The following is a 1,153,433-nucleotide window of genomic DNA, read 5'->3' as shown; positions in this document are numbered from 1 at the left end:
ATATGAATGAATGCTGGGATCTCAACCATTATAAGAGGATTTGTTAAAGAATAATTCTCAAGTCCTTTAAACTGCCTGAGACAGCAGTCAGCTTCGAGACTCAAATCACTCCAAGGAGGCAGCTTATTAGAGGCCACGCTGGATGCTCTGCTGACCCCAGAGGTTTGATACAGAGAGGAGGCTGTGCCAGGACTGTCTGACTTTGATGAAAGATGTGTCACTGTCTTCTTGTTATTTTATTTTTTGTAGTCTACCTAGGACTTGTGCCAAATGGAAGAACTTCTGCTGAGTCTGTTTTGGCAGGTGTTTGAATTGTGCTCTGTACCCAAAGTTCAAGGCCAGTGTTCTAGGTCAGCTTCCTGCACACACTCGTTGAAAACTGTACCCCTTTCTATTGTGATGCAAAAATCTAAAGCTTGTGCCCTCCTACAGACTGCTTCATTCCAGACTATTTGATGATTCTTTAATTTTTTCATGTCCATACATCTCGGTTCCCAAGAGCTCAAGGTGTGAACTCTTCCACTGCCTGCAACAGAGCCACCTGGGGTCCTGGTTAGAAAGTAAGATTCTGAGCCCCATTCGAAAGGATTTGGAATGGCTGAGGCTGAGTCAAGAGACGTGAATCTTTTAACTAGCATTCCAGAAGGTTCTAATGCATGCTCAAGAACCACTATTTTCTATTACTTCTGTAGGTCCTCTAACACCTATGCCACAGAGAAAGGGAAGGGACCTAAATGTTGTTCATTTCTCACCACAGCGTAGACTGGTAGCTGCTTAACAAAACCCACTCTCTCTCGGAAAACAGCTAAACTACATTTCCCAGCCTCCACTGTAGTTATGGGTGGGCCTGCTGGATTGAGTTTTGTCCACCAGAGTGTGGCCCTAAGACTGCAAGATAAAATACAGGATGCTCACTTAAAATTGAACTTTAGATAAATGGTACAACATTTTAGAATAAATATGTCCCTAATACTGCATGGCACATATGACTTACACTAAAAAAAGTGTGTTATTTATCCTGAATCCAAATTTAACTGGATAAAATACAGGATGCCTGCCCCATAATTTTATTTGCTAAATCTGGTATTTCTAAACAGGACTGAAATGACAGGCCTCACCTCACTCCCAGGCATGGCCCCATAGACACTTCCTATATGTGTCCTCGGTGTCCTCCCCATCTGAGCTGGATGGATAGAGACAATCTCTGGGGAGATTCTGGAAGCCACCTGTTGAGGATGGCAGGACCACTGTCAGTCTGGGTTCCTGAGTGACTGCATGAAGGAGAGCAACCGCTACCTCAGTCATCCCGCCTGTCCTGTTATATGAGAAGAAAGGAACATCTGCCGTATCTGAGCTGTGATAAATGTTGGGTTCTATTTCCCTCAGCAGTAGCCTGCCTAGCTGATGCGCTTAATATATGACAGGGACATATGAAGAAGCAATTAGTCTCCCTGCAATTCCCTTAAGCTGGGATTGTCTCCATTTTACTCATGTTGTGAATGAATCTCAGAACTGTTAAGCAACTCACCAAATACTTTATCACTGATTTACTCTAAGTATAATAATATTTTTACTGTGGGAAAATATACATAACATAAAATTTACCATTTTAACCATTTTTAAGTATATAGTTTAGTAGCATTAAGTACAGTCACATTGTTGTGCAACGATCACCACCACCCATCTCCAAAATTTTTTCATCTTCCCAAACTGAAACTTTGCACTCACTAAACAACAGCTCCCCATTTGAAGCTAGTTACTTTCAGCGACTGTTTGTGGTCATTTGTAAATCTGAATAATAAATAAAGCTCCTTTTAATCATAAAGTGTTTGTATTTTAGTGAACTCCTCTTTGTTAGTTTTAAATTGATTCATTGATTTGATGGGGAGGGTGCATCCAAAAGAGTCCAAAGGGAGCACCCTGAAAATTCAGTCTTTTACCCCTCTTCCCCAGCTAACCAATTCCCTACCTTGGAAGCAACACCATTTCTGTTTGTCTCTGTGTGTATGTGTGTATACTTTTAGTTATATTCTATGCATATACAAACACACACAAACACTTACTTCTATTTTAACCCAAATGATAGCATACTATTGTGGAAATGAATGAAGACCACCCATCTAGGAAACAAAGAAACTGTTTAATCAGACCTTGCTCTGGTGAGAGAGTCAGCCACCATCATTACTTCTGACAGAGACTCAAAGCCTGGCAAGAGAGTAGGAAAGCCTGATAGTGAAGAAAAGAGAAGGCTTCAGATGTGCCTTGACTGAAGGCTGCTGGCCTGGGGAAGCTGGAGGCGGGCTAATCAGAAGCAAGGCTTCCTAGGTAACTGGTCTGGCCTGCTCTGGTTTGTCCTGAGTTAGAAGTGGGGACAGAAGTCAGGGAGGCTTGCAGTCATTGACCAAAATCTGACAGAAGTTGTGGTTTGGTTTTCGGGCTGGTTGCTGCAGGGGTTAGAGGTCAGAGTTTTACTATCATGTATGATCTGACCAGTGTCTGTATATTCAGTCTTTCACTGTGTGTACACTTGCTGCTTATTGATTTTTTCTATTTCTACTAACATTGTCTTTTTTGATATAAAATTCTATGAATTTTTACGTGTGTATCCATGTAACTATTATCTCAGTCAGGATACAGAACAGTTCTATCACCCCCAGACCACTCCCTCTTGCTCATATAAATAAGCCATCCCTGACTTTTCTACAGCAACTACTTACTGAATCTGTTACACCGTATGATGCTAGTATCCATTTATTTCAATTCAACAAACATTGAACATATTTTTCTGCTTGTCCACTACATAGCTGTAACAAATAGAAGAAGGATGTTACTGAATAGTACTACATAGAGAGATAAATAGTAAGAGTTATGATTCCAGAAACTGTGGGGCGGGGATAGCTCTCGTGGTCACCGTGGAGGTCTGAGAAGGGATGAATAGGTGTAATTTGAATAGGATGTATTTCATTGCATGAGCATAAATAGATCTGTGATTCTGTTCATTTTGCAATTACATCAAATATTCCGTGTCAAGCTTCGTGCTTAGTGATGGAGTATGAAAATTAAAGTCACATATTTACCCTCTAGGATTTAAATTAGTGAGGAAACCTGCTAACCAAACAGAATAAAATATAGTCTGCTCAGTGCTATGACAGACACGTGAAAACAGTGCAGCTATCCCAGAATGCTGGGCAGAAGGTTTCCAGGGAAGGATTCTCATCTAAACTGAATCTTGAAGTATGAGTAGAATTCAGTCAAAGAGGAGAGTGGTATGCATAGAAAAACATGCATAGGCCAGCAGATATGAAAGTGTGAAATGCTCAATGCCAAGTGTGGAGTGAACGAGGGCTATCAGGCAATACCCTGTGTGCCGTGCTAACATTCGGGATGCTTTTTTCCCTGAAGGCCATGGTGATTTCAAACAGAGGATTGGCATGACCATCACGAAGCTCTGGCTGACTCACCAAGGCAGAGTTACGGATGCCTCTTCCTGTGTCCTCAATGAATGTTCCACAAATCTCTTCAACAATTATCTTACTGAATTGCCAATGTTTGCAATTGAAAGGCAGGACACAAAGGAACTGAATCAGACAGAAAAGCGTTCAAATGTCAATTCCAGTATTTATCCTTCTTTCCAGCATTTATTTCCGTTGTTCCCTTAGGCAAGTCACTTAGCTTCTCTGAATGCCAAGTTCTCATCTGTAGGATGGGCTCATTCTCACAACATAAAGTCAGAGTTAAGATTTAATGTCGTAATCAGTGCAAAGTGCTTGTCATTTAGTAGGTCTTTAGCAAACAGCAGCTATAATGGTTTGCAATCTCATCTCCCCAGCTGATTAAATTCTAGAGGGCAGCACCTTCACATTCTTTGCATGTTTGCGGCTCACATCTATCAAGTGTCTGTCACAAAGGATGTGCTCAGTAAACATTTGTGGAATGACTGCATAAATCAGATTCAGAGTTTAGAAAGATCAATTTGGGCTTTGGAGAATAGATTGGTGGGATATAAACTTGTAGGTTAGTTTACTCAGCAAGAAACACCCTCCATTTTAAGCAAACAGGCTAGTCTGTGACTGAAGGGAGCAGTTGTAGTTATTATAAAAAGCAATCAGCAGGAAATATTAAAATAAGGGTTTCTTTTGGCATTTTAACTTAAAATAGTGATGGATTAAAAATAGCATTGAAAATTATTACTAATGGCATAATAATAATAATAAAAGGAAACATTATTTGGGAATTTGCTACGTGTCAGGCACTGTACTTAGTTTTTAATTTGGATTGCCTCATTATTTTTCACCACAATCTAAGAGGCAGGTAGTCTCACATGAATTTTACAGCTGAGGAAACTGAAGTTTAGAGACACAGTGTAACCTGCCCAACTTAACCCAATTCATGTATATAAACCAATGGGATCCAAAAAACATCCCTGGTGTTAGTAAAGGGATAGCGTAATGGTTAATTTTATATGCCAACTGGACTAGGCTATGTGGCCCAGATATTTGGTCAAACACCCATCTAGATGTTGCTGTGAAGGTGTTTTTCACATGTGATTAATGTTTAACTGAGTAGATTTTAAATAAATTAGATTGCCCTCCATAATGTGGGTGAACCTCATCTTATCAGTTGAAGGCCTTAAGGGAAAAAGACTGAGCTATCCAAGGATGAAGGAATTCTGCTTTCAGATGGCCTTCAGACTCAAAATGAAATATCAACTCTTCCCTGAGTCTCCAGCCTGCTTGCCTGCCCTGCAAATTTCAGACTTGCCAGCCCCCAATCACATGAGCCAATTCATTTAAAGAAATTTCTCCCTTTCTCTCAATAGAATATATATTTATTTATATATATGATAATATATAATACATAGTAGACAATATTTGATGCATGTATATACATATATGTGTACAAATATCCTATATAAATAATAAACACACATCATATATATTATGTAATATATAATAGGCTATGTATATATGAAATGTGTATATTCTATATATATTATACACATGTATCATATATGCACACACAAACCATATGTACATATCCTACTGGTTCTTTTTCTCTGGAGATCTCTGACTAATATAGGTATTATTATTCCATTTCACAGATGAAGAAACTGAAGCTTCAAAGTCCCACAGCTAATAAAACTTATACTTCAAAATTTTGTCTTTCTGATTTTACATCTGGGACATACCATTGATACTTATATGATGTTCCCTTCCCTCTCCTACTTACTTTTGGAAGAGAAGGAAAGAAGAGAGAAATTAGTAAATAAACATTAGTAGAAAAGCGGAAAGAATCATGAGGCAAGAGAAAGAGGGCAGGCAGTACAGACAGTCATAAAGTGAGCAGCCTTAGTTTCATAAAGATATCATAGTCACCTGCCTGGCTTTCTAGGGTGGCTATAATTCGGCATGTCATTCCCACAGAGCCACATTACATGGTGATGACAAGTCATCTTTAACTCTATCAGGAATATCTCCTTCCTGCCCCAAACTTTCTCATTGTTCCCTATCATGTCATGTTGCTTACTTTGTTTGTGGCACTTAGAATGATCTCTCATTATTAATTAGTTGGTTTACTTGCTTATCGTCTGCCTTTCCAACTAGAATGTACATCCCATGAAGCCAGGAGTATTTCCTTTTTTCACTCACTGCTTATCTTTAACATGGAGCACACTGTAGAAGCTGAATGAATGAATGAATAAATGCCATGTTCATCCTCACTCTCCTGTCTTCACTCCTGTTTCCTTCATTGCCTTCCTAATGGTACCCATCACTTCAAACCCAATCCAAGCTCCCACATAACCCAAAGCCCTCCCTGGTTATGATAAGCCCTAGCCACACCTACCTTCTTGCAGTGCCTAAAGCTTGCCATACTCTTGCATGGTTCTGAAGGCTCTTCCCTTTGCCTAGAATGCTCTCCAGCCTCTCTCCTCCCCTTGTTCAGCCAAATCAGGAGTTAAGCATCCCTTCTTCTCTAGGAAGCCTTCCCTGACTTTCAACATCACTGAAATCAAAATCATTAACTGATCCTGTTCCACAATGTTGTAGTCACTTTACCACCTTCCTTCTACATCTTCATGATCCTTTTCCTTTGTAATAGTCAATACAGTTAAAATAACTTTGTTACTCATCAGTTTTGAAAGAACTTGTTCAGTGTATACCTTGGCTACCGTACTTTAAATAATGTTAGGGCAGTCCTGTTTCTTTCCTTTTGCTGCTATAGCTACTGTAACAAGTTCTTTGTGCCTGAAGTAGATACGGTGTTTGAGAAATATCTATTGGTTGAGTGATAGGATAGTCCTCAATGTCCTGCCCATTTGCAGAACTCTAAAAACCACTATGTGCTCAGTGATGAAATATGAAAACAGTTATCAATTTTTATGTGGCATGCTTCTACATGTTTTCCATGCCTAACTCTCATTTAATTCTGGCAAAACTCTAAGAAGAAGTAGGTAAAAATGTTATCATCCCTATTTCACAGAAGAGGAAACTGAGGGACAGAGAGGTCATGAAGCTTGTCTAAGGTCATGTAGCTGGTGGGGATTCCTCCAGGCAATCTGAACCAGAGCTTAAACTTAACCCAATGCTCTAGTGCTATGGTCTTGTTGGGCAGCAGGAAAGAGTTTAAGGAGATGACTGGCAGCCTGAATTTGTATTATTTTAGTTCTTTTATTTTTATTAGTTATTTATGTGTTCAGTAAATATTTGTTGAATGCCAGGTTCTGTGTTTAGACACTGGAGATAGAGTGGTAAACCAAGTCAATATGGTCCCTCCCTCACTGGTACACTTAAGTACCATGTGGTGGTTCTCAAACCTGGCTCACATTACAACTATGTAGGGTATTCTAATGGACTTCACTGAATTAGCTGGCCTAGGGGCCTGAGTCTCTATACTTTTTAAACTCTGCAACTGATTCTAACATGCAGCCATGGTTGAGAACCACCTCTTTAGTGCTTCCTGCCAAGCCAATTCAATATCACAATCACTTGGCAAATTTATTTAAATCTAGAGCCTGCCTCTGCCCTTATCTCCTCCTACCTCCCTGACCTAATGAGCCAGAGCCCCAGAGAGTAGAACCCAGGCACCTGAGTTTTGAAAAGCTCCCTTTACGATTCTGGTACAGTTGGCCAGCAGACTCACTTTTTAGGATTATCAGAGCAGCTGCCAACAGTAGACTTAACAGATGTCAAGAAGAGTTTGCAGAGGGCTGCAGCAGTCTGAACTGCATTTATGAACTATATTGCTTGGGCTGGTCTTGAAGGGAGGATAGGATTTACGTATGAGGAAAGGAACAGAGGCTTTCACTCGTCGTATGTATCATGCATATACTTTATTATAAAGTGTCTCAGTTTAAACATGTTTATTCTATAACCTTCCTACTCAAAATCTGGTCTGGGAGTGTGTTAGAGATGCAGCATCTTGGGTTCTACTCCAGAATCTGCATTTTTAACAAGACCTCCAGGTGGTTTGTTATGTATATTCAAGTTTGAGAATCATGATTCTCTATGTCAACCTTGGCCTCTCCCACTTAACTGTACTGTAAGGTCCTTGAGGGAATCAGGCATGACTTACTAAAAGACACATAGAAATAGTCTAGGCACACGTTATTTTACTTAAACCATTCAACAACCCTGTGAAATACATGATTGTTATATCCATTTTTCAGAAATATAAATTGAGGCTTAGGGAATCAAATATTACTTGTTATTTCAAGTCTAATGTTCTTTCTACTCTAAGGCCAGGATTTCTTTTATTCTTCACCCTCCTCCCCAACATCCAGCACCATGATAAACATAAGGTTTCGGGTTCAGAAAATTCCTAGAAGTCAGAGATTCTTCTAGTAAGTTGGAAGTAAACTTAGAAGTAATATTGCCAAATTCTGTCACTTAAAGTTGAAGACACTCTGGACGCTGCTCAAGATCACAGGGACAGTTTGTGAAGGACATACTGAAATAAGCATTCAGATCTGCTCTGCATCTGGGGTGCTTTCCTCTACACCTTGGTGCTTACCTGTTTGTTGCTCTTATTCCTGCTAATGCCTTATTTTGTCTGCTACAAAGACAGCTTCTTAGAATACCCTGATGTTTAAGGCCATTCTAAGATAGAGCCAAATACGCACTCTGGGTGGAAAGCAGCTTTGAAATGAACCTGGGTGGAAAATTACCTACAATGAACTGTACTTAAGAGTGTCTGTATGGTTTCCAGTTACTCCACAGATGTAAGAAGACAGGGGCCTCCCTTATGTAAGTATGTCTGATTCTGAGCCCCCTAATGAGAGCTCAGACACCTGGGTCCTTGCCGGCCTTTTCATTTCCCATCAGAACATCTTCCAGTCCTGAACAAGTGGTGAGTCTCTGGCTTCTTACTAGCATGTAGAAAACTGTGATAATAACTTTTTTCAGGGACAACAGTGCTGTCATTTTTGTTCACCTTTGATTCTGACCTGTCATTAACATCACGTGTGAGCCAAAGTGAGAGTAATTGCATGGTATGACGAAGGTTGCTCTAGTTGGCTGCACAAAACCAAGTGTTAGACCAAGTCTCCAAAATCTTTCAAGGAGTTGCACTCTAAATCAGAGCCTGATTCTCAGCTCATAATAACACCTTCATTTCAAATTTTGTTTTCTCTATCTTCTTTGGTTTTCTTAAAGTATTCTTTGAGCATGCAATCATCTTGAAAGGGCCAAGTGCTCAAATTCAAGAGAGGAATGAGAGCTCTTGCTTTCTCATTTGCTCTGTACTTGTGAAATTCTCTACACTAGCCTCTGCGTTGCTTTTGTGTCCTTCCACAGTAAGCAAAACTTTTCCCAGGTTTATAATGGGCAGTCTTACTCCCACTGCTTCTTTTTAACCCGAGGCGGAAGTAATTAATACAATTCTAATTGGATAGGGAAAAAAGGACAATCTGTGTGATTGATCAGGAAACATTATTATCATCTATACCCAGGCTTGATTCATCTGCTAGAAGTGCCACATGCTTCAAACAACTGCTTTATGTCTTTGGCATCACTCTCTTTAGAGTAAAACCCCATTTATCCAAGGAAAACTCCTCCAGTTCTGAGTGCTGCATGAGACTGGGGGAGAGGGAGACTCTTACACACATTACTGAGTGCCTAAAAACAGTGAAAACCAACAAGGGAACTGAAACTCCAAAGATAAGGTCTACCATTTTGGTGAGTTTGCTACTCAGTAGGGAAAGGAAAATTCCTGCTAGCAGGCAAGTCCACAGAAGGCCAGTCCTGACAAACAGAAGGTATGAAGGAGGAGACAAAAGAGCAAAGCAAAGAAGCAAAGCAGTGTGCAGACGGGGGATGAAGGTGGCTAGTCTTAGGCATGCAGTAGGTCCTGGAGGTCACTGGCTTGAGTTTAAAGAACCCTCTGGGGCTCATTTGGAACATGTCAATCTGACTTCACACACAACCCAATCAGTTTGATTATCTAGTTTCTCAGTCTATAGGAGATTCAAAGCAACAAATTAGTAAGCATGAAAAAGGATGTTAGGGACAGCACACTGACAGTAGCCAGAAAAGACACTGCCAGCTCTCAAGGCAAAGACTGGTAATCTGTGACATGCAGACTGAGGAATCTAAAAAGCACAGAAGTCAAAAGCCAGTCAGGGTTAGAAAAGAGTTCAGCTGACTAAGGTTCCTAACAAAGACTTAGAGTCTTTAAAAAATATTGATTTATTTGTGTACTTTAAGAAGACAGAGAAAAATGTAATACTTTAAGAAATATTTCAAAGATAAAGTATTTTGATGCTTAATGGAACATTTTTATTTATCTGGACGAGTCATTGCCATATTTCTTCCTCCTGGCATTTTGTTCCCATCTTTAACAAATATTTTTTGAGCTCATGGCCCATGCCAACTACTATGGTATGAGCTGAGGATACACTGATAAACAGAATAGATATGGTCCCTGCCCTCACGCTCCTAACAGTTTAATTTCAAGGCCACATAATGAATGTTTAATAAAATAATTAAATTTTAATGAATAAGGATTATACCATCAGGATACAGATGCAGGTAAACTTGTGCCATGAAAGAGAGAGACTCTATGCTATGTGAGAACAAGCATCGGGGGGTGATGAGGTCAGGGGTCAAACAAGTCTTCCCCAAGCAACTGGTGCTTGTTTGAAGGAAGAGAAGTAACTGGTGAAGAGAAGGGGGAGGCAAGAGCTTTACAAGCAGAGGAAATGGACTCCTGTGTCGGAAGCCGGTACGAGCAGTCAGTGAAGGTCTCAAAGGAGAGCGGAGGGGGCTCAGAGAGGAGAGGAAGGGGAGCATGGGGTAGTACATCTTGGGATGAGACTGGGAGGCAGGAAGCAGGTCACAGCCACGACAGTAAGCCTTACTAATGAGTCCTGTCTTTGATTTGAAATCAGAAGAATGCCTTTGGAGGTCAACCTGATGAGATTTTCATCTTCCAGGGATCTTTGGCTGCCATACAGATGATGAGCTGGTAGGGAGAGGGTGATGGGAATGAGGGACAAGTGGATGTGGAGAGAGCCACTGTAATTAAAGTGAGTAATGGCAGTGGTCTGTCTGAGATCACGGGTTAGACTGAGAGAAGTAGACAGATTATAGGGTTATTTTAGGAAGTAATCATAAAGATTAGTGATTGATTTCATAAGGGGAGTGAGAGAGGGGGGATCCTAAGGGCATCTCCTAGGTTTCTGGCCAGCACAGGTAGATGGTGGTACCCATTTAGAGAGACAGGAGCTCGCAGAAGAGGATGCAGCTTGTGGATTTGGGCTTGTCAAATTTGAGAGGTCCTTGAGACACCTTTCTTAGCCCTTGGGTCTTGTCATATCAGTTACCACCACTTCTTGAATCCTTTCTCTACGTGCTCAGCATTTCCATCTTGGGTCTGATGCTGCAGGCTCCCCTGGAGACCCCTGTGTAGCTCTGCTATCTATGTTTTCCAACGGGAAGGCAAATTCTCTGGGGAGGGTATGATAGACTTTCCCTTCTTTGTGTGCAGCCTGTTTGCTGCACATAGTGGAGGCTTAATAAGTATGTCTTGAATGCATGAGGAATGAGTAACTCCTGGTGGGCTCTCCTAGGGGTGCTGGCATTTTAGAGGTAAGGCTGTGAGCCTCAAAGAAGCTGATAATCACTCTCAGAGCACACAGCTGGTGTGTTAAGATTTGAGCTCAGGGCTGTCAAATCAACGTGAACAGTCTTTACCCAAGTTCACAGGGGAGCTGTGTCAGTTAGAGCCTAAACAGAGGAGCACATTTAAGTTAGGGTTTAAGTAGGGACTACTTACAAGATGTAGGGGGAGTGCAGGAAAACACAAAAGATGGGGTGATAACCTGGTGAGTGGCAGTAGAGCTGGTCCCTCCCTTGCATCTGAAAGGTGAGGGACAGTCTAATAGATGTGGCCACCTTGAGAGGAATCTTAACCTTTGGTGGTGGGGACAACTGGTTTGAGGTGACCTCACAGGGATGGAGTCAGGGAGTCCCAACCTCACTTGTCCATCTCCCTCTGCTTCCTTACTGGGACTCCCCACTTAGCTGAGTCCAACAGGAAGCCCAGAGAGACCCCTTGGTGCAGTCTATACAAGCTGGCCTGCAGGGTGACGCGCAGGATAGAGGAGTGTGGAGAAGGAGGGAGGGGCTCTGGAGGCTAATGGAGGAGTCCAGTCCACCACAGAAGGTGACCTTTAAGCCCTTTAAGCTTGACTTTGAGGGCTGAATATAATGTTTGCCCAATGAGTCTAGACAAGAAATAGAGTTTAATAAACTCATTTACAATGCTAGGGAGTTTTGATGGAGGATTCCTAAATGAGAAACAGCAAATTGTCAAGGATAGAGCAGTGGAATCAAAAAAACACTTTTTGGTCTCTTGCTTGCTGTCGACCTCAGACACCTCTTGTGGCAAATGGAAATACCATTTGCCTACTTCGTAGGGGAAGGGAGGGGACAAAAGTGGAAACTGTATATAAAAATCCCTTCTAAGGTATAAAGCTGTGTACAATTCACTGTGGAAAAACAGAAAAGACACTAGAGATGCTTGTTACTAGCTAGTAACTAGGTGCAAGTTAATCTGTGTCTCAGTCTCCTTATCAGCAAAATAGGGGTGATAATAGATACATCATAAAATGTTTCATGAGGATTAAATGAGCTCATATGGATAACATAGACTTCAGCATATAATACCACCCAATAAAGGATTATTGTCATTTTATACCCATTTCTCATTCCCACTCCTGGAGGTAACTGTACTTTATACATTTCTGTATCTCCCCTAGAGCCCACTATCAGACTCCCTCCACCCCATCACAGGTTTTCAGAGGGAAAAATAACCCTTACTTTGCACTTAGAAAATGTTACCCCCCTAGAGGATATTTAGATTGTACTTACAAGCACCCTAGACATTGTGGAAATAATTTGTAGGGAACCTCTAGAAAAGCTAGTAACTCCAGCTGTCCAAGCCAACTTAGGCAGGAACATTAAGGTTTGGGGCATTCCTCTAAATATGGTTACGTTTGTAATAATATATAGCATTTTATAATAATAAATTGTAATAATGTTCATAATAATATTATTGTAATAATATTTGTTTGTAATAATATCTAATAAGTGTGGCCAAATTACACAGCTAGGGGCATGCTGGTAAGAATTGCTGATGCTTAGAGAACAAGGCAGGAGAGGGTATGGGGGATGGAGGAGAGAGCATGCGGATTTTTTCACTGAGATTGAAAACGGCAAGTAATTAGTTATTAAGAAATGGTACTTAGGAGAATCAGAGCATGGAGTAAGGTGAGGGGAGTGAGGAATTAACCTCTGACACAAAATTTAAGGCAGCTGCAAAAAACTCAACAGTCAATATAAATAATATTTTCATGCAATATTTTAAAAGAATCAAATCAACAAACTACAGCCTACTGGCTGGTCCCTGATTTTATAATAAAATTGTCTTGGAAATGAGGTCAAGATTAGAATGAGGCAAGTAAAAGACACTTGTAAAGTGGAGGGTCAGAATTCAACTTTACTTACAATTTAGATAATTTGTCCATTATAGATTTTTTTTTTTGCAATAGCTTTTAAAATAGTGCTTTAAAATAGTATTTATCTTTGTTACCGTTTTTTGTCCTCCCTTAAACTTTGTGCACATGAAGAGCACCTCACTTGTTTTGCCCTGGTCCTGGCTCTGAGCAGAATTATTGTTTTGGGAACCTATTTTATATGCCAGGAATGTAACACATACCATCTTACTTAGTCCTCTTTACGTCCCCCTGAGAAAGCTGCTGTTATCTTCATTCTTTACATGGGAAAACCAGCTAAGAGAGAAGAGTCACTTGCTCAAATGGCATGTCTGACTTCAAAGCTCATTCCTTCTCACTCTTAGGGCATGACTGGTTCTAACTGCTTCTCTTCCACCTAAGTTACCCATAGCAGAGCTGGTCCCTGCATAGGTGGTATCTGTAACTGTTAACTGTCAGTCTCCTCCCCACGTGCGCCTGCCAAACAACACTGCACGGGCCAGGGAAGAATTATATGCCTTGCACTGCTTCTTATTTTGTAGCAGCTAGAAGGGAAACAGCAGATCTTTTAGATGCACATCCTGGTTGCCAAAGGAGGAAAAGGGAGGCAGCTGTTCCTGTGAGCACACGCTGTGCCTATTATCCAGATGGGCATCAGCGGCCTCCCAACTGAAGCTCAACAGAAATGTTGGTTTTATGGTTTGAAACTAGATTTCTCTCTGAGGAGGCTGTTCTTACAGTTGATCTGTTTAACTGTTTTGGAGTTCACTGGTGCATGGGTGTCCTCTTTAGTGCCCTGACAGTTAGAATATGGTCGGGGGCTCTGCCTTTGCCCAGGGACACGCCAGACTCCTGAAGTGGGGATACTCAGAAAAGCATGGATGGCTTCCAGTTTGAAACTTTATTTAACTCTTCCCTTGAAAAATAAAAGGCACTGGAAAAGCAAAGTCTGTAAGACACCCTATGGTAAGAATCTAGGAGCAGTTCTAATTTCTACTACTACTTTTTTTTTTTTAATTTCTACTCTTTTAAGACTGATAAAGGTGGACTGATAACAATGATTGGTTCAGAACCATGTGCCACCTCATGAAATAGAATAGTTAACACTAGCCTGGAATTTAATTCTGGATCAGAGACCCAAGTCTTTATCAACCAGAAAGTGATGTCTCCATCTGTTATGGATGGCATGTTTGTGTTCCTCACCCTCCAAATTCATCTACTGAAATTCTAACTCCTAACATGATGGTATTAGGAAATGAGGCTTTGGGTTATAACTAGGTCCTGAGAGTGGAGCCCTCATGAATGGGATTAGCACCCTATAAGAACATTTAAGACTTCAGAGCTGGTCCTCTGCTACGTGAGGACACAGTAAGAATATAACCATCTGCAAACCAAGAAGGAGGGCCTTCGCCAGACATGGGATCTGTCAGCACTTTGATCTTGGACTTCCCAGCCTCCACTACTATAAGAAATAAATGTTTGTTGTTTAAGCCCCCACAGTCTATGGTATACTTGCTGTAGCAGCCTGAACTGTTTGTCACTGCCACGCTTCTAAATGGGTACTATTTTGAAGTAGTGAAATATTTCCCCTTCTGCTCACACCTTTTGACCAATCTTTTTAGACTAGCAAGACTCATAAAACTGCTTTCCAGAAAATAAGGAGAGACAGATGCTGGGAGCAAGCTTTGCACATGTAAGATAACCAGTAAATATTTGCTGAATAAATGAACAAATAATTCCAGGAGATGTTGGCCCCATGGTAAAGTGCCATCGATGGGGGTCGAGGCTAGCAGACACTCATGGTAACACAGGTTGAGACTACAGGTTTGGTTTTATACATATTCTGAGTTATGAGTATAGAAGAGGATAGATGTAATACCACCCTGGTCCAGCAGAACAGTAGAATGAAGCAGGCCAGAATAAGAAATTGTGATTGGATCTGTTTTCCTGATGACGATATGATGAGCGGATTCAACCAGTATGTGAGGGGATGTGAATGAAGCCAAGCACCACCATCCAGCCAGCCCACAGGCGAACAGGGGCCTACTATTCAGGAAAAACAAGCAGCAACAACCCAGACAAGCAACAAATAAGCAAAATCCTCCATATTTATAAAAATGGGGAAAGAGGCAATTGACAAAGACTCAGAGGAAGAGTGGGCCTCTGTAAATGACTTACCATGGAAATGCCTCCAAATGTTTGGAAAATTCTTGAAAAGACCTGTGAGATACAGTTAGACAGGACCTCTATGGAACAGTAACAGAAAGCCAGAAGGGAGAATCTGTTAAGATGCCCCACAAGATGAGGATGATCTATAAGACTAGGAAGAGAGCTGAAGAAGATACAAGACAAGTAAAATTAGGTAGCAAATTTAAAATGCACCCTGGAGGAGTGTGTAGTTCTTAAAGAAAGAAATATGAAAGAAATAACATAGATATAAGCAAAAATTAAGGAATTGCATAACAGAATAGACTCGAGTCCAAGAGCTATTTCTTTGAAAAAAAGAATAGTCAAACTTTGGAAAGTATATTTTGGGAAAAAAAGCAACCCAAATGGGCAAAAGTTGAAATGAAAAGGGCTTATAGTAACAAACACCAACACATCTAAATTTTGAAAAACACACTATATAAAACTCCATGACAATAACCTGGAATTTTGGTGAAATGAATGAATTTTGCCTGAGGAAAATGTTTTATCAAATTGACTTGAAAACAAGTAGAAAACTTGAATAGATCCACAACCAAGGACTAAATGGATGAGTTACCAGAGAATTACCTCCTAAAACATTTGGACAGTTTAAAACTTTGAGGAAACAAATGATTCATTTATAAAATGTCTTTATTACATAAACTGTATAAACACTTAGAAAATTATGACACGATATCCAAATCATTTTATAAAGATAGCATATGCTTATTCGCAACTCTGATGAACGTAGCACATGCAAACAATTTTTTTAAACTGACTTAAATACAAACTAGCAGATTGAACATGAAAGCATGTTTAGCAAATCATCTACTGTCAGTAGCATTTATCTGAAGAATGCAAGATGATTTTTATAGCAGGGCATTTATAAGTAAATTCTTCATATTAATAGTTGATATAATGGAATATATGATAATCTCAATCAATGAAGAGATGGCTTGATAAAAATTAATATCCAAAACTTTAATAAAACAGAGGATGTCAGGAAGCTCCTTATCAGCAATAAAAATACCTACCTTAAACCTCTTTTGACTGGATGTTTAAGAAAATTTATTGAGAGTCTAATATGAACCAGGTACTTCAATGCCACTGATAATACATTAGTGGAAAAAAACAAAATAAAACAGACAAAACCCCTGTCCTAGAATTTAAATCAGAATGAAATGATGTTTAATACAAAAGGCAAATAAGTAATTTATACAGTATGCTGATATTTGTAAGTGCTAAGAGGGAAAGCAAAGCATGAAAGAGGAATAAGGAACATCTGAAATGGAAGGCACAGCACGTTTAGGTTGGTGGCCAAGGAAGACCCTACTGAAAACTGACATTACAGTAAGAACCTGAAGGAGGTGAGGGAGTGGGCCATGTGGGCATCTGGGAAAACCTCATTTGAGACACAGGGGATGTGATATGTAATGGATGAAGCTGAGCAACCTGGGGTGAGGGCAGTATGATCTGAGGTCAGAGTCGTAACGGGGGTGGCAGGGAGTTGGTGGTAGGGGGTCAGATGGACATGAGGGCCATTGGAATGATTTTAACTCCTACTTTGAGATAAATGAGCCATTGGAGGAGGCTGAGATAGGATCACTCCCAACTGCTTGAGATTAGGCTTAAAGGGGATGTGGACAAAAATGAGGAAATCAGAAGGAGTCTGGCAACAATCCAAAGGACCAGGCTGACAGCAATGGTTATGCTGAGAAGCCATTAGATTCTGGATACATGTTGAAGATAAGACCAGCAAGAGTTTCTGAGGGGTGGGGTGTGGGATAGGAAAAGAGGAATTCAAGGAAGATTCTAAAGCTCAGAACAACTAGAAGGGTGGAATTGCTATTTTCCGAGATGGGGAAGGCTGTGGGTGGAGCTTATTTAGGGAAAATACCTGCAAGTCCATTTTGGAACAATTAGGTTTGCTATGATTGTTGGACTTTATGTGGAGATGTTGTGTGGTCAGCTGGTTATACAAGTCTGGAGTTCAGAGGAGAGGTCTGGGCTGGATATAGAGATTTGTGAATTGTCAGCCTACTGGTGTTACAAAGAAATGATACAGCCAAGGCAGGATGAACTCTAGAGAAATTCCCACTGAAATCAGAGACAAAATGCATGACTTCTCAACATTATTAGTTAATAAGATTGTGGAAGACGTCTTGAAAGATACTAAAGCTATAATTACTGGTTAGCAATAAAAAATTTTTAAACAATATTATTTGTTTCTGTGATGATCTGTACTTCTGGATTTTCTTTTACCTCTGTGCATCTTTCATATTTCCTTTAAAGATCATCCCATTGGTGAACTGAATGTATATGATGGATAACCTTCCAATTTTCTTTGTTTATAGGATAAATGTACAGAAGGGTGGCATCGAGGCAGTGGAATAGTCACTACTGTTTTGAAACAAGGTAACATGAGCTTTAACATCAGCTATTTCCAGGTCCAACGTCTAGCATTGCAATTTATGAGTTTTGACCTTAATTAGTCTCTCAGCCCATTTTCCTGATCTGAACTACAATGAACTATAATATATCTATAGTAACAGTAATGCTACCAACCTCTCAGGGGTGTTTGGAATATTAAATGAGACAGTATATGCACAATACATAGGTAGGCACCTGGTAAAGATCTATAAATGTTTATTAAGTAAGTATAAAAATGAACAAACTGTCCTAGGACTTAAAGGATACAATCCTATTGATATATACTGATGTGTTCTCAGGATGACGGCAGATTATATTACTTAAAATGAGATACAATGAGGAAAATCTCCAGGCTGCACCCTCAGTCTGAAATAGAGTCTCTTGTTCTTTCCCCCAAAGCTGTCTTTGAAATTTAGAGCTTGCATCCTTAGTGAGGGCTTCCCAGACATCCTGCTCTGCTGGGATAGACAGTCTAAGTTCTGAAAACAAAAGAAGGAACGTCTGTGGAGAAAAGGCACCGTGGAGCCTGCTGCCTGAGGAAAATCTCCTTTTCTTGCATTTTATGGTTAACAATGCCTGTGAGTCTCATTTCAGATTGTGAGTCTCCTGGGTAGACATAATGTTTCCCTGAGTCTTTCAAGACTGGAATTAGGCTGTTTGCACTGCATGGCTTATACATGACTGTGTGGTTTATAACACAAAGACTTATTTGGAAACAGAAGAATCTGAGTCTTCCTGGAGGGCTATTTGCCCAGGATCCTGCAGTGTCCAAGATGAAGGGAGGCAGCAAAATCTGACTTTTAATGGAGGCTGTACATTCATTTATTCATTTGACAAATGCTTACTAAGCATCCTCTGGCCAAGGGCAGGTTACCAAATTAATGCTATAAACACAGCCTACTTCTTCAAGAGTTTTAGAAGACAAAACTTCCTTTGACATATCCAACCCAGTCTCATAAGGAGGGATAACAGAGGTGTTTGATGCTCTCCAACACTGCTGCCCAACATTGTCCTGCCCGACAGCTGACAATGACACAGTCAGGCCCTGCTCACGACCTGCCCCTCGCCCTCTTGCAACTCTAAGTGGAGACTTCAGCACGTTTAACAGTAGTAGTGTATCAGTTATCCAGCCCAAATAAAAAACTACATGGTGGTGTCTCGATGTTCTAATACTCAGTATATGTGCTAATACTAGTAACTTGAGTTTGAAGCAGTGATGAATTTGCTAAAGAAAAATGGGAATTTGACTCCATACGTATGTGTGTGTTGTGTGAACCTTGCATGATTACATAACTTTGCTTGTTTCTTTTAAAATTTTTATGTATGAATGTCTCTGAAATCCCAACTAGATTGATGTTCTTTATGAAACTGGGTCACACTATAACCTCAAAATTTTTGGTACCTCCAACAGTTACCTACTGTGTTTAGGGTACATTCAGCTACATGATTCATACACGGTAGGTACAGAAATATCCATTTAACAAATAGACGAAAGACTGATTAAATTTTTAAAAAGAAACAAGAAAGAGAGTAGAGCATAAGATGGATATAGTGGATGTGTGGATAAGAGAACAAAAAGTGATGGCAGGAGTTCTCAATTACAGGGTGATGGTCAGGGAAGGGAAAAGATGTTCCTCGAGTTTCAGAGTCATATCTCAGATTTGCTGAGGTAATGAAACTCAGATTTGTGAAAGAAAAGTATATTCTAAAGGAACTGGGATTCTCACTTACCAATCATTTCCATGCAAAGTCTGTGATTCCTAGATCTTAAGAGGCCATGTTACATAATTTTAATATGTAACTTTCAATAGGACATTGTGTGTCACTATTAATGAACCAAGTGCAGAGTTCTAAGCAGCAGGAGGGAATTTGCAGGTCTGCAGCTCCTGGCACATGATTGAACGTCAGTCAATTCTTTTCTAATGGGTGGATCAAGGATTCTGAAGGGGTAGAGGCAGATATGAAAGTGCTCTGAAAGCAGCTTTCAGTGTTACCTTGAATTGGTTGACTTGGGCAATTACCAGTATTTAATGATAGTCTACCACTATTTACTAAGCACCACCACTATGTGCCAAACATTACTGATCACATAATTTCCCCATTTAAATGCTACAACAACTTGACAAACTAGACAGTTTTTAGATGAGGAAAATGAGGCTTTGTAAGTTAAGTGGATAAGGTCACGCACTTGGTAAATTGTAGAGCATCCATGAAATTGTGGCAAGCTCACTTAATAGCTTGCAAGCAGAGTCCAAATCTCAGACCCTTCATAGCTATATCAAATAGAACCTAGATTCAAAGTCAAGTCAGTCGGACTCTAAAACCCATAGTGTATACCACTGCGCCTTTGTGCTAGAAGATGTGTGTTTAGAAGTAAAGTGATGTAGGTGAATAAAATCATCCTTCCTCCTTCCTCATTGGGATATCTTTTCATTCAAAGTATTTTGGGGGGGGTGGCAGTTTTGATTTTTAAAGCAAAATCAAAACCACCTTTTTCTGTTTTCCTATCCTTATGCCATTTTTAGAAGGTGTTTTGGACTCTGACAGGGAACCCCCGACAGTAACTAGGTGTGGGCTGTGGAGGAAGGAGTCTGTAGGTCTGCTGACCCTGTGAGGATAAGATGGGGACTTTATCTGGGACCAGGGTAGGACTAATAACAAGCAACCTGACACTTTGTTGTTAATCTTCCTTGTCCTCTCAATACACAGAAGGAAGGCGGGGTCTAAATTACAGTCATTGGTTTCTTATGCCAAGTAGTTTACAAGCTATTGGCCTGTCTGAACTTGTCTTGTTAGCTGAATTTACCAATGATACCCTCATATGTATAACTGTTCACAGTTTATAAATTACAAAAAGACAAGCATTAGTTGTCTCTTTGATCACAGTAATCATTCTGAAAGTTACAAAAGTAAGGCTCAGAGAGGTTAGGTGACTTGCCTAGAGTCACACAGTTCCAGACTTAGAACTTGAATCTGGATCACTGATTTCCTGCTCTGTGTCTTTGCAAAAATCTCTCTCACTGATTTTTTTCAGTAAGAACTCGCCCTCATGCTCTTTGTAAGGATGCCCATGATTTAACAAGCTAACCTCAAATGAGCAACAAATAAGATAATTTCAGTCTAGAGGGGAGCTACTGAGATCTTGCCTCTCCAATATCTCAAACTAAAGGAGAGCATGAAGGTGCAACTTGGAGGTCAGGGAGCACATGGTACACATTCGACATCAATCGATAGAACCATAAATTAACAGAATTTCTCTCTTTAGAATAATACATACCATCTCTATTTCCCTCTTTTTTATTATTAGATAGGCACATATTTCATTAGAAATTTTATTTCTACCACATAGAAATATTGTCAGATAATTTTCAGAGCAAAATTATCTCCAGATTTGCCAATATCTGGAGGAGTTTTCTCTTCCTTTTTTTTTCCTTTCTAATTTTCCTCAAAACTTCCACATGAAAGTACTATTCTAGTGGTTGAAGAAACTATAATGATGATTAACAAGTAACCTCCTTCCTTGAGTATTCTGCATTCCTAAAGTGATTTCAGATATATACACAACCAGGTTTCAACTAAAAAATAAAAGAATGAAATAGTGCTGCTGTAGAAAGGGTCAAATCACTATGTCTGAAAAGAGGCATATTGAACAATGTCCAGTTAGTGCTACTAGTATTAAGCAGATGTATTTGAACTCACTGAGTCTTTCTGGATGAGTGGGATTTTGGTAGTTAGAGAGAGGGGACCATACCTGGCAGAAGGAACAGCATGAACATAGGGATGGAAAAATGAAAGCAAATGTTATATTTGAGGAAAAGGCAGAATTACAGGGTTCGTGGAAAAATATAATGGACAGTGAGGACAGGAAAGTAGAATAGGGCTAGAGTGAAGAGCTCTGGATGTCATTTAAGGACACATTGAATGTTAATTTGTGGACTTTGACAGGTCACTGTAGTTCTCTGTGTAGTAGTGTAGCATGATTCATACCCTTTACTTAATATCTCTCGACACTAGGACAATATTAATTGTATATTGGCATCATTTTACAGAAGGAGAAATGGAAACTTAGAAAACGTAAGTAACTTTCCCCACGTCACAATACTGGTGATCAAGCAAAGCTTCCAGTCCAAGTCTTTCCTCTCTTACACCGCAGCCACCCAGCATGGAAAATGACCAATTTAGTAATCCTTTCCATCACTGTTAAGGAATAAAAACAGAGTGCTGAAGGTAAATGGCCTGGTATAATTGCAGCAGGGATAATTAGCAGTATCTTCCCATTTTCTAATTCAAGGATTCTCAAATTTTAGGGTGCACACAAATGACCTATGATTCCAATTCAGTTGGATTGGGAAATCACTTGAGATTCTGAATATCTAATAAGCTTCCTGGTGATCCTGATTTCTTTGATCCTTGAACCAAATTCTGCACAGCAAGGCTCCCTAACATGCCTCTTGCCTCCTAGCTCTATATTAAAGACATACACACACTTCAGATTTCACTTACTTCCCCAAATGAGCTCAGTAACATTTCCCCTGTGTGTAACTCCACCTGGTTGTGACTCTGGCCTGTGAAAGAGAACTGAATAAGCAAGAGCTACTAGTAGTGCCTGACCCATTCTAGGTACACAAAAAGCTTGGCTACTCCTGTTCTTATCAATGGTCAGTTTTCTCCTCCACAACCTCAACAACTCACTCTTCTCTCAACTGACTCCTTCCAAATGAACATAAGAATTAAGTATTTTAGGAAGAAAACCAGGGAAAAAATAGGATTTTCTTTTTCCTAAAAGAAAGTTAACATTTAAAGAACCTCATGAATTACCATTTCTAAGTTAAGCTCAGTTGGTGATTTGGAAGTTCAGAAATTAAGCTATGCTGCTTTAGGCAGCTTCTGCCTTGGAAGATCTGAGCCCCACTCAAAGCAGCCCTAGCCCCTAAAGGTTTCTCTCCTCCCTGTATCATCTGTATGAATTCTGATGAGCAGAGTTCTTGGCTGGCAGCATCAACAGCATCACAGCTCTCAGCCTTATTTACTCTCTTCCATTAGCTTCCATTTCTTTTCCACCCCCTGTCTTTTCCCCTCCTTCTTCTCTTCGTACTTTGAAGCTGGTATTTCTTTGATCTCGTTTTCCTAACTTCTTTCTATTGCCTTTTTGTTGGTTGTCACAGGGATAGTATTAGCTGGGAGGGCTGAATTGTGAGGCTATAGGCAGACCCATGGAATACTTGTTCCACCTGGAGAAAACTGAGTGATCCCCCGATCAATCCCTCTTGCGAAAGAATAAAAACCCCTGAGATGCAGAGGGAGACAGTGACTTTTCCAGAGAATCAATCTCCTGACTTGATTAGACAGACACATGAACCTTTCCCTACACATCCCTTTTTCTTCACTAAAATGGAGAAGATAAAGAACTGACAACCATAGAGTCCTTACTGTGTTCCAAGCATTGTACTAGGTAATTTACATTTAGAACACATTTTAGCCTCAAAAAAGCTACATAAAGTGGCAATTGTCTCTATGCTATAGATGAAGAAACTAAGTTTCAGAGACGGTAAGTAGACTTCTTAAACCTGCTCAAACTAATCAGTGGCAGAACTAAAATTAAAACCAAAGGCTGTCTAACAGCAAATCCATGGAAATGATAAAGATTAGAGTGGAGATTAACGAAGAAGAAAGTGAACAAATGGTGGAAAATATCAACAGAAGAGAAAGTTGGTCCATTAAAAAAATCAGTAAAATTGATAAACTTCAAGCCAGATGAATCATGAAAAATATGAAAGAAAACACAAATTACCAGCATCAGAAATGAAGGTACAGGCATCACTAGAAATACTACATAGACAATGAATGAATGCACAGTAAGAGACTAGCATAAATAGAATGAACAATTGTATGCCCAGAAACTGGATAAAGTAGATGAAATTGATAAATCCCTTGAGAGACACAAATTACCCAGGTGACACAAAAATAAAATTGTGTCAACTGGGTAATAAAATAAATTTGCCCATTATTCTTTAAATAAATTGATTTCATAGTTAACAAACTTTCTACCAAGAAAAATCTAGGATCAAATGGGTGAATTCTATCAAACATATAAGGAAAAAATAATACCAATCTTCTACAAACTCTTTTAGGAACTATAAGAGGCCTACACTAACCTGCTACCAAAACTGACAAAGATTAAAATAACAGAAAAGTACAGATCAATATACTTCACGAACAATGATGCAAAAATCCTCAAAAATACATTACTAAATAAAATCCAGCAATATAGCAAATGGATAATATATCAGGAACAAATGCAATTTATTCTGGGAATTCATGTTGGGTTGGCATTCATAAGTACATCACTGTCATTCAATATATTAAGAATAAAAGAAAATACTTATGATCATCTAAGTAGATAAAAAAATTATTAAAAATATTCAATACCTAGTTATGGCAAAAATTCAACAAACCAGGAATGAAGGAAGCTTCCTTAACCAGAGAAAACTCAGACATGTAAAACCTACAGCTAACATGATAGTCAATGGTGAAATGTGTAAGATTGTTAAAATGTAAGGATGTTCACTCTTATTACAACTCTTCATTTTACTGAATGTACTAGTCAGTAAAATAATTCACAGAAAATAAGCTGACATAAAGAGTAGAAAGGAAAATAAAAATTCAGACAACATGCTGTTTATTTTGAAATTCTAAGGAATTAAAAAATAAGTTCTAGAACTAACAGGTGAATTTATCAAAGACAATATACAAACTCAAAAAAATCAATCTTCTTCTACAAAGTAGCAACAACTGGAATGACATTAAATTAAAACAATACAACCTTCTATAGCACCAAAAATATGAAATATTTAATGGAAGATATGTAGGTTACAATTAAAACTATTAAATGCTGCTGGAAAAAAAAAGTGCCTTTCTAAGTGGAGAAATGGACCTTGTACTAGAACAGGAAGACTCAGTATTGTTAAAATGACAATTCTTCCTGAACTAATCTACAGATCCACTGCAATCACAAAAAACGTCCATGTTTTCTGGATAGAAATTGCCAACCTGATTCCAAAATTTATATAAAAATGCAAATAATTCAAAATAAAGGAAACTACTTTGAAAAAGAAGAACAAACTTGGACTTAAATTCACTGATTTAAAGACTTACTATAAAATTTATAGTAATCGGAATTCAAAAATATAAGACTCAATCTTATATGTTTGATTGATTTTTGACAAGGTTGCCAAGGTAATTTAATCAGGGCATAGGGAGTCTTTTTGAAAAATGGTACTGGAACAACTGGTTGTTTACATGGAAAAAATGACCCTCGGCTTTTACTTTGTACAAAACAATAACTTGTTCACAATGGATTACAGATCTTCAATGTAAACGGTGAAACTACTCAAAGAAAACAGAAGAACATCACTATTACCTCAGAATAGGCAAGAATTTCCTGTCTAGTACTCAAAAAATATGAAAAGTAAGAAGTTTTTGTTCTACTCTTAGATATCATTAGTTAAATGAAAAGACAAATTCATGGATAGGTAGAATATATTCACCATTCATATTACTAAAAAAAAAGGACTTATCTTCAAAATTTACAAATAATTCCTGTAATGCTGATAAACAATTACTTTTAAAGTAAAATAATTGCATGAAAGACTCAAGCAGATACTTAATATACAAATATTTTAAAATGGCCAATAAACACATAATAAGGTGCTTAACATCAACTGTCATTGGAGAAATGCAAAGTAAAGCTACAATGAGAAACTAGTGGACCCCTACTGAAACAACTAAAATTAAAAGTACTGATAACACGAGATGTTAATAGGGACACTGAGCAACCACCTTCATGCACTGCTGGTTGCACTGTAAAATAATTCAGCTACTTTGGAAAACAGTTTGGAAGTTTTGTAGGTAAACCTAGACATACTCCTCACTCCACAACTCCCCTTCCAGGTATTTATCCAACAGAAATAAAAACATGTGATACGTCAAAAAACGAAAAAGCCTCGTGCACACACAAAAATACCTGTATACACATGTTAGAAATAGCTTTTTTCATAACAGCTGAAACCTAGAAAGAGCCAAGATGTCCATTAATAGGTGACTGGATAAACAAATTGTGGTATAATCATACGATGAAATACTACTCAGTAATAAATGGAACAATTTCTGATAAATCTAACAACATGGATAAGTCTCAAAAATATTCTGATAAAGAAGAGACAGACAAAAAAAGAGTACATATAATTCCACACATGTAAAATTCTTGAGTAGGCAAAACTGAGTTATGCTGATAGAAACTGGAGCAGTGGTTGCTTCTGAAGAGATACAGTGATTTACTTGGAAGTGACAAAAGGGATCATTCTGAGGTAATGAAAATGTTCTGTCTCAATAGGTGTGTAAGTTGTACAAGCGTATATTGCTATCAAAACCTTTCCAACATGTACACTTAAGATCCACGTATTTCATTGCATGTAATTTACACCAGAGTAAAAAACTGAATCTAGCTATTGTCAGCTAAAACATCTCACTGGTTAGGCAGACAACATCAAACCTGTTAAAGAAAGCTTCTTCCTTGCCAAAGGGATGAAACATGACATACACTCACGGGTAAGCAGATCTATTGAGAGAACGACTTCTGAAGTTCTGAGAAATGTGGATGGAAAGGAAGAATCAAGGGAATGAGGAAAAATCAGACAAGGAAAGAGAGAGGCAAGCAGATGGTACATGTCACTGAGTACAGGCAAATATAACTCTAGAGAAATTCAGTCTTCTTGGATGTGTGTTTATTTCCCCCTCCTCAGGGCTCAATGCCCTTTCTATGAAGAGAGAGTACTGGACCAGGTGAATCTCTTCTCTCTGCCATCTATTTGACGGTGAGGAAGGAAAGAGGCGACTCATGAATGTCTTTTGCTCTATAGGCTTGGGGGATCCATTCCCTAGATTTTGTTCATTGGTCAAAACATATAGGTGAACACGTACTCATTTAGTAGAAACCCATTGTGCAGCTGTTACATGCACAGTGCTCAAGGTGCCAGGGTACAACAAAAACAAATTAGGCAAAGTCTGACCCTTATGGAGTTTACTTTCTAGGGAAAATGTAAAGATTGTAAAGATAGCAATCAGCAAACAAACTAATATACACATACTATGTGCAAAATAACGAGGGGAGGTTCAAGCTCCAGGCATCCTAGACTTCAGTGGTCCAGGCTGTGGGGTGGAGAAGGAAGACTGAATGGGTTAGGGGCCAGGTGCAGGAGGAACTGACTCTCCTGGAGTGGTACTTGGGGGGGATCTAGCAGTCCCTGGGTGCTGCCCAAAAGGGCAGGGAGAGCCCAGGGCATTAATAGGGCATTTACCATTCAAAGAGCCCAATCAAAGAGTAGGGTGGGAAGGAGTAGTGTTTGGGGATAGTGATCCTGAAGTGAGGCAAGTACAAATCTGTCTGTTTGGAGCCGACTGTGGTGATAGCAGCGGCAGATTTCTGTCACCAACAGATTTAAGGAGAACCTCATCATGCTCCAGGCAGTGGGTAAAGCTCTTTTCTGCATTATCTTAGTCTTCCCTTAGTCTCCACGAGTCAGGCACTGTTATTATCTCTGTTTTACAGATGAGGAAACTGAGGCACAGCAAGGTTGAGTGACTTGCACATGGTAACACAGCTATTAAGTGGCACTATTGGGTTTGGGTCCAGTGGGATCTGGCTCCACTATCCATGCACTTGCCCACTTACATCTACTGCCCTCTGGGTGAGGGGTTAAAAGCACATGTCTGGAGTTCCTGTGAGATCTGCATTACCAAGTAACCACAGGCAAGTTGGTTGAGATATAAATGTTACTAATTACTATCTTTGCAGGGAAGGAGAGAGAATGGTAACTAACCTGAAGTCTTATGCTCTGCTGTTCATTCATCTGTTTATCTCTGTATTCATTTACTTGTTAAGCTATTTACTTATTAAAACCTATTGAGCACTTACTATACGCCAGGCACTGCACCACACACTGTACATATCATCTCATTAGTAATCACAATTTTGAGAGGTTGCAACTATGGCTCACCCAAATTTGAAGCTAAGAAAAATGCAGAGGTTGTATTTTTATCTGTGTCCAATTCCAAAGTCATTGTGCTTTTATGTGATACTCTGATATTCAAATACGAGGCCTTGATTTATGCATTCATTTTCATTGCTGTTGCTATTTTAAGGGGTTGTGTTGGAGGGAGGGCAGAAGCTGGCAGGGCCCTCTAACAGGTAAGGGCTCTATTAGCAGTGACAAGATAGAAAAACATCCAGGGGGGCTGTCCAGAATATGAAAGGTGAGTATAATAGATGACAAGCTCCTGAGACTTTGCCAAACACCGCTGAGAGGTTGCTGCAGGAGTCAGGGCCAAGGTGAGTTCCCCGAGCCATCCATGTCTCTGCTAAATCAGTATCTGTCAGGGCTGGGCAAGAGGGAGAGAGATGCTGCAAGGAGGTAGGACTTCTCAAGGTTCTCAGCAGTCTGCAGGCGGAGCTCTCAATGGCAGGGATGCGTTTTACAAGGACTCATAGATGCTGGGGGACGGGCTGCAGGCAGAATTATGACTTCCTTTCTGCTTCCACAGTGGGATGTAAGTGGAGAAACATGGGTGAATTGCCCAGGGCAATCACCTCTCCCAGCCACAAGTGTCTAGCCTGGGAAGGATGCTGGGCAAGGACCAGGAGATTTATGTGTGTCATGATGATGTTTCCCAGAGTCAAGGGGATTCTCAGACAAGGGGAGAGGCTTTATCCTGGCACAGGGGAACAGGCCAGGTGAAGCTCTCTCTGAGGATCCACAGGAAAACAACTCCTCCACTACCTTCCTGCCCTCCTTTCACTTTCTTCTCTCGTGGTTCTTCTCCCAGCCAAGGCCTTCTCAACACACCGTTTTTCCAACTGTGCTCTGTGTAGCCCTGAGCATTCCCCATAGTTGTCTCCATGGCTGCAGAAGTGACAAGTGAAGGGAGGAGAGAGAGGAGCTGAGAAGGCCCCCTCACCATCACCTATCACTTAACAGGGAAGTTCCTTTTTGGCTTTTTTTTTAAACATCTTTATTGTGGTATGGTTCCTGTACAGTAAACTATACATATTTCAGATGTACAATTTGATAAATTCTGATAGATGTATACACCCATGAAACCACCACCACAATCAAGATAGATAAATTTCCATCCCAAGACATGCAATTTCAAATTCCCCATTTATCCCTTCCTACTCCCTTTACCCTCTGGTAACCATAAGTTTGTTCTCTCTGTCTGTGAGTCTGCTTCTGTTTTGTAAACAAGTTCATTTGTGTCCTTTTTTTTTTTTTTAGCTTCCACATATAAGTGAGATCACATGGCATTTTTCTTTCTCTTTCTGGCTTACTTCACTTAGAATAACAATATCCAGGGCCATCCATGTTGCAAAAAAAAAAAAAAAAGCAAATAGCATTAATTTTTCTTTTTTATGACTGAGTACTATTCCACTGTGTATATATGTATGTGTGTGTGTGTGTATATATATATATATATATATATACCACATTTCTTTATCCAGTCATCTGTCCATGGACATTTGGATTGTTTCCATGTCTTGGCTATTGTAAATAGTGCTTCTGTGAACACTGGGGTGCATTTGTCTTTTAGAATTATATTTTTCTCCAGATAGATGCCCAGGAGTGGGATTGCTGGATCATACAGTAAGTCTACTTTAGTTTTTTAAGGAACCTCCATACTGTCCTCCATAGTGGCTGCACTAATTTACATTCCCACCAACAGTGTAGGCAATATACAGATTCAATGCAATCCCTATCAAGTTACCAAGGATATTTTTCACAGAGTTGAAACAAAAAATGTTAGAATTTGTATGGAAACACAAAAGACCCTGAACAGCTAAAATAATCTCAAAAAAGAAGAACAGAGCTGGGGAATCAAGCTCCCTGACTTTAGACTATACTGCAAAACTACAGTAATCAAAGCAGTATGGTACTGTCACAAAACCAGATACATAGTTGGAACAGGATAGAAGGTCCAGAAATAAATCCACGCACTTATGGTCAATTCATCTATGACAAAGGAGGCAAGAATATACAATGGAGAAAAGACAGTCTTTTCAATAAGTGGTGCTGGGAAAACTGGACAACTACCTGTAAAAGGCTGAAATTAGAACATTCTTTAATACTGTGAACAAAAATAAACTCAAAATGGATTAAAGGGAAGTTCCTTTTTGTTTGTTTTGTTTTACATATTATGGGTCGTGGTCTAAGGTTTAGTTTGATAAAAAGCCTTTTATTCTCCAACACACCTCTCCCAGAAAATCCATATCAATCATGTGGGGTATTCTTGCCTTTCTTAGGGCACAGTGCCTAGCAGGTCCTGGGTAAACAGCAGCCATTATTCATAAGGATACCTGATGGCATCTGCCCTCAAGCTTGCTGGTGTTACGGACACAAATGTGTTCCTCTTGCTATTTCATGAGAAGCTGTGTTAGGCTGTGCTCATACCACACACTCCTCACTCTCCTTCTAGAAGCTGTTGTATATCCCTGCTTGCACTCAGGAGCCTCGATTCCAAATGGAGTCTCTCCTATCCAAGGAACAAACAGCCTATGATAAAGATGGGACCATGACGTCAAAGTGCTTTCTCAAGTGTAAAAGGCTGTAAAAATATGCAGTGCTGTTAACATTACTGTACTTTCAGGAGGAAATAGGATCACTAGTGGGCATTTAGAAGCATTCCCCAGAGTAGACCTACTCTCATTCTCAAAAGCAGCATATGTTCCCCCAGCACTTGGCTCTGTGTCAGTGATGGAGATGTCAAGAAGCCTGCGGGACAGGGTCTTTGCCTAAAGAGCCCCTGCTATAAAGCCTCAATTAACCAGACTCTACCCAACTGGGGTTTCAATGAAAGAGAATGACATCATTTTTCCCCATGACATTTTTATAAGAAAGGGTAAATGGCAAAAAGACAAGATTATCTTAAAAATTTATTTGTTATTTTTATTTTTGCAAACATTTATTTTGCAAGGGTAGATTTAGGCTATGCCCTACAGTAGTTCACTCAATATACACTTATGAGACTGTACTATGACCACTGCTCAGACCACAAGGCAGGGACTGGAGGGAGAAAGAAGGGTAAGGAGTGAATTCAGACTAAGGTGCTGTCTTGGAGTAACACAGAGATGTGAGAAGATGACTCAAGTGTAGAATGATGACAAGTGACATACAGGAGGTACAGAACAGCCAGGGAACTTAAAAACCAGTTTATTCCTGGCTGGGAATGTCAGAGCATGGAAGTATTTCGAAGTCTCTTGGACTGAAAACTGGTTTTCCTTTGGTGCTATATGCAGCCTTGGGCAAAACTGGGAAATGAGGAAAGTCCTCTGCCCCTGCCCTGCCCCAGCTTTATTGAGATATAACTGACATAACATTGATAACATTGTGTAAGTTTAAGATATATAACATGTTGATCTGATACACTTATACACTGCAAAATGATTACCACCATCGTGTTCACTAACACCTCCATGACATCACATAATTACTTTTTTTTTTGTGGTGAGAACATTTACTCTCTTAATAACTTCGAAATATATAACTCATTATTGTTTGTTATAATTACAGTGCTGTGCATCAGAGTCTCAGAACCTATCCATCTTCTAACTGAAAGTTTGTACCCTTTGATCAACATGTCCCCATTTCCTCCACCCTTCAGGCTTCGGTAACCACCATCTCTGTAAGTTCAGCTTTTTTAAGAATCTACACGTAAGTGATAATATGCAGTATTTGTCTTTCTCTATTTGGCTTATTTCACTTAGTATAATATCCTCAAGGTTCATCCATGTTGTCACAAATGGCAGAATTTTCTCCTTTCTTATGGCTGAATAATATCTATACCTACACCTATACCTGTATCTATATAGCTAGCTAGCTAGATAGACTAACAACCTGAAGTGCCATCTGTGGATGGATGGATAAAAACAACATGATATGTCTATTTAGACAGATTAGATTATGAGACACATATATGTCACAAATCTACATAGATAGATATCTATATATCTATCTAGATAGATGTGATCTATCTATAGATAGATGCTATAGAGCTAGACAGATATAGATATCACATCATCTTCATCCATCCATCCATCCATTGATTGCTTCCATATCCTGACTACTGTGAATAATGCTGGGATAAAGATGGGAGTGCACATAATGAGAAAAGTTTTTTATGTTTTTGGAAATCCTTTTTCCCTTTTCTCTTTTTCATTGCCCATGTACACCAGTGCCCTGATGCTTTCTCTCCACTCCCTTCTAACTCAAAGAGACTCTTAGGTCCTTTGGCCACTTGCCATCCTGTAAGGACAGAGGACAGAGATTGTCTATTTTATTTACTGCTTATCATTAGGAACCATTGGTAAGAGGAATTTAAAAGATCTTATGGAATTTTGGGGTGAACCTGCCTGTCTGAGTGGTTGTAAAGATGGAATGCAATTAACACAAGTAAGGTTTCTAGCATACAAGTTTCCATCCTGTTTGCCCTTCTTTGGAGGCTAAGACCCACGAAGCTAGGCTTCTTTCCCTCGTAAGAACAGCCTTTGAGCATTTTCTCAACCTCAACTATTGCTCTTATTCCTTAGATTACGACTATGCTGAGGCACAGTAAGTTTTTCTAAAACAATCAGGGCTGGTTCAAACCCTGTACACAGCCAGGAAACTGGACTCTCTTTTTTGGAAAAAATTTTTTTCAGCCAGAGCCTTAAAAAAAGTAGGGGAGATTACTGCCTATTTACTGATTCATCAAACAATCAAATTAATATCCATTTCCAGGACATTTCATTTAGCCAAAGTTATATTTCATTTTGGAAGGGAGGGAGGAAGAGCACCATGGGAGTTTGGGGAAGTTATTTTCTCAGTCTGTATATCTCCCTGGATGAGATCTTTCCATTCCACCAGCTTGCTGGGGCAGTGGGAAGAAAGGCTCAGTGGAGTGAATCTGACACTTGCAGTAACCCAAGAGAACCACACTTCTAGCATGAGATTTACCATTTCAAAGCAGAGCTTCTGATCATTCTAATATTGTAAAAACTGTTGGCTAGCTTTCTTCTGAGCTACAGGTAACTGCACATTGATTTTAAACATTAGTAGGAATACGAATTCTGGCAAAAAGGCTGTTGTTCCCACAGGATGTTCAAGGCTTCAAAGGAACAGATGAACATTTGCATAACCTTCTATGTGCAGACAGCAGCCGGCACTAATTTTTAATTTATTTTCCCCCAGAGTAAATATCTCATGGTAACTCTTGGTCAGCCAGGCAATGAGGGTCCAGTAAAATCATTTAGAAGTCTGGAGAAGAAAAAAATCTAAAGGTTCTGACAGTGAAGGGAAAATAAACATCCATGAATAGACCCCCCCTCCCAAAACTTATATGAATAAATGGTCTAGAAATAGAAGCTTTGCATTGTAGACTTGATTAAATGACACTGCATGTTCAAATTTGCTGAGTTTCCTCTCTTATTTTGGTATAAGACTATTTGTTATGGACTGACTTTAATGTTCCCTCAAAATTCATATGTTGAAATTTAATACCCAAAGTGATGGTATTTGGAGGTAAGGCCTTTGGAAGGTCAGGAAGGCGGAGCCCTCATGAATGGGACTAATGCCCTCATTGAGCCCAGAGACTAGCTTACTTTTTTCTGTGTGTGAATGAGAAGTCTGCAGTCCACAACCTGGAAAAGGGCTCTGACTGGAACCTGATCATGCTGGCACCCTGATCTCGGACTTCAAGCCTCCAGAACTCCAAACTTACAGTTACCAGGGAGGAAATGGAGTGGGAACAGATAAATTGAGAGTTTGAGATTTGTGAATACTCACTACTCTATATAAAATAGATAAACAACAAGTTTATACTGTATTGCACAGGGAACTAAGTTCAATATCTTATAGTAACCTATAATGAAAAAGTATATGAAAAGGAATATATGTATGTATATGTATGACTGAAACATTATGCTGTACCCTAGGAATTGACACAGCCCTGTAAATTGACTACACTTCAATAAAAAAAAAAATTGGAAAAAATAAAAACCAAAAAAGAAACACAAAAAACAATGTACCTTCAATTACCACTGGACAAGAAACTAGAAGAGGACACATAGTAAGTTTGTTACCAAATTATGTCGTATAGACACCAACTTGGGCCCTAGCCCAGTTGGAGCCCCTTGCCTTAACTGGGAATGTTCTTTTTCTGTTCCCGTTCTAGCAGCCAAAAAACAAAACGGAAGCTCAGACTGAGGCAGTGCAAGCATTATTCAGTTGCCAGAGAATGGAGAAGCGGGAACTTGGTTCACAAATCAACTTCTCGACAGGGAGACAATTAAGGCGAGATTTTAAAAACAAGGCTAATGAGGGGGAGGCAAATGCAATGGCTTTCTGGGAATGGGTGGGGTTATTCCTGGAACTACTGTGCCACCTCTTTTCTGCCCTTGCCTGGTCCTTTAGTTTCTGCATGGGAAGGTGGTAGAATCATCATGGCACAGATGATCAGAGATCTTACTATTGCAATGAGATGGTAAGGAGCTGCAGGGAGACCTCTGTCCCACCTTTGAAGCTGAACCAGCATGCACTAGTTCCTCTACACTTAGATTCTCTTGTTCCTGCGCTGTGAACACAGCTAGAGAGTATGGTTAGTTGTAGTTTTCTGCAAGTTTACCAGGGGGAGGGGCCGGGGCATGGTTCTGGGGCAACAGCCTTGGTAACAGGTTCTCAATAAATGCCAATCCTGAATCAGTATCTTTAGCTTCTCTTCTCAGTTAGACTCCAAGTATCTTTGTATATCCCAGGGGCCCAATTTAGTGCTTAAACCTACTAGCTGTTCCCAAGGCTATATCAGGTTGAACCAAACTGAATTTGTATTGACACCTGTTTCAGGAGACAGAGGTATACTACAAAGCTTGATCTAGATATCAATAAATTGAGTTAAAACACAGATCTTTTAAAACCAAAATTTTAGGGATGCTCCTTCAAAATCAAAATATTTTGAGGAAACATTTTTAGTACTTTATTTCCACTCCATGAATGTCATAGAAGAACTCAGCCAGCAAAACACTGCATTGTGTATGCTGCAGTTCTTTGTTTATGTTTCACGCGTTTCTTTGGATGAATTTGTTTCAGTGCTGCTTGCTCAACATAATGTTGAATTGTCTGTCTTATATTAATTCTCCTTGGCAAATCTGAGTCCACGACAGTGCTAAAATATTTACTTCTAAGCTTTCCTGATTTGAGATGTTAAATCAAGATGCCTTCTTCATTTATTCTTAGCAGATAGATGCTGTTTTTCAATCACAGCTCAGTACCCAAGAATGCTACTACATGATGAATGTTCTGCAGAGTAAGCCATGTAGTATATATCTAGTATTCAGGATGCAAGTCCAGGGCCAAGGTGGATCCTACCTTCAGACTTTCACCAGAGGCTCTGTGATACAGTATCAGACAACCCAAGGACATGGGCTTTGCTGTCTCAAGAGCCAGCAATGGAGAAAAAAAAATAGGCTATGTGTTACCGTACTTGAAGGTCACCACAGTAGACACAGGGAAAGATCCTGGACTAGCTAGCCTCTGTTTCTCTGACTGAACTCCAGGCTTGGTACACCTCTTAATTCTTCTTTCCAATAGATGCAAAACATAAACTGAGAAATAAAATTCCCTTTTTAAAGTCAATTTCAAAATGTTTGGACAAACCTGCACAACTTTTTTTTTTCCTGTTTTCTTGTGGAACTGTATTTGAAAGATATTTCAAATGGCTTGAAAACAGTTCTCTTGTCTTGATTGCTTTTCACATCAAGTAAGGTTTAGGGCAACTGATGCTGCAGAAGCTCATATTTGGGAGAGAAATCAGTAAGACTCTTAGAAGCTAAATTCTGCAATTAAAAAAAAAAAGATAACCGAAGTCTTTTTCCACCAGCATTTGAAAATTTTACCAAAATGCGTGTGTTCTTCTGCACAGGTGAGCTTTTCGTTTCTCGGTCAAGCCAGCCTGAACAAACTGTCTGCATGAAATGGGAGACCAAGCTGTCCTAACACCCTTGACAGACCTTCTAACAGACATACTCTCATGTGACTGTCCCATCTTCTGCTCCGAGGGCACCTTTTGGCCAGAGGAAATAAAGTCTGACATTATATCATTAGAATACTGGTTGTGAGGCTCTTTGATCTAGCAAAGCCCACTCTGAGTCTCATAAAACAACTCAGGCTGATTTGAAATTACAGGAACCTGATCTTTCTCAGGGAATCTGTAACTCTCACCCACCCTAAACAGCGAGGCTTCAGAAGTACTTTCACTCTGAGTTTCTGGAACCAATCCTGATTTTAAGATAAGGTATCATAATTGTAGGGAGCTGACAAAGAATGAGTGTGCCTGTAATGTCTTGGATCTTTCCTCAGAGACTTGGTTGGCAATTTTAGGAGAGTAAACTAAAAACTTGAGAACTAGGCTATATTTGATGCACTCACCAAGTAAAAATATTTATTTATGGGTTTGGAAAGTTATGCAAATGTCTGACACTTATACTTTCCCTATATCAGAACAGACATCAAACGTTAAGTTATGGCGCTTCTCAAAACAGTGCATCGATCAGATACTACCAGTGTGGTGAAGATGGCACACAAAAGAAACCTCTGCCCGTCACGAGTCCGCTGGCTGTGGCAGGCAGAGCTTGTGTGCTCAGAGGGAAGGCTGACCTGCTTTTACTGCTCAGAGGAAAAGTACTGTTACCTTTTGCAGATGCATGTTTTAAAGGGATCTTAAGGGAGTGTCAGACCTAGGCACCAAAGCAGAGGCTAACTTCCACGACCCCCAAAAAGGAAAAGGCCTATGTACCCTCATTTATTTTCTGACTTCAGTTCTTTCAGAGATTGGATGTCCTCAAGATTGTAAATTACATTGATATTTCTGAACAAACACAAGAATGATTGGTGTGTGAGACTTGCCCATATCTTCTTATGATCTAAAGGAGCTGAATACTCTGAGATGTTAAGTACAAACTACTGAAAAATAAAGATGACATATCCAAACAATGTATGTCTAATGAAGATTATCCACTGCATTTCAGATCAAAATTAATGTTTGTACAACCAATTTGCAGGCTGTAGTATTTTAGAATCCCTTTAAATGTTAAGCACCTTTTCACTCTCTAGCATTTCTTCTCATTTACCAAATTCTCAATAAGAAGTATGCCATTCTACATGTTTCAAATAATCACTAATGGTTACTAAAAAAAAAAAGAGAGAGAGAGAGAGGGAGAGAGTTTACTCTGTAACTCAAGGAAAGGCAAGGAACAATGTCTTTCTTTCTCTAAAGAGGTTTTTCATTCCAATATTCAAAGATTACTCAAAAATTCCACGGGCAATCCAAGGACTAGGAGCAAATGTGCATATGCTCAATATTCCTATTCAATGTGACACTTAAATTAAGCTAATTTATTCAGTGCAAACATGACCTTGAATTATAGAGTAATATTTTAATATTGTGCTTAGGAACTTTACTCACTGGGAAGAATTTTAATTAGGGTATGATAAGAAAAGGCATTTAATTTGGTTCATTGACTTTTTGCTGTTCAGGAAATAATTGGCACTGCTTGTAAGTTGTGTGGAGGGTTTCACATTAAAGACTCATTTGGACAAAAGGATAACCAGGTACATTTTGGAGTGGGAGTAAGTGAAGTCTGAAGTTCTTAGTTCTCTTGCTCATCCATGAGTGAAATTAAACAATGCTGAGGTGTAAAAAAAACCTCTACATGAAAGCATATCTTTGGTAGAGGTCCAAGATCCGGCTGCTGTTTTTTTGATGTTGTTGTTCCATCCTTTCCAAGACATTCACATGCAATAAACTATTGAAAAGAAGTCCAAATGTCTCACTGGTATTTTCAGCCTATCCATTTTTAGGGTCTACTAGGTGCTATTAGTAGTGTTTTAGTGTTTGGAGGATGGTAGTTAACAAGATAAACCCTGGTCTTTTAGAAGCCTTCAGCCTATTGGGAGAGACTGATATAAACAGGTATTAAAATGAAGTGTCATATCTGTGATGACAGGTAAGCCTGGATGCTGTGTTCATCTCAATGCATCCCAAATGAGATAATGTGTATACCCAGGGTTATTTCAAGTGGCCCATTTGTTGTGGGGTCTTAAACAGTTATTAAAAACTATGTTTATTATAGAATATAAAGCTGGAAAAATACTGTAACTGCATCATAAATGTAGGTAACTCATATAAATTCAACCATTCCTTTTTAACGTCCTTTTAAGTTCTCACAAATATTTTCTTTGACTTCCAAGCTATCGGGAGAAAAAGATCTCTTCAAAGGGCTTCATTCACAATGCTATGAAACTTCTCTTTCAGTGTTTTTGTTATTCAGATAGTTTTTCATTAGACTATGAGATTATCTGATTACTGTCTACCCCTTATGTTATGCTATAAATTCCATCAGGGCAGGGACCTAGTCTTTTTTAAACTTACTTTTGTATCCACAGTGCCTTGCAAAGTGCTTGTCCCACAGCAGGTAATTAGTAAGTTCTGTTAGATGGGTGGATAGATGGATGAACAAATAAATGAAATAGGAATACTAGGTAGAACTCTGATGCAGAAATGATGGCAACCTGGACTAAGGAAGTGACGGGGGAACTGCAGAAACATGGATGGATTTAGGAGACAGGAAAGTAACACAGAACTTGGTGACTGATTAAATGTATGGAGGGAGGGAGAAAAAGGCAACAACAACCATTCAGATATCCAGTCTGAGTAATTGGTAGGATGGTAGTACCGTTCCTTGAGCCAGACAGACAGATTATATTCCACTGCACTAAAAGGACTTGCAGATGCAATCAAAGGACAACTGTCAGTAACTGGCGAGAAATGAAAGAAAATAAGAGTAGTAATGAAACATGGGGGGTCAGATATCTTCTGAAGAGTCTCCAGGAGAATTACTAAGAAACCCTGTATCTTGATTTAGTAAGACATTTAATAAATCCACTTGTATTAATTTCCTAGGGCTGTCATAATCAATTACTCCAAACTTAGTAGCTTAAAAACACAGAAATTTATTCTGCCACAGTTCTAGAGGTGGCAGTAGGACTGTTCTCACTCTGAAGGCTCTAGGGAAGAAACCTTCCTTGCCTCTTCCTGCTCTGGTGGCTTGTGGCACCATGACTCCAATCTCTGCCTTTATCTTCAGATGCATCTCCTTTCTCTGTATGAGTGACTTCTTACAAAGACACCAGTCATTGGATTTAGGGCACACTCTAATCCAGAATGACCTCATTTGGACATAATTACATATGCAAATACCCTATTTCCAAATAAGGTCACATTCTGAGGTTCTGGATGGACATGCATTTTGCAGGGATACTACAGAAACTACTGCATCATTCAACAAATTCCTGTGAACAAGATGGAAAAATATAAACTGAATGAAAAGCTTTTCAAAAATTATTTACTGATGTCAATTATTTTTAGTGATATTTTGAAGAGCCATTGAACCCTAAGTGTGTATTATTTTCACCTATGACTTAGGTGTGGAAAAAGAATGTGAATGTGGCAAAATGTAAAGAAATCTCTTTAAAATCTCCAGCTCAGGCACTTATTGGCTATGTGGCTTGGACAAGACACACATCTAAATCTCAGACTAGGTAGCTATAAATCTCTTGTGTTCAAATACCTAGAGATCCTGAATTAACTATAACAAACAGCCTTTTAACTATAGAGCTGAATTTATAAACAGGAGAAATTGGGGATGAGGTGAAGCAGGTATCAGGCTTGGTCATCAAAGTTAGAAACAGAAGATAAAACTTTCAGGTATGCAAGGCAGGGTGTAAAACTGAGACCATTCCCCCACATACATCCCAGGCCATACACCCTTACTATTCCTGAAGTGAAAAGGTAGATTTAACAAAAATCTCAGAAAAAGGCCCCATTCTAGTATATGAAAAAAAGCGTCCCTGAGAATCGACAATAATGACTCTGACTCTTCTGTGAGTTGAAGTGGTCTGAGAAATTGATATAGAATTGGCCCACGATGACCTTCAGGTGCCCAGAACAGGCAACGTAAGAACTATTCTGGAGAGACACTATTTCAATGCGGGCTATAAAAAAAGACCCCAAAATGATTTCTTATTGAAGATTAATTTATAATAAAAAATGTGAAACTCCCAAGGAAACAACCTACCATGAGTAAGAATTAAAGACACTCATACAAACAAACAAAAAAGACAGACTCCCAAGCCCTTTGATAATGACATAATGCAACAGAAGCTATAAAACTTATATTGTAAATAAAATTTTAAATTAAGAAGAGTTTTGAATTATAGAAAAATTTTAAAGATAGAATAGAGGGTACAAAGAGTTCCCATAGACTCTATGCTATTTCCCCTATACATAACATCTTACATTTTTATCAGTATTCATGTTTACCTTGATCATCTGGATGAGGTGGCGTCTGTCAGGTTTCTCCACTATAAAGTTACTCTTTTTCCTCTGTTTCATGCTGTCCTCTTTGGAGGGCTGTCACCATGTACAGACCATATTAAGGAGTGAACAGTTATGTTCTACTCCTTTAAGAGCAGAGCATCTATAAAAATTATTTAAATTCTTCTGCATGGAAAATTTGTCTATTCTCTCTCATTTACTTATCATTTATTTATATCAGTCTTGACTCATGGATATTTATTATTTACATTATAATAAAAAACTGTTTTATTTCTTTTGTTTGTTCAAATTGTTTCAGCTTTGGCAACTGCAATCTCTTTCAGCTGACTTCTGTGTCCAGATCACATACCCCCATCATTGTGAATCCCCTTTTATTATTTTTTTAGCATGCCCTTAGTTTTTGGCAATACAAATACTCCAGATTTTCTTGTATATTTCCTGACCCTAGAATCAGCTATTTCTACAAGTAGACTGCAAATGACGTTAGAAATCAAGATCTTGATTCTAGGTGTGTTCATCACTATGGGGCTGTCTTTGCTTCCAGGTATTTCAGCTGATGGAGCAAAGAAATACATTTTATAGACACACACACACACACACACACACACACACACACTTACCTATGTGTAGACAGTACCTACAAATATTTGCATGTGTAATCTCTGTAACTACATTAAGCTAAACATGAATTAATACTGATGTCTCCAACTCTAATCCATTACCACATAGATCATTCTGGCTTCCTTTTCTTGTTTATCTGTAACCTTCTACTTCAACAGTGAGAAAACTGGCTCCCATTAACTATCATCATTTACATAATTGTTCAAATCTGGTGTGTGTGTATAAATATGGTGATATCAGAATTGTTAACCTGTGTCCCCATGGGAAACAATTTTATCAAGTAAGGTTCAAGGTTTATGTCGTTTCCTTAGCTTAAATATATTTTTAAGTGACTATGTAAGTAAATATATTAACATATAATAAAAGAACAGGGCATCATAAAAATAATATGCAGTTTTGAAAAAGATACCAAATACAAATACTAGAAATAAAGAATAGAGTCAATGAAATTAAAATGCATTGCATGCATTAGACAGCATGTTACACTCTGATGAAGAAAGAATTAGAAATGGAAAATAAGAGTTAAATGACATCAAAGATGGAATAAAAAAATTCAATATGTACTTAATAGGGGTTTCAGAAAGAGAGCATAGTGAGAATAGGAAAGATAAATAATTTAAACTATGGTAAAGATTTTGTCTAGAATTTATGAAATACATGCATTCCCAGAAAATATGAGCACGCATTCCAAGCAAAATTCATAAAACGAAATCTTCACCTTGATAAACCCTTGTAAAACTGAGAAATACTTAGAAAATAATCCTAAATGCAATCAGAGAAAAATACAATTTAGCTAAGACAGAAAAAAAATTGTCCATCAGCCATGTTTTCAACAGCAAAATACATAAACCAAAATATAATGGGAAAGATTTTCAAAGTGCTGAGACAAATAATTGTCTATGAAAAACTCTACACTTCAATGTGAGGTCAAAATAAATACGTTTCAAATCAACAAAAACTGAAGTGGTTTTCCATGAATAGATAGTTCTTGGAAGTGATTCTACAGAATTTACTTCTTTTAAGTGAATTTACAAAATGCACTTGAGGAAGGACACTGAACCCAGAATTAGGAATTGTAAAGCAAAGACAGTGACAAATATGGGAGTTTAGAACACAAGCATTAACCATTTTAAACAACATTAATAATGATGATTAAAGTTGAGACTTAGTAACTAACACAGCACTAAACTACTGATAACAATAGGCTACAATGGAAGGTGATAAGGGGTAAAGCGTTCTAAGAATATTAAACTGGAGAGAGGCCAATCAGGTTTTTTTTAAGTTGAGTATGCATGTTAAACAGAGAAGTAGACTGTCTTTCAAAAAGGGAGGAAAAAGAGGAATAAAGTAAATGTGATCAATGCAATAGGAGATAAAGAAGAAATAATAAGTAAATAAGGCACAAAATAAGGCAGTAGAATTAAATACAAGTATACAGTGGTAACACTACATTTAAACAGACATATTATCAGTTAAAAAATATATATTATCAGAGTGAAATTAAAGAAATGTGCTACATGCACCTAAATCAAAAGGATACAGAAAACATACAGTTCAACATATGCAAATCAATCAATGTAATACATCACATCAACAAGAGAAAGGACAAAAACCACATGATCATCTCAATCGATGCAGAAAAAGCATTTGATAAAATTCAACACCCATTTATGATAAAAACTCTCGCCAAAGTGGGTATAGAGGGAACATATCTCAACATAATAAAAGCTATATATGACAAACCTATAGCCAGAATAGTTCTCAATGGTGAAAAACTCAAAAGCTTCCCACTAAAATCTGGGACAAGACAAGGATGCCCACTATCACCACTCCTAGTCAATATAGTCCTGGAAGTCCTAGCCACAGCAATCAGGCAAGAGAAAGAAATAAAAGGGATCCAAATTGGAAAAGAAGAGGTAAAAGTGTCATTATATGCTGATGACATGTTACTATATATAGAAAACCCTAAAAGGTCCACAAAAAAGCTACTAGAGCTGATCGAAGAATTCAGCAAGGTAGCAGGTTACAAAATTAATGTTCAAAAATCAGTTGCCTTTCTTTACACTAACGATAAATCAACAGAAAAAGAAAGTAAAGAAGCAATCCCCTTTAAAATAGCACCCAAAGTAATAAAATATCTGGGAATAAATCTAACCAAGGAGGCGAAAGAATTATACACAGAAAACTATAAACCATTGATGAAGGAAATTAAAGAAGACTATAAAAAATGGAAAGATATTCCATGCTCTTGGATTGGAAGAATCAATATTGTTAAAATGGTCACACTGCCCAAGGCAATCTACAGATTTAATGCAATCCCTATCCAATTACCCAGGACATATTTCACAGAACTAGAACAAATCATAATAAAATTTATATGGAACCATCAAAGACCTAGAATTGCTAAAGCATTACTGAAGAGAAAGAAAGAGGCTGGAGGAATAACTCTCCCAGACTTCAGACAATACTATAGAGCTACAGTCATCAAGACAGCATGGTATTGGTACCAAAACAGACATATGGACCAATGGAACAGAATAGAGAGCCCAGAAATGAACCCACAAACCTTTGGTCAACTCATCTTCGACAAAGGAGGCAAGAATATACAATGGAATAAAGACAGTCTCTTCAGCAAATGGTGTTGGGAAAACTGGACAGCAGCATGTAAAACAATGAAGCTAGAACACACCCTTACACCATATACAAAAATCAACTCAAAATGGATTAAAGACTTAAACATAAGACAAGATACAATAAACCTCCTAGAGGAAAACATAGGCAAAACATTATCTGACATACATTTCAAAAATTTTCTCCTAGAAGAAATAAAAGCAAGAATAAATAAATGGGACCTAATGAAACTTACAAGCTTCTGCAGAGCAAAGGAAACCAGAAATAAAACAAGAAGAAAACCTACGGAATGGGAGAAAATTTTTGCAAGTGAAACCAACAAAGGCTTGATCTCCAAAATATATAAGCAGCTCATACGACTCAATAAGAACAAAATAAACAACCCAATCCAAAAATGGGCAGAAGACCTAAACAAGCAATTCTCCAAGGAAGACATACAAATGATCAAAAAGCACATGAAAAAATGTTCAATATCACTAATTATCAGAGAAATGCAAATCAAAACTACAATGAGGTATCACCTCACACCAGTCAGAATGGCTGTCATTCAAAAATCCAAAAATGACAAATGCTGGAGAGGCTGTGGAGAAAGGGGAACCCTTCTACACTGCTGGTGGGAATGCAGTTTGGTGCAGCCACTATGGAAAACAGTGTGGAGATTCCTCAAAAGACTAGGAATAGACTTACCGTATGACCCAGGAATCCCACTCCTGGGCTTGTATCCAGAAGGAAATCTACTTCAGGATGACACCTGCACCCCAATGTTCATAGCAGCACTATTTACAATAGCCAAAACATGGAAACAGCCTAAATGTCCATCAATAGGTGACTGGATAAAGAAGATGTGGTATATTTATACAATGGAATACTACTCAGCCATAAAAACTGACAACATAACGCCATTTGCAGCAACATGGATGCTCCTAGAGAATGTCATTCTAAGTGAAGTAAGCCAGAAAGAGAAAGAAAAATACCATATGAGATTGCTCATATGTGGAATCTAAAGACTCATGGAAAGAGAATACAGACTTGTGGTTACCAGGGGGGTAGAGGGTGGGAAGGGATAGACTGGGATTTCAAAACTGTAGAATAGATAAACAAGATTACACTGTATAGCACAGGGAAATATACACAAAATGTTATGATAAATCACAGAGAAAAAATGTGACAATGAGTGTGTATATGTCCATGAATGACTGAAAAATTGTGCTGAACCCTGGAATTTGACACAACATTGTAAAATGATTATAAATCAATAAAAAATGTTAAAAAAAAAAGAAAACTTATACCATACAAATACTGTCAGCCTTTTGTATCCGAGGGCTCCATGAGAATGGATATGGAGGGCCAGCTGTACCAGACCATTTTATATAAGGGGCTTGAGCATCCACAGATTTTGTTATCTGTGGTGGGTCCTCACACCAATCCCCTGTGGATACCGAGGGATGATTGTACTACCCAAAAGAAAGTTGATGCAATTCTATAAATGCTAGACAAAATGTGTTACAGCAAAAAGGGATGAAGGGTAAGAAGATGATAAAAGGATAAAACATTTCTTAACCTGCGTATCTAATTTAAAAGTATTATATGTAAAACATATACATATATTTGATACATTTATACATATTTTACATAGACTATGTGTATATATATATATGAGAGAGATGTAGAATTTGACAAATCTATTATCATACTAAGTAGATTGCTCTCATAACTGGTAGTTACAGGTAACATTAAGCTTTTACTATGTCAGGTACTGTTCTAGTTGCTTAGTATGTGTCAATATATTTAATAGTCATAACTTTATGGATAAATTTTATTTTATAATAACTTTGTATTAACTGCTTTAAAATAAACAACAACTTCACATGGTAGATATTCACTTCACTTAGTAGATAAAGAAACTTGAGACATATGGGGGCTAAATAAATTGCCTGAGGTCTCAACTTATAACTGATAGACCCAGGTTTGGAACTCAACCAATATATAGTATTAACTATTACAAAATAATAGTTATCAGCAAATTAAAGTATACAAAAATATTATGGTTATAGAAATTTAGACAACAAAATCAACAGCTTTATCTAATGAAGGTACACTAACTTTGTATTCTAAAGTAAAAAATACATTCCTCCCAATAATACATGGTTCATTTATGAATACTGACTATGTTTTAGGGTACAAAGTAAAACTCAATGAAAAACAAAAATCAGAATTTTATAGACCATGTTTTATAAAATTATAATTAAAAGTCAATCATTAAAAACTTAATTGTCAATACAATTGGTTTTTCAAAATATATATTGCTAAGTAATGTGTTGATCCAAGAATGAATCACAGAATTTAGAAAATATTTAGATGGAAATGAAAATACTATCTATCAAAATGTATATGGCTACATATACTAAATACAAAAATGATTATATTTATGGATACTATGCATCAAAAACTAATTGTAGCAAAACATTCTAAGAGAATCATTGAAAACCTTCATATAAAAGAAGAAAATGAAAAATTAAAGCTAGAAAATACCCAACAAACTAAACCAAAGAATTAATGATCTAAAATAAACCACAGACTTAACAACAAATTCAAAAGTTAGTGCTTTTAAAGACTAATAAAATGGTTAAAACTTTGTCAAAATTGATCAAGAAAAAAAGGAAAGACATTTCTAAAAATCATTAAAAATGGTATTAAGAATTTAGGACAATGATTTGGAAATTTGGATATAATGGGCAATGTCATAATAATATTAATACCAAATGTATTTAATGAGAAAGAGAAAATCCAAATAGATTTCTGATGATTAAACAAAATAAGTAAGTGTTAAAATTCTCCATCTTCCTTTCAAAATGCACCACATCTAGATGCATTTTCAGGTGAGTTTTCCTAAAGATTCAATCTCAAACTCATACAATTTTTTTCCAGAGGCCAGAAAAAGTAACATTCCTAACTTATTTAAGAAGCAATACAGTCACTAATATTTTGGTTCTCTTCTTTTTGGGAATGTGGAAAGTCTAAGAAAAAATAATATAACTAAAAAGAGTTTAATAAGAACGATGAACACACAATTACATAAAAGTAACTGGATTTTAAGCACACAACAAATAATTCAAAAATATAATCTACAAAACAACCAAAACTATAAAAAGATCTAGGATTTGATCCAAATAACATATACAAAGACTTTATAAATAAAGCATGACATTGCTGAAATAGATAAAAATAAGCTACATTAAATTTAGAGAGAGATCATATTCATGGATGGAAAGATAATATTATAAATTAAGCAATTATCCCTAAAATTAAATTGGAACATTAAGTTAATTTCAGTAAAAACACACAGAAGAATTGATTTCTTTGAAACCAAGTAAACATTGGGATGAACAAATGTAAAAATCAGTCTGAGCAAATGTGATGAGTCTTCCTAACAAAATTTAGTCAGTAAGACAGTGTCATGGATGTATATATATATATGCATATATATCATATGTAAGAAAAGATAAATAGATGGCTTTATAAGAATTAAGAGCATAGAAATAGATCCATCATGTATGTAATCTTGGATTATAACACAGGTCACATATGTGAGGGGAAAACAGATAATTCAGTAAATGGCCCTGGAAAAACTAGAAAAGAAGTACACAAACTGGAAAGAAAGAAAACTAGATCTCTACTTCCTGCCCTGTGTACAAATGACTTCCAAGTGGACTAAAGACATAACTGTGCAAAGTCAAACCTGAGTACATAACACACAAGACACTGTAAGTACACGGAATAATTTCTTGATGAACTCGAACAGAAACATTACAAACACTGATAAATTTGACTGCATTCAAATTTAAACCTTCTATGTGGCCAAGACCTATAAACAAGTGGAAGATAAACCACAGACTTGGAGAAGATATTTATAATGCATATAACCAAGAATTAGTATTTAAAATGTATATGGAATGACTGTAAGTAAAAATTTTAAAGCCAAACAACCAAAAGAAAATTAGAAAAAGAGATAGAACATTTCTGGAAGAGGAAAAACCAATGGCTGAGAAATGTACAAAAAAACAGTTCAACTTCATTAATAATCAGGGATGACAAATGAAACCATGAACGTGTAACTGACAGACTGGCAATGCTAAAAGGCTGAAAATATCACTATTGGCAAGGATATGGATAAATGGGAGCTCTTATACTCTGCTGGCAGGATTATAAAAACGTCTAACTTTGGATTTGGCAATAACTAGGATTTAACACTAGTGCCTACCCTTCAGCAGAGTAATTCCTCTAGGAATATATTTTAGATTACAATCATTTACATATGTGTATGGGGGTACTGTATAAGAATATTCACTGCAGCATCACTTGTAAAAACAAAATATTGGAAGCAATTTAAGTATCTATTAACAGAAAAAATTGGAAAAACAAATTAAGGTATCATATAAAATATCATATGAAAAATTAAAATGAATATACCAAAGCTACATAAACCAACTTAGAAAAATTTATTTCAAAGACTCAATTTAGTAAAAAAACAAAACAAAACAAAACAAAAAGAAAGTTGTAAAATGGCATGATTTATGTATAGTTTGAATATGTGCAAAATTCATTCTGTATTGTCTATTATGCATGCTTATACAGTTAAGTTTATATATTCATGCCTGGCAATAATAAAAACCAAATTTGGGATACTTTCTGGATTTAGAGGGGCTTTAACCAAATCTGATGCTTTATTCCTTAGTAAAAATATATCAACACATTGTGCTTTCACAAAGCTATTAATCATGTATAATATAACACATACATTTATTAAATGAATATAAGAACAAATAATACAGATTTGGAGTGTGAATGGAATTTTAACAGGTTGAGAGGAAGAAAAAATTCCAGTGAGAACTGGGACAATGTAAAGGACCCAGAGGCAGTGATGAGCAGGGTGAGAGATCACGGAGAACCTCATGCTCTGAGAGACAGCGTGGAGCAGTGGTGAGGAGCAAGGCTTCGAGAGTCAGAGAGAAGGCTTGGTTCTGGGTCTACCTTGTGTGCCCACACACGGGGTTTTTCGAAAATTTAACCAGGACTGGAAAAGTCTGAGCATAGCATTTGTCCCCTAGTATTCTCTCCATTAGTGGCCATGGGAAGGTTGGGGGAATATGGAAGAGGGAAGGGAGGCCAAGGGAGCTTGGCACCAGATTCTCACAGACCTTGAAAATCTTCAGACTCTATCCTGAAGATAGTGAAAAGCCACTGGTGGTATTTTAGTAAGAAAATAATTTGAGGAGGCCACTGTGGAACCACAGGTGTGAGGAAGAGGAAATAAGGGGAGATGTGAGACCTTCATGAAGGGGGCCAGCCGGCCAGGGTTTGATGACATAAAGGAGAGGAACAGGGGCTGGCAGATGACACTGGTATTTTAAGTCTGCATGAATTAAGAGGAAAGATTCTATTAGCATAAATAGAAAAGGGAGCATGAAAAGTTATTTTGGGGGTAAAACTTGCTTTACAAGAAGTAAAATAATATCATTAATCCAAACCCTACCCCCAGCCCAGCCATCAGTAAAGTTTCATGAGTTTTCTTTCCATCTTTTCACGTTAGGAATGGTAAACCGTGTCAGTGATATATATGATTTCTGTACAAAATACCTGGGTTTAAGTACTGGCTGTGCTAACATACTACCATTCTCAATTTGCTCATGTGCCGCATGGGAATGAAGTGTGGTTTGTTCCAGGCCCCTGATTCTGCTTAGAAATGTGTACCGGGTCTTAAATCTGAGAGAAGAATTGTTGCCAAGAACTCTAAAGTGAATGGGCTCCCAGTTGATTGCAGGTTTACAGAAAAATGATGAAAATTTTTGGCTTAGACAGTAATAAAGAGGTTCAAAACAGCAATTCTTCTTTCACACAGAGTAGTAATTTAGCTTTCGTAAGTTAAAGCACCAGTGAATAATTGATTGCAAAATATGCATGATGATGTGCATAATTTAGTCAAATAAAAGCTCATGGAAAAGTCAGCTTCAAAAAGAGACATATTAACTCAGGCTAAAGGCATAGCGTTTCTGTCTAAGAAATCCTTTGAAATTTTAAAACATCAGACGTGGATTTAGGGAAATTGCCAATTACTCATCTCAGGATAAACAGTCAGTTTTGTGTGCATGTGAAAGTATGCAACCTATATAATTAAAAAGTATTATATATTCTATTAGCATAGACAGCATATGTCCAAAATATTACATATGATAGTTACCTTATAGTCAGTACAAATCCTATTTTTGGTAAATACTATATGAGATACAGAAATACATCCGTAAGGTAGGCACCATATACATTATGTAACCAGAGGGAGTACATATGTTAGACAGTACACTTATACACAGCCTACAGAACATGTAAGCTATGCATCTTTATCGCTATAGGTACTATATATCTAAAATGTCTGTTCAGTATATAGAAACCAGTGAGAAAGTATATGTAAAAGAGTTCTGCACACCTGAAGACACTCCATCTGACACAACGTTGTAAACTGACTATACTTCAATAAAAAAACATATACACAATAAAAAAAGAAAAAAAGACAACAGATGCTCCATCCATCTTTTACATGCATATTATATGCACTCATGACAATCTGAGAAAAGATCAAAAATATATAGAAGAATTATATAGTAGGGCTTTTAAAAAATGTCTAATATAAAAGTGATCTATTCTCTCTTCACAACTATTAATTTGTCAGAGTTCAAAATCTCCAGTGAACCCCATCTATGGATCACAAGTATTCTGACGAAAACCAAATAAAAATTTGTTAAAAATGTGAACCAGTTCATACTGAGACCAAGTCTTCATATTCCCTGCTTTACTGTAATTGCCTTAATGTCACAATATCAATACTGCCTGTTTCAAACTTTTTTCTCTCTTCTCTGGGCACCTCACTGCCTGGATTTTCAGCACTCAAGAACATAAACAATTACATGTTTGGGTATGTGACTAACAATTAGGAGAGCACTTGCTTTGCAGTAAACATGGTGGTAGATACTGGGAATACAAAGATTTATACAATATAGAGGCTGCCTGGAAAAAAATAAAACTCATAATGTAGAAAGGGAATTAGTGCAAAGCTAACTATGATATAAACATGAGATGCATAATGCTAATGTTGTAAGCAAAAAAGACATGGGAGCACCAAGGAGAGCAATCATGTCCATCCGGAAGAACTTCTTGGGGCCCCTAAAGGATGGGTTGGCAAGCTTACAGGGCTGGACTGCAGCCAGCAAGAAGAGGCAAAAGATGAGCTGAACAGGATGCAGGAGACAGAAAGAGTTTAGTGTGAATTTTTCCTACGTACAGTGAGGAGACTAGATGGCTTTTTTGTGTGTGAGGGAGGGTGACAGAAATGGAATTCCAGGTTCCCTGGTGCTGTTCCATGATGGACAGCAAGCTGCCCTCGTCCCAGACAGGCTGCAAATATGCATGGCAGGCCTGCACAACAGCACCATTTGGATTAGTCACTCCAAATAAGTGAAGCTATAGAAAGGTGTTGCCTGCAACCCTGACATCTTCCACAAAGCTGTGGACTCCCGAGCGGCCTTGGAAAGTAATCACTTTGATGTTAACTGATGGCAATTAGAGAGCATTTACAGTGATTTGGAAGATCAAAGAAAACATTTAAAAAGTTATTTTCAAGATCAGTCCACATAACGGTCTGGTCATAAGGGAGGAAGAAATCAGTGCCCGGGATTCGGCACCAATCACTCTTACTGGGGGGAGGGCCCTGGTCACCGAGGGCATCTCCACTCAGGGCCACTCAATCAGCAGATGAACACAGCTCACATATTGCTGAGAGTACAGAGAACCTCTGCTTCCAAAGCCTGTCATAGGGAGTCAGAGAATCAAAGGAAGCTGGCGAAGAAAAGTATTCAGAACCCCTCCCGTTTCCCTGTTTCTGACAAACAGGACCACAGCCACAGGCTGCAAAGCCAAGAAGTCTTAATCTTGTTGCCAGGAGCCAGTGATGACAGCTGTAGACTGTAAGGGATGGAAAATCACAGACAAAGACTCTACACTCTGTTACCGTATTTTCCAAATAAAAAAGCTAGGGCATATACCCTACAAAGAAGGTATTCGAATTTGATTAATTTTCATGGAAAAACAGAGGGAGAAAATATCTGCAGTGTCCTGAAAAACCCACATGGTCTTAGGAATACACTATAGGAGGACAGGGACCCGGCTGCTGTAGTTTGAGAGGAAGCTGTTTCAAGTTGAAGTCTCATATTTGAAGGATAGGAGTCCCAGCCACAGCAGCAGGACAAAAGAGAGAGAATGCATTCAGTACATATACATTACTGAATAGATGAATAAATTAATAGCAACAGACTGTGCAAGGAAATAGGCAATAGGAGGGGCAGATAAACAATCATGTTCCCAGGCTGCAGAAAGAATTGCAGTCATGCTCCCAGGCCTTCCTACTCAAAATATGGGTCCCAAACAACAGCAATGGCCTCATCTGGGAACTTGTTAGAAATTAAGAAATCTCTAGCCCCACACAGAACTACTAAATTATCATCTACATTTTAACCAGCTCCCCAGGTGATCATACCCGTCACAGTCATTAGAAAGGACAGACAAATGGGACACAGAGTATCTGAAGCTAACCCATCACTGTCTGCAGGCTGTCAGAACAGCCATCAAAAATCACAGGTTTCATGAGGAACAAACACACGGAACAGGGACAAACAGAAACAATCACAGGTTGAAAGAGATGGTCGTAGATTACGTGAGACACAGACCAGGTACAGGAACAGAATAAATGAGAACTGGCTAATGTAAAGGTATACACAAATCTTAAAAAAAAAGAAAATAAAAGAATACTTTAAAATTTCCCCTGGTGCCAAAATGCAAAGAGAACTTCCTCTCCCTTTTCTTTTAGCAGTCTTTTCGAAAACTTGACATTGGAAATGCTTTCTCTGTCTGTTTTAGATGTACATAAGTCTTTTTAAAAGCTAAATAAACGTCTGACCAGTTCTGTCTCCCCAGAATGTCTTCCATGGGAGCTTACTGGAATCTCTGAAATGTGAGCATAGGGAGGATGGTGCCCTGGTCTCCCTGTCTCTGTGGGAGTTTAGCTTAAGTGCCTGGCTCCAAGTGGTAACTAGCTGTTTCTCAGAAAGTTAAAGTTCTATTTTTCCTTTGGATACAAACAATTAACATATATGTAATAGACTGTATCTGCTTGGCTACATAAAATGATGAGGCTTCTTTCTGTCTTTGCAATCTCTTTAGAGGATTGCCTGTGATCATCACTGCAGTCTGGTTGAATGCTCATCTCCAATAAAGCTGTTTCATTCTCTTCTGCATTTTGTAGAGGATTCTTTTGGCAGAGGTTTTATTTTTTAATTATTTCCCATTACCAATCTCAGGGGACATGAGGACTAGGGGCGTCTCTGTCACCAACTGTAATGGGCAAAATGACTCCCATCATGACTGCAAGGAAAGGCAGCAGAGTCAATGGTGGATTGTCATTCGATTTGTATTTGACAGCTTATAATGCATAGTAGTAGGTGTTGATTACATATTTTAAAATGGAATTAAGACAATGTGACAATGGAGATGTAGGGACCATTTCTTAGACCAAAGTATAAAATTCTGAGAGCGTAGATCTCAGAACCCCTTCCCTTAAACTAGGACAGAAAAGTGGTCTGTCTAGATCTAAAAGTCACCAATGATGAAAATCTGGGAGGAAAACCTGAGCAGTCTGCCCTTCCTAGCAGAGAGATCGTGCCCCTGAAATCCTGGACTGGGAGGCTCTGGTGTCACTGATTTTGCACAGGGGATTGGAGCCCAGAGCAACGCAGCTGGTTACACAGTTGGTTTATCTCCTTTAGAAGTACTCACAAGGGTTGGTTGATCCATTTATTAATTCATTCATTCACATCCCCAAACATTTATTAAACATCCTAGGGTACCAGTTTCAGCACCAGGTGCTGGATGTATCATCTGATTAAAACTCAGGTCTTACTCTTAAGGAGCTCACAGTTTACTGAAGAAGAAACACACATAAAGGATTATAGCAGGGTGATAAGGGCCACGGCAGAGCACAAGAAGTGGAAATTCAGAGGACAACTGACAGCCTGGGGCAGGTCAGAGAAGTCTTCAGGAAGACGGGACAGCTGAGCCCTATGTTGAAGCTGGGAGTCCAACTTCTATGGCTGTGGCTCTCACATTTCTTCCTTTTGGTCTGGCTGATTCCTAAAATCTAGATCCTCCAGTTCTCCACTTATGCAGCCTCCATCAGGAAGCCTTTAGTGCCCTGCAAGGCCAGGACAGGTGATGTTGCTTTGTGCCCCATCACAATATTAGTCTTTATTGTCAGTGTTCATTTACCCACCACACACTGAGAGCTCCTGTAGGGCAGGGGCTTTGTCATACTCACCTCTGCATCCAGCACCTACCATGGTACCTGGTACACAGGTACTACTTAATAAATGCCTGTGAAACAACTGAATATTAGGTGAAAAGCAGTTATTGAGGTATGTGAGAGAAGGAGTGGCAAGGAGGAGAGGCGTTACTGACAGTCTCAGCAGAAAGAACAGCATAAGCACATAAAGGCAAAAAACAGTTAAGTACTGTGATAAGGAATGACAAATATTTTAAAGCTGCTGGGCCATACATTTCAAGGGAGAGAATGGCAGGAGAAATAAATGGGAAACTATGCAGAGACCCTGCTTCAGTCTTACGGTAAAATGGAGTCAAATGCTCTTCTCCACTGATCTGCTTCTCTTTGGCAGGGTCTCAAGGATCAACCACTGAAGTCGACATTTGTCTAATGTGAACGTAGTACAGACAATTCTCTCTACCATGTGACCCAGAGAGATGCACTATCTATAGAAGTAGAATTCCAAAACAAATGTGTTCCTAACTACAGCCTGTTGTGAACCTCTGGAGAACCCTTCTCCAGAAAAAGTCATCCACTGCAGAAAGGATTCTCATGCAAACTGGATCCAGGGATTGGGCACAATAAGCCATCACAAATATCTAATTAGCACCTGACATGCCGAATGTCTGAGAAGACCCTGTTTGGCTACTAGCTTTCAACACAAGCTTGTTGATAGGTTACATCCATGGTGGTGGAGGATCAGAGGCCAGCTGCGGCTTAGTATCCACGTATCCCAATCTGACCCAGTTTTGAGGCTCAGCACAGTATAATCCTTACTGGGACAAGTACTGACCTCAGACATGGTCTTAAGAGGAACCACAGAAATCAGCCAGCTTGGTGGGTTGGGATGGGGTCTGGATGAAATGAAAGGTCAGAGGACCTGAGTTCTGTCCATTGTTTTATCTCATATGATTTCTGTGTTCACTAAGGAGGTCATGTAACTCTGTTTTTGATAATGCAATGAGATCTTGGATGCAGAACTCTAGAATAGTAAACAATTACAGCATTTTATTACTTAATAAAAATCAGTGCTGAAACTGATCTAGCAGTCACTATGAGCCCAGTTAAATACAAAGGTAGTAGGGAATACAGAGAAGCAAAACTTTCTGTTCCCACCTCCAGGTTATTTTCACTTTGATGGTAAAGACAAAACTGACACATACATGATAAAGAACAATCAAGCACTGAGTTCAGGCATGAGGAGTCATTGAGAGATGGAATTATTGAGGAAGGCTGTAAACTGAATGGCTCAGAATGAATTAACCCTTTGGTTTTCTTTTTTCTCTCCTTTCTTATCTTTTCCTATTCCCACATTTTAAAAAATAACAACTTTCTATACTTATTCATTATAAAAACTCTCAGTAAGCTAAGACTAAAAGGGAACTATCTTAATTAGACAAAAATTATTTACAAAAAACTGACAGCCAATATCATATTTATTGGTTAAATTCAAGGTTATCTGCTCTCACATTTTAATTCAACACTCTACTGGAAGTTTTCACAAGGCAATGAGGCATGGAAAGCTAATAAAAATCATTATGCTTGGGAAAAAAAAGGGCAAGTGTCTCATTGCAGGAAACATGATTGTCTCTCTAGAAAATGCTAACGGAACTACAAAGCAACTAACAGAACTAATATGTGAATTTATCAAGGTTGCAGGATACAAGGTCAAGATACAAAAATTAATTGTAGTACACATTAGCAGCAAACTTTTGGAAAATGAAAGAAGAAAATTTCATAATAACTTCAAAAGAGGAATATAAAATACTTTAATATAAATTAAACAAAATCTGTTCAATATATGTTCAATACTTACATACTGAAAAGTACTAAAATTTGCTAAGAGAAACTAAGACTTAAATAAAAGCAAGACACACCATATTCAAGAATCGGAGAACTCAAAAGACAATTATCTTCAAATTACTTAAAGTTCTAGAATAGACAGAACTAATCTACAGTTGAAAAACTTCAGAACATTCTGGAAGGGTAAGACAGAGAAAAGGCACAAGGAAATTTTCTAAAGCTATGGAAATACTCCATGTATTAATAACAGTGTGAATCACACAGACGTATGCATTTGTCAAAATTCAAGAAATTTTATACCCAAGATTTTCATGTTCACTGAGTGTAAATTTTATATAAGTAAACATGCAAATCATAGGGAATTCTAGTTAGTAGGTTTGCTTTTCACTGTGGTAGGGTTTAGCAATTCTGAGACTACTCTGTGTATTACAAGCTTGAGCAAATGAGTATATGTATTGAGAAAATGGGAGGCAGGTTTCTCACTATTACGGGTATTCTCATTATGCATCTGCATGTGTTTAAATATATATATATATTTATACACACACACACACACACACACACATATTTTAAAATATGTATGTATATATTCCCTAAATATGTCCATTGAGGTGGTCTAAAAGTCATAACACATCAGTAGCAATGAGCACACCTTGAGTCTAGATCTTGATTTCTAAACATCATTTTCTGTGAATAGGAACCCAGACACCTTAGAGAAGTGGGTAACTCCAGGACTGAGGCAGGGAAATTATGAATTGATCCTGGAACATTTTATTTTGCCATAAAGTAAGAAATTATTCAAAGAATAATGAGGGCATTACAAAGGGACGCCAGAGACAGGTAGAAGCAGCTCCCACTGGACAGATCTGGGACAATTGAGGCATCAAAATAAATAATAATAATGCATTTTTAACTCATTGAATAAAATAAAAATCCATGAGTTTATATCAACATAAAACATGAATAAATAAATAAATGGGAGAAAGTGGAAAATTTTCAGTAGAGTTGCAATATATATAGTTATAATTCTAAAAGTAGAAGGTCAGTGTTTGATGGGTAATAAGATAGTTTCAAACTGTTTCCCCACAACATATGTATTAGTTACAAAGGGAAAATGGCACATTTGTATTGGATAAACCTGGTAGACATTACCTAAATCAAGTGATAATGTTAATATCACCAAAATTAGGACAAACTGCCATTATGTGCCTCCCAAGAGGGACTTAATGTCACTTTTCTGGTATCCTGACAAAAATGCATGATTAAATCTAACTATGAGAAAACAGGATAAACCCAATTATGAGACATTCTACTAAACCACTGTCCTGCTCTCTTGAGAACTCTTAAGGTCCAGAAAGATAAAAAAGGATGGAGAAATGATTCTAGATTAAAGACTACTAAAGAGATGTAACAAATAAATGAAATCTGTGATCTTGGATTAGATCCCGAACTGGCAAAAAAAGCACATAGGATATTATTGGAGAAGTTGATAAAATTTAAAAATGGGTTGTGGATTATAAAACAGATTATGGAATATTAAATTTCTCAATTTTGGATAACTATATGTGATTATGTAAGTGTCTTCATTCTTAAGAAATACACACTGATCTTGTTCTTAGAAAACAAGCACATTTAGCAGTAAATGAGAAGAATGTCTCCAACTTATTCTCAAATAGCCTGTAAAGGAAAAAATACACATACATAAATGACTTAGCAAACGAGCAGTGTAAACAAATGGTAAATCTAGGTAAATTATACACAGGATTTCCTTGTATTATTCTTGTAATTTTTCTGTAAGTTTGAAATTATATAAAAATTAAAATTACCAAAAATGTGGCAGGATACCTAAAATAAGTGAAGACAATGGTTACAGTTGAGGGAAAAGGAAGACAGGGAGACACTACTGGGAAAGAGTACGTAGAGGCATATGGAGACTTGTCACGTGCTTAGAACTTTCTGTTTCTTAGTCTGAGTATTAGGTGTACAGTTGTTTATCTTATTATTATTAAAACTCTCAATATGTTTTATACCTGTTTTTGTAGAAATGATTCATTTAATAATAGAAAATGAGACTCTGAGAGGATAAACAAATAACCATCCAAAATGCTACTACTTATTTATGATGAAGTCAGGCTGAAACCCAAGTCTTGGATTCCCATCAAGTCCATTTCTCTGCCAGGTGACAGAGTCATGATGAAGTTAATCTGTGCTTGGTCTGAGGACTCTCAAATCCTGATCTTACCAATCATCCCTCTCTACATGGTACTAAAGGGAAATGTATGCACAGAAAAATGTCCTGTTGACTCAAAGAGCAAAACGTTAGTGCTAATTAGGTCCCTAATCTCTAAGCCCAATGCAAAATCTGGTGAGTAGGCTGGACCAGGTAGAGGACTTCTTTATTCCAGGCTCGAGGTGGCCAGACCACCACAGCAAGCTGAATGGCCTTCTTTATTCATTCTCCCTAACTACATCCAAGTCTTAAGATGGTATCTGATCCTAATGGTGACAAAAGTTTTCACCAGGGCAGCCCACCCAGTGAGCAGAGTAAAAAGTCTGTGTAAATGTTTATCCATATCCTGCTCAGGTCCCATTTCTTAGTGAAAGCTGCCCGATCAGGATCCTTGCCCCCAACCAAGAAAAATGATACTACTTACCCTCCAGAATGGAGGAGAAAGTGAGCTGTGAGTTTGTTCTGACCAACAGACATAACTGTCTGTTTTTATTTTAGGCTACCCTCAGGGCCAAAGAGACCACGGGGGCAGGTAAGTGAGACCCACCAGTATTGTGAATACAGACAAGTAGAGGAATTCATGCTTGTGGTATCTTGTGAGCAAGCCCAATCATAACGTTTCTTGTCTGCTTTCTTTTTATGTGACTATAAAAAAGATATCAACAGTACATGTAAATTTTCCTGTAGAGAGGAAATATGCAGATGATAATGAAGGTAAGAATATGCTTACAACCATATGTTTGTTCTCATAAAAAAAGGTGCCAATATAAGAAATGTTCCATTTTGAAGTTTTCAACAGCATGTGGTGGTGGTGGGTTGAAAACTTCCAGGTGGATTCTTCTGGTTTTTCTCCCCCTCATATTATATCCTTACATTGTTCAATCTAAAGGTTTCTATACTACCACCTCCTCCCTGCCTCCTTCTTCCCGATCACCACCCTCTCCCTTGTATTAAGGTGCCGCCTGAAAAAACATTCCAAACAATGTCATATTCCATATACTTAGAGACAAAGGAAATGGTTGCTTAGCAACAAGGCCCTGGTAAAAACTTTGGCAACGCTCAGGAAGCTGTTTGCAAAGAGATCCAAGACGAACTGAACTCTGTCTAAAACAGAGGGGAAGTAGAGAAGGAGGAGGAGGAAGAGGAAGGAAGAAGAGGCGGAGAGGGAGAGGAAAACATTAACGTCCTTTTGTTACAACCTAAGCGTCATTCCCACTGGCAATGGGAATGGAAAGACTTAGCCCAGGTGATACGGAGCACTTCCATTTTCCATTTCCCTTCTGATTCCCCTGATGGTTCCAAAACTTAATTCCAATCATTTCGCTGAGACTGAAAGACACTCTAGGAAGTCGACCAGCGCTCTGCCAGCCATACAAAGCTCTCGTCTTGAGGGCTCTAGCTCAGCCTGGGAGTGGCAGCAGTTAAAAGTTTATTTTGCCTGCTACCAGGCCTCCTTAAAACATCTGTCTGGCCTCTACAGGACGACTATTGCTGTATTGTAATTGATTTTCTATTAGGGACATTTTCTCACATTGTTAAATATTTCATGAAATTACAGTTGTTCAGAAATTTATGCTATAGGGATCGTATAACTGACTTATGCACCCCCTATTGTTCATTTAGTTTATTCTCAACAATCTGCTTCCATTAATGTTGTGTCTATGAATTTATTCTTATATAACTTTATATCTCAGAAAATTTCTGCAGGATGGATGGCTAATAGCAGAATTGATAGATATGGAAGTATCTTAAATTTTTTAAAGATTTTGTATTTTTAAAATATTCTTAATATTTATAAAGTAATTGCTTCTAGAAAAATCATACCAATATACCAGTAAATGTTTTCTGATTTTATGGGAAATAACATGTTGATAGTTTGTTTAGTTATTATTTGGTTACTAGTTAGTTGAAATATCTATTTTTTTATAGTCTATTTCTAAGTCTTTCTTCCTGAAGTTTCTGATCACGTTATTTTCTGTTTACTTCCTATTTGAGTGTTGTCTTTTTTATTGATTTATGAAAGCTCTTCAGATGTACACCCACACCCCCGCCACACACATACACATGCAAAGGTATTCTTAATATAACTACTACTGAAATAAGAAGGATGGGGCAAAGAAGAGTGATTAATATACAGGATATATACTGATGGCCATATTTGTTAAAAAAAATATATCCCTCAATTTGTTATTTGCCTTTTACTTAATGGGACTCTAACTTTATGACTTTCCATAGTGGTTTTTTTTTTCAACTTTCTGGAGTTTTATTTTATTTTTACAGTTTCATGTATGTTTGTAGCAGTCCAAAGAGCACTGTGATGAAGGACAGAAGCTCTGGTATCTGATTTCCTGGGTTTGATTCTTGGTTCTGCCATCTCTGTGCTACGTGATCTTGGTCAAATTATTTTAACACCTCTCTGCCTTACTTTTCTCCTCTCTAAAATGGCCATCTTAATTACACCTCACTCATGATGGGTGGTGAATTTCCATCAAATTTATTTATTTTTATATATATATATCACACATACAATGATTGCTGGAACATATTAAGTACTCAAGAAGTTAAAGTAACAAATATATTAATCTATTCCTTTGTGATTTCTCCCATGGCTTTTATGCTCACAAAGTCTGTATCATAGAAAAACTACAATGTATTCATTTATACCTTGTTTTATTTTCCTCCTGATTTATTTAATTATTTACTTATTCATTTTTCACGTTTAACTCTTTAACTCACTAGAATTTATTTTTGTATAGGGTAAGAGGTAAGCAAACTCGATTTCTCCCCCGCCCCACATAGTCAATACGCTCTCTTCTCAATCCACCTTTTCTCATTGGTTTGCTTAATTCGTTTATCATCTACCAAGTTTTTATATACACTTGGATCTGTTTTTAGATTAACTGTTCTATTCTGTTGTCTGTCCTTTGATTTCTATCCTAGGGCCACACTGAAAAAATCAGTATAGTTATAATATTTACTAGGTCAATTCAGATCTCATTATTTTCAAAATTCTCTTAGCTATTTTCAGCTGTGAAGCAGTCCAGATGACTACATAAGCCATTTTAATATGTTAAAAATATCTTTGGGATTTTGAATAGGATTACACCAATATATAAATTGGTTTAGGGGGAACAGACACTTTTGAACTACTTTGTTCCTTCAATCACAAAATCTTTCATATCTTTTGACAGCTTTTTTTTTTTTTAGTTTTTCCACAAAGCTTTACACCTATTTCTTAATATCCTTAGCAGTTAACAGTTTTTTACTAACTATGAAAAGAAATTTCTCCCCTAGTATAGCTAGATGTAGGAGGAAACAAGTTATGGCCATAGTTTCCAACTCAACCTGAATTTTTTCACTTACAGGGTCTCTGTGTATACTTTTAAAAAGATGTTTGAATGAGGAACTATTTGTCAAATATCATTTAAACTTGAAATCAGAATACTGTTCCTAAAAGTTATTGTTCTTAATTAAACACATTTTTATTGTGTCCCAACTATATGTATGATTTACTTGCAGACAGAGGAATGGTCCTGGTTATAGAGCTGACATTAGAAAACTGACTTAATGACAGCAGTGATACGTATTAGGGAGAATGACAGGGGCACAGGATGAGGATCTAATTTGGGGCCTGAATTTAGGTGATCTCCAGGAAGTGATATTTAGGCTGAGCTTTGAGAGATGAACAGGAGTTAACTAGACAACCTGTGGGTGCTTCTGACAGAGAAGTGGGTCAGAAAGCAGGAGGTTTAAGGAATTAAAATAGGTCTCCTGTGGCTGTAACACAGAAACGGGGAATGAGGTGAGAAGTAACATCAGATGAGACAAGTCATTGGGGGTTAGGGTTACAGCGAGGATTTTAGCCTTAAGAGGAAAACAAAAGTCACTTAAAAAAAAGTTAAAGACAGAAAAACTATCAAGATACCCAATGCCACATATATTTTAAAATAATTTTTATATAAGCATACTATTTATATTTATATTATATGTGTATATATATTCACTAGGAAACCAGGACTGTTCCCATGGTTATGTTGCCATGGTCCTTGAGGAAACAACCCCATGACAATTAAGGTTCTCTAGGCTGGAGGGAGGAAAGTCTGATTCTCTTCCAAGAGTTCCAAGGTTTCCTGACAGAGTTAGTTGCCCTAATCAAAGATCAACCAGGCCAATGTCTGCCAGGAGATGAAAGGTATTGAAGGCCTTACTGATTTACAGCCCTGTTTGCAGTTCTCTTGTTAGTACTGCTGTGAGAGAACCTCAGTCTGTTTCGTAAAAGTCGTTTTCTGTGGAACAATCATACAGTCCCTTCTGTGAAACTGCAGACTGATAAATGCCCAACAGGCTTATGGAATGTTAAATCACTAGCGGAATCTGAAAGACAGCACATCCTCTAAATGTGGCAAGAGGATGAGGGTGTTGTTTCTCAATTCTGGCACTACTGACATTTTGCGCCAAGTAATTCTTTGTCATGGGGGCTGTCCTGCGCCTTGTAGGGTGCTGAGTAGCAGCACCCTGGCCCCAGCCTACTAGGTGCCAGCAGTTTTCTCCTCCAGTTTTGACAACCAAACAGCCTCTGAGGGGCACAACTGAGGAGGAGGGTAAGAATCACTGAGTTACAGAGGTTATAAAAGTCTCATTCTTCCCAGTTAAAACCATTATACTCATTTTTGCCTTGCCATGAATTTACTCGGACGCTGTAATATTTAACAAATGAGATTCAGGATTACTACTAACTGCTAACTCTCCGGTAGTGTACAAAGCATTGTCATATGTGGGGAGGGTATAGCCAGGCGGTAGGGTGCATGCTTAGCATGCATGAGGTCCTGGGTTCATTCCCCAGTACCTCCATTAAAATAAAGCATTGTCATATATATCTTTTACTCATTTATTTCAGCAAACATTTATTAAAAACCTGCTTTGTGTAGGCACTATGCTGGTGGCTAGAGACCAGGCCAATGAGACAAACTTACAATGAGCCTAGTCTACAGAGAAGACAAAAAATAAGTGAGTATATCACAGGCACCTGATAGAAATGTGGCAGAAGCCTGCTGAGATATGAGAAGAACGAAGAGAAATTCAGGTGAGGGGAGGAGCTATTGGGAAATAAGAATTAGAAGTGAAACCTGAAACAGAAATAAGAATTAGAAGTGAAACCTGAAACATTTTCAGGCTGATGGATTTGGGGAGTGGGGGACTGCTGTAAGACCTATAACAATATTCTAAGACATGTATTATGATCCTCTCTGTTTAAGCAATGAGAAAAGTGAAAGGTTAAACATTAAGCTTAGGGTCACTTAACTGGATAGCAACAAAATTAACCTATGAATTTAACTATCCCTTCCCTGGATTAACAGTGTTTACCTTTTCCAGCTGAATACAATGGAATAAGAGGGACTCAAGGAATATTCTTAACAAATAGTCCTCTTAAAACAAAACAAAAACAAAACTGCAATGATAAAAATAATACTCCCTTATATTAATATAGTTCACAAGGCACATTCACAGACATTATCTCTTGTGTTCCTTCAACCCATCCTCTTAGTTCGGCAGTTGGTATGTATATCACCTCTGCTTTATAAAGAGAAAGGAGACACTCGGAGTTTAAGTATAGAGCTCACAAAGCATGCTACCCTTCTCAGCGTGGACACACAGTTCCCACAGGGCAATGTAATGGCTCACTGTATTTTAGCTTGTCATTGTATTTTAGCACCAGGATACTGCCATCATTTCACTATCCTTGAAAGCAGTTCAATTTCTGCACTTAGAGCTGAAATTACAGTGTCTCAAAGCTAAATTTAAAAGAGCAATTTACTGCTGTCCCCATGAAGAAATAGAGCCAATCAATGTAATAAAAAAAATTTAAGATTATTCTGTACTTTGTATAGTTGCTATTGCAGTTGTGTGACTCACAGGGAGCAGCAAACTGCCTGTCATTATGGAATATTTAGAAAGCAGAACAGTACTTGGCCTGAGGTAGGTACTCAAGAAATGTGTGTTAGAAGGACAGATGCCTGGAAAAGTGAATGGATGGATGAGATGGCACATGGAAGGATGGCTGCTTCCAGGAACGAGAGATGGTGACATGTTTTCAACACCATGGCCTGTATCACCTACTTTCATTTTTTGTTAAGAATAAGCTCCTTGCCCCTGCCTTCTACAGGGTTACTAATCCTAGTTCTTATCTAAAAGAAGAAAAGAACAGATGAAAAATATTGGAATTGTAGGGGAGCCAACACTGTCACCCTCAAATATCTCTTTGGCACGCAGATTACTTCTAGCTGAAAACAATTAAGACCCAAAAGACTCAAGAAAAAACTTTGATCTTCCCCCTAACTGGCTAAAGAATGTAGATGGAGGACCTGTTCTAGGAAGCGAGCTACCTACCACCAAGGATGATTACAGTATGAACCAGGTGGGCAGACAGGAAGGAACCTAGCAGGTTTGCTTGTCAAAATTCCTGTGTCCCATTGTCTCCGCATATCTCAGCAAATATTTGCTTACCAAACATTTGCTTTTCTAACTCCATGGCAATTGCTTTCCACTCTTTTGAAGTCCCAAACCTCCACCCTCAACATCTTCTTTTGTCTTTACCTGATGACGGTATTTAAGGTGACAGTATCAACTATTTTGGTGAGTTACTCAGTTTTTCTGAGTCTCTCCCAAGTATACATGTTACTAAACTTTTGTCTGATATTCTCCTGTTAATCTGTCTCGTGTCAATTTAATTCGTAGGCCAGCCAGGAGAATCAAGAAGTGTAGAGGAAAATTTCTTCCTCCCAGACAAAATCAAGGGTAGCCTTTTAGTTTGGAAATCTTCCTAAAGGAGAGGTGCTCAAGACCCACTGTGTCTGCCACGAATATGCTAATGACTAGACTCAAACTTGACCTCCCCACCTTCCTTTCTACCATATCCCGTTAGTCACCAAGTCCTGTCCTCCCTCTTAGGGAGCATTTCAAAAACGTCCCTTAGTTTCCATCTCTATTCTTGTCACTTTAGCTCAGACCCTTTTTACCTCATTTGCGGGATGCTACCCTAATTTATCAACTAAGTCTATCTTCTTCACATTTTTCCATTCACTCTTGAGCATCTTGTTCAAATTAAAATTTAAATACTTCTTTTGTTGTTTCTTTTGTCTTCCAAAACTTTCAGTGGCTGTACGTGATAAAGTTCAATTTTCTTATCCTAGCTTACTAGCACTCCCATAACGGGTCCCTTCCCATTTTATCTCTGTGTGAACCTACTCAAACTGGAGTGGTCTCTTCATTGTGTTCAGAGCATGTTTGACATACTCATCACCTCCCACCATTCACTCTTTTGTCCAGTATTTACCAGAACCTTTCATTTTAGATTATGAGTATTCACAAAAGGATAAAATTTGAAAAGAAAAACTCCTGCCCTTAAAGAGTACAGTTTCCTGGGGTATACAGATAAGCTATTTTATTAGAGAGTGAACACACTGGATTAGGATGAGAACCAGATCCTGGAGGTGTTTAGGGGAGGGGCATCCCAGAGTAAATCTCATACTTCCTTCTTGGGGTCACATCTCTATCTGTAGTTCAATACTTCCTGTATTATAATTTACATCTACCTTAATTTATAATTATTCACCCCTGAATTCAGAAATAGACCCTGACTTACCTCTGGCTTCTAAAAACCCAGTTCAGTGCCAAACCACCACACATCAGCACATTCAGCAGTAAACAGTCCCTGGTTATTTATTCTATAAATAATAAGAGAGGTGATTTGCTGAATGCTTTGTTCACATTTTCCTAATTGACTTCTACAATGCAGTAGGTATGATTAATGTACTATAATATCTCTGTGATATTATAACATCAGATAACTTGCCCACCGACTATTAAGTGGAGAAGCCAGGATTAGAACCCTGTCAGTGTGATGCCAAAGCCCATGCTCTCAGTTGCTTCCAAATATTAATGTATGATTTTTTGATGAGTGAGCGAATGTTTCTCTTTCTCTGTAAATGGTTCCTCTTCCTCTACGACGTCCCAAAGCCTGGGAAGAGGTCAGATACATTCGAACACTATTTTTCTTTTCCTTTAAAATGAGAGTTGCTGAAGTTGAATTGATAAAAACAAAATTAGTCATCCCAGAAAAGCCGCAAGCTCCAGGCATATGCAAGGTGTTGGGACAGATAAGAAGTGTGATGAGTACTGAATGTTGACGCTGAAAGTGCTGGGAATGGAGCCCACACAGTTAACTAGAGGGGATCGCATTATGTGTCCTGCTTTATGTGACCAATAAAATAATGGGACTGAGATGACAATTCCAGGGGAGGGAGATGGCTATTTTCTGGAGGGCTCCACTAGGGCTCCTTTGCTGGCCAACCTAGCTGCCTTACTTTGTCCTCTTTGCTGACGGATGACTTCTCATCTTTCTCCAGCTGCAAGCCATTTAAGAGATGGAATTAGAGGGGTGGAAGCTTGCCTGTGCCGAGGAAAAATAAGCTTCACTGGGTTTGGTGGGATCTGGTAGCTGTTCCACGTTGGCCACTGTAACAAGGTAAGGGAATGGGGATTGTGCTAAGGAATGGTATTGGTCAGTTTGCTCATCCTCCCACTCCTACTCTGTACATGTCCTTAGGCTCTGAAGAGGTTTTACAGCCTTAGGGCTTTTTAAATTCTCTGATGATGCTGGCTTAGCCAAAGCAAACCTTGAGGATACACTCTAGGTCAGAGCTGTTCAGAGGAAGGAGCTATGATAAAGTGGAAAGAACATGGAACTTGATTTCAGGTGCTGACTGTGGCTTGGCTTCTTACCAGCTATGTGTACCTTTCTGAGTTTCAGTTTATTATCTGTAAATGGAGATAAAATACCTGCAAAAGGTTATTTTGATGATTGCATACAATTTTCCTTGTGGAAGAATCTAAAACGTAAGAGACACTCCATAGGTTTTCTTGTCTTTAAATACCAGTGGAATACTCCTCCCACCCTGATATTCACCCCAGTGGATTTTGATGGAGACCGAACTTTGCTGATCTACAGAAGCAACTGATTAGAGGTATGATGCAAAAGCAAACAACTGTGTAATGGGGCCCCAAACTTTAAATGGACAATTATTTATAGCATCTTTCCTTGGCCATTAAGGAATATTCTGGCATTTTCTGCTCTTCTGGGATATGGTTGGTGAAATTCCCCTTTACACATCTAAAAACTTCCTGGAATTGACCAAATAATTAACAATTTTCCTTTTTCTTGTAACTCTTTAACTGTTATCTATTGTATATAAGTTACACTAAGAACTGAAATCTCATCCTAAATTAATTAATGATATAAAGTATAGTAAGATATGAGGATATGCATGATTTCAAAATACTGTGAGAACTGTCTAAGACTGTGCAGAGATGTCTGCACATCTGTTTTCTTCTAGTATTAAGTAACTGAGTTGAGAACTGCTCAGAATTGTAAGGAAAAACACTGATTAAAGTATTAATAAAAATTTATTGAGTATCTACAATGTGTTAATCATTGAGATAGGTGCTTTCAAAAATACTGTTTCATCTGATTCTATAGTTGAGCTGAAGGAAGTAATTAGTATCCCTGTTTTATAGCTGTAGAAATTACGGTTCAGGGGTGAAGTAAGATCACACAGGAAACAAATATCAGAGACTAATTTTAAGTTGAATTCTTTTTTATACCATTAAGCTGCCTTAAAACTTCCTGTCTGTGTGATGTCGTCAAATTTCCTTCATCCCAAGGCTTCTTTCACATGAGTGTGGGTTGGTAGTTAGATTAGGGATAAATGTGACACTAGGCTGTAGAGTAAACTGAACAACAAGGCTAACAATAAACTGTAAAACATGGCTTAAATTTGGAGAATTTCTTTTTCTCTTTTCTTGATTAATTATACCTTCACTTGTCAGTAAAGTGAGCTGGTCAGAGAAAATAAACAATGATCCATTTGTCCTACCAGCATCCATTTGGCAATGTGCGTAATAAGAAATCGATTCATTCATTACTTTAATCATTCACTCAACACAAATGTTTATTGATATCTTACTTTGTTTTAGACTTGGCTGGGTATCATTCAAGGTTATGAGGATAAATTGGTCTGAAATAATGGATTTTGCTTAAGTAGGGAATATAATCATGTAAACAAATAATTATGATACTTATCCTTCAAAACTCTGCCAAAGTATTTTCATCTCTAGAAGCCCTCCTGAGTTATATTAAGTACTTATCTTTTGTGTTATCTTGGCAAACCATATATAAAGTGCTTTGTTAGCACTGTCATATAATACTGAAATTTTCTGGTTATATTTTTATCTCCCAAATGGAATGTATGCTACTCACTGGAAGGGACTTTCTCTTATCTTTACACATTCCATACTTTATCCATTACCTGCCATGTATTTGTGAATATAGATATTTAGGTAATTAAGTCATATAACACTAAAACAGAATCTTGTACCAGCCTCAGTGGGAACATGATGAATTAAGATCTGTTTAAAGAGTTGGGGAAACTTCTCAGAGGAAGTTACCCTTAAGAAGGAAGAAAGGATAATTAAGAAGTACCATAAGGGAAAGTTGAAAGGAACTATGAAGGAGGAAAAAAAGATCAAGGAGGTGTAATCAGAGCATATAGCATACACAAAGAGAGCCATGGGGGCATCAAGTGCCTACTGCACTAAGAGAACACTGAATGACCTCAGAGGCAGGAGTGAGGGGTAATTAAACACGGAGAGGCAAGAGATGACAATGGGTAGGTACACTGAGGGCAGATTTCTGAAACTGGCTGTATATAGTCATTAGGGTTTGAACCAGGCTGTGTGTGATGATTCATAAAAGGTTCACTAGGCAGGGGGCTGACACATAAAATAAGGTAGTTTTCAAAGACAACTCAGGGTTCAGTTCACCATTTTTACATGCATTTTTCTGTCCTTGGGTTTTCTTGGAAAAAATGCAGGGATGACACTAGGGAAGTTGAGTTGCAAGGAAGCAGTCATGGTAAGGATACTGGAAGGATCATCATCTAAACTAGTGCTATTATCCTTTCACTTTATGGGAAATGATAAAAGAAATTGGCTATGAGGGTATATCTTGAGGGTGGGATTTAGAACTCAACTCATCTCAATAATGGCTGCCAAATAAGAAATCTGTGGGTTTTTATTACATTTCCCAGAATATTAATTGGTCATTTTCTTTAAAACTTGGCTGCAAAGTCTGAGTTTTCAAAACACAGCTCTGTTCCCATGACTACCTGAATAATCTCTGGAAAAATAATAACCAAAATACACAAAATTTCTTCATTTTACTCTCAGTCTCCTAGGTTAGTAGGCAATATTCCCTTCTCCTCTTCCCCCTGTTTCTGGACCTGGCTCTAACTCAGCATAATTATCAAGATCATTTTCCTATGGGTTTGTTTGCTTGTGTCTCCTGTTATCAAACCACTATATAATTATTGGGCCATATCAAGTTTTTGACAGCATTATGCAATGAAAATAGCATAACATGGCTCACCTGCACAATATGTAGTTTTATGAAATGGTGCACACTTAAGCGGAGCTGGTGATTGCTACCATGAGGGCTTGTCCTTAGGTCCAGCAGGGTAAGGTGGTGCAACAACTCTTAACTAAAGTCTGGACACATATGTCTGAATCCCAGCTGTAACAGCTCATTCACAAAATGGAAATTATACTAAAATTGAAATTATGCTTCTTTTTCTATCTCAAAGTACTTCTGTGCGAAACACATGAACAGATGAAAAAGCCCTTTTAATTTACAAAGTAAGGTAGCACATGAAGTATATACGTAGTAATTAAGTACATGGATTTTGGATTCAGAAAATGGGTTCAAATCCTGGTGCTGCCACTGACTAGGTAAGTAATTCCAGGCATTCCTTAATGACTCTGTGCATTACTTTGCATATCTATAAAAATTCTTTAGTCTATATTACAGGATTCCTGTAAAGATTAAATAACAATGTGTGGTGGTTGTAAAACATATCTGCAAAATCTCTGACAAACTCCCTATTGAGATGTGAGGCCTGTGCCCCTTACCTTGAATCTGGGTGGGCTTATGACCAACAGTGGAAGTGAGCTATATGACTTCTGAAGTTCGGTCATAAAAGGCCTCGTAGCTTCTTCTTTGTTCCTGGAATACTGAGCAGCCATGTAAGCTAGTAAGGCGGCATGCTGGAGAGATTACTTGTAGGAGCACAATCAATAAGGTGACAGATTTGTGAATGAGAAAACCATCCTAGAATTGAATCTTCCAGCCTCAGCTTTCACAGCCCCCTGATATTCAATTCACCACCAGCCATTCAAGTCTCCCTAGCTGAGGTTCCAGCAATGGTGAAACAGGGACAAGGCTGTGCCCGATCGAAATTCCTGCCCCACAGAAATCATAAGCATAATAATGTGGTTGTTTTATTCCACTAAGCTGTAGGTGGATTATTACACAGCAATTGATAACCAGAACATTAGGCACATAAGGTACAACTGCCCCTTGAGTAACATGGGTGTGAACTCTGTAGGTCCACTTACACGGATTCTTTTCAACAGTAAATATTACAGTACTACTCGATCCAGAGTTGGCTGAATCTGTAGATGCTGTCCCATGGATATGGAGGAACTGCAGATACAAAGGAACTGGGGATACGGAGGGCTGCCTCTAAGTTACAGGTATATTTTTCCACTGCGTGGAGGGTTGGTACCCCTAACCCTGTGTTGCTCAAGGGTCAGCTGTATTTAGCACAGTGTCCTACAAATAACACTAAATGAAAGGTGACTGTCTACTTCATTTTGCTGGTGTTACAGACATTTGTTGGTTATGTCTTCAGAATCCTCCCCATCCACTGCCATACTTAACTTCTCCTCAAAGTATTCGGATATTTCTTTGGGCTACTTACCACTCCACTCTCTCATCGCTAACAGCTGCCATAGACTGAATGTTTGTGTGCCCCAATACTTCTATGTTGAAGCCCCATATCAAATGTGATAGTATTTGGAGGTGGGGTATAATGTTGGGAAATAATTAGGTTTAGGTGAGGTCATGAGGGTGAAACTTCATGATGGGATTAAAAGGGGAAAAAACCAGAACTCTCTCTCCCTCTACCATGACAAGATACAGCAAGAACGCAGTTTGTAAACAAGGAAGAGGGCTCTCACCAGATACTGAATCTGCTGGTACACTGATCTTGAACTTCTCAGCCTCCAAAAATGTAAGAAATAAGTTCTTGTTTTTTAAGCCACCCAGTCTATGTTATCTTGTTATCACAGCCTGCTTTAGTCCTTTTGGGTTGTTATAAGAGTATCATAGACTGGATGACTTATAAACAAACTTTTATCTCATAGTTCTAGAGGCTAGAGAATCCCACAGTCCAGATGCTATCAGATTCAGTTCTTGGTAGGGCTCACTTCTTGGTTCATAGGTGGCTGTCTTTTTACTGTGACCTCACATGGCAGAAGGGACAAAGGAGACCCCTGGGGTCTCTTTTATAGGGGTACTAACCCCATTCATTAGGGATGAATCCTCATGACTTAATCATCTCCCAAAGGCTCCACCTCCAAATACCATCACATTCGGGGTTAAGATTCCAACGTGCAATTTTGGAGGGCACAAAAACATTCAGGGTATAGCACAGCCTAAGCTGACTAAGATGACAGCCACACATATTTAGTGAGTAAGATCCTGCCCCCACTTCTGAAGGGAAGGGGATTTGAACAGTTTAAGCCAATCACTGTTAACCCAGGCAAAAGGGATTGTTTCTGAGATAGGTCTGAGACCTAATTAAGTTCTACCAGAAAGAACAAGTTCCATGAGAACCAACTCAAGCCAATGAGATGCAATAAGTTCCAGGCCATGTGAACAATGACTGAAGATGTTTTTATTATTTTTCTAAAAGAAAGAAGTGAGGTTATTTCATAGCAGTAAAGAAGAAAGGTTAAAGCTGCTGGCCTGGGTTAGGGATGTCCAGGGTAATGGTGGGTAGTATTGGAATGAAGCTGACAGCACAGAAGGCAGAGCAGAGATGGGAGAATTTGGGTTTTTGTAGACATTTAGACAACCGCATCAAGCCTTAGTTGGAACCTATTTTCTCAATTGTTCAGTTATGTGATCACTCCACTGCAGTCCAAGTAGATAATGCAGGAGAGCATGTCCCTTTCAAATGGCCATGAAATAACTGGATTCAGTATTTTTCCAGTTTTGAAGTGCTTTTCACATCACATAAACAGACATTAAAATTTCAAATTATTGTTAGTATAGAGTTAAACCAAGGAAACTGTTTTAGTGATTTCTTTTTAATCTAAAACATCCCTGAGAAATAAAAGCAATTTTTTAGCTATGGTTGTATGTATAGATGTCTGTGTATGTGTGTGTACACACATATATTTGTATGCACACAGATATAGCCATTCACACAGATACATGGAAAGATACACAAAAAACACTCTTCTTTCTGTGTATCATTTTATAATTTTGGAAGCACTTACATATCTGTTATCTCTTTTTGCCCTTATAATAGCTCTAGATTGGTGTTTAGTCTTAGTTTTGGTAGTAATATTAAACTGGTACTGGTGTCTATGCTCACATAAATAAGAAAAATGATTTCAGAGAGTGAATGTGACTACCCATGACCCAGAAATAGTAAGAAGTAGACTTTCTGCATCCAGAAAGATTGAGTAGATGTCCTTTCCCCTATTTCTGCTGCTAAGTAAGCTAGAAACCCTGGACATTACATATAAAACAAACAAAAGAAGGCTTCAAAAGATAGAGAGAAGGCAAATAGGCTAGGGTTTTGAGGACCCAAGGAACAATATGGTGGAGAGTTCCTTGCATTTTCTTTTTGCCTCATATATCCTAGACTGGATGTTAGGGAAATCATCAACTCAGAAACACCAATGGGTGTAGATCTTAAAAATGCTCCGAGAAAACCCCACTCTCTTTCATCAGAGGACTAGGAGAAGAGCAGCCTAGCAAGTTTTAGATAGCTTATCTAAGACTTTTTCATAGTAACCATGTTACTCTGGCCAAACATCATGGAAAAAAACTGAGGTCCCATCTCCAACCCCAGTCAGAAAAGACCAAATGGAAAGCCTAGATTTCCACAATTATCAGGCTGTAATGATGTGGCCCAACCCCACTGGCAAGGTGTTGTCAGCAAGACCTACCAGGGAGTGGGTACTTTAACCCCGTTTGGGTGATAATGAGCCTCTCTGCTCTACCTTGCTGTCAGTGGAGACTATGCAGGGGGCTGGACAACCGCCTGACAGTAACGAGGCACTCCTCCACCTCCCTGTTGGGACGGTATCAGAGGTGGCCTGGTGAAGAGTCAAGACCTTAACATTTCCCAGCAGTAATGAGACCATCTCCCTGCCAAGTCAGTGGAGGCCAGGTGGACAGCAATCACAGAACTACTACTCCTCTCAGCCATAATCATACCAGCAGAGTTCTAGTAGAGAGCCTGAACCCATAAACCCCCATCCATATCTAATGGTAATGAAGTGCCTCTTTCTTCTGGGAGTGTCAACAGAAACCAAGTAGGGAACCTGGACTTCCCCCTCAATCTGGCAGGAACAAGGTTGTGCACCCTTCCCCTGCTTGTGCAATGTCAAATGAGGTTTACGAAAACAAGATTTAAATAAGATTCAGAGTTGCAAAATACAGTACCTAAAATGTCTAGGTTTCAATAGAAAATCAGTTATCATACAGAGAATCAGGGAAACCTCAACTTGAATGACAAAAGACATTAATAGACATTAAGGCTCAGGCAACACAGATGTTAGAATTATCTGACAAAGATTTTAAAGCAGCCATTATAATAATTCTTTAATAATTACATACATACATACATATATATATGAATGAAACAAATGAACAAAATAGAAAGCTTCAGAAAAGAAATAGAAGATATAAAAATAGCCAAATGGAAATTTTAAAACTGAAAAATATAATAACTAATAGAATACAAAACTCAGCAGATAGGCTCAACAGCAGAACGGGGAGGGCAGTGCAAAATGGCACAACAATTTTCCAGATGACAGCAAAGAACTGTCAAATTAAAATTTTATATCCAGCAGAAATATCCTTCAGAAGTGAAGGAAAAATCAAGACAGTTTCGGATGAAGGGAAACTAGGAAAATTTGTCATCAGCAATCCTACCATAAAACAATGGCTAGAGAAAGTTCTCAATACAGACAAAAAATAATAATAATCATAAAAGCAGGAATCCTGGAACATCAGGAAGAAAGGAAAAAAAAACAATATAAAGAATAAAAATACACGGGTAAATACAATAGGCTTTTCTTCTCTTGAGTTTCTAAATTATGCTTGACAGTTGATGCAAAAATTGTAATAGTGATGCAGTTATTTATTGTAGAAAAATATTTAAGATGAACTATTAGTGAGAGACAGTAAAGGGACATAAATGGAGATAAAGTTTCTGTACTTCACTGAACTGATAAAATGTCAGTATCAGCAGACTGTGGTATGTTTTCTAAGTACAATACCTGGAGCAACTATTAAAAAAGTTATATGAAGGGATATACTCTGAAACACTATAGATACATCAAAATAGGATTCTAGATGTTCAAATAACCCATACTAAGGCAGAAAAAAAACCCCGAAAAGTAAACAGAAAACAAAACAAAAATAAAATGGATTCTATTTATGTGATATTCTTAAATGACAACATTTTAGAGCATTTTAGAGCTGGAGAACAAATTATGGTTGTCAGGTTTAGGGATGGTGGGAAGAAGTGACTATAAAGGGATAGCATGAGGGAAGACCAAAGTAAAGAGAGGACATTGTCTCCCAATGCTGCCTAAAACACACTCATGAGTCAACTCATGTTAAAACCCAATAGCCTATTTGTTAAAACTAATTTGACAAAAAATAGTAATAATAAAGGAGGACATAGTGGCATTACCTGTTATTCCTTTGTAGTATCTCCTGTTTGGTCCCCAGACAAGATACTCCCATGGTCTATGTGTTTCTCTTTTAGAAGCATGTGATTAGCTGCTCCACTAGAATATGGCTTGGTTATTTCTAAAAAAATAGAAAAAATATACAGAATAAAAAGAATAAAGGTAAGAATAATAAGGTATGTTTTTATTAAATGAAGAATACATGAGTAATGGAATTGAAAGCACTTTGTAAAATGCAGTGCAAGAATGTTATTTCCAAAACTTCTAGAGAATATGTATTATTGAATATAATACAGGAATAATTAAGATAGTGGTCATCATACCAGATTTGAAAAATCCTCCAGTCAGCTTTGGGCAGTATGGATTTTTCCAATTTGCTTGTCTCATCATCACTTTATCAATGCTGGGACTTCAGCTATCATTCAACTATACGGAACTAGCTTTGCAATTTCTTAAGTATAACACAATGTTGTAATCAGACATATTCAAATTTGGTATTTCAAAACTCATTGTCTTCTCATAGAATAAATGGAATCTGATACTGTCTTGAATATCTTGACAGATGGGCTCATCATTTCAGAGCAGATGGCAAGATGATTAGGCTAAACTCTAAAATCTTAAACACTAGACAAATGAACAGCTATACAAGAGCTAAAGACACTGAAAATACCCCTTTAGACAGTCTGCATATGAGAAGGATATTTGTTTAAAACTCAAATATTCTTTTGCTCTGGGGGAACTTACATTTTTCTTGCAACAAATATATTCTGTTTTCAAAAGAGCAGACTTCGTATCAGGCTAACCTGGGTTTGAATCTAGAACTGTTTACTAATGTGAGATAAAATGCTTCAACTTAGTTAACTCTAGGGTCATCTAGATTCTAAAAAACAGTTAAAATTCCCACAAATACTTTTTTTTCAATTTTCAAGGTAAATTAAACACCCGAATATATATGAATCTTTTCCCATACTCCTGTTCCCCCTTATTCTGTTCCATTCAGCCTTGGGTTGATTATTTGATCAACTCTGGTTTATTTCTGCAGCTGCTGAATGCATTTCTTACACTGGAACTGGCACCTCCAAAGATCTAATATTCCCATCCTAAAGCACTTCTATACAAACCTCCAAAGGGCCAACAGGACACATTAATATGACACCAGAGAAGCCTACATATGCCAAATTTAAGAAATTGCATCATTCCCAGAATCCTAGGTATATTACAATCTAGGCACATATTAATATTACCAATTTAGACCATAATTAAGATTTTGTGTTAGTGCAGGAAAACAATCGATAAAGATCACAGAAGTAGAAAAAGAAAAAATCTCCCATGTTTGGGTTTTCCAGTATGCCAGTCCATTTCTATTTATTGAGCTCATGACCCAGGTACCTAAGTCTCAACTGAGAGAAATATCTCAGAAAGGTTACACTGCTAAGTGTGCCTCTCCCAGCTTGCTGGAGGCCAAGGTGGTGCTAAAAGACAATGTTGTTGCTGTTGTCAATTCCCTATCTGGTGTCATCAGGGGACTACTTTACAAGACTGCTGAGTCTTGCCTCTCTGGTCTGTCCTTACCAAGAACAACCTAAAGTCTAAATGTCATCAGGGAGCTCTTCTTTCGTTAAAAGAGCTTTGCTGGCTTCCCTCTATCATCATGATGAAATGGGAGGAGTATTCTGCCTTTGTATCCCTCTCCAACCTCGTTTTGCATCTCTTCTTGCTCTTGCGCTATGTTCAAGCAACACTGGTGTGTGGTTCCCTGCACACAGATCGTATCTCAGTCCTGCTTAAAACTTTGCAATAGCTGCCCATGGCACGAAAATTAAAACCTGAATTTACTCTTGTGTACCAGACCCTATACGATCTGGCCGTTGCCAACCTCTCCAGCCTCATCATTCACTGCTTTCTGCCTGCCCATTATTTTAATTACGTTCCTTTTGTGGCCAAGCTCATTCTCTCTGCAAGGTTTTTATCCATGCTGTTCTGTCTACCTGGAATGGTCTTTTTGGTCTCCCTTTACAGGGCTGATGCCTCTTGTCCTTTGTATCTCAGCATAAATATCACCATCTCATAGAGGCCTTCCATGGCTACTCTATTTAATGTAATAATTCTTTATACAAGAATCAATTTATTTTCCTCATTATAGCCTACTAGAGTGTCAATTTTTTTGAATAAATCAAATAAAATTTCTTCCCAAGATTCCTGTAGCTTGTCTCTGAAGTCTCTGCTAACCACCCAGATAGAACTGATTTTTCCAATTAAAACCTAATGGTATAGTGTATGTATGCAAGTGTGCTGTATTTAATTGTTTATATGACTGTCTGTGCCAGCCAGTCTTTGAGATTCCTGAAGCCTTTATCTCACACATTTTTCTACTTTCAGGACTTGAAAAACACTAAACTCTCAGTCAATGCCAGCTCACCATAGTGGATGAATGAATCCCACAAGCAAAGTTTGACTTTATGATTGAATAACTTAGGATCTCAGGGCACCAAATATGTGTTAGTAAACAGGTTCATGGTCAAAGTATAGGCAGTGTTATAGCATTTACTTTAGCAGACAAATCTGTCTTATGTTTACCTCTCTTCTTTTCCTACCCCAGCTCTTGCAAAAATATCTCCAGTCAGGAAAATTCTTTCTTAGCCCGTGGGCACTAAGGGAAAATGTCCATTTGGAGCAACACAAAGCAGATTCACTGTGCCCTGCATACCAAGACAGACCCATTATCCTGTACCAGTACCCCGATCTCCCACTCCTTTACCTGCATAATGCCAGTATTTGGGTTATCTCAGCCCTCACCTCCCGCTCTGATATCGTCTGCCAGTTTTTGCTAAAGGACTCAACTTAAACAGCTGAATGTATATTAGCTGACCTCTGCCTTTGGCCAAAGATGACTGGACTAATGTGGAGATTGGCCCAAGTTCAGCCAAACAGATTCATTCACCCCGAGGCAGAAGGTAACAGTTTGAACACAGTTATACCACTTTTCAACCTAGACAATTGGACTTCATATCCTTATTTCCACTTTCCTACCTTCCTTCATCTCATTCATAAGAGAAATTGAAATGAGTGAAAGATAGAACACAATTATAATGAGAAAAACTGGTAGTAATGGTGTTGTCTGCAGGAAAAAAGGAGAGTGGCTTCTGAGTTCTGAGTGCCTTCCTTCAGAAGGAAACTTTCTTTATTGCAGAGGGTATCTGCAGCTGAGCAGAAAAGCAGTAGAAACAAGAGAGGATGAAACTGTATCCATGAAACAGCTCTAACACTTGGTAAGGAGGGCCTGGGGTTCAGAGCCTGAACCCTTCTTAGATTGGTGGTCCTTCCCTGCTCACAGTCAGTCAGCACCTGCTAGTACAACTAACCGACTCCAGGGCTTGGAGAGACTAACCTGAGTCCATGTATTTTATAACCTTGGGCAAAATCACTTGACTTCTTGAGTTCTCAGTTTCATTTCAAGGCAAGACATGATATCTGTCTCCCTTTTCTTGCCAAGTCTTTTGTGAATATCAATAGAAATAATGAAAAGTAATAAAACCTCTTATTCGTAGAGTAATATAAAAATCTGGATTATTATCCTTAAGAAACAAAATAATCAAGGAGATAATATGTGAGGCTGAATTCTGTGCCTAAGAAAGCAGACAAATCTGATAGGAAGGTGAAAGATTTTAAATGCACCCTCATACCCTGCAGCACCACAGAGGCCGGTACAACCCCCAAGTAACGAGGTTAAATGACCAGAGGCCATTCTTCCTCCTTTGCTTCACAGAACTAGTTCATCTTGTTATTCTTCAATCAGAAAGACAGACATGGGCAACAAAAGAATAATACGATTTCACCTGAAGTATCTACAGTAAATTAAAGTCTTTGGTATTATATGTCTAAAATGCTGGTTCTTTTTGATAACTGTTGTTTTGCAAATAGAAAAAGAGAATGGGAGGCAAAGAGAGTGAAGAGAGGGAGACAGCCTTATTCAAAACCTAAATCTTCCTTTTCCCTCCAGCACCAGGTTCAAAGTGAAGTACTACTCTTTTAAGTTTAATGTCCTAAATTCTTTCCCCTTGAGCTCAAGTACTTCTTCACCGAGTCACTTTCTAAAGCAGAGGAATATTAAACTTCTGGATCTGATTTTTAAAAACTCTAGATTGCATTTTGGATTTCCGCAAGTTTCACATTAAGGGTAAGAATCTTTGCCAACTTCACACAATTATGTCCTTTCGTATTTCACAGTAAAAGAGCAAAGTAGTTTGAAAAGGTTTGCATGACTCATTTTTTTGAAACTCTGAAGTTTGGAAAAACTTTCTCTTCTAATAAACCCCTTGCGTTAATACTCCCATCTCAGTATCCTGACGACCTTCATTTTCATCTCCGGGTCAGGTCGTAAATGCATGCCATCCTACCATGGGGCAGATACTTAATAAATATGACCCCGTGTAAGCCAAAGAGAAAATTTATGACTTAGATACTTTTTCTTTCTTTTAAAGATGAGGAAGCTAAGGACCCTAAGGAGTTAAGAGTTATACTGAAAATCCCACTTAGGAAATGGCAAATTTTGGACTTGAGCTGAGGTTACTTCTTCTCTTCAAAGCTCTTTATACTGCAGTAGTCTGCCTTCACTTGGGACTAAAAATAAAAGAGAATTATTTATATTCTAACTGGAGACAGAGCTGGAGAGAGAGAGCTAGGAGTGCAATGATAAACCCTTCATAGTTCATTTACTCAAGACATACATAGTCTAGTAGTGCAGATAGATGCAAACATAAACTGGAAATTGCAAAATTCTGTGATAAAAAATGGTAATATGCCATATAACATGTATCGAGTGTGTTCAATTTGTAAAGTACTGTTTTAAGTGCTTGTGTTGACTCATACATACAAAGATAAAGAAATGGGTAAGGGGTATGGTACCAAAGAAAGGGAGGAGGCAGCTCTGTTGAGAGGATTCATTTCATCATCGTAAGAGGAGGATGGATACATTAGAGCAGGCACTGAAGGATGGTTAAGACTCCCCATAGGTATGTTTGGGTGGGAACATCGTAGGCAAAGTGAATATACGTGCAAAGGCAAAGAGATGCACAAAATTTGACCTTTAAGTTTTGCCCAAGTATAGAGAGTATGTGAGAGAGTGTGGCGGATCATTCGGAACAGGTACGTAGGGCTCAGATCTGTAAAGGCCATGGATGGCATGTTGTAGTTTGGATTTTTTCCCATTAGTGAAGGCCAGAAGGCCATTAAAGGGTTTAAGTTGGTAAATGACATGGGACATCAGCCACTTGATAAGCCAACCAAAGGTGGGTATCTTTTCCAATTATAAATGCAGAGGTCATAGGCAGGGCTGAAGGTCATAGGCAGGGCTGAAGGTCAATGTTGTCTCCATGTCTAAATAACCACAAGGCTTGGACCCCAGCCCTTGACTGTGGCAGTGCAGGGGCCAGTACTTCGCCAGCCATGTATCTCAAAAGTCTCAATGCCCAAGGACTCTGGTCTGTCCCCTAGAGTCCAATGACAGGCCAGCCAGATCCCTGTGTGCTGCCCCAGAATGTGACAGGCAACAGACAATCTACACATTTACTACTTCTCCTGTCTTCAGAATTTACCCCCAATAAGTGAGGGGAAAGCTTGGCGTACAGGCTGCTTGGAATTCACTCTGGCTTGTGTATCAGGTAAATACTACTATAAACCGCTTCCTACAATGCTGTGTACAGTTCCTTTGCTGCAAGTTATGCATAACCTTACTTCTGCCCTTGTTGGCTTGGGTGTCATTCCTCCTGAAGGCAGGCGGATAGAACAAAAAGGCTTTTAATAATCCCCTTTGGCTCTGTTTCTGCAGTAGGCCTCTCTCCATTCTGAGGTATACTCATCACTTAATTCAGAGAAAAATGGTTTATCTGGCTTCAGATTACTCTTGCCATTTTCCCAACTTCAATCAGTGGTCTCTTCAGAGCTTACAACCTCAGGCAGATGTAGGATACCGGTGTCGTTTACAGAAGTAGCTTGATTACAATCACGTTCCTTTAATGATCTCATTCTAACTAGGCAGCAGCTTGATGCCCCTTCTTCCCTTCAAAGATCCTCCTTCGGAGCTCTGCTGCAACTCCATGCCTGGATGTCTGTCCTATCTCTGCTTCCTTGCTATTCAGTAGGGCTATGATTTCCTAGTTATTAGGCAACCACTATTTATGAGGCCCTCGGTCTTTCCAGGGAACCAGTGAGCCCTTCTTTCCTTCCCTCTGCGGGCAACTGGTAAGTCTGTTCTTGCCCCCACCTCAGTTCATTACTGAGCTCACTAAGGCACAGCATCTCCTACAAAGACTCTGCCAGCTGCTTTCTTTTCTCTTTACACCCATGACACTGAAAATCTGCCTCTTTCATTCCTTCTGAAGCCCATTTCATGTCATTATCCTTCTAACCTCATTTTCCAAGCCAATTATGATCTCATTATCTCTGCTAACTTGCTACATTATGCACACATAGATTACTGAAGATGAAGAGATTACAATCTTAATATTTAATTGCTTTTTGTATTGTGGTATTTGGAAATGAAACTCTGATGTGGTGGCATTTCTCTATTATATACTATTCAATGGCAGTCAATTAACTGCAAAAGAAAACAAAACAGAATCTTATTTGTGATTTTCAGGAAGAAAGGGTATTTCTGTGTAAGCCCAGATTACTGACATTCAGCTATTTAATATAAAAAGTGGAACATGGGGACCTTAAAGAGACATATTACCTCAGAACTGTAGAAAATATTGCTTCTCTAATGAAAACAGGGTGTATATGATGAAGGAAAACTCATTCCCCAGTAATGCAGACACTCCAGATGTAGCTCACAATCATAGATCTAGGCCATTTGTTCACTGACATTCATTCCATTCAAATAAAAATTACTGACTCATGTAGTCATCCACTCAAGTACTTATTGAGCACTAACTGTGCTAGGCACTGGAAGTTAAGGTTAAGACAACCAATCTCTGCCTTCAAGGATCTCATATTGTAATAGAGCTGGCAGAGAAGTGCAAAAGGGCCACATTAGGAGAGGCCTGTGATCAGAGGCAGTGATGATCAAGTTGAATATGGAAGACGTAGTTGGAATGAGTGAGACAAAGTAGGAGAGGACAGAGATCTTGCTGACACATGAAACAGCATGTATAGAAACGTCAAGATTATAATCTGGCAGCCTGCAGCTGAAACAGTGCTTCAGAACAGTTTAGCATAGTGTTTTAAACTTGACTTTCAATGCTTTTATGCACACATGCCTTGGTTTTCACTGCTCCCTATTACCTTAAACCCAGGCTGTTTTATTACACTTATGTTACTCACTTGGTCTCTAAACATATTTGAGTTTTCAAACTCTGGCACAGAGAAAGCAAAGGAACTTCAAGTAGCTTGGTATCGGCCAATGAAAGGGTGAAATGAATGCAGTGAAGGAGAAGAAAGGAATCCGCAGAAGTGGGTAGGAATCTGAATATGAAGGGCCATGTATGCACTGATAAAGAGTCTGAATTTCATCCAGAAAATTAAAGGAAGCAATTAAAGTAGCTCAAGCAGGAAGTGTCAGGGCCAGATTCATCTTATAGAAAGATCATGAGGCAGCAGTGTGCAGGATGGATTGGAGGAGATAAAAAATGGAGACAAGGATAAAAATTTTAAAGTTATTGATTAAATCAGGCTGGATATCAAAGGCCCACACAGTAAGAGTCAGAATAAAGGAGTGGGACATATCTTTTGAGATATTAAAGAAGTTGAAAGAAAAAAACTTGGCAGATGATTGTTGTGGGAAATGATTAAAAGGGAATGTCTTGGATGAAGTCTATTTTTCTGTCTTAGACAGCTAGATTGATCCTGCTTCCATTTGCCAAAACAAGGAGAGAAGATTAAAAGGTGAGAATTGAAAACACTTCTTTTTTTGTCCTCACTCATCATCCCCTTGCTGCCTAGAGACAAGTGCTCTCCTTATACCTATGATTCTATACTTCAAACAAGGTGCCAAGGAGAGAGATCATGGTTTCATGAAGAGAGTATTAGATCTGTAATAGGGGGCCATCTCTTTACAATCCTGGACATATTATTTTCACTGTGCCTCAAGTATCTCATCTGTAAAATGGAGACACTAAAACTTTCTGCTTAGCTCAAGGCTTGCCTGAAGATAAAATGTGCCGAAAGAAGTAAACTTACTTTGGGAAGTGCAAAGTGTAAGGAGGTATCTAAGAGGTTAATTGGGTCTCATGAGCACATTTGTGTGAGAAAAGTAAGTACTGACACAGAGGATATCATATAGGCAGATTAAAATACACAGCAAGGGCTATAACAAGCTTGCTCTTGTCAAAACCAGAAGCAAATGATAAAATTAGCGAAGTGTAAACTGGTGAGATGGAATGAAAACTTGAATGTCGAGCCAGACTGACGGGAAATAAATCTCTCTTGAGAGGCAGAGAAAATAACACTGAGGAAGGATTCTGGATTTGTTCCCCAGGTCTTCTCTGGAGAAACACAAGCTGGAGGGTCACTTGAAGGTCCGCCTGCTGGCTCTATAAATCCTCCATACCTGGAATGTAACATTTATGAGGAAGCTTGTGAGCCACACGGGGCAGCTGGAGGTACAGTCTACTCTTATATCTTTCAGAAATGCTGCCTCATTTGAGGCTGGAGGTTCATTTATGGGTGCTGAAGGTCCAATACGACAGTGACCTCTACCTCAGATCTTTGTGGGATCCTCTTCTCAAGTAGCTGTTAGTGGGTCCCCAAAGCATGGTCTTAAGGAGGCTGTCTACACTTAGGGTAGTTCTCTTAATTAGGATACAGATTTGGTGGCTATAATAAGATTCACCAAATGCAGTAGCATAAATAAGAGAGAGGTTTATTTCTTTCTCCTTTAGAAGTCTTGGTAGGTGGTTCAGGGCTATGCTGGTGGTTGGAGTATAAGAACCCAAGCTCTTTTTATCCTAATTCTCCATAAGTCTTATCCACATGTCTGAAACTGGACATGTCTGCTAGGAGTATAGTTTGGCCAGCAGAGAAGAGAACAATGGAGGAGAAAGCACACGCCTTCCCTTTTAAGGTAATAACCAAAAGCTGCACACACTCTCAGTTAGGCAGAACTTAAGTCCACATCTAGTGTCAAGAAATGCTGAGGAGTGTGGTTTTAGCTAGTGGTTCATGTGCCCTGCTAAACTTGGGAATTACAGAAGTAGAAAGGATGACTGGATACTGCATATGTGTAGTAATGACCAGTCTCCATTGTAGCAGTAAAAGCCCTTGGGTCTGGAACCTTAGCAATAAAAATTGTCTCAGAATTAGTCCCGACAGAGAGCCTTAAAACTTCAATCTTCAATCTGAAGAAATGAAGTGAAATACTTGTCTGATGAAAAATCTAATTATGGCTCTTGCTGAGTTTTCTTTTTATCAAGGTATAATTTATACACAGTGCAATGTACAGACCTTAACTTTACAGTCAATGAGTTTCGATGAATATAGATACCTAACCCACACCCCTGTTAAGACTGGGCATTTTCATCACTATAGAACATTTCTTCATGTCCCTTTTAAGTCAGTCCCCAACACTAGGCAATCAGTGTTCTGAATACCATCACCATAGAATAGTTCTACCTATTCTAACGTTTCATGGGAATGAAATAAAAGAGCACATACTAATTTATTTCCTTCACTCAGAAAAATGAGTTTTAAGATTCGCGTGCGTTGTTGTCAGCAAGATTCCAGTATAAAAGCTTAACCAAAGCTTGTTTGTCCATTCTTCTATTGATGAACGTTTGGGCTATTTACAAATTCAGACTGCTATGATTAAAGTGACTATGAATATTCATGTATAAATATTTTTCTGGACATTTGTTTTCATTTCTCTTGGATAAGTACCCAAGAGTGGAATTAATCGGTCACAGGGTTGACGTGTGTTATGTTCATAAGAAATTGCTAGTTTTCCAACCAGCAATTTATGAGTTCCAGTTGCTCTCAATGCACACCAACATATGCCTATGGCAGAATTTTCAGTGGAAGTTCTCCTAATGGCCCTGCTGCATTTTGAAAGAGAAAAAATAAAATTTGATTTCTGATTCACATATTATATTTTTCAAAAAATCCCTTTCCATAGGTCAGCAAATAGGCACTGAGAAAAAGTGCATAAAATACTTTGAAATATACAAAATTTTATATAGAAAAATGAGCCTGTAACAAAAATGTTTAATAAATGAGCTCTTTATAAGACTTTATGGCATAATGGAATGCCTGCAGTCAGAATACCTGGGTCTCCTCTCTGAGCTCTAGTTTTTTTCATCTATAAAATGAATAATATAAACATAGCCTTTTGAAGGTTTTTGTGAGATCTAAATATGCCTAGCACTAATGTGGTGCCTAACACAGAGGAAAGGATCAGTGTGTTTTAATAGAATCTTAGATGAGGTAGTGTTATGCAAATGATCACAATCATGACCGTCATCACTATCCTTAACATCATCATCATCATCACTGTCATTAACTATAGCTGAAATTTTACCATACTCCAGGAGCTAAGTTAAGCACTTATATATTCTAATTAACTTCTCAAAACAATCCTTAACTTCAGCACTAATAGTTTAATTTTTTATGCAACTGCCAGCAGGCCCTTCTATCCATGGGTTCTGGTTTGCACCAAGTAATGCCTGCTACTCTGTGCCCTTTGATAGAGGAGCTACCAGGAGCTTGTGCAAACACAGAGGTATCACAGACTAGAACTCATCGCCAGAAGTGTCAGCTGTGGCACAGGTCTTCCATTTCCTTGTCACTTTTCAGAGAGGGGATCCTTTCCTGAACCACAGCTCCATGGTACGTCCAGCAGTGGCTCATACCCAGCATGTCCTCTGTGCTGTCCTAAGGGAATTGGGAACTTGTGCATCTATCTGCTCTTTCTTCAGACAACAGGCTCCAGCCTGTACCAAGTAACACTATAAATCTTTGTTTAAACACATTGCATGAACCATAAAATAGGTGATTATCCTGGACTCAGAAGAGGTATGTGATTTGCTCATGCTTGCAAAGTTAGCAAGTTGAAAAGACAAAATTCAAACCGAGGCTGTGTGACTCAAAGCCTCTATTCTAAATTGCTGTAAGAAACAGAGTCCTTAATTGAAGTTTTAGTTATTTATTTGTTTTAAATCAAACCAGGATCTTTTTTTTTTTTTACTTCTTCATGTAATGTGCCTGAGGAGGCCAAATAGGAAATCATGCACATGTAATAGATTTGCACATGCAGTAATATGAAAATGGAAAACGAGAGCATTCATCTAATGCTAACCATTTGGGTATCTAGGTCACTTCAAAGCAAATCTTTAGGACATAATTTTGTTTCAAAGATCAGAGGGAACAAACTTTGCTAAGAGTCACAGTTCTCCTACTAACTGGCTGTGTAATCTTACACATGTTACCAGACCTCTTTAAGACTCAGTTTCTTTGACTCTTGAATATATATATTGAGATTTCCTCATAGGTTGGTGTGAGGATTAAATATAACTTGTGTTGTCATGTCTTGTGGATTCTAAGAATTCACTGATTATAAAAGGCATGCATTATTTCACTTATAATTAACAAAAAATCAATTAATTTTAGTTGTCATTGATTATAAAATTATCATCGGAATTTCAGAGACATTAAAGTTGAAAAAATGTGCATCTTAAACATCAATAAAATACTAAATGCCTAGTACACAGGCTCCTACTAAATGATGTCTACTGACAGGATTGCTACTGGCATCATTATTATCATCACCATGTTAAGCCCACAAAACACAGAGAAGAGTTCCAGAAATAAGATGCCTTACAACACGGAACGCTAATGATTTTCTTAATGCTTTCAGGCGCTTACAACTGTGTCCATTGATACCTCAATCACTACGACAGCAGGACCTCACACATCTGTCAACTATAATACCTGTTTTGTTTTATTTTATCTTTAAATATATTAGCATTAAACTATTATTGGTGAGAGTGTTTTCCACAGGGAATCCTGAAAAGGGCAGAAGAGGATTTCTCTTCACCTCATGATATAAATGAGCCAAGTTCTATTAGTCCCTCTCAGTTATATATCTTGAGCAATACAGGTGTCACTTTTATGGTTAAAAGTTACATTTGTCCATTATCATCCCTAGATATCTTGGACAATAGAAAAAGTAATTCTTTCTTTTTAAAGGTAAAATATTGATGATGGATAGAAAGATCTGCTACATGTTTTCTAAGGAACAGAACTTATTAGGAGAAAAAGTTGATTTGGGTCCAAATCTGGAGATTTAGTATTTACTACTATGTGACCATAAGCCAGTTACTCATGCACACTGGGCCTTGGTGTTCTTAGCTCTACAAGGGCACGACTATATTTGCCTTTCAGAGATGTTTAAATGGCCTTCCCACGTGCAATTTCTTCTGTTTCTCTCCTTCCTGCTTTTCTTCCTGATGTCCACTTGTACTTCACATCTTAGTTCAAGTATCTCTTCCAGAGGGAGTTGTAGAGAAACTCTAAGTAATAATCCTTTTCAAACCTTGTAATTTGAAGAATTGCTTTTATAAATATCTAACATTTGTCCTCTTCATTAGATTTTGGGCTCTGTGATATTATGAACCATGTATATTATTGTTTTATTTCAAATCTCAACTGTAGCACCAGGCACACCAGAGGTGCTTTATCATTTTCCTGAATGAAGGGATGGATGGATGGATGGATGGATGGATGAACAAATGAGGTAAAATGTCTAGCTCAACTCCGGGCATATAACAAGCCCTCAAACGGTAGCTATGGCAATTTCTCCAATAGCTCAATATGATTTCTATGAAAACTTTTGGAAATTCCATTTTATCTTTTTTTCAGCATTACAGTCATTTCAGCTGCATTAAGCCTGCCTGTCTGAGACCTGATTCTGTTTTCAGGGATCATCTGGACCCACATGGCTGAAGGAAGGTTTCTTTGTATGTTTGTCTTTGCATGGTGAACTGTCAAGATCTATATCCATTTGATTAAATTTACATGAAGATTTGTTTCTTTAGAAATTAAAGCATTTTCCCCTGTTGTGAGTGAGAGCAAGACAACAGCTGCTGTAGGAAGTGCCAGCACTCACAAATACCTTCCAATTATCTTTGAAGCTTGGATGACAAGAAAGAGCAAGAGTCTGCTCGAGGAGTTGCCTGTGGGAAAAGCACAGCCATTTTCAAGTGCAATGAACAAGTGGATTTGACAGAATAAACGAGTGCCTGAATGGAACCACAGTCAGGCAGAGTGGCTTTCATCATGGTAATCTCTGCCAGGTCCAGTCCATTATTCTCATGGTGCAAAGAGGTCTATTTCCACATGGCAAAGGATATATTGCATGGGCTGGAAACAGTCTCAGAGATTTCTGAAAAAGTAATGCAGCCTGTTTCCACGTGTATGGATTGAGCACGCAGAGACCTCCAACTGAAACTGTGGCACCATGCTGGTTTTGACCTGAAAATGGAGCTTTTTATATTTAGCCTGGATTCTGAAGTCAAACCAACTAGATTTGAAACACAGTTCCATCACTTACTGGATGTGTTCTCTTAAGAAGATTCCTTAATCCCTTGGTACCACAATTTATTTCTCATTAATAGGGGCAATAATAGAGTTGCTCCAAGAATTAAACCAGTTATTATACTTAACGTGGTGAGCACAATTACTCTTAGCGGTTATTCATACCTCAGCCTTCCTTCTCTGACACTGTGGTTGACACCTGTATTCGGTGCCCTTTTTATCATGGTCATGGTCATCATCACTGTCACATGTAGGTAGGGTGCTTTATGTTGTTTAAAAAGCTTGCTTACTCCCTAACTTTGTTATAACGATCCTCTGAGACAAAGACACTGCACCTCAGGGAGTTCACCCACTCGAACATGTAACCTAAAAACATTTGTCAGGTACATGGATTATGTATCGGGAGAAATGCCAAGAAGCTTAAAGGAGCTTTCAAGACTAGTAATAAAAGAGATTTAGAAAATAACATTTTTGACTAACTACAATGTGGCAGAACTTTTGCTGGGTGCATTACCAGTGTTTTTTGAGTTGTTCTTATCATCACTATATATAGCACAAGAATACTTTAAACAGAGGTTTCACAGGTAGTGATGGTCAGAATAGAACTTGAACCCAGTTGTACTTGACTGGAAAGCCTGTGGTCTTTCCCTTATGCAATAATATTCATTCAAATAATAATACGAACTGAAGTGTGCTTAATTGCCACCCATTACAAGCAAAAAGGCAGAAGGAATTCATGACAGAGTCTGCACTGTCACTGTTATGTCCAGTGTTTGGACTGTGAGGGTAAGTAACTGGGAGCCGTAGGGACTGGGATCAGAGACCAGGTCCTAATCAATCACCTTTATTTCCCCAGTGCCATTACAGGGCATGGCAGGTAATGGGGACTGAGTATGCATGGGTGAAATGATGGTGACAGAAGAGGAAATGAGAAGTCGGGAAGAGGAGAAGGCTGGGTGGGAAAATGACCCACTGGTCTTCAGTATCTTCAACATCCCTGAAGGCTTCTACTGTTCCTTTGACATGTTTGCTAAGTCACTAAGTATTTTGTTTGTCTCTTCTATGAGCATTCTGTTTTGTTAGCACTCCAGATGCAAACACACTTCCCAGGTGTTATATACTGATTGACACATGACTGATGCTGCCTATAACAAGATTATTGTTTCTGATAGGTCATTAGACTTCTCTCTTTTTTTTCTAAAACATTCTTTTATTGAGTAATAGTCATTCTACAATGTTGTGTCAAATTCCAGTGTAGAGCACAATTTTTCAGTTATACATGAATATACATATATTCATTGTCACATTTTTTTTTCGCTGTGAGCTACAACAAGATCTTGTATATATTTCCCTGTGCTATACAGTATAATCTTGTTTATCTATTCTACATTTTAAAATCCCAGTCTGTCCCTTCCCACTCCCTGCCCCCTTGGCAACCACAAGTTTGTATTCTCTATCTATAAGTCTGTTTCTGTTTTGAATTTGTTTTGTGTGTGTGTGTGTGTGTGTGTGTGTGTGTTTTTTGATTCCACATATGAGTGATCTCATATGGTATTTTTCCTTCTCTTTCTGGTTTACTTCACTTAGAATAACATTCTCTAGGAACATCCATGTTGCTGCAAATGGTGTTATGTTGTCAGTTTTTGTGGCTGAATAGTATTCCATTGTAAAAATATACCACCTCATCTTTATCCAGTCATCTGTTGATAGGCATTTAGGCTGTTTCCACATCTTGGCTATTGTAAATAGTGCTGCTATGAACATTGGGGTACAGGTGTCATTTTGAAGTAGGGTTCCTTCTGGATATATGCCCAGGAGTGGGATTCCTGGGTCATATGGTAAGTCTATTCCTAGTCTTTTGAGGAATCTCCATACTGTTTTCCACAGTGGCTTTCCTTGCTTCCCTCTCCCACTCTTAACGATTTACATGTCTTCTTTTACAATTTTGTGTTTATTCTATTTGTAACTCATGGTAGTTGTCACCTTTCCAGTTATGAGTTTCTCATTTTTGTAGCATCCTGCTTCTTTTCTATTTAGAGTAGACATTCCAATATTTCTTTTAGCATGGGTTTAGTGTTGCTAAACTCTTTTAGTTTTTGCTTGTCTGTGAAGTTCTTTATCTCTCCTTCTATTCTAAAGGATAGCCTTGCTGGATAGAGTATCCTGGGCTGCATCTTTTTTTTTCATTCGGGACTTTAAATATATCTTGCCACTCCCTTCTGGCCTGTAGTGTTTGTGTAGAGAAATCAGCTGAAAGCCTTATGGGGGTTCCCTTGTAACTCACTCTTTGTTTTTGTCTTGCTGCCTTTAGGATCATTTCTTTATCCTTGACTCTGGCCATCTTGATTAGGCTATGTCTTGGTGTGTGTCTGTTTGGGTTCATCCTGTTTGGGACCCTCTGAGCCTCCTGTACTTGGATATCTGATTCCTTCTTTAGGTTTGGGAAGTTTTCAGTCATGATTTCTTCAAATACCTTTTCAGTCCCCTTTGTTCTTTCTTCCCCTTCTGGAACCCCTATTATGCATAGATTGACACGCTTTATATTATCCCATAGGTCCCTTATGTTGTTTTCATTGTTTTTTATTTGTTTTTCTCTCAGCTGTTCTGATTGGGTGCTTTCTGTTGTCCTGTCTTCTAGGTCACTTATTTGTTCCTCTGCATTATCTAGCCTGCTTTGTACAGCCTTTAGGTCAGCTCTCATCTCAGCAAATGAGTTACTAATTCTGCTTGGTTCTTTATAGCTTCTATTTCACTTTTGATATATTTTATAAACACTATTTCTTTTAGTTCCTTCAGTTCTTTGATCACTCCTTTTGTGAAATCTTGATCTAGTAGGCCATCAGTGTCTATTTCTTTGATCAGGCTTTCAGAGGATTTCTCTTGATCTTTTAATTGGGAGTGGTTCCTCTGCTTCTTCATACTGCTCATATCTCTCTGGCACTGGTGGATGGGCAGGTCGCTCTCCCTCCTGATGCCGTAGTCAGATGCTGCGCTCAGGCGAGGCAGGTAGGTGGATTGCACCCCCTCCCAGCACCGAGGTCAGGTGCTGCGTTCCTGCCAAGAAGGCGGGTGGCTGCCTGCCCTCTCCTGGCGCCGGTCGCTCTGCTGCTCTGTGTAGCTGCCCACTCCGCCTTAGGTGGGCGCTCCATAAGTGGGCTCGGGGAAGACCACAGAACAGCCCCGCCCCTGCTCCATGCCGAAACTCAGATCGTTTGTCTTGGTGATGCGAGTTCTCTGCGGTGCCAGGGCAGAAAGATCCTATCTGCTTTGGGCTGTAAACAAGTCTCAGTCCTGCCTAGGAGGTTGTGAAGCCCCCAGGTGTGGATTCAGGGCTTGGCCCTGCCCCTGCTCGGGTGCTGCACATAAGAGGATATGGCTGCACCCCACCTCTCTTCTCGCCAGAAGCTCCAGTAATGTCACTGCAGGTCTGAGGCGGCAAAGGCTAAGGTGCCCCTCCCCCCAGGGCACATCAGCCGTGTTGCTTCGCTTTTTTTGCAATTTATGGGGGACCAAGGTTGTTCTGCTCCATATCCCCTCCCAGCAATGGCATGCAGCACCCTGCAGTCCCCCAGGGCTGCCTCAGTGCAGCTGCCCCAGTCCTCCGCCTGGCTCAGGCGGCCTGTCCTGGCCCCCGCTGCTGGCTCGCGTCTCGGGCTGGGTGTTGCAGGGACCCTTTGTGCCCGTTTAACTGATCTGAGCGTTGGAGGCTCCCCCTCCGTCCCACTGGCCTGTCCGTTGGATGGGGGAGACCCAGTGAACGAGTGCTAGTCCTCCTTTGCCGCTCCCTCCCCACGGAACTGGTCCTGCACTGTTTTGCTTTTTCTTCTTTCTTTTTTCCTTTTCTCCTACCAGATTTTTGGCGTCTTTGTCTTTGGAAGAGGGTGATGTTCTGTTGGAGTTCGGCAGGTGCTCTGGTTGGGCGAGCGGGTCCATAGATGTGAGTTTTGGTCTATTTGTGGGAGAGGGTGAGCTACGAGAGTCCTTCTACTCCGCCATCTTGCTTCTCTCCCTCGTTAGACTTCTCTTAATGCAACCTAAGTGAATGATTTCTCCAGGTCTATTCTAAGCTTACCATTAACTGAAATATGCAAACTTTTTGACTGAAACCCCAATGTCTGGCACATGCATTATTGCTGCTTTTAAAGTAGAAACTCAGGACTTGGTGATTATTTCTGTTGGGCTATTCATGAAGAGATAGTTTTTGTAAAGATGTAGGTTTAGGGGTTGTTTAAATGATGGAAGTGGGTAGGCTGAATGTAAATGCAGGTACAAAGGGCTTGTAAGGCTGAGAGTATGTCCAGGGATCGCTGAAGAGACTGATAAGTAGCCTTAGGGCCAGAGGATTGGCCTGGTGGAATAAGGGAGACTGCTTGAGAGAAGACCCTGCAGGAGCAGATGAGGGGCTGCAATGAGAAGTGGCTGTAGGGGCTGGTGCTGGCTGGGAGGAAGCGAGCTCTGGGACAACATGGGTCTCTCATCTTTCCCCTCTCCTCAAACCCCTTTTGGTAAGATTTCCTGTGCTGTACTCAGAAGCACCAAAAGAGGCTAAAGCAATAGATTTTCCGTATCCAGTAAATTGGAGTGTCTATCTCCATTAGTTAAATCTAGGATAAAAATACCTTGAACAAGGCCAGCTTGATTCAAGGGCAGCATTTCTTCTATAAGTCCCATATACTGGGGATGATTCATAATTACAAGGGATGCTAGAAATAGGAATCCCATTGTGGCCCTGCAGAGTGTTCCCACATTCAATTACTGCCTTTTGCATACTATGCCTAATGAGTGTCAGCAGTTAATAGCTAATATAGGAAGCACAAAGCCAGTTGTCACATTTAAAAAAAATATTCTATTTCTTTCTGGCTGCTTTTGTAGCTTTCTATTCTGAAAGCCAAGATTTACCCTCACTCCCCCCCTTTCATGCCTCTTTTCACTCATTCTAAAGAACTAATTTTTTAGTGCCCTGGCATCATTTCTGACTGATTTTTTTTTTAATGGAAGGAGTTTAACAGATTGTTTCATAGCCTTTAGATTTTGGGAGAGACAGTGTAATAAGTGGATTAAAGGCAGGAGCCCAACTTAAAATGTATTTTAAAGATGGTTATTAAGTCCATCTGGCTTTACTAATCATAAGCAGAAGCTATTCCTGCTTTCAGTGGTTTAGGATATTATACTGACAAATTATAACAAAGACAGAGTATTCAGTGATTTCAGAAAGATGAAAGAAAATGGGGTTCTTAGCATGCCGCCATTAACGAGTCTTCTGAGAAATAATACCTTTATTAAAGCTACTTTGGACAACAAAAAAGGATGAAAGCACTTGGGTCTCCTCAGCCACTGGCCTCTGGAGCAGTAGTGGGGAGAATTCTGGTATACTCACAACCTGAGACCCCTTCAGGAGCTGCAGGGGGCTTGGCGCTGGCTGACTGTGGGGTTGCCCTTGGGAGTTACAGAACTGCTCCCCATCTATTGCAAAGAGCCTAAGATGCTCATCTCAAAGATAAACTATCCAAGAATAGTATCTTGGAAGCCATATTCTCAATAAAGACAGCAATTTCTTTGAGTATTATTCTCTCTTCTTTCCCTGGCTTCTCCATCTCCCAGGACTCCTGTCTGACCTCGGCAACCCATCCCAGGTTGTCTGTCATTCAGATGGGTTTCCAACTTTGCTATCGCATAAATAGATCCCCTGGCCTCTATGGAATTAAGATCTTAGGAAGCTGAAAATCAGCACAGCCAACCCCACTGGGTAAGTCTGTATCTGTGGTGGAGAAAGCAGGTTTGCACCTCAGTACTGCCTCATCCAGGAGTGTAAGAGGACAGACATATAACATCAATGGTGTGCTATGAGACCAAATCCTAGGATGTCTATAATAGTCTACTAGAGTCCTGTAGGCAGAACTCAACAAAGGCTGGAAAGAGTTTAGGATTCAGGAGGAAAGCACGTCCTGAGTTGTCATGGGCACCTGGTAGCTGTAAAGGGCCTACTTTGTTATATAATGTGGGAAGCCATCCTGAGAGCAGAGGGGCCCTGGGAATGCTGACATGGTTTGAAGAGGGGCAGGTAATGTTTTACTTACACACCAGCATTACAGTTAGTTATGCCTCTACCAAAAAATATTTTGAACTATAATGTGTGCATCAGAGCAAACTATTTTCATTAGTAGAGCCGTAGCTGTAGAAAGACGAGCTAAAGAGTAAATTCCAAAAATCTCAAACAGTATTACATATGAACAGAGGAAAGATTTTCTCCAGGATATCTGAGATTAGGTAAAAAAAGGAATAAATTTATATCTGCACAAAGAAGTTCAGGACAAACTTGAGAGAACCACTGTCTTCTCTGGAATGATTACATTATACTAGAAAATTTCAGAGGTTGTGGAATCTTTGGTGAAATGTCCAGTCATTTCCATTTATACTCCTGATTTTCTTTTTCCCTGAATTTTCTTTGGAGGCTGTTTGAACTAGATAAGTGATTATTATATTTTGTTTGGTTTTTGAGACTGAGAGACTAAAATTTGGTCAAGAAGTAAGGACTCTGGTTAGTTTATTTTTAAATTTTACATGGGATTAGACAAAAAGTCATTTTTATTTCAATTCTTACTAAAATCTTTGCATGTTCTTATGAACCTACTGTCTCTGTCTTAGTAAGTCAAGTTCAGTGAATATTAGTACAAATGTTATTGATTCCAGATTCTACAGTGACTTACTACGGTTTTCATTTTAGTCAATTGAGGATTCACAAATGGTCTAGGTGACCTGCTAATGGCTAGTCATAAATGAGATCGGTGGCAAGATATCATAAAGGTAAAGATTCAGACCCTGCCTTCAGAGTGTTTATAATTTTTTTTCAATTTAGTGAAAATTTTGGGGGAAGAGACAATGTCCAAATGAAGAAAGAGTGATCTAATGTTCGAGATGAAGAAATCGGGAAAGACACTGGCTTTTTGTGCGTTTGTGATATAACAATAAGTTTTAGGGTCTAGTCCTAGAAATGAAATTTTACTAACTGCCAACTAACCCACGGACAAGTAGTAGCTTTCTCAATAAGCCCTTCATCATCTTGTTTTTCTGTTTCAAAATGAGAATCCAATGTTAAGGAAGAATTATGGGAAACTGCCTGGTTTTCTTGGGTACACACTTCTACAGAGAAACTGGCTGAGTGTGTCTGATTTTAATTGGGACATGTATCATTAAAATTCTCAACTTATAATCTGAATACCAAAGATGAGACAATTAAGCATATTATATATTCCTCAATTTTTACATTTTTAAGCTCTTCCATACCTTGCCCTGTTTTCCTGTGTGAGAACATCAGTGTTAGGATAATTGCTGATATAAATTTAAGAGTCATGAATCAGAATGACTGCTTAGAAAATTCTTCTCCTGTTAAAGCAAATTTTCATCTGGTTACATGCATATCCAATACCTCTTTTCTGTTTATTTCCTAAGGTTATATCAGAAATGTTGTGTCAGTCTGACCTGATTCATTAAAGTAACTCACAGGAGCAGTTTCATGAGTTATTGGCTTCATGCCTGATTCTTGAAGGGCTCATGGAATCACTGTGCTACCAAAGTGATCATAAAGCCATGTTCAAGATTGAGTCTAGAAAAAGATTTTCATTCTTTATTTCTAGGAGGATTTCATTCCTTCCTCTCCCCTTTCCTCCTCCTCTCTTTACCTTCTTCCTTTTCTCTTACTTAGAGAAAGACAGGTAAGTGGACACTGGCCAAAGGAAGTTTGACTAAGGAAATCTAGAAAGAGTACAGTGGTGTTTCTGCTATAGCCTAGGTAATGGCTGGAATGGAAGGAGGCAGAAGAAAAGTTCAGCACAGATCCGGTCATGTCAGAAATTAACTCTCTTCCTCCTCCTCCTTTAGTCCAAACACACCTATCTTCTCAACTCTGCCTGTGTCTGATATCTGTTCTGAACCCAAGTGGAGAAAATGTAGGGAGATGCTGTTCTCAAAACTCTGACTCCATTTCAGACTTCAGGTTATGGGCTGAAATCTGGAAAGCATACACACTTAAGATAAGGAGCTGAAGAGCCAATGAAAAGGACTGAGGAAGAATCTTCAGAGCTGTGGATGGAGAAGGAGAACAGAAACTTGCAAAGGAACGGCAGACAACAGCATTAGTGGTCAAGCAGGATAGGGACTGACGTGTTACTTGGATTTGACATGTGATGACCAATCACTTAACTCATCTTCTATCATATTTAAAGCACTCTGTTAGGACAGGATAATGCTTTGTGCACAGTCCACTAAGGAATATATACAATCAGAATATTTCTGGGCAGCATGATAAGAGCTTTGACAAAGATGCATATGCAGTGTTGGGAAAAACTGATGAATCAAGGGTGTGGAGAGCCAATCCAGTCTTCCTGGAGCTACTCTTAGATGAAAAGGACCTTGGGAGGGGAAAAGGCTTACACCAGTAGAAAAGCAGAAAAGCATTTGGGGAAGAATGAGAGATATGAAAGGGCCTATTTCAAAATCAATGACTCATTATTTATCTAATGGCCCCAAATTTCTTGGGAAAGAAAGGCACTGAGTATTCAAAACACATCCTTAAAGCTTCAGAAAGCTAGACACAACTCTCCACAGCTCCCCTTCACTTTCCTCTGCAGGGTAACCTCCTCTTCCATTTTCTCTAAAATCAAATCATACAAGTCACATCGCACTCAAGAGAGAGTCCAAAGAGTAGAGGATTTTTCAGAGTTTATTGGCTGAAGCGGATGCTTGCTTTAGGGCCTAGTAAATAAAATTTTATCTGTAACAAATGTAGCCTTTAGTTTTCTACAGCCCAGGGACCAGAATTTTGAGCTTAGAGAATAATGCTCTTTCCCAAATTACATTTTCAATGCTATTTGCCCACCTTCTTTTAAAAATACAGCATTTTCTTTCTGATTTTATGGTCATACCTTCTGTTTTTCAAAATGAAAAAATGCTTTTATATAGGAAAGAACATAAAAGCCACTTGTAGTCCAGAGATACCCAGAAATGACTGATTTTAACAATTTGAAGAATTACTTCCACTATTTATTCTATGTGTGCTCCTTCATACTGAAATTATATTTAGTCTTGTGTCTTGCTTTTTTTTTAATTACTATCTTTACAGAAGCATTCTAGCATGTTATTTTCTGACTTCTGAATAACTTAATTTTTCCATTAAGCAATGTCTCTCGGTAGCAAATACTCTTTTTCACTATTACCTTAACTATTAACTATTTCACTTGTTACTTTTTTTAGGTACTTTTCCTGGATATCTTCCCCTTCCTGTAGGGTTGGAGGTTGCTACCTTGTGCCTTGTCTTATATTCTTCACTGGCTATTCCCACTGGTGAAACTTCAGACCACCTACTAGTTTGTTGGTGATATGCTCCTGGGCAAGAGCCATGTCTCGTGAGTTTTGTTTCCTCATAAGTTAGCTTAAGATATAACAGGTTTCTATTATACATCTGCTGACTTAATCAATAATGGCTCTAATGATCTCAAAATAAGCAGCCTTCATTTTTGAAAGCCTAGGTGGCAGGCACTGCCCCAAGGATTTTACCCATTTTATTGCTGGTCTGCAGCACAGTCCTCAGCTTCACAGGTGGGCATTACTATCTCATTTTTCAGACACAGATCCCAAGATTTAATTTCATTGACTTTTAAGTCATGACTTCATAGTCTTTATTAAGGAAAGTAACCTGAGCCAAGTATGAGGAGGACTCAGACCCATTTCCCTCACTTTAGCATAAAGTCAACGCCAGTCCCTTCAGAGATACAAAATTGAACGAAGTATGGAGGTTGACCTCTGATAGAAGAAATTTTCACGTATTGAGGTATGGGTAAGTCATTCTGCCTTATACATGAGTTAACTTGAATTTTATACTAACTAAAGCAGCCTAATTGTTGCCTACCAAATGTACATTGTACATTTGCTTTAATTATTAAAGAAAAGGACACACTGACCAGATGTAAAGTTTCCATGTTAAAAATAAACATTAAATGTCTCCCTTCCCAGGACATCAACGCTGGTACTCCTTTGATGATAAGACTCCCTTCCCAGGTGCCAAGGCCATACTGACTCACTGTGTATATGCTGATCTGTTGTTTTTTTTTTAATACTTTGAAGGACTGTATCCCTGACTTGTTTGATGTTCTTTGTTCTGACAAGATACAAAACTGTGCTGAAAACCATGCTTCTCTAGAGCAGTTCTCTAGTTATCTAAGAGGCTGTCTTCCAGACTACAGTTCTCAGTTTGGCTCAGATTAAACTCTTTTCTATTCCTATTACAGGTTGTTTATTAATTATTTTCACTGACACCTCTAAAAGCTAACAATAGGACAGGAAAGACAAGATACACCTATAAGGTGATGAAGCAAGGCGAGGAGAAAAGGAGCTTTATTCTGAGTGGGGAGACATATTTTATCACTGACATTATTAGAATGCCAATATATAGTGATAATAAAAAGAAGATGGCCTTTGGTTGGTTTTATTATTATTTTTAAATTTTCTACAGGCAATATATACACTTATATTCTGTACCTGCACAGATTCCTCCTGCCCATCACACATCTTAGTATGCTCTGCACGTATAAAAATATCATTGACTATAATAGGATTGTTTTTGGCAAGTATCAGATGAATAGAGTGAGAATAAACAATAACATCTCATATTTTAATCAAACATCACAATTTACTCCCTCTGTTCCATTATTTGAATACTGTACTTTTGGGTCAAAGATAATGAAAAGAGGAGGACAGCACTACAATGAGGACACAGCAGTAGGCAATTTTAAGATTAATTTAGGATGGTGACTTTTGCAATCAGTTATCTGAAAACACACATCCTAAGGCTGCTTCTTGATTGTCTCTCAGCTGTGTCCTCTGAGAGGCATACAGGGTCCTCCAGTAACATGTCATTATATGTTTGCTTTCTTGTCTCCAACTACCCTACACACATTCATTCCTTGGTAAAAATAACAGATACAATTTGTTTAGTACTCAGTTTGAGTTAGACACTAATTTGTATAGATTACCTCATTTTATCCTGAGAGCAACACTCTGAGGAATGCAAAATAATGTCCACACAACAGCTACTAAAGTAGGGGACCTTGGATTTGAACTCTAGGCCCTTTGATGCCAAAATCATTGTTTTTCCCAGTATGCCAAGCCTCTTCTTGATTTCCTGAGACCTTTCTGGGGGTAGGTGTCCTACCTTTTGAACATCTATTCCCATTTCTTCTACTAAAAGCATTTGATTTTTCCACTGGGGAACTATCTTTCCCATTAGAAATATTCATAGTGAGCTTGTCAATCAAAATGCCCCACCTTCCAGCTGTCCTGACATGGGAGTGACCCATGTTAGGCCAATCGAATGCTATGTCCCTAGATTTTTAATTTTGAACAGCGTGGAATAACATGGTCATTGATGGAATTTACTCATCCCTGTGGTGAACGAAGCCTTAAAGGGACTCTTCATTAGTTTCTGCTGTCCAAATTTCAGCGTTGCTCTAGTTCTCGCATTTTTGAACCTTATTATTCAGATTTTTTCTTAATTTTGTGAGCTATCTCTTAGCTTTCTAATAAATTACTTTTCTGGCATAAATTAACAAGTGTTGATAAGAGGGTATCTATTGTCTGCAACCAAAAAACTCCAACAAACAATGCCATATACTGTGCTTTGTCTATTACAAACAAAACAAAGTAAGATAAAAACAAAAAAATGACAACCAATGTCTATGGGGGACATTTGCTTTTGTTCAATGCTGTTCTCTTATTCTGATCTCTTTTTTTTAGAACATGCCACTGGTGAGGGTTGGGGCTTCAATACATTAATGTAGAGATGTATAGAAAGAAGAGGGTGCTGGAGGCTCTAGGATATTCAATAGGCAGACTTACAGAAGCCTACCGAATAGACATGGAAACTGAGAAATAGATGAGTAAAAGATCTGATCAATCTGTCAGAGGGAGTTAATGGACAACCAAGAGCCAGGCATCAGCCATCCACTGTAAGGATGCACTTTTATAGAGTGCTTTCTCCATACTGTTACATCACTTTTAAACATCTCTTTAATAATATATATTATTCCAAACTTTAACCAAAGTTGGCTTTATTTCTCCCAGAAATTGTTTTACAACAAAATCTTAGTTTAAAGTAATTCATAAAACTAGTATACTTGATTTATTGTTTTTGAGGAAGTGGAAGAATCTCTTGATTTGTGAAATTATAGAATATAAAGAGACTGGCTAATAGAGGCTCCATCTTTTCAAAGATACCTTGAGCATTAAATGACCCAGATGCCTGGTTCTAAAGAGTATCTTATAATTGTAATCCATGTGCTGAAAGTAATTTGGTCTTTGGCCAAAGCCTCAGCGTTTGTTAAGAAATTAGTTTATCTTGGGAGTATTTTATTCATCACTTTACATAAGATTTCTTTTCCAATAAATTGAAAATAAAATATAGCTAAGAATAATTCATTTGTTCACTCATTCATATATGTGTACAATTACTTATTCAGTTAGGATATAATTATTGAGTGTTTTGCAGGAGGGATCAAAGATGGCAAAGGTAAATAGTTTTATCACCTCAAGGAGCTATAACAAAGAGAAAACACATTAAACAATTTCCCAAGGTGGTATATGCAGTCTGTATTTGAATTTACTAAAAATGCCCCAATCCAATCAAAAATGGCTCTATGTATCTTGATTTATTATTGTTAATGCACTCCTTACTATTAGGAAGTATATATTCATGTATTCAGTTACTGCCTTTATTATATGACCTACACCAAAATGTAAGATGAATGAGGGCAAGAACCTTGTCTTGTTCATTTCTGTACTCCCAGCAGTGTGGACAGTAGCTGGTACCAAGAAGACACCTAATAGATATTGACTAAATGAATGAACGAGCAATGAACCTTACCTAGAAATTCTTGAAATTTACAAGACAAAAAAGATGGTTAAATTGTATCCTAACACCTGAATTTAAGTTTAAGAGTAAAGTCAGTAAAGGTAGAAGGGTATTTTAGAATGAATTTCAGAGAATAATATTCAAAAGCATGGGAAGAAGGGGATATAAGGGAAAAGAGGGACAGACTGATCTATTGAAGGAACAGTGTGTAATAGGTTAGCAGAAAGACTTGAGAAGTTTCTTGTAACTGATTCATGAACTTCGAACTTTAACCTCTTAAATGAGATTGTCCTTTAAAGGTTTTATGAAAGGGGAGTGACAGGATGCTGCCTATTGAGGAATCATTCCTGGAGTACTGCATAAGTTGACTGGAAAAGCACTTGATTTGGAGCAAGGAGAGCAGTTAAGAGGCTACTGCAATAGTCCAAGCAAGAGACCATAAAAGTTTAAATCATGACTCCTTTGAAAGTGCAGAAGAGTAAGTGAAAATTAATGATTCTCCATTCACTGGAGCTTGGTATACATGGGCCATCTCATTTATAACATTTTATCCACTGAAGGCATTCAATGCTACCAGACACACCTGCTTTCTTAACTTGAGCATCACTCAAGAATAGAACTCAAGCCAAATAAAATGCAATTGTCTCAGTATGGGACTTCAGCTAAAAGCAAGTGAGCATAGCAGTTCCTAATTGCTAGACTGGTGACTTTTTATCAAGGTGGGGAGATTAATTTGAAATAACAACAACAAAACAGGATGTATTCTGTGGCAAAATCTCTCCAAAGGCACTCTGGCCAAGGGGAGGTCTGCAAAATCCAAACCTCCTGCAAAAAGATTAAAAAAAAAAAGCTTCTAAGTTCTTGGGAATGGAACAGGAATTCACAGTGTAATTGACTTTACACTTTCAATGTTTTTAACATTCCCTGATTTGGAGACAAGTTAGGGTGGTAATTGCTGGCTTTTATCATGGTCCTAAAATACATAACTGATCACATGATGCCATTACTAGCAACCCCTTCCCAGTCATACTTCCCAGAGCCACAGTACAACCATGATGTTAGGGTATGACAGTTTAGGGGGAGGGGGAAGGTAAGGTCTGTCACAAATCATTGTTATTAAAGAGTTAAAATATGGAAGCTTGAAAATACTTACTTATTTTTTATTATAGCTGATTCAAGACTGTAACTAATATAAGACCACACTCACCCAGGGGCATTATACTACACTTTCCTGAATGTAAAGGAAGGGGATCGGAATACCAGGTCATTGGGGATTTCTATCACTCTGGCTATGCCCATGGGAAGAAGGTGCAAACATGCAGTCAGAAAAAAAAAAAGGTTCATAATCACTGACCATAGAAGGAACATTTTAGACTCCTCTAATGGTATTCAAAACCTTTAAAATCTGACCTCAATCTTCTCTTCTTCCTCCACAATCTCTATGCCAATGACATAATGTTCGACGTTCTTGAAACATGCTGCATTCTTTGCACGCTTCTTTTGTCTAATATGTTCTTCCTCCACTCTCCAGCCTTTCTGAAGTGCTTTCTGACTCCTACTGCAAGCCATGCCCCACAGCATCCTCACACACCTCAAATTGCAGGCACCTACATTGCTTTACAAGATTTATGTGTTAGGGGGCTATCTCCCCTAAAAGACTGCAAGACCTTTAAGAGGTGGCTCTTAGTCACTTTGCAATATGCTTGACTTATACTAGTGCTCGATCAATGTTTAGGTAATGTTTAGTAAATACGGAAGCAATAATTTCAGGCAGTGTTAGATTTGTGATGATTTTCTGTCACAAGCCTAACAAAAAACATTTTTTAAAACAGATTTTGACATGTGTCTTTTCTTCTGCTGGAAACAGAATTACTCCACACCTTGGTCATATTAATTCTGCAAATATTTCTTAAACATTTCTAAGGCTAAACCTTGTGGGGATGTCATCGTCAAAGATTAATGATACCGTGTCCTTACCCTCAAGTTGCTCACAATGAAGAGAAACCTATTTATCCCCAGCCTCTGCATCAAATAGATATGTGCACATACACACACATCACAGGGAGTTGCAGAAAAATTACAGTTCATTAAGCTATGCTAAAATGAGGTTATGAGGTCAACCCTATGCTCAACGAGCAGAGATGAGGAAAGTAGAAATTAACTTTAATGATAATTATGATTAGAGATTAGGGTTTGGGGGCTTCCCAATTTAGGTAATAATAGCTAAAACTTACTTCGCCTTAGATTTAAGTCATACTTTGTTACAGGCTTGGAAAGATCCCTAAGTTCTCTGAGAAACAGAAAAAGGAAGTCCTGGATCCTGTATGCAATCTTCCCTTCTCTCCCCAGTTAAACTGAAACACTTGACAGCCCAGACTTAAGGAGACTGCTTGAAGGGCAGGTTCCTCTTGTCCTGAATCTGAACCTCAACATTTGGAGTTTAGTCAGCAGTAGGAGATGGATTCAAGAAAGTGAGTGAAGTTATCTAACGAAATTCATAATGGGAAGGAGAAGAAACAAATGGCACTGGTAAGAACATCATTTAGAGTCTCAAAGCCCTGGTCTGAGATGCTTGTCCTAAGGGAAGCCAGTTTCCAAGTGTTCTGACCTGGGTAGCTGGAGAGAGATGCTTGTCTGGTGATGCTACAGTAGAGTTGTGCTTTTCAAATGCTGGTGTGAAAGACAGGCAGAAACTGCATTAATCAGGGTATTTCACATACCCAGGGTAAGCCCTTATTTGGAGGATTCTGCAGGTTGTCTTTGAGCTTAGTCAACTCTAGAAGACTTATCATGGATTCATTATGAGAGGCACTGTGGAGCAATAGAAAACACACAGGCTTTCCAGTCTGGCAGACCTGGGCTGGTTTCTAATTCTACCACAAGTCACTTAACTTCTCTGAAGCTAAATTTCCTTATCCTTATAAAGTGGGTATACTAGTTATTCACCAGGCTTTTGCCTAAGTGCTACTTACTATAAGTTCAGTGAATGATGGCAGCTATTATTAATATCATATAGGTAAGTTAAGACCTAGCTCTGGACCAGATACATCAAGGCCCAAATCCTGGTCTCTAATAATTTAAAAGATTTGTGATGTTGGAGAAATTATTTTACCCCTTTCAGTTTCTTAACCTGTAAATGAATGTAACAATAATTACAAGAATATCAGCCTCATAGATTTATGGTGAGGATCAAATGAGATGACACACTTAACCCTCTCAGAAAAATACCTATCAGGTAGTAAATGTTCAATAAACAATAGCTATCATCATCTTTGTCGTCATTACCACCATCAACCCCGGCATAACCTTCAGATACCTGTATCTTTCCCTGGATCTGACATGATCCAGGCAGAGTGTAGATTTTTTATATTTAACTTTCCATCCAGTTACAATCACTTTAAAACAGTTAACAGTCATCCCTAGGTATCCATCGGGGATTGGTTCCAGGAGCCCCCAAGGATACCAAAATCTGAGGATGCTCCAGCCCCTTACATAAAGTGGTGTAGTACGATGAACACTGCTGGCCCTCCATATCTGCAGGTTTTGCATCAGTGGATTCAACCAACAGCGGATTTCAATGTGAAATCCACAGATACCAGGGCTGACTGTATTGAATTACCTCCATACTATCAGTTTTGTAGCAGATTATCCTTTCTTATCTCCCAAGCCTGACACAAATGCTATTTTCCCTGACTGGCATCTCATACAGGTAAATAAAGTTCTTTCACAGAAATTATGGTATTTCATTGAGCCTACAACTTGCGAAATCTGGATTACCCGATATAAAAATGCAGTTAAATTGGGCAGAGAGAGGGGTTGTGCATCAGCAGACTCATTCTAATGATAATCACCATTTACTGGCCAGTGTCTATGTGCCAGGCAACTGTGCACTTTATGTGCATAACCTGATGCTCTTAATCTGTACTCTTGCAGAGCATGGCAGGAAGGAAATGAGCAGGGAAACGGCACCAAGTCTTGGGACCTGGGAAGAAGGCTTTGATCTTGGAATATACCTTGAATTTTCTCAGCTCCATGCTTCTGCTCAAATGGTTTCCTCTCTCAGGAATTCCTCCTCCACCTGGAACTATCCCACCAGTGCTTTAACGTCCTACCTCCACGGCACCTTATCCACACGATGGCCCCCTGCCCATCCTCAGTGAGTTAGTTGCCCCTCTGTGTTCCCCGCACTTGTCCACAGTGTTTTTGTAATTAGCAGCTGTGCTGTAATTGTCTGGTAAGTAGTCTACCTCCCCCATCGGCCATAAATTCATGAAAGGAAAGAATGTCTTACTCATGTTTGTATCCTCAATATCCAGTACAGGGCTTGGCACATAATATGTGCAAAGAACATACTGGTTTTTGAATTACAGAAGTTTGCCTTTGAGACACTTTCACCTGCTATGTTAGTTTCCTTCCCTTCCTCATACAGATACCTTAGCATCAACATGGACCTCTGTATTCAGTTCCACTTACAAAGAACCAACTATTAACAAGTGGCAACAATCCTCTTTTAGTATGTAAACAAATGGTAAGAGCTACTGAAGTTATAGAATAATAAGTATTTTGTTGGGTTATTTAAATAATAACTGGCTGTGTAATTGATGGGTTTGATCTGTGAATGGGAATAAAGTCTGGGTGCCGTGGGATCTCCATTATCCATAATTATTTCCTATATGAAGTTAAATTCATCTCAGTGCCCATCAGACTCCAGTGCCCAGCCAGGGAAGACTACATCAGAGCTCCCTGGGGGATGCCTCTTGGCCTCATGACTGGAGAAAAGCTCATTTCTCTTTTATGAAACCAGCCGCTTCTTCCCTCTTTTTTCTTCCAGTATCTGCCACTACTCCCCATTTGACTAGCTCTGATGTTTGCATCCTCATGGAAAAGAAACTGTGAAGTGGAGCAAAGACCTAGGGTCAGAGGCAATTCAATTCAAGATGCCTGCTGTGCTGTGACCTTGCTTCCTCCATGTTGTCAAAATAAATACAACAGAATTACCTCAAAATGAAGGGCATCGCTACAAGCAAGGGTTAACTTCATCTCCTGAGTGTTGTGATGTTTGTTGAGCAGATAAAGGCAAGAAGTGAATTCCATGAAATAAATGGTGCTCTTTTGGGCTATCACCTTAAGAAAGGCTTCTGAATGCTGCAGCAAGCACAACAAAACCTGCTGAATAATCCCAGGTATTTAGAAGTCAGCCTCTGAAACCACAGTGCCAGGAGGTTGTGGTCTACTGAATAATTACTATATGACAGTGCTTACCATATATTTAGCCTGTTAATCATCACGACAGTCCAGTAAGATAAGCACTGTGATTATGACTATTCCACAGATGTGGATAAAATTCACCCTTTCTCTTGGATTTGATCTACTCTTGAGTTCCCCAGACTCTTTTGAATTTCACAGAAGAGTAAAACTTCCCAATAAAATTTGAGGTTGTTAATTTAACTGAAAGCAGATAATTTTGTTTTCAAGAAAGTAAAGTGAGGATTTATTAAGTACACACTCAAGGGGAGAGCAGGCAGACTCAGGTGAGTAACTGCCAATAGGACATAATTTTTTAAAAAGCAACAAGTGCCATCTATAATTAGTATCATTTAATTAAAAAGGGCATTTACTATCATAAAAGAGCACAGGCTAAGAATAAGAGAGTCCTTTAAACTGAATGCATTAATCTGTATGGAAAACGTGCATACTCTACTATCCAGCAAGTCTACCTCTAGGTTTTTATCTGAGAATGACTCTTGTCCATATACACCAGGAAACATGTACAGAAGTGTTTAAGGAGCCCTGTTCATTCTAGAAGTAACTGGGAAACAATCCAGATGGCCATCTACTGGAGAATGGATAAATAAATATGCGGTATGTTCATGTAATTACATTATACACAGTAGTTAGGATAAGTGAACAACAGCTGCATGCAAAAAGTATGGATCTTAATAAAAGACTGGGCGGTAAAAACTCTGAAAAGATTACAAACCCAAAGATACATTATTTATGAAGTAAAATTTATTATAGGATTTTAGGACTATATACAAAAGTTTATGTGTATATATGTGTACCTGTGTATATAATTATTTAAAGACTGAGAATAAGATATCTCAGATGAGGGAAGGCATGAGAATGAGATAAAGGGGAATTATGTATATAGATTTAAGTTATGGTCAGTGCTCTATTTCCATGTTGGATACGAGGTATGCCTGTATTTATTGGATTCTGTTGTTAAGACAAACAAGCAAACAAACAGGGGTTATACATGGACCAATGATGGGAATGTGTCACACACCAGTAGTTATAGTAATAATTACGATTTTTACATAATCATAGTAATTATCAATAATTCATTTTTGTCACCTGAGATCCAAAGGCAAACAAAACACAACAAAACAAGATCACAAATTCCTCAGTCTTTCTCCATTTTCCTAAGGATCAGTTTTAAATTAAATTATGGAACAGCATCAGACAGCGTATGAATCCACCTTTAAAACAGTGATCTAGACCAACCAATGCAATTTTCCAAGAAGTTAAGCGCTGTAAAGCTAGCCCTAGGACTGGGAAGTTACTAAAATCTCTACTAGGGGCTGTGGATGAAAGACAGAGAAGAAAGAGACTGGTTAAATGCACAAAGGAGAGGTGACAGATGACTGGGTTGAGAAACATATAGATAGAGTACAGATGAGACAGCTGGGGAGATGGGGTAAGAAATACATGCAGGAAAGGTTGGAAAGAACATAATCATCTGTGAAAAGTATTGGCAGTATAATTGCTTATTATCGCCTATTTGGACCTCCTTTCTGTCTGAAATAGGAAATATACTCTGATGTAGAGGGAAGACAATGGGGAGCTATAATTCCCATGGACTTCCCTTTAGCTCTATAGCAGGGAAAGTTTCCACTTATTCTACTTACTAGCAGGACTTGTATGGTGAGACCTGCAGAAGTTAAAACCTAGTTTAAAAAATGCTATAATGATTAGTCTGTCAAACTGTTCAGTGATTGATCTCAACACATCACTACCCTACTGAAAACCCCTCTGTCACCCTCCATAGATTTTAGGATAAAGTCTAAGCTTTTACAGGACGTACTATCACTTGGCCTTTTCTGCTTGCCCAGCCTCATTAACCACATCTCCCTTATGGGAACCTTACACCAGTCTTCCCAAGTTGGTTGCTTCTTCTTGACTATATCATGCATTCTCTGCCTTTGCATACGCTGCTTTGTCTGCAAGGATATTTCCCCCTTTAATATCTAAGTAATCCCACCAATCTTCCAGTGCTCAGCTCACTCAGGCATCCCATCTCCAGGAAGCCTTCCTTGACCATGCAGGTAGATAGGCTGTCTCTCTAAGCACTTCTATCATAATACTTATAGTAATTACTGCTTTACATTTTGGTATTTGTTCCATAGTGAGAGATTTCTGAAGGAGACATTTATGTGATATTTGGTTACATAAGCCTCAAATACCTTTTGGATAAAGCAAGGTATACATAAACATGCAGTCATCTTCATATCCCCACTAACATGAGCCTAACGTACACTGTGTTTGAAATATATTTGTTGAATGAATTGAATGTCAAAGATAATTCTATAGGCAAAAGTAATGTTCAGTAAGTAGAGGAAGGTTTACTTTAACCTTGACAGCAGCAGATTCAGTATTTAATTCAGCTGGTGGGAGGGGGAGTTCAGAGAGAGCCTAGCTGTCTGTCTGTCAGGGAGCCTGTGGGAGGGATTCAAGAATCACATTTTAAATGGTGATTGTATTTTGCCAATGTGCTCTAGCTATCCTTCTGACACAAGAGTTTCCAGGACCTTCTGTCAGTGGGTTCTGTCATTCAGCTCTGACCCATACTGGCATGAAGTACAAGATAGGCTTCTAGACCCTGATGCACAGGCATGCCCACTGCAGCTCAGTCTCAGAAGAGCAGTTTGGCTGTATGTATCAGGTGTGCATCTCTGACCCAGCCTGCAAGAATCCTGTTCCATATGGACACTTTCAGATGCAAAGGGACTTGTCACTAGATAAGTAATACATTTTCAGTACACAGCAATTTGAAGTATCCTTTTCGAGTTTCTTCTGGGGAACAATTGCAACAGTGCCTTTAAAATGCCAGTGAATCATCTCTAACCACAGCCTAAAATTATATGATGAAGCCATCTGTATTGCACTGGGAAAATATCATGTGGCATAATTAATTCATTGGATGTGATGCATACTTAGAATCACAGAAGCACACTGTTGGAAGGACTCTCATGAGGCCTTGTTGAAAATTCCCAGATTCCTCTACAGACCTGTATTTAAACTTACCAAAAGCATAATTACTCCATCCTTTAGATTATCTAGTCACAATTTAAATATTTGCCACTAATGAGCTTGTGAAATTAGACAAGGAACTTAATCTCTCCAGGCCTCAGTATCTTGTTTTTAAAAGTGGAGGCAAGAATGAATCATTTTTCACAAACTCTGACACTGTGATGCTAAGGGTCTATATAAGACCCTTCACCCTTCACAAGTACTGGGAAACAGGGCTGCCTTAAGTCAACAGCATTCCTCTCCCATATTGTTGGTTAAAATAGAGAAATCTGCTATTTTCTTTCATGTTTCTCTGCCTCTGACTATACTAGAATAAAAGATAAAACATTAAAGTCATAATCACGAGAACTGACAATGTCCTATCTAAGTCCTAGCTTTAATAGCCATTGAATTTACCAACTTCACTGAGAAGTTATCTGGTGTAGAGACTACAAGGGTTAAATGTAACAATTTGGAGTCAAAAGATAGGGTGATGGCTAAGATGATGGCTCAGACCATCACCATCTATGAGACTCTAGGTAAGCCACAAATTTATGACCTGGACTACAGGTCTAATCATAGCTTTCTCACAGAGCGTCTTAGACTGGGCTCCCCAAGAAACAGAGCCTAGATAGGTTTACGTCGGAGCACTTTACTGAGGAGTGTGATTCCAGCAGCAGAGTTGAGAGACAGGAGAGCAAAGCAGGAAAGGAGTAACAATCAGGACAGACATGTATTACTGGTTCATTGCTTGATTGAAGATGATCTGAGAAGCAGTACAAAATACGTCTCAGAACTGTCTGTCGGGCACAAAGGAAAAGCATTTGTCCATTGGCTTCTATTTCCTAATAGTAAAATGGTCCCCTTGTAGGTTGTTAAGTGTTCTGTATTTCTGGTCTGTGCGTGTACAGGCATCAGGTGGCTCTCACAGGTTACCTGCCTCGTGAATGTGGGATGAAGCGAGGTAAGCAGCATAAGCCTGAGGAGTCAGTTTGTAATTGCAGGAAGCTGGCTGGAACTTGTGCTGAACTAGTTGAAGCAGCCATGGCTGGAATGAGAAGTGTAGCTGGGATGATGTCCAACAGCACATGATAGGCCTTTGCTGTATTTCACCCCTTGCACCACTCAGACCTACTTGTGTCCTTGTTCAAGTCCTGCCTATTGCAGAAGCCCCTTTTAGATGGTGGGTGGCCACAATCTCTGCAGAGACAACGTGAGCGGACTTGGAGATAAAACAAGCCATAGTCCCCATGGCTGCAGCAGTTTACATGGATACACCTCGTGCTCACCATCTCCTCCTCTGCCACCTGTTCTAGATACTGCTCTCCTCTGGTCAGTACTTTAGCAGGCCTGGGTAATTTATCTGGTGAGGTGATCCAGGCCTACATTCTCAAGTGATCGTAGCCCTTAATTGCTTTGCTTTTGTCAGGGCTTATTTGCAACAACTGTCCATCCATCACTGGGACAGAAGATAAGCAGACATCTCAGTAAACCTCCTGGACTCAGGTATACTCATTCCTCTCCTGTTCCATTTTGCAGCAGCAGCTCATCATGGTAATCAGTCAGCTATCCCTCATGTAAGTAACTGTTTGCCTTTTGGTACATGGATAATAAGAGCTCAAAGTGACCAAGCTGTTGTCACAAGTTCAGAGGAGCCCTTACTGCATTCTTGGTGGAAGCATTTACCCACCGGGAACCTGGTCTTTAATCTGGCAGAACAAATACTTCGGAGATAGAAAATAAAATTCTGCGAGTGGATCACCTGGAATGATGATGATCAGAGCTAATATCCCTTCCAGCCCTTGGTGCCTGGAACTATGTTTTCTAACCATTAGAGATATAGTACCATGGACACAGATTATTGCATGTGCTATTTCCTGGAGTGCAATCTCCAAGCCTGAGCTGGCACTTTGAGCATTAATGCCCTTATACTGTTCTGTTATGCTGCCTGTTTATGGGTTTCACCTCCTCTGCTGACCATAACAACAGATGAAACATCTCTTAATCCCTCAGATAATGGTTCTGGCAACGTTACTGTGGGCAAGACAGACACATACATATCTAGAGAGTGTTTCCATGCTGGTAAGGTTAAATTACTCACCAGCTTTCAATTCAGGTGGGGTTAAGTTGGAATGGAAAAGGTCTGATGTACTCAAGTGTTCACTTGGCTGTTTGGACTCCTCAAGAAATTGTTCAGTAATGAGGGCTTAGCATGGTCTCTGCCCTGGCAGGCTTGTTATTTCACAGTGGCAGTGGCTGAATCAGTTTCCTCCCCAGTGAAGGATATTCAAGAACACATTTCCCAGGTGAACAGCTGCATATCAAGCACCAGAGGCTGCGCTGATCTGCGCCAGTACACAGACCACGCCCAGCTCCGCTGCTGAGATGGGCCGTGAAGTTCACAGCAGTCCTCCATGATCGAGCATAATTCACCTGGGTTTTCAGAGGCTGTACAAGTTTATTATATGGCAACTATCCACTAGAGAAATGGAAATCAAATCCACAGAGAGATACCACCTCATGCCTGTTACAATGGCCATCATCAAAAAGACGAGAAATGACAAATGCTGGCAAGGACGTGGAGAAAAGAGAACCTTTGTGCACTGCTGGTGGAATTGTAAATTGCTGCAGCTATTATGGAAAATACTATGGAGGATCTCCAAAAACAAAACAAAACTAGGACTACCATATGATCCAACAATTCCACTTCTGGGAATATATACAAAGGAAATGAAAACACTAACTTGAAATATTTGCAGCCCCATGTTCATAGCAGCATTATTTACAATAGTTAAGATGTGGAAACAACCTAAGTGACACTGATGGATGGATGGATAAAGAAATTGTGGTATATATATACAATAGAATATTACTCAGCCTTAAAAAATGAGAAAATCCTGCCATTTGCAACAAAATGGATGAACCTTGAGGGAATTATGCTAAGCAAAATAAATCAGACTGAGAAAGACAAATACTGTATGATCTCACTTAGATATGGAATCTAAAAAAACAAAACAAAACACAAAACTTATCAAAAAAAAAGATCAGATTTGTGGTTACCAGAGGCTGGGGAATGGGAAGGACTGGGAATTGAAGAAAAGTGGTCAAAAGGTACAAACTTCCACTTACAAGATAAACAACTACCAGGAATGATGTAATATGACACTGCTGTATGATATATACAAAAGATGTTAAGAAAGTAAATGCCATGAGTTCTTATCATAAGGGAAAAAGATTTTGTCTTCTTCCTTTTTTTGCTTTCTCTTTCTATTATATCTAAATGAGATGATGGATGCTAACCACACTTACTGCAGTAATCATTTCACAATAAATGTAAGTCAAGTCATTATGCTGTATTAACTTACAGTGATGTACTTCAATTCAATTATATCTCAGTAAAGCCTGAGAAAAAAATGGTAGCTATTATTCTTTAACTCTGAAAATGTCACTAATCTCTGCCATTCCTCCTAGGCTAAGGTATTGTTTCCAACTTCCTATCTTGGTTGGTGTGGTAGTGAGTGGGGGTGATGGTGAGCAGTTTCAGAGGCTTTCACATGACTTTTCCTACAATAGTGGGTTTTATTCCACAGTTAACTGGATCAAAGAGAGGCTGCTCTCAGCTACTGTAAAACTAAAATTGAGAAAGCAGGTAAGTAATCAGCCACAGGACAGATCTTGGCCCAACTGGATCTACCAAGAGTTAGAATTGTGCCAGAATTCTGGCTAATACAGACCATTGCTGTAACAAAACTTCCTGGATTCCCAGAATTTCTGATTTCTGGCATGTTCCTGTTTCTAAATACCTGCATCTCACAACTCACAAAATTGGAGGTCTACTTTCTGAACCAGAGCCTAAAGTTAAACCTCTCAATGATTCCAGCTAAATGTTCCCTGTATCTCCCCTCTTCATCTTAAAATGTCTTTGAGAGGTACTGGTAATGAACACATTCTGCCCTTATTTGCTTGCCTTCCAAGAGTAATGTGATTTAGTCATTTTTACACTAGCAAAGGATATACTTGTGCCTCATTTCTGTAACTAAATTAATACAATAAACTTTTACTTTAATGCTAGTTTTTTTCCTTTTGATACCTGTCCTATGTCCTAAAGATAACATTGGGGGAGGGACACCTGATGATCTTGGGCTTATTTGACAAATGCAATAGTTCATGATGAGATGACACACACACAAAGGTTCTAACTACATGAAAAATCACAGTCACAAGCAACTAGAGTTGTTGAGTGCACATCTTAAGCAACTGAGTGGATTTCTTATAGTGGGTAAATCATCCCAATCTAAGTGTTCACCTTTCCTCTAAGATCACAATAATAATTGGCACTAACATAGTAAATTATAATTAACAAAAACTTTCAAAGTCATTTTCACATTTAATCTCTCCAGCAAAAATGTTATAAACATTGCCTGTACTTTACTTATGAGAATTCATATTCAAAACTATTAGTATTTCTTTCTTGTTCACAAAACCATCAAGTGGCTATCCAGATCTAAACCTTCTTACTCCATCTTCAATTATTTTTATGTTTTCCCTTGCTATCTCTATTAACCTCTTATGGTAGAGGTACAATGGTATAATGAATAAAAATAACACTGAGAGAAAGGAAAGTCATTTAAACACGTGAAATTTTTGTGAGAAAAAACTGGGAAAATGTATAGGCTTTTAACTCATGACAGGGGCAGAAGGAAATGTCACTGAAAAGGTCAAGAGAAGGTGGCTGTGAAGGTGCAAATGGATTGTCTGATTTTAGTTAAATGATATTTTTAGTTTGTGATTCTAAGTATCTGGCACTTTGAAATATGCAAGACAACAGAGATGTTACATTATACCTACTCTAGAATTTAGAAATATTTATTAAATGGTTATATAAGTGATTTAATTTTTCTATAATGTCAGTAATTTTCAACTTGAGATTATATCTAGCTGACATTAAGAAATGCAAATCATTCATGAAATTCCACAAATAGTTATTGAGTATTGTCAATGTACCTGATATAGGTAATAGAGGTGATAGAGAAAACAACTTCAGTAAAAAAAAAAAAATTAATAAACAGAAACCTCAATTAAATAGTCTGGAGACCAGAAGGGGGCTGCCCCTATTCACTTATTAGGCCGATACTTCACAGAGAAGTATCATGCCGGAACTTCTTTCTCCCAAAAGGGGAAATAATTCTAGAATTTGATAGTAGTTATCAAAGTAACCAACCAGGTGAATTAAATGACCCTTTGAGATTTTTATGTGTTTTATCTCTGACGGTACTAGAGCTGACTCTGGAAACGTTGATCATTTGTGTCTATTCAATCAGTTACTACCCTCCTTATGGGCAAAATCTCCAATTGATACTGGCAAAAGTCATAGTGGACCTCCTATCAAGATTCAAATAGATCTCTCAAAACCTCTGCCTAGAATTAATTGATATCCTCAAGGTGAAGAAGCTCTTTAAGACATTAAGCTCATAATAGAAGATTACAAGCCTCAAGGCCTCAATATTCCTTGTATATGTCCTTGTAATACTCTCATTTTACAGGTGAAAATTTAAGGGTCAAGACTGGAGATTTGTCCAGGACCTCTAAGCAATAAAAAACATTGTTGGCCCTCTACATCCTGTTGTTCCCAACCTTCATATGTCAATAACATTCATTCTCACTAAAAGCAAATTTTTTAAATTGTATTTGACTAATGCAGTGTATTTTTCAGTTTTACAGCTGATGAAGCCAGCCAATACCTTTCCTTGGGAAGAGAAACAATTCATCTGCATGGTAATGCCTCAGGGTTTTACTCAGAGCCTTTATTTCTCAAAAATCCCAAAGGCTGGGCTGGATGATATAAATTCCCTAGAGGTTCTACTTTGCTGCAATATGTAAATAATTTACTTCTTTGGTCTCCTCAAGCCTCCTCACAGGAAGACAGCATCCACTGGTTAAAACTTTCAGCCTTACAGGGACATAAGATCACCAAAGAAAAATTTTAGTTTGCCCAAACCCAGGTTTGATATTTAGGGCACCTGACATCAGAACAAGGACAACTACATCCAGATAGACTTCATAGTGTCCCAAGTTTCCCCAAATTCAAAACTAAGGGCCAGCTGCTGCGAGGTATTCTCAAGTTTGTTGGTTATTGCCAAAATTGAAGTCCAAATTTCTCTTACAGCCAAATCTTTGCATATTTTACTAAACAATTTTATAGGAAGAACCAGATGACACAGCTTTTAAGATCTTAAAGGAGAGTATGATGCACCCACCTGCCCTTGGGAATCCCAATTATCAGATGCTTTTTTTGCTGTTTGTATATGAAAAGGAAGAGAATGCCCTTAGAGTACTCAGCCAACCACAAGGGAACCACCATCAAACCATAGGGTATTATAGTCAGAAAACAGACCCTGTGTCATGGGGATATCCGTTGCTTTAGAGCCATTAAGGTCCCTGCCTTTTTAGCTAAGGCCCAAAAAAACTGTTGAAGGATCCCCTGTGAGCATTTTTGTATCTCACACACTACAAGCTGTCCTGCACTCTCATCGCACTCAATGTTTCTCAGTCACCCACATCAATTCCTATGAAGTCCTTTTGTTTACTGTTCCTCATAGAACTCTTTTAAATTTTAAAAACATTAACCCAGCTACTCTTTTCCTCTTCATCACCAATGAAGTCGCTCAGGACTGCTTAATGCCAGTGGACCAACTTCTGACTCCTTGGGATGATCTACAAGCAACACCTTTAGGTAATGTGGACTTCCTATGGGTCGCTGATGGTGCTTATTTAAAAGGTGATGATGACAGGTACTGTGCTGAGTAGGCTGCTGCCGTCCTTTTGATGCTGAGGCAGCATCTTCACCGATGGCTACCTTGGTCCATCAGGTTGAATTACATACTTTTACATAGGCTTGTATTTTTGTCAAGGACAAAACTGCCAAGCATTTGTACTGATAGTAGACATGCTTTCAGAGTAGCTCATGATTTGGGGCTCTTGTGAGGGCAATGTGGCTTCTCTACTTTTAGTGGAAATAAAATTTTAAATGTCCCCTATGTTTAGAAATTACTGGATGCAATACTTTTACCTGCCACACTAGCTACTATGAAGGTTCTGGGGCATTCTAAACTTGACTCCCTGGAAACTAAGGGAAATCACCTTGGCAACATTTCCTTGAAGAACACTGCCCTTAAAGGGTCCATCAGCAACCAGATCTCTGTCATGGTACAAAGGAATATTTCCTCAAATGAAATCTTGGAAAAACTGTCTATAGAAGCACAACAATTGGCCTCAGAAAAGGAAAAACAAGACTTAAAATTTAATAATTGTTGATTCAACAAAAAAAGAACACTTGGCTCAAACTAAACACCAGAGACTCTAAAATTACTACTTCTCACCACTGTACATGCATTAAACTGTTGGTATACTGACAAAATGATAGTATTCATGATTCAAGAATTGTGACTAGTGATGAGGAATAGGAATTGCTGGAGACTAACTGGTAGTCTATTTGTTTTATGTCAACACTTCCAATTACTGTCTTCATGAATCTACCAATTCCGTTTAGATGTAAATAGACATTAATTATATCATCATAAGGTAAATATAAATTTTCAATTGCATAAAAGTTCTGAAGGGGCCAAGATGGTGGAGGAGGAAGACCCTGAGCTCATCTCTTCCCACTGGCATACCAAAATTACTATTTACAGAGCAACTATCAATGAGAACAAACTGAAGACTAACAGAAAAGATCTACAGATAAAGATATAAAGAAGGAACCACAATGAGACAGGTAGGAGGGGTGGAGATGCAGTATAGTCAAGACCCATACCCTCAGGTAGGTAAACCACAAATGGGAAGATAATCACAACTGCAGAGGTTCTCCTCAAGGAGAGAGGGGTCTGAGCCCTACATCAGGCTCCCCAACCTGGGGGTCCTGCATTGGGAAGATGAGCACATTTTCAACCACAATGCTAAGAGACTAGAAATCAATTATAAAAAATAACTGCAAGAAATATAAACACGTGGATGCTAAACAATATGCTACTGAAAAACTAATGGGTCAGTGCAGAAACAGAAAATTAAAAAAAACTTGGAGACAAATGAAAACAAAACCACAATAATCAAAAATGTATGGGATGCAGCAAAAGCAGTTCTAAGGGAAGGTTATAGCAGTACAAGCCTACCTCAGGAAATGAGAATAATCTCATGTAAACAAACATAACTTTACACCTAAAGGAACTGGAAGAAGAACAAGCAAAACAAAAAGTTAGCAGAAGGAAAGAAATCATAAAAATTAGAGCAAAAATAAATGTAGTAGAGATTTAAAAAATAATAGAAAGGATAGATGAAACCAAGAGCTGGTTCTTCAAAAAGATAATAAAATTGATAAACCTTTAGCCAGACTCAACAACAAAAAGAAATACGACCCAAGTAAATAAAATTTGAAATAAAAAAGGAGTTATAATTGACACCAAAGAAATGCAAAGGATCAGGGGAAATCAACAAAAAATTATATGCCAATAAAACAGACAACTGAGGAGAAATGGGCAATTCCTAGAAATATACAATCCCCCAAGTCTGAATCAGGAAGAAACAGAAAATATGAACAGACTGATTACTGATTACCAAATTGAATCAGTAATACAAAACAAAACAAAACAAAACAATACAAAACAAGACAAAACAAGACAAACTCCCAAGAAACAAAAGTCCAGGACCAGATGGCTTCACAGGTAAACGTTAGCAAACATATGAAGAAGATATAACACCTATCTTTCTCGAGCTTTTCTCAAAAAATGCAGAGGAAGGAATGCTTCCAAACTCATTCTATTAGGTCAGCATCACTCTGATTCCACAATCAGACACGAATAACATCATACTTGTGAAACGTTACGGTGAACATAATGGCCACCTTGGCTGATAATCCTTAGCAGAAAATAACTTTTTCTTTACAAAATTTATACACGATGAAAATAAGATTTGTATAGATGGAGGAATAACCTTTTTCAAAAATACTAAAATACATCAATTCTTTTGAAATTAATTTGTAATTCTGATGCCCAGCAATACACATTTGAAGAATTTGGGGGGACACTGTCAAAGTGGTTCTAAAATTAATCTGAAAAAATAAATGAATATTACTAAAAACTTTCAAAAATAAGAGTGTGTTCATGGGGGGGATGCTATTGCTTTACCAGTGTAAACATTTCCTATGAAGTCACAATTATTAAAATAAAACAATCAACAAGAGTCAATAGGCAAGTCAGTGGAAGTAGTTACAGAGCAGATTCTGAATATACAATATTCAGCATTATCAACAAGAAGTTGTTTGAAATAATTTAAGCAATAGTTATGAAAATAATGGTTGTTCACTTGGCAAAGAGCAATTTTTGCTAATCATTCTACAAAATAAAGTCAATTACAAATGGAATAAAGAGTTGAATGCAAAACAAAACAGGAAACGATACAAAATGGAATAAGGGTGAATATTATCTAATTATGAATGGGAAACAACTTTAAATCTTAAGTAGTAAAAGATCTCTTAATGGAAAAAGGGAAACAAAGTTCTCTAGTAAACAATAAAAGCCATCTATACACCAACAAATTCTAAACAAAAATTAAAGATAGGAGGCCAGCATATTTACTGGAAATATAACAGATTAAAGCTTATTACTACAAACACATAAAATCAATTAAGAAAAAAAGAACAATAGGCTCTACCATCCCTCCAAAAAAGGAAAATATATTAACAAACAGTAGCACAATAAATATAAAAAACCAAGATGAACATAAACAGTAATTAATAAAACGCTAATTAAAATTAAATTTTAGATTTCCTTGTACAATTGGCCCCAAATCAAGTTTTGTAATGTTAATATATTGATATTGGCCAGGAGGTGATAAAGGAATAAACTGGCACAATCTTCTGGCAGACAATTTGGCAACACAACAACAAAAAGCTTAAAATAAAGTGTATACCTTTTTGACCAGATATTCTTTTTCTTGAATACTGAGTGAAGACATACACGCCAAATTCTATGCCACTCCTCCAGTTCCAAGGACCCAATATCTCCTTATAATAAAATCCTTCTTCTTGACCTTTGTGACCTCTAACTTATTATCTATTCCACAGTTCCAGTGATGTTTTTATAGCGCAAATGTGATCATGCCGTTCCCCATCATAAGACCCTTTCAAGTCTGTTCCACTTATCTATTGCTGTGTAATCCATTACCCTAAAACAGTGGTATAAAAGAAAAATCATTTTTATTACCTCTCACAATTTTTTAGGTTAGGAATTTGACAGAGCTTTCCTGGGTGTTTCTGTTAAGTCATGTGGCATCAATCCCATTAATGGAGGTCACTCACTGGTACTTTCTGGATGATGGACTAGGCTGGAGGATCCACACATTTCCATCCACATATCTGGTATCTGGGCTGGAAGGCCAGGCTCCGCTGTCAAGTGGAACACCAATATGTAGCTTCTCCAGCATGGCCATAAGATCTACAGTCATCTCAAAATCAAACAAAGACAGGCTTTTCTTTTATATGGGAGGTTGGCAGGGCTAGAAGGAACTTTTCAGGTGAATGGGGCAAACGAGCAGGGGTGCCAGATGGCATGACTGGAGGCAGTTAAACAACAACCAAAACAGGTTTCCTCTGTGGTCAGCTGATTATCAGAATAAGCCATTAAGGGAGGATGTTCTGTACCTACTGCTTGCATAAGTCCAGGGTAAGCCAAAGTTCAGGGGTTTGTGGGGGAGGAAAGAAGCTTTACCAAAGTCTGGTTAAATCAAGCCAATGGGTAAGTAATAGGGGAAAAAAGCACTTTAGCCACCTCACACTGCACATAAAAATTGACAAAAAAAAAAAAAGATTTTTAGACCCCAAATTAAAATCTAAATCTATGAAGCTCCAGAAGAAAATATAATAGAAATTTTCTGTGGCCTTGGAGTAGGCAAGCTTTTTCAGGCCAAAAGAGCATGAATCAGAAGAGAGAAAAAAAAGTGGACTCTGTCAAAACTAAAACCTTTTGCTCTGTGAAAGATATTATAAGGGAAGCCTCAGAGAGAAAATATTTTACCTGACAAAGGGTTTGTATTTTGAAAACCTAAACAACACAAGTCTATATTAAGAAGACAAACAACCTAATTTAAAAAAATGAAGAGGCCTCTCTCCCTGCTGAGTAAGATGGACCTCACTCTGTCTACAGAGTGCGGAACTACTCTGAACACCGATTCCCATGCCTCGTGGCCTCTCGCTCCCTTGCCTTCAGAGGCAGCCTGCACTCTAAGGAGTATGTATTTCTCTGCATAAATCTACTTTTACTCAAAAAAAAAAAAAAGAAAGAAAAAAAGAAAAGAAGAAAATATTTAATTAAATACTTCATCAAGGAAGATATGCAAATATAAAATAAGCACATGAAAAGATGCTCAACATCATTAGTTATCACAGAGATACAAACTTAAATCACAATGGGATATCACTACACATCCATTTAAATTGCTAAAATTAAAATGACTAAAATAATAAGAGTGCTGGAAAGGAAGTGGAGAAACAGACTTTCATACAAAGCTGCTGGGAATGTAAAAGAATATAACCTCTCTGAAAAACTGTCAGTTTTTTTTTTATAAAGTTAAACATACACTGAAAATATAACTTAGCAATTCCAGGTCTATGTGTTTACCCAAGAAAATGGAAACTTATGTTCATACAAAAACCTGTATATGTTTAGTAGCTGTATTAGTTTCCTATGGCTGCCTTGACAAATTGTCACAACCTGGGTGGCTTTAAACAACAGAAATTCATTCTAACATGTTAGAATTTTGAAATCAAGATGTTGTCAGGGCTGAAGGCTCTAGGTAAGAATCCTTCCTTGCCTCTTTCCTCTTTCGGTGGTTGCCAGCAATGCCTGGCATTCCTTGACTTTCAGCTGCATCAGCCCAATTTTAGCCTCTGTCTTTACATGGCCATCTTCCCTTTGTGTGTATATCTGTATTTCTGTGTCTCTCTCCTTATAAGGACACCAGTCATACTAGATTTAGATTCCATTTTAACTAACTACATATGCAAAGACTCTATTTCCAAATATAGTCACTTTCTGAGGTTCTGGGTAGACATGAAATTTTGGAGGACACCATTCAATCCAGTACAATTGACCCTCTGACTACCCCCCAAGTTCATATGCATCCAATGTGCAAAATACATTCATCCCATCTCAGTATCTCCAAAAATATTAACCCATTCCAGCATTAATGATAAACTCCAAATCTCATTTCAGTATTAACTTAAAGCTTCCAATTTTATTGCCTAAATCAGGTGTGGGTAGAATTCTGGATGTGATACATCTTGGAGCAAAATTCTTCTTTGCACAAATATATGAAACTAGAAAACAGTACTTGCTTCCAAAATGGTGAGACAGGCATAGGATGGACATTGCCATCCTGAAAGGGAAAAAAAACAGAAGGAATAAAGGGGTCATTTGTCCCAAGCAAGTAAAAACTCAGCAAAGAGAACTTCCTGAGGGTTCAAGATCTGAGAACAACCCTCTGCAGCTTGATGCTCTGTCCTCTGGACCCTCTGGGGGGTCTGCCCTCTGAGAGCTCTCCTCTGTCTTTGATCTGACAGCTGCCTTATACATTGTGACTGAGTGAATGTTATCATTTCCACATACGTACATGCCAAACATGAATTTTTCACTATAATGCAACTCAGGTGACCAAACTATGACTTCCTTTATTGTTCTGTAACTGAGACAACTAGTGCTTAACTCTCCCTTCTGATACATAGCAAACTTCTTGATCTATTTACTTCCAGGTAAATGTAGTCATTTCCAGATATCTTGATCTTTAGGAAAATGTTCAGTCTAGTTCAGGGGTTTCCTTCCTATTTTTATGTCTTTACTTTTCCATCTCTTTCCAATGGGTGATCTAAATGCTGGCGTAGGGAGATGGAGTGGGTGTATGCAGTATCCTAGCATTGTTTTGAGACATCTGGTCCATTTCTGTCTTCTGTCCCCTGTGAGTGTTTAATATCTTTTATGCTTTCAGCACTGATCTTTGATCGTTTGCTTGTACACACTGGCCCTGCTGAGGTCATCCTGGTTTCACCATGGCCACTGGTCAACAGGTCCACATCCTTTCGTTTGCATAGGTGCAGCCTTTGCACTGCTCTCCTGAGTCACAGAAAACCTTTAAACAACGCTGTGAGGATTTAAACTCTGCTGATGCTCTTAGGCTCATTTGCCAAGGTAGCCCACTCGGACTATTCTGCTCTTCCCTACTTAGCTGCACCAAGCAAACAGCTTCTCTGCAGGGCTTTCTGCCTGGGAAGGGAGTCAAGAATGCCTCTCTCAAGGTGACTTCCAGAGCTTATCTGAGGATGCCATCATTTCCCTTAGAGAGTTAGGGGTTAAAGACCGTGAACTTTCTATCCATGATTTGTAAATCATCTACTGTTTTGCTTTGTTTTGTGTATATGTGAAAAAGAAGTGCTTCCTCAATGGAAAAAAACATTTTATCTCCTCATCTTGTATAATGAAAATTTTCTTACAATCTTCATGATTTTTCTCAAATTTATTATTTTCATTTTCAAACTTTCCGCTTTGAGTTTAAATGCATAAAGTCTTTTATCTCTCAAAGATCTCAGCCTTCAATGAAAACTGTTTTCAAGGTTGTTCTTGCCTTGATGAGTTTTAAGAGCCTATTTTGAAATTCACTGTCAACATTTCAACTCTGTATTCTAAGAGGTATATGCCCTCCCTCAGAGGGCAGTAAATGAAGTAACTCTCATTTTCTAAGTACTTTCTAAATAAATGGTGGCAAAGAATCATTGGTGTATCCAGAGTGTGAAAAAGCTTGCTTACTAACATTCATAATTCTTCCTTTTTCCTCCATTTCTCTCTTCCTTCCATCTGCGTCCTCCCTTCCATCCATTAATCATCTGTTTATATATACACATATACATACATGTATACATACATAATCACAGCTACATATAAAAGTCACATCAAATGGTATATTTTATTTCTTTATTCTCCTCATCATTTTCACTTTAGAAGATATTATGTATTTCATTTTGGCCTGGTAGCTAAATTTAGGGATTTTAATAACTATCATTTATTAATTTGACAAATTTTTATTGAACTCTCTCTAGGTGCAGCAGATACCTGAGAAGAAAGATATAATCCCTGCATTTAAAAGTGTCATATTTTAGTGGGAGTGATGGGCAAGTGTATTAGTCAGGCTTCTCTAGAGAAACAAAACCAATAGGACGTGTGTGTATTTATTTTAAGAAACTGGCTCACATGATAGTGGGGGTTGGCTATTCTGAAATCTGCAGGGCAGGTCAACAGGCTGGAGACCCAGGGAAGAGTCGATGTTGCAGTTCAAGTCTAAAAGGCAGTCTGGAGGTATAATTCCTTCTTCCTTGGGGATCTAAGTTTTTTTTTTTTTGTAAGGCCTTCAACTGATTGGATGAGCTCTACCTCCATTATAGAGTAATTTGCTTTATTCAAAGTCTACTGACTTAAATATTAAAAACACCTTCATAGCAATCTAGACTAGTGTGTGACCAAGTACTGGGCACCAGGGCCTAGCCAAATCAGTACATAAAATTAACCATCAAAACAAGTAAAAGAACAGTTAAAGAATGATAACTGATAAATTTTCATATACTTATGAACATCTTCTTTGACAAAAGTAATTTTTCTTTATAAAATACAAACTGCATGACATGCTCTTATATCAATGCAAGAAATCTGGAAAAATACCCAGATCATTTATTTTCTATATTATTTGTATCAAAGTTTTTTGCATATTTTTCTTTTAAAAAATACAAAAAAAATAATACCAGCAGATACAACTGAAAAAAATTATGAAAGTGGCAGAGATACAGCAAAATATTTCAATCAAGACAATAAACATCTTATTGTTTATTAGTCAATGTTGCACCAAACTTCTTGGATCAAAGATTCAAAGAGAAAAATAAAAGAATAAAGAATGTGCTACTAAATCTTAGTACATTGTCTTCAATTCCATAATGTTGCAAGACAGTCAGGCATTCCACTTCACTGATGGCTGACTAGATATTTGAGACAAATAAAAGACATTTACGTCAAAGTCCAAAGAGCTAACAAAATGCACTGTTATTTCCACACTAAGATCCAGGAAAGGACGAGAGACTGGGGAAATATGTCTCTACAGCTGGGACTCTTCCAAACACACTATTCATTTGACAGCTGATCTCCATTAGGCTCTGCCAATAGGTTATGTGAAAGGGAGACAGAAAGGCTGGAGGAAGAAAAAAGACATCTGTCTTTTCCTGTTTTCTTCCTGTTCCTATGAGTGTAACCATAGCGGTGGTTCTTGACCCTGGAGGCAGTTTGGTCCACACTGCAGTTTTCCTATACCAGCAGATCTAATCCCATTTCGTCCTCTCAGAGATAGCAGCACCAGCAAACTACGGCCCCTTTTCATAGGTCTGCATTACCTCCTTCAAGCTTTTAAAATTTAGTAATTTCATTCTCTTCTCCTTGTTCCCCCAGCACTAGGGGTGGTAAATACTTGCATCCTCATAGCCCTTTGGTTCTCTATAGCTGGATCAATTCTTTATAATAAATTCTTTCTGTTAGAAGAACTTTATGGTAGTTTATGTCTTGACTGGACCCTGACTGATAGAGCTATTTTTGCCCTTGGAGTATTTATAGATCCAGTGAGGCAGCTGGGTAGATGTGCTGTGCTTTTTACAGGCCTGCAGAACTAAACCCCTAAACTTATCAGAGTTTGGAACTCTGATAAACCAACGCATTTTAATCTGGAACTTAAGTGTGTCCTGTAAGTAAATCAACCCTTGCACTGAGTCATTTGTGTAGTATAGAAAACTTCAAACCTTAAACTTTGTTCAAGAGTGTCCTAGGTTTCTAGTGTCTGAAGCACTTGGCAGAATAAAATGCAAATTCTTTGTGGAAGGAGACAACCACATCCTAGGTGCCAAATTATTTCTACAAATTATGGGTTTTATTCCAAATAAATATCCAGCAGCACACAGTAAAAAATAAAAGGACAGAAAACGAGGCAAAACTCTATAAGCAAATTCCAGAAGAAACACTAGACAACAGAAACAGATCTACAAGAACTTCTGGTATTAGAACTGTCATTCACAGGGTATATGTATATGTTCAAGAAGATAAAAGCCAAGCACAAAAATCTTAGTAGGGAATTGCAAACTATAAAAAGTGACATAGCTTAACTGAACACACACACACAAACACACAATGAAATTGTGGAATTGAAAAAACCATAATAGTCTAAATTAGAAACTCAGTGGCTAAGTTTCTGACAGATTGAACCAGCTGAAGAGAGAACTACTGAAGAAAATACGTCAGGAGAACTATCCAGCATAAATTAAGAGAATACTTTGAAAATTTTGAAGTAACATTGACAAAGTCCAACATACTTTTAACTAAAGCCTCAGAAGGACAGGAGAGAGGCAATGGAACATATTGGCTGAGAATAATCTAATTTTGATCGAAAACATCTATCTAGAGATCTTAGAGCCCAAAGAATCCAAAGCAGGATAAATGAAAGAAATTCATAGCTGAAAACATCGTAACAAAATTTTAGAAATCCAAAAATAATGAGAAAAATCTTAAGATCAGCCAAATTACTTTTGAAGGAGCAACTAAACTAACAGCTAACTTCTCAAATGTGATGCTGGAAGCACAAAGCAGTGGAATTATATCTTTATCACACTAAAAGGAAGTAACTGACAATCTAAAAACCTATTCCCAGTGCACATATTCCTCATGGATGAAGGTAAAATAAACACATTGTAAGATAACAAAAATATGAGACAGTTTATCTTCAGTAGATCCACTATAATAGAATCTTTAAACATGCAGCAGAAGCAGTAGGGATATTATACCAGGAGAGAACCCAGAAACATAGGAGAGAAAAAGAGCAAATGAAGTAGTAAGGATGGTGAGTAAATCTAAATGAAAATTGAGTATAAAATATCAAATTTGTAGAATTGATCTATATAGACATGATAAATACATAAAACATGACGATTTAATATATTCACTTATACATGTATAATTAAAATACATGACAGTAATATCATATCCATCAGAAGGAATGATAGAGTTAAAATGTTGTAAGCTCTTTGCATAATTTTAGGGAGAAAGATACCAATTAATACTAGACTTTAATAAATTAAAGATGCATGCTAAAGAGTAATCATGAGAATAATAGATATGAGGTCTATAACCTCTAAACTGGTAGAGGGAGGGAACTGGAATTGCCAAAAGTAATTAATCAGACAAGGGTCAAGATAAAGAGGAAAAAAAACTAGAGTTGGAATGATAAACAGAAAGCAGACAATAAGGTTTATGTGGGTTTAAAACCACGTATGTGAGTGAATTTCATTTAATGTAACTGGGAGTTAAAGATATAACTTAAAGAAAAACAATTCTAAATTGGATAAAACTCAGTTATACAAATTCACAAGAACCACATCTAAAACATAAGGATTCAGATATTTTGAAAGTAAGAAGATGTAAAAGATTTACCAAGAAATCCGAACAAAGGATGGCACAACTACTGTTTTGCTCAAACTATAAAAGAATCTTCACACTTAATCCTGCAAGTGAAAAAAAAAAAAAAAAAAAAGGAACTTCAAGGGTTATAGACACTAAGCATTCTTGCTCTTGGGCCAGGGCTGCAGGGTTCTGCTAAGCTGTGTCTCTAGCAACACTGGGCAAGTCATGACCTCAGATTCCTGCTTATTATGACTCTGCACAGCTTGATGAAGAACTGGTGTGAACTAGGACTTACTGATAACAAATCAAGACATACAGTCACATGGGAAAAGACAGAAAATCTTGCCTCAATCTGGGCAATCTTTCCATTTTCAGAAGCCCAATGACAGTACTTTTGTTTTTAAGAGAATTTTCAGAGGAATAGAAGTTACCTATTGTGCAAGTTCTGGGGAAAAAAAAAAGTTTTGAGAAGGTAAATGACCTATTTCCAAAGCTAGTTTTTATTCCTGTCCTTTTGTTCTCCACTTCTTGTCATCTGCTTAACGATTTAGACACTAAGTCCTGAAAATAGTTACTTTTATTATAATGTTGTTTCCTTTTTCTCAAGCTTTTCCTATTCTTTATGAACCAGAAAAGATGTATTTCTCAATTTCCACATGTTGTATCTCTCCTTTATTTAAAAGCAATAAAGATAATTCAATATTGATTGAAATTGCCTGAATAAGATACTATTTTAAATTGTATGCCTTTCAATTCTCCCCAAATTCTGTCACTTCTCAGACATGTAAAAAGAAGAAAAAAATATTTTTCCATCGATATATCAAAACTTCTGAAAAATTTAGATTGCCTATTATTATATAGATACAGAGGAAATTTATGCTGCGAATAGAACTCAATTTTATTTTAAGCTAGGCAATAATCATAAAGCTGGAGGAACTCTAGTCCTAGCCGTGCCTTTGTTATAAATAATTCTGTCACCCAATGGTTATATTCTTTCCGCTGTGGCAAGGGCAAAGTTCTGAGCACAGATGGAGATAGTAAGTAGTATCTATTCATAAATCTTTCTTTCTGAAGTGCAAATAGCATCATACACCCAGCTGCTTAAATTTTTCAATGATACAATGTTGAATACAGAAAAAAGGACCAAACTCAGTAATTGGCCTCTTCTTACCTCTTCATGCATATTTTCAGCCTCTATTCCCAAGAACTTCATGATCTATACGTTCTTGAGTGCTAGGCTCTCTTTTGGGAATGCTCACTCCATTTACCACTTTCTTTGCTATGGAACCTTTTAGGGGCTGTTGGTCTCATCTCCTCTTTGAAATTTTCTTTTTCTTATTCTCTGGCTCTACATACAGTTATTCCATCATTTTTGGTTGTCTTAATCAAGACTTTGTTTTTACCACATTTTATTGCTTTTTAAACTTCTGAGAAAAGGAAAAGGCACCATGGATTGTACTGTTTAATCTGTTTTTAAACTTTTAGCAACACCTACTCTAAATAAATATTACTCCTATTTTATACATTAAGTCCTATTTTATACCTAAGATTCATAAAATGTAAGAAATTTACTGGAGGCCTTTCATGTGTGAGTGTTTATGGACATCTGGGACACATTTAAATGTATACAATTTCAAATAGTGCCTTATTCAGGTAGTAATTGCAAATGAGTCATCTGAGTTTCCTTTATTTATTTCTGATACAAAATATATACATTTTGTACCCTCCTAGAAATTCAGATCAGCTTGGCTCCAATGCTCTGCATAGATCAAACTATGAACCTGACGGTTGTCAGAGAACTTCAAATTGGTTAGGATGATATTCACTATGAAGCAGAGAACAATTCAGTATTTAGGAACTAGACCTCAACTTGACCACCAGTGAAGTTGGGCAAAAAACATCCTTTTCTCATTTATAAAATGAAGAGGGTCACTCAAACTTAAAAAAAAAATCCTTTTTCTGCTAAATATACAAAGTTTCCTGTTATCCATGGGGAGGTTCTGATTTGCCATTAGGTGGACCTCACCCCTGTATCACGAATGCTTAAATCACCCCAAAGCTCCATGGAATACTTCCTGTGTGTTGGTCTGATTACTTTGTTTCATTTAATCTGCTCTACAAATATATGAAAATTCAGGCTATGAAGAAAAGTAGACACAACTTCAGTTCCTAAGACTGAAGAAGACATTTATTGCATGCTTTTGTTGGGGAACTGCTGTATGTACACCTATTACTGATATTCAATCAGAATAAGAACATGAAGAGTCTTTTGGGGTTTCTCCGTAAATGGAGCTGTGTGTGACGTTTTTCTGACCCAAAAGCATGGTCCCGACTGTGCAGGCATAGGATGTATTCTAGATTCTCATCATCTTCCATTCATCTGATCAGCAGAATAGGCTTCTTGGCTTTTGAAAGAACTGCTGAAAGAACGAATCTAATGTCAGTAATTTCTGGTTGCTTGGAAACAATTTTGCTACTGTGAAAGATTTAGGTCAGCAGTGAATTAATCCTTTACAAATTAGAGGAATATAGCCAGTCACAGATTCTAAATTCGCCTGTTGAATACAGGGACTGAAACACTGATTCTCTTTTTTTTCCCCATGGATAAGAAACGAATTTAAAAGCTACATTCTAAAGAAATACTCTAAAAATGAGCAATGTCAGTTTGAGCAAAAATGTTCTCTTTTATAAAAAAAAAGATCCAGTGCTTCTCACCACCCATAGCCAAAACCATAGTTCTTCCACCTCACATTAGTAACATAATAGAAGATGGAGGAAATAAAATTGTTTCTGGATGGGACTCTAATTCTAAGAGAATGCAGATGCTATTTCCTTTCCTCAGTCCAATAAGAACAGCAGAAATGAGCACTTGAGAAACCTCAGAGGAATTTATTTCAAATGATAAATTCTGGTGGGATATGAGGAGGAAGATTCCCAAGCTCTTTGCAAAATCCATCCAGGCATTAAGGCAGCACAGTATGCTGACAGAGGACTGTGACAGTCCTCAGGTGAAGACAGTTTGTCATGTTCAAGGTTAAGACTCCTCTTCCTTTCTTTCCAGGAGGCAGGTAATCAAGAATGGGGAAGTAGGGGAGCAAATCAGATCCAGAGCTCCTAGTTCATCTGCCCAGGAAATGAATACATTTTGGGTGCATGAGCACCAGCATGAGCTTGTGCCCCAGGAAGAAGTCTCCTAAGGTTTGGGATAGAGGTCTATAGTTTCAAAGACCTCTCTCCACTTCCAGAATCAGAGAATCTTGTGTTGTAAAATAAGAGCTAACATTTGCACTCAGGCTCATGGTTCTTGAAGAACACTGCCCTCTCAAGAACACTGGATTTTAAGAGTTATCCCCTTTTCTGACTCTCCTAAACTGTTCATTAAGTGAACCAGTTTGTCGAAAACCAGACAAACCCTCACTGGAATCTCTTAAAACCCTACCAGTGTGGGCACTCCATCTTGGGGATCCATTTTAAGCTAACTCCTGAATACATGTTCTGTTCTCTTCACTCTCAGCTTTCCTGGTTCTTCTAGTTTCCCGGTTTTGGCTGTAATCCTAGATTCTTCTCCTTAACTCCTCTGATGGAAGATCAAGTTTGCATTTCTTCCACCTTGGCTCCCCTTCAGGACATGTCTGCTGGTATCTGCATTTAGCTCTATAGCACTGCAAATGCCAGCAACAGTCACCCAGCCCTTTGCCCCACTAGGGCGCTGTGAGATCCATGTCATGGATCCTCTGTGGTCTGGTGGTCTCTAACATTAAGGAAAGAGACAAGAGGGTACTTTCTAGAATCCCCTGGGAGAACATGCTGCCTGGTGTGGCTCTTAAATCACTGAACGTACCCAGTCTCTTACAGCTCTCTTCCCAACCTTGGTTGATAATGATTAACAAAACCAGCTGCAATTTAGTGAGCACTTATGAATACAAGGTTACATATTTTACATGCATTAGTTCATTCAATCTTAAATCCATTGTGCACATGAAGAAACTGACTTAGAGAATCTAAGGAACTTGTTCAAGGTCACACAGCTTATCAGTGACAGAGGAGACAAGATCTAAAAACAGTATACCTGCATGATTCTATTCAGTGAGTTTTTACTATCTCAGGAGACTTATCAAAAAGGGAATTCCCTCTCCTCTTTGTTCTTATGCCTCTTGTTCTGGTTTGGCAAACCTCACTTCTTTCCCACAGACTCAGACCTGGATACCTTCTTACTCTATCGGATTGACACCCTGGTTCTGACTATTTGCCAAGATTTCAGTCCAGGTTTCCAACTTGGGGACTTTCTTTCAGACACTTTGCAGCTCAGAGTCCAGTCTTTTGGCTTCCAGCTCTGAACTCACAGTCCAAGTCTTGCTATTTCCCTATAGCAAATCTAGGCCCCCAAGATCTCAGGCCAAAGGTGTTCCTGGATACCTCCACTTCCCCATAAAAGAGTTAGGGCAATGAGGCTGAGCTAGTTTATGAGAGAATCAGGCATGACCAGAATGGGAGAATCCGGGCCTTTTCGAGAGGCCCACTGTAGACAGCAGCCTGTGCAAGTGTGACACATCACATGACCTCATGACTCCCATTCCCTCCCTCTTTTCCAAAGGCGGAATGATGAAGCAGAGAGAGAACGAGCATTAAGTCAGAGAAACCTGGATCTGTTATGGACCTATTACTAAAACGCTGTATGACTCTAGGCAATTTACCTGAGGAATTTGGGGTTCAAGTTTCTCATCTGTAAAAGCCACAAGAAGTTGTTTGCACTAAATAAGATAATCTGTATGATGCAGCACATGGTTTTTGAAAGATGGGGGCTGGGAAATGTTATTTTGGCTTCTTCCCAATATCTGACCCATCTAATCTTGGCTCTATATCCTGGGCAGTGATTGGGTACTAGAATTAGCTTCTGTGTTGTCTTTCCCCATTGCATGCATTAGTTTTTCTCATAAACAGCAGCAACACCTAGAACATTAAAGGTAAATACATTAATATATTTCCTTATTTCAGCTCCTATACACTCCTCAAATCACTCTCTGATTCTTTCCACACTCCTATAGCCTTCCAGGGCTTTTGAGTTGCATCTTGCTACAGAGAAGCAAAGGTTGAATAATGTTTAACCTTCAGAAGGTTATAACATTGGTCTTGATATTTATTACTAAAATATACAGCTCTCCCTCTATCTTTCATGTCTGGTCCAGCCTTATCACTCCTTCTTCTTTCACTGCTAGCAGCTTTCCTGGGACCTATAACTGTTAAACTATAGTAGATTTTTCAAGTTTTTTTTTTTTTTAGTGTTTTTCTTTCTCAAACTAAAGACTAAAGCCTCAGAGAAATCTACACGTCCCCCTGACAGGATTTAAATTTTTCTTTAAGTGTGGTTTATGATGATGTTTAATGTTATGTATCAACTCGGCTAGACTATGGTGCCCAGTTGTTTGGTCAAACACCCAGACAGATGTTGCTGTGAAGGTGTTTTTAAGATGTGATTAATATTTAACTGAATGGATTTAGAACAAGTTAGACTGCCCTCCATAATGTGAATGGGTCTCATCTAATCAGTTAAAGGCCTTAAGAACAAAGATAGGTTTCCCAAAGAAGTAGGAATTCTCCTAAAAACTACAACATAGAAACCCTCCCTGAATTTCCAAACTGTGGCTTGCAGAATTCAGACTCAAGACTGCAACATCAATTCTTGCTTGAACTTCCAGTCTGCCAGTGTGTCCTACAGATTTCAGACATGCTGGTTCCAGCAACTGTATGAGACAATTCTTTAAAAATAAATCAATCTCTCCACCTCCCTCTGTTTTTGTTTTGTTTTGTTTTGTTTTCTATTGGTACTGTTTGTTTGGAAAACTCTAAAACATAAGTTATATTCTAAACACCTTGTGAGCTTGTGGAGCTTGTGCAAAATTTTGGTGAACCTATCTTATCTATGGGATGAGATAGAAGAATCTATATTTTTAAACAAGCACCACTCCCAGGTGATTCTGAGACATGGCAAAGTTTAGAAACTACTGTGCTAGAACAATAACAGCATGGATGTGGAGCTCCTTCCATATATGAGTCAAGCATCAGGTTTATTCTCACTTATAACATAAAGTCCTTACAAGAACTTTATGGGATGGGTAACCATATACCCATAAATCAGATGAAGATACTGAGGGTCAGCTGGGCAGACAGATTAACACCTTCAACCTAACAGAGATTTTCCATCTGCTCAAATCAAGGGTTGCTACATAATTACTGGATGGCAGTAGTTCCAGGCACTGCTACAAAGTCTACTAAATTGATAGTTTTTGCGAAAATCTATCTTTTGCGAAAATCTGTCTTCTGTGAAAAGACCTTGCTTAAAATTTTTACCTAGTTAGAGCAGGGTCTACTCCAGAAAGACTCCCAATGGAATTAAACATTCTACTCCTCCATACAAATGAAAGCTTTTAATGTATTCATTGAACTATTCTCACTTACAGCTAGGGGAAAAAAAAAACAACCCTAAGAAATCAATTTAAATAACCCTTTAGTCTTATAGATTAAGGAAAGAGATGTAGGAAGGTTAAATTGTCTTAAAAAATTTAGGGAGGCTGAACCATTTAGATCATTCAAGCATTCTCATTTGTTAAAAAATATTGATAAAAATGATTTTAACTTAATTTCCTCTCTTTTGACTTATCTAAAATACATAGATTCATTTTCAGTTTTGAGAATGATGTTAAATTAATCTTACTAAGGCTAAAATACATTCTATTGAGGTTTATTCCTGCACTGAAGCAGGCTTAATGTGAAAGTTTGCCATGTGTCATTTTCTACTTATAAAACTTAACAATGTGAAACTTCAATAGAAAAAAAACCTTACAAAGTTGATTCAAATAACTACCAGTCAGAAAAAATTAATCAAATATTAATTTTTTTATGGAGACAGAACTTGGCCTGCTTTTAGGGGCAACTCAGATGCTGTCTGCTTCAATTCCGGAGAAATTCCAGCCGTGTCTTCTAATGGCTGTGATAATCACAGCATTACATCTCATTCCACACAATGAGGAAATCATTATAAAATAATTGATAATTTCAAATGCAGTAAAAACAAAATGATGAACTATTAATCAAGAATCATAGTGATAAGATGGGCTCAGAGAACAAAGTGATCGCAGCATCCATTTGAAGCTGTGAGAATTGATTCTAGAAAAATCACAGTGTCTCAGGATTAGTTCCAAAAGCATCCTTTGGGCAGAGTTGGCCTTGGGTAAAACTAGGAAAGCAACATTTTTTCTCTTACACCAATGTCTCTCAAACTCGTGTACATCAGAATCACTGGCGGGCTTGTTAAAACACAAATATTTTGGCTCCATCTCTAGAGTTTCTTATTCAGTATACCTGGGAGAAGGCTTAATAATTTGCTTTTCTAACTAGTTCCTAGCTGGTGGTAATCCTGGCAGCCTGGGAGCCACAGTTTGTAAACTACCGCCCTAGTAATCTGAGAATTAAGCTGCCCTAAATGAAAAAAAAGTTACTCATCCTTGAGTATCAAAAATTAGTATGCTATATTTTTAAATAAATGAATGAGAACAATGATAGTAATTCACACGTACTGAGCATTTAACTAGGCACTAACTAGACCCTGTGCAATAGAGGTCATTTAGTTCTCTCAAGAATCCTCCTAGGTAAGTACTTTCATTACCTCCATTTACAGAGGGAAAACTAAAGATAAGAGAGTTAAGTAAGTAGTGTGGAGTCACACAGACAGTAAAGGATGTAGCTGACATTTCAACCTAGGGAGTCTGACTCTAAAGCAGAGTGTTGACCTTCGGCCACGTATACACTTCTCAAAGAGAACTTGTCACCCAGTAATAAGAGAACAAGCTTTAAGGTCAGACAGAATCACAGTGAAGCCTAAACTTCACATATTTGTTAACTAAATGACAGACAAATTAATCTTTAAAGTGTTTTTATAGGTAAAATGGGAACAATACCTATCTTTGTAGGAATGTTAAAAAATAAAAATCAAATAATTTATGTGAAACAGTTGATAAAGATTTAGCATGTGTGGTGGTCAACAAATGGCACACATCATCTGTTCACATCAACTGTAACTCAATATACATCAATAATTAATTCCCCAATTATATCATCCTTCCATCCATGCATTCAGTTGTCATATATTAAACAATTATTATGAAACAAACATTGAGATGTCTTCCAAGAGCTACAGATCTATAAATCATTAGCATTCTATAAACACTTAATGAACTGGTTCAGATGGAGACCAGACAATTGTGATGGATAGAGGCAGTGCTTACTGATTCAAGTTTGAGGTTTTCTACTATAACTATTCTCAGAGTAGCCCCTTTTTCCAATCCATTCCAAGTGCCAGCTCAATACCTGTGTATTCAGTCTTTCAGGACAAATGCCTTTTTGAATGATGGTATTGCCAAGAAACAGGCAACGTAGCCTATTTCACAGCTGCTTCAACCTTGGAAGTACTGAATCCATCTGTGGAAAGAATTTTTCCTTGCCTCCTTTGGCTGCAGTAAATTTGCCACATGGTACCCTGCAGCACTGCAGATGTAGTGCTACCCAGTATGTGATTCGTATCTGCAGAGAGTATGGGGAGATTTCCATAGCAATAGGCCACCCAAAATTGAGGCAATTAAAAGTCAATGTTATGTAACACAGTTTTTGTTTGTTTTATTTTTATGCTGTGAGAGCAACTAGTTTGTATTTTTATAGACTTAAATGAGGTAATACACTGAATTTAACAATTACATTAATAATCACTTTCTCCTGTAGGTCATGCCACGAAAAAGGAACACAAAAATCCAAAAATACCTGACTTTCTATCATCAGCTAACCAAATTTTACGCTGGAATTTCTCTACCTTATCCTAATTATAAGTCCACAAATTTGCTTCATAAGTAATCAATAAAGGACAGTAAAATGTGATTTGATGTAGAATTTACTAATATTCATTTAATCAATATGTACTGAGTCCCTGTTATTAGCCAGGCACTGAGATGAACAATAGTTTTTGTCTTTGAGAACCTATAAGTCTGGTGGGGAAGAAAGAAATTCAAGCAAATACATTCAATACATTTTAATTGATACATATTGTGCTATAAGCAGCAGCAAGGCTATTCTTACTGGTAACATAGAAGGTCACTTTCCTGGGTCACCCGTTCATATTGAAACATCCTAAAAATCCTGGATAAGATAGTAAAAATAATTTTGAAGCATTAATAAGCTATCAGGAAAATAAGATATTCTCAGGTTAGGCACTGACAAAGAAGAGCAATTCAAAGAACTAATAAGAGCTCTACAGATGGAATTGACAACTGCTCAACTCCAGGAACCTGACTCATGGGCTCACGGAATGGAAAAGACAGGGAACAAAGTGTAGAGCCTGCCAAAATCAGGGAGCTGAGTAAACTTCTCTGCTAAAGCTAGGACCCTGAGAGTATAAAAATCTTCAGAATAAGGATAATTTAGAACCAAAAACAAAACATTTAAATTAGAGTGGTCCGTATGTTGGCAGAACTTGGCAAAAGCAAAGGCTGTAGTACTAATCTTTAACCCAGGCCTCAAGTAATTCCCATAAATAAAGTCCAAGGAAAGTAAGCACATTCACAGAGACAAAGATGGGTGTTACGTAATGACAAAGAGATCAATCCAACAAGAGGATGTAACTTTCACAAATATTTATGTAAATATCCCAACATAGGAATACCTAAATATACAAAGCAAATATTAACAGACTAAAGGGAGAAACAGAGAGCAATAATAATAGTGGATTTTAATATTCCACTTACATCAATGGATATATAGTAATCAAAACAGTATGGTACTGGCATAAAAACGGACACATAGATCAATGGAACAGAATAGACAGCCCAGAAATAAACTCACGCATATATGATCAATTAATTTACGACCAAGGAGCCGAGAATATACAACAGGCAAAGGACAGTCTCCTCAATAAATGGTGTTGGGAAACTGCACACTCGCATGCATAGGAAACTCAAACAATATCTTACACCATACACAAAAATTAACTCAAAATGAATTGAAGACTGGAACATAAGACCTGAAACCACAAAACTCCTAGAAGAAAACATAGATGGTAAGCTCCTTGACATAGGTTTTGGTGACAAATTTTTTAATCTGATACCAAAAGTAAAAGCAACAAATGCAAAAATAAGTGGGACTACATCATACTAAAAAACTTCTGTGCAGCAAAGGAGACCATCTACAAAATGAAAAGGCAATTTACTGAATGAGAGAAAACAATTGCAAACCATGTATCTAATAAGGGACTAATATCCAAAATATATTAAAAAAAAAAACACCTCATACAAGTAAATAGCAAAAAAAAAAAAAAAATCATCCAATTAAAAATTGGGCAGAAGAGCTGTAGAGACGTTTTTCCAAAGGAGACAGAGAGATGGCCAATAGACACATGAGAAGATGGTCAATGTCATTAATCATGAGTGAAATGCAAATCCAAACCACAATGGGAGATCATCTCTCACCTACAAAATGACTACTATCAAAAAGACAAGAAACAGCAATATTAGCAAGGAGAAAAGGGAATCCTTGAGCACTGCTGGCAGGAACACAAATTGGTGCAGGCATTATGGAAAACATAATGGAGGTTCCTCAAAAAATTAAAAATAGAACATCCATACAATCTAGCAATTTTGCTTCTGGACATTTACCTGAAGAAAACAGAAACACTAATTCAAAAAGATATATGCACCCCTATTTTCACTACAGCATTATGTACAATAGTCCAAGTAGGAAAGTAACCTAAGTGCCCATGAGTCGATGAATGGATAAAGAAGTTGTGGTATATACACAGTGGAATATTAGTCAACCACGAAAAAGAATGAAATCTTGCCATTTGCAACAACATGGATAGACTTTGAGGGTATTACACTAAGTGAAATAAGAGAGAGAAAGAGACAGAAGTATTATATGATCTCTCTTATATGTGGAATCTTAAAGCAAACAAAACAAAAGAACCAAGCTCACAGATATAGAGAACAGATTGATGGCTGCCAGAGGTAGGGACATGAGAGATGGGAGAAATAGGTGAACATTTTTTTTTTTAGTACAAATAAATTGTTTAGATAAAACAAACAGGCAAACACACACATACACACACACACATACACCCCAAGAGTGGAACAAAGACATTTCAGATAAACAAAGTTGAAAGATCAATAGTCTTATACAAAAAGAATTCTTAAGGATTTATTTCAGGCAAAAGGAAATTTGTCACAGATACAATTTTAAGAAGCAATTCAAAGCAAAGAAAGTAGTGAATCTGTGGCTAAATCAAAACAAACACTAGCTATAAAGCATTAAAAATTGGGATTTAAAAAATAAAGGTGATAAATATGATAGCCCATCCTAATGACCTCATTTTAACTTAATTACCTCTTTCAGGTACCTATCTCCAAATATAGTCAAATGCAGAGGTACTAGGGGTTAGGGCTTCAATGTGGATTTTAGTGGGACATAATTCAGTCCACAACAGAGGCCTAGAAAGGAAACAGTCATGTGTGAGGCTAGAGGACAATGGGTCAGGGAAGGATGTCTTAAAGAAAAAAAAAAAAAAGGAGAGAGCCTATTGAGACTATTGGATGTATCTGCTATTGATAGGTAATTGACTCATGGAAGAATTCGGGAAGGAGCAATAATAGGTACATAATCTTTACACAAACAAATTATGAAGTAATTACTAATTCCAGGGAACCAAAATGTACAAAATAAACAGAATAAACTACATAGTTCGGCTATGAATTATATTTACATAGTCATAGTTACAATGCTATAGAGTGATTTCATGAAAAATCCTGTGATATAATTATACTGGGGAGGATGGAGAGAAATACTGGGGGACTGGATAGTGGTACAAGAGAGAAGCTTTTATCTTCAATAGTAGAAAGTCAATAGATGTTTAAAATGGTAAATTTGAGGACTAACATACGTGAGTTATTTAGAAATATGAAGGTATATAATGGGAGAAACAATGAAAAGATTTGAAAATGATATTCTTTGGGGATCAGCATTTAGTAGGTAGGGGGAGGCAGAAAGAGGATTATATGCATGTATTACTCTGATAAAATAAATTTAGCATGGTTAGAACATTATGACACAGTTTTCATTATTTTAGGTTATAAAGTTAATGCACATTCATTGAAGAAAATCTGAAAAATACAGAGTTGCCAAAAGAAAATACCTTACTGTTAACATCATTATCTCCCACATACACGCTGCACCTGCTATTTCACAATCTAATTACTTAAAAGCCTATGATAATTTTCCTGTGACATTAACTTATATATATTTTTTAAGCAAAAAAATGCAAGAAAACCCAAAGAAGAAAATCAGTAAGGAAACAAGAGAAAGACCACAAAAGAAGTGACATTTGAACTGGGTCTTAAAATAAATTTAAAATAATTCAGCTCTTATGGGTCAGACAGTTAACTAACTGCTTTACACTAATCGTACCATTGAATACTCATAATAATCCTGAAAGTTAGCTACTATTATAAACCTCAAATTTACATATTTGGAGATTAAGGCTTAGCGAAGTTTTTGCTCAAGGTCATTTGGCTAAGATATGGCAGTGCTAAATTTTTAAATATCATGACCATACGGTAAATGTTAGTCTTGAACAGATCCAGCTGTCTAGTCTTCCTGACTCCAAGGCCTATGTCATTAACCTCTTCACCACACACAGGAGTCGGTTAAGCGAAGAAAGAGGGGAGGGTATCAAAGATAAAAGGAATCTTATATTTAATGGCCCAAAAGTATGAAGATTTAAGGCCTGGACTTGGGACAGACACTTCTTCTGCATGGAAATCATGGTATTTATAGGAAGGTTTAGTTGCAGAGGTTAACTGGTGCCACAATAGGGGACACTTCGACTAGCATGAACTTTCATTAATAGGCTCTGCTTGTCAAACAGGGACATCTGTATCCCTGACCATCATTGTGAAAGGTTTATGAAGGCGCAGGATAAACAGGACTCAGTTTTGATTTGTTAGTAAATAATGTAAAACATTAATTTTATATTAAAACAAATACAAATACTTATGGAGTAGAACGCAAAACTTTTATGAATTTTTAAGTTAAACCTGAAGACTTTGAAGCTTTTTTTTTTTTGCTTTTGGCAGGATCTTATGACAACCTCTCAAGTCTCAAGGGTCCGGGTCTGATTGTCTCATTAGGAGTAGTTAGCGGAAATGTTTTAAGGAATATTCTGTGGGAAATACGAACCTAATAGAGAATAACACAACTGATCAGATTTATTTAAAATGTGATTTAGGGTGGGGAGAGTATTGCTTAGTGGTAGAGTGCGTGCTCAACACGCATAAAGTCCTGGGTTCAATCTCCAGTACCCCTATTAAAACACATAAGTAAAACTAATTACCTCCCCCCAAAAATAAATAAATAAAATTTTTAAATAAAATATTATTTACTCCCAAGGAAATATCATAACACATACCCATAATAATAATACAAAAATTTAGGGTTTTTTTTCCTTTCACTGACCCTCGACTGAAAACTATTAACCTGCCTCAATGTTAGTGTTGATTTAGGAAGAATGTTACTGAGTGAGAAGCCACAGTCTAATCAGAAAATCAAAATCTCTAAATCTGTTTTACTCCTATATACTGGCCTGTCTCAGACAGTTTCTTGCCATTCTTAGTCATTCTTTCTACTACCAAAGCAGTCAGTGCACTTGGAGAAAGAGTTATTTGGAAAACTTCAGACAAAACCCATCAATCAGCAGACTGAACGCATCTCTTCTCAAACAGAAATTCTGGCAACATGTAGAAACTGCTGTAAACTGCATCTTATAAAATGGAGAAATAGGTTGTCTGCTGTAGTTAGCTTTCTAAATACAAAAGATGAGATTAAAACCCAGCAGCTTCTAAAAGCAATGCAGTATCCTGGGTTGGGTCTTGGGACAGAAAAAGAACACTAGTGAGAAAACTGGTGAAATTCAAACACCACCCTGGAGTTCAGGAAACAATAACTTAGCAATGTTGGTTTCTTGGTTTTGACAAGTGTGTCATGGTAATACAAGATTAATATTAGGAGAAAATGAGTGAGGAACATATGGGAACTCCTTGTGCTATCTTTGCAACATTTCTGCAAATCAAAATTATTCCAAAATAAAACATTAATTAAAAATTATTTTTATAACACTGACTTCAACATTATGAAAACATAAATATTTGCTCAAAACCACAATGAGATATCACCTCACACCTGTCAAAATGGCAGCCATCAAAAAGACAATAATAAATATTGGTGAGGATGTGGAGGAAAGGGGATCCTAGTGCATTGTTGATGGGAATGTAAATTGGTGCAGCCACTACAGAAAACAGTATGAAGTTTCCTCAAAAAATTAAAAATAGAACTGCCATGTAGTCCAGCAACTCCACTCCTGAGAATACATCCAAAGAAGACAAAAACACTAATTTGAAAAGATATATGCACCCCAATGTTCATAGCAGTATTATCTGCAACAGCCAAGATAAGGAAGCAACCTAGTGCCTATCAGCAGATAAACAGATAAAGAAGATGTGGTAGATGTATATGACGGAATATTACTCAGCCATAAAAAGAACGAAATTATGCCATTTGCAACAACATGGATGGACCTGGAGGTCCACACATGCTTAGTGAAGTCAAACAGAGAAAGAAAACACTGTGTTTTTGTTTATACGTGGAATCTAAAAAAAAATAAAATAAACAAATGAATCTAAAAAAGCAGAAACAGAATCACAGACAAAGGGAACAAACTAGTGGTTTGTTTGGAGAGGGCAAAAACAGGGTAAGGGAATCAACAGGTACAAACTACCAGTATAAAATAACTAAGATACAAGGATGTACTGTACAGGGAATACAGCCAATATTTTATAAGTTTAAATGGAGTGTAGTCTATAAAAATACTGAATTGCTATGTTGTACATCTGAAATTAATATAGATTTGTAAGTTAACTATACTTCAATTAAAAAAAGAAAACAGAAATATTCATTGATTTGATGTCAAGTCTCCAAAGAATTCTTTGTTGTAAGGCATACTCAGTTACCAAATTCTTCATCACGTTGGTTAGACTAGATATTCAGAATGCCTTGTTCATTTATCATTAATAACATTGTTATATTTATTAGATATTTGACCTACTTCTGTCTTGATATTTTAAGTCAGATATCAATCTTTAAGTCCCCACTCAGCTATACTTGGTAGTTAAAAATGATTAAGATCTATGACTATCTCTCATGTGTGCCACAGACAGCAGGTTTGGATCCCTCTCTGCTGGACTAAAACATGTAATTATGTCAGTGAAGTAAAGATGGGGAGAGGTGTTCTCTGTCTTACTATTCTTTGTTTAAATTCACTAGTTTCTACTTCTAAATCACTCAAGGTCTGGACCAAAGAATACTCTCAGAGAATTCAGCCTGGTTAGTATCTTATAAAAGCAATGGAGTATCTCTGAGGTCTGGGTGATGCTAAGTGGGACACCCTGAGTCATCCCTCTGAAGACCTCTACACCTAGAAGGGTCATTGCCCTAGTTTGTCTCCCTTCCTTATTTCTCTAGTTCCGAATAAGTCTTGCTCCTAGATATCCCCAGATTCCTAGCTTGGACACAATTCCCTTTTGGATAAATGACCTCTTAATCATTATTTCTTTATCATGTCTTTCTATGCTCCTTGAATTCAAGTCTTTTAAGTTCCTTGAATTCTCCATAGTGACTGGACTTTCAGATCACCTATCATAAAGCATTTGCCAAGGAACTGCAATTTCATCAAACATAGGTACCTTCCCCAACACACAATTACTATACATGGGAAAAGGTGGGGACATTCAAAGTGTTCCCTCAAATTCCAAGAGAGAAAGTCATTTATGGGTAAAAGGGTTCTAGGACCAATAACGAGCAGGGAAGATAATTACCCAAAGCATGTAGAAAATCAACATCTTTGCCAGAGAGAAGACAATGACCCTTTTTAATAAGAAGCCTTTGAAAACAGCATTACATTATCTTATTAAAAAGACAGATTACTCATCAATAAAATGGGATAAATATTATCTATGTCACAAGGCTACTTTGAAGATAAAAACTAGCATTCAGTGGTAAGTTACAGGTACATAATAACTACCATTTACTGAGCACTTATATTCCAAGTTTTTAAATTTATCATGTCAGAAAAATATTTTAAAATATTAAATAATTTATTTTTAATCAGGCTTGTGACATTGTAACTTATTAATTACTTGCTCATTTGGACCATGTCATCCAGTGCATCAGGGAAGGGAGGTTCTAATAAATTTAAGAAAATAACCTTGACTTTCAAAAGCCTAAGTCCCATAGAAATGCAGAACACAAAAAACAGAAGTCTCAGGGCTCTGCATCCCACTGTGGAGACTAGCCAGCCTCCTGATGTAGGAAGGGAAGGGAAATTTTAAGGAAAAGCTAGAGTAAAAGTGGGGCCTTTGATAAGGAAGAATTTTTATGCTTCATTCTGGACATAGTCCAAATCAGGGAGACTACAGAAATCCCGGAGAGGTGTGGACCAATTTTCCAATGAGTGGTCCACAAAAATATTCTTTAAGCTCAGAACTGAAAGAAGGAAAAGAGACAGCCAAGACAGGTTGTAGAGAGTGGGCAGGATAGCGGAGGAAGCATCCCAGGCAGAGAATTACAGATAGACAGACTCTGAGTGAGAAAATATGGGTATATCTGAGGAACTACAAGTGGGTCACTGCGACTGCAGCCGTGAGAAAGGGGTAGAGTGGGGCAAAAAGCGCTCAGAGAAGAAAAAGGACACCAGGTCCCACAAGCCCTGTGGTGAGAATAAACTACTTAAATGTCAGAACAATGAAAGCTATAAAGTGATGTGACTTGAATAACAAATTTTAGAGGATCGCTCTAGCTGCTTTATGGAAAGGGATTGGAAAAGAGCAAGAACCAAAACAGGGAAACTAATTTGAAGTCCATGGTAACTGTCCAAATGAAAGACTGATTTGGCCATATTTAAGACATATTTTGGAGGCTGTGGTAAGCTGGAGAGTTCACTACCCTCCCAAAGATTTCCATGGTCTAATCTCTAGAGTTTGTGAATATGATATGTTACATGGAAAAGGGGACATTATAGATATACGGTTATGCATCTTAAAATGGGAAGATGATCTTGGATTATCCAAGTGGGTCCAGCTTAATCACTTGAGCCCTTAATAGGAGAGAACTGTCTCCATCTGGGAACAGAAGACTTCAGAGACATGCTGGTGAGAGAAGTCAGATATTCCAAGTGTGAGAATGACTGGACAAGCTGTTGCTTCCCCCTGAGTGCAGCACAGTCTGTGCCTAAGTTGAGAGGTCTAACACAGTTCAGTGTTCCCAGGTGCCCCAATAGAGGCAGGTGTAATAGAATGTCTCCTATGTGCCCAATAGCATCTAGGAAATGGCAAAGAGTGAGAGAGAGCTCCAGTGAGATGTTTTGTCTTTGTTTTTTTTTTTTTTCTTCAATTCCCAGATGGCTCAGGAGTGTCAGGAGGATCCTCTGATCTACAGAGAAGAATAGAAGTTTGGTTGAAAGAATGATGAATCCCAAAGGCCATACTACACCCCACTGCCTTGTCACTATGTGACAACACAGACATAGCCCTGGGGAAAGTTTGTGGAGATTTCAAATTGCCTTGGAAGAAGTGGAACTTAAAATATAAATTCAGTTGCAGATGTAGAAGAATAAAATAAAGGTACATTTCTTGCAGATGTAAATTTCTAGACTGCCATTCATACTACACATTAAATTAAATCACTGTCATCATCACCACAGTCATCATTATCATCATCATAGGAGACTGAGACGCAAATCAGGAATCTAGGGAGTAAAATACGGCAAGAAGAGGTGAGGACAAGGGCAAGTGCAAGACTGACACTGCAGAGGCTCATCCTGTACATACAGGCGTGGCCTCCATGCTCTACTTCCTAATCTACCCTTCTGTTATCTATTCTCCAGTAATTGCTTATTCATTCACTTATTCTGTAAATTATTTTTTTTCAATTTGTTCATCAGCTTTTCTGATTACCAAACAACATGCTTTAAATTTGGCAAGCTAACTGACTTAGTGATGAATGATTATAAATGCACATATTTATTTTCTTTCTTAACAAGCATTTTTAAAAGCTAATTCAGCTACAACTTCCTCTCTGAACAATGCAATCATTTAAATGGATTTAACAAAGGGCATACATTTGAGAGTTAATACCTTTATGAGAATCAATCTCTGATTCACCTTGCAAGTACTCTGATATATCACTGCTCTTTTGCCTCTATGCCTACAAAGTTATGCAGTTCTCAGATTAATCTGGGATAAAATATTGTGTGCTTTAATAAATTTTTGGAACACTCAAAGGAGCTGTATTAGACTAATTCTCAAAATGAAGAAATAGAGGATGGGAAAGTCAATTAACTACACACATAGAAAAACACATACAAAACTTAAGGAAAACGAGATAAGAAACTTTCCACGGTAGGTACTTCTGAGCAGTGGGAATAGTGAAAAATGAGGATAGAGGTGATATTACCTCCCTTCCCTACTGCTGGAATTCCATTTTTACTAACAGCACACATTAATTTAATAATTTAAAATTTTCAAAAAATAAAATTACCTAATGATTATAATTTCCCTATTCCTTACTTAGTTTGATTTATATACAATGAAATAATTTGTGGCTGTCATTACCTCCTAAAGTATTTCCTGGTTTCTATCAACTGAATGCTCAGCTCAGTCAATACTCCTTTGAACCCTTTTTCTGGTTTTTCTCTGCTAGATTAGCCATATAATATAGCTTACTTTTCAATAATTAGTCAGTCAAAGGTATTTATCCAACACCTATTATGTGCTCAGCATTATACTAAACGTTGTAGAAGGTATAGAATGGTGGTAAAGGTAGTAATACAAAATAACAATGGATAATGCTCACTGAGCACTTACATGCCAGAGAGTATTTTAAGAGCTTTACATGAATTGCCTCCTTTTACTTCCCACAACCACCACCCAATGAAGTATACCATTATTCTCTCCATTTTACAGATGAAGGAATTAAGTTTTAGAGAAATTAAGGAAGCTGCCCAAGGTCAAACTGCTAGAACAAGGTAGCCAGGATCTCAATGCAGCCTCTTGGAGTCCAGAGCTTGACTGCTCACCCTCTTAGGTGGCTCTGTGAGGGATTTACAATATGGTTGGAGAGACAAGACTTACACACACACATCAACAAACTAAAAACCACTGAAATACTGGGCAAATGTCATAGTTTATGCCTAGCACAGTGTCTGTCACATCAAAGACATAAAGTATAGAACTAAATAAATAAATGCAAAAGAGCATGATCAGAGTTTAGTACTGTAGAAATTCAGAGGAGATGAAGGATGGATAGTACAGCTGAGACTTTGTGGAGTAGGAGGTGGGCTTTCAAGCTGGGGCCTGGGCAATACTTAGAAAGGGAAGCCACAAAGGGCATAAGCAAAGGCCAAGTTTAACAGTGAGTCATGGATGTTTCTCCAACAGAAAAGAGACGGTTTGGCCTGCACAATGAGTGCATACTGAGAAATACAGAGAAGAAAGACAAGCAGACAGGGGATGTGGCCATGAGACTGGCACCAAAGAAGCGTGGCTCAGTCTAGATCTGATATCGAATGAAAGCAGAAGCGATGGTAACAACAGTAACAATATATGGGCTTTGCAGATGGCCCTGCTCTTTCAAAGACACTACCTCACTTAATGTGTTTGTGGAATATTAATTTGGTAGGAAATAGTTTGGAAGAAAGAGTACTTGGTGTCAGTGAGGCCCATTGGGACATTACTCTCAGCCAGCAGCGCAGCAAAGAGTCTGAGCTGGGGTCAGGATAACTGAGGGGCAATGGAGGCTGTAACAACTACTGAATGTCTACTACGTGTCAGAGACTTTCTATATGCTCTCTCAATGTTCGAAACAGTTATGTTATGTGTGGTATTCTGGTAGTAGCTCAAGGCCTGGTTCAAACCCTTACTAATCGTATGACATTAGGCAAGTTATTGCATTGCCTCATTTTTCCAACAAAATAGTTTTCTGAGCACTTATTCTCTTCCAGGAATTGTGCCAGGTCTCAGTGACAGAGTAGTGAACTAAGACATAGTCCCTGTACTTACAGAACTCACACTATGAGGGAGACTGACATTACTACGTAAGTGTGTTAGTTTCCTATTGCTGAAAAAACAAATTAAGACAAATTTAAGGCTTAATACTAAACAAGAAATAAAAACACTCCAACCCCCCTCCTCCAAAAGAAAAACCCCCACCCAGCTTATTTCTCACCGTTCTGTAGTTCAGAAGTCCAGGCTGGCTCAGCTGCTTTATCGGCTCCTAGAATCTCAAGGTCAAGATTATAGCAATCAAAATCAAAATCAGTAAGAGCCAGTGGGGCTTTTGTTGAAAGGCTTCGAGAAGAATCTACTTCCAAGCTCATTCACATTGTTGGCAGAAATAGTTGCTTGTGACCGTAGGACTGAGGCCCATTGCTTTGCTGGCTGTCAACTGGGATCTCCCTTAACTCCTCTAGGTCTCTCTCCAGTCCTAGCACACAGGCTCCTATGTCTCATAGCCAGCAGTGGCATGCCACGTCCTTCTCCCACTTGGAATCTCTGACTTATCCTTATACCGTATCTCTCTGAAGTCTTCTGCTTCCCGCTGGAGATAGTTATCTGCTTTTAAGGGCCCATGTGATTAAACTGGATCCACCTAGATAATTCAAATAATCTCCCTATTTTAAGGTCAGTAACCATAACTACATCCGCAAAGTCTCTTTTCCCATGTAACGTAACATATTTTAAAGTTCCAGAGATTAGCTCATTGACATCTTTGAGGGGCCATTATTTAACCTACTATAACCTTCAGAATATATTTTAAATATATTCAGATATATTATTATGTACTAGGCATATTTCTAAAAATTTAAATATAGTAACTCGTTTAATTTTCCCAAGAATCCCACGAAGTAGGTACTATTATTAGTTCCATTTTATAGGTGAAGAAAATGAGGCACAGAGAGGTTAAGTAACTTGTTCAAGGTGACAGCCAATAGGTGGGAGGACCCAATGGGTCCAGCTCCATAGTCTACACTTCTAACCAATATGTAACATTGCCATTATCTGTGTGTAATTAGGTATTTATATGTTTGCTTATTACTGTAGTAGGCAGAATAATGGCCTCCCAAAGAAGTCCACAACCTGATCCAAAAACCTATGCATATGCTACATTACATGACAAAATGGGATTCTGTAGATGGAACTACAGTTATTAATCAGATGACTTTAATACAGGAAGAGTATCTTGGATTATCCGTAAGACTTTCAAAGCCGAGAACTGTGTCCAGTGGAGGGATTCAGCAGAAGGCCGTCAGAGAGTTAAAGCATGAGGGGGAACTGGAGCCACTGCTGCTGGAAGGCACGGGAAGGGGTAACTGTCGATCTCTAGGATCAACGACTAGCCCTCCCACTGACAACCGCCAAGGAAACTGGGTGGTTGGCCACAAAGAACTGAACTCAGCCAACAATCTTAATGAACTTAGGCAAAGATTCACCCTCAGAACCCTCCAGAAGGAAATTCATCCCTGCCAATATCTTGATTTTAGCCTTGTGAGACTCTAGGCTGAGAACCAGTTGAGACATGTGGCAGCTGGACTTCTGACCTCATAACTGGCAGAAAAGATGTTGTTTTAGGCTGCTAAATCTGCATAATTTGTTAGAGTAGCAATAGAAACCTAATACAGAGGCTATACAATCAGGATTTTCTCATGATTGGAAGTGGGGGAGGTGAAGAAATGAGGCATATCAATAATAACAAAGGTTTTAGAGTTGAGAAACTTGGTTGTAATCATTTATTGACTTGGAAGAGGATTTAGAGCTTGAGAGTTCATTTTTTAATATATTAGATTTGCAATATGTCATACAGGCAGTCAGGTATTTAGGTTCAGAGCTCAGAGGCTAGGTAGATTTTGGGTTCGGAACAACCACTTGGGAGTCACTGACATATAGTATAGCATCATTATCTTCATCTATAAAACTGATTAATAATACCAGTCATAAGAGGTTGTTATGAGAAGCAAATGACCTAATGTATAGAAAATATCAGAACGACACCTGGAATTTGATGAGTGCCCAACAGATGGTTAGTATTTACTACATATTATGACTTCAGATTTTCTTATGAGGAAACTGATGCTTAGTTTCAGTAACTTTCCCATGTGTCTGGCAAACAGCAGACTCAAGGCTTAAACCCTGATCTGCCTGCCCTACAAACGGTTCTCTTTATATTGTACCATAAGCAGTAGTAAGTCTTAATTCAACATACAGAAGAATCTTGAGATGCTTTCTTTAGCTTTCAGGGTTTTTGGTTAGAAACATGAGAAATCATATCTGAGTAACTGAATCAGAAAAAGTAAAGCATTGGTGACTGGTAGCATCCTACAAAAGACGGAGAACTAGGCTAAGAAAATGGGCAGAAACCAAGGGAGGCCAAGCAGCAGGGAACAGCCAGAAGAACTACCAGGTGAACCGCCTCTGCCACCAACTGGAACTAGGCCATGTGGTGACACTGTCACCACCACCGAGCACTGAATGATGGGCATGCTGTCACCACTGGTCTAGAAGCTGGATCTTGTGAGTACTATCTCCGAAATCTCTGGAATGAACTCCTACTGTCTCTACTCTACTTTCTTTGAATCAATCCTTTTATATCAGGTTCTTCCTTAGGACATTTTACCAAAGACGCTGTGATACATTGAATTGTATCTTCCCTGCCCTAAACTTCATATGTTGAGACTCTAACCCACAGTACTTCGAGGGAAGGTCTTCAGTGGTAAGAAATAAAGTTAAAATAAGGTCATTAGGTTTGGCCCTAACTCAGCATGACTGGTGTCCTTACAAAAAAGGAAATTTGGTCACAGCCATGTGCAGAGGGAAGACAACGTGAGACCCAGGGAGAAGACCTCTGCCAGCCAAGTGGAGAGGCCCGGAACAGACCCTTCCCTCACAGCCTTCAGAAGGAACCAACCCTGTCAACACCTTGATCTCAGACGTCCCACCTCCAGAACTAAGAAAATAAGTTACTACTGTTTAAGCTATCCAGTCTGTGGCACTGTGCTATGGCAGCCCTAGCAAACCAACACAGATACTAAAGGGGTTCACACAGTAATCCACTGCTTAGTCAGATTTTCCCCATTGACATCAGGACATTTATTCTCTGCATAGAATAAGGTCATAGATAACAAATAAAGCTTTTAACCTGCACTTTTCCTTCAACCAGGCTCGAAATTCCCACAATATATAGCCATGATAACATAGGGAAAGCCTCTATAATAATGCAATTTCCCCTATAAAACAAATAATCAATGAGCAAATACTTCACACTGGTTTTTCTGAAAGACTTTAAACTTGCAGATAAATTCACTTCTGAAAACCCCATTTAAAACTAACTTTGGGAGTTGCACAGACAATTGTGCAATTAGATAACTATACTAAAAATATTTCTCTGTAATCTGTCCTTCCTCTGGTATTCTCTTTTCTGACAAATGAAAATTCTGTCCACCTAGTTTCTTAGCCCAGGAACCTGTGAGATATTTTTGACTACTTTCTCACTCAACTTCTTCATTCAGTTAATCACCATCTGCTGTTGACTTGACTACCTAAAATAGCTGTCTTCCCATCTAGTTCTCTCATCCTTTCTGCTGCTACCCTAGTCCAGCACATCATCATCTCTCCCCAAAACTGCTCCAATAAAGTCCCACTGTTCTCCTTGACTCCAGGCTCCATTCCTCCAATTCTTTCTCTCTATTCTAGCCAGAGTGTTTCTTCTATAATGCAAGTTGCTTTTTAAATGTTTAAATCCGTCACTAGATTTCCATGGCACTCAAGATAAAGTATGGGAACTTCTTTGCCTAGATTACTCAGTTCTTGAGTATCTGGTCTTTGCCTCCTGCTGTGGTTTTACCACCTCTCTTTCCCCCAATGCCACTCTTAGCTCCCACCACACCATCGACCTTTAGTTTCTCTTTGTGCTGTCTCCAGGGCTTTGTACTTGCAATTCCCTCTGCCTGAAAGCCTTTGCTCTCTTCCCAGAATTTCCGTTCTAATTAAAGTTTCTATTTAGATATCGGGTCCTAATGCCTCATTTACTAGTTGTGTCATTATAAAAACTACTTTATCTCCATACCTCAGCTCTTTCATCAATAAAATAAAAGATATTGCATAGAATAACAAAGTTAGGTTTTACAACAAAATGTTCATAATAGCTGAGGTGACCATTGCAAGCACTCAATAGATGACATCCATTACTATTCTTATTAACATTCTCTTTTAGTAAAATTTCCTTGATCACCCCACTTCTGAACTCCAAACTGAGTTTGGAATGCCTCTTATATACTTCCACAGTACCCTACATTTCCCCCATATTAGCATATACACCTTGTTTAAAGCATTGCATGCTTGCTTGTGAGCTTCATGAGGACACATTACAAGTGTATACTTAATGTCAAGCATAATGTGGATACGTAACACATTTTTTCTTAAGTGAATGAGATTTTTCTATCATCTATTCTTCCAGCAGAGGCATCAAACTCAATCTAGGAACAGCTTTGACAGGCACGCCCTAAAGCTCTGGAATGTCCTTCTGAGTTTCTGTGTCTGCATCAGTCATAAGCATTAAGCAAAAGATTAGAGGAATATAGCAGTGGTACAATATAAGTGCTATGAAAGATGGTGTAACTGAAAAGGGGGCCAAATTAAACTAGCGTTTACTCAACCTGATGCCAGTCAATGGTTATGACTCAATCTTCACAACAACTAAATGAGTTAGGCATTGTTCTCCCATTTTATAGACGAGATAACTGAGGACCAAGTAAACTAAGATTTCTGCTCCAGATCACACAGATAGTGTTGGTATTTACTTTGAAATCAATTTTTGACCAAAGCTTTTGTATATTCCATCTTAGCAGGTTGGACACTCCCTACAGGGGAAAAAGCAGTGATGAAAATATGAAATATCAAGCATATATACAAAGATACTTGAAGATATTCTTGACATCTAAGATTACAAATTAATATTTTTCCCTTTTTTATATTTTTTTAACATTTTTTATTGATTTATAATCATTTTACAATGTTGTGTCAAATTCCAGTGTTCAGCACAATTTTTCAGTCATTCATGGACATATACACTCATTGTCACATTTTTTTCTCTGTGATTTATCATAACATTTTGTGTATATTTCCCTGTGCTATACAGTGTAATCTTGTTTATCTATTCTACAATTTTGAAATCCCAGTCCATCCCTATTTTTCCCTTAGTTTGAATTGATCTTTCTGCAAATTACTTACTCTTAAGCAATCAGAGTTTGGAACTAGCAAGTTCTCAATAAATATTTGCTGAATATTCTATATGGATGTTGCTTAATATATTGTGATATGTGTTCCAGCACTTCCCAGTGAACCACAAATAGAAAGAAATGCTTGAATTCATTTTATGCAATAGCCAGACTCAGGAATCAGTAGCTACTTATTAACAGAAAGTATCCCTCACTTATGCATTTGAATCTGTGGTATCATCATTCTCCAACTGATAATGATATGGCTCTGTGAGATCTGACTTCTTTTGAAGGAAGGAAAATAACTAATAGGAATTGAGTTATCCCAAAGATGCTTGGTATTCCCACTGCCTTCATCAAGGAGAAGCATCCTGGCTAGCACAAACCTATCCTGGGAAACAGAAAATACCAATGATGTGGGTGCTCCTGAACCTCATGGTGGGCATTTCATTTTTCTGTTTTAATTCAAATCCTACACTATGGAAAAAACATACAACATCTTGAAATAGTTCTGCCAGCTTATCCTCTGCTAACTTTAAAAACAGCTAACATTTACTGAGTGCTTACTACATACTGACACTGTGTTAAACTCATTACTGTCATCATCCTCCCTAATTCTCGTTACAATGCTGGCAAATTTTAATATTTTCTTCATTTCATAGGTAACTTGTTCAAACTCCATCAACCAATAAGAGGCATAGCCAAAAGCCCATGTTCCTAATCATTATGCTATGTTACTTTAGTAAAGAGTCCTACTACCCATGGGACACTAGCAAGGTATTAGAGTGGAATAATTTCATTTTAGTAAACAGTCTAGTGAAAGATCCCCTATTTAATGGGTTTCCTAAATTTTGAAGTGAATTCCTGGTGCTTCTGTCTCAAACTCTTGCTTTTAAGTGTGTTTAATATATTTCTGTCTTTTGATCAAGGACCATGTCTTATCTTTTGTAATTATCTCCAACTGTGTAATACAATGCTTTGTAGTTGAAGACATGAAATAAATACCTTGTTAATTACATTAAATGACCAGAAATGCTGCAGAAAACTCATGATTCAGGCATATATGGTGGTCCACATGTCTGGGCTTTGACCTGAAGTTATCAAACACAGGAATCCTAGACCATAGGTTATACTTGGCTGCTTTCTAATTATAGACTGTCTGGCTTTTCTGTTATTGTTTTTCTGTGAAATAGGATTACCAAACTAGCCAAGCTATGATTCCTTAATTACATCTTACCAAGACCATCTTGAGTAGAATGAATAAAATTATATCATTTAGTTATTTTATACACACAAAGTTAAAACTATCTATTAAAGCTTCTAAGTGACAAGTCTTTTCAGCAGAATTTTTATGTACTTGAGATATATCTGATCAATCCTTCTTAACACAATGTACTGCAAAAGTAGTAAAACAGAAGACAGAGGATGCATCTGCCTTAGATACAAGTTTCTCTAGCATCACCCATTGATAACAACTTATTGATAACTAAGTTGATGTCAGAAACTGCACCAAACTCAGAGTATATCAAGAATAAGTCTTCATCCGGCCTGTGAAGAGAAATCTTTGTATCAGCCCTGTACCTCAAATAGCTTGTCAGGTTGATTGTGATGATGTATAACACAGTGGATTGAAAAGCACAGAGAATGGAAAAAAAAAAAAAGAACAAGAAAATACTTCATCATGTAGCCCAGTGAGCCTACATAATGTCATTGGTGAGACTGGGGTCCAGGCAACAGGAAAATAACTTGCAAAGTTCAAAGAAGCCTCTACTGGAGACTAGAAGTGGTTCTTAGCTTTGTAGAAAGAGCAAGAGAGAAAGAAAAGATGAAAAGAGAAGAGAGGGTAGAGAAATGATAACAAATAATAAGGAAGTTATGGAGATGCTGACACTACAAATTAAAATGAATGGTGACTGCTGGAAAGATTACCAAATTTTGTCAGCATTTGAACTAGAGAAAATGAGTTCCCTTCTTCCTTGGTGAAATTGAGAAATGTAAGAAGTCAGCACAAGCCTTGAGTTTCAGAGTTAAAAAAGAGAGAGCACAGAGCTAAGGTGCCCAAATGTTGACTAACTGGCAACTGGTGTCCCAAAGATCAGGGAGTTAGGCATTACTGAGTGCAGGACGATGTCCTTCCTACAAAGTCTAATGGAAGGACTGGCCACCTGTTCATCCAATATAACCTAAGTGCCACACACATAGAATCAGTAAATCCAGCATCCTGGAAGGAAAGCATATTTGCAAAATTTTTTACTGATCCTAAATTAACGTAGTGTTATAGTTTAACTCAGTGACACTGTCTATTTTAAGAATTCCTGTCTCATATTAATGTATTTTGCAAAAGTTTCAAAAGAAAGAAATGTGCTAAAATGACATTACGATTAGAAGTAACATAAAATGTCCTGATGTACATGAATTTCTTCATGTGTAAGGCATATAGAAGACTGACTTACAGCTTTATAGGCACATCTCTGTATAGGCTGGTTCAAACAAAAGTATTTCATTAGTGTGTATTTTTTCATTTTATTTCAATTAATTATTTTCTTTTCCTTGACCATATTAATAATATATTTTGCTTGCTTGCCAGAGAACAGTTGTAGAGAATAGTGACTGAGCTTGTGCTTAATATCTATATCAATAACAACTTGGAAACCTGACTCTCTGGGTCAAATCCAGATTCTATTATTCTTGGCCCCTCAGTTACTCTAAGCTTCAGGTTCATCATCTGTTAAATGTTAATGATAACAGTATGTTATCATTTTAGGGTTCTCATATGAATTAAATGAATTAATAAGAAGTTTGTATAGTAGTGCCTGGTACACAGTAAGAATTTTTTATAGTATCAGCTATCATTACTGTTCTGGTCAAGTCATTATCCTTTACATTTAATCATTGTAACTCCTCTAAGGTCTGTATTTTTGTCTCCATTCCATTTGCCTAATTTTATAGATAAGGAAACTGAGGTTACATCACAGCCAGTAAATAACAGAAGTGGGTTCTCAATCCAGATGTGCCTGATCTCAAAGTCCTTCCCCTTTCCACTGTAGTACATTACCTTTATTCACATCCAAATCCCACTCTTTTCACCCACCCATCCTCAAACACACACTAGTCCTTTTAAATAGAAATGCCTTAATCTCTTCTTTGAGCTTGGTTTTGTTACTGGTAATTCCTCTGGACACCAGGATGAGATCCCTTCTAGAAGATGGGTGAGTGTTCTTTATCCAGAACACATTTCCTCGATGAATGTTTCTGAGCTTGGATGTTTGTCAGAAGACCAGGCCTCCCAAAGACCAGAAACAATCCTGAATTTCAGATACTCTATGCCTACTTCTCAGAGTATGTAATCTGATGTGGATGTAAGATTACCAAACCTGTAACTTACTTCTGCTTTCTGTCAGGGGACATTTGAAGAATGAGTTATATGAATAGCTCCCTATTCTCTGAGATTCACCTGGCTGTGTATTATCTTTTCCTTCCTTCCTCCCTTTCTTCCTTCCTTAGTTTCCTCCTTTCTTTTTGTTGTTCTTTGAAACATTTTGTCACAAGAAGAGAAGCAGATAAGGCCCAGAGGCTGAAGGAGGCAATTATCTTTGTATAATCTGCCTTTTTTTTGCTGTCTTATTGAAGTGAGACTTGGGAAGTGTGGATGAATAAAGAAGAACATGTCAGGGAGGCTTAAAGAAATAAAAAGGAATTTCAGTTTACTAGACCACAGTAAATGCTATGAAGGGAGAAGACGACATGGAACCCGTAGCCCTAGTGAAAGTCAAGAATTTCCCCACAGAAAAGACAATGGAGCATAATTAAGCGATAATCATGTGAGGAAACAAAAGATAAAGAAGAACAATTAAGATTTTTAATTGTTTGTGCTAGATTTGGGGGAAAGTTAACATGAGACAAGTCAAAATGCTGGAGTCCACGTAAAGTTGTGCTAAGAGGTTCTTAGGCCCCCTCATTTGATGACAGCCAAAGCCCAAAGGAACCTCTTGTGCATTGGAGGGAAGGGCTGGTCCATTCTTACTGAAAAATTCAGAAAGCAATTCTTAATTGGTATCTGGAAAATTAATTTATGCCATAAATAACTTTAAAGTATGCTTATCCAAAAATTATAATAAACGGAGAGCTACATGAATGAATATGCTTTCTAATAGTCCTGTAATGGAAATTATCTTTGCTCTTAACTTTCTACTTTGCATTTGTATATTTTTGTATATTATCTCTGCTTCAACCTGACTCTCTTGAAATGACCCTACTTCATAACACACAAGTCTTCCACAATGGCCAAAATAATTTTCCCTCATCAGCAGCCACACTCCCCTGCCCCTCCACCTCCACACAATCTCCTACCATTTGAGAGGCATTTTTCATAAAAGATATGAGATTTGTCTCAATGGGAAGTTTTTATTTGGCCAGGCTAGGCTCTGCAGCCATGGAAACAAGCTGTAGGAAAGATTGTTGGCTGAAATAGGCAGAGTGGGGCTCTTGCTAGGGGCTATATGATCTCAGCTTCCTCCCATAAGATCCAGACATATTTTATTATTTTCTGATATCCCAGGCTCTTTCTTTAGACAGCTCATTTGGCCCCACTGAGCTGCACTGAGAAGTGGGCAGCAGAAGACTCACTGATGCCCACATGTTTTTGTTGTTGCTATTGTTTTTGTAGACAGCTGCATCCACTTATATCTACCTCTCCAAATCCCATGCTGGTCAGATATAAGGGGAGCATCTTTCAATAGAAGCCTAGTCCACATATGTCCCAAATAGTGATAACCTACAACTTCTGCCCTTATATAAAGATTCTGTGGTTTGTCTCCAGGTAGAATCACCTGATTCTTTTTGTTTGTTTGCTTTTTAGTTTTCCTTCTTTGGAGGTTGTAATGGGTAGTGAAGGTACTAAGAGATTCTACGTATCAATCCAGATAAGAAGGAACTATGTGTCAGTGTTGCTGCATAGTTACATAGTTAGCTATCAGCTACTCAGAAGCTGGACATTCACTTAGTCTCTCCTACCAAGGCCAAGCTATTGGACCTGTAAATGTGTCTGGAAGTTTCACTGACTGGCATATGCATTGAAAGCTCCTGATGAAGAAGAAGGAACACTACCCTTGGAGTCAAAAGACCCTTGCTGGAATCTCAGCTCCATGGCTTATTTTTTTTTTCCTGTAGTAATGTATTGTAATGAGGAAATATTTGTTTTAAATACAGCAAATAGGGAAGCATTAATACTGCTTATTATTTTGGTGCCAACTGTAGTAAAAAAATACTAAAAAGTGGTGATTAAGAAGATAATTTTTCCATGCTGAGATTTGATATGATGGTTATTTAAGACTTTATATCCAAAAATACTTTTAAATAAATGTCATTTCTTTGTGATGGCATGCTTTTGAGTATCTTTTTAATTCTAAAGCTTGCTTTTATTTTCTCTTTTTGTGTATGTGTGTATATATATATATGTATATATATTTTGGAGTATAGTCAGTTTACAATGTTGTGTTAATTTCTGGTGTGCAGCATAATGCTTCAGCCATACATGAACATACATATATTCATTTTCATATTCTTTTTCACCATAGGTTACTACAAGATATTGAATATAGTTCCCTGTGCTACACAATATGAACCTATTGTTTATCTATTTTACATGTATTAGTATCTGTAAATCTCAAACTCTCAATTTATCCGTTCCTACTCACTTCTCCCCTAGTAACCATGTTTGTTTTGTCTGCGAGTCTGTTTCTATTTTGTAAATAAGTTCATGTGTCTTTTTTTTTAAGATTCCACATATGAGTGACATCATATGGTATTTTTCTTTCTCTTTCTGGCTTACTTCACTTCAAATGACAATCTCCAGGTCCATCCATGTTGCTGCAAGTGGAATTATTTTATTATTTTTTATGACTGAGTAGTATTCCATTGTATAAATATACTACAGCTTCTTTACCTAGTCATCTGTCAATGGATATTTAGGCTGTCTCCATGTCTTGCCTATTACAAACAGTGTTGCTATGAACATTGGGGTGCATGTATCTTTTTGAATTAAGGTTCCTTCTGGATATATGCCCAGGAGTAGGACTGCTAAGTCTATTTTTACTTTTTTGAGAAATCTCCATACTGTTTTTCATAATGCCTACACCAAACTACATTCCCTCTAACAGTGTAGGATGGTTCCCTTTTCTCCACAGCCTCTCCAGCAGTTATCATTTGTGGACTTTTGAATGATGGCCATTCTGACTGGTATGAAGTGATAACACATTATAGTTCTGATTTGCATTTCTCTGATCATCAGTGATACTGAGCATTTTTTCATGTGCCTATTGGCCATTTGTATGTCTTCACTAGAGAATTGCTTGTTTAGGTCTTCTGCCCATTTTTGGATTGGGTTGTTTGTTCTTTTCTTATTAATTGTATGAGTTATTTAGATTCTGGAAATTAAGCCCTTGTCAGTCTCATCTTTTGCAAATATTTTCTCCCATTTCATAGGTTGCCTTTTGTTTTGCTTATGGTTTCCTTTGCTGTGTAAAAGCTTATAAGCTTAATCAGATCCCATTTGTTTATTTTTGCTTTTATTTCTACTGTGTGGGTAGACTGCCCTAGGAAAACATTGCTAAGAAAATGGCCCTACTACACAAAGCAATTTACAGATTTAATGTAATCCCTATCAAATTACGCAGGGCATTTTTCACAGAATGAGAACAAATAATCCTAAAATTTATATGGAATCACAAAAAACCCAGAGTTGCCAAAGCAATACTGAAGAAAAACAACAAAGCTTGAGGAACAACCCTCCCAGACTTCAGACAATACTACAGAGCTACAGTAATCAAAACAGCATGGTATAGGTATAAAACTAGACATATGGATCAATGGAATAGAAAGCCCAGAAATAAACCCGCAAACTTCAGGTCAATTAATCTTTGACAAAGGAGACAAGAACATACAATGGAGTAAAGACAGTCTCTTCAGCAAATGGTGTTGGGATAACTGGACAGCTGCATGTACATCAATAAAATTGGAACACTCCCTCACATCACACACACAAATAAACTCAAAATGGCTTAAAGACTTAAACATAAGACAAGACACTGTAAACCTCTTAGAAGAAAACATAAGCAAAACATTATCTGCCCTTATTTTGAGGTAATTTTCTGCATTTTACTTAAATTCTTAAACCTAAATTTGCTCATCTGTACTACCTGACAAGGCTGTTGTAAAGTATTCAAATGAAAAAAATTAATGAAGAATTAGCTTAGAACCACCCGCAAAATGATATGAAAATAAAGTATGATTCCTTTAGACTACTAAAAAGAAAAGTTATAGGCTCTGGGTAATGTAACTTTTCTGTTCTTTCTCTCCTGAAAGGTTCATTTTGTTACAAAAACCTCCTTCATTGCACTCATTATTACCTTTTAATTTTAAAGGCACAAAGTCCTATAGACATCATATTATTAATTGATCTGAACTTTTAACATTTTTTCTGTTCTCTTAGTTTAGTTTTAATCTATTCAGGATGTTTTAACCAATTGTGTTTTGTATTTTCTGCTTATGATCCTTCACACAATGTTGAATCAAATTCGAAGTTACCAATATTCTTTTGCATTTTATATGGTTCTCTATAATTATCAAAACATTTTCCCCACAGATTATTGCATTTGATCCTCACAAGGAGTACTCTTTCAAACTGATTTATACAGCAACTAAACATATATAGTTACTCATTTTGATTTTAAAATTGTTTCTAACTCATAACACTACCATCATTTAAACTTGTTTCAGGTGTGCCTTATTTTCTTACCATATATTGAAATCTCAATATATGTCAGGGCCAATGCTAAGCAGTTTGCACAATTATACGGAATTCTCATGAGAATCTTGTGAGAGAGGAATCATTCTTGCCATTGTAGCTGAGTAAACTGAGGCTCAGATAGGCTGTGTAATTTTCCTAAGATTACAGAGCTAGATGGTAGGAGATTTGGGATTCAATTCCAGTTTGGTCTGATTCCAAGGCCTATGCTCCTAACGTCCATGCTATATTCCCACTCAGATATATCTCATGCTCCTTACTCTTTTCAAAATACACCTTATTAATTTGTTTTTGGCTACTTAGACATTTTCGTCACTGAGCCCTCTACAACTCAGCATCCATACTGACTAATTCAAAAATAAATCTAAAGCTAAAGTTCACTTTCAAGCTAATTAGTTTCCCTTGTGCATATGGGGAAACTTATCAAGTTAATTTACAACCCTTAGCTTAAACCCTGAACATACACACATGGGACATGCCCAAAACAACATAGCATAGACCTTAATAACAAAACTGAGATGTGAACCACTAATACAGGATTAGTCCCTGAAATGCACACATGTGGGCAAATTCAAGTCAGCATAACAAAGAGTTTGAAAACTAAACTGAGATTTGAATTACCTACACGAATCTCATCAAAATTTTCAAATCAAGCATATCTATAGTAGTCATAAACAAGCACAGTAATGATGTAAAGAACGGAATTGAAATTTGAACCCTCGCCCACAGAGGACAAGACAGAACTTAGGGTTCAAATCTCACTTGTTCACTGTCTGTTAATGCAAAAATATCAATATTCTACAGAAGATGATAACAGACTGCAGAGTCTAAGATACAATCCAAAATTACTTGACATACAAAGAACTAGGAAAATATAACTCATATCAAAAAAAAAAAGCAAAGAATGCAACACCAAAATGACAAAGATGCTGGAATTTTCAAAGGCTTTAAAGCAACACTATGCTCCAATAAAGTCAAAAACAAAAAACATCACATACATGAAATAAATTAGAATATATGAAATCTCAACAGGAAATAAAAAAGAACCAAATGGAAATTTTAGAACTGGAAATTTAATGTCTGAAATAAAAAATCACTGGATGGACTAAAAGCAAAATGGAAATGACATGGAAATAACAAAGAAAGAACTAAAAAAGTTGGACAGAGCCTCAGGAACCTATGGTACATCAAAAATCTAATATATGTATATTTGAAGTTCTAGAAAAAATGAAGAGAAAGATATTGGAGTAGAAAAAAATATTTTGTGATATAATGGCTGAACACTTCCCAACTTTCATAAGAGACATATTTTCATGAAAGACAACTTTCTTAAGAGACAAGATTCAAAAATGTTTGCTGTACTCAAAAAAATAAATAAACTCAAAGAAAACAACACTAGACAGATTACAGACCAACTGCTAAAATTCAAATGTAAAGTCTTGGAAGCATTTAGGGAAAAATGACATGCTACTTACAGGAGGATAACGATTTGAATAATTATTAATTTCTCATCAGAAGCCATCAAAGCCAGAAGATAACACCTTTAAAGTGTTAAAAGAAAGAAAAAACCTTATCAAAGCATAATTCTGCATCTAATGAAAATATCCTTCAGAAATGAAGGTGAGTTAAAGACACAGTGAGATGAAACAAAACTAAAAGCATCTGTCATTAACAGATGACATATGTTTTCTATAGATAATGCTAAAAGAAATTTTACGTAGACTGTGAAAGGTTAGGTACGTATATTGTAATCCCCAAAGGAAACAATAAAAATAAAGCAAACAATCAAATAAAACACACACAGACACAGATGTATATCCAAAAAGCCAAGTAATAAATTAAAATGAAATACTAAAATATTCCCAAAAAGTCAAGAGAGAGATAACATAGAAACAAACAGACAAAACAGAAAGGATAAACAAATAAGAAAATGGTAAAATTAAATCCATCCTTATCAATAATTACATAAACCATATTGATTTTACTGCTCCAATTAACAGCGATTGAAAAATGGGTAAAGGCAAGACTGAACTATATGTTGCTATAAAAGCCACACTTAAAATACAAAGACACAGACAGATTTAAAGTAAGTGGATGAAGAAAATATGAAATAGTAATAGAAAGCATAAGAAGGCTGAAGTAGCTTCACTCATATCAGATAAAACAGACTTTAATAAAAACAGTATTACCACAGATAACAATGATAAAGGAGATTAATCAGGAAGAAATAATTATCCATGTCTATGGACTTCATTACAAAGCCTCAATATACATTAAGTCAAAAATTGAGGGAATAAAGGGAGATAATTTTTTGATCATTGTAGATGATTTTAGCAACTCTCTCTGATCAACTGATAGAACAACTAGACAAAAACTCAGGAAGGACACAGATTATCTCAGCAGCACTATGAACTACTTTAATCTAATTATATTTGTATTTATAAAGTACTTCTATCAACAATAATACATTTTCTTCTCAAGTACACATGGTAGATTCACTGAGACACAGTATATTTTGGAGTATAAAACAAGGCTGTTAACTTAAAAAACTGAGTTATACAAAATGTATTCTCTCACATCAGTGGAATTAAATTAGAAGTAACAATAAATATTAAGTTAAATCCAACTGATCTGGAGATTAAACAACACTTTTAAAATAGTTTGTGGGTCAGAATTATTTAAAGGACCAAATTAGAAGATTTACAAAATATTTTGAACTGATCTGACAATTAGAATATATATAAATTTGTACGATGCAGCTAAAGCACTGGTAAGTGGAAAAGTTATAATATTAAATGCACTTATTAGGAAAGAACTAAGATCTAAAATCAGTAAGATTTCATACTAAGAAACAAAAAGCAAGAACTAAGTAACAAAAAAAGTAATAAAGAATAGAAATCAATAATATTAAAAAGAGAACAAAAAAAAAGAGAACGATAATAGAGAAAACTAAGTAAAAATCTAGTTCTTTGAAAAAAAAAATTTTCAATGATAAACCTCCAGCTCTACTTCTCATGAGAAAAAGAGAGAACATAAACCAACAATATCAGTAATGAATGTTTAATGTGTAGGATTTGGCACCACAGACTGTACACATTAAAAACTAAGAGACTACTATAAACAACTTCTGGTTAACAAGTGTGACAATTTACATGAAATGGACAGACAATTTATAAAAACTGACACAAAAAGAAACAGAACAGCTGAATAACTGTCTTATGTCAAGTAAAGAAGTTGAGTCTGTTACCCTAAAACTGAACTGCCAGGCCTGGGGTCTCACCACGGGACTGGTATCATCCTCTGTGAAGATGCTTCTCTCCGGGGCATCACTACATGTTTCCTGTTAGGAGGTGAGTAGGGGTGGGATGGTGGAAGAATGAAGCAAGTACACAGAGGACAAGGCTAATGTATAGGATCCTAGGATCTCTGGTTAAAAAAATTTCCTCTATCTTGTTAAAATTACCAATTTAACCCGAGCAGCTAGAAATCAAGAGGGAGAAATGGAGTCGCAAGGAGGGAAGGACAAGTCCTTTCACCGAGGACCAATAACATCGGTGTCCTTAGGCAAACACATCTACACTACTTCCCCTAAAGAAGAGAATGAAAGGCACAATAAAAAAGCTAAGAGAAAACGAAGCCTTGAGATCCTCACCTGAGGCCAACAGTTTCCAATTAATTAAATCTCCTAACATCAAGGTATAGAATCAAATCTAGTTGAGCTTTAGTCTATCCTAACGATTCTCTAATTTTGCTACATTTTCCCACTTAAAAAAAAAGGAACCAATTAATTCTCAATGTCTTACACATACTTGCACTTTTAATTTAACTTTGATACATCACTTTTCTACCCCATCACCAATTTGCAGCTTTCAGGAAATATTTTTACCATCAGGGGAATAAATCACCATCTATTTAGCAAGTTCAGAGAAACAGGAACAGAGGTTACCAAGGACAGCTAGTATCTCATTTCCTCTCCCAGAGGCCTCTTGCTACTCAATTAAGTGTATCCTTAATGCTGGTCTGCAGCCTTTGACCCTCTCCCCCAATTCCCAATTCTGATGATTTATAATGAAAGAACAGACACATTCTTCCTCCTCCTAAAATGTTGGAAGTGTTGACAAATCAAAATTATAATGGAGTAATCCTAGTTCAGGCATACAAAAAATGGATCCAGGTGGCCACTGAGGATCTAGTCTCAGACACATTCCTGCATCAATTAGAACTTGAAATTTCTGAGCTGTATCAAACAAGGATACCACTAGCTATCTTCAAAACAGTATCTGCTAGCAGTTGCTAGCCACACCTTTGTAGTTTTAAAGTCCCTGCCCCACTTTGTAACTATATAATCATTTGGAACCCCAACCAACCCTTACCTAACAAGCACCCTTACCTCTTGCTAGCTCCAATCCTAATTCTTGACAAACAATTTATGTAACCTCGTGTTTTTCTTGCCTTTTAAAGCTTCCCCCATTCTGAAGTCCTGGCGGAAGATATTTCAAGTGCTTTCTTGGATTTGTGCTTCCTGGAATGCAGTCCTAACAAATTCCAAATAAAACCATTTTGTGTCTCCTCAACCAGGTCTCCATTCTTGGAATTCTTGGTTAACAGAAGTTAGTATTCTTTTTGATTCTGGGCAAGAAAGGAATAACAATTAAACTTAGTTAAGTAAGCCCAGTTAACTGAGTGTCTCAAAATCATGCCTTTTATATATTATTACATTTTATTTATAATTTATCATTCTGTTTATCTCCCATTCAGAATAGCAAAATATGTTCACATAACTGTATTTTCCATAGCAAGGTTCAGTCAACAAAAGACATAAAAAAAAACCCCACCAAATTTAGAAATGTCTTCATTCCACATTCTAATGAATGCTCAATACAGAACATCTTGTGTTCATACAGCTTTCAAGGTTCTTTTCTTTCTGGGCTGCCAGGAAAACAGCAAAGCTTAACAAAGGCATAGACCCATCAGGTCCACACCTGAAACTGAAAAAGCTTTGGATTATTCAGAAGCAAATTACTAGAAAATCAGTACATACCTTAGGAAGAGAAGTAGTTATTAATTTATTGCATGATAACATGCACTTATATCATTGATTTAACCCTTTATTCACACAGTTAAGCATTAATTCCAACACTGATGTAGCCATATTTGTAACAAGTCCTCTTTTATGCTAATAAAAATGGTCCTGTTTCCCTAGTCTGGTTATGTAGTAGGGAAGAACAACTCTGATCCACATCAGATCTGTTCCTTTAGCTTTAACCCTGTGCTTAGTCATACTGGTTCTGTACCTTTTGTAAAAGAATGTTGCCTATAGCCTGAAATATACAGGATAGCCCATTCTCAAGGCTCTGACCTTCAAGGGTATAACTCTTCCATTCATATAGAGATAAAAAGTTGTAGAACAGAGGATAACATTTTTCTTACTGGAGGTTTACAAAAACATAGTGACCTGATGTATCTAGACTGCTGCAAGAACAAAGGATTCTGACACCAAGAAGTCTACAACAACTAACCACATTCCCTCCCCTTTTAGTATAAAAGGAGCCTGAATTCTGACTTGAGTAAGTTGGTTCTCCAGGACATTAGTCTGCCATCTTCTCAGTCTGCTGGCTTTCCAAATAAAGTCATTATTCCTTGCCCCCAACACCTTGTCTCCTGATTTACTGGCCTGTCGTGCAGTGAGCAGAATGAATTTGGACTTGGTTACAGTTATACAACCATATTTTTCACTCTGGTCTCAGGAATAAGTTCCAGTTTCTCACAAGGGCCTACTCAAGCCTGAATAGTACTTTGCATTCCTCACAGCAAATCAAAGGGCTCTGACACTCCTGAATTTTGCCATCACAGAGCATTGACCTGAAATCACAAAGTCCATACATGGAACAAAGTTCTGTGCACCACAGAAAAGTGCTATAGCAACAGGTGAGACAGGCTGGGACCTGAGACCCTTTACTGCAGTGCTTGTACTCTGAACAACAGAATACAAAGAAACTAAGAGACAAAAAATAACTGCATGCATGTACAGTTGGGGCAAATTACAAACAAGATAAAGAAAGGCCAAAACCCAACTGCTACTTCTGAGGCGCCATGAGCAAAGGCAAGGTACCGCGCATGATCCCTGCACACAGCACCACCAACGGCGTAGGCAGACCAACAGTGTCACTCCTCTGGCCCAACCCACCAACACACCCCTATCCTCACCCCATTTAAGGGATCAGCTTTTGTTCCTCCCAACTCCCACCCCTCCTGCTTGGGAAGTGAGCAAGGGAACCTGTTACTTGGTTTCCTTCCCTTGTGCTACAGCACAAATCCCAATAAAGCCTTAACTGAATTTCTTGTCTGTCTTGTTATCAATTTCTATTGAGTAAAGAGTCCAAGAACCTGGGTTGATAACACAAGGACACACTGCCCAACAAAACCGACTCAAAGTTCTTGAGATTTTCCTTCCAGTTTTCTCAGGACATCACTGATTGATGCTTCTTTTCCTGGTTTGATTATTAATAACCACTTCCCCTCATGTTACCACTTTCCAAAGTCTCTTGGTTTGGGCTCTGAATTGTACGGTTGTTTTACAGTGTCAGTGTGGTTCTTCAGAAAGGGTTTTAACATCAGTCACACACTCTTCATCTCCCTACAACATCATATGTTTTGGTTTGATTCCAAATCGCTTATCTCTTCCTTATTGTAAATTGTCATTTAGAAGGCTTTTGTTGTCTTCTGCCAGTTGGCCACAGGGCTTGATAACTTTAGTCTTCAAAGAGGAATAATCTCTGTCCCGCTGTAACCGAGCAGGACCCTATGGGGCCTTCCCAGGGCAGACCCTTCCCCCATATCCTCTGCTTTAGCTCCTCTCTGAACCACCTAGATAATAGTATCTGATACACATTTCCTGAGTTGGTTTACAGATGTGAAAACTCCCACCAAATGAAAGATGTTAACTACCTGATGACCATGAACATGTAGCCCCTAGGCCTACTGGAGCTTAAGGATTGCTAATGTTAACCCCTGTGACACCGTCCTGTTACCTCACTTTCAACCAGAGAACTATGCACGAGTGGATCACGTGTTCTGTAACCCCCTCCCTTACCTGGTCTTTACAAATGCTCTGCTGAAACCCTCTGGGGAGTTTGAGGTCTTAGAGCATGAGCCACCTGTCCTCCTTCTGTTACCTCCTTTACAATAAGTGCTGCATTTTCCTTCCCCACAACCCAGTGTCAGGAGATTGGCTTTACGCACGTAGGCAAACAGACCCAAGTTTGGTTCGGTAACACTACCATCTTTCCACCCAGAAACCTTCCCAATAAAATATGATAGGTCAAATAAATGAGTAATATAGAAGTATCCTGGAACTTCACCTTCGAACCGAATTTAAACCCTAGAATCTCTCAGAGCCAAAAAAGGATCTTATTCATCCTCCCCGACAATGTGTAGGTATTGTTTTGCCTTCTACAACCAAAGGGTCCTTTTGATGGTTTTCTCAAACCAGAAACATCCTGGTCAAAGGTGGCTTGATCACACCACCATCAGCAACGGAATTAGCAAGCAACTTGGAAATGGCTGTTCTCTTGACCAAAAGTAAAAACGTCTGACTCACTGGGTACTTCCTTGTAAGTACTCACATTCATTCACACACACACACACACACACACACACACACACACACATTTTTCTACATAAAAATCTTTCAAAATTAGCACAAGAACTCACTCAACCAAACAATTTAATTCTTTGTCTGCAAGGATACCATGTCTTCATAAAATAAGTCATAACTAAAGTACCAAAGCATTGATTCAGCAAAATATTATCAGTTCTGCTGCAGCCTCTTTCCCTACGGACATCATCTTATAATAGTGGATTTTTCCTAGAAATGAAAAAGAGTCTCTCCCCTCTCTTCTCCCTTTAACACACAAACATGTCTGCTTTATAAACTTAAAGGTTACAATTCCCTCATCCCATCCCCATAATTCTGACAGCATTGCTCTTTACTATACTTCCTGCATCCACAAATAATTTTCCTTCTAATGCAGTGTGTGTGTGTGTGTGTGTGTGTGTGTGTTTGAGGACAGTTACTGGGGATTGTACCAAGCCCCCTTGGGAAGTGTTCCTTTGTGATGGCTCATAGTCCTCATTTAGTTTTGCAGTCTTTAGACCACTAGTCAAAATATCTTAGGCACAGCATCTGCATCTTCTTAATCTCTTTTCCCCCTCCCAAAATACAGCTCCAAAGACTAGTTGAAGAATTAGCTATTGAGGATCTAACACAGAACCAACACACACATACACATACACACACACACATCCCACACACCCCAGGAGACACACAAACAGTGCCTGCATCCCACCATCAAAGCATTAGAAGGACTTTTTGATATTTAATCGCAGGAATTTTAGCTTAATGCTTCAATTCATTTCCAAAACAGATCTCACTTGCATCCTGGAGCATCAGAGGGCTTGTCCTTTTCAGTGAGCTCTGTGGTAATTCACCAGTATTGGTAAAATTGAAACACACCCATTAAAACCAATCTACCTTTGAGGGTCTGCTTTTCATGGCTGTTCCAAAAGCTTCGGGTTGAAGGTGGCCCTCCTTCCTCTCAAGGAGATGGAAGTACTGGCACTTAATGCTGTCTGCATCCCTGGCCTTTCCCCTGGAAAAGATAGTCTCTTACTGGGAATTTCCTACACTTTCTTCAAATGAGAATAATCATAAGACACCTTTTACTGAGACTGACTTCAGCACCTGCTATGCTGAGGGGCATTTATTTGCTTACCGCTCCTCACCTCCCTGCCTCCCACAACTAAATTGCAAACCCCTTCAGAGCAGAGGCTACATTTCCTGACTTCTGTATCTTCAGCATTTAGCATGCCACATACTGCCAGGCACATTTGGAGTTAATAAAAATGGACTGCATTGATATCCACATCATAGAAGCCATATCACTTAAAATGAAAGTGAATTACAAATTATTTTTCCACAATTCAGAGTCTTTATTTAGACTGCCTAAAGTAGTGTTTGGAATGACACTTCATGCCTAAATGAGTAAATGTTTAAAGATAAACTGTTTTTAGCTGTCTCTTTGTTTAGTTTGAATTATCTGGGAAACTTGCTTACCTCGCCTTTTCTCAGTTATTACCTGTATACGAACACAAGTTGAGCTAAATGTCATTAAAAAATAGGTAAGAAAAGCTGATGCTACATAGCTGGTGTCAGGGAGGAAAATTTTTCCTTCTACACTTCTAGGTTCTTTGGCTGATCTAATAATCAAATTAAAAAGAAACAGATTAACAGAAGAAAAACAAATTTTAATTTTTTATGTATGGGAACCCCAAAGATATGAGGCTCTACAACAGTCAGGCATTTGAGGTTTACATGTCATCATGAGCTACAGAGAAGGGGCAGGGGTCTGGGACCTCAAAGGGAAGGAAGACAATTTACAGGAAGAAGGGAAAAGCAAATTTTTGGTAAAGAAATGTTTCCCATACCATGCTGAGACAAATGATAAATGCTGGAGAGGGTGTGAAGAAAAGGGCACCCTCCTACACTGCTCGTGGGAATGTAGTTTGGTGCAGCCACTGTGGAAAACAGTGTGGAGATTTCTCAGAAAAGTAAAAATAGACTTACCATATGATCCAGCAATCCCACTCCTGGGCATCTACCTGGAGGAAACTCTAATTTGAAAAGATACATGCACCCCAATGTTCATAGCAGCACTATATACAATAGCCAAGACACGGAAATAACTTAAATGTCCATCAACAGATGACTGGATAAAGAAGTTGTGCTATATGTATACAATGGAATATTACTCAGCTGTAAAAAATAATAAAATAATGCCATTTGCAGCAACATGGATGGACCTAGAGATCATCATTGTAAGTAAAATAAGCCAGAAAGAGAAAGAGAAATACCATATGGTATCACTCATATGTGGAATCTAAAAAAAAAAAAACAAACAGAAAAATTCACTTACAAAACAGAAACAGTCTCACAGACACGGTAAACGATCTTATGCTTACTGCGAGGAAGGGGGTGAGAAGGGATAAATTTGAGAGTTGAGATTTGCAAATGTTGGCAACTATATATAAAAACAGATTTTAAAAAAGTTTCTTCTGTATAGCACAGGGAACTATATTCAGTATCTTGTAATAAACTTTAATGAAAATGAATACATGCATGTGTATGCATGATTGGAACACTGTGCTGTACACCAGACACTGATACATTGTAACTGACTACACTTCAATAAAAAAAGAAAAAAAAGGACATAAAGCAGAATGTGTAAAAACAGGCTTTCCTAAGTTTTTCCTAATCTACCACAGCTAGCTCACGTTCTTTGTAGTTCTCTCCTTGTGATAGCTCTCTTCCTGGAACAGGACCTCCATCTAAATTCTTTTTAGGAAGTTAAGAGGGAGGCAGGAAGGAAAACATCCCAAGTCTTCTGTTTCTTAAAAAGAATCAGCCTAAAATAATTCTTATGCCAAAGAGACACATTTGGGGGTAGGAAATTTTGCTCCCCGGCACTAGGAAGGGAGGGTAGTTTCTACACAAAATTCTAAAAACTTACATATGGGGAGGGGAGAGAGGCAAAATAGGGGTCAGGGAGTGGGAGGTACAAACGACTGAGTGTAAGATAGGCTCAAGGATGTACTGCATAACAGGAGGAATATAGCCATTATTTTGTAATAACTATAAATGGAAAATAACCTTTAAAAATTATATAAAAATAAATGAATAATAAATTAATTTAAAAAATAAAAACTTATGTGTCGTTGAAGTTGCCATATGTCTTATAACCCAAGATTTTATGCAAATTCTGCCTTTTATAGCTCTGCACAGAGCCTGAATCATTCTAAGAACTCACTCTCAACACAGAGCCTGGGTCCTTCTAGGGAATCCTACCACTTGGAAATGGGTGGTTGAACTCTGAAATTCACAGACATGCCCTCCTAATCATCTTACTCCCCCCCACCCCTTGCTCGCCACTTCACAGCTCCTGGAAACAATATCAAAGGTAAGTTTTCAGCTAGGAAGAAATTTTGTTTGAAAAGATTCTGAGAAAAATATTCTTAAGAAAACAGCCTTTGTTCCTGACCATAATATATCTTTCTTAATATTGATCTTAAAAAGACCCTGAACTGAGATATCAGTGGTATGCCATGGTTCAACTCTAGGCAACAGGTTCCAACTGTAGTAACAAGTTTCAACATAAAAATAAGATGTTCTTTCCTCATCTCTGATGAAATCTTTCATACCTTTCTCATAGGGCTAAAATCAAACAATACTGGAAATAGATAGGATGGTTTACATATCCAGATAGTAACAACTGAAGGTTAGGAGTAGTGGTATATAATACCATGGCACAATCTTGTTTTGCTTCTCTAGCCTTCTGTTGGTCTGCAAACTGGCCCCCACACACGGAAGGGAAGGAAAGACTGAAGAAAGAGGCAGATCACTCCAGATCGGTAGGGGACAGGTTTAATGAGCAAGAGAACTTACACAGAGCCTTGCCTTGGGTGGCTGCAAGACAAGTAGATCTCTGCACCTGCTCCCAGAGTCTTCAAAGTTTATAAAGAGTCTTTAATGGGGCTCAGCCTCACACACCGCCCAGATGGTCTTGACAACACAATGCTATCTCAAGGCTGCATCCCTGAAATGACACTGGCTTTGGGAACAGTGGGCAGACGTACGTTCCAAGGACTGGGGAGGGGTTAGAGAAATTACTGTTGCCCACATCCAGTTCAGCTCATAGGTCAACAGCAAGTCACCTCATCTCAGTGATCTCCCCCAACACCTTCCCTTGCTCTCTTTTTTATTGCCTTCTTTCCAAATCCTGCTGACTCTCTCAGGGATGCTTTTCCCATTATGCAAATAAATCTCTTCCTCTTTCTAAAGCCTTGACACTACCCAAAAATCCAGAAACTGGTGGCTACACATATACCTGAAGTTGACTTATCAAGGCATATTTCACAACATAATGGAATGCCTTCTAACTAACAGGAATAACTGTAAAAACTGTGAGGTAAATTTTAAAGTCTGCATCTTACTATAAATTAATGTGCCATAATTGTGATATCACAGATACAGCAGAACATCCATTTAGGTTAAGAGAGGGACTGGTCAGCTACATCTGGAAAGGTTTGTGAAGACTTTACAAAGAACATGATATTTCATTCAAGTCAGAAATGATAACAAGGGCCACAAGATGGAAGGACAGAATAAATGCTATGGTGTAGGAGATGAATGTTTGATTGGAGCAGACATTTGTGATCTGGGAGCAGTAGAAGATGGAGCTGCAAAATAGCTGAATTTTCAAACCAGGGAAGTCTTGAATGTGACTGAACTGCAGGTATATTAGTCCTCAATTGCTGTTGTAACAAGTCACCATAGACTTAGTGGCTTAAAACAGCACAACTTTATCATCTTACTATTTATTCTGTATCCCAGAAGTCTGACAGGGTCTCACTAGCCATGGTGTCAAGGCAGCATTCCCTTTCTGGAGGCTTCAGGTGCAGCTTCAACTCTGATCATTCAGATCGTCGGCAGAACTGATGACACCATTCCACCTCTTTCCTTCTTAGTTTCTTCCTGGCTGTCAGTTGAGGGCCTCTTCAGTTTCCAGAGGCTTCCCAGGCTCATGTCCTCTTATTCCATCTTCAAAGTCAGCAATATCTTCTCACATTGCCTCTCTCCCCACAGCCACGAAAGGTTCTCTGTTTTTAACTGCTCACATGTCAGACTAGGGCCATGGGGATGATCCATGATTCTCTCTCCATCTCAAGCCCTGAACCTTAACTACATCTGCAAAGTCTCTTTTGCCATGTAAGGGAACATATCCACAAGTTCCAGGGATTAGCTTATAGGCATCTTTGGGGGACCATTATCCTGCCAATCACAGTTGGTAAATGAAGTATTTCAATTAATGTGACAGCAGATAAGTCAGTTGAAATTCTATGCAGCTTAACTGAAAATATGGTATCTCATTCATATTTGAGCTAATTTGTCTTTTGTGCTCAAAGAGTACTCACTGCGAGACTCTATAGGAAAGTGGAAGAATTTTCTCTCACTTGTCTCAAGTTCTTCTCCTATACTTGCCTTTCTATGGAACAAAAATAACATATGATAATGAAAAGTGAAATGATCCACTATTAGCACATAAAGATGCAACTGAAATGTGGATTTTTTGAGAGAACTGAGTATTCATCCAATAGGAAGCTATTTATGTTTCCTTAGTCTTTTGACTTAGACTATGGCAGCAACCCAACTACAAGTAAAGCTGTGGTAAGTGAAATATTTTCTTTGTAAAAAAAAAATTATAATTGGACTTCTGTTCACAAAAATAAATTTTATGCCATGAAAATACCAAAATTGATCCAAAAAATAAGTAAATTAAAAATAAAACCCTTTTTTTTTGTTCAAATATTTCTCAATTATGTAAACACCAAACAGTAAATACAGAAAACTTTGGGGTAACTTTTTTTCTGTGGGCATTTTATGCATTTATTGGACTGCCCGAGAATTCTTAAAATATAAGCCTATTGAACTTTGGACTAAACAGTCCCTCTATTTTTCCTCAGAAAATTGTCCTGTTAGAAAACAGGAAATTTGTATTGTTCCATTGCTCTGAAGACTCAGATTTCATCAAAATTAGAATCACTGGTTCTTGAATTCCATAGTTTACTCAATACATGTGAATGTTTCCATGAAGTCCTGGATGGAATACCCAGGGAGGAGACTAGTTCCCTTGGTGGTCGTCTTCTCACCAATAATCTCCTGCTCTTCAATTCCAGCCATATCCCTATAGACTTCTACTGGCCTACTGAAGTTACAGATCAACTCAGAACAGTGGCCTTGCCAACTTCATGTACAATTATCAGAGAGTAACAAATAAATGTTTTGTCATTATGCTGGAGGTATTATTTATTATAATCAAGCATGGTTTCAAGTTGCTCCATTCTCACATTAAATTCAGTGTGGAGAATAAAGAAGGTAGAGTGAAGTGGAAGTTTTAAAATACTACTTTACAAATAATGGTTTACAACTATTTTCAAAGATGACCAGAGAAGAGAAATTATGTAAAAGTGTTTTATAGAATAAATACCTAACTCATGGACTAAAAATAGGAATAAAGACGTTAGAATTTAGTTTTTCCTACACAGAAAATATTCTATACATTCCAGTTACAATAGATTATTAGATTTCTATTTTACGTTCATCTTTTAAACAAAACTGAATAATTCTGGTGGTTCTACCAGTGAATTAGGATAGCCTCAGCATACTGTTTGGAAGCTCTATCTTTGTATTTTTCTGTCTGACTTCCTGTATGTTTCTTACAAGGAATTATGCAATCTGGTAGTAAAATACAAAAATTTCCAACATTTAACTAAGCATTCTTCAAAACTTTTTAAAAAACTGATATCTAAAAGTTGCCATAATTTTGTGAAACACCATGATGCCCTTAAATACAAAGTTAAAACAATTAAAGACATATGTTGTAATACATAAGAGACAGTGCTATAAATTTATCAGATTTATTTCATTTTCTTCTTGGACATACAAGAAGATTAAATCCCTTAACCCTTAGAAGTAAATTTGGAGTCATAAACTGCATTCTGGCCATTAGAACTTGAGTGGAAGTGATGTGGTCCAGTTCTATGACTGACACATAAAACCATCTGGATGATTTTCCACATACACTTCTGTCCTTTTGGAATTTTCTATTAAAGATGGAGGGGACATGAGATGGAAAGATTCTGGGTCTCTGTATGACTGCATGAGTCACAATCCTCACTAACTCACATTGGACTATAATATGAGTAAAAGAGAAACCTTTATTATTTTATACCACTAAGATCTGGAGGTTGTTTATTGCAGCAACTAGGCCTACTCATCCTCATACAACATCTTATATAGATTTTAGTATGTGAAAATAATAACAAACACCAACAGTTTTAGATACATTTATCATTGAAAAGTCTTTTTATCAAAACTTGAAATAATTCAAATTTAACATTAGAATGCTTTGTTCCCACTGCTTCTGAACAAAAACAAAAGGATTGAATTATGTCACAAAATCTAGATCGGCAAGGTTTATCTATACTTGACTGAGGCTGGTTTTAAGCTATATTTCAGTCCAGTAGATAAATATTTCATGTGACAAGGAAAGTATATAATCTACTTTCAGGTAAAGAATATGGAAAAAAAACAAGGGCCAAGGATCATCAAACAGTTATGAGGAATAAGAGAAGGGAATAACACTTTCTGTGTAAGATATCAGGATTTCTATGAAGCTATATTAATTGAGAAAATGCAGTATTGGTGCAGGAATAAATTTATTAACCATATATAATAGAGGGTTCAGACACAGACACATGTGCATGAACTCTGGCATATGGTTAATGTTGCATATTGGACTAGTGAGGAAAAGAAGAAATGATGAATAACTAGAAATGGAATTGTAATAGGGAAGAACAAATCTGACTCCATATTAGATCTGTTCCTCTAGCTCTAACCCTGTGCTGTTTCCTGTGCTTGGTTCTGTATCTTTCATAAAAGAATGCTGCCTATAGCCTGAAAATATATAGGATAGCCCATTCTCAAGGTTTTCACCTTTAAGAGTATAACACGTTTCCATTCATATGAAGAAAAAAAGTTGCAGAACAGAGAATATCATTTGTCTTGTTGGAGGTTTACAGGAACATCATGACCTGACCTATGTGGACAGCTGCAAGAACAAAGGATTCTGACACCAAGAAGTTGGCAGCAACCAACCACATTGCCTCTCCTTTTTAATTAGAAAAGTTGTGGAGCTACAGAAGACATTGCTGGTGAGAACACAGATTGGTGCACCCACGTTGTAAAAATATGTTATTATTTCCTAGCGTTGAATATTTGTACAATCAACTTCATTCCTGGCTATATATCCAAGAGCAAACTTTACACAAGTCAGTACTGCCCTTGGATCCAGGCAAGAGGGGGCCCTTATCCTGGACCCTAACTCTAACCTTCTTGCCTTAGAGTAACTTTCTCAAATGTTTCTAAATTCCCCTCTAATGCTTGGGATTAGCCTTGATCTACAGAGCCATCTAGGTAGGCACCCTAATCTCTTACCAGAACCTATGGGCCCCAGTCATTATTTCTCTCCTTGGAGCACTCTATGACCCTCTACTCTGTGGCAGGATTGACCACATGCTCTGAGGAACTCTAGACTCATGCCTATAGTATCCTCCAGGCTCAGTGAAAGGTCCTGGCTCCAGGAGGGGAACCTGACAAGCATATTGCTCCTACAGGCCAGAAAGGTATTTCATTCACAGGATCACATTCATTTAGGCAGCTGCAAAGGTTCTAACATGCTTATTTGGGGTAATTCCAATTATTTATAGACTGAAGTCCCACAGAAAATACTTCTCCAAAGCCTGAAGAAATATCCAAAGGTCATCTCTAGTCTCACTGTATTAAAGTTAACAAATCAAAATAAAATGTTTAATTCTATAAATACATATAGAATTTATAAAGTATATAATAGTATTTACAAAGAAAGCAAGGGAATGATGGGTTAGCAGAAAATGGGATAGAAAGAGGGGAACCAAATAGTTAGATGTAGGTCATTGTCAAGGTCCTAGATTTTGCTCTCAGTGATGGATTTGCAGGTATTTATTAAATTGTCAACTCGATCAAATAAATGAAACCAAGTAATTCATAAACTGATGGTGACAGTATATCATAAAATAAAAAATATGATTAATAAAATTCTGTACACCTGAGTCCAAAAATTAAAAATAAAATGGATCAGTGAAGCAGAATGAATTTAAGAAACAGACTTAGATGTAAGAATGATAAAAATGGCATTTTGAATCACTGGGAAGGAATAAACTATTCAACAAATCATATTTAGCACAACTGGCTATTTATTATATATTACCTCACAATAGGCAACCAAATGAATTCTAAACATTTTCAAAAGCAATAGTAAAATTTTAAAATTAAGGATAAAATAAAATAAAAATTTAAGGAGGCTAAAATGGTTTCAGGAAGGCCCTCTAAATAAGACAAAAAGAAACCAACTATAGAGAAAATAATTTATGTCACTGGTAAAATGTTAAAACATCTATATGAGAATACCATAAATAATGCTTCAAGAAAATGAGTCATTTGGAAGAAAGTATATGTAATTTATGTAATAAAGGATTAATTTAAAGGTTATATGAATACATCTAAAATTCACGTTAAATGACCTAATAGAAAAATAGAAAAAAAGTATGTAGAAGAAAAATTATAAATGGCAAAAACATATATGAAAAGATGATCAACCTACCTAGTATCAGATAATAAAATTTTAAAAGAATTTTTTTTATCAAAAGATAAAATTATTTATGATATTCTTGATGGCTAGGAGTTGGCTGTATTTTAAATTCATAGAGACTACGGAAAGGGCAATGTGTCAATAGCTATGATAACTTTAATTGTACATACTGTAAGTAGCCTGACAATTATACTTATGGTATCTATCATCCTCAGTAAGGTATCTTTCGGTTGTGCTCAACAGAAAAGCTAACTTAAAATGGCTTAGTCAGAAAAAGGAAATTTATTGGCTCACATAGCTGTAAAGTCCAGGGCTTGCTCTTGCTGGAATAAGAAACATCTCAAAAGGGCTGGCATTTGGTCAATAGGTCTTCCTTCTCTCCCTGCTTCTTGGCTTTGCTTCCTTTATTTTGGCTCCATTCCCAGACAGGTTCACTCAAGGTAGTGGCAGAAAGGTTGCAGCAGTTTCAACATCGTATTGTATTAGACTGATATTCAGTAGAAAATAATGTTTCTCTTCCTTCCAAATAAAATCAAAGCCATGATGCTCACCAGCTCAAATGGGTCATGCGCCCATCATGGTGATATGGGATATTCTGATTGGCACAGATCTGGGCCATGGCTGGTGGATTAGGATAGTGTTCCCGCTGAATCACACGGAAAAGTGGAGAAGATTCCAACAATGGTCATTTGGATTTCATTATTAAAAAAATAGATAATGGATGCTGGATGAGTCAATGACTAAACGTGCTCAATACATTATACTAAAGAAAGATGTAAAGGTATTCACCACAGCATTATAGTAGGGATAACATAGAAATATACTAAGTATTCATAAATAAAGCAGTAGTTAAACGAATGATATAACTTTAGTTCTACTGAATAAATTTAGTAGTATGGACTTAGAAATACTGGTAAGACATATTAAGTGGAAAGGGCATCTTACAAAACAACATAGTGTAGCCTTTTTATGTAAAAAATAAATTATAACTTGAAGTTGCAAGAGCATGTAATGTACATAAAGATTACAGAAGAATAACTGTTAACAGTGATTATTTTAGAGAAGCGAGTGGGGAATTTGGGGAAGTGAGATAAAGTGAAATATTTCCTTTTCATTATACATATGTCTGTATTGTATATAATTTTATAAAGACAACATATAAATAAATATTTTCATAAAATATTAAAATAACAACTTTTTAAAATAGAAAGAATATGGAGTTATCTGCCAAGTGACTGATTTAATTGATTGTTAGGCTAAGCTGATTAAAAATTAATGCTAGGGAAATAACAGAAATGAAACCAAAACTCCAACTTACTTGATAGAAAAAATAAATAATATTTGGACCCTAAATTTTCTGTAAGAGTTAAATGTGTAAGACAGTTTTTGTTGTTGTTTTTATCTTAAAAGCCAGAAATGTTTACATTACCAGCTAGAACTTTTTGAAGAAAGAAGCTGTATGTTTTAATTTAAAGTAAGAATCTCACTTGGAATATATCATATATGTTTTATAGGTATGAAGTTGTTATCTTGATCAATGAATAAACTGTTATCCAGGAGGTGAATATTTTAACATAATGCTCACTTTAAAATAATAATTCATGTATTATGCATTCCTTCCGCACTAATCACTGAGCTTCTCCAGGACACTGGCTGGGTGTTATTGCATGTACATCTTCAGTGTCTTGAACATGGCCAGGTGTTGAAAAGATGTTTAATGTTAGCGGATGGATGGATAAAAGTGAGGAAAGAATGAATAGTTGGAGGAGTGGTAAGCATGGTCTTTGAAAGTTATAGAGGTCTGGGTTCAAATGCCAGTTCTGCAAGAGGAGAAGCTGTGTGACCTTAAGAAAGTTATTTAATTTCTCTGATTTTTATTTCCTCATGTGTAATATAGAACAATAATCTTGCCTTTAGAAAGGGGAGAGAAGGAATAAAGAAAATAACATACCTAAAGTATCACGTAGAGTATCCCAAAACATCCAGTATGTTACATGCTCAGTAAGTGTTATATGCCCAAATATGTTGGTTTCCTTTCTTCTCTCTGTATTCTTTTTGTAAGACAACCACTGAGCAATGTGTCTCACTCTTCTCCAGCAAGCATGAAGTGGAAGTGAGCTAAAGGGCGAGATTACAGCAACAGGTGTTCTATGTACAACCTAAATTTCCAGAGGGAAAAGTTTCCCAACTTTCTGGCATAGAAATGGGACAGAATTTGTAGAAATACATGAAAACCATAAACTAAACTGTGAAACATGAGATGATTCTATTTGTTGCATGACAGTGTAAAGACCACAGTCCTCTAAATAAAAATCTGCAAAGTGAAAGCTAGATTTTGTGTCACCGCAAAGATCACAACTCACTGCTTGATAGAATCACCCTACTATGGCTGTGTTTTTAATTCTTTGGAAGAAGATGGCGGTAGGCACTAAGGCATATGACTCCCACATTGTTTAGTGACCAATGCAATTACTCACTGAAAATCTGTGCTTTCAAAATTGTTTCCTCCTTCTCCTACTCAGCTCTCTGATCATTTAGCTCGTGCATTTTCCCAAAGTCTTACGCGTACATTTTTATTTTAACCCAATGAAAGCAAAGTGGTAAAAAGAACTCATTTTGCAATCACAGGTCCTTGACTGAAATTCTAGTTCCATAATTGTCTCTTGGTGTGACCTTGGGCAACTTTCCCTCCCTGAGCCTCAACCTTGGGTTTTATAATGGGAATATTTAACAAGTTTGTCAAAAAATTAAATAAGTGACACATGTGAACATACTTGGAATGTACCTAACATATAGCTGGACCTTAAAAACTGTGAAATAAACTTAGAAAAATTAAAATATTAATCAACATGTTATTCTCAATTTTTTGTACTGGCTTGAAAATGATTATTAAATATAAGTTTGTATTTACACATATGAGTTTTTAAGATCTTTTATGCCATGTATTATGCCTGCTTTTGCTGCATTTTGATTCTTTTCCTGGAGTACCCTGAAGTAGCTAATCAGTATTAATTAATTATAGTAAACGTTACAAAAATTATTATTTCGTTTTCTCCTAGTGTCAGTACAAGACTAAAATCCTCATCTGTATTTGTATAGTTCAAGGTCCTTTTTAATTAGGTTCCACCTTCCTTATCTACCTTGTTTTCCACTATTCCCTACCTCAGAATTTACAAGTGTTCATGGGAACACCAATGCAATAGGATATTATTAAATGTTCCTCAAAAGAAAGAGAAACCATGGTCAAATTAATCTGGGAAATTTTAAGCAGATTTCTCTATTGATAAGCTTGGCAAAGCCATGAATGTGATGAAATACAATGAGAATCTCCAAGATAGTAGTATTCATATTCTGTATTATTATAATATATTCAGTATTTCCCAAACTACTTTGACAAAGGAATCTCTTGCTCACGAGTTCCTCATGGGTAGTTATATGGAAATTTTGGTAACTACACTTTGCCTAGAAAAGGATGCAGTTCCTTCCTTCCTACTTGTGTAGGTCACCTCATCGTTTCACTCTCAGGTCTGGTGATGACCACACTGCTATTCTACTAGATCAATATAATTCTCCTTCCACTGGACCTACTCAGATATTCCCTATGTGGACAATCTGTTGTAATACCTCTTATAGGAGATCCTGCCCAATAAGTTGATTTTCTGGATTATATAAAACATTTAGGGTTTAAAAGTACAGCTGAGTCAACTTATTACATTATAGTATTTACATTATTAGAGCACTTACTCTGGGAATCAAAATTATGTGAAGTTAAAGAGATTCTTCATCAGAGAATAGACATAATTTTATAGTGTCTACCTCATAAGGCTGTGAAAATGAACTGCTTGCTTATAAAGCATTTAGCACAGTGCTTGGCATATAGAGTTCACCATCACATGTAAGTAACTACTACTATGACTAGCAGGAGTAACAGGAGTGGCAGTATTTACTTCATGTTTCTCATACATCATTTCATTTAACCTTGCAACAACCTTGTCAGAGAGCCTCACAACATTCTTTCTTTACATTTTCTTAGAACATCACTGTTTTCAGGCATTATATGAATTACCTTATTTAATTCTGACAGCACATTTATGAGGTAAGATTTTTTAACCTTTTCTTTTATCATATAAAGAAGCAGAGTCTCAAGGAAGCTAAGTGATTTGCTCAAAGTCATATAGCTAGTGAATGTCAGGCTAGGGTCAAATTATCAGTTATTTGGAATCCTAATCTAAGCTTTTCCCCCCACACTACCTGGCTAAGAGAATAATGGGAACACTTACAAATACTGAAAGAAACAAAGATAAAGTGTGAAAAATTTACTAGTCAAAGAAAAGTTAGATGGTGGCGAGAGAAAATAAGGTTTAAGTGACATCATAGTGTGGATGACCATCACCTACATAAACTCCCAGAGATAACTCAGCAGCAGATCATTCATTCCATTTATGTATTTGGAGAATTAGCTTTTCTACCTCATAATCCAACTGAATAAATATGATTATTCTCCTGTCATCTGCACTTTGCAATTTGTTTGACAAAATGAGAGTCACTTATTTTGACCATGTGTGATAAGAGGAGGCAGAGATGTGCTCCTATAGGAGGGTCACTAGACAGGAAAACAAGGGCAGGGACAGGTGGAAAGAAAAGTAGAAGAAGGGAAGAAAGGGGATGTGAAAGACTGAATAAAGAACCCCCCAAAATGTCCATGTCTTCATGCCCAGAACATGTAAATGTGTTACCTTACATAGTAAAAGGGATTTTGAAGATGAGATTAAGGTAAGGATCTTGAGATGTGGCAATCACACAGAATTATCCAGGTGGGCCCAATGTAATCACATAGGTCCTTATAAGAAGAAAGCAGAATCAGAGACTGAGAGAGACGATAACAAAGCAAAGGTCAGAAGCAGAGACGATGCTATGCCGCTGGCTTTAAAGATGGAGGATGGGACCACAAACTAAGGAATGCAGACAGCTTCTAAAATCTGAAGAAGGCAAGGAAATGGATTCTCCCCTAGAACTTCCCAAAGGAACACGGGTCTGCTGACATCTTGATTTTATACTACTGAAACTGATTTTGGACTTCTGAACTCAAAATTTTAAGATAATAAATTTTTGTTGTCTTAACTCATTAAATTTGTGATAATTTGTTAGAGCAGCAATAGGAAACATAGACAAAGTCCAGAAAGGAGGAAATGAGGGTAAGGAAAGGAAGAGGAAAGAAGAGAAGAGAAGGAAGAAAAAAAGCCAAGACTAAGAAACTGTGAGAGTCAGCAGACTTGGAAAGCCATCAGTGTAAAACAGTGTGTATTTACTAGAATTTCTCCCAGAAGAGTATTACACATAGTTGAAAGAACTGAGGAGTGGGAGGCATCAGGTTAGATCTCAGGGGGCATGTTGGAGCAATAACTGATAGCTCCTAATCTTTCTTCTTAGTCTTGGAAAAAAGGAAACAGGAAAACCTACATTTATTACCTAAAATGCGTTAGTTGCCAGCCTTTGCAATGGAAAATATTATTCTCAATTTTATAGAAGAGAAATCTGAGGCACAGAAAGCATGAACAAAAAATGGAGCCAGAATTCAAAATCAGGTTGGTCTCCTTCCAGGATGAGAAATTAAACTACCTGAAAAGGAGAAAATTGGGGAAAAAAGAACAAGAATAACCAAAGCAGGAAGAGAATCAGAACAGAGGGGGAGAGGCTGAGAGCTACGGAGCACTGCCAGAATATTGAGAAAGAATTAAGTGAGAAACAAGTATCAAGATTTCTTGGTCCCTGAGTGTACATTAGCTCTAATTTGTGGCAAGCCCTCTGGCAAGACTACTCCTCCTCCGTGGGCAATCCTTCCAATTGAGTCACTTCCAATGCCATTGCTTTCTATAGATGTCTCAACTTGTTTCTCTTTATAAACATGTTTATCAGGTAAAAATAAGTCACCTCTATTTAGGTTCTATTTTACCTTTCTATCATAACTGAAATGAGCTAGATTCTATTGTTTATTTAAGCTGCCTTCTAAAGCATCTTGACACTTCCTTTATGATATATACTCATTGAGAAAATTCTCTTCTACCAAACCTCTTATTAAATTTTTCCTCTCTCTTCATTCTATTTCAACAAACACGTGTTGAGCTCCTACCATGTGCCAGATAATGGGCAAGGTGTGTTGGAATAAGACACGGTTCCCTACACGAATAGAAGTAACAGGCACTTATGCACCTTCTGAAAATAAAAGGAAGGCAGTCAATGACTGAACCGCCCAGAATGGAACAGGGATACAGAGAGCATTCAACTGAACTTGGGGAGTTAGGGGAGTTTCTATAGTGGGCTGGGTTGTGCTGAGGGGACTTGGTTAAGCTGGAAACTATGTTTTCCTGAATCTCTTTCCCTGTACAGTTCTAGCTTAGAGATGGTCCAAAAGAAACCTGCACAAGATCTGGAAGGCAGGAGTGAATCAGGGGCCATTACCGTTGGAAGGGACTTGAAGTCAATTATGGAGATGGGTAGACGCAGATAAGACTGGATGGAACCAATCTATCTTCTTCTCTGGTTAGCATCCAGCTTATTTTCCTGAATGCTGGTTGGGAATATGAACAGAAGCTCCAGGTCATATTCAGCAGCAGGCCAGCAGAAATGGTTGCTACACAGAGGCAACAGTTTTCTTTGAACCTTCTCACAAGTTCCTACTCTAGGCTCCCACTTAGCTGCGTGGCCAAACTTGTCTTCTCAAATTTCCCTGCAGGCTCTGACTTGCCCACCTGTGACATCTTCTTTGATACTCTGAGTCCCTCTGCCAGATCTTCACTGCCCCAGTTTTTTCCCCAATTACGTAAGGCCTCATTTCTATCATAATTTTTTATATACAATTATTATATAAGTTACAGATGTATATAGTACAGTGATTCATGATTTTAAAGGTTATATCCCATTTATAGGTTTTTTAAAATATTGACTATACTTCCTGTGTTGTACAATATATCCTTATAGTTTATTTTACAGATACTAATTTGTATCTCTTATCCCCTACCCCTGTATTGTTTATCCCATAATACTCATAGTGGTGCTGCTTTCCTGGCTGATTCTGACTGGTATACATAACAGTAGAAGAAGACCAGTGGACGACATCTTTAATAAAATTAGGTACATTTTATTCTCCAATACCCGAAATACAGGATAAAATCCCTGCATCAATAAGCCTGTGTGGGGTCACCAAACTGTGTAGGCAGCAGGAAAAGTGACTCCTGGTGGTTGTAAGAACCAGGAAATCTAGCAATCAACTCAGAGAGCCCTAAAAGGGAAGGCTCTCACTTTGGAAGGAACTCAGCAGCCAGATATGAGAAATATACAAAAACCTTTAGAAAATATTTTGAAAGCTCTAATTTGGGTAAGGATGACTGGAGAGTGGTGTGGTGGCCTATCGCTCTCAGCAATATCTTACAAACAAACTCATTCAGAAGACAGACCCCTCCCCTTGGGAAAAATTTCTGACAGTAGATTCCTAACTGAGCATGGAAGGAATGTTGGAGATAAGTTTCAGGTTCTACTGGGGATAGGATGAGAAAAGGAATATCATGAAATATCCGTGAACATTACTACACAGAGGAAAATTATTACATTTTGGGAAATTTCAAACCTATATAAAAAGTGAAAGATTAATACACTGAACATCCAAGTATCTTCAACAAATGTTGACAAGCTGTTAATATTTTGCCACATCTGTTCCTTTCTCACACACCTATATGCACACACACACTTTTTTTTTGCTCAAACTATTTGAAAATAAGTTTAACACATCATAACTCAACACTAAGTATTTATTTCAACAGTATTGCCTGTAAATAATTACATTCTCCTAAGTAAGCATAGTATCTTTATAAACCTGAAGAACTTTATCATGGATATATTTTCTAACACATGACCCATATTTAAATTTCCCCACTGCTCCAATAATGTCTATTTATCCCTTGCTCCCTAAAGTGAAGTCTGCAGACTGGGCAGCAACAGTATTATCTGGGATATTAGAAATTCAGAATCCCAGACCCTACTCATTTAACAAGATCCCAGTGGTTCTAAACACATTAAATCTTGAGAACCACTGCTTTATTGTATTTTTTTCCCCTTCAAATTTAGGATCCAATTGAGAGAATCACACATAGAATTTAGGTGTCTTACCTTTTTGGTATCCTTCAATCCAAAGTTCCTGACATCTTAATTCTAGTAACACTGACATTTTTAAAGAATCTAGCCCAAATGTCCTATAGAATGCCCACATATGTATTTGTCTAATAGTTTTCTTATTATTAAATTCATGCATCCTCTATCCATCCAAATATACCCCAAGCTTTTAATTAATACTTACTCACAAACCATGCTTCCCTCTATCTTCCCATGACCATGTGTAATTACAGTGACTGACATTTATAAGTACTTTTAGACATTATCTTATTTGCTCTCTGTAATTCTTTAAATGCCCGGTATTATTAGCCCTACTTTAACAGAAGAGGAAAGAGCAGCATGGTGATGTCTGACAAACACCCTGAGTCGCCATCACTAAGTGGCCCAGTGGTCAAGCAACCGCTATAGTACAGGGCTTCCCCCAGTGTGTTATGTGAAAACTCCTAAAAGTTCAAACTGTAAATGGAGGTGGATCAGGGATCTTGTGACCACCAAAATGGCAATATATTTCAGTTAGGAAGTGACATTTAACCTAACTTTACCCTCTAAAATGACACTTCAAAAATAACGAATTGCTTAAATAACATAAATTAACCAACATCTGCTTTTCTCTGAATGTAAACTTTGGTGAAGAATTCGACACAGCAGATGCTTTAGAACCTGGCCTAGGCTGATCTTTTCTATGTGTGTGTGCATGTGTGTGTTTCTCTGGGGCTTCGCCTATGTAGAACCTTGATGCAAGAGCCCCCAGGGCAGCATTGCTGGGGTAGCTGAGGTGGTCAACTAGTGAGCATGAAAGAGTTAAACACAAAATCTGCTTTGTGACCTTCCATGTGAACTAAATCTGTCTCTCTACTTTAGTTTCTTTTTTTTTTTTTAAATTGAAGTACAGTTGGTTTACTATGTTAGTTTCAGGTGTACAACATAGACATTCAATACTTCTATAGATTATACTCCATTTAAAGTTACTACAAAAGATTGGTTATAGTCCCTATATTTTATTTTATACCTAGTACTTTGTACCTCTTAATCCTCTTCCCTATCTTGCCCTGTTCAGGCAAGGTAGAAAAGAGGATTAATTGGGTTGGGGGTTTTTTGATATTGAATTATATGAGCTCTTTATATATTTTGGATCCTAACCCCTTATCAGACATATCATTTGCAAATATCTTCTCCCATTCAGTAGGTCGTCTCCTAATTGATGATGATTTCTTTGCTATGCAAAGGTTTTAAGTTTAATTAGGTCCCATTTGTTTATTTTTGCTTTTGTTTCTCTTGCCTGAGGCCACAGATTAAAAAAAAAAATTGGTAAGATTTATGTCAAAGAGTATTCCACCTATTTTTCCTTTTAGGAGTTTTGTGGTTCCTGGTCTTTCTCAATGCTTTAATTTATAGATAAATGGGGATAATATCTCTCAGGATAATTTTTAGGATTAAGTGAGCACCACAGTGGCCAAACAGTGGTACATACTGTTATTTCTAAAGACTAACATTTTGTATTTATGAGGCAATTTTACTTTCTCTTTGGAGCTTGGGAGACAGTAGGTATGACACAGAAAAAAAAAATGCCATAAAAAGAAAGGGCTTCATGGTAACGGGAAGAGTCCTCCAGGCAACATTTGGTCTAAAAATCATTCACAAATTTGCTAAAACCCACACTTCATTATTACAGTCACAGAGGATATTCATAAGGCTTTTCTGTGAAGTGTTTGTAGGCAGAAGACATTGGAGGAGCTTGCTCACATTCAGGAAGGATGAGACCTTATGGAGACCCAAAATTGCACAAATGTGGTCAATAGCGATTAAGAGAGATGGTAATAACCAAAGAAGTAAAAACAGAATATTGAGTCTGAGGTTGATGACGGCATCCTCTGCACTTTATGACCACGAATACTTCACAACTAGCATAACTAGCTTACCTTGTATCACTGTTCTAAACGTTTCATGCACAAAAGCTCACTGAATTAGCAAGAATCTTAAGAGACAGGTGACATTATTAGTTCCATTTTACAGATGAAGAGACTGAGACCAAGAGCTCAATTCACTTAGTAAGTAAACGGTGGAGGGAAATTTCAAACCCAAGTTACACTACTCTGCCCTGGACCTTACCCAGCACACACTGCAGTGTTTCACACTTTAGGGCCAGACTACTTGACAGTTATGGGCGGAGATGCTGAAGCCCTCTACAGTGGGTGTATCAAGACTGTCATATGGAAATGACCAGTATGACATGGAATATTTTGAAATGTAGGACTTTATGGAACAAAGAATAGGACAACAGAAATTAAAAACTGATTCAGATTAGGGAGAAGGAGAGAGAGAGAGATATACACACAGAGAAAGAGAGAGAGAGAGAAAGGGAGAGAGACAGAAAGAGAGAGAAGAAAGAGAAAAGGCACACTCTTAGGCCATATACTCCCAGCAGTGAAGTCCTCTGCTACTGCATAGACCCTACTGAGGAAGGATGGTAGTCACAGGGACACTACTGTGGTGCTCTGCTCATATCACCTTTTCTGGCTGGTACACCACCCCTGCTGCTTTAAGTACTGCCTCTTCAGGAGAAGAGCACCTTATTAGGCAAGAAAGCTCCCCATCCCAGTCCCACCTTCTTCAGATCCATATGTTGTGGCCAATGACTGACTACACGGTGGGAGGAGGACAGCAAAGGCTGCCTGCACTGGCCCAAGGTGAGACCAAGACTGTCACACTGTTCATGCTTCAGAGCTTCCTACTGGGAACAGACTGAAGTGAGTGTGCAGCTGACACCTCATTCCTGATTTACTTTTTCCACTGCCCTATTCTGTTCTTGCTCTATCAGAATCCAGGGAACTAAAACCACAGAACCAACCACTACTACAACTTACATTTTTGTGGCAAATTATCCTTTTTTTTTCATTGAAGTACAATCAATTTTAATGTGTCAATTTCTGGTGTACAGCACAATGTCCCAGTCTTGCATATACATACATATTCACTTTCGTATTTTTTCCCATTAAAGGTTCTTACAAGGTATTGAGCATAGTTCCCGGTGCTATACAAAAGAAAAATTTTTAATCTATTTTTACATATAGTGGCTAACATTTGCAAACATCAAACTTCCAAATTTTTCCCCTCCCACCCCCTTTCCCCAGTAACCATAAGATTGTTTACTAAGTCTGAGAGTCTGGCAAACTGTCCTTTGACATCTGCTGCATGATCATTTGCTTTCATCAACCAAATCATAAGGTCAATTACTACTTTTTTAGATTATTTACTTTGTTCTAGGCACAGGGATGAGCACTTAACACATGTTTTCTCATTTAATCTTCCTTACAATCATGTGGTGAATATTACTATCTTAAATATTAGAAAACTGGCATTCTGAGAAATTAAACGACCACTCACAGGCACTTGGCAAGTACAGCTTCGGAGCCTGAATGTGAATCCTAAGCAGTGCCCCGCTCACTCCACTACACAGCTTCTGTAAACAGGTCTGTATTAACATAATTATCAGTTCTCCTTGGAGAATACAATAATTTTATAGCTATCAGATGTATTATAGGAGCAATGTTAGAGTGCTGTCATTGCAAAGTATGTATCAGGTATTTATTCCTTGCTGTTGTCATTGATTTTTGTTAAGCTTAAGTGTTTGTGAGGAATTTACTGAAAAAAACATTGGGGTATATTCAAGGTTATCTCTAATAACATCATAATTGTCCATTTATATTCTGTTATGCTTTCTTGAGTAAGAGACATCCCATAATCTACAACCTTCCTATCTATGCAACACATGCCAATGACTGGCTGTGTTTCTGCGCATCTATCTCTTCAATGTATTTCAGGGAGGGGGATGTGCAGAATACTTCTATTACTAAATTCACAAAAGCATGAACCTGTTACTAAATCAAAGGCAACTAGGTGAAGCTAATTCTAGGGAAAAAATTAATACCACAAAATATATGATGAAAGTCAGAAAATTCTACCCATTATAATTTTAACAATAAAATTAATCATGCTTGTGCTTATCCTGGAAATGATACTAAATTATTCATCTTAATAATACCTGTGGAATAGAAGTCTGGAAAAAATCAGACCTTCCTAAAAGTAATAACTTTAGATTAACCATGATACTCCTTGGCCTTTTAAGGTAAACACTCACTTGGGGTTAATTTTATTATTCACATGCTCTCAATTAATATTTTGTATGAGTGCTTCATCAAAAAGAAAATATTTCTGTGGGGTTATTTACAGTAAGTTCTTGCAAAAGCTCTACAGTTCTGTGAAAAAAAATCCGTATATGCCCAGAATGTCAGACCTACAAAGATCACTCACCCTGAGTTCCCGTGAAAATGGCTCAGAAATACCACCGTACAGGGGTGTATAAAGCATATTTGTACCAAAGCTGAAACAGGTCTTGTGTTTATGAGACAGCTAGCTGTGCTTACTTTTATTCTTAACTCAATTTTTTAAAAAACATCTTTTATCAAATCAAAATAAAAATCACTGCAGGGACACACACCTGTTGTCACCAGGGTTCCATCACTTTTCTTTACTATGGCCATTTGCTCTTCTGCCTTTTTTTGTCATACATTTTTCTTTATTTCTGTTTCTCTTTTAGTGATTCTGAGCTAAGACAGCACCCTATTTGTATTTTCTAGTAACATTCAACATTAAGAGATGCCCACATAAATTACAGAAGGAAAATGATAAGCAACGGTATAACACAATTGCTCTTGTACTCTGCCCATTCATAGCATTATGTGGTGTTTTACTACATTATTCAAAGCTGTTAAAACAATTTCATAACTATATTTTACATACAAACAATCCTATTTGTTCCAGACTCAAATTCTGAAGCCGGGGTTTGGAAAGGAAAGTAGGGGGTTGAAAGTGACAGCCTCGTAAACACGTGGGATTTTTCCCAGTCTGCTGCTTGTTGTGTAGGGAATAATTATCAGTGCCTCTATGTGCTTTTTGTTCAGACCAAATAAAAACTACGGTTTTTCATTCACAATGCAATCATTCAATTTTGTATCTTATGCAATTTAATTTTTTTTCCATTCATAGCATTATGTTGTGTTTCACTACATTATTCAAAAATGTTAAAACGATTTCATAACTATATTTTACGTGCAAACAATTCCATTTGTTCCAAACTTTAATATGGATCCAAACACTGACTTGAATCTGTAACATGTAAAAATTGAACCAAACAATTTTGAGAAAATCACTTTTATGTTTAGTTGATTTCACCTGAGGGTCCAAACATGATTCAAGTTTGTTGTTAGTCCCTTTGTCAAAGCACGCCATTGTGTATTCTAATTGCCTTCAGGACAAGCTGTGAGATGTGTAGATTCCAGAGACGCAGACTGTGATCTATTCTCAACAACCCCTCCCCACCTTCTGCTACCAGCTCAGTGTAAGTACTCTGTCAGGCTTCCTGCAGAAAAAGACCACATCTACAAAACAAATCCTCAAATATGTGATATGTACTAGGATTGTGAACCTGATCTAGAAGTTTGTGATACACAAACACACACGTACACATTTTAAATCTCTTCTAGTGACTTCCAATGAAAATCATAAATTATCCATAAAAATCTTGCACATTTTAAAATATGCTTTCATAGAAATATACATACAGAAAAATGGGCAAAGCTCAATCCATCTTCTTCCAGTCTCTCCCCACCTCCCTTCCTGAATGGTCTCTGCTTGGCTAGCAGCGTGGATGTCCTAAAGCAGTTTCATTCTCACCGCTGATATCCTCGGTGAGGATACCACTGCATTTTACTATCTGGGTCACTAAAGAGCCATCTAATGACACTCTCCTCCTGCAACCTCATCCTAGACTGCCAGATTCCCTCCTTGTCCTACCCTCTTCTTGAGTGCATGACTAATCTCTGTTGTGATAGCTCCCTATCATGGGGTCTACTCCATTTCAGATACTTGGCATACATTACCTAACCTTATAACATGACGCAAATAAGTGTTACAGTCCCATTTTGCATATAAGGAAACTGAGCCCTGAGCCTGGGAGAATTTAAATAAATTCCCCATAATCCCATAGCTGGCATGAGGTAGAGCTGGCTGGGATCAGGACTCAGTTTGTCTGACTTTAAAACCTGGGCTTTACTCATTATACTCTTTTCAAATTGTTCTTGCATCCCTAATGCTTTACACATGCTCAAACAAGTATTTAATTTGAGTTAAATGATCTCAGTGTCTTACTTGTGAACACCCTGGTTATGCAGCTCAGAATCAGCAGAGGGCAGCGCAACAGCTTCACAGCGTTTCATAAAGTAGACAATAAAACGTTATAAACCTGCAAAATGAAGAAGTGTTTCATGGCTTCTGGAAGAATTTATCCCAAGGCAATGTTGAGTATGTCAAAGAATGTTTTCATCAAGGATACTTTCAGTTTTAGAAAAGCAATTCCCATTGCTGACAGTGAGACTGTGCTAAAAATTACATTTCCCACTCCCCAGTTTCAGCTCCTCTTTATTTCATGTAATACCACATGTGGGTAAGCAACTCACAGCAGTTAAATCCAGCTGTGAGCCACTTACATCTGCAAAAACAGTGGGTTTACCAGGTGAGCTCCTTGCTCAATCCACCTCTTTACTCTACCCTGTGGAGAGAAAAATGTGACTTTGGCTCAAGGATGAAACTGTTCCCCTGCCTCATTATACCATTCTCATTAAATCTGTTATTTCCACATTATTGCAATGGAAAGTTTCCAAGTCGAGTATCCCATTCTACCTGGCTTCTTTACTTTGCAGAACAATTATTGAATCTTTTTTTGCCTTGGTGGGAAATTTTTATTGCCTAGGAATTTAAGTTCTGGCAGAGAAATTGGGGCGGGTGTGGGGGAGGCAGCTCATATTAAAAAACTAGGCAGAACTCTGGTTATTTTAGTTTTGCTTTTTGACTATGGAAAGATAATGATTTTCATATTAAGAATATCATAAATATAAATTGTGTTGTTTACTGATTCCTTCATCAATCACTAAAACACTAAATTACTCAAGCTGAGCATAAAATTTCTCATTTACTTCAAATGGAACTGTATGCACTCACAAATATTTTCTTATTTGTTTATATGGATATATAACCACCTTGCCAGGGCATAGCACATCCCAGTATAAGAGTCAAATTTCAAAGGAAGCACCTACTTCATTTTGCTTCTCTCTCTTGGTAGGTAGGTAGGTAAAATAGATTAGATTAGATTAGATTAGATTAGATTAGATAAGATAAAATAGATGACAGAAAAGGAGAGGGAGAGTAAAGAGACATTTTGTAGTGACTAAGAAGATTTTTTAAGCTGGGACAACAAAAAACAAAAATATTGGGAGTATGGGAGCTGCGTGGGTTTTATTTTCAGCATTTTGTGCAGCAAACTAAGGGGATGTAGGGTAGGTTCTGCTGTCACCTCTGATCCTTCCTCACTAAGGAGCTGGTGAGAAGCTGTGAGGTCATGGAATAGTCTCAATGCTCAATCTCATGTGCGTTTTCCTCTGGGAGTTTTGTAGTATTTTCATTCTACATGAAATAATCTGGGGTTAAACCATCCCATTCTTGTTTGAGAAACTTTCATTATCAAGGCTAATCATTGCTTACTCAGTTACTTAAAGTGTATTAATTACTGTGTGACCTTGAGTAAGTTGCTGATTTTTTCTAAGTCTCCGTTCACTCATCCATGAAACAACAACACAGTAGTGTCTACTTCTTACCATTGTGAAAAAATAAATGCAGTATCTTTTAAAGTGCCTGATACATGGCAAATGCTCAAAATGTTAATAATTATTTAAAAATATTATTATGACTTTCCCACAACATGCTGTACTTTATCAAGACACTCATCTTACTTCATTGTAACAGCTCATGTATCTTTCCTGCTAGATTATAAGCTGTAAAACAGCGCAAAGAGTGGTACATAGTAATAACTTCATATATATCTAGTGAATGAATTAAGTAACATCTTATCTTTATTAAAGATTTGCATAGACTATTTTGTTTCCGATCTGTATTTTCTGTACCTGTTGACTATGGCTACAATACCATGGCTCTTATTTTTAAAGTCAGTGTTGAAAATGTAACATGAGTCAATGCCATGTATTCACCAAACCATAACCTCCTCCTTGGCACACAAGAAGACTACATTTTCCAGTCCTCTTACAATGCAGTAAGACCATGCTAATGGAATACAGAAGGAAGCAATGTACATCACTTCCAGTCTGGGCTAACATATCACAGGTGTCTTTCCCACGCTCTCTACCCCATTGTAAAGCTTTGAAAAGAAGGAACTGAAGATGGCGAAGCCACAAGGTGGAAAAAGCTGAGATCCCCAAGTAACAGATCAGAGGAGAACCACTCAAGGGGCTGTAACATGAAAAAGAAACTATATTTTATTGCGCTAAGTAACTGAAATTATGGAGTTTATTTTTACCACACTTAACCTGGACTAAACTGACTAATACACTGTTTTAGGTTGAGAAATTTTATATTCCATTTTGGTGAAAAGAGGAATTTCCTATTTGATATGAGAACAGAAAGTAGACATCTTATGTGATGAGCAACTCTATTCTTTATATGTTTGATGCTTGATAAACTACCCCTCAAGATAGTAGTTCAACTTATTTACAAAACAGAAACATACAGACATAGAAAACAAACTTACGGTTACTAGGGGGAAATTGGGTAGGAAGGGATAAATTAGGAGTTTGAGATTTGCAGATACTACCTACTATATATAAAATAAATAACAAGTTTCTATTTTATAGCACAGGGAACTTTATTCAATATCTTGTAGTAACCTATAATGAAAAAGAATATGAAAAAGAATATATATATATATGAAACATTATGCTGTACATCAGAAACTGACAACACTGTAAACTGACTATACTTAAACAAAAAAAAAACAAGATAGTAGCTCAAAAGAAACTCAGAATTTCCTGTTTAATCACCATATTCCCAAGATTATTCACTCACTTATCCATCTATTCAACTAGTAGTTGATGAGCAGGGTCTACAATAGAACAGGGAATAGAACCGTGAACAGGAAAGAGGTCCTTTCCCTCACAGAGCTCACTTTTAGGTGGGACACAAACTATAGACAACCTAAAGTAAAAAATGTATAATAAAATATCAACTAGTGTTGAGTGCTCTGGTGAAAAATAAGGTGGGGACTCCGTCTTCTTTTAATGGTGTCCCCAATACACAAGAACACCTGGCACACAGAAGATGCTGAAGGAAATGAAATAATGTAGGCTATTTGAGGAAAATGCTTTCCCTTGTGTTCCGAGCTCAGGACATTTGTTGAGCCACATTTTATGGGTGGAGTGTTGACTTAAAAGACACATTTCAGACTAGGCACTAAGGTATTGGATGCTTGTCCAGTTGTTAATAAAGTAGTTCTGGTACTTAATTGCCTTATCTTTCTCCTCCTCCTTCTATTTTTTATCTGCTTCACATTTTTATTTTTATCTGCATTTTCTGGGCATAATAAATGCATGCTGAATTTAGAGACTACGGCATGTCATGACTACTACATTACATAGTCTACTACGTAATAGTATTGCTTGTTATTCTTTCCTTTATACTCACTTGTTATCCTCATTGTTTCATTATACAAGCATGCCTCCTTTTACCATGCTTCACTTTATTGCACTTTGCAGATACTTCGCTCTATTGCACTTTTACAAATTGAAGGTTTGTGGCAACCTTGCAGGGAGCAAGTGTATCCACTCCATTTTTCCAACAGCATTTGCTCACTTTATGCCTCTGTGTTACATTTTGGTAATTCTTGCAATAGTTCAGACTTTTTTTGTTGTGGTATCTGTGATCAGTGATTTTCGATGTTACTAGTTGTTTTGGGGCACCATAAACTGCACCCATTTAACATGCTGAACTTAACTGATCAATTTTGTGTGTGTTCTGAATGCTCTATTGACTGGCTGATTCCCTGTCTCTCTCCCTTTCCTTGGGCCTCGTTCCCTATTCCCTGAAACACAACAGTATTGAAATTAGACCAGTGAATAACCCTACAATGGCCTCTAAGTGTTCAAGTGAAGGGAAGAGTTGCATATCTTTTTAAATCAAATGCTAGAAATGATTAAGCTTTGTGAGAAAGGCATGATGAAAACCAACCAAGACAGGCCAAAGGCTAGGCCATTCATGCCAAACAGCCAAGTTGTGACAGCAAAGGAAAAGTCCTTGAAGGAAATTAAAAGTGCTATTCCAGTGAACACACCAATGATAAGAACATGAAACAGCTTTATTGCTGATATGGATAAACTTCTAGTGTTCTAGATAGAAGATCAAACCAGCCACAACATTCCCTTAAGCCAAAACCCAATCCAGAGCATGGCCCCAATTCTCTCAAACTCTGTAAGGGCAGAGAGAGGTGAGGAAGCTGCAGAAGAAACGTTTGAAGCTAGAAGAGGCTAGATCATAAGACTGAAGGAAAGAAGCCATTTCTGAAACATCAAAGTGCAAGATGAAGCAAAAAGTGCTGATGTAGAAGCTGCAGCCAAGTTACCCAGAAGATCTAGCTAAGGCAATTAATGAAGGTGGTTATACTGAACAACAGATTTTCAATGTAGATGTAATAGCCCAATATTGAAAGAAGATGCCATTTTGGACTTTCATAGCTAGGGAGGAGAAGTCAATGCCTGGCTTCAAAGCTTCAGAGAACAGGCTGATTTTCCTGTTAGGGGTTAATGCACTTGTGACTTTAAGTTAAAGCCAATGTTCACTCACCATTCTGAAAGTCCTTGGGCCCTTAAGAAATATGTTAAATCTACTCTGCCTGTGCTGTATAAATGAAACACCAAAGCCTGGATGACAGCACATCTGTTTACAACATGATTTACTTGACTGTTGTAAGCCCACTGTGGAGATCTACTGCTCAGAAAAAAGCATTTCTTTCAAAATATTACTGCTCACTGACAATGCACCTGGTCACCCAAGAGCTCTCACAGAGATGTACAATGAGACCAGTGTTGTTTTCATGCCTGTTAGTATGGCATCCATTCTGCAGCCCACAGATCAAGAAGTAAATATGACTTTCAAGTCTTATTATTTAATAACTACATTTTGTAAGGCTATAGCTACCATAGATAGTGATTTTTTCCTCTGATGGATCTGGACAAGTCAACTGAAAACCTTCTGGAAAGGATTCATCATTCTAGATGCCATTAAGAACAGTCATGATTCATGAGACGAGGTCAAAATACCAACATTAACAGGAGTTTGGAAGAAGTTTATCCAACCCTCACAGATGACTTTGCGGGGTTCAAGACTTCAGTGGAGGGGAAGACAAGGCCAAGATGGCGGAGTTGTAAGACACTCGTAGCTCACCCTCTCCCACAGATACACCAAGACTCACATCCACGGACCCACTCAGCCAACCAGAGCACCTGCGGAACTCTGACAGAACACTGTCCTCCTCAAAAGACAAAGATGCCAAAAATCTGGTAGGAGAAAGGAAAAAAAGAAAAATGAAAAGGCAAAACAGTGCGGGACCGGTCCAGTGTGGAGGGAACGGCAAAGGAGGACTGGCGCTCATTCTCTGGGTCCACTCCCCTCCAACGGAGAGGCCAGTGGGACGGAGGGGGAGCCTCCGAGGCTTGGATCTGTACGGAGCAGCCCTTGACTGACAGAACTAAGTTAAATGGGCACAGAGGGTCTCTGCGACACCCAGCCCGAGACCCGAGCCGGGAGCTGGGGGCTGGGACAGGCTGCCAGACCTGGGCAGAGGACCGGGACAGCTGCACTGAGGCAGCCCTGGGGGACTGCAGGGTGCTGCGCAATGTGGATGAGTGGGTGCACAGGGCAGAACAACCTGGGCCCTCCGTAAAACAGCATGGATGACGTGCCCTGGGGGGAAGGATGCACACCCCCATCTATGAAAACCCACGGAAGGTTTTCAGCGAGGAGAGGTGGGGCTCAGGCGCAGCCGCCGAATCCTCCAGCGCTTGGCACCCAGGTGGAGGCGGGGGCGAAACCTGAATCCGCACCTGGGGGCTTGGCAGCCTCAAAGGCCAGAGAGTGACTTGTTTGCAGCCCGAGTCAGATAGGATCCTTCTGCCCTGGTACCTCACAATGTTCGCACCACCAGGACAAACAAGGAGCTGGGTTTGGACACGGAGCAGGGGCAGGGCTGTTCTGCAGTCTTCCAGGGACCCGCCTGCGGAGTGCCAACCCAGGGCAGAGCGCGCGGTGGCTTGGAGCTGCGGAGCAACCAGCGCCGGGAGATGGCGGGTGGACCCCCGCCTTTCCCGCAGGAACGCTGTGCTGGGAGGAGGCCCGGTCTGCTTGCCGACAGGCACTGCGAGCAGCACAGACGAGGGCACCAACAGAGGGCCTCTGGAAACAGCAAACTGAGCTCACAAAACAGGGTGAAGACAGAAAGACCTCATTAAGAGCACACAGTCTCCAGGAGAACACCCCCCCCCTTTGTTTTTAAATCTGTTTTTACCTGTTGTATTTTCTATTACCTTTTTAATTTTCACTTTTTAAACAATTATATATCCTCTCAGTTTTAATTCCTTTAAAATATTTCTTTTAAAATAATATTATTATTTTAAAAAATCCACGTCATGTCATTTTTATCTCTCTTGGTTTTGATCTCCTGTTATTGATTAGACACAGGTTTCAAATATATTTTTTCCTCTTTTCTCCTTTTTTAAAGGTTTTTAAGAGACGTCACAACTCGACTGCTATTCTGCTTCAACTTGCTCTTCAATTATTCATTATACACTGTTTTCAAACCTTTTCTCCTCCCCTTTTTCAAAATTCTATCATTTTTTATCTTACATTTTTTATTACCTTTTAAATTTCTATTTTCTAAACAATTGTATATGCTTCTAGTCTTAATTCATTTTTAAATTTTTCTTTCTAAACAATTGTATATGCTTCTAGTTTTAATTCCTTTTAAATTTTTCTTTTAAAGCAGTTACATTATTTTTTTAAAAATCAATTGATTTCATTTTCATTTCTTTTGTGTTTGATCTCCTGTTATTGATTATAAATAAGTTTTAAATATCATTTTTTGATTCTTTTTTCCTTTCTTTTTTTTAAGGGTTTTTAAAAAGGTGTCTCAACTCGAATGCTAGTCTGATTCAAATTGCTCTTCTATAATTTATTATATACTATTTTTCAAACCTTTTTTTCCTCCCTTCTCTTAAAATTCTTTTTTATCTTTTTTTAATCTGCTCTATTTTCTATTACCTTTTTAATTTCTACTTTCTAAACAATTGTATATGCTTCTAGTTTTAATTCCTTTTTAAATTTTTCTTTTAAAGTAGTTCTATTCTTATTATTTTTTTAAAAAATCCAATTGATTTCACTTTCATTTCTTTTGGGTTTGATCTTGTTATTGTTTATAAATAGGTTTCAAATATCGTTTTTCGATCTTTTTTCCTTTTTTTTTTTAAGGATTTTTAAAAAAGACGTCTCAACTCAAATGCTAGTCTGATTCAAATTGCACTTCTATAATTGATTATACACTGTTTTCAAACCTTTTTTCTCCCTTCTTTTAGAATTCTCTTTCTCTCTCTCTCCTTTTTTTATTTTTTAAGTTTTATTCCTACATAGGCATTAGATAGATAAATAAATAAACTCCTTTAAGGACCACAATAGGTAACTGATACTCTATAAGCCACAGTGCCAGAGAGATAGAGCAAGATGAAGAAGCAGAGAAACCATTCCCAATTAAAAGAACAAGAGAAATCCCCTGGAAGAACGATCAATGAAATAGACATCGATAGCCTACTAGATCAAGATTTCAAAAAAGCAGTGATCAAAGTACTGAAGGAACTAAAAGAAATTGTGTTTAGAGATATAAAATATGTCAAAAATGAAATAGAAGCTATAAAGAAGAGCCAAGTATAACTGGTAAACTCATTGGTTGAGATGGGAACAGATCTAAAGGCTGTGCAGAGCAGACTAGATAATGCAGAGGAACGAATTAGTGACCTAGAAGATAGGACAACAGAAAGCACCCAATCAGAACAACTGTAAGATAAACAAATAAAAACAAGTGAAAGCAACATAAGGGACCTATGGGATAATATAAAGCATGCCAATCTGCGTAATAGGGGTCCCAGAAGGGGAAGAAAGATCAAAGGGGGTTGAAAAGGTTTTTGAAGAAATCATGACTGAAAACTTCCCAAACCTAAAGAAGGAATCAGATATCCAAGTACAGGAGGCTCAGAGGGTCCCAAACAGGAAGAACCCAAACAGACACACACCAAGACATACCATAACCAAGATGGCCAGAGTCAAGGATAAAGAAATGATCCTAAGGGCAGCAAGAGAAAAACAAAGAGTGAGTTACAAGGGAACCCCCATAAGGCTTTCAGCTGATTTCTCTACACAAACACTACAGGCCAGAAGGGAGTGGCAAGATATATTCAAAGTCCTGAATGAAAAAAAGATGCAGCCTAGGATACTTTATCCAGCAAGGCTATCCTTTAGGATAGAAGGAGACAAAGAACTTCACAGACAAGAAAAAACTAAAAGAGTTTAGCAACACTAAACCCATGCTAAAAGAAATACTGAAAAGTCTACTCTAAATAGAAAAGAAGCAAGATGCTACAGAAATGAGAAACTTATAACTGGAAAGGTAATAACTCATGAATTACAAATAGAATAAACACTAAATTGTAAAAGAAGATATCTAAATCATTCAGAGTGGGAGAGGGGAGCAAGAAAATATAGAGTTTTTTTTTCTTTTTTAAATTTTTTGTTTTCAGTAGGATGGGTTTGAGATATAGTGATGGGCTAATAGACTTACAGAAAAGGGTAACCACAAGCCAAAAACTTACAAGGGAGTCACAAAAACTAAATAAAATCCATGACAATACAAAGGAAAATTACCAAACCACAAAAGGAAGAAGAAAGGAACAAAGAGGAAATACCAAATCAACTGCAAAGAAAAGTTCAAAATGGCAATAAACACACATCTATCATTAATTACTGTAAATGTTAATGGACTAAATGCTCCAGTCAAAAGACACAGAGTGGCAGACTGGATAATAAAGCAAGAACCTTCAATATGCTGCATACAAGAGACCCACTTTAGGGAGAAGGACACATATAGATTGAGAGTGAAAAGGATATTCCATGCAAATGGAAAAGCCAAAAGAGCAGGTGTTGCAGTACTGATTTCAGACAAAATAGACTTTAAAACAAAGGCCATAAAGAAAAATAAAGAAGGACATTTTATAATGATTAAAGGAGTGATAAAAGATGAGGATATTACACTCATTAACATATATGCACCCAATATAGGAGCACCTAAGTACATAGAACAATTACTAACAGAGATAAAGGGGGATATTGATGGGAATACAATCATAGTTGGAGATTTTAACACCGCATTAACATCACTAGACAGATCTTCCAGACAGAAAATAAATAAGGCAACAGAGAAACTAAATAATACAACAGAAAAATTAGATTTGGTGGATATTTTCAGAGCATTACACCCCCAAAAAACAGGATATACATTCTTTTCAAGTGCACATGGAACATTTTCTAGGATTGATCATGTACTTGGGCACAAAAGAAACCTCAACAATTTTAAGAAGATAGAAATTATCTCAAATATCTTTACTGACCACAATGCCATGAAGCAAGAAATCAACAACAGAGAAGCAAAAGAGAAAAAAAAGAAAGCATGGAGATTAAACAATAAAAAGCAACGGGTCAATGAGGAAATCAAAGCTGAAATTAAAAAATACCTTGAGACAAATGAAAATGAAAGCACAACCACACAGAATTTATGGGACACAGCAAAGGTAGTGCTAAGAGGGAAGTGTATAGCGATACAGGCCTTCTCAAAAAAGAATAATCCCAAATAAACAACTTAACCCACCAACTAAAAGAACTAGAAAAAGAAGAACAAAAAACCCCAAAAGGCAGCAGAAGGAAGGAAATTGTAAAGATCAGGGAGGAAATAAATAAAATAGAGATTTTAAAAACCCACAGAAAAAAATCAATCAAACCAAAAGCTGGTTTTTTGAAAAAGTAAATAAAATCGACAAACCTCTGGCAAAACTCACAAAGAAGAAAAAAGAGAGAGCACAAATTAGCAAAACAAGAAAGGAAAATGGAGAAATTACAACAAATAAAATAGAAATCAGAATATCATATGAGAATATTATGAAAAACTATATGGAACCAAACTGGATAACCTAGAGGAGATGGACAAGTTTCTGGAAACATACAGTCCACCAAGACTGAATCAAGAAGAATCTGAACACTTGAACAAACAGATCACTAGAAATGAAATTGAAATAGCAATAAAAAACCTCCCAACAAATTAAAGTCGAGGACCGGACGGCTTCACTGGGGAATTCTACCAAACATACAAAGAAGAACTTATACCAGTCCTTCTCAAACTCTTCCAGAAGATCGAAAAGGAGGGAATATTCCCAAACTCATTCTATGAAGCCACCATCACCCTGATACCAAAACCAGGCAAAGACATTACAAAAAAAGAGAATTACAGGTCAATATCACTGATGAACATAGATGCCAAAATCCTCACCAAAATATTAGCAAATAGAATCCAACAACACATGAAAAAGATTATACATCATGACAAGTGGGGTTCATCCCAGGGACACAAGGGTGGTTCAACATATGCAAATCAATCAATGTAATACATCACATCAACAAGAGAAAGGAGAAAAACCACATGATGATCTCAATAGATGCAGAAAAAGCATTTGATAAAATTCAACACCCATTTATGATTAAAAACTGTCACCAGTGTGGATATAGAGGGAACATATCTCAACATAATAAAAGCTATATATGACAAACCTACAGCCACCATAGTACTCAGCAGTGAAAAATTCAAAAGCTTCCCACTAAAATCTGGAACAAGGCAAGGATGCCCACTATCACCATTCCTATTCAACATAGTCTTGGAAGTCCTAGCCACAGCAATCAGGCAAGAGAGAAATAAAAGGGATCCAAATTGGAAAAGAGGAGGTAAAAGTGTCACTATATGTCGACGACATGTTACTATATATAGAAAACCCTAAAAGGTCCACACAAAAACTACTAGAGCTGATCGAAGAATTCAGCAAGGTAGCAGGTTACAAGATTAACATTCAAAAATCAGTTGCATTTCTTTACACTAATGATGAATCAACAGAAAAAGAAAGTAAAGAAACAATCCCCTTTAAAATAGCACCCAAAGTAATAAAATACCTAGGAATAAATCTAACCAAGGAGGTGAAAGAATTATACACAGAAAACTATAAACCACTGATGAAGGAAATTAAAGAAGACTTTAAAAAATGGGAAGATGTCCCATGCTCTTGGATTGGAAGAATCAATATTGTTAAAATGGTCACACTGCCCAAGGCAATCTACAGATTTAATGCAATCCCTATCAAATTATCCAGGACATATTTCACAGAACTAGAACAAATCATAATAAAATTTATATGGAACCATCAAAGACCTAGAATTGCCAAAGCATTACTGAAGAGAAAGAAAGAGGCTGGAGGAATAACTCTCCCAGACTTCAGACAATACTATAGAGCTACAGTCATCAAGATAGCATGGTATCGGTACCAAAACAGACATATGGACCAATGGAACAGAATAGAGAGCCCAGAAATGAACCCACAAACCTTTGGTCAACTCATCTTCGACAAAGGAGGCAAGAATATACAATGGAATAAAGACAGTCTCTTCAGCAAATGGTGTTGGGAAAACTGGACAGCAGCATGTAAAGCAATGAAGCTAGAACACTCCCTTACACCATACACAAAAATAAACTCAAAATGGATCAAAGACTTAAACATAAGACAAGATACAAACCTCCTAGAAGAAAATATAGGCAAAACATTATCTGACATACATCTCAAAAATGTTATCCTAGGGCAGTCTACCCAAGCAATAGAAATAAAAGCAAGAATAAACAAATGGGACCTAATGAAACTTACAAGCTTCTGCACAGCAAAGGAAACCATGAGTAAAACAGACAACCTACGGAATAGGAGAAAATTTTTGCAAATGAAACCGACAAAGGCTTGATCTCCAGAATATATAAGCAGCTCATAAGACTTAATAAGAAACAAGCAAACAACCCAATCCAAAAATGGGTAAAAGACCTAAACAAGCCATTCTCTAAGGAAGACATACAAATGATCATTAGGCACATGAAAAAATGCTCAATATCACTAATTATCAGAGAAATGCAAATCAAAACTACAATGAGGTATCACCTCCACCAGTCAGAATGGCCGTCATTCAAAAATCCAAAAATGACAAATGCTGGAGAGGCTGTGGAGAAAGGGGAACCCTCCTTCACTGCTGGTGGGAATGTAGTTTGGTGCAGCCACTGTGGAAAACAGTATGGAGATTCCTCAAAAGACTAGGAATAGACTTACCGTATGACCCAGGAATCCCGCTCCTGGACATATATCCAGAAGGAACCCTACTTCAAAATGACACCTGCACCCCAATGTTCATAGCAGCACTATTTACAATAGCCAAGACATGGAAACAGCCTAAATGTCCATCAACGGATGACTGGATAAAGAAGATGTGGTATATTTATACTATGAAATACTACTCAGCCATAAAAACCAACAACATAACGCCATTTGCAGCAACATGGATGTTCCTGGAGAATGTCATTCTAAGTGAAGTAAGCCAGAAAGAGAAAGAAAAATACCATATGAGATCACTCATATGCGGAATCTTAAAAAAACAAAACAAACAAAAAATGCATAAATACAAAACAGAAATAGACTCACAGACATAGGATACAAACTTGTGGCTGCCAAGGGGGCGGAGGAGGGTGGGAAGGGATAGACAGGATTTCAAAACTGTAGAATAAATAAACAAGATTATACTGTATAGCACAGGGAAATATATACAAGATCTTATGGTAGCTCACAGAGAAAAAAATGTGACAATGAATATATATATGTTCATGTATAACTGAAAAATTGTGCTCTACACTGGAATTTGACACATTGTAAAATGATTATAAATCAATAAGAAATGTTAAAAAAAAAAGACTTCAGTGGAGGAAGTAACTGCAGATGTAGTGGAAATAGCAAGAGAACTAGAAATAGAAATGAAGCCTAAAAATGTGACTAAATTGCTGCAATCTCATTAAAACTTTAAAGGATGAGGAATTGCTTCTTACAATATTGAGGCAAGACCCTCCACCCCAAAAGATTTTGACTCTCTGAAGTGTCAGATGCTGGCAGTTTTTTTTTAGCAATAAAGTATTTTTAAATTTAGGTATGTACTTTTTTTTAAGACATAATGCTATTGCACACCTAATAAAGTAAAATATAGTGTAAACATAACTTTTATATGCACTGGGAAACTAAAAACTTGTGTGACTCGCTTTACTGTGATACTCATTTTATTGCAGTGGTCTGGAACCAAACCCACAATATCTACAAGGTGTGCCTGTAACTGATGTTTCCTTGGCAATACTATGAGTAAGACTAGGACAATAATGACAACAACACAATCGTTCTCTGGTTCCGGGTATTTAATTACTGGAAGGTTGTCTCTTAGAGCTCTGTAAATTAGCTCTCTTGACCATCAAGTGTTTTTTTTCTCTAATTCCCCCATTTTCTGCTCTAGCTTTGTGGCCACATTCCTACCGCTTCAATACCAAAATCCAGAACCATGTTCTTGCTCCTGCTAAAAGGCTAACAGCCAAATCCTGCAAATGGAACACAGGCTTCTGCTGCTCAGCCTCAGTGCTCGTGGCAGGAACACTGCCGCCCAGCATGTAGGGGCTGGCAGACGTCTGGGCAGGCAGCACCACCTTCAGTAGTAACCGGTACTGACCTTCCTTTCCTGCCACAAGTTTCCACTGTCCTTGAATAAAATCAATACCCCTCCAGTCTTCCCTTTTAACACCCATTAGTATCAGAAGTTCCTTCTGTTCCTCATCAGCCCCCCAAGGCTATCCAAACAGACTTGAGTCTTAAAGATGTCCTTAGTTTTCTAACACAATTTTAAGGTTCCTGGAGATAGGGCTCATCATTCTGATGTCCCTCACTGCCCCTGGCCCAGTGTGGGGCACATAACAGACCCGCAATGAGTGACAGAAGTGCTTCCCGTGCTTTTTTTTATAGAGATGTTAACTCAAGCTTGGCTTTAGGCAAATGTGAGTCTAGCATGTTGCCTATAAATGTGTAAACAAGGGTAGGTGTGGTTTTAAAACATCGGTGGATTTCAGAATTCCCTACATGGCTTTATAAAAATGCAAGTATCTGGGCCCCTTCACAGGTCTCCTACTTGAGAATCTCTAAGATCAACAGAGGGAATCTGTATTTTTCAAACTTCTGCAAGTGATTTTAGGGCTACCAATCTGAGGCATGCACTTGGGAAGCACTCTACCACGGTAACGTAATATTCAGTTGCATTCTACCAGCATTTATGAAGCACTTACTTCCTGTTAGCCACTATACTAAATGATGGGGATGCAAACTAAATAGGTTAGTTCCTATCCTCAAAATATAATAGGAGGTGAGGTCTGAAATGTAAAGGAACAATTAAGATGGGATGATAATGAAACAAGAAGTCTCTATAACTACACTCAGTTTGGTTTCTCTGTCACTGTCACTTTTTCCTGTCAGCTATAGAATTTTAGCATTAGGTAACATTGCCATGGAAACTGAGTTAACCTATTTTCTTAAAGAGTATTTGGGTTTTGTTTTTTTTGTTTTTTTTCAGAAAATGGCATGGCTTTTGTGAGCTTTCCCTCTCTCCCCATGATGACAATAAACCTGGCTGAAATTAAAGAGGAATTAACTCTATTTTCCCTATTTTTACTGTTCTGTAAAACAGCTTTGAGTAACAACACAGCTATTTGGAGAAGACTCATTTAATTTTCACTGGTTTATTTTTTACATTAAAAAAATTCCATGTTTACCATGGTGGGCAAAGCTTTGTGAAATCAGCCTACCTAAGTCTAGAAACACTCAGGGTGATTTTTTCTCTGGTTACTGCAGGGGTCACCACTGACGGAACATGCCACCTAAAGCAACTTTTATTTTCAGATCTCTTGATCACTCCATACAACTCTGAAAATAAATCCCCCTCAACCACCACCACAGCAACCCAACTGTTGCCATGGAAATTCTCTGCTAAACCAGAGAATCAGCTTACTAAATCCCTGACAGGGGAGACAACACAAGGACATGGATAAGAAACAGTCTTGGGAATTAGATGACTTGAGTTCAAACTTCAGTTTAACATTTGCTGGGTAGGTTACTTTCGGCAAGTTCAACTTTTTAAGCCACATTTTCCTCATCTGCAAAATACGGATAAGAATCTCTAATGATGTTGTGAGAGGATGCACAGAGAGTAAAATAATTGGGCCATTTGTGGTAGGCAGAAAAATGGCCTCCCAAAGATGTCCACACCCAAGTCCCTGGAACTTGCAAATATGTTATCTTACATAAGAAATCAGTGGTTGGGCCTGTGTGCCCAACACAGAGCAAGAGAAACAGTTGTCAGAGGTGGGCTGGAGCTGCCTGGAAGGATTTATATCATGGAAATCATTACATGCTGCAGTCAGAGATTCCCTCCCCACCCCCCCACCCCCCGAGAGCCTGTTGTTAAGTATTTCCAGCACACTATCACTCGGTTTGCAACTAGTAGAGCAGCCTGATTTCTATCCAAGGGTATCAAGATCAGGGGAAATAGATACTACACTAACCCCTTCTTAGTGCAAAGCAATTTTATTTTAATCATCTCTTCAATTCTTATAGCAGCTCAGAAATAAAAGAGATGGTATTTTCTTCACTTCATATAAACAAGGTGAGGTTCAGAAAGATGAGCTGACTGTCCAAGATGACACCACGTGATGGAGCCAGTGTTCTTGCAGACATCCTGATGCCAAGGCTCTGGCTTTTTCTCTTTACACTCATGTCCGGCACATTGTGTGAACAAATATGTTGAATAAATAAAAGATTATGTGTGCCACTCAGCTTTGGAGCAGAGGAAATAGAAAACAGTTTTCCTTAGCCAGTTTAACTTTCTTGAAGAAAACACCTAGTTGTAAAATTAGACTGAGATACTCAGCCCAAAAGTAACTCCATGAAATGGGAAAAGAGCAGTGTCCTCCCTGAGAGTGCCGCTGTGTGCTCAGTGTGACAAAATCGCACCCATTATCTCCTGTAAGGCAAACAAAGCCCCAGCAGGTTTACAATCCCATCTCATAAAAATGAGACTCTGACAAGCTAAACAACTTCCCAAGTTCTTGCAGTCACTGAGTGACTTATTTGAGATTCAAACGCAAGTATGTTTGACTCCAAAAGTCCACTGGATCCTCTGATCTAAACCAAGAAAAAGCCACAAGTCTTTAATCACTCACTGTTGCCTTGGGCACACTTACCTTCATTCTTCACGGAGCAAAACAGGAATTTCTTATTTAATTTGCCAGAAACTGACTTGTCATGTGCCCTGCAGAGTACTGTACCTCTGGTGTCATGTGCAAAAAATGTTTGAGAATAGAATGTGATGTTTAACAGCAAGATTGCATGGTCTAAAAACCTGGGTTAAAACCCTGCTCTTTCTAGTAGTAGGAACTGAGCAAGTTATATAATCTCTTTAGGCCGCATTTCCTCTTCTGTAAAATCAGAAAACTAACAACTATTTGGCAAGACTGTTGTTGGGATTACAGGATACAATACATGCTAGAACACATCCTTGACTATTCTGTGTAACTTTGGTCGAAGAATCTTACAGCTGCTACTCTTCCACACATACAGCACTCTCCCTTGCGCCATTAAGAGCAACAGTGATGTAGCATTTCTGAAAAGTGCTCTTATTTTCTCTTTCAGATTTTCTCCAAGGCCCAGACTCTCACTGTGCAAATTTTAACGGTGATGACTTCTTGATTTGACCATATATCAAAGGCAAGTTTTTGAAAACAACTAGGACTTACATTCCTTCTGCAAATGTTCCTTACTGGTTTGTTGGTGAAAACATCAAGTGACCACAGTTATCAAATCACGCCTACAAGAGTAATACCCAAGTTTGTGCACACAAAGACAATGACAGTTACAATTCTTTCTTGCTAATAGCAATTGTAACACTATGTATTCCCTTTTCAGATAAGCTCATAATGTGGTGGGAAAAAAAGGTATCTTGGAATTGATGAAATTCAGAAAGTTGCGAACATCCTGGAAAAGAGAAGAGCACTATGATGACGAAAAGAATACCAGCTTTGGAATTAGACAGACTTGGTTTTAATCTCAATTCCATCACTATCTGTGCGACCGTGGACATATTACTTAATCTCTCTGAGCCTCAGTTCCCTCACTGTAGAGTCAGGATAATAATTTATACCTTGAAGGAAAGTAAGGAGAAATGAATCAGACTGTAAATATAAAGCAGCATTTATACACTATACTTCACCCTTCCTTCTCCCTCAACTACCTTGCTGGTAAACCTTGGAAGAGCCTTTCCTACCTGTTCCTTTCTCACTCCTGATATCAATGCAAGATACCAGGCTTAGCACTGCTGTGGGGGAAGGAAGAGAAGTGAGGCTTGGATTAGTTCAGGATTGTTTATCCTTGATGTGACATGTTAGAACCAACTTCTTGTACACTTAGTCTAACGCACTGGGTACCTGGAGGGCAGAATAAGTACTGAACTATCAGACAGAAATGAAAAACAAAAGAAGGGAGGCATGGGCTACTTCCAAGGAGAAACCACTGGCAGTTAGTGCTGTCTGCAAGTAGAGGGTTGCAGTGTTCAAATAAAGCAGAAAACGCCACTTCAAGGAAAAGATTCCTCCCTAATCAGCTCTCATGTAACTCTGAAGGGAAAACACACAGAACACTTGCTAATAGCTTTGTTTTCCTCTTATCAGCAATAGTTTTCAAAGTTTGGAAACATAGGGGTCAAAAGGATATGTACCTTACGTTTTCCTCTAAATGAGGGAACTCTTGGCTAGTAGGTCAGGAAACCTCTGATGTGCCCTCTGCCCAGTAAGTACAGAAGGGAGGAAGAAGGCAAAGGCAGAAGAGTGCCTTAGCTTGCTCCCTCCTCCCCTTGCCTGCCCTCTGATGAACTCCAGCAGGTAGCTTTTACTTGGCTGCAGCCAAACAGAACTGCTTGCAATGAAAACATATGTCGTCCCAAAGCACACATGCTCTTCCCTTTGCCCAGGATGAATTATCTGCTTTCTCCTGCCTAATTTATTTCTTTTCATCTCTCAAGAATCAGCTCAAGATTAACTCACTGAACGCCTATTCCTAACTTGTTCAAGCTAGATGACTTTATTCCACCTGTGTGTACAGTATTAATAATGATAGTCATAATTTTTGAGCACCTACAACGTGTGAGGTTGCTTGCATTTACTACATAATATAACCCTCATAACAATTCTGAAACAAAAGTATCATTTCCAATTTTATAAAAGAAGCACACAGAAACCAAGAAATCTTTCAGGCCAAGAGAATAGTTACTTAGCAGGGTACACATTTGAATCCAGGTTTCTCTGACTCCAGAGCTTTCTCTTTCTCCTACATCATACTTTCCCTCATATGTGACACTTACTGCTCCATATTATGTGTGTGTTATGCATACTTGTTTTCTTGTTATTTTTGCTGCTAGAATGTGTTATTTTTGCCACTAAATATCTTAAAGGCAAATATTCCTTTCATCTATATTCCCAGTATCTAATGGAGAGAACTTCATAATATTAGAGGCATGAGTGGTTTGTTGGTTCTATTAACTGTATAAAACTTATACAAATTACAAATGATAAATATCATTTTTATTCATTTAACAAATATCTGTTAAAGACATTCTGTGCACAGAACACTACTCCACGTATTATACTTGCAGAGATGAAGAAGTAAAAGTACCCAGCCTTCTGGGAGCTCGCAATCTAGTGGAATTATGGAGAGTTACCTCCATACTTTTTTTTTTACTTAACTACATAATTGGAAGAACTATAAAATCGTGGAATCTTAGGGCTAGAAAAGACTTCAGAGATCGTGTACATGTACAACTGACCCTTGAACAACATGGGTTTGAACTCCCATCCACTGACACACAGATATTTTCCACTGACACACAGATATTTTCCAGTAAGTATGTACTATCCACTGACACACAGATATTTTCCAGTAAGTATGTACTATAAGAATGCATGAACTGCAGTTGGTTGAATCCACAGCTGTGGATACAGAGGGCCAACTGTAAAGGTATATGTAGATTTCTGACTGTTAAAGTTGGGAGCTCTTATATTCACTTCTGTAACCAAAGTATTTTAAACTCTGTCTAGGTCAATTCTAAAAGTTGATCATAATCTGGATGTATTTTAGCTGGTAGTGTCATCAAGACCTGCTTATTAGCTGTGGAATATGATGAAAGAGAGAAGTCAAGGATGTCTGAGTTTGTGCTAGAGTCACTGGAAGGATGGAGCTGCCATCAACTGAGATGGAAGAGACTGTGAATGGAGCAGATTTGGAGAGAATACATGCTGCTTATATATGATTATGTTTAAGACAACTATTAAACTTCTGGAGAACATGTCTAGTAGGAATGGGTGTAGTTGAGTCTGTTTCAGGGACTGATTATATACTTGGGAATTTGTCAAATAAGCTACCACAATGGAATAAATTCAATGTTTGAGAAAAAAGATACATAATAAAAACTTAAAAATTTGAACCTCAAAAAAAGTTGAATCATAGTATATAATTATGTAAACATGGTTCATTGCAGAGAAAGTCAGTAATTTTTTAAAAACTAATTTTATTTTTATATGCTAATAATAGCTGAAAAGTTAAAATTTAATAAATATATTTTTTCAATATAGCATTAAAAAATTACCCAGGAAGGAAATATATGTGAGACCTGTGTTGAAAAATGAAAAACACAACTGAGAGGTGAATGGTAGTAGAATATGCCACCCGAAAATAGCTTCTTTGGCATCAGGATTTTTTGAGCTGACTATTTTGACAAACAGCAGACACAGGAGCAGCTCTGACAACAGGGTAGGCATTGCTCTTTTGTGAGGGAAATTTGCATTTATAAAGGAAATTTTTATGTTTAAGAGAGCCTTCCTCTCTGTACGAGGAGGAGAAAGATGACTAAATCACAAAAAAACTCTATGAAGACTTGCACCAACTTAAAATCTCTATAAAAAAGATTACCCTTGTTTACTGTGCGTTTGATTGTAATTTTCTCACAACTTGCTTCCTACCCTCCACCACCAAGACACACATCTTTCTTCTTTTGTCTTTAGCTAAAGGTAGTATTTAAGCTAGAGTTCTAGGCCACCTCAGAGAGTTAATCATTTTCCCTGCGTATCTTCTATGTATACACGAGATACACATGGTAATAAATTTGTTTGTTTTTCCTCTGTTAATCTGTCTTTTATTACAGGGAGTCTCAGCCAAGAACTAAGAAAGGTAGAAGAAAAATTGTTTTTCCTTTCCAACATCCCTCTACTGCTTAAGTATCACATGAAACCTACCTAGCCCTCAGTCCATCTGCCACCAGCCAGGGAGACTTTCTGAAATTCATATCTGATTCTTACCTGTTTAATGGACTTTCATGAATTACTTAAGTCACAGAATAAAACCTGGTCTCTTCAGAATGGCACACAAAGCTTTCAAAATTCTCACCATCTTTTTCCAGTTTCATCTCTAACAGACTCCAAACAGACTGGGCTCCAGTCATGATCAAAACTTTGTCAATTCCTGAATTATAACAGCCTTTTTGTCCTCTACGCTTATGCACAACTCTTTTTTTTTTTTTTGTGCTGACCCTCTTGTCCATTTCTACTCGGAAAACTCCAACTTAATTTTCAGGAAAAAGTTGTATTCATTCATGAATTCACTCACTTATTGAGTAGTCACTGTGTGCCAGGTGCTATACCACCAGTAGTATATCCATTCTAGGACTAATTTAATGCCTAACATGTCAGGGTTGCAGTTAAATGTTATTTACAGCACTGTTAATATTTCTCCTGGACTACTGTTCTAGTTGTCCAACTGGTTTTCATTACCCCTAACTCCCTTAAATCTATCCTCCACAATAATTCTAGTAATCGATTTAAACTGAAAACCTAACTTTTCATTCCCCTGCCTTTTAAGGGTTATTGATTATTAGCAGAATGTAGGCAGAAAATGATCAGATTCCACTTGACCTAACCCTTCCCTACCTAAAATTCTACTACTCTCACTTCCCATTGAAACCTCTGGCAATTCTAAACATTCCTGGTGCTGATTCTTTACTTAATGAATTATTAAATGGCATCTTGTACCCCCATTTCTTTGTTTAGCTCAGTTTTATCCATCCTTTAAGACCCAGCTCAGGTATCATTTATTACAAGAAGGTCCTGGTCATTCTCTTCACTGAGTTAGCCCAATATTTCTCATTTTGTTCAGTATTATATAACTCTAAAATAACTGATCCAGATTATTGAAATTATCTGTGTGTTCAATCACCCTGGCAGATTATAAGCTTATGGAAGTTAGAGAGCATGGTGTAAGATTTGTAATCTTACATCACAAGACAATGGGCATAAAACACTTAGGATGCTGCTCTGTAGATGCTCCACATATAACATGCTGTTTCTGTGATGTTGATGGTGGTATCAGTGGCAGAGGCCTAGCTCCTGCTTGGCGAGGGGACATCCCAGCATGAAAGAGCTTTTCCTCCTTTGCCGCTCCTGCCCCACGGGACAGGTCCTGCATCGATTTCCTTTTCTGTTTCTTTTTTTTCTCCTACCAGTTTTTGTGAGAAATCTTTCTGTATTTTGAAGTAAGAAACGCTCTGCAAAAGTTCTGTAGGTGTTTTGTGCAACTGGATGGGTCTGTAGATATAATTCTCAGTGTATTCATTGGAGGGGGTGAGCTGTGTGCCCTTCTACTCTGCCATCTTGGCGGTCCCCCTATCAATGTATTAGTATCAATTAATCACAATTTCTGTAAAAGAAATATGCTGTTTTTCCAGCACCCTCTGGCTTCACTTTGTAGGGCTTATGGAGTTTAACAAAAATGGTTACTTGGAGAACAGAATGAGTTTGTTTAAAGAGAAGAATAAAAGCACCAGGTGTGAACTGGGGGTGAACTGCCCTAGTGGGGACTTTGGGGAAAGAAAGCAGATTTTTGACTTATGAGAGTGGTTGCTAAGTTGAAGGCATGAAACATCCTTGTCCATGTCAGATGAGAGTCAAACACAGCACAGATGGTGGAAGGGGAACGAACACTTTAAAACAGCTCTTTTCTTGATGTCAAATACAGCACACAGACTATTGAAGGAGCAGAGGCTGCAGGGAACAGCAGGGAACACAGGCACGTGGTCCCTGCAGGGGGATTCAGGGAAGACAGTTTGGTTCCTCAGGCCTGTGCTTTGAGGAGCAAGAGAAGAGGGGATGGAAGGAATCCATGAAACTTGTTTCATTTCTAGTATGTGACGGGCAACTTAATAAGCTTTTTTCATTTATTTCTCCCAGACTCTCAGAAAGCAAACTATTACTGGCCCCATTTCATGAACGAACAACTAAGACACACAGCTGGACAACGTGAAGGACCTCTCTGACTCCAAAGCCCATAGCCCTCCCACTACCTCCACCCAGCCTCAGGACGGGAGCACGCACACCGCCCCGGCTCTGGCACGTGGTTGTATTTCCAGCCCATTCAGTAAGCACAATTTGAAGGCCTACTTTGTGCTAGACACTGGGCCACAGAGAAATGAAACACAGAACATGCGGACAACCTAGTTGAGAAAATAAGACTCATATTTTTTTTTCAGACTCACACTTACTATTCTAAACGTAAAGCAGACTGTACTGAGTGCGATAAATGAGGGTACAAACCAAGTCTTCAAAAGGAACATTTCCTGTACACACTATTCCATCATACATATTTGTGCCTTTTCATATGTTATTTTTCCCCCATCCATTTAGAGGGCTAAATGATTTAGGTCTGCTTATTATTTTGAGAGTCAGTTAATAATTCAGATGCCTTTTTAAAACTATTATTTATTTAGATAAAACCAAGTAATCAAGGCTGTTATTGAGGAAGACACAGCAAGTGTAAGAATGAATCCTACTCATTAGGAATTGGTAAAAGGGAATTAGAGATTAAAGTCAGACAGACCTGAATTAAAATCCTACTTCAGCCACTCATCACCAGCCACATAACCGTTGCTGAGTCACCTGTTCCCTGACCTTCCATTTCCACTGATATTTAGAAGGAGACTTTGTAAAGGGGCCATTAAATCCTTCTTTAGACCTTTTCAAAGAATCTCTCAAACTCTGGACCACAAGATGTCTATACCAAACATGAGGAGGCCAAAATCTGGTTTGAAATCAAGAGACAGTGTTTGCTGGAATCTGGGTCAACACATCTAGGAGGAAGCATACTATTTCAAATAGAATATAGACACATCACATCCACATACTGCTCTCTGCTGAGGGTTATGACAGAGAAGAGTCAGAGCCTCCAACTCTTCATTAATCTCAAAACACAGCTGCTGAAAAATGCCCAAAGCAAAAGTTTCCTATAGCTGTTGAAACAGGGAACAGAAAAAGCAGAGAGAATTAGTTGCCCTTCTAACTAGCGTTTCTAGGCAGCGGAAAAGAGAGAGGGCAGATCTAAGTCAGATACACATGGATTCAAACCCCAGATGTGCATGTTGTGCAAGTGACTTATCCTATTGACCCTCAATCCCCTCCTTTGCAATCCAGGCTGGTATACTGTGTGTTAAATTCCTTTGAGAATCTTAAAGAGCCTAACGTGTACAAGGTATGCAGCAAAGAGCCTAGCATATATTAGGCACTCAAAAGAGCTAGCATATTCTTTTGCTCTATATTCTGTTTGCTTTTATCTACTCCAGTTGCTTCAGGCACAAGAGTGATTCATTAATAGTTTACTTGTTTGTGAAAAGACTCCATATGTATCTTTTACTTGAAGCCAATCTTAGTGATCTTCCTTTTGCCTTTTAAGTCCAGACATCTGAGAAACACTACAGCTTAGAAGTGGATATTTTTATCATCAATTGGGAAGTTTGATATTTTTAAAGCACATAGAATGAACATATGTAAATATGTATTTAAAATAATTCTTCAAACTTGCCGAAAGACTAATGTGAACCATAAATTAAAATCTTCAGCCTTCTTGGTAACCTCTCCCAAATGTCTAAAATCATGGAGCAGCCAAAGTGCCTACAGATCTGAGCCTGAAGCTCTACCTGCTGATACTTTTATTAATATTCCATTGGGGAAGACTGCAAATATTTTATTATTGTAGGTTTTTGCAAACACTGGTTTTTGATGCCTCTAGCTATCTCCACCTTCTAAATATTTCATCTTCTTGGGTAGCATGCAATATCTGAAAAGTTCTACTGCCATATTTCCTAGATCTTAAAAACCTAAAGGTCTTGAAGTTAAAATTGAATAGTGTTAAGATAGGTATTTTTTCATTTCCTCTGTAGTTCTGGTGGTGTTATTCTCTTTTAATGAAACTGAAAAGGAGCAGAAATGTTGACAAATGAAAGGATTTACCCCAAAATTTCTAAACCAAATATACACACTTCCCTAAATTTTGTACAGATTTGTAAAGCACCAGTTAGTCCATTCGGAATTGCTTTTAAGAGCTGAGAAAGAAGGAATAACTCTAGGATTTATTTAAAGGCAAAACTACCTTGCCTAGATAAATGCCATGAATGGTGGCTTCTTCCATTTTTAATGCACAGAAGGATATCTAAAAGCCTTCTCAGCACCAGCGGAAAATAGCCTTCTTTCTTTCCAAGATAAAGGCAGTAAAGTAGAGTGACCAGAACACTAGAATCAAGTTAGAGACTGACCACAAGAGAAGAAGATGGGACTTGAAATAGACACGACTCAGAATCCCTGTCATGTTATGACTACAGGCACCCATCATGAATCTAGCACTAGAAATAATATCTATTTGTTATCTAAGGATTGAATGATCTTTAATTATTTTTTATCTATATTATGTTCCCCAGAGGGGAAAAAAAGAGAAATACTCCAACTATTCAACTGGATAGATGAACAACCACCAAGAGCCACCAACTCAGTAGAGATAATAAATATTATGACTAGTTGAAATGAATATCTGATCTTCAACACGGAAAGGCCTCATCAGGCCCTATGATTCTACTCAGTTTCTGTTCTTCAAATGCACTACTCTTTCATTTTCCAATGTACCATGCCCCCATCAACCATGGGGGCCTTTGCACATGTTGTTACTGTTATGAGGAAAGCCATTTCCTCACTTCCTGTCTTCCTCTCTTTTTCCCTAATAACATTGCTGGGCATCCTCAGCTCTCAGACCAGTCAACTCCACAGAGCCATTTTCACTGAAATTTCCTCAACACACAAAATCACTTTCTGAGAGTGTAAATCTCAGGTGCAATTTCACATTTGCTTCTGATTTTGAAAAATGAACATCTGCCTCCCTTCTAGACTTTGGACCCTACAACAGCAGAGGCTTGTCTGATTTTGCTCATCACTGTATCTTAAGCACAACGCTAAACACTTGGTATATATTAGATGCATAATAAATATCTGTTGAAGGACTTCATCAATGAATAAAACGTCACACATATTTTTCAACATGCATTATTTACAGGGTTCTGACATGGCATATTTTTATAGTCTTGTTATTTTTTTTAATTTAGTGGGATGGGGAATATCAGTTTTTCACTAGTTTCCGACTATGCTTCTGAGGTTTTTAAGAGGTCCTTACCTGAATAATTATGATAATAATTTCTGTTACTATTTTTCACCCCAGTGAGAGTACAGCTCAGACAGCGTGGCAGGAAAAGGTGCCAAGGATGTGGTCACAAGACAAACTAAAAGTTCTTCATGTAGTAAGGACCAAGAGGTTCCATATAGGACAGCATGACCCAGATATAGCCCCACTGATGGCTGCTATTGCATGTTTAGATTGATTGCTTGCTGTTAAGGTATTTTGTCTGAAGACTTCTTTTTTTTTAATGCAAATACTCTCAGGAATGATGCTACTGTCACTAACAGGCAGGAATCAAGCTGTAAGTGCACATTTGCTGATACTAAATATTTCTATGGAGGCGGATAATAACTAGAGCCCTTCAACAGCGGAACAGGCTGCCAAAGGAAAGAATAAAGTGCCCACTGCTGTGGATATTTCAACAAAGCCGGCTGTCTGCTTGTGAAGAATGCAGTGGAGGAGATCACTGCACTGGGTGCAAAGATGGAGGGGTGGCCCTAAGATTTCTTCTGACTCTAAGATGCTATGAGCTTCTGGCACTCTGTTTCTGATGAACTGGAAAGGAATGCCTTTCAAGTGCAGATGAAAAGTGCATGGGAAAGGCACTGTCTGGTACAAGCCTGGAAAATGGCATGTGCTAGCTAAATGACTGGCAAAAACTTAACTTCTCTAGCTCACTTCCATGTCTTAATCATGACTATCTGAAGGATTCTGAAATAATCACAGAAAAGAGAAGCTATAAAATTCTATATAAACTATACAGTACTATGCTCATGTTTTGTTTTGTTTTTTTGCTATTATTATATCAAGAAAAACTCCTATACCTTCATCACTATATAATTTCCATGGACTGAAAGGAAAATTCAGGACAAGTAGCATCAGGAAAGAAACATCATTATTCCTCTCTATCCCAACATCCTAAAAAGCAGAAGTAGGATTAAATCATCCAGGGATGGTGTGTCTGAAGACAAGAACACTGAGATGAGTTATGAAATATGGACTAAACTGGAGCAGGATGAATGAACAAAAACCTTCTAGTGTAAGAAAACCACATATGCCAAAGTCCCAAAGCTGATGGACCCTCACTCTCCACTAACACTCTAATGTCATGGAAACTGACAGAGGTGAGCTGAAACACCACAGGCTTTCCAAGACCCTCCCTCGCTGCACAATCTGGATAGGAAAGAAACGTGCAAGAATATTTATTGTCTCTGTTAGGCCATGATGCATGAAACCCATAAGCTTGCTCAGAAAACAACAACAAATAACATTTAAGCACGTGTCTAAGGATGGTATTGTTCCCTTCTTGAATTATCTTAACTTCAATGGTTTAGAAAATTGCTCCAAAGGTTACCTTTTGTCAGACTCATCAGGTAAAATTCACTATTCCCAACATTCCTCTAATTGTAATCTCTCCTATGTTCTCTGATCCTCTGTAACGAAGAAAAAGAAAGAGGAGGAAGAGAATGAGGGGGAGGAGGAGGGAGGAGGAAAAACTGGGAGCAGAGGGAGTAAAGAGCCTCTCATGTTTCCCCCTTGCTCATCCCTTCATCTCCTTCTCTCATGCATGTTTTACTATCACTTCCTTCATTAATTCCAATCCAAATCCTTTCTGTTATGCTCTCTAGAACTCTCATTTTATTTTTTACTTCCTCCAAATCCTCAAAATTTATTCAGAATTTTTCTCTACATCCAACATCAACTAAATAGCTTTCTAGTTTTGCTTCCTCTGTCCTATTTGTGCTTTCACCCTCAGTAAATCATGTCTGCACATTAGAGTTAACAGAGGTGCTTTAAAAATTGCAGATGCTTGAGCCTTACTTTCAGAGATGAGGATTTAATTGACCTGGGGTATGTTCCCTTCATAAATATTTATTAAAAGCTTCCCAAGTGATTTATGTGCACTAAGAGTTAAAAGTCACCACAGACTGGGTAATTCCAACATTAAGGTTTTTATCTTATGTATCTGTGTTTTTCTGATCCCTGCACATAATATGGTCCCAATAAATGTCCACTGAATTAAACAAAAGTCAGACTACTTTGATACCTGATTCCACAAAATTTCATAGAGCTCTCACTTCCTTTTTCAGAATTGTTTTGGAGAATGTGGAGCACAACATCCCATCAGGAAAGTGTAAATTCTTTTCCCTAATGAATTTCATCCTTCCACTAGCCTCATTCAAGTTTTATCAACAATAGTTCTGTAAACATCAGCCTGAAAGCATATTTTCCAAGACTGCTAAACCATTCCTTCTCCTCTGCCCCAAGAGAACAACTGATAGGCTGACCTGAAATAAGGTTAATAAACAGGGCACATAAGGTTAGGAGTTCTAAGAGAGGAACAAATACCGTGCATTCAACTAGAACAGTTAATTATCCCAGAACAATGTAATCACCTGAACTGTACTTATTCAAGGAATCTAAAAATTGTCATTCTGTTACAGAAAGAACTCTGGGACACCAATAATCATAATCAGGCAGGAAAATCCTTCAACTCATGATCCAATCAAAGCCATCTTAATGTATCTGACATGGCTTATGCAGCTTCTGGAAACATTTGCTACACTGAATATGCTACTATGTTTTGTTGATTTTTCCGTTTTTACCTCAAGGCATGTGAGAAATTTCACGCAAAAGGAGGAGAGCACTCAAAAAAGGCATTAACGCAGGAAAGTGCAAAGAACTAAGTTATCAAATGTATTGGCATTAAGTTGTTCATGAATTTTGTTATATTCCTTTTAATGTCTGTAGCATATATGTTTAATGATGTACTTTTGTCTATTCCTTATATTAGTAATGCAGTTTCTCTTTTCTTTCTTGATTTAACTTTAAGGGTTAATTATTTCATTAATATTTTCAGTGCAGTGATATTTTAAAAATATTATCATTATTATAAAAATGGGATATACATTAAAAACAATCCAAGCAGTATAAAAAGTTATACAAAAAGAAGTGCCTGAAATGGAAAAGAATTTGAAGGAGGAAGAAGATAGTGTTAAATGAAGCAGACATATCAACTTGGATAAGAAATGAAAAATGCCCAACTTAATTTGTAGTGAGGGAGTCTTTGGACTCAGCAAGAGTGCTTTACAGGATTGAGAAGGATGAAACTAAGTTGAATGTTGGTGGAGGATGGTGGCTGGACATGAATCTCAAAAAAAGTTATGAAGGGAAGAAGACTGCATGGCATGGTAGTGGGAGAGAGACAATGTTGACACAACGGCCATTGTTTTTTAACATGAGAAAAAGTTCAAGAATGATTTTATATTGAGGGAGAAAAAGCAAGTCAAGAGGGAGAAATTATATATGGAAGAGAGTTAAATGACGGTGCCAAACAGCAAAAGAGATGAAAAGCTGAAGAATATTCATGTACAGGAGTAGAAATTCTTTGTTAATGGAACAGAAGATTTTTTTAAAATTAGTCCCCATTCTTAAAGGACACTTTTTAAATGTACTTTGTATACCAATCTCCTCATTTGTAATTTCCCTATGACATACAATTTTTAAGGTAAAAATGAAATGTGTCTATATAATATTCTGTAAACTACATAGTGCTGTACAAATGTAAAATACTGTTTTTGAAGTAAAACAATGTATATTCTTTCTTTAAAAAAAAAAAAAAAAGGAAACACCTGCCTGCCACCCCAGAGCTCCAATCTTACTTTTGAAGGATAGCGTTATTAGTAGTTTCACATACATGTATTCTACCAAAATTTTGCCATGGCAATACAGATATGAGTGTCTGTAGTTTCTTCATATTTTTGCAAATGGGAGTTTTTTATACACATTTTTCTCTGCTTTTATTCATTCAATGATAATATCTTGAGTTCTACTCATTCTGACACATACAAATATACCTCATGCTTTAACTGCGCCATCATATTCCTCCGTACAGGTATAACATAATTTCTGTAAACATTCCTTATTGACAGGATCAAGGTTATTTTCAGACTTTTAATTTATTTAATAAAGCCCTAATAATCATTTTTGTACATGTATCTTTGTGTATGTATGAATATGACTAGGTAAATTTCTAAAACTAAGATTGCTACTTTTATCTTTTAGTCAACTTGTTTTCTTCCCAAGAGTTTAATTTACACTCCCACAAACAGTGCCTATTTCTCCACACTCTTCCCAATACTAGGTCTTATCAAACTTACAAATCTTTTTCATCTGATCTGTGAAACACAGAATCTTAATATTTTAATTTGCATTTCTTTTAGTATGATTAAAATAGAACATTTTCATTTATGAGTTACTTGTATCTCTTTCTGTCTAAACTGCCTATTCTCATTGTTCCCTTTCATATTTCTTTTAAATTGGTTTATCTTTTTCTTATTGATCAGAATCTATTTATTGAGTAGAATCAAGGGGTTAGTTGACACATATGCAAATATTAACTTTTTCATACAGAAGTTTAATATATTTTTGTATATTTTGTTGTTTTACTTGGCTTTCTTTTGGACAGTTCCTTCCTTCCAGAGGTTTAAAATTTTTACATAGACAATATTTCCATTATGATTTTTTTTCATTTATTCCATTATGATTTTCAGGGTTTTTTTTAACTTTTTTCCCTATTCCAAGATTACTTAAAAATTGTCTTACGAGCATTTTTTTTGACGTATCTACTTTTCAAATTTGCAACAGTTAATTTTTATTTGCAGGAAATAGATTCTTTTATAAGGACTAAGGCAATGACTTTTTAAAATAGTTAATCAGTTGTCCCAATGTCATTCATTGAATAATTCCATCAATTTAGTGACTGATTAAAAAGCTAATTCAATATGTTTCTATTTCCAATTTTGAATGCTGTGTTTCTGTTCTACTATAATTCTAGAAGCCTTTATGAATCTAACATAGTGGGTTTGCTAACACTTGTTTTCTGGTGCAAATTCTAATACATATATGCACATATAAATATATAGAATAAAAATGCTGTTTTAGAAAATGATGTCTGATTTACTGATTCTAACAGTCTATTTTAATTGTCCACAATATTTACAACAATAGTTTTCATGTTATTCCTCTCTCCTTTTAAGACTAAAATGTATTTTGTAACTATAAGTTTGAGTCACGAAACTTAACATGAATTCTCTCAGGAAGAGTTTCTCCGTGGCCATATAGCAGCTCAGAGGGATGCCTTGCTCATGAGAAGGAATGAGATCTGTGTACTCAACTGCAAGTGTGATTGGATTTACAGATTAACAAAATGAGAAAGATCAAAGCCCTGTTATCAAGCAGACCTACAAGTCTAGAGCTTGCTCTTGTAAGAAAAATTGCTCTGTGCCCCTAATCTTTCTAATCTTGACCTCACAGTGGGGTTTTGTACTTAAGACAATGTCATCAGGATGCAAAATTCTATCTCAGGCCACATTCCACTTTCTCTTAACATGGGTGAACACGCCTTTGGTGACTAAATTGGCAACTCTATGGAAATTGCAGGCTTCAAACAGAATTTCTAATTCCAATAAATTGGTGCTCAGCAGAGCACACTGAGTTTTGTGGTTACTAAAGAGAAAACCAGATCCACTTACTCTTAATTAATCACAGGCTCTTTTTTCCCAAATTGTATGGACTTCGATATTCTCATTTTTATGACTTCAGTGCCTAGCACAATGCCTGTCACTCAACAATTTGCAGGATGAACAATTTTCTAGATTGAAAGGAAACTTTGCAATATTTAAAAAATTTTATTAAGTTATACTCAGTTTATAATGTTGTGCCAATTTCCAGTGTAGAGAACAATTTTTTAGTCATACAAGAACATACATATATTTATTGTCGCATACTTTTTCACCATGAGCTACCACCAAGATCTTGTATATATTTCCCTGTGCTATACAGTATAAACTTGTTTATCTATTCTATATATACCTGTCAGTATCTACAGATCTCGAACTCCCAGTCTGTCCCTTCCCACCCTCCTCCCCTCTGGCAACCACAAGTTCGTATTCTACGCAATTTGTTTTTTAAATCATAAACTATAAACCTATATTGATTCATAGCTGAAAAGATTATTTGGGAAGTCTGAAATTGACAACACATTGGCGGATAATGAGGATCTCACCTTATCAACTCATTATTTAGGAACAACACTGCCTCAGTTAACGTGGTGAGCTCTTATCCTGAATGTTAAGAAGACTGGAGCATTTTGAAATGGTCATTTTATTAGCTCAGTTACCATGTATGGATTGCCATCTTGGAAAAAATTGGAATACATCAAAATGTTTCCAATTAAAACTAATGAAAACTATTTAACCTTACTGAAGCAGGGGCTGCTTCAGTGTACTGTTGTGTATAACCAATCAAATCACATTACTTTTTTGAGGTAACATTGGCTTTTGAGGTAACATTATATACACTTCATGTGTACATTGTAATTTGACTTCTCTATACACTATCATAGAGCGCTCACCACCAAGTCTAGTTTTCATCTGTCACTGCAAGTGTTGACCCCCTTTACCCTTTTTGCCCTCACTCCATCCCTATTCTCCACCAGTAACCACCAATCTGTTCAATGTATGTTTGTTTTTGTTTTGTTTTATATGTTCTTTTTGTTGTCTTTTAAATTCCACATATGAGTAAAACATACAGAATTTGTCCTTCTCCATTTGACTCATTTCACTTAACAACCTAAAGCTCCATCCATGTTATCATGAATGGCAAGATTTTCTCTTTTTATGGCTGAATATTATTCCATTTTGTGTGTGTGTGTGTGTGTGTGTGTGTGTGTGTGTGTGTGTGTGTGTGTTTACCACATCTATATCCATTCATCCATTAATGGACAGCTTGATTCTTCTCATATCTTGGCTACCGTAATGCTGCCACAAACACAAGGGTGCACATATCTTTACAAGTTAGTGTCCTCATCCTCTTTGGATAAATACCCAGAAATGGAATAGCAGAATTATACGGTAGTTCTATTTTTACTTATTTTGAAGAATTTCCATACTGTTCTCTATGGTGGAAGCACCAGTTTTTTACATTCCCACCAACAGTGTGTGAGGGTTCCTAAGATTACACTTGTAATCTTAACTTTCTGATAACAGCAGTTCTAATTGGTGTGAGGTGATACCTCATTGTGGTTTTGATTTGTATTTCTTTTTTTTTTTTGAGGGGAAGGGTGATTTGTATTTCCTAATAATTAGTGATGTTGAACATCTTTTCATATGTTTGTTGGTCATATTTATGTTTTCTATGGAAAAATATCTATTCAGATCCTATAACCATTACTATCATGTTTTTCTTGTTGTTGAATTGTGTAAATTTTTAAATATTTTGGATATTAACACCTTATTGGATATATGATTTGTAAATATCTTTCCCATTCAGTAGCCTGTCTTTTCATTTTGGTGATGGTTTCCTTTATTGTGCAGAGGCTTTTAGTTGGATGTAGTCCCATTGGTTTATTTTTCCTTCTGTTTCCCTTGCCTGGAGTGACATATCCAGAAAGATACTGCTAACACCAATGTCAAAGAGCATACTGCCTATGTTTTCTTCTAGGAATTTTGTTGTTTTAGGCTCACATTAAAGTCTTTAATCCATTTTGAGTTAATTTTTATTTCTGTGTAAGACAGTGGTCCAATTTCATTCTTTCATATGTAACTTTCCAGTTTTCCTAACACCATTTATTAAAAAGATTGTCCTCTATCCATTGTATGTTCTTTGCTCCTTTGTCACAAATTAATTGTCCATATATATGTGGGTTTATTTCTGGGCTATTTCATTCTGTTCCATTGATCTGCTTGTCTGTTTTTTCTAAAAGTATCATGGTGTTTTTATTGCTGCATCTTCATATTTTAATTTGAAATTAGGGAGTGTGATGCCCCCAGTTTTGTTTTTGTGTCTCAGGATTGCTTCGGATATTCATAATCTTTTATGGTTCCAGACAAATTTTATATTTTTTTGCTCTATTTCTGTGAAAAATGTCAATGTGATTTTGATAGGGATTGCATTAAATCTGTAGACTGCTTTAGATAATACGGACATTTTTGCAATGTTAACTCTTCCAATACAGAACACAGAATATCTTTCCATTTCTTTGTGTCTTCCTCAATTTCTTTCAGCGATATCGTATAGTTTTGAGTGTACAGATCCTTCATACCCTTGGTTAAATTTATTTCTAGGTATTTTCTGTTGTTGTTGCAAGAGTAAATAGGATCATTTTCTAAATTTCTCTGATAGCTCATTGTTAGTTCATAGAAATGGAACAGATTTTTGTATACTGATTTTGTACACTGCAATTTTATTCATTATTCCTAATACTTTTTGGAGGAATTTTTAGGGTGTTCTGTTTACAAAATCATGTCATCTGCAAACAGTGAGTTTCACTTTTTCTTTTCCAATTTGGATGTCTTTTATTTCTTTTGCTTAACTATTCTAGCTAGGACTTTCAATACTAAGCTGAATAAGAGTGGTGAGAGTGGACATCCTTCTCTTACTCCTGATCCTAGAGGAAAAGCTTTCAGTTTTTCACCACTGAGTATGATGTTAGCTATGGGATTGTTATATATGTCCTTTGTGTTAAGGTACATTCCTTCTACACCCTTTTTACGCAGTTTTTATTATAAATGTGCTATCATACGTGAACCATGTTAAATGTTTTTCCTGCATCTATTGAGATGATTATATGATTTTTTATTCTTCATTTTGTTAATGTGATGTATTACATTGATTAATTTACAGACACTGAACCAACCACCTTTGCATCCTTGGAATAAATCTCATTTGATCATGAAGTATGATTCTTTTAATGAGTTGTTACATTTGGTTTGCTGACATTTTGTTGAGGATTTTTGCATCTGTGTTCATATAAATTCTGGTCTAATTTTGTTGTTGTTGTATTGTCTTTGGTTTTGGTATCAAGGTGATACTGGCCTCACAGAATGAGTTAAGAAGCATTCCCTCCTCTTCATTTTTTTTAGAAGTTTGAGAAAGACAGGTATTAGATCTTCTTCAGACATCTGGTAGAATTCACCTGTGACGCCATCTGGTCCTGAACTTCGTTTTTTGGTGAGGTTTTGATTTCTATTTCAAATTCCTTAGTAGTGATCAGTCTATTCACATTTTTCTATTTCTCCATGATCAGTCTTGGAAGGTTATATGATTCTAAGAATTTCTCCATTTCTTCTACGTTGCCCAATTTGTTGGTGTATAGGTAGTCATAGTAGTCTCTTATTATCCTTTGTATTCCTATGGTATACACTGTAGTTCCTCCTTTTTCATTTCTGATTTATTTATCTGAGCCTTCTCTTTTTCTTAGTGAGTCTAGTGAAAGATTTGCCAATTCTATCTTTTCAAAGAAACAGCTCTTTCATTGATTTTTTTCTATCATCTTTTTGATCTTTTTTTTAACATTTTTTATTGAGTAATAGTCATTTCACAATTTGTTTCCACTCTGATTTTTGTTATTTTCTCTCTTCTAGTGACTTTTGGCTTTGCTTCTTCTTTTTCTATTCCTTTAGGTGTAAGGTTAGATTGTTTGAGATTTTTCTTGTTTTTGAGGTAAGCTTTTATTGCTGTAAACTTCCCTTTTAGTACTGCTTTTGCTTTCCATACTTTAACAATTTTATTATATTTTCTTAAAGCTTCTGGAGGTTTTTTTTCCTTCTGTCAAGAAATTTAGTGTGATCCTTATCTTTATTTCATTGGATATGTCATGTCTTTTATTCAATGTCTACTCCTCAGATTTTCTCCGTTATCATTCATTTTAAGCAACCTGATTATCATGCTCTCTGGTGGTTTCTTCATGTTTCTTTTGTGCTTGAGGTTTGTTTAGCTTCTTGGCTATGTGGGTAATAATCTTTATAAATTTGGAAAATTTACAGTCATTGTTTCTTCAAATATTTCCTTCCCTCCAGGGACACGAACTTTATTCAACCGTCCTCCAGTTACCGGACGTGCCATTCTATTTTCTTTTTTTTTTTTCCAGCTTTTTCCTCTGTGTGTTTTAATCTAGATAGTTTTAATTGCTATGTAATCAAGTTTACTAATGATCATTTCTTATGCAGTTATCAATTGACCATTAACCACATTAGTGTGTTTACATCCCAAACATTGAGGCATTGCAGATTTCATCAGTAGAGGTTTGGTTTCCATACTTGAAATGTTCAATCCTTCTTTTAGCTACCTGAAAATGTGGAATTAAATTGTATTAATAATTTTAATGTTCTTGTCTATGATTCTATCTGCACCACTTCTGTGTCAGTTTCAGTTGATTTTTCTCCTTATTATAAGTTTTATTTTCCTGCTCTTTTTGCATGCTGGTAATTTTTTATTGGACATTGTATACTTTACCTTGTCAGTAGCTAGGTATTTTTCTATTTATAAACATAATCTTAAGTCTTTTTTTTGGGGGGGTCACAGTTAAAGTTACTTCAAGTAGTTGTATCCTTTCAGATTTTGTTTTCAGGGTTCGTTAGATGGAGTCCAAGTAGTGTACAATCTTGGGATAATTTTTTACTGTTATCAAACTAAGCCATTCATTGTATTTTAACTGAAATCCTTTGAATTATAAGGCTTTTCTGCTTTGAGTGATGTCTGCCTTCATAGTCCTGTGTGAGGTCTAGGCACTATTTTCTATTATATTTTTAGGTATTATTTTAGTGCCCTGGCCCGGGTAGTTTCTCATCTGTGAGCACTGATTAGTAGTCAGCTGAATACAACAGGTGGCTCCTTCTGCAGATCTCTGCAGCTCAGTTCTCCTTGGTATTCTGCTCTGCAAAGTCTTACCAGCCTTGCTTTCCCAGACCCCCAGCTCCACCCTCTCACCCCGAGGAAAACTCTTGCCTAGGTTTCCCCTCCCCTGCATCATTACCTGATCATTCTCTCAAGATAAAAACCTGGGGCAATGACAGTGCTAATCTCATTTGTTCCCTGTCTTTTCTTAATCACTTTCCTTCATTGCCAGAAATCTCCTTCTTCAGAACCATTGTTTCCTATATTTTGTCTTTTTTAATCCCTTAATCCTTTTTAACATCATATTTCCAGTACTAGTAATTGATAAAAGTTTCCAGTGAGGATGGTATTTATTCGCTATGCCCAAAATACTCCCTCGCTTCTCACCTTAAAAATCATCTTGCTCCTGAAGCCAAAGCAAGGTTAAGTATGCTTCTCAGATTTTGCTTTAACACAGTGTTACAACACTCTCTCTCTCTCTCTCTCTCTCCCTCCCTCTCTCTCTATACATATATATTTATATATACGCATATATTTTATGTATATATATATAAAACACTGTATAATAGAGTAGTGGTATAATATATATACACTCTCTCTGTATTATAAATGCCTTTTACCTTTTTCCTGCACCCTCAAGCCCTAGTACATGCCTACACATAGTAAGCCCTCAGTAAATATTTGTAACAATGACTGAATAATATTGGTAGGCAGATGCTTCTTTTTATCAGATAGCCCAGAACTTACTACGTCACTATAAATTCCATTTTTGAAGCAGCACCTTCAGTAAAAACTACTGAAGAGATAACCTAGTCTCTGAGACACATGAGCACAGGGCTGAACCTGAGCTAAGTCAGATTCTGCCAGCCAGGAGAAAGGAGCAAGACAACCAAGGGTATCTGCAACTTCAGACATGTGTTCTCAAAAGCACCTGTATCCTTTGTTCTGAAGAGAATGTCTTAAACATTTTAAACAATGTTTTAGACTAGTTTCATGACAGTATCTAACTTACATGACTGTAAATATTTCTAGAACACAAGAAACTCCACTTCCGTGCCAAGATGCTTCATGCAGTGTGCCACTTTAGATGGTAATTATATTGCATTAGGGAGACAGATTGTGCAGCCTCAGAAGTGGAAAGAATATACTGGGAAATCTGTCATCCACCCCCACAGCACACACCCTCTAAAGATGAGCATTCTATTATTTCTGGGATCATCTTCATTTTACATTTATTATTCTTATTTAAAAAGCCACCTATTTTAAATATTGAGTTACAGGATAACTCCTAGGGGGCAAGTACTTGTTTTAACCATAGATAACTCTTGTTTTTCCCACATCTCCACTTTTTCATGGAGAATTTTTAAATATATAATTTCTCTACTTATATATTTTCACCCTTTTGATAAAAAGTAAGTCTTAATTGCCCTGTCATATTCTCATCAGACAAATCATTCAAGTTTCCTGAATCTGTTTCTTCATCAGAAAAAAGACAACTGTGTCTCCCTTACAGAGATTTTTTTTTTCACTCTTAGAATGAAGGAGCTAAAATTCTTTATACACTGCAAAGCTCTGGGGAAAATTTCAATAGATGGTTCATGGTATATGAAAATTTGGTAGTTATTCATCTTTTTATCCCAACAACTTTACATAGTAGGTGAATCATGGTCACACTTAGCACATAGTTTAAAGGAATAGAGAAAAGAAAGAAAGAAGGTTGATGGATGGGATGAGAGGAGAAAAGGAAGGGAGGGAAAAGAGAGGTAACAGGACACAGAAATAGAAGGGAGGGAGGGAGAGAGGGAAACTAAGGTAGGTTGGAGAGAGAGAAATGAAAGGAGGAAGGAGGGATAAAAGGAAGGGATGGAGAAAGAAGGGAAGGGAGAAAAGTCATAACTACTATGTGACCGGATTGACTAATTTTGACTTTAACCTGTACATGATAACAACTTATCACTGCTACAGCTATTCCCCCCATCATAAATAAAAAAGTAACAATCATACATGAACTCTGGACACAGTGGCTTTAAGCTGGGGTGATGAAATTAGTAATATTTGCCATTTTATGAATATTAGTATTAATATTACTGTCTTTGAGGATGAAACAGAAGGAGAGGATGCCATACCCAAATACTGTAGCTAACTTGAAACCCTAGAGAAAGAGATTCATTCATCAAGGGGGTTGTCCTTTTTTCCATTTTCCAGGGTATTTATTTAGGAAACAGCAGGGTACTTTTAAAATCTTCTTAGATTCTGATACTTAAGTTAGAAATAATTTCTTCATTTATTTTGCCCTTAAGCATAAACTTAACTCACTAGTGGGGGGATATAAACACACAAGGAGAATATAAGGTATTTGGATTTTGCTCCAATAAACAAAAATCATTTCTGTGTGTGTGTGTGTGTTTGTGTGGTGGTGGTGGTGGTGGAGGCGGCTTTTTGACAGCCTAAAGCAGGTAAGCTTTTTTAAAGATGGCAATAATATTTCTAATGCAAATTAATAATTCTGGTGTTGTAACAAGAAAGAGGTGACTTGGTGCCACAGATGCATTTAATGATGGCATCAGTAATCACTGCTACCATTAATTAAGCGCCTGCTTTGAGAAAATCACTGTACAGATGCCGTCTCATTTAATTCTCCTGGTGACACTGTGAAGTTAGCATTTGTATCAGTCTTAGAGTTGAGGAATCATAGCCTCAGAGAAAATAGTAAACTTTTGCAAAGACTCTAGGTGGTGCCTCTTCTCATTATGTCCACCTCCCCAAGTCAGAGAGTGACTGAAAATCAGAGAGACAAAAAAGGAAAAAAAAAAGAAATATCTCAAGGCCTTCTTTCATCCCAGCAGACAAGACAAAAAAGAGCTAAGGGTAAATACATACACACATTCATTCTAAATGAGATGCCAGGATTGCTGTAAATTCCTTGCTAATGTATTTTAATTATTCCTCTGACATGACACACATGTGAGAAGGATACTACTTTACTTATTTGACTAACGAGAAAAGGAAAGTTTGAGAGTTTAAACGGCCCAGTTTCCTGGCAAGTGATAGAATATGGGTTTGAATTCAAAATACACGTGCCTGTGCCCTTTTTCCATGGCACACTGACCTTCACCACTCCAAAAACACTTGCAGAGCACCTGCAGAGTGAAAACACTTTGCCAAGTGCGGGGGACTTAAAGCGATACATAGATTAACAAGACACCGCCTTGATCTCAAAGAGCAAACTTCAATCACTCAGAAAATGTCTCAGCTGGAGTAACATTTATGAGGAACTGTGAGGTGCTTTGCAAAACAGTCTTCCCAAGTCATAAAGTGGAACATTTAACTGGTGGTGCTTTTCCTGTTGGGCAAATCTCTCACAGAAAGTGGGCCTTGATAGCACAGTGCTGGGAGAGGAGATTATTATCACCACGTACCCACAGCCAAGGGAACATTCCCTCTACTCCACCAGGCAACAGATGTTTGAAAGGTGAAGGCAAGCCTTCCTCTATCTTGCAGGGAAAAAGACATTCTACCTCTACGTTCTCAGATAATCCTTATTACAGCTGTATGGGTGGGAACTTTTATTATCCTTTACAACTGAGGCAACAAAGGTTTATAAAGGTCAAGGGATCACTGTGGGTCAAACAGGTAGTAAGTGGTTAAGGCAGGGTTCAAACCAATGTCTACCTTACTCCAAAGAATTGATTTTTCCACTTCACCACACTGGCCTCCTTATGTATACAAATGTATACATATGTGCCAGTATGTGTATTTAAGTAGATACATATGTACACCTGCATGTATAACAAATGAACACTTCCTGTTGACCCTGAAGACTGACTTACAATTTTTTCAAACTTTACTGAGGTATAATTGGCAAAATTATGTTATTCAAAATGTATAACGTGATAATTTGATATACATGTACATCCTGAAAGGATCTTCCCATTGAGTTAATTAACACACCCATTACCTTACATATTTGCCTTTTGTGTGTGTGTGTGTGTGTGTGTGAGAAAATTTACGTCCTACTCTCAGCAAATTTCAATTATTCAAAACAGTGCTATCAATCTAGTAAGGTTTTATATTTGCCTTTCTTGTTTCCTGGTGGTATCCCCTGGATCTGATTTTTAACCTGTGGTTTTAAGAATTGAAAAGGGGACAGGAGGCAAATGTTTTATGGCTTACAGGATCAGTACTATGGGGCTACTTCAGAACTCAACTTTTGGGGTTTCTTTCTTTTTCCCCCCAAAAGCGGGAGGACTCAAGGGCCTTTGCCGGCACTACGTGGCCAGAACTGAAGAACAAAGGCAGACGCTTCCCCCTCTTCCCACCTCCCACCTGTCCCGCGCAACACCCCTGCCGCCCCTCCACGGCGGCCCAGTCTCCCCAGTCTCCCCCACCAACGCCCAAAGCCCCCTCTCAAGCCCCTGCGCCTGGCCCAGCCACCTGCGCTCCCTGAGGCACCCCTTCCTCCCCTTTCCCTTAGCCTGCGCCCCTGCCCCGCTCCACTTGCCTTCACATCCACAAGGCCGCCGTGGAAGTCCACGCAGGTTCACAGAGCGGTGCTCCACCACCAGTCCAGGAACTCTTTGACGAACTTGTCGCTGTTCCTGAGGCTGTCCCCACAGCCGCCCCACTGCCAGGTCTCACGGCTCTCCTTCTCCAGGTCGGGGCCTCGTCGCAGGCCAGCCCTCGGTGAGGCCCACCTGCCTCGGCCAGCACGAGCGTCAGGCAGGCCAAGGAGATGGAGCAGAGAAAGGCGGTCTCCTTGAAGCCTCTCTGGAGGCGGCTGGCTCAGTAGCGGCCTTCCAAGTTGCAGTTCCAGCACTGGAACCGGAACCGGGACCAATACAAGCACTTGAGTGCGCTCCAGTGAACTGAGCACCAGCGTCTCCGCCACAGTACGTCGGCAGCGCATGCGCCGCTGCTTGCGCTCCAGCTTCAGCCAATCGCAGGCTTTGCAGTGCGCCTGGCAGTCTGGGCGCCTGCGCGGCCCCTCCCGCTCTAGGGTCAGCAAGGGGTTGATGGGGATTCGCTGCCCTACAGCCCGAGGCGACGCAGAGGAGCTACGCAGCAACTGTTGGTGTCAGCGCGAAGGCTGCACCAGCCAGGGCACAGCAAGGACCCATCCCGTATCTTGCTGCAGGTGAGCTGCCCACCATGCCCCTGGCCCGAGTCACAGCTCAGGGGAAGGAAGGTGCTGCTTTTTGTTTGCTCCCAAACATTTGCACACTGGGTGGTGGATAGAAATGGATAGAGGGAAGGTGGGTTTGCTAAGGAGGTAGGAATGGTGAAGTCCTAAACAGAGGAAAGCCGAGAGGGCCTGCTGTTGGTGACAGCTCATCTCTCCCACTGGAACACTGGAAAACCAGAAGGAGGGGTTGTAACTCCTGCCCTGACAATTCACAATACCTGACTTCGCTATATCCATGGTCTGAGTGCACTAAAAATAATATTGAGTTAATATTGGTACCTCTTAACTGGTGAAAGCCATAAGTACTTTTCTTTCAAAAGCTTGCTTCAAAAGCCAGCTCATTCAGAAAGCTGCTCTAATTATCCTCCCCTTGCTGTTAACACTAGGAACTTATTTTTCTTACAGATATTTCTTAAGCAGCTACCATGCACTAGACATTAGGCATATTTGTTCATTCCTCCATCTGTGTTTCCATTTATGATGCTAGCCACTGATCATGTTGCACTATAATTATTTTTCTGAATATCTGTGTCGTGAACTGACAAGGACAGCCTCTTATCTACTGAGTATTCTTAGCTTTTAGCACAACCTAGGAATAGAGTAAGAGTACAATTAATATTTGTTTAACAAAGGCTTTCAGAGAAGGGACCAGGTGGGTATGATCTTGGCTAGTTACAGGGCAATGGGAACCAATGGCAGAGTTTGATCAGTCTATGAGTCCAAAGGGGTAGTCTTACATTCCATGGAGGGAACCAGTGGGTACATGTTATGGAAGCAGATGACTGTATTAAGAAAGATCATAGTTCTTCCTATTAAGATATCCAGTGGGATGGGCTGTCTCTACAAGTAATCCATTTCCTATAACTAGTGTTCAAGCAAAGTTTAACGCATTCATCTGTCCAGAGTGATCAGGAAGAATTTTCCACATTTATTTGATGTGAAATTAGCTCTTTTAATATTGACATTTGGCATCCTATGATCAAGAAACCTTTATGGACAGAATAGTAATTGTGTTAGGCCTTACCTGAAGCAGCAGAGAATTCATGTCAGGATGCCCCCACACCTCTACCTATCCAGACCCTTAATGCAGCACTGAGAGGGAGCCACTCTAAAATATAGTGGGAAGGTGCTGGTCTTGAAGCTCAGAGGTCATTTGATCAGTGTCAGCTCAGCTCACAACCAGCTATGTGATTTGGGGATATTCAGCTTATCTTTCTGGGCCTCATATGTAAAACGAGAAGACTCACCTAAACAATCTCTGAAGAATTTTCCAACCTTAATTCTAAGTAAATCAAATCATATTATTTCTCTTACATTCTCAGTCCCAAAGAATAGCAGGTTTACCCACTGACATAATATAAGGAAGCCCGAATGCACAAGAGATCAGTCTAAATGAGGGTTAGGGGAAGCAAACTGAGCTTGCAGGTGACAGTCTAAGGCTGTTGCCACTGAGGAGTGGGGCTTTATTATGTGGAGATGAGCAAAGGGTGGACTTCCTCACAGGGCCTGACTGGCTAGTCTGTAACAAAGCACTCATCCATCAATGCCAGGGCTGATTGCCATGCTGAGCTATGGCTTTGTCTAACACTCAGGCTTCATTTACACTGCCTCATCTGTTTCCACGGGGAGCTCTGACTGGCCTAGTTTGATCCTGGTATCAGCAGCTGTTCTGTCCAGCTGTTATTCTACATATTTTCTATCTATCCCAAGAGGCTTATAAAGAACAATTAACTACAGGTGGTTATTGCTCAGAAAGGGGTCTCCTACTAAAAACACAACTTGGATATGAGTATATAATATACTCATGACTATATTGTATTCTCAACTGTCCATCCCTAGACTGAGCCACTTGCAGGTGGGCATTACATAGTGTATATTTCTGCATGCCAGCACCCAGAAGACAGCACTGACAGAGCTGGTCTTCTAATACAGGCTCGAGAGACGAAAGTTGAGAATCATTTTTGTTTTGAGGCCTTTGGGTTATAAATAATTTTTCTTTTCAAAAGTACCCATAAAATTGTATTTTGGTTTTTATCTAGAAGTAGATTGCCTGCAGTGTGATCTATCTTCTTGCACTAAAGTTCTCTAAATGAAACCTCTTCCTTTGCCTAAATAGCTAATGTATTTGCTCATCTCTTAATATAGCATGCGTGATAACAACACAGCATCCAGTCTGAGAAGCCTTCCTAGTTTTCCTGGGATGGTCAGCCTCTCCCTTAGTTTCTAGTAGTTCCTGGTTCATAAACCTATGAACAATCTCATTTATCCTTTCTCTGCTCTCTTTCTGCTACTCCCTTGTTGTGTTGTGTATCCTTGGGCACGTTACTTAACTTTCCTGGTTTCTGATCTGCAATATGGTATTAATAAGAGGAACTGTTAGGGGAGAGTATGGTTCAGTGGTAGAATGTGTGTTTAGCATGTAGGAGGTCCTGGGTTCAATCCCCCATACATCCATTAAATAAACAAAAATAAATAAATAAACCCCATTACTCTAAAACTTTTTTTAAAAGAACTATCATAGTTTTATAATGGGATTTAAATGAGTTAATACATTTAATGTACTTAAAACTGTACCTGGCAAATGATGTTTTCGGTAAGTTTTAACTAGCAGTAGTAGCACTTTTTTTTTCACTTTTTAATGTCATACTTTTGGTAAAGCCATTTTGATAAAAACCAGTTTATCTAAACAGTCAATTCCACAGGGGATAAACAGAATATCTCTGTACCTTCCCTTCAATTTTGCTGTGAACTTCAAACTGCTCTAAAAATTGTCTTAATTTTTAGAAATTATTTAAGCCAATGCCTTTGAAGACTAGTTTAAGTGAAATGAAAACCATTGTATAGGGTCACTTCATCTGACCAAATAAGTTATAAATTTGAAAGTTCTTCTGAATCCAGTCTCCCCAGTGATACACAGTTCTCATGACCTGGTGACATTAACTTCTGCTTTATTATGCATGATTTTTATAACTGTTTTTTTTTTTTGGAGGTCAATCCCACTTTATTTTTTTTTTACATTTTTTATTGATTCATAATCATTTTATAGTGTTGTGTCAAATTCCAGTGTTCAGCACAATTTTTCAGTCATTCATGGACATATACACACTCATTGTCACATTTTTTTCTCTGTGAGTTATCATAACATTTTGTGTATATTTCCCTGTGCTATACAGTGTAATCTTGTTTATCTATTCTACAATTTTGAAATCCCAGTCTATCCCTTCCCACCCTCTACCCCCCCCCCCGGTAACCACAAGTCTGTATTCTCTGTCCATGAGTCTATTTCTGTCCTGTATTTATGCTTTGTTTTTGTTTGTTTGTTTGTTTTTGTTTTTTAGATTCCACATATGAGCGATCTCATATGGTATTTTTCTTTCTCTTTGTGGCTTACTTCACTTAGAATGACATTCTCTAGGAGCATCCAGGTTGCTGCAAATGGCGTTATGTTGTCGGTTTTTATGGCTGAGTAGTATTCTATTGTATAAATATACCACATCTTCTTTATCCAGTCACCTGTTGATGGACATTTAGGCTGTTTCCATGTTTTGGCTATTGTAAATAGTGCTGCTAAGGTATTTTAAAATGTATTTAAATCTAAAGTAAATTGAAATAATTTAAAATAAAAACTTAAAGTAAATTTCATCAAGACAAACTGTCTAAAAAGTTTTTAAATGAGCAAAAAAGTAGATCAAAGAATCAGGACTCATGAGGATACGAAACAATTCTCCGGTTCATTAAAACACTATCAATGTGATAGTTACTAGAAACTTAAAAGTGGGAAGGAGGCATTTTGCATGAATTTCCTTTAAAAAAAAGCTTAAATTTTCAAAGAATAGGACCACAAAGAGTTGCAGAAACATTCAGTTTCTTAGTATGAAAATAAACACAAAAAATGGAATAGGAAAAAGTCGCTCATTTCTTTACTATTTTTTGAATGCTGTAAGATAAACTGTAAAAGCTCCCCATCCCTTCCTATCCAATTCCCCCTCCAATTCCACACTGTTAACAGTGCAACAGGCTTCCTTCGAGACTTTTTTCTACACTAGCACAAATACTTGGTAGTAAGTTAGTTAAAGACGTAATGCCATACACCCTATGTTGTAACCTGCTCTTTTCTTTTAACAATGTAGCCTGGGCATATTTTCATACACATAAGTATATCTCATTCTTATTAAAGGCCTTACACTTTATGTAGTGTGGATACACCATAATACTTTAAGCCAACCTTAAATGGGAGTTGAATTTTAGGTAATCTCATCTGTCCTTAAATGTCTTCCTGTTACTCCTTTACTGTGCTTTGTAGCCTTGGGCAAATTACTTAACTTTTTCAAATAATCATTCAAATAATTGTTTTAAATAATCATTCAGGAAATTATTTTAGGTATAGTTTTACTTAATTTTTATTCTTAAAACATCAAATGGATAATAAGCCAAACAAAATCTTTGAAGATAAGAATAATACTCTAAGCATCCTTGAACCCCATACTCCCAGAGAGAATTTAATGTATTTCTCTAAGGAAGAAAGGGAAGGAAGAAGGAAAAATAAAAAGTGGCTTGGGCTTTCCCTCTCTGTTGTATCTGCTGTCCTTCTTATAAATATGAGGAGAAAGAGCACCACATAAGATGAGAGGGTGTAGACAGCTCCATGTAGGCTGGTGCTGTGTGCTGGGGTGGGAGGCATGTCTGCCCATCCCTGGGAGGGGATCCAGAGCAGTGTGGCATTTAGCAGGAGTTAGGATTGAGAAATCACTTGTTATTTCAAAGGCCACTGGCCACCAGGTGCCATATGGCTGCCTCCCTGTTGTGAATACCCTGAACTCTGGGCACACCAGTATTCAAATGTCAGAACAGAACAATTTTCAAAGCCAAACAGGAATTATATTTGGATTACCCATTGTATCAGTCTCTTCTGTTAGCTTTGATGATTCAGAGGGAATGCATGTGTTATATTAACAAGTATATTAAGAACACTTGACATCTGTAACCTTTTCATTAGCTGGTACATACAGTACCTCTATAATTCATGCTGTATTGCATTTTAAAACTTGAGCAAGAGCAAAATTAAAGTGTTCTCTGATTCAAGAAGCAGCACCTCCATTTGCTGTAAGCAATAGGGGCAGGGAAGTAAAGAAGAAAAGGAGGGGCATGTAGACAATGTGCAGAAGTGGTGGGAGAAGGAGTGGTGGGGGACATTGTCAGCCTCGTGCCTCATTATGTAACTGGACCATCAAGAAAATCTGCACAAGGAGCCCTATGTCTACAGGACCTTTTAGCTCTGCTCCTCAAGGCCAAATTGTTCACTTTCCCCATGTCCCAATTCTAGGTTCCTAAGTTTGGTTCTAATGTCTGCCCTGGGCCTATTAGCTATGGCCATGAACAGGGAATATTTGCTAAGAAAGAGGGTCATACTGCATGATTGCCAAGCATCTTAGGAAGAGGTTCGTGCACAGTTTCTACCCTGCTGAGTAGGGTGGCCCAGCCCAGTCAGTTGCTCTACCAGCACATCCAAGTTTGTCTGTAGGCCCCTCCTACATTCTCACCAAACCTACCCTCAGCTTCCTTTAGTTTCTCTAATGGGCTTTGAAGCCCAGAAAAATAAGACACATCTCTCTTGGATCCTGGTATTATCAGCCTATAGTAGGTATTATCAGCCTAAGGTCCAGCAGACCGATTTCTCCAGCTCCTGTCTCCCTACGTGTTAAATAAGCATTTAGTTCCTATCTTCAGGCATCCTCCTTTCCTCTTCCTTCTGCATAAGCAGTGCTATAGCGAGTTGTCCAGCGTATAGGCAAAAACTGCCAGACTCACCCACTTGTACCTTTAGGAGAACTGAAGCTCAGGCTTCAAACTACAGTGGTTGCTCAGATCCAAACTGGACACTTCTCATTCTGGAATCAGCAGCAAGGGGACCTAAGGACAGGTCATCTTATTGCATTTTTGTTTTCTTAATTTGGAGTCAAGTTATCCCAGTTGCAATTATGAGAACACAGACTCTACAGTCAGCTAAACTGTATTTCCTCAAGAGCCTCATCAATGCCCTTAAAAAGGCAACAGTGCAGCCTGCTACACACCACTCAAAAAAAAAAAAAACGTTTCTTCTGTATAGCACAGGGAATTATATTCAATATCTTATAATGACCTTTAATGAAAAAGAATATGAAAATGAATATATGTATGTATGTGCATGACTGGGACATTGTGCTGTACATCAGAAATTGACACATTGTAACTGACTGTATTTTAAAAAGAAGTATAATGTAAAATGTTGGAGAGAATGTAAATCAAAAGATTTCTTAATTGTTACTGGAGTGTAAGTTGGTGTGATCACTTTTGTAAGCAATTTATTATCTAATAAAATGAATATTCACATATTTACAATTAAAAAATACTACATGTGGAGGTTCATTGTGGAGCAAAGATGAATTCTCCATGACTACAACAAGAAAAAAGCTGACTCAAGATCCAGATTAGCCAGGCAATTACTGGGCATTTTCAAAGAAGAGAGGCAGAAGCAGAGATGTGACAAAATTAGTACTCAGAAGAGTACTAGAAATGAGACATAGGGCTTCATTGCCCCAAATCCATTCCTCCTTTTTGTGGCACTAGTACCCTCATTTTTCTTTGGGAAAGCCACTTCTTTCCCATTTCTATGTCATTTTTCAGGTAAAGCTGATTTCATGCACAGGACGAAAGGGTCGAACATGTGGTCCAAACTAGCTTTGTAACCTTATCCCATCCTTCTTAGCACTGTATGGTCTTGAATGGACTCATGTCCCAAGGCAGGTCCCCCAGTGCTAGGAAGACACACTTGAAGACTTCTGTTTGAGCTCTCAGATAAGCAGACTCTCCCCACTGCCAGAAAGGGATGAGATGGCATAAATGTGAGGCATCCTTGGTATTCTGTGCAGAACTGAGGACCAAAGCAGTTCTGAGGAAGCAGAGTCAAGAGATGGATCCAGATAACTTTGTTTAAGTGCGGAGTCAAGCTGTGCTTAGAGAAGGACTAACCCTGGATTTTTCACTTCACGTAAAGCAGCAGGTTTCCCTTTAACATAAAGTAATACACCAGTGGCAGGAGAGGAAGTCCTATCAAGCTTCGCATTTTTCATTCAGTTCAGGACGTGTTACCTGAAAGATCTTCCTTACCCAAGCTTCTCGGCTTCTCATTTAAATTCATTCTTAAGTAGCCAGTCACCTTCCAACAACTCCGTGAATTAATCTGTGACTCTCCTCGGCCACTTCAGTATATTCAATGTGTGTGTGTGGAGGTCTCTCAGGTTAAACTGAAATCTGAACGTGTATCTCAGTTACATCTAGCATGCCTGTGTACCTGGAACAAGCACTGCAGTAACTGAGGAGGAAATCCATGAAATGCTGTGTCAAATTATTATCTGTATAAGCAACTTTTAAGAAAAACTTGAAGCCTCAACTTTAGTCTTCCCAACCCTCTTCCCATTTGCTATGACCATTGTAAACTTGTTAATGAAATCATTTTTTCCATGCTATCATGACAGACTGGATTAGAAGACAAATAAAGTGAGTTACTTGCTAACCTCATATGTAGCCTGGTGGGAATCTACCCGATATGGTTACTTTATAAATAGTGGCCAAAAGCTGACCCGATTAAATCCATTCTTTGGAAATTAATTTCAAAGTAGCATAAAGATTACTAATTTGAAGTGGTTCTCCCAAACAGTACTAAACCACTTTCCAAATTCTGCCTGTTGTCCATCTGAGTCTCATAGGAAGTGAGGCATTTAGTCTGTACATCTTCCAAATCTACCACTTGTTGCTATGTATTCCTATAAAAAAATCTTCCATCTATGAATATAATTTATATGACTATAGTATCAGAGTCTGGTCAGGAAACTAAGAAATCATACAAGGTATTTCAACTGACAGAAATTGATACGAGTTTGGTTAAAAACATATTACAGAACAGAAAAGGTGAAAAGGGAATGTTCAGGTGACACAGATATTTTTTGTAGGAAACAGCTACCATCTGTTAGGACGGAGCAACAGTGGGAAGAGATTGAAGTTAACAAGATTGGAGTTAACAGACCTTAAGACACGTGATGAAGAAACCATGTGGAGTTGAGACTGGACCTCTGAGGAGGGCTACAAGTACCTAGCTAGTTCTGTTATCTTTGAGAAGACATGATGAAGTTGGGTCAGAGATTGCTGGGGAAAAAAAGCAAAACAAAAAAAAACACTGGAGACTGAAAACAGTTTCCTACTGCCAAAGTGAAGAACCCTTGCTAGGGTGATGCTGGCAAGAAGAGCGAGCACCTGGGAAAGGACAAATTCACTCTCCCTTCCTCCTGTTTTCCAGTCTCCTTCTAAGGTCCCTTATTTATAGCTGGTAAAGGATGAATGTGGTGCACCGAATTGCAGCTTCTGCTTCACACAGAAGAGCATAGAACAGTGAGCTCAGAGCTGAGAGACCATAGCTTATTACTTTACACATGATCATCTTGTAACTCTAAAGGATCTGACCATTGCTAATACGCATATCAAATGAAGAATATAAGTATATAACCCAAGTGTGTGTCACTAGGGAATCCACTGGCCCCTTAGTTTTCTGGGGACACTTTTTTCTTTAACAATTTTTATAAAATGGTAGGTTTGGAAGTTGGAGCTTTAATAACTATCTTACATATTATATGATTGACATCCAGGGACTTCAGCTTTTCTGCACAATTAAGGGGCCTTATTTTCCTAATCACCTCTAATTCTAGTTTCTATTTTTTACTGAACCCTTCTTCTCACTAAAGCCTCACATTAGGAAGTTTTGTTCTCTGCCTTGCATCATCCCAAAGAAAGAATGGGAACATTTTTCCTTTAAACCTCCAAAGAAACACTAACAAAAACCAGTTATTATCAAAAGTTTGGAAAAAAATAGAAGCATGATAAACAACTAAAAATTATACATTATATGTCATTTTTTGTAATAATTTTTTCAGTCATCTCATCCGCATGGAATTCCTCTCTGGCCTTATATCTTTTGGGGGGCTCTCCCAATAAGCTTCTGGTCCTCTGCCTCTCCATCGTTTCTTCATTCTTTTGTCTTTTTACTGCTTTTCTTCTGGGATTCCCTTGAAAATTCAAAATTCTTTATCATTTATTATTTTGGCTTATTTTCAGTAAGTCAGTCTTCACCCTCACTGCCATTTCTCCTTCCAGATCACGTCCTTGGGAAGCCTTCACTTTTTACATTCAACCTCTATGGAGGTTTGTTGTTCTGCCCTGAGATTAATATTGTTATTTCCTCATCTTTATTTCTTCTAATTATTAATCTTTTGTTTTGAAATAATTATAGATGCACATGCATTTGTAAGAACAAATGCAGAGAGATCCCAGTACCCTTTACCTAGTTCCCCCCAATGGTAACCCCTTATAAAACTACAGTACAATAGCATAACCAGGATATTGACATGATACAGAATATTTTCATCCCCACAAGCATCCCTAATGTTGCCCTTTCATAGCCACACCCACTTCTCTCCCACCCTGACTTACTGTGTACTCCTGACAACCACTAGCCTGTTCGTTTCTGTGATTTTGTCATTGGGAGACTGTCATATACAAGTGGAATCAAACAGTATGTAGCTATTCAAGATTGACCTTTTTCATTCAGAGTGGTTTTAATTTGCATTTCTTCTATGACTAGTAATGCTGAACGTCTTGTCATATGCTTGTTTGCCATCTATGTATCTTATTTGGTAAAATATCTCCATGTCTTTTGCTCATGTTCTAATTGGATTTTTTGCTTTTTGTTTTATTGGCTGTTGAATTTTGAGAGTTCTTTATATAATCCTTTATAGTCCTTTGCTGAATATATGAGTTGCAAATATATTCTTTTCTGTAGTTTGTCTTTTTGTCTTCTTAACAGGGTCTTTTGCAAAGTAAAATTTTTGAATTTTGATGAGACCCAATTTATCAATTTTTCCTTTTATAGATCATGTTTTTGGTGTCAAGTCTAAGAACTGTTTGCCTAGCTCTAGACCCTAGAGATTTTCTTCTGTGTTTTCATTCTAAAAGTTTTATATTTTACATTTGTAGCTATGATCCATTTTGAGTAAATTTTTACAGATGGTGTCTTAGGCCAAGACTTATTTATTTGTTTGCCTATATATGTCCAATTGCTGTCTTCACCTTCGTGTCAGATATAGATGAAGTTAATAAAAAAAAAAAAAACTCAGAAACTCCACACTGTGTAGCTTCTCAGGTCCTTTGGTCTGTTTTCTTGCTACCTTTTAGAGTATTCTTGAGTTTGTTTTAGGTGTAATTATAGGATTTTTAGTTGTACTTAGTGAGATGAAAAGGAAAAAGTATGTCTATTGTATCTTTGCAGAGGTAAAAATTCTTTGTTTTTTTTTTTAAATTGCATTTTACTTTATAAGTTAATTTTTAGTACCTGTTAAATACCAAATACTATCCCCTGTAGAGAATCTAACATTGTGGTTTGTGATTGAGTGTGTTTATGGTCACCCAATTTCCAGCCAAACTCAACTTAAAATGAATATCTTTGAATTAGCTGTGATGGTGAACACCCTGTCCCGTGTTTATCATTTGTGGACTTTTTGATGATGGTTGTTCTAATTGGTGTGAGATGATACCTCTTTGTACTTTGGATTTTCATTTCTCTAATAGTGACATTGAACGTCTTTTCATGTTAGGCCATTTTCTTTTCTCTCTGGTCGGGAGGTATAAAATTAGATTCTTTAAAAAACAAGTAGGCACATCCCCATGTGAGAAGAGATGAAATGAGAGGGTACTGTTTTATTGAAACCATGCCCCTACTCAATTCTCTTCCCCACTATATCATAAGGCAAGAATCTGTGTCCTTCATTTTCAAATCCCAAGCACTGAGCATTCAGTAAGTGTTCAGCAAATGTGGAATGGTTGCATGAAGAAAGGAAGTAATGGACACTTCTAAATATTGCCTGTGAGTCAATGCTATTCAGAAAACAGTAAGAGAACAACAAAAAAGACTTCAAATGTTCTCTCTTTTTTAATCACTGAGGATTATTGAATCCAACTGAAGAACACAATTAATTACTGTTTGCGTGATGTTATAGCCCAACTTTTACCCTGCTCTTCTTCCCTCTTGTTTCACTGTGGAAATAAAGCTCAAGGTCACATCCTGAGAGAGACACAGTTCTCCTTACCTGTCAGCAGGAAGAAGCCCTGCTCTCAGAGACATCCCCAAAGGGAATGCTTTTTCACCTCTGTCTCTCTCTTGCTCCTTGTCTGGGTGTCTGATGGCTGCTGGCAGCTGCGACTCCCTTCCTTGTGGCAGTAGCTTCCTCACCAAGAAAATGGTGCACATCCTGATTTTATTAAGTTACTGATGCAATGATATTTCTCCTTGTAAATGATCTCTTCATTTCCTAGTAGTTTTGCTTACCATGAGCTGTGCCTGATGTAGGAGCTTGGGAAAAGTCATATAATCGACTGGTTCTCAAACTTTAAGGAGAATTACCCATGGATCTTATTCAATTCCAAGTGTTTTGCAGTAGAGATGCTGGGGTGGGGCCAGAAATACATTTCTAACAAGTTCCCAGCTGATGTGGCTGGTTTACCCACACAACTATAAGTAGGAAAGAGATACATTTTGAGCCTCAATATTCTTAATTTGTAAACCTGGGATAATTAACCTCCACTCTGATGATTTCCCAGGGTTGTAAGAATTGAGACATAATGTAAATAAAGTTTTTAAGAATGTAAAACTCACTATATAAACCTAAAGTTTTGCCCTTGTGATCACCTTAGCTCAGCCATTCTCAACATCAAGAGTTCAACCCCATGTAGAAATATTAATGTAAAGACTTGAGGGGCAATGAAAGATCCACTGGCTCAAAATAAACTTCCCTGTTGGCATTGGTGCCTAAAATTCTCAACTGTATTATAATTTGTAATAGAATATTTAGACTGGAAGGAGCACAAGGGAGTGTCTGCAGGAGTGGATTTCAAAACTAGCTGAAAGTCAAAATAAATCATCTGAGGATTGCTGGAAGTAAAAGACCCCACCCTGGAACCACCCACAAATCTGAATTAGAGAGATGTCCACACGCCTGTGTCAAGTATATCCTTCAGATAATTTTGACCCTGTCATTCGCATACTCAGATTTTATACGCATTGAGTTCTAACTCTGTCATTTTGCAAATTGAAAGACCAAGACCCACTGAGCAGGCTCGGTGTTTGTCTATAGTGGGCCTAGTTCCATAGTGAGGCTGCGGGAAACCAAAAAACTGGAATGGAGAATTCTCATCTAGGCAAAAGGGAGTCTCCCGATCTGTGAAATGAACAAAGCCAAATCTATTCACAGCAGCCAAATCAGATGAAGGAAGATCTGACTTACCAAGCAGGGTCAGGATCAGAGATAATGGACATCTGTCCGCATCCAGTATCCTTCCCATTTTGAGAGTGTCTCTGACTCAAGCTGTGGAACCTGAACAGCCAGCTATTACCTTTCCCCTGGGAGTTAAGGTGCAGGCAATGGTCTATGTTAAGCAAATCAGATGCTCCTGCCCAAGATATTAAGTATCAAGTAAGTGAGGCAAAGACAAATGGATGATTAGAATGATTCTTATTGCAGTGGTACGAGCTGAAGTGACAAAAGCAGCACCGTGGCTTTGCACTCCATCAAGATGATCTTCCTGTTTCTGGATTCTGTATAGCTGCTTTGATTCTTATTTGGTTGTCTAGTCTGGTCCTTCAGCCTCTTAGCAGGTCTATAAGCCCCCAGTATGCTTTGAATAAATTACTTGGTACTTTAAAAGTCAGAGTCAGTCTCTGTGGTTTATAACTGAATGCATTCTAATGGATTGAGCAGGTATTAAAACTCTGGTATTAAAACAGGAATCTACCACCATGGAGATTAAATTAAGTTCAACACGGTAGAAACAAAAGGAGGATGTGGGTGAGACAAAGCTTCTAACTAATAACCAATGAGAATGGCTAGCATTACAGCTAGACTCATAGGTTGAGCATATGTGGCTGGGTTATTTGCCTTTGAAAAAACAAGATTTGCACTTGAAACATCTTCCTGCCCATTCTTGGTGCTTAGGTTTTCCTCTTTTGATATCATCTCACGTTACCACCACCTTACCCGTTCATTCAGCAAACATACATTGAGGTCCTTGCTGTGCCAAGCTCTGAGAAACAAAAGGTAGAAGGCAAAGCCTAGTCTTTTTACAAGCTCTCAGTCTAGTGAAATACTCATGTAAGCAATCACAGCTATAGAAACAAGTGCTGAGTTAGATGTTTGTACAGTGTAAGCGGAATCACCATGCCCAGGGGGTTTGGGAGAGATCTGAGAGAGGATAAGTCATTTAATTTAGGTTCTGAAGAATAAGTAAATATTTCTTAAGTGGAGAGAAGGGAGGGTGAGACAGGCATTTCAGATAGAGGCCACCGAATGTGCCCTACATTAAAGGCATAAGCATTTTGAGGAACAGTAAGTTTAAGAACAAGAAGGATGTTCCACAGGGTTGTGTAAAGGGTATGACTCAATCTACAAACACAAGTAGGCAAAAATGTTACATTTTTCTGTGTGTGAATTCATTATCTGTTTTGACTTGCCATTCAGCCAAGTGGTAGAGATGACATCTCACTCAACTCAGTCTTCCCCTTATACACTTGGCTTGTATATAAGTTCTCTGAGATTTACACAATACTGACCCATGGTGAGGAGAGGCACCTGGTCTGTTCCTATGTACTCTTCCATTTTTGGTCCTTGCAGCTCACTGCTGGGTCCTCTTCCTCCCTGAAGGCTTCTTCAGGCCCTCTCTTCTCTCTGCTGCTTTGTTCTCATCTTCAGTACACAGAAAATGTGTGGTCCCCCTAGGCCACTCTGGGGCCTGAGGAATCACAGGGGAAGGGTATAAAGGCCTCTATCTGGATTATTTACACAACCCTTTCTACACTACTCTTCCCATGAAATAGAAGGTGATGGAAATGCTGGGTCTTCCTGGGTCCCCAGACTCTGTTTTGTGGGTGAGAGGTACCAGTGTTCTCATGCTTAGATGTTTCAAGACTGTTTGAGCCTCTTTTTGTCTCCCATGCCTGAGGACTGCTACCTTGGTGAGTGGTTTTTTTGTTTGTGTTTTCTTTGTGTGTGTGTGTGTGTGTGTTTGTTTTTGAAGGAAAGGGCATTGGAGCAGAACAGAGGGGTAAAAAATAGATCGGACAAAAATCACTCACTTCTTCTGAATCACTTTTTTCATATCCCTGGATTATATGCAACACTTTTTTTCTCTCTCCTTCTGCATTCTGCTATATTGGACCTTTCCTTTTGGCGCAATGCATGCCTCTGATCCATCTAGCCAATACAGGAGGATCACAGGGTATCTGGAAGACACAAGGGTAAACTTTGAGAATCATATCTGCCACAGTTACAAACTACTAACAATTCTGTAAAACCTGAAACACATTATGAATTACTATGTTTCTATATGTGGTCTTAAAATGTACATATTAAAAATGACTTCATAACATTTCTTTGATTTAAAAAAGAAGGATGCAAAGCTGTAATGTACAGCATGGTTCCATTTTTAAGTATAAAATTATTGGGAAAAACAGGAATAATTTATACCACTTTGCTGATTTTCTCTGGAGAATAGAATAAAAAATGATTCTTAATTTCTGATTTTTATATAATATGTGATTCTCATCTGTATTGTCAGCTTTGTTACAATTATTATTCCTTTATTTTGGATTACTTTCAAAGTCATAAACATTAAAATACTAGTTCTAATGAAGTATATTTTGAAAGGTGGGCAAATGCCAACTGTGCAGAACTTTGAATGGCACTCTGACAAATATGGAATTCAGCTTGTAAATGGAGGAGGAAAAAAAATTAAGGTTTTAGCAGGTCAGTAAAATTTAAAAATTGGAGCTTCCAAATATTCACTTTGATAACAGGGTGGTGGATGGATGAGAGGGGTAGGAAACAGAGAGAGGGAGGAAGGTAATGAATTGAGTGCAGAAGCGGAGTTGAGAAAAGGTGAGATCCAGGACTGAGGAAGTTGGCAGTAGGCTTATAAATAAGCCAAGGGAAGGTAGGGGAGAGAGGCAAGGACCACCTCTGTTAAATCCCATGCAGATAATTTCATCCACAGCCCAGCAAGAGTAGTAGCTACTGGAACTAGAAGCGTCTTAGAAATCAGCCAGCTCAAGCTGCTTATATTTTAGATATAACAAAGGAGACAGAAAGAAACAGTCATTCGCCTAAGGTTGTAACAGCATTGACGAAACTAAACCAAGTTTTCTGCATCTAAATGCAGAGGCTACTCTGCTACACTTGGCATCCTCCCTAACATAAAGAATGCCACAGAATAAAGATATGATGTGACGAGCACTATTCCAGACTCTTTCTATTTATTGTTTCTAATTCTCACAGCTACCCTGCATTGTAGGTAGGATAATTTCCACTTCACAGTTGGGGAAGCTGAGTCACAGAGACATTAAATAACGTGTCCAAGTTCACATGAGTAGTACATGGTAAGGCCTAAGTTTAACACTGGTTGGTCTGATTTCATAAGCATTCACAGCTGAAGAGTAGGGGAATGCAAGCAAACTGACTAAATATTATAGAGGATTGAATCTCTCCCTCTAAGACGTCAGCAGGGCCCCACCAGTTGAAGGCTGGGTCAGGGGGAGAATGTTTACATGGTCAGTTATTCAGCCCTGTCCTCTCCAAGCCATGTGGGCCAGCCTTGGGTCTTCCTTGATGTATAAAACCACTTGGAGTTCAGTCCTTGATTTTAAAAACCACAACTCTTCCCACAGAACCTCCAAACCCTATGCTGATGTAGGCATTAGAGACAGCTCTTTTTTAGGGGAGGTTAGCACCTAATGGTATTGGCAAAATCAACTTACTAATAGCTGCTCCACACCCCCCGTGCGCACACACACACACACACATACGTGTGCACTCGTGTCTGCACATGTATACACATACATGCACACCTACATACACGCAGTAACATACGCACATGCACCCACACTGAACTTCAGCCTAAGCCCTGAGCTGTAGAGGAGGTGGCAGAGTCCTCAAATGCTGCTGAGGAAATCTTTCGCGCTCTCTCTTCCATGTGCAATACTAATTTAGCACTTCTTCTGTAGCATTAGGGGGCATCCCTTCCACAAGGTATTGCCCCTGACTTCTCTGAGGCAGGCAAAGCCATCCAGCTCTCTCCTATTTGGCTTCTTTATTCTCTGGAAAATATGTTCAGTCACCTGGGCATCTGGATTCTAAGAAATCTTGCCTACAGCCCTGCCTGAGGGCTGTCCTTCTGGAGATGGGACTTCCTGGGTTCATCACTCCATATGCCAGGGTTCAGACCAGTGCTGGTCCCTAATGTAACTCTCACCAGTCCCTGCCAACGTGAGAAGAACAGAGTAGATACAAGTAGTTAATTTTTCATAATTTAAAATATATTCAATTTAAAGGGCTAATTTTTTTTTCCTCCTGGGATTATATCCTTTCTAGTTTTTGTTGTGAAAAGGTCTTTTTCTTTGTGAAATGATGAGTAGTAGATGGCATTTGTTTTCCAAAATATCCTAACACTACAAAGGAAATAGCTAACCCTCTCTCAGCTCCCCATTAAAATAATAGTCCATAAAATACAAAAATCTGAGAACCAAGGTCTCCCCTAACCGTGAGGAGGAGGTGGAGGAGAAGGAGACCTGGACCTTCGAGACCTTGTGTAAGTTTAGCAGGACTACGTCTGTTAAAATGCTAGGGAGAAGGATAAAGCAGGAAGGGCAAGACACTGAGGGAGAAGACACTATGTTCTCAGTGCTGTGCACCAAATACTTACTGTCTCAGCTCATTGGTACAGAAACTTCTAAGGAAGGTCGTATTATCTCTGTTTTACAGGGAAGTAAACCAACATTCAAAAGTTGAAATAAGTCGACTAAGGTGATACAGTTGACAGTGACCAGGCCATAACTTGTTCCCAAGTCCAGGGTCTTGTTTTTTTCTCCCCTAAAGATTGTGATACTGTCGAGTGCAATCCATTAAGTTTCAACAGCTCTGGCTGAACAGCATGCCACAGTATTCATGCATTGCCACAATATATGACAAGAACACCAGGGAAAAAAACCCTTTGAGATGCTTTCATTTATTTATATTGGAATCACTCTAGGTTGAGGATGTTGAACAGCTTTGAAAATCCCATCAACTACAATTTACCTTCCTTTTTTGACACCAATGTTATTAGTTGCTTTCTTTTTTTAAACTCCAAGGAATGGAGCCTTAATTGGAACTGTCTTCACCACTGCCAGAGTCAATTAAAGGGAATATCTCACAGAAAAAAGTCACCAATTAGAATGCACAGGGACATGGAATTTTTCTAGGTATTAAATGCCACAAATAAATTTCATTCTAATTGTTCATAATCACAGTTTAGAGACCTCCCAAGGATGAGAGCTCTGAGCATTTACAATCCCTAAATCTGGGTTAGGAGATATGTGTCTTTGACATCAACTCTCATTTAATGAAATGACTGCATTTGCATAGTGCTGTTTTGCTGACAAGAGAGTTGTGGCATTATGAAGTAAGATTCACTCTGCATAATGAGAAACGGAAAAGGGTAAGTCTCCTAAGAGATAGAGGGTAGCTCTACTGACACCAAATGCAAGAGAATTTATACAACCAAATATTCACTCATTCACTCTTTTGAGTTATTTGTTCACCAAACTTAGGGTAAATCAAATTGAGAGATTATGCTATTGTGTTATTTGGGAGGCCAAATAAGGGACAACTGATCTAATTTAGAGTTGGGGGATTGTCAGGGGAGGTTGTCTTGGGGAAGGTAGCAGCTAATCTGAACAGCAAACAATAAGAAGGAGTCAGTTATAATAGGGGAGGCATTCCCAGCAAAGGCGGCAGGGTAGATAAATGTAGAGAGGTGAGGACAGCGTATCCTGGGAACTCCAGCCAATTGGATTTGACACCAAGTCAGAGCTGGACTAGGTCTGGTGAGCACCCAGGGCAGGTGGTGATGTGGTGTCCCTTTAAGAACATGCTTCTCACCTATTTAGTGTGATAGGGAGAAAAAGATTGTCAGTTAATAAGCCATTCGTGTCTTTGTTTATGTTAAAAGCACAATTATTTATACATAAGGATGCAATAAATATTTTTTTTATATGGACTCCACGGTAAGAACATTCTTGTCTCCATTCAAGGTTATTATTTAATTTGATAAAAGCAATACCAATAGTTATTTGTCCAGTTACGTAAGGAGTGCTGGGAACCTGGATTACCGGGCACCATATATTCTCATTTATTCTGGTTATGTTTATTAACCCTTTATATAATAGGAATATGCCAGGTGTTTTTCTCCTCTTAACTGTAGTACACACTTTTCCCTTGGAAAGCTGACTTTGCTGCCCTTAATCAGAACAATTATAGATTCTCTCTTTAGGACTCATCTTCAAGCATTGAGCTACAACTAAAAGATAATAGACTTTGGAGTCTTGCTCTGACATTTACCTGTGGGGGCCTTCAACCAGTTCCTCAACTTTCTGAGCCTTAGCTTTTGTGTCTGTAAAATAGAAAGAATGATGTCTTCCTTATAAGGTTCTCAGAGGTTAACTGGATGGACTTCTGTAAAAGCATCTAATATCATGGAAAGTGAATTTTAGCTGTCTTCCTTCTTTATACACTAAATAAAATATCCAGTCTTCCTAATTTTCCTTTTTCATGTCAGAATTAACAAGGCTCAATTGTATTCAGCAAATATGATTTTGAGTGATTTTTTTGCATGTTCCAAAAAATCAAGTACACACACAAAAGAAGATAGTGACTTTTGGCTATGAGGCAGATCCCGGAGGACAGTTCCCAAATTGCTCAATGTCATAACATCATCTTTGAAATCAATATGCAGCCTGTCAGGGGGTCCACAGTGAAGTCCATTTCCCATTTGGTTGATTGATTCCGGCACATTTGTGGGAAAATCAGTAAAGGTACCTTCATGCAGGCTGTTGTATCTCTTCACTCCCCACTGAAGTTGTAATTTCATAGAAGTAAGAGGAAGTATATGGGGAAAGCAGGTAGAAGAATAACTGGCCCATTTGGTAACTGAATTCCATGTTTCCATGTCTTAATTCCATGTTTCAAATGTGATTATTCATTTCTTATCCCTTCCCTATCTGGCCCCTGACCTTTCCTGCAGCATACAACGGGCCTCTTTAATACCTCTTAAACTCTTGAACTATCCATTCTGGGAATTTATGTACCCATTTAGAGTTGGCATCAGTGACCTCAAATGCAGCCAGCAGGAAATTCTAACAATTTCTTAGAAGCTAAAGGTAGCACTGTTTAAAGTGCAGAAGCCTTCTTAGAGTCATTTTTAGGAACCAGCCAGGGCTTTGTTTCTGATTTTCTGCTGGTCTCTCTGATATCTCAGTGTCTCCACATTCTCCTCTGTTCCTCCCTGTTCATCTTTCTGCCTTCTTCAGAACATTGTATTTTTCCACCCATCCTACACAGGACCCTGGGGACAGAGTGTGTTGGTCCAAGAGGAAGACACACAAACGAGACAGATAGGTCACGCATGCACATCAGAAATCACAGGTGAGTGGCGCAGTCATTGTGTCCTGGGGAGTGTGGAGGCCGGATTCACTAGTATTAGAGAGTTCAGGGAATGGAAGGGATTGCATCTGAGCCGGACCGCCAGAATTTTTTTATCCTCTATAATGTCTGTCTAGTTACTATAAAAGCGCATGCTCGTTCATTTAGAAAATGCAGATGAATATTAAAATAGGAAGAAAAAACTGTCATAAACTCATTGGTCTGAGATCACCATTGTATTTCTGTGTCCTCATTCTACATAGGAAGTATTTTCTCACATGCTAAGTTTTTTCAGAAATATGATTTTAATACCAACAAAGTTTTTTATTATATAGCTGTATCATTCTCAATTTGAAAATACTCCCTAATGATTAGTTTATTCATTCACTCGAACATTTACTGTATGACCACTACGTGTCAGGACAAAGTTACAGTGCTTGTGGAATTTACATCCTCTGGGGAGGAGAGTAGTAAACAAGCAGCGATGTGGGGGGGGGGGGTGTGGGTGTGTGTGCGCTTAAAGTAGTGATAAATGTATGAAGAAAAATAAAGCAGAGTATAGATTAGAGAGTGATGGGAGATAGAATCTTTACAATTTTTAAATATTTCAGCAATTCAAAAATGCTGCAGACCCCATTTTTATATATGCAATTTTATGTACCTCTATTGTTTATTGCCAAAAATAAATGTCTGGATGTAGACTATCTACTCCTACCAACAGTAAATGAAAATGACCTTATTATGCCTTCCTGAACAACACTGCGTGTTCCTTTTTTAATCTTCTCCAATTTTTTAGTCCTCAAATAAAATTTCTTTGTGTTAGTACTTTATCTATCTTATTATTTATGAAATTGAACACTTTTCTTAGCTACTTGTATTTCTTACTTTTAATTCATTTGCTTGATAACACATCTTTGTGTTGACTTTCCCCTTTCCTATTTCTCTCTCCCTGGGATCTTTATTCTCCTTCCCTGGAATCACTTCCTAAATTAAGTCTCTGCATGCAGATCTCTGTCTTAGGCACAGGCTTTTGTGAATATCCAAGCTAAAAAGGCCTCCAAACTTCTTTGATCTCTGAGCCCCTCTTTCCAATACTGCAGACTTTCCTTGGCAGTCAGAGAAAGTGACCCCCAAATGAGAGCCTGCATGGCCAGGCTGTCAGCAATACAGTGACACACCTAGAATACGGTATTCTCCTATCCCTAGCCTCCAAAGTGTCTTGTGAAGGAAGGAGGTAGAGAGCGATCGAGTGACTTTAACTTTGTTAACTTGAAGAATGCAGAGAATATTTTTTTCCCAAGAGATGGAAAACTGCTGGCAGAAAAACAGATACCAAAAAGGATTTTTGATGTCAAGACAGATGGAACTAGCTGCCATAAAGAGCATTATTCTTCAAAAGGGTATGCATTTGCTCTTTGTAAAGACAAGGCTGCATTTCTGCTCTGCCAGAGTAAATGGCATGTGCAAATCCTGTTCAATACCCCTTTTGGAGGAAGGCTGCTTATTTGCTTTTATGTTTGTTTCTGTACATTGATTAGCGAAGTACTTGCCTTTTCACACCCCAAGTAAGACAATAGAGAATTGTAATTATATTTCACTGCTGGCCCACAGTTTCTGCCCTGAAGAACATAATAAAAGGATGGAAATATCCCCCCTCCTCTTTTGGAACTGAGAGCTGTGCTGTAGGCTGTTGGCAAGATCTCAGTTATGCACGCCCCACCAACCATCAAATGGGCCCTAGGATTAAGATTCCTATCTCCAGGCTGAGGGCCAAAAGCTGCATGGTAATTGCAGCATGTTGCTTGGAGTTGTATTTGATAAGGAATTAATGACATGTGAAACATTCTAAATAATTTTTAACATCTCCTGTCTCACTGTGATTAAAGGAATCAAAATGCATCCAGACCTGAGACTGGAGGTAGCCTAAATCGGGCAACCCTCCATCATCCTTAAAAGAACACGGTGAGATAAGACGTTACTATATCTATTTTAGAAAATGAGGAAAGTGAATCTCAAGAAATAAGCTTCCCAAGGTCACATACTATACAGGTAATAGGACTTGTATTCATGCTTGTACCTGCCTGGCTCTTCAGCACCGTGCTAGCTACTGCATCTCACATTAGTATATGTGGAGTGCTTGCTGTGTGCTGGATGTTCTACTATATGTTCCCATGAGTACCTGTTTTATTAGGTCAGAATACCCACAGCTCTTGAATTTGTACAGGGCATCTGGCCACCCAGCTCATAGATTCATTTCTAAGCTTCCCACTAGGTGTGGCCCCGCGTCCAGGTTCTCACTAAGGGTCTATGAGCAGTAGTAGAATGTGCAACTTTTGCATCACTTTTTTAAAAAAAAATGCCGTCCTCTCTCTACTCTCTCTCTCCCTTTTCCCTCAGGCAAGAAGCCTGACACAGTATCATGGAGCCCAAGTCAGCCATACAGACAAAACAACATCCCAGGAGAAAGCAGAGGATCAAAACGGATATCTCCTGAGTCATTAGGTGACTTCATGGGATGGCACCACCAACTCACTCCGGACCAGCCTCTGCCTCTGGGCTGTGACGCAGACAGAAGTAAGTGAACCTCTTGTGCAAGCCACTGTATTTGGAGGTTTCTTCATTGGTGTAGCTTAGCCTGAAACCCAGATAATAAAACTCCAAGGAACTTGGAACACCTCTAAAAGAAAAACTGGAGTCAAGGAGATTAAATAATTTGTCAAAGTTCACATAGCTAGTAAGTGGCAGAGCTAGGACTTCAACCGAAATCTTTTCTCCATCTCCAGGGCTTTTCCATCAAACTGTGTAATTGACTTGGAGAAGTACTTCTTAAAGTTTAACAGGCATTGGAAACTCTTTGAACACTTACTACAATGCAGAGTCCTTCCCCAGACACTTGGATCAGGAGGTCTTGGCCCAGCCTAAGAATGTGTAATTCTGACAAGCTCCCGCAATGCTGAGATTGCCTGTTTAGGGACCACAGTGTAAGTAACACTGACAGCCCACTCCTTAAACAGGGGTGATAGACAAAAGAATTAGAGAAATTGAATTTTAATTAGGATGTTAAGGTATTTGAGTTCAAAAGGCAGAAGACTTCGGCAACATGACTGAAAGCAAAGGGAGAAAGAGATGGATAATGATGGTGGTAAAAGCCAGCATTTATTGTGTGCCAGGCACCGTTTTAAGTGTTACACGCACGTCAGATTCAGTCCTCACATATACACTGTGAGGTTAATTTAAAAATCGCCTCTCGTATATGAGGAAACTGAGGATTAAAGATTAGTTTGCAGTCACACAGTTCCTGTGTGTTCAAATTGGTGATATGAACATTCATATATCTGTCTGACTTCTCAGCTGGGCTTCCACGTAATCTCTGAATTTTACCACTTCTGTATTTTTTTTTATGGTGGATAATTTCAGAATCACAGCTCTTTAATGCTTGTTATAAAGTAAACATTACTCTGAAAGGGTACTTTTTTTAGAAGAATTTGATGTGAGCAGCACAAAATAGCCTGAGAACATATCAGTGTGATAATAACTGTACACAGTGTTAATCCTCTGAATTTCCTACCCATGCACACACATGCATACACACATACATATGTGCATACAAACATAGTTGGACACACACCTGAAACAGAAATAAATGTGCCTGCAGATCTGTCAGTTTGGATACTTCCTTGATCTCTGAGAGGCCTGAGCAACAGCTCTAACCTGAAATCTTGACACACTAGTGATTCATGATCGGTTGTGGGATAGGGCACAAGTAATTTGACACTCAAAATATATGTGAGCATTCCTATTGCCTGTAACATAACATATGCAGTACTGAGAAACCTCACCTTCTGCAAAAGTGTGTACTAAAATAATAAAACCATAGAAAACGTAGGAGTGGAGTAGACCACTCAAAATCTGTGTAGCATTTTAACTAGAGCACTAATGGAAATCAGGATGAAAATTTTTAAAAAAAATATGAGCAAAAGCAGCATGTTAAGTCCCTAATGCATAAAGAAATGTTAGTGTTAAATGTAAGACTTTACCGAAGGTAAGTTGAGAAGTAAAGGTAGAGGCTGCTGGTTTGGAGATAAGGGCCAAACACACACAAAAATCAGAGGTAACCATATAAGAAGCACTTCTGAGATAGAGCATGGGCTAAAACAGCTCAGGTTTATATAGCAGTTCTCTGTTGCTATAAAACAACCCCCAAATGTAGTAGGCACAACAATTTATTATTTCTGGTGAGTGTACAGGTCAGCGGAGTGGGTTTACTGACCTGGGTCAAGCTTGGCTGATTTCAGCTGGACTCACTCGTGCGTCTTGAGCAGTTAGCAGATCAGCAATAACCTGGCTGACTTAAGAAGACCTCAGATGAGCTAAGTCTTCTCTGCCTCAAGTGATCTTTCATTCTTCAGTAGGTTAGTCTAGGCGTGATCACACAGTGTTCACAGTGCTCTAAGAGAGCAAATGGAATTGTACGAGTCCTCTTGAGGCCTAGTCTTGGAACTGGCCATTGTTACTTCTGCCACCGTCGACTGATTAAAGCACATCATAAAGCCGTTCCAGATTCAAGAGGTGTGGAAATAGATTTCTGTTCATGCTGATAGGAGCTGCAAAATACAAAATGGCATTGCAAAGGTATGGATACAGGATGGGAGGTGATGGAGAACTGGGTTCATTTTTTTGCAACCAATAAATCAACAAGCAAACAGGCTTGGGTACAATGTTGTATTTATCTGGATTCTGCTGTGGCCTCTTGGTGGCATAAAACACTCATGAGCTAGAAAAAATATATCACATATGAAAAAAATGTTACTTCCACATTTTGTTGGCACCATTCCTTTATTTGAATAATCACATATGGACTAATTCAGTTCACCAAAACGTATGTTCTAGTCAGAAAAGACCACCAAAATGTGTAAATGGTTTATTTATTCCCCAAAATACATTTTGGGGAAACTTCAAGGTTATCCACACACTGAGAGCCACCTCTCTCTTGCATTCCAGTATATTTCCTTGACTTGGAGACAAACACGTGGAGGTGTATCCAGAGCGGTTTCCCAACCTCAGCACTGTTGATACTTTGGGCCAGAGAACGTGATCATGTGGGATTGTTCTGTGTGCTGTAGGATGTTTAGCGGCCTCCCTGGCCTCTGCCCACTAGCCTCCTTCCCAGGTTATGAAAACCCAAAGTGTCTCCAGACAGTGCCACATAAATGTCCCCCGGGTGGGCAGGGGGAGGGACCACAATCACCCCCCACTGAGAACCACTGGACTGATAGCATCAGGAAGTGTACATAACCCATGGCCTCTTGTAACTATGTCACAACTATTCATCAGTTTTTGGAAGTGTGTCCTCAGGTCAGTATCATCCATTAATACGTCACAAGAATGAAAACTTGAGAATCACTGTGCATGAGAAAGGGATGGCTGTGCTTAGAGGAGAATGATAGTTCTCCACTCTGGATCCTGCCTCACGTAAAGACGAAGCACTACTGACACCCCGGCCTTTCTCCGTACTCTTATTCCTAAATGATTACTGAGTTTGGAAGAGAAATTCATCGTGTGTTCCCAGTTCCTGTGCATCTTCTTTACCCTTGAGAGCAAACTGCTCACATTTTCTGCCCTAACCCTCCAGGGGTTTACAGTGGCAGGCTCTTCCTGCTGGAGGGTAGGACAGAGAAGTAAAAGTTAATACAAGAAATGTTGTCATCTAGTGCATTGGTCAGGATGATCGGTAAACAGATAGTGAAATTTGGTGTGGGGCAAAATATATGTAAAGTGACCGGACATTTCCACAGGGTCAAGGCACATGCCTTCAGTGGCCGACAGGAGACAACACAGCTGGTCTTTATAGTTGTTTTGTTAATTTTCACCTGTTTTAACCAGGGCAGATGGCATTAGGCCTTAGGCAGTTGCAAGTTGGATTTTGTCATTATGGAATATTACAGCTTAAGGCAGCCTTGTCCTCAGGCAAGTGGCTATTTTTTTTTCCCGCAGAGGCAACTGAATGTGCTGTGTCTGAAGGAAATCAGCATTGGCCTGCTTATTTTAGGCCAAAGCAAGTGCTTAGCAAAGATTCAAGTTGTGGGCCTCAGCAAACAGATCATATCTTTTAGGAAATGTAGACTTCGGGCCCAGGAAAGGGACAGGCTAAGATCCTCAAGAAAGGTTTTGGGGCCTCAGATTCAGCAAAGACACAGGGTAGCGCTGAGTCTTCCACAAAGGCACTGGTCACGGCACCACGATTAGCAAAGACACAGCCTGCAGGGACCTGTATGGGTCAGAGTTGGTCAATTTCTTGTGAAAGCAAACGCTTCTCCTCTCTAGAAGGAAGACTTTGGACCTACGTCATTTCATACCATGAGGCCACGGTGGGTCAGGTCTGAAAATACTTGCACACATGGTATTGTCTTGATGCCTTATCACTAGGTACAACCCGTACTCATTTCAGCACTGCAGAGACAGAAACGCAGGGCTCAGAGGGACACGGCAATGAAGAGTTTCCCAGTGCACCAGATAGAAAGCAGTGGCACCTCCTAAGTGACAGGGGCTGCCACGAATGTGTTTTTCTTAATTTGCAAAAGAGTAGCAATGCCTGAGATGTCACATGTAAGAGAGGAGGTGGTGTGACTCAGTGCTGTTTGCCCCTGTCATATAGTAAATTAAAAATAGCAATATTAACCTCCTAGTTTATAAGACACAGGTCACGGATTTTGAACAAGACCTCAGAGGCTGGTGTTATTTCTAGACTGAAACAAAAACTGCTTTTCTCCATCTTTCCTCCTCCACGGGGATCCTACCAAGTCCATGGTACCGCCCTTGGCAACGTTACGTTTATAATTTTGTCTTGGCCAGCTCATCTAGAGCCTGGAATTTGAATCATTTTCAAAGTTTCTTGGGTGCAGACCAGTGCTGTGATGATCATATATGTCCAATTATCTCTGAATATCTGAAAAGGGATGCTCTTAAGAGATTCGGTATTGAACAAATTCAGCTGAGGGACCCACAGCCATTCAAGTGGAAGACTGGGCTTCAGCTACTGATGGACTCTTAACTACAGCCAGGCATGGGTCATCCCTCTGGCTGAGATTAAGTTGAATATGAACTGAAAGAGGAAATGATGAAGGCCCGAGAATTTGATTTCCAAATTTAATACCTTTGAACTTTAAAGTCATCAAACTTTAACCTGCAAAGAGATTTATGCTTCAAAATGTATTTTCTACTCTGTATTGAGAAACAGTTGCATCAGAATCTGTGGTACTTCTTTCTTGGCATTTTATTGTTAGAGTGTTGTAATATGGCTATTTGATCTCTTTGAAGAACCTATGATTGGCTATGCCGGACAGTTAGCTGGACAGATTCGAGTGGGAAATGATGGCCTTGAAATGAAATTAATGTGTTGTTTGGACCAATTTCAGAACTGCCTGGGGTCAAAAGCTGCACTCTCCACTAGTGGTTTCAGAATTATATCCAAAGAATTAGTGGTTGATAATTTGAAAATATCCTCCTGATAGCGAAAATAAGACTATCCTGAGAGACGGCGGCTCTGCACGCATTAGTTATACCGCAGTGTGTCATTGGTTTAACTATTAAGTTCAACGTGTGTGCCAGAAAATTGTATTTATCCAAAGTAGACCAGAATTTGAGTGTAGAGCAGATTTTACTTTCTAACACACATTTTACTTTCCATGTTTAGTTTTCTGTCTCTTTACTTCATGTCATGAGTTAGTATAGTCCCGCACAAAGGTGACTGCTTTCCAAATTGGAGGTTTTATTTTTCTTTCTGTAGTGATACTGCATACAATGGAGTCTGGAGACTCCCAGCTCATATGCAGCCATGTCCAGAAAGCAGAAAGAAGATCCACTCTGTGGATCTGAGGAGGGCTGGGATCGAATAAAGAAGTAATAATCCACATTGAAACCTTCAGAAGCAAAGTCTGAATGAGCAAGTAGTTCAGTGGTCAGCAGGTAGAGTGAACGTTGCCAGGCCAATGAGGGCAGGATCAAAAGATTTAAAGGAGTGATTTCCACAAAATGGCCAGATTAGGTGGCCATCACTGTATCCCCTTCCTCAACAACAATAATTCAGCGTCCATCCATGAACAGCTGTACCCCTGTGAGAGCTCTGGGATCCAGTGCCAAGTGCCAAGGACCTGAAAGGAGTCTTACCCTCCCACGTGACAGGTAAGACCTTGGTCCTGGCTGTGGACCCTGAATGGGCTCCATCCTTTCTCACCTGTGGTCCAGGAGCCCCTGGTGGACACTGACTTAGACAATTACCACAGATGAGAAAGCATTTGTGGGGTCCAAGAGTCCAGGGGGAAACTCCAGTGCGCCATTGTAATGAAAAAAAAAAATCTGGTATTTAACACACTGGAAAAAGTAAGAGGAACAGTAACTTTACCTACATCACCCCTCCCCCGAGGCAGCACAGCTCAGTGTCAAGAGAGCCCTTCTCTGCCTGGAATTTCCTAGTGCAGGGGGTGGGGGAGGTGGTGGCAGGTAGTGAGAGCAATAGTGAGTACCTGGCCTCCCCAGCTGTGCAAGATGCTGCCAAAGAGGCCCATTTCTCTCTCCCCATTTCTCTCTCACCCCGTCCAGAGTGCTGAGTCATGAGCTGCATGACTTGGGGGCAGTAAGTGACTGGGAGACTAACAGCCAGGGCTCCAAACATATGAAAAGGGTGCAGATCCCACTAATTGCATCACAGACTCCATGGAGAAGCCTGCCAACAAGCCACTGGGAGGCCTTGCCCATGGATCCCCAGTTAGGGATGCCTGACTGGCTTATAGGCACCCCCAGCATTCTGTGAGCTTCACCCATATGCTGGCTCCCTAAGTGCGCTCCAGTGGTGGAGAGAGCAAGCTTTGGGAAATGGATAGTGAGCATGTGCAGAAAGCCTGCCAGACTCTGCCTGGGGGAGACCACAATAAGCATTCAGCAGTATCCTTGGGAGAGCAAGATGGAGGCTGTCAGCACCCATCCTGTTGTGTTGCAGGATCAGGAGAAGGCATACAACAGATCCATGAAAAGATGCTCAACATCACTAATCATTAGGGAAATGCAAACCAAAACCACACGAGATATCACCTCACACATTTTAGAATAGTTATTATCAAAAAGACGAGATAACGAGTGTTGGTGAGGATATGGAGAAAAGGGAACCCTTGTGCCCTGTTGGTGGAATGTAAATTGGTACAGTCACTATAGAAAACAGTATGGCAGTTCCTCAAAAAATTAAAAATAGAACTACAATATGATAAAGTAGTCCCACTTCTGGGTATACATACAAAGGAAATAAAATCAGAATTTCAAAGAGGTGTCTGTACTCTGAGGTTCACTGCAGCATTATTCACAATAGCCAAGAAGTGGAAACAATCTAAGTGTCTATGAATGAAAGGATGAGGAAGATGTGGTGTGTATATACAGCGGAGTATTCAGTCATAAAAAAGAAGGAAATCCATGTTCTCTGACAACATGAATGAAACTACGTTGCTGTGTGAAATAGGTTGCATGATGCTATGAGAAATAAACCAGGCAGAGAAAGACAAATACTATATGATATGCTTTGTATGTAGAATTTTTAAAAGTCAAACTCATAGAAACAGAGTAGAATGGTGGTTGCCAGAGGCTGGGAGTGAGAAAAATAGGGAGATGTTGGTCAGAGGGTGCCAACTTTCACCTAAGAGATGGATAAGTTCTGGGGAGCTAGTGTACAGCACGGTGACTGTAGTTACCAGTATGGTATTATAATTAAAAGTTGCTAAGAGAGTGGATCTTAAATGTTCTTAACACACACACACAAGGGTAACTTTGCATGTGATAGAGGTAGGTGTTAACCCCATTTTGGTATTCATTTTGCAACAGATAAGTGTATCAAATTATCACAATGTACACCTTAAACTTACACAATGTTTTATGTCAATTATATCTCAATAAAGCTGGAAGAGAGAAGAGATGGGAAGTGAGAAGACTGATGGGAAGTGGCAGGGAGAAGAGACCCAGAGAACAGCTGAACCGAGCTGGGCTAGAATAAATGAGCGTGGCACTCAACTTGGGAGCAAAACTTAAAGGGACACCAAAAATCTCAGTAATCTAGGTAAATAATATTTTGACGCAATACTTAAAAAGTCAAAGTGCAAAAAAAGAAAAAAAACCACGATGAACAAAGTATCAAAATTTCAGGTAAAAACAGGGTCCAGCCCTACAGCCCTGCCTCACTGACCTCATCCTAATCCTGGCCGTGTTGCAGTCTGTCTTTATTTAAAATTCTAATTTTTGTGTTCATCATAGAGCTTTCTGCATTGATTTTGATTCTTAATTAATGTTGTAATGCAATATTTTTATCCTAAAAAAATTTAATTATCTGGATCACTGAATTTATCAGTGCCCTGGTACATTTCACACCTGAGTCAAGTGCCTCATTCAGGTCCCAGCCCTGGCCTGGAGGGGTCCAACTTCCTGCCATAGAGCAGAAACTTGCTGTTACTTTAAAAGATTCACTTCTTGTTATTTAAATTCTGTAAAGTAGAAGACTTACACTTGATTTCCAGCATCCCCTCCAGCTGTGCCGTTCTCCAGGCGGTCTGGGAAGGGCACCAGGAGCAGGAGCCTTAGGCGGCTGGGGCACTACACACCGTACATGTACGTGTAATCAGGCTGAGGCTTGCAGAGGAAGCAGAGCTGATGGGTAGAGAGGTAGAGAGTGGAAAGCTGACAGCGATTCCAGATGCCACCACCGAGTTCCTTACGTCTGGGGCTTTGAGTTTTTCCTTTGCTTTTTAGATGCTGCGACAAACATTTAAACAAATGCCGGCATGAGACAGCAAGGGACAGAATGAGTCCCTGAGCAGCAGCTAAATGTCACTCTCGAGCCCTGGTATTTGAAACACACACAAAGCACCCAAGTGTAGGAAGTCACAACTGCTCTCTAGTGGGTGCTAAAAAGGCTCGTTTTACATCAAGGGCCATGTTCCAATGGGGCAGGCCTCAGCACCGCACAAAGTTCTTCAGTCATTTCTCACTCCAGTGATGATTCCTGCCTGGTTATTGGTTTGGTTTCTCAGTTGACTAGATTTCAAGCTATTGAAAAGCAATAAGGGAGCAAGGACTAGGTCTCAGAGCTGAGCTACAGTGAGTTTAATTGGCTGTAAGATGCTCCAGCTGAGAAGGGAGACGGGCAGGGCCGTTCCTGAGTGCTGATGTGTTGATGTGGCTGTAATGAGGCAGGAAGAACATTGCTTCAAGGGTGTTTCCAAATGGGTTTATTTTGTTGAAATAAAGTCAGGAAGAGGCAGGAAAGAGCCCTGAAAATTGTGTTTTCAGGCTTGGAAGTGATAGTGGCTACCGCTAATACATGTCTGCACATCAGAGGGACCCTGGACTAGTGTGCAACTCAGAACGTGTGGGAAAGTGACCTCCATTCCTATCACACCTGCTCAGTTTTTCTCTCCTGCTGCTTCCACTCTTCCCTGTATGAGGAGGTAACATGAACATAATGCGTTTGTTTGAGTAAAAGGTAGTTGGAAGCCAACGGCTGCTTCTTGCTTCAGTTCTACAGAAATAGAATGAAAGGCAAGAGACGCTGGAGTGAGATAGAGGCAGAACCAGTTCTAACATGTGGAGGAGTGAGTGGGAATTGCACCTGTGTTGTTGGAGGGGTGAGCTTAAATAAAATTTTCAAAGGGCTGCTCTTTAATTTTTCCCTCTTTTTGCCTCACAGTCTTACATTTTGCTCTACTAAGAACCATGTTATTCTGGTTGAACATGGTAGCTTGAACGTAAACATTCCCCATCTTAAAATCCCACTAAAATATCTGTAAAAGGTTTTTTAAAAGATATCTTAAAAGGAGGCAACAGCCCACCTCATTTGACCGTACAGTTTTGGAACATGGAAAGGAAATGCGTGAATTGTTACTAACCAAGCAGAGCACAGAAGACTAAAACTTTCCTACAGAGGAAGTGCAGTGAGAAAGGTACTCAATCCCAGCACTAGAGAGTGAGCTGGAAATTGGGGGACCCAGCTGACTCTGATGCCTGGGAAATAGTACAGAGCTGGAAGGAGAAGATTTGGTCGAAAATATTTATGACACCCCTCACCCCGGGCCACCTCCCTTAGCCCACACAGCCAGGTGACTACACTTCTTCTGTGTTTGCTTCAGTTAGAGAGGAGTTCATGTCTCTTTTCACATTAATAAATATAAGTAAATCCTACTACTGATGTCCGGGGGTCCATCAGTAAAACAGCCAGTTCCTCCAATCAGTCCCTTTCTGGTAAGTTACATCATTCAACAACTTCCACCCTTGTTGCAGAGTTTCCAAACAGCTTTTTGAATGATTCTAACCTATACATTTGAGGTAGCCTCTAAAATGAGTCAGAGTTCAGAGTAAATATGAAAAAAAAAAGAGAGAGAGAGAGAGAGAGAAATACCAGGGAAGGAAAGAAAATTTAGGGAACTAAATAAACAAGCAAGCAAACAATCATTGATGCCCTAGAAAAATGATGAAGAATATTTCATCCATTAAAGAATAGGATGCTATAATCATTACCAGAGAAAAAGAACTTTAGTTCTCCAACATTTTGCCATGAAAGAGTAACTATAAAATTTACTCTCTTGCTGGAAACAACTATGAAACCAGAAGAACACGCCAAGCAGCTGTTTTCAGGAAGTGGTCCACTGGCAGCTCAGTACTGTGATCTTTGAAACAAGAGAAACACAGGAGCCCATGTTTGCCCAGCCTTGGAGTCTAGAGGCACACTCCTGTTTACGGTGCTGGAAGGTGGAGCCCAGGGAGGGCACGGCAGTCTTGCTAAGCCGGACCATCAGAGATTGGAGAAGAGAGCTTCTGAAGTGGTTGGAATTTGAGGGTGGGTTACCAGAGGGGAGGAAACTGGAGAGCAGAGGGTAGGTATCCAGACAGCTGTGTAGTTCTTCCTTCACAGACCTTTTCAAAGACTGGCTGCACGTGGGGAAACTGAGACCTCATGAGTCCCAGAAAAGAGGAGCTGTTGCAGGACTGAGATCTCGATGAAACTACCTGAGGTCATGCACCGCTGGAGTATGCTGGAGCACCAGCTCAGGCTAAAGTGAAGGAGCCTTGGTGAGCACCTTGCTCATTCAAGAGACCTCAGAGATGTTCTACCTCAGGAGTAAGGAATGCACCCTATTTTAAGGGTAGGTCCTAGAACTAATTCAATTAAAATAGACCCTTCCCAAATGAGGAGTAAACCCAAGTCTGATGTGATCAACAAATCCATCATTATGTAGCTGGGCTACAAGGGGAGAAAAAAACCTTTAAAAGCAGATACCATAGTTTAGTATCCCTGCAATGTATTATCAACAGTGTCAAACAGAACATAAACATTTGCTAGATATTCAAAGAAGCAGGAAAATGAATCCATAATCAAGCAAAAAAAGAAAAAGAAAAGTCAAAAGAAACATATCAAGATCCAATTATTAGAGTGAGCAGAAAAAGGCTTTAAAACAAGCTGCTCTAAATATGTTCATGGAATTAAAGATGATTATAATGAGACACCATATGGAGAAGCTCAGCAGAAAAAATGGAAGCAAACCCCCTCCCCAAAAAAGAATCAAATAGAAGCTTTAGAGCTGAAAAAGCATAAATCTAGAAGGAGAAATTGATTGAGCTTAACAGCAGGTTTGATGTTGCAAAATTAAGGGTCAGGAAATTAAAAACAATTTAGTAGAAATTTTCCAATCTTAAGAACAGAGGGGAAAAAAGACAAAAAAAATAAACAAAACCTTACTAGAGAAAGTAAAGTTCCCTTTCAAGGGTTAACTCCTTATTTTGGTTCAGTGTTTCACTTGTATGTCCACTGTCTCATTTAACCCTCACAGTAACCCTGAAAGTACCATTCTTCTTATTTTATACATGGGAAAAGCAAAACCAAAAAATGGGACTTGCCCAAGTTCCAAGGCAGGATTAAAGTCCAGGTGTTCAGAACCTCATCCTTTCCACTTTCCTCATCATGGTCTCCTCTTAGGTGCCAAGCCCCCATTCTTTAGTATCTCTTCCATTCCCCCTCTTCATACCTAGCATTCCCAAACATCCAGACCCACTCTTCCTATCAGGAGGGAGCCCAGAATCAACTATTAGCCCTTTCTACTGAGATAGGAAGAGGGCAGGGCACAGCCATTCAAGGAATGCTACGGCAGTTAACATCAAAATGATGGAAGATTCAACCCCCTTAGGTCTTGAGGCTCAAGATGGTGGGAGATTTGACTTCTAGCAGATCTTGAACTTCATTATACGCCCATTGTAATATATTAGCATGGTAAATAACATGCCCACAGGCACCATGGCAGTCCCAAGGCTAGCCACTAAAGGTCAAAGAGTGGGAAATGGCCAACTTCCTGGGAATCCCAGCCCCTTCCCCAGACTACTTAGATTGGTCCTTCCACTTATTAGCATATGAAGCCACCAAACCCATAAAAACTGGCAACACAGCGCCTTGTGACCCCAGCCCCCTCTCTCTCTGTCTTCAGCACACGCTTGTCTATGGAGTGCATACCTACTTTCAACCCCACACTTCGTGGCCTTTCTCTTCCCTTTCAGTGTGTATCTCTGAATAAATCTACCTTTACTCAGCTGTGGCTCTCTCTTGAATCCTTTCCTGCCTGGGACACAGCCCTCCTCATGCCCCACATCCGTTTTTCCTGCATCACTACCTCTGCCTTCCCTGAAATTTATCTCCCTGGAACTTATTTATTAAGAATAAGGTTGTCAGAGCCACTTAAGAAGACATCTTGGTAATCTGACAGGCTATTCCAGAGTGATTTCTATTGTGAGAAGGTATGCAGTGCTCTTGCAATTCTGTTTCACCTTCATATAATTCAACTGAGGTAAGGCAGACGTAGCTCTCACTTAATAAGACACTTTATTAAAAGCTTATGTTGCATACATTATTAATTTTTCATTTAAGCATTAATTGTATGGCAGGCACATTGCCAGATGCAAGGAACAGCACATTGCACAAGACAAGGCTCTTGCTTTTTTTAAAATGTATGTTCTCTTTCAGTCCAATTTAATCTTCGGAAGGCCCATCTCTATCAAGGGGGCATTATTAGTCCCATTTTACAGATTTCAGAAACTGAGCCTTGCAGAGGCTTCACCTGCTTAAAATAATATAGATATTAAATTAATGGATGTGGCCCAAATGCAAACCCAGCTGTATCTGATTCAAAATCAGGTATTCTTAAGAACTCTCCTTGTTAATTAACTCAAAAAGATGACTCAAATGGCAGGATTGCCAGAAAATTTAAAAGTATGAATCAGGGGTGGGAGGGGATAAAGTGGGAATTAAGAGATTTGCAGATACTAACTGATATATATAAAACAGATAAACAACAAGTTCATACTATATAGCGCAGGGAACTATATTCGATAGCTTGTAGTAACTTACGGTGGAAAACAATATGAAACGAATACATATATGTTCATGTATGACTGAAGCATTGTGCCGTACACCAGAAACTGACACAACTTTGTACACTGACTATACTTCAATAAAATATATATACGCAAAAAAATAACATTAAAAAAAACGTTTAATTCAGGATGACAATTAGTCTTACTAATAATTATCACCTTGGCCAGTGCCTACTGAGTACTTTTCTAGGTCTCATTGAAATATATTATAAATATACTTATAATATGTATTTAGAAATAAAATTTTTGAGAAATATTTATTTAGAAATAAATAATGAAATGCATTATGTCAAATAGCCCTTCAAAATAACTTCATGGTGTAGACATTACCATGACTCAGAGGGGCTCAGCAATTTTTCCTCAAAGTCAGATAGTAGGTAACTGGCACAGCTGGGACTCAAGCATAGGCCTGTCCAACTCTAAATTTTGCTCTTTACTAAGACACACTGTCTCCTGAGTAAGAGGTTTTGATTTGAACCCTTTGGCCCGTTCATGCTTAGACAAGTGCTGTGGGGCCTAGACAAGTGCCATGGGGCCCACTTCCTTCCTCCACACCGTCAGCACACTCTCCATCCTTAAGGTGTTCACAGTGAGAAACTCACCTGAGAGAGAAGAGACAGCATTCGCTTTGGAATCAGAGGTTCCGACCCTAATCTTAATCCTGCCGCTTGTAGGTTGAGGGGCTGCCCCTTCCTGGGCGTCATCAGCTTTCCAGTCTAGATGTCTGGTCACCGAGAAGTAAGGAGCAGGTGGGGAGAAACCTCCAGACTGTGACCTTCTGATTTATGGAGTTGAGGTGATCAGCCGGGAGTATCTCACTCCTTAACTGGGGCAGAAACAGAGTCACCATGTTGTCAGGTCTTCACAAGGACACCTACCAGCATCTGTGTCAGGAGATAGGACCAGCAGCAAGAGAAGCCACCACATCTGCAGGGAAGAGACTGGGCAGAACTGTTGGTAACTGACAGGGAGGGCAATGGGGGGAGCCAGGCATGATAAGGGGACTTTGGGTCTTAGTGGGTTTACCGTCAGGTTTCTGTTAAAGATACTTTGTGGCCTTGACAGCTAGTGTATCTGGCAGCATATTTTTCAGTCTTCTGGATGGGAAACTTGAGGGGTGAAGAATTAATAGGTCCCCCAAAGTAATCTGTGTCCTTTGTTACATGGACCCCGGCCCTAAGGCGGGAATTATACACACAGCAAATCCCAGCCATCTAGGTAGGAAGCAGTAAGGTTCTGAAAGCTCCTTTGTATTGAAGAAAGTGAGTTACTTCTTCATTTGTTTTGATTTATTTTACTTTTACTTTTTATTTTTAATTTTTTTCAAATTTAGTGTAGCTGCTCCCCTCTGTTTTCCACCCTTCCTCTGTGCCCAGTGAGCGTTGGAAGAGCCAGCTAACTCTGATCAAAGTAGTGTCCCTCTACTGGGCTACTGGAAGCATCTGCTTTTTAAAACTCAGAGGGGAACCTCTTTTGCAATATGTACAATTTATAAGTAATTTCGAAGGACCAAATACACAGAGAGGTGAATATTGTCTTACGAGGAAAGTCCCTTCTGAACTCCCAAAGCACACCCATCACAAGGTTCTCAGGGCATCAGTTTCCTTACTTGGAGAGTGAGGTGCCCCAGACAAATCTCATACCTCAGGTTTTTTCCGGTTCTGACATCCGGTGAGTCTATTCATACGTTGGGGTTCGTTGATCTCAGAATGCCTATAGGTAATAAACTTTCACTGAGTACCAAAAATAATCCAGAAGGACATCTTCAAAGAGTTACCGAATCTCAGATGCCTTTGAGAATGCCAATTAGGAACAGGGATAGAAAACTGGAACAAAGAAACATCAGCCTTGATATTAATTGTCTTTGCTTATCGGTCTAAAGCAGGGCTGAGGAGAGCATACTTTATTTGCTTTAGTTCATCCATTTCTTTTGTTTAGAGCGAGTACATGTTCAATAGAATAAAAATGGATGTTGTTTTATTTTCTACTAATAGCATCTGAGGATGTGGCTCCATGGTTACTTTTTTGTTTCTGTTTTGTTAGAATGACTGAAACAAAAGGGAAGGAGATGCATGAGAATGACTAACAGCATGAAAAGCGATGCTGAGATTTTGTCCTACCTGACTCAGAACCTAAGGGTTCAGAGGTTTATGCTTGCCTACAGAAATGCTGCAGTGAAACACTAAGAAAGGAGCGCAGAACAGTTAGGAGGGCGAGCTGTGAAATCAGTCAGAGAGGAACTCATCCGAGGTGCTGGGGCTGAGCTGATAAAGGGAGTGATGTGTGGCCAAGCCCTCTTCTCCTAGTCTCCCAAGCTGATGGCTCTCTCATGAGGGCCTCGTCTGCTGGCCCGGGCCTGCCAACACCTCTGGGCTGGAATGGAATTGCTTTTTTTCCAGGCCATGCAACAAAGACTTGATAGAAAGCAGACATACTGAGATTAAAATCAGTGACATGGGTAGAGTGCGTAGCACGGCACCCTTTCCACGTGCTGCCTGGCCGCGCCCCGTAAATAATACCAGGAGGGCAGCGGCAGCGGCTGTGGAAAGCAGCTGTGTTAGAAGTGGTGGTTGCAGCAGTAGTTGCTATGGTTACCGTATTATTAAGCAGGAGGGAGAAGGTAAGCGCACATCTGGGGGTAATCGCTCCCCGACCACTCCCTGCTCTTTAGTGTCATGGTCAAGGATACCAGTAGTAGAAGAAACGGTGGGGGTTGGAATATGGACGCCAGGGCTTACAGAAGCTGGTGTCTTATTTCTGTACTGATGTGGTAGGTGGTTTCTACTCTGTGTTACAGATGAGGAAACTGAGGGTCAGAAAGTTGAAAAAAAATTTAAAACTTCACATAGTTGCTAAGTGGTGTAAGTTAGGATGAAAAACCAGACATGTCTGGCCCCACCGTCTGCCTCACAGTGTCCCCTAATCTATATCCTAAAATTACAAGAGTGGGAGTGACCTGTCTGATACTCACTTTGCCACACAGCATTGCTGTTGGGTGGGTATTATTATCCACAGGTAAGAGACCCTAAGTGGAAGTTCTGACTTCAGAGTTGTCCTGCATTATCCTCGCAGCATCAGTGCTCTGGGTGGTAGCCAGCCCTGTGGGAGGCAGTGGCCATCCCGCATCTCCCCCCACCATCCGGATACCCACCCTGCCGACAAAGCTGGCTTGATACCTGACACATAGATGGTTCCGGGAGGTGTGTCCCTCAGTCCTTTCACTCCCTGCTGGGCTTCATTACATGCATAGCAACTGGAGTGACGGTGGGAGGGGGCAGTTTGGAGCCTCTGACGCTCAGCGCCAGAGCCAGGCGCATTGACCAGGGTAACAAGGCACTGCCGTCAGGGCCAGCAGAATTTCTGTGAGAAAGAAGACAGACAGATACGGCAACCTCTAGAAATTGTAAAAAGCCAACATCCAGGGATTTCTGAAAGTAAAGATGCCAGTTGAAGCAAACGAGTAATTAATAATATATCAACCTTAAATCAAAGGGCCAAGTTGCACCCAGTTGTCTATATATATATTTTTTGTTGTTTTTGAAAATTTTGTCATTTATAAATTCTCCCCACAATGTTAACTCTTGGTAAGAATTTTAATTGCTACTGTTTTTCTTAAGAAACACAGGGCTGGCTAGATCATGGGCTATTCCTCAGCCATCTGAATAGGTATTCAGAGTGGGAAAGAGGAAGTTTCAGCCATTAGCTTCTTCTGCCACCTCAGGTGTGCCCTATGGGTGAAGACTCAGTTCCCCAGATCCTCAGGGCACCATCTCTTTATGTTAGTCCTTTGGGCAATGTAGTATTGTATCAGGCTGCTTGCTTTCAATCCCAGCTCAACCAGCTGCTCACTGTGACCTTGGGCAAGTCAGTTAAACCCCCAGTCAATACAATATGGTATTCTGTGCAGATAAAATGAGATAATCATGCTGGTAAAGCACTTAGCACATAATGAGTGATCAATAGGTGTTAGCTGTTATTTTGATCATTGCCTTGCAGGGGTTCAGGATATGAAAATGTGTTCATCATGTTTTTGTGGTGGTTTGGCTGTTTAGCAGATCTATTAAGGGGGAAGAGTCTCCAGAAGGCGGGGAGAGTAGGTTATGAAAGCATCCATCAAATCAAAGCTAATATCGCTTCTTCCAATAAAGACATTCAGTCCTTGTAAAAGGTCCCTTGTGGGCTGTTGCTTGTCCCCAAGCTATTGGTTTGGTTAAAAGAATGTCTTGAGTCTTAAAAAAGAAAAATGTTTCTGGCTGGACTTTAGGGCCTTTGTTCCCCTTGTCTCCCACCTCTGTTCCAGGTGCTAGAATCACTGCTGGCCACTTGTCTGTCTTGACCTACTATTCTGACCCCTGGGAGTCCTTGCGTAGGAAAAGGAGCTTGGATTTCTGTACCTGAGCTGCCAGCTTCTTCTGCCTCTGCGGTAGCTCATATAATTCTGGTAACAAGGAAAGCTAACTTGCTTTGTAGCTACCCACACTTTTAACTTTCTGAATCTCAGCTTTCTCATCTGTCATATTGGAATGAGAAAACCTGCTTCAGCAGGGTGGTGAGGACTTAGGTTAGAGAATACATATGAGAGTATCTGCCTTAAGAACCTACTCAGATGCCCGTGGACTGTAGTGAAAATAGTTAAGGTCATTGATAGGAAGATAGTGTTTGCTCATAGAGAAAGGAAACACCTTCTCATTAACTCCCTCCTCGGAAGCACAGGTGGAGGTATACAAATCTTCCTCCCATTTAAAGATCCCTCCTGCTTCCTAACAGGGCTTTGTGAGCCCATGGTCATTTTCACCATCACCTCCCAGAGATGCCACAAGGGGGAGCACTAGTCCTTCTGGATGGGCCCTCCGCTCCATCGCTGCTCTGCCATTTCCTGGTATAAAATGCTTTCCTCCTGAAGAGTGGATGGACACAGGAAGAACAAAGAGAGACTTAACTCAGGCAAGAAAAACACCAGTCTTGCCTTACACGGGCACTGTCTTGCTTGAGTGAGTCACCCACACTCTTTTAGATCTCATTTTTCCTTATTTATTCATACAAAACTTGCAAAGCACTAATCTAGGTAATGATGATTTAGAAGTGAAAAGATTTAGTCCTTGCCTTCAAGGAATCTGCCGCTTCAAAGGTTAAACAGACTTGCAAACCGACAGTTATAAAGTGATAAATGCTATGGTGGAATACACTTGGAGGAAAAAGCCCCCTAGGGTTTGTTAAGAATGAAAAACAAATTTTTTAAACAAAAAAGAAAAAACCCCAAACAAAAAAACTTCACAGACGAGACAAAGCTTACCTTCGAATTTGAAAGAGAAGCAGCGGTTTGGTAGGCAAGAAAAAGATGGGCACCGCAGGCAGAGAGGATACAACACACAAGGGCAGTGGTGAGGGAAGGTCAGTTAGCTCAGGACGCATTGGGGTTGGATCAGTTTTCTTTCCCTTTGGTCCCTGATTACTTCTTTGTCTGTGATACTGTACATAGGTGCTTCTTTCCGTTTTTCTGTGGGGAAAATCCATTCCAGGATTTCATCATCTTCCTGGATTGGTAATAAAGGAGAACATATATGAACACATGTAAATAATGTGTATATAAACACATACATATTATATATAAAACAAGGAAGTTGATAAACGCTCAGGTTATAGAACTAGCTCTGTCATTCTATGGCATTTTATTTACAATAAAGAAATTGTGCACATAAAACTACACCTGTGTCTCAAGGGGCATGTATATCCAATTTTTTCTTATCGTGCAACGATTCTGAATCTATTGATTAACTATTGCACACCCTGGTCTTACATTGTCTCCTTTCCAACCTCCCTTGAAATCTGCATTTGTTCTGGGACCCCTGCTTTCCACAGTCTTGGGCAGTCTTAAGTCTCTCTCTACGTGTTACCAGGACCTTTATCTTTCTTTCATTTTTTTTCTATATTAAAATTAAATTGGCCAATGAGTTTTTTAAATATGGCTGAACAGTGGAGAGGAAGGTGACAGCAATTCCACATGATTGCCTTTCTTCTCAGATCTTCACATCTGTGATCACTCCTTCCTCTCAGCCAGTAACCCTGCCACTTATTTCAGGGAGAAAACGCAAGCACAGAGAACTTTGCTGTCCTCCCCTTGTATCCCAGGAGCCCATCCGCCTCTGTGTATGTTTACTCTGCTGGCCCTTCTTGTGACTTTCTGAGGTCAGCCCCTCTGCTTTAGCACTGAATCCCCTCCGTCTCATACAAAGATATTTCTCTAGCAGCGTCCATTCTCTTTCCTGTATCATCATTTTTGCTCTCTCTGCTGGATTTCTTCCCCTGCCATTCCAACAGTGAAGTATCTCTGATCTTAAAAGAAAATCCTCCTTTTAAGTTCATATCCCTCTTCTACAATCACCCCATTTCTGTTTTCCTTGATAGCAAAACTCCTGAAAAGAGCTGTCTGCATAAATTGTTTCCCTGTCCTCACCTCTGTTTCCCATATGAACCTGCTCCAGACAGATCTGTCCCTAGCAGAAAGCAGATACACTCGCAAATTCTCAGCCTTCGTATTTTTTCGCTCAACAGTAACATTGTCATACTCAATTATTCTCATTTCTTGAAGCACTTTCTTTATTTTAAGAGGACAAGACATTTCCCCAGTTTCCTTCCTGTCTCGCTGGCCACTCTTTTTCCGTTTCCTTGGCTGGATTATTTTTATCTCCTCCATCTCCAAAAACTGGAGTGCTCTACAATGCATGCCTTGTTCCTCCTCTCTCTTCTTTGACCACATTATACTCATGCCCTGGATAGTTTCCATAAATCATTCGGAACACTTTCTATTCAGTAATGTTTCCAAATTTATATGAGTAGCTTAGACTTTTGCCTTGAATTTCAGAATCATGTGTCCAACAGCTTCTTGACACCTTTATTTGGATGACTAACAGTTATTTTTAATTTCCCACCTACACCACCACCCACAAGCCTGCTCCATGCCCAGTTTTCCCCATCTTTATAGATGGTACCACTATTCCCCAAGTTGCACAGACCAAATACCTTAGAGTTGTTCACGACTTCTCTTTTTCCTTTCATGGAAGTACACATCCAGTCTGTCAGCACATCCCCTGAGCTTTCCCTTTGAAATATACCCGGAATCCAACCCCTTTTCTCCATCTCTACCACCACCACCCTGCTCTAAGGCATGATGTTTCTCACCTGGTCCCCTGCAACAGATGTCTGACTGTTCTGTTTCCATTCTTTTCTTCCAAATCTAGAGCAACAAGTGTAATGTGTTTAAAATGTAAATTATATGCTATGTCATTACCTGCTAATAACACTCAGAAGGCTTCCAACTAAAGTTCAAATAATGATACAGAGAAAAATCTAGCCCCTGCCTTCTTCTCTACACTCATATTCTCCCACATCCTCATCTCCCAACCCCCCCGTTCCTTGAATACCCCCAAATGTGCTCCTGCTTCAGTTTCTGTATGTTACAGCCTTCTCTATGAACAGTGTTTTCACCAAATATTTCTGACCCTCTCCTTCACTTCATTCAGTCTCTGCCCAAATGTAACTCTGAGCGTCTTCTGTGACCTATTAAAATAACACCCCAATTTTCTGTTTTTTTCCTTCCTAGAATTACCCATACCTGATATTAACATAAATGTATTTGAATGTTTGTAATCTGTCTCCTCCACACACATAGCTCTTTGCGAGCAGGAACCTCTCTCTGCCTCACCACTATGTACTCATTCTCAGAACATGCCCAGTGCTGGTTATCATTTAGTATGTTTATAAGCAATAAATAAGAGAGAGCAGAGATAAAGGAGTCTGCACATAGGTCTTGTTCAAAAAGGGACTCTAACCAAACCTACTGACGAGGACTCACTAATTTGTCTTTGGCCATTTGTATCCAGAGTATGTGAAATTTTCACAGGGTAAGTAAAATTTGCATAGATGAAATAATGTGTTGGGCAGAAAATTAGTCTTTAAACTTGGAGAGAGCAATAATTTTCAATAAAAGCAGACATCTTGGTATGAGCCTCTAATAATACTATTAGCAATTGTAATACTAATTTCTACAGAGTACTTACCATACATCACATTTTTAAGTGATTTATATGGTAAGACCCTAGGTAATCCTCACAGCATTACCACAAGTGAGGTACTCCCTTTGACAGGTGAAGAATTAAAGAGCAAAAGGTCTCACAGAACTGATAAGTGACAAAAACAGGTTTTGAGCTAGAGATCTCTCTCTTACTTTGTGATTCTTTTTCTTCTATATAATGTTGACAAAAACAAAAAATCTCAGGATAAGACTCCTTATTCTAAGCTGTTTTATCATTCATTATGAATCCATCATCACTTGTCTAATTCTATTTTTTAAATGAGTAGAAGTTTTCCATTTACAAAGGCTTCAAGTATTTATATTTGCAACTTCATTCATATAAAAGATAGATAGATCTTTATAGATAAATAGAACGAGAGAGAGAGAGAATTTTGCTTTGTGAATGACCCTGTAAGAGAATGAAAAGCTAAGGTACAGACTGGGAGAAAATATTTGCAAACCCCACATATAACAAAGGACTTATATCTAGAGTACACGTTAAGAACTCTCAAAACTCAACAGTAAAAAGAAAAATCGTCCAAGCAGAAAGTGGGCAAAAGACATGAACAGAGACATTCCATCAAAGAAGATATGCAGATAGCAAATTAGCACATGAAAAAATGTACAAAATCATTGGCCATTAGTGAAATGCAGATTAAAACCACAATAAGATATCACTACATATCTATCATAATGGCTAAATTTTGTTTTAAAAAGTAGCACCAAATAACAGGGAGAGTAAGGTCAATACGCAAAAATCAATTGTGTTTGTATATACAGGCATTGAACAACTGGAAAATGAATGCCCAAAACAGTAGTCTTGTAAAATGTCTTGCAATGTACATTAGCCTGATTTGTTGCCTCAGTGTTTAATTCAAGTTAATATTTTTGACAAGCATATGAATATCCCATTTCGCTGTTAACTTTCACCCAATGGTTTTAGTACCCGTTGGTGACTTCTCTGAATCAGTTACTGCAGTGGTGTTTGCACAATTGTGTTTTACAAACTTCCACATTTATCAGCTGGCATTCTGTAAAGGACAGTTTTCTATCCTTTTTCTTTTTATTAGAGTCTCACTACTGATTCATTTTTAGTAGAAGTACTAGTGATATCAATGGATTTTAGTCCATTACTACTTTCATTCTTTGCTTATACATTTTTTTCCTGTTTTAATTATAACACTTTCTATTTAAGTATTTCATTCATACACCAAAGTACACAAATCATAAATACATAGATCAATGAGTTTTTACAAATTATCCACAGCCAAGTAAACCTATCCATTGCACTCTTAATTTCAAAATTTTAATTCTTAATTTTATAATTTTTATTTGATTCTTTTTCATTGAATTGAGTAATCTGATGTTGGTTTTCATATTTTCACTATTTTCCTGAATATATGCATCATAATTGTTTACAGTTTTTCTGTTAGTTCTGATATCTGATCACTTCTGGCTTTGTTTCTGTAATCTGCGTTTTCTCCTTGGCTTTCTCCAGAGAAAATTTAATTTCAATATGATAGGTAGTTAGAGTAGGGTCATATAACCTTGATTAAATCAGAGATTGAAATATTTTTAAATTATGTTTCAGGTTTTGTTTGGGCTAGTCTATTTCTGGTTTGCACGTAGCATCTAAAGCATGGGGTTTAACAGGTTCACATGAAAGTTGGGTATCTTTCAGGGCCCCACCTCCTTGAACTCCAACTTTTATCTTCCAAACTGTGAGACTATAGAAATTTCTACTTAGCTTTTGAACACCTTAGACCTGCTTTTTGCTTGATTTCTTGGCTTTTTTCCCTCTGTATCTATACACAGCCTAGGATTCAGAAAATTCCTTTAAATAAAATTAGACACTGTCTTGCACTCACTTATATTTTTCTTTTCTCTAGAAATACCTCAATCATGGTTCTTCATACCTCAGTCATGATTGACAAGGAGTCCTGAACTCCATTTTTTGTGGGGGGAGCGGTCCCTAGTAAGACTTCTGCAGGTTTTCTTCCTGCTTTATCCTTTATGAAGCAAATTGACAAATTTCAGAAGAGGAAATTAGGATGGTGATATAGGATTACCTCAATATATTTCTTTCTTTTCTGGGATCATGGCTCCTCAAATCCTGTTTGCCTTGATTTCTCCATGATGATCTCACACCACTATTTTTCAACATCTAGGTTTTATAGTTACACTTAGTTGAAACTTTAGATACAAAACTACTCCTTCATAGCTAGAAGCAAAAATCTTCATTGTTTATTTTCAATAATCAAATCATCCCAAATTTGATCAGTAGTCAAGTCCAGTTGAGCTGGATTCTGGGCCATTTGATATGCACCTGCAATTTGTGACACGTCTTTACTCTCTACCACAGCAAGGTATTTCCAGTTCATTGTGGATTTACTCTGTTAAAGGTATGAATTCAGTTATGACACCAAGGATCCCAGGTTCTTTTTTGTGACGAATGCTGTTTAGAAGCCAGGATCTGGGAGGAAATGTGGCACTGCTTCTGACCCTTTCTGTGGCTTAATTACATATAATTAATCATTCATGCTAACAGAAATTCAAATGCAACACCGCAGTACTCTTCCTTATCTTTTCCCATTCCAGACTTACCCATCTATTTTGTCTCACACCACGTAGTTTCAAACTGTCTAAACAGTATTACTACCAACACAACTTAGTAAAATTCAAGATAGCTTTGTATTTCTTTTTTCCTTAGTGTATGTTTTATTAAGGATGTACATTCAAAATAATATGATCCAATTACCTGAATTAATTTTGTTCTATGTGGATATGTTACCAATTGATATACAGATAATCTCACTTATTTCTCTTTCGTGTTGAATTTTGAAACTATAGCAGTGGAGACACATGTATGACTATTTGCCTCCAAACTTTCAATGTAATAATTTGTATTAATAGATTTCCTAATACTGGGTCATTCTGTGATCCCCAGGATAAATATCATTTGGCCATGATGATGTATTTTCTTTATGTATTGTTGGAGATTTCTATTTGCAAATACTTTATTTAGGATTCATGAACCAATATTCACAAAGAAAACAGCTTTTCTAGTTTTCTTTATTGTGTCATCTTTATCAGATTTAGTTATAAACATATTTGTTTAGACAAATATATAGAAGTTTTTCTTTTTTTTTCACTTTTATACTCTGAAACAATTTAAGTACAAATAGTCTTTAAAGCATTGGTAAAATTCCCTTTGTAACTGTCTAGTTTGGATGATGTATAAGATAATCATTTTTTTAAGCCTTCTGCTACAACTAGGGTTAATTATGATTAATTGCATTTTTGCTTAGGATTTCAAATATACTGCCATAGATGTATGTGGAATAGCCTCATGATTTTAATTTTATCTTTTTATAATAGTTATTTCCCTCCATCATTTTTTAATATTGTTTATATTTGGAGTGCTTTTACTCTTTATTTTTTGACTAGTTGGATAATGGTTTGTCTATTTGGTGATTTGTTCCAAAGAACCATAAATTTATTACTTTGACTTTTTAATACTACCTTATTGATTTATAATTCATATACAATAAATAGAATATACTCACTCTAAGCATACAGTTTGAGCAGTCTTGAAAATGCACTTTTGTAACCATATAACAATCCAGCTATAAAACATTATCATACAAAACCCGGTGCACATTTGCAATAAATCACCACCGCAGCTCCTGACTCCAGGAAACCACCGATCACTATTGGTTAATTTTTCTTATTCTAGAATGTCATATAAATAAAATCACAAAGTGTGGATTCTTTTGTGTCTGCCTTCTTTTACTTAGCATAATGCTTCTGAGATTCACCAAAGTTGCTGCATGTATCAGTAATTCATTTCTTGTTATTGCTCAGTATTCCACTATATGAATATAACAATTTATACATAATTTTACCAGATACCTTATATGTGAAGTGTCTGTCTTAGTCTTTTGCCCTTGTATATTGTGTTGTTTGACTTTTTTTTTAAAGAATTGTAAGAATACTCATTCACAAAGTTGCTAAAAAAAATCACTAAAACACATAAAATATATGGTGAAATTATGTACAAGTTGTGTTACATCCATAAAATGGAATACTGTGTGTGTAGAGAGAGAATATATGATATTTTCTGCCAACCTATGACTTGCCCTTTTATTTTAATAATGCTATTTTTTTTTAAGAGCCTTGCCTGAAACTCTGCCTCTTTGTCCCACTATCTCTGGCCTTTTCAGTTATGTAACCCAAGAAATTTCATTCTATGTAAAGCCAGTATAACCTGGGTTTCAGAAAGAATTCTCTGTAATGCCTAGTAAGCTCAAGGCAATCCATTAACAGCTTTCCTTGTGTGAGGATCTCACATCAACAAAAATATTTATTGCCATTTGGGAACTCAACTCAGTAGTGATGTAGTTGGTTCCAGCTCATACAGCAATTGCAACATTGGCTTTTATTCTTCTCTGGAAAGCAGATGGTGTGTTTTCCCCCATAATGTTCATTTCCCATAAATTTGGTATCTTTTCTAAGCCATTTCAATTTTCTTTATTAATTTAGATATGCATCTCAACTCCCAACAAGATTGTGAATTCATTATTAGCACAATACGCTTCACCACTCTTGAAAGTACTAAAAAAGATTCTGAGCACCCTAAACTTTTTCTTTTTCTGGTGTTTTGTCAGAAAAAGTCACCAACTTTTATTCAGTTTCCCCTGCAATTTGGGACTCATTTCCTTCCCCTTACACATTTTAGTCAATTAAACACCAAGCCCTGCCAATTGTTTGTGTCTCAAATCTGTTATTCTCCATTTCTACTCTTGTTTATTTAGCCCAGACACATCATTTTTTGCTTAAATGATTTATCATTTTCACTTTGTTTTCCAGATTTTAGTGGGTGAAACATTAAAGTCAAATCCAAGAAATGTTGTACATTGCAATCAGCAATACTTTCCACAGATCTGCTTCATTCATTTATTTATTTGCTATATGCAGGCACTGTGCTATGTTTTGTGGTTATTAAGATGAAAAAGGAAGAGCCCCTGGCTTTACTTTTACAAGTAAGATAGACAAACTTAAATAAAGAATGAAAAAAAAACAACCGTGAATCAATTTATTTGGGAACACATAATGAATTTTTTTAGCTGAACCTTAAAGGAAGAGAAGGAATTTGTTTATTTTTCTGTGTGTTCCTTTGTTTTTCAGTCGGAACCATGTGCTCTAGGGGTGCCCCCTATATGCACTGTGTGGGCCGTTTTGTGGCAGGCTGACTGTGGTGGGTTCGTTGATAGGCAGGCCTGCCTCCCCCAGTCCCTGCCTGGTAGGTGGTCAGGTGCTACCTAGGGCAGGGACCACTGGACTACTGCGGGGCATGGCTGTGTCCAGGTATGGCTGGCTGCTTGGCCGGTGGGGTCCAAGAGCTGGTGCCAGCCTGCTGGTGGGTGCATAATAAGTTAGAGGAGGGACTCCAGAGTGGTGCTTGCCAGCACCTGTGTCCTCATGTACAGCAAGCACCCTGAATTGGCTGTCATCAGCATCTGTGTCTCCAGCGGAGTCCCAGTTGCCTCATGCCTCTTGTGGAGGTTCTCCAAGATCAGGAAGTGGGTCTGACCCGATCTCCTTTCAGATTACTATCTCTGTGCCGGGACCCAGTGGGTGTGAGAGTTTGTGTGTGCCCTTTAAGAGCTGAGTCTCTGTTTCCTACTATCCTCTATCTCTCCTGTACACCAGCCCTGCTAGCTTTCGAAGCTAGATGTTCTGGGGGCTCATCTTCCTAGTGCAGGAGCCCCGCGCTGGGCAGCCTCATGTGGGACACAGAACTCTCACTCCTTGGGGACAAGCTCTGCGATTGTGATTATTCTCCTGTTTCGGGGTCGCCTACCCAGGGATGTGGGTCTTAACTATAGTGCATCTCTGCCCCTCCGATCCATTTTGTTGTGATTTTTTTCTTTGTATCTTTAGCTGTGAAAATCTTTTTTGCTAGTTGTCAGGTTATTCTCATAGACAGGGACTTTGTGAATAGCTCTCATTTTGGTGTGTTCGTGGAAGAAGGTGTGGTCAGGGTCTTAGTATCCCACCATTTTGGCAACACACCCTATCCATTATTTTTACATTTAAAAGGTAGTGTTAGGGACAGTTTAAGACATATCGGAACTAGAACACTTGGATCATTTCACTTTTTCATTTGTATGACTATAGAGATTATTTTTGGTTTATGCAAGAAAACTCACCATTTAAAAAATTTCAGCTTCTTTTCATGGTGAAACAGCAGAGCATCATAAATCAGATCTATTTATTTGGCACAGACTGACTTAAAAGGTCCCTTAGGCAAATATTAGTCAAATAGGTACCTAATACCCTAAATAGGCGGAACTGTGGTGTGGGGAGAATGCGGATTATTGTGCACAGGGAGATAGGAACCTCCAAAGAGAAACAAATTGAGATCCCAACCTGTTTCTATTAGAAGTTTAAAACTATCTCCTTTTCACTCCTGAACTGATTAGGTCCCACAAATGACCCACTGACAGAGGAAAGGACCTGATGGGGAGGGTACCAAGAGGGATGGAGGAGACGGCTGGCCACCTTGACTCAACAGTAGGGCCTAAATGGAGGTAAAAATGGGCATATGAGGGTGGAGGGTATAGCTCAGTGGTAGAGCACGTGCTTAGCATGCATGAGGTCCTGGGTTCAATCCCCAGTACCTCCATTAAAATAAATTAATAAATGAATAAATAAACATAATTATCCCCCCACCCCCCAAAAAAATGAATAGGCATGTGGCTGACACTGGACACCCTCCTCTGCCTTATCCCAGAGGAAAACGTTAGGCACCATGTTAAGGACTTCAAAATAAACTAAAGAACTCTGACCTTCAGAGTCCCATCTTGAGCACCTTTGAATGGAGAGAATGCTCCAGGGTGTATGATCCAGACCAGCAAAGAGGTCTTTGCTGCAGGTGAACAGGAAACATTCAGTAGTGTGGTAGCAGCCCTCAGTTGCACCATTTGGCAGCAAAAGAAAGCAGTCAAAAAGCTAGCATCTGCCTGTGGTCATGTCTGATTTCTGAGTTCTCTTTTAGCCGAGAAGCAGGACTGACCTCTCTGGGCTGGACAACTCCTCAGGGGGACAATTCTTAGACAATTATTGGGTATTGAGACAGCCCTAAAAGAGACGCTCTGAAATCCTTGTTATGTTTGTTTGTTGAATTATCATAATGAAGGATCACAGACGATGGTAGTAAACAACCAGAAGATATTTTCTCACAGTTCTGGAGGCTGTAAGTCCAAGGCCAGGCTGTCAGCAGAGCAGGTTTTCTCTGAGGCCTGTCTCCTTGGCGTGTAGATGCCCATCTTCACCCCTTGTCTTCATACGGTCTTCCCTCTGTGCGTGTCTGTGTCCTTGTCTCTTCTTCTTATAAGGACACCAGTAACATTAGATTAGAAACCACCCATATGACCTCATTTTAACTTTACCACCTCTTTAAAGGCTCTATCTCTGAATATAGTCATATTCTGAGGTAGTTGGGGTTAGGACTTCGATATGGAAATTTTGTGGGTGGACAGTTCAGTCTGTAACACTTGCCAAGTTGAACAAATGGAGACTTGAGAGGATCTGAATGTTACAAAGCTCTAACTCTTAGTAGTTTTAAAAGTTATTTTTAACAAAGCAATGCCTGTCACCAGTTTTATCTTATCTAATGCTATGCAAACTTGCTTCAGAACTTTTTGTTAAAAGCATAAACGTAGAAGACACAACTGGGGCTCCCTGCAAGTCCCTCTCCGTTCTCATTCACATCTGTCCCTCCACAGACGGTATCAGTATAATCTCCCAAACGTTTCTATGGATGGTTTTATTCTTACGTTGGGACCTAAATTGTGCTCTAAGCTTGTAAAGTAGAACATATCATTACATCTACTTAATATTCTGATATAAATGTCCACTTCAGACTAAATTCCGTACTCCCTAGCATGGCAAAGTCCTTAAAGACTGGTCCTTACTGCCTCTCCAGTCTCACTCCCTGCCCCTCCCCTACATGGTGGTGAGCTGAGCGAGTCATTTGCACTCATATATTTCCTTCCCTTGCATGACTCTTCTCTTTGCCCAAGTTGTTCTTACCTCCCACCATCTGGTTTCATGTCCTTCATTTATACTCTTGTACCATTGAGTAATGCCTCTGTCACCGTACACATTATAACAGATTAAAATTATAAGTTTCTTTGCATGTTTTACCCAAAGGATTCAGAGTGCCTTGAACATAAGGAGTGAACCTTTCACGATTGAATGTTTAGGGCCTGGCACATGGACTATCATTAGCTTATCTAAGATTTGTTAAATGAGAGATGAATTTGCATGAATGAATTAGTTGTTGATGATTTTGATTGTCATACAGCTTGGTGACCCATGCCTGTCCCATGAAATTCAGAAAAATTTTGGCTTTTGAATAAATCTGAAAATGATGTGTTTCTGAGTCCCCGTCCCAACAACCTAGATAACGAAAAAAAGATAAATGTGTTTTCCAAAACTTGTTTCTCCTCTGGAGGCTTTCATGATGCCGCTGCTCTCCTTCTGTGGCTGTGGTGTGTCCTGATGACAGGCTCCGGGCTCCCGGAGCGCAGCCGTCGCCTGACACCTGACAGCTCAGCCCCTCCCCGATCCTGCTGGGAGCTGTTACAAGCCAGCAGGTGGCAGGAGCCTTTATTCCTGTCTTATTAAGATGGAGAACCCAATCCTGGAAACTAAATCCACCAAAAACCATAACTCGGGGAAGGGAGTAGGAGCTGAGGGAGACATATAATAGACCCTTCAAACAAATTGAAAAGCTAGCCCAGGTTCTAAAATTTTAACAGCCTTTTCATCACATCCATGTTCAATATTTGTCTCTTCTCAAGAAAAAAAAAGTATTTCTTTCAAATCCTAGGTCATAGGATTCCCAGGAGAAGGCAAAAGTCAGCTTTGTCCCAGATAACAAATTCTTCAGGCTGTGGCTCTCTCTGCGTGGGAGACAGCCCCGACCCTCTCCTTGCTAAATTGAGCAGCCACCTTCTGCACACAGCCTTGCTCCTCCACCAGTGTTAATTGCTTCTTTGGGATGTGTTGAGAAGCTGGGGCAGAAGAAGCCTGGCAGTAGCCTGAAGAATTTCCTGAGGGCTCTCTCCTGTATTCATTACCCAGATTTCCTCCGAGCATCCCACGGTCCTGCCAGAGGGTGGCACCTTGGGGCACCCTCCCTCCTGAATGATAGAACTGGAGGGAGGCTAATTCCCAGGCGCAGTGCAGGGGGAGGCCAGGGGGTGTCCACGGGAGACTGGTAATTCCCAGGGAGGTGTCTGTCAGCTCCCTCACCCTAACTACTGGGAGCAGACAGAAGCTGTCTAGGTTTGCTGACCTGAGGCAATCCTGGCTGCCGGCATTACTAGATAGCAAGTCGGAGGAGAGAGCCGAGACCTCAGGGGGCAGTTTTGCCTGGAAGGAAGCAAGCGCTCAGTGAGCTCGGACACTCAGGGGGCCTTTTGTGGCCCTCAGAATGCCTGGCCGAGGGCTCAGGACTTACTACGTGATGAGTAATCATCACGAGACTCAGCTCAGAGGCTGTGGATAGAAACGTTTCTACAGAAGGTAATATAAGAAAATTCAACTTAATAAAGCAATAGCTAAGTTTAGGGTAGCAACAAGCAGTTAAAACACAAGTAACATGCATTTTTAAATAAAAGTTTTCTGACCTCCCCTCCCCCCGACACACACAATCACATAATGAGCAGAAAGAAATTTTTATTTTTATTTGGAAAAGAGGAAGCCTGTGCAAAAGTAAAAAAAAATCTGAGAGACACTGGTTGACTCTTAAGAGATCAGAAATACTCTGGAAGGACCATCTCTCTGAGGTATTTCTACATCTGAACGTATATTGTTCCAGGATTGTTTCAGCTCTTTCACGTGATCATGCCTCTTTCCTCAAATAGACAGTGATGTGTCTTTCCGGATCAGTGTTTATGTCATCCACTTTCGATGGTCTAGGTGTCTGGTAAAGTGACAGGCATAAAGAAGGTGCTAAATCAGTGTTTCCGAAAAGGAAGGAAACAGGGTGAGAAAGCAGCACTGGCAGGATGGAGGCAGGAAAGGAGATTAGGGCAAAAGTACATGAGGGATGTCTCAGGGTTTTCCAGAACTACAGAAAAACCCACTCTCTGGGCCAAAACATAGGTTAAAAAACTTTTTTTTTCATTGCAATGGATGCAAAATGTCCAGAGGCCATGAAGTTAAAAAGTGCCCAATAGTTTTTGTACCCAGCTCTTATTCTCCGATCAAATTCAGTGATCAAACAATATTGGATACGTTCTGCACTGCTTTTTACATTCTTTCATCTGAAGCTGCCCAGATTCAATAAATAAAACTCCTGTGCCCAAGAGCAAAATCAGCAGAAATCCTAAACAGAAGACTTCAAACAGGGCATTTGAATATATTATCCATTTTTTTCAAGGTAGATGGGCAAATAGCTGAAGACTGGCAGCGCTGAGCTTGATCTACCCGCTTAAAACCAGTGGTCCACCTTTTATGTGTCCTTCTTTTCTTATAAATAGGACAAATTGCATCATGGTCAGTGCTAGCAAATACTGTACCCATGAGAGAGGTTTATCCCCTGACAATTCCCCCGAAACAGGAAGGAGAGAGGAAGCTGAGACAGGGACTCAGCAGTTCTCAGTTCTAATATGTTCTCTTTCATTAATTTTGAGGGAAACATGAGGAACCTTTACCTAAATCTGTTAACATCCTTATCTAAGTCTCCCACGCTCCCATCCCTCTCTCTCTCTTCCTGTCTCTCTGGGATATAAATGTATATATAGCCTGCTCACATGCACACACACGTGTGTGTGTACTCTCCCCTGGAGGATAAAGGAAAGGAAAGGAGCACATTGAATAATTCCTAGGAAGTCTGCAAAGTTAATTTTATTTTCCAGTACTCAAAGATCTACCAGGAAAAATAATGTGACAGAATTGTTTTTTGAAACTTTTACTAATTTTTTTCCCCCTAGGATTTGCTTCCTTTGCCCATCTCTTGCCTCTCAGCCTCACTCATTATAGCAATTTAAGGGTAGTCTTCTCTGGTTCTGGTTCTGGTTCTGGTTAAGATGGAGTAAGCACCCTCCACCTTATCTCTCCCACTACATGCAGCTATGACAGTTGGACAAAATGCAGAGCAGATGCTCTAAGACCCTGAAAAATAAATGATAGCAGACAGGCTGAGCAGGAAGATCAGAATTCAAAGTGCCACCAAACTGTGATGTTTACCATTTTTTCCCCACCAGTCTGCCTGCTACTGGGTGCCAGATGGAGGCACGGTGGTGGAAACACACAACAGAACAGGCCTGGAATTAAGGTGAGATGAGTGAGGCAGGGTTCTGAAGTGCAGGGCCAGATACTGTCTTTATTTAAAACTGTAATATTCTGTTCATTATGAGTTTTTACCTTAGTTTTTATTTTTAATGATACATTAACTTTTTATTTATCTTTATTATGGATTTTTGGCACTCCCTTAAATTTTGCACCTGTGGCATGTGCGTAATTTGTTTTACCCTAGTTCTAGCCCTGTAGTAAAGTGGGGTGACCAAGACCCCAGCTTTGGAGCTGGAGGACCAAAAAAGTAAGCCCCAGGAAACTGGAAACTGCCAAGGAGATGAATAGGGAGAAGCTCTGGAAAGTGGCCCCATGAAAATTGTATATAAAGTCCTGGACTAAATCCCAAGCTATGCAGGCACGGCTCCGATGCTAACCAGCAAACCAAAGTCCTTTGAGTACTGAACCAACAGACATCAAGGCCCAGGACACAGCCTGGCCACTAGGTGGAGCACACTCAGGACAGAGAGCAGCAAAGGCTTTGAAAACTCAATTGACATTAGAACTGCAGTGGACAATCCCACAGAAGGCAGAATTGACTTGGAGCCTGAACCTGTACCCAAAACAAAATATCGACATTCCTCATAGTGTTTAAGTGGGGGTACAACCCTGTTTAAAAATTAGGCAGCGTATGAAGAACAAGGAAAATCTTAACTTACGTTGGAAAAGACAGTCAATAGATGCTCAGGCCAGAATGACAGAAATGTTGGAATTATCTGACCACCTGTCAAGCAGCTATTATAAAATGTTCGCATAAACAATCACGGATACCCTTGAAACGGATGAAAATACAGAAAGTCTCAGCAAAGAACTGAAAGATGTAAGGAGGAACTAAATGAGCATCTTATAGCTAAAAAATAAAATGACAGAAATAAAGAATTCACTATACCTTAAATTTACACAACATTATGGGTCAATTATATTTCAGTAAAGCTGGAAGAAAGAAATGAAGGCTCCGCTAATTGGACTGAACAGTGTAGTGGAAATGAATAGAGGAGAACAGAGAAAAGTCAGAAAACTTAAAAGATAGAGAAATAGAAATAACCAGGTGTGAACAATGAAGACTGAAAAGAAGAAAGAAAACAAACTAGTCTCAGGGAACTGTAGGAAATTTTTTAAAAATTCTAATATTTGTGTCATCAGAGTCCCAGAAAGTGATGAGAAAGAGTTTGGAGCTAAAAAAAAAAAAAGTTGAAGAAATCATGTCTGAAAACTTGCAAATTTTGTGCTGTACAGTTTTATGAATTTAAATGCTTGTGCTGAATCATATAACCACTACCACAAACTGGATTTCAAACCTACGTCTTCTTTACTCAAAAGTTTATTCAGATCCTGTTCATATGCTTCCCTGGGTGTGCATTTGAACTTTCCAAACAGATACTCTCTTTTTTAAAATGTCAAGAAGGGTATTATTGGCCCTCGTAATTTCCTCCTTTCTCAAAAGTTCCTGACACCGATCTATCAATGCTGCATTAACAACACTGCTCCAGGCAGTTTTCCTGAAAGCCAGTTTTCTTATATAGATGAAAATACCCAGTGGCCTAAGAGAATTGAGGTCGCCCCTCTGCAGATCAGCATGGCATGCTTTCAGTGTGTGGGGTCTCTCAACTTGCTGGGCCTTTAGCTGACAAAAAAGAAAAAAGAAAAAGAAAAAAAAGGAGGGGGAAGTTAATGTGAATTTTATATGCCTCCCACCACTACCTCTGAGAAAACTATCAAACAAACATGAAAGTCACCAGTCAGCAGTGTCCAGTGAGAAAAGTGCATTTATAAAAACCAGCAGGAGCTTCAGGCACAATGGTGAAGAAAAGAAAAGTTTAAACCAAATGAGATCAGGAGGTTGGGGCCATGAGACCAAACCAGAGAATTTAAATGAGTTTTATCAAAAGCTTTAATTAATTAGAGGCTTGCCACGGACAAATAGCAAATTTAGTTTTTAACCAGGTGCACTGTTAGAGGACAGGGCTTAAGCATTTTCTCTCCACAGCAAAGCCACTGGTCAGGGAAAAAAAAAAATCTGAATGAATGACTGAGATGAGAAGCCATTCTTATGTCATTGCTGCTCACAGAGCAAGGATACTAGACCATGTGCTATAGTATAAAGTATGCCCACTTTGTGAATCTCACATCTCCCATTGTATGTGAACTTGGGCAGGTCATTATACCTCTGTCTTGACCTCACTTTCATCAACTGGAGAAGGAAGATATCATATAGCCTCACCTGACTGTTGGAAGAATTGATGCATGGAAAGCGTCTCTAACATACCAGGCTGTGCCTCTGAGAGCTCGAGTATCTGGGAGGAAGCACTTTGCTTGCAGATGGAGTAGCAACACTGTTCATTTGAGACGTCTTCCATCTTCATTGTGTTCTGTAAGGCTGGAAGAACCAGGCTAGGATAAAACCAGGTCTCTTTGATTTGATTCTTTTGCTGGGTAGTTTTCTGCATTCCAACAGCCTCCAAGCTTTATATATTAAATGGAGAAATAAAACACATAAAGCTTCAATTTCCTGGCTTTGAAACACCTCAGTGAAGCAAAGTAGGTCACCTGGAATATCAGTATGAATTTTAGAAAAAAGCAAAAGGGTAATAGATATCATCTGGGAGTGCCTCAAACACAGTTTGAAGGCTAAGAACCCAGCTGATAGTTCAGCTCAAATAGGGTTCACTGAGCACCTACTGGATGTGACATGCTCTGCCCTTCAGCTGCCTAAAGTATACATGGGGGACAGAAATCTCACTAGACATCCCAGTGTGATGAATCTGGAAATGGAAAGAAGTACAAGGAACGGAAGGAGCACAAAGGAGGCCATTGACTTTGTTCAGGAGGACAGATGTGCTTCACAGAGAAATGTGTGTGATGTCTGAACACAAAGATACATAGTTTTTCAGGGTAGAGCTGGGAACAGACTTTCCAGGCAGGAGGAACAGCTTGTGCAAAGTCACAGAACCACGTGATTTTGGGGAGTTATCAGGGGATCTCCTTTAAAGTTTATCATCCTCCCAGAACAAAACAGTTGGGATGAGAATCTTCCTCCCTGAGTCAGGATTGTCTGACTAAATTTCACCCCAGTGGTATAATGCAGGGAATAATATGTAGACAAAAGACCTAGGCTGGCCATTTGATCTTGGACAAACCGCTCTGAGCACTGGTTTCTTCATCTATGAAGTGAGTTAAAGATCATTGCTACGTCATATGACCGTGAGGATTTCCTGATATGAAAGCATTCTTTAAAGTATAAATCTCTATAGATGTTTATTACCATGAGTATTACTTTAGATGTGATCATTTATAAATCACCCATATTGGATTAATTTTAAATAGTTATGTCTATAAAGCTACAGATACACAGTGCCCTGAATAATGTTAGTACGTAGGACATGATTACCACTAAAATGTCCTGGGAATTGAGATAGGTATGAAAAGATGTTTTTGAATCACTTTCTGAATGGTTAGTGACTACGAAACAGCAACCACTTGTATGAAGACTTCCTGTCTGCAAAGTGTGGGAGAAAGCTTTAGCATGAGAAGATGATTATGGTAGAAAAAGTAAAATAATGCCAAAAAGGGTAAGAGGGTCCTAAACACGTGGTTTATTTTAAAAATGTAATGATTAGGATGACAACATAAAGCAGTGTGTGAAGTGGGAAGACTTCATTATGAGGAGTAAGAGGTAAAAACCACGCAGCTTCCTGGGGAGAATAAAGGACAGTGGAAGTTTACAAAGCAGAGAACCTTCTGAGTGAGAAATCTGACATTCAGACTGCAGCAGCTTAGAAGAGAAGGCTCCAGAAATCTTGAAAGAAGGAACCGCTGCAGTGAGCTGATAAAGAGAGGGCTTGGATGATCTAATCACGAGTATCTGCTTGTTCCTGCTTTGTTTTGCTTTGCTATGTTTGGAAGGCCCTCCTACTGCTTCTTCCGTGCCATCTCAGAATTTTTGTCATTTTTTCTTCTTTGTGTATGTGTATGGAGGGGACGGCAGCTTACGTGTAAAGATTCGCTTTAAGAATGTTGCACAGAATTTTTTTTTTTTTTTAGCTTTCCTCTGGATTGGGACTCCCTGAAAAAGCTTGTAGGTCATCTGATGAGATACTCAAGGACAGGCAAAATATTTAATTATTTGATTAATGAATTCCCTCCTTCTTTCAACCAATCAACACTCTTTTATGCCAGGCACTTGGCTGGTGCTAGAAATAACAACAGTGACCATGAACCTGCCACCTGGTATTCCTGGGTGGAATTTGCCTTCCCACTTCCCAGAACAAATATAAAGTGCACGTTCTCACTTTGAAGCCTCATTAGACTGAAAAGCCCTAATGCCTGAGGGAAAAGACAAGTTTGAAGATGGGCCTAGGATGACATCTTGGCCTCAAGGCTTCGCACCTGTGTGGCCGTAAACACTTACGCCTGACTTCTTGTGCCTCCACTTTCATAATCGCTCTAAAGATGGGGGAGGGCATAGCAGACCTTGGAATTGTGATGGGGATTCAATGAACTAAAGAGCACAGCATGCAGTATCCAATAAACATTGTTTCCTTGCGCTTCAAGATCCTGTCTAATTGACACCTCCTTTCTTAATTTCCCTTGGCAGAGTATGGAGCTCTCCTCTGTGTTTCTGTCGTAACTTGGATGCAGTTGTATAAAAATTAAATGTGCATGTTTCCCCACTAAGCTATGAACTCCTTGAGGGTAGGGGACATGTCTTCTGTGTCTGCATAACCCCTGCCCTAGCTCAGCGCTTGGAATGTTTTAATTGCTTTTCATCTCCACCCTCTGCAAGACGATCACCATGACTCTTCCCATTAACAGGAGATGGAAACTACAGGAGGTCAGGGAGTTCCCTGGGGCATTGTCTTAAATGGAAAATATTGTTTGGCAAATCTCTGCCTCAGCCAGAGGTCCTTACCTGCAGTACAAGTTCCTATAAATTTCGGGGTGAGCAGCCATACATTTTTGGCAGCCAAAACAAAGAAGAAAATATTAATATATATATGATTCAATGTGCAAAAGAGAAAGGCAAAAACCAGAGGCATTAGAGGAAGCACAATTATCTCTGGTATTAAAACCAGAGAATCATTTCTCTGGGGCCTCACATAGGGAACACTGTGTAATTTAATTAGCAATCCTCACAAGAACATCCTTGCTGTAAATACAGCACACAACAAAAAGGCCGTAACCATGAAATCGAGGGACATTCCTGCTGGCCATTTGCAATCTAAAGATAGATTTTCCAGTACCTAGGGGAACAAATGGACAGTGTAAGCTTCAGATAGTCCTGCATAAGCACTGTTTTCTCAGAGCCAGTTTGATATGCCCGGAGCATCTGTGACTTTGAGAAGCTGCTTGCTGAGTAATAGCAGCACTGATTGCATGGTGGTTAAGAACCCAGGTTCTGGACTCATACTGACCCAACTGCTTACTATTAATTCTGCAACCTTGGGCAAATCACTTACCCTCCCCAAGCCTCGATTTCCTCATCTGTAGGATGGGGATAACAATAGGATCCCCTGTATCATACATGATAGGGTTGTTGTGAGCATAGAATAAAATGCATGAACAGTGTTTAGCTCTGGATGGGGAACGTGGTAAGCATTTCACACATGTTAGTTATCAACACATGCTATGAAGGGAAAAATCATTAACTCTCCTAACTAGCTATTCCTTCAGTTGAGTTTGGTTATATTTCACTCTGGCTTATAATTTCTGTTCATTTCTAATAGAGGTTTCCTCCAGTACCTCTGCCAAGGTGAGAAAAGGAATCCACTTCATTTTGCAATTACCTCTTTTGTGTGAAAACTTGAGCCTCACTTCCTGAAAGAAGCATTATCTTTCAGGAATGTTCCTAAAGTGATCCTGAGTCATGCAGCTCAAAGGCTTCCTCACAGGCCACAAACCCCTTGGAGGAGGAGGCAGCTTTGGTCTCTGCCCAGAGATTTCCCTGCAGGAATCAGAGTCAAATGTAAACTAGCCTCACTCAGTTCTGTTTCAGGGTTTCTGTGGGGCTGTTCAGTAGTCATTTATGAAGCACCTCCTACGTGCCGGGTACCGTGTTTGGTCCTGAGTCTACTGCAGTGAACAGATGCGTTCTTGCTTGCTGGGCCCCCAGAGAGGCCCTCCAACTCCTATTTCCCACATGCTTCAACATTTATAAAAAATGTATTTTCAAAGAGCTTTTTGATCTTCCCTAAAGATGGAACTCCTTCTTCCTGTTTGAAACTTCAAATGGATGGTCAGTGTTGGGTCTGGTGATTCTCTCTGAACGTCTCAACTCCCTGGGTTGGTCTCATTCCACTGCAAACCCTCAGCAGGGCTCTTCTGCATGGAAAGTGTGTTCCCCCAGCAAAGCCACCCCAGAGCTGGTCCAGGTGCCACAGGTGTCAATGCATGCCTGAGATCACGTCATTTTGCCAGTGAGTCTGGACACATCTGGACAGACTGGACACACAGTCGATACATTTTTAAGAGCCTGACCTGGCTTACTGCCAGCCGGCATTGACGAAGGGCTGGAGGGCTGCAGTGGGTGCACACATGCCGCCCACCCCCTGGGCTGTGCCCTGGTTCTCTGCATGTTCACAGTCTCCTCGGAGGCTCTGGCCTCACTATAATAATCTTTGTAAAAGTAAGTCTTTGTGATTCTATGAAATCAATTAAGCAAACACTGAATTGTGTGGATACTCACTGAACTAGGAAACCAACAGAGTCGACATCTCTGTTAGTGCTTTGGCATGACTCAGCTTCTTTTAAAGTGGGCTGTCTTTGAGAGGCAAAGGCAAAACTTGTTCAGCGTGGGCACAAAAGGGAGAAGGCACAGCATTCGTTTTCCTTCTCTTTCTGTAAACACACTTTTGATCAGGACCAACCCACTCTGAGTCTCCAAAGAATAGCTAAATCCCTGAGTCTTACTAAGATCCAAAGATCTCTGGGTCTTATTAAGATAAGAATTTCTGCTTTCACCTATCTCTCTGGATCTAGGTTCTTGTATTGTGTTGGACAGAACTTTGGGAGTGCAGAGAAGTCAAGCTACTTGTCCAAGATCACAAAGCAAGAGAACCGCTGAGTTGGGACTGGAACCTAGCTCTGTCTCCAAAGCCATATTTTCTGTTTTATCAGGGTTTCTCGACCTTGGCCCTATTAACATTCGGTGCCAGATAATTCTTTGTCGTTTGTAGGTCCTAGCATTTTAGGCTATTTAACAGCATCCTGGACCTGTACCAACCAGCTGCCAGTAGCAGTCTCCATTTGTAACAGCCAGAATTTTCTCTGGACGTTGCCAAATGTCCCTGCATTAAAAACCACTGCCTTACAACAGACAGAGGGAAACCATTCATCCAACCTAAGTGGTCCTTCCCCCTGAAAAATTGTTGAAATGTCCAGTGACATAAGGCACTGTGTTAGGGACTATAGGGCTGCAAAGGTGCATGAAGCATTTACCAGAAGAAGCTTAATAAAAAGGCTCTAGCGTCAAGAGAAAGAAGTTGGGATTGCTTGTGGGGACAATAATTTACTTTAACAGGGGAGGGAGCTGTTAAAGAATTGCTGTTTGCTTACCCTATAATGATGGGTGGTCACATAGACAGTAATCACCACATCTATAACAACGAATTTGTGATGTTGATTTTGCAAATGAGGAAACTGAGGCTGAGAGAAATCAAGTAGCCTCCCTCAGATCAAGCAGCTGTGGGGAGGAAAGGCCGGGACAGCCATTCGTTTCTGTCTGGTTCCGACCAGTGTTCAAGGGATCGCTAACAGTGGACAGTCACAGATGCTGCGAAAGACCCACGTGCAAGCATTGGCAGAAGCTTCGGAAGTAAAGTGAAAATGGCAAATTAGGCAGGAGTTGCAGTGCTGAGCACAGTGAGAATATTAATCATGCATATTTGGAAAAGACATTCCAGATGTCTAGAGACATTAGCCTGTTTGTGTATCAGAAATGAAGACATTGCTTTGTTTAATAATCATTTAAGAATTAAATTGCAATATGTGTTTGCCTCAAAAAGAAGAGTGCTTCTAACTGGTAATACATTAAACTAGAGCAAATTAGGAACGTTGGGACAATGGAAAGATCCTTTGGTTTTTACATAACGCTAATTGCCCACGGGGGGAGGGGTGGGGCCTCAAACGCAATATTTTATCCTACCTTGTTCATAGACTGAGCCCACTCTGGAGATTTCTCTGCCCTTTGTGTTTATGAGACATTTCTGCAGGCTCTGGAGGACTGCTCTGAATGGTTCAGCACAGGTGTGAGGCCTGATTTCCTCTCATGTGATGACTAGCAGCGCATGAGAAAGACCTGCCAAGCCACTCCACTGGGAGCCCATCTGGCACCACGCAGGGGTGTCACAGTGAGAGTAAGCCATCAGGCTCACGTTTCTGCCATCGTCATATGGCTGCAAGTCTTCATTTTAGTGAATGCAGGATGACTTGATTTAGTCCACTCTGAAACAGGGTCTTTTTTTTTTCTTTTGGAAATTATTTTTGTAGTTTTGGTGAGGAGATCTTTTTTATCATTTAAACAGACGCCGTAAAAAGTGTTCAGTGTACTGGGGAAAAATGACTTGAATTTATATAACAAATTTGAGAAATATTTCTAATACGTATGACAGAAAAGGACCTAAGATTTTTAATATATAAAGAGCTTTCATAAATCAAGAAGACAAAGATGATTAACTCAATAGAAACAAGACCAAGTATACAAGAAGGCATTTCACATAAAGAAGTGCAATTGGCCAATAAATATAAGACAAACATGTCCACCATTATAAATTTTAAAAATTAAAATGAGATAGTTTCTTTTCATCTTAGTAAAAAATATATATATAATATGTATATGTATATGAGACAAAACAGGATCTTTGTTTAAGTGCCCTCTTCAGTTTCACTGTTCTAGAAATTTTTTTCATCTCAAATTCCCACCTTCTTGGAATTGCCAGATAAATATATCCTCATATATTTCCATTACTAAATATAATTTAAAGAGGGGAAAATTTCAATAAATAGAGAAAAGTATAGTAAAAATATTTAAAGAAATAGATTTGGCAATTAAATATAACTTTACAGAGCTTGGTTGTATCTGTTTTGTAATTACTTCTGTTTTGGAAATCTCATGTCTCCCAGAGCACATCAGCCTCCTTATGGAAAGTAGGTGGCTGTTGTTTTCCCTAAAAAGTAGCTGTTTATATAATTCCTCTTAATTACCCTGAGCAAGACAAATGTGCAACGTGGAAGGACTGGACTAACAATCCAGAGACCTTGGCTTCTATTGCCAGGTTTCCCACTGGTCAGCTTGGTGATCTTCAGCAAGTCCCTGCTCCTCTGGACTGTACGTGCCTCATCTGTTGAATGAGTGTTAGACGGATTAAAGTTAAAATTCAACAACTCCAGGTGTAATCTATTTCCCCTAAGTCTACAGTAATGGAAGGACTGTGAAGTCACAGAGGCTGGTCAAATTCTAGTTATTAGAAACTTATTTAACTTTAATTCTCTCACCAGTTATATGGTGAGAATAATAGTACCAAACTCATAGGGTTGCCACGTGACTTAAAGATTGTCACATACAACATGCTCAGTAAATGTCAGCTAGTGGCAGCAGTAATAATGATAGTACTGTTAAAAAGCTTTTAATGTAAGTGGCAACCTTGACCTCTACCACTTTTTAACATTTCTCTGCCTTCCTAAATACGAGATCATATGAGGAAGGATGATTCAGTGCAAAAGCCAGAAGGAGTACCATGTACATTATTCCTGACAAATATATGGAAAAGTGCCAATACTGGCACTCCAGCAGCATCTCTGCACCAGATAAGATTCTTATGAAGAGGACTCCAAATACTTTTTTTGCTTTCAGGTATTTGGGTTCAGCAAAAAATTAAGAATACATTATGAAACACCTACTATATATTTAGCACTGTTCTAGGCACTAAGACATGGTGATGAAAAAAAGAGAGATGTGGTTTCTGACCTCATGTTGCAAATACTGAAGAGATAGAGGACAAAAATAATTATAATTATTTTGCCATGAAGAGGAAAAAAAAGTGTCTGAAATGTAGAGTCTCAAGGAGGATCCACTGAAATGATAGTTCCATTGGTGATAATCCAGTATGTTCACAATACTATGCATTTTAAATATGTAGAGCAGATGTCTATGGGCTTTGAATAGGTGTTGCCTGAAAAAGAAAATTTTGTATTTGAGTAAGTTGGAGAAACTGTGATTAAGCATTAAACAGATGCTTTTACTACAGTACTTATCAGAGCTTTTATTTACTGGGTGTGTGATGTTAGTTTTCACTGGAAGACTACAGGGAGCACTGCCTTCCAATCTCACTTGACTACAGAATCATATTTTCACAAATCATCTTCAGCAGGGCAAGTGACTTGTGAACATGTTCTTGGAATTACAGCTTTAGAAAGATCATAAACATTTGAAGAAAACCAAAAAAAAAAAGTTAAATGATATTCTAAAAATGTTTTTGAAAAATTCTGGGAACTTTTCTGCTGTAATATAGGTACACTTATGGTTAAGAATATTTCAATCTAATATTTTTATCTGCTTAGCCTTGAATATCACATACTTTATGCCCCTAAAGAATCTGAACACATTTATTTCCTTAGTCTTATTAGATAGCTTGCATTATTTTCATACCCGAAGTTCTGCATTCCAAGCAGAAGTAAACTGTCAGTGGAGTTTCTTGGGTAGGAAATTTAAGATGAATGATGGATCAGTGATTGGAGAATATCTCAGTTGTTTCCTCTGGAGAGGGAGTTGAGGGGAATGGAGGGTGATGCTAAGATTACATCATCATTTCAATCATTTGTTGAAAATTCTTCTTCTGAGAAAGAGTGCTTTGGAGTGTAATCTACATCTGTTATCTTTCTTTAGTATCAATAATTTTAATACTAATTTTTGGAATAAGCCTATTTTGGTTATCCTGGGCAGGTTCCACCATTATAAATGGCTATACTGGGAGCCAGATAACTGTAAAGACCCATACGGGGGACCCAGAGAGGGAACTCATCAGTGAATGTTCTAAATTTTGATATGCCTTCAAGGTAGTAACCAGGTGGGACTTTGGGTTATTGCCGTATGGACCAGGTGAGTATATTCTCTGTGTGACAGAAAAAAATATGTAAATACTTGGCTCTCAAAAGGATGGGATGTAGCAGGGAGTGACTCAATGCCTACAAGTTCCACTTCTCCCTACTGGACAGACAGGAAGAGTGCATTCTCAGCCTCTCCTCTTGCTACACTGGATCCACATGGCTGGCTTCTAGCTAACAATGTGTGGGAGGAAGTGATGAATGCCACTTCTAGCACTGATGCTGCTATGATCAATAAGAACTTACACATGTGCTCTTTCTCTCTCTCTCTCACACTCATGTTACTGGAAGTGATGAATAACATGCTGAGATGGAAGGAGCCTGGATCCCCGAGTTGCCACGTGGAAGAGAGCAGCATAGAAGAACCTTTTGCTCACATCAAGGTATGACGTACATGAGAAATAGACCTTATTCTATTAAGCCATTGAGATTTAAGGATTGTTTGTCGAAGCAGCTACCATTAAGTATCTTAGATTCACTTTTGGATAGAAGCATGCATCTTCAAGCAGCTTTCCCAGTAATAATACAAGAATGCTATATAATTTGAGTTACTGTGTTCTTGCAATTGTCTTTGAACTAGACATTTTGAAAAATTAATTGGTCGTATTTCTTTGTGGTTTTTTCTCAACTTTGTTTAACATTCAACAAGCATTTTTTGAATTCCTGCTATTTGCCAAACACTGTCTTTGGTGCTGGGAATTTCTCAAATAACAAACAGGGTGTTTCTGCTCATACAATCCAGTGGAGAAGTCTTCTGGTTCTTGTAAATAATAATTTTCATAGATGTGTTGACGTCTCTGGGAAATGGGTTCTTGCCTTATGCTATAGTATCTGTTCCTGGGCCCCCCTGATTCTTGCCTTATTGTTTCACTGTCTCCTTAGTAATCTTTAAAGGGGCCAAGCCTTGTCAAGGCCAGAATTTAACAGGTTTGCAGCATTTCCCCCTCAGATGCAGAGAGGAAGGGTAAGTTCTGTGTTTATCTCCCAGACCCATTTGTGGTGCTCAGGTACAGGCTTGTTTTACAAATATTGATTCTCCTGTAATAAATGCCTACAAGAGCAGGTTCTACAATTTCAGTAGAAACTAAGATTTTATTTACAATTATTTGGTCAATCTAGTATAAGACAGAGCACATGTGCTGGCATCTAATATTGCTAATATTCTTCCTGCCTTAGACCCAGATTTTAATGCACTGGCTTCAGTCTGCAATGCCCTGAGATTCTGGGCTTTGAAGGGATGTTTAGGGATGAAAGAATATCAAAAGGGATGGGGAAACTGCCTAGCTCTAGTTGACCTGGATCAATGCATCCTCAAAGACAGGTAGGGATGTTAGATCAACATGTTTTTCTAGTTTTAGTGGGGAAGGGATAGAATACTTGGCAGTGGGAGAAAGTGGGTAGCTAAAAAGGCCTGAATCTTGGCTCTCTCACTCAAAATTGTGTTGTCTGTCCTTGAGAAAATCAAGAAACCCAGCCAACACGTTTCATTAATCTGTGAATGGATATATTAATAGTGAAATCCTTGTAAGATTGCTGTGAGGATTAAATGAATATATGAAGTGCTTTGCTTTAACGTTGGGTTTCAGAGGGTGAACCACAAAGATCATAGCACAATAATACATTTCTCAGTCTATGTCCATCATGACACAAAGGGAAAATGTCCCTTTGATTTGATCAGTTGTACTTTTCAAAATTTACATTTCAGTTTCAGTTTTCTGTATCTTTTTATGGGCATTTTAATGGGATGTATCGAACAAGGCCATTGTAAATTTAGAAGCTGCTGCCTCATTTAAGGAAGAAATAACCCTGAAGTGACCCAAGCCCTGCTCGGGCACTGCAGATTGCTTTGTTTTGTAATCACTGAAGCAGTCAGAGACTTTTGCTGACATTTCTGATTTGGAAATTTAAACGTATACTTTCTAACAGACAATGAGATAGCAGGTTTACCTGATTGCTAAAGCCCTGTCTCAGAGATACTCCTGACTCCTTGCTGGTTCACTGCACAGCAGACATCGGCCGCAGTTTCCATACCAGAGGACTTACTGAGCTACCACTTGAATGTGCTGCCTGAGGTTACTGCCGCTGAAACAGTACTCTCAAAAGATGCCAGAATGCTTGGAAATGCATGCCAAAGAGGGAGAGAAACTGATTCCAATGGATGCCTCCTGGGTCTCACCGTCCTACCAAAACATCTTGGAATAGTTATGTTTTCTTTCTGGAGTTTCGTGCAACTCATATCCTTGGTAAGAAGGCAGGATATTTTTAAGCATGTTGCTCTGTCTCAGTCTGTGCGACATAGTTACTAAGGATAAAATAATGCAGTCTGAATTGCAAAACATGCGAGGCTGCACCGGTCTCACTGGAGGAAGTGGAGCCTGTTGGTTAAGTGTATGGGCTATGCACTTAAACATACCTGGATTTGACTTCGGTGCAGCCACCAGTGAATATAAACTTGAATAAATTACTTGAACATTCAGGTCCTCTGTTTTCTCATCTGAAAAGTAGATATAAAAATTTCTATTCCACAGGATGTTTTTAAGATTAATTTTCCCTCTCACTTTTTGATTGCAGTATAACTTGTGTTCTGTGAAATAGTCATATTTTATATGTACTGCTGATGAGTTTTTCAAGTGCATATCAACTTCTATCAAGATATAGCACACTTTTATTACTTCAGAAAGTTCCTTTGTGTTCTTTCTCAGTTAATTCCTGCCTGGCTCACCCCAGAGGCAACCATCGTACTGATTTCTTTTATTATAAGTTAATTTTCCCTTTAGGAAGACTAACTTGAAATAAAATAATGTATATAGAGTGCTTACAATATTTTGGTATCTGATAAGTATTCAAAAAGTTGTACCAATTAGTATTATTAATATTTCTACACAAAGTTAAACAGTTGGGAAGACTGATGCATGGAAGACACTAGAGGAGAAATGTCCAAACTGACAAGGGATGAGTTGTATATAAAGACTAAGAAAAAGGATGGAGAAAATTTAGAATAGCTATGTAAAAGCAAGATATTCTTTAACATTCATTGAATGCCTTCTAGATACCAGCACTATGCCAAGAGTTTATGTCATTTAATCTTCACAGTACTCCAAGATAGACAGTATTCCTCCTTGACTTCTATTAACAAATGGGAAAATAGAGGCTCAGGGAAGTTAAGTGGCTTCCTAACACCACAAAGCACTACCAAGTGACAGGGCTGAAATTCAGATCTCTGTCCAGCTCTAGAGCTATGCTTGTTCTCATAGACCATCATGGTCCCTACAGTAAAGGAAAAGGAAAATAATGTTCGGTCTTAAAATGGCAACATATTAAGCTTGGTGCTTTTCACACATAATCTCACCTATTCCTCAGAGAGGTTATTTTCACTCCCCTCCCCACTTGACTTTTAAGAAATCAGAGTTAAAATGTTAGTTTAACTTCAAATGATACTATCTTCCCACTGTTTATCAGAGAACGAATACTTGGGTTAAATCAGGTCCCACATCTCCCAAAACATTCAACAAAAGGGCCAACTGAAATTGCAGTACTCAGATTTGAGGTTAGAGAATGTGATCCAAGACTGAAGTTGGAAAATGTGGTATGATGTCAGATCTAGGCAGAGACCCCCTTACTCATAGTATACACATCTGAAGTCACGGGTGGGTGTGCATAAAATATTTTGGTGTTGCTGAGTCATATTGACTTCGGATAACATACCATCTGCAGTCTGAGTGTTTTACAGCTATTTAAAAATTCTATTATTTCTTTTATATATGAAGGTATTGTTTGATTTTGTGATCTAGAAATAAAGCAATCAGTAACTGAAAAACTTATATAACCTTAAGGAACCTTGTATTAAAATAGTCAATTTCAAGGCTAGGATGCACACTAGTGATTGAAACAGAGAATTGGGGATTTCCAGACCCTATGAGAGGTCATTCTAGTTAAGTTTTAAATTTCTTCCTTTTCATTCAATTAATATTTGATCAAAACCAAATATAGTGACACTTCATATTAAAAGTCAAAAATTTTTGTAAAGCTATTATAGAAATACATTGGCCCAGCTCAGCACTTTATATTGTTTTAAGTTTATACTTCCCCTAAAATGGCAGATCAACCTGTTTCATCAAACTGTGCTAAGCAAAGCATTGCTATGTATATTAAGACTATAAAATCAAGAAGTTTGGGGGACCAGTTCAAGTCAAAAGATCTTTAACTCTGGCACCAATTCATTCTAATTTGATGAAAATAAATATATTGAGGGTAATTTCCTCAGTTCACATAGGGCTGTCTTGACTAGGACACTAGGAGGCAAAGTGGTCCTGATCCATTTAAAAAACTTCCCCAGAAATTAAAATTTGAATGTCTTCTGTATAAAAAGCAGCGTTTTCCTAAGTTTTAGTGTCACTGGAGAAAAAGAGACAGAGAGAGGGAGGGAACTTAAAAACAAAAACAAAATGAACAAACAAGCAAACAAAAAACCACTGAAGACTGGGATCAAGAAAGACATACTAGCATACTAGTCATCTCTCCTTACCAGACATCAGGATATCAAGACGAGTACAATGAACAAAATTCCACTTTCACTCCAGATAGAGAAAGCCGGAAAAGAATGTTCCTCCCACCCAAACAACAAGAAAAAAAACAAGCAATATACAGAATTATAACTTCTCTTGAGCGCATCCAATAGCTGAGATTTCAAGACAGTAAGACAGATTGAATTTCAGAGTGACAAGCTCCTTCAAGGAGAGAGAGGACACATGAACTATGTCACTGTTTATAGAACACGGCAGGAAGAAGTGGCTGCCATAAATTTGGTAAGAAAACTTCAACTAAAATTTAAATGAATTTTTAAAGGCCAAATCTGGGCTAGCATGGAAGTAACTGGGAGCCCAAAAGACTCAGGAGGAGTTCACAAGCAAACACTTACAAGCTCTTTCTCATGGGCCTTGACTGGATGTTCAGAGAAAGATGGAGATACAGCAAGAGAGTGGAAACAGGCCTGCTGGGTGGTGCAGGTGTACAAGTCATGACCGCTGCCACTGAAGGGTGAGCTTGAAACCTTCCCTGCCTTCCAGGACGTGTCCCTCATAGAAGGCAAAAGCTTTAATTCATTGAGAGAGGGGTGGAAAACTTCATACATGCACACTCCCCCACCTGGGCTCAGGCATCTTCACTATTCCAAACAAAATCCATCTGCCTGTGGTGAAGGGATGGAAAACCCTCTCGTGCACAGAGTCTAGCAAGACTTGCTGTATCTGGGGCAGTGGCAGAAGAAGAAACCATGTAACCTTGGGAAGGGAGCAGGGGATTCTCTAGGATCCTGCGCCAATACAAGGCACAGTTCTGCTACCACTGCAGGGGCAGCAGGAAACCCTTTGCACCTAAGACAAACCACAAATTAAAGGTGGAGTTTGACGGCCATATTGAGAGGGCAGGAACATTGAAAAAACCTTACCCCCACCTTGAGGTTCATAAGGATTTCTTAAAACTGAGGTCAGAGAAGATTTGAGCCTCCTCCCCACCCCCCACAACATCAGTCTTGCCATAAGGAACTAGCAATAGCAGTACACCACTGAGAGGGATCAGAGCATGGAGAAATAACCCCTCTGTGATGTGCAAATGCAAGGACTCCTGCAAGCTGAGGACAGATCAGGAACACTGACAAAATACACTTCTGTTACTTCAGCCCTGCACTAAACACACAACTGGATGGATCTGAAAGCTTTGGTACACTGAGGCTAATGGTAGAAACTACAGAACCCAAACCAGTTTAGTTCCTAATTAGAATGCCTCAACCTCTGACTTGCAACCTGAGAGAAGAGACTAAGTCCATTACAGGGCATAAATATAATTACATATAACCTTACCTTTCATATAAACACAATGTCCAATATGCAATAAAATATTATAAAACTTTGTACAAACTTTGTACAAAAATTGGCTATCTAAAGTAAATAAAAGCAATAATGCATTATGGAAGGTATAACATATGTAAAAGTAGAATGTATGCCCACAGTGGCAAAAAGAATAGGGGTAATTATAGTGGAGTATTCTGTTGTACGTTTCTGAAACCATATAGGATGTGGTAAAATATAATTTAAAAGCAGACTGTTAAGTTAAAGATGTATGTTGTAAATGTTAGAGTAAGCACTAAAAGTTTAAAGCAAAGAGACATAACTACTAAGCTAATATTAGAGATAAAATGAAATCGTAAAAACATTCCATTATTGAAGGGAAAAATCAAAGAGTAAGAAAAAAATGAGAGATAAATAGAAATAATTAGCAACATGTTATACTTAAATGCAAATGTATCAATAATTTTATTATACATACATATTCTAAATAACCAATTAAAAGATAAGTATTATCAGATACCATAAAAAGAAAGACTCAGCTATATGTGCTAGTGTCTAGAATTGCAAAAAATAAAATGAAATAAAGATTCCTTGCTAGTAAAAGGAAAATATTAAAAACAATTTTAAAATACAGATCCTACCCCAGTGACACACAGTATCGTACCCATTATTAAGAGGACACACAGTTTAAGGCTAGAACTATAACAAATGTTCAGAGACATCCAGCATCTTAATAAATTTAAGAAGGTTGAAATCACAACCTTTTCTAACCGTAATGGTATAAAACTGGAAATCACCTACAGGGAGAAAACTAGAAAATTCACAAATACGTAGAGATTAAAAATCAGTTGCTCCTGAACAACCAGTGGTCAAAGGAGAAATCGAAGGAAAAACAATCTGGAGACAAATGAAAATGGAAACAAAACATACCAGAACTTGCGGGATGCAGCCGTGCAGTCTTACGAGGGAAGTTTACAGCAATAAACACCTACTTTAAGAAAAAGAAAGACCTCAGAAGCAACAACCAAACTTGATACCTCAAGGAAGTAGGAAAAGGAGAACAAATTAGGGCCGAAGTTAGGAGAAAGGAAGAAAGTGAGTGACTCGAATAAATTACTTTATTTTTAAAAAGAGGAAACATTACCACTGATGGCGCACAAAGATAAAGGATCAAAACAGACTTCTATGAAAATTATTTGCCAACAAATTGGACAACCTGGAAAAATAGATAAATTCCTAGCACATACAACTTACAAAGAATGAATCATGAAGAAGTAGAAAATCTGAACAGAGCAATTATTAGTGTACTATTTACTAGTAGGAAGTTCAGCCACAGAATTGGTCATTTGACTGCTTGATCCAGCAACTCTGTGACCTGGAGTCTTACCCAGGCTTATATCGTAGCCCTGATACCCAGCTCTTTGAAAGGCCCAAGGCCCACTGATTGGGCTGAAATCTGCCAGGTCTCACCAAGACACACAACAGAACTAAGAAATCCTAATATCTTAAACCTTAACATCTAAGCTCTTAAGGTAGAGGACCATTTACTTGGTGCAGGGACCAAAAAGAAAGTGACCGCATCAACCCCTATTTCACATGTCCTCCTTGGACAATGGTTACTTTCCTTCCTCACTGAGAGTTTGGCTTGTGATGAATGATGTAGCGTTAGTGGCTCTTCCTGGATCACTGACACAGAAACTGCGGGGCTTCATTGGGAAACGGTGAGGAGCTATCCAAGGAAGTAAGTCTTAACAAGAAGAAGATACACCTGCATAGCCCACGTCTCTAACGCCGGCTTTATACATAATAGTATTTTTGCTTCTCTCTCAACTTGCCATATGAGTTGTTTACTTCTGTTTGGTTAACTCACTCATAAAGTTGCCATATTAAGGCAGGAATTATTTCTTTTTGTTCCATCTGCTCATCCTTGGTATAATACATAAAATAACACAATAAAGTAATTATTTAAGTAACACAATTGAAATTTAGTAAGATTTTGCAGTTTGTTAACTGAGAAATTCAAATTTTATTGCCACACAAACTATTCCTCTCCACATCTGATCTGTTGCCAGGCACTTTCCCTGTGCTTTCTTCTGCAATAGTCATTCATTCATTTCACATTTTTATTCAGTATTCGTTGGATAAGTACTAATTGAACACTTAATATTATCCAGACACAATTCTAGGAGCTAGATTATGTATCAAATAAGAGAGACAAAATACTACCCTTAAAATTTATATTCTAGTGAGGGTAAATAGATAATAAACTTTGCCATATTTAATTGAATATTTAATTGACTCTAAGAGGTCGGTAACTTTCAAATATTTAAAAACATTAAGGTTCCACCACAGAAAATGCTACCGGTTAAAATAAGACACTAGCAATTGCGAGGCATTTTGATTTCAGAGATGTTATAAAGTAAGATGAAAATGTAAATTTTTGCATCTTAGAATCAGTGAAATTCAATAATGTATAATGCATGTCATATCTCAGATAACAAGAAGTGCTAAGGAGAAAAATTAAGCAGAGAAAAAGAATAAGGAGAGTTAGGGATGAAGAATGTAATTTTATTTTATTTCATCTTATTTTTTTTATTGAAATATAGTCAGTTTACAATGTGTCAATTTCCGGTGTACAACATAATGTTTCAGTCACACATAAATATACATATATTTGCATATATTTGTTTTCATATTCTTTTTCATTATAAGTTACTACAAGATAGTGAATATAGTTCCCTGCGCTATATAGTAGAAACTTTTTGTTTTATCTATTTTATATATATAGTCGTTAGTACCTGCAAATCTCTTAACTCCCAATTTATCCCCTCCCACCCCCTGAGGATGTAATTTTAAATAGGTTCAGAAAGGTCTCATTGCAGAGATATTTTAGAGGGAGCCAGCCTTGCTGATATCTAGGAAAAGAACAGATCAATATAGAGAACAGTAAATACAAAAGCCCTGAGGTAGGAGTATATCTGTTCAGGCTCAAAGCACAAGGAAGTGCCAAGGATGGCTGGAGGGGATTAACCTAGCACAGTAGTAGGGGGTGAGGTCAGGAAAAACAGAAGGTCACATCATGTAGGATCCTTTAGGCTATTGTAGGACTTTCATTTTTCTTAGTGAGACAAGAAACCACTGGAGGATTTTGTGCAGAGACAGGGCATGGACAGGAGGCTGGCAATTCATGCTCTGAGTCTGTGGAGGGCATAGAAAAACTGGCAAGTAATTTGGAGGAGACTTTAGGGGCTTCGAGCCCAGCTTTCTCCTTGAGACTTGTTCTGTATACCAGCTACTGGGAGCAGGAGCTAAAACCCACGTGGGAAGCCTCAAGAGCTGAGCAGGGGATTCGGTAGTCTCAAAAACGAAGATGAGATTTCTGTACTCACAGGGAAGAGGAGTAAGGGGTTTATCAGACTCCCAGTTGAAAACCCTAGTGGGGCAGGGAGAACCAGGGATAAATTAACCCTTAACAGGGCTGCACCTCAGCATGTCCTCAAAACTGCTCATGACTGGATTAAGCCCCGCACTCCAAAGGCCGAGAAAGGAAAGGGTGAAACATAACATCATCTGGATTCCTTTGTTTTTTAATAGGCAATCAGAATTCTTTAAAAGTGAATCAAACCAACAAAGTACAGACCGTATAACTAAAAACAACAGAAAATTAAAGCAGGGAGCAGAAACTGACCCACAAGTCATTCAGCTGCTGGAGTGAGGTAATGGGGACTTTAGATTAACTATGATTAACAGGACTAAGGAAGAGAAAAGGGGCGACGAAAAGGTGAAAAATTTAGTGAAAAACTGACTCTATAAAAGACAATCAAATGAAAATTCTAGAGTTGACATCTGCAATACCTGAAATTAAATTGATTGGCTTAAATTGGAATTTTAAAAACAAAACGGATAAGACACCTTCCATTTCGTTTGTATGCAGTGAAATTGTGGTTCGGGTTGTACAGTGAATGATGACGCACTAACCTTTTCCCCTTTTAGTGTCCTTTCTGTCAGCCTCTGTCTCTCAGGCTCTGATATTAATTCAAAAATGAAGGCCCCACTCTGTGCCGTATACAAAAGGCCCAAGCTAGGGGACTGCAGGGAGAAAGAGGAGCTGTGAGGTCAAGAGAAGAGACTGATAGACACGGTCAGTACACTCAGAGGAGGCCACTGCGTAATGAAACGCCTCAGAACATACGTTAGGAATTTAGGAGAGTGACTTCTGGTCCCGGCTTCTGGTTAACTGACTGTGAGACCTTGGGAAAAGCCTTTTATCTCAAACCCCGATCTCATTCTGTGTAAGACAAGAGAGTGAGCCAGATATCTATGCCTAAGATTGCTTCCAATTCTGACGTTTAAAGCAAACTGAGCCAATAGGACAAAGTTCAGAAATCTCCAGTTTAATTGTGGGAGAATCTACTCTTGGTTTTCCTGAAGATGTTTTAAAATCAGATTTGTTGATGTGTAATTTACACAGAACACATCCCATCCATTTTAAGGGTATAGTTTTATACTTCTTGACAAATACACTTATAGTTATGTAGCTGCTACCACAATCAAGACATAGAACATTTCCAACAGCCCCTACAGTCCCAATGCCTCTTTGCAGTCCATCTCAGCCTCCAGTCACCACTGATCTGACTCATGGCAATATGGTTTTGTGTTTTCTAAAATGTCACTTAATAGAATCACTACAGTATGTAGTCTGTTTTTTTTAAGCATTTAAAAACGTTTTTTTAACTTTTTATACAGTTTTGAAACGTTACCTTCCATGTACAGTTATTACAACATATTGGCTATATTCCTCCTGTTGTACGGCACATCTTTGAGTCTATCTTACACCTAATGGTTCGTGCCTTCGCTCCCTCACCCCTGTATTGCCCCCTGCCTCCCCACTGGTAACTATTAGTTTGTTCTCTACCTCTGTGAGTCTGCTTCTTTTTGTTATATTCACTAGTTTGTTGTATTTTTTAGATTTAGACTACAAGTATGTAGTCTTTTGTGTCTGGCTTTCTTCATTTAATATGATGATTTTCAAATCCATCTATGTTGATTCATTTATTCGTTTTGTATATTGCTGAGTAGTATTTCGTCCTGTAGATATACTGCACTTTATCAGTTGGGTTCCCAGTTCCCAGTGGGGCTATCATGCATAAAGCAGCTATGAACATTTACATTCAATTTTTTGCCTAGACATGATTTTTTTCAACTGGGGTAAATATCTAGAAAGATCTGGTTCATATGACAGCTGAACATTTAACTTTATGAAGAATCTATGTAGCTATTTCCCAAAGTTACTGTACCATTTTGCCTCACAGCCAGCAATGTATGAGAGTTCCTGTTGCTCCATATCCTCTCCAACACATTCACATGGTTTTAATTAGCATTTTCTTAATAACTACTGATGTTAACTATCTTTTCATGTACTTATATGCCATATGTAATAGCTTTCGTGAAGTTAATGTTTGTTAAAATCCTTGGTTCAATTCTCTCATTTTTCAATTGAAATTTTTACTGAGATAATTACAGATTCACATATATTATAATAAATAATGTATATAGTGATCCCGTGTAAAATTTGCTCAGTTTCTGACAATGGTAGCAGCTTGGAAAGCTACAGTTAATATCACAACCAGCATATTGACAATAACATAGTCCACTAATCTTTTTCCAATTTCCCCTGTTTTATTTGTGTGTATGTGTTAAATTCTGTACATTTTCATCACTGGTGTAGGTTTGTACGTCCACCACTTCAGTTCAGTTACTGAACAATTCCAATACCACAGGGATCATTCACGTTGCCTTTTTATAATCACTCCTACCTCCCCCCCGCCACCTTTCCCATGCTTGTTCCTAACCCCTGGCAACCACTGATCTGTCCTCCATTTCTAAAATTTCTAAGATAACTTTATAAAAGTTATGTAGTTGGAATCATACAGTATGTAACCTTTTGCAATTGACTTTTTCCACTCGGCATGTTCCCTGAAGATTCATCCAAGCTGTTGTGTGTTTCAATAGCTTGTTCCTTTTCATTGCTGAATAGTATTCCATGGTGTGACTATACCATAGGTTGGTTAAACATTCACCTGAAGGACATACGGGTTGATTCCAGATTTTAGCTATTACAAATAAGCCTCTACGAACATTCATGTACATAGGGGCACCGGTAGAGGGATTCTACCACACTCTTCCCCACCAAGAGACACCAGTGACCTGGCCTGATGAAACCCCTTCCACCTCCTCAGGCAGCATCAGCAGGGTTTCTGTCATCCATGTGCAACATTACATCTTACAAAGTGCTTTCTTTTAATTGTCTATTGTAACAAAGACTTTTTTGTCACAAATTTGCTTTGCTTCCTCTCCACTCTTGCCTCACATCCTTTGCAAAAATTATCTTGAAATAGATCACAGGTCTAAAAATAAAAACTAAAACTCTAAGTGAACATAGAAAAAAAATTTTATGAACTTGGGTTATGCAAACATTTTTTAGGATACAAAACACATGAAACATAAAAGAAAAAATAATAAATTAGTCTTCAACTAAATTTAAAATTTTCACTCTTCCAAAAACACTAAAAAATAATGTGAAAAGGTAAGCCACATATTAGGAAAAAATACTTGCAGCCCATAAAAGTGATAAAAGAACTTATGTGCAGAGTATTTCAAGTATTCCTAAAATTCCAAAATCAGAATACAAGCAATTAAAAACTGGGCCAAATTGGGGCAGGCAAGAGGAACAGGAAAAAGAAATAGTTACAGCAAGGACCCAACCCAGGAGGTCTCTTTTACTTTGTGGGCCCAAGACTGTCCTCCTACTTAGAGAAAACGTCTCCATCTCACCGGGGTAGGAGATCATTGGAGCTTGAATTTGCTCCATTAGCTCCACTACTGTGTCCAAATGGTGGGTGGTCATTTTGATGTTCATTTTCTCCCATATTCGTCTATCTCCTGGGCTAGTGCTCTCTGCACCCTCCGAACCCGGAGGGAGGAGGGAAATATGGAGAGGGTTACTTCCAAACTGTTCTGTTTTATATTCCACTACCCCCTTTTTCCTATTCTTCCAACATTTCCCTGCAGCAGCATCCCCTTAAGCCACAAGAGGGCAGTGGCCTCTGAGGGCGGGGAGGCTGGCTATGCAGTGAGTCTCAGCTCTTGGGGCTTGGTCTCTCAGAAAACGTGTTCCGGCAATCTTTTCAACAATTGTTACTCGGACACCTGGATATCCACATGCGAAAGAATGAAGTTGGTTGCCTTCCTCACATCATACTCAAAAATTAACTAAAAATGTATGATGGTGACCTAGATATAAGAACTGAAAGCGTAAAAGCTCTTAGTAAAAATAAAAAAGGGAATAAATCTTTAGGACCCTGGGTTAGGCAAGGCCTTCTTTGATAAAACAGCAACCACATAAGAGACAAAAGGAACAATAAATGAATCAGATGTCATCAAAATAAAAAACTTGTATGCTTCAAAGATGCTATCAAGAAGGTGAGAAGATAACCCAGAAAATGGGAGAAAAGGTTTACAAATCATATATCTGATATATGGTTTTTTATATAAAATTGTATAAAGATTTTTATATAAAATTGTATAAAGAACTCTTACAATTCAATAATAAAAGGACAATGGACCCAATTTAAAATGGGCGAATGATTTGAATAGATACTTCTTTAAGGAAGATATACAAATGGTCAATAAACCCATGAAAAGATACTGAACATCCTTGGAAATCAGTTAAATGCAAACTAAAACCACAATAAATTACCACTTCACATCCAGTAGGGTAGCTATAATCAGAAAGAGACAATAAGAATTGTTGGTGAGGATGCTGAGAAATTAGAAGCCTCATACATTGCTGGTGGGAATGTAAAATGGTTCAGCCATGTTGAAATGAATTTGGCAGCATTTCAAAAAGCTAAACATAAAGTTACTGTACAAGCCAGAAATTCCACTCCTAGGGTATGTATCCAAGAGAATTCAAAACATATGTCCACATACACAAAAAAAAACTTCTATATGTGAATGCTAAATGAAGCAGCCAGTCACAAATACCACATATTCTATGAGTCAATTTATAAAAAATGTCCAGAATAGACAAATCCATAGAGATAGAAAGTAGATACTGATTACTAGGGGATGGGGAGGGGTAGCAATTGGGAGTGACTGCTAATGGTTATGGGGTTTCTCTCAGGGGTAATGACAGTGTTCTAAAACTGATGGTAGTTCAATCTGTCTTCCATACTACAGCCAGAAGCTTTCTAAAATCTAGATTTGATGATTACTCCTTTGTTTAAAACCAGTGGTACCTCCAACTGCTTACAATGTAAGATGTTCTTACCATGGTTTCAACTCGTGCTTCAGACCCTGCTTGACAGCTTCTGTACAACTTGCACGGTGGGTGCCCTGCCAATCAGCTCTCCTGACATTTCACTTCATTTGCATACACTCTCTGTCTCTGCCAGATGTCTCACCCTCTTTATTTGTCTTGAAGGATATACTTATCCTTCTAAGGGCTCCTTGCTACCTTACCTGAGAAGGTTTCTCCAACTCCAACTCTTTCCACTCCTATATTATTGCTTCCATTGCTAGTTGATCACACAAGACACAGTTTTAACAATCTGTTTTCTGTCTCTTCCACTAGCCAGAGGCCCTGGTAGCAGAATCTGTATTTCAGACATGTCGGCATCTCCACTCCCTGACACATTGGAGGACTCAATGAACAGTGAGTGAGTGAATGAATGAATGAAGTCAGGCTGAGTGCTCTTTCCAGTATACTTCCATTTCCTCCCATTCCTGGAGAGACACAGAACTTTCAGAACTACTCTCTTCCTTTTTACTTAAAAGATTTTGTCATGTGGCTCACCACCACTTTTTAATTCCACCTGTGTTATAATCATTTTGTGATTTCAGTATGCACATGGATAAAATTTCTAATACTATGGACCTCATCTTCTTTAATGATCTTATTCCTCTACCTATCTCAGCCACTTACCTCTGAGGTCTGCCCTGGCTGTACCATTACCAGTAACGAGTCTCACTTTCCATAAAAAAAAATCCTTCAACCCCATCTGTACCTACAGTAGGTTGATCTTACCACCTCCTTACTGTCCCTCCACTCTTCATGTCTTCACTTTCCCCCTTAGCAACTTAAATCCCATGGTCCATTATTGTATCAGCTCTCTTACACACACTCTCATTCCCATTGCCCCTCTTGTCTTTGGTCACACTTCCTCATTAAGTTACCAGCTCAGGTTGAAGCTACACCTCTTCCTACGTGAACCTGAACCTGCAGAGCAGCGTGCGTCTGGGAACAAGAAGCACAGCCCACACGTACTGACCTCGTGTTAAATCATAACCACCAACTTCAAAGGAGTTCTCTGTGCTGGCAGGCATTTACATATTTTTTTCATCAAGTCATCTGCCTTCCTTCTTAGATTATTTCCTATCTTTTATTTCTCCTCAAACCTTCATCCACTGCCAGCCTGACTGACCAGCATCATCACCCCCTTGCATTATCGCAGGAATCTCCCGCCCGGTCTCTCTGCTGTTCCCGCTGACCTGTAACCTCTTCTCCACTCAGCACGCAGAGGGGCCGTCTGGAAATGTAATTAGCTCATGCCACTCTTCTCAGTATCTTCTAATCATTCCTTAATCTAGTCCAGTTAAAAGTCAAAATAAGGAGGAGGAGGGGAAGAGTTATTACGGGATTATATGAAATCATGTGTATCAAATTTTTGAAAATTGTAAAGCACTATAGAATTTAAAGAATCATTCAGTAAAAAAATAAAAAGAAACATTGAGATGGTAAAAACATTAAGCAGTAGAAAAGGAAATAGAAAAACAATTGTATCTCACTGGAAGTGTTTGACTTTAGAATGAGACTATGTCATGCTGAATGCAGTGTTCTCAATCATGTTTAACATACAGCATGATGACTATTCAACTCCCATGCATAATTAAACAATTAAAGCTTTATTTGCAAACTGCAAAAAAAAAAAAAAAGTCAAGGTAAAAAGTACTACATCATCTTCTCCCTCCCCAGGACCTCTCTTACCTCGGTCACTGCTCTCCTCCCTTTGCTCAGTGTCTTCAAGTCACACGGGTCTCTTTGAGGTTTTTCGGATAATCTAAGGGCATTCGCTTCTCAGTGCCTTTGCATTTCCTATTCTCTCTGTCTGAAATTCTCCTCTCAGACGTTTTCCTGGGTTAGTTTCTCATTTTCTTTAGGTCTCAATTGTTGCCCCATCATAGAAGACTTCTTTGACTAATGTATACAAACGGTACCCCAACAAACATTCTCTCTCCCTCTTACGTGTTCTTATTTTTCTCCGTGAAACCCATTAACACCTACCATGTCATATATTTATTTGTTTATTTTTCACTATTAATCATTAGACTGCAACCTCCATGAGAGCAGGGACTTTGCTTTACTCACTGCCTTATCCACAGCAACTCAATATCTGAATAAACAAATTGCATATGAAGAAAGAATTCTATTACAACAAAAATAATAAAGTAAAGAAAGGAGGTAACTGAGGAGGGAAGGAGGGAGGAAGGGAGCTCTGTATTTAAAAAAATGTTCTGTACGTAGAAGAATTATCCTATCATTTAAGGTGATACCATGTTTTTAAAAAAATTTTAAAGAAAAGAAGAAATATATATATAGAGAGAAAATAGTCTAGAAATATATATATATCAAAATATCAACAGAGTGTGTCTTTCAGTAGTATGACTAGGTGTGGGTGTTTGGGGGGAGGGGCCTGTTCTTTTTGTCTGTTATTTTTTATTTTTTAAATAAAAAACAGAATTTTACCTGTGAAAAATTTTAAAAAGAAGAAATTCTTTAAAAGAATAAGATACAAGAGAGAGAAAAAAAAGATCTGGATCCCCATATTTCAAAACTTCGTTTTCTACACAGAAACCTCAGATACTGGACTGTCCAAATTAAAACAGACATGGCTTTACAAATGAAGACGGCTTTCCTTTCCACTCCCATGCCCATGGCTTTCCAGGCTATACCTCAAAAGCCCCATGGCTGTCGCTCTGCAGGGACCAGACTGTTTGGGGTTCAATTCCAGATGCACAGCCTGAGCAAACTCAGTCAGACAATTAGCATACTTTCAGCACCTACCTGACTGTGAGCGAAGAACAGAAGAAGCACAGCACTCCATCTGTGCCCCAAAGAGCTTGTAAATTGTTGGGAAAAAAAACACTGAGTCTGTATTTGGAATGTAAGACAGTCAGTCTTTGATTGTGAGTAACATATGTGCCGTGTTCTGCAGGAACACGGAGAAAAGAATAGCCAAGGATGAAAACTAGAACCCTCCATAGGGCACAGCCAGGATGCTTCGGGGCTGCTTTGACCCCTCACAGTCCTGAGGGCCATATGGTGGTCTCAGCTCTGTCACTCACAAAGGTATAGTGGGGGTGTGAGGAACACACCAGGACCAAATCCATTAAATGCCACACAAAGGATATGAGTTCCTTCATCCTTTCATTCCCGCTGTTGGTTGTACATTTTCATAGCCAACTTGTACCACATCCAAATTTAAAGAAATTCCTACACTAGTGGAAGGACTGAATAATTAGAAAAGAACCGATGGAGCTTCTGGAGGAGGAGGATGAATTCTGATTATGTTTCCGAGTTAGTGATACCTTGTTACATTTAAATCTCAGAGCCTCAGTTTTCTTATAAGTGAAATAAGTGGTTGTCATGTGATCCAGCAATTTCACTTCCCAGAATGTATCATAAGGAAATGAAAACACTAACTTGAAGAAATTATGTACATCCATTTCATCACAGCATAATTCACAATAGTCAAGACACAGAAACAACCTTAGTGTCCATCTATAGAAGAATGGATAAAGAAGCTGTGGTATACAGACACAGTGGAATATCATTCAGCTATTAAAAGGTGAGGAAATCCTACCATTTACAACGACATGAATGTACCTTGAAGGCATACATCAAAGAAAGACAAATACTGTATGATCTCACTGTATGTGGAATAAAAAAAAACCCAAAAAACAAAAACAAAAGATCCCCACCAGACTCATAGAAAAATAAATGAGATTTGTGGTTATCAGAGATGGGGTGGGAGAAGGGAAACTGGAGGAAGGTGGGCAAAAGCACAGGTTTCCAGTTATGAGGTAAATAAATACTAGGGGTGTCATGTACAGCTGTACAGTTTAGCTGACTGTAGTTAGCACTGCTCTGTGACAGACAGGACAGTCGTTAAGAGAATATATCCCAATAGTTCTCATCACAAGGAAAAACTTTTTTCTTTTCATTGTATCTGTACGAGATGATGAATGTTAACTAAAACTGTTGTGAAAATCATTTAAGTCAAACCATCCTGCTGTACACCTTAAACTTATACAGTGAATGTATGTCAATTACTTCTCAATAAAACTGGAAACAAGAAACAAGCAAAGATACTTCAAATACGTTAGAGCATATTAAACCTTCTAACTGATGACACTTAGGATTGTTCACATTAAGTTGTCAAGGTGTAGATATTTGGAATGCTGTTATGCTGAAATTTGATTCTGTTGTTCTTATAGATGAATAAATGAGTTATTTATGTAAAAAATAATTGGCTGTGAGGATTGAGATAGTAAAGATATAAACACATTTAACAAAATAGTATCGCTTTGTGGATATGCCACTGCTCAGACCTCTCTTTTGTGAAGTCAGCCACTCAACTTTCCTTTGTTTTTGATTTATCAAGGAGAATGGTTAAGCACCTTTGGAATTTGCCTGGAGCCCCTTCTGACTATCTGCATCTTCATCGGCTATGTTATATGCACAGACCAGCTATGTTAGAGATGCAGATAGAGATATTATATATAACATATGTTGCTATATGACATGTATGTATAATATGTTATATATGTATATTGTATATAGGTATCATATGTACATTCATATTTGATAGTGCCTGCCTGACTTCTTAACAGAAATTTAGTGCACAATGAAAGATATTTCAGGACTAAAGAGAGCAGGATGGAATAGAGAGGCTGTTATGGAGATAGGACAGGGTACAAGAAAGACGCCCCACTGAGGGTCAGAACTGGATTTGAACCCATTTTAACTTTTGTGTGAACTTGTACAAGTTACTAAACCTCTCTAAGCCTCTGTTCCTATGTTTGTAAAATGTGAATTTAAATCTGCATTGCATTAAATTAGCTAATATAAGTAGAATGGCTGGTACCCAATAGACGCTCAGTGGCAGGATATATTATTAGTGGAATAGTGGAGATTTGGCTTTTAGCCATTATTCTAAATCCTAGCTAGTTACATGACCTCATGTATACAACCTTAAACTTCAGTTTCATCTGTAAAATGCGTGGCTTGAATGAAAACCTAAAGATATTGCCACTCTATGTTTTTGAAGCAACATAGCTTTTGGGGAGGATGTATAAAGAAGGTTGGATTTTCTATTTTCACTAATGCCTTACAAAAGCACCTCTGGGACTCAACAAGAGAATCAAACCCAAGGCTCCCCTTCCAGGGAGCTTATTGAATCGGAACATATGTTAAGACATGCCAGATGAGCCTCCTCCAACACCTGTGGTGCTTGACATCTTAGAACAAGAGTGTTGGGGTCTGATCTCTCTGAATCTGAATATGTGGTTCCCCCAGAACAGACCCTTGATACATAGGGTCAAGGTGTGACTTTTGCCTTGTGATAATTTGAACTTTAATTCATAGCAGAATAATAATAGTAAACATTTTCTAAGTTCAGCATTTCAGGGACTCTACTTCAAATAGACTGTCTCATTGGAACCATTCAGCAACTCTGTGATTAGGAATTTCATTCCTACTGTTTTATTAGAAAGTAATTAATCGTGGACAACTTGCAGTGCCTCCCCTTAACAGTAAATAGCACACACACACACAAAGTAAAAAGTACAAAACTCACCCCGTCCTCTACCCCAAATCCCCAAGGATGAGGGCAGCACAGAATTGACAGATATCATAAACTCTGATTTAATGTCAGTCAAGGTAAATTAAAAGTATTTATGGAATGCCTCTTTTATGGGAGGCTAGCAGTCTTCTGAGGAAACAACAACAAAAAAAAAAAAAGAAAAGAGGGTAGTGAGATCATGAGTAAACTTAAAAGGACAAGGAAAGAATGTAAGAATGTACTTTTTAACGGCATGTCAAAATTATAATCCATAGTCCAGTAGTCCTTGGTATCTCATACTCTGTTTTACTAATCTAACATATCAAAGAACCTGATTTTCTTTTTAATTAAAATAGAAGACTGCATATTTCTGGGGGGAAACTGTCATGTCTGTATTTATCCTGTTATTAGAATTCTAGTTTACGCAAAGTTAATGTATAAACAACCTCAGTAGTATTTTGGGAAGTACATTTTATTCTCAGGAATTTAAAACAAGCTAAGATAATTCAGTAGTCAAAACTGTAATAATGCTTTTGGTAGAATAGATGTACTATGATCCTAACTATAAAACACAAAGACTTGACTAATTAGTTCACTAATACTATGGGCCAGCAGGTTTTGCAAGAGCCTGCAGATTTCATCTTTCAAGTAGACAAAATAGTTGCTGTTTTCTCTTAAATTTATTTTTATTTACTGCTGTAACACTTCTCCTCAACTATTAGAAAGCAAACTGATCTTTCTCAAGGGTATTGCAGAAGAGGGGGAGAGAAGAGACTAAACTTTGAATTTAATCTGATCTCCAGTTGAAAGTGACATTGCTGTAATCTGACATCATGATTCTGGTGCCTGCAAAGCTTCCTCTTCTTTTCTTATATTTAGTGCACTTCCCCCAAACACACACATTGGAAGACTTTCTGCAGGGGATCTGCAGTGTTTGTGAGTATAAATAGGAGATATAATCATAACTCATTGCGCTCTCTGCATATTTCACAACATCACTGATGGGAGTAGAAATCGGTACATGCTTTCCAAAAGTAATTTTAAGATTGCTTTAAAATTCTGTATAACCTTTGATTCAGCAGTTTCACTACTAGGAATTTATTCTATGGAATTGCTCATGGGTGTGCATAAAATTTTATCTTTGTAGCACTATTTACAGGCAAACTACTGACAATAACTTAAATGTCCAACATTAATGGCTTAGTTAAAAAAAAGCACATAATATATAGCAATACAACAGAATTTTTATTTGCCCTCAAAATTCATGTTATATAGAATATTTAATGAATTTAAGAGGTATTTATTACCAGTTATTAAGAGAAAAAATTAGGTCACAAAACATCACATTAGGAGCAATTCCACTTAGGCAGAGAAAAACGCTGGTTGCTTTGGGTAATGGAATCATACATGACTTTTATATTAGTTTTACTGATTTTCTATAATACACATATTTAGTATTTATTCTAAGAGAAAATATGTTACAAAGAGATTGTTGCTCTTTCATACCGCAAAAAAAATTGTTATGACTTTCATCGACACAAACTTGCTAATGTTTTAAACAGCTGGTTATCAGGTGATCAATAATGAAATATAATAATGTTTGTATTTATATTTATAATCCATATTATTGTATTTATATACTATTTCTATTTCTGCCCATATAGAAATAATTGGACAGTGAATACTAATCGTAATTCCCATGAGATTCAGAGAAGCTAGAATGACATATAAGTTGGAATGATCAGTTTGGGGATCACGGAGAAAGTAGGAAAGTAACAGTAGCAAACATTTGCACCTACTCTGTGCCAGGCATGTTGTTCCATGAGCAGCACTCAGAAGTGCACCCGGCCCAGAGTAAATGCCAGGTAAACATCCCATGCGGCAGTGACTGCTGAAGGTTTACAAGAAAGAACAGTGAAGTATGGTATTATGATCATCACCTCAATTTTACAAATTAAAAAAAAAAAGCAGAGGAATAGAGTGTTTTACCAAGAACACATGGTAGACTTTATTAGACACCTTGAACATCATAGTCTCAACAGGATAGAATTCTTTTTCTTTTGTCCTAAAAATATTCAAGCAGGGGGTTCTGTATTCATAGGGCAAGTCAATATTAGCTGGGACTCAGAATCCTTCTATCTTTTTAGTCTTTTATTCTCAATATGAAGCTCCCATTTTGTAGTTCAAGCTGACTGCTCCAGCTCCCCACTCCATTCCTAAATTCCAGAGATGGAAGGAAAAACACATTCTTTCCTTTGGAAGATGACACTCAGAAGTTACAAACATAATTTCTGTTGATTTCATATGCGCCAAATTTTTATCCCATGGCCATACCCACCTGCAAAGATAGCTGGAAAAGGCAGTAAGTATATGAGTGTCCAAATACCCAGCAAAAAAAAAAAAGTGTGTGTGTGTATATATATTTATATATATATATATGGTGTGTGTGTGTATACATATATATATATATAGGAAAAGGAAAGTTATTAGGTGGTGTCTTAGTCCATTTGCACTGCTGCAACAGAAATATCATGAAATCGGTGGCTTATAAACAATGAACGTTTTTTCTCACAGTTCTGGAGGTTGGGAAGTCCGAGATCACGGTGCCATCAGATACGACATCTGTTGAGAATGCATTTCTTCATTGACGGCCGACTTCTCACTGTAACCTCACAAAGCAGAAAGGTCAAGGGCTCTCTCTCAGGCCTCTTATAAAAGAGCAATAATTCTATTCTTGAGGGCTCTGCCCTCATGATCTGTGCACCTCCCAAAGTCCCCCGCCTCCTGATACCATCACCTTGAGGGTTAGGATTCAACTTACGAATTTTGGAGGGACACAAACATTCAGACAACAGCAGGTGGCACCCAGCAGTCTCTGCCACAGAGATGTTAAGTAGATTGTTCAAGGTCACATGAAGATTGAGTAATAAGGTTGGAATTTGAAAGTAGGCAATACCATTTCAGAACCAAAGCACTCAAACTTCACACTCAAACTCTCTCTCAAGTGTAACAGTTAAGTCACATGGGCGTGATGATACAGGCAGGCCAACTCCGCAGGTCATCTAACAAGCATTTAGAACAATATTTCTCAACCTTCCTTACCACATGCCCTTTTAGTCAATATTACATTATCCTTCTCTTCTCTTTCCTTCTCTCTTTTACTCTCACAGACACACACCAGATTCTGATATGACCTTCTACCAACCCCCTTTCTACCTTCTTGCATTACTCCCATGTTCCAGGCCCTTCCAACTGCAAATTCATGCTGCGAATCCACGAGGATTTTTGCATCTTCTGAGAGTCCTATTACAAAATTATTAGGAGGGTCTTGGTTTGATTGATTTTTTTATATTTTTTAATCTCTATTTTATTTATTTCCTCTTGGGAGTTTGAGATTTGCAAATGTTAGCCACTATATATAAAAAATAGATTAAAAAAACAAATTTCTTCTGTGTAGCACAGGAAACTATATTGAATATCTTGTATCTAATGAAAAAGAATATGACAATGACTATATATATACATATATATTCATATATATACACATATATATTCATATATATATATATACACACACACAAACACACACACACATATATATATATATATATATATATACACACACATATATATATGTATATATGACTGGGACATTGTGTTGTATACCAGAAACTGATACAATGTAACTAACTATACTTCATTAAAAAATAAATTAAAGGTAAAAAGTCTTAGGAAGGGAGGATATAGCTCAGGTAGTGGAGTGCATGCTTAGCATGCACCAAGTCCTGGGTTCAATCCCCAGTACTGCCTCTAAAAATGAATAAATAAACCTAATTACCATCCCCTTCGCAAAAAAAACAAAATTTGAAAAGTATTTAAAAAATAATAGATGTTTTAGTGCCAAATATAAGACTATAAGATTAAATAGTTTCCCTCTTTGAGATTCCAATCCGTATCCCCTTCCCTCTTCTACCCTTGATGACGACTGATTTAAGCGATCTAACATTTACTGGATATCTAAGTTGTCTTGACTCTGTGTTTTAGTGCTTTATATAATGTTTCTTTAAATCCCACGGCATTATTTTGGGGTAAATGTTATTTTTATATTATAGATGAGTTAAGACTCTGAGCGGTACCACAAGCTGCACAAACTTACCTCTAATAACAGACAGAGCAAGCATTTGAAATCTAGTGCGGTAGAGACAAGCCTACATGTTTACTCTCTGTTCCATTTTCCTCTAGTTCAGTTCCCAGCTGCTCTTACAAATAGGTGGAGTCCTCTGACTGAGTTGTGGTCAGTCCACTGTGGGTAAATGTTACATATGCAATGTGCAGGATTGGTTTTAGAGCACGCCCCTTGATCTTTCGTGCTCACTCTTTCCCATTTGCACATCTAGAAACAAAGGACTGTGCTTTTGCAGGGAAGCCTCTGAAGGGAAGGAGCCGAGAGTTTAATTTCTGCTTGTTGAAGAACAGCTTTGCAGAGTCACCTGACTTGCACCAGATTATGATTTCAATGAGAAGCCAACGTTTATTATATGCCATTAACATTTTAGACTTCTTTGTTCCCTCAGCCTAATTAAAACACTGTGCCACTTATCAATGTATTGCCTCTGGGCTCCAAATCCACCCTCTTTTCCTTGCTTTTTGGTTCTAGATGTTGTAAACATTTCTCCTCTGCCAGCAAGCACAATGTCAGTCTTAGTCAGTGGAGGGTGCTAGAGAAGGGGCCACATGGAATCATGGTGACACAGGTCTTCTGGGTCAGCCAGTCTTGAGTCTGAGTGCTGGCTCTGTCACTTGCTAGCTGTGAGATCTGGGGGAGAGTCTCTAAATATCTCTGATTTCTAAAATTAGGTTGACTCTCATCTGTAAAATTGGATTAATAATGATGATCTTGTGGTGTTGCCATGAAGATTAAGTAGTACATATACAGTAGTAGGTACTAAATAAATAGTATTTTAAATAATAATTCACTATGATGGTTTTTCAGTGCCTGTGATTTAGCATTATTTCATTTGCTTGTCATATTTAAGTGATTGTGTTCCCCCATATACTCACTGTGGTTCTTTGTGTACTTAAAGTCTAAACAAAGCACTTCTAGATGTAACTTAACCTTTGTCCTTTCATTTTGTTTCCTTTGCCAAAGGGGATATCTGAATATCACTTTTCTTAAAATTAACCAGTACTTAGGTCATTTATCAAATTCCTTCTCATGCTTCTTTTGGGAGATTCTATGATCCCACATTATCTTGCACTTTCACAAAATCTTTATTTTCCATCTTTTTTGGATCCCTCTCAATATTATCCATCTCTCTCTAAAATAGAGATTCCCAGAATTTACTTTATGGAATTTTAAGAATAACTATATCCTGATTATTGAGTGTAAACACCATCCCATTAAAGCATTTTTATATTAATTTTTAAATATTAATTTAAATACCACATGTGGTATGATATGCCTGTTAGAACTTCCTCTATGTTAATTTCATAATGTCTTCTATTCCCAAAAAGCATTTGTCTGCTTTGTTTTTATCCTGTAAGCCCCTTGTCACTATTTGCCTATTTACTCTAGAGGATACTGTTTAGTTATTAGTAGCATAGAACCCTGTTCTTCCATCAATCATTTCTTTACATAGTTCCCTACTAGTAGAATGTTTGAAGTAAAGCCTCCATTGCCTATAAAAATCTCCTATTTAAGTGGGAGCTATTATTGTGAATAAACTTTATAGACCTCGAGAAACCCTCGTATACTGTTAGTGGGAATGTAAATGGGTGTAGCCACTATGGAAAACAGTATGGAGATTCCTCAAAAAAGTAACAATAGAACTACCATGTGATACAGCTATTCCACTTTTGGATATTTATCCTAAGAATATGAAAACACTAGTTAGAAAAGTTATCTGCACCCTTATGTTCATCATAGCATTACTTACTATAGCCAAGATACAGAAACAACCTAAGTGCCCATCAGTAGATGAATGAAAAAAGGTGGGGTGTATAAATATATATCTATATACACAGATATATATATATGTATATGTGCATATATATATATACAACACATATTTTTTCATTCATATATATATATATATAAAAACAATGAAACACTAATTTTATATGTGTATAAAAACAATGAAACACTAATTGACCATAAAACAAGATGAAATCTTGACATTTACAACCACATGGACCTTGAGGGTATTATGCTAAATGAAATAAGTCAGATGGAGAAAGACAAATACCATATGATTTCACTTATATGTGGAATCTAAAAAAATAAAAGAATAAATGAACAAACCAAACAAAACCAACACATAGATACAGAGAGCAGAGTAGTGGTTATCAGAGAAGGAGGAGGTAGGATCTGGGTAAGGGGGCCAACTGTATGATGACAAATGGAAACTAAACCTTTGGTGTGGAGCACGCTGTAGTGGATACAGAAGTATACATATAATACTGTATACATAAAGCTTATATAATGTTACCAATAAAAAATGATAAAAAGAAGAACATGGACTTTGAGGACGATGTATCCAGATACATAGTTACCAGTCACTTTTAATGGCTGTGTGGGCATGTGAGTCAGGAGAGTCTGAGTTATAGGTGGCAGAAAATCAACTCAATATACCCTGCACAGATGAACAAAGAGACCAAAGAGGAATTTATTGTTTCATGTAAACTGGTGAGTTAAAGGTTAAATCAGGATTCACACATTGCTGGACCAAACACGATCTGAGTCCGATGAGTTTTCCCATTTCTCCCTGTCCTCCTCCCTCCCACTGTCTGATTCTTCATTTCTCTGTGTATTGGTATGTGCTCACCTAACTGTCACATCTCACGTGAAGTGAGAAAAGCAGCCATTTCCGGTGGTCCCCTTTCCTAAAGCTTTGATGGGGAGTCGGGGTAGGCACAGGAGAGGACTCTGCATAGTTCAGTTGGATCACAAGCACATCCTTAGATCTGTCATTTTGACCAAGAGGGATGAAGTCCTCTGACTAGGGTGCAAAAGGGCAGATCCATTGACTAGAATTCCTGCCAGAATCACAATACTTGTGGACACTGGTTTTTAACATTCTGTTTTTCTCACCCATAAAATGTGAACTCACTCGCCCATCCCAACAGGGTGATAGTGATGATGAAATGACATTACATTTGGAAAAAGATATGATACAGAATCTGAGCAATAAATGATAACTATTAATATTTATTATAACAATAAAATAAAAATGATGAATGTTATCTAGTGGAAACAGAAACAATCTTCTTTTCTTGATCTGTAACAGTATCTTTTGCCTGTCTTGTTAACCCACCCCCCTCTCCCCAAGGAAAGAGCAAATTTAAAGAGCAGGGACCCATGACTTCTATTCCTCATGTTTCCATGACAACAGCTATCACCAAGAAGGCAAAGAAACTAACATATATTAAGCACTATGCATTTCAGTAGAGACCTTGACATGTGGTCTGCTCAAAGGCACCAAACACAGCAACTTGCTCAGAGCAGTCATTTGATAGCTGTTTGATTAAGAAGTTCACTGAATGCAAATTGATTGATGTTACACATCTATCATAAGGTACAGAACACATCATATTGTATTTCAAGTAATAGCAACTCTGATATTTGACATTCGGAAAAAAAAAACTATCAGGTTTCTTTAAGCTCTTTTGAAAGAAAAGTTTGTCCTAATAGAAAGGATAATCTGGGCCAGCTGGAATTTTGAATTCCAGAGTCTTACATCTACCATTACAGTTTCAGTGAGCTCATTGCACTTAGGAATAAACTAAGGCCTTTGCCTGGGGATAAATATTCTGAAAAGCAATCAAATTGAATGAAATAAGTTGGTTTGTTGAAATGGAAAAGTTCAGACTCATCAATGCAGTAAAATAATGTGTATACCCTTCCTAAAGGCATTTGCCTTCATTTTTGAGAGTTTGGCTTAGTCCATCAGCACTTCTGACCTGTTCATTGGGATTTCTCATGCTCTTTTAAAATATTGGGGAGTTTTCTGGTGCTTGGAAATCCCAGAAAGCCGAGAGTATTTTCAGACAGAAAAAGCTCAGATGCAGCTGAATTTAAATCCATGTATAATGCTAGTTCCAACATTTGAGTGGAAGTCATGAGTGGAGAAGTGATGAATAACCAGGCAGATGACAGTAGCGGTACAAAGGCACCTCCTAAGATGCTTTCCTATGGAAAACACCAGGACTGTACTCCACAGTGGCGCTAAAATAGCGCATTGGGGGAAGCAAAAACCTCATACTATTTTCTCCTATGGCCCCACTTTTTTTCTTTTCACATTTTTCTTTTCTATTCCTATTTGCATACCACACATTTCACCCACTTAGAAGTATACCATTCAATGGATTTCCGTATTTTCACATTGTATAAGCATCACCATAATCAATTTTGGAACATTTCCATTACCCCCAAAAGAAAACCTATACCCTTTAGCAGTCACTCCCAATCCTATCAAACGTAGGCAACCACTAATCTACTTTTTGTCTCTAGAGATTTACCATGGTTCCATTTTTTTTTTTTTGAAGTATAGTTGATTTACAATGCTGTGTTAGTTTTTGGTGTACAGCATAGTGATTCATTTATACATACATATATATATATATATATATTCTTTTTCAGTATAGGTTATTACAAGTTATTGAATATAGTTCCCTGTGCTGTACAGTAGTTCCATGTTTCCATTTTTGACACTACCAAAAGTATCTGCCATTTTTATCTGATAGCATTGTTCACACTACTTCAGTTTAATAAATAGTGTCATCAGATAGAAATGTATCATCATAACCATGTTTACCAATGACTTGCTATGTTTTAGGCACTATGCTAAGTGTTTTACATGCAATATCTCACGACAGCACCAACTCTCACAGTTGTTAGGATAAATGCTTAGCAGTGTACGGCATATGGTAAGCTCAACTGCCATTTCCTGTGCTGAGCATTGTGCTCTGTATTCAGAATACTGCCCCCTCCAGAAATCTAAGAGGAGATGGTTTAGCATAATGGTTAAGAGCTGCTGGGTCAGAATCCGTGCTTTGCCCGTTGGTTTCTGCGTGAACTTTACCAAGTTGCTCAGTATCTCTGTACTTCCAATTTCTTCATATATAAAATGAGGAGCAGAGTTGTTGTGGAAATTGAACAACATAATAAAGATAAAGTTACACTTCAGTGACTGTCCCATAGTATGTGTTCCATAAATAAGAGTTGATGTATTGCTGTGATGCAGCATGTGAATGTTTGGTGATAGAATCAATCAAGAGCTGTGCAAATTGGGAAAAAAACTTGCATTCTCTACAGATATAGACAAGGCTATAAGGCTGTGCCTTGGTGCTGATCGTTAAAGAACGGGCAGGACTTCCAGGCAAAGAAAGGAAAAGAATATTGCAAAAGGCAAGAAGAGCTAACTGAACAAAATAGTCTAGTGTGGCTAGATCCCAGTGTTCCAGGAAGAAGATGGTACGAGCATAGATTCCGTTTCCTTAAGTACAACTAAAGCTGCAGTCCCTACATTTAGGAACAAATCGTGTTTTTAGAAGGGATGCCTTGGTTTGAACATTTGACTTCTCTCCTGACACGTGGTGAATTGTTTACATGAATGAGTCTCCTACCTGAAATTAATACCTGAAGAAATACACCTCATGTGTATTTCCACAAGGATGCCTAGACAGGTGCTGGGGATGCAGTAAATGTTCCGTAAATATTCGCTGAGGGAATGAAGGAACCAATGAGCATTCACTTTGAAGGCTGTGTACATTACAACTTTCTGTGGTAGGCGAGGATCGAGAGATGCTTAGTCCTGATCTTACCATATGTATCTTAGACATCACATTTCAGTGGATGTTTAGAAAGAAAAACGGCGGATTAGAGATCCCATGGTAATGAAAGCTATTGTCTGGATGCTCAGATGTTTTAAGAGCTACCAGCAATTGTAGCTCAATCAAAAATGAAAATCTCTTCATTGGGAGGGGATCTTTGGAAGCACTGGTAGTGTAGACCGGTGAGACAGGGAAGGGAAGGACACCAAAAATTTGTGCTAATGAGTGGATTACCATAGTGTGAAACTTGGCCTCAGTCCCACTGGGGACCTCTGAGACCGTGACTAGAACAAGGCTCGGATTTCTCCCACCCGAGGGGTGAGGAAGCTGGAGTATTCATCTACCAATTTAGGTTAGTCTCAGATGAGGCCACTCCTGGAGGTGTTAACTCGGTAGCACTCCGCCCTGTCCGTGTGAGACAAACATGCTCCATGCATCCAGGGAGCATTTTTAGGCAGAGGCACAGGGGATTTTAGGGGTTTGCAATGTAAGGTCATACACCTGGGGGATACGGGCAGTTCATCCACTATTTTTACCATAGTCCACACCGTGCACTACTCAGACTCACTCATGCTGCACGTTAAGTCCATTCTTTCACTGACTTTTTTTAAGAAGGTCACTTGTCATAATTCCAAAAAAGAGAGAACACGTGGGCACTTACAACGGGAGGCTTGTAGTCTCAACGGTTGTAGTTAATCTTGAAACCATAATTGACATTCATCATTTCCCTCCTTTAAACACTTCCCTTGCCTTGACCAGCTCACTTCTAGTCTCAGTTCATCATGTGGTGGCATCATGCAGGCTTTTATCCCCGAGAGGATGAGTCCCTGGTTACTTGTCTTCATCAAGACGTTGTTGCTGCTGTTGCCCTTTCGGTTCTCACCAGGGACACATCAAGAGGCAGGCCAGAGAGTCCCATGACTTCCAGACACAGTCCTCCCTGCTCCATTATTTAGCAGCAACCCTACGTCCTCCTCATGATCAGGATGAATTAGCCCTGTCTGTGCAGTAACTGCCTTCTCTGCCTGCTGGCCTGTGGGCATGAGGCTCCAAGAACAATCAGGCAGCAGCTGAAGCTGTGGATTGACTGTGTCCCCTGGTAGAAATATCAAGACTTCTAACTCTGCAGAACCGGAAGCTGTATAAAGGAGAAGGTCACTTTTTTAAATGGATTATTGAAAGTGATACTGCTAGCTCTCCAGGACTCAGCACTAAGGACACTCACACCATTTAATAGCCCAAGCATGTCTTGACTGTGAACCATGTAACGTCATTCCCAGCAAAATACAACAATATATTTACAGTCTCAAACCTGGTCTACAGAGAACAACCATCACTGAGTTTCTCGTTGAAGCTGGCATCCCTCTTTTGGGGTCACTCCTTACTGCTTTAGTGAAGGGGGAATGTCTTCTGGGCTCTCCCGGGGAACATAATCAAGCTGGTAGTTTCTCTGACATTACAAAATAAATTTATTATAACGTGCCCACCTCTCTGAGATCTTGGAACTCTTCTCCAGTACTTTGCCAAGGTAACTCTGGCATCTCCACATCATTTATTTTAGGCCAGCATTGTTTCCAAGTTTCAAAGTGCTATTCCAGTAGTACACTGGGATCAGCTCCAGGTGTACTTGCCAGAATGTTAAAAATTAACTCGTGAAAGAGTGCTCTCACAGTAATAGATTATCAATTATCTGGTCTTACAGTCTGTCCTCCTAGATCCAGCATCTCAAGACCAATTCCTCTGAATGTTCTCCAGATTCCTACTAGCAGTTATCAGCCAGGTTCTGTAGTTTATTTGATTAATAATCCATTTCACCCTGCAATGCAGATCATCCTTTTCCACTCAGGTCCTACTGAGACTTGGTCCTAATTATTTGTCCAGAAACAGTGAGGGGAGATGGGAGCAGAACCTGAGATGGGAAACACCTTGTAAAACACCCTGCTGAAGTAGGGCTTTTGATGTGGTAATTGGCTGTTCTCTCCTCGGAAAGGGAAGGGCCTCTTTTTCTGGAGCAGAGTTTCAGAAGATTCTCTGGGTTCAAGGCCCTTAAGAGCATCTACCCAGATATCTCCTCCTATAGTTCCGTGTCCAACTCCTTCCCTGTAAGGATCTTGGTTTTAGTGGAGACTTGCCAGCCCTGTGAATTTGGCCTCCTTTACAATTCTGCTTTTCTGAAAATCAAGTCTGAGGCCTGATTTTCAGCGTGGTCTACCCTGTAGCTGAAGGAAACAAGGGTCATTCTGATGATTGCTTGGAGGTCTTCAAGCTTCCACACAAAGTCCTGAGTTGAGTGTTGGCTGGCCCAAGTCTGTGATTTTTTTTCTTATGGACGTTTATAGAAGTTAACTAATTCCACAGTCTCATGTCTTTCAAGCACAAGAGCAGTAAGAACTCCCATCTAGCTGTACTTTTATCCCAATCTGCCTGATGAGACTTAGTGCTTATGGTGCTGTAGCTTGCCAGGCGTTAGCTCCACCACATTATCCACCAGCAAGGGGGTCCCTGCTACCACTTGGGTGGTGAATGATTCAATTCAAAAGCTGGTATTGAGGATCTGCTTCTAAACCACCTCTGTCCCAACTAGCTTAGGTTGGGTTTGTGCTCCCCCATAAGACCCTGAAACAAGGAGTTGAGTGAAAGCAGTGTATTTGGGAAGTGACCCAGGAAGCACCAGTGGAGGAGTGGGGACGTGAGGAAAGAGGGAAAGGAAGCCAATAAGGGATGAGTCAGGTGGGAATGTTAATCCCACTGGGGACGTCTGAGAGGCCGCCTAGAGCATGCCTGAGAATTGTCCTTCCTGAGAGACAAAGAAACTAGGGTGTTTATACCCCCCCAGTCCCAGCTATCATTGGTTGAGGGCTGCACTGGAGATGTTAATTCCCTGGCCTGCCTGCCTCATGGGTCAAGTGCTCCAGAGGCCAGACAGTGCCCTCAGGGAGAGGGTCACAGATGCGAATAAGAGGAAGCTGTGCAGTTGGTACTCATGGAAACAGTGAATGCCAAGATAATATGGGGAGGACACCTCAAAACAGCTGTTGCAATGCTCCTGTGAGTGTATTATGAATATTAATGTATAATAATGCATTGAAAAGTAGTGGCTACCTGCAGCATACCTGCACCACGGCCAGTGTGCAAAGCAAGATAACACCGTGCGTATTTTAGCTGTTTCCTTGGACGTTGACTGCCCTGGCACCTTTCATGACCAGAATATATGAGGATATATTCCTCTGCTTAACCAAAAAAGTACACACACACTGCTTACTTTCTTGGCCTAAATACCAATATGAACTGTACATACAGATGCACTGAACTCAGCTCGGTTTTAACAGTTCCCCGCGGTTCCTTTAAATGCACATTACCCATCTCTTCTTTGAAATTAAATTTTTGAAGTGGGTCTCGAGAACGATGGACACACAGTCAGAAAAAAGTTCACAATACTAAGACATTTAAAGCACTCTGGGAAATAAGGAAACAGCATCTTTTAATGTTTTATTTTTCACTTGTGAAAATATATATAATATATATTACATGTCCAGAAGAGTCCCACAGCTTGAGTCAGAGAAAGCTAACAGAAAGGCACATACCGGGGGCGGTCTTTTCATAGAGTTTTCAGTTAGACCAACATTCAGGGCCCAGCAAGTGATGACAAAGACAACAAAGGCACAGGAGGCCTGTGTACATGACTCTGAAGTGCTACACGAGAGCCAGCTCGAGGTCTGCTGAGAATGGAGGTCATCTCTGGAGAAAAGTCCCCTTTCTGCTTAACAGGCCTGTCAGACCAGCAGAGGATGTACTGAAATCTGGACAAAGACACCGGGGACAAAGTGAAAGCCAACACGTATGCTGGCAGCCAGGCTGCTCTTTCCTTCTCAGACCGGAGGCCTTGGCTGATTCAAAGACACAAATAGCAGGGCCGACTCTGGCCCTGCAGAATCGTGGGCAGCTACAGGACAGGCTTTTGTAACAGACTAAATATTTTAAAAGCTTGTAAACAGGGCGCCGATGCCGGAGGGAAAACATAAAAAGAACGCTTGCTATTTCTCTTATAGGAAAGGTACAGGCGTCGCTCCTTGGCTGGCCCCAGGTGTCTGCCGGTCCAGCCGCTGGCCCAGCATGGTAAGCATGGAGACGCAACTCATGAGATGACTGGATTGCTTCCCTCGTGCGCCCGCCCGGGAGCCTACTAAGACCTGGCACAGCTGGAGCAGCTGACAACCTTGGGCGATGCGAGATGGGGCTTCACAATGTCAGGCTCAATGGACTCCATCAGGTCACACTCGTTTGCAAGTATATGTTTCACCAGGCATCTGGACGCTTCGTCAATGTTTATATTTTCCTGAGGGGGAGAACAGTTTCGTTAGTCAACATTCTAGAATAATGCTGTAGCAGACACCTATATGAGACGAAAGGGCAGTATTTTTAGCAGTTCATTTAAATATCGCTTCCTACCCCCTATCCATGCACACTCTTTCTGTTCCCCTCCCTCTCATTCATTCCTTCAAAGAACTTCCCTTTTCAGTCTTTCACAGAAGTAAAAATATGTGTTTGTTTTGTCACTTACGAGGGATAGTGTCAAGTGGGCCCAATTAGTAGGCTGAATTGAAGTTAGAGGGCCACTTGCTTATTTTTACACACTTTTACACTACAGCATACATATTATTGTAGAAGACACCTAAGCTTCAGTCTAACTTAGGTTCATAATTGCCGTCTGCCACGTACTATTTCTGTGACCTCGGTGTGAAATAGGAATAATAAGATACCACGTGTAGTGGTCGTTAGTGGTTTCAAAGGTATTTCTGGGTGTCTGCCTTCCAGTCACATGGTAGGAGTGCGCTGCTCTGACCTCTTTGAAGTTGGGCCTGGACACATGCCTGTCAGTGGACAATGAAATGGGGGATAAATGTTGTGTCTCACTTTCACTTTCGCATAGACCCGGTAAGGACCAGTGCTCCATTCACCATGCTCTTCTCTCCCTGCTTCTGCAACCATGGGAAGCAGAGATGGAAGTTCTCCCTGCCTAGGTCTGTGAACGGAGCTCAAGAAGACCCATGTATCCCACGATGATGCGTGTAGCAGAAGTGAGAATTATGACCTGGTTGCTTTAAGACACTGAGATTTGGGGTTGCTTATTACTTGTGACATTACCTAGACAAGCCAGATGGACATAATTCTTCAAAGGAAACTATTAAACCAGAAAGATGAGTCTAGTGTCAAGAATGAAGTCAGCTTCAATTGGGGGAATATAGGGAGTAAACATTTGAATCTAAAATATATTATCTATTCAATAACTATAGATTGAGTTGCCTTTTCTCTGCTAGTCAGAAAACTGAGAAATACAGAATATTTACTGCTAGTGTACTAAACGAAAAACCAGTCAAATTTGACTGTCATCACAATTTGTAGAATTTCTCTGATGTATTTCCTTGTGTTCAGTGTAAAGCAATAAGGACTTTTTTGGTCAAATTGTTTTGCTATGAAGCTTTGTTGTCCCATCTGAAGTATAACTCCTTATCCCAAATTTTTGTGTGCATGTCAAAGTTGCTGATATATTTTGAGATCATTGCACGGAATCCTATTCCATGGGAAATGTAAGAGGTAATGATGGTTTCCAAATGGTGCCTATGGCTAATGCTATTAGACATAAACATTCATTAGCATGTTCCCTATCATTCAAGTCCAATTCTGAGTTCACGTGCCATGAAAGTTTGATGTAACTTTTCGAGTTCCAGAAACAATACATGTCTCCCATTTATAGAGCTTTCATAAAAATGTTTCTGAGGGTTTCTAAATCTAAAGCAAGTTCTGGCTGCTTTTCTGTTTGTTGGTGATGTTGTTCCTCGTTTTTATACCAGAATACATGTCTCCGAGCTTCTCTTTCCTCGTCTCTATCTATAGGAGGGTATTGAAGATAATAATTATCAAATAAAAGCTGCTTCCCTTTATGGGCTGCAGGGGTTGTTGGTGCTTTCATCGTGCTGGGCACTTTATATCCACAATCTTATTTAGACCCATTTAAAGCCCAATAAGGCGAGGATTCATTTTTTGTTCTTATTCATTTTGTTGTTATTGTCAGGGTAGATGTGGAAGTGACCTTTCTTCCTTCAGCTCAAGTGTCTGCCTCATGCCCTGGAAGTCAGTCCATAGCGTCCATGCTGGGTGGTTACTGTGCCTTCAAGTCATTGCCCATGCTTGCCACGCCTCCTGCCACTCGTCCTCTCCCTGGCGTCATGCGCAGGGCCACACCTGAACTACCTGCTCTCAGGCAGTAATGAGGCGAAGGCAGAGTTTGGCTCTCTGGGACAGACTCAGGCCAATGCTTTGCTCTCGAGTCCAGCCATTTGTTCATGTCATCAATTTAGAAGCCTGGTCCGTGGTCCCCTACTGCCTCTTATTCAAGGCAAGTGAGGATGTGTAGCTTCACTTAACCTCCCAGGTCTTGGCCTCTGAGCCAGCACAGCTCACTAAAGAAGCTCTACATTTGGGTGGTTTGAACGTGCCTGCCCAGCCATGAACAAATACGTTGGTTCTCACAGGGTTCTTGTGTGTGTGTCGGGGAAGGAGGCAGCCAACATCCCACCCCAAATACCAAATGTGGGGCATCATCATAGCTGTGTCAGGTCAGAAAGCTTAAGTTCAGAGAAATTAAGAGACTCCCTCCCACCCCAAGATCATGCAGTGCGTGGGTCTGAGAGCCAGGGCTCCTGCCCAGGTCTTTCTGACATCACAGCCTGGCTCTTCTTAACCTAAGTCCTTTTCAAGACCGCTCTGAAGATCATGTGCAGGGACAAAAGTCTGGCTGCAGTGTTAGGCCCAGTGGTGCTAAATAAATCTTAGTTCCTTTCTCTTTCTTGAACAAGTTTTAAGCATTTAAAAAGGCCTTCCTTCACATACAAGTTAGATTTGACAGTAGTATTTTTTAATTCTCCACTCATGTATCAACTTGCCAGTTAAATACGGTTTTCCTTCATTAACGTGTAAATTGGCAAAATCTCCCAATGAGGAAAGTGAAGTGTGAACAAATGAATGAAAATCCATCACCCTTTTGAGAAAAAACAACTAAAACCTAAGCCCAATTAGTGGCAGCTTAGCAGGATCATTTTAGTAAAAGATAACATGATGCTGGTGAAACTGTGATGTTTAACGCACCGAGCAAAGGCATTAGGACTAGGGCACGAGGCCATGGGGGATGGGGCTCAAGACCCAGGGCACCGTCAGAGTCAAGGAGTGGCGATGCCTGCTTTGGAATCACAAAAAGGAACAGGGTAGCAGGTCATGATGACCAAGCCACAGTCGTTCAATCAACACTATTTAGATGCCCTCTAAGTACGGGACATACAAAGATAAAGAGGACAAAGTCAGCTGTCCTTGACTGAGCTCATACTAGCAAGGCAAACAGCAAAGGGGTAATAAGGTTGGAAAGGGCATCTGGGGCCAGATCACTGTAGAGCCTTGATGCCAAGTTGGTCAGATAAGAGTCATTGAGAGTTTTTTTTTTTTTTTGCAAGGGAAGCGTCAGTAAACACAATCTGATATAAATTCATTACTAGACAAAACCATACAAACCCTGAGCACCCTTTTTTATTATTTAATCTATCAGTAAGCATTTAGGAAACACCTATGATACGCACCATGGTGCTGGTTCCACGGCATATCTATTTCAGATTGGAACCTTTAAGGCGAAGCTGGGAAGAGGAGCAAGCAAGAGAGTCACCACACGCATCCTACAAAAAAGCATGGCGTGTAGTGTTTACAGCACAGGCCTGAAGCCAAACTCTCATCTCGGCTCCCATCTTCTGGCTGCGTGACCTTGGGAAAACTGTTTTAACCACTCTGCACCTCAGTTTCCTCATCTGTGAAAAGGGAATCAGGAGATCTACTTTGCAGGTGATTCCAAGTGAATACATGTTAACACTTAGAGCTTGTGAAACAGAGTACCATGAATGTTACCTATGTATTCTCTTCATTTAGTCACCAGGAGAACACAGTCCTGTGTGTATTCTGCTCCTTCATTCTGCAGCGGAGGAAACTGAGATTGAGAAGGGGTAAGCAGCTGCCCCGAAACACACACTGGTAAGTGGTAAGGCCGGCTGTGAGCCCAGGGACAAGAGTAAATGGTAACGCTGTCATGGTCTTCCCCTTATACCGACTACAGATAGGCTAGCTGAACAGTGTTCAGAGCACAGGCTTGGAGCCAGTCCCCCTAAATATTTCCCAAAATAAATAAACGAACAGCAGGGCCATGTGTTTCCAGCATTAAAAGGGTAGGTAGTTGCATTCAGGGCCTCAGGCAAGGCTGATTTGTACTGCTGGTCCTTCTGCCTTTCTATACACCACTGAAATCACAGCCAAGGCCTAGGTGAGGAGAAGGAATAGCAATATAGAACGAACTTCCTCCCCCCTTCTGTCCAAGGTGAGCATGAATAAGCAAACCCTGCTTGATAAAACTGTAAGTTCAGTCCTTTTGGGCAATTACATTACGATATAATTGACTGAGTTACGTGGCATCCAAGTAGACACAGCCAAGCCCGCATATTCTAGGTGACTGTGGGGAAGCAGAGCTGCTGCTCAAGTGCAAAATAGTACCTGGGAATTTTTATTGACAATTATTCTAGAGAGTTGTCACAACACCTCCAGGAGCAACTTTTGCCGAAAGGTAAATTATACATCCTATGACTTCCAAGACACGAATACTCTTTTTATGTGTATATATATATATATATATTTTTTATTGAAGTATAGTCAGTTTACAATGTTGTGTCAATTTCTGGTGTACAGCACATTTTTGTATTTTATTTTAATTAATTTATTTATCTTTTAGTTTTTTGGGGGGGAGGAGGTAATTAGGTTTGTTTAGTTATTTATTCATTATTTATTTGCTTTTAGGGGCGGTACTGGGGATTGAACCCAGGACCCTGTTCATGCTAAGCATGCACTCTGCCCCCTGAGCTGTACACCCCAAGACATGGATAGTTAGACTGAACCTGACTGTGATTTATTTACATATTTGCAACATGGCAAGATGGTCTATTGTGCTGATTACTTTGGGTTGATGTGCGCTCATCTTTATGGCTCTGCCCAGAATCTTTTCACTTATATCAGTAAGCATGCCTGAGAAACAGGCTTAAGATGCCTAACAAAGCATTTTAGTAAAAACAAATGGTAGTAGGTACCAGAGTGAGTACTCCACGCCGGGCACATAGAAGGTGCAATATTTATGAAGTAATGTTCACATCCAAACCTCACGAAAATCTACTAAAGAACTAATAGCCATTATTTTAAAGGTAAGGAAACTTTCATCTTTAATAAGGTTAGGTAACTTATGCAGAGCAGAACAAAAGCTTGGTCAGTCTGTCGTTCCAGCCAAGACTGGCCTGACTCCACTTTCTATCCTGCTCCCATGCAGTCATGACTGTTTCTCCAAGGATTAAGACAGATCCTAAAATAGTTTTATTCCTAAATCAGTAGTTCTCAATCCTGGCTGCATACTCAGGTCACTTGGAGAGTTCAAAAAAACCTTTCACCAGAGCCCTCCTCGCAGACATTGGTCTGGGATGGGGCCCAGCATGGATTTGGTTTTTTGGTTTTTTTAAAAAGATTCTCCTCTTCCTTAAAATGTGCATCCAGGTTTGAGACACACTCATATAATTAAGAATGCCTTTAAAGATGCTCCTTTTTTTATCTCAATTGTGAACTCTCTGGAAATAACATTTAATACAGTGATTTTAAGCTGCAGTGATTCTGATCTTCCCTTAGAGGAAGGCATATAAATCTAAGTATCTGAGGTCTTGGGTCCTTGTCAGTTTTTTAATTAGTTCTTCAGAACATCTGTCTGGTGGCAAATTATTTAATCTCTGACCCTTGGTGCCAGAGAGCAAAAGTATCCTAGCAGAAAGCCTTCCCATCCTCCTAGTTAGAAGCTGGCTAAGAAGTCATCCTCCTCTAATCTTTCCAAAGGCATCAGCCTCATACATAACACCCAGTGCACCAGAAGCTCCGAGGTCAGGGCACTGAATTCCTCAGCCCCGTGAAGTTTTAATTAGAGCCCATGGCCCACCAGATAGTAACACCATTGTGAGAAGTCCTACACCGAGCAGGTGTGTAAAAATGCTTTCTCCAAGATTCAGCGCTTGTTTACTGAGCACGTAAGGGCCAGACCTCTTACTAGCTCTCATTTACTGCAGTTCACGTCTGATATGGGGCAAGCAGAGTGCACACCTGTATTTATTTTTGTCTGCCTAGCACTTCTTTCCTCCCTCATCCCCCAGATCACTCCCCTTCCCTTTGGGCAACTGCTTCCTCCCACTGCTCCTACCCGGGCTCCTCCAAACTGAGCCCCGCGTCTTAGACGTTGTTCTCAGAAGTTGGTGTTTTGGCATTTCATTTACTCTTCACAATAAAGCTGGGGTGGGAGGTACTGCCCTTATTTGACAGAACAGGAAGGTGAGATTCAGGGAGCTCCTCAGGGTCTCAGGGATGGCAAGGGGCAGGATCTGCCTTCCAACTCCAGTCCTCAAAGGTTCTCTGTTTTCTCTCTTTCTTCTCCTTGCTGACTTCTGAGTCTATGGCCGACAGCTTGTAAGTGCCCAAGCAAAGGTCTACCTAAATCCAGAGCTGATGGTTTTGCACTTCGCCACATTTTCTCCAGAAAGGGACACAGAAGTGGAGAGTGTGATTTAGACAAACCACGTCTTACTGATGTCCCACTATTTGAAAGTTACCAGACTTTAGTCTACCTACAGGACACTGGGAAGGACAGGTGGAGCCGTCTTATCACCGATTTCAACACAGGATAGAGTCCACTGTCAGCATGAAGATATGAGGGAAGAACAGGAAAGTTCCCAAATAAATCAGCTCCAAAAATTGCCTCCCTCATCCTCACCAAGCCTGAGTGCAGCCCCTGTCCTTGATGCACTAGGTGTCAAAGTCCATCTCAAACCCTCCTCCTCCCCTTTTTCTATAGTCCCAGGACCTCACACCTTACAGCTCTTGTCACTTATCTGCCTCCCACTATTGTAGCAGCATCTGGAACCCCACTTTGGCCATGAAACCTCTCCAGTCTCACAGAGAACACCCAATAGTGAAGAGCGAGGGAAATCAGACATCACTAACGCAACCTGCTCTTTTGACGCATCTGGAGATTAAGGCCACAGAGAAGGAAGTGACTTGCTGGGCATCACACGGGCTACCTTGCTGCTTGCACATCTCTGTGTTTCCAGAAATATTACCCCTTCTGAGTAGCCTTCTCTCAGCACTATGAACTGTATCTTCAGGGCTCCCTGGCACTTCCCACCCACCTGGCACTTACCACTGACTCGTAACTGCCTGTTGTCTGTGTCCTTAGAGACAGGGATGGCATCTTATTATATTTGTGCTTCTGGCTTCCAGCTCAGGGCCTAGTGTATAAAAGATCTCTAACAGATGATACCAAAATTAGCTGGTTCTGCAGATAACATTTTATAGGCCAGGTACCTTTTAAGTACTTAACCTGTATTAACTAAGATAATCCTCATGAAAATTCAAGTGGATAAATTGAGGAATAAAGAGGTTAGAATTTTTCCCAGGGTCACACAGCCAGCAAGTCAAACTTTCAGCACCTGATTCTCCAGCCCACGCTCAGCCACTCATCCTATGACCCCAGAGAGTTGAGCACAATTAGATGACAAAGCCAGACTGAAGCCCAGCGCCCCTGGTCTTAACCTCCTGTGTCATGTTCCTCTCCGTAAATGTTTACTGACTCTGGTCTCCTAATTTAATGGCACACAATAATCAGTCTTGAAAAGAGAAGAAAGAAGAAACATACATATTGAAAATATCATTTAGCCAGACTTAATAAACCCTGTTAATGAAGATATAGAAGACTTCAGTCAAAATACTTTCTCATTCATTAGTCTGAGAAGATAAATAGCCCACCAGACACAAAATATTAATAGTAATAATTACTAACATTCATGAACACTTACTGTGGAACACTTGAGTGCTAAGCATGTACGCTTCATATATAGCCTCACTCAACCTCAGTACACCCTGGGGGTGAGCTATACTATTAACCTATTTTACAGATTAAGAGACCGAGACATATAGGATAAGCTACTTAGCCAAGTGTTTGCTGGACTTACTCAGTTCAAAGTCATATTTATGAAGTTCTAACTATGAGCAGAAATTATCTGTTTTATAATTCATTTCTGTTGTGATTAAATGCTTTCATCCTGGCACCCCTATGTGCCGTGTCTGAGAACTGAGACTGGAGCACTGCTGTCCCAGGAAGCAGCAGAGTGTCATGGCAAGAGAATGAGCTTTGGAGTCAAGCTTTGAAACTTGGTTTTGCCACTTACTGCGGGACCAAGGGCAAGTCCAAATCCTGAGCCTCCCCTGCCGAACCTGTGAAATGAGGCTAATGGCAACTGCCCTTCATAGGGTACACGTTGGAATCAGGTGGCACACACAGATGAAGCACCCAGACATCGCATACAGGGCCTCAGATGAACACATGCTCCCTTCTCATGTCTGCTTCTCTTCACCTTCACCTCTTAGGTCATTCTTCAGCGATCACTTCTCATCAGACATCACCTCTGACTCCCCGAGTCTGGGGCAAGCACCCCTCTATTCCAGTACCTATCAGTGGTCAATATGTGATGGCTTGTTTGTATCTTCACAGCCCTGGGGGCTCCTGGGGGCATCACTGCTGCAGCCTAGTGTCTAGAACAGTGCCTGCAGGCAGCCGGCACTTGGAAGATATTGGGTAGCTGAATGGACAAATGAATGAATGAATGAATGAACAAACAAATCAACGAGGCCCTCATAAGAAGAACAAGTTCAGGTTTCAACCTGAAAATAATTTCAAGTGTGGGTGATTTATGTAGGGCGTGAAAAGGAAAACATACAACAGAACTTACTTCACAAGTCAAACTGCCTGTTCTTACCTTGTTTTCCAGTTACAATTAGACACCATTCTTTTTAGGTGAAATGAAGGAAGACTGACTGAACCAGTTTATAAAAATTGAGCTGAGCTGCTAAAGGCTTGGCAGTTGAGCAGACCTACGTTGGGGTACTGACTCTGCTCTTTTAAAAATAATTCCTCATATCTGGTTGCTTCAAAAACGATTTCAGGTGACTTACACTCTTTAGTAACTAGATGAACTTAGACAAAAGACTTAATTTTTCTGAGCCTCACCTAGAATTTAGAGGTAATAGCACCCACCTTACAGAATTACCAGGATTAAGAAATATCCTATTTGGGGCAAAAGTGGAAGTTGGGTAACATTATATATTCTTGTGACTCTAAATTATACATAACTACTTTTATATCATCTTCTCCTCTTAAGAACTTTTAAGAAACTCAATGAAAGGTCAGTTCTAGCTTAAAAATTTCTTTTCAGGCCTCTACTTTATCTTTTCTTTATCTATGAGCCTTTAGTCCAGCCCTCAACTAACTCTTTTAAAATTATTTTTTACTGAAGTGTAGTTGATTTACAATGTTAGGTTCAGGTGTACGGCAAAGGGATTCAGTTCTACATAGACATACACATATATTTTTTCTTTCCAGATTCTTTTCCATTATATGTCAACTAACTCTTTAGTGGGGTTTGAAATCCTTGCTTTTCCAGATAGTATAAATGAAACTCTTTCTGCCACCATTATTAGAAGAATGTTAGCTTGGGTGAAGACATACAGGAGCAAGAACTGGGAGTGAAAGTGGATGTGTTGAAACTAAACAAATCCATCTTTTGATCACCTTTTTGTATTTAGAATGTCACGACATTGGCTGCCTACCAGAACTCTAGCCCGGGCCCTAGAATGTTTGTCTGTTCCTCCCTAATTACCACTGCTATCTAGCTCCTAAATTCCACAGTGAGACAACAAGGCGTTCCTAGCCTGGGCAACCTCCCTGAGGAAGCATGTGCTATATAATTTTCCTCTTCCTGATGTGGAATAACACTACCCTTTTCTTCATTCTACAAACTTGTAATAGGGAAAAAAAAGAAGAGATACAGCCATTTAAAGTGCCTATCATGTAATATTGAAATAGCATGTGACTAAATGAAAAAATCATTATTCAGCAAATATTCGTTGAGCACTTTCCATGGACCAGGCACTATTCATCAAAGTCTTCACACTCTGTGCTTTAACACACTCTGGAGTCAGCCATGATCTGATTATCTTATTAGGCCAGGCCTCCTCTGCCTCTGCTTAGAGATTCTGGTGGTGGCACGCTCCTTTCTCACAATCAAGCAGACATGTCACCCTAAGTCGGGCCCTGTATAGCCTCCTCTCTGGTCATGTGCCTCCATCCTCCTCCCCTGGCAATCGTCCTCCGATTTCCTGCCAGACTGTCTCCCAACTACTCTAATTACGGTGTAGAGACGATCATGCCTCACCCCCATTCCCAGCTCAGAAAAGCCTTTATTGGCTCACATTGCCTACTCAGAATCAATGCAGATGACTACACTGAGGGCCAACCAGTAGGGCCACAACTCAACTCTCCTGTCTCATCTACACTGGCTCATCTTACTTGGCTAAGTTCCAACTAAACTAAGCCACAGGCCATTCCCTTAGTGTGCTCTGCTTGGGTTATTCTTACTCCATCTCCATCCGTAGGTCCCCTGCCCATCTAGAGCAAACATACCTCACTTGGAAGAATTTAGCTGCTGACATCTCACTGATTCACAAGGATTTTGTCTTACTCTGCTTTGAACTTTTGGATGAAATTCAGGTACACCGTCCAGTTTCAGAATTGTCCCGTCATTTTGAGTTTTTATTATCTGCGTATTTGTTCAAGAGGATAGGTGCAGTAGAAAGACTCAGAACTCTCCTAGCTCTGCCCCTGCTAGCTGGGGAACCTCAGGGAAGCCACCATAACTTCTCTCTGAGCCTCAATTCCTCTACCTGTAATCTGTGATAAAAATAATGCCAACCTCACAAGGTTGTTGAGAATGTGTATAAAATGCGATGAGAAATTTGAAAGAACTGAGCCATAGTGTAGGCATACAAGAGATCCTGAAAAGAAAATACAACACTTAGGAAACAATACAACATTGCGTAAGTATGATTATTAAATTTTACACAAGAATGTTTGGAGGGACAAACGTAATTCTTTGTTAGAGTAAAATATCTCAAAGTGGTTCTGAAGTTGCATAAGATGGTACAGGGAGAAAAAGGGCATCGTATGGTTAAAAAACTTTAGGAATGTTAAGTTAAAAATAATTCAAAATGTTGCTTTGTCACAGGATTCCTCAGAGTCCTAGACACTCACAGAATGTGGCATGTGATTGAACTTCTTGCATTAAATGGAGAAGAGATTTAGCATCATGGGGGGAGGGCATGAGGGGAACGGGAGCAACACAGCAGAACTGGGAGCAGAAGAGACAGACCCTCAGCAATAGCATGTGAGTCAAGAAAAGGCAGACTCAGGTTGGCAAGCGAGGCTTGGAGAGAAGCCATCTGTTCCTTTCCCCCTCCCATCTCCAAGTAGAGAATGTGCAGTTTTCATAAACTTATCTGATCACAGAACTCTTATCTCCTGCTCTGGCTCACAGGGCTGGTGTTCCTCTTTGCACAACTTGGCAACTTTTGATCAGGAGTAGTGGTAGGATAAATGGGAGTGGCTGTGGATGGCAGTTGCGGGCGTGGGTGAATAAAGACACTTATTAACTAATTTTGTATTCTACTTGTGGGGTTTTTTTTTTATATCCTTACCTAGGTAGTACTACCTCCATTTTTCACCTTCCTCCATTTTTCTGAGACCTGCCTGAAATGAAGTACGTGAGTTTTCTGTTTGTTTATTTGTTTTTAACATGACTTTAACAGAGCAGAATGAGATAATGTTCGTAACAAAATTGGAAACAGCGGGCCTGATGGGTCCTGACGTTACCCCCTCTGGCGGCCTCCTCTGAGCAACGCCCCGCCCCACCCTGAGCTAGGTTGGGTCGGGTAGCGCCCTTAGTGCTTCCATAGCTGTTCGCTAGAGTAACTTCACACATGCACGATTGCAACGACTTTAGAAATTTACCTTCCTCCTAGATAGTAAACTTCTTGAAAGCAGAAGTGGCACTTTTTTGCGCTTGGAGTGTTACCAGCAGCTTACACAGGGCCTGTTGGCATGCACATGCTCAACAAGTAACTTATGAATGAAGCAGCCCGTGAAAGGGAAAGAAAAATGGACTAATAAACCAATTAAACATCAGAAAAATATTGTGAGCTGCTCTATGTTGAAATCTATTATAGTGAAGTTCCTGTACACTCAGGAAGGCTTTACACAGAGAAGTAAGGGACCTGGGTCCTAGCCTTGATGTTGCTACAAGTTAGTACAGTCATTATGAACAGATCAAGTCTTCTCTCTGGCATGGGTTTCATCAGGTGCAGAAGGAGAGTATTTATCTTCTGCCTTTTTCCGTACAGGACTGACGCTGACTCTTAAGACTATCCCCAGCTCTTGACTAATGTAGTTAAACTTGTGAGAGTCCTAAGAATAATGCTCCCTTAATGGGAAACATTTCTCAAATTGAGAGCTTAATTGTAAGACGTCTATTTAACCAGTCATTTACTAGAGCGAGGGTGCTCCATCTACATGATTAGCTGTAAGTTTTTGGTTGCAAAAATCAGAAACCCATTGAATTGCCTAGGTCATTGGGAGGGTAGCTCCCAGGAGTGACAGAATTGCTAAAAGATTCAGGCCACTGCCAAGATTCATAGGAAATGAAATCAGACTTTCAAAAACCATCAGGTCAGCTTAATTTCCTGTATCTGCCTCGCAGCTTTTTGCATATAAAGAGCCGATGGGCTTATATCCATCCGCGTAGCTTTGCCACCCACGAGAAAGGGCCTCCTACCCCCAAACTCAGGGAAGGGCTCTGATGAGTTTGGCTTCAGTCACATGTTCACACTTGAGACTCAAGCAACTCTAAGTCCAGGAGAGAAATGGTACTAGGAGGGGCCTCATTAGGTCATGTGGACACTATCGGCTGATTCCTCTGACTTCAGAGACAGAATAAGGAGGAGCTGAACACTTTCACTGGGGCAACCTGTAGGGAGAGCTGAAGGGAATGGCTGGGGGGTGAGAGCACAGAACTGGCCAGGGAGGAATCACGGCAAGAATCAGGGACCCTCCCTTGTTTACTGTCCCTTTTTGTGGACATTCACTGTCATCTACACCAATGCAGGTGTGTTCATTAACATTTTAGACACATACAAGCAATGTATGATTCAAAAAAGAAACAAAACTATTTTCCCACCGAGTTATGCATCCTCAAACAGAGACACATTCAGTGGCATCTGATAACTTCAACACGTGCACAATAAGTGGACGATTCAGGATCTTATATTGGGCATACAAAAAGAGGAAAGCAGAGCTGAAACATAAATGACCTAAAAAGAAGTACCTCTTCAGAAAGGCTTAAAGCAGTTGCTTAATAAATTTTCCAAGGGAAAAAAGAGGTTTCTTAGGGCTTAAAACAGCCTCAATTCTGATTTTCTGCTTGTTTGTACTGAATTAAATAGATTCAAGAAGACAATAACGTTGCCAGATAAGGGATGTTTCTGCTTCAAATGTAAACTTTAAAAATATCGACTTTGTTCCTGAGAACCACTTAAGATGTATTACGTGTTTTCTTGCATTATAAAATATTATTCAGAAGACGATTTACCTCTTTTAACTGACCCTGGGTACCTTTTACTTTGCTCTTCCTCCTCCTTCTCGTATTATGTATATGCAGCTTTAGGTCTATAGCTAGTAAGTCAGTTCTATGGGCTGACATTTAAAGGATAAATATGACTTAAAAGGGGTAGGTGGAATTCTTTTAAATATATACGTATTTCTGATTAGAAGGAAGCAGACCAAATGTTAACAGTGAAATCAATTGGTGGTTTGAGTTCACATCATTTTAATCTTCTAATTTATAACTCTGGTTCTTTTATAAGTTCTTCATAAGGAGTTTGTGTTTTTTAATAATCACATTCAAAGGAATGGAACAAAGAAAATAAGTGATTAATTTTGAACTATGAACAGTGTAAGAAGCCCTAATGCCTCTGAAGCCCATACAACAGGACGGAAAGAGACTATCTATAAATATTTCATGAACTGTAAGATAGTAATAGATAAGAATGAATGGAAAGTTATGTCGGTTTTCCTCACACATGAAAAACAAGCCAAAAGATTGTCTAGGAGAAAAAAAAAAAAGGAGAGGAAGCTCAGAAACAGAAATTCTAACTATACAATGATGAGTAACCCAATGAAGAAGAAAGAGGAAAGAGATCTTAAAAAAAATGTTTGACTACAGGAATATCTCAGGTAAAATCAGGTTTTAAAATATCATATACAAAAGACAGAAGGAGAAGGGATGTGAGCTCAGAACAGACTCAAGGGTGGTCTGAACTCATCCAGATCGGGTCAGGAAGCTCAAGTCTAAGAACATGCCTGGGGAAATGCTAAAGGCAGAAAAAGACAGCGTAGGGGTTTATTCAGAGCAAAGTATTGTCACAAAGAGGCAGACTAGTGCTTGAAGAACATGGTGTGAGGTTGTCAGGTGACACAGAGAAGGCAGACCTAACAACAAACTAACTTGGTTTTCTTCTGTAATAAGGATTTCAGATTGGACGATCAGGAGACTGCCTGTCACGTCTTATCTTTAACACCCCGCCATAATCTTCTGTGGACAAGGTGTCTATCGGTTGGCTTCAAAGTAGAATGGCTAGATTTCATTGACTCAAATGGTGCCCAAGGACTACTCATTATTTATTTACATTAAACAAGAGTACTTACTAAGGCAGTGGCACAGAGCTCAAACCTCTGACCTCATGAGGAATTAACCTCATTTTTTACCCAAAATTTGGAGGAAGTCATAAAAGGCATACTTAGCAAATTTTTGTTAGAAACAAAGGCAAGAAGCAGAACTGACATGATGATGAAATTGGGATTTTACAGTGTTCTCATATGGATACGAACACTTCTACTTATTGCTGGCAAATATAAATTAGTTCATCATTTTGGAAAATGGATATGAAATTATATAACAATAACCATAAAAATATCCATTCCTTCTGATCCAGTAATTCTACTAAGAATAAAGCCTAATAATATAGCCTTAAATGTACAAAATATTTTATGCAAAAAGTACTTATTATGACATCATTTTTAATAGTGAACACTGAAAACTACTCAAGTGTAGGATTAATTATAGGAGATATTATAGTATATCCTTCTGATATTAAATATTTTGTTAATATTAACATCATTAATGTAAATATTATTCTGTCATTAAAATTATATTTACAAAGAGCTTAGCATGAAAAAATTCTCATGATAAATTTAAGAGTTGCATATAATATGATGTAATTAAGAGATATGATAATGTCAACAGTGATCAATCCTGTGTGGGAGCTTTTTTGTGATTTTCTTTTTCATTATTAACTTCCAGATTTTCCCTAAAGATTTATTTTCTCCATTTGGCATTTCCATTCATGCCCTGGCTATTCTATTTACAGAATAGGCAACATCTCCTCTTCCTTCCTAACAGAATCCCTATCATGTATAGGTAGCCCCAACTTGATTTCCCTGGTTTCCCTGTGCTAAAGGTAGTTGAGGCTAATGAAATAGAAGTGGAAGCAGCTGGGTGGGGCTTCTAGTAAAACTTATTTTCTAAACTTTAAAAAAGAGAGAGAGGGCAGACTCAGTTGTTACATGCCTTTTGCTCTTCACCTTTCCAGAAAACGTGTTCCTGTCTAGAAACCAGTACAGCAGGCTGAAATCCAGGCTGTCCCTATGACTCCCAGCTCCTGGGGCACATGACCACCGAGTGTAGATGGGGCCCGTAAACAGGATGGAACAGTCACTCCCTTGACTGCTGCCTTCTGTAAGGCTCCACTGTGGACTGGGAAGAGACCCTCCTCCCGCCATGCTGCGACAAGGCCACGTGGCTGGGAACTGAAGTCAGCCTCTAGGTTCTGAGAGCAACCTCCAGCCAATGGCCAGCTGTCATGTTTTCGGAATCTTTCAAATGTAGATGTGCTAGGTAGTTAGATAGGTGGGAACACCGGGCAGACAGGTGGGGGGGGTGGTCCGGAAGATGGTGTTACACTCGCCTCCAGCATAAAGGGACTTTATTTCTTCTAAATGAGTGCCAGCCAGAAACTGGTTAAAACCTGACAGCCACAGCTGCGGGGTAGCAGAAAGGACTTAACTGGACATGACCCAGTGTTCACTGTATTATAATTAACATTGTGGTTTGGGCCCCCCACCCCATGGACTTTTCTGTATACACCATGGGTGAGGACATGCGCAAAAGGAGCCAAACATGACTAAGCATTCCAGGGACAAGAGCTGCCAATCAATCAAAAGACCACCTCTAAGTGAGGGTATAAGGGAAGGGGAGACAAAAACCACAGCTTTTCCTCCCTTAGATCCGCCCGCCTCCCATTCTTGGAGGTGTACTTTTCTTTTTTTTTAAATAAATATTTTAAAACCATTTGCTACACAACGCACCATCTGCTGACTGTAAACTTGCCTTTCGGGTATGACGAGAACTGGGTTCTTTACCTTTTGGGGTAACAGATGGACATAACCCTAACTGAAACTGAAATTTTACTTTGATAGGCAAAACAACAGATTAAAAATGAAACTGGACTGGGGAGGGTATAGCTCGGTGGTAGAGTGCATGCTTAGCATGCACGAGGTCCTGGGTTCAATCCCTGGCACCTCCACTTAGTAAGTAAGTAGATAAGTAAATAAACCTAATTACCCCTGCCAAAAATTCTTTTTTTATTTTAAAAAATGAAACTGGAATCATAGATGAAAGCCTCATAATAAATTTTAATAGACATTAATGTAAAATCCTACACTTGGGTTCAAATTATCAATAGCTTACATGTGTGAGACCTTATTTGACAGTGTATTATTTGCACAAAAGTGGGGAGGGCTTTTAGATGACCATGAGTGCAGCATGTGTCAACAGTTTGATCCAACTGTTAAAAGAAATAAGTACAGTACAATACTATCTAAAATAAAAATGTGACCCAGGCAAGGTATGTTAAAGCCTCATTATACCAGGCTCTGGTCATCTACAGCTGGTATGTTGTCAGCAGATCTGGTTCCTACACTGAGAAAAAGGCATATGGACAGATTACAGGGTATCCAGGTAGGGGGACCAGGGTGGGAAGGACTCCTAAAGCCATTTCACACGAACAACAGGCTGGAGTTCTTAACAAAGAGAAGTCTTACAAAAGAGTGAAGTCATTCTGTACTGGGGATTTGTGAAAGCCAAACAAGAAACATAGATGTTGGAAACGTTCTAAATTTGAAAGCACTATACAAATGTTAACTATTATCATTTTGGTCATTCTTGGCAAGTCACGAAAGTTGACTTTCAATCTACATGATGAAGTTAATTTACAAGGTTTCTAAATATTTTGGCCCTTTCATAGACCTGAAACTCTAATTTGTATAATTGCTCTTAGAGTTAAATTTAAATATCTCCAACCACTCTAAAACCCCGTGAAAGCCATGTTCCAATCATACCCTAGCCACCTCTGACCTATGAAAGAACTACCGGCAACTTAAAAGAAAGTGCACTGTCGACAGCACAGAGGGAGATGATCACTTAGTCTTCTTACTTGCCTACTTTGATTTTCAGACCCACTAACTTGCAAGAAACAGTGAATAAATCTACTATTTGATGATTTAGAGAGAGAGAGAGAGAGAGAGCCGATGTTATGCAATCTGTTCTTTTTTTTTTCCCCTTGTCTAGCATCTCCTCACTGTACTCCTGAGAGGAAGAGCACAGGCAAGGAAGATGGAAAAGCAGGCTAATGAAAAATGTAATCGTATTAGGATTGTACACTGAGAAGAGTCCACTGTGTTCCAGTCTCAGCTCTTTTGCAAAATACCTATTCCCTCTGCTACTTCCTCTCTCTGTAGCCGCATTTTCTTGTCCAAATGCTGGGAGTGCTCAGAGATCAGTCCTTGGTCCTCTTACGTGCAGCCTGGACTTTGCTCCTGTACTCCCAAGTCAAACACAATTACCTACTTGACATCTGCTCTTTGATGTCTTATCGATTTTAACATACACAAAACTGAGTCCTGACCGCTCTCCCCACTGACCCATCCACATCTCAGGACCCCAAGCTCAGAAAGTGGCAACTCCACTTTTCCAGTTGCTCAGGACAAGAACTGTAGAGCCATCCCCATATCCTCTCTTTCTCTCATAACCTTCATCCAGATCATCAGGAAATCCTGTCTGCTGTATGTTCAGAAATACACACTGAATTTAATTACTTCCTGCAACTTTTCTGCAGTGGAGTCCTAGCTGATCTTCTGCTTCCAACCTTTCCCACTACAGTCCAAGTGCACTATAACCACAACAATGGCTGTTTAAGTCAAATCATATCTCATCTCTGATAACACCCAATATCTTTCCATCTCACCCAGAGCAAAACCCAACATTGTTACAACGTTCTAAAGATTGAACACGTCCCCATCACCTCTCGTACATCATCTCTGTCGTCCTAGTAAAGCACAGCTATCAGTTCATGCCACGGGGCCTCTGCACATACTATACTCTCTTCCTGGACCATTCCCCTGCCAGAAATCTATATGGCTTAGTACTGTCCCTCTTTCAAATCTTTAATTTAAAGAAATACCTGAGTGAGACTAGACCTCAATTAAAAAGAAAAAAAAACTTGAAACCTTCCCAGGTCAGCTGTCTAAAATTGCTCCCCTCTCTTTGACCTCCTCGCTACATCCCATGCATACATGCCACTCCAGCTCTAGACTCCTTCCCGTGTTAATCGTCTGCCTAGCACTTAGCTCCACCTGACAAGCTATAGAGTGCACTTACTTATCACTCCATTATCTGTCTCCACCACTACAAGGCAGGCGCCAGGAAGGCAAGGATTTTCTCTGTTTTGTCCAGGTATAGTTCCGGAGCCTAACACAATGTCTGTCACATGGAAAAGAGGCACTCCATGAATATTTGTAGAATGAATAAATGAAACCATAAAGTAAGGGGTTAGACAACAAGATGACTTTGAAGTGCTGTCCAAATCTAATTTTCCTGTGTTTCCCTGCAACAGTAGAAGACGTAACGGCGTGATAATTGGGGGACTGAGTGTGGGCTTCTATCACAGTGGTAACACGAGACCTCTTTGACTTTCATCATTTGAATATACTGCTCACGTCTGTCCTTCTTTACAAAAATCTGAGACATAAGACCTACACTTATAACCAGATGAACCAGCCAGTGCTAATTCTTTTTCCAGAGGAACTCTTCCTTTTCAAAAGGGCTCACCCAGAGACAGCTGCCACAATGAGCCCCTTGAGGTCACATTTTTAATAAAGGGGATTTACACCCAATGTTTCAGAAACACTCTGCACACATAATGCTAGGTACCCACTGCTGACACCCTCTCTCTCATTTTGGGAAACCCAGAGAACGTGAAAGCTAAATGATTTGCCTTATGGTTCACAAAGATTGTGCCTCCGCTAGAGCACTCAGAGTGACCGAGAATCAGAAATGTTCTCAACAGAGGACTTCCTTCCCCTGAAGCAACCTGTGACAGGCAAACTTATTCTCAAAAGACGACTCCACTCTGTTTAGTTCAAGGACATGAGTCCGCAGCTCTTGATTTTTCCATCAGTGACTTTGCTGCTTTATTCCTGTAACAGTCTAATCACTGCAGAATCCCCCGGACACGCCGGGCTCGCCTCGTCTCTGAGCAGGGCCCCAGCACGTCAGGCCAGAGGACAGGCTCCTGAGGGGCGGTGTCTGCTGCTTCCCCCTCAAGTCTAGTGGCTGATTGATTCCCCCTCCCCCCAATCCCAGCAGGTTCTCCCAAGAAATCAATACCTCGCTAGTCAGCGAAGCAGAGGGAGGTGAACAGAAGGCCTCGCGAGAGCAGGGCTGTTGCCACAGATCCAGGGATGCTCCAGAGATGGCATACAAGATGCATCAAAGAAGGTAAAGGACCACAAAGTAGGGACAAAGAAAATCAACACTGAAAAAAAGGAAGTAAAGAAGTAGCACAGGGAGGGAGCAGGCAAGCATGTCTTAGTAGCAAAACCCCTCCTGAAGCAAGGAAGCAACCCTTTCCAGAAGGGCTTGGCCGTGGTTCTGACAGAGGAGACAGCCTTTGCCCTTTTGTTTTCCTTTCAAAAGTAGAAAGCTGGGACACAAACCACCAGGAAGGTCTGGGATCAGTCAGACCGGAGTTTAAATCCTAGCTCTGGTACTCCTTTGGGGAAGTTACTTAAATCCTGCGGGACTTTGGTTTCCACATGGTAAGATGAAGATAAAATAATCCTAACTGTAAAATAAACTGGAATGAATTAAGTTACATAACGACTAAGACTGAGTTGGAAATAAAGTAGACAATTACCAGAAGGTCAAAGACCATGGGCACCTTCCAGTTAAAGATGGCAGGCTGAGAGAATATATTTATTTTCTTTCTTTACCAAACCTCTGGAAAAATGATTTCAAAGGAACAAAATACTTCAAATAGAATCTCGGGAATTAAAAGAATGAGAAAATGTGCATCAGCCTCCAAGAGTCAACACATTGTTAGATCTCTGAAAGTAACGGAGAAGAGGATGCACACATCATGGTCTAAAGGATATGTAGAGGGAGATATGGATAATCAGAGAACTCAGTATCTGTTCACCCTAAATTTCTAATTTATCCCTCCCCAGCTTTCCCCTTTGGTAACCATAAGATTGTTTCCTATGTCTGCGAGTCTGTTTCTGTTTTGCAAATAAATTCATTTGTATCATTTTTTATATTCTTAACTAAGAAAAGTATGCTATGGAAAAGAACAGTCAGAGAATAAGAAATCTCTTCAAAATTAAAACTATGGCTGTTGAAACTAAAAATTACAATAGAAGAGTAGAAATTAAGTCAAAAAATATAAAGAATAAAATAAAAATTGCGATGTTGGGAATATGAGAAAAAGAGAAAGCATAGTAGGTTCGCAGACTCAACTCAAAAAGTTACACCAAACTAGAAGTTCCATAAAGAAAGAACAAAAAAAAGTGGCAGGGGGAAGAAACCCATCAAAGAAATAACCAGGAAGTTCACACTGAATTGTAATTATTTGTTTATATGGATTTCCTTCCAAGAGACTGAGAACTTCTTAATGGGGGGATACTGTGCCCTTTATCACCAGCACCTCAGTGCTTAGCAAAGTGCCTACGTGAATACATAGTAGGTATTCAAGGAATACATCAGGAATGAATGAATGAACAAATGAGTGACTGAGTGAACAAAGTCTAACACGACGCATCTGAACCAGGGATCACATTAAAATCACCAACGGACTGTTTTCCAAATACATACATTCAATGCCCCTCCAGACATCTGGAGTAGGGCTGAGGCACCTGCAATTTTAACCAGCAACTCACGCATCCCTGATGTACAACTCTTCAAGAATCACACCATCGTGGGGAGGAGAGAGCTCAGTGGTAGAGCGTGTGCTTGGCATACACAAGGTCCTGGGTTCAATCCCCAGTGACTCCTCCAAAAATAAATAAGTAAAACCTAATTACCTCCCCCCAAAAAATTAAAAATAAAAAAAAAACAATTAAAAAAGAATCAAGTCATTGGATAGAATTCTGGACTAGATCTGAAGTCCAGGTTTCTCCAATGGAAATCACTATAAAGCTTCCCTGGAACTCCATTTCTTTACTAGTTAAAAAAAAAAAATACGATAGTCACTGTGTGTGGCTTAAATGACAGGGGTTGAAACAAAGGAGAGACACATGTGAAGTAAGATTGTGAGCATTTCAGTGAGAAGGAAACTGCTAAATTCTTGTTCTGGGGTGTGAAGGAGGAATAGGCTGGCTAATAAAACCCAGAGGCTGACAGTAGGTTCTTGCAGGATGCTATGTGGACTCACCAAGCCGAGAACTATGCAGTTCTTCCCTCATCTTCATTTTTCTTCTCTCCTTCCCCCTCCGCACTGCGGGGCACTGCAGTCTCCCTGCTGTGTGAAGTGTCTAGAGAGCTTTTTGGATGAAAGGACTTACATAATGTGGAATCCTCCTGGGAAATACAGCAGTAAATTAATTTTTCTGCTTCTGCACAGTTTTCTAAGGACAGAAATACCCCCACAAAGGGCAGAGAAAAGAATCTTCCAAATAAGTGCTTGAAAAGCAGTGCAGCAAACCCTTCTCTTCCATCCAGTAAACATTAATCAAGTGATCACCTGCCACGTACAAGCCAATGTGCTAGTGGGTAACCAGGAGGATTTCACAGTGCAGTGCCCACAAAGAAAGAAGTTTAGCATAACGTGGTAAGAGATAAGGGAGACTACCTGAGAGTCGGTGACAGATGATGCTTGAGCCTGAAGGTAGAGTGAAAAACAGGTGAACAACTATAGGAGGCATGTTCCAGGAAGGGGGACTCCCGAGATGTGAACAGGGGACTTGATGCACGTTAGTGTCACTAGGGGATAAATGCAGGGACGGAGTAACCAGGGGTAGACCTGAAGAGGCAGAGAAGAGCCTCACTATGGGGATTTTCTATGCTCAGGAACTTGGGGTTTCTGAAGGATGAGTAACCTCGTTCTATGGGTGTCAGGCTTGGATGTCTGGATGGATGTGAGTTCTCCAAATCGGATAATCTGATTTGCAGAAAAGCTAATGAATTCAGTTTCTTTCTTTTTTTTTTTTTTTTTTGAATTCAGTTTCTGACATATTGAGTTTAAAGAGTTGTCTGGGTGATATCTAGGTAGAGACCCAGAGGGACATGGAAGTCTGAAGTTTGGGGAAGGAGTCACGGCTGGAGGAAGAGATCCAGGAGGACAGCAGGGTCTGGTCGTAGCTCATCATTCCCTGAGTCTGGGAGCGGGAGTGATAGTCTACTAGTGAAGACCAGAGACCATATTCTGTCAAGGTCTGCACCCCACTACACCCAGGCAATATTTTCTTTCCCAAACGCACCAGGATTCTACTTGCTTTTTCCATCCTTCATCACCTACACTTTCCCACATAGCTCATCTCTGCTGCTGCTGATGCTCAAGAAAGCACAGAACCTCAGGAGCATCCTCCCTCCTTGAGATTCTGAGAGACAGACACAGAGGCCTTTTTTCCTTCAGAGATTTTCACAGAAATAATTATGATAGAGAGGCTAGGACAGGAGTTTTGAGAAGTGCAAACACGGAAATTTGACAAAGATTTCAGACACTCCCTGCCTGTAACTCTGGCTCCCGTTTTTAGACAGCACCAGGAAACTCAGCAAGTCCTTCCAAATCCTTCTTCTGCCCTTTAGAATAGAGCTTATTCCTCCTTCCCTTCACTCTCCAATCTTCCTCTAACCCAGCTCATCATTTTCCCGCGTTTGTTTCCTGTGTCCACACTAGGCAGAAGTGCAGCACACTTCTGGGGGGCAACGTCTCTCAGTACACACAGTGATCCTCGAAGGGACCAGTGGAGAGCAGTGCACCCTCGACAGAGGCATTCTGCAAAAATCTGAGGAGAGAGTTTTGTTTAAAAGGCTCCTCGCTCCCTTCTTCCTGATTCTGATACTCTACTCCAACAAAAAATCCCTGCTGTAGCTACACAGAGCTTTTTCTTCAGGAATCCCCTAACTCTTAACACATTTTCCTAAAGATGCCAGAGGAATCAAGCAATTGAAGGCACTGTGGTCTGGCTTAGAACAGGGTCCTGGCTTCAGTGGGCAGGACTGCCTGGGAAGCCTCTGAAATTGTGGGCAATTTTTGCATAAATGTGTATTTTTTTTAGACAGACAGGTCACTTATTGCACACTAATCTTCCATGTGTTTGGCAGATATTAACACTGATTTTTATAACAACCCTATAAAGTATTAAGCCCATTTTTCATATGAGAAATGGAGGCTTGGCATGATTAAGGGTTTGGCCCAAAGCCACACAGTTTCATGCCCGAGGCAAGATTCTGACCCCTATCTACCTGGCATCCAAGCCCACGCTCGCCATGCTCTGCCAAAGTGCCCCTCCGTGCTTCTCAGGGTCCTATCTCAGGTTCAGAAGTGCATGGTGATCCTACAACCTGGGTCCAGCTGGGGAAAGGGTTGTTTTTCTGGGGTCAAAAAGACACAGTCACTCAGAGAGACTCACAACCTGTGTCATCTTTCCATGACAGCTCCCATTTATCAGAGGAGCAGGCTGAGCCACGTCATATGAGCTGGTCCAACATACAGACATCTCCTAGGTGGTGCCAGGCATGTGGGTGGGAGAGACGACGTCCCTTACGGAAATCTCAGGGGCTGTACAGTGTGGGTAGGAAGAGAACAAAGACATGGAAAATCTGGAATTTCCTAAGGCAAAGGTGGGAGAATAGTCTAGTCAGAAGGAACTGCATGTGAAAGGGCATGGAGATGAGAACTGGAAATGCTAAAATTAAGATTAAAGTATTAGATGGGTGGGGACCATAGGAGGCAAAACTCTGCCATGTGTCAAACCAGGTCCTTAGCATCGACCCCTCAGGCAGGGAATCCTTAATAGGCTAGAGAAGCCTGAACCCAAAGACTCAACAGCTTCTTGGTAAACATACAAAAGTCAAAAGTCCATCCTACTAAATTTTTCTTAAAGGTGCCAACCAACGAACAGGATCTTTTATTCACTTAGTGCCTTTTCCTTAGAGCATTTAGAAAATTCGAATAGAAAGCATGGCGTCTGGGGTTTCTCAGCCTCACTGCTATTGATATTTGAGGCCAAGTAATTCCTTTTTGGGAGTGGGAGTTGGGAAGGTGTGTGCTGTGCACCACAGGGTGTTTAGCAGCATCCCTGGCCTCCACTCACTTGATGTCAGCAGCTCCCTCTTGTCCCCAATCAGTTACGACAACTGAAAATACTCCCAGACATTGACAAAGTCACCCCCTCCCTTGAGAACGACAATTGAGGAATACTGAAAACAATCATTTACAAAACATGCCTTGTGCCCTACTGGGTCTCTTCTAGAGGAGGGGCAAGGTCTGCCTTCATCCTCTCTGAGAACAAAGGCTCCTCGTAGGCCTGCTCTCATGAGTCACTGGGACGTAGAATACATCCGGAAAGTGAGGTGGCTTACTCTTGAGCCCACTGATGCTTGGTTGCTGAAGACGCTCCTGCTAAACCCACGGGATTTTCTCGCTTTCCTCTCTCACGCCCAAAGCTGGACGTGTCGGGACACAAGGGAATACAAACAGTGTTAACTGCCTCGGGCATTCCATACAAAGGGAACACCATGGACAAAAGCACAGAGATGAGGGAAAGGCAAGCGGCTGGCAGCGTCCATGTGGGAAAAGGCCCCTTCCTCATTCCACCCCTTCAGTAACTCCAAGCAAGCTGTTCTGCCTTGCTGCGTTTCCTGGAAGACCCATTCACACATCTGTGTATCTGTCAGTAGACTTTAAACTTCTAGAGACTGGGCCACCTTTTGCTTATCTATCTGATATAGGAAAGTGGGCGCAAGAGAATGGCCGTGTCCCAGGTCCCAGGCAAGTCCCTGGGACACGCTCCATCAAGTGAGGGTCCTTGGCTTCATGCAGGAAAGAATTCAAGAGTGAGTCACAGGTGAGTAAAGGTAGATTTATTCAGAGAGGTACACACTCCACAGACAGAGTGCAGGCCATCTTAGAAGGCCAGAGAAGCCATGAGGAATGGGGGTGGGTGTTTAGTTTAAACTAAAAGTAGAATCACACTCCATAGACAGAGTGTGGGCCGTTTCAAAAGGCAAGAGAAAGGCCATGAAGTCCCGGGTTGTTAATTTTTATGGGCTCAGGAACTCCATATGCTAACAAATGGGAGGGTTATTCCAACTGCTTTGGGAATGGGGCTGGGATTCTCAGGAATTGGGCCACCGCCCACTTTTTGACCTTTTGTGATTAGCCTCGGAACTTTTATGGTGCCTGTGGGAGTGTCATCTAGCAGCTAGTGTATCGCAACGAGCATATAATGAAGCTCGAAGTCTACTGGGAGTTGCATCTTCTACCATCTTGGTGCTAATTGCTGTGTCATTCTTTTGATGGTTGTGACCTGTCCCCTTCCTTCCTGTCTCATATCTATCCCAGTCCCTGGTCAACCATGAATTGGTTGTTCAATGAATATTTGTTATATAGTAAGACCAGACTGGAAAAGGCTGTAAGATAGCACAGTCGGGTGACTGGGTGCATTTTTAGCACATCTGGCTTGAAATCCCAACCAACTGTGAGATCTTTAGCTAGTCATTTATGCTCTCCAATTTCAACTTTAATCCCTTCATCCATAAAACAGGAATAATAATAATAACTTCCAAGACAGTTTGAAGGATGAGATAATGCACGTAACGCCACTAGCACGCTGCCTGGCTCAAAAGAAGCTATTGCTATTGTAAAACATCGGTGGTGAACTTTAGTAAGCAGAGGGCCAGATCAGATGGTGAAAAGCTCAGGCTTTGAAAGCCACACGGCTCTCTTGCAGCTACTCAGCTCCGCAGGGGTAGTGGAAGAGCAGCCCTGGCTAACGTGTGAATCAACAAGCATGGCCGTGTTCGGATAAAACTTTATTTACTAAATAGGGGCGGGGCACATTTGGCCCACAGTTCGTAGTCTGCTAACCCCTGTTCTAAGGTGTCTAAATTGGAATCAAGAAGTAGAGCTTACAGAAGATTCTTGAACTAGGCAGTGATGGAATCAAAGTGATTCCTTGCCTTGGGTAGGCTGAGTTTTTAGCACCATGCCAAACAGACTACCACGAGCAAGGTCTGGAGATGGTTACGATGGTCTAAGCAGGAGACAGGAAGGACCTGTGCTGTGATGGACACGTGTCCCCTGCAGGAGACAACGATGAGTGCTACACCCGGCCTCCTGCACACCCGCCGCGGTCATATCCTCTGAGGGTCTGGGTCTGTTTTCCTACAGTGTCTTTGTGATAGTTGGATCTCAGATTATCTAGCAAATTACTAGCATAGACCCTGAAAACCTCTGGAGTACTGAACAGCTAAAGATAAAAATTAAAATGTTATTCTGAATTTATACTGATCTCTAAGCAGATGAGTAGCTTGACTTTGAGATTCTTGTACTTAAGCTATTCTCAGTTTCAACAAATGATTCCATTTTTCACGCAGGGCATTAAGAATCTGTCAGAAGCGGTAATTCAAATAGTTATACTACAGACTAGTGGTCATTATATTAAATGATCATGACTATTAAACACTGCCATTATTTCCTTTAAATGACACCGTCTGACTTTGCTCTGATTTTGAATTTTTAGATTGGGCCCATCCTTTTGTGTCCCTAAGTACAACCAGCTCTAAGCAGATCAGCTAAAAATACAGGGTTAAACGTGCTGTGTCCCAATTAAGTCAGTGGAGTCACATCCTGCAATCCCATCTAAAGTCTTTGGAGATGGATGCCTAAAGCCTGGCATATCTATTTCCCGTAGGGAATTCTGGCATTTTAAGAAGAACAGGCTCTTAATAGCATTCTCTGAACCCAGAAAAGGCTTAATATACATTGTTCACAGCACAGACCTGAACAGTCATTCAGTACAAATTGCACGGAACCAGTGAATACACCAGTGACTCTCAAGAATTTTTTCATGGCTTGACATTTAAAAATTTGAGATAACCAGAGATGGCCTACTACCCAATTTAAAACTAAAAGGATGTTTAAAAAATGATGTCCTATACTCAAGCCATTAAAAAATGAATGAGAATAACTGCTCATACTCAAGTGCGATGATCTATGCATTTCCAGTTTGTGATAGATGCCTTGTATTTCTAACTGCATATTTTCTAGAAGCCTATAAAAAGAAATGATGTGTGATTCTACTCTTCAAGCAGCTTCTGGAAAACTAGCCACTTAACTGCTGCATATTTCAGCTTGCAGAGCAATTAAAAAATAATGATGATAATGAAAGAGGCTCACTAAACTCAGCGAAATGCAGAAAACGTTCTCTTTACACAAGAATTCTAGGCCAGCATTTCCTGAACACGTTCCATTCCTTTAAGTGTTCTGTGTGGCCAAAAACATTTACAAACTGCTGCATGGTGTAGTCTTTTTGAAAGAGACAGTAAAAAAGCCATTCTTTGCAGGATACACCATCATTTTAGAAATCCATGCTGACTAGCGGACATGTCTTCATTTTGAAATGTTAACAGAGGAAGGGCCAAAAAGTATATACTAGAGTCAAAGAAATAAGGTAGTAACTATATAGTTTTAGGCAAATCACCTAAGCCTCAACTTTTCTTTCCCTTTAAAATGGTAATAATAATAATAATAATAATAATAATAATAATACCTGCTCTATAGGATCATGCTAAGGATTGAATGAGTTCATACACATAAAATTTTCTGCACAAAGTTAACATACAGCAAACAGCAAGAAACACAGCCATTGTTATTACTGGAGATTCAGCGCGCACACAGGCTGTAAGAGGCTTAAGACCTGCAGCAAGGGAGACAGTGAAGTTGGTGTTCTCCGATGCATCTGACCGTGAATATTAAGCCAGATTCTCAGATGCGAGATACAGAAGCTGATGCTGGCTAAACAGCAAATTGCTTATTCAAGGGAGGTCGGGTAGCTTGCAGAATTACTCAGGAAGCTACAGAAACAGTAGTCTAGAGAAACAGGATTGCGCCTCGGCTTCCAAAAACCCAAATCCCACATAGAACAGGCGTCATGAGGACACTGCTGCCAGCCACCACTGAGCACGAGGGCCTGTAATCTGCAAAGCTCCCAGAAACTCAACTTGAAAGCAACTGTTCCTGGGGCCAGCAGTGGTCCTGTTTCTGTGTCCAACACAGGATCTGCAAACTCTGCTGTCTCCCAAGGATGGAGGCCTGTTCTGCCTTCGCCCTCCTCAGAAAAGAAATAGGTTCTGCATTGTACCTTCTTCCTCTAGTGGCTCACTCCTAAAGCAGTGTGATTTGTGCAACTTAGGTCATATGTCTGGGATCTAGCTGCAAAGAAAGCAAAAGAAGAAAGTTTTGTGGGCTCTTCCTGGGGAGGTGAACCTCCCACGGCTAGACATTCCCCAGAGATAGCAAATGTGTTCAACCGTAACTGGAAAGCCAAAGCACACAAAAAATATCCACTACACTGTGAAACACCTACTCCTCCCCCTAAAAACAAGTAACTTCTTGCAGAGAACACTATTAAGTATATTCCTTCCCTCAGCAGGACACACATCAACATTTTTCTTTTTAACTTCTGAGAAGAGACTAAAATTCGGTGGAGTTTAGTGTGAAAGCTTCTTCTCAGGGCACCCATTGATCGCAGAACATTCTGAAACAGAGGGTAGGCTTAAAAGTCACTGTAAATAGGATAGAAACAGACAAGGAGCTCTGCCAGGAGTAGGGCACGGGTGGAGGCTGCATGAGCATAAGGCACTGCAGTTCATTTTGTGACTGAGGCTCCTGGCGCCACTTGGGTAGATACTACTTGCTCCATTATTTCCCACCTACACTGGCATTTTCCTGGTGTCCTGTTCCTGAGCACAGCCACCTGTGAACCACTACAGCATCACAGCAAGATGGAGCAGCCTGGAAAGGGCTGAGATCCAGAAGCAGACCCTTCCTCTGAGCGCAGCTATGGTATGCATCAGAGCCAGGTACGGATGGATGGCGACACCCAGACCAGCAGATGGGCTGCGGGAACAGATAACAGTGATAATGTGGCATGTGTGCGTGTGGTGGGATCAGACATAACACATCCAGAGACCCCCACATATAATATGTCACTTGATGTTCACAGCAACCCTAAAAGATGGTTGGGAGTGGCCATGGAGTGAAGCCAAAAGGAGCAGCTGGTGGAGATTCAGGCAGTGGGCACCAGGAAAGAACCAGGCAATGGGCCACAAAGTCGCAGGGCCCCATTAGCCATTGAGATGGGCCCAAAAGACCAGATTCTCAATTTTGGGAATATACTAACAATAGCAGGCCAGGGCACTCATTTTAAAGAGACAAATCTACCAAAGTATATTATAAAGAAAGCTTGGACACAGAAATGCTTAAAATCACTATTGTTAGAGTTAAGGTATAATGTGGACAGTGAGATGTATTGGAGCCCCTGATCTATAGGTTAACCATGTAAATTAAATTACAGACCTGAAATGGGGGTGTTATTAATAATGATACTAAGGTAGCAGACATAAACCAGGAATGTTCCAGGGAACAGGCACTTGATCACCCCAGTTACGCATTATCTGGCCCTAGTGAACCCCTGGGTGGAATTCAACTAAACACGGCACAGAGAGGGAAAGAATGCAAAGGCTGAAAATGACAGAAAACCTGACTTAGGAGAGACTGTTTTTTTTTTCTTTCCTTTGGGTCCAATATATGAAGATGATATAGAAAAATCAGAGATGTCCGCATACATTTAATTTTTTTCTCTCTCTTAATTCACAGCCAGAGGCTACCATGATTATTCCAGCAACAGAACCAAGGCATGTAAATTCAGGTGGAAAGGTTCTTTAGAAGACTGACGAGCAAGTGGGTAAATTTCCCTGAGCGGTGGGGGTCAGCAGAAGAAGGAGGCTGGTCTGAACGACAGACAGACTCCTCTAACCCCCTGCTAGTTTCAGCCTCAGGCACGGCCAAGCTGATGGTGATACCCATAGGACTTCTGCAGGGTGTGTCCATGAGGACAAAGCCAGAGGTTGTGATCTTTGGCTCATTAGAAGTTTGGGAAATGTAAAAAAAAAATAAGGAAATCAGATGCTTATCACCAGACTGATTATGATGTCACACAAAGAGGACTCTGATTGTTAGGAGATTCACTTTCTAAGAGAAAGATCTTTATGGAAAATGTTCCCTGATCCCAAATGTAATCGAAGAATGAATTGGTAGCTGTTCCCAATGCTACCATCTTAGCTTCGGGCAGTTTGACCTGGGCCTCCGTTTTGTAAATGCTGAAATACTATCCTCAGAAAGCGAGCAGAGCTTTATCAGAGATCTTTAAAAAAAAAACAAAACAAAACAAAAAAAACAACTTTTTGAACCGTTTGACATATGACACTCTGGTTTGTCAGTGCTGTAGTACTGTTCCTGCACACATAGGAGATGACTTTGAACGCTAACCGGGCCCCGGGAAGCGGTTTTCACGATTAAGACATTCAGAAGGACAATTTCAGTAGCAGTAAGTTTGGAGGGAGGAGAGATGTTGGATGTGTGTTCCACCTTTTGCAATGAGGCCTTGTACCCTCGTGCTCACATTAGCCGTTCGGTGCACTTGAGCGTTGTGGAATTCCCTCCACCCTCTCTCTGCACAAAGCTTCTCTTCAAAGTTTACACTTGCAGGGATTTAGAGGATTAGAAACCCTGTATCTAAGTACGCGGTGGGTCAGTCAGGCCTTAAGTTAATGAACATCATGCCCTTAAGCAGAGCTTGACACTGCAGTGGTTGTGCAAGGAATGTCAGAGTGAGGGGAAGGAAAACGTGCAGAACGTCCTTTGTCCCACAAGCAATTTCAACCCTGCCCACAAATTCATAGGCCTCTTCCTTTCTTTTCTTTCTTTTCTTGCTACCATGTATTGGCTATCCAACAGCCCATATATTTCACTTATGTTTTGTTGTTGTTATTGTTATACTTGAAGTCAGGATTCTGTCTGTTTTATAAATTTCTCTATTCCCAGTGCCTGGTACGTAGCAGGTGTTCAACAATATTTGTTGAATGAAAGAATGAACAAATAAATGATGGAAGACTCCCCTCCTCATACAAATATGGGTCATTCAATACAGAGTGCCTTCCAGGTGGAAGGTAACTAAAGGAGAAAAGGAGTTCTCCAAAATTCTACTCTTTTACCTCAGTGTCTGGAGGCTTCTGGGCTGGAGCGTGACTCTTTTGAAAGAAAGGAATTTGAACAAATATGTAGGAGCTGTGGAATGAAATTGAATGTGAGGCTAAAGAACAGGGGAATAAATGGATTCACCCAAATTTTGGAATTTTTTTTAAAAAGCCAGACTAATGTCTAAGAATCAGACTATAAAAAAAAGTAACACTTCTTAGATTTCTGTAACTTAATCACAATCTGAGTGTTGATCAATCTCTGTTTATAGCAATAAATACTGTAAACAAACAAACCAAAAAGGTTCAGTGAGAGCCAGGAAGTAGAAAATGACAGATACTGTGTCCTGACTCAAAGGAAAAATCCTGTACAGCACAGGGAACTACAGTCAATACTCTGTAATAGCCTATAATGAAAAACAATATGAAAAGGAATATATACATATATGTAACTGAATCACTATGCTATACACAGAAATTAACACAACATTGCAAAAAAAATAAATAAAAGGAAAAGTATTAAAAAATGGGGGAAACAAGGGATTTTAAAAGGAAAGAAGGGAAAAAACATACAAACACACTAAATCCCCAAGAAGGAAAACAAGGAACTGAGAAGTAACAATTTCTCAACAAAAGGGCAGCTTAGAGCACGGAGAGAAGCAGGCATTGAGACTCCAAGAAACGGCTGCAACCAGAGAGCATCCCGACCCTGACGGAACACGGGGCACCAGCACCCTCTTCTCCCGCTCCATCGCCCCCACTCCCAGCACATGCTTACTCCTGTTGGTGCTGACGCTTTAGTGATATTCTCAGATCAGGTTTTTCTTTCTAATCTCTAAAGCTGTTACCTTAGTTCGCGGCTTGGTCATTTTCCCACAGGAATGCAATAACTACGTCACTCTGTCTCCAGGTCTCCTGCCTCCAGTCTACCTTTCCATAGTCCCCCGGGCAACTCTGACCATCCCACTCTCCGGGGTAAAAAACCAGTCAGAGGCTCCTCCCCAGCCTACCTGAATGATGTCCGTTCATGTTATATTTTCAAGCCATTCTCTAAGGATGCCCTCAAATGTTCACCATAAGGCCTGAGTGTGAACTTCGTCAGTGCAGACACAATGCCTATCTTATTCAGTGCTGAATCCCGAACAACTAGCCCAGTGCCTGTGCCCCACAAGTATTTAGTATGTGTGCTCCACAAATAAATAAGTGGAAAGCTCATGATGTAAAACTACATCCTAATGCAACCCTAATAATGTAAAACATACATACATATTTATAGGCACAGAAGATATCAGAAAAATACAGCAAAACATTTATTTTTATCTTACTTATGCTTTTTTTAATTTTCAAAATTCATGATGAAACTATTTTTCTCTGATATTGAGATGCAAAAATAAAAACAAGGCAAAAGGGAGGAGAGCAAAATCCGTGCCCCTGGCATGTCAGACAAGAGTGTGGGGCATAATGGGAAGTGTAAACCCCCACCTACCGCATGGGACGCTGCATCCTCCAGCCCTGACGCTGCCACACTTCCCGCTGCTCCTCTGCCACCAGGAGAGTGAGCAGGGCCAAGCCACACTATGTCTCCACATTTGTCACTGCCATCTACTCTCTCACCCCGCTCTTCCAGGACTCCCAGTGTGCTAGTTCTGTGTTCTTGCCATCTTTTCATCTCGAGGGCAAAGCACAACTCCTGGTATACCGAAGAGCACATTAAGTGCTGATGGGGTAAACTAATTCATACTTGAGTGAAGCAGTGACACTGAAGGTGAGGCCCAAGTCTTTCACTTTTCCAAAATCATACGTACCTAATAGTGTTGTCGTGAGGACTAAATGAGAAAATGCACAAAAAACATGCCTGACACGTCATAAGCACTCAATAAACGAACACAGTTATTACGTATTATCAATGTGATCATGTTCAGGTTGCTTTCCTGCCTTAGCCACAGTCATCTTAAATTGTGGATAATAGTTCCACTCATCCCTTTGAAATGAGAAAGCGCTTAAAGCCGTTTGGGAACTGTAAGTCACTAAACGAACACATATTATTATCATGATTATAATGACAGTGACTAGAGCCATTTTCTTTGTGGATCTTGCCTACAACAGGTTTATCCTTTAAGGTCACATTACCTTTGCTGATGTTTCAAACCATCCTACGAACCCGTGCTCCTTGCAGAACTGGTCCATCTTGAGGCCATTGTTCACGAGCACATCCTTCCCCTGGTCACATTTGTTGGCCAACAAAACCACTGACACTGGTTTGCCATTAGGGAGACTTAACTTTGAGTCCAAATCATTCTTCCACTTTGTCACTGCTTCAAATGTGGCTGGCCTGGTGACATCGAAGACAATGAAGGCACCCATGGCTTCTCGGTAATAGACCCTCGTCATGTTTCCAAATCTTTCTTGACCTATCACCAAAAAGCAATAGAAATCAAAAACTTATCACAATTGTAAACTGAATCACATACGGGAATTGAATAAGCCCTCCAGTATGAGCAGATCACTCAGCAAAGTGCTTCATTACTTATCTTTGAAGAATGTACTAAATACACAATCGGCAGCTCTGGTTTTGATCTTTGAGTCCCAAGGGGATTCACTCATTTAATAACTATTGAAATGTCTATGCACCAGGTAACATCCCAAAACTGTGTTAATACAGTATCCCACTAGCCACATATGGTTCCTTCAGTTTAAATTAATAAAAATTAAATGAAATTCAGAATTCAGTTCCTCAGTCACATGAGCTAGCTACATCTCAAGTGTTGAATAACAAGAAGTGGTTGGTAGCTACAGTGTTAGACAACTCCAGTACAGAACATGTCCATTATCGTAGAATGTCCTACTGAACAACACTGTTCTAAATACTTGGGATACGATGATTAAAACATGAAAATCCTACCATCTTGGAGCGTACATTCCAGTGGGGACAGTAGGTTAGCCTGTTAAAAAGGCATCCACAGTCAACTCCAGTTAAGGGTAATAGTAATGGTTTGCATTTACTGTATGTTCCCTAACCATCAAAGATGTGATTCCCATAAGTAATCATGAAGGTACAATTACTATCCCCACAGAGAGGCTAAGTAACGTGTTCCAATCACACAGATGGAAAGCTTAAGAAGTTACAATTCAAATCTGAGCTTTTTGAATCCAGAGCGCATAGTCATTTACCAACATTGAATACTCTCAAGTACTGAACCATAGTCTTGTATGGTCTCTCCCCCAGGCTTAGATACCAGGAGTGTCAATATACCAACTGAATAGATAACAGACATTTATGCATCACTGTCGGTCTCTGAGCTACATGCTAGAAATAGGACAGTGAACTAGATGGCCGATACCCTTGAGCAGTCTGCAATCCTTGGGATAAGGAAATCCCTCTGACATAAAAATAGATAGATAGATAGATAGATAGATAGATAGATAGATAGATCGATCTTGTTTAGACCAATCAGCTAGAATTAGTTTTGCTCGCATTCTTAATTTTCTAACTGAATTATGAATGTACATTTCTTTGTTTTTCTGTATTGTAGCTGTTGTATTTTTATAATTTTCCCAATTTATTCTGCAAACAATCTTTTCTGACATATATCCATACGAATTCTAGTTATCTTACTGAAGTGCACAGAAATTACCTATATTTGCCTATAAACTAAGCACTGATAAAGGATACTTAACATCTCAATATTTAAGCATTCCAACATAAAAGAATTTTTTCTCATTATTTTTTCCAACTGCATATAAAAGCAGACACATTCCTCACAATGACCATCAGATAAAACAGCACACAAGTGTCCTTCCAAGATACACCTAAATTTCCAGAGGCAAAGCAGTTCAAATGGGAACAAATAAGTTGAACTTCCTCATGGAATAAACCAGACAGACACAAACTACAAAGGAGTAACAAGAGGAACTCCCATAAATGTTCCTCTTTCCTGTCTTGTGAGCATGCAGGTGTAAATGCACATTTCTTAAACACACGAAATTCAACCTTCCTCATCTGCAAAGTGGTAGTAATAATATACACCTCACAGAGTTATTACGTGGATGAAATGAATTAACATGCAGAAAGCGCCCAGCATACTCTCTTACAGTTAGTTGGCACTTGAGTTTTCCCTCTCTTTCTCCAGCATGCTAAAAATTCTGAAAGAGTATGATGAAGGTGGTGAAATGAGAGTTCTAGACCAGAGTTTGTGACAGAAAATTACAGGCACTTCAGCTGATCAACAAAAATGAATAAAATCCTGTGCTTGTAACTCTGTGCACTGGTAGCTATTGAAGACAGGTGCTAATGAAGACTGGGCTTATATTTTCTGAACCCCAAACTCCAGAAGCATTATGCCAGACAAAGGTCTTTTATGCTGAATTGGGGATTTCTTTGTGTTCAGAGTCTTACAAAGTTTTAGAAATTAAAACAAAGTTAGGTGTGTATTGAATAAGTCAACTTATCTTTAAAAAATGCTGAAATTGCTGTGTACTTAAGAACATATAGGTCAACATACCTGTAAGAACACTTTACAATTAACTTTGAGCCCAAGGTTTGTGGATGCTGAGTTCTAATTCAAGTTACCCAATCTGTCTTGTACGTTGCATGCACACTGGCATTATTAACACTGCAGTTTGTAAGAGGAACTGACCCATAAGCACTTAATGAAAATGCATGAAGGTCAAGGCTGCTCGTCCAGTGTGTGAGTGTGTGTGCTCAAGCACGGATCACTGAAAAGAAGAGCACTTTGTCAGGGCCAGCACATGACATGACGATCCCAAAATATTTCTTACATGGGTTGTAACAGCATTTAAAAAATTTCCCACAGTCATCTAGTCAATGAAAGAAAGTGGTATAATACTCTTCATATGACACACAACCCACAGATGAACTTTCATTTTTCCTGAATGAGTTTTAAATTTCTTTTCTTTTCTTTAGTTCCTGATGCATACAGTGATTTCCTTTGATCCTGATCAAGGTGGCCATGACATTTCAGGAAGAGAGGAGAAAAAGGCCCTCTGTGATCATTCAGGACTCTGAAGGCCTCCAGGCTTTTTAAGGATGTCTTATGATCCCTTTCAGGGAACTAATCAGATGAAGGCCAAAGTCATGGGTTATTCAATAATCTCCTTGTCTACGTTTTTCATAGTAGAGTAAGGCAGCCCTAAAGAAGAAAGATTTTACATTTCAAATATATGGCAAAGGGTCATTTTTAAACTATGCAAAAAAAAAAGCACACTATAGGTTTATACCTTCATAGGGACAGTGTGTGTGTGTGTGTGTGTGTGTGTGTATTTGAGTTTGTGAGGGTATGTGTGTCAGATCAAAAACAAGGAGAAAAAGATTTGTTTCTAGAAAGAAAAGACCTTTGTATATTGAGGTCACTGGGCCAGGAGACTTGGGAAGTTTGTAGTTCTGGCGTTCCAGCAAGAGGTCACATTCAGACCAGGGCAGTTCCAGCACTCACGTTTTATCCTGCCTTTGTCAGCTGGCAGCCCTCTCCGCTGCTTCTTAATAAAAGAATGAGAAGCATGTGGCTTTTAGCGAAAGCCTACATGTGGACAAAGCGGAGACCTGATGAATCTATCATAGGTGCTTTACTTTTTTAAAAAAGACTACAGTTCAAAAACTGCCATTGTGGTTAAATCACTCATTTGACACACACTTATTAAATAGCTAATATGATCCAGGTTCTGTGCTTTGTGCTGCAAATATATACATTTTTGTCCTAGAAAAACTTCTTAAGAAGTGTCATAGGAGATGCATGTGTCCTGAAAATGATCCAATTCACCATGTAAGTCCCCATTTCCCTTAGTCTCTAAACACATTCTGCAGATGTGTATATAATAGCTCGTGATTCAGCTTTCAGCCTTGAGGGATGTTAGACAACAAATCAACCTACTGAATCACGAAGTTAATACAATGGCCACAGTAACAGTTTGGATAAGCTCACTGTAGGAGGCACTATATTGAAAGGCCAGAAGACAGAGATTTTCATTTTAATTCCTCGTTACCAGAGAGCCTTAGACAAATGTATTTCTCTCCCTTAGACTCAGTTTTCTCACCTGTAAAACGAAGTTGTTCTGGCTGATCCCTAAGGTCCCTTCCTGCTCTCATGCCTGCTAGCCCTATGACATCACCATTAAGTCAACACCTGGTCCTCTGTTCAACTGCCTGAAGTGGCCCGTTTGCTGTCATGGACTCAGCTAAAAACATACGCAAGCAACACAGCCATAGTATGTACTTAAGGATATTTCTACTTGGTAATTAGTACTTTAGAGTTGCTCTCAGTGGTCATATAACCAAGCAGTGAATCTTCTAGACAGACATAAAAACAAGAGGATTTTCTATGAACCAGAAATGTGGTTCTGTGACCTCAGATCAGTCACTTTACCATTCTGAGCCTCAGTTTCCTCATGGGTAAAATAAGGAACCAGATTAGACACCTTAAACTGAATTCATTATTGCCTCTGGCAACACCCTTTAATCAACTTCCCCAATAGGCAGGGGAATCCCATTCTCTACCGCCCACTCCTCCTGTGTTCCCTACGCTGGTTCACAGCATCACCATCCACACTGCCACCCAGAGCAGCACCTTCAGATCACCTTCCAACTCCCTCCTCATCCCCATATCCAAAGGGTCTCCAACATGCTACCAACCCTTCTATTCCAAAGTGGCTCTTGACTCTGCCCCTTCCTCTCCATCAACATTGCTCCAGTGCAGGACTTCACCTGGACCCCTGACAGCTCCCTAATGGGGGCTCTCAGCATCTCAGTTGTTGTCACTCCCATTATCCTTTAAAATAAATATAAATATAACACAGGTCTTCATACAGTTGCCATCCTGGCAGCACAAGAAATTGCCTGATGGGCATGTTTTGGAAGGAAATGAAATCACTACCTGAAAGAGATATCTGTCCACCCACATTCACTGCAGCATTATCGACAATAGTCAAGACACGGAAGCCTCCTAAATGTCTATCAACAGATGAATGGATAAAGAAAATGTACTATAATCATCCCTCAGTAGCCTCAGGGGATTGGTTCCACACCACAGACATGAAAATCTGCAGGTGCTTAAGTCCCTTATAAAATGACCTGGTACGTTCCACCCTCTGTAATCCCCGGATTTGGAGTCTGTAGATACGGAGAACCAGCTGTACATGTGTACAACAGAACATTATTCAGCCATGAAAAAGGAGGAAATCCTGCCTTTTGCAACTACATGGGCAAAAGCTGTAAGAGCATTATGCTAGGGAAATAAGTCGGACAGAAGAAGAAAAATACTGTATGATCTCATTTATATGAGAAATTCTAAAAAGGTCATAAACAGCCTAGAATTCATAAAAACAGGGAGTAGAATGGTGGTGGCCTGAGGCTGCGGGATAGGACAAAAGATGTTGGTCAAAGGGTACAAACTTGCAGTTGTAAGATGTATCCGTTCTGGGGATCTGATGTCCAGCAGGGTGACTGCAGTCAACAGCACTGTATTACACAATAGAAAGTTGCCAAGAGAGTAAATCTTAAATGTTCCACCAAACACACACACAGAAAGGTAATTAGGTGAGGTAATGGAGGCGTTAACTAAGCTCACTGTGATAATCATTTCACAATTCACACATATATCAAATCATTGCATGGCATGCCTTAAACTTACACAAAGTTATATGTTAGTGATATCGCAACAAAGCCGGGGGTGGTTAGAAATCATCTGAGGTGTTTATAGAACACCCATTCCTGGGGCATCCTCCTCAGAGATTCCTACTGCATTAGTCTTGTATGGGGCTCAGGAATTGGTTTTTTAAAACCCTCCCTAGGTGAAGTCTTAGAACTTCAATTTTTTATCAGAATCCACTTTCAAAATACAAATATCACCATTCTTCCCTGCCATTTCAGCCCTTCAGTGACTCATATGCTTAAAAGAAAACCTTTATGAACACTCCACAGTTGGAGCCTTTGGTTCCAACCACCTTTCTACACTCTTCTCTTGTCACTTCCTACAGTGTGCTCCACGGCCAGGCCACACTGGCCTACCTGTCCTTGCTGAAACACATCCTGCATTACTCCCTGATTCTCTTCCCTTTTTGTATCTCTGTTCCCAAAGCCTGAATTCCCTCCCCGTCTCTCCTCTCAGTCTGTTCAGTGAAATCCTGTGCATCCCATAATTGTGCCCTGAAATCTCACACATCTATGCGACCTTCTCATCCTGCCAGCTGGAACCATGGCCCCCTTCTTCACAACCCCACAACATTTTCTCCAACCTTTTCTATTCACACTTATTGCTGCGTATTCATGCTTCTCTCTCTGCCTTGGCATTGCAAAAACCTGGAGAGCAGGTTGGTCGTGTTTTCATGTTGTAAATCTGAGGCCTATTTCTCTACCTTTTGGATATGGTAAGAGCTCAAGATACCATGGTAGAAATAAACTGAAATTAAGATTCCTCCTTCCTCTAAAATACAACATTGTCGTGTACTCATGGACCAGTGCAGCATACTAATGCACTGACTCTGTATTCTACTCTTGTTTTCAGTAAATAATCAATAGGTGTTCACTGATGGAGAAAATTAACATTATTCTAACAGGTTTATGTGCATATATGTTGCACTGAGTTTTAGAATGGAATGTTATGTTTTCATAATCATTCTCACCTTCTTAGGAAATAATTTCTTGAATCAATTTACTGTGTTCCAAATATATACTGTTTGGGTCATGGCACAATCAGTAGAACTAAAAGTACCACCAATGTATGCTCTTTATTTCTAAAGAATAACGGTATGACAAGCAGGAAGATAAAACCAAAAATAGGAATCTTAAATAAGGATCTGGAGAAAAAAATATCCAATTGCTATGATGATAAAATGGGCACTGAATTTACAACGGTGTAAGCTAGTTTTAAAGGCTCAGGGAAACCCACAGAAAAGGATCAGAGTCAGGCTGGTATCCTGGTGAGCAAGGCTTTCTCCATTTTTTTAAGAGCCCATCTGACCCTCTGGCAGTGGTTCTGAAACTTTTTCATCATCTCTCCTCACTTCTTTGCTCCACCAAACCAGGGAGAGAAAAGTGTCAAATAATCACCATTTTTCCAAGTCACCTAGCCTTATATTCTAGAATTAAGCTTGTGTAATCTTACCCTACAAAAGTGCTAACCTCTCCCTGGCCAGAACCAATTTTCTGCAGCCCCACGACAAGCACTGCCCTGTGTAGCCAATAAGTGTTCAATAAGGTGTCCTCGCTGAGTGAAGGAATAACCCCTAATTCTTTACCTTCTCCCAGTGATTACTTGTGGCTTAACAAGTCTTTATTATCCTCTGCCATGTCTCTGGCATTCACTTTCTTTCCCCTCCCACTGAGATCACTTTAGTTGTCTCATCTCACCACACCGCTTTCATTTATCTAACAAAAAATTTTGAATGCCTATTAATTTTCAGGCACTAGAAACACACAACTAGAAAAACCAGCAACTAGGAGAAAAAAAAAAGATTAAAAAGCCTTGCCCTCATGAAGCTTACATTCTAGTAAGAAGAGATAAACAGAGAGGGAGGGTCTAGCTCAGTGGTAGAGTGAATGCCTAGCATGCACGAGGCCCTGGGTTCAATCCCCAGTACCTCCATCAAAAAATAAATAAATAAGTAAACCTAATTACCTCCCCTCAAAGAGATAAGCAGGAGAAAAAAAAGGAAGATATACAGATTACTACTACCTGGTGAAAAGTGCTATGGAGGAAACATAAAGTAGGAAGGGAGAGACAGGAATGCTGGAGGAGAGGGCAAAGTTAAGCAGGATGGATAGGGAAGGCTCACTGAGAAGGTATCATTTGAGTAAAGACTGAGAAGAGGTAAAGGAGCAAGCCATATGGATATTTAGGAGAAAAGGACTTTAGGCAGAGGGAGCGGCCAAGTACCAAGACGCTGAGGCACAGATGTGCCTGGCAAGTGCGTGGAGGCAGCGAGGAGCTGTGCTGGGAGGCTGCAAGGAGCTGTGCTGGCTGGAGAGGGCCGAGCAAGGGGAAGAGTAGTGTGTGATGAGGCAGGCAGATCACGTGACCCGGACGGCAGACAGTGTCGGGCCATGACACGGATGCTGCCTTTCCCTCTGGGTGAGAGAGGAAAGCATTGTGAGCAGATGCGAAACCTGAACTGACAGGAGTAAATGGATAACCACGGCTGCTGCAGTGAGGGACGATGTGCAGGACGCACACTGGGAAGTGGGGAGACAGTGATCCAGGCAGGAGACAATGACGTGGACCGAAGTGGTGAAGATGCTCAGGACTGGTTGTTTTCTAGATATATTTGGAGATAGAGGAGACGCGTGGGATATGGATTACGAGATGATTCAAGCGTGACTCCCAAGCTTTTGACCCGAATTACTGAAAGCATGGAGTTGCCATTAGCTGAGCTGGAGGAGACTTTCGGAGGGGCGGGTTTTGTGGAAGTAGATTGGGATTTTGACATGTGAGGTTTGAGATGTCTGTTACACAGACATGTTGAGTAGGCAGAACTCAGCGATACTGGGTATCGAGACCAGATATTCGAGTCTGAAGTTCCAGGGGGAGGGCAGGACTGGAAGTTTAACTTGTATTTTAATTTCTGTACATCTCTGCCAGATTCACCTTCCAAAGCCCTGTTTTTGCCCTATTATTTGCCAGTTAAAAACTTTCAGGGACCCACAACTGCCTAAAACTGATGCCAAAAACTGGAGGTTGGACTGCTAGCATGTTATGTGACTCGCACAAGATTTAAAGTAAGTTGAACTATTTTCCAACAGTTATAAATAGGAAGATAAATATACAGATGTTGTATCTTTATACGGTGAAATAAAGATACATAAATATACAGATGGGAATGTCATGAAAACTCAGCATTCAGAAATGGAGGGGCTACATTAAGTGAATAATGCTGTCAAGTTCATTTGAGATGATCAGTACAGAACAAAGGAAAAAAATCGGCTTTCACCGTGTTAGATACCACAGAAATACTGCCTTAAATTTAATGTTTCTATATACATTTTATTAAAATAATGCTAACAAAATATTTAGAATTCAGTGAAATTTATATAATTTTTAATATTTTCAAGCTCCTTTATTTCCTCAAATTTATTAATATAAGATTATATACATAATTTTATTTTAAATTAAATCATTGCTCTTGACCCATTCCTACTGTAAGGCTCTTATAGACAGTTACATAGGATCCCATGTTTGTTTCTTTGCCTCAAAATACCCTTTAACACACTTGGTCTTGTTCCAGTACATCCATCCAGCTGTATGTGAAGTTTTGTAAGAAACAAAGTGGGAGCCAGGATTCTGGGGAAGATTTGTCCCCATTTCCTAGGGAAACAGGGAGCAGTAGCTTGGGTGGTCCAGAATTGAGAACAGGTTTTACAGGGAAGCCCTTGAAAGATAAACAGGTGTTTGCCAGGCAAAGAGTTCATTTATTTTACCCTCTGGGCTTCTATGGGATGTTTAAGGTAGCACACCTTGATCTACAAGTTAAAGGCTAATCCTCAGACTGAGGTCAGGGTCCCGCCCAAAAGGATGCCTTGCTAGGCTCTGCTCAGCTCTGCTTCCTGCTGTCCTTCACAATCACTCCAGGGCACTCCCACCCACACTGCAACGCATCCTCTCTAATTCTGTGCATAACTAAATCCTACCTCTGCTTCAAAGATGGACCAAACTACCTTCTTGGAGCTTTCTCTGACTACTTGGCCTCATGCTCAATACCTTTCTCCCCTACACACACCCAGGGCTGACTGAATGTATCACAGCCTCGCCTAATCAGACTCTGCCTTGTATGGCTTTTTATGTGCTGCAAACTCCGCAGCCCGTGTCCCCGGTCACACTGCAGACTCCTTGATCCCACTGTTGAGTTCCTCGCCACTGTCCTCTATCCCTCCAGAGCTCACACTGAGAGACTCTCAGTCTGTGCTCTCCATGGACTTGCACAACAGAATGGAACTGGCAATACAAGTACTCTTTACATAATAAAGGAACAATTAATATTGATTTCTTATTTGGGAGAGGGAGCCCCAGCAGGGCGAGGAGTGGACTCAATAAGGCAAGATCTTGAATCGAACTCATTTACTTTCTATGCCTACTAAACTCCTACTCATCCTTAAAATCCACTCTGAAAAAAATCTGTCCCCAGCTCAGAACCACCAAGCTCTTTCCACAATTTCTCTAGCTCCCTTATAAACGATGGCTCTCCTTTCAACTTACTGCTGGTTGTCAGTCTTGTCTCTGTCGAACAAGAAGGTAAAGCTAGATGCAATGTATTGAAGTAAGCTAAAGTGGGCAAGAGACTAGGATGCCCTTAAGAGTAACCATTGGTTTCTTAGGGTCCACAGCATTACAGAAAGCAAGGGTGGATGGATTACAGTGTCTGGTTTTAAATTAAATTTCAAAATTATTCTCATTACATTTTTTAAAAAGTTTTTTGAGGAGGGGAGGTAGTTAGGTTTATTTATTTATTTATTTTTAATGGAGGTTCTGAGATTGAACCCAGGACCTCGTGCATGTGAAGCAGGCACACTGCCACTCAGCTGTACACTTCCTCCTCACTAAATTCTGAATTTATATTTAAGTTTAAAGCAGTGTGTGTGGAGAGGGGTGTGTGTAAATGAGTATCCAACAGTATCTCAGATTTTTTGTCAGAATTAATTTTGATGGGGTCCAACACTACTCAGTTTAAATGAAGTAACTCGCTTGGATAGAGAAAAAGGATCATATGGCAATGCAATGTCCAATACTGGATGGAGGGAGGGAATACAAGCAAGCCACAGAAGACAGGTTGGCATGAATCAAGACAGGAGGGTCAGTTTCTTAGGTTTGAATTAAACCAATTACAACCTAAATAAATACTGAACAAACAATCCAAAAATATATCCACTGAATTGTAAGAGCAAATGTATTAAATAAAAGGCTATCTTTGAACTACTTAGCATTTAAAACATCACCTCTAAGTAACCTTTAAAGATACTTTTATAAATCTCAAGAGACCCTAGACTCTAAGAGTTTCACGCTTAAAGAATTTTCAGATTCCTCTAGAGCTAAATTCCCAAGATGTGTGCCAAGGTGCTTGGGGGTGCCTCAGTGAACTCATGGGGGTGGGGGCTAGGGGGACAACAGGATTTTTTAAATTTCAAGGCAAGCACGGTGGTGCTGAAGATCAATCAGACACCTCAGGAGCTACTAGCCAGAAGCAGTCCACAATTTTAACATTAGATAGTGCTACTTTCTTTTGATGTGATCCCATCTTTTTGAAGGGAGTGGGGTTTTTGCAGTTTGTGTGATAAGAAACAAGAGTCATGTGAAAGTCAACAGGAAACAGAAATGAGGGTGGTGGTGTCCACTGACTCAAAGTTTTGAGACACTAGTCGATGGCCCAAAGGAATGCATATGCCAACAGTGAATAATTAGTTATTAAAAATGAAATAAAAATAATTTTCTTTTCATTCATGTCTTTCATTTTTTTGCAAGTGGCTATTAAGCTATTAGAATATAATCCTTATCAAATTGTTCGGTGCTTAAGAAACAGAATTTTAGGTATTTCTATTGGCCTAGAGGCACCATGAAATAATAACTGACACAAAAGGGTCTGTGAACTGAGGAAATTTGAGAACATCTGCTAGAGTCTAGTCTAGAGGATTGTTTTCTTAAGTTTAACACACACACACACACCCCTCTACTGCCATATAACACTTAATTTTTATTCCAATACCATCAAGTAGCCTAGCTACTTTTATTTTTAATTCTCAAACTAGAGACTCATGTCCCTTATGCACTATGGCTTTCCTGTCTAAAAGTAGTAATATTAAGATGGTTCTTATTAAGTCAAACCAACCACATGGTCTAAGCAATGATGTGTGCAAAGAATTTAGTTCCTTCAATTCTTGGCTCTATCCAAAGTAGAAAGGTTAAAAATAATAATAAATATTCCTTTAAAATAAAGAAGGGGTATCATCCAAATGCAACTTAAACAATCCGTGACATGTGAAAACAATTGCGTTGTTCTGTTACACAGCAGGAACTAGTAGAATAGAGTGGTTAAAAAACAGAATTTGTAAGCAGACAAATCTCACTTCACATCCCAGCACCGTCCCTTATTGTCTGTGTGACTTTTGAAAAGTTTTATGTGTTTGTTTGCTTATATATGTGTTGTCTCGCCGTCTAAGCGCAGTTCTCTCGTCTTTCTGACAGGGTTAGTAATGGTACTTACGGGTCAGCTCACCGTGAGCAGTAAATAAACTGATACACAAAAATGCGCAGCACCACGCCTGACACCCAATACATGGTGGCTATTAATAACACATTACATTGTAGGGGGAAAACAGTCCTCCCAACTGGTAATTTAAATCAATTTGTTTTCAACTTCACCCCATAAATTAGATGGAAATGTGTCTGACTCTCTCACACTGTCGATAATTTCTTTGCCTCCATTAGGCTGAGGAGATACACAAGAAGCTGGGTTTTCCATTGTTCCTCCTGAGAGAGCAGATCTATGCAAGACTGATGAGGAAGAGAGGCTAAATAATGTTTGGATAACACAGACCACGAAAAGCAGAGACTCAGGATAATAGGTAAGCATTCTGATTTCTCCCAGACCTTTGAAATGATTGACTGTCTTCTTCTTAAACTCCCTTCCCTTTGCTTCTGAAACCAGCCCTTGCCTCGTTCTCCACCTACATAGAAATTTCTCCTTCTCCACTTCTCTGGTAACCCCACAGTCATTTCATTAAATTACGTAACAACGTGCGGCAAGCTCTGCTGAACATAGGGAAGGATAGCTGGAGAGGGGCACGTAAACTAATAAACGGCCACAGGGAGAAGCGCCAGACGGGAGTAAAGGCGTGTGGGATTCAAGGCAGGAAGAAGTTACCACGGGAAGGAGAGAATTAGGGACATCTTTGTAGAGGAGTTGCCCTTTCGGGTGGGTCTTAAACATCAGGTAAGATGTGGGTATGTGGAAACAAAGGGAAGGGCATGTGAACCAGCAAGAAGAGCAGGAACAAAGGCAGGGAGGCAATAAACACAGGGTGTGAATAAGGAAGAGCAAGGAGTCCAAATGGCGACATTTTTGGTCTCATAATGGAGCACTGGGGGAAATTATATTAGGGCTGTTATTTGAAGCCAGGCCATGGGTGACTTTCGTTCACCCCAATGTCATACCACCATCCTCTCTTCTTCATTGCATGAACTTCCATAGCTGGGCGCCTACCAAGTTAAGTTATTTTTGTGCCCCAGTACTTAAGACAACATCAAAACATCTGGTATTAAAAACCACGTTTTTAGTTCTTCAAATCTCATCATTAATAAGCCAGAGAAGCCTGCATTCTCGTTCCAGTTCTACCATTAACTTGCTGTATGGGCTAATACAGCCCCCCTCTCAGAGCACAGCTTCCTCATCCGTAAATGAGGGATTTGGTTTGATGAGCCCTCAAGGTTTTTCCTTTATTACTTCATTTTAGCTATCACAAAATCATAAAGAAAATAGAGTTTTGCCATTTGACCAGCAAATGAATGACATTTCAACTCCAAATTGTGAAGACTTTGTTAAATGAAGAAGCACAGCTTTTAAGAATGGTCTTGAAGCCCACTCTCCAGCTTTTATGGTGAAAAAGTAAAACAGATTGTCACCTTAAGGAAAGTGATTGCCATATTTATCAATTCGAAAACATATGTATTTTTCATATGTCGATGTTCCTAAAATTATGAAGTCTTTCAAGCATGAACAAAACTTTAATTTTGTCCCTAAACAAAAAGGTTTTTTTTTTACTGAAGAAATTTTTAGATTGATGATATGTCTTAGAATGAAAACAATGATGAAAGAGTTGACTGAAACTTTTTACTGAACAAATACTCATTAAGCATCCACTCATACCGAGTACTAGGGCTATGGTTGGGGGAAAAAGCATTCCAGTGCAGTAGTAGAGGATGTCTAATCTGGAGTAAGCATGGGATATTATGGGAGCAGACAAGCAGTGTCTCCCTCAGTCACATGGACTCAAAAGAGACTTCCTGTAGGAGGTGAGGTGGGTGAGTGACAAAGAACCCACAGGAGCTATCTGAACAAAGAAGAAGAAAGTGACATTAGCCAGAGGCAACTGTATGAGCCACAGTATGAAGGGAAAGGCAGTTGACCTGAAGCCACTTTAAGATACCCAGAATGGTCAAGGATCACAGTATGAGAGATAAAACTGGAATGGGTGACAGAGGCCTGATCATGAAAGGCCTTGAATTTCAGGCTAAAAAGCTTAGCCTTTCATTCCGAAAGTGCTGAGGATCCACCCAAGGATGCCAAACTGGAGAACACCTAACCGGGATGATGCCACGCTAAGTCTCACCTCTGTGGGTTATAAACTGATGGGTGGGAAATCTTGAGGAAGGGGATGGGCATTAGGAAGCTGCTACAGTTGTTCAGATGAGTTGTGAGGAAGACATGGCTACTGAAAGGAAAGATAAGATAGAAAAGATAGGATCTGACTAATACCAGAGAATAGAAAACTAAAGGGAGTGGGAAATGGTGAAATTGAAGCCTGAGTTATTTTCAAACAGTAATTTTGGATCATATAACTTCTTAAGCTCTCAAACAGCTGAAAAAAGTTAGTAGAACTCAATAATTTGGAACCGTAGGCCAAAGCCTCAGACTTGACCTTGCCAAGTCTGATGGAGACTACTCAGTTCACCCACCTAGAAGACAGGGATCTTCCCTAGATGGAATGAACCTGATTTCTACCCCAGAAGCAGTTAGGGCCACCATATCCATCTGGGAATGTCCATCTCAGAATCAAAAAGAGTAAAGAAATAAAAAGGGTTCTCAATGGTTTGAAAGCTTTGCAGGATTTCCCAAAGTTAATCCTCAGAAAAGGGAGCAATTGGGGTCTAAACATACCATACGATAACTTCCCTCAAAATTTTTTCAGGTGAGTGATGACTTTAGCGTCAATCCCAGTGGCTATTTACCACCAAATGACTTTTATTGAGCAACTACAATGTACCAGGCACCATGTTATATTTATACTTGGCCCAGTTTCCTCACCTATAAAACTGGAAATACTATGACCTATTTGCCAGAATCACTGCACTGTTTAAACTCCAAAGACTATGTTGATAAATTGAAAAAATGTAAGGAATTATCACTCTTCACCACTGGCTTAGCATATACGTCCTTTCCTAACTCGTCAAATGCTCCTTCTCACCACTTCCCTCCTCACACTGTAATCTCCAGCAGTGCTGGACCACCTCCAATCCCTACCACATTGCCTTATCTTCACATCATGGCTATGGTAGGTGCCCTGTGTTGACTTTCTTTAGCATCTGACATTTCTCTCAGAGCACTTACCAAAACAGTGATTAAATAATTTTCTCCATGATTATCTTTAAATATCTTTATGCCCTACCAAAAACCAATTTCCGTAAGAGTGAAGAGTGGTCTATTTTATTCACCCCTAAAACCCTATGCTTATTAAGTGAATGAGTAAGTTTTCCCAGGTAAGCTCTTATACCTCTCAAATCCTGAAGTTCAAAAACAACTTTTTAAATAAGATGCAATAAAATAAAACAAAATATTTAAGTATCATTTCGACTCTCAATGACAGTAACTGTGTTCTGACAAGGCCATGGTGAGATAGATCCTGGGCTTCCGTTTGACCTGATCAGGTCTCAGGGACTCCACTTACTTCTTATTTTCAAGGATCACATGAACTCCTCCCTCAATAGCTCTTAGAATCTGTCTTCCTTCTAGTCATCATCCCTCCAATCAGCTCATCTCTACCACTTTAATTCTTCTCACCATGACGTATATAATCTATAGGCGATGGGGAACCACCAAAGTGATGTTCTGGGAAGATAAACTTGACCTTGGTACACATAAGAACCGGAGGAGGAAGAGACCAGAACTAGCCATGTGGCCATGACAGCTGAACTGGTGAGTAATAATAGTGCTGTCCCTGGTCTAGGAGAGTGACGGGAGAGGTATGATCACTATGTGACCCAGAGATCGAAAACCTCTGTGGCTCAAAGAAGGAGAAAAGATGGCAGAGGTTTCAAGCCTTAGTGACTGGGTAAAAGGTAGTATCGTTAACATAACATAACAAAGACCCACCATGTGAGAGATACTTCTAGTTGAGATTTACAAGCAGCGTCATTTACCACTTTCATCAAGAGGGTGATGGTAGATACTCTCTGTTTGTATTCTTTGTTGTTGTTCTTGTTGTTTTCTTTTGTACGTTCCATTTTTGCTACATTGAGCATACATTACTTCACTAATAGAAAAAACAACTATCTTATTTTTTAATGCAACTCGGCTATGGCATATTGATCCTGTAATATATGTGATATATCATAAAGGTGATGTCCAGCCAGAAGACATAATCGTAGGTCTGAAGCTCGTGAGAAGTCAAAGTTACATGCACGGTTTTGGAGTCAGTGGCATAGAGTTTAAAGCCATGGGAACATATGAGCTCCTCAAGAGAAGGAGACAGAATTAAAGAGGACCAGAAGATGAACTTCCATCTCAAATTGTGCGGCTCTGAAATCACTCAGAGTGGTTAACTGATTCTAGGTAAGAGCACAGGAAATACCACACTAGCTGGAGACTTTGTTCAGTCTGCTCAGGTTTAATCTCAGAGAATGGATGGATATGGTATGGACAGGACACCCTCTGCTTCACGAGAGTGTTCTAGAGTCACCTATGTCGACACACTTCACTTACTGTTACAGTGATTTGCTTTCATGCCATCATGCCCATTAAACTGTGACGTTCCTGAGGTCAGGAATCAAGTCTTGTTCAATTCTTTACCTTCGTTTTCCCACTACCTAGCACAGTGCCTAACACCCACCAGACATTTAACACACACAGCTGCTGAAGAAGCTAGCCGTACACATGAGATGTTCGCCGCATTCCCTCCTCTCAAATGACTTCGCTGTCCTTGGTCAGGCTGCTATGTGCCCTCCTGTCAGGGCTGTCCTCTAAAACCTGGATGAGGGGACTTGTCCCACATGCCTAATTCCCGTGTGCCTGTGGCACATGGAAATTCTCTAATGACCCCGGTGCAAGAAGCCCTGAGGCGCATTTCCCACCTATTCCTCACCTCACTTTGCAAGTTCACTGTTTTGTTCAGTGTACGTATTATTTACTTGTAAGCACATAGTGTGTTAATCCACATGGTATTTAGAAAAACCTATAATTAGCCATGCTAGAAACAAGGTGATAAGATGTCCAGCAGAAAGTGGCCAGACTTGACATGCATTTTGATGATTTTTGCCCAACACGTGGTTGCCAAATTTAGCTCTTTCTACATTTTTAGATCTCTTACGTTGCTATTTAATACCCTTTTTCTAAAACTTGGAGAATTAGTCTTTTAGAAATAGATACTGAAGAGATGGTCAAGTCTAAACCATTCCTTCAGTTGAATTTCACAACTTGGAAGCACTTTATAAACTCTAAAACAACCCCACCACGTGACCGGGATGAATCTCACAGCCACTGGTGTGGGGAGTCGGTGTCCGACTGGGGCTACCTCCCGCTGTCACTCTGCCTGTTGGATAGTTAATGTCCTCCAATGCTTCTTGGTCATACAGCTTGGGTGGGGAAAGTCCACACAGATGTGCCCTGCAGGGAAATATTTATCATATAAGTTGGATCTTGTTTTAACTGTTTAGGGGAATTTAATTATTTAGGAGAGCCTTGCAGTGAAACTTTCACATGGTGAAAAAGTGTTAGCTAAATTATCTGCCAACTTTATTTATTTTCTACTGTATTTCTTAAATCTAGAGTTTGGATTTCTGATGACCAAAAGACTTGGTCATCGCTCTCATATATGCATGAGAGATGGAGTTAAACAGAACTGCTGCTCCCAGTCTCTTCTGCTACTTGCAAGCTCTTGTGACCTTGGGCGAGTCCCTTACCTCTCTGATTCTTGATCATCTCGAACATAAAATAGGTGTGACACCACCTGCTCTGTCTATACTCTCAGCGATGCTGGGAAGATCAAGCAGAAGAATGTATGTGAAAGTAGTTTATAAGGACAATTAAAACAACAAGAGTAATACTAACATGTAGGATGTGTCAGGCACAGCTTTACATGAACTAACTCATCTCATTCTTTTAACTCTAAGATGCAGTTTCTGCTATTGTCCCCAGTTTACAGAGAGCAAACCAAGGCACAGACATGAAGTAACCTGCACGAGTCACAGAGCTAGTAGGTAAAGAAGTTGGTGTAAGCTGCCACATACTAACTGGGCACAGTGAGACTACATCAGTGCTGACGGAGACCACCAGAGATAACGTTGTTCCAACATGTGACATCACAGGAAAATGAAACAGCCAGCCATTCAAAGATGGGGCAACTAAGATCCAGCAAGGTTTCCTGACTTGCCCAGTGTCAAGTATTACAGTTTCAGAATAGCTATAATTTAGAACATGCCTACAGTATTCTATTTTTAAATTGTGGGAAATAGAGCAAACCTGTTAGGAACCTGAGGGCTGAATTCAACGGCCAAGTTTTAAATTCTAGCACTACCAGCTATTTTACTGGGAAAATAAAAATTAAATATGCATGGACAACGGTAGGAATAACAAATGCCTAAGAAATGTTGGTTCCTCTCACTATCACTGTCCCCGTTCCTGCAGCTGGTTCCCAAAGCGCATCAAGAGTTCTATACAAAATTGTGTAGTTCTCTCTGAAAGGGCCAGTGAAGTAACCACAGCACCAAGATCTGGAGGGGGGCAGGAAAGGCGGGTCTCAAGTGTGAACTTTCTATTTACTTTTCTAGGGATAAATCTATAAAAAGAAAAAACCCTGTAATCAAGAATCAAATTTTCAGAAATAAATTCCATTTCCTTCTACTGTCAGCACAGCGGTTTTGATTAATATCCAAAAACACATGAGAAATGGGAAAGAGAAGGCAAGGATTACCCATCTACTGAAGAAGCAATGCTTTTAAAGAGGAAGAGGGCGTAACCCCAGTGGGCCCACTGTGCACCAGGCACTGACAGGCCCGTGGCCATGAAGAGCATGGCTTGATTCCAGATCAGACAGAACTACGTCAAACTCGGCTCATCCACTTATTACCTGTGTGGCCTTGGGCAAAGTGACTTAATTTCTCTGATTCTATCAAGAGCTTCTGAACCCGAAGTGGACCCAGATGCTCCTCTGCAGTGGAATCACTGGGATTCAGGGCAATTGCCGCCCCCTGTGGGGTTTGTGGGATTCATCACGCTGGTTTCAAGGCCTCCTTCACAAGCCCTGAAAGCTACTTTTCAGAGTCCTTTTCAGGAGCAGATTGGCCAGTCTAAGTGGCTATGAGACATACATCATGGGAATGAGTTGAACAAATTGGACGCTACTTGGCATTGACCCAAATGGATATCAAAAGTCTAAATGAACAAAGATTCCCTCGACAGCAGACAGAGCTGACATCCATCCTATCAGGACAGGGCATGTCCCCTCTACCTCATCCTCACCCCCAGTGCTCTCAAGGCGAGGCCGTCTACTTCTCTGCCCGTTCTTCCCAGACACACACCAGAGGTGAGCACAAAGCAGACAGAGAAGCATTCCTAAGGCTGCACTGACAGGCTGATGTGAAGATGCTGTAAGATACACTTAGCTGACTGGAGTCTGGCTGGGCAGTTGAGGCTGAATTTCATATGAACTCACTCCTCGCAAGGCTAGCTCTGCAGCTTGAAACACGTCAGTACCATGCTCCATTCATCCTTTCCCACAGTGACCTGGCTTCCCCACAACCAGCTTTGTTTGCTGCCCAACTTCTAATTCTGCCCACACAGCCTTTGGGCTGGACATTGCCAAAAACAGGTTAGCCCTGACCACAGAGCTCCGGGGAAAAGATGGTTCCCCGCAGAGACGGTGCACACCACTGTGTCTGTAGAACTGACGTTTCAAGGCTCCTCCGATTTCTTATTTACAGACTTCTGTGACCACAGCCTCCACGGCAACTTCAGTCCAGCACAGAACCATGACTCAGGAGGTATGTCTAAGCTTGGGGATGAAATTGCTCAAGAAAGCATGTTGTAATGTGGATAAAGCTGAAAGATGGTGCTGGGTGTTTGGGAGCAGATTATATGTGTTCCTCGTTTGTTAGGAATTATCAGTTGTTAAGATTTGCTTAGCATATTTGTATCATGTCCTTCTTGCCCAGCACTTATACATGTTCAAAAAAAAAAAGGTAGCTCATGTAACAGCAATCCTTCAGCTCTCCTACACAGAAAGTACTAACGGATTTTGCTAGCATTTGCTGGTTGCTCATCTCTCATTTGTTGGGAGAAAACATTCTATTTACAGAGAAGAAAACTGATTTATAGGAAGTTAGGGAACTTGCCTAAAATTGTCCAGGATATACGGGTAAAACAGGGGATTCAGACAGAAGTAGTTTGACTCTGGAATTTCATCTCTTAATTGCTAGATCCTTCTATTGTCCCTGTTAGGTAAGGACACTGAGACCCACAGACATTACATAACATCCTTACTTGTATTTGACACAAAAGTCTAAACTACAGTGACATCCCCTTTCAAAACAGTACGCTAATTGTAAACCTGGGTCCCAGAGACTTTGATGCAGCCAGAAGAGTTGTCTGACCTTAAAACAAACAGCAGCAAAGTGCACAGACTCATAATGGATTCTCTAGACATAAAGCCCAATCAGATAGTGGCTGATGACATCTTCTGGACTCTGATAACCCCTGTGCTACTAAAGCTGCTAAAGATGACACCAAATGCGTGAATCTGTTCCCATGCCAAGAGTTTTATCACAAGACCTGGCAGCTCATGATTAAAGAGGCACTGGAGTTCCCAGAACCAGAAGTGCCCTTTCAGAAATTTTCCACATTTGTTCTCACTTCACGTCATGATGAAGTGTTTCCAGTCAAATGCACCAGCTAAAATGAACCTATATTCTGAACAAGAAATGGCCAGCTTGGGTCTAGCACTTATAAAGGTTCCTAGTGTCACAGAGCAGGAAATAGGCAGAGCTGAAGTGGACTGTTTGGTGGGGTTCGCAGAGAGTCCCAGGGGACTCAACACTTCTGAGCAGGAAGGTTCCTGAGCTGTCATTGTCCAACCGCTCCCCACTTAACAGGGATGCAGCTGAGCTGGTGGGACTTGTCTGAAGCCCCTCACTGAGCAGGTCAGTGACCAGCAGAGCCAGGATCTATAATGAGGGGTTGGACATGCCCGGTTTACAAACAGCCTTTGTCCAAAGACTCACTCTGCACCATCCCATTGGACTGCAAGGTCTAACCTCCCAGTATAAACCCTAGGAATCAAATTCTGATTTCAAACAATTGTGAAGAAGCTTCTCATTTTCACTGAGATCTCTCAATCAAAATTTTAGGGCCAAATCAGGAAATCTGTGGCTAGTGTCATAGATCCTTAGACAAAAATGGCCCTAAATATATATGCCCAAGCTCCTTTCCATAGAGGACAGAGAGAGAGAGAAATAATAGTTTACCTGCAATACATTATTCACAGAAAAAGGTCCTTGTTTTCTCAAAGTAGAGAACCTCAAACTTGCTTGACTGAAAGGTAGAAAACGGGGTGGCAAAAGTTGAAATAAAGTGAGAGATTGGAAACAGGAATTGGTAAACTCCTAGTCTGGAACTCTCCCGGTTCCCTCTGTGAACCAGTCTAGGGGCTTCCCCTCGGTGGCCCCGGGCATGGAAGGGCGGGCAGGACACCGGCAGGATTGCCCGCGGCCGCGCCGCCGGGAGAATGAGCAGGAGACCTAGAACTGAATGCAACTCCGACAGTCTCCCTCTGGGCTCTGGGGAGACCCGCGCTGGCCGACAGATCCCAAGAGAGGCTGTGGGAGGGAGATAAAGCAACAGCCTCGAAGCGTCAGGAACTGCACTTGAAGTTTCAGCGAGAGAGAGAAAAACTTTTTTTCTTTTCTTTAAAACCAAGTTTCCAGCCCACCAGAAAAAGTCTCTTGCGCCGCATCGCCCAGATCGGTGTCTCCCACTTGGCCTGTAAGCCGCTGCCCTGGGACTGGAGACGGCCTGCGAGGCGCTCCCGCCCCCGGATCCCCTCCCGGGGTGCTCACCTGCGATGTCCCAGAGCTGCAGGCGAACCACTGTCTCCGGGTCCCAGTGGAGCACCTTGAGCGCGAAGTCCACGCCGATGGTGGCCCGGTAGTGCGAGGAGAAGTTCTGGTGCACGTAGCGCTTGATGATGCTGGTCTTGCCCACGCCCAGGTCGCCGATCACCAGCAGCTTGTACAGGTGCTCCTTGTGCGGGACCTGCATCCTGGGGACCCGCCTGCCGTGCGGTGCGGTGCAGTGCGGGCGGGGGAAGCGCAGCCGGGGCCTGGGCGGGAGAGACTCCAGGAGGGCGAGTGCCGGCGCGAGTGAGCGAAGGCGGCGGGGCGGGACGGGACCCGGCCGAGGGGCGGAACTCCTCCCCCGCCGCCTGGAGAAACGCCCAGGCAGGAGCCCAAGGGTTAATCCTCCTTCCTCGCCGTCCTGCCCGGCGCGCCGTGCGCCCTTGGAGAGGGTTGGAGACCAGAGCGATTCCGGGGCCTGGAAAGGGGGTGGGGGGCGTGGCTCAGGTGCCAATGTCTTTTGCAGAGGTTATTCGTACAGCGCTTACAGTTTCCTAAGAGCTTTTCTCGCCTGTGATCTAGGCCACAACGCTGGGGGTGTGGGTTTTACTTTCCAAGTTTCGCGAGCCTGAGTCTTACAAAGTTAAGCGAATTGCGGGAGATGGTGGTAACAAGCCCGGCTGAACACAGGACCCTTGAGGTCATGGGCCCCGCCCGCCGCCATCCCACACGGTAGAGCGAGCTTGGAGGAGAGGCGGCGGAGAATACAATGTCAGGACGCACACTGCTGGGTTTGGGTCCTGCATGCCCTGGTTTTTAAGGGGAGTGACCTTGGGCAAGTCATTTGAGCTGCCCCAGCCGGCTTTCTTCCGCAGTGACCCGGTGATGCTAAGCCTGAGCTAAGCCTGAAAGTGTGAACGCCAAGTACCTGCACACCTATTCAGCTATTAATGGTCTAGCCAGGAGGATAATTGGGCTGAAAATGCTGAGGGCATCCACGGCTTTTAGCTGCTTCCTCTCCTATCCTTCAGGAGAACCCTAAATGCTTTCCTTTCAATGTTCTGAGTGCCACTGAAAGACAATTTGAACGGAATCAGATTACTTCAAGTGATCATAATAATAGCAAGCATCTATCCAGCACTTGCTCTGTGCCCGCTTTGATCTATCTGCTACTTAATCATCCCAGCAGTCTTAAAAATAGATACCATTATTCTTCCCATTTCACAAATGAGGAAACCAAGGCCTAGACATTTTAAGTCATGTACCTTGGGTCAAACAGCTGGTGAGGAAATTCAAACCTAGGTCTTTCATGCCAAAGAGGTTGTTTTGTTAGTGTTTTTCATTCATTCTTTTAACCAATATTATATTTGTGCTTAGGATGATAAGGGATAACATAGGCAGACAAGACAGACAAGAGTAAATAAATACATTTTTTAATACATTGGTTGGTTTCTAGCCACAAGGGGACACACCAGGAGTATTATATCTAATAAGTGGGCCAAGTATTCTACCTCCTTAGAAGTCTGGCCAACAATGTGGCTTCACTTGGTGGTGGGGGAGAGGGGAGGGTGGGAACTCACAAACCAGAGGTGCTTAAGCCATTCTGAGAGCCGGCAAAATTAAGGATGATGGCAAAAATACGACTCCACTGGTTTTGCAGCTGAAAGACACGTTTGGTCTGGGCAAGACGCTAATGGTGGTGGAAGCAAGGAGGGGCTGGAAGTTTGAGATGTCATTGTGAGCAAGCCCTCAGCGCTATGCTTGATCCAACTTCTTCACAAGCCCCAGCCTGTTTTCCCAGCTGGGTCCAGGCTGAGTCATCCTCACCCACACCTGCTCTCCTCTTCTGATCTGTTGGAGCATCAGACATTTAGATTTATTGTGCAGGCAGGCAGGCCAAGATGCAGGTTTTCTGGTACCTGAAGCTCAGACAATTAGGGGAAGGGGTCTCTTTAAGCAAAAGAATGCAAAATTGAGGACCAGTCCTGAAGCTTCAGTTTTGCTTGGCTGCCTCTCCGGGGGCAGGGCATCCCTCTGCCATGCCGGGGTCAGTGGCCAGCCACGGTGAGCGAGCTCCCTGGCTGCACAGGAAGTATTGCAGTTTGTTTCCAGAATCATTCATTTAGGTCCCATGACAATTCTTCACAGTGGAAAGAAATGACTCTCAGTTTATAATTTTTAAGTCTTTTAGACTAAAGTGGCTTGGTGAGCACCTCAGGCTCACAGTTCAGTAAAATCCTGAAAGACCCTGAGTAAAATGGGGGGGGGGCAGGTTGCAAGATCTCTGGAGAGTACTCCTGACTCTAAAGTATCAGAATTCTGGGTCTTCTGGACATCTTCCAGCAAGAGTGACATCCCCAGCCGATTCTAACTACCCCCAGTATGGCACTGTCACGGGAGAGGTGGCGTTTTCTGTCCTGTGCTCCACCCCCACCACCCCCACTTAAGGAGATTTGGGGGGAAGGCTGTGGAAGGACCATGTCAAAACAAGTATTATGCCGTAGTTCCCTTCTGGTTTTGTGGCTCTGTTCTCTTCTCAACTGCTGTGCATTTTCCCCCGAGATAAGGGCTCTCCAAGCACATTTTTGGAGGGCAAACTTTTCTGTGCTCCCTGGCTTTGCTTTGCACTTACTTCCTTTACTCAGAACTAGGCTGCAAACAGGAAGCCAGGTAGGTGGGGATAGAATATGAACTAGATTCAGGCCAGAGCATCTTTAGATGAAAAGGGCATTAGCAAACAAGTAGACCATCCTTGCCTCCTATCTTCCCTCTACCCCCAGATTACAAGGCTTCCTAAGAACCCATCTCTCTCAACCTGAGAATCCATCTGCCTCAGGCCGTCCAGAAGGATGCCCGGCTTTATCCTGACAAGCCGGCTCTCCTCCCCACCAGACAGAAAGGGTTGGAGTTGTGCCCTGTGGCTCCTCCTCCCAGCAGCCGCCGTGCACTGTGGAAACCTGCTTTCCACAGTAACTCTCAAAGCATCTCTGGGAATGTTTTGACAGTCTTACTACCCTCGAATTGCTAAACCACAGCACACCCTTTCTTGAAGAATAAGAAGGCAGGTGACTCAAGTCTGTAAAAAGCGTATGAGACCACAAGTGCTCAGAGTTCAAGAGTGAAAGGTATTCCATTTCAGAAGGCACAGAGTCAGATTTCTCTAAGACTCTATTTCCTTGCTGTCCAGGGTGGGGACACATTCTTGCACATATTAAGTGAAAAAACTAATTTAAATGATTGGAAATGTCTTTGCAACCATGAACGTGAGACCCTCGTGTTTTCCTCCCAGGCCTGCTGTCTTAGGCTCATCCCTATGAAGTTACTTTGTTTGTTTTCAACAATAAGAGAGCCAGAGGGAGTTATTCATTAGCTTATGTGGTTCTTAATTATTGCTCTGAAAAAATACTTACATGACTGCAAGATAGGGCACCAAATACCCTGTTGTAGGAAAGGTAAGGTAATTTTTCTTAGATTAATGCAATCTTCAAAGGGATGGACTTTACTCTGAAAACGCCCGTAAGAGGAGACCATAAATTTATCATCCAAACTGGGACTCTTGAGAGTGAAAGGAGGCACTATTAATAATTACACCAAACCACAGGAACTAGCCAGGGCTGTCCTAAAGAATGTTCATTCCTGAAGCAGAGGGCCAAAGCTCTCAAATGAGATCTACCACTAAGAGCGGCATTTGAAAAATCTCCTAAATATCTATTTTAATAAATAGTTCTGCCAAGCTAAGGCTGCAGCTCATTTCTCGGTCATCTTCAGAGAGTTCCCCTTTTATCAGCTAGGCTTGTCTAAAACCTGTGCTAACATCCAGTATTGATTCCGGGGTGCAGCAGTTGTCTGGAAGTAGGCAATAATTTTTAGATTATTTGGAAAGAGTCCATGATGGATTCTGTACGGGAAGTGCTGGAAATGAACACATTTCAGTCTACCAGAATTTTGATGTCGGACTTTTTCATCAGAAAGAAAAACTAGAATAGGATCTTTATTGATTATCATCAGAAAATGACTGCAAGTGAGTCTGGACCAAGAAAACCAGATTATGCCCTAAATCATTTCCAGTGGTAGATTTATTAACAAGTAAAATTATGTACCATAGCTACACATGTTAGATTTGCAAGGGACAGACATGGTTCAGTTAGGACTCAGTTTCCTCTTCATCCACCCAACAGGAATGGGTGGAAATGAGCTATGGAATGGCCCAAGGGCAAGCATCTGAGAAGGACATAGAGCAAAATGATTCTATATGAACTCAGAATTCCAGCTTCCTTGTACTGAGCGCCTACAATGGGCCAAGCCCTTTATCTTGGTTATTTTATTTAACCCTCACAACCACCCTGTTAATACATATCCCCACTTTATAATGAGGGAAATGGGGCTCAAAGAATTTAAATAATTTGCCCAAAAGGGATGAATAATTCCTAAATCCATGCTTTTCCTACTCTACCACACTCCTTTGGCATGCAATACAATCCAGGCCCAGGCTTCTATTCCAGCTTTATTTCTGCTAAACTACTAGATATTCAAGCTGTAAGGAAACGGGGTTGATTGTATATTTTACAAAGTCCTACCTATGCGGGGAAATATCTAATAAAAGAGGAAAAGGAAAATGTATGATTCAAAGATAAAAGGCTTTATCTCACATGCATTCAACAACTCAGGCAAAAAGGCAACACGAGTGAAAACGGCATGCTATTCGTTTGTGGGAGTGATCCTACCCAGCCAGTGTAGAGAGTATAGACCTAGGAGTCCACCTCTGCTGCTCGCAGAGAACTCAATGGCTTAATAATACTGAGATTCTCCTGTGAATGAGCCCCTCGTTCATAGCAAGTTTGGACACAGGGACTGGTGTGGTCTTGGATAACTCCAGAAAGTTACTGACACACCATCAGAGTGTCAATCAAGAAATATTTATACGTAAAACACTGTGACAGAATTTTTGTACGGTCAAGGTCAGGAGTGAGGTTTCATTTATCTACAAGAATATTTAAGATATAAGCCCCTGCCATCAAACAGTGGGTATTCTGGTTAGAATGTCATTCAGCGCACACACACACACACCACACACCATGGGTGTACACACACACACACACACACCACACACCACGGATACACCACACACCACTCACACACACACACCACTCACACACACACACACACACACACACACACACACACACACACACACGGCCCTCTGCCTCCTTCTCGAATGCCTTCACTGGCTTCTCCCCTTCTTTGCTGCCCACCCCTCGAGAGCGCGGTTCTCCATCCTCGGGACTCAGACTTTCCCTCCTGGAGCTGGCGCACTCCTTTGACAGGAGAGCAAACTGGCAGGAGATTAAACTCAGCAACCAGGCTGACTTACTGATTTCACATTCAAGGTCCACCACTACCCGAGTATAAGACCTCAGTAAAGTAATTTAATTTCTGTTGGCCTCTCCCCTCATGTATAATACGAGAATAATAATTTCTACCTCCCAAAGTTGTCAGAAGATGAAAGGAAGTAATGCAGTGAGGGGCTCAGCAAGAAAATGCTGTTAAACTATCAAGTGTCTGCTGCTGATTTCTATGCCCCTACTTAAAACCCCGACCTCACTCCTGCATTCCACACCCACGTTGCAACTGCCTTTTGGGCATTTCTGCTAGGCTTTCTGGAGGACGTTTCAAATGTAACATGTGCAAAACTGAAGTCACTATCTACCCTAACAGACTTGTTCCTTTTCCTGTATTCCTAGTTTTAGTCATTGGGTCCACCCTCTCCAGAATCTACCAAACCTGAAAACTCAGTCACACTTGACCCCTCCCTCCTTATTGCCACCCATCCCATCAGCCTGAGTCCTCTGATGCTATCTCAGCTTCCTTAGTGCATTTCCTCTACTCCATGAAAATACTATTAGAACATAATGGTGAAGGTATAGATCCAATATTACTGTAGGCAAAGGATTTTTAAGCATTAAAGGCAGAAATCATAAAAAGACAAACATTTTAGAGGGGGAGAGAATAGCTCGGGGGAGAGCATGTGCCTAGCATGTATAAAATCCTGGGTTCAATCTCCAGTACCTCCATTAAATAAATAAATAAATAAATAAACCTAATTACCTCCCTCCCTCTCTAAGAAAAACATTTTAAGTGGGTATATATATATGTGTGTGTATGTGTATGTGTATATATATATATATATATATATATATATATATATATGTATGTCACCAGAAGCAAGACAAATGGCAAATGCAAAATGGGGAATAATTTGTGACATTTAAGACAGGCAAAAGAGAATACACTATGTATATAAAAAGCTCTTATAAATTATTTTCAAACCTCCAAAGAGAGAAAGGAACAGGGATATGAATAAACAATTGACCACACAAGAAAAACAAAAAGCTGATCATAATGCAAAAAATTATTTTGCCCTAGTAATAGAAGTGGAAAAGTTAAACAATAATGAGATTCCAATTTTCACTTTTCAAATTGACAAATGTTTTAATACTAAAAATATTCAATATCAAATAAGGATGCAAAGAAACGGGCACTATCATATGATACTAGTGGGATTATAATTTAAGAAAAAGCTATTAGAGAGAAATTTGATTATATGCATCAAAAACCTCAAAAGTGTCTGTGCCCCTTGATGTAAAAATTATATTTGTAGGAATTTAAGATAATGAATCATTAGAGAGAGACGTTTGTAAAAATTTAACTTCATGAATGCATATTACAGTGTTGTTTATTACAGAAAAAAGAAGCTTTCTAAATATGCATGAGGTTAAATATTACAATGCTATAAATATGGGATGGCGTATTATACAACCTTTATAAATGATGTTTAAGAAAAATATTGATTAGCTTGGAAAAAAAATAGTCACAATGTTTTTTCACAGCATTTTAAAATTGGGAAAAAATTATAAAATATATACCCAGTTTGGCATAAAAATACATAATTTCCATTATCCACATACACACGCACAAAGTTCTAGAAAATCATACACCAATATGTTTTTGGAGATGATTTCTGGATGATAAAATTACTGCTTTGCTTTTATTATATATTTTTCTGTTTTCCTATGTTTCCCACTTTATTTTTATAGGGAATATGATTATTTTCAAAAGAAGAAAACAAATTAGAAAAAAAAAAAGGGTGTCCACTGAGTGGTCTTGGAGGAGGATTCCCAGCAGTCATCATGTAATGACTCCTTCTAGGCCTCTTCAGTAGGTACACAGTGTCAGTGTTTTAGGTTTCGGTAATTTTCCAGCCAACCTTTCCTTATCCTGATTGCACGGGTCTTATCAGTGCTGAGAGGTTTGCCTTCCCAGGAGAACCACAGCAGCATTTCATGGGCGGCATAATCGGGCTGACACTCCAGAACCTCCCACAAGAGGTCCCCACACTGTCCTGGGGTGGCTGTCACAGCAGCCCAGGCTCAGGTGGCAAGGAACTGACAGAAGCCTTCCCCACAAGCGGTCCTCCAAGCTCCATCTGCCTGGAAGGAAACTTATCGTCTTCCCCCAAAGATGTGGCCCTCCCAAACCTTGCTATCACCTTGCTTCCTTCCGGCTTGTACCCTACTTTTGCACTGACACCAATTCTCTGATTCTTCCCTCCAGTATCTCTCCCGTTCGTCCTGTCCTTTTCACATCTGTCTCTTGACCTCTCATCAAGGAGATGTTTCCTCACCCTACCTCCCTGACTCCATTTCCCCTGCTTGGACCTGTTTTGTTGTCACTCCTGGATCAATCTTCTTTAAAAATAAATTACTTCAGTGGGGCACTCCTCTGCTCACAACTTCTGAACTTATTTTGTATGAGAAGAATACATCCTATCTTATATAACCCTTTGTTGATGTATTTTCTGTTCTATGCAGACAAAGCAAATCCTAAATGATGAACCTCTTTGAGTCAGACAGAAGAGGTCATCTCCCTCCCGAGCACGCCCGTGCAATAGCAGTTTATACATACGTCATCTCACGGGTCTATGTCCTATCTAATCTCACTCTGTTGTTTCAGTTTTGGGGAAGGGGGATTAGGTTTATTTATTTATTTTTTTAGAGGAAATACTGGGGATTGAACCCAGAACCTTATGCATGCTAAGCATGTGCTCTATCACTTGAGCTATACCCTATCCCCAGCCTCACTTTTTTTGTAGATTTCTTCCCAATCTCTATCCTACCAGCACCTGGCACAGTCCCTGCCATGTTCCACCTGTGGGCTCAAGACACGTTCTGTCCTCATTCAGGCCAGGCTACATGAAGTGCCCTGACTCCCAAGACACTCAGTAAATGTTTTAAAGACAATGAAAAATATGAATGATGTTGAGACCATGTCTTATGTTACTGCCAATCACTTTGAGTCCTGGGTGCTATAAGCTGCCTAATTTCTCCAAGGAACTTGAGCATTGCTGCCAGCTTCTGCAGAAAGCAATGGGAAGGGGGCAGGGGGTCCAAAGACTGCTGGGCTGTAAGTGTTAAGGACTGTGTTCCATTTGTGATGGCTACTAACTCCCAAGTTGGTCTGGTCACTTCACCTCCCACCCCTATAGCTCCCTTTAACAGCTTCCCTAAGTTGTCAAGACCTCCTCAAAGGCAACTTGGCCATATGGATGAAGAGTCTCAAATACAGGCATAATTACCCAAGAAATAGTAAGTGCCATTTAATCAGTTATTCTTCTTTTAAGAATCTATCTTAAAGAAATAATCAGTCTTTCAATGATTTATGCACAAGATATTTAATGCAGCACTATTTTTAGTAGCAATCTGAGAGCCAATCAATAGAAGATTGGTTAAAAAGACAATGTCAGGACCTACTGTATAGCACAGGGAGCTATATACAGTATCTTGTAATAACTTATAATGGAAAAGAATATGAAAAAGAATATATATATGTATTTTCCATTATAAGTTATATGTATATATACACACACATTATATATGTATAACTGAATCACTTTGCTATACACCTGAAACTATATTTTAATTAAAAAAAGGTAATGTCATATCCATCAAATTTAATATTTATAGCCATTAAACAGCATGTTTATGAAGAATATTTAGTGTCACAAAGTGTTAAGGACATAATATTATTCTGAAAAAAGCAAACTATAAAATTACATATGAAACAAATGTAAATACACACACACACACACACACACACACACACACATATAAAATCACCCAGACTTTGCAAACATATGCATGTTTATACATATAGCTGGAAGGAAACTAAACAAAATATGAATGATAGACTTAATGGTAATTTTTCTTCTTTATGCTTTCCTAAATTCTCTACTATATATATATATATATATAGACTTTAAAATTGATGAAAATTAATGTATAATTATTTTGGATTTGCTACTTATATTCATTTACTTTTGGCATTTTGAAATCTCACAGTAATATACTGTTGTTTAAGTCACTAAGTAGTCTCTGACATCTAGATACTCACTTCATTTTCCAGAAGCATTCTTGCACATCATTTCTTGAACAATTTTCTCTTCCTTTTTCTAACTAATCCAACTCTACACCATCATTATTAAGACTTCTTAAATTACTGTTTTGTTCTTTTTGTCTCGTTATGCTACCTTCTGGAAGATTTCCTCACCTTGCTTTTCCAAGTCTTCAATCAAGAGTATTTCATCAGCTACTCAATTTCCAACAGATGTTCAGATCTATTATCTACTTAAAAAAAAATGTGACCACTTCCTAAGACATAAATATACAGCCTCATCAGTTAAATTCTCTTTGTCAATTTTGGATAACAATCTCATAGCAGCCTCCTAAAAAAGTCATTGGAAAATTTACTACTCAGCACTTCCCACCCCACAACACACCACACTGGAAGTGTTTAAATAGCACTGGAATTGTAGGTTGCCTATAGACTGGCAAGGCCTAACATGCCCCAGTCTCACCAATAACCTAGGTGTTTTGTGAAAGAGGTAACAGCTGGTCTGTGGGGGACAGGAATTCTTAAATTGTGTTACTGTTGGAAGGCCCTTTCACTGAGCTAAACTCAACCTGGGGCAAGCTGGGAGGCAGGGAAAAGTGACTAGTATCCACTCACCTCCCCTCCAACATTGAATGACCATCCTTATTTCAGAAATTTGGGTTAGGAAGAACTCAAAGAAAAGACAGAAAAGTGTGGCAGTGGAAGGATAGGCGTTTGTTCTTGCTGTTGTTGCTCTGACCTAAAAACTCTTTGCTCTGGCCTGTTTAGATTCAAATATACCCATTAAAGGTATCTGGAAGTACCTTTCTGTGGATGAGGGTTTGGATCCCAGATCTCTGTCAGCAGCAGGGTTCCTGAGTCAGAAGGTGAACTGACTGGTGCCAGCCTCCTCCACCACTTGACCTTGGGAAAGAGATGCTTATCTAGACAGCTGGGATCATCTTCCTGGGATAAGCCATATTGTTATACAAATTGGCCTATGATATGAGGAATAGAGACACGAGGACCAGAGGCCCCCCAGACTTGTCTGTTAGATTTCTTGAACCTGATAATCCCATGATAAATTCCAAAAAATGACATCAGGATCTCCAGAAGTCTCAGGAAGACCAGGCATCTCAAACTCCAAGTGTTTACAACAGCAGTAGGTCAGAACATCTCCTCTTCCATGGAAACAGCCTTGTTTCGTGCTCCTGGTGACAGCCACCGACAAGGGTTTTTGGTTCTGTCTCCTCCATTTGATTGATGAACAAGTCTTTAGCCAAGCCTTTACCACTGACTCACTAAAGTTGACTTCCTCCAAGGTAATTCAATCTGGGCATATGGTCTTGATAAACACACCCTCCAACATTCTCAGCTGTTCTGGCATAAGGTTTGTGCATCTCCGATGAGCACATCTTGGCTCTGCTGACACGAGATCCTTTGGGAGTGCAGTAGTTCAACTAGCTGAATCCTCTGAACTGGTGACTCCTGAGTCACTCTGCAGTACCTCAGCTTATGTATCGTTGTTTTTTTAATAAAAGGTTTTACAGTTTGCTAATTCTCCTCCATTTAGAAAAATTTTGCATTGCTGGGAACTTGTCTTGAGTCATTTTTGAAGCAGCTCCCTTGGAAAATACTCATCAGACAAGCAAGCTCCTAAAGCTTCCCCATCTCCACCGCCATCGGGGTCGTGGCCTCTCTGACCCACGGCCCAGTCTTCCAGTGCCTGGTATGCAAGGTTGGCATTCTTTCCTGCTAAAGCAGACTCCTGAGGCTCAGCCTGGGGGATTAGACAGCCCCTTGCCCTCCAGAGAAATGGGCCAAATAAATAATAATTGAAGATGAAAGGGATTTTCACAGTTTCAACTAAGGCTAAGGAGATTACATGTATTCTAACCCTAATCACAGTGGTAGCTTTATTGTATCTGGGTTCACAGTGAGGTCGCAAGTCACTGGCAGTAAACAGGGGCCTTGGAAGAGTAAGAGTTATGTATCAATGTGCATTGTCTGCTGTCTGCTAATTAGCTAGTGCTGCCTGGCATTTATTATACAGAGAAGTTAGCAGGACTAGGAAAAACAAGATTTGGAACACTGGACTGACAAGCATTATTGAAAGGCTGTAATTATGGGTCCCAGCAAGGGAAATAATGATCATTTTGGCTGACAGAAGGAAACACGCAGAGCAGATCCTGGGACATATTAAGTTGGGAAGCCAGTGGTAACTCTTAACTTTGCATTCATGATTCTTCAAATTCCACTGAAAAAGACAAATTACTGGGTCTCAGCTCTGTAATTCACTTGGAGTGTGACCTTGAGCTGTCATTGGACCTCTCTAAGCCTCAGATTCTTTAGCAGTAAAATATGATGAATATTAGCACCTTCTCTAGCTGTAAAAATCAAATCAGACAATTGACTAAGCAGTCGCTTAGGAAACTGAAGAGATCGCGATACAAAAGTAAGTTACGATTTCTTAGTCCTCCTGTTGCCCGTCCTGTAAGAGTGAAAGAACTCTGCTACAAGACTGAATGCCAATACCCTACTGTAAGACTAAGCATACGGCGTATACTGTAGGGCTAAAAGAACTCTATAGCTCATACTATAAATCTAAAAGACAGAAAGAATCCAGGCTCCTCTAAGAAAGCATCACTGAACATTGCCAAATAGAAGTGATCCCCTAGCCCCTCTGTAAGTCTGTAACACATGCTGCTTTCGCATCAAGCAGATCTGAGTGTGAACTGTGGCTCCACGACTCACTGCCTATATAATTATGGGGAAGTCAGTTAACAATGCGTCTTGGAGACTTTTTCATGTCCATATCCAGTATGTAATCCAAGTCCATTCTTTTTTATGGCTGTCTAGTATCATTATTCCCATTTATTTATGAAGAAACTCAGGCCAACAGACTAGATTTCCTTTCCAAAGATACAGTACATGGCAATACTTGAATTGGGATTTAAACTCAATCATCCAGATCTGAAGTATTCATCCTTTCCATTAAACAATGACAAATAATCAAAAGTTCACAGCACAGAGTAGACCTTTGATAGAAAAGTATCCTGGTTCAGAGTGTGGGCCCTGGAGCCAAACGGCCTGGGTTCATTCTGCTTCTGCCATTTATTAGCTGTGTGATCATGGGCAAGATACTTAACCTCTCTGTGTCACTTTCTTCTCCTGTGAAATGGAGCTAAAAACAGCAGTATCTTGTAGGGTTCTTCTGATTACCAAGTTAATGCATGTAAAGTACATAGATTAGGTGCTTAAAAAATATGAACCACTATTGCTTAACAGCAATAATTTTTCTAAACTTCTCTTCACCAATCTGTTACATACTTTACTTTATGAGGGAATAAAATATAATTACTAGAAAGAAAATTTATTTTTGGAGAGTTACTAGTAAGTCATAAATGCTTCTTTCTGCTAATACATATATTAAATCTTGAATTTTCATTCATGACAAATAGCTATTTTTGTTTTTTTATTATACATTCATATAGGTGCATTTTCAGGAAGTCTGGTAAATATAGAAAGTAGAAAAAATAACTCGGCTATAATTTCATCATCTAACACAATCACTGCCAACATTATATTACATATTATTTTATTATTTATTTCTATTTCTTTGGAATGTACATGTACATATATAGATGTATAAATACAGTTACAACAATACTGTATATGTACCTGGATTTCTTAATTCTACTTATTTACATAATGGGGATTTCCTTTATTTCAAACATTATGAAATACATTTTTTCCAAATTATCATACATCATATTCCCCTAAAAGTGTATCTAAGATGAAGCTCAGCAAATTATCACCTTTGAACTCAAATACAGCTCCTTAAGTGTAACATCACTAGAGTCTTAATGAGTTTTTCCTTATTTTTAACACATTATGTAGGAAGTGATATATCACAGGAAATGGCATGTTAAGAAAATATTTCCTTTTCAAAAGATAATAAAACATTTTTTTTTCAAAATTAAATAGAGGGTAATAAAAATAGTCTTCTTGAGCCATATAAATTATCTTTCATGTATTTTGGAAGTTATTCCAAAATGTGAATTTTACAAAAAAAGATGTAGTCTTTGAACATAATTTTTCACACATGCAAATTTTATACATCTAATTATGCTTAGTACTTAACACTCTTTATCTTGAGTGCATCAAAGCAGTTCACACATTTTAAGAAAGATTAAAAGTTTCTTTTTTAATTAAAGATTTAATTTGGGGTGATACTCAACAAATAAATTCTACAAAAATATCCTTTGTAAGATGCTACATGTAATATACGATATGTGAAATACTCAATTTCTAGAGCACTAAGATGAATAGTTTATTTCAAGATGATACAGCTAATGGAATCAAACAAACCTATTTATTTTCATTATTTACCTATTGTACTTATTTATTAAAGTGAAATAGATCCAAATAGTAATTTTTAAATCAAGTATGGTCAAATTAGAGAAATAGCTTTAAGAACTTTACTAAATCCTCATGCTCCTCTGTCTTTCCTTAGAATATTTTCCTCTGCCATTTTTCCCGCCAGTTTTCAGCCCTCTGCAATGATTATTTTGGATGTCTAGTTGCTGTCTACCAGGAACACCATTATGATATATCTGGGAAGTGGCAACAGACATCATCATCCCAACCGGACAGGGATGTGTTACTTTTAGAATCAGAAGGAAAAACCGTCCACGCAGCCATCTAGGAAGGAGAGAAAGTACATATTTCATAAGGAGTATTTTTTACTCACAGTCTTATTAGATATTCAAGAGGCATATAATCTGGAGTATCTGTGCTGAGGAGTATCTGTTGGGATTTCAATTTAATCTTGGAGGATGGAAATTTATCCATTAGCATGTTTATCTGCAGAACGTAGTTAGGAAATTAGGAAGCAGAGAAAAAAGGAAGGAAAACAGAAAATGAGAAAGGGAAAAAGAGAAGGTGAACGAGAGTAGAGAGAAGGTGAGCGAGAAGAAAAGAAAGAGGAAAAGAGGGAGCATTCTTTGTACTCCTGCTCCGTGCCACGCATTTACACTAACGTTGTATCATTTCCTTTCCAAAAGATAATAAAGCATGAAAGCTTGAAAGAATGGTATTATCCAAATTTTAACAAGAAACTGAAGCTCAGAGGATAGCTGAATTTCGTAATTAACACAACTTGTAAGTAATTAAGTTGGAGATTAAACTCAATGGTATCTGACTTCAAAGCCTGTATTTTTTCCCATGATATCACCATACTGTTCCAGAGATTGCCTGAATGGTCTATGAGCTTTTCTTCTGCCTGATTTACGGCAGTAGCTCAATCTGGCTTTTTTCTAGCACGTTGCAGAGTCTAATACAACAAATGTTGACTGAATCAATAAATGAATGGATGATTCCCAAAAGCAGGAAAAAAAAAAAAAGGGAAAATGAGCTTCTCTTCTTATAAAGGAAACAAAGGGAGGCAGACGCCATAAAGTGAGAACTACGCTCAGCTCTGTTTTGGCCTTGGAAAGTAAGGTGGTTTGAATTTACTTGAAGACATGAGTTCAGACTGGGTATCACCAAGAAGTGTGGTTTGGACTCAGCTGATCTCTCAGCTGGAAAAATCAAACAGATGAGAAATAGGACTCAAGTTTTAACCGGAGACTAATCGGTGGATTTTCTTCTACTCTGGGTTCAAAGTTGTGGTCATAGATCCTGAGGCCTTAGTGAAACATCACAGACCACCGTCCTGCTACAAGATTAACTCCCAAATAAACATGAGTTTCAAGGGCTCCTTCATACCTGGAAATTAGCCTGCTCCCAGTCTCTTGTTTTATGTTTTTTTGAAGCCTCATCCCTTGGACTGACCTGAATTTCCCAGGATGCAGGCCTGATACATCAGATGCCTTATTGGGAACCCAAGCGTTAAACATTCAGTCTGTGCTTCACACAAATAGACAACAGGAAGGCATCCACGGGTGTTTGGTTTGTTAGTTGATGCTAATGGAAAATTCATCTGGCAACTGTATTAGTTACAATATTTGGCACAGCAAGTAGTAGAAAATCCAACTGAAACTTCAGCAATAAAAGGAGTATTCACTGACATCAAAAAATGTAGGGATATAGTGAAACTCGATTGAGTAGGCTCAAGGATATGAAGAAGGATTCCATTTTTTTCAGTCTTCCTACTTTACCTTCCACAGTATTGGTTTCTGTGCAGAAATGGGTTAGCTACTCACCAAAGATTTTAGCTCTTTCTCCTGAAAAATACAACTGAAGTGTAGGATTTCCTAGCCTTCCTTACCATTAGGTTTGGTTGTGTGACTGAGTTCTGGCCAAGAAGTGAGAAAAATATAATAACTCGTGGGAGGAGAAAGCACGTGGAATCATGCATGGGCTTCACATGGAGGAAGTCATGAACCAATACTACAGATGTCCTGACCACACGTGCCTCAAACACATACAGGCTCTAAAATTTCATGAACAGAAAAGAAGTATGAAGTCCGGGCCACCCATGACAAAGGACTGCTCTGAAATTAACTTCAGCTGTCACCACAAAAGGTCATGGAGGGTCATTAATAGGGAAGTACCACCCTGACAGAGGAGTCAGGGCCTGCAGAAAACAAAAGATAAAAGTACTTAGTGGCAAGTGCTACTATGCCATCTTTCCTTTTCTCAAGACAAGGAATAAAGTGATTTCTTTAGCATACAGGGTATTATATCCAACAGTGACCAAGAGTGAGAAAATGTCTTGATGGGTACAGCACCCAAGCAGATTTCCTAGATACTTCCAAGACTCAGGAGTGAAGTCTTACTAAATCTGGGAGACCAAACACAGGAGAAAATGGATTATCAGGAGAACTAAATTAAAAATTAATTCTGTGCCCTGGTTTGCTTTTGGATTTATAATCAGTTTGCTGCTGCAACAGCTGAAAGTTGTCATAGCATCATGTTAATAGGTCATGTTGAACTCACACCGATCTGTGCCAAAACAGTCAGTTCAAATTGCAAGCAAGTATGTTGGGAAGGTCGTCTATTTCTACATACCAACTTATACAAGTTCATTGGCAGTACGTATAGTAAATATAAAATGAAGAATTTTTTTAAATTGTCCTTTAAGTTTTTCAGTATTGTATTTTACAATGCAACATTCATTTAATTGGCCCATTAAAATAATATTTTGGTAGTTACAAAAATGTTTCTATTAAAAATGAAATTAAAATGATAGTGATAGTGAAAAATATCCAAAGAATAGTCTGAGCAGTTCAAAAGGACAAAATCAAGTGCACAAAAATAAAACATAAAAAGAGCAAATGCATCTGTGTACTCTTAAATTAAATATTGGCATTTAAATTTCAAAAATGACATCATCCATCACATTTAATTAATACTTTAATCCTGATTAAATAAGCCTTACATTTCTGTATCTAACTAATCTATGAATGTGTTTTGGTGTTTTAGTTCTAAAAGAGCTAGTGAGTTTATACCTGCTTTTATTCTTAACCATGTTTTATTAACATTATAGTAAAAATAAGTTAAGCCAACACTAGAAATCCATGGAAATATCTTCCTTTTCAGGGAGGTTTATATTTTACTCAAGTTTGAGAAACAATCTTATATAGAACTTTTTCTTAAATAAACGTGCAGCTAGAGAGCTTGCTCTACATTTCTGAAATTCTCAAGATTGATGGGGAAAGTACCAGAAGAAGGAGGTAGAAGAGAGTTATGAAATGGAAATAACCACCCAGAAATTCCTCACCTCTCAGACAATTAATAAAAAGTCCCCTGGAATGGAGACATTTCAAAGGCATCATTACACCTTTTGTTCTACCCTAGACTTTAAGTGCCTTAAGGAAATCAAAAGTCAAACAAAATGAGGAGACAGAGGCCCAGGTACCAAGCAAAAGAACAAAATAAAATCCAGGGAAAAAATTCTAATGAAACAGAGACAAGTAATTTACCCAATAAAGAGTTTAAAGAAATGGTCATAAGGATGCTCACCAAACTCAGAGAACGGAAGAACTCAGTGAAAACTTCTATAAAGATACAGAAAATGTCAGAAAGAACCCATCTGAACTGAAGAATACAATAACTGAAATAAAAAATACCCTAGAGGAAATTAACAGCATACTAGATGATATAGAAGAATAGATGAGCAGTTTGTAAGGCAGAGCAGTGGAAATCACAGAACCAGAACAGCAGAAAAAGGAAAGAATTTTTTTAAAAAGAGAGTTTATGAGACTTCTGGGACAACATCAAGCATACTAACATCTGCATTATAGGGGTCCCAGAGGGAGATGAGAGAAAGGGACAGAAAACTTTTATGAAGAAATAATGGCTGAAAACTTCCCTAACCTGGGGAAGGAAACAAATAACCAGGTACAGAGAGTCCCAAACAAGATGAACCCACGGAGATCCACACCAAGACATATTATAATTAAAATGGCAAAGGTTAAAGATAAAGAGAGACTCTCAAAAGCAGAAAGAGAAAAATAACTGATCACACAAAAGGGAGATCCCCTTAGACTATCAGCTGAATTTTCAACAGAAATTTTACAGGACAGAAAGGAGTGGCAGGATATATTGAAAGTGCTGAAAGGAAAAAATTATAAGCAAGAATGCTCTATTTGGCAAGGCTATCCTTCAGAATTAAAGAAGAGATAAAGAGTTTCCCAGATAAGCAAAAACTAAAGGAGTTCATTACCACTAAACTGGCCTTACAAGAAATGCTAAGCATCTTTTCAAGCAGAAAAGGAAAGGCCACATTACAAATGTGTTTATTAGATCACTTTTCTTTGTGATTCTAATAAAGAATGTCTTGAAGACATTGCTGATATCAAGGAAGGGTATGACAATCAAATGTCCCTGACTAGGAAATCCCCAAGGATCTCACAAGTGTGCTTCATAAGGGAGAGGGGAGGGAATCACTGAATTTGAATGTCTACCGTGCCTGAGAGCACTAGCTCCAGATTACAGCCGTACAATTAAAGCCTGATGTGTCCTGAATATGACCTCTTTGTTCTCTCCTTACACCGATCCCAGCCTGGAGAATCACAGCTACTGAAAAGAAGCCCATCAGGTTTCCTGCCCCGTAACTGACTTCTTACCGTGATTTGGTATGAGCTGGAGAAAAGAAAAACTCAGGTCCATACGAGTGGGTAAGATCACCTGAGAATTTTAAATCCTATCCAATCCTAAAACATGGTTAACTCCTGGTTTCTCAGTGGGAAGAAGAAATTATGACTTCTGGTTCGATTAATCTGAGAAGAATTTGGTTAAGTGCAAATTTGAGCTTGGCCTGGAGAGGTGGGTGGGATCTGATTAGACAGAGAAGAAAAGAGAAGGTATTCCTGGAGGGCAGTGCAGGCCCCAAACGGCTGCAGATACAGGGTGAGTGTGTTGCCAGGAGAGAAAACGGACCAGTCATTCAACATGATAGGTTTCTATACTTGGACCATGGACATTAAGACTAAAAAGATGAAGGGTGGGTATAGCTCAGTGGTAGAGTGCATGTGTAGCATGCACGGAGGTCCTGGGTTCAATCTCCAGAACCTCCATTTAAAAGAAAAAAAAGGCATATAGTTTGAAAAAAAAATTTTTTTTTAAAGACTAAAAAGATGAAAAGGGATAGAGTAGATTTTTGAATAAAGAATTGATAAGGTAGCATAACTATTAGATGTTTCCCAGGGAAAATATATTGAGAGCTTACCATCTACCAGTTACTGTACACATATTCATTCAATTCTTATAATCCAGTGAGGTATGTATTTTTATTAGCCCAATTTTATAGATGAGAAAACTGAGGCTGAGGAAAATAAGGTAACTTGACCTCAGATATAGTAAGTATAACACCCAGAATTCAGACTCAGGCTGTCTGACTCTAGTAAACGCTTAAACACTATCCTGTATTTTAGGAATCAGAGATGAAGGTTGGAGGCAGTGAGAAGTAATGGAAAGAGCTTTAACTCTGAAATCATAATAGTTTTGGCTTGAGTCCTTTCCCGGTCATATGAAGTCTTGGGCACATGAAACTTTCTGAGCCTAAATCATTCTTTTTTAATGAAGATGATACCACCTACCTTTGTTTATTTTTAATTAAAGAGATTAAAGAGATCTCCGGGATAAAGGCTAATGTGCACAGTAGGTAACTCAACAGACAGCAGCTCTTGTAATAGTGCAAAATTGTACATAGGGTGGGGAGAAGCCTGTGTATTTAAATTTAAGATTTTTTACTTTGCAGCTAGATGACAGAGGTGGGTGTGTCTAGACAGTGCCTGGCAGATAGTTGGTATTTAAAGTCAGTTTAATCTGAATCTGATTTGGGGATGAGAGTGGGGCATTCAAGTGGCACTGCCTGATGACCTTTACAGATACATGGCTGGAGCCTGGGACAAAGGCAAGTGTTGGAACCACAGCCACCTACAATGTGCTAATTGAGTTCTTAACTGTGCATGAGATTCGTGAGAAAGAGGTGTAACGGGAACAGGGCTCTAGTGGCTGTTAGGTTGTGGGAGACGAAATGGATCAGAAAGGAATGGTCAGGAAAATGGTAACTGTGTCTTGTTAAGCTTAAATAAAAGAATTTGCACTTCCTAAAGAGAAATAGGCGCTAATAGAAATTACTGTCTCTCACCTGGAACGTCTAGTGTCATGGATAGAAAGATTCCTGGAGATGAAATACTTGTCACAGACAATCCACAGTGTGGATTCACATGTAGATACTATTTTAAACTGCATTTTAAAATAAAATGTGCCTTTCTCTTTCCTTGAAAATAACCGGTAAATTAGAAATGTATTCATTCCTGCATGTTATCATGTTAACATCTTAAATGGCTTCTCGCATTTCCATTGGATTCTTTTTTTTTTTTCAGAATAACAAAAGGAAAAATAGTCCTTTCCCATGGAGAGTTTAAGACTATTTTCTCTTTTCAATTTCTAATTTCTATTGCATTTTTCAAAGTAATCTTTATTTATTCAAGAACCAAACATTTGTCAAGCACCTACTGGAAGGAAGACAGTGTGGTCAGCTCCCTGGGGATTACAAAAATAAATGTAAAAACAATCACTGTCTTTAAGGCCTGTGTATCTCAGTGAGGAAGAAAAATATTTATACAGAAACTATGTGTACATATCACCATGCAACAAGCCTTAATAGTCATATGATGTGGCAAAAAAAAAAACCTTCAAAGGGGCTAAGGATGCACCACGAAGCAGTGAAGATATACAGGATGGACAGAAGGAAATGGAATTATAAAGTAATGTAGTTATAGAGTAATTATAAAGAATTAAATTTCAGGATTTTATTGTTTTTGTCTGTACAAAGCTAATGTATAATTTTGATGTCTCGCATTAACTAAATATCAAAGAATCTACATCTTTCCTCTTTCTTTTGATTTTTTATTTAGCCATATTAAGCAGTCTAGCTCATGTAAAAATTTTAAGACAAGTAGCTGTAACTTTCCATAATCATCCTATTATTTGAAATATACCTACTCAGGTGTAATTCTAAAGTTCACACCAGTAGGTAAAGGACATTTTATCTTGCATCTGCCCGATCTGTTACTTACTCAGAAGGCAGGAAAATACGCCTTGATTGCAAATCCTTTGATGACAAGAATCTAACCCATTTAAGATGGAAGAACTAACTTGGTTACTAGCAGTTTATTTATGGTGCTTTCAGGATTGCTACCTATGAAATAAATTAAGGTTTTATCAGATGATTAACACCGGAAGGATAAACCAGTTCTCACAGTTTTGCAACAAACCTCTCTTCTCTTTGAAAAGTGTTGCAGACTTTTAAGGGTTTGTTACTAAGGGAACACAGTAGAGGGAAAATAGCCCATTGTGCAGATTTTGTTAAATCTTCGCTTCTTTCACAGAGTATCACTTTATTATCATAACAGTCACTTCCTGAGGGGAAATCTTAGGGAAATCTATCTCCACCGTGTTTTGCATGATCATTCTGATAGTTTTTCATGACGTGTACTGCCAAGAAGAAGCAATCATTTATTGGATAAGAGATTCAGGCTCTAACTCATTTAAAAAAAGAGGGACTCCCTACGAGACTTAGTCATATTTTAATAATAATAATAATAATCATGCAACTTATTGAATACTAATGATGTATCAAATCTGAACTAATCAGCCTATCACACATCTCAAGTTTACAGGCATCACGGTATAATGAAAAGAACTCATGTTTTAGGGTCAGGTAGGTTTGAGCTCAAAACTGACTTTTGACTCTTAACAATCTGGGTACCTTGAATAAGTTGTATATCCTTTTCGAGTCTCATTCCCTTATCTTGAAGAAGGGTACAAAAATATCTAACAGATATTGCATGCATAAAACCTCTTCTATAGCGCCGACACACAGTGTGCACTCAGTGAATGTACAAGCCTAACAGCAGGCACACAGAATTTATCCGTGCCGTGAATAACATTGTCCGGATGTTTCTCTCCACGTGGCCTTAGTCTCACCAGTTAGACAGAGGACAGGCTATAAATGACTTTTAGTACACAAAAACCTAGATTTGGGAACGCATTAACGATGCACCAAAAGACAGAAATTATTGTTAACACATTGGCTACAGCTGAAACACTAAGTCAGGTGACGTACTGCCTTTCTTTGGATCCTCGTGGTGGCTTTCCATGTGGAAATTAATTCATACCACCAGCCCTCTCCATTTTCCTCACCCTCCCTCAACTGTAGTTTGAAGATCACTAGTAACATTTTCTTCTTAGATCCTCTGAGGTTTCAGACACTCATAAGACATACCACAACCTTTCCTGCCAGACATGATCAAAGCTTTGAAATCAGTGACAGTTTTCATAGAAGTTTTTTGAAAACCATCCTATGATGAGCAATTAATAGGTTGTCTTCTCATCGGGGCTTGAGTGCAATTAGTGCTAACATTTTATGGATTTTTTTAATGTTTTTGCTTTTGATCTAGCTCTATCTGAGTATGTTTAAAACCTCTCAATAATGTTTCATAGTGTTCTGTGCAGAGGAAGACCTTGTACATCATTCATTAGCTATGTAGTTTAAAAAATTTTTCTCTAATCACTTCTTGCTGGTATATAAAATGGAAATTGCTATTTGTGTGATGAATTTACTAAGTTCACTTGCTAATTCTTATAAATTATCTGGAGGGGTTTTTTTTTTTTTGGATTCTCTACATCTATAATCAGTTTATCCACAAGTGATGACAGTTATTTCTTCCTTTCCAATACTCACGCCATTTGTTCTAACTAGGACCTCCAGTATACTGTTAAACGGACGAGGTGTCAGAGGGCATCTTAATCTTGTTCCTGATCTCATGGTGCAAACCTCAGAGACTTTACCATTAATCATGAAGCATACAGTGAGGGTTTGATAGATTTTTTTTTTGACGTACTAAGGAAGTTCCATTCTATTTCTAGTATGCTAAGAGTTTGTCATGTGAATTGATGTTGAGCGGTATCACTGCTTTTCCCTGCAACTATTGAGATAATCATATGATTTTTCTCCTTTATTTTCTAAATATAATGAATTATATTGATTTTTGAGTATTGAAATTGAAATAAACCCACCTTAGTCTCAATTGACTCATTTATCAGCTAATATAATTTGGGATTTTTGCATCTGCATTTATGAGATATTAACCTACAATATTTCTTTCTTATAATGTCCATATCAGGTTTTGTTATCAAGATTATACTGTCCTAGTAAATTTGGAAGTGTTCCCTCTTTGTCTATTCTCTAATAAAGTTTAGCAGAGCTTGGTCTTACTCTTTTCTTAAAGGTTTGAAATAATTCACTACTAAACACCTGCTCCTGGAGTTTCCTTTGTGGGAAGGTTTTTACTTTCAGACATATTTCTTTACTAAAGAAAGGAGCATTCATATTTTATAATATATCTTGTGTGTGTTTCAATAAATTGCATTTTAAAGTAACTTACTCGTTTTAGCAAAATTTCACTATTTGTTGGCAAATGCTTTTCATTATTTCTCTCATTTTAATTTCTCATATATATCTAATAATAATGCTTCTGTTCCTGATATTATTTGTGCTCACATTTTATCTTCATAACAATCCTATGTAGTAAGTATTATTATTTTTCTCACTTTCACAAAGGAGTAAAGGAATCTCAAAGAGTTAAAAGCTGCCCAAGTTTAGTTAGCTGGAACGCACAGAGCCAGGACTGGTAGACCAGCAAGGTCTGCAGCCTCCAAAGCCCATATTCATTACAAACACATCATACTCACTCCAATCGTACTTTGTAGTCATGGCTATGCTGATTTTAGCCCTTTCAGAGAAAAAAAAAAAATTCATACAAGGGCAGGGCTTTTGTCCCAGAAAATGAAACTGAAAAAAGATAAATGTACTTTTCTCAGTCTCTAAACCCTTACACATTTGACATCAGGACTGTGAATCATTTCCCACGTAACATGTGCGCGTATAGGCTCTTCAATTTCTCTGCAGAGCTTCCTCCCTACCCTATTAGAAAACGCTGAATTAGCCTTTAAGTACCAGCTTCTATTCTGTGAAGGATTCCTTCTATTCAATTCTTCCACAGTATGCTGTGCCTGCAATTCCATGACTTTCCCAACAAAATAGACGTCTCTGTTGTATTACCACAGTTGTTGTTGAAAAAAACTCTGTTGTAGCTCACATATTTAGATATAATATGTGACTATGTCTGCAAACATCTGCCTTTCCTACTGAATTATCAGTCTCTTAAGAATGACAGCAACTGTGGAATCACAAAGGCAGTGCCTAGTGAAAACATCATTGTTACTTTATAGGACTGATTATTTCCACATGTTTCTCTTACCTCCCCTAAGAACAGTCCCCTCAAGGAATCTACCACTGCAGAACTTTGCTTGGCATGCACTAACTATGTTCTCAATGTGGAATTTTTCAAAAGAAGGAACAGCTTAACTACTTCCATTATGTAAGATTCTAGCTCTAATTATTTTAAATGACAATACGGATACATGGCTACAAAAATGGAAGCACATGTTAAGCGTTTGCATTTAATTAATTAATGCTTAAACAGACACATTCACAGGCTCAATCGCTGTCTATATTATCTCAATTAGAGATGATTCCAAAGTCTAAATTTGACCTAAATTTGAGGTTTTACTAAATGCGAGTTTCAAAATAAGTATTTTTCCTGCTCCCCTTATTCCTAACACTTCTCTCCATTCTCCCATGTTCTACTAATTGCAAACATACTGTGTGATGGGCAAATCAAAACCATTTGAGGCACTTCACTGAAGGTCTCAGAAAACCCGCTCAGACTTAGAGCTGCAATATGGGGCAAAGCCACTAGGTGGAGCTTCATAAAATCTATGGTCATCTCCTGCCCAGTGTTAATCACTTTAGTCCATAGGATGCTCAGGCTGGAAAGGACCAAAGAAAGCAACAAACCAGCCCCTTCATTTTCACGGAGGGCAAATCTAGGGGGGGCGAATCAAGGGAAAAAACTAAACTAGGTCACACACTGAATTAATGAAACTGAGCAGGACCCTGCGGGGCCCTTCTATGTGCCCTTGTCTCTTGTTGGCAGAAAAGCTGTGGTCTCCCAGGCCCTCCCTGAGTCACAAATGAGCAGGCTCAGGAAGTTAATGATTAGGACAAGACAGTCACAGAATCTTTAGTTCCTCCCTGAAGGACATAGATAACAGTGTCCAGGGCACATTCCCGACTTGCTTTGCAGATCCTATAACCACCACCGGAGGGACAAAGCTAACTGCATGACGACCAGACTGCAGCCATGACATGAGCTGCTCCATCCTGAGCAGGACTGAGTCTATGACCAGCACAGTTCCAGGAACTGGCCTCAAGGGAACGGGAACAAACAGACCCTGGAGCTGAAGATTAACTATGCTTAAAATGATCAAGATGATGCTGACCAGATCACCACATGACCAGTTTCAAGATGACTGTCAGAGCTGACTGTGCTGTTCTGCACACAGCCCCCATGTGCACATGGCGGAAACCTCTCGGTTTTTCCCTATAAAACCCTTTTTCCTCTAACTGGCAAGGGGGAGATGGTTTTGGGGATGATAGTCTGCCATTTCCCCAGATTGCAGGCTTCCTGAATAACGTATCTTTCTTTTTTCCACCAACTCTTGTCTCTCAAATAGTTTTTTTTAAAAATTGAAGTATAGTCGATTTACAATGTTGTGTTAATTTCTAGTGTATAGCATAGTGATTCATTTATACATATATATACATATATATATATTTCTTTTCATATTCTTTTTCATTATGGGCCATTATAAGGTATAGTTCCCCGTGTTATACAGTAGGACCTTGTTGTTTATCTATTTTATATATAGTAGTGTGTATCTTCAAATCCCGAACCCTCAGTCAGAACAGCAGACAGGAAAAAAAAATGAATGCAGTATAAGGGGACATAGGGGATAATATAAAGCATGCTAATCTATACATAGTAAGGGTCCCAGAAGGGGAAGAGAAAGGGGATTGAAACATATTTGAAGAAACTATGACTGAAAACTTCTCAGACATTGACTGTTGAGTGAGGAGCAGCCAAACCTGAGCTCAGTTCTGGCTCTGGCCAGTGACATTAGTAGTAAACCCAGAATCAGCACCCAGAGCCTGCATTCCCTTGGGTCTTCGCATTTGCCAGAGTAATTGTTTTCCCCCTACGGTTATGAATGGAAAGGATATACAGCTTATTAAATAAGAACAGGATACGAGCCTAATCAATGTCCTCAATGGCGAGGCGAAGCAATATTGGGGTAACATTAATTAGCTTGTGTTCTGGAGTCACATACTTTTAGCCAAAGGAAGTGGGCTTGATGGTCAATGCCTGCAACAGTGTGCATTAGAATGATGACATCTAAGTTGTTTTCTACTAGATAATCAAAGGGACATCATATCACCATTCTGCTTCAACTATAGGACGGGGTTTGGGCAGAGTGAGTGGAAAGGACTGTCTGTAGCTTTCCCACTGACAAACCACATGGTCTCAGAGGCAATTTTCCTGCCCACTATTTCCAGGGGGTAAAATGGGGCAGGCTCCTTTGTGTAATGGGCACAATCAGAGCAAAAAGTTACAGGGTTCTGGATAAGACGATTACAGGACAAAACTGATGGTGACAGGTATCGCTGGTAGCTTCTCTACCCCTTCAGTCCTATCAGGCCCCTTTCCCCACAGATGTCCTCATTCCACCATGCCTCTGTCCTAGAAGGTGATATGGCAAGTAAACCAAAATTATATACAGTGATCTGGGAAACAGAAATAGTATAACAGATAGGGATGGTTGTGCTATTAGGAAAAAATATGTGTAAAATGTCTAGGAAGATTTCTGGCATATAAATAGCAGTGTTAAAAAAATGGTTGCTATTTCTATGTTGCTTCTTTCCTCTCGGATGTGTTTACATTTTAAAAAAACTGAAGCGAGAAGATCTCTTTATCTCTATAATGGCAGAGACCTGGTTCTCTGACAGAGAGCTTTTGTGTCAGTTAAATATTTATACATAGTGTGTAATAGCTCCTCTAATTATTGATGCGCCATACATAAGCATGAATTAGGCTTCTGGTGTCTTCATTTTTTATATTTATAAATTGGAAGTTAAAAGTAAATCAGTTTTAAAAAAAAAGAAACTTCCTATAACATTTACAGAAAGGACAGTATGCAAAGCAGGCTGGTGCTCTCACACTTGGTTAGTGTAATTCCATATTGCCAACACATCGGAGAAGCATTCTGTAATCCGATAAAATTAAAATGGAGACGATAACAAAGCACCAAACTTATACCAGGCACTGTTTCAATTGCTACATATAAGGATTATTTTGCTTATTTATTACAACTGAATTTGTGTGTTAGGTAACATTACCCCAACATTTCGGAAGAAAATGTCAAGACAACAACAAAAATAAGTTGTGACACAGGTAAATGCCAGAGTTGGAATTTGGTATTTGGTCTATTTGGCTCCAAAACCTGTGCTCCTAACTACTGCATACTTCAGTGCATCATTTGTTTCCCTGGACTCAAAGCTAAGACAATTAACTATGGAAAAAGCTACTTGCATGTAAAGTTTATTTATATAGTGAAAAGTTAAAAGCCAAAAAGTTCATATAGTGGAGAATAATAAATAGAGTAAATTATGAAAGGATATACATATATATATCTCCTTTATTCTCATAGGTAAAACATGAAAAATGCTTATGGAATAATAACTCTTCTTTAAAATACGATATAAATCTATACTAATTCTTTTTGAAATGTTCTTGTATACATTTCCCTTTGAGAGATAAAGAAAAGAAAATGAATGTCAAGTTTTTATACATGGCATATACTAGATTAAGAAAGTAAACCTACTAAACTCATTCTGATCAGCAAGTTCTGAATACGAAAATGTTTTAGGTCCAAGTATTGCTAAGCGTTGTCTGACCAAGCAAGACCAAGCATTTGCGACAATAATAATTATGTCCCTGGTTTTGATAAGTAGGTTTTAGAAGTAATGAAGCCGGTAGGAACCAAGCCTGGGCTTCTGACGTCCCTATGTGGGCACCTAAGCAGGAGAAAAGCGGACCCTCCCTACCGATGATGACAAGGTGGAAGGTGAGCCCAGGAGACGCAGTGCTGCAGTACTGCACCCCCTGCTTATTTCAAGGATGCACTGAAATCTGACCCCTTCCTTAGCTTCTCCTTTGAGAGCATCAAGAAGGGAATTGTATATGGCGAAATCATTGACTAAATATTAACAGTAATATTACACCCATCATGAGTTCTATCCACTCCATAGGGTAATCCCGGGACCATGAGAAGACCTGCACTGAGATAGAGACAGGACAAATACAGGGATGAGAAGCTGATCCCACTGATTCCTTCTAGGTCCTCTGTGCCCTAGCTAGCTCTTTACCTCTTTTCTTTTTTTTTTTTTTAAGAACCAAGTGATAAATTGCTCTCATAGTAATAGATCATTGAGGGAGGGCTCTTTTCTTTCACCTTGAATTTTCTAGCAACACATATAAAAACAAGACATACAAAAAATACACAAACTTGCTACAGGAAAAGTAATTATAGAACAAGATCATAGGTGAGATGGGTACATGTATATACCTCTTTCCCTTGTTTTGTTTTCCAGATGGGGTGACATTGCTTTTAAACTTTCTTTAAAGGAAGAGCATTAAGGAGACTGGAGAGCAGTTAATGTGAGTGGATCTAAGAATCTTGAAAAAGCTAGCATTTATCTTTCTCCTCCTGATAAGCCTGAGACCCTTTTTTCCCCTTCTGTCTTCACTCTCAAAATCTAGAGCTCTGACATCACACACACATGCACGCACGCACTCACACACACTCACACACACACAAACATTGCCACATTTCCTACTTTGTATTTAATAACACATATGCAGACTGAACTTAGCACCTCTAAAATCGGCTCTCCTCCTTCTGCATCCCCTCCTGCCATGAGATCTGTTCTGGCCATAACTTAGCTCTCCCATGCTACCTCCCCGCCACTCCCCAACTTCTACACTTTCTTCCTCACACTTTATACTCCAGTAATCTGGAAGCACATACATTTTTACAAACATACCAGCATGTTCAGTGACTCCGTGCCTTAGTACGAGCCTCACCTCTGCAAAACCCCTTCTCCTTCCTCACCCAAATTACTTACTCTTCAGGTGACTTCTTAAAGCCTTCCCTATATCACATTCTCCCTCCTCACTAGAGAGAGCCTGCCCTGTGGGGTTAAAAAATAAAACTGGTAACTAACACAAATCCTTGAGCTTGTCTTACAGAACAGCAGATAAAGAAACCACTTGTTAACATCCCCTCTGCTTGTAACACAACAAAACAGGCTGAAATCAGCTGGAACCAATATGGCTGGCCAAAACTTGGGCAGAATCAACTTGCTTGTCCCTTGGGTGACCTATTGATGTCACAGCCCAAATTTCTCATTCATGTTCCATACCAGCTCCCCCCAAATTTGCACGCTCCACCATGAAGAGACAAGAAGCCTGCTTGTGCCTGCTCACAAGAACTTAGCACTTCCTCAAACTTTGTAACCAACCACTCGCTCCCCTTTTCTTCACTGCCCCAGAACCCAGCCCTTAAATGTCCACCTCACCTTGTCATCAAGGAGACCGATCTGAGGGTTTTGCTTCCTGTCTCCTTGCTTGGCCACCCTGCGATAAAGCCTTTTTTCTCCCTGCCAATGACCGATGTCTCCATAACTGGTCTTTCTGTTTCATGTGAGCAAAACAAACTGTTCAGTCCGGTAACACTAGTTGCTTGTTCCATCCTTAAGGACTCTCAGAATCCCAGTAGATTCCCATTTTATAATAAAATTATTTGATTATCTGTCTCTTCCCTTGGACTGTGAGATCCTTGAAAGCAGAGACCTGTATTTGACTTTATAACTTGGTATCCTGGCACAGTATCTCTCCACAAAATAGATGTGCCATAGTAGCAGCGATGATGACGATGAATGAATGAATAAATGAGAGTGCACACTAACAATACGTAAGATGTCGGAAGTGCCGCTAACCAGAGATCTCCTGCAGGGCCTGGCATGGCTTGTGTGCAAACCCTCTGTCCTGTTCTCCTTGGCTGTGGATCTGTCTTCGGTGGCTGCTCCAGCGGGGTCTTGCAGACCCGCCTTACTGAAGTACGGGAAGCCTGGAGGTTGCTCAGTGCACAGAAAAGCGACAGAGTGTCAGAAACCAGCTATCCGGGATTCCGCTTCTCAGAAGAATCCTGCCTTAAGCTCTTTCTGCTTTAAATTAGCCTGTGATCTTGGGCGAGCCTCTGAAATTTTCCTGAGAAAATTCTGTTTCTTCGTCTACACTGAGAGTAGTTAACTCTAGTCATTTATTTCCACTTCGGTGGTTGTGTGAAGAAGGTGCTGGAGCCCAGGGCCTGGCTGGGGGTGGGCGGTGCCGCCGCCCCGCGCTTCCCGGAAACAGGAGCGGGATGAAGCGAGCGCCGGGCGGTGATGGCGGGAGAGAGCCCAGCGCGAGAGCGTGGGGACCCTAGGGGGACACACTGTGCGCTCTCGACCGCGCCCCCTGCATGTCCTGCAGCCCTGGGCCTCCCCAGCTAGATGACAGCATGCTCCGTGCCACCACGAACGAGGTGCCTGCGGTGAAAGAAGGCTGGCTCCAGGAGCTCGGCCGGTGCGTCAAGACCTGGAGGCATCGGGCTTCCCGCCCAGGAGTGCCGGCTCCTCCCCGAACGGAAGGAGCGCGCGCGAGGCCCCGGCCGGACGCTGCCCGCTCTCAGCCACCTCTCCAGCGCAGGACGCCCCCGATCAAGGCCCCGAGACTGGGCCCAATACCTGCGTCGTGGGCTGCCTGCGGGGGACCGCAGGCATCGAGAGGACCTTCCACGGGGACTCTCCAGAGGGAGGTGAGTCTGGGCCTCCGCGAGGCTGCCCTCTGAGAGCCGCCACGGCCAGGGTGAGAAGGGGCGCAGACGGACAGAGTCCCCTGGACCCCTGCACAGAAGCGCCCCGTCTCAGCCCTTCTGAGAGCTGGGAAGAGCAGGGCTTCTCAGTCCCCAGGTCCGGCTCTGGGTCCTCAGACTGGAGGGTGCGTGGGATTCCTGGGCGGAGCGTGTGAACAGGACGGGGCTGGGGCGGGGCGGAGGGGGCCTCTGCTTCTCCCAAGATGCGCAGAGGGTCTGGGAGCTGCGTTTTCAGTGAGCACCGTCATTGATTTTCAGACAGGTAGTCCACAGATTCCATTTTACAAGATGAATTTAATATACAGAAGAGATGATATTAGAATCACCTAGTTCAAAAATCAAACAGTATAAGGAGGTGTCTGGTGAGAGCTTCCCTCTCACTTCTGCCTCACATACACCCTCAGCCCAAGGTGCACTGCTGTTCTTGTCTTGGAAGAGCTTCCTCACACATGGACAAGCTCATTCAGATGGAGGTTTTTGGGTTCCACTCCCCTTGTTTTTCTTTTCACACAAAAGGTGGCATTGTATGCAAACTGTTCTAAACTTGCTTTTTTCACTTAAGTGATCTGGGGGAATCTCCACTTCAATACACAGAGAACTGCTGCTGCTGCATTTAAAAAAAATTTTTTTTTAAACAGCTGCTCATGTGTGTCCCCAGGTTTGTTTAGCAGTTCTTTAAAGTTCTTTATTAATGGTGTCCGGGGTTGTTTCCAGGCATTGCCACTGTGAAGTACCTTGTGCTTATCTGGTTTGACGTATGTGCGTGTAAGTCTGTAAAAGAGTCCTTAGACATAGGATTGCTGGTCACCGGGAACATGCTTTTGTAATTTTGAGAAATGTTTCTATCAGGCCACATCTCAGAGCGTCCCCACAGCCTTGATTTCGAATGTTGGATTTTTTACCAATCTGATCAGTGGGAAATGGAACCTCAGGGTAGTTCTAACTGGCTTTTTCTTTCTACCGTTGAGTTTGCGTATCCTTTCATATGCTCAAAAGCCATATCAGTTTGTTTCTGAACTGTTTGCTCATGTCCTTTGTCTATTTTTCTATTGGGTAGTTGGTCTTTTTCTTATTTATTTCTGCAAGCTCTTTACATATTAGGGAACTTAGCTGTTTGTAATGAGTGGCGAATATTTTTTCGCCACTTTATCTCTTTGGACCTGACTCTGAGAAGCTCTCCTTTAGCTTGTCTATGTGGTGAGGATTCAGCTGACCCTCTGGAGAACCATAAACAGTGTCATCCCAGAGAACTTTCAGCCATGACAGAAACGTTCAATACATGTGGTGTCTAAGAAGGTAGCCACAGGTCACATGTGCCTGTGGAGTATTTGAAACGTAGCTAGTATGACTGAGAAAGGGAATTTTAAAATTTTGTTTAGTTAATTTAAATTTAAATAGCCACAAATGGCTAGTGGCTGCCCTCTTGGACAGTGCATTTCTAGAGCATATACGAAACAGTACCACCAAATGTGTTACTGAAATCTATTCTGTAATTATTATTGGATACCTTCCTAAGGTTAAAAATATACTCACCCAGACCAAGGGGACCAGAATTACCATCTTAGGCCAGCTAAGGTGTGACTCAGCTGAAAACTAGGATCAAAACATGGACTGCCAGTAAAAGCATATTGAAACCAGTAAATACGTAGGACATAGGTGTTGGGCTGAGTTTTGAAGAATAAGTAGAAACTGACTAGGGAGACAGGCAGGAGAAGTTGACTCCAAGTAAAAGTACCAACATATGCAAAAGCCTGGAAGTGAGACAGCTCTTCTTCCAGGGACCACAGAGGGTTCTGTGTCAGCGAAGAATCAAGGGGCCAGGGGTCTTGGAAGAGGGGAGGTGGAGGCCTTGAAGCTGGAGTCCAGATGGAGATCTCCGCAGAGCTTGGCAAGCTGTGATCAACTGGGGCTTGTCACAGGGTTGCTAAAAGACTCAGGAAGATGCTGAACAGGAAATTCTTGATTCAGCTGTACCTGGCACACAGTTTGCAGGCCTAGAAAGGGAGCAGTGGGGAGCCAGAAAAGCTTGTCAGTAGGCAAGAGACACAGCGGGGAGGAGTTGAGGGGAGAGGAAGGGAAGGGGTGGGGGCGGGGAAAGACAGGTTGGGGGTGGCGGGGGCGGCTGAAGAGCCTCCACCTTCCTATTTTTCTTAGCAACTCCTGCTGCCATTGGAGAGAAATCTGCTGGGACTGAGCTGAGACAAAACTCCAGATTTCTGACCTGAAGCTCCAGGGGAGGTGTGAACCAGAAACCCAGCAAGAGGGAGGCTACCCTGCTCTCCTGGCTGTCCTCTCTGCCCTGTCCCTCACAGGCCCCAGGCAGTGGGCTGCTCCTGAGCCTAGAAAGTGAAGGGATGGGGGGCCGGGAGGGCAGACAGGGGCCACAGGGGTGACTGGTCTTTGCCTAGCTGCTGCAACGGCCTGCCCCCTGGGCTCCCAGTAGCCTCTCCTGCCTTCCCCAGTCGGCGCTCCCCAGGGCAGCTCCAGAGCTTCCCCCACCACACCCCCTGCCAACTTGTTTCAGACATACAGAGAAGTCAAAAGACTAGTATAAAACAGGAAACCCCTGGTCCCCTGCACGGCAATTTCAGCACATACCATGTTTGCCTCCTCAGGCTGCACTGTATGCCGAATCTTGAACTTCTTTCTATTCATACTTTTCACCTTTCCCTCCTTAACACTTCGGCAGGCATTTCCCAAGAATAAGGATTTTCTCCTATAGAATCATGGTGTCTTTATCACAGCTGAGACGACTATTTACAATACAGATTCCCTAATATCCGCTCCGTATCCATGCCATACTTGAATTTCCCCAATTGTCCTCAAAATGTTTTTCAAACCAGGATTCATTCAAGACACATGTTGTCTCTTTAGCCGCTTTTAACCTAATTCAGCCGTTTTGTCCTCTTCTTTTTTTCCCCTCCAGGACATTGATTGATTTATTTATTTGATGAGCCAGGCTGTCTTATAGCATGTCCCACACTCTGGACGTGTCACATTAGTGCCGTTAGGGGCTTTTTACTTTGTTCCCATATACCTATATTTCCTGTAAACTGGAAGTTAGGTCTGGAGCAGGTTTGGTAAACTGTGACCTGATCTCCTGTTTTTTTAATAAATAAAGTTTTACTGGAACACAGCCATGCCCATTTGTTTACAGATTGTCTGTGGCTGCTTTTGCCCTTCTGAGGCAGAACCGAGTTGTTGTGAAAGAGACTGTGTGATCTGCAAAGTGTAAAAGATTTACTGTTTGATCCTCTACTGGAGAAGTTTGCAGACCCCTGGTCTTGGTAGGTGTATTTAACAGTGCATCACACTAGTGTGATTTTTCAGTGTTGAATCTTATCATGGAATTTCTCTGCTTAGAACTCTGACTGGCTTTTAGTCCCACTCAGATTAAACTCCAAAGTCTGTGTCATATCCTACAAAGCCTGCATGATCTGACCTCCTCTCCAGAATCACTTTCTACCACTGGTTCTCTTACTTTAGCCATACTGGCCTGGTCTTCTTGCTGTTCCTTAAACATGCCGAGCATACTTTCTACCTCAGGACCTTTGCATTTGCTGTTACTTTGCTTAGAACCCTCTTCCCGTAGATTTTCATTATGGTTCTCACCTTAACTTCATGAGGTCTCTGCTCAAACACCAGCTTTTCAGGATGTCCTCCCTGCCCTCCCCCCATGACTCTGTTACCCTTGCCCTACTTTAATTTCCTTCACGGCATCTATCTACCAGGTGTGACATTTTCTATTTATTTATTTGTGCTGGGAACATAAATAGCTGTTCAGTAAATGTTTGTTGACTGAATAAAAGAATAATTAAAACTAAAAAAAAGTGTTATATTTGATAGGGCTTGCAAACAATGCAGTATGATACAGATTTAAAGGACTGTTACTAAATGTTGTTTGTCTTCTTATGTATCCAGCCCTGGGTTTTTCCTCAGGTCAGTTTTGTTTTTTTTTTTTTTTTCCACTTCAGCTATAACATGTCCATCTCAGAATCCTGAGAATTTTACAGGATGAGTTGACAAGGAGGCAGAGTGTGTTGTGGAAAGAACATGGACATTTGATTCAGAAGATTTGGGTAGAAATCTCAGCTTCATTATTTACAAACTATATGATCTTAGGAAGTTTGCCCAACATTTTTGCTTCTCAGTTTTCTTATTTCCAAAATGGAGACACCAATATCTTTCTTGTCGATTCAGTATAAAAATTAAGTATGATGATCTAATGCTATAGCATATCAGCTACTTGTACACGCACAGTAGCTACTTTGTAGAGTGGAGCCCTGAACGGGGAGGAGGCTTTAACGGCTGCATACACCCAGGTCCTAGTGGTGAAGACTCCAGTTTCCTGAAATTAATAATAATAAATTAACTTTGACTTGCTGCAGAAAATTAACTGGAATTTACTAAATACAGAAAGGGTCAGTCCTACTCCTTGCATTTGAGAACTGATTGTTTCCTAACATTTATGAATCATATTATAATCTTTGCCATATGACTATTATCTATACTAGTATTTTTTTTAATAGATTAAGTTGGTTGTTATTTAGCTGCATCATTCATGAAATCACAAGTTTGTTATGCTGGTTAAGTTTATTCTAATCATGTGAGTATAAGTATTTTGTTGAAAACATAATAATATAGAACAGCTCCCCCCCCTCAAAAAAAGGTGTGTACCACCTAAGTGGTTTAGAGAATTTCTGCGTTGCAAGCTTCTTCTGCCAGTGCTTGTACCCCTAGGCCCTAGGCCTTGCTCGCAGTTCTCTCACTAACTGCATTTAAAAGAACCACAGGGAGGAACATTATGCCTTGAAGTGTATAAAATCAGTTTTAAAATCTGTATTACCCAAAGAATACGTTTTTGCTTGCTTAGAATTTCAAAATTCGACTGTATAGGGGTGTTTCAAGCTCAAGCAAGGGCCTGGCAGATAACTCAGATCTATAGGAATTTAATAGAGTAGATGCCTGGAGGGTAAGAATTTATCTCATGTGTATGTGCATTTAAAGACACCAACACTGTGTGTTCATTTAATTTCTAATTCACCTACTAGTTAATTAAACCAAAAGTTTCAATTCAGTGTCAGAAGTGGGGTAATAGAGGCTTGTGCAGAGTAGATGGGGCAGCAAGCAAAGGTATCCCACCTGCCTGACAAAGGGGGACACTTGGTGAGAGGGATGAACCTTATTTAATTTCCCTATAATCCATTCTATCTTTGTTATCTCCATTTCTAGACTCTCAGTTCAGACCCTTAGTAATTAAGGAAATCCATTTCCTAACTGGCTTCCCTGCCTCTGGCTCAATTTACTGGCTCCCAACTTCTACATGATTGCCATTTAGTCTTGCATGTATTCATTCAGTGAATACACACTGAGCTCCTTCCACGTGCCAGGCACTGTTCTAGAGCTCTGATCATGTTAGTACATACCCCTCTTTAACCTCACCACGTGGCCCCCCTGCTGGAGTTTACGTCCCTTACTTTGGCACTCAGGGCTCTTGTTTATCTGAGCCCTGCTCACCTCCTGACCAGCCCTTTTCCAGTCTTGTACTCCAGCCCTCCTGCACTGCTTGCTTTTCCCCCAGGTACTCTGTGTTCACACTCATCACAGTCTTTGATTGAGTGTTTATCTTTCTTCTCCCGGCTATCTCCTCTGGGCCTGTTCTGAACTCACCTCTTCTGGGACAAGAAGACCGTGGAATTGATGGAATCTCTGGAGGGCATTTTTACTGATCCCTAATGGATAAGTGACCCCTCATGGGTCCTTTGCCTGGAGTCACAAATGCCAGTCAAATGAAACTGACAGAGCAGAAACTTTACTCATTGATCAAGGAGTGGAGAAGGGAGAGCTTTGCTTTAAAAACACCGTGTTCCCAAAGAGAAGGGAGTAAGGGAATTTTAAAGGGGTAGGAGGCAGACTTGTCATCAAGGCTCTAGGAAAGGGGTGGATATTTCCAGGAGCAGCCTAGGGTAGCCGGGGCATGCACAGTCTTCCAGCCTTCCTTGCACATGGCATGAATTGTGCCCAGCAGAATACAAAAACTCACCTTGGGTAGAGATCTTAGCATGGAAATCAGGCAAAGGTAACTTGCAGACACCTGCACAGACCTCATCTGTGCAGGCACGTTCCTGTGTTTTCTGTGGTCAAGTCAGAGCTGGTTCAGGGCAGTTGACCACTGCATATCTCTTGAGGCATGGCTGCAAAACATCTCTATCAAATACCAGGTGCTTTTGAAGCAAACAGAGATAAATCAAGGCAAGGATTAGCTCCTAGAGGCTGACATGGGTAACAGCATCTACACTGGTATTCTTTACAACGAACACACAAAACAATAATTTATGTTACATATGTACACACACACACCCCCCAAAAAGGAAAACACGTTACAAGGTTAACCGTTGTCATTTCTAAATAGTAAAAATGGGTAATTTTTATTTTTTCATATTCTTGTAATTTCACAAATGTTCTTTGATGATTATTTAACTTTATAATGGAAAAAAATTAACATTTTTTAAATAAGAAAAGGTGGGAGAAAGAGGGGAAACAAGGAAGGAATAAGAATAAAAAGGCAGACAGAAGCCCCGAATCAATTTCAGGATGCTAAGTAAGTTACCTGTCAGCTTACTGGGCTCGCCTTTTTTCTTATGTAATAAAAAAATCACCCATATGTCTCCCATTTATAGCCAAACTCAGTTAATTACAGCATTGTTTGTGGTGGCTTCTGGGCAGGGTCAATACGGGTAATTAGATCTTTTACAATCTTTGGGAAGTTACTCTCATTCCCTGTGAAACATCAATATCAGATGCAGTGTGTGTTAGAAAGAAGCCGTGACGAGTAACGTCGCTGAATAACCGGGTCCCAAGGTCAGTGGAGTGAAAAACTGAGGCAATTAAAAAGATAACTCAGACACAATTTCTTGTCCCCGAATAACCAAGAGCAATAAGTTTTATCAGAATTCTTTAGAAAACAGTCTCAATTCTGAGGTTTAACAAAACCAGGTACAGTGCAGAATCACACACTCTTAGAGCTGGGTGGAACCCTAGGAGCTGTCCAACTTTGTTCTAGCATCGAAAGCCTTTCTTTAAATCAGCTCGAAAATAGAAACTTGATACCATAACCTTTGGGCGGAATCAGAAAGGGCAGGAGGCATAAATGTAAACAAACCTGCGAGAGCTCCAATTCCATCTTTGGGCCAGGTGAGTTGGCCTACCTGAACTGCTATCTTGTGAATAAAATAAGCATCACTAACACTGACCTCAAAGATCGGCTGTGGGAACAGATGAAATGCAGCCTGGATATGGCAAGCGATGTTTGTAAGTTGGGGGCTGGAGTTTGTGAGTCCTCTCGAAACTAAACACTATGGAAATGAGTTTGCCCCTTGGAAATTGAAATTGGGGCTGACCTATGCAAAATCACTGAACAAGTCTGAATAATTTACAGTGCAGCAGAACTGGTTTGTGTCTGATTGAATTTATTAACATTTAAAGACAGAATGTGAGGCTCAGAGGAGGAGTTGAGAATCTCAGAGGCATTCCACGCATAAGCATTTTCCGGAGGATTTTCACATTTAACCAATAACCTCCAAGTCCTATTCAGGAGGGGATCCCCAGTGTGGAAAGGTTGGAGGGGGTTTTCTGCCAAGGAGTCTGAGATTCCTGTTTTCACAGGCACTGTCACCCTTGCTTGCAGATGTGGGTATCCGGGTGTCTGAGGCTAATGCCTTTAGACCTTGGGTGCCTCTGGCTCCCTTTGTCCCGAATCCGTGCCATTCATGCAAGCTCTGATGCTTATTTGGAATCTCATGTAGGTCAACCTCTGGCAGCACTCTGCAGTGGTCACTTGGAGGTTGAGCATTCCAGTCTCTGTGGCCGTTTTTCCTTACGGTAAATTCATAAGTTGGTATTCAAGATTTATCCCTCTGTCCTATAAGCTTATTCAATCTGACCCTGTCCGAGAGATAAATCGGCTCTTTGTGATGACAAGAGCAACGTGGCCTCAGACTGGGGAAAAGGCAATAAATGTCCCCTAGTGAGGGTGGCTCTTAAGAGGCTGGCCAACAGCCTCCTTTGATGGGACAACCCAGCATCACTTTATGGCTACGTTAAGTACTTTTTAGTTTTTTCTGTATTAGTCACCCATAAAGTAGTCTGTACCTCCCTTTTCTATCCCAGGGAGCTGTCTTTGCTTGAGTACCCCCTGAAGTAGTCTGAGACAGGTATTTGTGCCCAAATATTTTATTTGGGAGGTGGTCACAGGAAGCACCAATAGAAAAGCGGAGGCAGGAGACCGGAAATGGATGAAAGCCAGTAAAGTTTACAATATCAAGCAAGTTAATGTCGAGGGCAACTAGGGCTCAGTCCCAGTGGGAACCCGGGGAGACAGTGGAGAGCATGGTGCAGAGTTATTCACCTCTCCGTCCCATGGGCAAGGAAGAGGTACGTTTATCCTCTCATTCCCATCTCTTTATGGATGAAGGCGGGTCCCTGGCGCATCAGCTCATGGCACTTCTGGCCTCTTAGGGTCTGGAACCTGGAGAACGATTCAGGTGAGACTCTCCGGGGCTTTCAGTAGAGCTGTGTACTTTTCAAAAAGGGCGTGCCCCCAGAGGGGTGAGAGGCGTGAATGGGGAGGGAAGTCATGAAAGAATAAAGCACAACTGATACTCTTAAAGGCTTAAAATGGCTGGACATCATCCTCAATGATAATCCAGTTTGTGCTAAAGGCTGTGCAAGACTCTTTGTGCTTTTGGATTTGACTCCCAAAAAGGCACCAGAAGGAAGGAAGTAAAAGCAAATCTGCCACTGATTTCCACTTCTTTTCATTCTCTGTGACTTTTTTTTTTTGCACCTAATGATGAAAAACTGTATTCTGCATCAAGGTATCTGGAAAATGAAGCTGCATTTGAGGCACATTACAGATGAGAAATGAGCCATATGCAGTGAGTACAAAACTCAATTATGGACTCATTTCCCAGCTATTATGAGATACTCCATTACCAATGCCTAATTGAAAGTCAAACATGATTGGCCACTGTAAAAGGCTAAAAGTGAAAGACGGCAGAATTTACACTAGCAGGTATAAAGGCAACACCCATCTGTACACAAACGAACAAACAAAAGAGACTGGAAAGATTAAATACTGAGGAAGAGCTCTGGCCTTAAGCACATCGCACCTGAGTTGATGAGTGAAATAATGGCTGTAGCAGTTTACTTCCCTAGGCCATGCTGAACACAGTGCTACAACCCTGCCGTATAGTAATGTTCCATTTCAATGTCTGGCAGAAATCAAAGTATGGGAGTCTGCCAGCTGACCCCAGTTTAACTTGGGCCAACATGACGGGTTTAGAACACAAGTCCAAACTTCTTGTATTCAAAGTGAAAGTAATATCACATTTGCTTAAATTTTTCAGTTTTATTTAAGATTCACTAAAGCCCTTCCCGCCCACCCAAATTCAGGGGAATCCAATATCAGTTATTTGGAGGACTGTTGGTGTGGGTCCCTTTGTCTGTCCCCTTGTATGACACAAGAGCACCGGCAGGGCAGGAGGGAGGGAGGGCTGACGCAGATCTGAAATGGCATCTACCAGGTGTCACAGTCTTGAGCAGGGAAGAAGCAAGATCACTGTGTGCCTGTGTCTGCTGGCCTTGCTCCTTGCATCTGTGTGATGCCTTGAAGAAGTAGTGGACCCCCACCTCCTATGAGCCAAGCTGTAGCAGAGTATCCTTGTCCAGCTCTCTGCCCAGAAGGGCAACTCACGGGGGACTCCAAGACCTCCAAGCTAAACTGAGCCCCTGCGCTTCTTCATACAGTGGTCTTAGGTCACAATGCCTAGCCCCTGCCCTTTTCTCTAAGATTCTGTTAGCTCTGGGTTTCCCACCTCTACCCCCAAGCCACAGACTAAAAGTCAAAAATACTCTTTACTCTCCTGTTTTGGGACAAGTAAGCCTAACTGCCTCACTGGAACTAGAGTCAACCTCTTCTTCCTTGATTATTTTCAACTTCTCTTTTTTTCTCTTATAAATTGGCGTATATAAACCAAAGTCAGGAAGAGAAGAGAAGTAGGGAAAAGTGACTCGGTGACAAGAGGTTGGAAGGGTAACACACAGCTCTGAAGCTACTTACCACCTCTGAAAATACCAGCAGATATCAAAGGCATCTGTGTTGTTGATAGCAACAAAAATAAATTTTCCAGGTTAGAATTCGACCAGAAGACTTCAGGAGTTGTAACTGTTTACTCATGAGTTTCTGATACAAGTGTCCTTGCCTTGATTTCATTGGTTGTCACTCCCGTTTCATAGGCACCTTATGTGACACTTAGAGATACAAAGATTTCACAAAGGTTTTTCTTTTAGATTTTATTGCTTTGGAGTGTGTATTGCATTCCGCCAAATCCTCTATTGAGCTGACTCTGATTCGTCTATAGAGTAGTGGGTGACAATTCTGTTGATGTTTCTAAGACCATTTCAGGATTCTCACTGGAGGCTTTTTGGCTCTCTGAAATAAATAAATAAATATGTATATTTACATTATAGGAGAGAAATATTTAATATTTGTTTAGTATAATGCTTTTTAAATCTCAGGGAAGAATTGCCAAAAGAGTTTGTTAAAATTATAGATCACACCCGACATTCTAATGCAGTAGGTCTGGTATGGACCCCAGGAATCTGTATTTGTAATAATGACTTTCAGATGCAGGAAGTTCAGGAAGATACACTTTGTGTGAAACACTTATTTGATATCATCTATGCGTCACACAATTTGCTAAAAGCTTTATAGGGCTTATTTTATCAAACCATCACATCAGTGCTGTAACAGAAGTGTTATTAGCCTCATTTTATAGATGATGGAGGCTGAAAAAGAGAAATTAAAACTCAAAGTCATCAAACAAGTATATTTTAGATCAGAGATTCAAATTACATTGTATCTACATGGTTGCAAAGACCAAACTCTTTCAATTATATTACATTATAAAGTTCTAGTGTTCGTGATACTCCAATTCTACCAAAAGTGGCAATTCCCTACTAATACTTCTTAAGTTAAAAATTAACCTGTTCTTCAGTCATAATTTATGAATTAATCGTGTTAGGCTATGTCATGAAAACAAACAACCTCTGGAGAGTAGAGACTTCACTCGGATTCCTTTTCACTCATGTTCCTTGCTCATCCTGAGTCGTGCTGAGGGTTCTGTTCCATGTTGTTGTCACTCAGGGACACAAAGTGGCAGAGACACTACCGTCTGGAATGTCGCTGCTCCCTGTGGCAGGAGAGGGAAGTAAAGCAAAAGGCACCAGGTCTCCTGCTCCCATTTTATTAGCTACAGTGGCCTGGCTGTGCCTAACGGTAGGAGGGTGGGGAAGCCTGCTGTGCCTTGTGTTCAGAAGGCAGAGAACTGGCAACACGTGTAAACAGCACAAAGGGTCACGGGTACACTGGAAATATCAGACTTGGAGAAAGAAGCTCTGAGTTCAAAGTGTGACGTCACGATATACTAACACCATGACTTTAACCAAGTCAATACATTTCAGTTCTTCGTTTCCTAAACAGGTACAATAATACTTACACCATATGGTTGTTCTGAAAATCAAGTGAGACTAAATATGTACATTCAAACAGTTTAGTGTCTGAAGCTTAATAGACGCTCTCCCTAAAACTGGTTAAATTAGAAATAATCACCTTGCTGATTCCAGTTGCATATCCATGTACCGATGATGTTTCAGACTCACAGAGCTGTTGTTTTATTTGCACACTTAAATTCAAAGGTGGTAATCTAATGAAACTTGGAAAATCGTTACAGAGGGAGAATTGGAGGCAGTTAACTTGCCAGTGTGAGATGCTGTCATAGGCTGGGTTCCTCAGTAAACAGAGGTCAAGAGTTGTTTGCAAGAGAGGTACCCACAAAAGGGTGAGGGAAGCTGGACTGGATAAGAAGAAAAGTTGACTTGTGATGCAGTCATAACAGAACGTCTGCCTGGGACCTGGGAGTTGAGATGGCCCCTCAGGGATGCCCTGGATTGTGGCAGGGGAGGCAGGGCTGACTTTGTGCCAGGTGGTGCTGTTGGAGGGCAACTTCTAGAGAGGGACTTAACTGACAGCCCTCACAGGGCAACACTGCGGAAACTGGGGGACTGAGGGCTTCAGGCCTGAATCAAGGGATCTGAGTAATGCGCCAACAGGCTCCACCTTTAAAAGCAGGCCTGGAAGTGGAATAAGCTGTAAGACTGGAAGCCCCCAGACTGTGACTTGTCATTCTTTCTCAGTAACTCTTGCTTCCACTAGAGTAGTAAGTGAGGTATTTATTGTTCAATATTCTAATATATATACGGTGAGCTTTATAGAGACATACGTCATTGGCATAGAACCTAAATTATTTTTCTCTTACCTCTCTGTTGTCCTCATTTGGGAATAATTGGCCTCCTGCTACCAGAATGGTGGGTGTAATGCCAAAAAAGAACTTACTTTCATGACAATCGCCTCAGAAATCATTCCTAGAAGGCAAGATCCTTATTTGGCTTATTTCTTGGTTTCAAATACTTTCTTAAACTTGTACCTCTTAGACTGAATGTCAGATTTCCCCAGAACTTCTTAGGAACGTTCCCATGAAACATGAAGAGACACAAGATAAAAACGACACATCTTTGGAGCATAGACTTAACTCAATGACTTAAAATGTGATGGGGAAGAGAGTACACTTAATAATTTAATAAGTTTCCAGTTAAAAAGCATATATATTAAGGATTACAAAACTGTACTATTTTAAAGATAAACCAATATTCTTTCTTTCTTTATTTACCATTTTTTTATTGAGTTATAGTCATTTTACAATGTTGTGTCAGAGTCCAGTGTAGAGCACAACTTTTCAGTTATACATGAGCATACATATATTCATTGTCACAGTTTTTTTCACTGTGACCTACCACAAGATCTTGTATATATTTCCCTGTGCTGTACAGTATAATCTTGTTTATCTATTCTACATATGCCTGTCAGTATCTACAAATTTTGAATTCCCAGTCTGTCCCTTCCCACCCTCCGCCCCCTTGGCAACCACAAGTTTGTATTCTATGTCTATGAGTCTGTTTCTGGCCTACAGCCTTCCCATTATTGGTTGTATTTATGTTTATTTATTTATTTATTTTTAGATTCCACATATGAGCGATCTCATATGGTATTTTTCTTTCTCTTTCTGGCTTACTTCACTTAGAATTACATTCTCCAGGGACGTCCATATTGCTGCAAAGGGCATTATGTTGTCTGTTCTTATGGCTGAATAGCATTCCATTGTATAAATATACCACATCTTCTTTATCCAGTCATCTGTTGATGGACATTTAGGCTCTTTCCATGTCTTGGCTATTGTAAATAATGCTGCTATGAACATTGGGGCACAGGTGTCATTTTGAAGTAGGGTTCCTTCTGGATATGTGCCCAGGAGTGGGATTCCTGGGTCATATGGTAAGTCTATTCCTAGTCTTTTGAGGAATCTCCATACTGTTTTCCACAGTGGCTGCACCAAACTGCATTCCCACCAGCAGTGTAGGAGGGCTTGCTTTTCTCCACAGCCTCTCCAGCATTTGTCATTTGTGGACTTTTGAATGATGGCCATTCTGACTGGTGTGAGATGATACCTCATTGTAGTTTTGATTTGCATTTCTCTGATAATTAGTGATATTGAGCATTTTTTCATGTGCCTGTTGATCATTTATATTTCTTTCTTGGAGAATTGCTTGTTAGGTCTTCTGCTGTTTTGGGATTGGGTTGTTTGTTTCTTTCTTAAGTCGTATGAGCTGCTTATGTATTCTGGAGATCAAGCCTTTGTCGGTTTCATCGTTTGCAAAAATTTTCTCCCATTCCGTAGGTGGTCGTTTTGTTTTATTTATGGTTTCCTTTGCTGTACAGAAGCTTGTAAGTTTAATTAGGTCCCATAACAATATTCTTTAAATAAGATGTAAAGGAGCATTGAAATCTGTAGTAGAGCAATCATACTATGAGAGACGCAAGTTCGTTCTGCTGTGCCTTTAAGGGGGCTTCACTGGAAAAGTCTGAGAAGCCTACAGCCTTCCCATTATTGGTTGATCATTGTTTCTTTCAAATTTTGCAATTTTTATACTGAAGCGACACACCTCTAGCAGTTGTTTCCTTGAGTAATAGAACAAACAAAGGAGGCTTGTATTTCTGTAGAGCACTAAGGGTGAATGACAGTATACTGTAAGCCAGCCCAGTGATGCTCTAAGGAGACAGGAAGAGCCCCCTGTCTTAAAGTGTCTCCCAAAATAGGGTCATGGAGGAATGTAAGTGAGAGTAGGATGTGCAATAATGTTTATCAAGCATTTTCCACAAACCAAACATCTTTTCATAAAGTTTATCTCCTATAATACTATTTTCAAGAAGTATTTATTATCCTGATTTGATGAATGGAGAAACTGAAGCTTGGAGAAGTGAAGAAAATGGGAAAGGGTTTAAACTCAAGTTTGCTGGTCTTCAGAGCTACAGCTCACTTATCCATTGTAAGCAAGCTCTTGGCCAAAATATTAAGTTCTTTTGACTAATACAGAAAAAGTCCTATAGTACAGAAAGATGTCTGGGCTTTGGGATCAGACAGAGGTTTAGATCTTAGTTCTTTTATGTATTAACTCTATGACATTTGGGAATGACTGAATGATTTTGAACCTCAGAGATTTTACCTGGAAAATGAAAAACATCAGTGCTGAGCTGTTAGGATAAGAGCAACATATAAATGCACAGCAGAAATCGAATCAGTGATAGTAATTTTGTTTAATATTGTGTTTGAGATACATGCAATAATCTTCTAGGAGATTCCAAATCTAGCTTTATATTATTCCTTGGTGATGAATTCAGTGAATCTGTCTAAATGAATATGCCATTCCTCCTTCCCAGTCCTCTTAGAAAGAAACCTAGTGGAGCCTTGGTGGTCACTCAGGGACCCTGGGCAGGGGATGAAAACATTCTGACTCAGGGCCCTCCTCCCGGCCCCCAGTCTGTGTAATTCAGCCTGGCCCTGAAATGCCTCTGCTTCTCTCCAGCAGTTGCTGACAATCAGTTCATCAAATATCCTCCTTTAGTTTTCCTAAAGAAGCCTTGACAGTCCCAGTATGCTGTTGCTGTTTCTTCCTTTTTTTTTTTTTTTGTAAATCTTCCTGTTTTACCTGACCCATTTTTACATGGGATATTTTCTCCACCAATTGAGCTAGTTTTAATTAAAGCTGATAATTCTGGGGTGCCTTCCACATGCTCCCTGATGAGTGTGATATAAATGGACATAATAAACAGACCATCTAATATTGATAGAGTCTACAGCTGCATCTGCTAATTAGGGCCAGCAAAGGCTTTGGGGGCAAGAGTTCCCATGTGACATTTGTTTAATTAAAGCCTTTGTCTGCCCTATTCAGAAGGGTGAAAAACAGTCCACTTAAAATGTACTGAAAACAAACATAGCCTTTGGAATGCAGAACATTCCATAACAGTCTCTCCTGGGTTCCCAGAAGGAAACTTTTAGGTCAAAGTAACATTTTTTCTTGATTATACAGTACAATGTTGTTGTTTTAATTAAGCCAGATTATTTATTCTACCTCCCAATCCACATGTATGCCTACAAAAAAAAAAAAAAAAAAAAGAAGAAGTAGGTCTGGTCAATACGCGCTAAGGGAGGAATCCATTCAGAGGTAAGCCGGGAAGGACTGGGGCGGGGTCCTGGGCCTATTGACAGACTCGACTTCTTGTTTATTGTCCTATGGCTAGTTGATGAGCTTGCCTTGACCCACGGTGTAGGTTTCTGCTCTCAATAATAAGCTGAGTTATTTGCTGTAGATTTTTAATCACCTGTTTTAGGTCAAGGAATAAGGTGCACTGTGTTAAGATGACACAGGAAGTGTGAGGTTAGGAGATCAGGAGAGACAGGAAATGTGGATGTCAGTCCTGACTTTGCCATGAATGTAGAAAACTATTCTTGAAGTCTTAGTTGCTTTCTCTTGAGAAATGGAAGTATGTATATGTAGGGAGGACTTCAACTTGTTCGATTTCAAGACTTTCTTGCTTCAGTTTCTTTGAACACACTTTCTTTGAGGGGATTTTTCCAAATGTGGTTCATATGAATTGCCAATTTTTAAGTAATTAAAATACAAAACCTTACATTAACAATAAATTGGTAAATTGTTCTTTCATGATATATCCTGTAGGCTTTTTATTCTTTGATTGTATATCTTGAAAGATTGCTTTTAATTCACTGTGAAGAATTTAGCTTATCAGTGAATTATAGATACAAGGAATGAATAAGTAGAGTATTATCTATTAGAACCATATACGATGGAGAAAAAAAAGTTTTTTTTTACTGTATAGGTAGATGTCTCCAATCTCTATGGCTGTCCCTAGTTCATGATTTAGCTGTAAGTTTGGCTAAAATCAAAAAATGCAAGACTGTCTTAAGTATGTGAATTACAACTCCCCATGTTACCATGAAGCATAATGTTGAGCAAAATAAACAGTAAATATTTATTTATATAAAGTTCAAATCCTGCATGCTTAAAAATCATTTATAGAAACATATAGATATAAAGGAAAGATATAAGAAAAGCAAGAGATGGTAACAGCTCTCAGGATAGAAATCTTTGAGTAGAGGGATGGGAGGGGTTTTAGGAAGGGACATGCAAAGGTCTTAGAAGGTACTGATCTGTTTCTGCAGCCAGTTGGTGATTACACAGATGTTCAATTTATTATTAGTCTAAAAAGTACATCAATGCTACACATTTACACTACACAACATTTTAGGATACAGTTTAGAGCAAAATATGTTTTTAGAAAGCTAAATAAAGAAATCTTTTTAAAATAAATAGATAAATAAATAAATACCAAAGTGTCTTGATGCTAAGATGCACCTTATTCCTTCTCCATGTTTTGATGTTTCTAAAATCAAGATGCTTCTCAAAATCAAAGTGAAAATGGATCAGCCTAAGTTGTAACATAGCTGTCGTTGTTTGTAGGTGCACAAATTGAGCTCTGCGTGTGTTTCTGTGTGTGTGAGAGAGACAGAAGATAACTTTTTATCTGATACTCATTTAAGTTCAGTTACTTGCCCTATTCCATGGGTTAAATTTCAACTTTTAAATTTGGAACCCTAATTGTTACTAAATATGCCTTCAAAAGTATTACACTAAAAAGCAATATTGAAAAGAAAAAGTTATTTTGAATGTTGACACTTATCCTATCATATATAGGTCCATAAAGAAAAAGTAGTAGATTTTTCAACTCTCTCAGCGCAGGTAATGATATGGTGACAGCTAGGAGAGATTGATCTGACCAGGTCACATATGTGAAGGACTGTGACTTCAGTCCCAGAAATCCATCTTTCTAAAATAAACTTTCTTTTCTCTGTCCTTCCCTTCCTTCCTTTCTTTTCTTTTCCTCCTTCCTTGCCTCCCTCTCTCCTTCCTTCCTGCTTCCTTTTTTAAATCAGTGACTTTATTTTAATATCTTCACATTATTAAAAATTCAATGCTTATATACACTTACAAAGAAGAAAGTAAAATAAAACACAGTATCTCACCACTCAAAAATGATCAGGAATATTAGGAATATATCATTCCAGAATTTTCTATTAGCATATGTATAGATAAAAGAATCAATAACGACAGATTTAAAATGCTAAGTTATGTGGGCTGAGTTATGCATATTTTCCTTAACTTAATGTATTAAATTTATTTTTACTTTAACAGATAAAAATGAAATAAGGCACATTGCTTAGCATATGCACAACATTTCCTAGCCCTGTCAGCTGAGCAGGCCTAGAAGCAAGGACGTGACAGTTGCAACAAGCACACCTCCCTCCCAGATCTTGGTTTCTAATACTGTTCTCTGATAAGAGGAATCAGGCTCCTTAGAGAAATGGCTGATGCTTGGTCCAGGGCAGGAGACATACAAGTGTCAGAAAGTAATAAATTATTCAAAACCCCCCACAGTGATGGGGGTATCTCAAAGGGTTATCAAGAGCCAACTGAAAGAGTTCTAATGGCCAAAGCTGAAATGATTAAAGCAACAACATAAGTAAGGTAGTATTGGATTGTAACCCAAATTATTGAAAAATCCATCCACCATGCTAATTACACATAAATAAATAGATGACAGATAGAGAGATAAGGGGAACAAAGAAATCTCCTCTGCAGAAAAATTTTAAACTGATTTGTGTAGCTACTTCAACCTCAAAAAGGTGAAACACAACCCCCAACTTTTAAATGTGGGTTGTGTAGAGTAACTTACCTCTGAAGAGTAAATATGAAAAGTGGTAAAAAAAAAAAAAAGTAACTTTGCAGTGGAGAAACCTGACAGCCATGACCTCAGCCAGATAATTAAGGCTACCAGTGATAACTCATGTTGACAGTATGGAGCCTGGATGTATCGTGATGAAAATGGCACTTGGCCCCTGTGATCTTCCTCCCAAAATCCATAACCCCAGCCTAACCATGAAAGTACATCAAATAAATCCCAGCTGAGGGACATTCAGTGAAACACCTGATCTGTACTCATCAAAACTGTCAAGCTCATCAAAAACAAGGGAAGTCTGAGAAACTAATAGAGCCAAGTGGGGGCCTAAGGAGACTTGTAACATCAGGTCCTGGATGGCATCCTGGAGTGGAGAAAGACACTGGGTGAAAATTAGGAATTTAAAGGAATTACAGTATGAACTTTAGTGAATAAGAATGATCTATATTGACCAATGTAGCATACTCAGATAAGATGGTAATAATGGGGAAACTGGCTGTGGGGATAGGCAAGAACTCTCTGTATTAACTTCACTGTTTTTCTGTAAACCTAAAACAGTTCTAACTGAGAAAGGTTATTTTATAAAATGAAGTACACCAAGGGAATTATTATATTTTGAAAGACTTTTTATATTGCAAGAGCTATATCCTAAAATATATTTCTACTTATTACGTGGACACTTAGAGTTGAGCTGTTTGAGTCATATTTTTTAAAGTATTTTTTCAACTTCAGAATTTCTATTAACTGCCATCTGTGATAGGTGAGAAATTAGTACAATGACGTATTATTCCTGCTTCCTTTCTTCTGTCCCTTTTTTGATACTTATTATATATAAAATGTTTTAAGTTGATAATGTATAAATTCTTTTATGTAATGATAGCTCCTACAGATTCTTTTTGGAGGGGGGAGGAGGTAATTAGGTTTACTTATTTATTTTAATGGCAGTACTGGGGATTGAACCCAGGACCTTGTGCTTGCTGAGCACACACTCTACCTCTGACCTATTCCCTCCCCAACCCTTAGAAATTTTTAGCTATATTTACGTAACTCAGTGCTAGCATTTTTTACCCCATTTTTTTCATTTCTGAGGCTTTTATTTAAAATACTTCTGTTGATACTCTTTAATCTCATTATCAGTTAGATTTTTTTGTTTAAAATAACTCATAGATTTTGTTCCCTGAGATCTGGGATGCTTGAAAACATCTATGCATAGTTTTATGCATGAAGGAAATAAAGCTGGGGATGAAGTTGTGTCACACTTTTTAATCTGTGTACTTTTCATGCAAACCATATATGTGTGTGTTGCATTAAAAAAATAAGTTTACATAAAATGTTCTCTGTCTTTTTTTATGGAGGTCATAGGAATCCAGAACTTCATGCATGCTAAGCATGCACTCTACCACTGAGCTAAACCCACGTTTTCTTAACTGACCCAGCCTGTTTGGGGTGTGTGTGTGTGTGTGTGTGTGTTTGTGTGTGTACCTAAATACCCCCACCTTTTTCAGTATCACAGAGTTTAAGAGTAAGACTTTACATTCAAAATTCAGAAATTACATTGAATCAATTTTGTATATTTGGAGTTATACACACACACACACACACATATATATATGCAAAGAAAAGAAAGCTGGCATAATGGAAAAGATCAAATCAAATAGGTGATATGAGGGGAAAGAGAAATATCAAACGAGCGTGGCTTAATTTTGAGCCACCAACAAATATCTAAAAAACTAGGATCCAGTTTAGAATATGATTTTCCATACAGAAGTCTAGATCTTAACTCTTTTCCTGACATAAAATTTGAGAACACTGTGTGGGACCAAGCAGAGCCAAGGGACTGTAATGAGAATTCGTGGATGAGGAATGTGAGTTTGGTAATACTGACAGAACTCCCAGCTACGATGCTCATTATCCCTGCCAACACTGAGAACAGCCTCAGTGCCCTGGGTACCCTGGGCACTCTTCATAACTGTCTCTGAGACCTTCTCAATTCTGTGTATTCATCTCAGCATTTATCTCATCAACAGCATGCTGCCCACCTGCTAGGCATGTGAATTAGTCCTGTAGCGAAATGTCCAGGGGATCAAAATAAAAAACTCATGTCTTTAAGTGAGGGTGGCTAGTCCACTTGATGTACGTTTTTAATATTATAGGTAGAGTATTTCTTCGAGGAGCAACTGCTAGATGTGTAAATATAAAGTGATCAGACATCGATCATCTATTGAATTAAGTGGAAGATGAATAGGATCCCTTGGAGTCCAGAATAGGCTGTCCCTTCAGTCCCCTTTGGTATACAGAGCTGGCATCTGTCTCTGGTCCTCCCCACAACAAAACTAACTCCTTGTTCAAAGACCATCATCCATCATACCAACTCTGAGACTTGAATCCTCTGAATTCTCCCACACAGTAGCAGTCAGGACTTTGTAATTTACACAGAAAAAATCACTTTAGGTAGAGAAGGAATACATTATAAGGATACAGGATAAATGAAGAGAAAGTTTAGTGCTTCTGTGTCTCTAAAAGAAATTGGAGCCAGGATTAGAAAACCAAATGGCCTGTTAACAGATATTCTCATTCTCACACTCTCTCTCCTTCCCTCTCTTCCTCTTGATGCCCTGTGTTTACGTTATCAAGTTCATATGAAGGTACTACTTCCTCTGCAACATTGGAATAATGCATGATGAAGAAGGATATGGTTAGGTTGATAACGATGGTGTTCATGATGATGAAGTACCTACTTTCTGCATCTGAAAAGCAGGGTAATACTTCTCCGATAGGAATGTTATAAATATTGAGCATCATTATGTATGGAGAAGTCCAGCAATATTCCTGCTAAACTAGACTAAATTAAAAGTCAAGTAAGTGTCCAGCCACCAAGGGCCTTGCACTCTGTGTCAGTGTTACAGTTAGCTACCATTCATTAATCACTTGTGTGCCAGGCCCTTTTTGACTGGATTTGGGTAAATCAGCTTCTTTAATACTCTTGACAAGTGATGAGGTGGGTGTTCTTATCGTGCTCACTTTCCAGATGAGGAAACTGAAATGCAGACAGCTGAGGAAGTATGTAGAGCCTGGAATTGAAGTTAGTAAGGCTGATTGAAGGGTTTGCGCTCTTAATCTCGGTTACACTGACTCTCAGGTTGAATTGTAACCCAAAAGGGGTGGTAATCTTGTGAAGATGTTAACCAGCGCAGTTTTAGAAACAATTCGAAACAGATTTGATTTTTCTAAAGATCACTCAGATGATAAAATAGAGAAAGACTTCATGATACAAAGGTTAGCTCTTAGTATTGCTAATGAAGTTAAGAATAAACTTTCCTGTGCAAAAAAAATTGGAAATATATGTGGCTCAACATAACCAAGATGAACATAAAACAGCCCTGAAACCATTTGATCATTCTAAAGAGTTCAGATGAAGGTTAACCTACATACCAATTTTTCAAAAAGCATAGTTCCCCCTCTTTTTTCTCTTGTGAGGCAAAAATCTGGCTTAATGGCAGGACTAAGAACTTTTGAGTTACTGACAGCATGTCAAACCTTGGGATAAAACAGCTTCAGATTCATGAAGAGATCAGTCAGCTATGCAGCATTTCCAGGATCAGATTGCAGGGGAGCTCCGGTGGGACCTTTGAGGCCTGAGTTTAAATATCTCCAAAGCACAGGCATGCAAAGGAGGTATCCAATGCGGCAAATTCTACCCCCTAACAACTGTAACTGGAGGAAAGCCTCATCAACTCAGAATGTTTCATCTTCAAATCAGGCACAGCCCCAATTTCCATTTATAAGCTGCTAATAAAAGCTTCAAATTTCTCTTGGCAATGTCTCTTCTCTCTCACACACAGACACGTGCGTGTACACACACACACACACACACACATATACACACGTGTACATATATAAATATACACGCTCGGTTTAAGTACTGGTTCTTACAAATACTGTGAGCCAGTCTTTTGGTCTCACTGAACCTCAGTTTTTCTGTCTCTAAAATGGATTGTTAAATCCTGTTCTATCTATCTTGGAGATTATTTTAAAGAACAGAACAAACAAGACACTTCTATTCAAAAGGTAGTTATTTTGTCTATTATGGCCATTTGGACAGGCACAGTGACCCATAATCAGGTTAACATAATGTTTTATTTTTGACATGTAAATGGTCATTAAGTGTTTTAAATCCTTTTTTAACAAAGGAGATTTGAAGATCAGCTTTTCAGGCCACAGCTTTGGGCAGAGACCAAGATAATTCAGCTGCCAACTACAAAGTACCGCAGCCAACTGCCAGAAACACTATTCATTTTTGAATGGGAAACTATTTCTGCCAAACCAAGTCTTTGGGGTTTTTATAGTTCTTTCCCATATGTCCCTATGAAAATGTTATTTTTCATATCTCATTTTTGAATTGGGCTGTCAGGATGACAGGTATCAACTGTTTTCCAGGCCTGGGAGATTAATCCAGTTAAACTGAATTTAAGCATGAAGAGTGTTTTAGGGAATCCAGTGATCTATGTCTTGAAGATACAGACAGCATGGATTAAAATAAGCACAGGTGTTTGGCCTCCAGTTTATAGATGGCACACCAGGTCTGCTTCTGCGTGAACAGCTCTTAGACAAACGTTCCGCAACTGGCATCAGCGCCTTCTGGGGACAACTGTTGGGAGAGTATTTAACAACCAGTCATGTTATAACTGATTAGGAAATGCCATTTTCATTCTTGGTCATCTCCACCTGATGGCCAGAGTAGAAAAAGAGGGAGGTTTGTTAAAAGCAGACCACTCTCTGAATTCTAAGCAGCTAAAATCAAATATGGTCTGGGGAGGAATAAGAGTTCTGATCTGATATGTTCAGCTTCCTGTCCCTGCCAAGACTGTACGGGAACATTTTCCTGTCCTTCCATCCTAGGGGATAGCAGAGACTCCGAGAGATTGAAATGTTGGGATAAATAGGGTTGAGTTTCTGAGAACTGTTATGAAACTTTTAATAAGTGAAAATGCCTGCAAAGTTATATAATAGGACTGAACTATCGTCAAGGGATTCAGGCTTCCAAAAAGATCAAGTTTTAGAGAAAAATTGATAGCAGTTAGTACAAATAGATACAACCGTTTTGACTTTACATCTCCCATATTTGAGACACCACACTAAACCACTTGCATCCTACCAAGGAGTTTGGGCATCCTTCAAATAGAAAACTATTTCCTTCATAATATTTGTCACTCAGCTTCTGTGTATCCCTACCAGCCAGAAAGATTTTTGCTGAGCTTACATCTCTGTACTCTGTGTTATGAAAACCACAGGTGTATCAAATGTGCATTTTTACGCTACTAGCCTGTCCACCTTGAAATATTCCTGAGCGATGGGAAGCCATTAAAGATTTTAAGCAGAGATGTAACACATTCGACATTGCCGTGGTGAGGATTGGAAGAGAGCAAGGCAGGAAGTAGAAAGGTACATTGGGAGGATGTAGCAGTGACACAAGTTACAGATCATGATAGCTTTAAGGCAGACGTGTGGAGTGACACAGTTAGTAGGTATTTACAAATTAGAATTGGTAGGAGGTCACGACTGAGTGAACATTGTGGGTGAGGAAGAAGAAGAAATCGATGATAACACCCAGGTTTCTGATTTTGGAAACGGTGAATGAGGGTGTCAATAACTCAAAGGATGAAAACGAGCTCGCCTTGGGGATGAGAAAAAGATGATGTATTCAGATTTGTGCATTTTTCACTAGCTAATGCGACTTGTACATCTAGGTCCAAGTGGGAACCTTTAACTTTAAACCTGGTTTAAAGTTATGGTAGGTGTTTTGATTATGATGGCCCCAATGACCTCCATCTCCTGATATTCAGGTTTTCTGTAGTACTTTCCCCTTGAGTAATTTGCTTCTGACCAACAGAACATGCAAACATTGAGGAGATATCTCCTCCATGATTAGGTTACAAAGATTGTGAATCCCATCTTGCTAGTACATGCTCTCTATTGTTCAGACAGCTTGCACACTTAGATGAAGCAAGCCATCATATTGGAGAGGCCCATATGGCAAGGCACTGAGGGTGGCCTCTGGCTAAAAGCCAGCAAGGAACTGAAGCCTTTAATCCACGAACCTGTGAAGAACTGACTACCGCCCGCAGTCCCTGAGTGAGCCTTCCCCAGGTGGGCCTTCAGATGAGACTCAGACCATAGGCTGACACCTTGATCACAGCCTTGTGAGAGAGAATCCCGTGAAACTGCACCCTGATCCCAGACCCGCAGCAATTGTAAGATAATAAATTTGTGTTGGTTTAAACCACTAAGTCTTTGGGTAATGTCTTATGCCACAATAGCTAACTAATTCCTGACCTCTGGAGGTGGAGGCTAGATTTGGGATTCAGCAGCATATGGATAATATATATTGATTGTGAGGAAGCTCAGCTTGAGACAATGTGTAGTGATGGGGGAAAGCAGGGTCGTACAGAAGCTGGAGGAATAGTAAAATTAAGGAATGGAGGGTGGAGGGTGGAGGACCAGGAGCCTGGAAAGGGAAGTGCAAAGAAATAGAGTTCTGAAAGCTGAGAGTTGCAGGAAGGCTGAGGAAGGCATGACCAAATGTCAGGTGCTGAGATAAAGACTGAAAACTGCTTTTGGGAAAAAGGTGTTTTTTGCTTACCTTGATGTGGACAGTTTCAAAGAAGTGACCTGGCGGAAGGCAGATTTCATTAGATTAAGGAGAAGACAAAAAACAAAAATGTGAAAAAAGCTTCCTTGAAGAAGCTGAGTTGTTGAAAGAAGGAAAGAATAATATGATATTTGCTGTAGGATGAAGAGTTAGTGACTTTTTTATGAGGAGAGAGACTTGAGCATATTTATGTGATGAGGGCTTCTTGGCCATGCAAATTTTGATTATACTTTCTGTTATTTATAACAGAGCTGTTATAAAATAAAACCAATAAAGGGAATAACTTGTTTAGCCATTCATAATCCTCCTGCCCTTTTGAGGGTGCTTACATGTCCATTTGCATTTTATATAACAAAACATGTGTCATTTTTCTATGTATTATAACATAAACATTTCTTAATGTTGTTGTATCTGTGGCATAGTTATTTTTAATACTGTGTACTATATTGTCAAGTTTGTGTACTAGAAATGATCTATTTCCTATTTCTTGGACCTTTAGGTTGTTTCCAACTTTTTACAACTGTAAATAACACTGTGATTAATTGTGCAAAATTGTTCCAAAACAAAAACAAAGAGGCTCCCACTAAGAGATGTTTTCTGGATGTTTGCCAAAGCCAGCACTCTTCATGCAAAGGGCTCTGAGCTGAATTCGATAAAAATTCATGCAAAAACTGCAGGAGCTCTTTCTTTTTTAACTTTTGAAAATTATCCCAAACTTCAAAAGCCCAACAGGTAGGCAGCTCAAATACACAGAAAGAGATTCTTGATGGACGTTAAGCTTTCTGTGAACCCAGGTGTGTTCTGTGCATTGATATCTTTTCTACTAACATCCAGAGGTACCTGAAATACAGGCTAGAAGGCCTCAATCATCCTTCTTCATCTATTTATGTATTTATGTATGTACTTATGTATTTAGTATTGGAAAGAAGTTACTGTCCTTAATTCCTTCCTTGCCACCGCACACCAAGTAAAATAATCCGCTCTCCCTTGGAGGGCCGGACACACTGCCAGAAAATAGCTTCCATTTGAGCTTAGAACTATTGTTGCAAATCTGCTAAACCTTAGGTTTGCCAAATCCTCCCTAAGACTAGCTATCACCTTTCTGGTGAGACATTTGTTGAAAGGAAGAGCTTTTCCTGCTTTTGCAGTGGTCAGCTGAAATTCAAAATATGTAAGAGTATGTCAGCCTTTCCTCACCGTTCCTCCCCTGACCTGGCCTCTCTCTCTGAGACCCCCCTCCTTTTTATTCATCCTGGTTTAAGATGCTAAAAGCATCTTCCTATCTCTGAGGGCTTGAGTAAGTGAAGAGTTACTTACAAAAAGGCAAGGAAGATTAACAGGGACCAGGACCTGAAAAACCATCACAAGGAAAGACACAAGAAGGCCTTGTTGAGGGAGGAGGTCTACGAGTAGTTAAGAGCTGTGGTTCTGCAGCAGAGAGACCCGGGTTCAAACCCCAAGTAAATGCTCTTTGGAGACAACAATACAACCTCCTTCTTCCCATCCTTGTCTTGAGCAAATGCTTGGGGAGTTGAGATGGTGTGTTCATCCTCTCCGGCAGAACTTTCTCACACACATGGGCCTCCAATGAACCTTCTCTCTTCCCATTTGCTCCCTTCTTCCTTTTTTAAAATAAGGATTCATGCGAGTAATGAGCCTCATTCTTAGCACTATGTATTTAATAAGTTTCATACTTTAAAAAATCCTATCAGTGGGTTCCTGTTGGGTGGGGGCGATTGCAGAATGGGCTCAATCTGTCGTCTTGAAACTGAGGGGTAGCGCCCTTGTCTTCTCTCCTGACTTCAATTTGCCCCACTCCCTGGGGCTTGCATGTCTCTGACTACTCCCCTGGATTCTTCAAAGTTCAGCTCAGGTTCTGGAAGCTTCTAGGATAACTTTAGCCCTCAGAATTCTCTTCCTCCTCTGAAGTATGTAATATTTATTTGGTGGTGGACAAGAAAGCGTGAAGGAGTTACAATGTTGTGGTGCAGACTTTGTCAGCCTTGGCACTGTGGACATTTGGGGCTGGCTGGATGATTCTTCACCGTGGGGCGCATCTCCTCCCCCAGCGGGGCAGCCCAAAAGTCAGCAAACATTGCCATAGGTCCCCCGAGGGACAAAAATCACTTCTGGTTGAGCACCACTGTTGAAGCAAGATCCCCATGTATCAGGTAATGTGCTAGACTCTGTACAGTCTTTATTCAGGGCCACTTTTCTACCTTTTTATTCCTTTTGCTTCAGTTCACTCATTTTAAACTTATTTTGTATTGCATCTTTACCTTTGTAAAGCACTTTAATCCTTTTTTTTTTTTTTAACAAGGCAGGTAATATATAAACACTCATGGCTTCTTTTAAACCTTGCCACAACCCTTGAATGCCAATATTGGCATCACCTTTTAGCAGGTGAATACTGAAGACTAGAGATCTGTCTTCGATAACTGGACTAAGTTCCAAAAACCAAACATTGGAGGCAATCACTGTCTGATTCCAGACTCCGTATTTTCAGGGCACAATGCTGTTTTGTTTACTTTCTCTCCACAGACCCATCCTTGCTACTCTGCTGAATTGTAGCTTGCAGAACTGGGGTTGAGTCTACCATCTCCTGGGACTAGCGTTCATTTCTTATGCTGGCATAGGAATAGTTATCCAAAGGAAAAACAGGCTTTCTTTTAGCTCGCCAGAAACCCCACGAAAGAGAGAACGGGGTGGTGCAGACTTTGTCAGCCTTGGCACTGTGGACATCTTGGGCTGGGTGGATGGGGGGTGGGGGTGGGGGGTATAAAAATCTGATACTAAAAGCATTCATTTTGTATCATTTATCTTACACTTCACTAAAACTATTCAATACTTTTGAAGCTGCAGAAAATACATTACAGGGAAGAAACAAATCATCTCCATGATTACTTTAATGCACAACCTTGGCTTCCTGGCATTTCCCTCATTTCCTCAGGGGAAGGCCATTCCTCTAGCTTCTTTCTTTTCAATTGATTGCCAGGATTTCCATCTCTTTAGACCTTTTGCATTAGAGGAAAAAACAAGTCTTTTTTTTTCCCCTGAACTCGGGGAATTTGGAGTTTATCACAGTCTTTCCTTATTTAACTACCTATAGAATTAAGTAAAAAAAAACATCAAAATGCCTCTTAGGACAGAAAGTTCAAAATCAACGTGTATCAGCATCACATCCTCAAAATCGGAAAAGGAGGATTTAGATTTCTTAATTCTGCTAGACTTTAAAAAGCATATGAGAAAGTGGGGTCTTGAAAATGGACTTTAGAAGCAAAAAGGAAGACACCAGCAAAGGCGGGTGTTGCAGTCAATATTTTACAGCCCAGGAAACTAAGGCCCAGCAGCTAACTAACCCACGACCACCATACCATTTCAGTTCAAGCACTTCCCATTGGAGCTGGAGGCTTTGTCATGTCTAAAGAAAGCTCTCTCATCTTGGTCAGGAAGTTTCTACTTGACTTTAGGCCAAAAACAAATCCTCATTGCAAGTTAAAAAATGGAAATATTAACATCAAAATATTTAGAGGAAAACTTAGATTAAACCTTCCAAACCACCACACGAGGATTAGCATTTAGAGCGCTTGCCCCCAAGGGATGAGGATTTCTGAGTTAGAAAGAATCTTGGAAATGGTTTTACAGAACAAGGTCAGATTGTCTCCTAACATTAGTATTTCTTTTCCCTGTTTTCTTTCTTGGGAGGCAGCAGGTACAGGAGAAATTTCCTGACGTGCTGGGGTCTAGATTTATCTTTTATCAGCTGGAACCCCGGGCGTGTTATTTCACCTCGCTAAGCCCATTTTTATTTTAATGACAGAGGTGGCCTGGGTGGCCTTCCAGCACTATTGTTATGTGACTCTGTTATGCTTATCCTAATAGAAAGATCCTGATTAGGAAAATCAAATCGTCACAACCTTCGCTTAACCTTTAATCTTCTTCCTTTCCAAGTTACTTGCTCTCGGCTGGGGCCTGAAGCTCATCTCTGCCCTAGCCAGCTAAACTTGACCTTCCCTCTCACTCACTGTCTCCACACAGGCAGCAGCAGGAGCCATGGTGTGCTGCGGGGTGTAAAAAACCTCTGCACCGGAAAATCAAAATCTCCCTAATTCATAAAGTTTTTGAAGATTTTTCTCTGTGGGTTTCTTTGTGCTGCGATCCTTGGCTGGTTCTTTTCTTCCTTAAAAAACATAAATCTCCCAAGCCCCTCCTCTACCCTCTCAGAGAAGAGCTTATTAATAGACTACATCTTCGCTGCTTCTCCAAAGCAAAAGATTATTTTACAATTTGAATTCAGAAAAGGTGACTTGAATATAATAACTCATTTATATACTTCTTACTATGTTCCAAGCCCTGTTGTACATCCTTTCCATATATGAAAGCATTTAACCCTCAGAGCTCCGTGAAGTAGGTACACTTATCCCTTACTACCCAAATCTATTCAGTTCCTGAGTTCAGTGGCTAGAAGTCAGAGTTCAGGGAGCAAGATTGAATGGCCAGGGAAATGTCATTATCTGAATTTACATTAGTTGACCCATTTGGGATAGGATAAGGCCCTACCTTAAATAAAACAAATAATGTTATTCAAAAGTGCAAAGCCATTTGGCTCCTTTACTGCAACAGCAAAGGTTTAGGAGAGATATTGATTCCATTATCTGTTTTGCAGATGAGGGACCTGAAACACAGGTAGGTTAAGTGAATTGCCCAAGGCTATTGTGGCAGAGCCAGAAATCTCACCCAGGCCCAAAGGCACCAGGGTCAGGACCATGCTTGTGCTAGACTGCCCAGCTAAACCTCATGTTTCTTTGTGGCCAGTGGTATCATCCATGAACATTGCCACTAGCTTTTCTAGGAATGTCTCTGGGGAGGTTAGCCAGAGTTCCCAACCCATTTTTCCCCCAGAGCTCAATTTCTCAACAGACTTTGATTATATGTTCTGTTAGCACCAGTACGAACAAGTTTTAGAGAATGAAACTTGCTACTTTTTGTTCAGGTTAACAGTCTAATCACAAGGCTTGAGGAACCATGATGTTCCATTCAGTCAACATCTTGAACTAATTCCACCACTGTGGATGAAATAGAGACAGGAAGGACCGGGGCAGGGCACAGCCATGCAAGGAATGACACAGCAGATGACACCAAGATGGTGGAAGATTCAACTCTCAGTAGACCTTGAGCCTCATTATATGCTCATTGTAATATATTAACATGGTAAGTGACACTCCCACATGCGCCATGACAGCTTCAAGGTTGACTATAAAGGGTCAAAGAGTGGGCAGTGGCCCAGTTGCTGGGAATCCCAGCCCCTTCCCCAGGGTGGTTGGAATGGTCCTCCCACTTGTTGGGGTATGAAGCTACCGAGCCCAAAAAAACTGGCAACAATGCCTCATGGCTCGCTTGTCTCAATCCCTTGTCTTCAGAGACGGCTTGCACTGTCTGTGGAGTGTGTGTCTACTTTTACTTTAACCTGAACACCCAATGCCCGCACCTCGTGGCCTTTCTCTCGCCTTCTGAAATAGCCTACATTCTATGCAGTATGTATCTCTCTAAATAATCTACCTTTACTCAAGTGTGGCTCACTCCTGAATTCTTCCCTGTGCGAAGCCAAGGACCCACACTTGGTGGGGCACATCCCAGGGGCTCAACCGAGACCTGGGACACCGCCCTCCTCTCGCCTCACATTCATTTTTCCTACGTCAAATTGATGCGGTAGAGCAATAGGAAGAGGAGAGCTCCCCCAGCAGAAAAATGTAGGTTGAAGGGCAGGGTCACTTGAGCTCCCTGGGCAATCCTGTTTGCAGTTTCTGAAAACTGAGGTCCTCTTCAAACTTGTCCTCCACTAATCATGCTTGTGAGACCTGCCTCCCATGGCCAGTCAAGTCCACACCTATATTTCCTAGAGTATTTAATGAATGATCTGAGCAACGATCTTCTTTCAGAGCTCAGCCAGGGCCCTCAGGAGCTTGTGCAAGAGCAGCGGAACCCTCCACCTCCCTGACTTGCTGTCACATGTGTCAGCTCACCGCTGTCCAAGCAAAGACCACAGGATAGGCTCATGCTCACCTGGTAAATAAAATCTATTAAGCTTATAGGTAGTATCTTTATAAATTTTAGTGGAAAATAAAAGTCCTGCTTGATTTCAAAGTCTGTTTACACTTTGATGTAGCAGCAAGGCATAAAGGAGGATTGTAACTACATTCAATCAATAAGAGTAACAAAGAAAATATACACCTCTTTGGAGTCCTTCCAGATAATAAGGACTCTTGGCTATGCCTGCCATGCAAGTGTCTGCTTGGTCACCACGTGGTGAAAAGGGTAAGGGTATGTGGCAGTGTGCCAGGAGGCCCGAGAAGCCACACTTTGAACATGAGGCAAACTCCTGGAATAACACTTCACCTAAGAAAAGTCAATCTGTCATTGTAGTGACCTGCCATACAGAAAGCACATGAGCTTTAAGACAAAACTCGGAGACTTAACATTGTCAGCGTGAAATTTCCAAGAGTGCACCTAGTCTCCCTGGTGATTTTTGGATACTCTGGTGGCAAGTGCAGAGACCCAGTGTCTAAGGCTCTCGAGGACAACTAGACTTCGAAAGCCTAGGTTCTAATCAAGACTCCTCATTTGCCAGCTGTATGACCTTGGATGAGTCACCCGCCCTCTTGATAAGCCTTTGTTTCCTTTTCTAGTTAAGAGGAAGTTAGATTGCAGGATCTCTAAGGTCCCTCTCAGCTCTGAAAGGCTTGTGGCTCTTGTTTATGTTTTAGAGCTCTGACTGCCTAGTTCACCTGATTTTGCCTAAGCTATCATTTCTAATAGGTGTTTACTCAGCCTGGGGGTTTCATATCACTGTCAAATATCCCTTGGAAAGCCCAACCATCTGACCAAATCTAAACTTCTAATGTTCCGCTAATTAAGCTATTACTGCTCAGACAACGAAGGTTAACCAGTACTTCCAAATGCCAGATACACCATAAGAAAGTTTAACTAATATCCAGACTCTTATTAAAACTTCTGTTTCTTTTCTCTATGATCTCTGGCTCATCAGATATCCAGGAGATGATTTTAGGGTTCACCAGACATTATTTGCATATACCCCCTCCTATTGTAAAGGTTCATAAATTTTGTTTTTAATTGAAATATTCTGCAATGATTTTCCTTTTTAAAGTATTTACACAAGTGAGACAAGTGAATATGACTGAAGGAGTCAAGAGTAAAAATTCTCTTAAGCACATACATAAATTCTACAATACATAACAGCACTTGAATATTTACAAAATTTAAAAAAATTTAATAATCATTGCCATATTTTCTCATGATTTGTACAATTTAAAAATAAGCCTGTGCTTTCACACAGACTTTTTAAAATATACAGCATCTGCTTGAATTACAAATGATTAGCAAAATCCATTACTTCACAGTTCACCATCATCCATTAAAAACTTCAATTAATCAAGTACTTAGGAGAAAGTCTGCTGGTGTTTAATGGGAAGGTATATTAAAAATCAAAGGCAGTTTTAATTTTAAAGGCACAAACCTTCATAGGAATCTATTTGTAATCTTTCGATCTTGCAGTAGCAATACTGCAAAGGCCTGCAGTCTGTGAATAAGTCAGTTTCCTTTCCTGGCTGACGGTGGTCAGGAGGAAATGCTGGGAGGTACCCGCTACAGTTTAGGAATTGGTGTGGCCGCCACTGCTATGCTCTCAATTGCACACTCATCGGTTCCTCTGCGGATCCGGAAGTACCCATCCTCACCCCACTCCCGGCCCCAGCTGTTTTTAACAATCCAGTAATCCAGCCCAGAGGCTGGGTCAGTGCCATAGCCCACTAGCAGGACGGCGTGATTGGTCAGCTCAAAGGGGTTGAAAGGGTCTCTCAGACCAGTGTGGTGGTAGATCCCCTTGCGGTAGTGGAGGAAGTCATTATAGACTTCAAAGGCAACTGCCATGGGCCCTTGATGGACCAGTTCAAGCTTCATCAGGGCTTCGTTGCAGCCCCCATAGAAACCTCCCACGTAGCCGTACTCGGAGGTGTAGTAACGAAAGCAGTCCTTTTGCAGTTTGCATGGAGAATCAGTGCCTGTGTAGGGGAAGCAGGCCTCTTCCACCAGCCCGAAGTCTTGGGCGTACTTTCCTGCAATGAGGTATGGGAAGCCACCTTCACAGCCTAAGGATGGATAACACACAGAGTTATGACCCTCTCTTAGAAAGTGGTGCAGGAGAAACTGTCCCATTTCATACTTTTTCTTTTCTGCTCCATGATTTATTCTTTATGTCACTCCTAGACAATGTTCTCAGCTTAAACACCACTTTGTTCATCCATCCATTAGCCATCTAGCTGATCACCCTCTCATCTCTGTCTATTTAACAGACACTTACTTGGCACCTGATGTGAAAGGTAGCTTTGTGGTTAAGTGGGAGGCTCTGAAGCCTGACTACGTTGAGTTCAAATCCAAAACTGTGTGAAGAGTTTAATTTCTCTGTACCTCTGTTTACTTATCTGCAAAATACAGATAGCAACAGTACCTTCTTTATAGGATTAAATTAGTTACTTCACGTAAAATCAATAAAAGTCTGCTACTATTGTCATTATTACATAGCCAGACACTTCCTCAAGGAAGTCTTCTCTGACCACTTCCTGCAGAAATATCTAGATCAAGTCCCCATACCTCTCCTCCAGTCCTGGCCCTACTGCAGGCATATCTCAGAGACTTTGCAGGTTTGGTTTCAGACCACCACAATAAAGCAAGTATCACAGTAAAGCAAGTCAAAAGAAATTTTTTGGTTTCCCAGTGTACATAAAAGTTATGTTTACAGTCTACGGTAGTCTGTTAAGTATGCATTATGTCTAAAAAACAATACATGTAACTTAATTTAAAAATGCTTTATTGCTAAAAAAAAAATGATAACCATCACCTGAGTGTTCAGTGAGTCATAATCCTTTTGACTGGGGAAGGGTTTGAAATATTGCAAGAATTACCAAAATGTGGCAGACACAAAGTGAGCCAGTGCTGTTGGGAAATTGGCACTGATAGACTTGCCTGACACAGGATTGCCACAAACCTTTAATTAATTAATTAATTAATTAATAATTCATTTTTTATTATTATTTTATTTTTGGGGAGGGAGGTAATTGGGTTTTTATTTATTTACCTATTTTTAATGGAGGTACTGGGACTGAATCCAGGACCTTGTGTTTGCTAGGCATGTGCTCAGCCATTGAGCTATACCCGTCCTCCAAACCTTCAATTTATAAATAAAAAATGCAGTATCTGTAAAGTGCAATAAAATGAGGTATGGCCTTTATACGCACCCATGACCCTTTACTTTTTCTTCGTTGTTCTTATAATTATTTAATTTCTATTTTCCTCACTTAACTGTAAGCTTCATGAGGGTTCAGGACTGTCTTGATATTTCACAATCCACAGGGCCTAGAAGTCACAATGTCTGTGTTTAAAAAGTATTTCAGAAAGAATGAAAGGCTCACTCACTGATGAATAACCATTCACCAGTTTCACTGATGAATTAAGAAACTTCCCAGTGTGCAAATCTGGGCTTGACAGGAACCCAGACTGAAATGAGAACGTTTCTTCCTGACTCGACGGCAGCTGGGCTTTCTGCATACCTTACATATGGTCTGCTCTCAAAGCCTACACACAAAAATGTCATATCCTTCTGGGGAGAAACTAGTGTTAGTATGATTTTAATAAGAATTAGGTTTTGGATTGAGACCTTATTTGGAACTGAAACTCATGCTTAGAAGCTGAGTGGCCTTCAAAATATTATAGAACAACTTCATGTCTGTTTCTTGCCTATAAAACAGGATAATAGCTACTCTTTCAGGGTTTTGAGCATTGTCAGGTGATGTATGTAAGAGGTTCCTAAGAGCCAGTGCTCATTCAAAATACAGCAGTTATTGACATTTTGCTGGATGGTGCACTGAATTCCATGAGAAGCCACTCATTAACAAGTGATAGGGCCAGAGCTTGCATCCCAGACAGCATGCTCTCTCTACCTCCTCATCCTTTTGCCTTTGCCAACAATGGCCAACTACACACAGGTAAACAGTGCCTGAAGAACAACACTTACCTTGAGCATACTGACTGCAAGACACAACCTCCTGAGGACTCAAGATTGGGGCCTGAGTATTGTTGGTTAGTATACGGATCCTTGCTTCCAGCATCCCCACAGAAGCAAATGAGTAGCAGCTTCCACAAGAGGCTGGTGATGGAAAAGAAAGATATATAACCCAAGAGACCTTTGAAGCACTCAAAAAGAACCACAGAAAACCCTGAGTGGGTGAGACAGATTGATACATTTATATTGAGCATTGCTGTTTTTGAGATCAGCACAGTAAGGAGACTTAATTGACAAGCACTATTGACCTTACAGGCAAACAGTAAGATTTCAGCTTTTTCACTAAAAGGCAAACATTACTATCTGGGGCTTTCCTTGAGTGTATTTTGGGAGAAGAAAAGAAAAAACCCTCCTAACTTCCGCAAAGCATTTGACAGTATTCTTAACAATGAAGAAATGGTTTACGAGTGCAACGCTCTGAGCCACCAAGTTGAGAGAAAGCTATGGAGGGATACAATATGAGCTAAACTTCTAACTATCTCGAGAGTGGCATTTTCTAAAGCAACTTGCTGAGTGGAATTAACCCTAAGAGTGGCTCAGGTGTGGGTATTGTGGAGAGCTGGATTCAACCAGGGTCAAGGAGGCAAAATACAACAAACCCCAAGGAAGTAAGAGTAAATATAATGTGGTATTTAAGGTGGCTAATAAGGAAGTAAAGATATAAGGCAGACGCACATAGGGAAACTGAAAATAAATTGAAAAGTAGCTGGATGCAGGTAGGGGGAAAAGGGAAAAGAAAACAGCTTTATTTCATTCCTGGATGCTCTGGCAAAGACAAAATAAATTTTAGAAGCATATGCTAGGAATATAGTTGCTATCTCAAGGAGAAAAAATGATTTACGAGGTAGTTTATGTGAAAAATACTATTTTTTCTATGTTTCTTCAATATGTGTGAATAAAAGAAATAAATACATAGAATAAAATATGGCATGTATGTAGCAAAACTGGGACTTGCACTTGTTACAATTCTAGAAAGAACTGAACATAACTTTAATATCTCGGTTGTTATATACCCTCTTTCATCTTTGCTACCGATACAAATTCTACGTGGAGATGGTTGTACCAGCTCCAAGACATTGGTATTAAATGAAGTTGATATGTTATTCAATTTCCTAATATATTAGTTAACAAATTATTTGAATGGTGAGCACTCCCTTATGCACATAAAGTAAGATTAATGAACAGACAATGCTGCAAGTCAAAAAACTCATGTATATAAAGAGAAGGCTGCCTTTGTTCTCATTAGCAATTTAGTGACTATCTTCCTTAGTTAGAAAAGTAGTTAGAAGAACACTTGGCATTCACAATATGAAAGGCACTGTTTTTCCCTTCTCCAGACAGCTACTGATTCATGTCCCCTGACCAAGCGCAAAGGAAAGCCAGGATACTCTACGCTCAGCCTCCAACAGTCTAAACTCTACTTAAGTGACTTAATACCATTTTCCTTAACCTAAGTGTGAAATTTACAGGAAGCCTGTTTTCTTCACCTTGGTGCTTGATGCAGTGAAGGAACTCAATGCGTCTTTGTAGAAAGAAGAGTCAAGTTATGAACGACTGGATATATGCTTACATCCAGGAAAGAAAGTTATTCCAATGGGAATAGTCCATGTTGGTTTCCAAGCTGTAAGGGAGGCAGCCCCCAGACCCTCCTGTGAGCTTTCTCTGAGTAGTTCAACAACACCACAGGTCTCAGACTGAAGTCTACTAGAGCCCTCTTACCCTTTAACTGCTGCCATTTCTGATGGTCCCCAGAATTCTCCCCATAAGTGTTTCAGATTTATCCGTATGGCTTTTGCTACGGAGGGACCGCCTAAATTACGCAGATTAGAAGAGGAATACTTGGAAGGGGGCCTTGGAATTCATCCAGTGTATAACCTGTTCACTCGATAATGCACACACTGAGACTCCGGAAGAAGCAATGACCTGTGCAGAGTGTCAAAACTAAATGATAGAAGGTACTAGTGTTTAAATGTCTCCTAAGGCAGAAGTAGCGCCTTTTTCCATTTATAGATCGGTATCTACTTCAAAGACTCTTCAAATTTCCTTTCCCTGTCGTCTAGTTACTAGACAGACCAAAATTAACTGCACTTTCCGTAACTGCGCTGTACATTAACTGTACATTTCATTTTTGAAATTACCCAAATAACTCTATCCTTAGGGCCCCTCTTTCAAACGACAGAATGTCAAAGAAGTCGATAAGTGATAGTACACGGCCAAAGCAAGTGTTTTTTGTTTTTTTTTCTTAATGAGACATCAGGGTCTCTTAATAAATAACATCTCAGGAGAGTCTAGAAATGGCCCCAATTGGCCATTGAGCATTTCTGGCCCATGGCAGCCATAGAAGTAATCACTCTAGGTATTGACCATTAAACCCTCATCATCTGACCATCCAGCACCATGGAAGGGACAGGCCACATGTACGTACATTCAAGGGCTCAAAATGTGCTATTAAAAACAGAGAAATCACAGGAATGAGGAAAGGAGATAACCTTCCTCAAGGCCCCGATGTTCCCAGAATGTCAGCTGCCAAGGTAATTAATGCCTCTTTGCAAAAGTCAAGGCCAGACTCTAGATTCTAAACGGATCATTATTTCTTAAGAAGACTATGAGGCAATAAAGAATACAAAGAGGATCTGGTCCAGACAGAGCTCTGCAGTAATCAAATTTCCACTCTCAAGTAGATAATGTGATTCTCACATGCTTTAACTCCACTCAGCTTCATCTTCCAACAGTGGAGAACACACCCAGCCGACTAGGAGCGAGGAGCCAGGATTCTCCCCCACCGCCACCCCCTTGTCATTTCTCTGTGTGACTCTGGGCACATCACTTGACCTTGTCAGCATTTCTTTTTATCTTGTATGCAAAACAGGCTGAAGCAGACAATTTAAGGCCCCTGCCTTCCAGTTCTAATAGTATAAACAGTTATTAGAACACGCCTCAAGTGAACTAGATTGTAAATGTTAGGAAAACACCCTGCATTTCCTAATTAATGTGACTGAAAGACAATCCCTTTCTCTCCTGAAGATACAATAATGAATAAAGATGGCATAGCTGTGAGAAGAACAAAGAATGCTCTCCCCCACCCCAATTTCTTAGCTTTCTTCCCTGTCACATGTCAAAGTAAATCTTAGGTATAAGGCTAGTGCTTAGAGCTGTTAACAAGCATAAAGGTAAAAATTCATTTGTCCTCCCAGTGTATTTTTTTCATTACTCTTGATTTGCTCTCTGAACAGAGGAAAGTTGTGAATTCCCTTAACTGCGGGTAATTTTTAATTCAGGGCTATATAGGACACTGGTGTTCTTAAGTTAGTGGAAATTTCCAAGTAGCCCAGTTAATAGGAAGAGAAAAAAATTTTTTTCACAATCAAAAGTACAGAAAGCCAAAAATAAAGTCAAAAGAGGAACCTGTCAGTACATCATTTTCTCAAGTCACTGACAAGATGAGGGATCAGTTAAAAAGCAATTAATCTATCAAAGCCCTCTGTTTTTAAATTGCCCATGTCTGTACAAATCATCTTTATAACATTCAAAGAATATGGAATATTGGAGACAATAATACCTTTTACCAAGCAACAAGAAAATCATGACAAAGAATCTGGGTTTAGAAAGTCTGATTTCCTTCCACTGAATTATTATCTCATCACTAATCAATCTTATCGATTGGGAAGTGATTGGAATTAAACTTTTCTTTCCACCTTCTCCTAATGAACTTTTAAAAACTTCTTATTAAAGCAGTTATCACATTGTATTTTAATGTTTTGCTTGTAGTTCTTGCTAAACTGTAGTCTCTAGGACGAGGACCATGCGGTGTTAGTCTTTACATCCTCAGCCATTAAACAAAAATTCCTGACATGTTAGATGTGTAACACAGCAGGAGCAACCATGGGCCAGGCCCTCAGTAATCAACACTTGACATGCAGCATTTACTTAATCCTCTCCAATAAGGATACGAAACCTGTTTCATGATAGAATAAATTTTAATCCTCTCTTAACCTCTACCCTTGAAATTGACTTTCCATTCACATCTCAATTACCTTCAAATTTCTCTCATTTCCAAAGAAACCCTCTCCAGAAAAGAAAAGGTAGGGGAGGATTTCACGACCCACACTTTCTCCAGAGTCAGAGTCAGATGAGACCTCTGGTGTCAGAGGAAGGACAGGAACCCTGCTGACTGCTGCTGTAAGACCTACTCAGAGCTCCATACATTCAGGACACTTTGCAAGAATTCAGCGAGGATGAACTGCAGGGTTGGTGATGAATGCGGAGAAGTGGGAGAGGCTGATTATCACTGGATTTTTAGGAAAGAGGAAGCACAATTTATCTTTGGGTGTTATTAATTTATAATCCCCTCAGGAGACACTAATCAGAATGTTTCCAGGCAGCAAATACTACGCCCACTTTACAGTAACAGATCAGTCACGTGTACTACAATTGTCTTCAAAGTGAGCTTGGAAGTAATGAACGTGAGTATTGTATAAATGATTTTCCAATCATTATTGGCTAAAATTTAGGATAATAAGATAATTTGCTATCAAGTGTATTAGAGGAAGAGTTATTAAATCTACTCATACTGTATCCGATTTCTGAAAACAACTGGTAGAATGCAATTACGGTGATAATTTTGGTAAACCTGGGCTCTGACTCCAGGCCGCCATTCAGGAAGCTGGGTTAATACTTACTATCACATGTCCTATCCTCACGTAAAGTTAATTAAAAGGTCCTTACACAGCTCAAAAAATCTACTTTACTGGAAAAAAATTTAAGGTTCCACTTCTGGACTCCTCTAGTAATTTAAAGACTAAATGATGGGGGAGCGGCATGGGGTAGCATGGGAGGGCCGGTAGCAAAGAAGGATTCCAGCCAACCACTTGCAGGCGGGAGACTAATTTTATTTGCATGCAAATCTTTGTTTTTACAGGAGTCTCTCTGACTCCAAGGGCAAGTGAGTTTGGCTTACATACCACTCTAATTTCACTAGCTCCCTGGAACATATACTGAAAAAGATACTGAAGAAATGCTGAGTTCAGCTGGAGAGATTCTCTATTGCCATAGTCTGTCATGGATACAAAAGGAAGAAGTGAGTATTCATTGGCTACCGACTTCCTATTTCTTTACTAAAGTGGATCATGCCTGTTTCATCTCTGTATCCCCAGAATCTACCTGAGAGGCTGGCACACAGTAAATGTTCAATAAATATTTCAAAATGAATTAATTTTTAAAAAAATCAGACTTTTTTTTTTACCTTGGTTTCGAACAGGGGAAACAAAATTGGTACCATGAACATTTCTCCAGTCCCAGGATGCTGGCAAATGTAAAGTCTTTTCCTGTATTTCAGCAGTTATAGGTGCAGGTTTTGGCCTACGATGGAAAGAGACATTTTACATCATTATACAGTCTTTCCTTGGAGGATGGTTTCCTAAGTTCTAATTCCGTGAATTCAACCACTTGGCTAACTAGGATGTAGATCTGGACCCCAAGAGCACATGTCCATCAGTTTTTCAATGTGTCTCTTACACAATAATGTATCTATTATACAATGTGTGAATTATACAACTAAGTTATATAAATTATCCCTTTCTTTTTCAGAATCCAGTGATTTTTTTCCCCTGTGAAATGATACTGGTTTCGTATGGTGCTGTTGCTATTTTTAGAATGCCTAACTAGCTGCCTTCTCTAACCTTTAACAGATTTTGACCAAGAAAACAGATGCTGGGAAATTGAAGATGGCCTACAAAGGATTTAAAGAAAAAAAGAGGAATTTCTTATATGTGACTCAGGAGATGGTGATGACAGTAGGGTGGTTATAGAGGAGTGAAGCAGGCACAGAAATAAAAAACCTAAACAAAAGTAGGCAGACTATCTCCATAAACAACAGACGAATCTGCTTCATCATGATACAGCTACACCTTATACGACATGGTTGGAAAGTAAGACACACAAAGATGACTACAAATGGCTTCCACTTACTAGCTGTGTGACATTCGTCAAAGAACTTAACATCACAAAACTATGATCAACTTCTATTAAGATGGGTAATAATCATACCTACCTCAAAGGACTGTTAACGAAAATTCAATGTAATAATGATAACAAGTGCTTCAAACAGTGCCTGTGTCTGTTACGTCCTTAATAAATTATTAAGCTACTATGATGATAGCTACCAGAACCACCACCATCATCACCATCCATGTCTTTAAAACTAAATATGATGCTGATACATTTAAGTGACCGTCTGGCAAAAACTAGGCAATTTAAATGTTAAGTTCCTCCTTCCTAACATCCTCTGAGGCAGTGCACACACACACAAAACAAAAGCAATGTGACAACTGAAGCTCAATGGTGTGAAAATGGAGATAGCGAAAGAGGAGCCAGTGGTGGAGAAGTGAGAATTACAGACATCGTAGACACTATACATTATTGGCTCTTAATCACTTGGGTCTAGATTCCTTTAAGAATCTGGAAAAAGCTCTGAACTCAGAGAGATGTCCATAAACTGTAAGTTTTTCTGTAATTTCAGCAGTTTCACAGTTTCTAAACCTCAGGTTAAGAATCTCTGAGAGTTTCTATTACGTCACTGGATTCTTTCAACAAAACTAATTTATGTGCAAAAATGCTACTGAAAACCAGGCAGCTGGACCACAATATCCACTTCAACATTTCTTACTTCACTTAATTCTATCTCCTTATCTTAAACTTTCTATGGGGACTCAGTAGCCTTAAAAGCAGGGCTTTGTCAAGCCAGCCCTTCTCTAAAATCAAGGTTGGTTGGGTAGAGGGAGAAGAGATTCAAGCACAAAGCGCCTTCAGAAACCTGGAACGTGACACATGGCAGAACAGTTGTGCCTGAGGTCAGACCCCCCAGACAGGAGCCAGGGTCTCTTAGGCTCGAGCACTGACGCCACCTCCTCCGGGAGCTCCTTTGCAATTTCACTGAGCTGGTCTCAGCTTCCTGACTCATACAGACACAGGGTGGCTCTTCCACTTTGGTGAATCTGAAAAGGGACACAGTAAGTTCCCTTTCCCACCTGTGATGAACCACACCCTCTCACAGACTAGTCGTTCCTTAGAATACGCTTTGAGGAACGCTGTCTCAGGCAGTCCTGTGAGGCAAAGCGAGAATTATGAAAGGATGCTATTCGTTGGGCAGGAAAAAGCTCCATACAGTTTCACAGCTGAAAAATACCATATCATCAGGCCTGCTAGTCTGCAGATGAAAAAGTTAGCAATACATTTTAGTTAATCATTAATTGATCAGTCATCTGCTTCAACAATAAAATTTGAACCAAGAACTCTAAAGCTATCAGGGAAATAATCACTGTGTTCTCTGAATATTAGAAAATGCTTCCACGTATTAAGAGAAAAAATCTATCTATTTAATGTATTGACTCCCACGAGCTTCTGATTGGCTTTCTTATCCTTCACTTAACATCAGTTTCTCCTGAAGCAAAGTATGGCATCACAGGAATATCCTTGGCCATGTAACAAATACTAAGAGGCTATATGCTCTGCTAAACCCAGCTATAGTTTTGAGGGAATAAAAGAAATCTACCGAGTTCCTGACTACATAAATTCAAAGAATGATATTTTCCCTGGGAGATACACCATGGGGTATGTAAGTTAAAGATGGGAAATACACTGCTGGCTGAGGGTACTAGAGGTACATTGATAAATATGGAACATTTTCTGCTGAACTTAAAACAGAGAAAGGATTTTGAGATTTTTTTACAGGTCCAAATTTGACAGTTTTTATAGGCAAGGTCAGGGGTACTTGAGGCAACGGAAGTGTTGTGAAAGGAGGTATGTGAAAGTTTTTGGTAACTGTCATATTGTTTGAAAGCAGGTCAAGGTAGTAAATATAGTCATGGCGAAATTTAGGTGGCTTTGTTACCACCAGGATAAATTTATTCATTAGACAACAGGCAGTCACCGAATCATAGCTGGGTAGAGGAAGATGAAATTGGTAGTATTTCATAGAACGGCTAAGAATGGGGACAGGGTGGGGAAGAAACCAAAGAGACAGAAGGCAGGAGGCTGACCCATAACACAGGACAGAGATGACAAAGCTCTAAGCCAAAGTGTAGAAAATGGAAAGAGAATAACGGAAGTGGCAGATGCCGTGAAAGCAAAACCCATAAACAAGACTGATGTTCTCCACATCAGAGTATGTATGACTAGGAGAGGGAGACGGTCAGAGGAAAGATAACATAAAGAGTTTAAGTTGGGATGACCAGTAAAATAGTGAGCAACCCAGGGAGGGCTGGTTGGAAGGGAGGAGATCGAGCAACACAAACACCTTTGTTAGTGATAAAGAGATGCGCTTTATTACCTTGGGATTCTCCGGCCATGGCCACCACTTCTCCTAATCATCTCTTTCAGGGTAAGAACCTCATACTCCCTGTATGCAGTCGCAGTCCAAGACTTCTGAATGGCGTTGATAGCTTTCACAAAGTTGTGGTTGTATTTGTAGAGCCTATTAGAATACCTGCCAACAAAAGTTAGACAGCTGCAGATTCACTCTTCGCGGATGTAAAAAAGACTCCATTATAACAGGCACTCTAATGCTCCAGGCCTGGCTGGGAAGCGGTGTAATCTTTCAGGAAGGCAACTCGATATATCAATCTCTATATCTGTATTCATAGCCTAGAATTGGAATGTGTCCTGTGAAAATAATGGTACAAGTGAACTAAGATGGATGTATAAGGATGTTCAGGGAAACACTTTTGTACTAGTGAGAGATTATGAACGTCCAGAAACATTCTAAGATAAGGGATTGATTAAATAAAGGATGGTACTTTGTTTACTATATAGTTTATTCAGTAAAAATGTCTGGAAGCTTATTTAGTGGCACAGAAGAATGTTCTTACGATATTAAACAAAAAAAGCAGACTATCAGAGGCGTTTAATTAATCAACCGTAGTGACAGCACACATACATATTTAAACCTTAAGTACACACAGCCATGGATGGTTATCTCTGAGTGGTGACATAGGATCTTCACCTGTCACCCACCCCTACATTCTACAATGCACCTTTTAAACTCTGTAATAATACAGAAGGGGGGAAGACAGCAGAACCGTAGGCAGCGGCAAGCGTTATAACCACACGAGGCAAAAAAAAAATTGTTCCACATGGTTTATATCCTTGTTACTTAAGTTTGGCTGTGAGCCAGTCGTAGCAGCCGCACCTGGAAGCTTCCTAGAAATGCAGGCTATGTACCCAACCCAAGCCACCTGAATCAGAATCTACATTTTTAACAAGATCCCCAGATGCTTCACAGTAACTTAAAACCTGCACTGGGTTCCCTGATGCCAAATGCTTAGATACAGATGTGAACAAATCTAACACACAAAGAGCATGTTTACAAAGCAAATAAACTGAGAGAGGTGATTATTCAAATTTAACTTAAACGTGTGTCCCACCTATGTGCCAGGTGCTAGGAATGACAGAATTCACCATGTTATTTCTACTAAAAAAGGACTCTGTGGCTTAAGTGTGACTCGCTATCCAAGACTTTCATTAATATTCAGTTATGCAAAGCAAGATACACCTAACGCAAGTAACATCTTAGGCGTATTGTGGACTTTTCTTTCTCTTTTAATTTAGGTGTTCACAGAGAGAATATTTTGATGAACCTGGGAGCACTGAAAACAATAACAAAAATGTGCAACCACACTGACGGTGCTTTAATATTTTAATCCAAGTTCTTTCCCACTTGTAAAGTGTGGAGACAGAAAAGCACCTGTATAACACAGATTATAAAACTGTGTATCATACTTCTGACAACACTAACACAACAACAAAAACAAGTTACAGTTGTTTCTTTAGATACAAAATAAATTTTAAATTGTAAACGTATATGTTGAAATATTCTCCACCAATGAGAATCACTATTTCATCAACTCTAAATATTTAAGAAGCACTAACTAGCCGTACTTCCCTTGCTTTATCGTAACATCCAGCAAAACATCACGTGCTATGTGCAGTACAGTGACGACAAAGTAGGTCTTAAACACCGTTACTTTTAGCGTTTAAGATCCAAGGAGATGAACAACAATGTATCTTACTATGGGAAAACAGATCATTAAGAGTGGAAAGAGACCTTAAAGGTAATTTAGTTCCAAATGCTGGTTTTACAAGTAAAGCAACACAGACCCTGAGCACTCTGGGTAGCAGCGTCTTCAGAAATGCCGCAATGTTTGAAGTACCAGGAAAGTACGTGGTACACAGTCTATCCTAAACGGTAGGGTGAAAAACGAACCGCTTCATAGGAAACGGGTTGCTCCAGGATCAAGTCAAGCCAAGCAATTCAAAAATAGAGGGGATGAGTTACTCTAAATCTTGGAGGGTACTTTCCAGACAAATGCAATTTGTCCTCTTTGAACTCATGTTCCCCTACTTTCTCCAGAGCAGTCATTCGCTGCCAGTGTGGCCTGGCTTTGGCGGCCTTGTCCATGTACACTCTCAGTGGATTCCACAACCAAATAAAACAGAAGAGTTGCTACTCATAATATTTATCTTTTCCTCCTAAACTAATAAAGTCTGAAATCTCTTGTGTGGTTCACGGTTACTTAAACAGGACCAAACCCAACAAAAACATTCACTGCATGTTCTAAGCTGAACTGCGTCCTCCCCAAATTCACGTGTGCAAGTCCTAACCTCCCGCACCTCAGAATGTGGCTGTATCTGGAGACGGGCCTTTACAGAGGACATTAAGGTAAAGTGAGATCATATGGGTGGGCCCTAATCGTAGATGTCCAGTGTGTTCATAAGAAACAGAGATTAGGACACAGTTAGAAGGGTGACCGTGTGAGGACACAGTGAGAAGGCAGCCACCTGCAAGCCAGGGACAGAGGCCTCAGGAGAAACCTTGTTCCCGGGCTTTAAGACTCCAGAGCAGGGAGAAAATTAATTTCTGTTGCTTAAGCCACTTAGTCTGTGGAACTTTGCTATGGCAGCTCCTGCAAACTAATACACTACATAAATACTAAGGACTTTAATTTCAGTTATTTATTGCCTTGTTTAAAATTTATGTACAATTAGCATCGCCTACATTTGTTGCAACATAAACAGATGTATCCACAAGTATTACGCAACATACTATTACATGGCAATAAGAAAATACTTTTTCTGTATAAGTCACTGCAATTCGGTGGTCCTTTACATAAATATTCTTTAAAGCCATCACTGGTCCGTTACTTTTGGAGTGCTTTGAAAAAATACCTTCTCTCAGTTACATCCATGTATTTTTCCGGTAAAGTTGTACAGAACATGGCTTATGCGTCTAAGTCAAATAAATTTTATACAATCAAATTAAATTTTCCAAGAATTAGTATAGACACACACTATAGAACAAGACTAAAGTATCTTTCATTTATGACAACTCACTTTTCCTGGAGACTCCTCTCAAGGGGCGCTGTGTTCACGTTCACATTGTCAAAGGTGTTTCCCTCCTTCCTTCCAGTGAAACATGCCCAGTTCCGGCCCAGCACGTCATGCACCCACCCAGTCATGGTCTCGTGGCAGTAACTGGTTACCTTGCCGCCCTCTTCTTCATACTGCAACCAAGTAAGGTCAGAAAGAGCCAAGTCAATCGGTGTTTCTCAAGTCTGCTACCTGGTCACCTGTTCACAGTAAAAATACCCCTTTTTCGTTTCACCTTCGGGACCAGCCTCTGCCAACCAAAACAAAAACCTTGCCCTGAGAGGTTACATTTTGAGAATTATTCTAGAAAAGGAAGAGAAACAAGCTTTTCTGTGATTGGCATCATTGACCACCAAGCAAAATTTATACAGCAAAACACTTCCGGGGAATGAAAGGCAAGGGGTAAAAAACAAACCTAACATTTTTAGAGCATCTGCCCAAGTTACCTCATTTCATCCACATAGTGAGCCCACAAAGAGGCAGGGCCAAAGGCCCCATTTTACCAGGAAGTGGAGGCTCAGTTCAGCGAGGATAAATAGTTTGTATCTAATGTAACAGAGCTGTTAAGTGGCTGAAACTAAATTCTGCTCAGTTTGTCAGACTATTTCTGAGTTTTTCACTCAGAGAAGATGCACTCCAGCAAAATACAAGAATAAGTGATGAAAATTTTCCATAGAATCAAACTGTTTTCTTCTGTCCACCTCCCAATTTATATTCTAAATCATGAGGGAGCTAAAGTAACCTGACTATGAAATACCCTCTCCACTTTCTGTCACTAATACAGCCCTTTGTCTTATTTCAATATTAACACTGAAAAATAGCTACAGGTGACCCTGGAACAATGCAGGGGTTGAGGCGCCGACACCCCACAGTTGAACGTCTACGTATAACTTTACAGTCAGCCCTTCTTATCTGGTCTTGCATCTGAGGAATCAACCAACCGTGTATCCTATAGTACATATTTATTGAGGAGAAAAAAAAATCTGCATAGAAGCGGACCTGCTCAGTTCAAACTCATCTTGTTCAAGGGTCAGCTGTAACAAGTGATAGATCCAGGATGTGAACTCAGATGCTTTGGCTCCAGAGCCTAAAACCCCTTATGTTACAACATCTCCTCACGGAAGAGGGATACATGATCCAGAATGCGAGGGAAGAGTGTGGAAGGAAGAAAGGAAACAATGCACGCTAGGTTTCTTCAAGAAGGGACTTGAGTGCAATTTCAGGCATTGCCCTAATTTAATGGAATGGAAGCACAGAAGCAGTCAGAGACAACACCAACTGGCCCCGAGGCAGCAGTGTCTGAGTGCTTCTCTTCACAGCAGCACACATCAGGCTGGTTCTGGCCCCCAGGCGGTCGTTTGTGGACTCCTGATCCAATGTGAGGGGTACTACTTCACCTGTGTGCAGGGGTTGGCAAGTTTCTTTTTTAAGGGCCAGACAGTAAGTATTTTAAGGCTTGCAGGTTATAAGGCCTCTGTCATAATCATTCAAGCCATTGCAATGTGGATGGGAATACATAAATGGGATTTATGTATACATACATAAAGGGAATACATAAATGAATAAACTACAGTGTGTTCTAATAAAACTTGATTTAATAAAACCCATGACAGATTAATCCCTGAGTTTAGACGGAAGTGTGGGCTAAACTACACTTAAAGGTAAAATTACCTTACTGCATCTGAATCTGAATTCAAATCATAGTTAGGCACAGAGGTAAAAATACACAGCCTCAGAATCCAAAAGGAACCAGGTGAATCCTGGGACTCACTGCCCACTGAGCAACACAGGATAAGTTACAGGGATACACATACATGCATTTTGCTTCCATCTTGGGGGTTCATGCTGCTGTGAAGCCCATCTCCCTGCCTCTAGCCAAGAATCCCTGCACTAGCCAGAGGCTGACTCACGACTCCTCAAATCCCTGCGAAAGCCTCAATGCAGGATAAGGAACGCTGAGATACAGACCCAGGATCTGATCAAGCCGCAACGTTAGAGCATGCGTTATGTGAAAATATTAATCAAGTTTATAATTATGACGCTGAACTACATGGAACTGAGATTTTTATAGGTCAGAAATAATATTAGTGACCTCATATGGTGCAGGCAGGCCAGGCGGGGCTGAGCCACTGCTCCCCGCACCGCTGTTGTTCTAGAAAGCGGTCGGGCAGACTTTGAGAGTTCTTCAGAGCTACCTCATAGAAATCGTCAAATACACATAAATGAAAAAAAAAAATGCTAGGACATGTTCTATATAGAACAGAAAAGTTAAAAACAAAAATATCCTAAATGTTATTAGTTATTTTTATACTTGAACATTTAATAACACAAAGGAATTCTGCGTAACATTTTAAATGATAAATGCAAGTTATATAGGAAAGAGGTGAGCAGCCTAGGCTGGGGAAGGCTGCTTGCTTTTATAAACAGCTTTACTGGAACACAGCCAGGCCCGCTTGTTTATAGCATCTTGTCTCTGGCCACTTTGATGCCAGCTCAGCAGAACTGAGGAGCTGCCGGAGACCAGGAGGCCCACAAAGCCTAAAACATTTCCTATCTAGCCCTATAGGAAAAAGTCTGCTGACCCCTCTACATACAAAATAATAATAATAATAATAATAATGATAATAATAATAATAATGATGATGATAATGATAATAATAATAAAACCTATGGTATCTTAAGAGGAAAAAAACCACAAATTACAAGACAGTACTTAAATGGAATGCAAATAAGTAAAATTTTTATGAAATAATGACTTAAAAATGGAAATGAAAGGTGAAATGGGTCTTTGGGTGGAATTTTCTTGGTTATTTACAAAATGGAGATAGATATGTAAATTTTGTGAAATGCATCACTTTAAAAAATATTCTTATTTCCTAAGAGTGAGACTCGTAGCCTAGAAGGGGACACCTACAAGGGATGGTCCAGATGTTGCTAGAGGCTGCTAATGCTGGTCGGATTGGGATTTTGATTCCATTCCCTGAAAAAAAATAATCATTTATATAACCTATTTTGTATTTCCTAAGCTCTTTCATTTAATTATCAAATACGTATTGGTCACATATTTCCCAGGCATCAATCACGCTAGGTGCTAGACATGCATGCATATATGTACTGATGTAGCCCCAGACCTTAAGACTTTCAGAATTCAACAAAATAGACAAACATGTAGTAATGTGGTTATTTATCTGAACCAAAATCATGGGTTCAGCAAGTTAACCGTGCTTGGAGAAGCCTGGGAAACTTCCCCATCTAAGCAGAAATTTAGACCACAGACAAAATGACTTTCCCAACGTACCAAAAGAGTTAGGGGCATTCAAGTTAGAAGAAATGGGCCCCAAGTTTCTTGTCAGTGTGGTTTTGTTCACCAAGATGGCACAACTGAGTCATAGTTAAAACCATGACGGTTAACACCAAATGAACTTCCCCTGTGAGGGAAAGGCTGACTTGTGATTTTGATTGGAGGGGGAATCACTGGAGAATGACTGACTTGGCTGCAGTCCCCGACCCCTCGTGTTTGTTCAGCACCTCTAGACCCTTCATCATCGATATTACAGAACTACGGGATCTTAACATTTATCTATCAGCTCACACTTTATAAACATTTTACAGAGATGACTCATAAATCTTAGAGGTTCAAGAGAACATAAAGAAAATACAATCTCAGGGAACAACAACAAAAAGGCCTAAAGGAGGTGGTCAAACTAGAATTTATAACCAAGGACTTCTAGAACCAAGCATTCTTCCCAACACCAGGCACCTCTTCTTCATACACTCTGTCTTCTCCACAAGATGCTAGAGAAGTAAAACATGCAGGTCAATTGCCAAAAGCACCGAGAGGAGACACTTAGAAACCATGCTAGAAGTGCTTAAAACCCCATTTGCAAAGCATTTGCTTCTATTTCATGTGAGCCTCACAATGATTCCTTGGGATGACAGGCATTATTTTATCTCATGGAAAAGAAAAGTGACTTTGCAAAGTTACATGGAGAAGAGAGACTTAAAATATGAGTTCAAAGGTTACAAGAATCATTGCTTTATTCGCTGTTTCCCTTAAAAAAAAAGGGCAGGGTGGTTGGAAATTAACTGATTCATGAGTCAGATCCAGATTGTTGCCTAAGATGCTTTTTTAAGGGCCACCTAAATTCTCCAGCAGCCCTAATGGTCATTTCCCACTGTTCAGGTACTTATGTTATCTTGGCTGGTTCAGTTTTTTTGTTTTTTTGTTTTTTTTTAAACCATTTTTGGTTTTTGATACAGGGCAGAGGTAAAGGACATGGTCTGTAGGCTTGACCAAGTAGACTGGATCCAGCTCGCTGCTTCCTGGCTGTGTGACCCTGAGTAAGTTACCTAACCACTCTGTACTTTATGTCCTCGTCTGTAAACTCAGGATGGAGATAACAGACTCAGCCTCACAGGTTGCGTTTATATATACTAACCCATTTAACTTTCACAGCAGACCTTGAGGGTTGCTCTTTCCACATAAGCACCATAAGAACAGGATTGTTTGTTCAGCAACTAGGACACTGGCACTAGGCAGCAAGCACTTACTGAATGAGTGAATAAATGAATACATAATAGAAAGAACAAGAGACACCAAGTCCTATTTCAACAATAACACAAGATATTCAGAAAAGAAGTTGAAGTTTATAATTAATAGAAGTGTGATGCTTCCAAGATATCACAGAGACCCAAGTTCTGACTCCTGGTATTATTTCAGAAATGTTCAGTTTCCTCTCTATCGGTAGATTTAAGTTGACCTGAAAGTTCCAAAATATCCTTTCAAGCTTCCTACCTGCAGAGTCTTTACATCTGTGGATTTCTTATTTACTACTCATAAAGGCAGGCAGATAATTAATTCTGACATACTCCTCACTTATATAGAGTATTTATATATTCTAAGTAATACTAAATAATCCCAGAAAACTACAACTGTCTTTGTTGTTGCAACTCAAGCAAATGTACTAAGAGATGGCCATCCACTTGTGTACCATTTCTTATACATTAAATGGATGGAATTATTTTCCATTGAAAATGTTTGTTTTATATTATTCTGTAGTTTTCCTAACCTAAAATAATTTGGTCTTTTTGTAGAACCTGGAATAACCCTATGAAACATAGGAGAGGGCCATAATACTGTGCAGGACAGCTACAACTTAGTAGAACAGAGTATTTACCCCTCCAGAAGCCAAGTACTCAGTCCCTTAACTTGAAAGGACCACACACTGTGCCCCTATTATTTTCTTGATTGAAATGTTCTCAAGGTATCTGTCATTTTTCCTGCTATTGTAAAATATATCGTATGTGATTTCTGACATTATCACTGAATAAAAGGTTGAAGTTTTGCCCACACTATCCAGCTTGAAGTGCAGCCAAAATTTTTTTCTAAGAGTTTTCATTTGTCTTATTTATATAAACATCAGTCTCTCAATACTGGCTTGCACAGATGGGATAATTTAAGTCTCTATTCATTTATGCCAATTTCTATTGCACCGAGTAGATAATTTCATAAAACTTGAAGAAACTCCAAATGCTAGCACTTAAGTTTAGAAAACCACTAGGATTCAATAACTATCCATTTGCTTCTTAAAAATTACCACTGGGTTGCCAAACATTCTCCAAACTGCCCTTCTTCAATTTCCCACTCATTTTATCAGTTATGCAATTCCATTCAATTACCTGGTAATATTAACCAATTAAAAAAAGAGAAAAGGTTGGGATATTTTAAAACTTAAGTTATTTATCTTGGATCTCTTTCTCAACTGTCTTTGACATTGGGTGTGGGGGAAATCATGTACACCTTTTGTTCCACTGTCTTCCTGATTATACTTAGCAAATATTTGAATATTTCTTTTATGTAGTGCACTGGCTATGAGAAAAATGCAGTTTAGTGAGAGAGACTTTGCCCTTTAAATCCCTGTTCTGTCACTTAATTTATGTAACCTTGAGCAAGTCACAACTAGGGAGCCTCCATTTCTTCATCTGATAGTGAGAATGATGTCTGCTTCATGGAGTCCTACCAAGGAGAAAGAGGACATTGAAGTTTGAAGAGTTTAAACAGTTATTAAACACTAAACAAGTAACAATATAAACACTACCATCTGTTACCATGGGGGATACAAAGTTGTTTAAGACTTTATTCATGCCATCAAAGAACTTATACTCTAGCCCAAACTGTCAAATGAGCAATTGATAATGGAGTCTATCCTGTCAACCAGTGGTTTCCAAAATGAGAAAATGACCTATTAATATAATAGAAATAAAATCTTATAATTTCTACTTGTATTTGTAATATAGAAATAAAGTAAAAACCAACTTCCACTATCATTTAGTAGGCAAAGCAGCATTGACACCCCACTCAGCTCCAAAGTTAGATGTTCACCTGCTCCATGCAGTGTGCTGCCGATGCAATGGTTAGGACACAGCATACTCCCTTCTACACAAGCCTGCTTAAATTCACTTGTGCACTTATCTGATTTAGTTAAGCTAACTCACACAAATTGAACAAGTGGCTTAAAATAACACTTGCAAAGAAACCACATTTGCAAAAACTGATGAAAATACAAGAAAACATAAGAAAATGACAAAGCTTACATTTGCCCTATTCCTGGTAAGAGTGCCATCAGCCAGGTTAAAAAATAAGTTTTGAAAACAGGTGTTTTGAAACAGTTCTATCACTGTGGTATTCACTCTTTAATCTTTTTATCAGTAAGGCAACACGTTTCAATTAAAATTTGCCCATTAAGTTGTCATCATCCCTAACACCAAACACTAAATCTGTGACACTTTCATACTTTTAACAAAACTATGTCAAAACTACTAAAATTCTTTATTTAAAAGATGTTAATTAGAAAATTATTTCCATATTTTGAAAATTGACAGTAATGAAAATTTTCAGTAACGAAATCCTTATGCTGCTTTTATAAACAAAATCATGAAAATGAAGCATACTTTTATATTGTTTTGAAAGAATGTCATCACGAAATACATTTTGGCAGGACACATTTTATGACAATAAATAAATATTATTTAATCATTTAATATTATTTCATATGTTTGATAGCAAACATATTAATATTGCAGTGCAGGTATATAGTTTTTTAAATGTACCCATAAAGACTGTGGAATACATAATAAATTTGGACATCTATCTAGGTCTAATCCATCAGAATCCTTCACTATTTCAGAAAAGAACACCTTGCATGAACATAAATGACTTAATGATATACTTTATATGTAGGCAGGTTCTATTCCAGGAGTACTGTGGAACAAAGAATGTTTATTCAATTTTTCGCCCTTTGTTTACTGTACATGTCTGCATAAGTGCAGACTGACCGCTTCCCTCTGCTGTTAGGTCTGCAGCGCACATAAAGCCATTAGGTGGTGACCAAGAAGAACAAGGCACCTTGTACTAAACTGATATTTTGCCAGCTGATTCAAGAGTGTCACGTCTTTCCCTGGAAACAAACTTCCCTATGTCAGTTTCAAAGATTAGTTCCAGTTTTCTGCCTAACTAGATTTAACCATTTATTTTAAAAGTTGGATTTTAATGAATCATGGAACTGAGGAAATTGCTGCAGTGGCTGCAACAAAATAGCTTCCAGCATGTTACTGAAGGAATCGGCAATTAGACTTACATGTGAAAATGGAGGGTCATAAATGTATTTCCGGTGCTGAAAAGATACTCAGTTTAAACCAAAATAAATGTTTCAGAACTAGTTAAGAAAAGAGCAATTTAACAGTCAGCGAGGTAGCCAAAGCCCCTTGGCTCATTCCTCACTTACTCATAAAATCTTCAACTGTGAGGATGGAAGAAATGTGAGGGCTCATCTGCTCCAGCCTGTGGCTGGTGCTTCCCACTGCACTTCATAGGGCATAACCTCCAACATCCCAGGCCAGTTCGAGTCCTTGGTTGCCCAGGCACTGGGGGAATCACAGCAGTCACAGATACAGCTCGCTACTTCCCCTGAACAGCTAATTTAGTTTTTAATAATTCTGAAAGTTAGAAGTTTCCTATTTTTAACTTTGAGCTCTATCTTAGCCTGTACAGCCTCACACAAAAATGAAATGTAAATAAATAAGCAGAATAAAATTTAAAATTCTCATCTCATCTGTTTGTTCTACAAAGTCATTCAACAAACCTGGCCTGAGGGTCCACCATAGCCTCTCCGGACACAAAGGTAACAAAACTGTCAGAAGACATCAATGAAACAACAGAGCAACACAATGATATATTATCCAGCTTTCTTTCTTTTACAAACATTTATTGAAGGCCTATTATTTATCACATACTGTGCTATACATAGGGAATAAAATGGTCAGTAATACAGAGTTGACCCCTGCCATCATGGGGTTTAGAGACTAGAGGGAAGGACAAACAGACAATTACAACAGAGAATGCTAACAGTAATCTACTATGGGGCCTTCTGACACACATATCTGCAATTTTGTACCCAAGTCTTCTCTTCCACAATCAAAACAAACATTTAGATGTAAAGTTACTCAAGAAAACAGGAAAACAAAGCACTTCAGTAGGGATGATTATAAATTTCATATTAAATATATTCTTATAAAACAAATATACGTATGTATATGCATGACGGAGACATTGTGCTGTACACCAGAAGTTGACACACTGTAACTGACTGTACTTCAGTAAAAAAAATATATATATATTCTTTTACACATTGGTTGCTTTGTCAATATTAACATTCTGATGGTTTGAAAATAATCAACTCTTCTAGAACTCTGGAGGCAGGTTACCAGATTTTTTTAAGAACAGAGAACTAAAAAATACAAACATATCACTATTCCTGATTTGTTTCTAGAGTCCTAATAGAATTAATCCTGCGTAAGCTGGTATTACTTCTGAAAAGCCTTTGAGAAGACAAGAGAAATATGGATAATTTTCCAAACTAAAGTCCCAAGATAAAGTTGTATGTGCTTTAAGTAAAGCTATACAAGAAGGTATACACATTTTCAGTCTGGAAGAAGATGACATACTGTCAAATGGTTCCATTTACAGCAGAGTTAGTACTACCAGGGCAGAGAAACCTGCAAAGTACAACTGGAACCAAAATACTGGCATCCTTCCCACTAACAGAGGAAGCTGGGAATTTCACAGAGGTGGCATCAAGGTCCTGAGTAATAAAGAATTATCAGGATGGAAGAAAGTATCCAGGTAGTAGTTGGATGCACTTCATTTCTATAAGAAATAAGCTTCCTAGAACAGCAGGCCAGCATCTCTCAAATGATACAAAAAATTATCTGAACCAATAAAGTAATGATGACAACCTACGATCTGATGAAGAATCCTCCAGGCAAGGAGGAATTCAAGGGATCCAGAAGAAAAGTCCTCACAGAAGACAGGGATTAGGTGAAGCCGCACATTTTCCTTTACCAAGGCTGGTATTAATCAGCTTTAAACAACTGAGGAGGAAACGTGTCCGCTGTTTAGCAGGAAAGAGCTAAACGAGAGCAATCAGTTGGAACAACAGAGTAATTACGAGAAGTCAACTTGGCAAGGGTACTTCATTTGAAGTTGACAAAGCTCTCCTTCCAACTTGGGGCACTAGAAAGGGAAGGAGAAACTAAATTTCTGTCTTGAATAAAAGGATCCTAGCTAAGAACGTGAGTAGCCTCATTTGGGAAGGAAACCTAAGATTCAAGCCAATTCTTCTCTGAAAATTTCAACAGGAGCCAATGCAGTATATTGAACTAACATTTGTGATGCTTACAGACTGGGATTCACCAGAAAAATCTACCCAAATGTGCCTTCAGTTACCAATACTTCTTTGTGAAACAGGCTTGACAAAGAGCCCATATCATTTTACAATTAGAAACTGCGTGAGCTTAAGTTTAAGACTGTATGAGACTAACTTTCCCTCTTGGTAGAATGAAGCTAGTAATATCCACTTTACAGGATTTTTGAAAGGTAAAGTATGTCACGTTTTTAGCACAAGGCTGGCATGTCATCAAAAAAGCACACACACACACACACAAAATGTATTAATCATACCATCTTTCTGAACAGTGGTACTGCAGGCCTGTGACCTGCAAAAAGAGAGCCTTCAGCGGTCTGGCTTATCTCAGATAGCCTCCTTCCTCTAAACATGTTCCCCTCCAGGGACCGTCTTCCCACCGATAACCTATCTGTGCCTCTCAAGATACCCTGAAGCCTTCTTTTCTTTCCATACTAGGTGTTGGGGTTCCTCAAGGTAATTAGAGAAAGAGAAGGCACGGGGGAAGATGATTTAACTGTGAGTAAAACTTGCACGGTGAACACAATAAAACAAATAACTCAAATCCTTGCAAAAGTCATTTCAACAGAAGAGTATTCAAAAGAGAGGGGGAAGAAACTCATGCTGTGTACTGTTCCTTTTATTCAAGGGCTGAGTGGTGAAGCCCCCTAAGACTTCCAGGTTATTTTCCTTTTTTCTTTCCTGCGTAGTCTTTAGTTGTTCACATTCCAAATGGTGGTTGCTGCTTTCCAGGGACATGTTCAGGAGGGCAGCTGCCTTGGAGGTAGGTTACCAGGTCTCCTCTGCATTTTACATGCACACAAAGACTCCAGAAGGGGCTAGAGGCCTCTGCTAGCTGTTAGAGGTAGGTAGGTCCACTGCGGCATGCTGCTCTCTGCCTCTTAGCCCCAGAGTCTGCTTTTGGCTGTGGTTTTAAAAGAGCCCCTCAACAGATGCTCTATTTAATAACTAAAAGACAATAAAAACTAGAGTTACAAGCCAACAAGGATCATACTGTCTCTTAAAAATATTTAATCATATTAATTTCTTTAAGTATATATTAAAAAAAAAAAACCCAGTACTTAGTATTTGAGATGCTGGCATTTTTTTTTCAATACTATTTAAGACATTCACAAAAAGCTGCCATTCTCAAAAGCTGAATGCTTAAGCAATACATATTGCGCATGCAGCCAACATGCTCAAGAAGCACATGCAGATGCATTTTAAACTAAACGCTACTATACAAAACTAATACAGTTTTGAAATGTACTTAAGGAACAGGATAATCTAGCAACCTAGACACATTAACATGCATACCTTACAAATTCTAAATGTAAGCTTAATGCTACTTTGGTCGATACTTCCAGGTACAAGGCTATTTATTCTCATGTACAGAGCAAATACCAGGGTCTATCTTTTCTACTGGTAGGGGTGTCTCCTTAATTAGGAGGAAAAGTGAGAGTTTTAAGATAGAAATTTGTTAACTGCCTATTGAGAATAATTTTTGAGGGAAAATAATTGGTGAATTTATTTTGAAAAAATTTCCTATTATATCTCCATCCTCAGCTACCACCATGCAGTAGATTAAAGAATCTGAAACATCCTGAAAGGAAACTAATGCAATCTACACTTATTCAACTGCCAGAAATAAAATCAGAAAAAAATAGCCTATTAAGTTGCAGCTCTAATTCTCACTTTGATCTGTGGTTAGCGGTTGCCTAGAGCAATCTTTAAAACTTAACAAGATGAAATGATATAACTTATGAGAAGTTCCTTCCTGGCAGATGTGTGGACCACTGGTGGTCCATTGAACAGTTTAAAAAATGCTGATGTAGGATCAGGCTATGGTGCTTTCAGCACTTGTCCCCAAGTTCCTTTTTTTATATCTCACTTCCTTACTTAAGAGCTAAGTAAAAGAGGAAGGGAAAGGGGAAAAATTGTTATGTGAAATGCAAGGGAGGTTACGTATGTCCCTATCAATTTTACTCTCTAATCACCCACTTTTCCATCAAAATTTTAGACATCTAAATTTATGGCTCCAGTGAGAGCAATGATTTAAACATCTATCCTGAGAGAGTGGGGAAAGATCCTCTTCTCCCTGGTCAACAGTCTGTTCTGAGAAGGAACCAGTTTAAACAAGGATAGATGATGGCTCATTGGGATGAGTGACAGGTATGTTAATTTCTCTGGAAGAGCCACGTTCTCTACTGGAAGACAGAACTAAAATGCCATGGCCTCACATGGTTTCCTCTCGAGTCTTTTTGGGAAAAGAATGAGCTACCTCAGGCAGCATAGCTACTTCAAGGCTGTGAACTGAACTTGAGGCCAAACTTCCCTAAGCTGGGCCTCTATCTTTTCAGGTTCATGTGCACTTACGTTATAAGCATCATGCATGGGAGAGCTAACTGGACGTGCGCAAGCAGAACATGCTAAAGGGAAAGGAGTCCAGGGAGGGAGGAACAGCAAATACGCAGGCTTAAGCAAGAGATCTACAAGAAAACCATAATCTCTCTCCATCCTCCTCTCCCTCAGGAATAAATAAACATAATTTGCATAAACCACCAGGGAGGAGGGACGCTTGATTTTAATGAGAAAGTTAAAGAGATTTCAATGGAGCTCACCCAGTTTGTTCCTCAGATGTGGCAAATCATATATCCCCACAGTTCCCAGTTGCATGAAAAACTGACTGATAAAATCAGTGACATCCTATGAAGAGTTTACAATGGAAAACTGAGTCATTACGTTGCGATGAAGCATCATCAAGAAAGAAAACAAATAGCGAGGCATGTGGTAAGTGCTCAACTTCAGATTCTTTTCCTCACTTTAAACACTTTAAAAGGAAACATTAAGTTATTAAAAAAAAAAAAGACAAAAATCCTCATCTTGGTGTACTGAATCTATATTAAAACAAGTAAATCTATCCCCAAAACAAATATTCTATATGTTAAATTGTTATATCTTTAAAATGAGCCCAGAAGGCACAGTGGAAAAATGGTACAAGATTCCCAGATCCTTTTTGTAGAGACACATGATTGACATTTCTGGCTGTTGGGACAAATTTGAAGTTTACAAGTCGCTAGCACACAAAATGGGCAAATAAATCTTCTGTTACGGACTTCCCAACATACTGTTCCTGTTTTGAGTACCAACTTGCTCTAACACTCACTCATAGTAGTGCTCTGTTAAGACAGGTAGGTTCCAAACAAGAACTCAGTTAGAAATCAGTAAGGTTTGCTTGCCAATCACCAAATAAATTTTCAGCCATAATGAGTCTGGTTTCCCTTCTATGCATCTTCTTCAGCCCTCGAGTAGCTTAGTCTTCAAAATAAGACCTGAGTTCATTCTCTACTGCTCCCTTTTACAGCCTCAGAGAAAGTGAAATGAGAAACAATGAAAAGTTAGAAAGCCTATTCAACTTGAGGGTATTGTTCCGGAGCTGGGTTTGTTTCATCCCACTTCCTTCCTTGGCAATCTGGTGGAGGATGGGGTAGAGGAGTTTTGTACATGCTCACAATAAGAAAAAAGAACAATACATAAGAAACATAAAAAAAAAAAAAAAGCCGTCTACCCATCCACCACTTAAAGTCAGCCATAATTAGACACCCTTTATATTGTTCTGTTACTTTGTGTGTTTTTATATAAGAGGTTGGCTGTTTTTCATCTGCAGGTACTTTTAAAGGGTGCAAATTTGCTGGAGTGTGCCAAGTATAACCAAGCAGTATGGCTATTAAAATTTGATAGTCTTAGAAAATGGCCTGCAGGAAGTACTCTTTTACCTTGGCCTGCACATCGTTTCAAAGGAAAATTGAATCTGAATGTCTCTAAGAGAGTCCATCTTGACATAGGTCGAATTACTCCTTACTGTTTCACATGAAGTTGATTCAAATGCTTATTCGGTATCTGCCTGGGTGAGCTGTAAACTCATTTGAGTTTGTAACCCCCATGAAGTATGCTGATAACTGAATGTCTGCAGGAAGTTGAGTAGAAAAAAAGTGCCTCTTAAAAATATAAACCTAGTGCTTCTTGCCTAACTCAACCTATGCAAAAACTTTCAGTGTCAAGATTTCCTTCCAAACTTTTGTCTAGGTTGAAGTCATATGTACAAAAAAAAAAAAAAAAAGACAGATCATCCCCACTCCACTGTCAATTTCTTATGCAATTAAAACCAAGGGAAAAACAGGTTTAGGAACCTGAAATCATGGAAAATTCTGTTGTTTTCCAGGTGAGGCCTGAATAAGGAGACTCAAGCAAGTTCCTGGCACTGAGAGTGGTTATTACAATGGCTTCAGGTTGGAAGGCAGGGGGAATGCTGTGGAGGCTGTCTGATCTGTTGAGCTGCAGGCTGATCTGGGGGAACAGAAGGTGGAGCAGGAGCCTGTTAGAAAACCTTGCATGTTTCACCTGCTCAGCAAACTCCAGCAAGGAACAACCCTAAGAAACAATCTCAAGAAAGCATATCTGAAGAGGGGAAAAGGAAACAAGTGGTAGGGTGGGGTATGAGTCATGGGAGAGATCTGGAAATCCAACTGATAAGTAGAATAACAACGGAGGGTCTAAATGGCAAAAGCTTGTCACATATTTCTGCAATAGCAGTAGGTCCAGTAAATTATGTTGAAGTTTACATGAGACATTTAACACTTGAATAGTAAATACTGCTTACAGTTTGATAGTTTTTCTTTTTTTAAAAATAAGTTAATTTTCATTTAAAAGATACTTTCTAAATCTGTAGGGAAAAAAAAATCTCACATGTTTTGTTCATTAAATACTTGCACTTTCTTGAGTTACACGCCCAGGATGTTTTCGCCAGCACCGCTGTAGGAAATATCTTGACACTTAACATAAAAATCTTGCCAGATTTTACCACAAGTGTCACACCAAAAGTGCTTGACTGTCCTACTACACAAAGTCAACTCCACTGTATCATTTTTCTTAAATTTGTTAAACTCGGCTGCTCCCCACTACTTTTTCAGTTGGACTTGCTAAAAGAACATGGCATTTTACCACTCTGCAAAACATGTGTAGCTGAAACTACTTGATTACGTTAAGAAAATTTTAAAACCTCAGATGGACACTTTTAAAAATATATTGAAAACAGTAGCAGAACACTCTTCCTACTTTTATTCCTAAGGAGAGAATAATATCCAGAAGCATATGATTAGGTAGGGTTCTACCCTTGAACAGGGTATAGATGGACCCGTCCTACTTATGGCTAAGAACATTTATAACTTTATTTGGCTTTAGAAAGTGGTTTTCTATTGATCTGCAACTAATGTTCTGAGGCTATGGATAAAAACCAAATCTGCTTACACTGTGGCTTTTAAAGAGAAATAGAGCTGACCCTTGAACAAATGAACAACTCAGGGTTTGGGGCACTGACCCTCTAAGTAATTGAAAACCCATCTATAATTTATAGTCAACTCTCCATATGCAGGGTTCCACATCTGAGGAACCAACCAACCGTGGATCCACATCTATGGATTCTACCAACTTTGGATTGTGTAGTACTGAAGTATTTACAACTGAAAAGAAAATCTATGAGTGGGTCTGTGCAGTTCAAATCTTGAGTTGTTCAAGGGTCAACTTATACAAAGAAGCGTCCCAATTCCTCTGTCAGTCACCAATTGTTCCCTCTGTCCCCACCATCTCTGGACTTCTATTTAAACTAGGAGCAGACAAACTGATGGGAAAATATTAACAGAGAGGAACTGCCCTTGCCTATTTCTGATTATGTCTCAGGTAATGAACAGTGATGTTAGAAGTTTTGCCACCCATTTCTCCAATTCTACAGAAGTGAAGAATGAAATATCTTCTAGCCAAATAGGTAGAACTATTTACTCAGCCATTTATATACTGTGCCCTAACTTATACTTAAGTAATTTATCCAACCTATTTCTCAACTGAATTCTACTTCATTTTCACTTTCTAAACAAATATCGATTAAGTACCTATTTTGTATCAAGCAAAAGAAGGAGAAGGGAGAGGAGAGAAAAAAAGGAAGGGAGAAAGGAAGGCGGAGGGAGGACAAGAGGGTACATAATAACAACTATTCTTGAATATCTCTTCCCCTGAGCATAAATTCCATAAGCAGTCAATAACAGAGCACCTACAAGGGGTCTACAAAGCCCTACGCTCATCAATGTGCAGACCAAGAATGACATTCAGATGGAACCACATTTACCTACAATTTAAAAAATCATATAGATACTATCATGATTTTTAAAAATACATGGTATCCAGGGGTGATAATAAAAAATGTTTAATAACTGGTCAAGCATGGGCTTCAACTAATAAAATGAACTGCTGGTCCCTCAACAGCCAGGAGAGATAGACTGATTCCCACCGGCTGAATATCAGACCAGCCAATCCAGGCGAGGGGAGACAACTTTGTCCTGTCTCTTTTTTCATATTAAAACGGGTTCTCATAGTGAAAAAAAAAAAGTATTGGGAGATAATATTCTAAGAACTTTCGTTGGCTCAAATGCTAACACCATATCCTAGTTAGTGATTAAGTCACAACCCACGAGAAATCACATCCATTGAGAAATCACAATAAATTTAGAAGTTAGTCTTTTCTTGGTGCTTGTCTTTCATCATCTTTAACACACCCAGTCCTCCGCCTTCCCACGAAATCTCTATAATTCGCCAACTCTTACCAGATGTTTTAAAGGCTACAGATCTTATCCCTTTAAAAAGTCTATGTTTGTTTATTTATACCCTATTTATAATTAGGAACAACTAGTCTCCAGCTTGTGGATTCAGTTTAGTTAAACCACGTGACATTCTGCTAACAGGAAAAGTTCCAACTTCAGAAGGACTTCTGGGAAGGATACCTCAGATAGATTGCTGTGTGTGCCCAACTGCTTTACCCTAGATTGTGCCTGCAATTGGAAGCAATGTGTTAGACTACAAGAGTGGACAACAGCTCTTCCCTGGTGAGAGAAGGAAACATGCTGTGCTGGCTGGGCTACTTTTACTTTAGCCCAAGGAGTAACTCTATGCTATCTCTCTATCTTAGTTTAGTCAAACAAGTTATTTACATGAATGGATTTAGCACATTATAGTACTTCAGTGAGTCATTCAGGTCAATTTCACACAGCTAAGAAGCAATGATAATACTATAACATATATATATATTTTTTAACCTCAAGAAAAAAAATTTATAAAGTCCCACGCTTTCCTACAGATTCAGTATAAAGTCAAATGACTAAGGTAACACTTTAGAAATAAAGTTGTAGTAATAAAGAAAATAAATTAAAAATTGAGTCATACTTAACAAATTTAAATACAGATTGATTGTACATACTCAAATGTAGATCAGGTGTGTGTTTTTTTTTCAAACCTACCAAAGTCATAATTTTAAATAAAGTGGCAAAATTACACCACCTAGTTTCTCTTGGGAAAAATGGTATCCATTCTGGTCATCTTCTTAATCTAACATTAAAATACTTTTCTGTATTAGAAAAGACTTCAGATATCACATCACTGAAAATTTGAATGCATATTCCAACAAAACTAACCTTAAAAAAGGCAAACCACTTGTAGTCATTCAATACGATCTCAAAGCCTTGATTGTAAATGATGGTGAAATGGCCAGAATTCCCAAAGTCATCATATGCTGTATCCAACTTCTTAAGGTGCACCACTACTTTTTTTTCCAGTGGTCCTAGGAAAAGAAAATGCATAACAAAGGAAAATTATTTGGACTTCAATGGGAGCAAAAGTCTCCTCTATAAGTTCCACTATTCTTAAGCTGGTTTCCTTTCGTGCTACCCAACTTGGGCAGACCTGGCTTGTGAAGATATTGGAGTCCTCGTTTTGTTGCCTCCCTCCGTGTAATCTCACAGGGGTCTCAGGCAAGATGTGAAGCGAAGTCTCAAAAGATACGTCAAGTAGCTCAGCAGGCAGAGAGACTCCAAAAAGTACAGCCACTATACCTTCCCACAGCAAACACTGGAGAAATTTTTCTACTGAAAAGGAGAAATGGAGGATGTTGAAAATAACAGGCAAAAATGGGCAGAAGGCAAAATGGTAGTCAAAAAGTGGACTAGAAAAACAAAAAGACCTACTATCAATTCATGAGAACAAAGCGGGGGAGGGGTATAGCTAAGTGGTACAGAGCGTGCTTAGCTTGCATGAGGTTCTGGGTTCAATCTCCAGTACCTCCATCAAAATAAATAAATAAATAGACTTAATAACCACTCCCCCCCCAAAAAAACAAAGGAAATGATCTCTTCAGAGAAGAAAAGGAGTATCTTTCTCCTAAATGGCTCTACAGTTCAGAACCTCAGAATCCGAATCCTTCGAAAGTATTCCGCAAAACTTGAGGTTTCTATCCTAGAGATAGCTAACTTGTGCTGATAGGAACTAAACTTTTAACCTTCAGAAAATGGGGACTCAGATCTGTGGGTATCTTGAATGTTTAGATTAAGGTCCAAAGTGTGGACCTTATAGGCAAAGGCTGCCTGAAAAAGGTTCTGTTGTGTCCATCTGGAGGTTTCCACATTTTGGACAATGTTTCCCTGTTTTAGATTAATGCTCTGAAATAGGAGATTCCATGTGATAGAACATTGCAAACCCTGATCTCCCTTCTGCTTCGGACCTCCAGGTTCAACTTTTAAAAGAGAAAATGATTATAATGCCCAGGACTCTGGAATGCCACATAGTTATCTGGAGTTGGACAGCTGAAGAAGTCTATTTTAGTAACAAACGACCTGGCAATCTCTGTTCTGTTAATAAGCAAATAGCAGTTGAGTGCTTCACTCATTCTGCACAAGCCACAGGGTGATAAGGGCTTGGGCAGAACAAGAATGACTCTCCTGACCTGAGATTGTGTGTTTTTTCTTCTCCCTTCAAGAAATTCTTTGTCTTTGGGATAACCATGTTACCTGAGGGCATATGGAATGTCCCAGGGTGTTCAGACACTAGATATTTATTGAGAGCTTTCCATGAGCTAGGCACAGCTTTTGGCGCTGACCTTTTCAAAATATAACTACTGACTAAAAAGTTATTACAAAAAAAAAACCAACACTTTTATATACTATCTCCCTGCAATACATGAAACTGTGGGGTGGTACCAGAAGTTTCTTAGACTAGCAGCATCAACACATGTCCAAATCAAAATCGCTGGGCATACGGACTCTTTCCCACAACCTAACAAGAGAGGAAAACTTTAACTGCTATATTCTTGACAGTCTTGGAGCTCATTTTTCACTGGCACAATAAAAAACTGAAGATTGGACGGGGAGAATAATAAGATTACTCGGTCTCAACTCTCTTCCAAACCAAACAAAGCAAAAAACAACAACAACAACCAAAAAAAACCACAAAAGTCAAGGAGGAATAAAGTTCTTGCAAAGAGTCTTGAGGCCCCGGGAATAACCCAGGCCATGTGAAGTTAGAAGTTCTCAGCAGCTCCACTTTGACCTCGCTGCCCTGGAGCGGGAGAGGGCACCGAGGGATCCAAGTCCAGCCAGGACGTCCCAGCCAGCGCCTAGCGGGGTCGTTGCAGGAAGAAGGGCTGAGGGACCAAAGGGAAGGCACTCCAGACAGGCAAGGGAAGGGAGCGGGTCCCAGAGGGCCGGCGGCTTACCCATAACCGTGCAGTTGACGTCGCGCTGGGAACCGCTGGAGCCCACCTGGAAGACCCAGGTGCCCAGCAGGTCAGGGTAGGTGCAGTTGGCAGGAGTATCGCAGTGCACGGTGCCCGCACCGCAGAGGAGCACGAGGAGGGCGGCGAGCAGCGAGTGGGGTCGGGAACCCATGCCGGCGGGGCCCGGACGAGAGGCGGGGGAGGGTCAAGAGCCGGAGCTCAGCCGGCAGGGACACAAGCCACCGCAGCCGCGCGCGCGCGCCTTAAAATAGTCAGAGGGGCCGGAAACCCGAGAGCCGGAGAGGGCGGGGTCCCGGCGCGGCGCGGGGCCGAGCTCCCGGGAGTGGCTCCGCCCCTCAGGTGGGGGCCCGGGAGCGCGCGCCCCTCACCTGGCGGCAGCCGGACCGCTGCCCCGAGAGCCCGGCGCCGGGTTCAATTAATTACCAGTGTCTCCCGAAAGGACTGAAGAGCCACAGCTGGTCCGCGCGCGCCCAAACTGCTCTCCTATAGAAGTAATGGAGAAAGAGAGAGACAGAAGCAAAGGTCAGAGAGGGACCGAGACCCAGAGAAGGGAGGTGGGGGAGGGGAGGGGGGTGGGGGTGGGGAGGACAGAAGATGAGGAAAAGGTTCAGAGAGGGAGCGAGCTAACGAGTATTTTCTTTTACTTGCTTGTCTTCCGCACTTGGTCCTCACCAACTCGGTTAACCTTTTTTTTTCCTTAGAACGGTTTTCCGTGTGACCCTCAGCCACCCCAAGTGTTTGAGAACTGCTCTTTCGTTTTCCAAAACTTTCACTCCCTTTTTTTTGTTGTTGGGTTTTGTCTGTTTCCTGTTGTTGTTTGCCTGTTATCCACAGGAAGATTCTGCTGTAGTGCAAACTTGGAGTTTTTGTGAATTAGGGATTTCCCCCCCTCACCCTTGCTAACCTTATGGGCTTTATTTGCGCACGCGCGCGGATACATCCAAGCTAAAGCTCTTGTTTTACAGCTGGAAAGCGGGAGGCCCAGAGAGAGGAAGTAACTTGCCAGGGTGAGGAAGGGAGCTGGTGGGAGAAAGCTGATCTTATGAGCAGGTTCCAGGGTGCCAGTCTGATCGCCAGGAATTATTAGGTAGCACTATATTCCAGGTACCTCTTTGCTCAGTTTAAATATCACCCTTTTCTGTGACAGCTCCCCTGGTCTTCCTGGTTGTTGGAAGTTGGGGCTCCTTTCGTGCACAGAGCCTTTTAGACATCAGGCTCTGTGCAGCATGGACAAGTCATGAACAGGACAGACTTTGCTATGTCCCTGGCCTCTAGGGCATTTTTGCCCTCATCACACTGGTTACAAATAAATACTTGTATGTTCACTTTTTCCACCAGATTATAAGCATTCAAAGGGAGCAAGTCCACATTATTCACCTTTGTCTCCCTAGATTCTGGCTTGAAAACACTCAGTAAGTGTCCTGGGTTGTTAAAAATAAATGCACTTAATAACCTTAGCTTGGTTTCAAGGCCTGAAAGCCAGTTTCCATTTGGCAGAGGAGTTGCCCTTGAGAGCTCAGAAGTGAAAACGCTCTCTAATGTAGTCACAGACTGCAAAGGCAAGGGTAGGGCCAACACGCTACTTCTGGGTTTTGTTGCCCTTAGGATGAAAAGCTGACAGCATATAATTAGGCTAACACTTACATTTAAAGATACACTGACAGAGTAACATTGTGTTCCTAATCTCTGGGAAAGTGTATCATTGGTTGTTAAAACATGAAAATTTTTACTAGATCATCAATGTTGAAGTATTGAACAGTCAAATTGGATATTTCTTTAATGGTGTAATCAAAGTAGCACACTTGATTGTGAAGAAATTTGAAAACATGTCTTTATTCAATGACCAAATAGAAAAGAATCTTGGAGACCTCTTAATCTAATGGATTCATTTTACTATTGGGAAGTGAGGATCCAGAGATAATAACTTGATGAATGCCACATTGCCAGTTACTGAGATTCAGGACTAAATCTCAGGTACCTTGAATTTTAATTTAGTTTATTTCCACTCATCTAATAATTCCCAAACTACTCTCCCTCAATATAAAATGTTAGCCCTCTTTCCATTAGCAGGGAGAAAAATTAATTAGTGATTCTGAAATTGATCAGACCCCAAATTTTATTTTTATAACAAATATAGACATTTTACTATTTTGAAATGAAATTCATATATGAGCTACTTACACACTTACAAAGAAAAAGAAAATACCAAATAATACAAAGGGCAAATAAAAAGATATTTCAAAAAATAAAATAAAAATGGGGGGAAAAATCCCCTCGTGGATCAAACCGTGAAGAAATAAGAAGGTATAAATATTGAGAAAAAAGAAATTTTAAATAAAGGTCTAATACAAACACAAATATTTCGTTATCTAAAATGCTCATGTATGAATGTACTGAAAAATAGAATGAGACATTCAGATACTCGCACTTTCTGTCTCTGTGTAAAATTGTAGAATCACAATAAAATTGCCAGGTACCCTTTTTTTGGAGAACAGAAATTATTTCAGTGAGTTATGACTCAAATACCTCTTAATCTAATGGATTCATTTTACTATTAGGAAATGGAGATCCAGAGATAATAATAGCTTGATGAATATCACAGTTGCCTTATCAGATGGTCATTTAAATATCATACCTCCGTTATTAATGCTAGACAGCTTTTGGTTAAGTTCCAAGCAGAACAAAGTACATTCCTGTTGATTTATCTGGAAGTAGCACTCCTGAAGTTTGGTATATCTTAAAATGATATGAAATGAAAGTTCATATGCAAACCAGAGTTTGGTGCGAGGCTCAGATCGTTAAAGTACATTTATAGAGAGGCAGCATTGCTTAGCAGTAGTTCTCAACGTGTGGTCCTAGGACCAACAGGACTGGCATGGAATTCCTGGCCTCTACCCCATACCTATTGAATCAGAAAATGTCTGGGTAAGTCCCAGCAATCCGTGTTTTAACGATTCCCTTCAGGGGGATCTTAACACAGCTACAGTTTGAGAATCACTGGCTTAGACATGAACAGCAAAGGCTTGAGTAACACTGCCTGAATTTGAGGCATGGCTCTGCCATAATCTTGAGGAAGTTATTTTACTTCTTTTTGTGCCTTGGTTTTCTGATCTGTGACATGTGTATAATTGTACCCCCTGTGACTACTTGGTCTGGTTTTGAGAAGACTAAATGGGTTAATACAGAGTCTGTAGAGAACTGACTGACTACATTTATTATTGTGTATATTTCTATTAGAAAACCATCCTTAGTAATTAGACAGCAGGTTCCAAATCCTGTTCTCCACTGTAATCCTAGCACCCTGAATAATTTCTGGCACACAATAAGTTCTCACATATTTGTTGAGTGAAGGAATAGTATGATAGACATAAATATATCTGCATTTCATGGATTTGGCAAAGGGCATCAGGGTTTCCATATTTCCTACTTTGTGAATAAGTTTGAAAGCCGCTGTTCTGGAATGCATATCAAAACAAAAAGAATCATAGAAATAGAGAAAAAACTTGGCATATCACTGTAGAATACTCTTTGGTTTTATATATATTTTGTCATTGGTAACAACCATAATAATTTCACTTATTTAGGACTTCATATTTTACCAAGGTAATTCACATATATTGTCTCAGTTACTTAGTAACGCTGCCTGGGTTGGCTGGTTGCACTCTGCCAATATTTCTCAAATTTTTTATCCTTAGGACCACTTTGCATTCTTAAAGATTATGGGGACTCCAAAGAGCTTTAGTTCATATGGCTTATACCTGGAAATATTTACTCTATTAGAAATTAAAAGTAAAAAAATATTAAGTATTGACTTATCCATTTAATAATGAAAATAAAATGAAAGTAACACTTCTAAAAAATATATAGCTATATTTTCAAAACAAGGAAAAATTAGTGAGAAGAGTAACATCGTTTTACAGTTTTGCAAACTGTCTATGCCTGGCTTACTGGATGAGTGCTGTCTTATCTGCTTCTGTACTCCATCAGTCTTATATGTTGTTTTGGTTGGGGAATATGAAGAAAATCCAGCATCATAAAGATATGTAATTGAAAAAGAAAGAACCTGTGAATCCCAGAAGGAGTCTCATGGGTCCCTTGGCTCCTTAGACCACATTCTGAGAACCTCTTCAATAGAATAATTTTGCAATCTGAGACTCTCTCACTGTCAGCCATTTGAAAACTGTGTGCCTTTGGTCACAAGGTGAATAGGGACAAGCAGAGATTGTTGTTATATGGCCACAAACAGAATTCCAAGAATTGAAAAACCACTCAAGCACATTACCTTCTGATTGTGAATCACGAATATCATTTTTGTATATAAGGGGTGGGAATATTCTAGGTTACTTTAGTTAGGATACAGAAATAGAGAGAGGACATCCTTGAATTTGATGGACTGTGAGCTGATGAAGTTAGAAAAATAACAGTTACACTTTCTGTTTGAATAGGTTATCATCATTTGCACAGTACATTCATATATTTCAATGTGATGCTCATCTCCCAGATAGTATCACTCCCATTTTACAGATAGGAAAACTGAGGTTCAGAAAAGATAAGTGGCTTTTCTGTGGTCAAACTGCTAGTGAGTATAGATCTGATAACCAATGAAAGACTTCTGGTTTTAAGTTAGAGTGTTAGAATGGAATCATCTGCTTCTTGATAGAGTCAGTTATAAAATTAAGAGGAAGACAGTTTCTACAGAAGATGCATGCTGAGGCAGCTGTGGAACTGGGAATTACTGAGACAGTCTCTATTTGATCCCACTCTCACTTCTCTGTTTCCTTCTGTTAAATAAACCACATTTTTGAAATGAAAAATTTGAAGAAGCGTCTTCTTTTCCTGACTCACCACACAGCAAGAGCCAAGAAACGATGAATGTCTCCACTTTGTTCCTTTCCACCCACACCACTCTGGTCCAACAAACGATCATTTCTCACTGGCCAGTGAAAATTACCTTCTAATTTCATCTACTTTTTCTTGAGTTTAGTGTCAATATCAGGATCCTAAATGTCATCCTTGACTCTTCCTTCCCCCGCGACCCCCCATCTGCCCAATTATCATACACCACCGTAATTTTTTACTTAAATATTAACCACCTCAAGGTACTCCCAATATTGACAAGCAGAATACTTCTTAGTAGGTTACGTTTGTGTCATCTTTCAGTAAAATTCTACAAGACCCTGCATGATCTCACTGACCTATCCCTTCCTCCCTCCGTTGCTCCCTTGCCGTCTCTTGATCCTCAAACACTAATTCCTTCCGTCTCCATTCCTTTGCACTTAGCTAGCCTCTCTGCCTGAAATAATTTGCCTAGTTCTTCGCATGATTGCTCATTCTCACTGTGTGAAATTCTCACTGATAAGTATTTTGCCTCTTTGCGAAGGCCTCCTCTTGGCCATGCTGTCTGAAGTGGCCCTCTCCTCTCCATCTATTCATTTTATTACTCTGTTTATTTCTATATAACAATTTTAAATGCCTATAATTATTGCCCCTTCTTGTTTATTATGTATCTGCTCCACTGGAACCTAACTTCCATGAGTTTTGGGCCTTGTCTGTCTTATTCACTACTGTATCACCAGGACGCAGTAGGTGCTCATTAAATATTAAATGTTGATTGAACTTACTCTCCAACGTTGAGAATCAAGTTTATTGGAAGCAGATTTTTAGGGGGCAAACCCTTTGTGTCACCAGGTGATGAGTTCTATACTTCTCATGACTTACAGCTCACTTACAGAGATATTCAATTAGTATAAAGGACCAGCTTGCAAGCCCCAGCAACATCTGAAATTTTAAGTTAATGTGCCTGTGTGGTTGAGTTTGGAAGTTGTAGAAGCTGACCCAGAACTACTTCGTAAATGTTTGACTTGCTATCAGGAAGTCGAGTTAGAAACTCATGTTGGACAACAGGAAGGCTAGCCCGTGCCTTTGCATTTTATTTTCAGAGTTTTGCAGTTGAGTTTGACTTCCCTTCTTTCCATAGGTCATTGCTGAAAGGGAAACACGAAATCAAACCAGGTAAATTCTAAAATAGCAAACTATAGATTCTTGGCATGAAGAGAGCAAAACATGGTGACTAATTTAAAGGTCAAGACTATCAGTTTCTCCAAGTTGAGAAAATCCATTCCTTTTCCAAGAATCAGATTACTTACCCAGGTAATGATATGGGAACAATAAAATATTTCATTTTAATAAGTTAAAAATAAGGACATTATATATTATTACTTATTATTTAAGTTGACAGGATCAAGCTGATTAATGGGTTTCTCTTGTTTTTAAAACAACATTTAGTATCCTTATGATTTAAAAATAAACACTGGTTTCTTCCGTACAGCACAGGAACTATATTCAATATCTTGTAGTAACCTGTAACGAAAAAGAATCTGAAAAGGAGTATATGTGTGTGTACGTATGACTGAAACATTATGCTGTACACCAGACATTGACACAACATTGTAAACTTCCTATACTTCAATAAAAAAAGGAAAAAAAGAAACAGATAGATAGTTAAATACATAAATAGATAACTTTAGTTCAGATACAATTAAGGAAACAGAACTCTGAGGAAAAAGTCCTCCAATATCATTTTCACTTGTTCCAACTCCTTTATTTTCTCACTTCCGCTTAACTATATTTATGTTTTTATTATATGATGCTACCATAAAATTCAATAAGACACTAAGTATCTTTTGCCATTGTGCTACAGATTTTTTTTACCCTACCTCCCCTTTTCTTTCCTATCCACACCCTGCCAAGCAAGGCAGCCTGTGTTCACTCCCTGGTGTGTATCTTTCCAAATGTTTTACTAAACTCACCCAGCCATTTGCAAACATGTTTAAGAAGCAGGGCACATAACAAGGACACAGGTTCTAGATCTGGAATGCCACGGTCTGAATCCTGGCACCTATGTGACCTTAGAAATGCTATTTGTCTTCTCTGACTCTGTTTCCTCATTAGTAAAACTGGGTTAATAACGGTACCTACCTCAGAAGGTTGTTAGTGAAGTTTTGACTCAGTTAATATGTGAAGTGCTTAGAGTGATGCTGCCACAGTGTAAGGACTACAGACGTGCTCCGTGTGTGTGGACTTTGGGGTTTATTGTCATGAAATGGGAACATACTCTGTACATTTCTCCTCAATCTGATTTTCGTTCTTTCTTTCAGTCCCCTCAGCCTGATTTCATTCCTAATATAATTTTTTCATTCTTAAAAATACATTGCAATGCTCCCTTTACATCAAGAAATTGAATTCATTTAAGGAAAAGAGCTGCATGGTACTGCTAAAAGGAAAAACACAGGTCCAAAATAGCATCACTAGTGCTAAAAGCCCATGATACCAAGCCTAGATTTAATACCTAACCTAATTGCAGTTTTGAACTTCCCCAAAAATATAATCTTAATCAACCAGTTTGGAATTTTCTGGTTAGCAGTAATGAGGTAATCTATCATATGGGCCCTCTCCATCCTCCTTTCCAGAGGGAGAAGAGGCAATCTGCAAAACCTTGCCAGTGCCTTCTCTCCCCGCAAAAAGTAGAGGTCTTGGCCCCCCAAAACCCTTCCCTATCTTTTGCAAATGACTTCCTTCTCCCAACCTCCTTGCTATAAATTTATAGCCTTCCATTTTGTACCACTCCCAAGAGCCCTCTTCTGTTTACTAGATGGGAAGCTGCCAGATTCATGAATCCTTGAATAAAGCCAATTAGATTGTCAAATTTACTTGACTGAATTTTGTTTTTTTTTAAATGGTACTCAGGGCATGTAACAAATCTATTTAACTATTCCTAAATGGGCGTTTGGGTTGTTTCCAGGTATGTTAGCATTATTTTTTACCATTGCAAACAATATTGCAGTAAGAATTTTTGAATATCTATCCTTCCTACAGCTGCTTTTATTTCTATAGAAAAGTGACAGGAACTAATTGCTGGGTCAAAGAGATACTGCAAGATTAAGTGTCCAGAATGGCCCTAGCAAACAGCACGTCTGCCAGCCAAGTCAAAGACCGCCCTCTTCCCACCCCGGCCCCCCAGCCCTGTCCGCTCCCTGCAGACTTCCTTTTTGCCCTGACTGGTTTTAAATCTTTTAAGTTGTTGTGAACTTAAATACTTTCAGTCATTTAAAATTGGTTGAAAGATCTAAATAATCTAAACTTTGTATCTGTGAAGCATCTAAGGTCTGTTTTTGCATGTGGTGTCGTATAGGTCTTCTTAATTAGGCAATAGTACCAACAAACCTTATTTTCTCTCTAAACACCAAATTTGAATATATTCAGTTCTTAAAAATCCTGGAGTATTTTCCCTTTTTTACTGATTGACTTTAAAAAGCAAGTTCGCTTCCTGTTCTTTTTCAGTTTTTCTCAGCTCCTCTCAGACATTTCTCCCACTCCATATGAATTTTATCATTTTGTTTGTTTTACATTTTTTAAATCACTTTCAAAATTGTATGCTTTTGATACAGGAAAGTGTAGGGTGAGAGGAGGGCTGTGTCCCATGTCTCAGTGGAGTCCCTGCGACACACTCTGCCAAGTGGGGGTCCTTGGCTTCTCGCAGGAAAGAATTCAAGAGCAAGCCACAGTTAAGTATAAGTAGATTGACTCAGAGAGCCACATACTCCATAGACAGAGTACAGGCAGTCTCAGAAGGCACGAGAAAGAGTAGATGCGCGCTCCATAGAAAAACTTTGGGCCATCTCGGAAGGCAAGCGAGTGAGACACCAGGAGACATGGAGGTTGGTGTTCAGTTTCCAGTAAAAGCAGTTACACACCCCATAGACTGAGTGTGGTCCGTCTCACTCAGTAGGGAGAGAGGTCACGAGGTGTGGAAGGTGTTAGTTTTTATGGGCTCAGTTATTTCATATGCTAATGAGAAGGAGAATTATTCTAGCTGCTTTGAAGGAAGGGCTGGGATTCCTAGAAATTGGGCTCCCATCCACTTTTTGACCTTTTATGATCAGCCTTGGAACTTTGGCTTCTACTTCCAGGACTACATGCCAACCAAACGGGTGTCCTATTTCTTGGATTCAGGGCAAAGATCCCAGCTCTTTGGGAAACTGATCAGAAACCTGGAGTTGACAGTCCTGAAGTCCTCTAGAGAACTGAGGGCTACCTGAACCTGCAGCCTGGCTGCTCCTGATGGTCATTACTACGAGGATCGCTTCCTCTTTTGTGGTCCTATGACACAGATTGAGTGGCATCTTGAACTTGCTGGTTCCGTTATACCATTATACCACAATGTGGCACATGCTGAGAGCTGCTTTAAAAAATAAATTTCTCATATCAACTCACCATTTGCATATCCTTATAAAAGGATACAGACCTATTACCACAATTTGAACTTTCTAGTTGCTTTGAACCTGAATAAATAGGAATAAATGGGAGTTATTGTCTCATGTTTGGATTTCTTTATTGATTTTTCTTTGAAAAACTTAGGTTGTAGGCAACAGACCTGCTGCACAATTGCAAGAGCTAATGAAAAAAGCTCATCTGCACATGATTCAAATGACATGTCTCAAAGTCAAAAAGAAAGTATAATCTCATTTCCTGTATAGTGTTAAGTTCAATGTTAAGTTTCAGCTCCCTAGAAAATCAGGAAAACAATTGTTTCTTCTGTGGTTGTAATTCCTGATTTGAATCCATTGATGGTGAAATAATTAATTCAGAGGTATTATGACATATCGCTACAGAGAAAATAATATAGAGAAATCTCTGTGATTACCTCTAACTGAGATCTCAGTTTGCATGAAGATATGCTATTTTTAATGATAAAAATATTCAAAAATTCCCCAAAGCATTGATTATATTTGAAAAAGTATCTGCTAGAAGCCAGGAAAGCTGGGTTGTAATTATATCTGTGCTACTAACTTACTTGGTGATCCTGAGATCAATTCAAATTGTCCCAGTGATTCTTCCCTTGAAACCTCACTAGATTATCATGAATTTTGAAAAAGATTAATTGATTCAGGAAGCATTTATTAATTGTTTACTGTGTGTCAAGCTTGGTTCTGGCACCAGGATTCAGTGAAGAACATGTCAAATGAGATTACTGCTTTCCTGGAGTTTAAATTCAAGCCAGGAATAAAAATTTACACAGTTACATGTGGATAAGTATCACAAAGCAAAGTATCAGGGGTAATGGTAATGCATGGCAGTTTGGGAGTCAGGGAAGAATTCTCTGAGAAAATGACATGTAAGCTGAGATAGTTGTATATGTCAACAGCATTCTGTGTAGAAGGAAAAACGTATAGAAAGGCTGGAAGAATTTAAGGAAGTATGAGAAGTTCAGAATAGCTATCTTGATGAGTGATGGGGAAGAAGTGAAAGATAAATGGTTATGAAAACACATTGTGACATGGCAAGTGGGAACATACATTGGTTCAAACTTTTTGGAAAGTATTTTGGTAACATGAAATAAGAATCTCAAAAAACAGTAAAAGCCTTTGACTCAATGATCTCATGTCTAGGTATCTATCCTACAAAAATCATACGAAATACAGAAAAAAATTAAGAACAAAGATATTAAAGTGTACCTGTAACAAGAAAATCAGAAAGAAATTACAGAGATGAGCAATAATAAAGTGTGTGCAAATTAGGAAATATATACAGCTAATGAAAGTATGTTTATAAAGAGTTTATAATAATATGAAAAAATATTATAATTTATTTTATAATACTGAAGAAAAGAAGCAGAGGTGGGCCCAGGTAAATATTGCTCACACACCATGCATCTGGGTCACAACTGAGGAGCTCTCAAATGAGGATATCCTGACCTTACTTAGGGGTTACTGGCAAGTCACCCTCTCGCTCCTCCAAAGAAAGATATTATCTTTATTATCTGGAATGTCTCCCGGAAGAAGAGGGGATCAGCTCATCTCTACTCTCCTGGTCAGCAAACAAATCTGTTCTTTGACCTGTAGGCAGACACTGTTGCTAGCTTCCAAAGCTTTTTGCTATGGGAACAATCTTGGAAATTTGATCATAAGATGTGTAGAAATGCCATGGAGAATTATCTCCCCAAAGCCCTTATTTTTATTATTTTTACCATTTTAACTGATAATAATTCTTAATGTTGTTTGAGCGAGGATTATTATAACAAGCACATAATATTCATAGTTGGGTGAAAAATAGAAAGTTGGCTGCATGGTGACCCACGTTTTCCTCCCCATCAGTGTTAGCCAATCTAGGGAAGTTTCTGCCACTAAAGTAGCTGTTAACAACTTCTCTGAGCTCCAGTTTCTGTTAACTGACAGTTCAAGACTAGTTGGCTGTCTAATCTCTAGTATACTTTAAATTCTATCATGTTATTATTCCGTATGTATGTGGGGAGGGGCAACATCCGTACCTTAGTGAATAAAAACAAATTCAAATCATTTTATTTGAAGGAATTTGTCCAGTTATAATCTCAATAGTATGTCATTAAGTTAGTCAAGTCAAGTGATCTAGTACATTATCTGTGTGCAGAAAGACCTCTAGAAACAGATTTTAAAATAAAATTCAAGTGCTTTTTTTCTATGCATATGTTAATTCCACAGACTATTTCTGTAATGTAAACAGAGCTGTGATTTTAGAGAGAGAGATTAAGTTAACAAGATGTGATAAATAAACATGACTGTAAACTGAAACATACAAGAACAGGCAGGGAAACAAGAAAGCTGAAAAATATGCAGCTTATTCTTTTCTCCATTCAGACCCAAGTATGATTTTCTGTTTGTAAGATGTTATATAAAGGATATGGTTTCACTGTGCTCTTGTGGAAAGAACACTCGCATAGACTAAATAACTCTGTCATCTGCTTGCTAGGGGCATTATCTTGGGGAATTTCTCTGAGGTTTAGATATTAAAAAAGAGTTTTTACCATAAAGAGCTGCTATCAGGATCACATGTGATGATGTAGATGAAAGAGCTTTGTAAACGGTAACATAGAAATAAAGGCTTATTGCTATTAAATTGGGTGGTAATGGCGCTGATACACTCTCTGATAAGGAATGTGTGAAGAGAGAGGCTGACTTTGGTGTACCTTGAGCAGAGGGTAAAAACAGGCAAAGTGGTGTGAAAGTTCCTGTTTTGTTTGTAAAACGTTTCTGTGTGACAACAGGGTTTAGCTTCTTGGTAGCAGTTTTATCACTGATGTCTGAAATTTCACTTGCATGATTCATTCCACACCCCCCCCCGCCCTCCCCGGTTGTTATCAACTATGCTTAATTGTTCCTTCTTCTCACAACTGCTTTATAATGTACCTGCTCCACTACAGAGTTTATTTAATTCATCTATTTGTCTGTATCTCTGAGCAGGCACCTGGGCGGGGGGGGGGGGGGGGGGGCCTGGGGTGGAGCGGGGGCTGCGACTGGTACTGCAGGGCTTGGACCCGGCTTCAGTAAAGGGCCATTGAATTGAGTTGCCCCCGGTTAATATGCAAACACTTCTGAGAACCACAGCAAAATATGCCTAAAGCATGACCTCTCCACTAATAAAATGTAAAAATCACTTACAATTTCACCGTTGGCTAAGATTATTTTTCCTACAGCACCCTTCATGATGCTAGAAGAAGAGGTGGGAACGGGGTTCAGATCTGAGCAGAGCTCAGGGAGCATGTCACAGCAGGAGAGCCCTCAGGTTCCTGAGAGCTGGGCGGGAGGAAAGGGGAAATGGAGCAAAATAAACAACATCCGCCTTCTTCATATTTCTTCCAAGAATTTGACCTCTCCGCCTTCAACAAACTCATGTTCTTTAAAAAAACAAAAAACAAAAAACAAACAAAACCCAGAAAAATGAAGAATTGTATTTCCAGAATTTCCAAATACAGATCATACGGAGTTATTTTGGGGTGTAGGGAACAAAATGCATTTCTATATATAAATAGGTAATATGTCTCCTATGCGTATGCATGGCTTTTTTCATACATACATATTAATAGGACCTGTTGTGATTAAGAAGATATAAATTTATGTGAGGCAATTTACAGAAATATTTAGTCAAAACACATGTTCTTTAGCAACTAACTCTAAAGGTAGGGCTAGTAAGACGAAGTGAAATGGCGATTGTCAAGGACATTTAAAAATGTATTGAAAGTGGTTATATTATGTTTGAAGAGATGGAAAGACCTACTTACTTACTACATACCATCTTTGAGAAGCAGCTTTTGGTATTCTCTGCCCCGGAGTCAGGAAAAGCAGATTTCAGACCAAAGTTAACTACTATCTAGCTGGCATTCTGGGGGCAAATCGCTCTATTTCCCTGGGTCTACCTTGACTTAACGGTTCTGTGTTAGTCGAAGGTGGCTTAGAATGATCAGGAAAGAAAGAGAATTCTGTAATCATCAAAGTTTCTGAATTAGATTTAGGAATTATAATTCCCTGTGTAAAGACTTACCAAAATTCCAGCCATTTGAAAATTGGTTATTTGAATTTCAGCACAAATAGGATAGTACCTGCTAATTCAGATATTTTGCATTAATTTTTAAAAGAGGCAAGCCTCCTAAAAACCTGAAATAGTTATAACAATGTACATTTACCACCTTGCAGATAGTCCCCAGCCTGTAAGTAGTGGTAAGCATTCAAACCAAGTCAGTGTCCAACCCCCAGACCCTATAATTATACCACATGCCTTATGCACCCCATTTTTTTATTGTATAAAAATAAAAGGAAAGTGTCCTACCCTCTAAGACCTGAAAAATCGAACATGATCATGAGCTTCTCCTGCCTTCTGCAAATTATCCCTTGAGAAACTGTAACAGGTTAAGAAACATTTCTATTATTTAACAAGTATCTCTTTCATTAGAGAAAACTTCAATATCAGGAAGCTTTAACAGTCTGGCAGACCTCCCCAAACCACAAGACAAGATCTCTCACCTTTTGGTGCGTAGAGTCATTCTGAACTTCCTTTGTTTTGAAATGAGAGCAACTACCAGCCCTCATACAGATCACAGGGGGGTACTGTGGCTGTGAGGGGCTGAGCGGCTCTGTAAAGTGGGGTGATCATTCAAGGGAAGAGTAAACCGACACTGGGGTGGCTTTTAAGAAAAGAGGAAATGGTTTCTGTTGCTGCTGATAAAACTCTCACATGCCCAGTGAGAATACATATGCCACCCAAACTCAGTACTAATTTCCCTTTAGCTTATTTTTCTCTTTTACTTCATCTTTTCTTGTACAAATGAAGGGTTTGAAAGAAAGCAGTAGGATGTTTTTATATGGGAGAGGGTTTTAAATCTTTCGCATCTTGCTTTTCTCTTTAAAAGTGGATAATTGGACCAAGTTTATTCTTTCAGTTTTGGTATGCTGAAATCAGTTTTAAATTTAGAAATTTATTTTAGTTGGCAAATTATAAAACATTTTGAAACAGTTTACATTTTTAGGGATTGACAGAAATAGGCTTATTTCTTCCAAACATGGAAAGCACCAAGCATCTACCGGGCTTTTCTGACAAATTAATACAGCTTCATAGATTAATACTGCTTTAATAATTGTCTACTTTTTGAATGCAAACATCAGCATCTCTGGAATGGAATGAGGATAACAAGGGAGGTTTAACACAAAGAAAACTTAAACAGCTAAGAGGAAAACAATGCAGAAATTGTTTTCGACTAACTTTACTAAATAATAATTTAAAATAACTAGATAAAAGAATTATAGTTTAGGAACTGTTTTACTATTGTTAAGTTTGCTAATAACCTAAACATGTTCACCAGCTCTGCATCTTGTCTCTCCTCATTCTGACAAGTTTTCCAAAATGTATTGGTCTGTTTATTTATCTCTGTCTCCCTTTGCTCTTCTTTCATCCACCTGCCCTTACCCCCCAGCCTCTACTGAAAAAAGGCAAAAGGGAAAAAAGAATTTGAATTGTCTTTCTCCCCAGCTTTTGAGGGCAGTGATCACAACTGTTTTATCCCGCGGCATCCCTGTTAAACGGCAATTACTTGCTGAGTGGATGAACTGACATCTCTTCAACCTGAGGTATCTGAAACGCTAGTAGATGTTACCTTCCCCAGTGGAGAACTGAGAGCCCAGTCTCATCTTCAACTTTCTGTTTTTTGGGTCAAGATTCTTTTCCGATGCACAAAGAAAGGGAAGTCTCTGTTTATAGGGGAAGTAAGAAGGGCAAAGCTGGCTCTTGCTATAACTGTTCCGTTGAAACCTTTCTGCTCCCCTTGGAGCAGCTGTAAATGATTTATTTCTCTCAAGGCAAAGACTACATTTAACGGGGCTGTCCAGTGATTTCATTTCAATCTTCCTTTTGAACAGTTATATATTCTTCATTAATAATGAAAGAAAATCCAATAGAAAAATGAACCAGCGATATGAATTTGCAGTTTAAGTGAAATAAAAAATAATCTTACCAATTAATTCAAAATGTATGTTAAAATGAGATGTCAATTTTTGCCTATAACAGTGATAAAAAAATAATAAATGGACTGATCATATCCACTTTGGGTGAAGACATGGGGAAATAGGTACATTGCTGAATTACTGATGGGCACAACCATGGAAATAGCCTTTCTTAAGAGCAATTGATGATATTGATAAAAATTTTAAATACATATAGTGCTTTGACTCTGCAATTCCATGGGTGATGGGTTCAGTATAGCATTTGTTATAACAGTGAAATGATGAGCGATAGAAGAGTGGCTGAGTAAGGAAAATCCATACTATGGACTGTTCTTGGAGCTGTTCAAAAAAGAATAAGACAGAGCTTTAAACATAGGCACGGAAAGGTGGACATAATGCATGATATGAAAACAAGTTACTTGGTTAAAAAGTGTGTAATTTCATGTTTGTAGATACAAAGGAATAAACTGAGATAACCAGTAAACATTTAAGAATGGTTACTTTGAGGTGGAGGGGCAGGGGAGGAGGAGATGCATGCACTGCAATGTTCTAAATGAGGACTATCTGTAATATTCTAGGGGGCAATGATTTTTAATCACTCGAATTTTTATGTTGTAAACTCAAAGAAAACGTTTAAAGCAAAATTTCAGCCTTAATTCATTTAAGATAACTGTTTTCTCCTATGTTCCTTTATTCCCCCTGCATATATTATTTGATACTTTATCTATGCCATACACTTTGCCAGAGAATTGCAGTGAACATACAAACACACACTTGCACACACTCACACACACACTCACACTGCTGCTCTCATGAGCTAATAGACTGTGTGCATACATGCTGTTTTCTTCACTGTTGCATAGAACTCATACCTGCTATTATTTTTCTTACCGTAATTTCTTACCTAATTTAATAATTATTATTTTGAATATTCCATCAAAGAGAAAGTCCCAAAATGTGCATACTTATTGCCTTATAGTTGAGCATTTACGATGTACATACCCTTTCTCAGTTAATGGTCTAACACAGGCAGAACCTGGAAGGGAAACAGCTACATTGATACCTTTCACTTCCTGTGTATCTCCTTCTAGTCAAGCACTTTACATATATACCTACTTTAATTCTCACAGCAGCACGACAGTATTAGTAGCCTTATTTTACTGATGAGAAGAGTAAGTTCAAAGAGATTTTGTAAGGAGGATATGATTCATTACCGCTTATATTAAAAAAAAAACCTTTAAATTGCCTAAGTCAGGAACTTGATTAATGATTACATAATCATTATGTTTAATCCTCCAAAAACTCCAGCTAGATATGTATCTCAAATTTACATTTGAGGAAATTCAGGAAGAATAAAATCTTATTCTGGGACTGACTTGACAGGCTGTTAGCAAGGGTGTCAAGCAACACGGGTGAGTGATGTCATCTCACTGTGAGGGTAGACTCCATTCCCATCCTAGTCCAGGGACCGGGCCGGGCAGAGGGAGTTCTCTGTCGCAAGTTTGCTTTGACTGTTGTTACCACAGTACTGGACAGCCTCAGTTCTCCTCAGGTAGGATCAAGTTATTCCTCCTTCATATATCCAGGGACAAAGGCATGAGTTTAATGGAGAGGCTGAGAATAAACTTAGCTTTAAACATTGCATGCTGTTAAGATCACCCCTAAATTGAAGCTTCCATTCCTTAACACAGAGCACCACACATTCTGCTTCTAAAAAATCTCCTAAATGAAGGACAGGTTCCTCCCACAGAGGCCATAAGCCTAGAATGTGTGGTCTTTCTCCTTCTCTACTGCAGAACCCATGGGTTTTTTGAGTCCACCAAAAAGGGTTCAAAACTGCTTCCCCACAGCAACTGGAATCTTGGGGGTCTAACTGTGAATATTCACTCATTAAAGGACAGGCTTGTCACTCATTCAGTTGTGCCTAAGGATATTAAGTTAATATAAAGTTATGCCAACCTACTTTACTCTTCCAGAGGCAGGAGAGTAGTGGTGGTGGGCTTAGAACTTCAAGTTACAACAGTTTGATGAGCATCACCAGTCTGTTCCAGATTAGATTTTGGCAATTGATTATACCTCTGAGCTAGTTTTTATAAAATGACAAAGCTAATATTATATTTTTCATAAAATTGTTGTGAATACTAAGTGTGGCTACCTGGTATAGGTGGCTGTTGTCACCATCACTACTGTCATTCATATTTTGGGGTCTGAAAAACCTGTATAGTTTCCATGATGGGTTTTACTCTTCATTCTCTCTGATCCCCACGTTTGGACCTTTCTCTCAAACTTCAGTTCACTTCTCATCTGCCCTGATTTCCTTGGGAGTGCTGCCGGCTTTCCTGATGTTTCTCTAGCCTTCAGAGCTGGAAGGCTCAGTTGCCCCCTTGACATCCTGGATGATAATGCCTCTGTTAAGGGCCGTTAGGACCAATCAGAACAAGCCTCTGTTTCCTGCACGTTGACCAGGATAAGATTCCAAGAAAGGCTTTTCTATTTTCTGTAACTAAACATTTAACCTTTTAACTCTGCACTATCAAGCTTCCCCAAAACTTTAATTGTTGTCTTTAGTTTATTCTCACTTAAGAGTGATTTATATGAAATTCTTTGAAAATTATCAAGTGCTATAGGAATGTTGAAACTGTTATTGTTTCTGCCTTCTACCCAGCTGTTAGTAATTCTTCACACAAAATTCTGATCGTTAAACTGAAGCATTAAAACCCTCATTCATAGTTTCATCTCTTCTGCACTCCTACATCTACACCGGACAGGTACACTTTTGCTTCTATTTTGAAGAAGAGGTTTTTACAACATCATCTTTATTATGGGGTCCTTTTCCAGGTATTTGAGGATTTATATGGCCTCTTTGTCTTTTAGTTCATTAAAACCTTCTTAGATATGGAAAACTGGGAATAAAATTAAGCTTATTTAAGGTGAGTCAGATGTGTTTAATTCTGTAAGAAAATCAGTTTAATTTCTATTCATAATCCCAAGTTTATCAAGTCTTGATGATTTAGGATCTTTATAAAATTATTTTGATGCAGAGATGTGTAAGTTATAACTTATTATAAAGCAAAACCCTTTTGTGGGTCAAATAATGTGACTTGAATGTTATTTAAATTGCTTTGCTCTGACATGTTGTCATTCAATAACTATCTTGCATATTAATAATAAAAGTCAAAGACTTCTATAGAAAAATGAAGAAAGACTGGGAACAACCATTTATTAAAAGAAATACAATCAGTAACACTTTTTAAATGCTTACAATTTGAATAAAAATATAAAATTAAAAATTAGACTTTATTAAACTTATCATTTTTCCCAGAGTACAAAAGGTTTATATTATCTAGTATTGGCTGTTTTGAGATGACACTGCCCAACAGAACTTTCTGTGATGATTGAAATGGCCTATATATATCATGATATCTGATAGAGTAGCCACTAACCACAGGTGGTTACTGATCACTTAAAATATGGCTAGTGTGACTGAGAATTGAATGTTTAATTCTATTTAAATTTAAGCAACCACATGTGGCTAGTGGTTCCCACGTGGGACAGTACAGGTAGGAACATGGACAGTCCATCAAACCTTTTGTGGTGGTATAGATTTATATACCTGTTCTGGAGAGTGATTTGGAAAAATTAAAATTTAAAAGACATTTTGAGTTAGCAATGCTGACAGTAGGGATTATGAGCACTTGAATGAATACTTGTAAGTGTGCAAGTAAAGTCAAATATTTATTGCAGTATAATTTTTGAGTTAATAATTAGAAACCCATGGGAGAGGGTATAGCTCAAGTGGTGGAGCACATGCTTAGCATGCACAAGGTCCTGGATTCAATCCCCAGTACCTCCTCTAAAAATAAATAAACCTAATTACTTCCACCCTGTCAAAATAAAAATAACACAATAATAAATAATTAGAAACCCAGTTAAATATCCATTAATTAAAAATAGTTTGTTTATATTTTTATTTATATATATTTATATTGTGATATGTTCATGCTATGTAATTTTATACAGTTATTTATAAAAGTGTATGTCAGATTTGCAAATATTCACGTGACTATCCATGATAGTCTGTTAAATTAAAATAGCTATATAGTAAAAAATCTGCATGATATGGAAAACTCATTTCTCAAAGAAAAAATATATGTGTGTATGTTTATGCATAGAAAAATATATAATAATACATTGAAGCAAGTGTCATTGATACTTTTTAGTGGAGGATAGGTTAAGCAACCAATGTGTTGCTTGAAAATTTTAAAATCATGTTTCTTTTTTGAAATAAAAAAAATCCACAGGACGTCAAAATTTGGAATTGTCAAGCCATTATATAACGTAGCTGTTGAAATTAGCATGCAATCATTTCAGCCTTTCTAAATAAAAGGTTTTTTTTTAAAAAAAAAAATCCACAGGAGAAAAAAATATTAATTTAATTTTATGTGCTTAAATTATACAGCATTTGTATTCTATCTTTTAAGATTTTACAGTTCTGTAGGGAATGTAGACGTGAAAAACAATACACTTGGTAGCAGTTGTGAAACTTGGGATGTTGACTTCACCAAGACAAGAAAGGCAGAGGCTATATGACTACATATTTATTGTTGATTTGTGCAGATAGTGTTGTCCAGGGTAGTTGTGATCTTTGCGCAGAAATATGAGTGAAAGATCACTGCGGAATCAGCTGTCTTTGAATGCCAAGATCATATGGTATTTATCTTGCATCTAAGCCCATGGGGGTTGATAACCAATCCCAGCCCTTTTTCTGACCGAAATCTCCTCTTGTAAATTTTTGGTTATCGCAAGGTCTTGGATCAAAGGGGAAACTCTTTCTAAAATATAAATTTGATCTCACTTAAACTTTTTACATCCCACACAGTTTATGGAATATTGTTAAGTCCAAATTCCTTAGCATATGCCAAGACTTACAATCTGGCCTCAATTTTATTTTTCCTCCTTTATCTTGTAATACTTCCCCATTCTCTTCCCTTTTGCTCATTCATTTTAGAAATATGTCAACCACTCTCAAACATTCATACCTTGTTTCAGCCAATTTTTTTTTCAAAAATACCCTTAATTAGACTCTTCTGTTTTTATCTACCTACTGAACTCAAGGTCTAGCTTAAAATCACCTCTTTGAATCTTTCTTTGATGACCCTCGGCAGAAGTCATCTCTCCCATGTGCTCTGTTTTCTGAAACCCTCTGTAATTATTTCTATCCTAAATTAGAGATAATGTTTACATGTTAAATTAGACATAATTATTTGTGTTATTCATTACCATTTCCCCTCTCAGTGTTGAGTTCCTCAGGCTGAGATGTCTAATTTACCTCTGCATGAGGTAATGCTTGGATAACCTGGCAAGCAGTAAGCTCTTCATATATGGAACTATAATTTTATTGTTTGTATTCTCAGTACCTCCTCAAATGTATATTATGGATTTGGTGATTTTTTTTGGCTTTTATTTTTTTATTTTTATCTTTAGCATTTTTTGTTGATTTATAATCATTTTACAATGTTGTGTCAAATTCCAGTGTAGAGCACAATTTTTCAGTTATACATGAACATATATATATTCATTGTCACAATTTTTTTCTCTGTGAGCTACCATAAGATCTTGTGTATTTCCCTGTGCTATACAGTATAATCTTGTTTATCTATTCTATGATTTTGAAATCCCAGTCTATCCCTTCCCACCCCCTGCCCTCTTGGCAATGACAAGTTTGTATTCTATGTCTATGAGTGTATTTCTGTTTTGTATTTATGCTTTGTTTGCTTGTTTTTAGATTCCACATATGAGCGATCTCATATGGTATTTTTCTTTCTCTTTCTGGCTTACTTCACTTAGAATTACATTCTCCAGGAGTATCCATGTTGCTGCAAATGGTGTTATGTTGTCAGTTTTTATGGCTGAATTGTATTCCATTGTATAAATATACCACATCTTCTTTATCCAGTCATCTGTTGATGGACATTTAGGCTGTTTCCATGTCTTGGCTATTGTGAATAGTGCTGCTATGAACACTGGGGTGCAGGTGTCATTTTGAAGTAGGGTTCCTTCTGGATATATGCCCAGGAGCGGGATTCCTGGGTCATATGGTAAGTTTATTCCTAGTCTTTTGAGGAATCTCCGTACTGTTTTCCACAGTGACTGCACCAAACTGCATTCCCACCAGCAGTGTAGGAGTGTTCCCTTTTCTCCACAGCCTCTCCAGCATTTGTCTTTTGGTGTTTAATTGATTTTGCTCAAATTAGTGAATTCCTCATATCATATACTTCAAAGACTTACCTATCAGCTAAATGTTGCCTGAAAACTGTACTATCACATTGCTCATCTAGGTTTTTGTGAATCCTAAACGTTTTTATCTTCTCTGCTTTTAGCTTATCATATTGCTTATTGTCTTTATATTTTCATTTAATTTATTCATTTGTTACACAAATATTTATTGACCATCTGTTATGAACAATACAGTTTACTGGCCACTGGGGATACAGAAGTAAAACAAAAATTATTCCTGCCCTCATGAAACCTTAGAATATAGCAGAACATAAATATTAAACAAAAGATTATATAATTAAAATTTGATATCTGCTATGCAGGAAACAAGGTGTTATGAATGCTTATAAAAAGGGACTCTAACTTCATCAAATGAGTTAAGGAATCACTCACTTTCCTCGAGGAAGTGATATTTAGACTGACATCCAAAGCATGGATATGAATTAGGTAGATAAATGTGGTAAGAGGTGAGAGGATGAGAATGTTGATGAAAAATGTAATCAATAGAATCTACGAAAGAAATGGAAAATTTTATTTGAGCCAACCTGAGGATTACAGCCTGAGAGACAATCTTTCAGAAATCTCTGAGGACTGTTCTGAAGAGATCAAGGGGGAGGCCAGAATATGTGAGATTTTGGCAAAAAGATACAGTCAAGCACTCATCTGGGTAGAAGGTTATTGCTATTCACGAGGAACAGATATCTTAGTTAATGGTTTTAGTGCTTTTTCTAAATATGGGAAGATCCAGGAAACTATGTTCATAAAATTTCCTCCTGAAAACATCTAATTGTCCGAAGGCCAGCTCTGTCAGTTTTCCAGAGCACAGAGTGTCTCATCCTGATCTTCTCTCTGACATCCTTTCAGGGCGTACCGTAGGGCAGCAACTGCTGCAGCTAATGACTCGATACTTGCAGAACTGGATGGTGGGCAGTGTTTTCTATTTTACAATCCCCTCCTTTTCAGTCTCAATTTTGACCAAGGTTTGGGAGGCAGTTCATGACCAGTTTTTCCTCCAGCACTGGGAATGTCCATCCCTAGGTCAGGAGGAGCTTTCACTGATGGGCATTCAATGTGCTGTTATCGGACGAGAGCCTATTAACAGTAACCACAAGCCTCCGGACCGCCTGTCTCACTGGTCTGTTGTGGTCCAGGAAATGGTTCCCTCTTGTTGCTTCTTCCCATATCTAGAGTTACCCTATTACAATCATTGATCTATGTATTTGATTAATCATTTAAAGTCACCTAATGATCATTAATTTTATCTGAGGCTCAGCCACACATGTGGTAATGCAAAAGGCTAATAACTTGTAAAATAGGCAGAATACAAGTAAAGTAATTAGGAACATTAATAAGGTCATAAACAAGTATTAAAGCTAAGGACTTCCATTAGGTGCAACCCAGTATCTCCCCAGGTTGTCTGGACAGTCTGTTCCACACCAATTGCTGTTTTTAAGGGACATGATATAATGGCATTGTATATAAATTTCACCAAAGATGTCTGCATACAGGTAAGTGGTGGGTCATCATGACCCCTTACAGGACTGAGAAAGAAATGTTTTCTAAAGAGTTACATGGTTGGCTCCAGAAGAAGAAAAATTGATCTTTATGGTTGAGTGGCTATTTCTGGCTAACATGTAATGCAGGCAGGTGCACGGTGTACACTAGAGGGGAGGGAGAGGTCCAGATAGGCAGAGAAAAATTTCATGTTTAAGTTTTTCTTGTCTCGCCTTAAAATATGTATTTTTATTTCATCAAAAAGATTAGGGAGAATTTCAGACAAAGGGAGTGAACTCAAAAAAAAGAAAAAAAAGGTAGAGCCTGAGTGAAAAGAAGACAGCATGTTTTATAGAGCCAAGTTGTTCTAAAATGCATGTAACTTCCGTTCTCACTGGTGGTGAAATTCCTGGTCTTTGCTCAGTATTCTTGGACCCCAGTCTTCCTTTCTAAGTATGTCTCTCACCATATTCTTTCAAATATATGACTCAACCCCATGGGCCATGCCATTGTCCACATTCCCTCTGTTCAGAATATCCCATTCTCTCCATGTTCAAATCCTACCCATTCTTCAAGAGCCACTTCAAATCCTGAGGTGCTTCCTTATCCAACAACACTGGTAGCAATGACTTCTTCCTCGCCATCATTTCTATGACCCTTTATCTGTACCAGTCTCAAATATATATATTTAATTTATAGCTATATCTCCCTCCCAAATGAGGTCTAGCATAATGCCTTATACAAGGTATATATTTCATATATTTTTTGGATAAAATGATTTTTAATGAACATGGCATTGATGAAATAATGAGGATGGGGCGTCAAAGGTCCACAGATCTTCAAAGCAAAACTGTTAAGTAAAACTTTAGTTCAGCCAGGGCCTGGGTGTACATTTATCATGCTTGTTCTGTATGCCTGCAGTCTCTCCAAACAAGGCGTTGTGAGGAGGTGAATGCGTTCCCTATAACCACTCTTGAAAATGAAGGGAGTGAACCTTACAGCCTAGCACTTCAGTGTTTCCCTACCACTTGTACATACATACATCATAACAAAGACATTTATTTTTTATTAGCTTTTAAACTAAACTCCTAAAATTAACTTCTAAGTTCTTCCCCACTTGGTGTCTTCAGGAGTCCACTTTGTTGAAGTGGTAGTTCTGCTGTCTCCATGGACAAGCATCCCATAATTCTGAGGAATGCATGTGATCCTCTCCCTTTGGCTCTGAGCCCCAGGAGCCATGTATAATCCCACTCTGGCTTATGAAACCCACCTATTTCTTCTTAGTCTACTTGAAAAGAAACGTTGAACGAGCTGATTCAATCATGGTCTTCCCCTTCAAGCCTCCCTCTGACACAATTTTTCTTTGGAAAAATTGAAGGACTTTTGTATTATTCCTGATCTCAAATTTGTGGAGATAAAGTAACTATGTAATCCAGGGTCCTGGGTTAGTTAATTATGATCTTATCAAGTAAAGACATGTTGTTTTCAAGGTTGGATGTCTGCAGAAGTTCCCTTGCTATGCGTAGAGAGGAAAACTAATCTGTGTCACAGAATGAAATGCTGACCTTGGCTGGCCACCTTATAAATGTGAGTCTTTGGTCGTAAGAGCACAAAACAGTAAAACCATTGATAGTAGGTCAGTAGTCTCAGGTTAATGAGGGAGGGAGTAAGGAAGAGCCTTCGTCCCCAACTCTGTCTCTCACCTGGTAGGAAATTGTGTGCCAAGATATTTCCATCTCCCTTTGCGTTCGGTGCAGTCATCAAATTTGGAATGAAGAGTGTGTGGCCGGGTCAGGGATGATTGAAGTAATTCCACTGAACTCACTGAACTTACACTGATAGCCACCGGTTAAGGAGTCTAACTGATTAATGTTGATTCCTTCGGGATTCAGTCAGCGGAGTCATAGGTGTGCCTAAAAACTAAATAAATAACAATAACCTCATCTCCACTAGGGAAGTTACTTCCCATAATCAGAAGGACAGGAAATACGCTGGCCTTGGGTTCAGAGTATATCTCATGATTTTACATTGTCATCTAAACTGACTCTGAAACAGTCAGCTTTGCTCTCTCCCGCTTCCAAGTTTCTCTGCGGGATTAATCATGTTTGCTCTTCTGGTTCTATTTCCTGAGCCAGAACCAGGAATATCTTAGCGCCAGAAAAGAGAGAGAGAATTTTGCTGTGATGTGGCCGTAATTTTCTTTTTTTTAATTTCCCAGAATTTTAGGCACATTATCAAATGTGACTGAAAAGTGAGGTTTGCTCATGTTTTACTGGCGTTTGTTTGGAGTTGGAAACTTGGGGGAGGAAGGGCCTGGAATCCAGAGCAGGCTGAAAGAGCGTCTCTTCATTTGTCTGGCACCTCCCCAATCTGCACACCCCTCCAGAGCAGGATATAAACTCGCACTTGCTCCTGGGTTCGCAGTGCCTTTCATAGTGCCTGGTACAGCAATGAACGTGATTAGAATAAATAAGCCATTCAGAATAAGAAGAATAGTTGATAGACTGAGATGTTTTGCAGGACATGAAAGACCTAAAGGAGAATGTTTTAGTTTCTGAAGAGCAGACCGCTGGAGTGGACTTCAGAGGGTCTTCTCTCCGTTAACCACAGACAGCAGAGTCTAGAGTCAGGACCCACAGGAGTTTGTTCATGGAAGAAGATTTGTTTCAAGGCTCTAAGGCTTCATAAAACTATCATCCAGGCTTATATATCAGCTATATCTGCTAATGAGAGTGACACATTTTGAGCAGTTGGAGAGGAAGTCAGCGTTAGAGTGTGGTAATTATCATTCATTTCCAGCAGACCAGTGAGGCCATGCATTTTCTGGTGCTGCAGGCTCATTTGTCCTCTGTAACTTTCTCTCCCTGCTCCCCAGGTGGGAAGAACTAATTCCTCTGTGTTGGGACTGCACTTTGTAAATCTCTTGTCATGGCCCTGCTACACTTATATATGTATTTCAGTTGCACTAAATCAAGATCCTTGATGGAATGGAAACTAAGAGTTAATTGAATTATTATTGTGTCAGACATAATCTAGATTTTTAAAATATTCTGTATTTCATTTTAATAGCTTCATTATACAAGTACTACTTCCCCCATTTTTTCAGATGAAAAACTAGAGAGGTTAACAGAACCTGACCAGTAGTCGGTAGTGTTTCCATGACTCCTCGATCTTACTGACGGCAGAATCATTATTTGTTTCTTCATCGCTCATACATCTCAGGAAACACGATGTGGATGCAGTGCCCTCCTTGCTTCTCGTTGACACTCCCACAACCCTTTTCCACTTTTTTTTTTTTTCAGCCCAAAGCACAAGTTCTCAAATGTCAATTAATAAATGTGAGAGGGATGATGAAATTAGAAAAATTTGTGAATCCAACAGTAGCAACAATTTCAGGCAAGAGTCATCAGTTGATGCCAGAACTAGTTGATGAGGATTTCCATTTCTGCTTAGGATGTAGAAGGTGGCCAGCACATGTCCATATGGTCTTAACAATGAGAAAAAGTTAGGTAATCTACAAAATCATAGGTTTTCTTGTAACCATAGGAAAGCTGAGACTGCAAGGTAAACCAACCAAATTCCAATGAACGGCACACCCCTCGGAGAAGAGATGAGCTAAAGAACTACTTCATCTTTGACAGAACATTGAAGTATTGCTGTCATCGAGCAGGTAAAGAGGAAATCAGTTACAATATTACCAAAATACTTAAAATCAATGTGTAGGATAGCCTGTCAGGTTAGAATGACTGCAAGAACCTAGACACAAGTGGGCTTCACCTGCCTCACGAGCTGTGTCCCAGGCCTCCAGAGGTGCCCCCGGGTGAGGCCGCCGGTGCAGGGCCGAAGGCAGCAGAAGCCCCTGAGTGAAGCCGGCATGCAAGTGTTCGGATAGCGACTGATTGCCACTGGGGCAAAGTTGCAAATGACCACTCACTTCCCTGGAAACAAGTTTCATGCAAAACAAAAGTCTTAAGCCACTGTGGGAAGGGGAGCAGGAATGCTGAAGAATCGTGGTTCCAAGGCCAGGCATATAGGGCCTGCCTAAGACTGAGGTATGAAATTTATTCATAACAATTAATCATAGTAATGACTCTCTCTGTTCTGACCCTTTTCTAATTACTTAATTCACATGGTGATGTATGGCCAAGTTGCAAGCCTTGATTATGATTTTCAAAATCCATTAGATGTAGAGAAATCATATCCAGAGTCTATAATCACACTGACCCACCCTCAATCATCTTATTTACATTCCACTCTGTCCTAGACAACTTCATCTCTAACAATCCTTCTAGTTATCAAACATCACATCTTCTGTGAGGTCTTTCCTTATCACTCTCGGCTGAATTAATTTCCCCCTTTATTCCAGAAAATGACAGTGTTTATCATGTTGCCCTATGATGTCATTAATTTTGCAGAACTAAGGCTGGTCCCAAGCCTGTACATTGACAAGCTCTCGGATTCAAATACTGCCTCACCACAAAAACACTCAGAGTTCCATCTGACTCTTGTAGAATTCTTATCCCTGTTGACCTCATTTGGAACCACACATAAACTGAGAAATAAAGACAAAATGTATGTTATCTTCTTAGTGTTTTCACTTTGATTTCTTTGGGATCATAAAATAAACTGGGCTTCCTTTTGTGTCTGGTTTTCACTACTTTGGACAACTGAAATGAATTACTTTGTCTAAATAAGTAATACTGCCAACTTAACAAAATAAGAATATATACTTTTTATGCTGGCTGGATATTGATATCCCTGTCCAGAACACTGCCTACTATAGCATGACAACAAGATATATGGAAACAAAAAATCTAAACAGATTGCTTGGAACAAAGAGACTTGGAACAGAAGCAGAGGTTGTTGGCTCCGACTGCTGGGTATTTTATTTAGACCAATGTTTCACAAACTCTGTCTGTATTTCTCAAGCTGATAATAGGTTTCCCCCGAAATGAATAATTTCCTGGTCAGATGTGCTGGGGAAATGATGTACAGTGTGATTTACAACACAGATTAAACTTTTAAAGTTTTTGAGAAGTCCTACTGAAAAGAAATCCATTCTACTTAAATATCTATCTAGACATCTCTCAGATCACTAACATTTTCAGATCAGTTTGGAAAATTTTGACTTTGACTATTTTCACAACTCTTTCTAGCATGTTTTCCTTTCGTGAATCAATACTGGGTCCGTTTGGTTGCATAGTACTGAATCCACTGTAGCTAATTCAAGGAGAAAGAAGTTTACTTATGTGTGTTAACTGCCTTACTTAATTTATCCCCAGAATTCTGTAACAGGCTTTAGGCTAAACTTCCAGCAGTGACTCCCAAGGGTACAGCGTAGAACTCTGTCTCTGTGGGTGCTGCTGCTTCCAGCATGGTCTTCCTATTAAATCAAAAAGCTGCCAGGACAGCCAATTCCATAACCTCTCTGCTCTACTGTGATTCACACCAGCAGAACAAATGCTTCACATATCTGGCCTTTCTCCCCCACTTAACTGAATTTAAATTCAGGTTGTAAGCTTGTGCATCGAATTGGTGAAACATAAACATAGGCAGAATCTTAGCTTCAGGGGAATCTGAAAAAAGTGATTTTCAGTTTTCCAGCCTCTACAATATGGAGGTTTTTGAAATAGGTGTTGAGAGAGTCAGTCCAAAGTATCCTACACACCACTGCTGTTTTTTCTAGCATATATTACATTGCAAAGTAATGAGGTTTTAGATGATGCTAGGGTTAAAGTAATAAAAAATTTTAAAATAGCTAATTTTAAAAAGGCATGATCTACTATTATTATCAGTGCCTAATTCCTTGGTTGCCTGACACATTTCCCTACTGAAAATTACCCCTTTTCCCTTTGTATATAAGACAGAAGTACTTTGTGTCTGTGTAAATACTATATTCTTCCTCAAACTGTACCTGCTAGCTTTAGCATCTGTTGATATGTCTTGCCTGAATCAATTACTATGATGGTTGACAAGTTGTGTTTTTTCTTTTAATCAAGAGTTGTTTATTTCTGGAATTTCTATTTAATATTTTTGAATCACAGTTGACCATAGATAATTGAAAGCACAGAAAGCCAATTTTTTTTTGATTGAAGTACAGTCAATTACAATGTGTCAGTTCCTGATGTACAGCACAATGTCCCAGTTGCACATATATATACATATTCATTTTCATATTTTTTCATTAAAGGTTATTACAAGATGTTGAACATAGTTCCCTGTGCTATACAGAAGAAACTTTTTAAAAAAATCTAGTTTTATATATAGTGGCTAACATTTGTAAATCTCAAACTCCCACACCCTTTCCCTGGTAACCATAAGATTGTTTACTATGTCTGTGAGTCTGTCTCTGTTTTGTAGATGAGTTCATAGTGTCCTTTTTTTAAAAAAATTCCACATATGAGTGATATCATATGGTATTTTTCTTTCTCTTTCTGGCTTACTTCACTTAGAATGATGATCTCTAGGTCCATCCATGTTGCTGCAAATGGCATTATTTTATTCTTTTTAATGGCTGAGTAGTATTCCATTATATAAATATACCAAAACTTCTTTATCCAGTCATCTGTTGATGGACATTTAGGTTGTTTCCATGTCTTGGCTATTGTATATAGTTCTGATATAAACATTGGGGTGCATGTATCTTTTTGAATTAGAGTTCCCTTTGGATATATACCCAGAACTAGGATTTCTGGATCATATGGTAGGTCTATTTTTAGTTAGAGGAATCTCCATACTGTTTTCCATAATGACTGCATCAAACTACATTCCCACCAGTAGTGTAGGAGAATTCCCTTTTCTCTACACCCTCTCCAGCATTTATCATTAATGGACTTTTGAATGATGGCCATTCTGACTGGTGTGAGGTGATACCTCATTGTAGTTTTGACTTGCATTTCCCTGATAATTAGTGATATTGAGCATTTTCTCATGTGCCTATTGGTCATTCATATGTCTTCACTGGAGAATTGCTTATTTAGGTGCTCTGCCTAGTTTTGGATTGGATTGTTTGGGGTTTTTTTGTTGTTGTTATTAAGTTGTATGAACTGTTTGTATATTCTAGAAATTAAGCCTTTATCAGTCACATCATTTGCAAATATTTTCTCCCATTCTGTAGGTTGTTGTTTTGTTTTGCTTATGGTTTCCTTTGCTGTGCAAAAGCTTATAAGTTTAATTAGGTCCCATTTGTTTATTTTTGCTCTTATTTCTAATGCCTGGGTCAACTGCCCTAGGAGAGGAAGGGAGGGATAAATTGGGAGTTTGGGATTGACAGATATAAACTACTGTGTACAGAATAGATAAACAACAAGGCTCTACTGTATAGCACAGGGAAGTATAATATAATCAGTGGCTTGTAGTAACCGGTAATGAAAAAGAATGTAAACTAGAATATATATATACATATATATATATATGTATATATATATATATATATATATATGTATATATATAGGTATAACTGAATCACTATGCTGTACACCAGAAACTAATACAACATTGTAAATCAACTATACTTCAATTTAAAAAAAAATAAAGAAGACATAGGATTGCTAGATGATCTTACAGCAGAGTTGGTGCAGTATACAGGCTTCACATAGAACTTCATATGCTGAAGTTCATCCTGGCCACACCTAAGGGCATAAATAACCAGTAGGAATAACTTTGCAGCTCAAACCTCACTCTTACAGAAAGCGTTTTCTAAAACCCCTAGACTGGCCTTTGTGCCCTTTCTCTGGGCTCCATAGTGCACTGTCTTTTTATCTTTATACTTGTACTGCTAGTGTTGCATTATTTTTGCTTTTTTGTGTCTTTCCAGGGAGTGTATGAATGCTTTCCTTATAGGATAGATTACTTCTTATTTTCCAGTGCTGAACATATAGAAGGCACGGGATGAAAATTCGTTAAATTAATGACCTTGTGACGTAAAAACATATATATCCATCACTGTAGTTCACCTGCTTAGTGGTTGAAAAACAGCTATAGCTCTACTGTTTGCCATGATTTAGCTAGCACATCATTTCCCATCATCAGTGTCTCCAAAATATTAGATTTGGCTTAGAAAAAATGAGTTTTTTTTTTTAAACTTTACCCTTTGTATGAAAGACAAGCCTGTTAAAATGTACATTGACAAAATATTATGAAATGGTCTGTATTACCAGATACAATATTAAGTGAGATTGGCAAGTTTGAGTAATTTTTGTTGCACTGAAGAATGCTTATATTTCTAAAAGAATCCTTGAGAATTTCCAGAATTTGCCTTGATTACAGTAAAGGCCAAATGCAATGATTAAGAGAAGTAAAATATTGTAATATAGTGCCTTCCCATCATTGTAAAGACAGAAAAGCCTTTTAATGGAATGCTGCATAGACGCCAAACACAGAAAATGGATTTGGAAGCTCCATTCTGCCCAGGTTGAAGTGGAAGTGGGGAGGGTTTTATTAGGTGGATCCCCTTCCACCACCTTTCCATTTACACACACACACACACACACACACACACACTCACTCCCCTCAAGCTGGAGGAAACTGCAGTGCTCTGCAAAGAATAAACTGGAAACACCTTTGCACTAGAATGAGCTATTAACAGGGCATCAAGGGACCTGGTTACATAACAGCCTTTTCACCAGGACATTCATGATATTAATTTTTAAAAGTTCTTCAGGTGACTTAGGGATCAGCAGATACTCTTCAAAGTCTCCTTGAAATTTATGATTTAATTATTTCCCCCCAAATCATACTTTTTTCTTTTTTCTTCCTCTTTAGCATCTTTCTTATTCTTCCCTCCACTTTACTTCTTTTCTCCCCTTTCTTTATTTTTTTTTCCTCTTCCTTTCCCTTCCTGAGTAATTCAGTCCAAAAATCCCATAGGTGGGGCCAACAGTAGGTGTCTGTGGTTGGAGGAAGGCCATTGTGGCACAGAGTAGGGAGTCGCAGCCCAGGGAGGGTAAGGAGGGCACCTTTACAGGTGGGTGTTACAATGACGGTATCAGAACCCAGTAGCAGGGGGACATGGCCCCGTACAGGGTGCTGGGGCAAGAGCAGGGTGAGAGAGCATCCCTACACTGAGGGCTGGAATTAGTAGTTTTTGGGTCAAACCTGGGAGCCCTCGTCCCCTGCACACCCTTCCTTGCCAGGTCGGTTGCCCGATCCCTAACCCTGTGCGACATAGCACAAGGTATGTGGTCTTAGTGGAGTGAGGAGGGTGGCCACACGGGCCGTGCAGGCAGCTCAGGGAGGTGAGTCAGAGCCAAGCAGGGAGAAGAGGGCGTCTGCAGTGGGGCAAAGTGGGCAGTAGTAATGGAAGATCCTTGACATTCTGAGGCCTTGAACAAGTAAGTGGGCAGATTAAAGGAGATGTGAGCCAGGTTGCTGTTTTTAGAAAAGGAAGTTACACGCATGGAAAGAGAGAAACTAGGATGAACCTGTGGTGTAGGATTGGATTTGAGATATAATGTGACCTTATGATATCCAGTGTATAGGCGGATATAAATATAGGTGTGATTGTGAGTATGTGTGTGTGTGTATCTATTTCTAAATCTTTATCTCTGTTCTCTGGTTCTGGTCGCTGAGGGGACCAAGGGGCAGCAGCAATTCAATGTAAGTGAACACACCTAGTGAGACATGAGCATCCAGATCTTGGTTTGTAAATACCATTCTCAGAGGGGGAAAAAAAACCCCACAAAAAGCAAAAACCACAGACTTCATGCAGAAATAGCTGGTTGCAGATCTGGGGAAGGGAAGCACAAAAAGATCCTGGAATAAATATCCTGTTCTGACAGAAGAGCCCAAGGAATGATGGAGACATGTCAAAATGATACAGAAGCCAGCTAAAATGAGCTCCCACAGGCCGAATCTGGGCGGCCATGAGCATCAGAATAAAACATGATAGTAATGAATGAAAACCCATTGAATTAATGAGGAACCTTTAAGTGTTGTATAAAGAACCTGACAGTTGGTTCTTTTCTTTTTTATGATACAAGTACCTGGCTGAAGTTCTAATTCCTGAGGCATCCATTTCAAAGAGGTATCCCCTTCAAAGGATACAATGAATGTTAATTGATCATGACAGATTTCCTTTTAGTGCATACTGTTTTCTTTCCCCATTTTGTAAAATATGAGATTGCTAATGCTTTGCCAAGTTCTCATGGATTTTATTTCTTCGTGAAAATTTTCACTGTACTTAGATATGTCATGATATAAATATTCTTTCCATTAATTTTGGTCCGTTTAATGCCGACTTTCTGTTTCATAGTAATTTTTTTCTATCTAAAGAATGAATCATCACTGTGCCTTATCTATAAACGATTTGTCTTGGGAAACAGGTACTGTTGAGCTGGAGGCCATCACATCAAGTGAGGTCAGAGCAGAGGTGCGTTTTGGTGTTGGCCAGGGCATCAACACAGCTCTCTTCTCCCAGATCATCCCCTTCACGGAGGACACAGGGTGGATACCATCCAGGATCTGGATAGATGACTTAAACCCATAAACAAAGCTGTGTCTCCATTCCACCGGTGTTCATGGTAGTAAATCATTATTCTTACTTCTCAGTGGGGTGCTATTCAAGGACTACTGTATGTTCCTTCTCAAAACTAAGCGAACTGTGCTGGAATAGCAGAGAAGATTGAAGATTCCTAGCAGATACGGTACCCCCGGTCAAACCTGCTACTTGTAATTCTCAAATGATACGTACTATGGAAGGTGGACTGGAACTCCCGTAACACTTCCCTGTTTTCTCTATGTCCTGAGTAGCTCTGGTTTTCTAGGACCACCCATCCAAGCTCAATTCATAGGAAGAACACTGGTAAAATCCCAGTGGTAGTGTAACTCAGTCCCAATGAAACCAATCAAACAAATGTGCGACGTGTCTGTTATAAACAAGGTGCTCTGGTGGGCTGCAGACATGAAAAAGACAACATCGCCTTTTCTAAAAACTTATCATTGAATGCCTTCTTCTTTTTTGCTTGCACCATTCTTAGCCCAGTAACTGGCGAGATGCTCAGTAAATATTTTTTTGAAGTAATTTAAAAGAAAACAAACACAGTGAATGATAGCAAGAGGCAGAGCTGTTTTAGAAATGTGTTTCTCAAGAAATATGGCTAAGTTGTTTATAATTCTTTGAAATAAAATGGGACAGAAATTTCAGGATACAAGAACAAGTCAAATAATTTTTCTTTTTTAAATTCCTCAAGAAAACACTTCTCAGTGTTTAAGTGTCATGTACATTGCTTTCAGTTCTCTGCTGAAGGTAGGCTTATTTTGCACACTTGAGCCATCTAGACATTTGAGCTGGTGTATCTCCTTTGGAAAAGGAAGTAGAAATTAAGTTTGCCCACAAGTCAAAGTCCATAGGCAAAACTGCAGGATGCTCAAAGGTCAATGCTCTGGCCCTCTGTATCTGTGGATCCGACAGCCACGTGTTCAACCAGTGGAAGCAACCAATGTGGCTGGTGGAATCTGTGGATGTGGACTCTGCAGATATATCCATGGGTACTGAGGGTACATGTACCAACCCCATTTTATATAAGAGACTTGAGAATCCACAGATTTTGGTATCGCAGTGGCGTGGGAGGGTGTTCTGGAACCAATTCCCCATGGATACCAAGGGATGACCATAATCAGATCCCTTTTAATCACCTCTCCTAAGGCAGAAATGTCGACATTCAAAATCTGTTAGGCCATTCAGGATGGTGAACAGCAAGTCTCCATATTCTCTAAAGGAATCACTCAAAAGCAGCTAAAGACAATTTTTGCTCAAGAAGATTTCCCCTTGGAATTTTGGAAATATCTCTGTCTCTATCTCTATCTATGTGTCTATCTTTCAGTATAATTTTATGTGGGGTGTTGAGGATGGGACTGGTCTTCAAGCCCATAAATTGGAAGGTGTTCATCATGTCTATTCTATCGTAGACCTTTAGTTGCTTCCTTTTGCTATTTCCTGAGAGACACAGATCTCAACAATTTCTCAGGACAAGAAAATAATTCCTTAAATCTCCCTAAATTTCTCCAAGCAGGCATTCAAACTTGTCATACTAGAGTAACAACAACAATCTTACATGTCTTTGGAAGACTCCCCAACTTCCCATAAAGCATGAGTCAGTTTTACAATAGTTGGTACAATTTTCATGATTTCTCAAGGAATTTCAGTTACCTTACAGTAGATGTACTAGGAAGAGAGATCAGAGAGCCAGAGAACAAGATAAGCACATACACACATATGTAAACACAGGTATATAGAAGTGAAGTACTGGCAAGAGAGAGAAAGAGAAATTCAAAACACCATCTGTTCTACTTATTGAGAGAGCAAGAGGAGTTTTGTTTCCCTCATGCAGTCTCTCTCCACATGCCTAGCACAGGATAACCATCTTGTCGAACGGGAGTGATTTCACAATTTAAGAATCTGTGTTTCTGGAACAGCACGGTCACTAATGTAAGCATATAAACTTGTTATTTTTTACAGGTGAAAACCCGTCAAATTTCAGCAATTTTCTGTTGCTCAACTATTTAGATCACCTCCTCTTCACCCCGTTGGTGAGGGAGGGCTTTCCCCCACCCTCCCAAATAATACAAGACGATCAAACACAGGACACCCAACTCTGGACAAATGAGATTGACAGCTGTTTACTGGTCACATACACTCAGGCTAGGGGAGGAGGACATTCCTCGCCACTTAGGGCCACGAGGACTGTACTTGAGGCGAGTGAATAAGCAGGAGTGGTGGGAGGCAGGCTCTAGATTAACAAGAGGATGAGGCGCCCCTCGGTTCCTACAGGAGAATGTGGCTGGTTTGCTTGAAAAATTCCACAGGTCAGCAGGGAATCGTGCAGCAAGGCCCAGGTGGAGTGCAGCTGGTCTGGCTGGCAGGGGAACTGGCTGCGTGAGGGGACTTTCCTTCTGGGCAGGAGGCATGTCTGGTGGGAGAAGACGAACCTTTAGGGCTTTGGGACCCTATGACCCATGCCAAGTCAGCAAATGAAATGCTAGGTAGTATAACAACGGGCATTCAACTAGAAAGAAAAAAGATGATTATATTCTGCTGGTGGAGAAAATTTAGTTGTGTTGTGTTCATACCTTTAATATGGAGCCTTCCCAATCGTAATTATCTGTATATACGATTCCAGTGGTAATTTTCTGTATATATGGTTTTCTGATTATGTGCTGAGCTAGTTGCTGCTACTTATCTACCCAATATTGGTTCTTTCCTTCTTCACAACTAACATAGCCTCAGTTTTATTCAGGACAACAATGTACTTGGGAAATTTGATGTCACAGGCTCCATTTTATTCCTGGTAGCTTGGCCAAGAAGACACTACCAGAAGGCTACTGGGTGGATCTTTCAGAAAAGCAGTGTTTCCTTGATGAAATGTAACAGACTCATCTGGCATACATCTCTCATTCTTAGTGTCTTTGTTTTCTTCCTTGCTCCCTGGTGTGAAGGTGCAAAGTCTAGAAATGGAGACGCATGACCATGAGAATGATGTAATTTTTACGTACATATGAAGGTTTCAGGAAGCAGTGTAGCATAACGGTATACTGCAATTTAAATCTTGACTTCCACTCACAGGCTTAGCTAGATAAACATGAAAACATTAGGTAAGCTTTATAAGTCTCAGTTTTCTCACCGCTTACCTTTTCAAGGTCCCTATGAAGATTGTACCTTAAAACATTCATTCATTTATTTTGAAAATTTGTTTTAAGCCCTTAGAACATAAAGGTATGAAAAAAATGAATATAGGACATGACCTTTAAAGAGTTTCTAGTGAGAGGAGCCAGTACCCTAAAAAAAAAAAAAAAAAAAAAAAAAAGAGCCATGTCCTGGGTTTTACAAATTATTATGAAGTACAAGGTGTGGGTGGCAGTATAGGAAGACAAGTGTTGTTAATGGAGACAAAAGAAAATTTTGCTGCTTTCTTTCATCATTAAACTTTTCGAAACAGTTATTTACACTTGTCTTCATTCTTTATCCTCCCACTCACTTCTCAGTCCGTCCTAATCTGTCTTCCCCCATCTCTGCTTTGTCACTGCATGGAAGCAGCACCTATATTACAGTCACCAGTGACCTCCTTGTCTTCATAAAGAATGTATGTTTTTTGGCGCCTGGTCTTCACTGTCTTTTCAGCATCACTTGACCCAATCAAATTCTCCCTCTTTCTTGAAAGACCCCCTACTCTTCTGCGACCCCACTCTCCTCTAGCTTTCCTCCTTCTTTATCAGCCTTGCAGCCCATCCTTCTTTACGTTCTGTCATATGTTGAAATTCCTCAGAGCTGGCCCTGATGAGGCCTCATTCTCTTTTCTTTCTATAGTCTTGATGATGTTATCCATACCCTCGGGGTCAAGAGACATTTACATGTTAGTAATTCCAAATTTATATCTCCAGCCCAGATTTTTCCTGTGAGTTACAGACTCATATCCTGACAAATCCCTGCTACTCTGTGACAAATCGTGGTAAAAAATCTCACCTTGTTTTTAACCTCCTAGCATGTGAACCCTCTTTTCTTGTTTGAGGAAATTAAGAGGGAGAGAGAGCCCTTGTCGCACTATAGAAGCTTAAAATTCCAAATCCTTGCTTTCCCATCTATCCTTGTAGTGGGAGCCCAGGGACATGACATAGGATCCATCTATCAGATGTGCCTGCCACAGACATTGAATGGAGAACTGGTGACATAATGAAATGAAATTTGTGAGACATTTCCTCTGGCTGTGGTGTCAAGGGAGAAATGATTCAGCAGCTGTGGTGGAGTTGGTGACAGGATTCAGTGTTCAGAACTCACAGGGTCAGGGTTGCAAGCTACGGTGTCCACAGCTGGGTTCTCATCGGACCAGTTCTATGGCATAATTTTGGCCATTGTTCCTGAGTCTGTATTCATGGACCTGGCTCTGCACCAGAGTGGTGGTTCTGTGAGCCACTAGATAACATTTTTTTTTTTACTTGTTTTAAACTCTTTACTGAAATATAACATTGATACAGAAAAGTGAACAAATCCTTAGTGCATAGGCTTAAAGAATGATTGCGAACTACAAACAACAAATGTGTAATTGGCACCTCCAGCAGCCTCCTTTACGCCTACTTCCTCTTACAGCCTCTCTTACAAAGGAAGCCATAACTCTGACTTCTAAAACTGTAGATTCTGAACTTTGTATGAATAGTTTCATACAGTTCTTTGTGTCTGGCTTCTTTCACTTAACATTATGTTGTTGGGATTCATCCACATTTTTGCATATAGCTATAGACCTATTCATTCTTACTGGTTTATAGTTACCTATAGGTGAAAATACACAATTCATTAATCCATTTTCCTATATACGTGGGAGTAATTGCCAAATAGGGGCTATCTCTGCTATTATTTTTCATGTTGTTCAGAACATTTCTGTATTTGTCTTTTGGTAAAAGTGTGTATGCAATTCAATTGGATACATACTTAAGAGTGGAATTGCTGGCTCCTAGGGTTTGTGAATGTCCAGTTTTATTAGATATTTTCAAACAATTCTCTGAAGTGATTGTAACAGTTTACTTTTCTACTAGAGTGTCTAAGAAGCCCAGTTTCTGTATATTCTCCTCAACTCCAAAAATGTTTTCTGGCATTTCCATTTTAGCCACTTTGGTGACTAGGTGGTAGTGTTGAACTAGTTTTAATTTGAATTCCCTTGATAAACAGTTGTCTTAGTTCAGGCTCCTATAACAAAAATACCATAAACAAAGTGGTTTAAATGACAAACATTTATTTCTCATAGTTCTGGAGGCTAAGTCTAAGATCAAGGCTTTGCAGATCTAGGGTTTGAGGAGGGCCCACTTCCTGGCTTATAGACAGCCACCTTCTCCCTGTGTTCACACATGGCTGGGAGAGAGGAAGCAAGCTCTCTCTTGTCTCTTCTCATAAGGGCACTAATCCCATCCTGAGGGCTCCACCCTAAAGACCCAATCACTTCCCAAAGGCCTTATCTCCAAATACTATCACATTGAGGATTCGGGTTTCAACAGATGAATTGGGGGTGGAACATAAGCATTCAATTCCTAGCGGCAATGAAACGGGACATTTTCCCATAAATATAATAATAATAATTATTATTAATGTTATTTTGGTACACTTTTCCTGGAGGTACTGCGATACCAGGTCAATGCGTGGAGTGGATGGAGAAAGCTCCTATTCCAACTCCCTGCTCCAAATCCACTTAATATATTGTCCTTGGATAGATGACATATCAGATATTAAACTGATAAGAACAGATACTACGCTTGATCTTAGACAAGAGGCCAAGAAATGATCGTGTATATATTTTTTATTTGGAAACCTTCTTCTCTGAACTGCTTATTCAAGCCTGTGACCATTTCTCTCTTGAGATCTTTGCCTTTTTTCATTAATTTGTAGGTGTTCTTGTATATTCTGGATATACTGCTTTGTTAACATATGCACTGCAAATATTTGCAGATTTTTTAAGTTTTCTGGATATCTATATCTATATATGTATATAAAATCTCTCACTCTTTGGTTGCTTCTATCTATCCATTCTCTTAATGAATATAAAGAAACATTCTGAAGAGGAGAATTTCCAGGTTATTCTGTATGTCCAGTGCTTTTTGTGTCCTGTTTAAACAATAATTGTCTACTACAAGTCTGTGTAGATTTTTTTCTCATATTTTCTTCCAAAGATTTTTTTCCCAGTGAATTATTTTCTGTATAAATCAGACAAAGCTTGTTTACTTTGCTTGCAACTAAGAATCCTGATATTTGTAATCACTAGATGTCCCAAAGGCACCCCAAATCCATCAGAAATAAAACTGATTTGTTCTACCCTCAAAAAACTAGGTCACTGCCTATATTGTTTGTAAAAGCATATCAAATCAGCTCTGAAAGCCAGAAATCTAGGAATTATCCTTGATATCTCCCTCTTTGTCAGTTACAGTATTCAGTATCACCATATTAAGTGCCTATTGCTGTGCAACAAATTAGTAATTTAAAACAATAACCATTCGTTATCTCTCACAGTTTCTATGGTTCAAGAATTCAGATATGACTTGCTGGGCACTTCTGGCTTAGAGTCTCTCTTAAGAGTATAGTCAGATTTCGGCCAAGGCTGCACTGACCTGAAGGCTTGACAGAAACACCCACTTTGAGGTCGGCTCCTGATTGCTGATGTGAAGCCCTAATTCTTCTCCACCTGAACCTCTTCAAAGGGCTGTTGAGTGTACTCAGGACATGGCTGCTGGCTTTCCCCAGAGTAAGTGATTTAAGACACCAAAGCAGAAGTTGCAATGCCTTTTATGATCTAACCTTGGTAGTCATGCATTGTCACTTTTGTAACATTCTGTTGGTCACACCGGTCAATCTGATTTACTATGGAAGTAGCTTATACAAGAGCATGAATACCAGAAGGTGAGGTTCATTGAGAAACATCTTGGAGGTGGCTACAACAGTCGTTATCTTCTTTATTTTAAATGACAAATAGCTCCTATTGTCCAAGGGACCATCATTAGCTCTTGTCTAATATCCCATATCTTCTCTGGACCCTCTATGTATGTCTTCTCCTCACCATCAGCCAGAGTGATTTTTTCCAAAAGGTAAATCTGATCATGTCAGTCCTCTGCTTTAAATTATTAGTATTATAAATACGTGTGATTTATAAGTATTGTAAAGATTATATGATGTAAAATAATCGGTAGTGTGAATACTTTCTAGTAGTTTTAAGAAAAGACCTAAAACCTCTGAAAGGCATATTGAGTCCTCCATAATCTGGCTCTAGTTCCTCTGTTCCTTCCTCTACTTACCATACTATTGCCTCACTAGTCCTCTTTCAGTTACTCTAACGCTTAGACACATTCCGCTTTAGAGCTGCTTCCCAGAATACTCTACCCTCTCCTTCCATTTCTTATTTGAATAACTCCTAGTCATTCTTAGATACCCAGTTTAAATGCTATTTTCTTAAAGTTCTTTTTTTTTTTTAGTCCCCAAAGTAAATTAGACCTCACTGTTATTCTGTCTCATAGTATATGATACCTTTCTACCGTATTTCTTATGTTAGTACATAACTACTTCGGTATTTATTTAGGTAACTACTTGAGTACCATCTCTTCTACTAAACTTCTGTGGGATTTGAAACCACATCTTTTTGCATCCCTTAGGGAAGTACCTAACTCACAGTAAGTCAGTGCATACTTTTGAATAGTTTTGAATAAATGGATGCATGGATGGATAGATGAATGGGTGGATAGATGAATGGATGGATGGATGGATGGTTAGGGTGACAGAGTACCTAAAAGTGCAGATGAGCAGAGAGTTTTTTATCTTGGGACATAGCCAAGAAAAACAGGGTGGTAGATTTAGCTGGCCATACCTTTTCCCAAGATGACTGGTTCCAGAATTTCTTTTCTAGTTGTGTCTGTAGCTGGTGAGTGGCAAAGAGGGTAGGGGGATTGCACTCTGGCCAATAGGTGTAATCTGTAAAGCAACTCGTACCAAGCCTCACATAGTAGGTGTTTAATATATCCTTGTTGTTATGGAAGGAATGCCAGTGCGTGTGTGCAAAGGACTGAGCATTCTGCAGATGCATTTTGCCCTATATGTAATGGCTAGTTATCAGAATCAATTCTAATTTAATAAATTATATAAACACGTGTGACATTCTTGCATTTTGTTTAACTATGGAAGACCCTAGAGTAGGCAGGAGATCTTTAAACCTGAAAAGGCTTTATCTAATCAGAAGCAACCTAGATTCCATGTTAGTTTAACGCTCTACAGAATAAAATGGCAATGATAGAAGTATTTTCAACTAGGGCCATAACATGAACTCTTAAAAAAAAAATTGCTTTAAGCTTTCAAAAAAATGAGGGCATGAAATATTTTTAGTTGTCTTTATTCTTTATTTCAGCCCCAGTTTTTAATTCCATGTACTAACTCGGTAACTTTATAGTTTCTTAGAAACACATAAGGAACAGCAACTTCAAAGCTATAAAGCCTTCCTGAAAAGATCTATACAAAGATGAACGCTACATACAATAAAAGGGTTTGGTATATTTGTCAGTTTCATGTGTGATGGGAAAAAACTCTGTGAATCTGAAATACATGAAATATGTTAAAGACCACTTATTTTGCTGTGGGCCTTTAATTTTTGAATCTTTTGTCAACTTTTTCCCCAGTATACATGAATAATTGGTCACATGCCGAAGCCTCTCTCTAGTTGCTTAAACCAAATGCCAATGGGTCTTTCCTTCAGTATTTAGCAGATACAGAATGGTATTTGGCTCTATCAAGCAATTTTTTGGTGGGAAATGACCAACAAGTTTAATTTCTCTCAACAGGGAATCATTCTGCCTCACTTTCTGGGAAGGAAAACAATAAGAAAAAGAGCAGTTGTGAACTGGACTCTCTTAATGATAACTGGAGGACACAAAATTTTAACTTCAATTTTATTCTGCTTTGTAATAATAATCCTTTGTATTTGTGAAACTTGGTACATTTCATGTTGTACTTCCATGTCTACTAAATATGTTTTGTGTTTGCTTATACAGGATTCTTTCATGTTAAAAAAGAGTTTCTCTGTGTTTCTTGTACTGAACACATTAGCTTAAATCTTTTCACCACCTACTTTTCTAATGAGAACCATAGAACTTCTCTGATGAGAAACACATTTATTGGCTCACTGCCATGAATAAATGTGCTCAGCCCTATTCAGAATTCTCATACACACACACACACGCTTAAGAAAAAAAATATGTGCGTGATCCAAAATCCAGTACAAGGAGAAGACAAGTAACACAAGGGAAATGGGATAAGACGTGAAAGAACTGATAAAATAAAGATGCCAAAGAAGTTCTGAGCAGGATAGAAATGATCATTTGGGATTCTTGAATAGCTATTATCCACTAGATACTTTGCACTTTTATGTACTAGATTTGAATCTTTACCACTATTCTGTAGGACAACTGTTATTTCCATTTTGCCAGTGAGTGAAAAAGATCCTCAAAGCGCTTCAGTTCACAGTCTTAAGATCAAAATAAATAAATGGAAGATCTAGAATCTAAAAATGGTCTACGGCTTAGGTATTTAGTTATTACGGAAAAACTTCACAGAGAAGTGTCCTTTGAACTAAGCTGAGCCTTGACGAATAAGTAAGACTTTGAACAGGCGAAGAAAAGAGCAGAGGAAACCCACTATCCAAGACAGGTATAAATCAGACCACAGGCAGCAGGAATGGATATCTGTAGAGGGAGTGAACTCACGCACAAAGGTGGGCTCTCGGCACAGGGCTGAGAATTGATGGAGGAACATGAATGCTAATGTACAACCGAGAGGTGATGCCTGGAATAAGGTAAAAAGGAAGACTGGGCACTAAGTGCTAAGGAAGTTAAGGAAGTGGGGGCATGAACCAGCTTTCAGGAGGAGAAAGGGAGATGGGGGTGTATAATACATCATGTCCCTGTGTAAACTGAGTTTGAAAAATTCCTGTGTGTCTGTTTCTGTCTTATACTGAAAAATATTCTGGTACCTGACTTCTGCTTGTAAGAGACTGAAAATGGTCACCTGTGTCTTTATTACCCTCATCTCCAGGACATGTGATTTCTTTTTCCGTTTCCCCTGGCACTTAGATAAAACCAATGACAACGTTCTGACCAGTGGAGTTTGAATGGAAGTGATGAGCAGCGCTACCAGGCCTGGCTCAGCAAAGCCTCCGAAGTCTAATCCTAGCATTTTCGCTGCATCCACTGGATGAATGAGGAGAACTGCAAAGACCTACAGGAGAGACAAGACAAAAGATCTCGGGTGCCTGAGAGACTGCGTGGAGCAGAGACCATCCACTGACCTACACTTCAATGTCAAGTAAGAAACAAACTCTTTTTTCTTAAAGTAATTCATTGGAATTTGGGGATTATTTGTTAATGCAGTTATCTCACCCTGACTCCCCTTGCTGAATAATTTGTTGTGACAGTTGCTATCTCTGACTTGGACCCTGATTGTCCATTGCTATTCCCCAAAGACTGAACAGTGTTGGAGAAATGATGCAGCCCTGCTGAATAATGCTTCAACAAGGCTCCCAGTGTTGCCATGGAATCCTTCTGTGGCTCTTAGTCATGAATTCTTTTCATTCCTTTCATGGACTGTTTTAAAGATTCATCCTTCTCCTTAGGATCTTCCTGCTCCTACTCTCAGCAGATGAATGAGCCATCTCATGTTTAGTTAAGCACTTATTCAAGAAGCATGTCCATTTTTTTATTGTTCTTTTCTTACTAATTTAAGTAATTCTTTATGCATTAGAGATATAAGACTGTTATGATATAAGATATAAAATGGCTAAAATTGAAGACTGACTATACCAAAAGTTGGCTAAGGTATGGAAAGACTGCAATTCTCTTATACTCTTGGTGGGAATGTAGAATGGTACAACCACTGTGTAAAACTGCTTAGCAGTTTTTTTTTTTTAAAGTTCAGCATTCATCTATCATATAAGTCAACCATTCTCACTCTAGGTAGTTACCCAAGGGTCAAAGAGGAAATCCCTGGTACCATTATGGCCAGAAGAGTCTTCCATTGAGGATATTCTGTGGTTTGCGGTAGGGAACAAGATGTAAACTCTTTTCTCTATTTTCCCCTTGAAATCTTTAGTAAAGTCTATGTCAGTCACTAGTTTTGCATGTAAGTTGTTTTTTATGAAAAGACTTCTGATAGTTGGGTTAGATTAGCAACATCTATTGATTTCTCACCTTGGTCCAAATACCACATTATGCACATTACATGGTGTCTTCTTCAAATCTTACAATCACCTTGAACAGTAATTATTATTCCCCTTTTAGAGATTAAAAAAAAATGTACCCTACCCTAAAACCAAAATGAAACAAATACCCACAACAAAAACTTGCTAAGAACAACATACTGGAAGATCCCCAAACTTGCCATCCACTCTCCAATTAAAGGTAAAGCTGCTTATTTTCATCTTTACTTGGAACTTTGATCTTATTTTTATCTTAAAGTTTGACCTGTCAGTCTCAAGAAAAGTATTAATGAGTACTAAGTACAGGCTAGGCTTGAGGCAAAAAAAAAAAAAAAGTGGGAGTGTAGAAATAAGACATTTAATGTCTACATTTAATGCTTTAAAGAAGATGGAGAAGAGAAAAGATATTCCCTGTGGCATCTATAATGAAGGTCAAGACAGAGTCCAAAGAAACACAGGGGAAGGGTGTTGTGGTATGAGAGAAGGGAATCTTTCCAGAGGAAGTGACATGAGCTGAGTCTTCAAAGTTATGCAGATGTGGAAGAAAGGTAGGGGAAAGGGGCACAGAGCCACTTCTGGCGGGGGTGCAAAGACACTGAAATGAGGAACTGCAGACTCATCAGGGCACAGACGCGGTTCAGGATGCTGGGAGCCTGCAGCGGAGATGGACTCCCGGGGCACAAGGAGGAACTGGGGAAGGGCAACAGAGGTGCAAGTGCCTGAAGTTAAACTACTCCCCTGCCTGGCAACCAGCTGGACCCCAAATTGGACTCGGTCTCCTGCACTCTCCCCACAGGGATTTTCCAAACATTTTCTCTCCTCTTAGATGTCATGGAATATGAAATTCAGTACTCTGATTTCCATTTCTTTTTAATATGCTTATGCTCATTTTAAACCAGAGAACAGATGACTTCATGGGGCAGGACTTCTTACGTGGACAAGGATTGGTAACATCACCTGATTTGGTCCACAATTTCGCAGATTCTTTTAATATGATTTTGGTCACCTCCAAGGGTGAGCAGGCCCTAGAGGACCACCAACACTGAAAATACTTAACCACTGAACCAACAAGTTAAATGACAGTTTGTTCACTGATAAGACAGGACTGCCGCTCCACGGGCCAGAACACCAGACCCGGGCATGCTGAATATGGGGACTGTCACTTAGTGAAGAACTAGTCCACATGGCAGTGGGCACTTCCTTGTATTATTTCAGTTAGTTGTTAGCACAACTCTGTAACGTAGTTCTAATTTTATAGATAAGGAATTCAAATAAGAAACACTAAATGATCTACCTGGATGTCATAGCTAATCAGTTTTGGAGCTAAGATTCAAATCGAAGATGCTTTGATTTCTAACCCATGCAATGGGCAGAGTGCTGGCTGGGAAAAAATGATGATAATTTAATTCAAATAATTACAATTTATTGGATGCTTACTTTGTGTCAAATACTTTCACATGCATTGTCTTACATATAACAGCTCTATTGAGTGAGAAACTATTTCCATTTTAGCCATGAGGAAACTGATGTTCAGAAAATTTAAATAACCTGTCTAACCTTCAAACCTGGTTAATTGGTGGGGCAGACATTCAAGCCAGGTCTCTCTGCCCATAAAGTGCTTTTTACTGCTAGTCAAATAATGGTAAGAATACTTAATAAATGAGAGTCAGAATGTAGAGAATTTGCTAGTTGATGGAATATTCCACCTGGGGTGTGGTAGAGGATAGAAAACCACTGACGTTCTCCTGGTAGGGACTGACTGTGTGTCTTCTAACTCTATGCAATCTGAGTATTTTATACTGTTATTTTTTGTCTTTACTAATAATCCTTATTGGTCACAGAAAACTTTTGTCACTAGCTTTATTCATGATAGAGAGTATACATTATAATTTTCAGTTTATGTTGTCTCACCTTTTTCTGAGGATGAATTTTAGGAATTTGAAAAAGAAATGAAGTACCTCAAATCTGAGAGAAAAGCATTATTACTTTTTGATAATATACTTAAGCGATCGGTAGTGTATCTGATTAACTTTTGGATCAGTGAAATTAGAGTTTAGTCTGCAAAATGGGTATATGTATTGTGAATGAAAAATACTGCAACCGTATTAGTAAACAAAGAATGCTGAAACCAAGTCATCAGCGGCTGCCGCCACCCCCCAGTGAGGACAGGCCTGCAGCCCGGCCTCTGCAGCCACTCACAATGGTGCACTCTGAGCAGACTCAGAATAAGAAAGGACAGGATACTGGCCCTAGATAGCTAAGTCCTTGTCAAAGGAATGAATTCAGTGAGCCCAAATGTTTGCTTCCTCCCATACATAGAAAAGCACTAAATTCTTTAACTTGAGATGCCTGGCTTTCTTTAGATAACAAGCAATCTTTTTTTGTTCCAACTACCTGTCTTTGTTGTAAAGCTCTTATATATCCTAGCTCCTCCCCTACCTCTTTGGAGCAGTCCCTCAGAGCGATCTGAGAGGCTGTCATCCTGGCTCGAGTCCTCCCGCCAAATAAAGCATAACTCTTAACTTTTAGGCTGTGCATTTATTTCAGTCAACAGTATGATAGTTAGACAAATTTAAACCCTTTAAGCGCTTGGGACTAGATCAACAAACTTAAAGACATTCCTTTCTAGTATCTAGACTAACAATCTTATCCGGGTAGTGTTTTATTTTGTTTTGTTTTGTTTCTATAAAGATTATCTTTGAAGAAACAAGATTTGAACGGACTTTCTTTGAAGTTAGTGTCCTTGTGGCACCTTTGAAATAAACCTAGACCTTTGCTCAAAATCAATGCATCTGAGAACTTTCCTCTAATATTTCTTTGTCTCTTGAACCTGGACTCCTTGAGGAAAGGTTTGTTCTTTTCCACTATAGCCTCGCTGGCTAGTAGGAGGTTGGGTACAAATGAGCACGCTTTGTAAATGTCAGTTAAGTAAATGAATATTTCAAGGAATTTACCAACAGTGGATTTTGTTTTATTTTTACATTGCTTACTTTTTGGGAAAGATATCCCAAGTGAGCTTTCTCATCCATTTATTTTTATTCCTTTACAAAAAGTGTCCTTTGGGACCCCCTCACCAGACCTCTCAGGTGGGTTCTATCCTGTGGCTTGGCACTATCTAGGCTCTGGTATTTTCTCACGCGTCTGGGCCACTACCCCCTGCCCCATCAATTCACATCACATCTGAGGGTAGTTTCCAAACCTCCTTCTACTATGCATAATTTTTCCCCCTTAAATTTGAAAGGGATGGTGAAAATTTAGGTGACGTAGAATATTTAAAACAAAAGAGAAGTAGTTGAAGATTAAGGAAAGGTCACTACAGTTAGCAAGAAGAGTCTGACTCATTAAAAAAAAAAACAACAAAACAACCACACACATTAACTGATGAAAAACAAATCAGAAGAAAATCATGAGAACATTTTGGGTGTCTTGTTGAGGCAGTACCAAAGCTACAAGTGATGAAAACGGGAAGTTAAGCAGAAAAGGCTATTTATGTGGTGAGGAGATTTGCATGACTTTCAGGGACGTCTATGCCTGACTACCCTTGCTGCTGGCTAAGTGACTTTTCTGTGTATATGACCCTCATTTTAAAAATAAGGATATTGGACCAAATGGCATAAAAGATCCTTTACAATTCTAACATTTTATAGTGGGCTAGAATTTTCTAGCAAATTAACTTGCTTCTTATGTTTTAAGTCTCATATACGAATTTAGTCTCATATACTTGGATTGCTCTTTATATTTTCCTCGTTATTTAACCCACATATATTGAGCTGCTGCCTGCACAGTGTTTTAGGCAGCGGGCATACAAGATGGGTAAGATAAAATCACTGCCACCTATCACTTCACAGGCTAGGTGGCCGCAACTGTATAAACAACAACAAGGCAGCAGATGCAATGGCTATGAGAGGAAGGCAGGGATGGAGATGACGCAAGAAGGATGAGAGCAAGAGAAAACATTTTATAATTTCCTGAGATACAAAGAAAGCCACCGCTTTAGAAAAATCAGTAAAAATTGGCTATGATTTTTACTTTTATTTCTTCGTTTTAGGAGGTTGGTTAGTGCTGACTGTATGACTACTATGGCTGCTTAGAAGGTTAATGAGGGGTTCACTGGATGTTCCACATCGCCTACGAAGGGGATGGTTGATTTTTAGGTTTATTGGTGTTGTCACTACCTAGCCTGGCCTCTGGATTTGTGTTAAGTGCACAGTAGCTGCTTAGAGATCTTGGAGGTTTGCTCAGGGATTCCTCACAGAGCTTGATGCTGACGTGAAAATTCAAACTGCAGATGACAACCCTGAGAATAGAAGAGCCTTGAATTGGTTGTGGCCCTGTGAGTGGGCATAAGCGTGTGAAGCAGGTGGGCCCATGACAGTAGGCAGTGGTGGTTAGCAGTTTATCAGAAAGAGCATACTGCACCCCTAGATCTTCAAATTCTTCTTTCTCTTCTCTCTGCCCACCACCACGCTTTGAACTGTATGCCTGAAAACAGCACCGGCAGCCTGAGTCTCAGTTTGACACCTCTGGTGGCCAAGAGACGCCTCCCCCGCACTGTGACTTTTGACCTTCGGTGCCTGGTCCAGTGCCTGGCATACTGTAGAACCCTACTCAGAGAGACGTTTTTGTTGTCACTGTTGTTGTTGCTTATTTGTTTTCATCCCCCCTTGTTGGAAAAAGATATTTAAGTTGGTTAAATGTTAAATATTATTAGGATGATTATTTAAAACAGTGCTGGGGATTTAAAGCCAAATATATGTAATTAGTTTCTTGATGTCAGCACGCTCAGTTTGTGTACCTATGTGCATTTTTCTGTATGAATTTTTTAATGTATTTCTGTATTCTACATGTACTATTTTAATTCAGAAATGTGAAAACTATGGTTACCATGGGAGAAAGGTGGGGAGGGTTAGATGGGGAGTTTGGGGCTGATGGATACTCATTACTGTATGTGAAGTGGATAAGCAGCAAAGACCTACTGTGTAGCACAGGGAACGATATTCAATTTCCTGTAATGAGCCATAATGGAAAAGAAACAGAGTATCTATGTGTGTGAGTGTGTCTCTGTGTGTGTGTGTGTGTGTGTGTGTGTGTGTATACATATAACTGAATCACTTTGCTGTATACTTGAAACTAACATTGTAAATCAACTACACTTCAATAAAAAATAGAAAGCAGATGAACAGATACAGAGAACACACTAGCGTGAGGTAGAAGGGGGCAAAAAAGGGTCAGGGAGTGAGAGATAGAAACTATTGGGTATAACAGGCTCAAGGATGTGTTGTACAACCTGGGGAATATAGCTGATACTTTGTAATAGCTGTAAATGGAAAGTACCCTTTAAATATTTGATACAATTTTTAAAATTTAAATAAAGGAAAATTTTTAATAAATAAATTAAAAAAAATAATTGGTCATTTTCTCCTTGTGTCCATGTTACTATTTCAATGGCTCATAGTAGGTTTCTATCAGAGTTTGTTGAGTTGTGGGTCAACCTAAAGTACCCAGAACCAAGCCGTCTATCTAATGAGGAGCCATAGAAAAATCCCATTTTCGGGTCACGTCTCAGTTTCTGACTTTATCTATCAGATTTAGCTCTTTAGATGTACTTAGAGCTCTCAGAAAAGAGGCATATTCTAAATTTAGTCTCTCTGGTTGAACATTAAAGCATTGGAGTAGAAAAGTGATGATAGCAAAAAGGGTTAATTAAATTCTGTGTACATTAGACAACACAGCTGCTTGCCATTCAGTGACCAGCATCAGAGGTTCTCGAGAAATATGTTCCATGGAAATTCCCACTTACACTTGCTCAAGTGGGTTGATGAGACTTAGGTAAGCAAGTTGCAACACTGGGGAAAAAAAGGAGGCAAGTACAAACGAAGAATTAAAACTCAAGTGCTTGCTGGCTTGCCAAATAGCCATGGGAAAATCAGGGCAGGATCAGAGCCTTCTGGCAAGTAGCCCCTGTGTTCATTTCCTTGTCTTTCTTTGACTAGAGTATAGCACAAATTTTGGCATGGACCTATTTCCTTCGCAGACCATTGTATTTAGTTCAGATGTACCTCTGATCAGTTCAGATTATCCTCATCCTAGTCCTGTGTTGAAATGCTACTGAGCACCCATTGAAGGAGATCCGCCTCTTAAAAGATGGGGATCCAGCAAGCTGTGAGGAAAGGGTGTAAGAGTCAGTCTGGAAACATCTGTAGGAGTAACCAGATGTTCTAGAGGAGAATCACAGGCTGAGTGAGTGACAGAAAAAGGTAAAAGAATGGATGACTCACCTCTGAGCAAATGAGAACATGAATGCTCATGGGTTTCCCCTTTTTAAAAACACTGTGGCTGAATTGAGTGTCTAAAATCATCTCCCTCATGCCCTGCATTTTTTGAAACCTTTCTTTTTTTTTTTTTGAACTAAATTTCTTGATTCATGGGGTCCTACTCAAGGATGATCATCTTTGTATAGCAAACTTCTGGCACCTGGTTTGGAAGAATCAGAGCAAGGCCATCCCTCTATGTAAGCTGGATGCTGTGGTGGTGTGATTTCAGGGGCACCAGGAAAGCCTTCACTGACATTTCTTCCTCCCCGTAAGTTTATAATCTCACCATGAAGGATTCCTTCTTTCATCAAAATTAATCTATATCTCAAACTTGGTTTTAAAACGCAAATCCTGAAACAAGGATTAAAAACTAAAGTTCTGTCTGAATATCTTAGGTAGCAAATAAAGGGCCTCAAAAAAAAGCTGGAGTGACATGTGTCGTTGTTTCTTGAGAATGCAGCTCATTGGGGTCTTCCCTGATCCCAGATTTTGAAATTCTATCAATGAGCAGAAAAAGAAAGGCACTTGAGGTAGACAGGAAGAAGTGAAAAGGGAGGTAAGGGTACAGAAAGTGAAGGAAGTGAGTAGAGAAGACCAAATTTTGGATTTTTGAACTGATTATTTGACCTTCTTGAGCCTCAGTTTCTTCATCTGTAAAATGGAACCAATAATATTTTTCAGAGATTCTTGGTCAATGATCAGAAGAGACTCTCTCCTTTGCCAGCCTAATTAACCGACTAACTAATTCATTCTTTTTACAAAACAGTGTAAAATTTGTAATTTCAAGAGATGTATATCATCAAGAGTCTTTTCAGATATTTCCTGTTGTTTCTTGGACCTCCTCTGGCTAGAAGTCTGTATTTTTTTTCAAAGGCATATTGAAAGGATACTCTTCCTGACTTAGGTTAGAGACTGGGGACTGAAAGAAGTCTGCCAAGTTCGTAATTCATGGAAAAGACTTGATCAGTAATTTGAAAAGACAAGATGATTTCATGCATTTATTTTCTTTCCTTGCTATTTAAGTAATTTGTAGGGGAAGGCTTTTTAAAATTAATTAATTTATTTTTATTGAAGTATAGTTGATTTACAATGTTGTGATAGTTTCAGGTGTACAGCAAGGGTATAGCAAAGTTAATCAGTTATAAATATGCATATATATATTCTTTTTCAGATTCTTTTCCATTATAGGTTATTACAAGGTATTGAATATAGTTTCCTGTGCTGTACAGTATACCCTTGTGTGTTTATCTATTTTATACATAGTAGTGTGTATATATTAATCCCAAACTCCTAATTTTTCCCTCTCTCCTACCCCTTTCCCCTTTGGTAACCATAGTTTGTTTTCTATGTCTGTGAGTCTATTTCTGGTTTGTAAATAAGTTCACTTGTATCTTTTTTTTCAGATTCCACATATAAGTGATATCATATGATATTTGTCTTTCTCTGTCTGACTTACTTCACTTAATATGATAACCTTTGGGTCTATCCATGTTGCTTCAGATGGCATTATTTCATTTTTATGGCTGTGTAGTACTTCACTGTGGTGTATATACATATGTATATATACAACACCATATCTTTATCCATTCATCTGTTGATGGACATGTAGGTTGCTTCTGTGTCTTGGATATTGTAAATAGTGCTGTTATGAACATTGGGGTGCATGTATCTTTCTGAGTTAGAGTTTCCTCCAGATATATGCCCAGGAGTGTGATTGCTGGATCATATGGTAACTCTATTTTTAGTTTTTAAAGGACTCTTCATACTGTTTTCTATAGTGGCTGTACCAATTTACATTACCATCAATGGTGTACGAAGGTCCACTTTCCTCCACACCCTCTCCTGCATTTATTATTTATGGAGTTTTTGATGATGGCCATTCTGACTGGTGTGAGGTGATATCTCATTGTAGCTTTGATTTGTGTTTCTCTAATAAATAGTGATGTGGAGCATCTTTTCATGTGCCTGTTGGCCATATGGATGTCTTCTTTGGAGAAATGTCTTATTTAGGTCTTCTGCCCATTTTTTGATTTTTTTTTTTTTTGATATTGAGTTACATGAGCTGTCTGTATAGTTTGGAAGTTAAGCCCTTGTTGGTTGCATCATTTGCAAGTATTTTCTCCCAGTCTGTAGATTTCTAAAAAATTTTGTTTACAGTTTCCTTTGCCGTACAAAAGCTTGTAAGTTTAATTAGGTTCCATTTGTTTATTTTTGCTTTTATTTTTTCCCCTTGAGAGACAAGAAAATATTACTGCAATTTATGTCTGAGAATGTTTTGCCTATATTCTTTTCTATGGATTTATGTCATGTCATACATGTAAGTTTTTAAGCCATTTTGAGTTTATTTTTGTATATGGTGTGAGGGAGTGTCTAACTGCATTGATTTTTATGTGGCTGTACAGCTTTCCCAACACCACTTACTGAAGAGACTGTCTTTTATCGATTGTATATTCTTGCCTCCTTTGTCAAAGATGAATTGACCATAGGTGTGTGGGTTCATTTCTGGGCTCTCTATTCTGTTCCATTGAACTCTATGTCTGTTTTGTGTCAACAGCACACTATTTTAATTACTGTCACTTTGTAGTATTATCTAAACTCTGACTCCTCATCTGCTTTAATGTTGACAATAGCCATGTTACTTACTTTTCCCAGTGAAATCTGAATGCAAGTGACATTTGGTTGCTTCTGAACAGAAATTTTAAGAGCGATGTTCAATTTGCCCCCTCTTTTTCCACGCCAAAGTAATTGTTTAAGATTAAACCCTTATCAGTGTGGATCCCTGAGCATGAGCAGTGCTGACCTGCACTGGAAATGTGCATTAAAAAGATAAATAAGTCAGGTGTGAAGCCGTTGAGATTCAGAGGCTGGTTTGTTACTGCAGCATAATGTAGCCTCTTGTAATAAAATACAATCACATTATAGATCCTTAGATTTTATCTTCCCAGATTGAAAAAGTTAGTTTCTAATGATAGTCTTCAAGTCAGTGCAAATACATGCCATATGTTGGTTATAAAATCTCCTTATACTCATGGCTGCTGAAATCCTGGCTTGAATCCCTTGACTTTCCATCACCATCAGCAGAACCAGCATTACCAATCATGTACTTAACAGTAAATTACAGACTCTTTAAGGGACAAAATAACTTATCTTTCCCTTTCCAACAATCTTATTTCAGAAATGAGAAAACTCAGATTTTCCAAAGATAAGAAATTTATCAGGGAGCATCCAAGCGGGTTTCTTTTTAATTTTAACTTGTAATACTTTTCTAGATCTTTGTACTTGATAACTCACTCCATTCATTTATTCAGTGGTTGGTTGTTTTTTGTTTGTTTGTTTGTTTTGTTTTTTTGCATAAAATGATTTATCTGGGATTTGCTTTAAAATAATCCGGCAGGGAATTCAGTTTTTTAAGTTAAATTTAAAAAGTGATTATTTGCTGGTTAGTGGAAGAACCAAGATTCGTCTTAATGTTTTTACTAAAGATCAGTGCTATTTCTAAGTGTTTTCGTTTTCTGGGGCTGCCATAACAAATACTGGGTGACAAACAGAAATTCATTCTGTCATAGTTCTTGAGGCTGGAAGTCCTCCTGCTGTTGGAAGGACTGGTTTCTTTTGAAGTCTTTCTCCTTGGCGTGCAGATGGGGATTTTTGTGTGTCCTCGCACGGTCTTTCCTCTGTGTACGGCACCACTAGGGTCTCTTTATGCGTCTAAATTTTCTTATAAGGACACCAGTCAGATTGGATTGTGACCCACCCTCCCTCACAGCCCCTTTTTACCTTAATCAACTCTTTAAAGGTCCTATCTCCAAATACAGTCCCATTTTGAGGTCCTGGGGGTGGCAGCTTCAACATATCAGTTGTGGGGTAGGGACGTAACACTGAGATATGACAAATTGAAAGCATTTTACACTAAAACATAGAGTTAGAATCCCATTGTGGCCTTCAGCAGCAGTGATGTTCATGGAGTATGAAGTAGTAGAGTTTGCAATAAAATATCTACAAGACTTTAATATTATTTGTCCATTTTACAAAAGATACTTATACTATACCCAGCTTGGTGTAGCTGATGGCTGAGATCCTTGTGCTGAGCCATCCCCACGGTAAAAGATTGACCACACCTCTTAACAGGGATTCTCCTGGCTGCCAGATTGAAGCAGTTGCATGGAATAGTCTCATTCCCACTAAGGATAATCATAAATGCCTGCTTTGCTCTCTCTCTTCTTCCCTCCCCTCCCTTTTCTTTTCTTCTGTAGAGCGCCTGTGAGTACACTGCCAGTTTGTTTCCTATGCTAGAAACTGAGGTTTGGTAAACCCTAACCCTGCAGGGGGCTCACATCTAGGAGAGGAGACAGATAGATAATTGCACAATTACAGTACAGTGTAATATGTGTCATGTTCTAGACTCTGTAAAAGCATGGAGGAGAATTTTCTAAATGACAATTTGGAGTGAGTGAAGAATCTTAAACCTTACATTTCTATACTTTTTTTTTTTCTTTCAAGGGGTATTCCGCCATTACATCCCAGGAGATAGAGCGTGTTAAGGCAAAACTGCAACACATGGAGCTAATGTTCTAATAAACTGGGAAATATGCTGCAAAAGAAGGCTGCCCCTTTCCCATCACCCCTTGGGGAGACTTGGCACTAATTCCAAAGATGCTGCCTTTCATTAAAGCATTTTGGAATTTATATTTGGTCAGACTGAAAATTATTCTAGAGCAGAACAAAGATTAATTTAACATGTGGCGCTGCATGATGAAGGTTTATAGAACAAGTAAATTTATCCAGAGGCAGTGGCACAGTTTAAATATCATGATTGGTGGGTAATACTCTTCCCTGGGTGTTTTGAGTGTCTAGAAGGTTAAGATATCCAGATTCAACAAAATCGTGATCAGACTATGTTCGGCGTTCATAGCGAGGCATGGTTGTACAGCAGCAGAACTGGATTTCTTGCAAACCAGCTCTGAAGAAAACCAGAACAAAAGAAGAACAGAAAGCAGGGTCTGATGAATAGTCATGTCATTCTCCAATGTGAAGAGTGCTGGGTGTAATGGAGGAGGAGATGGCTATAGAAAACCATAAGTACTTCCAGAAAAGCAGCTTGTATTAGAGGTGTAATTTCTCCTGAGAACAAAAGCACCATCCCAGGGTTACTCAGACCCTATATGAATTTGAATAAGCAAAAATGTCCTACAGCTGCATTTTGGGATTAGAGCTGGAGTGTACCACATTACTCTGCACAGTGTAAGAAAGAATTTGGAGTTCTTAGGAGCAAGCCAGGAGGCCCATCTGGAAGGAGAAGAGAGTGGGAAAGGGAGACAGACAGGCCACTAAGACGAAAGGGCAAGTGACACCACTGTGTCCTGGTGGCCAAAGGACAAAGGTGGACTGTTTCGAATGGGGTATGGGTTCACACAGATTTGCTCCTTTGCTCCTTTCACTGTTGTTACAACTATGAGAACCATACCTATGTGCTTTTGTCGTTGGAGTTTTTTAAGATCAAGGAAAAGATCTGAAATTCTATACCTGAGACGCAGTAGTGTAAATCAGAGGCGTTATGCAAGGAAGATGGACCAATCCTTAAATATAAGTGGTTTGTGGGAGCAGGAGCTCAGAGCTAGAAGAGACAGTGGAACCCTAAGTCCTCCGGGGACTCACAGACCTCTCAGAAATGGCTTTGATTGTGGCAGGGTGTTCCTAGTGGTCTTAGTTCAAGGAGTGCGGTCACCCCAGCTGACATATGGGTATCATGTAAAAGCCAGCACTAGAAAAAGGCAGGTGCTTTTTTTGAAGGAGAATACTTGATTTGAACAAACAGAACTATATACCTGCCCTTAAATTCTTCGATTTTGCACCGTTTGTTTCCAAGGATCTATGGTATAATTTGATCCTAGTCAAGGATGTGATGTCAGATGCAGAAAAAAATGAGGTAACTTAGACATAAAATCTGAGCGCCTCAGTTTTGATTATAGAAAAGTGATCTTAAAGGGCCTTCCCACCAGAAATTCCCTTCTCTTCTTTCTTCTTTTTTTTTTTTTTGTTTTTTGTTTTTTGTTTTTGTTTTGTTTTGTTTTCTTCTTTCTTCTTTTGCTTTAAGAAGTTTCCCACCCAGCGACTGCCACCACTGTAGAGCTGATCATAATATTTGCTGATTGCTGGAACCTCATTGTATTCTCTAGAAATTTCCATTTTAGCACCTGTAAAATTTTGGAGTTTATATCTTTACGTACACTTTTCTGCTCCTTTAGGTTATGAGCTACTTGAAGGCAGAGAACATGTCTTATTAATTTCTGTTTACTCTGAAGTTATTATTTATATCAAACATTCAGTAAATATCTATTGAATAAATGAATGCATTAGTGGTTATATGTATGTATGCATAAATAAATGAATATCTATGTTCCTAAAATTTATAATTTAAATACAGGAAATTTTAAATAACAAAGTTTAAGTGAGGGCTCAAATCAAACCAAAATTTTTAAAATGCCAAAAGGAATTTTTCTGGACTTTCTTGAGCTGATTTCAGTTTGCTTGTTGTAAACATAATTCATTTCCATGTTTTTTTTTCCCTAGAATTTCTGTAAGCCACCACTGTCACCACTTACCCCCACCCCCAAAGACCCCACAAAACACACAAACAAAAAAACCTTTTTCTCTGAGAAACAAAAGAAGAAATAAGTGAAATCGGTTTGCATGCGTTAATGAATTCTTGGGACGAAAGAATAACCTGGAAGCACTTTGCCTTCCACTCAGCTGAACCATTTTTCAGTCTACATAACCCACTGTCTAATTACCAGCTTGCAGTATGGTTAGGAATGGAGCAAAATCCAAAGAGCCAATTACATCCCCAATCAGGGTTACTGGCAACTTGTTCAGCAGCTGGTGAGAATAAAGAGGAAGCTGTTAAACCAGAAGATGTAATCAGTCTGTTGATCATGTGAGGGGACGATACAAGCTTTCTTCTGCTCTTCTCCTAGAAGCTCCTTGTCACTCAGTTGGAGACAGGGGACGACTTTAAAGAGATCAGAGTTGGTAACTAGAGTCCACGTGTAAATCTGAACCCTGGGGAGGGAATCGTTGGGAGAAAACTGGAAGCATCAATTTACCCTGTTTCCTGGCTTCTTCCGAAACCTGTTATGACAACTGGCCAGCGGGAGCCAACCAGCCTTGCTTTGTGGTCGACCAGAACACGTCTATTACTGGAGAAAAGGCAGTACGTGTGGGAGGGAGCACAGGACTCTTTTGTGGGCCTTGGATTGTTACTGCACAACAGAGGATCCAGACAAAAGGAAACTAGCTGGCTTCAGTAGCTTTTTTTTTTTTTAAAGGAGAATGCTTGATTTGAACAACTGTGTAGCCTCTCTAAATCCTTCTGTTTATTTTGTACAATTTGTTTCCAAGGATCTGTGGTAAAATTTGATCCTGGTGAGGGAGATGATGTCATGTGAACTGAAAAAAAGGCTTATATTAAGAAATTACTTTAAAACTGAAAAGAAATGTGGGCTGGAATAAAGGATGTGGCTTAGTGGCAAGGAGGAGGGAGGATGTCCTTGGTGAGGAGCATGTGACATGTCAAATCCTCAGAACCACAGGGTCTGTTTGAGGGGGCCGGGGGTTGGCAAGGCCGTTTTGTGTAGACAGCAAGGCCAGGAGACCACTATGGAGGGGAGGGAGCCGGAGCCGGCTGGAGCCTCTAATCCACAGACACTCGTTTCATTGTTTGTTTTGATAACTGAGGGCGACTGTACACATCTAGGAATGGTGTGACTAACATGATGCTTCTGACAAGTTCTCCACGCTGGCTTTATCTCGGAATCATTTTTAAGTGACCAACGCCTTGATATCATACAAAGCGCTCCAGGTGATTTTAATACTCCACGTGACAGGCGAAGCACCCACTTCAATCTTGTAAAACCCCTGACAGTATTTCTCTACTTCTTTAGCTTTTATAACTATCTGTAGTGTGATCATGTGCGGCTACATCTGCCCCCTAAAACAGTGATTTTCTAATTTAAGGTGCATAGGAATTTCCAGGATATCTTGTAAACGAATTTTAAAAAGATTTGTCTGGGGAAGGGTATAGCTCAGTGGTAGAGTGTGTGCTTAGTGTGCAAGACGTGTGGGTTCAATCCCCAGTACCTCCATGAAAATAAATAAATAAATAAATAAACCTAATTACCCACCCCCCCCAAAAAAAGACAGATTTTGACTTAGCAAATCTGGGGTGGGACTCGAACATCAACAAATTCTAGCAAGTTTCTAACAAGAGGCAGATGCTGCGTCTTCTGGGCCGTTGGACACACTGTGAGGAGCAAGGCCTTAAATCATACCTACTCATAGCCTTGTTCTCACTCCCACGTTGGTGTCGCTGTTCAGCATCCAGGCTTTGGGTTCAGAGCCTGTTGGCTTCTACCTTCTACTAGCTGATTGAGTCTAGAGAATTTTATTAACGTAACTAACCCAGTTTTTTCACCTATGACAAAAAAAAAAACCAATAAATCAAGCCATCAGCTAGTGTTTGCTGATTTCTGTGGTATAAATACTCCCACTGTAGCCAATTTCAAGCTACCATGTGCCATCGCTGAACAGGGAGTGAGGAAGAGATGTGCACATCTGCAGTGTTTCCACCATAGAGATGCAATCGATGAAAATAACAAGGGAGAGTAAATAGGAGTACAAGAAATAGGAGGTGATGAGTCTGATTATCTATTACCATTTGAAAATATAATTTATTTGTTGTAAAACTTTTATATATATTTTTAACAATATCTATGTTTAGCATCCAGGTTGCAAAATGTTTGAATATTTAATAATAGGCACTGGCTAGTTCATCCAGTCTGGCTCCAACACACCACTGACTTGTGAAACAGACGCGGTGATTGCCCTCATGAAGCTTAGAGTCCAGGAATGGAGACAGAGAAGTGAAAGAGCACGGGTCCTGTAAGAATTCCTCAGCCAAACCTTGCATGATCAGTAGGGTAGGCAGAAATTGAATGCCTGTGACCTTTCCTCTCTGGTGTCACTGCCTGTGAGTATGTTATGTTACATGCAAAAGGGCTCTGCAGATCTAATTGGGTTTACAAAGTAGTTGATCTTAAGATAGAGAGGTTAGCCTCTGTTATCCAAGTGCACCTAATGTAGTCACACGGACACTTAAAACAGAAGAGAGAGGCAGAAGTAGAAACCAGAGAGGTTCAAAGCACCAGAAGGATTTGATGCACTGTTGTTGGTTTGAAGAGGAAGGGAACCTTGTAACAAGGGAACGACTACCACAGTGCTATAACCATGAGGAACTGAATTCTGCCAATAAAACCAGTAAGTCTGGAAGAGGAACCCCAGCCCTGCCTAATACTTTGATTTTAGCCCAGAGAGACCTCAAGAAGAGAACCCAGCCACACCACGCCAGACATCTGACCGAGAGAAACAGTGAGATTACGTGTTCGTGTTCTCTGAAGCTGATACATGTGTGGTAATTGGTTACACATCAATAGATAACAAATACAGTTGGTAAAGAAAAGATCAAAGTAAGAGTTACTAAAGAAGAGCAGGGGAAGAATGTTACGGGGCTTTCAGGGATTCAGAGGTGTTGTTTGCAATGTCCAAGAAGACAGGAAATGAGAAATACAGATGGAGATGAAGTCGGTCCGATCACAAAGAGCCTTTTAAATAAACCAGGAGGATATTTTGAACATTTTCCAAGAGCGAAGGGAACCAATAAATTATTTAATATGATCCGTTTGCATTTCTGGAGAACGGATGAAAGGGGGGTGGGTGGGTGGACGGGCAGCAGGCAGATGAGTTAGCGCTCCTGCTTTGCCTGGAGATCAGGCAAGCACGGTGAGGAGGGAGGAAAGTGGACTGCGGACGCCCAGCCCTGGATACTGGCCGTCGTCTGCTCGTTCTTTCCCACTTCTCCTCAGTCAGTTGGACAGCCACGACTTCGCACCAACTCTGCGCGGACGCCACGCCAGGCAGCAGGGACACCGCTCCAAACTGCCAGACCTCAGCAGGGATCTTACTGCTGCTCTTCCTGTTTTCAGAAGTCATGTGGAGTAAGATAAACACGGTTTATGGATTCCCACAACCAGTTCTGCCACTTACTAAGTGCACAAGCTCAGGCAAGTCACTTAACCTTTCCGAGTTTCCCTTTCCTGATTTGTAAGTCACTGTTACAGCTACTTCGGAAGGCTGCTGTGATGCTTGTGTATAAAGCACGTAAAACCTTTCAAAGTCATAAATGCCCTGTTCAAATGATTTATTTTCTTCTCTTCATCCCTTTACCGTCCACGTGTTCTCGTTCTTATATTCTTTTTTCCTCTCTTTTCATTTTCCTTAGTAAATCAGTTCAAGAGGTAATTCCTGAGAAAATATTACATACTACTCAACCATTGAAATGTCTCTCATACTCGTTTTATACAGACGAGCATTCCAGTCTCTTGTAGAGCTTCCTCTCTGAGTACTTAAGGATATAAAACAAAGCTCAGAATGTATTTTTAAATGGAAAATAAAAGTGATCACAAAATACGTTGGATCGGGCAGGCATGTGTTTGTGAGTATATGTGTGTGCAGTGTGAGAGGGAGCAAGAGAGAGAAAAATCCAAATCTATACATAGACCCAAAGGTTGGAGGACATACCTCAGAACATAAGTAGACTTACCTATAGATGATTTCGTCTGGCTTTCTTTTCATATTTTCCTGTATTTTCCAAATTTTCGGCAGTAACTACATTCTGTAAATAGAAACATAGCCCAATCTTAATAAAAATCTAAAGTGGCAAGTGTTGTTAATAAGTTATACACAGGATGTATGGGAGTGGATAGTTCTGAATTAAATGATGCCTGAATAGAATCTCTATGCTTAGCTTTGAGTGATAAAATGTTTTTTTTAGGAAAGAGCTCAGGGAATGAGAAACCAGAAGGAGGACTCAGGGTGGGCAGAGGCTCAGCATGGAGTGGTCAAGAAACAGTTTTATGTGTGCAGTTCTGAAGTGTACCTTGGGGTGAAGCAGGAGATGGGAACTGAATCTATGGATCTTAGATTTTTATGCTTTAAGTGCTAAGGCATTTAAGCAGAGGATGCATTACAGTCAGACCTTCATTGCTTACAGATTACAGTGGTGCTGTCGTGAAATGCATACAACCAAGAGGTTAGAGGCAGACAGGAAGCATGGAGACGTGTCAGGAATCTAGTATCCAGGTGAAAAAATGATAAAGGTCTGGACCAGGACAATGTAGGGATAATGGAGAGGAATATTTTAGAAATAATGCAAAGATATTTAAGTCTTATTTCCCATCTGCCTATGTCATACTATATTGCTAAATTAGCAACACTGCAACTCATATAAGCGAGTATGCTTGAGTGCCTACATAAGATGCCCCCATGTTTTCCCAACCAGAAGAAAAGTGTCAAAGGGGATGGTGAAGGCAAGACTCAAAGACCTTGGTGGATTTCAGAATTTGGCTTAGGTCTAACTTCTGCCAGCCCAGAGGAGGCATTTAGGGTTAGAAATGGCTGCCCTCTGGCCCAGAACGAGGCTGTGGAGAGTTGGGAAACAACAATGAGCCTGAGAGGGACCCCAGAGGGCCACCCTACTTGCCTTAACAGCAGACAAGACCAGATGAGACACTGAGATCACATGTGTAGTCAAAGAACAGGCTGTGCAGGGATGTGACTTGGGAAGAGAGAGAGGGAAGTTTTTTGGGTTTGTTTTTTTTTTTTTTTGAGTCATGTTTCGTTTTTGTAACAGCAGGATTTCCAACTGGCATGAAGACAGTCAGGAAGTAAAAGAGATAGGAAAGAGGCTGTGTCATGGGAACAGGGTGTTGAGACAAGTTTGTGGATAGTGAGAAACAGCTTGGCTGTCCAGGCTAAGGAGGGACATCGGGCAGAGGAAGGAGTAAGTTCTCAGACTCTCTTCGGCCCATGTTTTATGTCATCCAAGTTCTGCTTCTTGTTTGTACCAAGTGAGCGAATGTTTTCCTGGTGTGATTTTGAGGCTTTCTCTTAAACTCCTCTTTCTGACCATATGCATGGGAAGTGTCTAACATCCCCCAAGTAAAGGACAAATCTTCTTCTTCCATCTACAGAGTGAGTATCAGTATTGAAATCCAAACCAAGCGGTAAGTGACTGATCTCAGCCTTCCTGCTGGCAGGCTGGATGTGGGCGGGAACAGGAGAAGCCCCCACACAAGAAGGAGTCAGGAACACACGGAAGCTTTTCCATAGAACACAAAGCGCCCAGGGTTGGAAGTCTGAAGCACTAAGACATCTGTCTCCTGAAGTCATGCCCAGAGAGAGGGGGTCATGGTGTTTTGTTTGTTTTTCTCTGAAGGGCTCTCTGAGCTCTGCTGCTTGTGTCAGTCAAACCTTTGGTCAGGTCTGAGGGGTCTGGGCCACCTCAGGTAAATCCCTAAGAGTCTTTCCATTTGCACACTTAGATTGCAAGGGCCAGGAGGATGGAAAATAACAATTATTTGGAGCTTTTGCAGAAAATTAGAGGAATCTACAAAAGTGAGCTATCCGCAACAGGATAACAGGATTTAAACTGAACCAGCACAGAAAGCCACAGGTAAAAATCATGAGAATGCATTTTTTGTTTCCCAGTGAGGCCTGTTCTGACTTTCAGAGGGACATGCCATGCACAAGACTGAAATTAAAGTATATTTGGGATTTGGGAGGGGTGTGTCTTTGTTCATTTCTTTAAACTCAAGTGAAAATTCTTTCTTAGTCAAAAAGCCCCAAAGCACAGGAAATAGAATGAGGTGGCCGTGGGTGGTGGGGCTGGGGTGGCAGAGAGATGTTTTTGGCTCCAAAGTCTTCGGATTAGACACCAGGAAATAACCTGTCATGTGACCTCCAGGAACCTGGAGACTTGAGGAATCACTTTTCTGAGAAGACTGGCCCGTCCCAACACCTCGCCCATAGCTCCCTCTGGCCAGCTAGTCCTCAAGTTCACGGTTAGCAAGGTGAGAGCGGCTACCTTGATTCCCTCGCCCCACCCTCCACAGCGGCTCAGAGAAGCCAGCAGTTTCCTTCACTCCTCTGAGGGTGGCTCTCCCCTGTGGTAAATACTCCCCCAGGGGTTTTTTTTTTTTCTTTCAGTTTATTACTATTTTCCTAACCCTTTACCGTTAACAGATTTTCTTTTTAAAATAGAATTCTTGCCAATGAAATAGAGTGAAGGTCACTTTATAACTTTAATGCCAGTTAGGTCCACGGGGATACTCAATAAGATTTCTCTTGCCTTTTCTTTCTTTCCTTTTTTAAAGAAGGCATTTGGGTTACACTGCTTTCAGCAAGGCCCTTTTCTGGGAGTGGCTGAAATTGCCCGCAGGAGGAGGTGTGAGTAGAGTCAAAGTCAGACAGAGTAGGATTCCCACACTGATGAGCAGATAAAACTGTGTATGTGTGTGTGTGTGTGCGTGTGTGCCTAACCCTCACTTAGGAAAGGTTATCGTATTTCCTGTTGCTCAAAGCAGAGCCGATGAGTCACTGAACAGTTTTAGAGCTGAAGTTTGCTCTTCTCTTTGAAATTTCCCTAGGACAAAGGCTTTGGGCCCAGTTGCCACATGACGCTAAGGGTCTCAGTTTGTGAACTGCCAAGAGCTGGGCAGACTGGAAATCCTCAGTGTGCCTCCCCTTGCCCCCCGCCCCCGCTCACTGCCTCTTTCCTACCATGTGCTGTAGCGAAGGTTAGACTATCATCCTCACTTTTTCAGAAGGACAACCTGCTGGCAAGCTGTAGCCCTTCACTTAACTGGGTTAGAAGAAAATTCCGAGGTCTTTCTCTATGTCAAAAGGACACCTGTATTTCAGGACACAGACAACATCCTTCATTCATCACGAAGCCTCCTCTGATTCTTCCAAAGCGAAAAATAAATTTAAAAAAGTATATAAAAGATTTCCTTCTCCTAAACTTCCAAAGAGCATTTAAGTGTTTGTAGCAGTGTTTTGTTAATCTGTGATGGGGAGTTAGTGTATGCCAGGTGCTAGGTTAAGCATGTCACATGTGTTAACATTGTAGGTTACTGCAACTTTTATCTCCATTTTGTACCTGGGCAGAGATTAGGTGACCTGCCCGAGGCCATTGGTAAATGATACAGCCATATATTTGCTGAATTGATAAAGATAGGACTCCATCTTTTACTGAGGTTTTTACTGTGTTTTATCTGCCTTTTTGCTTGCGACAATAATGGACATTTGTGAAAGGACGGGCATTTTACCCATGCATCAGCGTGCTAATGTCAAGGATACTTTTGTGATGTTGTTACTGCTATTTTCCTCATTTTATCAGAGGGTTTGACTGCCCGCATTCCACAGGAGGCATGTGGCAGGGCCAGTAGTGGGCCTGGTGATTTGATCATAGATTTCAAGCCACCTCAGGCCACTGAGCTCCCTTGCCCAGCCTCGTTCAAGGTCAGGTTGGTGTTTTCAGTGCCTTTGTAGGTCCAGACCTTTCCCTTCACCACAGCCACCTGAAGGTCTAGGGTATGGCGACAGAGCAGGGGCACGGCCCACACTGGCCAGGTTAGTCTAAGTCCTGCCTTAAGGAGCGAGCACTCAGATCTTTCTCACGTACAGGCAGCCATCAGTATCTGTGAGTTTTGCATCTATAGATATGGAAACCTGAGTACATTCATTGCACTGTGCTGTTTTATAGAAGAGACTTGAACATCCACGAACTGTGGTATCAGTGAGGGTCCTGGAACCAGGGTCCCCCAGGGATACTGAGGGATGAACTCATTACTTCCAACAGGATTGCTGGGTTTCACTTTATATTGGACTATATAGGGGGTCGTAGAATGTCAGGAGCCAGGTCCGTATGACCATTGGCTTTATATGACCAGTTCAATATATCCAGTGGCTTTCACCAGCCCAAGTCTTGATACTGGTTCACAGAACGCTTTCTGCTTTTCTCTGGGAATGCAGTGAAGGTCCAGTTCCATTTGGTCAACACATACTAAAACTAAATTGGGGTAAAGAGTTCCTTAACAGAATCCCTGAAATAGTTAAGGACATGTTATAGTTCATTTATTCTTTTGGTGAGTAAATAATCGGCACTTACTGTGTAGCAAATTCTGTGTGCATGTGGAGCTTTAGGGTATGACACTGAGCAAGAACTTTTCCATATGTTTGAGGATTTTGTCAGCCTAAATAAAGAGGTAAATTGGAGCAAGCTCAGATGACCAGAAATTAAGCTTATTTGGAAATAGCAGAGGAATTGCAATTCGGGAAACACATGCTGTAGGAAGTCACAGAAGAGTCCAAGAGGATTTGGGGCAGGCTGTGTTTATGGACCAGAGTGCAGAGCAAGGGAAGTCCAACCAGAGTCCTGGCAGTAAGTTCACTGGCTTGAGAATGGAGACGGAGTCATAGCAGATGTTTACAGGGCAGGAGACAAGTCTTCGTCTTCAGTCAATCAGGCATATACGAAAATCAGTCACAGTTCTTTTCTTCTGAGGCTGCATACATGAGATTCTCCATTTCTTATTTTCTGTTCCATTAAGACTGAAGTCCTTTCACAATTTCATAGTCTTGTGAGGGAGTTATGCAGAAAGGCAGTATCATGCAGTCTGCTGGTCACTCACACTGACAAAAGCAGGGGATGTGCGGTCAGAAAAGGATCACTTCCCCTGTAGAGAGCTGGATAAGGATGAAGGTGGTGATGGAGGGGAGGAGAGTGACTGGAGGAGGTGCAGAGGAGAATACTCCCAGTGAGAGGAATAGTGTGCACACAGGATAGAGAGAAACCACACACAGCAGGGTTGGCAAGGCAGTGGGAGGTTGGCACTCCTGGAGTGTGTGTGTACAGTAGGGCTGGGACGCAGCCGGCCTCCCAGATGTTAGAGCAAGGGCTGGTCTCTGGGGGTCCCACTGCTTCACCTGACAGCGTGCTGTAATGCACTGAGGGAACTAAGCTAGGCCTTTGGATAAAAAAGTTTCAACTGTAAAAATAATTTAAATAATTTAAAATAATGTACATTAAAAATAATTTATGCTCCAAGTGCCTACCTAGTATGTTGCTTCAGAAATAAATGGATGGAGATAAGTGTTCTGGTGACTGCACTGCCTCAAAGGGTGTGGCTTAAAATGACACCTCTTTTATTGTGTTTACAGACGGTGTAGGCCACGAGCTCCTACAGGAGCGATGAGGAAGCCTGTCAGCCACCTAGGCCATAAGGCTGTTTCCCATTGGGTGCAGAACCTGTCTGGAGCTGGGCCACCCAGACTGCAGTGTGTGTGGAACAGGCCAGGGGTGTGCAGGTCTTCTTGGAGGCAGACTCCCTGCTCTCGTTCCCTGGGCTCAGCCCCTTTAGCTGGGCCTTGCACGGCCTCCCCGTTCCAGGACTCCTGCTTAGCACCAAGTAGCTCGGCTGGGCCTTCACTCTCCCTCTAAACAGGACTTTATGAAAGAACTTGTCTGGATCTGAGGCCACCAGGACCCCTCCTCACTAGCCCTGTATCCTGTTCGGCCTCATCCTCTTTCCTTTGGCTCAGAACTAAGCCTGAGTTGCCCTGACACTTTCACAGTGACCAGATCTGTAGCCCCATTGGATTCCTGAGAGTTCTCAAACTTTGCAGTTTGTTTTTTTTTCCCTCCACCCCAGCTTAATTTGAAGAAGGTAAGAGTTATAACCACGTCTCATAGGTTTCTTTTAAAATTTTACTTAAAAATGATTCACTTATTTTTTGAACATGCAAAGCATTCCCATAGATCAAAATTCTAAGAGGAAAGTATAAAAATAAATAGGGTCCCTTCCACATTGTCATGGGCCTCATAGCTCTCTCCAGTTTTCCTAGTGCACGATCTCAAAATAGTCGCTGAATTTTACCAGTCGAGTTCCTAGCCAAGTACACTTAGCACATGAGGTGGATTTACTGTGAAGCTAATCAACTGAAACGTCAGGGCCCCTCCCTTGTCTCCCCTGTCTCAGCCTGCTCAAGGCTGCTGTAACAAACTACTGTAGACTAGGCGACCTATGCACAACAGAAACTCCTGTCTCACAGTTCTGGATGCCAAAAGGTCCAAGATCAAGGTGCCGGCAGGTTTGGCGTCTGCTGAGAGCTTGCGCGCTGGCTCATAGCTGCCTTTTCATTGTGTTCTCACCTGGGGCAAGGGAGGGGCAAGGGAGCTCTCGGGGTCTTTTTTATAAAGGTACTAACCCCATTCAGGAGGGGTTAGTGACCTAATCACCTTCCAAAGGCCCCACCTGCTAATACCATTACATTGGGAGTTAGGATTTAATGTATGAATTTTGGGGAGACATATTAGGCCTTTCTTTGCAGGCTGCCTTCTAGAAACACTATCAATATGTTAATATGCCTTGTAAAACTTGTAGTCATAATACATTTTAACCACATCAGTTAAGTCTATTGCCTCTTTTCATGCCAGAACCTGCAGGGCCAGAGTTATGTGCTATATAAAAATGCTCCATGTATCGCACCAGGAATTGGATATATGCGTGGGGAGACAAGTATCATAGCAGTGGGAGACACAGTTTATTAAGAATATTATGTTATGTTTCCACATTATTTTGACCAAAATTGTTTATTTCCCTGGAATTATTCTGTAGAAGTGCTGTGGTTAGGGTATGCCTTCCATTTATTAAGCTTCTTTGTACATACTGTCATCTGGCTCTGAGGAAAGTTTTACCAATTTACATTCTGTCTAATGCTATATAAGAAAACCTGTTTCTCCATACTTTCTCCAGTACTGGAGTATTAACATCAGTCTTAAATTTTCATTTAATATTTATTAAATAAGTAGTATGCTAATTATTATTTATCTAAGTGCTATAACTATCTTAGCATCTCTTCATTTCCCAAATGCTATAAAAAGGGCTGGCTGACTCTAAGAACACTCATACGGTGGCAACCTTATTGAATTTACTAGGCTCAAGGCCCGACCTTTATTTAACCTTGTAAATTTGGAAATATAAACATCCACGAGAATGATGCTTTATTAATTTTAATGAGAAACTGAGAAAATCGAGGTGTGGAGGGAAAGAAGGTAACTCTTTCAAAATGTTTAAATGGGATGGAAAGGAGAGAACCAATTTAGTGAATAACCATCATCTCACACAGATACAAAATAAAAAGAAAAGAAAGAATATTATCTTATGTTTCCAGATTTTGTGATGTTTGTAGTATCTGTCAGCATTTTACATTTGAAATTTTCCCCATTTCTTTTGTCATTTTCTAAACACTTTGTGATACATTTTTCTTGTTACTTTGTGTCCTTTTTTCTTAGATGCCCCAAATTATAAGAACTTTTGATCCCACAAAATACTGATCCCCTCCTAAAGAATTAGCCCAGCATGTGTCTCACTGCTTTCCTTTACCTGTGGTTCGCCCATCTGTCCAGTGCGAAAGACCCAAACAATGGAAGGCCAGGCTGTGTTTCTCACTATACAGTCTTACCGCTTTCTTGGCCCTTGTCCAAGTCACCAGATCACAGTCTCCATCATTACTGTTCACAGCAACAGATTAAAATGCAACCATTAAAAGTCATCTTGGCTATCCCAATGCCTGAGTTCAGAGCTGAGAGAAGAAAAGGACAAAAAGGAGCAACCTACAGGCAAGGTGGGGGGGGGCACAGCTTCTCCTTTTCTGTTTTCTCTCCAAAAAGTTTTATTTCCTAGTTTTGTTTCCCATTTGCTCAGCAGTGTGTCCTCCCCTCTCCTTGACCTTGAGAGCTGATTATTAGATGTGCACAAGGGAAGAACACGAAGGCCTCCAGATAAACTAGACACTCACACCATGCACACGCAGTCCGAGTCATTTGTTTTCTTTGACAGGACGTTACCAGGCTGGATGGAAGGAGGAAGAGCATCAGTAAAGCAAACGGCTCGGATGGACTTATAAATCACCTCTGTACACTTCAGAGGGTTTACTTAACTGAAGACATGTCCAGTCCAGGCCCTCGTGGCTTTTTCTCTTCTTTTCGCTTACATGGAGACACAACAGTTAATATAGTTAACTGTCCCAAGGCAGAAGAGTGTTATTAAAAAAGAATACTTCACAGTGTTATTGATTTCTCAAGACGCCATCAGATATTTTAAGATTTGGATTTAATAAAACATAATATGATTTCTTTTATGGGATTTTTATGTTTTCCCAATCTTTATTACCGTGTGTTTCATATTTCAAACTGAAAGTATCCTACTAAGATCAGTTGAATGGATACCTGGTCCAGCTTACAAAGACCCATGGCCTTCATGGCCACATTGTCACGTTCCCTCAGCTATCTCTTTCTGTAAGTAAATAGGGTAGGGGGTCCCCAGAGAAAGAGAACCAGGCACAGCTTTCTTGACATAAGAGAAGCCTTTTTCTTGGCCTAAACATTTTGTGATCTAAGCCTGACCACAATGCTTGCCATGAAGGGGTCTCAGTATTAATGATCTTCAGCGGAATAAAGAACGTAGAAACAAAGGACTATTATTAGGCAAGAGAAATAACAAGAGCAAAGATAATGTATCACTTGTAAGGACTCTCAGTTCTCTTTCAATAGTAAAGACCAGCCTAAAACACTGTCTTGAGCTGTTTTGCAGAATTTAAATCCCCTCCTTGGACACTCAACTACCAGATCAACAGGCATCTAAGGGATGATGGAATTGACCTTTTCTGACCCCAGTTTTGCTGTTCTGGGAGGCACTGCTTTGGGACAGATCTCAGGCATTCTCCTTACTTGCTACAAGTAGTAAGTCCTTCCTTCTGCACTTTGGCTTGGTTGTGTCTTTGTGGCTAAACACCCACCAAGAAGCGAATCTAGTGTTTGGGTTGACTGAAAAAAAATGCATAACCTAAACATTGAGAATTATGTTTTATTTGGCAGGCAAAACTGAGGACTTTTAAGCCCAGAAAACAGCCTCTCCGGTAGCTCTGAGACACTACTCTGAAGAGGTAAGGGAGGAGCCAGGATATATAGGAGTTTTGCAACAAAAACCAGGTACTTGGAACATCAAAACTGCTGTTAATCAAAGAAAACCAGACATCACAAGGTAATGAATTTAGTGCTTTCCTTGGTATGGGAAGATGCAAGAATCAGGGCTCACAGAAATCATTCCTTTGATATGCACGTTAGCTATCTAAGGCCTGTGAAATAAAGTTTCGTATTTTATGGCAAGACAAGAAAAATTTAAACATAGAAACTTCTTGGTGGTGGGTATAGCTCAGTGGTAGAGTGTGTGCTTAGCATGCACAAGGTCCTCGGTTCAATCCCCAGTACCTCCATGAAAAAAATAATTAAGTAAATCTAATTACTTCCCCTCCAAAAAAAAAGAATTCTCGTCTGCCCTTTGGCTTCCTCTCCCCCTACTGTGCATTGCATATCTGCATCATGTAACCACCAAACTGTTGTGGGACCCAGTGGGGTGGCCTGTACAGGGATGTGGTGACATGGCTTCAGTAAAAGGATGTACCCGATAGAGTACATAGAAAGGAGTTTATTAGGGCACACTGCCAGAGGCAACAGCAGGCCACACAAGCGAGAGGTGTCTGTCTGGGCCACCAAATATTGCGTGACACAATGGGGCGGCCGGTTGGTGAGCCAGTGACACACGGGTTGGAAAAAGAATTTACCAGAGATGAAGTGTAAGGACAGAAAGGAGTTTATTATGAATGACGCCCCCCATCGGCAAGAATTACCTGCTCAACCAAAAAGAGCAATATTCTAGCATCAACAAGACAACTTCTTAAAAGTTAACATTCCTTGTTGAGCGTGTAAGGGCTCAAATGACCCACCAGGATGATGCTTAGATATGGATTATGTAAACTGTCAATAATATGTCATTTGATATATAGCCCTCTGTCTCAAAAATCTTATAAAATTGTGTGGGTTCATCACCAGTTGTGGGTTCTGGCCAACAAAAGTCCCACCGAGACGGAATGAATTACTCAAGACTCTGGGGAAAAGTCAAGAAAGCAAGAGGGAGTCGGGAGCCAACTCCATGAGCCTCTCAAATCTCTCATATTTATTGAGTACAGTGGAAGCAGGAATTCAGGGAAGGACAGGGTGGGATCACTGTGAGTACAAAGGCTTTGTTTGTTGTTGGTGTTCGGCTCAAGGTCAGAAGACCCTTTTTGGTGAATCATAATCGTGTTGAGACTTTCAGGTTATCAGGGCGAAACGTATGAGAATCAGCTGCTTAACAAGATTTTTCTTGGACTCAGGACTGTTCCTGTCTTAGGTTGCCCCCTCAGGGGGTCTTACCCGTCATTGGCTAACCAGTCTTCTCACCTCTGAGTCTGCAGCTTTTTACCATTCCAGCCCAAGGCTGTTTTGGGGATAGAAGTCTAGCAGCAGGCACGCCCAGCGTTTATAGCCAGGGGCCTGGGTCATTGCTAAAACCTCAAGGCAGTTACTAAGCACATCTTCTTTAAGGAGATAAGTGGCTGGGATCTGTTACAATTTGTTAACCCAGCCATGGGCTCCCACAAAATTGTGCCTTGATTTTGCTAACTAAAAATTGGCACTTGCCATCTACCTCTGCTTGGACTAAATCATGAGCTGCTGCAGCCGCTGAGCTCCAACACTCCCTGCAAGGAGCTCAGGATGCAGGTCAGGAATGAGGCGCTCTGTGCTCTGGGAAAGCTGGCTGGACAGGCCTTCAGATAGACAGATATTTGCAGGAGAAGATTTTATGAGCCCAATTCTTGCATCTCCTCATATCTAGAAAAACACTAAAATCATTAACGGTGACATCTGCTCCTTGTGATTAGCAGCAAACCTCTGCCTAAGTGTGTGCCTGACTGCACATCCCGCCTTCACTGAAATCATATGTAATACTGAGTTTTCCCCCTGCCTCATTGGAACAGTTCCTCAGAGCTTTCTGGGATGCTGTCTCCCAGGCTTTAGTCCTCCTTTTGCCCCAAATAAAACTTAACCCACAAATCTCACATTGTGTGATTTTATTTCAGGCGATAATTTCTAACTAGCAGAACAGTTCTCAGAACCTTCTGAGATGTGCTTCTCAGATAATAATCCTCAAATCTGCCTCAAATAAAATTTTCTGTTCCTTTCTTATCGACTGATTAATTTTTTGTCGACAGGCCAGTGTTCTGTTCTTTCCCATCCTGCGCCCCCTGAGGGTGCATCACTGGGGCGGCTGCAGGGGCTGAAGGCTTGGTGGCCACGGCATCCTTTGTTTGATCATCTGGCAGGTGACATTTTCATCCACATGGGTACCATTTCTACATAATTGAGCCTACTTTATACTTATCCATATTTTTCTAAATACACAGTATTTATAGTATAGACACAGTGTAATGTAACACACTGTGTAAGAGGATGGACTGGAGTAGCAAGGATTCCTAAGTTGGTTTGGGGAAAGGATGTTAGAGATGGTGAAGAAAACTTCGAAAGTCTTCTGAGCTGGACTGTAAAGCTTTTTAAAGGACCCTGTCTGTTTTGTTCTCCACTCACTACGCAGCACATAGGACTTATTCTGGTACAGGAAAGGGATGTGGAAGTGGGAAAAAAAATTGTTCCACGTAGAAATAATAGACATCTTCAAAGAAAGACAGAGATGAACACTTACTTTTTATTGAGGCCCTGAAATGTGCTTAAAAATGCTCTGTGGCATGGTTAGAGATGAATTTGAGGAGTGGTGATGAGTTGCTAAGTACACCCACACCTGACAGCGGCACAGTTTTCAGTTATTTTCAAAAAGAGGTCGTTGACTTGGAAAGAACCGGGGAGCTGGCATCCTAATTGGGCTACAGCTGAAGCCCTCAAACCTCTCAACTACAACTTGTAGGAGGACATAAATTCCCTTTGTTATTTAAGCCAGTTTCTGTTATTTGCAACTGAAAGCAGCTGAGCTTTCTGTCGGATAAGATAAAGGTTAAAAGCAGAAAAGGTGACAAGTTCTCCCAGCACCGCCCTAACGTGGTCTTAGGAGGAGCAGCAAGAATAGCAGCACCTCGCAACTTGTTAGAAAAGCAGATTCTTGGGCCCCGTCCCAGATCTACTATATCTCTGGGGCGCAATCCAGGGATCTTTAACAAGCCTTCCAGGTGGCTTTTATGCATGCAGAAATTTGAGAACCACTGCAGTCCTGGGAGGCCCCTGATCTGCATTGCTAACAAGCCACAGGTGTTGCCCTCGGGGCTGGAAGGCAGACCAGCTTTTGAGTTGCACCTCTGTAGAGCGTTCTGTTCCCTCAGTGGACGTTGAGGCCAACAACACAGAGCTTTGAATGATGCACACTAAGTTCTTCTCACCAGAGGTAAACTAACTACTTGTGAACTAATTCAAGCTGGTTCCTTTCCAAAAGAAGAGGTGAAGCTGCTGGATGTCTTCTTTGTGTTGGCAGATTAGTGATAAAGAAAAGTGTATCCTGTAGGTTCTTAAGCGACTAGCCATAGTGTCGGTCTGGGTTTTTTTGTTTGAGCTCCTATATATCCTGCCTCCTCCCTTACCTCATTGGAGCAGTCCCTCAGAGCCATCTCAGAGGCTGTCTTCTGGGCTTAAGTCCTTAGCAGTTCTGCTGAGTAAAACACAATTAGGTTGTGCATTTTGTTTCAATCGACATGACATGAAGTTAGAGAAGCCATGACACCGATCTAATGGGATGTATATGTTTAATAAGCAACAAAAATGGCTAAAGAGTGTGTGCTCATTATTGTGTATTCTTGGCAGGTTCGAAACTTGTTTTATATAGAGCAGAGTTTCTCAGTATCAGTACAATTTACACTTATTCTCTGTGCACTGTAAGGTGTTTAGCAACATCCTTGGCCTCTACTCACTAGATACCAGTAGCTCCCCTCTCTCCACTCATGACAATCACACATGTCTCCAGACATTGCCAAATGTCCCCTGGGTCAATACTGCACTTGGTTTAGAACTACTGATTTAGAGACTTCAGATCTTTTGGAAAAGACATGATCCAGTAAGTATGATTTTCAAGCACTGTTGGGAAAGGGAAAGCTTGACATTGATCATAGGAGGCAGGGATAAGCTGGCATGGCTGTTGGTAGCTTTCTGCTGATTCATTGAGATGCAGATGAATGTAAACATCCTTATCATTTAGGAGTTGTGTTTTTTTTTTTCTTTCCCCAAAGGATAGCTTTAGCAAGATGGCTAAGCATTTCTCACTCTTACTGACTTGTGTCAAGATTAAAGACATAAGAAAATCAAGTTCTTTCTGAAGTGTTGGGTAGGAAATTAAAGGAAGTAAAGGGACTACAGATCCTAGGTGGTATTTTCAACATAATTTTCTATCTATAAGATTTTAGAAGAGGAAAATTGTCTTGGAACTGAACATTTGGCTACACAGATGGTATTGGCAGTCTTTTGGATTTCTGGACATAGCTTAAGATACTAGAGTAATGGGTTCTTGGATAGTGTAGCCTGTCTCACTTAAGGGGGAACATTTGTGTGTCTGGAATGGTACTTCTCAAAGGGTAGTCTGCATCAGAATTATTGTCTGGAATTCTGATTCCTGGGCCCAGTCATAAACCTACTGAGCCCATTGGGAAAAGGGGATTGGGAACCCCTGAATTTGCAACTCTATAAATTTGTTCTGCGGGTACTCATTATGTACTGTGAGCTTTGAGAAGTTAGGGTTTACTGGATAGTTTATTTGTCAATTAAACAATACCAAACCAGGGAGAGAGTAAGTGAAAATACATTGAGATAAAATGAAGAAGGGAAGATAAACCAAGTATCCGGTAATTCTTAAAAAAAAAAAAAGTAATAAAAAGGCTAAGAAAATGTATACCTATATAGTAAGTTATGAAATTGAGATTATTACCTCATAATAATCATTAATCTTATAAGGATTACTAAGACTTGCTGGGTTGAAACTCAAGATTGAAATATGGTGATTTACGTGTGAGTCTTATATGGAAAAAACGCATCTTTTAGGCTGGGATTTGGAGTTCTGTGTATCAAGAATGTATTCACAGTGGAAATCTGCACATTACATTTTCGAGTCCATTTTCATGAGGAAGGCAGGAGGGAGGTGGCTGCACAGTGAGTGTCCTCTACAAGCAGCAGGGACCAGCAACAGAAATGAACAACACATCCTGACCGAGAAAAGACACAAAGTGAACCCAGAACCTCTGTCAAAACACTTCTTTGGCTCAGAGAACAGTTTCTGACAAATTCTTCATTGTCTTTTCGACAGTTTCATTCCTGAGAAGAAGGTAAAGTATCTAGGGGAATAATATTTGGGACTTCAACATATAGTGAAAGGAAAGAGATTGGCCTTTGGGCAGAAGCTGCTGTGTTTGTTAGCTGATCTCATAGCCAGGGAAAGATCCAGCATAGTCTAAAGTTTGCTTTAGGAAGTAGATTTCAAGAAGTTCAGAGAAGAAAACAGTCATGACACAGCATCATGAAACATCTGGAAGGGAAGTCTTCCAGAGAGATTTCAAAGCTCAAAAAAAAAAAAAAACAAAAAAGCAATTCACATTGTACAGTTGCAAGTGGCCTCAATGAAAAATAAAAGGACATAATTTAAAAAATCAGTGGCATTGTACAGAGTGCTAAAGTGACCAGATTTTTTTTAAGTAATCTGTGTGTAGCACAATAATTTATCAAGCTATTAATTTGTTCACTCTTTATTTTTCCATTTCCCATTCTCAAAAAATGGTCAGGCTAATTCATTTCCTCATGAATGTTTCTAAATTGAGAAATAGGCTATGGTTCTTCTTTGGTCTCATGGTCTATGATCTCATGTCCAACTAAAGACTGCCCTCCAGGAAGTTCCCAGACCACAGACAGAATGTGCAGCACAGCTAAGGAGCATGGATGGCAGCCATTACCTTTACCCGATTAGAAAAGATGCCTGTGCCCCAGGGGATCAGCAGGTGGGATCATGTGTTTCAGGTCAAGGAGCATCTAAGAAGTCATTACTATGGGCTGATGAATAAAATCCAGAGGGACATTCCTACTACTCTAGTGCCCTCCATTAGAACGTTTGCACAAACTTTGATAGGAGAATAAGGGGCTCCAAATGAAATGAAATCGAATTTCCCAACAAGTGCTAGCTGTGTGACACTGGGAAACTTCATTAGCCTCTTTGTGCTTCAGCTTCTTTAAAGTAAGTATAATGTATCTCATAAGGTAGTAGAGAGGATTAAATGGGACAATGTAAATATAATGACAGCACAGTGTCAGAGATGTAATAGGGACTGGGTTAATAATTGCATTCCTTTTTTTTTTTCTTTTCTAAGTTAAAAAAATTCTTGAGATTTATGACTGGGCTGACAACAAGAGGACTAGCTAGATGTCTACAAAAAAGAATTCAGTTCACCTATAGGTCCCTTTATCCACCAGTGAAGGATATTGGAGGTATATATTCTTTTGAAAAATTAAAACAGAGAACCTATGGATTTTGGGACACTCAACAAACAGGTGAAGCTCTGTACTTAAAACAGAGTGGTGAAGTTAAAGTCTACATATGGAAGGTACGATTTCCTGTCTTAGTCCCCTTCATCCATCTAGCTTCAAAATGTCGGTAGCTAGGCTTATATTTCCCTGACAGTGGCCTGGAGGATTCTTCTCTGGAGGGGAAAAACATAACTGACAGAGAAAAAAGACCTACATATATTGAAATTTGGGGAAGGCAAATATAAAGGCTGGAATACCTTCCAGTTAGTTTAGAGCAATATATATCAATCAGGAAGCCCTAAATATGTACACAGTAATTCCAAAATAAAAGAGAGAAATCAAAACAAAAAATCAAGAAGAAAAGAAATCCTTGGAAGAAACAGAGACAATATAAGGAGTAGAAGAAAATTTGTAAGAGATTAAAATTAATACTCACAGAGATAAGGAAAGACACTTTATCTATGAGAAGTGATCAGGCACCTTCAAAACTGAACAGTCAGAAAGTAAGAAAGAGTTCCTAGAAATTAAAATATAATACTCAAAGTAAAAGAACATTGTTTAGAAGATAAAGTTAATAAAATCATCCCGAAGAAAGAAAAAGATAAAAATAGAAGAAATAAAATTTAAAGTATCAGTCTAGAAGGTATTATCTAAACAATGGAAGTTTGGGGGGAAAAGAACAGGAAATCAAAAAAAAAAAGAAATTATCAAAGAAATAACATAAGAACATTTCTTAGGATATGAATTTTCTAGTTGCAAAGGCCTACTAAGAATTCACCAAAACAAACTGTCATGAATTTGCAAACACCAATGATAAAATATCAATTTAAAAGACAGTAAAAATGGTATATATATAAGGATTTTGTGTTCAGAATAAAAGTTTGTAGATAATGGATTAATGCCTTCTAAATTCTGAGGGGAAAATTATTTTCAACATAGAATTGTATGTCCAACTCAATGATCGGTGAGGTGTGAGGATAAAGGAAAAGTCATATAAGATCTCAGTCTGCATGCCCCTCTCAAGAAGCTGCTGGGAGGTTTGCACCATCAAAAACAAAAAGGGAGTATATCAAGACAGGAAAACATGGCATTGTGAGAGTGGAATCATCCAGCATAGGAGAAAGATGAGGTGAATTCCTAGAATGGTGACAGAATTTCCAGGATCTCCACTGTGCAGCAGGTTCCAGGTAGACTGGCCTCCAGGTGGAGTATAAGACAGAAAATCTTCGAAAGACTCCAAGGAGGAAATGGGAAACAAGTAGAATTGGTTATCTGACAGGTTTTCCATGTGCAATATTGCATAGGACTTTGGAAAGGGTCAGAAGAAGGCTTAGCCCTATAGTCATAGAAGCAAATGAAAAAAAGAGGCAAGTTTTTACTTCATTATGTTTGTATAAGAAAAGAAATGTCATAGCAATAGACCACTTCATGGAGTAGGTAATAATATTTATGTCATCACAGCAATAAAAATACTCTATACAGATTTAACCAGTAATAGTGATAGTAATATATAATAGTGGTAATAACTGTAGATGGGGCAATGTGGGATGAAGGGGAAAGCAGAAATAAAGAAAGCTAAGATCTTCATTTTCTGTGATAGGAAGTAGGTTGAAAATGTTTAAACATGATGACACGAAATATAACGGTAAATATATTTAAAAATTTTTTTTGCTTTAGAACGATAAGTTCATAGAAAGTTGTCCCAAAATGTCCAGAGAAGTCTCATGTACACTTCACCCAGTTTTATAAGTAACTACCTTACTCCTTTCCAGAGCAGTTGTGCCAGTTTACACTCCTACCAACATTGCACGTGTGACGTAGATTTTCTACATCCTTGCTAGCCTTTGTTGTTATCACTTCTTTTTGTTTCAGTCATTCTGACAGGTGTGTGGTGGTGTTTCACTGCAGTTTTAATTTGTCTTCTTTTAATGGCTGAAGATGCTGACCATCTTTGCTTGTGTTTATTTGCCATCGGTGTATCCTCTTCAGTAAAATGTCTGTGTCTATTGCCCATTTTCTAATTGGATTGCATATATGTATATTTTTTACTGGCGAGTTTGAGAGTTCTTTATACCTTCTAGTTGTCGGTCCTTTGTTCCATGTGTGGTTTATACATATTTTCTTTCAACCTGTATGTTACTGTCTTTTTATCCTCTAAAAAGGGTCTTTTGCAGAGAAAAAGTTTTTATTTTTAAAGAAATTTAATTGATCAATTTCCCAGTCTACAGAGCATGCTTTTCATGTCAAGAATAAGACTCTTCAAAGGCCATAGGTCCTGAAGATTTTCTATTTTTCTTTCTTTTTTAAATGGAAAGATTTGTGTTTTTCATTTGTTTGTTTGTCTGACTATAGCTGTCCAGTTGCTCTGGCACCACTTTTTGAAAAGGCTATCCCTCCTCCATTGAATTCACTTTTAGATCTTTGTCAAAAGTCAATTGGTCATGCTCGTGTGGGGCTATTTCTGTTTCCATTGAATTATGCGTCTGTCCCTTTGCCAGTACCATTTTGTCTTCATTACTGTAGCTTTTTTTCTCCCACTTCATTCTTTTTCAAACTTGTTTTAACTACTCTAGGTCCTTTAACTTCCACATAAATTTTAAAATAATGTCTATATCTACAAAAAACTTTGGTGGATTTTGTTAAACCTATAGATCAGTTTGGGGAGAACTGACATCTTTACTGTCTTCCAATCCATGAACTTTTTATTTAGGTTGTCTTTGATTTATTTGATTAGCGTTCTGTAATTTTCAGCATATGGCTCTTCTGCATCCTTTGTTAGATTTGTACCTAAATGTTTCACTTTCTTTGAAACAACTGTAAATGTTATTGTGTTTTTTTAAATTTTGGTGTTCACAGTACATTCATCACTAGTATGTAGAAATGTAATTGATTTTTATGTGTTGATCTTGTGTTCTGCCACCTGGCTGAACTTGCTCATTTGTTATAGGGGTCTTTTTCTGTAGAGGCCTTGATGTTTTCTATGTGTACATTCATGTCATGTCATCTGCAAATAGAGACAGTGAGATTTCTCCTTTTCCAATCTATATGCTTTTTCTTTTTTTCCCTTGCCTTACTGCGCTGGCTAAAATTTCTAATACTATGTTAAATAAGTGTGGTGAAACTTTATTTTAGTTATTGTGATTTTCAGTTTTGTAATTTTTGTTTTTTTGTATCTTCTCTTTTGTGATATTTCTAGTTTTTAGTTGTTTCAAGAATATTTATAGCATTCTTATATTTATTAGGGCTGCTTTAAAATGTGTCAAATAATTCCAACATCTGATTCCATCTCAGTGTCTTCTTTAAAATTATTTATTTATTTATTTATTTATTTATTTATTTATTTATTTATTTATTTATTTTGGAAGGGGAAGGTAATTAGGTTTATGTATGTATGTATGTTTAGAGGAGGTGCTGGGAATTGAACTCAAGACCCTGTGTATGTTAAGCATGCACTCTACCACTTGAGCTGTACCCTCCCCCCCATCTCAGTGTCTTTTGATTGTCTTTCTCTTTCAAGTTGAGATTGCTTCCTATTTTTTTTAAACATTTTTTATTGAGTTATAGTCATTTTATAATGTTCTGTCAAATTCCAGCATAGAGCACAATTTTTCAGTTATATATGAACATACATATACACATTGTCACATTTTTTTTCTCTGTGAGCTACCACAAGATCTTGTATATATTTCCCTGTGCTATACAGTATAATCTTGTTTATCTATTCTGGTATGTCAGGTGATTTATAAAAATTTGGGATATTAGGAGATTCTAAATTCTATTTAAATCTTCTATCTGAGCGAGCAGTCACCCTCCTTAGGTTTAGCATACAGGTCCTGGTCTACTTTTATAGGCTGTGTTTCCATGACAACTTAGTTTTCAGAGCCCATTCCTTGTGATTCTGGTTGGCTTCCTTTATTTGGTGCCATTGCATCTCTTGTTTGATTTCTGCTTCTGTCGCCTGGAGTGGGAGAGATGAGCTTCCTGGGCCTGGTAGCTTTAGGTGGAGAGGGGGAGAGGTTGGGCCTGTGAAGGTAGAAACTTCTCTGCGCCACCAGGTACCAGGAAGTCTTCTCCCCGGTCCCTGCTGGTGCTGCCTGTGTAGTCAGAATGTGCTAGTCTGGCCTCCTTCCCTGATTGTTCATGGGGTGAAGTGGGAGACGCCAGGCCCTTGTCTTTTCTTTAAGTCCCAGGGTCTCTAGCTGGTGACCTGGTCTGCCTTCTTTCCACACTTCAGGATTCAGGATCCTACTATGATTGTCTGCTGTAATATTTCTTTTTTAAATTTTTTTTCCCTTCTAGTTTTATTGAGATGTAACTGACATATAGCACTGTATACTTTTTTTGGAGGCGGGGGAGGTAATTAGGTTGTATTTATTCATTCACTTATTTAGCAGAGGTACTGGGGATTGAACCCAGGACCCTGCGCATGCTAGGCACACACCTTGCCACTGAGCTATACCCTCTTCCCCTTGCTTTAATAGTTCCAGGTTTTTTAGTTGTACTTAGTAGAGAGGAGCAGGGAGAATGAGTCTATCACATCCTATCTCAAACTAGAAGTCCAGTTGTTAGTAAATGCAGTTTCTAAATGTAGAGGCAAAATTTAGAAGAAATAGCAAAATGATTGAACATAGTGGATCTGGAGGAACAGAATACAGAATGAGGGAGGGTATAGGACCTCTTTTTTCCCTTCTGTCTTTTAACACTATTTGACTTTTAAAACTAAAACAACTATTATTAGGTATAGTAGGCAGAAAAATGGCCTCCAAAGATGTCCTGCCCTAATTCCTGGAAACTGTGAATATGATGAAATATCATCTTTGAGAATATATTAGCTTACATGGCAAAAGGGACTTTGTAGATGTAAGCGAAGTTACTAAACAATTGAACTTAAAATAGAGAGTTTATCCTGGATTATCCAGATGGACCCAACATAACCACATGAACCCTTAAAACAAATCAAGGACAAGAAAGAAACTCAGAAGACAAAGTCAGGGAGACATGCTCGGCTGGTATGGAAGAAAGCAGACACCCATGCTGTGAATTGCCAGTGAAGAGGGCCAGCCTTTAGCAGCCAAGAGTGATCTCCAGCTGATAGTCAGAAAAGAAACAGGGACCTTAGTCCCATAGCCTCAAGGAACTGCATTCTGCCAACAATCTGCCTGAACTTGGAAGTGGATTCTTCGCCAGGGCCTCCAGATAACAGCCTGACTCGTAGGCATCTTGATTGTGTCTTAAGTGACCCTAAGCAGAGGAGCCTTTCAGACTCACCCAGACTTCTGATGTACAGAACTCTGATGTAACAAATGGGTGTTGGGTTAAGCCACTGGATTTGTTACATTTTTTAATGGCAAAAAAGAAAACTAAGACATGGGGAAAAAAATTCATTAAAAAAGAAACATACCAAAAAAATAGTCATACCTCTGCAGTCCTCTTACTGTACTTATCCCAGTGTATTATGATTGATTTTATTTAGACATGTATCCCTTCCTAGATTATGAGTTCTTTGAAAGCAGGAACTTTGCCACCTTTCTCTTCCTAATGTGAAATATAAGGCTGATACTTCAGAATTAATGCCTGTTGAGAGAATTAACTTATTTTAATGTACTCTGAGAGTCAGTATTAAATGACTATTGAGCAACTGAATATCTCTAAGGGGTTATAAAACATAGGATTTACAATGCCACTGTATAAACTTTTTAAAGAAGGATTAAGTTATCTAAGTGGGAATAAATTTACTATCTATAGAATAGTAAATAATATCTATCTATCTAAATATTAGATATGTCTAATATCTCTAAATTATCCAACGATCTCTAACATTTTATCCTGTAAGAAAAAATTATTTCTACAAGGTGAATACTTTTTTTTTTGGAATCAAGAAGATTTGGGATACAATCATAAACTTTAAAAAATGGAATAAAAGAAAAAAAATCAATGTGCCTTTTCTTTTATCATCCCCATCCATCTTGGGCAAAATAATCCACATTTTTTTTAGGGTTTAAGGCTTCACTAATACCTAATGATACTAATTTCATTTTTAAGCGTAGAAATTATAATCATGAAGTAATTCACATAGACCTCACTAAATAAAAACATTATGTGCTTTTATTTCTTTTCATTAGAAAATGATATACCATAAATTAATTTCATTTCTCAATCGAATATTAATGATTACAAAGATAATAGTAGCAATGATAACACCTAATTCTTACAGAATGCTCACTATGTGTCAGACACTATTTTAAACATTTTGTATGTATAAAGTCATTTAATCCTCACAGAAGTCCTCTGAGTTAGGCCCTTCTAAACCCCAAGAGAGCAAGCTATGGTTGCCAGGTAAAATTTTAATCTTGCACAGAGGGAGATGCTAAGAGCATTTAGAAGGAATAAATTTGAAATAAAAAAGGATCCATACTTAAAAAACATATTCAGAAATTCGGATATCAAATGACCCAAGCCATAAAGGGCCTTTTGACAGGAACACCAGTATTTTTCCATACCTCCCTCACCATGTTTTTCTGTTGCTAAATACAGAACTAAATAGATCACTTACTACTTTTCATAGGCTATTGCCACATGACAACATTAATTAGTGTAATGCTAATTTTGAAAAGCACCAACTTTGGTTACCTTGAAATATGGACAGTCAGCAATGATGATATTTCCTTGAGGCTGTTCCAATGCAAAAGCAAATTCAATTTTTGGATTATTTTTTTCAGTTTGATTCACTGATGCCGAAATCCATTAGCTAATGTAGATGTCTTTTAAAAAAAATTCTTAAGATGATGCTAATTTCCATGACAGTGCCCACGCATGAGGACTGAGGCAATAAATTCTATGTGGACTAATAATAAGGGCCACTATCTGTCGAGTGACTACCGGCCACACACAGCACACTAGGTGTCTTACATACGTCTTCTCATTTCTGCTTTAAAACAGCCATACAAATTAGCCATTATTTGACTGGTTTTACAGATGAGAAAAATGAAGTTTGGGGAAGTTTGGCAACTGGCCCAAATTCATACATTTTCTGAATGACTAAGCTGAGATGTGAAGACTCTAAAATTAGTGAGCTTCTCACTGTCCCGGATCTCTCTGATAAGGAGACAATTTGCGCTTGGTGTCTAAATATTCCTTTTTTGAATTTCGCTGGAAGTGTTTTCCTCTGAGGAGTAGGGGCTTTTATGTTTATGAGGAGTGAATTTGTACAACTGTATTAGAGGCCGTTTGTGAATCTCCAAGGGCATTTGTTTCGCTTGATGAAAATTTCAACTTTGTCTTAATGCTTCCAACGAGAAACGGGTTGTTGAGCGACATGTTGATCTGTCTCACAGGGTATATCTTGTATCTGTTGACTTTTCAAATCAGATTGCCGATGGCCAATTTTTGGCTTCATCATTTACCAGTTGTGTGACTTTGAACAATTTCATTGGGCTCTATCTCAGGTGTCTCATCTGTTAAATGGGAACACCAACTATACTGACTTTATAGGGTGTTTGTTAAAATAAAATTAGGAAATATATGCAAAATCTATCTCAGTGTCTAGCACACAGTAGATGGTCAAATAGATATTAGCTAGCTGTTATTTTAATATAAAATTTCAGAATGGAGTCTACATAGAATCTACATAAACTGTCAAAATGGAATAAAGTTGAGATTTTAATAACTGTCATCGCCCATCCAAGTCTTGTATGTACTATGTCAGATGGCATTGGCTGCCTGTCTAGCAGTCATTTTCCTCTCCCTTTTTCTTTGAAAGTGGAGTCTGCCTCTCATGATAGAGGTTTGACAATCTAGACATTCAAATTAGCAGCCACTCTTGCACATAAAGCATGGGCATATGGCCCATCCTAATGAATGGGACCTGATGATATGTCTTCTTGGGGACCTAAAGTTTTCCTGCTGGGAAAGAAAATTCTTTTTTGTTTTTCTAAAAAAAAAAAGGTACACTAGGAGAAATTATCCTGTTTTGGATGTGGCAGGATATGGTGCCTGGGACTGTAGCAGTGATTTTTTTGATTATTGAAAGAACTGGCAAAATAAGGTTGAGGATGACAGAGCTGAAATAATGGGTTATTAGTTTCTCAGTCATGGACTGCCGTAACGGAGTACCATAAACCGTGAGGCTTAAAACAACAGAAACTAATGGCTTCACAATTCTAGAGACCAGAGCCTGGTATCAAGGTATCAGCAAGGCCATGCTCCCCTGACACCTGTATAGGAATCCTCCCTTTGTCTGGTTTTCCTTGCCTTATAGATACATCACTCCAATCCTTTGTCTTGACATGGTTTTCTCCCTGTGTCTGCTTACAGTATTTTCCTTCTGTGCATGTCCATCTCTGTGTCCAAATTTCCCCTTTTTATAAGGACACTAGTCATATTGTATTGTGGCCTACCTTACTTTAACCTGATTACCTCTATTAAGACCGTATTTCCAAATAAGGTCACATTCTTAGGCACTGGGGGATGTCAGCGTATCTTTTTGGGGAGACACAATCAACCCACAACACAGTGGCAAGACATGGTCCTTGTTATGTCAGTGGTTCATAGCACTAACCCCAGTACCACCTTTCCTCTTGATTTCTGTTATGTGAGACATGTTGCTACCATATGGTTTAAGCCACTTTTAGATAGGTAGTCTGTTACTTTCAGCTGGAGTTACCGTAACTGATCCACATATTTTAGCCTTTTAATTCTTATCATAACACCAAAATATGTTATACAGAATAATGAAAGATTTGAGTTGCGAATCCAGATCTATCTGGCTCCAATGCTAAAGTACTTAATCATTCTTCTATATTGCCTCATTCATTCATTCAAACATGATTCCATCTCTCCTTTAGAATTCCAGCTTAGTATGGTAATTTTTCCCCAGTAGAAACCTTTTATTTATATATATTAAATACATAAAAAATACTTAATATATATTTACTTAAAATGAATCCTTCTTCACAGTGAAATGTTCTTCTTATCCCAGAAAGATAATAGAGCATTATAAAAACCATCAACCTAAGATTATTGCTATTCATGTTTTTTGAGATGCTTTGTCTCTCCAAATCCAGCTTTCTAGATACGTAGCCTCTCATCCAAAGGGAAATATTATTGTGATATAAGCAGTCCTAGATCCAGCTTCAGCTCCCTTTACTGTTTACTCAGCCTGACCCAAGGGGGCTAAATCATCTTCGCTGGGAGGCAGCTTAAAACCGTATCTCTAAGTCAGTGTGGTGTTGGATGCAGGTTGCAATCTACCCTATATGTTTAGAATTTGATTTAAAGTTCTTTAGCTTCCTCATCCTCTTTTTATATGCAGGTCTCCCTCTTATGGGTAGGTGAAAAGAACATTTTTGGTATAGCTCTTTTAAATCAGAAGGAAACATTCCCTGAGGTTACTTGAAATCAGAAAAATACAAATATTTAATATAAAACTCTATTTTAGACCCTTGTGGAAAGGAGAGTGTCTTTTATGGGTCTTGAGCTCTCTCTCCTACATTCAGCGTATTGAATAAGCCATATCCTTACTAGAAGCTTACATTCTCTGTGGACATGGCCACATTAACAAATATCAATAGCACGTGATATGTGATATCTCTTGGGCATGTACAAGTTCGGTGGAGACATGGAGAAGGAGCAGTGACCTGTGTCAGCGCTTGTAGAAGGGTCCATTCAGTTTTTTAATCCTATGCCATGTCTTGAAGGTTGAAAAAGAGTTTGTTAGGCAGAAGGAAGGGAGAAAAGAAAACGAAGTCTATTCCCCAGTGGGGACAGCATGAGCAAAGTCATGAGACAGAGCAGAGCATTTTTCAGTATCCTCTTTGGGATAGCATAGATGAGGGCAAGTAACAGGAGATGAGGCTGGAAAGGGAAGCAGTGGGTAGCCCTCCCCGCCTCCCTTACCTTCTCACTCTGTCCCTCCGCAGACAGGGGGCAGCCTGTAAGTGAAGAGCTCCACCCTCGCTTTACACAGCTGTCCTGCAGCTTCCTGGCTCCCCATTCTTTGCGCCAGTTCTATCTGTTCTGCTTCAGACCTTTCTAACTTGTATCTGAGCTCATGCCTTTTTTCCGTCAACCCTTCAGATTTGATGCTAGGCATTTTTGTGAACTTCTACATGTTGCAGGAGAGGGAAATGTCACATCCTGGGACGTGCAGGAGTCCTTAGGATGGACTGCCCACCGAGTGAAAGTTCTTGGCTTCATGCAGGAACGAATTCAAGATCAAGCCGTAGTCAAGGGAAAGCAGGTTTATTTAGAGAGATACACATTCCATAGACAGAATACGGACTGTCTCAGAAAGTAAGACTGGCCCCGGGGCATGGAGTCATAGGCCTTTATAGGTTAAGTAACTTCATAGGTTAAGGAGTGGAAGGCATATTCTTACTATTTTGGGAAAGGGTAGGGATTTCTCCGGATTTGGGCCACTGCCTGCTTTTTGGCCTTTTATGGTCTACCTCAGAATTGTCATGGTGTAAGGGGGAGTGAGTTTTAGTATTACAGTGAAGGTGTAATTAGCTAAAGTTCAATGACCTGACTGTTCCCCAAGCCACCTTGGTTCCAGCTGTTTCCAGCTAGTCTTTACCACATCTAACATGCACCCCTTCTTTACTTATCTAGTGTCTGTGTCCTGCCCCTTTCCCTCCTGTCTCATGTGGACCTCCTTTTGCACATGATTCCTGTTTTCTCTCCCAAGAGCAATTCTGAGGGTACTTCAGATAAACACAACTCCTAGTCCTTGCAGGCTTCCTCTTTCGCCCTGCCGCTGGTGGCACTCCCTTGAGGCCATCTCACAAAAGGTTTTGCACAACATGCTAAGGAGTTTGGATTTTATTTTGAGGCCAATGGTAAACATTTCATGATTTGTAAGCGAAGGAGTGACATGAGCAGATTTGCATTTTGGGAACTCTCTCTCTGGTTGTGTAACAGAGAAGAACAAACCTGACTCCATATTGGATCCATTCCTTTAGCTCTAACCTTTGTGCTCTGGTGCCTGTGCTGAGTCATGCTGGCTCTGCACCTTTGTAAAAATTAATGTTGCCTATAGCCTGAAATATACAGAATAGCCCATTCACAAGGCTCTGACCTTTAAGGGTTTAACACTTCCCCATTCATATTGAAGTAAAAAGTAACAGAACAGAAAGTAACAACTGTCTTCTTGGAGGTTCATAGGAACATTGTGACCAGACTTATGTGGACAGCTGCAAGGACAAAGGATTTCTGTATCAAGAAATTTTCAACAACCAGCCACACCCCTCTCCCCTTTTAGTATAAAAGAAGCCTGGATTCTAATTTGGGGAAGATGTACTTGAGAACTGCAGTCCACCATCTTCTTGATCTGTTGGCTTTCCAAATAATGTTTCTATTCCTTGCCTCAATACCTCATCTCTCAATTTATTGGCTTGTCCTGCAGCAAGCAGTAACATCTTAAACTCGGTAACTATTGTAATGTAGAAACAAATTGGAAGACGGTAAGAAAAGAGGCAGGGAAATCCATGGAGTTTGTAATGGTTGAAACAATGAATAGTGATGGGTAGCTGATCAAAGTAGGTGGGGAGTCAGGTTCAAGTTTCAGGCAGTAGGTACAATGTCATGTTCTCACTGGTCACCATAATCAACTTAGGTCAATTTTCTCTTTTACTCCTTAAAAGGGACTCTCAATTCCTATATATTTACTTTTATTTTATTCCTTAAATTTCTCTCTCCAACTAAAATAAATAAGCAATTATTAATCCACAGGAATAAACTTTTAGGGTTGACTCTAACATCATCTAAGGTAATTCTCTCATTAATGACAAATGGAAGCCACACTGTGAGAGGCCACATACACGGCTGCTCTCTGGCTTTCTAATCTACTTTTCATGCCATTACACAAGGATTTTTGTTTTTCTTTCCACTCCTTATTTTCCCTTACAAAAATTCTCAAACAGAAGTACACATTGCTTCTGTATTCTTCACTCTTTCTCTAGAGAGTAGGTAGGGTTGGAGAGGTGTTGGAAGAGGGATACAAAATTCATCTACAAGCAGCAATGACACTGCTCACCCACTGAGCCCCATCCCGAAGTCACTGGGCTGCAGAACTCTCTCCTGTGTTGTTAGGTTCTGCTCTATAATCCTGCCTGCTTCCAGCCCAATAGTTATGCCTCCCCTTGGAAAGTACACACTGTCTGTTTGGGGGTGACATTAAATTGAATGTCACCCCAGTGCCACCTTTGTGGCTCTCCATCAACATCTTTCATTAAGTACAGCCAAGTGAGTGTCTGATGGACTGTGGGAAAGAGGCAATTTCCCAATCATAAGGAACTTCAGTGGTTTAACAGCCCCAGACCGTGTCATACACTTCTACTGAAGGAAGATACTGCTTTTCAGCTTGTCACAGAATGTGATTCCCTTGGTATAATAGCTTTCTGTACTTCAGTGTTTGCTTTTAAAAGCCCACCTGCTACTTCCATGTTACTGGCAGCTGTTGTTAAATTAAATTAAATTTCTGAGTAAAATAAACAATTTGTCTTTGGGGAATCAAGGCCTAAGGAGTTCTGTGAATGTCAAATTACTTTCCCTGGGTTCACACCGGGAAGCCTTCACTTCTTTTTATCCACTCTCTATAACTAATTCCAGGGCATGAAGATGTCTCAAAGTTCTGGAATGAATCTATATTGTCTACGTTCCATTGTCCTGAATGCCCGTTAGCATTTCTGTAATCTCTCCCGTAGAGAAAAAAAATTCTCCTTAGCCTTATTTTTTTCTTCCAGTGGGCTTTCTCCTTTGTACAATATGAAATGCACCTTCAGACGTGTCTCTCGGTAAATAGTATTTCTCGTTCACAGCTGAATACATTTACAGTTTCAAAAGAGAGGCAGACATTGTCAGCGGCAGCACATTACTAGGCTTTATGATCGGGAAAGGACTTTCGAGTTTCCATTGTCTGATATTTTGCAAACCACATCATACTGCAGACTCAGCGGTCACCATCCCCCAGGTGGAATATAGGATGTGTGTCAGGGGGAAGGGGAATCAGAGCCTCACACTCCCACAGAGAGGAGCGGTGAAAGGAATAGTCACAAAAGGGTAAATAATTTGCTTTACTGGCCAGAGGATGAGTGGGATGGAAAACGGACCTAATTTGCAGAAGAAGAAAATGGGGCCCAGAAAGAGCAGAGGCTTGCTCAACTGAGGCCGCACAGCTCACCAATGGCTGTTTGCAGACACAACTCTGAATCTATTGGTTGTCCTCTTTGTACATGGCTGCTATTTGGCCCATTATTTAGATCAAATGAGACCTTGTCATTAAAGAGAGTTAGAATCTGTTTTTCTTCCCTTAAAAAAAAAAAAAGCTGTTAAGAGTCTGAGATCCAAGTTTGAATTCTTCTCTACTGTGTGACTCGGGGTAATATGCTTTAGCTCTCTAAACCTCAATTAATTCACCTTTACTATGGTAATACTAACAGTACATATATACCATACCAGGCTTACATAAATATTAAGTAATAAGTTCAGGCAAACCTTTTTTGCTGAAGCTTGACACCATGCTCAGTAAAATTTGAGTCATTCTTCTTAAGATTTAAAACATTATATATGGTTTGCCTATGACAGTGCATACATAGCACATAGCTACTAAATGACTAGGAGTCTTTTCCTTTTTTTTCTGTCTTATAAGGTGGAAGACTTCCATTGCTTCCACTTCATTCTTAGGATCCTCAACAAACTCTCCTTTTCTGCTCTCACCTTGGGACTACCAAAAAAGCCGTCTTAACTGCACTGTTTGAAATTCCCTTAAGGGTATTTAATAATGAGAAGCTTCATCATTTCCTACCAATCAACCATGACATTTTCCTAGAATGTAATCAAATATCATCATGCTAACAAAATACTGCCAGATGCCTACGTGGCCTTCTAATAGTATAATCAGTTGTTCTTACAATCACATTTCTGTCTTAGACATGAACATAGTATTTAAAATGCTTGGTAGGCGTATTTTTACTGATTTATCATCTTTAACACATCCATCACCAAGTCTTATTGATCATGCCTGGAGCTCCTTCAGTTCAGCACCATTGTTACAGTGTTTTTTTTTTTCAACCACAGTTCATTTTTCTTTTGCCCCCAGTGGATCTCCCTGATAGAGTGGCCTTCCTTAAACATAACGGTGATGTCACCATTCCCTCCTCATCAGTGACTCCGAGTGGGTTGTCTCACTGTCCATATGTAGTGATTCATGTTAGGATAAAAATCAGAACCTTTTATGAAGACTGACCCGTTACATCGATAAGCTGGCCCACTGGCCACGCCTACAACTTTTTTCTTATCACTTTTTCTGACATCTGCAGTATCATCTATACCCCTGCACCTCCACACTGTTGCGAATCATGTTTTATCTGCCTGAAATGCTCTTTTACAACTCTGTGCCCGTGCTCCCCTCCCTGTCATTTTTATCCTCTTATTTCACCCCTTTGATTCTTCACGTTTTTAGATTATCACTGGGGCAGGCAGAATAATGGCCCTCCAAGGATGTTCAACTACTAACCCTTGAAACCTATTATTACAGGCAGACCTTGGAGATACTGAGGATTTGCTTACAGACCACTGCAATAAAGCAAATATCTCAATAAAGCAAGTCACACAAATGTTTTGGTTTCCCAGTGCATATAAGAGTCATGTTTACACTATACTATAGTCTATTAGGTATGCAACAGCATTGTGTCTAAAAAAAAGTACATTCTTTAATTAAAAATTCTTCATTGCTAGAAAATGCTAAGCATCGTCTGACAAGGCAAGGTTGCCAAAAGCCTTCATTCTGTAAGAAACACAGTATCTGTGACGCACAATACAGCAAAGTGCAATGAAACAAAGTATGACTGTATGTGTGATGGTTAATTTTATGTGTCAACGAGGCTAAGTATTTGGTCAAATATTATTCTATATATTGTGAAGGTAATTTTAATATGAAATTGACATTTAAATCAGTAGACTTTGACTACCATCTTTCATGTGAGTAGGCCCTAATGAAAAAACAAACAAACTGAACTCCACCAATGAAGAGAGGAAAAAAAGTGTATGCATGTGTGTGTATACACACACCCCCCCCACACACACATTATTGTGTTCTCTGGAGAACCTGGAATAAAATACTATGTTATCTAAGCTGACAAAGCAAAAGGAATATGGCATATGTGATTAAATCAATGATCTTGTGTTGGAAAGATTATCCTGGATCATCTAGTATAATCACAAAGGAGGTGGGAGTGTCAGAGTTAGACAGAAGCCAAAGATGCTACCTGGCTGACTTGGAAGATGGAGGAAGGGGTAACAAGCTAAGGAATTCAAGAGGCCCCTGGAAGCTGTGAAGGGCAAAGAGATAGATTTTCCCCTAGAGTCTCCAGAAGAATACAGCCTTGCCAACACCATGATTTTAATCAAATGAAATCTATTTCAGATTTCTGACATCCAGATCTATAAGATATTTGTGTTGTTTTAAGTCACCGTGGCATTTTTGTTATAGCAGCAATAAGAAGCTAATACAGATTTTGGTGAAAGAATTCTGAGGCACATGACAGAATATGTCTAGATTGTCTTGAACAGACTGTCAGTATAAATGTGAACATTAACAACTCTTCTGGGGAACACTCAGAATAAAGTGAAAATCATGGTAGAGAAAACCTATATTGTCTTAATGAACACATAAATCACGATAAACACACTGTTGGTGGAAATATGGGCATTAAAGATATTTCTGGTGAGGGATCAGGAGAAAATGAGGAGAAATGGGAAACTGGAGGAAAGAAGAGCCTTGTTATATGGTGGCAGAAGGCTGAGCTGAATTGCATCCTACAGCTGCGAGGAAAGCAGGACCTGTAGAACCTTTCAGACAGGCAAAAATTCATCTGAAAGAAGGTGCCTGGAAGAATCTTTCCAGTAGAGTTTGTAGACCCTCTGTGGTTAAGAATTTTTTGCAGGTTTTCATTTTTGATTGCTTTATTACATAAAACTGATTAGTGTTTTTTAAATAAATTTTCCCCATTGATAACCACACCATACTCTTTATCTGAACCATAAATTTTAAACAGAACATGAGTGTCATCCTGAGAGAAACAGTAAATGCTTAGCACTTCCAATTATTAATGATAAAGCTTTTGAGTGTCATTTGTATCCAACCTTTATGTTACTAGCAATAATAAGTCACTCATGTTTTTTGGTTAAAATAATGAATTGGTTTTTCTTCCCCAAGATACAAATGAATTTGTTTTTATTCTTCACTAACTTCCACATCATCGAAAGACAGTCCAGGCTTTTCTAAATTTTGCATAGTATCAGAAAAATGTCTAGACTGTAGTGCATTATTAATGTCATTTTTTCTCTCCTATAGATTCAGAGGATTTATCTAAACTCAAAAATACTAGTCACAGCATAATTCAAGGATGATGATGGATTTATGCTTCACCTAAAGCCCAAAGTGTTTCATAAACAATCTTTGGAGCAGCCTTGCAACTAATCATGATTTAGACCAACTGGAAGGCAGTGTTGAGTGTTTCACAGATGCTACCAAGGTGGAAATCCAATTCCCCAGCAGTCTCTGTGGCCACCCAAGTCAGTCAGCTTAAACCAATGGAATCATAACTTTCATTGTTAGTTAACTTTGCTGCGTACTACAGTTACTATTGCATTAGTTACCAAATGATATGAACAAATCTCAGTTCAAAACAAAACTAAACAGGGTGGCCATTTCAGTACTGAAATGGTAAAATGAATTTTTGAGAACTTAAAAACCTAGATAGAATACAGGTGGAAGCAGGCAGATGTAGGTGGCTATTTTAACAGTTCAGGTACAAAAACAAAAACAAACAAACAAACAAAAACAAAGCATAAATACAGGACAGAAATAGACTCATGGACAGAGAATACAGACTTGTGGTTACCAGGGGGGTGGAGGGTGGGAAGGGATAGACTGGGATTTCAAAATTGTAGAATAGATAAACAAGATTACACTGTATAGCACAGGGAAATAGACACAAAATGTTATGATAAATCACAGAGAAAAAAATGTGACAATGAGTGTGTATATGTCCATGAATGACTGAAAGATTGTGCTGAACACTGGAATTTGTCACAACACTGTAAAATGATTATAAATCAATAAAAAAAGTTAAAAAAAAAGAGTTCAGGCAAATAAGAAAGGAAATCTATTCTGTGTGAGATGGTGGTAAGTGTTAGAGAGAAAAAGGGAAGCAAGAGTGCTGGGAGACATTGCGTTTGGAGTTCCTGTTTCATGTGGGATAGTCGGGGAAGGCTTCCAAAAAACAGTCAGCAGCAGTCATTCTTTCGTGATAATTTTCAGAGCTATCAACTCACAACGTGTGCACTTCCCTGCGTGTGTTTGTTATACTTCAAAAATGCTTTTAAAAATTCAGTCATCCTCCACAATGTTTCAACTGTTTCACTTGTTTTAAAATTTTTACTTAAAACATAAAATTCATAACTTTGATGTCATTTCTATGGTTTACGTGGAATCTCTGGACTGGAAAGGACATTATCTGAAATAATAAGTCTAGTTTTATTATTTATGACTGAGAAAAACGGGATCATTGAGAACTCTGAAAACTGTATTAGATCTTCGTGCAGATGGTACAGTCTACTGCTAAAGAGAGAGACTGGAGTTTCAGCCAAGACTCAAGAAATTTTCCAGATGTTTTAGATGGTGCTGTCTCCAAATAAAAGCATCTCTGGATCATGCAATAATTAGGTGAATCATTTTAATCATCTTTTGCAATAAACTTTGCATTTACTTCTAGTCAACACATACACATCAAAGAGAATTAAAAATATGTCTGAGAATCTAGAAGTTGGAAAATGGAAGAATATGAACATGAGCCAAGTCGGCAGCTTCTCGTGCTCCGGCTGCGGGAGTGGTTTGGAAATGGCATCAGCCCTTGGATAGTCAGTGTGGGAAAATTATGGAATGGAAGTCATTAAAAACTTGAAAAATCAACTTTAAGCTAAATTTAGCTTTTCTAAATGCTACTTTAACAAATATGCTAGTATCTTTTTCTCTTCACAAAAAAAGAGACGTATCATGGCTGAACCTCACAGATTCATTCAGTGAACAGTTAAAGTGATCAGATGTATAAATCAAAACAAAGAATCCATGAAGGAGAAGTGAAACTCTAAAAAATGAAGAAACATGACATACCACTAGAAACAAAACAAACTAAGTCTTAGGGGATTAGATTGCTTAATAAGTTATGTGAAAATGTGCCCACAAGATGATAAACATGAAAGGCATAATTTTATATTTCTTTTAATTTATTGAGTTCTGAAAGCTGGTCCAATGATATCTACAAAGCTCTGTGAGTTAATAGTAAAATATAGTTTAATAAAATTGAGGTAACTAATTAAATATGATATTCTAATAAATAATCTGCATCACTTAATACAATCTAATAGTCTTTCTTCACTTAGTCGTCAAGAGATTGACTACATTCAAATCTCAGGCAGTATTAAAGATAGTTAAAAACATTTGAAAATGAGGAAAATGTATCTAAGAATTTGATTTAGAACTCTCTGGCTAAAAATCCCAAAACTTTCGAATCTAGAAGAAATAGATAATTTCCTAACAAAATATGTTACAAAAATGACTTCCCCCTCAATAGGTCACTTAAATCAACCAGTACCAAGAAGAAAGTAGAAAAATAACTGAGCTGTATCATTAAAAAAAAAAAAACAAGACTAGCATGGTTTTGTAGCTAAGATCTAACTTTAAAATACACATAATTCTGATGGTCAATAGTTACAGATCATTGAAAAAGAAGGATAATACCCCAATTCATTTTATAAAGCCAGTTGTTTCAGTTAGGGGTTGTTTTAACTGTACCCATTAGAAACCTCACTACAGTGGGAAAAAATAAAGGCTATCTTAGCTTCAGACCCCCAAGGGAGGGGGTCGCTGGTCTGAGCTCCATTGGTTGGAAAGTTCAAACCAACCGCTCTCCTATTTTGTGGCTTTTCCCTCCTGCACTTCCAGCCACCAAGGGTTAAAGTCTGGTGGAGGAGGGCACAAGGAAGACAGACTTCTGCTTCTATCTTCTGGGCCAGTGTGGTACGGCTGCTCCTCACTGAAGGAAGTGGGAAATTGAGTAGTTAGTTTTTACAGCCTCCACCATAGAAACAGGCAAGAAATTAAGATTAGATGAGTCAGTCTCTTATAGCATAAGCACAAAGGGAGAAAGCTGCTCGAGGTTTTATAGCGTATGGCAAAGTGGTGTCTGACAGAAGAGCCCTTCTGGTGGAGGAAACCGGACATCTAGAAAGGGGACAAAGCCAAATGATGTAAAATATCCAGTGTCAAAACTGAGAGTTAGAACTTTGGGAAGGTTTGGTGTCTGACTGTAATACGTTCATCAAAATTTGTCAGAGTTAGATTCCACATACCTCAACTAAAAGTAAGAACTGGGCAGGGAGTTAACTGCGGGCTGATGCGCACAGAGGTTAGGAGGCTCCGTAAGCCGGGCGCTCACCTTCAGAGCTTGCTGGTGCCCTGCCTTCAACTCTGTTCTCAGTTCACATGTGGTTCCCGTCAAGTCTCTCTGCTCTTGAATACACCCAGTCTCTTCATTTGAATGGCGACTTCAAAATCAGTCAGGGTGTGAGTGAGCAGCTGAAGCCCCTGAGTTCGGCCTCTTCTGTTGCTCTAATTTAGATCCCCAAAGAAGAGCTGATGCTATCGTGACAATAGAGTTTCTTGATCATGTACACAAATATTGGATTCAAATGGAAGTGGATTTGACCCCCTTCCCAGTGAATTGTTACCCAAGTGGTTTTGAGTAAAAAATTTACCTTCCCTGAATCTTACATTCTGACAGGTGACACCACACTTGTAAAGTATCTCCTGCATAGAGCAATACAAATTGAGTATTGAGCGTATTGGCTGGTGTATAGTAACTGGTTTAATACATTTTAGCCGTAGGTATTATCGTTAGATGATGCTTATGAACAACTAAGAAAGGTCTTGTTAGAGATTTTCTCTCAGCATAATTTTAATCATTATTTCAGTCATTTTTTCAGCGTCTTCTACTGTGCTAGAAACTTTGGGACTTACTAAGGATATGGGCCTAACAATGTAACACATGTGTTAATTTATATAACATATACGGTGACCCCAAAGTAATTTTCCCTCTACACAAAAAGGAGCTGAAAATAAGATCAGCGAGCTTCCTTGTCCAAAACTAAAAGATCAAAGGTAGGATTAGGTTTCTCAATTCTAAATTCCCTACTTTTCCTTGAGAAGTTTCCGAAGTGGTTGTGCCTCAGAGTTCCCTGGGAAGCTTTTTTTTTTCTTTTTTCTTTTTAAGTAAAGATGCCTGAGGCCGACTCACACAGTTTTCTGATTCAGTGACTTTGGGAACTTCCACTGTACCTTCACCATCCAACAGGGTGGCCACTAGCCCCATGTGACTATATACATTGAAATGAATATTTTAAAATCAAATACAATTTAAATTCAGTTCCTCAGTCACCCTCTCTACATCTGGAGAGCTCAATAGCTACATATAACAAGTGGTTACTGTGTTGTACCACACCGATTATAGAATATTACCATCATCACAGAAAGTCCTGCTGGACGGCATTGCTCGTCTGTCTCATTCTGTTCCCTAGAATCTCATAGTCAGCCTAACTGGGTATAAAGGAAGAATTTTTGCTGCCAGAGGCTTATGCAGAGGGTGGGGTTGCTCCTCGAGAACCTGGCAATAAGATGCTCCTCTGAGAAAGAACCTGTAGAATCAATGCCAGCTTGATCCTGTCACAGAAATGAAAGAGCTGGTGGTAGTGGTTCACCAGCCAATGGACTTAGCTATGAATTGCTTGATTATAATAACACATTAATGATGGACCTTTAGAATGGTGTTAATCAGTTGCTAAAGATTAGAAAAAGAGAACCTCACAGAGGTTAGCTTTGGACCATGGCCGTTTAAGTACTTCACCAAGTCAAGATCTTCTTTATTATGAGACTCCTGCAGCAGGTCAGTGTATTATGTCATACAGTTATACCTTGTAATCTATGTAATTCCTCACATTTTTAATTCCATATATTAAAATGATCAAGAACTGACATCATGAGTATCTGTCTTCTTGTGAGTCCGCCAGAGAAAGACAATATGATGGAATGTCTACCTCAAATATTTAATTCTCATTGATCACCATATCCTGTTAAAAATTAGAACATTGGAATTCTGTTCTTTTTTCCATTTTATTCACTTGTGTATAGGAGCTTGTCACTGAGAAATGGATCTGTCCCCCTGTGCTGAGCCTGCAAGGCTGAGGTCTAGACCTTGAGGTACAGCAAGTTAAACACACCCAACAAAGTGATGGTAAAACTGTGATGAGGCCTCTGGGTACCCTCTTTGCCCCAGACAACAATGACTCACATTGGTGGGGTCCCTGAATATGTTAGCAAAACTGATCAGCAGACTACAAAATAATTTCTACTTGTAATATCTCACTTATTTTCATCACAGTATTACAAAGATATTTTAGTGTAATTTGCTATAAGAGAATTTGAGGTTCAGGGAAGTATAAAGATTTGACCAAAGTCATGAAATTAGTTGGAGAGCATAAGCGAACACTCTGTCTTTCTAAATCCTTGCTAAGCACTTTTCCCATTATTTCTTTCTCATTCTGTCAGAACTGAACAACCACCTATGACCATGTCATATTAGAATTCTGTAGCCTCTGAAATCTGTTCTGGAAATTAACTTTTAATTGATTTATCAAGTTCATTTAATCATCACAGTGCAGTTTTGTTTATTATTTCTCTGATGACTAAATGCAGTAGAATTCTCTGATGTGTCTATGGTTTAATTGCGTTGAGGCTCATTAAGTAGAGCATTTGTCATTGTTTCATGCAGCCTAGGTGGAAAATCATCATTTGGAAATTAGACTGCAGGCTAGGAGAGTGTTAGAAATTCAGTATCATTAATGTTTTCTTGGAGGAAATAACAGACCATTTTAAGTTGTGTGTCAATGGATCCTTGTTATCCAGGACCAATGTTAAAATTGTATTCCTGTCACACACAGATAGATACCACTAATATATATTTATTGGATGGATACATGCACTCTCTCTCTTTAAACCTAGAATTTTCAACTGATCACATCCCAAGCCAAAAATCACTTCTAATGGTACATGAAGCTCATGACTCCAAAATCTATACCTCTCCTTGGGTTCCTGAGTCTCATATTCTGTTTCAAATCTCTAGCTGTATGTTTTATGTGAATATCCTTTCTATACCTTAAAATCTGCCTAGTTGAATCAGACATCATTCATGGGCTCCCTCTACAAACCTGCTTCCCTTTACTCCCAGCTGTCTTTCCAGTATCTTCTCAGTAAGCCGAACTAGATATTGTTGGAGTCATCTTCACTTTCCTTATCTTATGGCATAAAATCTTTCCCCCTAAGTATCCCACCTACTCTAGCTCTGAAATGTCTCTTTCATTCATCACATCTTTATACCACTTCTGTCAAACACAGACAGTACTTGCTATATGCAAATATTAACACATCTAATCCTCATAAGACGCCCAGGAAGGTAGGTGATAGCATTACCCTCATTTTTCAAAGGAAGAAACTGAAGCCGAGTTTAAGTAGCTCCCTAGGATCACATAACTATTGAACCCTGGAGAAAAGTTTCAAACCCAGGCAGTCTGGTCCTTGAAGCCATGCTCTTGCTGACTGACAGCGCTGTGTGGCACCTGCGCCTGCCTGTCCCAGCGCTGCTCACACCGTCGGGTCCTACAGTCTCCCAACTGGTCTTTCTGCATCCAGACTCTCCTCTCCTGAACCGCTTGAAAACGGTGAGGGGATGGGGGCAAGAGAAGTTCTTTTGACCTTATTATTTTCTCTTCCTCCCACTTAAAACCTGCAAAAATTTTCATCACTCTCCCCTCTCCTTCCCATGCTCACAATTCCCCCAGTTTATAAATTTCCTCCATAAAATGACCCCGGCCTCCTTATTGTTACTTTCCTGTAAGTAGCCTTTATGTCGGTCTTACCATTGGGCTCTGTCCTGCCTCAGTGCCCATGTGGGTGCTGTGCCCTGCTTTTCGAACGCCTTTATCCACATCATGCCACATGCTCAGGAGTCCTGCCAGTTCTTCAAAGTCAAGTTTATCTTTTAAAACTCTCTTTTGGAATCTCTTGATTCCTAAATGAAGTTATCTCCTCACCTCTCTGTCTCTTTGTCTTTCTCCCTCTCCTTTGTGTGTCCTCTTGGTACCTCTTTTAGAGGATTTAACTCATTCTGAGAGGTGAGGGAGGGTGGGGCACATAAAACTGGAAAAAACAATTCCAAGTACAATGTGGAAGAAGTTTGGAACATCAACGTTAGATATGTCATCTACTTCAAACTCTTTATTTTACAGATAAGGACCTTAAAAATGTATGAGAGACCGGGACTTGTTCTGCACTGATAAACCCGCTGACTCTGATTACAGGATACTTAATCGGTATTGCAAATAAGCCTCATCTATACATACAATGAAATGCTAAGCAGACACTAAACATGATAATAGAAAACTTGGAAAGATATCTGTGGAAACATACAAAGAGAAAGATTAATAAAATGCTACACATGTTCGATTCTATTTATAGGATATCACGTGCATATATGTGCATGTATGTTTGGGTGTGTGCCTGAGAGAACTAGGCAGACAGAGATATGTGTGTGTGCAGAGGGATGCCCGTCAAAAAGCTAACAATGATTATGTTTAGATGACGACATTTTTTTCTATGTAATTTTGGTATCATTTAAAATATTTACAACGATAATGCATTATTTTTTATGAGCAGTAAAAACGCAAAAGGGCTGAATTGGTATTTAAAAAAGAAAAGGAAATGACTTCCTCTAAATATTTGCTTGGGAAGTACAACAAAATTTCTCCTAGAGAATCCCTGTCACTTCATTTCTTTTTAGGGTTTTCATTTTATGGTATTTTCAGGAAGGACTTAATAGCCAAGTAGTATAGATAGAACTGAGCAGTTTCTCTGCTTCTTTAAAATTTGACTTTAGCTAAATTGATGAAGTTGCTTTAGTTGCTTTGCTCACAGTTTAAAAAGAAAGGACGCCATTTCCCAGCAAAACATCTTTTATTCCTGGGGTGTTCTATGATCGTCTTAGCCAAGAGGGTTGAAAATCTCCTACGTGTTTCTTTTAACTAGTTGTGTGACATTTTTACAAGCAATTTAAGATTACTGGCAAAAGGGACATTAATGGACTGAAGGGTCACACTTTAAATGAGATCCATTGAAAGGTCACTCCCGACTTAGGGGGCCTTCCTGTAGCCTTTAACAGCAGTCCTGATTGCCTCACTAATAACAGGCCACTCAATCCCTGACTGCTCCTCATTACATACTTGAACAAAATGTTTTAACATTTTGAGAGCAAGAGGCTTTTTTTTTTCGTAAGTGAGTTCTTTGATTGTCCTGGTTCCCTCAGACAGCACACATCCTTCTGCCTGGTCTCAGCACCTGTCCTGCCCACTTTACCTGGCGTGTGCCAGTCTGCTTACCGCAACTCTGTGTAACTTTAATTTGGGCAGCATCTGCTATTGCACGTCGCTGCAGCCCTGCCACGTGGTGCGCAGCGCATGCGCCCTGGAGCCAAACAGGCCTGGGCTTGTGCCTCGGTCCTACTCATTGCCAAGTGGCCTCAGATGAGACCCTTTACTTCTTTAAACTGCAGTTTCTTTGTGTGAAAATGGGCAAAATTCTAAATCCTGGTTGTCGTGAGGCTTTGGTAAATCAGCGAATGTATTTATAAAGTTCTTAGCAGTGACTGGCAGATTGTAGATTCTCTATAATGTGTGGCTATTAAGAATCAAACTAAAACCGCTCTGGCTTCTCCCCTAAGTGATGCCACATGCCTCTCTATAGTCTTTTCCGTAGTATAATTAATCATTTGGATTTTAAAAGCGTCTTATTTTACAAAGGACCTCTGCCTGCACAAAGTTACTGCAATAATCCTATGAGGTATATATGCAAAATATCCCCATTTAACAGGTAAAAATATGGAGGCCTTAGGAAGAGGGGAGGTTAGTAATAGACCACAAGTGTTCAGAAATGAAGACAAATTGTCTTAATAGCATGCCCACACACCCTCCCTGCTTTTAACAGGTAATTTACAATGATGGCCACAAGTCTTGAGTGAGGTTAGCCAGACAAGTGCAAGTACTCACACAGATTTAAAAAAACATATAAACTTGAGTCCCTACTATATGTCAAGCTACTTGGAATTTTCACAAACATCATAATTTGTAATCTGGGTGGCAACTCTCTGGGGTAGGAATCATCTCCACCTTACAGATAAGGTCAGTTAACTTGCCTGCGATCAGGTTCAGCTTGAATAAGGGATGGATAAGTTCTGGGGCTTTAATGTACAGCATAATGACTAGAGTTAATACTGTATCGTATGCTTGGAATTTGCTGAGAGAGTTGATCTTAAGCGTTCTCACTGCACACACACAAAATCATAACTCTGTGAGGTGATGGATATGTTAATTAGCTTGATTGTGGTGATCATTTCACAATGTTTGCATATAGCAGAACAGCACATCGTATACCTTCAATATATGCAAGTCTCACTTGTCAAGTATACCTCCGGAAAGCTGGGCAAAAAAGTGTAATTTAAAAATTAGAAACTCTAATTGCGTGTTAAATATTGCAACTTTGACACGTGGGGCTCTTCTAGCTTTTGGAAGTAAAGCATTTTCATCATTTCTGAGAGTAGAAAACTAAGCAAATCAAGAGAGTGCCAAACGAAACAGCAGTACGAATGGTCTACAAATGCTCAACAATACGACTGACAGAAGCCAGACACAAATAGCATAAATTGTATTATTCAGCTTCGTAAGTTACAGGAAGAGGCAGAAACAGCCTTGAATGTGAGAAGTCAGGAGAGTGTTAATGTTGCGAGGGAGGCAGAGATAGAAGGGAAGCATGAGGGGGGCTTCTAGGGTGTTAATAAATAAATTCAAAAATGAAAAAAAATCTGTGTGTTCAGCCTACACTTCTGATATGTACTCTCTTATGTATTTATTATAAGTGAATGTTATTTTTATAAACAAATGCATAAGTAAATAAGTAAAAACTTCTGGAAACCCATGTTCTTTTTTTTTTTTTTACATTTTTTTATTGATGCATAATCATTTTACAGTGTTGTGTCAAATTCCAGTGTTCAGCACAATTTTTCAGTCATTCATGGACATATACACACTCATTGTCACATTTTTTCTCTGTGATTTATCATAACATTTTGTGTATATTTCCCTGTGCTATACAGTGTAATCTTGTTTATCTATTCTACAATTTTGAAATCCCAGTCTATCCCTTCCCACCCTCTACCCCCCCCCCCACCCCCCCCCCCGGTAACCACAAGTCTGTATTCTCTGTCCATGAGTCTATTTCTGTCCTGTATTTATGCTTTGTTTTTGTTTTGTTTTTTTGTTTTTCAGATTCCACATATGAGCGATCTCATATGGTATTTTTCTTTCTCTTTCTGGCTTACTTCACTTAGAATGACATTCTCTAGGAGCATCCATGTTGCTGCAAATGGCATTATGTTGTCGGTTTTTATGGCTGAGTAGTATTCCATTGTATAAATATACCACATCTTCTTTATCCAGTCACCTGTTGATGGACATTTTGGTTGTTTCCATGTTTTGGCTATTGTAAATAGTGCTGCTATGAACATTGGGGTGCAGGTGTCATCCTGAAGTAGATTTCCTTCTGGGTACAAGCCCAGGAGTGGGATTCCTGGGTCATATGGTAAGTCTATTCCTAGTCTTTTGAGGAATCTCCACACTGTTTTCCATAGTGGCTGCACCAAACTGCATTCCCACCAGCAGTGTAGAAGGGTTCCCCTTTCTCCACAGCCTCTCCAGCATTTGTCATTTTTGGATTTTTGAATGACGGCCATTCTGACTGGTGTGAGGTGATACCTCATTGTAGTTTTGATTTGCATTTCTCTGATAATTAGTGATATTGAGCATTTTTTCATGTGCCTTTTTATCATTTGTATGTCTTCCTTGGAGAATTGCTTGTTTAGGTCTTCTGCCCATTTTTGGATTGGGTTGTTTATTTCTTACTGAGTCGTATGACCTGCTTATATATTCTGGAGATCAAGCCTTTGTCGGTTTCATTTGCAAAAATTTTCTCCCATTCCGTAGGTTTTCTTCTTGTTTTACTTCTGGTTTCCTTTGCTGTGCAGAAGCTTGTAAGTTTCATTAGGTCCCATTTGTTTATTCTTGCTTTTATTTCTTCTAGGAGAAAATTTTTGAAATGTATGTCAGATAATGTTTTGCCTATGTTTTCCTCTAGGAGGTTTATTGTATCTTGTCTTATGTTTAAGTCTTTAATCCATTTTGAGTTGATTTTTGTATATGGTGTAAGGGTGTGTTCTAGCTTCATTGTTTTATATGCTGCTGTCCAGTTTTCCCAACACCATTTGCTGAAGAGACTGTCTTTATTCCATTGTATATTCTTGCCTCCTTTGTCGAAGATGAGTTGACCAAAAGTTTGTGGGTTCATTTCTGGGCTCTCTATTCTGTTCCATTGGTCTATATGTCTGTTTTGGTACCAATACCATGCTGTCTTGATGACTGTGGAAACCCATGTTCTTGATACCACACAACGCTGACACTCATTGGCTATTAATTTTTTTCAAATCTGGTCAGATGTGTTTTAGTTTAGCGCCTTGCTTGGGTTGGCCTCTGAAACAGCTCCACCCTAGGGATCAAGTAAGGATGGACTCATTTGGGTGAGGGGACTGATAAGAAAGAGAAGATTCTCAAACACTTACCAGGAATATGAACAAAAATGTGCTTTCTGCGGGGGCTCTGGGTTCCAGGAGTTGTTGGTGGCGAAGGGAACTGAGTGGTGAAGAGGAACCCAAGGATGCAGTCAGTGACTACCAGCAGGGCTGGATTGGAGAGCAGACTTGGCTGATCCTAGGCATAGGCTAGTAAAAGTCAAAGGAACAGCATTGAAGAGAGTGAGGGCTCAAGCTTTGGACAGACTGGTTTTGAATCTTAGCTGTGATATCAGGAAAAATTCCTTAAGTTCAATGAGCCTCATTTGCATCTTTTCTAAAATTACATCTTTTCTGAAATACTAGCATTATGGTGTTGGAGGAATGACATGAGATAAATATATAAAGTTCACAGCACAGTATCTGGCAGGTAGTGAATGCTGATTCTGTCCCTCCTCCCATCTCCACATCTTGGCTTTTGAAATAAAGATTGCATGTAAATATTCGGAATCAAAAGGGAAGGGTTTTCTAGGCAGCAGGAAGTGCGGGGAGGGAGTGAGATGCAGCCTATGTGCAGAAGACAGATGAGGAATAAAGATTTAGTTTGGGGTCGGGCTGTCATGGTATCAAGTGGTGAAGTTCAGACTTTGTGTTTCAGGCCTTGGTGAGCTGTTAGCCGAGTTGCAGTTAATGGATGCACTCGAGACAGATTAAGACTGGGAAACACCTGAAGATGGAGAGACCCTCGAGGATAGAGATACTTCCCTCTAACAATGAGATTGGATCTCGGTGAGGATTTACTGAAAAGTGAAACATATAATCATTCCCCAAGCTTCCTGGACTTTATGGACCTAAAATCCCACTCGAGGGACTTCATCCAAAAATCTGGTATCAGGAGGGTTGAATTCTCCCTCTTTAAACCAGACTGATTGGGTGCCAACCCCAGCCTAGCTGTCATGGTTTCCCAGTTCTGTTTGGGTTAAAATTATTCTGTTCAAAAGGTAAAAATCCTACTGACAGTGAACTGTGGCGGCAGGGGTGGGGTGGGACGGACGACCCGACGCACAGCCCTTGTTGTCCGCAGACACTGCTTCTGGGACAGATTGTCTGGGTTACGCTCTCTGTGAAGATACGCAGCTTACTTTCTGGGGGAAAACGAGAGTTTGGCCACAGAGATCAGAAGGAACCGCAGCCTTCTGCTTTGGCCACAGAAAGAGGCCTAAGAGCTGGAAACATTTGGGGGAAAGAAAGGCAGTGTTTTGGCGGTGAGTATACACTTTTTATTTTGTTTCCCCAGTGAGTTGGCTCCCATGAACTTTTCTGCTCTGAGCTGGATCTGTGTCCTTGATGCTGTGCTCTCAGAGCACACTTTACCGTGTGGGTGAACAGCTAACAAATGCTTCCTTGGGGGCGGGGTGAGCTGAGGCTGGCATCCATCCTGGGTGGCTGGGCATTGTTCCCCGTCCCTCGCACCTGCTCAGCCAAGGCCATTAACTCAGTGTGCCGGCCTCTGCTGAAAGCAGCCTGGGTTAGTAAATCAATGTGCCAACGAAAGAATCGTGTGTTCTAGAGGACACAGCCAGCTGTTCGACACCACACAGGAACCCTTTTCAATTTGGGGACAGCCATCCTCTTCACAAGGACGTTCTAAGTGCAGTCGTGTCATCCGCTGAAGATGTGAAGAAGCCTGATGTTAGACATGTTTCTTTTCTCTGCCTCCACTAGAAATCAGGTGCCAGAAATGAGTTAGGAAAAAGAAAATAGCAAAGAAGAAGAGAAATACCCTGACTGTGTCATTAATGGAGTTACAATCGGGGCTTTCTGTCGGCATCACATCATGTTTAAGAAGATGTCCAAACATACTCTTCCTCCTGATTCCTCAGTCTCTGCCCTGTCTACCACCTCTAGTTATGGCAGGAAGACCTCAGAAGTGTCACTGATTTATTCTCTCCTGTCTTCTCCCTTTAGAATATCATTCATGCCAGTCTTTTTCTCTTTGTGCTCTGCCAACAATGTGGATCAGGTCTCAATAATTCATACCTAGTCTGTGACAGTATTCTTCTGGCTGGCTTCTCTATCTCCTGGCTGTTCATCTTGGCTCAATTCATCTTCCTTAAATGCCAATTTCATCATGACGTTTCTTAATTTAAGCACCTTTAATAGTTTTCTGTTTCCTAAAAGTCCATTGCTTGGCTTTCAGGCCTCTCCATGTTAATTGGCCTCATCTCAAGTTTGCATCTTCTACTGTTCTCTAATACATCTCTCCTATTTATGTGGATTCTCCGTCGATTCATTCTTAAAGAATGTATGGGGCACTTTTGCACACCTGCACACTGCAGCACAGGATCTGCCACAAAAGAAAAGTTCAGTTAATACCTGCTGCATAAATGAATCTATGAATTGAAGAACTTCCCCTTTCCCACCTTCTCCTCCATGGAATGGCCTGTACCCATCCCTATCCAAACCCAGCAGTCCTTCCACATCTAGGTCATGTCCAAGTTCCTCATGGAAGCCCTCTCCTACCACCCTTGTCATTCGGCTTCGTTTTCTCCAGGTTTTTATGGCACCTGTTGTCTTTACTGCATCATAACGTGTTTCATTAGTCCTCAGTTTCCCTTTTAATTCTGTTTTATCATTTAGATACTCTGATCTTTCAAAAGAAAGCTCAAGTTTTGTGAAGAAAAATTATCTGCCTCGGGCTATCTTGCAACCTTAACATAAATGCATGATTAGTCAGGGGTAGGAGATAATTTTGGATAGTTTAGTGTGTCTACCCAGCCACGACCTCTTCTACTAGAATATTCTTTGACTACAGCTGTGGCTGAGGGAACACTGGCTACACCTTGAATCTCTGTCTGGGAAACAGCTGATTAAGCCAGGGTGAACACTTGACTGAAAGTGTAGCCATCTAAACTTCTGCAAAAAGATAAGCTGTAGTTTAAATTCGGTTCATAGTTATTGATGAACTGAATTAGTTAAAAGCAGAAAAGAAAGAAGCAAATTTGATGCGCACACAATTATTGTATCACATTAGTGGTGGACCTTCTGGTCAACACTCTTGCCCTCTTCGGGGATCTCCAGCCCAGCTTCTGGGCACCCAGTGGTATCACAGGGCTTACACTTTGTTCTTGGAGTGCCACCGTATCCTGACACACCCCCTCCCTTTGCTCTCAGTTTGGTAACTCTCCTGCAGATAAAAGTGTCTTGATCAGCCTGCTTTGGGAAGTGGCAGAGATTCACTTCCCAACCTGGCCCTCTGCCATGGTTCTTCGGCTCTTTGCTCCTTGACTCAGTCACTCTCCCTACTTTTATCATGCTTTTCTTTTCTTTTGCCATGGGACCTTACTCTGGAATCAGAACTGAGTGAAACCGAGGTCCCAAAGCAGCAATAAATTACACAATTTTTTTAAGCTATGAAACTGTGTGAACCCACAATTTCTCATGTCGGCATCAAAATATTTGTTACAAAAGCCAAACAAAAAGACTCCCATGGAATAATTTGAGCCAAATTGAAAATGTTTTTTGTCTACAACTACCAAAATAGGACAACATCAGAGTACGAAATCTTGTATAAACAAGGATCCGAATGCACAGTCGTGTTTCATGGGTTTGATCCTCTGACCATATCATTGTTTTCTGGTATTAAAAATGCAGTGCTTGACAGTAATAACAATCTCGTATGTTTGAATTGTGCTTTGAAGATGTTTTCACATCCATCTTAGGAGTTGTTGAGGACATGGACTCCAAAGCTCTATCCCCTGATCCATTGTTTATAGCTGTGTACTTGAGCAAGGTTTCCTTATCTTCTCTCTGTTTCTCAGTTTCTCCATTTTAAAAATGAGAATAAATAAGCACCTACCTCATACGGTTAATGAAAGAGTTAAGTCAATAAAATGTAAGGGACTTAAAATAGGGCTTATGCACGATAAGTCTTAGTTCTCCTAGGAAGAAGGGGAGGAATGACTCTATTCGGTTGGAAGTTGGCCGGGCAAGGATTATTATGGATACTTTATTTTTTAGGAAATCAAGACCCAGAGGGAACCAATGACTTGTTAAGGGTAGTTGTGTAAAACAGATCTAAATTCAGGCTTTTTAAATTTCAAGTCCAAAGATGTTTGATGATAGAAACTTCTGGGACTCTCTATACACTCTACCCTCATTCTCAAGGAATAAAATGCCTCTGACATACAGAGACGTTCCGTCAAGCAGCTGTCAGTACCTCTCCCAGCCCCCAGTGGCCAAACCAGAGTTGGACATGTAATCTCAGTTCAGTCAGAATTCTTTTGCTAGGAATTTGGTGTCTAGAAAGAGAGTAAGAGTGAAAATAAGAATAAAACTGAGAGAGAAAAGGTAAGAGACCCACTGTGGCTGGAACTCAACCCTGTGAACTTGGGAACTACTACTAACCATGTTCCTGCAATATCACCGCACTCCACCAGGGGGCTATAAAAGATGAGTTATTTGCCAAGTTTTCCTGTCTCTTATTTCCAGCCCTTCTTGGAAGCTGTCTATATTCCTTTGGGGGAAGGGATGTGTTCTGTGCGACAAAACGTAGCCAAGGCAAGGAAATGTTGATAGTGATTAAGAGCACAGACTCTGGACTGGGCTGTTTGGATTTAGATCTTATCTCTACCACTTACTAGCTATGTGACCTTGGTTAAAAGCTCTGAAGTTGGTTTCCTCATCTGTAAAATGGGGATGAAAATATTACCTAGTTTATCAATGCTATCATGGGGAGGAGATGAGATACTATAGTGCTTTCAGAGTAGTGCCTGGCACAGTAAATACTCAGTAACTCCTAGCTGTTACTCTGCTTATAATACATTCCCCTTTCGGGCTCACGCCACATCAAAACGGTCAGCAGCTAAAGTGGCTGAGGACATCATCATCTTTCAAGCAATCCAAGTCGAAAATCAGAGTCATGTGCACTCTTTCTCCCTGATTTTTATAAATCTAATCAGTCACTAAATTCTGCTGATAGTAACATTGTGAAACTGTCCTCCATATACCCTCATTTCATCCCATTTGGCTCATTAAATTGCTGATGTGTCTTTTACACTGGCTCCAAAGCAGATGACTGTAGGCACAGAACAGCGCTGTCCAATGGAGCTGATCTGCCGTATCGAAGTAACTAGCGATCATTGTAGGTAGGAAATGCGCTCTCCTGCTCCCCACAATCTCCACATAGAAAACAGCGTTTGAGTGATCTGGTCCCTACTCAGCATTCAGTTTTCATTTTCCAATGTATGCTTGACGTCACTTATACTCTAGCTTCACCGGACTGATAGTTCCTTAAATCTATGTAATTCTTCCATATCTTGATAACTTGTTCCCTCTGGAATCTTTCCTGCCTGTAATGATCCTATTCACTCCCCAAGGCTCAATCAAGAATTTTGTTCTCCAAGAAGTCTTTCAGTCCTAGGCTGACTGGTGATCCTTCCTCTGTGCACCCACCTCTCATAAAAACCTCATCGTGTCCTTTCTTAATTCTGTTGATACAGTGGTTACTTCCACACACTTCTCTCTAACATTAAGCTATACCATAAACTTAATAAGACGGCTGAGTTGTCCTCTCCTCCAGGAAGCCTTCCCTCTTGTAGTTTATCTCCCTTCATTCGCTCTCCCATACAACCCCATGCATAGTTATAGCACAGATACTTTTGTGTGTGTTCTGGACATCTGTTAACATGTCCATTTCTCTAAATTATAAGCTCTCTGAGGGAAGAAACTGTATTTTCACCTTTGTAAGCCTATACTTTGTAAACTTATAGCTCAGTGCTTGGCACATAGTTACCTCTCTCTGTTTGCTGATTTAACTGAACTTGAGGGGCGAGATTCTCTTTGGCCAACTTTGCTGCCTCTTACCCAGCTACAGTGAACCTTCATTAGGTCCTTAGAGCAGTGGTCCCCAACGTCCCCTAGTAAGCAGTATCAGTGTGACCTGACACATTACTGGGGAGAGATGTCAATTCTCAACCCTCATGGCAGACCTACTGAAACAGAAACCCTGGGGGTGAGGCATAGCAATCAGTGTTTTGACAAGTCCTCCAGGTGTTCTGGGTGCTCACCCAAGGTTGAGAGCTTCTGCTACAGTGTTTGTAACAGCTGCCACAAACGTTATTCCCATATATGACTTTGCCTGAGTCCAGCCCCAAGGTCAGAACTGCGTTTTCAGAAGGCTGCTCTGTGGGAAGTCTGCATCACATCCCTCAGCATGGGGTTGATTATATGTCATCCAACTGTTTCCTATTTCTTTATGCACTCAGGGCCTCATTTTCTTGACTTGTCACAAGCTAAGAGTAATGGTCCCCATCTGAATGTCAAATATCATAAAAAATTCTTTCAATCAGGAAGTGGCTTTTATTGCAGATAATATTGAAAAAATCATTCAACAAATATCTATTATGTACCAACAATGTGATGGAGTCCAAAATGACAGGTAAGTTGACAGACAAATCAACACATAGACAATGTAAATTTCAATAGTATTAAAGAATTAAAGTAAGAGGCTAGTAGAGGTCATGTGGTTGATTTTTAACTCCATTCTACCCTAAATGCTTTGTCTTGATTCAGTAATGGAAATAACTGTAACCCCGTTCCCAGGCCAAAGTCTGAGGAATTGCTATGTGAACAATTCAAACCCATGTGGTACACGGGAAATCAGCTACCTGCTCTAGGAAGGGCTTATCTGCTAGTTAGATGGCAGTCCAGGAAGACACACTCCCTTTCTGTCTCTGGGCCCTGGCACTGGATGTAAAACCAGGCACTGCTGAAGCCATCTTGCTACTTATCTCAGGACAAAATCCTCGGAGAGGAAGATGGAACCTCAGAGAACCAGAGTCACAATCCTGGTATCGTCCAGAACTCTGGACATTTTGTTAGTTAAGACCATGCATTTCCTTCTAGTGTAAGCCAAGTGGAGTTGGCAACTTCCAGGATTTGTATCTGACTGCGTCCTGATGGATAAAGGGATAAAGAACTATGGCAGGAGAAGGGGGGCTATCCATACGGAAAGATGCTTAAGGATTTCATTGGCTTGACTTGTGTCCCACACCCACTCGACTGGCCTAGGAATGAGATTACAGTCATTTCAATTAGTGCCTCAAAACCAAGCATTTAGGGTAGAAAGGGGTTAAAATCAGATCAAGAAAAAGGCCAGCCGGGAGCCGGGAGAGGGAAAAAGTGTGAAAGGCTGAGACCTAAGGTGACATTTCTCATATGCCAGCTTCAGTAATATCTAAAGTGACAATCATTTGGAAAGAAAAATAAACCAAACAAACAGTCCCTAGCACATGCCTTTTTTTTTTTTTTTTTTTTTTGCCGGCTTTTATATGCTCACTGGTAGGCCGCAAAACTTGCAGTCATTAGACGGGTAGATGTCATCTCTCGGGTAATGTGAACTGACAGGTTGCAGAAAGGCTACAACTGAGGGATCTGATATTTTTATAATCCCAAAACAAATCACAGAAGAGCTGCAGCGAGGTAACATTGGACAGTATGAACTGTGTTACTTTCCACTGAGTAAAGAGAAGGCCTTGTGCACGTGTCGTCTTCAGGTCAAATACTAGTTCTCGGGAAAGAAACCATAACCCTGACATGTTGAACAACACAGTGATTTGAAGTGAAAATGCATTCCCACGAGGCATTCGGCGTGTTACGTTTGAATGGCTATCCACGTCCCTTTTCAGGAGTACGGTCTCATTCCGTTACTTAAGGTCAACCGACAGTTGGGAAACTGTCCCTGCTGAGTCTTGGAGAGAACCCCTTTTCTTTCTTTACTTTCTATTTTGTGCCATGCAAACATTTTCCCTGAAATTTCAGTTCTCACCACAGTCCTGTGGGGGCATTATTTCCATTTTGTGGTTGACGAAACTGAGGAGGTGAAGTAACTGGCCCAAGGTTCCAGTTTAGGTAACCGTCTCACACATGGCATTGCTGCTCAGTGGATGCTCAGGGATGAGAATGTTCATTTGTCTGACTCCAAAGTATGTCCAGTAGAGGTCCAGCCAATCTAGCCCATCTTCGGTGTCTTTAGTCTACTTAGAGCTATATGTAGGCATATGTAGAGACCACATAATTCTCACCCAAACTGGGAGACTTTGAGAGTGGAAGTGGATGCCATCAAAGATTTGCTGAGACAATGGGCATAAATTGGGCCTGTCCCGAGGAAAACCAGGGGATGCCATCCTAGTTATAGGTCTACTGGAGAAAAGAGCATAGACTTAGGAATGAAAGTCTTGGGATTCAATCCACTTTTAACAGCTTGGTTTCCTCATCTCTAACGTGGTTATAATCAAATCTTTAAATGAGATGTTTGTAGATCACTCAGCATCATCAGAGCTCATTATAACAAATACTCAAAGAACCCAAGAGCTTTTCTGCTGTCCCCCTTTCCTGTTATATACTGTTTTCTCAGTCTGATGTTTGTATAAGTATTCACATCCCTATTTAAATGCCCCCAGGATGCAAGGTGCAAATATTATAAAATCAGATTGCCCACTCCTAGCAGAGGTAGGGAACCTTATTGTCATTCAATATATACTTTGTGATTTGATTATTGGGGAAGTAAATGGCATATGAAGTTTGATAATAGCTATCTTTCTATTTTTGAAAAATGAAGTGTGTATAGCCTTTCTTATAAACAAACAGATTCTTTCCTACTTCCTTTTCTACATATTTCTGGCATTCATATAGGGGCATTTCTCTACCTTGTTACATCCTTAGTGTCATATTTAATGGTATTCTATCCATCTCCTTACAGTGCTAAGGTCAATGGGAAAAAAAATAAAAGAAGAGTAATATTCAGTAATCCTTAAACTGCCCAAAATGTTCTTTTACACAGATTTCCAATAGACTGCATCACAATCACCCAGCTCCTGTGACAAACACAGAATCTTTGAGTTTCGCCCCTAGAGAGTCTGGTTCCATACTTATATGGGTTAGTGCACATAGACCTGACTTCTTTCCTTCTTTTCTAAAAAAAAAAAATCCTTTTTTAATACCACCAGCTAATTCTGACAGGACTGTAAGTCACTTTTTTAGAGCCTCCTTGGGGCTCTTCTAAATCGACCATGCAAGTAGCTCCATCAATAAAGAAGCATGTATGAGGCACCTATGATATGGTAGGCGGTGGGTGTAGAGGGAAGGTACAGTTGTGAATGAGGCAGATTCTGACTTCCTGGCCATTAAAGACAGTAGGTTCTTTAAAGCCTTAACTTTCAGAGAGTTCCAATCCTGGGAGAAATACTAACCATAGGATAGACCTTTGTGATTCATAACGGATGAACTGAGAGATTTTCACAAATTTCCAAAGTCATGAAGAGAAAATAAGAAGCCATAGTGAGGTGGCCTCATTCATTAGCTAAATATCGGAGAACTTCACGTGTGTCTGGGAATAGTTGAAATCACGACTGTCAAATTTGTGAATGAAAAGTTTCTATTACACACTTGATACAGTAAGAGTTTGTCATTGCCTCATTTCTCTATTATCTGTTCTCTAAGTGCCATGTAACCTCACTCAAGGCATGGATATCTCTAGAATTGCAATTTCCCCATCAGTTTGTGTAATTATTTGATTAATTTATCTGTATCACTGTACTAGGTCCGTAAGGGTGGTACCTGCATATGTTTTCTGTTCACCATTGCATCCTTAGTGCTGAGCACCATGCCTCACACACAGTAGATAATCAAAAACCATTTGTTGAAAGGATGAGTGAATGAAAGAGTGGGATTCTTGTCTTAGTCATCATGCTAAAACATTCACATTCTGAGGTATTTTAGAGTACTTCCAGGTAGTCCTTTTGGGAAACTTTAGGTCTCTTGTGATAAATCTAGCATTACCAAATCATTTCTGAACATCTACAGAGCTGGTTTTGTGTTTTGTTAAATAAAGCTTTTCAGTGGAAGTAAATATTCATAATTTAAGAGTGGTTTTTATTTCAAGAAAGAGTCAAAGGTCATGCTTGACAAAATATTTGAAAAAATGAAAATATTTGTAGATCAGTTTTGGTCTGAATTCTTGGGTCAATAGTCAGTTATTGCCAAAATTCTTTTTAGAGAAGCTATATATTTTATTTCCCCACCTTCAGCTGGGACCTGTTTAATTGTCTTTTGCCTAACATTGAGTGTTCTCATTTAAATACGTTGGCTTAGTGGGTTAGAAATGATCATTTATCATTGTAATGTACAATTCTTCTATTTTTCATAAAATTCAGCATTTTCCTATTTGTCATTTGTATTTCTTTTAATTTTTTAAAGTAACCAAGTATTTTGATTTTTCTCCTTTGGGATCTTTTCCTTGCAGCTCTGCTTAGAAAGTCTGTTTTTTTATCCCAAGCTTAAATAATCATTTTTCTTCCTTTTTTAAGATTTCAGTAAGTTAATTAATTAAGTTTACATTTAACACTTCAATTGTACTTAAATATAGAGTATTCTTTGGTATTTTCATAATTCTTTAATTTCAGGTGTTTTTTTTTTTTTAAATGGAGGGACTGGGGATTGAACCCAGGACCTCGTGCATGCTAGGCATTGAGCTATACCCTCCACCTTAGTTTCGGTTTTCACTTGCTCTGTCTGTATGTGGTCTAGGCACATGTGTCTGCGGCACCTCTCTTCTTTATTTAACCTTGTGATGTGAAGTTGCTGCTTTGGAGAAAGGGCTTTTCTCTCTCATTGTTCATCTCTTTCCTCTGGCAGGGGAGTTATTTGTTTCTATTTTCTTCTGTCCTGTTTCCGATAGGTCTTAAGTTCCTAAATCTGCTTCCGCAGTATGGGAGTGACTTTGAAAGGGAAGCTGAGGACAAGAGCAAGCTTGGCTTGAATCTCGTGTATGCGTGTTTATCACAGATGAAGAGGTCATTTTCTCTGGTGGAGCTATCTGACGTGCAGAAGAGACCTCAGTCACCCCTTGGCAGTAGACTGGCAGTGTTGCCTGCTAGACTGTGGGATAAGGCCTTTGGTTTTGATATATTGAAGTGGAAAGAAGAAATAATTTACTTATATCGCCTAGTTTTTAGATATAGAGAAACCCAAGCTTAAAAGGACAAACAAGGTAACATATCTGACAATGCTTAGCGCGATGCCTGACATGTAAAAAAGGGTAAGAGGTGCTAGTTCGCCTTTTCTATACCAAACATGAAAGCAAAAATGTCTTCTTTTTTTTTTGAGATCCTATAATATAAACTCAAGAACATTGGCCTTAGAATTATATTGCCTTGTGAATAATTTCTGCTCGGTACTCACTAGCAGTGTAATGTCAGGTAAATTACATAACCTTCCTGTACCTGGTTTCCTAAATCAAAAACGAGAATCCAGTTTTGTAGCACTTTGGATTATGCTTGGCAGCATAAAAAGAAAACCCCAAATTATAGTGGTTTATTTCTTCCTTCTGTGAAAGAATTACAGAGGGACACCATTCAGGGAATGTATAGTGTCTTCTAGTATCAGGAACCAGGTTATTTCTATTCTGCGTCTTTAGCAAGGGATTTCCTTCCTTAAAGTCACATTAGAACCCAAGGCAGCTGCCAAAGCTCCAGTCATTTTGCATACATTCCAGGCATCGAGAACCTGAAATCAAATTTGGGCTGTCCTTCTAAGTACAAAGGAGAGAATTGCTAAGGTGTGTAGGTATCTAATGGTAACTCTTTTTCAGGGTTTGTGGGATAATTAAACAAAATGATGTATATAAGATGTCAAGGACCATACCTGGCACATGGCAGTTGAGCATCTATGTAGTACTTACTAGTGACCAATATTACAAAGCAAATTGGTCACAGTGTCAAGACCTGTATCTAAGTTCCCAGCTCTTCCCTATTGTTCATTCTTCATGTATTAATTATATGTTAATGAGTAAATGATGTTAGGGTACTTAGGGGCTTCCACCAGCTACTGATGTGTGGGCTTTTAATGGGATGAACCTCTGCCTGGTCCTCTCTTTCAAGGCCTGGAGGTTTGCAGATTCAGAAACTTAATTTTGTAACATAATGATAACAGATGTGTCTCTTAGAACAGACTCACAGTAAACAAGCCTACATAGACTTATTTAAAGTTACTAGCATGTTGATTTATTAACGTACACTGAGAAATATAATTTCCATAGGAAAGGACTCTGTAATCTTCGGCCCATGTATTCATTCCCTGTGGTCACCTAAGCAGAAACTAAATTTTTCCCCACCTCCCAAAGAAAATCAGATGACCTTCAACTGGAAAGCGGTATCCTGTATCTAGGTCTCCTCTGTTGTGCCATGCTGGTCATACTGATGACTCTCTACATCTCCTTTCCCTTATATTTATTTTCCCCCTATCATTTACAGTCCCCATTTCCCCTCAAAAACCTATTAAATTCACTCCTAAGTCAGTTATTGCCAAACTTTGCTGATTATTTGGTGCTGAATCCTATACCTAAATCCAGGCTCAGGACTTCAGTCTTAATCTTACTCAGTCTTAATCTTAATTTATACTTGATAATGAATTTCTAGGGACTTCCAGATTAGTAGCTCAGGAATCCAGATATTTAAAATTTACCCTGGATGATTCTGCTGGACGACTCTTCCTGACCCGCCCTGCTCTAAGGAGTTACTGGTCCAGTCTACAACTTCCGACATCCTAATATAGTCAGTGCACTGGCGTGAGGCTAGGAGTGGTGGGGAACGGAGAGCAAAAAGCTCTCTGAGAGGACGTTTTACCCTGCTGTCTTCTCCCATCACCCTTTAATCCCCACGAAATTCTGAAGGATCTTTTCCCTCCTGGCCTTGAGAATTAATGTTATAATGAGCTACTGTTACTCATTTTGTCTTCAAGGAAGTGACAATCTATCAGTACTCACCAGATTTGCTCAGTGGTTTAAGATGGGGAAAATGACTTATAAGTTAAGTGAGGAGGAGAAGCTTTGGTGGGGCAGAGGAAGATTGGATAGATTGGTTAAGGACCCAGGAAGGCAGTGTTGTATAAGGTCAGCCTTGACTGGAGGGTAGGGTTTTGACCAGTGACAAATGAGAAATAGCAGTCCAGGCCAAGGGAATACCACGCACCTGGACACAGAGGCCTGACACTGTGGCTTGGTCTCTTTGGGGCTTACACCAGAAGTCTGCTGTGCTCTTTCCCTTGACTGGACTGTAAGGTGGTTCCCCTGAGCCTGGGTGGGGTCCATATGGGTACCAGATGTCGCCTGTGTTGAAAGGTTGGTTTCTAGAACTTTGAGAGCCTGGTTCAAAGCTGCATCTTGCAAACTAGCAAAGAAATAATAGCACATAGGAAACTGGCTTGACTCTGTCTAAGCCCTGTGGGAGGTGAAAGCTGGAGGTGAATGGTTTCATTGTCTCTTAGTCTTCAGAGACCGCGGATTGTGTCGATATATATGTTCTGATTCGTTAGCAAGGCAGCCGTAAAGAACTAAAAGGACCTCAGAGGCTGTTGTAAGTATTTCAGCTTCTATTCTCAGTCATATGGCAAGATCCTGGAAGGCTATGAGCAAAGGAGTGTCATGACATGTAGTGAAAGGAATCTCCCTGGCTTTCATGCTGGAAAAATTGGGGGTGGGGGAGGGGAAGAGGAGGAGGGAGGGGAAGAAGCAGAGGTGGGGGCAGAGACCTGTTAGAAGGAGGCTTCTGCTGAAGTCCAGACGAGAGAGGATGGTGTTTTGAACCAGGTGGAAGTAGACTGGTGTGAAGTGCTCTGATCCTGTACATATTTTGAATGTAGACTAACTGACCGTGATTAAGGTATGAAACAGGAAGGAAGGAAAGAACGGAGCTGAGGGTGCAGTTTTGGCTGAGCAATTAGAACAGAGTTGACAGCAGATTGAGCAGAAACATTTTAGCATTTTAATATCGACTATAACAGCTAATGGCTAATCATTTTATAATTCTTTAGGACGACAAAGGCATTCATATGATTACATTATTTTATTGTCAGCGCAATCTTGGGATGGGCTTGGTGCTATTATTATCCTTATTTATAGAAAGTAAAACTCTGGCTCAGGGAAATTAAATTTCTTGGCCTCAGATCGCACAGTTAGTTGGTGATGAGACTCGAATTTTATCCCAGTTCTGCTGGACCCAAATCCAGGTCACGGTCTGTCTGTTTGCCTTTTAATTTAATAAGCACTATTTATCCAGTGCTTATTTGGACTAAAGTACCTCTGCTTTCATACTGTTTTCTCATACTCTAACCTACGGAACCAAAGCAGCTGACGGCTAACGCCATTCTGGCCAGAAGCAGACACAGCGGGGACGGTGAGAGGAAAACTTAACTCCACGACCGTGCTTCTCTAAGACACTGGCACACTTAGCCATGCCTACTTGCGATCTGAAAGCGCAACTTCTTTTGCAAATTGCTGAGATACAGCAGGAGTGCAGTGAAAAGGAGGAGGCAATGGGGTGTCACGAAGGTAACCCTTACCCCAAGACCAAAAGTTAGAAGACCTAGTTTAAGTTTTAGCATTTTAGCCTATTAGCTGTCTGATTGTGTTCCTGTCAAAAGCTGTTAACAATCTTATTTAGGATGGGGGGGAGGGTATAGCTCAAGTGGTAGAGTGCATGCTTAGCATGCACAAGGTCCTGGGTTCAATCCTCAGCACCTCCATTAAGTAAATAAATATATGAACCTAATTACCCCTCCCAAATAAAAACTAAAACAAATAAAAATTTAAAAAATAGAACTACATTAAAAATCTTCCTTAGGATGGATTTATTATTATTAAAATTAATAATAATAATTAACAACTCATAAATGGCATTGATGACAAACAATATTTTGCTTTAGGCACCATTAATCCTGCAGAATCTTACTAACGAGACTTCTGTGACTGTCAGTCAACAGTGTTACTAAACAGAGCTGAGGACTCCTTAAGTCCATTGCTCTTTGTAGAAAACTTGCCATACTTAGAACTCTGAAACACTTGGACCAACCCTCTATTTCTTCCATTTGCAAGAATTCTGGATACAATTCATGAACCCTTGATTTATTGAAACCTCTAAAATAAGAATGTTAGGTAAAAACTTGCTAAGCTTTATCCTTTCCCTCTTCTTCCTCTCTGCCCATTCTTTGTCCAGAAATGATTTGTCACTTTGGTCAAGGGCAGACACATGGCAAGGTGAACTTACATTGCGTTGTTTGCCTGGTTCAGACAGGTGTATGTTTCCCTGAATGTCTCTCTTCATGATTTGCGTGTCCTTCCTCAGCAGCAGTGTCAGCAAAACCGACTTAAAATAAATTAATCAAAGTGGTCCTGGCGGGGCAAGAAGGGGTATAATGGAATAACCTTGAAAGAAGACCATTTTCCCTTAGTGTAAAGACACCATCCCATGTAGGCTAGCCTATCTGTTGGCAGAAAGGATTTTTAGCATGTTGTCCACAGATGGATGATGCCAGCCATGACTGCAATCCCTTGGCCAGGGCTTCTGAGCCAGAAGTGTGTCAGACTCATTTCTGGAGAATGCTGAGGGAAACACTGCCACATACCATGTCTCACTCCTTTGCTGCTAGTGTTTTCCAAGTTAGCAACTGCATAAGCATATGATATTCTCAGTTAAGAACAGTGAGAAATCATCTGGGACCATCCTAAATTATTCTCTCTAGGAAAGAAGCTGGAAGGTAGAAAGATTTTCAAGGCCGATTCCAATATTCTAAAATCATTTGAATCTGAGTGCCTTTCTGACCCTGGCCTGCCAGCTGCTCTGTTCTGCTTCTCCAGAATCGCATCCACAAATGATTTCGCCGTCGACTGTCAGCATGGTAAGCAGGAGAGAGGCTGCAGCAAGAGGGCAAATTCGATGTGAATGTCTCTACGGGCTTCTCTGTCACTGCAAGCTGATGCAACTATATGATGAGCAAGCAGAGGATCCAGACCACAGAGAATCAGCGTGCTGGGGCAGAAAGCCCCTGGAATGGGAGCTAGGAAGTGAGCTCTAGTCTAATGCACAAGGGCTTTTGTATGGATTAAATGGCATGATGTATGTTCCAAGCCCAGTGACAGTCATATAGCAGATGCTCAATCCTACCCTTTCTTGGTCCTCGTTCACAAACTAATTGTGGCATTGGGCAAATCAGACACACCCTGCAACCACATCTCTAGTGGAAAGATTGCTGATAATGCAAAGAGTGTACATTTAGACACCATGTTGCCAAGCACTATGCTGGGTGTTTAACATAAATAATTTCATTTCATCCTCATAACAACGCTCGTGTTAGGTATTATCGTCGTGGGACAAATGAGACATCCAAGGCTCTGAAAATTTTAATAATTCGCCCCAGGTCATGCAAATTTTAAATTGACAGAGTTGGATTTGTGGACTCCAATATCGAGTCCAAAGAGAGAAGTGGAAATAATGCTTCTCAAATTTTTCTTCATGGATTAAGAACAGGAACGTATGAAATGGTTTCAAATCTTCTATTTTATCTTTAAAAGTCATATCTAGAAGTAGATTTTAAAAAGTTTCTTTTGTATAGCACAGGGAACTATGTTCAATGTCTTGTAATAACCTTTAATGGAAAAAATTATTAAAACAAATATATGTATGTATATGCATGACTGGGACTTTGTGCTGTATACCAGAGATTGACACATTGTAATTGACTGTACTTTAATTAAAACAAAAAGTCATATGGATTTATTTTCATTCCAGTCACACAGTGTCTGTGATTGTGAATGCCTTATAGCTGTGTTTGTTTTTTAGTGCCACATATCATCCCCTTTATGTGTTAGTTCCTAGATATGTGCACATCCAGAGATGTGATAATAGTACACTTTAGTGGGTGATCTCTATATTTCCCTCTAATTTTAATAGAATGCAGGTTTAACTAATTGCATTGGTTATTAGGAAGTTAGGATTATATAAACAGTGTTTAATCAGTGTTACTTGGAAATGTAATGATGTCTTAATGCAAGGACAATTGGTTTCAGTGTTGTTAACAGGGCAGTCTCCCTAGGTTGTTGCAAGGGACCAGCTATTAGAGTTGACTGAGTCCCCTCTCCTGAGTAAGTGTATCTCATAGAGTCAACTGCCATAATTCTAAGCAGCCCATCGGAGATTTGTGGGCGGCCTTGAACAGGGGGAATGTGGCATTGCCCAGTTCCCAAAGATCACAGCGCCTTTCAGATGACCCTCTCTTACAGCTCTTACCCATACAGTAAATCCCTAGTTAGTTGTCTAGCTCTGCTCATCCTTTGTAAATAGTTCCTTCATTAACACCTTTTCAATTACCCTTTGGCATTAGCCACCTGTTACTTGCTGCGACCCTAGTTTTTCCTCTTTCCTGAGCTCTCCCCTTACCGTCCACTACTTGCTAGACATGTTGATTACAGTTTCACAGTCATCTCAGCTCCAAATCAGGACTCATCACAAACCTGCTCCTCCCGATGTGTTGTCTGACCCGGTGATAGCCGCTGTCTCCGTAAATAACCCCGGCAGACACCTGGGTGTCATCCTAGCCCTCTCCAGCTCTTTCCACCCAGCCAGTCACTAATTTATATCAGTTCTCCTTCATAGGGTTCCTAAATTCACCACTTCTTCACCATCTGCACAGTTCTGCTCTCATTATTTGTCAAGTAGATTGCCTCCTAATGCATCCATCTGCCCCTAGCTTGCCTTCCGCATTTCTTTTCCATTGTTTCTCTTCTCACCATCATATATTATTTTAAAAACCTTTTCATGCCAATCTGCTCTATAAAACCTTCAGTGGCCTTTTATCACCTTAAAAATAAAGTCTAAACTCCTCAACAAAACATGTAAGCCCACCCTTCCTTTCCTTTCCTCTTCTCTTCTTTCTTTCCTTCGCTTCTTCCTTCCTTCCTTCCTTCCTTCCTTCCTTCCTTCCTTCCTTCCTTTCTTTCCTTCTTTCTTTCTTTCTTTTCTTTCTTTCTTTCTTTCATTCCCTTTCTTTTCCTTCCTTCCCTTTCCTCTCCTTTTTTTTTTCACCTTCTTAGACATTTTTCTGATACTTCTTCACTAGAACTCTATATTGAATCCTGCCACATCCCTTTGTCATAGATGGTTGAACTTCACACTTATGCATTTGTATATGCTATTTCCTTTGCCAAGAATATCCTATGCATAGTAGTCCTTCAAATCCTGACTCCAGCATCACTTTCTCTAGAAAGCTCTCCTAGATAACCACAACTTGTTTGGGTGTGTCTTAAGGGTTCCAGTGGCCCCTGTCCTTCAGGTGATGGCATGTCCCAGGGCAAGGTACTCTGTTCTGCCAGCTTAAATACTGTCACTTTCACAGTGATATATAAACTCACAACATTCCTTAGAATTAAAAAATTATAATGTGTAGATAGTAAATGCTTAAGAAATAGTTCTGTTAAATAATTTAATTTTTATCTTTAAGTATTATGTAATAATTACATAGTATATACTAGGATTTGCTCTTATATTATCTTCAGTAATTAATATATGTTTTATAGGTTCAGCCTAGACTTCTTCCCTGAGTTCTAAACTCTAATACCCAACCATCTTCCTTTTCTTTTCTTTTTCTTTCTTTTTTTTTTTTTGAGAGGGGAGGTTATTAGATTTATTTATTTGGTTATGTTTGGAGGGGGTACTGGGGTTTGAACCCAGGACCTTGTGCATGCTAAGCATGTGCTCTACCACTGAGCTATACTCTCCCCCTCCAACCATCTTCCTTAATAGACATGTCAGACTCAACATGTCCTGATCCTTTCTCCAAAATCTGCTCGAACTGCAGCCTTTCCTAACGCAGTTCAGGCAGCTCTATCCTGGCCACAAAAAACCTTGGAGCCATTCTCCATTCCTCTTTCTTTAAAGCCCAACATCCTGTCCATCAGCACATCTTCATGAGCCTGCCTTATACACACACTCAAACTAGGACCACTTCTCATGACCTCCATGGCCACCACCATGGCCTGTAAGTCATTATTATTTCTTCTTACCAGCCTCCCTGCTTCTCACTTTGCCTCCTCACAATGTACTCCAAGGCTTCCAGACTGACCCTTTTAAAATAAGTCAGATAATGGAATTCTTTTGCTCAAACTCTCAGCATAAAAGCCAACTTCCTTGTATTGGCTCACAAGGCTCTTATGAGTTGACTCTGGGCTTACTGAAATCAGCTCCTACTGCCCTACTCCAGGCTCCGTCTCTTTCAGCCACACTAGACTTGTTGCAGTTCCTAACATTTCCAGACTTACTCCCTCCTCAGGGTCTTTGCACTTACTGTTTCCTCTGCCTGCCGTGTGCTTTCCCCAGATATGTTCACGATTTGCTTTTGTACCTCCTTCGAGTCTTTGCTCAGATATCACCTAGATGTAAAATCTTTCGTGATAAGCATATTTAAAATTATTCCCCTTTCCTGAAATTCTGTCTCCTTTACCAACTTCATTTTTCTCCACAGCACTTATCATTTTCTAATATACACTAGACTTTTCTTTTTTTTAATTGAAGTATAGACTTTGCTTTTTAATTTTTGAATTTTGTCTCTTCCACCAGCGCACACATGTTCACATACATAATAAAAAGTAAGGTCCATGTAAACATAATTTTTGTTTTGTTCATTGCTGGACCCCGAGAATCTAGAAAATTGCCCTGGCCCATAGCAGATACCCATGAAGGATTTGTTGCTTGAATAAATTATATAAAAATGCAAATTTCAATTCTTTTCCATTTATCCAAAAGCTTCTTAAAATTTACTCTAAATTATATTCAGAAGAAAAATCATGTTTTGATGACAAAATAAGACTTGGGATTATTTCATGTGTAGTTTAGATATTGAGTGTAATTTAAAGGTAGGTTGAAATGACATTATTTATTGTGACAAAAACAACTTGCTTTCACGATCTAATGTTAGCAAGTGTATTTGGAGTTTAAAAAATCAAATTGCCTGTATTTATAATGTTAGTGATTTGTTTCTAAGTTGAACCAGACATGTTTATATGTAAACCAATATTAAGTTGAAAAACAGTCAAAAGCAACTCAGTGCCTAATAGTGTTTAGTAGCCTGAATGAAAATATAATTCACACACATCTCATTCTTAGCTGTGCATCCTCTCCTAGACTTTCTTGGTGCCTGTGGCATTTTTGTGACTTACCAACATTGGAGGTAAGTTTTTCTGCCAAAATGAGTGAGGCTCTTGGCGTCTTCTGGACTTCCCCCACCTCCCAACGTGGGAGAATTGTGAAACTTTCCAGAGGAAAAGTGCTTCCCTGGTCTTTCATCCTTCTCCCGGTATCTGTTACTCTGGGTTTGGCTCAAGCTGGTGAGATGTTCCGTATTCTATATCCTTTCTGGCCTGTTTACTTAGACTACATCATTGTGAGGCCACCAGCCCTTTTGTTTGAATTCTGTGACTCTCTACCTGGCCAACCTTTGGGTGGAATCCAGATAGTAACTTTGCCCCCTGCGTTGGTTGCTGTCTGTGAAACAGTAAACAAGTCCAGTTTTGAACTGGCCCAGAGTAAATGGGTCTGGAGTTGTGTGGGCAAGAGAGAGGGATGACAGCCATTGGACGACTTGGAATGAGTTTTTTCCAATCTTTTTAAATACTAGTAGTAAATGCAATGGAAATAAAGAAAAAAGCTTTCTGAACAACCGCAAGATGATGAAAGCGGAGCAGGAAAAGCAGCAGACCCCCTGCAAGTTCACCTACCGCGACGCGGACGCCACCGGCTGCGGGGCGTGTCCTCCGGGCAGCTGGTGAGCTGGTGCAGCTGCCAGCACCTGGCACCAGACGGTGGCTGAACCCAACCGTTATGAAAAGGAGCACTTCCTGCTGAAGGGCCTGCCCAAGGCCAGGAAAGAAGCACTAGCCCTGGAGAAGCCAGAGGTGATGAAGATGCACCTGCAGGATGTGATCATCCCACGTGTACCTACAATGGAAGACATTCAGCCAGGTGGAAATCAGGAGATGATCCACAACTGCCTGGGCGAGTTCCCCATCACCTGCAGGCTCCTGAAGCACAGACAGCCTGGCATCGGGGCCACACACTCACTCCCTTCTATCCCTCTCAAGTAGCCTGCTGGGCCGATTAAATGCACAGACTTCTCTAAAAGCAAACAACAAAAAAAGATACCCTCTAGAAGGGTCTTGGGCAACATGCATTTAAATATTTAATTCAGTTTTAGTTATTGACAATGGCCAAGTGGTGGAAACAGCCTCAATTGTCCATCAGTGGATGAATGGACACAGAGAATGTGATAATATAAATACACTGGAAAATTATTCAGCCTCAGAAAGAAGGACATCCTGCCTTATGCAACAAGCTGGATGAAACTTGCGGGCACATGCTAAGTGAAATAAACCGATTACAGAAGGACAAATACTGCATGAGTCCTGCTATATGAGGTATCTCAAGTAGTCTAACTCAGGGTCTAACTCTCGCCAGGAGTTAGGGGGAAGTGTGGTGTTGCTAGTCAATGGGTGTAAGATTTCAGTTATGCAAGATTAATAAGATCTATACAAAGTTGTTGCCTACAGTTAACAATACTGTATTGTACACTTAAACATTTTTAAGAGTGGATCTCATGGTAAGTGTTACTACCACAATAAAAAAAGAGACGTAGAAATTAAAATGGGTGTCTGTGCTGTCCTAATGGCATGAAGGCCCTAGAATAACTTTGAAAATCTTGGAGACATTGATTTAAGACAACTGTTTCAGCTTCTAGAAGGAAAAAGAAGACCAGCAGAAGTGGGCTTATCTGAGTGGAAGAGGTTCCAGAACTGAAGGAGGCTCTTGACCAAAGTCATACACAGTTTAGTTTGTATATTTTAAAAATCCTTCCTTTTTTTTTCCCTTCCCAGTTTTAAATACCCTGATTCAAATGCCATGCCTTTGTTACATTCTTGTTATTGAATATTATGTATTTATTTTTATTAATTACTAACCATAGGAAACTTACTCATTCACTTTTTCAATTAACATCTAATTTAATTATAAATGTTTATATCAACTTCTCTCTTACATTTAGTTCTAGTATTTGCTACAGTAAACAATTGTGTGCATATGTGTGATCACAGGTGATGAGACTAAGTTCTGAATGGTTGAATTTTTTGTGTTCCAATTGTTAGAGAAAGATGCATATATGCTTGGGAATAAAAGTAGAATGACCAATTTTACATAGATGTATTGTTACATGTATTTACTGTAGCAAATACTAGGACTAAATGTAAGAAAGAAATTGATATAAACATACACAATTCAATCAGATGAATTGGAAAAGTGAATTAGTAAGTCACCTAGGGATCTTTTTTAAGAGCAAACATATTTTGTATCAATCTACATATGTATAAGAAAGTGTATATATATTAACTGTGTATAAATAATACAAGGGGGGGAAAGCAGCGAGAAGCAGTATTTTAAAATGTACATTGTTTTTCTCTTCCACACATCATGCACCTAGTCTATGTTATGTTTTTCTGATTTAGCTAATTTGTGTTCAGGGAGTGTAAATTTGCTTAAGAATCTATCAAAGTAAGAAGTGATTTGACAAATAAATTTTTTTTGCAAAATTATATGAATATGCCCACACAACACACAAACACACATATACACACAAACATGTATATAGATGGACTCAGAAGTAAAATACCTATCTAGATGTATGTTGGTTTGTGCACGTATACACACACACAACATCTGTACTATTTTTGTGATGTTACTTCTATCAACACAGGTATTCGTGAAACTGTATCTACAATTTGTATTTCCAGACACAAAGGTCAAGTTATGTTCCCTACATGCTTCCTTGTTTTAATAAAAGCGTTTATTTATGTCTTAAAAGGTGTCTGTAGGTGACTTTGAGGACAGCATCTCTGGTTGGGTTGTGGTAGGTTTATATTTTCGTTTTAATCTATGGTCCGCAGGCTGCTTTGTAAGCCCTGTAATTCAAACGTGCAGATCATTCAGAATTTAAAATTAAGTAACAGTGTGGCTCTTTGGGTCACAGAAAACACCACTAAGACAACATTCTAAACACTTAAGGGGAAGAATCTTAAAGTCATATCATAGTTTCTTCTTTAATATTTTTCAAAAAGTAACTGACTTCACAAACACCAGCTATAACATGATTTAGACAACTGAGAAACAGGCAAGGGTATTTTAAAATACTAAAATAAAACACAATTATACAAGTACAAAGCAAAACAATGCTGATAAAAATGTTAAACTTTATGAAAAAAATCATTTGCAATTCACATCAAAATAATTTAACATTCTCTATTGTTTTAATAGTACAAGCTGCAACAACAGAAAAAAAGAACAGATACGCGCACACACTTTTAAAACCAAATCAGTTAAAGTGCAGAAAAAAGTAAGTACAAGCACTTGTAGCCCACACAAATCTTTTAGGATTGGCACCATCTCTCTAAAACATCTATATTCTATATAGATTTCTAATTACAACACCACCAGCAGCTGCCATTGAGTTCTAGAAATACACACAATATACATAGTATATTTGTTCACATTGGGAAGATCAGTGAAATTCAGCCAGCTGTTTTTATACATGCCTCATTCTTCGACAGATAGTAGACAATCTCCCAGGCCTTAGACCCTCTTTAAAGTGAATGCCGACTTACCTTTATGCTTTTCACTGATCTGTATTTTTTCACAGTATAAAATTGTAAATAGTAACTATAGAGATTCTGACAGCTTGAGGGTTATTAATAAGCTGTGGCTAAATGTGAACTCAGATAATACTTTTGAAGTCTCCAAAACATGTACATTTTGCCGGGAGACTAGCACAGGAAATGTTTTTTTTTTTTTCTTTCTTTTTTCTTAAAAAGTGTTTAATTCCTGGTTTGGAAGTCGCAGAACTACAGCAGAACCTTTACACAATTCACTGACAGTCGGAAACAGAGCCTAGTCTTCCTGATCACGTGCTGGTAACAGCAGAAACTTGGGAAAGACTGTTACTAACAAGGGTTAGCACACTCGCGGTTTACGCCTTTTCTTTGCTTCAGTCAAATCTCACATGGTTTTCCTTTCCATACTCCCCTTCTGTTCCCCACCCGTAACCCAGAGAAATGTTCTTCCCAAAGCAGACATGGGCTTCTCAGGCCGCCCCCACGCCTCCTCACAACAGAAGAACAGGTGGACGGCTTAGATAGCCCATACAGCTGGATCAAACCCAGGTCTTCTTTTTTCATCCTGGGACCAGACTGTCTTTAAGGGTCACTTTTCTGAACCTCAGCATTTCACTGTACTTTCCCCTTCCTTTCAGTCACACTGGTCCCAACTGAATTATCACTGGGCACCAGGAACAGACGTGTTTCAAGGAAATTCAATGAAAATAGGTACTCAAATGAATTGTGAAGTTCATGTCCTAGCCCTAGAGTGAATATTCAGTTCTCTTTGTATTGTAGATTTATTACTTGGAACCTGGTATTAGAATTGGCAAAGAGACAGAGTTAGCATCATTCCAAAATAAAAGATTCCAAGAATGCATTACTAATAATATTATGTATTATACAATGCATTGAATGAAGTGGCGAAGGGTATATAAATACACAGAAAAATACATCTTGTTCTCCTCTAATTGGATAAATTATTTTTCTCATTATAGTTTCTCTATTATTTCATATAGGATTATTGGATGGCAATTTATTTGCATTAAATTTTACTCTCTAATGAATTTTCTCACAAGGTAGTATACTTTTTAAAGGAACATGTTACTAAAAAATTAGAAAAGGGATTTGATCATGGAGAGAGGTTTAAAAACATTCTCCTGTTGGTCAACACAGTGAAGTTGTATTTGAGAACAAAATGGAAACCAACAAAAGGGTTTTATGAAACAGATTTTAAAACTTAAGATAGAAGAGCATACTTAGAAAGGTTTCAATGCCTAAGGAATCCAGACAGTAATCCCCAGGTGAATGCTACCCTTTTGATGAGGATCTGGTGATATTAATACTGCAAAACATTTACATTTGTGTTTTCAAGTCGAGGCAGGCCTTTGCTTTCAGTGAAGCCATAAACCTTAGGTAGAGTCACTGTTTTGGGAGTCTCATTATAATGCTTGGGGTCAAGGGGCTCCGACAATGTTATTTTCAAATACACATGGGAGGTTTGATTTTTAAAATTTTATATTTTAGGAAATTAATGTTAGCTTTTAATGATTTAAATTGGGAGATTTGATTCAATATAACTTAATATACAGTTACCAGGAAAGTAAAGTTGAGTAGTATATTTTTCTAAGTTTTAAAAGTTTTGCTAAATTATGATAAATTATGCTAATGGATATATTCATTTCTCAATTCCCTTTTTAAGTAGATGTGAAATAAAAAACACTTACCAAAATAAGGATATTGCACTAAAGGAAAAAGGTTTTATTTTTCTCTCTGCTAAAAATATACTTCTGCCTCACAGCAAATCTTTTTCATAAGGCTATCTTTAGTATAAGGCTGGGTCAACTAAACTTTAAATTTATAGGACACCTCCTCCTTTTATTACTATCCTTATTTAAAAATCAAAAACATTTGGCACCTGAGGATAGCTGTAATGGGAGGAAGAAAGAGATGACAGTGGATGCAGGTCTTGAGCTATGAATTCTACCTACATGAGCCTATCAAAGCACAAGTGTTTCTAGTATAACTTTAAATCTCTTTTCTGCAGTATTTAAAAAGTGACAGTATGAAGTGCACAAAATTATATTAATAATTATTTTAAAAAGGAAAATATTAATAATCACTTTGCCTCTTTTTGGAATGGCTAAGAAAGTGTGTGGTTTATACTTGTTAAGGTTCCTCTGTTTTAGTATTCTGTATTGCTTTGAAAAATCTACATTTGTCATAGTTCATAGCTGCCCTGTTTAAGCAGCCAAGAAAAGTTAAAATCACTGCTCACTGGCATAGCTAAATCTCTGCTAAGTTGACTTGACACAGTTTAAAATTTCCAGTGTATTAAGATTTTGTGTTAATTTTTTGAACAACAGCCCCTCCAATCACGACAATGTCTTCATTGGATCTGTGGACCATTCTTCCAGTGGTGGGACTTGAAAAGAACAGAGGAGCTCTTTGTGCATCAGATTCTCAAAAGAAAGGAATGGAGAAGCCCAAATGCATATTTTAGGTATTTTAGCTGGCAACGCTAATGGAACAGCATTCATAAGGAGGAATGGCCACATTTCATGAAAGAGATAGCCAAGCTGGAGTGCAAGAATTATTATTACTATTAGAAAGAGAATTTCCAGCTACACAATGCACCCCAGTGAGGGAATTACAAAACAGTATTCCAGAAAATATTTTTTTGCTACTCCAGTATTGATTGGCAACATGGTGAAATAGTCAAATCTTCCACTGGTTTTCTTGGGTAATGGAGGTGAACTGAAATAACTAGGTGGAGTCCAGGCCAGGATGCAGGCTTTTGGAAGTGGATTTCACAACCACATTGGAGAGGAAAGTCTTCGGTAAAAGCCCTACATACATCAGCGCTCCCGCTCATCATCCACTTGTGTGAAGCATGGAACACTCACAACGCCTCAGTAAATACTGGGCCCAGGTTACTGCTTCCCAAGGTCTTTAAAGGAAAGAACAAAGAAGGGGAAAAAGAAAAGGAAAAAGAGAAGGGTTGACGTTTTGGTCCCAGATTTTGAGTTTGTTAGAAAATGTACATTCATGTTTGGTGAATCAAAGATTCTTCTGGGAAAAGAATTAAAGTAAACAAACAGAACTTCTTCTTCTTTTCGCAGTTGCTTTATTAACCATGCCTTTTCCTCTCCGTTACGCTGTTTTGCACTCATTGCTTTCCTAGAGCAAAGCACTTGGTATGTAACTGTTTCCAAAGACTCCTTGTCAGCCCTCAGAAATAGAAGCAGTGTTGCTTAAAAGCCCATGTTTTCTAAGGCCACTAGAAGAAAATCTGCCGAAAGATTTGTAGTTGGTGTCTTCGTCGGTTGGTGTGAAATAGCACTATTAATCTCTTGCTTCCATGACAGGTGTACTTGGCGTCTTCCACCTCGGGTCTTAACCAGGCGGCTAGGCTCGTCCCTGTGTCTGCGTGAACCCCGGAGGTCTCGGCTCGGTTCCGGAACCCGGCGTGGTTCCCGATGACGTTCACAAGGACGAGGAGCTCTGAGTGTAATCTCTTATGATCAGTGTGTCATATTTGGGAGACGACGGGATACAGAGGGCCGACTCGGACACTGGCGAGTTAGGGGTTGTACTCCCCGAGTCCACCGAGTCCCTGAAGGGGGACGGCGGGGTGAGCGCCACCAGCTCCTCCAGGTCCGGCTTGCCCGCCGCCGCAGCCTCGGGCCCGGCCGCCGGGGACTCCCGGGCAGCGCCCCCCGCCGGCGGGGCCGCGGCCGCGGGCTGCGCGCCGCCGGTGACCTCGATGGCGGGCAGCGGCTGGATCTCGGCGAACGTGGTCATGGTGGTGGGCAGCTGGATCTCTTTGGGGATCAGGTAGGACGAGCAGAGCGCGGCGCCCGCGCCGGGGCCGGGAGCCGAGGTGGACAGCATCATGGAGTTGAGCTCGCTGATGTTGGCCGTGAAGCGCGTCACCACGCTGCTGATCTGCTCCATGAGCGAGCCCTGCGACGAGCTGCTGCGCGCCGCGGGCTCCGAGTGCAGCGACGGCACGTCGTCGTCCGTGCGGCTGGCCGAGCCCGCGCGCTGGCTCAGCGTGCTGATGGGCGACGGCGAGCGCGGCCGCGCGGGCGCCGGGAAGTGCTCCTCGGCCTCCGCCACGTCGTACAGCGCCTTGGGGCCGGCGTCCGGGGGCTCGGGCCCGCCGCCGCCCGCGCCCGGCGCCCCCGCGCCGCCGCCCGCGCCCCCCGCGCCCGCGCCGCCGCCCGCGCCGCCCGCGCCCAGGCCGCGGCTCTCCGTGCTCTTGGGGAAGGGCTTGATCACGGCCGTTTGGTTGGGGTTCTCTTTCTTGTTGATGTGGATGGACAGCCGCTGCCACAGGTGCTGCCCCCGGCTGCTCTTCTCGTTCTGCGCCCACGTGACCGATTTTCCGTTGGAGCTGCGGAGAGAAGGGAGACGAGAGGTGACTCCGTGAGGTCCCCGGAGCGCTTCCCCAGCGGTGGGTGCCTGTGGGGCTCGGACTGGGAAGGGCTTTTCTTGTTCTCTTGGGGGAATAAGGCATCCGAGGACGCCAGGGAAAGAGATCTTGGAAGTGGCTTTTACTTGGTTGTTCTGAGTTAAAGGCTGTTTTCTTGCACCTCGCCTTCTGCTTATGACAACCACGAAAGTGCGTCAAAGGGAATATTAGTAAGGACAAAGGGCTATTTAAAGGGATTCTGTAGTAGTTCTGAGCCCACCCGTGAGTGCGACAGCTGGTTAGACTGCAGACCTAGAAGTGAGGGTTTGCGGGACTGTGGTTGCGTGCAGATGTGCCCGGTACAAGGCGAGGCCTTCCTAAAGTTGGCAGCATCTGAAAGGAAACATCAGAGCCAAGACCTCAGCTCAACCCAGTCATCAGAGAGAAGGGAAGGGGTAGGAGCTAAGAGTTACCAGGAAGTAGACAGTGGTTTCAATCCATAGTTTATACTGCAGGCCAATGGTGGGTGCATTTAATTAGAGATTTCTGTTGGAACTCCTGACTTTGAACATGGTGTTACTTAGTCTGGCTTATCTGATGGAAAATGCAAATTCAGTGAACACATACACCGATTTATAATTAATTAGAATTTTCCTATTTCATAGAAATTTTCCCCACATATTTATTTTTAGGCCTAAAACTTGAATAACAATTCTGTGACGGAGCCTGCAGTGGTACTGCCTTTGGCACCGAGAGTACTGCTTTCATATTAGGGTCTAGATGAGTGTTGTCTGACTGATAGGATTTCTCAGGCCCTTTCTCCCTTTTCCCTTTCCCAAATAGTCCTTTTTGGTCTCTACCCCGGGACGTGAAAGCTGCCCTGATAAAGAAAGCCTCTGATGAGGCTCGAGCTTCAGCCTCAGAGCCTGACTGTACCTTCCTTACCACTAAAAATGACACAGCAGCCCCTGAATCTACAGACTGTCTATCAAGAACCTTACCTGTGGTCAGGGGATGTGGCCTGACCTTCAGGATGTTGGATGGAGACACCTTGGTGTGATTTCCCATCACAAGGAACATGTGATCTCTGTAACTAGGGGACCTGTTGGGTCCAGATAGCTCTGTTCTAGGCCCTGTGACCAAGAGATAGCCTTGTCTGTAACAAAGGCTTTGGCCACCCCAATTTTATAATGTCAGTCAGTCATCATTAAATTTAATTGTGGGTAGGACTCAGCAAGGGCATTTTTTAAATACCTGGGGAGGATCCCAGCAGGATATTTTGATTGTCCAGATTGGTTCCAAGGATCTATGCATTTTTACAAGCACTCTGGCCCCTACTCCCTAAAGTGATTCTGCAGCAGGTGTTTTGTAAACTGAGAAACTCCAACAGGAAGTTAGCCTTTCTCCCTGGGGTCCCATTGCCCCCTTGGCCTCCTTGCTGGGGCGCTGCTCGGCCTTTGTCAGGCATAGGATTGAATTGTGCAAAGGACCTGCCAACTGCAACTGCTAGACGCTCTCTGCCTCAGACGCCCCCTCCCTTGATAACAGACTGCTGTTTCTCCAGCCCCTCCGACAGCGTGCTTCCTGCCTCTTTCCAACACTCGTTCCCATTTCTTCGTCTGTCCCTTTCCTCTTTGTCATCTTCCTTTCTCTGCTCCTTTGACTGAAATCTCATTCCGTTTAATCTACCCAGTATACTGCAACCTGGTGTCCTTCAAAATTCTGGAATGTGAGATGTCCTCCACCCCTACCCCTTTTCCTGCAAATAATGGGCAAATTATTTTCAGGTTTGGAGGTGGCTGTGCATCCCCAGTAGCAAAGGGACTCTGCCCACCTGTTAACTTTCCTCTCCAGAGCGTTACAGGGTTTGTTTTTTATGTCTTTTGCATTAACCTGACCTGCCAGCCTGTATGTTTTCACTGCAATACTTTTCTTCTTCCCAGGTGCCCACTAGCTTCTGAAACATGGCACAGAAGAAATGGGCCAGATTACATATGGGATTTAATTGGGAGGATGGTCGCGAACAACCCCATTTCTCTCTTACTGGCAGGATAAGAAACAGACAGGTCGGGAGGGGTGATTAGCCTGCGGCCCCTTTTACACAAAGCATAAGCTAGAATCTAAAAGCACAACTGGATATATTCTACCAAGCTTTACTCTAGGGAAGTTGTTGCTTCCAGCACAGAGAGGTTTTGATGGAACACAACTTTTAAAAGTGACAGGCATTGGAATCACCTGTAGCCATGCCCCCAAACATGACAGCAGATTGAAAACCTTTGGCTGAATGTGTGAGAAGGACACTCTCCTAACCAAGCCATCTGCACAAAGTACTGCCATCATTCCTGGCCATGTCTCTGCTCACAGTGTCACAGTCCGTGGTCACATGGGAGAGAGAGCAGCAGACACTCTGAACAACAATGGAGATGCACACAGGAGACTTCAGAGACTTGGAATCCAAATCTGAGCACTTCATCTCCTTCTTTGGGTCATAGAATAGTTTTTTCTCCAAAGTAAACGAGAATTCTTAAGAAAAAAAAAAAACTGACCTACAATATTAGCCTGTTAGTAGAATGTAGTTTCCGTGAAGACAGAGACCTTGTCTGTCCTGTTCACTGGCACACAGTGAGATCTTAAAAAAGCATCTGATGGATGAATAGGGTTCTTAAGCTAACAAACAGGGCCATTGTGTGGTTTCCCGGAAAGTACACTGGACAAAGGATCGTAAAATCTGGGTTCTAATTCTGGATCTGCCATTCTGGATGCTTGGAAAATAATAATCTCCTTAAACTTCTGTAAAAAGCAGACAGTATATCATTTGGGGAAGATTGTTGTGAGGATTAAATGAGACAGTGAAGGCGAAAAGTTCCAGTAAGGAGAAGGTATCTGAGGTGGTTAGCTTTTGCGTTCTAAGTGAATGTTATGTTTCAGGAAACAAAGACAATATACTCCAGTCAGCCCTCCTTCTTGATACCACATTCGTGGATTCGGCCCACAGCAGTCACTCCACTGTTGGCTGAATCCACGGATGTGAATTCGAGGATATGGAGGATCGACTGTACTCTTCACACTATGCGGTTTATGTGAAAGACCTGAGCTGCTGCTGGGTATTGGTTTCCTGGGGGCGGGAAGGGGGGCGAGGGGGTGGTTCCTGGAACCAGTGCAGAGTAAATGGATATGGAGATGCGTATGGTAAGGCCATAAAATACTCCTGCTTGTTCTCGCTTAACCTGACCAACTGTACCCCAAATTGGAGTTACCTAAGGTTTGATTTGCTGCCCATCTTTTCTCACCCTAGTCCTTCTCCTTGGATGATCACAGCTACAATACCAAATTCAACATTATTGCTCTTCTAAATTTTACTTCATCCTGAAATGCCGTTTCATTGTGTGTCCCCCACCCCCGCCTTTTCCTTCCTTTCTGCCTAAGTACCTCGTATCATTTTGGGAGGTTTTTCCTTAAGTGCCTTTTCTTGAAGGAAGCTTTCCTGCCCCCACGCCTCACTGGGCTAGATGCCCATAGTTCTGGCCTTGGGCACTTAACAGCTCTTTGTTGTATGTCCACCTCATCTGCTGGATGGAGTGTCGCAAAGGCAGAGACAGAGCGCTCTTTGCTTTCTGTTATATCCATTAACAGCAAGTGCACTGCCTGAAACACAGTAGGTGTTCAACGATGTATATTTTTTGGCTGATAAATGACTGAATAAATGCATTTCATTTAAAAAATCTATTTAATTTTTTTCAAAAAGTTGAATTGCTTTTCTGTTAGAATTAAGTTTTAAAAATAATTCCATGTTAAGGAAATTCTTTTTCATTTGTCTTGCGGATCCATCTACTTTTTACGTAACTCACTGTAATCATAAGCACTCAGTGTATACAGATAAAAGATATTTCCTACACTAAGTAAAAAAACCACAGATCTTGATATCTACTTGTGCAAATCACAAAGGAAGTTGTTGTTACTCTTTTTTGTTTTTTTTGGTAATTCATATATATCTGTTCTAGTGAAACTTCTCAGTCATGAAAACGAATTGAGACAGTATGGGTAGTGGACCCAGAATGAAGGTCTAGGTTCTGACCCTGATGGATGTTGGGAGAATCACTTAATAGCTTTGAGACTCTTTGCTTACTGGTGAAAAATGAACCATCTCTCCCCACCCCATAGGATTTCTGGGAGGAACCGAAAGGGTACTTTAGAAAGCTCAGCATCTCTGTGAGGAGCTATTTATCCCCATCAAACCTTCCATTCAATGGAGGTAGAATGGTGTTTATTAGTAGTTAGGCTGAGAATTTTTTTTAAGCGTCAGGATTATACCTTTGTCCTAGAGCCTGAGGCAAGAAAAAGGAAAGAGAACTTCTCCTTACCCATCTACAGCGCTTTACCTTCCCCAGCTAGTATCTTGGGCTTTAGGGAAGGAGGAAGGGGAGAGAGGATTGGAGGGAGAGGCACAGCCAATGGTTTGCTACATCGGGGAAGCAGGACACATTGGCCAAAAAAAGAAAATGAAACAAAAGTAGAAAACCTTCTTGCTCTTTGCAGGCACCAGTTATCCCTTTTGCCTAATATAATACTATGTAGTCTAATGCTCTCTTTTCTATGATGATTTGCTCTTTATTTCTGAGAAAAAAAAAAACAAAACCAAAACCAACAACAAAAAAGCCCCCAGCATTTCAATAATGTTATTTGAGGTTTAGGTTTTTTGTTCGTTTGTTTTTTGTTCACATTTTGGGTCTGCCAAAATGACACCTTCTGCCTTTATTCTCAGAAGTTGAATCTCCCTCGTCTTCTCTTCCATGTGGGACACGTAAATAATTTATTCATTTCAAGCAGGCTCTGAATGTCAGCTCAATGACTTCTCCCAATTTCTCTATTCAGCTGCCAAAACCTGCAGGAATCAGAGCATACTGCCGAGGCACACCATTGTCAGGAAGCAAATGTTAATAGAGAGCTTGACTGTCAAAAAAGTTGATGGAGTTTAGAATTTTTGTGTTCATTTTAAATGGCTGTTGAATGATCTGTGTATTCTTTCTTCCCCTCAGAACCCATTTAGGGTTTTATTCGTGGCATATAAGCAATTAAAATTCTCAGAATATTTTACTGAATTAAAAAAAAACTAGGCTCTTATTCTCTTTTGTTACATGCTCTGTTAATGCCTTCCTAAGTTGCACAGGTTCAGGGCATATGGAAAGTCAAATATATCCTCTGAAAATCAACAAATGCTTTTTATGAAAAAATTATCTACATAAGCCTCTCCTGTTGGTGATTTTGAGTTGACAGGTAGCCAGGAGAGAGGTCTAGTAAGATTATGAGGTTCCTAATACCAAAAAGTATTTAAAAAATGTAAAAACCTTGTAACATCATTAGCAAGTATGTTTTTTGGAATGACATCAGACAGTATTAGGTCAATAAAATAATTTTATGAATTAAAAATGTTATAAGCAGGAAATTTGTAATTGTAGTTCCAACTTTCTGTACATTTTCTTAAATTTTTTATCAATCTAGTTTGCTTTCAGTAATTTGCTTTGAACTACAAAATATGGAAATATAATTTTTAAAAGATACTGGGGAATCTGCTACTGTTTATATTCAGGCATTCTAAATTAGGTGGAAAAATTTCTTTCTGAGCCTTGCCTAAAACTTGACGTCTTGATTTTGACAATTACACTAAGAAATACTCCAAAATGTATAAGAAAATGGCAGAATCATCTCTATAAATTTACCCAGTTACAGCATAGATGGATGTAAACAGCAGTCTTGCTGACAAAAACAGATTTTTTCCCCACACATTTTGCCTTTTTTTTTTTTTTTTTTACTTGGAGGAGGTGCTGGGGAATTGAACTCAGGACCTCGTGCATGATGAGCTTGCCCTTTACCTCTTGAGCTATACTCTCCCCCTCTGACAAAAACAATTTAAATGGCCATGATGATGTATGCACTAGAGTTGTATGTATAGAGAAGAACACTTGAGTGAATGGAAATGAAGTCAAGGACTACGTTATCTGATACAGACATGCTAAAGCAACACCACCTGTTTGTGTGGTGCTTTTAGGAACACTGATAGTCAAAGATAGATAGAATCAGAGTCTTTATCCCCCTTTCAGAAATAGTCTCAGTTTTCTAACTGAGGCTCCATGAGATAAGATGACTTATCTAAGGTTACACAAAAAATGGCAAAGTGGGGACTAATATCGTGGCATGATTTTCCATTCCCTTGTCCGTGACTGTACACTGTCTTTATTTACTTCCTGAAGTGAGCTCTCCTTCCTTCACGGAAGAGAAGCCTCAGACGTTATCTGGTGATGATATGTATTTTTAAGTAGATAAGTTAGTAGTGATTTGATTCATATTCTCTCTTATCCTGCATCTCTTTACTTCTCAGTCATATATTTTGCAGTCTCAAGAAAGCACCCTGCATCTCTCTGTGATTGCTAATTTGAATAGCACAGGGTGACTGAGCACTTACATTTGACAAAGATAATAATTGGATTTCTTGATGATGAAGGCACTTGAAGCTTACAACCATATCGATTAATAAGGCAATTTCAACCTTTTTTGTTTTCTTCATGCTGTGACTCAACAAAAGACAGCTATCCTGTGTATAGCACATTTACTTTCTCTCTGACTTATTTTAGAATACCAATAAATGAAAGTGGTATAATGTCAGTGATAACCTTAAATCTGCAGTATTTTGGTATTTCAACTAATATTGGTAATACGTGATTTGTGATACCTTTGTAAATGATTGTGATTCATCGGTGCTTTTTGATACTGTGGCTGAGAGTTATTGGTGTAAGAGACTGCCTTCAAAGAGGGTATAACTGAATTCAAGAGAGAAGATACACATGGAAGAAGGCTGACAGTATGAGTTACTCACAGCATTTTGATGAAGGTTGTTCTCCTTTTCCCCAGGACCTTGAAATGAGGAAGCAGAGGGACGGGGGGAGGATGCTAAACGCGAGGTGAGGGAGGGATGGTGGAGATAGGAACAAGCAGCCAGTTCACTGCATTCCTAGAGGGTACAGACCACAAGGGATTCAAAACTTCACGGAGGAGGAAACCATTTCCAGCAGGAGGGGAGTGGCCAGGAAGTGCTGCCTGCCTACAGGAGACAGATGGCGTCTAGGCCTTGAACAATTAGTAGGTTACGGCAAAACCCAGAAAGAGAGTGCTAAGAATTGCTCTCCAGGAATCACAGCGGTGATGGCAGTCCAGGAATCCACAAGGAATGTGCCAAGAGGTAACCAGTAGTCCAGTGTGTCTAGGGATGGAGTAAGAAGTTAAGGCATCAGAAAGTAGAGTTTAGATTTTTTTTGTCTGCTATAAAAATTCTTCCAGGCTTCCCCTGACCTACAAGGATCTTCTTTCTTCTACTTTCTTTTGCTATTTTAATAACTCATTAGTAATTGACCTTGGACTTCTTATTAGCGTCTGAAATAGACAGGCGATCTAATATCTTAGGCCAGAGAGATGGCCTAATATCAGATGCATATGTATCTACATGCTTGATCAATCAATAAATGAATATATAAAGAAATACTCATGGCTCTTCTGTGTTATTCTTCAACCATAAGAGTTCTCTGTTGTTATTTTATATTTTATGTATTTGATCTTCCTTCTCGAACTCAACAAATCTCTGTATCAACATTGGCTTGAACATTGCAGAGAAGACTCCTGAGAACACACACATGCCATAATCTTCTTTAAACCCTCACCACAGCTGCGTCCATTGACCTTATTCTTTATCTGGCCCCAGTCCTGGTCCTACTTCAGAAGAATGTTCAAGCCTAATTAATATTTAAGTTAATTAGTCCGTTAGGCAGTGAGGAACCAGGAAGATTGGCACAAGCAATAGTGGTTCCCAGGGCAGATTTAAGAAGTTGTTTTAATAGTTCAGGGATACAGGGTTAAGATGCTAACAGGTGTGGCCCAAATGAGGGTAGAAAGAAACATACTGATATGAAAACCATCATGAAAAAAAGATATTTGTCCTCTTGCATTGCGTTTTTCTTGTTAGTATTAGAGGAATTCAGAGAAAAGGTTGCTCACGGTGGGGGAAAGAAGTTTCAAGGAAGGATTTGCAAATAAAGTGGAGCTTACCAAGGCCTTAAGCCTGGGGAATGTTAAAATAACATGGATAAACAAAATCCCAATTAATGTGAGTCTTGCATATATGGCAAAGAAACTAATTCCATGGGCTTAATCCTGGGAAACCCTTCCAACAACCCTGTGGTGGACTTTTGCCTCCCTTTTAAGTAGCTGGAGCAGGCTGCACGCTTCTAAGATAATTCCCCCAGAGGACATCTCTTAGTAGGCATTTAGCCCCTAATAAAGTCCTTGCAAGAGGAGAACCGCTCAGCCCTATTTTTAACCCGTCTTTGGTCTAACAGCGACCACAGGCCTTTTCAGAGGGCTCTGTGTCCATCCAGGGTGGGTTATGAGAGTGCCCGACGGTCTAGCGCAGCTGCGGCTTCCCCCAGGTCCTCACAGCGAGAAAGCATCTCACGAAGGACACGCAGGAGCCTGTGCCAAGCAGAGGCAGGTGCTGGATCAGCACAGAGTTTTCTTTCTCAAATTAAGCTGTTCCTTTCAATCCATAATTCCGTAACCCAGACTCAAAGCTGAACTCCTCCTCATGCTGAAGTATAAATTCTAGGCTTAGTTGAGGTGCTTCAACTAAGAAGATTGTTTTTTCCAAAAGAGGAAATGATTTTTTTCCCCCAGCAATCACTATAACACCCAGATTGCAACTGAGTAAAGAGAGAAACAAAGAGGACACAGCTGTTTTGTGCCTGTGGGCTGGAAGACTTTGTGGAAGAATCCAGCTTGATTTAAACCTTGAATAAAACATGGGATTGGGATTGATGACAAAGGAGAAGAGAATCCTGCATGATAATAGCTCCCATTTGAATAGAACTTTCTCCCTCACAACACCTGTATTATTATATTTGACCTTCACAATGGCTGTTTGACATAGCACTTACCGAATGGCATTTCTAATGGCTTATTTATAAGTCCGTGTCTGCACTAAGCGGGGAACACTCCAAGGGTGGCGACTACATGCCTCTCCTGTGCTTTGTTACGGTGCCCGGTGCAGAGTGGGTGGGCTGGGAGTGTGAGAGAAAGAAGTCAATTCTATTGTCATGAACACCTGGTATAGACAGGGACTAGTAACCTGTATCATAGACGCAAAAACTCAGGTTAATGGAACTTGACTAAGTTGTCTAACTCAAAATAAGAGGCAGAACAGTGCCTCAAATATGACCCTAAACCCAGATCACTGCCACCACACCATACTGTCCCTGTGCTAAGGGCCAAGATGCACGCTGAGTCAAGGTGCACACTGACACCCCCTTGTGGAGCAGCATGGGAAATGGCTACGCCCAAGCTGGTGTCCATAAACGACCTGATAATCAGTTCCAAAGCTCTGTATCAACGTTGGCCTGAGCACTGCAGAGATGACTCCTGGGGGACTATAGGATAAGAGAATGTTCCCAGAGTTTTACAGCGGTTCCTGAAAATATGATTGCTGTTCAGACAAAAGCCTCCTTTTGACCTTGATTGAAGCACCCCTGCTAATCCACGTAATGTAAATCTGATGTCTGAAGAGCACTTTAGTGTCGAGGCTTGATTTTTTTGGTTGGATATCTACCACCAACGTGTTTATTATCTATTCAAAGCTCCTCGTTTAAGAAAGATATTTTTTGACTATTTTTTCTTATTGTGTAAAATGGCATGTGCCACAGACATGAGGCACTGGGTCAGTTCCAGTTCCATTCCCTTTGGGATGTTTCACATGCTTCATATTTATCTTTGCACCCCTTCCTCCCTCCCTCCTTCTTTCTTTCTTTCCTCCTTTCTTTTTCTTTCTTCTTTCTTTCTTATACTGTGGTGAGGACACTTAAGATGAGACTACCCACTTACACTTTCTGATGAACGTTACAGTACTGTTGTCAATTCACACCTGTTAGGAATGGCTATTAATCAAAAAAGCCGTGAAAGATAACAAGTGTTGGTGGGGATGTGGAGAAATTAGAGCCCTGGTGCACTGTTGGTGGGACTGCAAACTGTGGCAACACCTGTGGAAAACAGTATAGAATTTCCTCAAAAAATTGAAAACAGACTGTCACTTGCTCCCACAATCCCACTTCTTTTTTACATATCTTTTTTAAACTTACTTTTTATTTATTTATTTTAATTTGGGCGGGGGTTAGGTTTATTTATTTCACTGGAGTTACCTGGGATGGAACCCAGGAGCTCATGCATGCTAGGCGCACACTCTACCACTCAGCTATACCCTCCCCCTGCACTTCTGAGTACATATCCAAAAAAATTGAAATCAGGCTCTCGAAGAGGTATTAGCATTCATTCCCGTGTTCTTTGCAGCATTCATCACAGTCGGCTAACAACCTAAATGTCCACTGACTGGTAAATGGATAAATAAAATGTATCTCTTCTGAATGGACATTCTTCCAAAGAAGACATGCAAATGGCCAACAGGTATGTGAAAAGGTGCTCGACGTCCTCGGGGAAATACAAATCAAAGCCACGATGAGACACCACCTCACACCTGTTAGAATGCCCACTATCAAAGAGAACAGAAATAACTATTGTTAGCAAGGATGTGGAGGAAAGGGAACGCTTGCACACTCTGGTGGGAATATAAATTGGTGCAGCCACTGTGGGAAACAGCTTGGTGGTTCCTCAAAACATTAAAAATCACACTGCTCTATGAATCCAGCAATATCCCTTCTGAGTATTTATCCAAAAGAAATGAAATCAATATCTTGAAAAGACACCTCTGCCCCCATGCTCACTGCAGCATTGTTTACCATAGCCAAGATGTGGAAGCAACCAAAGAGTCCACCGGTGGACAAATGGATAAAGAAAATATTATTCAGCCTTGAAAAAGAAGGAGATCCTGCCATTTGTGACAACGTGGATGCAGCCTGAGGGCATTATACTAAGTGTAATAAGTCAGATAAAGACACACACTGTGTGAGCTCAGATGTACCACGGAAAGGAAAAATATGGCTTATACTGTTCTTAGGAGAACTTAACATATAACATTTGTGAAGGGACTGCTAATGGCAGCAATCGCTAGTCTTGGTCTTATCTGTTTTAGAACATCTCTAAGTCAGAACATTACTTTGAAGCTGACTTTGGGGGGCAGGAGGAGCGGGCCACCGCAGCCGTGCTCCTCTGTCCCTCAGCAGCCAGCCGGCCTCTCCTGCGCTGCAAAGGCAGAATCGTTCTCTTCTGTGGGCTCTTAATTGTATGTAAGTGTGTGCCTAGCCCTTTCTGAACACTCAATTCAAGTTTATTATTATTACGTAGTTTCTATTACTCTGCATTCTCTTTGTGCTGGCATAGGCTATTGTTTGTGATATTGAGTGAGGAGTTAATCTGATAAATAATTGTTCTATGGGAGAGGGGTTCCATACTAGGTTGCAATGATCTGTTTCTCTGGCTCTGATCCCCAGTGGACAATTATCAAGGGTGTTGGTTATGATTTGGTCATTCATTTATCTCCAGAGTCTTGTAAGTGCTTGGCTCATAGTAGGTGCTTAATAAATGAGCATTACACGAAAGAAGAAATAACTGAATGAATGAAAGACAAAAGAATCCTAACATAGGCATTACCCTTTGGGATAATCTTCAAGTCTGAGTTCCTTTTTCATTTAATAATGATCATTGTGACGTCATTGTTACCAGATACTCTAAGGCTTTATTAAACATTTGTACCCACTAAAGTTAGATGCTGCCTCTACTGGGTGAAAATCAGTTACCCAACTGATTGGGGGTGGGTGACCTCACATAACTGCTATCATGATATAGCAACAATTGAAAAAAAAAAACGCTGTGCCACCCTCCCTCCTTCAAGCATTGAGTGGGGACTGTAGACCTATCTCATCTGATTAAGGAGGCCCTTTCCCAGAGAGAGACTGGGAGGCTCAGAACGTCCGTGCCTCTCCTTCATGGGGTGTCACGTGAGCACAGCAGATCGCAGACTCAGAGGAGCACTGGGGTGGAATCCCCCTGCTGAGACGGGATAATACGATTCACTGTGGGGGTCCCAGCCGTTCCTGTCGGTGGACCATCTCAGATGAACTCCCACAGTAACGTGGTTTAAAGAGTTCCGGGCTCCGGGCCCTGTTTAGGACTCTCTCACTTCTCTTGCAGTCGGGAGGACTCTGCTCTGAAACACACTTAGACTGCCCACCGTGAAAACAGGAGAAGACTGCAAGTGATGCTAACAGTCAGACAGAAGAAGGAAAAGAAAACTCACATAAAAGGAAAACAGCAAATCAGCTACATGTCAGTAAAAATAAAAGATCTCTATCAAAAGGGAAAACAGCAGTGTACTATTTCACGAAGCGAGAGTGTTATGGAGCCACAGAGCATTCCTATTCCTTTCCAAACGTGGGGGTGGGGGGAGGGGGAGGGAGATGGAAGGGGGTGTCCCTGAGGCCCCGCCAGTGCTGCAGATGGGGTCATGGTGCTCTGCTGTGCTCTGACTGTGTGCTTTGTTAAACTCCTCCTCTCCCGCCAGGCAGCGTGGCTCTGGAAGGATCTCTCCAGGCACGGAGTCCATAGCGTTCTGCCCATGCTGTAGTTTCATCACAGAAACCACAGGCAAGTGAGACTCTGGGTGACATGCCTGGTTTTCTGTGGTGGTTTGAGCTTCTCTTAGCCCTCCCTGGGACTGGTTGTTTGGTGACGGCCACAGATGTTTGCAGAGTGGACATGGTACTTGACTATGACTCTGGGAAGCAGCTGGGGGAGGAGTGGGAGTGGATAAGAAAGAGGGCCTACCAGCTGCTACTCAAAGCATCTATAAAAGTCTCACCCAGTTAGCCTTTCCCCAGCTCCCCCTTTCAATTCTGGAGCAAGCAGATTGGGATCAACTATTCTGACCCCTTATTTAGAAATAGTTTACATTGCAGTTGTCTCCTTGCTGATATCGTAATACTGTTCCCTTAATGTCTATTTTAAACTCATTTCTCCTGTATTAACGTCTGTGTGTGCGTGTGTGTGTGTGTTTATATGAGTAATTATGAAGTTGGAACAAAAAGTTGCGAAGGCCTTAGAAACTTTAGCCTCTCCTGCTATAAGTCTCAAGGCCTTTTTTCCTCCCTGATGGGAAGCTCCCTGAGAGGACTAAAGGACTCCTTCTCCATCCCACACACTCTTTCTCTCTCTTTGTCAGTTTTTATTTGATGCTAAAGAAATGGGAAGGAAGGAAAAGTAGGAAGGGAAGACCGTTTGTTCCCACTTAACCATGCTTTTCTGTGGGGCTGAGGTGTTCGGCCCAGTGGGACCGTCTTTACTCCAGCGTGCAGGTTCCCCTCTGCCTTGCCATTACCTGGCCGACATCCAGACAAGTGGGGAGACATAAAGCTAAATGGTATCTTACTGCTGATCATTCCCAGTGTAGACACATTGAGTAGCTACCCCCGCAGATCTGGACCGGACCCAAGGAAGCTTGGTCTGATTGATCTGCGGTCCCCTTACCCTCTGTGTCCCACTTTCTCCTGTCTCCTCCTCCCCATTTCTCAACCAAGATAACCTTGAGCAAATCCAGTCGCTGGGCCGATCAGGACTGGGTTCCAGTCCCACGAGCACTGCATGACAGGACTGAGACGTACTATTTGCCATGAATAGCTCATGTCATTCCCTAGGCAAATGGATTATTCCAAAAATATCAGTTTATGGACTGACTAAATCCGAATGACCTTGGAAACTTGGTACACTACAGATTCCTAAGGTATTTTGCCCAAGATTTTGCCCCAGGACGTTTGATAGGCAGCCATGTTTGCTAGGTTAGGGAACTCCCTTCCTAGACGGTTGCCTCAAATCAGAAGTCACTTTGGTCAGAGCCCCTGCGCTCATCTGATGCCGTCATTTTCACCTGGTCCAGCCAACTCTGATGCTGTCTGGCTGATTTTCAAGTGCAGGAATTATGCCACTTTGTCATATCTGAATGGAAGGAAACCGGGGACCCCAGTAGCAGTTTATTGAGTTTGCTCCCAAGGATGATCGACTGAGGCTTATCTTCCAGACACACTGAGATCCAATGATAGCCGTGTAAAGGGAGTGTGGGCATAAGGCCATCAGGTCCTCCGGTGCGCACACAAGCGCGCCTGTCCACGTGCTCCGACCGCCTGGTCTCTGGGAGCCGCGGACAAAGCCGGACAAGCTCTCCATCAGAGCTGCTATGAAGAATCGCTCAGGCTGTAGGCAGCATGGGTCAGGGCACCATTTTCAGGGGCTGCGATGCGAAAGCCCACCCCGCCCACCACTGCCCTCCCAAAGTTGTGCGCTGTCCTCGGAGAAAGTTAGACGTTATTTTGAAAACCAGAAGGAACCCACTGCTGCAGAATCAAACAATGTTTGGCGGTGAAAGTTCAGCGGGATTGAATTCTCTTCTTGCTCTGCAGCTAGTTGTCAAGCTCTGCCCTCAGCACGTGCACACACACATGTACACGCTTCCTTTAATCCAGGCTGATTTGCAAGAGCTTCCCCTCCACACCTCTGTACCACAGGCAGATTGGGAAATACCACAGCAAATTAGAGGTGGAGAGTGAGTTCATGGGGGATGGTCTCCCAACTCAGGGCTTCTCCAGCCTCCTGGAACTGTTTAATGCCAGTCTTGGAAGCCTTGATCTCCAGAGCCCTTTTCTCGAAACCCCATCCCATGCAATAAAGCACGTTTATTTCATGCAACACGGCTCAGCTGATGCTTAGAGTTCCAGCTACCCCCGGTTGGGCACAGCTTGGTTGGGAGTGCTTGTTATGAAGGAACATGCACAGCACAGCGACAGAGGGTGTCCCCCGCCAGACACAGAGAAGGAAAGGAGCTGCAAAGCTACGGTAGCTAGAGGAGGACCAGCTTTCCTGATCTCAGGTCACGAAAGGCCTCTTGCTTCTACAGTTCACCAGTTTGGCAGAGCATTTGCCCTTGGCTGTGAGATGGCGTTTTACATTCAAAGTCAGATTAATTCCCAGGCTTGCCCGGCATCAAGGTGGGAGTCTTCCCTCGGCTGCAGACCTTCCCTCAAATCCAGTCCTAGGCTTTTTGCATTTGTTTTGTTAAGCGATCAGACAGTCCTGAAATGTGAATTTCCTCCAATCTCTTCCACTTTGCAAACTCCGCAGAAGCGTTTGACCAGTCAGTTAAAATCCACAGGGGAGCGGACTGTGAGCTGAGGCCTCAGACATGCAAAGCACACAGCCCTGGGGAGCAGCAGCGTCCCATCACTGTACACGAGGACGGCATGAGCTTTGCAAGTCAAACACACACAGAAACCCAGCGGTGGCCCACGGGGGACACACTGTATGGGAGGCACAGCTGAGTAGGACCCGGCCCAGGGAGCCACCTGCTCCTGCGACTTGCAGACATTTAGTTCACACCACCTCAGGCCACTCACAGTTTGCTTACCTGCTCATTGTCGCTCTCCCACCATTCCCCATACTCCCTTTGGGGGTGAAACACTCTATTTCCGACTTGTGCTGGGCCAGTCTCCTGTCTTTGTACCTGGTGAGCATGAACAGGACAGGAGCAAACAGAAAGATGTGATTGTGTGCTTAACTGGCTGGACTTGGGGAGAGCTGGGGCTGCGGAAGATGGCCCCACGCCCCAAGAGGGTTCCTGCTTTCCCTGCGATGTCTGACCTGTGATACTGCAGATGACTGTGATGGTGTGTGGATAACAGTGGGGGGCAGTTTTATCACTTCTTGGTTAAGCCACGTGTGATCTACCCTTTTGCATTGCCTACTGATCACATTTAATGGTCAATGGTAAAAGGAATGTAATTCTTAGCATCTAAGAAAAAGGTGAATATTGATAAATTAGAATTCATTTCATGTTTACCATGTGCCAGACATGGTGCTGGAACTTTGCCTAAATGGAGTCCTGGCAGCAACTCGAGGCAGAGCTTCTGTTATGATTATATCCATTTTAAAGAAGCAGAAACCCAAGATTACAAGGATTAAGAAGACTGACTAAGGATTTTGAACATGGGGATCTGAGTTTAGAACCTACACCTTTAGCCATTATAATGTGTTGCCTTCCAGTTTAAGAAGTCATTCTTATCATTAATGAACCTTCATTGAGAGGGACTATGTCTGAGCATTACTGTAGAGACTGGTGATGCCCAAAGAGAAAAGCGAGGTCCTTGGCTGTGAGAGGTTTCTGTAACCATCAAGCTGACGTCTGACATTCAGTATTTGGCTGCCGGCCCTATGGAGGGCGCCTCCGGCAGTTTTCACAGGAATTGGCAATTCACCACACCTGGAAAGTATTAGACAGATGTTCCATAGGTAAGCGGTGAGATTCCCAACGTTTGTCTGCTACGTGGTGCATCAGGATGAGCCCTTTTATTTGTACGACAATTTTCAGAGCCAACGCACTTTCACAGAAAAAATCTCTCTTTTTATTTTTATTCATCAGTTTAAGCCTGTGGGGTAAAGAGGCACTGTTCTCCCCATTTGCCAAATGCAGATACAGAGACTTACTTAACTGACTGGACCAAAATCATAAGGCCAGTCAGTACAGAACAGTAGTCAGTCGAGCTTGCAGGGGTCCAAGAGTCTTAAGGGTTAGGACCTTTATTACCTTTTCCCCTTCGAAACCTGGAGCCTGCTCTCAAGCTGTGCCATCCACTTCCCTGGGATTCAGCAGGGAGGGAGCAAGTGCCTTACTAGACTTACTGTCAGAAGATTTGTTTACCCTTGATAGAGTCACTTTTTAAAAAAAGTTTCTTTTCCTGCTGTCTCAAAATTAATATTAGATAAGACAGAATGCAATAAAATTAAAATCATTCTTTGTCCTGGGATAAAGACCTTCCTCCTAAATTTTCTCTCTTCTAAGATGTTGAAAGTAGTATTTGAGTGAAAGTGAAACGGCTTATTACATCAAGCAAAATGGATGGAATGGATTACCTTCTTCAGTGGACTAAATTCTAGGCAAAGGGCTTTTGTCCTGGGGATATAGAGATAAATAATCCACAGGTCCTGCCTCCTAGAGCTCACAGTCTAGTGGGAGAAGGAAGGGGAGAAGATAATATGTACAAAGTAGCTTTAGCTCTAGGCCAGAGAGAAGAGAGGAAAGAAACTTTCTTAGAGAAGGTACAGCATCCGACCAAACCAGACTGAGCAGCCTTTGTTTCACCAAAGAAAACCCCTTCGAAGAGGCTCTCTTGTGAAGTACCCACCATTGAGGGACGTTCCACATTTCAATAGAAAATATTTTGTGCTTACTTGTGGACTGGGTTGCACAATCAGAATGCTGCTCTATAGCTTAAATTAAAAGAACATTACTGTCTATTAACAGAATAATAGAATTATTCATGGTAATCTAGTTCCTTAAAAAGGGATCCTTAAAGTATTTTTGAATATCTTCTGTTAGATTAATCTCCAGTTAATTTAAGTCTTTTCACAGATATTTTAGGACATCTACACTCTTCATATTCATAACTATCTGTCAGTCTCTCACACTCTCATACACACACTCTCTCTCTCTCTCTCTTCCAGGTACCCTTACTTATGAAACAGATCCTAAACAGAATGATTCTATTCTATCATAACCCAACCTCCTTTGGTAAAAGATTCTACAAAACAAAAAATACAAATCCCAACTTATTCCAATAAAGCAAGAGATACATTAGACTTTATGGAACTTTCAAGTAGTTCTTGTATGCATAGCAAGATAAAAATCAATATCATTTGCAGATTGGGAAGCTCACCTTTGCTTTAGATGGAACCCTTCCTGCCTGTCTATAACTATAATTACATCTCAACTATGTTTACCAGACACTTAAATAGACTACATTTTCATTCATTCACTCATTCATTATTCCACTCACCTATCATGTGCTGTTTAAAGTAACTAATAATGCTTTTATAGTCCCTGCTGCAGATGCACAATTCTTTCTATTTGGGTTTATTTCAGAAATATAGAACTGTCAGTTAAAAATAGTTGAAGCTCACAATAGTCAAGACATGGAAACAACCTAAATGTCCATTGACAGATGACTGGATAAAGAAGATGTGGAATATATATATATATATATGTATATATATGTGGTGGAATATTACACAGCCATATATAATGGAATATTAAAAAAACAGACAAAAAAGAATAAAGTAATGTCATTTGCAGCAACATGGATGAAACTAGAGGTTATAATATTGAGTGAAGTAAGTTAGACAGAGAAAGACAAATATCATATGATATCACTTGTATGTGGAATCCAAAAAAATAATACAAATCTTATTTACAAACCAAAAATAGACTCAGACATAGAAAACAAACTATGGTTACCAAAGGGGAAAGGGCAGGGGAGGGATAAAATAGGAAGTTGGAATTAACAGATACACATTACAATATATAAATTAGATAAACAACAAGGTCCTACTGTATAGCACAAGGAACTATATTCAATTTCTTATGATAACATATAATGGAAACAAATCTGAAAAAAAAAATGTATGACTGAATCACTTTGCTGTATACCTGAAACTAACATTGTAAATCAACTACACTTCAATAAAAAACAAAATTAAAAAATATAATAGTTGAAGCTTTTCAGAGTTTATAGCTAATAAAATATCAATCAAAATTATTTCTCTTATATAGTAAATTCATGTATCTTTTAGGCACTTACTAAACATAGATTGTGCACCTGTATGCGCAGATATACACACATACTTGTGAGGCGCTGTTTGAAGTGCTTTACAAATATTAACTCAACTTTCAAATAAAATGCTTTGTAACTACTTTCAAAGTCATAATAGAAATAAGAATAATAGAATATTGAATGTGCCAGGTTCTTTTCAGTATATTATCCTCAATTCTTAAAACTGCCTTACAAAATAAGTGCTATTATCCTCATGCCAAAAAGGCAGGCATTGAGGATCATGCTGGAAAGCCCAAGCTCACACTGTTTATGGGTGGGGAACCCAGGATAAGAAAATATGCCTCTGTGATTGCAAAGCTCATCTTATTTCCATTCGACTTCCCTGTAAGTAACAATATCAGTAATTTTAGAAACAAAACCGTGAAGGCTTATTATTCACCTTTCTCACCTTGGCCTCATTTTGCAAATAAGTAACAGGGTTAATAAGGATGGCTAGTGGAGGATCTAGTATAGGCAGTCAATTGTGTTCCCTCACTTGGGTTCCAATAGATGCACTACATATGTTGAACTTACAGCTTTCAAACCATTTACTGAATGCTCCACGTGCAAGGCACTGTGATAAGGAGCACGTGAGTAACCCTGTGGCACCGATAAGTTCACTGTCTAGAGTGGGAGGATGAAATGTAAATGGATAATTTTTAAATGATGTGAGAAGTTTTATTATAGAAACAAATACAAGAAGGACTCCCAACCAATATTAGAATAGCAGGAAAAACCTTGATGAGGGACGGTCCTAGGGTAAATCTTGAAGGTTGATCACAGATGCAGTGTGAAAAGACAGGTAGGCAGGCAGAAGAAATATCAAGAGCAAACACATGGAGAGGCTTAGTAGCATGGTGTGTATGGGGAAACAGTGCTTGGTATTTTTTACTGTAATCAAGTAAAATGAGACAAGGTAAAAACGCGCAGTGTGGATGGAGAGGGACCTAAAAGGTAGCTCATGGATGAATTTATACTGTAGGCTGTGAGAGTCCACTGTGAGATCTTCAAGCCAAGGGAAAAAAAAATGTGGTTAGAGTTGACATTGAGATAAAAGACTATGGATTTAAGGGAACAAAACTAGGGATAGACTCATTCTGTTGCAATGGTTCTTGTGAGAGATGATGAGAAAATTCCTTGCGGTATTGATATGGATGAAAAGTAGAGAACGGTTTCAAAAATATAAAGGAGGTAAAATGAGTAGGATTTACTGATGAATTTAAGAGAGAGAAGTGTAAAATGCCACTCAGTTACTGCCTTGGGTGGTGCACATAACTAAGTTATGAAAATATAAGAGAAGGAGTATATTTGGAGGAAGAAATAAAAAGCTTCATTTTGGAAGACTGGGTTTGAGATGCTGGTGGAACACACAACTGAACAAATTCAATAGACACTTGGATTTAAGAATCTGAAAGTTAGGGGACTGTTACATTCTTGGGAGCCATAAGCATACAGATGGTTACAAATACCACAAAAATGTTTGAAAGTGCCCACAGCGAGCAGGTCAACTATGGAGTGGCGGGGGGCAGGGGCTTACAGATTTACTCATTCTTCCTGTTCAAAACTTCTATTACACCGCTAATGTGAGCATTCCCTCAAAACATTTTCTGAGTACCTACTATATGCCAGATACTGAATTCAGGGTTCTTCAATCTGCTCTCTCTCTATATTTTTTCACAGTCTCCAGATTTCTAGATCTGTGCTCAATATAGCTCTGACGCTTCGGTTTCTGGGCCATAAACTTGGCATGAAAAACCGTCACAATAATTCTAATAGATTTAAGAATGATTTGGTCTGAAATTAGCTTTAGCTGCCTTCTGTGAGGATTTTTGCTGTTGTTCCTTTAGTACCTCCTTTGTCCAGGAAGCTCTAGTTCGTCTTTATTCAATCCTACAAGAGCCCATGTTCATCGGCTGAACTGAAAAAATATGCGGGTAATCACTTAGGATTGGAAAGTAAATATAGTTTCTCCATAATGATTTGAATGGCAAAATTCCATTTCTTCACTCCCTTTCCCCTGTCTCTACCAATATTTACTAGATATTGGATTACTGAAATTTCTATATAGGCTATGCAGTCCCAAATGAGTCCAGAATGAGATGAAAGACTAGAATAAGATGAATACATTCAAAGAAAAATGTGTACATTAGGTGAAACAGCAGGTATTGTGGGGATGATGCCTGAAGCTGGATGGATAGAAATAAGGACTCCTTATGTGAAGGAGGTTCAGGTAATGAGTCTACCAGAGGTAGGATGGCTAAAATGATCATTCTAATTGCACTAGAATTTAATCATTACAACTGAAAAATGAGCCTATGGGGTTGGTTTGCCCTTTATTCGGCACTAAAGTAACCCAGAACAATAGAAGAACTTGGTGCAGACAGAAATTCTTTACCCAGAAGTTGGCAGTAAATAGTAATTATAAACACAATCGAAAGATGGAGGGGTAGCTAGATGTCAAGAGCCTCAAAGAAGGTGGTTTTAGCTTTTACTTTCCTACGTAAGATGTAAGATGTGGAGGATGTCTGGGAGCCGCATGGAGTTGCTGACTTCCAGCTCTGAGCCCCGAGGAGTACGTGATGTGGTAGACGAGTAACCTATGAAGGGGCTGCAGGGGAGGGAACCAGGTTTTGCAGTAAAACATGGTAAATGGGGTGTTTAGTAAAGAAGTTGAAGATGAAGGGGGGTCTTTGTCATCAAACAGGGATTACAGACATAGCCTTCAGATGGCTGGAAGGGAACAGTCCAGTGGGTGAAACAAGGACCAGCATGTGTAAGTGGAATTCCCCTCCAGGGTACTACTTCTGAGATGCTAGGGAGGTTCCCCTGCTGAATTCTCTCACCCGCCCCTGACATCAAGAGCAAAGATGTTCCGTCTTCCATGGGGGAGGAGGCTCGTGGAGCAGATCCTGCCGAGAGTAGAGATCCCATATTTGGAGGGATGTTTTCTGATAGGCACTGCAGAGTCTGTGAGAATATGGCTGAGATGAGAGGGGAAAACCAGCACTGAGGTCCCAGAGGTGTCAGCACTAGAGAGGGAAAGGGACAGAAAAGGAGAAAGCTAAGGGTGCCAGAGGCACATTTCCTCGACTCCACACTTTCATCAAGGCCTTGTCCATCTCAGGGTGTTGTTCTTTCCAAAACTTATTGTGAGAAACAATTTTGTTTTACCGTCTTCTCTCCCACACTGACTTACACTGTACCCCACACTCCACTCATTGAAGGAGCATCGAGCTAATTCTTCTGAACTCTTACAACCCTTGGCCCGTTTTCTACTCCCACACTAGGTGTCATTCAGTTTAGTGAAAACCACAGGGAGCTGTTTTCCCCAATGTGTAGAGGACATTGTACATATATTTTACTTTATCATCCTTTAAAATATTTAGAGAAAAAAAACCAACACGGAAATCAATGAAAGGGAGGTGGAAAATGCTGGAGATCTCATGTGTGCTTTTTGTGCAAATTCAGTATGGAGTGGCTACTAATGGGGGAGGAGAGAAGGGTTGAAGAGTTAGTGGGTAGGAGAATGTCCTTCAAAGAAATGTCTCATTTAAACCGTTATAAATGCATCTCATTTACAAAGTAAATTTCAATCCTCTTTTTCCTCAAGCACTTTCTATTATTCAGAATAAAAGTATAGTATGAGCAGAGAAAAATGATGGAAGGAAAGAGCCTTTTTGGCCAATAAAGTAAAAATTATTGAAGTAGTTATGGAAGAAATCACTTAGAATGTCACAGAAAAGACAATAAGGTTGCTGTGAAGAAGGCAGAGTTTTGAGGCTAAGATTAAGCACACACCTGGAAAAGTAGAGAATTTTAAAAAATGATGAATAAAAAAAAACTTGTGAATGAATATGTGAATGAATAAATGAAAAACATGGCGAAGTAGCTGGAGGGGTTATCAGGTCTCCAAAGGGCTTTGTCGTTTGTTTATTTTGCTTGGTTTTCTTTTTAATAAGTGGAAACTGAAGCAACTGTGTAGACTTAGGTTGAGACCTAGAAAGAGAGAAAAAATTAAAGATGTTTGGGGGAAGGGAATAACTAATCTAGAGTTTTGAGATAAAATAATTATAGAAAAAAAGGAAGAAAGAACACCCTTCTTTCACTTACACTTCATGATTAACCCGTCAGCATATCCCGCCGGCTCCATCTTCAAAAAATACCCCGAATAGGACTGTTTCTTAGCTCCTCCTCTATTTACTACCCTGGTCCGAGTCACCATCATCTTTTACTTTGAAAATTATAATAGCGCCCCAACTGGTCCTGCTTGTGTCCTTACGAACAGTGTCCCCTGCAACCCCCAACCCAACCCAACCCCATCTCTGTACAGCAACCAGAACACTCTTGTCAAAACAAAACTCCTTTTATATCACTCCTCTGCTCAAAACTCTCAATGAGTTACCCACCTCTCTGAGTAAAATTAAATTTCTTGTATTGGTTTACAAAGTCCTATACAATCTTCTGCCGCCCCCGTTACTTCTCTGATCCCGTCACTTAACATTTCCCCCGCTTTCCCACTTCGTTCTGCTTGCAGACAGCAGGCACCCTCTCACCAAAGGGCCTTTGCTTTGGCCTTTTCCTCTGCTTTCAGTGCTTTTCCCCAAACCATCCTGAGGGATTACCTCTTTTAAATCTTTCCTCAAATGTCACTTTCTCAGCATAGCCTGCCGTGACCGCTCTATTTAAAAATGCGACAGTGACCCCGCTGCTCCTGCTCTTCCTGCCGCTCCCTGCTTTGATCTCACCCAACGTCGTCTGTATTTGACTTAGTTGTTTTATTTGCCGTCTGTTCTTGCTAGGAGGATCTTCAGCAGAATGTGAGCTCTGTGACGGCATGGACTTCAGGCTGTTTTCTTCCCTGCTGTCTTCCCAGTGCCCGTGACATTGTCAAGCGTCTTACCAGTGATTATGTTTGTTGACCGAATACACGTATGCATGCACGCGTGAATGAACGAACGAAAGGAGAACCACGTTATGGGAAAACGTTCAGGTGGGGAGGAGGACAGACCAGCGAGCTCATGATAAATGGCATTAAATCTCTCAAAGTTGGAGGGATAATCAATGAGGGTGGACTGAGTGGAACCTGAGGTTTGAGAAGGTGTGGGTAGAACAGTGAAATAGCCACTTTGGGCAAGAAGCTCATGGAGTAAGCAGAAGACAGAGGGGAAATGATTGGCAGGCAGTTAAACACAGAAGGTTGTATAAAAGATACTTGTTTTTAAAAATGTATTTGTCTCTTCTTCACATAGCTCCCTTTGTAATAATGAGCCATCCCATTCTTACGTTCAGGATGTAGTTGCTAATTAGACCAAGATGAGAACTGAAACCCCGTTTGCTTATCAGTTTCAGCCAATGATCACAAGAGAGGGTCTTCTGGAGTTTTCTAACGACTTTTTCAGTCTTAGCAAGAAAACACGGGAGAACATGGTCCTTTTTTGCGATGGACAGTTGTTTAGATGTGACACCTGACAGTGCTATAGCCGTGCTGCAGGCATGGAGAAGCTAAGACAACATTCCAAAAAATGATGGAAGAAGAAAGGAATGTAGATCCTAGACAAGGTCTCTGAGCCACTGACTTAGCCTCTTTAAACTCAGAACTTCTTTTTATGTGAGATTAGTTTCCTTATCACATAAGTCACTTTGAATTAAGATTTAGACTCTCTGATACTCACATCCTCCTACATCTTACGTTGCCTTCATTACTTTTTCTACCAAGGTTGACTCCAAGAAGTTCTAAGGTTATAACAATTTTAGCATTTACTTATGTTTAGATATTTATAAGGGGTGTGTGTGTGTGTGTGTGTGTGTGTGTGTGTGTGTTTGTATTTATGAAAACCCTTAAGAAGCAAGTTACTAACAAATACTTTAGTCTTACCCAGTCATTTGTATTCTCTTAAATATTGTTCTTTTTTAACACATGTTCTTGTGTATAAAAAGAGTATGAGAGTCTTCACAGATTAGATTTGCATAGAAAAAACATGAGGGAGATAGGTAAAACAAAGAATTGTTTTCTTTAATCCACATTTAGAGCATACCTAAGCACTTGGCCCTTAACAATCATGATAAAAACACCACTGTTCACTTGCTGGAAGCTATGCTAATCACAACCAGTGCAATATTGGGATTTATAAGAAAATGTGTAAGATTTCAGGGGACCAAAATATACTTCTCATGGACATCTGGTCTTCCTCCACTGTTCCTGGCCCACAGCTCTAAAAAGTCTTGCAATTTCCTAAGTATTGAGAGTGATCAGGATATCTTCTGTGATGTTAACCATGTGACTGCTGGAGCTCACCTAAGGATGGGGCCCGGTTGCCAGTGGACCCAACCATGAGATGAGAGGGTTAGAGGTTTCAGTCCTCCCTTTTTGACCTCCAGGGAGAGGGGCTGGAGGTTGACTTCAGTCACCAGTGGCCAATGACTTACTCAAGCCTGCCTGTGTAGTGAAGCCTCCACAAAAACCCAGAGGAAGGGTTTGGAAAGCTTCCAGGTTGGTGCCCTGGTAGAGATGTTCAGAGAGTAGAGGGCCTGGAGAGGGCATGGAAGCCCCGTGTCTCTTCCCACGTAGCTTGCCCTATGCATCTCTTCCATTTGACTGTTCTGAGCTGTATCTTTTTACAGTAAATTTGGTAAGTACAGTTTCTCTCTGGGTTCTGTGAACCATTAGCAAATTTATCCAAGCCAAGGAAGGGATTGGAAGGACCTCTGATTTATAGCCAGTCATTCAGAAATACAGGTAACAACTTGGACTTGCGACTGGCTCTGAGGTCCAAGGAGAGGGGCATGGGAACCTCCAATCTATAGCTGGTCGGTGACAGCTGTTGGGGGAAGGCAGACTTGTAGTACGAACCCTTAACCTGTGGGATCAGACGTTAGCTCCAGGTAGGTAGTGTCAGGATTGAATTGGAGGACACCCAGCTGGTGATCAAGGAATTGCTTGTTGGTGTGGGGAAGCACCACCTCCCCACCCCCAAACACCACTGGAACTGGGGCCAGGGACCCAAAACAACCAGTTACCATGTGTTTAGTGTCGCATTCTTAAACTAATTAACTAGTGATTTTTGGTCACATACATTTGCAGAGTTGGCATTAGTGCATATATTTGCCAAAGATTCCCCTCAATTACCTTTCATGTCATTAGACTGAGAAAGTGTCCAAAAAAAGAAGACGATGAAGGAGAAGGAGGAGGAGAAGGAGAAGGAGAAGAAAACAAAGCTTACTGTCCCTGTGTACGGTCCCTTACCTCATCAGTTACAGATCCATGTCAGAGCGGTCCTGGCTCTACTCAGTGATGACTTTGGAATACTCTTCCAGGCACCATCATATCTGAGCTTGATTATAGCAAATTTAGGAGCCAGTTTTTATTTCTTAGTCCCCCCTTTCTCTTTGCCTCCCTGGCTTGGACAGGATGCTTCTACCTTTAGTTGTCAATCTTGACTTCACTCCAGTCATTGTTCTCACTGCCCTTTGTACTGGTACAACCTCTGTAACAGCTCTGGACATGTTCAACCCTGTGCCCACGTGGTTTCCTCAAACACCAGGCTAGACCTCAGCTTCTGGACGATAGGCAACATTCAGATCAAACACCTACCCACAGGTGAGATCATCAGCAATCACCCAGAAACACAGTTTCTAATTTTAAAATGTCTGAGGCAGAATGCACACGCTGCATTTTATTTTTCAGATTTATTGCCCCATTACCTTTAGGACCATCCTAATTTTGGATCCTGACAGTGATAAAGTGAGGAGAGAAGCTATGATGTACATCTGAATAAGATTTAAAATATTGCAAAAGCTTTTCCTATACCATTTAATTCTCCCAACAAACTAAGTAATGTAATTCTTATCCTCACCTTTCAGATATGGAACCCACGGCTCAGAAAGCGTCTCAGTCTGGCCAAGGCCTCACAGGCGGTAGAAATGGGGCCAAAAACCAGATGTCTTACTGCCAGACATCATGCTCCTTATCACCACCGCCCTTTTCTCTTCATTTTATGCTGGGAAAAAACCCTTATCTAAATAATCTGATAACCCATTTGAGAGACTGAAAAGGTCATACCCAAAAGTAACAGTGTGTACTTAGTGGAGTTAGGCTTTGAGCACAATATACACTTATTTTTTTCAAAGGTCAAATTTGACTACACAGTGTCCAATTGCAATAAATCACCCTCTAGGCCCCTGGCCATCCCTGTGACTGGAGTTTGCGGACACAGGAACACACAAAGATCCAAGGCTTTGAAAGAGGCATTGCTGAGACCAGTGTCGATGTGTGGGATCCTGTGTGAAGAAGACAGACAGGACTGTTTCAGCAACACTAAAGTGTTACCGAGGGAGCTGCAGAAAAGCCAGGTCATCCTTTCAAGTCAAATGGATCAAAAGTGGATTCTGGATGTAAACAGAAGGAAAGTTCTTAAGAATGAATCTTCAGTTCAGAGGCGAGGAGTAAGGCCAGATCTAGTTCCTTAGAGCAAAAGTCATACTGCGAAGTAGTTCCCATGCCCATCTCACCCTGCTGCCTTCTCTGTGCCCAGCCACAGGTAAACATGTCAGAGTGGTTTGCCATGTGTTCCTGCAGGGCTTGTGGTCTCCATATACAGGAAAATGGTGTTTGCCCAGACTTGACATGTCAAGTTGATTCATTCAAAGATTTCAGGTTAAAAGCAAAAGTTGAGCACGATTAATAGGCCCAGAAAAGTAATGTCAGAAATGAATGTAAGTTGTGAAAGTATTTGAGCAGCTGCCAGGGAACATGGTGCTCTGTCCTCTGTGAAATAAGAGGAAGGTAGAAGTGGACAGGTTGGGGAAGCAGTGCAAATAAGCAGTTAAAATTGTAAAGAATTGGCAATGTTGACCCAGTAAGTCTATTTGGAGGAATTTATGCTAAAGAAATGATTCAGCAGAAGCTCAAAGGCTTCTGTAACAAAGATTTTTCCCTTCAGTGATAGAGAAGATGGTGAAAACAATACAGAACAAGAACAAACAGACCACTGGAGAACAGTTTAATACATTACAGCACAGCAATGTTATGGAAATGTGTTAAATTTTGTATTGAGTATAGCCTTTCATTTAGCTTCCAGAGAATTCCCAAAGGATGCATTTTAATCCCATTTATGATGAGAACTTGTTTTCAGATATGAATCATCTTCAGTCATTGCCTTTTCATTGTGTACTTTCCCTTCAATGTTGCTGTTTGTTTCACAGTCAACAGAAACCCAGAAAGACACAGATTTTAAAGCCAATTCTAAGGTGCTTTACAAGCTTACACAACATTCTGAACAGAGAACACTTGTCAGGGAGGAGCGAATGTTGGCCAGAGGGAGGGTCTCCACCCCAGAACAGGATCAGCCAAAAGGCACGTGGCAGTGGCATTAGTTTAAAATGGCTGCTTTCTGTCTTAGGGTTGTGGAATTTTCAGACAAAATAATTTATTCTTCCTAAAGACAGATGAGTAGTTTTCCAACAGGAAATTTTTCTCACTTATTATTTATTTATTTATTTTGGTGCATGAAGACTGGAAAAGCTTTGCAGTCATACCAAGCTGGTAATAATGACAGTGAGAGCCAATGTTCACTGAGCACGTGGAATAGACCAAACGCATTCTCAGTACCCAGATTCACTGATTTAATCACTGCAGTGGCAATGATTGCCTTTGAATTAGGTACTATTTTTACCCCTATTTCACAAGTAAGGAAGAACCAGGACACAAAGATTAAGTAACTTGTTTCTCACTCAAATGCTGGTTGCAAACACTAACTGAGCCATTTGCTGGGCTCAGGTCTGTCTTTAAAAGGCTTAAGGCGCACCAGTAACCATGCTGTTTTTCAATCCCTGTCACCTTTTTCTTGATCTCCTGGCTTGAGCCCCTGCCTCTGCTCTGTTTTGACCCTTACTACCGGCGTAGACAGGGGGCCTGAGCCCCGTGGTACTGAGCGTGGTTACAGTCTGCACTTAGAAACTTGTCTCCATCTGGGTCTGTTGGAGCCCACAGCTCAGCACTTCTCTCTCTAGAAGCAGATTTGCTCTGAAGCTAATGGAGAACCAGGGCCCCTCACACACAACAGCCCCTTGCAAGGCCCTTTTCTTGTTTTTGTATTCACATCCTGCCATCTTTTTCTCAGTAGAGCCCCCATCCCCCAATGGCATGAACTTTAAGTCTCACAAAATCCTGCTTCCCAGAGTTTGCCTCCCTTCTCATAAGGCTATCATAAATAAAGTAGCTGTGTCATGTACACGTGCTGATGCTTTCTGAATTACAATTTCCTTATCTATGAAATGGAAATGTTGGGGATCAGGTGAGATAACTTATGCCAAATCCTGATCTTAGTAGGTGGATATTAATGTTACTCTCCTGTCATTCTGATAACTTCTATATCCAGGCAAGTTTTTCCCAGAGAGTTCTGATACAAAACTATTTTGTCCTGTTCCCTTCACATGTCCCCTAGTATTTATGAAACCATGAGCCCGCATTTAGAACATGACCCATACCATCTCCACTAAATCTTGTGGGTTAATGTCACTTCGATTTTTGGCACCCTCCAGACCTAGCTCACGCGCTCTGTCTGCTCCCACGTGCCCCAGCTCAGGCTGCTGTGGTTTTGGCTGGATTTGAAAATGAGATGGAGACAGATGGTGTTCTCTTTATTTTATCTCAGCCTGTCACCCCCGTTAATCTCTATTCGAGCCCCATTCTCTTCCTTCATACACTCATTTCAAATTGTAACTAGATATTAGTTTGCTTGCTAGTTGATGCTCTGTCTTTCTCACTCGCCTGTAAACTTCATGGGAGCAAGCACACGTCTGTTCTTTTCACAAACACCTTGCATGGGGCCGGGCATGGAGCAGTGACTCAACAGAGTGCTTTTTTGCATGAATGCAGCCATGAAAATGGTGACAGCAAGGACGATTATCAAAGGTGAGGCACTAATATTCATCCGGACTCCATCTAACCTGGCCCTCCCCTTCTGTTGTCCACAGACGGCCACTCACTAGTTCTTACATCAACAAAATTGCTCTGTTCATCACCCCCTTTTTCCTCCAGTCTTTGCCTTTGTTGTTCTCCTCTCATATCTACACACGAAACTTCTTGTTTTCTATTCCTCTATCTCTTGACTTCTGAGGAACAAATCGAATGTTTCCAAATATTAAAAACGATCTCAGTTCCCATTTCTCTCTGGTTTGAAAACCACACGATTTTGACAAGACCAAGACGGATGAGGTAGTGGTGGAAGAGGGAGGCTGGGGAGTTCCCGGTCCCTGGATGTATGTGAGGGGTGAGGGCTGGGGAGGGCATGCTTCCCGGGGCAGTTACAACTGCCTAAGAGTAGGAATGACACCCAAAGAGAGGGCAGCAGCCTCGGCAAGTCCTGGGTCTGCCGGGTTGTGCTCTTGCAGGAGCTTTAGCAGAGCAGTCTCCACGCCATTATCCCAGATGGAAGCTATTATTCACTAGTCTGTGACTAGGAAAGACTAGAGACTGCCTTTCACTTTCCTTCTATTCCTCATCCCACTGTTTTAATAGTATCATTTTAATAAAGAGAATTATATTTCTCCTGGTTTAGGATGATGTCTTGTGGTTTGTTATAATCACATGTAATTACAACAGATGTATTTACTAATTTTGCCATTTCTAAGCAGATTCTGCATTGTTCAGTGTCCATCACAATAAATGGAAAGTGAGATTGTTTTAATTTCATAATGAGAGATAACCAAAAAAATTATATAAAAACGATGCCATAAGGTCTTTTCTTTAGTAAATTTACTTGTGTTTCTTAAGTACTTATTATGTATTAGACACTGACCTGGGAGTTGCATGGTGATCTAAAAAACCAGGAGTTTATAGAGTGTAATAAACTAAGGTATGCAGTCATATAGCATCATGTATACTGAGTGTGTACACGTATGTACACAGACACACACAAAGTTGCACACATCTGTCTATGTACTCATATACAAATACACAAATAGGTAGATATACAGGAGTTCTCCAAATTTTTCTAAATGCATCGGGCTGTAGTTTGCCTGAGATAGGCAATACCTCGTAATTGAACACACTGGATTTGGAGTAAATCAACATGGGTTCGATTCCTAGCACTACCTCTGACTCGCTGTATGACTCAGGGTAACTTACAGAACTCTTCTTAAATTTCATCTGTGAATCATGAGAGCAGTGCTCCTTAACTCACACACTGATGTTTTGCGTGGATTTTTAGCATTCATTTTCACAAAGACACTATGAGGTAGGTACCACTTTCATCCCCAGTTTACGGGGATGATAATAGAAACTGATAGAGATAAAGAAACTGAGTCACAGAGTGGTTAAGTAACTTGGTCCAAGTCACATGGTTAGAAGGGGCAAAGCCTAACATATATCTGGGCCGTTGAACTATAAAACTTGTATTCTAGAACACTAGATTAAAGAAAATAACCGAAATTGCCAAAGGAATAACTAAAAGAGAAAAGAAAACTCAATCCAAAAAAAATCAAGGAGAAGCCAAAGAAAGGGAAAAGGAGAAAGAGCAAACTTACGTGCCAAGCACAGCTGGGGGCTTTTGTCTCAAACATCCTTACAACCCTGGGGAGGGGTAGTGCTGACTTTATTTAAAAGAGACCTGGAGTTCACATAGCTGATGCATGTGGATGTTGGAATTCGATCTAGGTCCTTCTGATTATAAATAGTATACTCAGACACATAGTGTATATCTTCCAGATCTAGCATAGCGCTTGGTTGTGTAGTTGACGTTAAGAAAAGACATTTCGCAGCCTCTGAGCTCAAGGAGCTTAGACTGTAATGGGAACGAAGGACACGGCTGCCATAAACCAGAAGGGAACACTACATCCATGGTGAAGACAGCAACACCTATTGCGTGGGTGGCTGGGACGGAAAGCTCCTGGAACTAACGGGGAAAATGTCATGGCGGAGCTTGAACATCACCTGGCCTGGGACAGAGGCTCGTGTGTGCCATTGCACACAGTCACTGCTTGTTGGATGCGTAAATGATAGGGTTAGTTAAGTGGAAAGATACACTGTTCCTTTCCTGTTACCTTTCCTCCTCACACAGGACCTGTCAGAACTGAGAGGCGTAGCTTTCTCCCTCATCCCTAGAGAGAGGCAGAGTGCCGGGAGGGAGGGGAGTCGGGGGAAAAGCAACGAGGCCAGCTCACGGCCCTGACGATTAATGCCAGATCAGGGACTGCGTCTCTAACTCCGTGCCCACAGCAGTGACTGGAGCCTGCTAGGGCTCAGTGAAGAAATGTGCTGCATAAAATAGTAAATGAATGAGAGAAAAAATAGATGGATTTTTTTCGAGGGGAGATCTGTGGGAATCCGAGCGGAGAGAAAAAAACCCCCACCACAACCATCTCACTGTGTTAGTCTTTCCCTGAGGCCTTTCCCTTCCCCTCTCATGTAGTCATTTCCTTCTCTGTTCCCCTTACAAAGACGTAAACCACCCACAGCTCTCTACTGATGTGACTTGCTTATATCTCTGGCTCTGCTGAGAGGAGACGAGTTATCTAGAGGAAGGAAGGTGCTGTATTCATCTTTATATCTCCAGTGCCTAAAATATCATCTAGCTCATAGCAGACAACACGACGAATGGCAGGTCCTCAGCAAATCGTACCTATTTATTATTGCTGTTTGGGTAGCAAGCATCACCGAGTAGAGAAGCTTGATTTCCTGTGACTGAAGTCTGCCCAACTCTGCTCTTTCCAGCTCACTTATTACAACTCAGGTCTTTCTTACCACTTGCATTACCAACTTCCTTTAGTTCACTAAGTTTGGTTTTTGATTCCATTCTCCATAAAACCCTGTACTGATTGCCTCCGGAGGTCTCCTCGAGTGAAACTGCCCACGAACCCCTTTTCTGGCATTTCCGCCCCCTCCTGCGGGGCTCTGCTGCCCTCTAGGGGGCCTGACAATCACACACGTCTCAGGACCCAGGCTGATCTGCGCTCAGCCCCACAGCCCTTGGTTGGACTGATCTGCTCCTGGTAGGGCCGCCAGTCCCCTCGGCTCCTTCGCCTGCTCCTGCAGTCCCGGGTTGATAAACCTGTGGCTGTATAGTGTAATGGGTTTAGGAATATGAATTTGGGGCATAAGCAAGCAAGGAGGCTGTCAAGGACTGAAACCCAGCACAAGTGGAGGTTTTGAGGAGGCTGCCGTGGGTCTCAGTGCCCTTGGCACCCGCAGAATTGTCAGTTATGGGTACCCCACCTGCATTTTGGTAGTTTACATACTATGTCAAAGTTTATTCGGTGGAATCCAGTATCTGACTAATAAGAGCATTCTACCTGCCAAAGGAGCAATGATTTCCATTTTTGCTTGGGCCTCTGGGATGCAAAGAACTTCCTCAAAGAGTCGGGACCCCAGCGGCCTTTTGTGAAAGTCCAAACCAACGTCTGGTTGCTGTACCCAACGGCGATGACGCTGGACTTTAATTTGACTTCCCTGTAACATGGGGACCATTGATCACCACTTCATTTATGGATCATTCTTTCTACTTTTGTGTTATCATTTGTATCTGGGCCTCAGGTCTACTTAACACTAATATTCAGGAATGCTTTGTCCATTTACCAGACTTTCCTTTATCTAGTCTGTGGGCTTTGCCCTTTGCTCTTCCAAACTTCTTCAAACACCAAACCCTCTTGATCTTCGGGCCAGTTTTTCTAGTAGTTTCTTGGATTTGTTCACTTAGATGTCTCTGAGGATTCTCAAATGTAACAACTCCAAAACCAAGCTCGTTTTTCTTCAGACTTTCTCTCCTTTACCTTATCATCCTTGGTCCCAAGATTCTGCTCATTTAGTCCTATTATCACCAAAGGCGAATGGCTCCCCCAGCCCTTTTAATTTAATGTCCATCCTGAACTTCTCTCTGAGCTCATCGCACATAGTATTAATGTGTGCTAAACTTCACGCTTGATTTTACCCTTCAAGCCTCTCCCCCCCAAGTCTGAATTACACAGGCCCCAGTCCTCCCACTTATACGCTCAAAAACCTAGGACTTGTCTTCAGTTTTTCTCTTCCCTTCACATGCAACGTAACAACGGTAGCAATGGGTAAGTCCTGCCGTTATACTTTCTACTTGAAACCATCATACTCCCTCACCTAGCCAGTCACAGTGGACATCCAGCTGATTTTCCCCTGCCCTTCTTTCCACTCTACATTCTGTTCTGTCTGCCGGAATCAGAGGGATCTCCTTAACATGTTACTCTCATTGGGTAACTTCTCAAACCTGCCAAAGCTTCCCATCATATTCAGGACAAAAGACAAAATCCACACCTCACATAGTCTGATCTCCAAGTGCCCGCCCACATCCTTCTCTTACCGTTCTCTTCCCTTCCTTTTCTACTCCAGCCAAAATGGATTTGCTTCTCCCCTCAAATGCCAGTCTGGTTCCTGCCTCAAGATCTTTTCACTTGCTGCTCCCTCTGCCTGGAGCACTTACCCTCCACCTCCCAGATCTCTGTGCATCTTATTTGCTCACTTCATTGTGCTCTCTGCTCAGTGTCTTCAGAGAGGCTGTTCATGACACCGTATCTAACAGCATCTAACACCTCTCCCCACCCACCTCACTCTAGTCCCTCACCTTTCTCCGCTCTTCGAATAGCACTGACACCTGCATGGTGTTGTGTATTTGTTTGCCTTTTATTGCCATTCTCTTTGACTGCAGCTGAAGTTCTATGAAGGTTGAGAATTTTGTTTTCTTCACCACTTTATCCTCAAAGAGAGAACAGTGCCGGGTACTCAGCACATTCTCAGTAAACAATTGCTGGATGTACTGGTGAATAAAGTCAGGGTGTTGAAATGTATTCCAAGTCCTCTGTCACATAAATTTTCCTTTATCTTCAATGGGACTATATGTGTGTGTGTGTATATATCCATATATATAACATATATGTATGTGTATATATATATGTATGCAATATATATATACATACATATTATATAATGTATTATGTACTAGTACTTTTGTTGCAATAGAATAGTTAACCTAATGCAGTTTAGTTGTAACTTATCTAAATAAAGCCTTTTTCCTTTAAGAAAGATGTTTATATAAAAACTACAGCATTCAACACTAAGGCAGAATATTTTTCTGTATACTATGGAGAATTCATAAAAATTGAAGGTGTGAAAGAAACTTAAAAATTTATTACAGAGATAAGACATCACACACAGTATAATAACTTAAAGGCTCTCTATCTCATATATGTACACATATATATAATAGGTGAATGAGGAGGTCATTACTAATGAGCTGTGTATGTCTGCAAGTTCTTTTGACTAGATGGTGAATAATGGCTTTATAAATGGGATAAGCTGGGTCAGGTAAGATGGGTGAAGGTGAATTAATTTCACGGTCGGTAAGTATTTTGTAGAAGCAGCAATGTACAAGGAGTTTGGAGTCGATGCATGAGGCAGCTTGAGTTATACAAAAGACTAAAGCTCTGGAGGAGCATGCAGTGAGGCTGAAAAGGCAGGGAAGATAACCTGAAGACATTACGCAGAGCCTTGAATTGTCCATAGTGTATTTTTCAACATGTAGGAAGTGAGGAGGCACTGATTATTTCTGAGTTGGTCAAATGTATTGGGTTCATCACTATTACAGTAATTCAGATGCACAGAGAGAAGGTTTTGAATTTGTACAGCAATTGTGGAAATGGAAAATAAGGATAAAAGTGTCTGAAAAAATTTAAAGTAGCAACACAAATATCTCAATGGCGTCTAATGTCTGATTAAATATGTTTAAGTTGAAGACAAGGACAAATTAAATAAATTTTGAAGGTGGGAAGTAGCAATTGTTACATTTAACAGAAGCACAGAAAAAGAGAAACATTACAGAGGAATTCATTTGCTAAAACTCATGCTCTAAAAGAGTGAGCTTTGGATGTGTCAAGGTTGAGATGATGCCAGTCATGAAGACAGGACTCTCCAGCTGTCATTTGGACACTCAGGACCAGAGCTCAAGAACGAATGCGTGAGACTTGAAAGCGCAATGATGGCTGAGTTCTCTAAAGAGAAGAACACAGGGAAAAAGGAGCCGAGGGCCATGGATTGACCTGAGCGAACAGCGACAGCTGGGAGACAGGAGGTGGCCCCAAACAGCCCTGACCTCTGAACCTGTCTATCTCTTATTATCTCTTGCTGGAACTTCTTCTTCTACACACACAACGCAAACACTTTCTTTTCAAAGTTACCTCCTCTTTGAGTTTCTTTAGCGCGTCACTGGGAGTTGAAATTCTCTAATGAAATTCTCTATTTGCAGACCAACAGGAATTTTTTACAGCTAAGGAGTAATGGAGGAGGCAATAAGGCAGGTGCAAGGAGCTCGAAGAGTGTCCTGGCAGTCAGGGGTTCAAATCGGCTCAGTCACAAGCTAACTGTTCAATCTTAGAAAAATGATTTCATCTCTTGGAGTCTGTACAAATTAAATAACATATCATATATAGTAACACAGTACATTGAAGGAGCTCGATAAATGCTGGTTCTCTTCTTCTTGTATGTGTGCATGTGTGTGGGGAAATTGGGAGGAATGCCAGACAAATGGGGGGCCCAATGACTCAGGAAAGGTAGAGAACTTATTTTCGCCAAGAAGTTAGAGAAAAGGATGTTCTTATCTTCTCATTGTTTCTTTCTTTCTCAACAGTTTCATCTTTACCAAGGGAATGGAGTTTTAGGGAAGAGAAGGAATTGTTAGCACACAGAATTATGCCTGAGGTTATTCTTTCCCATAGGAAATGTTATGTTCTGCAAGAGATATGACTTGCATGCCCCAGATATGAAATAGTCAGGCCACTTCCAAGCAGGGCTAAAGCAAATAAAAGGGTTTCTGGAAACAGAATTTTTGAAAAAAAAAAAAAGCTTTGTTTACCCCACCATCCAGCAATTTATATCAATTAATCAAAAACATTTAATCAAATTCAAGTAATAACAAATAAGACCACTAACATCACATGCAGATTAAAATTCACTGTAATCACAGCATTCAAGAAGATCAATTCATTATACAAAGGGAGTGTTTTAGTTGCAATTCATCAAAATCATCCAGACACAGTCTTTCATAGCTCCACAAATATACTTCAATTATTGCAGAGCCAAACCATTTAATTAATCATTTCAAAGCATTTCTCTTTCCCCAAATTAAACACCTGAAACATAGCACTATAACCCACCACACCTATATCTTCTTAGCATTTACTTTCTACGTGTCCAGTGAGAAACAGAAGTACATTTAAATGATATGTTATCAGGTGGAGCAAGACTTGAAAAGTTGACGTATTCTCTTGGAAAATGAACTACCATTGAGGGCTGATTCACCATTAGGGAAGGAACTAGGTAGGTCTTCACCAGTGAATTTTTGCTGGTCACTCAACACATATTTATTAGAGAATTTGTTAAAACAGGCACTGTGTTAGTTGCTGGTGATGGAGACATAGAGAGCAATGCCTCCAAGAAACTTACAGTCTAGCAGGGAGAAAAGACACACAAACCAACACTAACACAACTTGAAGAGTTCTACATGAGAAGATCCAGAAAGTCCAGGGGAAACACAGTTTACAAAAGAAGTGTTATATCTGGACTAGGAATTGGAGGGTAAGAAGGTGTTTTCCAGGTAAAAGGAAGGGAGATAAATACAGATATTAGTAGAGGCACAAAGGATAGACTATATACAGCAGGAGTACCCCAAACAAAGAGATGGCTGAGGTGTGGAGCACTGGGGGAACTGTATGCAGTTTGGCATTGCTAGGATATGGAATATGGAATATGTGTTTGGAGGTGCAGTGGTTGGCGTGGGGCGTTGGGGGACTATGGAGCAGATTGGTGGCTGGACCTCTGGTTGAGGAGGTCAACTCTTCAAGGGCTTTGTGAGTCATATGAAAGGGTTTGGGGTTCTTATATTTTAAGACATGTATACCTGCTAATTTGAAGGCTGGTCAATGTGATCAAATCTGTACTTTAGGAAGATCACTGGCAGCTGTTGGAACAAGGTGTACATCAGTAGTAGAGCTTTAGGACATTATGACAGTCGTTCAGACAATAGCTGATGGGGTCCTGACCTAAGGCAGTATCACTGAGAATGCAAAAGATATGATAAATTCAACAGAGCAAATGGCTGAGGAAAGTGAAGAGTAAGGAATGACACAGGGTTGGGCAACCAGGTTGATGGTGTAGCTTTTATCTAGAGAGGAAATATAAGAGGAAGAAGAGCCTTTGATGATAATGTCTAGAGAAGTGATGATGAAACCATTATTTAATTTCTTGGTCAAAATAATACTTTTCTCCGATGACCTGTCTTCATGTGTTATAATTATCCAGGATGTCAAATACACCTCATTCTAAAAAATTGACTTAAATATTTGCATGAAGTAGGTGCTTAAGAACTACCTGGTGAATTTCAGCTGTCTCTAACCACTTTTGAAAGATACTTTCACCATCTCACACATTTTTAAATGGACAACTTTGGAAATAGTCTTCATTTGAAGGAAGGCAACGAAAAGAAATCATAAAAAATAAATCATAACTGAGAAAAATGAAACCATGTACTTAATGTGAATCTGCCTTAAGGAAACATACCCCATTCCTTGTAGCAATTTAGTTCAAGTCAGTGCTGTCTGTCTTCACCAGACATCTAAGTCAAGAAACTGAAGTGTCCTTCTCGTGTGTTCTTGCTTTGATGACCAAGCCTGATTGGCTTTGAGCCTTAACTGGATTAGAACTCAGCAGACTGCTCGGGACAGTGGCTTTAAGACTCACAGAGAGAGAAAGTAGCAAAGGGAAGCGGTTAACAAAAGAAAAGGGGGCAACGAAGAATCATTTAGCTTTTCAATGAAGCTAAACAGGAAGCCATCCAACCTAAATCAAGTTCCAGCGATGATGACACTTTGTCAAAGGTCTTTCTCAATTCTGGCTTTACATTGACTCCTATAAACTCTTTATTACGCTTTCAAATAGACTCTTAAATGTTAATACGTTCTGATACTGAGGGCCATGGGCTGCATGGATTAGAATTCGACGTCCAGACCCTTTCCAGGTACCTGTCTTTGGGTAACTGGCTTTCCTGCACTGTCTCTCGATTCAGGCATTTATAAAATGAGGCTACTAATGTTACCTACTTCATGGGATTGTCTTAAGGAGTTAATGAATGTCTACGAGGCACTGATAATAGGGCCTGCCACATTGTAAATGTTCAATAAAACTTAGCTATCACCATCAACATCATCATTCCAATCATCCTTTTTCCACCTCCTACACGCACCCTCCTCTAGGTTCTGCCTGTTTAAACCTTTGGCTGGAGTGCCTGCAAGCTTGATTTTAAATCCAGCAGCAGTGACTGTCTGACCCCATTCTCCCTGTCCTTTCTCGTCCCCCTCCCACCAGCAGACCCCAACTCTATCTCATTTGTGTTGAACCCCAGGTATAAAATGCTAAGGATTCTGACTTGTTAATTTTCAGTAGAGTAAAAGGTTACCTGCCCTTTCACCGGGCTTTGTTCCTCTCCAAAAACGGTGTGATTAAGCCTGTGACAGGGCAGACTGGCTCCTCATTCAGAAGGTCAATCTTTATAGAAAGTCTTAAATTTTAGTGTTTAAGGGCTAACGTTCTTAACTACAACAACTGAGTTCAAACCCTGGGTTAGCCACTCACCACTTTGGGCAAGTGTCTTTGTCTCTCTAATTCTCATCAGTATAAAGGGTAGAACGAACCTTCCAAACAGGGTCATTGGAAGAAATGAATTGGATTAAATAAATAGCACTTATGGGTGCTCGGTGCATCTTCAGTAAGTGAAAGAATCTTTTGATACTACTTAATTTGACTCCTGAAGAACAAACACTGGAAACATGACTTATTGAATTTGAAAGGCATTTCTGGTGGCAAAAGTGAGTGGCAAGGGAATATTTAGGCAAGGGTCCTCAATGATGTAAGAATAATATGTATGTTATAAAAATCTAGCATCCATATTCTAGGAAATAATACTGACTTCCCCCAGCTTTTATATGCCATACCATTTTTATTATTAAAAAATAAAAGATTAAAGTATAGTCAGTTTATAATGTTGTGTCAATTTCTAGTGTGAGCCACACCGTTTTTATCGGTATGGAAATGTGATGTCAACAATGACAAGAAAATCGACAAGTTTGTATGAGGATGCTTCTTCATTTGGTGTAGCTGGGAAATCAGCACATCTCCTGTTAGCACTGCTTCTGCAAACGTTTGCCTCAGGCTGCGGGCATCAAGCTCTCTGTACAAGTCCACAGAGGCGTTTCTCTGTATCATCACTACACAAGCTGAGAGCATCTGGAGCGAGAATGCTCTCTCCTCTCACTGGAGCTGCCCAGAGACCCCCGCCTGCCACCTTGTGGCAAGAGAGGGACCTAGTCCACAGACTGCTGGGGGTAGGGGTGAGGGCTGTGGGGCAAGGCAAGGAGGAAAGAAGGGAAGTGCCTGTAAAGAGTTGACACATCGAGTCTCTTTCTAAGGATGGTTGGAGATGGCCTGAGGTTAAAGGCTGCTCCTTTCAGCCCACAGCTCTCTCTCTGTCTGGCACTATTCTCCCCGGAGAAGCAGTCACAAAGCAGTGTCTGCACAGTGAATACAATTAAATGAAAGCTTCTGGAAGCGTCCAAGGGGAAATTAGATAACGTTTGCTTTGATGCAGGGATTTGGAGTTTGAAGGTGAACAAGACAGGCAAGACATCCGAAGCCTGTATCTGTTCAGCTCCGTGCGGCGGGCGCATTAGCATTCTGCTGACGTGTCTTTGCAAGTTCTTCACTGAAGTCCATTTGCTCAGTTTTTCTCAAGCATCATCAGATATTTCAAATATCCTTTAGATTCAAACAAATCCTTAAGTCAGACTCCTGTTGAGAGTGGAGGTTGAAATCGATTTTTTTCTTCGATTTTCATTAGTTACCTATGGAAGGGGAGAAGTGTTGGCTGGTCCATTTGGGCTGGAACATTTGGTTCTTATTTCGCTGTCCTGGCAGCCACTAGCTCTGTGCTGGGAGGAGAAAAGCCTCCGTTTGCCCTGGTCCACTCTTCTGCGATGTGCTGCACACTTGGCTGTACCCAGTGGCTGGAAAGTCCCCAAGAGAGGTGTCCGCAGGTCCCTCTGAACTCCAGTTCCCTCTCATTTCCCTCAGAGGCGCCTCTTTCTCCCCCCGCAATGTCACAATGTGTCTGTCTCAGTCAGAACGCACTGTCTGGCCTGCCTGACTCTCTCCAGTGGGTCAAGGAGAGACCTGAGTTTCTGACCAGGACCCTGGTGGGATCCAGGGTGAAGTGGATGGAACGGAACATAGGGAGAAGTTGAAATGGATGGTGGAGCACCGTGGGGGCCTTTCATCCACTGAGGAGACACAGTCGGGCCTCAGACGAGCTTGGTCTTTTATCTCCTGTGCTACCACAGTGACAGTGTACTGAGCTCCTGCTCAGAGCCAATCTAGGGATGAATAAGAAAATGTTCCTGCCTCAGTCATCTCTGGTAGAGTGTGTGTGTGTGCGTGTGTGTGACACATATGGCCAGAGGAAAACTTTGTAGAATTTCATGGAATGCACAGGAGTTTTGTGTGGAGAAGACCAACATCTCCACTCTCTCTGCCTGAGCCGAGATACCTTTTCCAGAGTGTTGTGGTCAGAATTTGAGCTCCAGATCTTATAGAGGGTCTATGTTTTCTGTTCCTCCTGAAATGAATGATCACAAACTTAGCAACTTCAGACAATGAAAATTTATTATTTGACAGTTCTGGAGATCAGCTGTCCAAAATGGCTTTCATTAGGCTAAAATATTGGTGTGAGCAGGGCCTCATTCCTTCTGGAAGCTCTAGGGGACAACCCATTTCCTTGCTCTTTCTAGCTTCTAGAGGCTGCCTGTATCCCTTGACCTCTAGACCCTTCCTCTGCCTTCAGAGTCAGCAGAGCAGCATCTCCAGCTCTCTCTCTGACTCTGAGACCCCTGCCTTCTTATAATAACCCTGTGATTACACTGGGCCCACCCGGATAATCCAGGGTAATCTCGTCTCAAGATCCTTAACATAAGCATATCCACAAAGTCCCTTTGCCATGGAAGGAAACACATTCACGGGTTCCAGGGAAGGGGAAGTTACCACGTTTGGGAGTCATTATTCTGCCTACCACGGAGGATATCCATGCTAATGCTGGACCACTCCTTTCCCTCCCTTGTTGTGCCATGCCATCTAAGACGGAGGGAAGTGTCTTAGATTGTTTGCTTTTGTTGTTACGGCAGTGTTACGACCACATAGTGAACTTCTAGGCAATTTGCATCCCAAGGTCTGTTCACCTCCGCAGTTAGTTAATCACGACCCCCCTCCTTGTGGCACTGATGCAGCTGTGTGTTTGGACCTGCGTGGAGAGCAGTGGCACATGATCTCCTGAATGGACCTTGGCTCCAGGGAGGCAGACTGCCTCTCAGCCAGAAGGTGAGCAGGTGGAAGAATATTCTAGGGTCGTCTCTGAGACTGCTGTAGAATTTACCAGATGAGCACAATGTGAAAAGTAGGCTTGATAATCCAGCCAAGAGCAAGCCTCTTGTAATAGTGCTGTCATTATCTGCTCCTTGGTGGGCAGGCCATACTCTAGTTTAATGAATCTGCAGAGCAGAAGTCCTAACATGGGGCAAACGAGAAGGAGGAACGATTACCCACTTGATATATCCTCTTCAGAGCTTTATCAGTCATGCTGTTGGTGGGAAAAGCATGGTGTTTAGACTCAGAGCATCTTGGGTTTGAATCCCACCTGTTTCTGTTAACAGCTGTGCAATCTTGAACAAATCAGTTAATCTCTCTGCACTTCAGTGTTCTCAGTTTTAAAACAGAGAAGAATAATGTCTAATTCACATGGTTGTGGCAAGCTTAGAATACGGAAATCTGTGGTTCTCAGAGTGTGAAGGTCTGTGTCTGCTGCGCATTCGTCAATATGACTCCGTCTTATCTGGGAGCTTGTTAGACGTGGAAACTCTCTGGCACCAAGCCAGACTTACTGCATCAAAAGCCCTGGGGTTGGGGAGCTTCATTCCGTAGAACACTGATAGTTAACACGCATAGCGTAGCACCTCACACGTGGCTGGGGCTTGCTTAACAAAGGCGGCTGTAACTGTCCTTATCTTCCCTGGGAGCCTCATTAGGTTTACCGAGGTTTGTTTTTCGGTTAATGTTTGCTTTGCAAGAGCCAGGTCAGTGACAGATCTGTTTGTTTACCAAGTCATGGTTTGTCTTTTTCTCTCCAACTGAAAAAGCCACATGAATAACAACTCAGAGAAACCTGCGCTATTTGTGTGCAGTTCCGGCCGGGCCGTGTTAGCTCAGCAGAGAGTCAGTGTCCTCTGGCAGCTCCGCACAACCCCGGGTGCTGTCGTGAGGCCTCAAAGCCGGGCTGGGCAGCGAGCTTGTGCACACGAGGGATGTTATGGCTGTTTCCTTTTGTTGCTTTTTATTTTGGCTGAAAATAAGTGAGCAATGTAAGCACACACTTGCCTCACCAGAGAGAGCTTCCTATCACGTTATGGATAAAATTGATCACAGTGATTCGTCATTTCGTTTCTAAACGTTAGGTGAAATGGATCCATATTAACTGGGCTGAGTAAAATTTTTTTCATGAAGAAATAGAAACGCACTACCAGAGCCACAAGGGGAACGAGAAAAATGACTCACACCTACAAGTCACCTTTAAACTCTGAGGACGGCCTGACTTTTAAAATAGGACTTTCACAGAAACTTTCTTTAATTGAAAAAAATTTTTCCCCATTTTTTTTAATTGAAGTATAGTCAGTTTACAATGTTGTTTTAGTTTTAGGTGTACAGCATAGTGACTCAGTCATATATACGAGTATATATATATATATATATATATACACACATATATATATAAAATAAATATTCTTTTTCATATTCCTACTTAACAGCAACTTCTTAACCTATCCCTTAAGAATATGATGGAAATTTGGAGGGCATGGGCCCCCAGGGCACAGCAGTGATTTGCTAGTAAGTTCAGGCAGGATTTCCAAGGTCAAATATTCCTATTTCAGTAACTTTCCTGAAGGATGGTGCTCTGGCACCTCCTCATATTCTGTCACCAGAGCTGTCTGTGGGGGAGACAGGAACGGAGATGACCCTGTGATTGGGGGTCACATCTCACGATCCTGGGCTAGGGGATGTACTCTGTGTTGTGCTCACAATGACTCTGTGAGCCTTATGCAGAGAGTGATGCACAGTGTTGTCCTCACCCACCAGAGGCTCTGAGGTCGAGGGCTGTGTCTGAGATCCCAGCTTGTAAATGGCAGAGCCAGGACCGGAACCCATGTCTTTGTTGACAAGGCTCACTTCCCCACACGGCGTTACTTCTGCCACGTGGGAACATAAGGGCCACTGACGGGCTGCCTTGTTCCCTGATGTCACCTTGACTGGTCTTCTTGTGTACCAAAAAAAGGTCATGTCTGGGGTCATTTCCCTGGGCGTAAACATCAGAATCAAAATGTGAATATTTTATGTGGCAGAAATACATTCACAGTGACCTTATTTATGAGCAAAAACAATAAATTAATGGGATACACAGTTGAGAAAATGAATCCATCAGAAAGGCAGTATTAGAATGAAAAAAAGCTAAGAAGACATATGGACCCGGATTTGAATCCCAAATTTACTGCTTATTAAACATGCACTGAATTAAAGTAGCTTAACCTCTATACGTCTCAGTTTTATTTTTTCTCATCTGTGGGTGGGGGTAACACCTTCTCTTACAAAATATTGTGTGAAGATCCAGTGAGATATGTACTACGGTACCCAGCGCAGGCACGGTCTCTGTAACAAAGCCGTTGCACAGTAAGTATTTACTCCATAAAGGAGGAGGCAAGTCACTAGTGATCAGTGTTGTGAAAGCACAAACAATTCTGTCTGTCCTCTAGCAGGGAGGCAGGGCCAGGACACAGAAGTGTTGCTTGGGGATGGGTGGGGAGCCATCAGGGTGTTGGTGGGAGGTGGTGCTGAGTGTGAGGAAATTAGACATCTAAAGTGGGTGTGAAACAGAGCAGAGGCTATTGGAAGGAAGCCGTCGAGAGAGCTGGGAAGCGGTCAGTAGACCGCTCCTCGGGCTAAGCTTCTTCCCCCATCAGTACCCCCCATCCCATTTCCTGTCCTTGCAGACACACATTTTACGCGCTCTGCACACACCGCTGGATCATGCCTCTGGGCTGTCACTCAGATTCTTCCCCGGGACAGTGTATCCCGTGGTTTTCACCTGGCTGGCTTCATCTTCTGTCTTTTGGGATTCAACCCAGGTATCTCCTTTCCAGGAAGCCTTCCTGAAACCTCCAGACTGGACGAAGTGCCCTCTTCAGTGACCTCTGCTTCCCCTGTGCCTTCTTTCCTTTATCCTTCGCACACTACACAGATCAGCAGTTTGTAGATGGGCTGGTCTCCCTCACTACTCTGTGAGCTGCTCCTCAGGGCAGGGCTGTGCCATTTATCGTCATACTCCTAGAACTCAGCAGTGTACCTGGTGTAAAATGATTACTCTAAAAACGCTGGTTGGAATCCAAAAAAAAAAAAAAACTTATTTACACAACAGAAACAGACTCACAGACATAGAAAACAAACTTATGGTTACCAGAGGGGAAACAGGGTGGGAAGGGGTAAATTGTGATTTCGAGATTTGCAGGTACTAACTACTATATATAAAATAGATAGACAGTAAGTTTCTACTGTAAAGCACAGGGAACTATATTCAATATCTTGTAGTAACTTATAATGAAAAAGAATATGAAAACAAAACTATATACATATGACTGAAACAGTATGCTGAACACCAGAAATTGATACAATGTTGTAAACTGACTATACTTCAACTAAAAAATAAAAACACAAATTAAAAAAAAAACAAAAACAAAAACAAAATAAATAAAAACACTGACTGGAATTTTGCTGGACTGGACCACGATGGGAAACATCAGGATTCCTTGCCTATTTCATGACAGTTTTATCTGAGATTAGACATACTTAAAAAAAAAAAAGAAGAAGAATTATACAGGAATGTAGTGTAGTTCCTCATAATTCCTATTTATATTGAAATACTATTGATAAGTATAAGTATTGTAAAAAGTAAAAATGGGTCAGTCAGGTTTTTTTTCTCACCAAGAAAATCTATATAAATATTTAAAAATCACTACTAAATAGAAAAGATTTCAGGCAGCCCTTAAAGTTCAAATTTTATCTCAGAGGCTTCTGTGTAAATTATTCATACAGCAAAAAAGCCAATCAAATCAGGCTTAGCTGAAGGTATGATGTCAAGAAAGTGCAAGGCAGATCCAGGAAGCGGTTTTCAGGGAAAGTCCTTGGGGAAGGGTTGTCCTCCACACCCATCTCGCTCAGGTCTTGGCTCAGGCCACAGCGTGTTAAGAGCCGGAATGGGGAGCATCTGTTTAATGTTCAACTGCATGGGCTCTGAAACCAGCCTGCCTCTGTTCTAATCCCGCCTCTTCTACTTCCTCTGTATGGGCTCGAGCTAGTAAATTTGCCTCTGCTTGCCTCAGTTTCCTCATCCATAAAATGAGGCTTGTTTTAAGGATTAAAAGAGTTCATACCTATAAGGGGTTTACAGCAGTTCCTGGCCCACAGCAATAAATCTAATTCTTCGCTATCTCTAGTCCTTCTGTGTTCATTGTCAAATGCCAATATAGCCCAAACATCATTATTTGTATATCTGTCCATCCATCATTTAACCAACATTTTTGAGCACTGACTATGTGTCTGGAACTGTGTTGGGTGCCAGTGGCACAGAAAATGAATAAGAGATGGCCCCTGTGCTTAATAAATTCAGGGTATAGTGTGTGAATGTGTGTGTGTGAGTGTGTGCACACGCGTGTGTAAGGGGGTCTTAAGAAGGTAATTGTAAGAAAGATGATAAATGCTCTATAGAGAGAAGCCCATGGCTCATTTGGACCATAAAGAGGCAGCCCCAGATGGTCAGGACAGCTTTCCCATCGAGGTGATACTGGAGATGAGTGTGACCTGGCTAAGTGCGAGTTGAAGGTGAGTGGGGCAGGTGTTCTTTATGCCAAGGAAGCCACCTTGATAGGGACCTGAGAGCAAGGAAATGGTGAGTAGGGGGGGCATGGGAAGTCAATCAGGGAGAGCCTAGATGCAGGGCTGGCCAGGGAAGAGGGAGCCACAACACCAGGGGCCTTTCCTGCCAGGTGAAGAGAGTTTGGCTCTACCCTATCCCAGTCTGGGGAGGAGCCCTGAAGACGTCTAAGCAGAGATGAAAATGTTTCAATCGATTCTGTCCTTTGAGTTGGTTTCTTTGAAATTGGTTTCTAATTCCTGACATATAGAATTTACTGTTTCTCCCTGGGGGGCCCTTCTGTTCCCCTGTGGACTCCTATCACGGTCCTGTATCCCTTTATGGGATTTACCTGTTTTTCATTCTGTCTCAGGAGACTAAAAGCACCTCAAAGACTGCTTTTTAAATTGATCTCGGTATCCCTGTATCAGTGCGGGGCTCAGAGCAGGCCTATAGTGGAGGTTTGATTGAAAACAGAAACAGTTGCTTTTAGGAAAATGTATTTCTTTTTGTATTTTTAAAGCAAAACAGGGTCAGATAAAATCTGGGCAGTTAAGTCAGTGAAGTGAGCAGTCTTTCTCCAGCGATGGCAGTGTGAGCCCAGGAGCTGCTGGCCGAGAAACTCATAGTCCAGCTGTCACCAAGCACTGCTGTGGGTCAAGCACTCTGCTTGGCGCTGAGGAAGATGTAAATACTTTGAAGGCCTCATTAGATGGTCGTGAAACTACTGCACGTGTATATACATGCAGTAAATATGTGTGTGTGTATATATACATGTATACACACAAAATAATCTCCGTATCCCCGGGGCCCGGCACAGGGCCTGACAATGCTCAGGTGTCGGTCAGTATTTGTGAATAAACAATAACTCAGAAGGTATGAGGAGTGTGTGCTAAATGTTCTAAGAGTCCAGTTGAGGGAAAGTCTGTGAGATAGTTTAATTTCGTAGGGCTTCACGGAGGAACCTGGGCCTTGGAAGATACAAAAAAAGATCTGGAGAGAGAGAAGAGGCCGAGGACCCTAGAGACGGAGACACAGCATGGACATCCCTTCATAAAGACTAATCATGGTTTAATGAAGTCTAAGCCATTGGAAATCATCAAAGCGCTGATCATCATTTTGGGGTCTGTTGGAATCCACACGAGACAGCCAATTTCCCAGGCAAATTCTAATTTGGGCAGCGGATGGGAAAGGGTTAGCGGTTGCTTTAGCAAGTAGCCTAAGTGGGCCTTCACAACACAGTTAATTAAAGCAAAGTTAATTAGTTAATTAAAACAAAGGTAGCAAATGATAGTTTCTAAAATTAAGGTGGAGGTAATGCTAATGATTCTGCCACCTGACTAGAATCCCTGGGGAGGGTTTTACCATCTGAGAAAATTTATAATTCAGAGCTAGAGGCCTCTGTCATTAATTTAGCCACGAAAGGCCCACGGCTTCTCAGAACCTCGGCCCCGTGACCCTGGAAATTCTGAACGCTGTAGAGCCAGAACTTTAGACTCATCACATTCAATGCTTTATTTAGGTCAGAACTGGTTTTGCGTTCGTTTGTCAATTTGCAGCTGAAGGGAAGGCCTTAAACGGAAGCCTGGCATTATCTGCTTGACAACGATTTGATGGTGCACCACGTCGTGCTGGAAAATTAGTGTCTAGAACCCAAATGTTAATCACAGGGACCTCTGTACATTGATGGCATAAATAGTACGTTTCTATATAAAAAAAATCTATAGTGACTCACTCCCTTTTAAATAAAATCCCCCTTTGCTATTTCAGTGGATTGAATGACTGACTCCGGGCACTTCTCTTTTTTGTGTTCTTTGGTGAACCTGTTCAACTTCTCAGAAAACTACTAGGTTCACCCTAGCAGGGAATTAGCTCTGTTCTTCCCTCAGGTGCTCAGAGAGCAAGAGTGGTTCTCTGCACAGTCGGAGGGGGAACTGACGCTTTCTAGCCCCTTCCTTACTGAAAATGTGAACCATTCTTCAGGCCCCAGGAAAACACATCTTCTCTTCTGGCCATGACGATGTTTTCCAAAGCGAGTCTCCTTTGTAGTACCAGTTCTCCAGAATGCTGAGAGAGTTACTTGAGAAAGTAGTCTTGTGTTTAATAAGCTTGGGAAAAGATGGAAAAGAAGTAACAAGTGCATAATTGGTTTGTGCACTGGAAGACTTCTCAGTGCTTATGTCCAATAAAAGAATAGAGGAGTCAGAGTTTTTTCAAGCCCGTTTGATGAGAAACCTTTTTTTTTCTTCAAGAAGAAATTTGTGAGACTAGCTTTCCCAAGAATACATTTTGAGAAATGCTCAGCTCTGATGCCCAAAAGCTAAGGCTTGAGTTAAAAACTGCTTATAACTTACTGGCCATGAGACTACAGGCAGGTGTTCTAACCATGCTGGACTTAAAACACCTCATCTGAAAAATGGGAATGATCATGGCTTCTACTTCCAATATTTTGTGACCCCTAGATAATTCTACTCTTATTACTACTATCACTATGAGGTCCTACCACTTTCCATGGTGGTCACTATTCACTGGTATATCCAACAAGCACTTGACACCCACTTCTCCCTTTCTGTTTCAATTATAGAAAATGCAAAAGCCAGATTACAAACTAGAAATAGACTCAGAGACATAGAAATAAAAGCTATGGTTACCAAAGGGGAAAGAGGTAAATTAGGAGTTTGGGATCAACATATAGACACTATCGTATATAAAATAAACAAACAACGTGGACCTACTGTATCGCACCAGAAACTATATTCAATATCTTGTAATAACATATAATGGAAAAGATTCTGAAAAAGAATATATACATAGATGTATAACTGAACCACTTTGCTGTACACCTGAAACTAACACAACATTGTAAATCAACAATACTTCAAAAAAAGTTAATCAGAAAGAAGCTAAGTGCGTGCTTTCTTATATTCTCTTGCAGCAAGGGGTTGCTATTAGAGACGGTTTTGGCCAATAAGACATTAGGCAATTCTTAGGGAACTCTGAGAAGACTATTGTTTTCCTGAATAAAGAGGTGCAATGCATGGAGCTCATGTGCATCCATCCCAGCTGAAGGCTTGGAGATTAGCAGGGGCGCTGGCTCCGACACCGCTGAGCCCTGAAGGACCGCCGGGAGCAGTCTGTCCTCATACTTCTTGTAACATAAGGAAAATGAAACGCAAGGAGGTCATGCAAGTCTCTGAAAATCAGGTTTACCCGCAGTTGAACACATTTCTAAGAGACTTAGCTACCATTTTTTGAGTGCTTTCTGTGTGCTGATAGAAAGCATTTAACACGTTTCAATTCATTTACTCCTCCCTACAGGGATTATTACCTACCATTCTCCAGGTTAGGGAGCAGACTGAAGTACCTTGTTCAAATTCACACACAGGGTGTGCTAACTTTCGGAAGTATAGTCACTATAACCTTGGAAGGTATTATCATGTTTTTCACTCTGAAGTAGGCAACTAGCATCCTCTTTAAAATGGAGCGCTTGCTGTCCGCCAGGAAATGAGGAAGGGACTTGTACTGGCCTTTTCAGAAGCAGGGCCCAGACCCAGTCTGGATTTACAGCACCTGCTTCTCACATGCTGGATGGAGGGGGGCAGAAGCGGGCGAGGCCCAGCACGGCAGCTGCTTCTCCCCAAAGACCTGCACCCAGAGATGTAAGTTGCCTGTTTGAGCCCACCCGAGATCCCGGTGGAGGGGCTTGTTGGCGTATTACAGAATTCAAGCCTGAGGAGCACAGCCAGTGAAGGTAATTTAGAAAAAAATGAGAATGTTGGGAGCACCCAGGTTCACTTGTTCCCCGTTCATTCAGTGTGACGGGTGATGTGATAGGCACTGGCCTTTACAAAGCTACAAACTAGAAGGAGAGGGAGGAGGGTATAGCTCAGTGGTAAAGTGTGTGCTTAGCATGGTACGAGGTCCTGGGTTCAAGCCCCAGTACCTTTGTTAGAAAAATTAGGAAGTAAACCTAAATTACACCCCCACCCCAAGATTAAACAATAACAAAAAAACCTAAAAAGCAAGATAAATCCACACATAGGCAGTTATACCCTACGGTGTTCTGAACGTCTTGATTCTGGATCACAGAGATGGAGTATTCAGTCTCATGGGAGGTAGAGAGGAAAGGAATTTTAGTTTGGGTTTAATTTACTTCTTAGAATTATATCTTCAAAGCGGGGAACAGCTATAGGATGTATGTGATACCAGGGTGTTACAGCTTTCTCTGGCCTTTCTTCTTCTCCAAATCCAAAGCAGGTTCCAGCCTGTATACCCTAGCTATTTGCAAAAAGAAATCTCTTTATGATCAGGGTATAGCCTGTCATCCCAGCTATAATCACATATATTTGTCAAGGCTGCATACAGAAAAGCCAACAATTGCCCAAGGTCCTTCGGTACCCTCTTTGATATTCTGATATCCCCAATGTATGACTGCAAAACCCAATCATTAAGAACTACGTGACCCTATAGGGAAAGCAAGTTCAAAGAGTGCCCTAAACATTGAGAATTCCTGTTTTCTGTTGGCATTGTCAGTGAATTTTGTTGCTTATGTTGTCTCTCTATTTACTAAAGTAGAAATGAAATGGTTGAAAATAGTAATCTAATGTTACTAGAGGAGCGTTAGAAATAGAGCAAAACATGAGATCAATGGATGGGATGAGTGACTGGATTCTTGAGCAGCAACTGACGACCACAGGAATGCAGGAGCAGTTTTAATACGGATCACTCTCAGCTTAATCCCATGAGTTAGCAGAACCGCTAGGGGGCAGTAGCACGCACACTTGAAGACAAGCGAAAAATAGGTACCACATTTCTACCTCCCCCAATCCATTCATTCAACAAGCTTCTTAGCGCTTCCGGGCCCTTGGAGGCACAGTGATGAACAAGGCAGACGAGGCCTCCACTCCCAAGCTGACTCTGCTTAAACTGGGACAAGGGGTGTGCTCTCCGGTTCAGCAAGGAGCTACAGAATGTCAAAATGAAGAAGCTCTGGAAATCCAGGCTGTGTAATCAACGTATCTATAGGTCTGTCCTGCCTTTTATGAGGCTCTCTTTGTTACTAAGATCATCCTTGTTGCATACCTAGCACAGAGACTTTCAGGCGTGGAAAAAGACCGAAAGTTGTTGACTGACTTAATAATAGCAAACACTTAAGAACTGTGGTATACACTTACATGAATTTACTCATTTAGTCTTACAACCACTATATACAGTATGCTTCATTATCTCCATTCATCAGAGAAGAACACAGAGGCGGAGAGAGGTTAAGGGACCAGCCTGTGGTCACATGGCTGGTGACTGATGGCGCCACTATACAATCCCAGTGCTGCCTGGCCCTGTGCCCTGCTACCTCCAATAAACTATCTACTCTGTGCGTGGCCTTTACACACACTATTTCCTTCACTCTTTACAATCCTATGAGGTAAGTGGTATGATCTCAATCTGGCAGATGAAGAAATTAAAGCTCAGAGAAGAAACGGCAGTGCCAGTGTTCAAACTCAGGACCACCTGGGTACAAGGCCAGGTGGTTCTTCACCATCGCTCCATGCTGTCTTTCTAAGGAGCCTGCCCTGCTGAGTTTCGGGGGTGCTTGGGCAGACGCTCACAATTTCATCCCCCCAGCAACCTGTTTGTTTTCTCTACCAAGATGCCTAGAAGATTTTACTTGAAGAAAGAATGTAAAGAAAGGCTGATAAAAGAAAAGTTTGAAAAAATGAATTTCCTGAGACAAAATAAAAGGCTGATCTTGCAGAAGTTTCAGAAAAAGGATGTTTTACAGAGGATTCAGGAAGGCAGATGGAAGATACGCCAACAGGTTAGATATATGGAAGGTCTTCTGTGTATAGACCATGGCATTGCCAGGATTTATTGAAGTAGAAGAGGTTATTTTCCCCAAGGTTTATAACTCAGTTGAATACCTTGCACAGTATCCATGGAAAGAGATGAGAGGCATATAGGAATCAGAAAAGAATGGAAAGAGGCAAGGATACAAGTTAATCATGCAAGTGAATCGGGTCATGAGGATAAACCCTCAGCATCCTGTGAGTCCTTTTCAGTCCTCAGCAGACACAGTATCTTTACCATCATCATAATTCAGGCTTTGAAGAATTAGGGTTGAACGGAAAGTAGGATTTTTCATGCAGACTGAATGATGGTATAAGAGAATTGTTCAAGGACTAGTATTTAGCTATTTATCTTCCACTTGAAAAATGTTTATCTTCCATTTCTTTATCTAGGTTTTTGGAATATTCTCAAATCTCTGTAGAGTTAGCAGATGGATGTTCTGACTAGCTCTTTTGACATGTATTCTTCAATATTATTCCCAGTATCAGTCTATGTAGTTTTTTTTAATATCTCCAAATTTGTTCTCAAGCCACTGGTAAGATGATCTCATTATGAAGTGCCTCAGAGGGCATTTATCACGTAACAAAGTACCCCACATGGGGAGAAATCATTGGCTGTTGGCTTCAGATTATTTTCAGATGGCAACTGGCTGATAACTGCTACCTGGGATACTGACCTGGGTGGACAGGGAGGGACTCTGGGTGACAGAGAAAGTGGGAAACGGGCTGGTTGTTTAGGAAGATTATCTGCAAAGCCATTTTGCTGTTTTGCCCCTTTCAGCTACTTGGATGTTTCACAAAGACTTCAAGCTGCCCATTAAGAACGAAAATATAAATTCTACATTCTTGTGCCTCTCTGGGATGGGTAGTCAAGGGTTCTTCTGGGCTTGAGAAAGGTTCAGGCACACGTAAGGGCAGTCAGACCTGCAAGGCTTTTGGCATTCTGCCTTCAGCATACTTTTTGTTAACACCGATCTTCTCTGCTCTGCTCTGGTGAACTTGAATTCAGCCCACAGAGTATCTCTGTCCCCTCAGGATCCGAAGGTCCTTGCCTTGTGTCAATGACTTAGCTGTGCCCTCCCTGCCCTTCTGACCTCACTTCCCTTTTGTTGTAAGTCTTTGCTTTTTTCCACCTTTATCTCAACGGCTATGTTGCTAGCCTTAGACTAAGTAACTGGGCCCATATCCAATGAACTCCATGAAAACCATCCAAGGAGAATGTCCAAAGCCCTTTCCTAGCACCCTGCCCCTCCCAGTTTTATTCACTCAGGTGGTTCCCATGGAAAAGACCCGGGAAGCAAATGCCACTGCTTCAGCCATAGGCGCCAGCGCCCCACAACACCCGCACCACTTTTACCTTAGGGTTTCCCCAGAGGAGCCCCTCCTCTTCCACAGGTTGATGAGGCTGCTGGATCTGCTGGCCGCCGAGGAAGACTTGCCGTCCCCCACGTGCATGCGCACCACGGTGGACGTGGTGAAGGCGCTGCGCACGTTCCTCTCGGGTTTGGCCAGGATGATGTACACCTTCGGCACAAACATGCAGCCGAGTGCCACTGTGGCACTGAGGCTGACTGAGAAGCACATGGTGATGATCTTGTAGTTGCTGCCAAAGTAGATGGGCACAAAGGCCAGCCATATAATGCAGGTGGTGTACATCGTGAAGGCGATGTACTTGGCCTCGTTGAAGTTAGCCGGAACGTTTCTGGTCTTGAAAGCATAGAAGGTACAGCTCAAGATCAGCAATCCATTGTATCCGAGAGGAGTGACAACCCCAAGGTTGGTGGTGTTACAGATCAGGTGGACTTCCCGAATGTTTGGGTAGTCGTGCGTTACATCGGGAGGCTCCATTATAAAGAGGGCGACGATGATGCCCAGCTGGATGCAGATGAGAATGAAGGCAATCACGAGCTGGGCACAGGCACTCATGAATCTGGGCTTTTTGGTGCAGATCTTCTTCTTGCTGCCCGCCAGGATCCTCGCGATGCGATTGGTCTTGGTCACAAGGGCTGAGTAGCTCATGGCTGGGGAGAGACCGATGCCTATTCTCTGAAGGTAGCAGTAAATCTGCTTGGGCTTTGCAATGAGGCAGAAGGTGCACAAGTAGCCCAGGCAGATGCCAGCAAGGATGATGTAGCAGAGCTCCCTGCTGGAGGACTTGACTACTGGGGTATCACGGTAGATGATGAAGACCGCGGTAACAAACAGGGTGGCCAGCAGACCAAGGCAGGCGAACACCACAGCTGCAATGGGCTCAGGGTCACCCCAGCGGAGATACTGCACTGGGATCAAATCACAACCTGCAGAGACACAGACACATATTGAAACAGAAGGAAGAGATGCTGACTTGGGTCATTTGTGCCTCATTTACAAGCAGTTGCTTATGACTCTTTTACTTTTCTCCAGTCTACCTTTCTTTCTTTTTCTTTTCTTTTTTTGTTTCTTATTTATTTATTTATTTATTTATTTTTAATTGAAATATAGTTGATTTCCAATGTCGTGCTAGTTTCTGGTGCACAGCATAGTGATTCAGTCATACATATATACATATTCTATTTCATATTATTTTTCATCATTGGTTATTACAAGATATTGAATGTAGTTCCCTTTGCCGTACAATAGGACCTTGTTTCAGTCTAACTTTCTAATCTCAGTGTCTCATACTACTCATTTCTTCATAGATTCATTCTTAAAATATTTATCTTTAGATTATCAAATACATATTCAGTGACAGGAGCTGTTCTAGGTTCTGAAAACAAAATGATGAAGAACATGTTCCCAGTCCTCATAAAAAATAATCGAGATTGTAGGGAGGAGAAGGCTTTTAAAGGATTATTTTCAAGTGTGATAAGGGCCATGAAGAAGTAGAACATGGCCCCTGACCCAGTCTGTGGAAGCAATAGAGCCTCTTGCAACAGCAATTAGCAAATGAAAGTATTGGTTTGGCTGAGTTTGGGGATTTGGAAAGTTTGGCAAACAGAAATTAGCTGTAAGGAAAGAGCTAGGGGGCACCGGAGGCATGAAAGGAGGTCACTGTGCAGTAGTGTGATGAGTGGCCTAAGAGAAGGCTGGGAGGTGTGCACGAGGGGATCTTGCAGGGCAGAGAGTCTTAGATCAACGAGAAGTCATTGCAGGGATCTGTGTAGACAGAGGAAAGACATGGTCAGATCCGTGTGTGTTTTAAACATTCCTTCGGTTGCTTGTGGATTTGGGATGAGATAAAAGTATACACAGAATTGAGAATGATTGGAAGCAATCTAGACTTTTAAAATGGATGTGGGGGTATGTGAAAGGTAAAGGCATCAAGAACGACCAACATTGGATCTAGCTACATTGTCCTTGAATCCACTGCAAAGAAAAAAAAAGTGTCAACTTGACATACTTTGGGTTATGTGTCTTCTTTTAAAGTTTCTTTTGGACAGTGGTTCTCAAGCTTGGCTGTACACTGAAATTACTTAGATAGTTAAAAAAAACCCAACAACACTGTGGCCTGGGTTTCACTGTCAGCTTCTGATTTAATTGGCCTGGGCATCAGGAATTTTTAAAGGCACTCCAAGGATTTCTAATTGTGCAGCCAAACTTGAGAACCACTGCTCTAGAAGGATCATTCCTGTCAACCATACTTTTTAAAAAATAGAATGGAGATAGATTTATTGAGTGAGTAACAGAAGAGTTAAATAATCTGGGTCATTGAACATTTGAGCGATGTGGCAGACATTACTAATTGCCTGCAAATATCCATTCTTCCTTTTATCCTCAAGGACAGATCTCCAATTTCATTTGGGGTAGTAAAGGATGTAGCTGAAATGCTACAGTTTCCAACAATATTTGCAGTCACATGTGCCACGTGAGTAGGTTTTAGCCAGAAAGATGTAAGTAGATAACCTCCTTAGGAAAATGACTCATCTTGGAAAGTCAAGATGACTTTTTTGATCTTCCTGGCTTTTTCCTTCTCTTGACTGGAATATAAACATGATGGGTAGAGCTCCAGCAGTTATTGTGGACAACAGGGTAACATTAAGGACAGAAAACATGTTCTGGGTTTAGGCAGAGAAAAATATGGAACCACTGACTAGGTCTGGATTATGCACATTATATTTATCTTGTTTAAACTACTCCCCCCCCAATATATGTAGACAAACCAAATCCTAATTGATATAGGTGTAACTTCCTATTAACTTCCCTCATCTCATGATCAAGTGTGTTGTAGTAAGTAGCTTTGAGTGTCAATGGTTACCCGAAGGTAAAAAAGACAACAATACCAATATGTAATGATGTGTAGGGGAGTAGAATTTGCCACCCCAAATATGTCTCTTGGACATATTTTTAATAATTTAATAATTTTAATCTGGGTGCTTTCTAAGAAACAGCAGACATGGGGAAAACTCGGAAAACCACATAGGAACATAGGAGAGATACCCTTTTGTAAAAACCATTTGCATTCACAAGGGAAATCTTTTGTAAGCATGTCTCCCTTACCGTTCAGGAGAGGAGGATGACCAAGTCTCTAGAAACTCTTGTCAGTGGAGAAGGCAAGGACTTAAATCTGCATGATAACCTTTACCCTTACTGTGGTCTTCCCTCTCCCCCAACCCAGCTGACTCTCCCCACCCTCAACAGCCTCTTTCGTCTTTCCCTGAGGATGGCATTTAAGGGAGGGCTTTGGCCATTTTGGTGAGTTACTCATTTTTCCTGAGTCTCTCCCAGGTCTACAGGTTATTAAGCTATTTGATTTCTTCTCTTAATGTCTCTTGTTAATTTAATTCTTAGACCAGCCAGGACAACCTAGAAGGGCAGAGGAAAATTTTTTCCTCCTCAGCAATGACGAAGAAGCATGCGGTTCTTTCAAAAGATGTCCAAGGGCAGCTGTGTTGGAAAAAGGAAAGGAAACATTCTTCTTTCCCTTGTTTCTGCCTCACCAGGCTCTTTCTTCAAGATCTCAGGTTTCAAGTACTATTATTAGTACTACACAGTTAGATTCACTACGAATTTAATAGGATTTGTGAGTTAGCCTGAGACCCTCACATGCTTTACAAACTAGCTTCTATGAGAAAATGTATGCTTACTTTTTAATGTTTTTTTTTTGAGGTTTTTTTGTTTGTTTGTTTGTTTTTTAATGGAGGTACTGGGGATTGAACCCAGGACCTCGTGTGTGCTAAGCATATGCTCTACCACTGAGCTATACGTCCACTCACTATGCTTATTTTAAAAACCCATACTTTTAACTTTAAAGAGTATACGTGCATAGCCCAGGATAAATATGACAGTTATTTTATATAATGTCAATTATTATAAATAAATGGCTATTTCATTGTGAATGAATATACCTGTATCCCTATTTTAAAATTTGTTCCTTATAGAGACTATTTTACAGAAAGAAAATAGGGACCAATCATTTATCTGTATTCTTCCATAATAATTTATTCATAACATTGCTATAACAATGAAATGTATTATCTACTGTAGTTAATTCTTGTATTTCTTTTATGAGAGGAAGGTAATTAGGTTTATTCCTTGATTTCCACTTGAAGGAGGTACTGGGGATTGAACTCAGGACCTCTTGGGTGCTAAGCCTGTGCTCTGCCCCTTGAGCTATACCCTTTCCCCTACTGTAGTTAATTCTACAGGGACCTGTTTCCCCTACTAGGTCCTGATTTCCTATATCAGTGAATTACTATGGACATCAGTAATTTACTGATATAGGAAAGATGTTATGTGGTGCATGAAGCAAGAATCTTTTCACTAGCTAAAGAAAATCACCTGAAATAATGTATAAATATTTAAGGACTTTCACTTTACTGTCTTTTTTTCCCCCTGCTGTTCTGCTAAATCTTAATTGCTTTTATCTAAATGTAATTAGTACCCTAGTTACTAAATGTTTTCTGTATAATAACATTCACCGCTATTTTTATGTCAAATAGATTCTTGAATTCTCCATGTGCAACCCATTAACATCATGTGTGAAACTAAAGAAAGCCCATTAGATTTATGTGTTGGAAGAAATGTGTATAAGGCGTGCCTCTAATGTGCTGTGATTATTTTCACAAATTTGCCAAAATTTATGTATTCAAATGAATATTTTTTATTTAATGTGAACCCTCAGAAGGCTTTATGTTTAGTTTGATGATCCTGCCATTGTAAAAAATACTTTTGTAACTATTCTCTTAGAGTAGCAAATTGGATTTTTATTATAGAGTGTTACCATCATTGACTCTTATAACTGAATAAGATGTTGGAGTTTCCAAAAATAGATGTGCATCACAGTCACTTGGAGAGTCTATAAAAATACAATTCAGGAGATTTTGAATTAGTACGACTGGGGTGGGGCAAAGGAATTTTACTTTGCATAAGCATTCTCAGTGACTGCACAACTGGTCCTTGGTTGGCAGCCCGACCTGAGAGATTATCAGGTGGACTTCTCATCCAGTGTGTGAATGTCTTGCATGATAATTCCCAGATGCAGTCACCCAAGCCTACCTAAGGCTTTCCATGAACTATATACTGTCTCAAGGCCAGGACTGGTGGAGGGGGAACATAGACTGGAAAGACAGGAAGCCTGGATGGCAGGTAGAGACTGGAAGTGAATAAACTGGTTAGAAGGCAGTCACAAAAGGGCAGGCAAGGGACGACAGGGCCAAAACTAAGAGCCACTGCACTGAGAAAACATCCAACATTTCAGAGCTAGGACTGAAAGAAATTATGAGGTAGACAGACAGCAGTCAGGAGAGAGGCTTCTAACCAAGCTGATGGCAATGTTATTAACTAAGGTGAGGGCTGCTGGGAGAAAAGGGTCACGTTTTACAGGAATGATGCTTCGTTCCAGTTTGGACATGTGTTTGAAATATTTATGACCTACTGAACAGATGGACGCAGAAGCTTAGACGAGATGTCAGGGTGGAAGTTCTAGCTTTGGGAATCATCTGTTTAGAGGTGGAAATGAGAGATATAGAAATAATGTAATCAACAAGGAAATTCATGGCTATTGATGAGAGCAGCGCCAGAAGTCTGGTATGACACTGACATTAAGGAATGACCGAGGAAGAGGACATGTCAGGGAAGACATGAGATAGAGCAGCTGGGAGGGAAATGTGTCAGAAATCAGAGGAAAGGCTTAATTGGATGGCCCTCCGTACCCTCCTCTAACAATATCACTTCAGTTTTTCCTTTCCTTTCCTTCCTTCCTTCCTTCCTTCCTTCCTTCCTTCCTTCCTTCCTTCCTTCCTTCCTTTCTCTCTCTCTCTCTTTCTTTCTCCTTACCCAAAGAGCTTTCATGGAGCTTTGAACTTCAAATTTCCAGATATTTCTCTTGGTGGCATATCATTCTCTTACACTTTCCTCCCTTTATTACTATTAGATCGCTTTCTTTTGAACAAAGAGTGGTGTCCTTCTACTGCTGTGTTCCTAACATGGAACATGTTCTACCAGATCTCAGAATCTTGAGATACTGCAGTGTAGGAGGGTTCTCTTTTCCTCCACACCCTCTACAGCAGAAAAAACAACAGTTTTTTTTTTAAGGGAAATTTAGCTGCCAAAGCTGTTTTATCCACACCCCCACTGTGCTTCCCATGTATCTAATGGGAGGTGATGTTCACTGATTTCCTGGGCACCTAAGAATAATATTACTGGTATGCTGACTACGTATGCTTACTGTTTGGGCATCACAGGATTGATATTCTTGCAGTTAATAGTTTGTAGACTGTTGCATTTTCAAACTCTGCTCCAAGTGTCTGTTCAAGAAGAAGGAATGAGGAGTCAAAGATCTTGAGATAGCTGTCTGATGTTCTGTAAGTCAACGAGGCAGGAACTCCTTAACAAGCTCTCAAATTGCTGTATGTTTTTGAGGGAAAGGAAGTTGCTGCTGAGAATTTTGAGAATCAGATGTATGTGTCCTCCTCTGCCCGTCAGGCCATTTCAGGTACACAAACTCATATGGGGTCGTTGTGAGACTATCCTCTGGTTTGTGAACAACAGGTCTGCCCAGAATATGACGTGTTAACTGGGGACCGACAACATCATGCCTGCCTTCAGTCTGTTCCATCAGGAGACCATTTGTCATCTTTGCTCCTTTCTTTTTGTGTCTGAATTTGGATCTCTAGGCAGTTGGTTTGAGATAGCAGAGCAATGCAGTTAGAATCCTTTCTGCATTGTTCATAACCCTGATCATTTAATATTTTCCCTCTTCCTTTAGCTAACATTTTTCATTACTTCCACATTTTGGAAGAATTGGAAGTGGGTTGTGTGTGTGTGTGTGTGTGTGTGTATTATGTTTAGGTACCTTATTTTTCTTTGTAGCACTTACTATAATTACAATCTATTTTGTGTGTGTGTGTGTGTGTGTGCACGTGTATGTGAGAGAGAGAAAGAGGAAGGTGAGAGGAAGGTCATGTTGTCTAGGTCTGTCCTCCCTACTTGACTGTAAGCACCCTGATGTCAAAGACTTTGCCTCTTTGGCTCACAAATGGATCCCGGTACTGAGCACAGTGCCTTGCTCATATGGTTAGCATAGCAATTTGCAAATTAACGTATCTAGTATATAATCAAAGTATGTAATTCCTGGTGTATGGATCAAGTCATTCTCAGCAAACTTTCTTGTTGCTATTGGAAGTCCCAATTTACAGAACTGTTTTGTACTGTTATAGAGATATAAATTCAGTGAGGTACACCTGAATTTTAGAGTCAAGATTCTGAACCAGGGGGGGCAAAACTAAGGAAGCAGCTCAGAGGCTTCCTTCTGCCTAGAGGTTTGGCATGCTTCACATTAGAAATGTTCCCGGTACTAACTAGGCAATGATCAGCGTTTTATGATTGACTGATTAATCTAATTCTGGGTAATTCATTGGATCTAGGAGTTCTGGGTAGAAGAAAGAGAGAGGCAGTAAGCAGAAGTCATTCTTTAACAAGTGCCATCTACTATAAAGTTCAGATACACTGTTCCCAAGAAGGCTATTAATTGCAACATTTTTTACTTTAAGCCAGAATCAAAAGCCCCCGAGTCCTCTGCAGGGAAGACATGTTCTAGAGTTGATTGATTTTACCATTACCTTAGCATGAAACAAAATACACCATAATTGCTCACTCAAATAAAAATTTAGCCTCTATCTAAAATGTTAGGTAGGTTTTATGGAAACTGCCTCAATGGGAAGCCACTTTATTCCTGTTTATGCCAGCATTGAAAAAAGGGCAGAAACTAACATTTATTGAGTGCTTACTAAATGTCAGATGCTATCCAAGTTATTTTAGGTAATCTTCACAACGAACAAGTGAGGTAAATATAATTAACTCTGTTCTACAGAGGGACAATATGAGGTTTAATAATATGCTAACTTGTTGGGGCTGAAATTAAGACCCTGTGAAATTTTTGATTGATGGATTGATTGATTAACTGATTGATTGATTTATCCTACATCAGGGCAAACTGATCAAGTATTCCTTTCAAAGGGACCCTGAGGAGAATCGTGAGTAATTAGTGATGTTTGTCATGGGCAAGGAGGGGCTGGTGGTGGCATGAGTGTTTGATATTTGTTACCCTGACATGAATCCAGGCTCCCTTCTGAGGAATCTCATTGGTTCAAATTCTTCAGCAAGGTTCTCATCCTGGCTTATGTGTCCTGAGGGTTGCTAGCCAGACACGGATTGGTAAGTTGTTACTTTTGTGTCCCCAAAGTTTTCTAGTGTAGAAATTTTTTTCTGAATGAGCACCAAATACCCATAGCCCTTGAGGACAGGGACTGACTGTAGGACATTCCTAACACTGCCACACAGGCAACTCACAGCTACACATTTATCATCGGACCCAGTCTATTTCACACCCTTCCAGGTTTATTACATACTTTTTGTTTTAGATTCCCTTAATAAAATTCCCTCAGAGAGCTGATAACTCAGAGCTATAGTCTTTATTTAGTTTTCATTTTTATTTTCTAATTGGCTACATTTTATAAGGGGAGTTAGACATTGTATGCAAAGATTTATTTCATAATCAAGGCGTAAAGAATGACTGAATGGTCCTGCAGAGGGCTGAGGGAAAGGATGATCACAGATGTACATTTGAGGGAACAGCTTTGAAAAATACAACTTCCGGGCATACTGCAGATGAACAAGAGAGGGAAAACACAGCATATGGATTTAAATAATCAACTGTGCTGACTGGAATACTTTGCTCCATTTTTACCTTCCCCCTGTCCCTCTTAAAAGGCTAACTCCTCGCTCTTTCATTTTCCAGATCCTCTGTGAGGATGGCTTTTCTGATTCCTGGAGCCCGAATGACAGGTTCCGCCCATGTGGTCAAACAGCTCCGCATGCCAGTGCCTGTCACAGCGCTTGTACAACATTTTCTTTTTTCTTTCTTTTTTTTTTTTTTTTTTGCCCATAATGATGCAACTATTATGCTCATTGTGAATTTGCTTGTCTGTTTCATGTAGAAGACTGTGAGCAATGTGAGAGCAGAGGCTGTGGCTGCCTTTTGCTCAGCTGCGCCGAGCGCAGCAGCCAGCACATGACAGGCAGTTACACAGGGTGAAAGAATGAATGATTATGTTAGTGGAGAAAAGAACAATTGAGGAATCAGGAGACACGCATTTCATTTTCAGCTTGTGCACAAATATTTCCTGTGCACATGAGACTCTTCTCTATTTATTTGTGTCTCCATTTTTCTATACATAAAATGGAAATAATAGAGAACTCCCTTCTCTTATAATGAAGGTTTTAATCTGGAGAAAATTTTGTAGAAAAATTTGCATATGAGAAATTAAAGACTGATTACCTGAAAAGCATCAGTGGAGCAGTTTTTCAGGACTGGGAAATAAAATGCTTAAAGTTATTGTTGTATTGTACTAGGATAAAACATTAAACTCATCACTTTAGAACCAAAAGGCAATCAGTGGAATTTTACACACACAATTTGAACTATAATGAATGTTTTAATGATTAATTTCTATTTATTTCTATTAATTTCCTGGCTTGCCAGACTCTTTTCAGGGTCCCTTTCCTCTGGTTTTAGTCAGAGTCGTATATGTGTGTGTGTGTGTGTGTGTGTGTGTGTGTGTGTGTGTATGTAGCAAATAATTTGCATAGTGAAAAGCATTTTCCTGCCGTGGTTGGTCTTCCAGCCAGATATTCAAAGGCTTTCTGATTGTGTGACTCAAGAATTCTTGCAGCCACTCCCTAAGCCCCACCATACTCCTGTGTTCCTGTAGACTCTGTTACACAGTCTTGATTTTTTTTTTTCCTTTGAGATGCACCAGACTGTTCTAAAGCCTGGGTTTCCATTCCCTTTCCTAAGATTGGTTGCAAAATTCAGTGCATGCTCTGCCGTGGCTTTTTCCTCCTGTTTCTCTTCCCCAGACTTAGTTCCTGAATTTTAATTACTATGATACTGTAAGTATTCCTCAGTTGAGCTGCTGGTATATATGTAAGTAATGACAAAGCTCATGTTTATTCTAAAGAGAAAATATGAGAATAAACCCCACATGTGAAAGTGCACAAGGGAAAAGATTAATGCCTCCATCCTACCCATTAAAGAGACTGGAAGTTGGTTCCCTGAGCACAACGAGAGTGTTACACTCCCTTCTTCGTGCATATTCCTGAGCGCCTACTCCGTCCAAGGCACTGTGCCCTCAGCACGGTTCTAGAGAAGCAACTGTTTATTCCTTTAAAATAGTCTGTTGGTCAGATGCTCAGGCTCTGTGACTCTGCTCTGCCGGGCACTGTGCTGAACCCTATGCACTTATTACTTCTTTAAGACCCACAACCTTCTATATGGTGGGTGCCATTATTTCATGCATTTTCATGTAAGGGAACTGAGGTAGGATTGGAACTGAAGAGCATTTGAAGTGAAAGGAACCATAGGAGGAGAAGAACAGACATGAGGGGGAAAAAAAAAGAACTATAAAGGAAACAGCCAAAATGCAAAAGTCAGATGTGCAGAGAAATCCTTCCACAGCACATAACATAGTGTCAGAATTATAATATTTCCGGGAATTACTACTGAGAGCTCAGATGGGAAATCAGTAAAAGCTTTAGGAGGGGAGATAATAATGTCTTCCTGCCTGCATCTTAAGGATTAGAGTGAGAACCACAGAAAATACCATGTGGCTTGGACGGTGGCATAATAATTACGAAGTGAGAAAGAGAGGGAAGAGAGACACAGAGACTCACAGCAGTGGTGGCTCAACATCTGCTAAGCCGCCTCTGTGTTTTATTAGGTTGTCTTATGTTTTTCTGGGGAAAAGCCAGCCCTATTTTATTTTTCTCGCCTGTTTATATTCACACAACCCAAAGGAAATGGTATTATATTGTCTTAAGTTGCTTGTAAGTACAAGGCGGCACATATGCTCTCTGAATTTTTCACTCGACTTAATGTGATTTTTTTTAAGAGGTGGCAAGATAGGAGACATTTATCTGCTTCATATTACTCATATAATATACCGATGCTTTATGAAGCATTTTCCAAGTGAGTTAGATAATGTAGTGGTGGGCACTGTGTTGTAAGGTTTTATGTTCTTGGGGGGAAATGTGATCATTTATTTTGGGCAACTTATATTTATCAAAATCTGAAATCAATGAAACCACATTATTTCCCTCAGTCTGGTTATATCAGCGTGGTTTTTGACCATGATGACATTGTTTTTAGGCAGACCACAAATTTATCATTGTGAAGAGGAACACGATGCACATTTTTCATCGCGTGGCTTCTGGCAAGATGAAAACTGGTTTATGTTCTCTTTGAGGACCTGTTTTGAGATGTTTCATTGAGAGAGGGCTTTTTAGCAATTTTTTTTCCCCTAGAGCAAATGGTGTTTACATTTATAAATATACCATCTTTCTTCTTCTCTTTTTTAGTTGAAGGATTGTCAATTTACAATGTTGTGTTATACCATCTTTTCGACTCATCTGGTGGGATAAACAAATTTATAAGTTAATGAGCATTTAGAAACTGGAAGAGTAAGAAGGCATTTTACAATTTATCAAATGTGTGAGCCCTGGCACTTCATTAAAAAAAAATCATTGTTCTTTTCAGCATTAACTGAAACAATTTCATCAAGCTCGTTGTTTGAAAAGGATCATTGCACAATTTTTTTCACTGCATTTTAGAGATCCTTTTAGAAAGAATCCAGAGAGTCATGGTCATTTCCACATTGCCTGCAGTATCATATCAAGGATAAAGCATGAGTTTGACAGAAATACTTTAACTAAGGCTTGCGTCTACCTTCTACTATTTACTGTGCGACCGCAGCAAAGATACTTTACATCTTCAATCTCAGTTTTCGGTAAAACGGAGATAATGATTCCAATCTTTTTTGAGGTGTAGGGAGGATTAGCTGGCAGAATGTGAAGTCCCTGTTATATATTATAAAGCACTCAACACACGGGGATTTGCTTCCTCTCTTCTACTCTGTTATTCATTTCTTAGCAAATACTTATTGAGTGTTGATTGTATTCAAGGAGTTTGTTATTCCCGAGTGAACAAAGCATGCAAACTCCCCCCACTTCTAGCTTGTATTCCAAGTGGAGAGACAGATAATATATGGTCAGCAAAAATAAATTAATACATTAACCATATAATAGGATAAAAGTTTATATATGAAGTGGAGAAAATAAGAGGTAGCAGAGGGTAAAGGGGGACAATTTGTAGGATTAAACGAGTTGGTCAAGGCACACATTTGAGCAAGGACTTGAAGCAGGCAAGGATGACAGCAGTACAGGTACCTGGGGTGAAGCAATCCAGGTGGAGGGGACAGCTAGGGCAATGAGCTAGGATAAGCGCCTTCCAGATGTCTTCACGGAAGAACAAAAGGACCAACGTGCTGGAGGACAGAGCGAGATGAAGGGAAAGGGAAAGTAGTCTAGAGACACAAGAAAGGGCCACATCATATAGAACATGAATGCATAAGGACTTTGAAAAAAAAGGATCTATTGTATGTTTGTAGACAATGGAGCAATATAATCTGGCTTACTTTTTAAAAAGGTATCTCTGCCTGGGCTATTGAGAAAGGGCTGCAGGTTGAGGCAAGGGTAGAATCAGGAAGATCAGTGAGAAGGTTATTTCAGCACTAAAGGTAATTAATCATGATTACTAGGACCAGGAGCTTACAGTGGAGGTAGTGAGAAGTGGAGATTTCCATATTTAAAGGAAGAGTCAATAACATTTCCCGACCAAATGACTAAAGGATATGAGACAATTCAAAAGATGATTCCAAAGCTATTGGTCTGAGCTACTGAGAGAATGGATTTGCCATCAGGTGAAATGTAGAAAGCTAAGGATAGGGCAGTCTTGGGGGTCAGGAAGATAAAGACCTGGATTTCAGTTTTGGAAATGTAGAATTTGAGATATCTATTGCATATTCAAACAAATGTCAAGCAGGCAGTTGAATATTCAAGTCTGGAGATTAGATGAGAAGTCCAAGCTATACATTTCAGTTCAGAAATCTTTGGTGTATGACTGAGAATAACAGCATGAGACCAGGTAAGATCACCAATGAAGCAAATACAGACAGAAAAGAGGATCACGACTGAGCCCTGAGTCACTCCGAAACTCTATCTTTAGTTTTATTTCAAGTATAAGTGTAAAAATATAGAAGGCAATTGATGCTAGATTCTCTCTGGGAAGATTAATGTTTTTATCATATCATGGAGGAAAATAGCAAAAGTGGGTAATGATGGCCATTCTTATCCACTGAAACCAGAAAAACTTTTGATCAAGGGAGTGATTTAAAAAAAAGATGGCAGAAAAGAAAGAATTCAATTTCAAGCACAAGAGGAATAAAACATTAGTCTTAGTAGTAGATTTCAATCTGGGATGGAAGACAAAATAGGTGCATGTATTGAGGTATGTTAATTTTAGTGTTCACATTATATCATAATGTGTTTTTAATGTTCTTTGACAAACTGGAAACAACAGTTTGTTATTAACAGAAAATAACAAATGTGGATAGTCTGTGTGTCCAGTTGTTAATTTATAGGCAGTGATTTTTGTGCTTCCTGCCATGCATGTATTTATAAGGAAGTAGCGGTAAAATAAATTAATCTAAAAAAAACAGTGAAGAGTGGGCACTGTAGTTGAATTTATCAGCACTTCAGAACCTAAAAGAAATAAATGGGAAACAACAGAAAATCAAGGAAAACAAAAAGAAGATGGCATATGCCTTTTAGTATCATTATAGCTCATGATTGTCCTTCTGGAGTTTCAATACCACATTAACCTTGTGTAATCCATCCATTTAGGAACAGAAAGCTAAGAAGATAATCTAAGTGATGTTAAAAGAGATGTTTATAGTAGCAAGTTAGTTTACCAAATGCAAATTCATTGCCTATTCTGTGCCATTCATTGGGCTAGACAGTCATTGACTTAAAGGATCTTACTTTCGAATGTGGGAGACATTCAATAGAGGTTGGAACATTTTCCAAATTTTCTCATTTATTTTTAAATCAGTCTATCTGTTTACATTCATTTCTCAGCACTATATTTTTAAAAACCTTAATTAACAGTAGAGTGATAATCATTAATGTAATTAAACTGTTAACAGGTACTACACAATAGTTAATAGTTAAATGATGTTTAATCTTTCCAATAATTCTATGAAATACTTACTAACATTACCTCCATGTTATGTAAGAGGAAGTTAAACCTCAGAGAAGGCAATTTATTTGCTTCGAGTCACACAATGAATCATCGGTGGAGTGTGGATTTCAGCATGGATATTTCTGACTCCAACCCTTTTGATTTAAATCACTATGCTATTGGAAGGTAATAAAGATGAATTGGGGCAGACATGTCTAGCACACAGCCAAAAATCTCAACTGTATTTTATTCACAGTGCATTTGTCAGAAATTTCACCTTCCTTAGATTGTATTGGTGAGTCTTTATGTAGCAAACTTAAGGAAAATCTAGAAAGTGCTTAGGGGCTTGGGAAATTCTATTGTTAAACAAAGTAGCCACTTTCTTTTATAGTTGGTCCCCATTACGTTCGGTCTTTAGAAAAGGATGGCTTCCATATATAGGCTTTGACAGAAAAGTGAATGTGAAATAGTTATTCACTTGCCTCAAAACAGCTTTGTTACGCTGGAAAAAAACATTTTTCAATATACATTTCTTAGATCTAGTCTTCTGGGTTTCTTCTTTCTCTTTGAAAATCCTTCTCCCTTTTACTTGGTTAACTTCTCATTTTCACATGCATTAATTCCATTTCCTTCCAGAAGGTACCACTGAACTTCCAAGACCTGGTTAATTTTCTCTCAATGTAATCAGAGCTTAACTCTCACGCTTCTTTCCTTCCTCCTTCCCTTTATGGGTTTGTTCATTCATTCTTCCCCTTATCCCTCCTCTTTTGCTAGACAAACATTAAATCAGTTTCTACAACATACCTGGCATGCTTAATATATTAAAATTGCCTCTACTGGTATGTGTGTCTGCCCAGGCTCTTGGATACTCAAGGGTAGGAACTGTGGCTCCATGATTACTGTGCGTCCAGTGCCCAGTGCTGTGTTTGTACCTTGTTGGAACTATTTGCTAATGAGTACTTCTATCCTTTGTGCCACCAGTGCACTTGACATATGCTTCAATTATTGTATGTATCATATGTTATACTCTTGATGCAATTACTTAAGTCTGTCATCTACTGTGGACAGTTGATTCCATAGAAATGGAAGGTCAGACACCTTCCATTTATATTTCTATCAATAGAACCTAGCACAGTGTTGAAAACAGTGTAGAAACCTGATTGAAAAAACTTTCGCTGGATGAATGAGAGGATAACCAGCTTGCATAGCATGAGTTCCTATTCAGATTACTACCCAACCTAGAAGGCATTAATTACTACAATTGTAATAAGAATAAACGTATTTCTCATGTCAACTTATAAAAAAAAGTCCCCTAAAGGATCAGAAACAAATAATATTTAACAAACAGCAAGGGTCTTATTTTTTACCCTTTCCTCATCCAAATTGAATTGTAATAATCAAATAGGCAGCACATTTTAAGCACATTTGAAATGAAAAACACCAGAGCAACTTGGAGATAATTATCGTGTGGCCAGCTTGAAAGCTGAATTTTTCTATAATTTCCTGAAAATATGGGACTGAAAAATGTGACTGTGGAGACAGGCATATGGTGTAGCACAAAGCGATGGAGTCACAGTACCTGGGCTTGGTTTTCCACTAGTTTTGTGACCTTGAGCAACGTATGGACTCTTCCTGGGTCTTAATGAATTCAACTGTAAAATAATGTCTACCTCGTAGGATTCAAAAGGATTACGCTTAAGATAGTTAAAAATATTGGTAATGAAAAGCAATCCTCTCACATTTTTATTTCTTCTGTAAAAAGGTAAAAAAATCCCAAGAAAAGTGGGACAAACTGTGAAGCACAAAAGAAGTATTTGTAAGAAGAGAGTAACACAAATGCTGAGGTGGTACAGCTTGTCAGCGATTCTGTCTCCTTGGAGTTCATCCTCCACTCCCTCCCAGGTTCCCACCAACCCCCTTTTGTTTGGCTCTGTTCTCTTTTTTCCCTTGAAGTGAAGATACAAAGGTTCCAATCTCCAAAGCAATTAGGTAACTCAGGGAACCAAAGGCACTTCCTGGAGAATGTTCCTGTTGACATTAAATGTGGATGGGCACTGCCTGCCTTCCACTTTACAGCTTTGCACATAAAATAAATAAGATACATTTCTTTATGAGCAGAGAGCAGCAAATTATCCTAACTTTCTGTTACAATGCTTCCCACGAAGTTACTTTTTGAAAGCCACGTTGTTTTTTTTTTCCTTTTACTGGGGTTTGTTGGACAGTTGCCAGAGTTGGCAAACCCACCTGAAAGAGTTTCCATGGCTCTGGCCTGGGATTGGGCAGCTAAAGATCTGATACTTATAACCCATCCTAAATTGTTTGAGAGAAAACAAATTAAAGATTCTTTCTAGGACAATTTTTGCATCTATCTGGTGGGGAATAGCATGCAATAAAAGTTGTCTTGACAGAAGCTTGCAGGGAATTCTCTGAGTGCCTGGCCAAACTGTTGCCTTCCATTATTTTCTCCCACTTCCTCTTTCAAACCAGAGCACGTTACAGTTACATTCTTCTCTCAGGGAAACCATTACTTCCTCCTGTTGATTGTAATTCCTGATCTCTTCATTGCCCTTTATTTTCACTCCATCATCCTAGTGCAGACCACCAAAAGAGTCACATTCATGACTTGCAAAATTTCCTTATTGTGGTTTTCTCTTATTCTTTTTTTAAAATTCCCAATTTAGTCTTTATTTTAATTTTTTAGCTTCTAGTATTCAACATATAAATAGCTCAAATATTATGAGGTATTTTAAATTATAAAAATTTTAAGCATGCAGGGAAGTGTGTAACAAACATAAAAATCCATGTTTAGCAAATACAATATTTTGTCATATTTGTTTCAAATTATGTGCACACACAGCTTACAGAGAGAATTAGAACTTCTCTTGTACATCCTACCTGACTCCCTCCCACCTCCCTCTCCACTATTCTGCAATCAGTATCCTTTCTACTCATGTCTTTAAACATTATTCACACTTTACATTGTGACTACATGAATAATATTTATAAAGCAGCCCATCATGATTGAATTTCTTTTCTTATTCAATTTTTGGATATTCCTGGAGATAATAATTGCCTTGTTCAAAACTATTCTCTCCACTAAAATATAAACATCATAAGGGCAGAGTTTTATGTTTTGGTCAGAGTAACAGTTTCAGCACTTAGATAGAACACTGCTTGGGACAGAGAAAGTGCCAGCTACATATTTGTTGAATGAATGACTAGATGACTGAATGAATAAATAATAGCTTTTAATTTCCCTTAGGATAAACTTTAAAATATTTACCATGGCTTACAAAGCCCTCCGACAGCTGGCCTTTGCTTGGCTTGCTGTCTCATTCCCCCAGGTCCCATGTTCCCAGCTCCTTTTCAGTTTCTATATTTTATGTCCAAAACACTCTTTTCTTTCATTTGAATTGGGCAACCTCCATTTTTACTTTAAGTATTGCACATACGCAGTTCACTACAGTGGCAACTTTAACCTCATCTAAGTAGGTCCCACTGATACAGGCTCCTTCACCCTTCTGGGCTTCTCTGTGAACACTCAGCAGCTTACGATCACTTGTCAATATTTATCACTTTGAAGGCAGGGATTCTATTTATCCTATTCCCTGATAACATGGATACCTGAAGATTGTCAGACAAAGCACAACTACTTGCTGTCCTTAATGAAAATCATTCGAATTAGGAATACTGTCTATGCTCTGCCCTCATCTTCCACTTACAATCTTCTTTCCTTCTCACCTTCCTGGCTTTCATGCCAGGTTCTCTTTCTTTCTCTTCCTAATTCCGTGTTCCTGGTTCCTGCCAATTTATGATGGCTATAAAAATATGGCTAGCTTAACATTCATTTTAATGGCTTTATTGATAAAAACGTATTCTCATAATATATTTCAGTATTATATGCATATATGTTTACACACATATATCTATCTGTGTGCAAAAAAGTAACCCACTATCTCATCACTCAAAAACATCTTTTCTTAGCAGTAGGCAACCTTCATTTCAGATATTTTTTAATGAAGATACACAAGTATATGGCTATATATATATATATATATATAGATATTAATGCCAGTTGATCACCACTCCTAGTTGTTTTTCTAAACAATTATTCAGTTCTAAGGTCTCTTAACTGTGCTCACAGTCCTAGAGAGTTGTGTTGGGATGAAGTGAATTAACATTCGTAAGATGCTTTAAAAGGTTCCTGGCACACAGGAAGCATTACATATGTGCTTGCTGCTGTTAGCATGATGAGAGCACTGACCCAAAGTGACCTGAGCCCTCTGCTGTAGGCTGAAGTGGGGTAACTGTAAGCCAAGTGGGTAGAAGGGAAACTTACACAGTATCCTCTGAAGTTAGCCCCAAGCATCTCTGCGGCAGGCTTTGGAATAGCTGAAGCCATAAGAGCAGTCTTCTGGCTTAGCTAGCGGTGCCAAGTGTCAAGTTACTTTGAATCAGAGTCAATGGGATAAGGTTGCAGACAGCAACAGGCTCTTTGGAAAAGTGCTGTGGATCTTAATTAAAGGTTAAACTTCACATAATATCAATGTGGAGACCTTTCCAGGTTTGGCATTTATTCCCCCTTCTCCCCTCCCACCTTCTTCACCTTACCCCCAGGTACACACACACACACACTCACATGTATGCATGTAGCCAGAGGAAAACCATTTCACTCTTCTGCCTGAAAACCTTCATTGGCCCCACACTGTCTATAGGACAAAGTTCAAACTCCTTTGTTAAAGGCTGTCTTCAGAGGATGGCCCTAATACTGACTTTCATCTTCGTTTGTAACTCTCCCCACCCTTTACTGCAGATGGATACACATTTACTCAGTGCCTAGTCTGTGTCAGGCTTGCGTCAGATGCTAGGAATGCAAATATGGTGGAGATATGGTTGTGTCCTTGAGAAGAGTGATTCAGTAGGGGAGGCAGATAAGAATATAGGCCATTAAAATCCAGTTTTTTACATCCAGAAAATGATGTAAAGAAAGAAGCAGATATAAAATATATAAATCTAAAATAGGGGACTTATCAGTCTAAGTACAACAGAGAGGGTTTCGTAGAGAAGGTGACATCTGGGCAGAGGCCGGAAGGTGAGTAGGCATTATTCCAGTAAACGAAGAGGAGGAAGTGCGTTCCAGGCAGGAAAGGTGACACACGTATGGACATGGAGGAATAAAACAGAATGTGTGTAGATGAGAATTACAAGCAGCCCCTGGTACTAGAATGTAAATGAGAATTATAAAGTGGTGGTGAATAAAGTGAGAAAGGTCACAGGAGGGTGAGGGAGAGAGGGAATTTTGTATGCTGTGTGAAAAACTTGGATGTATCCCACAGAGATATGAAAACACTGGTAAACGTTGAGCAATGAAATAAAAGGGACAAATATGTATTCTTGATATGTTATCTGGTAGCAGAATGAAAAGCACAGTTAGAGGCATGTGGCGTAAGTTTGGGAGAAGGGAAATAAACCAGGAAATTCCTGCAACAGTCAAAGGTGAGATGATAACTTAGCCAGGGGAAAAGCTGTACAAACAAATGGAAGAGAGCTGAAGGGTAAGACTACTGAGCCATTCCAATAGCCAGACTCAGTAAGTGACTGGATAAGGGTGGCCAGGAAGAGAGAAGAGTCTGAATGACTTGCTTCTTTTCGTTTGGAGAAATTGGGAGAATGATGGTGCCATTAAGAGCCTCAGTGCTGCACACTCTTTCTAATATGATCGTCTTCATTTTTCTTAGGTGAGCGTAAAGATTATGCCTCAAGACTAAACCTTCTCAAATTTCTCCAAGATTAGGTATACACTCCTCTGTTTTTCCATAATACTTTGCTCATTTCTCATCTACAGCACTCAGTCCACTGCAATGATTACTGGTTTACAGGCTTTTCTCCCACTAGATTGGATGGTTCTTGGAAACTGAGACTAAATTTTGTACTTCTAGTTTCTATTAAATTCTCTGGCACAAACTAAGCCCTTAATCTGTTCAATTAATTAGTTCATACTTGAAAATCTCAAGCTGATCTTCTAAACCCAAACTATTGATCTTTCAAATAATACATTTATTTCGCCAATCCTCAAGGCAGAAAATTTTTGGTAGCCTGACTTAATATCTACTGCAACCAATCCATCCATACATCCTGTTGATTCTACTCCAAAGTGTACCTCAAAATCATCCAATGCGCTGTTTAGCCCAAGACACCAAGAACTCTTGGTGCCTGCAGTGGGAACCTGCAGTAACCACCCAACCCATCTCCCCGCTCCCACTTTCCATGCCTCTCCAAATTATTCTCCCTCACAGCAACCAGAACGGTATTTTATTTTATATTTTATATTAATTCTTACTTTTTATTGAAGTATAGTTGATTTACAATGTTAGTTTCACGAGTATAGCAATGCAATTCAGCTATACATATCTATCCATATATATTTTTTTCAGATTCTTTTCCATTACAACTCATTACGAGAAATTGAATGTAGTTCCCTGTGCTATACAGCAGGTCCTTGTTGTTTATTCATTCTATGTACAGTAATGTCTATCTGTCAGTCCCAAACTCTCAAACCATCCCTGCTCCCATCTTTCCCCACCTAGTAACCACAGTTTGCTTTCTATGTCCATGAGTCTATTTCTGGTTTGCAAATAAAATTTGTATCTTTTTTTTTAAAAGAAGAACGATATTTTAAAAATGTACATCTGATCATGTTTTTTTTTCTTCTATTACGCTCCCTGCAAAGGTTTCTCGTTGTGCTTAATAATAAGTGTTCAAATCCCGAGCATGTGCTACAAGGCTGTATGTCATATAACCCCTGCTACCTTTCTCATCTCTTCTGATACCATTTTTCTGTTTGCTTATCCATAAACAGACCTTGACATGTGCTTTTCCCTCAGCCAGAAATGCCCTTCTCCCCATGTTTAGCTAGCTGTTTCTATTTATCACTTAGGTCTCAGCTAATTTTCACTTCTTCAGAGAAATCTTTTATGACCACAAATTTAAATTATGTCTTCCCTGATAGTTTCATTTTTCACTATTGTTCTTTTGCTTCATATTACTTAACATAATTTGTCCATGTGTGTCTCTCTCCCAACAAGATGGTAAATTACTTAAGAAACATGTCTGCTTTTTAACCCCAATTTTTCCAACACCTATTATTATAGTGCAAATAGTAACAAGAAAATGCTTTTCTGTTGAGTGAATGAAAAAGCAGTCCATGTTCATTGTCAGCTGCACAGTTTTTACAAAACCTAAGGCAGAAATATTACATCAGTATATTCACATTCAAGGTACTTAGCCTCATAGATAATTGAATCTGTAAGATAGGTTTTCAATCTAATGATAATTCCTGTTGAAATTAGAAATTAGAAAAAGGTAAAGAAATAATGTAAAGAAAAAGACCACCAACACTGCTCTTCGTCCCCTTCACAAGGGAACCAATCATATTTTTTTTCCTTTCTGACAGTTTTACTGTATGTGTGCACATGTGCTGTAGATCATATGTTTAACTAAATTTATTGAAGGCTTTATGTTCGGCACTCAGGTGACTGGGGATATCAGGATGTATAAGAGTCTCAGAAAGCTCATCGTCTAACAGTGAAAATAGGATTCAAATGCTATCACAAGGCACCTGGGTGTTTTATTAAATCAGAATTTTTAATTTTTTTAAGAAAAGGAAAGTGCTGCATAAACACCAGTCACTGAAAACAAAAGTCTGATGATGTGAACTGGACTCAAAAGGCCCAGAATCGCAGGATTTTTAGAACCAGGCCTTTGGAATCAGTTAATCCATCTACCATGGATAATCTCTTGTCCTATGGGGATGGAGTCTAACAATGATGATGTTATAATCTTCTAGCCTCTAGGAGCTTGTGCGAAATCCATCTTAATTGTAAAACCACTAGATGACCTGACATACCACGTGGTGGGGCCTCTGCCTGGAATGTCCTTTTCTCTTGTTTTCCTTGAAAACTTAGCCTCATAGGTCCCCTCCTCATCCCATGTCCACAAGTCTGTGCCCTTTTATTATTTATTATTTATTATGATTATTGTAATCATGTTTAAAATTTTTCCCTTCCTCATTAACTTTTTGAAGAAAGAATTCATAACTTTATTCCTGTACCTTTATTTCAGTGGTAGGCAAATGGGCCCAGAATATGCATTTAATAAACATTTATTGAACACATTGGAAGCCAAGATGGAAGATACCCTATTCTGTTTTCATACTGTAAAGTTTAGAAGTAGTGATGAAGTATCTTGAGAACACAACGACATAGGTTCTTAACATTTTTGGAAGAAGAAGAAGAAAAAAAAAACTCCTAAACCAAAGCAACACAAAACCCAAACCCCAAAAACACCACCAAAGACCAAGCAGAGGTGAGTCTTGCCCTGTGTTGACATTATTTAGAAACTCATTAGTTAGAGTTTTCTGGTTTAGATTAAGGAAAAGCACTAAGAGAAACGAAGAGTTTTAGACCAACTTCCACCTAATTCTGTGCTACCTTTTCGTTCTTGGATACGTGGTGACATCTTTTAGTCTCTTTCTGGCTAAGACTTCTCTCTCTCTCCACCTCAAATCGCAGTTAATTGGGACCTTGCTCAGGACTTTCTGGGAATATCCGGAGGATTGACTGAAAATGCCCGGTAGAAAAACTGGGGACTCTTAACTGAGTTTGGTGGTGGGGGCAGGGATATAGGCTGATTTCTCCCTGAGATCGAAAGATTTTCGTGATTAGCCCAGGTGTTGGGAAGGCTTCTGTTTGTAAGGGAATTCTCTGTTGCATAAACGATGCCACCAAGATGGGGAATGCATGGGGATGTGACCCCTCCTCAGATCAACTTTTTGAGATGGCTTTTGAGGGGTGTACCCGTGCTGACTTTGTGATGCATGTACCTGTGAGGTCATCAGTGGGCCAGGACCCCAGCTGGCATGCCTTGCAGGTGTACTCATCGAACACATACTCGTTCTCTTTACAAGGTGTGCAGGTCCAGCAACAGCTGACTTCTCCCTTCCGGATCACCTAAGGCAAATAGTCAACATTTTAATCATTCTTTTCACGTAGATAAAAATGCAGCATTATCCAAACGTCCTGCTTTACAAAGCAGAAAGGGTTTTCACGGAAACACTTTCCAATGTTTCCAGATAGGCCGTGTGAGGATTAATATTCTCACTTTATAATTAAAGCAACAGGCTGAGCTTCAGCAACCAGTCAAACATCATAAAATCAGTCGGTGACAGGGCCAAGAATGAAATTGAGGGCAAGTCTTCGGATAGTTAGTTTTAGGTACTTGAACTTGTTCAAGTGTCCGTGTCTGTACTCATATGTTAATACATGTACATTTCCTTGTGTGGCTGTAACTGAATTTTTCCCATTCTGTGCCTTTCTTTGCCTCAAATAAAGAACTTTTGCTCTCTGGATTTACCTTGGCCTCCTTCCACTAGTTGAATAACTGTTAACTAAAAGAAAAAACATGGTATATCTGCTGCCCATATGAATAAAAATAACTAGAAATTTGCTTTGAATTAAGAGGCAGAAGATGAAGTTGTTTTCTGGAAATCATCTCTCAGACTGTTTCTGTGAAAAACCTGGTTCAAAAATTCAGCCCGTTGCTTCCTGTTCTGGCAGTTTTGACTTGCTTGGGATGAAGGTGGGTAAGGTCACTGAGTCTATCAGGCACCTCTTTGTCTGTCTGGTTTTTTTAAGGCGATGGAAAATGAATGAAATAATTTAACAGTTGAAAGAGTCCCAGATGTTATTCTTTAGGAATGGATGTTTCTTATGTTTTTTCCACCACTGGCTCATGAATAGCCTCTCTGGAATAGAGACAGCGTTCATTAAACATTCCTATAAATAATTAGAACTGTGATTAATAGCCAGCAGTAACCAGACACAGCAATGATTACACTTCACAGTCCTCGCCTTAGATGCTGACTTTGTTAACGACCTCTGATAATAATGTCTAGATATCCACAGCCAAGTACAGTTGTAGGCTGCCAGCCCTTTCTTATATTTTATACTACCCTTTGTGCTGACTCCTGACACTATGACAATACAAGTAGGGAATGATGACAAAAGGGCTTGAAACGTCCTTTCCCAAAAATAAACAGATAAATGAGGCAACATTGCTAATTAGACCTGCTCCATCTATCTAAAGCATTCTTCCTAATAATACGGACTCTTTACTGGTGATTTAGTGCATGCCCTATGCTGTTGTCTCATTAAAACATTGAAACCACTCTGTATAAAGTAACTGGTTGTATTTTATTCATTTTTTTTTAGGGAAGAAAATGAAGGCTTAGTGAGTTCATATAGCACTGGGTAAAGGAGGAATCAAACAAACCTTGTTGTACTTGGAGGCCATGCTCATAAATAGTGAGCCTTATTGGTCTGCACAGAGTTCATGATATTTTAAAAGATGTAAAGGAAAGAATACTGGCTGGGGAATCAAGGGGCACCGGGGTTCTAGTCCTACCTACAGCCACCAGATGATTGTGCAGCCTTGAGCTATCTCCCAGCTGATCCTATTTTTTGAAACCGGGACTAATACTTTTTTAGATAACACCTACCTTTATAGAGTTTCCTGAGGATTAAATAGAATATCACAATGATTTGTAAACTTCTCTAAAATATTAACTATTTTAATAGTATTATACTAAATATTAACTCTAAATATTAACTGTTTTAATAGTGCATATTAACTATTTTAATAGAGTATATATATATATGTATGTAAATATCCATATAGAGAAATGAATTTCATTTTCAGGGTAATTTCAGCTACACTTGGTAAAACTGTCACTGGACAATTCCTAGATTTTTGTCGTACAAGCAGCACATTTCCTATGCTGCTTTCTTAGCAGGCCCAGCAAACAAAAGCAGCTGCATTTTTTTCTCTTAGATGTGCGCTGACTTTCTGTGATTCAATGCTCATTGGTTTGTGGATTTCGGATTTTTACCAGAATAAGCTCATGCCCTTTTTCAAGATTAATTCCAATATTACAATCATGTTTTGGAATCAATAGTGACAACTTAATGTGTCTTCTTCTGATCATTCAGAGCTGATTTGTTTTACTTTTTTTCACTCGCTATATATGCTCTGTTTCATACTCATTTTGAATAGAAGAGGTGGTGACAGTTCTCTTTCAGAGTGATTTCCATTCTTTCTGGACACCCTAGCCATAGTGGTGCTTTCTTTATGAATAACAATGTGAAATACATTTGAACTTTTTTGCCAGACTACGTGTTCTTTCATGGACACTAAGTTAACAAAGCTGAACAAATGCCATGAGGTGTGGATATCATTCATGAAGTCGTTCAGTGACAATCTTAAACCATATTAAGAAAATGTAGCCAATTGTACATTTAATGGAATGAAAATGAGATCTGGTTAGGAAAACAACTCTGGATTAAAAAAAAGACTATATAAACATTATTACAAATTAGCTAGTATTAAAAATACGATAATAGGGAATCAAATGCTTCCTAGGAATTCAGTAAGTTATTCCCAGGAGAAGTGGGTAGAAAAGTATATGTAAAGAAATCTTTTGAAACAGACATTCAACCTTTTGAAGTTACAGGTTCACACTGCATTGCTGTGAAGGGTCAAAACAGACAACTTCCATGTGGTAATTTACACAAGCTAATTTTTCCACAGGAAGAACTGAAAATTATGAACAACTGGTATTCTGAATGAGTCAAAAAAGAATTTCACATGAAGAGTTTAACTTCAGGATGATTGGCCAAGATGCAGACTGTCACTGAATATTAAGAGTCAGCAACCTTTTTCTGCAAAGGCCCATAGTGAATATTTCAGCCCTTGTGGTTGGTGGCCAGGGCTGATTGCAGCTACCGCTGTAATGTTTTTCTCAAATACGTCCCCTGCCCGCTTTCCATTCTCACTGTTTCTTCTGTAATTTGGGGCCCTTGTTACCACTATCACAGCATCCTTCTAACTTGTCTCTTCTTTCTTTATTCATAACTTTACTCATGAATCTTCACCTGCTGTAGTCCAGCTTATGTCAACATTTGGGTCAAAAGTATTCTCAGACTCCTGGCTAATAAAACTTAAGTTCAACCTGTTTAACATGGCATACAAAACTCTCCACAAATATGGCTTCAACCTATCATTTCAGCTTTCTCTTTTAAATAACCATCTAGAGCAACACACCCTGGATTATTCACTGTTATTCCAGAACAGACAATAAATCTTCTGATAGTAAATGTGTCTTGTTTACTTTTGCCCCATCAATGTAAACTATTCCATTAGTAGGGGTTTGATAAATATTTGTTAAGTTCATTAGAAATTGATGTGATTTCCAACTGTGAATTATTTATTTCCAGGAAGCATGTCTTTAAAGGCTTCCATGAGTAGAAAGGGAGCGAGCATGACTCCTCAAGTGGTTTCGAACTGCACTCACGCACATTTTAAATTAAATTTTCCCAATACCCCAGTAGGTGAGTCCAACTACTGAGACCATTGTGGGTCTTACTAGATATCGTAATTAGTGAGAAAAAAACTTAAAATTTTTTTTCTGACATTAGAAGCCTACAGTGGAAAAGGTAAAACAAATATAGCAACTTTTTAAAAATGACAATGCTTTTGAATTTACAACAAAAATGAAAGCATCACAGACTCCGTTTTACCTTTATCTGGCCTTTCTCACAGGGTTCACTGCACACGGATCTGATGATGTGGCTTTTCTTGGACCACACTTCATCATCATCCATTTTTAATTCTCCATTGTCCCAGCTTCCAACGTTGATGTAATCAAAATAATCTTTTCCCATTTCCTTGAAATTCATTATTTCGTACCTTGGGAACAAGAATATAATAATCATTCAGCTAAAAGTATAAATATTCAGCTATGAAAAAGCAGTAGACTTCAGTCCTCCAGTGTACCTGTCGTCTAATATATTAGTGACACCGGAATTCTCCATGACAGTACACTTAGAATAACAAAAACCCTGTCTGTTTCACTTTCTCATCAGAGACTTTTTTTTTTAAACTTTCAGGCTTACACCTGAAATAGAAAATGATCCCATGTGAGAAGGTGACTTGACCTCAGCAGGATGAAAGACAGTTCTGAAATAACTTCAAGTAGTTTAAATAAGAACCACTGTTAGGCTTCCAAAAAAGACAGCAAAGTTTTCGTCTCCACCCCAATAAAATGATACATTTTCCTTTGCCAACCAAGTGAGAAATTTGGTAAACCTTTCATCTTGTCTTCAGCTGTAGGGAACGTGGCGGTAATTTGGGTAGGGCCTGACTTTATCTTTCTTATTTTGCCCTTTATCAGTGGTTAAACTCATTGTATAAAGGTACTTTCAGGAGCAATGTTTAAAATAATTCCGAAAAGCTTCTAAAGCATCTCATGCAGTGTAAAAATGCTAGAAAACACTAGGACCTTGTGAGTTCTCAGCCTTCATTGTCTATTATTATTTTGAGTAGAAGGATGGAGATGTAAAGAGGGAAAAGTAATGTGATTATTTACAAGATTTTTCTTACATATAAAAACATTTGCAGAGAAGCCCTTCTGACATAATTTTCCAATCTGAGGACATCGGATGAGCGATACCCCCACTGTCAACTCCTATAGTCATCTCTGTACATATGTCCTAGGTGTTCAATGTCTTCACACAGTGCCCTATGTTTTACTTCCTAAGACTTTTAAAGGATTGGTAGATGGGCTCTTGTAAGTGGCTCCTCGAATCTCCATGCTCAGCATATTTAGCTGTCTGAAAATTAACATGTATAGAAACCTTTCTGGTCTTGGAGTTCAAGTGACTAGCTTGCCGTACTCAGACCAATGCTCAGCACAAAAGCGCTAAGAACAAACCAGACACCAATGTTTGGACCTCCATTGTAAAATGATACCATTCTGTTTTCACTCCTAATCACAGTTTTTACTGTGGTGTCTTCTCCAGAATGTCAACTTGTTCATAGTTTGGTTGGCTCTTCAGTGGTATAAGGATTATCTGACAGTGTTTTATTTGCAGTCGGTAACAATTTTGAGTAACTGCCTAAATTCCACTTCTACATCAAAAGTACCAATCTGTGGGACACAGAACAGCGTTCGGCACCATTCCATTCTGTCACAGATAGCCAGTGGCTCCTAAACATGCACTGAGTTGAGACATTAGAGCACTAGGGTAAAAGGAACTCATATATTATGTCATTGGCCACTTCAAATGGGCTCCATGGGCGTCTAAGGCTTCCAGAGGTGACTGCCTGTGGACAAATATCCTTTGAGTATTCTAGGCTGGGAGGAAGAAAGAACTGACAGTGTCAGGAAGGTCTTTTCTTTGCTGCTACTGATTTGAAGACATATGAAGAAGGATTCATGGCTCACCCCCAAATGAGCCATCAACCCATTTCTACCAGTTGTTTACTTTGACACCGTCTAGTCCACACTGTTAATTTTATAGAAGATGGAACTGAATCTGGGTGAGGTAATGAATGATATCAGATTGGAGAGTATGCAAGTCTAAACTCAGCCCTTAGATGTTAAGTCTGCTGTTCGTTCTTCTCCATGAGACTGCTCCAGATGTACTCGACAGAGCTAGGAGATCGATTTCCACTGCTTAACCATTGCAGACATCTGTTCGATATAGGTGGAATAGTAAGAAGTCAAGGGATCCAGTTTTTGAAAAATAACTATGATAACTCAATAGAATGGAAAATGTCATATTTGACAGGGAAGTGATTTCAAGAAAAGTTAAACCTTAATTTTGGTTCAAACCAGTCAACCTACTCCAAATTTATTAGAGATAATGGGATTAGCCTTTAGATTTCTGGTAATTATTTCTTACCTACCAGACAACAACAGAGACATTATCACTAGCAGTTATAGCAGTGAAAAAACATTATTGTAAAAATCTTTGGTAGCAGTGCATTAAAAAAGAAACGGCTAAGAATAATTCTCCATAAAAGAAGATTCCTTTCCTCTTTTCTTGTCAATTGATATGAATTCTTTGAACTTTCAGAGATAGGATATAGATTTTATTCTCCATCAAAAGTGAGAGTAAGTGAGTGTTTGAAAAATAAGCTTATTTAAATTGTAGGGAAGAATTAAAGCACATGATGGCTTCCTGCGTTTGTTACCCATCGTTTAATTCTCTCACATTCCTTTTTTTTTAAATAAAGCAATACTTTCTTTTTTCCATATTTATTCATTTTACATTGTCTTTTTTGGGGGGAGGTAATTAGGTTTACATGTATGTATGTATGTATTTATTTTTAAACAGAGGTCATGGGGATTGAACCCAGGACCTTGTGCATGCTAAGCACACACTCTACCACTGAGCTATACCCTCCCCTCTTCTCTCATTCCTGTTCTTGCTGTTGCCCTCTTGCTCTCACACCCTCTTTCTTTGAGCCTCTTGGTTTGTTTCTACATCTCTTCTTCTGGATCTCCTCTCTCATCACTGCATGTGGGCATGTGTGTGGGTATGTGTAATCTGTCCTCTTTAATACCTCTTACTTCTTCCACCTTTCTCTCTGCTTCCCCATGTCTGTCTCTTCCTTAACTGGCCACAGTTATTGTTGAAATATGCTGAAAATCTGTTTCAATTTTCTACAGTGTTCAAAAACAAAATAAAACAGATAAAATGTATTGTAACCAAAAAGAAAAAAAAGCTCTGTTAAAGCACCGAATAGAAACTGAATAGAAAAGGGTTCAGTTGAACAGAACTAAAGAACTGCCTAAGTGGTTCTCACTCTGAAAGTCAGAGCAGGGTTGCGCAGGAAATAGTGAGGATCTCTTTACCTAATGGGCTGAAGCAAGGTTGTTGTCAGGGGAACTGGAACATCATTTGGGGGAGGGAGCTGTGGAAGGTATTAGATTTAAATGGCCCGAATGGTCCTCTCAGTCTATGATCTGAGGCTAAGGTGCTTTTTGAAGTCTTCCTGCGGATAGAGTCACATATTAAGAATCTGTGTGCAAACCAGCTTAGTATCTGCCAATTTCTAGTGGTCCAGCCTTATTTTCTACTTGTCACATCTGTTTTTGCCCCTCTTTTCCTGCCTTATTTTGGATTAACCATTTTTTTTTCTTTTAGTATTTCTCTTTTGGCTTTTTAGCTCTTTCTCTTGTATTAAAATTTTAGTTGCTCAAGGGATTTAATATGCATTCTTATCTTACTCTACTTAGAGTAATGTTGTGTCACTTAATGTAAAACAGAAGAACCTTGCCCTGCATAATTTTATACCCCATTCCTATATGCCATGTTGTCAAATATTTTACATCCCCATACTTATAAACAATGTAATGTTAACATTTTTGCCTTAAATAATTAATTTACGTAGTTTGATGTTTACTCTGCATGTTTCCTCTGCCCAATTATGGAAAGTCCCGGGCAGCAGCAAGGCCTCTCAAATCTTAGCTCTCAAAGGACTCTCTGTAAATCAGGAGTCAGGAGACATTTGCTATAAAGGAGCAGACAGTAAATGTTTTGGGCTTTGTGAGATGGTCTCTGTTGAAACTACTCAACCCTGTTGGCTGCGTAGTGTGAAACAGCCACAGACAGTATCTGTGTAGATGAGTGTGACTGTGTCCCAATAAAACCTTGTTTACAAAAATAGATAGCACCCCCGATTTGGCCTGCGGACCATAGTTGGCCGACCTGTGATGGATCCCATCAGTGGTAAATGGTAAAGGTTCATATTTCTTACCTATAATCCTGAAATCCTTAGAGCTCTGAAAACCCTAAAGTTTTTTTTTTTTCATAACTCCCTTGGCTGCAAACCATGAGCCATTCTGAACTAAACCAGTAAGAGAACTTCACCATCACTGTCAGGAGACTGTTTATACCCTATTCATCATACATGCAAATATTGATACGTCTTATAGCAGAAGTGGCAACGCGTGGATTAAGAATTGCTGCCCCACAGCATGCTGGAGGTGTTACATGACCGTATAACATTTTGTAATAATAAAAATTCAGAATTCTGTAACACACTTTGGCACCAAGGGTTTCATTAAAGAATTGGGGGCTGATAGTAGTCTAATTAGATGTGAGGTTTAAAAATGATGGTTAAATTGGGCTCTCTAGCAAGCCACAGGTACGTGTGCTGGAGTAAGTTGCCACCTTTCCCAGCTTCCTCTGGTTAGGAGCTTCCTCTTGTGACTCTGGCATTTTAGGGGAACCTCTTGTGACCCTAGTCTCCTCAGGTTCATGGCCCAGGTTGGAATGTCTTTGATTCAGCTGAGTAACTTTTACTCCAGAGAAATAGCAACATAGTGCCTAAACATAGAGTTCTCAGAGAGCAGGGGCCTTTTTGATTTTGATGCTGTAATTGGCAGCTGTTGAACAAGGTTAGGAGTTGAAGTCCCGGAGATTAAGTTAGAATCTCGATTGCATCATGTGTCTTAGATTGTGTCTTTGGGCAAGTCATTTCACTTTGGCAAGCCTCAGTTTCTGAGCCTTGAGCTGGAAAACAGAATGATGATATTACATATCTCCTAGGATTAAAATACAGAGGATTTAGGTAAGTGCTTGGCTCAGAATACACACTCAATAGATACCAGTTATAATTATTTTGTAACTATAACTGGATTAATTGGAAAAACAAATAAGATGCAAGCCACCTTTTCTTGAGTATGGCTCATGCCCTCAGAGGCCAATTCTGATCATTTATTAATGAGTTAGTGTAATATCCAATCTTAGAAAATGCATGAAAAGTCTGTAAACAACTATGAGTTCCCAGAAATTGTTTGCAAAATTTATGTATGTTGTCTTTTAGAGAATATTTATAAATTTCATCTAAGTCTTAAAGAGATTCGTGTTCCAAAAAATGGTTAAGAACCAATGTCCTAAATGTACCCAATCCCATCATCTTTGGAGGATTGTCAACAAGATAGTGATGTTCTGTCTGATCTATTAAGGTTTCCCCCTGGAATAGAGCTGAGCCATCTGAGTCATTTCTTCACTCTCTGGCTTGCAGAACTAACTTGGGTACAGGACATGAAAATTATTTGAACTGATGGAGCTACAGTCAACCAAGTTTATGAACAAATCCCAAGCTGACGTCAGTGCTCTAGGAATGCACAGATAATAAACCCGTATGCAGATAAAAGAGCTGGGTCTTGACCTGAGCCTAAAGACTGAGCACGTTAGTTGACCTGCCCGAAGAAGCCTTACAACAAATGTGCAGCTCTCTTTGGCCCTGGGAAAGTGCTTGTATTCCATGTCCCCTCCCATGAATATACTGAATAGCCAAAAAGTAGAAAACTATATACGAAAAGTCTTATCTTGGCAAACAGCCTGGTTGGAGCAATACTCTTAAACTCTCCAGAACAGAGGAAATATTCAGCTTTCCTCTTGGCTGCCTGGCTTGGAACTAGCTGTCACTTAAAAGCTCAGCTTGTGAGATACTAACAGCTGCATAAGGGACAAACTCCAGCTCACACCAGGAACATGGAAACAAGCTAGACCGTGGTGGCTGGTACAATGTGTGGGCACATGGCATGTGAGTCACGCAGGGATCATGGGACCTTCTCTTGGCAGAGTCAGCTGCAAACAGAGTAGAAACACACCCTTTCCAGGCACACCTGTCAAGCTCTTGCTGGGAGAATACCTGGGATTTTACAGTGGGACACCAAAGGACGTTGACTGTTCTAACACAAGGCAGAGTGAAGACCCAGCCTTGCAACAACTTAGAATGTCATTTCAATGAAATTATCTCTCGTGGGTTTAAAGTCTCATGTGAAGAATCACTTAAGAGTTTAGAGTCTGAGATAAATGTGAATGCTGGTAAGTTCTGGGTACTTAATGACTTCCCTGGAGGCTGACCTATAATTATGAGTAAGTTCATATTTCTTAGGCTTCTCTCTATAAATAATGAAAGGTAAAGTTTCAGAGAAGAAGGCAATTTAGTCCTCAAGAAGGGAGAAAGTGTTCCAGCTGGAGGATACTAAAATAAAATAAGATTTGTAAATTACTGTAGGTACAACAAACAGCCCTGTTTCTGGATTGCTGGACACGGAATTGTTCCTGTTTCAAAATAGTTCTAGGACCCAGGAAGAGATCAGGATACAGGGAGTAACACGGCAAACATGTACAGGGAAACCATAGCGTTGGCTTTTAATCATCTATGACAGTGTGAGGCTCCTGCTCCTAAGCTTGGGTCTCTGGAATGCAGTGGTGATTCCAGGGGTACATTTTGGACATCAGCATTAGTACCTCTTCCTGGCCACAGGAAGTGGGGCTTCCTTTGTCTGTCTTTACTCACTTCGGGATGTCAGAGCTAGCCAAACATGGCCAGGAGCCTAGAAACCACCAAGGAGAGAAACAGGCTCCTCATGATGGAGAGAGGGCTCGATCAGGTTCTATGGTCTAGAGGAGATTTGTGACAATACCTTCCTGGAGAATCTCCGTTCTCATCAAATAGGATCATGTCTCCGGAAACCCCAGTAAAATTGGTTTTCATCAGGGAGTCCAAAAGCTTCCGTCCATCGATTGGCTTCATCGCATCACAGAGGCCCGCGTAGCCCGGGCAGAGGGACATCTGCATGTTGTGGAGCCCGTAGGCCATGGAATAGATCGCATTGATCACAAATCCCATTTTCGAGTCTTGAACATGATGTGTTCTCAGAGTCAGAGAACCTGTTGGAAAACAAATTAGGGATTAACTTTCAGATTTAATTTTACTATAGCCACACCTATGGATTCTGAATAATTACTCTTGGAGTAATGGATCAGAGTTAGAACCAGAGGAAATATTAAGATACAGGTGCCAACATGGTATGCCTAATAGTTGTCTTCGATTTCTAGATTTCTTCCCCCCAAGACCTTAAAGAAAGACCTGAATTCCCAACAGTAACAAGATTCACTTCCTCTGTTACCAAACTCTGGGGCTCGATGTAGGAAAGCACTCTATTTCTGTACCACAACATTTATCTTAAGGACAGATTAATCTCCCAAGTATTTAGCTGTGATATTATACCTCCTTGATTTAGAAACCAACAACAAATCTCCAGTCTCCAAATTATAAAGTATTCTTAGCTGAGCAAATAGATCCCCTACCGTCTTGCCTCAACTTATCTATTTGGATTTATCACCCACCACTTCCAGCTTCACAGGACATTGGCTCCATAAACTGACCTATTTGGAAATTCTGAACTATAATGTTTAAGTTCCATTCATAGTTAGTTAAATAAACTTATTGGAATCTGAGTATACATAAAGGTCTGTGTATGATGATCCAGGGAAACACAAAGATGAATTGGACATGAATTCCACACATAAGAAGAAACTTATTCAGTAATAGAGATAAATTGTATAACTATAGTGAAAGATAGAAGGTGATAAATCCATAATAGATGTGGAGTTAAAATCTATAGAGGTCCAAAGAGGGAGAGACTCCTTCCAAAGAAGGGATCTGGGGAATGTTTCATTAAAGAACTAACATTTGGTATGAGTTATTGATTAAACAAACATGGAGTGCTTGTTACTTCTGGCTGCTCCTGATCTTATTTTCATTTAAAAATTTTTACGTTAAGAATAGAAAATAGAATGAGAGTAGGGAAACCTAGAGAAAAATGAAATAGGTTGTTAAGAGATGATGGTGGGTTAGTCCAGGGTAGGGTTCTAATTATACTTTGAAAGCAGGAAGAATAGGATATGCTAATGGATTGGATGTGAGATGTTAAGGAAAAAGGAGCATCAAGGATTAACTCAGGTTTTCATTTTTAAGCAACTAGATGGATTAGACATTGAGTGTGAGAAATAGGTTGGTGGAGGTGTGGCTCAAAAGTGCTGTCTGACACGTTAAATGGGGAGGTCAGTCATTGGCCAATGTAATTGACCAGGCAAGAGATATTGGTGGCTTAGAGCAGGGTGATGGTCATGATGGTGAGAAGTGTTCAGATTCAGCACACACTGTGAAAATAGAACTGACATGACCAGCTGACTGACTGGAGCTATTTCAGATATCAGACTTCTTTCTGAGTTCCTGATCATTCCTTTAAAAAAACGTAGAGATGCTAGACTAATTTTACTGGCTGTATAGTGTTCCATTGTATCGATGTAACATGATTTATTTTTACTAGTTTCAAAATGTCTTGACAATTTTTTGCTTGGGTTACTGCAACAGCCTCCTAACAGATCTTACTGCCTATAATCTTGCCCCACTCAAATCTGTGTATTTCCAGTGTAGATACATAATGAGTAGACTTTCTAAAGCACAGAACTGATTTTGTTAGTTTTCTATTAAGACCATTCAGTTGATAACCAAATAATATCCTAAATATTATGTCCTGACCTTTAAGACCTTTTGTATCCTGCTCTCTATTTGCCTCTGTATTCTGATCCATTCTATCCTATGTACCGGCTATTTGGAACTTCCTGCGGCCATGTAATAAACTCTTCTTTCCTGTATCTGGGCCTCTGCATTTCACTCCATACACCTGGAACATACTTTCTTGCAGATTTTCTACTGATTAATTTGTGTGTGTCTAGGACTCATCTCCACTCAGAAGCTGCTAGTGACCCTCCTCCAGTTCAGAATTAAGGTTTGTTCTGTTCTTCTGTAGCAGTGGTGCCAATGCTTACCATGCACTAAACATCCTATGAAGAAATTGCCGGTTTACTTATTTGTCTCTGGTCTAGACTGTAGGCTCTGCTTCGTTCTCTTGTGGCACTGGTGGTGAGCTATGGCTGATTCCTGGTACACTGTGGGCTCCCTGAGGGTAAAGATTCTGTGCCATTCAGAGGTAGCCCTTGTACCTACCACAGCATCTGACATGTCACTGGCACTATTAGTACATATTAAGAATACGAATGAGGCCTGATATGTGACAGGATGTCTCCAAGGGTGTCACCAAAACCAGGTCTGGTCTTCAGATTGTCAAATCAGTTTATCAGTGCAGTCACGGCTTCGTAGAACGGCGCTAAACAAAACTAAACATCAGTGCCAATTTACAACAAAATCTGCCAGTGGACCACGCAATTCCAATAAGCAATCTTGTGTCCTTTCATCATCTAATAAAAGTGCATGGGAAAAGTTCTGGTCAAGTCAAGATGGAGTAAGCCGTCTCCACCGTGTTTCTCTCCCACTGGGTGCAGCTAAGAACCCTGAGTGGCATGACTGGAGCAGCTTTCTGATGATTCTGAAAAGTAAGTGGTAACAGGTAGATTGGGGAAGGAAACCAGAATTCAAAACACTATAGAGCCATGCCTGAGAATTGTGGCTCTTTTCTTGCACAGTCTCCAGGCCTAGACGTGAAGGTGTCCCTAAATGTGGAAGTGTGCACAGTTCCAGGAGAGACAGACAGACAGAGCTCTGAGAGAAGCCCTCCTTTCTGGTCTGAGGAGTGGAAAGCGGCACCCTACAAGTCAGGGGGCGTGTGGGAAATCCCACTTTTGTTTTTTATTTGTTTGTTTTTCTATGCAAGTCCCCAGTGCAGTCCCACAGAGATGGTGGTGGAAAAGGCCTTGGTGGCTTTTGGGTGGGAACCTTTTTCTGTGACCAAAGGAACTGTGTCCCTGAAGTATGGGGAAACTCCCTGTTGCTCTTTTCCTTCCTCTAGTCTCTCTCCCCACTTGGCTCCCAAGACAATCCAGCTGAGAAACAGCATGTGGAACAGAGATAAAAACTAAAGCCTCAGGGTTTTGCCTGCAGGACCAGGAAGGGATGAGACAGGCTGGGAGCTAGAAAGTTTCAGGGAGACTGTGGAGAGGGAGGAGCTCAAGGAAGTAGTCACACAAAACTGAATATGAACTCCTGGGCTCCCCCCTGAGTTTTGCAGGAATGGATCTGACACTATTCAGTGCACTGGAGTTTTGAGATGTGAACTGCGGGATAGAGCACCGCCTCGGTCCAAGCCTTGCCCCTCAACAAGGCACATGTGCAGTAAACTCTGATAGCTCTGCAAAGTCTTTGAAAACTGCACTGACAGTGGACCCACAGCCCACAGAAGGCAGGTGCAAACTTGTAGCCTAAAGCAAACCAGGTTGGTTTCCTGGTTTTTTTTTAATCAATATTCTGTATAATATAACATTATATTGAAATATTCGGAATCAGGGACAGTCTGTGATCACTTGGGGGTGATCACGTGGGGATACTGTCAGAGTCCCACTACCTTTTACTGGTCTTCTGTCTGTACTTCCAAACTCTCTACTCTCCTTTGGTTGACACAGCGTTTCTTTTGATGTCTTAACAGAAAGCAGAATTATATTCAATTTCTTTATTCTTGCTGCTTAGGCCCTAGAGAGAAATCCTGGCTTATTAAGTAATTTATTTGTTGACTCATTCAGAGATTAATTAAGTGATTGATTAAACAGACATTTACTGAGTCCTTACTGTGTGTCAGACAGTGTGCTGGGTGCTGGTGATACCAACGTGAGTAACGTGGTATCACTCTCCTCAAAGACACTCAGCCTGTCGGGTGCTGGCTCAGTGATCGTGTGACGGATCTGAGGAGTTTCACATTATTAGGCAAATTTTACAGTCCTGAGTGCATATAATGAATGGCTCATTCTATCCAGCCTTCTTTTCTTATCCACTCAGTGGCAGGAGAGACAGGACATGTTAATTAGCTGGCATGTTAGGGCCCCCGAAGAACTAGACTTCATTCAGCAGTATTTACTTTGTTCAATGATTATTTTTTAGGGTCTCCTAAAAGCCAGACCCTAAGTAGGCATGAGGACTCGTGCCAGCCCAAACCCTCCAGCTGCTCTCAGGCTGGACCTGCCTCACAGCAGCCTGTGGAGAGGAAATGGAAGTTTGGCTCTTCCCTCTTTGCTTCTGTCTTTGCTTCTGTCTTCAGAACGGATCCTTGATTTAGAACACTTAGCATTCAGCCCTAATTTTACTATTGTTGAATCAAATCAGAAGGCTCCAAAAGGATTAGCAGAAACTGAAATCCTTCAATCTGTGATTACAGCTAAATTTTACAGCACTCAAAACATGTTCTTTAATTCATCGGGGGAACCGGAACTTTGAAGTCACTGTTAAGCAAGGGAAATCAGGCTGTCTTAATGCAGAATCAGAGAGTGTCTGAGATACAAGGGGCTTTAGAAGCATCTGGTTCTAGAAGCTGCAGAAAGCAAGCCCTTGGGCTAAATTTGGCCTTTAGTTATGTTTTATTTGGCCTGAGTGCTGTTTAGCGGAAATCTCATATAAAAATCCAGCTTTGTGGACTCTTGAAAAGAACCAGAAGACCTCACAGTACTGGCTTCAGATTCTCACAAGGCAAATGCTGACCTGCTTCCTTATCTTCCACATCACCTCTTCGGCCCCGTACTCATCGGAGACTGGGACCCCATCATCTGGCCCGATAAACTCATTTTATAGATAAGGAAAATAAGGCTGAGAAAGGGAAAAGTCTTTCCCTGAAGTCATACCTTTGGTTTAGCAGCTGGCCCCAGACCCCTGCTGCCCAAACTTTTGGACTAGCGCTATTTTTATAGGGGAGGCAAAGGAAACCATGATTTAAAATTGTTTTCAGCAAATGAACTCATGATCATAGAATGGTGAAACCAGCAGCGTTTATTTATTTATTTATTTAAATCCCAAGTTAGTTCTTTGTGTTAGCTCGTACACTAAATACTGAAATACTTTTGCATTGTCTTCATTATTTCCTTTCTACCCACTAGTAGGGGAGTGATAATAAAGAGAAGCAGCAAGGAAGAGAAGGGATTCAAGTATTTTTCAGGAAGGAGATTATAACTGTAGAAGAGGCCATTAGATAGCATACTGTTAACACTGCAATGAAAAAGAAATTGCCAATTCTCCCAACGTTCATTTATTTTCTGAATCTACTAATTCCTTATGCATCTGGCAAATGGATTCCAGTTGTGCTCAGTGGATGAGACAATAATTTGTTTCCTGCTGGGACAGAAGGGCAGAGCATCCCCCAAGCCAGAATTAATCTTTTGCCATTACATGCTCCCATAGAAATGTGTTTCTACCTCTATCACGACACGTAATCCTTTCTGCCATGCGTTAGAATTATCTATGTGCTTCTCTGTGCCCAGCACAGAGTCTCAGCACCCTGAAGACCACAACTGTCTTGTTTATATTGTTTCCTCCACAGTTCCTAATGCTGTGGCATAGAGAGGGCAATCCATTTCTTCATTAAACATTTACTGAGCATCTCTTTAGTGCAAAAGCCTCTAAACATACCACGAGACGCGGGGATTGGTTCAGAACAGGCCATCGACGTCATGCAGACTGGGCCCACACTGATCTTGCTTATATCGTATTTTCAGCACCCAGAACAGTGGTCAGCACTGTCACTGATATCTTGGTGGGTCATGTGAATGATGGATGAATATGAATAGACTTACTGTATGGAGCTGAATATATAGTGAAACAGACAGAGATATTAATGTTATAGTGAAGTGAAGGTAGCTTCTTGGGAGCGTAGGTTAAGATTCATAAGATAAAGAACTGGTTATGTGATGTAGGGCTTGGACAGGGGACTAGTGATGTCAAGAAGTGAAGAACGGCTTACAGAAGGGCTGAAGAAACTGACGGAATCAAAGGAATCCTTTATCCTTTTCCCTAACACTACGTGTGCAGCACTGGGAGCCCAGAGCTGTAGCCATGGCTGGTAGGGACACCAGTTTCTAAAATCTGTAGCTACTCCAATTTATAACTGTGCCTGAAATAACAGGCAGCTGACCCCTAAATGCGCATATTGAAATGCAAATGGAGGCAGCATCTGCAGAAGGAAGACATGTCTTCAGGGAGCTACAGAAACTCAACGGGGATTGTACACTTCCATGTGCAAAACACTAAATTTTAAATTTAAATGATTCACCATGAGCAGCCGGTTGGCAGCCTTTTGATGGATATGTTATTTCAGATAGCATATCTCTTTCATTCACATTACAGTATTTTGAGGAACTTCCATATGGTGTGTAAATGAAGGAAGAAATCCTCAGGGATATGGAGGCTGGTGGCTATGATATTATTTAAAAGAGTATGCGGAGAAAAGCCATAGCATTCCACTCTCCTTACCTAAGACCGAACTCTAAGGCCAGACCTCTCCTACTTGGCTCCACCCATCTGTCCGTCTTCATCACCACTGTTCTTTTCCACTTTAGTTGTGTTTCATGACGTTTCCTGAGGATGTGGCTTTCCCATCTCTGTATGATGAGCTCCCTATCATATTTTAAAACAGTTTAAGGTTCACTTTTCTGTGAAGGCTTGCTAGAGTTTTCCAGGTAGAACTAGCAGATTCTTTTTTCAGGGCTTCCTCATTTGGAAAATAATACCTTCTGGTAGAGTTGTGACAACTAGAGACAATCCATAAAGAAATGCAGACCTCACAGCAGGCACTGATCACGAAGCTCTGGCTTTTGGTGTGCACCCAGTGCCATCTGACACACGAGGTCACTAGACTAGTCTAAGCTGTTTGCGCAATTAGCACTCCCCACCTTTGGGACTTTGAGCATTGCTATATATATTTTTTTAATTCACAAAATGTTCCAGAGTTTCTGCTTCTGAAAATAAGTGATGCTAAAAATTTAAGTTCCATTAAGACGTTTACTTCTAATTAAAAATAACATACATGCTAAATGAAAACCCCATCTCATATAATAAGCACTATAATTGCAGTAGAAAATTGAACAAAGAAGAATTGCATTTCCGTATATAAAAACTTCTGCAAAGAATTCAGCTGCAAAAGGCAGAGTTCATAAATTGTACACATGGAAGCTTAATTATCATGTCTAATACGAGAGGTTCGATTAGGGTAGAAGGATTTGTGTAAACTGATAGACACTGGATCCTTTTTATCAGAGAATATTTATGAAGCTCCCTCTTCTGAGTGTGCTGGTCGCTGTATCACTTGTACTAGCTTCTTTTTTATAACAGTTACTTTAAAGTCACAGTAATCTCACTTTCAACCATGATGCTGATTATTTTCTATATACCATTTTATTTTGACATAATTCAAAGGCAGTCATTAAAGGGGAGGAGCTGGGAGAAGGGTCCCACCCACACAGGCTGGATGCTATATGCTTGACATTCATTACCTTATTTAACCCTCACAGCAAACATATAAGCTAAGCATTATTTTCTGCTTTGTTTAGATGAGAAAATTTGGGCTCAGAAAATTAAAATAAAATTCCCAATAACATAAAGCTAAAACCCAGTAAAGCAGAATTTGAAACTCAGTTTGCTCTGGCTATATAGACTGCCTTTTCTGTGCCAATATCTTTCCTAATCTTTATTATAAACATACCAAGGTCACTTTTGTGAATGTCATTTTCCTTCAGGTGAAAATGGGAAGAATCATCCCTACTGACATCTGAGGACAGCACTTGAGCAAATGAGAGATTATGTATAAAAGATTCTGATTAATAGCAATGGGTAATATTTATTGAGAAATTACTGTTATTCTAACTTAACCATCACAAAAGCCCTGTAAGTAGAGAATACTGTTAGTCTCATTTTTTATTCAAGTAAACTGAGATTTGTATACTTTAAACAACTTTTCCAGGGACAAACAGATTGAAAACACATCAAATTGTAAAGAATTGCTGGTGTTAGAATCTGGACTGGACGTTTTTCACTTTAGCACTGTATTAATATAGAGACTCACGGAGATATAGAAGGAATACATTAGTTTTCTTATCTTCTAGGTTCGGTCCCAACTTAACTCCATGCCATCGTGTCCCCAGACATGCTGTTAGAGCACCAGACAGATACAACACCCCAGGTCTTTTCCAGTGGATTGGAATCTAAAACAGTGTGTTGAAGACAAAACCCAATGTAACACGGGAACCATAAGCCTAACTGTCCTTGAGGCTACTCAGTGGGAGACTGAGTTTTCTTCTGACTTTTCCATCATCTGCAAAGTTCATGATGGATTCAGTGGTGGCCCAATGTTAGCAACAGATAACCACTTACTACTTACTGTATTTGAGTTTCAATTCAAATATTCATTTTTATAATAATGACTGCTTTGGTTCTATCTAGTGTTTCATGGATTTCTTTTGCATTCCTACAAGGCAGAACAGTATAACTAAAAGAACATAATGAGGAGAACATGGATTTAAATTTTAGCTCTTTGTCAGTCATATGTCCTTGCCTGGGCAAACCAGGAAACCTCTTTGAGTCTTAGTTTGCTCATTTGTAAAAGACAACAACAATAAAATCTGAGGATCAAGAGAGAGCAATTACTTACCATGATAATAAATTAATATTATTATTTTATAATCTATAGATCTGAGAGCAGGTTATACCACTCCTCTGAAGAAATCTGTGAGCTGACTCATTCTGGCCTGATAACTACAGTAAAATAATTCAGAACTGACAATTTATTGCTCTTTGAAGATAATTCCTGCTTCTTAAGTCTAATTATTGCTGGAGCTCAAGGTGGGACCTGCCTTTGGGATAGTAACTCTTGCTCTGTGTCTCTGCCCTGTGTCTGAAATACTCTTTCCTGCTTAGTCTCCAGTATTGATCCATCTTTTTTTTAAAGCCGAGTGGAAAACCATGGAGTTAAAACATTAAATGATTCACAGACATTTTAACTATATATAATCTCTTAGCTTAAAAAAGCCATTTTTCTAACGTATTGTCATGAATAAGAAGCAATAAAGATAAGCAACTGCTTGAACACACAGTTTACTTCCCCATTATGAATTTGCATTGATTTCATTATAACCTGGACGCCAGTCCCTTTGGTTCTTGGGATGACCAGCTCAGCACAAGGCTCAGAGCCACTACATGCCGGAGGGAACTACGGAGGGGAGGGGCTATCTGTCTCCTGACACGTGGTCTTTTAACTAACATGTAAAATACATTCCTTTATTCATGCAACAAGTACTTATTGAGCACCAACTGTACACGAGAGCTGTTCTAGCCAGGGTTTTCAGCAAGTACTTGTTAAGCATGTACCGTATTTAATGAGCTATAAAATCGCCTAGTGGCAGCAGAGAAGTCAATTCCCTGCGTGTGCACGTGGGTTAGCTCATTTGGAGTTCACAGTCTGTGGTTTGAGACTGCCTTGCCTCTTACTCACTGTGTAATCGTGGGCAGGTCACTTAACCTAAGTATTTTTTCTTCCATGTTTAAATAAAAGGACACTAAGAGAAGCTAGCTCATCAGATCGATGGGAGCATAAAATGAGACAGTGTCGGGAAAATATGGGTAAGAATAGAGCCTAGCAAGCAAATAGCTGTTTATTAAATGTTAATTATGATAATGATCATGGTAATGAGACCACTTATATCGCTCCCAATTACTGAATTAAGCTATAGCCATCTTCATTATTTGGCTGCGTAGAATCCAAATCCCTTTCTAATGCTGAGGGACTCCTCCTCGTACTCAGATTCTAGAAGGCTGGATGGTGCTTCCATCAGGGAAGCTGAAGTAGCCCTACCCTCCTGCATTCGCTGTGCCCTGGTTGCCAGGGAACAGGAGTGTAACCCAGGCTCAGTAAGTTGGAAGCTCCTCCCCAGGAATCTGAAAAGTGAGCTAAAGCAAAGGGTGGCCGGTATTTACTTACGATGAAGTGAGTGGATCGTGTCCAAGTGCAGTCACACTCTGGCCAAATTGCTGAAAGCTGAGCTTCTGGTTTCATGGCCCCTGGCAGCTGGTCCAAGTTTCCAGACTTAGTCCTCCAGCTACCAGTAGATCCTGGGATGTTACAGTATTCTTCCAAATGGTAGTTTTTATTTATTTTTTACTTAAGAGAGCCAAGCTAAAATTGGTTTCCCATGAGTACAACCTGAATCTTGACATGAGTCAATTCTTGTTTGAAAAAGCAACCTGTTATCAGCCAGACAACTACTTACTAATCATTTGAATTCTAATTCTACTATTAATTTTTATAATAATTACTGATTTAACTCCATCCAGTATTTCATGGGGTTTTTGAGTGCCTATAGTCCAATAGAAACAAGTTATTTAATTTTACATTAAAGTAGAACCATGGACCAAAAGGGTTTCCAGAGCTGAATTATTTGACAAAGACAATGCAGACATCAAATTTAATTCACTACTTGGGCTTCCCCTCATCCAGGACAGCAGATGCCTTGCACCCTGGAAGCTGACTTCATGGTGGAAAAACGTTCACCAGGACAAACCTGGTAAGGACCTCATCCTGGAATTAGAGTCCTTATAAGAAGAGACACCAAAGAGCCTGCTCTCTGTCTCTCTGCCGTGTGAGGAGGTGGCTGTCTGCAAGCCAGGAACAGGTCCTCACTGGAACCCAGCTGTACTGGCTCCCTGATCTTGGTTGGACGAACATCCCAGTCTGTGGCATTTTGTTACGGTCGCCTGAGCTGAGTAAGACACTGTTAAATGCTTCATAGATAATAGTCTAGGTCCTTCTCAGAAGATCTCTATCAAGTAGGATTTAATATCATCCCAAACTTACATCAGGAGAAAGTGAGGAAAGATTGTTTCAGCAACTTGTCCATTGTCACAAAGCTGTTAAGCAGCAAAGCCAGGATATAAATCTATCCTGTCAAATGCCAAAGCTTGCCACTCTACTATAATGTCTCCAACATGCATAACTTTCCATTTATGTAAATCCACATGCATGAATCAATTTAATCACATTTGTCATATTCACTAATATATAAATTTATTTCATAGTGAAACTTTTTTACATCTAGTGGTCCCTGCTCTTCTGCAGTTACTGCAGATGATAAGGACAGTTTTCACTGGCTTCTAGCTTTGAGTTCTTCATGCTTCCATCCAGGCTTCTAGTCTTCTACTGACTGTTAGTAATTTTGCACCAGGGCATGTCACTAAGGTACCAGTCCCACTTCTCCTATTTGACTTCACATATTTCTACCTGTGTAGCTTCCAACTTGAAATATTTTGAGTGGAACTCATCTTCTTTACTCAGTCTGTCCCCCTTTTCTATTTTCCCTATTAACAAAATTTTTTCAATAGACTATCATTGAAATCTTTTTTTGGAGGGGAGGGAGGTAATTAAGTTTATTTAATTTTTTTAATTAAAATTTTTTGATGGATTTTTTTAATAGAGGTACTAGGGATTGAACCCAGGACCTCAGGCGGGCTAAGCACATGGTCTACCACTGAGTTATCCTCTGCCCCCCATCATTGAAATCTTGAAGTTACACTTGACTCCTCTCCTTCCCTCAACCCTGAAGAGGATCACCAAGTTTATACCACTCTTCTCTTATCCAACAGTAGACGCTGTCACACCCTCAAATTCCCGATAACTTAGTGCAGTAAGTTTATTTCTTGCTCACATCCAATAGTGACTTCTCTTTCATCCATAAACTTTTGAAAGATACTATCAGATTAACTTTTTAAAATGTGATTTTTGATTATATAATTTTCTTGTTCTAAAGTTTTCATCAGTTACTCAATGTGTAGAAGAAAATTCCTGTATCATGGCATAACATGCATGGTCCTTAAGAAATATTTCCCCACTTTTATTTCCAGCCTTATCTTATTCCAGTTGCATCTAATCCTTCCACCTTGGTTAAACAAGTTTACCCTCCATCACCTGAACAGGCCTTATATTTTCTGAACTCCATTCTTCTGTTTCTCTCGTCTTCTAAACTTGGAATACTCTGCTTCAGACTCTCCCTCTCACAGCCCAACCAAACGTCAGGACTCAACTCAAATGCTAACCGTATCATTAAGCCCTAATCTCCCTGGACATAAGCATCCTCTGCCTTCTCTAATGCCCAGAGCCCTTAAGGCTCATTTCACTCACTTTCTACTTAACATATATAACCTTATATGAAAGTTATCCCCAGATAAATTATACCTGCAGGAGGAGCTCAACCACTAGCTAATCCCCTCCCATAACTCTTCAACTAGCTCAATCTTGCTTAACAGAGGTTCAAAAAGTGATAATTTGGTAAAGAAGCTATAATACAAATTTAATAAATATCCTAAATTTGTATCAATATTTTATTTCTTGACAAGAAATCATGTGCCACTTAGGTCACATTTAGTATCTGCTCTGATAGTCATGAAGCCTTGAATTGATCAGTGAAATATTTTGGAAGTAACAGCTCAGTGGGAATCACCATGGAAACAGACACATCCTCCAGTTTTTGTGGTCACTTTGGAGTGGAGTAGCATTTACACATCATGGCGAAATTCTCGGAGCTGCTGCCCGTGAACAGCAGCAGGGAAGTCTATCAAGTCACAGTAATTAATAGTGCCTTCTGTGACATTGCTGTCCATAAACAAGCAGAAGCCCTCTTCACAATGGACCCTTACACCCCAGCACTGCTTTCTCATTTGCTCGAGCTACTCTCTCGGCTTCACCCCTCCTCTCCACTTATCCATATCGCATCCAAGCTGTCCCTTCCAATTACCCTTGGATGCCCTGACCTGTGCTGATTCTTCCCATCCATAGACTTCATGACTGTTAGTGAGTCCCACATTCCAGCAATGCTTTAAACCGGAGAGACCTCGTGGCAGAGTGAGCAGAGTGTGGACTGTGGAGTCGGACTGAATTCAGTCCCTGTGGTTCGATTTGTCATGGAAAGACTAGTGAACCTCTCCCAAGCTTTAGTTTCCTACTGAACAAAGTAGTCATACTACCACTACCCAGTAGAATTACATGAAGAAGAAATGATACAACTGCACTTGAATCCCCCTTCACAGAGCCCAGCATAGAGAAGAAATCAGTAAGTGGAGGTTCCCTCTGCTTGACTTTCACTGATTAAAAATACTCACAGCTCCCTCTGCTGCTGTGGTTCCAAGGCATCACCCCTCATTCTTACCACTGCAACAGCCTTCTAATTATCCCACGATTTCTTTTTTGCCCACATCCACCATCTTTTTTCTAATATAACAGCCACAGTGATCTTCAAACAAACAAAAACAAACAAGAAACAAAAAACAAGTCCTTCCTTTGCCTAAATCCTCTAATGGTTTCATGTTTCACTTGAAAAAAGCCAAGGTCACGGCAATGCCAACAGAAGTCTGTAAGATCTCACCCTTTGTTACCTTTTTGCCATTATCTCCCACTAGTTTCCCCCAATTTATTCTGCTCCAGCCAGACTGACATTCCAACTGTTTTCTCAAATATGTCCCTTTGTTCCTGTACTTTCCTACTCCTGGAATCTATCTTCCCCCATGCTCACCTCTGACCCCCATGCTACTCCCTCATCTCTTCCTGGGAGTTATACAAGTCAGCTTCTCCGTAAGATTGTCCCTGATCACCCTATTTAACTTATGCTCATGCTAACATGCTAGATCCTGCTTCCTTAGTTAAGTTTTCTCTTAGCAGTTACCACCATCTAATATACTATGTAACTTACTTATCTATTTTGCTTTAATCTGTCTTCCTCTAGCAAGAAGGTAAGCTCATCTGAAAAGAATATGTATTATGTATATGTATAACTGCATCACTTTACTGTACACCTGAAACACTGTAAATTAACTACACTTCAAATAAAGTTTTTTTTAAAAAGGAATATAAGCTCCACGAAGGCAGGTATTTTTGTCTGTTTTGTTTACTGCTATAGCTCCAGCACCCAAAAAAGTAATGAGGGGCGCATAATAGGCATTCAATAAGTATTTGCTGACGAGATAAATAAGTTACCTGGTTTTACTGGTACATTTCTTTTTCTTTTATACTGATACCCTGAAGTCAAGTACCACATCATATGTGTCCCCTGGATTCCACCCTGGCATGTTGTAAGGGTGCAACTATCATTTACTAATGCACACTATCTTTTAATAGTCAAGCTCTTTCACATCATTTTCCCAGTGAACAAATTTTTGACAGAAGCTCTCTTGTCACCCCAATGCCCTCACAGCTGTAGGGGACAGTAGCATCTTTATTTAGTAGCCATCTGGCCTGGGTGCCAGGTCTCTACAATTTTTAAAGGTTGTGACATTGACAATTATTGACATGTCAAAACCCCAGGCCAACCACGTGGGTTGTGGCAACAACCATCCCACACATGGTGGTGACATGGCAAAATCCTTTATAGCATCTGACACACAGCCATAAGACTACAATTAAGATGAGCTCTACATATTGGCTGAGGGAATGGCACCCATTACAAGGCAGGTATACTAGGCTAAAACAACATTAATATGAAGACCAGGGCCAGAAAGAGGCAGAAGAAACATCTGTTTATTTTTTTAAATGTCGTATTCTAATAATATGCTGTTAATGATCATTTCTAGCCATGAGATTACTGGAAAATATATTTACCAGTACCACATGGTGCATTTCTTTTTCACGATAATGCAAATGCAAATGCTTTCTAAAGCACAATCGACTGTGATAACTTTGGAGCATAAAGTTTAATGCAACATTTCTAGAGATCCTTTACATACATCATCTTGTTTTATCTTCACAATGATTCTAAAATATAAATTTTATCTAAATTGTATAAATAAAGAAAAAAAGGCTAAGGAACTGGCCCAAGGTCACAGAAGAAGTGAGTGGTAGAGCTGAATTTAACACAGGCCCTCAGTCTGAAGCTCTCCTGTGTGTTACTCAGTACCGCCTCCTGGGTCATGTCTAGGAGAGAATGCTTCACTTGGCAGCTCAAGACGGATGAGTTTAGGGATTAAAAGCAAGAGGGAGAAAAAAAATCCTTCTATAAAATAAATTCTATTTGGCTTTGGGCATCAAAATCACACAAGATGCAAGAGATAAAGGATTTAGTTATTCTATTATTTGCTAGAATTCTCTGAAGCCTGAGACTAAGTCTGGCAAATATATACATATGTACATTTTAAATATTTTAAAATATAATATATATATTAGAATATAGAATATTATATGTAATATATACATCATATGTATAATAATATTTATATATAAATTATATGGTATATAATATAAATATATAAAATATATGATATATTATATTTTAAATATAATATTTATATAAAATAAAATATATTGTTATTTAAATTATGTACAGTATATTATATATATATATATTTAAATACCTCCTGAAAACTTTATTAAAATAAAATTCACATATAGTAAACTGCACAGATTGAAAGTGAACAACTTGGTAAGTTTTCAGTTATGTATACTTTTATGAAACTATAACAGCAAACCGGATAATGAGTGTATCCATCACCTCCAAGAGTTTCCTCATGGACCTTTTTCATCCCTCCCATTCCCAAGCAACCGCTGATCTGTGTTCTGTCACTGTAGATTACTTTGTATTTTCTACAGTTTCACAGAAGTTGAATTTTGCACTGTGTGTCTTCCTTTTCCTGGTTTCTTTCATGCAGCATAATTATTTTGAGACTTGCTGCATTCCTAGGTGTATCAATAGTTCACTGCCTTCTGTTGAGTAACATTCCTTTGGCTAACCAAATTTCCCACTGCCATTTGTTAAAAAGCCTATCTTTTCTCTGAATTGCTTATATACCTTTGTCAAACCAGTTTTCTCTGTACATGTGGGTCTGTTTCTGAATTCCCTGTTCTGTTCTATTGATCTATTTGTCTCTCTTCATGTTGATACCACACTATATCGATTACTCTATTTTTAGAGTGAGTCTTGAAATCAGGTAGTTAATCCACCAACTTTATTCATCATTTTCAGAGTTGTTTTGAGTATTCTAGGTCCTTTGCATTTCCATAAAAATGTTTAACCAGCTTATCAATTTCTATTTAAAAAAGACTGCTAAGGTTTTGGTTGGAATTCTTTAAATCCATAGATCAATTTTGGGAGAACTGACATCTTAACATTATTGAGTTTTCTGATGGTGTGCACAGTGTATCTTTCTTAAAAATTTACTTAAATCATCTTCAATGTTCTGAGCAATGCTTTGCAGTTTTCAGCATAAAGATTTGCACATTTATTGCCAGATATATGCCTCATTATTTCAAAATTTTAATATTACATTAAGTGGTACTAATTTTTTATTTCTTTCTAATTGTTTACTATTATTAGTGTATAATATATTATAATTAATATATAATATACTATAATTAATACACTGTAAGGAGCTCCTTAATATACTATAATTAATATACTAGAGTGAAATATAATATACTATAATTAATACATAAATACAATAGGTTTTTATATATTAATCTTGTGTAATGAAAACCTAATAAACTCACTAGAACTTTCTGTAGATACTATTGGATTTTCTAGGTAAGGAATCATGTTATTTGTTAATAAAGACAGTTTTATTTTATCATCATATCTGGGTGCCTTTAATTTCTTTAGTTGATACATATTTCACTGACCAGAATCTCTGGTGGTGAGAGCTAATCTCCTTGCCCGATCATAGGGGGAATTCTTATTAGGTTGAGGAAGCTTCTGTCCATTCCTAGTTTACTGAGAATTTCATCAGAAATTAATATTAGGTTTCAACACATTTAGCAATTTTGTAGGTATTTAATAAAATAAATTACATTGATTAATTTTTGAATATGAAATCAACCTTACATTTTGGGATAAATTCTACCTGGTCATGATGTATATTATACGTTTTACATTTGTTGACTGACTTGCTAAAATTTTGTTTGGATTATATACACCAATGTTTATGAAGTAGACTGGTCTGTTGTTTCCTTTTCTTGTGATCCTCTTGGTCTGAGTTTGGTATCAGGGTAATGCTAGCCTCATTGATTGGAACTGGGAAGTATTCTTGCTTCTTTAATTTTCTGGTAGAGGTTCTGTAGAATTTACATCAGTTCTTCCTAAATACTTGGTAGCAATTTATCAGTGAAACCATCTGGCCTAGAGTTTTTTGTTTTTGTGTTTTTTAATTCCTTTCTTCCTTCCTTCTTTCCTTCCTTCTTTCCTTCCTTTCTTCCTTCCTTCCTTCCTTCCTTCCTTTCTTTCTTTCTTTCTTTCTTTCTTTCTTTCTTTCTTTCTTTCTTTCTTTCTTTCTTTCCTTCCTTCCTTCCTTCCTTCCTTCCTTCCTTCCTTCCTTCTTTCCCTTCCTTCCTTCCTTCCTTCCTTCCTTCCTTCCTTCCTTCCTTCCTTTCCTTCCTTCCTTCTTTTTTTCTTTTTCTATGTGTATGGTAAAGTTTTTAACTACAAATTTAATTTCTTTACTAGCTATAGGACTCTTTAGGTTGTCTATTCTTCAGTGACCTCTCATAGTTTGTGAGTTTCAATGAATTTCTGTTTTGTCTAAGTTGACATTTATTGGATGAAGTTGTTTTTAAAAAATTTCCTTATTTTCCTTTTCGTATCTGTAGACTCTGTAGTGACATTACCTTTCTCATTTCTGGCATTGGTACTTTGTGTTTTCTCTCTTTTCCTGATCAATCTGTTTTTTCAATTTTATTGATCTTTTTTCAGAGAACTAGGCTTTAGTTTCATTGGCTTGCTCTATTGCGTTTCTCTTTTATAGTTCACTGATTTCTCACTCTGATCTATGCCTTTCTTCTACTTATTCAGCATTTAATTTGCTCTTCTTTCTCAAGTTTCTTAAGGTAGATCTGTGGTCATGGAGTTGAAATATTTTTCTTTTCTACTATAGCCAGTTAATGCTATAAAATTTCCTCTAAGTATTGTTCTAGTCCAATGAACTGTAAGTTTTTCTAGTCTGACTGCTGGGAACAGACACCATTCGTTGTTCCATTTGGGTGCCCGGAACAGGGGTCTCTCTAATCCTTCAAGGTGGTTCTTTCCCAGGTCTCAAGTCTCATCCTCACATGCACGTAGTGATCAACACTCAGCTGAACACACAGAGGGAGCCCCTGCAGACGCCGGGTTCTCTTTCATGCCGCTCTCTCCTCTTTGTTCCTGTGCCCTGCAAACTCGAGCTTCTTTGGTCTCTCTGAACTCACAGTTCCGTCTTCTTAGCTCAGAGGGCTCACCTCATTTATTTCTTGTCTCTTAAGAGTAGCTGTCTTCCATTGCTTGATGTCCAATGGGTTGAAAACTGTTGTTCTATGTATTTTGTCTTGTTGTTAATGTTATTTCAAGCAAGAGAGTAAATCTGGTCTCTATTGTTTCATCTTTGTTGGAAGCAGGCATTTTCCTCCATCATCATATTTAAGCCTCCCTAGAGTCCTGTGAATTAGGTATCATTTTAAAACATCATCCTCATTTCAGACGTGAGAAAACTGAGACAGAGAGGCCTAGCAGTGGCCACAGGTTCAGTTTTTTGATACAGGTCTTCTGGGTCTAAAGTCAGTGCTTCAAGTGATTGATTCAGCAAGCTTGTCTGGTCACTTTGGTTTCTTTTACGTACCTTTAACACATCTTGGATTTCAATTCCTGTGTGTTAAGAGTTTGGAAGCCTTTGTAGCTTGTGCAGGGGCTTTCTTCTGGGGATTTCTTTGAGTACTTTTGATGGTAGATATTCATCATGGAAAATTACAGGCACTAACACTTACTTGGATGGATAATTACTCTCATTCCTTAAACTCTGGAATTGAAATAAGAAATATGACAGCTTGTGTTTCTCAAAACTCTGATATTTTAGTATCTGAGGCCTTCATCTGGCTCTATGTTCCATTTCCTTAAAGCAGAGTCCAAGACAGAGAAATTTTTATTTCCCCCAGCAATGAAAAGTATCAAAACGCAAAAAAAAAATCCAAGAATTATATTAAGCCAAAACTGTCATGTCAAATTCTAATTAATGTGTCTGATAGAAAGGCAGACATGGGTTTCTGCTCAGCAACTTTCACCACAGACACTAGTGTAATGTGGTAAAATTCCTTCCTCAATACATGGTTACTAACATTGTTCCAGTGTGGTTTCCCCTAAAGTATGTTCTAAAATCAACATTACGTAAGAAGGTGAGTTCATCATAAAACAAAATCAAAGAAGGAGTTGCTGGATTAAGGAAAGATATTTAAACTTTTTTACAACAGGATTTGTCCCTTTTGAAAGTGTTAGTGTACATTATGAATCTCCAGAAAATGGATACAGAATGTAATAAAGCCGATGTATGTCATGATGGAATCCTGTTTTCACACTAGCTTAGCTTTCTCTCCAAATGCAATCTGGAAAATGTTAGCACAGGGCAAAGACGAGGAGCCCCTAATCTGAGGGGCAGCTGCGGCACTTGGTTTGTTTTGTTTGGCTCTTGTGATCGTTGTCCTGTAGTCCAGCTACTCTTTCCAGGCAATTATTTCCTCTCAATGCAGTGTTTCGGCTCTTTCAGTCATGTTTTCAGACTGAGAGATGCTGAAGTGTTTTGAGCAATGGATAAACCACCAATAAGCATTCTAAAAGCAAACAAGATGACGGGAAAAAAATTTGATGCGTAAGGAGGTATCCTGTAATTAGCCTACCTCAAATCCTTTTTTTTTTAAAATTTTTGTTTCTTTGGTGGGATAGTTTTTTAATTGGTTAATTAATTAATTAATTTTAGAGGAAGTGCTAGGGACTGAACCTAGGACCTCATGCCTGCTAAGCATGCAGTCTACCGCTTGAGCTATACCCTCCCTCCCCCAGCCTACTTCAAATCCTTATGAAACATTTTTATCAGAGAAAATGTGGACCCCTCCAGCTGGAAGCTTACTGTAACAGAACAGGAAAAGAACCAGGCTCCAAGCTAGTGGAACCAACCTTTTGAAATAAAGGAAATTGTTTTAATGTCAAAAAATTCCACACACTCCATAAATGTTACTTGTACTTTTAGTATCCTTTTTTGAGAAAACACACAGTAGCAAGAAACTACTATGATTTCAGTAATTTAAAAACTAATCTCTTATTTGTTAACTGCAACAACTTTTGCGTTAAAATAAGGTACATGTGCGTATAAACACACACATATTCACACAAGGATGTGCAAAGCATAGTTCAGTCTATTGAAAGAGCTCAACCCCTTAGGAACTCTAGACCCAGTCAATAAATCAACAGTCACCCCCAGGACGTGCAGCCCACAGACTGGGAACCACCGTTCTAAGTCCGCTAGCCATCGAACCCTGCCTAGGTCTAAGAGAAATAAAGTCACATTTATTTAGCAAGACTTATCAAATACTTGCTATATACAAGGCATTGTGCTAGGAATTTGAAAAGCAGAGATGAGTAAGAAGACATTGTACTCTTCTTGAGAAATTTATAATTTAATGGAGAAAGGTGAACATGACACGTTTATAGGCTGGTGTAATAACGTGAAATTTCTATTTCTATATTAGTGTAACATGATGGAAAAAATTACATTCCTGTAGCTGCTTTGTCCCCTGTGGGGATGGCATCATTTTTTTTTATTTTGCTAGAGTAAATGGCCTTCTGTGTGGCACAGTAACTTATTTATTTTGGTGTGTAGAGATATTGAGAAGAAAGGAAGTAAGGATTACAGAAAAAGGGAGGGAAAGGAATCAATCGACATGGCGACAGGAAGCTGGTGGGGGAGTGGGGGTGTGTGGGGGAGAGTTCTGTGGAAAAATGAGGACTGGAAGAAATGTTAGACTGGATACAGTGGCCATAGATGGGGGAGAGGTGGTTAAGGTCAACTCCTATTAAATTAAAACATTAACACAGAAGAGTGCAAAAATTGAAACTATACATCAATTTTTCTTAAAACAAACACATCTTGCCTCAAGAAATAGAACATTACTGGAATCCTAGAAATGCCCTCAGAGCCAGTGTACTTTTGTGTTGCTCTGAACACGTTTCTCTCATCCTCACTTTGCTGCTAGTAGTCTGGTACACACATAGATGCCTGTGTGACTGCTTACGTGGTGGCATAAAAATAAAGGACGTGGAGGATCTGTGTTCAATATATGGATTGTATGTGACAAAAAGAAGATGAAATGCACAGGATGTGAAATGTGAGGGAAACAGGGATTCTTTGAGAATGGGCAACTGGAGCCATTAGAAACCATGAGAGCATAAGCTCAGTAGAACTGACAGATATCTTGAGACAGGCTCTTCACTGAGCAAGGATTAGCACGTGTAAAAGCATGGACACTTGGGTGGCCGTGCCACCCTACAGCGGAAGAGCACACAGTCTGTGAGTGGCTGGAGCATAGATTTTGGTTTCAGGAATAAAAGATGAGATCTGAAGAACGTAAATGATGAATCTGAAGAGCTTTGACTGGAGCAAAAGAATTGGGATTGCTTTTTGCAGACACTGGCGAACCAAAGAAGATCTTTAAGAACGAGAGTGACATGATGGAATTTGTCCTTTAGATGGACACTTTGGGGATGAGTTTTCAGCATAAAATGGAGGTGGAAGGAGCTGGTACCAAAAAGAAGACTAAACAGGGAGTTCATTCTAATACCTGGGGTGAGAGATAATGAATATCTACATCACGGCAGTAGGATAAAGATTTGAATTCAGGCAGAAATGAAAAGGAGGGAACAGATGTGGAAGATGTTCAAGTATTTGAATTAAGAGTATTTGGTCACCAGTTGGCCATGAGGAGGAGACAAGGGGAAGACAAGGGCATCCCTTAGTCCCACATCCTGGGGACAGGGTGGATGCGTGCATCATTGTCCCACATCCTGGGAGACAGGGTGGATGTGTGCATCATTGTCCCACATCCTGGGAGACAGGGTGGATGAGTGCATCATTTACTGAAACTGGAGGTGCACAGAGGAGGAACTCAAAGTTTGGGGCTCTGGTTGGAGAAGTTATAATGAGGTTAGTTTTAGATCTATAAGTTCCAGGTGCCCTCAGGACATGGAGGTGAGCATGTTTGTGTGTTAATGTCACAGATGACATCTCTGGAAGTTACTGGAAGTGACAGGGAGAACTCAAAGAAAGGAGATGGAAATGAATGTCAGTGGGTGACAGAGTATAACTGTAAAGGAAATGGGTCTTCAAATTAGTTCAAAAATAGAATAGCATACAGTTACTAGAAAACAATTTTAATTCTCTGTAGCTTTTATTACTGGGTTATTTAAATGAACAATTAGAACAGTTGGTATTGATATGAGAGTATTTTATGATGTTGTTGCTTGGGGGTGGTAGTTACAGAGATGTATATACATGTAAAAATTCACAAAGCTTAACTTCACTTAAGATTTGTGTATTTTATGCACATTACTATATATATATATATATAATTCTACAATACACACACAAACACCGCACACATGCCACACAGATGTCATCTCACACCATGCTTCTCTGATTTCTGGATTCCATTGGCCAGTTACAGTCCCACACTCCAGCCTCCCTCTCCTCCACCACTGCCCAATTAGGAACTGACATAAAGTTGCCAAGTTCTCATTTTACCAAGCACTGACATTTAAAAACACTCACAAATCCCCACTTACTGCCTCATTCATTTCACAAAAGAATGAACTGATAGCAAAAACACAGTATGGATGTGAGCTCCGGGAGGAAATGCATGATAAAACACTCACTGCATGTTCCTGTTTTTCTCCTTTTGGTGCTGGTGACAACTTCTCTGTGGACTGGAAGTAGTTCATGGGCCAGGATTTCCAACCCACTGCCCCAAGGCACTCCTGTGTTCCAGCATCATGATGATAAAGGCACGTATACCACCAATAAAACAGCTCACTCCTTTGCAAATGCACATGAGGTTCTTGTTACACAAGGTGGGATACGCGGTCTCAACAAATCCCTTATCAGTTTCAACAAACCTTAACCTTTGCACCTTGACTTACAGATTCGCTTTGGCCCCATCTCATTATTAGAGTCAAGATTCCCTTTGGATGTGCTGCAAATAATACCAACCGAACCCTTTGTTTATAGCCCTTATTATGTCACTTACAACATTGAATTGCAATTTTTGTTGGCACGGCTATCACCCCAACTAGACACTAAGCCCCTTGAGGGCAGGAACTAGTTTTCCTCATCTTGGTACCTTTACCACAGTGTGAACCTTTCTAAGTATTTGTTGAATAACTGAATGACTGGCTCTGCTCAGGTTATGTCTCCTGAAACATCATAATTACACATGGCATATCCTTGCTACTATTTTATAGTTTATTGATGGAAGTAGGAATTGGCTGTGTCCTTCAACATTCACTCACTCACTCTCAGACAGACGTGAAACCCTTACTATTGCCTTACACTGTGCTAACTGCTAAAGATGACCAAAATGATCCCAGAATGTAGGTCTTGCCTTCGAGGATGTCCAGAATAGCTACGGCTCCTTTCTGGAGCTCCCGTTATCTTTTTAGCACAGTGCCAATTTCCTGGATGATATAAACATAAACCATCAAATTGTCTGCAATCTTAATGGAGTGAACATTTTCTCTCATATGTTTTTCTTATCACTCTGAGAAGCAGTGCCCACTCTATGTACGAGTCTTCATCTCTGCCAGATCACAGCCACTATCCCCATGACTAGTGTGCTTAAATTGGAGCCTTAGCCTTATCCGTGTTAAAGGAAACAATTAATCTGCTTACTGTTGCAAGTCTTGTTGTATTTGCTGTTCTCCTGAGCAAACCCTTCCAGCCGGCACTGAAAACGATGCTGCCAAAATTCTTGAAACCAAGGGTTTCGGAGGTTTGTTTCTGGCCGGAGCTTCAGATAATAATCATCAAACCACTTGACGTCGGGAGATTGGAGCTTGATTGTGATTCCACCAACAGCTTCTCGCTGATAGCCATCTGTCACATCATACCTGTCAGCCCAGCCATCACTGTGGGAAAACAAGAAAACCCTCAGCTTAGGACAGTTATCTTCTAAGAAAATGACTCCATTTGTTTTCCTTCTGAAAGATGAGTTGTTAAACGGTACTTAGGCCACATGATGGTCCTATGTTACACTATGTGATTACTGAGTTAGCAGCTTGTTAGAATTAAAAAGTGCGAAGCACAATGGAAACTCTGGGTCTAAGAGTGCTGGAAGGCACCAGTCTCACTTACCGTGAGCTCCAGAGGATAACCTGGTGCTTTTGGCAGAGTTTTACTGGTTGTAAAGTACAGGATATGCATGGAAGCCTCATAATATCACTATACACACTATCTACTGAACATACAATAGCCAGGTCGAGTTAACGTTAAATACATTCTTTGCCTTTACTTAATCGTCATCATCATAGTGATCATAACAGAAAAATGAAAAGTATTTCTAAAATAGACCTAAAAATTGAACCACCCTATGACATGATATTCATTTTTTTTCATGTTTTACATGTGATAAGAAGTTAAAAAAGAAAAAATTTCTGATTATGTTCATTCTATTAAATATGGATTCATCAGAGCCTCAAACTGTCGTCCTTATAGTGCAAACCCTCCTTCCTATCCCACAGTACTTCCCTAATACGTTTAACACACACATATGAAATCATGTTTTACATTAGAGTGATTAAAAGCACTTCTTAACAACAGGCCATCAAAGATGGCGGCAGGGATCATGGGCCTCATCATTGATACCATTCTATGCACTGATCGCTCAAAGTCCTCTAGGAATTGAAAAATAAAAGAGTTTGAAATCAGACAGATCCTGTTACGACGGTATAAGAGAGTAAGGAAAAGTATTCTAAGCTTATTTGAAAAAGACATGAGACACACAGTGCTGGAAAGAAAAGAAGTGAAAAGATGTTTATATAAAATGTGAACACACCGTAGGGCATTCAGGAAAAAAGCATCTCTGCCTTTTCCCAGCCTCTCTGTCATTTGGAAAATGCACAATTGTGCTGGGTATCTGCTGGGACCCCGGGGTTACTATCCTTCCTTTGAAGAGCTGCACGTGCTCTTTCAGAAAAGGTAAAGGAAGTCAGGGGAAGTTTAACAATGAAAAAAAAAGTAACAACAAAGAGGGAAGAGAGGATGTGGGGAGAGTTGAGGGGGAAAAGAGTGGAGCTTCCTGAATGCAAGACAGGAAAGGATTTGGACATAAGCTAGGTTGAGGGAGTAGGTTCTGGGGAAAGGCTGAGGGAAAGGATTTACAGTAGCAATCATGATTTATTTCATCAATATTCCAATATTTTTAGCTACTGGAATATTTCTTCTTATCTTCCTTCCAATCTTTCAATGCATTTTTGTCTTTTATCTTTTTCTTTCTTTTTTTTTTTTTGGAGGCAGAATGCATGCTCCAGTATTTTGCATATAAAATCAGTGCTGGGGAAGGTATTATATAAGCAATTAATTAGAATAAGTGAAAAGAGGCATGTCCTGTTTTTCAATATGCTCTGCTATACCAATTCTGACTTACACGTTGATAATGAGAGTTGTTCCAAAGATCATAGATTGCTCATTAAGATATCACAGGGGCTTAGGTATTTCCTAGGCATCAGTGGGTGGAGGAGGAGAAAAAAAATAAACAAAAAAATAGACCATTTCTTCCTCTAAATCCTCCTTGACAAGAAGATACTTCATTAAAAATGATCTATGTTGAAATCTCAAAAACTTTTGTGGCACATTAGGAAAAAAAATAATAAATAATGCAATATATTTTGTCCCAGTGTTGAATGTGGTGACTTCACACGTTATCTTCCCTCAAGTTTTTCATTTTCAGCTGCAAAAGATTTTATTTAAAGCTGACAAGTTGAAATGAAGTGGGCTTGTTTGCTTCATTTTCTCCCTGTGTTTTGGAGGGTTTGTTATATCAAGAGAGGAGAGTGCAGGGCTCACTGGCACTGGAGGAGATGCAGGGGCGTGCAGCGAATGGGACAGGAGGCCCTGTTTGTCAAGCAGAAGCCCGTTCCCAGAGGAAGTGGGTATGCAAATTGCTCCTTTTGTTCATGCTAGCTCGCGCTTATGTAACGCTATGATTATGAATATTACGTAAGAAATGTAAGATTATAATGGATCCAATTTACCCTTCACAATTCATTCACTGAATTAATGGGGATTGTAAAAAGCCTGTCTTGATCAACTTTTTTGGAAGTAATATTTCCATTGAAAAAAAAAGTGTCAGGACCAGAGTGTGTTAATTTCCTCATCACTCATCATGTTCTTTAGCTTTTTTTCCCCCCAAGCATGAATATCTACATTTAATAAGTAAAAGATGATTTTTTAGTAGATTAAAAGTTAGTGGTGATTTTTAAAAGCCTTTTGTTCCAGGTATTTCCATTCAACAGCAAAATAAAAATCATAAAAGAATTTGTGTATAAACAGAAGACTCTAATATCTGTGTGACTGAAAAAAAGGGGGTTATTTAGGCTTCGGAAGGAATATCTGCTTTGTAAGCCAAAGAAAGAAGTTCAGTCTATACCGGCTAAGTTAGATGGTGCTATATAGACTTTAGGTTATTAAATATTAACAAGTTCAGAAAAATGATGCTCTTAAGATTTGCATTAGGATGATAGGGTACCTCAAAGTGAGGAGTGATAAGTTCAAAAATAAAAGGAATAGCCAAGAAAAACGTGAGCTTACCTTTCTACTATTTAATGCTTTCCATGACGTTGTTAGAGTGAGCTCTCAAGTTACTGGCACTACTTTAATGCCTTTGGGTGACATGTGTTTTACCAAATCAGGAAAAAAGCAGGGAGAGAGATAAAGAAACTGAAAATGTACCACATTTAAGGCAATTTTCTAGATTTAATATCTATCTATCTATCTATCTATCTATCTATCTATCTACCGATCTTTTATCCAATTTCTCTCCATTCTCATCAGTGGACATTTTACCCACCTCTTTATAACTCATTTCATTATTTTCTTTCCATTTTTTTTGATATACAGTTGCTCCTCATTATTTCCAGATTCTATATTTGCAAATTCACCTGCTTGCTAAAATTTATTCATGACCCCCATATCAATACTCGTGGCACCTTTGAGGTCATTCTCAGACATGCACAGCATGGCAAAAAGATCTGAGTCTCCTGATGTGCATGTTCCCAGCTGAGACTGAATGAGGTGACCCTCTGCTTCCTTGTTTCAGCTTTATACTATAAACCAATATCCTTTTCATGGTCTGTCTAGTGCCAAGTTTTTGCATTTTTGTCTGTTTTTTTTAAATTGATTTTGCCGTTTAAAATACCCACAAGCATAGGGCTGATGTGCTATCTAGAGTTCCCAAGTGCGAGAAGTCTCTACCTTACACAGAAAGTCAGCTGCATTCAGGCATGAGTAGAGTGCTGTTTGTTACAATTTCAACATTAATTCATAAACAACGTATATTAAATAAGGTGTCTTTAGACAGGAACACCCATAAAGCAAAGTTGCATATTGACTAGTTGATGAAAATACTGTGCCTAGAGGCTCATGGCAATTTAAACCTATATTTCCCCTAGGAGTAATGTCAGTATTCACTAGTTCACTAAGTGTATGGTGCCTGTTTCTAGAACATAACTACTATGAACAACAAGAATTAGGTGGAGATTTGAATGTTGTTATATTTAGACTTCCAGTCCTTTTTATTTTTCTTTCTTTCTTTCTTTTTTTTTTTTTCCGGCTATGAAACAGAGTAACTTGGACACTTGAAACAGGAAAAAAATGTTTTTAACTTACTTAGGTTGACATCACTACGAGAGAAATCTTCAGTTTGTACCCATTCTCAAAATGCCTCCTCAGCAGAAACCTTAGATTCCTTTAAATCTTGCTTGCACATATCTTAAGGACATGCTCATCTAATAAGAATTCAGTTTCATTTTCTTCCCAATATTGCACTCTAAAATATTTACCCCTACTCTATGATCTGTCATTTCCCCCTTCCCCTCTCAACCCCCAATTTCCATTATTTCTCAAGTTAGCCATTCATGAAAGTTTAATTTTTATCTGTTTTCAACAGGAGGTTCTTAATTATAAACAAAAATTGACTCTGAAATTTTCCATCCAAAATGCATTTTCTATATCTTTGTAAGTTTCCTTCTTTTCTTCAACATTTATTAAATATTTACCTTAGACTGCCTTATTTTGTGAAAACAAGCAATTTAGTATCTCAGTGATTTAGAACAAAAACTTGTTTCTTGCTCAGCCTTTAGGCTCACCGCAAATGGCCTATAATGCTGCTCAATGTCACCTTCATTCTGAGACATAGTCTGAAAGAGCAGTTTCCTTCTGGGACATGGCTGACCTCAGAGAAGGGAAAAACAGAAAGTGTGCTGGACCCATGCAATGTTTCTAGGGTGTACTGGACCCATGCAATAGTTCTAGAGTGTATTAGACCCATGCAATAGTTCTAGGGTGTACTGGACCAACACAATGGTTCTAGAGTGTATTAGACCCATGCAGTGGTTCTAGAGTGCCCTGGACCAGCATAGTGGCTCTAGAGTGTATTGGACCCATGCAATAGTTCTTAAGTATTCTGCTCAAAAGTGGCACATGTCACTTCTGCTCACATTTAATCAGCTAAAGTGAGTCATACAGCCAAAACTGACCTGAATGGGACAGGTAAGTACTATTTTTTTCCCACAGAGAGGATCGGTGAAATTGTGAGGGAAAACGCAATCTATCACATCTACCGTGTGTTGAAATTGTACTTAAGCTGAGAAAAACATGTTAAACAAGTTTTACACACTGCACTCCAGGGACTCACAGTCTAGTGGAGGACAGACATATAAATAAATGACCACATACAAACGTATATTGTTATAGGCATGAACCAAATGCAGTGGGAGAGATTAGTGAATAATCGACTAACTCTTTGTAGGAATGTAAGATTTGAACGGAGTTGGAAAAATATGGGTAATGGAGTGATAACAGCATTTTGAAATGTTATTTTCTAGATGAAGGTATTTGTGAACCAAGGAATAGTGGACACTATGCATTGCAGCTGTATGGAGTGCACTGAATAGTGAACTAGTGAGACAATAAGTGGAGGAGGACCAATTATGAATGGTCTTTTGTGCCATCCCAGGTTTTGGAATTTTCGACTTTTTCACTTAGGTGATGTGGAGCCAGTGGTAGCTTTTTTTTTTTTTAAATTGAAGTACAGTTGATTTACAATGTTATGTTTTGGTGTACAGCATAGTGATTCAGTTATACACATAGATATATTTTTTTCATAGGAAGTGATATGAAGAGATGAGAATTGTATGAACTGTGGTAGGTAGCAGTGTGAGTGACAGATAAGAGATTGTAGATAAGTGTTAGAGAATCAAGTTAGAAAATGTGTTACAGTGCTCAAGGAAACTGATGGACAATTGTATTAAAGGAAGAGCAGTGGGAATGAAGAGCCTTATTGGTAAGGAATTCTGAGTCCCTAGGACTAGATATGTGGAGAAAGGGGGTAAAGGAGGATGCTTATGGTTTATGGGAGAGTTTAGTGATACTTTGGTAAGCGACATTGTAGCTCCACATCTAGGCTGTAAGAGAAGAGATTAGGTTCGGGGTGAAAAATGAAGAAAATGAATACAAGTAGGGGTCTTCATGATCAGATTTCCCTTTATAAGCTCTCTCTAGCACTTCTTTTCTCCTGGACTTCTATTGTCTACGTATAAAATTAATTTGAATGTAAAAAAACACAAGTTAGTGATTTTCTTATCTGTGATCCAGTACCACATTAACCCATCCAATTGTATTACATGTAGGGTTTTGTATACTGAACAATAGCTTGGCACTCAAAAAAGACAAGAAATAATGAAAATTATAGAACTCGAAAGACCTGATACTCTATATTATTATATCTTTATAACAGTAATATTTTAACTTTAGAATTATTATTTTTATCATTTTTTGTATTAACTTATATAAAGCAGGCCAATGGTTATGGTTATAAAATAATTACTGCAGGGTTTACAGTCAGTAGATTTAATGTCAAAATATCTTTCTGGAATGTGGAAGCCCCTGAAGGCTACATGGTAATAGGCATAAAAACATTCTTGGAAAATTATGAAGAAGCACATTTTACCAATTATCAGATATCAGAATAGAGATGCCCAATAATTAAAAAAATGCCTCTCTTATCAAAAATATGAATCTGCACAATGCAGACAATATGTTCTTTCCTTCCTTTCCTCGTTTCCTATCAATATATGTTTTAAGTTGTTGCTATGGAAAACAAAAAAATATATGTGGCACAGAAAATTTGCATTGGGTGATCCTCTGGTAACAGTCTCCATGTTCTTTTCATACCATTTCATTAATTCAGTAGGCACTTTGAGTGTCTCCTCTGTGCATACAAACCGCACAGACACTGTGGGAGGATCCAGTGCGTGCCCTCAAGGAGCCAACAGTCCATTAGGCATGACCCGCCTGAATGGGCATTGCTGACTTCCAGCCCATTGGCAGTCTCCTCATTTATCCTTCAGACTGAACATCCTCTTTTCTTTTTACTCAGTCTTTTCACTAACAGTACAATTCATTAGGTTTCCAGTCACTGAGTCATCACTTACTGAAAATCGCATTCCTGTCCTGCCTTCCTGAGATTAGTCCCTCGTCACCTTCATTAGTATTCCGGGTGTTGCCAATCTCTTAGTTCTTACATTTACAATCTTTTGATTTATTTGCATGGAAGGCTAATCACATACAATGCGTACAGATTTCATTCGTTGAACTCTCAAATGGCAACATGATTATTTAGTATAACTCCACAGAGTTCTTGGGGAGGCATCTGCCATCGGCAAATGACATAAATAAATCATCTCAAATTCTGCTTCAAAAGGAGCAATACCAGACCAAAAATGTAAGCTTCAGAGTGACTATTCCTAGAAGTTAGCAATTATTAAATTTGTGCCAGGACATGTTAGTGTGTGTACTGGGGAGATGGGGACTGGTGGGGGCTCCGGGTATGCCAGGCACACAATGTTAATTCTTTTTTTCAAGTTTCTTTTTCTTTTTTTTAATGGTGGTCCTGGGGATTGAACCCAGGACCTTGTGCATGCTAAGCATGTGCTCTACCACTGAGCTATACTCAACCCCCCCCCCCGACACACAGTTATTCTTGATCACTGAATTCTTTAGTCCTGCTTATCACGATGACACTGGTATCACTGAAACTAACTACACACATATGTTGTGCATGGAGACACTGCACCTTTACTCTTACTCCTCAAATATGTCGCACTTTCACACTTCCAAATGGTTGCGTATGCTATTCCCTCTGCACAGAGAGTCATCCCTCCAATTCCTTGCATTTTTCCTGATTCAATAAAATCCAATTCATCAATCAAGCAGCAGGCAGACTGAGCTTGAATGCAACTTACTAAAACTTTCTCAGGCTCCCCTGGGCTTCATAGTCCCTTCCTCTCTGCTTCCAAAATACTGTGATCTTTATTCCTTACTCACTGAACAAGCACTGGGTAACTAATACTTACCGGTTATGTGGGAAAACAGCGGCCAACGAGGAGACAAGATTTCTGCTCTCGTAAAGGCAGCATTTTGATGCTTTTAAGTTTTGCATTTGTCATCATATTTAAGTTAGATACATTTATATCTGTTTTCCACAAATGGACTATAGATTTTCTGCTTTGGACATCTCCTCATCCTTATGGTTATTATAATACCTTGGACATACAGAAGACTTAAGAAATGCTCAATATAACTTATTACAAAATTGGACTTTTAAAGGCACACCTCAAATTATAGAGCATTCTTTTCAGATAACTGCATATATTCATTTTTAATTGAGAAAACAACCCTGTTTGATGTGCTTTGTAAAATGACTCTGAAAGGCTGAATCCACCCCCCCCTTCATAACGGCCATCTCCCTTCTTACCTGATGCTATTAAGGTTAATGAGTACATTCATTAGGATGTGTCCCAGCATTTTTTTTCCCCAAAATCTGTTCACAACCCACATAATTATTATGGAAACTGCTGTTCTACTCACATGTAATCATCATCTTGCCAAATCTCTTACCAATAGCATTTTAACAGATATCCGGGCATTTTTTTTTTTATTTGAATAGTGGGAGTCTACTGACTGCTTGGGCTGTCTTCATATAATATTCCCTTTTTCATTCCTCCCCTGGGGAGGTGAGTAGGAAGTCTTAAGAGTCTCTAAGAAATAGTGAAAAACACGGAAGGATATAGAGCTTTTAAATAAAATTTCCTATGAATATACACCAACTGGCTCTAATGAATTGTTTAATTCCAGAATGAAGCAGAATGTAGAATTTTTGAGAAAATGGTTATGTTATTTACTGAAAAATTACTTTATCTCCAGGGTTTGTAAACCTTAGTTTTTCCCATTTCCAAGGGAAAAGGATAAGCAGATGTGAATGAGAGGAGCTATATCAGAACATTCAACAGAAGGAGGAAAAGTCAGGAACCTAAAGTTGGCTATGTGTCTTGTGTAAATGGGATGATTTCCATTGTATTACTTTTCGTAGTTCTCTGCAGGCCTTAGAGGTAATTATTATTAGCCCTAGTTTTTACCATTGATGAAACTGAGGTTCCGAAGAATCGAGTAACCTACTCAAAACCCCACAGCAAATACAGAGGGGCTTTACACCCAGAGCGTTCTAGCTCCAATACTTGAGTACTTTCCATACTTCATGGAGCCCCCAAAGTAATGGCAAACAGTGGTGACCACACTGAGAAACGTTTGCTAAGGGGATCGTATTTAAGGGGCCTGTCAAGGAGCACAGAAAGCCGAGTGTAGGGCTGGGGACGCATGTGTGGGGGTCTCCTGCTCTGCTGGACACACACCTTCTCCTTCTTCTTCAAACACTCATCTTGATAGGTGCTGCTGGAAAGGGATTTTTAAAATGTACTTAGGATCCCAAGTAAACTGACCTTGAAACAGGGAGGTGATTCTTCATGGGTCCGACCTAATCAGGTGAGCCCCTGGAAAGTAACTTTCTGACAAAAGAGGGTCAAACATGAGAAGGGTTTGACATGACAGAGCTGGAGGACGAGCCCACTGCTGGCTCTGAAGCTGGAGGGAGGGGTACAGGAAAGAACACAGGTGACCTTGAGGACCTGAGAGCGCCCTTGTCTAGTAAAAGCACGGAAATGCGGACTCAAGCCTACATCCGGAAGGAACTGAATTCCACCCCAGACTTGAATGAGCTGGAAGTGGATTCTTCCACAAAGCCTCCAGGAGGGCGTGCGGCTCAGCCAGCACCCTGACGTCAGTCTGTTTAACCCTGAGTGGAGAACCCAAGTATGTGACACGACACGTGGACTTCTGCCTTCCAGAATGTATGAGATAGCAAGTGAATATTGTTCTCAGTTGCTACATTTGTGGTAATTTGCTACACAGCAATAGAAAGTTACTACTCACTCCCCACCTCTTTTCCACATTTCCTCACTTGGAAGGCCAAAGCAGGTTAATATTGGAAGTAATACGATTTTAGGAGGTCTGACTTAATTCTGGGTTTGCCAGAGTAGACTGACTTCAAAGACACTGGGGTCACAGAAAAAGATGGAGAGCATGAAGAACACTAGAACAGGTGGAACATCCATCCTGCCCTGATGGAGGCTTCAGGATGGTAGGCACTTCCCTCTCTGGTTTGAAGCCCCGCTCAGGGTTAAACAGACTGACATCAGGGTGCTGGCTGATGTTTCCTCACCACACACATCCTTCAGAGAAGAAGACGAGAGAAATCACCGTGAATAGACTAATTACATTGAGAATTACACAATTTATTGTTTCTCTTGTCATACTGTGGCCATTGGGAGAAATGCAAAAATTGTGGCAATTGTGTAAAATGTGCAACATAGTGAGCTAAATGATTCAGTTAAATAGGGAAAAAACGTTATGAGTACGCTCTTGTATCCACTGCTTTATATAACCTTTTTTATGTTTTCTCAGGAAGCTTCCTTACTTAGGATAACCTTCCAGCTTTCAGTCTGCAAACCCGTTTCCACTGAACTGCACTAATTTCTTCTGTTCCGCTGTTAAACTGAGCACAATGTTCAGCCAAATAGTCAATAATTATTTGTTGGAAGCCTATTAAATTCCAAGCAGCGAGGCAGGCTTTGTGATGACGCTGGTGAGTGTAACTCCTGGTGTCCCATTGCTTTCTTCCCTTAGCTCCCCTAACAGGTCACCAGTGATCCCCTCATTTCAAGCTGAATATGTTTTTCTCATACTATCCCCAACTTCCTCCAATATTTGATACTATTCTTTCATTTAGCAAAATCTATTGACCAGCAATGTACATGTGAATTTCTCTGCAAGGAATTACACATGAGGAATAAAGAGAAGAAAAACTGTCATTCCCTACTCACTCTTCAACATTAGAGCCAGGCAAATGAAAATCTGTAGAGTGGTAACAGCGATCATGTATTTAGGGTTTGCTGTCTGCCAGGCGTTGTTCTAGGCACTTCAAGTGTGTGTGTGTGTGTGTGTGTGTGTGTGTGTATACACACACACATATATACATACTTACTCTCTGCTGATGTTTTATATATATATATATATAAAATATATATAAATTATATATAAATATATATAATAAATACATATATGGTATGGTCCTATGAGGTAGATATTTTTACATCTTCACATTTCACTAAGGAAACTTCAGCTTGAAAAGTAGTAAATAACCCTGAATTAAACAGGATTTAAACTCAGTCTAACTAAATCTAGAAACCAAAACTGAACTGGTATAATCAATGTGGTGTTTGATCCAAATCTGTGTCCAAAGTTATCTGATTTTGTCCATGAAAATGTAGAGAGAAGGGCTATTTTAATTTCTGTTACACATCCCTACACACACATACACCTTGGAATTCTTTTTTTTCCCCCTCTCCGATACTGTAAACGAAGAATTGTCTTAAACCATTGCATTCATCTTCTGGTAAAGTGCCCATCTTTGTAGGGTTGGAATACACTGGCAAAGTTAGTAAGAGTCTCTCTACTGACAAGGTAAAGAGCTATTGGAAGATGTGCAAGAGACCTTGATATCTGAACACAAACACAGAATGAACTCTCTTCAGTTCACATTTCACTTTGAGGCAACATGGTTTTCCTTGACGAATTACCCCAATGACACCCACTGAAACCAAGTTTATTGTTAATAACTTCTCACATCTATCAGATATGGTTTACAAATGAACACGTATAAGCCGTAGAAGACCAGTAATTAATCAAAAATTGTTCTAGGTGTGAGATTAAGCTTTAGAAACAGCCATTGCATAAGAAGCCAAACCAAAGTCAAAACCTGAAAGCCTGAAAAACTTAGACGCCACACGCCCAATAATTAATCCAAAAAGGCTGAACCTGAAAGTCACATATTAGAAACTGAACAACTACTTCCATTTCTAGTTATAATAGATTAGACAAATCTTCCTCTGAAGACAACTAGAGAGGCTGGATACACTTAAAAAAAAAAAATCTATGTAAGCTTCCAGAAACCTGTCTGGCAGCCAGGTCTCAAGGCACCAAGACTCTCCCCTTAGGTATGTAGCAAATTCTTTGAAGGCAAGGATAGGAGGCTAAGAAGTTGGATCAAAAGCAGTAGGTGAGGCTCAAAATGTTTTTAACATTACGTCAAAAACATGACTGACAAATTTCTAAGGGAGAAGAGAAGCCCAGAGATTCGAAACAGACGTTTGGTACTACTTTATCCCTTGAGCCATTTGCTATTTTGCAAGCAGTTGCTGAGAAGCTTAGAAATTGAGCATAAAACAACGGCTAAGAGTCTGGAAAGATGAGCAGAGGTTTAGACAGTCACACTGCATTGAAGGAAAAAGAAACAGAATTGTGAACCTCCAAGAAAAAAAAATCCCAGTAGACACTTCAGGATTTCATTTCACTTTTCAGGCAAACTAGAAGATAAGCCCCAACAAAGATGGGACCCAACTTTGAATCATCTTAACATCAAACTTGATTAAAATGGTCTTTGTTCTCACTGCCGGAAAGAAGAAAAAGCAAATCCTCTCTGGAGGGGTGCACCATTCGACACAGCCTCAGATTCTCTCTGCAGGTTTTCACGTACATTACCTATCATTCAATAGACAATGGACAGACAGAGAAGAAACAACTGAATGGTTGAAAACCAGGGAAAATAGACAACGGAATCAATCTCATCCCATCACTGGAATTAGTAGTGAACTTTAAAATGACTATGATTAATACGTTCAAGGGAATAGATGAAAAGTCAGAGAATTTAGATGACACAGTAATTGATGAAAAAGAACAGAGAAATTTAAGATATTAAAAATTCAAGAATTCCGCAATTGCCCCTGGTCAAGTAGAGTCTCAGGCTGTGATCCTCAACCAGATGGTGCCACTGACTGGACTCTGTTCAGCTGGGGCTGCAGGCAGAGTTTCACAGTCAGACAGGGTCTCAAGTTGTGCTCTGCCATCAGGAGGAAATGCAGACTGTGCCCCGACATTGGGTAGGACTCGACATTGGGCTCTGCATTTGGGGATGGGGTTGCTTTCCAGGCTCCCTTGCTGGGAGGGGCCTCTGGTGATGCTTCGTGTTTGGACTGGGTCATTGGCTGGGGTCCTTGCCTGAACAAGGCTACTAGTTGTGTTCAGCAACCAGAAGGAGCCCTAGGCTGGGCAGGTATGGCAGTAGGGTGGGCTCCACAGCTTGCGTGGTACTGAAGGATGGGCTTCAAGGCAGTCCAGGGTCACTGTTAAGACTCCCTGGTTCTGTGGGGCCAGAGCCTACACTCACAGTTGGAAAGGACTACTTGTATGGCTCTCTGCCCACGTGCAGCTATAGGACGGGCTTCACAGCTGCCTGCGTTCGCTGGTGAGGCTTTCTCATCAAGCAGGACCTGCAGCCATGCTGAGCAGCAGACAAGGCTCAGATCTGCTTCCCTACCTGAGCAGGGCCATAACAGTAAGCTCCAAGGCTGGTATGGCTCACTGGCTGGTGACCTGAATCAGGCAGTTTTGCCCACCAGGCTCCCTGGCCAGAAGCTCAGCTTTGCAGGTGGGTAGAGCCACCTGGCTGGGCTCTCTGCTCTGGCACCACTGCCAGCCTGGCTGCAGGCTGGGCCATGCAGCTGCCCAGGCTCTCTGGTGAGGCTTCCTGGCCGGATGGGTCTGGAAGCTGTGTTAAGCGGTCGGCAGGGCTTCAGATTTGCTTCCCTGCCCGAGTGGGGACATAGAACAAGCTCCATGGCCAGCACAGCTCACTGTGACCCGAACCAGGCTGAACTGCCTCTGGGCTCCCCGACCAGACGGGGCAACCGGCTCAGCTCTGCAGACGGACAGTCCTGGCTCGGATCTCCGCTGGAGCGCAGGTGCAAGGAAGAATGTGGTCTGCCAGGACCTGAGCACTAGTTGCTTCCCCATCCTCCTTTCCTGTTTCTGTCTGATCCTCAGTGGTCAAGTTTCACAGATTTCCCCAGTGATCTCTGTGAGGCAGGACTCCAACATGCCTGCAGTGTGGGACCTGTATGTCCCACAACACTGGGGGAGCCTGATGTCCACCTTGGGCTCTTTCTTTTCCCCCTCTGGAGAAACTATCGGCTCAGGGAGGCCCTCTCACTGTGAACCCAGACAGTAAGAGAATAACAGAGATGAGGTGGACAGGGCCAGACAGTTCATAATTTAATATCTGTAATTTCAGACCAAGAAATATCACACTGTTATAAAAAAGAGTGTAATTATCAAGCATCTCTGTGATGCTGGTAGTGGGACTGTGTTGCTGTATGTGAAACAAGCTGATGTGAGGACAAGGGATACTTACAGAGAGAAGTGAGAAGATTCAGAGCAGCATGAGTGAAAAATCAGCATGTCATTTACACGGTTTTGAAGAAATATTAGAGTGTAATGGAGACTCAGTCTGTGGTACCTTTGAGTGGGGACAGGGTGTTGAGGGTCCCTAATCTCTGATGCATTTTAGATGGTTGACTGCCTTCTTGAAAATCTCTCATCTGGTGGCCTCTGTGGTACCTTATTCTTTCTGGCACTTCTCCAGCTGCCCCCTGCCTTCTCCATCCTCCAGGAGAGCCTCTTTTTTAACATCTGTGACTTAGGCAGCAGTACTCCCTTGGGTTTTGTCTTTTTTTAAAAATTGAGTTATAATTGACATGCAACATTATGGTGTACAACATAATGATTCAATATTTGCGTACATTATGAAATGATCACCACAATAAATCTAGTTATGTCCATCACCATACATAGTTACAGAATCGTGTGTATGTGTGTGTGACAAGAATTTTCAAGATCTACTCTCTTAGCAACTTTCAAACATGTAATACAGTATTATTTATTCCACTCCTGGGCAAATATCCAAAAAACCCCAAAACATTAATTTGAAAAGACACATGCACTCCAATGTTCATAGTAGCATTATTTACAACTGCCAAGATGCGGAAGCAACATAAAGTGCTTATCAACAGATTTAGGGGTAAAGAAGATGTGGTACACACACACACACACACACACACACACACACACACACACACACACAATGGAATACTACTTAGCCATAAAAAAGAATAAAATTTTGCCTTTTGCAGCAACATGGATGGACTTCAAGGGCATTATGCTAAGTGAAAGAAGTCAGACAGAAAGACAAATACTGTATAATATCATTTACATGTGGAATCTAAAAAAATACAAGAAACTAATGAGTCTAACAAAAAGAAACAGACACAGATAAAGACAACAAACTAGTGGTTATCAGTGGGGGAGGGGGAGGGGCAGTTAGGGATCAGGGATTGGGAGGTACAAACTCAGGTGTAAAATAAGCTCAAGGATGTATTGTGCAACACAGTGAATATAGCCATTAATTTGTAATAACTGTAAATGGAAAATAACCTCTAAAAATTGTATGAAACAAAAAAAATTAATTTTTAAAAGTATAGTTGCCATGCTATATATTACATCCCCATGACTTATTTATTTTATAACTGGTAGTTTGTACCTTTTCACTCCCTCCATCCATTTTGAGACCAATCTGTTCTTTGTATCTATGAGTTGTTGTTGTTTTTAGATTCCACATTTAAGTCAGGTCATACGGTATTTGTCTTTCTCTGTCTGACTTCACTTAGCATCATGCCCTCAAGGTTCATCCATATTGTTGCAAATGGCAAGATTTCATTTTTTATGGCTGAATAATATTCCATTATATGCATACCACATTTTCTTTTGTCTTTTATATTTTTGACCTATACTTTTACATTGTCTCTCATTTGCATTTCATCCTAAGACTTCAATTACCATTTGTATTAACTACTTCTAACTCTCTACCTCCAGCCTTGTTATTCTTCCCAAGCTCTGGATCACAGTATTCAACACCTATGAGACAGCTCAACCCATGAGTACCTCCAAAACAACTTGTCCTAAACTGCAATACTTATCATTACCCCCTACAGAAAATCCTTGCCTTTTCTGCTGTAGATGGATTCAGCCATTATTCCTCTAATTGTTTAAAGCAGTGCATTAAGGGAGAGGCAGTGTCACTTTTCCTTACCAGGGACCTTCTCCTTACAGAAACAAAGTCATGGTGATCCCATGTCTTGGGAAAAGGAATAGGTTTCCCTATTCCCTATTTCCCAGTAATGGGTTTATTTAGGAACTCATCCCCTCTCACTTGGAATAGGTGCTGCCGGTCTTCCTTTGTTATTATCAGTGAAATTTATAAAACATAGATTTAATAATACTATGTCTTTGTGAAACGTTTTCTTTGGCTCTCTTTGCCTGTCCAAGCTCCTTACCAATCACATAAGATCTTCTGTGATACTGTCATTGCTCAACATTATCTATCCTCATTCTCCTCTCCTTTTTGTATGCATTGATTATGTTCCTGGAAGACATCATGGTTTCTTCCTAATCCTCTCTACTACCAGTATTAATAATCATCCATGATTACTTAGTCACATTCTTTTCTCCTTCATTTTATTAACTTCTACCTGTTATTTCTAACCTCATTTCAGAGCCTTCTCATCTAAGCCTTTTTGTGATTCAACTAGTCTGGAAGAGAGATGCGTTTTTTTGACCTTCAACACCCAGTGTTTAATTCGAATTTAGCATGCATTGCATTGCATTTCAATTGTTTATATGCTTCTTTTCTTCAAGAAATGGTGAACTTCTTAAGGATAGTGTTTTAGTCCCAGAGCTCCAGAACTTAACTCATTGCTTGTCAGTAAAACAGGGACTCCATAGAATCGTGTAAAAGGAAGGAGGTGGCAATTGTGAAAGAAGGACTTTGTTGTGAGAAGAAAAAGAGAGACATGCTAGCAATTTAAATGGATAAGGATTTTGCAAGATATGCTGAAGTTTCAGGCCTGTGGGGGATTTGAGAAGAGAAGTAACATTTTCTGTCTTCAAGAAAATTAAAGTCTTCTTGGTTGATAAACTCTCAGTACACAAAATAATTTAGAACAACCTAAGGCTATCTGTAAGCAAGTGACAAGTGCTATGATACACACTAGAAGAGAAGTGTAGCAATAGGGGAGAATTATAGGAATAAGGATGGGCAGAGCAGGCTTTAAAGAAAAGAAAGGACTTGAACTGAGTTTTGATGTGTCCATAGGTTTTGTATAGGCTGGGAAAAATGGGATTTTTTCAGTAAAAGGGACCTCAGGCACAAGGATGAAGATTTTTATGGCATGTATGAGTGGTGGTAAGAATTCCATCATAACTATTGCATTTATGAAGATACAAATTCTCTCCCAAGATTCTGTCCCACAACTGTAACAGTTTTACTGATGTCACAATCTAGGTGTCCCATCCCCATCTGAAACTCTGCACTTAAAATCAAACTCATCTTTCTTCCTAGTCAACTGCCCTGTATAGACTTCTCTCAAGTCACCCAGACTTCAGAGCTTGGATTCATTCTCTCACGTCTCTCACAGATACTTGGCACTTGATAGGCGTTCTGTAGATGTTTGTTGAATCAACAAAAGGAAAGATTTGGGGTCCAATGTGACCATGTGAAGGTTAAACAGAGGGATGGATGGATTGAGTATGGAAATGGAGAAAGAATAGCTGGTCATAAGTGAGGGTCTGGACATACTCACGTGTAAGAGAATCAAACAGTGTTTGGAAAGTTAGAAACAACAGGTTCTGGGAACTGCAGTGCTGGTTTCATGAACCCTTGGATAAGAGCCTTGAGGTTAATTATAACAAAGAACTTGGCAACTGAGATCATTAGGGAAGTCAAAGTATTTTATCCTTTAGGGAATTTACCAGCATTCCATAAAAGTTAATTTAATGTCTTGAATTTTATTCTAACACTCTCATAAAACTCCGTCTATCTAATTCAGTGTTTTATTCTCCTAATTGATTGGTTTTATAACCATGATTGACTGGAGTTCCACTCTCATCCCTTCCAGAAGACCTGAATGAACTGTAAGTCTCCAAAGGACATTATTAATTCAGTCTTCAGTGACTATATGTAAACGTAACAAATGTTTATCAGGCACATACTGTGTATCCATACTATCATTTGAGTTAAAATGACCAAGAAGACATTCTTTACCCACCCTCACCCCCACCCGACCCACATTTAAGTTCTTGGGGGGCAGGTATTGTATCTTTGTTATATTTATATTTCAGTACTTAGCAGACAGTAAACAGTGAATAAATACTTCCTGAATTAATGGATGATAAGTTGAACATTATAAGTGCTCTGGTTTATATATGCATAGGATGTCTTAGGAGGTGTAAAAGTAATGATCTTTTATTACTTAGATATGACTTACTTTATTACTTGTTACCTAGAACAGTGTATTTCAGAGAGGAGTTTTCGATTTAGTTGATAAATTTTAGAATGAGGAAGTGAATGAGACACAGTGAAACCCTCACTCAGGTACTCCATCACTATCAAGCTGCTAGATAACGAAAGTGATTATTTTTAAAGTGGAAATTATAGACTCGATAAACTAATGGATACTTAAAACTTGAAGTTAAACCATTCATTTAATCAACACCTATTATTTAGAACATATTGTGTGCCAGGCAATGCACTTAATGTTTGTGGTAAATGATGACCAAGACATGGCCATCATTGCTGAAAGAACTATTAGATTATTCATCTGAAATTATAGAAAATAAATGTATCTTTCAGCAATAGAAATAATCTTGTCTGATTACCTAATTGCTCTAAAACACACTTGAAATCTGTGGAAATGCAGTTAGAGTAACAACATGCTAACAAGTTGTTATATATAAATTAACAACTCTTAAAATTCTTTCATTGGTGGACAACTTGTAACTTCACATTTTTATTTATGTTAATGTCCAGTGAAGTTTATTTCACTATATGCATTTATATGAATAGAAGATGTGTGTGCATATACGTGTGTGTGTGTGTATTTTTAATTATACATTTGCAGCATTATCCAGAAGTCCTGACTTATAATATAGTGGGTAGTATTTTCCTGTCAGTGTTTACCCTTGTCCTCCCCAATCAACAAACGTTTTAACTCCAAAGCTTGTGCTGATTGGGCTCAGTCAATCAGGGTAATCTCTCTTGTTGCCACAGTTACTGGTTTAGGTAACCTTAGCCAATATAATCAGAATTTGTATTTTTCCTGACGTAGTCAGAACCTTTGCTGGGAATCGCAAGATGTACATGTTCTCTTTGCCCCTATGGACAATGTCCCATGAGATTTTAAAGCTGCTATTTGCTCTTCTTCCACCATGAGATAGAAACCAGCCTGACAGTGGAGCTAAAACATGGAGAGTCACTGGGAAATGGAGTCGGAGTCCTGGTCACATGATACCTAAACTCTGACCACTTTGGACTTTTTAATTACACAAAATAATAAATTCTCTTTAATGCTGAAGCCAGTCTATGTTCGGTTATTTGCTATTTGTATCAAAAACAAACGCGTTAAATGTTACAAGTAGGCATTAAACTGAGATGTGGCTCTTAATTCACTGATCATAAGACTGTGTCTTTGCTTGATTTGTTACATTAAACATTTAATTGCAAGAAAGAGACTTTCATTTTATTGAATACTAAAAATTGACAAGTTTTTAGAATAATGTTGCATGTTATCACAATACCATGGAATGGTATTACCATTTCCAGATAATCAATTATTGACATGTTTCAAAATATTGGAATTAATATATAGTATTGAAAATGAATTTGTGATCCTTAACTAATTAAAAATCACAACATACAGAATAATGTGGACTTAAGACTGCAAACATGACAGAGTTTTAATTGGTCTAGCCCATCCTGAACCGCTCCTCACTGGTCCATTATCTGAACCACACCCTCCAAATTGTTATTTCTTTAGTCTGACCATCAGCACTCGTTTTCAACTTTTAACATACTGCAGTAGTTGGCTAATTCTTTCCATTCTATAGTTTTCTCATGTGTTCGTTCATTCATTCATTCATTCATTCATTCAACACATTTATTTAGCAGCTCCTATATGCCAGGCAATGAACTTAGGTGCAAAACACTCAATATAAAAAAAAATATATATATATATTTGATGCCATAATAGTGAATAAAAATATTAACACTGAGATCACATAATAATTGTAATTACAAATTGAATGCAACAACGGAAAGAAGTACAATGAAGAAATATGAGAAGCTGACTCGACCTTATCTGGGGACCAGGAAGACGTCCAAGAAGTGAACATTTAATCTGAGCTCAAAAGATGAGTGATAATTAACCAAGTAAAGAAATATGCCAGTAATAATTAACCAGTTAAATCAGTATCCTGGGACGAAGTGTCCTATTTGAAGCCATATTTGAAGTCCCTGAGGTTTGAACGAGCATGACTCATTTACAGAAATAAAAGAGGGCCAGGGCAGAGCATGAGAGGGAGAACGGCACATCATAGGAAACTTAGGCCACTTTCAAGATTTCAGTCTTCGTCTTAAGGACAATGAAAAGTCACTGAAGAGTTTCAAGTAAGCAATGACATGATCAGGTTTGCAGTTTAGAAGCCCCACTCCATATCCAGGTTAAAATATGAAAAATTAGTGATGAAAGGCAAAAGTAGAAGACACAGTTGTAAACGAAGATGCATCTGCACTGATTCAGGAGAGAGATCACGGTAGCTTGGATGATGGTAGCGCAGATGGGAATAGTGAAGAAATATGAGAGATAATAAAGAATGGAGCTGTGGGATTTTCAGACCCACTGGCTATATGAAGAGGAACAGAGGATTCTATGACTTCCACATCTCCTGCTTAAACAACTGGAGGGCTATTTCTAGCATTCATTGAGGGAAGGCACAGAGAATAATCAGGTTTTGGGCAAAGATTATAAATGCTATTTTAAATATAGTGACTTGCTAATATAAAAGTAGAGATATTAGATATTCCGGCTTGGGACTCCAGAGACTTTGCATTGGAGACATGAATCTGAGAGTGAGGAGTCAGTACTTTTAGGGTATATAAGAAATCAAATGCAAACTATCTGTGTAAACGTATGTTATGTATGTGTACATTCCAACTATTCTAACTTTCTGTCTCTCTGTCTCTCTATCATCTGAATTCTATTGTCTTATGTTACTGGAAAGTCCACTCATGGAGTTGGCATCACATTATCATAATAACCTGGGGCTCAAATTATTTTATTAACTCTTTTAATTTACAAGCTGGGAGGGAAGTTGGATTAAATTGGTTTGCAAACTTTGTAAAAGGTAAGTTGAACAATAAGTGACATTATTCTAAGGAATATTTCTGTTGATGTCATTTAGCTTCACCACACTTGATTTGTATTAATTAAATTCAGTAAAACACGAGCTTGGTCACATACTGGACAAATCCATTTTAAGTAAGACACTTTTCTGCTTTTGAGGTCTTTAAATTGGAACTCACTCTCACAACCCTATGTATCATGGCTCCTCCCTTACTCTTCACTTTTTTCATCCATTTAATAAAAATTAAAACCCCAAAAAGACCTGAGAATTGCTACAGTTTTAATAATTAAGCCATTCATTTATTTGCACAAACCTCATCTATTACCTTTCTCCTGGCTTCTGGAGACACTGTGCTGACATTCTGTGAGTAGTCACTTTGGTGACACACTCAGCATTAAACAAAAATTTCATACCTTTTTGATCTTTCATCATGTTTATGCTCCACTTCCATCATATAACCATCACTGTTTTCCTTCCTGAGCCTCCCTGATGGTCTGAAAAGCCCTCAGAAAGAAGTATGTAAGGAAGATGGTGAAGTAGGAATGATGGTATGGGTCGCACTCTGTCTGGAGTACCTCATGATATAAATTTCCCTCTTGACTCTTAGGAGGTCCTTGAAGAGCCTACTTCTATAGACTTAAGATTTTTTTCTTTTTCTAATCCAATCTAAGCTGGACTGAGAGACCCTTTAGAAGAAGAGGCCTCCACCACTTAACAAAAGGAAGAGAGTATGTTGGAACAAATTTGGGATAAGAAATTCATCATGGTGTCAAATACTATGTGAAACAAAGTAGCTGAGAATTAAGAGGGCATCACAACAAGGCTTTTGCAAGACTCTGTGGCTTCTGTAAGGTATCCTCAAACTAATTCTAAGTCTCATATTCAATGTCCTTCATTGTCTCTACATCTCGGACCCTCTTCTTCAAGACACTTGAGTGGATTTGCTCTCAGGATCCTTGTCAGCATTTCAATTGTGTGTGTGTGTGTGTGTGTGTGTGTGCGTGTGTGTATTCCCTCCGTTCCTGGATCTTCAAATTTGCAGAGGTCTCAACATCTTAAAAAATATAACAGTCTAATTTGCTCCTATCCCCACCTGAGTTGTGTCATATTTATTCCTTTATGTTTACTTTCGAATGTATACTAGCACACTTCACACTTCTTCTTCACCAATTCCTTACCTTTTCAAAGTCATCTTCCTTTCTATTCCTCCTCCAGAAATTGCTTTGTCAAAGTAAATAAATGTTGTCTTTTTCTCTTTGCAATTTTTGTCCTTTTTCCCTTCGATTTCTCTGGAGCCCTTTCTTGAAACTCCTTCCTCTCTTTGGTTTCAGGAGCTAGTGTTTCCTTGGCTTAGAACTGCTTTTCTGACTCTTCTTTTTCCTTTTCATTTCTAGGTTATACTTCCTCTGTTGTCCACAAACTCTAGAAGTTGAGTACCTCCCTTTTGGTTATTCATATCACATGTTCTTTTTCCTGAGAAATCTTACCATTCTTATGATAATTGCTTGTCCTACTCATTGAACGATCCAGGTTGTAGCCACCAAGTGTACTACCGCATAGCTATCTATGAAAAATCTAGTGTTCACATGGAACACCAAGATTACTAATATTGTTAGTACAGTTTAAAATGTGTGGTTACTGTCTGATTTAAATCTAATAAACTGACTTTCAGTAAACTAGGAGTGAGGGCCTGGAATAGTTAACTTAATTCCCTGTGGACTAGTACACGTATGCGGGGCTACTGGAAAGTTGGCTGCAATAAAGAGGCAGAGCCTGGAAGATGGAAGCAGCATCATGCAACTTTCTTGTGAAAATAATCTAAAAATTTAGCCACAATCTAGCCTTGGAGAATAATTATATAAATGAAAATACTGAGCTTACAATTCAAATCAGTAAAAAGTAAACATTGATTATAACTAGATATGGTGTTAGACATAATCATGTGTTTCAATAAATTGTAAGACTGTAGGCTACCTATCTATTTAGCTTCTATAGAATGGCTATCAGTTATTCAACAACTAAAAAAAATGTTTGTGTGCCATTTCTTTTTTGTCTTTAGATCCTACTTATCCTTCAAGGACACATTCTGCTATCAATTACTTCCTGACACTGCCCAATCCTCCCTTGTCTCCCAATAATGAGTCAACTGTTCGTGCACTTGCTTGGGATGCTCTGTTTGTGTGCCTGTTAATGCGGTTATTTCTAGCTGCAGTTGGACAGGGTGTAGTCACGTGTTTATGTGTGTGTACTGCCACTCATGTGTGATCTCTGTGAACTAAAGGGGCCTTCCTCCCTCCCTCCGTCCCTCCGTCTCTTCCTTTCCTCCTTCTATCTTCCTTTGTGCCTTCCCTCCTTCTTTCCTTCTCCCCTCCCCTTCTCCCTCCCTTCATTCTTCTTGTTTTTCCTTGGTATTTTCCACACGTCTGACTCCTTATAGTTGCTCAACAGTCTACTGGTGTTTAAACTGAATAACTTTATTAATCAAGCGACATAATCAGGCAACCCTTTTGGATCAAGCATTTTCAACAATGTCAATTTCATTGCTACCTTAAATCGTTAGTTTCTCCATTCTAAAACAAAAGCAAAACACTTCCCTCCCAACTCACGTAAACGTTTGTTATTCATAAAGTTTTAATCCTATTTTCAAGGTTCTTTTCCTCCTTATGATTTCTGACAATGAGTCATAGCAACAGTGCCACCACAGGTGGGTCTCAGGGGGCCACTGTCGCCACAAGGCAATGCATTAATTTCACACTGTGGTTTATTAATGGTATTGTCAATACCCCCATGAGGTAGGGGTGTTCATGAATCCCTGATGTTTCCTAATTACTTGGCTTGCACTTTACTGCGTTACCAAGAAGTCCTTCCCACGAAGTTGCCAACAGGAAAAACAATGCTTAATGGCACTCTGTGTAAACTATGCACACAATAATCTTCTCTTACCTTAACATTTTATATCACACTTGTTAATCTGATTGATTGATTGATTTTTCTTCTGCTAGACTAAAACACGTTAATGATTTCCTAGTTATAATGTGATAAGCTATGCATAAAATTATCAGAATGGAGTCTGCCAGCTGGCACTGTCCTCAAACTCAATAATGCCCACTGAAAATACCTCAGTAAGTTTTATTATTTGGAAATTAGTTTTCTGTATAAATTAATTTATAGTTGATAGTTTAAAAAAAGTTTACGTGCTTTCGTGCAAGATTCAATTACTATGTGGGATAAATGAAAATTGATTACATGGCACATGATCATTCAGCAGCTAAAAATATTTAATGAATCCTGTCATATGCCAAGCACTGACCTAGGCACTGGCAAATTAGGGGAGACAAGAGATAAGAAGGGTGGCACCCCTATCGAGGGCCTTTCGGAGGGATTGGCAGAAAAAAACAAATACATACACACATACGTAGGAACTCTGGATAGAGATGTTTTCTGTAATAAAGGAGAGTAAAAATGGAGGGAACTGTGGCACCTCCACTAGAGTGACCAGGAAAGAGCATCCTCAGTTGATGACATGTGAACTCAGACCCAAATAATGAGGAGGAAGCAGTCACATGGAAACCTGGGAAAAGAATATTCTGGGCAGAGAAAATGCAAGGGTTCTGGTGCAGAAATAAGCAGTAGTATGTTCTAAGAAGAGAAGGAAGAACAATGTAGCTGAAGCATCATGAACAAAAGAAAGGGGGGAAGTTAGAGATTCCTTTGATGATGCAGAGGGATCGAATCACGTTGAATTTGTAGACCATTTTTTTCTAAATGTGATGTGAAACCTTTTGGACGTTTTAAGCAGAGGAGTTACTGATCTATGTTTAAAGATGATTCCAGCTACTCTGAGGACAATGTACTGTAAGGAAACAAGAGTAGAATTAGAGAGTTTGTTTGGGAACCAAATCTAGAAGTCCAGGTGAGGGATAACGACGGCTTGGAATTGGGAGGTACAAATGTGGGTGATGCCAATTATGGCACTGGATATATATTTTGAAGCTTAAACACAGTACAAGTTGCTGTTGGATTGGATATGACAGGTTATAAATAGAGAGGAGTAAAGGGCAAGCCCAAAGTTTTTGGCTTGAAGAATGCATGGTAGAAACAGAATTAAAGTGGGGATGTCTGAGGGCAGAGTAAGGTTGGTTTAGAGGCACAATTCAAGATATCTATATTAATATGTAACTAGAAAATGCCTATTAGACATTCAAGTTGAGATGTTGAGAAAGCAGTTGAATAGATGAGTCTGCAGCTCAAAGGGAGACAATGAATTTCTGAATCAGCAGCAACAGAGATGGCCTTCAAAGCCACCAGAAAAATTAGACTATGAAGCAAAGAGCATAGGACGACTGCACACTGCTCTTCACAAAGCCCCCCTCCTCCCGCCCCTCCTCCTCCCCACCCCTGACACACTCCCGCATCCTCTGCCCTGATTGCTCAGCTGGAAGTGGTCCTTCTCCAAACTGCCTTCAAATTGTCCCTCTTGTGTCTCATAGTACTCTAATGGCACTGATTAGATTTTGCCTTCGATTGCAGTTATGTTTTATCTTTCTCTCCTTTACTAGACCTTCAGGCAAGGGTCCCACCTGGAAGTTTCTGGACTTTCCATTCCAGTTTGCCTGGAAATGTCATTTCCCTCCCAAGCCCTGCTCTCCCCCCAGCATTTTGTCTAGCCTACACTTATTCACTGGATGGGGCCGTTCCTCCCCCAAACCTTCCCTAGCCTCCCAATCTAAAAGATCCTGCTACCACTCCAGATTTTGGTTCTCCCAGGGAAGGAAAGCCAAGTCAGGCGTTCATCATTAAAAAATGTGCATCTCACACCTGTCTACACATGATGCTGGGCAATGAATTATACACACTTTGCATACACATGGACTTCTATATAGTTTCGCTGGGGTAAATGGAAATTTTTAATTCAATATGTATATCGATATGGTGCTTTATATTTAGGAAAGTCCTTTCACCAACATTATTTGTTTAGTTAACTCATGAGAGTTCTCATGCTAAGTAACTCTTAGTCTTACTGCACCACGTATGAGAAAAGTAGACTCCCCCAAAAATGTTATCGAAGTTACAAGATAGTGACAGTAGTGAGTCAAATCCAGACCTCTGCCTACTGCTGCCATCTTCCTTCAGCTAATTCAGAAGTCCCAAATATTCCATTTGAGACTTGAGCTAATTTTTAATCTTTCCCATCCCTTTCCTACATGTATTTATACACACATTGACAAGCATATGCATATGCATATACATACTCGTTTACATTAAGCAGTCAAATAGGCTGGACCATCTGGAAAATCTTGGATGAGAAGTGCAAAGGGCAGTATGACAGGTGTGATTACAGCCCTGTAAAGTGAAGCTCTGCAATGATCTACCTTCGGTCCTGGACTTAAGTATGAAAGACTTAAACTCTGAGAAGCAGATAGCTGGGTATTTAAATAAATGCCCTAGGGGGCGCTAGATGATGGGTAAAGTAAAGTTTCCATGTTAACGGCTCACTCTTATATAATCACAAGTTTCTTGAGTTACATTTAATTTTAAATTATTTTATTCCCTGGCGCTATAATTAAGGTGCAAGTGGACAATGAACAAGTCATTTTCTGATGCTCAGGCTATAGGAGGCTTAGGAAAGAACTCAGAATTATATTCTCCAAATTTCCGTACAAAACTCTATAGCATTCATAAAATATTGACTGAGAATTGGATGTCTTATATTTTAATAAAGTCTATTTGATTTCATCATTAAATATTGTCTAGTGTAAATAAATTTTTAAGGCACATAGAAATATCCAGCTAGAAAACTTTTCACTTATCCTGAGACTATTTTTTTTGCTCTATAGATAAATTCCAGAGGAAAAAAAATTACCTAAATATTTTATTCACTAGTCCCAAAGACATCAAAGAGGGACACGATCTCTATAATTTATCTGCTCACCAAGTAAGGGAATTATATTAATTATAATAAATATTCATAGGTGCGTAGTAGAAGCAGACCTGACTGAATCAGACTGAGCTGAGTTTGAGTCCAGCCGCCCCCTCACCTTATTAGATTAGATCTTGAGCGACTAGTTAACTTCCGTGAAACTCACTTTCGTCATCTGCTCAGTGTGAGACAAAAGCACCACCTGTACATGGTCATTGTTGTACTTAATGTTGAAACACAAAAAGCACCGTTCAAAGCAGACACTACATGAAAAGGCCATTGTGTAGATGAGATAAAAATTCATAATGTAATGCTCACAGCATCTAGTTCTGTACCTGGCCCCGAAGAGGCACTTGATAAATATTTGTTAAATGAATGAGTACTAGAAACTGCTAACTGAGTTAACCACACTGAGAAGACAACCTGGTGTTTCAACAGTCCTCCTTATGTACAAATATAACGTTCATCCTTACTTCATTCAACAAGTATGTATCGAAACCTGCTCTGAATTAGGCACTGTGTTAGGCTCTGGGTAGAATGAACAGGTGTAAGTTTCAGAGAAGTTAGTAAAACGGATCCCCGAATAGTCAACTTCCATGCACCGTGATGAGTTTGGTGACACAAAGAATAATATGAACTTATAGGAAGTACTCAACCTTGTTTCAGGAATTTGTGAAGACTTCTCAGAGAGTGACTGAGATGCATGAGCCTGTACAAAAACAGCGGAAGAACGGAGGTGATGAGAGTACATTGTAGGTGGACGGACAGCTTAAACCCTAGAGAAAGCCTGCTCATCATGGGTCTACACAGCTGCCGTGAGGAAATTATACGCTGCAAATGCACCTGCTCATTCCCCTAGGTTTGTAGCTCACTGACCCCTCTGGATCCCTCAGGCACTCTTGTTTTTACTTGCATCTGGACTCAGTTTTAGCAGATCACTTTATGATCCCCCAGCTCCGTGTTTCTTCCACCTGCTCCAGCTTTGAGGTCGTGCCTGTTCCTCCTGGTGTCTGACAACGGTTCATGGCCCTTCGCTGGCTTCCTTCTTGTGCACTGCTCTTGGCACAAAGACAGAGAGGCCCGGCTGTGGCGCCTGGTCATACAGTTGGCCACCAGACACCATCCAAGAAGCTGGGGAGTTATAAATGGTCCTGATGTCCTGAATCTAGGCGCCTTTTTATTCTTTTCTTAATTGAGGAGTCGTGTTTGAAGTTCCTTCTTTATGCCAGGCAGCATCATAGATACAGGGGAATCAAAATAGCCTGTCCTTCAGGGACTCGTTATCTGGCTGGGAAAGTGACATGAAGACAAATGCACAGCACAGCGAGAGAGGTGCTGATGAAACACTGTGCAAAGCTCTAGTATCGCAGAGATGATTCTTATCTAGCAGTCAGCTTATTAATGCAGATTAATAAGAGGACAGTTGAGCATATATAACACAAATGCCTGTATCAGGCACCCCAGTGTTACTATTTTCTGCTTTATTTATGGTTAAATCAAACCTTTTATATTCCAGAAATGGTCTTAGAATATGAGAAGCTTTCTTGACCCTGGATTTCAGATATATGATTCAGACTATTTGATTCTAATGTAATAGCTCACATTTTATTTTTTGAACAGAACTCCATCTGTTTTCGAGGAAAGAAGAGAAACTCCATCTTTGTGGGAAGGCGTATTATAAACCTTGAACAAAGAAAGTGACATAATGAAATAGATTCATTCATTAAAATACGATATTGTATGCAATTCTCCAATGACATTTTATTCACGTTGATTTATCTTTTTAAAAGGATGAATTCTGGAATGAGCTACAATTTATTTAAAAGAAATAGCTCCTAATTCACATGACTTGTCATCATTTGGCACTGGGAGATGAATAACTAAATTCCTATGCTGTATTTAATGCCTCGTGAGGTGCCGAGGCAATTGAAATGGATGGCGTGGTCCCTGTCCTCAAGGAACTGTCACTCTAGTCACAGAGATACAAATTGTTCTGGTGCAGTACGGGGAAGGGCTCTCCTCGGTCAGGGTGGGGTTTGGGAGTAGGGGGTGCCATGGAAGTGTTTCTGGACCGGTTTTTTTGACCTCCCATCTTTATTCGTCTCTTTGGTCAGTGGTTTGGGTTAGTTTTATAGATGCAACGTGCATATGTGGAGTTTGGAAGAGAACCAATTTAAAACCAGCATATGGACAAGTTTACTTACCCTGATGTGTGAGGGTTGTGGAAAGCAAAGAGGACCCAGCCCTTTTGGTTCTTCTTTAAAATAAGTGGCCGCTAACACTTGAAGGGAAGGTTAAAATGGCAGGGCAGCTCTGACTCGCATACCGTGACCGGCTGGGAAGGGAGGAGGATGAGGCGGGCAGACAAACAGAGATGAAGGAGCGGATACTGCGTCTCCAACACGGTTCTATAGGGGCTGGAGTCAAAGACCTCATGCCATAAACATAGTTTTATTTCTTTTTCTGTTACTGGAGAAAAGGTCACATTTAACATATTTTAATTATCGTCCTGATCCATGTAGTCATTTTTCTACATTCCTGAGAATAATGTGTGGAGGGGACATAATTCTGGCGTTCGGTATTTCAAAAGAATAGTAGATTCTTTGCCCAGCCCTGGAGGGAGACCCGAGAGCGACCTTCTTACTATTCTTATCCTAAGCAAGAAGCATTAACTATGCCATCACAGCAGTTAGAAGTACGGTTGCATATGGAATAGACCCCCATCTACGTCCTTTTGCTCGTCACCACCATCTCTATATTGATGTTATTTTATACACTTCCTGACCATACTCCTCAGCTGCTGTCTACTATGTCTGCCCGTTGCCACCTGGATAGGCCGCAAATACTTCAGTTTCAACATCTGGACACCTGTCATTCATCCCCCAAACTTACTCGTCATCTTGTGTTTCATAACACTGCTAAGAGATACTACCACCCACTGAGGTATTTAAGCCAGGATTTTAGGAGCTATTCAGTTCCCACCTTCTCTTATACTGTCTTTCCTGTGAACACCCAATAAAACAGGCATTTAATCGGAAGAAAGTCCTATCATTCTATCATAAATATCCCTCAGACAAGTCTCTTCTCCCGCCTGTTGATTCTGGTTAGACAGGAAGACTGCAGCGGCCTGCGATCTAGTCCCGTGGTTCCACAGTGAAATTCTTATGATGTAATTGATGACATCACCCTCCTGCTCGAGTTGCCTCAAGTTGAGCAGCAGGGTAAAGTCCAGATTACTCACTTAACATGTCCTGCGCTGCTCTTCCTACCCTGACCCCAGCTCTTACTCAGTCCTTATCTGCTATGGCTTTCTCCAGAAGGAGTCTCTGCTCTGGAAACCCTGGAAGTTCTGTACCGTTCTCTTTTGCCTCTGGATAACTCCTGTGAAAGCCTTCAACGTTAGCTCAAACCCAATCTCCTTTAGGAAATTTTCCTAGACCCCCCAGGCTGCTTAGAGATCCTCTTTTATCTTCCTTTGCATCCTTATCTCATAGCCAGTGTGTTCTAATAATTCATTTTCTCATCTTAAGGGCTCCTTAAGGGCAGGCGTGATAATTTGTTTACCTCTGTCTCTAGCGCTCCCTATTGGATTTTCAATAGTACAAGAGCTCAGTAGGGGCTCTTGGAGCAAATGGAGGCATGGACCCATGCATCGATGTAAATGAATGAACTGGATTTTGATTAGCTGTGGAATGAACTTCAAATAAAAAATAATGCTGAATGAACAGAACCCAACCTTCACACAAGGCCCTATGACATTCTCAAAGCCCTGTGACTGATGTTCTGTGACCCCTAATGAGTTGGTCTCTCATCAGTAAAGCTCAATTAGTGCTTCAGCAATGAGTGCAAGCTCTTAAAATGCTAGGTGTTAAATTCAAGGCTTCAGAAACACTGTCACGCTCATGTTCACTTGGACTAAAACTATAAGACAGGCAACAATACTCCATTTTCAATTGAAAATGCTAGATTCCCTCTTGCCTGAAATAGACGTGATGGCGGCTGACTCCTAGCTGTTCCTGAAGATGCTGCAGCTTCAAACATGGGGAAGGTGACTGCTTCTGAGACACAAAGTCCCTTCTGTTAATGCCAGGGCATTATCCATGATCGTTGCACCTGGGGGCTGGTGCAGCGTGAGTAATCAGAGTGAATGGGAGGAGAGGTAAACAGGCAGATCTCCTAATGGGAACACTGTCCGTCAGAAGGCCAGCAATTGTGCAGTCTCTTTGCTGGACCTCAGTCACTGCACTGAGGGGTCGACTGCAGAGGAGAGAAAATGGAATCTGTATTTCCTACAGCTTTTAACCAACTGGGAAGTGAAAGAAAGTGCACATTAAAAAAAAAAGTGTAAAGCCACATACAAAAATGACATGGCATAGAAACAATTCAATTCAAACCCATTCAACAAACCTCTTTTGGAGGTCCTACTCTCTACAAAACACTACTGTATGTTCTGTGGGAGTCACACTGATAAATGGATGAGAAACAGTTCCAAGTCTCTGCAGTTCTACATAAGTAGCAGTAGAATGTGTCATAAATAGAAATGAACCTGTCACAGTGGCTATACGGAAATACAAAGTATTGTGGGAATAGGAGAGGAAAAGATGACTTCTGATTTGGGATTTGGGAAAAGCTTCACAGAGAGGCTAGAATCTAGTGGTCTGGGCAGGCTCTCAAACTGAACCCCTCATCCTTGCCTAATTCTGAAAAAATTGAGAAATAAAGGCGTAAAGGCGTAGGGCAGAGTATCACTGTAATTACTGAGGATGCTAAGCTGGGAGACTAGTCTAATGGAAAGTCAAATGGGGTTGCTGAAGCCGTTCCCTGGAATTAGGCGGACTTACCTGCCTACCGTGTAGTGCTGGACTGAGCACACCTCTCCACCTGGACAGGCTGCCCGGGTCAGATTCCTAAACCCAGGACAGCTCTTGCTCTAAAAAAATCCCTGATCACTCCCTCCAGAAGAAATAAAGATGGGCGATAGGAGTTATTCCTCCCAAACTTACCAATCAGAGGAGTCACTCTATCTCCTCAGAGAGAAGCCCAGACCCACACTAATTAAGCTCCCTCTGAGGAAGGAAATATTAGGAGTAGGGAAGAAACATTCCCAAAATACGACAGGATCTGAGCGGTGAGAGAGAAGGGACATCTCAGGCTGGGGAACAGCTGATTGTGAACTTTGCAGACAAGTCCTGAACAGCTGGAATAGTGTAACGACCACAAACACCCTGTGGAGTGAAACAGGGGTTTAATCCTAACTCTTTTTGGATCTAAACAAGTCACCTAAATTCTCTGACCCTCGGTTTCCTCATCTGCAAGCTGGAGATAATAGTACTCATCTCACTGAACTCAAAGTCGTAGCTGGGATTATCTCACCTGCCAGAGTGATTGGACGACAGTGTATGTTAAATAATGAGACAGCTTCCTCCACAAGCTGATTTTGGGATATTGAGTTTTGTTAAATAACTGTTTCTTCCTCATTTATCAGCTTAGTGAGATCAAACTCCTATGTGATGGGTTTTCCCGAAGTGAATTAGACCTATTCAACACATTTAATCCACCATATTTCTCTAGTGTATTACTATAGGAAGAGTCTGGCTTGAATTTGTGGAGCAGGAGAGAAAAACAAGACAAGCACAGGCAGGTACAATGAACAGCACAAAAAGGTGTAGAGGTAAGAGGAAGGATGAGGCCAAACTGAAGTGAAGTGGAGGCATGTGAAGGAAGACTGACCATGGGCAGGAGGGTGGAAAGAACACTGGCCATGAGATCATTTTCAGTTCCATCCCAACTTTTTTGATGGGACCAGGCTAATGAGACTGAACAAGGTTTAGACTGAACCAGCAAAGGGGAGCTGCAATGCTTCAGGGCTCTTCAGATGCACGATTGAACATTCAGAAGACCACCATGACCATACACAGCTGAAGATGATTCAGGAATACACTTTCTTTTCTTCTAGAAAGGACTGTTATTGCATAAATATGAGTGTTTATGGCTATAGAATCATCTTAGGCTATTGATTACCTGTGATTTTAAGGGAAAGATGAACTATTTCTCTGGTACACAAATATTTAGAATGCTTAAAGGCATGTATCACGCAGATTATTGTTAAGAGAAGACTAAGTGATAAACTGATCTTTAAATGAAAATCATGTTTTTAAACTTCCTGATGAAGTATCTGCTCTTAAATGAGCTCTGAATTTAACCATAGAAACCTTGGCTTTGTGTCAGTTTAATCGCTGAGTTCAGAGAGATAAGTTATGTGTCTGGATCAAAGGCTGTAGAATAGTTGGGAAGGATAACTTGCAGCTATCTAGGTGTGGCATCTGAGGATGAGAAAGAAGATAGCAGAGGGCTTGCAAGCCTCTTACTTTCTATCAAATATAGTTTTAGGAGGAGACCAAAAGGATTCGTCTGATTGCAATTTAACAACCTCTAGAAATGACTGTATAATGTGCAGGAATGAGTTTATCTTTAAAAGATGCATGGTTCTCAGTTCCAAATACATTATTTCCATTATTTCTACAGTGCAGGCATCCTACTGGCTTTCTGAGACAAAACACTGAGATTCACTAGGAAGAAACTTTTCACACAAGAGCTTATTTCTACTTGGATCACGTTACTGCTTCGGAAGGCTCCAGGACAGTATTTTTAGGAAATAACTGTCTTTTGTTCTATTTTTCAGGAATTCTTCTAGATCTTAAGTAATTCTATCTTTCCCATTACTAAAGAAGCGTTGATAAGATTCTAACCTAGTCACTTAGAGTACACGTTCTTTTAATATTTGAATGTTTCCTGATGGGGTTTTTCTGTGTCCTTCAATTATAATGGCCTTGAAAGAATATTTGTAATTTATTACAAATATCAAGGGATGAACACATATCTTTGGTAGTTGTGTTACTGTCATGGCTAAGAGTGACAGATGATTTGGATGTTCAACTACTCATGGTGATTTCTACTTAGGTGGGACATGTGGTTTAAGGGAAACGATCATTTAGGAGACCACACTTGGGCTTTCCAAGTCAGATACACCTGGATTTGATTATGGCATCTGATATTCGATAATGGAGTCCAACTGGGAAAATTCTGTAACAATATAAAATTATAAAATTTTTTATACAATAAATTTCCGAGCTCCAGTTTATTCCTTAGTGAAATAGGTTTTATAATGGCACCTACCTCACAGAACGATTGCGAGGATTAAATAAATGCATGCAAAGTACTGACCCAGGACCTGGCACGCAGTAAGCCTTCAATATGTACTCAGAGTTACCAACTTTGAAGGAGAGGAATAAAAGAAATCTTTGAACTTCATCAAACTTATCCCTAAACTCCAGAGAAGATTATGGTTAAATTCCATGTCAAATGATTGTGTAATTTTAAAAGGCTACCTGGAGAAGGTGATACTGTATTTCCTTGTATGTAACTTTCTTTTAAAAATACTTTTCCTTCTAACCCTGCCAGCTGCAATTGAAGCACTTATTTCTGGATTGGCACAGGCGCTGATTTAGCACATAATTTGTGTCTCGTGTGTATACAGTATGTAGCGTATATAATTGCTATATATAGTCTACTTATAAAATGCTCATCATGGAATCAGATCCTAAGTCAGCAATTCTCTTTCAAACACAGCTGCATCCAAATGACTCTTTCCCTGGGGAAGGGAGTATTTTATTTTCCCCCCAAGGCCACACGAAGGCAGGAACAGGGAGAGGAGCTGACAAAAGGCGGTGTTTCTCGGAGGCAGAGCCGCTTCTTCCTGACGGGAGTGCCAGAGCGGCCCTTGTGTTTGGTTCTGTCATTAAGGATTGATGTGCTTTTGTCTGGCTTCCCAGAGGAGCAGTTCTGCTTTGTGATTCCTTGTGAGGATGCGAATAGCACTTTGCAAGTGTCCACTCAATATTCATTTGTTAACCAATAAAATACAATCCACGAATCACCGTAGTAGCCGGGCAAAGTCATGTTCCCTGTCTTCCAATTCTGGGTGGTGCAATGTGCAAATGACACCACAGGGCACCTGCTATAGAATAAAGATTTAGTCCAATTTTTGGCCTCAGATCCATGGACTGTAGAAATGCCATGCGAATTTAAATCTACATAGATGAAGCTGACCAATAAAACATTGCAAAACTGTGAGTCGATGGGAAAGAGTCAAAGGGAAATAACTTTCATCAATTTCTTATAGCATCTACAATTCAAAAATTAAGGGCTTACATTTGATGGCACCTTGTACGTGATAAAAATGATAAGGGCTGTTTTGGAACGAAGTCTAGGATGCTCTGGGAAGGGTAGGAGAGATCAGATCTCCGGAAAAGCTTTCCAAAGGAGAAGAAGATGCTTAGTTATGTGGAAGGATCAGTGAGTGGACCAAGGGAGGAGAGAGTGGCAAGGAAGAGAGTGACATGTGCAAAGACACAGTCAGACGTTCAGCGCCCCATGAAGCATTCTGTGTCGTGCGGCATTGGGGAGAATACAGAAGGGACTGACCGTGAGGTTCATGGTTAGCTGGAGGTCCGGTCATGTAAAGCCAGGTTAATTGACCTGGACTTTATCTGAGGAGCAACAAGGAATCCTTTAAGCAGGGTCTGATGAGGCTGGATTTGCAGTATTGATGGATTTCCCCGGGCCACTGGCATGGAAGAAAGTAGGCAATGACAGTAAGGACCAGAATGAGGAAGAGCGTTTTTGGAATTGGAATCCAATTCCAGTTGTCTGGAGTGAGGTAACCAAGGAAGCGCTCTGGAGAGGAGGCTACATAAGTGCCATTCTGACTGATCAGAGCAGAAGCCAGCACATGCTGGGTTATTTGCCTAACCAACCCTAAGTCAACAGAGGCTCTATTTCCATGAGGGATTCATGCTCCCTGCACCACTGCCATGGGTCCTGGGGGCAAATTTAAATAGGCTTTGGGTGTGTGAATACCCCATTATATCTGGGAGTGTGAAAATCTCCCTCTTCACAAACATGCACTGTACAAAAGGCATCTGCTCTCAATAGGAAACAATCGTGCTGCTGGGGTTGGCAGGACAGAGTTGGAAAGAAAGCCAGGAACAGCGCTGCTGCCGACCAAGCTGCCTCCTCCAGCTCCTTGCTCAAGGCCCCTTCCGTTCTCTCTCCTCCGCAAATCAGAGAGGAAATGCTGCAGGCTCGCATTCACAAACAGCATCTTTTGAAATTAAACTGTCCCAGGAGCTGAATTACTGTCTCTAACGTTTCTCAGCATCGGGGTACTCCGCAATCAAGAGGTTCCCAACAAGACTCCCTAAACGCAGGCATTGTTCCTTCATCTGTTTGAAAATAAAGCACCTGCAAAGTTGCAGTTGCGCTCACCACGGAAAGTATTGTTCAGTTTCATAAAAATGGTGGGTGGGAAGAACATACTGGCAATAAAATAGAAAAAGGAAGTCTGGGGAAAAAAATAGTTTCCAGTACATCCCTAAGAAAATTTTATTGAAGCCTGTATTATATTTAGGGGCCTGAGAGAAACTTTTGCCGAGCAGGTGGCCATGTTACCTGAGACTGGCTTTCTCAAGAGCTAGGAAAGCAGTCATAGTAGGACATGGATTCCCAGAAACCCAGCTCTGTCACTGCTTGTAGCATCCTAGACAAGTCACTTAAGTGCCTCGAACTCATTTTCTCCACTCTCACAGAGAATGTGTGGATAAAAATATAACATGATATGATAAATTGCTCTGCAAAATATAATGAGTTATTCAACTCTAAAGGATTAAAATTATTTGACAAAAATTTGAAGAAAGCAGTCTTTCCTTAGCCCTTAGTTCTGTTAATTAACTCAAAAGTATCATTGAGATCTATTATATGCGGCAGGAAGCCTTGTATACGTAGGTATGAGTGTGTGTGTGTGTGTGTGTTTGCGTGTGGGAGGAGAGGGGATAGTGTTGAAAACGGACATTCGAGGTGGAAAGAACAGTGCATGCGAAGTCCCTGCAAAAAGAAGTCCCATGCAAGTTCAAGGGTTTGAAAAGGTCTGTGTCATGGGAGCGCTGAAAATTGAGGTGGAAAAATTATACACTATTAAGGGATGCTGATCATTTAGTGCCTTATAAACCCAGTGTGCCTGTCTGCATCTCAGGAGGGAACAGCTGGCACACTCAGATTATGGTAATTAAGAAAATTCAAGGAAGATTAATGAAGGGGCTGTTTACTCGGTGTAGGCAGGGTGTGGTGACATCACTAAGGACAGTGCAGTACCCACATCCTAGTAATAGTGAGGCCCAGTTATCAGCCCGAAAGCAAAGGAGCAAGGGAAGGGAGCAGGGACCTTACAGAGACCTGGGTCTAGTGAGTAAAGGGGGCCCCGGACAGGACTGGTTGGGAAAGGATGCAGCCAGTTCAAAATAACTGCACAGAAAGGGAGTCTACCAGGGGAGTAAACAACCTGATCTCTTTCTCCTTCCTCCCCCCAGCTTGTTGCTGATGCCTCCCACTAGCTGAGTCCTTTGGCAGCCTGAGGCAAAGGAGCTCATGGTGCAGTCACTGTGTGTCAGCTGCCAGGGCGCTGGGTGGGGCAGAGAAGAGCCCACTGTGGATCTGGAGTGACAAATGGAAGGCGTGTTCCCTATAAAGGTAAGTGTCATTATTCTAACAGCAATGGAAGCTTCGGGGCTTAGAATCCTTTGCCTCGTAGCTCCCAGGGTCCGCATGCCGGCAGGTACCCTTCCAACTCAGAGGTTTTGGATCCTGATTGCTTCTGGGTTAACCACCTGGGCCACGTGTTAGCTCTATGACCATGGGCAAGTTATTTACTCTCTCAGTTTCCTCATCTATACAATGAAAATAATCATGGTAGCTTTTGATGAGGTCTAATGAAATGATTAAATGCAATAATACATCTAAAACATTTCAAGCAGGGTCTGGCAAACAGTAGGCATTAAAAAATGCTTACTCTCCTGATTCATATTATTGACCTTTCAAAGAATAAAGAATCAAAATTTAGAGACTTTTCCAAAAATGACACAACCAGTCAATGTCAGAACCGAGGGAGAGCGATCCCACCAAAACACACCAACTCTAATAATGGTAATCTACACTTCCCCTCGTCACCCCCTTCCCCACGAGACTGTAAATTCCCGAGGGCAAGGACTATAGCTTATTCATTTTGCATTCAAGAAACCATCGGAGTACACAGTTTTTGCTCGATACGTGTTTGATGAATGAGTATATAAAGCGCTGTGACAGAAGGTACAGAAGTAATTACTGGGGGAGAGAGGAGAGCTTCCCTTGCAAGCCTACAATCCTTCTCTCTTGTCCTGTATAAGGAAGTTTAGAAATAACAAAATGTAACTTGGCTTCTTCAAGAAGGTACTGAGATTTAGTAATAAATCACGGACAACTGACATATTGAGTGACTGCTCCGAGGTCCATTACTTTGGTTGAAATGTTTGAGTCACCATTTCTGAAGCTCTCCCCTCCCCCATCCCATTTGGATACAGGAAGGAGAGATGCTCTGTAGGTTGCAGGAACTCACCAGAGCCCACATTCTCTGCAGCCCCGGTTTTTGTTATTGTTTAGTAGCAGAATGATGCATTATTCAAGGTACCATTCAATGAGACACTTTTAGTGGTCTCCTTGGAGTTTTATTCATTTCGTCTGGTGTTGAGTATGGGGGCAGCCTGGGGCTTCTCTGGGAAAATTGAGGCTGGAAGGGTAGAACCAGAGTTGTGATTTAATGTCTTACTTGGAGGGGAGTAAGATAGGAGTCTTGAATGATAACAGAGCTAACTTCATGATCTGAGAGTTAGAATGGTCTTAGAATGAATCCTATTTAGAGTTTGATGTCAATAAATCCATAAGGAAAAAACAGACCAGGAGTCAGAAGACTTTGGCCGTATTATTAACAGTTGGTAGGACGGGGTAATTTCACTGAACTGTAAAATGAAAATAATAACTTGCCTCGCTACCAGTAACATCATCAGAATCCGATGCAGTTTTATCTGTGAACGTGCTGTGAATACTGTAAAGACCAAAGCAAACGCAAAAAGTTGTTACCTTTCTGTTCGTAAAAATTTGACAATTACGCATTGTTGTTGCCTTTAGTATTCATCGAGGTTTGTTTTTCACATTTGGTCAATAATTTCCACTATGCATGAGTGCAGAAAGGTCCCTGTTGTAGACAAAGAAATGCCTACCTTCCATTCCCTTCTAGATTTGGGCAGATCTTTGCAGACGATAGTAAAATTTGGGAACACTCAGGGTTTGTAATTGCACTCCAGAAAGCACAGTGTCACATTGTACCTCTAATTTACTTTAAACATTTACTCGAAATAACAAATATTTACTAAATATGTACAAAGAGCCAGGTGCTGTTAGCCAAGTGGGCTCTAAATAAATATTAATAAAAATGTCTTCTCTCCCAAGGGAAGTAATGGTCTATTACTGTCTAGTGCAGCAATTAAGAGTAAGAGCTCTGGGGGGGAAGGAGGTGGGAAGGGGTATGTTGAGAGTTCGAGATTTGCAGATACTAGTATGTACAAAATAGATAAACAGCAAGGTCCTACTGCAGAGCACAGGGAACTATATTCAATATCTTGTAGTAACTTATGGTGAAAAAGAATATGGAAATGAATACATGTATGTTCATGTATGACTGAAGCATTATGCTGCACACCAGAAACTGATACATTGTAAACTGATTATACTTCAAATATATATATGTATATGTGTATATATATATATGTATATATGTCTATATACACACATATACATACACAAAAAGAAGAGTAAGAACTTTGGGTAAGTAACCTGATTCTAGCTCTCTAAGCTTCCATTTTTGTCATGCCATAGCCCATGTCATGGGAGAATCACAAACCTGATGAAAGAGGTCAATAGTTATAAAGCTTGAGCACAGTGTCTGTCACGTAATAAGTGCTCAACTAATGACTGTTTTTATTTTTATTAGGAAAGGCTCATGAGGAAACAGATCTCACCATGACATGTGCTGCACAGTGACAGAACAGAGGAGGACAAGAATCTTCTTTTCCTGTCCTGGGGCACAGACACTTTATGCTGTATACCAGAGATGAGAATGGAAGAGCCATGAATGTGATGCTGTAAATGTTCCATGGAAGGAGGAAAAGTAGTCTTTTTCTCCAGGGGGAAGTGTGCGGCTTCGTCTCTGCAGGCACGTGCAACTTGGCTCAGGCACCCAGGGCCATCTTTGGTGACTTGGATTCATTTGGGGACCTAAATGGTTAAAATGCTATAGGAGGAATTTACTTCCAAAGATTTCTAAAAATCCACCAAATTGTGGATGGTTCTTCATAAAACTTAAGAAAATAATGTTTTTTTTCTTTCAGTTGAAAATTGTACCTTTTAAAAAGACAATACAGGAACAAGATTGACATTGTGAAATTTTAAGATTTATGAATCTTATGGGCTATAATTAACTTATCAAAGTTTTTTTTTTAAAGGTTTTTGTGAAAAGAACATAGATTTTAGTTTTCACCTCTTTCAATCATGGTTCCTAATTTGATACAGACTTAAGGGCTTTGTTTTATAGTTTCAGTTAACTAGTGAAGGAATGGCATAGAGAATACATTTTGGAGAAATTTAGAAAGTGGAAGAGGTATCATGGGTTGCAGGGGGCTGTGGAAGGTTTTATAAAAGATGCAGGCCATGAACTAGGTTTTGAGGGACAATTAGAACAGTGGTGGGTAGGAGGGGAGGGGTAGGAAGATTCTTAAAGAGTAGGAAAGACATGCCTAATGTTAGGCATGGGTGGAGGTGCCGGGGTGGGAATGTCAGCTAGCAAGTCAGCTTCAAAATGTGACATCAACGTCTCTAACTTTAGAAGCATGGTATTCATTCAGGGTAAAAATGGAGGAAAATTATTTTGTTGGAGACATTCTGGGAGACAGTGATGGAAATCTAGAGCATGTCTTAGAGCTCACAGGTACGGCTGTATAGCATTGAAGAGCCAGGCAGTTTTACAAATTCCTGGGTGCCCTCTTTGAGATGTAGTTGCAGCTTGATCATCACCTAGATGGTAATCAGTTTGCCTCTGCTGCTTGCAAGTGCGTCTGCAGTCACTTCATAAATAACCTTGTGAGATGGAGCTTCATGAGCCCGAGAAAGAGTCTGGACGCCTATTTCCTGTTGATGCATATTGAATGCATCTCTAGTGCAGCTGCATTTAGAACCCTGTAAGGATGTGACTACTCGCTCCTGCCTGGGTCTAATCGAGTTGAAAAATTCCAAACGTGACTGTAAATTCCACTAGTTCTGCATGGAAGAAAGAGCCTACATACAGGTCAAGGGACTTTTTTTGGACTCCAGCCTCTGCCTGATTTTTCTTCAGAATTAGAGGTTGTTGTGTTTTGTGTTTTTTGTTTTTGAAAAGGGACATTTGGGAGACTTATCTTCTCAATGGTACTTTGGAGTGTGTGTTTTACTAGAAGAGAGTCAAAAGTGGGGAAGAGATTAACATCTATGGAACACTTGCGAATGTAAGAAGCCTTCATGTATATTTCAACCTCATGATACTACTCTGAAATAGGCATAATTATGCCTTGTAGAAAAAAAGCATCATAAGGGTCATTATCTGTTTTGTTCCTCAAGTGCTTAAAACAGTACCTCACATACTAGATGCTCAATAAATATTTGGGAGACGAAAATAAGTTGAATTGAATCTTGCATTTGAAGAAGTAGTAGCAAAGAACAATCTATTTCCCAGGACTTTAGAGCTCCCCTGGGCTAGGCAGGGTGCATAGAAGAAGATACGAATCTAGGTTTGCCTTACTGCACAACATGTGATTTTTTAACTATGTGATAACACATCTCCGTGATGACATTTTTCATAAAAGGAAAAATTATCTACAACTCTCAGTAAGTTAGATGTTGCCAGTTGAGGATTAGAATTTGTCTAGGAAGCAGACAGAGCTGCTGATCCCCCCAGGATTATTCTACAAGTGAATCCTTTCCTGATTCAGAATGGAGAGAGATTTTACACGAGTATTTGTAAGCTGCCTTGAATCCTTTTTGAAACAAAGATGGGTAAACAATACACAAAATAAGTAAATTCTCAGGATATAGTGTGGTTTCATATTTATTTTCAACAGTTGTTTATTAAGTGCCAATTCTGGATTTCTGTACTGGGTATGCAGGATTAGGGATCAGAGACATAATGGAGGGAAGATACAATTCCTGCCTGAAATAGCTCACAGCTTTATTTTAGGTGGGAAGATAGATCAAATTAGTGTTTTCTAAACCTGGTTGTATATAAAAATAACCCATGAGGCACAGTAAAAATACAGAATTAGGCGACCTGGGGTTGAGTCTGAGAATTTCTGTTTTGATCGTAGCCCAAGATCATCCTGATTCTCAGCCGTATTTAGGAAGCCCTGAATTAGATGCACATTAAAATCCCTTCCCAGCTTTAGAATTCTCTGATTTTCTATGATTCTAAAAGTTTCTTGCAAAAATAGTGAGGGAAAAAAAGACGTATGGTTCTGCCAGCGGGACATGGCTCTCAGGAGGAACACTAGGGCACAAAGGAGGAGAGTTGCTGGGAAGGAGGAGAGCTTGGTCTGGAAAGCCATGGCAGCCTGGGCCAGCACCAGCCCAAATCCTGAGCGGCCTAGGGCAGAGGTGCATTCCCTAGGCTGTTTGCTCAGGTTTGGCTAACTTGGGGTGACTTAGACTTCTTGTGAAAACCAAGCCAGTCCAGCTGCTTCTATGTCGAATGTTTCCTACTTAGAAAAGCAGTAAATCATCATGTATGTCTGGGCCTGACTGGCAAAGCTACACAATGTGATGCTTCCTTTCCTGAGAAAGAACTCAGCACAAAACGGCCTTCTGTGCTGTGCACCAGGAGGAATCAGCTCTCCATCACGGAAAAGCCGACGTCAGTGGCTATAAAGGGTTATATATTAATAAAAACATCTGTTAGTCTTTGTGTGTGTTAAGATTGCTTTATAAACACTGAAACATCAGGAAAATAGTTGTTAATAATTTATTACATATAATAATTATATTTGTTAGTGGTAATTAATATGTATTTATTGAAAGGTTACTATCACCAAGCACTATGCTTTGAAACTTTTTTCCACAGTTTGTTCAATCTTCGTAAGAACCCTATAAACTAGATCCCTTTTTAATGATCCCAATTTAATGATGAAGAAATTGAGGTTTCTCAAGACTGAGTTCCTTGAGACATTCAGCGGGCAGGTTCAGGGCAAGAACTCAAGCCTACTTCTGTTTGACTTCTCAGCCCGTGTTTTAAAACTCTACCCTAAATTAGCTCCAAGTTAGTAAAATAGACCTTTCCGTACAATGGAGTATTATTCTTTGGTCATTACATTGTTTTTGAAGAATATTTGAAGACATGGGAAAATGCCCATGTACACTAGTAAGCATATATGACACACTAAAAAAAATCCACACATTTAGGAAAATGTATGTTTGAAGGAAATACATCAGAAGGTTAGCATTTTGTCTATGTGTTTGGACTACAGATGTATTTTGTGTTCCGCCCAATACTTCTCTGTGTTTTTCCATAATTTCTGTAATAACTACTTCCAGTCAGAATGATAATTATGTTATTAATTAAAATAAAATATATTAATGTACTAGAAAGATTCTAAGGAAATTTATCAAAATATTGAGGTGGCTTTTATTTAGGCAAAAGAGCTATGAACATGCAATAGTATCACTCTTGTAATTTCTTAAGGCTCCTCATAGAAAATATTTTTAAAATCCGAATGCCTCAGTTACCATGTAAGATCCTTTATAACCTAGACCTTGGCTGTCTTTCCAGACTTATAATCTAGCCCCTGGGTCTCTTTCAAGACTTAACCCCTAAAACAGTCTGTGAGATGTGGTGTAATTTCTGGTTTTATCAAACCACTTGAAGGTACCACGTTTCCTTATGAGTCAGTGCCTGTACGTGGGGTTCTATTTGTCTGGAATCACTGAACTGTATGCTTTTTGAGGGCAGGGGCCATGCTGCCTAACACTTGTATTCAGTACACTCAACACAGTGCTCACTACGCAGTGAGCCTTCAATACGTATTTGCTGAGTAAATAAATCGTCTTCTTCTACTCACTCCCCCTGCATTTTCAGCAAAACAAAGTGGTCAGACCCAGGCTTTCGAGCCGGTGGTGGGTAGCTTTCACACTTACTCCATGTGTTTCCGTTGGGAAGTTTTACAGTGGAGATGTATTCATATACTCCTTATGTAATTTGAAATGTAAAGAGGAGAAAGCATGTTTTACTGAAATTTTCTCTGGCAGAAAGGAAAAGAGGAGCTGTTATAATTAGGGGTTATCATCTTTTAATTCTCTGTTCAAATATCACCTTTCTCCCAAAGTCTTCTTATATTCCCCTTGGGCTCAGTTTGCTTCTCTGTCTTCCCATTTTCCATTTTCCTTTTTTTGTCTCTATATCTACATATTTTAGAGCATTGTAATTATTTATTTATTTATGACCATTTTCCTTACTCTTACATAAGGGAGAGCACGAGGTCTAATTCACTTTTTACTCTAAAGGCTTAACTCTCAGTATACATTCAATAATGACCGAACAGACACAGGACTCCTTTCTCAGATATCTAACGCACAGGTTCCCGAAAAGATCTTGTGGAGAAGGTGACATTTGACTAAATTCCTCACCTGCTTCCAGTTGTTATTCCAAGCCCCCTCCACGATAAGGCATGCTTGGCCATCGTGTTTAAAAGGGCCCCATCCCATCCCATGTACCTCACTCTCTACTCCTTCCCCGCTACAGCTTTCTCCTGAGGACTTGTTACTGTTAACATGGCATACACATACTTGTTTATCTCTTCACTGCTTATCTCTCCTTACTAGGCTATAACCTCCATGAAGACGGCAATATGTTTCTGTTTTATTTATTTTTTCTTCCTTAGGCTCAAGAGAAGTCCCTGTGTCCTTTTTTTTTAATTGAAGTCTAGTCAGTTTACAATGTTGTGTTAATTTCTGGTATAAACAGCATAGTGATTCAGTTTTATATATATACATATATATATATAAATAAATTCCTTTTCATATCGTTTTTTATTGTAGGCTATTACAAGGCATTGAAATATAGTTCCCTGTGCTATACAGTAGGACCTTGTTGTTTATCTATTTTATATATAGTAGCCAGGAGACATATGTTTTGTTCAGAAGCTATATCCTTAGGGCTGAAAACAGACCCTGGCATTCAAGAAGTATCCAGTGGATATTCGTGGAATAAATGAATGCCATGTACAAAATTATGGAGAGAGGCACAGGAGGTAGGAACAGCGGTGTGGCTCTGCTATACAAAATCTAAGCCTTTTTCTTGAATATTGTTTTAACATCCAATGTGTGGCGGTGAACTCAAGATAATACTCTGGAAAGAGCCTGGAGTGGGAGTCTTTTATATTGACTGAGGAGTGCAGATCTCATCAGGATCTCAGTTGCCCTGAGCAGACAATGAAGTGAAGGGAGGGGTGAGCATCCTTTCATTAAATGTAAATAACCTGTTAAGAGGCCACTCAGCCTCTTGCACAAAGCGCTTGAGGGAGTATCTGTCCGACAGTCTGCCATTCACTTTAAAAAACTGCCTAGACCCTGCCTCTCACACAGTTAGCTGGGTGAAGAAGGCTGTGAAGTTGAACCCTACAAATCATGATCAAGGTAGTTTTGGCATGAAACATATTTAATGTGGGTATAACCAGATACCCATCCTGGACAGGGTACAATCTCAACAAAGCTTGTTTTAGACCACTAGGCTTCCTCCATGCAGCCCTCCAGGATAAGTGGCATGAGAAACAGACACTGAGGTAACTGACTGAGGTACCTTACTGACAGCCTGGGCAAACAGATTGGGAGCAATAACAAAAGATACATTTGTTTTAGAACATCTGCTGACCTCTTCTTCCTTTTGGCAATATGAAGCTAACGTGAGCTATTGCTTGCTCAGACCTTTCCCATTTTTAGTTAATAAAAACAGACTGTTTGCTATAAAAGACCACTGGACATTCTCTGTAATGGACAGACATCCAGTTTATCCAAAATGAAGTCAACATGTTTTAGAAGAAGTTAAAAAGAATGTTGGGGAGCATCTCTCTGTCGAATGTCTCTGAAAATTGTCACGTGCCTTGTCTGAAGACCATTCTGTGGACTCAGACTCACGCAGTTTCTGTAGGACAGTCATTACCAGTGTGTGTGTGTGTGTGTGTGTGTGTGGTGGTGAGGGGGAAGGGGGTGATTCATGTTGAGCTTAAAACCAGTCTTGGCTCAAAACTAGTCCCCGCTGAGAGGGACAAGAGTTCAGTAATTTCTACAAAACCTCAGATGTGTTTTTCCATAAGGCAGAAACAAATATACAGTGGTTAATATAGGAGAACCGGGGCGTAGCATATTTTTTACTTTTTAAAAATATATATTTTAAATCTTTAATTTTAAGGGGAAGGTAATTAGGTTTATTTGTTTATATATTTAATTGGAGGTACTGGGGACCAAATCCACAACCTTGTGCATGCTAAGCACGCACTCCACCACTGAGCTCTACCCTCCCCTCTGACATAGCATTTTAATGTGTGCATTCAAATCCTGGCATTGCCACTTTGCTACCTGCGTGAACTTAAGCACATTATTTAACCTTTTTGAAACTTTTTCTCCTCAGCTACAAATTTGGTAATAACAGAACTTTAATCTAGGATTGTTGGACGATTAAATGGGAATACGTTTAATTCATGTAAAACATTTAGCATCCTGCCTGCAACGCAGAAGCACACTCAATAATGGTTAGCGATAATAGTATTTATATCATGGAAAGAGCAACTTTCCTTCTTTCTAGGAATTGCACCTTTTTCTGGTGGGAATATGGGATTATGAAAGGTCCTTGGACCTTTCTGGTCACTACAGCATCTGATCATTACAGCCATCTCAGCAGCATTTGGGAATCTAAACATACAAATGCATTGTTTTGTATTTTCTTGATTTTATCAACTGAGGAATACAGAACTAGGAACTGTTCCAAAGTGATATTTCTCTTCCTAATTCAGACAAACACGTTTAGTGGAAATTAGCAACTACAAAAAACATAGTTTAACATAGCTGTAGCATTATCTTTCATTGTCAGTGGCATTAATCATGCATATTTATACTTTTAAGCTAAATAGCAATTATTCCAAACAAGGATAAAACTCTCCAGAATCATACTGTTACAAACGTACATCAACAGCTTGATCGTGGGCCATTTAAGTAGCTGACAGTTTGTGACTGACATCCAGCCACTGACTGTTAGAAATGAGTGCAAAGCATTTATGACATCTCTCTCTGTAATGAAATGGTTATGCTCCTCAGGTTGGTACAGACGAGGATGTTCTATTGTACCAAGAACATCAAATACGTGAAAAGAAATTGACAAAGGAAAAGACAGCTTTTGTTCTTCACAAATACTAGATGCAAATTTGAAAGACTGTTCACTTTTATGAAGACACACCTCATTGCTTCTTAATTTCTTCCCAGAAAAACAGACCAGGGATACAAGGTGTGACTGAATGACTAGTGATACCTAATTATCGCAAGCTGAACACATGGCCCTTCACTGAGCATTGGGTCAATTCGCATTTCTAAATCAATTAGCAAAGCAATGAGAAGAAAACATCAAATAACTGATTATTCTCTCGGTCCACATTTAGCCAAGATTATATGGTGTGGCTGAGAATCGCTAACAATTAACACCTGTGCATTTAGCCTGTAACCATATCTGGCATTGCGTTCGTACCTTTCTCTGGTTTTTGCCTTTTGGCGGGGGATGGGTGTGGAGTAGCAGAATGATATTAATGAGCTGCTCCTGTAAAACTGTGATAATTTGAGTTGGTACTACCACCGAGGGCCCCGACGACCTGATGTAACGTCTGCCTTCAGCATTTACATCTTCCTGGGGAATCTGCCTGGCTTTTTGACACTGCTCCGTCCTGCTCCAGGGCCCTTGCTGTGACCATGTTTTGGACACATCTCTAAGCATTGAGCAGAAGGAAGATCCAGGAGTGCGAGGGATCATTCCATGGTAGCTTTTGTATTTTTCAAAGACCGTAACACACAGAGCTCTTGGTGCAGCTGCTTCTACTTCCTCAGTCGCTCACATTTGTCCGGGAGGTGCTGGCACAATAAATCTCTCCGCACTGAGAACAAGGGAGATCCCTGGACAAAGAGCCAGAAGTCTCCCCTTGCTTGCTGTATGACCAAACAGTCTGTTTAGTTTGGGCTTTCTAGCAACTCATGGCTATGCTATGATTTATTTATTTTTTTAAATTGATATTGACAATACTTTTTTAGAGCAGATTCAGGTTTAAGGAAAAATTTATCAGACTTCCTATATAATCTCCTCACTATACTGCCAGTTTCCCTTATTATTAACATGTTGTATTAGCACAGTGTATCTGTTACAATTGATCAACCAATATTGGTACATCATTGACTAAGGCCCACAGTTAGCATTTAGACTTCACTCTTTGTATTGTATATTTTATGTTTTGACAAATGTGTAATGACGTTTATCCACTGTTATAATATGGCACAGAATAATTTCATTGCCCTAAACATCCCCTGTGCTCTACGCATCCGCCTCACGCCCCCTTTGCTCCATCTTTGCCACCTGAAGTCATGCTCATTCTTCAGGTCGCCATGTTGTTTTACAGCCCTGTGACATTGTTCAGGCTTCCTTTACTGCTTGAAAGACCGTCACTGCCTGGCAAATCACCTGGGATTCTTCTTGATACAACTTGGATGTAACCTTCCCCAGGTAATGAACTCCTCTGTGAACTCCCAGCCCTGAAGCCAACTGTGTCTCTGTGCTGCCTGTGTAGTTCCATGTCATGGTACAAATGTTCAGCCAGTATTTAGTGACTGAGACTGGCTATCCTTTACCAAATTACACCAACATCACTGGAATATTTCTGTTTATCTTCCTGTCTTCTCCTGAGACTGGGAGTGACATTAGTGATGAAACTGTCTTGTTCACTGCTCTGTCTCCAGTGGCTGGCATGGAACAGTCACTAGACCTAAGTTTACTGAAATTAACTGAGGAATCAGGTCCACACAGTTTTAAGCAAGGTCATATTTGCTCAAGAGTAGTTTATTGAAATAATCATTCTTTTTGTTCATCCTAGATAACATAAGGTCTTATGAAAATGGATATGAGTTTTCTGACTTCCCCAACAGTTGTCAGCATGAATATCTTCTAGACTATAAACAGAGTGAGACTGTCCCAGCTACAATCTAAGATGACCTAGGACCACTGAATCAAGGCCTGTATCATTAGGGATATTTCACAAAAATGAAACCAAAAGTAAGATTTGTCCAGGTTCTCTTAGATCACATTCTAGTTCTTTCTTCATTGACTAACACGATCATTATTCATCCATTTCCTCATTGGAACATTCCTGCCCACAATCAAATCTGAGCACTCCTTCCTCTGAGCCCTATCACACACTGTATATGCCTCCATCATAGCGCTTACAAAGTTGCATCGAAACTAGTAGTTGAAATGTATGTCTCTTATGATTGATTGCAAGCTTGCTGAACACAAGACTCTGTTCCATTAACGTCTAGATTCCAAGATCTATTCCATGGACACATCAATCAATTTTTTTTTTAAATGAATGAAACAATGACCATAAGTACAGTAAGAATAAGTATGGTGTAATGCTATGAATAGGTGTTATAAATATATAAAAACCAAGAAATCCACAGTATTTGCACAATATATTATAATCTCAAACATGGACTCTGTCTCTAACTGACATTTACTGACTGTCTACTGTGTCCTGAATACTGCGCTGTGTTCTAAACATTTTGTCAATGTTACCTTGTTTCCTCTTTATACTAATCTGTCAAAGTAAATACAGTCACCTTATTTTTCAGATGAGGAAACATGAATTCAGAGAGCAGGGTTATCCATTTAAGAAATGCCTGACACCGAAGTTCCTTGTCCTGCTATTGCGAGACCATTTTTTTTTAAAGAAAAATATTCAGAATGGGAGAGAATACACGGGGAAAGAAGATCAAGGGATCTTTGATTAAGGATCAGAAGTAATCCTTCCCATGCAAAACGTTGTTGGCTTCAGAACACGAAGCCTCATTCCATCCCCTTGACTCTTCCCACCTGCCTTGCTGCATGTAAGCAGTTAGAACTCACTCTGCCCTGGGGACCTGTCTTGGCTATGGTTTTCTTGGACTGGGTGACCTCAGAGATGCCTTAAATTAGGATCTTTTTTTTTAAAGAAAAGATCCTTTTGGAGCTGTGATTACTTTAGTACATTCTCTGTCTTTTTTCCCCTGGATTTCTTAAACCTTTTAATTTTAGTATAATTTATTGATCCTGCCATGTAGATTTCATTAGGATGTCCCAAGAAAACTGTTTAGGATAATGGATATAATGGCAGATGAAAAATGTTTAGTTGCTATCAGTTCAAGCAATACTTTGTATTATACTGTGTCATTTCTTGGGTGTTTATACATTATTTTCCTCATTATACTGCAAGCTCTTTGAAAGCAAGAACCACATGTGCTCAGCATCTACAACACAACAGTATCTTAAATATAATAGATGTAACTAAAAGTTTTCCATGGAATAGTTAAAATGTATATAGTATGCTCCCGTCTGTCCCTGAAGGTTCTGCAAAGCCTCACAAAAGTATACACTTTGAGATGAGGAATAATTTTTCCCATCATACACATATATATAATGTGTGTGTATGTGTGTGTATGTATGTATGTGTGTGTGTGTATATATATATATGTATATATATGTATATATATATACATATATATATATATATACACTTTGGTCTATGGAAACTGACACTCAGTGAAATGAAATGCTTTCCTCAGACCATGCATTGTGAGGGCTGGAACCCAGATTTTTCTGACTCTGAATCCTCTCTGTTTGCAGCTGAGCATCTTGGGGGCTGGGGGTCGTCTTACGGGGCATACCTTGAGAGCCCAGCAAATTTCTAACTGTGAGGTTTTTCTCTTTTCAGAGAAAATGAGCCATGCTGCCATTTATACCACGGTAGTTTTAGACACATTAACAAGTGAAAATTAAAAAGCTGGAAATAGCCAAGCTTTTGTGGTTAGATGTTAAGATTTCTGGGAGTTGACCCCACAGGACTGCAGATATTTTGTCCGCTTGTCTGTTACATAAGAGCAGAGAAACTTCTCAGGAACCGGAGAAGATTTTATTATTGCAAATGTTTATGGTTCTGGAGAAGCTCAAGGGTATTAATAAGCTTTAGAGAAGGCAATCGACTTCTGTAAGAGCAAAATGCAGTACTGAAAGCAAAGTGCAGAAAAAAGAGCGCCTGGAACCAACCCCACCTCCCCTAGAGGTTTCCTGCACATTCTCAATCAGCCCAGTCTCTAAATGCCATTTCTCTGCTTTTCTAAGACGGTGGGTGAACAATAGTTACCAAAGTGTGATCTGACGACCCCTGGCAAAATTCAAGATGACAGCAGGTACTTACTGATGAATAGTTTGATTTCAACAGTTGCTCATTTTTATGTTTAACTTACATTTATTAAAATTCCTGTGTTCTATTTATAGAAGTAAAGCAAATTTTCCTTCTAAAATAAACTTATTTCAGTCGGGAAGTGATTTGATTCAGAAACAACAAAGAAACTAATAACATAGGCAGCACATGGATATGAAAAATTATTTCTGATAAGTGAAGCAATCGTGACTAACATTTAAGAAACACTATGTTACAGCATAAGTGGACCAAGGCAGTCCTCTATCTTTCGACTTCCTTCGTGAAATAAAAGGAAGTTGCACTTCCTCAACGCACAAACCTGATTTAAATCTGAGACTATTTGGATCATTTCTTTTTCCGTTCACAGATGCCAGAATCCTGAAACAAAAGTTTCCTGTGTTATTTTTCTTAAAAACCCCCACAATACCTGGTATAGTAGGTGCTAAGTCAAGGCAGCCAATTCTGCACGTTTAAAGAGACTGTTAACCGACAACATGTCCAGAAGTTTGAAAACGGATTCCAGAGTTGGAATCAACAGTGTTTGGTGACCAGATGGCCGTGCTGAGCGACCAGGGAGAGACACTGTAGATGGATTCTAGCTTCACTAAAGTAACGTCTAATTAGATGACCATACATGAAAGTGAAGGAATTCTAGAATCTACTCATAAACTGGCCTTGTATTATTGAGATTCTACATTTGATGTGCACACGCAGACTAAACCTCCTTCAAGCTACCACTGCTTTTGTAATGCTTGAGTTATTCAAGCTAATGAAGTCATCTCATTATATAACTCTAAGAAATAAATTTAGTTGCATTTTTTAGAATGTAGATGTTCACCACATTCTCACCCTTGTCTCATGGGCTTTTCCTTCATTTACCCAAAGATAACTGTTACTTTGACAGTGAAATGAAATCTCTCACTTCCCTGGTCGGTAAACTTAGCCTGAAAATGTCGTTTTTTCCAGCATTCCATTTTGCGGGAAAAGGAAGTACAGCACATTCTCAGATAAACATTTTCTGCACCCATTAACGTGTTGTGTGATTTCACATGGATAAAACTTTTCTTTTGTTCCATGTCACTTCTTACCCGTTTCTGTTCCTCCCTGTCAGCTTTATTTCCACATAGCTGTCTGCAATAATAGCCAGCCCAGAGGTAAGCTTAGTTCCCCAGACCCTGAGCCAAGAAGAACCTGGAAGTAGGCTGGGCCCTCCTTCCCTCTGACAGTTAAACAAGGCCTGGAATTGGTCTGTTGCCTCCACCCTCAGCACCTTGGGTAGGGAGGCAGCCTGGGTATACACTGAGCTTCACACTTGCATGGACACCAGTCTATGTCTGCTTCCGTCTGTCCCCTAGTTTATAACTGGAAAACAGTTCATCACCTTTTCACCCTGTTCTCAAATCTGCAAAGTCACAACGTCAAAATGTCAGACCATGCAGGCGACAGAGAAAAGGGTAATATCGTTCTCCATCCTCCTGACACAAGATGTGCGCATCCAGCCACAGGCTCTCCCACAGTCCAAAAGCGGGTGCACTTGTAAAATTGTTTGATGACCGCATTCAAAAGACACATATTCATTATTTTTATGCCTAGAGTAACCATACAGGCTAGATTTCCTGTGATATTTCCCCTTTATGCCTGGTCTCCCAGAGTGATAACACACTGAATACTCTCAAAGTTGTACTGGCTTAGACAATCTATTGTAGTCACTCTATTTATGTCCTCAGAAAAACCTGTTTGCCTCTCTTAGCCACAATCAAAGGGACTGAACACTATGATTGCTAAAGATCCTTCCACTGCTGACAGCCCACAAGGAATAAGGCCGACCTCAAGTATGCAGAAGAAAAACAAGGAATTTTCAAAAACAAAGTGAAACCCCCAAATTTCTTGAAATCCACCCATCCTGAGACATCATATGAAATCTGTCTTAATTTTGGACTTATAGACTAACTTTTCCAGGGTTTTTATGTTTTCATGTGCAAAGTGATTGTGTGTCTACCCAACATTACACAGATGAAGGAAGATAAGTTCTGATGGCTTAGAGGGGCTTACTCCTCTCTATCTCTTTCTCAGCATCACTTTGCAAGAAGCTAGGTGTACAGGTCTGAGTCGGGGCACAGACAGAACAGGCTGATTCCAGCAGCTGCCCTCCAGAGGCGCCCTCTCTTATGAGGCTCTTTCCTCAATCAAGAAAACGATTACTATGTAGGGAAGTTGCTATTCCCTGCCTTTCTTTCCAACTTTCCTACAAATATGTGGATGTGAAGAGGGCATGGTCCTGCTTTGCTAGCATTTTCCGTGGTGCCCTCAGCTGGCCTATTCAGGCATGTTTCTCTGCAGGATGATAATAAATGGAGAAACTATAATTTTCTGATTCTCTGTCATTAAATCCCTTTGCGTGGCAACAGTATAACACACCATGGCAAAATTAGAGTGGTCCTTCTGTGGTATCGGTAGCCATGCCATTGGGCATGCAAAGGTATTTGTCACTGATACACCGAGAATGAGCTAGCAGAGTTCATCAAGACATAGAGTGGCAGACTGGATAATAAAGCAAGAACCTTCAATATGCTGCATACAAGAGACCCACTTTAGGGAGAAGGACACATATAGATTGAGAGTGAAAGGATGGAAAAGGATATTCCATGCAAATGGAAAAGCCAAAAAAGCAGGTGTTGCAGTACTGATTTCAGACAAAATAGACTTTAAAACAAAGGCCATAAAGAAAGATAAAGAAGGACATTTTATAATGATTAAAGGAGTGATACAAGATGAAGATATTACACTCGTTAATATATATGCACCCAATATAGGAGCACCTAAGTACATACAAGAATTACTAACAGAGATAAAGGGGGATATTGATGGGAATACAGTCATAGTTGGAGATTTTAACACTGCATTAACATCACTAGACAGATCTTCCAGACAGAAAATAAACAAGGCAACAGAGAAATTAAGTACTACAATAGAAAAACTAGATTTGGTGGATATTTTCAGAGCTTTACACCCCCAAAAAATAGAATATACATTCTTTTCAAGTGCACATGGAACATTTTCCAGGATTGATCATGTACTTGGACACAAAAGAAACCTCAACAAATTTAAGAAGATAGAAATTATCTCAAGCATCTTTACTGACCACAATGCCATGAAACTGGAAATCAACAACAGAGAAACAAAGGAGAAAAAAAGAAAAGCATGGAGATTAAACAATATGTTATTGAAAAAACAATGGATCAATGAGGAAATCAAAGCTGAAATTAAAAAATACCTTGAGACAAATGATAATGAAAGCACAACCACTCAAAACCTATGGGACACAGCAAAGGCAGTGCTAAGAGGGAAGTTTATAGCGATACAGGCCTTTCTCAAAAAAGAAGAACAATCTCAAATAAACAAGTTAACCCACCACCTAAATCAATTAGAAAAAGAAGAACAAAAAGCCCCAAAAAGCAGCAGAAGGAAGGAAATAATAAAGATCAGAGAGGAATTAAATACAATAGAGATTAACAAGACCATAGAAAAAATCAACAAAACCAAAAGTTGGTTTTTTGAAAAAGTAAATAAAATCGACAAACCTCTGGCCAAACTCACAAAAAAGAAAAAAGAGAGAGCACAAATTAGCAAAATAAGAAAGGAAAATGGAGAAATTACAACAAACAAAATAGAAATACAGAATATCATACGAGAATATTATGAAAAACTATATGGAACCAAACTGGATAACCTAGAGGAGATGGACAAGTTTCTGGAAACATACTGTCCACCAAAACTGAATCAAGAAGAAACTGAACACTTGAACAACCCGATCACTAGAAAGGAAATAGAAATAGCAATTAAAAACCTCCCTACAAATAAAAGTCCAGGACCGGACGGCTTCACCGGGGAATTCTACCAAACATACAAAGAAGAACTCATACCAGTCCTTCTCAAACTCTTCCAGACGATTGAAAAGGAGGGAATACTCCCAAACTCTTTCTATGAAGCCACGATCACCCTGATACCAAAACCAGGCAAAGACACTACAAAAAAAGAGAATTATAGGCCAATATCACTGATGAACATAGACGCCAAAATCCTCACCAAAATTTTAGCAAATAGAATCCAACAACACATAAAAAAGATTATACATCATGACCAAGTGGGGTTCATCCCAGGGACACAAGGCTGGTTCAACATACGCAAATCAATCAATGTAATACATCACATCAACAAGAGAAAGGACAAAAACCACATGATCATCTCAATCGATGCAGAAAAAGCATTTGATAAAATTCAACACCCATTTATGATAAAAACTCTCGCCAAAGTGGGTATAGAGGGAACATATCTCAACATAATAAAAGCTATATATGACAAACCTATAGCCAGCATAGTTCTCAACGGTGAAAAACTCAAAAGCTTCCCACTAAAATCTGGGACAAGACAAGGATGCCCACTATCACCACTCCTATTCAATATAGTCCTGGAAGTCCTAGCCACAGCAATCAGGCAAGAGAAAGAAATAAAAGGGATCCAAATTGGAAAAGAAGAGGTAAAAGTGTCATTATATGCTGATGACATGTTACTATATATAGAAAACCCTAAAAGGTCCACAAAAAAGCTACTAGAGCTGATCGAAGAATTCAGCAAGGTAGCAGGTTACAAAATTAATGTTCAAAAATCAGTTGCCTTTCTTTACACTAACGATAAATCAACAGAAAAAGAAAGTAAAGAAACAATCCCCTTTAAAATAGCACCCAAAGTAATAAAATATCTGGGAATAAATCTAACCAAGGAGGTGAAAGAATTATACACAGAAAACTATAAACCATTGATGAAGGAAATTAAAGAAGACTTTGAAAAATGGAAAGATATTCCATGCTCTTGGATTGGAAGAATCAATATTGTTAAACTGGTCACACTGCCCAAGGCAATCTACAGATTTAATGCAATCCCTATCCAATTACCCAGGACATATTTCACAGAACTAGAACAAATCATAATAAAATTTATATGGAACCATCAAAGACCTAGAATTGCTAAAGCATTACTGAAGAGAAAGAATGAGGCTGGAGGAATAACTCTCCCAGACTTCAGACAATACTATAGAGCTACAGTCATCAAGACAGCATGGTATTGGTACCAAAACAGACATATAGACCAATGGAACAGAATAGAGAGCCCAGAAATGAACCCACAAACTTTTGGTCAACTCATCTTCGACAAAGGAGGCAAGAATATACAATGGAATAAAGACAGTCTCTTCAGCAAATGGTGTTGGGAAAACTGGACAGCAGCATGTAAAACAATGAAGCTAGAACACACCCTTACACCATATACAAAAATCAACTCAAAATGGATTAAAGACTTAAACATAAGACAAGATACAATAAACCTCCTGGAGGAAAACATAGGCAAAACATTATCTGACATACATTTCAAAAATTTTCTCCTAGAAGAAATAAAAGCAAGAATAAACAAATGGGACCTAATGAAACTTACAAGCTTCTGCAGAGCAAAGGAAACCAGAGATAAAACAAGAAGAAAACCTACGGAATGGGAGAAAATTTTTGCAAGTGAAACTGACAAGGGCTTGATCTCCAAAATATATAAGCAGCTCATACGACTCAATAAGAAAAAAATAAACAACCCAATCCAAAAATGGGCAGAAGACCTAAACAAGCAATTCACCAAGGAAGACATACAAATGATCAAAAAACACATGAAAAAATGTTCAATATCACTAATTATCAGAGAAATGCAAATCAAAACTACAATGAGGTATCACCTCACACCAGTCAGAATGGCCGTCATTCAAAAATCCAAAAATGACAAATGCTGGAGAGGCTGTGGATAAAGGGGAACCCTCCTACACTGCTGGTGGGAATGCAGTTTGGTGCAGCCACTATGGAAAACAGTGTGGCGATTCCTCAAAAGACTAGGAATAGACTTACCATATGACCCAGGAATCCCACTCCTGGGCTTGTATCCAGAAGGAAATCTACTTCAGGATGACACCTGCACCCCAATGTTCATAGCAGCACTATTTACAATAGCCAAAACATGGAAACAACCTAAATGTCCATCAACAGGTGACTGGATAAAGAAGAAGTGGTATATTTATACAATGGAATACTACTCAGCCATAAAAACCGACAACATAATGCCATTTGCAGCAACATGGATGCTCCTAGAGAATGTCATTCTAAGTGAAGTAAGCCAGAAAGAGAAAGAAAAATACCATATGAGATCACTCATATGTGGAATCTAAAAAACAAAAACAAACAAACAAACAAAAACAAAGCATAAATACAGGACAGAAATGGACTCATGGACAGAGAATACAGACTTGTGGTTACCGGGGGGGGGGCGGGGTAGAGGGTGGGAAGGGATAGACTGGGATTTCAAAACTGTAGAACAGATAAACAAGATTACACTGTATAGCACAGGGAAATATACACAAAATGTTATGATAAATCACAGAGAAAAAAATGTGACAATGAGTGTGTATATGTCCATGTATGACTGAAAAATTGTACTGAACACTGGGTTTTGACACAACACTGTAAAAAGATTATGAATCAATAAAAATGTAAAAAAAAAAATTCAGTTATTCAGTTTTGAAGCAAAACACTGTGAGCTATTTCAACATTTGAAATCACAGGGCATTTCTGAAATGTTTAAGCTCATGTTTCTGTATTTTTATAGCGTTATCATTTTATTAATTCTATTTTAGCATAATGATAAAATCTCTTTTGAATATAAAACATGAGAATAGGGTATAAAAAGATTTATTATGTAATGTAAAGCTGGTAATCTAAGTATTATGTTTCAACACTTGTGCAGTAAGTGGATATTTAAGAAATTTTATGGAGAACTCAATGGCCAGAACCTCAGTAAAATGGTGTCCTCAGTTTCCTGGACTGCATTTGACATGCTGTCTTCCCTAAATTATAGTAAAATATTCATCCACTTCTAAGCCTTTATGTACAACTGTCCACATCTCTTGTTTGGGAGAGCTGAGTAGCTAATGTGTTGGCGATACAGCTGTTTATGAGATGACTCTTCAGTTCCACCATGTGCCTCTTTGAGTGGCAGGACCTCTTCCACAATTCTTGATTGGTCAATTTAAACATGAATAACTATTTCACAGTTAAGAAAGCAACGCTTATACCTGTAGACTACTTTTCCTTCTCTGAATGCTGCACATTTAAATAACATAAACTAGCCAGTGGTTTGTGCCATAATCCTCATTTCCATCTCATCTGACACAGTCACCCTTACACCTCTCTGCTTACTGATCTCAGTGTCATCTTGTTCAGATTCCTTCCATGGATCCTTATTGACTGGATGAAATGATGACATTTTGTCAATGTCTTCAGTACACTTTCCAATGAAACTTTAATATCCATGTCCCACTTACCTCCTACAAATACCCAGTGCTCCACAACGAACCTCTCACTGAAGTTACCTGCTCTTGGCTCTTTGGTAATACCATCGTTATCCCCAGACTTCCCCTCTCCCATTTAAATTTACACGCTCCGGTCCCATACACGCTCCAGTCCCAGATGTCATGCAAAGTGCAGCTAAAATGCTGTCTTGTTCATTAAGTATTTTTTATTTCTCTACTTCTAACATTTATATAAAATTAAAGTTAAATAGCTCATAGTGTTGAGCACTTTTTACATTGTCATTTTATATCCTTTACTAGACTGTTAGCTTCTGGAGTGTAAACCCCTATGTGTGCTTTATGCAACCATCACAGAAGTAGTATTAGGACCTTTCTTGGTATATGGCAGATCAGTTCAGTCTTACAAAAATCTCACTAATAGTACGAATAATTCTCATGTAGCCTTCACCCAGATTCCCCAAGTGCTAAGATGTTACATAACCAAGTATAATTTTCAACACCAAGGAACTGACTTCAATTCTAAACTCATACCTAGTCTACCGAGTTTTTTCAGTTTTTCAGTTTCTCCACTAAATACTTTTCTCTAGACAAGGATCCAGTCTAGGCTCATATACAGCATTTAGTTGTCATGTCTCCTTAAGTTTCCTCTCATTTAAGACAGAAATTCAGTGTTCATTTGTTTTGGGTGACTGTCACTGTTGAAGAATACTGGCCAGTTATTTTGTAGAATATTGCTCCATTTGGGTTTGTCTGCAATTCTTCCTGATTAAATTTAGATTATGCACTTTTGGTGAGACTATCACAGAAGTTATTCTGAGCCCTCGTAGGGAATCATATCAAGAGGCAGACAATATTGACATGTCTCATTATTAATGATGCTCATTTTGATCACTTGGTTAAGATGACTTTTGTCTGGTCTCTCCGATACCAAGTTACTATTCCCTTCTTTGTAATAGCTAAGCACGTGGTAGAGAGATACTTTCACAACATGAAAATACCCTATTTCTCCTTACTTCAACACACAAAGTTTAGCATCCACTGATGACATTTGCCTAAAACAATGATTACTGTGATGTTGACCAGATGATGATTTTTTTTTCTATTTTCATCATTCTTTCTACACTCACTAATTTGAATTCTGCCATGAGGAATATCTTTCCACCCCATCCCTCATTTACTTATATTCAATTATTTAATTCTCTCATTGGCTCATGAATATTGTTCACTGATTATTTTTAATAGCATTAAGTATATCCTGGAGCAGCACATATATTTTTAGAGACTAAATGGTTAGGATTCAGATGGGTACTGTTTTAAATGTTCTGCACATTTCAAATCATTAATCTTCAAAGTAACCCTATGAGGTAGGTAGTGTTACCATATTCACTTTCAAGAGGAGGAAACTGAGACACAGGAAACAGAATTTGCTTACATCATTCTATCTGTAAAGTGACAGAGTTAGGATTAGAACCTCAGCAGTCTGGCTCCAGAGCCCATGCTTTTAATCAAAATAATACATTTCTCCTCACAAGGCTTGGTGAAAATCAAGAGGAGTTTTTCCCTTCTCTTGTCATTCACATGTCTGCAGCCAAGCTCAGTGAGTGCATGAGGCCTGCTAGGATCTCAGCATCACAGGACCAGGAGGCAGAGTTTGCGCACAAGGGTGATGGACTCGGCAGGTTGGAGGATGAAAATCTGGTTGCACAGGCAGGTCCTAGCAGGGATGGTAGGGCAGTCAGAGATACGACAGAAGGTTGTTTCATCATGTCCCAAATATGGTCCCAAGTATCTTCCTACTGTGCAGTCTTACCCATGCTCTTCACTGTAACTGATCAGGAGTGTGTCGGAGTGTGCAGGATGGGAGAATGGCTACACCTGTGGCAGTTAATCAGTCAAATCTAGAAGGCAGACCAAGAGTTAGGGAACGAGGCAGCAACTAGTTATGCTTAAGAGGAGTTCAGTGGTAGGCAATTTAATGATATTTGTGATGAGAAGAATTAACACTCAATTCTAGAAACTGGGCTAGTCAAAACTAGGTGAGACCGAAGGTCTGGAACACCAGGCAGGCAAGTAGGCACACTAGAGAGTAGAGAATGAAAGCAAGTGGCAGTTCCACACCTGGGCCAGCACAGGAAAGGAAAAAGGAGCCTCGCAACTTGGAAACCACACAAACCTCAAGGCACCTACTTCTGGTGAGTGTCACAGCACAGTCATTTCACAGCCAGGGTTAGGCTTGGGGTGATTAGAGTTCACACCAGACTTCTTTCGATGGGGCTGAGACGGCTGACATTCTTATTGCATCTGTCAGGAACTGTCTCAGGAACTGGACGGAGATGAACCTAAAGGTGGGGCTCTTTCATTCACTTGTTCTTACATTCATGCACTCACTCTTTATCAAGCGCCTACAACGAGCCATGCATAAATGCAGGGACCAGACTGTGATCCAGACGTGAGCTACATCCTCAAAGAGTTCATGTTCCAGGGAGGCAGCGTCCAGTCATAAACACAGAGTGCACATGGGAGGGAGAAGAGACTCAAACCTGTGGTGGTGTGTCTGGGTAGGAGGGTTAAGAGAAGATTTCATGGAAGAAACAGATCCAGCTGTGAGGATAATCAAGGCAGAGACACTGAGACAAGCGCCAACAGAAACACACTTGTTATAAATGCAAGCACATTAAAAATAGGAAATAGCCCAGAAAGCAAGATGACTGCCCCAGTAAAAGAACAGCATCAAAACCGCCCCCACTACCATCTCGGACGAGCATGTGCAGCTACGGTGAAGCGGAAGGACGACTGGGGATATTTATAGGCCCTTAAATAGCCGTAAAGCGTGGCACTGAATGACATTTGTGTAACCCCTTTCCTAATAACAGGGATTAGCGCTGCGAAAGATCTAGGCGGTCGTGGAGTTCAATCCCTGATCATTTCTAATTCGAGACAAGGTATAATAATAATTATTTACATTTGCATAATATTTCATAAAGCACCTTCATAACCATTATCTCATTTGATCTTCACAAGAATTTTGTGAGATAAGCAGAAACAGCACTATTAAAATCCTTATTTCCCAGAAGAGGACACCAAAGGAGTGGGAAAATTTAATGGCTGGAGAAGACAAAGCTAGGAAATAGAGTCAAATCCGGGCATCAAGTTTCTAACTTTTCATCCAGCACTCTTTCCATAAGGCCAACTCCTCTAATTTGCCAGTAAATTAAGGGGCAGCTTACACTTTGAAATGGGGAGTGTGATATTTTCTTTTAGTAACTCCCCATGTATCTACTGTCTCCTTTCTATGGAGAGCTATGGGAGGTGGGTAGTGGCATCATACAGAGAAAGTCTTTCAAAGTGTGACCCCTCTGGAGCACCTATCTGAGCATTTCCTCAAGAATCCGCAGAAAAGGTACATTCTTATCTCTACAGCAGGCTTTCTAACTGAGAATCTGGGGGTGTGAGGAATGCATTTTTAACAAGCCCATCTGGGAATTTTGACGCATACTGAAATTTGAGAACTTCTACAGAGATCTGGAAGATCTGTCATCAAAAAACCCTCCCTCCTGCTCAGAATAGATGAAGCAGAAGGAAGGCGGGAAGGAAGCACTTAGCTTCCCTTCCTGCAGAAGGAACACTAAGGACTTGCATCAGAGAGGCCTTAACCCTTCCACAGATTCTATCAATCCTTTTATTTTGCCTCTTTTTTAAAAAAGTGAGGTATAACTGACATGTAACATTGTGTAAGTTTAAGGGGACAACATCTTGATTTGATGTATTTACATATTGCAACATGATTACCATCATAGCATTAGCTAACACTTCTATCAAGTTACATAATTATCTTTTTTTTTTGGTAACAAGAACATTTAAGATCTAGTTTCTTGCAGTTTTGAAGTACACAACTTATTACTGGTAACTATAATCACAATGGACTTATTTATCTTTAACTTATTTATTTAACTTCAAGTCTGTACCCTTTGACCCCAATTCCCTCATCCCTCAGCCCCAGCTAAGCATCATTATATTCTACTTCTAAAGGCTCAGCTTTTTTTTTTTTTGATTACACATATGAGTGAGATCATACAGTATTTGTCTTTCTCTGTCTAACTTATCTCACTCAGCCTAATGCCCTCAAGGTCCATCCACGTTGCAAAAGGCAGGATTACCTTCTTTCTTGTGGCCAAATAATATTTCATTGTGTATATATATATACATATATATGTTGTGGGTATACACACACACACACACACACACATACACACACACATCCCTCACATCGTCTTTATCCATTCATATCTGTTAACAGACACTTGGGTAGTTTCCATAGCTTGGCTGTTGTGAATACACTGCAATAAACATGGGAGTGCAGATACCCTGTTTTCGATTCTTGAAAAGACAAACATAAAAATAGCAAGCTTGCTACGCAAACGCTGCTTCAAGAAAAGTAGGTGCTCCTTCTAATGAGACTGTCATCCATTAAATCCTACTTTTACATAAACTCTATATCTGCCCATGCGCAGGCTGTGACATCAGACACAAGGTTTTCAGGGGAAACAGTAAGGGACCATCTCACCTTCCCCACAGGACTCTGACAGGTAAGTAAATGTGTAAAGCTCTAAGGGAAGGAAATCCCAGCAGAAAATTATCACCCAGCTGCCACTGTTTGGCACGGAATCTGGAAACATAGTAAGTCTCACAAATAAAAAACAAAAGGTTTTTAGTAGCACAAGATTCTAGGGGAGAAAGAATAGTGGAAGATGATATTTTGATAACCTGAGCATGTTGGATCTTTACCCCATCCCAGTTTCCAAACATCTGGGCCAAGCAGACTCTGCCTCCCACGCCAGAGTTTGCCCCTCCTCTGCTGGATGTGCCCGTGATGACTGGAAATGACAAAGCCTGCGCCTTCCCCCCAGTGACCCTCAATGGTGAGCTCTTCAAAGACCTTGTCTCTTTTATTTTTTTTTGCAGGCTCCCCCATTCTGAGCAGGCTTGCAGGATTCAGTGATGGTGAAAGGGATATGACTACAAAGCCTCTGTGTAGGCTTTGGGCTGTTTTGCCAGGATGTAAATTATCAGTGAACCTAACAGCCTCTCTGGAAGGGATGTGAGGCGAGTCAAATCACATTGCATCATATCAGAAACCTAATAACAATTTTCCACAATTAATCACTAACCCAAAATGGCAGATTGTAGCCCCAGAAGCAGCAGATACTTCTAATTAGTTCTAGATGATTGACCACACACACTGATTTGACTGTCCATGCTGGAAGGAACTGAAGTTAATTGCCAATAGTAATGAAGCCTACATTGACTGGTTAGGCAAATATCAAAGGCAAAATTTAAAGCCATCTCAAGGAAAGATCAAAGTGATGCTAAAAGTTGGTGATCAAGGCGGCTGTTTGCAGGTTTGTAAAATGAGAAACAGGTTAGTAAAATTCTCTTCTAAGTCATAATTATGAAAGAAGAATAATCATGCACTGCCCCACCCCCATTTATTAAGGTCTGAATTTATAAATCTAGAACCATAGTTAGACAAATACATTTGCACCTCAGTCAAGTAGAATGCCAAATGAGAGCAATTTGATTTACATTAAATATCCCCAACTGAATAATATTAATGAAAGGCTGGAGGGAAAAAAAAGACAGGACAAGAAAAAATGATACTGAGACTTAATAGCAAGGCATTACAAACAGACTGAGAGATATTAACAGCCAGACATTCTGTGCAGCAAACCATTATTTATGACAAGGTCACCTTTGTTACAAGTAGACGTTCAGCAACCGTTGAGTTATAGGCTGGTGGAGACCTTAAAAGTTACAAAATCCATCCCCTTCATTTTACAGCTTCTGCAACTGAAGCCCAGGAACAGGGAATGGGAGAGAAGGAATGAAACTAACAATTACTAAGTATCTGTGATGGAAAAGTGCACATTCCTATGTTTTTTGCAAACCCCACAAATTCTATCTCCATATAAACCTTGAAAGGCAGACACCACTGTCCCAAGGCATACAGGACGGAACTAAGGCTTCAGAGAAGAGGTACAGCTTGTTCCATCACTCCATGCTGCCCTTCAGAAATGGGACCATGGCTGGCCCATTTGGTCAACCAGCGGCATTGCTGGGGTGACTCCAGTCTCAGGAGTTTATTCTTAACTCAGGAATCCATCCATCCATTAAAAATTCTATCAGAGACACTTTCTAGAATCTCAAAAATAACATCTGGGAAACATTGAAAAAGTGCAAGTATTTCACAACTATTGGGTTTTAGGACAGGGGAAGTTTTAACTATCCCAGAATAGTCACGTTATCTATATGCCAGTTAAGATATAAGCAAGTCCACTCGAGTACATTGATTAATAATGCTGGCTCCCATTGATTGAAGACCAACCATACGCTTGGCTCTATACCAGCTACCAGCAATTTACTTTCATTAATACCTGATAGTATAATTATTAGGCCTTGATATAAAAAGAAATCAATGTCCTGCACAGTGGTTAAGTGACTTCCATAAGGTTACATGGTCAAGAAGGGGGAAAGCCAGATTTTATATCCAGGTCCATAGGCCCCAAAACCCCTGTTTTTGCTTCTTTACCACTCAGATCTCTTGACATTCCCTGCGTCTCCACAGAATTCCCATAGCCTTCTGTCTGAACAATTAATTCATTTGGACATTGACCTTCTCATATATCCCATATTACTAATTTTCAAGTTGTTTTTCCTGTGCTAGCCCTGTGTCCCTAAGAAGATGGCAGGCCTGGATACCTCTTGATTGTCTCCCCAACACCAAGGACGGTACCTTACATATGGCTGACACAGCCCATAGCAGCAGTGATATTGGTGGCAAAAGGTTGCTCTAAGTAAGCTCTGGGCAAAGGGTTCCCAGCATCTACCCTCAACTCTAGCTTTTTTACTTAGTCAGTTTCTGGCCACGCTGAGAACTGCCTGAAGCATTCAAGAGGGAGGTACTCTCACAAGGCCTAGAGGGAGTCAGTTCATGGATAAACCATAAGGGTCAGATAAGACCCAGTTGACTTGGACCCCACCTTTGTCTATAGACACCCCAACTTTATAAGATAGATGGAAACAGTGGCCAACTGACTTCAACTGAATGGACCTCCCAAAGGATTCTGTTTAAAAAGATGTATAACTTTTATTTATCTCATTCTTCATCTCTCTCAGAATCATATCACATAGCTCTCAATGGCTTTCCTCCTTTGCAGGTACAACACAACCCAGAATCTGGTCTAGAGGCAAAGCCAGTGACAGTGAGCCCTGGCCCCTGGGGAAGGCAATGGAAATGAAGAAAACACGTCAGAATGTAAAGGAAGCAGATAGATCTTCCTCTGCCAATGAGACCAAAATGGAAAACTGTAAGTAGACAAGTACCGAGTGACACCAATCAGTGGTCCTAGGGCAAGGACGAATACAACTTGGATAGGGTTAAATTTAGAATAAAATCAAATTCATTTTGAGAAAAAGCTTGAAGAGAAACTTCTTTGAATTAAGTGATTTGAAAGATTATGTTCTCCTTATTTTGGTTTCTCACTGGGACTAGAAGCAGAATGTTTGAAGGAAGTAATATTTTTCAAAAAATTTCCTTTTCCTCTGTAGCCTTAACATACAAAAATCTACATGATTTGACCTTGAAAATATTCAGATATCATAAAATTAATTGTATTTTTCTAGCCTTGATGGGAGATGAGTGTCTTAGTTACAATATTTGATATGCTTCAAAATGAGCTTTAATGTATGTTCAATTCACTTCAAGTTAGCTCATTAAATTGAAATCTGTAGAACAGACACCTACTGTTTGAGATAAAATTACCCAACCCCATCACTAATAAGCATAAAATCTTCAAACACATACAAAGATAGGATCATATAATGATCCCCCATTCATCCATCACCTGGCTTCATTACTCTTCAAAATTTCGCCAGTCATCTTGTCCCACCTAAAGTCTCTTTCTCTTGCTGTAGTATTGTAAAGCGAATCCTTGACATCAAGCCATTTTACCTGCAAACACATTAGCATTTCTTTCTAACAGATATTTTAAAATACGTATTTCACAGTATTATAATCATACCTCATAAGTTATTAAGAATCACTTATTAATATCATATAATATTCAACAGTGGGTAAAACCAGTTTTCATTGTGAATGTAGTCAAGATGTCTCTGGTGCGGTAAGATGAGGAATTATCACTAACGTGGCCAGGGTTAGCCAGACAGGGATGCCTGACTGAGAAGCTTTTTTGGTTACTTAAGTCTGGAACAGAAAAGAGCTCCCTGACTACATTTCCTGGAGGACTTCTGGTCAACCACCTTGTTTTATTTTGTTTTCTGAATTAATGCTCCTAAGTTCTAAGTAACCATAGTGATTTGACTTTCTATTTTTTGAATACACTCCTGTGTGAACACTTATTCTAGTTTGTTTCCGTGGTTCTAGCATTTCAGTTAACCTTTGATCCCCATTTTCTGTGAAGACAGAGTAATCAAATGGTCAGTCTCTGGTATTAGCTTAGGTTAAACAACCTTTGGTTTCTCCATTTACTATCTGTGTGACTTAGGGCAATGTTTTAGCCTCTCTGTGCCTCTGTTCCTTCATTTGTAAAATTAACATAAGACTACTTATCTCAAAGAGTTGTTTGAGAATTACAAGAAATAATCCTTTGCTGAGAGCCTGGTATACAGTAAGCACTCAATAAATGTTGACCATTATGGTCCCCCTTGCTTCCAGGCTTTGCAGTGAGTTTGATAATTTTCAGATTCCCTTCACTCCTCTTTGACCTCTTTAGCATGTCTCATCTCTGGTGTTATTGCCTCTGAATCTCAAAAAGCTCTGAAATAAGAAGTTTTATTACATACATTTTACAACAAGTTTTCAGAATTCCTGATCTCTTGTTATAACCAAAGAGAGTTTCTGTTAATATCGCTAGAATAACCATTTTCTATATATTCACGTGTAAAAGCTAATTGCAAGCAGAAAAATATATATAGCATTTGAGGATGAAAAAGAATTACGATTGCTGTTGCCAATACAAAATTTTTAAAATGATAATGAAGTCAAGATATCTACACACAAAAATGCAAACTTTGTTAATCATACACTTTAGACCTTATATTTTCCCTGGAATTTTTGGGTACAGAGATTATCCAATTTCAGCAGAATTTTTAAAATGTTATGCATTTTTTTTTGAATTTAGAGATTAAAGTGTTTTACACAGTAAATGTACCATCAACATAACACTGTGATTCCACAAGTAAGACACTGTCTTTAATATTTTTAGTAAGGAAATCCCAACTGTATTCACTTTCTGTTTCTCATTGAAACCTTAGGCCATTAATCTGGCTCCCCATTTCTTGATAGTGAAAAATTAAGATCTCAAAAACTTTTTCTAAGAGTGTAGATACATGCTCAAGAACAGTGACAAATGTTTTCCATACATGTGTCCAGGAAGAAGTCTTAGGGAAATTTTTAAAAAATACCTTGAAAATGAAAATGAAACATCAAAATCTGTAGTAGAAAAAGCAAACCTTAGAGGTAAATTTATAGCATTGAATACACATACTACTAGAAAGGAAGAAATATCTAAAATCAATACCCCAAGCTATCAGCTTGGAAAACCAGAAGCAGGAAGCTGAAGTAAAGAAGTAATAAAATTTTAGCACACGGCAATGAAATTGAAAACAGGACTCAATAGAGAAAATCAATTAAACTAAAAGCTAGTACTTGGAAAAGAGTATTAACAATTTAAAATATTATTCACGCTAACCAATGAAAAATAAAATAGACACAACTTACTATGACCAGAAATAAAACAGGGATAATAACTACTGATACCATAGATATTAAAAGGTAATAAAGTAACGTTATGAACAGCTCTATACCCACAAATTTGATAACTTTGGTGAACTGGACCAATTTCTTGAAAGATTAAAAACTACCAAAATTCACACAAGGAGAAGTAAATCATCTGAATGGGTTTATGGCTACCAAGGAAACTGAATCAATAATTAATAACATTTCCCCAAGAAAAGAAGTTATTCAAATAAATGATTTCTGTATATGCAAGGCTGCCTGAACATTTGAAAATCAAGTACTATAATCTATCACATTAACTCACTAAGGAAGAAAAATCATATATCATCATATCCATTGATGCAGAAAAAACACATATATAATTGTTATAAAGTGTAAGTGTTATGTCTTCCTGATTAATTGACCCTTTTATTATAACCTTCATTGTATCTTGTGACAGTTTTCAACTTAAAGTCTATTTTATCTGATGTAAATGTAGCTACCCCTGCTCACTTCTGGTTACTATTTACATGGAATATTTTTTCTATCCCTTTCATTTTAGCCTCTGTGTGCAAGGTATTTGTAGATATCAAAACAATTGATCTTAAATTTTCTGTGGAAAGGCAAAAGACCCAAAATAGTCAACACAACAGTAAAGAAAGATGGAGGGCAGACATTATCCATCTTCACAACTTCCTATAAAACTCCGGTATCAAAAACAGCATAATACTGGTGAAAGAATAGACATAGATCAATGAAATACAACAGAGATCCAGAATTAGACATACACAAATAGGGATAACTTACTTTGATAAAGAACAAAGACAGTTCAGCGGAGAGAAGATAGTCTTTCCAACAAATGGTGCTGGAAAAATTGGACATCCATTTAAAAAATGAATATAGACACAGACCTTAACACTTTTCACAAAAATTAACTCACAATGGATCATAAACGAAAATGTAAAATGTAAAACCATAAAACTTTTAGAAGACAGCATAGGACAAAATTGAGGTGATCTTGGGTTTGGCACTGAGTTGTAAGTCACAATACCAAAAACACAATCCATGGACCAAAAAAAAAAGATAAATTCAACTTTATTAAAATTAAAAACTCTGCTCTGTGAACAACACTGTTGAGAGCATAAAACAAAAAACAGGTACTGGGAGAAAATATTTGAAAAACATATATCTGATAAAGGATTTGTTTCCAAGATGTGGAAAGAACACTTAAAACTTAATAAGAAAAAAAAAATCCAGTTAAAAATTGGTCAAAAGATATGAACAGGAACTTTACCAAAGAAGGTATACAGATGGGAAATAAATACAAGAAAAGATATTCAACATCATTTCTCACCAAGGAATTGTAAATTGCAATGAGATACTATAACATACCTATTGGAATGCCTAAAAAAATTTTTTTTATATTGACAGTATCAACAGCTGGTGAGGATGTAGGGCAACAGGAACCCTTATTCATTTCTGATGGGAATGTAAAATAGTTCACTTTGGAAGATCGGCAATTTTTACAAAGCAACCATATGATCTACCAGTTGTACTCCTAGGTATATTCCCAATTGAGTTGATAACTTAATTCACATAAAAACCAGCAGCCAAATGTTTATAGCAAGCTTTATTCATATTGCTAAAAGTAAGAAGTGACTATGATTCTGCAAAAGGAGGATGAATAAACTGTGGTACATCCATACAATGGAATATTATTCAATGATGAAAAGAAATGAGCTATCAAGCCGTGAAAAGACATGGAAGAACATTTAATAAGTATTGCAGTGAACAGAGGCAGTCTGAAATGCTAAATACTGTGTTAGTGCAATTATATTATATTATGGAAAAGGCAAAACTATAGAGATACCCAAAAGTATAGTGGTTTCCAAGGGTTTGGGAAGGGAGGAGGAATAAATATAGGAAACACAGGGGATTATTAGAGTAGTGAAGCTGTGCTGTGTGATGCTATTTTGGTAGCATATGCCATTATGCATTTGTCAAAGCCTATAGAAACTTATAACAAAAGTGCATCTTAATGTACACGATTAAAAAAATCATTTAAGAATTTGGGGATGCCAGAAAAGAATGCAGACTGTAACATGAGTATCTAACTTTATTAAAAATGTATGAAGCAACATCACTGAAGGAGTACTGGTTTAAATATCTCTGGAAATAAATGGAATCTACAAAGCAAAAGGAACTGCACAGAAGTACTGTGTTTGACAATGAAGTTGTTTACCATGGGGATATGACTTAGGTATGATGATATTGATATATAAATATTTCTCAATTGAAGAATTAAGTAAATAGATAGCAGATGATCGAAGCCAAGTTCTCTCACGATTGGGATGGGATTTTACAAATTAGCAAGGTGAGGAGGATAGAATAATCCATAATTAATAGATTATAGAGTTGCAGACATCAATGAGAATTTATGTTTAACTTAATAGACATAAAGATTGTTACATGTAGACATATTTATAGATATGTGTATGCACAGCTTAGTATACACACATATATTTCTTTGCTACTGTGGCTGAAAGGGCCCAGTAGTAATGAGCACACCTACCATCCAGATCTTGGTTTCTATTACCATTCTCCAATAAAAGTAACCAGGGCTGCCTGGAGACATGGCTAATTCTAGGTGTGAGAAAATATTTACAAGATGAGCCTGGAGCATCCTGTAGTACCATTATGAAGTAAGAAAGTGCACACACACACACACACACACATTGATGGGGGCATGACACGAGGGCACAGGAGCCTACTGAAAGAACTCCCAGTGGCCAAAACTGGACAATTTGAGCAACAAAAAAGTATTGGTAGATTATAATCCAAAGCATAAAATAAATAGCCACAAGTTCATACTGATACAGTGTAAGCAAATAATTGAATAAATTAATAGATTAAGGAGAATAGACAAATCTCTTCTGTAGAAGAATTCCAAATAAATTTTGTAAGTGTTCTACAAAAAATGAAGGGGAGCGAAACTCTGTACTCTTAAAGTGAGAGCATGCATAGTGACTTCTTTTCCAAAGAGTAAAGTGTGGAAGTGGGAGAGGAGAGTGGCTTCACAGTGAGGAAGGCTAACAACACTCCTTCAGCCAGGTGGTCAGAGTCGACATCAACAGTCATAAATCAAATTGTGTTGATAGTTTTGTGCCCTTGATAAGATGCAATTAAAATGGCACTTTGCCTCTGTGATCTACCTCCCAAAAATGTGTAACCCTAGTTAAACATGAGAAAAACATTAATCAAATCTTGATTTAGGAACATTTTACAAAAGACCTGACCAGTGCTTGTTAGAACTCTCAAAGTCATCAAAAACAAGGAAAGTATGAGAACCTGTCACAGCCATGAGGATCCTAAGAAGACATGATGACTAAATTTAATGTGGTGCACTGGATGGGATTCCAGAACAGAAAAGGGATACTAGGTAAAAACTAAGGAAATATTAATATATGGATTTTACTTAATAATGATGTATCAATGTTTTAATTAATTTAAACCATGTACCATGTTAATGTACAATATATTATTTAAAAGATGTTAATTTGGGAACTGATTACGTGTGTGTTTTGGAGGTAATAGGGAATTCTACCATTTGCTCAATTTTTCTATAAATCTGTACCTTCCAAAAAAGAGTCAATTCATAGAGAAATCTATTGGAAAAAAAAATCCTTGCTCTTAATTAATTGATTAAAATTCCAAATAGTTGCTGTTTTAATACGGAAATCAGAAATTGTGTTGGCTTGGTTATATATTTGTTCTATTACTTTGTGATTGATAGTATGTGTCACTAAAATTGAACAGAATTTTATGACATGAAAGGAGTAACAAGAACATGCTTCTAGCAAAGAATGTGTTCTTGTCAGAAATTGATAAAGGTTGCAGTTTGGGGGCATCTAATGATTGAAATCATTCACAGCAAATGTATTAGTAGAAATTTGGCAGAGTGCTAATTTAAATATAATCATTCTATAATGTATTCTGTTCTAAAAAGAGTAACAGAGGGACATTTGTCACTTAGACTCAGAATGGATTCCTGGACAGATATGACCATATTGCCACTCAGCAGTTGCTAAGCAATTTAAATGTCCTTTTCTCATTTTTAACTCAATTAAATCAGAGCTTCATCACTCGCTACATGGTAAACCTATGTGCTCATGAAAGCTAACACTCAATAAAAAGAGGAAAACAGATGGCTACCTATGTAGTTAATACTATAGAACGAACGTCTTGACATACAGAGATTTCTAGGAATCACCTAATGCTTGGCTGTAATGTGGTAGCCACTAGCCACTTGACATGTGACCAATGGCCTGAATTAAGATGTGCTCAAAGTGTAAAACACCCTCATAGTTTTGAAGACTTAGTACCAAAAAGGAGCAAACGAAATAGCCCAGTGATTTGTACACTGGTTACAAGTTGAAATGGTAATATTTTAGATACGTTAAATACAATAAAATTTTCACCTGCTCCTTTTCACTTGTATAATGTTGCCCTTAGAAAAGTTAGAATTATACACGTGGCTCACATTATATTTCTATTGGACAGGACTGGTCTAGTCAAGTTTATTTTTTGTAAAAAGGAAAAAGCTATGCCCCACAGAACTTACATGATCTATTCAAGGTCCTGTTCTGAGTCAATCTGGATAGAGTTAGACAAAAGACGCCCCTTTGTTAAAACGGGGAGAGGAGTTATTTCAAATTACATATCACTTAGGATATTTTCACTTAGGCTTCATGAAGTTTAAGTATAATTTACATGACACATTCATTGCTCTCTGCGGAGATAAGATCTTGGCTTGCTTCCCTTCTGGGTTAAGTAAAATGAGCTATCATTTATTAAGTGCTTACTCTGTCTAGACCTAGACTGCATTTTGTATAGTAAATAGCTTGCAGCATTTATTGAGTTTAATTCTTCACCAAAAGTTTTGAGAAGTGAAGCATCTGATGCTCAGAGAGCAACCTGAGTAACCACACTAGTCAGAAAGAGGTAGACATGGTAACGAACTGGGACGTTCAGCCCAAAGCTGCGTTCTATCCACTGTTCTCATCTACCTCCCAGCTACGTGGAGAAGTGTCTAGCTAAGCTGCTGGGGCTGTAAATAGGATAATGTAGCCTTTCACAGCAGCTTGGGAGTAGCAGACAGTTGAGATCCCTTCAATTCTTCATCTGGCTGAATCCAGCCACTGTGGCATTTGCTCTAAAGAAGACAAGTATGTCACGCTTTGTTCTCTGGGGTCTTAAATTTATCAGGTTGTTCTGGGTATAAAGGATCACACTGCAGCAGAGGCTAAGGATGCAGGAGAACACTGTTTTGAGTTTGGATTGGTGTTCAACTTTCCTGCTATTTAGAAAACCCCCAATTATCTGAAGATTTCAATAATAGGAGCTTGTTCTGTGTTCTTTTAGGAGAAAGAGGAAATGACACCAGAGATGTCTAATTCCAGCATGAAAGAAATTAATATCCGCACACACCCACGTCCATGCCCACCCACACATACAGCTCTGGAAGAGTTCTTCACCCTGGAAACCGCTCCTCCTCCTAACTTCTCTATTGCAGCTAAAAACTTTCCTGATTTGGGTTCTTAGTCACCAAAAAGCAAAAGGCACAGCTCATTTGCCACAGCTCATCAAAAGTCACAGTTTCAAATCAACCTTCTTGACCTCACAGGTGAACACGGTCCATTAATGCCAACTCCATGGTGTCTCTGGCATCCTGCCCTTCTCCTTGAGCATGACGACCACCCTAGTCATGGCCCACACCACCTCTTCCTTGACTGGTGCCACATCTTCCTCTTGCTCTCCATGTTCTAGCCACTCTGGATTTTCATTTCCTGGAAAATGAGACGCTACTCCCTACACCTGAGATGTTCTCTCCACACCTCCTTTCCCTAGCAAAGTCTAATTCATTCTCCACATCTCAGTTCTTCTGCAGAGTCCTTTCCTGCAGAAATAAGAGAGTTGAGGAAGGTCTTCTTTGAATAGGCTTTCTGGCTTCGCTGGAATGTTCTTATGCTAGCCTGCTTCTCCACTACAATATGCTGCATTTCTCATCAAAGATTTCGTCTATTGGGACAACTTTGAAATTTTCCAAAATATTAGTAAAAGTACTGTCCTTTTAAAAAAAAATTTTAACTCCTACTGCAGATGGTTGTGAGCATGGTTGAAACTAGTTATGATTTTAGACTCCTTTTCTCAGCCTCTCTGGGGTTAACTAAGCTATTTCCAGTTGTATGATACTGGGAAAGTGCCTTCACTTCTCTGTGGGTCAGTTTGCTCATCTGGAAAATGGGGGTAATAAAACCACCGAATATCTTTTAGAGTGAAGAGAGTGAATTCAGGTAATATAGTTGAGGGTACATACATACTGTCCATGAATGTTATCAAATATTAGTTTGCATTTTGGGACTATCTATGTATGTGGTAGATATATAAATATATCACAGATGAGTTCTTAGAGACATAGAGAAAGTGATCAAGACAACTTCTCAGAAATAAACTCCCATCGCCAATGGGAGCCACTCTCAAGAGTGAGACACGTTTGCATCATTGTTCAATCTAGTCACACATCTCATTTCTGTAGTCATTGAAACATGGCAGGTTTTGCACTAGAAAATCACTTTAGACTAATTCTAATCTTTCCAAGCAGCTGTACACACGGCATTCAGAACTGGAAAGACAAGTAAACGAGACAGTAGAGAAGCCGCCCAGCTACTGTGTTCTGTATTTTCTTTTGATGTAACCTCTTCAGCAAGGGTTTCTTTTGAAGAGTATGCGGGGTTAGGGATGGCTAAGACAGGAAGCCTGAAGGGGAAGAGAAGATTCAGTATCTTTAAGATGTATCTCTCTGATTATCAGCACGCTTTACATGTGACTCCAAAGAGTCCCAGAATGTGCTCTGAGCATCTACATCAGAGACTTTAAAATACTACATAAGCGGAAACGGACCTCACAAGGTACGTGTGAGCCCTTACTGTGTAGGCACGTATCTTTCACTTGTTCACAGACACAGGCAGAACTCAAACCACTCTAGCCACACTTCTGTGCACATATTATGTTGGATGTACAGTGAAGTTAAACAGAGGTGTGGTACAGCCCTTTGCTTGGAATTTCCAAGCAGGTTGGATTTTCCTGGCCATGATTCCAGCCGTCATAACTACGTTTGATTCTCACAGATGGTCCCCTGGTTGCTTCCAGCCAGGCCCATTTGTCAGGCAAATGCTGAGATTGTTCCACTGCTTACTGACTTTCAGAAGGGACCCTGGGCTCCTGCTAAGGGTGAACATGGAGGGGAGCCTTCAAGGTGCTGATCGCTCAGCAACACAGGCGTGGGATTTGGGCCCCACAAGGGAGCTAGCGTCCTGGGTCTCATCGCCTCTTGGCTCCGTGATACCTGTTGAACCTGACAAGTCAACAGAGCTGAGACCCCATGCTGTGCAGAGGGATTAGGGACACTGCTAGCTGCCAACAACATGGCTGCAAGACAGCAGGAGCCTGTGAATCACATTAACACGGTGCTGCATTTACACACGTCATTTCCAAGCCTTCCTCATGTGCTATCCTTCTTGGGTAAAAATTTTGCATTAATGCATTGAAAAAAACATTATGATTCTCAAAATTATAAATTTATTTAGATTTGTACAGATTTTTCTCCTTGTATCACATATTTATGAAAATATATATTATTAGGTCCAGTTTTTTTCAAAAATTATTTAAGAAGAATTGAATTTTTAATAAGAAAATACCAATTATTCTTGCAGTAGTAGTCGTAATAGTAGTAGTAGCAGTAATGCAATGGCTAATTGTTACTAGGTACATATTTTTTTGCCAGACACTTCCCTGTGATTTTACGTGTATTGGCTCATTTAAGATTGTCCTTATTATAAATCCCTCTCTATACTCTGGGTACCAGAAAGTGTTAAGTTTCACTACCTTATGGGGGAAAAATTGTCTTTATTATCATAATGCCCTGATAATTAAAATGTCAATTCAAACGGTCCAAGACTGACCAATTGTGGTTCCAACATTTTCCCAAGGAAACAGCAGTGATAATGGCCGCACCCATTCATGGAACACTCACTGTGTATGCCAGGCGGAGTTCTGCGCCCTTTACTGACATTACTGGTTTTTAACCTTTGCATCAGATTTATTAGTTAAAAATTAATATTGTTTCCATTTTTCAGGCTTGAAGATTAAGCCATTTGATTTGAATCATTATGCTAGACTGTGGCAAAGCCAGGACTGAACCTAAAGTCGGGCTGACTCCAAGGGCTGGGCCCAACATCACTATGCTGACTCGGACCCAAATTAATTATTACCTAAATATTGTGTTTGCTTCTACACTTTCAAAGTAGAGCAAAGGCGTCTATATGTATAGTTGGAGATATGGCTGCTGCCTGTTAGATTCAGTGAAGTTTAACCATCCCTTTATAGTAATTTGGAGATATCTTCAAATTAAGCTCAATGTGATGAACTTATGTTCAAACAATTTGCTCACTAGAGTCATCCCTGAGTCTTTAAGATCCCGAAAACAATCCAGCATTAAATACCGGCTCGCGTCCTCACTGACCATACACATTATGACTGCGCTTCCATCACACAATAGTAGTTTGTCACCCCGGGTGTTGTCTGCTTGTCAAGTTAACTATTCAAAATTCTTCAGGCTCCAGAACACTACTTCACTAAGAAGAGAACAAAATCCAGGTAGGTAGGGGTGTGTGTGTGCAGAAATCACAGTAAAAGCAAAGAAAAAGCAAGCAATCAAGCAGAGGAAGTAGTTGGAGCGGTGCCTGGATCCCAGAGCTGGGTCTCCCTCACAATAGCCAGGACCTTCCAGAAGCCTGACTTCTAATTTGAATCCTTGTTCTTTCCCTCTCTCTGGGCGATGAGGACAACTCTACCCACATCCGTCTTGAATGCTACAACCTCTTTGTGGCTTCAGGCAGCAGCTGACATATTTTGACAAAGATGAAGGAGCACTTCCGTTTCTTATTTTTTTCACTGGAACTCAGAAACTATTTTAATTTTAGTTCCCTTATCGTTAAAATGTATAAAAACACCCACTTTACAGGCTTTTGGGAGGATTAGATGGGTGAGTGCTGGCTTTGCACCTTGCACACCGGCATACAGGAAGCACCAGTGATTACTTTTACATTCCATCTTTTGATCCCATAAATGTGCTAGCAGTGAAGCCTTCTAGACTCAAAGGGAAAGCTAATTCCCCACAGTCAGTGGAGTGCTTTGCCAGCCTCCCACCGCCTCCCGGGAGCCCATTGTGATGCGCATTTCTTCCCAAATTAGGCTCCCTCTCTCTCACCTCTCCTTTCCCTATTTTCCCCCCAGAGATCCATTTGTTACACCTTCCCCAGCACAGCACATAGTTTACACCTTCAATATTCTCCCCTCTAGGAAATCTTACAGCCACAGGCAGGGTGGAAAGCAACTACTGGAAAGCAAGCAAGCAGTTAGTTACCTTGCTTGTGTGCACAGCAGTGTCTAGCTCTGCTTAGGTGTCAGAGATAAAGCAGGGCCAACTCGTCGTATCCCAGTGCATTAGACTGGATGCCCAGCTGCTCAGTGTAAACATCGGCTCGCTCAGAACTGCCCGTCAGAGCTCACTTCTTCTGTTCTCCACTCTTGCGCCTACTGGAGGACTGCTTGATCACTGCTCTCTTTCTGAGACAGGATGGAAGGGGGCAGGGCACAGTCATCCAAGGAATGCTACAGCAATTAACATCAAAATGGTGGAAGATTCAGCCCCTAGTAGGCCTTGAGGCTCAGAATGATGAGAGATTTAACTTCTAGCAGATCTTGAGCTTCATTACATGCCCATTGTAATAGATTAACATGGTGAATAACATGCCCACAGGCACCGTGGCAGTCCCAAGACTAGCCACAAAAGGTCACAGAGTGGGAAATGGCCAACTTCCTTGGGAATCCCAGCCCCTTCCCCAGGCTACTTAGACTGGTCCTTCCACTTACTAGCATATGAAGCCACCGAGCCCATAAATACTAGCAACATGGTTCCTTGTGGCTGCCGCCCTCTCTCTCTCTCTCTGTTTGGAGATGGCCCACACTGTCTGTGGAGTGTACCTACTTTTACTCTAATCTGAGCACCCAACCGCCACACCTAGTGGTCTTTCTCTTGCCTTTCGATGTATCTCTAAATAAATCTACCTTTACTCAACTGTGGTTTGCCCTTTAATTCTTTCCTGCGCGAAGCCAAGGACCCACACTTGGCGGGACACGTCCCAGGGGATCAGCCGAGACCTGGGACATGGCCCTCCTCACGCCCCACATCCATTTTCCTGCATCATTGCCATCGAGCCCACCCTTATGTAGGTGCCAGATCTTGTGCTGAGCACTTTGAATACGAATCACGTTGAATGATGACAGTCATTTTCTGTGGTAGATATTACCCTCCACGAAATACAGAGGAGGAAAATGAGGTTCAGAGAGTAGAAGCGAAAAGCCCAGCATCACAGAACTAGACTGGCTAGCGTACAGGTAGTTAGACTCCAGAGCGTGTGCTTTTTATCACTATATCAAGTCCTCTCCCATTCTGCCGAATCAAAACTGTGTTGACATGGGTAGATGTTATTCATCTTGTGGGTGAAGATAACAGAGGCATTAGGAAATGGAAGTTCAAAAGAAATAATTCCATAAATGCAGAATGTCATTTCTCCTTACAGAATTATCCAAAATACAAGGCAAGTCCATTAACCCGATTAGCAGATAAAGGGCTGTCCATCTTGGGGAATGTTAATCTCTGGTCACGTGTTGCAAATATTTAACTGTTATCTCCATCGCATAATCCCTTCAGGCAAATTTATCTTGAAATATTTTTACAGCTCTCTCTATGACATGTAATTCACAGGAGAAGACCCAACTTAAGCTAACATGTTGAAACCACTCTCAAGAGATCATCAGATATAAAATTCTATATTCAATGTATCACACTATGGTAAATGGCACACTAAAAAAGCAGAACATTTTGATTACTAGCATTAAAACAGAGCTCTTAAAAGATTCCAAACGTACTCTGCAGAGGATTGTCAGTGGAGGTGGAGTGTAGGGGATTATCTTTCTATCTCAACTGAAATGATTCCATGGTAAGCATTTGGTTACTTAGTAACATTAAAATTGCAATTATGTTCCCTTATAATTAACGACCTTCAAATAAATAGTTTCGTGAACAAATTACATCCTGCACGGAATTTTTTCTTTCTATCTTGGTAGTTATTTCACTCAATTTCTAAATGCAGAGAGCATGATCTTCCTCTCTAAGTGCTTTTCCACATTCCGAAGAAGAAAGGTTAGCTCTTGCTAGAACTCAATGTGGAGATGAATAGAGCAAGAGAAAATGGGCTCAGGTTTTTAAAAAGAATGAACTGAGAAGGATGGAATGATTTGTACTGTCATATTCCTTGTGACACCAAAACTCCTACAGTTTAAGGAAAAGAACTCGGCACTTAAGGCAACTGAGCGATCATGTCTAAGAGTATTGTGTATGTAGTTACGTTGTTAAAATACATTTTGGTAAATGATACATAATCCTCATACACATGACATTTTGCAGTCAAAACATTCAGTTGCTTGACGCCATTGGTCACTTTTACTAAAGATACTTGCAAATAAAAAGTGTCTAGGAAAAGCTTGCTGTAATGGATGAAGTGAAGCCTCAAATTTTTATTGACAAGTTAAGCATTAAAGAAATTAACAAGAAAAGAGTGTCTGTATTTTGTCGTTTTTGACGTGGCTAGCGACAGGGATCCTGACTATGCACCGTCTGGCAGCAGGTGGGGTGAAAGGTAACTAGTGGACAGAAAACAAGCTAATATCTTGCTTTTATTTTCAGCACTCTTTCTCTCCCCACTTAATAGAGGAACTAGGGATTGAACCCAGGACCTTGTGCATGTCAAGCACATGTTCCACCACTGAGTTATACTCCCCACCCCCTGGCAGCAATCTTATGCTGTCTTCAGGTGCAAAGAAAATACAATGTCATGTCATCTAATCATATATTGACACATTAGTTGAGATGCTCAGTCACTTAGTTTGAAAACCTGCTAGTTCAAACTTTAAATTTGTTGAATACCTAGATTCTGTCTTACTCATCTTCACTGAATAAACAAATAAATAAAAAACCTACACATAAAATAATTTTATATGCTATTATTCTGTAACAGCCACCTTGGCCAGAAATATTTGCTCCATGCAAGACCTCACCCTATGAGATTTATAAATTTCAATGAAGCACGAAAATTTCTCTTTTCAAATATAAAAATATTACTGGGAGAGAAGGTGTAATAAGTCATTTTTAAGCAAAAACAAATATATGGAGTTAAATGTCTAGGATGGTATGAGAGGAGAAGGTGCCTAAGATGGAAGAGAGAGAAAAATCATGAAATAAATATGAGGAAAAAAGATAAGAGGTAGGGCATTTTAGGCAACAGAGATAGTGATCTGGATGTTGGAAATAATGTGATACACTCTGAAAAAGTGAAGTTGGAGAATTCGACTGCAAGAACACAGCAAAAAAAAAAAAAATCTTGAGAGGATGGCAAGGGCTAGACTATGTAGACTATGCAGAGCTTTAAATGCAGTGATAGATAATTTGAACTTGATTTTGTTGCCAGTGGAGGAGCCTCTGGAAGTTGGAACAGTAGAATTAAATTTCAGAAAGACCACTCTGGCAGCAATAAAGAAGACAAATTGCAAGTGTGGTAGAGGGAATGCAGGAAGACCAAATAGGAAACAAGAGCAATGCCCAGAGGTGGTGAAGGTCTGCAAGCAGTGGCGGTGTAAATGCAGAGGGATGGACATATAGGATTGCATTAGACTTTAGGCTTAAGGTTTTAAAATAAAAGTTTCTACAGTGACTCTCATTGTTCAAGATGGAAACTTCTGAAGCAGAAGGCAAGTGAAGCTTTAGATGGTAAGATAATAATTTTGCTTCATTCTAGCTGAGTTTGAGGTGTCCATGAAAAATGAACTGAAAATTGCATTTGTGGGTGAAGATTTTACGAGAGAATTGTAGGTTGAAAACATAAATATGAGGAAGCATCATAAGATGCTTAAATAGAGCAACATTGTCTTATTTTCTCCGTATTCTTAATTTAAAACCTAAAGCCTGAGCCTTTAACAAATGCTAAACTGCTTCCATTAATGTTGAGTTGATACCATTATCTACCTCCAAGCTCCCTTGGTTAGATAGGTAACAGCTGCAAATCTGTCACAGAGTAGGAGCTCCATAAATGGACATACCATGGATGTCTAGGACTGCTGCTCTGTTTTTTTCTTTCTTTTCCTTAAACTATTTTCTCAGATTTATAAAATATCAATACATATCGAATGGTCAACATTCCAATGTATACTGAAGTATATGGGGACACAGTACTATTAAATAATGCAGGTTTAAATTAGTTTAAGGCATTATATCAATCTTTGAAAAGCTTGCAATGCTGTGGCATAGTCAGAAATGGAATTGATGCTATTTCATGTTTAATCTATGAGTCAGCGTGTATGAATCTTACCTGGATGAATTCAGCCTTGGGGAACTTCAGATGTTTGTTCCATTATTATGATTTGGGCTACTTATGGGCCAGAATTAGCACCATAGGTACCAAATCTTGAAATAGAAAAGACTAAACAAATGCGGTGGTCAGTGAAACTACACTTTTTATGAGCTGTCATTAAAATACTGCATTCAAAAAAGCAAATCATGTTTACAGTAGGACTTCTATGATTTCTGGTACTGAGCAGGTGATGGTGACATTGAAAATAAGGGGAATTTTTAGATATCAGACTGATAAAGCTCCAACTTACATCTCTGCTGTAAGAAGGAAATTTTAAAGTCAAGAATTTCTACCAACAACTCAATCACCATTTAGTTGGTACCAAATATTTAGCCTGTCCTACCTGATATATTTTAGTACTTTAGAAAAGGTAAGAAAAGTCTAAGACATGGTTCTAACCATAAAATACTGCCATATAATAGTATTTTATTGAAAAAAGTTTCTTAGTGGTCTTATGTCCCTTCCCCATTCTCATAGCATTAAAAATTCTCATAGACATAAGAATGTGTGTGCATTTAAAAAAAATCCTTAAAAATTACAAAATGCCAATCATGATACAGAGATAAAAATTAGAATGTACTTCTGAGTAGGGCCTAGAATCTCCTGGTACGTTATTATATAGTCAAGTTCTAATTTTTCAGAACTAGAGCAAGGACAAACCTACCAGAAGGGCCAACCATATTTGCTCACACTAGAATAGAACACATTCAGGCAGGGAGGCAAAGAGGAAGGAAGTGAAGGCACCAGGAAAAAAACCAGAGAATTAATAATTAACTTAGAATCCTCACCACGTCTGGAGCGAGCCCATTTTGATGATTTTCCCATCTGTACTCCCTTCCTTTTTAGCACAAGCATCTCTCCCTTGGACTGATCCAACAGCCTCCCAAATGGTGTATCTGCCTCTCATATTACCCAGTCATACTCATCTTCAACCCATTCTTTGCACTGAAATTAAAACAACTTTTCTAATAATGTTATATTATTCCCTTCTGTAAAACCCTTCCATGGGTACTTTTCTGCTCTTATTAAGTCAAGATTATTTACCATGGCTTAAAATTCTCTGGCAGCTCAGGGATAGTGTAGGAAATCTGGAAAATCAGGTGGGGATCAGATCACAGACTTTTGGAAGAATAATATTTTAAGAGGACTATTTTGCCAGAACTTTAGAAGATGAACCAAGGTGAAGAAACTACGAGCAAAATAACCAGTGGAAAAATGTATGAAAATTGAGATGTTAAGAATGTGAAGTACAGTCAATCAGTGGAAATGGATGTGAGAAGCATCATGGAGGTAAATTCAACCAAACCTGAAAACCAAATATGGATTCCAAGAGCTTCAGGCTGGAACAATGACAAGGATGATGGTACTATTAAGGGAGAGTATTAAGGTGAGGAGTCACATCCTGTCACTGAAGGGTCATTGTGCCTTGTCAACTTGGATGAATAAACAGGCCAAATGTGCATTCACATCCTCACGGATCTGCCTCCTGGATGGGTTGCAAGAAGGGTCCGTGCCCTCCATTAGTCTGGAGCCGAGTTAGTATTAGAAATGAGACAACTACAGGCGTAAATCCCAGAGAACTCTGATAGAGCATGATTACCACCCTCCAAGGTGCATTACCTGAGAAATCATTGTGGCTATGTGGCTCTAATGACCAAAACGATGACCAAAGGCCAAACTGCCATGAGTAGAATTTACAAAAAATTCAGATTGGAATAAGCAAGAGTGTTTTAAGACTCAGAGATGGAACACATGGAAAGACTGCAGGATCCCCGTTAGAGGAATATGAGAACAAGCTGAAAGGCATGGGGATCCCCACCTACAGGATTTCACAAGACGGAACATGGCAAGTTGGAACTGAATGAGACTTTATTTCACAAGAAAAAGCAGCACCCCAGAGAGGAGGAAGTGACTTGGCCCCGGTTATACAGCTGGTGACTGTATCTGATCCAATGCGATCCACATCCCAACGCCCTCCATACTCCATAACAGCAACTACTCAGGTTCAAGCAACAGTGTTGTGATTCCCACAGGGACACCACAGAGGGAAGGCTCAAGCTGGACAATGCAGCTGGAAAAGAAGAGAGAGTAAGTTGACCATGAACCTGGATAATCTATTAAAATGGATTATATGATAAGAAAAGGTCAGTAAAGAATTATTTTTCAAGACATTACTGCTTGAAGACATCTGTGGAGTCATTAGAAAGAGCTAATTACTGGTAATCATAGTCATAATCATAGTATCTGCAGTATTGTACACTTACTTTGTAGAAGGCTCTGTGATATGTTCTTAGCCTGGATATGACTCTATCTTTACAGCAACCTTATCAGTGAGATACTAGTATTACTCCTTCTTTTACAAATGAGTAAATGAAGGCTTAGAGATTATGTAAAGTTGCCAAAAATAATTTCTCTACTAAGTGCACCAACCGATACTTGGAACTCAGTCCATGTTTTTAGCCTTTTTGCTATGTTGCCAATGTATTACCATGGTGGGTCTCTTAGTCCGAGGAAACAAAGTATTTCATAGTTACACACGTGTCCCTACTGCAGAGAAGGGCCCTAGAGAGACATTTCAGAAGCTTTCTTGGTTAAAACAAAAACAAAAACAAAAACAATTAGCCAAAATCTTCTGGATTGTTACTTACTTAATGAAATGTATTAGTAATTTGAAATGGACTACAATGAATTTACTCAGAGAAAATGGGTTCAACTAATTGGTCCAGAAAATCATCTCAAGGATATAATTAAATTGCCTAGTGTACTATTACTGCTAGCATAAACACTATTAGTGATCTTCAGGACTGCTTGCATTTCCAGCATAATTAAAAATAAGTGGTGGGAAACATAAGATCCATGAAGAAAATGTGGTTCAAGGAATCAGTCATGTGGTTAGCTAATGAGAGCAAAGCAAGGTCAGTACTTGAATTGCTTCCAGCATTTTGGTTTTCTGCTATATATTTTAGTTCTTAGGACTCATCCATTTAAAATAATTACCAAACTCTAAGGTTTCTTTATTTTTAGGGCAGTTGCCATCTTTTTAAAGACCATACTTCTGAGTCCAAGTATGTTGCTGGAAAAAAAAGATGTTTAGTAAATATGTGCTGAATAACAGAATTCGATTTTTATAAAAAAGAACATTTTCTTCCAAATTTGATGGAAGACACAATTTAAAAGACACACATGACGCTCAACCACATCACTTAGTGAATGTAAGCTGCTTCATGCTAATGATCAAGAACTGGATCAGAGAATCACATATGGCTTCAAGTCAATGTTGTCACTTCTGCGGAAATTCAGGACGATAAAAAAATCAGGTAATAAATAATAAAGAATGTAATTATTTTTTAAGTGCCAGGATTCTTTCATGACTTATTTCTATTATACCTGAGGGGTCGCAAAAGAGGGATCGGTTATATCTGTCATGAGTCCTGCATTATATACGCATGACTCATAACCGTTAAAAAAAACACTTGAACTTGGTAGATGGAAAACAATATTCTTGAGATTTTAGTTAGGGTCATGTATGTTTCTCCACTGTCACAAGTTATCTTCCATGAGGGCCATGAGGTACTATTGCTCTCTAGGGAAGACAGAATAAACAGGTGCCTGTATCTCTTTCCCTGACGACTTAGGTGGGAGAAAGGTATACACATATGTTAGGAAAGGGATGTAATTTATTACACTCTTAGAATCTGGATTATTTCCTAGTACACAGTAGGCAACCAAGAAATGTCTGCTATTGAATTAGTAAATGCCAAATTAATTCCAGTGGCATGGTGGCATGGACACTATCTCTGCAAACTTTAGGTGTTCAACACAAAAAGATGAGGGGTTTTCATTATTCAGTTTTTTAAAACAAATGCAAATCAAAGAACTAATTCCTGAGAAATGCCAAATATAAGAAGCATATCTTAAATGATCTAGGCAATAGCCCAGAGGCTCCTACCGTTAAATTCTTCTAAGATTTGCTGGAGACCATACCAAAATCACTAGGAGCCACCAAATCTAAAATTTAATAAATCAGGCAACACTAATTTCATAACATCTCTGCCTTTTGCTTTTTAAAGTAGATTCTACATTTTCTGGATTCTCCTGCCTGCCTTCACAATGTAGGAGTCTAGTATGGTATAAGACATCTGAGCTGGGGGTCAGGATACCCGTATTCCTATCTTGATTTTGAAAATATAATTTATGGTATATACTTAAATAAACAGTTGCATGCATTTCTGTTGTTAACATTAACATATAGCATACAGGCATTTTTTCTCTCTCTCTCCATGGCCCGACCTATCTTTAAATTTAATTAGAGATACATGAGATAAGCCTAGGACATAAAAAACCTAAAATATTATGGTGTATGATAAAATGCCACACTGTTTTTTCCTTCTGTGCATTTTATAATACTTTTCTTATCCTGTGCTTTTTTCATTCACTGGAAACCCATTTCCTTTCTTCTCTGCTCTTTCCCCTCTTGCTTAGCAAATAACAGACTCCTATTCAGGCCTTAAGTCCCAGATATATGTCGATTCCTGATGGATTTTTTTTTTTCTCTGATGCTTTTCTTCCACCTAAATCAGTGTTAGGGGGCATTCAACTCTCTCTCAATCTTATCGTTGTATATGACAATAGCATTTAATTAACTTTTTTCCTTCTGTCCTCTTGATTTGTCTGGAAAATCCCTCGAGGGTAAGTACTATGTCTTACTATCTTTCATCCACTCTTTTCAAAGACTTTTATTGAACATTTGTTATATATAAGGCGCTGTATTTGGGGCTAGAAATTCTTGCCCCTAAGCTCAGTTTATTACATAGAAAATAGTTCTGTGGAATGAATGAATGAGAACTTGCAATAAGTCAAGGACGCTTTACAAGGTAACTCATTTTAAAGAAAAAGCTTAAATGGAAAGTTGGCCAGTGTGGGGTGACTGGGCAGGGCAGGGAATAGCAGTCTTCACCTCACGTCATTAAATTCATAATTCTCTGTTCACTAAAAAGTGAGCTTTTTAATCTTTAACTGTCCCATCTTTTCTACAGTCCACAACATTGGTATGGAAAAATAGATGAGAAAATAAATGTCACAAGAAGTGTTTGAAAAGCACACGGTATAAAAAGTTGCGATGGTCATAATTATTTTATAGATAGCCATGTTCGGGAAAGAGTTGCAATTTAAAACCCGGGTTTTCAGTCAAAGCTGTGTTTCTACGCTCTTTGCTAATCTTGTAAAAGCATGAAACAAGTACCACGCGGAACCTGTTCTGTATGAAAAACTAGAGAAGACTCAGGAATAGTCAAATGTGCAACCTCGGGACTTGTTCTAAGACAGCTCTGCGTGCTCTAAACAGTCCGTGGTCTTTAACTCAGAAAGTCTGCTGTTAGAAATTGGTCTTAAAGAAAACTGTCACATATTTTCATTGCACTTCTGTATATAGTAGTAAACATTCTATTCAAGCTAAATCTTCATTACTGATTTTCTCAATAGCTTGTGAAGATTAAAAATGAATATTAAAACCTGATCGCTTAACATGGAAATTTATCATGGAAATTAGGGAACATAGAACAGTATATGTAGTGTTATCTCGTTTTCATAAAAGTCTATATGAATGTATATTTCAACAGAATTATATATATTATTGTATATACAATAAACTATGATATCCGTATGTATGTGTGTGGAAAGTTTTGAAGGATACATTCTAAACTATTAGTCCTACTTATTTTGAGAGAGCGAGGTTATGGATAATGTGGATAAATAGACAATGAGATAAATAATACAAATAATTAGAAGTGCATGATAAAGACATTCCAAACATAAAATATGTCACTCAGCACCTTAAATGGAAAGCAGACACAGTTTCAGTCTGAGTTTGCATATGGTCACCTGCCTTGGGTGTCTCAGGAGTACTGCTGGCTTTCTTTTTTACCTATGGTCATAGCAGTTCTAGGATAATAGAAGTCAAAAGATCTTTCAATCCACATTTTCTTATCCTTTACCTACAGAAATGAGAATGGCATGAATAGTTTAGAAAGTGCCCAGCTCAAACCAAATACTGGATAATGCAGTGAAGCAGAGATCAGAAATCCCAACTGAAACAGTCTGGGCTTCGGTCCCAGACTTCCTGGCAAAACAGACTCTGTGGGCCGATAGACAATGGAAATTAGAACCAACCTCCCAGTGAAAAGAGGCACTGACATCATGAATGAGTTCTTAACTCGAAGAAAAAAATCTAAGAAGCAATTTCTGAAAACAGTCCTACAGGGAGTTTATGCACATTTGTGAGAAAAGTAAAATAAAATAAAACATTGGGGCTGGAAAGGAATTTACCCACCGTTTAACTTAATCCTTTCATTGCACAGATGAAGAAACGGAGGCCCAAAAGGGAAAAAAGTTGCCAAAGTCACTCTGTAAATTAGCTCTTTAAAAGTCAAATCTCCTGATCTACAAATTAGTGCAGTTCTTATCTGAGACTCTTAAGCTGAAACACTGCTGTTCCTGTGGGCCATGTAATTCTCCGGACAAAAGGAGATTAGGTCATATCAAATCCTGTTCTGACTACCCCAGGCAGAGTTACTTAATATTTTGTGGTTATTCAGTACTCTTTGAAAAAAAAAAACATGAACCTTTGTTAGTTTACTTGCAAAACACTATTAAACTACTTATTTATCTCCCATAGCAAAATATGTGTTCCTTGAGGTTAAGAATCATATTGTATTCACCTCAATTCCTCCGTGCCAATTACACTATCCAGAAGATAGAAGGCACTCAGTAAATATTTCACAAATGAATGAATGATTTCGTTTTCTATTATAGCTGATAATGAGAGGTACTCTTTTTTTTTAATTAAAGTATAGTCAGTTGAGAGGAACTCTTGATGGATTAATCAAGGGATATCATGATATGATGGAAAAAGTCGGCTCTGATAACTATGGACCGCGATTTAAAGCCCCGTCTATATCAGTCCCTAAATGCAAGACTTTAAGCAAGATCCTTAAGTCCTGGAGCAGCAGATTCCTCATTCATAAACCTGAGGAAATGATACCTGCTATTCCACCTCCCAGTGTGGCCATAAGGATCAGATATGAAACGCCTGAAATTAAAAGAACTTTTATGAATAGCAAATTGTTACATGAATGGAAGGGATGTGGGTGCAGGCAGAGGGCTTTAACCATGGTCTGACTTTAATAGGGCATGCCATTCAAACAGAATTCCTAGCATAATAAAATCCAATATTTAGAACTACTTCTAGTGGGGTATGATGTATGTCTCAGGTGTGGTTCTGCTGAGGAATCCAAAGTCACTGACTACGTAGTCCTGAGAGATGACCATTCAGAGGCATACCAGTCACCCTCTGACATTTGACAGTGTTACATCCACAGACTGGGGGGTTCCCACAACCTTGAAAGACTTTAAATTCCAAAATATTCTCCTAAAATGCATAGATAATTGCAAGTGGAGGATGAAAAAGGATGTTGCCCTGCGGGCACCTGGCAATTGGCCAAAGGACTTGTTCCTATATATCTCTGGAGTGAGGATTCCTATTTGTGTCTCACAACAGCAGCAAATACTCTGCATCCCAGGCGGCTGGGTCCCTCTTTTCATAGGAGACACCGCAAATGCTAAATTCAAGAACACCAACATCCTGCTGTAACCACAGAGGCCAAGGTAGTACTTTGAAGCAAATAAATTGATTGTACATAATCATCCATCCAAATCCTATTGGAAGAAAAATTATATCAACCAACCTAAGTTCTGTGACCTGAACTCTAAAGCCTCATTAGTTCTTTCTTAAGCACCAAAGGAGTGTAGCAAGAGGACAGTGGGGGGAAAGTAAGGCACAGGCGAGAAACCCATGTGATAGGAAAGCTAGACTTCTTTTACACCGAGTGAGGGCAGTGAAACGGAAGGCATAGTGGCTTTGGAGACAGGCCACCCTGAGTCTGAATTTAAACTCTGGTCCTGCCATTTACTACATACACAGTCTCAGTTAAATCTTACAACCTGTATGGGGAGAAGGGCTTACCTAGGCCATGCTGAGAGGGGCCAGAGTTTTTGGTATGCTGAGCAGAGGTTAGATCCTTTCCTGCTTGCTTCCATTTGGAGAAGGGCCAGGAATGTTCCCAGGCTATGGAAAACCTCTTCCCTCGACTGGCTAAGCAGGGACAAGTGTGAGGAAAGGAAAAGTGGAAGGATGGTTTAGATGACAAATTCTCTCCCTTTTTCTTGGTTTACTTGAATTTGTGTGTTTTTTGGTTTGTTTTCAACTCTTGCAATAAGAGTGGTAAAGAGATCATGGATCAAGATTTAAGAGTAAGGACATAGAGGAAAAAGGACCAGGAATAACATTTATTCTGCATTTGGCCCAGGCTTTCAGGCTCTGTGGAAGTCCAGCTTAGCTCACAAAAAGCACACATTCCAAATAGAAGTTGATGCCAAAAGCTCAACTGTAATAAATTCAGGATTTTCTGTCCAGTGTCTCCCCTGTAAATGCATGCAGCAGACACCTAATGGGGACTGATGCAACCATTCGTAGGTGGCTTATTAAGGAGCTGGAGCCTACAGTTCTGCTGTATCTCACAAGCTTTTGCATAGATCAGCCCATGAGCGCTGGCATTTCTCCATGTAATGATAGAAAGCAGAAAATGCTGCTTCTTAGTATACTCAGCGTCGGTGCCCAGAAAATCAGGGCAGGTTAACCATCTGCATAGCTTTACTCACACAGAGGAGAGACTTCAAGGCAAAGCGAACACCACTGATCTCTGAACCTTCACGCTTCCAGTCAGAAGTGCTAGTCTTCCTCATTTGTCTTCTTTCTCCTGTTCTCAGGAATTAGCGCATAACAAATGCTCAATAATGTTTGTTCAATGAGGGAGCCACCTCTCTACCTTCTCTTGTTCTGGCTGAGGTTCTTGGATCTTTTGCGTAGTCTCTTCTCTCTGCTTTCCTGCTTCATTGACACTGACGTTTTAAATTTCTGATCAGGGTTTCTAGTCTGTAATTAGCTTTGTTTTGCTGGTTCTTTCTCAAGTCTCTAGAGGTCAAGTCCTCCAGAGGCACCTGTCAAGTGCTGCCAAGAGCGCCGGAAAGGAAAGTTGACAATTCAGATCCCAGCTCTGCAATTTACTATCTGTATAGCCTTGAACTTAGTCCCCCAGGACCTCAGTTTCCTCAACTTCTTAATGTAGAGAATGAACTTTAACTGGGGTTCCTAACCAGGAAGGTGCGTGGAACTCCATTAACGCACACAGGCCCAGGTCCTTCTACAGAGATTCTGATTCAATGCATCTGAGGAGAGGAATGCAGGATAAACATCTGTATTTCTAAGATAAGCCACACATTTCTTTCAAACATATTGTTGAAGTCTTAGAGCTCCCGGAATCCTCCATCATGTATTCAACAAAAATTTATTAAACAGGAATGGTGTACTCTGTATTCTTTTAAATCCTCTGGAGGAAATTCACTGGATATTTTCAACATGAATCTAACTATTAATTTTAATTATTCCATTAATCATTAACTTGAATGGTCAATTTAATTATTAACAGATACGTTCTAATTTCCTTTGGTCTCTGCCTCTAGCTAATCAAGTTCTGAGCCAAGGAAGCCATATGCAAAATGCATTCTCCATTTCAGTTGGTCTCCACTGTGAACACTAAATAGCTCCCAGGAATCGATGGACACTGGGGAGGACAGAGCTCTGTGACTATTACTAAGGTCACTTTTGGGGGAGCTGGACTTATATATCAATGAAAATATCAACTCTGGTGCTCTTTATTACCTTCAACACCCTTGTCTTGAGTTTCCACAAGGAAATACAATTTCTTAGGTTGCCTTTTCGTTGTTCTGTGAAACTTACCCCCAAATGCTTATACCTGTATTGGTTTAATGTGTTATATTCCCAATAAGTTAACTATTCTTCAGGGTCATTAATAGCTAATTCTGTTACTTCCCGACCTCTTCACTTCTCTACTCTAAACTGTACCCTAATTGTAACTTTGAAAAGAACTTCAACACATCAATCTTCTTCTTTAAAGACTTTATTCAAATGTTCCTTCAGTGAAGTGTTCTCTGACTTCGTCAAGCAAATCAAATTTCTGCTTCCCCTGAGCTGCCTCTGCATTTTATATGTTGCACTGACTATCTGCTGACACAGATTTCTGCCTAGACTATGAGTCTCTCGACGGTAAAGACATTGCCTTTTTATCTGTATCTGCATGACCAACCATTATTCCTGAGCAATTCAAAAATTGCTGGTTGAACAAATGAATGAATGGATAATAGAATTTCAGACAACTTGTGAAAACTTTCATAAAACTTCAGGAACCCTTTAAAAGGGAACTTTCAAAATCCGCTCATAATTGAACATATTAGTGAATCTGCAGTCCGTATTTTCTGGGGAAAAAAAAAAAACCCTGTGTCATCAAATAATTAGATAGTTAAGGGAAAGACATAGCATCGATTCACTTGTGCCTTTACTTATTCAGGCCAACTACATCCGCAGTCTCATTCAAAACAGGCACTGCTAGATGTAGAGATGAGTTTGAAATAGACTCTCCCTCCAAGTAATTTATGGTCTAGTGGGAGAGATAAAACACATAAATGAATAATAGTAATATAATGTTGTAAGTCAGGTTTTAAAAAGTTCTCCAGTGATTTGGAGAAAGTGATCAAGGAAGGAATCAAAGGCAAGGTGAACTTTGAACTGGACCTTGAAATCATATAGTATTTGCATAAGCAGAGAGTTGGGCAGGGTATTCCAAGCAGAGAGAATATATATACAAAAGCAAGGTGAGTAAAATATACATGGGTTTCATACACATTTCCAATGGTGGGAGAAAAGTTTGCAAAGGTGTAGGATGGAGGCAGATCATATACAGATTTGGGGGTGTGCGATGGAGTTTAAACTCTGGCCTCTTGTGTCAGTGGGAAACCACTAGATTTCTCATCAGGGGAAGCAACATTGTTAGAAAGAGAAAAGCCTCCGAAGACAAACCTGAAATTCAAATATCAGCCCTGCCGTTTATTAGCGTTGCCAGACGCAAGTTACGTAAACACTTGGAAAGCCAGTTCATAACCTGCTTTGTTAGTTACTGTAATGATTAAAGATGTGACTCCTTCAAAGCACTGAACACTCTTTTTAGCTCCTAATAGTCACTCAATAAAATCTTATCGCTGTATTTTATTTTAGAAAGATTGTACTGTTTACAATGAAGATGCTGTCTTGAAATCTGAAGAGATAGGAAAAGATTGTTTAGGGGACTTCTGCTCAAATGGGAGGCAATTAAGGCTGGCCCAGTGCTCTAGGAGAGCAAGACAAGGACTTGCATTGAGTACCTGGGAGGGATAATCATGATACTGTAGTTCTGCTATTGTTATGTTGAACACCTCCCTGCTTTGCCAGGGGCTAATGTGACATTTACCATCAATCATACCTACAACTCACTCTGCTGGGCCGCCGAGTCCTGAGGAGTGATTGATGTCTATCATCTTTTTGAGAAACATACAAACTGCAAGTAATTACTGGCCATCGGGCTATTAAGCAAGTCTGTTGCCAAAAGAGAGATCTGATATGCAAATTGCATTTAGTGTCCCCAAAATAATTAGAGAGTAAGCAGGAAGTTTCTCTTCATAAAAACTATTAATTTTTAAGAATCCAAAGTTAGGAAATGCAACTTTCAAGTAAGACATATTATTTGAATATACTGGGTTAAGAAATTGAATTGTAATTACCATTCAAGTTACAAGCCGTACCTCACTTGCCATGCAGTTTTTATAACACTTTAGAACACTTATTTCTCAGTATTTATTATTTTTTATAGAATGCTAATATTAATCCAAAAAAGGCACTTTGGACATTTTATCATATATTTTGGTAAAATATTCAATTATGAATTTCTAGATTTTCATTATTCTATAATATGCATATATACAGACAATACTGTATAATATCTATGATTTAATTATATTGGTTATTATGTTGTATATACTATATACTGGCAATTATTTATAGCATAAACATATTTACATAGTATATATATCTGGAATGCACTTGGACATATGCATTAAAGTCTTGTTACCTAATATCTCGCATTTGAATTTTCTACTGGAAAATAAATTTAGAAATGACATTATTTTCTAATTTCTACTTATAATACTCTAAAAATTTAGCAGCATAGAAAAATCTGTCCTTAGATATTGCATATGCATGTACTTCATAGTCATAGAATTTTAGATGCAGTATGTAGCCTGTGTATTTACCACGCAAGTTGTTTTTTGAAAGAATATGCAGGCACACAAAAAACTAAACAGAAAACATACTAGAATTACATGTTGAATTTGCATTATTTCAATTTCTCCATTTTACAAGGGAAAGAAAAGTAGAGAATGGCACGGATCTTCAAAGTCCAATAGCTGGAATTTTGAAAAAAGCTTTTGTGAAGCAAAAAAGTAAGTTTCCCTGGACGTTATTGAGGTGACCAACTTCTCAAAACACAATTTAACACAGTGGCCGTGGAAAACGACACTCCTAACATCAGCATGATACGTTGGAAACTAAAGTATCACCGCGGGAACAATACTAATAGTAATGACATCAAAGTTAGCTATTTCAACAGCCCCTCTTCTCAGTCTCTCAGCCTTCCTAGATGAACTGCTGGCTCGGCAGAAATCTCCGAATTCTGCTCATTCCATGCTCATGAATACTAATCAAGTACCTTGAAATATGATCCCTGAACATGAATTCATTCTACTCCCGGGGAGCACATTTTTACTTTTCACATTTCACAAAGATTTATAAGAGACAGTTCTTTGGCATTTGTTGGCATCAGTGTTTTACTAATTAACATTCTTGTATCTCCATGGCGGAGAGTGGACACAGACTTACAATCTACTTCCTTTATCTTTGAATAGCCTGTTTGTTCTGTGTGGAGACTGTTAATTAGTTTAACTCAAGACTCCTTAAAAACATTTAAAAACAATTTTTCAAGTCACTGAAAAGAAACTCAGAGCAACTGTTTCAAATTAAGAACACTATTTCATATATTTCTGATAATTGAGGAATTACCTGGAAAATAGTCTTATCATGAAAATAGGGGAATATCAAAGGCGGGGGAAAGACCGTGATGCATAAAGTGTATTTCCTTAAACTTCATGGCAGATTTCCCTACTCCCTCCGAAGCATATTACAAGAAAGTCTTTCATGGCAACCAGCTGATTGAAGTTTGAGGCTCCAGCTTCCCCAGGAATTGGCTCTGTGATCTTAAGCAAGATAATGAGGGTGATGGCAGAGGAGTGTAGAGGTTATATGGGTTCATTTCCTTATTTGCATTCTTTTTTTCTGTCATGGGATTTCCTTTATGTAGTTCATCCCATTTAATCTTTGTATCCATTCATCAAAGTAGATATAATTAACTCTATGTTATATCCTAGAAAATCGAAACCCAGAGATATTAAACAAGCAAGTTAATAAGTGGTAAAGGTAGTAACCATATATTCGGGCAAATCTGAGGAAAAAATAAGGTAATAAATGTGCTTTGAAACAACACAGCATTACTGACAGATAGAGTACTGCATCAGATAACTCAAGATTAACTGAGACCATGTATCATGCAGTTAAAATGTCAAAAAAGTTGGCGGGATTCCTTGGGAACAGAGTTGCCAGACTTAGCAAATAAAGCTATAGGACTAGCAGTTAAATTTGAATTTCATTAAAATAATGACTATTTTTTAGCATAAGTATTTCTTGTGCACACTTTGGCATAGTTGATGCTAAACAAATGCTTCTCTTTTTTTAATCTGATATTCAAATGTAAGTGGGTGTCATATTTTATCTGACAGCTCTACTCAGAGAACTTCACCTACAAGATATAAAGGCTAGACAGACCTTTGTTGGGGAGGTTAGAGACCACTGGAGGAGCTTACATATTAGGACTTCTATGTTTGGGTTAGATCTCTGATATGATGACCCTTAATCTTGGGGATGAGTGCACAAGATTTCAGAGCAAAACAGTTGTATAAAACTGAAGTCTGGATCAGCAAGCTTAAGTTAATGGAAGAGTCCTGTGTGTGGTAGTCTCATTAGGATTCAGGAAAGTCAGTAATTACGAGGTTACGGTAGTTGAGAAAGGCTTTGATGAGAAGAAATTGGGCAAAATCTTGAAAGATGAATAGGAGTTGGGAATTTGAAGAGGAATCAAGCAGAATCAGTCTCTGCCTGGCAGCAAGAACAAAAGTAAAAACCGAGTATTAAATACAAATTGTGTAATTATATCCTCTATAACTCTGTACTATAGGAAGAAACAGCCATAACTAATAACTTACATAAAGCACACCACAGGCACACAATAAATGGTGATTTCCTGCCTCCTGTAATCCAATCTACCCTTCCAAGCCCAACGCCTGTCCCTTTCCAGGAATACAACATGCCAAGAAAACCAGTGCCCAGTGGTACAAATTTACAACTTTCCGAGATACTGGCCAGGAATGACAGGATGCTTCCTCTGAAGAAAGTCCCCCCTCCCCCCAAAGTGTAGACGGGGAATTAGATCAGTTATATAAGACTCGACATTAAAGGTACACACTCTAAGCCACTTCTAGGCAATATCTAGGTGATATTGCTAGTGATACTGCCTATAAAAGGTAACAGGAAGAAGGTTAAGTTAATTTCCCTTGCCTCAGAAGTCACATGTTTTATAAGTCTGAAGGGTGTATTATTACAATGATAACCTACATACCATATTAACCATTTTATGCCAAAAGAAACACTATATTTCAGTAGTAATTCCATAAATATCCAAGAGAAATTGTCCCAGTATCCATATATATTGTAGTTAGTTCAGCAGGAAAAGCCATTTCAGGGATGAGGCTCTGAAGAGTCCCCACAAACTTGAGATATTTACATGTGATATGTCAGCTACCCAAAGCATATTGGTGAGAGCTGCTCATTTATGTATGAACAAGACTCTTAGAATTTTAGAAAGCTCTAGTTGAAGAGGATCATCTCTAATGCATTCATTGGAGAGATAGGGCAACTGATACCTGTAGATGTGATTTGTTTAATGTTGCCCAATAAATGGAAGAGATGGCTCTGAACCAGCTTTTTTGACTTCAATTCTCTCCAGCAATAAACTATTATTATTAATACAACTATAGATGACACATTGTCTCAACCTTAAAGGTATTTATAAGAAGATGCAAAAAAATTTATAAAACCCTTTAAATAATGAAAGTCAAAATTACATTTTTTCCCCTCAAACCTAGGCTTTAACACAGAAAGCTTTGAACTCTAAGAATTAAAATACTCCTTTTAAAGCTGGAATAGAAAAATCACACACCCAGTTTTACATATGGGGAAATGGAAACACTGATATTTTAAATGTTTTGGACATGGTTGCACAGCTAGAAACGATTTGAATCCAAGGTTTCTGAATCTCAGTCCATATATTTTATAGTCATCATTTATATCTTTACTCATCTAAATGCTGGTAAAGCCTGGCTTTCCTGTCCCACCTCCTTTTCCTCATCCCCAATTTCATATATCTATGCTTGATTTTTGTCTTAAGATTTATGTTCATCTCATTTTAATATTACTTTTTTTTTCTTCTTTCACTACATTGCTTTAGCATTCTAGTATCTTACAACATCCTGAATTTTTTGCCCAAGAACCTGCTGATTTTTACCAGGTTTGCATCACTCATAATTGTGTTTATACTGTTCTTCAGTCCTCCAATAAGTCACTGACATTTTATTCATGTTTGTGTCCCCTGTGACTTGCAGGTAGAGGGTAATACATACAACCTACTTAATGCATGAATGATTAATAAGACAGCACCAAGGACAGCACCCCAGACCAGGCTTTCAGAGTTCTCCTATAGGTGTGCTGTGATCTTTTAATCAGCACACTTCTGGTACCATTTTACAACCTGCTCCGGTCCAACTTTTTCTACTATCATCCACTTCACTTTAATTTTCTACAACTAATTTTTTTAAATGTCAAAGAGAAGTCTGCCTTATGCTAAAAACATTTCAAGGCTCATATTGGTATAACATCTTCTGGTGTCCTTATTTCCTTCCAGTACAAGTTTTCTGAATATATCTTGCAAGCCATGATTTTGTAACACAACTGTTTCATGAAAAAGTGAAATAGACTATGAACTTTTTGAATTAATTCATAGTCTTTAGAAATTAAGCAAAGCCAGTATACAAAGGTGCACATCCACATTTCCACATACAATACCTGATTCATGTGAAATAATAGATTATCTGGATAATTCTATGTTTGAGCAAGAATGTACAATGCTCAATAAAGTAGATGAAGAATATTTAGTACTATATTCCATTTCAGTTGACTCTACCTCTATATCTTACATAGAATCTTTATAATAATATTTACTTTCTCATTTAATCATTAATCCAAAAGATATAGAAAAATAAGACTTGGTTTTTGAAATTCAAGTTGATTCTAGGATGAAATAGTACTTCCCAACTAGAAAATGATTCAGAAATTAGTGCCATTGGACTCTGGTTCTGACCATAATCAGGCAGAGATCAGATACACTGTCCCATCTGAAATAGCAGGAAACTGGACAAAATATACAAAAAATAAACTGTGTATCAAGCAATAAATGACAACAATCCATGAAATATGGGAAACAATCAAGATGGGACCTATAATTTCACCAGTCTACTGCCTTGAGGGAATTTCCAGGCCATTGCACAAAGAGTCTGGGGAGACAGGCTGCTTGAATTTACAAGACAGAGGACTAGAGAAGAGTAGCCTGAAATCTACAGAGGGTCTACCTCAATTATTTAGCAGGGTATTGACTAATACATGCAAATTAGCTATCTCCTAGGGGTTATAGAATGTACCATCTGAAAGTATTAGATTTAACAGCACCTGGTGAAAATACAGGGCCTGGAATAGTGCCTGTTCCCGTAAGCCAAAGTGGAAAACTCATAACTCACAAGCATTGAGTAGAGTACTCAGAAAGTTCTTGCCTCCACAGTGGAGCATATTTACCTGGAGATTAAACACAGCTGTACTCTTGCCTAACAAGTTTATATAACAAGACCAGTAAGAATCAAGGTGCTTCCAACTAAGTGAACTTTATCCCTAAACAACAACTATATATATATTTACAGAGAGAGAGAGGGAGAGGAACAGACCCAGCACAAAGGTAAAATTTACATTATCTAAGTTCCAATAAAAAATTTACTAAGAATGTCTAATAGTAGGAAAACACAATCCATAATGAAAAAAAATCAATAAATCAAATCAGACCCAGAATTGATGAAATAGTACCATGGATCAAAGTGTCAATTCATCAAGTGGACATAATAATTCTAAACACTTAAGCACCTAATAACAGGACTTCAAAATACATGAAGTGAAAATGGATAAAACTGAAAAAAGACATCAATGAATTTATAACCATAGTCAAAATTTCAAAATCCCTCTCTCAATAACTGATATAATAAGTTTACTAAAAAATTATGATGGTAGAGAAGACTTTAACTAAGTAAATCAACATGAACTAGTTGAAATTTATGGACCATTACACCAAACAACAGAAGACTAAGTATTATTTTAAAGTACACATAGAAAATTTACCTAAACAGGCTATATTCTAGGCTATAAAACAAATCTTGGAGAAGGGGAGGAGGGACAATATAAGGAAGGGGAAATGGGAGGTACAAACTATTGGGTGTAAAATAGGCTACAAGGATGTATTGTACACCCTAGGGAATAGAAATAATAATCTGTAATAATTGTAAATTGAGTGTAAACTTTAAAAATTATATAAAAAATTAAAAACCCAATAAATTAATTTTAAACAATTTAAGTCATGCAAAGTATACTTTTGACCAAAATGAAATTAAATTAGAAATCATTACAGAAAGATATTGGGAAAATCCTTCATTATTTGAAAACTAAATAACACACTTAAAATAGCACATCAAAGAAGAAATAATAGAAATTAGAAGATATTTTGAAATGAATGAAAGTAAGAATACAGCATACCAAATTTGTGGGATAGCAACAGAAAAGGGGAAATGTATGGCATTATATGCCTGTATTAGAAAAAAATGGAAGGTCATAAATCGAAAGCCTTGTCCTCCACCCAAAGAAATTAGAAGAACACATGAAACTAAAAGTACACAGGAAAAAAAGGAAATAATAAAGATCAAAGCAGAAATTGATAAAAGTGAACACAGAAAAACATCTGAGAAAATCAATGAAATAAAAGCTGCTTATTATAGATCAATAAAATTAATAAATCTTTAGCCAGATTGATCAAGGGAAAATAAGAGAAAGACACAAATTACCAATATGAGTTATAAGAGAGATGATATCATTATGGATTCTACAGATATTAAAAGACAATAAAGAAGCATTATTAATAACTTTATTCTAACAATGTTGACAAAATAGATGAACTGGAAAAATTCCTCCACAACTTATTCAAAAAGAAATAGATGAACTAAAGTAGACATAATGATTTTAAAATGAATTTGTAATTTAACACTTTTTAAATAAACAGAAAACAGTTCATTGCTTCACTGCCGGAGTTTATTACAGTAACTTGAGATTGGTTTAACATAAAAAATCAATCAATTTAATAGTATATATTAACACACTGAAATATAAAAATAATATAATTATTTAAATAGACACAATAAAGGTATTTAACAGAATACAGCATCCATTACTGATAAATGCTTTCAGTAAACTAGGAATAGAAGGGAGCTTACTCAGCCTGATAAAGGACATCTAAAAGACAGTTAAAGCTAATACCATACTTAGTAGTGAAAAAACTGAATACTTTCCTCCTAGGATCAGAAAGAAGAAAAGAATGTCTGCTGTCCACATATCTATTCAATATTGCAGTAGAGATTCTAGCCAATAAAATAAGACAAGAAAAAGAAATTAAGGGCAAATAGATTGGATTACAGATATGCTCATTTGTATATTTTAAAATGTGCAATTAATTGTATGTCAATTATACCTTAATAAAGCCATTAACAAAATATTACCAGGAAACATATTCATATGCATACACAAAATAAATTAATGCCTATGAAATAAAACAACAAACAACCAAATTATCAAGACAAAATTTGGTTTTGTATTGCTCTGTAGTTGTGGTTCAGATAGTTGATTGGTTCAAAAATGTCTTCAGGTAAGACAGGAAGTTTACAGTAGGAAAACAGATGGGAATTTTCCACAAATAAGTTTGGATATGTTTGCTTAGTTCTGCCACTGAAGTGTAATCAGTATACAAAATGACCTTTTCCTTTAAGAAAGTTTTATTGGACAATATTAAGCAATTTTTTTCTTCCTTTCTTATCAATACTTTTTCTGTTAGACTTCTTGCTAGATAGCCTTAAACTTATGACCTACCCAATTTTCAGCTGTACTCAAAACAATTCTCAAACCCTGAAGAATTAATTCCCAGTTTGGTGTCATTATGCTATGTCAACTCAAAAAGTGTTAATATTTTTTACCACATTTAAACTTTTATATTAAGCTCTAATTTCTATGACTAATGATTTTTAAAATAACATCAATTAATTATGGATATTTTTACCATCCACATAACAATCAAGCAACCAACAAAAGCAAAAAAATTTCTGAATGTATAAGAAAACAAATTGTAGTTTCCTTGAGGGAAAAATAATAATTTTGAGTGATTCATGAGTTATTGAGTGCTTAATTTGTGCCGGGCTTTGTGTTAAGTTCTTTATGTTTTTTGTCTCAATTTACTGTAAAAATATGAGATTAATTGATAATTACCTTCATACATGAGAAAAATGAGGTTCAGATAAATTAAACTTGACTGAGATCTCACTGGTAATCCACAGAGCTAAGAACTGAAATCAGATTTGTTCTCCTTTGAAGGCTGTATTTTCAGCCACCATGCTGCAGTACTTCCCTAAGTCCATCTCTTTCATTTCTATAGGCTCACTTTTCATGTAACTTAGAAGGAGTAAGCATTCACAGAACTCTTATTATAATAATAAACATGTGGCTCACTGAATTTCCATTTTTTAAAAATTGATCAAAACCTCAATTTCTCTTTGCTTTGAAAAGTAAGATAGCTTATGAAACATAAACATACACAACATTAAAGCCACCTCCATATAAAAATTAAAAAAAAAAGTAAATGAACTAATAGTCTAAAAAATCTATGACAGTCCCATCTCAAGGATGTCCTGGAAGACAGATGGAATCCTACACATGTAAATTAGAGTAGCACATTTGGTTTACCTGTCACAATTTTCTCTGGCTTTATTTGACAATAGGTTGTATTCAAGGTGTTGACAGAAAAAAATCAGCCTTTGACATTCTATAAATGCCTCTATTCTGTGCAGAAGTATGGCCAACCTACATTTTCAAAGTATGTTCATGAATAATGAATGTATCTTTCGAATGTGATTAAGTCATGTGCTTTTTGGTAATAAGATTAGACTTATAAATGTATGGCTGCTTTGAAAGTCATAGAATTTTCTCATTGCTGTTAAATGTTCATTACATAGGAATTATTGTTTCGCCAATTACAACAGAATGCCATATTCAGTTTGTATGTATGTAGCAGGCATTATTCAACTCTAAGTCATTCTACATCAAGTTTTCAAATTATTCTCCTCAAAGCAGCTATAATCAATCAGTTCATTTGCAGAACAAAGCTGACTAATAACCATACTTTATCTCTCTAAATCATGGTTTCCTATATAAATATTCAATAACACCAGCACAGCAGGTAATAAAGGTAAGTATAGATTTCAATTCTATAAAATAGGAAAGGAAATAAAAAGAAAGCATTATTTACTTTGTAGACTCAAAAAATTCCTCAAAAAATTCTTATAGTTAAACAGCCTCCAAGGTCACTGAATCCATTAAGTGAACCTAATAGCTGAAGTTTGTATTTATCTCTACTAAATTTCAGCTTTCCAGTTTAAGTTCAACTTTTCAGTCAGGAAGACTTTTTTCCCTCTGATTTTGAATCTGTCATTTGTCACATTAGTTGAAACTTCCAGCTCTGTGTGAAGGACAAATTTGCTAAGCGACACCTCCATGATTTCATACAAATCACTAATACAAGTCTTTCCAAGGAAAGAAAGGCAGTCGAAGTAGAATGGAGAGAACGAAGATCTTGGGATCAAAATAACTAGGTTTGAGCCTTGATGCCGTAATTTCTGGGCTTGTGACCTTGGGCAAAATGAATAACATTGTGAGTCATAGCTTTTTCTTCTGAAGCAGAGATAATGTGCAAAAACACGAAAATATCTTGTCAACTGCATGTGACTAGACAAACGTACAGATGATGTTCATATCTTAAGGAGATGTATCACTGAAGACATCTTTTAAGTTGATATTAATGTATAAACGTTATTTAAGTAATGAATTCATCTAAATTCACATTTATCTATCAACTCATCTGAACTCCTATTTTTATATTATCCTGAATATCTCTGCAGATATTTGCCAGATATTGCATTAAATTCAGTGTCTCAATTGTCATTTTTTGAAGGGAAGAATGATTGAAAGAAGACCTGTTGTTAATGGCAATACTATTAAAAATGTAAAAAAAAAAAGATTACTTTTGCTTAAGTCATTCTCAGTGAATCCATGTGAATCCTGTGCATCACATAATTCTTTTTTTAAAGGCCCTAAACCAAATTTTTGAAAATAAGCCAATATAAATATAATCAGCAAAATAAATGCTCCTATTATTTTTATCCTTCCCAACCAGGTACTTTTTGAAAATGAAGTATCCACTGGTCAACTGACTCATCTGCAGTTAGGTATTTGGAAAAGAACTTTGGAGTTTGAAAAACTATGATTTATTTGAACCTGGCTCTGACATTTATTACCCATACAGGTAGCCTGGCATCTCTGAGAATTGGCTTGTTCCACAGAAATGCAGAAAATAACTTTTTAACTTGCCTGTTTGGCATGAAAATTAAATGAAATAACATGTGCACAATAATGTCTGACCAACACCAAATGTTATCCTCGTCACATTCTCTGCCCTCCCCCTCCCCCTTTCCTCTCTGAAAGAGAATGAAATATTTCCAAGTATATCTTTTGGAGGCATGGTTTCTTAAATACATATTCTAACTAGGAAATACAGGGAACACTAAGAGAATGGCTTTTCTAAAATTTGCATAAGCCAACAAAAGCACCAAAATCAGTTCTGTCAACAGCCTTTCTCCTTGGGGCACTAGACAATTTAGCCTTCTAAAGGAAAAACAAAGTTCTCTTTATTCAGACATGTAGGATCTCATTTTAGAAATATATACAAATAGAGGGCACTGTCTGCAGATACACATCACTGAATTCAGGAAGTTTGTCAGCAAAGGTAATGATCCGATGGCCTCAGCTGAGTTCCCAAAAGGTCCCTACATCAGTGCTAAAATGGCCATAAATAACAAGATAATTAAGCATCTGTCCTGAGAATCCATTTGAAAAGGGTTGTTCTAAGTTTCTGAGAGTAAGTCATCAAAAAGAGAGAGGTGAAAGCACAGAGTTTGGGCTCCTTTAAATTCACTGACTTCTTGTTTCCTATTAAAAAAAAAAAGATGCTCTTAAATCTCTTGAGTTGTCTGCATCTTTGGAAATTTTCCTGAGGAGCCAAAAAGAAGGGGAAGAATAAGGCAAGGGGAAAATGGGCATTGGTCTAAAATGTTTACCACCCGAGCAGGTAGCCCTTAGTCCCAGGAACAGCCTCAGACAACAAGAAGCTCAGTGTTCACTGCCCCCTTCCTGCATGCTGGACAGCCACGGTCCTTAGCTTCTCTGCTCTTCCCGTGTTACTACTATACTTCAGAGCCTTCGCAGCTCCTGAATTATCGCACTGACATTCCAGCTGATCTTCCCAGTCTGTAATCTGGCTCCCCTTTTGATCCACTTCCATGTCACTCCTGGAGGGATAGCTGAGATACCAAACCTGCTCCTGTATTTCCCCTGCTTAAAATGTTCCATAAATCTATTGCCTTCAGGATGAAATGTAGCCTGGGAAAAAATGAATTCTAATTTGGAACTTAGTATATGTTTCCAGAATATTCTCTAGCCACAAGGAGCTCGGACCTGAAAAGGCAGGCCCTTTAAAAACAGGCAGGTGTTACGGAGAGGTGCACAGGTGCTCGTGTTCCCAGTGAAAACAGCGATGGAAACGAAAGTGAGCAAAAAAATCCCCCTGTCTCAAGAGAGACAGCAGGCTTGATATGAGACGATTTAGCCCCTTTGGATGACTCTGAAGGTCAGAGGGAGTAGATTAACCAAGATAAGATGACTGGTGAGAAAATTCCAGGGTGTAAAGAAAGTTCAGATAGAACTCCGAAAGCAGGAGACAGAGAGGTGTAGTCTTCATGAGATGACCATAGTGTTTATACCCACGTTCCTCACCTCTTCCCCACTGTGAGCTCATTTGTCCCTCTTGGACCTGACACATGGTAGGTCTACAAGAAATACTTGGTGATGAAAGCATTAGTGAGTAATAGACTCCCCTTCCTGGATATACAAGTTTTATTATGAAGCAGCTTGTGCACAATGCTTTACAGAGAAGCTTGCCTTTTTGATGCCATTTTCATGGGAAATCATTTCAGTGGAAGTTGTTATTCAAGTATTTTTTGATAGTTCCTCTCTCAGACTGTCGTTTGGATGAAATATTTAACTGACTTCATATGACACATATTCTGTGAGCAACTACTAAATGCCAGGCACCGAGAACGCAATGGTAAACAAAACAGACATAATCTATGCCCCATGGAATTTATGTCTTATTTGGAAAGAGAACTACAAAAATGGGTAGTTTCAGCACAGGATGACTCATCATCTGATAGAAGACCACAATTTGATAGGTGATCCTAGACCTGGTATGAGGCTTAGTAGAGCTTATGGTCTTGTGAATAAAATTGAAGATGAAAATGACCACTCATATATAATTATAAATTATATAAATGCAGTGACTTAAAATACAGGATAATATGAGATCATGCAACAGGAGTGAAGTTATTTTAAGTAATAAGGGAAGAATTCATTTAGGAACTGACTTCTGCACTGAAATTTGATGGATAAGTAGGGACTAGCTGTGCTAAAAACTCTAAGAAGAGGTTTGGATTAAAAGAATAGCCTATGAAAACACTCTGAGGCAGAGAAAGGCTTGGTACATTTTGAAAACTCAAGCAATTATAGTTCAGCTGGCACAGGGTGAGAAAGTATGGCAGCCCACAGGGCTGGGGCAGAATTGCGATCTTAGTGATGCTGACTCTTCCCAACCACGAACATGGTGTATCTTCTCATGTATCTAAGTATTTTTAAACGTTTCTCAGCCATTCCTAATTCCTAATCCTTTAAATTCTTCCTCTCTCTTCTCTCCACCCACTTCCACTCTCTCACCTTCTCTCTCTGGAAACTGGATATATCTTCTCTCTCTTTTTTTTTTCCCCAGTTATCTGAAATTTGACAAAAACATACCTCAATATCGAGGGACAGGGAAGAGATTACCAGCCAATGGGCTATTTAGTGGGCCATTTCAATCCTGAAATTCATGTTCTTTCATTCTGGGAAATTTTCCTTGAAATGTAATTTTAGTGATGTATTTCCTTTATTTTGTCTATTCTTTCTCAAACTTTTCTTATTTAAATATTGGAGCATCCTGGATCAGTTATCTAGTCTTCTTATATTTTGTCTCCTATATACCATCCTTTTGCCCTTTTGTTTTTGTCTCAAACTTTGTACTTTACACAATTCTTAATGCCTTAGTCTGATGTGTTTGTTGTTTTTTCCTTATGTTTTCATCTGCAACTTTTAATTTGTATTACCTCTCTGTTGGTTATTCAATTTACATTACAGGATAAAGCTCAACTACGCTGGGTCTCTAATCTTTTGTTTGGGTTAAGGTATCTTTTCATAATTATTGCTGAACTTCTGCTACCTTGATTTACACTGTTTCTGCCAGTGATAACAAGGTGACTGCCACCCAAATGAGGTTGAAAGGTTTTCAAATGAGGTTTTCGCTATTTCATCCACATTATCATTTTTTTCCCTCTAGAGGCATTACATTAGCACTAGCCCAATCACTTCAGGAATACTAGAGGCAGTCTTAGTTGCTTTATTTACCACTCTGTCATCATAATTACATTAATTCCAGAATGAATTTTGTCTTAAATCAACACATCAACCTTTTCTATGACTTTTTTCAGGATGAGGGGCTAGCTATCATTTGACATATTGCTGTGGGTCTTTTTCATAAGAGCTCAACAATCTTCGTAAGATGAGCCTGACAACATAAATCACAAGTGGGGTGCAATGAATGCCAGACATTTGAAAAAAAAGCTTTGTGTTTTAAATATGAATAAATCACTTAAAATATGAAAGAGGAAAGACAAGCTGGACTGGAATGATTACAGCTTCTGGAATTAAGATCAATTAGGGCAAATGCTAGCTCTCATCCTAAGAAAGATTATCATCGTTTATAAATATCTGAAGGAGCACTGAAAGAAATTAAGGCAGCTTGGGTTTAGTGTGAATGACACTACATGCTTTCATTGATATTTTCAGTCATCCTTCCTTTATTTCACCTATAACACTGTATGGCTGAAACACTATTATAAATGTTAACCATACTCTGCATTCTAATTTAGAACACAAATACATCATATTTTTAGATAGTTACTGGGTTATGTAAGAAGTAGTAATTATGTTTATGCAAAAGGAAAGGATAAGCCTCACTGTAGGTGTCAAGCTGACTCTTAACTCATCACTACTCCCTCTGGAATAAAACACTTAAAGATACAGGCACATCACAGGCAGCCTTGAATGGTGGACTACAAAATACCATGATGGTTACAAATTAATTTATAGCCAACAAAGCATTAGCAATTCAATTTTTTATTTTAACAATTTTTTTAGCAAAACAAATTACCATTAATTTTCATTATCACTTAATATAAAAATACTATTTTATTTCTAAAAATAATAACATGATTTATTCACTGCACTTATTTAATCTTTGTTTCTGCACAGCAAAAAAATTAACAGATTGAAAAGGCATCATACGAATGGGAGGAGATAATCTGCAAACCATCTATCTGATAAGCAGTTAAAATCTAAAGTATATAAGAAACTCATACAATTCTATAGCAAAAAAGTCCAAATAATTCAATTAAAAATGGGCAAAGGACTTGAATAGATATTTCTCCAAAGAAAACATACGAATGAACAACAGGTACACTAAAAAGTGCTCAACCTCACTAATCATTAGGGAAATAGAAATCAAAACCAAAATGAAATATCGCCTCAAGATGGCTGTTATCAAAAAAACAAAAGACAGTAAGTATTAGCAAGGATGCAATGGAACAGGAACTCTACACACTCTTGGTAGAAATGTAAAATGGTGCAGCCACAATGGAAAATGGTATGAAGGTTTTTCAAATATTAAAACAGAATTCCCATATGATCCAGCAATCCCACTTCTGAGTGTATATCCAAAGTAAACAAATCAAGATCTCGAAGAGGTACCCCCATGTTCACCGCAGCATTATTCACAATAATCAAGAGATGGTAAAAACTCAACTGCCCCTTGATGGATGAATAAAAAAAATATGCCATATACATTCAATGGAATATTATTCAACCTTAAAAAAGAAGGAAGTTCTACCATCTATGACAACATGGATGAACCTAGGGAACTTTATGCAACGTCAAATAAGCTTAATTCCATTCATTATGAGGTATCTCAAATAGTCAAACTCATAGAAGGAGAGAATAAAATGGTGGTTGCCAGGGCCTAGGGAATGGATAAATGGAGAAATATTTTTTTAATGGGTATAAAGTTTCAGTTATGAAAGATCAAGTTCTGGAGATCTGCTGTATAGCATAGTACCTAAAGTGAACAATACAATACTGTACACTTAATTTTTTTTAATGGAGGTACTGGGAATTGAACCCAGGACCTGATGCATGCTACATACACTCTACGCTGTACCACTGAGCTATACTCTCCCTCCATGCACTCTGAAATATGTTAAAAGGGTAGTGTTTTTATCAAAACACACACACAAGAACACAGGGAAACTTTTGGAGGTTATAGATGTTTAGTATCTTGGTTGTGGTGATGATATCATAGGTTAAACATATGTTCAAACTCATTAAGACATATATATTTAATATATGCAATCTTTTGTATATCAATTATACCTTGATATAGCTAAAAAAACCTATAGAATTAGAATTAAATATTTGGTTTTTATTTGTTGTTTATTTAGACCTTAAGCTTCAGAAGGACAAGGTTACATTGGCCATTTTTTCTGCATTATATTCAGTGTATAGTGCCTGTAATAGGGTACCAAATACATACTTGTTGAAGAAATAAATGAATGAAAAATAGCCTTTTTAAAATAAGGGCATATAGATGGAATACTACTCAGCCATAAAAAAGAATAAAATAATGCCATTTGCAGCAACACAGATGGACCTGGAGATAGTCATTCTAAGTGAAGTGGGCTGAAAAGAGAAATAAAAATGCCATATGATACCACTTATACATGTAATCTAAAAAAAAAAGAGACAAATGAACTTATTTACAAAGCAAAAATAGACTCACAGATATAGAAGACAAACTTGTGGTTACTGGGGGGAAATGGGGAAGTGGAGGAATAAATTGAGAGTTCAAGATTTGCAGATACTAACTATTATATATATAAATAGATAAACAATAAGTTTATACTTATAGCACAGGGAATTATATTCAATATCTTTTAATAGTGTATAATGAAAAGGAAAAAACTGCCTTAATTATGTTTTATCTTATACCCTCAATATATTTTATTTTAAAATAAAATAAGGGCACACAGTAACTATACACACAGAGACACAGATGCATGTACATATACATATGATCGTTTATTTATGTATTTAGTATCACCTTGGACCTTTGAAATTTTTATGAAAGCTTTCTAAGGGCCTACAGGCCTGTATTTGGTAGCCAGTAGTCCAGTGTTCATTTGGGTGTCTGATGTCCATTTTCAGCCATCTGGACATATTTTTACTGATGACTATCATGCATTTACTGCACAAGGAGGATTAAAATGGCATAATGCATATAAAAGCATTTGTAATCAGTAAAGCACTTCAGAAATATAAGGTTTTTAGCACTGTTACGGTTACAGTCTTGCCTCAGAATGCACAGTAGTAAATTCTAAGCTATAAAAAAAATCCTCCTTGTCTACTTAGAAATCAAGATTATGCAGCATTTTTAGAAATGAAATTTTCCCACAGGAGTTTTCACCACTGCCTTTTTTCAATTGTTTTGCCACATAATCTAGCCTGCTATAGAAACTGCAAAAGTGTACAAATGGAGTTGTCAAGCTTATAAGCGTCTCTCGAGACTACCATAGAAAATGTAGATACATCTTCAAAAGTTTTGGGGGCATATCATCTGACCTAAGATTCTATTGTAGGAACAAAAGGTTTATCTGTAATGGATTTTTAAAAAAAATAATGCCCTCTTCTCAGGCTAAGTGATCTATACAAATGACAAATGTCTTTTTTTGTTTGTTTATTTGAAATCTGAGGACATTTGAACACTAAAAACACAGAAGCCCCTAGCAAAGTCAACATTTTATGTTAATAAGCTAATCAGTGACCTAATGGCAGTGTCACTCACCTCTATATTAACTCAGCCACCCTCTCCTAGGGCCACCTCCCGGGCCATGGCCCGGGCGCTGCTCCTCACCAGCACTGCTGCATTTTCGTACCCTAGTCTTCAAGCACATTTCATCTTTATAGGACTCACACGACTCACCCTGACACTCCTCCTCCTATTTCATGGAGCTCACTAGAACTCCTAGCTTTTAATTTTCTCCTATACATATTAGCCTCCTTTTCCCACTCAAAGCTGGTTTGGGGACAAAAGAAGAGTCAGCTGTTCAAAGAGAGTTTGGGTAAGAAGAGGCTGGTGAGAGCAAGAGAACTAGCTCAGCTGTTCTGAGATCATAAGTCTACTCACTTGTCAAGTGATGTGAAGCTTGCTTCTTCTCCCAGCCCTGCTACCTCTGATCACAGCTGATTCTGGGGTCCTAACTCTAGCTAGGAAATTAAAAAAATTCTACCTCCCAAAGTACAGGTTAAGGGTTCTCCCACTTGTTCCAGATGATTTTATTAAGTGATCTTTATGTACCAGGTATTTTGCCAGGGATAGAGGATGGAGCAATGAACAAAACAGATAAAAATCTCTGCCCTCTTAAAGCTTACTTGTAGCACAGCCTACAGTGACAATAAGCTGAGTGAATAAGAAAATTACATAATGTGTTAGAAGGTAATAGGTGTGGTTGACAAACATAAAGCAGGTAGGGAGTGGGAAGCGTGGGTGGGAGTGTGTGTTCCAGGTGTAGATACAGTGGTCAGGGAAGTTCCCCTGAGAAGGTAACATGTGAGTGAAGACTTCAGATAAAGAATCCAGTGATGAGGTATCCGGGGGGAGATTTTTGGTTTTTTTTAAAGCAAAGGGAATAGTAAATGCATAGGTCTGAGGTGGAAATCGGACGAAGACTTTTTGAGGAACAGTAAGAAGACCACTGCGGCGGCACTGGAGTGGAAGAGGAGAGGGGAAACAGGACATGGGTGGGGAGAGGGAAGGAGTATATTTGGGAGTCTGGTAAAATATTATAAAGACTGTAGCTTTTACTTGAAATGAAATGGCAAGTCAGTTCAATGGACTTTGAAGGAGGAGCAAGGGTAAACTTGTGTGTTTAGGTTGTCATCTTGAATCGGATCCAAATGTGAAAGTATTCCTTGTGATAGAGCAAACTGTAAATCCACCACTTCGGCTCCTGACTTCACCTCTGATTTTATTTGTTCTTGTTTGAGTTTGTGCATGTGGTGTCTGCATGTTTTCTTTACTTTGTGTATTTGGATCTGAAGATATGAGTACTCAGGATTACTAAAATAACAATGTAAGAAGAAAATAAGTAAATATGCTAAAGACCAAAAATTATGTCATTCTGAATAGTAAAATAACAAACTAATCTCGTTAAAATCAAGTACAGGAAAGGATACTTATTAGCACTATAATTATGCACCAATGTTTTAGCAATTTCAGTGAATGCAGTAAGTCCGGGGAATGGCATAATTAGTATCAGTAATGGAGAGGAAGTGACTCAGTTAGTTTGCCTTGATAAAATTATTGCATATCCAGAAAATCTGAAGTTTCTGGAAAAAGCTACTAATAATAAAAAAAGAAATTTAAATTACAGAAACATCAAGTTGCTTTTCTCTGTGCTAGCAATAATTAGCTAGGAATTTAAAAATATGTGAAGAAAAACTACAAAGCATAGTAATGATTCAAAAATATACGAAATCTTTATAAAGCAATCTATCTTTATGGACAGAAGTAAAAATCTGAATAAAATTCATTCCCTATTTTTGGATTAGAACATTTAATATCATTAAAATTTCAACTCTCCCAAATTAGTATTTAGAAATCAAATTTTATAATTAGAAAAAAATCAAAGTTTTTATGGACTAAAAATTTTAATAAAATAATAAAATCATGCAAATAAGAATAATTAGGATGACATACTTTACTAGTTATTAGAGTATACTAGAAAGACAGTGTAATAAAAACACTATGGTACTACCATTGATACCAAAGAGAGACTCTAAAATTATTTACTAGTATTCAGAAAATATGTAATTTTTAAAATGTAAAATTTTAAATTTTACATTTTAAAATTTATTATATGAAACATTGTTATTTCAGTGGGAAAAGACTATTTAGTTAATAAATCATATAGGCACATCTGACTATCCTAAAGAAAATAATGCTGGCTCTCTTACTATACATATTTAATTTAAAATTTTTCATTGGATTAAATGAATAAAAATGAAAAACAAATAAACAATACTCTCCCAGTTTCAAAGAAACCTTTTTGGGTCAAAGAAGGAAAACCAAACGCTATAAAAGAGCCATATTTGACTTTGTACACACACAAAAATGAGAAAATTTAACATAATCAGAGTCAAAAAAAAAAAACAAAGAAAAACTGGAAGGAAATGTGTGCATTAATGATTATAAAACCAAGAAGAAATGTGAGGAAGAAAACTGCTGAGTTATTCATATTGATTACCTGGAGGGAAGGAAAGGAGAGGAGTGAGGTAAGATGAGAAGGAAAATGTAAGGAAAAAAACAAAAGAAATACTGAAAAAATGGGGAAATATGCATTAGCCTAATGTCTACTTATATGACTACTACACATTAAAATGATGAATGGGCACATTTCAAAGTCTTAAAGTTGAAAAGGCAAATAAAATGAAAGCAAATATTTGATTTTGAGATTGGAGTTTGGAAAATATTCTTCTTGACCTTCTGTTACATCAATACAGTATCTGTAAAAACATATTAAAATAAACTAATACAAAATCTAGAAACCAACAAGACCAAATTCAAGACTGGGGAGTAACAGAAACGCTTACTCATTCTTGATAGGAATACAAAATGGTGCAATCACTTTGGAAGAGAGTTTGGCAGTTTTTTACAAAAGTAAACATAATCTTACCATACAATCTAGCAATCATGCTCCTTGGTATTTACTAAGGTGAATTGAAAACTTATGTTCACACAAAAACCTGCACATGGATGTTTGTAGCAGCTTTATTCATAATTGTTGAAACTTGGAGGCAAGCAGGATGTTTTTTAGTAGGTGAATGGATAAAGAAATGGCGGTACATCCAGACAGTGGAATATTATTCAGCACCAAAAAGAAATGAGCTATCAAGCCATGAAAAGACATGAGGAAACTTAAAGGCATACTACTAAGTGAAAGAAGAATCTGAAAAGGCTGCCTACTGTAAGATTCCAAACAAATGATATTCTGGAAAAGGCAAAACGATGAGACAGTAAAAAGATCATTGGTTGCCAAAGGTTAGCAGGGAGAAGGGGATGAAGAGGCAGAGCCCAGAGGGTTTTTAGGGCAATGAAAATGCTCCGTATGATGCTATCTACAATGGTTGATACATGTTATTATACATTTCTCCACATCCATAGCATGCACAACACTGAGAGTGAGCTGGAATGTAAACTATGAACGCTGGGGACTGATGATGTACGTTCAGTGTAGGCTCATCCACTGCAGCAAATGTACAACTTGGGGAGATGTTGGTATGATCCCCCTCTAACCAACGTGTGTGGCAGGGAAAACACAGGAACTCTGTACCTTTTTCTCAACTTTGCTATGAACCTAAAACTGTTCTAAAAATGCTCTATTAAGATAAATTTTAAAAACATAAGAAAACAGATTTAGAGGTCCAAAAATGTGAAGCTGAGAGAGTCTCTATAGATCATCTTGAAAAATAAAGACTTGCATTTATGTCTTGAAAGATAGTAGAAGACAAGGAAGCCTTAAAATATTCTGAACACAGAATTGAGCGATTCTTAAATTCACCTTCTTCTAACGAAAGGTCAGAGAACTGAAGGAACTAAACCTGATTTCTTTCCCTTTGAATGGAGCTAAAACCTTTGAAGCCTTCCTTTGAAACAGCACAGACATGTGTTTAAACATGTTCATGGTATTCCTTGACTCGCCATTTGACTAGTAATTTGACTTTTCCCATTGCAAGTGATTAGCTGATTGCATGTTTCAGCTTCATAGAAAGTGCCTCGTTTTTCGCTGATGTGTTTTGTGAAAACCAGAAACTCACTACTCTGTACTGAAACTTACGAAACAGACCTCTTTCATAAACTCATAGGGAGTGTGTGCTGGGGGTTTACCTCTACCCTCTACGATGGGGCTTTCACTGGATTTCCCTTCAGAGCGGCACACATTCATTTGCCTTTTACTCCTTAACAAGAGCCTGAGAAACCTGCCTTTTAATTAGGCTGACTGGAGTTGGAGAGAACCTTTTCTACCTCTGCGTAACTTGAATGTCTTTTGCAGCCACAGATATCTCGAAATATTTATAATATGGTAGGTACTACAGGAACAAAGATTGATAACCTTTGCCCATACTTCAAGAATCTCACAATTCTAGTGGAGAAGTGGAGAAGGGAAACAGAAAACCAGGGATAAAAAGTCACAGGGGTTTTAAGGGATCTGTGGAAGTCCCAGAAGAGTTCAGGAAGTCTTCAAAACTGCTGAAGAATGCATTACATGATAAACTTGAGTTTCATTGGTAAAAGACAAGGAGGTCCTTCCAAGGAGAAGACAGTGTAGGTGATACTGTCAGCCCGGTATGTTTGGAGAATTATAAGAATTTTGATGTAGGGGAGGTGAAGATTTGATAGTGGTGGGAGGGATGCAGAAGTATCAGTTCCGATACTTAGGTGACATGCATTGACACGGATTTACCCACTGCCTGTAATTTTCCTCTATTCTAATTGGACCCAATGATTCTTACTTATTGTTAAGTATTTTAAATAGCACCTCAGTATAATGGGTAATGATTGGCAGATTGGGCCTTATTTTTAAAAGGCCCTGCATGCCAAATTAGGGATTGGAATATGAAAGAAAAAGGAATTCAACTAAGATTATTATGCAGAAGGATTACAGAATTAAATGTGTTTTTTAGAAAAATAACTCTAAAAATGAGAAGGATGGATAGAGGGAGAAAGAATGAATTTTTAATCCCTGCCATCAGTCCAATTAAGCAAATGAGAGTAGTAAAGATAACTTTATCAGAAAGACTAATATTTACACCCAGTGTATTCCTCATTCAATTTAGCAAGTTCATTTATATTAGATAAAATTAAATCACTCAGGATTGAGTAAGGAGGTATTTCCAATGCATTTGTGTGTTCCCATTGCTTTGGACAGTATGTTTCAGGATGCTGAAATCAAAAAAAATCTCCTTTGTTCTTTGTCTCCTCTGCACTGAGAAACACAGCACTCAAACCTATATCCCTGATTCCCACCAACACTCCTAGAACTGTCTGATCCCGTGACCCAGCAGGACAATTGAAAAGAAAGTGGAATTTATGTGCAAACCATGACTACTGCTGAATAAATATTCAAAGCGTAAGTCCTAATTGTGTGTCAGTAAGGAGAGCCAGAGTCACAAATGGAAAAAAAAAAAAAGACTCTACATCAGGGGTCAGCAAACTTTTCTGCAAAAGGCCAGGTAATAACTATTTTGCACTTTATGAGACAAACAGTCTCTGTTACAAATACTAACTGTACTATGGTGGCCCCAAAGCAGCCATAGACATTGTGTAAATGAGTGTGGCCATTTTTCAATAAAACTTTATTTACAAAAATAGGAGGAAAGCTTTGACCCATGAGTCTTAGCCAGCCACTGCTTGAGAATGATTTATCTTCAACTAACAGAAGCACGTACATAAGACAGTCACTCTACCAAAGCATATTAGTCTTCTAGGAAACACTGGAAAGAACAAAAGAATTTCACCATGGAATATTACTTTATGTTTGCCCTTGTTTCTTCACAGATGTTAATCATTCTTATAAAGCAACTTTAAGCCTTTCTATTTCCTGAAACCTAAATTTCACCAGAGTGTTTTTCAAGTAAGTTAGGCACAGAAAAATAATCCAGATTGAATAGTCCATCTAATCACTAAATTTTTTCAGTTTTCAGCATGTTGGATTGTTGCGAGTTTTACTTGTCTTACTTAAAAAAGAAATCTCTCTTTCAGACACTTTTTTTAAAAATGGAAGTACAGTTAGTTTACAATGTTGTGTTAATTGCTGGCATACAGCATAGTAATTCAGTTATACATATATATACACACCTATACACACATATATACACTCCTTTTGATATTCTTTTTCATTATAGGCTATTATAAGGTATTGAATATATATAGTAGGACCTTGTTGTTTATTTTATATACTATAGTTAGTATCTACAGGGGTAAATTGGGAGTTTGGGATTTGCAGAATGATCTTTAATTACTATTTTTTCTTTATTTAAGACAGTCTATTTTAGTACTGGAGAAAATAAGTCAATATTTTATACAATAAGGATCAAACTGATACTGAAAGTAAGGATTATCAAAAATCTAGATAGTTTACCACAGCGGTTAAGATACAGACTACCTTCCAGTGACGTCTCTGCTACTTCCTACCTGTGTGATCTCGAGCAAATCCATTGTCTCCCTGTGCTTCAGTTTCCACAACAATAAAATGAGGTTAATAACAATAGCTTTCAAATCAGGTTGTTATGAAAAATCAATAAATTAATACATGAAAACTAACCACTTAGGACCATGCTTGCTACAAAAAGAACACTCCATAAAGAGCTATTATCCAATTATTTTAAAACTTCATCTGAACAAATTTTAGAAGTGCAATCAGCCTTAAAGCTACCAGACCCCGCTGAGACGCAGATGCCTCTAGAGCACCAGCCCAAGTGCTGGAAGAGCCTCTGAAGACATCAGCTGGTTACATCTTTCACACAGGGATCCTCTCTAACCAATAATATCAAGACCTTCTGTTCTCCTTCTGGGCACTTCCAGTTGTCAGATCTGTGGCACCTTACTAAGCAACTGGTTTGTAAGGTCCGTCAGAGCTAAGTTCTTAGAGATCCTCTCTGAATTCTACACACCCATGTCTTCCATTAATAAGCTAAATTATTGAGATGATTCACTCACTTTTATTTATAGACTATGTATCTCTTTTGAGCTCCAGGCTTACATATTCTTCTGCTTTCTTGGCTATTTTTATGTTTGAAATGCACGTTAGGTCAACGTACCCAAAACTGAACTCATGATTGGCTCTGTACCTCATACCTGATTCTTTTCCAATTGTCTTCAGCTCAGGAAAGGTATCATCAGTTATCTTGTTAGACGATATGAGAAAGTAGGAGTCACCACTGACATCTTCCCTATACTCCTTAATATCCAACACATCGGCAGCTCCTACAGATTTTTTTCAACTTTATTGAGTTGGACATAACACACAAAAAGTTGCACACATTTACTGTGTACATTTTGAAGAGTTTGGACATATGCATATGTTCCTGATACAATCTCCACAAGAAAGGTAATAAGCATATTTTAATAGTAAGTAGATCTTGGTCTGCCACCTTTTCATTACCCACCCTGCCTTGCTCCATGATAGTATAATTTTTGTTAAGAATACTGGTTCCCTATGTCTGTCTTACCTCTTCTAATCCATAAGCCATTCCCCAGGGTTATCTTTTGGAAAATCACACCTATTATATTCTCACACTCACCAAAAAAAGAAGCCTTTTCCAATGATGGAATAAATATCAAAATACTACAAGGCTGAAAATATTGTCTCCTAAGTTCCTCTCCAAATTTCTTCACACATGCTCCCCCTACTCTCTGTGTTCAACCCATATGGTTCAGAGAGTTTTGCATATGGTCTGAGGCAGATGCATCCAAACAACGGGCTGTTTATAGACTGAACATTGTGCAATTAGTCTGGTCTTCCCAACTCCAATGCAGACAAGCAGTAAAACCACTCCAGGCAAAGTGGGGCATAGTTTGGCTGGCTTTTTTGCATTACAAAATTCCCATCAATTTTTAAGGCACTTTACTGGGTTTATTTAATTTTCAAAGGATAATCTAAAACAACGAAAACAAAAATAGAGCAAAATTAAATTGAACTTATCATAAACGTACATTTACGCTGCTAAATGACTTCTCTCTTTGTGATACTTAGAATGGCCATTTGGATAAGAAATTAGTGTGATATTGTCCAGTCATTTAACCTCTTTGAGTCTCAACTTTCTCCCCTATAAAATGGGGATATCATTAACAAACTTAAAAGGCATCTAAAACTTGACACATCCGATGTTGCTTAGAACATTACATTTCCCCGCCCTCTCTCTTTTCTCTCATCTCCTCCTTTCTTCCCACTCTCTTTCCCTCTCTCCTTGTCTCCTACCATACAACAGGAACTTAATGAAAATAACTTTTTTTTTTTGTTCACATTACAATAAATGAAACTGAATGGCCCAGGGGAAGACAAGTATGCTTATTTACAAATGGCTTTATTTGGAATAAATAGTCTGGTGACATACAAGGATAAAGACTAATGTCTACTTCTGCATAATAGCTACTATCATCATTTTGCCAGCACAATAGTTTGTAATTCTACCCACAAAGATATTGATTAGAGGAAGCACCTGTCCCTTCCATCTTGAAAAATACTGATGTAGTGGGACCTCCTACTAAGAAACACTGGTAGTAATTCTCAAATAGTTTTGAAATTTAAGTACATTTCCTCTTGCCTCCTGGTAACAGTCATCACACTGAAGGACAGACATTCTTAATTCAAATAGCTGAATAGTTTTAATCATAGACAAGATAAAATGATCTTTAAATTGCTGTTTTGCTAAATATTGGTCCTTGTTTCCAAGTTTGTAACTTGTAAATCATACATCCCAAATAATATTTTCTCAGGTCAAGAACTAAAACACTGTATCCATTCTGGAAAAGGAATCCCCTCTAGAAATGTCATTACTGTTCAGATTATTGATCTCAGCCTGCTGTCAGGGCTAAAGTGTTTAGCAAGACTATTTCAGGGACCTGGACAGGACATTTTTATTGGCAACGCGACAACCGATTACCCAGAGCTCAAATGAGAAGACCCAGTGGCCGGCCTCCATCACTCTAAGATTCTGCTGACGTGCAGCACAGACTGTGAGATGTGTTGATAGATGAGGTTGTCTTGGCAGCAGTTATCTTAGTCCTGCCTAACATTTTGGTTGAATGACCTGTTAAACATGCGTATCCTAAGGCAGCTGAATAGATTTTTTAGACAACATAGCTGTTAAATGTGGAACCGTCCAAGAAGTTCTGAACATAGTCTTATAGCTTTGACTTCTAGTTTCTAAGAACTACCCATCCGATTTTGAGTTGGGGGCAGGGGAAGAAAGGAGCATAAAGAGAGATTGGGGGATTATATGCAAACAAAATAATCTTCAAATACTAGGAGGAGTTACAGGGTGAGCTGAATAGGACTTTTTAGGAGGGAACAAGAAGATAAAAACGCTAATTTGACCATGACATTCAAACTTCTGAGATATCAGTTTCCTTATTTGTAATATAAGAGTGAATGTATGTTCTAAATTCTCTTACAACTATTAAATTTTGCTTTTCTGATTGGTATCCTAGACCTCTTACTTTTATGAATAGGAATACTTTAAAATTGCTAAGAAGCAGTAGAATCCAGTGCTACATGCTTAGTCCCTAGAGTTAACAGACATTTAAAATTTTGCCTGCATCATATAATTGAAATAACCTTGCCCATATCATTATTACTCAATATTTATTGCCTTAGAACCCTTGTATATAAAATGGAGATGCTAATAATACACAATATGCAAGTTGTTCTTAGGTTTATTTTTTCATAGCATTTATTACCATCTAGCTAACCTATTGTCTGTAAGGTCCATAAGGGTGATGACTAGTGTCCATTTTGTTCACTGATGTAGTCTAAGCATCTTAACAGATACTAGCCACTCAGTATTTGCCAAATGGATAATTAAATGAAACAATGCACGTAAAGTGGTTAGCACAGTAACTGGCGCAAGGATTTGATAAATGATCCTATAAATGGTCCTGATAAATGGTTTTACTAATATTCACAGTGTCATTTCACTATGAAGAAGTAGGAATGGAAGAAGTAGAGATTTCAAAGAGAAGATGAAGGGGATTGAGGACCATTCTGTTGTTTCCAAATATTTGAAACAGTATCACAAGTCACTTTTAAAGGAAAGAATATGATCCAAGATGTAGAAAGCACAGAGAGAGATTTTTGAAATTCAGAAAAGGAAGAATTTTTCTTCTGACAAAATTGTTCAAGGATGAAATGAACTAGTGTTCAAGTAAATGTTGAATTATTATTAGCCAATCAATGAAGGAGTTAAGAAATCTAATTAAAGGTTATGAATCTATTATTTCATGAATGAAATGATATGGAGAGAGCTTCTTGTAAACAACATGCTTAGAATAAATTTTAAAATATACGTAATATTGAATTTTACCCTCATGATACTGCTGGCAATAAAAATATAGATGGAACATGGCAAATATAGGAAATACCAATCTATTTTGTTTGGGGGACATGTGATCCAAAAACATTTGCTTGTTGGTGTATCATAGAGCTGAAAAACAAAGGCTGCTGATTTGTCTTATTAATGTTGCAAAGCAGCAGATAGGAGCAACAGAACCCTTCATCCCCTAGAAGAAAAGCAGGATTGTTTAAAGCCAGCTTCTTTCTTCCCTGTTCTTTTTACCCTACTGGTAACACTGCACTTTGGAATTTGAGAATACTGGCAGCGAGAATGTTCCTGGGTTGTATGAAACTAACTGATGTATCACTCGTGCCAACTAGGGGAGATTTTAGACAAAATGTATGACATCGATGAGAAAGGAATCTCACTCAATATCACTTTTATGAAGGCTAGTTGGCCTCATATAAAATAGTTCCATCAATCTACTGTCATCAGCTCAGACAGAAAAGAATTAGGTACATAAAGTGGCTGTCATAAAACGTAGCCAAGCAAGAGCTAAGTCTGATCACAGAAGGTCAGTTAAGTATTTGGAAAATAAAGGAAGTGTGTTTTCTTTAATGAGCCATCAAAAGTTAATACCAGGTGAGTTGGCTTTCTATCTTGGACAGTAATACTGAAAAAGATGCAGTGGTTCTGAAGGTTTTCTCTGTTCTTTAAATTGGCTACATATTGAGAAAAGATACGTGGTAACATGGTGACTTTTTAAAGGTCTGCAGTGGTGAACTGCATTCACATGCTCAAATTATGGTGTTGACTTACTGAGTGTGAATGGTTAATATCATGTAGCACTTTGACTAGACTACAGAGTACCTAAACATTTGGCCAAACATTATTTTGTCCACGTGAGTGTTTCTGGATGAGACTGACACTTGAAAGGGTAGACTGAGTAATGAAGATTATTCCCCACAATGTGGGTGGGCCTAGTCCAAACAATTGAAGACCTAAGACAGGCTGAGTAAGAAGGAACTCTTCCTTCATGACTGCTTGAGTTCAGTCATTAGTCTTCTCTGGCCTTCAGACTTGAACTGAAACGTTGGCTCTTCTCGGGCTTCAAGCCATGAGAAGACCAGAACCACGCTATTGGCTCTCCTGGGTATCATATACACACATACTATTGTTTCTGTTTCTCTGCAGAATCCTAACTACACTGATTCAACAGAATCAGGAGGAAATGAGCTGAGTTGTGCCAATCAAGTGCATGATCCAGATAATTATAGTCAGTCCCTAGAGAAGTTAATCTTTTAGAAACTTGTCTGGCAGCAATGTGAGTGATCAGGCAATGTTATAACACTTTTATCATGTAAAATAATGAGCCAAATGTCCAATGCTTTTAAAAATTAATTCTAAAAGCAACTTCTCACTCTCAAGCCCCAAATTCTATGATTCTATACTCTAAAACAAGCTTATTACATAGCCATTTTCAGACTCAGTTTCAGAAGCAACAGCAAAAAGTCTGAAATGTGTTTACTTCCCAAGAGCATCAGCAAGTACTTAAGAATCCATCTCATTTCCTTACAATCATTTTTTGAGGACTTAAGGACTCATCGTTTTCATGTGTTGACTTCTGTTATCAACATAAGCAGCACATGGCATATCTACCTTACTCTTCATAATTACTTCCAGGCTCTGGTGTTTTGTGACTTTTAAGCTCTACTTCTGCTGCACAGATTAAGCTTCCCAAGCATCTGTCCTTATGCATCAAAAGATACCCTTTGACACTGCCAAATTCCTGACGTTACCTCAGTGTGAATTTCCTCGTTGTCACTCACCTGCCCAGAAGCAGAAATTCTCCTGCTAGACCCAGGCGCCTCATGGCCATCAGCAGACCTCGCACCGTCATGCCCTCACAGAAGCAAGCCACCACCCGGGCCTTGGGCAGGTGACTCCGGAGCTTCTTCAGCAGTTTATCGAAGCTCTGCTCCCCCGCGTTGCTGTAGATTTTGTAAGAGTGAGCGATGCAAATCCCTTCCTTGGCTGACATATCTTTGAAAGCTTCCATCCCACTCTCTCCGTAGTTGCCTGTGTGAACACAGAGAAGCAGAGGGCAGAGTGTCAGATTCATTGGGTAGGTACAGTCGGAATGCAGAAGTGCTGGGAGCACGAAGGTCACTTGGTAGTGTTGGACTTGGAACACGAAGACTCGAGTGACTTTTTGCTCTTTCACTGACTTGCTTTTTTGGGCAATTTACAATGAAACTACAGTATACAAATACACATTGAAGTTTTAACATTTTTTTCACTAAGACCGACTGCATAATACAAAAAATACAAGCAATTCAGCTCCCCCTTGGACTCAAAAAACCTCATATTCTAGTGTGGGATTATGAAAAATATTTATCTGCTGTTGCATCATTCTATCTCACTTCCTTCTGCTTCTCATTGTGTGATCTTCTCACTCCACTGATTCAGATTTTTGTGTTTAAAGACATAATACATAGATGCAATACATACACTTTATATAGTATAGGTGCTGTACAAATATCTTAGAATATTATATTTTATAGTATATTATGCATATATGTTGTTAATAATCATAAGAGTTTGTGCTTTGATCCCAAGTGGAAACTCCAGACCCTTGACTGAGATTTTAGTCTTGTCACAGATACATGAATAAACTTTTTAAAAACATTTAAAGTTTCATTATACACAATCATAAGGAAGTTAGTGATATGGGGGGATGATTTGAATGTCCTTTGCAAAACTCGAGGACTAAGAACCGATGGTGGTTTTTTAAAATTATGGAAAAGGGGGACCAATACTGACAATCAACTGCATGCCAGGCGGTTTGTCGGGATTTTTATATATGTGACCTTATTCAACTCTCACAATCATATACTGAGCTGTGTCTTAGGACCGCCATCCTACAGAAAAGGAAACAGGTGAGGCAGTTAGGTTTACAGTCGCCCAGAGCTAACCTAGCCAGTGGGCGGAAAGTTGTGTTCCAGTCACAGACCTGTCTGAGGTGCAGATTCTGCTCCCCACTGCTCTTCTTTTAGGATGACTTTCAGGAGACTCAGAAGCCCAGTTATATCTGCATTTCTCTTTCCCATTTCAAGATCATGATGCTTCAATTTTAGATATTTCTGGAGCTTTTTAAGGCTCTGTACATCATGACAGGCTCATTGCTGAGTTTTCAAAAAATTAGGTGGGTGAGGGGGATTGATTCGAAGAATAGAGCGGACTATTGCAAGACAGCCAAGCTGCGGGACACATAAGGATGTAACCGGCCTAACAGTCATCTAGACCTGGGAACTGGAGTCTCATCAGGAGGAGCTGATCTGACATGAGTAAGGGAGTACAAGTCATTCAGTTGCGTATGTTCACTGTATGACGACAATAGAGACAACTTGTAAATCACTACACCTGGATAACATCTGGACTTCTGGAAAGTCAGTTCATGTATATGAGCTCACTGCTCCTCACACCGATTCTGTGATAGAGATACAATTATCTTCCCTTCACAGCTGATAAAATGGATATTCGCATTTAGCACGTGGATGGCAGAGCCGTGGTTTGAACATATATCTTCCCCTGCTGGCCCTCCGTGTGCTCCATCAGAGCACAGGCGCCTTGCTGCAAATGAGGTCCTCAGACTTTGAGGGGGGATTTTTGTGCAGTTTTATCTTCATGAACGAACTGCAAAGGGCAAAGAAGAGCAGGCCAGCCTGAGTCCCTGCCAAAAACACGAGCAGGCCAGCTGCATCTTTCCTTCTTCTCCAGAATTAAAGCAATGAGAGGCCTCTTTGATGATGGCAGGTAGGCAATGTAGTTATTTTGCAATTAACGAAGTTTAAAGAGCTCTCCCTGAAAAATGTGCCAAGGGGCCTAAATGACTAGTCTTACACTAATCTGAGTAATCTATTATTCTCTGATTATTTTTAGCCAACTCTAGTTTTTAACTGACTATCTTGTACTTAATGCTTTGCTTAATGTGAGGGGATTTACATAAATAATTTGGTATTAGGTACATAGTGATTGTGATGGCAATAATGAAAATACTCAATATATAGTTAAACACAAAAAAATACCTGACAAATTTATAATCCTATCATCTCTCTTAACAATGTTGTTTTAACAGTTTTTTTGTTTACATGCAGTAAGTTATATAGAAGCAGTCTGTAACAGAGAGAGAGCTTTGTTATTAGAGAGATCTGAGTTCTAAGTCAACTGGGATTGTCTCCAAATCTCGGCTCTCTCAGCTGAAAATCAGAAGTAATGCTGCCTAATATATGAATATTTTGTGTATTATATCTAACATATGTAAAATATCTGCTAGGTAACCTGAGCCTGATTAATTATATTTATTATTGGGATTATAAAGAGTATACTAGACATAGTTAAGCTGCTCTCTCTTGGAGCACCTAAAGCGAATAATGGAGCAAATGTCATTAATACTGAACATTAGACTAAAAGTAAGAAACTAGTGGGGGAAATATGATTTTCTGAGGGCAAAGTCCAAGCTGTACTCTTTAAATTAAAATAGGAATCCATCACAATATATGTGTGACATAAAAATTCTGTAGAATAATAATTTAGATTTAATAAAAGAAATCCATCATAAGATGAAAATTAAAAATGAGACTATGTATTTCAATAAAATTGGGAAGCTTGAAGTGTTTAGATTTTCAGTAGTTGATATAATGACTATATTTTAGAATTGTACATTTAAAAATAAAGGTCAAACTATAAAAAATTTCATAGGCTTGTTGAAGAAAATGAAATATATTTCAAGGAATATACAGAATGAAAAAAAGCAGAGGAAGCAAAGATTCATTTTTCCAACAAGGGAACAAAGGTGATTGAGAAAGGAAGATATGGCATAAAATATGAAACTAGTTAGTCTGTGGCTTCATTTTAAGCAACTGGTAAAAGTAAGAAGGACTTCCCTCAACATTCTTCTTTAAGTTGCAGAAGGTCTGTGATTTGGAATTATGGAAAGCAAATGCAATCACAGCTCAACTTCACCCTTAGCTCACACTGTTTAATAGTCATAATTATGCAAATATCAATTATTGATTTTCAACTGTATGAATCCACATATGGACAAAGTGAAAAACTCATTATGCAATAGAAAAATATGTTATCAGCCTTTACAATGAAAACTAAAGAGAAAGATTATAGATTGAGATGAGGAAGCAGGGGGAGCTAAAGGGAAGGGGATGGATATTAAAATACTCCACTCACAATTCAGAAGTCAAGATAGACAGAAAACAAAAGAGATCATTAAGAGAATTATTTGAAGCTAAAAAAAGAGACTAATCTAATAATACAATTATATTAAGAGAAGAAATAAGAAGATACATGAATTAAGAGATGTCTATATTCCATAAATTAAAAAGTGGGCATTAAATAACCAAGCATTTATTATATTTTGGATATATTTATCTATTCTATTTTCCAAAACTGTAAGCCCCTTGAGGGTACTAAAATGCACTTATTCAAGTACATATCATCACATAATAGGTCCTCAGGGATTTCTTGAACAGAAAGATGGTACAGAAAGATAAGTAAAGAGTAAAATTTTGGAAGAGTAAATTTATTTTATTCAAATACAATCATCAAGTGGATGCTCAAAAATGTAAAACTATTCTTTCAGAAAATTATTACTTCAGGAAATATTAATTCACTTTAAAAAAGTATTGAGTGTGACCTTCCACATTAGAGATTTTTTCCCTTTTATTTGACACAAATTATCTTTTATCAAAAAAGAAAATGAAGATTCTTAACATAAAAATAATTAATAAATACATTCCAAATGGCTTTTACTCCTAATATCCTGTTGCTGTTATAAACAATCAATTTTGTTGACAACTACCAGTGAAGGAAAACATTGCCACTTCTCATTGGAGTTACTGCCTGGCAATGATACCATCCCCCAAAATATGTGCAGGCAGGATTCATCAGTCAATGCGTGAGTACCACTTCCTGTCCTTTCATGGGGTCATAAAAGTTCATCAAGGAGTCTCAGCCAAAACCGCCATATTGAGTAGGCTGTGTCTTAGTTAAGCTGCTGGTTAGCTGAAACAGCCAGGAGGGAGAAAAGCCAGAGACAAACACCACTTCTTATTTTATTACTATCTCTTTTGTAAAGATGTCCCTCTTTTCAAAAAATGTATGTCTTTTCCCCATTACAGCCACATGTACAATAAGTACAGCAATTTCAAACTTTATATTGCACTCATTTCTTGATGTTTATCTCCTGCTACTAGACAATAAAGTTCTTCAAGGTCGATGTTTTTATCCTCACAAGAAAAACAATGAGTGTGTGTGTGTGTATGTTGTGTATATCTTAGTTACGCTACTTGTTTTATATGTATATTTTGTATAATATATGTCTTAGTTAAGCCATAAAACTGTGATCTAGCTGTTTTGGATGCTAGAGATATGATTAATGGAAAAATTTTAAAGCTAAGGGATTGGGGTAAAAAGGTTTCATCACCTGTCATGTACTCTCATCAAAACTCCACCAATTATTACAAATGCCTTTTCTATGAAAACCTTTGCTAACAAACAGGTTTCCAAGTTTTGGCCAATTATTCAGATCTTACCCTGGAGTCTTTCTATGACATGACCCATACAGCAGAGCATTCAGTGTGAGGCGGGACATCACTGGCTCACACCCAGGGTGTTTTATTATTGGAAGTATCAAGAGGACTTCATTTAGTGAATTCACTTTAGGCATTATACTAGGCATGGATTATGTAAGCAACATTTCAGCAATACTCTAGTATTGAATTAAAAATAAAAAGCTAGCATAGCATAACTTAGTAACTTGGATTTTGGACTATATATATAAAATATTACTTGTGGGAATACTACAGGGATATCAGGAATTGGCAGAAAAGTGTGTGCCATGTGCACTGCTGAGGGGTGTACTATGTTGGCTAATTTTTCTTCTGGCTACCAGGAATGGGTCTGGAAAAAAAGAAGTTTGATCTTAAGAGCAAAGGTGCAAATTGATCAGACAAATTCATATGTGGCAAATGACATGAAATCAAATCAGTGAAATAAGAATACGCGAGGGTTACAACTATCGCTCATGCCAGTTACAAGTCTGAGTGCCATCTATGGTTGTGTAATGTAGGTTGCTGAGCCTTGGAATCAAAAGTTGTGGTATCAACTCCCGCAGTCACTCTGGTTCATACAGTTGGGTTGAACTAACTGAATTAGACAAAACTGAAAAAGAATCAAATGTAGGGAAAGAAAAGATCAAATTTTAGAATTTATTTTTAAATTTATGTAAAATAGCCAAGTAGAAATGCCAAATAGGAAATTGAATAAGGACATTCCGGCCCAGAAAATAGAAGTCTAAATTGGAACTATTTGAGATCATCAGACTATGGAAAGCAACAGTGATAGATCGAAGTGTAGGATGTGAAAGGAAGAGAGCTCTGATTATACCCTAAAGAATTCAAATATTTATGCATTAATTGAGAAGGAAAAGCTGACAAAGAAAATGGAGATGAAGGAATCAAGAGAATGTATTGTTACAGAAACCAAGATAACAATGATGCACTTTTATTTTCTTTTGGACATTAACAGTGTGACTACTAAGGTGAGATGTGTAACCAAAACCCCACTGATTTTGCCAACATAGCAGAAGCCATAAAAGAGCAGGCTGTGGGTGAATGGGAATCAGGGAGTAAAGACAATATATTTGTACAACTTTTTTGAGAGATGCTGGACAGTGAAGATAAGCAAAGAGGTATGATGTTAACTGGAAGAGAATGTGGAAATCAAAGGAGGGATTTTGTGTGTTTATTTCTAGGTAAGGGTACCGTAGGGAAAGTGCTTAGGCCAGAACATAGGCACAGTAAGCACTCAACACGTGACAGTTGTGATCGTCACCACCATCATGAACATGTTATCTAGAGCCTGTGGAATTAATTGGTAAAAGGCTAATAATAATGTGTACCGAGGGCTGCACTAGTCACTTCAAATAGTAATGTTAATAACAATACTCATTATTTAAACCAACCAATCCCATGAAGTAGCTACGGTTTCCCACATTTATAAACAAGGTATTATGCTGAGAGAATTTACCGAATAATTGATAGCTAGGTGAGTCGAAGATTGGAATTTCACTTTTCATCTGTCAAATTTCAAAGCCTCTTTTCCTACAGTACATTATTACCCTTAAGGACTAGGTGAGAATTGCTCAGTTTAGTTCTGTGGTTCTTCCAAAGGCACTCAACCACCACTAAATGTTTCATTTGAAACCAATTCCCGATACTACCAAACTGAATTCATCTCAGTGAATGTATTATTTACCAAACAAGTTTCTTGCCCAATTACTAGAAATAAATTATAGATGAGTATGATTTAGCACTAAATGATCCAATCCACATCATTGTTGAGAATTGGTGTTTAAATATCGACGTCTTCCTACAAAATTTACAGTGCTTAATTACAGCTTTTCTATAGACAAAGGCTTGTAAAATAAGAGGAGGCTTTTGCAAATAGACATGCCATAGCCTTTCTTATTAATTACTCAACTGAATGTTTGCTGATGAGGGAAGAAGGACTTCAGAGGGACAAAAGGAAGGGAAAAACTTGATTTTGATAGTAAGAATTCTGTAGTATTTTAATTATTACCTTGTTAATAGGGTTTAAATTGAGATTTGCAAAATGAAAACAAATCACTCTATTAATCTTCTAAGAAATATTGGTGTTTTTTACTTTTTCCTTTTTCTGGCTAGTCTTCCTAGAGGAAAATAAAAAGTTGAGACAGAAGCTATGACCCAAATTCCCACTCTGACCCTCCAGAATTCAGCCTTCCCCTGCTTTCTTCGTAAGCTGTCAGCTTCACAGCTGAAGCCTGCAGCACATGTCTCATTAAGAGTGATTCTATTTCCACAGAAAGGACAAATCTCTATATGGAACTGTGTGTCAGTGGGTCCGGTGGGTTGGTGAGTTATTCACTGTGTCTCTGTTTTAGCTCACTAGTCACCTCTGATCCTGGATTCTAACTGGATCTAATGACAACCCAGAAATTCTCCCCTCACCAGCTGAAGGCAGAAAATTCTCTGCAGCACAGCCAAAGCCGTTCAAGCTTGACAGCCTTTGCTGAAAAGAAGTAACTTCTTTGACAGCTGCTCCCTGGCCTGCCACCACCTTCTCCAGTTTAAATCCACACTGCCTGGGTTCTGTGGTTGCTACATACCCTCTGGAAGAACTCAGTGACTCCCGCAGGGCCGAGGAGAGGAACTCAGTTTGGAGTTCTGAATCACTGCAGGATTCAGAAATGAGTAGAAGGAATTGAAATGTCATGCAATGGCTATGCTGTTGCTGTTTCCAAATTCTGAGCTTCATTTGGGAGGAGATCAGCCACGCTATGTTTTGGGATTATGGCCTTAGTGACTGACATCTGTAGTTTAGACACCTGCTGTCCAATATGGTAGCCATTGGCCACATGTGGTAAATAAGCATTTGACATGTGGCTAATTCAAATTGAGATGCTCTGACGGCATAAAGCAAAATTGATTTCAAGGACAGGATGGAGAAAACATGTAAAAGATCCCATTAATATTTTGTAATATTGATTACATGTAGAAATGATAAAATTTTGGATTTATTAGGTGAAATAAAATGTGTTTTAAAATTTTTTATTTTTTGGTTTTTTTTACCTTTTCTTAAAATCACACACATGGCTAACATCATATCTTTATTACAGAGTACTGAGTCATGCATACAAAGAGAAGATTTCTATCCTATATTTATAGGATGACACTCTATGAGATCTGGGACTTTTTATTATCTAACATCTAGCTTTTTTCTCCAGCCTCACTGCCTACCTTTCCTTTGTGTGCACAGCCCAAGCTTCAGCCCTACCAAAGAACATACAGACCATCAAATGCACTGTGCTTTCTCACATCTCTAAATTTCAAAAAACTGCTCCTTCTTGAGATATTCTTCTGTTTAGCTAATTCCTGCTCATACTTCAAGACAGCTGAAAGGGACAGAATTCTCTAGCGCTCCAATTCTGAATGGATGTCCTCTACTGTGCTCTCATTGCCCACCCCCATTAAATGTCACAAGACTTTTCCTGTTTTATTGTAATTATTTATTTGTTTGACTTTCTAAGAGACTGTGAGCTGATCAACAAAAAAGGAGTTGCCTCTTAATTTCCCCTTTTTTCTCCAAAACTTTGGTGGCCTAAGTCATTGCTGAATAAATGCACTTTAGAAAATGAGTATTGACTTTCTCACAGCTTTATAGAGATATAATTGACATATAACATGATGTAAATTAAAGGTGTAAATATGATATACATTCATATTGTGAGATGATTACCATAACAAAGTTAGTTAATGTATCCATCACCCCACATATTTGTCTTTTTTTTTTTCTGAGAATTTTTATGATCTACTCTCTTAGCAACTTTTCATGTACACAATGCAGTATTGTTAACTACAGTCACTGTGTGGTATATTATATTCTCAGAACTTATTCCCTTTATAAGATGAAGTTTGTACCTTTTGACCAATATCTCCCCATTTCTCCCACTACTCCGGCCCTGGGCAACTCCCAATTTACTCTTTGTGTCTATGAGTTTGGCTTTTTTCATTCCACAAATAAGTGAGACCACACAGTATTTGCGTTTTTATGCTTGACTTATTTCACTTAGCAAAACGCCCTCAAGGTTCATTGAATTTTCAGTAATAAATTATTATTGAGCATCTACTATGAATAAGCAGTTCTCGTATTGAAGCTCCTCTGCACTCACTGTGATCCCAAAGGGCCAGAGCTGGACTTAAAGAAGACCTCGCAGGAAGTGAGGAGACTGTTTGAAATCTTATTCTTCAACCTACCACCTGCGTGGTCTCTATGCACTTGTCTCTTTATATATAATATAATAGGCACCCTGAGGGTCCACCGAATGGAATTTTAGATCTGCCTCCTACACTGTTTTATTAAACTGTAGCAATTATAAAGAAAATTTTAGCCATTTTCTCCAATTTTTTCCTTACACGTGTTTGCTCAAATTTCCATTTCTCAATATATATTCCATTCCAAATTCCACTTTCTATTTCTATAAATATATTCTGCATCTTGTGGATAATTCCTAAGCTAAGTTTGCTTTGTAAAAATAAATAGGTTTCGAGAGTCAGAAATTTTGCTTAATGCCAAGTTACTGGCAAGGTGTCTGGTAACATTATGAAACCTAGTCTTCACTGAAGTGGGAAATTTTACAACTTACGTGACTATCTCATTCAATCATCTGTTCTACATATATTTCTCAGATATTATATCAAGTATTATTTGGTCTTTTGAGATAGTCCACCTTTTATAAGATCTGCTTAGTCTGATAAAGCTTTTATTTTCCTGCTGCATGTACTCATGTCAATTTGTTAAGATTTCAGCAATGGCGATAACTTTCCACCAGACATAAGACTTGCATTTTTTCCCATACGTATTAAGCCAAGGGAGAACAGAACTCAATAAATATATTTCTGAAAGAATTAAAATTTTTGCTGATACTACTTGGAATCCTGTAGGGAAGAAATGAACATTTCTTTGTAAATCAGATTTACCAGTTTGTTGCTTGTTTTTTTCTTTTGCTTTTCTTTCTTTTTAATACCAAAAATTCCCAAGGAGTATCTGTTTCAAAGCAAGAGCTAAAGCTCCTGGCCTGGGCTCATAAGAATTGTGATTTAAGCTCTCTTCTAGAAAGAAGTCCAATTTCAATCATTAGTATGTTGACTCCAGGTTTTGTATATTTATAAATGCCACTAATCTTGCTTAATCTGGGGGAAGAAGGGAGAAAGTGGAGGAAGATCGACCAGTTTACCTGCTCCCTAATCTTGGGTAATCTCCACTGATCCAGGATTCAAAACCTTTAAGAGGAACTGGTTCCATCCCACTCAATATCTAAACATTCATTTAAATGAGTAAAAAATAAAAATTATACAGGGCTAGGGGGGCAGGTGCATAAATAAATGAGTCTGCTACTGAATATAATATTGAGAAGCATATAGAGGTGGGCTAATATAAAATGTCTCTATATATTGATAGACATTCTTATATATGTTTGTATATATATATAACTTCATATCCATATATGATATACACATATGTATATACTATAGTAAAATTACAAAGCCCTGTGTTGGACATATGTGTTAGAGGTCAAAGGAAGAAAAGATTACTTCTACTTGGACACATCAGGTGATGAGACTTATATACTCCATCTGTTCCCCTCTCTCATTACGTTTGAGTGATTTTAACTTTTATATTTAACATGGTAAACAGCTTAGTTATGCCCTATTGTAAAGCACTGGTTTAGTCACATGCAGCAGATGCCATCAAGCTTTTTTCCATCAGCCCCACATGATTATGGGAAGCATCTTAGCCTGGGTCTTCCACAACACCCGGCTGAGGGAAACCAGAGTGACACAGGGAAGGAGAGGAAGCCAGTCCAAGAGTGGATTACTGAGGCTATCTGATGGCTCACTTCATGGGATCACCTTTTAAGAGGCCACAAAGATGGCTTCTCAAGGCCATGTTGAGGAGGAAGGGAGAAGAGGTCCAGTCTCTCATTTGCCAGTGGTTCAAGATCGCTTCCACAAGGCATTATTTCCCCTCATCTGCTTTCTTATCATGAATTGGCTCCAAGCAGCATGCTTTAGCATAGCAAGGTAGCTCCTAAGTAGAAAGTCAGAGGTCTGCAGAGCAGACAGGAGGCAAGACACTACTTACTGAGTGGCACCCATGTACAATAATTTCAAGTCCATGCAAAGTTGGTCACTGCATTGTTGGCTGAGAATAAAACAAAGAACAAAGGCCTGGAAACAGATAAAATAAAGAAGATTTTTAAGTGAAATCTTAAGTGATATCTAATACAGGAGAGGTAAAACATTGGGATTATTTTAATTATTTGCAAATGACTCTGTTTCTTGGCTTTTGACAAGGTGTTTACTTGACTCCTATGATGTGTGGGGCATCTGATGGTAAATGTTTAACAACGACATCTCTGGAGGGGTGTGTGTGGTACAAATTTTACTGATCATAAAATAAATAGAGCACTCAATTTGGAAATAATAATAATAAAAGACACAATCCTCCATATTATAAATTCCATATAGCCAATTAACTCTCACCAAATGCCTTCATTGAATTTTGCCAAAATCTTGTTATCATTAGCCAACGTATGGTGGCAACTGAGTAATCAGTATATTTCTGATATGAATGGTGACTGAGGTTTTTATTTATGTTAAGATGTTTGACCAAAGTGAAGCCAAATAAGTTGTACGTCAGAACTTTGCTCGCCAATCAGTGATGCAAGTAACGTTTTAGCTGAATCAGAAAAGAGTTTGAAATACTAGACGAATATTTCTTTATATATCGTTGCTTTTCCCAGTGTGGTGGTTAAAGATTTAACACACTTCTAAGGTTAACTTGAATTCTTAACATTTTCTTCATCATTTTTTAAGTCTAGGCAATAAAAATTAATCCTTGACTTTTAGCATGCCAATTTCAATGGTGTAAATGTTCCCACCATGACTAATTTCAAGCTGCCAACATGAGGTCATTGAACATGGAGTTGGGAAAAAAACACAGTAGCATACTAATTAATATATAGTATATTGATCATATAAATTCTATGGCTGCAAATAGCCTAAAGAGTATAGGAAACAGTAATGTGTGGTCAAATAATTACTAATAATTTGCTTTTAATCAAAAGTTTCTGGTATTTTATTTCTTTGAATAATTTCTTTAATGATAAATGTATATAATTTAATTTTTAATAATGGCAGTGCTTAACAAAATGCTATTGAAAATTTAACAGTTCTCTTGTGCATATTTTACAAGCTATTGTCAGCATCATCACTGGATTATGCCAATAGGCTCTCCTAAGATCCTGCTGGTCAATGATCTCTGTCATATTTTCAGTTACTCCAGGACTTGTAAAGGGCCACTGAGCTTACAGTGGTTATAATAGCAACTCTTTGTAAAAAGATCCAGTACAATAAAGGTGAAAGTTTAATAATGGTGGAGAGAGGAAGATTATGTCACTTCTAACTGAGTACATCAGGAACATGTCTGCGTACAAAGGAGGTTTAACTGGGTCTTGCAGAAGGAGTAGATTTTGGCAGTCAGGAGGTGGTATTCCCGATGGAGCAAACAGAATGACACAAGCAGGCTGAGGTGGGTCAGTGTGTGGTGAAGATCCAGTCTTCCCACGGCAGAGGCCACAAGAAGGCAGGACCAGGAGTAGGCTAGGACCCCAACGGGGAGACTCTGACTTATTGGATGAAGAGGCAAAATAGAAGCAATTGGGGAGAGCAGGTGACGTGATACGAACTGCACTTAGGACAGTGTGCACTAGGGATAATGAGACAAGGGGCGACAGCGCTGGTCCAGAGAGAAACAACAGAGTTTGATAATTACAAATTTCAGAAGCAGTAAGGGACTGAATTAGGATGGCGACAATGGAAGCAAAGGTGACAGCGTGCAGGGCCATGAGGTGATACAACTCAGAGGATGTTGACATCCACAGGGAACACAAAGTGAATGATGGTCTTTGGAATTATGCCATGTGGTCTTTTAAGACAAAACACTAACGAATGATTACTTCTCATGAGATTACATGTGAGAGAAAGCAGGAAGCTTAGTTAGGAGGTCAATGCAGTAATCCAGGTGAGAAATGATAGTAACTTAAAAGCCCATACCCTACATGGCTGCTCATGTTTTGTCATGTTCCCAGAGCGCTGTTTGCCCTTATTAAGGACTGAATTGTGTGTCCCCAAAGTTCATATGTTGAAATCTTAACTGCAAGTACCTCAAAATGTTACTGTATTTGGAGGTGGGACCTTTGAAGAGGTAATTAAGGTAAAATGAGGTCATATGGGTGGTACCGCATCCACTATGACTGGTATCCCTATAAGAAGAGATGAGGACACACACATCCATGAAGGGAAGACCGTGTGAGGACACAGGGAGAAGACGGCCATTCACAAGCCATGAAGTACGGCCCTAAGCAGGAGCCAACCCTGCTAACACACTGATCTCAGACTTCTAGTCTCCAGATCTACGAGGAAATAAATATCTGTTGTTTCAGCCACCCTGTTTAAGGTTCTTTGTTATGGCTTCTCTAGCAAATTAATGTAGCCCTCTGCTGCTGACCAAAACTGCCAATCACAAAAGGTACCCAAACTCTTAGACAAGATAAAGATGAATATAATTTTGCTGTCAGAGTCATCATGTTATTTGGAAAGGACACTGGCCTTTGCAATATGTAGACAGAGTTTGAATCTTTCATCTGCAATTTCCTAAATAGATGAGGCTAGATGCCTTATTTCAATGTCTCTGAGCTTTAGATTTTAAGTCACATCAGAGATGGTAGGACAACCGCCAGCCCAATGTCTGCACAAAATACTCAACCAAAATTAAGCCACTATCTTAGCCCTTTCTCTTAGTTTTTTGTTCCTAAAAGGCAGTCACAATATTAAACAGGCCTTAAGAAAACGGCTCTAAAATCAGAGTAAACTTAAATCTCAGTTGAATTAATCAAACCTGGGTTCAAATCCTGGCTCTGTCACTGATTTATATCTGTGTTTGGGCAAGTTGCTTAATCTTTCTAAGCCTTTGTTTCCTTAATTAGAAAATTGTCATAAAGTGGTTATGAGGATTAAATGTGATTTTGCATGTAAAATGCTTAGAACAAAGTCTGGCACATAAAAAAAGGCTCAACAAGTATTGCTATTATTAATCATATAGTTTCATAATTCCTTTTTTTTTTGTGCTTTTTTTTTTTCGTATTTGCCATCACTGATAACCAGCTCCTCTTAATAGAAACTCTCCCTGTGTTGTTGCCTCTGTTCTTAATTCTTTAGCTAACACCTATGGCTCTCAATTTACATCTCCAGTTAGATATCTGGAAAATGGTCATTCAACTATTGCCAAGTACTTTTCCAAGAAATTTAAAACTAAAGCTGCTCATTAGATAGGGTGGTGCACTCAGTGTTCAGAGTATTGCTACAAAGTACCACCATTTTACTGTGTCTTGAAAACACAATCTGTACCCCTGTTGCTTGTGTAGGCAACTCAAAAAGCAAATTAGAACAGACATAACCTCTGTCATCAGGGAACTTAATAGCTAAAGCATCTTGATTGGATTTACCCAGTGTTTTAATAAAATCACTCATGGTCCAATTCTCTTGTCCTCATTTTGCTGCTAATGAAATCCCAGGATAGTACCAAAAGTGTTGGCTTTTTTCACTCTGTTGCACTAATGTCTGCTCTTCTCCCTACACCGTAATCCTTTAATCATACCTTTGGGATACTAGAGTGCAGTAAAGCTTTTGGGATTACCTAACCCACAGGAATAACAAGTTATTCTCTGAGGCACATGGAGGCTGCCAGTGTGGCTCATTTTCTCCCTGGCCCTCAAGATAGCTTTGATTCTACCCAGGCCTCCAGGGGGCACTTTTGGCTGAGAAAAATCCCTGAAATGGGAGTCCTTTCTATTCCTAACTTTGCGTTCCAAGAGCAAGTAAGTTTTAGAAACAATCCTAGGATTCAAGACCATGTTGAGTCATGAACTCATGGAATTACAAGCCAGCTGTGAAGACATGACCACAGTCATGCTTTCAGCTTAATAAGAACACATTCTTGTGGATACAAACATGGTATCTGTCCAGCTTCCAAGAAGCAACTTAGTGCCATGTCTGTGTGCAGTCTCTTTTCCTGGCAAGAGGCCCCCCCTGCCTCTCTGCTGATCTGAGATGAGTACAGGATCCACTTTACACTTACAGCTCTTCAGCCCCCTGGCCTTGGTGATTGGCCTAAAGGGGGGCACATGTTACCTAAACTGGATTTTTTTCTGGTTGGATTTTTTTTAACTCAAGCTAATATTGGAAATCTCTTTATTCTCTGCAAAAATGTGAACCAAGAGTGGTCAGTAGACTCATGAAGAAATGAAAAAAGAGAATGATGCCTTCATGAAAAAGAGAGGGGCCGAGGTGAAGGGAGTGGATGTGTCAATACTGGGCTCCGGTTGTTTTTGTTAGCTTTTCCTATACATTCCTGGCTCTCACAATTACCTGAAGTAAATAAATCCCCTTTACTGGTTAAGCTAGCTTGATTTCAATTTCTATCCATTTACAATGCTAGTGTTCTGACTGGTACCCTAATCAAAGTAAGAAACAAAGATAAGATAAAAGAATAAGTCACTTCATAGAGGTGTTAGAACTTTAGTTAAGCGACAAAGGGAGGGTGAAAAAAAAAAGTAAATACGTTAGCAGATTATAGAGAATTCCACATATGAAACAGAATCTTATATGGGCTTGAGGGAAGGGATAATGGATGTGAATTATGTCTGTGGTTGTCATCAGTTTTCCTGAATCACGGGGTCCCTGTGGGTTAATATAACAATGGGAGAAAGCACTAAAATACAGAAAGGTTTCAAAGCCAGGCAGAGAGTTTCAACCTCATGCAGCAGACAATAAAATCATTTTATGTTTCAATCGGAAAAGTTACAAAGTAAAAATTGTATTTAAAAATATTTTGAGGGGGGAAGAGGTTTGTAGTGATGATTGGAGGCAAGAATAGTGAGAGATCTCATGAGAAGTCAATAAAGGAATCAATTGTGCAATGAAAAGAGCCTGAAGTAGGAGACAGGCAGCAGAAATGGAGAAGAACGAGGCACTTTTAAGAAGAAAACAGTGTTTGGCATTGTAGGGAGCCATGGAGCACAGATCAGCTTTCAGGGTGCAAAGGTAAGATGTGGACTAGGAGGTACAGACAGTCTTTATAAACTGAAAATTCTAGCAAATGGGAGTGTAAGGAAGGAGGTAACCAATCTAAATCAAGTAAATCAACTTTAGCAAGAGACGTACTAACATATTAGGGAAACTTTCGTCTGTGTGATATTTTCATTCTTCAGAGTGATATAAAGTGCTATTCACTAAAACAGAATTTACAGAGATTAAACCAGTGGCTATAATTTTAAACAAAATGACTTGACCTGCATTTTACTGGCAGTTAAACATATTATAACTCCATAATAGCCATGGGAGAATGAGATAGAGATGATTATATCCAATATACAAGTAAATTAAAGTTCGGAAGACTTCAATAACTTACTGAAGATCACAAAACTAATAAATATTAGCAGGAGAAATTAGGATTCTGAAGTCTATCAAATACTTTTTCCATTTTACCAGACGGAAACTTATAAATCCCAATTATTATTTTGCCATTAGGAAAATCTACATTATCACTTAGAAGAAAAATAAGAACTGAAAGGAAGAAGTTAACATTGGTTAACATTGTTTAACATTGCCAGGGTATCCCTGGAAATTTTTGCAAGACTAACAAGAGCTACATGTTCCAGAAGATACTATATTATCATACGTGTAAAAAATAATGAGAAATAAAATGACTAGCCAAGGAACAAAAGCATGTCAAAATATAAGAAACAATGTACAAATCTAATGTGATGAGATAAATTCAGTCATCCAAGAATTATAATACAGAGAAATGATGGAAATCAGGGGTCATTTAAAATTTACGTTTTATTGAAATGAGTCTTCCAAATGGTAAATTCATAATAATTTAAGGTGAGCCCACAATTTTTTCTCCTTTAAAACCTCTATATTTTATAAGACCTGAAACCATAAAACTCCTGCAAGAAAACAGAGGCAGAATGCTCTTCAACATTACTCTTAGCAATTTTTTTTTGAATCTGTCTCCTCATGCAAGGGAAACAAAAGCAAAAATAAACCAATGGTACTACATCAAACTAAAGAGCTGGTACACAGCAAAGGAAACCATCAACAAAACAAAAAGGCCGCTCACTGGATGGGAGAATTTATTTGCAAATAATATATTCAGTAAGAGGTTACTACCCAGATTATATAAAGAACTCACACAACTCCATATAAAAAAAAATCTTATTAAAAAATAGGCAAAGGACCAGAATAGACATTGTTCTAAGGAAGATGTATAATTGGCCAACAGACACACGAAGAGACACTCAATATTACTCATTAGGGAAACACAAATCAAAACTAACATGAGCTATCACCTCACATCTGTCAGAATGGCTATTGTCAAAAAGACAACAAATAACAAGTGCTGGCAAGGATATGGATTCAGGGGAAGCCTTGCTCACCATTTGTGGGATTGTAAATTGGCACAACCACTGTGGAAATCAGTATGGAATTTCCTCAAAAAATTAAAAATAGAACTACTATATCATCCAACAATTCCACTTCTGGGTATTTATCTGAAGAAAACAAAAGACTAATTCAAAAAGATATATGCACCCTTATGTTTTTTGCATCATTGTTTATATTAGCCAAGACATGGAAGCAACATAATGTCCATCTATAGATGAATGGATAAAGAAGAAGAATGAAATATATAATGAAATACTACTCAGGCATAAAAAAGGAATGAAAAGTTGCCCTTTGTGACAGCAAGGATGGATATAAAGGGCATCATGTTAAGTGAAATATATCAGAGAATGACAAATTCCGTATGATTTCACTTATATGTGGAATCTAAAAGGCAAAACAAATGAACAAACAAAACAAGGCAGAAACAGGCCCATAGATACAGAGAACAAACTGGTGATTGCCAGAGGGGAGGCAGTGCGGTGTTGGGCAAAATAGGTGAAGGAGATTAGAGCTACAAACCTCCAGCTATAAATAAATGTCATGGGGATGCAATGTACAGTATAGTGAATACACTCAGTAATACTGTAATAACATTTTATGGTGACGCATGGTTATTAGACTTATTGTGGTGATCAATTGGTAATGTCAAGTCACTATGTTGTACACCTGACACTAACATAATATTGTATATTAACTATATTTCAACTTAAATGGAAGACAAAAAACACTTGTATATTTTAAATGGGGGATCTTTTAGAGTAGATTGAAATAATTTCGTATGTTAATTATATTCTAAGTATTAATGAAAGAAAAATAGACCATGTAGAATATCTTCAGGGAATCAGGTCTATCTTTATAGGACAAGGCATCCAGCAGAGTGCCTTCATCTAAAGACGTCCATTAAATAACAATAAACTGAAAGATGAACCCATCAAAAATTAAACAGTAAATATGTATTGAACATTTACATTGGGAGGTCCTAGGCACCAAGATGCATAGACAGAAGACTGAGACAGTCCCTGACTTTGAGAAGGCTACATTACACTAAAAAAAGAAAGAAAAGCTAACTTGCAAATGGAAATAGCAATTCAATATAATATATGGTAAAAGAAGCAGACTGGAATTTGACTACTACTTCACAAGACTTGAAGTTCAAGAAGGAAGGCATTTCAAATGAAGGGAGAGAGACACAAAGATAAGATGATGTAAAATCAATTTTAGTCAATAATGTGGTATATATATATAATTTAGCTTGAAACAGGATGGTCCCATAGTAGAAGAGAAGGTCATTGGGCTGAAAATGCAACTTAAAGGCAAATTATAGAGGATGTTGAGTGTGTGATGAATAAATTAGCCCCAAAACAATTGGTCAGAGAATCTTTTGCCCTGATAGCCAATTGTCATTTTTTTTTTTTTAAACAGAGATCATTCAGAGGAGAAGAGAAGTTTCATTTGCATTTCTTGGTCTATGTCACATTTACAGGGTTTCTTACCTGGTCTCCATGGCCTCAAGGGGTTTACAGGGAGAATTCATGGCATTCACAAATTTGGTTAGGCAAAAATGATATGGAACATACCAAAATTGTGGAATGCAGTATGCCAGTGCTTAGAAGGAAACTGATAGCATTAAATTCTTAAATGTGAAATGAAAAGTCTTAAATCAATTATCTAAGCTTCAAGCTTAATAAACTAGAAAAAAAAAAGAGCAGATTAAATGAAAAGCAAACAGATGGAAGGAAATAATATATACAAGGCCAGATACTGATAAAATCTAAAACAGAAAAACAATTGAGAAAATTAATGAAACCAATGAATGATTAGCTAAATTGACCATGATTGAAAGGGAGATGATGCAAATCACAAATAATCAGGAATGAAACAAGGACATCACTACACACCCTACAGGTATCAAAAGTATACTCAAGGTGCACTATCAACAACTCTGAACAAAATTTTGACAACTTAGATGAAATGGAACAATTCTTTCCAAGACACACCTAACAATACTCTCTCAAGAAAAAAATGGGTAATTGGAATAGCTCCATACCTGATACAAATATTAAGTTAATATTTAAAATTCTTCCAAAAAGAAATTCCAGACTCAGATCATTTCACTGAATTCTCCCAAACATTTAAGGAGGATATAATACCATTTCTACACAATCCCTTCCAGAAACTTAGATTAGAGGAAACAATTCCCCATTCCCTTTATAAAGTCAGAACCATCCTAAACCAAAGTCTGAAAAAGATATCACTAGAAAACTCACATCTATACTCCTAGAACATGGACAATGAGCATAAACAAGAAAAATCCTCTATGAAATGTTAACAAATAAATTCCAGCAGTATATAAAAGAGACAACACATCACAATACAGTGTGGCTTATTCTAGAAATGAAAGACTAGCTCAACATTCAAAAATCAAATAATATAATTCACTATATTAACAGAATAAAGAAGAAAAATAATGTGATCATCTCAATATTTGCAGAAAACACTTTAGATTAGAGTCATTATGCACTCATAATAAAAACTCTCAAGAGATTAGGAATAGAATGGAACTTCATCAGTATGATAAAGGACATTTACCAAAAACACACAGATAACATCATGCTTCATGTAAAAGACTGAATACATTCCCTCTCGATCAAGAGCAATGAAAGTGTGTCCCCTCCCATCATTATGATTCAACATTATCCTGGAAAGTCTCAATCAGTGCAATAAGGCAGGAAAATAAAATAAATAAGATAAGTAAAATAAATAAGAATATAAGATAAATTTAGATTTGAATTTAAAAAAATAAAAAATCTCCTTTCACAGACATTGTTTCAAATAATCATCTAGGAGTATTGTGATGTATCTCAAGGAGTCTAAAAAGAAGCTCCTAGATTAATAAGATCACAGAATCCAGGATCATTATACAAAAGAAATCATATTTCTAAGTATAGCAATGAATAACTAGAATTCAAATTTTAAAAAACAATGGCATTTACAATAGCACCCCACATAAATTAAATACTTAGATATAAATTACATCTGAACAAAGTAGTGTTGGAGCTGTATACTGAAAATTACAAAACATGAATGAAAGAAATCAATTAGATTTAAACAAATGGTGAGATATACAGAGATATATACATTCATGGACTGGAAAACTCAATACTGTTAGGATGTCATTTTCCCCCAACTTTACCCATAGATTCAACACAATTTCCATCAAAATTCCAGAAGAAGCCTTTTTTAAAATGGTGATAAGTTCATTTTAGGATTTATATGTAAAAGTAAGGCAAAGGACCTGGAGTAGTCAAAACAATTTTTAAAGAATGGAGTACTCACACTGCCTGATATGAAGGTTTACTATAAAGTTAAACAAATCAAACAATATTGATGAAAGTATAGACCCATAGGTCAATGGAATAGAAAAGAGAGTCTAGAAATAGATCCAGAGACACATGGTAAATTGGCATTTGACTTAGTTGCAAAGGCAATTTAGTGGAGAAAGAATAGTCTTTCTAAGAAATGATACTGGAACAACTGGGCATCCATATGTAAAGAAATGGACCTCTACCCAAACTTTATGCATTGTTAAAATTATCTCAAATGGGTCATAGATACAAATATAAAACCTAAAACTATAAATCTTTTTAAAGAAAATAAGAGACTATCTTTGTGACTACAAGTAATCACATAAAATCCTTACATATCACATCAGATTGTGATTCATAAAATTAAAGCAACATTGATATATTGGACTTCATCAAAATGAAATACCTTAGATCTATGAAAGATATTCTCAGAATTTAAAGACAAGTCACTGACAGGAAGAAAGAATCTGCCAGTCAAAAGTCTGGCGGAGGACTTGTACTGAACTATGGAAAGTACTCTCAAGACTCAACTCTAAGAAAACAACCAATTCAATTTTCTAAAATAGGCAAAATAATTTAACTTATAATTTATCAAAGAAGATATGTGAATGGTTAAATTAGCACAAGAAAAGATGTTCAACATCATTATTCATCAGAGGAATTCAATTAAACACAAGGAGATAATGTCACATAAATATTAGAAAGGCAAAAGTAAAACAAAATAACAATAATAAAGGCTGACAAAAACGTGGAGCAAGAACCCTCACACGTTGCTGTTGGGAGCACCAAAGAGTAGAGCCACTCTGGAAGGAGGCTTGTCACTTTATCATTAAGAAACATGCCATCTGACCCGGCAGTGTGTTACAGAGACGGTTACGTAATTCTGTGATACAAATTTTCCAAATCTAAAATCATGTTACCTTACTTGGGGAAGGAGACTTTACAGATGTGATTAAGGTTAAGAACCTTGAAATGGGGGACTTATCCTAGACTATTCAGGCCATCTCAGTCTAATCACATGAGTCCTTAAAAGTAGAGAATTTTTCCCAATGGTTGCAAAGAACCAAAGAGAGGGCTGAAAGCAAAGAAACAAAAAATATATGTCCTAATTGGTCATATTGCTATTGTAATGACCAGAACAAGCTATGATATAGCCTGTCAAATGGTCAAAAAGGTAGTGAAGATTATTATAAAAAAAAAAAGAGTTGTGTTTTTTTTCCAGAGAATACAAAAATATAAAGGTAAAACTTCAGTGCATTCTCTAAATATTGATGAAAACCTAATATAATTAAAATGTCTTTTCTTCTGCCCCTTAAAATATTAAGATGTATTTTGCCATCTTAAAAGAACAATACCCTCTAGGGTAGTAAGAGTAGAATCTGTGATAATTTCCTCATTTATGAATATATTTCTCTGTTAATTAAGCATGAATATTGCTAAATACTTGAAAGAAAGATTGTCTTTAAAAAATAAATCAAAATACCAAAAGCATGTGTTTTATATTTTGTTTTTTCCTAAAGCATAACATTAGTCCAATGTTTACGATCCTAAAATAGTGTTTACGTTATACATAATTATTATACATTTCCTTCATGTGGTCTCATAGAAGACTTTGAAAGTCTTCATTCATATATGATTTTAAAATTCCTCCTATTTTGGAATATAAAACTGAGTAGAAGCATTTGGTTTTATCTAATTATCAATAGAAATAAAGGGGAAGAAATTCTTCCCTTTCTCAGAGCAATAAATCTTATACAGATTTCAGGACATTGAACACAAGCACACTGACGTAAAAAATTTGCTAGACTAGTTACCACACAATAAACATGGGATTTAGATTTCACTGCGCTGGACTCCAAATAGGAAAAGGAAACATAAGTAGAGTCTGGAACTATGGGAAGAGTGCGAGGTAAAACGTGGATGGGAAGCCAGATAGACACATCCACTTTCAGAACAGTTACAAGGCAGGACGCAGTTGTCAAAATTGCGTCATTTAGACAGTAAGTCCTTGAGTGTGGAGTCTCAGGTAGCTATCCCAGCCTGTAATGGTCAGAAAATCTCTTATTCTTAAACTCTCCCACCCACAGACCAGTCAACTGAGTCCCTATCTCCAAGAATTTAAAAACAAAACAAAACAACAACACTAGGGTCTAACAGCCACGTTAACAACTTGTTCAAATTAAACTGCGATCCTCAAAGACTCTTTCAGACAGAGCTGCTTTCATAGTTGGTTCATTCCTCAAGGCCTTTAGATTTAGCCTGAACTCACAGAGTTTACTAATAAAGGAAAGCACTTCCCTTACTTTTCCACCTTAAAGATCTGGGTAAAAAATCACTTCCCTTGTGTAGGAGGAAACATGTGGGCTTCGGAGCCAGAAAAGGGTGATTGTGAGTCCCTACTTACTAGCCTTATGTTTGTGCCCGACTTTACTGGTTTCCTACGTCACCATAACCAAGTATCACAAACTGGGTGGTCTAGTACTATAGAAAGTTATTTTCTCACAGTTCTAGAAGCCAGAAGCCCAAAACGTTAGGGCTGTGATCTGCTGGAATCTATAGGGAAACCCTTCCTTGTGTATTTCTACCTGCTGGTGATTGGACAGCAATCTTTGGCTTTTCTTATAAATGCATCCCTCAACCCTCCATCCTCCACGTTTGTCTTCACACCGTCTTCATTCTGTGCATGCTTGTCTCTGTGTCCAAATTTCTCCCATTTATAAGAATATCAGTCATACTGAATGAGGACTCACGCTAATAGCCTATGTTTAACTGGATTATTTCTGTAAAGACTCTATTTCCATAAGGGCACATTCTGAGGTACTTAGGGTTAGGACTTAGACGTATCTTTTGGAAAGGATGCAATTCAACCCAAACACCACCTCGGTTAATTTCCCTAGGCTTCAGTTTCTTCCTCTGTAAAATGCAAATAATACTTATTTTCTGCAGTATTATTGAGAAGAGTGAAAGAAATAAGCCATAGAAAACCCAACAGCGTAGCAGCTGGTGGATCACAGGTGCTCAGATACATACAATTTTCCCTTTCCATTTACATTTCCCCCAGATATTTATATCCCCTTGGTGTTCACACAAAACATGATGCAATTTTATTTCCATTTATTACATTATACCCAAACTGCTTATCTATTTGTCCGTCTGGCTTGCTACTATTTTTGGTATCAGGGACTGTCACAGTAATTTTCAGATACCCAATACATAACTTAGTTCACTCATTAAGGATTTATTGATTGAATAGAAGGAGAAATGAACAAATGGATGGATAGATGACAGATGCCTGGACTCAACCAAAATTATTTCCTTTCAACTCCAGTTTCTTCCAGTGGGTCAGAGTTTAGGTAGCCTCAAAGTAATTTCATGAATATTCATGTTTTGCTTTGTTATTTCTTTGTTTATATTCTTTGCTCGTCACTTGTTAGTTTCCTAGTTAACTGACTGTGATCTTTAGATCTTTTCCTCACGTTACAAACTTGGACTTTTAAAGTCCTAATGGTATCCAATGCAGTTTCCCAGGAATTTCTTTCAGAATATCTGCCAAAATAATTCATGTGTTCTCTCAGGTTATTTCACCTTCAAAGACATCAGCATTCTGTGCGGGAGGGTGTGTGGGGAGAAATCTCACCAGTCATGTTGCTGGTTATAATTCAGATGTCTATCAGTCACAGTTAAATGTTATCTCACACTCTGAGATGACAGAGATATGAAACCAATTTATATTTCACAATAAAAATTATTTCTTTCCCATTTCCTATATTTGGGAGAAAAATCTAGTAGCCTCACTCATTATTTATGAAAAAAGGGATGGAGAACAGTATTGTAATAGAATTTTAAAATACACCCATATTCTTGAAGTAACGACAGAGGAAATGAACTGATTTATCACTAAAGATTGCTTTATAATAATGACCAGCAATTTGAAACCCAGGCTTCATTTAGGGACATGAACCAATTATTCATAGTACTGGAATAGCCAGAAATAATCTTGTATTATCCTGCACGCAAATCTGAAGTTAAGGGGGAAAAATCCCACCTGGGGTATAAAACAATCTCAGCCTTACATTTTCCAGAAAAAAAATCCTAAAAACCACTTTAAGTCAACATTTTTTTCTCCAAATAAATAAGGTTAAGATAAGGTTTGGTCAGCTGATTAAATTTATCTACACTTTTAGCAGCATCATTGTTTTCTAGTTCCACAAAGATTTTTTTTTTGTCCAGTTCACTGAACTGTATGTTTGATCCACTCACAAAGCTAATCTTCCCAACTGCTATTTAATAAACCTAAGGAGACTTTAAAGGATGTGTTAAGAAAAGAGCAAGTTAGATGGAGATCATTTCCATGATAATTCATTATTCATTTTATACACAGATTTTATCTTAGATAGATAAAACCATGAATGCAAAACTACATAAATTACCATGGATTAAGAATCTTAGATGGAGTGATAGCCTGGTAAAGGTACAGCCACCTGCTTTCTGGAAAGTGAAAAGCCCTGATATGCAGCATTTGTTGATATCCATGGCATGAAATACTCCCACTGATGCCAACTTCAAGCTGCCAACATGAAGTCTCTGAGCACGGAGTGGGGAAGAGAGGCACACAATTGGCTCTTGTGAGCTGGTGTGAACAAACTGCAATGAACCACTGCAATGGACCAAAAGAATGCTGATCAAAATTATCATTTGGAATATCTACATTTGAATAGTCATCCTTGTAACACTGATGTTATTAAAATGTAGTAATGGCTTTCTCTATGGAGTTCATAATTGCAAAAAAAATACATATTAGAGTATATTAAATTACGTAGAATACACACAAGGTATTTGAAACCGTGCTATGAACAGGTGATTCAGAGATGAGCTGAACATTACATCTGCCCTGACATTCTAGAGAGGGTCACTAAATAGGTAATTCCAGTAGGTAATGGAAAAAATAATAACATGGAGGTAAGCATCTGTCCTGCAGTACAGAAAAGGGATGTTTAGCCTAGTCCAGTTCAGGATGGCTTTCTGGGAAAATAGTGTTGTCAGAGCCACTTTATGAAACGGGTTCTGTCACTTTATAGAGTCATTCTAGTATTGCCAACCACACCTGGTCCCCATATTTGAAGTAATATTTGAAGATGGAACAGGTCCATGATTTAGTGAGGATGATAAATAGACAGATAAAATCAGATAGAGTTTTCAGTCATATTTAAGATCTTAATAAATCTAAAGCCATTTGGTGGAGATGGTGAGATGGAGAGCCCTGGTGGGAGGTGGATGGACCAGGTAATTAATGAGTTCCATGTGTGAGTTAGTCAAGTCATTTTTCCCTTATGTATTTCCTCATCAGTGAAATAAACAGTTTGGGGGGGGATAATAACAAATCACAGCTATTTTCATTCTGTGACTTCAATGTTGGTAAGTCCTTCAAATGCATTAAATCACTTAATTCTCTCAGCAAACCAGAAAGTGGATATCTTTCTTTCTCTTTTTAGATTCAAGAAATTTGAGATGACTGTAAGCTACATGAAATCCTCAGATTAAGAATGGACAGAAGTAGAATTCCAATCCAGTGCTTCCTGACTCAAATCTCTCAGACATCTCCTGAGGTAGTTCCCAACCTGAATATTTTTTGACCTCTAAGCCATCTTGGAATTTTCTCTTAATTGTTGTATGGGCGATAGAGCAAAGCCAGGGGTAACCAAGGATCCAGGCTGAGCCCCCTCAGATATATGCATCCTTGTGAATGAGCTCTGGAAATGGCAGGGAATTTTGCCAGCAAGTCTTCACATGAACTTTTCTGCAATATTCCCAGTTTACTAATTAGGAGGGAGGTCCATCTTCACCACGACCTTTGAAAAGCGAGCATTTGCTTGATTGCTCTCATCAGAGGTCTTCTTGTAGCCTCTGATATTTTCTTTTCATCTCTTCTGGGTTGTTTATTTTTAATTACTTAACATTTTTGAAACCTCCTCTTCTGAATGCATCTGAAACCTAGGGCTAAAAAAGCCAAATGCTTCAATTTGTTCCCCCACCTTCCAGGCAAACAGGCAAAATGAATTCCACAAAGGAGCCATGTTTTTCCACAACTCTGGAATTGCACAGGCTGTGCCCACTTCTGGGAGTGGTCCCATCCTTTTGCTCTTTTTTTTTTTTTTTACATGGCTAAACTCTCCTTATTCTGTGTGATTTAGATGATCTTCTGAGAAGTTCCCAAAGCATCCCCGTTTTGACTCTGTCATAGCCCTCATCCTCTTGTATTACACGCCGCCTTCCCTTTCCCTCATAAAGCTATAGGCTGCCTCAAAGCAGAGTTTTTATTTATCAGTTTATCCCCTGCACCTAGTACAATTCTGGTATCACCTAACGTGGAATTCTTGGGGCCTATGGTTAAGAGTTCATTCTGAGTAAGATGGAGAGCCATTTCAGAGTATGGAATAAGATTATGACATGGACTGATGATGCTTCAACTGAGAATAAAATAAATAATTGGAAAGAAGGGCAGCTTCAGATAGACAATCAAGTGTCTAGTAGCCAACATATAAAAAGAATGCATTTTAGGAGATAAAGTTGAGGGAAGGGAGATGATTGACAAATGAGATATTAATAGTTAAACTAGACTGAACTTGTGTAAAGGAAAATTAAGACATAGTCACTGTGATCAGCACAAGATCGTGAGTGTATGTCTGGGTGCAGTTATCAAGTCCTCACCACGTAGAGAAACTTCGATCAGTTATTTTATCTTCCTCTCGGAGTTCATATTTTAAAACATTTTACTCACCAAAAATAGTTTATAATTAATTCATGCTGCCATATATTACTCACTAAAGTCGTAAGTAACCATCCATCTAAACTTGTGATTGTTGAGATGAAAACAATGTCGTCTCCCAGAGTCACTATTCTAGCCAAGAGCAAATCCAAACTGCAGCAAATGAATCTACAATTTTCATCAACCTATGTTACCGTATCACAAGTATCATACACTATCTCCTGAATTCTTTTAAATACTGAAAATAATTTTATATTTCCTTTACTTCTTTGGTGGAATCTTAGGCATCTATGAACCATAGGTTTGAGACTAAGTGCTCATGTAAACCTGAAAAAAAATATATATAAACCTTTGTCTTATGTAGTGCATTACATATATATTGAATAATATATATGTAGTATGTATACAATACACTGTATCTCTAGAACATATGTACATATTTTGTACATAATGCTTCCAAATAAGGTAACTTTCACAGGTTCTGGGGATTAGGATGTGGCTATATCTTCTAGGGAACCACCATTCAATATATATATATATACTGGAAAAGTGAATTAGAAAGAGCTATCAGGCTGCATTACCTGTTAAGCATCTAGGATTGTTATGTTAATAATGTCATTTTTTATTGGTATATGATTATGTGACTGAATCACGGATTCCATCAGGACCATACATCAGCATCCAATCAGAAGATGCAGACCTGCCAGGTTTATATGCCTTTTCTGTTGACCTTATAAAAACTTTGTGGGGAAAGGAAAATGTTACCCTGCAGACAAGCCATTCTCACTGAGGGGAAGATTAGAAGGTAGGGCAGAGTAGGAAAAGTATGTCCGGGTGCATATTCCCAATGATAGGGCAATATTTATCAACAGTTATTTAAAAAGGGCCTGATAGCAGAGCTTGCCAAAGAGCAGTAGATATGCCATGAGAACCAAGAAGACAGTGTGTTAGAGAGGTCAGGGTATTTTGCTAGATTGGTTTTCCTGAAGGACTGTTTTAGTGACATCCATCTTTGAATGCAGGGCTCTTTTCCTATCTCTTAAAAATTCATTCCAAAAGGCATTTATTAGACACCTACTAAATGCCAGATACTGAGATGAGCAAATTAACCCAACAGAGCCCGTCTCTAAAGAAATGTAGAGCCCAGAGTGGGCAGGGCTGGAGTGGGTGGTGGGGCCTCAGGGGAGAAGCATACACATTCATTATGTTCAAATCTTATCATATTTTAATGTTTTCAGGAAATCAAAAAAAAAAAGTAGGGGAAGATAGAAAAAAAGAGCAATATCTAAAGGGTGCTAAGGACTTTAAAAATATATTCAAAATTCTGAAGTACCCTTAAATCTACTTAACACACAACAGTAGAAATTGAATTATATTGGTTCTCCGTGTTTGGTAAGCATGAATTAATTTTAAAGCATTTATGTAAGGCAGATAAAATAAATTATATTTACTGACAACTAAACCAAAGGCATTTAAGGTTACCAGTTTGTTAATTTCACCTACTCTTGCCTCTGACATTGGAGTTTCCAGCATTTGTATTGGGCCAGTTTGATGAAGGACACACCAGGTAGTGCAGCTGAAACAAGGGTGTCTCTCAGCTGATTTTTCTAGCAGGTGAGACATACTTCGTTGGCTATCCCAAAATTCTGAGGGTGTTTGCACATTAATCTAAGAGTTATTTTTCAGGAGATTATCTCACTAGCTGTCTCACTGGGATATAAGTAGCATTATAGAAGTCATGCTTTCAATTTGGGAGAAAAAAGTTGTTAAAAGCTCTTTTTGTCTGTTTTCATTTTACTTTCTAGGAAGAGGTAAACCTACATTCCTATGAGAAGCAGATGTTAGTTAGTTTTTTGAAAACAAATATATGCCAAAAATATTGGAAATTACCTCAGTTAAAAATTACCACAATCGTGATTTAATGAATGTGACACTTGACGTGGAGTTGGGAAATGGGGCATAAACGTTGAGCTCTGTCACATATGAGCTATGTGACCTTGTGCAAATCGCTTAATCCTGCTTAAACATCATCTTCCTCTGCTCAAAGCTGGGTGACTTAGCGTGGAACAGTTAGCTGGGTTAAAACACACTGCCACATTTCAAAGCAGAGGAACACACACCAGATCAGGTTAAGGTAGGAGATAATCAGTTACTATGATTCATCAAAAGAAGTAGTGAGTAATTCCAGGTGCTTATTACTATTTTGAACATTTATAGCTGCCAGTAACAACCTTTATTTTGTCTGGCTGTTGTAGTGATTTCTGAGTTACTTTGAGGAGTTGAGGTACTTTGGCTAGCGGATGGAGAATGCAGGCTGGGAAGCAGATGCCAGAGTTCAAGCTCTGGCTGTTCCATTTTTCCAGCCGTGAGACCTTGCACAGGTTTTTCGGCTTCTCTGTACCAAAGTGTTCTCATCTGTATAATGGGGATGTTGATGAGAATTAAGTAACTGTATCTGAAGTGCCTAGAGGCTTGTCGGGCATATACTGCTGGCCCCATGAACGTTAGCTAGTAGCAGTCATCATAGAATTAGGCTGAAACCTTGCTAACAGCTGGAAGGTCACAGCTGGTGGCAGTGTAACCTCCCACAAAAGCCCGACAGGAACCTCCTTTGGCCTTCTGGGCTCCAGTTCCACCTGGTCTGCTGTTCCTGCCAGGCAGACTGGAAGACAGAAGACCAAGAAAGATAATGGTGGAGCTAGAATATAACGCCAGTTAGTCACAAGAGTAGACTTTAGAAGGCAATGTGCTAGGCCTGGCCTCTAGGGCTGTATCTTATCACGAAATACTTGTGTGACTTTAAAATATCCCAACTTCTCTGCAGCTGTTTTTATTCATCCGGTATGTCTGAAATTACTATAATTGAATGGAGTGTTTGTATCAGTTTTTACCATTTAGGTTTCATTAGCGCTTTGGAGTCTAGCAGACATGGATTAAGTCCCAGTTCTGCCATTTACTACCTGTGTAATCTGGGCAATTCACTTCACTTCTCAATACCCCGGGGTCTTCACTTGGAGAGGAGACATTAAGAAGTGTTCTTCATAGAATTATTAAAGATAGAAAGGAAATTGTATCAGCACATATATGTAGTTACAGAATCTGGTGGCAGAATTTGGCAGTGGTGGTCATAGCTTCAAAAGCATTTTACATGCTCAGTCTGTTGTAGGTGACATGCCACTTGCCCATGATCCTGCCACTGCTAGAAACAATACTATCTGAAGTCGAAGCAAAACAAGACAATTCTGGTGAAAGGGTGCTACAAAAAATTACCACACACATACAAAAATAGAATACGTCCTAAAATGCTAACTATGGTTATCACAAGGTGATAAAATTTCAGTCAATGTTGCTTATTAAGGCTTTTCCATATTTTGTCATTTTTCTACAAAAGTACTTTCAATATCTGACCAAATGGCATGTGTAATAAAAATAACTGTGAATAGACGCCCATGCGAGCATGCCCATCTTGCAGTGCTATTCAGAGTGAACTTGTGTTCCCTGTCTTCTATCTGGCAGCTGCATATAGGAGGTGTTGCTCCTGAAAAGCCTAAGATTGCAGGATAGTCTTTTGAAAATAATGATCCTGATTCATCATCTCTTTTTATGTGATGAAAGAGAAAACAAATTATTAGACTCTTTCCTAGTAATAGGAATAACGATTATCATTTCAGGTCTAGTCAGTAGTGATTGCATCCTCGCCACCCCTCCTGTCACAGTCTCGTTCCTCTGCAATCCATCTTTCACATGAAGTCCCCCGCCCAGAGCTAACTATTTTCTTCTGAACTTGAAAATGATTGCCCGAAGCATAAAGATAAGGAGGCTAATATTTTGGCCTATTTTTCAAAAGTAATATGGCTTTAAATTTCATTTTCAGCTTCTTATCTTATTATTCCTTCTTTTACCACCATATTTTATTTTCTAGGTATTTTGAAGTAAAATCCCCAAACCTTGAGTCATTTTCTCCCTCTGAATGATATGCATTATTCTTTCCCTGTTAGTTGCCTGTGAAAATCCTTTTCATATCTCAGACTAATCTAACATGCCACCAAAGAATCAATTCTAAACTCATTGGCCAGATTTCAGGACCCTCCCTGAATGAGTTTACAAAGAGTAAAGTCACCCCAAACCATATGGTTCTCTCTTCTCTCCATTCTCCAAGGAAGCCCATCACCCTAGCTTGCTTTGCCTTTTATGACTACTTTGGTGCTCAGAAGCTATCATCACTTTGAACTTGACAATCAGCTGCTGGTAAAATTTGGACTTCGAGGTGGGAAGTTTTTCTTGGGAATATTGAGTCCAATTCATATACTCCAATCCAGCTTTTCCGACAAGTTTCATTGGCAGTTACAGGCACTAGCTTAAGTAAAATTAAAGTGGAACTTTGATTTCTCATTTGTCATTGTCTGTTGAGCATATAATTGCCTTGGAAGCCTCAAGGGAAATAAATCATTCATACGACATAGTTCTAGCAATCCTGGGTTCCTCTGGCCAATTACTACTTAACAGAAGTCTAAAACTCATCTTACACTTGCACGTAACATATCAGTGAAGCTGGCATCTTGTTCTTGCCCATCCGCCTCCTCCCTCAATGTGGCTCGTGTGTTGGTTACACTGGGTCCCAGGGGCCGTTCCTATTATTCTTTCTTCTTTACCTGCCACTACCATGTGGCTGCAAGGCTGGACTGACTTGCCATTACTGTCTCTCTGACTTCGTTTTCTTTGATTTTTCTTTTCTCTCTGGATCATATGCTTCTTTAGAAAGAGGCTTTCCCCCCTCCACCCCAAGCACGCACAGGTATACACATTCACACTGTATTTCAGTCCCTTGTTTCTTTGCTTCACGGCAGTCCCTACAACTTACATTTGTCTTTTTTGGTTTGTTTCTCAGCCTTCCTCACCTGCACGTAAACTCCAAGAGAGCAGAAGGTGTGTCTCTCTTCCCCACTTTCGTATCTGAAGTCCCCGCAGCAGTGCTTCACACAGATAAGGAGCATGGTAATAATAAATACATTTTTGTCATCAGGTGCCCAGAGCCCCACAGTGGGCAGCCCCAGATGTTTCAATCATCATCATTTTGAGGGGAAAATTAGATTTCCCCTGGTACTTTTCTTTCGGTTTCCTCTAGAGATGGTGGGCGTACATCTTTCTTTCTTCTAAAGTGTGGTCAACTCTAAAATAACAAAATCTACCATTTTAACTATTTTTAAGTATAAAATTCAATGGCATTAATTACATTCACAATATTGTACAGCCATCATCACTAGCTCCAAAATCTTTTCACCCCAAACAGAAACTCTTAATCATTAAGCAATAATTTCCCAATCCCCTCCCCTTGCCCCTGGTAACCTCTAGTCTACTCTCTATCTCTATCAATACATCTATTCTAGATATTTAATATAAGGTGTATCACACAATATTTGACTTTTTGTGTCTAGATTGTTTCCTCTTAATATAATGATTTCACAACAAAAAAAATACAAAAAAAATAATGATTTCAAGGTTCATCCATGTTGTAGCATGTATCAGAATTTCACTTTCTATGGCTGAGTAATATTCCATTGGATGATATACCACATTTTGTTTATCCACTCATTTGTCAACGGACACTCGAGTGGTTTATACCTTTGGCTATGGTAAAATAATGCTTTTACAAATGTTGATGTACACGTATCTTTTTGAGTTCCTATTTTCATTACTTTTGGGTATATACCTAAAAGTAGACTATTTGGGACATATGGTAACTCTACGTGTAACTTTTTGAGGTACCAGAAAACTCTTTTCCGTGGGAGCCACACCATTTTACATTCTGGTGGGTATAATCTAGAAGGGCTTTTCCTTTAAGTGAGATTATGAGGAAGGGATGAATTAAACAGCTTGAAACAATTCCATATATATATATGTCTAAAATTGTCAAACAGTTAGACAAAGAGAAATATTGCTACCTGTGCCATTTGAATCAGTGGTGATTATAAGCAAAGACAAGACAAACCAGTAGAGGTGTTTAAGACCTGTTTTAAGCAGGACTCCAGTAGCTGAAATACCTATGCACAGAAATATGTAGCCAAATATATATTTTTGTGTAAAATGCAGAACACATTTTATTTCAGTTTCAAATAAAAGTCCTAAAATCCCATGCAACCTGAAATCTAAAAGGTACTTTGGAATTCTTGGTCTCTGTCCTTTTTGATAGCTAGGAAATAGGAAGGGAAAGAAAAATTCAAAGTCCTCTTGACACCTGAGGATTAAATCTTCCTCCAGAATGAGCACAGATCTTAAAGTAACAAGTAAACACCTCATGTCATATTTGGAACAAAATGGTTTCTTTATAAATAGGACCTATTTTTTTCCTAGCCACTTCTTGATTTTTTCCATGTGACTCACCTGCTCTCGAAGAGATGAAAAAATTTAAAATCTACAATATAGAGTCTAATAACAATAAAAAGGAACTGGCCTCCATTGTGTACACAGGGATAACTGGCTGTCCTCTCTGGGGACTCATAAAAAAAAAGATTCATTTTTAACAAGTCCTTCGCCGACACAGCACTGTAACTGCATAGCTTGTGTGGGTGACTGTATCTTTATCTTTCTCTATTCATTTGTCTACCCTGTTTCCTGCTCATTTCCTAAAAAAAGAAGTAATAATGAAATAAGCCAGGTGAAATTAACACAAATGAATTAGAAAGCACGTGGAGTTTTTGGACTTAAAAATGAAGCTTTCCCTCACTGTCAGAACACTCCAAGCTTTTCTGTCTGTATGACTGGCAGTGTGAGTAGGACTCTAGCCCAGGTAGTGTACTGTACTCAGAAAAGCATCGAGGTTCACAGCCATGGTTTTTACCCTGGCTCTGTTTCTAATAAGCTTTGTGATGTGGAATGAGCCACCAAATCTCTCTGGGCTGTTTCTTTATGTGTAAATTGAAGAGGTTGAACTAGATTGTTGGTTTTACACATGATGTTATCTCACGAGTTAAAATTAGATGTGAGGGGTTGGTAAATTGGTAGGGCTCTGGGCTCCTTATCCTCGCTTCGAACACAGGGGTTTTACTTTCATTTGTCTCATACTTTTGGAGTCTGTGCACAGTTTTGTTTAAGGAGAAGAAAACATTCTTAAATTGGAAGTAGTGGTGGGGGAACCTCCAAATATGAGCTATTTAATAGCAATAAATTCTTTGCTATCCAAGTTAATTACTTAATAACTTGGATTATTAAGTAAATATCATCTATTTACTTAATATAAATCAGCTAAAATGACAGCATCCACCAGGTGGGGGTGCTGATGAGCAGTCATGAGTAAGTACTATGCCATGTAAGTGTGCAATGTGAGGTTCAGCAGAACGTGCGTCTACGTAACTTTCTAAAAGGACCAAAACGAAGAATTACAAAGTGCTCAAAAGTTGAGATTGCAGAGTTCAAGGCACAATTCAATTCTGCAATAGCTTTTTTTTTTTGCCTCATGATGACACATTAATAAAATAAAGTACAGAGGGAAATATTAAAAAGATAATACATCAAATTATAAATTTACCTTAATATAACTAAAATAATGATAATGTCTTATCGACAATTTACTGTCATCAAACAAACCCATGTTTATTATTTTCAAAAAAAGTTCTGACTTATCCTGAGGAACTTCTTTATTTCCTCATTTTTCATGGAAATTTTAGGCTGGAAATCACAATGCTCTGAGTCTGGTCTTGGCCCCTAAACTAACTCTGCAGTCAAAGGCTGGCATTTGACCTCTGAACATTTATCTTATATTTCTATACATTGTCACTTTTTGCCATAGCATAGTTATATGAATATGATAGGTCAGAACAACAATAACAATAATGCGAAGGCAAATGCCTAAAATTTTGGCATCTTGACTATATGAGAAAAAGATCTACAGATCTCCCCGTAAGAAAAAGACCATAAAAGCAAACTTCATTGCTGATATCTGTACCTGCTTCTGTAAGTATATCTATATCTATGTATCTATCAATCTCAGGTTAATCTGTCTCTGTCTAAGGATAATATATCATCTCCTGATAGTATTTTTGTTAAATAATATGTTAGATTTACAATCCTTAGAATTGAAAACATCCATACTGCTCATTTTGGCCAACATCTTACACAACATAAAATCTTTTCCATTGCATCTCTGACAGACTGTAGCTAAATACAGCACAGAAAATTCCAGTTTATAGGAAGGATACACTGCTATCAAACAGGCCAATTTGGAGGGGAAGCGATAGCTCAGGGGTAGAGTGTGTGCCTTACATGCATGAGGTCCTGGGTTGAATCCCCATTACCTCCCTTAAAAAGTATAAATAAATAAACCTAATTACCTCCCCCCAACCAAAGAAAAAAAAAAGGCCAATTTGTTTAAACAACAGCAACACCTTCTTAAGACACACAGTGAGCTTCACTCACTGAGCTCATTATCCTCATGCCAGTACTTTAAATGTTTGATGGAGGCCAACATGTTCCTAGGGCTGCCTACATGGGCATGTAGCTTGGGAGTGTGCCTTAGAATGGCAACGTGCTTGGTTTAACCCTCTGCTGTCACGGTCCTGATAGTCTTAATGCTTTTTGAACAATGATCCCACAACTTCCCACAAAATTTGCAAATTATGTAGTCAGTTCTGTCTATTTTCTTAAATCATATATTCTGAAACTTAATAATCTCAGTTCCTAGATTCACAATGACTTGCATTAAATAGTTTGTGCTTGTTTGTCAATGACCATGTAAGAAGGTCGTGCCCAAAATTAAGCAGAGTGTCCCAGGTGTGATTTGAGCAGTGAGAAAATCAGAGGCATAATTATGTCCATGGTGAATACGTTCTGTCTCCCTGTACCCCCACTCCATATCCAGTCTGCACACTTCTCTGCCCTGCTCTGTGCCCAAGAGGACTGACTCTGAAGAGGGCAGCAATTGGAATCCCTTCTTGCCTGGCTTCTAATTAGGTTTGGCTAATGGGAGGCAATAGGGGAGGGGTGTGTAGAAGAGAGAGTTTAGGATATTTCTTTCTCCTCCTTCACCGTCTCAGAACTGAGTAGAGCCCCCACTGGTTGGCCCCTCTCCCACAGTTCCATGCTTCAATCGGCTCATAGCACTATTTCTCTCCCTGTTCCATCAGCTCTAGTAGGTAGTAATGGTTTTCTGTTGTTGCTGGCCCCTTACCCCAATCACACATCTGTATGTAGTCCCTCCATCAAAGTATAGTCTTTTGAACTTTATGAAGTAAATTTTGCTAAAACCCTAAATGGTAAACCATACAGCAAGTAGAAACCATACATCAATTAATGCAACCGATTTGCATTTGTTTTTTTTTGAAATTCCTCTGGAAGGCTGAAGTTGACTTTCTTTGATTCACTCAGCAGTTGATCTGTCTCCTTCCATGTTATCAATCACCATCTGTAGGCTGATAATACTCAAATCTCTACCTTCATACCAAACTGTCTCCAGAATCCATTTATTCAAACGAATAAGAAGAAACAATGACTGTGAACTGTGTATTCTTCCAAGTGCTGGGAAAGTGGTAGTGACCGAGCACATGAAACGTGCTATCCTGATGGAGCTTACATCCTTGTGAGGAGAGACAGGCAACAAACCAGAGGACTCTGAGCAGCTAAATGACATGACTGACATAATTTAGAAGGATCATTCTGGCTGCTGTGTTGAGAACAGACTGCCAGAAGTCAGGTGCAGAAGCAGGAAGAACAGTTTGAAAAATCCGGGTGAACGGTCACGGCAGCTCAGACCCAGGCAAAGGCCTCAGGATTGCTGAGGCCAGTTCTGGGCTAGAGGACACAACCTGCTGTCTCCATTGCTCTGTTCCCCTGAATCCTAAGGTAGGGTCCACACACCCCCTGCATCCCCCTTGTTTACTTCACACGCAGTGTGAATAACTGCACAGTGAATTACAGGTGGGCAATGCCCACTTCATGGGGACAAGGGAAATCATCTTCCTTTTTGTTGGCAATATTTATTACTTTTTCTCTTCTCAAACATATGACTATGAAATGATAACAAGCTGTCTAGGGACCATCAGAGAGTTAAAAATAAAAGGCAAATGAAAATCCTCTCATTGAATCATTCATTGAAAACTGTCTGCAATGAAATTTTTAAAAGCTATCATCTTGAATTGGTCTCAGTGTTCAGCTTCGGTAAGAAAATATTCAGAGACTTGAAGTTTCCTCAATAAGGTTTATAATGCCTTTTCAAAAATCAACTTTTTAAAGAAAGAGAATGGCCACATTTTCCCAAAGAGAGAATAATTGATAGTTATAATATTTAGAACACTGTATGGCCAGCATCTCATACCCTTGATAGAATAAAAAAAAATCTTAATCTCGAATTATGCTGAGACCAAAAGCAGTGTAGAAGCAGAAGAAAAAGGAGGCAGAGGAGGGGAAAAGGACAAAGAGGAGGAACAACTACAGCTATTCCCCGAAGCAGGTCTCCATGCTGCCCTAGAGAACTTTCATAAAGGAGCAAGGACCTGCTGTACAGCACAGGGAACTATATGCAATTTCTTGTAATGAGCTGTAATGGAAAAGAATCTGAAAAAAAAATATATATATATACACATGTATGTATATGTATAACTGAATTGCTTTCCTGTATACATGAAACTAACATTGTAAATCAACCACACTTCAATAAAAAATAAGAATTTAAAAAAAAAGAAAGTAACAATAGGTTGTGAGCTGACATATGAATCATAGAGCAATCCACTCCTTAAAGGTCCTCAATCTAGAACCCACAAAAAACTAAACTCCATGAGGTCAGCTCCACACTCTGTCCACTGTGGATCCCAAGCCTAGAATGTACTCAGCAAATATTGTACAATAAATAAATGGATCTAGCCCCTCTGCTTTAAGGAAATAAATTCGTTAGCACTTAACATTTTCAACTATTTAATATTTATCAGTCAAGTAGATTTACATATTTAAATCATTTACACTGAAATGGTACCATCTATCGTTTCCCATTTCTTGTAGCCTTTCTTTTTAGAAGGCTATACCTTAAGGCATACCATGTTAGTTCTTTTCAGGCTCCCGACATCTTGAATAAAGAAAGCGCTCTTTATCCCTCAGTGGTTTGGAAGAGCTTAGCTGAGTGCACCAGGCCTGAGGATGTACCCGAATGAAGGAGGTCAGTACAGTCATCCAGGAAGCCCTGTTGTCCTCTTGGCCCTCCCCCAGTTATACTAGTCATTTGCACACAGCCAGATGCCCCAGGATTGAAAATTCAAGCCTTCAGAATTTTTCGCAGAAAGAATGTATTCTAGAAGTGAGACCTCACGGTTCGATTGTTTTATCTGGGAGAAGGCAGGCGGCATTATTTAGAATTTGCAATGCGAAAGCTAACCCCTCCCCCCCAAAAAAAAGAGAAGAGAAAAAAATAAACTCAGTTTGAAAGCTGCCCATATTTGTCAGTATTTAGAAAGATTATATTTTAAAAGGCCTAAATGTTTTAAATAGGAATTTTTCTACCACAAAAGACTTAGCATTTTTATCATAAATTTGGCATTTGTCAGACCACTAAACTTAATTTAAATGGGCCAAACTTTGTCTCTTGGCAACCAGGATCCACAGGAATTGGGAGGCACCGTCTCTGGAGGAAGATCAGGCTCCTCAATATTTATGGGCGGCAATATTAACTCCTCCGTCTTTCCTCTAGCTGAAGGCTGGCATCACTATTGAAAACATCACAGAGTTAGGCCATCAGTACAGGCAGGAAGGACCTTCACTCTCTATTTCCTCTCATTTTGTTTGTTTGAATGTTTGTTTCCTTTGTGTATTATGTTCGATTTGTTTCAATGAAATCAGAGTGAGATTTGGATTTCTCAAAAACATTCTCCAAAGACACTATTTATAGCTCAAATGAAGTCTCTAATAAATGCACATTATATCAATTTATTAGAAGCCTCTAAAAAAATCACATTATATGCTTCCTGTTAAAATCAAGGGAAAAACACGCTTAACAATTATGACCCAAGAACTTCCCTCAACCACCAGGATTTCATTTCAGACCCAGGTTCTGAAAGTCCACTCTCACTCTGCCTCCCAGACGACATGGTTTTTGACACGGAAATGAGGATGGTAGTTTTGATGAGGGTTATCACCCAGGCTTGTGACTGACCTCTCTAAGTCTGTGGTTTCTCTTAGGATTACGTGCAACACTTCATGTGGATGGGCACGTGCACCTTTTCCTGGGCTAACAGTCCATCACATTCTTAACAGAGGCATGAGAAAAATGATGAGAAATTTTAGCACGGGGAAAAGCATGTCAGATAGCAATTTAGGAATTCTGGATTCTAACTGTAGTAGAGTGCTCACAAGCTGTATAAAGGTGAGTAAATCCCTTCCTCTCTGGGCCATACTTACTTCACCTGAAATGGCTGTACCCGAGATTTCACACCATGGGCTGCAATCAACTGTAGCACCAAAAAGGGTCACTGTGAGTCTGTGAATCCATAAGTGCACCAAGTTCCATCCATCCAGCACTGACGATTACTCTCACACACACATTTCTAACGAATGGTGATTGTATTGTAATTAACAAAATTAAAAAGCATTTAAAAGCATCCTTCATTCATTCTAGTTTTTGACCACTACATGTTTTATAACTCAGCCAATACTGAAAAAAATGACAGCTACATGCAGGCTCTGTCAAAACATCCTGGAGGAGCTAGTCCAGGTAACCCCTAAGCTATGTATAGCTCAGTAAGTACAAAGTTCAAACATTTAGTTAAATATCCCAAATGTGGGCCTATAATTCTGTGTTTCGATTCTAAAGTTTCTTTTTAACATAAATTGACATAGTTCTAAATCTTAGAACATTTTCTAGCAGGTGCCTTTGTAGATGCATAGATTATAGTAAAAGGGTGTTAAGAGGCATAGATGGAAAAATTCTCCCTTAATGTTATCTGCAGGTGTCTACCTATGTTATATACCTTCAAGAGTTTATTTCTTAGGTACTCTGGCTGCTGACATAAGATTTAGTGCCAGACAGGCTTAAGTTTGCAGCCTAGCTCTTTCTCTAGCCAAAAACAGTGACTACGTAAATAAACATTTCTAATTTCAGTTTCATCATGTGAAATTGAGATAATAATAACTGAATCATGGCACAGCAGTTGCTCAAAAGTTAGACTCTACAGCCTTCCTCCAATAGGTCCATTGTTCTGGATTACTGATTCCAACCCCACTTCCATGGACATGTGTGCCCAACTAAGACTCAAGTAAGATCTTATACTCAATTATCCTTTTAAAATGAAATTGTAACAAGTTAATTACTCATATTAATAAAACCCAATAATGAAAAAGATGCTTTGTATAGCAAGATTTAGAGAAAACAAACTAAAAAAAAATAAAATAAAACAAAGAGAAGACAAACAAGCATGTACAATTTCCTTTACCACTCATCTTTAGCCTTTGTTAAGCATGAACTAAATACTGGTATTATACAGATTTAATTAGGAAATTCATTTACTCAGACTGAAGTTTTCTGATGTATCCCAAAAGCAAGTTCAGAATTTTGAAGTCATTCTAATTTATCAAGAAAAGTTTTTGTTTAGGCTAATGGTCTACTGAAAACTAATAAAGAGCCTGGCAACATAATTTGGGTTTATTAACGTTTCTTTTTGTGACATTGACATCCTGTCTCTTTATAAATAAGTATTTTATGACCTGGTAAAGTTAACCTATACTTATCAATGAGACTTCATAGGTTCTTTTTTAAAAATAAGTTATAAATTATAACAAATTAAATGTATTTATCATTTTCTAGTGCTATAAATGTCTTCTAATTAAATAGAAATAATATGATCAAGAGAATAAAAAAAAAAGAGAGAGAGAACCAATTTTGCCAGTTTGCCAAGTCACTATAAGTAGTACATGTATTTTTCTCATCCACTTCTGTTATGTTTAAACTCACCTAGGATCTTAGTTTCTTTTATTATCCTAGCTTTCCTTACAATAAGGTTATTGAATCAGACTTGTATTTCAAAGAAATAAATTAATGTATACATAGTCGAGTAAAATTGTCAGACACAGAGAAGAAACTGTCATCTCGCCAAACTTAACTGTTGTCTGTGTTTGTCAAACCCCTCAAAATAAGACATGCCAAAGAAGGACTGGCTGTGTAAACTCAGGCAAAAAGAAATGATGATTAAATAATAACCTGGTACATTACTCAAAGGAAAAGAAACACAACTTGGTTTATTCAGCCCTCAAATATAATTTCATGTCATATTCCTAAGTCCTTGAAGTTAGAAAACGAAAGGAAGTAGACAAGTAGACATAAGAGCCATTTCAATTGCAGCTGAAATGAAATGTTGGTAGGTTTTTCTAAAAAAAAAAGAAAGAAAGGTGAGGGAGTGTGGTTTCTGATTTCATTATTTCTAGCTGTGAAAGGCCAAGTAAATCAAAATACAAGCATTGTTCTGATGACAATGGGAAAAAGGCTACTACATATGCTACAGATGTGTGACTACTTGCAAATAAAAATTTGAAGACTCTTCCTGAAAATAATTCAGTTTAAAAAATCCAAAACCTTTAGAATATTATAAGCTATAAAAATAAGCTTTACAAATATGTGTTCTATCTTATTTCTTCAACAAATATTTTTAAGTATGTGCTTTGCCAGGCACTGTGATGTTGAGTTCCGGTTATACTGCAAAGGTGACTAAGAGAGATCCTACCTCAAGGAATACGCATCAATGTAGGAAAAATGGCCTTACTAACAATGAACCATACAAAATTAAAACTAAGGCAAACAGAGAGAAATAATGCATCAGCAAATCAAAAGGGGAAAAAAATAAATACTAATTAGGAAGATCAAGAAAGCACCACAGCAGACACTGGTATTTGAGCTAGATCCCAGTGACCAGCAGAATGTAAATTGGCAACGAAGGAACCTAGAGTCTGCCTGGAAAACCCAGCTGAGGAAACGGCAAAGACAGAGATGCATAAATTCATAGCTCTAGTCTGCGCTCTGGAAGACAGTTGCATGTTTTATTTCTGTTGCTCTATATTATAACCTGAGAATTGTACTGTGTATGGCATCATACCCCATTTGGGGAATAAATGCTCTTATATCTTTTTTTTTTTTCATTGAAATACAGTCGATTACCATGTGTCAATCTCTGGTGTACAAAACAACGTCCCAGTCATGCATATACATACATATATTCGTTTTTGTATTTTTTTCCATTATCTTATTTCTATTGTTGCTTGTTCTTTATGTATACATGGCAACTATGCTGAAGTATCTTTGAGCCTTTTTTATGGTTCACATTTGAACTAAATTGATAATACGATTTAAATCTTCCTTTCTGTCTCCCAGATACACAACCTTGTGCACATTGTGAGGGCACACTACTTGGTCCATCTATTAAGATGTCCTAACATCTAAGCCCATCTATTAGGAGATAGAATAGTAAGTCAGTGCCTCCACAAATAACTCCACCTGGATGGGCTTCAAGGCTGACCAGCCTCATCAAAGATTGAAACACCTAACAATATCAGTCAGTGTCAGCAAGTATACAGGAAAAGAAGTGTCACAAAGTATTTATTGGTTTATAAACTGGCATGAGATTGCTGGGTGATAATTCATCAATCATATCAAAATCTCACTACTTTCATGCCTTTCTGATCCACCAGTAAAATAATGATATATCAATGGAATATGTGTTTTGAGTCACATATGCCTTTAACAACTTATCCGAAAGTGATTTAAGATTTATGAAAGATTTGACTACAAAAGTATCTTATATTTATATATGTATATGTATATATGTAGCACAGAATATTTAGAAATAACATTCATGCCTAGAGATAGTGGTGGCAGAGTCATCTGTACCATACTGACATATTCCTATTATGCAGATATTAAATTACAATGTATATACATATAATTAGTGACATGGAAATGTTCGTGATATGTGTAAGTAATGCTTAGCATAATTACTTGCATACAGTGAGCATTTGATCCTGCTTAGCTATTGCTATTGTTCTATTAGCAATGAAATGCAAAATAAATATATAAATAGTAAGAAGCAAGTTTTATATTTGTATACACAGGATGATCTTAGAGAGATAAATACATACATACATACATATATATATATAGCAACATGTTAAGTGTTGTTATGTTAGGTCATGATATTGCAGTGATTTAAAAATCATTCTTTGTTTTATAAATAGCTGGTATTCTCTAGATATTTTCTAAGGTTACTGATATTTATAAATCACATTGACTCACTTCAAATTGAAATCCTCTTTAGGAAAAAACAGCATTACATGGAAGCTTCAGTGCCCTTAGATAAAAAGTGTTTAAAACCTGTTGCCAAAGTGGTAGGTAGGTGTTCATTAAAGACCACCAAAACTGTTAACATTTAATTTGCAATTACTTATCTACTTGCCTTGACCCACATGTCTCTAAATCATGTAGATGACCTTTTACAAATCAATTTTATTTGGAAAAACATACTCTTTGAGATTCCTTTAAGTTGTCTCAGAGACAAGCCTTCCAAATGGGCAATTCAGAAAGGTCATTCACGGGTAATTAACATTTAAACTTACATTACTTTCTATCTCTTAATAAACTAGAAACATGGGAGGTTTTCAGAAAATACCTCACCTCTGAAATTCAGATGTTTTGGGCAATTTTTGCTAAGCACATGCTTTGATCTGTCAGTAGAAAAGAAATGTGTCTTCTTTTTCCTCAAGTACCAGCTAACTAAACACGGGGCTCAAGAAAAAAAAATAATAACAGCAATGAATGCTGAAATGAAAGTCCACGAGCTGGAGTTTTTCTATCTGTGAAATATCTTTGCTACCTTAGCTGTGGTGCTCCTGTCTCACTGTTCATTGCTAGAGTTCCTTTTCAAGTTTTCACACTTTCTCATTTGCTAAAATCCACGAACATGCTATTCTTTGGACATTCTCCCTTAAAATTTTAAATGTTAAATACTTTCATTAATGTCCTCATTTATCATCCCATGTCTCGTATTCCATTCGGTCTCACTTGTTGGATCTATTTAGTTTGAGTCTTATAATCAATCTAACACCACACAATCGCCTAGGTCAAATTTCACATTTTTCCTAAGCCTATTCATTACTTACTCTCGCATTAGATCCAAATCATGAAAACCGAGAAATCATATATGTTTAAAGTTATTATTTCATTCATCCATTTCCTTACACATAGGCTGCCTAAACTGTTCCAGGGAGATAGGAATAAAGCCTCTTTTTAAATATCCTTCAGAGATCACTCCTTCCTTCACTAAATGGCCTGAAACATCGATTACACATGCTGAGAATTAAAGGGAATATAAAAGTGAACCAGACTTAGACCTATTAAAATAAAACTGTACCCTGAGATACTAGAAAAAAAGGAAAGGGCTTTGCAGGCCGGGTAATAAGATTGGTTTTTATCTTATTGATAATTTTCTGTTTCTTCTTTTAAAATGGGGCTTAATATAATAAAAATCATGCTCGGTTTGACCTGCCAAAAAAATAGAAAACAAACAAAAAGCCCTTCATTTTATACTGCCTGCAATTTGCTATTTGTCTAGTTTTTCCTATCTTAATAACGTCATCAAGACAATTATTAGTGGTTTTATTTTTCACTCTTGTATTGGTCTTTTAATAAAGAAGGATTTTCAAACAGTGATCTGTTATTCTTTGAAAATAGGATTCATGATAAAGTCTACAAAGTTGTCAGATTTTGTCAACTGATGTCAAGATAGCCCCCAAAAGCCAATACCTCTTATTTTCTGAATGATACTCTAACAGTCAAATACTGTTTCACATTTCAGTGCCCAAGCCACATCTGGTTCATTTGTTGTGTGCTTTTTGATGAAAAAAAGTGGCACACAGTATGGAGATGATGCATTTGTACCAAGTGAAGATTAAATCCTACCAGGGCCAGTGTGCAAATAAAGACTTTGGATAATTAAAGAAAAGTAACAGGAGACTCGAGCTATCACATAACACAATGAGATACATAATACAATTTGCATTTGCTAAATGCAAAATCATATCCAGTATTACACTCACGTAGCACACTATGATTTAATTTCAGAAAAACAGCATCATCAATCACAGTAAATGAATGATTTTATTTGAATTGTATTGGATGCTAATTTCATTTACATTTTATTCGAAAATCTGCTCTTTATAAATGAACAGGTATTATAAACAGTATTTAATTCATAAGGCAATATTTTTATATTTTAAATATTATAATTCTTAAAAATGTAAGTAGTCATAAGATTCCAGCTAAATGCTTCTCCTTTAAAACGAGTTGAAAGTTAAGTCTGAAGAACAATGGGCTACAGGAATAGACCACCAATGTGCAAACTGCCAAATTCTACAACTGAAAGCTCGGGCAAAGGAAAGGGGAGAGGGAAATTAACATATGCCAGTTGTCTATGGTGGGCCTACTATGTGCCAAGCACTGTGCCAACTTCTACCGTAATTAACAACTTCACTAAACTCTCACATCAACACAATAAATCTGCAACTATTAATATCCTCATAGGATAAAAGAGAAAATTAGAATATAGAAAGATTAGGGGATTTCGTCAAGGTCCCAACCTAGCAAATGGCAGAGTTGAGATTTTTCTACAATTCCATGTTTTTTTCCAAAAGAACTGTGTTGGCTGTCAGTTTTCAAGTTAGAGGGTGCCAAAAATAAAATAAGTGGATAAGATGACAAGTGTGAATAGAATAGTGAAGAGAGAAGACGACATGGAAGATGATAAGTAATTATATATATAATATATATATATATATATATTTACATTATCACTCATCCAATCTTTGTAACACCTCCACTTTTCGCAAATAAGGACATAAGGCTGAAAAAGTTACACGGTTCTAAGACGTAGAGCAGAAATTACTAATCATGCTCATCTAGCTCTGAAGTGGCACTCTAGTTATTGTGAGCAAACATGCTTCCAAATAAATAAGAAGGAATTGGTGCAAGCTCTCCACGGGGTTTGGGTGTTAAGGTTTCTCATTACTGAGGTGTGACTGGCAGAGGCCCCTCCCCAAGAGCCAAGGGCGGACAGGTCTCATTTCAAGCCTTACTCCTTCACTGGATCAATGGAAAGGGGGATGCTCTTGTCAAAAACCTTCAAGGAAATAGAAGTTTTACAGGATGCATAATCTTTATATGTAAACTGCATATTTCATATTTTTCATATGCTATTTTCTGTTAATCATACTATTTCTAAAACTTTTTTTTAAATTCTGTAATTCCTGCAAAGAGAGGGCTGGCTGATTTAGTTTGGTATATATTCGGGATAGGGATCATTTAAAATGAAGCAAAATAAACTCCAGCTAATCCTGATCTCTTCTGGCAATATTTAGATGACAGAAAGATGACACCTAATTCAGTGTTTTGTTACATCTTCCTCCTCAAAGCAAGCCCCACATGTCCCTTTTCTGATTATTGGCGGTTAAGAGGGACCGCTGATCATCAGTGGATGCAAGCATCCAGACTGTAGGCAGCGTGGGAACAATGGCAGAGAGACCAGTGTTCAGATCCCATCTCCGCTACCTAGTAGCTGTGTGACTGACTTGTGTGACCTGTGTGACTTGTGTGACTTGATTTAAACTCCCTACACTTCAAGTTTCTCATTGGAATAACACTTTCCTTGCAAGGTGATTCCAGAGATTAAAAATGACACATGTAAAGTACTTAGCCAAGTGCCTGGAAGCGGCAAGAAGTCTCTATAGAGCGACTGTTGTCGTTAGCCAGGAGACCAGTATTTTAAGCAGAAGTCAAAACTTCATGAATAGCAGCGCTTGTGGAAGGAAACAGAAGCTTGCCTCTCAAGGCCAGTAGCAGGAAGACACGTCTGAGTCATCCAGCTCTTTCTCATTATCATCTCTCACTCTTTCTTCTGTTTACTACCATATCAGAGAGAGAGAAATGAAAGTTGTGAAAACATGAAAAACAATGTGAAATAAAATGGCATTTAACACACAACCAGGGAAAGCTGACATAACTAGGTAAGACTCATGGTAAGAACAAATACTTTATACACAAGATAAAAATACGGATTTTTTTTAGCTCTTATGGATATTAACGATCCCCACTTGTAATTTTTTAACCTGCTAATTTTAAGTCAACATTATGAGTGGTGCTAGATATATCATTAATCCATTTGTTCACAATTAGCAAGTTATAATGCACCTAAGGAGCTCAATCACTTGATCTGTTAGTTTTATTTGAACCAACTAGACTATTAAAATTTAAACCTACTGTTGAGAGAAGGAGGTAGCTCAGCCACGATTTATTAAGTATCCATCAGTTTGAGCATTAACTGTATACTCTGCTCTTCCAGAATTTGAGGTACAGCTAAGTGCAGTGGAGAAGTTAGGATGAGGAAGATTAGTAAAGAAAGAATAGTTCCAAACTTGGCTACACTATAATTTATAATTTATCATGGAAGATAATAAATAAATGATTTTGGTGTGAGTAGTTAAACACACACACACGCACAGATATCAATACTCAAAGACATCTAGAGAAAAGAATGTTTATCTGAACCTGGAATCTCTAAGAAAGAAAGTAAGTATTGAGCTTAATTTGAGCACGGAAGAGCCAGGTTGCCTCGATCTTAATGCAGGGGGATTTCTCATGGTTTCTTGTATCAAATATGGTACTTATTGCATATGCTTGTCTTTAAGGTGCTTAATATCAAACAGTAATGACATTATAATAATATTCTCTGAGCTGAAAAAAGAAAACATGAAAACAATTTGAGGATGTGATAAAGCCACATGTACCGTTGCTGGTCTTAACAGTTCTCTCCTTTCATCATTTATAAGGACTTGGAAATCTAATTGATAGATTTCTCATATTTGAAACCAACAGAGCCATCTTTCCTTCTGATATGAATTTATATATCACGATTTATCAGTATATAATAAATGAACAGTAGTATAATACATGAACCAAATGGAAACAGTTACAGTCACGTTGCTTTTATCTAGCACTCATATATCTCAAACGCTAAACAGAATATACTCTCAGTAACTAGAAGAAACAAATGTTTCTGAACAAATTCTTTACCACAAAATCCTTGGACTCTGCACATTTCTTTCAAGAGAGCCCTCCAGGCACTCACACTGAGTGTATGTCCTCTTATTTTACAGACAGATTTTAAAGCAAATCCAGTCCAAGTATACTGTGGAATAGAAGCAGAAAATTAGAAGAGATGGTTGAGTCATGCACGGATACTGATGAGCAAAGGAAATGAATATGTGGACCAAAAGGAAAACAATGGATAAAATCATACGACACACAATCAGTGTCATTTACAAAAGGAGCGAACAGCTGTAATGATTCACTTTTGCCGGCATGGTTGGAATAAAACAAAATGTGATTGCAAAGAATCATAATGATGAGCCTTACAAATAAGACGTTAGCCTTTGCTCTTTTTACTCATTTTAGGAAGATACTCGTTTGCAATATATCATTTTGTGTTTTTAAAAAATAGATTATTATTTAAATGGTAAAAAAATAGTTTTTATATTTGTGCTCTCTGAAGGATTGAACACCCATTATTCAGGAAATTTACCGAAAAGAAAGAGCCTGATCTTCAAAAGGAAAATAAAATAACCATTACTGGGCATGCATTATATTTCAAATCTTATACTAATGCTTTTCACAAATTTTCTAATTTAATTCATACAAAAATCCTGTGAGAGAATTTTTATTATTCCTTTTTTTTAAAAGAAAAAACTGTGCCTCAGAGTAGCCAAGTAATGTATCTAAAAGTTACACATACAGCAAGTGGTAGAACCAAGCCCAGCCTTTCTGACTCTCAAGTACCTCTACCCCAAAACGTTTTGCACTTATTTATTGCTTCCCATCCCACCTGCACCAAAACAGTGTGGTCATTTGCGTGTGATTTATTAACCACCATTAAAATCTGGTTATATTTTGACACCTGCATGTTGGCATCAAATACTTAGTTTAAATTTGTTTTAGATTTCCTACGTTACACTAGTTTTGCGTCTTGAAAACAAACCATCCCCACCAACATGTTCCAGCGTGGATTCTAGTCCGTATGCTCTCCTGTCCCCGTAGCTGTGAATTTGTGCTGTGTCTGCTACCCTACTGATACTTGCCTGAAAAGTGCTTGATTGCACTATATTTTAAATTCACAATTGCTCTAGTTTTCATCTTCTGCGATAATTTTCCTTGCATATTCTATATTTTTAGTTGATGACTAATTCATCTGTGGATGACTCAAGAATTCCTTTTTATTCCGGCCCATCTGAAATAATTTCTCTTCTCTAGAGAACACCACAACATATATTCCAATTTCATTTCCCAAATGCCGCTGCTGAGATCTGAATTATTTACTCAATTTTATTTTGTTTTGTTTTGAATCACCAGAACTCTGGTGTCAGGTGTGCCTACTCTAAAATGATATCTTTAGAATACAGAACAATTAATTTTCACATCAAAGAGCCAAGGTTGCCCACATTAATTGTACTTTCATGAAGCTCAAACAAACATGACGTACCAATATTATCCTATCATGGCTCGCGAGGAGAGAGAAAAATAGGCTAAAACTGAGTAAAGGACAACGGAAGCTAAGAACTTTTACAAGTTGTAGTTCGTGTATCTTATCTCTGCATGCAGGCTACGAAGGGAAGAAATCATGATCATTCCTCTTAGGTAACTTTCACTTGGTCTTTTTTAGAAATTTATTTTTTATTAGTTTTTGTTTGTGGGGGGAGGTTGTTAGATTTACTTTATTTACTTATTTGTTTTAGTGGAGGTACTGGGGATTGAGCCCAGGACCGTGCACGTGCTAAGCTCGTACTGTATCACTGAGCTATACCTGCCCCTGTCACTTGGTCTTTTCACAAATATTTATTGGACACCCCCACGTGTTAGGGATTATGCTAGGCCTTTAAGTTCTGCCCTCCAGGAGCGCACAGTTTAGGATAGATAAGCAAACACAGAACCGAAATAGAATAATTTGAGTATGCGTGTGTTCGGTGACATTATATGAGCACACCTGACACTCGGTAGGCAAGGGGAAACACAGACTGAGAGGTAGGAAGGAAACAAAATATCTGATGTCTAAATTAATGCTTGTATTTAGAAGTGGTAGCTTCCCAGCAGAAAGCAGAGCTGAGAGGAGGGGCATTCCAAGCAATGGATAAAAGCACAGAAATGAGAAACAGAAGAGTGTGTGCAGCGACCAGGGTGCAACTGGAGCGGCTTAGTGGAAAGAGCGAAGAAGGTAACGTGAAGAGCTGAGATGCAGAAACGGGAGGAGCCACGGTGGAGAAGCTCTGCTATGCTTTGCGTTCCCTTGGCCAAATATCATTCCTTGAGGCTTAGTGGTTTCTCTCAGACCTGGGTGGCCTGGTTTTAAACTTGGAGCTTCTTATCACAGAATAAAATGAGGCTGTCTGGATGCACCAGAACAAGCCCTATTAGAGGCTCAGGTCTTAGCAGACACACTCCAAAATGCTCCAAAACAAACCAATTGCAATTTTCTTTCTTCTTTGTGCTTTAGCTTCAATTTACGACATTATTTACGTGACCCTTTTATCCCTAATCTGAAATCACCCCACATACCGTGACCTCATCCCAGGTTTCTGGGTTTTATTTTGGAAGAACTTTTGAAAGCATTTCAGCCTCCAGAGACAGCCAGGGGTTATTTTTCACTTCATTTGCTTGGGAAAAAAAGACTCATTGATTGAAATAAAGATCAGAAAAATAATTCTTTGAGTTTATCATTTGATACAGTTTTAGCTTTTGAACAACAGAAATGACTTAATTGTTCAAAAATACCGTAACTATAAAATAAAAAAAAAAAACCCAAACCCTAAAAGTGAATAAAAATAGAAAATTCTAATTCCATACAAAATTGATAAAATATTCACACAGGGAAAAATTAAATTAACTTATGATCACTGTGTTTTGACTGTAAAATCTATGTGAAATATAGCGTAAGAATAAAAAGAACCAAAAAACAATCTTAAACCTTGTCTAGGTGACTTTCTTATCGTGGTCTCAGTGGTGTGGTTCTGTAACGATTTTGGGCACATTGTGTCAGAAAAATGAGTAAACATGGATATTTTGGGGAGTGAGAGTATTAACTGTAGAAGAGAAACACAAGCATCAAATGGAGAAAGGTGAGAAGGTGCCCTGCGGTTGTGTTGCAGTGTGAGCTATCAGCATCAACACATTCATGCGTGTGCTTACATGCACACATTTTATCCCCTAACTAAAACCCTGAAAGGGCCAAAAAACAATGACACACCAGAGGAAGTAAACATCCAGAACTTAGATCTTTGTTCCTAATTAGCATTTTCTAATAATAACACCAGAGCTCCTTGGAGAAATGGCTGACCCCAGTCTAGGGCAGGGAAAGTACAGTATGAGCCTGGAACACCTTGTTGTGCCAGAAAGTGAAGATACGCCCAAAGTCAAATGGGGTCATGACAAAAGGACATGGAAGCCAGTTTACAGGAGAGCCCACTAATACAACTGGAGCAAACTGAACATCAAAAAGGATAATGATGATAATGGAATACAACACATCTGAATCAAAAACAGAAAGAAACCATGAGTGAGAGACAGGCAGACAGACAGAGAAGGAAAAAGGAAAAGGGAAGGGAAGCAAGAAGAACAGAGAAGGAAGTCCCTTTCCAGAAAAATGCCAACTATAATTGCAGAACCATCGCAGTGATAATTAATTTAGACAAGGCCATTGCCATGGGCTGAAATGCTATTGTGGAACGCAGTATCAAGATTTAATTTTACAAACTGGAAAAATGCCTTTACAATCGAGATACCTAATGGCCTTGATCTTAACCAACTAGCGGCGCACCTGGTGCGTGGGATGTTATGCTGTGAGAGAGAGACATGCAACGTCCCCAGTAGAGCATCCTTGCCCCAAACGTCTGCCTTCAGTTTACCCATGAGGAGACAGTCAGATGTATCTAGACTAGGAGATCCTCAGCAGGACACCTGGCCTGGATTCTTTCAGTAATTTAATGATATGAGAAACGACAAGAAAGAGACTCTTGCTTGATCAAGAGAGACTGATGAGAATACATGAAACTTGACTGGATATTGTACATAGAAACAGAAAGAAAAAACATAAGAATATAAAAACAAAGCAAAATATAACCATAAAGAACATTTTTAGACAATTGGGGAAATCTGCATGGGCTGTGTATTAGGGATATTATTGAATTAATGTTGACTTTCCTAAGTATTGCAAGGGTGCTGAGGCTTTTCTGGAGAAGTTGCTCTTTCTTGAAATACGTGTTTATGGGTGACATGTTCTGACAGCTGGAGATATTTTCAAACGGTTTTGGCAAAAGGGAAGTGCAGGGTAAGAAGTTAACAGATGGTGAATTTGGTGAGAGATACATGAGCATGCATTGTAACATTCTTTCAAGTTTTTTTAAATGTGATATTTTTTCAAAATGAAAAGCAAGTTAACGACCCTGTTGGAGCAGTCACAGTCCATCCTAAATCCCACAGTAAAACATTCATTACCTATTTCCTTCTTGAATGAGACCTGCAGTAGAGGCTGGCTGCTCCCCTCCTTATCCCCAGAGTCTTATGGCCCTCCAAGTTCCTCCCACAACTAAGTACTCATAAGTTAAATCTGAGCATGCAACTCATATATTTAAAACACCTTCAGAAGTACTGTTGTCTCTCAGGATAGCTTTTAAGCTTAACACAGCATACAAGATCTTTCCTTTGAAGATCTAATGATCTAGATTTCTCATTTTTCCCTTAAAATGACAGTACTGAAATTCAAAAAATATGACACTGCTGACATTTGAAATTACTTTGATGTACTAGATTTAATTGATTTTTATAATATTTCATTTGCTCTTTCTGTATCTCAACAAATAGGCTTCAACATCATTGTCCTCTCAGGTCTCTCATTTTTTGTTCTAATAAACTGCAGAATGCCAAGTCAAAAATTTTAGAATGATGCATGTATCAGGCAAGTAACTCCAAACTGCTCCATTAACGTGGTACCATTTCTTGAATTCTTACAACCCTCTAGGAAGCAAGGGGTAAGTGGTCTCATATGATGGCATTTTGGCTGTTGCTGTTAATAACTGTTATTACTCTGAGGTTTAGAGGGATGAAGCACTCTGACAAAGCTTCTCATAGGTGTCATGAGCAAAGAATTTGAACTCCATGACCAATGTTACCTCTCTTCTCATTTATTGGGAAATAATTTGATTCTGTACAGTTTTAAAATTTATAGTAGTTGTTTAATCAAACTTGACTTCCTTTTGTGAAAATTATATGCTGTGAAAATCTATCCAGACAACTAGAAATCATCACAGAATGGATCTGGGTCCCTCTTCTGTCCGTTACCCTCAGAGTTAGCGGCAGTCAGATGATCTCATCCATTTTCTTCTACCATCATAAATGCTACTGGTTCTGAAATCTGGAAGTCAAGGTCTGAGAGTGTGGCCAGTTTTCGATTGTATGTGTCATCGCAACAACAGTATGTCACACTGCTATTCCTCAGTGATGACATTTCAAAATAAAAACAAAGCTTATTTTCATGAAAACTGTCTTTCCTCCATGATTTCTCTATTAGTTGATGATGCTTTACCAGGCTTTCCAAATGAGAACTCTTGGTGCCTCCTCCCTCTCTCTCATCAACCACGGGAAGGAGCTTAGTGTAGTGGAATTAGCAATGCAACAGGTATTGACAGATCTGGACTTCAAGTCGATAGATATGGATTCAAGTTCTGGCTGTATCTCTGACTGAGCCCACACCCTTACTTGTTTTGGACCTCAGATTTCTCTTTTCTAAAATGGACATGACAAACCTTACCTCAAGGGTTGTGCATAATAATGATGAATAATCAATGTCAAATGCTTGGCATTTGAAAAGTGTTGGGCAGAGAACAGATGCTCCTAGAGTTCTGTGACCTTAACCAAGAAACCTTTGAGCTGCATCCTGAAGGTAACACTGGTCATTGCTGTGACCTCATGAAAAGGCTTTGTAGGAGAAGGTTGTCTCATTCTTACAGGATTATCTTATGACAGAGTGAGTGAGAAGTTTACTTTGATAGGGGAAAGAGTGCAGGGGCAGAGGGGCTCAACTTGAAGCTGGAAAGACAGAGAGAGGTCAGATTACAAACGATCTATGACAAATTGAGGATTTGAATGACCGACAACCAATGAAGGTTTGTAAGTGGGAGAGAAGCAATTGAGTTGTCTACATCTGTCTTCGTGTGTGTGTGTGTGTGTTGTGTTGAGTCACACTGGGAGAAAAACTGTTTAATTATTTCTTTATTTTTAAAAAGAAGACAGCTGTGTGTGGCTTATAGCTACATTTCTATTTTAACAATTTTACGTCTTATTAGCCATTTTGACTCAATTTCCAGAATGAAAATGCACTGGATTGTAAAGAACTAAAAACAAAAACTGCAATTCACTTGGATGCTTAGAATTTGTAAATTATCAGTTAACTAAATACAAACACCTAATTTATGTCCAATGGCTTCTTTAAATTTTCCATGTCATCTGTTCTGGACCTGTCCGTGCAAACAAAGCAATCAATAATTTTCGGGGCCAAACTGTTACGATCATTTCAAAAAATATTGTTATTATGGTTGTAGGCTAGTTATTCAATCTGGCTCCTCTACAGGGTTCTGGGTGCAAAGGAGAACAGGATGGCAGTCACATGACTGACAGGATGCCAGTCAATGAAATGTTATCACCTGAGCATTCATCTTCTGACTGCTTTATTATTTCTTGCGCTTTAATAAGAGTGAGAATATTTACCTATGGGGAAAGTCTTGGCATGGGCAGACTCACTGAAAGATCTTACAATTCCATCAGTAAAGCACTCTTTGCCTTTTAAAATGGATTGAACATACTGAATATTTTAAACAAAGAAATAGAGAATGCGTGATTGAGAAAACTTTTAATAGGATTAATCTCACTGAGAGATTGTAACTGGAATTATGAAAAAGTGCTTCCTGGTATTGTATCATTTGTGAAGCCTCATTTATGACTTAAAGAGTTTTTTTTTCCATTTTATCTTACTCCTGCGTTAATATTTTGATGTTCTTGCATGTCAAAGTTGATAGAAATCCTTATTTTGAGCACGTTTGTTCTTTCTGTTGGAAATGTTTTTGCTGCTTTAACATTGGTTAAAACAACTTTCTCAAAAAGAATCCTATTTCCTCACATGCCAGTGCCTCCCACATAGAGACAAATGCAAACTCCTCTGTAGGACAGTGAAGGCGCTCACAGACAGGCCTTAACCTGCTGACCGAACGCCGGTATTTCCTGGTGCGCACGCACACCGTGGAGGTTTAGCCACACAGATGGCGTTATTCTTACCCCGGTGCCCCTGCAACTGTTATTCCCTTTTCCAAGTATCTCTTCCACCCTCTTCGCTGGGAGAGCTTGTCATTCAAGGTTCTGCTTTAACTTTCAAACATCACCTCTTGTCTTTAAGTTGACCACCCATTCTGCTGTTGGTGTAGTTTGGCTGATTGATAGATTAATATCACCCATCAGTAACACAGGCAAAGACCTGCTTTTTCTGAGTTGAGTTAGGGACACGAGGGCTCCTCTCCCCTTACTGAACAACCTTGCTCAGAGCTAAGAAAAAAGCAGCGAATAAATTGTCTAATATCTACGAATCACCTGACTCCTATCTTTCCCCCCCAAACTACCGATAATAATATCAATAATTTCCATGAGTGTGAAGATGAACCTCAGAATCTTAAGGGCTAAGGTCTGGAGGCAGAACCAGAAGAGTAGATTGTGCGGCCCTTAGCTTTCAAATGTGATCAACAGAAACCTTGACTCCGTGGAAATGCACAAAAGTGACTGGGAAACTGGGAGGAAGAGGGAGGCCAAAAAGGATGGGCTGGAGAAGAAAGGCGGGGGCTTTGGACAACCCAGCCGCATCTCAGCCAGGGCAGTCCCACTTGTACCTGTTTTACATACTGACCTTCTGTATAAGATTTCCTTTCTAGAAAGAAAGAAAAGTAGAAAACTGATTTTATTTTTTTTTAATTTTGAAAATTACTGCTATAAATATTTTGACTTCCTATGTTAGTTGTTCAAAGCATAAGGAACTTTATTCCTCAAATGATGAATCAGGAATTGGTATTCAGAGCAGTCTGAGTCAGGTGCAGGTTTCTTTAATTAAGCTCCCGGTGTGGTTCACAAAAGACAGATGGCTATAGTTCCAGTGCTTTGTTTAAGGATGACATGCTACTTCCAGTTTACACAATTCTCCAATGACTAGGAACAAAATTGTAACCCCTGTAAAAATTGTAACCTAGTAATTCTTCCCTTCTTTGGAATGTTCATGAAATTCGCCTAACACAGAGGAAAGCATTATGCTTTTTGGTTAACTTAGCATAACATGGCTGGACACTGAATCCAAGTCTCGAAGATCTCATGAAGCTCCCGGAAGTTCTGAGTCTCTGTTACATGGAAAAAATTTTTTTTTCCAAGACTATTCTTCACCCCATACCCTGTCCACTAACACGCACATATCCTTTTTTGATTATCATTGTTTGGCATAGGCCAATCTCCACAAGAAAACATGAAGTGAAGAAATACTTACTGGTCTCCAATTATGTGCAAAACAGCAGATCTCAAAGAGACAGACATTAATAATGTAAGTCATGCAAAGAGCAGCATAAAAGGGGAAATAAGATTTGGACCTAAGTAATACATTACAAAAAAGAAAGACGAGCAATAAAGGCAAAGTGCAAAGGGGAGTAAAAAGAATGATTGCTTTCAACTGGGGCAAGCGATGAGACATGAAACACAGCCGCCTCCCCATGTTATATCTGGAATGACATTACTTTGTGTCCAACGAAACATCGAGCCCAGAATCAGCTTTCTTTGCTCCATCATCATTGTCTGGATTAAAACTGATGTGCAGATATCTGATTTCCTGGCTGTCCCTTGAAGTTACCCTCCTAAGATGTACTACGAGCAATCTCTGGCCACAGTGGGATAGGGTTTTATGAATACGGCATCAGACCCCACCTTAAATCTGAGTGCTATCCAGAGCGAACTTCTTTCATGCATGAGCTCACACTCTTCCAACTGTTTTCCCTTCACGGTTGTGCTTCTCCACCTTTGTGCTCTCCTTCAGCCCTGGATGTCTTCCATCAATACAATCATCACACCGTGTTGCAACTGCTGTTTACTATGTCTCTTCCATTCCTGTAAACTCGATGAAGGAAATGTTTTGTTCTACTTGATTTTCATTACATCCCCAGTGTGAGTCCCAGTTTTTGAACTAGAGCAGGTATACTAAATAAACATTTGGTAAATGAACAAATTTGACCACAGAAAGTATAGTCATGAAATAGTGTTCTGTTTGAAGAACTATTTCAAGCAAATGATGAGATCAATGGTCGAGGCTGAGGCTCTGTAACACGGACAATGTATGAAGTACCAGTTAGTTATTACGAGATACCAAATGTGAAAATAACAGGGCACAGACTTTTAGTTTAAAGAAACTGAAGGCTAACTGTAAGGAAACCTGTGAAATATATTATTTTAAAAATAACTGTGGATGTGTTAAAGAGTTATCCACAAGGATTTTCACTGCAACAATTTTAAAATAGCAGTATATGTATATATAATACATATGCCCACACAACAATAGTGCCTAATCATCAGAGGCAATATCTAGAAGTCTAAAATGATGTATTATCATTTGTGATTCAGCATTTCTTTTGTTTATTATCTATTGGACTCCATTAGAGCAACTACTTTTTCTCATTTACAATTCTGTAACTGTTTAGCAAAATTCCTGGCACATAGTAGTAACCCACTTGAATTTATGTATGTTGATTGGAAAAAATATAAACAACAGAAAATATTTATAAAGGGAGCCTATTAAGAAATATATGTATGTGACACGTGCATGTGTGAATATATAGAGGTATGTACGCATGAGATATATATGTGTGTGTAATATAGATAAAGAGAGAGAAGTTGAAAAGAGAAAAACAACAGCAAAATTATCCCTGGGGAAATGTTATTTTATTTTATTTTTTTTACTTGGAAATACCTTCTAAATTTTTTGCAATAAATATATTAATTGTAAAGAAAAAATGAAGACTCAGAATATGAGTTACAAACCTTGCAAACAATACAAGTATTTAGAAGGTGACATTCTCTGACATGGGACAGGCTATTGTTAGAACTAAGAAATGGGAAAAACACTAAGAAAAGCTACTGGGGATTCCATCAGATCGCCCTATGCACCATCCTGTCCTATTACAAGAAAACTTCTTTGGGCATTATTTTCTTTGAGAGTACCTAGCTAAAAAGCTATTTTGTAGCAAAACCAGTTCTATTGTGATCACTGAACAGAATTTTCACCTCACAAGTCTAACTCACATTCAATTCACAGGTTCATTGTTAGGATCAAAGGAGACGCTGCTTGTGAGAGAAGCTAGAAATGTCTAAGTGCACAGATGCACCCGTGAATGATATTGTAGTTATCTGATACCATCACTGTTGGCAGAGAGCCAGGGCTGAAACCAGAAATTGAATTTATTTACTACAGAAAATTGGTCTAGGAATTTTTGCTTCACAGTCTCTCTTTCTCAAATGGCAGGGGTGTGTGTGTATGTGCACACGTGTGTGTATGTTTGAATGAGAGAGAGACAGACAGAAAAAGAGTTTGCCTGATTTTTTTAACCGGTGAATGGAGATTCCTATCTATTTCTTTTGTCCTTTGTAGGCAAACTGTGTTGAATCCAGACCAGGAAGAGAGCGGTTAACATTTCCAGGATCAATTCCTTTTCCAGAATAGCCTCGGCTTTCAGATGTTTTATTGAAGAACTAAGAGGTAAGAGCTAAGCTTGGAATAACAGGAAATTATCTTTGGGCTAACTGGGGTGGTGAAAAACTAGGTTTTGAGAGGCGTGAGAAATTAAAGGGGAGGAGCTTTTTCCTTCTGTGGAAGCCTGGTCTTCCTGGGGTGTGAGGGCATGTCTCTGCCCTCACACATGTCTCTGCCCCTTAGCTGGTTCAGCTCTCTCTTTAATCTGTGTTGGGAGGTGAGAACTGACTCACACTGTTTGCTTTTCCAGTCTATCCAACTTCAACAGTGGTTCATGTTAGTTCTCTTGAATCAACCCTTAAGCAGAGAACGACCACAGGCTGGCACACACAACACGGGTTTTGGGTAGAGAGGCTGTGACATTCGTTTAACAGGGGAGAGGCCCAGGCCAGAGGCTCTCTGAGCTTCAGTCTTCTCTGAATTATAAACAGTGATGTCTATTCTGCAGGGATTTGGAGAGGCTAAAGATATTCTAGGTGTAATTGTTGGTACACATATTAAATGCTCGATAACAAAGTGCGCTGATGATTACTGATTACTGATTCTGGCCCAGACCTACGTCTGCGTGTGTGTGCATGTATTCATTCATCATTAAACAGACAGTGTACTAGCTCATCTCTCAAACACAGGGGTTCATTCAGTCCATTCGGATTTGATTGCTCCATATTACCTCCTCTAATCACTTTTAAGCCTAGGAAAACAGAAGACACTTCTGGCAGAACGATCTTTTCAAAAAGTAATTCTGTTCCTGCTGTTCCGCTCCTTACAACTCACTGAACTTTCTCAATTTTCTTTGCATGTCGTTTTAATACAGTGAGCCAGCTTCACGGGAGGACCTTTGGTTCTTTTGCAGTTATGCCTTGCCAATATCCCCAGTGTTAGCTCTCAGCAAAGTCCACCTCTCCTCCACCACACACACACACACACACACACACACACACCCAGTATGATGCACCACGCTCTCTGCTTTTCCTTTGAGCTCACTCATACTATCTTCTCTTCCTGGAACACTAATCTCTGTCCCTTCCTTGAAAATTTCCTATTCATTTCTCATGTTTCTTCACGGAAGGCTTCTCTGACCTCCCAGACTCTTTAGCAGGCCCATGTGGCTCCTGGACTTCTCTTGTCACTGCAGTAGCATTGGTTGCACTGGACTGTAATTGCCTATTTATTTGCATGTCTCAGACTCAAACTTGGAGGCTGCACAAGAGCAGGGTTTGTTCTCCTTCTCTCACCATTTTATCGCCAGGGAATCGCACAGTAAATGGTATGTGGTATGCAACTCAATGAATATTGGCTGAATGGCTGCACATATACGTTAATATTCTAATGCACCATGTATGTTCCAAAACGTGGAGAAAAACTTCTATCATCAACTTCTCAGTCAACTACCTACTCTAAATTCCATGGTAAGTGGGAAAAGGACTACTGGGGAAAGAGACCTCTTTTCACCAGCAATTATAACCTACCTGGAAAGTCACAGGGGCTCAGGTGTCAGAATTTCTACTATCCTATCATCATATGTGTCTAGAGAAAATCAGACAGTGGGCCTATTTTCAAAAAACTAAAGTAGAGCAATTCATCTTCAGCCTTGGGCACATATGTCCATTTCTTACAAGAGAATAAAAACAAATCAGAAGAATAGACATCTATTTCCTTCCCTTATCCCATGATGGTTTTTCTCTGTAAGATATCTTCTAACATGAATAGAGAGAAGACAGAAAGAAAAATAAAATGATCATGGGCACTGTATTTGAGTGTTAGGACTATGGATGATTTTTTTTCCTTCTGTTTCCCAAACTTCTTATAATCTTAAATTGCCTTTATAGTAATAGATAAAATGAATAGAAAGTGAAGAAAACACTAGGTTCCTGAATTATCATTTCCTCTGCTACAAAGAAAAGAAAAGAAAACCCCTGGATAAATTATAAATAAAATTTGTTGCAGCTCAGCTCATTACAGTACCTTGTAGGTTGTAAGCATCCCATGTTTACTGACTGAAGGTTATGAGAAAAGACCAAAGATTAAGACACTAATATCAACACTCCACTTTCTAAACTAATTTTATTCATTCATCCTGATGCGTACACACACAGGTGTGCACCCACACGCACACATCTCTGCAAGTAGATCAAAGGCTCCTAGCATACTATTGGGCAGAAAATAGATTCCCAGAATGAGAACCAAAGAACTAACCTGTTTCTTTAAATCACAAAAGTCTATTGTATCTCATTTTTCTTCATTAACAGAGTATCTTTAAAGGAATACAAGAATGTGTGTTAAGCAGAAATATAACTTGAATCTATACATTCTGATGGTTCCTTGAAATCACATATCCTGAGCTCTTATAACCCGTAAGACTGTACAAGCCTGCACCATTTGCTTCCCTGCCCCTTGTCGTGGGCACTATCTCAGGGCTCCGTGGGGCGTTCCAGCCCCTGAATAAATATCATCAGCCTGCCTCCATCAGGCAAACACAACATCCACAGAATCCTCTGTATCCACGGTATCAACATTCCCTAATGTGGCAATTTGATCCCAAACCTATGTGGCTGAATCACATAACAGGAAAAAAATACAAAATGTCATTTTATAGAGAAAGAAAAAGGTATGAATTCACAGTGAGGCAGAAAATTATATAATTGAACATTTTATGCTGCTAAAGAGATGTCAGCAGCCGTTGGCATATGACCTTTGTAACACTGCATCCTGCCTTCCAGGATTTCAAGAGTATTTCACATGAATGTGCATGACATGGAGCAGAGGCTTCTGTAAACACCACTGAAAGAAACCTGTTCTGTTTTCTGTTAATTCAGTCTTTGGGGTCATAAGCAGTGTAGACAAAGTTACTATTCGAAGAATGGTTATCGACATTGCTGTTCGACTTTTTCAGGGTTGGTTCATGTTTCAAACCACTTTTCAGCAGTTTTATTCAAAGTTGAGTATGAATCTGTAGTTTAGCTAAAATCTTTCCCTTCCCAGTTAAGAGTGAAGAAAGCACAATAGCAAATTGTGTTGGTACCTTCCATCTCTACTGGCCCATTTTGGGTACCAGAATGGACCATTTAAGATGTAATGATGCAGAGATGAAAGGAAATCAGCGCAGGATTCAAAAACCTGCAGTCAAACTCATGAGTCCCCTCTAATGACACACTGACATCTGACACTTCATAGTGATTTTTTAACACAAGGTTAAAAAGGGTTTTTGGCTAATATTTCCTCATACGCTCCCTCAGGTAGGTAAAACCAGTGTTACTATTTTTATCATAATGCTAAACAAAGAAAAAAATGGTGCCCAGGGAGAAGGGATAATTGATGAATAATTATTTCACAACACAGTACTGCAGGCAGGCCTAACGTTGAAGTCCAACACTATCCGACAGAACTTTCTGCAGTGATGGAAACATTCTATAAATTTAACTGTCTGGTATCTGTGATGTTGAGCACTTGAAATGTGGGTATTACCAAGGGTGGAACTATTCATTTGTTTATTTTTAATTAATTTAAAATGAGTCACGTGTAGCCAGTAGCTATTGTATTGCACCGCACAGTGCTGGCCAGTCCCACGTTGCTTTGTCTTGTAATTACCCAATTGGTTTTGTTACCGCTGTTAGGAGCTCAGTCTGCTTGCAGCAGTTTTTCAGCCTCGCAATCTAATGGTTGCACAGGAGAGAAGGCTCTGGGGATGGAGGAAGGTTCCACGGCAAAGGCTGAAGGATCAGATTTTAACAGGGTAAGGAGAGAGGACCCTTTAATCTATTATGCCCTCAAAAATATTATGCCTCCTCCATTTACTAAGTTTCCAAAAAATTATGTGGACAAATTTTGCAGTGACCTCCCCATATTAACTGTATGTTAATAACAACAGCAGTAACAAAAAAGCCAACTAACAAGCAAGTTTGTATTGTTTTCTTACAGATGTAAACTAAAGCTAAGGTATCTTGTTCACCCAGGGATGCAAAATTATGATTGTTCAAGAATAGGAAAAGATAGAGAAAATCTTTTAAAATCTGCTACCCAAAATACTTTGAACTGAGCAACTTATGTTTTAGAGTTGTGCATTGATCACTGCTGTGCATAAATGACACTGAAAAACCTCAGGTCAAATATTCAGGTTTAAAAGGAAGAGTGTGTGTGTTTAATTATTCTCTTGAAAATCAGTAAATTTTGTATACCCTGTACATTATCTCTTGACAACTAAAACGATATATATATATATATATATATATATATATATATATATGTAATTATAATGTATGTAATTATAAAATTTTTAAAATATCTGCATTTTTCTTAGCATATAAAAATAATTTGCCACACTTCTTCATCTAACCTCAACGTCTTCATTAGCTTAAAAGCCTATATTCTTTCTATTAAATTTCTTCAGATTTCACCTACACTCTAATCACACCTGGCTCCTTTCTGTGTTCTAAATTTACCCTGAACTTTCTTGCTTCTCTGCCATTATATATGAAATTCTCTTAGAGTCCTCTTCCCACCTGTCCTCCACCCACTATGTCTTACATTTTTCAGCACCTCGATCAGCTGCCTCCCACTAGGAGAAAGCTTTTTCCGTCATCAGAATTCATCACTCCCCTCTCAGTGTTCCCTTAGCAATTCTGACCTCGACTTCATGTTGTGCACCATAAATATATGTCTGAACGCACTTGTTACTAATTAGTTGTAGAAAAGCATCTTAGGGTAGGACCACGTGAATTTCTCCAAAGTGCCTGCCTGTAAAGATAGGTTCACAAATAACAGTTGTAAGGACTTTTAAAAAAAAAATTAAGGTGTGAAAACAGCATTTGTGCTTCACTTGTTTTTGTCTGACTGATTCTAACCATCAGTTTCACAAAACAGCATCAGGAACAAGTCAAACTCCTATTCAAGCATTCTTGACACTTCCCATAAGTGAGAATGTGGAGGTGCAAAGCTTAGAGTAGCAGGTTGGCACAGGATCCCCTCAGCTTGATAATTTTGTCAGACTAAATAATCACCTAACACTTTGCCTTAACAACCTCTGCACGTGAAAACTGGAGTGTTCAGAATGCAAGTCCCTTAACAGAGTTCTTAAGTAAAACATTCAAAGAATGAAATAAATCTTAGTGATAGGTGACACTGATCCTAACAAAACTTATTCTAATTAAGCGGATTACTTTGTTGCCAGTTATTATTCTAAAAAGAAAAAAACATATTTACCATGACTTGATAAACATTTTCTTAATTTATCCCACATATATTCATTAAGCACGCATTATATATGGTAGGCGTTCTGCTAGGCTAGAGATTGATTATAAATACTATATTGTCCCCATTCTCAAGAACTCAAAGTCTGGTAAGGGAGGCAGAATCACATAATAGTTAAAACACAACTTTAAGGACACTGACTTCCATTTCTTTCCTGGCTTGATCAACTAATCATTTAACTTTGGGCATCATTTAACTCTGGGCATCATTTAACTCCCTTTGCTTCTGTTGAGCCTAGGTCTTCATCTGTTAAAATGGGGGAGATACCAAAAGAACAGCCCTCACTGGGTTATCGTGAGGATTAAATAAGCCAGTGTCCATCAATACATAAAATACTTAGTCCAGTGTTTGGAATTTAATAAGTGCTTTGTAATTATTAGTAATAACAATTGCAATCCAAGGTGAGCAGTGCTATGACTAAGGAGTATACAGTCTGCTGTGCAAATGCGAAAGGACAAGGACCTCATTCTGTCAGGGAGGGGAAGAAGGCTTCTCAGAGGGAGCAACGATGAAAGTAAGACTTGAAAGATGAGTAGGAATTTTCCAGGTGACATCACCGAGAAAGAGATGGCTGTTTTCCACTGAGGAAACATACGCAGCAGAATGTATTCAGAGATCTGTAAGCAGCACAGGAGAGCTGGAGCAGAAGGCACGCGGGGAAGAAGTGCAGAACACGGCAAAGGGATCCAAGAAGCATTCCAGAGAGGAGGCTGCGAACGGATTTCCGTTTTACAAAGATCAGTACGGCTACGGTTTACAACACCCCCTTTAGAGAACAGAAGTTTTAAATGAGAAAACGAGTTGGGAAGTTACTTCCGTGATCCCAGGCCATCTAAGACAAAACTTCAAATTTAGGTATAGACGACATGGTGGGAGGGGGGTGAGGACTGAAGAAAGAGCAAATGATGGAATGGTGGTTGGAAAGGCCGACATACCACCTCAATAACACACTGGAAGAAAGTGTATTCCACAAGGGAGCCGTTTCTCACCCATTTGCTCTCCTGAAAATGGATAGACAGAGGCTTGAAGGACCATTACTAATAATAAATATTGTATCTCAGTTCCTCGCTTGAGACCTAACTAGATCATATTAAAAACAACGGGGAGAATTTAGTCCCATAAGGCGAGTGCTACTCCGACTGAGTTGCTAGGCACGCTGCTGTGGGGGAATTTTCCCAAGTAGCAAACACAAAAAATAAGACATATTTCTGGGTTACTAGAACCTAAATATTAAAAGTAATGAACTATTAACTAAGACTACTCAAAATAAAAACAAAAAGGGATTTAGAATCTATTCATTCATTGAGAGAGTTTGGGCTAGTGGAAAGAGCATGATTTGGAAAGCTGAATACGCAAACGGCTATGTGGCCTTTAAGAACGTCACCTGCCCTTCCCGTTTATTCGCATAGAAATTGAGGATAGCAATGCTGACACGCTTGGATAGTTACAAGGCCAAAGGAAACTTCAGGGTTAAAGTAACTGGGACTGTCCCGCTATGCAGTGGGTGCTAAATAAATGTAAGTTCTGTTTCCACTATTACCCTTCAGAACTAGAAGGACATGCCTCCCACTTTCCCCAAACTGTCCCGGTTTATCCTGGTTGCCCTGGTGTCCTTGGTTCAGTATTTCTCTTGGATTTGTCATTTTTAAATAAGGTATGATTTTAATAATTAAACCTCAAGGAAAATATTGTGGGGGCCCTTGGGCATATTTATGCATGAAGTAAGACATTTAATCTAATGTGGTTCTGAGGCCTGGCTGGGGAGAATCCCCTTCTTTCCCTTTGATAATGTAGTTCATTATAATTAGCACAGTTTGGGTGTTAAGGTGTGAGTTTGTGGTCTTTTCCCCAGGATTTCTCCCGGCCTGTCCTTCTTACTCTTCCTTGCAGCTTAAGGCTGTTCATGGCTATATTCTTTCAAAGGAATATAGGCAGAAAAGAGGTGCAGAGCTTTGGTATTACCTCCTTGAAAGGGAATGGCTTGTCCTGCACTTTTCTTTCTTCCCCTTCCTGCAGGCTCAGGTGTGGGTGGTGGCTGACAGCCAGCTTCAACCACGAGACGCAGGCGACACCCTCAGAGATGGCAGGGCGGCCAGTCGGATGCAACCTGTGCCCCCTAGTAATCTCACAGCCAGAGCCTCCCACTTGCTCCGGACTGCCTGTCCACCTTTGAAAATCATTTTTATCTGCGTGAGAAAGAACAAAATATCTTTCTCGTTTTAAAAAACAAAAGCAACACTGTATTAAAGGAGCTGGGATGGTTTTGATAGCTCTTCATTTTGTGCTTCAACTTTTGCCTGTGATCTCATCTAGCAAAGTGCGAAACAAATGTGCAGTTAACAGATTTCACTTCAACAGGTGGTTAAATACGAAAGAAAACAGTTCTTCTCTCCTGTGCTAACCTTTCAGACACAATACAACCAATTAGCTGTTCTTTCAATGGTAGCGTGCAGGACCCTCGCTAACAAAGCACTGAATATTTTGACATGAGTGCCTAGGGATGGGTAACGTTTCTCTGGTCCCAGGTGATTTAGGGGATGTGTTTGATGCTGTCTGGTGTCTGGTGTACCAGTCTGTCAGCCGCATCAGGGGGAAAAGCGGAAAATGAGTAAGTTTGGTGTATGTGGAATATGTTCAGTAAACAGAGGTCAAGCAGTCTTGCCGATAAATGTGAGAGAATAATTTGAACTCTTTTACTGCAGTGGTTTGGTCGTTTGTGAATGGGACAAATCTGTACTATGTATGCATTTAATTATATTGTAATGCTTTTTTATTTTGTAAATGCACTATTTCAGCAGCAATGACCTAAAAAATAGAAGTGCATGTTCAGTGAAAAGTTACTGAGCTTCTATTTCTACAGAAATTGATATATAATATGAACTTACTTACACAATCTTTTTGGGACATTTACCATCCAACATGACAGTCAGTTGTATCACTGCCCACATGAAAACTTGGTGACACAAATCTTCTGAAGAAGTCACCATCTGCTTTCCAGGTTAGTCATTAAGAACAACTATGCCTGAGATAGTAATGCAATACACTTACAGATGCAGAAGGTGCATGACTTCTCATTTCAGTCCAGTAACTGTGTTCTATATTAATTTTGTCCATTTTCATTTCAGGTTGTCTTGTGTAAATAAGAAAAATAAAGTGGTAGTGCTAAATAGCTTAATTGCAATAGTTAAATGATGTAGTTCACAGCAGAATCATTCCACTTCGTGGAATAAACTTTTGGAAGTTCTTTCCACTGAAAGTGAAATATCTGGCAATACTTTGAATGCCGTCAGAAATTCAGTTTAAAAGATAAGCACTGCAGATAAAATGGCTTGTTTCTGTGATGCTAATAAAAGCACAATTTTTGATGGAGCACAGTACCATGGAAAAATATTCTTACTATATAAAGAAAGTAAGGATCAGAAACATATTTGCAAGTTGCTGTGTTAGACACATAAATTATAAGAGCATCAAAACAAGCTGCTACATTCTACTAACTCAAGTACAATCTACAGTTGTCAAAAGCACTACATATTCAAAGGGTAACTGAATTTAAAAATATTTGTAATGTAGCTGATACTGAATAAAAATAATTCAGCATGCTGTAGTGTGTCCTTTGTCTTTCTGCTGCCCATCATCAGTCAGAACTCAGAAATATTTCAGCTCTTAAAGAACTAATTTTGCATAAATCTCCATTTCCTTCCCTGATATGGAATAAATTTTGTAAATGAGTTACATAAATTTTGGTTGCATTTTGTTCAAAATCAGTTTAGAATTTGTGATCAAACTATTCAATTACTGGAGTACCAAAAAATGTCCACTTTTAAAAATTCTAGTAGAATTGCAAATGACAACAAAGCTTGACCAAAAAAAGTATTTGAACGTATCCTACCAAAACATAAAAGCCATACGAGAAAGAAAGCTCAAACTGTGCATAGTGTTCCAATTTTTAAATTCTATAATTGTGTTTTGTTCTATCTCAAATTGTGGAGAGCATATTTTTAAGGACTTCTATTTTAATTTGGGAAATTTATATTTTTTACACAAAGGATTGAAATTGAGATGACACAGAATTTTTCAGCATCTAAAATCACTGAAGTAATTAAAAGAGTCATAGAAACCACTTGTTTGGTAAGTTTCGTCTTATAAAAATATTTGTCAAACAAAATACTATTAAGAAAGGGAAAGACTATACCTATAAGACTATTTGGGCTTAAATATGTTCACACTGCAATATAAAAATATAAATGAACGTGTCTTTCATTTAGCAGAGTTTTGATGTCTACTGGGTATATTACTAAGCACCAAGAATGACTTTTATTTATTAGGTGATATATATTGATATTTACTACATTAGAAATTGAAGCAAAACAATTATTTATTAATTTACTTAAAATAATAATAAAACCATTACATGTTACCATAAATAATTTGGCTAAAATTTGCATATTTCTATAGGGAAACTTTTTCGGGAAAAGAGGGGCCTTTTTTTTTTTTTTACATTTTTCAATTTTTATTAAGTACCTGATTTATAGAAGACAGTTGGAGTCTCATATTTGCTTCTGCATCCAGTCTGTTGTGATATAATGTCAAGAAGCCTACGAAAGACTCAACTATGCATTCATGAGAGATTGAGAACCAAAAAAGGAAATGACAGCCTATTATTATATATAAAAGTGGATTTGATTTCACGAAACCTGGGAAAGAATTTTGAGATGCCCGCCAGAAGTTCTTGGACTACATTTTGGTTAACTGTTGCTCTCCATGGAAAAGTCAGTTGAAGGTGTCAACAATTTAAACCTTAGTAATCCAAAATGCAAATTTCGATATAATTGTGACAATTTTACAGAAAAATGAAAAACAGTGACATCATTTGAAGCAAATAAATACATTCAGGAAAATATCAGTGACTCTATTAGAGACAGATATGCCTATGGCTGATAAAATTATATACAGTTTTACCAATAATAATTATTCAGCTTGTGTAATTTTTAATGTTCAGTTACTCAACATAAAAGTTTTTAAAATTAGCTTTAATGTACATGAATATATATTATTTTTAGAAATAATTTCACATTTCACATGCATTTTAAACTTTGAAATTTAAATTTTAGAATGTGAAGTCCCAGAGCAAGCACAGTTTTATAGGTATGAATCCATAAACAGACACTACTCATTTCAAAACTGTACTTCTTTCAAAGCACTTTTAAGATCTTATTCTGGGAATGTATGAATCCTCCCGTACATACAGACACAGAAACACACACACACACACACACACACACACGAGGTTTTACCTCTTACTTGGGAGAGTGTTGAGGTATTGACCTTGGTTGAGTCAGCCAGAGACACAGAGCTCTGGGTTAGAACCACTGCCCAGCCAAGAAGGAGGAAATGGGATAAGAGGTCAGTGTTTGCTATTAATTATGCTACTGACTTCAATGCTTAGATGAGATACGGTGGAATAAATCATAACAGCAAATAGAGACTTCCTGATGGGGAAAAAAATACAGTTAGAACTAGAAAGATTTTTCTTCTCTTTTTTTCCATAGAACATCTTCAACTCAGTTTAAAATATGGTGTTCAACAAAAGCTTCCACTGGTACATTTGAGTAAACATCTGGACAAGGGGAGGGAGGATGCCAAGCAGACTATGGAGAGAAAGCATGTTGCAGGCAGAGGGAACTTCACTTGCAGAGGACCTGGGGCAGGCTTGTGCTTGGAGTTTTTGAGGAAGACCAAGAAGACTATTTGCCTAAACGGCTGAATGGGTGGAGTGACGGCATGAGGTCAGAGAAGTAGGAGGGATCCGAGTGTGTCAGTTGATGCATGTTTACCAGGAAGGAGACTGGGAACTACTGCAAGGTAGTAAAAAGAACAGTGACAAACTATCATGTGTCTTCTAGGGACTTTGTATAAGCTCATCTAATCTGCACAACAACTTTATAAATCAGGCACAGTAAGAACATTGCTAAATACCTGCAACTTTGTTTGCTAAGAGTAGAATTCAGGTGTCCTTGCTACAAAATAAAGAGGTAAAATGTGTGAGGAGAGACATTAATTATCTGGACTGCAGTAACCATTTATATGTATATATTTGTATATAATCATATTATACTCCTTAAATATATACAGTTTTTATTAAAAATGATATTGCTAAATATTAAAAGGGTTTTATGGGGTTCTTAAGATTGGTTTTCTCAACTACCCTTAGACAAAGACGAAGTTTTCTAAGAAGGAACATTCACTGCTAACTGAAGATGATGTCTGGTTAATGCTTCATGCAACAGAACTAATTCCTAATGTAAAAGGATCACACTGTATTTTGAGAATAGACAGCAAACGTGGGAACAGGAAGAACATTTGGTAAACAATAGCCAAGAATTTGGGGATACTCAGGAAAATGTGAGAGAGGAAGATGTTTTGATTGATTTGTCCTCGAGTTCTTCATCACTGACGGGGACCTAATAGAGTTAGCGGCATTTGATAGCACGGGACAAAAATAGCAGTAAAGGAATTCAGGGGAATGAGAGCCCAGATCTAAAACCAAGTGAGCCAACGGGATTGTAGTTAGTATAAACCACAAGCCCAGAGTGGATTCAGGTAAAGTCACCTGTTATTTATGATTCCACTGGTGTATGAGAAAAATATTCTAAACCCACCAAAATAAGTGAGTCAACAGATACCGGCATTTCTGTGATGCTGATAAGGCTCAGAGATTAGGCAGTATATACTAAAGGACACACAGCTCGCAACTTGCAGAGTTTGGATTTGAACCCATTTGGGTTAGACTTTTTCAGGGCCAAAAATGACTGCAAGATTGTATCACTAACCCTTTGATTTATAGTTGTAGAGGTGCCTCTGGGTCTCTGGGTGAGAAATTCTTCAGGAATAATCTAAATATAATAAATCAAGTCAACTTAATCTACAAAGCTCAACCAGAGCCAGGCGGGATAAAAGGAGGACACCGAGACAAGGCGGCATGTATGAATTCTCTGCTTTAGAATATTGTTCTCAGCACCTAGACAGGTAGGTAAACAAATGGGTGCAGTGTACAAGCGCCTTAGCCGTTCCCAGAGATTTACTTTTTAAAGTCAAAACAATGCAGCTGATTTGTCCTCGGAGAAACGTTACAGCATTTTAAAAAATATTTTGCTTATTTTAAGAATACTGGCAAATCCAAAGAGACACCGCAGCCAAGAATGGAAGCTGCCATTTGCAACTGTGCCAGGGTCAAAGTCACTCTCCGTCCTTGGGCTATTCCTTCATTTTGAGACCTTATTTTTTTTTTTCACAGTTAAAAGGAACTCTTGTTACTTACTCATTTTTACTTTTAGAGTCGTGAGATGATTTGCAATATAATAAGTATGGGCAAGATGTTATCATCTCTTCTCTGCTAATTTAATCCCCCTTCTCTTTACCTCCCAAACGCCAACATAACGTTCCAAGACTTGCTTGACTTTTCATGACCTTTCTTTTTCTTCAGTTCCTCATAAATTTGTCAGCTGGCACTGGGCATTCCCTTCATTTTAACAGTGGTTATCCTTTAATGCCTATTTCCTATCTACCCAGAGTAACTGGGAGATTCTAGAAGGCAGAGATAAGATTACATCTATACGTCCACATAGGACCAGGGATCAGGCAAATGCTATGCAGGAAACAAGAGTTGGCTAAGTATTTGATGATGACAGTAATGACTGTAATAGCAGTTACTGTTTATGAAGTGTATGCTGTGCACCAGTCACATTATGTAATCCCTTATTTTGCCTTTACCAAAACGTTCAAGGTGGTTATTGCAATTTGACTTTAGAGATGAGGAAATTGAGATGAATAGAGTTTAAGTAACTTGGGGAAATCAGAGGTAGTGGCAAGAGTGTGGTAAAAATCCAGACTTTTCTATCTCCCAAACTGATGCAAAATGGCATAAGTGTCAGTTCAGAGATATATATATACACACACACACACACATATACATATATATATATACATACACACACACATTCAGATTATATATATATATGAATCATTCACTGTTCACTCACCAAAACACATGCGTCCATTTATCCATCAATTTAATGATTTATTTATTCACCCACCTTCCCTTCTATCCATTCATCCATTCATCTATGTGTGAATCCACTCACCCTGTCTTCCATTCATGCACTCACTTACCCTTCCATTCATCTAACCCATCCATTCATCTTACCATTCATGCACACACTAAACAATACATTAATTCATCACTCACCTATCCAAGTATTCCCTAACTCATTCATTAATTCCGATACTCACCTATACATTGAACCCCTTGCAAATCTATCAACTAATTCAGTCACTCATTCATTTATTAATTTACTTGCTTCTAATCTATCTCTTCATTCACTCACATACTCAACTATTAATTCAGACTACATCCATTCATTACCATTATTAAGCTCCTTACTTGTGGCATATCCTTGCTAGACACATAGAATACCAAAACAAGTAAGACATAGTTGCTGCTCAAGAATATCCTGTGTACCAGAGGAGAAAACAACTATGTTGTATGGAGAGAGGACATGTTTCAATAAAAATTTCTCAAAGTAGGTGATATAAGAAGGCAGTTTCAAAAGAAATAAGAGTTGACAAGTTGGAAAACAAGGGAAATAATCATCTTAGGCAATGGGATATGGCAAAGCTGGGCAAACAGTTACATAAAAGCAAATTTACATTTTCCAGCCTCTCTTGGAATTTAATACTGCTTTTTATATACATTTTGATAGTTGAATGTGAGCAGCAGTGATGTGTGCAACATCTATATTATGTTTTAAGTGGAAAGATCACATCCTTCTCCTTTGTCTTCCTTTTGGCTGGAATGCCATTGTACTAGTGAGCTATCTTGGATCATGCAGATAAAAGCAACCTGCTAGAGATGGCAGACTAATGGGATAGAAAAATCCAGGGTCCCTGATGACTTTGTGCTTTTGAATATCTTCTAGCTTTGGTTTTGCCTTCTATCTTATTTAAAGCACTTGTAATTTATTAAAGCAGGCTTCTTTTTTAAGGTATGTGAACCCGTATTCTAAACAATTTAGACTTGGGTAACTTACCATGGGATATTTCTCTAACAATATAAAATATGTGTCGTTGAATAATTTTATTTCCGTTAGTCTGTACTAGCTATTTTTGAAAGAGTGTCCATGATTTATTCAAATATATAAATGCACTTTTATAACATTTTAATTACAAATACTTCCAAATACAGAGAAAATTTGGGAAAAAATTTACAATTATCAATTATGTCAACCGTCTAGATTCTTTCATTGAATTCTGCCTCTGCTTGCTTTATCATAGTCCTATCAATGCCTGTATTCATCTAACAATCCATGTTATTCATCATACTTAGAAGGAAGACTACTTCTTCAGAGTCCAAGCTCAAGAGAAAACGATTGGAAATATTCAGCATATTGGTAGACAGCAGGTTCTTCTTTAATATTTTAGCAAAGGCCCCAGAGCGATGACACTGGGCGGGAGCTAAGCAGTTTGCACAGACTGAAGACCGTGCAGAGATGGTAAGTGAGGCACTCTGTTTATGCAGCTTGCAATCTAATTTGATAGAGAATCTGGTAATTTGTGGCCTTACGAGTTGGAAAAGTGAATTGATTTTCTATCTTAGATTGAAACAGTAATATTAAGAACTTTCACAAAAGCACCTTAGTGGGGAAAAGAATATGGCACCAAACCTTTTACCTAAATGTCCATTGACAGATGACTGGATAAAGAAGCTGTGGTATATTTATACAATGGAATACTACTCAGCCATAAAAATAATAAAATAATGCCATTTACAGCAACATGGATGGACCTGGAGATGGTCATTCTAAGTGAAATAAGCCAGAAAGAGAAAGAAAAATATCATATGATATCACTCATATGTGGAATCTAAAAAAAAACAAATGACAAATGAACTTATTTACAAAACAGAAACAGACTCACAGACATAGAAAACAAATTTATGGTTACCAGCAAGGAAAGAGAGTGGGAAGGGGTAAATAAGGAGTTCAAGATGTGCAGATACTACTATATATAAACTAGATAAACAACAAGTTTCTACTGTACAGCACAGGGAACTATATTCAATATCTTGTAGTAACTTATAATAAAAAAGAATACGAAAAGGAATAATACATAATATGAAAAGGAATAATACATATATATATATATATATATATATATATATATATATATATGTATGACTGAAGCATTGTGCTACACACTAGAAATTGACACAACATTGTAAACTGACTATACTTCAGTAAAACTTTTTTTAAAAAAGAATTAGACCTTAAACTAAGAGAAGTTGAAACACGAGATGTAAATTTGGCATTCTTCTGCATGTAAGTGATAGCTGAAGTTTGTGAACAGAGAAGATAAAGAAACCATGTAAAGTGTGAAGGGAAAAAGAAAAAACTATAAATAAAACCTTAAAGACTCACAAACCCTAATGGCAGATAGAGAACTGAAAGAGAACTTACAAGGAAATGATAACAAGAGCTGCCGTTTGCTACTACATTCACAGCACCAGGATGCTAGATTCAGGTACAGCTCCTTCATATACTGCACAAGGCTGCTATGACTAACTCGGTTTCACAAGTGAGGAAACAGAAACGAGAGAGTGTAAGCTCGTTGCTCCTGGTCAGAGATGGAGTTGAGATTCCACCAGCCACTGCTACTTGAACTAAGGCAGGGGTGCTGAAACAGAGGGAGGCCACACATGCCACAGGAAGAAAGAGCTTAGGGATTCTTAACCGATCAAACAAGACAAGGATGTTCCGTAGGTTTGGAAACCATTGGTGATAGTTGCCAACAGAATTTCAGCTGAAAATGTGTGAAGAAGGCATGTAAAAACTTCAAAAAGGAATTTAAATGATTTTAGGTTTGAATGGGAGGAGAAGATGTAACACATGGTCCCAGACTTGACTGTGGAATACATTCGTTGGAATGACAGGACATGACACATGAGAAAAATAGAGAAAGGGTAATATTTGTGGGAGCAGAAATGAGGAGATGCCTTTGGAAGAGAAAAGGCATGCCCCCAAATTCAGTTTATTATGTTTGCTCAAGTAAATCCTATTGCACACTAACTAAAAAAATCTCCAAATTAAATAAAAGCCATCAATGGAAATAAACATGGAGGTCCTAGTGAATGTGAAATTTTACTTCTGGGTATTTGGCTATATCAGATGAGGATACCACAAATTAATTATTCTCACACCTACGTACAGAAGAGGAAGTTGATGCTGACAGGTGAATAATAACTTGCCCATGTTATGTGCCTTGTAAGTGGTAGAGCTTGGATTCTAACTCTGGTCTGACTGACTCTTGATAATGTACTCTTAATGATTCAACAACACAACCTGCTGTTTGTATCAGGACCTCATCAATAACCCTCAGAAGACAATAATTATAGATCAAAATACGAACTTCCCTGAATATAAAGGAAAACAGAATAAGAAAGAGAAAGAAATGCAGATACTATGAATTTAGAATTTCAGGGGCCAGAAAAACTTATTTATATATATAATATATATAACTGAATCACTTTGCTATACACCAGAAACTAACACAATATTGTAAATCAATAATGAATCTATCAATAAATCAACAAACAAAAGTTCAGGGACCTGGGAATCAATTATTTTAAACTTTCTGTCTAAGCAGAAGCCTCTCTACCTTATACATTCTCAGGGCATCTAACCTCAGCTTGAGCACCTCCGGTAGTGAAGACCACCTACTGAACAGGCAAACCCATTTAATTTTTGGTCAGTCATCTCTCACTTTTGTTTTAATTACTCTCTGAGCCACAATCTGCCTCCCTCCAACTTGGTCCCAATTTTATATCAGTTTTTAAATATTCGTTATGTTTAATCAGTCAGCATCTGCACACACTCAATGTATATGTATTTTAAGTTCTAATTACCTAGGAATCAATTTATTTCCCTCTTCTTGAGGCTCAAATCAATAGTCATCAACTGGAAATTATTTCACGTAAAGCATCATTAAATTTACCAAATTAACTAATCAAATAGGTGGAACCAACATAACAAATAAGCAGTTTCACAAACAGTTCTGTGGTAGCTGCATCCTGAATATTCATGTAAGAGTGAACATCAGACTGTTCACTGAAAGCTCAGGCACATTACAGTCATGGCATCACTTCACATCTACCATAACCAAGGGAGGCTGCTGTTATGAGCCCCATTTTACCCATGCAGAAACGAAGACTAGTGGAAGCTCAGTTCAATCCTATGTGTCTGGCCTCAAATCCTAATTTTTCACCACACAGTAAGGAAGTTGCATTCAAAATGAGATCAATACTGCCATTTTAACAGATGATAAACCTGAGGTCCTGTTATGTTGAGCAATGCCTTCTAGACTGAGGTGCTTGTCAAACTGCAGTGCCCGCATGAATCACCTGGGGATAATGTTAAACTGCCATTTCTGAGTCAGTCGATCTGGGCTGGGGCCTAAAATCGTGCATTTCACAGCTACCGAGTGATGCAGATGCTGCTGGCCCGTGGGTCACATTTTGAGGAGAGTAGTTCATGCAGAGTCTTGAGATTTAAAATTGACCGCAGACTGGTGGCATTGGCGAGATCTTAGACCTTCTTATAAATCCAATGTCTCTGGCCTTGAGACCCGCCAAATTAGGAGGCCTAGGCACGGGACCTGGAAATCCATGCTCTGCCAATCCTTCAAGGCAATTCGTGTTCACATTAGAGTTTCAGAAGCATTCACTCAGATTTCACACTGAATTTGGATCAGAGCAAGAAATTACGTCTCCTCAATCACTTTCTCCTTTTTCTTGTTAACCGGATAGTTTCTTTGAAAACTGGAATTAGCTGCAGTCAGATAAACTGGTCTACAAATGTTTCTCCCTGAAGATGTCCATGTGATGGTTTAAAACTATGTCCACAAATTCTTTGATACACCTCCCGTCATTAAATGGAGCTTAGCGACCCTCTGCTTGAATGTTGACTGGGGTGACTGACATATCTAATGAACAGAATGTGGCAGAAGTGATCATCTGTCACTTCCATCGTTAAGATATAAAAAGACTGTGGCTTCCATCTTGGGCACATCATGTCTCCTAGAAACCAGCTGACATGTTGTGAGGACATTCAGGTAGCCTATCTAGAAGCCCACGCGGTGGGAACCTGAAATCTCCAGCCATCAGTCACTGAGGAAAGGAGGCCTGCCAAGAAACACCTGGGTGAGCGTGGGAGGGACTGCTCCCCCCGGCCGAACCTTCATATGAGACTCATGAGAGACTCTAGGGCCAGAACCACCCAACTAAGCTGCTCCCAGATTCCTGACCTAAAGAAACTATGAGAAAATAAATGGGTTTTGTTTTAAGTTGCAATATCCAGGGTAGTTTGTTACACAGCAGTAGAAATATAACACAGTCGCTCAGCAATTGGTTTTCCTTGAGGTGATCATGATAATAGGATAATTCTTAAAATTTTCCATTTTGATTGTTTCTTAAAGAAGCAATCACATGGCTTACCCCCTCCTGCTGCTTTTATTCTTCACTTTTTACATCAATTGCCTCAAAAAATGACCATATTTTGAGTGATTTAGCAACTCAAAATCACACTACTAAATAACACTACTAAACTTGACATAAAGTAGGGGTTTAGGAAATTCTTATTACTTATAAAATAACAGAGTAAATGGATCAATTATTAATATTTTAAAAACTCCTTAGGTCATCCTGGCCCCAAATGGCACATTCACTCCTCAATACACGTGCAAGTCCTTCCAAGACTTAAGAAATGGGATTTCGCCAGTTAAGATGGCTTTCATGAAATAGGAATTAATTAATTCCATTAATTCCAGGACTTAGAGATTTAACTTTAATATTTAAATTTTAAAAAATGACTTTCCCATTCTACTTCTGCAATCTCTTGAGCTTCTCTGTGTTCAGTTTCCTAACCCTACATAGAAGCCCTGGGCTGTGGTGAACTCCATAGCCCCACACAGCTAACATACTACCCATTTCCAGGAAAATGAGCCTCTAATTAACATGGTGAGAAACGACTGTGATAACATCGCAATCTTAGCTCTAGTTAGCCCTCTAAAGGTGTATTTTGAACCTCTTATCCCTGTGGAATTAGCCAAATAAGGTTATAAGGTTTTTGCCTAGTACTATCATCAGAGCAAAGCTTCTTATTATGCAAGACACCCCGCCAAAGTCAAACAACTCTGCTCCATTAATTACCAGGTTTATGGCACTGAATACATTACCAGGCTAGATCAGCACATTACCAGGTCAATGAGGAGAGAATGGCCTCTTGAGCCATCCACCTTGACTTCCTGTTGTCCAGCAAGGAACCGTTGGAGAGGAAAACAGTTGGATTGGGCAAAGGATGAATGGTACTCCTGGCTACATCGTGCTATTTCAATCTTGTAAAGTTGAAAGGGAATTTTTAGGTTGTCTCATTTTCTACTCTATTGTTGTTCAGATGATCATTCAGATTCTGCTTAAATACTTCAAGTATTATTACCCTAAAGGCATTTCCTTCCATGTCATTTTTACCTGCTGAAAGATCCTGAGAGTTTGTATGTAAATAGTGCTTCTCTGAAGGTTCCCATAATTGGGTAAAAAAACACAAAAGATGACCTCAGGTTGAGGTAAAGATAATTAAAGGACAGTGCCTAGGACAGGCTTTGCTCTGGTAGTCTGGGAGGCTGTGCAGGAGAAGCCAAGACGGGAGACCAGCTAAGGAATATGGTTCTGGAGAAGACCCCAAGTGTAAGCCTGCAAGGGGTCACGTCAGAAAATGCACCAAAGCCCTGGGAGATGGGGCTCATTCTAGATCTGATGGGATGACAAGCTTCAGAGACCCATGAGGTAAGGGAGTTAGTGAAAGTGCTTGAAGGGAATTGAAACAAAGCTAACCCTAAGTCAGTACTTATTTGCCTTCACTTGCCCCCTCAACTTTTATACTACTTGAAGGAACTATGCATATAGACAATATTAGGAAAACGCTCTAAGGCCTGATAAGTGAAGGCTGCCATGGCTTAAGGCAGGGGCAGATTACAAGATTACTGATGATCTCTTTGAAGAGCAATTTATTGAGTCAGTGATATTGGACCCAAGGGTATTACATTCATCAAATGAAATCTAGGAGCTCTCCTAAAATTGTTTCTATGTTTTACAAGATTCAGAGCCATAGCTGCTGCCTATAGTATGCATTGGTTCTTTTGTTCCAATGATAAATGCATTTACATTCTTTAATAACTTGTAGGTAAACATCACAGTATTAGATTACCATTGTGCCCACTGAGGTTTTGAAATGATATATGGGCTTACCAGGAATTCAAAAAGAATATCTATCAATTTTAAAGATATTGAAAGGATTGCTGTGCAAAATTTACATTTTGACAATTCACTGCTTTCCCACATAACCTCAAGCTGGTCAAACACTATAATTCTACACATAGTTCTGGTGTGTGGGGGTACATATATGAGTATATATGTGTGTGTGTATATAATGTAAATACTATGTATAAATGTATATAAATTTCCAGAGGGAAAGTAACATGAAGTAATGCCATCTCTCCAATGCTTACCTGCTCTCAAACTTCTCCTATATTTTTGACAGTCATCAATACCTGCTGGAACATTTCTAGTAATGAGAAGCTCAGGACCTCATGAGATAGTTTATTTCAATTCCCTGGATTTGCTTTCTAATCTTAAACTGAAATTATCCTACTGATGTTGGAGAGTCAGCTTCTCTCACATCTCTGTAAACACTACTGTGGTACCCAATAAACAATTCTTTTTTAAGCCAAAATATCTCTAGTTTCTTCAACCCTGAGTTAGGTGCCATAGTATGGAAACCTTTCCAGTTATTCTTCCCTGAGACATTACCAGTTTGTTTGGGTCCCTCTTAAATAACAGCCCCTGAACTCAAAATGGAATACAATTCTACTGGGGTGGGCTGCTCGGTGTAGAGAACCACCATCACCACCATCACCATCATTATCATCATTACCATTTATTAATTTTCTCCATGAACCCAGGCTTAAGATAGACAGATCCTTTACAGGGTACATCTATTATCATTCCTACAGCTTTCCATGGTTATCATGAAACTACCACCATATTATTGATTCAGGTTTAATTTATAGTAAATTAAAGTCTATGATTTTTTTAATGAGAGCTTTAGAAAGTTGCAGATAACTTATTCTATTCATAATCAAGCATAGTATGTTTTAATCTAAAATAAAAAATTTTAACTTATATCTATAAAGCACCACTTACTTAAGGATAGCAGAACGTAACAGAAAGGTTTGAACTTTGGTGTGAAATAGACCTGGGCCTTTGCTTCCCAGGACTGCTGTGAAGTGGCTGTGTGACAGAAGCTCAGTTCCTTGACCTCTCTGTGGCTCAAGTCCTTCATATGTAAAAGGAGGACAGTAATGCTTATCCTTCTGGGTTATTGTAATGATTATTGATAATATATAAGAAGCATTTTACATATAATTGGGGCTCATCAAATGATGTATCTTCATTGTTATTGTTATCATTTTGTCTAATATTTTTTAATGACCAGATCTCAAAGATTTGAATCTTTTCAAGTTTCATCAGTATTCTATCTCTGCCAGCATTCAAATCAATAATGCAAATGTCCAACAGGATGTGGCTGAGATGAGAGTTCATGGTACGCAACTAGATGACTTCTAGGTTGTTTTTGATTATTTGATCTAAAATAATATCCCACATGTATTGATTCTTAGTAAAATCCAGGACAAATGTGTTACAGATATTCAATAAGGGAAGTACCATAACAATTTTACAAAAAACCAAGGTATAGGAAGGAGGGCAACTGTGATTCTGTACCTGGAACCCAAACTCCTAACCACTACGGAATCTACGTGTTTATGACCATTAGCAAACAAGTTATGAAGCTACCTGAATCTTCCATCCCACATTCTGGCATTCGAGGTGTAAGAATATTATATCTTGTCAAGTGACTTACCAAAATCCAGATAGACTGTACCTACAGAGCCTCATAAATTTGTATTTCTAAACTTCCTATTAAAACAGGATATGAGCTTTATTTAAACTTTATTCTTATTTCATTACTCTTTCCCCTTTAGAGTTCTCAAAAAATGTCTTGGATAATAAGTTCTAAATTCTTATTGACATGTACTTCAGTCTTATGGGTCTTATGAATCTACTACCTCTCCTTTTTTAAAATCTAAGTTTTTAAATAGCACTTTGGTATCCTGAATCTTATTTTCCAAAGACTTGGTTTCTTTATCTAATAAATGAAGACAATAATATCTAATATGTTGGGTTGTTGTAAGAAATATATTTAAAAATCCAAATCTTGAACACAAGGTTCGGCACAAAAGGAATCAATAATAGGCATTATTATGTAAATTTCACCCATATTAGGTCTGGGAGGAAGTTGATGATGCCGTTTCTCAACATTGCATTCTTTACCATTAGTAGCGTTCTATTATACATAGAAGCAACACTCAATAATTTGTTGAGTTAAGCATCCAGAGTAAGTTTTTATATTGTACCAGCACAATTGAGCAATAAATCCAAACAAACGTCTTTTTTCCAGAAATAAAAGAGGAAGTTCTTTTAGACTGCTAGTGAGACTTATTTCTACTAAAGTTTTCCTGTAAGTACACTAAAAATACTTAGGTATGCTGATTTTTCCTCTAGCCTTAGCATATTTGCCCTAACCAATCTTATTTGGAAAGAAGAAATGAATAATTTCATCTCTAGAAAATTAGTCAATAGTGGAGTATTCTTAGTTTTAATTTTCTTATAGCTTGAATGAAATATTGTTTCTGGGATATCTAGAATGAGATTCCAGGAAGACTGTATTTTCAAATAATAAATCTATTTGGAAGTATTAAAAAGTCCCTTTGCTAAATCAAGGAACATTTTTAATGAATTGGAGATATTCATTCCAGATGGTTTCAGTATAAAACACATTTCAATATCTGAAAATTACTGATAGCTAAAGTCTTTAAAAAATTGGGCTCAATTAAAAAAAAAAAGTTCCACCCAGAATACCCAAGTTCAAATTTCAAGGATATTATCTACTTCTTGTCAGATATGAAGGTATTGAATATCTGAAGTCTTGTCATGTGGTAGAAATTGAGACTCACTCTAGTAAATGCCACAGAAGGTAAGGAACACGCTTTCTGCAGTTGAAGGATTGAGATTTTAATTTAAGCTGTCACACTGTGTCACCCTCAAAGTTTAAGAAGTGGTCATTTGCTATGGAGGGAAACTTTGTATATAAGACACTTACTATGCATAGAATTCCCTTGAAGCACTTAGGGTCTATATTGGCATTTGAAGGGAGTGTTACTTGACTTCAAATGCCCTGGTAGAGATAGACAGAGAGAATAATTACTTTCTCTTGCTCATCAACATATCTCCACTGCCAAGGCATTCAGTCTTAGAAATTTTGCACAGAATTATTTCCCCTGACACTTATCACTTCTGTTTATAAATCCTTTGACTTACAACAATTTAGAGAATCTGCTTTATTTAATCAATCCAAAAAATGGGCAGAATACCTACATCAGCAATTCTCCAATGAAGACATGCAAATGTCCAATAGGCACAAGAAAAAAATGCTCAATATTGTTAATATCAGAGAAATGCAAATCAAAACTACAATGAGGTATCACCTCACACTAGTCAGAATGGCCATCTTTCAAAAGTCCACAAATGATAAATGCTGGAGGGGCTTTGGAGAAAAGGGAACCCTCCTATACCATGGGAGGGAATGCAGTTTGGTGCAGCCATTATGGAAAACAGCATGAAGATTCCTCAAAAGACTAAATATAGACTTACTATATGATCCAGCAACCCCATTCCTGGGTATATATCCAGAGGGAAACTTAATTTAAAAAGATACATGCACCCCAATGTTCATAGAAGCACTATTTACAATAGCCAAGAGAAGGAAACAACCTAAATGTCCATCAACAGATGACTGGATAAAAGAGTTGTAGTATATTTATACAATGGAATACTACTCAGCCATAAAAAATGATAAAATAATGACATCTGCAGCAACATGGATGGACCTGGAGAATGTCATACTAAGTGAAGTAAGCCAGAAAGAGAAAAAAAATACCATATGACATCATTTACATGTGGAATCTAAAAAAAGACTCAAATGAACTTATTTACAAAACAGAAGCAGATTCACAGGCATAGAAAACAAACTATGGTTTGACTCCTGCACAGCTGTTATCCTGCCCACTGGCTAAATCTTCAGTGCACATTTTGATAATTACCTTCTAGTCTTACATTTAAAAAAATAAAGTCACTGGAAACATTGATGACAAATATCTCAATTATCCACTCCACTGAAACGGTGAAAAGTGAGGATTTAAACTTAGATAAATACCATATGATAAATTCACAAATAAAAATTATATTTAAACAAATTTTAATGTAATAAAGAGAATCCTTACTGAATTTGCTTTCTGACCATTGAGCAGAGCTGATACACTCAACTGAAATGACTACCTGATGTTGGTGAAAAATGAACATCTAAGAAACACATCCCCAAAGAGTTATGTTGATTTAAAAAAAAAGGATTCTTGCCTTTCCTAGTAGTTCCTACATTATAAAAATGACATGACCTTAGTTAATAGTTATCGTACCATTTCTTTCATGTTCTGCTTGTCCTTATCTCCTCGTCACTGCATGCGGGTATGTATTCTGTGCCATCTGCTTTGTTAGCATCTTAGATATGTCATCTCATTAAACATTTATATGAGCCTTATTACTAGCAGTGTTTTATAGGTAAGGAAACTAAGGCTCAGAGAGATGAGTAACTCATCCGGGGTCTTACATATTCAATAAAGCATCAATATGTGCAAGTCTATGTGACTAAATCCCAGACTCAAAACTGTCCATCTTGAAATGGCGATGAACCATATGCCTTAGAGTTGAATTTTTTAAATGGCATGGGCTTCACATGGAAGTTTATTCCAGTTAACAGTGATCTTTATCCAAGTACAGATATAACACTGGAATGAATTATCAAAGGATTGCTATCCACACAGTAAATCAAGGAGAGAGTCATTTGTTTCGGATGACTTAGACAGCCATTATTCTCAAACGGTAGGTAGAACTAAATACTTTCTCAAGTCACTGTGCCACCAGACACACATCAGGTTCTTATTTTAGGATCATAGAATTGAAAGTGGTAACTGGCAACACGTAAGTGAAAAGGGCTAAGTTCAAACCTGAGCTCTGCCCTTCATTTGCAACAGTTTATCTTCTGTAGGCTTCACTTTCCTCATCCGTAGAAAAAAGATAATTTCTTATATCATAAGTGGATGTGAGTGAGGGTTAAATGGGATCAGGCAGGGGAAGCATCCAGGGGAGAAACTGGCATCTAGGCAGAGAATTACATCCTGAGTTGCATCCTGATATTGATCAGTGTGCTGGCTTCTTCCCCTTAGTACTCATGCAAGATACATAGCGTTTTCTTTCTTAAATCTACCATGATGTATTGCTCCAAGGTGTAAAACCCTTAGGGAAAGCAAAAAAAGTGGTATTTCAAAATCACGTTGCCAGTGTAGGTATTGGGTAATGAATATTTTGGCAACTCAAATGCATTATAATTTTCTGCTTTTACCAAAACTGAAGGAGGATTTATCAGATCAATAGCTCATTAAAACTACTTTCTTTTGTTCATCCTGTGATTTTTGGCAAATAATTCAGAAGGAGTTCAAAGAATTTAGTGTCTGGAATAACAGAATTTCTTCTAGCCCATCTATTTATGTATTTCATATGTATACAGCATGTCATAACCCTTATATTAATAAAATTTAAAAATAGGAAAAAACTGATATATAAATCTTTTGCTAATGTAAGTCTCAATTCTAACATTAAGTAATATTTAGTGGCAGGTTCATGAATGCTAAGGAAAAAATGTCATCCATCTTATAAAAAATTAACATTTCCAATAAATTATTATTTTGATATGTGTAATAATTATATTTCATAACTTATGATATATTTATGATATTCTGATAAATTTAATACTAAAATATTTATGAGAATAACTCAATTCAGGATAAGTTTTACTCATAGGAAAAATACACATATACAATCTGCGTTTTTGTTGATGTTTTAAAGACATACAACAGATTAAAAATAAAAATATATGACATTAAGACAAAATTTTGTGAAGAAAGTAGAATGGAAATACAAATTCAAGAGGAACTTGGAACACTGTTAATTTTACCAGTATTAATAAAAATTTGTACCTGTTGTTTTTAAATGCCTCAGTGCTGTATATCAAATCACTACAGTTTTTATATTTCACAGGTTACGTTTAAATGAATGATGTTACAGTTTATTTTAAAACGTAAATACAATACAACAGAAATTACACCCTTTGTAACTATTCAAACTTACAGTTAAACATTTTAGAGAATAACATAAAAATATATAAAGGTGTGCATGTGTGTGTGGTGTGTGCATATGTGTGTATAATTCTTAGCGGGTATATGTGAGCAAGGGATTAAAAACAAATGAGATAGTGCTAGGTCGGTGCAGTATGTTGGTTTTAAGTAGTTAACTAATTCTGAGGCAATCTGAAAGAGTAAAGATTCACGAGCCAATAGGGGAAGGACCACGAGGGTAGAAACTGAATCCACCTTACTTGCTGCTCTACCCCTTGACCAATGCCTAGCACAGAGTAGGTACTCAATAAATATGTGTTGAATGAATGAATAACTTACAGTAGATTCCATTTAATCCACACTGTTTTAGCTTGAGTCAACAGACATAGTTCTTCGATGTCATTCTCTGCTGACTTTCTTTTTCCAAAGAAGTTAAAACTGTAGCTAATCTTCAAACCACAATGAGGCTTACTTTTTCAGTTCTTCCATTGCAAGGCCTCCAGATTAATGTTTTTAAGTGTATGCGATAATAGTAACAGACAAGTCTTTGCAATAATAACTTTTAGATTAATTCATTATGAACTTTTCTTTCTCATAGTAATAATCTTGCTAATTTAAACTCACACAAATAAAACTCTATTTCCCCTTGATTGTTTTCCCAATTTATCTTAATTAGCACCTAAAGCTTCCATGTGATAGCAACTATATGCATATTATGCAACTAATTAGAAATATCTTTATTCTCGCAACTGTAAGAGAGTTACTTCCCTAAATTTAAACAAATAAAGGTCGTAAAATCTGGCTAAATGAAGTTCACTTTACATTCGTAAGAGATTTTTTTTTTAATCTACAGAGTTTAAAGTCTACATGATACTCAGATCGTTTATTAAAAGCACCAAGAGAAAGGAAGGCTATGATCTGAGTTGCAGTCCTAGTGGGAAAACGTAAAGTCAGTTTCCAGGCACTTATACTTGCCAGGACATAGCATCTCGAAAAAACCATTTCATTTCATTTCTTTAAATGTAAGAACACTTGCCTGACAACACCATAAAAAGGAAATTCTGTATTATACCTAAGATTTTCTGTTAAACTGCCATTTTAACAATTTGACTCATTTTCTTTCTGATTGAATGATGATTTGTAAGGTAAAATCTGGTACTCAATTTGACTCCATTCAACTTGATCAATTATCGAGTTTTGGACGTGGGGCCTAGTGTAAGGGTTAAATGCACAAAGAGTCATAAATGCTACCCTCAAGGGAGAAGGCTTGCCGTCCCACTCGCACACTCAGTTGTCTCAGTCTCACCATGCTTTTAAAGACCTGGTTGCAGTGTCATCATTTTTATGGAGATTTGTTTCTGACCCGTCCACATGCCCACAGCTTCCAGAGGTTAAGTGCCACACCTCATGCCACCAGAGCAAGACAGGGCTCATTTTATTTATTTATGTATCCCCAGAGTCTGGCAAATTGTAAGGACCTAATAAACATCCTTTAAATTATTTAATCTTAGTAATGATTACGGGAGTGGATAAAATAATAGGTGAATGTTCAGAGTATAAACTAAGGCAGCTCCCTAAGACAATTAAGATAATTAAAGCTGTAACTCATGTTAACAGGGGAGCTCTGTGGACCTGAGTCAATCCCCAGCCCACCAGTTCTTAGATCTTGCTCCACGAAAACCAACGCACACTTGGGACAATGGTTTTAATAAACAAAGCCTTCTGACATAAAGTAAATTCAAATCCTAATCTTAATCAAATCCTAATCACACTAAGAATAGCAACAGGGCGTTCTCCTGTTTTATGGAATGCTTTAATTCAGCAGTTTTCAAAGAATGGCGATGAACACCTAGGGGGTCCTGAATACACTCTCAGAGAATCCACAATATCAAAATTATTTTCATATTATTACTAAGACATCGTGTTTTTCCACCATATGGACACTTGCACTGATGGTGCAAAGGAGGTGGTTGGTAAAACTGCTGGTGCATTAACTTGAAACAAGACAATAGTATCAAATCAGAAAAGTCTGTTTTTTCACCACCACATGCTTATAACAAAAATTAAAAAGAAAATTCCAGTTTCACTCATATCAACCCTTGTCTTCAATACACATCTTTTAAATATTCTGTATGATGAAGTGGCAGGTACTCATAAAGCACTTCTGCTCATACCAAAGTAGGATAGTTATCTCTAGGCACAGCACTTGTGAGACTGAATTGTGAGATAAACTAGCCACGTTTTCATGGAAGTGCTAGTTTATTTGAAAGAATGACTGACATACAAGGGATGGTTATACAGACTTGGATATTTAGGTGATATTTTCCCCCCAATTTAATGAAGTGATTCTATCATTTCAAAGAAAATTAATGATCATATTTTATGCCAATAATAAAACTTAATATTAACAGCAAAAATAATTATGGAAAACTTTTGTCCACTACTATGAACCTAACAATTGCTCAATACTTAAGGACTATTCTAATGAGATCAATGGTGATATTAATAAATGTGGTATTTGAGAGTATCTAACAAAATGTGTCAACATTTGGAAAATCTTCACAGCTCCATGAACATATATTTCCCAAATGACCAACGGATAGAGTTACAAAAGCATACATGAGTAAAGATTCATTCAAGTTACAAAACTGGCCAATGGGTTTAATGGCAAAGAGCATGAAATTTTCATCGCTGTGCCCATCAGATGCTATTATAATTAACCTTTTAGAAGCTAGCATTGTATGTTTTTACTATAGAATCAATGAGGAATATCCACAATTACTTGAAAAGACTGTTAAAATACTCCTCTCTTTTCCATTTATGTAACAGCATAATGCTAGAATTTCTTCAAATATTTAGATCAAAACAACTTATTGGAAAGACTGACTGCTGAAGCAGCTATGAGAATTGAGATGTCTTCTATTAAGCCAGACATTTAAAAGATTTGTATATATTTTTTTTAAAAAAAAACCCCAAACCCCATTCTTTTTAATAATTATTTTTATTTTGGAAAACAAAATTATTTTTTAAAAAATTGTTACTGATTTAATATATAACTGTTATATTATTGTTCTAGAATAAATGTGTAAATATTTAAACACATTTCTCAGTGTTAATTTTTAATATGATGAATGTCAATAAATATAAAAGCTCCTTGGGGGCTTGTTATTTTTTGGTAATGTAAAGAAGTGTGGAGATCGAAAAATGTGAAAACTGCTTTCTTAATTTATCTTACTTTATTTCAGTCTCACAACAACCCAGTGAGGTATGTTTTTAGGAAATAAAGACTTATGGAGTTTAAGTGAAACGGTGATAATCACAGAGCCAGAAAATAAGGAAGCCAGAAATTCAACCTAGATTTGCGTCCAGAAATCTTTCCACAATATCTCATTATCTCACTTCCAGATTTACAGAGTTAATAAAAATCATTTGCCTTTGCTGTGGATTCATAATAAATAATACAAGGGGAAAAGAAAGATAGTTTTTGCCTTATCTCTTTAAAAAATCTATGGCTAATGATAGTAAGTTCTACTATTTAGCTGTACTAATCAAGACAGAGTAATGTTGGTGGAGGGCTAGACACATAGATCAATGACAGAAAACTCAGAAATACAGCCACACAAATATGCCCAACAAATTTTTCACAAAAATGCAAAAGCAATTCCACGCAGGAAGGATGGCCTTTCTGACAAATGATGCTGGAGTACGCAGACATCCATAGGCATAAAAATGGACCTCAAGCTGAACCTCATGCCTCATATGGAAACTCATTCAAGTAGATAACAGGCTGACATGTGAAACACGAAACTATAAAATCTTTAGTGAAAAAAACCCAAAAATATAGGAGAAAGAATCTCCAGTGTCTCGGGCTAAGCAAAGAATTCTTAGACTTGATACCAAAAGCATGATCCATAAAATGAAACTTGATAGATGAGACTTCATCAAAATGAGAAGCTTTTGTTTTGTGAAAGAAATGACGAAGCCTCTACAGACTGAGAGAAAGTTTTTGCAAATCATACTTGACAAAGGACTAGAATCTACAAATACACAAAGAACTTTCAAAATTGAACAGCAAATAATAACAACGATGATGCAATTAGAAAACGGGCAAAGGATATGGACAGATGTTTCACTGAACAGCATATGCAGATGAAAAGGTGTTCAGTACCATGAGTTAACAGGGAGATGCAAGTCCAAACCACAGTAAGTTATCCCTGCACAACCATCCGGATGTCCAAAAGAAAAAATGGCACCACCAATTATTCACACACTGCTAGTGAGAATTGAAAACTATAGTTTTGCTAGATATTATCATTGGTAGAAACTGTGAAAAGGATATAGGAGTTCTGTTTGTATTGTTTTTTACAACTGCTTGTGAATTTACATTTATCACAAAATAAAGTTTAATTTAAAAAAAATCTGTGGGGAAGTAATACTTTTCAAAAGTATGGTAAGATCTTTAAAAAACAAGAAAATACTAAGAAACGGTTAAACACTGGAGGTATCAACACTAATAAACCCTACTAAATACACCATAATATTCTGAATTGGATCCTCAAGTAGAAGAAAGGGCATTTGTGGGGGAAAAAAAAAACTGTTGATATCCAAATAAAACTGTCATTCAGTTAATGATATCAAGCCAAAATTAATTTCTTACTTTTGACAAACACCGGGAGAAAGTAAAACGTTAACATTAGGGGAGCCTGGGTGAAGGGTATGTGGGAACCATCTACTCTATCTGTGCATGTGTTCAGCAAATGTATAATTATTCCCCCAAAAGAGTTTAACCAAAATCTATAGTTAAGAATTGTCCCCTGCCTATTGTTTCTAGTCAAATGCTAAGCATTTAATCTGGGCATACAAGGTATTCTGTGATTTAGCTGCCGTCTCTCCTCCAAACTCATCTCCAGCTGTTGGTTTGCTGCCCTTGAACCTTTATCAGCACAGAATGCCTTGCAGCTCTTCCAGTGTATTTCGCTGAGTCAACACTTTTATTCCTTTATACAGACTAGTCACTCTGCCCAGAGTGACCTTCTGTTCTTCCTGTTCTTTCCAATTGATAAAACCTAGTTATCTTTTAAACACCCAGCTCAGACGAAATAGTTCTCATAAAACGTCCTTGGCCATCGTCACAGCCATGTTGATGACTCTTCAGCTTCTTTACACTGCAATAGAAGCAACATGAAACTCTTACATGACTCATGACTTGTTACCACGGTTTCCAGGAAACTGATGAAGCAGGAAAGAAGCGCAGGGAGGGAGGCACAGGCTCTGGATTACTATACACCTGGATTTGATGTTCTCCAGCACACACATGTTTTAACTCTGTAACCTAAGGTACGACACTTAACTCTGAGCCTCAATTTCTTCTTCTAACAGGAAAAAGGACTACTGTTCTTACTTTACAGATTTGCTGTGAAATTAAGTGAGAGTAAACATGTAAAGCACCTGGTAAGATGCCTGACACAAAACCTCAATCATATTATTACTAATTTGTATTATTACTTTTAAACTATTGTGATTATCATTTGATATATTTTATAATGTCTTTGTATTGCTACAAAAATAATTTTGACTTTGTATGTCCTCTGAAAGGGTCTTCAGGATCCCCCAGGGGGTCCATGGCCCCATTATGTAAAATAGGAAATTATATAAAACAGGAAAACACTCTGCTGGCATTCTCAGTATGATTAGGATTTAACTAGGATCAGGATTTGAATTTATTTTATATCATAAGGCTTTGTTGATTAAATCATTATCCCAAGTGTGCATTAGGTTCCATGGAATCAAGGTCTAAGGACTGGTGAGCTGGGGTCTGACTGAGGTTCACAAAGCTTGCTGGCTGCAATGAGTTATGAATTAAGTTATCTTAATTATTCTAGGCAGTGCTTCACCAAAAACTTGCCTCTCAGATTATACTCAGAATATTGACCTATCTTTTCATTTATTCCCAGAAGCATTATTAAAATGAAATCATTTAAAAAATGTTTATCATGTACCTACAATTTGCCAGACTACGGAGATACAGAAATGAACACACTAGTCCTGTCTAGCTGTAGGGCACCTGAACCTTGGGAGTGGTGGGTATGAGGGGGACAGTCAAAATTTCCCAGAAAAATACGACACGACAATCAAGATTTTAAAAACTTGGACAGATTTTGAAGTGAAAGTAGAAGATCTTTAAGTAGCGAGACTAGGAAACAATTGGTATCCACGTGGGAATGGACAGAGGGAAAACCAATAGATACTTGAACAAAGACTGTGTGAACATGTAACTTCAAATAAGTTCAGGGACGTATGTAGTGCAAAACAGGGAAGGGGTGTGCAGGCTACAAGTTATAAAAGATGTTTAATGCATTAATGTTGTAGGACACAGCTCAGGCAAGGACAGTCAAAGAGCCTAAGACTGGCTTGGTTCAAGACCATGACAGCTACTGAAGTACCAAGATTCACAGGGTGCGAATGGTTTGGCATTTTCTAAACACAAGTTCTCCATTTCTACTAATATGATTGAAAAATTGTATCAAAGTGGTATAAAATACAGTAAAGGTGTCCAGCAAGCCCTAGATTTTGAAATTCCAAGTGATGAAACATGTACAGAAGCACAATGAGTGATCATAAACTGGAGCCTTGGTCGTGGAAGGCGGAGCGCTGCTTTCTTCAACTGAACTCTTTACCCAGACACCTTCTGGCATCGACCTCTACCTCAGACAGCTACCTGTAAAACCAAAGACAGAAGAAGCAAAAGCAAAAACAAACCTCACACGTCAGAGGGACCATCATACACGGCTGTTAATCAAAGTAAATATACATTTGTGTGAGCGCATGGTTCCATTTACATAACTCTCTTGGAATGACAAAATTATAGAAATGGCAAACAGATCAGTGGCTGCCAGGGTCCAGGATGTGAAAGTCGGGAGGGAAGTGGATGCAGATAGAAAAAGGAAATATGAGAGATTTTTGTGGTGGTGGAACCGCATTGTATCTTGACTGCATTAAGATCACTACTCCGGTTATGACTGGTACCACAGCTTTGCAGAACGTCACCACTAAAGGAAACGGCATGGAGAGTATGTGAGCTCTCTCCACATACCTCTCACAACTGCATGCGAGTCTACAATTATCTCGAAACGAAAAGTTTATATTGCAAAGCCGCTAACATCAGCACCTGGCTTTATTTAAAACCAATCATTCACAGACATCACACCTTAATAGCATCACATTGACCATAATAGCATCAACAAACACCAAGTCTGTGTTTCAGGCAGACCGTCCTTATCACAACAAAGACTCCACATCAAGTCGTTCTTCATGTTCTCACTTTAGTGTGATTTTTACTTACATTAAAACAAGAAGCACCTACATTTCTTGGAACTGGAGCTATCTTCTCACCCAGCAGAGTTCTGGAAATATGGTGATAACATTTTAAAAGGCATGTGCGCATAAAACAAGTGCCTGGAGTGCATGTTCTCTTCTGAACCTCCTGGCTTAAATGCATTGACTTCTAGTTCAAATTTGTCTGTTTTTGGCTTGTGTTTTTTTTTTTTAACTGGATTTAGGTTAAGAAAAACGTAAGATGCCAAAGTAGGCACAATTAAGAATTCCAAAAGATTATGCATTACATAAAGCCATAACAAGGAACTGAAGGATTTTATGAAAATGTGTAAGTTATTTGCATCAGGGAAAGAGCTGGTGGATATATTTAGCCAACTGGATGTGCACTGATCTCGCATTTAAGAACATTAGGTAAAGTATGCAGAAAATCCTGTTCTGGAGTCCTTATTTCCTACAAAAATACTCAAAAATGAGAGGCAGCTAATGCTAATAACTGGATTTATTGCCTCTGATTCTTACATAAAGACAGACCTCTTTTGCAATGGATCCTGGTAGCCCATCCCCTTGGCAACCTCTCATTCAAGTTCATTAGCTCCTTTATTCATCAATTATATGATAAATGTATTTGGTGACTATATCCGCCAAATATTTTATTGGCAACAAGAGCAATCTTGTTTTGCATGTCTCAAGCATCAACAACATATACAGAAACAACAGAAATTAGTACTTGGTAAAGTCAACTGTTTTAAGTTTTACAAGCAATGTGCTTTCCTGTATTTTCATTTATATAAAGGCATATATGTACAAATATGAATTTTAGCATAAATCAGATAATCTCACTCTTCTGTTCAAAACCATCCAGAGACTTCTCTCAAGGATGCTGGACTTTCCCACACCTGTCAGAACACTATTCCCCCAAGACAGACATATATCTCACTCCCTCACATCCTTGAACTCAAGACTCCAAAGTCCTCTTCCCAGGGAGGCCCGCCCTGGGCACCGTGTCTAACACTTGACCTGGCCTGTCCCGCACTAACACACTTCAGCATTCATTTTTCATCTTTATTGTCCACCATCACCACTAGCATATAAGCTCCAAAAAGCCAGAATTTTAATTTGTTCTTGTTCACTCCTCTATCTCCAGTACTTTTTTCATAACTAGGCACAGATTATGTGCTCGAAAAAGTGTGTTGAATCAGTAGAAGAACTTATGTTTTTTTTGCTTTGCCATATTTCCACAAACATTTGCTTAATCTTTATTATGTTCCTGGTATCCCACGAGCCCTGGAAGCAACATCGTGCTTGACACAGCCTTTACCCTCGTGGTTCTTATTGTGGACAAAAAGGCTGGAGTTGGGGTGAGGGGAGGCCCTCAAAACAGACAGGCAGCTTCAGCCCTTCAGTCCGATATGTGCTGTAGCTCCAGGCTTCTCCTTCTTGCTACATCCTGGGATATAAAGACAAACAGAACACAGTGTAGCCCTTAAAACCCTTACCCTTAGGGATCAAACTGTCTACTGTGTAATGGTATAAAGAGAGAAAGAGAGACAGAGACTGAGAAAAAAGAGGAAAAAATGAAGAAAAGAAAAAAAATGATACACCGTTGTGTGCATGTAAAAAAAATGGAGATTCTTGGCACACGGAGGAAGGGCTGTGTAGATGGTGTGGGCAGCTCTAAGAGAAACACTTGAACGCAGCCTTAAAGGATTAATGACACATTTTTTAACAGTGCTTTGCAATTTGTAAAGCCAGAGTGAGCTGCAAAAGGAAGCTGCTGAGACACCACCCTTGAACATTTAAACAACTTGTTACTTGACTGTATCAGTCAGGGCAGCCATTACAGGCAGCACAAGTCTAAGCGGAGCAGCTGCATTAAAATCTACATGAAAGCCCCTCCCGCCTCTCCACCACATCGGTGCGGGGCCCAGCCTGCACAGCTGACAGCGCAGCCCTTGTTCGACAAAGTAGTACTATTTTTCATGCTTATACGTTTCATAATTTACAAAACACATTCGTATTTGCTGTCTCATTAAATCTTATAATATGGTCAATAGCTATTGCTACCTCTTTTTTCAGAGACAAGAAACAGGTTTAAAAGATTTTCTTCTACCCACCTCTAATGTTACACAGGTAGTTGATGATACTTCTAGAAATTCTGCCCAACCTTTCTGACGTCAAATCATGCACAGTCATCTGTTTAATAACTGCCATCCCCATCAGCTGGTGCATTCCATCAGGAGAGGAGCCATAGTCCTTAGGACCTTGTACACTGTTCATCTCTTGTAACAGGAGGGAAAGCAAACTGCGTGGGTAGAATCCCAGGCAGCTTGGCAAATCTGGTGTTGAGTGAATTAAGATTTCTTCTGATTTTCTCCACTTTCTCAGTGAAATAAGAATCAAGGTCATTATTGAGTGTAAAGAGTGAGAAATATTACAGATCTCAGAAGACGAGCAGGTGTGAGATTGTAATCTAGGACAGTGGGAGAGTGAATTGACTAACAAAATGCAGTTGTAGGATTGACAGGCAGTCAACCGAGGCCACATAGGTTTATGATAATGAATTAAAGTGAAACGAGTCAGTTTCGTTGTGTGTTTTCTCCAGCCCTGTTCAGCAGTTCAGGAGCAGATGTTAAATAGGAGAAATTGGGACCAGCCAAGGCTGGAGTCCTACCAGTCAGGTATGGTGGCGGGAAAGATATACAAGGGAAAATAAAGATCTGCCAGTGAGTGATTATAAAGTTGAACTCGAAATATAGGCTAAGAAAGATGGAAATGAGGACTTGAGAAGGATAATGGATATTAAGAGGTAAGTAGGGTCACTGAGTTACAGGTCCTCATGGAATCAAAGAATTATTGGAGTTGGGAGCACTAGTGGAATACAATTAGAAAGATGAAGGTAGCAGAGACCTTGACGAATTAGAGGTGCTCACTGCAATTTTTTGTGAATGGATATACCACAACTTTCTCCTAAATGCCAGAGGTTGGACCAAATGATCTATCACCTTTTATGCTAAATTCCCAAAGAGATTTCTACAGTAGGTTTCTCACTTCACTCAAGATGAAAATATGGTTTGTAATTTTTGATACATAATTTTATCAGAGATAGATTATTAAATGCAAAGAAGCCTGAAAAAAAATTTCTCATATTGACCTTTATATTCTACAATGTAAATAAAGTTGAATTTCTCACGTTATTTTACATTTATTATTTTGATTGTCTCTCTTAAAAATCTCTTGTGCTTGGGTTGGCGGGCAATCCTTTTTCTTCCCCCCTTAGTTAACCAGGAGTGGGGACCACTTGTGAGGGCAGAATAAAGATACATCACTATTTAAAGCTTATAGATATGGGAATATTTAACCTGAAACCAAGAGGTAAAATACAGTAGTCCTAAGATATTGAAGGAAAGCATGCACAGGACAAGGTCTTAATGTTTAAAAGCTTGGGCTTCAAAGTCATTTAGACCTGGGTTTGAAATCCAGTTTTGCAACTTGGGCAAGTTACTTATGTAAGAATCATCTTCCTCCTCTGTAAAGCATAGCCGAAGAAGCCATTTATAAGGATGGTGAGAGAAGAAGTTTGGTTACAAGAACTCTAAGGCCCACTCCAAATCTGCAATTCTTATACATTGAGTCCAATATTCCCATTTTGAGACTAGAAGTCTGTTCCCTTTCGTAGAAAGATGTTGTCTTTCAAACAGAGCTCTGCCTGGTTCCTCAGTCCAGTAAGAGAGCTGTTAATCCTGGAGAGAGAATATATGGGTTACATGCAATTGAGAACTCAATGATTCCACCTCCAAGACTGGAACACGCTTGGGCAGGACAGGCTGCCTCTGGGTTTAGGACACCACTCCTTCTATGACTGCTGGGAGCAGGGCCGACGTTTGGCAGAACTTTTACACGGGTGAAATCTATCTTTAGATTTATGCTGACAAGTAAAATCCCACAACTGGTTTTTTAAATCTTTTACTAAGTCATATAGTTTTAAATGCATTTGTAAAAGGAATAGATTTCTAACAGCTGTTGCCAGCAGTTGTGGAAAGATTTCTCCTCATTTCAGCAGAAGGTGAACGCATGTCATTGTATACCAAAAGCAGGTTACACATTCCACAAGTGGAAGGAGTTGGAAAGAGCAGAAATGGCAGGGGTCAGAAAGAACCACTTGTTTCTACCAGGTTTGTTTGACAGGGAGAAGATACGTAATTTGTGAGACTAGGATCAGAGAAGTCAAAAGTGTCACACCCCACGTAGCACTGAACAGCCAGAAGAGACCAAACTAGCCTACAGGAATGGAGGCATTGTAATCTAGGCCAAAGATTTTTGAATTCAGAGCAATTTAAGTTTGAATTCTGGAGCTGGGGACCTTACATAAGTTACTCAGTTTCCTTAGCTGTAATATGGATGTAGTCATATCTAGCATTTCATAGACTTTGTGAGTATTAAATATGATAATGTATTAAGTGTCTAGTTTTGTGCTTGGAACTTAGAAGGTGGTCAATAATGTATTACCAAGGGTAACGGCAGCTGTCTTTAGTATCCGTTTGGCAGGAATGCTCTATAGAAGATCCACAGGGTGTTTGAATGTTTGATCTAGATGATTATTATCAGCATTCCTTTAGTTCAATTTTTTTTTGCTCACCTACTATACACTTGGCATCCTGCTAGGCACTGGGGCTATAAAAATAAAAGCCCTACTCTCTGTCTTTAAGAGCTTATAAACTATTAGAGAAAGGAATAAGGAAACAGCGGGGAAGCAAAATGTGCTAATCAAATCATGAAGGACAGATACTAACAAAGATTGGGAGCATGAAGTGGCGAGTGACTGGAGAGGACTTCCAGGATTCATTAAATGGAAGGGCATTGCAATTGGAAGAAGTTGCAAATGAAAAGTCATAGCAATGTGAGAAGCCCAGCACGGCAGAATTTGGAAAAGAGCAGCAGAGTTGGAAGACAATGTGATTTAGAATTAAGAGACCTGGTTTCTGTGCCCTGACTGTGCCGCATATTCCTATGAGACTAAGTAAATTTGTGTAACACCTTTTAAACCTTAATTGACTGATCTGTGAAATGGGCTTTGTAAGATCTACTTCATGTCATTGTGAGGCATAAATAAGACAGTATATTTTACTCCAGAAATATGTTTCTTTTTACACTCAATTTCCAAACTAGCATAAGTATCAGCTGACAGCCTTTCTCTTGGACTGTAGCCCTTACCTCTAACTCTCCCCTGCCTCCAACTGGATGCCTGCTTCTAACCTATTCTTCACCATGCAGGCAGACGGGTCTTTCAAAATAAACATCAGATCAAATTACACTTTCATTTAAAAGCCCCAAATGACTTCCCGTTGACCCCAAAACCAAATTATTAATGACAGGCTTAATGGTTCTGCATGACTTGACCCCTGACTGTCTTGCTAAAGTCACTTGCACGACTCGCCTCCCTTCATTCTCTTTTCTAGCCTTCTTCCAGTTCACACGTGTCTATGCCCCCTCCTATTCTGTGTATTTTGCGTTTTACCTCTGCACAGCACTCATGTAGCTCCCACTTTGCCTACATAATTTCTAGTCATTCCTCACTCTTGCATCAAACGTACCTCCTCCATCCTTTCTGATTAGACACAGGCCCCATCACAGCATCTCCCAGGACTCGCACCTAACGGAAACATAATTTATTTGCATGGGTGATGTCAGACTTCAACCCCTGCAAGACTGCAACTCCAGGGGGGCAGACAATCTACTTCTGGTTCCTTGACCGGTATAACTAGTGTTCTTTGCTTGCCAGTGGATCCCTCTGCTGAGTGAGTATCCTGCCAAGTGTATGATAGGCATTCGGGAAGTATTTTCTGAGTGGAGGAATAAATGAAAGCTCCAAGTCCAGTGATTTGCTCACATTGTTGGTACTGATTCAATGGGAGTGGTTTTTGTTACTGTTATTTTTGTTCTACTGGTATTTCATGTTTAGGTGTTTTGTTTTGTTTTTTAATAAGTAAAGCACAGATGCAAATCAATGAGGGAGGACAAATAATGCTTGGGGAAGTAGGAAGGGAAGAGATAAGGGAACATCCTGTCTGCCTTGCTAAAAACTATGGGTTTTATCCAGGTGTACAAGAGGAAGCAGCTAAAAGGTTAAAGCAGAAGAGCTTTGTGAGCAGATCCATGTTTATGAACCTTCTGGTCTCAGAGGGCAGAGCTGGTTGGAAGGACAAAGGGGAGATAGGGAGGCCGGTTAAAGTCTCCTATGTAACCAAAGTAAGAGGTAAAAGAAGGTACTGAACTAGGGCTGGGGGTTCTGAGTTCCGCTGATTCTCTAGTCCCCCCTGGATTCACTGCTGTGTCATTAATAACTGCATTTGGATGGTTAAAGTGGCAACCTTCTATTCATTAATTCTGCCATCACTCATAGTTTTAAAGCATCTATAACTTCAAATAAAGAAAAGTAGTCCACAGGGGTGGATAACAGCTCAGTGGTAGAGTGTGTGCTTGGCATGCATGAGGTCCTGGGTTCAATCTCTAGTATCCCAGCTAAAAAAAGAAAGAAGAAGAAAGAAAAGCAGTCCTGGGACCATTCAGAAAACAGAATTCCAAACTTTAGTATAATTACTACATACTCAGAAAATACCTATCTTTGCTGTTAGATATGGCAAAAAATTATGTTTTTCTTTTTGAGCCTTGATGAAAAAGGAATTTGTAAAAAAAAATAGCGTTGCATAAAGAAGAAATCTCTTTGAATCAAAACTTATTCCTTGACATTCTATGTTGCAAAAAGCCTTATCCAGTGCTCATAAGTAAACAAATATTTACCACTTAAATCATTGATTTCACTAACTATGAAAAGAGTCATGGTTACCTGGATAATTATGCAAATGTTCCAAGTAAAATTAAATTTGACTGCGCTCAGATCTCAATCATAAGCAACACAGTTCCTCTCTGGTTATTTCTCTCCATTTATGTGAATAAACAAGAGCTATTTTCCTGTAAAACTGTTTTGCTACCCAGTCTGCATTCATCCATCTAAATGTTATTCTTCATGGCTATGACTGTATAGACATCAAGATTGTAAAAGATTTGTTTGGGATAATAGCGTATACTCAAAACCACGACTGGAGTAGACACGATAATTCACCAATTGCTAGTCTTTTCAGTGGTAATTGAACTCAAAAAACACTATCGTTTTGTTGCCATTACTGTTTTCATGCTAAACTTCAGTTCTCTAGTTTCACACAGTGTGAAATTTCATTGTAACTTCTGATGCTGGAGAAAAACGGTTTGATCTACTCCACTGTCCTGTACTTCCTGGTTTAAGTTTAAAGATGTCTCCTATTATTTCTGACCCAAACTCCAGACGAGTTTTGTTTCTTCATGTTATACAATAAGTTATGATTTCCAGCTGATCATACAAAAGTGAGGGTTTCAGTAAAAGCAATCAGGAGCATGCACACTCAGAGGACAGAGGAGTAGTAAACGTGCACAGATCCTTTTAAAATCCCTGCGCTTTCATTCACCTCCGTTATTTCTTTAGAGTTTGTTTCCCAATTAAAGGCATTTGGCATATTTTTGAAAAGTAACTGACAAAGGCTACCTCTGTACTTATCAGCTTATGGGAGAGGTGCCATCTCCATGATCAATTCTGTGATGTCTCGTTGAGTATTTCTGTATTGCAAAGAAATTGGAAGGAGCTGCTGAAGAATGCTTCAGCTTGCCCAAATGCAAAAAGTAATCCTAACTAATCACTAAAAACCAGAACTTTACACATATCCTTTCAGTCATGATGGCATCCTAACGCTGGTGACTTGAACTTCACAATGTATTTTCAAAGGGTACTGGGTAGGATACACTTGAAAAAGCACAGTCTTTGCATTCACTGCCACACTACCACCACTGCCAACGAGGTTACCACCAAGGTAGTGACAGTAGCCACAGCATCATAATCATTAATTGAAACTTTACTGTGAGCCGCTCTGCTAAGTATATTGCATACATTATTCTACATAATATTCACGGCATTGTGATCACATAGATGCTATTACCCCCATCACCATGCACATGACAGCACTATCATTTCACAGATATTTTCATAGATGAGAAAACTTGCATTTAAGGAGGTTAACCGATTTGTGCCTTCTCATATGACTGGTAAGGAACAGTCTGGATTTGACACCAAATTACTTTGATTTCAAAGTTTGTTCTGTTAATCACCAAGTTATTTTGTCTTTCACATTACTCATCTGATAGCAACAATGCATAGGTTAATGGATGTATTTTCCATATTGATTTAAAAGATGGAAGGAAGGGAGGAAGGGAGGAAGGGAGAGAGGAGGAAGGAAGGGAGGGAGGGAGGGAGGAAGGAAGGAAGGAAGATTATCATAAATTTAAATTAAGTAAAGCGGGAAATCCATGTTCAAAGGAGAAGAAATTAGAGATACAGTAAAGAGCAGAGTAAGAGCAGATTTTTGTTGCAAAGGAGCTTTGGGCAAAAGAAGGCAAATATGCTTAAAAATAATACTTGCAAGTGAGTGCCTGTAAGGTAGCAGGAATTTAACAGACTGGTTCACACTCCTTAGGTCAGAGCATCCAGATCCAATCCAGTGAGTTCTGGCATCAAATTACCATGAGCATTCTGGACCATTTAACCTAGCATGCTAAGAGAATTCATTTGGTTATCCTGCTCATTTTAAATTATGGCCTATTTAGTCCAATCCATGGTAAGTAGAAGGATATAAGCGCCTTATAATTCTACTTTGAGTGCAAACAGAATTCTGACTCTGGGGCCAAGTGGCCAAGTCTACTAAAAAAAGCAAGAAGAACTACTGCTGCACAGAAGCCTTTGACAACCCACACCCTAATATGAAAAAGAAGGAAATGCTTAGGAGAAATGCACTCAAAGGATACACAAAATTGAGCAAAATCTGAAGACCCTACCTTAAAATTTTAAAAAACCTTCAGCCCATCAGCATTCCAGCCAGCCCAAAGGGCCAAAGAGCTAGAAGGCAATGTTAAAGAAACAACTTAAAGAAATCATCCCATGCGGTTTGAATAATTCCATAAATTCACTTGGTGCTTCATCTATTATTAGCCAAAGTAGTGAGAACTTGTTTGCCATTACAGATGGCAGAGAATTTCTAGTTTGCATAAAATCAACATCCCATGAAGTCCTGAAAAAAAAAAACATATGTTTACAGATGACTACCCAAAGATAGCATCAGAATATTCATTATTCATTAGCTGCATCATTACAAATGTAATACGATCCATTCTCCATATTTCACTGAGTCTAAGTCCCTGTGGACCAAGTTGATACATGCAGTTTTATTTCCCTTTTCAGCTCAGAGGAGATCAGTCTTTAAGATGACATGTTAGCTTGCCTCACGCGAGAGTTTGGTAAATGAGGTAAGATACAAGACAAATGTTAGAAGTAAAACAGACGTGTATTATTTTTCTTTCTTTGTCAATAGCTATTGTAGGGAAAAACATTTAGGCTCTCCCCACCCATGTTCCTGCCTTGGCCCGGGAAACAAAACATCCATGAAGACTTCTGTCTGCTGGGGAATATTAGAAGGACATGTCTGTACTTGTCTTGAACCACTCTTTTATTTTTAAAAATAGTACCAGAGGGGGAGGGTAGATCCCTCCATGTGATGCTTGAACGAAGCTAGTTTGTGGATCTCTGCCTTACACTCTATGGGCATCATACTTTGGTCAGGATACTAGCGGAAAAGAGAGGGAATGATAAAAATCAAGTACCAAAACCCCACCCATATCTCCCAACAACTCAAAATATTCTGAAGTGCTCACACATCTTTGCTCTACGAGGGCAGAATTCCTCCCCCCACGACTTTCAGGCAGGACCCCTTTGGCTTCCAGTTGCAGCAACAGCTGTAAACGGTGAAGACCTCTTGTCATCCCACACCAGCATCTTTCTCACAATTCAGGGTTTAGCCAAATGTCATTTCTCCTGAGAAATGGTTTTTACACCCCACGTCCAAATCAAATGGCCTTCTTCTGTGCTCCTTCAGGGCATAACCCTTTTATAGCACTTATCACAATCTGCCAGACGACTATTGGAATCATCTGAGTATGCGCTATGCTCAATGACTAGATGAGGATGTCTAATGAGTAGCAGTTATGATATATATTTGTGGGGTCTCTCACTCCTTACAAAGTACATTATATGTGAAAGGTATGGACAGATTTGAATTTCTAAGGATATATATATATATACATTTATTCCAGTTCAGGAAAGACACAGTGGCCAATGTTAGTCAATCAGGTCTTCTACTGAAGACATTCACTAGCATAGTCACTCCTTAACACCCCTGACCACATGCATACACATACGTGTGTGTGTGTGTCTGTGTGTGTGTGTGTGAGAGAGAGAGCATCACACCCACATGGCAATACTGGCATCTTTCCTTATCATTTCACAAATGTTGCTAGTAACTCAACTATTTCTTAATCAAATATTTAGCCTGTATAAGGAAAGAAAATTGCAAAGATCATGCACCATCTTTGTGATACAGTATCATAACACATGGTATCAAAAACAATTTGTGCTACTGGTCAACAACGCTGGCACAGCATAAAAACACAAAGCGAGTTTGCTAAATTGATCTGAACGTGGCCTAGAAGTTGTGGCTTAAATGCATTTTCCCTGCTGATGTGGCTGCTTCTCCCTCTTTGCTTCCATTACTCTTGAATACCTGGTTCTGGCTCTGCTGACTTCTTGTGAGCAGAGCGCCCACTGCAGGTGCTCAGGTAACCTGCACCCCTCCATCTTCCATCAAGGCTGGGTCATAGTCTGGCCAGCACCTTGTTAAGAAACATAGCTTGCTACTTATGTCAGTCAATCGAATTGCACAAAAAATAGTATGACATGGTTCAGTTGAAAGAGCACAGAACTAAGTGCCAAAGATCTCGGTTTTAATAACATTCCATGACTCAATATTTATTTGAACTTGGATTGGCCACTTAGCTTGTCTAAACCTGACATTCTTTATTGGTTAAATGAGCATTGTTCTAAAATTCCATAAACTACTTCATAAGATTGTTACATCATCTAATTTTGTAAATGTCATTATACAGAAGTCAGTGGCATCAGATCATATAATTTTAAATTTACAGGCAGATTATCTCGTTACTTTGGTTTTCCTTCATTATGAGATAACTCATGATGCGACTTTGCTGCCAGCTCTGAGGCAACGCGTTGGCTGTTTATTTTATTGCGCTTCTCCCTGTCACTCAGGGTTCATGACTGAAAAGAAATCAATGGGGGTCCCCTGGCAGTACTTGAAAGGTGAATTCCATAGGTAATATTTAGGGGAGGTTACTCACAGGTAAACAGAAATTTTTCTGGATATGAGTCTGCCCTCCTGTGGATATCTCAGAGCCTAATTCTGCATCAGACAATCGTCAGTTTTTTTTTTTTCCCTGAAGGTATTAAATAGTGCACAAATACTTTCTTCTGTGTAGTTTTTTTAATTGAAGTATAGTCGGTTTACAACTTTGTGTTAATTTCTGGCATATAGCATAATGATTCAGTTATACATATATATTCCTTTTCACATCCTTTTTCATCATAGGCTATTATAAGATATTGAATATAGTTCCCTGTGCTGTACAGTAGGACCTTGTTGTTTATCTATGTCATAGTTTTCAAGAGCACAGAAGCACAAACTGCCATTTCCCAGTATATGTTTTAAGTACTTCGGAGGGTGTTCATTAAACTTTCCATTAGCATAGCTTCCTGAATGGCTTAAACTTACTGGACTGAAAATAGGTTCATGAGGTCTCATTCCAACTTTGAGTGTGACCACACGGGCTAGTTCAGAAGAACACCAGGAAGCACCAGCCTAGCCTCACTTTGAGCCTACCATTAGCTAACAGTGTGATTTAAGACGCATGTCATTCAACCTCACAGCTTTCATTTTTTTTCTCTTGAAATAAAAGGTATGATATATTTCCAAGTGAGGTCGTTCTTGCTTCTAAAAGTGATCTAATGTGGTTTATAATAGAGGGAGCAGATTGCTGAAATTGAACAATCAAAATTTAGTTGGAAGGAAAGAATTAAAGGTCTCAATCATCTAAAAGAAAAAAATTTGGCAAAAAGAAAAAAAATCTTTATCTCTATCACTATTATTTACATGTTATATTTACATATTTATGTATTCACTTATACATTATATACACCATATATAATAATATATAACATGTGTGTTAAATCTATTATACATCTACTTACGTTATACATGTTTTTATATGTTATATGTTGTGTGCTTGGAAAAACATTGGTTTTCTATACATACATACATACATACATACATACATACATACAGGCAGACAGACATATTTTCATGAAATTCGTTCCGGTGAAATTTTTTCATGCTGATGTTCCTTTATATGAAGCTTTAAATGACAAGATCCATATTGTCTTTAATAATAGTCTTATAGAAAGAAATAATTCACAAAATTTTGCAGTATTTTGAGGACGTGGTATTTGCTGGCCATGTGTAACCCCTTACATATACTCTTTAGTCATGTAAATAGCTCAGAAAAGTAGATATTATCGCCTCCATTTCTAGAGAGGAAGAAACCAGCATTTAGAGAAATTGAACGATTTCCTTATAGCCAATGAGTTGGAAGAAGATAAAGCCATTCTCATGTGGCTGTTTCCACGTATCTGGACGTAATTCAGAAGACACACTTCTTTTGAAAGGCCAAGCCAATGAGGAACAGATAGGCTCCTGAGATTTGGCCCCTGGATACCAAGTTCTGCCTCTAGAGGGACAGAAGAATAAAACAGTTTTGAACACACCACCCTAAAGTAAATATTGCTTTCACTCAGTTTTTCATAGGGAAATGGACCTGGATAAGAGCCATCTGCAGATAATCTTTATGACGAGATTATAAAATGAAAGCACTTAAAACTGCTGGTAGAAAGAGAAGCTACATATCTGGACCACCAGATATAAGCAGCAAGACTGGCACTGTCAGTGAACATCAAGAAGTCATTCATATTCTCTTACGGATGACTACATGGAGGTGGATCTAAGACTTGATGAGCTCTCAAGTCTCTGCTCACTTGAACACTCATCACTATAGCATAGACCATATGTAAGAGTCAGCCTGTGTTTGACTCCACTGACAATAAAGAATCCATCAGTGCAAGCTGGTTCTAGTACGACCCTCAGACCATCAATGCTGAACTACTGGACTTCTGGGCATGGCTGTGGCTGTAATCTGTAAACAATGCACAGTGAATAAAAGATAAGGAGACACATCAGTTAATATACTACTTTCTCCCTACAAAATAAACCCAAGTGAGAATGTTGTTCATGGGGCAGGCTCATTTAATAAAATTAAAATTCAAACAAGGCTCAGGAAAATTGATAGAAATTGAAAGCCAGCTTTCAGTACAACTCCTCCCACCAGCTACTGAGGTTTTCCTATCTCCCCGCATGTAATAAAAATGCCTTTTACTATGTATCAACTATCTACCCATACGCCCAGTATTTGACATATATCTTGAATCCTCCCGATGGCCTTGCCAGAGAAGAATGAGGAAGGTGAAGCTGACTGGCCAAGGTAACAAAGCTACTAGCTGCAGACCCAGGATACCAGCCTATCCACCTGATTCCAGCTTGAACCCTCTGAAATAACAACGGGCTTTCTCTTACAAGCCCTGTGTCAGATGCACAGTTGTTACTTGGTATTTGTTGAGTACTTAATACAGAATTTCTGCTGAAGAAGGAAAAGAAAAGCTTAGGAAGAAAATTTAGAGGAGGTTTGGTTTCTCAGTTCCTTCAAAGCAAGGACTGAAGTGATCCACATTTTCAGGTGGAAGTCCAGTTCAATATTCACCAGCTACACCCTTTTCCTACTTCTCACCATAAAGTCTATACTTTACTCAAATTTCCTTAGTTTCTACCTGGTTTCTTCTTTGTTTTCTAGGGTCTTCCCCAGGACACCACATTATATTCAGTTGCCATGTCTCCTTCGGCTCCTTATGACTGACTGATTCTAAGGTTTTCCTTGCTTTTTGTTACCTTGACATTTTTGAGGGGTACTAATCGGGTTTTTGGAGAATATCCTTCAGTTGGGATTCTTCAGTTGTTTCTCTCATGATAAGACAGGGTGATGGTGTTTGTGGAAGACCACAGAAGAAAACGCCATTCTCATCACATCATGTCAAGGGAACATTCTGTCGATGTGATTCATGACTGTTTATGTGAAACTGGATCACCCAGCTGAAGCAGTGTCTGTTAGGTTTCTCCACTGTAAAGTGACTCTATTCCACTCTTTCATACTGCATGATGTAGTGCAGAGAAAGAAGCCATCTTAAAAACATTCCCAAATACTTCCCACATTTCAGAGTGGGAGAATCATATCTGATGCTGGAATCTGCAGAGATTCTTCTGCCATAAAACAGGGTGATGAATTGGTGACCTTTGGTTCAACTATTCCTATGATTTAATGGAAGATGCTGCATTGCCTGAAAGAAGTGATGTGACTCTGGAAGCCCCTCTTGTGACAATTTTCTTCACACACACACAGAGCTCTATTTTATGAGCTGCAGCTGCAGCATCCTTAGGACACGCCTCATAATCTCATCAGTGCAAAATCTGGGCAGAGAGAGGGGTGGTGTAGAGTTTTGTGTGGTTTGTGGAAGGCGGTAAGCAAAAGCATTAACGATTGTTAATTTCTGCCTTTCAAGGTGTTGAATATGCATAATCTTATTTAATTTAACCCACACAATAACCTTGTGAGGTAGGCATTACTGGCCTTATTTTATAGCAGAGTAGTGTTAAGTCTCAGGTCATACCAGATGGCAAGTGGCAGAATCCAGGTGTTTCGAGTCCAAATCCCATGTTTACAGCCCCAAAACATATTTTAAGCAAAGACCCAACTTTAATAACATGTTCCATTCTTTTTACCACCACAGAAATTGTACAGCATGCTCACTTGTAGAAAACATTCTTAAGCGAAGCTGTCATCTTTCCTGTGAGTGGAGAAAAATAATAGAGGTTCACGTTGAAAATGTGAACCAGAGCAGAATTTAGTAATAGACTCTTGGAATTACGAAAGGTTAATGGGTGTTAACGGTTAGAAAAATCCAACTATAATGCCATTTTCTGGAGAAGTAAGGCCAAACCAAATTACAGCCGTGATGATCCTCACTCAATTAGACTAGAAGGTGGCCTTTTTAAGGACCCCGAGGTCATTTGGCCTCCACGACTAGACACACAGCTGCAGGCAGCGTCACTTCCCGCTCCAGGCCCCAGCCTAGTTTTTGAAGGATTACTGATCCGTTACACCCAAGAGCACATTCATTAGTTATTATCCTGTGTTAAAATAATAAGTCCAACACACCTTTTTGCAGCACCTACTATGCATCAAGCATGGTCTGTCTTAAGCCCTTCACAATCATTAGCTCACTTATTTCTCAAATATCCCTGCCATGTAATCACGATGAATTCCATGTGAAAGAAGAATAAACTGCGGCTCAGTGAGGGTAAGTGCTTTCTGATGGTGGCAGAACCAGAATTCAAGTCCAGAACATTCTTCCTGTTAAGCCTACTGCCTTCCCAAGGTACTGCGAGAGCCCCATGAAGAAGTTACCTCATTTCACCATCTAAATCCCCTGTCATCATTATCTGTGTAAAACCTCATTAGTCTATAACAGGTGAATTTGTTATTTTAACAATCAGCTACTCGATATTTTGAAGCTAATGAGAAAAGGTCCAATCTGAATGCCTATAGTATAAAAGAACTGAAATGAGTGAGATTCAAGGGAGACTTGGAGTCCTGTTAAAAAGAAAAAGCCTCCTAAAGTTCTTCATGAGCCTTCTGCTTCCCACAGCATCAGAAACAGAAAAAAAAATATTCAGAAAGGGGGAAAAACTATCACCACCACCAAGGTCACCCCATCACCTGCACAGGTCTCTTTAAAAGCAACCCATGGCCAAGGTTCCTGCGGTCAGTTCACTGAACTGGCAATACGTTAGCTAACTGCTTCTTTAATCCCATCTTTCTGATTCTTTGATTCAATTCAAGGAAGCTTCCACAAGCTAGGTCTCCAGACACCAAAAGTATCGAGCACGGGTTCTCTGCACGGCTGTGGTATTCCTAGGTATTGTAATTCATAAAAAAAAAAAAAAAAACGCTTAAATGCAAAGCTCCCTAACATTTTGAGCAGTTTTCAAGCACAGTTTTCAAGCAATCTGTATTGAGAACTGCAGCTCAAATTCCTGTGCACCCTTGAGAAAAGAGAGAGAGAGAGACCCTGAAGGGGAAAAATCATGTGGAGACAGATGGTGCGAGCAAGGAGTACAAGCTTTTGAATTAGAAAGAATTTAACTTGAATTCTAGGCTCTACATTATTTGGGCATTTCATTTAAATTCTTAAAGCCTCACTTTCGTTACCTGTGATGGGAGTTAAAATGTCTTCCTCATAAGGATGTTCACCCTTGAAGTCACTCACCCATTCAAAAATATTTAATGAGCGGATATTACGGGCCAGCTTCTCTTTCAGGCATCGGGGATACAGCTGTGCACATACCGGGCAAAGTCTCTATTCTGATGGAGCTGGGAGAGGGGTAGACAATAAAGAAAAGGACAATAGCAAGAAAAAAAACATGGAAATTTGAGATAATGGTAAATGTTCTTAAGAAAATAAAACAAGGTTGTATGGTTGAGTGTCTTGAGGGTTTGGTTAGATTGGGTGTGGCCTAGCGTAGACACAGTGGTGTCGGGAAGGCTACACGGGAGATGTAAGAAACGACAGGGTATATGTTTCTTAAGGGCAGATGCCGTATCACACTTCCCCCAGTATATGACATGAGGTCTTGCTTGTAGCAGGTATTCAATAGAAATTTTAAATTAACCCGTGCCTGGCTCCCAAAAGCAGCTCACTTCATGAATTTTCTTTCTGTACTTGCGAAGGCTGGTTTCCGTGGCTGAAGAATTCAATGCACACTATACAGGCTAAGTGAAATTCCAAGCATTCTGATATAACAGAACCTTGACTCCACAGTCACCGTTCACCAGCTATTTAATATGACCCATCACTAGCCAGGAGCTATGCAAGGTTGGAAAAAAAAAAGAGTAAGTAAGGTAAGTGAAATAAAGTTACTCTCCTTATTAGTCTGGCCAGGGCCATAAAATGTGTGCAAATACAACTGTAGTACAAGACAGTGCCTTACAAGGCCCCTTAGTGTGGCGTGAAATGCTTCCAGCACATTGAGAGGAAGAAAAGCTCGCTTACCACGGGGGTCCAGGAAGGCTGAAGGAGGAGGTGGGGTTTGAACTCGCTCTAGAAAGATTTAAAAATGAAAATGTAGGGGCAAATTCTTTTCAAGAAGTATGTTACAAACGAAATTCCTAGAAACTTAATTCAGTGTTTCTCGAACAGCTTGCATCAGAATGCCTACAACGCAGGCTGCTGGTCCCCATCCCCAGCATTTCTGATTCACTAAGTCGGGGGTGGGGCCCAAGAAAGTGTATTTCTGAGAAGTTGCAGAGTGATTCTCAGGAAAGTCTCCAGGTATTTTTGCCAAACAGTGATGTATGGTACCCCTGAGCGGTGTCACTGCATCTCCCCTGCTCTACTATGGGGCATGAACAAACCAGAGGTGGGGGCTACGTGGGGCCTTGTGTGCACACATGTGCATGCGTGTGCGTGTGTGTGTGTGTGTTCATTACATAGGTAGATGGAGAATACTGGAATAAAGTTGGAGAGCTGTGCACACTATACTACTAGGGGAAAATGTCACCCATTTCACATCTCTCTATTTTCCATTTTATACAACAAGGACCCACCACCTCTCCTTCTGCCCTCTTCCTTCTACTTTCCAGACTCATCCTACCTATCATAATGTGAAAGAAATAGCATATTGCTATTAAATGGGATCAACAGTCATTGAGTTCATTAGAAACTCTCTAGTCTCAAAAGGATACAGACTAATTTGAAATCCCAGTCCCAGACACATCAGGGTCGTTCCTCTCACAGCAGTGATGCTCCCTGAAACATCGTACAAATAAAACCTCAGGCAGCTGGCCCTGCCAGGCTAGAGATACTGAGGACGGTATGCTGAGTGGGCCCCCAACTGCAGCATCACTGCTTTAAAATACCCCCAAGCCCGTCTCTGATTTCAGAATCTTTATGTCACAAATGATTATGATAACCAATTAAAGAAGCAGCCTGATTCAGCATTAATTTTTGATTTAACTGTTCCAAATGATAGAATTTTGTTTTTCAGTTGACATAGACCTTAACCAAACACAAAATACCGGCAGATATGTTCACATCTATTCCTGTATCACTTTTCTAGCTCAAAAATCTCAAAATCAAAATAACGGAAAATATTTGTATTCTATTCCAACATATTATGGCCAACAATATTGGAAAAACAATGTGTTCCACTTTGTGCCGCTTTTTAATGACATACTTTCAATTGTTGTTTATGTAACTGGAAAGAACAATTTTAACAGCCTGGCCTAAGCTTGAAATGTATGAATCAAGCCTTGTAACCTAATATTGTGCCCTAACACGCACTTATAAATTACCTTCTACACCTTGGCCCCAGCTCTGCTTTGCAGTAGATCCCGTAAATAGCCAGAACTGGCTGTTCTACGGACGACTATCTCAAATGACAAGTGATTAAGTCAAGTCTACACCATGATTAGGCAAGTCTTCCACCAAGAAAGATTAATTTCTCTCTTCGTGATGTCTTTCTTCAGCCAGAAATCTATAAGACATCGGTGGGAGACACTGAAACCTAAGAACCAGGGATAGTGAGACTGTATCTAGGAGGTCTTGTTTATGTTATGTAGGCTTCCAGTCTTCCTTCTACATCTTGTGATGTGAGGATGTGTAGGGTAGCGGGCTACGGGGAAAAGAAACACGAACAGTATTTTCCTGTCCTGAAGGGTGCACCTCCATTTGTGTCCCTGACCGCCAGGGGGACAATGTAGTCTGTTCAAGTGATAGTCCTTTGTATCTCTATTGTTGGCTGAAGATGAACTGTGAGCTCAGGACCTGAGATGGAAACAAACTGATGTTAAGGAGTGCTGAGAATGACAACAAGAAACATAGTGGAAGGGAAATACAGAATGCAAGCTGAGGATTTCATCAACTGTGAAGCTATGAGACAGGTAATGCCAACATAAAGAACATAGTCAATAAAATTACAAAGGAGCCATGCAGTAGTGCCTGGACGATGACCTGGAAGTGACTTAAACTGAAAAGATGTATCTAACTGATTTGAAAAAGTGTCCACAATATAGTGCTCTTGCTTCAAAAATTAACCTACAAAAGAAGGTGAACAGGATTGAATTTTTGTTAAAAGTATTATTTAACAAGTTATGGAGAAAAAGAGGGAAGGAGGAGAAGTTGATTTTGAAAAATTATAAAGAAAAGGTGGAAAATTACACACAAAACAGTCAACAGGAGTGACCTTCATGAGTGGAACTGGGGGGTCTGGGTTTCATAGGTACAATTTACACTTCGGCAGCATTTGACTTTGGAACATCAAATGCAGCATGATGTAATAAAAAGAGTCTTTGGATTCAGAAATGCCTAAAATGAAATTTTGTCTCAGCCATACTGTAACCTTTTTAAAGTTATTTGTTTTCTCCATACATTAGTTTCCTTGGTTCCTATAAAATGACAATCATTGTGTCTGCGTTAAATCAATAGGAAGATCAAATCAGACCACATATATGAAAATACTATACACATGAATGGCATTCAGTGTGTGGGATCTGTCATTATTGGTCATACTCTCAGCATCTATTAGAAGAAAGGAAGAATACAGTAGATTACTCACTCTTTTCCCCTGTGAACTGAATACAATATAAGAAAAAAAGAAATCCACGTGGTAGCATGGAAGGTCATCTGAGCAAATTAGTTTTTATAACTATTAAAATGTCATAAATATTCTTAGAGTATTTCATATGCTATCGAAGCCATATGTTTTGTAAGTAATCCATGTGACAGAGTAGAAACAAAGAAAGGTCAAGTGATTGTACATGGGACAGAAGAAAAGGGCGTCATCAAACCCTTTCAAGGGCCAGGGACCAGCATACTCTCCACTTTCCCTTTCATGATGGATAACTGCTTACTATTCATGCCTGGCAATCCTTAATTGTCTCACATCACATCTGGCTACTCACTCAACTATTTCAAAACCTAGTAGCAATAGGTAACTAAGTTCCAGTGCCCAACAGGCTACTGAAAGGAGGAAAGCCAAGAACAGTTGGTTTATTAGATAAAATTAGCTTATGACAAAGTTTCAGATTTGCATTCTGGTATGAAACCAAAAACCCCGAGGTTGCAGTACAGACCAAGCTTTCATAAATTAGTTGCCCAGTCTAGCCAATGAAATAACACTGTGACTTCTAGGTCCTAAAAGAAAAAAAAAACTACATTATTTATCATTTTTATGTCCTTATGAGAATATACAGTGATATCCAAATTCAACTTTGAATAATGTAACTCAACATTTATTCATTTGATATCATGTACTCAGAATTACGGCAAATGCTACCAAAGAAATCTACCATCCTTCACTGCAAGAAGCTTCCACTCTTGTTAATTATAATTAACATCTATGTAACACCTTATAAATAAAATTTAATTTTATTACCTGATTTTTAACAATTCAAATAGCAGAACTGAACAACTATACTTTTTAGCTTATATGTCAATGACCAAAGTGTTTATTTAGTAGTATTACATAAACATACAGCATAATGTTTGGTGTTAAAAAGAAAAAGTGCCTTTCTACATCTCTAATGAAGTTTTTCTGATCAAAAATTATAGACTTCACAGTACAAATAAACCTAAGAATCAATAAGAGAAAGAAAGTGAAAAATTATTTGGTAGAAGCTCTATTAAAATACTTTCAGATTATTCTGTCAGTTTAGTATTTTTCAAGAAATAATTCAGTACACCAAGAAACAAACAACGTGGACAGAATTAGGGACATATAAGAAGTCAGATCTATCAACCCACCTACAATATAGGAAATAGGTTGGTAAAAAAACTAGGTTTCCTTAATAATTAGTGCTTTTTCCCTAAGATTCTGATACCATTTGATAACAGGTTACATTCATTTTTGGGGGTGCAAACATGTTTTCGTAAAAGGATATTCCATTGTATGTGAGATACGCCTTGTCTTAGCTTTCTTATGAGCAGATGGTTCTTATTTAGAATATTATATGCAAATAGGCAGATTGCTTTTTCAGTAATAAATATGTCTGATAGATGAATGAGGTTTTGAATTTCTTTTTCTGAAGATGAATCCAAGTTCTAATTTTATAAAGATTTTTTTCCAAGTGTACAACATAGTCATTCAATATTTTTATAGATTATACTCCATTTAAAATTATTACAAAGCAATGGTTACATTTTCCTTGGCTGTATAATATATCCTGTTTTTTAAATCTATATATTAGTTTATATCTCTTTCTCTTTTAATGGAGGCACTGGGAATTGAACCCAGGATCTCATGCAGGCTAAGCATGTGCTCTATCACTAAGTTATTCCCCTCTCCCTTAGTTTCTCTCTCTTAATCTCATACCCTTGTCTTGCCCCTTCCTTTTCCCTCTCCCCACTGGTAACCACTAGTTTGTTCTCTATGTCTGTGAATTTGTTTCTCTTTTGTTATTTACATTCATCTGTTTTATTTTTTAGGTTCCACATATAAGTGATAAAATATAGTATTTGTCTTTCTCTCTCTGATGTTTCACTAAGCAGAATATTCTCAAGGTCCATATCCATGTTGTTGCAAATGACAGAATTTCATTCTTTTTATGGCTGAGTAATATTCCATTTGTGTGTATATGTGTGTGTACCACAGCTCTTTGATCCATTCATCTGTTTATGGACACTTAGGCTGCTTCCATATCTTGGCTATTGTAAATAATGCTGCTATGAACATTGGGGTGCATGCATCTTTTCCAATTAGTGTTTTCATTTCCTTTGGCTATATGCCCAGGAGTGAAATTGCTGGATCTTATGGTGGTCCTGGTCTTACTTTTTTGAGGAATCTCCATACTATTCTCCACAGGGGCTGCACCAATTTACATTCCCACCAACAGTGTATGAGGGTTCCCTTTTCTCCACATCCTAGCCAACAATCATTATTTGTGTTCTTTTTGATGATAGCCATTCTGACAGGTGTGAGGTGATATCTAGTTGTGGTTTCAACTTGCATTTCTCTGATGATTAGCAATTTTGAGCATCTTTTCATGTGCCTGTTGGCAATCTATATGTCTTATTTGGAAAAATCTCTATTCAGTTCTTCTGTCCAGTTTTAAAATTCAGGTGTTTGTCTTTTGATAATTAGTTATATGAGCTATTTACATATTTTGAATATTTATCCCTTATCAGTCATATCATTTGCAAATATTTTCTCCCATTCATAGGTTGCCTTTTCATTTTGTCAGTGGTTTTCTTTGCTGTGCAAAAGCTTTAAAGTTAAATTAGGTCCCATTTGTTTGTTTTTGCTTTTCTTTCTTTTGCCTTAGGATACAGAGCCAAAAAATTGTTGCTATGATTTACATCAAAGAGTGTTCTGCCTATGTTTTCTTCTAGGAGTTTTATGGTTTCAGGTCTTACATCTAGGTCTTTAATTAATTTTGAGTTTATTTCCATATGTGGTGTGAGAAAATGTTCTAATCTCATTGTTTTACATGTAGCTGTCCAGTTTTCCCAGCACCATGTATTGAAGAGACTGTCTCTTCTCCATTGTATATTTTTGCCTCCTTTGTCATAGATTAATTGACCATAGGTATGTGGGTTTATTTCTGGGCTCTTTATCCTGTTCCATTGATTTATGTGTCTGTTTTTGTGCCAGAGGTTACATTCATTTTGAATGGTACCTGCTTTTTTCCTGGACATACATATTTAAAGTAAATATTTCCATAAATATATACAATAATTTTCTCATCTTCTGTTGCAAACACCTTGACATAAAAATTACTCCTGTTAACATTTAAATATTTAGTTCTTTGAGGTTTTTTTTAATTTTTCTTATCACCAGAATAATGTATACTTGGTTATTCCAGATGCATCTCTGATCAGATTTTTTAGAAGTCATTGTGGCGGTATACAGTGAGGATGGGGCATGCAGAAATTTCTTATTTCTTAAATGCATGTATTTAAGGAGTCCTTACATCACTTAGTCAAAATGTCCTACAGAATTTCCTACAAAATTTCCTTACTGAATAACAGTAAAATGGTAAGCTGGGTACAAACATCAGCAAATGCTTACTTTCCAAGGAGTATAAAAGGGGGGTTAGTGGCAACAACAAAGGAGACAACAAAAGCCATATTTATTACATATATGACAGTTTTCCTCCCATTAAATTGTTATTATAGATTATTTATTTATAAAAATAAATTGACTTTTTATTTTTTTCTTCTTTCTTCTTTCTTCTTTAAAAATTCTAAAACAGATATCAGTAATGACACAGAGAGCATGACATTTACCACAAAAATCCAGCAATCAGGATTTACCCTTTTTCCAAATAATGCTACTACAGTGGGTAAGCATGGGACTTCCTACTGGTTTTAACTGCTGACCCTGATATATTTTCTGAATGGCAAAATTTGGATATTTGGGCTTATTCCTAATTATTCTAGTCAGTTACTTTTTTAATAGACGTGTCTCCAGAATAGCTGCATCTCATAAGAGTGCCCAAATGAATTTTTTGTACAATTTATTGTATCTTTGGCTCCATCAGTGCCTACAAAGCTTTGCGGCAATACCAGAGTCTCAACATGCTTCCATACTGGGCAGGTTTTCTCAAGCAACAGGAGAAAAAGCTAGACAGCTATAGTCACAAGATCATGCCGTTGACAACTTCAGGGAGCAGCTTGGCAAATGTGTTGTTTCACTCAGCCTCTCCATGCCTCCATTTCCTCATCTCTTAAATGGTAATAATGATAATACCTAACACATAGCATCATTGCAAGGATTAAAAAAAAATCCACAGTTCCTGGAACATAGTAAGTAATCAGTATTAGTTACAGTAATGAGATAACAACTACCACCACACCAGTAATCTTATACTTGAAGAACAGATCTTTAAAGTATGTAAACAAAGTCCTCAAGATGGGTTATGTGATGTTCCCAAGTTAGTATAAAATTGAGAATCCTAAATTGAGATGATCTGACTCCTCGTTCTGTGCTCTTTTGTCTTACTACCTTTCAGCAAGACAATAGGACACAGACACAAAATTGCAAGTGAAGTATTATAATAATATGGACAAACACTGTAAAGTTTAAGGGAGAAAATAGAGAAAAATGATATATGTGGGTTTGATTAAGTAGCCCATAGGGGAAGCAAGACCAAACACAGCTTCAAAGACGGTTAGGAGAAAGAAGGTCATTCAATGTAGATGTACCAAAAAGATGGTCTCACAGCTGTGTGCCTATCTCCAAATCCATCAAATTGTAAATATCAAATATATGCAGGCTTTTATAGATCAGCTATACCTCAATATAGCTGCTTTTCTTAAAAAAAAAAAAAGACTGTCACAAGAATTACAATAAAATGTAAATCTATGGTTAAGAATGGGACTTATGAAGGAAGATTAAAGGATGATTTACCCTACAGATGAGGCCTAACAAAAGTTTAATAACAACCTCATACTTGATGCATGAACATTCTATATTTAAATCTTCAAAATTGTATTTTATAGTACAAAAACTTTGTCTTGAAAGCAACTTTGATAGAGTTATCCATGAGCAGGGAGAAATTCACTGTTTTGCTTCTCAAGCAAGCTAGTGTTAAATATACTTATATTATCTTAACTTTTTAAGCCAGCAATTATTTATTTAAAAAATTTACAACTTTGATGTAAATATAGTGTCTTATAAATGTTAAGTCCTAAAAATTGTTCATACCTGTCAAGTTCATACAAGAATTTAACCTTCTTGCTTGCTTGTGGTTTTTGTTCTTGTTAATTTAGCTAAGATAAAGATGTTTAAATATATAAGTAAACACCACGTAAAATATGTTCATTGATATGCTTTTCAGAATTGTGAAAAATAACAATATTCTAAGGGTTCCCAAATCTGCAATGTTGTGGGAAAATGATAGGATATTATATAACCATGGTTAACAATGTTCACAAAGGGTATGAAAAATATGGGAAAATATTCTTTATGATGCTGAGTTTAAAAATGTGAACAAAAATACAAAATCAAGTATGACTAGTTTTGAAATTAGTTATACATGGTTGTTAAAATTATGCATAAGAAAGATAAAAAGGAAATATATCAAAGCTGTTTTATTTCTGTTATAATATTAATGATTTAAAAATTTTTTCTTCTCCAAATGTTAAACAATACCTATGTATTATTTTTGCATTTGGAAATAACATATTTTTTAAATATATCATTTGTGCCCTCCCTATTTTCACTTCATATCATGTAAGTTGTTTTTAGACACCAGAATGACAAATGTAACTAACTCAAAGTCAAATGTAACTCAAGAAGTTACAATCAAACCCACGCTTAGGCCAAAAAAATAATAATAACCAAATGAATATTAACAGATGATATTCATTCACTGCCTACTGTGAGCTGCACACCATAAAAAGTGTTTTCTATATTTTAAATACTCGTTTACTTCGCAAAACAAATATTTGATGTAGGTCTACTGTTATTCTCATTTCTATGACTCAGTTCCCTCATCTATAAACTGAGATAATAGTAGTATCATCCCATAGGACTGATGTGAGTATTAAATGAATTTGTGCACATACAAATACTCAGAAAAATGCCTGGACACCCAGTGAATGCCCTATGACTGTTCTCCGTCATCATCTCATCACCCTCAACATCCTCAGTTATTCAACCACAGACAAGGCTGAGATTTATTGAGGTTAAATAACTTGCTCAGATTCTGGTCTGTTTAACCACAGTCTAAGCCCTTGAATTCAACAATAAAATCAGTAAATAAATCTTTCAACTATTAGTAAAAGATAACTTGCTTATAAAACTGAGTGTTCTTAAAATAAAAGTTCCCTGACTATTAAACTTACTTTCCAATCAGTTTCCAGGCACTGTGACCTTAGACAAGTTGCCTAAGTGTCTAAATCTAAGTTTCTCTTTTCTAAAAATCAGGAGGTTGAAAAAAGAACATAAAATACCAACAGCCAAGAGTTTTTGAACTCTTATTGTCACTGTGTTTATTGTGGTGGAGACTTCATTAATGAAGTCTTTGATGAGCATCTAATTTTCACAGTACTGTACTAAGTATTTTGCAAAAGTGTAGTGCACGCATACAGATCTTGGCGCACACTGAGTGTTCATTTAATATTTAATTAATTAACAACATCAGGCAGCTTTAGATTTACAAAGTGCATTAACTGATTATTCAATTGACCATCCATAACAAAATATTAGTACACGGAGTGCAGATAAAGCCATCTGTCATCTGGCAAATGAGGATCTGTGTATTCAGAAAGGTTCAATTAACTGCCCAAGGTCATCCCAAAGTGGGAAATCAAATGTGATCTCCGGAATAATTCCAAGACTAATGCTCTTTCCACTGAGCTCAAACCCAAATTCTTTGACTCGCTTCCTGCACCAGAAGTCAAGTTTTAGATATTCAAATCCAATCCCTTCAGCATAAGTTGCTGCTCTTCTTCAGGAATGGTTAAGACTTATTTCAGTCACCTTTCAGCAGAAATTGTGTACAATTTCTGACAGTCCTCTCATGGCCACGCTAGTGCATTATATATTTAAAAGCTTGAGAGCTTATTTTCCTTCTTCATGTTTCCAGAAATGATATTCGTTCTTTCTAGTGATGACACAAGTGTTATGCTTTCCTCAGTCTCTGTAAACCTCCTAGTCATAAGTAATAATTTGCCATCTTCTGACAGAGTGAAGGTAAAGCTAAGGCATGCCACAGGCTTTGAGGCCAGAAGAGAAATTTCCTGACAAAAAAACCCAAATTACTATTCTCTATAGTCACAAAACAGCACAGCCTCCTTCAAGGAAGGTGTTTTTCAAGTAAATGAAACCAATGCAGTACAACCACTAATTCCACTGGTTACTTCAACTTCAGACACATTTTAGAGAGTTTAAGACTCAGGAAAGACCCCAAGAAGAGGGAGAGGTCTGAAAATTTCAAGAAAAAATCAGACACCAAGAAACATCAAAATCAGAGATAGGTTGGAGATTATGAACAATTTCACTCAAAGAATGTTACATGTATACTAGGAAAAATGCAGTATGACTAAAAGGGATAAAAAGAGTTTATTTAAATTTTCCTAGGGCTCCACACAGATAATTAGATAAGTATCAGAAGTCTAAAATTCATGAAAAAGAAATCATCCCAATTTTGTTACACAAGCCATAGAATGTCTTAATTACTAGTGATAATGTATTTTATAATTTATTGTTTGAGGTTGTCTGCTGTATCTGTTAGTGAAGGAGATTAAAATCTTACCTTTCAATAAAAAATGCATTAATGGCACCTAAATCAGATTTCCTATCTTGAGTGGAACAATACTAATTAACTTCATGCTAGATCAGGGGGCACTGGAAAGTATAATCAAAAGCTTAACTAGGTCACCTGTGGTTCTGCACACGGCTCCCTTCAATCCCAGAATATTAAGCACAAAACAAGTATAAAATCACATTGTATTAAACGAAATGAGGACACATTGTTTTTTGCTTTTTCTTATTTTCTTTACTTCCAACAGAGATATCCACCCTTAGTCACCTTAGTTAGGTAAATATCCTGCTTCTAGGCTCACACGTCCCACTTGTTCTATTTGGTAAGGTCTGGTAAGTGGAGATGTTTCCTTAGAAAAAAATCTTTATACTCTCCATAATTTTCTAAGTCACACTTAAAAATACTTCTTTCTTTCGATCCAGTTGCTTAGTACACTCATCCTTTGCCACGTAGCTGTCACTTTATGAGTTCCTGCTGGCACAAAACCATATTCTTTCCATGAGGGTCAATTTTACATTAGTAAGAGACCATGGCTTGGTGGGCACCTGAGAAAAGTCATGTGCTGACAGGTGCTTCTGTCTCACCTTTTCAAAGTGTGCTCCACAGAGTCTGTCTCTGAGAAGATATCTGAATTCTTCTCAGAGAATTTGGTTTATATCCAAAGATGTTGGCAGTGAATGCTAAGTTTAACTCAGAAATTGCGATCATGCAGGACTAGATTAAGAAAAAAAAAACGCCAGAGTTTATCATTTTGGATACTGATATAAAATCATCAAAATAGAAGCTAAACAGAATTGTCGCATGCATCCCATAGTGCTTTGTATGCATTATTCTGACTTTTCTGTATCTAGGCAACTTTTATACTTTCAGTGTATCATTTAAAAAGAAAAAGTCAAAAAAAAATACCCACATAATAGTTTCCCACTAAATCTTTTCAAATTAGTGAGTAAATAAATTCATTTTCTGTAGCATCACATGGACTCAAGGTCTGTTATGTATGCTTCTATGCACTGTATAGTCACATTGAAATATATTACACTATGTCAAAAATTTATAACATTTTCTGTAAAACTTTCTCTCAAACCATCAAAAATGTTGCCACCCTTTTAAAATTATTTTTATAACTTCATACAACTCAGCAAATGAAAGTACTTCCAGATTCCCAAACAATTTGGAGGTTTTTTTCTCATTTTATTAGTTATGTGAGGGTTTACTGTTATCAACTATATATAAATACAAATTTATATAATTAATATTTTCAGCTTGATTCTTCAGCACATATTTTTCACAAAGCCTAGAATTTCAACATTAAATGTAAGGAAAATTAATGATTGTTTATATATTTTTTATATCCTCTGAACAAAAAAATGAGAATTAATTATGCTCATGTAACAAGGGATGAGTTGACTAACTTGGGAAATGAAAACTAGCAAATTAAGTTTGATTACAAATAATATCGCCAGATAGCTTATTTTTTTTCAGTGTCTTGATACCATTTTTCTGTTTTCTCAATTTACTTCAATGAAACATAGTATCAACTGCATTTTTAATTTAATTTTTTTCAAATTCCATGAAATTGAAATTAAACTAACATAACACAGAGAGAGAAACAAGATGGTGGAGTAGAAGGATGCTCGTAGCTCACCCTCTCCCACAAATACACCAAAACGCACAACTACGGACTCACTCAGCCAACCAGAGCACCTGCTGAACTCCGACAGAACCACCCTCTTCAAAAAATAAAGACGCCAAAAATCTGGTAGGAGGAAAGGAAAAAAGAAAGAAGAAAAAGCAAAACAGTGCAGGACCGGTCCCACAGGGAGGAAGCAGCAAAGGAGGACTAGTGCTCGTTCGCTGGGTCTCCCCTCTCCAATGCAGAGGCCAGCGGGACGGAGGGGGAGCCTCTGAGGCTCAGATCTGCCCCAAGCACCCCTTGACCAACAGAACTGAGTTAAATGGGCACAAAGGGACCCAGCCCGAGATGGGAGCCAGCAGCTGGGGGCTGGGGCAGGTGGCCCGAGCCAGGCAGAGGACTGGGGCAGCTGCACTGAGGCAGCCCCGGGGGATTGCAGGGTGCTGCACGCTGTGGCTGGGAGGGGATATGGAGCAGAACAACCTCGGTCCCCCATAAATTGTGAAAAAAGCAAAGCAACGTGGCTGGTGTACCCTGCGGGGAGGGGCGCCATAACCTGTGTCTCCTCAGACCGGCGGTGCCATTACTGGCACTTCTCTCAAGAAGAGAGGTGGGGCACAGCCACAGCCGCCATCTCCTCCTGTGTGCAGGGCCAGGGCGGGGGCGGGGCTGAGCCCTGAATCCGCACCTGGGGGCTCTGCAACCTCCTAGGCAGGACTGAGACTTGTTTACAGCCCAAGGCAGATAAGATCTTTCTGCTCTGGCACCTCAGAGAACTCATGCCGCCAAGACAAACAAGGAGCTGAGATTTGGCACAGAGCAGGGGTGGGGCCGTTCCATGGTCTTCCCCGAGCTGTCTTCGGAGTGCCAACCTGAGGCAGAGCAGAGTGGGCAGCTGCACAGAGCAGAGGAGCGCCCGGCGCCAGGAGAGGGCAGGCGGCCACCCCCCTTCCTGGCAGGAACACAGCACCTGACCACGGTGCTGAGAGGGGGTGCGATCCACCCACCTGCCTTGCCCGAGCACGGCATCTGACTGCAGCATAGCGAGGGGGAGTGACCCACCTGCCCACTGCTCAGCACCTGACCCAGTGTGGGGAGGGAGCGCAATCTGTTAGCCGACAGCCACTGGGAGCAGCACAGACGAGGGCGCCAACAGAGAGCCTCTGGAAACAAGCTGAGTTTGCAAAACAGGGCTAAGACACAAAGACCTCTCGATAAAATCATTAAGAGCATGCCGTCTCCAGGAGAACTAGATAATTGATACTCCTTAAGCCACAGTGCCAGAGATATGAGCAGTATGAAGAAGCAGAGGAACCACTCCCAATTAAAAGAACAAGAGAAATCCTCTGAAAGCATGATCAAGAAATAGACATTGATGGCCTATTAGATCAAGATTTCAAAAAAGGAGTGATCAAAGTACTGAAGGAGCTAAAAGAAATAGTGTTTAGAGATATAAAATATGTCAAAAATGAAATAGAAGCTATAAAGAAGAACCAAGTAGAATTAGTAAACTCATTTGCTGAGATGAGAGCTGATCTAAAGGCTGTACAAAGCAAGCTAGATAATGCAGAGGAATGAATAAGTGACCTAGAAGACAGGACAACAGAAAGCACCCAATCAGAACAGCTGAGAGAAAAACAAATAAAAAACAATGAAAACAACATAAGGGACCTATGGGATAATATAAAGCGTGTCAATCTATGCATAATAGGGGTTCCAGAAGGGGAAGAAAGAACAAAGGGGATTGAAAAGGTATTGGAAGAAATCATGACTGAAAACTTCCCAAACCTAAAGGAATCAGATATCCAAGTCCAGGAAGCTCAGAGGGTCCCAAACAGGAAGAACCCAAACAGACCCACACCATGACATATCATCATCAAGATGGCCAGAGTCAAGGATAAAGAAATGATCCTAAGGGCGGCAAGAGAAAAGCAAAGAGTGAGTTACAAGGGAACCCCCATAAGGCTCTCAGCTGATTTCTCTACACAAACACTACAGGCCAGAAGGGAGTGGCAAGATATATTCAAGGTCCTGAATGAAAAGAAGATGCAGCCCAGGATACTCTATCCAGCAAGGCTATCCTTTAGAATAGAAGGAGAGATAAAGATCTTCACAGACAAGCAAAAACTAAAAGAGTTTAGCAACACTAAACCCATGCTAAAAGAAATACTGACAGGTCTACTCTGACTAGAAGAGAAGCAGGATACTACAAAATGAGAAACTCGTAACTGGAAAGGAGATAACTGCCATGAATTACAAAAAGAATAAACACAAAATTGTAAAAGAAGACATCTAAATCATTAAGAGTGGGGAGAGGGAAGCAAGGAAAGCCACTGTGGAAAGCAGTATGGAGATTCCTCAAAAGACTAGGAATAGACTAACCATATGACTCAGGAATCCTGCTCCTGGGCATATATCCAGAAGGAATCCTACTTCAGGATGACACCTGCACCCCAATGTTCATAGCAGCACTATTTACAATAGCCAAAACATGGAAACAGCCTAAATGTCCATCAACAGATGACTGAATAAAGAAGAAGTGGTATATTTATATGATGGAATACTATTCAGCCACAAAAACCGACAACATAACGCCATTTGCAGCAACATGGATGCTCCTGGAGAATGTCATTCTAAGTGAAGTAAGCCAGAAAGAGAAAGAAAAATACCATATGAGATCGCTTATATGTGGAATCTAAAACAAACAAACAAACAAACAAAACATAAATACAAAACAGAAATAGACTCATAGACATAGAATACAAACTTGTGGTTGCCAAGGGGGCAGAGGGTGGGAAGGGATAGATGGGATTTCAAAATGTAGAATAGATAAACAAGATTATACTGTATAGCACAGGGAAATATACACAAGATCTTATGGTAGCTCACAGAGAAAAAAATGAGACAATGAATATATATATATGTTCTTGTATAACTGAAAAAGTGTGCTCTACACTAGAATTTGACACAACGTTGTAAAATGACTATTACTCAATAAAAAAAATCTTAAAAAAAAACTAACATAACACGCTTCTCTAAAAGATAAAAAGCCAGCATAAGGCAATGCAGTAATTCAGTTTTCCTTAATAATAAATGGCTCTACTCTCATTAGGGAGAGTCAAGGCTTGAAATCCTAACCCAAATCTGGTGAAAAGCAGATACAGAGTTTTTGAAAAGAAATTATGTAACCAAGGGAATATTAAGAAGGCTTATGAAGAAATTGTCAAAGATACAAACACTTCAATTTTTAGAGTCCTTGAGGAAAGTAATAGAGACATATCCTTTTTATTCTATTTATGGTCTACTTTTCATTGTAGCTATGGGTAGAACTTACTTTCAGATAATATTAGTAATAATACACTAATAATAGCATAAACTTTATATCTTAATATCACTTCATACAGTATAGAAAAATAGATAATTTCTGATAACACAAATACTTGATAAATAATAGCTCTTATTGGCATTGTTATATTTGAGTTGTAATGATGTGTAAGAGGAGCATCTGGTTCGTTTTCAAACTAGCATAGCTATTAAATGTAGTCTGTTTTATTTCCTAGGGTCCGTATTATTTCCTTTGGCTTTATACTCAAGTCTATGGGATGCTTCAATGTGCTACACTTTAGCTTTCATTAGCAAGGTTGCAGTTACTGACTATTGCAAGTGCTGGAGCACATCCAATTTGAAATTTAAAAAGATGTTATAAAACCATTGTGTTGATTGTTTTTACTAGAAAAGATATTCATGCTTCTTATAAAAGTGAAAACAATTCAGAAGTGCTTAAAGTACAGCAATAACTCTCCATACATCTTCAGTCTCCTGTTTCCACACCCCCAACCCTACATACACAAACAAGTTGAGAAGTCTTTCTGGAGTATGCGCCAAAATGAGATTTCATAACTCCTAGTCCTAATGTATTCTGGAGAAGTTTTCCATACATAAGGCCCCAGCATTTAACAATATGTCTTCCTGCCCTTAAAAAATTCGTACCATACGGCTTCCTCCCATAATTGGCATCTGAAGGACGAGCTGTGGCATCTGCAGTGGAGATGCAGATAGAAACCACCAGGTACAGTCTGCACCTGTCATCAGAGTCACAGGAAGGTCTTCTAGGAGGTCACCTTGTTGCCACATGCTTCCTCCTTAATTCATTTTCTTTTTACTGTAATTAAATCCTTCCACGGGAACAAGGAAAGGTGCTGCTTTCAAAGCCAGATACAAAGACACACGAAATATACTCAAAAGATTCTCTCAGTAGGGAAACGAATAGTGTTTTCATGTTTCCTATGGAGGGAAGAGGATCAATAGCTGTGCATCCTACTGTTCCTTGAAGCCACAACCACCCCAGTATAAAGGGAGGGAGTTCAGACATAATTAAAAAGAGCTGGCCTTGGGTCCACATCCTTGCTCTGCCACTAAGGAGCTGCAGTGTTTTGGGAAAAATCACTTTCTCTTTCCAGCCCTATTTTCTAACCCATAAATGGTAACTTGTTATGGGATAAATGAATCAACTAGAAAATGAATGACGTATTATAGTATACATGACTGTGTTTTAACTCACAAAAAAAATAGAATCTCAATTAAGCAGCATTTGGTTGTCAAGAACGGGGTTATCAAAGAGGGCAAATAATCCAGCTCCCTCACTCCCCAACTGAGGTTTACGTTCATTTTTCCGGAGCCCCTCCACATGGCTGTTTATTCCAAGCTTTTGCACAGGAGTCATGCAGAACAGAGAGCTAACTCCTAAAAGAGGCCAGTCTTTCAATGAATGGTTCTGTTAAGGAACAAAAAATATCCTTCTAAAATTGACCCATAATTTGTTATTCTGGTGTTTCAGTAATTAGCTCTCTTTGTAATGTTCCTGGCCATATAGAGTCCAGCTTCTCTCCACCTGAATTTTCCAAGTACCTAAGAATAGCACTCAGGCCCTGCCAGTCTCTCTGTTCAGTTTATTCTCTGAAGACAGGATTTCATATCCCACAACCACTTTGGCCACTGTCCTTTGCGTTGACTTGAAATGTGATGCCCCCCTTTATCCAGCCCGGGCGTGTCTGTGGAAGCATGAGAAGAGCAAGTCACAGAAGGTGAAACCTGCAAGGAGTCGCCAAGAACATCCTTTCCAGCCCCCTTCAATGGGACAAGTGGATGAAGGAGTTGAAGTGACTTTCTCAGAGTCACAGTGAACATTCTTATCTCTGACGTCAGCGGTATTTCTTTCAGTAAAACTAGGCCTTTTATTTTTTCCACTCCCGGGATACATTAATGTAATCTTCATCTTTCATATATTCACCTTCAAGTTCATGGGGTCATGAGTTTATCACTCTTGATCTAGATTTACCAAACTGCCTACAAAATCTAAAAATTTTCAGTAGCTAAAGAAGAGGTCGGGAAAATTCGATAATTAAGAAAGGGAGAGAAAGAGAACAAAGAAGGGCAAAGCAGCCTCTCTCTGGAGTTCTGTGCCCCTCCTCCCTTGTTTTCTCTTATGGGTTTGCTTCATGCGTGGTGGGTAGAGTTTGCTGTGCAGAAACTGTTTTGCGTTGGGACATAAACACCTCACACCACGGCCCCCCATTCCCCAGCTTTCCTCAGTCAGAAGCAATGCCTGTTGCTCATTATGAAACTTCAAAAAACCTAGAAGCTAGTAAGATTATCATGAGGAACTGAGTCACAAGACCAGTTCAGTAAACAGAAGGAACGGGCCTTTGAGTATTGACATTCTAAAGCTCAGACAATAATGTTGTCTCTGCGAGATCCTGAATCAGGGACACCAAGGAAAGACACACAATTTGTGCAGCTCCCATCCATAAAATGGATAATACCCGAATACCTAACAGGCACACTCACTCACAGACTATCCTTGCATTGCAAGAAGCGTCCGATTGGTTGGAACTGTAGTGTCCACGTTTGCACAGCACCCCAGGTAACTATCTGTGTGTGCTGGGATGGCAGTGCGGTGGCATCCTCCGAAAACCAAGTTTCTTCTAACTTAGTCGCCCTAGGCATGGAGTATTTAGGGGGACATTCTGGTATTTTCAGCAGTGGATGAACAGCAATAGTGTCTGAGAAAGTGGAAACAGGAATGTTATCTCAGGCATGCGTCTTTTATAGGTGAATCAGAGCCCAAGCCAGAACTTGTCTAAAAATAATGATGGTGATAATAATAATAATAATATTTATTTATAATATATTATAATAATATATTAAATATATATTAAATAATAATAATATTTATTTATAATATATTATTATATATTATAATAATATATTAAATATATATTAAATATAATAATAATATTTGTTATAATATATTATTATTATTATGGTGATAATAATAATAAAAATATTCCCCTGAAATTAGGGAAGATCTTGTCCTGGCCACAGCTAGATAGGTCAGTGGATCCCAAATTTTTCCCTAAGACAGATTAGAGGCTACCAGCTAAAAGTCCATAGACTGTTCCACCTGGAAGGGAAGATAAGAGGAAAGCCCCCGACCCCAAACACACTTCCCAGTGCTACCTGTGTTTCTTTCTCTACTAACAATGAAGTTGCTTACAGTGATATATGACTATGAAAAACTGCTTCTTTAACTATTAGAGTTGCACTAGCTCCCAGACTGTGGCTCCATGATATAACTTAATGAAGAAGCCACTTAAAAGTCTCTGCATCTGATTTTTCATTTATCGTCATGCTAACAGCAACCAACATTATTATCCAATCAATTCATACTTATAAGATGTTGGCAGAAGGTCTGATGTTTTCAGAATTCTTGTGAAGCAAAGGAAAAAATGTTCAGATTTTCTGCAAAGCATCAGTATGACCCAGGCAAAGAAGCAGTTCATTTAATTTACAGGTCAAGAGCAAAGAGATCATGCTATGTCTCAAGGCTAATTTTTTACATAAATGATTTCATTCGTGGTCCCTGCTATTATTTAAAATAGGCATTAAAACTTTCAGCAGATTGGCATCACTGAGGCAAAGGGAAAAGGAATAAAGCATTGAAATGGAGAGTTAATAAAATAGCAAAAAAAAAAAAACTTGGATGATGTGGAAACAAAATTCTGGACAGGAATCTCGAGTTTCAAGACCCAGCTTTGTTAATGGTTAAGTCCAAATTACTTGTCCTTCCTTTCCTGTTTCCTCAAATGTGAGATAAAGGGGTTATTAAACGCTTGCCTAAGACCCTCCCAGTGTTAACATTCTACAAAGCTGACAGTAGCCTTTGTCTGAATTATCACTATGACCATCTCAAAGTTCATCTCAACTCTCAACACTGTTCAATCCCCAGAGAAACAAAATTAAATTTCTTTAAGGAGAACTCAGTAGGGCTCATGGTGACATCTCTCATCTTCCCAAACTAAATTGTCTTGACACAATCACAATTAATAGAAAAGGTGTAATGAGAAAACCGTGTTCCCCACTTTTTAGAAGTTAAACTAAATGTACAGACTATGAATCACACTGAAGGCCTTTCAACCAAAGCTTGATTGTTATCAAATTTTTAAATAACTGATAGAAAACCATATTATAACCTGAAAGGTAGCCTGAAGACAATGTTTAATGATGTCACATTACCAATACAACTTACTGGTACAATTTTTCTCCCAGAGCATCACTGAGATGTATTATTTGGCTAGAACAAATTAGCATTCCTTTATCATTAGGTGGAAATAACAAATTCGGGAACCAGTGCAAACAAAAAAGGGAGTGAGGTGTGAACAGCATTTAACAATTAATCAAAGGAGGTATTTTGGTACGTCATTTTTATAGAGAAGCAAAACTGTGAAAAATTACAAGTGCCTGCTATTTATCCACACACGATATAATAGTGAGCTGGGTACTATTTTAACACAGATACATCCATTCACCAAATAGCCTTCGAGCATCTATTATGTGCTACGCACTCAGACAGACCCTGGGGAGGTACAGCGGAGTTTCAACTAAAGTCAGCAAAAATTTCCAAGTGTGAAAATCCTATAAGTCATCTGTAAAGTACCGTACGTATGGTTTGTGTATAAAAGCCAATTCGTAATTACTCTTCTCAATGAAATGGAGCTATATGAAGGGGAAGCATGGAGTAATGGAATATGTAGCATTCAGACTTCAAGGGAATTATCAGAGCTCTAACTTTGAACCAAAAGTATGGGGGGAAGCATTTAAAGTTGTCTTTCTTGCCCATGGCATTTATTCCATTGAAATCACAAGATATTAATGTGTGTTAATAAATTTATTTTGTTTTGATTTCGAAGTTTAGACACTGTATAGTACCCCACTGGAGTGCAGTGGGGTTTGAGTTTAAAGTCATTGGAATGAAAATGCTTACACTGGGCTCCACCTTGAAGGTATCTGTTACTGCACATAAATTTATGGTTAGATGGGTAATGTTTATAGCTTCAGTTGGGTGCTATTACCTGATGGAAATTGACTGTGGGTCACGACAGCAATTGTGTGGACCTTCACTGGGAGCTCTCGCTTAGATGAGGTCAAGTGGTCAAAGATGGCCCTCATCTGGGGAACCTGGCTGCTCTCATCCTTCTCAGAGTGATGACAGGGTTCCAAGACAGACACATTAGGAAGAAAGTTCTCATTCTCACCAAATTCTATTGGCCAAAGCAGTCGCAAGGCTAGTGCTGCATGAGAGCGGAAGGGAACCACGAGGTTACAAAGCAAAGGGGTCATTCACGGACGTCAGCAGAGCCAAAGCAGTGGATCGGCCACACCCTTAAACAGACAAGCACCGTTGCTTCTGCACCGTAATGGGCACAGGTACCAACGTTTCCAAATGCACTGAGACAAAAGGACCCCTTAAATTTTCTCAGAGCAGGGAGAGTGGCTTGCAATGGGGCTGACTCCTTTGAAAGGAGTACAAACAGGCTTTTCTTCCCAGTCCTTGCATGTTCCTTTCCTCCACATGGTTGAAGAGCTAGTGTGGTCTGCCTTTTAACACATTTTTTTCTTGTTTTTGTTTTCAGACATTTAATCTCTTTGCCTTGAAGGCCTAGGCAATACTTCTGCATAACATAACAAGCCACAGTAAGTATACAGTCCTGTAGCCTACAAAAAACAAACCAAGGAAATGCGAGTGTAGGAGATTAACCTTGAAGCTGAAACCCACATCTCCTCGTGCTCTCCTCTGAAATTCTGTGACAGCACACACATTCTCAAAGGGACGTCTTGTGATAGCTGCCACGAGGACTGAGTGACAGTACTGCCACATTGAAGTATACAATGAATGGGCAACATGGGGGGGGGGCAAATGGGTTTTGTGAAAATAAGACAACAGCTTTTTATAGACTTCAATGCTGTGTGTGAAAGCATTTGGAAATTTCCATACTCTTCAAGACAGAGGAATAACAACTGAGCAGAAGAAGGTAATTATAAGGACATGGGAATACGTTTGAGATACTGGGGATGTGTGAACCAGGGCTAGAGAGAACTGCCCCAAACCAGCCACAGAGAGAGGCCCAAGGAAGAACCGGTACCGTCATTTCATGGAAAATCCCACAGGGACTCCCTGAAGGGCTAGGCAGCAGACACCCAGGCTCACCTTGGGGCCTTCCGCAGTACCCAACAGAGCTGTGTCTTGCTACACTCAAGCACTTTCCTGATCCTAGAAGGGAACTTTAACTTGTAGAACTTCCCATCAGACCTCTCCTATATTGGTAAATTGTAAGATGTAACCCCATGTAACTTCATTAGCCACATACTTGCTTACGATCAAAGCAATTTAAATACCTCTTCATTAACAATATAAAACAATAGGCCAAGAAGTATTTCCCCCAGTCTTTAATGTCCGTATTCAATTTGTTCTCTCCTGCATCTCCATGTTATCTTCCAAATATTTTGCCAAAATCGAGCAACAAAATTTTTATTGGCCTATATTTGGAAAAATCACTAAATTTGCTTGAATTTGGCAATCAAATTTTTATTGACTTATTTCTTGCCCACAAATAGAATAATTTCTTTTAACTGCTATGTTGCAATAGGTAGCCTGTGCTTGTAATACACTTCAAAAGTTTGCATGTAAAAATTCTGTAAGAAAAGTCACTTCCATTCCACCCTATTCCTTAATTCCTTAGAATTCCTCCCTAGAAGGAGCAACTGTTATATCTTGCTCTTCTCTGAAAACAATTCTGTAAATACTCAATCAAATGGTTTTTACAACCTCCATTTTATACAAATAACATGGCAGATGCACAGGACTGTGCCTTGCTTTTTTCACTTAAAATGATCCTGGGGATCATTCTGATCTCATTACCTGCGGAGTGCCTCAGTCATTTTAATAATGTATTGTATGAATGCATCATAATTAATTTTATTAAAATCACTCACTACTGGTGTACATTTAGGTTGAAAAAGACAATTCAAATTAGTAAAAGTCAAAGGTAATGATGATGAGTTTCTCTTTGAACACAATCTTGGATTAGCATCTCCTACGTAGTGACCAAGATCTACCCTTCTGAAGTCAGAAGGAAGTCCTTAATACATTTTATGATTGCTTTGAGGCTTACCAAAACATGTCTTCATCCTTGGCCTTCTGTGAACATATTTTTTAAGTTTCTCACCTTCTCATATTTCCTCGTGCCCTTTACTGGAAATCCATGCCTTCTAATTTTCACCAAGTGTCAGTATTCTTCCTGTTAAAATTCCACTGTCAAATGCATTTCCTTCTCTAAGATTTCTACCATGGCTTCCATCCCCAGGGAGCAGGATGTTCATTTTTTTTCTCCTTCAATTTCCGATTACATGCCCATTGAGGGTAGTGATGTATAAAACATTGGACTGTCCTTCATAGACTACCAGAGGGCCTTTTGTATATTTGGGCTTATTAAACATGTGTTACATAAATGTATCCTCCAGGTGTGATTCTATCGAATTCTGCTAAATTATAATAGGACTCTGAACTAGAAGTTAGTAGCTATGAACCCTACTCCTGTCTCTGAAATTGCTATCAGGTAATTCTTGGGTGAACTATTTGAACTCCTCAAAAATTTGTATTTTAAAAGGGACTAAAATATCTGGATTATCTATATTACTGCTTGCTGTGAGAATCAAATGAAATGGTGGTTTTAAGAAAAATCTCAGGATAAGAAAAAAAAATCAAAGGTTTCCTAGTCCAATCACCATTGCTCAAAATCTCTATAAATCAACAACTCTGTAAGTAAACTATAAACCATGCATGAACATCTCCAAAGGCATAGACATCTCAAACCAGTGTAGAAACCCATTTTATACTGGCGCAGCTTTGGCTATTATTGAGTGTCTATGCAGTGAAATCCATCTGAGAGCACTTGCTGATGAAAAGTTTGCAATATCTTATTGGTGATGGGCTTCCACTCTCTGAAGTCATTTTACTCTGGCCATTAATTTCCCAGTAACTCAACTCCAACATTTTATAAGATTGTTTAGAACACACTGAGAGTGTTATTGCAGAATTTCAAAACCTCAGCTAATCCTAACAATGATTTAATGAGCTATACAAAGTATCTGGTGCCTTCCTTGGCATATTATCATGCTTAGTACATGCAGTGTGTTGTCCCAGAAGGAGTGCTGCACAATGAGTGAGCCTCATAATCTGGGCACCTTAACTTCTGTAGGTCAAACCAAACCTATACCAAACCTTGGTTGAGGACTAACAATGTATAAAAAGCATTTTAAAAGCACTTTTAACAGTAATAAGAGCTAATATTATTATTATCTGTTACAGAACCTCAGGCATGTCTTTCTTCCTCACTATGCTCTGAGCATAAAGAAGCAATAAATTTCAAAGCAAACTAATGTTGAATTATTAAAAATTATATTTCCTGAGCATGTCCTCTCCAAAGATAGACCTAATTCATACATATCTCCATTTCAGCTTTAACTATACACTCTTTTGAAAAATTCTCGTAAGACTAAACTGTTTCGTAATTTTCTATCACAGCATACTTGAGCCAGGACCGGGTGCCTTCAGTCCTTACATGTTTTTATGTATACCTCCCTTTAACTCTCAGAAACATTAGGTGTATGACTGAAACATGATGCCCAGAAATCGATACAACTTTGTAAACTGACTATACTTCAATAAAAAAGAATGTAAGTTTAAAAAATGATAATTGCAGAGCACAAAGAAATCCAAATGGATGCTTTTTATAAGAAGGTATTATGATGATTATGACCCAGACAAGACCACCTCTTACATTACTGAGGCATGTATCCTACAATAAATGAAGAAGCAACTGGAAAAAAAAAAAAGAAACAAGAGGCACTTGGAGCAACCGTAAAGTGTTAAAAATATGAGGAGTTCAATGAAGATCTAGAAAACTTAAAAATCTCCAGCATCATTACAGCAGGTGTATGGATAACATAATACATTAACCAGAAAAAAAAAATTCCTGTTTTGCCAAATGATGGCCACAGCATCACTCGTATTAGCTTAAATCTGTTACTCTTGACATCGGCCATCCAGTCCCTTCTTATAGAGCTGGTATAACTAAGCAGTTCAAAAGATCCCAAATAATTAGGACAATTTCAGCCCTCCAGAACCTGAAATTGTAACTGGCAAGCTGTCAGGTGCATGAGACAGACTCGGTGTGAAGAAAACTTACCCTCCGTGTGCACAGCTGACACATAGGTCCAGTTGTATCTCTTCACTATGTCCACCATGGCCCGTGCCTGCTGGGCATCTGAAGGCACAACCCTCATGAAGTACTTGAACAGAGTTTTGTCGCTCAGATCCATGCTTGTTGCCGAGTAAGCAATTTGAGGTATGTTGAAAAGCTGGAGCAAGTTCTGGACCTGAATGGCCACAGAGCTGGAGCCGGGCCCAATGACTCCCACTATGGGCTTCTTGGAGCGGAAGGAAGAGGAGGAGCCATCCACACAGCGCACCAGACCTTCTTCTTCTTCTGAAGAAATAAGCGAGTCCCTTATAAACTCAATGCTCTGCTCTAGGGCCACAGCCGAATGCCAGCAGGAATCCCGTATCTCACAGCCCAGGGTGATGTTGGGCAGGAGCGTGGGGTCTGAGTTGATCCTTTCCAGGGTGTGCAGCATGGCCTCCACTCTCTGAATGCCATACTGTTCACGAACCGCCCCACACTTCCGCTCATGAACTTTGTCCACAGTGGGTTGGTGGTGGACAGAAAAGAGAGCTCCAATAATGATGTCACCTGGCATGTGAGCCACCACCCTCCTCTCACTGGACTGTGCACTCCCACGGACATCTTCTTTCAAAAGCAGGACTGACAGGATCAACAGAAGGACCATTTTAGGAAAGGAGTTCAAGCTAATAAAGACAGCATGGTGGGGAGACTTTAGGAGAGTTCTGACAGACAGGATCAAGAGATGTCCTATGTTGAGTGGCAAACCAAAGCCTTAGCCAGCAATTTAGATGTGCTCTCTAAAGGACCACCATGTCCCCAGGTACCATGTAGTTAGATGCATCCATGTGATCATGATCTTCAAAACCTGAAGGGGAAGAAAAAAACAGAGTGGGTATTTAACAACAGAAGTACAGCTGGTTTCCAAAGCTCTAACAGTCTATGCTAGTGGGGAAAGAGAGGTTTTTGATGATGTAGATAACTTGAAAAAAAGAATTCAGAAATCTTTCTGACTCTTCTTTGTCTCCATTGTGATTTTGTGATTTGATAAAAGCAGCTGATACAGCTTTTTGACCCTACTTTGTTTAGGTTAATATTTTTTTCATTTGTTCATATGAAGTACCCAAAAATGAATCTTATGTGTGGCTGGTCAAACTATACTCTGATGTGGAGGTGAGGAGAAGCATCCTAAAAGAAGTATGCCAGGAACAAAAATCTTCAAAAACCTCCAAAATATTCAATATTGGTGATCTCCAATAATAATGGTGGTATTTTTTGTTTGTTTAAGGAATGATTTTTGTTTCTTTCCAAATTTTCAGCATTGGGCATGTACTGATGATGCAATTAAAAAATAAAGTTACTTTTTAAAAAAGCCCACTTGGCCTTTCTTCAGTTGCAATGTAAAGCAAGTTGAATAATCTCTCCAGTGAATAAGAATTACGTCTAGTTTCCATATAAGAGAGAACAGAGATAAACCAAGCCAACTGGGCATTTCCACATTAAATGAACGGTAGGATAGAAGGAAGGGGGTTGGAAGATTACAAAGTAAGATGCCCAATCCCAATACATAAGCATAGTGAAATGCATACTAATTGTTGCAGAAAAGAACATTCAGGTTCAAATTCCAGTTCTGCTATTCAGAACTATTAGTAAATTGTTAAAAATGTGCCAGAATTTTGTCATCTGAAAAATGGGAATAATGTGTGCGAGGCTGCCCTTATGGGAATCAATACGAGATATCAACTATATAAATGTTTTGTGTATTGAAAAGGGCTATATATATTCAAGACATGATTTTTTCTGTTATTAAATTTCCAAGGGCATTCTGTGCCTAGGTGGTGAGGACAGAAAATTCTCTGGCAACCCACTTGTTTCTCCAGAGTCTTCAAAGTAATTATAGAGTCTTGTAATAAAATTCACAGTAATCAGTCCTTTACCCCTGATCCAGGAAAAAATTCCACGTCATGAAGACTCAAAGGCTGGACAGATGCATATTTGGAAAAATACTTCCAAGCAGAAACTAAGTATAGCTATGAATATAGTCACTTATTTCAATTTAAGCTCCTAAGAAGAAGAAAATTTTGTCCCAAGTTGCCTACAGCAAATTCTAGCAAGATTTGTTAGAGAGCACTGACAAATTAGTGATTTGGGTTATTTAAAGGATAGTATAAGAGACTTATTTTGTATGTTACCATCTCTGCCAGCCAAGGATCTCAAACTGTTTTAAAGTGACTAACTCCCTAAGCACCACCTTTCAAAGACAGGTGATGTTTCTTCAGGAATGTATGCAATTATGATGCTTCTTCAGGAATGCTAATGGTTTTCAAAATTCATCAGACCTGCAAACATTCTAGTCCAGGCACAAAATGAATACAGCCTGAGTCACATTTCTAATCACTCTCACTCTCATTTTCACCATTTCCTTCCACTGTTTCCTATAGCAACAGAGAAAGGCTCCTTCTGTATAGTGCCAAACACTAAAATTAAAAGCAAAAACAAAAACCCCCATCAAATACCTAGGTTTTCCAGAATAACTAGATATTTAGCAATATTTGGGGGGAAAAATCAGTTTTGGTAGGGAAGTTGGCAATGGAGACAAGGAAGAAGGAAACAAAGGTTAATATTAATTTTCTCATTGGGAAATCATCAGAATATTCCCCAGCTTTCGCCTCACTTCACTTAGACCAAAGACCTTGGGATCCATGCTTATTCTCATGATCACACAAATCCTACTGCAGACAAAAAGAAAAATCTAAAGTAAAAAGAATCACAATTTCTCATTAAATCCAGGATGTTAGTGAGCAAAGCCAGTAACGAACCAGGATTCATTTTCATCTTGTGAGAGCTATTAAAGCTGAGGTGAGAGACTAGAAGTGGCCCATCAAACCACACATTTTATTTTTGCATTTTATTTGTTAGTTATTTCCGGCAAGCCTTATGTATTGAGAATATATTTGTATATATACATATATAGTCCTCCTATTATAAGCTAAATTAATTATTAACTCATTCAACAAATACCTATTAACTATAGAGCAGGAGAGACTCTATAGCAAAGTACAGAGACGTACATTGGTAATTACTGTCATTATCTTTCATTGAGCACCTGTCATGCACCAGGCATTTATTCATTAGCTCATCATCAACCATCTATTCGTGGCATGCCTATGCTATGATTCTCTGCTAGGAATCAAATATTCAAGACAGAACAGGGTGTACAGGCTCCCTATATTCATGAGGCTTACAGATCAATACTCTAAAAGGTGCCTTTGGTTGGAACCTGATGAATGCAAAGAACAAGAAAATGAAGAAAGAAAAGAAGTCGGTCATGTGAAAAGTGTGGCCAGAGAATGAAGAATGGGTGGGACTGTGGTAGAAGATGACGTTGGAAAGGTAAGAAAGGGCCAGACCATGTAGGATCTTGTAAGCTTTTGAAAGGAATTTGGAGCTTAAGTACAATAAAAAGCCACTTAGGCGTAAACAGATGATTGGCACAATTCAATCTTAGAAAAGATTGTTCTAGAGGCTCACTGTTCTGGATAACGCACTTGAGAAATCTGATAAGGAGACCCTTATAACACTCGAGGTAAGGGATGATAGTGGCTTGGCTATGATTGGTGACAAGTGAACACAGTCAGATATATTTTGCAAGTAGAATCAATTGGACTTGCTGATGGACAGAATGTGGGTAAGCTAGCGAGGAATCAGGGTCTACTCCTAGGCTTTGAGCTAAATAAAACTAGTGTATTTTGGTACCCTTAAAAGAGATAGGATTGACTGGAACAGGAACAGATGGAAGAAGAAAACTTAACGATTTTCCTTTTGAACATGTTAAATTTGAGATGCTTTGGAAGCATCCAAGTAAAGTTGCCAAGGAGGAAGGTAGACATGTAAGGCCGGACTGAGAGGAGCGTTCGGGGGTTACACCTGTAAATTAAGGGTCACCAATGTATAAGCTCTTTGGGATGAATACAACCACCTGGAGAGCAAGTACAAACAGAGAAAAGATGGAGCTGAGAAGTAAGCCCCACAGAGAGGTGAGGTTGTCGAAAAGTCAGCCTAGGAAACAGAGTCAGATCAGAAAGTAAGAACAGAGGATGTCAGAGAAGCCAAAAAACCATGTCCTGGGCGCTTGATATTCACAGACACACGTAAGGCTTTCATGTAGCAGAGACGTCACATCTCGCTCCCCTGGAAGATGTTACACTCTATGTGCGTCGTGCATCTGTGTCTGTGCGTGGGTGTGTCTCTGTACGTGTGGTATGTGGGTGTCAGTAATCCTTATAGCAACCCTGAGATATAGGTATTATTTTATGATCGCCCTTTTACTGATGACGTAATGGGTTTTGATAAGTTAAAAACTTAGAAAGTGATGGAGCTAGAAGGCATGTCTATGCCTAGTGACTCTGTAACATACTCATTTCATCATCCCTTGCCACCTTACTGCCCCTTCCTTCAAGACAGTTACTTCCAAAGTCCACGGAAAACGAGAGGGGCCACCCAAACACCATGCGAACTTCCCAGGGACATGGAATCTTACCGGAGCATCCTTAAAAACTGGAGAGTGAAGAACATTCCAGGAAAAGAGAATATTCGGCACAGAGAAGGTATAAATGTGTACGATTATCTAGCACAGATGTATTTTTATTGCCCTGGTATCTCCTACTGGATTATGACCTGCCAGATTATAAAGCAATGACTGCTTCATAATCTGCCTTGATCACACACAATGGCTGTATTTTATTGATACTATGAAACTCAGATACCTGGAAAGTATATTTTGAAATAAGTTATGGCTTAGAAATTGGACAGAATTGTGCTACAACTCAGCTTATTATAAGATCAAACGAGACATCCCATGTGCTATCAGAATACTAGAAATTAATAGAGCATAAGCTCCAAACAGACCGGTAGGATATACTCTAACTCTTAGCATCACTCATTTGTCTAATGAGTGTTTATTAAGTGACTGTTCTGTACCAAGCATCTTCTAGTCCCTGAGGATTCAGATGTGGCACAAAGCAGATACACATTCACACCCTCGTGGAGCCTGTAATCCAAGGTGGTTTGTCAGACAACAAATAAGATAGGGAAATAAAACATCGTACGCTACACAGTAATAAAGATTAAAGGAAAACAAGGCAAGGAAAGAATACGGAAAGCATCAGGGATGTGGAAGAAATTTTAACAATGCAGCCAAAAAGTATAAACTGTAAAAGTAAAATTTGGGTAAATACCCAAAAGAAGTAAGAGAATGAGTCACACAAATACCTAGGGAAAGAATATTCCAGGTTAGGAAAAAAAAAAAGTAAATGATAAGTCCCTGAGGCAGATGGATGCTTTGTGTGTTAGGAAAAAGCAAGGAGGCTAGTGTGACTGCAGAGAAATAAAAATGGGGAGAGAAGAAAAAGTGAGGTTTGAGAATTAGTATGAAGTGGTCTTTTCGGACTTTAAAAGACACATTGTAAACTGATTATACTTCAGTAAATAAATAAATAGAGAGAGAGAGAGAAAAGGAGGGAGGGAGGCAAAGAAAAAAGACTTTGGCTCTAACACTGTGTGAGAGTGATTTTTTGGAAGAGTTGTTTTTATTGAAGTATAGTCAATTTATAATATTATGTCAGTTTCTGGTATCCAGCACAATGATTCAGTTATACATGTGTACTCAATAGTGGAGGGACACACACTGACCAACGTTTCTACAAGAATAAGGGCATGAAGGCAGAACCAAGAAAGCAGTGAGGAAGCAACCGCAATGGTCCAGGTGGGAGAGATGACAGGGGCTTGGATCAGGGGGATGGGAGTACAGGTGGTGAGAACCGGTAGGACTCGGAGCAGAAGAGTCTGCTGTCAGGTCTGACTTGGGGTGTGAAGGAAAGGGAAGAATCAATGAGGACACTAAGCAAATTAAAGATGTGGTCGCGATGACTAAGGTGGAGAAAACTTGTGGAAGAACAGATCTGGGTGGAGAGAGCCGAAATTCAGTTTTGATACATCAATTTTTAATACTTGTTAGAAATTCAAGAAGAGATATTTAATAAGCATTGGGATGTAAGAGGCTGAGTGTATGGACAGAGGTCTGCACAGGACACATAAATGGAGGACGGAGGAGGCATCAGCTTCGAGATACTATTTTTTGTAAACCATGAAACTGGATGCAATCACCTAGGAAGTGGAGATAGAAAGAAATAGAAAGAAAAACCATCAAACCTATTTGTTATTTGTGATCTGTTTAAAGTGTGGGACTGAGGGATCTACTTTCTAAATTTCTGGCCCAGTCTCCCTTGTGTCCTGTCTCCCTCAATCTGCCCCTCCTTGGGAGTCTGCTGGTCAAGCTAAACTTGTGTCTCCTCCAGGTATCCGCCCCGTTGCCCCCGTGGTTCTGTTCGTGCTGCTTCTGATCTCTGACATGCTCTTGTTTCGTGCCCTTAACGCAGAGTTTGTAAGAGCACGGGCTTGGAGTCAAGCAGACCTGGGTCTGAATCCTGGCACTGCCATTTGTTGGCTGTGTGCCCTGGGTCACTCAGCCTCTCTGAGCCTAACTGGAATAAGAATAGCACCTACCTCAAAAAGTGTTAATGAGGATTGAATGAGATAATATTTTTAAATAGTCCCTTTATAAACTCTTCCCAGATCCCTCGCCTTGCAGTATTTGCTCTATTCTCTGAATTCACGTGGCATTTTGGTCCACACTGTTTTATATTATTTATTACTAAGCTAATATTGTAGCTATTCATGCACATATGTTTTTTTCTTCCAACTGACTTGAAACCCTTTAAAGGTTACATCTGTGCCATACACAACACCTGGTATAATGCTTGCACAAAATGGATATTCAGTAAATCCTGCTGGATGAAAGAACAAATAAAGGGAATTGCGTCTATAGGGCTTTCTGGTCAGCTACCTGATTGAGCACTGAAAGACAGTGCTCCCCCTACCCTACCATAGAAAATTGAAAAATGGATAATGAAACTCCCTCTGTCCAATGGGTCCAAGCAACAGAGGACGTCAAGAAGGGAAGCAGGGCCTGATAAAGTAGGAGGCAGAACACTTTAGTGTTCCCCATGGCTCTTCAATATATTAAGGAAAGCAGCATCATAGAACTAGAAAGAGCCCCACATATGATTCAGTTTAACTGAGATGCATGAAAAAATAAATGGTTTTTAGCAGACCTGGGACCAGAACCCAGAAAAATAACATTTCAAAATCCAGATTTAATCACATTCTATAACTTGGTGTCTGCTCTTCTATAATTTTCTAATTATATAAGCTTTTATACACAGATTTTTTAAATTTAAATGGAATGTTAGTATGAAATCTGTATTAGAGTATATTTTATTCTTCTATATATAATGTAAATATCTTTTGATATTAGTTCATTTTGATGATGGAGATAATGATAGCAATAATTAAAAAAAAAACACAGAAAGCTTACCAGGTGATAGGCACTATGTTTAGTGTTTCACGTGAGATGTCACTTAACTGTCGTAAAAAATAAACACCGTAAGGTAGATAATTTTATGCACACGAAGGATCTGGGACTCAGATCGAATGTGTTGGCTAAGATTCCAAAGCAAGTGTGTGGCAGAGTCAAGATTCACACTTAGAACATCTATTTTTTTTCTAACAGTTGCATAGTATTCAATTATGAGTGCACCAAAATTTATTTAGTTACTCTCTATTTTTTGATATTTAGATTGTTTATAGATTTTTCTACTGTCATAAAGAGTGTTGCACTTAACTTACTTTTGAAAGTGTTTCTATAGGACAAATGCATGACATTGCGGGCATAAATGCTTTCACATTTTACAATCTATCAACTTAGACTGTCAAAGGTGGCATTAACTTCACTCTAGTCCTTCCTCCTTATCTTATCAATTCTGAGTACTACACAATGTTCTTTCCATGAGGGCCTGCTCTCTCTTGTTTCTATACAAGCTCATCAGTGGGGCCTTTTCTCCTTAGCTTTCTTATCAGGAGGTTAATTCATTCATTCAACAAGGGTCTGGCGGGGAAAAAAAGGACTGGAAATAGTAAAACCATTTTATATAATTTTCAGTGTACACAGCCTTTTCCCTTATTAATCCCACTTCAACCTAAAACAAAATTACTGCTAAGAAAGTCTGATTATCCTCATTTCATATACATGGAAATAGAGTCTCCAAGAGAACAAATTATTTTCTTCAGGTTATAACTCTGAGGTGGTAGGGGTTATATAGGTTGGTAGATACACATGTATCTATGTATATACATATGTTATATCTTGCTATAAATAATGAGGAGGAATTAACTATTACAATACTTTTTTAAAAGCTTTCAAAATATTATAGATCTACAATCTAAAACTATGGCGTACTTTTATGCAATCAAAAGTAGTAAATCATAGAGCTTACATAAATAGTACAACTTATATGATGTTCTGGCTCAGGGTCCTATTTTCAGAAGCACTAGGCTGCTTTATTCAATAGTCTATATTATATATTCTGGGTTCATAGCATAATAAAATTAATCACTATTCCATTATAAAAAAACAATAGACATGTATTTAATATGCATAAAAGTATTTTGCCTTAGGTAATCATACGATCTCATATTGTATCCTTAATGAATATGAAGAAAAAACATTGGCGGGAAGAATTTGCCATAAATGGCAACTGACATGGTAATCAGCCTCACAGCTCACATTGTCTTTTATTTTCAACAATCTTCTCAAACGCTGACCATCTTTCTGGCACAGATGTCTCTTATATAACTTAATCCCCGCACAAGCAAATCATACAGCTCAGGACATCAACACTAAAATGATTCCTTCTGCCTGAGCAATAGCCTCATCACAAATAGGGGTGTCACTATGGCACATGCCATGGATGCCTCTGATAGATTTTCCTGAAAACAAGTGCATCCCACAGATAAGAGAGGCTCTGAGGTACAGTGATACCAAGAGCTTTACAGCCTGAGGAACACCCCATTGTTGTCGTTATCTCAAGCACACATCTGTGACCTTGTCAACAAGAAAGGCACCCCCTCTGTTTAGCCCAGGACAAAAAAATATGCCAGATTTTAACTGAAACCCCCTTAAAGCAAAAAGGGGCCATACAGTAACATTGTAACAAAAGTGAAATCTGTAATTTTATGCATTAATTAAAAGGTTCTGGCAGTGGAATAAAGCTCACTAAATCACTGTAAATCATTAAACAACTGGTTTAGTAGTCCATGAAGACCTAAAACAGCTTTCTACAGCAAAGCAATAAAAATGATGTAATCCGCTGTTAACTAGTCTCAATTTAAGTATCAAGCAGGGAGTCTAAACTTCTTCCCATTTTGCAGCCTTCAGCTGCTTTCTTGTTATTTATGACACCTCTAAAGACTGTAAAGTACTATCGTGCATATTATATTACCTACCATCAGGTGCTTGAAAATGTGGTTTTGCATTTCTACTCAATCTCTGGTTACTTATTAATAGCCAATATTTATTGGCTGCCTACTTTGTGCTAAATAATAGATATGCATAATTTAATGTAAGTCTCACAAGACCCTATGGGGTAGGTATGATTACTGCCTATGTTAAATCTCTAGAAACTGAGGTTTAGAGGTGAAGAATCTTGCCAGAAGTCTCATACATACAATAAATGGCAGCATCTGAACATGAATCTAATTTTCTCTGGCTCCAGAACCCACATTCCACATAATCAGATGAGTTGGTTAGTTAAACCTTCTGCATTGATTGCAAAACACTCCGGAGACTCTGTTTTCTATTAAATTCTTTTTTTTTTTTTTTGTCAAATTCTTACGTAATGGCTATCAGCTACATTCGGAAGCCACACAAATAAACCAAATAAATACAGGTAATTCAGTTTCCTAAAATCATTTGGATCAGGGTTTCTCAACCTCAGACCTGTTGACATTTTGGACTAGACAGCTCTTCATTTGAGGGGACTGCCATCCTGTGCACTGCAGGATGTTCGACAGCTTTCCTGGTCTGCAGGTGCCAACAGCACACATCTCCTCCAGTTGTGATGAATAAAGTGTCCCCAGACACTGTCAAATGTTCCCTGCAGGTCAAAGTCATTCCCAGTTGAAAACTGCTGATTTATATGAAACCCATCCTGGCAAGGTGTACATAATCATCAAAAAAAAGGAAGACAACTAAGAGCCATTGGATGTGTCAGCCCCACAAAGCCTTTTTCTGAAATGTCCTGATAATTTTAAAGAGAGTAGTTTGGAATAGACTTGCCTTATTCCTTCTTTACATTGTAACTTGTTTCTGGCTGCACTATCTTGTTCTGAAGCTTGCAATTTCAACTTGAGAAATTCGATTAAACTGTGAGAGTCAGTGATGATACTGCCTTACATTAAATAAGCAGAGTTCTGAGTATTCACAAATTACAAAAAAAAATGAATGTGAGAAGAGTATCCCATGCTACACTTCACTGCTTCAAAGGCTCTGTGAAATACAACATTCATTATAATTTTAAAGATAAAGAATAATAATTTTATATAGTAATTTATATACTGGTTTTTCAAAATCTCATTTTTATTTTTAGAAAAATAATATAGTATTTTATTATTTACCTTGCTTGTAGGTCTTTAAAGGGTTCTTCTACATTACTTGCATTATATAATACTTTGTATTAGAACAAATTGGTTTTTTAAAAATATTTTTCAATTATTCTTTTGCAAGATATTATGAATGTAAATGGGCTGCATTCTTATTGCAGTGTCCACTAGTGCCATTATGATTATGAACTTTTAATTTTCCTTAGAACATTTAGGATCAAAAGTTTAAAGTCAGTGGCCTCTACCTAGAGTTGTGAAAACCAATCACTGGAGAATTATTCTTAGGTCTGGTCGCTTTACAAGACCAACAGAATCACATCAATATAAAATACATTTTTTTGCATCTAACTCTTTCTTTTAAACTTCCTGAATAGTTTGACTAAAATAAGAGAAGATATTTGAAACAGTAATTATATACCAACCATAAAGTTGTGGAGAAGATTAAATTCAATAACAAAGGCCTGGATGTGATTCATAGTCATAAAGACCAGTTCTGTACTGTTCACTCAGAGTCTGGCACTTTACTTATACTTGTGTAATTAATTCCCCATAATTACTCAGTGAGGCTAATAGTGTTACAACCTGTTTCCAACTTTAAAAATGAAGAGAGGCAGAGCAATGTTAAGTAATTTGCCCAAGGTCACATAGCTAATAAGCCACAGAGCTGGGGTTCAAACTCAGGAAATCCTGGGCTAGGGTCTGTACCCTCAACCACATCACCACTCCCTGGAAAACACAGTGAAACAATTCCATGGTGTTCAGCCACACCATAAATTAAAGTTACCTAATATAATGAAAAAAGGGTAAGTGTGAGTTCCAGACAAATCAGACATGTGTTTGTGTGTGTGTATAATGTTTCCATTTCCTTGTTACATGACAATGAAAGAAAAAACCCTCAATTTTAACAACAGAAAAATCATTGCCTTGTGTGACTGTTATGAAGATTAAATAACAAATCTAGTGCTTGGCATTGTGCCTGATGTGCTCAATAAATGATAGTTATTAGGGCAGAGATGAGCCTGCATCAGGACTTTGGCTTGGCTTCCCTCCTCACTGAAGGTACATACAATTTGAACAAGACTGGAACTAGTAAAATCTAGGTATTTTTCTCCTGTTTGAGAATTTAAAGAAAATGAAAGCAAGCTTGTGGCATAACTTTTTTTTTATAACTATGCTTTAAAAGTACATTTTTAATCAACCAAGATAAAGAAATATCAAGAAAATGTGTTCTCAAAAAAAAAAAAGAAAAAAAAGAAAATGTGTTCTTGGTTAGAAATAGTTAAACATGACAAATCAAAATTTAAAATTTATTTTCTTGGTTACACAAGCACATTGTAAACTTAAAAAAATAATTTGGATACTCCTATATTCTTCTATGCTCCAAACTCCACACAACAAAAATGGTGACTAAATGATGCCTCAGCACAAGTATTAACATTTCTCTGAATATTAAAAAAATATATATATTTCTCAATTGTAGGATGTTCCTGCTTTGTAGCAATACACCTCCAGTTTATCCAAACTTCAAACTGATCAGCTTTAGCATATATCAACACATACCAAAATGTAGTCTTCACTATTTTATGAAGTTAGCTTAAGCTCATCTATCTACTAAAGTAACACAGCAAAAACTAAAGGGAGGAATATTTGGATATGTCTTCATCCCATGAGGCTAGAAAGCCCAGGAGAAAACAGTACCCAAAAAAGAGCAATATTTTTCATGATTAACTTTACCTCATATTTTTCAACCTGTAATTTCACCTACCTTTCATCGACATTTTATTTAGTTTTTCTATACAAAATGTTCTGACAATTCCATAAAAGACAATCTAATACAACTCCTATAAAATCGTCAACATATTTGGAAGAAACGTAAGGAAATCAGAATTAGTAAAATCCTTTAGTCATGAAAGTAAACATGTTTAAAAAGATAAATTATTGAATTAGGGAACATAAGAATGTCAACAAGCAGAGAGAAAACTGAAAATATTATGTACTTACTCAAACATCCCCAAAGTCTGTACATTTTGTACTGGTTGAACACACCACCTAGGAGTGAATTTTTCAGTTTTCACCTTGGCATATGTTATCATGTCCTTAACGTGTACTATGATGTGATGGTAGAGGCTTGTGTCTATCCACAAAAATAAACTGAAGAACTGGGAAAGTACTTGGATAGTCAAATACCACACCTCTCCCTCAAATAATATCAATATGTCATTTAATAAATAAACACTAAGGAGTTTGACTTCTTTCTGAGAACAGCCTACAGCCAAAGTATTACCATGGGATAGCAGAGACCTAGGGGTGCAATAAAAATATATGTATTTACATGCAATATAATCTGTATGTGCAGTCGAACTGTAATAATTCTACAAAATAAAACTGAAAAAGGGAACAAAACGAAAAATAACTTAGATTACATATTTTGTCAAGCAGAATCTAAATGACCAGGGAAAGCTCTTAAAGAAGCAGTTAAGCAGTTATGGAGAACGTACTATATTCTACCTACATTCCTCAAAAAAAAAAAAAAAAAAAAAAAAAAAAAAAAAACCCAAACCTTGTAGGATCTGTCCGGAGTGCTGAAAAGATTTCCTTGGAGAAGGCTTTGTGGGATGTGAACTAACCTGATGAGTTCAGGAAGCAGTATTTTCAAGTCCCAACCAAAGATCCTTTTAAACAGAAATCGGAAATCGATGTCCATAAAGGACAAAAACAGTCACAACTGATTCTTAAATGTATAATTGCACAGATATAAGAGAGAAATTCAAGGAGAAAATGCCCTGGGCTCCATGAAGGAAATGAGGAGCATGGAGCACACCTAACAAGAGGTAGCATATCTGAACACTCCAAAACTCCAGAGTCTAGAATGTTGTATAACTAAGAGGATTCTACAGAAAACCTCAGCTTAGCCCCGCAGCGGGTGGGTGGAAGGGAAGGGGCTGCACACAGCACAAGGCAATGCTCCCTTGGCTACCTCGAAAGTCCATTGGTCAGCATTAAGGATACAGATTAGCTCTAGCTCAGTCTCTAGGGACTTAGAACAGTGGAACAATATGTAGGGAACGAAGAAGGTGGAAGGAAGCCGCTGCCTTCCCACTGGTCTGTGTCAGTTTCTTAGCGGAAAGTAAAGTGTGGGAGAATCTATCTGCCTGGCTACTCAAGCTCTCAATTCAGCTGAGGCAGCACAAAGATAGTGCCTAAAAAAGCACAAGCGCTTGTTAACCTCTCCTCGATTTCCCTTCCCCACAGCACCTGCTCCTGAGGGAAGCGGGGGCACTTGGGAATCCAGCATCAGTTCCAGAGCCCTCCGGGCAGACTCTTCATTTCCCTCTGCGAGGTCCCAAGTGCAGGATGGGCTCTGGTCACCGGCTAGCTCGTGGGCCTGCCCCGGGTTCTTTCCCCAAGTCGCTAGACCTGGGCTCCCACCTCGGCATGCCGCTCGCGCTGCCGCTCCGGGGTAACTAGCAGGCTTTGTGTCCGAAGGGAAAGCTACATCCATGGGAGAGGAAAGAGCGGCCGGGCGCAGACGGGTTCAGAAAGAGGCACGCTAGCCTGAGTGAAAGCGCTTGCTTTCAGCACCACCCGCTGTCCCCCCTCTTCCTGCAGCAGGCGCCTGGGTCTCGGCAGCTAACCGATCTATTAGGGAGCGATTCGCCTTCCTGTTCCTCTCCATCTTCGCATCGCTGAATTCCGAGCCCTCCGGTGGTTCTGGGGAGCCCAGTCTGCATTCTTAACACACGCACCTGGCCTTAGGGAGCGGGAACTAGTATCCGAAGGCATGCAGAATCCCTTTCTTAACCCTTGCAGCCATTCCTTCCTTTGCCCCATTGCTCCATTGCTCCGTTGCTCTCCCCCTTTCTCCCCAACAGGTTTAACTGAAGCCATCGCCAAATGGAGCAGACTTCAACCTTGAGGTTCTGGCCATCCCCGCTCCACCCTCGTCTGCCTCCCCCAAACCAAACTGTCAGCTACCCAGCAAGCTGATACAGCCTTCCCCGGGCACAGGGACACTTGGGCACGCAGACACTTAGCAAGCTTACCACCCTGTTGGCCGTGCACCGGGCAGTGAGACGCAGTCTAGCTAGCCCCCCATAAAGTTGGGCCGCGCCGATCAGTGGGGCAGAGCCGGCCTCTCCAGTCCCGGGCTCCCCTCAAAGATGATCTTAAGCTCATCTCCTGCGCTCAGTGCGTGAAGAACAGCAGAGCTGAGGGCGGCGTGTGCAGCAATCTCCCTGCTACTGAGAAAGGGGGGAAGGGGAGAGCGCGGAGGAGGGAGGGGTGGTAGTTTGTATTTATAGAGAACAGAGTTCTCAGCGCAACTTTTTGGTGCCACCAAGTGGCACAGTGAGTTCCTTTAGGAACACAGACTTCAGGTCGAATCTGGATGGGTAAACCAGCTCCACAGCCAGATGCTCACATGGTGGGGGCGCTGGGGGGCAACCCTAGGACTTGAGTTTTCTCATGTGCACTTTCATATCTCAGTGCCTGGGATGCAGATCCTTAAATTCTAAGAATGGGCTTGTATTGAGGGGGAATGTGCACCTGTGCCCTCTTCAGACAAGTGGCAGAGGTGTCAAGGACACTGGGCAGATGCCAGTAGCCTTTGAGGAGTCTAGAAACCCTTGTCTGAGGAAGACTATCTGTTCCCTTCTCTCTCCTAACCCTTCTGCCCAGACTACACTATTCTCAAATCTCACTCTTAAACCGTCCTGCCATCCTGAGTGCCCAACCTTTAAAGTGTGATGCCGTTCATTTTCCTTGTGCTAAAATCAATTCCCAATTATTTCCCAAACCCTTATTCAAAGAATATCACAGCCTGCCACCAAGCCTCCTTTTTAAATTGCTACTTTTAAAAAAAAATGTGACTTTAGGTTCTGTGGATCCGAACCTCTCCAAACAGCACTCAGAAGTCCGGGTTCTCTTGGATCTCGGCTAGGTGTCTGGTTGTCCTTCTCACCCATTTCTACAGACCTCTCAGCATGCGTTACACCAACAGCATGGCCAGGAGCTTGCAAATGCATTTGACACTCTGAGGTAGAACGCCCTGAAGCTTTCTCTATCCAAATATTCTGGGCGCTCTTCCATTCTTGTATGTAGATCCTTAGACCCATACAATCATAGACAGACCCTGCAACTGCACGGGACCTTAGTGACCCAAAACACAGAATAGCCTCCACATTTTGCAGGTGGAGAAACTGAGTACACAAAGCTTAAGGGACTTGTTCAAGGTCACACATTTTCCTAGAGACCAGTCCAGCGACTAGCAGGGGTGGGACTAAATGAACACGGTGATGCCAAACCTGACTTCCAGGCTCCTGCTCCTTCCACCACCCCCGCACAGCCCATTCAGTCATATTCCGCTCCCTTCTCTTCTCTGTCTCTCCGTATCCCTCCCTCCAACCCCATTCTTTGCCGAAGTCCCATAAAGGAACCTAGGGTAAGGATGTCTCCCTAGACCCACTGCGAGTACATGAACTTGAGCTTAAAGGTTCAGAGTGGTAGGTGTACCCCCTTAAAATGGCCCCTGTTCTAGAAAACCTCTCCTTCCCAGTAATGTAGTCATGGAAGTGGCATTTTAGAAATGGAACACTGGCATTTACACCCAACCCCAGGTCCCTCTTTTGCTGCCTCGTTGCAGGGTGAAGCACCAGCAAATGCTCTTATTAGCCCCGCAAACACCTAATGACTTCAAAGATAGAGAAGCCCTCCTCGTTTGCTAAATGCACCCCTTTGTGCACATGTATCGGTATGCAAGAAAGAGATTGAAAGAGAGGTGTCCAAACGCTCCCTTTGGCTCAGATCTCTGTCTTTTTTTCTCCTCTGATTTTTTTTTAGTTCGTTTTCTATGGAAACGAGCCCACTTAAATTCCTCACTTATGCAAATAAAAGCAAAATGATCTTCATAAACCTCATTGGAGCGACGCCGCGGTAGCCTGGGCTCCCGACTGGAGATTGATGTCTGATTCACACAGCACACGTCCTTGGAGGGTGACTTTTCTAAACTTGCAGGACCTCGCAGCGTCCCTGGCCCCACCACTTCTCCAACCTGCCCACCACCTGCCCTCCTGGGTCCCTTCGCCCAAGCTCCCGCCCGTTGCCTGTCGCTCTCCATCCCTGCGCGGGGGGAGGGGCCCGGGAGGTCTCCTACCTCGGCGGCGACTCGGGAGCCGAAAGAAAGAAACGCGCGCGGTGCTTTCCAGGTGCGCGGCGGGAGCCTGGCGCCCCCGGCCAGCCGCTGCTCGCGGGCTCCTCGCGCTCGCGGAGCGGCCTTGGCTGCAGCCGGGGCGCTAGCGGCGGCGGCGGCGGCGGCGGCGGCAGGCGGAGCGGCTCCCGGGCCCGCGGCGGTGGCGCCCGCTCTCTCGAGCCAGCGCCGGGAGCACGTGCCGCGCTCGGGCAGACGCAGCTGGCAGCGCCGCGCCGGGCGGGCTCCGGCTCCTGCGGGGCGCGGCGGGGGCGGGAGAACGGCCAGGGCGCGCGCACAGTGGGTGACAGGGGTCTTGAAGCCTCGTCGTCTTGGGCTTCGGGCGAGGGTAGCCTCGGGCTCCCTCTGCAGCTCCTCAGCTTCCCTCCGGGAGCCGCGGAAGGAGAAGAGCTGTGCGGGGAGGCGTGGGTGGCGTGTCACTCAGAGAAGCTGGGGGAGCAGGTAGATAATGAGCTTCCCGGTGAGGATGGCACTTGAGCCCCTGACGGTGACGGGGTGAAGGGGCGTCGCTGCTGGAGGGTAGAGAGAACCAGGAAGTCAGGGGGCCCCACGATGGTTCGGAGGTGTGGGTGGTTAGAAAGAACGGTCTCTTTAATGGCATTACTTATTATTAATGCCATTTTGCATTTGTCTGCACTTCTTACAAATGAGTCTTTCTACGTCCTTTAAAATTTTCCCCCCGTAGCAATTAAGTGTCTTTTACTTCCTTAAATGACTTTGCTTCCCTTCCACTGCCCCCATAACTGACCGTGATTGTAAAAAATCCTAAGGTTATCTTCTAATTCTAATACTAGACTTCATTTCTGCATCTGAAAATGAGACTAGTATAAGTTAATTGCATGGCTTAATTTAAAGAAAGACATTGCAGCAATTTGATTATTATTACACCCATTATATTTCCCTAGCCATGTGCTTGCAGCACTTGGGTAAAAGGTTAAAAGTTGAGGACACTGAGGTCAGGAGGTTGGTTATAATGTATACATTGCTGGTGTAGATTTCCCACAGGGCTTTTGAAAGCAAGGCACGTTGTTCTTTGATAGCTTCAGGATTCAACAGGAAAAAGCTATGTATCACACCTTGTTGATCTTTACAATGGCACCTTTCTTCTCCCCATTTTCATGTGTACTCTGATGGTGACATTGTTCATTTTTGAGATTCTTTGATTGCAATCCACAAAGCAAGCTTTAGTACTTTGAAGAGAGGTCAGCAAAGCCCTGGTTGATCTTTCTGGATAAGACAGATGAGAAAGATGGTATAGATGAAAAAATACAAAAATAGTGAGAAAAATAAAGGGGAACTAATGATTAAATGATTCTGGTAATGTGATTTGTGATTAAATCTGATGTCTGAAATGATTTGTTAGCCCAATTGGCTGAGGCATTGGTGATGAAAACAAAGTCATAGATTTGATCCTTGTGTGGCCACTTAGCTTTGAATGAGCATAGGACACAGTAAATTCCCCGTCTTCCTTTATCACTTGGAACTAGCCCAAAGAACACAAGTGAGCGAGCTGAGACTGTAAAAAGGTTCTCATGGTGGCTACTCTGTCCCTTAAACTCTTCAATTTCCTACATATATTTCCTGTCCTGCTGTCTCCCAGGGTTATGGAGAGGATGGAATGCAATATTTCAAACCATGTCAGAAATGATAAAGCACTCCATAAAAGTATTATATAGTTTATCAAGACATATCCACTTCTTATTCTCTAAAAGTTAAAATGCAAAGGACATTTCCCATGTTGAACAGCAGTGATGTTTTCAGATGAGGAGGAAAACAGTATTATATAATCTTACATTTCTCAGTGACATTTTACAATACAGCTCTACCTCGTAATTCTTAAGTGCTGAATTAGGTAAAAATTAAAATTAAAAGGGGCATAGAAACAATGCTTTAAATCCCTAAGGTAAATTCTGATTGTAAATTGCTCAAGAGTATGACTTTCACCTTAGGATGGGTTATTAATAATCAAAATATTGTAATTCTTGTGTAATAGAATAGTAAAAAATTCTTGTGTAAAAGAATAGTAAAAAAAATAAAAAAGCTATTAATATGGATAATTGAGTTTAAAACTTGGGATCTCTATTGATTCCTTTCTTTCTCTCACACATCACAATTTGTCAGGAAATTCTATTAGCTTTACCCTCAAAATATATCCAGAATCTTAACATTTCTAACTACCTCCATGGATACCATGTTGAATCAAGCCACCATCCTTTTACTTGGTTACAGCAGGAGCTTCCAAACTGATCTCTCAGCTTCTTTACTTTTTGACTACAGGCTAATATTCAGCACAGCAGTCAGAATGTTCTTTTTAAGAAGTTAGCTTAAATCAACATCCTCCAGTAACTTTCCATTTCACTCAGAGTCAAAGCCCACGTCTTTGCCATTACTCTACATAATCAGTCTCCACTCCATTACCTTTCTGACCTCATTTCCTAGTACTCTTCCTCTTTGCTCATTCTCCTCCAGCCATCAGGACTCCCTTGCTATTTCTTAAAGCATGCTTGATATGCTCCAACATAATGGTCTTTGCATTAGCGGTCTCTTCTGCATGGAATGCTCCTTCTCAAGTAATCACTGGGCTAACCCCTCTCCTTCAAATCTTTGCTAAAATCCTGCCTCCCTAGTGAAGCCTCCCCAGATTACCATATTCAGTACTGCAAACTATTCTCCCTCATGATCTCAGTGCTCCTCACCCCCTTACCCAACTCTTTTTCCCCCTTCTCTTAATATGATCCAATATACAACGTAATATACTCATTTGTTCTGATTATTGTTTATTGTCTGTCTCTTCCCTTCTCTTCCATTAGAATGTATACTCCTCAAGGAAGGAATCTTTCTTTGTCAGACTGATATATTCCAAATGCTCAGAAGAAAATTCTAGCACCTAGAAGCCACTCAGTAAGTACATTCGAATATTTAACTGAATATTTACGACAATAGAGGTATGCAAGTTACATTCCGCACTACATTTTTCTAGCTGGCATCACTGGCAGCAAATCATGTGAATGTCTGTCGGAGATCTTCAAGACTTCCAAGTGGCAGGACTTTTTTCCAGCTTGGGCACACTGACCTCCTCTTGCATTCTGTTTTTGCATTTGTGCTTCCTAGACTTAACCAGCTCATGTTCTAGACTCCAAAGTGGTTATTGAAATTCTAAAGGATTTACAAATATATGTTTATCTGAATCTATCAAATAACATATCATAAGTGGCTTCCTCAAACAATTCATTTGAGAGAATTTTGTTTTCATTCATTTAATGATTATTAAGGCTTTTTTTCTGATTACTACAAGGAACTGCAATCAAATGAAGAACAAAATAAATAAATATTAGATATTAACTTTAGAAAACCTATAGTTATTAGGTATGTGCATAGGAGTGTGCGCGTGTGTATAGATAGATAGATAGATAGATAGATAGATAGATAGATGGATGATAGATCTGTTCATGCCATTTATTAGGTATTTACTGAACTATTATGTGCCAGGCATGGCTAGATAGCAGGGATACAATGGTGAATGAAATAGAATTAGTCTCTGTCCTCATGCAGCTTAAAGTCAAGTAAGGGGCACACAGACTAAATAATTTGTCTTGCAACTTGTGGGTGGGAGGTGCAATGAAGATTTGAACAAGGTAAGTTATAAAGAATAGAATGGCGTGAGGAGAGGCCTGGGTGTCTGGTTCATATAAGACGTTAAAAAAAAGTTCTCTCTGAGACAGTAATAATAGGTAAAGACCCAACAGAATCGACTCTGCCAAGAATGCCGTATGTGTGCTTGTGCTTGTGTGGGTGGGTGGTGGGGACATATATTTAATCAGAGGGAGGAAGGAAAGGAAAGTGTTTACAGACATAGGGAGCAACAGCTGGAGCTTCTGAGGCAGTAGAACACTTGCCATGTTTTAGAAACTGAAAAGACATTGGGGTGGATAGAGCAGAGCTTGGAGAATCTCAGTCTATCTCAGTCTGTTCAACTGCAAAATGGAGGTTGTCATTTTATCTGCTTTTATTCAATACATTTAATCTGCCTATTTTCTAAATGCGAGTGAGGCAATTATATATAAAAGTCATTAGAAATATAAAGTGAAAACCATACAGAAGGAGTGGTATTGACTAATGTAGTATCTGTGGTCTACCAGAAGATATTTAGTTATGAGTTCACTAGCAAATAAAAAGAAAAGGGAAAATGTCTTACCTAATTATCTAATATAAGGAAAAGAGTCTGTTCTTAGAAAAAGAATTTTGTTGTTCTTGCTACTGTTTCTAAATGCTAATATTACGACATAGACCCTTATATAAATGACCCTTAAAAACTCAATGTCTTCAGCGGGGATTTTACTGCAAAAATAGAATCCTTTTTCATATTACATGGTCTTACATAAAACTTCAATCTAAGTTCCAGGCATAACATGGAAATCTAATTCAAGGAGGTTGTTACTTATGGGTCTAATGTCACTTGTCTCCCTATTCTCCAGGCTGGACAAATTTAGAATATTGCCCTGGGAATTTTTTTATTTGTCTTTATATGAGGTAAAAATACAATAATAAAAGAGCTTTAGTCTCTCAGTCCTTGGGAAACTACAGATACTTCAATCAGCGTTTTCCAGGATGGAGCCCGTGTCCAACCAGCGCACCTGTGGCAAACACAGATCATTATCCCCACTCTGTGATCCTTGGCCATGCCTAACAGTCATTACAATAGGCAAAGCACTTCCCTGATAGCCCACAGTGAATACCCAGATCCACTTAGACTTTGAGCCCCATCCCAAGGATGTATCATAACGCCTGCTGAATTTCAAACCTGGCAGATTGGCATGTGAAAACTAGTTCTGGTTCTTACTTGTCTAGGGAACTTTAACAAGCTGTTGAATCTCAAAACCTCATTTCTTTATCTGGAAATGGGAAAGTGGAAAATACAATTTTTTAAATGCCCAATTCTTTTCATTCTATATAAAGTCATTTTGCAACATAAAAAAGTGTTGTTGTGATCTCAGAGAATCATATTTTTCTTTTTTTCTTAACATTCCCTCCCAATCTGGCTGTCTTGTTCCAGTACAGTACTATGTGGAGGCAAGAATTTTGATAATGATGTTGGGTTATTAGGACCACAAATAACAAAAGAAAGCTCTTCTGAATTTTGTTTTCATGTTTGCTAGAAATTTATTTTCCATCTCTAGAACATAAATAATAGTACCTACCTAGTGGGGTTGCTGCTAAGATGAGCAATGATGGGTGTGAAGCAGCTATATACAGTCCCTGCCTGACACGTGGTAAGTGTGTGATATTTGGTGATGATGGAAATGAGGGTTATGTTATTTTAATTTCCAGTTATTTACATCCTGCACATTAGAACGGACAAGGCACTAGACATATAGCTTGAGACTGGAGGTCTACTCTTGTAGACAATTGGAAATTGGGAAAAAAATTTTCTAGACTGGTAGAGTTCATCTCTTTGTATTTAAATTGCAGAGCAAAGTCTTGTGGTATTCTTAGTCAGTACTTTTGGCAACGGCCATGATTTTTATCATCTAAAATCAAAAATAGATTAAATATAATGGCAGCAGCATTCTGTTTTGCATTTAAATGACCAAGTAAGGTTATGCAGAGGATTTTATTCTTCAATACAGAGCCTTGGAATCATTGTTTAATAGAATCCTTGGAAAGGTTGCCCTGTATATATAAGTCATGCTCTCAATGGTATACACACAGTTGTTGCAACAATTCATAATACATTTAATTATAAGGAATCCTAACACAATCACCTGAAATCCAACACTATACCTAACTTTCACTGTAGTGATGCTGGAGATTTCTGTAGTTTTTCAATGTTTCATATTCTTAGAAGTAGCTTTTTGAGCTGAAGTAAATAACTTACAGTTATGTAGTAATCAGCACAATGCCAGAAACTTGAAAATTGATTAACTGATACCTTCTTTTATGTTACCAAATACTTGGTTTTTGCATTTCTTTAAGATATAGCAAGGATGTTGAGCTGCGCTAGACACATGAATCTATCAAGATCTCTGACTAATGGACCAAAAGCCCATGTGTTATAGTTGAAGTAATAAAGCATTCAGTTCTGTCCCTTAACCTCCTTATCTGCAAAATGGGGATAACACTGGTTCCATAAGTTAAATGTGAAGACTAAATGAGTTATATTTGTAAAGCACAGTGCTTGGGACATGGTAAGCGTTTGACACATTGTTAGTTATAATTATTGTGAATGAGAAACTATACACCACATGAGTAAGAGCCCGTCTCTGAAGCCAGTCTGCATGGATTTGACACTTGGTTGTGTTGCTTAACAATTATTTAACCTTTTTGTGCTTTAGTTTCCTTATTTATAAGTAGACAGAGGGCAGTGATAACTACTTCATAAGGTCGTTGTTAGTATTAAAAGAGTTAACCACTGTTAAGTCTTTAGAACAGTGCTTTGCACAGTTATCTGCAATATTAGCTATTATTAGCATACAATAATTTAATAAGCATTTTAGATCCAGTCATCATTCAACTTAAAAATCCTCCTGTCATCTTATATTAAACGTTATAATCCAAGGACCTATGAAACATTGGGCTTTCTAAATTTTACATTGGATTGGATATCTTCAGGGCACCCAGAAAGAATAGGTCTTACTAGTCTGATTTTTTTTTAAACTGCTGGGTACTCTCATTTCTACAGTGCATAGAGTTCAAACTCTCAGGCACAAGACCTGGGTTTCCTCCTTGTTTGGTCCCATCTTCTCTTTTAATCTCTTCTCACTGGCTTGCCTTTCCCTAGCACAGTATGTATTTTTATCGTGACTTTGTGAAAAATCTTTTTAAAAGGCACTTGTTTTTCACCCTCCTTTTTTCCTAAGAAGTGCGTCCTAATCCTTCAAAATCAGCTCCAATGAAATGCTGCCTAACCTTCTTGAAGAACTACCCATCATTTCTTTGTGCTGTCATAGAATTTTGCTTAAAAGCCCTAGCATGAGATATATAGTATTAAATCATAGTTACTTATTTAGGTTCCCACCTTCTCTGATATGATGCAAACATTTTGGGGATGGACACTGTATATTTAAACATTCCCCATACGTAGCATTGTGCCTGACATGCAGTGGTTACCAGACATATGTTTAATGAATAAGTTAATGAATACATTCTATCCATCAATCCAGATTATCATAAGCTAGATTCTAAAGCAAGCTAAAATGAGTTCAGATCCCTAGACTTTCTAGCTGAGGGCTTCTGAACTTTGGATGCACATTAGAATCATCTAGATCTTTCAAAACATCACTGACTTAATTGGATCAGGTGGAGACCTAGGGAATTCGTTTTCCTAGAAAGCATCAAAGATGATTCTAATATGCAGCCAATAGTCAGAACAAATGCCAGTCCATTTAAACCCTTTGGGGTTATTTTAAACTAACTTGGCATAAATGACATCAAATAACAGTATAAGTACCACGTTCTATAGCAAAGCAAAATTAGACCACAAGAAAATAAAATAACTGTTAGGAGATTAATGTCCTTTCAGCTTCTTCTGAGTATGGGAATCTTTTAAGGTGAACTCCTGCATTTCACATGTGTAAACACTTTAAAGGCATACTTTAAATCACAGACACACATATCATCACCAAATATTCTTCATATCAATCGCGGGAAGTAAATGGTAAAACCCCGCAAAGTGAAGTAGTTTGCTCTTATCACACAAGTTTAAAATAGCAACTCCAAAAAGTCAAATAACATCCTGAGACCCAAAACGTGCTATTTTCAGGATCTTAGGCTGCCTCTTATCCCTGTAAACACTCTACCCTTTGACACGTAAGTTGTTTAAATTTAAACATTGACACACTTGGTTCCTATATTCTAGAATAAAATACTTTTACCATGAAATCTCAACTAAATAAGTGCCACTTCATTTCTAAGAAAGTGAAAGGAAACAAAATAAAGTCATTCAAGCAATTCATTTTGTGAAGACATATTCAGGAATAACAGTGTTCAAAATAGTGCAATATCACTAATTCAATGTTCTAGGTAAAAACAAAGAAATGAAGAAAAACATTTTAATTGTCCAGTAACTTTGAAATAATGTGGCTTCAAAATGTTTTTGACATTTTATTTTCAACTCCCTAAAATTATTTTTGTGTGCGTTTGTGTGCGTGTGTATCTATATATGTGCACTCTGATGTCTCTGTAGACTTCTTAAGCAAATACTGTTTGAGCAATTGTTACATGTCAGTCCTTACATTCAGTACAGAGGTTACAAAGTTCAATCACCTCAACGTTCTGAAAGTCTAGTTACATTTATATCGCACATGAAAATAAATTGTACTTTGATTGTTTTACTTGAGATTGTTTTCTAAACAATTTCCTGTATTTATAAATATACTGACTGATGATGATTTTTCACTACATAGCATTTTATTTTATTCATATGTAATTATATAAGGAAACCCTCAAGAAAGATCAATATTTTTTAGAAATTACGAGTTCACTCTGAACTAGCTAGAATATTCAGAAAATTTAGATGCTGTATTTTTCAAGTATTGCTCTCATTTTATATTTTAATATGCTGTACTATTTTCTGCAATTCTTAATAATATTCTAAGTGCAGAAAAGCCAAGGGAATTTTCTCCCGCCTTCTTTCTTTTCACGTCCCACCACAGATCATTAATCAAAAAGCGATAAAGGAGGAGGAGGGGAAAGAACAGAAGAAAGAATAAATAAACAAACAAAAAAGAAAAGGAGATAGAAAGAAGGGAAGGGATGAAAAGAGAGGGAGGGAAGGAGAAAGAAAAGGAGAAAGAAAATAGCATGAGTAGAATTTTACAAAAAATGTCAAGTCCCAAGACTGTTATCAAAAATAAATCACACAATTTATGAAGAAGTTATCCTCGAATGAGGGTTAAAATCTATGTCAGCATTCCAAATGTAAGACTCAGAGTCTTAGCTCAAGACCTCTCTTCTGATCTCTTGATGTTCCATGTACTCATGTCTGGTTTCCATGGTGACCATTTTCATGAGTCTTTTAAATAATAAGAAAGAATTATCTTCTCTCATCACTTATTTGCAGAATCTGGGAATTAAAATCTTTTCCTCTCTTCCTGGCATCCCAAGGAAGATTGTCTTTAACTTAAATGCCCTTAACTTAGGTAATAAATTATCATTCCAATTTAAAAAGTATGAGAAAGAGAAGTAAACAAAAGATATGGAGCACTACAGGTTAAATTTTTAGATAGATATAAATAGCTAAATAGCTAAATGTTTAGATAGGTAGGTAGGTAGGTAGATAGATAGATAGATAGATAGATAGATAGATAGATAGATAGATAGATAGATTAGTAGAATAGCCCTGTGTTTATTTCTCTGGTGAAATGCATATAAGCTTAGATTTCTTTCTTTCATCGAAACATGGGAACTGTAACACCAGTAAAGAGCTAGTGAGGAAAGAGAAGTGCATTGAGGGCATAAGCTGTGCTTCAGGGGGATTCAGTTAATAAGCTATAACTGATTTTTTAATTTAAAACACTCGGACTATGGCTCTCCTGCATCAAATAATATGCAAAATACAATTAAGAAAGTTCCCTAGAAACCTTGGCATCTTCTACTATAAACATGTTCGATCTAAATTTAAGCTCTCAATTTTGGGGGTCCATAATTGTTAGTTTAAAAGTTTAAACCGATCCTTTTTTTGCTTGATAATTCTATGTATTTTATTATAAAGAATCAATTACCAATTGAAAGCAGGTAAATATACATTGAATTTAGACACGAATAATGGGAAAAACCAAAGTGTGTCTTCTACAACCTTGGTTTCTCCACTTCACTCATATCACTTACCCACTTTCCTAAGCCAAAGTGTTTAGCAGACTTCTAATTTTGTTCCCAGGGTTCCACAAATATTTATAATCACTGAATTCCACAATATAGTTACTGTTTATTTGGATCATCCAATATTATTTCTATAAACACATCGCCAATTTTATTTCTGTGAATGCCCCTTTTCTTCTCATTATCATGCCACCATCTTAAGTTAGGACTCATCTGTCACATTTTAGCAGCTTAACAAATCTTTACTGGATGAATACGTGGAGCGACTTTCATTTACTCTGATAAATCATGAGTTCATGAAGAAACTGAAATCAAAACCTATTCAGACTATGGTGAAAAAACACAGATTTTAAACTATAAAATCTGTAGCTATATGAAAGAAATTTTTGGCACAGTGTTCTTTCAGTGAAAGGACTTATACTCAATGTTGATACATCTTGAATTTTAACAGACATGTAACAGTGTTTCTACAGATTACTTTACGCTACGCTAAGCCTAGTGGTTTAAAAGCCAATGTGTGTAAAAGCTTTTCTGTCCGCATGTAAAGACTTGTTCCCATGTTTTATATATATACATACAGTGTGTGTATATACCTATAAACATATGTGTGTGTGTGTGTGTATAGGTTACCCAGAATACAGTATTTGATAATAGGACCAATGTAATGTAAATTTTTTAAATTCTCATTGCTAGTGGTTAAATCATGTCCTTTATTATTGAACAATATTTAAAGACAGAATTACAAGATCTTTAGGCTTCAAGAAATTTTTTAAAGTAGTATTGCCAGACAAAATACAGGAAGCCATGTTGAATTTGAGTTTCAGATTAATGAATCATTTTTCTAACATAAGTTGGTTCCAAATATTTCATGGGATATACTTACACTCAATTTTTTTTTTCTGAAATTCGAATTTAACCAGGTGTCTTGTATTTTTATTTAACAGGCCTGGTGATTCTGTTTTTAAGCCATCTATTCAACTGCCCTCTGTTCTGGGAATCTCACATCTCACAGTCTAGTAAGGCAACATGAGAGAGAGAACGGTGACAATGCAGTCAGATGAGGGCCAGGATAGAGCAATGTAAAACTGCTACCTGAAGGCAGATTACAGGCACTTTGAGAGCATCCAGGAGAAACTAATTTAAGAGTGTGTGATCAAATGTCAGGAAGATACAGTTACACATAATTATGTATACTAAAAGTCAAATACATAAAACTGGGAAGTAAGAGCAGGATCACAAAGATGGGCCATGACAAAATCCTTTCAGGTATTTTGAAACAGCCCCTTCCCTCCTTTACGGGGCCTCATGGACCTGCGGTTCATAGTATCAAAGGGATCCTGCAAAAATTACTTACAGTATATCAAAGAAACATCATCAAAAAGCAACACCTAGACTAATACGGCACAGCCATTGATGATTTTTTAAAAATGCATGAAAGCATCAGTTACGAAGCCTCTGGCTGTTTCTATGAGAATTTGGAAGTAAGTTTGATGAAAGGAACTTTAATAATATCTGAGTGCCTGAGAACAGCAACCAGGCTTTACTCATCTCGGTGTTTCTAACATAGCGCAGTGCCTTGCACTGAGCTAGCAATCAAAAAATATTTTTAGAACAAATGAATGAATACTTCCTGACTCCCCTAGTTATTCTGCTTATCCTCTCTGCTTTATCTATTTCTTGGTTCCGTTTTAATGTTAAATGGGATTCTCTTAGCTGAGATGCAAACTCACAGAGACTATGGAAAATGACCATGTTGTACATCTTACCTCAAGGAGTATATACAACTAGAATCTCTGTCTATAGTGAACAAAGAACGGTAGCAAAGTTGCGTTGGATTTGGGTGTGCATCACCAGCTAGAGGGAGCAGTCTGATAGGTACACAAGGGCACTGAAGGGGCTGATGATCCTTAAAGTCAGGTAGATGGACACATTCAAGTTTCAGTTGATCTGCTGGGCTCTAAGAGAAGCAAGTATCCTGTGTGCCTCCAGTGGAAATGGTCAGGCCACCATTATGTAATTTTCATTATAAGAAAATCATGCTGAGGTTCATAAGATTCAACCCTAGGAAGAAACTTCATTGTGGGTACTATATGGCTAATAGGACATAAAGGTAGAGGGAAAGAATGTCATCCAGGGATATTGGACACTATGACAGATTTATTCCTGAAGAGGCCTCTGAAGAATCAAATGACTAAGGCACATACTCATTAAAAAAATAAAAACCTTAAAACCAATAATTATTTGTAAAAACAATGCAAAAAGTCCTACCGTGCTCTTATTTATCCCCATGATGGCTGCTTCAATATTTTATTTTCAAATAGCAAGTAAAAACCTTTTAGAAGAAGGGTTGATGTTTTCCATGCCTCTGCAATGCTCAGGATTAATTTTCTATTTGAGCAGCCCAAGACTGGGTCAAAGACAGCAAAAGTCATTCTGTCTAGTCAATTCCTTCCTAGAGAGGTTACGGTGAAGCAAGATTCGTAAGATGACCCTTCCATTGGTTAGGTGTGACTCTAAGACAGTAACTCCAATCAAAGGGTAAGCAGATCAGCCACGCAGGTCATACTCTGCGTGATGACTCTGGAAGCTTTCAGCTACTGTTTTTATTGCATCCAAATTTTTTTTAAACAAAAATAATTGTATGTATTCTTTTTGCGTATTTTGAAACATACATGGTGTGCCATTTAAAGGTATAACAGGGCAATGAGTGAACTAGCTCTCCTAGTTTTCATGTTCTTTCAGATATATCTGACATGTATATGTGTTCTTTATTTTTATTTTTACATGAACGAAGTATAGCCTCTTAAACATATTGTTCTGTAGCTTATTTTTTTGTTATAAGCACAGTTGCGGCTGTTTCCCTTTTCTTTGCTGCATAATACTTCTTTGTATCAATACACTATAATGTTTAATCAGTGTCCATAAATGAACAATTACATTGCTTACAGAATTTTGTTATTGTCAAATGTAATAATAAATATTCTTACTGAATATACACTTTCACAGACCTGTGAATACGTATCTAGGATATGACCGGAGATTATATTCAGTTGTAATTTTGACAGATATCCTCCAAATTCCCTTCATTAAGGTTATTTGAGCTCATCCTTCAGTAGAGATAAATATCTTTTTAAATGCCTTTAACTTTATCCTCTTCTTTTCCTAATGAGTATATATTCATCCTTCCAGTTAAGCTTGCTCTCCTACACATTCACTAACACAGTATGCCATCACATGCGTGATCTTGGCAAGTATGATAGAAGAAAAATAATATCTCAGTATAATTTTGACTTGAATTTCTCTTATGAATAAGTCAAAACATCATTTTATGTGCTAAAGATTCAGTTTTATTTCTTCTGTCAACCATCTCTCTCCTGTATTTGCCACATTTTCTTTTGAGTTTATCATGCTTCCCTTAATGATTTGTAAAAATTATCATAACAAGAAAAGTAGATTTTTGTGATGTGAGTTGCATTTGTTTTCTAGTTTTTCATTTATATGTTGACTTTATTTTTTGTGTCGATTAAATGAGATTTTTAAAGATTTTTAGAGACTTAAATTTATCAAACGTTCTAATATCACTTCTGGGTTTGTATTCTATTTAGAGAGATTACTTTTAAAAATCAAACTTTTAATTTTCTTCTAGTACTTTTATGATTTCTGTTCTGTTTCTGTTTTTACTTTAAGGTTTTGAATGATCAGGTTCTATTTTGTTCTAAATTGTAAGGTATCCAATTTTTTTATGCCAGAAGGCTATCCAGTTGTACAAATCATAAAATTAAATAATCTGTCTTTTCTCCACTTATTTGAAAGGCCACCTTTATCATATACTAAATAACTAATTATATTTGGATTTGGTTTTATATCAGTAGTTTTCAGCTAAGGGCAACTTTGTTCCCACCCTTGGGAAACATTTGGTACTGTCCAAAGATATTCCAATTGTCACAACTTGAGAGTGGTGCTGGCATGTATTGTTTACAGGCCATGGTTGTGGCTAAACATCCTACAATGTGCCCAACAATTGTCTACCCGAAAAGGTCATTAGTGCCAAGATTGAGGAACCTTGTTCTAGACTTTATATTCTCGTCCATTGACCTGTTTGTTCATTAATCTCTATCATATAGTATCAACAACTATTGTAGTTTTCTGATATTATATCAGATAAAATTAATCCCTCTTAAGTATATATCTTTTCTCAGAAGTTTACTGATTATTCCTAATTCTTTTACAGAAAAAAATTCTGTTTCTCTAACCTCTCCTGCCACCAATAAATCCTAAGACAATTTTACTGGCATTGTCTTAAATTTTAAGCAACTTATGCAGAACACTGTCTTAATATTTTGAGACTTCCTGTCTCAAAAAGTCTCTTGCTTTCCTCAAAAACCTTCTTTGGTGTCCCTTAATTGTCCTCAAGATTTTTTTCATTGAGCCCTTCTCTGCTTGTTCTTAAGTTTACTTTCTTTTAATTTTTATGTGAAATGGAAGTCTTACTTTCATTATATTTCTTTAGTGTACCTTGTTTCAAGCTAATTGGTTTTTGCAAATTAACTTTCAGCTTGATAAATTCTCTTATCCTTTGTAATACTTTTATCTGACTTTAAAAATTTATGAAAAATGACTTCACAGTAAATAATTTATATGATCTCCAGAGAATGAGAAATTTATACCCTTTCCAATTTGTATACCCTTTTTTCCTTCTTTTGTCCAATTACATTGTCCAATAACTCACAAATGATGCTACATAGTAGTGGCAATAAAGGGTAGCCTTGCTTTATTCCTGATTTTAATGAGAATACTGTTTTCCAGTAAACATGATACATCTCTATCTGTTGTTATTTTACCAAAGATGTGTTGAATTCTGACAATTTTCATAACATTTTTGGGGATTATTTTTGATTTGTCACTCTTGGTGAAATTGGGTATTGGGTTACCCAATAATAGGACATTCTTTCATTCTGGAATAAGCTTCATTTGTTAATGGTTTATTATAATTTTACTATTCTGCCAGATTCTGCTTATTAATCATTTAGAATTTTTGCATAAAATACTATACTGTATTTGACCAAACATTTTAAAAGCCTACATTATCAACCACACAATCATTTTTATATCATGATGAATTCACATAAAATTTATCGTTTTAACCATTTTAAAGTTCATTGGCACTAAGTACATTCCAATTTTAATGCAGTACGGTCACTTTAATCCTATTAATTACAATTTTAATGGAATCCTCGAAATTATTCATTGCTGCTTTTAAAAATATATTTTATGTAGAGGTTTTTCTTCTTTTTTCTTTTTTTTCTTTTCTTCTTGTTACTTTGATTCTTCATCAAAATATTGTCATGAGCCATTCCTAAATTCTCAATGTCACAAGTTTAACATGTATCCTTTGCCTGGTGTTTTATCCTTTTCATGCCTCTTTCACATTTATTTCTTAATTGAACCTCAAAACAGTCCCTATAGGACATGTAGGATGCCTGTTGTAAACAATGGTTCATTTTTGTATGATGTAACTGAATGTAATGCATACGATCATATTTAGATAATGTGCAGTAAAAATAAACCTTTTCTTAACTATTTTTTTAGAAAGCCAACTGTGAATTTATCTCCTTAACTTGAAGACAAGCATAGCACAACCATAGTGTGGTACTAAAGTGGACATTGCTACATTTCCAAAATTCCTCTGTATTCACTAGAAAACATGCTAAATATATAATTACATGTAGTCTTTGGTTGAAAGTTCTTTGGAAAGAATCAGGAATTTAGAATTCCTACATTGTGTTCCTGTATAGCATTCTAGCTTTCATCCTTGAGTCACCTTTTTTTTTTTTCACTATAGCATTTTTTTATTCTTATTTTTTACTGAAGTTAGTTGATTTACAATGTTAGTTTCAGGTGTATAGCAAAGTGATTCAGTTATACATATACATATACATATACATATACATATACATATACATATACATATATACATATTTTTTTCAGTTTCTTTTCCATTACAGCTCATTATAAGAAATTGAATACAGTTCCCTGTGCTATACAGTGGGTACTTGTTGTTTATCTGTTTTATATACAGTAGTTTGTATCTGTTAATTCCAAACTCCTAATCTATCCCTCCCCCAACTACTTTCCCCTCTGGTAACCACAGTTTGTTTTCTATGGCCATGAGTCTATTTCTGGTTTGTAAATAAAATTTATATCTTTTTTTTTAAGATTCCACATATAAGTGACATCATACGATATTTGTCTTTCTCTGTCTGATTTACTTCACGTAACATGATAATCTCTAAGTCTATCCATGTTGCTGTAAATGGCATTATTTTATTCTTTTTATGCTGAGTAATATTCCATTATATATATGTGATATGCATATACATATATATATATATATATCTCACTTCTTATTATCCATGCATTTGTCGATGGACATTTAAGTTGTTTCCATGTCTTGGTTATTGTAAATAGTGCTGCTATGAACATTGAGGTGCGTGTATCTTTTCAAATTAGAGTTTTCTCTAGATATATGCCCAAGAGTGAGATTGCTGGATCATATGGTAACTCTATTTTTAGTTTTTTAAGGTAACTCCATACTGATTTCCATAGTGGCTTTAGCAATTTACATTCCCACCAACAGTGTGGGAGGGTTCCTTTTTCCACACTCTCTCCAGCATTTACTATTTGTAGACATTTTAATGATGGCTATTCTGACTGGTTTGAAGTGATACTTCATTGTAGTTTGGATTTGCATTTCTCTAATAATTAATGAGATTGAGCATCTTTTCATGTGCCTGCTGGCCATCTGGATGTCTTTGGAGAAAAATCTACTTAGGTCTTCTGCCTACTTTTTGATTGAGTTGCTTGTTTTTGATATTAAGCTGTATGAGCCGTTTGTATATTTTGGAAATTAGTCCCTTATTGGTCTCATCATTTCCAAATATTTTCCCTTCTTCTGTAGATTGTCTTTTGTTTTGCTGATAATATCCTTAGCTGTTCACCCTTTTAATTTAAAAACTATGTGATGCCCCAGATAGTTTTACCTAATAAACATAGTATAAATGACAGTAAATAATTCACATCACATTTAAGAATTCAGTGAGTAATAGTAAAGTCAGGCAAAAATATTTACAACTCACTTCAATTCACCCTTCAGGCCTCAGCTTAAAATGTTACCTCATCAGGGGAACCATTCATAACTCTTCAGACCAGGTGAGGTCTCCGTGCTGTTAAGCACTCTTGTTCACTCTATTTATTATTTTTAAAATCCTTTTTACAATAGAAACTAAATAAGCTTTTGTATTGTTATTTATTTATATATTTCTCCTGTTAGAGTCGAGTCCATGAGGACTACAGTATAACTCTGGATAATACATGATGATATATATTATACATTATTATATAGTATTTATTAGTTTTTTATTATTATTAACATATTATTATTATTCCAGAATCTACTACTGAAGTTAAATGAGTGAAGTATCCACAATCTATAAAACCCTGGGCTGAGGCAGTGACAGAAGACAAGTTATACAAGTTTTTACCCTGTAGTATTGATCAGGGACGCAGAGGACATTTCTTTGAAGTAGATTTGAAGTCATTCAATAAACATTCATTACACATTTACTCTGTGCAAGACTCCAGTCTCACGACTGTGAAACACGCAGACACATCCAAATGGAATAGAGTTATAAATTACAGAGCTGGTTAATACACCAGATTGACATGATATTTTTCAGGATATATTTTTACCATCTGAAGGAGGGGTGAAATGTGACTTGGAAAGGACAGAGTGATAATGGTATATGCACAAGAGAGGAAAAAAAAAATTCTTGGAGGGAGATAGAAAGGATCTTGGTTTGACTGGCTCAGTTTCCACTGTAGGGAAAAAGAGGAATGGAGTTTGTCAGCTTTATTCCTTCAATAGTATGTGTTATTTCTAACGACAATGGAGAAGGTGCTTTAGAGAATTTAAATAAAAACAAAGAAAATTGCTTTTATCATATACAATATCACATATAACGCAAACACACATAAACTGTCTTAAAATCTGGGGAATGAGCGTATTATATAATCTCTCAAGGATTCTTTGCTTCCAGAATCTCTAAGCAATGGGAAAACAAGACTTGAGAAGTGATTATCGATGTTTTCACGCTTTGTCTAGCTTTACCGGGATCGGTCGATTATAACCATAAGCATAGTCCCTGGAAGCAGTTTTTTATAATCTAAAAGGTAACCACGGGGAGCAATGGTAGACACTACAGATGGCAAAGAATATGTAACGGGGGCTTCCTAGCCTCACGCTTTAAAATCTAGCAGGTGATGTTTTGTGGTGTTTTCCACAAGTAGGTTCATCCGGCTAGTTAAAATAGCAGACTTTTAAACAGCTCAAACAACAGTGTCAAATTGTCCATGAAGTCAAATACACAACTATATAACACAAAACTACTGCATATATGACTCCATGCTGCCCAGTGTGTTTGTGGGTTGGAGAGAGACTGGGTTGACAGAGAATGAAAAAGAAAAAAGGAAAAGAAAAAAATGAAAGAAAGATTTAAAAGTGCCTGCCTTCTAAAAGCTCCTAATCTAGTACCTAGGAAAAGCTTTCCTGTGTCTCAGGAATTCCTCTCTGAGAGTGACTTCTGTGAAACCAAGGAATTACAATTGAGAACAGTAGCAAGAGAGAAAAAACAAGCTCCCGAAACTTACCGAGAAAAACATTGTTTTCACTCTACTATGTAGGAATGTTACAGTGATAGTGTCATATGTTGCCAGCATCATAATTTCTACCCTTCCTTCCTCCACCCTAAGTCACTTCAAAAATAAAGCTCAGAAAAGATTTGAACTGTGTATTCTCCTATCTAACAATTCCATCGCTCTGAAAAAGATCAGGAATCTGTAAACAAGTTAATTATCATTAGCATGACTAAGCCCAGCTCTTCTAACAGATAAATACTTAAACCTCAGAAAGACTTACTGGTTGCTCAGGTTAGCATGGACAGCGGGGCAGCTGGGGACAGAGGTACAGGAAATGGAGTCTTTTCTGCTGTGTATTAATTCAGGACCCAAGTAACTTCCGTTTTTTGACACTGTAAATTTCAGTACGTAGTTCCCAACTGTCTAGAGTGGGAAAGGGGAATGTGAGAGTTTTATGATCAGAACTGAATGTGGTATCAATTCTACCCATATTCTGTTCACCAGAATTCAGTCAAATGGACCAATTTAATTATAAGGGAGATTGGAAAAACATAATCTTCTTCTATACCCAGGAGGAAAATGAGATGAATTGTTGAACATCTGGCAGAGAAACTTTACCATCTAACCCCCAGGAAAAGTGAACAATTGAGAGGCAATAACAAAACAAACAGCAACAAATAAGGCACATACCTTAACTTCTTTCCTATGTCAGGTTGCAATAGAATTTTTAAAATGCTGTCTTGACCCAATTTTGAGGTTCTGCCTAGAGGCCAGTCAGTTCCCTCTGAGAAGACAATGAAGTCCACACTCCCATCCAGCTCCCATACCAGGTTCTAACGTTCCAGGCCACTATACACCAACCAGGGGCAGCCCCTATGCCCTAAAGCCCGATGAAATTATTCAAAGTAGCCAATCCTAAATTTGCTGACCCACGGAGGCCACAGTAAGGACATGTGACCAACTCCGGTGCTTCCCCTGAGTGGCACTGCGAGGCATGCTCTGTTCTCCCAGGGAACTGTGAGTAACAGAGTTGTAAACCTCTTTCCGGTTTCTCTCTCTTGACCTGTGGCTGGCCTCGCCATACCTCACCCAAGGCAATATGGTTATGACACTGTTAAAAGGGTATATAAATGTTTGATCCATTTGCAGCAAAAGCATACTCTGTTTCAGAGCTTAATCAACTGAAACCTCTTGGAGCATCTTATTTGTCAACATGGCACTAATAGTCTGGATCCAAAACGACAAAGGAAACTGAGATATTTTCTTCTGTTGTCCAAGGGAGAGGGCTGGAAAAGTTGAACCCGTTGAATGTCTCTGTCCAAACCAGTTCTTAAATGAAGACACATGTGACATCATCAGCCTGTAGGAGGATTGCACCCAATTCAGGAAGAGAATATGTTTTTAATTGACAAGAACATTTATGTTTTGACAGTTTGAAAAATACATCAAACAGACTTACCTGAAATTTGTTGTGACTCATTCCCTCTAAAATATGCAAATATATCAAAGTAAGAAAATGTAATGCCAACAAAGTGAAATAATAATTTTGCAGTTTATAAAACTAACTGAAAGTTGGGTGCCAGTTCATTTAATGGCTTCATTTCATATCTTGTTTCAGTGAATTTCTTTCTGAGGTTTATTTTTGAAGTGACTTTGGGTGGAGGAAAGAAAAAGAGGACAGGAGTGGTTCTGTCCTAGAGTTTGCCTTGAACTTATCCATAGCAGCTGTGTTTCTGAGGCATCTGTCTGAACCCAAGGAGGTTTTAGGTTTGAAATAATAACACCATGAATTACTATGAACTGTACGTACCATTGTGTTATTAACATAGCTCCAAATATCTCTGGTGGGAAAGTCCTACCAAAATAATTTATAATTTTGATCTGTGTCCTACTCATAACCTGGAGTATCAGGTAGAACCGACTCCTTACTCTACTAGATAAGCCACACCTGATTTGTCGAACATCCTTTCCTCAAATATTATTTAGCTACTTTTGTTTTTATGGAAATACTGCACCAAGTTCCCTGGGGAAAAGGGCAAAGTTGAGGACCTCCAAATTAGTGTACGGTTGGACATCAAAGATCTGACCTGAGTTTGAATTGTGGATCCTGAACTTAAATAGCTTTTGCCGTCTTGATCTGAAAACTTAAAACCTCTGAACATGTGTTTCATATCTTTAAAGTATTAACAATGATATCTTCCTTCTCTAAGAATGTCAGAATTTAAAGAGTTGGTGCATATAAAGTTCATCATATAAAACATTCTAAACAGAAGTTGATAAATAGTTGGAAGAATTCTGTGACATTAACTCAGACTGCACATCTCTACATCTCAACGTCAACTTAAGTCAACAAAGGATATTTCATCAATGCCTTATCTTCACAGATGTCATATATCAAAATATACCATTTTAGATACACTGCAGACCATGTTTTCTGATACATTTAACACTTGAGTGATTGTCTAAGGTTTTAACACAGAAATAATTGTTTAGTTTAACAAAATAAATAATAAGAATGTAACCATTTATTGAGCATACACTAAGTGCTCAGCATCATGAATCTCCTTTTGCTTTAATCTGCATAACAATCCCACAGGTATTCATTAGTAAATTCTTTCTCCCTTCCTCTCCTTTTCCTTCCTTTCTTCCAACCTTCCTTCTGTTCTTACACACCCTGCCTTATTTTTATCTACCAAGTAGAGTTTACACAATAAACATCTGTCCCTCTTTGTACACAAGTTAGAACTTGGTCAGAGTTTAGTCCCCTAATTTAACCATCTACGCTTGCTAAAGGACTTGATTAATAGATTGGTACTCTAAAAAGTGAACACATTAAAATAGTGAATAGTAAATTTGACCATTTAAGACACCTTCAGAGGAAAACTATGCATTTTCCATGAAATCGTTGCCTAGGAAACAATGATTTCATCTTATTTTTGGCATAGAACTGTAGGTGTATAAAAGCTCTGAATCAGTCCACACACTGCACAAACACTGATATTTATGAAGCCAGCAAGACAGTAAGGGAGCTTCTACCTTGTGGTCTCCAGAGAGGAAATTTTACGTAAGAAGTTTGTCAGAGATCAGCTGAAGAACAACCCTTAAAGTTACTGGGAGAAGGTAAGAACGGCTTAAGTAGATATTTATCCAAAGAAGATATAAAAGTGGTCATTAAATATACTTAAAGTGTTCGACATCACTAATTATCAGAGAAATGCGAATCGAGTCAAAACCGTAATATCGCCTCATGCCAATTAGGATAGCTACCATCAAAACACACATACACACAAAAGGTATAAAATCACAAGTGTTGCTAAGGATGTGGAGAGTTTGGAACACTTGTGCCCTATTGATGGGAATGTAAAATGGTGCAGTTTCTTTGGAAAGCAGTATGGAGATTTCTCAAAAAATTAAAAATAGAACTACCATGTAATCCAGCAATTTCACTTCTGGGTACTTATCCAAAAGAATTTAAAAAAAACAAACTCCCAAAGAGATATTTGCATATCCATATACCTTGCAGCATTATTTGAAATTATTATTGGTATATATGTGTGTGTGTACACACACACAATAGAATATTATTCAGCCTTGAAAAAGGAAATCTGTCATATACGACAACATGGATAAACCTTAAGAACATTATGCTGAGTGAAATAAGCCTGTTGTGAAAAAGACAAATATTGCACAATTCCACTTATACAAGGTACCGAAAGTAGTTAAACTCAGAAAAAGAAAGTAGAATGGTGATTACCAGAAGCTGAGGGCAGAGGGAAAGAGGAGTTGTTGTTCAATGGGTGTTGATTTTTAGTTTTGCAAGATGAAAAGTTTCTAGAGTTCTGTTGTATTAACAATGTGCATATGATTAACACTACTATACAGTACACTTTAAAATGGTCAAGGTGGTAAATTTTATATGTTTTTTACCACAGTAAAAAAATTATAAAATAATTTTTGGCTATTCAGATCTTTTGCCTTTTCTTATAAATTATTTCCTCCTTACCAAATGTACTGTCTTTTTCATTCCTAATATTGAACACTTGAATTTCTGCAGTCTGGCTAGATTTATCAATTTTAATGATCTTTTCAAAGAACTAGCTTTTGGTTTCATTGAATTTTCTCTGTTATTTTTCAGATTTCTGTTTCTATTTCATTGATTTCTACTTCCTTGATTTTTTTCCCTTACAGTTATTATTTCCTTATCTCTGGCTTTTTTCAATTTAATTTGATCTTCTTCTAATAGTTTCTTAAGTCAAAGGCTTAGAATTCTGATTTGACGCTTCTTATTTTCTGGTGTGTTTAGTGCTATAAATGTCTCTCTAAGGCATGTCCAATAAATTTAGATATGTTGCATTTTTATTTTGACTTATTTCACAGTGTTTTTTAATTTCCCTTGTGATTTCTTCTTTATCCATGTCTTATGTACAAGTGTGTTCTCAAATTTCCAAGTATTTGGTAATTTACCCTATTTTTTCAGTTTAATTTCATTGTGGTTTTATCTACATACTGATTTCAACACTTTTAAATTTTTTGAGATTTTTTGGGGTACAAAATATGATCTATCTTGAAGTGTTCTGTGTACACTTGAAGAAATGTGTTTTATGTTCTGTGGGTTATAGCATTCAATAAAAACAATTATGCCAAGCAAGTTGATAGTTTAGTGCAGGTCCCTTATAACCTTAGAAATTTTTGCCAACTTGCTTTATCAATTATTATGAGAGGAATACAAAAACTTACAACTACAATTGTGAATTTGTCTATTTCTCCTTTTGGTTCTATTGGTTTCACATTTCCTATTTTGAATCTGTTATGCACATACCCATTTTGGGTCAATATATATTCTTGTTGAATTGATTCTTTATAATTATATCATACCCATCTTTGTCACTTATTCTGAAGTCAACTGGAGTATAATTTGGCTAATATTTTCCTGGTGTATCATAGTAAATTAAATCTAGCAATATATTAAAAAGTATAACACACCGTAATAAATAGGTTTTATCTCATAAATGCAGCATTATGTTAGTATTAGAAAATAATTTAATTCAGTATATGAATAAAATACCAAAAGTGGGAAAAATTTATAGTCATCTCAATGAATATATACAAATATTTGATAAAAATTCAACATTTATTCATAATAAAAACTCCCAGCAAAGTGAAAATAGAAAGGAATTTCCTCAACCTGATAAAAAAGCATCTGTGAAAATAATGTCACCTAAGAGTGAAGGATTAAATACTTTTTCCCTTAAAAATCAGAAACAAGTAAATACCATTTTGTTTACTACTTCTACCGAGTATTGTACTGGAGGTTGATCCTAACGAATGCAATATGACAAGATAAGATGAATAATGGATATGAATTGGAAAGAAAGAAATGACTATTTATAGAAGACATTATAGTCTTACATAGACAATCCCCCCAAATATACCAAAAATGAATAGAACTAAAAAATGAGTTTAACAAAATCACAAGACACAATTCAATATATGAAATTTAGGTTTTATTTCTATATACTAGCCAGGGGATATTAAGGTGAGGGAAAAGGGTCACTTAGGGTACAAAATTTAAGGAGGGATGCATTTTCAGGGTTGTGGACCTAGCAAGAAACAATCTGAAATTCAAATAAGAAAATAATATCTACAGTAGCACCAAAATTCTGAAATACATAGTGATGAATTTAACAATAGGTGCAAAATGTATATGCTGAAAATTTAAAAAAGAAATTGATGAAGATTTAAGCTGATGAACAGATAAATTGTGTTCAACAATTAGAAGAACCAAATTCCCCTCAAACTGAACAATAGATTGAATTTAAGCTACATCAATCTATCAGTAAGCTTTCCTTTTATTTTTTTGGTAGAAATTTACAGGCTTAAGCTAAAATTTATTTGGAAAACGTAGAATTGGAATAGGCAAACACTAATAATAAAAGAACAAAGTTAGAGGACTCAGACTCAGTACCTGGTTTCAGTGTTACTGTAAAGCTACAGTAATCAAGACGCGAAAGACTGCATAAAACGTGATTCTATGTATATCAATTCTGGAATAGGCAAAACTATAAAGACAGAATCAGAGCATCTTTTGGCAAGAGCTAGTGATGGGAGAAAGGGAATTATTGCAAAATGGCACCAGGGGATATTCTGGGGTGGTGGTAAGATTCTACATCTTGATTGTAGCAGAGTTTACACAAGTACATACAGTTGGCCAAATTACGTAAGTGTAAGACGATCACTGTGAGTACTAGATAAACCTAAGGGCAGCAGAAGGGCTACAGACAGTGAGTTCAGGAATTCTTGCATCTGAGTCAAAGCTCACCTCTTTCTTATCAGGGTGACCTCAGGGTCTTATATGGCACATGGTTCTCATTTTTCTCTCCTGTAAAGTAACGGTCATAATATTTACCTCTTTGTAGAGCTCTTTTGGCACAGTGCCTGGCACCTGCATATAATAGATATTTAAAAAAATATATTCCCTTCCCTTTATGCCAGCATTTCTCAAAGTATGACCTTTGGGCTTCTAGCATCGGAATCACCTATTGTGTATTAAAATGTAACCCTTGAGAACAAGACTGCAGAAAGTACCTTTAACAGGTGCTGAAATCGAGCTCACAGGGATATGTGGTTGCCCTCAGCCTCCACTCATTGCCAGCCTCTGCAACCCTTCTCTTCCCCAGGCAAACTCCCTACCTCAATGATCTTCCTCAGTCTCTGAGGATGATGTTAATCTTGAATTGTGAAGGATTCGTTGTTATGTTTTTTCCCCTCAACCTGTCATCAGTGGATTTCCTGTATTACAGTATCTTGGGGGTGCTTGTTAAAAATCCAGACATTTGAACCACAATCCATACCAACTGAATTATAATTTCTAGGGGCAGGAATTCAGGAATCTGCATTTAAACAAGCTTCCTAGGTAATTCTTATAAATGTTGAGAACTGTAACCCACCAATCACACGTACCAAAGGTGCGACTAATCTTGGGCCCAGTTTTGGTCATTCAATTCGTAGCTACCGTCCTGTGCCTGGCTCTCACTTCTAAGCAGCAGAAATGGAGGCCTTCCCTGTATTTGTAATAGCAGATCCTGGCGCCAACCTACAGCCCAGTGGCCTGAGTCTGATTCTTACTGGTATTTCTTTATTCTGAAAGTGTTTATGGAAAAGCTAGTAGGTGTCTGGCCCTAATCTCAGTGTTGGTGATACAGCAGTAACAACAGAAAAAAAGAAGGAAAAGAAAAATCCATGCTTTTCTGCTCCTCTAATAGCATACACAGACAGTTAACAAAATTAAACAATTAAATATAGCCTGTTAGGTGACTAAATGTTATGGGGGAAAAAATGAAACAAGGAAGGAAAAAGAAGTGGGAAGATGATCATTTTAAATAGGATGATCAGGAAAGGTGTCACAAGAAGGTGCTGATCTGCCTGCTGCCTTGGCTTCCTCATGTGGCCTAATGAAAAGTAGTCTTTGTTGCTAACATCATGCTTACCCTCTTTGGGGCGCATGCCACTAATTTAATGGATCACCGCCTGATATAGACTGTTTGCCTGGGCCCACCACCTGAAGTCTCTTACCATAGCTTTCAGATGTCAAGTTCTAGAATGAGACTTAGTTTCCTAAAGCCCAGAGCTGCGTCTGCCTATGTGATCTGCTCCATGTCATTTTTCCTAATTTGGCCATCACCAACCACACCCGGAGATGATAGACTCACCTGGATTTGAAGGGCTACTTGCAGTGACAGACTCCTACCAGAAGAGGGTAGCAGAGGGTTGCAGAGTAAAAGTTGCGGCTGGCATAGGTCTTCCCCCTACAGAGCGCTGTTCAAACACAGCCTCAGGGTAGTCAGAGTCAAGAGGTGGCTTCCCTGGGGAAAGCACTGGCCTCAGTGATATCATTTATTGACTTAGACTAGTACGGAATTGCACATGCCTTGGAAGAAAATGAAGCCTAGAGTATCAAAGAGAGAATTCAAGAGCTCTTTTCTAATAAGCGATTTTACCTACTAACGTTCAGTTTCTTGCTAGGTCACATGGATCCTGTGACACAAGTGCCTACCCCTACTGCGGCCCCTGTTTACTCCACCCCCGCTAAATTCCCCCCATTAAGAACACAGTGACCTCTAAGTGTGCTGAGAGATTCCAAGACTCAAACATTTTCCTTCTCTGTGGTAAACATTTATTCATCTTGAGTCCCCGGCTTAAATTGAGCATATTCAGAATTAAAACTGGAGTCTCAAAGCCTCTGTTTCTTTAGAATAACATGAAGGCAGGAACAAGACTACTGTTTGGGGATCTTCTCTGTAACCTCAGCGACTAGCATGGTACCTGGTACCTTATAGACGCCCATTGTTCTTTATTGCAAGACTTCACAGTATTACAGAAGGCAGTTAACCCAGATGGCAGGTTTTGTGTGTGTGTGTGTGTGTGTGTGTGTTTATTACAGTTCTTTCTAACAGGAGCAGCGCTTTGACAAATTTCATTTCTGCCTTATGCTCAGCGGAAACCAGACATGATGCCTCCTTTGTCAGCAGCACCAAGCAGGAAGCTTCTCACCTACTGATCTCTTCAGGCAGCAACCTGACAATGACACTGAACAACAAAGCTAAAAATGCGTTAGAGGAAAGCAGACTGTTCTTAAAATGATCATCCCTCGACCCTTGGTCTAAACAAGACCGAAGGTCGGTACTCTCCTCTATGCGCCTTGTGGCCAGGACACCGCCACCTGCCAGCTACAGCGGATTTACCTACGTGCCTTTCAGGACCAGAACCAACAGGATTTGGGCAAGAAGCAAGATAATGGCCTTGACTTCTAGCACCAAATATATGAGAAAGGAAAAGGAGTATGGATCCTTTGAGCTCTTTCTTTCCATACTGTAAAAAAAAAATTCAAACCATTCTTTCTTGAGTTTTATAGCAGCTCTGTAGAAAGGCATTACTATTTGCCTCATTTGTAAGAAGTGATAAAGTAAAGGAAAGCGGTAAAAAGACTTGTTCAAGGTCACTCACCAGGTCTATTGATATTAAGCCCATTTTTTTTCAATTCCGCCATGCTTCAAATCAGTGTAACCCATTTATCATGTTTTATCATTTATAAAATATGTTAATATTGATTTTCTAATTTATTCATCACAAACACCATATTGAACTAATAAAATATTTGTTCTCTCTTTGGAAAGATGAGGCGACTGCAGCCAGAATGGGCGCGTATGAATTTTGGCTGTAAATCCTATCTTCCTTAAACAAACGTCCTGCCTTTGTAAAGCAGGCCAGGCTGCTCAGATGGTAACCAAGAACAGGCCAACAGGTCTTTGCAAGATAAGATCTGTCCTTTTAGTCTTAGATGGGGGCTTAATAGCCACCCAACCTGCCCATATGTAAGGGGATTAAAAACTTGGACAAAATTGCATTTTTTTTTTTTACTAAAAACACTCAGAAGACATAGAAAATAAACACAAATTAATCACGGTCCCTCCTGCTTTCTAATGTGTGTGGAGTGGGGCAGGGAGGCAGGCAGCAGTGACATGACTGATATCAGATAAGGAGGTGAGAGAGAGAAACCAAGTAGTGGGTCAGTCCGGTTTTTATTTGGTGGAATGCATTAATGCATTTTTAATGATCTGGTTATATGGAAGTGAAATTTAGGGCTGAGTTTGGCAGTAGGGTCTAATAAGGACTAAATTTGTTACATAAGAAAATCAGGAGGATGTGGTTTGTTTTGCTTAAATTAACACTGAACAGCAACGGGGGGAAAACCTGAAATTCATAGCAGAGAACAATATTCAACAGACATGAAGTCCGAAACGAAACATGACTATGAGAATCAGCCTCCCTCAGAACTTCAGAGGGACTGGAGAAGACATTTGGAATGCAACAGGGTGGGGTTCAAGTGAATCCAATCCAAGTATGAGGAAGAAAGGAGAACCAAAGCCATGTCTAGATTATACTTGAAATCCACAGTATGACTTGCCAGTGTTTTTTGAGCAACTATTATATGTCAGCCTCGCTTAATTCCACACATGGGTTTTCCATACATGGTTTTATCTAATTCTAACAATTCTACTAAGTGAATATAATGATCATCAACATTTTACAAATGAACAATAGGTCTTAGCGATACTGCATATGTTTTCTGAAAATCCCATGGGAAATAGAATCAGGATAGAATCAGGTAGGTCTACTTGATCCCAGCGCCTGTGACCTTAAAAACTGTTCTACTCCGTAATTTCAAGAACTTGAGAATAAAATGACAGTTATGGTAGAAACTTTTTATCACTAAGTTATTCATTAATTTAGATTCAACTCTGTCACACAGCATTAACATGACTTCCAAGAAATATGCTAATAGAGCCATTAGTTAAGCTGCTTCCTTATTATCATCATTTTAAACATAATCAAAACGAGCTATTCTGATGAAATTCTCTCAGTCTGCAAACTTCTCTTCATTACACCAAGGAAGTAAATGTATATTATATGTCAAGGAAAAGCTTAGGTTGCTATTTAACTTTTAGAAAATTTAACTACATAGAATTATGTAACAAAAAATTCTCAGATGTTTTGCATTTGTATCATGGGAGCAGCCTCAAAGACGTAAAGGGATGGTGAGAGTTTTATAAGTAAAGGCACTTCAATAAGTTGTCCTTTGAGCTGGGCTCTGACTGGTTGGCAGGTGGGACTGGGGATAAGAGAAAGGAGTCAAAAAAAAAAAAGTGCTTGGGTCCTTTCCAGGAGGAATTTATACTTTACATAAGGAGATTAGTTCATTAGATATTAAATAACTGGGGGATTTTTTCAAGAAAATCTGCCAGGAGATGATCGTATGATGCCATTATAACATAAATAGCTGCCAATGAATGAGGGGTTTCTATTGCCAGGCGCCATGGAAGAAAATTTCCATACACTATTGTATCTTATTTCTCACAATAGCTTTACAAAGTGTTTATTATTCATTTCCAGTTTACTAATAAGGGGACTCAGATTCTGTCATGCGCATGGAGCTAATGGAAAGGGAGGGGAAGGGCTTGCAGTCTGAATCCAGGAAGCAGTAGTCTACTTTGCTCCCAATCTGGGAACCGGTGAGCCTCTGTGGTATTCTCTTCTAGAAGGAAGCGGGCTATCAAAATCACCGAGCTGCGCAGTGCCTCCTAAATCTTAATCATTTGAGAAGGGCTTTGTTGGATGGTTAATACATGAGCCAAGAGTGTTTTTGGGAGGCAAGTAAATAAAATTTGTTAAGCAGGGACTTAAATCTATATATGAATTATGACTCCCTTGTGATAAGCAGTCTTGGAGTAAGATGCTGATGGTGTAGTTCAAGGGCTCCATGAAAACAGGGTGAGCATCTCTGTCACGGCATCACTCTCTCAGCTTTTTTGCCTGATCCCACGGAGGCTGCTCCAACTTCGGGCATCCTGTTGGCATTCATGGCAGTATGAAGGAGTAAAGGGACAAGTTCATCTTTGTGGGTCTCTAGGTAGCTGTAAGAGTAATAATAATAATAATAATAAAACTACAATAACAGTAATAATAACGTCAATGCATTTGTTGCTGCATATATGCTAGGTTGTATAATATTTTTTCATAGATTGTCTTACATAATCTTTCTGACAATGCTAGACACAGCTATTATTATCCTAATTTTGCATATGTCAAAATTGAGACCCGGAAAGGTCACATCATAGATTCAAGGTCATATAATTAGTAAGAAGGAAAAGCACAATTCCAGACCTGCTCTTTCCAGCTGTTCTTCATCCTGTGCTACACTGATTCTTATAATCATTGAATGAATGATTGACTATACAGGTAGGTATCTTTACTTCAGAATCTATTTCAGATGCCATGTCCTCCATCACGCCTTCATGATCCACCATTCTTTAAAACTCTTCTTTCCATCTTTTCGGTTTCTATTTCTTTGTTACATCTCTTATGGCATCTCATCCATCATTCCAACAGTCATTTGCCACATCGCCTTATTTCTTGTATTCAGCTGTAAGGACCTAATGGACAGAGTCCACGTCCATCATTAGGCTCAAGCGTGTGGCAGGTGTTTAGTAAGTGTGCTAAGTCAGCTGGAACTCTCCCTGGCCCCTGCTGCCTGCTATTTTATGAAGTGTGGATTCAATTTGGCTGAGCCCAATTGCTTGGCCTCTCTTTTGCCTTTGCTAGATATGCCAGTTGTGAAACATAATTTATGATCTCTGAGCCTGTAAATGGAACACTGCAGCTTTATAACTATTATATTCAACTAGTCCAACCAATAATCCCCAGAGTAGAAAATGCAGATTTTTTTCTACAAAAATAAAAATCCTGTTCTATGTTAAATCAAGTGGCTTGTCTTCGTGATATGTTAAATATTTGTGTTTTTCAGGTAACAGTACAGTTAGAAACAGTATAATTAGAATTGTCATGACCTAATTGCATATTACATCTCTTTATTCTAGAACTTCAGTTTGTTAAGGTTTTATTGTATATTTTGCATCCATCAGGTATCCTGAGATGCTGTCTCATCTGTTCATTCTTTCCTTAACCCAGAGCATATTTAATAATAACATCTATTCCACACATGACACTATAGAAAACACTGGGAATACAGAGATAATGTATTATGATAGGTATCAGGAGGAACTGTATTCAAGGTACATTAGTAGGCAAGGGAATGAGCCAATTTTCTTGAAAGCATTATAGAAGGGGAAATTTTTAAACAAGGATGAGGAGTTTGTTAGCTGGACAAGAAGACAATAAGATAAAGGAAAAATCAGACACAAACATTTCAAAAACATGACAGGATGGGGAATTATGAGTGATTCTATGGATGGCAGCAGGACAGTGATGGAAACAGGGTGGACTTGGCAGGAGGGCAGCAAGTTACAGTACATCTCACTCACCCCGCTAAGGTTCCCGTAGTCCTGTAAGCAATAACAGTGCAAATCGTGCAGCAAAAGCCATGTATAGGTGCTACGGTTGTTCGGGGTTTATAATGGATTCCACCATCGCTTGCTCTATTTTTCACCTGGTGAGACAATGACAGGGTGACGCTGAGACCAGCTATGCCACACACCATTACTTTGCATAAGAGGTGTACTAGTTATGTATCTTTGGCTAATAAAGTACTCCCAAACTTACCGGCTTAGAGCAACATTTTTTCCCACAAAGTTTCTGAGGATCGGAGATCCTGGAGCAGCTTAACTGGATGCTTTGGATTCCGGCTGTGTCATGAGGTGTTTCAGTCAAGCTGTCGGGTAGGACTGCGATCATCCGGAGGCTTGACATGGTCAAGAGAATCTCACTCAAATATCAGTTCCAGAGCATGGCTCATGGCATAGTAGGTGGTTTCCCCTGGAGAGAAAAAGAGAGACAGAGATAGAGACAGAGAGACAGAATGAATATTCAATGTCTTTGATGACCTGCAGTTTCCAAAGGCTCACATGGTCTCTTCTGTTTTGGGCCAAATGACGTTCTTCAAAGTCCAACATCCCCATTCCTGGGCTCTCAGATGACTGACATTCTTTACTGGGTGTGCTGCCCCTCACAACCTAGTAGCCCCAGGCAATGCCTAATCTCACAATGGCTCTGGCTGGCTCTTCTCAGCCCACCTTATCAGTCAAACCCCACCACCCTTCATGGACCCTAAACCTCTTACCTCACCTACAACCAATCATAGACTCGTGCACAAGCCTTCTCGAAGTCTACCATGTCTGGCAGACAGTTTCCTCACTAACACTCTTCCTAATATCATTCCAGCCTCCACCCACTGCCTGGTTCCAACGCCACTCCCCATTTTTTAGATATTTACTACAGCACTCTCACATCCAAATACCAAATTCTGGAGTAGTTATCCAGTCTGTATAAAAATTATTCCCAAACTTGATGACTTAAAACAGTAAACATTCAGTATCTAGCACAGTTTCTGAAGATCAGGACTCTGGGAGCAGGCTACGTGGGTGATTCTGGTTTAGGAGCACTCATGAGGTTGTGGTCAAATGAATGCCGAAGCTGCAGTCATCTGAACGCTCAATTCGGGCAGGAGAATCCACTCGTGTCTATTAATAGGAGTTCCTGGTGACGTGCACCTCTCCACAGAACTTCTCAAACAATCGCAGCTGGCTTTCCCCAGGAGTGAATGATTAGAAAGAGAGTGAGCAAACGAGGCACTTCAGTATCTTTTATGACCCATGGTCTCCAGAGTCACAGGCCGTCACTTCCTTACTTCTGCTTTATTCTATTGGACATGCAGGTCAACCCTGATACATTGTTGGAAGCAGGCGAGTAAGGTCATGACTTTCAGGAGGGAGGATGGTTGGGGTCCGTCTTAGCCTCTGGCCACACTACATGTGAGCAGAGTCATAGACGCCTTTCAGTACCTTCACAGTGAAGGAGGCCTACTTGCGTGTGATGTTTGAAGCGTGGAAAAGTAATTAACCACTTTCATTCTGTTGAATTTATGTGCAATTTTGAGAGAAGGGTGGAAGCTGTGAGTCTAATCCAGAAAAGTATAGTGAAAAATATATCTTGTTGCTACACTTTTAAGACAAAACTTTGAAGCAGGTGACTTGTCTTCTAGTCCTTCCTTCTAAAAATAATGTTACCCTCTGGCTAAAGTGCATACTCAAATTACCCTCATGTATTCTTGAGTAAGGGGAGGGAAGAGAGGACAGGAAGCAACATCTGGCAAACCCTTGATAGGCAGGGACATTATACCTTATCTATATCATGGTCGATCTCATTCAGTCCTCACAACCACCCAGTAAGGTAATGCTATTATCTTTCATTTTATACTTGAAGCTGCAATTTGGGGGGCAGGTGCTAGAGCAAAGAAAGCAGCACAGAGTGGAGAACACCACAAAGAGAGCTGAAAAAGCCCTCTGCAGAGGGTTCCTCCTGAATCTTAGGCTAAATCCAAAGCTGTGCATGGGTGGGGGGAATTCCCCAGGTCCTGGAAAGGGACTAAACCATCAAGGAGCAGGTGGGAGAATCTGTGGAGGTCACAAATGGCCAGACAAGTTTGTCTCCCCCCAGCCAGAGTGGGAATACGCTACTTCATGAGACAGCAGGTAGAGGGCTCAGGAGGCGATCGCCTGGACAGTATGGAAAACTTGGCCTTGCTCTAGACCAACTTAACAAAGCTACAAAGCCAGCCTCAAAGGATGAAACTGATCCTACGAAAATTAACTGCCCCACACAATAAACCTCAGGAATATTTAGAGAATCTGATATTTAGTACTCAACAAGATAAAATCCACATTGTCTACCATCTAATAAAAAAAAATCAACAGGTATGAAACAAGCAGAGACATGACCACTAATGAGAAGAAAATTGACTGATAAAAATGAAAAAGACACAGATACTACTAGCATTAATAAACAAGGGCACAACAACAAGTTATAAGTACATCTCATATGTTCAAGAAAGTAGGCAAAACCATGACCATGTTAAGGACACAGAGAACAGAAATGTGCAAAACTGAATTTCTAGAGGTTAAAAAATACATATATTGTCTGAGATGAAAACTGTACTAGATTGTTAAGAGAAGAGTGTACACTGTGGGGGAAAACATTAGTAAATTTGCTGCCCAGAAAAAGAAACAATCCAAAACAAATTTGAAGAGGAGAAGTGGAACTCTCTGGTGGAATCACTGGACCTGCTTATATGGCTGAAACAGTATCAGCCCTAAAAGAACACCTGAAAATACAAAGAAATAGACAGAACTCCATTAACAAAGAAGACAAAACAGAATGATGGCAAAAATACTGAACGAATCCAAAAGAAGGCAGAAATTGAAGGAAATTGTGACGAATACAAAGAGGACCAACTGAAACAAATAGCAAGATGGGAGATTTAATCCAAACCATATCAACAATCATATTGAATGTAAGTGATGTAAGCACACAATCAAATACTCAACGTCAGGAAAGAAAATGTGCTTTTTCCAAGACCAGATGCATTGTACCTAAATAGATCACCTCACAAGCTATATCAAAAAACATTTCTTGACAGGGTGGGCAGTAGGAAGGCAGGATATAAAACAACCAACCAAATAAATAAATGTGTATTTGTATGTTACCAGGAAATAGGTAAACATTTCCTTATTTAACAGTAATCACTGAGAGGAGTAGAACAGTAGCCAATTAGGAAGGAAATCTTCCAAGAGAAAATTAAATGGACCATGAAAGGTAAAATCAAGCAAATTAATTATTCTGACACTACAAAGTCAAACACACCTAAAAGCCAACATCACTGGGAGGGGGAAAAAAAAACCTTTCTCATGAAACAACATTGCTCTAGGTTTTGAATTCACTGGAAAAGAATTGATCAAAATGTTGAATGATAAGTATATTAAACTTCTTGTCTGTGCACTCCACAGTGGCAGAGGACAGATTTTCAAATTGTTGCATATGGTATCAAGATTAGGAAAAGCACAAAAAGTGAAATGCAGACTTGCTACTTTAAGACCAGACATGTCACTTGATAATTAAAGTGTCAGTGAAATCAAGAAGATTTCGCAGTCTGGTGTGATGAAATTATTACCTAAGAGTTACTGATGTTCTGTGTAAATGCTGTCTTAAATTGACATGTGCAATTGCCACGTGTATCTTATTTAATACCACGTTCATGTTTACACTATAGGTGTCCTAAGCTACTTCAGGATCAAACCTTTAAAACAGAGAGGATAAACATGGTAAAAAATGTTATATTACCTTGTCAAAAATGGGGGGGAGAAAGCTCCACGATTCTAGCATCACTTATCTTTATATCTCTGCCCTTTACTTTGAAACGCTCATTCACTCAATATTACTTCCACTCCCATCTTTCCAAATTGATCTATTTAGCCTTCAAATTTTGTGAACTATCAACACCAAGTGTTAGCTGTCTGATGGATAGCTCCAGGTCTGTACAAAGCAAAACCCTGAAATTTCACTAAGGCAACTTCGAATTTCTGGTCTGGCATGCAAAGAGCTTGGAAATTGTCTCTTCAGCCAAACAACATGTGAAAAGCTGAACCAACGGAAAAATCCATGACTCTGTTAATAGCCATAAGAAAAGCGAGTTCACAGGGAAAACTGCTGTCCTGCAAATGAAAGAGACAGACAGACAGATACAAAGAATCACAACCTAACCAGAGCAGAAACCTCTGAGAAAACAAGCTCTGGGATAGGAAAACCTAAATTGTAATTGATGAATCATTGGAGTCTCCATATGGACAAGCTTGACAGTCAGAAACTCCAGGGGACCGTCATGGAGAAGGGAGGTCCCTACAAGTTTTAACTCTGGAGCTAGACCAGGTTCTCACAGTAAGTATCAGCGAAAAATGCCCCCCTTGCATTCGGCAGAAGAAGGGGAAATGTTACCGTTTTGAAATGGGACAGTGCATTCTGTTTTTCTTAAGACATTCTGCCCTCAGAATGAATAGAGAATACTATTTAATAGAACAGAGAAACTGTTTAACCAGAGCCTAATGTGCTGGAGATTTTATTAGCGCCTAACTGAGCTGAGCAAAAGCCAAGTACCCACCTCCAGCCAGCTGCAGCCAGCCTTCCCCACCTCAGGGCGGGGGCTCTGGGAGGCCCCTGTGCACAGTCCAGAGGCAAAGATCATCCCTAAAACAAGACCCGCTCACAGGACTGGAGACCACTTCCCGGTCCCTGACACCTCACTACCACGTTACTAACGTTCAACTTACAGGAGTTTCTTAACCTAATACACGGAGTCCGGGTACCAAGAAAAAATTTACAAAACACACACAAAGGCAAAAAGCACAGTTTAAGAGCAAACAACACAGCCAGACTCTGACAGAGCAGGCATGTTCGAATGAGCAGACTGTGAATTTAAAACCACTATGATTCATATATTAAGAGCACTAATGGACAGACAGTCTGCAAGAATAGATGGGGCAATGCAAGCAGAGCAATGGAAATTCTAAGAAAGATTAAAAAAGACATGCTAGAATTAGATAAAAAAAAAACTGAAGAACATCTTTAAAGGGCTTGTTAGTACAGTGGACCCCTGAGGAAAGAATCTCTGAGCTTGAGGACATCTAAATAGAAACTGCCGAAACTGAAAAGCAAAGGAAAAAAAAAAGACTGGGAAAAAAAAAAACCCCAAAACAACAACAACAGAATATCCGAGAACTGTGGGACAACTGTAAAAGATGCAACATACTTGTAATGCGAATATCAGAAGGAGAAAAAAGATGGAAAGGCACATAAAAAATATTTGAAGCAATAATGACTGAGAATTTCCCCAGTTTAACGTCAGCCATCAAATACAGGTCCAGGAGCTCAGAGACCATCCAGCAGGATAAATGCCAAAAGCTCTCACCTAGGCATATCATATTTAAGTCACAGGAAATCAAAGCTAAAGAAAAAAAAAAGTCTAAAAGAAGCCAGAGGAAAAAGACAATTATATTCAACGTCTCCTCAGAAACCAGGCAAGCAAGAAGAGAGTAGAGTGGAATATTTAAAGCACTGAGACAAAAACTATTAATGTAGAAGTCTTTACCCTGCAAAATGATCCTTCAAAAATGCCCGAAAAATAAGCTCTTGTGTTTTCCAGCATGATGTACAAGGCAGAGGATGGTGAGAGACAATGCTGGTGAGGTGGACAAAACCCAGACTAAAGGGTGTTAGGTGAGTCAGGTGAAAATTAACTTAATCCTACAGTCAACAGTAATAACCAGTATTTATTGAATGTTTATCATTTTCTGAGCCTTGAGGTATTTTTTTTTATGTACTTAAACTCACTTAAATCCTCACAACAACCCAAGCAAGAAATTTGGGACACAGAAAAATTAAACAGTTTCTGAACTACAATGCTATACTGCAATGGGGAGTCACTGAAACTTTTTAAAATCAAGAAAATGATGTTATTGAGTTTATATTGTTTGTCTTCTATTATTGATTCCTGAGCGAGTTCAGGAGATATTAAAGCTAAAATGGACTTAGAGACCACGTAGCTCAGCTGTTTTAATTTACACAATAAGGACCGAAGCCCAGAGAGGACCATGAACCTGGTCAGGCCAAACAGCTTTGGTGGAAGGGCATGATCAGAACCTAGGACTCCGGACTTTTTTGGCATCTTCACACTGGCCTCCTTTCAGCCGTCTCTTCCTGGGTTTTTAAAGGTCATCAGTTCAAACCAATTGCAATGGTTGTAACCCCTGACCCTAATGACAACACCTTCTGTCCTTCTTTTTCCACATTTATCATATCTGACATGCAGTGTAAGACCGAAGAGAAGCAGACATTGGTTTTCCATTATGTGGAATTAGAACAGTTGACACTCTTTTAACGCCCACTGAGCCATTTCAAACAAAACTGCTTTCATCCTATTAAAGCTTTTAGTCTAAACTCTTGATAATCACCTCATTAAATTTCACTCTTCCAACAAACCCCCTTGCAAATTGTTGAGAAGTCACCTCTGAGATGACATTGGAAAAAGACTGAGGACTTGTGATCCACCTCCACTACTTATAGGTCAAGTGATCTTGGGCCGACTACTTAAATATTTTGGTGAATTAGTTGTGCCTTAACACCAACCTTGCCAAGTTGTTGTGAGGATTAATCTCCTATCACTATGAATACCCATATTTTTTGACGTTCAACAAATGTTTTAAAGGAAACTGACTTTTCTTTTCTTTTTTTTTTTTTTGTAGTTCATTAACTTGTTGAAAGAGAAGTGGTAACACATGTAGATACTGGGAAAGTTTAAGGCTTGTTTGATTATAGTAATTAACATATAACTGGGTGACTGGTGATGTAAACTTTTTAAAAATTATTTTTAAGTGACAGAATTTGCCACTTTAAAGATTGATTTCCTTCTTAAGGCTATTATTTATGTAGCATATAACTTTGGAGTAATTAAGCTAAGGTTATTCAAAATGTGGAAATAACACAAAAGATAATTTCATATTTTTCAATGTAATACTCAGGCACCGTTGAACAGACCCATCCAGGAATTCAAAGTGTACTTGAGAAATGAAGACTTGTATAGCCAGAAAGGAAAGTAATGCAGAAATAAGTTTGCTAAATTAGACACAAAACCCAGCATTATTTTATTTCCCAGAAAAATGTATATTTGACTCACTATTTACTATTGATTAGGGCCCTGTTCGTAGATTCTATAAAATATAGTTGTTAACTTTTAGAAATTTCCTAAATTGAAAATATTTTGGGTCTAGAAAAAAGTAAATAATTATTGTCTGATAGAAAAAATAAGCCCAAAGGTTAGAGAATTATTGACATGTAGGATATTAGTCAGTTTTATATCTAACTTTGCAAATGTATATGTACATGTACATATTTCTTCTAGCTGGATAAATAAATATGTTCTGCAAATGTTCTTTGTTTTTTTTTGTTGAGAGGGTTAAGAGTAAGTGTCAGCTCAATGAATTTTCAAAAGTTGAAATTGTCCAAAGTAACCAGCACTCAAATCAGGATGCAGACCATGGCCATCATTTTAGAAACCCCTCCAATCATGACTTAGACACAGAATGGTAACCACTACCTAACTGCTAATCATGCAATTTTGTATTATATGCATATTATAAATGTGTACATGCATATATATACACATACATGTAATGCAAATTATATATAATGCAAAACTTATCCACACCATTTCTGTATAGTCACATATAAATTATACATGTATATAGTCAGAGTGTGTGCTCTTTCTTATCTGACTTCTTTAATTCAACATTAAATTGGTGAGATTCATCCAAGTTGGTGTGCATAATTGTAGTTTGTTTATTCTCATTGCTCTATAGGAATCCATTGTAGGAATCTTTTTTTAAAATTGAGGAATAATTGACATATAACATTATATCAGTTTCATCTGTACAACATAATGATTGAATATTCGTATAAATTGTGAAGTGTTCACCACAATAATGTATCCATCACCACACATAGTTACACATTTGTTTCTTGTGATGAGAACTTTGAGGCAGTATTCTCTTAGCAGTGCTCAAATACGCAGTACCTTATTAACTGTGGTCGCCATGCTGTGGGTTGTACCCCTGTGCTATTTTACAACTGGAAGTTCGTAGCATTTGATCGCCTTCACACATTTCCCCCACCCCACACCCCCCGCCTCTGGCAGCAGCCAGTCTGCTCTCTGTGTCTCTAAGATACGAAGAAGAACAAACGTTCTCTGAGCCAGCCTTACCACCCTGCTGGCTCTCTCAAAGAATTAAATTTTTGAAATGTGTTTGACACATACTTGTACAAGAGTCACCATTTTTTAACACTTAAAAATTTTTATTTCGACAGAGTACCCCTTTTTGATGTCATGGTTGTTCTAGGAAGAATCTCTTGAATGATTTCCTCCAGCTCAGGTCACAAAAGGAAAGGGGGCCCTTGCAAAAATCACTCTAGCGAAAGAAAGTGGACTCAACCATTTTCAGTAAGTTGCGGCAGTTAATTGATAACATCTATCCATTTCACATCACTGGTAAGTGGGTCCAAATATCTACATGGAGGCAAGGGGCCTCAGAGAGAAAAATGAAGGCTGGAGCCTATATTCAACCCCTCTCCTTTTAAAGTTCAGTTTTATTAAAATCTCTCCGGTCCCCTGGCTTGAAGTCAGCCAGGTGAGAAATACTGGCAGAACGGAAATCAAGGTCATCCAAGAGCTACTCACTTGGATTGTCCAGGCGAGTGAATCAGGCTCAGTTCCAGGACTGAATGTTCATGGAGAAAAAGAGTGTCTCTCTCTCTCTCTCTCTCTCTCTCTCACACACACACACACACGTGTGGATAAGGCTGAAAACCTTCTGCTGCCCCTCACCGCCGGCACCCCAACTACTCTGGTCCAGAGAGAGGGCTCCGGGAATAGTTGCTCAGCATATAAGACTAAATGAAAAAACAGTAATTCTGGAGACCCAAAGGCAGAGTGCTTCTGGCTATTCTCCCACTAAGAGTCACTGCAGACTGTGAGGGGATCTACATCGGCATGGGTTGTTCAAGGACAGCCAGCTTGACAGCCACAACCTTCCATATGGCCAGGACTGTCAAACATAATGCTTTCGAGAAACCTTTTGTTTCCCATTCTATAACCTTAGAAACTCCCGCCTGACCAGTGTGGGGGACCCACCAGAGAAGTGGGCAACAAGCCCATCCTTACTATCTGGGGTGTCCTTGCAGCAGCGACACTGTGTGCCAGTGAAAGAAGAAATGGCAGCAGAAAAGAAAAAAAGCCACTAGATCAAAATCACTAGGTTTCTTGTTATGAATATTCTCAGGCAGACTGGCCTCCGGGACTCAATAAAGTGTACGATTCTTAAACTATGCAACTCAAGGAGGAAGCTGCACTAAAAGAGATAGTCCACTGACACTAGAATAGGCAAGGTAAAGGGAAAAGTGGATATATGTGTAATTAAAGTTTAAATGATGACCTATTGTAGTTGCTGTAGGATGAATTGTGACCCTCAAAAATTCAAGTGTTGAAGCCCTAACCCCTAGTACCTCAAAATGAGCCTTATTTGGAGACAGAGTCTTTACAGAAGTCATCAAGTTAGAATTAGGTCATTTAGTTGAAACTTTATCCAGTACAACTAGAGTTATGAAAAGGAAAGCTTTGGACGCAGACGTGTATGCAGGGAGAATTCCATGTGAATAAGAAAATTGTCCTCTACCAGCCAAGGCATCTAATATCCATTCTTCCTTTCTTCCTTCTTCGGTTATAGACCAAGACTCTACTGCAAGCAAGAAGGTGGACATACGCCCAAGACCAGCCCGTCATATTATCCTAACCTAGACCTCCCCGTTATGATCCATCTGGGCATGAAATGTGTTCAGCCAAACACCCACAATGCTTTCCAAGAAATCTCTCTTCTAGCAATTTTATTAATTTATTTAAAATTGTGTTTCTGTTACCTGCAACTAAAATTATGAAGTTTTCTTTATAAATTCCTTTGAAAATTTTTCCTTCAAATTAATACTCTTAATGATTAAATGTAAATTATAAATCTTGGATTTTTAGAGGTGGATCATTTGGCCCCACAGAATTGGAAATTTGGATGACTCACCCATGATCACACAGTTAGGAGTGGAATTAGAATTAGAGTCTAGGCCTTGTAACTGATAAAATAACAAATTAATGTGTTTTTGGAGCTAAAAGGAGCAGTAAAACTCACCTATTCTAATTCCCAATATAACACTTGAATGCTTTTGATAATATCTCTTAACAAATATCAAATTAGCGTGTCATGTTTGCTGTAACACTGTTTTTCATAGTAATGGGAATAATAAATCATGCTTAATTCCAAGTATACTAAATAAAGGAATAGTAATGCTATTTGATGCTAAATATGTGATGTGTTCTAAAATAATGGATCTAATTTCTTACGAGGATTTAAATAGATTTTATGAAGTTCAGATCTTCAAAGATGTGCCATTTTCTTGCTTAGATGGCTAATTATCAAATTATCAAATGTAGAAACTATTAATATCAATGATAATAATGGTGATGATGATAATAATTTTATAATAATAATTTCCTATGACAGTTGAGAAATATTGACATATAATAATACCCTAAACCTCTGCTCTGAGATATATTTCTTTGGTCTGAGAAATTTTTTTTTAAATCTTAAGAACCCTGCCTCTTGCATTAAATAGAACAATGTGGGTGGCATAAAATAATAGAACCATAGAACAATTGTTTCTTTAGTTTAAATCTAGAATATCTGCTCAAATGTAGTAGAGGGAAAATAATATCTAAGGCTAAAGTCTCCCACCAGACAGAATGCTTTTCAATGATCACAAACTGAATTGTGTCAACTCGTAAGTCCTTCATTGCATACCTAGCAGTGTGGGAGAAACAGCAATGGATCCCCCTATTGGATACTTCTTATGAAGACAGAATCAAACAAATTATCTACAAGGTAAAGAAGGCAATGCTATGTGGAGTGATTAATTTATAAATTATAAAATGATAGAACCATAGAACAATAGTTTCTTTAGTTTAAATCTAGAATATCTGCTCAAATGTAGTAGAGGGAAAATAATATCTAAGGCTGAAGTCTCCCACCAGACAGAATGCTTTTCAATGATCACAAACTGAATTGTGTCAACTCGTAAGTCCTTCATTGCATACCTAGCAGTGTGGGAGAAACAGCAATGGATCCCCTATTGGATACTTCTTATGAAGACAGAATCAAACAAATTATCTACAAGGTAAAGAAGGCAATGCTATGTGGAGTGATTAATTTATAAATTATATTATTATGACTCCTCTGCTACTGCCACTTTATTTCTAGCCTTTATAAGACAGACTTCTTTAAAAGAAACCATGGTTCCACATAGAAGTGATATCATATGGCATTTTTCTTTTTCTTTCTGGCTTACTTCACTTAGAATGACAATCTTCAGGTCCATCCAGGTTGCTGCAAATGACATTATTTTATTATTTTTGTGGCTGAGTAGTATTCCATTGTACAGGGGCAGGAAAGGAGTGGGTAGGGATAAACTGGGAGTTTGAGATTTGCAGATACTAACTACTATATATGAAATAGATAAATAGCAAGTTTATGCTGTATAGCACAGTCAACTGTATTAAAGATCTTATAGTAACCTATAATGAAAAAGAATATGAAAATTAATATATGTGTGTATATGTATGACTGCAACATTATGCTGTATACTGGAAATTGACACAACACTGTAAACTGACTATACTTCATTAAAAAATAAATAAAAGAAAGAAGCCATGGTTAAAATAGCTATTATTTAAATAGTCTGTATGATGTACCAGGTATTATTCTAAGCACTTTACAATGTACATTTGTGGCAGGGACTACTGATTCTCCCAATCTATTATCTTCTTCCTATAAGGTGATAGAATGCTTGCTTTTTGACTAGCTACATGGCAACCCAGAAACAGGACTTTAACTCTAATTTTTAATTAATGGGGTGTTCACTGAAAGCATGGAACAATTTTCAGGTTTGACTTTAAAGGGAAGGCATCTCATTATTGGCTGAAATTCTGATCTATTTATGAGCCATCTGGAAATAAATATCATAGAATGCTGGAGCAAAAGATGAAGGATCCTGGGTCTGTGACCATTTCTGAAAGTAAAGTCACCATAACAGCCTGGAATTTTGAGAGAGGAAGAAATGTTTCTATCATGTTAAGATTTCAAAATTTGAGGTTTCTCATGTATTTAGCTTTACATATATCCTACAAACCAGTATAACCCAGCACAGTTCTATGGAATTATAGATCATCTCTACAGAAAAGAGCGCACCCATGTGAATTTTGCTTAAATTTTAGGTATTCCTGGATAAGCTGAAGTCCATCCACTTGCACTTGGATCTCAGGTTAAGAAATTTTGTTGTAATGGATGACTTTCCCATCAACAAAATGTTTCCTTAAAAAAAATTTAATCCTGACTATCCTTAGCTTTCAAGCCTTGATAGTTGATACTGCAAGAAATGTCATTAAAAATAGTGTGTGTATATGTGTGTGTGTGTGTGTGTGTGTGTATTTTTTATCTTGGTTAATGATGGGGCCAAAAAATAGTTTGTGGAGGGCTTTAACACCCACTCCTAAATAATCTCCAAAAACACCCAAATCACAACACCAAATACTAATTTATAAACACAACAGATATTTTATCAACTTTATGTAAAACCAAAAAAACAAAGTCATTTTTAGAAAGTGTACTTACCCTTTTGGATTATTTGTTTTAAATAATCTAAATAAAAACTGCATGCATTCTATGCACATGCAGATTTAAGACCACCATGGTGGTCCCTCTTTCCTCTTGTTGCTTCTCCAAAGACCAAGTTGTTACAAGAATTCTGAGCTGCTGCTAGGAAAAATTTATCAAAGCAAAAACAAGTTGGTAGAGGTAATATGAGTCCTTGGTATCCCAGCTAAACACATAGGAGCCTTCATTCCATTTCTCTTTCTTTTCTTTCTGTTTTCTTAATGCAAAATATAGAGAAAGTAACAGTTCTCTGAGGGCAGTGGGGCAGAAAGATGAGTTAAAACCTTCCCCGTGATTAGGTCGGACAACCCAGGCTGGGTGGACAGAGCCTGTGGCCAAGTCAGAGAATATCTGACTGCTTCACAGATAAGCAGCTCTGGTCCTTTGATGTTCAGCAACCCTTCCAGCTCTGAAATTCTGTAATGCTGTCATAAAAGCAAAGGTTAAAGTCAAACCAATCAAAAAGACTCCAACCTAAGATTCAGAGTGAGATGATAAATAAAAAGTGGAAATAGACGAGGATAACATAAACTTTTAAAATATTTAGCATTATTTCTGAAAAAAATGTGCTATTATGGTGAAGGTTGATTTACATTAGGTATACTATAGATTACATGTTACATAATAAATTATTATGTAATTTATGTAATAAATCATTACGTAAATTATTATATAATTATGTAATCATAAGAAATAAAGTCTACTACATTATATACAATAGCTGAAAAGAAAAATATAATACGTATGCGTACCCACATATAAATCCATGCGAGCACACACACACACAATCGATTATGTTTGATTTGAGAACTATGCACAAAAACCTTAAATAGGGTATGACACATTGTAAAACATTTCACAAACTATATAGTCTAATGATCTGATATATATATACACACACACACACACACACACACACAATCTGCAAGTTAGAGACACTGCTGTCAATAATTACTAATAATTTAAACCCCAAGCATGATCTATTTAAGGTCTTTGCACCTAGTTCTCAACTCAAACCTAATTGATTAAATGTTCATGTTTGTGCTTGTGTTTATTTGTTATGTATATATATGTATGTCACAATTTTTTTCAGGTATTATATTGCATAGTTATATAATTTTATATATGTAATGTTTTTATAGAGTTAAGTGTGCCACAAAAATTAAGGAAAATGCCACAGCATAGTGATAAAAAATTTACCAATCAAGGCTAGAAAATTAGAACAAAAGAAAAGGCCAAAGAGAGAAAAATACATGAATTTAGAAAGGATTTTCAGATGAAAATATTCTGAAAAAGGGACATTTGAACAGAGAACAGAATGAAGAAAAAGAGCAAGCCAGTAGAAATCTACATCACAAACACTTTAGACAGAGGGAATGGCAAGCAACTGCCTTTAGCCCTCCCCTCACCTAAGTTCCAAACAGTAGACGCAGAGGCAGTCTAATTGGAGATCAAAGAATACATTTTTTATCAGACAAGTTAATGTTTAATTATCCCCAGCTGTAGGATTTCTGGAGTACTGGATTCGAGTGTATGGATTTAAATTGGTATTATAATGGGCTATGTCACTCCCTCCTTGAATCCAAAACTTGGGGCATAGTGGTGGGGATCAGGGGTCTGCAGTACAAGCTTTATCCACTTTGTCAGATATCTCTGCTCTTGCACAAAACTTCCTGCAGAACAGAGAGCTCAAGAATGGCTGGCCTAAGTGTAAGAGGCGATAGCACAGTCAGGAGATGGCTTCATCCTTGTCTGATGGTGTGTTTATTGCATGGAAACAGTGTATATTTGAGAAGGCAAGAGACTATGAGTACCCACTGTGTTTAAGAACCAATACAGTCGGAGGGAGAGACCATGTCTTACATGAGCAGCGAGTCTGGGAACAGAACGCCAGCTTGTAGAGGAAAATGCAGCTTACTGAATGACAAATTCTAACCAGATACGAGCGAGAATGAGTAAGAAGAAAAGGTGGGGTACGAGACAGAAATTCCCTTACAGCATTTCCAAGGGGGTCAGTGTTAAGTGAGAATATCAGAAAAAAAGGAGTTTTCCTTTGACATCCTTCAGATTTTGTTCTTTCATCCCAATAGGCAGTACCAATATCTATGGTCAGCCAAAGGTATTTATAAGCCCATCAGGGAAAAAGTCCAGCAACAAATCACCCTTGTTCCGCACTTACCTTCATCCTGCTGCTCCCTAATCTCTATGACCACTGGTTCTCCCTACTCTGCCAGGACAAATCATGCGTACTTCAGTGTTTATATTCAGATAAATCTAAAATGGGTGAAGAAAGGATATTAATTACATTTTATTCCAGTTTAATTTTCCATCTTAAATTCTCCTTGTCATGTAGTCAAGTGTGTCTCACAGGTCATCTAGGACAATGAATGCTGTGAGGCAGCATAAGATTATTCAAAATGACACAGTTTTGCAATATAAAAACATCATGTTTAAACCTTATTAATTCTCTCCTCTCAGTGAGAAAACTTAAGTCCAAAAAAAATGAAATTGATGACTCTTTATACTTTAAAGAAATTCAAATCAGAGCTTTTCAACTACTCAATATCTTAATATGCTCAGTCTCAGCTCAAAGAATTTCCCTCAAAAAGTGTCTGGGTTCCTCAGCATAAGTATAACTCCTTGAGCATCTTCAGAGTTATATTAATCCTACTTTCAGACTCTTGTAAGTTCCACTTTTTGTAAAGAGTCCAAAAAGTCAAAAGGACTCATAAGAATATCACATAATCAGCTCTACAAATGCACATGCTTCTTCTCTTTAAAAGTTAAATGCAAAAACAATACAGTACTTTAAAAACTGTGTGAAGCAAAATTTTGCTTCTAGCAACTAGGACTAAGTACAGTTCAGGGTGTCATTACAAAAGGCCCTAGCAAAGATACACAAATAGTATTTGGAGAGATGGAAATTAAGGAGAAAAAGCATATGAAGCATCTCAAATGCTCTTGTACCTTTCAAAACTTAAACATTTGCAGTAATGTCACATCTAGACCCCAGGCTTTACTGAATCTGCCTTCTTCCCCTTGGTGCCTTCCTACATCAAGCCCAAATGTCTTCCAGAATCAATACCTTAGTTTTCTTGGTCTTATTCAAAGCAGGTTTTCCTTAAATGGAACGTGGTTTCCTTTACAAGCTTTCTAATTTATTCTGCATTGGCAAAGAATCAGGATCAATATGACCACCATAGGGTTACTGCCATCTTCCTTCCCAGCACTCCTGGTGACAACCACCCTCCTATATACCGACATGCTGGAGACCCGGTGGGAAGTTTCTCTGCAAGTTCTATCAACACAATAGAACCAAGAACCAAGAAAACAGAGACAAAGTGAAAAACCTTTTAATCAGCCAAGCAAGTCCCCCAAAACCCCAAAGAACAAATCTCTCAAAGTAAAAGTAGACTGAAGAAGGTAGCTTAGGTACACGTCTAATAGAATTATTTTATAACCCACCCATATTTGCAGCCTGGAACACCCATCTTTGGAGGAGATGACTTTACCAACTGCAAATACTTCAGTCCTTCCGCACTTACCAGTTATTCACAAGGAAAAGAGGGAGGAAGATAGGGAGACAGAGGACACACACCACCAGGCAAGGAGAAAGAGGAGACAAAGAGAAAACACACACACACACCCACGTAGACAGAAAGAGAGAGATGGAGGCTACCGCCTTTAGAAGGCAGCTTTAGGATCTTGACCCAAGGATCCTCACCGCGTGGAGGCAGGAAACAGAGGAGAGTTCCTCCACGGATCTTTCTTCTCATCGATGAGACAAGCAGCGCAAGGAAAGGGGACGAGTGTATCTTCTAACATTCAGGCAAAATAATCCTTAGAGCTAATAGAACAATGTCGCTCGTTACATGCCAGCGTCTCACAAATTAGCTTAATTACTCTTTCCCTTTTGAGCAGTGACAAGTAAAGCCATTCACCTAAGATGGAAGCTGCCTTCTCAGCATGATGCCAGCGGGCACATGGTCTACAAAACTGCTCTCCTCTAAGAGTGCAAATGGGAATGTGGGGAAGGGAAAAAGATGTCCCCTACCACCCCCACCATTCATTATAATTCCAGGTGGGTTTCTGCCCTGAGTGGTGTGAGTCTAAAGCCATGAGCAAAAAGAAGTGACTGGTAGGTAGAAATATTGGGGAATTTTTTGCAGATATTTGTAAGCTGTTTTGAAAGTTAAATAGTGCTTTTATTAAGCAGTCAAGTTTAAAAGGGCATTTCAAGTAACAATAGCAAAGACTTAGAGATAAAAAGCATATGTTGTTTGGCAAATGGTGAGAATTCTGTCAGAAAGGGTTTATGTTTCTGGAATTGACAGAGAGAAATGGAGAAATAGTGTGTGTATGTAAGTGTATGAATGTGTGTGAAAAAGGCAATTTTTCACATATCATAGTTCCTTTTTAAATGTCACACTAAGGATCTAGAGTTTAATCTTTGGCAAATGGAAATCAATAAAGTATTTTTTAATAGAGGAATAATATAACCTGACGAGTGACTTAGGGGAAAAGATATCTCTGGTGGACACGTGGAAATGAAGGAAGGAGGGCTAAAGTTAATGTGACTGCAACACAATTGTGATCTGGCTTAGGTAATTGCATCCATACCGTTGGTGCAATGCTCCCTATCAAGTTTTGTGATCTTTTCACTGGGCAAAACCCCTCTGAGAAATTCGAACCTCTATAACTCCTGAAAATGTTCCGAAGGAGGACCTGACATATCCAGATATGGCACTAGCAGAAATCAATGTTTCACACGATTCGCCAAAGACAACAAGAAACACCAGTGTTAATAAGACTCAGAGATTTGCAGTGAGAACCATTCCCAACTGATAAACTTAATCTCCCCTATTTTTTTTTGCTTAATGATCAACTAGCTGCATGGTAGCTCTCAACCCAGGGTAATAACACCTCCCTGAGGGTGTTTGGTAAGGTATCAGGATATTTTAAACTGCCAAAATAATTAGGGAGTGGGCTGATTTTAGTGAAGAGGGCCGAGGGAGGTAAAACTTCCTGAAATGTATAGGAGGGACCCTTAATAATAGCAGCTGTTATAGTGATACCACCCAAAATACCGAAAGTTCTCCGGAGAGAAATACTGCTGTAACAGTATTTGCTAAAGTGGATTGCTGGCAACATTGTAATCTGAGGAAATTCCATGGAAAACAAAACAACAACGCAAAAAACCAAAATAATAGTGTTCTGTGATAAGTGAGTTTATTCAATTCTGAATACCGTAGTACCCACTCCTTAGAAAGGCATTTAACACATTTGCATATTAACAGCACTAAACAGTTCTGTTTGACTGTGTAATTCAATACTCCTTAAATATATTTCTCTGTAACATTCCCTGAACCATTTTCTGAAATTGCTTCAGAAATAGAGTCACAGACCACATCCCAGGTTTTGCATTTCTAACTAGCTCTGAGAGTAATAGTGTTACTATTGGTGAGAAAAATCACACTTTGAGTAGCAAGGGACACTGTTGGTTCTCAATCCTGCCTGTGATTCTACTCAACTGGGGATCATTAAAAAAAATTTAAAATATATATATATATATATATATATATATATACACACACACACACACACATATACATATATTTGTGTGTGTCAGAGCCCCACCTCTGGAAAGTCTGGTGAAGCTTATGCATCAACATTTAAAAAACAAAAAACTTCTTAGGTGATTTTAAAATCTAGCAGGATGCACAACTGATTTGAATTATTACTGCCTCTTATTTGATGAGTATCCATTGATCACGACAGATGTCAGTGACATTTGTTTGTTTATTTACTTATTTAGAAGCCATCTGACTTTAAAAAAGTATAACTAATCAGTATGATAAACAAAACAAAATGAAATCTGGATTATAATTACATTTGCAGATCTATTTCCAGATCTCAGAGCAAACTCAGCCTTATCTCTCAAGTTTTATTTTTTCCACTGGAGCAATAACAAAACAAGCAGGCATTGATTTATCACATGCTAATAATAATTTGAAAGAGAAGTAGATCTTACATTTGTTTAGTGCAATACACTTTGAAGAGTCACTGCAAACAGCTCTACAGCAAAAGAATCACATGTTTAGGCATGTTTTCAGAAAGACTGTGTTACCAGGGCTTTTCTCCCAGAATCCTATCCCTGCCCGTCCCTTGAATAAAAACCAATTACTCTTGTGTAAGATTCAGAAGGAAGCTGCAAAGAGAAAAAGAAGAACCAGTTAGAACCAACTAGGCCCAAGATGGCAGAGGATTTGACTTCTAGTAGGTCTTGAGCCTCATTATACATTCATTGTAATACACTAGCACATTAACTGACACACCCACCAGTGCCATGACAGTTGCCATGACAACAACCAGAAAAGCTCATACAAGGACTGAAAAGGAGTGCTGCATCCATTCTGGGTCCAAACCACATCCCTGTCCTCAGTTATGTCATGAATACTCCTCCCACTCTTTCCAATTCCCTCCCTTTTACCTCGACCCTCCCATATATTTGGTGTCTGCACCCAAATTGGATTGAGAAGTTGATTTGCAAACTAGGTTCCCACTTCTCCATTCTTTGGCCATTGACTATCTTGTGTTGTTCTAGTCTCAGCATTGTTATTGTCACTGACTGCATAAATCCAGTTGGAGAAAGAAGCTCCCTGGATGGGACTGGGGTCTTCACCAATTCGGTAACAAATACTCTAGCAAAGTATCTGTTAGAGAAACAAAGGGTCAAGAAAGTGAAGGTGTGGAGGACAGTCAGCAGACTGTTTCACATGTCCAGACAAGAGGTTATGATGCTTTAAAGAGGAAGTAGTGCACTCAGGATGAAGAAAATGAATAAAGGAGGAGGATTTTTGAGCTCTAGTCTTGACTTGATGTTGATCCTTCTCTTCCTGTTACAGAGGCAGTCTCCTTTACAGAGACTTCCCTTCTAAAACGTAAATGTCCTTTACAAAAGGGTAAGTTTTACTTGATCTTCAGAGCTGTTCTGTGTCTACTATTTTCTAAAAAAATAGCCAGCTCAAGAGAATATGCACAGAGGCACATTTTGCGGTGGCAGATTCTGCTCCCTTTCAGTGTTTATTGGTCTAAGTAGAGACATTAAGAAAGTCAAAGTTTTACGAACAGCTCCCAGATTTTTGGCTTAGGAGGCTAAAACATAGGAGAAACAATTTAAGAGATATAAATTTTGAAATATTTTTTAAAGAATAGTTTATCAAAACTATAAAAGTCTAGATATCCTCCCAGGGAGAGAAAATAAGTAGATTAAAGAAAAAGGCTGAGAACAGAGCCTTTGAGAAACCTCCACATAAGTGATAATAAGAGGAAGAAAAGCAAGTGAAGGAGTAGGTGAAATTGAACAGTAAGGAAGGGGGAAGGTCACAACCTTTAAAAGAATGACACAGTCATTAAAGATATAACAAAAGCTGGTTAAAACAAACTAGGTCCAAGATGATGGAAGATTCAACTTCCAGTAGACCTTGAGCCTCATTACATACTCATTGTAATACATTAGCATGCTAAATGACACACCCACAGGTGCCATGACAGTTCTGAGGCTGACCATAAAAGGCCCAATCAATATTGGATGATGACCCAATTTCTGGAAATCTCCGTCCCTTCCTCAAAATAGAATAACCCTCCCACTCATCAGCATACAAAATTACCCAGCCCATGAAAACTAACCAACCCCCTGGGGCTACTCTCTCTTCTGAGATAGACCACATCCTGTCTATGGAATGTGTATGGGACATGACCATCCTCTGACCCCCCATTCTTCTGCAACAGAATGATCAGAGGAGGCAAGGAAAAGCAATCCTGAAAGAGTCAAGAGAGTTTTTCTTTGAAACTCATCAAGTTTTTCCTCCTTCAACTGAAGGAAGATTTGATGAGTTTCAAGGTGGAATGCAAAGATTGGTGTAGGGTACTATGTGTGTGTGTGGAGTGGGGTGGGAACAGGGCTTGGGAGGAGGTACCAAAGAGCAAAAGTGCAAACTACAAGAGAAATCAAAGAATGGGTAGAAGGGGGCAAAGTTCCCTTCCTCCGAAAAAGGAGGAATTTTCCAGCTATAGTAAAATATCGGGTCCTCTGCCAAGAAGAAGCAAATGTGTTAAAAAAAAAAAAAAGGTTTGGAGTATTTGTGGGAAAGATGAATAGGAGCACTGAAGGTCCAGTTGAAGCTGAACAGACTTAACTTTATTTGACTAGGCGGTCACAGGCCTATGATGAGTTTTTTTCCTAGTGCTGTCACTCTAGGAATCTAGGAGAGAAATCTCATTAATGAATCTCACTGGATTCTGGATAGAAAAGCATAGGAAGGAAGTACTTATGAGATTAATAAGAATGTTTTCTCTTACTGTGTATTAAAAGACACCAAAAAAAAATTCCCAATATTGTTACCAAAATGGTCAACTGGACTCACACCAGGGTCCTAGCCGAGGCCAAGACCTCTTGTCTCAGCCAGGGAAGTTCTTTTTTCAATCAGATTTGCACAGCCAATAACAGAGTCAATGCTGAGACTGGAATAGCACAAGCTTGATTCAATGGAAGAAGAATGGAGAAGTTCGAAAATCAGCTTCTCAACCCAGTTCAGGTTGAGAAGACACCAAATACATGGGAGGGTCCTGTAAAAGGGAGGGAATTGGAAAGAGTGGGAGGAGTATTCATGACATATCTGAGGACAGGGGTGTGGTTTGGACCCAGAATGGATGCAGCACTCCTTTTCAGTCCTTGTATGAGCTTTTCTGGTTGTTGTCATGGCAACTGGCAGCTGTCATGGCACTGGCAGGTGTGTCGTTTAGCAGGCTAATGTACTACAATGAGTGTATAATGAGGCTCAAGGTCTACTGGAAGGCAAGTCTTCCATCATCTTGCGCCAAATTGGTTCTAACCACTTCCCGTTTTTTTGCCTTTGTAGCTTCCTCCTGAAACTTAGATAAGAGTCATCGGTTCCTGTTCAAGGGAAGGGCAGGGGTATGAGTTTGGGGCAGCAGCCCTGGTAGCAGTATCAGTATCTCCAGCACTCTACCTTCTTCATGACCACAAATCAGAGATCAAGCAACATCATAAGCACTTGATTGGAATTGCATCATTAGTTCAGTAACCATTCTAAAAGTGGTATGAGCATGAAAGTTCTTGCCGTCTGAGGGGAAAAATAATTCCTGTCATCAACTTGCTATAAAAGTGACTTTATGACACCTCTTCAAATAAAGGGAGAATTTCAAGTGATTTATTATCTGTCATAATAGATTCAGGCTCAGACTCTGGATACAGCTTACTCAGTGTCAATCTGATCTGCAAAAGATAAGTGGTGCTCCTGAGGTACCACAGCCAGGGAGGAGGAAAATCAGAGAGGGGGGCATTAGCCATAAATACTACAAAATTCATTTCTCATTGCTCCGGTGTCTACCATGATAGCATGCTTGAATAGGAGGTCGGGGAGCAGTGTGGCCTAAGGGGAGAACATCATAGCAAGTGGAAAAAAGAAAATACACTGGGTAATTTACCAAGTCCTCTGCGACAGATTTGGGGCATATCAATATTTAAACAATCAGAGATTTTATTTTGAAGTCTTCAGAAACCTCTGTTCCAATGCTCAGGGCTTTTATCACCTGAAGAGATTTTACTAAAATAAGGTGAAGAATTAAAATTGATTTATTAATAATATTAATTCCTCTAGTGACCTTATAATGGTTACAAAACCAATCACTTGTTGTTTCCATTAACTAGGAACCAAGTGTGTTTCTGTTACAAGGATCCCCCCTCCTCTATCTTTTCCCTTTTTAGTAGATGGAACCTTTTAAAAGAAGGGGGACATCCTGAGGTTAAAAAAAAATCATACAGAAAAAAGTGGAAGCCGCTTGCCTAGCAAATCTTAGGAATTTGTCTTCATAATTATCCTTGCCTAGACCAAACCTAGTTGAGAAAGAGCAGATTTCGCAAAGAGTTAATATGTTGAAATAGATAAATAATAGGATCAGAACCACCCACCCCTAATTCTTTTATCTTCTTATTATTATGGAAATCCATACAATGCAAAGGATTCAGAGCAAACATTTATAATCCTAACTTTTTCTATGGCCTCCCCTTCAAGACTTCCCCCTGTACCAAAAATGTAGGCACTGGGCTTTAAAGAATAAAGTAACCACGTTTTACTTCTTTGAGGGTTGATTCCAGTGGAAGGGTAAGGGCTGAAAATACAATGGAGTTCTAAAGCTAATTGAAAAAATAAAACAGAAAGAATTGAGAAATACCCAGATGAATTATAGTTCCAATAGTCACATTCACTTCTATTTCTTGAGGTATCATGAAAACACTGGGCAATGGCAGTAGGTCAACATTAATTCAGAACATGTTTCTTTACTACTCTTTAAAATGTATTTGGAAAACACACGGAGAAAACACAAAAAGTGAAGATCTACTATAATCCCCACATTTCAAGTTTAGTTCCATAGAGACGTTCAGGTGACCCCTTCCAATACTCTACACCCAGCAGCAATCACGATTAACAAATTCAGTGTGTAGTCTCAAACTTCCTTGAACTTTTAGAGGTATGTTTGTATTTGCAATACATTTGCACTTGCCAATTCTCCATTATGATAGTCAATTTCTCTAGTCACTTAAATCAGGGAAGACTTATGACTTCTTTTACCAATAAATTATAAGTCAGAGAATGCTATTCCAGTTACAAGCTCAGTCCTTAGACTGGCAGCTTTTACTTTCTTTTTTTGGACACACTTTGGAAAGGGCTGTCTGTGAACCCAGGTTCGAGGCTGTGAGAAACACGCACCATGTGGACAGGTTAAGCAGGTAGTCCACACAGTAGCCTCAGCTAAGACCTCACCCTATAGTCAGGATTACTGCCATCCATGTGAGTGAGCCGGGGGGACATCCATTCCCAAGATACCCTTGAATTTCTATAGTCGCAATTCTCATTTGACTGCAATTGCTTGATAAAACGCAAGAGAGGATGCCTCAGCTGAGCCCAGTCAACCTACAGAACCATAAAAGCTAATAATGAATTTTTATGTTAAGTCACTAAATTTGGGAGTGGATCATTACACAGCGTAGATAACTGAAGCAGCTTTTTACATAGTTGAACATTTCTACTATTGGGATCATAATGAAGTGATCAAAAGGCATCATTTCATAGCGTACCTTGCAATGCTGCATTTCTCCGGAGCAGTACATAAACTGGTGGTGCTACTGATATGGCACCTGATAGCCAGTAGTGTCTTAGATTCAGTGAAATACAGGTTTTGAAGATACTGTGCATGAAAGGTCTAACAGTTGTGATGGTGGAGATGTGCTGGGTGTGTGAGGAGGATTTGGTAAATGGATTGTTGGGACTCTGAAGATCTAGTGTCAGGACTGAGTGTGGGCAGGGAAAAAGAGAAGGGCACAGAGTAGGATGCCTAGGAGCCTGAAAATAAACTATCTACACGAACATTTCTGCCTAAACTTACAAGCCAAAGTGTTTATGAAAAAGCAGACAGCATGTTAAAAACACTGATTTGGAGTTAGAAATGTTATACTCCAAAATAATAGCTTTATTAAAGTGCAGTCCCCTAATTATTAATAAAATTAATAAATGATGAGAACTTGAGCAAACCATTTTATTTTTCCGAATTTCAGTTGCTTTATCTGGAAAATGAGAAAAAGAATATCTCTCTACAGAGTTATTGTGACAATCTCATGACATAATGCTTGTGGAAGAAATTTTAAAGTATAAATGGATGACACATGCAAGGGATTTTTTTATTAATCTTGTGAAGAAAAACAATGATGGCTTAGAATGAAGCATATTTCATATTCTGGGCCAGAATTAAGACCAGAACTCAATATTTTCCTTATTCTAAAGCATTTCCTATGAACTCTTACCATACTTCTATCAGAGGGATGTAAAAATTTCTAAAATAAATATAACCATATCAAATACAGTGCCTTGTAGATAGTAAAATACATCATAATGAAGTGGAGTTTATCCCAGGAATACACGATTTAATCAAACTTCAAAAATCAAATATTATAATTCATCATACATATTGATTAAAAAATTATATGATCATCTCTATAGGTGAGAAGTAAATACTTGACAAGATTAAACATTCATTCAAAAACCTTTCAAATAATTAGAAAAAGAAGGAACTTTTACAAACTGATAAAACATATCTACAAAAACCCTACAGCTAAAGCCAATTTATTATTAAAGACAACTTTTTTCCCCCCTAAGGTCAGGGACAAAGCAATGACATCAGTACTCATCACTCAGGTTCAAGATTGTGCTGTATCTCACAGCCAGTACAGTACAGCTGGTAAAGAGGAAAAAACATACAGATTGGGAAGGAAGGCATCAAAACTGTTGTATTTTTCCACATGACATGATCGAATATACAGAAAACCCCGCAAAGGCACAAAACTATTAATTGAATATTTATACAATAGCAATGAGCATTTGAAAAAATGAAATTAAATAAACTGCACCATTTACAGCTGTATCAAAATGTGTGAAATTCTTATGGCTCAATCTAACAGAATATGTGCGAGAAGGATGTCCAAAATTTGTATGCCCCAAACTACAAAGCATTGCTGAGAGAAATCAAATCTGATTTTGTATCAGCATCCTCTGAGGAACTTTTCAAAAATAAAGTTTCCTGACTTCTCCCTGCTTCTCCCGAATGAGAACGTTTAACAGTGGAGCCTGGGAGCCTGCATGTCACCGCAGTTTGCAGGGGATTCTCCTGCAATCACATGTGTATTTAGGCATAAGTGTTGTACATCACTGGACTAAAGTGGGGTTATTTTTTTCTGTAAGTTTGGAAAGAGTCTCTTATTCTTTCTTTTCCTGACAAGCACCTGTTCAGTATGTTTCTTACTCCCCAAAGCATTTAGCAGATACCTTTATCAATAGATAACTGTTGATTTGAATAGAATGTTTTCACAGTAAGCAGCAGTGAAGGGAAGGAACTAAGACAGAAGAGAGTATTTGGAAGGTCCTAGTATTCAATGATGCTCTATTTTTTTTTTTTTAATAAAGAGACATCTTCATTTCCCCCTATTAAACCAAATGTTGTCTTCTGGATTTGCTTCTTTTTTTTTTTCCACCTTTTTCTTACATTTCTCTTCAGTCTGGTAAACTTCTGAATGACAAAATAATCTGAATCAAAGCCAGTTGCATAGCCTTATATTTTCTCAGAAGGCCTATAATCTGAAACATGTGGGTGAGGAGTTTGGAAGGAGAATGAGGGACTGTATGCCTTGTGGACAATGCAATTCAGGTCAATGGGCACTGGTGATCATTGCAGTCCTAATCTGTCTTAAATCCCACATCCTCACAGTCTCAGAACACAGGTGAAAAAAGCATGGACGTGTATCCATGTATCAGTACATCATTCCTTTTTATGACTGGATAATATTCCAATGTAAGAATGCACCATATTTTGCTTACCTATTTGTCTGTTAAAAGATATTTGGATTGTTTCCCCTTTTTGGCTATTATGGATAAGTCTGCTATAAACATTCATGTACACGTTTCTGTGTGAACATGTTTTTTTCTCTTGATTATATACCTAGGATTAAAATTGCTAGGTCATATAAGAACTCTATGTTAATGAGAACACTATGCTAAGTGGAAGAAGCTAGTCACAAAAGACTACATACTATATAGTTCCACTCATTTGAAAATACAAAACAAAGAAATCTATAGACAGAAAGTATATCAATAAATGTCAAAAACTGAGAGTGAGGGGGGGAATGGCTAAAAAGTATGCGGTTTCTTTCTGAAGTGATAAAAAGTTCTAAAATTGAGGGTGATGATGGTTGCACAAATCTTTGAATATGTTAAAAACCAAAAAATGTACACTTCGGGTGAATTGTATGGTATACGAACTCTATCTCAATACAATGTGTTAAAAATTAATGGGAAAACATATTTTCATCAAACAAAAGGGAAAAAAAGGAAAGAAAGAAGTATGTGAGAGCCTTTTGTCCTACTCAAAGCCCTCTATCCATGCTGACCCTGGCTATTCCTTCCAAGAAACCCTCCCTGATTCCCGGCACTGGTGTGTGTGAGGCTCCTCTGTGCGGACCACTAGCATGTTTCTTTCCACTCGGATTTAATCTGCTTCATGGCCGTCTTCACATTATATTGTTATTCCTTTGGGAGGTGAAGTAATACTACATTAATAATTACTTCCCTAGGGCCAAACACAGAATCTTGTACCTAATGAGAAAAAAAATATATATTTTCTATGGATGAACACTTCAAATCATTTTCTCTCACTGGAGAGTTAGAGAGTTTTAGTCAGGAAGCTAATGTTTAACTTAGAGTGTTGAATTTGGAACTGCCGATTCTATTAAACCCTGACTTAGACTTCGCACTGAGAGTGGTACTTGACTAGCAAGCCCCAGACACAGCCTCTTAAACTTACCACCAAAGTACTTACAAGGACGTGGACAAAGACGGAAATTCACACCATCATTTAAATGGACACTGACAGTTTAAGAATTAAGAATTTACACTAATTATAGGACTGATAGAGCTGAGTAAGATTAAACCAACACACAAACATCAGTTACAGTCCTGTTCGTGAATCAGCTCTCAAAGTAGAGAGTCCTATCTGTATGAAAGAAGCTAGGGAGGTAATCTCTCTCTCTCTCTCCTGTTGATTAAGAATTCTCCCTTTTAGAGCCCCAGGTTTTTGTCAGAGAAGACAATGGACAACCATCTCATCTTGGAGGCTATGTCTGAAATGCAAGATTACCATTTCCACTCCCTACACCCCCAAATATGAACATATCCATAAGGATATAACAATTCCAATGAAACATTAGAGAAATTGTTGGCACTCACTTGCATCAGTTACCCAAATAACTGGGATGCTTTGTGGACTGTCTTAGAGACGTGGGTATTCCATCAAAAAGAACTAAAATTTGATGTCAGCATCTCTAAAAAAAAATTGTACATCTTTGTTGATGTATTTTAAAGAGGCAGCAAACAGGAAATTGCATTGCAAAACTTTATAATAATCTTTATTAAAAATTTCCTGAGAGACCCTCTAGCAAATGCTCACTGATATTTCTATTTTTCTCTCTCTTACAAAGTCTTTACAAAATTCTGATCCTTCCTATGATGGCAAAAAGAATCCTGTAAGAATCTAAACAGACAAAATAAGTTATCTGTAAAGAAATAAAAATGAGGCTCGCCTCACACTTCTCTGCAAAAGCTAATGTCTGAAGTCCATGGAAATTCATCCTTATATTCTGATGGAGAAATCTCACATTAAGTGTTTCTGGAAGACAAAATCTTGCATCAGTTAAGTTCACAGTTACCGTCACCTCTTTGCTTTAAGTCTCTTTCATATTGAAGATTTCTTGGGGTATTGTGTGATCTTTGCTGACATTTCAACCTGAATTACTAAAGAGCTAATGGGAAGCCAGGAAGCCCTGGGAGGGGCCTGTAGCCTGTAGGCTTAGTCACATGGCGTTTAAAGGAGCTTTCATTTGGATTGTTTCCCGGGGCTGGTCAGATTTCTCAGAGGTATTTCCAATTTCCTCTCAAAAAGAACAACAACAACAGAAAAAGAGCTGCTGGAAACCTCTGAGCCAAAGTGAGGCTGCGGTTGGCATTGGGGAGGTCATCTTTCAGTTACGGAGATGGGCTTTTCCCCACTTCCTCTGCCTTCAGCGCAGCACGCCCACCCCCAGCTGCACCCCGCATGCCTCCAGGCAGAAGCTGCAGAGGCCCTTCTCAGAGAAGAATCGCAGGCTTCTGCTGGCCCGGCAGCGGTGCACAGAGGAGGCAGTCTGTTAGAGATCCTGCAGTTAAACTGCATCTTCAAATACTCGGACTGTGTTCGGTTTTCCATGCCCACTTCCAGGATGCACTGTGCTGTCAATTCCTGAGCCTTTCTGAATTTCTCCAGTCTGCATTCCATAGCTCTGGGGATTTTTTGTTTGTTTGTTTTTTCTTTCATAGCGTTGATTTCCTTTCTTCTGACTTAGGGTGCAATTAGTTCAGACTGTTGCCTTTACCTTCCATCCTTTACACGCCCCCTTCCCAGACGTCTCACTGTCTCTTCTTTTAGTCTTGTCCCTGCGAGTTTATTCATTTAAGAATCCCCTTTATCATTTATTTGTGTTTAATTTTAGCAGTAAGTGAAATGAAGACTGCTTTAACCAAATCTAGTAATGAATCTGTAATTTGAAATTATCTTCTAATTACTAAAATGAATCCTAGCTCGTCATAACATGTTATTTTTAAATTACTTGGCTAATTTTCTTTGCTAAAATGGAATTTTTTGCATGATCTCCATAAGTAGCATTCCTCTATGGGCTTCCCTTCTCATATTGTCTTGTTTGGTTTGAAATAAACTGAACTGGATTCATAAAATAAGTTAGCATTGTTTCCCATTTTTATTATCTGTAATGTAATATAGGGGACATGCATTCCTGGATGTTCTAACGAAACAATTATAAAACCATTTGGGAATGTTGCTTTTTTCAAATACATAGATATCTTATTGCAACATTTATTAATGATTTTAGAGTTTATTCAGATTTCCTATTTCCTATAAAGTCAGTTAGTTTTATTGTATTTTCTCATCATATAAATTTATAGGTGAATTTCATTTCATCAATAACTTAAAATTTTTAATCATAACTTTTTATTCAGTTCTTGTCATGATTTTGTTTAATGCCCTCTGCATTTGCAGTTGCAATTCCTTTATAATTTAATAGCGACAACTTGTGTTTTCACTTGAGTTTCTTTTCAATCTTTTGAGAAATTTAACTATTTTATTAGTTCTCAAAAAAAAGATCTTCTTTCTTGTTCCATTGTCTTAAAAATGACTAATTTAATCTTCTTTATTTTGTTCTACTTTCTGTGGCTTCCTTTTTATTCTCTAACTTCTTCAACTGAACACTTCAATCACTAATTCTCAGTATCACGTGTATTGTAATGTGCATTTTGAACTATAAATTGCCTTCTAAAAAATGTTTTTTCTTGCATCCTCTGGATCTTGTCATATAAAGCTTACAGTAATGTCTATTTTGATTTCTTTTATAATTTGCACATTTATAAAAATATGGCATGTGGTTTTGGCTTTTTGTATCTAATTACTTTTATTGCAATGTGGTCAGAAAAGACATCTGCATAGTTTTGTTTACTTAGTATTTGCTGAGATTTAATATTTGGTCTGATTTATAACCAATTATTAAAATGTTCTTTATTTTACTAAAAAGATGAACTTTGGTGTAACATTCTCTGAGAGATCCCTGCTATGATTTTGGACATTTCAATATCAATGTTCAAGTTGGTCAGGGCTCACTCTATAAATTTGGGGGAGTATAAAAGTACAGAGAATTTGTATGTTGCTGGTACAAAATTATAAACTATTTAAAATTATATAGCAAAAACACTACAATTAAAATTTGTATAAATAAGATGCTATTGAATGAAAATTAATAATCTTGAATTTATATGGTGAGAAATTGTTTCTTTTTTGTCAACGATAGCTTTCTTTTTCCTTAATAAATCATTTTGGCTTAAAGTCTGTTTTGTCTGATGACAAAGCTACAACAGATTTATTTTGCTTAACAATTTCCCTTGTTTTCTTGTTCTCTCTGTAATTATTTAAACCTTTCAGTAATTTCACTTTTGGGATCTTGGTTTGAGCAACAAATAGGTGTATTCAAATTGAGAAAAGTTTTAGCTTTCTGGTAAATGAATTGATTCTTCCATCTTTAAGAAATGACTCTTCATCCTTCATAAAGCTTTTAGCTTAAGGTCCATATTGTTTGTTATATAATATTTGTTATATAACGTTCTTCCTCATTTTTAAACCCCTTGAATTACTCAGGATTGTGACTGATTTTATGGTCAGCATATTTATAATTACCCATATATTTTACTCAGTTGGCCACCATTGTGTATTCTTAGGTATTTCCCTCCAAGTGACACACATTCATTGTTTACTCATTCTTTCATTGAAAAGCTGTGATGGTAAATATTCTCAGCCTTTCCCCCCAGATGGCTTCATTTAGGTTTATTCTTATAACAAACTATGAAATTCCGTGTTTTGGGACTATTTTCTCTCAGTGCTTTGGATATACCCTTTTATTGTCTTCTGCACTTTATATAATTGTCTCTGTTTGTCTTTTTTTAAAAGTAATCTGTCTTTTCTGTAAGGTTCTTTTTCAGGATTTATGTTTTGGTTTGATTTTCTTACTATATTTTTAGAAGTCTGTTTTATTTATTCTACTTATAGTTTGATGTGCTTCTGAAGTTGAGGACTCATGTTGTTCTGTAATCCTGTAAAAGTTTCAGTCACTGCAATTGTCAGTCATCTTTGCAACTTCCCTCTGCTGGTGGGTGTGATGTCCCATTCAACCTCTCCCAGAGGTGCGGCCTTCTCACATTGCCAACTTCGTGCGAGATTTTGCATTTCATCTCTCCTTCTTTTAGAGGCCAAAGGCCAAATTTCCTGTCCTACACGGGTGTTAACACCTCATCTCCTTCCGTTAAGTCCGTTATCGGTATTATTGCCCTCATGGGCACTAAGTCATCAGATTGATAGATTAGCACACTGGCTTTTAATTCTCTACTCATTTCTGGAACCACAGGTTTCCTTTTCTGCTCTCTCTTCATCCTTCCTTCCTTCCTTCCTCTCTTTCTTTCTTCCTTCCTTTCTTTCTTTCTTTCTGAGGGGAAGCAAAATGCACCACCTCAAAATATGCCACTTTGGCATGTTGATTATTTTAAAATTAAAGTTACTTAAGAAATAGCCAATTCAAGGACTCTCTGACCTTCCTTTATCCCCCTGAAAGCAGAAAATAAATATCTCATGAGAAGGTACCCTCCCTACACCAGAAGGGTAGATGGCTTCTTCTACCAGAAGCCAGAAAGTTCTGACTTAATCACCAGAGATAGGAAATTTAAGACCAAGAAGACAGTATAAACAAAATTTGTTACTTAGTTAATTTGCTACCCCCGGCCCAAACACCTTTGTTTTGTCAAATCAACACAAATAATTGTTCCTTTGTCTAAAATGTATAAAAGCTGCCTACTTTGGTCACATCTTTGAGTCTCATGTATTTATGAGCTTCTATATGCACAAAATTAAATTTGTTTTTCCTACTAATCTGTCTCATTTTAGTTATTAGACCAGCCTAAGAGTCTAGAAGGGACACATTTTCCCCCCACCATGTTTCTTTCTTTCTTTTTTCTTTCCTTCCTTCCTTCTTTCTTCATTTCTTTTTTTTTCTGACTTCTACCAATTAACGTATTTTAAAATGTTCTTTCAAAATTTTAATTTATTTTAAAGCAAGCTTCAGAGTCTACATTGTTTTTATACTTCATGTTTCTATAAATACATATTATATTTATAATCTGGAAAGAAAAAGGAAAATAATCACATGTATGCTTAGGAGTCTAATAACAAAAACCTAACGTCTGACATAGTCTCTTATTTTTTTAAATTCAGATAATAAAGGGAAATAATGTGACTTTCACTAAGAAGATGAGTCCGTTAGGCCAGCTCTTGGCTGGAAAGATTCTAAGCCACTTAACAGCAGAGCAGACAAATAGCCTGACTGAGGTAGGGCCTAGACGGTCAAATCAAAGAAAAACTACCCTTTCTTCAGTCATTCTGACACGGCCCTGATGTCCTTAGTTCACTCTTTGTAGAGTATGGCCTTCTTTTGGCTTCGCATTTAATCGTTATTCCTCAACAAAGTGAAACTGAGTCATAGAGTTTGCATGAAAGTCTGTCTGAGGGCTGTCAGGGCTCTGTCTGTTCCTAGTTTACAGTGAACTATGTCATCTCTTGAAGGGATGAAAGAAAAGAATCAGACGGGTGTTACAACCAAGGCACTGGAAGACACACTTGAAGTGTGTATGACACAGTGTAGGTGGGAGTTCCTGCTTCAATGGAAAACTAGCAGATTTTTCCAGAGATTCTCTTCCCTCAGAACTAGTTCATAGCATAAATTGGTGGTGGAGCTCAGGCATCTTCCAGACTAAGGCCAAAAAGTGGAGGTTGCATCAGAATTACTTGCCTATAGTGTGAAACATGTTTTCTCCATGACTCACTCCTTCTGATCATATGATATAAATATGCTTGTGAATAGAAGCAAGCAATTTTCATATGACACTACCAAAGGGCTTTCCAAATATCGGATCCTTGATGAGCAAAGTGATCAGAAAGAATGAGGAATTCTATGCCTGGGAAATTAGGTCTAACTATGAAATACCCAGAGGATCAGGAAAAAATTTCTTAATCCCGTAGACTGTCTGATTCTCTAGCATACAAAATAGAAAGAATATGATGTATAATCTTAGTAGCACAAAGATCTGTTTATTACTAAGCTCAGTTATTAACAAATTCAATGTGAGATGAAAGAGAAACTGATAATTCAGAATTCTGTATAATTCTTTCATGTTTGTTGTCTTAACAGTTCTTAGTTTTTTTATTTGATTTTTTTTATTGAAGTATAGTCAGTTTACAATGTTGTGTTAGTTTCTGGGGTACAGCAGAGTGATTCAGTTATATATATATCATTGTCTGACAGTGTTTAGAATTGCTTAATATAAGGAACAAACTGAATGTATATGAATTCCACTTTTAAAAAATTTTACCTATTTTTTTTTAAAGTCAAGTAATGATATGTCCCCCGAAAAAAAGTGAGTGAAAAACAAAGGGAAAAGGTATGGAATTTTTGAGGGGCTGGGGGTTGGAAGTCTATTTTAAAGACGTCATCTGATTTAATCCTCACGGTAATCCTGTGAACCTATTTTAATACCCCTATTTTACCAATAAACAAACAAACAAACAAACCAAGGTTCACAATGAGGTCAATGGCTCATATGAAACAAAACTGTCATCTTGTAGGATGGATGGACTCTGGACTCACTTGTTTCAAAGCCTGTTTTTACTGGATTTTGCTACACATCATGATTTGACCCCATATAGAAGGCTATACCATTGGCCACTGGATAAAAGGGAGACCTGGACCAAAATAATAGAATTTATATCTAAGTAGTGTGGACATCAAGCTATAACAAATGTGCTATTATAGAATTTTAGGGCCAGAAGTCTTACCAATCTCCTTATAGAGTTAGCATTCTTGATTGATATTTTTTACATATGTAATATTTTAATGGGTTTAGATCTGTGTCAGCCACATTTTTAATAGCACACAATTATTATACTGGGTGCAGTAAAGAACTAACAAATTTTATCATGATAAAACTTCTAGAAAATGGTGCCCTAGTCCTGGAGGGTGATGGATTGAGGTATGGTGCCAGAGTTGGGTTTCAGTAATGAGGAAGCATGTTGTGTCTTTGTAATGTAATGATATTTCTATGTATCTCTTTTTTCTCTTATTTTCATTGCAAATAATCTAATTCATTTGTCCATATGAGCCCCAGTAGCTACACACAATGAGGTCATAGCATCTAGTCTTTAACTCACCAAAAAGCCCCTAAACCCCAAATCATATGAGTTACTCACACTGCCAATCTAGAAGTCATATTTCCTCATTAATTCTATCTTGTCTGTCTCAACCATAATCAATTCATTGCATCTTGTCATCCCTGCATTTTGCCACTCCCTCTACCTGTGCTATATTCCTTTCCCTTCATTTGTTTCCTTCTACCTATCTTCCTTCAAAGCTCAGTTCAGGCATCATCTTTCCCCAGGAAGCCTTTCCTGCCAATCTTGTCTCCAGAGGCCTTTTTGCAAGGTGGATGGGTAACTTTTCTCCGCTGTGTTCCCATGATTCCCTGCACATAAACCCCAACACAGAGACCTGGTGAAAAGAACAGAGTGTAAGCACCCTGGCGTGTTCACACCCTGGATCCATCCCTGTTAGTTGCGTGCCCTTGGTGAAGTCACTTATATTTTCCAAACCTCATTTTTTTTCTGTCTGCAAGATTAGGATGACCATTTCATGAAGGTTTGTTGGAAAGATAATTGACAATTTGTGAAAAACACAGACTAGGCATTTGTGCTGGATATCATTCCTTTGACCTCCCAGGTCCATTCTTTGCCTTCTCTACCCTGTTCTGGGCCCCTGGTGTCTGATTTATAAGATCTGCATTGATGGGTGCCTTGCTCTTCTGGCTTGGCTTCATCCGCAGAGGTGCACAGCCAGAAAAATCAGAAGGCAGAAGAAAAGTGGAGTCAGGGGTCAGGGTATTTAATCCCCTAGCCCTTCTTTGCCATGTAGCCAGGGGTTGCCTGCATCTTCTGCAAGGCCACAGCCCCTGCCAGCTGGCTCAGTCCATACAGTGAACTTCTCTGTGTTCCAGTGAGTGGTCCCTCCCCTTGCCCTTCAAGCCCAGGGCAGTGCATTATCCCATGTTCGTTTCCTCTAGCATTGCTGCCAACACTGTAAATAGTGCCTTTATTAAACCCTCCTCAAAAAGTCAACTTGAGTCAACTTGAGGTCGTCAGCTGTTTCCTGCCAGGGCCCTGACAGATACCACATTCAATGTTATTAACAATAAGCACTTAACAGACCATTCTGTAATTGTCTCTTGATTTCTCTGAATCCCTTGCCAGACTGTCAACTACTTCAGAGCAGAGACCATGGCTCATTTGTCACTGTTACCCTCTGCTGTCATACACATGGCTCGGCAAAATATAAAAGCTCAGTAAATATTTGTTGGCTGATTAAATGTAAAAAGTGAAAAAGGCATACTATTCTGACCCTTTAAAAGTAGGCACTGACCTTTTTTCTTCTGGGTACGAGGCTTCACACTGGGTAATAGTTTGCTGCAATGAATGTGAATTTGTCCAGAAATAAGCGCAAAGGATGATTAAAAAGAATGTTTCTGGGCAAATTAATCTTGAATATAGTCGAAAGGCTGTCAGGTTAAGTGTCATATAAAATTAGTGTAAAAGGATAGTCAGGACTCAGTGAACTCTAGAGAGAAGGCACGAAAGTTGAGATTAGGGGAATATGTTCATAAACCTATATTTAGTTTAGAAATCTATGCAACTTTTTAGAGAAAAGTGAATTGAGAAGGAAAGTGTTCCATAGATCATTTATGGAAACTTTTTTAATCATCGTCTTGCATAGGACATCATTCTGGTGCATTCGCTGGGAAAGATACCACCTGAAGCAGAATCACTAGGTTAATTTTCTCTCACTACCATGCAAGAGGTCCTAATTGTGCAATTTGGTGGGGTAGATCTAATGTTGGCAATTAGACTCTTTATTTATCACAGGGATCCTGGGATCCCCAGGGCCATCAGGAGCTGCTCGGGAAAAGACAGCTGGTTTCAAATGGCCAATCAGAAATTGTGGGTTGTGATGAAGGCTCAGATTTTGGATGAAATAGTTTAAAAGATAAGAAGATTGAGTTTGTGGATGCCCTTTATTATCTAAAGCTATTAAAAAAAGAAAAGCAGTAGTGTATTAACAACCTTTTGTAGTAAATAAGGCAGGCATTACCACTTTCATTTTATAATTGTGAAAGGTTAAAATCAGAGAGGTTGGGTGCTTTCCCCAAAGTCACACAGAACATGGCAGCACCAGAATTAGTGTGAGCTAATCTGTGGCCCACTGCTTTCCACCTTCCTAGGATGACTCTTCTAATCCAGAGTTGACCAGTTGTTTATCTGACTTTATCATAGACTCATTTTCCAAAGCCTTTCTTTTTTCTAAGAGTTCTATATGTTAATTTTTCATTATAATGAATTTAATTTATTTAAATAATTTTGACACTTTTAGGAGACCTTTTTGACAATTAGAGACTATATGTTTCTTGATAAAACACTTAGAGATTGATCATATGAACCTTCATTTTGGTTTGTTTCAGTATCCTCCTGGACGTTGGCCTTGAAAACACACACACACCTGCTGGATAATATTACCTGTGTCAGTGATTCCCAGCCCATAAGCCATAGAGCCCTTTGAGAAGCTACTTAATGTATGGAGTCCTGAATGTTCAAAAATAACCTGTGTTATGTGTAGACTGAGCAATTTCTGTTACTTGAACATATATGCTTGGTATTTTACAAATGCATGCGCACACTGCTATGAAAAAGAAAACACACATTAACATAAAAGAATTCTTAAACCAACAGTTTGTGTTATTTATATTCAATAAATACTAAAAAAAAAAAATACTTTCTCCTAGAAGATCTACACAATTTACTGACATTAAAACAAATTTCTTTTCATTTACAAAGGCTATGAGGACCAGTTTTGGGGGTGGCTTTAGTACATAATGGAGGGGATCTGTCACAAAAGGCCACCTTAAGACTCTAGAAGCCCATCAAGCATATGGCTGAACACCCGAAGCTGACCTCCACTCTACATCTAACAGAGATACACATAAAGTGCCAGGCACTGGACCAGGTACTCACGGTATAAAAGCACATTTTTACCCTCAAAGGACTCTTAGTCTGAAAAGATCAGAAGGAAAACTAATAGCTTATTCCAGTGCATTGTGATGAGGGCAGTGACAAAGGTGGACCCAGGGTACAATGAGAGAAGAGAGGAAAGTCCCACAGCCCATTGCTGAAGGAGGCGTGTAGGTTTGCAAAGGTTTCCTTGGCATCTGAGCTGAATCTTACAGATTCTGGAAGTGAATAAAAAAGGGAAGCCTTCTTAGGACAGAAAGAGCATGTGCTAAGCTCAGAACCCCAAGGAAGCATGACATCTCAGTATGATGGCAAAAGTTCAGTATCTTGGAGAAAAAGGTTTTAATTGGAGGAAAAGGGCAAGTGAGGATGCTGGGTAGAGAAGACGGGGCCAATTTATAATAATGATATTTAATTATGTCTAATAAAACAGCTATTTCCTAGCTCTTTGCACTGAAAAGACCTAGAAGTAATGAGAACCCCGTAGGGATGAACACAACCAGTGCTCAGTTTGTGGTTTTTAATAATAACAGTTTTAACATTTATTGAGTTAACAGGTGTCAGACCTTGTATTGAGTGTTTAACATGTATTATGTCATTTAAAACTCAAAAGAGCTCTATGTGGTGTGGCTGAGTACAACAAGGCTATGGAAAGTGAAATTCTTGAACATGTCCCAAGTATATGCGTATTCTTTTCTGCCTTTTGTCTTCCCACGGAGTCTAAGAACTAAGAGTTCATAGACTTTAGATAAAAATTTAGAGTCTGACTCCAGAGCATCAAATCCAGGGGCAGCTGAGACCTGTGACTCGTACAACTTTGCAGCCCTCAGGTATTTAGTACCGGGTCTTGGGCATGCCAGATGCACAATACTTACTGAATAAATGGATGAGTTTAAACTTAAACTGTAGAGGGTTAGTAGGTACAATGTATTCCCTTTACCTCTACGTGTGCATACACCTAACCACAATCATAATAATCATTGTCCAGCATAATGTAGCTTGGCTAATGTCCACTAATCAGCTGAATATTGAGCAAAGATGTGTCAGTTTTTACTGACACCAAATACATAAAACTCAAGGCATCTTCATGATAGTTAAATATATATATAGGTTCTGTTTAGAGATTGTTAGGGCACCAAATCATTATTCTGAAAATTGATGAATAAAGGATAAGAACTGGACATTTCCCCCACTTTTCTCATACAGAATATACTTTAGAGTAACCAACTGGTGGATGAGGAAAAGTTATTATTTACAAAAGAATCACAGTTAATAAATGCAGATAGAATGGCAGAATGACAAAATTCACTCTTCTTGTAATCTTTAATCAAAATGATGGATGTAGGAAACAACTATCAGTGAATGGTAAAGCCATGGGGTGAAAGTTTGTTGGAGAACTACGTAATAGACAAAATGGTCTGACATCATCTCAACCACTGATCAAATTTAAAAACTAGTAGTGCAAAAACCAGAAGAAATGTTCCCCTGATGTCTTTGAATGAGTAGTATGCAGAAACACCTGTGAAGTATTTCTTAACAAAAATGAAATCAAAATTGAACTTGAAACTAATCAAGTCTCTAGATCCAATTCCCTAACTATAGAAAATATGAGATTATTATTGAAAATCTGTGAAATTATAAAAAAATAGGACAAAGAAACATGTTAAATGATGCCACAGGGATAAAATTAGTCAACCCTGAAAATCAGGGAATTCTAGAGGACAAAATCTGCTTTCTTCTTTAACAAATTACACTTTAAAAAAAAGAAGAGAAATATTTATTAAAAAAAAAAACCACTTAAATATATCAACCAAAAGCAATATATAGGCACTGTTTGGATCTTGGGGGGGAAAAAAAAACACTTTTAAGATTATTAAAGTAAATTGAACATAGACTTGAAACCAGATGATATTAAGGAAGTATTGTTCTCTTTTTGTCTGAGATGCCGTACTGGCACTGTCATTATATTTTAAAGTCCTTAATTGTTAACTATCTACACTGAGATATTTCAGGTAAGATATGTTACCTGAGATTGTTTTAAGATACTAAAGAATTTTTTGCTTTTTATGTGGGTGGAACTGAAGAAACAACACTTAGAGAAAGATGATGGTTATCGAAACCTGATGATGGGTACATGCTAATTCCTTACATTATTTTTCCTAGTTTGAGTATATCTAACTATTTCCATAGTAATATTTATTTTTAAACTGCTAGCTATTCAAACTGAGTTCATTATGTTACACTCACTAAATGGTAGCTACTGTTACAATCGAGAGAAGTAGGGCTGAAAAAGCTGGAGAAGAAGGTTCCAACTCTCAACAAATAAAGGAGCAGGGGGAGGATACAGCTCAGTGGCAGAGTACATGCTTAGCATGCATGAAGTCCTGGGTTCAATTCCCAGTACCTCCATTAAAATAAAATTAAAAAAAATTTTTTAAACTTTAACTACCTCCCCTCAAAATAAAAAATTTAAGTAAATAAATAAATAATTTAAAATAAACAAATAAATAAAGGAGCAAAGACAAATGAACAGATTAAGGGAAAAGAGCAAGGTTGGCTAGACCAAAACCAATGAATAGGTGAATGATCAGTGCAAACAGTGGAAATAGAGGACAATTGTTTGTGGCTAGACCGTGACATAAACTCTCAAAATCAACATGTCTAAAATTGAACCCATTTTCAATTCCCACGAACACTGTAGCCTCTATTGTTTCTTATTTTAGTGATTGGCACAAACCAGAAACCTAGATATCAACCCCAATTGTCTTTCTCTTCACCTCTCCCTCCTCTTGAATGCATCAGTCATACAGCTCTTAAATCCATTCACTTCTGTTTATCTCACAGATCATCACTCTGGTCCAAGCCACATAATTTATTGCCTGAGTTACTCCAATAATATCCTAAGTATTATTTCTACATTTACTCTTGCTCCCACCTCCACATTTGTTCTCATCTCAGCAGCTTGAGTGAAATGTTTTAAAATGTGTATACGATTACTTCAAAACTCTGCTTCAAATGCTTCAAAGACTGCAATCCCATCCACACACACACTTCTATGTACTACATCTCCACAGCTTTGGGAGTGACAGCCACCTTGACACCTCAGGATCGTTGCACATGCCACGCTGCTTCTACCGTGGAACCTCTGCATGTTGCATTCCCTGCACCCAGCATACTCACACTCCCACTGTTCTCTTCACCAAGCAGACTTCTACTAATCTTTCAGCTGTCACTTGAAAGATAACTTCTGCCAGGGAGCATTCCTTGACTACACTTCGTAAGCCTAAATAGGTCCATCTGTCATCTTTCCTAATAGGTTTTTAAATTTTCTTCTGTATCAGCTTAAGTAGATTTGCCTACTTGCTAAAACTGGAAACCCTTACATCAATACTTTCAACATTTTCACACTCATTCATAGACATACACAGGCTGCAAAGAATTTTGAGTCCCTCAGGGAACATGTCTACAAAGTGATACTCTGCCTTCTCACTTCAGCTCTCATAGTGTAAACAAATGTCCTTCCCATGGTCTATTTAGTGCCATTTTGGTGCTTTTGGTTGGCGATTCTGTGGTCCAAAATTGCCTCCAAGCATGGTGCTTATGTGCCGTCTAGTGTTTCTAAGCGCAAGGAAGGTGCCTTAAAGAAAACACATGTTGGGCAAGCATTGACATGAGTCATAAGCTGTTGGCCGTGAGTTCAATGCTAACAAATCAACAATATATGGTAAATTTAATTAAGCAAACAAGTTATTTTAAATATGTAGTTATAAACATTATTACAGTTACTAAAATTAAAATATTATTTTAATAGGCAATATGATTCATGAGGGTAGAAACCTCTCTGTTGTCCTTACCAGAGCATCCCCATCTCTTGGCATACGCCTGATAACTGATGCTCAGTAAATACTTGCAGGATACTTACAGAGGCCCTGATCTGGTTGATCATGTATTACATTAGCTCAGGTGGTAACACATACAGTGATCTCCCAAGGTAGGACAGAATATTTGCAAATTCTGTAAACTAGAGACACGTAGAGAATGGATATCTAGAGTTTAAGGATGAACCGATCTAAATGGGGTTTGACATTTAGGAAGTTTGTATTAACAAAAAGACTTTAATACAAATGGGCCAGAGCAAGTCGTGTCTTATATTTGAGAGTAATAAAGAGGTCTGTCAATTTAAGAAATTTAACGTTGTGAAGGAAATTAAGAGGACAAAGTACATTTTAGGCATTCCTCTAAGCATGCTCTGAAGATTATGAAAAACAGACCTGGGAGAGCAGACACAGTAGCCCAGTGGTATCATGGAGACTTTCTAGGTTATTAACTGGGAAATATGATGGGGGGAAAACATTAAACAAAATTCTTAATTAAATTGAACATGAGAAGTTAAATTTCCTCTGCAAGTAGACAGAACAGAATTACAGAAGACCACATGTGGTTGTCAGTAATACAGAACCAAGACTCCTCAGGGACAAGAAGCCCTGTTAATCTCTCTGTGGCTCTGAAAGAAAGAAGAAAAAAGATTAACCCTCCTTGTGGAGATCATGTGATGACTCCCTGATCCCAGCCAGAGGCATTTCCATGGAAACTTCTCTTCTCTTCCTCTGCACCCACACACTGCTCCTTCCACCTAAAAAGGCTGCTTTGAGTGTCAAGGAGGTTGAATGGAGGAGCCTTGAATTTTTTTTTTAAACAACGGGACAAATTCCAACAGATAGGAAGAGAGTAGAAAGGCTGACATTCCAGCATCACATACAGCATGACCCTCCCTAGATCCCAGCAGCAGAGAGTCCAGACACTGCTGCTTCCCTCGGAGCTTTTGCTTTCCCTCATTTGTTCTTCAAATTCAGGGGACCGTCAGCTTTAAGTACAGAGCAGCAGGATAAGGAAGGGTGTCTCACAGATGCAACGTTGACTTGATTACCCTCATCCTCTAACTCCTCTGCTCACCTTAGTTCAGGCCACTTAGTGGTTAAGCCCCTGCATGGATTGGTCCCAGGTTTAATTCCCTAGAGTGTGGGGGTGTATCTAAAGCTAGTGCTCCAGCTCAGCAGGTGAAACAGCTCTCACCTCTGCGGTTTCCCCTACCTGAAGTAGTGTCTCCATTCTCATTTGTCTTTCCAACTTATGTGCACCCTTTAAGGTTTGACTCAAGGGGCACTCCTTTAATAAAATTTGCATACCATTGCCCAAAACTATGCAATCCTTTCCAGCATCCTCAGTTCACAAAGATGCCCCTACAGTAAAAATCTGATGCTCTTATTACCTCTACTACTCATTTGAAAACTAGCATTGTGGTAAAAGTATATTTTTATCATGCATTCCAAATTTTCTAGCTCACTACAGACACAGAAAAAAAATCCTAAAAAATTTAGGTTATCAATTATAATTTGTTGAATAAAAATATTAATCCTTATTCACTCACTCACTAAATTGAGAACTCCTTTGCAAGATCATAATGAAAACAAAATTTCAAATGAATTCCTGATTTCCAGAAATTATGGGTGAAACAAGATGACTACAGCATTTTAAAAAAAAGTACAAACTACTAAATACAAAATAAATAAGCTACAAAGATATATTATACAGCACAGGGAATGTAGCCAATATTTTATAATAAATTCAAGTGGAGTATAATTTATAAAAACACTGGATTAATATATTATACACCTGAAACTAATATAATACTAAAAATCAACTATACTTCAATTTAAAAAAAAGAGTTTCCTTTGGAATATTAACTAATAAAAGTTCCCCAAATAAAGCAGACCACCCAGCTTAGTAACGTCAGAAAGTGAGTTATCAGACAGCTGGCAAACTGCTAGCATCAAGATAATCAGGAAGAGCATCAGAAAGGTTTTTTTTTCCTTCTGATACATTGTACTTGATGAATAAGCTGCAGATATAAGAAATAATCTCTAAGCTCTGAAAAGTATCTCTCTCTGCAAAGCTGAATTCTATAGACGCTGTGACCTATTTACTTACGGTCTCTGGGAAACAACCTACCTTGTGCCCAAAATCTCTATTACTTCTTGACTTTTCTTAATAAAAGAAGCTCTATTCCTGGCACAACATCTCATTTTCAAATTCAAATTGTCAGTAATTTTATAGTCAATTAACTGGGTTTATTTAGATCAAGTACCATTATTATTATTATCATTATTATTACTTACTACCATAAGAATTAAACTGTTAATGGTGAATAGTGTTTCTCACTTTATCATAGGCCTATCCCACTGGTGGGATTCATGCCAACTCCAGAGAAAAGTTAGTCATGTGGTTTTCAGAAGATGAAAGCTTAAGATAAAGACTGAGAGTGTTTGATGCTGGAGCGGGGAGTGGTATTATATAGGTCTTAGCCAAAACATGTGATAGTCACCGAAGGGGTAGCTGAAAAGTGAAGTGTGTGGCTCAATTAATCAGCTCCAGCAGACCTCGTGAGAACCAGAGGAAGCATGCTCCTGGCGGCTTTGTGCTGCCTGCTGTGGAGTTTCCAGACCTCCGCTGGCCACTTCCCTCGAGCCTGTGCCTCCTCCAAGAACCTGATGGAGAAGGAATGCTGCCCGCCGTGGGAGGGTGACGGGAGTCCCTGTGGCCAGCTCTCAGGCAGGGGCTCCTGTCAGGACATCAATCTGTCCAAGGCACCACCTGGACCTCAGTTCCCCTTCACAGGGGTGGATGACCGGGAATCTTGGCCCTCTGTCTTTTATAACAGGACCTGCCAGTGCTTTGACAACTTCATGGGATTCAACTGTGGAAATTGCAAGTTTGGCTTCCGGGGACCCAACTGCAGAGAGAGGCGACTTTTGGTGAGAAGAAACATCTTTGATTTGAGTGTCCCAGAGAAGAACAAATTTCTTGCCTACCTCACGTTAGCCAAACATACCACCAGCCCAGACTACGTCATCCCCACGGGCACCTATGGCCAAATGAACAATGGATCAACACCCATGTTCAGTGACATCAACGTTTATGACCTCTTTGTATGGATGCATTATTATGTGTCAAGGGACACGCTGCTTGGGGGGTCTGAAATCTGGAAAGACATTGATTTTGCTCATGAAGCACCAGGCTTCCTGCCTTGGCATAGACTCTTCTTGTTGCTGTGGGAACAGGAAATCCAGAAGCTGACAGGGGATGAGAACTTCACTATTCCATACTGGGACTGGCGAGATGCAGACAATTGTGAAATTTGTACAGATGAGTATATGGGAGGGCGCGACCCAGCAAACCCTAATCTACTCAGCCCAGCATCCTTCTTCTCCTCTTGGCAGGTAAGGTGGGCGGGACATACTGTCTCCAGCATGAAAGAACCTTAGCAATCGCCTCTTCTGGCAGGTCTTCATAAACCTCCTTTCTCATCTCTCCATCTCCCGCCCAGTATAGAAAATGTCCCCTGTCAAGAGCTCTCAACAAGCCTTCCATTTTTCCTTTATAGCACACTTCACAACTATAGTTACATAGGCATGTGTGTGGTTATTTGTCTACCCTCCTTCACTAAGTCCCTCAACTTTAATGAATAAAAAGTACCTGGTTTATCACCGTGCCTCTCGGCACACAGGATGGTGCCTGGCAAATGGTAAGAGCTGATTAAGTACTTGTTGAATGAATGAATGAATGAATGACTATTTAGATGATTCAATACATAGATGATTTAGGTCAATGTTTCTGAAATTTTCTTCGCCATGAAATTTATGCAGTGTACCAATTAAAAACACAAATTCCTGGTCCTATCACAGAGTCATTGTTCTTCAGAATCTTCAAAAGAAGGTCCTGGGAAGACATTATTTACTAAATATCTCTGGTGATTATTATCATCAGGGAAGTCTGGGGAATATTACTTAGATTAAATCTTCTTTTAAAATTTTAAGAAAAATACCACATGACATCGCTTATCTGTGGAATCTGAAAAAAAGAGACACAAATGAACTTATTTACAAAACAGACATAGAGAGCAAACTTATGGTTGCCAGGGGGTGAAGTGTGTGGAAAGTGATAAACTGGGGGTTTGAAATTTGCAGACACTGACTATTATATATAAAATAGTTAAACAGCAACAACAACAAATATGAGGACTCTGAAGTTCAAACAGGTAAATAATTAAAATAGCTAATACTCATTTGAGCAATTAGCAAGTGTGTAGTCCTGTTGTGTTTTTGTACATTAACACATTTATCACTCTTATTAACCTTTCCCCATCTTAAAGATTAAAAAAAAAAAGGAAAAAACAACCTGCAATATAAAGGTATCAGGTAACTTCTGCAAAATCACAGAGCTAGTATGTAGCAGAGACAAGATTTGTTCTCAGATGGCCTGGCTGCATGACCACCCTATACTATTTCCAGGGACATGACTGCTATGATGTCTTTAGCCAAAGGATCTGTTCCATTCTGTCTCATTTTTTTCATCAGGCTGCAGAAGAAATGAGCATTTTTCCTAAATATGTGCAAACTTTAGACATACAAGGTAAGGGATTATTATTTTGAAATTTAATTTCTATTTGTCCTATTCTGATTTTTTCACACTGGATTTGGGGCAAAAGGTAACCAAAGACATACACTTTCAATTGTCATTTTAAAACCCTAAGGTGGAAGAAATGCTTTTCTGCCTGTTTTCCAAACATTTCTAATGCATCACTGCTGTCTAGCAGTGCTTAATGGACCTAAGCTCAATATTTAAGTGAGATGGGAGGAATGTGGCATTTTCACCTGGCACTCTGCAAGTTTGAAATGTGAGTGGCTTCCAGCTCACCCCTCCACTAAGTTCACACACCATCCAAATGGACCCTATTGCAGCTCATTGAAAAATAGCCACTGTAATAGCTGGTGTCACTAATGTCAGCTATTTACCAAGAGTAAAGACTATATTTGTGCAAGAAAGGCTGGGAAAAAATATGCTTGAAAAAAAAGATCATTTCCATAGACTTCAGACTTCCTACCTTAATCGAGAAAGTACAAAACTTTAAGTTTGTAATATTTTTTACAAAAATTCATGCTAAGCATGAACTCTCCCACTGAGCTATATCCACCCCCCATGTCTGTACTTTTTTTCTAATCATGTATTGATTGTTGAATGAATTGTTTTTCTTTATGATTGTGTTCAATTTTATTTCTAACTAAAAATTTGGGGGGTCTAGAAGGTAAACACTGGATTGAAATTGTTGCATTAGGTTCAAAACTGTTCCATGATTAAACTGTTATGTAGTAACTGGCATTAAAGATAAAACTAAGAAACAGAGTGGACAAAGACCACTGAAGAAAAATGAGCAAACAAGAGTTTAAAAAAGGAAGGTGAAATGAATCGGCATCTGTGCACACCTCCCAGGAGTGGAGTGAGTGGACTCATTGTGCCAGGTCTAGCTGGCTCTTTCCACTCCTTTACACAGCCTCTCTGGTGACAGTCCTTTAATAATGAAGATCAGTTGTTTATATTGATTTAATTCAGCAGTTCCCAGTATCTAAATCAGTTAGGGAACTTAAAAATATTACATGTGTTCTACCCAACTACCCTCTGCCAGAAAATCATATTCGGGGGTCCACTGTGAAGTCCAGGAATCTCTATTTTTAGAACATTCTAGCATGGCTCTAATGCACGGCCAGCAGTGGGAATCACTGATTTAATTAGCAGGGAAATTGCCTTGGTATCTCTTTCACTTTACAAACTCAGGTTCTATAGTAAACAGGCCACTAGTTCAAATGCTTTTGCCTGAATTGAACACTCCAATCAAGAACTAGACTATTTTGTGTGCACTGATGAGATCAAACAGCTTCCAGACTTGGTGAGTGTGTTCATATCTTCCAAATTAGTTAGACTCATTAGCCCCTTTGATACAAAGTCTCCCCCCCTTGATTTCAGATATATTTTACTTGACACAAAAAATAGAGGTTTTAGAACTCTATAGCACTTATTAACTCTGAGCCAACAGACCCTTAGTGGTGTACGGTGTAGTGCCCACATTTTGTGAAAGAGGATGCTTCTACAAGGTAGCATGATTTGTCCAAGGTCACACAGCTGAGGACTAAAACCCAGTGCCTCTGATTCCAATGCTATCTCAGGTCAACCAGGTTGTTCCCTATTCATAAGGAGGCCTTTACACTCAGAAGGGATCAAATAAGCCACTAATTGATGGATGTAAATTCTGACTCATAGTCACTTTAATTCTCTTAAAATTCACTTGCACAGACAACGGGGGTAGATATTCTGATGTGGTCCTTTCCATTCAAGTTGCAATGAAAATATTCCATTGGCATTTATTGGTCTACATCTCTTACTCAGGTAGAATTGACCCTCATCATTTTGCACAGTCATTACCCTTTGTCCAGATTTATAAGATAGCACTTCTAACTCTCCAATATACACAATTGTTTTCAAACCTGTCTTTGTCTACCAGACTGCCAGCTGCTCCAACGTAGAAACCGTTTCTACTTTATCTTTATGTCCACAGAGCCCAGGAACATATTATATACATGGAATGGGCTTTATCAGTGCATGCTGAATTGAACAAAATTGAAAATCATAGACATGTTAGCTCCGGTGCTAACATACAAAAAAATGAGACTCTGCATGGCTAAGTAGAAAATTAGACCATACTTTATAGCACTGGATCCTCGAGGCCAAAGACACAATGATGCCAAAATAAGCAGCAACTTACTCAAAGTCTCAAATAAAACATTTTGTGTATTCTCTCTATGCTTGTGTGTGTATATGTTTGTGTGTGTGTGTGTCCGTGCAAAAAAGAGAACAAACAATATAGAAGATCAAGCAAGTTACAACCCGAGTGTCATTTAAGTGAGATTAATATTACCTGTTGGTAAATTTTTTAATTAAACAAAATAATATATTAAAAGTTACATGCTTAATTAATGTCCGTTTTCTTAGAAAGCATATATTCAGAATTCACATCCTTTTTTGTTTATTTGTTCATTTATTTGTTGGTTTGTTTACTGCCAAGAGCTCTTAATGGAAGCATGTTTGTCATCAGTTAAAACAGCCCATTATTTTTGGAGGTGGGGGGTGCTTCATAACATTAAAGTACAAATACCTATGCTCAACACGGTTAGATCCAGTGCTGTGCAAGCAGCAGATAAGCTAGCCATAAAAGAAAAGGTGTATCAAGGGAAGCTGTCATGACAGATCAAAATAAAGAGGAAAAAACATTTCCTAGATGATAGACATGAGTGCAGTGTGGTCAGGGAATTCACTCATCAGGTGAAAAGCACATCACATGGAGGCAAACTGTGGGAAGAAAAAAAAGTAACATTTCAGCAGAGAGTCATGGGTTTTAGGTAACCATGGCAACAGCTCAGTGAAATAACAGCTTCTTTTTTTTCTTCATGAAAAAGATTCTGTGGAATGTCATATGGTTTACATTTTTTCCCCAGATGAACTTCTAATACCATAATAGAACCTAGCTCCTGAAGCTTTTAATAACTGGTCATTTGTTGCATTTCTTTAAATTTAAGAGAACAACTATCTACGTTCACCTTCTCCATGAACACTTCTGTTTCTTCTTTCTGTCTCCTTTTTTTTTTTCATTTGACTTGGGACACTTGATTTCCACACCCCCACATCGTGCTTTATAAATCACCTGTGTTGAAACAGAAAAAGAACAAACTTCTCATTAGAAAACTTCTGCCACTTAATGGATTCTACCTCTGTCACTTAACCAGATGATAATGGATATGCTATTTAAAATCTAAAAACCTTTGCTTTTTTCCTTAACAGAAATTATCCAGTTATCATATGTATGCATTTTCTGTATCCATGAAAATACTAAATGGAATGGAAAGCAGAATAGTGCAGTGGAAAGGGTAAAGTCTTTTGAGTCATGAAAACATGAGTTAAAGTGGACTTTTGTAACTTACATATAAGATCCTGGACAAGTTACTTAAATATTTCGAGACCCTTTTTCTTTAAAATTAGGGTAATATATCTTAAAGCACTATTATGAAGGGCTTCAATGAAATCTGTTAATACAACATGACTAATTTAGTATCTGACATATTCTTTGAGTTTCCTGTATGGAAACTATTATCATAATAGATCTTGATATACCGATGTTAGTTATTATAATAATGATGATTAACGCAGTGCTACAGAGCCACAGTTAACAATTTGGTGGCTTGCCCAATAGTCTCATATTCAATAATAATATAACAGCTGTCACTATTAAACATCCATACTTGGCACTACAGACTAAGTGCTTTACATAGGCAAAATTATTCAGTCCTTCACAAAAAGTTGTTATAGTCCCCATTTACAGATGACAAACCTTGATCCTCAGAGAGCTTAAGTAATTTGCCCAAGGTCACGTAGCTAATAAAGAGTCATTATTGGAAACCACGTCTGACTGCCATCGCCGTGATCATAACCACAGTGCTAACCATTTCTCCTACCCTGCCTCCCCTCCTGTATCAAATATAAAGACAATGATTTGAGATTAAGTGTTCCATATTACTTCTGGAAGTGGGGTAGACTTCCTCCTTGTTGCTAATACGTGCAGTCATCTGAACACGTAGTCACTTGGCAGTTCTCATTTCAGCAAAAATAGTTCCATTCAGACCTCTCTAATTAAGCCGAGTCTGCTGTAGGAGTCTTTTAGACAGTAGGCTCTTTTGAAAACATCCTGAGATGGTTTATTATTCAAACAGGAATGAAAGTGACTTCGTCTATGTACCCGCTGTGATGTCTAGTTAATCGACATCATAAAGGAGTCCAATATATTACGTTCGATGCAAAAAAGTTCGGTTAGCTTTATTCAGCCATTCCTAAGCCATGCACAGGCAGTCATAAATGTACTGCATGTAGCTTCGGAATCAGGAGGACTGAGAAGTAATGGTCCACCCCTGACTCGACAAGGCCTATGGAATTTAGTTTACTTTCCTAAGTGGTAGATGCAAGACTCGGACTCCGTTCTGGATTTTAACTTTCATGGCTTATTCTGCAACTCTCAGAAAGCTGCTTCCTCCAACAATTTACTTTAAAACGTTAATCTCCTGGTGATTAGAGACCCAAATACGGTCATCAGGAATGCCCACCTCCTTACCTTCCCCCCTGACCTGGAGGAGGAGACAGCACTGCTTTAACACAGAGGTGTTTTCGCGCAGATCATCTGCAGCCGGCTGGAGGAGTACAACCGCCGGCAGTCTCTGTGCGACGGCGCGTCCGAGGGGCCCTTACTGCGCAATCCCGGGAACCACGACCGAGCGCGGACCCCGCGGCTCCCCTCCTCGGCTGACGTGGAGTTCTGCCTGAGTCTGACCCAGTATGATTCGGGCGCCATGGATAAAGCCGCCAATTTCAGCTTTAGAAACACCCTGGAAGGTAATCTCTTTCTTCATTCATTTAAATTTTCTTTCCTTTCCTCTCCTTTCCTCTCCTTTCCTCTCCTTTCCTCTCCTTTCCTCTCCTCTCCTCTCCTTTCCTTTCCTTTCCTTTCCTTTCCTTTCCTTTCCTTTCCTTTCCTTTCCTTTCCTTTCCTTTCCTTTCCTTTCTCTTGAATTCACGCTTATAATCTCTTATCCAAAACCCTGGGCAGGTGGCATAGATACATCTACAGCCAATAACCCTAGCGGGGTGTGGGCGGCACGCGTAACGCAAAGCATGGCTAGCTCCGCCGCGGAGCGGATGAGGGTACCCACCACGGCAAAGAACAGAAACGGTAAGCGGCCGAGTGGAGAATAAAGTCGGGTTTTTCCACTAAAAATGTATTGGTGCCAAACAAAATAATACATTTTCAGACCTTTTTCTATTTGGGAATTATAGATTTAGGACTGTGGACCTAGCATACTTTTCTACGTTTTAGTATTTGTCTAGTTTAAAATATTCTGGACGCTAGCCTCTTTGAGACAAGTCCATTATTATTCAGGATAAACGCCATATGTCAGGTTGAGGCCCCATTTGTTATCCCTCAGAATGTCTGTGCTTCGGCAGACTTCTTTGTCCAAAGACAAAGATCGAGAGCATGTTTCGCTCCCTGGAGAGACACGTTTTATCTCAAAACTAGGATGGGGTGGAGCTATGGAATGTCTTGGCATACAAGGGACGCTCAGGTGAATACAGCCACCGGAGGGCAGGACTGGAGAATCAGGAGCGCAGGCAAGCACTGTGCTCTGCTGTCTCAGTAAATGCAGGTGGATTGAATTGCTGGGTTTTTTCCCCTATTTTATTTATTTATTTGTTTGTTTGTTTATTTATTTATTTATTCATTCATTCATTCATTTAAATTGAAGTATAGTTGGTTTACAATGTGTTAGTTTCTGCGGTACAGCATAGTGATTTATTTGTACATATATATATATTCCTTTTCATATTCTTTTTCATTATAAGCTATCATAAGATACTGAATATAGTTCCCCTATACAGCAGGACCTTGCTGTTTATCTGTTTTATAGCTCAGTGATAGAGCATGTGCCTAGCATGCATGAGGTCCTGGGTTCAATCCCTAGGACCTCCATTAAAAATCAATAAATAAATTATGTGAATTGTTGGTTGTGATTGAACCTCACAGTTATCGCTGCCCTTTTTTTCTTTTGGGTCTTGTGAGAGTTATGTAAATGTACTTCCCATAGAACGAACTCCCACAGCCAGTCCTGGGATGGAAGAACTGTTGCATTTTTGTCTACTGAAGTCATTTATGTAACCTCAGCTTTCCTCTTAGACTCAAATGCTGAAGTAAAGACTTGTGCGATTTGTGGGTTACCTGAAAGAGACTCGTATTCTCAGATAAAGCAAAGAAAATTTAGTAGACATTGTAAAAGGTAGTCTTCTGATGGGGCTAAATAGGTGGTCCCTGTGGAGTACGGACTGTTAGACTCAGTGAAGAATCTTCTCCTGTGTAAATCTCTGACTACCCATGGTGTCCTGTATTTCACAGTGTATGATAGTGCTAATGCAAAATTAGTAATGATATGTATATTGGGGGATGGGGGTGGGCTAGAGGTTTAGTGAAGTGGTTAAAGGCAGTCAACCAGACTGGGATTTGATCTAAACGCTACCATTTCTTAATCTGTTACCTCGGGTAAGCTATTTAACTTCTTTGGGCCTTAATTTCGTCCTCTGTGAAACGTAGATAAGAGTAATAACTTATAGGGCTCATGTAAGGATTAAATAATATAATACTTATAAGAAACATGTAACATTTTTCAGTAAGTGGCAGCTATTACTATGTTAAACTGGAATTAGTTTTTGACAACTCAGTTATCAGTCATTAATTTTTCTGACAATTAGCTTAGGAACTAAGTATAGACTGAGTCCTGAGAAAATAGATTGTGAGGTACTAAGGTTTAGAGAAAAATATAGGAAGGAGGAAGAATAGAAAAGGAAAATTTCTTAAGGTAGACCTAGAGGGAGAACATTTCTGGAGATAAAAGCTACTGCTTTTCAGGGAGAATTCCCAAAAGCAAGGAGACAAGAGCAGAGACAGCTCCTGTTACCCTAAATGGAAGAAGGTGCAGGAACAAAGAGCATCTCTAACTTAATGGAATGCTCCCAGTCCCAAGCACAGTGCAGCTTAGGACCGTGGAACTCATAGTTGGAAGACACTTCTCAGTGTCCTCAGTTCAACATCCCACACTTTGCTGAAGTGCCTGCTATGGTAGTGTCTCTATGTAGTCACCCAAAGACAGAGATCAACCTGCTTCACAAGGGAGACAGGAAGTTCTTTAGGTTAAGATGAAATCTAATTGCATTCAACTTAGAGAGCTCTCCGTGAACCTGGTACTCTGAGAAATTATGGAAGTACAAAGACATACAAAGATGACTGTACACAGTTTCTGACCTCAAGGAGCTCACCATTTAGGGGAGCATCATTCATCCAGAAAAAACATCACACAAACACATAAGGAAAACACAGTATGAAGGTCAGAATAAAATGAGATAAGAACCAAGATCTAAACCAGACGTATCTCCCAAGGTGGTAAAAATGGAACTGCATCTCGAAACATCAATAATCTCTCACCAAGAAGAGCAGAGAAGGAAAGGCATCTCCAGCAGAGAACAACATGTGCAGTGGAATAGAAGTATGAAAGTGTAAGTTTAGATAAAAGAAATTACAAAAAGAAATGAGAAGTTGTATATGGCTAGAATATTAAGTTTGTAGTGGTAAATAACAGAGGTATAGAGAGTTTAGATTATACCATGAATGCCAGTGTTTCTGCGTCTTCTCTGGAGTAAATAAAAAAAAAGCGTAGGCTCCTAGGAATATGTTCATAGAGCCCTAGGAAATTAAGAAACTGAAGTTTACTCTTTGTAAATGTCATTCATATCTTCCCCGTAAAAGAGATAAGTTTGAAGACCCGTTGTTTAAAAATCATGATATAATGTTCATATCTTCAAGAACATGTTGAAATACCTTTGGTGAAACACTGCTGTAGACACTGGGAGTCAAGAGAGGGTTTTTTAAGCAGGAAATTGACATGATTCTATCTGTATTTCAGAAAGATGTAAAACTAGTGCCCTCAGCAGAATGCAGAAAGACTAACCAGTGAGCTGCTGGGAGGATGCTGAATGGGGAGGGCTTCATCCGAGGCAGGGAGAATGAGATGAAATGAGTTGGTTAGAGAACAGAAACTCTTGTGTATTCTACAGTATGGAGTATCAGAAATACTTGGTGACTAAATATGAGACAGAAGGGTAACATTGAAGATGATTATGAAACATCTACCACTGACATTTAGTAATTGGTCCTTATTTTGTTCTCAAACTATACACCACTAAAAAATCTAGTTTATCCTTATCCTCCTAGTATGATTCTCTAGAACCTTTTTTCCTGCTGCACTTCCACCCTTTCTATTTTATTGTGACTACCTACAACTTCACTGGGAAGTATCTTACCTCTTTATTTGCTAGAATTTCTCGAGGAGCTGTCTAGGAAATGGTAAAGGAGCTCTAGGCTTTAATGAAAGGTAATGAAGGTTTTGGAATTTTGCATGAAGTCTTAAGATGATAATGTGCATACTGGAAGAGAAAGGCCAGTGGCCAGTCACCGTGAAGTCTCAAAGGATGATTTAGTTTCCAATCTCGCTGCCTGTGCAGTGGACTTTCTTAGCATATCCAGAAATGATCACACAAACTGAAGAACTAAATTAAATTAAGACTTGTGTAAACCAGAATGCCAAGGAAGTTATTTAAGTGGGGTGAGACATTCTAATGATTGGGAAGGCTCAGGCCTTCCCCCACGCATCTTCTTTAGCAATTCTTAGGGAATCAGAAAGCTGAGTAGCCTGGTACAGATTGGGGTACACTGACTCAAAGTGAGGTGGAGGGTTCTGAGAAAGGGTTCAGCCAGCCCAGGAAAACCTTTGTGAGCCTGGGTTACTGAACCCCCCGGAATTACCCCCTTGCCAGCCTTGTTGGTAGTCTGAACACGCAATGATCCTGACCGTAAAAATAACAATAAAAATCCCTATGTTTCAAACATTCTCATTTCCCGCATGTTCTATTATTTAATCCTCACAACAATCCTGTGATGTTTAACAATCCTGTGATGTTTAACATTCACCGATTAAGCGAAGGCACCATCTTCAGTTACGTAGTTATTCCAAAGAGTTTAGGAGACAGTCTTTCTCCTTCTACTTAAAGGAGCTGGTTCAGCTTATCTGACTTGAAGAATACCCTTTTTGCTCTTTGCTCCGAGTTCTCAGGGCAAATAGGACCCTACCTTTTACATGTAAGAAATTCAGACAAGCGTCCTGCCTGTTACTTTCCAAGTGGGTTTGCTTTGAATTATGATTCTTTTATCAGGAGATAATGTTACCTTTTTAAAAAGTCTGAAGTAATAGGGAGTGCTGGATTATGGAGAGGGCTTTGTGGACATGTAAGCTTGTTTTTAAGAATTCTAAGGCAGAGGCTGCTCTCAGGGAAGAGTTAATACTTATATATTATGTTCACAAGAAACAAGTCAAGCATAATTCCTATCCATACAAATGTATGCCTTTTAAATCCTTAATCAGTGCTTTGCTTTCCAAAGCTGAAGAAGGATGGCAAGACCAGACTATATTCATCTTATCTGGCCACTAGAAATTCTCTAGTCAGGATGTGGTGAGAATCTGCTAGAAACTATGGATGTTGGAGCATTAGGGAGCACTTTAATTTTGCAAAGACAATCTTTTTTAGACTGACTGGCCTTGTGCAGACATCTCGGTGGTAGAAGCTCACAGTTTTCTTTTTTTTTCCAGAAAAAAAAAAAAACCTCTTAAAAACAGTATAAGTACTTTAAAGTTTGGGGATATTACTGCTTGATACTCAGTAAACTCTTAGCAACAAATGTGATCATGATATAACCTGGAGCTCTCTCTGTTAAAAAAAAATGGAGTGTCAGTCCCCATGAATTTATACATTTTTAAACGACTCTTCTGCTTGTTCCCTCTTCTACCAGTTGTTCTGGCATGCAAATTGTTCTTCCCAAATGTGAATGCTGAGGAAGTAATTTATTTAAGGCATGTGTTGCCTGAGCTATGAATTAAATGGTGCCGGCATCATGTACCGGCAAACACCATTTTTGAAGGCTACACTGGAGAAACAGAGAGCGAAACATCCCATGTTGGGGCAGGGCCCTTTAAAGTGGATTGAAATACTAATTTTGAAGGCATATAGCACTATATTTGAGCATCAGTTCTAACAATGTATCTTCTTACTCCTTTAAAAAAAATGTATTTAGTAATTATATATTTAGGCTATTGTGAAGATGTCCACATACCTGGCTCCTATTACATATACAAGAAGTATTTTCTTTTCCCCCGCTCCTGTCTTCTCTGCAATCTTCAGTAGTCATCCCGATTTCCCTTATAATTTAGCATGGGTTATTAGTCTTCATGATATGTATTTATTCATAATAGATAGCTTTTCATTTAGTTTTTTATCATTTGAATTCACTGCTGTGGAAAATGGCTGTTTGCTAAAGGATAATGTCATTTTCCAATCATTCAACTTAAGGTCCTAGAAGATCTTTAAGGAGCAAATTAATAATGCATCTCTGCCAAGTGTAGGGTCAGGCATTAGGTATATGGAGATTTCACTTCCTTGGGACAAATCTTGGGGAAAATGCCACCACTCATTAGTAATAATCACTGCAAAGAAAAAGCAGAATTCTATTTTTATGCATTCATTCATTTAGCAAATATGAGTTAAGAGACTTCAGAAAGCAAAGACAAATTGGCTATGCTGCATGCATATGTAAGACTGCTTTGTACAAAACAAAGACACAAACCAAACTTTTAAGACTAACATTTGACGTTTATTTTTAAATTGACGGATGAAATAAAAGAGCACAATACTAAGAACCTTCTTTTGGTCGAGCAGTTGGTAATCCTTTTGTGCATTAACATTTATTGATTCATAAACATCAAGAGATACAATGTGTAGCACCATCCAAAATAACATTACAGTTATTAATATGCAGGAAAGCAGGCTCAGGGAAAACATAATATAGGTTTTATTCTAAGAATAAAAACAGGTAGATACAGAGAACAGAGGGAAGCGGTTGGAGGAGGACAAAATGGGTAAAAGGAGTTAACTGTATGGTGACAGATGGAACTAAACTTTGGCTATAGTGTGTACAGAAGTTGAAACATAATGTACAATTGAAAGTTATATAACATTATAAACCAATGTTACCTCAATGAATTAAAAAATAGAATAAACTTTCGATTTATAAATTTCAAGAAACTTACTCAGGAAAATCTTGTCTTAAATTAAAACGTCACAGCTACAAATCCAGGAGGTAACTCTAGCCTTCATCTTTTTCGAGCCAGTCAGCTTCATACCAGGGACTGTGACTACTTATCTTTCCCTTCTTCACAGTTTAATCTAGGAGGATCAAAGTCATTATTTATGTAAGTATCAATTTCAGCAGAAGTTTCAACTACAGTTTAGCTGGCCCCAAGTGAATACTTATGAAATAGAAGCTTGTGTCCAAGATTGAGTACATGGTGAGATACCACTTTCCTCAAGATAAAAGCCATTCAGTTGTTTAAAAAAATTCATTAAGGTCACTGCATTGTATAACTCTAGGGACATCAACCAGCTTTTATTGTATTGTGCTCCAGCGAACGAAATTATCATAAAGTGTAATCTAAATGGTAGTCCCTAGAGTTGTATATTTTTACTGTACTATAAATCTTTCCTCCTCTAAAAATTAACACTTAAAAAATGAATAGCTAGCACTTATTGAGTAGTTACTTAATGTTGGGTATCTCAGTACACAATTCATCTACCTTTAATCAACCTTATCCTAAGTGGTAAGTTCTATTTATTATCCCCATTATATAGATTAAAAAAATATGTCAGAAAGGTGAAGTCATCTGCTTATAGCAACAGAGATCATAAGAGTTGAAATCTAAACATAGATCATAAAAGCTGGAATCCAAAATCAATACCAAATTCTGAGCTCATAATCTCAATGGAAAATGTTTAGAAATATGATAAGGACACTATGGTCCTTAAAGAGAGATCACTTGAACTCAAGACATGAGACCCTATGTAAGTCATTTAACTTCACATAGCACATTTTTTTCATCCATAAAGTGGAGATAATATTTCTGTACTATTTATCTCTGAATGTTCATGTATGTATCAAATAAGATAATGTTTGTTAGTTGTGGGAAATGTCTGTTATATTATAATGAGTGAAGATTTTTTTTAGAATGTATTCAAAGTATTAGCATTTTGTCATCTTTTGTCAATAATTTTAACCCAAACTATATTTTTCTCTTTTGTCCTGGAGTTAATTAAGAATCTTGTGATAGTGACCGCACAGTAGCTAACTTAACAGTAGAAGTTTTGAAAGCTTGTGAACTTGGACTTATGAATTTAGTGATTAAATAAGTAGAAAAGAATGTACTGATAAAAAGGATCAGTTTTAATAAATCCTGAGCTATGGTAATTAATCAGGATAAGAAGCACCACTTGTATATACACCAAAGGCAACTGTGGTTCTAAGAAGTCCTTCCAAGATTCCACGTACTATTAGTTTCATAGGATATTACTGAAGTAATCTATTTGTTCTTCTGTTAAAATATTGTAAGAGAGAAAACCCAAATAATGTGGCTTTAAAAAGGTAGATGTTTATTTTGGTCTATGAAACAGTTCAGTTAGATGATCCAGAACTGTTAGTGCAATTCTGTGGTCCTCAATTCTCAGCTTGCATCTCTTCATCTTCATTCTAATGTCTTCATTCTAATCAGCAGGAAAAACACAAAGTGAGAAAAGGAGTATGTGCCCATTCTTTAAAGACAGGTCAGAAGTGTCTCTCAGTAATTATATTTTATCTCTATGATCAAACAGACATTGCCGTCCTTAGCTCTAAAGGAAAACTGCAAAATGCAACCTCCAGCTAGTGGCCATGTGCCCCCCCCCCCATTTACTGTCTTCATTATTAGGAAAAGAAGAAAATTAGTATTGGTTAGAAAAGAAGTAGCATTCTCTGTTACAGTCCCTTTTTCTAGTATTCATTGAAATGTGTGAAATTAAAATCACATATCTTTACCACAGTGTTCAGTTTACTGAGTTTCATATAAAACAGTAATTCTGCAGTGGTAAATGAAGTGTCAAAATATTCTTTTATTCCAGACCTTTTAGTTATTAAACTTACGAGCATTTATTTTATAACTTGAGAAAGTATTTTATAACATGTGTCAGAGTAACATGCTAGGATGTTATGGACTGAATGTTTTGAGTTCCTTCCAGATTCATATGTTGAAACCCTCTCCCTCCCCCTACCCATGTGATGGATATTAGAAAATGGGCCTTTGGGATTTAATTAGGATTAGATGAGGTCATAAGGGTGGAGCCCTCACAAGCAGGATTAGTGCCCTTACAAGAGTCACAACAGAGCTTGCTCCCTGTGTCTGCTCTCTGCCTTGGGAGGATTCAACTAGAAATCAGTAATTTGCAACCTGGAGGAGGGCTCTCACCAGAACTTGACCATGCTGGCACCTTAATTTCAGATGTCAAGCCTCCAGAACAGTGAGAAATAAATTTCTGTAGTTTATAAGCCATTCACACCATGGGACTTTGTTACAGTAGCCCACACTGACTAGGACATAGAAGCTGTAACAAATGAACCCCCAAATCTAGTGGCCTAACCCAATAAACACTGGTTGATTGCTTACTCATGCTGGGTCTAGTTTGGATGTTAATGGTTGGTGAGTGGCCTTTCTCATGATCATTTTAGTGACTCTGCTGTTCCCCCACTCTCTGATGCATCTTCTGCATCTTCCTGGGAGACAAGGGAAGAGAGGGTTTGGAGGGTCCTACAGGAGAAAAATACGGGTCAAGCCTGGAAGTGGTCTATCCACCTTCTGCCCACATTTCACTGACCATGATTCATTCAGCAGGCCATACTAAATATGAGCTTGGTTGTGCACAGAGGAGTTTGAGAAAATGGGTTGTGATCATATTAAATGGATGTATGTTGGGTCTTTCTGTTTGAGGCTTTTCAATTTTTTTTTCCCCTTCTAGGATCCATACTCACTGGGGACTTTTAGTTTTGAGATAGGATGCCTCACTTATACTGAAGCCCCAATTCTTGGCTGAGAAAAGAATTTATTTTCTCTCACTTGCCATTGTTTTATTTTCCCCATTTTCTACAATACTTTTTTACCTTATCTCATTTTCCACCAAGTATGAAAAGGCTGTGAAATTCCGTTTTCCCTAGCCATTCCATATATTTCTTTCCCAATGGCACCTCTCAAAATATATTTCATGTTTTAGGGATGAACAATTATTTCTATTAATATGCTTTGTTCGAATGAAGAATTGCCTCTCCCTTCTCTCCTCCCATCTATTGTCATCTCCTCCATGCTAATCAACACTGTAACTATTTTTCATACAAGCTGCACAGGTCTTTATATATAATTAATCCTTCCATCAGAAGAATATTGAGAGAGTCACCTGCTAAATGAAAACATAAGACCCAGTTTCAGGGCCATGATCCATTTCACTCAGTCATGATCCTTGGAATATGATGGGCATGTTCCAAATAATTTTAGCTTAAATGATTTTAATATTATGCTAGCAAGTGAAGTTACATGTTTTAGAAAGAGAAATAAATATCCCATATTTATTTATTCAACAAACATTTATAAAGCATCTACTGTGTGCAGGCACTTTGCAATACACTAGGAATAACTAGTGAATACAATGCAGATCCTTCTTGCTTGGAATTTACAGCCTAATTAAGAACTGGGCCATGAATAACTATAATCCAAAGGAAATAAATGATTAAAAAGAGGGAATTATAAGTATTACTAAATAGAGGGACCTAATCAAGTGTTTATTGTTAAAGAAACTCTGAGGATCTGATATCTTCAAGGATGAATTGAAATAGGTCAGGTAAAGTACGAAAGGAAAAAGGGGGAAAACATAAATTTTTTTCCAATATCCTAACAAAATCGTCTTACAAATTCCCAGAGTCCTGGTAGTTAATAACAACTGCTGACATCAATACAGCCCTACTTTCTCAGTTCCTAAAAACCTTCCACACCCTTTATCTTAATTACTCCAATCAAAAGTCCTGATTCATATGTGTTATTATATTCCTAGATGAACGAACCGAGATTCAGAGAATTTAAATAACTTGACAAGATCACATAGCTAACAGGTAGCAAAATTAGATCATCAACGGGGGAGGTCATGTCCCGAAGTCTTATAAACAGAGGAAGTTTTAGAGGAACCAGACAGTAGTGGTCAACACTCAGATTGCCTGGGTTGAAGTCCTGATGCTGTCACTTAACTAACCAGATGCCTTTTGGTCAGGTGAACCTGTCTTTACTTGAAATCCTTCATTTACAAAGTGGGGATAATCACAGAGCCTGCCTTATGTGTTATTATTAAAGATTGCATGATCTTTACAAATATTTGTAAATGACGTACAACTGTCTCTGTAATGGAAAAATTTCGTTAAATTATAAAGTCACTGCCGTTCATGTTGATGCATAGTCTAATTTTCTAGCTCCATATAGAAACCAGATTCTAAAGAATAGAGTAGACCAGTATTTGAGACCTCCAGTGGACAAAAATGTTTCAGAAAAGCATTAGTCCTAAATTAAGCCAATATCCAAAGTGTAACAAAATGATAGTACTTCCGACTTAGAATGACTCTCAAAAACAGCCTTTGAGATGCAATTGTATCTGTATTCTACAAACTTCTGAAGCTCAGTAAGGGGATTAAATTTGGCAGAAACAAACATTGGACTTAAGGAGGTAGGCAGCTAACCTTATATATTGGTGGCACTGCCGAAGAATTCCAACTGTTGCTGTGTTTTATGAGAGGAATCCGACTGATCCAGCTGACTGAGTGTCTTTGAAGCCCTGTGATAGGAAGCTTGTAAGGTACTCATCCAAAAGGAGAGGGAGAGTGGGAACCACCATAATAGGGCCTTCTCTACCCTAAAATGGTACATTACATAAAAGTGGGCTGTGTAAGATGCCTCAGGGTTTTTTTTTTTTTTAGCTTTTTTCATGAAAAGGATTAAGGGAAGCAAGGGTACTGTTACAATTAGAAAAGATCTATTGTCATCTCAATGGTTTAATGTTTTAGTACAACTAATAGTGCTATGCCAACTAAGAGAGTGTAACAGAATGATTAAGAGCAGAAATCTCGTAGATAATTAGCCCAGATGGTGGCTCCACCACTTACCAGTTGAAGGACCTTGGGTAAACCACCTAACCCTTTTGAGCTTTCATTTCGCCACCTGGAAGTTGCTCTAATGGTGTCTTCTTTACAAAGTTACTATGAGGATTAAGTTCTATAAGAATATAATGAAACAGTCTAATGTCTACCACCGAGGAGTTGATAGCATAATAATAGCAGTAATCTTTATTGCCAGGTGGTAATTAAGTAGTAACAAAGAGAAATAAGAAAGTGTATGAATCATATTTCCACTTATAATTCAACTCTGATGATGAGCTTTGTGATCTATACACATAGGGGAAGTCCCTATTTGAAATTGAAGGTGGATGAAGGCAAACACATAAATGAAGAATTCAAACATATTTTCAAGTGATTTTAATCAAAGCATCTTAAAAATAATTACCCTTAATTTAAGTAGAATCTTTATTAATTATGCTTTATTTGAAGTTAGTTTTTTTATTCATGCATATGTATTTGTACATTTACAATTTATAGCAATTGTACATTTATAGCAATAACCCCATGTACAAACTTATACATATGAGAGATAAGAAAAGCAGAATGATAATAAGGAGAAAAACATGGGATTTGAGTGAGGTGATTGATACAGTTTTGGTATTAGCCTCTCAGAAGACATATGACCTTTAATATGTCATTTAGATTTCCCCAATCTCAGTATCTTCATTTGTAGTATAATCATGTTGAAATTTACTCTCTTTCTTATATGAGGAACATCCAAAGGTATGCTGACTCATATCTAATGTGAGAGCTGACAGTATCTTTTCCCAGCTCTTTACTCAATGACATCAAGTTGGTACCTTGAAATTAACAATCATGGGAATAGCTACACCATGGAAATTGACAGATGCTACAAATCAACGTTCTCTCCATCACCACCCCTATTTCCCTCTGAGATCTGGTTATTAATCTTTTGCTAGTATACTACTGGGAATGTCAAAATGAGAAAATGTGCCAGAAAGTGTTTCGTGAACTATAACATGCAATGCAAATATGTTATAATATTCATTATGGAAAATTACTGATATATAGAGCATCTGTGACTTGCTTATGAAAATATCATTAAATGATCTTGTCTAATTAAAAAGCAAAATGTAAATGAGCTTGTAGGACACATTTAAATGATTCAATTGACTTGTGTATTTTAGAAATGCCCTATCAAATCAAGCCAATGAGGGGATGTTATACAGAACTGTAATTGGGTGACTAATCATTCTTGTTTGCCCTGCACTATGGGGTTTCCCAGGACTAGGATGAGCTATATAATTTTCAAGGTCCAGCACAAATTGAAAACATGGAACACTTTGTTCAAAAATTATTAAAAATTTTAAGTAGCAATAGCAGAGCATTAAACCAAGTATGTGCAGGTTTGGGTGGGGAACACTCAGCTGCATGCTTATGAAGCTGGTTCTGATGCAGGAAAATGGATGTGGGGCATGAGGACGGCCATGTCCCAGGTCTCAGTTGAGCCCCTGGGACGTCATGCCCCACCAAATATGCTTCCTTGGCTTCGCGCAGGAAAGAATTCAAGAGGGAGCCACAACTGAGTAAAAGGTAGATTTATTTGGAGAGATACATACTCCATAGACTGTAGGCTATTTCAGAAGGTGAGAGGAAGGCCATGAGGTGTGGGGATTGGGTGCTCAGGTTTAAATAAAAATAGGCACACGCTACAGACAGAGTGCAGGCTGTCTCCAAAGAGGAGGGAGTGAGAGAGACGGCCACAGCATGGTGCTGCCAGTTTTTATGGGCTTGATAGCTTCACATGCCTACAAGTGGGAGGACTATTCCAGCTGCCCTGGGGGAGGGGCTGGGATTCCCAGGAATTGGGCCATTGCCCACTTTTCAACCTTTTGTGATTAGCCTTGGCACTGTCATGGTGCCTGTGGGCATGTTACTTATCATGCTAATATGTTACAGTGAGCATATGATGAAGCTCAAGGTCTACTAGAAATCAAACCTCCGGCCATCTCAATCCTCAAGGCCTACTGGGAGTTGAATCATCCACCATTATGGTGTTAATTGCAGTCATTTCTTGAATAGCTGTGCCCTGACCCCTTCCCTCCTATCTCAGTTCTAGCCAGGACCCAAAACTTTCAGTGCTAAAATCAGAATAGTCTGGGGCAAATAGGGACTAAGTTGGTTGGTGACCCCACCTTTGCTTCAAAAATAATTAGCATTAATATTAATATATTGTCAAAGTTTTTAGCCCACCCAGTGCAATATACCAACTGTAACAAGTACTGTCAGTTCAGTCATAAGTGAATGAAGAGCAGGGAAGAGAATATAGGTTGAGTAACACTTTGTCTATAAAGATGTTTGCTTGTTTCAGTCTGTGTGGTTTGGTGAAGTAAGTGACTCTGCTGTGACTCCCAAGTCTTCCCAAACGCACAAATCTAATATTAGAATACAGAAAGCCATTATACAATTTCACCTTAAAACAACTTTCAGACAAATTTTAAATGAAGAATGGACGATTATCCTTTTTTTCTGTTTTTTTGGACCATTATTCTTAATGTGTAAGATTACTTTATAGATGTGTTTATAAAGTGGAGATAAGATTTATGAAATGTTGAAAAAAATCACTGGATGATGTAAGTCATGCATATTCTGTGTATTTATAACATGTATGTAGAGAATATGATTACACATCATTTTCTTTACACACACACACACACACATAAACATTGATGTCACCAAGAGGAGAAATTGGTCTGATGTTTAAAATAACAAACAATTTAAAGTGATGAAACGTGAGATAATTCTGTTGCTCTTTTTTATTGAGTGTATGGATGACCACAACTAATTACCACTGATTCATCGTTGTCTTTGTGCCCACAATGAAGACAATTAGAGCAGTGGTTCTCTAATGCAAACTTTAGTATCCATTAGAACCACCTCACAGTCCTGTTAACACCAGTGGTCAATCCGTCTTACTTTCTGATCCAGTAGCTCTTTGGTAGGGCTAGAGTATTTGCACTTCTCACGAATTTACAGATGCTGCCGGCTCTGAGACCACGCTTTTGAAAACCACAGAATTTGTGGAGCATTTGTGACCTTAACTGTCATCTGATAATTATATGGTAAGAAACAATTTCTTGCCACTCTATTTGCTTCATTGCTCTGCTCTCCGTGTAGTTGAAGGAATTTTCTTGAAACTATTTTCTAATAAACATAAACGCTAATTAATTACATCTTTGTCTGTGGAGCTAGCTAGCATTTTATTTGAGAAAACTTGAAATTGGAGTAGAAATTAATGCTTCCCTTTTACCAAGGGACTTGCTTATATCCAAAATCTTTTTATTTTTAATGTACAATATTATATTTCTGCCGCAAGTAGTTTAAATTACAAGCTTTTTAGAAGTACTCAGCCATTAAATACAACCTCATAAAATCATTGTGTGTAACCTTGTGAAACTATGCACTTCATAGTTCCAGAATAAAGTTGTACATTAGAGAGTGAATTAGAGGGAACATAGCCAGGGGGCCTAGGGCCTAACAGTTCCTTCTCTTCAACCTTTAGATGCGCTGATATACATTTTTTTTAATCTTCTTTTAGACTTCTTTTCTCCAATTAAATCTCTGGAACTCTATGAATTGTTAAAATAGGTTAGAGATGCTCTTAAAATTAATCAAATAAATTAAACGTACTCTGTTCTGAAGATTTAACCATGTACTTGTTCACATTTTAAACTCCAACAGGCTTGATAAAGTGCAACATCTACTGCTCAGCTTCCTAGCAAGAAGCACACCGAATTAAGTAAGACGATATGTGTGAAAATGCCTCCCTAGTGCCTGCCACACAGTAGTAGTTGCTCAATTTTTTAAAACATCATTTTCAAGGGTGCACATTGGAGCAGTTATCAACATGACAATATTTCAAGGCAGAAGTTCATGATGTGGAATTTTCAAGGCAGAAGCATTTTTGGACTGTCAGAATACAGGAAGAGAACATTTCAGTTGAAGGAAATAATATATTCAGAGGTAAAGTGTTTAAAGTGTGAGTTCAAGTTTAGAGGATAGAGAGCAATTTTGCCTAAATCAGGGAATTTTAACCCTGGCTGCACTTTAGAATCACCTGGAGTGTTTTTAAAACTCCATGTGCCTGAGCCTCACTCTGTACCAATTAAATCTGAATCTCCAGGGGTCGGAGCTAGGCATCAATATTAAAAACAAACAAACAAACACGAAAACTCTCCAGAGTGCTATTGGGGAAGAAACAAAGGAGAAAAAGGCATGGATTGACAAGTTGACGTTTCCTATTGTTATCATCAGCCTGGAACTGTGTTTATTAATTTCCCATAGGAATGTAGCATGGAGACTTGAAGGTGTAACACAGAGTAATTCGGGCAACTGTCACTGCCCTTCACGAAGAACTTTGAGCCGTTTTGGCATCTGTAACTGCTAACAAGCTCCCTGATGGCTTATTAGACTTCCCCTCCATGGGGAATCCTTGGACAGGAGAGAGGCAGTAATACGTTCTGTTCCTTACTGATATTCAGTGGATGAAAAGAGCAGGTCACTAAATTCATTTCATTTGTTGCTTAATTGAAAGAGATTTTCAAGGGGGTGTCAGCAAGTCAGTGTAAGCACAACCCAACTCTAGTGTTTTATTTTTTATGTTTTATTTTTTATTATTTCATTATTTTTGAGTATAGTCAGTTACAGTGTGTACAGAAAAGAGCATGGGTTTGAAATCAATAGAGCCATGTTCAGTTCCTTGATTGTCTCAATTTTTGGCTTGAATTTAGGTGTTTTTTAACTTCTGTAAACTTATGTCTTCTCATCTGTAAAATGAGGACAATGATATTATTCATATCACAAGTAGCTCTGGGGTTTAAATGAGATGATATACATGAGAGGCATTTGATAAGTTTGATGTATAAATTATTATTTGTGCCTAGAATTTCCTCTTTGACTTGCTTTTCCAAAAGAGAATCAAATCTCAGCGAGAGAAACTACTGCTGTGGCTGTGACCATTTCTATTTTTTTTCCAAGGTAACCTACCAGCCAAAAAAGGACTTGCGCGAAGAAGTAAAATAGAAAATAATCTATTCACATTGTAATGTTATTCACGTCCATGACATTTTCTCTGTTTTGTCACTTAACAAGTAATAGAGTAGAGCTCTTTCAAGGTCCTTTATAGATTTAATGGAAAGAAGTGTTACCTTTTCTACTCCCAGTCTTTATAGGATGGTGTAAGTGAAGGATTGATAAATATTTTATATTTCCTATTCTTTTATTTTATTATTTCATTATTTTTGAGTATAGTCAGTCACAGTGTGTCAATTTCTGATGTACAGTGTAATGCCCCAGTCATGCATACATATACATATATTTGTTTTCATATTCTTTTTCATTAAAGGTTATTACAAGATGTTGAATATAGTTCCCTGTGCTATACAGAAAAAAAATTCTTTTTACCCATTTTTATATATAGTGGTTAACATTTGCAAATCTCAGACTCCTAACTTTATGCCTTCCCACCCGCTTTCTACTGTTTGTATTTGAAAGAACACAAAGTTGGGCAAGGCTCTATTTTTAACTATGGAAAATCAAAGCCAAGGTTTTGGTCCCTATTTCTGAGGCATTTCCAGTCTCTTTTAAAGACAAGATACACAGAGTTCATGTAAAATTGTTAATGTAATCATACTGTCTATATCAACTATCTGGTATCTGTCACAAAGAAGCTGGGTACTTGTTCCACCTGTACCTTTGGGCTATTTCTGAGAACATAACACAAGGTTTCCTGACAAACCCCAAGTGCTTCTTATAATCAGACGTCCTTCGTAACAACACTGGAGACTTTCCTAGGTGCAACATCTGGCAAGCTAGTGAAAGAAGTGAGTAAAGAGACCTGGCCTTGCTGGAATCACTCTTAGAATGGCAATCCCAGCATCACCCCGAAGCATCTCATTCATGTTGGATGGGGCGAGCAGCTGGCAGGTTTCTGCAGGGAAATGGGGTTGAGGAGGTGCTGGGATGAACCCTGACGGTGGACATTTGTGGCAAAAGAAGCTCTTCAGCAGTGGGCACGTCCCATATTCTTGATTATCTGCTCTCATGATAGGCACTCATTTATCAAATGCAATGAACTTATAGAAGTTATAGCTGCTACTCAGGAAACATTCATTCTGTGCCGGATTCTATACGAGGTGCATCACACCTGCAATCAAAATTAATCGTTGCCAGAGTACTTGAGATGGACGTTAATTATCCCTTCTCTTACCAATGAAGACATCGGTTCTCACAAAATATAACTTGACAAAGGTAATACTTTCAGTAAGTAACACAGAATTTCAACCCAGGTTCCTTAGTTCTGTAAATCTTGTTCTCTCTAGCAGTGTCGTCAAACTAGGACAGACACAAAACTACAGCTTCACTAAGACCCTCGAAAGGGTACATGGCACAGAGAGTTTTAAAGAAGTTTATCTCTGGATTCTCCTCCCAACTGTACTTTTCTGCAGTGTATACTTCTGTACTTCTCTAAAATCTGAGTGAAAAGTTTCCTGAAGGTTCTCTTTTGCCACCTCCCCTTTTACAATCTCCCTTTGAATTTTCAGAAGACAGGCATATACCTCTGAATCCATTCTCATCACAGTGCATTTCCAGACGGGGTAAAACTCACAAGGTACCAAACAAGCAGAGAAGTCAAGATACTGGTGCCAGTGTCGCTAACGTAAATGATTTTAATGACCAGGTAGCAAACTTCCTGAAAGTCGGGTGCTTTGTAAATAAATTCATAATTTGTAAGATTGTTTTCATCAAAGAATTCTTGATTGAGTTGTCACTGATGGACCAAATTATTCTGATGCTGAATCAGTTACATCATTTTTAGCATACATAACTGAAAAGGAGTCCAAGTAATTAAGTAAAATTCCCATAAAAAATCTTTTCATTACCATCTTGTTTTTTTATGAGAATAAAGTTTCTCAGGACTCTGATTTACCTTTAAAAATGTAGGATAGAATTCATGCTGAACCTCATCCTTTCTAGCAATGCATAATATCCATCCATGGGTACATGAAATAATTTTAAATTAACAATCTTTCATGAATGTTATTAAATAAATTTCCAATGAAATTTTACATTTTATATTTAACAATGTACCTTGTAAGATATTTAATATGTTTATGACATTCTAATAAGTTTTGTATTACTAAAATTTTCACTGATAGCAATTCAGAAGATTACAGTAATGGTCACATGAAATTTTTCAAAGGTAATTTTAACTTTTACACATACTTTTGCTGAAGGAAAGTATGACAGGCTAAAGAGTTTTTAAAAATGTATTTCAAGCATAACTTACATAACATTTGGGTATATTTCCATGAGAAAATAGAATAAAAACATGAGATCAAGTGAAAAAAGGAAATCCTATAAAATTTTAGACCATAATCAAAGAGTTTGTTTAGGTATTTTGATATCAAATCATTAAGGTGGGTACATTTTTATAAAGTGATACTAAATTTTTATTTAAAAATTTATACTATTTGCAATAGCTATACCTGAACTTTTATCCTCTGAAACAATTTACAATTATGATTAAAGCATTTTAGAATCTATTTAAAAATATATGAGTGTACATGAAACGTGGTTTTAAAACTTTCATTTGGTGGCACTCAAAGATAAAAGCTTGAAGACCATTGCTGTACAGAACTTTTGCCTCCATGATATGTGATTTATTGCTACATAGAAAAGACAGTGAACCATTGCATTTAAGAGCTTAAACTCTGAAATAAAACAGGCTTGTATTCCAAACTTAACTTCTCTAATTTGCTTTTTAATCTTAGACAGGTTACTTAACCTCTCTAAACCCCTTTATCCAAGCCTATACAATGGAGATTTTAAAGGTACCTTATTTGTTGAATTACTCTAAAGGTTATATGAAATTCATCACGTTAAGCCTTTAGAAAAAAATCCTGCACATAGTAAGTGCCATGTATATATATAATCACAAAAGCTGTCATAGACAGGAGAGTTCAGAGGGGAGAGCAGTGTGTGTTCTTGGGCTAAGTTTCCAGAGAGACTCAAATTCAGTATAATCTCTGAGAATGAGTACAAAAAAATCAAAAGGAGGGGAAAAAAATCACACCTGAGGGGGCAGAAATGCCGTGAGCCACAATGGTGGGAGAGAACAAAGCTTCAAATACAAAAGTCAAGAGCTGCACCTTTAAAAATGAAGAGCTTGACAACAAAATAATCCTAACGGAGTGAAAAGAAGCTAGACTTCCCCTGCAGGGTCCTACTGCCTCACTGTTTCTAGCTTATTATTATCATTATTATTATCATTGTCATCATCATCATCTTATAGTTCCTGCTTTCTTGATATTTCTGAATTTTGAAACTTAGTAATATGTCTTTGACCATATTTCCTCAATTTTGTGCCCACTTACAGTTTAACTCTATTCACTTTGGTTCTGAATCTGAGATCTGCTTATGTTTTGTGCTTTCCCTGAATGGACTCTGAAGTGGTATCTTACTCTGCCTCTTCCCCAGGAGTGTGTGAGAGAGAAGACAAATTATTAAGAGCTCAGATGTTGAAATCTAAATGCTGTGGGTTAATATCCTAACGCTTCCACTACCTGTGTAGGCTTGGGAAACTCAGAACTTCTTTGAGCCTCAGTTTTCTCTTCTTTCCAATGGGGATAATTTCTGATCAACAGAGTTGCTATAAAGGCTGAAGGTCTTATGTCACAAAAAGCATTCAGCCCAATTAATGTTATGAAAATTGTAACTATAATTATTACTCCCAGCAGTGAATGGAGCCATTTAATGGAGGCCTGTTTAATTTTGAAATGAATATTTTGCAAGATCAAACACATTACCTGATGTCCTCCAGACTGTTGCAGATGAATTGTAATGTCAAAGGTCACAAATGTTATGCTTTCTCTGGAACCAGAAACAAGAATTAAAGTAATCACCAGAATTGGAAAGCAAGGGGATGCATGACAGGCTGGAAAGATCTACTTCTAAGTGATGTTACACACTGAACTGAGAATGACGGTGCTGGTTATTATAAAAGGGCCTTACTACTTTTCAGGACCTAAAGGAGGAAAAACAGGCAGAAGCAACGGGATGGAAGCACAGATTGGCTTGCCTATTCCAGCTGGTGAATCAGTCCATTGTGACCAGATAAATACCATTCAGTTCCACAAAGATTTGTTAAATACTCACTGGGCACCCAGAATGTGAAGAATCCCAAGACAGAATGAATTTCATGATTGATTTTACTACTTTGAGTCAGGCTTTCAATTGTAGTCGTAAACCAAATGAGAAAATCACTAGATTTTCCATCATGAAGACAAACTAATTTTTTTTTCAATTTTCTTTTTGCCAACAGGATTTGCTAGTCCACTTACTGGGATAGCAGATGCCTCTCAAAGCAGCATGCACAATGCCTTGCACATCTTCATGAATGGAACGATGTCCCAGGTGCAGGGATCTGCCAACGATCCCATTTTCCTTCTTCATCATGCATTTGTTGACAGGTCGGTTGGCACTTCTTCATAAATTATGTGTTTGTTGGTTTTAAATGCAGTAGATGTCAAGAAGATATAGGAAAGGCCAACTGGTTCGTAAAAGATGCTCAACATTGCCAGTCGTTAGGGCAATGTAAATTAAAACCAAACTGAGATGCTAGCTCCTATCTGTTAGAATGGCCATCATCAAAAAGACAAGCGCTAAATGCTGGCCTGGATGTGGTTCTCCTTTTTCCTAAGGGAATCCTTGTGCATTGCTGTGAGATTGTAAACTGGTACAGCCACTGTGGAAAACAATATGGAAGATTCTCAAAAATTTATACTATTATAATTCTTATATAATTCTATAATTCTATTATGACTTCTATAACCTCTATAAGTGCCATATGAACCAGAAATTCCAATTATGGGAGTACATCGAAGGGAAACAAAAACATTAACTTGTGGACACCCTCATGTTCACAACAGCATTAGTCAGGATAACCAAGACATGGAAACAACCTAAGTGTCCATCCATGGATGCAAGGATGAAGCTGTCATCATTTCCACCTCACTTATATTCCGAGGAACATGGACATAATATCACATAATAAGTGACCACTAGCCTGGAAGATTATTAGGCAGATTTTTCTTGCCTTCCTGGTGACTCTAATATTATAAAAATTATGTAATATACCAAGTCAGGTTTATTTAGAAATGAGTTTTTAAGAAAGTACATAAGTACCAAAATTATGATAGCAGTGTAACATCACAACCACCTATACCTGTACATAAAGATGGGAGGGAAGGATGCTGGAAGAAACATCTTGCCAGAACAGAAAGGTTAAACTCTTTTTAGTGAGTCACTTTTATTTCATATTGTCCTTGTGAAGTTTTGTGATCTTTAGTGCGATCCTCAGAACTTTTAAGAATCTTGGTCTTCTCCATACCTTAGTGCTCCAAGCAAGGAATGTGCAAGCTGTGGCTTGCAGGCCAAATCACCTTACTCGTAAATAAAGTTTTTTTTTGGAACACAGCCACAATCATTCATTTACGTACTGTCCTGGCTGCTTTCACGCTGCAATGGCAAAGTTGAACCGAGACCGTGTGGCCCACAAACTAGAAAATATTTAGTTTCTGGCCCTGTATAGAAATGTTTGCTGACTCCTGGCAAACCGCAGTGTTTCATATTTATATATCAGGTAGGAGAAAAAGGTTATTCTTTGTCTAGTCCGCCTAGATCTATGTTTATGGAAGATGCTATAGTTTGATTCAGTGATTTGGAGGCCTTTGTTTATTTTAGCAGAGATAAAGCTATTATGAAGATATACAGCTTTCAGAAGCCACTCTCCCACCTTTGAAAATTAAGATTTTCTCCTGTCTTAGAATTCTCCGTTAGTCCTGTACTATTAGATATCTGTATGATTATTAAAGTGACTCCAGAATAATAAGCAAATGTCAAAGTAGTTTCTCATTTAGCCTGCGCAGCCAAGCTGATAAAAATGCTGGGGATGGAGGTGGAGGAAGAAGCATCATTGGAAGGGAGGAGGGAGACTTGTGGATTGCCACAAAATACGAGGCACCTGAGCCTTCCTCTCAAGTCTTTTCCTACAGAGACTCATTTCTCCAATCAGATGGTCTATTTCAATTATTCACAAATATATTTATTGAGCACATACTGTGTGCTGAGTTCACTTGCCTGAATATTCCGCATCCATTACTGCTGCTGTGCATTGATTTACCACTTTCCAAATCAGGAACATATTTTCCTTGACTTACCTAATTTCTGTGTCGTCAAGACTAGTTTCAATTTTTAGCTCCTCCATGCGGAATGACCAGACCATGCCTATCTAAAACCGTCTTTTCCATCCAAGGCTGTGTTGGAACCAGCCCAAACTGGCAAATGAGATCAAATTATATACATCTTTTCCCAACTTTGCATTCAGTGACCTCAAGGTGTAGCTTGGAACTAGCATTGGAGACGGTACTTACAGCAGGAAACTAGCAAGTGCTACAAATCGAGGCTTTTCTTCTGAGAGAGGTGGTTGTTGAAATAATGGCCAGCACACTGCTGCTCCCACCCGTTAACTCACAGCACATTCTCTCTCTGCTTCTTGTTTTGGATACATCGTTTACATTGTTCTTATTTCCTATGTCACTCGTTTGTGTTCTGTCTCTACTGCTAATCAGTGAGCTGCTCGGTGGCAAGACCCGTGGCTTGGATTGTATTTGCTTTTCTCTGTGCTTTGTCTAACATGTAATTAGTAGATGTATAATAAATTTCTATCAAATAAACAAATGACTCAAAAAACCCTTAGCAAGTTACATTTATCACAGCTACAGAGAAGCCATTTTAACTTAAAAAAATTGTTTTTTCAAGTGTTGTGAAACACAAGTCATTTAATGCAGTAAACAGGTTTTAAGATGTTTAGTGTGTTTCTAGACCATTAGACCTTGTTCTAGGCACTAAGGACACAGAATAATGAGGCAAGATCACTGGCCTGAGAAAGCTTTGTCTAGTGGGAAATGTAAACAAGCAAACAAGCATAGTACATTATAATTCATGCCCACTGATAGGAGACATTTTTGGAAAGCTACATAAAAAGGATGATATATGAATGGAGCCCTGAAGAACAGCAGGCCTACAAGACAGGAGCATAACTCCTACCTCATTGAAACCCAGCACAAACTGGAAATACGAAGTGAAGAAGAAAATGGAAGCTTGGTGTCCAACAAGGAAGGAAGCCTCAGTGCTCACATGCAGAGACAGTGATGAGAGATTCCGATGGCCAAGTCAGTCTGCAGCCAGAACATGCCATTGTTGGGCAAATAAAGACACAAGCTAATCAAAATTCTCTCTAATAACTTTAACTTTAAAAAAAGGAAAAAAGAAATATCAGAGAATGGATCTAATATAACAATTTTAAAAGATAATATGTATTTAGAGTTACTATGCAATAGGCACTGTTCTAAACTCTTTACAGGGTTTATTTCATTTAATCCACATACCACAAGTCTGTAATGTTCTAGTATTATCTCTACTTTATAGATTTAAACAGAGAGATGGAGAAGTCCCGTGATGGTACCAAGGTCACACAGCTGGTAAAGGGCAGGGTTGAGAGTCGAACAGTGCAGTCTTACTACAGAGCCACGTTCTTAACCACAATGGAGGATTCCTTGGATGTCCAAAGATGAGTTTTCCTTCTGACTGCTCTTAGATTGAGAATAAAGCGTTTTCATTAAAAATTCATTCATTCATCAAACATATTAAGTTCTTACTACGTTCTAGATACCGTGCTGGGTACCATGCCTTTTGATTTATTGAAATGAATAAAAAAGCCTGACCTCCCAATGCCTACCGTCCTTCAAAAAAAGACAGGGGAAAAAAAAGGTAGCAATGTAGCACTGTCTGTAAAAGAAGAGGCGTATGACTCCAGAGGGAAGAGCTTAACTCTGTCCTGAAAATTAAATGCTTTCTAGAGAAGGCTATGCTTAGATTGGTTCTTAAAGATGAGGAGAAATTACAGACATGACAGGAAGTTAAGGAAGTGGATGTCATACTTAGGGAACAAAATAGGCAAATCGTAAGACAGAGGAAAGTAAACTGAAGAAATTCTAAAATATTTAACCAGTCTGGAGAACAAGTTCCCATAAGCAAATAGTGAGAAACTAGGATCAGATTTAATGGAACTGATATGTTCTTGGTTTCTTTGAAATATTCCCTTTAAAAAAATGATATTAAAAATTTTTAGTTTGTGTTTTCTTTTAGATATAAAATATTTTTAAAAACATAGACATACTAAAAACTTGAGGAGAATTACCTAAAACCTATTATTCTACCATCTAAAAAAGGCTTAGAAAATTTAGAAAAGTAGAGAAAGGAACAAACTAACAAAATAAGAGAAATCTCATATCACCATTCTGCTCTTGTATTTCCAGAAAAACAAATATTTGTCTTATATACACAAAATTGCATTTGCACATGATTCTGTACTATTCCCCCTACTTAATAATCTGTATTAGGTATGTTTCTACATCAATACATGCAGATCTATCCCTTTCCTTTTAAAAGCTTTATAGAATTCCATTGTATGACAACAGAATGAGTAGGCAAACCACAGATTGGGAGAAAATATTTGTAAAACACACATCTGATAAAGAACTGTTATCCAAAATGTAGAAAGAACTCTTAAAAGGCAACAATAAGAAAATGGACCTGATTAAAAAATAGGTCAAAGTCTTAACAGACAACTTACCAAAGAAGACACACAATGGCAAATAAGCATATGCAAAGGTGTTCCATGTCATACGTCATCAGGGAAGTGCAAATTATAACACAGAGATACTGCTCTACACTCAAAAGAAAGGCCAAAATTGGGAACACCTGACAACACCAAATGCTGGTGAAGACATGGAGCTACAAGAATTCTCATTCATTTCCGGTAAGAATGCAAAATGGTACGACCACTTTGGAAAATAGTATGGTGGCTTCTTATGAAACTAAACAAACTCTTAGCATACAGTCCAACAGTTGTGCTCCTTGGTATTTACCCAAAGGAGCTGAAAACTTATGTTCACACAAAACCCTGCAGATGGATGTTTATAGCAACTTAATTTATAATTTCCAAAACCTAGAGGCAAGTAAAATGTCCTTCAGTAGATAAATGGATAAATAAATGGTGGTACCTCCAGACAGTGGAATACTTTTATGTGCTAAAAAGAAATGAGCTATCAAGCCACGTAAAGACATGGAGGAAACTTAAGTATACATTGCTAAGCAAAAGAAACCAATCTGAAAAGGCTATATATTGTAGGTTTCCAACTATGGAACATTCTGGATAAAGCAAAACTATGGAAACTCTAAAATGATCAGTGGTTGTAGGGTTGAGGGCAGGAGGAATGAATAGGTAGAACACTGAGGATTTTTAGGGCAGTGAAAAAACTCTGTATGACGTTATAATGATGGATATGTCTTTATACTTTTGTCCAAACCCATAGAATGTACACCACCAAGAGTGAGCCCTAAGGTAGCCTGTGGACTTTGGGTGACTGTGATGGACATTGTAGATTCATCAGCTCTAACAGGTGTACCACTTTGGTGGGAGTCTTGATAACGGGGGAGGTTATGCATGTGTCAGGGCAGGGAGTAAGTGAGCAATTTCTGTATCTTCCTTTCAAGTTGGTCGTGAGTCTAAAGCATCTCATTAAAAAGTCTTTTAAAAAAAGAGATAAATACGGCTGTGGCCTACTTAACATTTTAAATAACTGAAATTATGACTGATGACACTCTACTGCTGTTGCCTAGTATCAGGCATCTTCGGGCCTCTGATAAATAGAAATGTATCACGGACAGTGAGGGCACTGGTGAATCTTAGGAACTTGTCATAAAGCATGTAAGTTAGAAAATACTTATATTTATTAATGACATTTACTTATACAAGTTTCACCTAGGAAGGCTGAGTAGCTCTTCTCATTTGAGTACTCTTCTCATGTAACTCATCATAGTAACTCATCAATGAACCTAATTATTTCTAGCATGTCTCTTTTTGTAAGGTGAGACAACAAATCTTTGTGATTTTCCAGGAACCTTCCAAGAAATCACAAAGATATTCTTCAAGATTTATTTAACCTTTTCTATACTTAGGATCTGATTGGAGCAAGGCAAAAATCAAAGTATTTGTCAGAGGAAACTTGAACACGATTAAGATAGGATTATGACTACCTGAGAAACAATATTTCATTACATTTTTAATCAAAGATGTCAACAAAACATTTTAAAATAAAAAAATAAGGTAACAGGATTATAAAGAATCTTAATTCTTTTAAGTGAGGAACAAGAATGCTTTGATCTTTTTTTCTTTCTTAAATTGTCAAGGGTATAATAAAGTCAACAGAAAGCTCAGGAAATTATTCTGGTTAAACACAAAATCTTTGCTATCTAGAAAGAAACAAATAATAACAGTCCTTTCTATTATAGGCAAAGGATGTAAGCAATAAACCTAGTCAATAAGGCCCTCAAAATTGAGGGCACTTCAGGATTTTTAAACAAATTTTATAACTTGTTTTTCAAACTTATTATAAACCAGGTCAAACAGAATTCACTTTCCAAATTTTGGCCTTCATTAGTACCTTCATATCCTGGAACATGCTAGCACCTTAAGACAGATTTTAAGGGCTCCGCCAGGTCATCACTAATTTTATTATAATATTAAGGTGTTATTAACATGCAATGATAGTAAAAATTATCATTGTTTATCTTTAAAAGAATCAATTAAAAGAAAGAATTCCCTTGTATCAATGCACCATTATTTAGTAATCACTTAATCACTATTAACAAGCGTTTTGATTGTTTATTTTCTCTCTTTTTTATTACACAAAGTTTATATATATAATTGTGAACATTTGTGAATATAGCTAAAGAAAAAAATTTTCACATTGGAATTGAAAGGTGAGAGGTTAAGCACATTTAAAATTTGTTGATATTTCCAGACTGCCTTCCAAAATGACTGTGCCAGCTACATTCCCACAAATAGAGAAGGAAGTATGTCTGCCACCCTGTACCCTCATCTATGCCAGATGTCTTCAAACTTATTATTTTTTCTACTCTGAAAAGTAGAAAAAATATTCAGTTGAATTTTTCTATTTCCTATGCATGTTATAGATTAATTATATTTTTTTCTAAAATGTCTTTTTACATTTTTTGCTATTTTATATTAGGTTTATTTGCCTTTTTATTGCTCAATTGTATAGGTTTGATATAATTTTTATTTGGCCTCTTTTGTCAAACATTGCAAATATTTTCTATAGTTGTTGATTATCACTTAAATATTAATGGTATGTTTCTTGGTTTCCAGAAGTTACTTGTTTTTATATGATCTTTTATATTAAGTTGTCTATTTACAGCTTCAGAGTCTTTAACTCTTCGTTCCTCAGTATTCTTATCTGTAAAAAGAATGGATTGATCTTAAGCTCCGTGATTCTTTCTGGACTTTACAATCCTCTGGGTAATGTGTTTTTGGAGAAAAGACAGTAGAATGCATTAGTACAATTACAGGGCTTTAGCGGGTTTCTTAGTGACAGCTTAATCACGCTTTTAGTTATGATTAATGGGTAACTGACAAACACATAAGTCCAATTCATAGTTTAAAATTATTTTTCTCTGCTATTCAGATTAAGGTCTGACAAGGGACTCAGCTGTTGTTGGATTTGTTGGGAGTGTGGGTAAAAAACCTTTCTGGCAAGCAGAGAGGGTTGAAGAGTAATCACCCTAAAAGAAAGAATAGGTTGGAGTGTTGTTCATTCCCCAGGATCAACAACACTTCCTCGGTGTCCCTGTAGCCTGCCACTGAGTGCATGGGAATCCCAGCTAGGGACAAACCTGAAGCACACTGGTCCAGGCATGGCTGGCCTGCCTCACTCCTCAGCTGCAGGTTAATTACATCTTTGGGCACGACTGCTTGGCTGTATTTGCCGATGAGGCTTCCCCTCCATTCTACTCCCCACGCCTCCCCTGGGCCATCCTGCTGAGAAGGCTGCCCCAACACACATGCCTGCAAGCCAGATGCCTTGCCAACTTGGCAGCTCAGAGATAGTCCAGGCAGGTCCCTGGAGCTTCAGGAGTGAGCAGCAGATTGCCTGCCTGCTGGTGACTGCAAGGCTGAAGCTTGCTCGGAAAACCAGAAATCCCAGGGTTAGGAAAGGAGGTGAACTCAAAAACCAGAGAAATGTCTTAAAGTCTCCACTTGGAATCAGACGGGAATGGAAGAGGGGGACCTCTCCGTTTCTTGGGCTTTCTTCACTGTTAGAGTCTGACCACCTTTAAAAATGGCCCCTTTAACTAATTCCCTAGAGCAAGTAGCAGTTACACCAGTATAGTCGTACTTACGCATGTTGTCACTCCCGATCCTGTTGCTGTTGTCATCGGGTTCAGCTCTGACACCAGTCTGCTTCGGCCAGGCTAACTTGTAGGTTTGTCTGTCTCTCCCACTCGATCTTGAGCTCCTTTAAGGCAGTGTCTGTGTATTGATCATCTGTGGCATCTAAACACGGACTCAGGCACCTAACAGAGATGCTGGCACACAGGAAACTGTCATTAAATACCTGAGACTGAAGTGCTGTTGCACTTGGTTAGTTGGTGAAGAGGCCATGTACTGTCGCTAATAACCTAATGAATATCCTGCTACGATGTGGAGATCTCCCGGCTCTGCAGGATTAATGTGTCTCAGTCCTAGGGAAATTAAATTGCTTAAATTAAAATCTTTATAACTTAAAAATCCCAAATGAAAGAGGATAAAGAAACATGAGTTGTCATCATTTTTGCTGAACTTTTAAATCTGAAATAGAATTTTAAGATTATAATCAAACTCATTTAACAAATAAGGAAATTATGGCTTAGAGAGGGTAATCTGCCCAAGGACACAGTTTTCCACAAAGTAGAGGGAGGAGTGTTTCAAAGCCTCGTGGGGCAGGGTAGGGGCTTCTAAAGGCAGAATGGAATACGTAAGTAACAGCGGGTATTTAACCAAGGAAGGCAGAAGCAGTGTGACTATGGGAAGTCACCACAATTACTTAGAGATCCAAAGTTCAGGCCTGCTGAGATAGTACCAAATATCAGGTTCACGGGATGAACATGACTGTACAATTAATCACAAGGCCAGAAATCAGGAGACCAGGAAGCAGTAAACCATGTGATTGGAATCACAGAATTCAGCATCAGACAAACCACCTTTTGAATCTCAAGGCTGCAACATCTAGCTACGTGATCTCTGGCAAGCTGCTTATTCTCCCCTAAGCCTTCCTTTTCTCAGCCATAAAATTCTGCTAATATTAGTAGTATCTGAAGTTGTAGCTTTGATAATTATATGATATTTTTATAAATACATTTTAAAGTTCTTAGCACACAATTACAAGATAGACAAGCTCCTTGCCACTAAGATGCCTACATTCTAGTCGGGAAAAGCAGGTAAACCAGGAAGTAAAGAAATAAACATAACATTTAATTAAGCATTATAGTGTGATATTAAATATTCATTTTATTAAAAAGTTGGTTGGAAAGGTCCCAATTTAGATAGACTACTCATAGCTGGCTTCTCCAAGAAAGTGAGCTATAACTTGACACTGGGCTCATGAACCTAGTAGGTGAGTCACAGGAAAACTTTCAAGAAAGTATTTCAGAAAGCTAGAGGGAAAAATGCAAGGGAATCTGGTGCAAGATGAGGTTGAAGAGACGAGCAGAGATCAGCAGAGGACGAAGTACAGTGGACAGACTTTAAATGATTTTATCAGGGTACTGAAATAATTTTAAGAAGACTGACATTTTTGAAACTTTTCCTGACTGTGGAGATAAATGGAATATAGGGATGAGAATTGAGCAGGAAAATTGGATTACTCTATTGCACTGGTCCAATGGGAGACAGTGATTTCAACCACGCATGGGTGACACTGGAGCTGTCGGAAATAAGACTGAGTCCACGCGTATTTCAGAGGGAAAACCAAAAGGAAACATGTCAATGGGCTAGGTGATGATATAGATACAGCTGAGGCTGAAAAAAAAAAGGTGGAATCAAAGAATTAGGAGCATTAGGGAAGACAATGGGGCTGTTTACAGAAGCAGAAAAGACTAGGCAAGAATACACTGAGTTAAGAAAACTAAGTCAAGAGATATTTTTTGGATACATTATGGTCCTTTTTTGATCTGGTGATTAGATATCCAAGAGAGGTTGCCAAGTAGTTGGATCTTGGAGTAGGGAACTCAAAAGAAAGAACACAGCTGGAGATATCTATGGTAATCTTTAGTCTATAGATGAACCCGGCCCATCAGAGGCTCCTAACCTCCTCCCCATCCTTGGAATGTGCAGTCTGCCTACCACTCATTCCCACAGGGAGTCGTACCAAAAATCTAGCCTTGAGAGAGAGAGGTACCGTTGAGACCATATGGACAGTGTGTGTTACTAAACCCAGTTAAGACCTCTCTACCAACCTTTAACACTCTGGTGGGTAGGTGCCAGGATCTACTGGTCTTACAGCTACCCAAGATGAGGCTCAGATGTAAGTTCCCTTGCTCATTAAAACTGCCACCTACCCATCTGGAGTGGTCTGCCACTCTCTGCTGTCTCTCCCTGCCCTCAGCTTGGGGAATGATCTCAGATTACACCCAGGAAGCTCCCAGGATTACACACTTTGCACTTCCCAGAAGCTGATGTCTTGTCTTAGTGTGAAAGAAAGATCTGTGGTCTGAGCAGGTTTCCAGCCCATCCTGAGCCAGCAGCCAGTTAACACCCTGTGCTCAGGAGCACAGGGGAGCCTCTCTGGGTCCAGCTGTTTCCCTTCTGACCGAGGCAGGCCTCCCCATCTTTCCATGGGTGTGCAGCTGAGCCTGGGGAAAAGAATCCAGAAGTGGTTGTGTATTTCTCTGTGTCTTGGATTCTCAAGAATCCTAAACTGTTCCATAGCCCACATGTAGCTTAACCGATTTGTTAATATTTCAGCTGTTTTCTTCTTCCCCAGTATTATGACTTTTACCCTTTCTTCTCATATTCTGCCAACGTTGAAACACTTCATGTATCCTGTCTCTCCTCAAAATGTTTTGTCACCCACTGGAATCAGTTTGCCTGGTTTCATATTGACTGTAGCTCTTGGATGAGGCAGAAATATGTTGCTTTTTTAATTATGACTTTTTCTTATCATTCGATTGGGAATGACATTCTCATGCAACATTTTTGCCTCTTAAGCGAAAACAAACCTGACTGCTGACAAGGAATAATCTTCTCTTCTCAGTCACCAAGTGAAGGCAATACTAGTGTCAGTGGTAAGTGTCAAGATAGAAGTAGTCAAGTTAAAATCTTGGGGCAAAGAATAGGGAGTGAGGAACAGATTCTGAGAGAGCAGCGGATAATAACTAAGACGTAAATGTGTGTTCAGATACAGAGACAGAACTGATGTCAGAGGAACTGCTGAAGCAGAGTGGTATAAACCTAAGAATCAAAATTCATAAGTAAGTATCAGGGCTCAGAAATAAAGAAATTTTTAAAAAAGGCTCAAGTGCTGCTGGAGTCCCATTTTCCATCCAGAATCATTCTTGTGGTGCACCGTTACTACTCTGGGTTTGATGTGGGAAAGCCGTACAGCCCTTCCTGGTCAGTCCTGTGGGCACGTGTTAAGTCAGAACAAAGACCAAAATGGAAATATCATCGAATAGTGGTATTTTATTTGTATTCTGATCTTTGGCATCATGCAACTGCCACAAATGACTCAAAAATTACATCCATAGGCTATGACGTCATCACAGTCTAATAATACGAGTGAGAAAGCTGATGATCTAGGTCTGCAAATGTGACTGGTGAGCACTTGGAACTTTACTAGTGCAACTCAGGGATGTAATTTTTAATTTTAATTCAACTTTTAAGTTTAATTTAATTTAAAGCAGATATGTGCTTCTCTTATTGAAAAACTTATAAGTATGTTTGGAACAATTTGAGTATGTGACTATACATTTTCTTCTGTAAAATGTATGAAACCAAATACATCTCAAGTATTTCTGGTACTATCTTATGCTTCAAAGTATGCTCTATAATTACTGACTAGGTTTTTCTTAACATTGTACCAAAAAAATTAACTCATGGCGAAGAACTTTATTTTCTGTAGTTTATTATAGAAAATGACAGGGATTTGTGTGTGTGCGTGCACACGTGCGTGTGTGTGTTTGTGTGTTTCGTATCAGCTGTGAGGATTCCATGAGAGAAAATGGAAACAGTGCCAGTTACCTGAACAGAAATAATTTAATCCAAATAATAGGTTAAATAGATTAGAGAATTAAAAAGTGAAAAAGGAAACTGAGAGAATACAGAGAGAGGAACTGGAGAAAGCAGTAGCCCCTCTAGGGCTGGGGAAAGATGAGAAGAGTGAGGGGACATTGTTCAGTCAGTACAGGTGCCTCGTGCTACTTTGATATCAGAAGAGCGGTTTCGTGGAGCAGGAATTCAAACCTCTTGAGTTGGAGGCTCTCATCGGCTGGTACTGACACTTCAGATGTCCTGCAGCATTTTAAAGAACTCGCTCTCAGACTCCTTTGGGAGGACATAGCCCAATTTATGTTGAAACTTCTGAGAGGAAATGATGACGATTCTGAGAGTGCTGATAAGAAAGCTGAAGACTGGGCTCTGCTGCCCTTCTGAGAGTAAAGAGCAGTTGGTAAAAGAAACAAAAGGAAGCAAGTCCCTTGAACTTCTAGTCTACTGCCGGGGTCTGTCCGGGGTCCAGCTAGCAAAGGAGGTAAGCGGCTAACAGAGCTTCAGCCCGAGGATCACACAGAGGAGCAGAGTAGGGACTGAGAAACACCAGTTAATAACTAGCAGAGTCCACCCACTGGCTATTTAGCCTCCAACGTGTATTCCTAGAGGATCTGAATTCTGAGTTATTTGGCCTTTCTTTGGTTGCTGTAGTCTTCCATTAAATTTTACTGTTGAATATAGAAACACTAAAAACTCCCCAGAGAATACTCTGAATTTCTTACAGAGTGTTTCCTATACTACCGTGTGGCAGGAACCCAGACATAACTTGATAATTAGGATCATTCAGCATAGTGTCAGCAACCAATACCATTTTCCCCTTTTGTATGCATATGTTCAGGAATGAAGATCTAAAATATCCTCCAGTTAAATTTCCAATTCTATGCAATGTTTCTATGTACCCAAGTGGAGGCAGTTCTTCTATTCTGGAAAATCGTATCTACAAATCAGATAATTTCAAAATTGTGGTGACAGGAAAAAAATATAGAAGTGGATTAAAAGATGTTATTATGAAAGGAACATTCCCATTTCCACTTATTTCTAGCACCTGTAGAGAATGCCCATGGGGGAAATATTGGTCAGTAATTCAAAGCATATAGTGTCTTTGTAAGACAAGATCACAACTCTTTAGGGTGTTTTCCCCCAGCTGTTGCCCTAACTGAATCTTCAGTGGTCAATCCATTATTTTATTAGGCTAGTTGCTTTTAGGTAATGGAGTACATAGTAAAACTAGTGAATTCCATAGGAAATAACTGTGTTGCATTGCTTTTTGTTGTGAAATGGATTCTGTAGTCAGAAACAATGTTGCGTGGGATAATGTGACAATGAAGAAACATTTCCTGGGTCCGTGCTTGGTGGTGCTGGCAGAAGTAGTACCCACAGAGAATGTAAATTCATATACAGATATTCATCTATTCTGATGAAAGCAGTGGTGGTATATTTTATGATGATAGAAGCTTAATATAATCAATGTACAAAGTGAGTAAATTATCCTTTGCTACAAAAGGCTGTTGTTTTACCAGAATCTCGTAGCTGATCTCTGGTGTTAGCAGGTTTGGCACTCCTTGATGGTGGTAGCTAGATCAGCCTTTGTGAGAAGGAAAGCAATGCTACTGAACCCATGCTTGACCTCCATCTCTTTGTCACTGTGGCTACTTTGTACATGGACTTATTAAGCAAATATTGTTGAACTGGGGAAAGAGGCTGAGTGACATTAACAGAATGTATCAATGTATCCATCTTATTATTGGTAATGGTAGGGTGTATTTGAGTCTGTAAAACAATAGCTTAGTAACTATTAAAGGTTCTAAATATAAAATTTTATTATTCTACAGCATGTGTTTTCCCCAACAAATATAACTGTTTCCCCCTCAGAAACTCTTCCCTTAAGAATTCCTTCTTTAGAGAAAGGCAAGTAAAGTATTTTTCAAAGTGTCTTTTACTCTCAGACGGACAGACCCCAGAGATGTTGGGTATGCCATGATGAATCATGAGGCCCCTTCCTATTTGCATATAGACCTCTAAGCGCAGAGAAGGACAGTATACATCCCTTGAAGAGAGAATGAAAAGTAGACACTTTAACTCAAGGCACTGAGAATTGAAGGCAAAGTCTGCCCACCTACCCCTCAATTATGGGGAATCAAGATACCCCTAAGTGGAATCATCTCAGATGTGCCCCGCTCCTAGGGGCCTTTGTGCAAAGTGTTTTCTCTTCCTTGAAGTTCTCTACTGGCTTCTCTCTCCCTCTTCATTTACCTCCGGGGCTTTTGGCTACCCTTTGAACTCCAGCTCAAACATCGCGTCTTACCTTTTCCTTACCTTCAATCAAAGCTGATCACTCTCTCCTTTTTACTGTCTCTTACGTATGTCTATCCAAGTGTATACTAAAATTGCATGTCCATGTATCTGTCTTCCTCTTCAGCTGTGGTGCTTTTAAGTGCAGGGACAATATTTCTGAGGTCTTTGTGTGCAAGAATCATAGTAGCCATTCAGAAATATTTGCTGAATTTTGAGTGAGGACTTTGATTGTGGGGATTACCAAACACTAATGCTTGATTTCAGAAGGAGAATGTGCTGAATATAAGACTTCTGTTCTATGCAGAGGATGGCCAGATACCAAACTGTTAGCTGCAGTTGAAAGGGACGGTCTGTTTGGAAAGTAACATTGCTTACTCAAATAGGTTCAGTTTGGGGCAAGACACTCAACTGTCAAGAGAAGTTTTATTTTGATAAATAGAAACTCATTTCTAGAAGAACTTCACAAAAAGGTTAGTAAGATCAAAGATCAAAGAAACATGGCAGAGAAGACGAAGCACAGTTATTAGAATGGCCATGAGTGGTCAGGGTCAGTCCATGATCAGGAAAGATTTAAGTACTGTTGTGGTGATCCACCAGTCCTTCCTACTGAGATCAAGATCAGTCCTCAAAACTGGGACGAGGCTGAACCTAGGGTGGACAGTAAGCAAGATGTGGGTGAAAGGGGCTTGTAGAGGCTGGAAAAGTAGGTCCATGCATGTTTACTTTGTATACAATTAACTTTGTAACATATAGTTTGTGCACAATAAAAACAATTTGTTTATTCTTAAATCCATCCAGCATCCATCCACTTATGTTTTGTTTTATTGGTTTATTTATTCATTCATGTATATGCTATCCCAATTATAATTTCATGAGATTTTTCCCCCAATATAGTCTGTGATGCTCATCATCAAAGGTGTCAAAGAGGTGACACTTAAATCCTCATTTTTTTCTAGTCTAATATCTAAGTTTAAAATCTTTTCATTTTTCACACTAATTAAGCAGCATCCCCAACTTATTTTACTGGTTTTCCATTTCGCACAGTTTCCTTTGGTCAGATATTGGCATATAGGTGATGGAAATTTTTCCTTATTTTCTTCTTTAAAACAGGTTACTGTATCCGTGAGACTGCTAGCAAAGAAATCAATTTTCTTTTTATTCTTGCTTGGTATGATGCAGACAGCTAATATGAAAACACAATTTTTCCTCTTCATCGCTTTCAAGATATCAGATGTCATAATTCTTCAAATTATAAATAGTAAAGTAAACAAAGACAAAAAACCAACTTTTCTTATCTATGTTCAGGTAGAGCCCAACTGAGATTTTTTCACCTTTCACCATAGCATCAGTATATACCCCATTGCCACAATGCCACACCCTCAAAATAAATTAAATTACATAAAAATAAATACTGTGGAAACAATTAGAGCAATCTCTTGGGGATTTTGTTTTCACAAAAAAACAGTTAAAATATTGTTAATTTTATGAGAAACATGAATGGATTTTTTTTAAACAATCAATTAGCCAGTAGCTTTGCTGACTGCACTCAGCTTGAGATACTTAATACATCCTGCTCAATGTCTGTCTCAATCATTTTCTAAATCAGACATGAAAGAATAGGTAATCTACTATGAAAGTGGTTCTCAATTCTTGCTGCCTAAACCCATGGGATGCATTTTTTAAAATGCCTGGGTGCAGGTCCCAGACGCAGAACTTCTTATAATAATAAATATGGAGGCCTGGGCATCAGCATTTTAATGGGTTGCAGACCACTGTATTCAGGCCCATAATGAGTGGGTTAGAATTAGCAACATTTACATAACACAGACATGCCAAAAGTGAATTTTAAGAACACAGATATTCACCAGCATACAGCATTCTATTAACCTCTTCTCTGCACAGCTGGATTTTTTTCCTTGAAGCTTAGCACTCTTCGTATTGAGAATCAAACTGTCCTGTTGTGCCTAGTACCTCGCCTAACTCTTCATAGCCTCTTTTCCCAAGAAGGTTGGCACTATTTAAACTTCTAGCACTGATAAAGAAATACCAAGCAGACTACCTAAAACGATAAACTTACCACCTATCTGTCCCTGAACCACAGATCTCCCACTAAATCAGTTCCTTCTGCAAAAATAAGAATTACAAATTGTACCAACTGGACCATACTGAAGTACCTAATGTAGCTAGGTTTGGGGGAAAATGTCATTCATGTGAAAGGTTGGAAGAAATAGGACCAAAGAATGAATTTTTAAGACCTGTGAATCTGGGTAAGTCAAAGTCAAGCCAGAGTCTACCGCATCTATTCAAATGCTCATGTTTAAATCCCTGGAGTCTCTGTTCAGGGCTTTACCCACCCAAAGCCAGGACGATGTCCAAACTTGTTTTGCTTGTGAGTCTGCATTCTTTTTTCTTCCAAAGTATAATTCTACCAATTTCCCAACATATCTGCTGATCCAACCTCAATGAGTAATGATAGAAACATTTAGAACTTCTTGAAATATATTCTACTCTTGTTATACTGAATCTCTCCTAATGTTAATTTACAATCATCCCCATCTCCCAATTTATGGTGGTTTGACTTATGATTTTTCAGGTTTACAATGATGCAAAAGCAATATGCATTCAGTAGGAGCTGTACTTTGAATTTTGATCCTGTCCCCGGCTAGCGACATGTAGTGTGATACTCTCTTGTGATGCGAGGCAGCAGCAGTGAGCCACAGCGCCCATGCAGCCACACAGTCACAAGGGTAAAAAATGACGTACTTACAACCATTCTGTACCCATAAAACCATTCTATTTTTCACATTCAGTACAATATTCAATAAATTGCATAAGCTATTCAACACTTTATAGTGAAATAGACTTTGTGTTAGATGATTTGTCCAGCTATAAGCTAATGTGCATGTTTGAGCATGTTTAAGTTAAGCTAGGCTAAGCTATGATATTCAATAACTTATATGTAGTAAAGGCATTTTCAACTTAGGAATATTTTCAACTTGAAAGGATTTATCAGGACATAACCTTATGTAAGTTGAGAAATATCTGTAATATAACGATAAGAGAATTAATCAATCAAAAGATAAGATTCTTAAGCATATATGCATCTAACAGCAGTAACAAAATACATGAAGCAAAAACAGACCTAATAGAAGGGAGAAATTCACAATTCAACTATAATGGTACTTACTCATTATTGAAGAATAATGGTAGAATAACTAGAACAAATATTAGCAAGGAAAAGAAGATTTGAACAGTACTGTATTACCAATGAGAGCTAACAGAGATATACCTCGTTCCATCCAATCGTAGAAAATGAACATTCTTCTCAAGTGCACATGGAATGTTCCCCAGCATCAGCCATATGTTAGACCACAAAAGAAGTCTCAAAACTTTTAAAAGATTGAAATAATAAACTTATGTCATCAGACCACAATAGAAAGAAATAAGAAGATAGTAACAGAAATGTGGAAAATCTATAAATATGGGGAGATTAAGCAACACACTTGTAAATAACCACTGGGTCAAAGAAGAAATTACCAAGAAAATTGGAAAATACTTTGTGATAAACAGGAAAAAAACAAAACAAGACACACAAATCTTATGGGATGCCATGCTTAAAGGGAGATTTATAGTTACAAATGGCCACATTAAAAAAGGATAAATATTTCAAATTCATAACCTAACCACCAGCATTAGAAATTAGAAAAGGAAGAGCAATCTAAACCCAGTTAAGAAGGAAACAATAATAAAGCTTAGAGTAGAAATAAAATAGAAAATGGGAAAATAATAGAGAAAATTAATAAAACCAAAAATTGATTCTCTGAAAAATCAACAAAAGTGACAATCCTTAAGCTAGATCGGCCAAGTAAAGAAAAGAAAGAAGACTCAAATTATCAAAACCAGGAATGAAAAAGGACATTACTACTAACTTTACAGGGTGAAAAACAGATTATAAGGGAGTACTATAAACAATTGTATAGCAACAAATTAGAAACTTAGATGAAATGGGCAAATTCCTAGAAACACACATATTACCATAACTGACCCAAGAAGAAACAGAAAGTGTGAACAAACCTATAGGTCTCTTCGTTTGCTATAGCAGATAAAGATACTGAGCTAGTAATCCAAAAACATCCAAGCAAAGAAAATCCCAGAGCCAAATGGCTTAACTGATGACTTCTACCAATCATTTAAAGAAAAACTAACACCAATCAAAGCCTTTCAATAAATAGAAAGGAGGCAACATTTCCTAATTAATTCTGTAAGGCTAGTATTACGCTGATAGCAAAGCCAGACAAAGCAATCACAAGAAGAGAAAACTATAGAATAATATCCCACATAAATATAAATGAAAAAAATTCTCAACAAAATGCTAGAAGTTAGAGTCTAACAATTTATGAAAAGATTTACACCATGACCAAGTGGGATTTATTTCAAAAATGCAAGGTTGGTTCAACATATTAAAATCAATGTAGTATATGCTATTAATAAAATGAAAGGAGAAAAAGCTCCATGATCACCTCAGTAGATGTGGAAAAAGCCATATTCTCCAATAATTAAAAATAAAAACACTTAGGAAACTAGGAACAAAAGGGAATTTTCTCAATTTGATGAAGAACATCTATGAAAAAGTCACAGGTAACATCACACTTAATGGCTAAAAATTGAAATTATTTTCCCTAAGTTCAAGAATAAGACAAATCTGTTTGTTCTTGCTGCTCCTTTTCAACACTGTACTGGAGGTTTTATTCAGGGTGCTCAGGCAAGAAAAAGAACGAAAATTGTCCAAACTGGAAAGGAAGAAGTAAAACCATCTCTATGTATAAATAGCATGATCTTATACATAGAAAATTCTAAAATAAAATTCTAAGTTAAAAAAAAAAATAGAGCCAATGAAGGAGTCTGGCAAAATTGCAGGATACAAAACCAATATATAAAAATTAGTTGTATTTCTATACACTAGTAATAAATGATTTGAAAATGAAATAATGAAATTAAGAAAATAATTCCATTTGCACTAGAAACAGAAAGAATATGATACTTAGAAATTAATTTAACCAAAAAAAGTTTAAGACTTGTATATTGAAAAGTGCAAGACATTGTTGAATGAAATTAAAGATCTGTATATATGGAAAGACATCCCTTGTTTATGAATTGGAAGGCTTATTGTTAAAATGTCAACACTCTCCAAATTTATCTATAGGTTCAAAACAATCTCTGTTGAGTGAGAAGTGAGAGGGTCATGATTCAAATGTCACACACTCTCACTGTTCTTATCATTTTAGAAGATTTTCTCGTGTGTTTCTCTGTTAGTGGTCTGCTCTTAGAAAAATTTCCAGAAACTTTAAATAGTTGGGGTTGTTTTTCATAATCTTCACCAATTGTTTATTTTTCTGGGGAGCAGGACTGAAGAACTTCTCCTACTGTGATTCTAGAAGCAGAAATCAAGAACCCTTAAAAAATTAAACTAAGGCATTTCAATATGTAAAACAGGTATAAACTGGTCTAATTTTGATTGAGCCTGTTTGGATGGCAAGGCTTCAAACACTGCAGTGACTCTAAGCTACTCATTTATTAACTCTTGGGTTAGATCACAGCATTCTTTCAAGTCCCAGTATGTATTTGTATTAACATGGGTGTATTACGTGATTTCTACATTTATGAACCCTTCTCTCTCCTTTCTAATGGAAGTCGCTTTTCCTAAGTGCTGTTTTATTTGCACTGCTTCAAGAAATCAATTAAATACATTTTTCTTCCCTTCTCATTCATATGAGTCTTCAGTAAATATCTATGTATGTTTAATTTTTTTTCAACCTTCATTGATCCTTCTATTTAGTTTTGAGTCCAGACCCATTAGGTAATCAGGTCTCTGAGAAATTTTATTTTTGAATGATTATATCTAGCAATATTTTCTTAATGGCTAGAGATTCTCAAATATTTGGGGGCACAGAGGGAAAATGATAAACCCTCACCTACACAGGCAAGTTCAAGTTCAATTTAAAAGGAAACAAGAAAATCATATGAACTCAGGGACACGAGGCTATATAATGGAATTACCAACCCTCGTGGCTGAGAAGCATGTAAGTGGTTGGAGGAAAGGCTTCAAACAGGAAGTTTATTTTTCTGACCTTTGAGAAGAAGAGACGGCTTGTCAACTGGGGGCCCACAGAAGAGTCTGCAAATATGGTGACCATGCTCATTCCATCCCACAGAATGCCTCTCTCTCTGCCACTCGGCTGAGGAGTAGAACGTGTCTCCATAGCTTCTGTTTCCCTTGATGCTCCCTAAAAAAGTCCTTCTCATTTCATGAAGTTTCTACTAATCACTTGGGGAAAGTAGGTAATAATTGATAACTTGGAACATATATAGAGATTCCTTAATTTTTGCCGTCATAGACCCTTTGGTTTATATTCCTGACTCTTCCTGAGATTGCTCATGTTTGCTGCTTTGGTCTTTTACATGCTTTTATCCGTTGTTTTCAGAAGCTGGTTTCACTGATATCGGACCTTTCTGTAGGTCACTGCTGGGTGCAGAAGACAGGGGTGGTTTTCTTTGTGTTGGCTCCTTCCCCACAGCGAAGGTCCAAGATCCAGTAGCTTTCTCCTTTGTCTAACGTGGCAGTTTCTATTTTTGACACCAGATTGAGTGACATTCAGATTATTGACCTTTGTTAGAAATACATTTGTCAAATTTTCCCAAATGGAATAGAAAACTAGAAGGGTAGTGAAGGAAAGAGGTTTGGAAATATTCGTAGATGAAGATTTTGGCTACAGGAAAAAAAAGTGAGTAGGTGGGTCTATAAACTACTATTTTAGAGAAAATCACACAGCAAATAATCTCCTTTTCAGCCCTTGACCTACCTTTTCTGAGCTCTTTCCAACAGTCAGAATCATGTGTGCGGTTAAGATGTCAGGTTGTCGGCTCCAGGTGAGTTACCTTTCTGAAGGATGTTTTGCATTATCTTCTTTGTTCATTAAGCTAGACTTGAGCACATTAATTTTTTTCGTCATCTAAATGTCTAATGATATTAGTATTATTACTTCATAAATTATTCATGTATTTGTGCTCCATATGTTTCTGTAATTGTACAACATCATAAATATTCGTAGGCATGCATGGAATATTTGCTGTTCATTGAAAAGAAGCATTTGAGCTCATACTGAAATTTCCCTTCTGCCAGATGGCAGCCCCGGTGTTCAAACAATTGTGACCTTCTTTGTTGTTTGTTTCATTTACAGACATTGCCTTAGATTTTTCTTACATTTTTAATATTGGCTCTAGATATTTAACCACCCCTGAGTATGGGCGCCCTTGCCTCTAATCTTGCCAATAAAAAATCCTCTAATTTCTCCAACTACAAAAAAGTATGACACTTTCATATAAATCCTTCTGTGCACAAGATTTTTTTCAAGTCATACACCTTCTCAAATGGCAACAGTGACTCTCATTACATATGGAATAAATTCAAATGCCTTCGGCTGACACCCATAGATTGTGCTGTTTTGTTTCTGGCTGCTCACTTTCCTCACTACTCCCTTTTTGATCCAATGGTGCCAAATTAACCTCTTCATTTTTCTCACTATATGTTCTGGAGAAGACATGTAAATCAGAAGATACGCAGGCCAGGTGTGGGTACTGGTAAACTGACAAATGTCCTATTGGTGATCCAAGATGAAGAGTGAGGTCCTAGTGATTTCTATTAACAGGGACTCTTCAAGGCTGCAAGGAAAATAAAATTGATCAATGGAATTATAGCCTTGGGGAACTGTGAATGCAGATTATCTCTCGGTTGTGATGTAGGTTATTAGGTGAAGGAATTATTCTGTAACTTCTCTGAATTCCCATCAAACCAATACCAATTTCTTGCAAGGCTGAAAGTGTTAGAGTTGTGTCTGAGGGCCAGATACCAAAGTGGCAGTGATCTCCTTTCACCTGGGGAAGGAGTTATCATCCCAAACAGAGGCGTTCTCCATCTGTACGGGTCACAAAGATGTGACGGACTTTCCACTGTAACCGTCAGAATCAGGTGAATTCTGTCATGACTGGGGGAAAGGAAAGCAATAAGGCTGTTAACATCATATTGAAAGTTGATGCTTAGGACCCAGCGATATGGTATTAAAAGCATAATTTATAGAGGATGTTGGAAACCGCAGAGTCTGGTGCTCACAACAGGAATGTTGGGTCAGCAAAATGGCATTTGTGCTAATTACGCCCACCTTGAACTTATTTTACTGTTATAACCGTGAATGATGACTTTTACTCTAAAGTACCTAGAAATGCCTTTCCACGTCAGATACAGGTCCTAGAGTCTTGGCTGAAGTAAAGATACAAAATATGTGTCTGTAAATGATGTAAATGGCTCTCCTCCCTAAACATTGCTCATGGGAAGGACTCTGCTTTTTGCCACCTTCTGCCTCCCACTTTACCATGTATACTGCCTGTACTTGCCTGCATGGGCAGGTTCTCACTGAATGGATGTAATAGAGCTTCCTTATTCCCAGGGGACAGATTCTAGACTCCCTCTGGGGCAGCCGTTTATCAAGTATTTATTGAGTACCAACTGTGTTCAGGCTCTATGCTAGGTTTTATGAATGTAGCAGTGAACAGACTGAGCTTGAATTTCTAATACAACATGCCACAAGGTTTTCCACTCAAAAGCTCTTTTCCAACAGTCTTTGTCTTTTCCTGACTGTGCTGGAAATGTGCAAGTCATGCAGGTTTACTCTGTGCGTGCGTGCGTGTGTGTGTGTGTGTGTGTGAAACACACAATTGGAAGCACTTGTCATGCACAGCACTGAATGCAGCAAACCCAGGTAGTGTCCTGCTGCTACATTCGTGAACTAAAGGAGCTGAGGAAGGTTGTTTAAACTCCTGCTTTCTGTCTGCCTGCTTTTTGTGTTTTAATGTGAATACCATTCTGAGGCCGTGCTTAGCCGAGGCTAAGAGCAGGTACAGCGATTAGGCTGCCTGGTTCTGAGCCCTGCCACTTGCCACTTATTAGCTGTGTAAACTTGAGCAAATGTTAACCATTTTGCGCCTCAGTTTTCTCATCTGTAAAATAGGGATAACAACAGACCATCTCTTGTAGGATTATTTTAAGGATTAAGTGAGAAGTACTTCGAACAGCACCTGACATACCGTGTTTTATGAGCTGATTCTCACAACTGCTACCATTACCAATACCCCTTGTGCAGTATTACTGGAGAAATAATACATGTCGAAATCTCCAGCATAGTACCAGATACGTAAGTACCTAATAGATGGGAATTATTGCTGAATTGACTAGTTGTTTTTCATTATTTAATGAGCCTCAGAAGCATCACTCTAATGATGAATGATAGTAAGTGACGGAAAAGTTTAAGCTAAAGGAAGAGAAATTTTGTATGGAAGAGAGGCGGCATAGTGATCTTCAGAAAAGCAACAATCGCTGTGTATGTTTTACTGTTGGCCCACTGATCTCTGTGGTCTCCAATGATGGAAGTCATACATGTTGACTTATTAGCATTTAAGTTAATGCATATTATAATAGACACGATCCACTATAATCGTATTTCTAAAATTCACATTCAATCATGGTCTCTCTTTATCTAACATACTTAGATGGCAAATTAACTCTGAGGATCAAGTTCAAGCTACCTCCCCACCTCTACAAGCCTCCACCCTTGGTATATAGATGGCCTTCCACAATCTGACCCTTCTCACCTTTCTGGTCTCCCTTCCGATTGGTCCTGCACTTAACTTTACATTCCATTCTGACCCACCAAACCACTTTCATTTTTCAATTACATCAGTGCCCAGGCTGTCTGTGGATCTGTGCTTTGAATGTAATGCCTTTCTCATAATCTGCTCATTTCAGTTTAAATGCCATCCCTGCTGTGAAGCTTTCCTTGACTCCAGCAGTCAGGACCTGCTTCTGCTGCAATCCTATAGGTTTTCTACACATGCCCGGGAATACCATTTACATGGCTTTGAAACTTTATGCATTTCTTTATCACGACGTGGAGTGAGATCTGCGAGGGTAAGAACCATCCTTATCCATCTTTGGAGCTTGACATATAGTGGGTTCAAGGCGGAATGTTTAGTGAGTAAGTAAACGGGCAACTTAGTGAAGGGAGCAAGGTAAGCTTTATCATCATCACTTCACAGGTAAGAGCACGGAGAACTTGGCGGTCAGTTGGTAACACCCACTGAGAGCCAAATGAATAGCCTGCCTCTCACTTACACCGAGCGTCGTCTGGGAAGGCTGGCCCTTTAGGGTGCCTTTTCACAGGCTGACTCTGGCTGGCTGTGGTTTGTGAGTGCAGCCTGGCTCATTGGATCCGAGTCCATTTCTTCCTAATGCAGTGGCTCACAACCCTGAGGGCACCTTACCATCACATGGGAAGAAGCACTGTGGCTGAGTTTTAGTCCCCTCTCAAAACAGTTCATAGTAGGGTGCCTTGCCACTTAATGCTACCCTTAAGTGTTTGTGGGAAAAGAAGAAAAACCTCTGAAGCTGCCTTTCTTTCTTAGACTTCTAATCTTTGGCTCTTTGTGGTTTTATTATCTTTGATACTTTGGTTCTTACACTAAGTTCTGGGTATAATTGTAAAACTCACATAAATCTGACACGAAATACCAGATTGTCTATTACCTTCTAGTTGAGTGAGCGTTGATAACCCTTCAGCTGTTTGCCCCAAGGTTCTCTCCTGTAAAACAGGATCAATAAAAGAGTTACCTCCTTGATTTGCTGAAGCTTGGAGAAATAAGTGAGATATACCAAGAGGCTGTGTTCCAGAAATGCCTTTACTACTAACTCATTCTCCTGGGTTAGATGATAAACTCAAGAGAGCACCAATTATCATGTAACTGTTGAACACCTACTCTGTGCTAGGCACGGAGAAGAGGAAAATAAAAAAGATGTGTGGTAGCACTGCTATCCTCCAGTGTATTTGTGCTGCTCTGGAAACGTCTCTGCCTCCGTTTGCATTTGATCTTCCCACAGCGAAAGAAAACAGGGTTATGAGAGAAGGTTTCTGAAGTAAGTGGAGTGTTTAATTGATATTCGAGCATCTATTTTTCTGTCCCTTTCCAGCCCTGTCGACAAACCCTGCCTCCAGATGCAAAGCTTAGTCAGAGAGGAACAGAAGTAATGTAGGATGCACTCAGGGAAACTCAGGAAGGAGAAAACAGAATCCCAGGCTGGGATGGCTGGAGTGTCAGAGGAGGAAGCCCAGATCCATCAGCCAGCAGACCTGGGTTCTCATCCACCGCAGGCCCCTTCCCAACTTTGTTCACGGTTTCCTTTTTTCCTGCTTTCTTGTTGATCATGATTCCATTTTCTCTTTCGTGTTTTATTTCCTATCCTAATGCACGTCCTTTCCTGACCTTGTTGCGTTGTGTCCATTTCTGTTCCCTGAGTGTAGACTGTGGGAGTCTTTGTGAGTCCTTAGAGCAGAGGAGCACTGGGGGGTAATTACTGTGTAATTAATGCAGGTGTCTATTGAGCCAGAAAGCTTACATTTCAAGATGAAGGGCAAGCAGGATCCTTTCCTTGGAAAACTGCCGTAGAGAGAGATACTCTGTCCATCAGACCTTGGAAGGAGTGCATGCATTCTCACAATGGCAGAAGCATTGCCATCACCCTCTGTGAGCACGCAGAGGGCAGAGGCTCTTACTGTCATTAGCAATGGAGTGCCGGTCAAGGCCACCCAACTCCAATCTTTTCAAAATTTTTATTTTGTGTTGAAGTGTTGTAGATTTACAATATTCGTTTCAGATGTACAGCAAAGTGATTCAGTTATATATATACACACATATTTTTTCAGATTCTTTTCCATTATATATCATTACAAGAAACTGAATCTAGTTCCCTATACCACCCCGAACGCATTCAGTCTCATCAGATTCCAATCTTGGTTGTGCTGTTAATTAGCTGTGATGTTTAGATTTGAATTTTTTTTTTCCCTCTGTAAAATGAAGGGTTCGGAAGGAAAGAAAACAAAAACTACTATTGCTTTTCAGGGACTGGGCCAAGCACTTTATGCATACTGTCTCATTTTATCCTTAAGGGTTGTTATTCTATTTTTCACTCCTTATTTCATTTCTGTTCTCATAATGACTTTAAAGTAGAAAGTGCCTTGGTGTCGTCTCCGTTCTGCACATGAGGACGCTGAGGCTTAGGGGATTTCTCTGATTGTGTTTAAATGAAGACATTAATTGTCATTGAATAACTAAGATTTTTTTTCAACAGGTAACTATTTCAAAACTAGGAAGAAACAAAAAATCCAAAAGAGTAAAAAGATAGGAAACCACTGGCCTTGCTGTTACATAGCTACAGTTCAGTAAATTTTGAGCGACTAGACTTTTGACGGGATGGTTGCAGGCATCCCAAACAGTGGGTTCTCAGAGACAACGCGACTGTGTGTTCTGGCCTTTCAGAAAGATGGTATCTGAGAAAAACGATTCCAGATTTTGTTATCTGCCTCACTACTCCCACAGTTTCACCTGCTATCCACACGCTGAGGTCTTCTCAAGTTGTATTTAGAGTCCATCTCACTCTGGCATCTAGACCCAATTATCCAGATGCCCCACTGGCATCCCCATTGGAATGTCTCAAAAGCACCTCCAAGCACAGTGCATCAAAAATCACGATGATAACATCCCTTCCTCGTGTTACACTTCTCCGCTGATCCATGTCTTTGGGAATAAAAATGTGGCTTCTTCCATGACACCTAACCCCCGAGTTCTACTGCTTGATGGCCACACATCCTCTTTTTACCTGGGCACAGTTTTCTTGCTGATTTCTGCACCCCTGGTTTCTGCACATCAATTCTTACCATCCCCCAGGCCCTTCTCCACAGTGCCATGTGTCATCTTTAAAAACTGTGATCTACTCATGCTGTCTCCCACCATCACAGATAAAAACAGTGACCCACCTCTAGCTCTTAGGAAAAATCGTAAGTATTTCTCACATGTCCTCAGCTGCCCCTCAGGATTTGACCCCTGTTTCCTCTCCAGCCTCATCTCAAACTATTCTCTCTATAGATACATCCATCATTTTTTAGTTCCTTGAACTTGTCTGCCTCCCATCAAAGGCCTTTGCAAATTCTATTCTCTTTTTCAGAAACACTCTTATACTTCCCTCAATACTCATTCCTCGACACTATCAGAGACTTTCCCAAAGGCAACAGACTAAAATCACAAATGCATTTCTGAAATAACCAATTAATATCTATCTTCACCACTAGGTATAAATACTACAAGGACAGAGAAATTCACCAAGATCTGGCACAGGCCCAGTATATTATAGATGCTCATAGTATACATATTCAACTATTTGTGAAATAGTTGACTAAATGAAAAGGAATTCTATCGTATTTGTGCAGTTTTTGTTGTAGCAGTGAACGCACTAAAACAAATCAGTCCCTTACATCCAACTACATTAAAACTTCCTTGTTAGCTGTTCTGTGTTTAAAAATAAACTTTAAGAATAATTTTTAACTTACACAAATAGTGCAGAGTTCCTGTATACCCCACATCCAGTTTCCCCTATTCTTCACAACTTAAGTTAGTATGGAACATTTGTCACAATTAGTGAAACAATGTTGATACATTATTATTAACCAAAGTCTGTACTTTTATTACGATTACTTAGTTACTATGCAATATCTTTTTGTGTTTCACGATCCCAGCCAGGATGTCCTATTACACTTAGTGACCATGTATCCCTAGGCTCCTCTTGGCTGTGGCAATTTTTCAAACTCTCCTCATTTTTGAGGACCTTGACAGTTTGGAGTACTGCTCAGATATTTTATAGAATACCCCTCTATTGGAATTTGTCTGATGTTTTTCTCACGTAATCAGGAGTTACATGTTTGGGGGAGGAAGGTGACAGAGGCAAAGCACCGTTCTCTCCACATCACATCGAGGGCACGTGCCACCGACATGACTCAGCGCTGCTGATGTTAACCGTGATCACCAGGCGGATGTCGTATTTGTCAGGCTTCTCCAGTTCCTAAATGCCTCCACCACTCTTCCGTACTGTACTGTTTGGAAGAAAGTTACTGTGCACAGCCCACACAGAGGTGTGTGTTGCTGCTATATGTATTCAGAGTATCTACATAATTATTTGGAATTCTTCCACATGGTAGATTGATATATGCATGTGTGTCTGTATTTGTGTCAGTATGGACTCATCTATATTTTACAGCTTTGGCTATACTCAAATATTTACTCTGTGGCTCAAACTGATACTGTTCCTCAGAGACTGTCTGTCTTGCAGATCCTTTATCTATAAAGCCCTGTTGGTACCATAGTCAAGTATAAGGGAGGGAAATTGTTCTGCAATAGTCTGATTAAATTTCAGCCTTCTAGTTGGCCAGCGTCTTGGGGCTGTGGCCTTCACGAGTGCTTCTTCAATGGTATAACTTTTTGTTTTTTTCCTTCTCTGTCCTCTACTCCCCTTTCCAGTCTTCCCAATCTATTTCCTTGAAGCCCTGACCAATTGGTTTATATTTTATTTCTCCTTACGTGAGACAGGAAGGCTGCACGAGGCTGGATTGAGAGGAATTCCCTTCCCCTAACTGGGATAAGCCTCTGGCAGTTATTTCCCCTGGATTAAAGGGCTTTGGTTTGGAGAAGACTTTGGGCACATTTCACAGTGGTCACTCTCTCCCTCCCTGCCCTCTGACAGAACCAAGAGAAGATCTTTCTCAGATCTTCATTGTGAAAATCTGGCAGAGTTCCTGGAGATAAAAACCCACAAATGCACAGGAATCCCCGTAAGACTATGACTCCTAGGAATTTCTCACCATCACCAGTATTCCAATCTCAACCTCCAGCCAGTCATCGAAGTGTTTAAGTTTATGCATCCAGCTGCTTCTCAGTTGAGTTCCTCCAGACACACTTATCTCTGCAGTCTTAGGGGAAGCAGTTTGCCCAGTTGTGAAGGAAAAGCTGGGCTGGTCTAACAAGATAACTCACAGGTCTAGGAATGTGAAGGAGAGGCTGGGCTGGGCTAACAAGTCTAAGTATTGGAATACTGATCTGAGTTCTGCTGGACTAACTTGTAAATCTAAGTTAATTAGTGTTGGTTTGCTGTTTATGTTTTTTTGGCTAGCCAACTGGATTTTCAAAGATACATATCTGGCTTTGGAATGTTGGTTTGCTGCCACCCCGCCTCCACTTTTGTGATAATGATGCTGCTAAAGTTGTTCCATGCCTATTGGCCGAATACCCCAAGCTTGTACTATACCCTATAAAACCTCATGTGCACGTCTTGGAGGTGCTCAGAGCTTCGGAGCAGAAGCCCCTCTGAGCCCGCCGGCTTAATACATCTGAGTACTCCAACCCTCCGAGTGGTGCTTGTTTCTTGGCTGGCCTGTCGTTTCTGGAACACTGTGACCTCTGTTTTCTCACAGGTCCAAGAAAAGTTGGTGATTTTCCATTTCTCCAGCTTTGTCTTGTTGTAAGGATGGGAGTGACCAGACTTCCATGTTGCTTTTATGTATGAAACACATCTCTTCTTGCTTCCGTCTGCGCTCATCTTAACCTTTTCCTAAACCCTTTATTGTGCATCTCATTGTTCTCAGCCTTCCAGAAAGCCGTCTAGATGCAGTTGAAATGAATCTTTGGTAAGAGGATAATTTTCTTCCCAAAATGTCAGTGTGATTACCCAAGTTAAACGTTAGTATTCCGACGTGAGCCATTCTAGGCATGGTTTGATGAGATTAACTGAAGATGAGAACCACAGATGAAGAATTTAAGCAAGATTAATATCTTCATTTTAAAAGGTTGAAAAGGTGGGTGAGCACATTAATGGTTTCATCTATTATATCTTTTGGTGCTAAGAATTTATGTCCTTGTCCCACCTAGGTAAAAAAAAAATTTTATTTCTTGGCAGAAACAAGATTATTTATAAATTGAACTGTAGCAGTAATTTTTCTCAATTGACAAAGGGCACAATTTTTGCCTCAAGCTTCCATCTAGTAGCTCATTGGATATTGGGCTCTTTCTAAATCAGTCAAAGTTTAACACGGATGGGGGAGAGATTAATTATCAGAGGGCCTCCTTCTCATTAAAAAAATAGATTCACCACTTGAAAACTGGTAAACATTGTTTAAACCTGTTTAAATGTTGTTTAAACATTGCTTAGTAAAAATAAAATGTCTTATAAAATACTGTGTATAATACAGATTTTTTTGTTAAAATATATATGTAATGAAATATATACATATTTTAAAAAACTAACAAAAATAAGGAGCATGTGATTTTTTTCTTATCTCTTTTTTGCTTGTTTACATTTTCTGAATTATATATAATGAACAAGCAATACTTCATGAAAAGAAGATAACTGTAGAAGTTAAAATAAATAAGAATTTTTTAAAATATATTAAATATTAAAATTTTTTAAATTAAAAAAATTTTAAATAAAAAGACTAATTCATAAAATTACAGATCTTGAATAGAATTTGGGGCTTATTTGTTAAGCCAATCCTAAAATCTTCATTTGAGGAAATGGAGGTACACACAGGAAAACCGATCTTCTTGAATCCTCTGTTATCCCATTTCTGCTTAAAGAATAATAACTGTTTTTAAAGACCGAGCTCACATATACATGGCTTTGGTGTTTCTATTATAGCCTGTCTCACGTCTCCCAATGATAAAGTTCTTCCAGTATGACATGAATCATTAGGAGAAGGAGCAAGAGGAAGAAATGTTACCGGGATGATGATAGCTTTTGCTCACCATGTGTCTACCGCACGTAGCCGTATACCTTACTTGATGTTATTTCAGTTAATCCTTACAATACCCTCAGGACATAAGGATCACTCCCACTTTGCAGATGGAAAAAAGGAGAAGTAAACAGGTTAGGAGATTTCACGTATTTCCCTTGTCACAACCCACAGAACTTGGGTTTTTATACAGGTTTACGTTTCTCCAAAACTTGACAAATAGTAAGTACTCAGTAAATGTACTTAATAATTGAGCTATTTAGGGAGCATTTGGTATTCATGGACCAGATCTGCAGTGTTTATCTGCACCCTGCTGATCCCTCAGTTAATTCACAATGAAAAACAACTTTTACAGTAAGTAGTATTTGAAGTCGAGATTCACTAAGCAAATAGAACTGTTTTTCATCATGGAAAATGTGCTCACCACTGCTGCCATGTGGCTTCCTTGTTCTCTTCTTTATTATACTTCAAAGTGTTTTTCAAAAGCATTATTCGTTTGTTTGAAAGATTATCACTTTCTTTTTTAGACACCACCCTCTCAATGTTGCACTACCTTTTACCTCCAGCTTAACTTCTAGAGTGAAGCAGCAACAGCTCATTTGTTTAGCACTTTCATAACAAGTATCACCTTGGATAATCCCTTTGGAGATGGACAGGGCAGATATCCTTGCTTTCATTTTAAGGATGAGATGGCTAAGTCTTCAAGAGGTTCAGTGACTTGCGTAGACGCTTAACTCACAGGGCTCGGACTCGAGGCGAGTTCTCTGACTCCAGTCTAGGGTTCTTCCCTCTATGTCAGTTGTATGTTCTGATCATTCAAAGCTATTCTCTTTGTCACACCTTTCATTTTCCACTATAAACTCTGCTCTGGCTTAGTCTCACTTCCATTCTTACTGGAATTTTTGATCCCTTCGTTTTTTTAGGTTTTGTTCCAGTCAGAGCTTTTAATTGCATACAACAGAAACTAACTCTGGCTGATTTAAACGGGAAAAAAAATTGTTACTGAGAAGATATTGGGTAGGTCAGAAGATCATGGAAAAGCAGATTGAGAAACAAGTGGGAACAAGGGAGGAAGGCAGCAGCCAAATCATTTTCCAAAACCATGCTACAGAACACAGCCCTGCACACCCCCCCGCCCCGCTTCCCTGTATAGTGGATACCTTTACTGGCACTTCTGGCCTGGCTGCCCTTAAAAACTGGATGTTCTTAGCACAATGCCATTGCCGCTGCTAGGATGGTTTTACATTGTCCTTGCTTCTTTGTGTCACTGTCTCCTGCTTCCAGGTCTTGGATGGGTATGACTGATTGTCTGAGTATTGACCATATGGTCATACTCTAGCTTTTGAGGAAGTTGGGAAGCCACTTTTTTTTTTTTTTTGCCTCCACCATGGAAGATGGGCTCTTTCTCCCACGAAGATTCATTACACATACACTTCACCAAACATAACAAGGAGGTTGAAATGACTGAAAGTCTCCTACCATAACAAAAAAAAAATGGCCAAATTCCAGTACTGATTCCAATTTAGTTTTGTATGTTCTTTCTTTGGGCGAACTTCTTTTGAGATAAGAAACATATTTTATTTATGACTATGACTCAATTGTCACTCAACCAATAATTACACTTGCTCTGCGGCATTCTGAAGGGTCTAAACTTGTCATGTCAGTTTCACTTATCTTCTAAGAAATTCCTTTTTCAAAGTTATCCTCTAATATTTCTCACAAATGAGTGAGCTTCATCAAGGCCTGACAGCGTGAACTGGCGCTTTCCAAAATATTTTCAAAGCATGAAAACTGTATTTGGCATCTGTCCAGGGCTTGAGATTTTAAGATATGCCTTGTTATTTTACTTCAAGAACTCTAAATATTTCTTTTACAAATGATGTTTCTGACTCTGAATAATCCTTTCCTCTGCAGTATTTTTGAACAATGGCTTCGAAGGCACCATCCTCTTCAAGAAGTTTATCCTGAAGCCAATGCACCCATTGGGCACAACCGGGAATCCTACATGGTTCCTTTTATACCTCTCTACAGAAATGGTGATTTCTTTATTTCATCCAGAGATCTGGGCTATGACTATAGCTACCTACAAGATTCAGGTAAAGCTCCGTTTCTTTCCTGTGAATTGCTGAGTCTAGTGTGACCAGTTTCTTTCAAGAGAGCACAAAACCTTATGTTTTTACAATGTTATCCCCAAATTCTTTAAGTGGGGAAAGTGCATTACAATCCTTAACTCATCACTGGTTTATAACTACATGATCCAAGTTGCAAGAATCTTTTCACATTCATCCTGCTTAAGAGATGGCATTTCGTATATGGCAACTGTGGGAAGAGCACTGGAATTAAAATCATAAAAACAAAATGGGTTTTACTCATGACTCTATAAATTGACTTCTGGGCAACCTTGGGAGATTTTACTTCAAGTCCCTGAATCTCAGTTTCTAAACCTAAAATATTGAGAACAGGATACCTCAAAGAGATATTGTGGTAATTAAATGGATGTTTTGTGTTAACAAGCCTGGTGCAGCATGGCACGCGGTAAACACCTAGCAGGTTTGGAATCGTCTTTGGGAATTTCCTGCTAGGGTCACCAAAAGAGTTGGTCAACATTTTGATGTTAAATCCAATTGATAATTACAATGATAATTGCTATGACTCTGATTAAGGTGCTGACATAAAACTCTAGGACTGCAATTAGATCTGGGCTTTACATAATCCCCCTGAGTAGAACCGGCAGTACCTTCTCGATAAATGAGGAACAGATAGTAATGTCTCCTCCTACTGGAGAGCCAGCTACATACCATACGTGCATTTTTTTTTTTATTCCGTTCTCTCCTTTGATTATTCTTATTTATTTATTTATATTGAAGTACAGTCAGTTACAATGTGTCAATTTCTGGTGTGCAGCATAATGTCCCAGCCCTGCATATATACACATACCTGCATTATTAATCAACCATATATTAGGTAAGTATTATGATCCCTAGGATGAGATGAGGACACTGATGCTGAAATAATAATTGAGGCTTCCCCAGTGTCAAACACCAGTATGTGGAAAAGCCAGATTTTGACACTACGGGGTCCTCTCCACTGTAACACAAGATGGTCAGCAACTAAAAGCCAGTAAAACAACACACAGCTTGTGGATAAGAGGAATTCAGCAAACACTGATGCTTCATTATATTCATTGCTAATTCGTGGGAACAGATTAGTAAAACAAAATGGACAAACGAATGGCATTTACCAACTTCCTACCTCTTGCGCTAGACTTTAGTGACACATAAATGACTGACATAGTCCCAGACCTTGGAGGAGCTCAGAATTCAGTGTGGAAGTCAGACAGTTGTGCAAGAAAGCCTGAAACATCAGGCTGTGTTGAGTGCAGTAAATGAGTCTTAAACGGAATCCGACAGGAGCACAGAAGAGGTAGCAGTGATTTCCGAGTATTTCAACCTAGAAAGATAAGACAAGGCCTTGAAGAACAAGCAGGCAGGTGGCAGGTACAGAAGGACAGGGAAAATTCTAAACTAATAGAATAACAACAACAACAAAAAAATAGAGGTATTTCCAGGATGGTAAATTCTCCTAGTTGGAGCAACGGAAAACTGCACTGAGGAGATGAGTTGAGTTATTTCATAACAGCTGGCACACAATGAATATTCTTAGGTGCCAGGAACTCTTCCAGGTGTGCTTTGGGCATTATTTCCTTTCCTCTTCATAACTACCCTGTGAAGTGGCCACTGTTCTTTCTTTTTCCTGACCATAGATGAGAAAAAAGTGGCTTAAAGAATATAAATAACTTGTCGCAGGCCATCTGGCTAGTACGTGGCAGAGCAGAACCTCATTTTAAGGCCAACAGGAGAACCTGTATTTTATCAACCTTTCCTTGCCCTTTGGGAAAGCATTAGTTGGACAGATACTGGTTTGACTGACCTGTTTTGCTCTATCTGAAGATCACAGCCAGTGGAAGGAATGCTAAAGTGGCCTTGAAAACATAGAGATCACTGAGAACAGGGAATGTGGCGGCGGGTGGGCGTGTGGTTAGGGCAGGGGCTTCCCATGAGTCAAAATGAGAAGTGGCCTCAAGTAACATTTCCCCTTCCTTCTAAACCCACCCACAGAATGTAAAGAAAGGGGCATATTGGTAACGACTTTTCAAAAATTCACCACTCGAGTTTTATGATTTCCATTTCAAGAACATAATAGACTCTTTCATAGGCTGCTGTTTCTGACGGAGCTACTCTCTCTGGCTAAATTCTGACCCTATTTATCCATTTGCCACACTCTCAGATATGAAATCATTTTTAGACAAATCCATAGTCATGTTTACTCACTTCCTCATATGAGTTACATGGTACTCTTTCTATATATTGAGTCTTTCCCCTCTCTATCTTGGCTGTGAGCCCTACAAAATCGGAATTGATATCTTGCAAGCTTCTCCAGGCTAAGTACCAAATGGTATCTGGAACGTGGTGAAATCAATGAATTAACTTGAATGGAAGTGATATTTACCATGAAGGATGGTATCTCTTAACCAATCCATGTAGGTAAAGCTTACTGGAAAAAATGTCACCCCTTTTAATACCAAGGTCATTTTTAGATATTTTTTAATGCATTTCAAGTCTTCTATCACACTAGGTATTTTCTAGTGTTTGATTGGTTTATTTATTCTTTCTTCATACATATATTTAATGTCTACCTTGTACAAATCATTCTCTTAGGTACTATGGATTTGATGGTAAACAACATAGTCTTTATCTTCAGAGTTTATATCCTAATAAAAGAGAAAGACCTTACACGACTACTTACCTAACGACTCATTTACTTAGAGACGTGTCTATCTCTAGGGGTTGATGAAGTGACATTTCAGAGAGCATCAGCATGACGGGAAGAATTAATTAGTGGAAAAGCAGGTCTTGATTATGGATGTTGGCCCTATTGCTAGAATAACAGAGCCATTAATGGATTTTAAACAGATCAGAGTCAAGTTTGAGTTTTTATAAGGTTGCGGTTGCTGCAGCCTATAGGAAGTTTTGTAGCGGCTGCAAAGCACCTCCAGGGAGACCAGTGGAAATGTTGTTGCAGACATCCCAGGGAGAGGCAAGGAAGTCTGAATCGCAGTGGTGGTGGCAGGAGGCAATGTGGAAAGGGCCAAAGAATTTGAGATCATTGTGTAGATACAATTTACAGAACTTGAGAAGTGATTTATATATTAGGTGAGAAAGAAGGAGATATTAGAGATACCTTGAAGCTTCTGGCCTGTGGAAATGATGAATGGTGATCGGATTCACTGAGATAGTAGCAACAGGAGCAGGGTCGGACGTGGAGGGAACGCCGAGGTGGTGTCTGTGACACAGTGAAAGGGGGCAATGTGGGACTCCAGGGTGGGTGTGTCTCTGAGGCAGTTGAACAGCCCTGACCACAGAGGAGAGTCTGGCCTGCAGAGACATCGCAGTGTGCGAGACATCAGCACATCGACTGTCATCTTTGCCCATCTTTACAATAGTAGTGGTTTTTATTCTGTTTCATGGGTAAGTAGATTGAGAGCCGACAGATAAAGTGACAAATTCTAAGTCACAAAGCTCGTAAGTGGCAAATATTGAATCCCCAACGAATTCTCTCTCCATCACTGCACAGAAGAGAGGGTTGCCTTTATACCTCTCTGTCCTTCCACATAGGTTCCACCTCATTGTTCCTTCCCTAGTGTCCAAATGCGTCCTTTTTACTGAAAAGGCAACAAAAACCATTAGAAGGGAGAAGGGAGGGGAAGCCCAAAGAGTCACAATAGGGTCTGGAAGGTATTTGTTATGTAGTCTAGTTAAATTTTAAAAAATAAAATCGATTTGAAGTGTTGTATCTATTTAGAGTAGTTCTCATTCAGCTGTGGATCTACGCCGTTAATTTTAGAGACATTTTACTTTAAAATAAGCAGCAGCAATTGCCTATTTTTTTCTAATTTATGAATTATTCTATAGCTTCTTCTGTTGTACCTTCAAGGAGTTTACTTGAAAAAAAGATAAATTTTTATTCATTGGTAAGATTGAAGCTTACTAAAAAATTCTTTAAAATTTCTTGACATTATTTGGTTCAAGTAGTTAATTGCTCATCATTTAGGCACTCATGTTTATAATTACTTGTGTTTTCCATAAAAGGCAGCTGATGTCTTCTCGCTTTAGTCAAACATTTCTCTTAGAATTGAATTTAGTGATGCTTTTAAAAATTGAGTAGCAAGTGATTTTGTTGTACGCAAAGCTATTTAAAAGGAGAGACCAAAAAGCTTTGGTAATGAAAGATTGAGTCCTTGATGCTGCTGGAAAATGGGATTCTGCTTTCTATATGGTACTGTTTTGTTAAGAGCTTCCTTCTTCTAATATATTTCGAAAGATCTGGACATTTGATTTTAAAAATGAGGAGTCATTTTCACAGTAACTGAAGTGTCTTATTCTGCACATGGGGTTTGATGGGAACTTCACAGATTTGTTCACCCGCCTATGTGTATAAGCAGGTGCATTCCTGTTCCTTCTGCCTGGGATGGCTTGCCATCAGCATCCCACACTCAAGTTTTAGCTCATTCTTTTAGTCAGTGGGACAGTCTCCTGGGATGCCTTCCCCAGACAGATGGAGGAGGTCTTCCCCCCTTGATCCCATTGTATCTTTCACATACTTTCGTTAGAACGGCATTCCTTACTGTGACTTGTTTTCCTATCATTCTCCTCTTCCACTATTGCTTCCCTCAGGCCAGGGGCTCTGCTTACTCAGCCTTTCATACGCAGTGCCTGGACCACCTTCTGGCATGTGATGGGCCGCAGTAAACACTGCCGTATGGATGCATAAGTGAATGAATAGGAGGACGAAAGGTAAACATGATACTCGCTCTCAAGGGTTTGTGATCACGCCTGAAAAATATGGCATACATAGAAATAATTACAACACAGAGACAACTGTGCTAAGTGTCACAAAGGAGTAAAGAAAGAGAGAGTCTAAAAATCCAGAAGAGAAAGCTGAGCTGAATCAGTGATCGAAGCAGGTTTGAGAGAGAAAATCTCTCACTGGAAGCTGGTTCAGTTGAAATATTGATGGGATTATTGCAGAATAACAAGAATCAGCAACAGTTATAAATTGCAAGGCATCATACCAGGGGTTATACATACATTGTAGGGTTTAAGTATTACAGGCAACCTTTCTAAGTTACAGATTTCTAATTCATTAAATTAGGATAATGATTTTGAACCACCTCCTGCATTTGTTGGGTGGACAAATAGGCATGTGAATGTGCTTTGGAAATGACAGAGAACAAAACAAACAGAAAACTACATGGTCGTTCTGAAGAGGATGGGCAACAAGAAACACTGGGATTCTAAGTAGGTAAAGATGGTAGAAAACTTACGATGTTAAGAAATAACTTGAAGGTACACTACTGAGGCTGAAAACCAAATAACTGAGAAAGAAAAGCCTAAATTTTAGGGTGAAGCCATTGAGAAATATGAAGAGTGTTTCAAAGGAGACAGTCTATTCGTGACAGTAAAAATTGAGACCACTTGAAACAAACTGAAGTGGATAAATTGTAAGAGATGCTGCAGAACGGAAGGACAGACATAGACATAGTATTTAAAACTTGTGAAAGCACTTGAGCTGAGCCTTAAGCAATAAGAAAATCGTTTGTACTATGGAACCTCTATGTAATCTGCGTTTTGCCAGACAACTTAAGTGTACTATACATTGAAGTGACTAATAGCAATGTAAACTAGGCATTTGTAGTCTCATTTTCAAAATGATTTTTAAATGTGTTAAAAACAGTAACTTAAGTCACCGCCCCAATTTTCTGCAAGGTAAACCCAAGATGCACTCTCTTCTTTCCTTTGTATCACAAAATGGATATAGAGTATCTTAGAATGTCTCATAGATAGTGATGGGCACATTAAAATCAAGCAAATGGATGTAATAAATTATTAGCTCCAAGGGGAAAATAATTTAAGAAAGGAAATGTAATTATAGAATAATATTTGGTTCAATTATGAATAATATTTAAATACTAAAAACATGAGGCGAGGAGGGTATAGCTCAGTGGTAGAGCATGTGCTTAGCATGCACGAGTCCTGGAGGTTCAATCCCCAGTACCTCCATTAAAAAATAATAAAAATCTTAGATGTGGATTTGACCCCAAATATAGTATTATACTGAAAAGATGCAGGAAAGAAATGGGAAGTTGTAAGAGAGCTTCAATCATTGCTTATATATGAGGAGCTCCAGAAATAAACTTGATGAATAGAGAGAGAGTGATATTTGCCTGTTATTTAGAAATTGGAGGCCAATACCAGAATAAATAGCCAACAGAGTTACAGTGGCCAACTTGGGGGCAGGCAGTGTGCAACTTACAGATCAGATATTATCAATAAACTGTAAAACATCCCAATAAGGTGGTATTGTTTTTCCTATTTCCCTGATGAAGAAGCAGACGTGTTAGGAGTGTTAGCGGTAACTTTCTCAAGCTCTTGTAGCTCGTAAGTAGCAGACCTGGCCAAGCGCCTGACTCCAAAGTGCGATGTTAGTTAAGGATGATGATGATGATAATGATGATGATGATGATGATGATGACAGTGACAATAGTAGGAACACTGAGATGTCTTTCTATTTCAGACCCGGACTTTTTTCAAAATTACATTAAGCCGTACTTAGAACAAGCAAGCCGGATCTGGCCATGGCTCGTCGGGGCAGCCCTGGTGGGGTCTGTCCTCACGGCTGTGCTGGGTGGGCTCACTCGCCGTTTATGTCGTCGAAAGAGAAAGCAGCTTCCTGAAGAAAAGGAGCCACTCCTCATGGAGAAGGAGGATTACCACAGCCTGCTGTACCAGAGCCATTTATAGAAGCACCAGGCGACGGAGTAGGGTCAAAAAGCCTGGCCTCGCTCTAACGCAAGTGATGTTCAAGGCCCCAGGCGAGGTCCCAGCAGACATCCTTGGCCTTCCTCTGGGAAGACCATTCTCAGAATTTTAATCTAATACAGAGTGTGCCCTTCCTCCAACTCAGGTAGAAGCCCCTGTGCTCGCTTTGCTATATTCTGATCATTCCCTGAACAGTTTCCCTCAAGCCCATATTTCCAGGGAAAGGGTGCCATTTGGTAATGAGTAGCTGCTAGCTGTAGCTGAAAAAATCAGAGTGATTCCAGCTCTTTCCTGCCGTAGTTCTGGCTGTACATTTGAAGGTCACTGAAAACAGGGGCCCGTCCCTGCAGCAAGTTCCGCTAAGTGCCTGTCTCAATATGTGCTCGTTAAATATGTTGACGGTGGTGATAATAATCCTATTAAGAATTTGTTTTAATCTCCTAGAAAACTGTATCAGAGAATGTTTAAAATGCTACAAGACATTTGAAGTGTAGAGAACAACTGTGTGAATATCAGCCTGTCTGTAGTTCTAGTAAAATAACATTTCTGTTTTTCCTGGCTGTTAAGACCTTAAATTAGTATGCCTAGATAATCTTGCTACTTGAATTTTTAGGTCTAGTTGAATTTCTAAAAATAGTTGAATTGATATTCCATTTGTATTATGGCAACGTAGAGCATTAAAAACTAGGACCAGGGGGTGGAAGTTATAGGGGACCCATTTTGGTGCAGTGAAAGGAAAAACTGTCCAATACTCAGAGCTTTCCAACACTTGGACATCCATGGAAGATAATAAGTGGCTGCCACTGGAATTCTTCACATACAGGTTGGATGGCTAATTTGACTTAACATTCTATAAAGAGAATTTAAGTATTCAGTCTATAGTCATACCTATTTAAATTGTCTCGGGGCTTGTAACAACGCCCCACTCAGAAGCAACGCCAAACGTGCTCTATAAAAAGTTTCTCTGAGCCTGCCACAGTATTTCAGTGTGTTTCACCAGATTCCAAACTCCTCCCTCTCACCCAAACTCAACTGCTCTGTCCTGGTATCCCCAGTCTCTTTAGTTCCTTTATGTCTAGTTTGTATTTATCTGCTCAGCGTTTCCAAATACATACCTCTGTTTGACCGCCTGACTTCTACTTCTACCCTTCTCTCTAAACAATGTCTTTTCACTCTCTCATAATGTCAATGCTTTTAAGACAGGTTTGTTCAATGCAAGCTCCCAGAAGCCTGCCTTAACTTACACATCTCTGGGATGATATTTAAGAGGAAATCCACTGACCTGTATGGTACACTTCAACTAAAATATCCAGTAATTCCTATAAGGCCTGGAGTGTAGTGTTCAGATTGTTTATGAATGCAGCTAGAAATGATCCGCGTGAAAAAGTTTGAGCTCCTAAAAATGCCTTTATCTGGAAAAGACCTAAAATCAAGACCACGTAATCTTAAATGATTACATTTTGCTTAGTCCCAGTTTGAATTTCAAAGAAAAGTAAACATCACCCTATTGTATGCATTGGTCGAGTGATTTTGGCTGTCATCTGGGACAAATGAGAATTTGCAATTCTTGCTGAAGTCATGTCATCAACTCTCAGAGATTACTAATAGCTAACAAATTCAGTTACAGGGCAACATTCATCTTTCAACCCCTTTTAGTGATCAGACATCAGTTGCTGGCTTATCTAATTTCTGATCCTAGAGGGAAAAAGTCAGGCAAGGGATGGGGAGCAACATGTTCATTGACACAGAGGAGGTCTGTGGAATCAGAGGGCAAATACTAGGGATTATATCCTCCACTTGGTACATAACCAGAAATACAAGATTTAAAATAATTTAGCAATGGCATTTGAGGACTGGATTCAATTTAGTTGGGAGTAGACTAGTAAAACTGAGAGCAAGGAGTGGGAAAAGAAATTTGGATAAGTCTGAAAAGGATTCTGGAGAAGCAGTAACGGTGATTGTGGTTGCCTTTAATCTGATCTCAGAATGTAAACAGTTACTTAGGGTTTTTTTTTTTTTTCTTGTTTGAAGTTACAGTTTCAGTCCAGATGGCATTTATTTTATTTTATTTTTTATTGAAATGTAGTTGCTTTACTATGTTAGTTTCAGGTGTACAGCAAAGCTATTCAGTTATACACACACATACATATTTTTTTCCAGATTATTTTCCATTATAGCTTATTACAAGAAATTGAATATAGTTCCCTGTGCTATACAGTAGATCCTTGTTGTTTATCTATTTCATAGATAGTAGTATCTGTTAATCCCAAACTCTGATTTATCCCTCCCCCGCCCTTTCCCTTTTGGTAACCATAGTTTGTTTCCTATGTCCCGGAGTCCAGGTGGTATTTTAAATCATTTTTACAAAGCATCAGGAACAAAAGTCTACCCAAGGGATCTGTAGAAAGTCATCCTCTTCCTTATCACAAGGCAATTCCTCCCTTTATCGCTGAACTTCAACACAGAATAACATTTTGTTTCTCCAGAGGCTCAAGTCATGCACTTGTGTGGCAGCAACATCTGTGATAAAACCACCACCACGTTGGTTCCATGCTTTTCTCAATAAGGTGCCAAAATTGCATGGATGATATTTCAAGATACTTGGCAGTTTCATTAAATTCTAATCAACATTATATTCTGTGGCATTGTTTTATAGTGTGAATTTTATCAATTGCTGTTTTCGGCTCTGCTCTATTTCCATTGCTACATTGTTAAGTCACATTTTGTTACAGAGAAAAAAATAAGCTGCTGCCGCTCTTTTTGTTCCTCTTTCTGTTTTATTTTATTTTTAAAGAGTATTTTTAGCACCCGACCTTTCCAACAAGTCAATTCTATAATTCTCCATCTGTAGAAATAAATATGTGATGGGTACAAGTCATTTCAACCAGTGTCTCTAGCAGGCTGACAACTGGCACTGATTGGGAGTGTTTTTAAATAGCCTTTTCCTTGTTTATATGGGCTTTGATCTGTAGGAACAGTTTTCTTTGTCATCATCAAAAAAGGCCTCACTGGGGCCACCTATTGTGAGCTTGTGCTATTTTGAAGGGCATGTCAGTAGAACAAAAGTCCACTCACCTTCTGATTAGACTCTTTCTGAAAGCTGCTAAAATGCATTTTTTTTCTTTTTTAACTTTATGTTGCTGATTTTCAAAAGCATTTGCCGGTTTGTACAATATAATGAATATAAAATTGCCTTTGGAGGTCTTAAGGGCTTTCAAATCCTTCAGCTATTTTGAACTGTATAGGAATACTTTAAGAATGTTCTTTTAAATAAAAGCCTTATTAAAACTCGATATAGCCCATGTGTTACCTAATTGTTTTATGAGTTCTTTTAATAGCAGTGTAAGAATTTATTCTTGTAACTTCATGTTAATCTACCAATTCTTGCACGTCTCATAGTCATTATTATGGTGATTTCTAATTCCTTATTTAAAAATAAAAGCAAAGATGTTAAATGTAGTGAGTGATTATGATGTTCTAAGAACTGTGCTAAACATTTCATATATGTTAATTGATCTTTAACCTTCATGTTATCAGTATAAGTGTTATTCGTGTTTTTAAATGAGGAGACTGTGGCTTAAATGGGAGATGGACCTTGTCTATTCTCAGATGTTCTGTAGTTTAGGTAATTTAGCTGGGATTTGAATCCATTTCTTCTTGCATGATTCATGATTATCAATGTCATTGTTTTTTCAATTATGTTGAGATGTCGTAACTTAAACTTGTTACTGAACATTTAGGTTTCATCTAGCTTTTAAATTCTTTTTAGTGCTGTAACAAATATCTTGGTGCACTTGGCATCTGATTTCACTTGAATTATTTTCCAGGAGTAGAATCTCTGGGTCAAAGCATATGAATATTTGTGTGGCTTTTGTAACGAATTGCCACAGTGCTTTTGAGAAGAGTTGCGTAGATTTAAAAATGCAGAGATGGAGTCCACAAATAAGAGATCCAAAGGAAGGCAGAAGAAGATGTGCAGGTGGAGAGCCTAGAAGGAGGAGGAAGGGGTGCAGTTCCCTCTGAGAGGAACTCAAGACCTTAACTGCTGCTTCAAGCATTGCTTCCTTTCATGAATCTTCATTGAAAAAGGTTGCTGCCCTCTGGCCTAACTCAAATCAAGAAATTCAGAGCAGCTGAAGAGAGATAAATGTAGCTATAAAATCACAAAACAGAATTCCTCCTTAGCAGTTGTGACAACATTAGTTCATTAGTGTTCTTGTTATTCTACTGTTTTGCCAGTTTATTAAGGTATAAAGTCCTTTGGTACAGATAGAAATATAGATACAGCTATATATACAGTTACATATAGCAGGTATATATGTGTGTTTGTGTATATATGCAGGTGCAGATGTATATAAATAAACATACATGCACATGTGGATTAGGGACTATTGATAACATTGCAATGTTGAACTTTGTGAATAAATATGTGAAACTGCCAAATAGGAAATCTACTTTTCTGCTAGAAAAATCTATAAACTTCTTATGTTTCAGTTTTACTCATCTTCTTTGATTCCCTGCTACTTCCATATAAGTGTCCTTCCTGTCCCATCGCTCTGTAATTTTGGTATCACAATCCTTCTGAACTTCCCGGGGCCTTGGCTTCACTGGTTTTCCGCTTTTTCTTTCTTGCATCTTCATCACGTCCCACTCTGTAGGATCCTTAACACGTCAGCATTTAGTCACGCTCATCTTAAAAAAAAATTGCTCTCCACTGATACCATCCACTCAGCTTTCGCCCTATTTCTGCTTCTTAACTGTTTTAAGCTTGTGCTCTCTATCTCTTTGTCCCCTATTTACTACTCAACCCACCCCAATCTGTCTTCTGTCCCTATCTCTCCATGAAAATTTTCTTACCAAGATCGCTGATGGTCTCTGTGTTGACAAATCAGATGACATTTTGTTACGCATTTGCTTGATCCCTGGGCACCATTATAAACTTCGTATTGCTCTCTTCTTTAATGCTTTTCTTGTGGTTTCTGGGAGGTAATCCACTTACGGTTTTCCTTCTTCCTCCTTGGCTTCCCTTCCTTCTCAGCATCTCTTATAGGTTCAATTCTTCTACCTCTAAATTTGGAGGGTTCTTGTTTGGGGTTCTTTCAGAAACAGACCAAGGCAGAAATTTTCTTGCAGGAGGTTTGTTAAGGAGTCCTTGCAGGACTAACACCTCTAAGGGAGTAAAGGAAGCAGGGGGTGGAAGTAAGAGAAAATATAACATAATTTAGTTCTCAGCCAACCCTGCAGGAACCTCTGCCCTAAGATGAATATATATATATTTATATTTATATTTATACTTATATTTATATTTATATATTTGTTTATTAAATATATATATATGTATTTGTTTATTAAAAGGAATCATCTACATTATGAGAGGCTGGTGAAATAAATCTGAAGCCCTTAGGGCAAGCAGTTAAGAAGGGACGATAAGCAAACTGGAACCCCAAGAGCGTGAGGAACAATCTGGCCACCAGGGGGAGTCTCTGTACTCAGGAAAGGTCAAAACCCTGTTTCAAAGGCTTTACAACAATTGTCAGGCCCACTGAGAATAATTTCCTTTTTGATTTCCTTAAAATCAACTGATTAGAGACTTCAGTCATATCTGAAGAATCCCTTCACAGCATCACTTAGATTAACATTTGATTAAATAACTGGAAAAAATGTATGTATGCTACAAAATCCCTCCTCTAGGTCTTTTGAGAGAACATGCCTCGTGGTCCATACTAGAAAGATACTAGAAAGGAGACTCCGGGAACTGTCATTCACCAGAGCCAAGCTGACATAGCAAAAACCATCACAAATGGTAAAACCAGACCCTCCATACTCCGAGCCATTCTCTGGCCACAGCTGCCGTTCATGTTCATTTACCATCAAATGGACAAACCAGCAGCTTCATGGTGGGGGACCACTGGATCCCATGGTCATGTGCCCACTGTCCCATCCTCTTTGCCATACAGTGTTAGTATCCTATGGTCCCCACTGGAATCAGTGATCCCAGTTCTAAAGCTACATCTCCTACAATTAGCCCTGACTTTCAGAGCACAGAAACCACCGAGCGCCTTAAAAACACGGGTGCCCTTCTCATCAGTAATTCGTTATCACTTTGGTAAACAGTAGTTTCTTGAAGCCTTGCCATGGAACATGATCAGCCGGCGGTTTCCCCAGCCTTATCTATGATATCCATTCCGACCTGCTCTTTGATCCTCCCTCCAGCATCAGCCATCGAAGTTTTGACCTTGCTCTTTCACTCATTGAGGGCCATAAAGTTCTCAACTATCCAGAGTGATCCTGTGAGCATGGAAGCACCATCTTCTGGGATTTATTCAAAGATATTAAATTCTGTATAATGGGAGATATTCTCATTTCCATAAAGTCTTCCTTACTCAACTTTATGGTTCTTCCCATCTTGACCAGCTCCCTCAGGATCTAGACCAATATACATTCTTACAGACCTTCCTGGGTATGTATTAGCTAAACCCTGTATCTTTTTTGGTGTATATACTTTTCCCTCTTTTAACTGGCCTAGTGACTTCCTCAAGCAGTTTATGCTGTCACTTGACCCTAATAATTGGTCTGATGTCCATGAAGAGAATTGGGGGCAATAATGAAAGAGGTGTATGTAGTCTTGCAAAGCAAGTTTGGTATCATTTTCAAGCAAGAGGGGAGGAATAGCCTTTCAAAGGGATGAGCAGGTCACTTCTGCAGCCCAGACAGTTAAAAGGGAGCTGGTGGTGCAAGATTTCCAAGTGTATCAACCCTCACGTCTCCATCTTGACCCACTTAGTTCCAACCAGAGCCCTGACCTTCATGTATCAGAATAAATAAGTTTGAAAATTCAAACTTGTAGCAACTCAGCTCTCCATATAATTAAGTCCTGGACTGATCATCAGGTGTTTCTGTCCCTTAGTTGCAGGAGATGAGATACTCTTTAGAGTCTGTCAAGAGGATTTCTGGCTTTCACATTTCAGCCTAAATTGTAGAATCGTTGACTTTCGCAAGTCACATTAAAATAATTCACCCCAGGCTTTCCTTGTCTTTTTTTCAAAGTGTCAACAGTTCTTAACAAGAGCCATCTGCCTTGAACTTCTCTAACCCTCAAGTTATGCTTTAGTTACAGGTACATTCCATTCTCCAGGCGGCTTCTTCCAGCAGAGGCTGGTGAAGTGTGTAACCACTGCCTACTGCAGCATGTTAGGAGCTACCCACACTCCAATCAC

General features: G+C 38.9%; 4 protein-coding genes, 10 long non-coding RNA genes and 1 other non-coding gene across 20 annotated transcripts; 7 read left to right on the top strand and 8 right to left on the bottom strand.

The window, feature by feature from the left end:
* The first annotated feature begins 17,531 nt into the window (after positions 1 to 17,531).
* On the top strand, positions 17,532 to 33,953 carry LOC140698945 (uncharacterized). Its single transcript, XR_012076956.1, has 4 exons — positions 17,532 to 17,593; positions 31,228 to 31,339; positions 33,627 to 33,760; positions 33,866 to 33,953. It is a non-coding gene; the product is annotated as an uncharacterized lncRNA (long non-coding RNA).
* A 24,905-nt stretch (positions 33,954 to 58,858) lies between these two features.
* LOC140698659 (uncharacterized) lies at positions 58,859 to 88,325 on the top strand. Of its 3 annotated transcripts, none has more exons than XR_012076462.1 (7): positions 58,859 to 59,032; positions 62,715 to 62,869; positions 63,675 to 63,762; positions 66,192 to 66,310; positions 66,723 to 66,809; positions 83,150 to 83,273; positions 87,582 to 88,325. It is a non-coding gene; the product is annotated as an uncharacterized lncRNA (long non-coding RNA). The 3 variants fall into 3 exon arrangements; XR_012076460.1 differs by having other exon boundaries at positions 87,523 to 88,325; XR_012076461.1 differs by lacking the exon at positions 58,859 to 59,032 and adding an exon at positions 61,893 to 61,978 and having other exon boundaries at positions 87,523 to 88,325.
* LOC140698661 (uncharacterized) lies at positions 74,685 to 232,800 on the bottom strand. Its single transcript, XR_012076465.1, has 3 exons — positions 232,496 to 232,800; positions 191,795 to 191,888; positions 74,685 to 74,797 (listed from the first exon to the last, which is right to left on the bottom strand). It is a non-coding gene; the product is annotated as an uncharacterized lncRNA (long non-coding RNA).
* On the bottom strand, positions 177,685 to 182,346 carry LOC140698660 (uncharacterized). Of its 2 annotated transcripts, none has more exons than XR_012076463.1 (3): positions 182,158 to 182,346; positions 179,373 to 179,539; positions 177,685 to 178,067 (listed from the first exon to the last, which is right to left on the bottom strand). It is a non-coding gene; the product is annotated as an uncharacterized lncRNA (long non-coding RNA). The 2 variants fall into 2 exon arrangements; XR_012076464.1 differs by having other exon boundaries at positions 182,163 to 182,346.
* An 11,632-nt stretch (positions 232,801 to 244,432) lies between the features above and the next one.
* On the top strand, positions 244,433 to 245,965 carry LOC140698944 (uncharacterized). The gene is made up of 2 exons (XR_012076955.1): positions 244,433 to 244,500; positions 245,779 to 245,965. It is a non-coding gene; the product is annotated as an uncharacterized lncRNA (long non-coding RNA).
* Positions 245,966 to 331,791: 85,826 nt separating this feature from the next.
* On the bottom strand, positions 331,792 to 388,836 carry RAB38 (RAB38, member RAS oncogene family). The gene is made up of 3 exons (XM_006197507.4): positions 388,069 to 388,836; positions 366,161 to 366,441; positions 331,792 to 332,664 (listed from the first exon to the last, which is right to left on the bottom strand). The coding sequence occupies exons 1-3, from the start codon at positions 388,268 to 388,270 to the stop codon at positions 332,512 to 332,514; spliced, it is 636 nt and encodes a 211-aa protein (XP_006197569.2). The 5' UTR covers positions 388,271 to 388,836; the 3' UTR covers positions 331,792 to 332,511.
* Positions 388,837 to 451,069: 62,233 nt separating this feature from the next.
* On the bottom strand, positions 451,070 to 485,211 carry CTSC (cathepsin C). Of its 2 annotated transcripts, XM_072969028.1 has the most exons (7): positions 484,690 to 485,197; positions 482,618 to 482,763; positions 465,325 to 465,494; positions 462,266 to 462,421; positions 459,182 to 459,297; positions 453,892 to 454,023; positions 451,070 to 451,969 (listed from the first exon to the last, which is right to left on the bottom strand). In XM_072969028.1, the coding sequence occupies exons 1-7, from the start codon at positions 484,859 to 484,861 to the stop codon at positions 451,467 to 451,469; spliced, it is 1,395 nt and encodes a 464-aa protein (XP_072825129.1). In that variant the 5' UTR covers positions 484,862 to 485,197; the 3' UTR covers positions 451,070 to 451,466. The 2 variants fall into 2 exon arrangements, with proteins under 2 accessions (XP_072825129.1, XP_015099921.1); XM_015244435.3 differs by lacking the exons at positions 451,070 to 451,969; positions 453,892 to 454,023; positions 459,182 to 459,297; positions 462,266 to 462,421; positions 465,325 to 465,494 and adding exons at positions 475,726 to 476,069; positions 477,722 to 477,806 and having other exon boundaries at positions 484,690 to 485,211.
* Positions 485,212 to 509,307: 24,096 nt separating this feature from the next.
* LOC116282098 (uncharacterized) lies at positions 509,308 to 527,157 on the top strand. Its single transcript, XR_012076455.1, has 3 exons — positions 509,308 to 509,372; positions 511,332 to 511,455; positions 527,079 to 527,157. It is a non-coding gene; the product is annotated as an uncharacterized lncRNA (long non-coding RNA).
* LOC140698657 (uncharacterized) lies at positions 520,388 to 524,991 on the bottom strand. Its single transcript, XR_012076456.1, has 2 exons — positions 524,868 to 524,991; positions 520,388 to 520,693 (listed from the first exon to the last, which is right to left on the bottom strand). It is a non-coding gene; the product is annotated as an uncharacterized lncRNA (long non-coding RNA).
* On the bottom strand, positions 523,860 to 524,048 carry LOC116282138 (U2 spliceosomal RNA). The gene has a single exon (XR_004191611.2). It is a non-coding gene; the product is annotated as a U2 spliceosomal RNA (small nuclear RNA).
* Positions 527,158 to 528,370: 1,213 nt separating the features above from the next.
* Positions 528,371 to 616,539, top strand: LOC107034169 (uncharacterized). The gene is made up of 3 exons (XR_012076457.1): positions 528,371 to 528,597; positions 613,098 to 613,176; positions 615,799 to 616,539. It is a non-coding gene; the product is annotated as an uncharacterized lncRNA (long non-coding RNA).
* GRM5 (glutamate metabotropic receptor 5) lies at positions 612,935 to 987,815 on the bottom strand. The gene is made up of 9 exons (XM_072969029.1): positions 987,082 to 987,815; positions 852,008 to 852,257; positions 729,160 to 729,395; positions 705,329 to 705,575; positions 698,616 to 698,784; positions 694,865 to 694,991; positions 671,788 to 672,727; positions 633,286 to 633,381; positions 612,935 to 617,831 (listed from the first exon to the last, which is right to left on the bottom strand). Exons 1-9 carry the CDS (start codon positions 987,740 to 987,742, stop codon positions 616,919 to 616,921), a joined length of 3,639 nt encoding a protein of 1,212 aa, XP_072825130.1. The 5' UTR covers positions 987,743 to 987,815; the 3' UTR covers positions 612,935 to 616,918.
* LOC140698658 (uncharacterized) lies at positions 617,670 to 630,479 on the top strand. 2 transcript variants are annotated; one of them, XR_012076458.1, is made up of 3 exons: positions 617,670 to 617,891; positions 630,027 to 630,161; positions 630,397 to 630,479. It is a non-coding gene; the product is annotated as an uncharacterized lncRNA (long non-coding RNA). The 2 variants fall into 2 exon arrangements; XR_012076459.1 differs by lacking the exon at positions 617,670 to 617,891 and adding an exon at positions 628,243 to 628,343.
* Positions 987,816 to 1,078,772: 90,957 nt separating the features above from the next.
* Positions 1,078,773 to 1,149,676, top strand: TYR (tyrosinase). Its single transcript, XM_006218369.3, has 5 exons — positions 1,078,773 to 1,079,702; positions 1,085,535 to 1,085,751; positions 1,106,421 to 1,106,568; positions 1,139,252 to 1,139,433; positions 1,145,972 to 1,149,676. The coding sequence occupies exons 1-5, from the start codon at positions 1,078,884 to 1,078,886 to the stop codon at positions 1,146,196 to 1,146,198; spliced, it is 1,593 nt and encodes a 530-aa protein (XP_006218431.3). The 5' UTR covers positions 1,078,773 to 1,078,883; the 3' UTR covers positions 1,146,199 to 1,149,676.
* Positions 1,083,371 to 1,085,052, bottom strand: LOC140698656 (uncharacterized). The gene is made up of 3 exons (XR_012076452.1): positions 1,084,886 to 1,085,052; positions 1,083,912 to 1,084,015; positions 1,083,371 to 1,083,663 (listed from the first exon to the last, which is right to left on the bottom strand). It is a non-coding gene; the product is annotated as an uncharacterized lncRNA (long non-coding RNA).
* Positions 1,149,677 to 1,153,433: the final 3,757 nt, after the last annotated feature.

This window comes from Vicugna pacos, chromosome 10 (assembly GCF_048564905.1).
Source record: "Vicugna pacos chromosome 10, VicPac4, whole genome shotgun sequence".
Lineage (NCBI taxonomy): Eukaryota > Metazoa > Chordata > Mammalia > Artiodactyla > Camelidae > Vicugna > Vicugna pacos.
Note: the sequence above shows the minus strand (reverse complement) of the source record. Positions and strands in the feature narration are given on the sequence as shown.

Excerpts from the sequence above, each read along its gene's own strand:
- TYR (XM_006218369.3), top strand. The coding sequence starts at position 1,078,884 with ATGCTCCTGGCGGCTTTGTGCTGCCTGCTGTGGAGTTTCCAGACCTCC. Across the intron at positions 1,079,703-1,085,534 it reads CCTTCTTCTCCTCTTGGCAG|ATCATCTGCAGCCGGCTGGA; the intron begins GTAAGGTGGGCG and ends GTTTTCGCGCAG. Across the intron at positions 1,106,569-1,139,251 it reads CATCATGCATTTGTTGACAG|TATTTTTGAACAATGGCTTC; the intron begins GTCGGTTGGCAC and ends TTTCCTCTGCAG.
- RAB38 (XM_006197507.4), bottom strand. The coding sequence starts at position 388,270 with ATGCAGGTCCCGCACAAGGAGCACCTGTACAAGCTGCTGGTGATCGGC. Across the intron at positions 366,442-388,068 it reads GCAGCTCTGGGACATCGCAG|GTCAAGAAAGATTTGGAAAC; the intron begins GTGAGCACCCCG and ends TTTTGGTGATAG. Across the intron at positions 332,665-366,160 it reads GGTTTGAAACATCAGCAAAG|GAAAATATAAACATTGACGA; the intron begins GTAATGTGACCT and ends TCTCCCCCTCAG.
- GRM5 (XM_072969029.1), bottom strand. The coding sequence starts at position 987,742 with ATGGTCCTTCTGTTGATCCTGTCAGTCCTGCTTTTGAAAGAAGATGTC. Across the intron at positions 698,785-705,328 it reads AACGGAGATTCTCCAGGAAG|GTACGAAATAATGAATTTCA; the intron begins GTATTGTCACAA and ends CTTGTTCCCAAG. Across the intron at positions 633,382-671,787 it reads TCCTCTGGGGAAACCCTAAG|GTACAAAGACAGGAGACTGG; the intron begins GTAAAAGTGGTG and ends CATGCTCACCAG.
- CTSC (XM_072969028.1), bottom strand. The coding sequence starts at position 484,861 with ATGGGTTCCCGACCCCACTCGCTGCTCGCCGCCCTCCTCGTGCTCCTC. Across the intron at positions 465,495-482,617 it reads AGTGGTTTGCCTTTTTTAAG|TATGAAGAAGAGGGCGGCAA; the intron begins GTTAGTTTTGTT and ends ACTTGGTTGCAG. Across the intron at positions 451,970-453,891 it reads TTGCAGTCAGTATGCTCAAG|GCTGTGAAGGTGGCTTCCCA; the intron begins GTAAGTGTTGTT and ends ATCCATCCTTAG.